At 47.7% G+C, this 1,153,433-nt stretch overlaps 2 protein-coding genes, 1 non-coding gene and 1 pseudogene across 5 annotated transcripts; 2 read left to right on the plus strand and 2 right to left on the minus strand.

Moving 5' to 3' along the window:
- Window positions 1-58,339: 58,339 nt before the first annotated feature.
- SLIT3 (slit guidance ligand 3) lies at window positions 58,340-763,372 on the minus strand. Its single transcript, XM_075541934.1, has 36 exons — window positions 762,766-763,372; window positions 703,725-703,796; window positions 694,664-694,735; window positions 625,172-625,243; window positions 279,278-279,349; window positions 236,587-236,658; window positions 213,746-213,817; window positions 200,952-201,115; window positions 192,697-192,838; window positions 178,976-179,047; window positions 173,180-173,251; window positions 168,691-168,762; window positions 154,298-154,441; window positions 152,722-152,885; window positions 139,429-139,579; window positions 138,244-138,318; window positions 132,583-132,726; window positions 131,808-131,951; window positions 126,939-127,102; window positions 125,366-125,498; window positions 118,057-118,125; window positions 115,851-115,922; window positions 115,207-115,278; window positions 101,615-101,686; window positions 99,219-99,382; window positions 95,924-96,048; window positions 91,430-91,527; window positions 87,529-87,668; window positions 85,764-85,857; window positions 81,173-81,310; window positions 78,591-78,831; window positions 75,169-75,299; window positions 67,400-67,554; window positions 65,973-66,258; window positions 64,465-64,673; window positions 58,340-58,772 (listed from the first exon to the last, which is right to left on the minus strand). The coding sequence occupies exons 1-36, from the start codon at window positions 762,960-762,962 to the stop codon at window positions 58,537-58,539; spliced, it is 4,572 nt and encodes a 1,523-aa protein (XP_075398049.1). The 5' UTR covers window positions 762,963-763,372; the 3' UTR covers window positions 58,340-58,536.
- Window positions 763,373-785,546: 22,174 nt separating this feature from the next.
- Window positions 785,547-787,346, minus strand: LOC142440212 (THAP domain-containing protein 5 pseudogene; annotated as a pseudogene).
- Window positions 787,347-1,124,498: 337,152 nt separating this feature from the next.
- On the plus strand, window positions 1,124,499-1,148,681 carry SPDL1 (spindle apparatus coiled-coil protein 1). Of its 3 annotated transcripts, XM_075541937.1 has the most exons (12): window positions 1,124,499-1,124,634; window positions 1,129,648-1,129,828; window positions 1,133,077-1,133,253; window positions 1,136,126-1,136,320; window positions 1,136,902-1,137,051; window positions 1,137,150-1,137,248; window positions 1,137,322-1,137,432; window positions 1,139,049-1,139,189; window positions 1,141,659-1,141,762; window positions 1,142,356-1,142,543; window positions 1,145,062-1,145,401; window positions 1,147,615-1,148,681. In XM_075541937.1, the coding sequence occupies exons 2-12, from the start codon at window positions 1,129,670-1,129,672 to the stop codon at window positions 1,147,760-1,147,762; spliced, it is 1,812 nt and encodes a 603-aa protein (XP_075398052.1). In that variant the 5' UTR covers window positions 1,124,499-1,124,634; window positions 1,129,648-1,129,669; the 3' UTR covers window positions 1,147,763-1,148,681. The 3 variants fall into 3 exon arrangements, with proteins under 3 accessions (XP_075398052.1, XP_075398050.1, XP_075398051.1); XM_075541935.1 differs by lacking the exon at window positions 1,147,615-1,148,681 and having other exon boundaries at window positions 1,145,062-1,147,602; XM_075541936.1 differs by lacking the exon at window positions 1,147,615-1,148,681 and having other exon boundaries at window positions 1,129,651-1,129,828; window positions 1,145,062-1,147,602.
- LOC142442170 (small nucleolar RNA SNORA42/SNORA80 family) lies at window positions 1,137,606-1,137,739 on the plus strand. Its single transcript, XR_012783401.1, has one exon. It is a non-coding gene; the product is annotated as a small nucleolar RNA SNORA42/SNORA80 family (small nucleolar RNA).
- Window positions 1,148,682-1,153,433: the final 4,752 nt, after the last annotated feature.

Here is a 1,153,433-nt window from a genome sequence, read left to right on the forward strand (position 1 = left end):
CAGCCCTGGGTGCTGGAGCACCAGTGTGGAGACCCCTGCCAGCGCTGAGATGCTTACACATTCACTGATTTGGCTTTCCTCCTGCAGTCGGCATCATTGCTTCTGTTTTTGTGAGATGGAGGAGGACTTTGTGGATTGGTGAGGGGCATAAGGATTAATGTTGGACTTGTGGGCTTGGGCAGCACTGGGTTGGGATGTTTTCTTGATGTGCACTTACCCTTTATATAAAACTCTGTCTTATACATGAGTTTCTGTGGATTTGTTTCTCTAAAGTATCCAGACTAATACAGCCGCAATCAAGTATTCTGGAATTCCCAGTCTCCTCCATAGTACTGTACCCTGCAATGGGTACAGTTATTCATAGTTTGTTATGATCCGCAGTCAAATGCCTTGGCATAGTTAATAAACACAAGTAAAAATCTTTCTGGCATTCTTTACTTTGAGCCTTGATCCATCTGACAACTGCAAAGATAGCTCTTGTTCCACATCTTCTGAATCCAGCCTGAACTCTGGCAGCTCCCTGTCAATGTATTGCTGCCACCTTTATTGGATGATCTTCACCAAAATTTTACTTGCATGTGATGTCAGTGGTACACTTCTGAAATTTGAGTATTCTGTAGCTTCACCTTTCTTTGGAATGGGTGCAAATATGGATCTTTTCCAGTCAGTTGGCCAAGTAGCTGTCTTCCAAATGTCCTGGCATAGACAAGTAAGTGTTTCCAGTGGTTCATCAGCTTGTTGAAACATTTTAATTGGTATTCCATCAATTCCTGGAGTCTTGTTTTTGGTTAATGCTTTCAGGACAGCTTGAAATCTTCCTTCAGTACCATTAATTCTTGCTCATATGCTACCTCCTGAAGTGGTGGCATGTCCACTAGTTCTTGGTACAGTGACTCCGTGTATTCTTTCCATCTTCTTTGGATGCTTTTATATCATGCAATGTTTTGCCCCACGGTGTTCAGTCATAGACGCCCAGGTCTTTCCCCCAGGAACCTCGTCATAGCCGGCAGAGCTGATAGCCCTCACAAGGGCCCTGGAGTACGATCGAGAAAGAAATCAACCTTTTATGTTGATTCATAATACACATATTTAATTGTTCACTCTCATGCCATTATCTGGAAAGAAAGGGCTACCTAAATGCAAAACCAGGGCCAATTAAATGTGGGTCATACAGTATGAGGCTTTAAAACACTATAAAATTACCCCAAGAAATATTGGTGATTCCCTGCAGTGGGCATCAGGCGTGGACAGATGAGATCACCCAGAATGAAGACATCAACAGATGAGGAAATAATCTCGCAGGCCACACAGCACACAGGCTGCTGTGAAGGGAACTACTGCCCTGGGAGCTCTCTCCCTCAGCCCAACGTAGACATGCAGGAATACTCACACCCCTTGCTACCCAGGATAAAACGGAGTGGCCTGAGCGAATGGGTGTGAGAAGGAGCCTTGGGGTTGGTATCAGGGACATGGGGTTTCCGACCTGCCTCAGAGAAAACAGTGGGAAGTATGCCAGCTGGGACTCATGGAGTCTATTGTGTGGGAAGCGGTTCATAGGCAAAGGACCATAAAACATACAGCAAGTGAGCCAACGCTGTCATTTATGTGCTAGTAATAATCCCCAAGGTTTCAGACTTGCAGCCAGCGGAGGGCCGTCAAAGAAGAGGGACCAAGCCTGGAAATGACTGGCAGCTGATCCCACCTAAATGGCTGCATCTCAAGGATACTGACACCTTTGTGTTTTCATAGATACCTGTGCTGGGTGGGTGGAAGCATTCCCAACTAGGAAGGAAAGGACTATTATTGAAGTCTCTGTAGAGTGACAACGTGCTGCCTTTGCTTTGAAAACAGCTCAAGGAGCCCGTAAGGCCCAAGGCATTACTTAGCATCTACACTCAGCCTGGAGATCCCAACCAGAAAACGTAGACAGCTAACCAAATGCTCAAAAGACAAGTCACCAAACTGCTTATAAGCACACCGGAAGGGACAGCAGATTCTTCTTAATTGCCTTGCTCAGGATTAGAAACAGTCCTAATTGACTGCTAGGGCTCAGATCCTCCGAGGTTTTATCTGAAAGAGTCTTCATAACTGACATAGTGCTAGATAAATAACTTGCCGAAGCCCCTTGGTGTGTCACCTCTTTGGCCAAATTTCAACAAATACTCCATACATTTGGGATAAAACTGTCACCCCAACCTCTTCCAATATATGATATGAGGCAAGCTCCCAAGTATTCATAAAACTTGGGAACAAGAGACTCCAGATTCCTACCTCTCCCCATGGTAGAGGGGGCCTCATTATGCTGTCATGCTTCCCATTCCCACATCCATTAAGGCCCTGGGAACAACCAGCGGGACACACCATTCTAGTGTGAAGCCTTACCACCCGGCCCCACCTGAAACTAGTGAGATAAAAAGACAGTAGCCAGACCATGAGCCACAGGAGGGCCTTCAAGTACTTTTATTTATTTCCTTCGAGCATTTTTTAAAGGCCAGCTGAGCATAATTTATACAATGGCTTTTTTCTTGCTCCTTTGCATTGCACCGATATAAGCCAAATCTCCTTTTATTGCCCTACTGCAACCAGCAGTTGATCTGCTGGCTATCACTGGAGGAGTCTCTGCGGGAATGGATAGGCTAACGTGGCTTCTGAATTAGCATAACTCAACATCAATTCCGCATTGCCAATTCATCCAGTAAGACACAGGCTCAGATCAGTTCCCTAGTCGCCCTTCTCCAGAAGCAGTGGGGCTTAGACATGGGCTCAGGTGCAGTCTGTGCATGGTCAAAGACGAATGCTGGTTCTGGGCAAACCACATGAGTCATGGCTAAGAACGTACCTGCCAGTTCCTGCAAGGAGCAAGGGAGCTAGACTCAGGTTGCACATGGACGGAGCTCCGATTCTGATGTCTGGTCACGGGGTTCCTTCCCCAGGCCCCTGGGGCTCTATTATTCCCCTACTCCATTCTGGACTTGGTGCCCTTGTCCAGTTTGTCTTTTCCAGGCTGGAAGCTGTGAGGTTACAAATACCTCTTAATCCAGACCTCTCAAACCCAAAGGAGGGTGAAGGGCAGATAAGATACATTTCTTTATCAATGGAAGATACCAGAAATCGTGAAAGGCTAGGTGGAGAGAGACAGGATGCTCACATTTCCTCCACAAGGGTTCTGTAGGCTCTCAGGTTTGGGCCCACGGACGCATGAAGTCTGGGGTTCATGTGCACACACCTGGAAAGGAGAGTACACGACTGCAAACCAACCATAGTAAAAGACCTGCCAGAATGGCGGCCTATGGTGGGAGGCCATCCTGAGCAAAAAAATAGGGGCCACTTCTACATTCCTCCTGACCCGTGGACTAGCTGAGGACCTTTTGGAGTTTATACCAAAGTACTGCCTTTCACAAACTCACTCTTTCCATTCATTTTCTCTGATTCTGGTCTGCATGTTGTCCCTTGCCTGACATTTTTCTCGTGAACAGGACTAGAACTGAGAATGGAGTGGCCCGAACCTCGAGTCTCCTCCCGGTAACGATAACAACTCCAAACCAGGCCAAGCACAACTCCAAACCAGGCCAAGCTCTTAGGCACCTTTTGGGGAGAGTATCATTCAGTGCATAACAGTTGGTTCCCAGAAAAGAACCTGAAATGAGGAGTCTTTGTTAAGAGCTTGCTTTGAGGGTGCCAAAAGGGGAAAGGGGAAGGAAGAAAGCAAGACAAGACTGGGGCGAGAGTGTGGGGAAGGCTGGGAAAATGAGAGCAAAATATGTGATCTCGATATGAGTTTAGCTTCCGTCTAATTTCACTGGAGATCTCTGAAGCACAAATTATACTGCAGACTAGTTCCCAGCTGGAAGCAAGGAAGGCTGCCTTTCATCTCTCTCGTTTGTCTATCAGAATACTTGGGTGGCACAAATGTTTTAAGCACTAGGTTACCAACAGAGTGGTTGGTAGTTCAAATCTACCCAGAGATGCCTCAGAAGAAAGTCCTGGCAAACTTCTGAAAGACCACAGCCCTGGAAACCATACAGAGTCAGCACATGGGGTTGCTGTGGGTCAGAATAGACTGCATGCAATTGCTTTGGGCTATTGGGTCAATCAATACATCACGGGTCTCCTCTCCTAGAAGGAGCATAAAATGTCCTGTCCTTTATTCATTCTCAGAAATCCATCTCCATAGCCTCAGGGAGAGAAGCTTGAAGAAGAGAGTTGGCCTTGGACCCAATTTCTCTGGAAACCAAGTATAGGCTTGAAGACACTGTCACTCATTGTGGTGCTGGGCTCCTGACAGCTGTTGTGCTGTGAGGGCTGCCAGTGTGGTGATGATGGAGAGGCCCAGCAAACTGTGGCTGAGCAGGCAACCTGGGCCTCTGAGATCCTATGGTTGCATAATTATGAACGTTGGGGGATTATGTCTCAGAGGGCTTTGTTTTGCTGGATTCCTAGGATGCCACTGAGTTAAAGAGTTAAAAACAAGGTATACACACACGTGTATATATATATATATACACACACATTTGTAATTATGACTGATATATATAACAAAACATATATCATCTCAATGATTTATACTTGTGCAATTCAATGTACATACTAACTAACTATTGACTGAGTTAGAGAGTTCAGATGAAACCCAAGCACTAGCTTGATTTTGCCTTGGCTGGGTGTGAATTGAAGCCAGGACAGGGCAGGCAGAGGGCGTGTGGATGCGGCCCTGCTCTCTGGAATCAGGTAGACCTGGTTTGGAGTCCCAGCAATGACTCTTAGGAGCATCACCTTGGGCAGATAGCTTAACTCCTTTGAGCCTTACCTGATCATTGTGGATGACATTCTTCATAGCATTCAAATGAGGGTTAAAAGAGGATGGAATTGATTGTGGTGAAGATTACACAAATCATCTTAATAGTACTGAGCAATTAAGTTGTATGGTATGTAAAGTATATGCCAATAAAACGATTAAAAAAAAGAACACTTAGCAAAGGGCCAGGCTCCTAGTGACAGCTTTATATCTATTAGCGATTATTGATAAACCAAACCAAACTAACTGCCATCGAGTCAATTCTGATTCAAAGCAACCCTGTAGGACAGGACGGAACTGCCCCTGTTAGCCTCCAATATAGTAACTTTGGACAGGAGTCGACAGCCTCATTCTTCTCCCGTGGAGCGGCTGGTGAGTTCAAACAGCTGACGTTGTGATTAGGAGCCCAGGGAATAACCACTAGGTTACGAGGGCAGAGTGGGCATTAGCTGAGCTCACTGGGGTGTCGGGTGTCCTGGAGGCAGCATGATAGCTTGGCTTTCATTTCTGACTCTGTCACTCCTGGCCGTGTGACACGGGGCACCTTACTTCCCTTCTCAGAGCCCAGGTTTCCTCCACTGTCCAGATGAATTAATATACCTACGCTGCAGCATCCAGGTGAGAAAGGGAGCTAGCTCAGGATATGTCTCCCGGTTGGCACTCCGCAAATGCCCCCTTCTCTTCCTTCTTCTCCTTTTACAACACAACAGGTAGCTCACTCCCTTATTTTCTCACATGTGGCTCAAAACTAAAATTGGCTCTTACAGAAAAATTTGGAAATTTCTCAGGATAAGAAAGGTAGGAAACAGAATGGGTGACAGCATTAAAGGCTCCCATTCGAAGGCAAAACAGTACTGTGTTCCAAGAAGAAGCTGGGTAGTCATCAAAACGCATGCACTGGGTCAAAGACGTGGACTGTGAGCTTTGAGCTGCCATTTTCACAGAACTTATTCACCTTCTGAGGGAGATGCTCTCATTTTACGGAGCAACAACGTGATTTTTAGAGAAAGGAATTGGCACCTGGTGTTTAAATGGAAGGAGTCCTGGGTGTGTAGTGGTTGCATGTTAGGCTGCTAACTGCAAGGTCAGCAGTTTGAATTCACCAGCTGCTCCACGGGAGAAAGATGAGGCCAGCTACTCTTTTAAAGAGTTACAATCTCAGAAACCCATAGGGACAGTTCTACCCTGCCCTACAAGGTCGCTATGAATTGTACTTGCCTAGATGGCAGTGAGTTTTTGAGATTAGAATGGAAGTCTGTTTGAGGGCAGGGTCCTAAGTCTTACATGAGCAGCAGAACTTCCTGGAAGTCAGTACCCAAAGGGAATGCCCTTTGAGGGGCATCTGGGGGTAATGCTGAATCTCTTACCCTAAGGAAAATTCAAACGGGGGATTTTTAATCATAGGAAAAGAAGCCACCACGGTGCTCACCTCATCTCATGGTATTTCCTCATACCTGGAATGCACCCACCTCCCCAGCCTCCTTCCTCCTTTACTAAGGAGGACTACTTCTGCCCTAGAAATCCCTTCCCCTTCCGCTTTTGTAACCTGTTCACTTCCTGGGGCAAAAGAAGTATAAAAACTATGCTTCCCTGCCATTCCGGGCCCAGATCTTTGGGAATGCTACTTCCTCTGGTTGTCGCGAGTAAATTTTTCCTTTTTCAAGTTCTCCAAGAGTGCAGCTTGGTCATTCCTGCGTCACGATTTTGCTGTTAGGTGACCGTTTTTTTAAAAAGAGGAAACGTGTCCAAGAGTTAGAATTCTTCTCTAAAGGGATGCAAATTTCTTATTGAGATGCTAATTCTTACTGTTTCCAAGAGTTATATGTGGAGACACTCATTACCATCAATCATCCATTCCAATTCAGAGTGAACCTCTGGAACAGAGCAGATTTCCCAAAGCTGCCACCTGCAGAGTGCCAGGCCTTTACTTTGCAGAGCTGCCTTCTCAGTTGGTAGCTGAGCACTCCGCCCATTGCACCTGGAGGGCTCCTCTATGGTTCATAAACCAGGCACACAGTGCTAATGGGATCTGTAGTAAGTTATTTGAGCAAAGAAAATATTAACAATGTTGACTCTAGGAATTTGGAGGATTACTTTTCTTGTCTTAGTTATTTGGTGCTGTTACTAAGGAAATGCTCCAAGCAGGGTTTCATAGAACAAACATTTATTCTTTATTTGCTCAGTTTAGGAGGCTAGGCGTTTGGGTTCATGGTAGTGGCCCCAGGGGGCAAGTCCTCTCTGGAGTGGGTTGAGGGGCATCCTTGTCTCAAATAGAATCCCTTGGAGATCTCCCTGGGGCACACATCTTCTCCCCTATGTCCTCATGTAACCTGTGCCTAACCTGTTCTTTTACCTCTGAGAGGACACACCCTACAATGGTATGAACTTGTTAACACAGCAAAGAAAACCCTACTGCCAAGTAGGGTTACTTGGAAAGCTATGTTGCTGTAGGACCCACGTCTAAAGAACAGAGCACGATCAGTCCTGCGTTAGCCTCGCAGTTGCTCTTATTGTCGAGCCATTGCCGCAGTCGCTGTGCCAATCCATCTGATCAAGGCTCTTCCACTTTCGAGGCTTTCCCTCCATTTTACGGAGCATGCTGTCCTCCTGGCCCCTCCGGAGAGCTTGTTCAGAGTACGCAAGGCAGTCTCTCCGTCTCTGCTTCTGCGGGGATTCTGGCTTGACTTCTCTTTCATGGGAGAAATAGACCCCGGTCCTCGGCTTCACTCGAGCAAGAATTCACGCCGAAGCCGGCTTTGTGATCCAAGGGAGTGTATAAAGGTTAGAAGCCGTGTCAGGTTCTCCAGTAAATGGATCACAAGCCAGACAGAGTCCAGGACACAGTTGCATGGGACAGTGGTCTGGCTGTGCTGCACTGTGAGTCAGAGCCGCTGAGAGAGAGAGAGAGAGAGAGCCAGAGAGAAGGCTCCTGGCTTTTTCAGGGGCCCCGTTGGAAGGTGTGGTTGACAATGCTGGTCGACCCCATTGGCTGAATCAAATTCACCTGGTCTAGAAGGGCCAATCCAGGTGTAACACTCACCTAGGTGTAGCACCCCTTCTTGACCAGGAGCTTGACACTAACACTTCCTCCAAGACAGAGCTGTCTGTTCTTCTGGCAGTCTGTGGTACTTTCAATATTCTGTCAGCACCACAATCCAAACAGTCGTGCATCAGTCCTTCCCTGCCACCAGGCTCATCAAACTCACTGCCACCAAGTCCATGCTGACTCCTCGTGACCTTACAGGACAGGGTCCAAGTGCTCTTTTGGGTTTTGGAAACTCTAAGTCTTTCTGGGAGTAGAAAGCCTCCTCTTTCTATCATGGTAGGAGCCCTGTAGGCGTAGTTCCCGAGTTGAGCTGTGATCCCCTAGGCCTGCAGTTGAAACCAATAGCCGCTCCTCAGGTGAAGGATGGGGCTATCGGCTCCCATAAAGAGTTACTGTCTCAGAAACCCACTTGGGCAGTTCTACTCTGTCCTAGAGGGTCACTGTGAGTCAGCATGGACTTGATGGCAGTGGTTTAAAAAAAAAAGTTTATTTTTACTGTGAAGCAACTGGTGGTTTTGAACTGTTGACCTTTCTGTTAACAGCTCAAATCATAACCACTACACCAACAGGGCTCCACTATTTGGTATAGGTGCACTCTGGTCCCTAAAGTAACATCCCCACTTTTCAATACTTTAGAGACTTTCTTCAGCAGTTTTACCCAAGGCAGTGGTAGAGGGGTTAGTGGTTAGGATTTATGACACATATTTTTTGGGGGGAACAATTTGATTCATGACATCATGGTTTTCAAACTTTCTGCGATTTTCATTTATTACACTGTTAATTAGGAAGAAAAATATGAAAAACCATCAGGAAAAATGATGCTCTATATCATTAGCCATTGGAGATCTGCAACTGTATACAAAAATTAAACATAGCAGGAAAAAAAACAGTCAATAACTTAGTTTTCTTGTGTTGTCTAAAGAAACATTGTAGCCCTGGGCCTCCACATGGAAAGACCAGGACAGTCACGATTCTGATGACTGACAACAACCTCAAAACTAGTGGATTCTTCTGATAGGTGCAGCATGGGTATAGAGTGATCCAGGTGTGAATAGCTAAGGCTTCTGTAATGAAATACATTGTGTACCCTCAACATCCGAGGGGATACCCCCCAAACCAGAAAAACCTCTGCTGGACAGAACTTTTCCTAGTGTGCATTCTTCCTGCCACTAGGTGAGCAACTCACTCACTCTGAGTGCACCCAGTGGTGTTGCCTGGGAAGCTTCTCTCTGGTACAGCAGAATGAAACACTGTGTGGTCCTGTGCCAACCTCACCATTGTTAGGTTTGAGCATATTGTTGCAACCACTGTGTCCATTCTTCTTGCACAGTCTACCTCTTTTTCACTGACTGCGGGAGGAGGGGAAAGGGCCGGGCCCCACTCTCCCCAAATAATCGCAGGTTCGATAGGCGCAATTGTACGCTTAAGATACATAAAGATTAAAAACAAAAAACAAAAAAAGATACATAAAGATTAAAATAAAGTCATAGAGCATGAGAGATAGTAGAGACATTAAAACAAAGGAGTCAGACACATTTCATGGTAGCATGCTCACCCCCTGGATGGCCATGATCTTTCCAGCCGGTTCTAGCGCAACGTGGGCCGGGGGACAGGAGAGCGATGTGAGGTGGGCCGGAGACCTGGCAGGAGGCTCAGACTGTGCTTATTGCTAACCAAGAGTTATATCTAGTTAGTGGGACGGGGTTGCAGGTAACCACATGCCACAGGAAGGGGCAGTACGATAGGCATACACATTAGAGGAAGGGGATGTACAATAGGCATAAGCGTGACAGGAAGGGGATGAGCTAGGGGTGTGCACATGATAAAAAGGGGTGGAACTGGAGGTATACATGTGACAAGATGGGTGGACCCTAGATTCATGATGGTGGCTTAACCTTGGTCACCCTTGGGTGGGCTTGACCTTTCTGGGGTCTCCTACAAGGAAACAGTCAACTACTGTGCTCATCAGAAGGGAGTGGGCCCTATTTGTTGTGGGATAAACAGTGGTGTCTGCTTGCTCTAGATAACTGATAACCTTTAGGGAGAAAACCCTGACCTACTTCTGTTGACCTCCAAGTGGATAGTCATCTGCCATGTGCAGGTTTGGGATATATTTGGGGGAGACAACTTGGGAGAAATCCTTCTGTTTCCCACAACTGACCCTCTGGTTTGCCAAGCATGATGTCCATCTCCAGGTGACAGGTGGCTAGATTTGGCATAAAGGGGGTTGTCTTCCGTAATGCCTGCACTAAATAGGCATTGGCTGTCCACACCACAATGAAGGGGTTAGAAAGACATCAGGCACACTAATTAGACACCTACGGGAAAATTCAGAACTGAGCATGCTCAGACTCAACCCCCCTAAGAAACCAGGTGGAAGCCAACCTGGGCACACCCACCTTCAGAATCAGCAATATTATATTACACAGGTGTGCTAAAACTCAACCAATAAGGTTGGCCAATACCCTCAACCACACCTCCCCAGCCAGTGGGGATAGGAGGGGATAAAAGCAGGCTACGGGCATCTCTTTATGGGGGTAAACTATGCTATCTTTTGTTTAACATTTTAGTTTCAAATACTGTCATTAAAGAAGCAAAGAAAACTATTGGGCTCTTTTATTTCAGTGGTGACTAGTCCAAGGTTTCTGCTTATGCAGCATTTTTTGTTAAGTCAACAGTTTGTATAATTATGTGCACAACTGAATATTGTTCTCTGCTCAGCGTGGAAGTGTGCTGTCTGTGCTGCCTTTTCGTTGGTTACCTTTCGCTTTTTCCAGTGAATGAGATGCCTAGGTTTTTGTCACTTGCTTATGTTTCAAGGGACTTCTTTTTACTCCCTGCCATGCCCGCCCCAGCGCTGTCACCTGTCAGGTGTCTATCAGTAAGATTTCTAACTTTGAAAGACAGCACAGAATCCATCCCCGGGTTTTCTGTTTTTCTTGTTTTGGAAACCTCTCCTCCACTTCTCTCAGGCCATCGTCTCCAGTGGGGAGGGCCGCTCCTCTGCTGCCCTTCTGAGCGGGGTCTTGTCTCCCAGTGGATCCCCGGATCTCCGGCTCCCTTGTCCTATCCTCAATGCCGGCAGAGGAGAGACTGCTGGGCTGCCCTCACACTTGGCGGACAGCTTGGCCTTGTGCAAAGATCTTGTTTGAACATCATTTCCCCAGCAGCTTTTTGAAGCCTGTTGAGAAATCTTAAGCAACTGTATTTCCTTTTGCTTTGTGGACAAGTCTCTCTCCCACCACCCCTTTAGATTTTATTAGGTTTGCCCCTTTGTCCCAGTGAAGTGCAATTTCATAACAAGGAAACTTTGGAATAGATCTTCAATTTTATTTTGCTGGGTGCTTGGTGGGGCTCTTTTGCTCTGAAATCGCACGTTCTTCCATTTGGGAATTTGTAATTTTCTGCCCCAACTGTTAACTGACCTCTAGTTAATTTCCTGGCTAGATTAAGGCAAGCGGTCCATCCTCTGAGAACAAAATATGTTGACTGAGGCTGAGAGCGTACTCAACGCTTCTGGCCAATATGGGTACCTACAGCTTTTGTTTCCATTATTTCAGTTTTATTTGGTCAGTTACACAAACCTATGTATTACAGATATTTCACTTGTTACTGTGATTATATAAAATCGTAAAAAGTTGCTTTTGCCAATAAACTTGAAAGTGAAAACAGAGTGGTTTCCATAAAAGCAAAGTTGTAAAACTTTGGGACAATATGTTGAAGACAAGTTGCTCACAACAATGTTGTTTCATTAGATAACCCAAAGCCAGTTACCATCATATGTGTCAGCGAGCTTGTGCTCCGTAGGATTTGCAATGCTGATAGTTTTGGGAAGTTGATTACCAGGATTTTCTTCTGAGGGGCCTCTGGGTAGTCTCAAACTTGTAACCTTTTAGTTAGTAACTGAGTATGTTAGCCATCTGCACCATCCGGGATGGCTGAATTAGGTAAAATGAGGAAAATAAAACCCTAGAATGATTCCAGGAGTCATGGTGGCATAATGGTTATGCATTGGGCACATTTACACACACATGGTCAGTGATACGCATACACATCGTCATCAATACGCATACACATGGTCAGCAGTTGGAAACCACCAGCAGCTCCCCAGGAGAAAAACTGGGCTCTCTACTCCAGTAAACAGTTACAGTCTGGAAACGCACAGGGGGTTGCTATGAGTCAATATTGACCCAATGGCAGAGAGAGAGAGAGAGAGAGAGAGAGAGAGAGAGAGAGAGAGAGAGAGAGAGAAAAGAGAGGAAAGAGAAGTGACAATTAGATGCCATGAGTGATCTTGGATTAAACTTGGGCTAGGGAAGTTAAATAACTCTAGAACCCTTGTGGTGGACAATTGATCATATTTGAACATGGATTATGGATGAGAGCACAACAATGCCAATGATAGGACTGCTGATGGAAGGGAATGAGTGCTGTATGGGGGGGGGGGCGTGCATAACCAATATACTCTCAAATCGTTCAGTAAAAATGATATAAAATATAGAGGGAGATTGTAAACATGAACTAAATGGGAATAAATGTAAATATCTGGTGAGTATGGGTAAAGGGCATATAGCACTTTCTGAATTGGTCGTTTAATTTTTTTCCCCTGTGAGATTGCAACTAAAAATCTGCTGTATTCTAGACAGCTCACCTGAGCACTGTTCTCTCTCTGCAGCTTTAGCTCCACTAGTCCTCATTGATTCTGGAATTTACTTGGGTTTTACTAATGGTCAGTAGCATTGTTTGCCTACTGCAACCTCCTACACTCTATCCAGAAATGGAAGGTCTTTGCCTTGCTTACATAGAACACTCTATGTTGTAGGGTGGTGCGAACAGTTGACATGCTGGGCTGCTGAGAAAAGGGTTGGAGGTTTGGATTTACCTGAAGGGAAAGGCTGTGCACATGGCTGCTGTCTGGTTTCCTGGGTTACTGTTTTTCATCCGACAATGGGACCCACCTTCTTCAGGGTCTCCAGGTATTTTTCACAGCTGATATGTACTTCATCAACCTCTCCGGCACTTCAAGGTTCTGTCAGGTTGGATCATGGGGCAGGAGCAGCAGCCCTGGTTCATTGTCTTATAGGAAAGCAGAGATGAACATGGACTTCAACACTAGTCTTAGAGTAGCCATGAGACCCACCATTTAAAGTATCTGCATGTTAATATGTCTCTCCAAACTCACTGCCCCGGAGTCCATCCAACTCCTGGTGACCCAACAGGACAGGCTAGGCTTGGCCCTGTGGATTTCCGAGATGGTAACTCTGAGGGGAGTGGAAAGCTTCCGCATTCTCTTGTGGAGCGGCTGGGGGTTTGGAACTGCTGATCTTGTGATTAGCAGCCTACCACATAACCACTGTGCCGTGAGGGCTCCTTACAGATAAAACATGGCATATTGATATCCCTCCTTTAGAGGGTGGCTGTGAGGCCGAAATGAGATGACTACATGTGGCAAAGAATTGGCACAGAATGTCTGTTAGCGACATGATTGTTGTTGTGACTTGGTGTGGGCAGCCATGAGCGGTGATTTGATGTGGATGGTTGGAATGAGCCTTTCCCTGAGTGAGGGAGTGAATCAAATGAGAAATGAAGGAGACTGAGGACATGGTCCTGGCATTTAAGCAGATAATGGAGGAAGAAATGAAAGGATGTGGCAAGGGAGGGAATATTCCGGAAAAGGTACAGATTGCTGGAGAAAGATGGGTCACCTTCAGGACTATGTGCTGGAGAAAGATGGGTCACCTTCAGGACTATGTGCTGGAGAAAGATGGGTCACCTTCAGGACTATGTGCTGGAGAAAGATGGGTCACCTTCAGGACTATGTGCTGGAGAAAGATGGGTCACCTTCAGGACTATGTGCTGGAGAAAGATGGGTCACCTTCAGGACTATGTGCTGGAGAAAGATGGGTCACCTTCAGGACTATGTGCTGGAGAAAGATGGGTCACCTTCAGGACTATGTGCTGGAGAAAGATGGGTCACCTTCAGGACTATGTGCTGGAGAAAGATGGGTCACCTTCAGGACTATGTGCTGGAGAAAGATGGGTCACCTTCAGGACTATGTGCTGGAGAAAGATGGGTCACCTTCAGGACCATGTGCCCAGAAGAAACCGTTGTTCCCCCCTCTTTTAGGTCTACTTTCAGCCTTGGAAACCCAGCAGAAGGTCACCATGGTTTGGAATCTACTGGCTGGCACTGGGCTACTGGGGCTGCATTTTGCAATTCCATGTTCTTTTGCTGATTTCAGATTCGCTTCAGTGGAGAGAAGGGGACGGCAGACCACTTGTGGTGAGTTAAGAAGCGCATGTGAGACGAAGAAGCAGAGACAAGCAGAGACCTTTACCCTGCAGGGTTTGCTGTGCAGGGAAGAGCAGTGTCACTGCGGGCAGAGATATTGAATCAGAAGAAAGCCCAACAAGTGGAGGGATGGCACGCATGTTGATTTATGGGGAAAGAGCCAGTTCCTCTCTCCCATCCGCTTCTCCCTTCCTTCCTCCCTCTGTCCTTGCCCATCGCCCCTTCCCTCTCTCCTGTATCTTTGCATTATTCTCAAACTGATCTTGAGATGACTAGGGAAGATGGGGTTGGAGGGGAGAGAGACTGTTTGAGGGGGATACCTAGCCAATGGAAGTCTCCCACCGAGTAGACACAGGATGGCTGGAGCCCCAGGCAGAGAGAACGGCCCATGCTTTCTCGCACTGTTACAGGGAGGAGGAGAGAGAAGGAGTCTCATTGTAGGTTTGCAGAGGGAGAGCGGGGAGGAATTGGATCATGGTTCTTCTGTCACATTCCGTTTTATGGATTAGAAATCTCAGTAGATTTAGAAGTGACCATTTCCAGCAGATACTCCGAGAAGCTTGGTGGGGTGGGGGTGGGGTGGGGGTGGGGGTGGGTGGAGGGGAGAGGGCAAAAAAGAGCTGGTATGGAGCTCAATAGAAAGTAAATGTCGGGGGGAGCAGGGAGGGAGGGGGAAAAAGAGGACCTGATGCAAAGGGCTTAAGTGGAGAGCAAATGCTTTGAGAATGATGAGGGCAAAGAATGTACAGATGTGCTTTACACAATTGATGCATGTATGGATTGTGATAAGAGTTGTATGAGCCCCTAATAAAATGTTTTTTTAAAAAGGTAAATGTCCAGAAGAGAATGAGGGCAACATATGTACAAACACGACTGATTCATTTGATGTATGGATTGTGATAAGGGCTGTAGGAGCCCCCAATAAAATAATTTAAAAAAATAGAGTGTGGTGAATGGTTAGGAGGGCCATGCTCCACAATGGAAAGGTCCTGACAGTGAAATTAAAGAGCCAGCTCGGCCTGTTTATTGGCTCAGGGATGCTCACATTCTGTTATTCAAGCACTGGCTCCAATGATGACCCTGCATGGCTTGGCACTCTTTTATTGGAGTTGTAATATCCGGGAACTATTGCAAAATGGGCTTGGCAGCTTAGAAATGAAGGAATCAGACTGCTCTCCCACAGGCCAAGCGAAGAATGAACTCACAGAAGTGCAAGTGGCCTCGGCATGCACCCTACCCAGACTGAGTGTGCTAATAGGTCTACCTGGGTGTGTCCAGATGATATTAGTGGGGATCACTCCACCTGTGTCCACATCTCTTTGTTGTGTTTGTGTGTTTAGGAACATGGGGTGAAATTTACTCACCATACTCAGATGTGTCAAAATAGCGGGAAGTGGGTAGCACTTCTTTATTTTCTAGTATTTTACTTATCTTGCTTAGAAGTACTTAGAACTACACCAGGGTTGAGGCAGGTAGGGCCAGGGCAGGAACTGAAACTTACCACTTAGAACTTAAGCAGTCTCTTGATTTTAAAACAGAATCGTTTGCTTTAACTTAATCTTTTTGGGGGTAATGATCAGGTTTCAGGTTTTACCCACCCTTTCCCTTTTTCTTTTCTTTCTTTTTCAAACAAGTGAAGGACCTTTTTTCCCCCATCATTTGGGGGCTCATACAGCTCTTATCACAATCCACTGTGGCAAGCACATTGGTACATTTGTTGCCATCATCATTTTCAAAACATTTTCTTTCTACTGGAGCCCTTGGCCCTTTTCCGGATTATGATGGTATCAGGGTGTCGGATGAAGGCTAAGCGCGCCCCTGGCATTGGGGTCGGGTCTTGGGAACCAACATGTTCCTGAGCGTGGCTTATGTACCTGGGCTTGTCCTGTTTGGACTCGGGTCAGGCTTCTGGGACGTTCCAGGTGGACTTTCTGGTCATTTGTCTCAGGCACAGCTGTGTTTCCCCAAGGGGGAGGTGGGTACTTCTTGACCCCTTCCCTCCTTTGCTCCTGGCCTCCCTTCCCAATGAACAGCTGCATCTCGCTGTGGGTTGGGACCTTCCTCACGTGATATCAGGCAACCGCGCTTTCACTTTGACCGAGTTTATTGTGAAACTCTATAACCACAGATCTTGAGAGGTAGGGAGAATTTCCATAACCTCTCAACAGAAGCCTGTCTTTCAGAACCACAGTCTTGTTATGTGCCAACGCCCAATTTGAAAGTCAAAACTGAACATTGACTTTATTGTTAAGCCAGTTTCTCCCCCATGGATATACTGGGTTGGGTGCCAGCCCAGGGCATTGACCTCCAGTTCAATGCGGAACTCAAACGTGACAGTGGGCATGTGTGTCCTGATCCTGACTTTAAATGAATGCTTTACATGACCAATCCTTTATAATATAGGCTGAAAAAAATCTTTTTTTTTTGTAAATAACTTTTATGTAATTAAGAAGTTTTATTTCTAATTTGAGGTCTTTTTTTATCATTAATCAATATTTTCATTGGGGGCTCTTACAGCTCTTATAACAATCCATACATAAATTATATCAAACACATTTGTCCATATGTTGCCATCATCATTTTAAAAACATACATCAATTGTATAAAGCATATTTTTACATTCGTTACCCTCATCATTCTCAAAACATTTGCTCTCCACATAAGCCCCTGGCATCAGCTCCATATTTTCCCCCTCCCTCCCCACTCCCTCACGAACCCTTGATAATTTATAAATTATTATTTTGTCATATCTTACACTGTCCAATGTCTCCTTTCACCCACTTTTCTCTTGTATGTCCCCCAGGGAGGAGGTTGTATGTAGATCCTTGTAATTGGTTTCCCCCTTTCTACCCAACCCTCCCTCTACCCTCCCAGTATCTCCACTCTCACCACTGGTCCTCAAGGGATCATCGTCCTGGATTCCCTGTGTTTCCAGTTCCTATCTGTACCAGTGTACATCCTCTGGTCTAGCCAGATTTGTAAGGTAGAATTGGGATCATGAAATTTGGGGGAGAGGAAGCATTTTGGGACTAGAGGAAAGTTGTATGTTTTATCGTTGCTATACTGCACCCTGATTGGCTCATGTCCTCCTGCCACCCTTCCATAAGGGGATGTCCAGTTGCCTACAGATTGTCTTTGGGTCCTCACTCCCCTTCATTCACAATGATATGATTTTTTTGTTCTTTGATACCTGTTAACTGTTCCCTTCAGCACCTCATGATCACACAGGCTGGTGTGCTACTTCTATGTCGGCTTTGTTGTTTCTGAGGTAGATGGCCGCTTGTTTACCATCAATTCTTTAAGACCCTAGATGCTATATCTTTTGATAGATGGGCTCCATCAGCTTTCTTCACCATATTTGCTTGTGTACCTGTTTTGTCTTCAGCGATCATGTTAGGAAGGTGAGGATCATGGAATGCCAGTTTAATAGAACAAAGTATTCTTGCATTGATGGAGTTCTTGAGTGGAGACTCAATGTCCATCTGCTACCTTAATACTAAACCTATACATCTATGCACATAGATCTATTTCCACATCCTCATATATATTTACATATATACATGCCTTTATTTAGACCTCTATAAATGCCCTTTGCCTCCTAGCTCTTTCCTCTATTTCCTTTTACTTTCCTCTTATTCCACTATCATGTTCAATCTTCATTTGGGTTACAGTAATTCTTCTTGGGTACATTACCCTTGATCACACCCTACCAGGCCATCTATACCCTCCTCACCACCGATTTGGATCACTTGTTGTTCCCTTGTCCCTGGGTTTGTTAACACCACTTCCTTTCCCCCCACGTCCCCCCTCTCCCATGACCCCCCCGGAACTGTCGGTCCCGTTGCTTTCACCTCCAGATTGTTCATTCAGCCTATTTTATTTTGACAGACCTGTGGAGATAATAACATGCACAAAAACAAGGCAGAGCAAAACCAAGCAACAAAAGAAAACAAAACAAAAACAACAACAACAACAAAAAGCCAATGACAAAACAAACAAAAAACAAACAAACCCTACAACACAACAACAACAACCAAAAAAGAAAAGCTTATAGTTAGTTCAAGGACTGTTTGTTGGCCTTTAGGAGTCTGATGGGGTGCCAAGCCCTGACCTCAAAGTCTATTTTTGGAAGTTCCCTGGGGACTTCCTTGCTCTGCTCCCCTTGCTGTTCTGTTGCACTCCCTTGGCACTTTGCCTCGGTGTGGTGGGATCAATTCTGGCACAATTCCCACACTGTGTCTCCAGTGTTTTCCCCTGTAGGGCTATGGGTCAGTGAGGGATGTCATGTCTCATAGTGGGGCCAGCCATATGGCCTTCTCTGTGGATTGGCTGCTCTGAGTGGGAATATCATCCTCAAGGCTTGGTGGGCCAGGATGTACTCCACTCTCCCTTCCTCCCCTTTCATTTGCTCCCGTGTGCTCTGATCAGACTTGTCCCTCTCCCTGAGCTTCAGCTTCAGTGCTGTTCTCCGAAGTAAATTCTTCTGGGGAGAGAGGCAGCTGTCCATGTAGTTGGGATTGGGGCCAGCCCCTCAGACCTCTCCATTGGTTCCCTACTCCATGCCAGCATGTTGCATTCACATCTTGGAGCACCGGGTTGAAGTCTGATCCCTCTTTCCTGTGTAGATATAAACAGTACCCTCCCCTTTGGTGGGTTAGTGCCCTGTTCCCCTGCTACCCATTTCTTTTTTTATGTCCCCCCCGCCCATTAGTTGGATACCCTTTGTATCTCTGCCATACTACCTGGTCCTCACTCCAGGTCCTGTCTTCTTTCATTGCCCGAGTTCGATATCCCATGGGGCCTGCTTTGCTAACTCCTGAACTACTGTTTGCTTACTTGCTACTGGTGGGTGGATTCTGCCTTCATTGCTCAAGGGAAGACTCAGCTGTCTGCGTCCTTGACCTTGGACCAAGCAGCTCTCCTGAGTTGAAGGATTTCAAGTATATTAACTGTTCCATGGACTTGAGTGGAACTGAGCCCTCTGTACTGCTGTGTGGACTAATCAGCTGTTACATTCCTTTGTTCTGTATAGATCTATATCTATCTATCTATCTATCTATCTATCTATCTATCTATCTATCTATCTATCATCTATCTACTCATAAGTGTCCTGGTTTTGTTTCTCTAGAGAACCCTACCTAACACAGAGGTGCTCATTCAAGATCCTTGGGGTTTCTTTTTTCCAGATAGCTGCTTCCGAATGGCTCATCCTTACAGACATCGGGTGGTTGTGAAAAATGGGCCAATGCCCTTCAATAGTGTTCCACACACCCTACCCATCTTTTCTACTACCTGCCTGTCAGTTAGTCACACAGTGGTAGTTGGTTGGCTTGTGTGATGCTGGAAACAATGTCATTGGTATTTTAAATATCAGCAAGGTCACCCAAAGTGAACAGGTTTCATACTTTTTTTTTGGTAATGGTTCATTTATTTATTTATATCTATCTATCTATCTATCTATCTATCTATCTATCTATCTATTTATTTACATTTTATTAGGGGCTCATACAACTCTCATCACAATCCATACATATACATACATCAATTGTATAAAGCACATCCATACATTCTTTGCCCTAATCATTTTCAAAGCATTTGCTCTCCACTTAAAGCCCTTTGCATCAGGTCCTCTTTTTCCTCCCCCTCCATCCCTGCTCCCCCCTCCCTCATGAGCCCTTGATAAGGTTTCATACTTAACTGAAATTTTCATTTATGACACTGGGCATTAGGAAGAAAAAATGAAAGATAATCAGGGAAAATGATGCTCTGAATCACTCATTCCTTACAGGCAAAAGCAGTGAGACTTAGTTTTACATCCTTTGGACATCCCGTCATGAGAGACCAGTCCCTGGAGAAGGGCATTATGCTTGGTTGGTAAACTAGTGGGGCATCAAAAAGAAGACGGCCCTTGACAAGGTGAACTGACTCAGTGGCAGCCACCATGGCTGGCACCTAAGGACAACTGTAAGGGAGGAGCAGGACCAGGAGGTGCTTCGTTCTGTTGTCCGTGGGGTGGCTGGGAGTGAAGACTCACTTGATAGCACCTAACAGGCAGAACCACAACTCACACTTGTTTTTAAAACAGTGCTATAAGCACTTCATCACATGTCATGCAATTCAATGGTTCAATCATCTCAACAGTCACCGCCACAGGCAGTCCTAGAACCTTGTCTTCTTCCTTACACTCATTGCTCCTCATGTAATTATTCTCTTTCTAATTGTGGTGAAAATATATCCAACAAACATTCTCCAGTTCCACAACTCCTACATGCAACAATCCAGAGCTATTGAATACACTCTTGGTCTTGTGCAACTGCTGTTGATAACCTTTTCTAAATTTTTCCACCACCATTAACGTAAACTCAATGCCCCCTTAGTGACAGCTCTTTCTCCTTCATCCGTGGTAACCATTGGCCAAGTTTGGTTTCTTTTACAGTAGATTTTTTGGTATAGTATTCACATATCATATGCTTCCATAGTTAAATTGCTTTTGAACAGAATTGTGTATACATCATCACAATCAGTTCTCATGCTTCCTCCTCCCATCCACATTCATTCTTTGCCTCCCAAATCCCTTCACCCTTTCCACCCCCAGCCTCCTCAACATAACTGATAAACCATTGTATCAGTTATTATCACTATGCATCCACTCCTATTGTGCTTCACAAACTGGGAAACCCAACAGAAACAATGATATCAAAACCCAAACTAAACAACAAGGAGAAGATAATAATAACCATACAGAGATTAAAACACAGATAAGGAGTCAGGAAGAAAAGACTACCATCAATATTTAAAAAGCCAGAGAAGAAATTTCTGTTGTGGATCAGCAAGAAGTATTTGAACCTAGAGCAAATTCAGGTTGGGTCAAGTGGGAGGCCAGTTGACCAAGTATCATATCATAGCATGGTTCGCTCCGCCACAATCAAGTTTATCATACTCTCTGTCTGAAAGCAAAGCTGATCCAGTCCCTCACCTGTGTCTTCATCTGACTAGTTACTCTGCAGGTGGATTTTGGGCTCCCACTGTCCTCCCTAGGCTTCTACAAATTGGGTGTTCACAATTTAAGCTCTGATATTCCCTTTCATCATATTTGGATCACACAAACTGGTATGTTTCTTCCAAGTGGATTTAGCTGACACTAAAGCATCCACTTTAATGGATGCTTGTTTGAATAAAAGCCTTTAAGATCCCAGACACTATTGTGATTGATGCTGAGCACCATCTGCTTTCTTCAGCATGCACTTCTTTCTTTATAAAAAAAATCATTTTATTAGGGGCTCATACAACTCTTATCACAATCCACACATACATCAGTTGTGTAAAGCACATTTGTACATTCATTGCCCTCATCATTCTCAAAACATTTGCTCTCCACCTAAGCCCCTGGCATCAGCTCCTCATTTTCCCCTCCCTCGCTGTACCCCCTCCCTCATGAACCCTTGATAATTTATAAATTATTATTTTGTCATATCTTTCCCTGTCTGATGTCTCCCTTCACCCACTTTTCTGTTGTCCGTCCCCCAGGGAGGAGGTCACATGTAGATCCTTGTAATTGGTTTCCTCTTTCCAACCCACCCTCCGTCTATGTTCCCAGTATCACCACTCACACCACTGGTCCTGAAGGGATCATCTGCCCTGGATTCCCTGTGTTTCTGGTTCCTATCTGTACCAGTGTCCATCCTCTGGTCTATCTAGACTTGCAAAGTAGAATTGGAATCAGCATGCTTTTCTATAAGGATCCTTATCTTCCATGATAATCTCATGAAGGCAAGTATGGAGCAGGACTATGTGATAAGGACTAACTGTTCTTGGATTGGGGCTACAGTTAAGTGGGAGCCCAGAATCCATCTGCTTGTCCATAGGTTGCAAATGACTCTGGTTTACTTTGGCTGTTGTATTATGACGAAAACCAAAACCAACAACAACCACAACAAAACAAAAATAAACAAAAAGCAGAAAAAAATCAAAGAAACAAAAAAAGAAAAACTTTGTCCATCATATCCCTGGGGTATAAGGCACTTGCATTGACAAGCTCAGTAATTTATTCAATGGCATAAAATTTAAGGTAATGTTGATATGAGGAGTTTATGCTAGTATAGTCCAACTTAGAGCTGCAATTTATGAGTTGTTGCTCTGTACAGATTGATTTCTTAATTGATTGAGCTCTGTTTACAGTGAGCCTAGAGATTGGTGCTAGGGGCCATTTTCCTCTATCGATTTTATACAAGTGCAGATCCTTGCCTAAAATATTAAAATCCATCATATTAATGTAAGGGGAGCATTGAGGAATTAGATATATGGTGGTTCTGGGCCCCCTTTCATTGGACACCCACTAAGCCAGGGGTCCCACTCCAGGTCCAGTGACTCATTTCTACAGGTTTGGGGTGGCCACCCTTTGCCTCCTCTCCCATCAGAATAGTTCAGTTCTAAGTCCAAGGGCACAGGTAGTTTTGAGGTGGGGCTCAGTTTAGTCAGTTAAGCTTCTATATTGAGTCATTTTATTGTGGCACTTGGGGGCGGGGGGTGGGGAAGGGTGCTGTGTTGCCTGTAAGGCCAGTGTCTAAGGTCATCATGTTGCTTAGTTAACTGAGGCTTGGGTTGAAACATATTTGCAGTGTCTGCCCAGGAACATAACATTGGGTTTATTGTCCCCTTTGTACTGTTTAGCATCCCTTCCCAATGTGAGGTTGCTCCTCCCCATTTACCCACCATACTCACCAATAGAGATCAGTGTCTCCTCAAAAGTGGAGAGGCTCCCCTCCCCTGGCCTTAACTTGATTTTCCTGTAAGGTTCTCCTCTCATTCCTGTGGAGGGCCTGTGGATTTGTTGCAGCCTATCTCAATCAATAGCCCAATCTTTACTGGGGTCTTATAAAGACTTGGATTGGAGAAGCAATTTTACTTTACCTCACACTCCTTCAAACATGAAAAATGAACTTCCCCACTCTTTCAGTTACATTTTCTATAATTACAATTTTTAATCATCATTAACCTGTTGACAATCATACCTTAATCATATAATCTTATTAGCATACTCTCCCACCTTCTCTTCTCCAAACCCATCAGGAAAAGAGAAAACTCTTCAATGGGGATTCTACTTTGTTTCACTTATTTTAAGACCAAACACACTGAGATAGTTAATGTTTATTGTGGCAACCTGGCCGATAAACACATGTGGGGTTAAATGAAGGTCATTGCCTTTCTAGTTCTCCGGTCTTTTGCTTTGTGATGGTCGGACCAGGGTGCAGCTGCCTTAGCCAGTTCCCTGCTTCAGCTGGCAAGGCTCACTTCCTGCAAGACATCCCCAAGGAGAAGCCACATGGACCTACCCCCGATGTAACCCTGGGTGCTGGAGCAGCCGTGTGGAGATCCCTGCCAAAGCTGAGATGCTTACATGCTCACTGATTTGGCTGTTCTCCTGCAGTCGGCATCATTGTGTGTGTGTGTTGTGAGATGGAGGAGGACTTTATGGATTGGTGTCAGACATATGGGCTAATGTTGGACTTGTGGGCTTGGGCAGCACTGGGTTGGGATGTTTTCTTGATGCGCACTTACCCTTTATATAAAACTCTCTCTTATACATATGAGTTTCTGTGGATTTGTTTCTCTAAAATATCCAGACTAACACACTCATGAAACGTGGTAAGTCAGCAACTTCATCTCCTTATCTCCCCCATTTTAGATATTTAGATTCGAAATGGACTTTTCTAAGAACCCATTACTCTGGGAGACATGCAAGCTCTCTGATCTGAACAATTTTCATTCCAGTTGGAACTTCGAGCATCTAGAGCAACAAGCAAGGTAAAGCTCCTGGAAATCCATCAAAATACAGCAATTTACACCAGTCAATCTGGTGAGGTTCTGGTCATATCAACCCTAGCCTTCACTAGGTCAAATGAATGCTAGTCAGACAATCTGGCCCTTCACATATGTTCTTCAGCCCTAGTCTCTGGTGGCTAGGTCATGCCCATAGGCTCAGTATCCCCATAACTCTTTCAACTTCAGACCAGCCAGCTTTTCTGCTTCTCCTTTCTGGTTTCTGTGGACCGGGTCAAGAGATAGCAATGGAATATGTCCAGACTCAGCCCATCTCTTCATTGTTGCCCCCACCCCCACCCCACAACTTCTACTCCACAAGTGGATCCAGGTGGTCACCACACAGCATGCATACCAGTCTACTTGGTGGCTCCCTCTAACTTCCAGTCCTATAAGAAGGTCTCCTGAGATGGGCACAGACAAACTGCTCACTCAAAATCAAAAAGTCTAATAATCACTTACGGTCTCTCAACAGGCCTAGATGTCTCCTCAAATGCAAGTGCAAATGTCCTGGCCCTCAAAGTTCTGGGTGGGGCTTTTCTAAACCCTTTTAGTTAATTTTGGTTTAAAACAAAATTAAGTCCTTTCTGGAAGTTCCTACCTTTCTGTCCTTCCTGGCAATTCCTAACTCCCCTTTTATTAAACCCAATTGTAAAGGCTAAAGTGGGGGTCTTACAGACTCCCTCTAACCATATTTTCCCATGTTTATTTCTATCACATTATGTCTATAACACCAAGGAGAAGGGGTCAATATAATCCTAGTACAGTTGGCTACATAGATCATTCTAAATGCAACCTTTTCAAAACACTCAAATTCATTCCTTTCTTATCCAGACCACCCCATTCATAGGCACATGGCCTTAAACTTCTAGCAGTGTCTAACAAGTCTTGGCCTTTTACCAACAATTTTGTCGTTACAGGTTAGATTTTGTCCCTGGGCAACAAGTTGCAGTTTAAAATCCCTTTCCACCATTTCAGGTAAGAATAGTCAAAAAAGAAATGTAAAAAAGGATGCCATAATAAGGATTTTCATTTCTCATGCCCCTTTGGTACTTTCTTTGATAAATTCACATGAGCCTGGGGCATGTCAGGATAGTCTACTTCTCACCCAGCATGGATGTCCAGTAGCTGGGAGGAAGGGTTGGTGTTAGATTAGTAAAGAAGGAAGGACCTCGGGGGGCTTCTCAGACTCCCACCTTGTGACAATAGGGCAGGCAGAGGAAGCCAGATAGGCCCACCTCCATGCCACTTCTCACACGGCACAGTTACCTTTCTTGTCTTTGTATAAGAAAAGTCAGACAATATTTGTACGTTTGTGATGGACACAATTTGCTCAGCATAATATTTTCATATTGTTGTTGTTAAGGTGCCTTTGAGTGGGTTGTGACTCAGAGGTGAACAAAAGTTTTTTAAAATGTATGAGATTCCATATATACCCAGTAAAAATGGAACAAAGCAACACAACACAGTCCCGAGCCAGGCTCAAAATTACTTTTGTTGGCGTCCATTGTGGCCAATCCATCTTGTTGAGAGCCTTCCTCTTTTTCAGTGCCCCTCTACTTTACCAAGCATGGTGCCCTTTTCCAGACACTGGTCTGTCTTGATCACACGTACAAAGGGCGTCTTGCCATCTTGATTCTAAGTAGCTCTCAGGCTGTACTTCTTCTGAGACAGATTTATTTGCTCTTTTGGCAGTCCTTGGTACTGTCAATATTTATCGCCAGCACCATAAATCAAATTTATTGACGCTTCTTAAGACTTTCTTATTCAATGTTCAACTTTCACATGCATATGAGGCAATTGAAAACACCCCGGCTTGGATCAGGCTCATCTTTGTCCTCGGCTTGCAGCAGGCAGCAAGTCTCCATATTTCCTCCTGTGTAGTATTCCACTTTCTGTATACACCACATTTTGTTCATCCATCCATTGCCACTGAGGTTGCTTCCACCTTTTGGCTGTTATGACCACTGCTGTAATGAACATGTATGTACACGTGTCTTTGTCAGTCGCTGCTTTTAAGTCTCTGTATATGCCCAGGAGTGGAAGTGTTGCATCACATGGCTGCTCTATTTGTGGATGTCTGAAGGACCACCACACCGTATTTCATAAGGGCTGTGCCGTTTTACCTCCCCATCAGTGGATCAATGTGACCATTTCCCCAAGTCCTCGCCTTACCCATTACATGATGGGGTTATGTACCTTTCTGCTATTAAATGATCGGTGTTTTATACCTAGTTTTAATTTAGATTCTTGCTGGATGTGTGGTTTCTGATGATCATTCTCTGAGTACTTAGCTTGTGCTTTCATTATTTTGGGAAATAAAAAATTATTATGAAGTACTGCTGATTTCTTTTAATTTTTATGAAGAATCATTTTTCAAAAAAATATTTTATGAAGTAACATTGCTTTATTTTGTCTTTTTTCTGTTCGTTCTTTTGTTATTATATTAAATGATCTACAGCTGAAAGCTAGGCCTTGCAGCATTGTCTCTGCTTGTTCTAAGAATGTAATGGTTTTACTTTACACATTTGAATTCTTAATCGATTTTGAATTTCTGCTGGTGTGTGACATGAGACAGGAACCCTGTTTCATTTTTATGCGTGTGGGAATTTGATTTCCCAACTGCTTAGTGAAGATCCTCTTCTTTCCCCGTGTAATGGACTTAGCACCTTTGTCAATAGTCATTTGACCATAGATGTGTGGGTTTACTTCTGGGTGTGCAATTCTAGTTCACTGGATTGTGTGGTAGTTATATAATCTGTAGTCAGTTTGAGAGGATTATGAGTGAAGGGGTGGAGTCTAGCTCGTCAATCATTGTGTAGTCAATGAGGCCTCTGTGTGGGCATGGCCTTTCCCTGAGGATTCTGGGAATTCCTGTATTTCCTCCTTGGAAGTGGGAGACAATTTCTTCTCCCGCTCACTCCCTGAGAGACGCTCTACTGACAAGACTCATGGTACTAGACCCTGTGCCCTGGGAACTGGAGGAGCCACGTGGAGACCCCTGCCAGCACTGAGATGCTTCTACCACTACTGGATCCACAAACTTTGCACCCACCGGCCTGTGATATTCCTACATTTGGAATCATTGTATGTGTTTTGTGAGTCTGAAGAGGAATTTATAGATTGGTGTGTTAGTCTGGATACTTTAGACAAACAAATCCACAGAAACTCTTATGTATAAGAGAGAGATTTAGATAAAGGTTAAGTGCACATCAAGAAAACATTCCAACCCAGTACTACCAAAGCCCGTAAATCCAACATGAACTAATTAACCCATATGTCCAACACCAATCCACAAAATCCTCCTCTATCTTACAAAACGCACATAATGATGCCGACTACAGGAGGAAAGCTGAATCAGTGAGCGTGTAAGCATCTCAGTGATGGCAGGGGTCTCCACACGACTGCTCCAGTACCCAGGGCTGCATCAGGGTAGGTCCATGCGGCTTCTACTTGGAGATGTCTTGCAGAAAGTGAGCCTTGCCAGCTGAAGCAGGGAGCTGGCTAAGGCAGCTGCACCCTGGTCTGACCATCACAAAGCATGAGACCTGAGAACTAGAAAGGCGAGCCTCACCGAGCCATTTATCCCTCCGCCCTTCAATTAACCCCACATGTGTTTATCGGCCAGGTTGGCACAATAAACTAACTGCCTCAATTTGTATCAGACATATGGGTTAATATTGGGCATATGGAGCAATATTCAACTGCTCTTGTATATAAACTTCTTTCTTATACACATATCAGTGTCCATGAACTGGTTTCTCTAGTCTACCCAGACTAACAGTAGAACTGTGTTTACTGTTCTATCAGGGCCAGGCTGATTACAACAGCTATAATAAAAAACCCAAACGGAACCTAATGCCATCAAGTTAGTTTACTTATAGTGATCCTAAGTAGGGTTTCCTATAAATCTTTATGGGAATTGACAGCTCCCTCTTCCTCCCTCAGAGTAGCTGGTGAGTTTGAACCTCCAACCAGATTAGCAGTGTAAAGCTTACCTTACAGCACCCCCCCCCCAAAAGCTATGCTTGTAAATGAGGAAGTGGGAGTTCTCCTGCTTTGTTCCTCTCTCTCACAGCGGGGCCTCTTACCTCAGACCACCATGGATCACACAGTAGCTGCAACCCTCAAGCAGAGGCCCCTGGTGAGGATGGCGCATAACCGGCAGTGTTTCCTTTTGTTTGCCTCGGGTCAGTACGGGTCAGAACTGACTCCGTGGCACCTAGCAACAACAACACAACAACAACAACCAGCTTACTATATGAGGCTCAGGATTGACCCACTACACCGGGGAGGGCCAAGAAGAAACCAGCAGATGGAGGAGAGAGAATGCCAAGAGTAGGCAGCAGGTGCTGTGCATTTCCTCCCTCGGCCGCCCGCACCCTACAAAAGGGAGAACGTTTCCCCAAGAATCCATCGGAGACCGTGACCAGTCTGTTCTTGCTAAATAAAAGGGTGGAGAAGGGGTGTTTCATCAGGTGATTGAATGGGACGAGCAGAGAGCAAATGTGGTGTCAGATGATGAAGTTGCTAAGCCCAATTTAAAGGATGTGAACTTTGGGGAGTGGCTGGAAAGTTGTTAAGCAGGGGGCTTATTTGCACTAATTTATATTCAGAATACTCTTTCTGGCAGGCGTGGGCAAGGTAGAGAGAAAGTACACCTGCAGGATTGTGGCTAGTACAGCCATTTAAAAGAGGAGTCACGGGGCCGTGCGTTGTCTGTGCAGATGGATTCCAGATCAATATGGGGAAATTGACCAGGGAATGGGTAAGAGGGAGCAGAAGTCATCCACGATCACTGTCCAGGCACCACGTCTGCTAAATTAGTAGCAGGTGCTGACTTAACTCATTAGCTTAAAAGTGAATCAATAGGAAAAAGGGGATGGGTGTGTGGGTGGGGTGGGGTAGGGTTGGGCCACTCTCAGTTAATATTGTCTGGAGGATATAGCCTGACTAGAGTTTCCCTGAGTAAACAAGGCTGAATTAATAGGAAAAAGGGGATGGTGTGTGGTTGGGGTGGGGGTGGCAGGGGTTGGGCGACTCTCAGCTAATATTGTCTGGAGGATATAGGCTGACTAGAGTAAACAAGGCTGAACCAGAGCAAGTTGGGCTTCGGCAAGCCAGCTGAAGAGAGAGTTCTGTTGGTGCTGTTCTCAGGGGTTAGCTTCGAAGCAGCCCGAGACAGTAAAGAGGGTCCGGCTGATGGGGTGTGACTGTGTCAATGGAGAAGGTCTGCAGGTGCCTCTCCAGTGAGTGCGTTGGGGGTGGGGGCTTCTGCGAGACCCTGTAACCTCAGCATCCTCCTTCAGAGTGCTCCAGCTTGGAAAGGCTTCAGAACTTCTGACTAGTTCTCTTCTCAGCCTCTGGCATTTTCTGTTTTAGGGAAGCCACACTAAACCAAATGAAAAGCAAAACAAAGAGAGAACGTGGTATTTTGCTCAGAACCATTAAAAGGAAAGCCCATTATTAAGGAAATCTTGCCCCTCTATCTTCTTCTGGGAAATGGCAGGCCTAATTGTAAGGAACTGATTGAGACTTAAAGATTCACTCCATTGAAATAACTTGGTTTCTCCTTCCTCACTCCTCCTCCTTCCCCTCTAGTCTACCATAATCCAGGTGGCCTTCTGAGCAAACTGGCCTGAAAGGCAGCCTCAGCGCCAAACACCCTCCCCCTCCCCCTGCACAGATAAACAGCCACTGCCTTGAAGTTGATTCTCTCTCCTACCAATCCGGTGAGAGCGTGAGCGTTGTCTGTCTTGTGGAGCGGCCGGTGGGTTCATACTGCTGACCTCCTTGATTAAGCGACCAATTACTGAACCATGGTGCCACCACACTCAGAACAAATGCCCTGCGATGGCTGTTTCCAGTGGACAGTGACCCTATAGGACAGAAGAGAATGGCTCCTGGGGGCTTATGGGGCTGAAAATCTTTTCGGAGTAGAAAGACTCATCTTTCTCCCTTAGCATGGTAGTGGTTTCAAACTGCTGACCTTGTGATGAAGACCCAACACCTAACCCACTATGCTACAAAGGCTGCTACGCTGTACACCAGGGGTCCTTTACAGCGCACTCTTTACAGTCTTTAAACAAGCTCCAAGTCTCACGTCTCATTGGAGCAGAATTCAGAAATAGGTCTGATAGGTAGTTAGATTACAGGTAAGGGAGGTTGACTCCCCCAAATTCCTGCCTAGTGAAAAGTCATTGGCCAAGCTACATAAAGGGTTTTCAGGAAACTCATGCCTCCATTGGACACCCTATGGGAAAATCCAAAGCTGGGCATGCGCAGATAAGTCATGTAGGTTCAGGTGAGGGAACTCTGCCCCCCCCCCCATGACTCTAGGTATATGACATCATACAGATATGCCTAAAGTCAGCCCATAAGATCAGCCAATACCATCAAGCATGCCTTCCCAGCCAGTGGGGATAGCAGGGGACAAATAACCCAGGTTGAGGGCAGGGTCAGGTGTACTCCGCAAGCAGAGGGTGGAAATCTCTCCTTCGTGTGGCATGTAAGCGCTTTCGAGCCCTCTGGAACCCACCCCTCCCCACTCCCACCCTCCCACCTCTGCAGTCCATTCTCTTGGCTTCTTGGATTTCCTGCTCTTGGTTCCACACTCTTGATTTCCAGAGCCTGTTCTGGTCTTCTTTTCCATGTGTTTTTGTCAAGCTGCCCTGAAGTGGCCAGCTTCAGATGCCAACTCTTGCTCGGTCCCCGTCCTACCTTGCATGCTTTCCTGAGAGAGCGTGAGCTTCTTGAGACTTCCTTCTCCCTCATAAAAGTCACTTGTGGGAGAGCGAACACCATTGTTCCCTGCAGTGTCGCGCAGCTGCCTGCGCAGCTATCCGAGGGGCCTCCCCGCGCCCGCTCACAGCCCGGGCAGATCAAACATTCCACCTGCAGTGGAGCCTGGGTCTCGGCTTTGCAGTCCCTGAGGAGACGTCAGTGAGCTCCAGCCAGCTCTCACCATCTGGGGCCCTGTTGGGTCCCCAGTGCCAGCCCTAAGCCTGCCGCAGCCCGCCCAGCCACCCCAGGAGACGGCACAGTGGCCTGAGCCTCCACACAATAAGGTTACTCCTGTCTCCCAGAAGCATGGGGCCTATTAAAGGATCAAGGAAAAATCAACAGACCACATCACTCCCAACAAAAAAATCAGAGAAACGAGGCACTTTAACAGACCTAATGTCACTCATAGAAGAAACAGATATAGATCAGCCACAAAAGGAAATCTTCAGAACTCTGCTTGCAGTAATACAGGAGCTAAGAGAAGCAAACCAAAATAAGGATGCAACGATAGAAGGGATGAAATGCACAATAGAGGGTTTAAGTCCACAATAGAGGGGATGAATACTATCCACCAAAAGGAACTGCAGAAACTAACAGAGGAGGTAGCAGAGGCCACACAAAAGGTCACAGAAGCTATATCTAGGCTTGAGGAGGCTGAGAACCGTATCAGTGAACTCGAGGACGCTTAAACCAAACGAAGCAAGCGAGAAAAACAATCAGATAGGAAAATTAAAGAAACAGAAGACAGCCTGAGATCAATGACAGATGCTATGAAGAGGAATAATATTCGAATAATCGGTCTACCGGAACACAACATAACACACAAATTGACCGCCAAGATAGCAAAGGAATTCCTGGAAGAAAATTTCCCCAACCTAACAAAGGAGAATCCGACTCTCATACAGGAAGCAGAGAGGACGCCGGCTAAGCTAAACACCAAGAAGAACACGCCAAGGCATATAATTGTAAAATTATCCAACTTAGAGGAAAAAGAGAAAATTCTACGAGCATCAAGAGAAAGGAAGACAGTCACATACAAAGGAGCGCAGGTAAGAATATGCTCAGACTTATCTGCAGAAACCATGAAGAGGAGGAGAGAATGGAGCAACATCTTCCAAAAACTGAAAGATAAAAATGCCTCCCCCAGAATCCTATACCCTGCCAAGTTATCCATTAAGATAGAGGGTAAGATAAGGGTCTTCCAGGACAAGGAAGAACTCAAAAAATATACTGCAAGTCACCCGACCCTGCAGAACATACTGGCTGACTCACTATGGCCAGAAGATCAAGCTCCAACTAGAACCACCAGGAGACCACCATATAGCCCATCTCCATCTAGAAGCCAACATGCCAGCAACACGTACCAGGACAACACGGTCTCAGATGGAAAAGAGGACAGGATAGAAACCCTCCACTCAAACGCAGTACACTGATATGAAGGAAGATAGGCAAAGACCCAAAGCACAAAACAGAATATGGCAACCATGAAGCCAGAGATTGTAATAATCACTCTGAATACAAATGGGCTCAATTCATATGTTAAAAGAAAGAGGCTGGAGGATTGGATTAGAAAACATAACCCATCAATCTGCTGCCTGCAAGAGACACACCTTAAGCAAGCAGACAAGCATATGCTGAGAATAAAGGGCTGGCAGAAAGTTTACCAAGCAAATGGTAACTCCAAGAAGGCAGGAGTGGCTATCTTAATCTCCGACAAAATGGATCTCAAGATCCAAAACATAAAAAGAGACAAAGAGGGACATTACATAATGCTCAAAGGCTCAGTAAACCAGGAAGCAATAAGCATACTGAATATTTACGCACCTAATAATGGTGCGGCAAATTTCGTCAAACAAACTATTAAAAAAATGACAGAAGAAATCACGGAAACAACAATAATAGTGGGGGACTTCAACACTCCACTATCAGAGAAAGACAGGTCACAGGGAAAGAAGCTCAGCAAAGAGGCCAGAGAGCTAAACAATGTAATTAGGCAACAGGGCCTGATAGACATCTATAGAGCCTTTCATCCAAAAGCAAAAGGTTTCACATTCTTCTCCAATCCACACGGATCTTTCTCAAGAATAGATCACATGCTGGGGCACAAGGCCAGCCTGAGTAAATTCAAACACATAGATATTATCCAGACGTCTTTCTCAGACCACCATGCCATAAAGCTGGAGATTAATAGGAGGGCACCCAGAAAAGCAAGGGCCACCAATTGGAGAATAAACAACGATCTCCTGCGACATGAATGGGTTAAGGTCCAGATCAGAGAGGATATCAGGAAATTTCTAGAAACTAATGAGAACGAGCATACAACATATCAAAACTTATGGGACACTGCAAAGGCAGTTATCAGAGGTAGCTTGATATCACTGAATGCATACATGAAAAAAGAAGAAAGGCGTATGACAGATATGTTAACACAAAACCTCCAACAACTAGAACAGAGTCAACAGAACTACCCCTCCAATAGCAAGAGAAAAGAAATAATAAAAATCAGGGCGGAGTTAAACCAGTGGGAAGACAAAAGAACAATGCAAAGGATTAACGCAACTAGAAGCTGGTTTTATGAACGAATTAATAAAATTGACACTCCCCTGGCAAAGCTTACCAAAGATAGAAAGGAGCAATCATCAATAGCCAGGATGAGGGATGAATCGGGGGCAATAACAACAGACCCCAATGAGATAAAAAGGATAATCACAAAGTACTATGAAGGTTTGTATTCTAATGAATTCAGAAACCTGGAAGACATGGATAAATATTTAGAAAAACAATCTATCCCTAGATTATCTGAGACAGAGATCAAGAACCTCAACAAACCCATAGCGAAGGAAGAAATAGAGAGTGTCATCAAAAACCTACCAAGGAAAAAGGCCCCAGGGCCAGATGGCTACACAGCAGAATTTTACCAAACATTCAGGGAAGAGCTGACACCGATCCTCCACAAAGTATTCCATAACATAGAAAAGAACGGCAAGCTCCCAAACTCATTTTACGAAGCCAGCATTACTTTGATACCCAAACAGGGAAAAGACCCCACAGGTGTAGAGAATTATAGACCAATATCTCTAATGAACATAGATGCAAAAATCCTTAACAAAATATTGGCCAATAGAATACAAAGGAACATCAAACATATCATTCACCACGACCAAGTAGGATTCATCCCAGCGATGCAGGGATGGTTTAACATCCGAAAATCCATCAATATCATATACCACATCGAGAAGAAAAAGGATAAAAACCATATGATAATATCCATAGATGCAGAAAAAGCATTTGACAACATCCAGCATCCATTCCTAATCAAAACACTCATGAAGATAGGATTGGAAGGTAAGTTCCTCAAGCTCATACAAGCTATCTATGAAAGACCAACAGCCAACATCATAGTCAATGGAGAAAAGACAAGAACAATACCACTGAAAAAGACAAGGATGCCCCTGTCCCCTCTTCTATTCAATATCGTTTTGGAGGTTCTGGCTAACAACATAAGACAGCAGAAGGACATCAAAGGGATCCAGCTGGGAGAGGAGGAGGTAAAACTATCGTTATTTGCAGATGACATGATCCTATACATTGAAGACCCCCAAAACTCCACAGTTGGAATACTTACAGCAATAGAGGAATACGGAAGGGTAGCAGGATACAAGATCAATAAACAGAAGTCGGTAGGGTTTCTATACACATCGGACAGGGCCATGGAAGAGGCGATTAAGAGGGAAGTACCCTTCACAGTAGCCAAGAACAAACTGAAATACCTAGGAATATACTTAACAAAAAATACTAAAGACCTTTATAAGCATAATTATAAAACCCTATTACAGGAAACCAAAAGTGACCTTCACAAATGGATGAAGCTCCCCTGCTCATGGTTAGGTAGGCTGAACATAGTAAAGATGACAGTTCTTCCTAAAGCACTCTACAAGTTCAATGCTATACCAATCCAATTACCATCAACCTTCTTCAAAGAATTGGAAAAACTGACCACCAACTTCATATGGAGAGGGAAGAAACCCAGAATTAGCAGAGAACTCCTCAAGAAGAAGGACACAATTGGAGGACTCGCCCTACCTGATTTTAATGCCTACTACACAGCTACAGTGGTCAAAACAGCATGGTACTGGCACAATGATAGACACTCAGACCAGTGGAAAAGAATAGAAAGCCCAGGAGTAAAATCATCAGCATATAGACAACTGATCTTCGACAAGGGTCCCAAAAACGTAAAGTGGGAAGCAGATGCCCTCTTTAATAAGTGGTGCTGGAAACAATGGATATCCACATGTAGAAAGTTGAAACAAGACGTCTACCTCACCCCATGCACAAGAATACACTCAAGGTGGATCACAGATCTAGAAGTCAAACCCCAAACCATCAGGACCATTAAGGAGGGAATCGGGACTAATCTCAGAGCACTGGCCCAGGGAGCACATAGGCTCACTGCAACAGGGAAGGGGACACACACAGGTAATCTGGAAATCGACAAATGGGAGCTAATAAGAATAAAACACCTGTGCACCTCGAAAGACTTTGCCAAGAGGGTGACAAGGCAACCCACAGACTGGGAGAAGATTTTTAGTAATGACACGTCAGACAAAGGGCTCATTACTAAAATCTACAACACCATCATGACCTGCAAAAAGAGGAAAACAGTTAACCCCCTAAGGAAGTGGGCAAAAGAAATGAGAAGAACTTTCACTAGAGAGGAGATCAATATGGCCAATAAATATATGAGAAAGTGCTCGAAGTCCCTTGCCATAAGAGAAATGCAAATCAAAACAACCATGAGATACCACCTAACACCCCTGAGGCTAGCCCAGATCAGTAAATCAGAGAGCAACAAGTGTTGGAGGGGCTGTGGTGAAGTAGGAACCCTCCTCCACTGCTGGTGGTCGTGCAGATTTGTACAGACACTGTGGAAAGCAATCTGGCGATACCTAAAGAAAATGGAAATTGATCTACCTTACGACCCAGCCATCCCTCTACTGGGCATATACCCGGTTGAAGCAGCAAATAAAACATGACCAGTCATATGCGCTCCAATGTTTATTGCGGCACAATTCACAATAGCAAAGACTTGGAAACAGCCTAAGTTTCCATCGATAGACGAGTGGATTAGCAAACTTTGGCACATACACACAATGGAGTATTATGCAGCACTAAAAAGCACCGATGAGCACATGAAACACGTTATTTCATGGGAGGAGCTGGAAGGAATTATGTTAAGCGAGGTAAGTCAGACCCAAAGGGACAGGTACAACATGAGTCCCCTGAGGTAAGTACAATCAGCATGACAGAAATGGGGCATTAATCCACCCAAGGGGAGGGTATGGTTTATATCTCCACAGGGAAAGTGGGACCAGACTTCAACCCAGTGTCGCAAGGTGTAAATGCAATATCCCGGCGTGGAGGAGGGAACCGGTGGAGAGGTCTGGGAGGCTGGCCCCAGCACCATAAATTAAGTGGATTCCTGCCCCTCCCCTGAAAAGAATTTGTTCCAAAGGACGACATTGACTCTGCAGCTATGGGAGATGGACATATTTGATCAGAGCACACGGGAGCAGATGAAGGGGCAGGAGGAGAGAGTGGAGCACAGCCTGGCCCACCAGGCCGTGATGATGATGTTCCTGAGTAGAGCAGCCAGTCCACAGAGAGAACAACATGGCTGGCCCTACTATGAGACATGATGCCCCTCAGTGACTAAGGGTGATACAGGGGACAGCACCGGAGACACAGTGTGGGAATTGCACCTGACCTGATCCCACCACACCGAGGCAAATCACTGGGGGAGTGCAGCGGAACAGCAAGGGAATGGAGTGGCAAGGTCCCCAGGGAATGCTGAAAGTGGACTTTGGGGCCAGGGCGTGGTGCCCCAACAGACTGGACTGGAAAACGCTCCTAAGGGCCAGCAAACGATCCCTGAACTAACTACAAGCTTTTCTCTTGTGAACTGTTTTGTTCTGTTCTTTTTCAGTGGTTTGTTTTGGTTGTTTTGTTGTCTGGTTGTATACTGTTGCTTTGTGTTCCTCTGTCTAGTTTTCGTGCATGTTAGTGACTCCACAGGTCTGTCTGAATAGGACAGGCTGGATGAACTATCTGGATGAAAAACAACGGGACCGACAGTTCCGGGGGGACTTGGGGTGGGGGGGTGGGGGGGGGTAAGGAAGTGGTGTTAACAAACCCAGGGACAAGGGAAAAACATGGGACCCCAAATGGTAGAGAAGGGGGAGTGGCAGGCCTGGTGGGAAATGATCAAGGGTAAGGTTGCTTAGAGAAGAGGTATACTCTAGCCCAGGTGGCGATGAAGCATGGTAGTAGGGCAGGAGGAAGGTCAAGGGAGATGGAGGAAGGAGCTAGGAGTCAAAGGGCATTCATGGAGGTCTAGACAAAGACATGTACATGCAAATATATATAGGAGGATGGGGAAATAGATCTATGTGTCTATATTTATAGGTCAAGTATTAAGGTGGCGGAAGGACCTTGGGCCTCTACTCAAACACTCCCTCAATGCATGAATACCTTCTTTTATTAAATTGGAACTCTATGATGCTCATTCTCCCGACACAACGGTTGGAGCCAAAGTGGGTGAACAAGTAAATGTGGTGAAGAAAGCTGATGGTGCCCGGCTATCAAAAGAGATAGTGACTGGGGTCTTAAAGGCTTGAAGATAAACAAGCGGCCATCTAGCTCAGAAGCAACAAAGTCCACATGGAAGAACATACCAGCCTGTGTGATCGAGTGGTCCCAAAGGGATCAGTTACCAGGCATCAAAGAACAAAAAATCATATCATTGACTGCACACCTCCATGATAGGATCGCTGAAGACAAATGGGTGCATAAGCAAATGTGGTGAAGAAAGCTGATGGTGCCCAGCTATCAAAAGAGATAGTGTCTGGGGTCTTAAAGGCTTGAAGGTGAACAAGCGGCCATCTCGCTCAGAAGCAAATAAGCCCACATGGAAGAAGCACACCGGCCAGTGCGATCACGAGGTGCCCAAGGGACCAGATATAAGGCATCATGCAAAAAAAAAAAAAAAGATATAAGTGTGTGTATGTATGTGTATATATGTGTATATGTATATATGTATGTGTATATATATATTATATTAAATGAAGGGGGAAGTGCAGAGTGGAGACCCAAGGCCCAAGTGTCGGCCAATGGAGATCCCCTCATAGAGGGGTTTAGGAGAGGAGATGGGTTAATTAGGGTGTGAGGTAGTATCGATGAAGAACACAGCTTTCCCCCAGATCCTGGATGCTTCCTCCCCCCAACTACCATGATCCGAATTCTACCTTGCAGGGCTGGATAGGACAGAGGCTGTACACTGGTACATATGAGGGTTGGAGGTACAGGGAATCCAGGGTGGATGATACCTTCAGGACCAAGGGTGTGAGGGACGATGCTGGGAGAGTGGAGGGTGAGTGGGTTGGAAAGGGGGAACTGATTACAAGGATCCACATGTGACCTCTTCCCTGGGAGAGGGACAGCAGTGAAGGGGGAAAGGGAGACTCCGGATAGGGTAAGATATGACAAAATAACGATGTATAAATTACCAAGGGCATATGAGGGAGGGGGGAAAGGGGAGGGAGGGGAAAAAAAAAAGAGGACCTGATGCAAGGGGCTTAAGTGGAGAGCAAATGCCTTGAGAATGATTGGGGCAGGGAATGTATGGATGTGCTTTATACAATTGATGTATGTATATGTATGGATTGTGGTAAGAGTTGTTTGAGTCCCTAATAAAATGTAAAAGAAGAAAAGAGAAAAAAATGATTAGGGCAAAGACTGTACAGATGTGCTTTATACAATTGATGTATGTATATGTATGAACTGTGAAAAGAATTGTATCAGCCCCAATAAATTGTTAAAATAAAAAAAAAGTCACTTGTATTTACAACAGTGTTTCTGCCACACGAATTCTTTCAGTGCTGCAAAACCAGAACACAGGTGTACCACCCCAGACACCTAACAGGTCTGGGGGTCCTCTCCCCACTGCAGTAGGCCCTTTCCCTTTCCTCTCATTCCGTTCTCCTCTCTTGCCACTTAAATAAAACAAAGCACCCCCCCCCCTATCATGATCCCAATTCTACCTTACAAATCTGGCTAGACCAGAGGATGTACACTGGTAAAGATAGGAACTGGAAACACAGGGAATCCAGGACAGATGAACCCTTCAGGACCAGTGCTGAGAGTGGCCATACTGGGAGGGATGAGCGAAGGTGGGGTAGAAAGGGGAGCCAATTAAAAGGATCTACATATAACCTCCTCCCTGGGGGACTGACAATGGAAGGGTGGATGCAGGGAGAAGTCGGACAGTGTAGGATATGGCAAAATAATAATAATTTATACCACATGTGACCTCCTCACTGGGAGAGGGACGGCAGAGAAGGGGTGGGGAGACTCCGGATAGGGCAAGATATGACAAAATAACGATGTATAAATTACCAAGGGCACATTGGGAGGGGGAGCGGGGAGGGAGGGAAAAAAAAAAAAAGAGGACCTGATGCAAAGGGCTTAAGTGGAGAGCGAATGCTTTGAGAATGATTGGGGCGGGGAATGTATGGATGTGCTTTATACAATTGATGTATGTATATGTATGGATTGTGATAAGAGTTGTGTGAGTCCCTAATAAAATTTAAAAAAAGAAAAAAATAATTTATAAATAATCAAGGGTTCATGAGGGAAGGGGGACCTGGGAGGGAGGGGAAAATGAGGAGCTGATACCAAGGGCTCAAGTAGAAAGCAAATGTTTTGAGAATGATGAGGGCAACAAATGTACAAATATGCTTGACACAATGGATGTATACATGGATTGTGATAAGCGTTGTACAAGCCACCAATAAAATTATTTTTAAATAAAAGCATCCTCGCCTTTTGAGAAAATATTTTCTGGTGTAATTTGTTATTTGAATGAGCCAAGGCACTTCCACTGGTTTCTCTCGTTTTCGAGAGAGTTGTATAGAAATAAATGGATTGTTTGCTGTTGGGCCAACCTGGGCTGAGTGTGCCGGGGCAGATGACTCAACTCTGAGCAAGACCCTACCCCGCCCCCCAGATCTCCTAAGGGGCAAGTGGGCTTAGTTGTACTTAATTATTCACCTGTACTCACCTGCATGAGGAGCCCTGGTGGCATAGTGGTTATGAGTTGGGCTGTGATCTGAAAAGTCAGCAGTTCAAAACCACAGCCATTTCCCAGGAGACAGGATTTTCTACTCCCCATAAAGAGTCACAGTCTCGGCAACTCACGGCAGTTGTATCCTGTTCTACAGGGCCGCTCGGAGCCGGCATCCATCTGATGGCAGGGAGTTTGGGTTTGGTTGACTTACTTATGTTACCGAGAGGAAATTTTTCACCATGGGTGCATGAGTAAGCACGAGTAAGCCCGTGTGTACCTTGCTTACTGTAAACTGGTGCTCACTGCTTAATCTGGCCGGACCTCTTCTCTGTCTGAGCCTGCACAGCTCCAGCTATCGAGCCCCAGTTCTCTGGCCTGTGACCTGTGGCCAGAGAGATGGGAAAACAGAGCCAGTGCCCAAGTTTCTCTGGGCTAGGTGCTGGAATGGTAAGGAGTTCCACCCTCAAGACTGCCCCCCCCCAAAAATCCAAATAAGTGGGGGAGTCACAGTGACCACAGTTCCCCACAGTCAGGGTGTGGGGGAGACCAGTGCCCCCGGCTCAGCGGAGGGTCCTCCACCTCCTGGAAGGTTTCACAGAGCCCATGGGCATCAGCATGAACCGTGCCCCCCTCCTTCCTCCCCCCATCCCCAGTGCATTTCAGACCAGGACGGGAAGCACTCACATTATATGAACTGAAGTTCAGTGAGAGTGTGAGGTCTGTGTCAGGCAGACCTGGATCCTAAGGCTGGTTGTCTCATTCCCCAGCTGTGGGACCTTGGTCTCTGAATCTCACTTTCCTTATCTAGGATCATACTTGTTCCAAAAGGTTGTTGTAGGAATGAAACCAGACAGTGCAAAAAAGTCCCTTTCACAGTGTCTGTGAAAGAGGAAGTACACGCAAATGCTTGCTTGCTTTCCTGATCAGAGCCTAGCATCTCAGTGCTGGCGTAGGTCTCCAGAGCAGGAACATGAAGCAGAGAGAGAGAGAGAGAGAGAGAGAGAGAGAGAGAGAGAGAGAGAGAGAGAGAAGAGGAGAGGAGAGGAGAGGAGAGGAGAGGAGAGGAGAGGAGAGGAGAGGAGAGGAGAGGAGAGGAGAGGAGAGGAGAGGAGAGGAGAGGAGAGGAGAGGAGAGGAGAGGAGAGGAGAGGAGAGGAGAGGAGAGGAGAGGAGAAGTTAGTTCCCAGACACCTCATGAGAAGGCTATGCCCATAAAGAGGCATCATCAGGCTGTGTCCTGATTGATGGGCTAGACTCCACTCCTTCACTCTTAATAGCCTCAAGCTGACCTTAGATTATGTAACCACAACAACATATAATTCACATATCATACAATTCAATAGTTTAAAAATATTACTAAAAGTGGTGCAATCAATTCTAGAACATTACCTTTTAATTCCTTTTTTCCACAAACTTTTTGGAGCCCCTCATATATTCCAGAGTCTCTGGGTTCTGTTATCCTTCTCTGAAGAGTGATAACGCTTTGTCGTTGTCGTAGAGGATGGCTAAATTGCCAACAGACAACCTTGATCACAGTGCGTGTTCAACTCCATTAATTTGGCAGGATTTGGACTCACAGGCTCTGTCCAGTCTCCCAGCAGTTATTTTCTCCTGGTGTAACTTCTCCCGGGCTCACTCTGCATGCATTCGGAGTCACTCAAAGACTTAAGGAGAAATTATTACCACATGGATTTTAGGGCCCATCTTCTGACATTCCCTCATTTACAGAATTTCCTCCCTCAATTTCCAGGTATTTCATTCCCCAAGAAAGGAGCCCTGGTGGTGTAGTGGTTATGAGTTGGGCTGTGATCCACAGGGTGGGCAGTTCGAAACCACCAGCAGCTCTGCAGGAGAAAGACTGGACATTTTCCTCCTGTTGAGAGTTACAGTCTCAGAAACTCATAGGGGGTCGCCATGAGTCAGCACTGACTCCCTGGCAGTGAGGTTTTCCTCAGTTCCTCAGGAAGGGAGCCGGGGCAGGACTGTCACAAGCATTGGCTGGCTAGCTGCAAGGCTGTCGGTTAGCCACCAGCCACCCAGAGGGCCATGGAGGAGGCGATCTGCTCCCCTCAAGATTTGCAGATTCGGAAACCCCACGCAGGGTTGCTAAGAGTTGGAATGCCTTCGGTGGTAGTGAGTTTGGTTATATCACAGCCACAGTGCCGAAAAACACGTGCCTTCGGAGGGGCAAGAACCACTTCAATGTGTTTCTTAACCAACGTGCTTTCTTTGTTTGAAAAGTGTAATCCCCTCTGTTCAGCTGGGGTGTTGTTTTTAATATTTTGTCTAGATGATGTAATTGTTCCCAGTTGGAGAATTAGTTTGAGAGGAGCTATTCTGCTATTATTAGAAACAGAACTTTTCCATCATTTTTCTCTCTAAAGTTTCAACACCAGCAAATATTAAAGAATTATGAACCAAGGAAGCAATGAAAAAGGCCTTCAGACTGTAGGTCTCATAGGAATGGGACCCACTCCTTGTTAGAGTTTCTGACTTAATGCCCCTACAGGACACAGTAGAACTTCCCCCTTTGATGGTCTCCAATTACTTTCCTTGTGATTAGCAGCCTAACGGGGAGCCCATTACACCACCAGAGCTCCTTCCCTTTAGGACACAGGAAAACTGCTACTTCGGGTTCCTGCAATTGTAGCCATTTGCGAGAGAAGCAAGCCTCATCTTTCTCTTGCACAGAGACAGTGGGTAGGACCTGCTGGCTGACCATCTGGTTAGCAGCCCAATGCACCACTAGGGGTCCTTAGGAGAGGGGCAGTAGAGTAGGGTAGTTAAGGATATTGCCCAAGGAGATGACCTTGGATTTGCATCCTGCCCTGCCTTTCCCCTCTATGTGCTCAGAAGCAAGTAAGTTACTTAAACACTGGGGTTTCTATGTTCTTTTCTATGAAAGGGAATAATTATACCAGATCTTCCATAAGATCTGTTGTGTGTGTGTGTGTGTGAAATGAAATGTTTAGCACCAGAGCTGGCACGCAGTCAGACTTTAAGCAAAGGTGGTCACGTCTCTTGGCAGAGAATGTGCCTTTTGCTCCTGGATGGCCAGGAGGAGAGTGAGTCAGGACCAGCGGACTCGCTTTCCCAGGCAGTCGTCTGAGACCATCTAGGCTGCCAGCTCTAGACGCTTTCAGTTGGTTGGAAATGAGAACAGTCCCCCACCTCCAAATCCCCCTATGTTCCAGTCGACACTTCCCAAGTGGTTGGAGGATCGGAACCAGCCACACCAAGAGTTTGGAAGGTGTGTGATCAAGCTGGTTCAAGGGCAAAGGCGAGGCGATGATAGAACCATCCCACCATAAAACTCACCTTGTATAATGCTACATCCAACACATGTGCAAGCCCCACTGCTGTCTGATTCCAGAACATTCTCCTCGCCCTCAAGGAAACTAACCCTCTTATCCTGGGAGCAGTGACTTGGTTAACCCCTCCGCCCAGCCTGTTGAAACCACGAATATGCTTTTTGTCCCTATGAATTTGCTTAGAGTGGATGCTTCACATCGACAAGAGTCATGTGCCATGTGGCTTTGTTTCTGTTTGACTTCTTCCACTTAGCATAATGTTTTCCAGATTGGTGCATTGCCTTGAAGTTTTTGGAAGTTCATTTTTATGTGAACTGGGGTATCTTGCTTGTTTTTTCCTAAATTAACTCCTTCATGGAGGTCTTCAGTGGGGAACAGAGTTCTGATTAGGGGAGGGTGGGCCATAGTGGTTGCAGTGCAGGGGGTGGGGCCAGACACACTTCTCTGTGGGATATAAGAAGACTTTTCCCCAGCTTATCTCCCCCAAATATATGTCAGACCTGGGGCACTGCTTGCCTCTAATGGTAAATGAGTGTCAAGTTCTCTCCCTGAAGGCACCAGCCAGTTTGGAGCAATCATGCCCTATTGTCTGCCCCACCTTAGGTGGGGCTCACTCCCTACTGTTAAGAACAGTGGATTGCTTCCCCTGAAGCTTAGAATAAATCATGTCTCCAGCTCAAGGGAAATCAAGATTAGGCTGCCATCATGAACCTAGGATCAATCCATCTTGTCACATGTGTACCCTTAATCCCTCCTCTTCCTATAGCGTCCACACCCCTAGATCACCCCCCTCCCATTACTGTATTACCTAGAGCACAACCCCTTCTTGTGACATATGTCTTTAGCCTGTAATCAGGGGGCTTGTATGCCCCCAAAAGATTTATAAGCCTTGGTTAGAAATAAATCACCCTCTCTCTCTCTCTCTCTTCCTGTATCCTCACGTGGACCATGAAGAAGGGCTGAGGCGAGCATACTACCATGAAATGTGTCTGACTCCTTCAGTTTACTCTCCTAATTTCTATGACTTTATTATAATCGTTATAGATCTTGATCCTACAATTGTGCCTACTAGACCTGTGATAGTGTGAATGGCTGATTTCCCCCCACACTTCTCCTTGGTAGATGCCTGTTTCCCAGCACTGTGGTCATAGAAGTACCACAAAGGATCTTTAAAGAACAGGAGTTTATTTGCTCACACTCATGGAGATTCAAAGTCCAAATCGGGGTCTCAGTCTTGTTGATTCATTCTTTGTTGTTCATTCCTCGAGTGTTTCTTGGGTCCTTAGTAATTCTCACATAGCATCTGTCTCCCCCACTGTGTGGGGCAGTTCTACTCTGTCCTATAGGGTTGCTATGAGTTGGAATTGACTTGATGGTAATGAGTTTAGTTTGGTCTGGTTCTTCTGTGACTAATCTATTCTTTCATGTTTCCAAGGTGATTGGTTAAGACACAGTCTACACTGACTTGATTTCATCATAATAACAAGGAAAACTTAGTCCCAGCCCACAGGCGGAGAGTTTACCATTTACAACACACACTGTTAGAGGACACAGCTAAATCCCTAACAGAAGGCATGGAAGTTGAGTAAAAAAGGCTACAGCCTGTGTCTGACTTGGACTTCCAGAATTCCCAAACTCAAAACTCACCGCCATCGAGCCAATTCTGACCCATGGAGACCCTATAGGACAGAGTAGAACCGCCCTTGTGGGTTTCTGAGACTGAACATTTTCACTGGCGTAGACGCTTCATCCTTCTGATACCCAAGGCAACAAGGACGAGACAAGAGAACCTGGGGAAGACTAACCTGATAGGTGGTCATCAAGACAGCTATCCAGGACATCTGGGCACCTCACATGGTCATCTGATGGCAGCAAGCAGCTGACATCTTCACGTGGCATCTGTCCTTGGGACCAAGTGGCAGACCGACCCAGACCAAAATTAAGTGTTTGCTCCACAGCAGAAGGGGAGCCCAAACGGGAAAGCATTTCAAATGGAAAAAACTGACAGTATATTTTCTGCCCTTCTGAATAGCTGGACAGAGAATTACAAATGAAAGAGAAAGAAGAAACTTACCATCCCCCTTCTGCGCTTTCCTCCATTTAATTTCATTTTCTGCTCCTGGACTACTACACAGTGCTACTCTCCTTGCAAACAGGACCCATCGAGAAGAGTTCATTGTTGACTCGGGTCTCTGAAGAGGCAGACCTGCCTTCCCTTGGGAGGCCACTTGCTTTTTGAGCCCCGAGCCCAGGGAAGCTGCTGGGGAAGGGAAGCCAGAGAGTGTGGCTTGGCAAGCGAGAGTTTGCCCTCTGCTCTGCGTAGCGCTGTCACTGTCACCGGGCTATGGCTTTCTCTTGTAAAAGTGTTACCTGAGCTGCAGAACCTCCTTCCCCGTCCCTTCATTTTAATTTCCTCTTTATAAAATGTTCTTGGGGGGAGACTCATGGAATATAAATGGAACCATGAACATGTGTACAGTCCAGCACGTAGTTAGTGCTGGCTGCAGCCATCACCTCTCTTTAGCAGAGGAGACCCCGGGCCCAGTGAGCAGCCCCTTCCCTCCAGGCCCTGACGACCTGCGTTCTGCACCTATGAATGGACCCAACCTGGCTACTTCACAGATGTGGAATCAAACCGCCTCTGACCATTTGCCTTTGGATTCTGCCCTCTTTCTCTGGAACCATGCCCAACTGGCGGCAACCCCGTACTATTAGACGACTGTGCTCCATACGGTTGTCAGGAGTCAACAGCCATGCCTTTCTTCCTAGTCCACCATCTTCTGGGAGCTTGGCCAGAACCTGTTTGGCATCCTAACAATTGACAGCCAGGTGGTGTCGAGGCACGAGGTGCATTGCCTGGAAACGAAAGCCCCGTGTGTGAGTGGAAGATGAGGCTCCTATTGCTGGCCCCCACCCCTTCAGCACCCTACAGCACCCACCTTCCTAACTGAAGCCAGGGGGCCCTCTAGGCAGTCCTGGGCTTTCCTGTCTTCCAGGAGTTAAGCCAGAGAGAGGAAGGAAAGGCAGGGTGGGAATGAAATCAGTTTAAGAAAAAGAAACCCAGTGGTGTCTGATCAAGCCCAGGCAGCTGACTTTGGTTTGGAGGCCAATTCTCTGAGGCCAGTGGCCTTCAAGCCCCGAGGCCAGGGCCTCGGTGGGAGTCAGACTCATCCTGGTCCTTGACTTGAAACAGATGCTCTGTGCCCAGGAAGAACAGTATGAGTGTTGAATAAGCGCCGCTCGAACCTGACTGTGGTGTGCCTGGATTTTGACAAAGCTGTACTTATAATCAGTCAACATGCGTGGGGGAGACAGCGCTAGGATCAAATTGCCTCTTAAATTCCTAGTGGCTACACCTGGTCACAACGGCGGGAGACGCACATCATAAACTCAGGCCAGGTTGGGTACTTCTTGGATTGTTCTCATGGCCAGGGGGATCAAACTAAGTGGAGAAAATTGCAGGGGGAGGAAATTGGAGATAGAGGCTTCTCCTGCCCTCTCCAGACACAGGCGAAAGAGCCAGCTCTTGGTTCCCTGCCGGCTGTCTGGTTTCCCTCTGGTGTCCATCATTTTTCCGAGGCACTGAGTGCCCCACTCTTCGTTTCCCAGGGGGAGAAACACGGCATGGGGGTGCACAGCTTATTTTGGGCAGGTTCTCTCTGGATTTGCTTCGTGTGGAACGTACCTATTTCTTCCTGTCTATGAAGGTCTGTCCACCCACCCACCCACCTGTAGGTGTGTCAGACTGTGTGGTTTGTGTGTTTATGTGATGCTGGAAGCTACTCCATCGGAACTTCAAATGCCTGCAGGGTCACCGATGGTGCACAAGTTTCAGCAGAGAGGCCAGAACTAAGCCAGACTAGGAAGGAAGGCCTGCTGATCCCCTTTCCAGAATAAGCCCATAAAGACCCAGCTGCTCACAATAGAACCCTGCTAGAGTGCTGCCAGCTGAGCCCCAAGGATGGTGGGTTCTCGGGGTGCAGTGACCACAACAATGGACTCAAGCACCCTGTGCTCCTGAAGGTGGCGCTAGACCAGGCACGCTTCCTGAACATCACAGAGCGCCCGCCGCTCCCTTTAACAGCACCGATACATACAAAGCCACATGCTTTGGGACAAGTGATGTTTCTTTCCAAGGCCCTAGTTTCCATGGCTAGACAGAAAGACATTAGATTAATTATGCTTCTAGGATTAATTATTATTAATTTAAACTTTTAACTGTGAATTGGGTGAAGGTTCACAGAGCAGATCAGTTTTCCGTTCCACGAGCCATACTCGGTTTCGTCTCGCCGACTGCAACCCCCCTAGTGTAACCCCCCTAGTGTAATGCTCCTCATCTCAATTCTTTCCTGTGTTTCCCATCTTTCCTGACCTTTCTAAACCCTGTCCTTGAGTCAATGATGCCCTTTTGATTTCAAATGGCTGCTGATTCAAAGGTGTGCATGCCTTCCCTGTGTAATTGTTCCCCGTAGAGAACTTGCCTATTGTTTAGCTAATCATTGAGCCTTGGCAGTGAGCTCATTTCCAGATCCGAAGCTGACTGAGGGGCATGCTTTCTGGGGTCCCACTAGTCTCTACCCAGCCAGCACGCCGGACCTTTTTTATGATTTTTCTCCCACTCTAGCCAGGACCTTCCAGTGATCCTTTGCAGAGCAGTTGGTGAGGATTAATTCTTATGTTCAGGGTGCTCTGTAGTTGTAGCTTTAGCTCAGTGTTTTCATATAAATCAATTCCTCATGGTAAGTTTTGGCCAGGTCACTTTGCTGAGTTGTAAGTAGATTTCATGAGCGCATTTCTTTTCTTTTTTTTTTTTGGAGATGTTAAGAGAGCTGACATAATTTACCCAGGTGACACGGTGACTTAGTGGCTACCCTAGGATGCCCAACCTCACTGACTTAGACTCTAAGTCCAGTGCTTTAGTTAAGCATGAGGCCGTCGTCACCGAGGCTGGTGGTTAAAACCCACCAGCGACTCTGAGGGAGTGAGAAAGATGGGCAAATGTGCTTCCGTAAAGACGGACAGCCTCAGAAACCCTATGGGCAACTCCACTCTGTCCCATAGGATCGCCTTGAGTTAGCCGTGGATTTCCATGCATTTCCTCAAAGGCAAGGGAGAACCCAGGATGTCCGTGAGACCATCAGCTGAAATGGACTGTGGGTTCTGGAGTATTTGGAGGACGGCCCTGGTGGACATGAGCTGAAGGCTGGTTGGAGAAAGGCCGGCCTTACCAGTTGTGCCGTGGTCAGTCATGGACTGAGGTCTTCCTAGGACGGACGGTCAGGTCACTGACCTCAGCTTTCGGGGCTCATAATCTCCTCCTATCCCTAGAAACACTTCTTATAGTTCACAACCCCTTTCCCGCCTTGGAAAACCTGCTGTTGTGGTTAACTGCCATTGAGTCAGCTCTGACCCATAGTGATTCTATGTACAACAGAACGACCGATGCCCGGACCAGTGGGATCCTCACGATTGTGATCCTCAAGTTCATTGTTACAGCTCCAGTGTCAGTCCATTTCATGGGGGTGGGGTAGGGTAGGGGGTGTCTTTCTTATCAAGCATGAAGTCTTTCTCCAGGGACGGTCTCCCCTGATAACATGTCCAAAGTAAGGGAGACAAAGTCTTGTCTAAGGAGAATTCTGGCCACAATTCCAAGACAGATCTGTGTGTCCCTTTTTGCAGTCCATGGTCTTTTCGATATTCTTGGGCCGCACCATAATTCAAATGCATCGATTCTACTTTGGTCACTTTTATTCAGTCTAACTTTCACTTGAACTTAGCCAGAAGGCTGAGAAGCGATCACTGTCTAACTTTCACATGCATATGAGGTGATTGAAACTACCCTGGCTTGGGTCAGTGGCATAGCTCTCATGTACAGAGCCGTGGCGGCCAGCGCAGCAGATGGCAAGAGCACAGAGCTTTAGACCCAGTGGACCCAGTTGGAATCCCAGCTCTGCAGTTGGGTAAACCGTGCGATCTTGGGCAATGACTTGACTTCTCTACATTCCAGTTCTTTGTCTGTAACATGGGGACACCAAGGCATACTTGCAGAATTTCTGTAAGAATTGCGGATAAACGTGGAAAGCCTCTGGCCCACAGCAGCCACTCCATTCAAGGGAACCGTTCCCATCATTTCCCAGCAGCTGCACTGGCTCTCCGCCAACGCTCACACAAGGTCTGGTTTCAGTCTTCCAGAGTTAATAGCTTGTCAGCTTTCCTTAATCCCACGAGGTCTAGTATCTTGCACAAGATACACTGTAGCTGGGAAAGTGTCCAACCACACTCATTTATCAAGGCCTGATTATGTGCAAACCATGCTGTTGTAGTGGAAAGACATGGCCACTGAACGCAGTCAAACCTGGTTCAAATCCCACTGCTGCCATTTCCTGCTTGTGTCCTCCGGTTTCACTTGATGTTATTGGTTCCATGGGAGAGAATAGATCCTGCTGGCAGCATTGCTTCAGGGCCGCCTGAAAGGATGTGTATCAATGTGTGATAAAGAACATGTGCTTGACCGATGGCAGTCTCTGCACCTCCTGCCGGCAGCTCACTTTCTCCCTGTCATGAGTCAACCTTCTTTCACCAGGTAGACCTCTTCCATGCAATCCACCATCGTCAAAAAGTGATGGAAGACAAGGTCTTGCTCATGGCAGGGCCCTGGAAAGGGCTCACCTTGAGATGCACTTGAAAAGTGAGAGTCTCCCTCTCCAGCGAATTCTATTTTGTTCTAAGACACAGAGCAGGGTTTAAAAGTTATTCTCTCTCTCTTTGCTTTTCCTTTAGTCTTCCTTCAGTCGCACTCAGAAATTTACATGGAAAGATGAAATTGGAGGCTGCATTGAAACTTACTATATCATTCCAATGAAGATAGCAAGTTGAGTTTCATCAAGAAAGTCTTGCAGACTTTCAAGAATGCGTGCGGATGAGAAATCCAGAGTTCTTTGTTAGCTGCTAACATGTTGGCATCTACGTATGCCATTTATATTTACTGGGTGTGCTGGAATCTGCAAAGGATCTCCCAGCCTTCTCTCCTCATCTCCATACCATATCCTGCTTCCCAAATAACTGCCTTATGGTGAGTAGTGAAAACCCGATACCATCCAGTCTATTCTAACATAGAGCGCCTGCACAGGACAGAGTAGAACTGCCCCATAAGTTTTCCAATATTGTGAATCCTTATAGGAGCAGGCTGCTACATCTGTCTCTTGAGGTGAAGGCGATAGGTTCAAACTGCTTATCTTCTGATTAACAGGCAAGTGCTTTAACCACTGATTCACCAGGATGATTGGTGCGTTACCTACTGGCGTTGTTCCAGCCCCATCATTGAATTCCACTTCTCCTTGGGGGAACACTCTTACCCTCTGATACCTATTTCTGGCATCACAGGTGCTTTTGTGATAGAGGCCTTGCCAATTAATGTGTCTTATTCCATAAGGTTTGACCTGGGTGGAGGGGTGTGTTAGTCCGGGTTGACTAGTTAAACAAGTTAATAAACACACATGTGTGTATACGAGAGAGTTTTATATAAAGGGTAATTGTACATTAAGAAAGCATCCCAACCCAATCCAGTCCAAGCCCATAAATCTGATATAAGCCCATATGTCCGATACCAATCTATAAAGTTCTCTTCAGACCCATGAGACACATGCAATGACGCCGACTGCAGGACGATCACAGGCCAGTGGGTATAAAGTCTTTGGATCCAGTGGCATTGTAATCATCTCAGGATTGGGAAGGGTCTCTACATGGCTTCTCCATTTCCTGGGGCACGGGGTTCTATCAATGTTGTGCCATGTGTCTTGTCAGTGGAGTGTCGTCTCAGGGAGTGAAGAGAGAGAGAGTGAGACAACCTGTGTGATCATGAGGTGTCGTTGATGGGATCAGGCATCAAAGACCCATGACAAAAAATCATATCAATGTGAATGAAGGGGAGAGCAGAGTGGAGACCCAAAGCCCATCTGTAGACATCCCCTTACAGAGGGTCACAAGTTAGAGATGAGCCAGTCAGGGTGCAGTAGCACTGATGAAACATAAAACTTTCCTCTAGTTCTTCATCCAGCCTGTCTTAGTTAGACAGACCTGCGAAGATAGTAACATGCACAAAAACAGGACAGAGCACAACCAAGCAATAATATACAACAAAACAACAACAAACCAATGACCAAAAACACAACAAGAAAGAAAAGCTTATAGTTACTTCGAGGACTGTTTGTTGGCCTTTAGGAGTGTTTTCCAGTCTAGTCTGTTGGGGCACCAATCCTGACCCCAAAGTCCACCTTCAGCATTCCCTGGGGACCTCACCACTCTGTTCCCTTGCTGTTCTGTTGCACCCCCTTAGTGTTTTGCCTCAGAGTGGCGGGATCAGATGGGGTGGAAATCCCACGCTGTGTCTCCGGTATTGTCCCCTGTAGGGCTATGGATCAGTGAGGACGTCGTGTCTCCTAGTTGGGCCGGCCATGTGGTCCTCTCTGTGGACTGGCTGCTCTAATCGGGAACATCGTCCTCAAGGCCTGGTGCAAAGCCAACTTCTAAAAAGAGTATTTTGTCACATCGGGAACAATAACAACAACAACAACAGCAACAACAACCATAGCACATCTGCCATGTAAGGTTTTTGTTTACACTTTACGCACAGCGTCCAATTACTTGATGCCATCGGTCATTTTTGTTGACTAGTTCTGTTTCATACAGTGATGTGTGTTATTTCCTTTTTTTATGCTTCCTGCATCTTTCAATATTTTTGCCCAGAGAGTCTTTCAATTTTTCAACTCAAGGCTTGCATTCCTTTTTGAGTTCTTTCAGTTGCAGATATGCCGAGCATCTTCCTACTGCTTGGTTTTTCTAATTTTAGTTCTTTGCACAAGTGTAGTAGAGGATGCACACACTTTTCCTAATTTTTAAACCATGCAGTGTTCCCTTGTTCTTTTCGTACAACTGCCTGTTGATCTTGTTGACTTGTTCTATCTATATGCTGAGCAAATCATCAGCGAAGCTGGATTTTATGAAGAAGAGTGTGGCATCCGGATTGGAGGGAGGCTTATTAACAACTTGTGGGATGTAGATGACATAACCTTGTTTGCTGAAAGTGGGGAGGACCTGAAGCACTTGCTGATGAAGATCAAAGATTGTAACCTTCAGTGTGGATTACAAGTCAATATAAGGAGATGTAATCCTCACAACTTGACCAATAGGTAACATCATGATAAATGGAGAAAAGGTTGAAGTTGACAAGGAGTTTTTCTTTTAAAAATCATTTTATTAGGGTTTTTTCCTTACTTAGATCCATAGTCAAGGTTCATGGTAGCAACAGTCAACAAATAAAAAGACGTATTGCATTGAGTAAATCTGCTGCATAAGACCTCTTTAGAGTATTGAAGAGCAAGAATGTTACTTTGAGGACTAAGGTGTGCCTGACTCAAGCCATGGTATTCTCCACTGCGTCATATGCATGTGAAAGTTGGACATTGAATAAGACAGAATGCAGAAGGATAGATGCATTTGAATCATGGTGCTGGAGAAGACTGTTGAAAGTACCATGGACTGCTAAAAAGACAAACTGATCTGTATTGGAGGAAGTAAGGCCAGAGTGCTCCTTAGAGGCAAGGATGTAGAGACTTCATCTTAAGTACTTTGGATAGATTAGCAGGAGTTATCAATCCCTGGAGAAGGAGATCACGTTTGATAAAGCGGAGTGGCAGCAATGGATGACGCAGGATCATTCAGTTGTACATAGGGTTGCTGTGGGTCACAGCTGACCCGATGGCACCCAACAACAACAACAACACCACATGTCTTTGCACATTTCATTAAAATATTTTACTTTGTCTTCTCGAGCTGCCCTTTGAAATTTCTGTCCAGCTCTTTGACTTACTTCTTCCTTGTATGTTAGATACTCTTTTAAGACCAAGGTGGAGAGTCTTTTCTGAGATCCACTTTGATCTTTCCTTTTTACCTTGTCTTTTTAATGATCATTGCTTTCTTCGTATATGATATTCTTGATACCACCCCACTGCTCATCAGGTCTTCTATTATCAGTGTTCAATGCATCAAATTAGTTCTTGAGATGTTCTTGACATTCAGATGGGATAGGCTCAAGGTTGTATTTTGGTTCTTGTGGACTTATTTAAATTTTCTTCAGCTTCAACCTGAACTTTCATATGAGCAGCCTAGCTTTCTGCAAGTGAGGAGGACTTGAAGCTCCTGCTGATGAAGATCAAGGATTTCAGCTTTCAGCACGGATTATAAGGAAATGTAAAGAAAACAAAAATCCTCGCAATGGGACCAATAGGTAACATCATGATAAATGGAGAAAAGGTGGAAGTTGGCAAGGAAGTTGGAGTCACAATCAATGCTCATGGAAGCAGCAGTCAAGAATCCAAACCAAACCTTGCATTGGGTAAATCTGCTGTACAAGAGCTCTTCAAGATATTGAACAAGGATATTACTTTGAGGATGAAGTTGCAACTGACCCAAGCCATGTTATTTTTAATCACCTCATATGCAGTTGAAAGTTGGACATTGAAAGAGAATGGATGCATTTGAAATATGGTGCTGGTGAAGACTAATGAAGATACATGGGCAGCCAAAAGAACAAACACGTTTATCTTAGAAGAAGCACATCCAGAATACTTCTTAATGGTGAGATTTGGTCTCATGTGCTTTGGACATGCTGTCAGGAGAGACCAGTCCCTGGAGAAGAACATCGTGCTTGGTAGAGGGGCAGCAGAAAAGAGGAAGACTGTCGACCAGATGGGTAGACACAGTGGGCTCAGGCACAGGAACAATTGTGAGGATGGTGCAGGACTGAGCATTGTTTCGTTCTGTTGGGCACAGGGTCACGATTAAATCAACTGGACGGCCTCTAACACAATCGGTTGAGACTAAGAGGGACACTTCCTTCCTTCCCCTTTCTCTGAATCCCATGTAGCAGGAAACAGAGCTCAAGCTATCTCTTCTGCATGCATGCCTCCATACACACAAACAGCAAACCACAATCGTTAGGGTACAGATCAACCTACTGGATTCTTTCTATCTCTCAGAGATTCTGTCTGTAGAACTTGGCTGCTCCAGGAAAGCTTTGCCCCTCCTAACCCCTCCAACTTTTAAGTGTAAATTAGATTTACAAAACAGATAATCAGTTTTACATTCAATAATGTATGCACACTCTAATTCAACTCATTCATTGCCATTCCCTCAGTGTCCCACACTTCCTCCCCGTGTTTCTTTCCCATTTTCCCCCTCATCCTCCGAGCTTCAGTTCCAGACTTTCAGGATAAGGGCCATAGTCCTGCGGGTTTCACCCATCTCTATCCAACCACTAAGCCTTGATTTTGAGTTCTGCTCCACATTTGTCTCCCATTCTACCCAGGAGTTTCTAATGTGATCTTTCTGAAGGAACAGTTGGTTGCCAGGCACCGTCTAGTTCTTCTGGCTCAGTTTGTGTGGCCCCTTAGTCCATTGGACTGATTGTTTCTATATGTTTCTCACTTTTCTTCACTCTTCTTTCCCCTGGATGGGGAGAGACCAGTAGTTGTATCTTAGGAGGTTGCTCATGAGTTTCTACTTACTAAGGAGAATTTTTATCCCCATTATGAGAGACCTTTCATTTGGTGCACATTGCTTTAAGAGTCTTGAATTTTGAAATTCATAGAATTTTAAGAATCAAGGCTTCTATGCGTGTGTGTGCGTGTGTGTGTGTGTGTGTGTGTGTACAGGGTAGGGGATGAGTGGAGGCTCCAAAATCATCCTCCTTTAAGCACACTGAGAAGGAACCAGTCCTGTTAGCTGACCGTGCTGCCTCTGGCTGGATTCAGCCTGGACTTAGAGAATGATGAACAGTGGTAGACCTTGGGTTCCATGGGGAGATGGCGGGAAACTGGCAACTGTATGTCCTTCTGGAAGGCACTGGGAACCCAGGGGGCAGGTGGGTGGGCTCTGTGCTGGTGGTGGGAAGGATGAGATGAGGGGGGGGAAGTTGGGCAGATGACAGGACTCTTCTTCCAGGGCAGAGCATTGGGCCTACCACAAAGATCTCTGTAAACCCACCTGGAAATCAGTGCTTTGTAGTCACAACAAATTGACCAACTAGAACTCCCAAGGCCATTGAAGGTGGCAGAGGCCACTTCTCTTTCAGACGGTCCTCAACTTGGACCCTCATTCTCTTCCTCAAATAGCACCTGCCTTGCTCTTCCCCTGCTGAGAAACCATGGCTGGGTCTCCATGGCCTAGCTGTGGTGCACATAGCCCTTTGTGGAAAGGCCTCAGCTCTCCTGTCTAATCCATCTATCCACTCCCTGGCGTGCTGCCAGCCCAGACCTCTGACTGCCCCAAACATGCCAAGACTTTCTTCTTCTTCTTTTCTTAAATAGACCATTCCCTAGCATATCTAGTGGTGTTCCTGTCCTCTGGCAAACTCCTATGGAAACTTCTAGACCTAGAGTTAGAACGTCCCTGCTCTGGACAGCCACTTCCCTTTGTTTATATTATTTTATAATAAAACAAGGACTGCTTCTGCTTTATGCTAGAGGCTGCTTAGCTGTGGGGGATGGTAATCAGGAGAGGCTTAGTGTGTAAGTGAGGGAATGCTGCAGTCAGAGCACCTGGACTCTGATCCTGGCTCTGCAGGATTACACCTGTGGTCTTGGACCAAGTTCTTTAACTTCTCTGTCTCAGTTTGCTCAACTGTAAAGTGTGTTAAGACTAATGCTTTTTTACTATAGGACTGTTTTAATAATGAAATGAGTTAATAAGTATCTAATTAAAGCAATTAGTGAGATGCCCTGGTGGCCTAGTGGTTATGCTTTGGGCTATTAACCCTGAGATCAGAAGTTTGAAACCACCAGCTGCTCCTCAGGAGAAAGATGACGTTTTCTAAAGCGTTACCACCTCAGAAAGCCATAGGAGCGGTTCTAACCTGCCCACAGGGGTAGATCACTATGAGTCAGAATTGGCTCGGTGGCAGTGAGTTTGAAAGCTATTAGGAGAGTCCTGGTGGCATAGTGGGTTATGCATTGGGCTGCTAACCAAAAGGTCAGAAGTTTGAAACTACCCGCTGCTCCAAGGGAGAAACATAAGGATTTCTATTCTGGTAAAGGGTTACCATCTCTAAAACCGACAGGGGCCATTCTACCGTGCCCTATAGGGTCACTAGGAGTCGGAATGGAGAGTTAAGAAAGCAATCGGATCATGCTGTTCTGAGTCGTAGCAGCTCTACACACAGCAGAAGGAAACACTGCCTGGTCCCGCAGCTCCTTCCGCTTGTTCTTATGTTAGTACCGCATGGCAGCTACCAACTCAGTGCTAGCTATTAATATTGAAAACCATCCGATCACAAAGTACAGTATGACGTAGATCGTAAGATGTATCAACATGAATATTTAAAAATGAATTCCTCCATTACATCTGTCATGGACTGTGTGATATCTCCCCTCTGTCCCCCCAAATATGTGTCCACTTGTTGGCTTGGCCATGCTTCTCTGTCGCCAGGCAATTTGGCTGTTAGGTGATGCTGTGATCGTCCCTCACGCTGTGATCTGGTTCTGGTTCCATCAGCCAGTCTTGTCACAGCTGAGATCTGATGCCAAGGGAAAGTTTTCCCGGGGCCTGGTGTCACCTTTCATAAGAAATTAAGAGGGAGAAGGGAGCAGAGGGGCAGGCACCTCCTAAACCCGGGGCAGGCTGATGTCAAGAGACACGGAGACCAGGGAGCAGCTGGTGCACAGATGTTGAAAGGTGGAAGGAAGCCTTCCTCTAGAGTTAACACCTGGACTTTAGACTTCTCGCTCCTACACTGTCCGAGAATCCATTTCTGTCTGGGCAGGTCATCCATTTGAGGTATTGCTGCCCGGGGCAGTCAGTACTGGAGGGATCTAAGACAACAACTTTCCCTCCCTCCCCTGTCCTTCTTCTCACATCCCTCTGCCCCTCCCTCCCTTCCCTCAGGCACTTGGTTTGTGTTGCTCTACCTTCTCCTCTTGGCTTTATCCCTTGTGCCTTTGGCACACTGTGGTCCTCACAGAAGAACTAGCCTTCCCTGGGGGCCCCCAGGAGATGAAAGGTGATTGGGTCCCCAGGATCCTCCCGGAAGTCTCTGCCATAGAGATTCCCTGGGGCAGGTGAGTCAGCAAGTGAGGGACAGGGAGTTGGTCAGAACAGCGGAGTCCTGGGCAGTGTGTGCTAGCATGATCAAGGGCAGGGGAAAGAGGTGGAGAGAGAGGTGGAGAGAGACGGGACAGGATGGTCCTTTGAAGAAAGAATGGTCAGTTCTTGGGGTCGAGTCAGAGGGCTGGAATCGCTGGCTCTGTCCGCATTACTTGGTACATATGTCCTACTTTCTGGAATCTTCCTGAATATTTAGGAGACAGAATAAGGGCAGGAACAGCAGCAGGATGAAAACATTGGTGGTGGTGGGGTATCAGGTCAAGAGCGGCTGTTTTAAAATTTGGCAAAATAGGACCAGCTCACACATGTGGCAGAGTTCTGCCCAGGAACAAGAAGAAATATCTCCCAGAGAGAGCTCTTAGATTCAGCCAGCCGCAGGGGCACAAGCCAGGACTTAAGGTGCACTGGGTAGTGGCTTTTGCTGGGCAGTTGGGCACCGATAGCCAGCGTTTCTATAAGAGATGGGTGGTGGGGTGGGGAGAAAACTAAAGAGGGGACTACATAAGCAAACCAAGCTCCCTGCCAGGAGTGAGCCTACAGGGCAGGGCAGCAGAAGGGCTCCTGCAGGTTCCTAAGGCTGTCAATCATCCTCATCTTGGTTCAGAGGATCGGCCGACGGGTGTTCCACCTGCCAGCCTTGCGGCAGCAGCTCCATCCATGGGTAGGTACCTCACTACCAGGGCTCCTGAAAGGGGGGACTCACAGGGGCTAAAGCAGGAAGCAAGAAACCATCTTCCTTTGACTCTTCCTCCTATCATGCCTTTTCCTGAGCTCCGAAGGAGGCCCGAGTCTCTGCTGTCAGGGGCTGGCCAAAGGGTGTTTCAAGGATAGAAAAATCTCCGGCTTCCTTAGACGGTCGATGGCTTCTTTATTCCGATCCTTTTGTTTTAAAACAGTTTTTATTAGTCTTTTTATTTCCCTTAAAACTTTTAAACAGCTTGTTTATAAAAACGCAACCAATACAACAACACAAACCAAAAACTCGGTAAAAATAACTCACTATATGGTACATGTACTCAGACGGGTGTGATATATTTATATAATAGAAGATGAAAATAGTCACTTTCCATAATAAAAATAAGTTCTATTTTTTTGTTTATTTTACAATATACTTAATATTCTCTTCTTTCTCTGTCTTCCTCTGAATCTCCGGGGTTGGGGGTTCCACGTGGCCGCCCCGCCCTGGCGAGCTGGAGTCCCAGAGGGGCGGGGCTTAGGAGCATGGGCGGCAGCCGCACTCCAAGTGTCTCTCCACCTCCTCCACGAACGAGGAGCCGTCGGAGCACTGGAAGACGTACTTCCGCCGCTTGCTGCGGGTGGGCTGGCAGCACTGGGGCCCGCAGCCGCCGCGGCACTCCATGATGGGCACCTTGGAGGCGGTGGCGCAGGACGCGTAGCCCTTCTGGCGGTGGATCACCTCGCGGACCATCTCCCCCAGGCACGGGTTCTCTGCAGAGGGCACAAGAGGGAGGGTCAGGGCTCTGGCCACGCGGAGGGCTCTGACGGGGCACAGGGCAGTTCCACCTGCGTGACGCGCCTCATCTGAGCCGGACTCTCTGAGAGAGCTCTGACCAGGGCAGGCGTGTCCCCTCCCTGAAAGAACTTTCAGTCCCAATGCAGGGCTTGTAAACGCAGGTTTGGCTTGCCTTATGCAAGCTTACAACAATGAAATTAAGTGGAACATTCAAAACCAGGAGATTTCCTCCACAGGGAAAGTGGGACCAGACTTCAACCCAGTGTCGCAAGGTGTGAATGCATTATCCCGGCGTGGAGGACGGAACCGGTGGAGAGGTCTGGGAGGCAGGCCCCAGCACCATAAATTAAGTGGATTCCTGCCCCTCCCCCGAAAAGAACTTGTTCCAAAGGACGACATTGACCCTGCAGCTATGGGAGATGGTCATATTTGACCAGAGCACACGGGAGCAGATGAAGGGGCAGGAGGAGAGAGTGGAGCACAGCCTGGCCCACCAGGCCGTGATGATGATGTTCCTGAGTAGAGCAGCCAGTCCACAGAGAGAACAACATGGCTGGCCCTACTATGAGACATGATGCCCCTCAGTGACTAAGGGCGATACAGGGGACAGCACCGGAGACACAGTGTGGGAATTGCACCTGACCTGATCCCACCACACCGAGGCAATGCACTGGGGGAGTGCAGCGGAACAGCAAGGGAATGGAGTGGCAAGGTCCCCAGGGAATGCTGAAAGTGGACTTTGGGGCCAGGGCGTGGTGCCCCAACAGACTGGTCTGGAAAACGCTCCTAAGGGCCAGCAAAGATCCCTGAACTAACTACAAGCTTTTCTCTTGTGAACTGTTTTGTTCTGTTCTTTTTCAGTGGTTTGTTTTGGTTGTTTTGTTGTCCGGTTATATACTGTTGCTTTGTGTTCCTCTGTCTAGTTTTCGTGCATGTTAGTGACTCCACAGGTCTGTCTGAATAGGACAGGCTGGATGAACTATCGGGAGGAAAAACAACGGGACCGACAGTTCCGGGGGGACTTGGGGTGGGGGGTAGGGGGGGTAAGGAAGTGGTGTTAACAAACCCAGGGACAAGGGAAAAACATGGGACCCCAAAGGGTAGAGAAGGGGGAGTGGCAGGCCTGGTGGGAAATGATCAAGGGTAAGGTTGATTAGAGAAGAGGTATACTCTAGCCCAGGTGGCAATGAAGCATGGTAGTAGGGCAGGAGGAAGGTCAAGGGAGATGGAGGAAAGAGCTAGGAGTCAAAGGGCATTCATGGAGGTCTAGACAAAGATATGTACATGCAAATATATATAGGAGGTTGGGGAAATAGATCTTTGTGTCTATATTTATAGATCAAGTATTAAGGTGGCGGAAGGACCTTGGGCCTCTACTCAAACACTCCCTCTATGCATGAATACCTTCTTTTATTAAATTGGAACTCTATGATGCTCACTCTCCCGACACAACAGCTGGAGCCTACATGGGTGAACAAGTAAATGTGGTGAAGAAAGCTGATGGTGCCCGGCTATCAAAAGAGATAGTGACTGGGGTCTTAAAGGCTTGAAGATAAACAAGCGGCCATCTAGCTCAGAAGCAACAAAGTCCACATGGAAGAACACACCAGCCTGTGTGATCGAGTGGTCCCAAAGGGATCAGTTACCAGGCATCAAAGAACAAAAAATCATATCATTGACTGCACACCTCCATGATAGGATCGCTGAAGACAAATGGGTGCATAAGCAAATGTGGTGAAGAAAGCTGATGGTGCCCGGCTATCAAAAGAGATAGTGTCTGGGGTCTTAAAGGCTTGAAGGTGAACAAGCGGCCATCTCGCTCAGAAACAAATAAGCCCACATGGAAGAAGCACACCGGCCAGTGCGATCACGAGGTGCCCAAGGGACCAGATATAAGGCATCATGCAAAAAAAAAAATATATAAGTGTGTGTATGTATGTGTATTTATGTGTATATGTATATATGTATGTGTATATATATATTATATTAAATGAAGGGGGAAGTGCAGAGTGGAGACCCAAGGCCCAAGTGTCAGCCAATGGAGATCCCCTCATAGAGGGGCTTAGGAGAGGAGATGGGTTAATTAGGGTGTGAGGTAGTATCGATGAAGAACACAGCTTTCCCCCAGATCCTGGATGCTTCCTCCCCCCAACTACCATGATCCGAATTCTACCTTGCAGGGCTGGATAGGACAGAGGCTGTACACTGGTACATAGGAGGGTTGGAGATACAGGGAATCCAGGGTGGATGATACCTCCAGGACCAAGGGAGTGAGGGACGATGCTGGGAGAGTGGAGGGTGAGTGGGTTGGAAAGGGGAAACTGATTACAAGGAGCCACATGTGACCTCTTCCCTGGGAGAGGGACAGCAGAGAAGGGGGGAAGGGAGACCCCGAATAGGGCAAGATATGACAAAATAACGAGGTATAAATTACCAAGGGCATATGTGGGAGGGGGGAAAAGGGAGGGAGGGGGGGAAAAAAAGGAGGACCTGATGCAAGGGGCTTAGGTGAAGAGCAAATGCCTTGAGAGTGATTGGGACAGGGAGTGTATGGGTGTGCTTTGTACAATTGATGTATGTATATGTATGGATTGTGGTAAGAGTTGTTGGAGTCCCTAATAAAATGTAAAAGAAAAAAAAAAAAAGAAAATGATTAGGGCAAAATATGTACAGATGTGCTTTATACAATTGATGTATGTCTATGTATGGATTGTGATAAGTGTTGTATGAGCCCCTAATAAAATGTTTAAAAAAAAAAAAAAAAAAAAAAAAAAACCAGGAGATTTCATGTAAAGTTTTCGATTGCTGACTTCTCAGAAAACCAGAGCTCTGGCAAAGCTAGTCCACTAGCTCCACATGGCAATGACGGGCTGACGCCGGGGGCTTCATGCAGAGCGGGGTCCTCTCTCCCATTCTCCATCAGGTCCATGGTGAAGTAGAGTGACGGCCCCTGTGTGTTTCTGAGACGGTAACTCTTTACAAGGAGCAGAAAGCCCCGTCTTTTCCCCAAAGAACCTTCTAGCTTGTCCTAATCCCCACTGCTCCCAGGAGCCTCTTTGGTTGAGAGCCTGGACACTAATGATAGCGTCATTGAATGAACGTATGTAATGAGGAACTGAGGTAGATAGACGTTCCCCAGAAAGGAGCCTGTCTGTGCCAGGGCACACTGCTAAGGAACTCCGTCTAACCCAGGCCAGGGATGTGCTTAATGGCACACGTTCACACGACACCGAGTGTGGGATGAGCTTTTTTTCTCTGTCTGTGGGGTTCATTAGACTGTTCACAAAAGGTCAGTGGTTCAAAACCACCAGCCGGTCCCAGAGAGAAAGACTGTAAAGAGGTGTGGTCTTGAAACCTCACAGGGGCAGTGCTAGCCTGTGCTTTAGGGTCGCTTTACATCACCATCGACTCGACGGCAGTGTGTATTTTGGTTTGGGGAAGGATGGACAGGGGTCTCCTGTGGCTGCCTGAGTGTCCAGGTCCCTGCCTCATTGCTCCTTCCTCCCCTCTCTGCTGTCCTCACTGCCTGAGACAACACCTGGTGCACGCATGGCACTGGAGAGTCTCAGCCCCCCAGCCTCAGAGAAGTCACTCGTCATCTCCAAGCCTCCGTTTCATTGTCTGGGAAATGGCGACACATTGACCTGTCCTTCCTACAACGTCAAGGCTGTTCCAGGCAGGAGGGGGAATGGAGAATGGTTAAGGGCTTTAGGCATGGAAGAGCTTTAGGCGTGTTAATATAATGTCTGGTGAATCTTGTTAAGTTTACTATATAGTCTTCTACACTATGGATTCTTAAAATGATCTGAAAGGGACGGATCAGAATGTGTGTGTGTGTGTGTGTGTGTGTGTGTGCGTGCACGCGGGTTCTGAGGAATGAGATCGCAGCGTGTGATGGTGGTGACACACAGCAGATGTGGGCTGGGTGGGAGGCAATGAGGCCCGTGTATGCTGTCCTGGTGAAATGATCTCATTGAGAAGTTAACAACAATGATCCACTGGGGTTAAGAAAATCATTTAATCTAGAGATAAACTCAATTCTCAGGCGACAGGGTTGGCTTGCCTGGGACTCTGGAGTCAGGGAGGAAGACTCCCCAGTTTCCACACAAGACAACAAACCCCAAGGTGAGCTAGAGCACGTTGAATTTGGAGGGCGTTCCCCTCAGAATGCACACAGTCACTGAGGGGAGCCATATCCTGTTTCTAAGGATTCGTGGGGCCAGGACGATGCAGCAGTTTCCAGAACGCTCAGTGCAATGGAGCCATGGCAGCTCCTGCCAAGGACACGTTCTGATGGAAAGGACCTGTGCCCGGGAATCTGCATTTCTCACTGGGCCCCTCCAAGTGCTCGGTGTTGGTTAGGTTTGAAGGCATGGGACCCATGGACCAATAGGAACAACGAAGGCACAAACCAGCCACTCAAAGGGCCCCCGTTCCCTCCTCACAGAGGCCACGGCTAGCCATTCCCTCCACTGGCTTGCTTCATCTTTAAATTAGTTTGACCTTTGGTTTATATGTCATCTCCTGCTCCCTTCTAACTGTTAAGAATCTTCACTTGTGCTCTTTTACTCCTATATGGAATCACTTAGTCCTCACAAGAAACCCCTGCCGTCTAAACCAAAGTCACACTCACTGCCAGGGAGTTGATGCTGAGCCCAGAGACAGGGTAGAGCTGCTCTCTGGGGGTTTCCCAGACTAAGGGAGCAGAAAGTCTCATCTTTCTCCCTCCGAGGGGCTGGTTGTTTTGAACTGCTGGCCTTGGGGTTAGCAGCCCAAGGCATAACCCCCTATGCCACCAGGGGTCCTAACCTATGCAGTGGGTGATGTGAATTACCGGTATGTGCATTTCACGAGGAAGGCAACAGAGGCCCAAAGAGATGAACTACGCTGTGCCAGGTCACACAGGTGGGCTCTATGGACAGAGCCCAGTCTCCACTAACATGGAAACAATGCTGCCTCCAGCCTTCAACATCCTAATCTGACTATCTGTGTGTTTTAACACAGACCCGGGCCCCAGTGCAGTTCTGCTACTAGACTCCTGGCACTGATGCGGGCGGCAGGTGCTTCGCGGCTCATTTAATGCTCACATGAACCATAGAAGAGGAAGAGCCACCAGCTCCTATGATGGGGCATGTGATTCTGGGCTCCTGGCGCCCCTGCCCTCTTGCCCAGTGGCAACAGTGGACCGGGCACCCAGCATGAGTGTGGAAGTAGCTCCCTCTAAGAGGCTGGCTTCCCGCTTGCTCTGTGAGGGGGCTCTCGAGCTCGTGGGGAAACGGTTAACTCCGGAGAAGCCAGCTGCCCTGTGTGAGCACCCTGAGTGTCCACATAGACACTCACACAAGGATCAACCCAGACCTCCCACAGACAGCCAGCACCTTGTGGGTGGGCCAGCTTGCTCAGGTAAGCCTCCACATGACTGTGGCCGCGTGTGGACCCAAGTCTCAAGAGAGGCGCTCCCTAGAGCCACCCGGCTGAGCTGTTTCTGAATTTCCAGGCTCCGGGAACCGCCAGGGACATGCTAAGCTAGGTTCCTGATTAAGGCAGGTCTTGCTTTGACTCTCATTTTCAAAACGAGGGAGGGAAGAGGGTTAGGAAGACGGAGGGACTCAGCCCAGGGCAGGAAGCACACAGGCAGCGTGTCTCTGGAGCCCACGGCTGACTCACCTTGTTCGCAGTGCTCGCCGCTGAAGCCGGGCTGGCACAGGCAGGAGGGCTCCCCTCGCTCTGATACGTGGCACTGCCCGTGCAGACACTTGAAGGCGGAGCAGGCACCGGTGGAGCCATTCTTGGGGTCGCAGAGAGCCCCTCCATAGCCCTCAGCACAGTTGCACACATAGGAGGTGCCGGCTGCCACACATTTTCCGTGGCTGCAGCTGTGGACAGAGGAACAGGTGGGCGGGTGAGAGCGGCAATCAGAGCAAGTCAGGGCTCTGGCTACACAACCAGGGACCAGGCTTGGCCAGGCTGTGGGGCCAGTCTTCCCCTCCCCAGGGTCTGCCCTCTGCTGGCCCAGTGCTCAAGTGCCCCTGTGTTCTGAAATCTTCCACTCCAGGGTCCGATTTGCCGCTGGCTCTTCACGCTCACTACTGCTCACGGCCAGCTGTGACCCTGCCGACAGAGTGCTGACCCCAAGCACGTCAATGACTCTAGCACATGACACGATAGTAACAGGACATCTACTGTTGCTGTCACTGGAAACCAGCTGGCACAGGGGGTGAAGTGTTGGGCTGTGAACCAAAAGGTTGGCAGTTTGAGCTCTGCAGAAGGAAGGAGAGGCAGTCTGCTTCTGTAATGATTTCCAGCTTGGGATGCCTCTCTGTTCTGCAGAGTTGCTAGAACCTGGCCCCGGGGAAGTTTGGTTTCGGCTCTCCACTCCTGTGCTTGAAACTAGTAGCACCCACGGCCAGCGCAGTGATCGCAGCCACTGTCAGGAGCTGCTCCCGGCTGTGTGCCAAGAGTGAAGTCGGGCCCTTCACACCCACTGGCCGCTCTTGATCGACACAGAAACCCCTCTGCGCTGGCATTCCAAAGCCTAGATTCAGAACCACGAGGCACCATTGTCCCCACGGGGATGCCACTCCAAGCCAGGACTCCTATTAATTATAGGATCAAGACAGCATGTGTGCATGCACACTGACATACACGCACACTCAAGAGCTACACGGGAAACTCGAACCCTTTGTCACTGCTCCTTATTCCTGATTCTAAATGCCTTTCACTAATCTGGCCAGCCAGATTGCCAGTCTGGGCCCTGGTGTGATTTCTGTGCTGATTCAGAGGACTTTGCCCCGAATCAGAGAATCAGTCAACCACAATTTGTTGAGTAAATGAACGTGGTGAAATCACTGACTTGGGTCTGTCATGGCCTCTGGCCCACCTTCCCAAGCTGCGTGCCCAGAGGGCTGCAGGAGCCCACAGGAGGCGCTCAATCCATACAAAGTCCTAAAGGTATTGCGAGGTGACTAGAGAAAGGCCCTCTCACAGCGATGCCTCCGAGAAGGGCCTGCGGATGGGGTGCAGGAGACGAGCCTCTCTGCCCTCGAAGCAGCCACACACTGAACACACTCAGATCCTGGAGAGATGAATTGTCATGCCCCTGGCTCCCATTTGTGCTATTTCTCAGGGAGGGCCAGGGAGCCGAGGCGAACGCCCCGGGGCTCCGGGACACTGACCTGTGGCCGAGGCAGGGGTCCCAGGCCTCCTGGTCGCAGAGCGGGCCAGCCCATCCTGGGTGGCACTCACACACGATGCTGTCCTTCTCCACGGCGCGGCACAGGCCATGTTTGCACACGGAGCAGGACTTGCAGCCCGGCGACACCCCCAGGGACTGCGGGGGGAGAGCCTTGAAGTCCTGCAGCTCGTTGTTGATGCGCACCTCGTGGATGCAGCCATGGAAGCCGCCCAGGGGCCGGTCCCCGCCTTGGCGCAGGGCAGAGAGGCCGGTGGAGGTGGGGATACCTGTGGATGGGCGGGGGCACAGATGGTGGCCTGAAGACCCTCCCCCCGGCACCCCTGCTCATTTCCAGGAAGAGCTCTTTCTGGCACCCACAGTTCAGCCCCACGTCTACTCAGCACATGTGCTCCTTGTCCCACACCTGACCCTTGGAAACAAGGAACTGTCACTATTTCAACTATGACTGCGAGAATCCAAATCCCAGGCTTCTCCAGGTCAAGGAGGCGATCTTATCACCCACAGTCACATGGCTTCATGGGATGGCAGGCCACTCCCTAGTTCCCCTCACCTGCCCCCCCTCCACTATTCTCATTTAGGAGCCCAGGTGGCGCCGTCAGGTGTTGGCTGCTGTGAGGCCAACAGAGACTGCAGAGACTGACAGCTGGGAAACCTGTTTCGGATCGCTATGGGTTGGAATCTGCTCCGCGGCAGTGGTGAGCTCTGTTCAGTGCCTTAAGAGGCATTTCATGAAGGCCTGAGTATCCCTTCAACTGACCCTCATCTAGAGCCCCTGCCTCCCAGTGGGTGGGAGTCGAAGGGGCTGGCCTGGCATGGACCCCGTGGAGCAGTGAGGGGACGGGGGCAAGAGCTCTCTGTTCCCAGGCTGCTCTGGACCTAGGGCATCCCTGGACCCCTGCTCCCGGACTGTGTGCTAAGTATATGGATTCCAGGAATTCACCGGGGGATTCTCGGGAGTCTCTGTGTCGAATAAGCTGTGGTTTCAGGCCCAGGCCCTGCCAGACAGGTGGCTGCTTAGCCACATGTACTTTCCATGTCCTTCATCTCAAACCTGTTCTGCTATGTTCATGAGCCTACAGGGAACAGGGAAGTGACCTGGATCTGTCCCTATCTCCTGCCTTTAGGGTCCCCCTCCCCCTCCCCACCCCCAGGCCTGATGTCTCAGAAGCGGTTGCCTTCATTTCTAAGCATCTGCACATGTTGGCTCTGGCTGGAGGACACTTGTCCCCGTGCCTGGCTAATGCATAGACACCTACCGGGAATCAGCTTGGGTGCCACATCCTCTAGGAAGCCTTCTGATTGTCTTTGGCAAGGGGTACACAGAAGAGAGGAGGGGAAACCCTGCCAGTGAGCCTGTGAGTGTGTGCCCCTGCTTGGAGGGCAGGTGGGGGTGGGGTAGGACTTTACCTCCAAGGTAGAGGGGACTGCTGGTGCCCATCGCTGGCTGCTTCTGGAGCTTCCCCAGACTCTTGGGGGCGCCTTTATCCACCACGAGGTTCAGGGTTTGGTTCAGCATCACCAGCTCCACACTATGGAACTGCCCGTCATTCACGGTCTCCACGCTGGGCAGGAGAGAAGGGAGAGAGGCCGGGTGTTCACGGAGGGTCTCCCACAGCCCTGCACTCTGCTGCAAACTCAACTTGCAGTTTTAAAAACCTTGAACGTGTCCTTTGGAAACCGCTTCACACTTGTGGAAGCTGCAAAGGTAAGCTTAATCCAGAGGACATCTATTGCCCGGGGCCCTCTCTGGCTCCCCGTTGCCATTTTCTTTGCTCCTTTGCTTTATATAAACGGATGCCTGGTTGGATGTGTAACCTAAACTTCTTCCCTGCTTGCGGTAGCCTAACTCAGGTCGTTGGCCTTGTGCCTCACTCCTGCCTCTGTGGAACTTTGGTCACTTCCTGGAATGCTCCAAGGCAGACTCAAGGTCTGGATGATCCAGCCTGCAGGGCAGAGAGGACAGCCCTGCGCGGAGGCCCAGAAAGACAACAGGGAGCTTGCTTGTGCTTCATGAAAGTGTTTCATCTGATTGTTTTAGTAGACGCTTACATCTTGTGATTGTCCTGGAAAAGGCCACAAGTCTCCCAAATGGGCACTCCAGTATAAAACTGTATCATCTGTGGCTGTCCTTGGCACAGGCAGGACAGCATCCAGACAGCCCCATTGCTGTCACCTCCCTGCTGGTGCCACCTGCCAGCAAACCTCTTGTCTCTCTAACCTGGTGGTAGTGAATTGGCTGTGCTGCCCCCAGGCAGGGACTCTCAGGAGTGGTAGCAGATGGATGATGCATGACCAAAGGCACATATTCACACGTACATGTATGTATATACTATGGATTCCACTGGGCTCTGCCCCCGTAGTACATGTTGGGATACTGCCTGTGTGGATGTCATCCTGCCTAGAGATAGGGCTTTATTGCTACACGAATGAGGACTTAGCCAGCACAGACATAGCGTCAGAGTATACCTGGGATGGACATGGAACCCGGCTGGGGCTCTGGATGCTGGACGAGCATTCCTTGGGCCCATGGAGAGGGTCCCCTAGGGCTGGTGCCCCGAATTGCAATGTATAGCATCCTAAGCTGCGAGGAAATGCACTTTGGTTCTTTAGACCACCCACTCATCATATTTCTCTTACAGCAGCACCAGACAACTAAGACCGTGTGCATGTACATCTGGGAGACTTCAACAAGCCCATGGACACACACTATTATCTTTTAATTCCATTTCCCACCACCTTTTAGAAGTCCCCCACCTCCCCCTACTGAAACCCTTCCAAAGTCAAGTCTATTTCGAGTCATGGCAAAATAGAATTGTGTCAAAATATAATTGTGTTCCAAGAGGCTTGTGGTGACTTTTTCACAAGTAGGTCACCAGGCCTTTCTTCAGAGGCAATTGTAGGTGAACCCAAGCCAAGGCCTTCTGGTCAGCAGTGAGCATGTTAACTATTTCTGTTACCTAGGAATGTCACCCCCCCCCCATGCACACTCAAATACACACACAAACATCTATACAAACACAAGCACTTTTTGGAACCATTTAAAGGCAAGCTACATATCGCAGGGTCCTTCAGCCCTTACGATAGGGGCATTCTCTGAGATAAGCACAGGGCTGTTACAATACTGGCAAACTTAACATTGATTTTATGCTTTTGCCTGAAATGCCAGCCATCGTCTAACTGGTCACTGGCATGGGCTGTGAGCAAGACCGCGGGCATTCTGATCCAGTCAGCCCTACTTCAGCATGATCAGTTCTGTTCTCCATTCATTATTGTATGTTTCCGCGGTTTCCCAGGGTTCAACGAGGCTGGAATGTTAAGTACTATTTGAACCTTGCTTGGAGGCTAGTAGCCCCTCCATCTTTCTAAATCATTGCATAAGATTGACCATGCACGTCCACTGGAATGGAGGTATCAAGCTAATGAGTTATAACAAATTATTTTTATATTATATGTTAAGATAATATATCATTTATATATTTTATATTATAATTATTAAATAAAATTAATATTTATGCACTCACTGTATTTCATGGCTTTTGCTGACCTGTCATGTACCTTAAGAATGATAGCCTGTCACCAGGGGTGTGAGGGGCGATACTGGGAGGGTATAGGGAGGGTGGGTTGGAAAGAGGGAACCGATTACAAGGATCTACATGTGACCTCCTCCCTGGGGGTCAGACAAAAGAAAAGTGGGTGAAGGGAGATGCCCGATAGGGCAAGATATGACAAAATAATAATTTATAAATTATCAAGGGCTCATGAGGGAGGGGGAAGTGGGGAGGAAAGGGGAAAAAGAGGACTTGATGCAAAGGGCTTAAGTGGAGAGCAAATGCTTTGAAAATGATGAGGGAAATGAATGTACAGATGTGCTTTATACAATTGATGTATGTATGGATTGTGATAAGAGTTGTATGAGTCCCTAATAAAATGTTTAAAAAAAAAAAAAAAGAATGATAGCCTGTTGACATGCCTCACTGGGCTGAGACGGAACAGTTGTGAGGATGGCACCGGGCCAGGCAGTGTTTCATTCTGTTGCACACGAGTCACTGTGAGTTGGAGCTGAGCCCCCGGACCTAACAACCACCACCATCATCCTTGGCAGATGAGGCATTGGGAGTACGAGAGTTAAGTACTCAGATGGTACCCGGAAGGTAATGGTTCAAACCTATCCCGTGGGAGAAAGATCTGATGACTGACTTCCATGAAGATTACTTAGAAATCCCTATGGGATTGCTATGAACCAGAGTTGACTCGGTGGCACGTCACCACAGCAACCTTTGGAGAGGCAAGCAGGGGGCAGCGATGGAGGTGACAGAGGACTTTGTGGCTCGGTGAGGAGTGGCTGACTTATCTGTCCTGGTGTGGAAGGGGACTGTGGCAGCTCTTTCTGCCCTAGAACTCCCTCCAGCCACTCTCTATTGGCTTCAGCAGACAGGCGGCACCGATTACTGATGCAGGCAGGGGCAGCTTCAGTGAGCAGCACAGGCCAGGGGAATGCTTGGGAGAAGGGCTAAGCTGGGGTGTCAGGGTGTCTAGTCCAGCTCTTGTTGCTGCATGGGGCTGCGGCCAATCACAGAACCCATCAGGATGTCAGTTTTGCCATCTGTGAAAGGGGAGGAAAAGGTCCCCAGAATTCTCATGGTGACCAAATAAGGGGGTATGTGGCAGTGCTTGCACAATCCAAATTACAGGTGAAACACGAGCACCTATTATTGGCATTATCAATAAGAGCAGCAACTAGAACCTACCATTACCTACAAAGTGACCCTGTTCTTGTGCAGATCTCTGAGAGAAAGGAATCGCAGAAGGGAACACAAATGAGCTTAGGACTCTTCTAAATCCGTCAGGAACTCTTTCTTTCTTTTTTTTTGTGTCAGTTAATATTTCATTTTAATAACACTGGTTCTGTTTGAATAGTTAGCGATGCAGAGAAAAACTCTCCAGGGACTGTTTACACACAGTGTGAACACATGCTCCAGATATGCAGGGGAGGAGGGGGAGTCAGGAACTCTTTCTTCTCACAGGCATCCACCCATCCATCTGCTCATTTACCAATTATCCTCCTACCCACTCATCTACCCAGCCAATCATCTACTCACCCACCCTTCTACTTATCTACCTATTCATCCATCCATCCATCCATCCATCCATCCATCCATCCATCCATCCATCCATCCATCTCTCCACTCATTCATTTCTCCTTCTATCCACTCATCAACTCAACCAATTATCTATTTACCTACCCACCCTTCTACTTATCTACCCATGCCTCTATGTACCTACCTACCCATCTTTCTATCTATCCATCCATCCACTCACCCACCTCTCTTTCTACCTAATCATGTACTCATCTAACCATTTTCTTACTCATCCACCCACCTACTTACCTTCCAATCCATCCATCATGCATCCATCCTTCAACTCACTCATCTCTCCTTCCTACTCACTTACCAAGCCAAATAATTTACTCACCCGCCTACCCTTCTATTTACCCATCCACTCATCATCTATCTGTGCACACATCATCCATCCATCCATCCATCCATCCATCCATCCATCCATCCATCCATCCATCGAGTGTCTGCGTGGGTAACACATCCTAGAGGTCAGGGACTATCAGGACACACAAGGAACTTCACTTACAAAGTACATGGTCCACACTCTGTCCTTCCCGCTATATGAAATCAAGTGAGAAACAGGACAGTGTGGGGCAGGGTTAAATGGTGGCTAAGAAGGTCCACTGGGGGCTCTGGTTTTGTACTGGGGAACCCAGATGCTGGGCAAACCTCAAGCGTTTCTATTCAAAAGCCATCAGCTTTTCCAATCAGTGAGTGAGGGTCAGGCAGCCACAGATCGTGCAGAGGGAAGAGTGGGAGGGGTGTGGGGTCCAGGGTATGAGACCACAGGCCTCTGACTTCCAGCCCTCACACACAGTTTTATAAACACACATGCCAAAAAATGCAGCTATGCCCCCAAACCATCCTGTAAACTGATGCTGTTCTGAATGCTAATGAGCTCCCCATTGCTGGAGGTGTGTAAACAGATGCTGGGTGGCCACCTGTCAGAGAGGAATGCTGGAGAGAGAAACCAGTTCAGGGTGGTCTTGGCACTCCCTTCCAATGTGAAGACTCAGGGAATGTGGGAGGACACACACACACACACACACACACACACATGGATACACACACATACACATGGATACACACATACACGGATACACACACATACACATGGATACACACACACACACGGATACACACACATGGCAAGACCACCATGGACCTCTTTCTGGCTGCTGGCTCTAAGCCTGCCCCCACCTTTCCTCCTTGGCTCCTGGTGCATCGCCCTCCTGAGGGCACCCGGCTGGAGACAGCGGTTTGGCTGAAGCTCTAGGAGCTCAGGCCTAAGGCAGAGGATTGGGTGACTCTGGCCCCAGCCCTGACTGTTGGACTCTGAGGTGCTTCCGTTGCCTGGCTCCACTCAGGACTTCGCCTGACACCCACCTGGAAAATGCTGAGTGCGGGCCACTAGGTGGCAGTGGAGACCCATGGGAACAGTGAGGACCTCGGATTTCAGGGGCACTCAGAGCTGTGGCTAAGAGCCTTGGAGTGTCTTAGGCACCAACTGAAAGGTGGGCGGCCCCACCCCACCAGTTGTACCGTAGGAGAGATGCGGCAGTCCACTTCTGTAAAGGGTGCACCCTTTGGCCCCCTATGGAGCAGTGCTACTCTGTCTGTGGGGTCACTCTGAGTTGGGCTTGGTGTTTGGGGCTATAGTCTGAGGCTCTGGCCCCACTGCAGCTGGGCTCCCTCCCACACTGTCTCTTGGCCCAGCATGCCTGGGTGCATGCCAGCCATGTTGGGTGGGAGACTGACCCGGGCTTGAACATCAACTTGGCTACTGCCTAGCTGAGGGCTTCTGAGGGAGGGGCCCTGGATGAGCACGAAGCTCCTCTCCCCCGCCCACAGCAGTGGTGCGGACCAGGGAGACCACAGCTGCAGCCGAGCAGAAGGGGCTCCGTGGGCAGCACTACAGGCCACACGGAGATCCCCCACTGTGTCTAAAAGCACACACTTCACAAATGAACATGTCTCATCTGAACAGCCTGGCCGAATCTACGGGAGCTGAGGTCCGCTGCTCTGTGGGAGCCCAGTCCACTTCCTTCATGTCTGTCACCCCATAGGTACCTTGCTTTGTAGCCAGGGAGGGTGGCCCTTTTCTGAATCTTGGAACCAAGGAATAGTGGAATTTGTCCCTACTTGGGGGTCCTCTGTGAGCTTTCCAGTGTCTGTGTGCTGGGGCCAGGACTAAGAAGCTGGAAGCACGCTCCTCACCCCCTGAGACTTCCTCAGGGTGCTGGGTACAGTGGCTCCAGGTCTGTGACTCCCTCTCAGGGTCCCTGGTGGTCATCTCACTCTGGGGACTGGTCATTTGGGGCCTCTCAGGGGCAGCAGGCTATCAATGCTCCTGATGACTTGGGGTTCGGTCCGGGAGGCTGGTGGTGGTGGCCGCAGTGACTCAGCATGAGCTCTCCTGACTTGGTGGGGATGGCCTCCTGGCCCCCCTCTGAGAAGCCCAGCCTCTTCCAGCAGCTGTTTCCACGATCCTGCTGGGGTTTCCTCAGCCCACGGAGATGCTGCTAGGCCTGCAAGCTTCCCTCAAACATAGCCTCCTCCCTGAGGGAACTGGTCCTCCAAGCACAAGTACCTGTCCCTTCTCAGTGTCTCCACAGCATCCTGATGATGTGTCTGGGGAGCAGTTGTCTTATTCTACCTGTAGAACCCTGGCTGCTGTACACATCTGCTGGCACTCCTGGGTGGTTCTGTGAACTCCAGGTTTTTGATACCTAGTCCAAGGCCTGACCCTTTCTTGCTCCATGGAAGTTGGGGATGGGGATAGGAGAGGGAGGGTGAGAGAGAACCAGAGAGAGGGAGAAAGAAGAGCAAGCATGAGCAATATGTACTGCCTTCAGGCAAGGTGCTTGGGAGCCAAGTCAATTATCTGAGGTTTCTGGGAAACTTCAGGAGTCCTGGTGGCATTGGGACCTGCTAACTTCAATGTTGGCCATTCCAATTTGCTCCCGTAAATATTTCCAGCTTTGGGAATCCTATGAGAACGACGGCATTCGATGGCAGTGTTCCTTTTAGAACTCTGAAGCTGACGGAACTCAAGGCCTGTCCTCAGGTCACCCTTAACCTGGTTTCCCCACAGATGGAGAGAAAGAGCTGGGTGCCGGGGGCCTCCCCAGGCCCACTTGCTCCGCCTCCTCTGACACCCTGGAGGAGGCGTTCAGGTGAGGGGAACCCCTTCTTTTGTTTCTCATTTCCCAGGCCCAGATGCCTCTGTGTGAGTAGGCATGTATTCAATTGCATTCTTAGTGCCCCTGCCCCCCTGCGGGGCGGGGGGGGGGGGGCGCAAGGGATGAACAGGCTTGGCTGTTACCTGAAAGGTTGTTGGTTCTAATCTACCCTGAAAGGCTTGGCGGAATGAATCCTAGAACCCCAGCCATTGAAACCCCTACCCCTAGCCATCGTGAGGGGGAGTTGCCCCCACAGCTGCTCACTTGTGTTCCCTCTTCTGTGTGGGCCACCCGTTATGTGTGTCCGCCCCCTCATTGTTCATGTCTCTGCCCGCGGAGCGGGAGAAGTCTAACACCTTGAACTCGCGAATCTGAGATGAAGAAGGAGCCGAATTTAAAAAGTGAGCAGATTGAAAGGGCATGGCAAATAAGGTCTTCAGCCCAGGCCCACGGGCAAACCGAGAGTTGGACAGATCGCGCGCGGGGTGGGCTGGGTGCTGCAAGCCTGGAGCTGCGGAAAGCCGTCCTTGGGAGCGGCTTGAAGGAAAGAGTCTCCCCGCTCCCTTCATGTTCCGGAGTTTCTTCCGCTCGAGTTCCACGCTCATCTCCCCCTGTTTTCTTTCTTAAACTAATAAAAGATTACGATGACATTTGGAAAAGGGCATCTCATTAAGCAGCCGAGTCCCCATTGGCGCACCCCGTGCCGTGCGACGTAGCCAGCTGGCCATTTATCTTATGGTAATGAGGTGTCATCTCCCGCGCGCGCGCGCGCGGCTGTCTTCCTCTCCTGCCTCTTCTTTCTGCACGGCCCGCCCCCCAGGCCAGGAGCGCGAGTCAGCGGGTGGGGCAGGGGCAGGGCCGCCCTGGTGGTCCTGACCTGTACACGGTGGTGGGCGGGGAGTTCAGGCTGTCGTAGACCAGCCGCACGTGGCCCTGGTACAGCTCCAGCGCCAGGGGGTCATTGTCGCCCTTGTAGAGAAGGATGCCATTGTCCTTGTCAGTGGCCACCTGGAGAGAGAGACCGGTCATGCAGGTTGGGGCCCCACATGGGATTAATCTCCTCCCTCACCCTCCTCAGAGCCTTCTTCTGGGTGGCAATTCCAGAATCCATCATTTTTTAAAATTTTAAATAAATCACTTTATTGCGGGGATCTAACAGCTCTTATCACAACCCACACATCAGTTGTATCAAGCACATTTGTACATCTGTTGCCATCATTCTTTTTAAAACTTTTCCTTTCTACTTGAGCCCATGGTATCAGTTCCTCATTTCCCCCTCTCTCCTCCACCCTCCCACCCTCGTGAACCCTTGATCATTGATCAATTTTTTTTATTTTCATATTTTACACCATCCGTTGTCTCCCTTCACCCACATGTCTGTTGTTTGTCCCCCTTCCTGAACCCATCTTGATGTGAATTCCACCCCCTATTTCCGCCTCCATCTCACCTGCTTCCAGAGGACAGGGCTGATACTTTTACTCAGCACAATGCTGGTTGGGCAAGCGATACATATTGATCCAGCAGCAATCAGTGTCGCTATGTGTTCCCCCCCCCCCCCACCCCCCATCTCCTCACGGCTCACTCAGGCATCGGTGCACTGACCAGGCAGCTCTGAGGGCCGCCGTGCGTGGGACCCGGCTGTCAATGGCGCCTGTGAACTTGAATCGGGGCAGTGTGCCCATCCCACCATTCACACAGCAGAAGCTCTTATTGAGCATCTCCCGTGGGCTCTGCACTGAGCATGGACTTCAGGGCGCCTGGAGGGACGGCAGAGGCACGCAGAGAAAGAGCACAGCCTGGAGTTGGGAGATGAAGCACAATGCTTGCGTCGAGATGAGCTTGGAGAGGGACTACGTTAATTGTGCTCCGAGCAGCCGATGACTGCACCTGGGCTGCTTCCCTGCTTTGACTGTATTCCCGACTCATAGTGACCCTAGAGTCAGTGCTTCTTGGATGGCTGTCATCAGGAGGTGGGTAATCTGACTGAGTGGGAGACTAAGCACCCAGCTGCTAACCACTAGGTCTAACCACCAGCCACTCCATGGGAGAAAGATGAGGTCATCTACTCCCGTAAAGATTAAAATCTTAGTAACCCTATGGGGCAGTTCTACTCTGTCCCGTAGGGTCACCACGACTCAGAATTAATTCAATGGCAGTGGCTTTAGGCTTCAGGTATGTGTAGGATTCCTTGTAGACCAGAAGACTCACTGGTATCAAGTAGATTCTGACTCACAATGACCCTATAGGGCAGACCAGAACTGCCCCTATTGGTTTCTGAGACTGTAACTCTTTATGGGGACAGACAGCCTTACTTTTCTCCCATAGATTGGCTGGTGGGATCCCACTGCAAACTCTGGTTCACACCACGAAGGGTATTCATGATGCTACCAGGATGCCCAGTGAGAGTCCTTAGGTGGCACAAATAATGTGCTTGATTTGTTAATGTGATTGGTTGGTGGTTCAAATCTTCCCAGAGGCACATAGAAAGAAAGGCCTGGCCTCTCTCTCTTTTTAAATGAGCCAATAAAAATCCTACAGAGTTCTACTCTGACAGGCAGGGTGTCACCATGAATCAGAATCGAGAGGAATTGGTTTGGTGCATGTGTGCTGGGAGGGGAGTGAATGGAGACCTGGCTAGACCTTTCAGAAGGAACCACCTTTTCTGTCTCTGCAGGCTAAATCTTGGTGTACATGCCACTTTCTCTAGAGGCCTGCCCTGCTTTGCCCCGTGCCTCCCAGCCTCTTCATCCTTAGGGGACTTCCACCGGCCCCTGGTCATTTCCTTCTCTGCGCAGAGTTAACCAGCCGCATGCAGAGTGGTGTGTCTCCTGGCTCTCTCCACCCCTCAGCTATAGGCTCATCAAGCTCGGGGCCTTCCTATCTGTCATGATCACCATGATGCCTTTAGCTCATTCATTATCAGTTGAATGAATGAGACATATTTGGTTTCGATCCCCAGCAGACCTCACACAGCAGACATTGGCAGAGGGACGCAGCAAGGGGCTGAGGCTCTGGTGGCTCAGCTGTGTGCAGCACGAGGCTGACAAGCTGGGAGATGGCAGGGCGTGTTCCCAGCCTGGGTACAGTGGTGGGTTGAGGGCTGCCCCGAGGCCTGGCCTCAAGATAGTGCGTTTGATGGTGGAGAGAAGAAGGGGCCCAGCCTATACAGGGAAAAGTCTGCAAGCCCCTCTGTTCTTCCTGCCTTCAGGCTCCTCACAGGTGCGTGTTTCACCTTGATGTCCTGCTTGGTGGCACGGAAGGAAGGACCACTGAACTGAGTGAGGGTCAAACCCCGGAGTGCCGGTCTAGCCTCCCTCCTTGCCAAGGGCCTTCCTTCTGGGGGCCTCAGTGATGAGTCAGTGCTTATTGTGGACCAAGGACTGGGCCAGATGGTTCTACAGCACTGCCCAGGCTGAGAAGCACTGGTTTAGGAGGCTGCTGCCCAGAGAACACTCCTTTGCCTGACCCGATGCATCTCCTCGCTCCCCACACATGGCCTGCAGCTAGCCTGGAGGGGTGGGATGTAGAGCAGTTTTGCTAATTAGACAGCTGGATTTGGGGGCATCGGTCTGCTAATTGCAAGGTCAGTGGTTCAAATCCCCTCATTGCCATGGTAGAAAGAGGAGGCTGTCCGCTCCAGTAAAGATTGCTAGTTTCAGAAGCCCTGAGCAGCCATGCTACTCTGGCCTATATGGGGACTACGGAGTCATCTAAAAGACAATGGGTTTGGTTGCTGATATTTAATGATGTGATTTGACAGTTGTACAATGTTGCAGGCGTCTCCATGATGTGATGAGCTGATTGGTTGTCATGGGACTAGGGTGGGATACAGCTCTCTTCCTCACTCAGGTCACAGAGCTGATCAGATGTAAGGGGAGCTTCCCAGGGGTGTACCCTACACCACAGTTTATCTTCTATGAGACAAGGGAGAGAGCAATGAGCAGAGAAGGAGGGAGCCAACTAATACCTTCGGACCCAGGGTTTCTCTGCTGAGAACCTCCTAGACCCAGGGGAAGATCAGTGGCCAGGACCTTCCCCCAGAGCTGACACAGAGAGGAAGCCTGGACTTGGAGCTGATCCTGGAATCCACACATCTAGCCTCCTAAACTGTGAGAGAACAGACACTGTTTTGTTACAATGACCCGCTTTTGGTATTCCTGTGATTCCAGCACTAGACAGCTAAGACAACCTTGACGATGCTTTCAGGGATGGCAGAGGATGCTGTGGTCTGGGGCATGCCGCCTATTCTCCTGGCAGTCAGAGCAAGGGGCAGGGCTGGGTGGAGGGCTGGGAGCGTACCTGCAGGGAGATGTTAGCTTGGGGCCGGACCTTGGCGGAGGCCAGTTCCACGTAGGAGTCCTTGCCCACAAAGTTGACGGTGATGAGCTTCTCGCAGCGGGGCCCCGCGAAGCCCGGCGGGCAGCGGCAGGTGGGTTCCTGCTGCACCACGATGCACTGCGCCCCATTCTGGCACTCGTACTGGTCACAGGGGCTGGTCTGCAGCAGGACCATGGGTGGTGGGTGCTCACAGAAGAGTCCGCTGGGAGGAGGTAGAGGAGGCAGTGGGAGAGAGGAGGGGGAGCAGACAACTATGGTTATGCCAGCCTCAAACCCCCTGTCAAAGTGTGGATGAGGCCAGACCAAAAGACCCATTGCTAGCCCTACCTCTCACAGAAGCAAGTCCTTGTCCTTTTCTTGGCCCCCATTGCACCTGAGTGGTGTACTTGGCCGCTAACTGAAAGGTTGATGGCTTGCGGCTCGACACCCCCTTGCCCCTCCTCCCAGAGGTACTGTTAGGGAGCTAGCTGAGGGATAGGGGTGGGGGTGGGGGGTGGTCCCTACCATGCCTGCAAAAGCCCCCATAGAGGAGGATGGAAAGACACCAGGCAACCATTAGACAACTATGGGAAGACCCCAAACTGGGCATGTACAGATATACCGCCCCTGGCCACACCCACCTTAGGGACATCACCCAGGTTGGCCTAACTCAGCCAATCGGGTCAAACAATACCATCAAACACACCTCCCCAGCCAGAGGCTTGACATATCCTGGCTGTGGGAAAGCCTTGATCTCCATACCCTGCTCCTGGTCAGTGGCAGGTGGAGGGTGAGGGTCTCCCTCCCCTGTGTGGGTGCACATGCACCTGCTCAGGCCCTACTTGGGGTCCACAGCCTCTTGGCCCACATGCGCTTAGCCTCTAGGGTTCTTGGGTTTCTGACCTCCTAAGTTCCACACGTGTGGGAGCTCTTTTCCATGTGGTTGCTTTGCGCCCAGGTGTGAACCCCAGTGCAGCTTCAGGGCAGTTTGGCACATGTACCCTTTGAGACCGTAACACCTAAACTTTTCCATTCCTTCATAAAACCCACTTGGATCCCAAAACATGATTTGGTGCAAATTCTTTCATCATGTGAAGCAAAGAACAGAGGTATTACCCGCTCCAGAAACTTAACAGTACCCTGGAAGAAAGCCCTCGCCATCAGTCTCCTCCGCGGAAAACCCCATGTGGTAGTTACATAACCTGGTGTCAATCTGAGGATTAAGAGTGAAGGGGTGGAGTTTAGCCTGTCAATCAGATCACAACTTGATGATGTCATTTGGAGGCACGAAGGAGATAAGTAGCTTGTTGGAGGCGGGACACATGCCCCCTCCCTGGGAGATATTGCAGCTGACAAGACACATGGAACTGAGCTAGGGCCTGAGCTGGAGGAGCCATGCAGAGACCCCTGCAAGTGCTGAGATGCCTCTACTGCCACTGGATCCACAAGACTTGCCACCCACTGGCCCGTGATCTTCCTGCACTCGGCGTCATTGCACGTGTTGCGTGAGTCTGAAGAGGCATTGATAGACTGGTACTGGACAAAAGGGCCCATGGGCTTGGGCTGGACTGGAATGCTTTCTTAATGTACACTTGCTCTTGTATATAAAGCTCTTTCTTATACACATATGAGTGTCTATGAATTTGTTTCTCTAGTCTACCCAGACTGATACAGCCCACGGACAGAGCCCAGGTGAGGTCAGTGGTAACTGGCTTTACGCCGAAGTCCCCCCTCCCGTTTACACAAGGGCGTGGTTGGGCTTGAGGACAGCTCTCAAATGTCGGGAATTCATTAGAATCCTCGGGGGCACGGGAGGTTGTGAAAAGTGCAGACTCCTCATTCCTGCTCCCGACTTCTAGTTCAGGATCAGCAGCAATTTGAAGGACTTGGGAATTTGCATGTTTCCTAGCTCAGAGACTGAGGGTCTCCATGGAGGGGCCTGGAGAACCCCCCAGAAACCACACTCCAGGAGCCTATGAGCAGGGCTCACCCGTGGACTTGGCCATCCAGTGAGTCTACACTTGCCTCTGCGTCATCTAGAGAGAATCGCTATCTAGAGAAATGACTCCCTTCAGTATGACTCCCTTCAGTATGCCCCCTCCCCACGACAGTGCAGGCGCTCGACCTGGGACCCAGGGCTTCCCGTCTCCCCTTTCTCTTTCCAGCTTTGTGATTCTAGAGACTGAGCCCAGCCCTCCACCCCCTCCATTGAGTTGCCAGTGGGCCACCACTCTGCTGTTTGCTCTCTTGCCTAGAAAGGCAATTCCTGCTGCCGTGGCTACATGGCTATCCCACCTCCAAGGCAGTGGCATCTTCCATTGGCTGGCATCGTGTACGAGCTTGACAGATGTATGCTAGAGCCCAAGTCCACTGCTACATGCACCCACACAATGGGTCTGCTCCGTTTCCCCGTTGGGATTTGTAAGGGTTGAGGAAGGTGATTGAAGCCCTCAGTTGGGGGGGGGGGGGGGCGGGCTGCCTGTGCCTGAGCCTCAACCAGTTCCCAGACCATCTCTCTGGTCCAGGCTGCTCCCCCCACTTCCTGTGGTGGCCCCCTGCCCTACCTGAAGCCTTGGGGGCAGGCGCAGGTGTAGCCGTTGACCGCGTCCACACACTGGGCACCATGGCGACACTTGTGGGCCCCACACTCGTCATTGTCCGTCTCACAGAGCTTGCCGCTGTAGCCAGGGAGGCATTCGCATCTGTAACACAGGCAGAAAGAGGCTGTGCCACGGCCGGGCGACCTTCTGGTGGCTGCCCATCCTCTCTCCTTCCCCCTCTCCCCAAGTTTCTGACAGCTCCCCTTCTACAGCCACCTGACAATGCCTGCCGACCTCTAGTGGGAGTGAGTGTCAGGAGGCAGGCTGAGGAGGCCAGGGTGGAACCGCTCAGAGCTAGACTTGGCGCTGCTGCTTCTGTTAGAAACTCCCTTTATCTGAGTGTCTCATTGGGGCGTGGCTCTATGAACCTTTAAGGAGCTTCTGAGGTCCTACAAAGAGAGGAGACCAGGACTAAGGGAGCAATGATGTCACTTCCTGAAATTATTTTACACTTACGGTGTCCAACATTGTTCTAGCAGCCCCTCATGACCTCTCTGAGAGTGAGTTTCCTCATCTTTCAATGGGGCCAGTGATGGTTAACTGCACTTCTAATGTGGGCTTTAAAAATTAAATCATGGGTCCTGAAAAACTTAAACAGAGAACTGGCGTATGACCCAGCTATCCCTGTCCTACGGATGTGCCCCAGAGAGCTGACAGCAGGAACTGGGGCGCTGCTGGTCCCACTAGCCAAAAGGTGGAAACAACCTAAATGTCCCTCCTGCCAAGAGATGAACGGATGAACACATGTGGCAGACACCCTAGACAATGTGGTACACACTCACTAGACAGAAATGCAGTCAGTCCTGACGGGGCCACCGCACAGATGGACCTTGGAAACACCATACTGAGTGACCTCCGTGAGCCGCAAACCTAAGTGGTGTATCCCACCGATAGTGCGATAGGCGCCTGTACAGAAACCCAGGTTTGTTAGTGGTGACTGAGGGGTGGAGGGAAGGAGAAAGAGCAGTCTTTGTTGAGGGGTCACGGGGTTTCTCAAAGGTCGGGAAATAATTTGGAAACAGACGGTGGTGGTGGTGATACAATAAGATGAAGCTAACACATGTCACAAGGAGCCCTGGTGGCGCAGAGGTTATGCTTTGGGCTGCTAACTGCAAGGTCTGCAGTTCAAGACCACCAGCCACTCCTCGGGAGTAAGATGACGCTTTCTACTGCCATAAAGAGTTAGTCCTGGGAACCCCCCCCCCCCCCACTGGGGCGGTTCTACCAATGCCGTCGATGGTAGTGAGGACATGTCACAGTACCGCACATGTAAAAACATTTGACATGGCAAGTGCTTTTCCCCGTTGTTTTACCATTAACGAATCTAGTAACAGAAGAGGACTTACGCCAGGATATATGTACTGTGTGGGCAGCACTAGGTAAGCACAGAGGAGGACATGTGTGACACAGTAATCCAAAGGCAATCATGATGACCTTCCCTAATGCTAATGACTTCCACTTCCAAGAACATCCCTGGATTTTTGACTCTCCCTGACTCTCTCCGTCCACCCTTCTGCCTCCCCCCCCCCCAACACAAACGAAAAAATGAGATCAGGACTGAAATAAAATGGGTGTATACAAGAGGCCAGGCTAACTGGTCAGAAAGGGACTAGTGGGACAACGTCCCTTGGTCATCCTTCAGACCTGGAACTGAACTCACCCAGTGGCTCAACTTTCCGCCGCATAATGGACATATCCGTAGGGGGACACTAACCCTACGCACACCTCGCTCGGAGTACTCATTCGTTGGAGATTCACACAGCCACATTCACCCAAGGGCAGAGTTCAGACAGAGGAGGAGGAACAGAAGCAGAAAAATGGGCGAGGAAGTGGGATGCGCGAGGTTACACTGGGGTTACAATCAAGACATGAAACAAAATGCCGACGGAGTGTAGAGTGGAAAACCGATCTGCTGTGTCCACCTTCACCCGGCCCACTGCACAGTTACCAAACAAAGATGCTGCCCCAAATATCTCCCCCTTAATGAGTGGCATGTTCCCCAGGCGGGAGGCCGGGGCTGCGGCCTCACTCAACCCTGCTCTCCAAGGAACAGCCTGTCAGCAGCTCGGTCAGTTACCAAGTCTGTCCCGTTAGAGAAACTCTGGATGAAACGGCCTCCTTGATGTGAGTCATGTAGGTCTGGGCTCCTCCCGCTGGACTGACCCTGTGTAGAAAGAACCCTGCCTACCTGCCTTTCCCCCCAGGGCTCAAGCACACCCCTGCACACACTCCTGTCCAGGGGGTTCTGAACCACCCCTGGGCCCCTCTCCTGGGCAGAGCAAAAGTAACTGCCGGCTGCCCAAGTCCGGAAGGTGGTGGCAGCCAAAGTGGAGAGGGACTTCTTGGACAAAGGGGCCTGATGGGAAATATTGCACAGGGGCTACTGGTCTTCTCTTCTTCCTCTGCTGTCTCCTCCCCTTTGGGAGTGGAAAGAAGTGGACGGAACAGGGGTCCCGGGACGTACCCGCATAACTTTGCTAGTTTGAGGTTCCAGCTGGCCTGCCTCAGAAGGGGCGGGGACAGTCAGGTGGATCTGAGAGGGGTGTGTACATGGAATGGGCTGATGCTATGTTTGTCTTGGTCTCAGAAAAACTGGAGCCTGAACACGCCACCTGCCCTCCCTGGGCGCTGAGTGCCACCTTGGGCATGCCATTAAGGAAAAAGAAGGGTCACATTCATATGCTCCTCACCCTCACCTGCTCTACCCACGACTGCCAGCAAGCCACTTCTCATGCACAGTGTCCCTGCATAGGGCTTCTGAGACTGCAGGTCTTTAGAGGAGCAGACAGCCTCATCTTTACCCCTTGGGGCAGCTGATGGAGTTGAATCACTGACTTCAAGGCTAGCAACCCAATGCTTACCCTAACACCAGGACTCATTTCACATACGCTGACATTTATTCATGCTCTGCTCGCCGTCTGTGAGGCCATCCAAACCCCACCCCCCACATCCAAGACTCCCCTCGCATCAGCTCTACTCCAGCACGCCTTCTCTCTGCTCCCCAGAACCCAGCAGCACCCAGAGTCAGAGCCATGGGGCCCAGAAATGCCATCTATTCTAAATGTTTGCTTTGGGTCAAGTTTTTCTCTCTCGGGTTCATGGCAAGGGCTAAGGGGAGAAATAACAAACCTCTAACAGTCCCAGCACAACAAATATTTATAGACTGACTGCGGGTGGTTTGGAGGAGCAGAGGGGACCCTTTGAGTCTAAGATCTTTACCTTCTTCTGAGACTGAAAGTTCGCAAGTTCTCTTTGGAGATTTGATGATTCTAGGGGCCCACGGCTGTAACTTCCTACCGTTCTGTGATGTTAATTATTACAGAGGTCCAGGGACTCACGGTGCTAGCAAACACATCACAGAATCTGGGGGTGGCAAAAGGGCGAGCACCCCACTACCCCATGAAAGGCCACCAGTGTGAGTCTGCCTAGAAGACCCTCAGAAGCAAGCCTTGGTGGGCAACCCTCCTGAAGAGCCTGCAGGTACAGACCGAGCGGAGTACAGGCTGTTTGTGGTGACACACACACCCAGCCGGGAGTTGGAGCTGATGCGGCAACAACCAGGTTTTGTTTTTGTTTGTGTTTTTATTTTTTTTGTCAGAGAGGGTTTCTACGAAGTGCTAATAATTTGGAAATGAGTGCCATACTGTCCAAAGCCCCGGAATTTTGGGGCTCAGCCTTTTGAGGAGAACCGAACAGAGACAGTCATGGCGGCTCCTGGGCCCTGCCTAGACTGGAGCAGGAGCTTCCATCTGCCAGGGCTGGATGGGTCACTGGCCACGAGGTGTTCACGCTCATGAAAGGCTCGTCAGCGATGGCGCCACATGCCAGATCCAGCTCCTCTCTAGGGGATGGCTCTCTACATAGTACAGGTGCCATTGTGGAGGGTCAGTCCTGGGGTCCCCAATCTGCTCTGGCCTCTGCTGCTCCCTCAAACTCTGACTTCTTGGTGTGAGATCTCTCTTTTAGTGTTGGATAGAGCCTGCTGAGGGAAGATGGAGGCAAGCGTGTCAATGACAGGGTTGGGGAGCAGCAGAATCTTCTTGGCCACAGGGTTCTTCTAGAATGTTTCCTGATGCCCCAAGAATCCCGAGTTTTAGGACTTTCCCTGCAGAGGCCTTGGTCTGAGTTCTTGTGAAAGCGGGTGGAGGGAGGCTTGGAGCTGTGGGGGCAGGGTCCAGTAGGGATTGCAGGGGTGCAGGAGATTCGAGGCATGCGCACATCCACCCTTGGAACTGCACCTCTCCTGCCAGGCTCCTATTGGCTCAGCTGCTTGCCATGGAGACACCTCCACCAATGGCGGTGTCCACTGAACAGAGTCAGCGTCTGGCCCCCTCTGGTCGCCCTGCTCCCAGGGGCAGGTAACCTTGGTGCACTCACAGCAGGAGGAGCCAGGCTTGAGCTGTGCAGGTTGCCCAAGGGCAGGGGACTGAATCCCCTTTGGAGTCTAGATTGCTCTATTAGGAGTGTGAGGAGAGACAGACAGACAGATGGATGGACAGTTGCAGGCAGAGTTGGCAGGGAGCCACGTGCAGGGGTTGGAACGCGGAGGCCTTACCTGAATCCTCTGTCCAGGGAGATGCACTTGGCCTCGTGCTGACAGAGGTTCATCTCGGGCACGCAGTGGTCAATCACTTCATCGCATAGCTCGCCTGTCAGAAGGGGCAGGGTGGACAGATCATGCCTCAGAGGGTCTCAGTGAGGTGTGTGTGTGTAATCAGGTCAGAGGGTCACACTCATTCCTACCTGGGTCAGGAGATCATGGGGACCAGAAACAGTGAATTCATGCTCTCTTGGCACACCCAGACTTTGGGACCCTGGCGGGGACAATCCTGGGGAAAAAACCCCAGCGCTCCCTGGACATATGGCATCCTCCGCTGCCGGATTCTTCAGGGGCTGCTGCAGTAGAAAGCACAGGCTGCCAGCCCCCCACCCTGGTCTATGCTGGTCGCTCCTCCATTCTGCACTCACCCAGGGAACACATCCTGTCTGTGGCGGGCACAACTGTGACCCAGCCTCCCTGGGGACATCTACAGAGACACACATAAGTCCAACTAGAGTTTAAGTGTGCTCAGAGGAAGCCCAAAGTCCCCCGACCCACCCTCAGCTTCCTGAGGGGCTACAGCGTCTTAGTGACAACATAGCCACCCGTTAGAGAGAGGAGTAAACCCCTGGGGTTCTCCAGGAAGCAAATAGGAAAAGAGCATGAAGTTCCGGTCTCAGGATACATTTCCTTTAAAGTTCCCAGTGCAGTGAAAGGCTTAGTGGGTCCTAAAGACCAGGGTTAGAGTAGTGTGTGCGTGCGTGTGTGTGTGAGACACACAGCACCTTTCCAAGAGAAGAGAGACAGACAGACCAACAGCTAGTTGCAGACAGAGTTGTCTGGGACCATGTGCTGGGATTGAAACCGCCAGGCAGAACGTGAGCTTTGGGTTCCCTCGTCTTCCACACAGTCCAGCCAGGTGGAGCACGATCTAGGAGAGCAACCTGCCAACCAGGAACCCCGGCTGAGCTGAGCGCACACCTTAGATTCTGTCTGGAGCAGCTAGTTCCACGCGCTACATAGAGGGGCACCACCATAAAATTGGCCGGCTGTTAATTCAGCTCCTGATGGCTTTTCCACTCTTGGAAGACGGAGATACAAGGTCCTGGAGAGGTAGACCAGCAGTGGATTTCTGTGTGCTCTCTTGCTGCGCTGAGGCTGTGTGCGCCCTCAGGGGCCCAGTGTGAAGAGGGTAGGGAAAAGCCCCCCTCTTTTTCAGCCAGCCCACCTACGAGCTCTCCTCCCAGGGATCTTGGGTACTGGGCTCCAGAAAGACTGATGACACAGGACCCTGCCCTGGCGACAACTTGGCTTCCTTCCCTGGTCTCAGCATTGTTCCTGTTCATCTTCCCCCTCTTCCCTCCCCAGCTCCCACTTCTCTAGGGCACCAAAGCAGGGCTCCAACAGGCTTCAATGCGGGAGACCCACTGATGGCTGTCCCCACTCCATTTTCATTCTTGCCTCATGCAGGTAGGTATTTCCTACGATGTGTCCCGAGACATGCAGTATCTGGGTTGGAGTGAGATACCATGTGGAGGGTGGGGATGGGGAGATACACGGGCCTGAGTGAAATGAGCTTGGAGATGGCTGAATCAGACACAGTGAAGGGTTTGCTTTACAGCACAGCACCCTGACATGGGTGTGCCTCGAAGCTCCAGGAAGGGACCCATGGAAGAAACTCAGAATATGGCGTTCTTCCAGTGTATGGGAACCCATTGAGCTGCATGCACATGCACACACACACATGCACACACACATACATGCACCATGGGGTCCTTACCTGTGTAGTTTGGTGGGCACACGCACACATAGTTGTTGATGCCATCCACACAGGTGGCATTGTTTTCGCAGTCATTGTCCTCACAGTCATCCGGGTTGATCTCACACCGCTGGCCCTCAAAGCCCAGGGGGCAGGAGCAGCTTTGGGGAGGTGGGTTGGTGGGAATGACAGGAGTGGAGTGGGGCAGAGGGAGAGAGGCACAGTTAGTGGGTTCTTGCTGAGAAGGTGGAGGAGACACACGATTGGGCACATGAGGCCTCTGGCTCTAGGACAGGGAGCTGTGAGGAAGTCCAGGAGAAACTACACACAGCCCCTGTCTAGGGCAATACAGTACCTGTCTCCCCAGTCCCCGGGGGCTGCTTTGTCCCCAGGAGCCATTTGCCCCAGCAGTGCCTGCTTCCCTCCTTGCCCAGCTAGGGTGGTTTCCCTGATGTGACCGAGACCGCTCCAGCAGGCCCCTACATGCACTTCCTGCAGCTTACCTGTGACAGACTCTCAGGGGGTGTAATGACACCCCGACTGAGTGACTGTCTAACTCAGCGGAGCCTGGCCACCTCTGCCTGAGAGGGAGCGCGCACAGCAGGCAGGGTCACAGGCTCTGGAACCTAGTTTCTGGGACTGAATTCCAGGTTCCCCGCTTCCCAGAAGCTGGGCCTTGGGGAACTCACTGCAATGTTCCGTTTCCCAGTGTCCTTCTATGTGGCCAGGGGCACAATTAGCTCTCCCCCGGGTGCTCGTGAGGATGAAATGAGATTCTGCCAGTAAGACCCTTAGCGGCGCATCTGTAGTCTACTGCCCTTGATTGAGTTGGCTCAGCTCACGGCAAATCCATGCACAACCCAAAGAAAGGCTGTCCAGTCTCGCACCCACCCCGTGATGAGTTGTGGATCATTCTACTCTGATCCACAGGGTGTGCACTGGCTCATATTCAGAAGTGAGTCGCCAGGCCTTTCTTCCCAGCCTTTCTTTGGCAGGAAGCTCTGATGAGGCCCGTCCAAGATCATAGCAACAGGTAAGCCTCCATGGAGAGGGGTGGCAGCACCTGAGGACTGAGGACTGAGCCCCTGTCTCCACTTGGATGGGACGTGCTCTGAAAGCCACGCTCCCTTTGTTGGGGTTCAATGCTGTTGCCAACTCTCCAGTGAGCAGCCCAGCACTTGACCCTTTTTGTCACCTGGTGAGTGAGTTACCTTTAGTTCTGGACAGAATCACCCACCACCTTTGCCTTTCTTCAAGGATGCCATTTCTCCCTGACATTCATTCCCACACCTTCTGAGGCATGCCCTCCACCCCCACCCTAAGGTTCTGGACTGTGAGAGAAGTGTGTGTGTGTGTGTATGAGTGTGTGTGTGTGTGTATGAGTGTGTGTGTATGAGTGTGTGTGTGTATGAGTGTGTGTGTGTGTATGAGTGTGTGTGTATGAGTGTGTGTGTGTGTGTGTGTGTGTGTGTGTGTGTAGGGGGAGGTGTGGAAATCCTTCTAATGCCAAGACTGAGACCTTCTGGTAGGTTTGGCTTCCAGCCCCATAAGTCAGACAGTACATGGCTTTAGTTTGTCTCTGGAGTATCAGATTCTTTGGATAAAAATTCAAACCACCTGTCCTCCGCCTGACCTTGGTCACATCCCCAGGATTAGGCAGCAAGATAAGTCTGAGCAGATAAAGGCTGGCAGCTGGGAGAGCAGGGAGGGGTGGGCGGGCGGCCAACGTCTGGCTCAAGAAGCAGGACAGTGAGTCTCACTTTCCATGGCCAGTGGTGCGCCAGGGATTTACGCCATGCCCCGGAGCATGCTTGGGCTCGCCGGGGAATTTCAGAGCCCCCGTTCAAGACTGCTCTGACTGGCGAGTTTTCACTCAACTATCAGGAAATGAGTTTCTGGGTTCTCAGAATCCTAAATGGGGCGGTAGTGCTTTGGGGGCAGAAGTATTATCTTTCATTCAGGGACCCGGGTCTGATGGCCAGTCAGTGCACCTCATGCACAGACCCGTCTGTGAGTAGGAGCTTGCGTGGGACTGTACGGAGTCCTGCTGGCCTAATAGTTAACATGCATTGGGTGGCTGACTCCAAGGGCAGCAGTTTGAAACCACCAGCTGCTCCACCGGAGAAAGGCAAGGTGTTGTACTCCGCAAAGTGTCCCTGTCTTGGAACCCCCAGGGGGAGTTTTACCCCATTTTCCAGGGTGGCCCTCAGTCGGAACAGACTTGATGGTATGGGGTTACATTTCCTTGTTTGAGTGGTGTGCTGCTAGGATGCTGAACAGGTTTCCGTGGAGCTTCCAGAATGACATAGACTAGGAACAAAGGCCTGGCGGCCTCCTTTAGAAAGTCAGCCAAGGAAAGGCTGTGGATCCCCCTAGTCCAATCCCAAACTGATGGGCGGCGCTTTGGTCTGTTTTCTGAGACATCGCCATAAGCCCAGAACCAATGGAACTGTCACGACCAACAATGACAGGCTCTTACTGGCCCTTGTTTGCACTATAGCCTGAAAACCATGTCGTCTTCTCTACAAAAGGCCAGGGCTTCTTGGGTGGGAGCCCCCAAGATTAGCGGAATGCCTCAGCCCCATTTTGGTGGGGTCTCTGAGCAAACGGCCCTTCTTCAGAGCCAGGCAGGACCCTGTTTCTGAGAAGCTCCTTGGATTAAGTGGGAAGCGCTTCTGGATCCCACACCCCTTTCTTCAGTGGTGGGAGCCTGGGTTTCAGCCTGGAGGTGCTTGTGCTGGCTGGGGCCAGGCGAGATTCCTCCCACCCTACTTCCCTTCCCTCCTCCTCTCCCCACCAGTGCTGAAGGCCAGGGCTGGGACCGGGAGGAGGACAGCTCCAGGCAGGGAAACCACTCTGCCTGAGTCTCACTCTTCCAGAGTGCTCACAGGGGAGGGGCTGGCTTGTCAGGTGTGTATGCAGGTGGGCTGAGCCCCAGTGGGGGCAGGCTCGAGAGTCCAGGAGCTGATGTCTTTCACAGACCACACAGCAGCTGAGAAGAGGGACTGCCCCCTAACCCACTGTCTGCCACACAGGGGTGGGGGACCGCAGAGAGGGCCAGTTCCAACAGATGGGAGAATGCGGACATCTGAGACACGTGGGCAGGGCGGAAGGCAGTAGGGGGCCTAGCTCCATTCCTGGGACAGGGTGAGAAGCACCTGAGCAGCTTCCATCTGCTTTTCTTCTTTAGGTCTAAGCGCTGGGGAGGAGAAGGACGGGGGCCAGGAGGGAGCATCACCACTCCACGGATGTAGGTCTAGCCTAAAGCAAAGCAATCTTATGCCTCAATTTTCTCACCTGTCATCGAGTCAAGGCTGACTCAGAGTGCCCCACCCTGTGGTTTCTGAGACTGAGGCTGTTTGCGGGAATACAAAGCCCTGTTTTTCTCCCTCGGAGCTGCTGGTGTTTCCGAGCTGCCGACCATGCGGATTGAAGCCCAGTGTGAAGCCACTCCCCCACCTGAGCATGTTGAGATGGGGCTCGTGCCCGCTAATCTAGTAGACAGGGCAAGCATCCACACAAGATCGGGCACTGCTGCTAGTGTCCAGCAGAGCGAGCATGTGACCAACATCACCCACTAGTAGTGGAGAGCAGAGAATGGCCACATGGCCAGGTTCCGAGGGTCTGTGAGCCACCATCCAGCTACTACACGCGGAAGCAGCTGCCGGAGCCTCCCTCAGTGTCCTCAGGGTGCCGGGGACAGATGACTCAAGTCCCTGTGTACCTCTGGGAAAAGCATGCACCCCTCAGCGCCTCTGTTTCTGTCTGCAGAATGTGGGGCTCTGGGATGTGTGAACTCCATCACAGGAAGGGCATTCAGTAGACCCACAGGGAATGACGCTATGTCTCCTGACAGTCTGCCCAGTGGCATCTCTGGGTGCAGCCCTCAAAGGTGATAGAAGACCGGAGAGTGAGCTGTTACCTGAAGCCATCCTTGAGGCTCTCGCTCAGGTGGCAGGTGCCTCCGTGTTGGCAGGGGTTCTGAATGCAGGTGTGGATGGGCATGCTGCAGTCCTTGCCCTGCGGAGCGGAAGAGGAGAGGAGCCTGCTGAGTGTGGTGGGTGTGTGTCTCTCAGCGCAGCCATGACCAGGGGCACCCCTCTGAAGCCAGGGAGAGGGTGCCAGGAAATGACTGGGATAGACCTGCTGGGTAACAGGTAGAAAGCCAAGGGCTGGGGAGTCCCGGCCTGTGGGACTCCATAGCAGAAAGGAGGGGGGCACTGAGAACATAGGAGGCGGGGCTCCAGCTTCCCACCTCCTCAGCATCTAGCCCCTTCTCTCCCTGCACGTTCCCACTCAGTCTCTTCCCAGATGGATGACCTTGTAGAAACCTTGGAGCCATGCCAAGCCTACATCAAAGGGCTGCTGAAAATCAACTCAGACCTTTCATGCAAGGAAAGGCTCCATGGTAGCACACCCACAGTGGCATTCCAGAAATGCTGGTAGATACTAGTATTATTAGTCTCTTTGATGCTTACTATCATGTTCAATTGAGTAGGGGGACTGCAGGCTGAAGTGGGCCAATTGACCTAGCCCCACATGAAAGTGACAGCCTTAAAGATTCATCTCTGACATGCCGAGACTGGGGCCCACGTGGTGGCTGCTTACTATAAAGTATTAGGCTAGGTTGGGAACTCCTGTGATGGAGTGTCTTGGTGAGGTAAGGTTCTTTTTAGATGGAGTGTCCCAACACAAGGACCCTCTGAAAGGGGATGTCTGAGCCTGGAGGATGGGAAAGAGCATAGACAGAGATGAAAACCCACAGTCAAAGGAGAGGGAGGCAGGGAAGGTGGACTGGGAGAAGACCCAGAGTAACAGGGAGAAGCTCCTCCTGTGGGCCATTGAGCCCAGGATGTGCCCGTCTTGACTCTCAGGCCCTGTGGGACCTGGTCAGCAGGGTGAGCCTGGGGGAGATGGCTTCCATGTTTGTTCTGAGCTGTGGCGTGGCTACCATTGCCAGGCAGGGGTGATAGCAGGCACCCCCTCACCGCCTCACCACCTGCTTGCCACCGGCCTGAGAAGCCCTCCTCCCTCCTCTGCTGCTGCTGGAACAAGATGGGCATCCAGCCTGCCAGGTGGCTGCCAAGATGGAGTTGCTATTGCTTGGGACTGCTGCTCTCTTATGCTCTCACACCCTGCCGCCTCAGGCACAGGCCAGGCAGGCCCTTCTGCCTCTTCCCATCAGGGGTTTCTTGGCGAACAGAGGGGTCTGGGCTTATCCTGGACCAGAGCAATAGTGAGGGGAGCGTGTGGAACAGGAGCCTCAATCCTCATTCTCAGTAACACACTGCAGACCTCGTGCGGAGAGCTGAATGGTTATGATGATGCACAGTCCTCACCGCAGTCCGATGAGGTGGCTGCCGTTTGAGGACCAGTGGAAGAGGCAGATGCTAAAGCCAGGCGGTTGAGGCCGGCTCTGTACCAGGAAGCTCCATGCTAACCAGCTGATCCTGCCCCTCTCAGGACACAGATCTCAGCACAAACTCTAGTCCAGCCTCTGTACTCGTGTAAGCCCCCCGATTTGGCAGTCGGGTTTGGGCAGATGGAATGAGTTAAGATGAGGGCATTAGGGGGTCCCTCATCTCTTTGTCCGGGGTCCTCCTAAAGCGAGGAGAGGAGACCTACACACAGGGCAGGCCACCAGGGGAGAGTGGAAGCAGAGATTGAAGCAATGCAACCACAAGCCGAGGAATGCCTGTGGCTACCAGATGCTGAGAGGGACAGCATTTGCCCCTAGAGCCTTTGGGAAGAGCATGAATGCAGACTTCATGCTTCCAGGTCTTCGAGATAACACATTTCTGCGGTTTCAAGTTTAAGGCACACGTTTATGGTTACAGCCCCAGGAAATGCATACAGCGAGTGCTGCTGTTACCCTGCTCCTCATGACCGCCAGAGAGTCCACCAGCACGGCCACTACTGCCGTCCACCCCAGACCTGCTGAGCCCCCCGCACCTTCCTACAGGCCCCAATCTCTGTCCCCAGTGGCCAGAGGTCTTCATGATCAATAGCCACAGTCTCGTGGCCCTGGCCGAGGAAGCGCTGTGACCTCGGGCACCCTGTGGACTCACCGTTTGCTCGGACACTGATGGCATGGGTGTGGCCGGCAAGCACGGGACTGCCCACCTACCCCAACTTCTCAGAGGCTCAGGTTGGTTTTCAGGAGCCGGAAGCCAGACTCAGACTGTGCGATGACTCACTTGAGCGTTCTTTAAACCCGGGATGCCGTTATCTACCTTCTAAGGTGGTTATAAAGATTAAAAGGGAGAATAATCCCCCCTCCCCTTCCCGGGGGCCAGTGGAGTCGCTGGCACATAGGAGATGCTTAGAAAGGTGTTCACATGGAAAGCATGTGGAATCAGGAATGTTGTTTGCGTACACGCTGCAGGCCCTGCTAGGCTAACAGCTGGCTGAATCGCAGGGTTGCATGGCTCCTAGTCGGATAATGACGCCAGGTGGGACTAGTGCTGGGGAACCTGTTCCCGATGGCCCAAGCCGCACCCTGAGATCTGGGGCTGTGACTCAGGTATCAATAAGCCAGCAGGCAATGCCCTCGGGGCCCTGCATACATCACTGCACATTGGATGCTCCAAGCAACCACACGCTGCAGGTTTATTTATCTGCTTTACAAATAGGACTGTGAAGGGAGGGCCCTGGACATTGTCATGCAGCTAGGAAGTGACAAAGCGGGGACCCAAAGTTGGTGTCAATCCACAGCCTGTTCTTTGTGGGTGTCAATCCACAGCCTGTTCTTTGTGGGTGTCAATCCACAGCCTGTTCTTTCTCCACTGAATTAATACAAGGGTCTTTCAGAGCACTCGTGCCTCCTGTGTCTATCTGTTAATCTTTATGCTTGTGAGTGTGTGTGTGTGTGTGTGTGTGTGTGTGTGTGTGTATGAGAGAGAGCGAGATGGGCATGGGCCTGAAGCTCTGCTAAGTTTGAGGTCCTGAGGAATGGCTGACTGGCTCCTAAGGACACACTTCAATGTAGCAGTTCTCAACCTGTGGGTCGAGACCCCTTTGGGGCTTGAATGACCCTTTCACAGGGGTTGCTCGATTCATCACGGTGATGAAGTAGCAGCGGACATAATGTTATGGTGGGGGTCACCACAGCATGAGGACCTGTATGGAAGGGTGGTGGCATGAGGAAGGTGGAGAACCACTGCTTTAGTGGGTCTCTGACTCTGTCTGCTGGGGCCAATGGCTGGAGCTGACAAGTCCCTAGATAGCCCAGTGCATCAAAGCGAGGGGCCATCCCTGCCTTTGTACACCCATCTGAGAGGGCGGCCAGGACCCCTCCTCAGCCTATGATGGCGAAGCTCCAGGTGGCACTGGCTGTGGGCATCAGCTGGACTTAGGGACCATCTGGAAGTTCTTTGGGAGTTTGTGGAGTTGACAGGTTCAAGGAAGATGCCCAGCCCTGGCTTTGCTAATCCTCCTGGGGGTAAGCAAGGGGCCCACCTACCAGAGGGTATCCTGGGGAGAAAGCTTGGATCTTGTTTACAGAGCTGGTCCCCAACTGCACTGCACACTAGCTCTGGGACACTGAGTCCAGCCTTCCAACTGTCTGAGGGCCAGTCCTCACACCTGTAGAAGGGGAATCAGTGAGCTGTCCCTCACTGGTGTGCTGAGGAGCATCTAGAAAGATGGGCTGAGTCACATGATAAGTAAGGTGGTCCCTGTGCAGGGGCTGATAGAGGAGCAGGGGAACTGGGATCAGGTGGTGCTGTGTGAAAAGAGAGGGAAGCATCGTTCTGGAATCGGCTCAGGTTAGCGGGGAGAGCAGATGGAAGAGTCAGGGATTCTTTCCCCTTGCTGGCTGACTAATGGTTAGCATGCTCTACTGTTAACTGAGAGGTTGGAGTTTCAAGACCACCCAGAGAAAGTGCTGGTCCCCTCTTTCTGAGATGTCAGACCCTGAAAATCCTCTGGCCCACAGGTTGACGACTCTGTCATATTTAGTGTGCCTGGGAGCTAGGACTGGCTGGCTGGCACCTAGTATTTCAGGGTAGGTGGGCATGGCAGCCTGTGCTTGGCTCCTTTGTAGAGTTGATCTAGCAATACTAGATCAGGATGTGGCTGGAGGGAGGTCTGCAACCCCCCTTGGAAGTTAGGCCAGTAGGTCCCAGGGCTGCTTCTACTTTTCATCTCTCTCAGTCTCAATTCCCCCATGTTTACCAAAGAAAACACAAACATTACATTTCTTCCTTATGGCAAGCCAACAGCGTCCACCCTGATGTGATACAGCAAGGCGGTGCCGTGGGGAACACTGCTGGGGGCTCTGGCTTTGGAAGGCCTGTGAGGTCAAGCTGTTCAGGAGAGTGGAGGGTCAGCAGGGCAGAGGGCACACCTGGGGCCAGGGCTGCAGGAGTGGTGGGGGCGGGGCAGGGGTGGGGTGGGGGCTGGCTCCAGGCCTTACCTTGTAGCCGTAGGGGCAGGCGCAGCGATACAGCTCCACCGCGTCCTGGCTACACGTGCCGTTATTCTTGCACGGACTGGAGAGGCAGGCGTTGCACTTGGCCACAATGTTGATGTCCACGGGACCTGGGCAGCAAGACCACAGAGGGTTGGTGGCAGGTACCCAGGTGAGGTTACCATCACAGCGCCCTGGCCCTTTCCTAAGCCGCTGCCAGTCCCGCCCCATCTCCATGCCCGGAGAGCAGCTGGCTTCCTTCGGGCAGCACATCCGGTTCAGCCAGAGCTCCACTCAGAAGGGTCACAGCGGGCAGACACCACTCAGAAGCGCTTCTGCGCCACGTCCATTGCTGTCGTCAGCCTGCTCCGATTGTGGTGCTCACCTACCATCAGCGCACCACAATGAGGCGCACCTTGTGAACCTCTCCAACTCCCAGAAAGCTCTGGGCCAGGCTCCAGCCAGCCCCCCCCCCACACACCACCAAGCAGACCTCTCTGCAGAGCAGCCTGCGCCAGGTGTGGGCCAGAGACACGGAGGACCCTCTTTGCAGTGGCCCCAGAGCCCACGGCGTCCAGGCTGATGCCAGCACAGGGGGCAGACTGTGCCCAAGCATTCTTCCACCCATGACATTCAACTGTGTCCTCGCTCCTCAGCTGGAGCAGATGCTCCCTGCACTGTGAACGGGGTTTTGCACGGCTTCTGCAGTCGATGACCAGCCTGGACACACTGGCCCTCGTTACAGCCAGAGGCTGTTTGGGAGTTCGGTAGAAATTTTGCCTTCTTTTTGATTCCAGGCCAAGGCATCTGTGTGTAATTACGACCCATCTGCCAGCTGAGGCTTGCGTGTGGCTATGACGCTGAACAGATTTCAGTGACATGTACAGACTGCGACAGACTAGGAAGAAAAACCTGGCAGTCTAAATAAAAGAACAGCCATCAGTGGAAAACCCCATGGCCGACCGTGTCTGATGATCATGGAGCCGCTATAGAAGAGGGCAGTGTTTCAAGCTGCACATGCATGGGGTCTGCAGGAGCGGGGGGGCGGCTCGAGGGCAGCTCACAAGAGGATAGTCAATGTTCACTGGATAAGGGCCATTCACTTGGAGATGGGGTTAGAGTGAAGCCACTGAATGGCTGGCTGGCACGTCTATACCAGTGGCCTCAGACCTGGTTCCACCTTAGGACAGGGTGACTCACATTCCCGGTTGGCCTGTGATGAAGGGGGAATCCCAGGACACTGAATTTTCAGTGTTAGACCCAGAGAGGTCTCCGGCAAACTAGGAGAAATTGGTCACCGTAGGTTGGAACCATTCAAAGAGCTTAGAAAAACCCATTCCCGGGCCGTACCACCACACCAAATTTATCACCACCTCTGCAGCGGGCCCCGGGCACCAGGGCTTGTGGCAGCTCACTGAGGGGCTCTAAACCTGCAGCCGAGTTTGGGAAGCTGCTGTCGGGCTGTTACCAGGTCCCGTGGCCTCTTAGCCAAAGGAAGACCATTTAAAACGAGCTCAAGATCAATGGACTGCTTTCTGCAGAAGTGTGGGATGCAGTGAGGGGGAGCAGATGCTGCCCGAATCCCAAGACAATATATGGATGCCCAAATGTCTTGGTTCCTGCTTCAGCTTCGCGTGCAGGAGACGGTGCCGCACAGCGGAGTACATCTGAAACCCCCAGCCGACGTGACGGCGCGGAGACAGGCGCAAAGGAAACGCACAGATGCAAATGGAAAATACTTTTGGAGAACGACCCGTCTCCCTCTCATCCAAGACAGACAAAGCAAAACTTCAGATTTTCGGTTATTGAGGTAGCAATGATTAAAGCATAGACTGAAACAGAGGCAGACCATGTCCTCTTCTTGCCAGATATCAATGAGAGAGGCCCTGGTACAAATCCTGTCTGGAAATCAGTTGGGCATGATACAGTTAGATCTTAAAAATGATTATTTACGTTGGCTCAGTCATTTTCCTTTTCTGACTCTTATTTGAGAACATAGTTGGAATTAGAAGAAGTTATCAATGAAAACAAACAAATAAAAACATCCCAAACCAAGTCTGTCTCCCCAGATTCTCACTCGTGGCAACCGTCTGGGTCTCTGAGTTGAGCTGTGCTCATGGGGTTTGCAGAGGCTGATTTGGGCATTACGCAATCACCAGGCCTTTATTCAGAGGCAAATCTGGGTCGATTCAAACTGCCAACCATTTGGCCAGTAGCCAATCAGTTAACTATTTCTATAGTCACTTTGTGTCAATAGGGGAGAGAAATTATCTTAAGGTTTTCAATTCAGCCACTGGTTAAATGTTTTGATGAAGTACTACAGCTTGCGGGTCAACCGTGCATCGTCACAAAGGCCTGCATGTGTCCTAATGTCATGATCGTGAGAGGTCACTCAACCTTGTTAAGCTCAGTCTTCACATATCCTGTGCAACGAAGGTAATTTTATAACCTATTCCGGAGAGCTGGTGAAGATTTCAAGAAGCCAATGCATCGGAAAACGAGATGACAGCAAACAGTGCCTTCAGCAGTGCATGTGCCGAATGCCTGCCTCCTAATAAGGGTGGATAGTAGTGTGTTGTTATTACCGCGAAGCAGTCGATAAAAATCACATGTAGGAATGTTTGCTCCAGTACATCGAAAAACGCTCATGTTCTGACAGTAATGGTGGCCCAAAAATGCTAGTCACAGATTTGCTCCCCTCGGGAAACAACCCTGTACAGAGCCAAGCCAGCGAGCGAGGCACTGGGTAGCGGTGCCAACAGAGGGTCTCGGGGCCCAGCGAGGATGCCAGGGAGCAGGGAGATGCCGGCAGGAGCTAGTTCAGCGTCTGACTCCCCTGGTGTAACCCAAGGGGGGAGGTGTTTTTGTCCTGACTCATAGGACCCCGTGTAACAGAGGAGAACTGCCCCAGAGGGTTTATAGGTTGCGAGTTTTTTTTTTGGTTGATGATCAAGGAATGAGAGAGAGAGAGAGAGAGAGAGAGAGAGAGAGAGAGAGAGAGAGAGAGAGAGAAAGAGTAAGAGAGAGTGAGAGAGAGAGAGTGAGAATGAGAATGAGAGAGAGTGAGAGAGTGAGAGTGAGAGAGAGAGCGGTTGCGAGTTTTATGGGCGTGGACCACCGGGTTTTTCTCCCACAGGCGGGTGGGTGGGTGGGTCCAAGCCTGCCAGCCTCTCGGTTAGCAGCTGAGCTGCTTAGCAGTTGGGGAGAGCTAGGTTGACATTTGTGGAGATGGTGTTGTCTCTGAGTGGCTGTTGGTGAGGGCTTCATGGGGGCTGGGGAGGCCTCCAGGGGCAGTGCCTACCTTTGCACTGGAAGCGGTGAGTGGGGGTGGTGAGCAGGAGTCTGTCGGCCATGGACTCCGGGCTACTGCAGCGGGCGATGCCAGGCTCCTTGTAGCCCGCCTTCACCCACTCAGACAGCCAGCGCAGGCTGCAGTCACAGTGGAGCGGGTTGGTCCCCAGCGCCCTAAGAGGCAGAGCAGATGTCAGGCCAGCCTGGGGGTTGAAGGAGAACACGTCTCCACCCGTGGAACCTGTCCTCAACCTGTCCTCACTACACATCCAATCCCTGCAGATGCCTCCATCCCACCTGGGTCCAACCACACCTCGGAGGCTTGCCCTCACCTGTCAGAACCAATCTTCAACTCAAGCCTGTGGCCAGACCCCACAGGAAGCTCTCTGGACCTCTGACGCCCTGGTGAGAGTCCACTGGCGGATGGACTACAAGGGGAAGGTTCTGACACCCAGCAACCTGGGAAGCAGCTTCCCACCACTCAGCTTGAAGAGGCAAGGAAGGGATGGGGATTCTAGTGCAGACACCCTGAAACAGACTCCAGGAAAAACAGACTAGAATCTCTGCTTATTTTTTAATGACAAAGGCTTTAAAATGTCTATTTTAATGCTTTGTGATATCCACACATTCTATTAGTATGATAGTATATCAGAGCATATGCATAAATGATAAATAAAAAGACAGACAAGAAACAAAGCTCCAGAACACTGCTAGTCGGGTCCCAATTCATCCACATAGCTTATTCCCGACAACACGTGCTTCGACATGTGTCTGTGACCGGTGGATGCTGCGGTCACGTTGTCTCAGGAAGAGGCTTGTCGGAGCCTCCCATGAGGGCCGGCACGAAGGAGACCTACTCAAAACTGCCTTCGGAGAGGAGGGCAGGGCCCGCTGAATTCAAAGCAGAAAGGTCCGTTCAGAAGATTATAAAAACATCCCCAAATCCAAATTCACTGCCACGGAGTTAATTTTGACCCACAGTGACCTCGTAGGACTGGGTAGAACTGTCCCTGTGGGTTTCTGAGGCTAATTTTAAAAAACATTTTATTAGGGGCTCATACAACTCTTATCACAATCCATACATACATCAATTGTATAAAGCACATCTGTACATTCTTTGCCCTCATCATTTTCAAAGCATTTGCTCTCCACTTAAGCCCTTTGCATCAGGTCCTCTTTTTCCCCTCCCTCCCCGCTCCCCCCTCCCTCATGAGCCCTTGATAATTTATAAATTATTATTTTGTCATATCTTGCCCTATCCGGCGTCTCTGAGACTAAATTTTTATGGCAGTAGAAAGCATTTATCTTCTCTTCCCCCTGTAGAGCAGTTCATGGTTTCAAACAGTCGACCTTGTGCTTAGCAGGCCAACACATAACCCACTATGCCACCAGGGCATTTTTTTGGGGGGAGAGGTAGGTAGGGGGATTCCTAAAGGGTAACCTGTAGAACAGCAGTTCTTAACCTGTGGGTCGTGGCCTTTTTGGGGGTCCAATAACCCTTTCTGAGGGGTCACCCAATTCATAACAGTAGCAAATGACAGTTATGAAGTAGCAATGAAAATAATTTTAAGGTTGGGGGGCCAGCACCGCGTGAGGAACTGTCTGAAAGGGTTGCGGCAGCGTTTGGGAGGTTGAGAGCCCCTGGGTTAGAGAGGTGGAAATCACCTTCGGAAGAGTAGAGACCCAGACGAGGGCGTATGAAGAACAATTGCTTCAGCTTTAGGTATTTTTGTTTGACAAAATCCGAATGGTTTTAGGACATTTTTGACTTCTCTTCCTCTAGAGTCGGAGGTGAAATTCAAAATGTACACTGGTAGATGTATGTGATTAAAACAAACAAGAATAGATGTCTGGTCTACAGGGGAGAGGGACTGGCCTGAGGGTGAGGAAGCCTGGGTTCTGGCTTTCAGCTATGAACCTTCTATTTCTGGGTCTCTGTTCTCCTCCTGTGAAATGGGAAGAGCACACTGCGGGTGGACGCAGCGAGGCCAAGAACACGTGCTTTGTAGTCAGACCAACCTGGGCTTGCATTGGGGCTCTGCAGTGGAATAGCTCGGACCATTTCTTTCCCCTCTCTCAGGTTCAATGTCATCATGTACGAAAAGGGACAAAAATGCCTTTCTGCTGTCCTAAGCAATGAGCAAGGCAATCCACCTGCAGAGTCCAGGCAACCAGTGACTGCTTTATGCTAATTCTTATTGTACAGTGTTCGTGGGATTTACCTCCTTGATGGTGCATTGAAGGCCATCCAAAGAAGGTAACAGAACAAGGTGCATGCTGTGGGTAGTGTTTTTGGACAAACACACTGTACACAAACCGGCACGTTCACAGAGTCAGCACTGTCTCGGGCACGCAACGTATTCCCATTCTGAGAGCTTGTGCGCGGGGAGGCACGTGACTACTTACAGATGGGAGAGAGCTGTCAGGTCATTAAAGGAGCCCTCGGGGACACTGGAAATGTCGTTGCCATGGAGGGTTCTGAAGCAGAAGACAGAGATCAGAAGGTTAGAACCCACAGTAGTTCTGAGCACAGCCCCCGCTTGGTCCCACAGCCTGGCCGAGGAGCCCTCCTGTTATGCTTGACTCCCACTGCAGGTGACAGTGGCGGCAGCTCCTGGGTGTTTCTCTAGCTGTTTAACAGGAAGGCCGGAGGGACGGGGGCTTGGAAAGAAGAGGATGGGCTTTCAAACCTGGCAGGCTTGGGTTGGAATCGGAAGGCAGGCCGTACTAGCTGTGACCGATTGGGATGCACCTTATGTGATCCCCTGCACCTGGAGAGTGGAGAGGCACACCATGGACCCCGTGGGAGTCACTGGAGGCTCGGCGCTAAGGGGAGCATTGCAGTTAGAAGCCAGGCCACTTACAGCCATACACTGCAGGTCACGGGACCCACTCTCTCTGTGACTCGCTTTCCTACTGTAAAATGGGAAGGAAAGCAACAGCAGTTGCCACGGGAGGCTGCCGAGGACAGGTCCATCCACGTGGAGAGAGCGTGGCATTTGGCTAAGCGCTAAGTGGTTCCCATGGCTCATGCCATGGAAATGTGACTCACGTGGGGGAAGGATGATACAAATCAAAGAGTTCAATAAATCTCTTCTCTTGATATTCTCCAAAAGAAACAGGAGGGAATTCAGAGAGGCTGTCAACGACGGCACAAGTGGTGGATCAGGGAGGGGAGGCTCTCAGCTAGTGGGAGAGGGGTGGGCTGGTGCTGGTGGCTGTGGCAGTGGTAGTGGTGTTCTCTGGAGCTAGACACTTATTTTTATGAGATGGGGTTTGGTGTCAGGCCACACCCACACATATTGAAGGGTCTTCAAATCATTCATGGGCAATTTTCATTCTCTTTCAACTCCACTGCACGCCCATACATGTTTTGAAACTTCCAGGCATGTCAGAGTGGAACTGCACTCTGTGTGGTTTTCAATGGGTGAGTTTTCAGAAGTAGGTCACCAGGTCTTTCCTCTGAGGGACCTCTGAAAGGATCGACGCTGCGAGCCTCCTGATGAGCTGAGACATGAAGTGTGTGTGCTGCCTCAGGACGGGGAGCTGCTCTTGCTTGTAAAGGGGTAACATAAGTGATTGAACAATATGGCTATGCACAGACAGCATGAACAGTATTCAAGCAACCACATGAGCGGACCCACAATTTGTGGATTAAACCTTCCATGGAAGGATTAATCTTGAACTGCCTAAAAAACTTGATCCCCAAACTGATGGCTCACTTCAGGATTGGCTCATGGAAAGCCAAGTGGGTGAAGTGTATAGAAATGCGAACACCTCTTAGATGGCTGCAGGACTCAACCACCCCACTCCCCCCACCCTGGGGGTCTGGGAATGAAGGGCCCGCCCCCAGGGGTAAGGACTGACCAATGAGCAAAGAAAGGGTTAGTGTGGACACCGGCAGCATTAACAGGATAATAAGAATGAATTGCTTTGTTTTGTTTAGTGCAGTTCTCAACCTCTGGGCTGTGACCCCTTTGGGGGTCGAACACCTATCACAGGGGTCACCTAAGACTATTGGAAAACACATATTTCCAATGGTCTTAGGAACCAAGACACCACTCCTCTCTCCGTTTCCAGGTATTTCATGCACATGCAGATACGCCCACATCTGAGTACCCGGCATGAAGACTGTTACCCATGCTACACCGTGCTTCAAGACAAAATTGCATTTATTTGTCATTAGAAATAAGTATTTCACAATATATAATTGCATACTATTTTGTGATTAATCACTATGCTATAATTATGTTTCATTTGTAACAATGAAAATACATCCCGCATATCAGATATTTACATGATTCCTACCAGCAGTAAGATTACAGTTATGAAGTAGCAACGAAAATCATTTTATGGCTGGGGTCACCACCATGGGAGGAGCTGTATCGCAGGGTCGCGGCGTGAGGAAGGTTGAGCCCACTGGTGCAATGGACACTAGCCGGCTATTGAGGAGGATGGCAGTGCAGTGGTTTCAAATGGGCTGTGCTAACTGCAAGGTCAGCAGTTTGAAACCAACAGTCGCTCACCCCTCAGGAGAAGAATGGGGCTTTCTACTCCTGTAAAGAGTTATGGTCTCCGAGACCCACGGGGCAGTGCGACCCTGTCCTCTCGGGTGCCGGTGGGGTGGAATTGACTCCGTGGGACTGAGTTTGGGTTGGGTCTGGAGCCTGCCTTGGGCGTTCAGCTGAAGTACAGACATGAGCTGAATAACACTTCATTTAGAACAGTGATTCTTGGACTTTGTGAGCATTGGAGCAGGAAAACGATGCAGATTCCCGAGGCCCAGACCCAGAGGTTCTGGTCGAGTAGGTCCGGGGTATGGCCTGGGACCGGGCATTTCTAAGAAGCCCCTGGGCGATGATGGCTCTCCTGGCCTGCTCGGCAGGAGGTCCTAGTGCAGGAAGACTCCTTCTTTCCTCAGGAGGATGAAATCTTACTGTGGTCAGATGAAATCATGCCGGGTTCGGTGGTGGCGCCAGGGTCAGTTTGGGGACCCGGGGGATCCTTGGTGTTTTTATGGACAGTAGATGGCCAGGCCTTTCTCTCGACCCACCTTTGTCTGGAAGCCTGGTCTGCAACCACAACTTGAGTCAGAAGGATTTAGAAAAGATACTCATGCTATTTAAGATACCAGCTCATCTTCCTCCACCTCTTCCTCCTTGAAGCTGTACTCAGTGGCCACCCTCTTCACTGTCACCCCCTCATCTTCTAGAGTGAAAGCTGTTGTTACGGTTTTGACTGTCAGTAAGGTCAGCAAGGGGTGGGGGTGACCAGGTGTCCAGAAAGCCCCTGTGGTTCGTCCTCGCCTCCGGGGAGGAAGGGGCCAGGTCTTCCACAGCTTTGCTTGCTCTCCAGTTCCAAGGGCTGTTTATGAAGCACACCGGCCCTCGCCTGAAATAGACTCCAGAGACTTCAATGCCACATACCCAGCCCCACTGTTAATTATTTCAGCAAGAGGTCTGGGCCCCGGGGAGGCTGAACGCACAGATTTAAATACATCCCCTGACCCAAGCGGGGCATAAGCCCCGGGGCTCCTGGGTGTGAGCTCCCCTTTATCAGCAGCGGGCTGCGGAGCGGGGCGGGGCAGCAATGTGCTGGATGCTGTCCAGCAGCCTGCCCACACTGCCGGCTGTGGAGCTGGCTCTGTCCACTGTAAGTGATGACAGGGGAGTGGAGCAGAAGAGCTCTCTCAGGAAGCCGCCATGTCTCCCTTCTTCCTGGCACCTCCCAAGGGTGGGCTGGCAAAGAGCTTCCTCAACTCCGAAGGGCTCATCGTGAAGTACTTGGGCTCCTTTCCTCCCCCTCCTCCTCGTGTTATCCAGTTGCCCATATATGCCAACTCTGGCTCACAGCATACAACCCCCACCACCCAACACACACCCCCCCCACACACATACCCAACACACACCCATACCCAACACACCCCACACACATACCCAACACACACCCATACCCAACACCCCCCCCCACACATACCCAACACACACACCCACACACCCAACACACACACATACCCAACACACACCCCACACACATACCCAACACACACACACAACACACACACACACCCAACACACACATACCCAACACACACACCACACACATACCCAACACACATACATACCCAATACACACACACAACCACACACTCAACACACATACATACCCAACACACACACACAGACCCCCCACACACATACCCAACACACACACACACCCAACACACACCCCACACACATACCCAACACACACACCCAACACACACACACACACCCAACACACACACATACCCAACACACACACCACACACACCCCACACACATACCCAACACACATACACACCCAACACACACACACCCACACACCCAACACACACACATACCCAACACAAACACACACTCAACACACACACAACACACACCCCACACACATACCCAACACACCCAACACACACACACATACCCAACACACCCAACACACACACACCCAACACACACACTCACACACCCAACACACACACATACCCAACACACCCAACACACACACACCCAACACACACACTCACACACCCAACACACACACATACCCACCACACACACACACCCCACACACATACCCAACACACACACACCCAACACACACACACACACCCAACACACATACATACCCAACACACCCAACACACACACATACCCAACACACACACACCCAACACACACACATACCCAACACACACAACACACACCCAACACACACAACACACACCCAACACACACACACACCCAACACACACACATACCCAACACAAACACATACCCAACACACACACACACCACACACCCCACACACATACCCCCCCACACACCCAACACACACACATACCCAACACATACACACACACACACACACACACACTACCCCCGTGTGTTAGATGAGAACTGCTCCACTGTGTTTTCACGGCTGGGGACCTTTCAGGAGCAGGTCACCAGGCCTTCCTTCCGAGCCACTGGTAGTGGCTGCCATCTGTGTCATACAGGGACGCCTACCCTGGCTCTTAACCCATTGCTGTTAAGTCGAGTCCGACTTATTCTGGCCCTATAGGACAGAGTCAAATGGCCCCAGTAGGTTTCCAAGGCCGATGGCCTTGTCAGTCTCCCAGGGAACGCTTGGTGGGTTTGAACCACCAAATATGTGGTTTAGGACCCCAGTACTTAACCACTGTGCAAACCAGGGCTCCTTTATGACTCTTAGGGGCTGTTAAATGCAAACTGAGGAATTTGGGGGTGCAGGTGAGTGTGCCCTTGGAACAACATTGAGGCATAACTATCCGGTGTCAATTCTGAGCTGCCTGTATCTTGGGTCTCTAATCCTGCTTGTGCTACAAGTGAACTTGGGATGTGACTTTTGTTGTGAGCTGGCGAGGACACTGCAGGTGACCTGGGTGTTAAGAACTAAGCCATGGAACCAGAAGGCTCCGGCCTGAATCTCCTCTCTCAATTGCCCCTGGCTGGGTGAACTGGGGTGATTTATGTAATCTTTCTGTCTCAGTTTTCTCATCTCTAAAGGAGAGGAATTAGAAATGTCTGCTCACAGTAGGAAGGAGCGCCAGGGACTCCGTGGCTAAGTGCTTGGCTGCCAGCTGAAAGGTTGGTGGATCGAAGCCGCCAGCTGCTCTGTGGGAGGATGCCGTGGCAGCCTGCTCCCGGAGAGACCACAGCCCTGCAACTTGACGTGGCCGCCCTGCTCTGTCCTATAGGGCTGTTATGAATTGGAATCCACTCATGGGCAGCGGATTCCTGTATTCTCCCCTATTCCTGTATTTACCCACAGTAGCATCTAATCAGTGGAACCCGGATGGTGCAGTGGGTACGCTTTGGGCTGCTAACTGCAAGGTCAGTAGTTCAAAACCGATGGTCAGTCGCACCTCGGCAGAAAGCTGAGACTTTCTACTCCTGTAAAAACTTATAGCCTCGGAAACCCACACAGGAAGGTCTACCCTGTCCTATAGGGTCACTGAATTAGAATTGCTGGTAGTGAGCGAGTGATTATCTAACCCACATTAATTGTCCAAGAAAAGCTGGACACATGAATGACCTTGAGTAAGTCACCTTTCTGAATCTGTCCCTGGAAAATGATGGGGTTCGGTGGACAATTTCTTAGTCTGTATATTTTAAAGGTCTATACTTAAATCTGCTGCCCCTGCTAGTTTTCCCAAAGGTCCACATCAAGACTGAAGTGACAAAGAATGGCCTTTGGCTCACAAGGAGAATCTCCTAATGTCCATCCCCTGGTCAGCAGTGGAAAGGGGTTGCCTTGTAAAGGGGTGAGCTCTCTGTCTTCAGAGGCAATCAGGCTAAGCCCAGGAGCCCCTTTCCAGGACACAGGAAGACTTCACCGAGTTGTAGAACAGGGAGGGGGAGCCCAGTGGGTAAACAGCACAATCTTCCTTTGGAGTTGAAATCCACTGCCACAGAGGCAATTCCAAACCACAGGGACCCGATATCAAGTTTCCAAGGCTGTACATCCCATGGACCCAGACAGTTTCATCTTTCTCCGGAGGAGCATCTGGTGCGTTTGAACCTCTGCCTTTCCAGTTAGCACCCAACATCTATCCACTGTGCCACGTCAGAGAAAGAATGACAGTCTCACTCGCTCATTCGCGAGCACACATTGACGGGGCGCCCCAGAGCTAACTGATGGCAGGGTGGGCCTGAGGCTGGTGTGCACGCTGCTGCCGCCCCATCACTGAGGGGAGGCTCAAAGGGGCTCTGATGCGCGCGGCCACACAGGCAGCTCGGGACTTGGTGTGAGGCCAGGAGCAGGAACACAAGTCCCCATACAAGAATGAGGCCGTTTCCTTCCAGCTATTTTTAGATTAGGCCTGAAGTAGGCAAAGCAATTTCCACCACAGTTTTGTGTGCAGTGCTCCCTGATCGCCCTCCTGCTGTGGGTGATCATATCCACAGGTGAACATGTGTATACACACACATGCACGCACGCACACACACGCATGCACGTCAGCTTACTCTGTTTTCCAGACAGCTTTTTGGCATTTGTCTATGGCTGGACCTTGATGCTATTCTCCTCAGGGTCTCTGGTCACTCACAGCATTTCGACAAAAAGTAATGGCCAAACCCCCAAACACCAATCTCACTGCCACGCAGTCGATGCGGACTCACAGCGAGTGCCTGTGGGTTTCCCGGACTGTGACTGTCTATGAGAGTAGAAAACCTAGTCTTTCTCCCACGGAGCTGCTCCGGTTATGAACTGCCGACCATGTGAATCACAACCCACCGCGTAACCACTGCACTGCCTGGCTCCTACACCCTTTAAAACTCAACCAAGAACGCCAACCCCGCGGTCATCGAGTTGAGTCCAGCTCACGCTGTCCCATGAGCTTCAGAGAGCTGCGCGCCACAGGGGTTTCAAGGCTGCGATGCATGGAAAGCAGAATGGCAGGCCTTTCTTCCGAGGGGCCTCTGTGTGAACCCAGCCTGCCAACCTTTCAGTCATCCTAGGGCGCTCAGCCATCTGCGTGACACTCTGGAACGGAGGTAAGACTGAGGCGGTCCCACAAGCTGTTGCAGATATTAGAATTCCCGGTTTCAAAACACATGCTTTCTGTCAACTCCCTGAACTGCAAACAGGTGACTGTCCTTGATCACATTTATTTTTCCCTCATTTACTGCAACGTGATATTTCAAATTAATAGTTAGATGGTAATGATTGTTTCCGTCTTCTATGTTTCCTGTAGTCCTCCTTGGGTATGCATCAAAGCTTCCAAGTTATCACTGGGGCATACCAGTTTTTAGGCCTGTACTTCGATTTTCTCTGCGGTGCCACGTGGGAATCACGTTCCTCCGCTGTGGTCTAGCGTTTGTGCTTACCCCTTCTAATACGCGTGCTCTGCCGGCTGCCTGCAGCCTGCTTCCGTAAACGTGTGTGCACTGTGGCACCCGGAGGCTCGATTTAAAATTTAGGATAAAAACGAAAGTGCAAACAAGCCCTTAATGCACAAAAGCTGTCTCTCTTTCTGGATTATTCCTGCCCGAAATTCCTAGATGTGCAATTATTGGGAGAAAGGATCCACATATAAAAGAAAGAGAGCCCGTAAAGATGTGTGCTTTTCCTGAATCGGCCCTTGTGAAGAAAAGCATTGCTCCCCACAGAGGCAGGCGGTGGATTGAGGGGTTCTAAGGTCCCTTTTTAAGGAGTCCTTGCAGGGCTGTTGGTCAGGCATTGGCTGGCAGTTTAAATCCGCCAGCTGCCCTGCAAGAAGCAGCTGATGCTGTTTGCACCCGTAAAGATTTACCGTCCCAGAAGCCCAGGCAGGGTCAGAGTGCGTCTACGGCAGTGGCTAGCCCCTTTCGTAGCCACAAGGGCGTCTGGCTCCAGCGCGATGGTAGTCAGGTCTGCCCTTGTTGCTGCTGTCAGGTGCCATCGAGCCCGTTCTGAGCTACAGCGACTCGATGTGCAGAGCGAAACCCTGCCGGGTGCTGTGCCAGCCTCACCCTCATTGTGATGCCGCAGCCCGTCATGGCAGACCTTGTGAAACCCGCCTGACTAATTCTTCATCCAAGCAGCAAGCACAGCTCGCAGCCTGTGTGTCCACAAGTCCTCCTGAGAAATCCGTGACAACAGTACGCCTGGAGTGGCACAAACCGAGTGCTGAGGAAGGAGGAGGAGCCCCTCTGTGGTGCATGTCTGAAAGGTTGGCAGTCTGGGCCCATTCAGAGGTGATATGGAAGAAAGGCCTGGCAAACTGTAGTCAGAAACTCAGCCCTTGAAAACTCTAGGAAGCAGAGTTCTCTACAGACACGCCTGGGTCAACAGCAGTTGGAACTGACTTGTTGGCCATGGGTGATTTTTAAAATTTTAACCCCTAGGTAGCAAACCCATGCACAGCATTGGCAGTCTGGGGTGGAAGACAATGGATGGGGATTGGGGGGGGACAAGATGCGCCCCGGCCAATGGGATGTGCCTATCGCCTGCTGTATTCAAGTGGAAACAGAGAAATGGTTTTGCTGATGTTTCCATCCTCAACGTCCCCAGGGAAGGTAGATAATAAATAAGTGACAATAACAGATTGCACACTGTCAGTGCGGGCACTTTTTGGCTCCAGGAGAATTGATTTTTAATAACAGCGCGTATGACATGTGGCGGGAGCTGTCGCTGACACTGGAGTTTTGTGGGCCTCAATAAATCACATCAGCCTGAAGCCTCTGCGGTGGGCCAGCTCACTGGGTGCTGGGGCCAGATACTTCAACTTCCTGGCTGCTGGACTTCTGGCCAGCTACTTCCCTAATCTGGATTTTAATTTTCCCAACCTCAAAATGGGCAGAATCCTCTTAAACACACAGAAAAGGTTCAATGACACACACAATGACAAATCCCACAAAAACATGATGAGGATAATAGTAATGGCCGGAACGGTTCGAGGTGGAGTGGCGGGTCTGGCTTCTCTCTTCTCATTCGAATACCGCTCACAGATTTTTGTCTTGACTAACAACATGGGTTCAAGAAGGAAGAAAAATCAGCTGGCAGTTGGGCATTGGGCGAGAGTTGGGGTGCTGGAGCGCCATTCCTGCTCTTGTGAGTCCTGATATGGGAGGAGTCACAACAACTGCTGCTGCTGTTGCTGCTGAATGGCTTCCAACTCATGGGGATTCCTTGCATGTTGGAGTAGAACTGTGCTCAGTGGCGGAGTTTTCAGAAGCAGCTAACCAGGTCTTTCTTCCAAGGCACATCTGGGTAGATTCAACCCTGCCAACATTTTGGGGAGCAGCCAGTGCATTAACTGCATTACCCAGGGGCCTCTGAATTGTAATAACAGATAAATATATACATATATAGTAAGGTTTTATTGTGCTTTATGTGAAGGCTCAAGTAGCAAACTAGTTTTCTAATCAAGAATTCAAGCACAAATTGGTCTGTGATATTGGCTCAAATCCCTGCAGTGGGTCAGCAGGCCTGTTGCTTCTTCCCTGGGTTCCTGGGTTCCTTTTACCTGGCTTCTCTGTCTGTCCCTTGTCCCCCTCCCCTCCCCCAGCCTTTTTCTCTTCAGTTTTGGGCAAATGTTGTTCTTTGCGTCTCATTGTAGTTGACTGTTCTGAGGAGGACACTCTTCCCAGGGGTGCTTGTTTTATCACCTTACTTTCTATTTGGCTAAAAGGTGGCCCCAGAGAGTCTTCACTTTCAAGGTCGAAGGTTGTACTGACACTAGTTTGGGGGGTTCTGCTGGGCTCTTTTCATCTAGTAATATTTTTGTCTTTAAACTTTGTTCTAGACCATTTGGCTTATTCCAAGGGAAACTTTCCATGGCGATCCTGTTCAGCAGTTGGTACCGCTAGCCAACTAGTGGGCACCAGCTTGTTCTTCTGGTCTCGGGTTAGAGGGGACTGCAGCTCATGTGGTTCATCAGTCCTCTGCTTCCTTGAATCTTCGATTTTCTTCATTCTCCATTGTCTCACTCGTTAAGAGACAATAGTTGCTCCTTAGACGGTGACGCATAATTTTTTAAGACCCCAAATGACAAACAATTGTTATTACCACTGTTGCAGGATTGTGTATCTTACAGCATCCACCGTGCTACTGCTGTTGGGTGCTGTCTATGTACAGAGCCACCCTGTGTACAGTGGACACAACGCCGTTCAAACAATACCATGCTTGAGACCCCTGCTGCAGCCCCTGCATCCATTCGTCTGGATCAGGGCTTTCCTTTCTTCCTTTTGTCTCTGACCCTCTAGTACACCAAGCATGATGTCCTCCTCCAGGGACTGGGCTCTCCTGGTAACACATCCAAAGTGCACGACACGAAGTCTGATGAGCACTCTGGCTGCATTCTTTCCAGCCCAGACTTCTTCCTTTTTGTCTTGCAGTCCACGGTATGTTCAGTATTCTTGGCCAACACCATAATTCAAAGGCACTCTTCTTCGTAGTCTTTCTTATTCAGTGTCCAGCTTCCTCATGCATACGGGGCGATTGAGGATACCAAGGTCAGGCGCACCTTTGTCCTCAAAGTGACATCTTGGTTTTTAACACTTTAATGAGATCTTTTGCAGCAGATTGCCCCACTGCACTGTGTCATTTGATTTCTTGACAGCTACTTCCATGCGTGTGGATCGTGATTCTACACAAATGGATGCTAATTGCTCCTGAGTTGATTCTGACTCCCAGTGATGCTTTCACAGACCGTTGTCCTTCCTTCTTCCGTCCCTCTCTTTATCTTCCTTTACCTCGGTCATGTTGTGCTGACCTCTCCCAGTCTGTAAACTGCCTGTCCCTGAATCACGGAGCCCTGGGGTTGTAGTGGATTCCATGCTGGGCCGCTAACCACAGGGCAGCAGCTTGAACCACCGGCTGCCCCAGGGGAGAAAGAGAAGGCTTTCTACTGGGAAGAGTCACAGTCTCTGAAACCCACCGGGGGAGCTCCACCCTGTCCTGCAGGATTGCTATGAGTCATCATGGACCTGATGGCAGCGAGCTGGCAGAATTAACTCATCTCCTATCCAGTCAGTGATTCTCCCTCTGCGCCCCCTGGTAACCATCCAAAGAATGCTTCTTTCTGCGTGCAAACCTATTCTTGACTTTTAATAATAGAGTTCTCATACAATATTTGTCCTTTTGTGTTTGACTTATTTCACTCAGCACGATGTCCTTCAGATTCCTGCACATTGTGCGCTGTTTGCAATCTCCCCATTGTTCTTCGTCACCGTCTGCGATTCCGTTGCATAGACGCGTCGGTTTCTTTATCCGCTCATCTGCTGATGGACACCGAGGCTGTATCCCTCTTGTTGCCATTGCAACGACTACTGAGACACACATGGGTGCACGCATTTATTTACCTCCCTGCTTTTATTTCTCTCTTCATGTTACCAAAAGCGGGGATTTGGAACCACGTGGTGTTCTATTTTCCAGTCTTTTAAGGAAACATCCCAGTGTTTTCCATCGTGGGTGGATCGTTTTCAGTGCCACCTACTGTACCTAAGAATCCCAATAGCCCCCACAGCCTCCCAGTGTTTGCTGTTCTGTTTGGTTGTTTGCTGTTTAAGATGTACATCAGTGTCATTCTTGCTGGGATGACATGGTATCTCATTCTAGCTTTCATTTGCATCTTTCTGATGCCTCATTGTCATGAGCATCTTTTTGTGTGTTCGCCAGCTGCCTGCTGGTTTTCTTTAATAAAGTGTTTGTTCAGTTCCTGGGCCCATTTTTAAATCGGACGATTTGCCTTTTTGTTGTGGAGGTGTTGCCACTGTTGATAGATTTTAGAGATCAGACGCTTGCCATAGCCATCGGGGCCCTACCTCCTTCCCACCTAGGAGCTCATTTCACTCTTTCTGTGGAGTCTTCCGGAGAGCACAGGTGTTCTGTGTTTGGTGACCTAAGTTACCTTCTTTGGCCCACATATTTTTAGCTATGTTTGGCAGATTAGTTATGTTGCATGTTAACACCTTAGCATTGTCCCTTGTTTTTTTTCTTGTATAATCTTAATAGTTTTAGGATTAATATTAAGTCTTTGATCTATTTTGAGTTAGTTTTGTGCACGGTGTGAGGTATGGATCTTGTTTAATTTTTCTGGAAATACCCAGTACCGCCAACAGCATTTATTAAAGAGACTTTCCTTTCCCATTTGAAGGACCTTGACCCTTCGCTGAAGATCAGCCCTCCATACATGGATGGATTTACTTCTGGGTTCACATTTCTGCTTCCGTGGGGCATGTGTCTGTCATGGCTGTGGAGTAGGTCCTGAGACTGGGGAGCGTGAAGCTTCCCCACCTTGTACCATTTTTACAGAAAGGCTTTGCTTATTGAGTCTTTACTTTCCAGATAAAGCTGGCAACTAGCTTCTCCATCTCATTGAAGAATGTTGCTGGGGTCTGGACCAGGTGCACACACTATCTTTAGATGGTTTGGAGTATCATTGACATTTTTTTTCACAATGTTAAGTGCTCCTATTCCAGTGAATGTGTAATTGAGTGTTTACAGTGCACCAGAGCATGCTCCAAGAGCCAAATGCAGAGTACTGCAGTTAGTCTTTGCAAGACTCTGTGAGGGCAATTGCCACGATTGTCTGATCTCATGGATGGGAAGGCTCCCACAGCTGGGAAGGGGCAGAGTCTAGCCTGGAAAGCAGGTGCCCCCCACCCCGCAATCATAGCTTCTTAGCTTTTACTTGGAGCTCATCCACCTCAGTCAACCCCACTCCGAGGCCATGCAGGAAAGGCCAGGAGGAGGGCTGTGTGGGGGCTGCAGATTGTGAACCTCAACAGTCCCCCATAGCTGCCCCCACCCCCACTGCCCCACCCCCATGGCCACCCAACCCCGACTGCCTCACCCCCATGGCTGCCATGCATGAATGTGCAGGGGATCCTGGTATGGCCTTGCCTCTCCAGTTTCTAAAAGAATGTGTAAATTAGGCTTTTGAATATGAGAAACCTCCTGATGGTTAAATATTGACAAATTATTCAGACACTTTTAGGGGGGCACTGCATGAACCAACTGCAGGATGCCTGTGTGCCAGGAGCTGGGCTGGGTCCGAGGGTCTTCGGTTGGCCCTCTCCATTTCCCTGCAGTGGCTCATAGCACAACCTCACCCGGAGCCAGAGGGCCAAGCACACACATCGTGATCATCCAAAGAGGTGCTCAGGGTCATACTCGGGCTGGCTCCCAGCATGTGGACTGTGACAATGTGTCCTCAAGCTCCCAAAGGAGGCTTTATGGAACCCGTTCCCGGGATGGGGGTAAGGTGGGGGTGGTGAAGCAGTCTGGTCAAGGCTCTACAAGCGGCTATGGGTTGGATGTCAGGCCTGGTCGGTCGGCTCTCACTCTTAGTCCCTCTACCCCTTTGAAGAAAAAATGGTGTGGGCAGGGAACTGTGAGGCTGTGGGGCTGTGGAGAGGCTGGGCTTGGAAGCCAGGAGCCTGGGGAGTGCTCACTGACATTCTGATGCTACCCAGGAAAGCGTAAGCAGGTTCCCAGGGCTCTGGGTGACTCACAGCACACGGAGAGAACGCAGCCCGTTGAAGGCGTGCATGGGGATGCACCTCAGCCGGTTGTAACTCAGGATCCTGTGGGAAAGGAGACAGTGCTCTGTGCTCTGTGGGAGCCCGGACCCTCCCTCAGCTACTCACGATAGCCCAGCAAATGGGTTTCGATCATTCCAGTTTTAACATCCTGTTCGTCAAGGGTGGGAATCCTTCCCACCACCCCAGCAAGCCCCCTGGTACCCTTTCCCCAGCATTTTCCCACGTCCCTCTGTAGGCTTCTCCACCACTTCCCTTTATTGTTAAACCACCTGTGCTCATGACGTGCAAACCCACTGGAAAGACATGTGTCTGGGTGAAATATAATTATGCAGGGAAAGCCTCCACTGGGAAGGAAAACTCACAAATGACAGAGGGCACTCCATTGAGAGCCTTCTTCAGGACTAATTAGGCTCCAACCTTTCTCTGACTGCCCAGGCAGCAGAGTCCCAGCTGGCTTGATTTCCCCTGCTCATTAAGGTTCACCCTACACAGCCTGTGCTGGAGGGTCAGGAGAGCAGAGAACCTCGGCCTAAGGGGACCAAGGGGGAGGATGGTCCTGGCCATGGACTACCCAGCTCATAGCCACGCTCCCCGTGACGCCTCATTGTACTCACAGAGTGGAGAGATGTGACATGTTACTGAAGGTGTAGTTGGTCAGCACGCCTATACTGTTGTTGCTCAGGTCACTAGGAGAAGCAGAATGGAAGTTCTTGGGTTTACTGTCAGTTCCACTCAAAGGGGTCATGCTCAAGTAGCACATGTTTGTCATCCATCCATCCATCCATCCATCCATCCATCCATCCATCCATCCATCCATCTACTCATTCATCTATCCACCTACTGTCCATCCATCAATCCATGTACCCACCTACCCATTTTCCATTCAACCAACTACTCATTTACTTTTTCATTCACCCATCCATCAGTCCTCTGATCTACCCACTTATCCATCTATGCATTCTTTTATTTTCCCACCTACTCGTTCATCCAACTATCCATTTCATTTTCCATTGAGTACTTAGTCAATCAATCATTCAATGAACTATTTATTCATTTATCCTTTCATTCAGTTAGTCAATCATTCAATTATATGTTTGGACATCTATTTATTCTACCTGCAAAAGATGCCATTAAGAAAGTACTCCTTATTTTAATACCCCTTACCTCTCATCAGTCCCCATGCACTGTCCTTCCACCCTCCCTATCTTTTGGCTTCACTAACTTACTAGGTTTCCTGTGAGGGGAACTGGGTTGCCCAGGGTACAGTCTTCTGCCAAGTATGTTCTCTAGCTTCTGCTCAGGAATAACTACTCAAAGCAGCAGTATTAATGGAGAGGCACACTAGAGTTACTTGGGGAACTTGGTAATAGTCTGAGCTCCGTCCCAGAAAAGAACCAACCCATTGCCTTAGAGTCGATTCTGATATACACACTCTACAGGGTAGACTAGAACTGCCCTGGTTGGCTAGACTAGAACTGCCCTGGTTGGTTAGACTAGAACTGCCCTGGTTGGTTTTCCAGGCTGTACGTTTTTATGGGAGCAAAAAGCCTTCTCTTTCTCCCATGGCATGACTGGTGGGTTTGAACTACTGACCTTATGGTTAGTACCTTTCACCCTCCAACATTCAGCATTAATTGACCTGGGGGAGACCTGAGCATCAGTATTTTTCAAAATAGCTGTTCAGGTGATTGTTACAGCCATGGATTAGAGAAGAGGTCCTACCTTGGAGCAATGTTGTCCTCCAAGGGCCATTCTGTCATGTCTGTGGCCATTACCCGGTGGGGGTGCTCTATGGGCATCTATTCAGTGGGCAGAGGCAAAGTGCTGCCGAATATTACACAATGCACAGGATTACCTGGCCCCAAGTGTCACCTGTGCTGCTGTTAAGACATTCTGATCTAGAGGTTTGGTTCAGAGATAGCTTGCAAGCCAGGCCAATGAAGGGACAAGTGGCTGTCACCTTCCCTCAGTGGCCCCCAATTTCCCCAAGGGTGACACGGGCTCATCCTGAAAGATCGTACCTCTTGTGAGCTGGTCCCTGTCAGGAACATCTTTCCATTATCATTTGCCTAAAGATTGATTTTGCATCCTTATGGGTCCTACCTTGGTCCGGCAGTGAGGCTTCTTGGCCCCACCTGTACCCAGCAGCCCGGCTCCTCCTATGGAGGTTTACCTGGGAAGATTGAGGCCAGTAGCAGCTCTGGACAGAAGGAATCTCAGTTTTAACCATCTACTTAGCGTGCTCTCTGGGGAACTACCCAAATTCACTGCCACCGAGTCGCTGCGAACTCAGCAATGCCATCGGACAGGGGAGAATGGCTCCTGTGTGTTCCTAAGACTGTCACTCGGTATAGGAGTAGGAAGCTTCCTCTTTCTCCGGAGGAGTATCTGGTGGTTTTGAACTGCTGACCTAGCAGTTAGCAGCACAAGGTATGAGCCACCTCACCACCAGGACTCCTCCCTGGAGAACCAGAAGAGGAGTGGGGAGGGGAGGGCAGAAATACCCATTTTTGCTGTTGGCTAGCTCACACCTTGCCAGACCATGCAGCCACGGGAAGTCAGTTGGCCCAGAAGCTCAGAGGCTGGCCCACCTTCCCCAAAGCCAAGAGGGAAGGTCACACAAAGAAGGGGCCAGTGATACCAGGCTTCTGGCCAGTTTGGATTGGTGGTATTTCTAGGTGGGACCTGGATGTCAGGTGGGGCCCTTCCTCTGCCTGCTCTACCTGGGGAATCAGTGTGGCCGTGGGTGCCTGCCCCCAGCACCATTCTTGCTCTCTGTGGCAGTTTCCCGAGCCGTCCCACCCAGCCCCGGGTCCTTACATCAATGTCAGGTGTCGGAGAGCAGACAGCTCCTTGGGCACGGCCGCCAAGTGGTTTCCTTCCAGGTACCTGAAAGAGAGGTGCAGCGTGACTCTGGGGCAACAGACAGTGCCCACGTCCTCACAAACATCACCTCTGGGTTTTCTGGCTAGCTCGGCTTCCTCTCTCTTAGCCCCTTTGGATTTTTCCTCCAAAGCAACATACTGTTTTTGTCATTTAGTATTTATTTGTGTGGTTAGTGAAGGATGCTCCTTTTTCTCTAGTTGACTAAGATCCACGACACCAGGGCTCCTATTTATAATCGCCTTTGTTGGACCCCCCTGAGGCGGTGTACAAAGCTGGCATGGCGTAGGTACTCAAGACATACTTGTTGAATAAAGCAACCCTTCAGCGAGCTGATTCTGGCACACCCAGCTCCACAGGGTAGAGCAGAATGGCCCTGGTTGGTGTTTCAGGCTGTAACTGTTTATGGGAGTAGAAAGTCCCATCTTTCTCCCCTCACATGACTGGTGGATTTGAACTGCTGACCTTATGATTAGCATCCCAATATGTAAACCACTATACCACCAGGGCATAGTGCCCAGTCCTCACAGTAACTTTGGGTGGTAGGAATTCACAGTTGAGATCGCAGAAGTATAGAGATGTTCAGATACAGATCCAACGTCACACAGTGAGCAAGTAGCTGGGCTAGGGCTTCAACCCAGATCTCTGACTCCAAGGCTCTCCTCTTACCACTAGTCCATGTAGCTCCAAGAGGGCAGGGTGGGAGCTGGGCTAGGAGTGATCTTATCCTACCCAAACCTACTGCCATTCAGTTGATTCTGACTCCTGGAAACCCTACAGGACAAAGTAGAACTGCCTCCCTGCAAGTTTCTGAGACTATACATTTTTACAGAAGCAGACAGCCTGAGCTTGCTTCCTCAGTGGGTTTGTGCCTGCCCTCAGGAAGATGAGCTAAGAGAAGCACATTCCTTTGTTCCGGAACAAACCCTTATGGAAAAGGTCAGTATGCAGATGCCGTATGTACTGATGAACAGGTCAGCACCACTCCTGCTTCCGGAGGTTAACAATCGTGTGTGTGTGTGTGTGTGTGTGTGTGTGTGTGTGTGTATGAGAGAGAGAGAGAGAGAGAGAGAGAGAGAGAGAGAGAGAGAGAGAGAGAGAGAGAGAGAGAGAGAGAAGAGACAGAGCCAGTCAGTACATATAACATATAGGAGGGGGCTTCAAAATAGGTTTGTGGAAAAATTCCTTTATCTTTCCATTCCATTTCCCACCACCTCTTTGAAGCCCCCTCCTACTTCGATGGCCTACACTTTGAAGGACAGGGAGTAGGTACTAGGTGGAGTGTGCCAAGGGGCCACTGCAGTTAGACGTGGCTAAGGAGGAGACATGTCTCCGAGTGGTGCCTGTGGTGAACGTACTGGGTCATTTAATCAAAGGTTTGGGGAATCAATTCCCAACCCCCATGGTGCCTTTCAAGAAAGGCCTGGAGATCTCCTTGCGAAAGGTCAGCCAGTGAACATGAGCTCGTGGGTGAGAAAGGCGCCTGCCCTGAAGACGGTCATTGGCCCCACTTGATCGCACCTGCAGAAAGTGCTGCCTTGGTGACTGTGTGGCTACAGGGTAGAAAAGCCCCAACAGGGCCTGCCCCCCTCGTCCTGCTCTCGCAGGGCTGCCGGGGCTGAGCGGGTCAATGGCGGCTGTGTACTGAAACGTTTGTCTGAGCTGAGCCGAGCAGCATAAAGGATGATCCTGGGACACAGCAGAGGAGGAGGAGGAGGAGGAGGAGGAGGAGGAGGAGGAGGAGGAGGAGGAGGAGGAGGAGGCAGCAGCAGGACAGCCCGGGCTGTACCTTGAATTGTGATGAGACCCTGATGGCAGAGCTTCCTGGGTGTCCTTCTCTGGTGTCCACCCTGTGCCCTCCATGTGTGAGACTGAAGGAGGGTCTCTGCATTCCATGTGGCGCTGGCCCTGGGTGCACCAGGCTGGTGTGTGGTGGGCAGTGCAGGCGTGCTCTGGGCTCCTGGCTCTCTCAGTGGGCTGGGGAGGCTGGGGGGTGGCTTTGGGGGCTCTGGTGGGCAGGGGCACGGTGTCTGATGGGATGGCGTGGTCTGAGAGGAAGCATAGAGGTGCATGCTGGATGAGTGAGCGGGGTGGTGGGGAAGCGCTAGACCAGAGAGCATCTCTCCCGGCTGGAGACTAAGGAACCCAAGAAACCCGCGGGGGGCCGGATCTGACCTCAGTGGTTGCTCGGCCTCCTGGCCCCCCTCTCTCTCCCTCTCATTTGCTTGCTAGATGACTCAGCAAAGTAGAAGCCTCTGACAAGGGCACCCAGACGCCATCCCCACTGCAGGTATAGAGACAGAGACCCTGGGTCAAGTGCACCGAAGACAGCCTGTACGACAGGCTTGCTGTGTGAGGCAAACTCGCAGGCAACACAATGACGAGGTCAATGAGAGAGCAGTAAAGCCCGACTCGGGAGCATCACCTGAGCCTCTGTGGTGACGACAATCTCAGTCGATCCTTAGGGCCTGGGGAGGAGGAGGCCATGTGGGTGGTAAGTACACCGAGCCTCAGAGCGGCGAGCTGCAGGCACAGGAGCCAGATGTCCGCTCAGGGGCTCATGCAATCAACCCCATGGGACTTTACTTTCTCCCACTTCACGGGAGCCATCTCATCCTGAGAGGTGACACGCACACTCAACCGGAGAACCTATTCTCTCTCTCCTCCCAACACAACGTAAGCTCCCAGAGGGTCTGTTCAGGCTCCTTCTGCAGAGTTTACTGTCCGGTGCACAGCAGGGGGCTCAGGTCCAAGTAGAAGGCACCAATGACTGCTCAGGATGCCCATTGGAACCTGGGTTAAAGGACAGCCCCCTCTGGGGTCCTTAAGGAAGGCTCTGTGCTGGCACAGGTAAGTGTGCCATAAACAACAACAACAACAAGGCCAGTTGCGATGGAGGCACTTCTGACTCACGGCCCCTGCATGTGTGTCAGGGGAGAACTGGGCTCCATTTGGGGCTTCAGTGGTTGAGCTTTTGGCAGTTGATCACCAGTCCTTTCCTCCAGGGCTCTTCCGGGTAGACTCATGCCTCTAACGTTTCAGTTAGCAGCCACGTGCATTCACTGTTTGCTCCACCCTGACACTCCACTCCATCCCTGAAACTCATTGCCATCAAGGTCGATTCCGACTCATAGCAACCCTCCAGGGCAGAGCAGCACTGGCCCTGTGGATTTCGGAGACTGCCACTCTTTATAGGAGTTATAGAAAGCCCCATCTTTCTCCTGTGGAGAAGCTGGTGGGTTTGAACTGCTGATCTTGCAGCTAGAAGCCCAATGCTTAATGCACCAGGCTATGAGGGCTCCTTGGAGACTCCACCGATGCTTGGGTTTACTGATCAGCTGGATGAAGGCATAAGGTACCGCAGGATTCAGCATCCCATCTGAGACAGGGAGGTTCCGGGCACGGGAGGGTGAGTCACACAGCTGCTCAGGGGCCTTGGGCCCAGAGGACCAGTTCCCCTGGGTGCTTGCTTGACTCTGAGGGTGCACCCCTAATTGGAATGGCCACACTCCCTGCTTCAAACCCTCTGTGGTGCTATTTCTCAATCAAGAAAGACCATTGCTCTTGCCCTAATCCTGCCCTGCCTTCTCCTCTGGCTTTGTCCTTCATGTACTCTCCCTTGGTTCCTGGTTCCAACATCACCAGCTTCTACTTCCTAGAACAGGCCCGCTCCTTGGGGGTCCAGGGGTGTGCACAAGCAGGTCCTCTGCCTGACCCCTTCCTTCCTCACCCAGGGCCTGGGTGATGGCTACAGATGGCCCATCTCTGCTCACGCATCCCTTCTCCAGCCCTGCCGGAGCTTCTGGTGCTTTCCTTCACAGCACTGAGCCCTCACTGGCCGTGGGACCGACCACGTGTGGCTTGCTCATGGCAGCCCCTCGGCACACTGCCTGTCACCACCTGTGAGCTGCCCAGCCGCCATGCAGCCAGTTCCCACACATGGTAACCCCATGTGCGTCCAGAGAAGAACTGTGTTTCCCAGGGGTTTCCAAGGCAGTCTTCTCACCAGGCCTTCAGATCGCCAGGGTTTTCCTCTGAGGAACCCACCCCTAGGTGAACTGGAAACCTACAGCTTTTGGATGAGTAGACTCGTTTTAACGTTTGGTGCTTCCGGACTCTGGCAGAAGGTGGGGAGACGCCATCTGCAGGATGGAGTGGGGAAGGCTGCCTGGAGCTGTGCTCGGGAGGCTGGGAGTTGCTCTAAGTGCAGGTGTCCCCTGCGACCAGCCTCCCGCTCAGAAAGTGCAAATCAAAGGTTTCACATCCGAGAGGCACAGGCGCTTGTGGGAGGAAGCTCTCTTTGTAGGCGTTCTTTCATGGAGACTTCCACCCCGGGATTGCCTGCAGCTGCAACCCAGGTGCCCCGAGGGGCCCTTCAGGGTAGTGCCCTCTTCCCCAAGTTGCCCACAGTGAGGGGCAACCCTGGGTGTCGGCTTGCATTTAAACGCCCGGTTTCAGTCCCAGCTCTGGGACCAGGCACATGGCAGTGCACAGAGCTCTCTGGGTGTGGAGGCCCCGCTCCAGATGGGAGCCGGGCGCTGTAGACATGCACCCCACAGAGAACTCTTGGACCTGCAGGACATGGAAGTTGAGGCAGATCAGTCCCAGGAGACTGCTCAGCAGGCAGCAGAGGCTCACAGCCTGGCTCCCCCACCTCACCGCTGCATGACCTTAGACACGCTCTTTGACCTCTCTGAACTGTGTCTTCTCCTCTGGGAAAGGGATCTTATGACAATCACCACCCTGAATGGTGGTTATGCGAACAACAGAGTTTCTCTAGACAGCCCTGGAGTGGTGTACCAGCTGTCCCCCGACAGCCCCCGACCACCATGATGACCTGGGTCTCTGCCATCTCCACTGGGCCAGCGGTGTCCAGTAGGGTCCAGCAGGGTTATCATGGCTGATCTTTGGAAACAGATCACTGGGCCGTTTCCCCCAGTATGCCTGGTCTGGAAACCCCACTGAAACCCGCTTGGCATCCCAGCAAGGCACACGAGGTGCCTCCCCTGACAGACGAGACGGGCTACGGCTGCACAGCTCGGGGTTGACCCCGGGTCTCCCGCATGGAAGGTTCTACCACTGAACTACCCCTGCCACGTGCAACTCAGAGAGACCCCACTTAAAAAAGGAGAACTGCCCCCAAGGATTTTCTCCCACTCGGTCGCTGGGTGGTTTTGAACAGCCAACCTTGTGGCTACAAGTACTCTTCAGTGCCATCAGGACTCCTTCCGGCCAATTGAAACTCTCAGGACACTACACCGAGTCCACATGCCCTTATAAAGATCCTGCAGGACAGAGCAGAACAGCCCCTGGGGGGGTTCTTTACAGAACAGCCTTACCTTCCTCCCACTAAGCAGTGGTTTAGAACTGCTGACCTGCGGTTAGCAGCCCAACTTGTAACCCACTAAAACCACCAGAGCTCATCCACGTCCATTAAAATCTGAATATGCACAGATCACCAAACAAGTAATGCCATAATGATGGAAAGACCCTGAATGACCCTTTGCTTCCCACTGGATCCCGTCACTGTCCTGTCTAATGTTCTTCCCTGACCCTGCATTGCCAGGCCTCCCCAGGGCCTGCAAGCCCACACAAGCCCCTCTCGAGCCTTAGGTGCACACTAGCCTCTTTTTCTTCTATTGGCTTCATCTCACAGCCTTCTCTGCTTCTTTAATGCCAGCCCTTTCCACCCTAGGGCCTTCATAAAACACATTCCTTCAACTCCTTTCTCTCCCCTCATTTCCTGGGAAATGCTGCTCTCCCCCCTCCTTGAAAATGCCTAATTTCCTGGTTAGCATTTTTGTTGTTTCTCCCCCTCCCTCGTCCTACGTTTCTTGAGTCAGGGATCTGATCTGTGGAACTGCACTCCCAGCAACCAGTGCAGCGGATGGCACAGAGTGGGTGAGTGAAGGACTTTCTTGGCTGCTGGCCTGGACTCAGCCTGCCGGCCCGTCCACCAAGGCTGTGAATGCCCAGCAATGCCTCCCAGTGCCCTCTCCTGCTGCCATCTGCCGAGGGCTGCTCTGGGCAGGAGTCTGCACCCGGACTCACAAGGGCTGCAGTGGGAAGAGCCAGCTGCTCTTCAAATATGTGTGTGGCCCTCTCCAGCTGGCTGCAGGCATATCCCTGTCCCTCTGCGCAGGTGTCAGGGTGTCAGCTGCAGAGAGGTGCCCCATGAAGAGCTCTAGGGAGCACCCCCCAGCATGGTGGGGGCGGAGCACAGAAGGCAGCAGCTGACATTGCTGGAGAAGACCCAGCTGTCAGGACAGGTGCAACTGGGACCACTGACAGGTACCTGATGGCATTGCGACCGCGCCCTGGGGTGTGCTGGTTTTCAGTATTAGAGAATGCTATTGAGAAATGTGTAAGATCTATCTAACTCAGAGAGCCATTACATTCCAAGTGACCAATGTGTGTTTCTACAAGAGTACATATCAGTGAAAAGTACTGCTCCTCATGCAAGAGACCCACAGAGTTTCATGTACCTGTGAGTGTCGTCCGGTCCACGCCGACTCTTAGCAAACCCCCCAGGGAGAGCAGGTCTGCCCCAGCAGGGCTGTAAGTCTTCCTGGAAGCAGACTGGAAGATCTTTCTTCTGAGGAGTGGTGGTGGGTTTGAACTGCGGACCTTTCAGTTGGCAGCCATTTGTTAACCACTGTGTCATCAGGGCACCCCATCAAGGCTTGTAACAGAATGTTTCAAGCTCACATGGCTACCCATGACAACTAAACTTTAGGACACTTCCACTTGCCAGCTTTGGGTGTAACCTCAAAGAAGACTGTCCACACTTCAAGGCTACCAAAATATTCCAGCATTTCCCAGCCACGTATCTGTGGAAAGGCAAATCTCCTTCCTTTATTTCAACTCCAACACCTCTCAGGGAAGTGTGACTGTGGAAGCAGATGTGAAAACCCAGCTGTCTTCCACAGAGGCAGGCACTCAAGGGATTTGCCAAGAGGCACACCGTACCACGCGTCACGGCTCCTTTGTTGTTCTCTTTTCACACAAACAAGCTGCCCAAGCATGTAACGGGCATTCAGCAGTATTTTTAAACGGGTTACTAATACATAACTTAGAGATTCCTCAGTTTTTACTTTATGACATAGTGCTTATCAATAGCTAGAACCCATACCAAAGCTGCTGTCACCTTGGGGAAGGCCCTGCACCCCTTACTCTCTAGTTTGTGGTGCTGGGGTACAATATGAAGGGAGTGGCAGCAGGCCCAGCATCCAGTGAGGCTACTTACAGCTCGGTCACGTCCTTGGGGATGCCCTTGGGGAGCATTCGGAGTCCCTTGTTGCTGCATCGCACCACTGTGTCCACGCAGGTGCACTGCTCCGGGCAGCGGGGGCCCAGCTGGCAGCTGCTCTCGTCATTGCCTGTGGAGAGAGCCCCGGAGATGGTGAGCGTGGTGGGAGGCATGCTCCACTAGGGGGAGCAGGTGAGCGAGTCTGGATGCTGGCCTTGGCCAAGCAGCCTTAGTCTAGAAGAAACCTCAAGGAGTGGAGTGGAGACAGAAACTTGTTTCTTCCCTTCCTCTCTCTCCCCTCCCGCAAGTACACAGTCCCTCAAGGGGGGACAGTGTGCTCCAAGCTCCAACGGCCACCTGAACCTTGGCTAATTTGTAAAACCAGCTCATCGGTCCCTTATTTGAACATAGTTGACCATACTTGCTTGAGTTCTACTAACAAAAAAGTTCATTGAGTTTCTGAGGACCTCAGTTCTCCAGATATAGTCAAGGTCGTCAAAAAGTTCATGGAAAACCCCCATGATCTTTAAATGCCATTTTCCCATGAACTTTTTGAAGTCCCCTCACACATGCCCCCTGCCAGTCACAGGACTTTCCAGGAGCTGAAGTCCCATCCCAGTGGTGCAGGCACGAGGGCCGAGTCTCGGGTCTCCCATGTACCGTTGGGTACGTTGTGTGCCGCACAAGGGCACCACATCCAAGGGGCACCAATTCTGCAGTGGACACGGTGGATTCTTATATTGAGCACAACAGTGTTCTCAGAGACGGCAGAAACGTGTCTGTTTTGAACAAAGCCAGCTTTTACTATGATCCGTTTCCCATTGGTGGAGGTAAAACGGCTTCAGAAAGGAGATCTTTCCTTAGTCTGAATGAAGCAGCCATGTGGGCTATGGCGGATCTGCAGAGCCCATGACAGCTCCAGCTGCAGGTTCACGGGCAGCCTGGAACCACATTATCCCAGGGGCCCCTGTCTGAGGCTCCCGGCTTCACCTTTGCCCTCCCGCATTGCCCACGGCTGCCCAGGGCTTCTCCCTCCCTGTGATAGTTAAGGTTTATTGTGCCAACCTGGCTGATAAACACATGTGAAACGAAGTGAAGGACAATTTAATTGAAGGGCAGAGAGATAAATGGCTTGGTGAGCCTCACCTTGTTAGTTCTCTGGTCTCTTGCTCTCTGATGGTTTGGACCAGTATGTGGCATTCTTAGCTAGCTCTTTGCCTCAGCTGGCAAGGCTCACTTCCTGCGAGACATCCCTGAGGAGAAGCCACGTGGACCTACCAAGAAACAACCCTGGGTGCTGGAGAAGCCCTGTGGAGACCCCTGCCAGCACTGAGATGCTTTCCTCCTGCAGTCAGCATCAATGTGTGTGTTTTGAGAGATTGAGGACTTTGTAGATCGGTGTCAGACGTATGGGCTAATGTTAGACTTATGGGCTTGGAGTGGACTGGGTGGGGAGGCTTTCTTAATGTACACTTACCCTTTATATAAAACTCTCTCTTATACGACTGTGAATTTTGTTCCTCCAGTCTCCCAGACTAATCCTCCCCCACCTCGCCCGCCATCTTCTCACCGTCGCAGGTGAAGTCCTGGATGGCCACGTCCTGGATGGGAATCTCTTTGAGGAAGAAAGGCTTCTGGCATCGGGGATTCCCACTGACGACCCGCCTCTTCCTCAGCCACTTGCCAAGCCAGGCCAGGTGACAGTTGCAGTTGAAGGGGTTAGACAGGAGGTTTCTGGAAGGAGAAAGGTTAGCCTCCCTCAGCAGCTGTGTGGGCTGGCCCTGGGATCTGAGTCTGTAACCCTGTTGGGGCCCAGCTCTCCCTCCACGTGGGGTCTGGGGAGGGGGGAGAGGCCCTGGAAGGGAAATGTAGACTATGTCCTACACTCCAATGGCCTCGAGGCCACCGACGGACATGACCTCGGTCTCAGGTCACCCTGCTGTGGGTGTAGTTGCGGCCCCCAGAATGATGTTGAAACTCAACCCCCTGGTACCTGTGAGGTGACTTTAAAGGACAATCGGGCCTTTGGAGAAGTTATCAGTTAACATGAAGTCATATTGGAGGAGGATGAGTCTTAGTGATCTGCGTGTATCACTGGTGTTCTCACGGAAGAAGAGGAGATGAAGTCAGAGGGCATGCAGAGAGGCAGTTACTCTGAATCAGATGGAAGCACTGAACGAGTAATTCATGCAGGTGGGGCGTAAGCGCTCAGGTACATCTAACAGGATCCTAGAACGCAGGAAGGGCAGCTCTGTGACGACGGGGGCACACACTCTATGAGCCATGGGAAGCCAGGGGCTGCTGGGGGCAGCCACTAAGAGCGAGGCGAGAGGCATGGCACAGTCTCCCTCACGACTCTCAGAAGACTCAACCTGGCTGACACGTTGATCCTGGGCTCCCAGTCGCCAGCACTGTGAGCCGATTAACTCTCTTTTTGCAAGACACTCACTTGGTGGCATTTTGTTGGAGTCCTAGAAGACTAAGACACACACTTCTCCTTGTTCACCGAGTCCCCCCGTGAAACTGCCTCCCACCCTTCAGTGGACACTCTTTTCCACTGAGAGCTGTCACACGCGCTGTCCTTCCTGCTTGGGATGTGCTGCTACAGCTTGCCTGGCTCCCTTCATCTTCATCTCAAAGGACACCTCCCCAAAGGTGCCTTCCCTTAGCCTGCATTTGAAGCAGGAACCTCCGGGCTCAGGACCGCAGTCCTGGGAGACACCAAGGTCAACTTGCATAACATAATTCAGAAGGACAATGTCCTACCCCTACTTTGGTAGGCAGCTACCCAGGCAGCCATCTAACATGTAAGTACCGCCCTCTCCCTGTTCAGAGGAAAGAAGAGGGAAAACGTTGAAAGTGCATGCAAACAATTAGCCCAATGGATGAATGGACCCTGAGACCAGCAGTCTCCAGGACTCTGAGACCAGAAGAATTAGCTGGTGCCCAGCTACCACTGTCAACCGCTCTGAAAGGGACCACACTAGAAAGTCCTCAATAGAGTGTATGTGGGAGGTGGGGAACAGATTAAAAAACAATTAAAAACATTCCCAAGCTTACTGGTCAGATAGAAACTGGTAGCACTCCCAGACTATGGCCCTTAGTCAACCTTCAGGTTAAAAACTGAATTCACCGCTATGGCTCAATTTTCTGTCAAACTATAGAGGATTAATAACACCCACGAAGTACTTACTCTTTAGAAGAATCAACTATTAGAGGTCAAAAGAGGAATGGGAACGGGGGAGGGGATGCGTGCTGTGATGGTGCGGGATTGCCATCGAGGGCGTGAGACAACACGTGTGTGATTGTTGAGTGGTCTGCTCTGTAAGCCTTTACAGAACTCACAATAAAGAGTAAAAAAATAATCATAAGAGAATGGAGAAGAAAAATAAACAAATAAAATAGGAAGTTTCATTCCTGTCTTATTCTTTTCCCTCCACACCTTCCTCTGCTCTACAGCATGCACAAGAGTTTGTAACAATTGCGTTCTGTCTCCCACACTGGACTCTCAGTTCCCGAGGACAAGGGTCTCGCAGGTCTGCGCTGTGTGTCCAGGAAGAGGTATTCCTCCACATTTGTTGAAGGAGTGGTGGATTGAGGGAGGGGTGAATAGATGAGAGCAGCGATCCCTTCCGGCACACCTGCTCTGAGCCTGGGTTGGCGCGAAGTACTTTATAAACCCATGACACCACAGCAGCCCTGGGAGGAGGGGGCGTCATGCGCGTTTCACGGGTGGGGAAAGTAAAGCTCCTAGAGGGGACGTGGGAGGGCCGGATGGCCACGGAGAGCCTACAGTGTGATGTGGCAATCAAGAGCTCCAGAGTCAAGATGCTCTTGGGTTGGAAGCCTGGCTCTGACACGCGGTAGCTGTGCCAAGTTGGGCCAGTTCCTTCCCACGGCAGAGCTGGTGCCCCTCCAGCTCTGTGGCTCTGGCTCCTCTTGGCAGCTCAAGGGCCTTCGGAGTCCACCTATGGAGGCTCATGGGAGAGGTCCATGCGAGCCAAATTGGACTGCCCTCATGAGCGCTAGTTCCTGTCCATCATCCCTGTCCTGGGCGCCACTCATTCATCTAGCCCACGCACATATTCCTTCATTAGATGCATGCGGGGTATCGACTACATGCCAGGCAGCAATCTAGGCGTCGAGGCAATGCTGTGGTTGTGTGCTATTGAGTTGATTCCAAACTTGCGGTGACTCTGTAGGATAGAGTGGAGCTTCCGTATAGCGCCCCCTAGGCTGGGATCATGACAGGAGGAGACGGCCGGGTCTCTGCTTCTGCAGAGCCTCGGCGGGGGCAGAACTGCTGCCCTTTTGGTGAGCAGCCAAGCACTAAACAGTGTCCCACCTGACGGTGAACAAACCAGGGTCCCAAGACATTCGTGGAAAAGTGGATTGAAGAGAGAGTAGAATTATTCCATGACCTCTTCGAAGCCCCTTCACATACTCCCATGCTTCTGGAATATATATTCTAGTGGAAGGGAGACTGGCAATGCACTATTGATAATGAATTAGTCAAGTATAGCGTGTATTGGAAAACGACCCGTGCGGTGGTTCTCGGTGGAGCCCATGTCTGGCCCGTGTGTACCTTACGTGTGGTCACCACTTGTCTGTCATTGGAGGCTTGCTGGTTGCTAGGATACTATATAGAGGGGCTACACAGTAGAGCTTCCAGACTAAAGCAGACTAGGAAGAAAGGCCTGGTGATCCACGTCCCAAACACGAATCCGGACCCCCCTCCCTGGTAACTAGCCAAGAACTACAACACGGTCAATACGGAGGGAGAACAGGCAGGGTTGAAAGACCCAGGAGGGAGGCAGAAGAGGGAGGCGTCCTGAGAGGGAGACCAGCATCACAGGGGTGGGAGACCACTTGGGCAAAGACTGAAAGGAGGAGAAGGAAGTCAGAGAAGAGGTGTTCGGCAGGTAGAGATCAGAGCTGGAAACATAGGGAACCCAAGACCGACAACCCCCTCAGGACCAATATTGAGAGAAGCCAAACCAGGAGGGTAAGGGGATGGTGGGGGAGGGGGGGAGGGAAGAACTAATCACAGTGATCTCCCTATAACCCCCTCCCAGGTGGATGGACAACACAAAAGTGGGTGAAGGGAGACATCGGTCAGTGTAAGACATGAAAAAATAATAATTTATAAAATTTCAAGGGTTCATGAGGGAGGGAGGGGGAAAATATGGAACTGATACCAAGGGCTCAAGTAGAAAGAAAATGCTTTGAGAATGATGATGGCAACAAATGTACACATGTGCTTGACACAATGGATGGATGGATGGATTGTGGTAAGAGTTGGACAAGCCCCAATGAAAAGATTTTTAAAAAAGAAAAGAAAAGGTGTTCGGGTGTGGGAACAGCTCGTGCCAGGGTATAAGGTGGGCTGGGAGTGGGCGTGGGTCTGGGGGAGCAGTGAGGAGGCCAGGGCTGCATGCGGAGAGTGAGGGAGGTGGTCACGGGGACTGGATTGTGCAGATGTAACTTTGGCTGAACTCAGTGGGCAGCAATGGAAACATAGGCCCTGCCAAAGAATCTTTGGAGAAGAGCAGGCAGGGCAGGGACCCAGCAGCCAAAGAGAACGGAGTTGCATGGGCAGGATGAGAGCAATCCTGAACGACGGCCAACGAGGCTCTGTCTGTCGTCGGCCATCTGCTGTGCTGAGCGGCCAGGGGCATCTTTTGACAAATGCTGTTTGGTCTCACCCCTGGCCGGTCCCCTCTTGAGCCTTCATCCCGACACCAGGCCAGCTCTCAACCTGACGTTGCTCCTATTGCCATTGCCATTGAGTCAATTCTGACTCCTGACTCTAAACTCAACATGTGGCCACGGTTTCAATTCCAACCTGTGATGCTTGAAGAAAAGGCAGTGGTGCCCCTTTGAGTTTCTGAGGACACAACTCTTTAAAGGGTAGCGGGCTTCACTTTTCCTGTGTAGGGATTGTGTCACCCGCCCCCCACCCCGACCGCCCAAAGGGCTCCCTGCCTGATGCCCAGGGAGCCTGCATTGGGTTTGAGACTGTACAATTTTCAGGAGTGGACAGCCTTGTTTTCTGCCATGCAGCGGGTAGGTTAGAACTGCTGCTCTTGTAGCAGCCCAGCACCTCACCCAGCTCCACTCTGCTCCAACCGCACCACGGGGCCTTGGCACACGCTTTCCTCTCTGAATGACGAGCCCTTCCCAAGAGCCAACTCCCACTCCCCTTCCAGGACCAGCTCCCCAACCAAGTTGGTGTGGGGTTTCACACCACCGTGGGTCCCTCTGTGGCAGGCGCTTCTCTGTTCCCGGAGGCCCGGAGGGAGGGGCAGGTCTGCTCTGCTTGCAGGGGTATCATCTGCCCCAGAGGGAGCCTGATGGATGTTCACTCTAGCAGGGAGCGAGAGGGGGAGGCCTAGAGATGAGATGCCAGGAGCAGGGCAGTGGGCCCCGGAGGACTTACATGGTGGACAGGGAGACGAGCGTGGTGAAGGCTCCGGGGGTGATGGTGGTGATGTGGTTGTCATAGAGGGAGAGCAGCCGCACTGAGCTCAGGCCAGCAAAGGTGTCGTTGCTCACGCAGCTGAGCAGGTTGCTCCGCAGCATCCTGCAGGACAGATGGGGGCATGAGGGTCCCAGGCTCTCTCCCTTCCCACCCATGACAGGAATGCAGGGGCCGAGGTGTTCATGTGGGTAGCAGTGGCTAATTTTTCCAGTTCCAGGCCCAGGCCAGCCACATTGCTCAGGCTAGGCCTGGGAAGCAGGCTCTGGGGCCCCAGCCAGGCTACGTGGAATTGCTCATATGTCCACATTCTTGTCTGTGTGTACTTCTTTTATAGCAGCACCAATGGGTGTGTGTCAATGTGTGCAAAAGTACTGCACAGTTGTTAATGAGTGTGTCAATGTGTGCACATGTAATGAGTGCTTATCTTTTTCTAAGAGGCTGTGGAAGAAGTTCAGCATGTCTGTGTACATGTATGCTCGTATAGGTGTTTACGTGGATACGTGTCTGTATATGTGTCATTTCTGTGCACATGTGTGTGTGTGTGTGCTTTGTGGGAACATGCAGAAGCATTGGTGTGTCCCTGTCAGTGTGGAGCCAGCAGGCTCCATAAAAGAAGGGTGTCGCCAGGCCCGGCCAGCTCCTGGTTCCAGCCCATTGCGGGGCAGAGCCCAGCCCTGGTGGCCCTGCCCTCCTACCTCCCTCAGGGCCTTGGCCTAGGGCTCAGGGCACTCACAGGGTCTTGAGGCCACTGAGGCCACGGAACATGCGTCCGTGCACCATGTCCAGCTGGTTTCCTGTCAGCATCAGCTCCTGCACGCCAGCCGCCCCGTCAAAGGCACCCTCTCGCACTTCCTTGATCTTGTTGTTACTGAGGTTTCTAGACGGAGGGGCAGAACAGGAGAGAGTCAGGGGCAGGACCAGACACAGGGGGTGGGGGGTGGGAAGGGGGGTAGGGTACTCTGGTGCTGCAGCCAGCTGGGGACTCTTAGGGACCCTGGGCAGAGGGCTGGGCGGGGCAGGAGCTCACACAGCTTCACCTTCATGCACAGGGGTGACTAGCTTTGTGGAACAGACACTATGGGATCGGAAGGGCTTTTTGCTTCCCTGTGAGAAATTGGGAAAACATTGCCACTAAGGGAGGTCAGAGAGTATTGCCACCAGGATTCTACTTCACACATGCCCCGACTTAGCCCAAACGAAATGTGTGTAAGCATGTCTCTGTGGCATGGCAATTCTTTGTTTGACTTTTCAAGGCACCCCCAGCGGTTATCTGCAGGGGCTGCACCAGTTTACCCCCCTACCAGAAATGGGTAAGAGCTCTAAGGGTCCCAGCTTTTCTACATGATCGCCCAAACTTGTAATGTTCTAGTTCTTTTTACTCCTCCCAGTAATCATAGTAATCCTAGAGAGAAAGATACTATTTTTGTCTCTACTTGATGAACGAGGAACTAATTTTTGAGCAATTAAGTCATTTGTCCATAGTCAGTCAGCTGAGAGAATAGGGTCTCCAGGCCAGGCTTGTTGGCACATTAACAAATGCCACCCTCCACTTAGCAGCTGTTAAGCGGCCTCTACCCTGCAACCAGTGGTGTCTCTGTGCCTGGGGGAAAGAGGAAGAAAGGAAACTGGAGACGCAGTGGACCCATGAGCGTCCTCCAACCACCGCCTGCACCGCCTGGAGACCAGAAGAAGTCGATTTTGCCCTGACACCTCGGATCAGGGCCACACGACAGTCCCCAAAGGAAGGGGAGACAAAAGCAGAATACAGCGGAAAACCCTAGAGAAGACCAGACTTACTGGTCTGAGAATTATGGGAGCCCCAAGCCAATGGCCCTTAGGCTCCTCAAACCAGGAAGTGAATCTACCCCGGGGGTGGGGTCTGCTCACAGCTAAACCACAGGCCCACATGTGACACACAGCCATGGAGGGAAACAGTTCAGAAGAGTCACCTGTTGGGGTGACTTGTTCTGAGGACCAAGCTCAGAAGTCAGGAAGGGCGGGGAAAGAAGGATGGATGGAAAGGAGGGACTCGGGGAGGAAGCAGGAAGCACAAGGGCCCAGACACTGTGGGAACGGCAGCTCACTTGAGACTGGACAACTGATGGTGTCTGCACACTCTCACCCAACACACACACACACACACACACACGCACACACACACACTCTCTCTCGTTCTCTCTCTCACCCAACACACACACACACACACACTCTCACCCAACACACACACACACACTCTCACCCAACACGCACACACACTCTCACCCAACACGCACACACACTCTCACCCAATACGCACACATACTCTCACCCAACACACACACACACACACACACACACACACTCTCACCCAACACACACTCTCACCCCACACACACACACTCTCACCCCACACACACACACTCACCCAACACACACACTCACCCAACACACACACACACACTCACCCAACACACACACACACACACACACACACTCACCCAACAACACACACACTCTCACCTAACACACACACTTACCCAACACACAAACACACACACTCATCCAACAACACACACACACACTCACCCAACACACACACACACACACACACTCTCACCCCCCCACACACACACTCACCCAACACACACACACTCACCCAACACACACACACACACACACACACACACACACACACACACACACACACTCCCCTTATATTACCACTTGCCGACTTCAAAGCTCAAGGCTGGGGCATGGTGTTTTCTTCTCAAGCCTGAGCTCTCAGAGGAACCCCCTCTCCGATGCCCCTGGGGGCGATCAGGACAGGGAGCAGATCCCGCTGCAGCCTTTAGTGTGAGCTCTGGTTCCCCTGGCACAGGAGAGGTGGGGCAGCAGGCCCAGAGAAGGGCTCTGCTCCCGACAGACAGGTGGGCGTCTCAGGGGGGTGGGGGGAGTGGAGTGTGTGGGACGGGCAGTGGAGCTGCGTTAGCACAGCCAGGATGTGAGGGGTCCTGCTCCCTGACATCTATCTGTTCCTTTGGATGAGCAGAAGGAACATCCCGCTATCACAAGGTTGGTGAATGGGATTCCTTCAGCTCCAAAGGCATCCGTCCCAGACAGGCTGGCTGGAACCGGAAGTGACGGTGCTTTCTCCAGCAGAGGGAGATGCTAGTCTCCAGAGCGGGCAGCGCTGACGGTGTGTGTCAGAGCAGGACTGGGCTCCAGAGCTTCCCAGTGGCTGGTTTTCCAGAGCAGACCACCAGACCTTTCTTTCAGGGTGAACTCAAACCTGCCACCTTCTGGTTAGCAGCTGAGCATGTTCACTGTTGGCCCCGCCCACAGACTCAGGGTAGCCCAGCTGCCCCCTTGACTGCTGCAGGTCCCAAGCCTTCGCCTCAGGTCACGGAGAGAGGGAGGGGACATCAGGAGCGCACCAAGGCCCTGTGCTGTTCCCCTCCCCACTGAGCTCCAGGCTGACCTCAGTCACCCGTGGGTGACGCCGCCTTAGGAAATGACCCTGAGCCCCTGATAGACCCGGGGCCTGCTGGCTCAAGGCGGCCCCTTGACCTCTTCCTAAGTGGGGCCTGCTGTGGCCGACACAGCCCAGGCCTCGGTCCTCTCTCTGGAAGCTCTCCACCCTCTGTGGTCCTCATCATGACCCTGCTCTCCTGCCCTGTCCCATCCTGCCAAGAAAACCTGGGCCTATAGGCCTCTGGATTCTCCCAAGGTCCCGGGAGCCAGAAGGCTCTTCAGCAGGATTTTGTTCCCTGCCTGGATCTCCTTACGCTTAGCCGCTGTCTTGTAAATCTGCTCTCCTCGGTCCAGGAAAAGCTGTGGGCTGAAGGCAATGCACCGGGGAGAACGCAAATTACCCCACATTAGACATGTGAGCAGAGAGGAAGGCTGGCCCTGAAGCTGTAAGTCACCCCATGCCAGAGGAGAGGGGCTTTGCTCCAGGGAGGCGGGCATCTCTGGGGAGGGGAGTGTGTGGGACTGGCAGTGGATGGAGTCCCAGCAGCCAGGATGTGAGAGGCTCCCCTTTCCTGATAGCCGCTCCTTGAAAGGAACACAGGGAGCATCCCACTCCTGCAAGGTTTGTGAATTGGATTCCTTCAGGCTGGGGCAACCGAGAGCAGGAGAGTTACAAAAAAAGGGGGTGGTGGGGGCGGAGCAGAGAGAATGTTCCAGACAACCTGGCTGCTGGTGCCGCTCTCTCCATGCGTCTGTGCATCCGTGCATGTATACAAGCACTGCACAGACCCCTGGGCAGCAAGGTGGCGGTTGGGGCAGGCAGCCCCGCCTTGGACCGATGGCAGCAGGACTTAGGACAGCCCAGCAGCGTGTTTGCAGAGCAGCCGCCGCCCAGGTCCCGACTCCCTTCATGCAGACCCTGAGTCTGCAGTCTACTGCGGGGAGGTGGGGGTGGGGGTGGGCTGGCTGAGCCTGTGAAGTGTTATGGAAACAGCCAGCTTCACCTTTCTGCTGTGGAAGCAGCTTGTGGGTTTGTACTGATGACCTGGAGGTGAGTCGGTCACACTTAACCCACAGTGCCCCTAAAGGGCAGTACCAGGCCCATCCATGGGTATCTCCCACCTCCATCTCCGAAGAGCAAGCTGTAGGAGAACTGAGAGTCATCACAGCTTTTGAATTTGATGAGGATGGTGGTTCTTACGCTAGAGAGGACCAAGTCCTAGAACGCCCACCCCCGGCCGACGGTTGGCCCCCAGAGCTGGGGACCAGGCAAGCTCAGCAGCCTCTGCAAGCTGCAGGTGTGCTTTCCAGACCCTGCTCCCAGGTCTCCTGGGAAGAAAGAGGCCTCAGAGGGTGGGCTTCACTTGCAGCCTCTGGACAGCTTGACTTCAGCCCCGTGAGTAGAGCATCCTCTAGGCCCAGGACTCTCCAGGTTTGCAGGGCAGGACGGAGTCTGCCCGGCAACAGGGGAGGACTGCAATCCCGTCTAAAGCCCAGTCCCAAGTGGAAGTCCAGTGGGGAGTGCTAAGGGACATCACTTGTTCTGGCAACAGAATAGTGCATCATGATTGAGTAGGGCCCTCTCTGCCTCTGATGGGCCTCTCCCTCCCGAGAGCAGAACTGTTATTGCAATCAGGACTTGCAGACACACAGATCTGCAGCAGCGTCCAGACTGCCGACTTCCTGGCAGAGGCAGCCCTGGGGGTGTGGCATGGGCAGCAGAGCATGCGTTCCTTCAGCTCAGCTCAACCGGAACCACTTTGGAATGTGGCCCTGCCTTGGCAGATCTTTCAGATTTTCCAAAAGATACCAGACATCACAGTGTTTTGGCGTGGGCTTGTGTGAAAACTGGTTTTGGAAAGTGTGCATTCTGGGAAGTAGGTGTTCAGGAGGCAGAGCCTCTGCTGGGCTGAGTGGGAAAGGAAGGGCCGGGGCAGGTGAGTGGGGGAGTCGGCGCAGCCTCACACCAGTGTGATGGTGGGCTGGGATGCTGGTGTGTGACAGAGACCAGAGAACGTGCCAGCTTGGGTGCTTACTGTGTGGTCTTAAAGAACTTAGGGGACCCCGAGAACCTCAGGTTCCTCATCTGCACAAAGCGGGAGAGGAAGCCAAGTTAGAGGAGGGTGTGGCCTCATGAAGAGTGCACAGGAAACAGAGGCATGCCACTCTGAGGGTCCCAGTCTCCGAGCAACAGTCGGACTTGTGCCACAGTGGCGACTTGTCCTCACCTCCTAGGCAGCGGGAGGGTAAGGGACACAGGCAACCCTGGGAGGGGGAAGCCGATACAGCAGGAAGGACTGGTGTAGAGGCTCTGGCCAGGTGCAGACTCCTAGGCTGAAAACCAGCGTGAGAGGCGGCTGGCATGCTCACACTGACAGGGCCCCTGATGCACACAACACAGACCTTGAACAGCTCTGCTATACCTGGTACTTAGTCACGCGTGCGCTGCTGATACCTGCAGCCCTCAGCTGGCCCTCACCTGCTTCCCTCCACCAGCCATCAGGGTAGAAGTTAGAGGTGGGGACGGGGTTCTGCACAGGGGTGTTTCAGGCTAGGTGGGGAATACATGCGTTGTCTATTACCTGGTAGTTAAAACAACAGGGGTGTTTGTCTACACGCCCTACACTCATTGCCGTCAAGTCAGTTTTGACTCTGAGCGACCCCACGGGACAAGCAGAATGGCTCTGCAGGGTTTCTGAGACTGTAATTCTTCACAGGAGACAGCCTCATCTTTCTTCCATGGAGTGGCTGGTGGGTTTGAACCTTTGAACTTGTGGTTCATAGCCCACCACATAATCCACAGGGCCAGCAGGGCTCCTGAATGTCTCGCTTCCCAATATATCCCCATAGCAGGGGTGCGGAGGAGGTTGCTGGGCGGAGGGCCTGGGGTCGAGATGTCTGGTGTGGGTGGGGGAAGCTACCGCGACTTCCTGAGCTGACTTACATTTTCCGCAGGTTGGGCAGCTTCTTGAAGATCCCAGTGGCCTCTAGGACGGATATATCGTTGTCGTTCAGTCTCCTACATAGGAAGCAAGAAGATGAGGTAGTGGGTTAGCCATGGGTGACTTCCATGGGTCCCCCATGCCCCAACACCCCAGAACTGCTGCCTGGCCCTCAAACCCGGGATGGTCAACTAAGCCGCTGGGCAGAGGCATCAGAGTCTGCCCAGTCAGCCTGAGGGTCCAGCGGGGAGAAGGGAGGAAAGAGCAAGGGAGAACCAGGCTGTGCCTCGACCCTGGACTAGGTGTGGTGGGCTTTGTGAATATTCTGCACAGGCATGCATTTTTTTCAGTAGCCAGATAACCACCTGCCAATGATCTGCCTTCCATTTGGGGACATGGGGGTGGGGATGGAGAGGGAGAGACCAGCAACTTAAAGCACCCAAGCAGGTGTCCTCAGCTTCTCCCCATCTTCCAAAGCCCTCAGCCCTGATGACATCCATCTGCCAGGGGCAGTGTAGACCCTCCACACCTATATTCCTATCCACTCAGAGAGCATGCCAGGGCCAGGACGCTGTGCCTGGATCCATCTCCCCGGTGACTTCTGAAGCTGAAGAAGAGCAGTCACAGTAACGGAGACACCTATTGCTTGTCTGTCTGAGGTTCACCCTGGACCAGGGCTCAAGACAAACATGCCACCCACCTTCCCCTTCTTCATCTTCCTGACTACCAGGAAGGCAGGGGTGAGCTCATCTTGTAGCTAAGAGTGTACGCTTGGATGGGTGAGGCCGCTTGCCTGTCTTGCAGCCAGAGCCGGGTCCAGGTCTCCAGCCCCACAGAGATGTGCTTACCCATCATGACAACTTCTCATGCTTCCTCTTTTGCATAAACCAACGCATCCCTTTTTAAGTCTGGGCAATGGATAGCAGGCTGAACCCTAAGGACTGATTCTAGTCATTCCCTGCTTTGTGACAATTGTTTGTCAAACGCCCATCTTCCTGAGCATACTGTAAGCACAGGGGGGATGTTCAGGAAATCCTTGTGGAGTCAATGGGGAAACTTTAATGGAGAATGGGCTGTCCGTGGGGAGGGCCCAGTGGTGGGGGGTGGGGCCTGCCCCCAGCCTGGGATGGAGAAAAGGGGACAGGCTCAGGGTGAGGAGCGAATGATGCCTGCAGAGTGAGACTTACAGATCGGTGACATACTCCGGGAGGTGGCTCGGGATGCGGGCCAGCTTCTGGTTGGCGCAGTCCACGATGGTGCCCTCACAGCGGCACTTCTCCGGACACGCGAGATCCATGAAGCACTCACTGCTGAACCTGCTGCGGTAATCCTCGGAGCCTGGGGGTGGGGGTGGGGGGACGGAGATGGCAATCAGCACCGCCTGGCTGGTGGGAAAGGAAGCTGGGCATGTAGGTGTTCATGGGGTACCCACTTTTTCTCTGGTCTTTCCCATGCGCAGACAGGGCTGAGATCTGCGGGCTCTTCACCACGCATGGGTCACGTGGAAGTTTGAGAAGCTGAGGGAAGTGCTCCTAGTTACAGGTAAACAGAAGCATGTCTGCCATTTTTGGTGGGTCCCTGGAGGTGCACGTGTGAACAACTGCTAAGTGAAGGCTGGCAGTTTAGGTGTACCCAGAGGCACCACAGAAGCAAAGCCTGGCAATCTCCATCTGAGAAGTCAGCCTCGGAGGGAAAAAAAAACACATATCCTACTCTGGCACGGGGGGCTCCACCGTCAGCAAACTCAGCAGCTCTTGGCAACCATCCGTGGACCCTCTAACTGCTCACAAACAGCCAACCACAGAGATTCAGTGGGTGCTGGTTCTGCTCTGGTAAGGGTTACAGTCTCTGAATCCACAGGGAAGCTCCACCTATTCTTTAAGGTCCCCATAAAGTCACTGAGTGGGTACAGATTTGATAGAAGTGTTTGTTTTCTTTGGTGAGGCTGGGGTTGCACATGATGGATGGGAAGGGGTCATAAGCCCAGGTATCTGCAGTGCCCGGGCAGGTGGTGTCTACTTCACCTGAGATGGAGGTGATGAGTGACCATTGGTACCTGGGCTCGGTGTGGGGAGGGAACCTGGAGAACTGGAGCCCATAGCAGCTTCTAATGCTTGGACATTTCTTCCCAAGTGGCCCGATATCCTTTACCCCATTTAAGAGAAGCCAGGCATTTAAAAAATCTATTGGCAACAGTCTCAGATTTAAACCAGTGTGAGGCCAAGTGAAAGTCACACTCATGCCAAGGGTCAGATTTGACCACATTTGGTCTTAAAGAATACTTTCATTTGAACTAGACCAAAAGACCAATTTCAAAGAGCTAAAAACTGAAGCTAAGATTTATTGTTTTGAAATCGAATCTCTCTTCAGGTCGTTCAGTAATGGTAACAGGGCCCACAGTATGTTGTCTTGGCGAGAAGCCCTGGGGAATGGCTTTCATGCTCAGGAACCATGCTCTGGCTGCTGGGAAAACACCACAGGGTGGTGTGTGGACAGCCAGGCTCTCAATTAGGCCACGCGGGCTGAGGGGCGTCAGCCCGGTCGCTCATGCACCCTTGGTTCACCAGCACGAGGGCTACATTGGACCAGGGCAAGCGTGGCTGCCATTTGCACAACAGTTGCTCTGTGTGTGAATGTTTTGGAAGAGTTGCAGAGAGTATGAAAATAATTTGTCTCACTCATTCAGGCATGATCCTGGTTACCTTATTTGGGCTACAGCAATATGGGACACTAGTAGTACAGAGGGTTTAGCATTCGAGGATGTGGTTTACACAGGCTTTGTCATTTTGCTTCAGCTCCATCACATGGAATTGGAATCAAAGAATTGACCCTATCTCCAAGGTTTGGTAAAGTAAGAATCCTGGCTGTGGAGAATCTTGGGAAAGGGTCAGGAGTTACACAAATGCTTTAACTTTACTGCTGTTTCCCCCTGAAACCTGTCAGAGTACTGGGCATGTCAGAGGTCAGAATGCAAGCTGGGTTTTCTGCATCTGAGCTACCAGGGGTACTATCTGATATTTACAGAGTCCATATGATGAGCCAGGCATTAGTCCTAAACTTCACGTGCATGATTCCATTGAATCTCTGGAACATCCTACAGGACTCAAGTGCCATTTTAGGCACGAGGAAAGTGAGGCACACATGTGGTTCAGCATGTATGTGCCAGAGGGATCAGCCCAGGCAGTGAACTGCCAAGGCTCAGTGGTCACACACCTTGCTTTACAGCAGGTGCTCTGTGACTCACACAGTAATTTAGGGCAGGTGCTCTTTGAGTCACACTGCTTTATGGCAGGTGCTTTGAGTCACACCATGCTTTACAGTAGCTGCTCGAGTCACACCATGCTTTATGGCAGGTGCTTTGAGTCACACCATGCTTTATGGCAGGTGCTTTGAGTCACACCATGCTTTATGGCAGGTGCTTTGAGTCACACCATGCTTTATGGCAGGTGCTTTGAGTCACACCATGCTTTATGGCAGGTGCTTTGAGTCACACCATGCTTTACTGCAGTTGTTCTTTGAGTCATGCCAGGCTTTACGCAGGTGCTCTTCAAGTCACACTGCTTTAGGGCAGGTGCTCCTTGAGTCACACTGCTTTACGGCAGGTGCTGTTTGAGTCACACCATGCTTTACAGCAGGTGCACTTTTGACAAGGAAGACTAGTGTCCTAATCATCGAGTCTAGCTTGGAGGTGGACTGAATGGCATTTGTCTGCAGTCGGCTGGACAAGGTGCTGATGTCTTTTACACTCCTGGACTTTCTCTTCTCACTTTCTCTTCTCATTCTCCATCAGGATTGACTTTGGTGGCTTCTGGGGGGCCGGCCCCAATCCCAACTACTAAGTGAACAGCTGCCCCTCCCCCTGGAAGAGTTTATTTCAAAGGATGGCATTGATTCTGCAGCTCCGGGTGAGGGACATATCTGATTGGAGCACACGGGAGCAGATGAAGGGGGAGAAGAAGAGAGCAGAGCACATCCTGGCCCACCAGGCCGTGAGGATGATGTTCCCAATTAAAGCAGACAGTCCACAGAGAGGACCACATGGCTGGCCCGACTATGAGACTTGATACCCCTCACTGACCCATAGTCCTACAGTGGACAACACCGGAGACATGGTGTGGGAATTGCACCCGATCTGATCCTGCCACACCGAGGTGAACACTAAGGGGGTGCAATAGAACAGCAAGGGAATGGAACGGTGAGGTCCCCAGGGAATGCTGAACATGGACTTTGGGGCCAGGCTGTGGTGCCCCAACAGACTGGACTGGAAAACACTCCTAAAGACCAACAAACAGTCCTTGAACTAACTACAAGCTTTTCTTTCTTATTGTGTTTTGTTTTCTGTCATTGGCTTGTTGTTGTTTTGTTGTATATTGCTGCTTGGTTTTGCTTTGTCTTGTTTTTGTGCATGTTATATTCTCCACAAGTCTGTCTAAATAAGATATGCTGGATGAACAATCTGGAGGAGAAAACAATGGGACTGACAGTTCTGGGGGGACATTGGATAGGGGGAGGTGGGGGGAAAGGTAGTGGTGTTAACAAACCCAGGGACAAATGAATAATAAGTGATCGAAATCTGTGGTGAGGAGGGTGTGGGAGGCCTGGTAGGGCATGATCAAGGATAATGTAATGAAGAGGAATTGCTGAAACCCTGGTGGGGACAGAGCATGATAGTGGGACAAGAGGGAAGTCAAAGGAAATAGAGGAAAGAGCTCGGAGGTAAAGGGCATTTATAGAGATCAAGATAAATACATTTGCATATGCAAATATATTTATACATGAGGATGGGGAAATAGATCTATGTGCATATATTTATAGGTTTAGTATTAAGGAAGCAGAAAGACATTGGGCCTCCACTCAAATACTCCCTCAATGCAAGAATACTTTCTTCTATTAAATTGGCATTCTATGATGTTCATCTTCCCGACACAACTGCTGAAGACAAAGTGGGTGCATAAGCAAATGTGGTGAAGAAAGCTGATGGTGACTGGCTATTAAAAGATATAGCATCTGGGGTCTTAAAGGCTTGAAGGTAAATAAGCAGCCATCTAGCTCAGAAGCAACAAAGCCTACATGGAAGAAGCACACCAGCATGTGTGATCATGAGGTGCTAAGGGATCAGGTATCAGGCATGAAAGAACAAAAAATCATATCATTGTGTGCTCACCTTCATGATACAATCGCTGAAGACAAAAGGGGGCATAAGCAAATGAGGCGAAGAAAGCTGATGGTGCCCGACTGTCAAAAGATATAGCGTCTGGGGTCTTAAAGGCTTGAAGGTAAACAAGCGGCCGTCTAGCTCAGAAGCAACAAAGCCCACATGGTAGAAGCACACCAGCCTGTGATCATGAGGTGTCGAAGGGATCAGGTATCAGGCATAATTAGAACAAAAAATCTTATCATAGTGAATGAGGGGGGAGTGCTGAGTGGAGATCCAAAGCCCATTTGTAGGCTACTGGACACCCCCTTACAGAAGGGTCTCGGGGAGGAGACGAGCCAGTCAGGGTACGATATAGCAACGATGAAACATACAACTTTCCTCTAGTTCCTAAATGCTCCCCCACCCCCAACATTATCATGATCCCAATTCTAACTTGCAAGTCTGGCTAGATCAGAGGATGTACACTGGTACACATAGGAGCTGGAGGCACAGGGAATCCAGGGTGGATGATACCTTCAGGACCAGGGGTGTGAGTGGCGATACAGGGAGGGTAGAGGGAGAGTGGGTTGGAAAGAAGGAACTGATTACAAGGACCTACATGTGACCTACTACCTGCGGGACGGAAAACAGAAAAGTGGATAAAGGTACACGTTGGACAGGGCAAGATATGACAAAATAGTAATTTATAAACTATCAAAGGTTCATGGGGGGGGAGCAGGGAGGGAGGGGGAAAATGAGGGCCTGATGCCAGGGGCTTAAGTGCAGAGCAAATGTTTTGAGAATGATGAGGGCAATGAATGTACAGATGTGCTATACACAATTGATGTGTGTATGGATTGTGATCAGAGTTGTATGATCCCCTAATAAAACGATTAGAAAAAAAGAGGAGTGACTTTGGTGGTTTCTGATGCTGAAGTGACACCATCTCCCTACAAATGGGGCCAGAGATCGGTGCTGTCCTGTCCCTCTCCACTCCCCTCCTTGTTCTCTTTCTTTACCCCATCCCCTTCTCCTAGGCCTGTGCTCAAGTCTCTAGTTATTGGACATGTGCGGCTATTGGGCCAACGTCTTATACAAACCTGTTACCCTGCCCCACTGAACGAGTCTGACTGGGACCATTGGCTCCCAGACACATGAGCTTGCTGAGTTCTGGGTGAATTCCAGTCCTGGAAACCTTGTTCGATGGTGATCCTCTCTTGTTGCCTGCCCACGGCCCCACTCAGTGACAACATGCAGAGGCACCGTTTTTTACCCAGACATGGGCTTTCCTGTTAGGAGGTGCCTGTAAAGGGACTCTTGTGGAGAAGTCTGATTGCTGATCGGAGGCAGGCAGACACGAGGGAATGGTCTGCCCTGCAACATGGCGAGGCTGAAGACTACGCTGGCTGGGCCGAGGCTAGGGACAGCAGCCTATTAAATATATTTTCATTTTAATCAAGGTGTTAGCAAGCTGTAGTTCGCAGGAATCACTCTCCATAGTATAGTTAGATTACAACTGGCGGACCTTTGCGATGGAGCTGCTGACCCATTTTAATGAAATGATTTTGCAATTAGATTCAATGGGCTAATCTACTCTTTCCAGCATTTTCCACCCTGCTGTTTTTGTTATTGCCCTGGTTTGTAATAATGAAGGGGTTGGAGTGTGATATTTTATAGGCATGGGAGCCAGAAATGTTCATAACGGCGCATATATATAACCGAAAGAGTTGGTTCCCAGCCATAGGCAGCTTGAAATGCCACCTCTGTCACTCCATATTTCATCACCGAGACGACCCGGGGTTTCTCCAGCCATTTGTTATGCCTAATGCTCGTTACTACCCAAAAGTATTTTTAACTTTTCCAGAGCTTTAAAAGTCAATTTCGATCTCAGGGCATATTTGTCACTGCCAGAAATATTTAGTAGGAGAGCCCTAACTGAAAGAGGCTGCCGTTTCCCCTTGCTGGGGTGAGTTTAGGCAGGAGAGCTCTGGGAGGGGCATGTTTGAAGAAGGGCCATAAAACTAAAGCCCGGTTGGAATGGGCCCTTGGGGGGCTGCTGACATCATCTGGCACTTTGCCCGCTCCTGCTCCCGCAGCCTCCTGTCCCGATCACAGGCAGAAAGGACGACACTGGGCGTGTGCTCACAGATGGGCTTTAATGGACTAGACTGGGAGATCCAGGGGTTTCCAATGGCAGGGAGGCTTTGTGGCGGATCCCTGCCCCTCTGCTGCATCCCAGCAAGGAACATATGTGCCAGTGGGATGTCCATCAGGGTCAGGGCCGGGTTAGAAGGCACTCTTTGAATGGCCTTGGCCGGCCGTGACCAGTGGCCATCACGGGCACAGGGAGGTTGCTGTCTCTAGCAGCCTGAATCTTGCTTCAATCTTTGGGAAGCCAGATCACAAATGAGTAGCTATGGGACTGGCATGTCTCTACCAGCGCATGCGTCCACAGCTCTCCTCCACTCCCAGTGCCCTTAAGACGGGTGTCGTGAAAGAACAAGAGGTAGAGGGAGGAACTGGGGGAGGATGGTGGCTGGCGGGAGGTCAGCAGCTTTAAAGAAAGTGATCTGGTCACAAGGCCCGAGATAAAGCACAGTCCATGCCTCACCAGGCTAGGGGCTGGATCGCACTGAGTTGCCAGGAGTCTGGTGGCCAGCTGGGCGGTGGCTTTCCTACTGAGCACTCACACCAGAGGCTGACGTGAATGCAGCAGTCTGCCAGGAGGCAGGGGAGATGCGGGCGGCTTGTGATTGGGTACACACCTGCTCCTGCAGACCCAGGATGGTGGGCAAAGGGCCATCCCCGCAAGTCTGGTCCCAGAGCCAGACCTCAGGATGTGGCCTCTGTTTAGAGCAAAAGAGTGTCTTTCCAGGCACAGGGGTTTGTTCCGTAGCTAAGGGGATCTTGGTGTTAGCTGGCTGGAGTTGTGGTGGACCGGACACCATTTTAACCATACTTTTTTTCTCTCTCCCTCTTTATTTTCTAGAAACAGATGTGATCCTGAGAGGGATTGTCAGAAACATTGTAACTTTCTATCAATTTAAAAAACAAACAAACACAACTTCCAGCCAGTGGGGTCCTCCACAGCTGAGGAGGCAGTGGAGAGCAGCAGGAACGCTAGTATGGTGACCTTGTGCTGAATAGCTGACTCTGGGGCAGCGAGTGACCGCTCAGAGTCTCAGCATCCACCTCTGTACAATGGGGCTCACACAGGGTTGTTGTGAAAATTAAACAAAGAAATCATGTAAACCAGTTCAGTGCCTGGCCGACCATGAGCACTGAGTATCTGTTGAGAGAGAAAATCATATACAACAAAGGCCCGGAGAGGTACATGTAGATCCTCGCCCCTCAGCCATGCCTGGACCCTGGCTCTGAGGGCCATCTGGAAGCACAAGTCAAGGAGAGGCACACACAGTGATGGAGCCCAGGGCTAGGCTGTCAATCCACGCCTGGATTTGGTTCCCGCCATGAGACCCTCTCACGGCACAGGATCTTGCCTACCCTAGGAGCCAACGAGGAACCTCATGGTTGCACCCGGTCTCAGACTGATCAAGAAACAAGCCAAGTGGGAGGCACCAAGTTCCCTCTCTTTATTGTCAGAGACAGCAGATTTGTCTACACGGCCCCCACCCAGCATCCAAACTAGCCCCCAGGGGGGTCTCCCTGCTAACTGCAGGCAAAGATTCAGGGGGGTCAGGCCAAAGTACTCCCGGGAGTGGAGGGAGGCTCAGAAGTAGCCCAGGTTAAGACACTCGTTCCAGGTTCACCCACTCTCCTGCTCACACTCACTTGAAATGCTTCTGAGAAAGGCAGGAGGTGGGGGGTGGGTGGGGTGGGTCACAACCTTAGGGACTTCATTTGGGAAAATGACCTGGGGCTGGGATTCCTCCTGTGAGAATGTGAGCCATATGCCTTGGAGTATTTGCTCCCTGAGAAGGGAAGGACTGGTCACAGTGGTTTCCGACGGGAAGCTAGCTCAACTCCATTCCTTCTAGCGTGCTCAAGTATGCTGTCTGGCCTGAGATGTCTTCCATAGCTGCTCAGTGCTCCTGTCACCCCGGGTCTGGAGGAGGAGGAACTTGGAGAATCCCTCGAGACTCCCTCCCCCTGCCACCCCACCCTTCGTGATGCCAGACTGGGGGAGGTGGGTTGGCGGGTGGGCTGCGGTGCTCCAGAGCAGAGAAGAGGTGTCCAGCGGTGTTGGCGGCGGTGGCGGTGGCGGGCCATGCTGCAGGAGAGCACGGTGCTTTCCGCGGTGCTTGACAGAACCATGTTCTGTTTTCATCGTTCCACCACATGGTTAGATCAAGCACAAAGGAAAGCCCCGCGGCGACTGGTCAGAGTCAAGGTCAGGCAGCAGCGTCAGAGAGAGGACAGGAGCGCTCAGAGGAAGCAGCGTGGAGAAGCGGAAGCCGGAGCAGGCCCCCACGGAGCGTGATTAGTACCGGGAGTGGGGTTCCACTGGATCGCTTCTGAAGACAGGAGTCCCTCCGCCCTTGTACCCCATTCCAGGGGAGACACAAGAGGGAGCAGGGAGAACAGGAGGGGAGCAGGGACTACTGGGGACCCACACTCAGGAGCATTAGGGCACAACAGATGGATCCCTCCCCAGAGAATGAGGAGTAGGCAGTTGCCTCCGGTCACGTCACAGGCCCGAGCTGAGCCCCGAAATGCTCCTCACTCAAGCATTTGACCTGACATCAAACTCAGCAGGAGTGTCTTCCACACTGTCAGGGCAAGACAGACTCATCCTAGCAGCTAAGTGGCTGTCTGCCTCTGCCCCTTCGTTTCTGAAGCGAAGAAACACTCCACCGCGCCGCCTTGTACAAACCTAGCAGCACCGTCTGCTCAGGGTTCTTCCCCGCATCCCCTAGGAACTCCCTGGCGGACAAGACGGTCAACCCAGATGATCAGAAATAGAGTCGAGGAAAGGCCCTCTTTCATAGCCAATGAGAAAGACAGGGAAGCCACTGGGCCTTATGTGTAGGCCTGGGAAACGGAAAGTCACAATAGTCTGAGCACCCTGTCACAGAGGAGGTGACCACTGTTCATGCGACAACTGCTTTCAAAACGGAGAAAGGAAACAGGAAGCCAACTGATGGGCCTGAGCGGAAAGTGCCTGATTCCCAGGTTTCCCAGCGGGGGGGCAGGGGGGGAGGGAGCACTATGATCAGGGGACTAGGTGACGGGTACCTCTTCTTCATCGCTCTCTCCTCAATGGACCAGAGGCAGTTCACATGTATCTGCTGGCTTAAGGCTCCCCCCCCACCCCACACCCACACACATGACATTGTCCTGGAGCCAGGGGCTGGCATTAGGGACTCCACCCTGACTTCTGACAAAAGGACCAGGGCTACCTATTTCTTCCCAAGGTGTTATTAGAACTAGGTCCATCAACAAGACGGTCTCAGCATCGTAAGAGTACACCATTTGTCTGCAATTATTGGCCGGTTGGGAAGGGCTTGCCAGTAGCCCTAGGTCCAGCCTTCCTCCCTTCTGAGTGATGTTTCTAGTGGAAGCCTGCCACAGTGACCTGACCTCTGACCTCCGCTTACCAGGAAGCCCAGGCACACAGGGCTCGCTGGGCACTCTGGTGCTGGGGTCTAAGACCGGACCTGGATCAGACACTCAATACCAGAGTGGGAAACTCTGTCCTTCCCCAGCCCCTGAAGCCCTGACACCTCATTCTCCTTCCCGCTGGTCTGCTCCTACAAGAGGGCATGGATGGGAATGAGGATCTTGACAGAGTGTCAGAAATCCCAGGGTTTTCATCTGGCTCAAAGGGCAGCCTCTGAGCTGGAGTTAAGGAGCCCCGGAAGGACGGGCACTGTCCCCCTGACTGACGGGCCGGCAGGGGCAGCCCCAGGAGGCAGGTCTGGCCTCTGAAAGGCCACAGCCCTGACAAGCTGAGGGAGATGTTCTGCTTGGCAGACCCACAAGGTCGCCATGGCTTGGAACGGACTCCACAGCTACCAAGGAAAACCTTGTTTAATCTTCGCTACCAACGAAAATCTTAGCTAAGGGTCTTGTTGCTTGGCCCTGTATTTCTTCATTTCCCAAATGGACTCGAGGATCTCTAAGGTGTCTTTCACTCTGAAATCCCTTGCTGTTGGCATCTTTGGACACGTGGAGTCACCACCCTCTGCGTTTGCCCAGGCGAAAGCTTCTTTGTGCCCCGTGGGGTCTCCACACACGAGGGGAAAAGTGTGATGGCAAACAGACTCCATCTTTCCAATGTCAAGTGCTTCCCTGGGGATGGGCCTGGGAGCCCAGGCGGCTAGGTGGTGCTTTCTCAGGAGGCCTTAATCTGATGGGTGCATTTCCCCAGTGGGCGGCATCCACCTCTAACCGGATCGCGCTACCCAGGGCTCCAGATGCAGCTGCTGGGAGAGAGGCCGATGTGAGGCAGCTGGGAGGGTAGCCCTGAGCCCAGGGGGGACTTTCGGCATTGCAGAAACAGCTCTCCAATTGGCGCCTAATTAAATCAGCTGTCTTTCCAATGGGGGTGCTTTTAGGGGAAAGTAAAACGCAGAGCGATTATCTGTCAGATCCAGTATGTGTCACTTGCCCCCATCCTTTTGTCTGGATTTCCTGGAAACACAGATGGTTAGACCCAGGCCATCTGTATCCTCAAGGCCAGGGCAGGCCTGGCTTTCAGGGTCTCTCAAAGCAGCTGCACTCTCTACTGCTTGACCCCCTTCTGCAGTAGGTGACATCAAAGCATAGGGGGCACAATGCCAGGCTCACTCACCCCAGCCCTGCGTTTCTCTACTGTTACAGGAATCATCTTTAGCACTGATTAAAGATGAGAGGGCGGTGCACCAGAGGAAGGCAGTTTAAGAATCCTGCTCCTTTTCTCTGTTTGCCTCATCGTTCATTTCCAATCACTCCTGCCCGACACAGGGAGCGAACCATTCCTCCAGTGCAGAGCTGGTGACTTTGGTAGGTACGGAGGTAGGCAGGTAGATAGTGGCAGAGCTAGAACTGAGCTTCCTTGTCTCCTCAGCCTCCCTTCTGTCTCCTTCATAATAGCCCCCCTTTTCCCTGCAGCTCTCTCTGGGGTTCCTCTCCCAGCCTACAACCAGGCCTAGAAGATTGCCAAGACGGCATTGGTCCAAGATGCCTGTCTTTGTGCCCTGAGCTGACTTCATCCCCAAGCTGCCATCCAGGGCCCAGTCCTCCAAAGGGGACCCTGGTTATTGACAAGGCTATGTGAGATCACGCGATTGGAGTTGGTATGACCCATGCCCTACTCTAACTTTTCTCTCTTCCTTCTTGGGCATAACTCCTTGGCAGAACTGCTTAAACCAGCCCTGGCCTGCCGGCCGGGTAGCAGAGAAGGAAAGGCAAAGGCTGGAGTCCATCATGAGTAAACGCCCTGGAAGGATTGCTTCGCATGGGGAGAAGCTCTGGGTTGAGGAAGGTTGATTCTCCCAGAGATGCTGCCTATCTCAAGAAAGAGCGTAAGGCAGGAGCTCAGGGGGCAGGTGGGGCGGGGCACTGAGGGGAGGAGGGATGGGGAGTCATTCAAGTTGGGTCCCCTCTAACGGCTTCTTTCCTCCTAGATGCACCGTGACCTCAAGGAACAAGCCTACTTGGGGCTCAGGCCCATTTCTGCCATTTCCTGGTGTGCGACATTGGGAAACCCCACCACCCCCGAGCCCTTGTGCTCTCTGTGTGGCAGAATGGGTGCCTGTTCTCTGACCTCACAGGACAATGGGAGGAAACCCTCAACAGACTGCTCACTGGAGGTGTGACTCTGCTCTGGTAATTGCCGTCCTCATCATGGGTCAGACAAATGGGGACCAACTTCCACTTCCACCAAGTGCCACTAGGACTCTTGAAGCCCTACAATGTATCGTTCTGTACTGATGAGACCACACCCAGGGACTTAATCTACACGACAAGGACACCTTCCAAGAAGCAGAGGATGGCCAGCTAGCCTCCTGGTGACCCTCCCTACAACGGCGTTCTTTCTGGAACAAATGAGCTCCCCCAAAATGTTCTCAGGCTGGAATAGATGCAATATCTTTGCTGAAGAATGGGTTTTGAGAAATAGTTTCAAACATGACCTCTAACTGGTTCAATTGTGGTTAACCAGAGCATCGAAATCAGAACAGACCCAGAGTTGTAAAAGGATGGGGTACCAGAATGATCATCCGAATGGGGAAAACTCTGAGTCAAGACTTTGGAGGGAGACTTGGAAGATGCGTAATAAGTCCTGTCAGGAACCTGTTGTGGGAGATTGGAGGATTGCCAAAGCTGCAGGGCCGGCTGCCATCTTTGGGCTGGGCACCATTGTTTCTGACTCTACCGGTCACGATATGTACTTACTATGTAATGTGCCTGCTGTCTTTGCCTTCTAAGTGGGAGATTCAGTATCCTTCAGGGCTCTGGTCCATAATTTCTCCAATTCTGGTTATTGTTCTGTTATGCTCATATTTTACAAAGTTGGTCTAGCTTTGTCGGCCATACTGAACCAGGAAGAATTGGCTGAAAGTCCTGGTTTCCACCCCAAGCAGCACCTCATATTATTAATCTCTCTTCACTGAGAGCTCAATCCCCTCTGGTAATTTTCTTTACCAGTAGAAAAGGGCACAAACGATAGTGACTTTTAACTGCCTGGTCATGTTTCTATTGGCTCCTTTCTTGCAAACCCAGGCTGAGACTGGCCCTGTCATTTTTGGTGTACCTCCTGGGTGCAGTGGGAGTGGGGTGCACCGTTTCTAGAGAGAGTTTGAACCAGTAGCAGCTAACAGGCAAGGCTCTGCTTTCTGTCAATGTACAATTCTTTGCTGCTTTCTGCATAATTAGAATCTTCTGGTCTGGGGCAGAGGCGACAGCATCAATGCCTCTGAAATCTACTCTCTACTGTGTCCTCGCCGAAGGCTCTATGAAAATTGTCCTGAGAGGGGAGTCAGGAGAACCCCGAGATCTCCTGCAGCCCAGGCTAAGCGGTTTCATGTCCCTGTCTGCTCTGCGGGGCTCACGCTTTGGAAATGGAAAAATAAATTGTCGACTCCGAAGGGCCTATGTGCGAGGCTGCCTATGCGGCCTGGCTTCCCACCAGCCCTGGGGAGATAAGCTGCTGCCTGCATTCTGTCTCCTCTGGAACGGTCTCTCCCAGTCCCACTGTTTTTATTGTGTGTGTGTTTTATTTTAAATCCATAAGGTAATTGGTTTTCTGCAGGACTAACTGAATTTCCCCAATTTAATTTGCAAAGACGCTCCCTAGGAGCCATTACGGGGCTCGCTGGCCTCCAGATTGGATTACTGGTCTCTTTGGGGCTGCTGGGTTTTCAGTCAGAAAGTGGGGCCTGGGCCCCTGCAACCTGATTACCTGAGCAGCGGAACTTCTTGCTCTTGATCTGGCTGATGCGCTTGTTGGCGAGCCGCCGTGGGCTGCTGCAGCGGGCCCCGCTGGTCTCGATGGGGTTGTCCTGCAGGTAGTCGGCTAGCCACTTCAAGTGGCAGTCACACACAAAGGGGTTTTGGGCTAAGTGGCTGTGGGAGGGAGGGAGCCGTTATTCAGGAGTGATCCATGAGGCGCTGGGCCCTGGCAACCCAGCCCAAGGCCCCCTTCCTCAGCTCCCCACCCCTCTACCAGGAGGCTCTTTTAGATGTGGCTCAGAGACGGCCCCTGTAGTCTACAAAAGACAGGCACCAATGCAGCCAGCTGGCATCTGGTTGCAGGACTCCGTCTCTCGGTTCTCGCCACGCGGAGCAGGATCAACATGACCTGGCTTTCCCTGTGCCCTCACAGCTCTGATGGCCATAGAGGGCCAATGTCTGCACGGCAGCCACTACATTTACTTCTCCGCACTCGGCAAGACCAGCCCAGAGAGCAGCTGGCACCTGACCGGCATTTGTTGGGTGCCCAATACAGGTACCGTCATCATCACCATCATCACCACCCCTTAAGCAATGGCCCAGTCAGAACCCCACACACAGTGCAGGCACAGGGTCACTGTGTAACATAGAGATTGACAATATAGAGCGGGGGCTGGGGGAGGCGCTCACATCATCTTGGTTTCTGAACTGGCTGTGTGGTGGGGTAGGGATAGTCGGGGCCAGACAGTCTAGCTGATTTGTGGAAGTTTCCAGGGTCATGACAAGACCTGGGGCTGGAGCGTCCCCACTGTGGGCCCAGGTTTATGCTCAGATGCCATCTATTTTGCTGACATATTTATGAATACCAACAGAGCTGGGGAGAAGGGAATGCCTCAGTGCACGCCCAGCTCAGGGAGGCTGGTGTCCTGGGGGCCCGGCAATGGACTATCTGCAGAGATGGCGTCTGCTCAGAATAGTAGGACCAGTGGTTGGGAGACTCAGGGACGCGCTGCTTGGGCTGCCATCCTGGCCCTCACTAGCAGGGTGACCTTGCGCAAAGTGCTTTTACTATTCTGTGCTGTGGTTCCTCAGACACAGATTGGAGCACCTCCTCAGCGCTGAGGTCATCATAGAGTTGCTGGACGTCACGGGCGTCCTGCCTCAGGGAGAGCACCCAGACCACGCTGGGACAAAGTGTAATGGAGGCCAGCTATTGCTATTTGTGGCATCTCTGGGTGAGAAATTGGCTAATGCTCTCAGCTGCTAACCTTGAGGTCGTTCGAGGTTCAAGTCACTCAGAGGTGACTGGGAAGAAAGGCCTGGTGATCTGTGTCCCCCAAGTCAGCCACTGAACACCTCATGATGCACAGACATGAGGTCGCCAGGGTGCCACGCCGGAAGTCAACTCATAGCAGCCACCTTGGTGGTCCTCGCAGTTTGTGCTGTCCCACCTCCCCAGCAGGCTCTAGGCATCCTCTGTGCATACTCGTTTCCCCCTCCTTTTTGGGTTCTCTGTGACCAGGGGCCGGGGTCTCCCCCAGCGTTCCCAGCAGAGCAGTGACGGGCCCTGAGGGTGGCATACTCACAGCGTCTGGATGGACTGCAGGGGCGCGAAGAGCCCCTTGCTGATGGTCTGCAGCTTGTTGTCGTACAGGGAGAGCAGGTTGAGGTTCTGCAGGTCCTGAAACGTGTTCACCCGCAGGCAGTTGATCTTGTTGGCGTTGAGGAGGCTGGAGGCAGAAGGGGGGTGGTTACTAACTGAGAACTACCACCGGAGCAGGGGTCGCACATGAGTGCTCCCCTCTCGTCCACCTAGGCCCAACCCAGGGAGGGAGGCATTGACAGGCTTCTGCGTGGCCACCAGGCCTTGACAGCTATTCCCACGGACACTGTGCGGTGTCCTGCTCTCTCCAGGAGCGCCTCTTCCCACCACCCCGCCAGTGAAGCCACAGCACAGTCCCCCGCAGGCTTGCTCTCTGCTGCAGGACTGGGACCTCCCGGAAGCTCAGCGGTGTGCTCCTTTGGCACAGTTGTCCTGAGGCTTTAGTCGACTGATGGAGGGGGATTCTGAAAATTCCCCACGGTTCTTTTGGATCACTGATCCCATTGGGAATTTCATGGATGTTATTGTCCTCTCCTCGGGGTGGGGGTGGGTGGGGACAACAAACATACACACGAGGAACCCATTCTCTCTCTCTCTCTCTCACACACACACACTCTCTCTCTCTCTCTCTGACTCTCACACACATTCCTGTTTGCTCGCTCCCGCATATCTCTGCTATGTCAACATTCCAGCGCACATGCATTCGTTCACACACACACTCCCTCTTCTCACATATACTCGCACATTCATACAAACCTCTGACCCTCCCACTGACTCCCTGCCCCCTCCTCCAAGCTCAGCTCATCACCCCAGCTCTCCCTCACTGAGCTTCAGCCCCACCAGCCCCCCGTTCAATTCCTTCTTCTAATGAACCAGGCTGGTTTATGCCCAGGCCTTGGCCGCCCTCCCTCCCAGCAGGCCAGGCCAGCGCCCCCATCCTTTGCATCTCAGTGCAAAGGCCACTTCCTCAACTGACCCTCTCACCACAGTGCGCCCCCAGTCCCTGTTCTCTTCACAGCAACTGTACTTTTCCTTCCTAGATCTTAAGTGCACTTGCAATGACAGGATGTGCGCTTTCTTGTAGGGTGTCTCCCGCACAGGGCTGTCAGCTCCGTGGACACATATGACATCTATCTCATGGCCCCTTGCTTCTTAGTGTTGAGCAATCAACACCCCAGTTGCTCTCCACTTGTTTCCAGCCCACAGCGAGCCCTGGTGTGCAGAGTAGAACAAGATCGCCTGCCCTTTCTTAGGAGGCACCTCTTGGGGGGGACTCAACCCTCCCACCTTTTGATTAGTGGCTGAGTGTGGGACCCCTGTGCCTGATCTAGGGACTCCTAAGGCAACACACACAATTGGCACATGCAACCTCAGCAGGTCCCAGTCCCCCACAGTGGCCCCCACTGCCCAGGTCAGTCTTCCTTCCCAGGACGGGCTCTTCAGACGCCAGCATTGTCAGCGGCCACCTCTGGGTTGTAGGAGAGTTTTCCAGAAGTGGGGCTGGCAAATCAATCAGGCCTAAGAACTTGACTTTCTGATTCGAGACCCAGTAGTTAGTCGTGCCTCACCCACTCTTGAAGGAAAGTGGGGGGTGGGGAACTAAAGGAACCAGTGAAAATGGTGAATTTTTAACATGTCCATTTTCCAGGCTGTAACACAGCCCCTTGGGGAGGGCACCCAGGAGGTTTGTAAGGAGCTAGCCAATCTCAGGGGACTCTCTGAGTCTTAGCTGCAGCTCAGGGGTGGTCCGTGTGCTGGGTGGTCCAGCCCCTGCTCCCTTGCTGCAGGCTCCCCTCCCAGCGGGGCAGCCAGCATCCCCAGGGGCAGCAGGCAGGAAGTTGCAGCAGGGGCAAGCAGGAGAAACACTGTCAATTTAATCTGGGGAATGACAGGCAAAGTCCCCGGCTCACACAGATGTCTTCTTGCCTCCAGGGCAGTGGGTCTCAACCTTCCTAATGCTGCAACCCTTTAATACAATTCCTCATGTTGTGGTGACCCTCAACCATAAATTATTTCTGTTGCTACTTCATAACTGTAATTTTGCTACTGTTATGAATCGGGTGGCCCCTGTGAAAGGGTCATTCGGCCCCCAAAGGGGTCGAGGACCCACAGGTTGAGAACCACTGCTCTATTGGGAAAAGGCTCATGTGGTGAGAACCCTTTTTCCAGTTCTCCAAAATCATTTTTAGATGCGCACCTGACATCCTCTTTTTCTCCTAAGCACCTGTGCAGGTCTTCCCAGGAAACCTCACATGTGTCCAGTGTCCTCACCGGCAGGTGAGTTTGTGGGCTCCTTCAAGGATGTCACTATGCTAATTGAGGTCTCTCTTATGAATGCTTGATCCACCCCCACCCATCTGTCCATCCCTGTCCCAACATTCCCCCCAAGAACTTCCTGTGCTTTGTGCAGTCATTCTTCTGGTCAAGGTCACTCCGTTTTGGGGACATTTCAAGGAGGATGACAGAAAGTCAGAGAGACAGGAGCTGAAGGCCTCGTGAGGGTCCAGCAAGCAGGGATCAGCAAGGGACTTTTCACACACACACACACACACACACACACACACACACTTTTGTTTGCCTGCTTAAAAACCACCACCACCAAGCAGGCAGTGAGTGATATGTCCCAACCCACCAGCTACTCAGGGTCTTCTGAGGACGTCTGCCGAGGAGTGCCAGGAATCACGCAAGCACTCAGGACAGAGACAGCCAGAGGAGACAGTCTGACGGCCGGGCAAGACTTCACTGCTGCAACAGACCGCAACATGCGACAGGCAGCCAGGTTTCATTCAGCCCTCCCGCGCTTTTTAAATGGAGAAATTTCACACACATACACACCCTTCTATTTTCTACACACACACACACCCTTCTATTTTCTTCTGAGAAAGATTCAGACCCTCGGGCAGCATGGGGAAGACCCCCTCCCCTGAAGGTCACTGGAGTGGCTGCAAGGGTACTCTCTTTGTTTGCCTCAGTCCTCACCACGCCTGGTAGTTAGTTCCCACCATTAGCGTGCTTTTTACTAGGAGCCCTGGTTGTGTAGTAGTTACCCATTGGGTTTCAAACCACAAGGTCAGTAGTTTGAAACCACCAGCCACTCCTTGGGAGAACGAGGAGGCTTCTACTCCCGTAAAGAGTTACCATCTTAGAAGGGGCAGTTCTACCCTGTCCTGTAGGGTCACCATGGGTCAGCATGGACTGGATGGCAACACTGAAAGAATGTATTTTACCAGCCTTTCCTGCATACAAGTCAGAATCTACTCTCATTAGGCGTCCCCCTCCCACCTGCCATTCCCGTGTTGGCAGGCAGTCTGGTTTGAGAGCTCAGTGCAGATGCATGTGCCCAATTGTAGTAGCCCCATCTAAGAAGTGCTGGGCACTGGCTGAGGAGTGGATGGCCATGGGGGGAGAACACTGGGAGTTGCCTTCACAGGACATCCACACTGACCACTCCCTGGGCACTGGCCCTCACCATCAGCCTGGCCAGGCAGCTGCTGCTGCTCCCCTGTGGGCTTCCTGATGCCCTGTTGTGTCCAGCCCTCTGGACATGAGATGCCTTCTGCAAGATGGAAGGCATCCAAACGCACCCGGCTGGCAGGGTTACGGGGAAGGACAGCACAAGCGAAGAATGCACGGGGCGGAAAGGAAAGGGGCATAGTCTCCTGATCACTCGCTCACTACCAGCAAGCTTGGCTTCCTAAGGACAGACCCGAAGGTGCTGGCACAGATAACATTAAGCTGCTTATCCAGATTTAGATGCGGAAGACAGCCTCGCTGCTCCGGGCACCAGCAAGATCTAAGAGCCAGTCCCTCTGTCCTTTGGGAGGAAGGCTGGCAGCTCTGCCATCTGTCTACCATGGAAGGCTCTCGCAATGATTGGTCCGTGAGGAAGAGTAGGAGGGAAATTAAAACCACAGCACAAACAACCTCAAAAACTAGCAACCCAAGCCCCCGGTATGGAGCAAGCACAGACCGTCACAGCTGGACAGAGGCCAGGCAGTTTCAACATAAACTTTTTCCTTCTTTCAATGAGGAGATCTCAGGAGTAGGGCTCATCAGGCTCTGTCTGTCCTGACAGTCCTTCTCCGAGCAGGAGCTCTGAACTGTGGTGTGGAAGGATACCGATGACAGCCTGCTCCATCCCCCCCTCCCACACCCGCAGCTCATCTGTGGGTCCAGCCCTGCCCCGAGCCTGTTCCAAAGCACCCCCCCTTGCAGACGCCTTCACAGCGGCACCACGCCTGACCCCACTGCATACATGAAGAAACAGAGGTTCTGAGAAGGCACTTAGAGCGGTGAGTGAAGCACCTAGATTTGAACCCCCAGCCTGTCTGACTCCAAGCTCGCTTCTTACCCAGGACATAAAATCCATAGTTTCATTTCCTTGCCCATTTTCAGGGGCTCCTTGTCCATGGAGGGTGGCTATTTTTCCTGGCCTTGGTGTGTACCCGGGTCCGCAGGTCTGGCTAGGTTGGGGAGACCCCACTTGCTATTGGAGGTGTAGAGCACTGGGAGTCCCGCCGACCATTAGGAAAAATATGGCACAAAATGGGCAGAATCTCAGCTTGGGATCGTCATCAAACTCTTCTGGGCACAAGGCATCGTTATGGAGCGGCTTGCACCTGTGCAAAATAGGGGTTCAACCTCCAGGGATGGCTAGCAACACGCTGACTCGGGAGCTTGCCATGTTGGCTCTGAGCTCCCCTCACCCTGCATTCCCACTGTGCTCCAGGGAAACAGCAAGCTGCAGAGAGCAGCGTGGCTCAGGCAAGTGGAGACACTGCCGTCTGCCCCTCTCAGACTCAGAACATAGCAGCCAGCCTGATCTGCTGTTGGATCCAGGAGAACGTGGGGGCAGCAGGGGAGCCAGCCTACTCTGTATATATCTGTTTCTCCAAAAGCAGATCCATCCATCTTTTGGGCGTCACCTGCTCCCAGAGTCCTATAAATACAAGGACAGAGACGATCATGCCAGGTGACAGTAGGAGGTGCATGACTGAACTGGTCTTGAGTGCTAAGCCCTTGGTCGGCTATGCACTCTCCAAGCCTTCTACCATTATGAACCCATGTACCCTCCACCCCAAAGATCCCTGTTGTCCTAGTTGGTCGCTACCGAGCGTCTGCCATGTGTGGAGAATAGAAGGTGGCATAGAGGGTACATGCTGGGCTGCTAACTGCAAGGTCAGCAGTTCAAAACCGCCCGTCGCTCAGCATGAGGAAGATGGCGCTTTCTACTCCCGTAAATAGTTACCTTCTTGGAAACCCACAGGGGGAATTCTATCTGACCTACAGTTCTAGCTGTTCGATCTTGCTATGAGTTAAGGCTGACTCACTGGCAGTGAGCTTCGGGGTAAATTAATCCCCAATCTTTTGGTTAGCAGTCCAACTCTTAATCACCCATCTTCCTGAATCACCATCCCAAGTCTTCTTTCAGTAGCCCTGTGAGACACTCATTGTCCTCCAGAGATCTCTAAGCAACTTCGATCAAACTTCAACCAAGTTCAGAAGGAAGTGGTCGAGTCGCGGTTTGCTGTGTTAGTGCACAGCCTTGGCTCCAACCAGCAGGCTACCCTGCCGCTTCTCACCAAGAGCCACCTACTGCTTCCTGGAGGAGGTGGCGGAGGCACAGGACACCTGCTTCGTAGCCTCTCACATCAACTTTGTGAGGGTGCTGCAGGAAGACAAAAGAGGCGCTGTGCTCCCCTCAGAGGAAAGGAAGGCGAGTGGCATATTGGAGACTGGGTGTGCACTGACATCACCTTCTAAACTTATTTCCAAGGGCTTGCTCGGCAAGGCACTCTGCCACCCTCCTGTCCTTGGGGCACCCTCGCTCCACCAGCTGTCCCGTGCCAGGAGGGATCAGCACTCAGCCCCTTGACTCGCGAACATCATGATGCTGCTGAGGGAGAACCCTTTCCAGGAGCTGCCGCCTTCCGGAAAGCAAGGCAGGAGACAAGAGCCAATGAGAGCCACAAAGCTGGGGGACACGAAGTCACCCGGACTAAACAAGAACAACAACTGCAAGACTAACAGCAGCAGCAGCAGCAGCAACAAGAACAACGGCAGCATGACCGCCGGGTCAGCCCGCTCCTGGTGTCCCCATGTGGCACAGAGCGCAGCTGCTTCACAGAGTGCTCTGGACTTTGATTTCCAGGTGAGCAGTGGGCAGAGCTGCTGGGTGGTTTGGAACCACCAACCTTAGGTGAGTATGTCGTCGGCGCAAAGCATTTGTGCTACCCAGGCAACGGAGGATGGTTGTGACTGAATTGGTCTGCCTAGAAAGGTGGGAGGTCTCCTCATTGCTTGAAGGGACTTCGGCCCCAGCCCTCCAGCCCCAGATCACCGAGGAGCCAGTGAACCTGGAGGGAGGGCCCACCAGACACAGCAGCAACAGCAGGGCTCCCCTGGAGGCTCCCCAGAGAGATCTGGATCCCCATTTTTAGCTACTGCCCATGGCCACATCTTCTCAGTGAAATCTTCCCTGGGGCTCATAGGCCTTCGCTGTAGGGCTTGGAAAACACGAACATCTGGGGTCGGGTTGAATGATAAATTGCATCGAAATCACCTTGGCAACTCCAGCGACTCACAGGTTGATTCAGTGGCCCTGAGCTATCATTCTGGGTGGGATTTATATTCTCCACATCTGCCCACTAGCCTGCGGGAAGACCTGGGGTATGCTCCTCAGACCCATCCTCATGCGGGTGGTGTTTGTTTGGAAGGGCCAAAAGCATATTCCAACCTCCACAGGGCCAGGGGTCATTCGGAAAATGTGTGCCAGGAAGGCATGGAGTGGCCCCTTTCTGGGAAATGGACGAAGCCTTTAAGGGCAAAACCGTGGGACAGGAAGATGAGCCCAGGTTCCCGCCTGGGGTGAGTCTCCGGGGAACCTCCTTTTCCTCAGACCAGGCTGGGCGTTGGTTTCCGTCTCAGACACACTTGCCGAGATGCAAATTAAATCAGAGGAGACTGGATGTTGCCAACAGATGTTTGGCAAAACCTTTTCTCTGGCTCTTCAGTAGAAAGATTTCTAGAGGACAGGCTGTAAAGGTTCCTTGTTATTTACAGAACGAGAGGCTGCTGCGTCCCGGCAGCATGTACTGCCATCACACGTTGGCATGAACTCTGAGCCAGGACTTCGGTTAGGTGAGTTATTCTGGGCCCCTGATTCAGCGGTGGGATACAGAGCCAGTTGTCTCTCCCCGCGGCCTCTGGGCTTATTTTTCTTTCTCTGGAGTTAACCCTCTGTCATCCTTGATGCCCTGACCCATTAGCTGTAATAAGGATCACTCTCAGACCCTACCCTATGGCATACGGGGCATTTATTTTTACCTCTATCTACTCAGGCGAGAGGTGGGGAGGAAGCTAGGGATACCCCAACCCAGCGTCTTTTCTGGGCTTAGGAGTGGGTGCTGCCTGCCAAGAAGAGGAAGCCAGGTGTCCGTCAGGTCCCCACAGGGGGCCCAGACAGCTCCTGCCATTGCTCTGACTTGCCGTGGGTTGGAGGTTGTCATGGTGATTCTTGGCCTGAGGGAAACGGGAGGGCACCAGTGCCCCTGGGGGCCTGTCTGAAGAACAGGAGCTCCTTCCCCTCCCCGGCACAGGGCAACGGAAGCAGGAGGTGCAGGGAGGCTGGACGGGAGAGCTAACTGCTTGGCTGTCAGAACAGCTGGCCTCACACGTTTCTGACTGGCTTGTCTCTTCCCTTCCCTACAGGGACTAGGGTGGCCACTGTCTTATCTGATTGCTATGTGGTCCCTGCTGACTCCTTTAAGAGGAGGGGACCACTTCCACAGGGAGGGGGCAGGAGGTGGTTTCAGAATGTAAGTCTCCCCTGGGCTTGCTGGAGGAAGCAATAGGCTTGCAGGACCAGAGGGTACTCACCAAGCCAGTGGCTTCTGGTGCTGGAGAGCATTCTTGCCACCTCCTTGCAAACCCCAGCGGTTGCCTGGGCTGGGGCGAACATCCGCGTGGAGATGACAAGGACACACGGCAAAGAGACAGCCAGGCACTTCACTGTCACGGAAGGAGCTGCTTGACCATCAGTGCGCTAGCCCCTCACCCATGGCCGCAGCCAGTGTGGCCCTGCTCTCGGTGTCACTGCGTGCTCTCGGGCACATCTGCCCACGACTGGCTGGGAGGCACAGCACCTGGACCTGGAGCCAGACTGCCTGAGGCTCCAATCTGGGCTCTGTTACTTCCTGCTGAGTGACGCCAGGCAAGACACTGAGCCCTGCAGGGCCTCGGTTCTCCCCTCTGTGACATGGGCTTTCCAACACCTTCCTCTTAGGACAGCTGCCTGTCACCCATCTGTCACACAATGGAAGCTGTGCACCAGTCATTCTAATGGCCAGCAGCCGCCCCCCCACCCCGCCCCCGAGGCAGACGGACTTTGGCAGAACTTCTGGATGAACAGACCCAGAGAAGAAAGGCCCACCCATCCTAGAGCCCCTTCAGGGTCCCAACACAATGTGGGGTACAGCGTTGGAAGACACGCCCCGCATTCCGTGGCTGCAACAGTGGCAGAGAAGAGTGCTGGACCAGGGAGCCCCACGCGTCGGCGCTGACTCAACGGTAACCAACCCGCCCCGCCAAGCCCCGCAAAGGTGAAGTGAGATGTTGCAGATGAGATTGCTTAGCTCTGATCCTGCAGCATATGAACTATCTCATAAATGTCAGCTGCTACGATTAGCCGCAGTAACAGCAGTAGTCATACTTCTCCAACAGCGGCTGAGGGAAAGCGGCCACCGACAGGGACGTTTCACTCACGGCCCTAGAATGGGCACGCTGCTCGGCAAACGGCAAGCTCCTCACACAGGCTCGTCTCCTTTCCAAGAAAGCAGAACACAGGTGGCCTCTTTGTCTTAACTAATTCCAGCCCCGAGACAGCCTGGTTTCCTTTAAGACCTCCTGGCGCAGGTTTAAAATCGACCGTGGCCAACATTCAGATAAAAGCTTCCACCTCCCGTGATGGAAACTGCCCACTTGGGGGACTTTCCCATGCCCGCGCGCAGTCAACGAGGGCAGCGTGCATGCTCTTCATTCCCCGGGGGCGCTGGGAGAGCGCAGTTGGCAGCTGTCCATCAGAGGAGGGAATCACAGCTCTCTGACACAGTGACCACTTTCCTGTTTCACGGAGGACAGGGCTCTGAGCTGTCAGGCAAGGGATCTGGGACACTCCCAGCTGCCCGCACAGGGTGGCCATCTCCACAGCTGCCCTGTGCCTCTGAGCCTGGGGGAGGGGGGGAGGGAGATTGAGAGCACCGAGATGCTGACCCTGACCCTGACCTTGTGCTGGGGAGGAGGGTGGAAAAGGTACGGTCACTTCACCAGCAATTCAGCTGCTCCCCTCCTTGGGGTGGGGCTGCATGTCTAATGACACACCTTATTCTAAACGTAGGTTCTGAGATGCCTCCTTAGGCGGTATTTCAGCGCTTCGTGGCTAAGAAAGGTCTCCTAACGTACTTTATCTTGTCCAAATGGCACCCAATCCCCTTTGCTAGCACCCTGTTTTCCGGAAGGAAGCTGGCTGCCTACCTGGCACCTCCCCAAAGAGAAGAAGTGTTGTTAAAAACCCACCATGAGTGTGTGTCTATTCAATGAATGGCTCTAGGGACCTCAGCTTGGAACGGACTCAGCATAGTTCAGTCATGGCACCTGCAGTCACGCTGGCACTGACCTGGGTTTTAAACATGGGGGTTGAACCCTAACCCTGACCGGAATTGGGGAAAGGACTGGTCGAATCCCTCCTTGAAAGGGAGCGTTCCCTCTTAGAAAGCCAGGGCAGCACGTGGTGTTACCTCACAACCCAGTCTCTTGACCGGCGGAGTAAAACACAATGGTGCCCAGGTCAGCATGGCTTTGAATGTGCGCCACTCCCCGCACTGCGGGCAGTGATCTTTCTGAGAGGAAGCGGACCTGTTTAAGACGGTCTACTGTTTACAGACATCTGAAGGTGGTGGCCCTGGACTTTCCCGAGCTTCCCAGAGGCCATTCCCAAGGTTTCATCCCAGAAAGAGCTTTCTGACCTTCCAACTGCACAGTGACAACTTCTCGCAGCAATCATCCACAAATGGGCCACAGGCGGCTTAGTCTGAGCCCGGGGAGGCTTTTTCGTGGCACCGGCTGGATGGAAGCCTGCTGCACTTGGATCCCCGGGGCTTCACTGAGCTCTGCGATACCGGAACGCTCACTAAAGGAGATGACTCTGTGAGGCTCCAGAGAACAGGTGTCAGGTGTACAGGCACCTCCGAGGAGTGTGGAGGTTGTGTACCTATGGACCTATTTGCTTCAGCCTCTGTGAAACTCTAAACCAGGGGTCTTCAAATTATGGCCCACGGGCCACATGCCGGCCCGCTGAGGGTATTTATCCAGGCCGCTGGGCGTTTTTGTCCTGTTTTGCTTTTTACTTCAAAATAAGATTTGTGCAGTGTGCATAGGAATTTATTCATAGTTTAAAAAAATATATAGTCTGACCCTCCAACGGGTCTGAGGGACAGTGAACTGGCCCCCTGCTTACAAAGTTTGAGGACACCTGCTAAACTCTTAGTGTTGGCCATCTGCCTGAATGGCCATGCCAAGCACACCTCCGGGGGCGGGGCATGTGCATGGGCACAGAGCGCTGGGTGAGCTTGGTGGGATTAGAGAAATGGGCAGGAGGTGGTAAGACAAACTGCCTCTACCTAGCAGCTTCATGACGAGACCCAGAGAGGAAATTGGCAGGAGCACCACTCTGTGGTGTCAGGACGGGTGTGGCCCTGTGATGAAGCCACACGTAAGAGAGTTGGAGGGAGAAGAAACCTCCAGCCTGCTCACCAAGTGCCTGAGTGTCACCGAAGAGGAAATTACCCAGACTGCTGAGGTCTTCTAATCAGAGCGTCTCCAGTCTAACAAGGAGAAATCCAATCTACAGCCGAGGGAACGCTAAATTAGATCTCATCAGGACCCGCTTTCCGACTGCACAATAGGACGACAAAAACCAGTGCTGGCCACCCCAGCCCCCCTTGCTTGTTCTCTCCTGGAAGGGGGCCTGGCTGAGATGTGTCAGTCACCGGGCTCCAGAAATGGGACACGGTCTCTGTATTTACCACCCAGCTGTTCAAACTGATGATGGGGGCTGGAAAGTGTGTGTGTGTGTGGGGGGGTGTTAGTGGTACTAACTTCAGGACTGCTATCAGCTTGGAGGTGGGCTGCCTGTCCCACATTTAAAAATATGCATTTATTCAGTCTTTGCCACCTGCTAGGCACTGTTGAGCACTTGGATGGACATTACTTTATGCATCTCCCTGATGTGTGCAGAGAGTACCCTCCTTCATACATACAATCCCTGCCACCAAGCTGAGGCCGTTCACAGCGATCTTATAGAACAGGGTTACCCCTAGGGGCTTTTGAAACTGTCACTCTTTTTGGGAAAATAAGCCTTATCTTTTTCCCCAATGAGTAGTTGGTGGTTTTGAACTGCTGACCTTGTGGTTACTAGTCCAATGTGTAACATACTGCCCCAGGGCTCCTGTGCACAGGGCCTGTGAAAGGACATCCCCACCAGCCCAGTCGAGCACACCACAGCACATCCAGGGCAATGCAAGGCACTATGGCTGCCCTCCTGTCAGGGGAGCTACAGTTAACAATCCTGATGGTCATATTATGACTTAGTTTCTTTGCTGTAAGGAAAGAACACTATCTGTGAGACCTGCAACTCCCTTAGAACCCCGAGTGTCATGCTAATGAACCGCCTTCAAGGCCCAAGGAGGGCTGGGCTCTGTGTGCTCCAATCTGCACATCCAGACACCCACAGAGGGAGACAGCCATGGAGCTGAGCAATGGGGAGAGATGCGGGTGCAGAGCAAACATGCAAGCTGTGTCTCTCTAGCGTCCAGCTTCATGGACCCAAGCCTGACCACCTCTAGGATGGACACGAGGTCTGGAAACTCGAGAGGCACCCATCTGGCTTGATGCCATCCCTGTAAGCCTGCCAGGAAGCTGTTGGGGTTCAGACATCGAGGCTGTGAGAAAGGGAGGGCTGTAGGAGCTTTCCCTCCACCCCTAATCACAGATGCATAATGTAGACGGAGCAGAATGCATTTCAGGGTGCAACTCGGGGTATGGCTCAGAAGTGGGGGTTCTGTCTCTCTCTGAACCAGTCAGGGTGGTTTCAGAGAGCTTTCTCTCAGGAGAGCCCAAGGGCAGCTCTCCAGGGCTCAGGAGAGCCCAGCTCGCAGCTTCTTGAGGGTTTTTCAAGTGGACTTATCAGTTACAAGGTGAATTTCAGTGAAGGCCAGGGGCCAGGTGGAGCTCCCAGTCAAGGCAGGAAAAGGCCAGCCACTAGATCGGTCTCTCACCAGGGGTCCCTCCATCATTGCTCCTGCTCGCCCCTCCCAAGCTGTGACCACCTGCTGGGCCTGCAAACTCACCACACAACTTCTCTTAGCTGCCTTGGGATACAGGGAGGCTCCGGCCCTTTCTTTCCTGACTGTCCCAGAGGCACGCATCCTTAAAAAGACACGCACCTCTACTAACGTGCACACTGCTCTGGATTCAATTGTGTCCCCCCCAAAGTCAACATCGAATCAATGGCAGTGAGCTTGGTTTTGGGGTTTATACCCATGGGAGAGGAGCCCTGGTGGGAATGTGTTGGGCTGCTAACTGCAAGGTCAGCAGTTCAAAACCTACAGGTGCTCTGTGGGAGGATGGCAGGGCCGGCTACTCCTGTAAAGAGTTATAGTCTACCTTGTCCCACAGGGTCATTGTGAGTCATCATCGCCTGGATGGCAGTGAGGTTTTATTTTTTTATACTCATGGGAGGGAGTACTGATGGTGCAGCAGATAACCACTGGGCACCTAAGGTTGGCAGTTCAAACCCAAAAGTCACTCCTCATGGGAAAGACGAGGCTGTCTGCTCACTTAAAGGTTTCCAGTCTCCCAAACCCCAGGGAGCAGTTCTCCTTTGTCCTGTAAGGTCTCTCTATGAATTAGAATGGGCTCAAGGGCAGTGGGTGATCACTGTGGGAATTCATGTGGGAATAGGGATTCCTTTCTTATGTGAAGGGTCCTCTCTGTGTGCCTTCCAAGGAACTGCTCTTCAGCTGTACAAGGAGCAGAAAGAGCGCAGTGAAGCATGAGATCAATAAAGAATCCAAGGATGTCCAGTCCACAGAAACGGAAAGCGATTCTCGTCCCGAGACAGCAGAAAGAGCGCCTTCCCCTACAGCCGTGGCCCCAAATCCAAACACCCAGCCTCTTCGATGCTAAAAAATAACCTTCTGTTCTTTCAGAGCTCCTCCTCATGCTGCTTCTGTCACAGCAGCACTCAGACGCGCACCTTCCCAACATCCAAGACATGCAGGTCTGCTAGTGGGACCAGCTCGAAGGCGCAGGACCACTCAGTTCCAACCTCCTTCTCGCTGTGTGACAGAGGTCTGGTGTTCTCCTCCCTCCGAGGACACGACGATCCAATCAACGTGACGCCCCCAGAGCAGTGGTGCATGTGTGTGGATGCATGCACACACTCCCACACAGACACCCCCAGTGGCCCACACCAAACCATCTCAGAGTGACCCCAACGAACACTCCCTGGGATGTCTCAAACCGTCAATCTTGAGGGAAGCAACTAGCCTCATCTCTCTCCCGCAAAGCACCTGGTGGGTTTGAACAGCTTCCCTTGTGGTTACCGACCCTACACTGAAGCTGGTGCCCCACCAGGGTTCCACGCCCATGGCAGCTGCCTAATACAAACCGGAGGCAACTCTCTCCTAATCATAAAATCTTAAAATCTAGTATGAGCTCAATTCCTTTTCTTGCCTCTCCACATCCGAGTTCAATTATCCTCCTCAAACATTTCAGCTCAAATGACTAGAATGAAATAAATGCAAATAAATAATTTCAGAGCTTAAAATCTGAGGCCACATATCTTCCTGTAAATCAAATAAACCTTCTCCCCTCAGCCCAACCTTACCCAGATGGAGTCACCTTGGTGACTGATGATGCTTTTCCCTAATTACTTTCCCTCAAATCTCCCCATCTCCGCCCGCATACTCTGCCCCCACCTCCCCAACAGCCGACATCTGTGTCCACATGTCCACCAACGGCCCTGTTTCAGCTTTTGCCTTGGAATTCAGTGTGGAGATGTTCTCTCAACTCCTCCTTATGTCTAGCTTAAGCCAGCATCCTGAGCTGTGGCATCAGCAGGTCCTTATTGACCTTGACCTTGACCTGTCTTGCCAACTCCCCATATGAAAACAGGCGATGGAGGTGAGTGGAGCACGGCTCAGAGCTGCCTCCCTTTTTGGGGGTGCACCATGTCCCAGGAAGGGCCCTCCCCTGCACTGCTCTGCACAGAGCCTGCCAACAGCCCCAGAGACCAACAGAGACAAGTCTCCTACTCACAGCAGCTGCAGGGACACCAGCCCATCAAACAGCCCCTTGGCAATCTCCGTGACCTTGTTTCCATAGAGCACCCTGAAAGAGAGCCGGAGAAGACAGAGGTCAGGGTGTGGGGGTGCAGTGTTGGCTCTGGGGGTTGGGCCTTTCAGCACACCTCTTCCTTCCCAGCACTCATGCTGCACGGAGGCTCTGGCGTGGACTCTCCCAGTGGCCCTGGGTCCACACCAACTTCTCCCCTCTCACCGGGCCCTCCAGGGACTCCATGACACTGAGGCAGGACGTATTTCCAGGGTGGCGGGGCAGGCAAGGAGAAATGGGCTGCACCCTGCTTCATTGCCCAGTCCCTAATCCGCCCCAGGAAGAAGCAGCTCCTGTGCGATTCCCTGAGAGCTGCTAATCTGACTCAAACCCGGGCAATAAATAAGATGTATGGGAGGCTGGCTGGCCCTGTGTCCTCTCATCTTCAAGGGGTATTGATCAGGCCCAACCCAACCTACAGAAGGTTTTCTTTTAATACCCGATGTGCCTTAGGAATTCCTGAGCCAAGTCCTTAAATCATCTACCTAGACAGGGCTTAGAGCTTAGAGCATCTGGGATCACACCCAGATGACTCGGAGCTGCCGAGTCAAAGATAGGCTCCCAAACTCAGAGGCAAGGGACCACTGTGGGAGTGATGGCAGCTTCTCCATGCCACCCCCTTCGGTCCTGGAATTCCAGGTACCTAGGAACTCTGGCTCCTTTCACTCCTCTCTCTTTCTGGCCCACTGTCCCCCCGACTCTGCTGTTGCTCATCCATGGGCCAGGTCTGTGGTGGCCAGCTTTGGGAAGAGGCCTGGGGAAGACGTCTTTGGGGTCTGCCACTCCAGCCCCCACACCCGTAGTTTCTGTGCCTGATCTTGTCTTGACCAAAGAAGCTGCGGGCACTCGGGGGCCCTCCCTGCTCTCCCCATTGCGAGGACTCTGCTGTTTCTTGGGCTCAGACATCTCAGAAATGGTGGGCACCAGGCTAGGGAGCAGCTTGCTTTCTTCGCTGTTCTTTCCAAATTCCCCCTTGGTCCCCAAAAGTGCCCTACGTGAATGTGATATTAAATCCCCACCAAGACAGCAAATCCTGGCAAATTTGTTTCTTTGAGGAGGTGAACTTGGGATGAGGAACTGGAGGGATAAACTCAGCCGCCCGGGCTCCACCCATCTCCAGCCTCTGCAGGGAGGGGAGAGTGAGTGGCTCCCGCAGCCTGTGGGTGTTTTATTAACGTTTCAACGATTTAATGACTCAATAGAAGTCAGCACAATGGCTCAGGCTCCCATTTGTAATTCACATGAGAGTCCCACCACACATTGTGCCCAGGGCAGTAATGTCACTGCCTGTCTGCTCCTCCAGACTGATGTCACCACTGCTGCTATTGTCTGGAGCTGCTGGCCTGTGTTCCTCAACGCACCCATGACGCCTTAGTCTGGGTCACCCCGAGCCTCCTGGGCTGAGACCATTCCCTGACGGGCTGAAGCCACGCCGGCAGCTCCTGACACAGTAGCGATTATGACATCAGCGACTGGAGCAGACATGAATGCACTGGGTGCCATGCACAATGGAGTCTTCAATGGATTACAAAGGTGTCTGAGACTCGCCTAGCAGTGTGCCCACCATGAGATGTGTGAGTGGAGACCTGTCTGGCTTTGCCCAGGCCCTTCTGTGACTAACGTCTTCCTGCCTGTAGGGCCCGAGGTCAAGCATCTACTGGAGGGGCTTGCCCTGAGTATTGCAGTTGATGGTTTCCATCTTTCCCACTCATCCGTCTCCTTGTCCCCACTCCATCGTAAGACTTAACATCATGATGTGCCATGTTGTTGTCCTGGTGAGCTAGCTGTCTTACGGTGAGCCCACGCACAATGGCTAGGAAGACCGTCCTGTGACAACCCCTATGGCAGACTGGGGCTCAAGCCGCGGGGATCCCTAGAGTGCTCAGGGGGTGATGGTTGGAAATGGATCACCAGGCCTTTCTTTCTAGTCCATCTCAGTGTGGAAGCTCTGCTGACATCTGTTCAGTGCAGTATCAAAGCCACACATAGACCTCCCCTGACCGTGGCAGCTGAGCCTGAGGTGTGTTGGCAGGGAATTACACCTGGGTTTCCCCCATGGAAGGTCAGAATTCTACTGCTACACTTACACGTGTTCTACCACTGGACACACACACAGATGTTGATACATATTCTACATGTCCTCCATGTTTAATGGTAGAAGATGTCTCTATATTTCAATATTGGTGGGCATTATACAGCTTGTTTGTGGCTGTGTCTCTGGAGCCTAGCCTGGGGCAGGGACTAGAACACAAGCGATCTTGCCAAATGGTTAGGAGGAACGAGTGGACCCAGCATGGAGTTAAGGATCTCGAACTCTTAACCTAAGCCACTCCTGATCTTGACTAAGGGGCCTGCCTGTCAAGCTCACTGACACATTTTCAATGCCTATTGTTTTCTGGGGAGAAAAATGAGGCTGTCTCTTGCCATAACGATCTACAGCCTCTGAAGCCCTCTATAGGGTTGCTGCGAGTCAAAACCGAGGGCATGGCGGTGTTTTTTTAGAAAACCATATTCTTGTACACAGTAGGTTTCTCCTGAACAGATGAGGGGTACTCTAAGAAGGAGAGGCCTTCCTATACACCGTGCCCGCTCTATTTCAGAGTTGGCTAGTGGCATGACAATTTCATGCCCACTCATCGGACTTTGAATTTCTTTTCCTGCAAGACAGGAAGCATCTGCCTTGTCCTAGGGTGTCTGTGCCCAGATCCCTGCAGAGGGCCAGCCGACCAGGGCTATGGGGGTGGGGCAGGGAGAGGAGAGAGAGGCTTTTTCCGTTTCCTCTGTGATCTTCAGCACAATAAGCAGACACTAATCTCCCACAATCCTGTCTTTGATATCCCAGCCAGATGTTTGAGTCGATAACAGAAACTCATTTACTCTGCTAGCAGTAGGAGCAGCCAGCCCCGAGCCGGCCCTGGCCCTGTGTGCAGTCCTTTCTCAATGGATGGGCAGCCGGGGTGGGGGCCGGGGGGGGGGGCCGGGAGGGAGGGCAGTGTGTCTCTTGCTATCTCCCAACTCTTAAATTAAACAAACGGGTTTCATGGAGCAGCAAGGTGTGGATAGCCTGCCTCTGGCTGTCCTCGTGGTTCCGTGGGTGGTCGGGCCACCAGAGGACGGCCACCTCTGTGGTACCTTATGCTGCTGGGAGGCAGCACAGCCTGGGGATAGAGAGCGCGTTCTTCTGCCCCACTGGCTCTGTGGACTCTCACTGGCTACTGTGACCCCTGGGTAAGCTACATTCGTTCATTCAGATACCTACATATGTCACAATAACAACATGACAGGTATTATTAAAGGCTCCAGGGAAACAGCCAGGGTCCAAACAGAGAGAAATTCCTGCGCCTGTGGAACTTGCAGTTGATGCTCCATCTCAAGGTCAGTGTGAGGATGGAGCTTGCAACACTCGCTTGAGAGCAGTATTTGGGGGAATAATCGGTGCTCAGAAAGCAAACAAACAAACAACCCCCTCCCAAAACTCAGCTGCCATTGAGTCTACTCCAACGCCTGGCACCCCAAGGTGTCAGAGCCAGCTGTGCTCCCAAGGGTTCTCAATGACTGATCTCGCAGAAGGAGGTCACCAGGCCTCTATTCTGGGGCACTTGAGTGAACTAGACTTGCCAACCTTTTGCTGAACAGCCAAACACCCAACTGTTTGGGTGACCCAGGAGTGTCAAGTGCTCAGCAAGCCCTTACTGTGACATCGGCTGTCATCGCCAGGAGAATGGGAGTTAGGCAGGAAAGAAGCACCCCTCTGGACATTCCTTATACACTGATAAGACCAGAACAAACTCCACCTCTTACTGGCTTGGGGGGGGGAGGGTCTAGGAGCCCCACCCTGGCATTGGGGCTGCTCCGGTTCCCCCAGCGGGCTTCCCATAGGCTTTCAAAGTCAAGGGCAGGCAGGGTTATAAGGAGTGGATGCTTCTTCAGAACGGGGCCATGAAGTTGGCCCAATGAGCACGTCTGGAAAGCTAGAGAAGGAAGTGAGCTGCCTTCTTGTTAAAGGCTTGGAAGCGGGGAGGCAGTGGGCAGGGAACACCTCCTGCAGTTCTCTCCTCTGCCCTCTCCTCACCCCTACACCCCCCTCGAGACAGCACTTTGCAGCACATGGGGTGGGAGGGGGAACGTGGGGAGAGCAGGAGATGCATTAGAATTAGAAGCCAATAAATGGGAAAGCTGCCGGGCACTTAATCAATAAAAATAATGCATTTGAGTTGTAGAAATATTCCCCAGGATCAATTTCCCCTGCAGATATATTTGTTTCTTTTGCCAGAGTGGCCCATGCATCTATAGGAACACAGAGCCTTGAGAAACGGCTCTGGAGAGATGCAGCCGCGCTTGACCCGTGCCCACCGATGTACATCCCGACCGTCCAGCGCCCGCCCCACCGCATGACCCTCTGTTCCCCACTTACAGGGATGTGAGCGACTTCAGGCCCTGGAAGGCATCTGGAGCGATGTCCGAGACCTGATTCTTGCTGATGTCTCTGAAACATGCATGAGAGCACAGGGCACAGGTAAGACCAGGCTGTTACTACCCGTGAAGTCCAGCATTGAAGGCATTCAAAATGGATGGAATTAATGAATCCACCAATTTATATATTCACAGTGCAAGTCAAACTTCCTCATGGTAGCAAACATCTAGGCTTCAAGAGATGGTCATCTTGACCTTGACCATGAGTCCATGAGCCTTTTCCCTGGGTGGAAAACCGAGTCTGCTGACATCATATTGGTCATGCCCCACCTCATGCTCCATGGGGTTTCTTGGTGGTGACTTTTATGGATGCCGAATGCCAGGCCTTTCCTTCGCAGTGCCAGTGGGTGCATCCACACTGCTAGCCACTTCAAGCTAAGTGGTTAAGTGCAAATCACTTACTAGTACTACCCAGGGACCATCTGTTACTGTTATTAGCTGCTCTCAGGTGGGTTCCAACTCAGTGACTCAACACACAACAGAACAAAACATTGCCCCATTCTTCACCATCCCCACAATGGATTAAACCAAAGCAAGCTCACTGTTATTGAGCCCATTCTGCCTCAGCCACCCTAGGGCACAGAGTAGAACTGCCCCAATAGGTTTCCAAGCAGATAGCCCACATCGTTCTCCTGTAGAGTGCTTGGTGACATTGAACCACTGATCTTTTGATTAGCAGCTGGGCAATAAACTACTCTGCCACCAGGGATCCCTTCTAGGTCACCTTACAAAGCAATGGCGTCCATGGTACAGGGACCTGTATCTCTTGACCACAGGCCGGGGCTCCTTTAGACATCATCCACTTGCCTTCTGCCTCTGCAGAGGCTTGTCTTCTTGAAGCCCCGAGTAACCTCCGCTCCCCAGTGACTCCCTGTCCTGACAGAGGCTATGGGCAGTGACTTTAGAATGTGCCTGGCTCCGTGCACTCTCTGAGCTCTGTGAGGTGAGCCCATCAGGAAATTCTCTGGGGATGCCTTTGACATGTAGGCTTGTCACTGGCAGCATTGCTCAAAGAAGCGCAAACCAGGGCTTTGGCATCAGGAGACGGGGAGGAAGTCAGTGCTGTTCCATCCTACCGAGCCTGGGGCATGGGCTGGATGACCCCAGGCATCTCTCCCACCCTGGCTGTGCTCAGAGGCCCCGAGGGTGCCCAGCACAGCAGACCCCCTCAGAGCTGGCAGGTCAGGTCCTGCAAACAGCCTTCTACTGAGGGGAATTCTTTCTCTCAGAGTCATGAGCTGAGAGGTGGCCTTTGCTTTCCTGTCACTGGAAACCGGGGAGGGGAGCTCCAATTTACAGCCACGACAAACCTCTGGGCTCTTTTTCTTTAAGAGAATACATTAATGGGTCTTTGTTCTAAAGCACAGGGAGTGCTGGGGTCTTGGAGGGTCAGCCAGGAGGAGATGAGGGGCTCTTGAGGAGAAAGCACATCTAAGCAGATCCTTGAGCAACTGCCTCCAGCAAACCAGCTTCCTCAGCTCCCTGGCCTCTTCACTTCTTGGCCTGTTGCCATCCTTCTGCTAATAGCCTTCTAAAGGGCCCGGGACAACCTCTGCCTGGGTCTCTGGCCCCTCTCACCCAGCCCTGGCTCTCCAGCCTGTAGTTGAAAGATACTTCACAGGTTAAGGCTTCTTAGGCACAGCTGAAGCGCTGATCCCCTTAGCAGGCGAGATCTCCTCAATCCAATTGCCAGCTTACACCCGGCTTTCCTCCACTCTCCATTTTTCTTCAAGGCTCTTAGCGATCAAACGCCCCAGGATTATCCCCATCTCGCTTGCCTGCAGCATGAACTCCATGCAGCGCACAGGAGGCACTTCTGGGACCTGTGTCACAGGAAACGCACTCCTGTCCTGGGAAGTAGGTTCTTGAGCGGCAAAATACCTCTCCCTGTAGCACGAGGGGGGTGGGTGGGGTAGGGGAGGTGGCTTTGGAGGATGGTGTAGAGTGGGGAATTGGTGACCGGATACTTTAGCTGGGAATCATGGCTCAGGAACAGTTAATCTTACACTCAATCTCAATCTTTCGGGATGGAAGCAGCAGCCCTGAGAAGCAAAGTCCCTGGGGGCACAAGTGACTGCACAGCTGCTCGGGTTTAAAGCAGTAACCTCAAGCCTCCTGATTCTCAGCCCCCGGACTCTTCTGGCTGCTTCAAGGTGACAGATGCATGCAGGACACACTGGGCCTGAGGACAGACTCTGCTACCCAGGGATCCCTGTGGTCCAGCCTGTCCAGTCCACAGCAGGTGGTTCTAGAAATGACCCCTGGGAATAGGTTCTCAAGTCTTGTTGCTGCTAAGTTGTCTCTACTCATGGCAACCCCGCACACAGAGAGATCCAACTGCTGTGATCCATGGGCAGATCCACGGGCAGATTTTTGGGGAAGAGTGTTGTCAGGCCTTTCTTTCTAGTCTGTCTTTGTCTGAACAGTCCAGTGAAGCCCTTTAAGCGGCACAGCTACACACAAAGCCCCCCGGATGGATGGATGGATGGATGGATGGATGGATGGATGGTGGGTATACATGAGGAGCACTGGCTGGGAGTTGAACCTAGGTTTCCTGCACGGAAGGGGAGAGGTCTACCTCTGAACCGACACGCGCCTCTCTCTAATCTTATGGGAGTGCTTATTACAATGCATCCACAGAGAATCTGGGTTGTTAGGCAGGGTGGGTACCAGGGTCTTCATATTTTAAAAAATCTCCAAGTGATCCTCACACAGGTGGCCTCAGGTCATACTTCATGCTGTTATTTCAGAATTTGATCAGTCTCAGGGCCCACGCCAGTCCCCTGGGGCTTATAAATTGGATGACCAAGAGGGCATAGTCCTTCCAGGCTGTACGGACAGAGATGAAAACGTCACATGCTTTCTAGGGCCAGGCAGGAAATAAAATGTGAGGTTGACCAGTGTAAGTGAGACAATAGGATGTTCTGGAGCTTAGAAACAACAATAACAGCAACAACAACATGGCTCTTTCTATCTATAAACCAAAACATCCTTGCCACCAGCAGATGCTGGCTCATCGTGACCCTATGGGACAGGGTAGAACTGCCCCTGTGAGTTTCAGAGAGTGTAACTCTTTAAAGGATTAGAAACCCTGTCTTTCTCCCGAGCAGAAGCTGGTGGTTTTGAACTGCTGACCTTGCAGATCACAGCTCAGTGTGTAACCACTATGCCACCAGGGCTCCTTTACCTACCTATAGAGCAGGTGTCCTCAAACTACAGCCGGCAGGTCACATGCGGCCCACTGAGGACATTTATCTGGCCTGCCAGGTGTTTTTGCCCCATTTGTTTTATTTTAACTTCAAAATAAGATATGTGCAGTGTGCATAGGAATTTGTTCATAATTTTTAACTATAGTCCGGCCTTCCAACAGGTCTGAGGGATAGTGAACTGGCCCCCTGTTTAAAAAGTGTGAGGACCCCTGCTATGGCGTATGTAAATGACAGAACTCTTTCTTAACTTACCACTTTAGCCAAACTGTGTGTGTGGGTGCTTACTAGTGAACTAGCTCAATCAGGTTAAGCATTTTGATCCACTGTCTTCTGCTTTCCCTAGGAATGGCTCCTCTGTAGGAGGGAAAGAGCCTTCAGGTAGATCTCTCTCTCTCTCTCTCTCTCTCTCGGCAAGATTTGAATGTGGTTCTGTCGGAGTTGATGCAAACGTCTTTCTGTAAGCTATTAGAGACGACCTGGGCAGGTCTGTCTTGGAGAGACACCCACGTAGGGTGTTGGGCTCTGTTCTTACCAGGGACCTCACTTCTCCCAAGCCTTTGCACATCAGTCTGGGCTCCAGATGTTCTCTCTTCCCCGCTGCCATGACCTGGCATGGATTGGAGAGGTGGGTGGGTGGTGGGGAGCCATCATCTCTATATCAGTGGCATCAGGAATGATCAAAAATTAAACTCGCTTTCCAGGTCATGACTGAGAAGGTCTTATGAATTTTGAATGCATGCACTGGGGCGACTCCGAGAGGATGGAGAAAGGACAGTAATGTGGAGCTGAGCTTTAAATCACCTGGACTTCACAAAAAATTAGAGCAGTCGCTTAAATCATGTGAGAGATATAGGTTGGGGCAGGGACTGAACTTGTCATTTTTCACTGAAATTACTAGCTGGCTGCATAATCAAGCTGGGCTTCAAAAATGAATTGGGGGGTGAGACTTGGAGAGTGAGCCAGGGGAGCAGGGACACCAGGAGATTAATGGCCCAAGGTTTTAAATATTAAGGCCTATATTTATACAGCTCCGCCAGCAGGAATGTTGCCAAGTGGAGGGAAGATGACTATGCGTAGGGCGGCTCATTTTGCTGATTTTCCCACGTCTGGAATTACACCAGGAGAGAATCTGATTTGGTTGGGATTTCCAGGAGGACGGGAAGTTGGGCTTCCTGAGATCTGAGGGCAAAGCCTCTTGATACCACTGTTTTGCTGGGATGTTTATTTTTAACATAAAAGGAGTCAGCAGATACTTAACCTCTTTAATGTGGGCCCTTCCACTCAAGGGAAACCAATGAATCAGCCTGGAGTGGAAGCAAACACAGGATCTCGCCCGTACACATTTCTACCACCCTGTCTCTCCTCTCTGAGGGGGCCCGAGAGGGTAAGCCAGCACAGTGGAAGCAGCATCGTGGCCACTGGGCTGTGACCCATGGCGTCTGGCCCCAGAAGAGAGGAGGAATCTCGCTCCGCACTCTTGACATCTGTGAGAGTGAAATTGGCCTATTTCTGGATTCCACTTGCCTCCCTTCAGATGCCTGGCTCTGAAAGCGTCCCAGGGTGAGGCTCCAGGCCTCTGTGGGAAGGGGAAGGATGCTGATGTTGTGCCTGGGATGGGCCCTTGATGCTGTGAGGTCGGCGATGGCATTGTTGGTAAAGGGGCTACGGCAATGCTGGTCTCACCAAGAGTGATAACGCCTGGTGGTAGTGGGATTTTAGAGTGTGGTGTATTGGAAATAATCATGGCCAAGGTGTGTTGGGAGGAGAATTCCCCCTGAGGCTGCCTAGATCACTCTCCCTCACTGTCTCTGCTCACGCCGAGCTGCCCTGCTCACTGTTCAGAAAACCTCCATGTATGCTCCCTGGGGGGACTTTGACATGCTCCTTCCCACTGCCCGCGAGAGCCTCAAAACCCCTCCATTCAGCTCACTGTCTATGGCGGCCTTCTTGGGCAAATCCACATAGAGTGTCACCCCACCATCATTCTCTGCCCCCGTCTCTTCCTTTGCTTTATTTTGGGGGTACTTATCACTTTCTGGTACTCCTTGGTTTATTTCCTGTGTCCGCTCACTTGAATGCTAGTTCCACAGGAGCAGACTTAGTTTGTGTGCGTTGCTGCATCCCTGGGTATCCTGGCACACAGCAGACACTCGGCGCCCATTTGTTCAGTGCAGGTATGCTGCCTGTAGGGCTGCTGCCGTTGTCTACACAGGCCGGGCCAGTCTCTACTGAAACTCCCAAGTCAAGGGATAGTCACAATGGTTATAAAACCCAAACCAAACTCATTGCTGTCAATGCGATTCCAACTCATCTCCACCTTCCTGCCACACAGCCAATTTTGCTTGGCTCTGGTCGGAAAGCCCTTGGTCATCCAGGCCTAAGTCCACACATGAGACCCTTTGAATCTTATGACTGCTCCCAACCTTAGGAGAGCATCCCAGGTCTGTCTGAAACCAAACGACCCGCCCACATCCCATAGGACCCCGATGCAGAAAACATCCGGCTCATTTCCTCTGGGGCACACTCACATTCGCTTCAGCTTCTTGTACGGGGTGAAGGCTCCTGCAGGGATGGTCCTGATGGCATTCTGTTCCAGGCGTCTGGAAAACAGAGCAGAGAAGAGTCAGCTGACCAGCTGTTAAAGAAGGCCTACTGCTTTCTCTGGCCTTCGGACGAGATAGTCCCTCTCGTCACAGGACACAGATCTAGATTCAGGGAGCAAGGCAGACAAGGTGCATCCAGAATCCATCCAAGGGCACAATCCCACCACCCCACCCCTTTTTAGCAGCTTTATTGGCACTGGGTCATCCACGTGGCATACAATTCAATCGTTCAACCACATGAGAAGAGTTGTACCATCTCTACCACATTTTAGGACATTTTCTTTTTCTCTCTACTCACTGTTATTTATGCACATTAAAAAATATACACGCAACAGAACATTCTCCAATTCAGCAACTTCTACATGACTAATTCAGTGCCACCCTCCGTGTTGTCTAGCCATTATTGTTCTCCCTCTCCAAATTGTCCCACCGCCATGAACATGAACTCGATGCCCCTCAGCAGAAACTCTGCCTCCTTCACCCACGGTACCCATAGGCCAAGTTTGGTTTCTTTCTCTCTTTTTAAAGTTTTCTTGATATAATATTCACATACCATGCACTTCCACATTTAAACTGCTTCTGAAGACTGTGTATACATCATCACCATTAGCTCTGATGATCCCTACCCACCCCTTTTCATAACATGCATGAAAATCCTTTTGGATTTTCACTTTTGAAAATTGTCATAGTTGAATGCTGGAGAAAACAGTAAATGTGTTCTAAATAGTCCTGCTCCCATCGTCTAGATAAGTTACAGGGAGGTGTGTAGAAACCATGGGGCACCTGTCTTATTGCTGTACAATGGGCCTGGCTCTTCTCGGAGAAGGCTAAGAAAGACGCATTTAAGGACTCATGGTCCTGGCTCTCTGAACACTTCCTTTGGGGACAGCCATGATCTTCAGAAAAACCCCCAGGAAGCAGCCAGTCGGAGTTCCACAAGGAGAAGGAAGAGCCCAAAGAGATGGACCCCAGGCCCGCCATGCGCATTGATCACGGAACCATGTCCCTCTGCGAATGACCGCACTGCCTGTGGGCTTCTGCACACCTGTGTCCAGGGCGGACTACAGGGTGGGCTTTTCTGTCGACTGTTCTGATACTGTGAGGAAGCAGCCTTAAAGGCTCTAGGCTCCCTGCCTCACATCTATCAGCCTGCTCTCTGACACCCCTCAGCCCCTGGGATGCCGTTTGGACCACCCCTCCTTGGCTACTGCTGGGGTAAATGGCCTTCGCCGCTTGCAGAGCTCCTGAAATGCTTCCTCTCCTGGGACTCTGAAAGCAACAGGAGATTCTGCAGGCCCAGGGCCCAACACTGCCTTGGAAGAGACGCAGCCACGGGGAATGAGTGAGCATTTCTGTCCTCCGTTCGTTCATCCCTCAAATGCCTTCCCATCACCGCGAACAGGTGTGGTGGGCAGCAGACATGAGGGGGAGGCAGTCCTCGATTAGAGGTGATGAATGATGCACCGGCCCGGGCTGAGCATGCGGCATCTCCCTCATCCATCTCCCTTCTCTCCAAAGCACAGGTCTTTTCATCACCTCTCCTACTGGGTGAGGCGCGCCCCAGACTCTAAGCTCGGGAGACACAGAAAAGGGGCGTGCACATGTGCGTGTGTGTATGTGTGTGATGAGGTGTGTGCGGCATCTGCGGGAGGCCTGGCTCCCTCCGAGGCTTCCCCAAGTGGGTGCACATTCTGGCGGGGACCAACCATTCATCTTGAAGAGTAATCCCTCCTGCAGAGTGGGGGAGACAGTCGTATTAATTTGTACCTCTGTGATCTCATCTTCACTGGGGGAGCAGGGTATTTGTTACTGGAGTCGCTAATGGAGCAGTTTGCCAGCAATTTTCCCATTTCAAACAACATCTCAGCTGCTAATGTGGAATGCTTCGTCAGGCCTACCCATAACACAGACAAATCACTCTCCAGGCAAAGGGAAGCGGGCGGGCGGCCGGGGAGAGGAGCGTCTGGACAGATCATTCCTGGCTGCCGGGTGAACAGAGTCTACAAATGCGACAGCCACGGTCCATTAACCATGCCTTTGTGCCCTGCTGAAGGGGAACGGGCAGGGTGCTCTGCGGAGAATGTGGGCACAGGGTGGCTGGGCAGCCCTGGGGTTAAGGGGCCTGGCTGATAAGCCCAGAGTGGGCCAAGAAAGCTGGCCACACAGTCTTAGACTGTGGACTACTGGGTGCAGTCACCCACAGGGGCAGGCTGCCCTGACTGGGGCGTTCCAAGGACATTCTTGTTTTCCAGCTGGGCGGAGCAGGGATTTCTCAGCCAAGGGAGTGGCTCTGTGGTCTCTGGGGCTGCCAGTCAGACAGCACATGCTCCCTGGGAATCCCGTGGTTCACCTGCGACTTCGGCCAGGGACTTGGCATCTTTGGACAGAGCCCCAGTCTGGAAGGATGGCAACCTGCTCACTTTGAAAGGAGGCTCTGCAGCTCCAGACCCAACCTCGCCAAGCCTCGCTTTTCTCATGGTCAAGGAGCGCTAGCCCTGGGAGGGGTAAATGCTGAGTGAGACATTTAGCTTGGGGCCTGGCATGTAATAAGAGCTTAACGTATATCATGAGTTATTGTCACTACCCAGACCCTCACAGAGTCAGGCCAGCGTTGGGCATGTGCAGTCTGCTGGCATTCTGCAGGGTTCACAAGCAGCCGATGCGTGGAAGGTCTGAAGAGGCACCCAGAGCTGGCCACAAAAGTGGGCCACATGGTCTCAAGAGACAATGTTTGCCACCTGATCCCAAGGAGCCCCATCGTCCGGGGATAGGGGGAGGATCAACCCCAAATAGTCCATTGAGAGCCATCACTGATCAAAACCCATGTCAACAAGTTCCTCTTTCTGGAGTCTCAGTGATGGGGGGCTATTATCTCTTTTAATCCTTAATTTGAAAGGAAAGCTGTGCTGGCCCTCATTGGAGGGGGAGGAAAATTAAACTCGGGATCCATTCACCTCTCCAAAGCCGCAGGGCTCGGGAGAACATCAGAACAGAGTGCTGTCTATTTCCATCTGGTAGACTCACTGCCGCTGTCTCTTTTCCAAGACAGAGAAACTGAGGCCCTGGCGGAGAGTGGGTTCTCTGAAGCCATGGAAAGGGTTAAGGGGTTGAGAGGGCAGTGGAAAGGGTTAAGGGGTTGAGAGGGCAGTGATGATTCTGCCAGGCCATGCAGTCTCTGCAGAAGTGGTCAGAGACAAGGCTGGGGGCTGTTGTCAGGCAGAGAGCATTGTTCAGATTCTGGGCAGACGTAGTTAGGTTAAAATGTAACTGGCTGCACACCCCCATGATATGATCGCTGAGGACAAACGGGTGCATAAGCAAATGTGGTGAAGAAAGCTGATGGTGCCCGGCTATCAAAAGAGATAGTGTCTGGGGTCTTAAAGGCTTGGAGGTGAACAAGCGGCCATCTAGCTCAGAAGCAACAAAGCCCACATGGAAGAAGCACACCAGCCTGTGCGATCATGAGGTGTCAAAGGGATCAGGTATAAGGCATCATCAAAAAAAAATCTTACCATAGTGAATGAAGGGGGAAGTGCAGAGTGGAGACCCAAAGCCCATTTGTCGGCCACTGGAGATCCCCTCACAGAGGGGTCTAGGGGAGGAGATGAGTCAGTCAGGGTGCGACGTAGCACCGATGAAGAATACAGCTTTCCTCCAGTTCCTAAATGCTTCCTCCCCCCCCCCAGCCCCCACTACCATGATCCGAATTCTACCTTGCAAGTCTGAATAGAGCAGAGGTTGTACACTGGTGCATATAGGAGCTGGAGGCACAGAGAATCCAGGGTGGATGATACCTTCAGGACCAGGGGAATGAGGGGCAATGCTGGGAGAGTAGAGGGTGAGTGGGTTGGAAAGGGGGAACCGATTACAAGGATCTACATGTGACCTCCTCCCTGGGGGACGAACAACAGAAAAGGTGGTGAAGGGAGATTCCAGATAGGGCAAGATATGACATAATAATAATTTATAAATTATCAAGGGCTCATGAGGGAGGGGAGGCAGGGAGGGGCAGGGAAAGAGGACCTGATGCAAAGGGCTTAAGTGTAGAGCAAATGCTTCGAAAATGATTAGGGCAAAGAATGTACGGATGTGCTTTATACAATTGATGTATGTATATGTGTGGCTTGTGATAAGAGTTGTATGAGCTCCTAATAAAATGTTTTTTAAAAAGAGAGAGAGTTTGAATAATAAAAAAAGTAACATCATTTGATCTGGGTTTTGACTCCTTTTAAAGATGTTTCAGTTAAAATAAAGCGATGGAGGACTACATGTGGATTAAGTGCCTGGTGCATCCATAGGGATGTGCATGGCCTTGCTGCATGCAGGACGCATTGGAAAGTGGATTGCTGCGATGCCGTTAGGTTAACATTTGCTATCATTTGCTCTCCCTCACGATCCACTAAGATTTGTTTTAGTTTTCAACATTTTCTGCTTTCTTTTTGATTGAGGTTTTTTTAAAATCCATTTTATGCTTTTCTTGGTTATTGCTGTTTGTTTCTTAATGCTCTTTTGCATATGGAATCTGGATGCGTGATTCTTTGGGGATATGGCAGGGGCGCTTGTGGGGGATGGGTGGCTCATCACGATGAGTGCAAGAATGAAGGAAATGCTCTAAAGCTGACCCTGGTGATGATTTTAAAACCCTTCTTGATGTGATTGAACTACTGAGCTGTACGCGATGTGAATCATATGCCAGTAAGACTTTTTTTGGGGGAAAAAGTCTGGCCGAGAGGAGAGAGGGTGGACTAGAGATGTCAAGTTGTGGCTTCACAACACAGAGTCCCGATCTTAGCTCGCTAATCTGGTAGTGGTGTTACGCCGTGCCCTGCTCTCTCCAGACTCGCCCCCACTGTGGACTCTTGTTTGGCCTCAGCAGTTTCCCGCCCTCTGATGCTGAATATCTAACCACTTGTCAAAAGCCACAGTGATGGCATGGTTTGAGTTTGCCTTGCCTAGGGACACATCAGGGATCTGTTTGTGGGTAGTCATGAAGTGTGGGTGCCCTGGTGGTGTAGTGGTTCTGGCTTGGGCTGAGGGCTGTGTGGTTGACAGTTGGAAATCACCAGCCACTCCATGGGGGAAAGAGTTACAGTCTCAGGAACACACAGGGGCCATTGTACCCTGTCCTGTAGGCTCACTGTAAGTGGGCATGCCCCCAGCAGTGGTGAGTTTGTTTGGGTGTTTGAATGTAAAGTGGAGGTGAGGGTCTGGATAGCAAGAGTAAGAAGTAATAGATGGTAAGTGCTTATGACATGTCAGGCACCAGGCCAAGGGTTTTACAGAGAGGGTCTCACTCAATGTTTACCCTTCTGTGAGGCAGATCCTGCATGTATTAGTTATTACCAGATCCAGTTGGAACAAGAGAAAATCGAGGCTTGGAGAGGTTGGGACACTCATCCAATGCTACAAAGTCAGAATGAGTTAGAGCTGGTCTCCCACCTAAACCCATCTGAGCCCACGGCCAGAGCTGACACCATGGGGAGAACTGGACCTCCCTCCCGGGGCCATCGCCAGTCCATGGCCAGTGGAGGTGGCTTCCTGCCAAGGAAGTAAGGCTGGTGCGTGCCCACACATGTCTGTGTGCATGTGCTTGCCTGCTTACACATACAGTCCCTGTGCAAAAGGTCCCCCTGGGGGATTTTGCACAGAGTTCAGTAGTTCAGGCTGGAAAAGGATGTGACAAAACAAACTCCCTTACAGTCGGGGGAAAATCAGTACCAAGGGCAAAAAGGGAGCATGAGCATCAGCACAAACTGTCAGATGTAGGGATGTGTCTGCGGCCGCCAGCTGGCTCCCGTCTCCCTGCTCCGGCACACGGGTCTTTGTTTGTCTGGCAGACATCCTTCATGCTGCAGATGGATTTCATAGAACTAGCTTAAAACAAACATACAAACCAAACACCGGAGCACCTTCCTGCGCTGGCAAAGACAACGGGCACGTGTCTGACGGGGATTTCGGCCATTGGCTCTCCATATGGATTTGCCCCACTTTCTCGGGTGCTTTCACCCCCTGCCGTTTGCAAACACGTGACTGACCACAACGTAGTTCTAGCAGCGCATAAGTCAACAGTATGCCGGAGGGAATGACAGGGCCACGGTTTGCGGGGCGCCCGGCTGTCAGTCCCCCCGAGAAGGTGGCTCTGAGCTGGGATGAAGTCTGCACAGTGGTGGCAGTGACCGTGAGAGCGGTGACGCTGATGGACAGGCACATTTACGATGGGTGTGTTCTATGTCACACACGGTGCCCATCACACCTGGCTCAACTTAGTATTCTTAACAGCATGGTACAGCAGCCGCTCTTGTCAACATCCCCACTTTCCACACGAAGACCCCTGGCCCTGCAGGAAGGTAGGAAATGGCAGAATCCAGACTGGACTCTAGTCAGTAGGAGCTCAAAGTCAGAAGCGGGACACCTAGGCTATCCTGCTTCCCCCACCAGAAGCCGCCCTGCTGCTGCTCAACCACCAAGTGCTCTTTACTCTTTCCCATGATCCTCATTTTCCCTGTGACTTGAGAACGCCTGTCGAGACTTCCTGCTTCTGCCGGAGAAAGGAAAAATTCTATCTTGCCCCAAAACCATCCTGTGCCATTTGGTGGTGACCAGACAAGAGCTCAGGGCCCCGATGCTTTCCTATGCCTGGACCAGCCCCTTTCTGAACTCTCTTTTTCTCTGCCTTTGTTCCTGGAAGTTCTTCAGATGGCCAGCACATGCTAGGCACCGCTGAGCTTCTGAGCTTCCTCTAGATGCACAGATGAGGGATGGGCACCTGGCTGACACGAGCCATTCCTGACCTCCCATCTACACGCCATCTAGCACTGCCTGTGGCAAACAGAGGGCGTGGGCAGAGCCAGGCTTGTGATGGTTCTTAGTTACCTGCCCGTGCCCGGGTCCCAGAGCTCTACAACACAGGGCACCCCCCACAACCCCATCTTCTAAAAAAATGAATGAAGAGTGGAACGGGAAGTTGACATCACTCTCCAACGTCATCTATGCATTGGTGAGAAGCCTCTTTGGGGCTTGCAGATGGCATTCAGTAGTCTCTAAACACTGTGCCACCTCCCTACACAGCGTGTTATTTAATCGCCACCGGGAATCTCTCGGTGGACACGACGACTCCCATTTTGCCAATGGAGAAGACGTTAAGATATGTGCCCAAGGTCAGAACTGGGGTTGTCAATCGAGCCCATGCCTTGTTTAGTCCCTAGCCAGGCACAGCCACTCTTCGCACCACCCAGGGGCTACCGGAGGGAGAGACTTGGCTTTGTTAAGCAGGTGTCTCCTCACAGCCGATGAACATGGGGCTGAGGTGAGGCAGGGTGGGAAGTGAGTTGATTCTTCCCTAGATGTTTTCATTTGGGGAAGGAGTTTACTTCCCCATCAGCTGGACAGACCGGCTCGAGCAGAGGGCACGAGGCCAGGCAACAGAGAGCACTTGGAAGGAGGTGGGAATAGAGGTTTGTAAAAGGGGTTCTAGGTTCAGATGATCTCTTTGGACTTTCAGGTCCGAGGAGGGCAGTATGAAGACCACAGAACAGAGGTGTATGTGGGCCTTTGGCCCTTCCCAGAATCCTTCACTGCCTGAGTCTGGGCCAGTTCATGGAAACATCTGGGAGCAGCAGGCATGCCACAGGGGATGGCGCTCAGTTTCGAGGAGGTTCTAAGGAAGGAAGCTCCTTGTAGGGGTCCTGGCTCTGTTCTGGGGGGAGTTGAGAGAGAGTGCGTTTGCACATGTTTTTGCGCAGAGTTGCTTTGGCTTTGAAGCCATCTCAGGGGTCTGCCGGGCTGTTTGCAGGAGATTCTCCATCGAAAATGCTAAGGAGTGCAGAGCCCTCTCCAGAGGAGGGCCATTCAGGAGAGTGGCCAACAGCTGAGGATCGAGGGGTGGGGTATGAGGAGTGGGCAGGCTGGTATGGTGCCAAGCATCCCTGAGGGAAAAGTGCACATCTGGGTTAGACTAGGGGACGGGGGGAGGGGCATGGGTAAGAGCGGACTCTCCAAATTAAATGACAAAGTACAAGCCAGATGTCTTTGGGATAATAAGCAGTCACTCTCTCTTCCCTGGGGCTTCGTCCTGTAGCCCCAACCCCGGCACCTGTCTCCCTGCCATCCGCTGACCTTTCCCACTGGTCAGAGACATGCCTTATTGCCACCTTCCAAGACCACGGTGGCCAGAGCTAAAGCGCTCGGTTGCTAACCGAAAGGTTGGTGGGTTCCACGCACCCAGTAAGTCCACAGGAGTCAAGACCTGGCGATCTGCCCCAATAAAGATCACAGACTAGAGAACCCAACAGGGGCAGGTCTACTTTGTCGTGGAGGGTCCCTAAGCATGGGAACTGACTTGATGGCACACGGGCCATCACACAAGGTCACTAGGAGCAGGCTTTGCTGTCTGCAGGAGCAAGCCGCCAAACCCTCTGCCACCCCACCTCTTTGACCACTGTCACCGCAGAGGGCTGCCTCATCTGCTTCTGTTTCTCAGCTTCACGTAACTACAGATGAGAAGCCAGCAAGTGCAGCAAGAGCAGACCCCAGCCCGCACCATCCACCCAGCAGGCTGTGTGGGTACCAGGAGCAGGGGCAGGCTTATTCCCCTGTCTGCATCCATTTCCATGCAGACGAACTCCATTTATAAGGCGAGCAGCCAGCCTACTTGTGGAACCGATTCTCTTAACCACAGTCCTGCAAAGAACTGATCTCACTGCATGAAACCATCATTTGTGTGGGCTAGACCACCCACCCCAAAGTACCAGACACCACCTGAGGCACTCAGTTAACCTCCACGGGAACCCCTCAGAAGGTCCCAATAGCCGCCATGATTGACAGGTGTGGAAATTGAGACTCAAGACAGTTATTTGTCAGTGACTGTTGGTGCTGTTGGATTTCGAACTGCAAGGTTGGCGGTTCAAACCCACCGGCCGCTCCTTGGGAGAACTACGGGCCTATCTACCCCTGTAATGCTTTCCAGCCTCAGAAACACTATGTACAAGGGGGTACTAAAAACAAACAAAAAATCATATATTTCCCCCAAAGCTATGTATTTAAATTAAAAAAACACAAACAAACCAATCTTATCACCTTCAAAGTAATCTCCATTACACTGAATATATTTTTCAAATCTATGATTCCAGTTTTAGAAATATTTATCAAATTCATCTGTTTGGATGGCTGACAGCACCTCCCCTTTTTTGTTCACCTCTTCTACATTGTCAAATCACTGTCCTTTCATATCCCTCTTCATTTGTGGATGCAAAAAGAAATCGCACGGAGTGAGGTCAGGTGAGTAAGGTGCGTGGGGCAAGAGAGGCATGCTGCTTTTTTGCCCAAAACTGGTGCACTGAGATGGCTGCGTGAGCAGGTGCATTGTCGTGGTGGCAAAACCAGGCCCTATCTGCCACAAAGCAGGCCTTTTTGGTCACACACTGTTACACAACAAATCCCAAAGGCACTACCAGTCAACATTTTCATCTGTTTCAGAAGTTGACAGATGTCCAGAACAAGGTTTGCCATCAATCGACATTTTACCTTTTTTGAAATGAGAAAATCACTCGTACACTTGAGTCCTTGTAAGCTGTGTTCAACATTACAATAGTCTCTGTGGAATTTTTCCAGAGCAAGAAGCACAATTTCACAGCTGTATCCTATCCTCTTAAATTGGCCATCACAAAAAATTGAGACTCGAGCAAAACTGCTTTTATGAAAAAATTCACTGTGACCAGAGAGAACCTTCCCAGGCGATGCCACTGGGTGCACTAACCCAGAGCAAGTTGCTTGATGCTCGCCTAGCGGGGAAATGTGCACTATGAAAGCTCTGCTCCGTCCAGCACAATTCTGGTTTGGGGGCCTACCCCCTAGTATTTCTATAGTATATAGGGTCGCTATGAGTCAGAATCCACTTGATGGCAGTAGGTATTTATAAGGTAGAACCACAGACAGGATGTGGCCTACCTCAGGCTCTGTTCTACCCTCTGCCTGCCTGGCTGTTGCCTGCAGCGCCTTATTTTCTGACTTTTTCTAGCTAGGCCTCTCACCCCCAGACCTCTGGATTTCACTGGGAAGGGGAACTTTTATTTTGACAAATCATCTGTGTGTACATTATACATATACACACAGCTAGATAGGTATTACACATTAGAGGGAGCTTCAAAAAGTTCATGGACAAGTGGAATAAAAAGATGGTGAATTTTTCTAAGAATTTGTGGAAGATTTTATCTATCTGTCTATCTATCTATCTATCTATCTATCTATCTATCTATCTATCATCTATTCTTTCTCTTTTCCTCCCTTCCTTTTAAACAGGTGATAGATATAAATGAACGAAACAAACTATATGAATAGATAAGCAGTCTGCAGTTATGAAAACAGAAATTCACTTGTCTACCGACACAAAGGTTGGAGATTCGAGTCCAACTTGAGGCACCTCTAAAGAAAAGCCCGGAGACTCCCTGAGAAATCAGACCCTGAAAGTCCAATGGAGCATTTGCTCTGACACTGGACACTCGGTGTCACCCAGTGGCAACTGTATGTACACGCACACACACACACACCAGTCAGGATCATAAAGTTGATACTGACTCGCAAGGACCCTCCAGGACAGCATGGAGCTGCTGCCCACATGGGTTTCTCAGACTGTGAATCTCTACCAGAGCGGACGCCTCGTCTATCTCCCAAGGAGCAGCTGTGGGTTTCAAGGTGCCCACCTTACATTTAAGCAGTGCCGCCATGCTACCGGAGCTCTCTGGGCGCACACACGCACACAGATTCCATTTTCCATGGCTGTTTTGGAGGTCCCAATGCAAAGGGCATTTTGAACCATCACTAACCGAATGAGGAAGTCCATGACTTCACAACAAAGCATACAACTTTAAGTGGAATCTGTCCATACAACGGAAGCATGCATTCCAATGCTCTTGTTTTTTTCTCATGTTGCCTCCCTCAGGAAAACATCCATCCTATCTTGATGATCGTTAGTAAGCCCTATTCTTGCTGTCAGTGCCCCTTTTAAAATCCATTGTCCAACCACGAGCTCACAAGGGCAGGTCCAGTCTGGTCACCTGTGGAGGTGGTGGCTGGGATTTCTCGGCAGAGGCTAGGGCTGTGTCGGCCTGTGAGCTCCAGGCAGGGGAGCAGTGGGCTGGCCCAGAGCTCTCGGATTATGGTGGGGTTGCAGGGATTGGTAATAGCCTGACTCCCGAGACTGGACGCTTCTTCAGAATTTGGTTTACCAAGCAGGCCAGGGGAAGTCTGTGCTTCGGACGGAGAAGAGATGAAGCCCGGCAGGAGGAACAAGAAGTGAGGTGGGGCAGAAGAGAGGACTACTCTGTGGGAATCTGGCATGTGGTGAGCATGTGGTAGGAACGTGGTCTTGGACAGCGATCTGGGGAGAGCAGATCCCTCCCTGGCATGGAAGGAGAGGGAGAGGGGAGGTGTTCTGAGAAAGAGAAAGGAGTTCCTTGGGTAGAGGCAGAGATGGGGTGAGGTGTGAAATGGAAATGCCATCGGTGGGGTGAAGGAGAGGGGGAAGGACGAAGGGAGAGAGGGTGGATGGAGGAAAGGAGGTCCAGCAAGGACAGGACGCAGGAGCAATTGAAGCGGAGGGCAGGAGTGGCCAGTGGGGAAGTCTTGGTGAATTCCCTGGAAAGACGGCAACTCCAAAGCTAGAGTGACCGGCCCCAGAGGGCATGGGGGAGGGTCATAGTAAAACGCGCTATTGTTGGATGGGCTGGTGCCGGGCGGAAAGGTGGCTGAGGCCTGAGTGGGCAGTGTGTGGCATCAGGCAAAGGCCTCTTAACCAACTAGCTTTAGTGGCAAGAAGGGTGCAGAGGCATGGACTGGGCCCATGGGGCTAGAAAAGAAAGTTTACAGGAACCCAAGAGGCGGTGGCAGAGTAGTGGAGAAAGGCGAGGAGCCAAGACGCCAGGACTGGAAGACACGTGCCCTCCCACTCCAGTAGGGCAAACTAGCCCCTTGGTACCCCTACTCCCTTCGGCTCCTGTGCTCCTGCCAGCCAGGGCAGCCTCCGACACACCAGGCAGCTCCCCCTGCAGAGCCTGGTATTTGTTCTCTCACCATCCCGGCCCTCCTGTTGCTCTGCACAGACCCACTGTGCGTCCTTCCCTGGCTTTATTTGCCTCCGCTCCTTCTAACACAGTCCCCCGAGGACTTCATTACGGTCTCGCCCCCCCCCCCACCCCCAGTAGAGTGTGGGCATCACACGGGCAGAGCTGGCTGGTGTCTCTGCACAGAGCAGACTGGCGGAGCCCAGCGGGCTCCCACAGACCCTAGTTGCGTCACACTCAGAGGCATGCCCGGACTCTGACAGCTCGAGATGTGTTCCGAGGGAGGGCCCATTTAACGCAGTTTACATCAAGCCAGCCAAAGGTGGAGCTAGGACGTGCAGACAGATGTCCTTAAAGAGCCACAAGGAGGCGAAGGGGACGGTGGGGGAGAAAGATCACAGGATCTACATATAACCCCTCCCTGGGGGACAGACAACAGGAAAGTGGGTGAAGGGAGACAGTGTACAACATGAAAAAATAATAATAATTCATAAATTATCAGGGGTTCGTGAGGGAGGGGGAAAATGAGGAGCTGATACCAAGGGCTCAAGTAGAAAGAGAATGTTTTGAGAATGATGAGGGCAACAAATGTACAAATGCGCTTGACACAATGGATGGATGTATGCATTGTGTTAAGAGTTGTATGAGCCCCAATAAAATGGTTAAAAAAAACAAGAGCCACAAGCCCCCTTCAGCGTGCACGTGCAATTCAACATTGACCGACTGGGTGCCCCGTCCAGAATCAGACACTGGCCTTTTCCAACGAACAGAGGACGAGTATACAGGAGGGAGCTTGTGGACAAACCAGGTCATTGTCAGCTGGGACCTGGGTACATTCAGAGCAACACAGTCTTCTCTTTACCGACAGGATACAAATCGGATGGGAACTGATGAGCAGCTCAGACTCTTTCTCAGATGATGCCAGCTCACCTTCCTACCCTTTAATTTTCCTCCTCCTCCACCCCCCGCCCCCAGCGACCACACCATCACCACCTTAAGGAACAGAGCGCTTGTTGTGAGCCAAGGACTGTATTCAGCACTTCACAGGCAGTGTCTCACTTCATTTTCCCAAGGACCCATTGAAAGTAATACTGTAATCATCACATTATTATGGATGGGAAAACAAAGGATGCAAAGGGAGCAATTACTTTGCGCAAACCGCACAGCAAGTACCTGGTAGGGCCGGATAAAACCACAGCTGGGCTCGCAGGCTTGGATTGGCAAACGCTCCTGTTAAGGTCAGAGAGCGCACGGTGTAGGCTTTGAGGGCAAAGGCCTCTTTCAGCTACTCAGCTCTGCCCTTGTGGCATGAAAGGAGGCACAGACGGCCCACCAGCCCGTGGGCAGAGAGATGCTCCAATAAAACTTTATTGGGCAAAACAAGCAGTGGCCCATTCGTGGACTGTATCCAGAGTCTATGCTCTTGACCATTCAAGCTCCAGGCCCCTTGGACAAGCCCGGACAGACAGCAAACAGATCCCTGGCTGGTGTTGAGGGTCAGGTGTAACAGCCCAAGCCTGGTGGGGGCTTGGCTGAGACAGAGAGGGGATGAGCTCTCCAGGGACTGAAGGATGGCAGACGGGCACTTACATTTCGACGATGCCCTCTGGCAGGTTGGCAGGGATCTCCGTCAAGCCCTTTCCCCGGCAGTCCACGATGTTGTTACTGCAGGTGCAGGCTGAAGGGCAGGAGAGGGAGTGGGCGTTGCAGGATGGAGCCTCGGAATGGGGGCCTGTGGGGTCGAACACAATGGTCAGCTTAAGGCAGTGCCAGCTGCCCAAGGAGGCAACACTGCTCCATCTACTCTCTGAGAGCGAGAGGGAGAGAGGAAAAATCATTCCCAGCTGACATCTCCCCTCACCTGGGAGACAGAGCCATCACTGGCTAAATATTCAGCCAAGAGGCATGATTTTGACCTTGACCTTGCTATTTCTGGATTCTCCCATCTGTGCTGTCAGCCCATCATCCTGGGCTTTCAGCAACAGAGGAGCGCTCAGAGGCATCCTTGCATGGAGACATGCCACTGGGATCCAAAGAGCACACCGGGGCCACTCTCAGAGCACCTGGTGTCCAAATGGGACCCAGGGCCTTTTGGCTTTTTACCTGGCATTTGGATGCTGACTGTTCAGACACCCTCGGTTCTCCCCCTGGGGGCTGGGGTCACTGGAGTTCTCCACACCAGGTGGCAGGGATAAAAGCGGCGACAGGGTGTCCCCATCTGGGGCATTGGTGCTGTCAACCCATCAGTGTGTCCATCAGCAGTGACACCCAAGGTATTTCATGTCTGGGAAACATGCACCTAGGACTTACTCATTTGGAAATAAGCACAGACATTCCCTCTAGTGTGTGTGGGGGGGTGGGGGTGGGGGTTGGGGGGTGAGCTCTTAATTTGGTATGAGGTGAAATCCGGTGCGGATTTAATGTCAAGCGAGAGTCCCCAAGGCAAGGGCAGCCAGGGGGCTGGTTTAGGAAGGCACACCTAAAGAAACATGGACGACTGTGCGGATGGCACAGGACCGGGTGGCTGTGAGGCAGGGTTGGCACACAACAAGATCGGCGAGCTACCCCAAGATTTTAGGCTGCCCTGCACCTTCATCCCTTTCCTGAGTGGGCATATCAAACCCCCCCTCATAGCAGAAGTAAATCCAAACCTTTTAAAAGACAGGACTCCTTCCTCAAAGTCAATAAGACACATGTGGTTTGTTTTTCATATGTAGATGTTGTGGTCAAGGCTAAGTCTTTCCAAGCCCTCATCCCAACCCTGCTGGATATAACCCAAATTCCCTAAAGCTACTGCCTTGAGTCCACACTCCCTCCCTCTCTGCCACTGAGTCGATTCTGGCTCATGACAACCCTCTAGGACAAGGCAGAACTGTCCCTGGGGGTTCCGAGAGTGGAAACACTTCTGAGGGGAGTGGAAAGCCTCATCTTTCTCTCATGGTGGGAGTGGCTGGTGGTTCCCAACCAGTGACCTTGTGGTTGTTAGCAGCCCACTGTATAACCACTGTACCATCAGGGCTCCTTTGGATCCAACCAGGAAGGGTGATTTCAGTGCCTTAGAGGTCTTGCTCCCCAGGCAAAGGGCCGGAGGCTGAGAGCAACCTTAGCCCAACTGCAGACCCTACTCAGACGGGAGCCTCAGGCTGGAAGCGCTCAGGGCACAGACAGCAGCTACATGCACCACGGAAAATGTCTGCAAGGAAAACAGATTTGGGTTTGGCCCACGTTCCCTGGAGGGGCTGAGTGTGGGAAGCCAGAGCGAGTCCAGCTGCAGAGGTGCCATCCGAGAACCAATCAGGCCACTGGGCAAGGCAAAGCAAAGGGTCCTGTCCCCATGGTCAGTCCTCCCCGTGCTTGTAGGTATCTTGTTGTAGGGGGTCAAATGACAGTCTGGGGCTAAGCCAGAGTGCTGGAGTACCACCCTCTCCATGTGAATGCCGGTCCAACCATTTCATTCTTCTTTCCAGGGGCCACTGTGCCCCCCCACCCCCTGCACTTTAATACAGCCCCGTCTCATGACACAGCTGGGGTGTAAAGGCGGGAGGTCTGTGGACTCGCGTCATGGCAGCTGCTCTCATTGTTCTGGCTACCCCAAGGCCTGCCTCTGCCGGGACTCAGCCGTGGGAGTGGGGAAAAGCCACAGTACCTCTCTGAGTGGTTTTGGTTATTAACCAAGTCCACATGACTGAGGTTGGGGACATCACGCTTTCTAAATCCTTTCTGGGTCTCAAGAGGAATGACTCTATCGTAGAAAAATGGAAGCAGAGATGGTCTGAGACACACCAGTCAGCATGTCTTCTGCCCTCCTTCTCTCCATGCAGGGGACAAAGAAGACCCACAGTATGCAGGGTTCCTGTCCAGGGGGACCAGAGGGGTGGGGCGAGGGAGGGAGAGAAAGAGAGAGAGACAGACAGAGACAGAGAGACAGCGAGAAAAAGACAAGACAAGGGCAGGTTGGCCTCCAATGGGGAGCTTTGGAAACGCAGGTAGAACTCCCAAAGAAAGGTGCGCGCTGCCTGCCCGGCTCACTACAACAAGGGTGCTGGTGTGCCGACAAACACGAGGACAAACATGAGGGGCAGTTGCTGTATCTCCCGCTTGGGCAGTGTCAGGCGCCCCATGCTGGTCTGCAGTCCCTCCGAGCTCCTGTCTCCCCATCCTCGTGGCCCAGGATCAGCCAGAATCACTTGGATGGCAGGCAAAACGCAGGACGGGCGGGCAGGCAGGAGAAGAGTGAGTTCCCAGGCTCACTCTGGCAAGGGGGAGGCGAAAGGGAGTGTTTCCAAGGGGGCATTCCTGACTTCCGGCGGGGAAAGGGAGTCAGACCAAACTAGACCAGGTGGGGCCGTGAGTCTGTGGGCACCACAGGGGGCTCTCGCTGGATGGCTGTGGTTTTGTTGGCAGTGCACACTACACGTCAAGGGATGTTGTCATGGGAAAAAAAGGCAAGGAAAAAAAAAAGAAGAAGCAGAAGCAGCAGCAGCAGCAGCAGCGGCGGCGGCAGCAGCAGCAGCAGCGGCGGCGGCAGCAGCAGCAAAGGCTTTAGAAAAGAAGCCAGAACCAGTTCACTCACAACACCTCTGATATGACAAGCTCCTCTCCAGTTCTGAGAGAGGAGAAGAGATGGCGTGAGGGCTTGGGGTGCTGATGTCCCCCAGGTGCACCTCCTCTCTGCTCCCCACCTGGTTGGCACACGGGGATGCCGGCAATGCAGACAGTGGAAGCCCATGTTGGCCCGGAGAGGCAGGACGAAGATCACAGTACCTCAGCATTGGAAGAGAAGCCCCAGGAGAGGAGAACACTTGCCCAAGGACACCGCGCTGAGCAAGGTGAGAGGCATCGTGGTCTTGCACACGACAGCAGCTCCCACTGACTGCATGTTGCCCACGTGCCAGGCACTGCCTTACGCACTCTGCTGCCACCGCTGCATTTGGTTCCCATGGAACATGTAATGGGCTCTACATGAATGCTTCCCCTCATCAGGATGGAGAGAATGATGAACAGAAAGGTGAAGTCAGAGCTAGTGCATAATCATCTTCTACCTTCGTCTAGGGTGCTTCCCAACACCTCCGTTGCCAAAGGATGTCCCCACCCCATGCCTCTCCTTCTTGGGGTGAGAGCCACCAGAGTCTGGCGACTTGAGGAGGGAGGCAATGCAGACTGAGGGCCGAGGCCCAGCTTGGGCAGGCTGCTCAGAGGAAGACATCATGCCCTGGGGCTGCGGGGATCCTGCCTTCTACTTTCTGTCTTACAAAGCCCAACCTCAAACTCCACCCACACAGTGCACAGAGTCGACAAACTCAATGGCCTCATGAGCACGGAAATAAATTAATTCCATTATTCAAATTAAGCATCCCTGTTGGCCTCTGGCCTTTCGAAAGCCAGCAACAGACTGTGATGGCAATGGGACTCGAACAACGATGAGAATACAGATGAACGCGATTTAAATACCAGAGGCACGCTCATTTTGGGAACGACTAAATAAGCCTAATAATCTCATTCCGGCAATGTCCAATTATGGTATTTTAATTAAAACCTCCTAAGGAGATGGGCTGCTAGTCATGGCTTACCTTAATTATCTTCCTACTTAGTAACTAGTCTCAAATTAAAGCGAGAGAGAGAGAGAGAGAAGAATGAGGAAAGTTTCGGGTTTCCAGGGAGATAAACCTATTTCATTTTTAGTAATAAATGAAAAAAATGTTTACTGAGAAGCGATCGGGATCCAGCACTGCTCTAGTAATTGGGGCACCTGAAAAAGTATTTCCTGTCGCCGCTTCTTGCTGGAAGAAAAGATGACTCTTTCTGAAAAGAGATCTCTCACCTACAAGTCGTAGGGGCCCGGTTGTGAGATGGTGGAGCAGCTGCTGTGGACCAGCAGTGGGGAGAGCACTGGTGCAAGGGACTAAATGTGTAACTCCCAACACCAAGTTGTAAATCACAGCCTATAGGCACCCCTTTCTGAGGGAGAACTGATCACAATGACCTACATATAACACCCTCCCACGGGGACAGACAACAGAGAAGTGGGTGAAGGGAGAAAGCAGTCAGTGTAAGACATGACAAAATAATAGTAGTTTATAAATTATCAAGGGTTCATGAGGAGCTGATAATGACGGGTTCAAGTAGAAAGCAAATGTTGTGAGACTGATGATGGCATACAGGTGTGCTTGACACAATGGATGGATGGATTGTGATAAGAGCTGTCTGAGTCCCCAATAAAATTATTTTAAAAGAAAAAAAACCCTTTCTGATGAAGGTGCCAGGAAATTAACATATGGAAGATAAATCTTGGAATTCCCAAAACAGACCTCTGAGTTTTTGGAGATAAAAAAAAGTCTCGCAAGTCACACGGCATGAGGAGGGTTAGTGGCCAAGGGGGCGCTTGTCTTCCCATCTTTGATCCCCATAACTCACTGCCACGAGGGCATTCCAACTCCTAGCGATCCTGTGGGACACACAAGAACTGCCCCTGTGGGGCTCCAAGACTCTAAAGCTTCATGGGTGTTGAAAGCTGCATTTTCCTCTTGGGGAGAGGTGGGAGGCTTTGAACGGCTAACCTTGTGATTAGCAGCCTAACGTGTAAGCCACCAGGTCTCCTGTGTTACCACTCCAGGCTTTGATAAAGCTCACATCTAGCCCAGCCATCCAGGGCCAGAGCCAGGGACCACAGACTCTACTAGACCTAGGGCCCTTGGCTCCTTCCTCTTGAAGCAATAAAAGTCAGTAACGCAATAAGACAGATAAATTGTTCATAAGAAATAAAGACTTATTTCTTGGTCGTTGTGAAAAATCCCCAATGGTTTCTGTGGAGGGAGAAAAGTGCTTCCCATTGGAAGGGTAAAGCTGACAGAGGAGATGGATTTGACTAACGTGTTCCGCCAGCAAATTTCTGGGTTTGGGGGAGTGATAAGGAGCCCCTGGCAGGGTTTCTGGGGTGACGAGGCTGGGCTCCAGACAGCTGGCTTTAATTCAAAGGAGATATCACGGGCTGGGCAGGCAGGGCCCTCACAGGCTGAGGGAGATAAAAGACCCTGCCTTTTCCAGACCCTGTGCTGGGTGAATTTCTCTGTATCATACGGCCCTGGGAAGGCTTTCTTTGGCTGCGTTGACAGGAGCCTCTGGTGATGGAGCTACAGGAATGGCTTAATTGGGGCCCAAGCTCCACTCTCCTTTTCCTGAACACATGGCCTCTGTGCTTCAAGACCCACCCTTGGCCCTTCTTTGCCCGATGTCCCCTCCTGTGAGCTATATACGAGGGGAGGAGTGTGGACAGAGGAGGCACTTTGTGGTTTTCAGCCTCAGACAGGTGCCCAAGCAAACAACGAACGGACCAGACCAGCTGCTGTCCAGTTGATTCTGACTCATGGCGACCCCGCTGTGAACAGGGAGGGAACGTGCGCTGTGTGCTTGGTTTTTAAGACTTCCATGGAAGAGGCGGATCGCCACACCTGTCTGCCAACAGGCTTCCGTGGGGGTTCAAACTGCCCACCTTTCAGTTAGCAGTCGAGCATGTAACTGGTGCCAGCCAGGGACTCCCCAACACCTACTAGTGGATTCCTATCAAACAGCCTCCCGGGTTCATGCAGGGGCTTTGCTGGCACTGGCGTGGGCCTACCTATGTGTGTCTGTGTGGGGTGGTGGTGGGAAAAGTGGGTTGACTGTACTTAATAGAGGGGTCCCTTCTCCAGGAGGCTCAGAGCCTGCTCTTTCAGCTGCAGGGAGCCCACTCTTTCACACAGTCTCACAGTCCCCCCTAGCCATCAGCGACCAGGTAGTGCTTATGGGGGGTATGCACTTCTGCATCACAGGGTGCAGTGCTCCTGTGTCTCCCCACATCGCTACATCGGGCTTGGACTTTCCCAGAAAGCATCCTTTCTGATGCTCCCCCCCCCCAGCTCCCTCCATGACACCTTGATAAGGAATCTGGGAGCAGCACAGTCGAAGTGCTCGGCTGCTAATGAAAAGGCCGGCAGTTCAAACCCACCAGCTGCCCTGCAGGAGGAAGATGTGGCCTTCCACTCCTGACAGATGACAGCCTCAGAGCCCTGGAGGAAGTTCTACTCTGCTCTCTGGGGCCAGGATGAGGCGAAGCGGGCTGGATGGTACTGGGTTGTGGTTGTTGACAGCTTAGTAAACCTTTCCAGAACCCCGAGTGAACAGGAGCCCCGAATGTCCCTCCCGGAAATTTGGACCAAGGGTAGAGGCTGGCAGCATGAACATGCTTGCATGGTGACGCCTGCAGTCCGTGGACTAGATTCTCATGTCCTCACCAAATACCTGGCTCCGTATCAGCAGCACTGAGGACCATCTCCAGGTAAGGTTAATTGCTACAAACAGGATTTACATTTGATATCATGACACTCAAGATGCTCCAATGTAACTTCCTATTAGCCTTGCTCGTACAGAGAAGGCTCTCAAAAGAGGGAGATGCGAGCGTCCTCTCTTTAGGACGACCAACTCTGACTCCCACGGGCTTTGGATCCTGTCTGCTGGTGGGCAGACGCCACCTTGCCACTCCGAGGACGGGAAGGTGCATTTTTGACGCGGTGGCAGTATGTTTTGGCACTGCGTTAAGCTTGGCACGCACTTGTAATGGTGTGTTTTAACATTTGCTCTAATTAGTTTTTCTCACTCGCTCTTGGGTGGCTTCTGCACGCCATAATTATTTCTTTCACGGGCACTTATGCCGATACTGTGCCCTCTGCCTAATAATTACTGTAATTACAGTCGCTCTATTTGAATCTGGTGCCGGTGTGATAAACGGTTTTATTTTGTTTTACTTTTTTGCAATAAATGGTTTTATTATATGTGTTTGATGGCAAGCGATTTCTAAGTGGGCGTCTATAGGAAATTATTGAGGCACTGCTAGGAGACATGTGAAAATGTTTCTGGAGAATAAATAACTTGATGGAGTTAACCACATGGCGGGAGGCACCTGCAGGGAGCAGGAAGAAGTCCGATTCAAAGTGTTTCCTCGCCTGTCACCCAGGCGGCTGGGAGCAGAGGATGGCCGGGTGCAGTGCTGGCTGCCTCGGGCTGGTGGCACACTCAGGCTCTGCCAACCCTCTACACTCAAAGGGGCAGCAGCTTGGTGGAGGTGGGGTGGGGGGCGGTTCAAGTGGGCTTCGATCCACATGGTCAGCAGTTCGAAACCACCAGTTGCTCTTCAGGAGGAAGACCGGGTTTCTACTCCCGTCAACAGTCAACAGTCCGGGAAACACAAAGGGTGGTCGCTGTGCGTCAGCACCGACTCGACGGCAGTGAGGTGCTGGGCAAGCCAAACCAGCAAAGCGAGCGGTTTCAAGGCTCTGTCCTCGTGAAGTTTCTTGAGTAACCCAGGCTGCCTTCAGCTACACGTGTCTGTGGGGTTCTGTTTCTGTGCTACAGAGGAAGCTGGGCTTCTATTACTCTTCGGTTACCCACAGATCAAACGTACATGTCTGCTCAGCACGTTGTGTGGGCCCACTAAGCTCTAGGAATGGAGCTCCGCTTTTTGAGCACTTACCACGCGCTGTGTGCTACGCCAAGCGCCTCAGGTGCCTGATTTCATTTCACCCTCCCGCCAAGCCCTTGAGTTATGGACCGGGATGAGGTCCATTTTACAGACAAGAGGTAGCTTGCCAAAGTCGCACAGTGATAGCAAGGGGCAGAGCTAGGATTCCCAGCCATCTCGGCTGACTCCACAGCCTGCATTATCGCATCTCCCCACGACGACGGGCAACTAGACGACTGGAGCCTGTCTGGCAAACACCACAGTATGCTCACAGCTGGGGGATGGGGTAGTGCCCCCCGGGGGGGGGATCACACGGTACAGGATGGGATGCAAAGGTGGAGGGCGTTCTTACCTGGACACACGTACTCCTTCTTCTGCACGTCGGCCACGTTGAAGCCCCTCAAGTGCACAGGAGCCATGCACAGTGTGAACTGGCCGATTGTCCGCCGCTGTCGCAGCCAATCAGAGAGCCAGGCCAGGTGGCAGTCACAGTACAGGTGATTGGAGTGGAGACGCCTGGGAGAAAGGGAGGCAGAGGGAGATGTGGTCACAGAGGAGACTGGCGTTGGCTGTACAGAGCGGGTGACACGTGTCCCTTGCCCTGGCGTGGGCATCCTTGGATGCTCAGGAGAGCTCTCCCTGTGCGTGCACTGGCCACACATGGTGGTTATCTTCACAGGCTGGCACGTCCAGGGGACGTCCCCAGAGGTCTGTGTGACTCCCCACTTCCACACTTCCCTTCCCCACACAAGAAAGCCTGCTAGTGTACTGGAGGTGAGAGGCACTGTGACAGTGACATTCCTGACTCAAGGCAAACTTCCCAGGGGTGACTCACTGGGAAATGTCAGGACTTTTGGCTAGCATGAGTTACAGAGTGCTTGAAACACGCCTCTCAATGCCCCAGACTGTGGTGACCCCGTAGCTGAGATCTTCTGTCCCCTTTAAACCTTTACTTCTATGTCCTTATTCCCATCCCAAAGATCTTTGTAATGGACCACCTGTGTGTAATGCTCACACGTTTAAAAAAACCCAGTGCCACTTGGGTGCACAAGCAAGGGTAGGCAGGGGACACAGAGAAAGGCACTTTGGGAAGGATGCGCCTTCTCACCTCCCAGCCCCCCCCCCACATTGACATAGGTTTCATCCATAGCAGATCTTGTAACGTGCATCGACAATTCTTTCCTTATCAACATGGTTAGGTTACAAAAGCTAGATGATTACTACACTTGATCTTAGCCAAACAGCGAGATGTGATTAAATTAGACGGTTAAGTGAACACTGGCACTGTACAAAAATGGAGGATGATTACATTGCTACATATAACTACCAAGTCACATAATCGTCAAACCACTGAGGATCAGGGGCCGGCCAAGCCATCACATAACCTTAACCACAAAGCCTGCGTCACTCTCGACTTAAACGATGGCATTCATTACAGCTGAACAGATGTTGAGATTGCACAAAACAGTGGAAGGCTCACAGTTGTCCTCAGTGTGAGTGTCAGATAACGGAGAATGAGTGGGGACTGAAGAGCAATTGTTCCACATTGCCACAGTTGTGCTCCAGGTAAATTATCGACTGAGTGAGGGGCAAGTCTGACTTCCCTCAAGGGCATGTGCAGGGCCCCTCAAAGGGAAGCCCATTTGATTAACTGACTTTTCCACACTCAGTAGGAGGCAAACCCAGGATAGCCAGGGGCGTCTCCTTCAGTCCACAAGTTCTGTTTACCAGGAGTCTAATAAGCTTTCCATTGTCCCCATTTCCGACCACCCTTGAGTAGAGTTGAGATTTAGTCATATTAAAACAATTATAGGGACTGGGTATTAGGCATTGGAAGAGTCCAAACAATCATATCGATGTAAATGAGGAGGGTTGGAGTGGAGACCTAAAGCCCATCTGTAGACCATTGGACATCACCTCACAGAAGGGTCACAAGGAATGGACAAGCCAGTCAGGGTGCAGTATAGCACAGATGAAACACACAACATTCCTCTAGTTCTTTAATGCTTCTCCCTTCCTGCCACCCCCCACTCCCACGATCATGACCCCAGTTCTACCTTACAAATCCAGCTAGACTAGAGCATGTACACTGGTACAGATAAGTGCTCCCAACACACTGAGTCCAGGACAGAATAACCCCTTAGGAACAGTAATGGCAATAGTGATACCACGAGGGTAGCTGGAAGGTGGGGGGAGAAGGGAGAGAAATGGGGAACGGATCACAATGATTGATATACACACACCCCTCCCCTAGGGGAACAAATAGCAGAAATGTGGGTGAAGGGAGACAGTGGACGGTCTAAGATATGAAAACAGTAATAATAATAATAATATATAATTTATCAAGGGTTCATGATGGTAGGAGGGTGGGGAGGGAGGGCAAAAATAGGAGCTGATATCAAGGGCTCAAGTAGAAAGAAAATGCTTTGAAAATGATGATAGCCAGATAAATGCAAATTAAAACAACCATGAGATATCACCTAACACCCTTGAGGATAGCCAAAATCAGAAAGTCAGAGGGCAACAAATGTTGGAGGGGATGGGGTGAGACAGGAGCTCTCCTCCACTGCTGGTGGCCATGTAGATACATACAGCTCCTGTGGAAAGCTATCTGGTGATATTTAAAGCAATGGAAATTATCCCTCTACTCTCCATCCCAGTAGAGGTATGGACTAGACCACGACCAGTCATCTGCACCCCAATGTTTACTGGGGCGCAACTCACAGTCACAAAGAATTGGAAAACCCAAATTTCCACCGATAAAGGATTGGATTAGAAAACTCTGGCACATACTCTCAATGGAGTACTACACATCACTAACAACCACCGATGATCACATGAAGCACATCATCTCATGGGGAAAGTCACGTGAAGTGAAATTCAATCACAAAAGGACAAGTACAGCATGAGTCCACTGAGGTAAGTGTAATCAGCACAGTAGGCATAGAAGAAAAGCCACTTAGCTCACACGATGTGGGTGGTGGCACAGGCCAAGCCCAAGGATGTACCTGTCATTCCAACACAAAGAAGGGGAAAGGGGCAAGGGGAGGGAGAAAAGGGGGGAAAAGAGGGGAGATGATGGCACTGGGGGAGCAGGGCACGAACCCACCCAGGGGGAGAGTATTGGTTATGTCTCCACAGAATTGGGAGTGTGAGTGCAGACTCCACTATGGTGCACCAAACCTTGAGGACAACGTAACCACATGGAGCAACCTGTGAACAGAGTGGGCTACAAGCCCAGCCTCAATCAGAGCCAAACTACCCCCTCCTTAGAAGTATGTGCTACAGGGGACAACCCCAAAGCTACAGGTTGGGAAGAAGGACCAGCCTGCCAAACCCACACGGAAGCAAACCAAGAAGGAAAAAGAGAGAGTGAGGGTCTACACCTCATATCAGCACACCCATCCTTGAGTGTGCAGGCGACGTCCCTGCACGGAGCTGCTAAGGCACAGAGAGGACTACGGGTCCAACAACAGCTCAAGACATGATGCCTCCTCACTGGAGCATACTGCGACAGAGGACAATACTGGGGACACATGGTAGGGAGTGAGTCCAGTCTGACTGCCCCACACGGGGCGAGCCAAGATGGGAACATAACAGAACAGCAATGGGAGCAAAGCAAAGCCACAAAGCCCCTGAGGAGCCCCCCCCAATAGACTTCAGGCTAGGAGGGGCAGTTCCTGGGACCCCCAGGACCTCTGCGGATATAATCATAAGGTCAGCAGACAGACTTGGAATAATCTATGCTTTTTGTTTTTGGATACACACATACACACACATACATATACATATATATATAGAGAAATATATATAATAAATATCTATTTATTTTTTCCCTCTTTTCATTCAATTTTTTTTCTTTTTGTATTGTCTATGTTATTGTTGGTTTGCCTACTTACATAAGATAGATATGGGAAGCAAGCCCAAGGAGAAAGCAACGGGTTCGATGATGGTTCCAGAGGGACTTAGGCGGAGGAGAAGGTGTGGGAAAGGAGTGGTGTACAAACAAGGCCATTGAAAGGAGAACAACTAGGGAATTAAAATCAATAACAAGGAGGAAGTAGAGTTCCTGGGGGTGTTGGACCAACAGCATTCTAGCTGAGAGGAATTACTAAGAGGCAGAAGAAGAGTGAGTGTGATGGTGGTAAAAGGAAACAGGACAGACCTAGGAAGCAAAGATAAGGATGGAGGTATAAACATAGATGTGCACTTATGTAAATATATTAACTAATAAAAATAGAGGTATTGGCATATGTGCATATATTTATATGACAACACATTGAGAAAGTGGACAGACTTGGGTCTCTGCTCAAGCCCTCCCTCAATGCAAGAACGCTTTGTTCTAACAACCTGGCATTCAGTGATGCTCACCCTTCTGACCTGATTGCTGAAGACAAAGCAGGTGCACAAGCAAATGTGGCGAAGAAAGCTGATGGTGCCAGCTATCAAAAGATACAGTATCTGGGGTCTTAAAAGCTTGAAGATAAACAAACAGTCATCAAGCAGACGAGCAATAACCCACATGGAAGAAGCATACTAGCCTGTGCGATCATGAGGTGTTGACAGGATCAGTTAATAGGCATCAGAAGACCCAAAACAAACAAACAAACAACCATATTTTTTAGAACAAGGGGGGTTGGAGCAGAGACCCAAAACCGATCTGTAGACAATGGGACATCTCTTCACAGAAGGTTCACAGGAGGGGATGACTCAACCAGGGTGCAGTATAGCACTGATGAAACAAACAATATTCCTCCAGTTCCTTGAGGCTTTCTCACCCACCACTATCACGACCCCAATCCTGCCTTTCATTGTGGGCTATGCCAGAACATGTACAGAGGTACAGATAAGAGGTCCCATCAGGAACAGAAATTGGAGTAGCGATACCAGGAGGGTAGGAGGGAGGTGGAGGGGGGTGGGCTAGAAACTGTGGGGGAAGGGAGACAGCAGTTGGTGTGGATATGAAAATAATGATAATTTATAATTCATCAAGGGGTCATGATGGTGGAAGGGGGTTAAAAAGAGGAGCTGATACCAAGGGCTCAAATAGAAAGTAAATGTTTAGAAAATAATGATGACAACATATGTATAAATATGCTTGATATAATTGATGTATAGATTGTTATAAAAGCTCTGAGAGCCCCCTGTAAAATAATACAATTTTTAATTGTTAAAAATATATATACCTTATGACTACCCTAATATTATCTTTAAGAGTTTCGGCTTGGCTTCCTAGTTTAGTGAGTAGTGTCTGGGGCCTTTAAAGCTTACCAGTGGTCATCTACGATCCAACTGTATTCCCCCAGAGCCAGGAGGGAAAGCAGGCCCAGGAGGAGCGAGGCAAATGGCTGTGGGTCTAGTTGTCTACCTGAACCACCTTTGCCATCAGGCTAGATGTGGGCAATGCCTGGCGACCGTTATACTGCTTTCTTCAAGGACCCCACAGTTGGTGGCTCTTGATCCAAAGGAAGAAAAACCATGGTTTGGAATTGACTGGACATTTCTTATTGGAAATTGCCCTTCCTGGAGACACTGAAACTGGAGGGACCCCTGAATCCTTTCCTGAACATAACTTTTAGGCCTTGAACCCAAACTATACCATGAAGCCATCATTACACAACAACTTGTTCCGTTTTAGAAAGCATGTTCTCCGTGAGCATTGCTCTCTTTTAAGGAATTGCCGCTATGAGAAACGGCCAACCAAACCACACTCAAGAACCTGTCACTGCCCCTGAGGCGATCCCTACTCTGAGGAAGTCTACAGGACAGGGCAGAAGTGCCCTGTGGGCTTCCGACGCTGTAATCTCCATGGGAGCAGAAAGCCTCATCTCTCTCCTGCAGAGCAGCTAGTAGGCTCAAACCACTGACCTTGAGGTTAGCAGCCCAAAGAGTGACTCACCCTCCACTAAGGCCCCATAGAAAACATCAACTCCAAAACCCAGGCTAGAACTGCCAGGGGTAGAGAGTGGGTGGATGTGCTGAAACAGTGCGGGCAGTGACGGGAGAAGGGATATAGCATGAAGCATGGACCAGCACCTGTGTCAGAGTCGCTGAGTGGGTGCATGTGTCATTGTGCATGTTTTCATAAAAGCATTAAAAAGGAAAACACATATGCCCGGTGGATCACAGTAGCACCATCATCATCAGTGCCACCTGGTTCACTCTCATTTCTGGCAACCGTGAGAGCTTTCTGTGGAGAAGTTGGTTGTTGAGAAGTAGATTGGCAGGCTGTCTCGTCAGGTGCTCTGGGTGCCCTTTTGGCTAGCAGCTCAGCGTGTTAACCTTCTGCACCATTCAGGCTCCCTGGTCACTCAGCTCATCATATCCTTGAGTTTCTGCTACCCGTGTCAAGCACCCAATCTGGGTCATGTTAATCAGCCAGCTGTACCCAGGGACTCTCAACTACTCTGTGTCAAGCCAGTTAATACTGACTGGCAGCCAGAAGCAGGGCCTCCAGTGACCTCTCCTCTTGGAATGGAGAGAAATGAAGGGCTCTTGACCACACTCCACTTAGCAGAAGGCCAACATTGCCCAACACAGGCCAATTGCAGCTCTCCCGTGCTGCACAGCAGGGCCTGGCTGTCACTGCGCATCTGCAAACCCAGGCTGACTGAGGACACAGGCTGCCTAGGCTGCCTCCGACACCCTCACTCTGGAGGGGCCCCCTACAGCAGGAACCCTATAGGAACCTTTACCCCATGTAAAGTATTAAGGGGTGTTTAAAAAAAAAAAACATTTCTGCTGAAAAGGAATGGAAAGGTTTCATGATGGGGTTTTAAAAATTAATTTTGATTTGCTCTCTTCCTTTGATGCCTGTCAGAGCCCATCATGAATGGGCAGACACATCTTTATCAAGAAAGGTAACCAACTGCTGGGGTTTCTGAGGCTGTCGATCTCTATGGGAGGAGATACCTCATTTGACTCCCTTGGAGCGGCGGGTGGATTTGACCTGCTGACTCTGTGGTTGACAGCCCAGTGTGTAGCGCACTCTGCCACCAGGGCTCCCTGGACCCTTGAGAAGATCCTAAGATGAAGACAATGTCTCTAATGGGAGCCTTTGCTCTCCTAGCTCACAGGCCTCTGGCACTGCTGAGGCAGGCATGGCTTCCTCTCAGTTGGGCACTCCAGAAAGAGCAGTGGTGTGGGGGTGATGTTGGGGTGTATAGAGAAGCGCAAGATCCTAAGCGCATGGGAATCTCTAAGAAGGAAAGCAACGATTTACTAATAGGTTTATTCAACAAATGGGCCACTTTGTGCCAAGGACAGAGGAGGCGTGGTGGTTCACAGTTTAGCTGGTTATCAACGAGCTCACTGCTGTCTAGTTGATTCCAACTCATGGGGCCCCGTCTGTGCCACGGGAGAACTGCTCCACAGGGAACCAATGGCTGGGTGTTTGGCAGGACACTGCCAGGCCTTTCTTCTGTGGTGCCTCTGGGTAGACTCAACCTCCCAACCTTCTGGTGAGCACCAAGTGCGCTGACCATCTGTAACACCAGACGCTCCTGTTGGTCACTTCACCACGAAACAAAAATCCATGGCCATCGAATCGATTCTGATTCATCACAACCCTACTGGACAGAGTAGAACTGACCCTATGGGTTTCCAAGCCTCCTCCTCCCATGGAGCAGCTGGTGGGTTCAAGTGGCTAACCTTGCAGCTTGCAGCCCCACACAGAGCCCACTACGCCACCACGGCTCCTTCTTAGCGGCTGCTCTTTCCTAGAAAGTGTGAAGGAGAGGAGGGGCGCCTTTTCCACACTCAGCCTTCCTGGGAAACTCCAGCATGAGTGAAACGTATCTTCTCTTGGCCCATCAGGGAAGGTACCCTGGTCGGGCAGTGCTAACCCAAAGGGTGGCAGTTCGAACCCACTAGCTACTCTGTGGGAGAAAGATGTGGCAGTTGGCTCCCATTAAGATGTACAGCCGTGGTGACACTGTGGGGCTTGGTAACGCAGAGGGTCCACCCAAAAGAGGAAGACCCTCAATGGGATGGGGTGACACATTGATTACAATCATGTTCAAAGAAGAACTGGGGGGCTGGCACAGGGCTGGGCAGTGTTTCCTTCTGTTATATGTAGGGTCGCTATCCACTGAGAGGGACTCAATGTCCCTGAACGCTGTGACCCCCATGGGATATTTCCACATTGTCCTATAGCGTTGCCTGCTGTGGGCTGGAGTTGGCTCATAGCCATGCGTTTGGTTTCTGTTCTGGTTTGGACATCGGTGAGAGAGCCAATCAGTCCCACAAGGACACAGCTTCTCCAGGGAAACCACATATATCGGTGAGCCCTTGATGGCAAGTTGGGGGACAAAGGGCATGTGGGTCGTGAGGCGCAGACCCTGTGTGAGTGCAAGAAGAATCGGGCTGTTGATGAGTCTGGATTTTGTTTGGGAAGGCAGTCGTCCTCGGCAGCAGCAAGGCAATGGCAATTCGTTGGAACGCGCAGGGATGGGCCGATGACGCAGATCAATGCAAATAGATTCCTGCCAGTTCCAATCCAGGGGAAGAGATCAATGGGCAACACAGAATGGGCGTTGGGTGCATCAGAGCCTCACTGAGCCGATTCATTCTGGGATAATCACAACATCAGAGACTTCTGTTTGGGAAGATGTGTTAGGTCGGCTCTCCATCCTGCTGCCAACTTGAAGCTTTTTCTCTTCTTATCGCCGATACAGATGGCTCCCCGCCTCCCTGTCTCAGTAGGAGTTTCTCCCACTGCCAAAGGGACCCCAGGAGAAAAGTGACCCAAAGGACTCGGATGACACTTGAGGGCTCTCTCCGAAGGTCCAGGGCAATGGGTAGGCTCAGAATCCCATCTTGTCCTTCTCCCCACCAGAAATGCAGGGACAGTCAGGCTGGGAGACTTTTTCAAACCACCTTTCATTACCATGTTTAGGAGATGAAATTGGGCAGTATCACCCGAAGTGTTAATATTAAACAAAAAAGAATCCTGATGGTTATGGACTGAGCATGGGCACTGCTAGGTGGGATCTTCCCGGTTCTCTTGGGTAGGAAGGGAAATAGCCACGTGGATGGGACTTGACAGTGTTGATATGGAGGAGCAGTCGGTGCTGTGCAGAAGCTCAGGTCTTCCCTGCCCCTGCGCCCCAGCCTCTCCTTTCCTACTATCATCCCTCCCAGATGGCGGTGACTGAAGTCCAATCGCTTGGGTCAAAAGCTCCGCTGTTTACCAGAAATGCTGGCCGTTCGAGTTCACCCAGAGGCAGCTTGGAAGAAAGGCCTGACAGCCTGCTTCCCAAAGCACTAGCCACTGACAACGTTACAGAGCACAGGTTCACCCTGACACACAGGGGTTTATCATGAATCACAACAGACACGCAGGCACCTGGGTAGGTTCGGTTTAGACCCTGGAGCATCTTCCAAACTTGACTTTGGGAAGTGACTTCACTCTGGGTCTTGGGGTTACCATCTGTAAAGCAGGGGTGTTCCCAAGCCTGTTGTATATAGGGCCGTATGAAACGTCCACAGGAAGTGCTTAGCACAGTCCTGCCACCCAGTAGACCACCGAACCAACGCTTACGATCAGGAGAATATGCCCCAGACTCTGGTTTTCCCTGGCCCATGACCCAGCCCACACAAGGCGCTGGTTTCTCTTTCCCTCTAGAGTTGATCAATTTTGTTGCCATTGCTGAGAGTCTGCACAGCGAACACACAAGCAATTCAAGTCCCTGCATTCACCTTGGAGTGACGCGGATCCCTTTCTGAGATGTTCCTCTCTCCCTGACCAAAGCTCCCCGCCTCTGATCTTCCTGCCGCCGCCTCCACGCAGCCGCTGTCAGGAGGCCATGGGCGTCATTCAGACAGCGGAGCGTCAGGGCGGCTCCTGAGTGCCGCTTGGCACACTTTGGCTGATGGCAAACACCACCCGTGATGCTGATGGAACCACCTTAACAGAACAAAAGGCGAATGAATACAAATGGCAATTTATAAAAGGTGCCTTTTAGGCACAGATATGAAATTAAATTTCCAGCAAACCCTTTTAGAGAGGGTCAGTGTTCATTTTCTATAAAGTGTGACTTTCTGAATTCAATATAAAAGCTTTCCTTTAGAAATCCCATTTATGATTCCCTTCCTCTCTCTCCTTCTCCCCTTCTCCACCACCACCAGCTCCACCCCACCCCCTGTAATTACAGCGAAGGGGGATTAGTCAGCTCGGGGCTCCAGGGAGTTCTAGACAGAGCCATCTCTGAAATTAAACTAAAGGGAAGATGGCAGCAGACGGGAGCAAAGGGAACAGTAAGCGAGTGATTGATCTGGCTCTGAGATGAGTGTTCAGGACCACAGAGAAGAATGCCACAGAACAAGGGAGGGGCCTCCTCCCGCCCCTCCCCACATCTTGAGGCCCTCCAGACAAAACCCCCAAGACCCTGCCTCCCATTCCTGGAACCAGCCCCTGCGACCCTTATTCCTGCTCCGGAAGAGAAAGTAGCAGACCTGGGGAGGAGGTACTTTGGACAGGCTGTCGGGAGGGACCAGTCCCTGGAGGACACCGCACTTGGTGGAGGGCAGCCAAAAAGAGAGCAAAAAGAGGAAGGCTCTGGACAAGATGGACTGACACAGTGGCTGCAATCACGGGCTCCGACATCAGAACAACGGCGAGGAGGACGCAGGACAGGGCCGCGTTTTATATGTGGGACAGCTAAGTCAGGAATAGCTCTATGGCACTGAGCATACATTACAGGGAGCCCTGGGGTGGTGCTTCCAGTTAATACTCTTGACTATGAACTGCTAGGTGGGGGGTTCAAGTCCCCCCGGAGGCTTGGCATTCGACTGCTGAGAAATGAGCCGCTGCAAGCTACACAGAGCTCAGGGCTGCCCACACATGGGGGGAGCTAGCAGGCAGAAGGGACTTGGTAGCCACTGCGTTGTCTTTCATTTTAAAAGATTTTTTCATAAGTCATGATGGAGAGGCCCCTTGAGCACCTTCAGGTGAGAGTCCATTTTCTTGGATTCCACCGCCTGAGGTGCAGGCTGAGCCCCACGAGACCCAAGCTCAGCTCCTGGCTCAGGTGACCAAGTCTGAGCGCACCCATGGCTGTGCCACGGCCTCAGAAGCCTCAACGGTTTCCCCCTGAAGCGCCATCACTGTGCCATCCCGGGTGAAGAGGGCAGGCAGAGGTGCAGGCTTCCCTGGCTGAATTCTATGTGCATGCAGGACCAAAGGAGGCAGGGGTAAGTTGAAGGTGGGCTGGGATTGTCATTGATCTTTATGCTAAGGCTCCCACCTTGGGCAGGCACCGAACATGAACATGGCGGTACCTTTCATGGCCTACCCATGGACGCGCTTTCCACGCCACTCGCAAGTTGACAAGGCAAGTCAGGGGCAGGGCTGGCACTGAAACTCAGCTCTTCCGGAGTCCAAAGGCTGGGTCTCTGTGGCCCTGCCGCACGATATTGCTGCCACATTTGGAGATGGCCTCCTTGCTCTTGGCTTCCTTCTCACCTGGAGATCAGGTTGCTGTGCCTCTACAAAGGAGCCCCTGGGTGGGGGAAATGATGAAGCACTGAGCTACTGATGGAGAGGCTGCTGGTTTGAAGCCCCCCAGATGCACTTGATGAGAAAGGCCTGGTGGCCTTCTAAAATAGCAGCCCCTGAGAACCTCATGGAGCACACCTGGTCTCTCCTGCACCTGGGCGCCAGGAGCCCGAGGATTTAAACACCGCCAACATGGAGTGCACGCAGTGTGTGGGTGTCAGACCACCTAGGAGCAGACAGATGGGGCAGGGGGCGGGGCTTTCTGTGCCTCGTGATTCTGATTCCACAGGCCTGGGGGAAGAGGGCATGCGTGTGTGTCTAAATGGAGCTCTTCCACAAGTCCTGGGCTACCATGCTGGTCTGGGACACCAATCTGGGGACCACTGGCCTAAGGATTTTCAATTTGGATTGCTTCTTGCCCGGGGGCCATAAACTAGCTTGGTACTTTCTGTCCAGATTTCTGGATCGTAACAGTCACAGGACACTATCACTTATTGTGCGTCACGCACCATGTGATGAACCCTCGCGATGTGGGGTTCACAAATGGGGTTGCTAACTGCCGAGTCAGACGTTGGAACCCAGATGAGACAGAGGAGGTTTTCTGCTGCCAGAAAGAATTGTGGCCTCCGAAACCCCAGGGGCAGTTCTAGCCAGTCCTAGGGTCCCTATGAATGAGTCGTTGGCAGTGGCTTTGGGGCTCATCAAGGACCTTATCTATTTAATCTCACAGCAGAGGACCAGGGCCATTGGGCTCATGTTGGCTGAGGTCACAGGAGTGTTTCAGGGTACGGCAGGAATTCAGCCCTTGGCCTTGGCTGACATCCCCGGGAGCGGAGGCCTCTCTGTGCTGCAAACCCCACTAAGGGTCTCCCAACAGCAGAAAAGCATCACATGGGGGTGTGCGGAGAGTGTTGCCACGAGCACACACCAGGAAGTGCGGTCCCACCCAACACATGTAGGATGAAGAGCCAGACAGTTACATCCTCAAGTTAGCTACCAGCCCGAGAGCAGGTGCACAAGGAGGTGGAACACGGTGTGTGGGGTTCAAGCCGGAGTGGAAGGCTCCCCCTCCTCCACCATTCCTGAGGGGGTGAGGGGTGGGGAATCCACTGCACCCATTGAACTGCCAACCAGAGTACATGACATTAGTGAACCACGAAGTACCAGCTCTCTATGACCTATGACAAGGCGAGCAGAAGACACTTCTGCATCAAGACAGAGAACAAGCAAACAGGAGCTAGGAAGGATTTCCCCGGTGCCACAGTGAAGAGAGATGACTGTCTAATAAACGCACGAGTCCCTGATGGCATAGTGGTTCCCCGCTGGGCTGCTAAACCACAAGGTCAGCAGTTTGAAACCACCAGCTGCTCTGCGGGAGGAAGATGAGGCTTTCTCCTCCTGTAAAGACTTAGTCTCTGAAACGCGCAGGGGCAGTTCTACTGTGTCCTGTAGGGGTCAGAGTGGATGCAAAGGCCGTGAGTAGATGAATGCAGAAAGGCGGCTGGGAGCCATGGATGGAGCCATGATTCTCCCCCCTTGCCACCACCCTGCACATTGACACCCCTCTAGTTAACAGCCAGAGGTGGGGTTTGGACATGGGCATCATTGGTAGGTTTGGGGTATGTGGAGGTAGGAGTGGGGAGACTCACAGCGTCCGGATCTTTGGCATGTGGTTGAAGCTGGTGACCAGGATGCGGCTGATGTTGTTGTTGTTGAGGGTACTGTGGAGACAGAAGGAGGGAAAGTTAGGTTACCAGGGGGCAGCGTGGCAGGGGTGATGGAGGGGACACTAAGTCACTTATAAGATGATGGGGGAGGCTAGGTATGACTGCTAGCAGGGTAATAAAACAATAGCCAGGGCTAGTCAGTGGGACAGCTGGGGACAGGTAGACAGATGGTCTGGGGAGAGGAGAATCCACTCACTCCTTTTGTAGGGGGATGAACGCTCCCCTCTCAGAGCTAACTTATCCACTGAGAGTAAAGACCCTACATCTTGAAATCCTACAATGTGCTGGTGCCTCACTAGAAACCCACTATGACTCCGCCCGACTGCAGGGCAGTTCGGGACTCTAGTCCTATGTTTAGAGCGAAGGACACAGATGCAGATCATGCCAGAAGCAACAGGAGGGAGGCAGGTTAGGTGCGGGGCTGCGGATGGAAAGACCAGGCGGTCTGCTCTTGTGAAGACTGAGTCTCAGACACCCTACATTGGCCGGCTCTGAGTTGGAGTTCATTGTATGTCAGGGGTCTTTGGGCATAAGGTGGTAGTGGTGGCTGGCTGCTGTTGGGTGCTTAACCAGGTGTACCACTCACACCTCTCTATTATAGACGAGCAGTTTCCCGGGTGTGCAGGCAATTTGCCACTGGCTCCTCCAGGCCTAAAGGTTGGTGGTGTGAACCATTCAGTGGCCCAGGAAGGAACGAGCTGGAGCTCTGCTCCATCAAGATGAAGGCCCAGAACACCCAATGGAACAGGGCAGCCCTGCGCCAGGGAGCGGCTGCACACTGTGATGGAGCTGATGGCATGGGTGAGGTTCAGTATTACAGATAAGGGGCCAGAGTTAGAGAGAGAGAGAGAGAGAGAGAGAGAGAGAGAGAGAGAGAGAGAGAGAGAGAGAGAGAGAGAGAGAGAGAGAGAATAGCCATTCCCAGGTGGGTCCAACTCTAGAGACAGAATTTGCACCCGCACTCATTCTTTCTCTCTCCCTCTTTCCAGATTCACTGTGCATCTATCTTATGCTGGGCACTATTTTAGGCAAATTGTAGGAGGGAAGAAGAAATAGAGCAAGGTTATGTTGCCAGGTTCTGCCCATGCGGTCACTGTATGAATGGGTTTCCCATACTGTCTTCTTTGGCCCAGGGTGCCTTCAGAATATCTCCTGAGACAGGGTGAACAATCTGGCACTGCCGTTACACCAAGCTCTTCCGCCTCTGCAGGGAGCTCCCTGGGGGCCAGGACAATGCCTGCTTTCTCCATCAGCCCAGGAAGACCTCTGGGGCAGAAGAGGGGACTTCACGTTCACTTCTACTCAGTGAGATCCCAGGTACCCACGTGAGCAAACCCAATTTAACAACCTGAGCATCCTCCTCATCTCTCAAAAGCAAGGAGCAAGAAGCCATTGGGGAGGGCGGTCTTGCTCCTACGGCACCAGGCCACTCAACAGCAGGTCGAGTCCACAGCCCAGCCTTAATGTAGCTGGACACGAGGATACAGGGTAGTTACACACAGGGCTGGACAGAAACTACACCCGGCAGGGAGAAGGGAGATGACTTATTAATGCCGTACTACACTGGTATTTAAATATAAGCCATAATGAGAGGTATAAACCATTTACGATAGTAGCAATTATTCCAGGCCCAAGAGGATGAAGCTCTGTGGGATGGCTAGCCCAGGGATGTCAGAGGACTGCAGCTGATCCAAATGGCAGCTATGGTTTATGCTTCCTTGATAAACACGCATTTATTTGGACTCTAACTGGTGCCTGTTCAGAGCCTGTGTTCCGTCTGGTTCTTGTGCGTGCTGTGGCCTTGTCACTGCCCCAGGACTGCAGAGCCACGTCGCTGAGCACATGGGCCCCAAAGACTGAAATCGCGCTCCTGGGAACCAAGGGGTGTTTAGACCTTTTACATGTTCTCTGGAGAGACTGGTAGCACCAAGATTATAGAGGCTGAGTGGAGATTCATTGAGGGGCTATTTGTATTGTCAGCATCAAGTGCTCGGATGCTAACTGAACCGCAGGAGGTTTGCGTCCACCCAGAAGCACCTAGCAAGAAAGACTTGGTGGTCTACTTTCGAAATGTCACCTACTGAAAACCCTACGGGCCTCTGACACCTATGGGCCGCCACGCCTCAGAATCATCGTGATGACACCTGCTTAACTGGATACCAGGCTGGCACTGGACTCAGTTCTACCTGGACCCTCTACTCTGATTTCTGCCCCATGCTATAAGCCAAGAATTGTTGATCACCTCCATTTATTGGATGGAGAAAGTGGCGGAACTTGGATTTGAAATCAAGCAAGCCTGGCTCCAGGGATGATGGATGCCTGTATCACTTTCCTGCTGTGACTTCAACAGATTCCCACTAATCTCAGGGACTTAAACCAACACAAATATGTTGTTCTATGGCCTGGAGAAGGGGTCCTCGTGGCATGATGGTTAAGCTGCTACCTGAAAGGCGGGTGGTTTTGTGTCACCCAGGGGCTCTGCGGAAGAAAGGCCTGGCGATCCACTCCCAAAGATGACAGCCTTGGACACCCTGTGAGCAGTTCTGTTCTGTTCTTCCCCCCGGGTCTTTATGAGTCAGAATCGGCTCACACAACAGCAAGAACATGGCCTGGAGGTTGGAAGTCTGAACGGGGCCTGCAGGACTGCATTCCTTTCAAAGGCTTCGGAAGGCAGGAGGGCTTCCTGGCCTTTTGCAGTGCGTTGAGGCTGTCTACAGTCCCTGGCTTGTGGCTACTTCCTCACATCACGCGACCTCTTGTTTTGGTGGCCGTGTTTCCTACCTTGCTCTTGGAAGGATGGCGATTACCTATAGAGCCTACCTGGACAAACCGGGCTAATCTCCCCATCTCAACCTCTTTCACCGATCTTCATCTGACAAGTCCTTTTGCCATATCCAATTCAGGCCTAGGCTCTGGGGGTGAGGAGGTGAACATATCTGGGCAGTGGGGGACCTTGAATATGAATATTCTGCCTGCACTAAGCCCTTACATGAAAGAAGGCTGTCCATGCCCTTAGCACTCAGCATGCCACCTAGTAGCCAGTCAGCATCACTGCTGCTGCCGCCAGCTGGGCCTGAGTCGGTCTGGCTCTCAGCCATCCCATGCACGAGGGGTCTGGACCACTATGATCTGTGGGAGTTTCATTGGCTGAGTTTCAGAAGTAGTTGTCAAGGCCTCTCTTTCTAGTCTGCCTGAATCTGGAAGCTCTGTTGAAATCTGCTCAGCATCAGAATCGACACACAAAGCCTCGTGCCTGTGCGTGCGTTGTACGGGCTGGGAATCGAACCTGGGTCAAGCCTTCTACTGTGGAATCACTGCTGCCCCCTGTCAATAACTGCTAGTGAGAATAAAATAGTCATTATTTCTGCTCTGCTATACCTAGGGTCCTTAGGAGTCAGACTCGACAGAGGGTACCTAACAACGACATCAATGATTATCATTATAGTTTGTGCCTGGGTAGGCCTTTCCAATTTACAGAACACAGTGTCACATTTGGTTCCTCAAAGCACTCTGCGTTCGGCATGATTCCTCTTTTAGAGACAGGTGATCTGAGGGTAGGAGGAGAAGTTAAGGAATTTGGTCAAAACCAATAGAACCTTCCTGCTGGATCCAGTAACTCATGGTTCTTTCTTCACCATTTAGCTCCACCCCCCCAACACACACACACACACACACACACACACACACACACCACACCCCATTTCCCAAGTGCTCCCATTTTCAGGGCACGCTTGCTGCGGTGGCCCGGGCATTCTCGGTGAGCCCAGCCTCAGCACAGAAAGGATGACACAGGAACTCTCTTGCCTGCTGTGCTAGAGTCCCCAGAGAGTTGATCCTGATCTGTGGTGGCCCTGTGCTTGCAGCGGGGAACTATGGTCCATGGGGATTTCAGGGGCTGCTTGAGGGTGGGGATGGTGTAGACCACCAGCACCTTCTTCTGAGGTGCCATGGGTGGGCTTGAATAGCCAGCCTTTCTATTAGCAGCCAAGTGTGTTAACCCTTTACACCACCCAGCCCCCAGGCTCTCTGTGGAGCTATATGCCTTCCTTGACAACGAATCAGCAGGAAAAGAAATAGAAGTGTCGGACAGGGACTCCCCAGCCCTCTCCCTTGGAGGGCTGGTCCTGACTAGGCTAGGGGGGAACATCAGCCTCCTTGCACCTACCTGAGCAGGAACACCTGCAGCATCCCTGGGAGCTGCGTGCTACTTCTAGAGCCTAACTCCAGCCTCTCTGCTCCGCTCTTTGAGCAGGTGTTATCAGAAAGTCTTACTGTCTCCCAGTCCCCCAGGTGGGAGGACTCCCTCCGGGTAGATGCTCGGGCTCCTGCAAGCCCATGAGGAGCCACGCCTAAGTCAGATTAACTCCATAGACTTCAGGACCATTTTAGGATTTCCTTTCTTTTCTTTTTAAAAAATACCACAGTTTTTAAAAAATGAAACGAGCATTTCAATAGGAAACAGAAATAAATCCATTTAAAAGTCAGTCTACACAAGGCTAGATCTCGCTCTAACAGCCTCATTGGCAGTGCCCGGCTTATGCCTCGTCTGGCTACGGTCTCTCTCTGGCTTTGCGCGGTTGGAGAACATGCTTGTTGCCCAGTGGGTTCAGACCCATGAAGACCCCACGGGCTACACTGTGGAACTGCTCTGTAGGGTTGACTTCATGGAAATCCTCACAGAAGCAGATGGTCGAGCTTTCTCTCTCAGGGCTGGGGGGAGGCTTGAACTGCCAACCTGTAGCTTAGTAAGCCACCCGCTGCTATCAAGCAGAGTCTGACTCTGTACAATGGACTCTGGGACAGAGGAGGACTGCTCCCGAGGGCTTCCGAAGCTGAGTCTTTATGGAAGCAGACTGCGTCACCTATCAAGCAGCTGGTGCTTTTCAACCTTGTGGCTAATAGGCCAACGCTTAACCGGGTTGGCAACGTGTGACTTCAGTAATCTTAAGTGTCACCGAGGGTGTGTTACTGGAGCATACATACCTGGTACCATTTCTATATTAAAATTATTCAGGAGGCGTGGGTTAAGCATTGGACTACTAACTTCAAGGTTGACAGTTCAACCCACCAGCTGCCCTCCACTGGTGAACGATGAAGCTGTCTGATCTTGGGAAGATTTACAGCCTCAGAAACCTTAGGGGCATAGCTCTGCTCTGCCCTTCAGGGTCGCTGTGGGTCGGAATCCACTCGATGGCAGTGGGTTTGGTTTTGATTCGGTGAGCACTGGAAAGGGACATCCAACTTTTCCTAGGTCAGGAGGGGCCCCAGGACATTGCGAAGTCTCTCTGGTGGAGTGCATCAGCAGAAGTTCAGCGCCCTGGATGGGCTTGTGGTGTACCATGTCCCCAGTGGATGCTCCCACAGGCCACACCCCGCCCAGTGCCACGCCTGTGCCTGCCCGCGGACTAGAGTTCTCCTTGCTTGGTCACGCACAGCCCATGGCTGCTTTGTTCATCACACGCGTGCCAGCTTCCCTAGTTGTGACAGAGACTGCCTGGCCTACAAAGCCGAGAAAAGGTCTTTTCAGACAAGGTGACTTGGGCCCCAGTTCTTCTAGAATTGGGGAGTAAGCGGAGGGAATTAGGCCAGAGATTTTCAAAATCAAAGCCAGGCAACGAAAAGCCCCCAAGAAACACTGGCAACAAAGCCCAAGTGGTAGTGCTGGGGTTCTCAAGTGGGCGGTCCTCCAGCTCCAGTGCCCACACTGGCCATGCACTCCACCCACCTGGGAGCTGAGGCGTGCCACCTGCAGGGCCGAGGGGGAATTAGAGTCCAGGGAGAGGTCCTGCTCTACCTGCAGAGCAGTGGCTCCAGCTGGGCCTGGGTGTGGAATGAACGTGGGCAATGGTTCTAGACAGGCAGCACTGCCTGGGCACCTGCTCAGGGCCCACTCCAAGTTTAGGAGGCAGGCACTCTTGGGTGGGGCTGGCCCTCTGAGGAGTCTCGTTCAGCTCAAGATTGAAAGCCATTGAAGCACCCCAAAGGCTAAGTACAGATTCTTCACGCACGTGTAAACCAACATCAAACCAGCGGCCATCGAGCCCAAGCCAACACATGGTGACGAGTGTAGGGCAGGGCAGGGCAGGGATGCTTCTAGTGACCATTTGCAAGCGGACAGCCAGGCCTTTCTTCAGAGGCACCTCTGGGTTGATGATCAACCAACCTCTCAGCTAGTAAACCATTACCCAGGTGTAGAGTGCAGCATATCAGCTGCTCTCTTGCTGCTTTGGGGGCTGTTTTGTTTGTTTGTTTGTTTAGCTAACCTGTGGTATGCCCCTGCTCAACAGAGGACCACCCTCTGAAACAGCAGACAGCATGTGCTGGAGGGCCATGGCTCCCCTTGGGGAGCTCCAGCTCCACGTCGGGCCCGGCCACTCACACGGTCTGCCAGGTGCTAATGGGTGGCCCTTCCTGGCATGGTGCAGGCCAGCCATCCTTGCTCTGGAGAAGTGAAGTCCAGCTGTAGCCACACTACCCTGGCAACCTTAATAAGGCTGACATTTCCCTCTGTCTCCTCCGATTAGGCCATCGCTTTATCACTCTGGGCTCCCCTGGCTCAGGGTGTAATCTGCGTGTTGTGTGTCCATAACACCATGTAATTGGCTCTAATGCAACGATATTATCTGTGCGCACATATCACATAATTGCAAACCCAGGCATCTGCAGAAAGTGCCATTGCTGGTTCCCTGGGGACCAGCGTGCTCCCGGCAGGCTACTCTGGGGGTGGCACCCCCACTTCACACAGGTGGAGTTCTAGGTCTGGGCCAGATGGGCTCTCTGATCGGCCCCAGGTTAACTTCTCCCTAAATCCAGAAAAAACGAGGTGGCTGGCTGCTAACAGTCCCCAGGAAGGAAAGGGTTGGTGAGTCATCAGCCCCTATGAGCAGGGGCTGTGTTTTGCAGGTGCCTGGAGCATTGCCCATCTAGCATGTACAACTGTGTGTGTCTTTTCCACTGTTCGGGTCCTCCGGCCAGCACTCTGGCTGGAAAGGCAACTGTCTCCAGGAGTGCCCACAGCGAGGCCACAGTACACCAGGCGGCAGATGTGCCGGTGTGGCTGCAGCTTGACAGAAACCCCCACGGTTGGCCTGGGTGCTGGACGGTGTGTGGACCTCAGGGCAGAGAGCTCATTTCTGCTCCACACCCTTGCCTGGCTCAGTCAGGGCCAGAGGAGAGAGACTGCAGGCACTTGGACACCCCAGGGGCCTGCTGTCTTCCCTGACTGATAGCCACCGTGACACTAGACCTGCCGAGGGTGACCAGGTCCTGGGCGTGGGCTGTGGTGGCTGGCTGACTCAGCTAGACTGGAACGGGTGGGGGTGGCTTTTCTTGGCCCCACTGAAGTTGAGAGAGGCACCTCCAGGTTCTCCCCACAATTTGGGCTTTGGACCATCTGGGAACGTCCTCCCCATCTCTGTCATCTTTAGAGGTTTCTTGGCCATGCAGGTGGAACCTGGCTTTCTTGGCCAGCTGTGCACTCCTCTGACTTGGCAGGGGGTAGGGCTCGAGGAAACTCCTGAAATCGGGGAGAATAATGTATAATCATGCATCCTTGGGGAAAGCCTCAATGGGATGTTATAAGTTCTCCTGTGACTGCTCGGCTTTCCTCTAATGAGCCAGACTAGGGAGGGGAATTGCTTTGGGACGAACTTGCCAAGTTCGTTCACTAGAGATGCCCATGGTCATAATACCAGTGCTGGCGCCGTTTACTCACTGCTTCCTATGTGCCAGCTCCCGGGCAAGCGCTTCCCTGACCGGGTCTCCTTTCATTCTCCCTGTTCTCCTGAGGTACTCCCATCCATCCCATTCCCCAGCTGATCACCTGAGGTCCCTGCAGGGTACAAATGCTCTGCACCTGACCACTAAGGGTTGGTGGTTCAAATTCACTCAGCAGCACCACGTGAGAAAGGCCTGGCAGCCTGCTGCCATAAAGATGACAGTCGGGAGAAGCCCTGGGGAGCAGTCCCACCCTGTAACCCACAGGAGTGCCAGGAGTCGAAGTTCAATTGGCAGCAGCGGGTCTGTTTGGCCTTGGGTTGATGTGGAAGTCTAGACAGGTCAATGAACTACTCCCGACTTCCATGCCAATTCTACAGAGCCCATGTTCACATGCAGGAGGTGATGCCAGGGGGCATCATCTCAACCAGCATATGCAATTGCCCCTCCCATGCCTGTCTTCAGAGAGAGGCTGGGCGTACAGTTCCCATATCTCCTGAGGTGAAAGATAACAGTGCTGGTGGGTGCTGAACCCACCACTGTGGCGGGGACCACAGCCGCCTCACTGCTGTAGCTGGTCAGAGGAAAAACATTACTTAACACGTCTCCTGTCTCAAGAACCAAGGGAGTTCAGCACAGGGGGCAGAGGTGGGCGAGGAAGGGTACACCGAAGGAGGGAGATCAAGCCTCAAAGCCTTCCAAGGGAGCCCATCGAGGGAAGGGGTGTCTACCATGCAACCCAGCCTTTCCTGTTGGGTTGGCGGATTGGAATTGTTGAGACGTCTCCAGAGACCCAGTTCTGCTTCTTAAACAAAGCGCGTGTTGTGCCTATTAGGGACAGGCAACGTGAGCAGACATGAGCAGATGGGGCAGGAGGACGGAGAGCGAGGTGGAGGGAGAGAGGAGCAACACGTGTCTTCACCCTCCCGCACTTCCCCACGTCACCTGCCCTCCCGGATGGGCTTGGGTGCTGCATTTTGCTGGCTCCTCGATCTCCCCGCGGACCATTTAGATTAAAGCTCATCACCATTGTGTGGGCATCTAATGAAAACAACTGGTGCTGCACTGATGAGTCCATTGCTCTCAACTGTGAGAAAACCTAACGATCTCACAAGGGGCCTTATTCACTGACGTATGGCCGCAGAGCTCTCAGCTGACACCTCAAATTAGCAGCCAAAGCAAAAACAGCTGGGGTTTTTGTCTCAATATTTGTACCCGACTCTAAAGTGACTTGGCACTGGGTGAGCGTTATTTTTAAACGCCGCGCTCTCACCGCCAAGTAACACTTTAAATGGTCTCCAGGTGTCATGTAAAACCTACAGAAGTAAATAAAAACAACCGGCTGCCAATTTGGCCCTTGGATGAGACGGAGCCCTTAACAAAGGGGCCGCCTGGGCCCTTTCCGGCACATTTGTCTTCGCACTCATCTTCTCCCTAGCAGAGCTTTGGTGGGGAACCAAGGGGTGGGGGAGACGCCTCTAACTAACAAGTGAAAGGCCACAAAAGGAAGGCGGATCCTCAAGTCCTGTCTTTGCTGAATCAGATGTTTGGGAAGGTGGGTCTTCAGGGCAGGCACCCCAGATATTTTTGTAGTCGACTCTAAAACCCCCTATCCATCCATCTTTCCTTCCTCCCTCCCTCCCTTCCTTCCTTCCTTCCTTCCTTCCTTCCTTCCTTCCTTCCTTCCTTCCTTCCTTCCTTCCTTCCTTCCTGTGATCAGACATACTGAATCCCCAATCACCTGATGGCCGACTCGATTGTACACAAAAGCATCAGTGAGAGGGCCCTTCTCCCAGCTGAATGTCATCATTTGCAAACTGGGAACCAGAGGCACCAATCCTGTCCATGACATTAGTCGGGAAACCAGGCAGATGCCAATGTGCCACGATGCCTGGTACCCATGCGATGGACTGAGGCTATTGGGATGATCTCTGGCTTATAGACCTGCCCAGGTGAGTTTCCCGTTGAGTGCAGGCAGGACTGTTGATTTCCATCTTGGCTGCCTTTGCTGCCTCACCCAGGAAGAGTGGGTTTCTAGAATATCCGCTCATTGGTATGCCAAGGGCAGCGAGCAAGTGTGTCTTGCACCCTGTTGCACAGACAGGACCTGGCCCAGAGTTTGGATATAGGATACACTTAATAAATATTTACCGAATGGATGGAAGAGTGTCAAAATGGGAAGGGCGAGGCTTTCGGCATCTTTTGACAAAAATACATTTCCACTCTGAAGTCTGCAGACTAACTTCAAAGTGCAAACTCAATTGCCTATGTGTGAGGACTGTCATTAAGTAAGCGGAGACAGTGGCAGGCACACTTGTTAATGGACTGCCACCCGCTTAAAGGGTTGCTGCTGTGATGAGTGGGGTGCGGTGTGGCTAATGTGGGCATTCATATCTGTATTTTTCTTGCGGGTAATATACATATGCAATACTGATCATATAAGTATGCATCCCTACATGCATATTGGAGCCCTGGAGGCAGAGTGGGTTGTGTGATGGACAGCGAACCGTAACGTTCATGGTTCAAACCCACCAGAGGCTCCTGTAGAGATTTAGAGTCTTGGAAACCCACCGGGGCAGTTCTACGTTAGTCCAACCTATGGACTCACTAGGAGCCAGGACCGACTCCACGGCAGTGGGTTTGGTTTGGGTTCTTATATTCATTATGCGTACGGCACTTGCCACTTCAACATTTTATTTATATATACCGATGACATTTCATTTATGTATATAACCCAGTGACATTATGTTCATCATTTGGACAAACATCACCACTATCTGTTTCTGAAGGGTTTTTTGTACCTTTATGTCCATTGGCTTTTAAAAGCTTGCTAGATAGACATCTTGGGTTTTTCCTCTATAAACCCTCTGGTTGACTCGTATTGATCATTAAGTCACTTTAAGGAACCAAACTTGAGAAATATTTTACAGGCCAGACAAAACACACTTGGGACTGGATTTGGCCAGCAGGCGCCAGTTTTCAGTCTCTGAACCGAATAGATTAATGAACCAGAAAAAAACACATGAACACATGAACCAGAAAAAAATACATTCAGAAAACCAAAGTGCTTTAATGTCACTATGTCGGCTCAGCATCAGACTGCTAACCCTAAGGTTGGTGGTTCAAACCCACCAGCCGCCCCATGGGAGAACGTTGAGGCTGTCCGCTCCCCTAAAGATTTATAGCCTTGGAAACCCTAGGCAGAGTCACTGTGAGTTGGAAAGGACTTGGTGGTAGTGGTCTTTGTTTTTGTAGCTGTAATGCACTTCAAGCCTTCCTTCCACACTGGCTCTCCAGGAATGCTACTGGAACCTACGAGTCAAATTAACGCTTCAGACTATTAAACATCATTCAGTGCCCTGCACCCTTTCTCCTCTGCCAATGCTCCACACACATACACACACCATCACTGCTCAGAACAAAGAAGCCTCAGGAAGTTTGTTTCTCAGGCTGAGACCATGCGCAGCCTGGCAGGTGAGCCCCTGGCTGGGATTCCCTCACTGCCCGTTCGTTCTGTGCACACACATACACGTCATTTCTCTCAGCCCTGCAGTTCAGAAGGGAGCCCTTCCCAGCTGCACAGGGTGGGCGCTCCAGGCACCGTTGCTGGCCTGAGAGTCCGGTCCTGCCTCCACTCTCTGATATTCCTCAGGGAGGGACTGCGACTCTCAGGGAGCGAGTGCAAATGTCACTTGGAGTGATGGCTTCACAAATGGGCAGGGGCCCTCAGGGCCACCGATGGCAGCCGAATCTCTAGTGTGGCACTCCCTCCCTCCCGCTCGCCCAGACTGCCCTTTGCCTGCCCCACAGTCTGCGCCACCCTGAAGCAGCCATTCCCCAAGCAGGCTGCAGAGCAGGGCCGGAGAGGATGTTCGTGTGCACTCGAAATGGAAAGCTTCCCCTTCTGGCGGAATGCTGGGGACTAAGGGATGCGCAGGGCATCAAAGCAGCTTCATTAATTTGTTTCCTGTCTGCTAATATCGGGGAAAGGCAGCCGGCAATAAAAGTACTGGATGAAGCACCCAGAGTCCTTAGATTCCTAGCCTGGTTCTGCCATGAATTTCACCCCATATGGCAGTGACCTTCCTGGGGAAGTCCCTTTCTCAGAAAATGAAGCAATGGGTGTAGTTGACCTCCAAGATCTGGCTAGCCTACGATTCCAGGCCACGGTTCCGAGGGGTGGGGGTAGGGGCGGTGCTGGCTCAGAAATGGCATGTCTGGAAGGGGAACAGGTTACTTTACGGCTGTGGACCTGGCCAGGACTGCCCAGGTCTGTACCACGGCAGGGCCTCTGGCCAAATGTGAATGCTCCCTTGTGCCATGGGTCTTTTCCCTGCTCTCTGTCTGCAGACACCTGGCTCCGGGTCTCCAGGGCTCATGAGCTTGCTTCCTTCAGTGCTGGCTGCCAGGGGGAAGGAGCCCGGACACGGGGGCCATTTCTCCACCCAGTTGACTTTGTAGGAATCATTTGCAAAGGTTGGGAGAATGATCAGAACCAGGAAACGAATTCACAGGGAGAGGCTTTTGCTCTGGGGGATTCCGTTTCCAGAGCCCTACTCCCTGGTTTTGGTGGAAACGGGATCTCTCTGCAGGTCCAAGATGTGGATGTTTAAAGCAGGGCAGAGAGAGGGCAGGGAGGGCGAAGGGAGTGGGCAGTTTATGTTGCACTGTTGACTCTGAGAAAGCACATGGTTTGAATGATCGGCTGCTTCAGGGGGTGAGAGAGCTGGGGAATGGGCGAGAGGCAGGCCTGTGGGGCCCGGGAGCGGGGTATGATGACACGGACTCTCCCTGCCTGCACCGGGCCAATGGTTCTCGCCGTGCCACATGCACTGCCAGCAAGCGCGCCACAAGACACTTGCTGTTAAACTTACTGGCAATGAGGAGCATTAACAACTGCAGCTCCGCAGGCATGTGATCTGCATTTCTGGGGCTCCACAGCCACACATGGCTAGTAAGCACAGTGGCAAGGGCAGCGTGGGCCAACCCGTCTATCATGAAGAACTCGACAGTTTTGCACCCCACTGAAGATTCAGCTCCTAGGTCCAGCTGGCATCTGTCTCACTCCCAGCCCCATGCCATCTTCCTGCAGTATCAAAGTTGCTCTTCAAATGCAAAGTCCCCAACAAGCCCAGGAAGCAAGGTAAGCAGGGACTGACTTGTGCTTACTTACTAATCTATAGGGGAACAGAGTCCGTTGTTTTCCACCCTGTCACAGATGCAGTCAACCCCCTATGAGATGGCTGACTACAGATTAGCAAGTAAGCACAAGTCAGCCTGTGCTTACCTTACTTACGTGGTAATCTGCCCTGAGCAACTTTCTTATTAGACAGCAAAGGTAAGAAAAACTCCCTTCATCACATGAAGTTCTGGGGGACAATGTGCTTCTGCCACACGCAGAGCCCGGATTCTCACAGCTCCCGTACATTCATGAGACGTTGAAATTATACACAATCCAATACAATTACCCGAGTTTCAAATGCTGACAACTAATTCTAATGACTCTTCAACACTGGAGAAGCCACGTGGTTCAAGTTGAACCTGGATTTTATAGCGTTTTCAAAGCTGTGAACTGCAAATCTTCAGTCCTTTCTTCAGAGCTGCCTCTGGATGGGTTTGAACTACCAACCCCATGATTAGTGGTCCAGAGCTTAGCTCTTTGTGCATCCCAAAGACTTCTCCAGAAACCCCTGCAATCCCCAAACCAGACACCTTGCCCGGAGTCACTTCCATCTCACAGGTAACCATTTCAAACACCCAACCCATGGTCGTGGCCTTGATTCAACTCCTAGCGACCCTGCTTAGAGCTTCGGAGCCGGCAAAGCCTCATCTTTCTACAGCGGATTTGTAACCTCCCTCATTTCCACCTAAATTCTAGTCCCTTCAAAAGCTAAAGGGCTGCTTATTTAAGTGTGTGTGTGTGGGGGGGGGGGGGCATGATGTTTCATTTTTCCCTGAAGCTGGTGTTGTTTTAAGGGCATTTAAGTCCTGGTGAAGGTGACGGCAGGGTGTGTTGTGTAGCACGAGTAATATACTTTAGAACACCCTGTTCCTTCCCTAATAGTTCAGGGCTTCATTGGCATTACCAGTGCTTTCCACAGGTGTAAATTTAATCTCAATTGCCTGAGCAAATCACCATTTGCAGCATCGTACAGAAAAAAGAGAAATCACAAAATCACGTTCTAGAGGTAGTTTTAGATTTCCATTAAGCAACGACAGCCCTATATCCTAAGCCCTACACCCCAATTCCAAAGGCTGTTGAAACAAATGAAATGTTCTCAGCTCCCTGTGAGACCCAGGTGGAGTGCTGTGTAAATCAGTGACAATGCATCTGGTAGGGCACACTGGGTTTGGTTTTTTAAAAAAATTTTTTTTACTGGTTTTCACTACGGTTCTTATGTAAGAAAAAGAAAGAAGACCCCCCCCCCCATTCCCACACACAACTCATTTGGAGGAATAGGAAACCAAAGGTACTGTAAGAACTAGATCGTTTCCGTAAAATACTCCCTTGTTCAATATTTAAGCTACCTCTGGAACAACCAACCACAAGGTTAGTTGTCCAGGGTCAAGATATAAAAGAAAAATCTATAATTGAATGGAGTAGACCTCAAGTCAGTCCATTAATTTCCACCCTGTTTGGCTCAGACTAGATTAACTGACAACCTACTACATGCCAATCTTGTGCCAGGCACTGGAATAGGCTGTATGAGTCATGACGGGCATACTCAACAACTCTGATTTTCCTGAGTATTCTGAGCATCTGCTACGTCCCAGGCATGCGTCTGTGGTGCCTTCTTTAATTCACATCACTGACCGAAGGAGCTCCTAGGACCATTTCCCTCTTCCATCTCAGAAATAACCCCTGGGCCACCTGGCTTGGTGAAGCTGGGCTGGCAGCCAGTCCTATCTCTGTGTCTCAGGCAGTTTTGTGGGTTGGGGCCTGCTGCCGGTTAGGCTTCGATTCGAGGACCCTCTGGGTCTACTGAAAGGTCACTGTGGCACAGGGGTTCAGTGCTCAGCTGGTGACTCAAAGCTGGGTGCCTGGACCTCGCCAGTGGCTCTGTGGGGAAAAGGTGGCAGTCTGCTTCGATGCAGATTCACAGCCTTCGAAGCCCTCTGGGCTTGCTGTGGGTTGGGACCCACCAGACAGCAGTGGATCTATCTCATGGTTTACGGTCAGCTCTGCACAGGCAGAACTAGGGCTTCTGAATTACTCTGGGCACTTACTCTCGCTGGCTAGCTCATGCATGCACATCACTGTTTCTACAGGTGCACTCTCGTCTATATGGTCTTTCATTTTATTTTTTTGTAGGAGAGCGCTTAAGTTCAGAGGCTCCGCTCTCAGGAAGAATGGGGTTTGCGTGGTGAGGTGAAAGTAGGTGAGTTACCTACCTTCTCGATACTTCAGTCTCCTCATTGGTAAGGTAAGGCAAGTATCTGGCCCTGCTTTGTGAGGACTTAGGGCCAGGACAAAATCCCTGTGCTGGGACAATACATAAATCCTGATCTGCATATTAAGATCATTGTTGATTTATTCTTATACTTGGTGGGCTTCTAACTACAAGGTCAGCAGTTCAAAACCACCAACGGCTCTGCGGGAGAAAGACAAGGCTTTCTGCTCCTGTAAAGAATTACAGCTTCAGACCCCACAGGGCCAGTTCTACTGACTTCCTATAGGGCTGCTAAGAGTCAGAATCAGCACAATGGCAGAGATTTTTTTTTTTTTAGTTTTTCTTTTCATATCAGATAACTTACTTCTCTGTTCTACCCTTCTGTGTTTACATGTGAGGGTAAGGATCAGACCACATCCTACTCACCCAGAAGAGTTAGAATTAGAAATACCCTGAAAGTCAGGTTACCCCACTGCTTGAGCTCTCGAATCTCTCTCCACTACATACGTGCTGATGGGGAGCTCAGTGCCCGGGAGGGTCTGGGGCACAGAAACTGGGGTGAGAGGGATGCTCTTGCAGAAATAAGATTTGAATCTGGGCTACTGCCTTGCTGCTCCTTGTCATATGCAAAGGCCCAGTTCAGAACAGCTTTTTTTTAATTGAAATTTTATTTTATTGGGGGCTCTTATAGCTCTTCTCAAAATCCATACAGATATCCATTGTGTCACACACATCTGTACATATGTTGTCATCATCTTTTTCAAAATATTTTCTTTCTACTTGATCCCCTGGCATCAGTTCCTCATTTTCTCCTCTCCATCTCCCACCCTCCCTTCCTCCCCCATGTCCCCTTGATAATTTATAAATTATTATTAATTTTTCATGTTTTACACCGACTGCTGTCTCATTTCACCCACTTTTCTGCTGTCCACCCCCTGGGATGGGGCCCATACGTTGATCATTGTGATCAGTTCCCCCTTGCTCCCCGCTTCCCCTCCTAGAATCGCTGAGGGGTTTATCTGTTCTGGATCCCCTGTGTTTCCAGCTCTTATCTGTAGCAGTGTACATGTTCACAACGGCTTTCACATGAAAGGGAACGTGTAGGGAGCCCCGCTTTTGAGAAGACCTTTTGAGAAGATGAGGCAGGACATCTTCCCTAATGCTGCTAAGGTGGCCTTGCTCAGTGTAGGGAGCTCTGGGCGCCAGGCATCTTTGAGCTGCTCTGTGTGCATGCTCCCGTCTACCATTCTAGCAGGCTCTGCCCGGGGCTTGCCCTGCTCAGCCAGAGCTTTGCTGAGCCCAGCAGCAGGCACTCGACCAGGCACACGGCGTGTCCCTGCTTCCTGGCCGACTGTGCAGGGGAGGCTTGGGAGATCGTTAAAATACATGGATGGGAGATGGTGACAAAGTCGTGGAGTCTAATGCCCCTCCCCTACTAAAAGGAAGGTGCACCCCAGTCATTGCTACATTGTGGAAAGCTGGGGGCGGGGTGGGGGAGGAGAGGCGAGAGGAAGGTCTCCGGGGCTTCTGGTTTGTCAAGGGAAGCTGGAAATCTAGAATGTCTTACCAGTGATCGCTATTCCAAATTAAAATAAAACCACTCTGTAGGACCTCAAGTAAATCCAACTCTCACTTGTGGGGCCCACACGCATGGCGTGTAGCCTCCGGCTCAGGACATCTGGCTTCCAGGGAGCTGAAAGCAAGCTTGTCCCTGGGCTGTCATGGGTCTCAACCTCCAAAACAGTGCCAGTAATTCAATGAGGGACTTTGAGGGGACAGAATGCCCTGTTGACTCCCACAGCCTCAGCCTCGGTTATAGCTCACAGGGCGCAGCTGCCCCACGGAGTTTTCAAGGCACTGATGGGCTTGCCCCTCTTTCTCCCATGAACCGACAACCTTCTCATAAGCAGCCCAGTGCGTAAGCGCATCACCACCAGAGTGCCTCACCTGAGCTGAGGATCCCAGATTCTATACAGGGGCTCGCCCTGAATAGCCTAGTTGCACGGGTGCATCCAGTAGTGAAACGGCAGGGAAGGGGCATATGCAGGCGCAGGTTCCATCCCTGACAGGCTGGGCTTCAGGTGAGGCCAATGAAGGCCGAGGGCATGCAGGGAGGGAGGTACTGACCTCCTCTGTCTCTACCCAGCGCACAACCTCTCGGTGCCTTGTCTGAACAATGGGAGGGGAATCCAAGGAGACTGTTAGGGGCCTTCCAGGACCAGCCTAGGATAACCCTGAGCCTGCTCAGTTGGTAAGCCCTTCCAGATGCCACACACCGGGCATCTGTGCATTTGCACTGATGGCTTACGTGCCCGTTGGCTGGCACACAATGTTTATCAAGGGCAGCCCGCTCACTGGGAGACGCGAGTGTCTCCGCAAGTGTTCCTGACGCTTTTGGTCTGGCATTTTTGACAACTGATCTATGGAAATTTGGGGACATACCACTTGGAGTCAGGAGGCCAGGTCTGGAAATCTTCCCCCACCCCCCTTTCTCTCACAAACAGTAATACTGAAACAACCAAGTAACATAGTAACTAGGATTCTTCATTTTTGTCGCAGTATTTCATGCTCATCAGGCTCACTGTCTTTCACAGTGGAACCCCTTTTCTGACTCAGGAAGGCATGTTTGAACAGAGAGGAGCCTGGTGTCCTCAGTGGAGGGGCTGGCCATCCTCAGCCTGGCTGGCTGGGGCCTGCAGCCTATGGCTCGGAGCTCCACTGACCCTCAGGAATGCAGATGCAGCACCTCGGGCTGCAGCGCACAGGTGTGACCTACTAGGACATGCAAACAGCTAATCAAAAGACTGGCCATCCGGGACCACCCGGAGGCACCTTGGAAGAAAGGCCTGGAAATGCACTTCTGAGCGGTCCCAGCCACTGAACACCCCGGGGACGGACACAGTTCTTCTCCGACGCTCCTGGGGTCACCTGATGGCAACTGATTTCCTTTAGGAAACACCTAGGATGTGAATTGCCAAATGTATACAGCAGGTAGAGACTAAGGACTGGCAATTCAGGCAGAAGAAGGGAGTCTGACCCACACAGAAAATCAGGCGGCTCAATTGAAAGCCTTACATGCTATACAGAAAGCTGACATTATATATATAGTGTGTGTGTGTGGGGGGGGAGTGGAGATCTGGAGATGGAACCCCAAAACTGTCAAATGCCAATGTCCATTGGCAACGGCCAGAGTGAGACCTGAGCACTGGAGTGAAGCCCGGGGAGGGCAGACAGCTGTCCACCACTATGGCAAAAAGGCTGGGGGCTAGAACCTGCCCAGCAGCACCTCCGAGGAAAGGCCCGGTGGTCTGGTTCCCAAAGATTACAGCCTTGGAAAGCCCATGCCAACGGTTCTTCTCTGCTCCTCTGTGCACATGGGGAAACGACTCAATGGCAACCTTTATTTACTTTTCAGGACTACATATAAGTCGCCACAAAATAATAGGAGCATTTCTTTTTTCTGAGGGTCTGAATTGTAACCTTTTTTTGGGGTGGTGGTGGTGGGGAGGTGCAGTTCATTTGCTAATGGGGAGTAGAGCTGGCTGATTACATGGCTGTTGGGAGAGACCCGGCACTCCCCTTGGGTGGGCTATAGTTACTAAGAGTTGCCCCTTCCCCGCTCAGCTCTGGAGACCAGTGCATGCCATCCTGTACCACGCCCTGCTGTGCTTCAGAGGGGGCCATGCGGTAAGAGAGAGGCCTGGCCTCGGGGGTACAAAGGCAGCTTGGCCAAATGGTTCAAGGTGCCAACTCCACCTGGTGTTTGGAATGCTGGCTCTGTGCCTTGTGAAGTAGGTTTGAGCCTTCTCTGAGAGGCTGCCCTCCTCGGCGGGACGGGGTTGAGCACAGTAAAGGCTCGTGCAGGTAGTTACGAAGATGCACCATGTATGTAAAGCATGACATAATGCCGGGCACAGGGAAATAACAGCTGCCACAATGGACTGAAACCTGCCACGGAGGCCAGCACAAGACGGGCTCTGAGACAGCTTCGCCAACTAGCCACAGCCCAGAGTCCCTGTGCAACCAACACGGGCCATGGTCATGGTCAGCATGACCCCTTCCTTGTTGTTGAATGGACCAGCTACTTGGGTGGCACAAATGGTAAGGCTCTTGACTACTAACCAAAAGATTGACAGTTCTAATCCACCCAGAGGGACCTGGAACCAAGACTTGGTGATCCACTTCGGAAAGGTGACTGACTTGAAAACCCAGTAGCGCAGCCCTACGCCGCCACCAGGGGCCAGGAGTTGGACATTGGCTCAAGGGTGACCAACAAGAATAGTCAGTTGAGTGGAAGCCGAGAGAGGGGGCACTCGCTGTTGGCGGTTCTTGTTCCTTCCGTTCGGGGCACCCTGGGCAGGTGCTGGTGACTCTCTCCCTTTGTCTACCACACCCTGGGCCGGGGACTCTTCCCTCCCTTGAACGTGAGAGCCCAGCTCCACAGAGAGTACTCAGCCCTCAAATCACCTCCTTTTTCTGAACAACCTCAGACCCGCCAACCTCAGCTTGGGGAGGAGGAGGAATTTAAGGTATATCCCTTAAGGAAGGAAGGACTGGCTGGGCTACCCGCATGAAGTAGTGCCACGAATATTTAGCTTAATTTTGAGAAAATCTTCCGTGAGATCATCATGCGTGTCCTAAGAGCCTTGTTTGCTCCTTGTTAAATATCAGAGAAACCTCTCTCTCATGCACACACACACCCTGAACCATTCCATCTTGTCTTTGAACTCTGCAGACTAAGCTTTAGACACTAAAGAGCTACCTTCTTGGGGACAGGGCACTTTGTCCTGGCCCCTCTCTGCGGAGAACGGAGAACGTGTTGAATGAGTTAGCCTGCTCTCTCGCTCGGCTCGTATTTGTTATTCCATTGTCAAGATTCTTTATGGGGCCTGAGTTGCGATTACAGAGAGCCGTTATCAAATGTCAATGTGGGGCTGAGACGGGGAAGGCCGGGGTGGAGAGGGGAGGGGCTCTAAATGGAGTTGTCAGCTCCAGCCAATTTCAGAACGGCTCACCAAGAAGATTAATGGTGCCAAAGCCGTGGGCCTCTGCTGGAAATTAAAAACCCATAGAATAACTGATTATGATTAATTTTAAGTACTTAGCCCTGTGAAGCCAAATGAGTGCATTTTTAAAACAAAGCTATTGATCTGGCTTTATTTGGAATCCTGAAGATAAACTCATAAGATCTTGTCAGTTCTTTTGCAATGACAGGGAATGAGAATGGTCCCCACCCTCCCCTCCCCCCACCGCCCACCAAACACACCATCTTGGGGCTCTGCAAGCCCCTGTCAGCTCAGCAGCAGTGAGTTTGGCTTTGGGTGTGAGATTCTTAAGCCTCAAGTGTGAGAGACTTGCTGGTGTACCTGGGTACCAATATCTTTTTTTAAGAGAAAAACAATTTTTGAGGTAAGAAGAGTCATCTACTGCCGCTCCCTCAGAGAGAGGACAGAGAGAGATCTGGGCTTGACAGAGAGAAAGTTCCAGACCCTCAACCATAACAACTGATCAAACACCCACAGCTTACTGCTGTCAAGTAGATTTTAGGACACGGTGATCCCACTTGGGACAGAGCAGACTGGCGCCTTGCGGGGCTTTCCTGGCTGTGGCCGTCACACAACCTTTCCACCTGGACTTTCTTTTGCGCCACTCCTGGTTAGATGTTGAGTGCCAACCACTCGTGCCACTCCGGGAAAGTTATGGAAGCAGCGGGGACCGTGCTGAGCAAGCAGCTCCTGCGCAGTACCCAAGTCAGCGCCATGTGGGAAACAGGCTCAGAGAGGGATAGGAGCTGGCCCACAGGCCCACAGCCCCGGGTTCCACAGCCAGGTGTGTCTGACTAGAAAGGCCTGCCTCCTCCTCACAACGCCCTCTGGGCCGAGGCAAGTCCGCACCACTCTGGCACAGAGAGCCCAGAGAGCGGCCCTTGTGTCCTCACAGCTGGCCCGGGGATTCCCAGTTCCTGGCTGCTCTCACAGTTACCCTCATCCTCTCTGGCAAGGGAGTGGGAAGGCGGTATGCTCCTGGAAACCCTTTTGATAAGGGCTATCTATTTTTTTTTTTTTCAGGCCAGGAGAATCCTGCCTCCTCTTCTCAGCCCCAGCCTCCCGATAAGACAAGTCTAAATTTGGGCTGGCCTCCTGTCCCCAGTGCACAAGCATTTGTTGCAGGGCCCGGGGTCAGAGATTGGGTGAGGAGAGACCATTCGTCTTGGGAATGACAGTCTGACCTCCCCGCCCGTGGGTCCTGCCTGCCTTTTCTGTACAGTCTCATCCGACTGCAAGCAGCTTACAGCATCAGCGTCCCCTCTTGTTTCCTGTGAGTCCTCTTGGAATCACCTTCGTCTCCACCATGTGCGGATGCTACTGCCTGAGCGACCAGGTGGGAAGGAAGGTGCATGGAGGACCTTCCCCGCCTGCCCCCCTTCCTCCTGTCCAAAGGGATGCTGCACGATTTTCATTCATGCATCTACCTAACATTCATTCATTCTTCCAGGAGTCAGAGCTAGGTAACCCGTGACTGGATATATTGTTTCTCATTTCTAGGGGGATGTTGAACAAATCTGACTCTCCTGTGGCTCCCTGGATAGAATGATCCCCCACCTGCATTATTTTCAGACTTGAATAGTTACGGAACTCGGCAAGGGGCTGTCACATCCAAGCTAGCACAACTGACCCTTTTCATTTTACAAATTAAGGAAATTGAGGCTTGGAGAGCTAGAGGGACTTGCCCAAGGTCACCCAGCTAATTAGTGGTCCAGTGGATGCTGGACTACACGTCTCCAGACACAAGTCACATTGAGCTTCATAGCCCTTCCTCTGGGTGTCCCCCACACTGGGGACAACTCCAAGTCCAGCTTCAGCTGAGGACAATCAAAATGTTTGCGTGCACGGTTCGACTTTACTTTGAATGACCCCCAGGTGACTCCCAGGACATGCCTCAGCCCCGCCCAAGAGCCGGGCTCCCCTTTGCTTCCCCACAAGATGTTGGCTTGTGACCGTGGTGAGGGGGCCACCTGCCCACAACAGGGTCATTTAAAACACCTATTATTTATGGCTTTCATTCTCTGCCACTGTAAGGTTCCTGCTGAAAGTTTGAATTTAACACCCGAGGTGAGATCCCCCAACAATGGCAACGACTGGACTTCACCGGGCTATTTGGTCTTTCCTCTCCCGTCCTGCACCAAGGTCCCTGTGAGTCAGGGTGCTCACCCCTCTGCGGTCTCCCCAGACCTGTAGCCTGTCTCCCTGCATGCCCACACGCACAGACTCTCCCCGGATGCTCTGCCAGGCACCGGGGGGCTGCTCCAGCCCATCTGCTTCACCAGCAACAAACACAGTGGTGGCAGCATCATCGGGGATGAATGGACTCAATTGAGACGTAATTAGCAGGAACCCCAGTTCACGGGAGGTGAGAAATCCCACTTTGCTGCCGGCAGACACTTTGGCCAAGGTGAGCCAGAGGGATCTCCCAGTTCCCAATTTTAATAGCACTGCAGCGGAAGACACTGAGATGCATGTACACGGAGCCCCCCTGCACACACACACTCCCCCTCTCTCCTCCTCACCGGACAGGCACACACATACACACATACAAACACACACACACGCTCGCGCGCGCACACACAAGGCAGCGAGCTCAGCAGCCACTACTCACAGGATCTCCAAATCGCGCAGCGCCCGGAAGGCTCCATCTTCAATGCAGCTGATGTGGTTGTTGTCCAGTTGCCTGTGAAAAGCAAGGGGACAGCGTGAGGGCCGAGCGGGAGGCAGTGCCGGGGAGCCGGGCAGCCCGGGCTGGGCGTCCCTGGCCACCGAGCGCCTGTCCCTCCACCCCCTTGCAGACGCTGCTTGTCCCCGCCAGGAGCTCTCCGCGAGCCAGCCTGTCTGCCACACACCGCTCCCTCTCTCCTCTCTGACTGTCTGAGAGAGCTGCACAGACAAGCACACCAAAGGCTGTCAGGTCTCAGTAAATATTAATTGCGCATTTTTTTTTAGGCAGAAGGGAGTAATTTCATTACATTAGGGCATCCAATCCATTACGAGCTCTTACCGTCATGTCACTGAAACAATTTCATTAAGCTAAAGGCCTGTAAATCATCGGAGGTCACTGCTCTGCCCTCCACGACCTCCCAGAATGCTCCCCTCCTCGCTCCCTCTCCCCCATCTCCCTCTTACTGGAAGTTGCTGTCTTCAGCTCCGACACAGTGCTAAATCTCAAGGCTTGATCTGCCCAAGAGCGGCGAGGGTGCATGGGGAATATACCAATTCCAAATTAGACTCAACTAATCTAATTTTATAGTCTTTTTATTATTCTAAGCACCAAATGTCTGTGGTGGTTTGCTGCCTCCTGCTCTGTGAGGGTGCCCATCTGGTGGGTCATTCAAGACAGATTCCCTCCAACGGGAACAGCCATCATCAACATTAAAGAGACTCACGGATGGAGGCGCTCGTGACGCGGAGGGAAGAAGAAGCATCGTTACCGCCTTCAAGACGGACCACTCACATTTAAATTGGGGAGAATTAAATGTACCTATTTCAGACTTACAAAAAGAGAGAGAGAGCGAGAAAAGAAATTCCCTTTTCCATTCTGAGACTGAAAACACACACTCTTAAAAAAAAAAAGACGTCTCCATTAGTGTACATTTCAATTTTGGTTGAGGGATAAATTACATGTGAATCAAGGTGGCCATGATGGGTAAATCCATACATTTGCTGTGAAGGAGCCCCAAATCAGATATCCCAGATGACACCAGGCCCCTCCGAGTGCAAGAAGCCACTCTGCAGAAACATACACCAGCCCCTCTCTTGTCCTTTGCACGGTTCATGCCCGTGTGTGGTGGAGCTGACCCACAGCCTTCCCTTGTAGACCCCCCTGCCCATAGCGTCCTTCTCGAAGGAGAACCGAATCCTTTTCCAGGTGAGGTGATTTCCTGTCGATAGAAGTTTTATTCGCAACCCTCCCGAACCAATCCCAAGACAGTCTTCTGTCGGCGGAAGGGGCAGCAAAGTTACCTAAGTCACCCTGGTGGAGGGCTTATCGTTCAGCACCATTTGACGGGAAATGCAACTGTGGTCGAGGAGATGCAGGGAGGATTAGGCCCATGCCGGCGAATGGAATCGCATCCTCGCGGTAGCATCTCTGCTACAACAGTGTAGCGGATCAGGCCATCCCAATAGACACGCGACAAGGCTTAGACAGTGACACGGAAAACACCGAAACCCAGGAAACGGGTATCTCAAGAAGCAGAAGCTTCCCTTAGGGGGACGAGTCCTACAGCTTGGACAAAGCGTTTGGAGTTCTGGCTGACACGGAGCCGGCGTCTTCCTGGCCGGCCGGGCTTCTCCGGGAAGCCTTCTTAACCCGAGCTCTCTCTGAGCATCTTTTTTCATGGGTTTCTCGCAAGTGTCGGCCTGCCGCCGATTCCCTGCGGAGGTTCTCGATGAAGGCAGTCCAGTATTGCCGTCCGGCTTCTAGATTTATCATCCATTTAAGGGCCGATGAATCACCAACCCCTGCCCCACGCCAAGGCCACCAAACCTTACCGAGCACAAATGCAGTGAACTTAGCTTTTGGCTCCAAGAAACTTTTCAACGAACCTGCTGAATTCGGCAAAAAGAATTGGAAAATAAAATAAAAGGGCAGCATCATCCACCTAACTAGAAAAGGATTTAAGTCATCAATCTGGGAGGCTTGGGGGCCTGGCTGCTTCTGGGCAGACGCTCTGAAAGGCCTGTTCCACGACTGTGTTATTTAGCTGCTGGATATTTGCAGCTGTTTACACTCTTTGTCTTCTGGAAAGCCCCAGACACCACGCAGGGTGCTTTCGGTGCACTGAATTTGCCCTGGAAGAGATGCAATCTTTGGGGGTAGAGCAAGACGGGAAACAAGAAGTGCTAGGAGGAGGTGTAACGGGGTCCAGAAAGAGGCAAAAGATTTCTTAAAAAATCCCTGACTGACGAGCCCCCCAGGGCCTGTGCAACCCGGGAGAAAGAAGTGGCGGGGACGAAGAGGCACAGGCCTGAGCGTGTGCAGTTTCCACCGAGGGATGCAATCAGTCATGGCGTGTTTCAGTCTGTCCACTGGTGTTCCGAGCTGATGCCTAGTTGTTTAACCAGCAGCCGGGAAATAGTTCTAGTAGAAAGACAAGCATCCCTCTGGGTGCACGCTTGCAGACTCTTTTAAAAACACACTCTAGGGATCAACATTTAAAATATTTATGGTTAAGTGTGCTTTTCTAGAAGACAAGATTGCCTCCTTTCAGTCTGGTTACGGATCTGTAAACAAGCGCCGTGCCCCAGCCTCGGCCTGCCAAGAGCCATTCTCTGGCCACGTGGCCGCATGGCAATGGGAGCCTTCCAAGGCCCAGTTGGCCAAACGGACCCTCAACAGCTTCTCAGCTATCATATCTTCATAGAGGGACACACCAGAGTGTTTGGGGAAAAAAGAGGAAAGAAAGAAAGAAAAAGAGGCTAATTACTGGTCCATAATCCGTCCTGAGACATCGTGCACCTAGCTAGGTCCCTAGCCCAAGAGAAACAAACTTGTCTTAGATAAGATTTCTTTTTTTTTTCTCCAAAAATTACAGTCTGAGACACACAACTTTGTGTGTGTGTGAGAGAGAGAGAGAGAGAAATATACACAGACCTAGGGTTTCTTTGAGTATGTTTGATTGGAGCACTATTTTTAAAAAATAATTTTATTGGGGGCTCATACAACTCTTATCACAATCCATACACACATCCATGTGTCATGCACGTTTCTACATGTGTTGCCATCATCATTCTCAAAACGTTTTCTTTCTACTTGAGCCCTTGGTATCAGATCCTCATTTCCCCCCTCCCTCTCCACATCCTCTCCTTCACAGACCCTTCATAATTTATAAATTATTATTATTTTGTCATGTCTTCCACCATCCAATGTCTGAGTGGAGCACTATTGAACATATAGCAAGAGTTTGCTTCTGGGGGCTGACAGGTCAGGTGCGGAGGATGGACATGCTAAGTTTACCTGTCAACCACCCATTTGCACCTCGAAAGGGACTTGTTTAAAGACCGCCTCGAAAACAAGTCAGGAAAGCCCACTGCCCATGCTGCCCCAAGCACACCATCACGCAGGCAACAGCGTGTAACAGGAACCCGGTGGTCTGGCACGGGGATCGCTTCCTTTCTAGTTTATCTGGGCAACAAGAAGTGTGACCTCCCACTGCTGCAGAGCCCTTTCTTCAGACAAAATAGCTTGCCTGGTGCCTATCACCATGCCAGGTCTCTGTCGGTGGTTAGTACAGATTGTAGACTGTGCTCGTCTGTCAGCAGAGTGCCAGGCTGGGCCAGACTATAGAATAGAAGCTCTGAGCCAGGAGCCACAAGGGCCTGGCCAGGGGCAGAGCACTCACTAGGCGCGGGAATAAGGACTTTCTTGTGCTTACTTACAATCTGCAGTGAGCAGTTTCTGATGAGTTTAACCGAATCGTTGACAGGGTGGAAAACATTTGAAGCTGCTCACTACAGATGGGTTAGTAAACACAAGTTAGCCCTTGCTTAACTTGCTTATTGGGCGATACTGAACCTGGGCCTGGCCTTAGGGCCACACCTGTCACGATAATGCATAATGACAATGCTTCATGGTCATCCGCACGGCCTATTCAGAAGACTTGGTTTGATTTGCATTCTCTTGCCCCCTGAATAAGAAGCCTAGGTGGTACAGTGGTGAAGTGCTCAGTTACTAACCAGAGGTCTGCAGTTCAAAACCACCAGCCGGCCGCTGCGAGGGAGACAGACGCGGCAGGATGGGCGTCTGTGAAGAGGAGCAGCCGTGGAGACCCCAGGGGCAGTTCTGCTCTGTCCTGCAGGGTCCTGTGAGTTGGAACCTACTTGAGAGCAGTTGGTTTGGGGACGCCTGTGAGTGAGGCAGGAAACACCCAGAAGGTGCATAATGTTAAACTCACTGCAGCCACCGCCTTGGGAAACTCGTGCTCGCAGAGCCTATTTTGAAAGGACTCCTCAGTCATGGGCGGAAAGCAGACGCCCAGAAGAGCTTTCTAAGTGGGGATATTTTTATACTCCATGAAGCTAAACAAGTCAGAAGGAAAGCCAGCATGAGTCAGGGCTTCAAACAATCTCCACAAATAGCAGACAGAGACCGCACCTTTATAAGAATACCCATTCATAAGGCTAATGTCCTTCTAGCAGCACAATGCATCGTGCTCAGTTACGATGTCAGATTTTATCATTGAAGCAGGGCGAAACACATCCCTGGCTCAGAAATTTAAAAAGCACATCGAATTCCCCAGGAGGCAAACACACACACACACACACACACACACACACACACACGCAGTCCTTCTATCTCCCAGTAACGTAAGAGATGAGGTAGTGGTGGTAGAGGTGGTGAAAGAGGACGAGGAAGAGGAGGAGGAGGAAGAGGTGGCGGAGGAGGAAGAGGCGGCGGAGGAGGAAGAGGCGGTGGAATCCAGGGAGGACTTTGAGAAGAAAAACACCCAAAAGCAGTAAGCACAGACTCGCTGTAGGGAAAGTAGCGTGCCATGAGTCATCTAGATGCAAGGACTACACACCAGCCACACCAAGACTGTTCACTTTTTGTCCACATATTTTGGGGCCTCTGCTTCTGGTCAGATGGATGGCTGAGCTCAGAGAAAGGGCACTGATGCTCCGGGGGAGCACTTTGCTCTCGGACTTCAGCTGGAGCTGCTTCAGCCCTGCTTGTGCTGAGCGAGAGAAGGAAGCTGAGGTACCATTTGGAGTCAGTCCTGGGGTAAAACTGAACAAAAACATCCGTACCCAAATTGCAAAACCGGCAGAAGGAGTTCTGTGTGCGGCTCACCGCCGAAGCCTTGCTAGACATTCAAGGGCAGTCTGAGGTCTCAGGATCAACCATCACACAGCCTGCAAGCGCAATGGCGCGTTGTTAGCTGTCTGCTCTGAACGAGGGGCTGAGAGATGGAATACAGTGCCAGCCTGCCTTTGAAAATATTTGGAAGAAGGCTATCACCTGTGGGTTTTTACATCTCATTTATCTCAAGAGGTGCCAAAGAATTCCAAAGACTTGGCTAATTTGAATTTGTTTTTGCTGAAAGATAGCCGTTCCCATGCATGTATGGTCCAGGTGAACTTCTTTTTTCCAGAACGAGGAGAAACAGAATGTTGTGACTTTGGGGAAAAAAACCTAGGAATCTTTGCTGGAAACAGACCAGAAGCCCTAACACGAGGCAGCCTGACACACCATTTCTTTTCTCTCTGTTATCCAATTGTCCTTTAAGCCCCAAACATGAAATCCAGGAATGCTTCTGAAGGTTATTATTTTTTTATGACAGTTAAAGATTCTGAAAAATCATTATTGAAGAACAAATTATAGGAGCGCTTGTCTGCTGCTGGCTAGGATCTTCAAAAGAAAAAAAAAGGTAGGCGGCGGGGGGGAGTCAAACTCAAGGTTATTTTAACTGGAGAAAATACGTTCAAAAGAAATGAATACACTTCAAAAAATCGAGATCTGGTCACACTTTGTAGGTAAATCAAACACTTGATCTAAGCCCCAATCTGCTAATGAAATGCCACTACTTCTCATCATTAAGGAGCTACTGTAATTCCGCATTAAGACAACACCTCAAGTGAGCAAAAAGAGGTGAAGCTATTATTTTTCACAGTTTGTACGCTTGTCCAGCCGACCCAAGAATACATGCATATAGATAAGTTTACTGATCTATGAATTATTTAAGTAGCCCCAAAGATCCCTGTCTACAGAACTGACAACTTTATGCCTATTTTTTCTACCTACCTTATTACAAGTGATATCACCCTAGCGTCTGCATGTAGGTGCAGATGTGAGAAAACAGGTAAACCCGCCACCACCCACTGCTGCTGTCAAGTGGGCTCCAACTCATCTCAACTCCAGGGAAGCTGGCCCTGCCCAGGGGGTGCCGATGCATCATCGCTATGAAAGCCGCCGGCCACGTCTTCTGGCTGGCGAGTGTCAACTGCCAACCGTTCCGTTAGCGGCCAAGTGCCCAGTCACTGCACTACCCTTATAATAGGAACTGCCCAGTGATTGCTGGCCTCTGAAATTTCACGTGTGTTTATCCAGCCACAGGTGACAGAAATATGTCGATACTTAAATGACAGCATTTCAGAGACTTCAACCAAGCAAACCTCCTATTCAGGGGCAAGGTCCTAGGCTAATTAAACTCTCTGATCAGAGCACCTTGCCTCGAGCTTAAACATGGAAGCATCAGTCTGTGGTAACAAGCATTGTGATGCAGACCTCGCCACGGCTCACCCTCCTGCCTTTTATTTGTGAGCTATCATGTGGCTGTGGAACACGCAACTTCTCAGCAGGAGGGTAGCTGCATCCTCTCTCCCAGATGCTCCAGAAAGCCCGCGCCGCAATAATGCAAACAGAGATGATGGATTGGCAACAAAGAGCCACCCCAGACCTGGGAGGAAAGAGAGGGGCTTTTAGACATCAGTGGGAAATATCAATAACTCTGCTTTTGTGTTTACACAGTTTCCTGTGTGGTGAGGTTTGGTGAATGAATTTGAGATGAAACATGTCGGGGGAAGGAACATCCTCACCAGCTAATTCAACTTGAAGATTCATTACTGCGGGGAAGCCTGAGCCCCCATTGGCTTTGAATGCGTTTACATTTGAGAGGAAGTTCTGGCGTTTCTAGCTAAACAAAGCCCAGCACCAAAAAAAGCAAAGCACACGGAAACATCTCATACTTAGGACGAGAGGGCTTCCTGTGTTTTCCAAACTTTCAGGGTCGAGGAGTAAATTGGACGTGTGGTTTCTGTCGCAAAATAGGCTCTTGTGTTTTGAGGGTTTTTTGGGGGGATGGGGTGGATGCCAATCTGATATTAGGACCAAGAGGCTTTACAGCTAGGGTGACCAATTGCCTGGAACTTTCCCTGTCTCAGCACAGGAAGCTGCCATCTCACCCATCCTAGGCAATATTAGACTCCGGGCAGGACTCAGTTGGAAACAGAATTATGTTCGGTGCACTGTTCATTCACCTTGTGTATTTCATCCTTATGCCGATCGTTGGCATTCAAGTACAAGTACAACGGCTCCAGAAAACCTCTTCGTGCGTCCTCTGCAGAATGGCCTGTCCCTTTACACTCACACCGGCACCGAGGCAGATGCCAGCCCCAGATGTAGTTGGCACGCTCTCCCATCAATTCTCCACCTTCCTCATTGGGGATGAACATGTCTTTGTAAGAAGTATCAGTGTCTTACTTGCCGGCCTTGCTGATGTCATGCATACTCAAAGGCTGGACAAATAAATGGCTGTCTCCATAGCGATGGGGGCAGGTTTGTGGTTTCCCTAGTTACACTCTTCAGAGAGCCTTCGGTGGCTCCTCCCCACCAGTGGCTCCAGAGGGCAGAGGGAGTGAGAGGCCAGGGAAATGAAATGTGCTGTTGTTAACAGAGGTGAAAAGTTATCTCCCACATCTGCGGTTTTTCTTCTTCTTTTTTAAGCCATGCAACACTAGCAGGAGTGGGTCCTTCTTCCATGGGGAGTTAAAAAATTTCTCCACGGGATGCCAAAGATAAGCCAGACCAGCAGATAAGCAACAGCTAGAACAGGGAAATTGTTTCCCAGACCGGAAAGGCCGAAACAGATGCAGGCCTGGCATCCAGGTGAGATGCTGCTTTCCACTCAAACTCAGGATCACAAGCACCCCACTCTCTGCGAAGCCTTGCCTTAACCTGGCCCCGAGACTTCTCCCCAACAGAGCTCGGTGACTGCATGGAAGGCAGGCAGGGCTTGCCTCTTGGAGCTTGAAAAGCCTTTGTTTCCTTTTACCAGGACCTCACAAATCTCTCATCTAGAAACTCAACTCAGTTGTTATGGAATTCGTATTTCTAATCTCTACGAATTAACACTTGGAGTCTCTCAGTGAACGGGGAGAGACAGGGCTGTGTGAATGCAGGTGCTTGCCCTCACGGGCTGTGGGAAGGAAAGTGTTCCCACTCGTGGTCTCAGGTATCAATTTCTGCATCTCTAAAATGGAAATTGCATCTATCCCCAAAGGAAGTTTGGATATTAAAGGAATGAAATACATGCACTCTGAAAACGTGGTTGTCATTGCTTAATTTTATTTACTTTCAAACAGGTACTATTTAATAGAGGAACTTGTTGTAGGTGATCTCAAAGGTCTCATTTATTTGTGGAGTTTTATAATATCAGATAAATTTCTTATGAGATTAGGAAAAAGTTCCTGTCCATTATATTAACATCTGTCTGTGGTTTAAACCTAGCTCCTCCTCATTGCAGACCCAGGAAGCTATTTTTGAGATATTTGATACACTGCTTCTGGACTACAGCTCACTCACATACCGAAACTTCATCAGCTGATAGGAGCCTGGAATAGAAGAAGTCACAAAAAACCTACAGGAAAGGGAATTTTTGGTGTGTTTTATTTTATTTTGGTGGGGGATGATGGTGGCATTTCTCCTACTGGGAGGTTGCTGCTGAGCTGGGAACACATTCACGATTTCCCCTGATGTGAACTACTCAGGACGATAATTGCAAGATTTAACCCCATTTCTTTGATGCTATTTTCAATCAGTAACCAATGTATCGAGAACCTGAAACAGTCGAATGACACACCACAATTGACTCCATGGTATGATGTATAGTTCCTGTCTGTAAGAACTTTGAAAGAGGGGAGCTAAGTCTTACAATTCCCTAATCTATGCATAAACTTCCAGTGACTCCCTGTATCTCACACTAGATACTACACTTGAGCTTGGCCAAAAGTCTGAGAAGCGATCGCTCACACTGGAAATGATAGCAACGACCACATCAATGCATCCATTTAGCATCCATTAGGTTTCAAGTATTGAACTGAGTATCTTGTACATCTGTTGTTGATCGAAGTCTCAACTCCTGGTATCTGCGAACATGAATTTGTTTGAAAGTAGGGACTTCGACTATGTTCTCAGTTAGCATGAGGTCATATGGGGGTAAGTGTGCCCTAATCTAGTGTAAGTGGCAGTCTTAGAGATAAGATGCAGAGACAGACACAGGTGAGACGGTCAGCCCCATGAAGGCACATCTACAAGCCAGGAAACACCTGGGACGATCTTAGAAATGTTTAGAGATGAGAAAGGATCTGAGCTTCATGGGAGAACCTGGTCCTGCCAGTACCCTGGATTTGGATGTCTGGTGAGATAGTTCTGCCTGTCGAGGTACCCTGTCTAACACAGCTGGACTCCAGAATGGAGAGGCAGTGCATTCTCTTGTTAATACGCCAACAAACACACTGCCATTCAGTCGATGCTGACCCATAACGACCTTCTAGGGCAGGGTAGGACTGCCCCTGAGTGGGCAGCTGGTGGTTTCCAACTTCTCACCTTGCAGTGGAGGCTTAACACTTAATCACTATGCCACCACGGTGCCTTCTCTGCTGTCAAAGCCACCCAGTGTGCCACTCTGATATGTCAACCCCGAGACACTGTTTCACGTCTGTTGGCCCTTAGAGCAGTACAACCATGGCTTTACAGAAGCCAAGCTGGGTGCTGAGGATTCCATCTCTTGGGTTACTTTGCACCAGGTCAGTCTACCCTTTGTGATGGCGGAAGACTGCTGCTTCCTTGTCAACAGTGCAGGCCCCTTTGCTGTCTTTCAAGAACACGTGCCTCTCCTTCCACCACTCTGCACTCGTCACCAAGTGCGTGCATGTATCAAGGGCTTTCCTGTTTCTACGTCGGCCTTATCCTGTTCCTTTCTCCCTCCTCTGCATGGGAAACAACCTTTCGGTCCATCAAGGCCCCCTCCCCATACAAGCGACATTTTCTATGAAATCTACTGTACAAGCTCCAGCTACATAAACTGCGTCTCCCAACTCTCATGATCCTTTGATCATGTCTCTAGGCAAGCACTTATTCCCTAACGTTAGGACTAAGTGAACACATGAGGAAATTAAGGTTCAGCTAAGTCAGGCGGCAACATCAAGGGGGCTTTGCTGACACAAGGAAGAGTTAGATTTAAACGTAGGTCTTCCTTGCAGGCGCGTGTGTGCGTGTGCAAAAAATGTAGAGTTTAACATGAAAACAGAAAGAGAAATATAAAACATTAAAATAAAATAAATGCAAATTGCTTCATGAAAAAACAAACAAACCCAAAGCATTAAAAAAAATACTCCAGACTCTTTACCCTCGGATCTGAGTATTGGTCTGAGTGGCTGCAAAAGGAGGGAAAGTAATGCTGAAGCGGTCTTGGAGTCTTTAGTGGCATGCCAGTTCATCACAAACATTAATTTAACAAGTCACTATGAAGCACACACACACATGCGCGCCGCGCACACACACACCAACCTGAAGTCTTCCTGGTCTAGGAATGTTGGGCTTACCCACCCTAGTAATCTACCTCTCTCTGATTTTCAAAATGTGGGAATGTTCCTGACAGGGGCCTCCACGTTGGTTCTGACTCATAGTGACCCTGTGTTCAACAGAGGGGAACCTCACTGGTTCTGGGCCCTCTTCACAGTCACGTTCACGTAGAAGCCCATTGATGCAGCCACAGGGCCAGTCCATCTTGTCAGAGTCTTCCTCTGCTTCATTGTTCCTCTACTTTACCAAGAACAATGTCCTTCTCCAGGGACTGGTCTCTCCTGACAATACATATGGAGTATACAAGGTGAAGTTTTGCTATCCTTGACGCTAAGGAGCACTCTGGCTGTACTTCTTCCAAGGCAGGTTGCTTTACAAAGGCAGGGAAGCTGCAATATGGCTCTGGTGTGACCTTGGTGGCTGGGGGAAAGGTCAGTGTAAGCCTTGGCATTGTTGTTGGGACCCAGTTTTTTTCATTGGCTTTCAAGCATTCTCCCTCAGAATCTAGGGAGGCGTTTTCTTTCTTTTTTTTTAATGTATTTATTTTAAAACATTTTATTAGGGGCTCATACAACTCTTATTACAATCCATGCATATACATACATCAATTATATAAAGCACATCTGTACATTCTTTGCCCTAATCATTTTCTTTCTTTCTTTTTCTTTTCTTGTTTTACATTTTATTAGGGGCTCATACAAGTCTTATCACAATCCACACATCCGTACATTCCTTGCCCCAATCACTCTCAAAGCATTTGATCTCACTTAAGCCCTCTGCATCAGGTCCTCTTCCCCCCCCCCCTCCCTCATGAACCCTTGATAATCCACAGATTGTTATTTTGTCATATCTTGCCCTATCTGGAGTCTCCCTACCCCCCCTTCTCTGCCGTCCATCTCCTAGGGAGGAGGTCACATGTGGATCCTTTTAATCAGTTCCCCCTTTCCAACCCACTCACCCTCCACTCTCCCAACCTCGCCCCTCACACCCTTGGTCCTGAAGGTATCGTCCACCCTGGATTCTCTGTGCTTGCTAGGGAGGCATTTTGAACAGTGCCTCTGTCTTTTTTTTCTCTCTCTAAGCATCTGGGAAGCCCAGGCCACTGAAATTTTTAGGGTCAGTCACGAAAGACTTTAGCTCTAGTCACAGAGGATACCGGTCAGTCAGGTGTCTTTGCCCTGAGGAGATGCTGCAGTTACAGAGGACTTATTGTGATTCAGACAGCAGTCTCCTGACTCAGCTGTCACCATCTAGAGCATGGTTCTCAACCTTCCTAATGCTGCTACTACGTAACTGTAATTTTGTTACTGTGAAAGGGCCATTCGACCCCCAAAGAGGTCTTGACCCACAGGTTGAGAACTGCTGATCTAGAGCTTCCTGAGCAGAAACAGGGCACATTCATAGAAACATCTCTCACTGCTGCAGGCCAACTGCAAGTTACAGAAACTTTTCATCTCTCTTTCCTGTGAATGAGCTTCCCAAGTCATGAGACAGGTCTCTCTCCAAGGCAGTGTAACAGTGGGTCCCAAAAGAATGGGGCAGCCTAATCAGATCTTTTACTTGACTGATTGGGGCCAGGAGCCATTAGTCAGGCATCACCCCAGGTATTCTTGTGGCAGGTGAAGCCAATCAAAATGTGTCTTGTAACAACAATTAGAATTGCAGAAGATTAACAATAATGATCAGAAACAGATGGCTCAATGGAAGGATACAGAACTGAATAAAAGGAAGAAAGAATCAGTGAAATGAAGGACAGCTCCCTTGATACTAATTTGCTTGAGGAATAATCAGTGGAAAAAGAATAAAGCCTAAGAATTATGAGACATATTATTGAGGTGAATAATTTACATGTGATTGGAACTCCAGAACAGGAGGACAGAGAATTTATTGAAGATTAGTTGGCAGAAAAGTCTCTAATATCATGAAGGACGAGAAAGTTTCTGTTCAAGAAGCTCAGTAAATTCCGCACAGGATAGACCCCCCCAAAAAAGACACCAAGATGCCCCAATCAAACTCTCAAAAAAATAAAGTGTGAGAGTAGCTTGTGAGAAATAAATGATCTCCTACAGAGGATGACAGAAGAATACGCTTCAAACTTAAGTTGGCAGAAACTTTGTAGGCAATAAGATGACATATCTTCAACCCCGAAAGAGAAGAACTGCCAAGAAGAAGCACCTGCCCAGCAAGACGGTTTCTCAAACATGCTGATACAATGAGACATCCTTAGATAAACAGAAATTAAGGGGGCTTGCTAAAAAAACCACATCACCCTTCCAAGAAATATTGAGACTCCTTTGGACAGAGCACCAGTGAGACCAGACACCAATCTGAGATTAAGACACACAGCAGCATTCTGAGGAACCCGCCCAGCTAAGAAACTGTAAAGTCAAATAAAACTGGAAACAGAGAACCTGAGAGGCCAATCTATACCTGACAACAACTTCAAAATATAAAAGAAGAGCCCTCGTGGTGTAGTGGTTACGCAGTGGGCTGTGATTTGCAAGGTTGACAGTTTAAAACCACCAGTGTTTCCTCTGGAGAAAGATAGGATTTCTATCCTCATAAAGGGTTGGGGTCTTGAAACTCACAGAGGCAGTCAGTCCTCTAGGGTCACTACCAGTGAGCATTGACTCGATAGAAATGAGTTTTTTGAGAGTTTAAAAAATATATAGAAAAGAAATAGAGGGCATAGTAGTAAAATTTCTACACGGAGAGGTAGCCAAGGTGATGAAAAATACCTATAGCAAAATGGTATCCACTTAGTAAGATAAAAGTACTCTTCAGCGTTACCACAGAGAAATATAATGCATCTATTCACCCAAACAAGAACAAGCCCAAAACAAAACAAAGGAAAAAATTCAGTAAGCCATAAATCAACCGCAAGAGAAGAAATGCAAAAGAAACCCAACAGAAAGAAGTGGACAGAGGAAACGAGGCAGAAGAGAGAAGCCACTGGCAAAACGAAACGTGGCTGGTGAGCTCGGTGTCACGGCAATCCAGGGCTCTGGAGTTCCCAGAGGGAAAGCAGGGTACCAAGACCCAGCAACATGGCGGTGCTGAGAGCTGCATGCAGCCCAGGCCTGGGCAATATTGAAATGCCCTGGGAGAAGGCATTGACTTTGACTTTCTCGACTTTCGGTCAATGAAGATGTTCCTGGACGCCCCAGCCACAGAACAGGCCCGTGTCAGTCTTCCTCATTACTGCCCCACCATGACGCTGCCAGGCACACAGGGGGTCCTGGGTTCAAAGCCTGGGGAGGGGTCTCCCAACCACTAGGGTTGATAGGATTTCAAAGGGCAGAGAACGAGCTGATGAAGATTGGAGGAATGTGAATCATCCTCCGCTGTCGCTGAGCATGAATGTAAAACGCTGCCGCATTTCAGCGGTTCCTACAAACGTGAAGCAGAACTACCATGCGATGCCACACTTAGGGACAAAGTCGGAAGGGCTGGGACCCGTATCCCAACAACAAGTTGTACAGGCACATCCACAGCAGCATTGCTCAGTGAGTCCATCACCTGATGAGCAGTTAGACAGAATGCGGTACACCCATACAGAGGAATATCACTCAGCCATTAAAAAGGGAATAAGTACCGCTATGTGCTATACTGTGGATGAACCTCCAAAGCCTATGCTGAGTGAAGGGCAACACACACACACACACACACACACACACGACTCCATTTATCTGAGACACCCAGAACCATTAATCAATGGAAACAGAAGGTGGATTCATGGTTGTCGAAGGCTGGCAGTCGGGGTGGGTGGCTATGAAGAGTGACGGCCTAATCATAGGTGCAGAGTTCCCTCTGGGGATGATGAAAGTGCCTTTAATCCACACAGTACTACAAAGGTGCTGGATGCCACCGAATTGTACACTTTTAAAGGGTTAATTCGATGCTGTGTGAATTTTGCCTCGAAAGGTAACAGCAAGCCCCACGTCCTGGGGGTTGGCAGCCTTCTCTCTGTGGTGGGAAGGAGCGATCTCAGAGTGCCACGGCATGAGGGTCCTCCGGTGGCACAGCACCATGGAGAAAGGCAGAGAAGCAGCTCCAGACCTCCCGAGTCGGGTGAGCACTGTCTGCCTGACAGTGGGGAGAAAGTATCTGGACTGTTGACGAGACATGTTTACGAATGAGTGACATGGGGCAGGAGGGCTGGAGGATTTCATCCATCTTCTTTTGGGAATTTTTTCTTATAGCAAAATTCCAAACTCTAAATTTTTATTTGTCTATTTTCTGTCTAGCTTGCTCTGGGGACACTATCAGGCTCTAGGCTCTCAGGAAAAAGAAATGATTTATGCAAAGAGAATGCGACTGACAAACTTGATGGAGAAAAAGAAATCACCTCTTAGAACCCCCCCAAATTCCATGTAAAGTGCTGTGGGGTTAGCCACGTTTCTGCACTGTCCTCTCCACTACTCCCGCCTCCACATCACGATCCGGACAGATGACTCAGGAGATCATACTTACAGTTCAGAGCCGACTTCCTTTTGTATTTGCTTTTATCCCAAACCAACAACTGACTTGACTTTGAGACAGAGTGACCCCACAGGGTTCTAAGGTCGCATCTTTCTCCCAGGGAGCCCTTGTGGATTTGAACTTTTCGGCCAGCAGCCCAATGACTGTGCCTCAGGCTCCCTTCCCTTACCCGACAATGGCTCTTTTTTTCCCTCTCTGAGAAAGCTAGGAGAGAGCCCTGGCTGTGGCCCTCAGGTCATGGAGGGAGGACACCTCTACCTTTTTCTTTTTTTGTTCCTGCTCAGGTTTCCTGTGTGGGAGGATTATGGAGGCTCCTAGCCAAGGCCTCTGTGGAAGAGATGGGGCTGAAGTGACAGGTGAAAATGGTAAGTCCTTTCCCCTCCAGCTAGTCTCATAGGACATTTAGCAACAGACAGATCAGACCATTGAGTTGAATAGCTCCCAAAAATATGGACCAAAAGGAAGAGGCCAAAACCAACCAGCCAGCCAACCAAGCAGCCAACAATAGGGGGTGGAGAGTGCGCGTGGCCAAGGGGCCCAAGCAGAGGGCTCTCACCTGTCTAAGAGAGGGAGGCAAGTTCTACCTCCACTTGTCTGGATCTCTCACTCTCCGGAGCAGTCTGCTGTTTAATTGGCCCTACCAAGCCTGAAGGAGGTTTTGTATTCTACTTCTAATTTTTCAAAACATTTCATCATGCTGAGATGTATCTAACAAAACATTTTCCCCTTCAAACATTTATGTATGTAAATCCAGTGACATTAAGGGCCTCCACCTATAGTGCACTTGTCAGCATTATCCAGTTCCACCTTTCCCCCTTTCCCCGTCACTCTAAACAGGAACTCGGTGTCCCCAGCCAACACTTGCCCTCTCTCCCCTCCCACCTGGCCCTGGATATCATGAAGACATCCTGCACATTTGATAATTCTAGATATTTCTTATCGGTGGGGTTGTGTAGAATGGTTCAAAGGTGGAGCGGGCTTCTGGACTTGCCCTCTCTTTATGGCTGAATAGCATTCCACGGTAGGAAAGGATTTGCTTATCCATTCGTCCCCTGGTGGCCATGTGAGCTGTCCCCACCTTTTACAAACAACTGACCTTCGTCTCTTATCTTGGGGGACCTCTGCCCTTTCTCACGTGGGGCACAGGGATGACCTGCCTTTTCTTAGCCTTCTACTGTGGGTACAACTGCCATGAACATGGCTCATTCTGCCTTTGGGTCCAGATCAGAAAAATAGCGACATTGCTCACACTTTAGAGCTGAAGTACAGAGCTGATGCTCTAGAGGGGGAAATAAAAAGATCTACCCCCTCCCACCAATTGACCACAGCAGAGCTTGACCTGAGAGAGTGTGTCTGAGTGGCAAAAAGTAAAAACAGTCTCTTCTGCAATCAGATGACCGGGATCTCTGACCTAGCTAGTTGTCTTAGCTTCTCTGGATATTCCGCCCCCACCCCCTGCAAAAAAATAGTTCCCTCTCCGTAAGACAAGCACTGAAACAGATGTTTTCTAAGGGTCCTGCCGAGCGGACGTTCAGAGGGGCAGAGTTCTAATTCAGGCCCGCAGTTCTCTGGTGAAGGGGAAGGCCACTGGTGAGAGTCTTCTTTGGACACGAAGGACTTGGGAGGGGGCAGTCCATAGTCCTGCCCCCCTCAGTGATTTCATCACATGGACCTGGAAATGGCCCCATCTGATGGGAGGGAACGGATGGAGAGTCAGAGCTGTCATTTCCTGCCTGTGATGGCTGCCACTTGAAGAGCATTTCCCGTTGGATTTTTCCTTGGGTCAGCACTGTGGGGGAGCAGGAGCTGGATGGGCCTCAGGGTCTATTTCGGTCACACTGGGCCATACAGACTCCTCCGAGGGTTACGGGGCACCAGAGTCGTCTGTGTACAAAAGGTTTGCATTAACCGTAATGAAGCAAATGACAAAATCAATAAAGCGGGAATTGCGTGGCTGTCATGAGGATGATGTAAATCCAGGGTTCACGATGGTTATGAAGCTATTTGGAATTGTAATTAAAACCAGGGCCATTTTTTTCAAGATAAAAGCCCCTCTGACAACCATAAATGCAAGCTACAGGAAATTTTCAACAAATATATTCAAAATTAATGTATGGCACAAAGATGGCATAAATTAGCGGGGGATAATCCATAAGCCGGGGCTTCAGAACATAAGAGCACTGAGCAAAGAGATTTCGATTTCACGTTTGGTTTTCAAGAATGCGGCTTTCAATTTTAATCAAGTTAAAGCTTGACGGGGCACTTAGAGTCTCTGAGTGAATGGCATATTTTTGACAACTACTTTTCAACGAGACCAAAAACGCTGTCTCTGTATTTACCCAACTTGAGATGTGACGGCAGTTGCTATATTATGCATCCCGAATATTTCTGAAAAGAATATTGAAGTGTGTGTGTGTGTGTGTGTGTGTGTGTATGCCCTTGTATAGGAGGAGGATGTGGCTTTTGGGTTTCACTGGGAGTGGGAATGGGGTGAGGTGGGGGTAGAAGGGGATGAAATATCCATGTTTCCCAACCTTAAGGAGCTGTCTTCATTGGATGTGTTTGTTCAGCCTGGATTCCAAACTACAACATTGAGGTAATTTGGGGAGCACCCCACCTACCTTCTTACTACCCACCTACCCACCGGTCTGACTTCAGAGCACTGTCACCTGACTTGAAGTCATCGACAATATTCCTGCTGTCTCAGGGGAGAGGCCCTCCCTCTAGAGAGTTGGACCCGTGGGCTTGTAGAATGTCAGTGTTGGGAGTGATCAGGTACTCTCGGGTCCTTGTCTCTCTCTTTTTACAGAAGGAGAGGGTGAAATGTGCAGAGAGGAGGACATCCAGACCCATAGATAACAGTTGGCCGATCAGTATGTCGCCAGGCCACGCTACTCCAGGAGGGAAGAATGATGCATGATACAGTGGTGAGCTGAGTCCGACAGCAAATGACGATTCAATCGTATTGTCAAATCTGAAAATGCCTGGAGAACTCAGGAATGCTTGATGCTTTCAATCAATTACAGGTTTCACGTGTGGTGAGTGGGGGTGCCCAGTGGGTAGGAGAGCCCGGGATTTATGGGAGTCGGGTCGTGGTGACAACACCTGCTCCCCGTCTGCACGGCATGGGCCAGTTTAAAATTCACAGTTGTAAAGGGAGCAGAGCGGGCGATCTGGTTTAGCAAGCCCTTTCTACCTTAGGGAGCCGATGATTCTACGGAGAAGTGACTGAATTCCACGTCTCCGGTTCAACCCAAGTGGAGTGTGTCAGACCGTGCGGGCTGTGGGGGAACTGCACGGGGTGCCAATCCTCTATGAAAGCCCCTTGGTGCCTGACTCTCCATTGTCACGGGCAAGGGACGGCATTCATTTTAGGATCCCAATCACATCAAGGATCTGATTCCTGCAAAAGGCTGCATAGTGGTCGTTTTAAGGAGAAGCCCCATCTTCCACGATGAATGGCACAAACACTTGCAGGTACCCCGCCTGACAGCAGCCTCGTCGAACCGCACTGCGCCGGCCCGTCCTGATGGCTGGACAGGAGCGGAGGCTGGAGGGCAGCTTCACGATGAGTCCGAGGTGCATGTGCTCTAAGGTTGACGATGCTCTGAGACACAGAGAGAGGGCCCATGGTGGTTCAATTAAACCACCCGGCATCTCTGCCACAAGCTGGGAAAGCCCTGGAGATGCCAAACAAGGACTCCGAGCTTGGCGACCTTGGTGTTTTGGTGTGTGGGGCAAAGACAAGGCTGTTGGTACACAGCAGCTGGTTAACCGTGGCAAGCACTGTTTTGGGAGCCCTGGGAGCCAGCGATGAAGACGTTGGCTGTTCACCAAAAGGTTGCCAATTCTAAACTGCCTGAAGGCTGCTCCAGTGAAAATCACAGCCCGATCTGTCCCATGGGGCCACATGGACTCGATGGCCCCCACAATGATAGGGCCTCGCTTTCCCATGGAGGGAGTGGGTATTGGGGGGGGTCCCGAGTTCTTATGAGCGAGAGCCGCTCCTGCAGCAGAGCTCAAGTCACTCTATGTATTTTTCACGTCGATGGACAAGTGGGGCTGACACGGATCAAATGGAGCTTCCTTGGGATTTGGGTAATGAGGCGGGGGAGTGCAGGGGAAAGTAAAGGGAAAGGGATCAGCGGCAGTCGACTTCAGGGATCTTTCGGAAAACCTCATTTCTTCCAAGCCCAGTGTGAAAACGGAGCACAACCACCTCCAAGCACTTGATGCCGGTTACGGTATTTCTACAGAAAGAGCGCACCCCAGTTATGGTTTCTGCCAAACCCGGCTCCCATTGGTTGGCTTGCTATGTGCCTTGCGCACTTCCGATGGGGGTGCATCGTATGTAGGCGTCCTCCTTACCCTCCAGCTCTGGGGGCGGCGGATCGCCAGCACGTTTTCTCTCGTGCCTGTAATCCTCTAGGACATCCGAGGGAAAGTTGGTTTCATCATCTTCATGGTCTGGCTTAGGTCATAAGACTCAGGTCTGGCTTAGGGGCTGTGGGGGCACAAGGCTCAGGATGCTGCTGGTACAGGAGACCCTCACTAAGAGACCAGAGGCACTCACGGACTCAGATCAAAAGCAGGCTTGTTCCAGCCCACACAGTCTGATTTGCCTGTCCACTGACTAATGACTCGGTTGTTTGTGTTTATCCCAAAGACTCAAAATCCTGGCTTTGTGCGGGGGTGACCCTTCAGGGTCAGGAGTACACTCAGAATGTGGGCGTAGAGCCTTTCTTTCCCTCAAAGCAAGCAAACATTTGTGCATTGGTGAGCCGAATATGCTTAAGTGGACAAAGCTATACTCCACCACAGATTGAATTGACATTTAACTTGGGCAAGACAACTGAGGCTGGCCCAACAGCCAGCAGACTCATTTTCCAAAGGTCATGGGGCTGGCTGCTGGGGATTCGTTGTTGAAAGATATCTCAGGGCTGGTCACGGCCACACTCAGGGATACCCACAGAATACAAAGAGCCCCCCTCATTCAAAGACTGCCAGCTGCAGGGTGGGTCAGTGTGTTTATACTTATGCAAATGGGGATGGTCACAGTTTCCAGTTGTGGAGGGTCAACTGGGGAGGAGGTATAGGGGGCATGGGGCTCAGCCGGACCGAAGCCCTGCGAGCTCTTGCCCAGAAAGCGCATGCTGGAATGATCACCAGGGTATCCAGTGAGACAGGAATGTTCCCCAACTTCAGGTTGGGAGGTGATGAGTGTTTCTAACACAGACACATTTTTTTTATGTGTGTGATATTCCAGACTCCCAAGGAGTAGAGTGGAAATAAATACCCCTTCCTTCTACTCCACAAAGCACAAACCACGCTGTCTTGGAAGAAGCACAGCCGAATGCTCCTTAGAAGCATGAATGGTGAGCGTTCGTCCCAAGTACTGTGGCCTTCTTGTCAGCAGGGACCAGTCCCTGGAGAAGGATATCCTGTGCGGTGAGAAAAGAGAAGGCCCTCCACCAGCGGACTGACCCCGGGACCCAGCATAAGAACAGTCCAGAGGACGGCACAGGATTGCGCGGTGTCTCGCCCAGTTGTGCGCAGGGCCACTCCGAGTCAGCAGCAGCCCCATGGCACCTGACAGCAGTGCCATCTTGCTTTTCCACACCCCTTCTCCACTAGAAGCCCTGCTATTTGCCTCACCCAAAGCAACTGCTTAGGTATCTGCCAGCAGATACATCCCATCCATCAAAGCCCGTGAGAACAAATACAACAGCATGATTTAAAAAATACAAACGGTAAGTGCCAGACGCATGGTGTCACGGCTGGCCTTTCCCACCCTGGGTGCTGGGTGCTCTCCGGCATCGCGTATGAAGAGCAGCCTTGCTTGACTTTGATGACTTTATAAGACTACCATGGGGGCGCTCTCCACGGTTCATTTCACCAGTGTCCTTATGATGGTCATTTAAGAGCGTCACAAGGCATTTTCTTGACAGACAGTATTGACCTAGACCTCCTTGGGAACCTGCGTGAGTATTTTTATTCAAATAAACTCACAAGGGCCAAGTCGATGGACTGAAGCATGTGTGTGTGTGCATTTTCCATTTTGTTGCTTCTTGCCAAACTGCCTGTTCAGGAGGCTCAACCAATTGATACTTCAACTGTCCGTGTAAAAGACTGTCCACGTTCTTGCTAACTTAGTGCCTGAGGAATCCCACTAAGCACTCAGCACAGGAAATGTCTCTAGTTGATCTAGAGCAGTGTTCTCAACCTTCCTAATGCTGCGGCCCTTTAATAGAGTTCCTCATGTGGTGGTGATCCCCCAACCATAACATTATTTTCGTTGCTACTTCCTAACTGTCATTTTGCTACTGTTATGAATCAGGTGACCCCTGTGAAAGGGTTGTTTGACCCCCCACCCCAAAGGAGTCACAACCCACAGGCTGAGAACCGCTGATCTAGAGGAAAGAACAGGATGGGAGGGAGTAGGAATCCAGATGGCTCCAGCCATATAGTACATGAAGACTTTCTTTCCTGATATAGGTCCACTTCCTAAAACAGCAGGACACAGGGCAGGCTTCCCCTACTCTGGTCAACACACACACACACACACACACACACACACACACACAGAGAGACACACACACACACCACAGTGTTGTCAACTCGAGTCTGTTTATAGTAGAAATATTAAAATCTAGATAAAATAAAATAAGTTCATGCTATCGCAATCAGGAATTTGCCCTACACAAATGCCCATAGCAGGTGAATTCAGACCAGCTGAAACTTGGAAACCACCCAACGCCCTTCAGCAGGGGATGGGATCACCACACTGTGGTGCCTCCAAACAGTGGGAGACTCCAAATAGCCAGAACAAACTTTCTTCCATCGAGTCCATTCTGACTTATAAATAAGACCGGGTAGAATTGCTTCAGGGGGTTCTGAGAACGCAACCCTTAACAGGAAAAGAAAACCTCACCTTTCTCCCACAGAGCCGCTGGTGGTTTCAAACCACTGACCCTGTAGTTAGCAGCCAAACACCTAACCAGTATGCCACCAGGGCTCCTGGTCAATGGGCCACTCCTCAGCAACATAAAGGGACACATTGCTGGGACGTACACAGCAGGGCTGAATGTCAAAACCGGAAGGTGAGTGCAAGAAGCTGGATTTCTCAGACCACACACGGTGTGCTTTCATGTCCACGAAATAGTTCTGCAGGCGACACTCTAGCGACAGAAAGCAGACTGGTGCTGGCCACACCCCTTTCAATGCAAAGAGGCATGGGGGCCTTTGTGTAAGGCAGAAATATTGTGTATCACGATTGTGGTGGGGTTAACAGAACTGTACCTTTTGAACGGTACCATGAAAATAAGTGGGATCAGACCAGCAGACGGAAGGAAAGCCAGGTGCTGTGGGGTTGATGCTGACTTCTGGACAGCCCACGTGTGTCAGATGAGAACCTTGAGCCAGAGGGCTTCAGATGACTGGGATCTTTCAGAAGCAGATCACCAGGCCTTGCTTCTGAGGCACCTCTGGGTGGACATGAGTTTGCAACCCTTTGGGGCACAGGTGATGTGGGTCCACGCCCTACCTCAAGCAGTTCCAACTTCCCAATGGGAAACTCCCCGCTCCTCACCAACCTATGCAGAAACCAGCCTGTGGAGCCGGCGAGTTTGAGAGGCCACCTGAGCGCTGGCGTCTCTGCTTCTAGATCCCTTCTCCTCCTGCCCAGGGAGGCATGGTGGCTCAGTCGTTGCTCCCTGGGTTGTTATCCATCAGCTGCTCTGAGGGAAAAAGACAAGGCTCTCTATTGCTGTACAGAAACCCATGGGGGAAGGTCCCCCCTGTCCAATTGACTCGTTAGGAGTCTGCAGGGACTAGGTAGCAGGGAGTTTGGTGTGCATGGCTTCCTCCTTCTCCCTGCACACACCCTCAAGCTCACAGCCTGCAGGCTTCAGGCTTCCAGGGGGACAAGCACAATCAGCATTAACCTCCAAACTCCACGCCCTGCTACAGAGCCCACCCTGTACCCCTCCCAGGAGAAACCCAAGAAGGGGCCAAAGAAAACCAGGGCGCTCCGCCCTCCACTGTTCAGGACACAGAAGGCTCAGGGCAGCTGAAAGGGAGCTTTGTTCCCTGGCTTCGCTCCTGAGGATGCCCTCCCTCACGCAGTCTCCCATCCATTGTCAGGACATGGGAGCCCTCAGCTGACAACATTCGGAGAGAGTGACAGATTAAGAGCAACAAAGGGGTCAGGCACAAAGGAGTGTGTGTCAGCTGCCACCACGGCCCCTCCCATCCCGGGCTGGGTAGATGCCAGGCGGGCCTGGTGATGCCACCCTTCCACTGGTACTTGCAGGGTGCTCACATGGGTTCCCGGGTTCATCCTCACACCCGCACACTCGCCATATACCAGGAACTACATTTCCCTGGTGGTTTTACCAGTCGTTAACAGTTAACAGTTTGAATCCGATTTTCAAAGTAGGTTCAAATTCCAGCTCTGCTATTTAGTAGCTGTATGACCTGGGACAGATGAGGAAAGCTTGCACGGTTTCCATTCTTCATCTTTAAAAGGCGGGTGATCCCAGCCTCTCCACTGGGTTGTTACAAAAAGGGAGCATAAATAACCCTTGAGGTCTTTCTGCGATGCACTTGCACGTGAAGTGCTTCCTTATACACACCGGTGTTAATATGGCACCAACACGCTTGTTCCCAAAGAACACAATGGCGCCTGTGAGCATGCGTGAGCCCAGTGCTGCTGCTGCTGTGGGCCCTTCCAGCTCTTCTCCTAGCATTTTATCCAACGGTCGTAATCCACGGGGTTTTTCTGGGGCTAATGTTTGGAAGTTAGATTGCCAGGTCTTTCTTTCTAGTCTGTCTTAGTCTGGAAGAGCCACTGAAACCTCTCCTCCATGGGTAACCCTGCTAGTATTTGAAAGACTGGTGGCTTAGCTTCCAGCACCATAGCCTCGAACAACTGACAGAGGGGTGGTGGGCTATCTGAAGCAGGTCAGGAAGCTGCCCATTTCAGAGCAGACCAAAGGAGCAAGATGAGTGGTGAGACTGGGACTCAAATCCAGGTTTCTCTCCCTCCAGAGCACGAGCCCTTATTCAGTATGCAAGTGTTTCTCAATGGAAAACGCAGGGTCCTGGTTCTCCCACAGAACTGATGGTTTCTTTAGTCACAAGCAGGGCTCAGGACCTTGCGTTCTTATTCAGATCTCAGGAGATTCTGCAGCAGATGGTCGTCACATCACAATTTGGAAACACTGCACATCGCTATAATGAAACAATTAATGTAATTATGACTTGCAAAAGCAAATGGAGTTTCAGCGAGAGATTCGAGGGGGAGTGGGGGGACAGAGGGAGGCGATGGGCTCCAGGGCTGGTGAGCACTGCACTCTGTCCCGTCTGTCTGTCCTTACAGCCCAGCGGCTGATGACAGAGCCTGGGCGAGGCTCATGACAGCGCTGCCTCACGGAGACCTGTGTGGGCAGCGAGTCAACTCTTGCTCTAAACAAATAACCAGGAGTCAAGCCGGAGACAGGGCTGGTACATTGGGATTTGGAGGCCACTGGGATACTTCAGGGGAGGTAACTACTGGGATGTGTGGCTTTGAGAGAAGTGGGAAAAAATTCACTCACATCAGGGCTGGGGACTGATGTAGCAAACTCAAATCTTGGTAGAGAGGTTGGCCTTAAAACACTCCACGTGGGAGGAGAAAAGGATGCTTAAATGCAGTGTCTTTGCTGGGCTAAGGGTCCATGAACTGCATGATACCCATGTGTTGCCATTCCTGGAGTATGTGCCCCAGCTCTCTTGATGAGCAAACATTCAGAGAAGCCGCATTACATAAAGAAGAATGTGGTGTCAAGATTGGAGGCAGGCTAACAACCTAAGGACAGGCAGAAAATTCAACCTTGCTTGCTGAAGGTGAGGAGGACTTGAAGCAACTGTTGATGAAGATCAAGGTTTTTGGCCTTCAAGATGGATTACAATTCTAAGTATAGAAAACCAAAATCCTTACAAGTGGACTGGTCGGTAACATCATGATACATGGTGCAAAGATTGGAGTTGTCAAGGATTTTGTCTTGCTTAGATCCGCAATCAATGTTCATGGAAGCAACGGTCAAGAGATCAAAGGACACATCGCCTTGGGCAACTCTGCTGCACAAGATGTCTTCAAAGTGCTGAAAAGCAAGGATGGTACTTTGAAGATTAAGGTGTGCATTGGTGTTTTCAATTGCCTCATGTGCATTTGAAAATTGGACATTGAATAAGGAAGCCCTAAGCAGAATAGATCTATTTGAATTATGGAGCCTGTGGTAGTTATATAATCTATTGTCAATTTGAGAGGATTATGAGTGAAGGGGCAGAGTCTAGCCTGTCAGTCATTGTCTAGCTAATCAGGCCTCTGTGTGGACATGGTCTTCCCCCGGGAATTCTGAAAATTCCTGTATTTCCTCCTTGGAGGTGGGAGACTCTCTCTCTCTGCTCAGACCCTGAGAGACATCCCAGCTGACAAGACACATGGAACTATGATAGAGCTTTGGGAGCTGGAGAAGCCATGTGCAGACCCCTGCCAGCACTAAGATGCTTACAAAGTCGCTGGCTCCACAAGACTTCCCACCCACTAGCTTGTGATCTTCTTGCATTCAGAACCATTGCATGTGTTTCATGAGTCTGAAGAGGACTTTATAGATTGGTATTGGACATATGGGCTAATCTTGGATTTATGGACTTGATCTGGACTGGGCTGGGATGTTTTTCTCAAAATTCAGTTGCTCTTATATAGAAAGCTCTTCCCTATACACACATGAGTGTCTATAAATTTGTCTCTCTAGTCTACCCAGACTGATACAGTGCTAAAGAAGAGTATTGAAAGAACCACGGACTGCTAAAATGCCAAGCAAATTTGTCTCAGAAGAAGCACAGCATGAGAATGTTCCTTAGAGGGAAGGAAGGTGAGACCTAGCCTCCCACACTTTGGATATGTGGTCAGGAGAGACCAGTCCCTGCAGAAGGGCATCATGCTTGGTAACGTAGCAGGCATTGAAGAAGAGGAAGACCTTCAACAAGGTGGATGGACACCATGGCTGGATTGACGGGCTCAAGCATGAGAACAGCTGAGAGGATGGTGCAGGGCTGGGCCGTGTTTTGTTCTGTTGTGCACAGGTCGCTATGAGTTAGAACAGCCCTCCTGATCACCACCATACTCCCAACCACTGGAGGCAGGGCCCTTTGACCTGGCTCAGGGATTTTGGCACTTGAAGCACCAGCCCCTCAGCAAGGATCAGATTAGTGACATGTGAAGCTGAGGGGCACAGGGCCAGAGTCTCCATCTCTGCTGCTGCCTCCTGCAGGCCTGTCTGAGTCAGTGGGGGGTGTCGGACCAGCTGATCTGGCAAGGGCACTGTGTCAAGAGATTTGGCCTCTCATGCCAACATCACAAAATCAGATGATTTCACAGGGAAACCCAGATGTCTTGCTTTTTGAGGGGAAAAACAAGTTAACCCTGGACCTGCATGAATTTGCTAACATGGGCCTGCAGTGACCTGTAGAGAAGCACTCATTCTCCATTTAGCCATACTCCCCACCACTCCCTAATACTTGCTACTCAACATTCTGCCTGAGTCTAGCTGCGGGTTGTCAGCTCCCAGGACTTGAGGCTGCAATACCTTATCAGAATCCTTTCCTTGAACATAGCACATGGGACAAAAATCCCATGCCAGATCAAAACCACTAAATCCTCTTGCCCTGTAGCTTCACGATCCAGTAGCTTAAATGTGAAGTCATCTTCGTGTGCAGCTGAGACAGTGGGAGACTGAGTGAGGCTGCGCGGCAGAATATTAATACTGACTGAGCATCTGTTTTGTGCCGCTCTATCTAAAATGTCTTCCACTTAAATAAAATCCACACATTTCTGCTTTTACACAACATTTTACATTATTGGTGGCTTGGTTAGTGTCTTGTTTTTGTTTGTTTGTTTTTCTCTTACTGAAGAGGAACACAGGCTCAGGGGTTGGAAGCTGCTTGCTCAGGGTTACCAGCTCCCAAAGCAGCAAGCTGAGAAGCCTCCACTCTTCTCCTGTGGGCTGGTGATCTTGGTAAGAGGTGGCTGCAACTTCCCCTTAAAAAAGATGGGTTCTGCAGAGGCCTGCAGGAAGAGTGATGCTGGTGCTCCTGTGGGGCACATGCTGTGCCCATAAGAGAAGCTGCAACTCAGCTCCAGGTCAGTTGCTGCCCAAACTGGTGTTCACTGTCACCACAGCTGAGTTTCAGGAGAGTCCAGGAATCTAGGGTTGCATAGGAAAGCGACTGGTTTGTTTTCTATGGACAATCTGCCTGGAGCTGGGAATTTGGTCCCCAGTTTTTGATGTCCATTCAAGACCTTTCTAAACACAGGTGGCCTGTGTCCCAGCGATGGCTCTCTCATTGATGAGTAATGTGATGTCACTGGGTCAGTTGCTTCTCTTCTCCCTGCCGCCAGACTTTCACCTTTAAACTGGTGACCTCGAGGCTTGCAGGAGGATTTGCTAGGAACTATGTTATGCACTTGCATGTGCTAGTTGGACACTGAGTAAGGCAGACCAAAGAAGAATCAATGCATTTGAATTATGATGCTGGAGAAGAATATTGAAAGTACCATGGCTGCCAAAAGAACCAATCAATATGTCTTGGGAGAAGTGCAGCCAGAATTCTTAGAGGCAGGATGGCAAGACTTCATCTCACATACTTAGACATGTTGTCAGGAGAGACCCGCTCCTGGAGAAGGACCTCATGCTTTGTAAAGCACGCATCGTGAAAGAGAAAAGCCCTCAGCGAGATGGATTGACGCTGGCTGCCACCATGGGATCAGACATAAGAACAATTGTGAGGATGGCACACGACTGGGCAGTTTCAGTCTGCTGTGCATAGTAGGATACTATGAGTCAGAATTGACACTACAGCACCTACCACCACCACCCCACCACCGCCACCAACAACAACATCAGGTACATTGTGACCACCACGGCCATCTGTGGAGTTGATTCAGACTCACAGTGGCTCCATGGGTGGCATCTGCTCCGTAGGGTTTTCAATGGGCAGGATCTGTTGGAAGCAGATTGCTAGATTCTCTTGCCAGGTCTCAGGGGTGAGTTTGAGCACCTGATTTCCAGTCAGTAGTTGGTGCGTAACTCTTCATGCCACGTGGGGACTTGTAGGCACATAGTCTAACCAAAACTAAACTCATTGCCGCTGAGCTTATAGGTCAGGATAGTTTCTGAGTCTGTAGCTCTTTTTGGGGGGTGGGGGGCAGCATTTAGTGCCACTTTTCTTCTTTAAATCATTTTACTGGGGGCTCGTACAACTCATCACAATCCACCCACCCATCCATCCATTGTGTCACGCACATTTGTACATTTGTTACTATCATCATTCTTAAAACATCTTCTTTCTACTTGAACCCTTGGTATCAGCTCCTCAGTTTTCTCTCCCTCCCCGCCACCTCTCCCTCACAAACCCTTTATAATTTATAAATTATTTTTATTTTTTCATGTCTTACACTATTCGATGTCTCCCTTCACTCACTTTTCTGTTGTCTGTCCCCCAGGGAGGGGGCTATATGACATTGGTTCCCCCTTTCTCCCCAACCTTCCCCTTACTTTCCTGGCATCGCTAATCTCATTATTGGTCCTGAGGGGCTTATCTATCCTGAATTCCCTGTGTTTCCAGCTCTTATCTGTACCAGTGTACATCCTCTGATCTAGCCGGATTTGTAAGGTAGATTTGGGATCATGATAGTCGGAGGTGGGGGTGGGGGAGGCGGGGGGATAGAAGCATTAAAGAACTAGAGGAAATTTGTATGTTTTCTCGGTGCTATACTTCACCCTGACTGGCTCGTCTCCTCCCCGTGACCCTTCTGTAAGGGGATGTCCAATTGCCTACAGATGGGCTTTGGGTCCCCACTCTGCACTCCCCTCATTCCCAAGGATATGAATTTTTGTTCTTTAATGCCCGAAACCTGATCCCTTTGACACCTTGTGATCACACAGGCTGGTGTGCTTCTTCCATGTGGGCTTTGTTGCTTCTGAGCTAGATGGCCGCTTGTTCACCTTCAAGTCTTTAAGACCCCAGACGCTATATCTTTTGATAGCTGGGCATCATCAGCTTTCTTCACATTTGCTTATGCACCTGCTTTGTCTTCAGCGATCATGTCAGGAAGGTGAGCATCACAGAATGTCAGTTTAATAGAACAAAGTGTTCTTGCATTGAGGGAGTACTTGAGTAGAGGCTCCATGTCTATCTGCTACCTTAATACTTAACCTATCAATATATGCAAATAGATCTATTTCCCCATCATCATATATGAATATGTTTACATATGCACATGCTTGTATTTAGGCCTCTATAAATGCCCTTTGCCTCCTAGTTCTTTCATCTATTTCCATTCACTTTCCTCTTCTCCCATTATGATGCTCAGCCTTCATTCGGGTTTCAGTAATTCCTCTCCGTTACATTGCCCTTGAAGAATCCCTACCAGTTCTTCTATACCCTCTTTGCCACCAATTTTGGATCATTTGTTGTTCCCTTGTCCCTGGGTTTGTTAACACCCACTTCCTTTTCCCTACTTCCCAGTCTCCCATGTCCCCCAGGAACCGTTGGCCCGGTTGTTTTCTCCTCCAAGGTGTTTATCCCACCTATCTTATCTAGGTAGACCTTCAGATATAGCCATATGCACACACACACAAAAAAAACCCAACAAAAAAACCAAAACAAAGCAATGAAAGAAAACAAAACACAACAAAAAGAAACGACTATAAAGAGTTCCAGGTCTGTTTGTTGACCTTTACCAGTATTTTCTGGTCGACTCTGATGGGGTGCCACACCCTGGCCCCACAGTCTATTTTTTGTACTCCCTGGGGACTCCATTATTCTGCTCCCCTTGCTGTTCTGTTGCACACCCTTAGTGTTTTCCCTTGGTGCGGTGTGGTCGGATTGGGTGCAATTCCTGCACCATGTCTCTAGTGTTGTCCCTCGTAGCAGTATGGGTCATTGAGGGACGTCCTTCTTGGGGGAGAAGGGGCTGTTGAGACTATAACTCTTTACTGGAGTAGAAAGTCCCATCTTTCTCCCAGGCACATAGGCCTACTGAGAAGCATTGGCATCTCTGAGGGTATGGGCCCTTTCTTGAGTCAACCTCTATCTATTTTGCGTGAGAGAGAGAGAGAGAGAGAGAGAGAGAAGAGAAGAGAAGAGAAGAGAAGAGAAGAGAAGAGAAGAGAAGGGAAGAGCATTTCAGGGTAAGCTAAGGGCTTTCTCTGGTCGTTGGGTCCCTGGGCAGCACACATGGTTTGCACCCAACTGTTAACCTAAAGGTTGATACTTTGAAGCCACCCAGTGGCACCAGGCAATCTGCTTCTTCTAAAACGAAGATAGAAGTCGTACTCTGTGACACCTGGAGTCACCATGGATCAGGACTGTATTGACAGCAATGGGTTTGGTTTCTTGATTTGGAGTCAGAACCAATTCCCTAGACCCCAAACCCGAAACGGTGCTCTCTCTCGCAGTCGCAGCAGAAACAGCAGCTCCCCCTTCCACCACAGAAGGTGGGCTCGCTGTCCAACGGCCGGGCTGTGAGCCTCCGCACTGTGGAAACTGCACCCTGGCCACCAGGTGAGGAACGGCTTCTCTGCCGAGGTAGCTCTCGCAGCAGATGCAGCACCTGAGAACTGATGGTGGGCATTTAGAAGTAATTTACGTGGACGCAATTGTGCCTGGGGACTGGTTATGGAGGGGACTTTAAAGGTAAACGTTAACCATGGCGAATAATAGCTGTCTGTGTAAATGGACACATTGTAACACTTCCATTTACAGAGCTGAATGCTTGTGACAGAATCAGAAGCACTTCTCTCTCGGGCTTGGCTGGTGCTTTGCATATGGATTTGTCAGTTCTCATCGACCGACCCAGCCAGCACTGAAATATCAGCTTGAATAAAAAAACCCATGCGCAACCTGAGCAGGGCTGCCTGTGGCAGGGACCAGGGAGCCTGAATGCCGCCAACCTCTCTCTGCCCAGCTGTTTTTTTATCCCCCCAACAATGCATTTTCCAGGGCCGCTACCCAGATTGCCCTTACCGAAGTGGCAAAAAGTCGCTTCCCTAATCAAAGTGCGTCCTGCTCAGAAACCTTCTGGACGGTCATTATGAGTCAGAATCAACTAGATGGCCATGGATTTTATTTTTCAGGGTGGGATGGGGTGGTGGTATAGTGGTTACATGCTGGGCTCTGAACCGCATGGTCGGCAGTTCAAAATCATCAGCAGCTCCTCAGGAGAACGACTGGGTTTTCACTCCCCTAAACAGTTACAGTCTTGGAAACTCGCTGGGGTTCTCCCTGAGTCAGCATTGACTCAATGGAAGGGAGTTTGGCTTTGGAATTGGAGACCAGAAACTCCGGGGGCACAGTGAGCAAGTGCTTGTCTGCTAAGTGAGAGATCAGCAGTTCACATCCACCTACGTCTCCCAGGGAGAAAGGGGTGACAGTCTGCTTTTCTAAGAGTTACAGTCTTGGAAACCCAACTGAGCAGTTCTACTCTGTCCTACAGGGTCCCCGCGAGTCAGAATCCCCTCAGAGGCAAGGCCATTCATGCAAGGGCTCTGAAACGCAAACACATAACTGCCATCAAGTTGATTCCAGCTCACAGGGACTGCCTGTGGGTTTCTGAGACTATAACTCTATGGGAGTAGAAAGCCTCATCTTTCTCCTGTGCAAAAGCTGGTGGTTTCAAACTGCCGACCTTAGGGTTCACAGCCCAAGGCTTAACCATTAAGCCACCAAGAACTTTAGCTTATCTAAGACACTTTCTGAAGACACAAAGCACTTTATTAGTTCAAGCCGGAAGGGATGTTGGGTCATAGAGCTGCCTGGCTACATCCCTAAGGTACTGTAGAAATCCCTATCTGGTCCCTAGGAATGTCCTCCTTCCCAGACTCCAGAAAAACATCTTCTAGTCATTATCCATCTTTCTGTTGATGAGCCCAGCCAAGCCTAGCCTCTCAAACAAGGGGTCCAGCAGCTGACACCTGGATCTCCTTTCAGCTGTCCCTGCTGTCCCCATCCAGAGCAGGCTTCTTGGTTTTGTGGCTGAACTTTGTCCTAATGACAAAGCCTAACTCTTCCCTGGGAAAAGGCACCCACCAAATTCCCTGCCATCATGCTGAGTCTGACTTATTGGGATCCAGCATCGTGTTTCTAAGGCTGTGAATCTCCGTAGGAAAAGATAGTTTTACAATTCCCCATCGGAGTAGCTGGTCAGTTTGAACTGTTGACCTTTGGGTGAGCAGCCCCATACCTACCCTGTAGCTCTCCGAGGGTCTCAAAGCATCATCAAATGTCATCACTGAACAGACTAGTTTAGTGATTGTTCTAGACCTTTTTCTCTGTCATGTGAAAACATGTGTTGGACTGCACTGAATAAGAAGGACAACTTAAATTTGTATTGTTATTGAAAGCATCAGTTTAAAAAAGTGTGGACTCTTGAGGCACCCGAGTGTCTCAGTGTGTACTATGAATCCTGCTGATGATGCATCAAAGCCTGTCGTAACTGATGTGGGAAGGAAGGCTGCAAGGTTATGGAGCAGTCTAAAGGCAGGATCAGTATTAGTTTCTGGTTGCTGCTGTAATAAATTACCACAAAACGAGTGACTCAAAACCACAACAATTCCTACAGTACAGTTCTAGAGGCCAGCTGTCCTAAATTAATCTCCCTGGGCTGAATGAACCATTATAACTTAGGTAGGCGTATCACCAGACATTATCAAGCCCGCCAGAGAGCTGCTGGTGCAGTCTATGAAATGGTACCATGTGGACAGGGTTTCTTTCTTTTTAATCGTTTTATTAGGGGCTCACACAACTCTTATCACAATCCATACACACATCCATTGTGTAAAGCACTTTTGTATATCATTCATTGCCCTCATCATTCTTAAAACATTTGCTCTCCACCTAAGCCCCTGGCATCAGGTCCTCATTTTCCCCCCTCCTTTTCCCCTCCCCCAAGAACCCTTGATAATTTATAAATTATTATTTTGTCATATTTTGACCTGTCTGACGTCTCCCTTCACCCACTATTCTGTTGTCTGTCCCCCAGGAGGTCACATGTAGATCCTTGTAATCAGTTCCCCCTTTCCAACCCACTTTCCCTCACCTTCCCTATATCGCCATTCATACCGCTGGTCCTGAAGGGATCATCTGCCCTGGATTCCCTGTATTTCCAATTCCTCTCTGTACAGTGTACATCCTCTGGTCTAGCCAGACTTGCAAGGTATAATTTGGATCATGATAGTGGGGGGGGGGGGGAGGAAGCATTTAGGAACTAGAGGAAAGCTGTATATTTCATCGTTGCTACATCACACCCGGACTGGCTTGTCTCCTTGCTGAGACCGTCCTGTAAGGGGATATCCAGTGGCCTACAAATGGGCTTTGGATCTCCACTCCACACACGCCCCCCCACTCCCCCCCATTCACTATGATAAGATTTTTTTTGTTCTGATGATGCTTGATACCTGATCCCTTCAACACCTCGTGATCGCACAGGCTGGAGTGCTTCTTCCATTGGGCTTTGTTGCTTCTGAGCTAGATGGCTGCTTGTTTACCTTCAAGCCTTTAAGACCCCAGACGCTATATCTTTTGATAGCCGGGCACCATCAGCTTTCTTCACCACATTTGCTTATTCACCCGCTTTGTCTTCAGTGGTTGTGTCAGGAAGGTGAGCATCATAGAATGCCAATTTAATAGAACAAAGTGTTCTTGCACTGAGGGAGTGCTTGAGTGGAGGCCCAACGCCCTTCTGCTACTCTATACTAGCCTATAAATATATGCACATAGATCTACTTCCCCATCCTCATGCATAAATATATTTGCATATGTACAAGTCTTTATCTAGACCTCTATAAATGCCCTTTGCCTCCCAGCTCTTTCCTCTATTTCCCTTGACTTTCCTCCTGTCCCACTATCATGCTCAGTCCCCACCAGGGTTTCAGCAATTCCTCTTGGTTACATTACCCTTGATCATGCCCTACCAGGCCTCCCAAGCCCTCCTCACCACCTATTTGAATCACTTGTTGCTCCCTTGTCCCTGGGTTTGTTAACACCACTACCTTTCCCCCATCTCCCCCTCTCCCATGTCCCCCCAGAACAGTCGGTCCCACTGTTTTTTTCATCCAGCCTATCTTATTTAGACTGACCTGTGGTGATAACAACATGCACACAAACAAGACAGAGCAAAACCAAGCAACAATATACAACAAAATAGCAACCACATACCCATGACAAAAACCAAAACAAAACACAACAAGAAAGAAAAGCTTGTAGTTAGTTCAAGGATTGTCCGATGGCCTTTAGGAGTGTTTTCCAGTCCAGTCTCTTGGGGTACCACGCCCTGGCCCCAAAGTCCACTTTCAGCATTCCCTGGAGACCTTGCTGCTCCATTCCCTTGCTGTTCTGTTGCACCCCCCTAGTATTTTGCCTCGGTGGGACGGGATCAGATCGGGTGCAATTCCCACACTGTGTCTCTGGTGCTGTCCCCCATAGGGCTTTGGGCCAGTGATGGGCATCATGTCTCATAGTGGGGCCGGCCATGTGGTCCTCTCTGTGAACTGGCCGCTCTAATTGGGAATATCGTCCTCAAGGTCCGGTGAGCCAGAATATGCTCCACTATGGGCATGGCTTCTTGTACTTAATATGCCATTAGCACGGACTTGTGAAATTATGTCAATAGACTTCTGTCTTCCTTGTCACTTATGTAACATCCCATCCGGGGCACAATTTCTCTGCCTTTGGAAAATGCTGCATACAATCTTTCCAAGAGTAACAGAGTCTCATTTACCTCTTCCTTCTGCCACTTTCCCCATTGGGGTGCTTTTACTGCAACAAATCAATTGGTATGAATCGAGCGCTTACTCTGTTACCCAACAGGCAAATATAGAGTGCTTGCAGGGGGACTTATCGCATCATTGCTGCACAAGCTACTCATAGGTCTTGCTCTAACCCTCTCAGACAAAACTTCTCAGGAGCAGGGACTGCGTCTTATTCATCTTTTTATTCCCGACTTGCTGCAGGCCCAGTAGTAAGGGGATGGTGACAATCTGTGGAAGGAGGATGGAAAGATGGAAGGGGAGAAGAGAGGGTGCAAGCGAGGGCCAGGTTTATCCCCCTTCTGTACATCTTTGGGCAGCATTGACTTAGCAAACTGAGGCTCACGCCCACATCCTCCAGCAGCAATTCTTTCCCCCAGTGGCCACTGGGAGCCTGACACCCACAGCCAGGAATGCTGGGAGACCTGCTGCCTGCCCTCTGCATGGTGACACATTCACCTCTGCCTTGCCTTATAGGGGAAGTTGGCCCAAGACCCTGCGCCAAGACGGAGCCAGGCCTCTGTGACAGGAGTCAGCACTGGGCCTGTGTCAGTGACAGCAGATGACTCACCTGAAGCGCCTCTCTGTTCACTCTGATGAGCCCTAGGGAGGAGCATGCAATGCCCCAATCCTTAGCCCCAAAGGCCAACTGGTCATCTCCTGCACTTGAGTCCCCTGGCTTCCTCAGGTTCACTTTACCGGCTGGAGCCAGGACTCCCCAAGCCCTGCAAAACTGCATGGCGCCTGTGTGGGCCCCCAGATGCCAGCCTCTCCTGCTCCACAATGCACCCCTCCCCTGCTGCAGGCATGGGTTTTCTTCAATGCAGACCTGAGCCTGCTAACTCCCTGCCACAGTCCCTCCAGCGGTGCCCCACAATTGTGTAGACTGTGGTGCTCAAGGCCCTCCCACCTCCTCCAGCCTCACCCGCCCTCCCTCCCTCCATTGCCTCAGCCACAAATCATGGGCAAGCAGCTCCCTTGCACGCTGGCGTGTGGTTTTTCACGAAGCGTTCCTTCTGCTCTCTCCGGGGAAAACTCCTATTCGTCCTTCAAGAGCCATCTAAGTCCCGCCTCTTCCTGAGCGAAGCCAGAGTGAGCCCAACATCATGGGGTCTCCTGCTAGCCTATTCTTTATGCCAATAAAGCCCCTCTAGCCTGTGTCCCGCCACTGCTGGACCACATGTCTGCATCCTTGCTTGTCTGTGGATGCTTAAGGTCCAAGGGTGGCATCGTGCCCTCCCCATAGTTCTATTTTGCATTAAAATCATCATGCACAATCTATTGTGTGTAACACGCCAGCAGCACATACATGTGGAACGATGTCAATAGATTTCCAGTGACACTTAACTATCACGAGCTGTTTGGGCCCTGGGGAACCACATGATGATGGAGGCAGGCACGATCCCTGTGCACACACGGCATTGCGTGTGCCATACAGACACGTTGACGGTCAGAGGGTGATAAGACTCTGAGCCTGTGTCACTGAGTCGTGGCCCAGAGAGGTAGAGCAGTGGAGGGGGGGGGTAGGCCCTCGGAGGAGGTCACACGGGAGGGAGCTGAGGTCGAAATGATGGGAAGGCAGCAGCCGTGTGGGGGAGTGGGATTTAGTGTCCCCATCAAGGGGAGCAGTCCGTGCAAAGGCACTGAGGCAGATGAGAACTTGGGGGCTGGAGGGGCAGAAAGGGGTCCCGGAGGCATGATGTAAGAGCCAGAGGCCCTGGCCAGGAGCCATCGACTGGCTGAGAGGCTGGCAGACAGGGATGCTCCAAACGAGTGGGTGTTCTGTGGGCCCCCCCTCCCACAAGATTGCCTCCTATAAACCGGGGCAGAGACAGCCCTCATTAATCTCAGGAAGCGGCGGGGCAGGCGCGGGCAGCACTCACTAACTAGAGAACACAAAGGCCGCCTGCCCGGCTTTGTTTTGAAACCGTCAATTCCACATTCTGCTCGCTGGCAAAGACAGGAGTTATTGATTTTCCCTTCTGGAGTGCATGTCCTACAGAGCCCTCACAAACAGAAACGGAGAAACGGGGGAAACGTAACTGCCGAGAAAGACAGTGCAAGGGGACAGGCTTTTTCATTTTTTTTAAAGCAATCTATACTGGGTTTTGTCTTTTTTTCTTATTATACTCTGCTGGATCGTGGCTTGTCATTCTCTCTTTCCCCTCCTTCTCTTTTCTAATTCATTTCATTCCCCTCATTTCCATGCCTCCCTGATTATCCATTCTCCCTCACAGACTCGCTCTGTGCGTCTCTGTCATGTCTCTGTACCAAGTTCTCTATCATTCCACGTCTCTCTTTCTCTCTGTGCCTGTCTCTCTACCGCCCTCTCTTTGGCATCTCGGGGCCTTTGTCCTGGGCTTGCATATGAATGGGTCTGATATCAGTTATGTACACCCAGTGTCTCGGAGGGGAGTGTGCCTTTCTCCAGGCCCACGGGTCTGTCCGTCCAGCCGCCGCTCAGGCTTTAAGGAGAACACCTGTCCCCCTTGCAGACGGGCAGTGGAAAGAGAGACCAGCCCATAAGCCCAGCTGGATCTTTCAGTAATTGCATAGAGTGGCATCCCCAGCTAATTACTTTCTCCTCTGTCTGGAGAAGCAGGAAGCAATTAGGGGCTTCCTTCCTTCCACTTCCCGGGGGCAGGGCGTCCAGTCTCCTAGGAGTGAGCCGTACAATGGTGGCTATCCGGTCCCCCTGGGCACAAAGAGCCAGGCCCTCTCTCTTTGCTCCACATCAAGGCAGCTTGTTTGCCTGCTGGCTTGTGTCAATTAGGCTTACCCACTTTTCAGCAGCCCCCTTGGTGGATGTTCATTCTTTCCGTGGCTAGGAGAACTGGACGGGGAGGAGTCAGGTTCTAGAAAGATGCCTACAGGTAGGCGGTTCAAACCTACCCCGATATGCGCGGCAAGAAAGGTCTGGTGACCTGCCTGTGAAAAGTCCCAACTCTGAGAACACCAGGGAGCACAGTACTGCTCTGCCCAGATGGGCTCATGTGAATCAGAACAGCTGGCAAAAGATGGTGGCTAAAAAGTGATGGTTCAGTGGGAGCACCCGGCCTTCTGTGGGGGAAGCATGTGGCCCTGAGCAGGCGACTGCAGAGCTTCCGGACTAAGCAAGACTAGTCGGAAAGCCCTGGTGATCTGCTCCCAAGAAGAACCCCATAGACCTCATTATGCACGAGGAGTCCCTGAAGCCGGGCTGATGGCAATCCCTACAACAGCTGCTACTCGGGGAGGTCTATGTCCAATCTAGGTGCCCTGGTGGTGTAGCGGTTACATGCTAGGCTGCTAACCACCAGGTCAGCAGTTTGAGACCACCAGACTCTGTGAGGGAGAAAGAGGAGAATTCTACTCCCATAAAGAGTTACAGTCTCTGAAACCCACCGGGACAGTTCTACCCTGTCCTATAGGGTCACTATTAGTTGGCATTGATTCGTTGGCCTTGAGAGCTCTAATTAGCTCTGAGGACTCTAACCCAATCATGCATATGGACTGTGGCTGGTAAGCCGAGCAGAAGGGTCTGTGCCTTCATGGAAAATGTCTGGGCCAGCAGAGAAAATGCATGCCTAACCCACAAGGTGGTGAATACAAGAGTCAGTCCTTGATTTTCTTTCTTCATGGTCCATATGGTATCTTCGATGAACTGGACCAGGCAGCCTTTCACCTGCCATTTGGTCTCCCTCCTGCTCTACCAGTGCTCCACCTTCTCCTCCAGCTTTGCTCATGGTGATAGTGGAATGGGGTGAGCAGCTTTGAGTTGGGAGTGAGCGAGGGGCTGCGACTGGGTAAGGGCTCGCTAGCATACTGATGTTGGGGATCTGTGCTCCTCAGGTGTACAATCTGAGATTCATCACCCACCAGGTGGACAACCCACGTGGAGGCAGAGTGCTTTCTGAATTGCTTTCCCACAAGCTTCATTTGTGCAGTCTCCCAGGTTACATGTACTTATGCATACACACTCAAGGATCAACCCTACCCAAGTGCTCCCTGCCCTGAATTCGTGTCTTAGCTCCAGCTCTGTGGCTCTGATTACCCACCTGCCATTCCTCATATGGCTGTTAGGTTAGTGAGCCTGACTCCCACTCATTAAGGCACAGGAAACAGGCTGGGAGACAAGCAGGAGGTGTGACTTTATCAAAGCCATTCAAGCGGTAGGATAGGACAATCTCTTAATACAGAGACGATGCTCCATCTTCTCCATCCGTGGAAGCCTCGAGGCCACTTCCCATCCAACACGACCACTTCCTGATCTTGCAAACCCCACTCTTGCTCCTGACTACCTTTTCTCTACGGAGGACCAGCTCCAAGAATGCAGAGTTCAGACCCACGTGCCTGAGCCTCTGCTGTCTGTCCACAGAACTGGTATGTGGTAGGCATGTCTACAGCATGTTTGATGGTCGGGTGGATGGATGAGGATGAGCATGTGCTGTGGTCCTCTGCCTCATTTGAGCTCAGGTTTATTGTGTTTAATTCCTGTCCTTCTGGCCTCTAATGACTCTGGGTCTCCATGCTCTGATGACATGGCTTCAGAGTTTGCACTTGTCCTTTCAGTTCTGACTGCTCTCCCCAACGTGCCAGCCCGGCTCACTCCTGCAGGACCCCGGACTCAGGACCTGCCTCGGGTCTCTCCTCCCCGCACGGTCCCCTTAGGCTGTCCTAGGCTTCGCCAGCATGCATGGTGTCGTCATGACCACTGCCACTCAGAGGCCAACCACATTCCCAGTAGCTGCATCTAAAGCCCAGCCTCTCGCAGCAGAGTCTCCATAATACAGTCTCGGCTTCTCTTTCCAACCCTATCACCCACCGTTCTGCTCCACGGTCCCGCTACTCCTCGGAGCCCTCTCTGCTCCTGGCCCTTGAAGCTCCCCACCCAGCTCTGCCTCCCGGCTTACAACACGCTATGCCTGGTTTACCCTCTGCATTGCAGTCTCAGTCAGGTCCAACTACAATCCTCACCGTCACACCAACAATAGACATACGGTATCAACCACAGCTAGAATTTTCTAAATGCTTCCCATGTCAAGCAGAGTCGCAAGACTGCCTATAGGCCTTAGTTTTTTAACCTTCACAAAACCCCGTCAGTAAGTCAGTCCATCCTTACAGTGCAGGGGAAGAAACCTAGGCTTGAGGTGTCCTGGGACACACCTGATGCCAGAGACTTGGTAGGAAGCACACATCAAATTCAGATGGAATTGATCAAACTTCTGAAGCCAGAGTCTCACCTCTAGCTACAGGGCCTAAAGCCTCTTCCCTCCCCGAAACTCTGACAACACAGTACTCCTCTGCACTCCTCTGCCGAACTTCATGTTGATCCTGACACGACTGAAGGTCCTCTCTCACTCTCTCTTTTGGACTTATTTCAAGGTGCAAGTTTACTTTATTTCCCTCCATTCAGATATTTTCAGTCACCACCAGAAAACATCTTATTTTATTTACTTCTCTTTAAGCTTTAATTTTGATTTAGGAAGGTTTACAGAGAGACAATAATTTCCCACTCAACCATTGAAACACGTTTTATTTTAATCCCCCATTTCAATCCCTTTTGTGTACCACTGCGCATCCCACTTCCTCCCAGAGCTGCCTGTTTTCATGCCACCTTCTACCCTGACTGCATGTTCTGAGGTCAAGGCCACCCTTTTAATCACCCTTCAGGTTTGAAACTGAACTCAAGCCCCGATACACACCTAACATTCTCTACAATGAGCACTGATTTTCTTGTCCCCAGTCTATGGAGTGAATCTCCTCACATGAATTATACTTCTGGGCCTTCTAAGTCCTGCCCAATATCAGGCTGATAGAACGGAATAAAAGCACAAAGTACTCAATCCCTCGCTAGTTATGCTGGTTAATTCTTTTAAGCAGTGAGTGGACGCCCCTTTCTGCAATCCTGAAAATAAACAGGATGTGCATCTGTGTGGCCCAGAAAAAGAAGGTTTAATAGAAGTTCATGGGGGGAGACTAGAAAAAATCATGGCCATTAAAAATTTACAATAGAGCCATGAGATCCAACAAATGGATTCCATTCCAGGAAGATGTTCATTCTGGGCCCACCATGAAGAAGCTGGCATTGTCCTGCGCTGGGCCTCAGTTTACCCGCTGTGGAACTAACTGTGGGGTGTCTGAGGGTCTCTGGGTTCCCCTCTGGACCGGATGCTGCATGGCAATGAGTCCAGTCTGTTGCTTTTGGATCACGTGCGCATCTTTGTGTCCCTGGCCTGCAAGGGACAAGCATTATAACAGCATCCTGAAGTGGTAAACATGCCGCTGGACAGCCAGAGGTTGAGCATCCTTATTTATTTATGTGGTCTCCAAGGTCTGGTTCTCCCACATATCGTTTTCTCAAGCAGATATAGAGCGTCAGCATGCTGGGTCTTCCTTCACCTGTCCTGCGAAGGAACTCGAGTTCCTCCGTCGCCTCCTCACCCTCTCCAGGAAGCACGCGGGGAGGGAGCGGCCGCGAGGTCTCTCGTCTAAGAGCCCCTGGCAGAGTGGTTCCCCCCCCCCCCCCTTTCCCAGATGTCTCTGTCCTCGTGGGCGTCTGTCTCTTGGTGCTCAACAACAAAACTCTCCATCGAAGGCTTCAGCCCGGGGGAGGTGGATGACCGACATCTGGCCGCCATCACCAGCTTCCTTTTGGGGACCCCAGCCAGCGGAAGCCCCCGCATTCAGTACAGGGAAAGTGGAGGTGTGAAGAAAAGCCACTTCAAGACTGCTCAAGTTCACTTCGAGCCCGGGGAGGAGGCCAGTGGGCAGGCATGCTTGCTTAAACCAGGCCTTCTCTGCGGTGCCTGCCTCCCTCTGCACACACAGGGCCGCAGCCCAGGGACTTCGGGAGGAAGGGCAGAAAGTGCACTCGTCCTGAAGGTAGGGGTCCAGGGATAAGGTGCACACACTGGAGCCACACAGAAAGTAATAAGGGTTACTAGGACATTCACAAAAGCAGCATGGCTCTTGGAGGTGGTGGGCCACATCCGCATCGTGATATGGTGGTGGTTGTGTGTGTCTACACCGGGGATAAAATGTCACAGAACTACACACACACACACACACACACACACGCACGCACGCACAGAGGCACACACGCTAGTGTGTGTGAGACGGATGAAATCCGAAGACTAAGGTCTGTGAATTGTCCCAAGGTCCATCTCCTGGTTTTATATGATCCTATGCAAGATTCGATCATTTGGAGAAGCTGGGAAAGGCTACCTCTCTGTTATTTTGTAATTTCAGAAACAAAACAAACAAATCAAACCAAACACCCCAGACCGTGCAACGACTCTCTAATGGATGGATGTCTTCCCAGGAGGCCCAATTGTCTGGCAAAGGAGCCCCTTACTGATACCAGCTAGCTTGGCAGCACCGTCCCATCCCTTTTATTGAGCAGTTACTGTTCACCAAGTGATACATTAAAGAGAAAAAAGGTGCCACTGTGGGGACAGGCTCCGACTCAGGCCTGTGACCCTAACAACCAGGGAGGAAGAGTCCTCTGTCCCACAGCACACGATCCCTGAACCCCTGGAGCATGGCCCCCCTCAGCCTGCCTCCCAGGCTCCTGACAGCAGCACCCAGCAGCCGCAGAGTGTGCCACCTCCCCTCGGGCTGCACCGCCCTGGAGCCCTGATCAGCCGGGTCTGCAGAGCGGCAACGGAAACAACACTTACAGGTTCTTCACATCAGCGATGCCGCGGAAGGCCTTCCTGGGGATCCCCTGGATCTGGTTTTCGCTCAGGTCTCTAAAGGAGAAGAGAAGAGGCACAGGCGTTAAAGACCCAGGCCCAGCTGGAGATCCGCATCTCATTAAGATAGCAAAACCCCTGGGAGGAGGAGGAGTCCTCTGGGGACTGGGGGGTCTGGGGTTGGTCCATCTCTCTCAGGTCGGGCACATTGTTCCCCTGCAGGCCTTTGCTGACATGGTTACTGGGGCGGGAGCAGCGCCCCTCAGGGCAGGCTCTGTGGGTGGTTTCATACCTCCAGCTCAGGAGCCAAGACAGTGGGCAATGGGCTGTGTTTTGTCACCTCCCAGAGATGACCTTGTCCCCTCCCCCATGACCCCCAGGGTCAGCACCACTCAATCTCTCACAGTCCCTGGGGACTCTGCCTTTGTCATCTGGGATGGGAACAGAGCCCGGTCCCTTCTGGTTTTCTGAAGGGCGTGGCCACCTCCGCTGGCTCTAGTGTCCCCAGACGTCTGAGGGTCTCCTGGTCTTCCCAGTGACAGACATGATGAATTCAAATTGCAGTTCCATCCATGCGTCCAAAGTGGGGGTCCCCCTGGCCGGCCCCTCACGTTCTTGTCCCGAGGCCCTCTTTAACCACCCCCACAGCCTCAAGTTCTTTTTCTAAGCCCCTGCGCAAGAACGATTTCATAATAGTTTGCAAGACCTAACGCACACATTTCCTTTCCTCCTCAGGAGGGTGCAGTGAGGAATCTATTTGCAAAGATCCCCCAGGTCTTGGCGGGTGTAGCTCTTGGGCCAGGCTCTCCCATAGAGCCACAGGCTGCAGAAGCTTCTGGAGAGGCGGAGCATGGGTGGGCGGGGGGAGGGGAGAGGGCACAGCAGTTCTCGCCTCTAAGGGGAAGACTCTGCTCCGCTATAGGTCCCCTTCCAAACAGAAACACCATTGTGCTCTACTCTGATTGTAGCAGGTGTATTTTTGCTAAGAAAACACACACACACACACAACTTTCAGGTATTATGTTTATTTTAAGAATTACCAGAGATCACTCCTTATATCCTATTCAAACAGTTAGAGACATGGGCAGGTTTCTCAGTATAGCAAGTGAAACAACAGTGTACTACATATGCATACACATTTACATATACATTTAGCCAATAGGACTTTGTACTACACAGCCCGGTACAACTTAGTTTTCACTAACTACCTTGGGGACACCTGTCTCTTACACCGTACTTCTAGGACAACATATTAAGTCGATGTAGGTCATTCAAGGAGCCCTCGTGGCATGATGGTTAAGCACCCTTCTGGTCAGTGGTTTGAACCCACCACCCGCCACACAGAAGATGAGCCAGTCCGCATTATAAAGGTTTACAGCCTTGGCGTCCCCACGGGGCAGTTCACTCTGCCCAAGTTAAAACAGACTCCCTGCCGACTTGAGTTTTTGGCATGCCGTCCAATTATACAGGAGGATATCCGACCCCAAATAGTTTGAGTGGTTGGGTATGCATTCAATTACTTAGTTATCGATCGATTGGTTGCCATTTAAAGAGACATTCGGATGGATTTCTTCCCTGCCCATGCATTTCGGGGCAGTCATCCGGTTAGTCCCTTGATACAACGTCTGACAGCGCTGGATCACGAGGCAAAAGCACACCCTCACTTGTCCAACAGATGGCTTGTCCCCGCGGGCATCTGCACATTGGTTTTCCAAAGATGCCTAATCTAAACTTCTGGATCAGCCCAAAGACATTTGGGAAAACCATCCTGTATGAAAACGCAGGCCTCTTGAATTCACCCTCTGCAGGGGGTCAGGAGGGAAGTAGTCGCATGTAGAAGGGGAATATCCATTTTCGCTCTCCCTTGGGGGTCATGCGGGACCACTTTCAGATATTTTAGGCACCAAAAAGCATGAGAATTGGGGCAGCAGTAGACACTAGTGACTTCTGGGGAGGGATAGCAGTGCTCACACACACACCCCTCCCCATCTCAAACCCATTTCCTCTGCCGGCAGCTGTGTAAGTGCATTCAGAACCACGATGGGCCCAGGGCAGGCTCCAGGCTGGGCCTGATTCAATGAACAGGGCTCCAGCCTGGGGTCGGTCCCAGAACAAAGGCACACGATGACAGCAGAGGTCAGCCAGTGTCACCAAGGCCACACCGCTGCTCTCCATCAGCCTCCAGGAGAAGGGGGGCCTTGGGCTTGTCATCCTACTAATTCGATTTCTACCAGGCATCTGGGCTACACCCGAGGCTCCAGCAGCCACGTTCTATGGGCCCAGTCTTTCCTGACAAGTGAAGGCCATCTCCAGGCCGCCAAGCCCCCATTCACAACAATGTGCCGCCCCCCTGCCACCCTCCTTCCCCCACCCCCAGGCTTGGCTGCTGGCTTTGGCTTCACACTCCGAGAGAAGAACTCCAGCCACACTCCTGATGAATGGTGGATGGCCAAAGTCTAAAGCAAAGGGAGGCCAAAGAAGCTCACAGCGGTCTGCTCTGCCTGTGCCGGGAAGCTGGAGGCGGGGCATGATTCCCACAGTGTGCTACCTGTTTGAGGGGAAGGGTCCCCAAACGCACTGGGAGGGGGAGCCATTGTGCAGTCTCTGGTTTGCACTGCAAAAGAAGGAAGGACGGAAGAGAGGAGGGTGGTAGGCAAACACATCTGTCAGAACCATCGAGTGGAGATGCTGGTAGACTCCCAAGCACACAGACATGACCCTGCCTTCCGCTGGGCAGCTCCTTGGTTTTCTGTTTACCATTCCTTTCTATAAACACACCCGGCGTTAACTCCTAGTTTCAGAGTCCCTGTGTGGCACAGCCAGTCAAGCATTTGGCTACAAACCGGGCACCGGGGAGCCTGAATCCACCTAATGGCATAGTGGGTTATGCGTTAGGCTGCTTACCAAGCAACGTTGGCAGTCTGAGCCCACCAGTTGCTTCATGGGCGAAAGATGGGGTTTCCTGCTCCCATCAAGACATCCAGGCTTATAAACCTCACGGAACTGGTCCACCCTGCCCTATAGTGTCTGGGTCCGAAGGAACTGTAAATGTAAGGATAGTGTAAGGATGTCGGGATAAAGCATGTCCCTGCTATTGCTTCCTTCCTGTCTCAAATGAGCAAAATGGTAGATGGTAAGGAATACATCTCTTCCCAGACCAATCTGCTCCTCAATTTTGCTAATTTTCTCTTCCATTGAGCCTCTTGTCCCCAGCTAACAATAGGGCCGCCGCCATGAGCTGCAGGATTGTATATTGATTTCATAAATACCTCCAGTGGTCTGATGTAGAGACAACTTTAATGGTGTTCCTGACGGGGGGCTGGGGGTGGGGGTGTGGGGGAGGGCCCAGGCCCGGGTGCTGCATTTTCAGTAACCGTGTCTCCCAATGATGGCAGGGCCTCCGTGAGGGTCCCTAGGAGCACACTTATCTCGGCAGGATGTCGGAGCACGGAGCTACTGTCAAGCACTCTCCTTGAGAGATGAGAGCCAGGGCTTTCAGGTGACGCTTAAATAAAAATAACAAAATCTCTCTGGAATGCCATGAGCCTGTTCTGGCTGATTGCTGGCTGGGGTTTGAATGCCTCACCCTTCGGGCGGTGGGGGCAGCGCTCAGTGAGGAGTGCAGAGCCGCTTGGACGTGACCAGAGAGAGGGTGCTGCCACTGCTGCTTCTGAGATGTGCGAGGCCAGACGGACAGGGTTGGAGGCCATCGGATGGGAGACGTGCTGCGGTTTTCTAGGGAGAAGAGGAAGGGTGGTGGGCAGCTTGGCTCGGGATTGGGATGACTTTTCCATAGTTAGGGCTCAGGAGGGAAAGGAGAACTGCATTAGCTAAAGTGCATTTTCCAGCTTCCGGAAAATGATTAACCGGCTGATTATTCCATCCAAAAACACAAGACCAGAGAGGACTTATTAAGGAGACAGTAAGTCAAATAGGGGTTGGCAAGAACCAATATATCCCCCTTCCATCCAACTCCCCCGCCCTCCTTTTTAATTTACTAAAATGCTTTGGACACAGATTAACTTTCTTCGCAAATTTATTATTGCTTCATCTACCTTGAAACGGGAAGTGCAGACACTTTGATAAATGGATTGAAAGCTTGTCTAGTTCAGGGCAGCTTTTGAAATGCTTCCCGTAGCTCTCGCTGCAGCCGGGAGGGGGCTGTGCTCATGCTCCGGGTGGCCGTGGGCGGTGTCCCCACCTTCACCCCACCCCTATCGGCCGGAGTTGACCTTGGCCACGTGACAAGACAAGGGGCAGGAAATGGTCTCCTCTGCTCCGGGGTGGGGGGCACTGAACTTGTCTTGGTCCCCTCTGGGCTCCCAGGAAGTGCTCTCTGTGTTAGGGGCAGTTTGGTGGTGATGATGGGCAGGAGGTGGGGGTGGGGGCTGCTCCGTGGTGCCAATCTCAACTTATTTCTGAGCTACAAATTGGGGCCAGGAATTTCCCCAAGATGTGGACAACCTAGTAGTCGTGAAGTGAGTGGAGCCCCTTAGTAGCTGCATGCGCACACGTGCAACTAACTGGTCGGTGCCTCATTCTTGCCATCTCCACAGGGGGGCTCTGTGTAGACGTGACTTCACGGATGCCCCGGGAAAATGAACAGGTAGGTACGTGTGGCACAGTCAACACAGCACCTGGGACCACGAGTGGCTGCACTCATGTCTTGGACTCTGCCCCCCCCCTTTAGCCCTGAGAATGGGAGGGCATGGGCCTCCAATTCTGCAAGTGGCAAGATGCATGCACATTGTGCTTCCATGGAAGTCAGGGGAAAGATGAGAGGCTTTGTATCCATTGTTACCTAGACAAAAGTATCCATATTTGACACTAGATCCCTTTGAGGAAAATGGGAACTCTTGATACAGTAAAAGGGTCTGTCTGGAATGGGCTCTCTGAGAAGCCGTGAGCCAAGGTTACTGGTGAGGTGACTGTGTAAAGACGTGCTCCCAGAAGGGACCATGGAAGAGGGAGCAGGGTGGGGAAGAAGGATAGTCTCTGAGAAAGGGGGTGTGGCCTTCACAGCTCTGTATCAAGCACTTGGTTAGGGACCATCCAAACACCAAAGCAAACTCAATGCCATCGAGTCAATCCTGATGCATAGTGACCCTACAGGACAGGGTAGAACTGCCCCTGTGAATTTCCATGACTGTGAGGATTTGCAGAGCTGCTGGAGGGACCATCCAAGAGAAATGTGAACTCCCAGACTCTCCAGGTTCTCCACTAGCGCACGTGCGGGACCATTGCAACTCAAAAGTAGACTGTTGAAGAGGTTCCCAGCTTTGACCCTCTAGCAGGAAAATGCAAACAAGCATGGAATGGCCCTAACACCAGCAAAAGGGACCCAAGGGGATCCACCACAAAGCTTTCATACGATGCTTGAAGGACGGTTCCCTAGATTAGGATGTCCACAGACAGTAATAAAATCACCTTCTGGAAGACCAGACGTTTAGAGACCAGCATCCAGAGGCCACTAGCCAGTTGCCGTGCCCTTGACTCCTGGTGACTCCATGTGTGTCAGAGGGGAACGGCGCTCGACCGCACTTTCAGTGGCTGAGCTTGGGGAAGCAGATTGCCAGGGTTAGCTTCGGAGGAGCGTGTGGGTGGACTCAGCAAGCTTTTGGCTGGCGGTACAGCGTTTTAACTATCTGCACCACTCAAGGACTCCAAAGGGGCCACAGAAGAAGCTAGTCAACCAAAGAATGCTGTAACAACCCAGTCTGAATGGGACACCAGGCCATTCACACTTTGTTACCTTCCCCTGTATAGGCTCCTTTCCGTGAGAATCTTCGCAGTGCCTTCTCACTCCATAAAAAGATAATGTTAAACTAAAATAGAGATGAGCTACAATGGATATAATCTGGAATTTGGGCCCAGGGCAGTGGATTATCAGGTTGATTCTATGGTCTGAGTTTCATTGTGTTAGACTGTGGATCATAGCAAACTATGGGCAACCTTGACAAGAATGGGAATTCTAGAACACTTTGTTGTATGCATGCAGAACCTCTACATTGGATAAACAACAACAACAATATATAAGAGACAAAGGGGTCAGGGGGGTGGTAAAGTGGGCAGGGAGGGAATCCAGGGGAGCTGGTCTCAAGGAGCTCACGAAGAAAGACCATGTATTGAAAATGATGACGCCAGCCATTGTACACTTACGCTTGATCTAGTGGAAGTTTGGATTGTATTAATATCTGTAAGAGCTCCTAATCAAATGTTAAAAGTAAATCAGTCAAAGTGTGCATCAGGTTGTCTCCTCTAGCCATACTTATTTATGCAGAACAAATAGTCTGAGAAGCTGGACTGTATCAAGAAAAACCTGGCATCTGGCTTGTAGCTCGGCTTTTGTTTTTTAACAGCTTGTGATATGCAGATGACACCATCTTGCCTGGTGAAAGAGAGGCGGACTGGAAGCACTTGCTGGCAAAGATCAATCGGTTCAGGATGGATGACAACTCAATGTAAAGAAAAACCGAACCCTTACAACCAGACCCGGAGGCAACATTCGGATAAATGGGAAAAAAGAACAGGTGACAAAGACTGCATTTGACTTGGGTCTATGGTCAACGTTCACGGAGGCAGCAGGCAAGAATCTAACGAAATATCGCCTTGGGTGAATCTGCGGCACGAGACCGCTGTAAAGTGCAGAAGAGTGAGGAGGCCACTTTAAAGACGAAGGCGTGTCTGGCCGCAGCCAGGTTCTTTGGCACAGTCTCGTCTTCCTGTGGCCGTAGGACAATGGAGAGGGCAGACACACAACAATGGGAACATCGGAATGATGGTGCTGGTGACCATCGCCGAAGGAACTCACAACTCAGTCTGCAAGAAGTCCATCCAGAGTGCTCCTTAGAAGTGGGGATGACAAAATAATAATTTATAAATTATCAAGGGCTCATGAGGGAGCGGGGAGCAGGGAGGGAGGGGAAAAAAAAGAGGACCTGATGCAAAGGGCTTAAGTGGAGAGCAAATGCTTTGAAAAGATGAGGGCAAAGAATGTACAGATGTGCTTTATACAATTGATGTCTGTATATGTATGGATTGTGATAAGAGTTGTATGAGCCCGTAATTAAAAAAAAAAGAAGTGGGGATGGTGAGGCTTTGTCTCATGTACTCTGGACATGTTATAATTACGCGATCAGCCCCGAAGAGGAAGACCTCTGAGGAGATGGATCGACCCTGGGACTTAGACATACCCAGGGCAGCGCAAGACCTAGCAGTACTTCAGTGTGGTGGACACACTTGACGGCATCTAACCACCACCACATGGTCTGAGCATATATGAAACTCATGTTCACATGCACTGCCTGCTAGAAAGAATCCAGTCCACGGATATGCTAAATATCCATCAAAACTCATTTGGGAATTATAAACTTTATGAGGAGTAACCTATGAATTTTAAATGTCTTTTACTCTCAATACCACCAGCCTACACTAAGCTGATCACCACCCGGCTGTCAGTTTGTGTAACTTTTTGGCCAACATTGCTGAAAACTATGCCATTTGTATTTCAAAGACCAGCAGGGTCACCCGTGGTGGACAGGTGTCAGCAGAGCTTCCAGAGTAAGAAGAGATTCCAGGAAATCTACTTCAAATACTTAGCCAGTGTGAAGCTTATAGACGGCAACAGAACATGGTCCCACGTGTTGGACACAGCACCAGGAGGGATTGGCTGTCGGGGAAGAAGGCCACGTGCGGTGAAGCATGGGGCCAGTGTGGCTGAGGGAGACCCTGGGTGGGATGGGGAGGGAGAACAGACACAGCAATGGACACAGGCATGCCCAGTGCCCATGAGGGTGCTGCAGGACCTGAGCGAACAACCTGGCTGCGATAGCTGCTGTCTCTGACTCCCCAGATGGAGTCCTGCGCCCAGTCACGGACACTCAGTCTGTGGTCCCCCCTCTGCTCCAGGAACGAGGGAGAAAGACATCACTGTTGTGTTGACCTTCATTTCAGACAGCAGGAGGGGCAGACATGCAGGGAAGAATTGTTCCCTGGGGACCTTACAACATGGACTTCAGGGCGGATTTATCTTAATAGATAAATCTCCTCTCCAGGCAATTTATCTTAATCAGCAAGATTATATGTTTGCAGTTGAGTCACTGTCAAAAACCAAATGAGCCCCACGCCTATGTCACAGCTAAGAAGCCCTGGCGCCTCCAGCTGGGTGTCAGTCGGTGGCATCCTTTGTCCAAGAGAGATTACAGCAGAGTCACCGAGTCATTTCCTGAAAGAACTGCCATGCATCTCAAGGGGCCAGAGAATCGAAGTATCAACGGGGGACTGAAACCCCCAATGATTTCCCACTGTTCCAGTTATGCTTCTGAATATTTCATTGCTGCAGGAGTTTACATTGCTTGCTCACTTGGTGTTAGGAAGCTACTGAATAAAAGATAGCAGCAAGAGCTCCTTTCCTTCTGCCTCCTCTGATACGCTCGTTGTTAGGGTCCTAGCCGTATCCCATACTTGTGCTTGGAGTCCTGAAAGTGCAGTGGATCAAGGGGGGAGGGGCCTGCTAACCACAGGTTGGTGGTTCAAACCCACCTCCAGGATAAAGATGTTCAGTCTGCTCCCATAACGATTTACAGTCCTGAAATGGGTGCATAAGCAAGTGTGGTGAAGAAAGTTGACGGTGCCCAGCTAACAAAAGATAAAAAGACTGGGGTCTCAAAGGCTTGAAGATAAACAAGCGGCCATCTAGCTCAGAAGCAACAAAGCCCCCACGGAAGAAGCACACCAACCCGTGTGATCATGAGGTGTTGAAGGGATCCGGTATCAGGCATCAAAGACCCCAAACTAAAAATCATAACCATGTGAATGAAGGGGAGGATGGAGTGGAGACCCCAAAGCCCATCTATAGGCAATTGGACATCCCTTACAGAAGGACCACATGCAAGAGACGAGCTAGTTAGGGTACAGTATACCACCAACAAAACACACAACTTTCTTCTAGTTCTCTAATGCTTCCCTGCTAGCCCCCACTGTCATGGCCCCAGTTGTATTTTACAATCCAGCTAGATGAGAGCACACACACTGGTACAGACAGGAGCTCAAACAACAGGGAACCCAGGTCAGCTAAACCCTTCAGGACTAATAATGAGAGTAGTGATACCAGGAGGGGGAGGTTGGGGGGAGAAAGGGGGAACCAATCACAATGATCGATATATTCCACCCAACCCCTGGCGTAGGCAGACAGCTAAAGAGTGGGTAAAGGGAGACAGTGGTCAGTGTAAGACATGAAAAAACAATAATTTATAAATTACCAAAGCATCATGAGGGAGGGAGGGTGGAGGAGGGGGGGAAATGAACTGATACCAAGAGCTCAAGTAGAAAGAAAATGTTTTGAAAATGAGAATGGCAACATATGTACAATGGATGTATGTATGGATTGTGGTAAGAGCTGTAAGAGCCGCCAATAAAATGAATTTTTTAAAGAAATCACCACTATGTGAATTATCTTCTTTGAATAAAACTATGATTCGTTTAAATTAAAAAAGAAAAAAGATTTATAGTCGTTGAAAATCTATGGAGCATTTATACTCTGGCCTATAGGTTTGCGATCAGTTACCATGCAGTTGCTGGGTTTGCCTTTTAGCCCTTCCATTCAGATGCTTTGTTGGTTGGGCGGCTAAGAGCAAGATCAGGATTTCAAAACCACCTTGTCTGAGGGAGAAAGCCAGGAGTCACAGTCTCGGAGACTCACCGGAGCCACTCCACCCTGACCCGCAGGGCTTGCTGTGAGTCAGAAATGACTCAATGGCACCGAGTTTGGCTTTGGTTCATTCCGATGCTTAAACCTGGCTGTCCATGTCCGAGGGGTTTCGGTTTCCCCCAACAGCCACGTGTGGCCGGTGCTGACATCCAGAAGTGAACAGACTCAGTGTCTGTCCTCACCTCTGCCCTGTCTACGAGGTAACAGCCTGGTGTTGGGGTGGCCACCTGCCCGGGGGTCAGCACACACATGCACAGCAGAACACGTACTAGCCGGGCCTGCACGAGCCCGGGACCTGGTGCAGATCAGGTAGCCGTCATCGGATGGAGGCTGGAACTCATTTCTGGAAGGGGATTGCCAGGCCTTTCTTCCCACGGCAGCTATGAAGTCGGAAGCACCACTGAAACCTCTCGGTGTTGTAGAAACTCGCAAGTTCCACGGACACAAATGACTAGTGGTCGCATGTGCAGGGCGTGGGCCAGGAATTGAACCTGGTGTCCTGCAAGGAAGGTGAGAGTTCTTCTACGGCCATGTCACATCTCGTCACCAGCAAGAGTGAGAGCCCTGGCTTCCCATACTTCTCTAAACTCACACCGCCAGTGCCGCCCCTTCACTAAAGAGCAGATCTGGTGACTGCCTTTTCCTGCGGCACACACTGCCTCAGTTCTTAGAAAAAATCGGAAAAGATGTCAATTTAAGCCACTAGCACTTAGGGCTGCCCAGGCTTGCTTCATCAAGTACGTTGTTCTTTATTTCAAAGTGGACCCTCTGATGAAAAGCAGGAGAGGAGGAAGATGGAGCAGAGAGTTGTCGTGGTCTGCTGCAGCGTCCTCCCCGTGGGGGCCAGGGGCTCCCTGTCCCTACGGGGCCTTGAAAAAATGCATAGATCCCTTACTTTACGTGCGTGATAATGGTGTTTCAGTTCTGTTCCCTTGGAGTCTTTATCTTTTAGATATGGAAATGCTTAAGGATGGAATGATGTCTGGGTTTAGTTTTATGAAACCATAGAAGAGGAGTACAGATGAAACAAGACTGACAATGACTTGATAATTAAGGGAGGTGGCTGGTGGGTACTTTGAGTGTATGAGATGTTCCATAGTCAATCTGTTTAAACACGCAGATTCTTGGGATCCACCTGGGACCTACTGAATCAGACACTCTGCAGAGGATGCTTCCAGGAGCACATTCAGTACACCTCGGAGCATCTGGGACTAGCGATCACACTCATGCCCAGCTCTGCTGCTTCTGGGCTGTGTGTCTTTAAGAAGATGCCTTCAGTTTTCCGAGTCTCGATTTGTATGTCTAGGAGATTGGGCTAAGCATTACAGATAATGGATAAGCAAGTGCTTTCTGAACTCTAATGTAGTATATAAATGCAAATTACTGTCTTCATTTTATTAGCATCAATTTAGCCAATATAGCATCTTATTATCTTTAAGTCTCCAGTCTCATTTCAGGGAAATTCTTGGATACTAGATGCAAAGGCTTTCTGCGTCTCAGGTGTAAAGGCTTCCGGTGCTAATTGCTCTAGAAGAGATCACTTCAGAAAGTGCTTGGTAGCGTGAGAGAAAAATGTGGAGCAGAACTCGAAACCCCCAAAGAGACTGGGCTTACTGGTCAGCTAGAGACTGCTGGAATTCTGAGGCTGTGGCCCTTGGTGACCCCTAGGGTCTGGAAATGAACTCATCCCTGATGTCCACCCACCTTCGAATAACCAACCATTCGGTATCAAAAGGGCAGCATTTTCCCCGGAGACAGAGTTCAGGAGCATGAGGAAAGGAGGAGGAATGGGAATGGGAAGCACAGGGATAGAATGGGATAAATGACGCTACCCTGTGGGATTGAGAGCAGTGGCATGAAACAAATGTATATGAATTGATGAGTGTAAAGCGATTTGTTCTATAAACCTTAGCCCAGTTCACAAGAAAAAGTGAACAAGAAATACTAAAAAGGCAGCTGGAGCCCTGGTGGTGTCATGGTGGTCATGCATCGGACTGCAAGCCTAGAGGTCATCGGTTCAAAACCACCATTGTTCCATGAGAGAAAGAAGGGCCTTCCTACTCTTGACAAGAATTAGAGTCTCAGAAACTCTCCTACAGGGGAAGTCCTCTCCTCTCCTACAGGGTTACTCTGAGTTGACATGGACTCGATGGCTGTGAGTTTGAATTTTGAATGTTTGGCAAAATATCTGCCGGATCAGGAGAGGAACACTGGGACACTGAAGGTGCGTGACCAAATCTAATGTGTGTGTTGACAGAAAGTCACACGGTAGTCCAGTTTGGAGGATGATCTATAACTGCTGACCTAGAACCTAGAAGAGTCTTCTGTAAGGTTCTAGCACAGCCGATCCTGGCATCCCAGTGATATGGCAGAAGTAGGCAGACCAAGCACTCTGCTCCCTGGATGCCCTCAGATCTACAGGGAGAGATCACAGATGAGTGGGTCCCTCCTGTGTTCCAGAAAGCTGTACTTTGGAGAGAAATCACTCCGGGCAAGTGACAGAGCAGCCAGGCTGAGAGGCAGACACCTGCGGTGGTGACCCTGGCACAAGGGCTAGTTTTCAAGCAAAACAAAGCCAAGGTTCACTCCGAGGGTCCTGGAGAGCCTGGGACCGGCTAGGGCTGCCCACGGGCACTCACAGGGAACTGTCTGATCAAAGGGAGAGTGAGAGTACCTGAGACCAAAGGTGCAGGTGGAGTCTGGTGCCAGGGCTGCCGTAGGAGTCCCTGGGAGGTACAGGTACAAATGGTTTAGGAGCTCAGTGCTAACAAATCAAAAAAGTCAGGCGAAGGCTTGCATACCAAAGGGAACGGAGATTGCCAAGGGGGGGGCATGGGAGGGAGCGCAAGCAATGAGCCCCACTGCTAATGGTGTGAACTTGGGTGAAGCTCAGGTGGGGGTTCCGGAGAGGGAGCCATCAAAGGGGGACGGTAAACTATCAGGGATGGGTGGGTTGATGCAATACAAAGTTGGTGATCCTACATGTAAACAACCCCCCACCTAATTCATAATAAAACATTGTTTTGTTTTGAAGTTTAGAGTTTCCAGTTTATCCAGAGGTGCCTCAAAAGAATGTCCTCTGATCCACTTTGGGAAAATCTGCTGTGGAAACCCCCTGGGGGCATTTCTACTCTGGTTTGCCCCACGTCTCCCTCCATGGACGGACTTGACTAGACGGCAGCTGGGGCTGTGCTTGGTTACCAGTGTGGGCACCCTTTAGTGTCGCCCTCGGCGGGTGTTTTAGGAATCACAGGGGTGGATGCTTCAGGGCGATGCAAGCTGCATGTGAACATCGGGGCTGTGTGGGTGTGTGCTGAAGGCATGAGGGGCCCACGGATGTGAATTTTCAAACATCCAAGCAAAACCAGTCCTTTGGGCTGACCAATGAACACTCAGTCCCCGGCCGAGTCTGACTCCAGGCATAAGGCACAAGGAGCCCGTTGAGAGGGATTTGCTGTGTCCAGAACATCACTGCCCCACAGAAACTTGATGGGGTCATGGAGGAAAGCAGAAATATCCCATTGGTATCAATATAAGAGTAACAACGAATTTGTATGTAACCCGTATATAAATTGGATTGTATGCATACCCACCCACTATATCCAAAATACCCTCATTTCAATATGCAAGCAATAAAACAACTTTAACGAGACATTTAATGAACCTTTCATCCCAAGGTTTGAGAGGTGGTGTGCATCTGATATATGTCTTAATTTGCACCGGCCACCTTCCAAGGGCCCAGGAGCCACACATGGCCAGTGACGTCTGGAATGGACAGGGCAGTTCTAGAGCAGGAGTTCACAGTTGGACGATATAGCCGTGCGTTCTCCCACTGCCAAAGAAGGGAAGCAGTCTTCCCAAATTGGAGTCAACCTAAAGCATCCAAAGAAGAGGAGGGGTACCAAGCAGACTGGAAACATCTAGGATCCAGGGAACTACGTGGTCCTGACCTATCCCAGTCATTCCACACTGCTGCCCCAAGTGGAGAACCTCGTTTGAATCAGAAGACGTAGTCAGTCTTCCCTTCACCACCCAGGCTGCAGGGGTTCACCAGTGCTTCCGTTCCAAACCAAAGCTGTCTGCCCTTAATTACCGCACGCAGCTCCAACTTAAGCTCTGCGAGTTCATGACCAGCCTGACGACTGACTGATCATCTCCAGCAAACGGTGCGGACTCAGCTTCTCAACAGCTCACTCACCCCTGGGGTCACCACAGTTTAGTGGCCAGGCCGCTGCATCACAGGGGATTGAGGAGCGCCCTCTCTCAGCCCACCTGTGCCTTCTGAGCTGTTCCAGTTCTCTCCTCAAGGTGACCGAGTGGTCCAGGAGTCTGACTCCAGGGTCTGTGTGCTCCATCTAGCCCCATGGGCCCTTCTAGAGTGATTTGGGTGCCTTTAGACTGTGTGTAGGAGCCTGATGCTAGAAAAAAAAAATCCGATGGTAAGGATCGAAGCACATTCCTGAGCTAGCCCCTGCCCACTCTGAGACTCAACGGGATGCTTTGGTTTCATTCATCAACCTTGGTGGCGAGTTTCCCCCGGTTCAAAAGGATGGAGACTGGCCTTTTCCCCCCTTCTCTTTATTTGATTCTCTCTGTCTGCCCAGTGGGGTTTAGGAGACGGAGCACATTCTGTGCAAGCCATCCTCCTCTGCGGCTGACGTATTGCCCCCCCCCCCCCCTTCCCCTCTGTCCCTCTTCCCTGGCAGTTCTCGGAGGCTTTCATCCTTAATTTGAGTGTCGTAACTGACATTGTCAATCTAGAATCCAGTAGCACGTCTAATACTGGCTGGACAAGGGAGATGCAGGGGGAGGAGAGGGGGGCAGCAAATTCATCTTGAGAAGTAGCTTTATGTAAATCGATCCTTTGGTCCGAAAGCCGGAGCCAGGCATTTGCTGATTAATTGGAGAAGCATCCTTGGTCGCTTGTCTTCTTTGGAGAGATGGCCCAAATTGAGTCCTCTCTCCTTTCCAAAGACATCTCCATGCCAAAAAGCCTTTGCAATTAGGAGATGGAACCTTGGGAGCCAGGGGGAGGTGAGAGGATGGGGGAGCATTTATGGACTCGTTCTGAAATGCAGAGCGAGCATTCTGGCTGCTTTGTGATGAACGGCTGGCCTGGACACCCACCCACCCCGCTCACTTTCATTCTGTGGCCTGATATCGTGGGCTCAGAGACTTCATAGTCTGCAGGTGAAGAACTGTTTCTGGAATCATTGGCAACGCTAAGGGGGTAGGGAGGATAATTTCTAAGGCCCCTTTCCCTTTTTCCTTCTGGATTCCAATTTCTAAATTTTCCGTTACTACTTGAAGCCCATTTCTGCTGGTGTAGGAAGCAGAGGGGGGTCTCTCCTCTCCACACCCTCACCCATTCCCTGTTAAAGGGCACCCAGGCAAAATGGCAGGCCAGCGCCAATGTGGCCCCTGGAATGCAAGTCTTTCTCGGGCTACCGTAAACCTTGAGTTCCCCAGAAGGCTAAAGGTAACTTACGTAGTAGAGGACAAGGAAACGAGAATTTGGTTCTGGGGAAGCTGCTTCCTGCTAACATCTGTGCTGCAAGGTGACCGGTGTTTCCCATTACCCCCCGCCCCCCTCAATCATTGGCTTCACGTGGTCAGGGACTTGTGCTGAAACAAAGTCCTTCAAAATGTGTGTTGAATGGGTAAACAGATGCCCCTGTGCCGCTTTGTGCCTCCTGGTGAATGGAGAAGAAGCATCCAGATTGCCGTCGCTCTGTGGTTCTGCTGAAGAGTGACCCATCAGCATCATAGGGCCAAGTGCTGCTGCTCCTGCCCCCTCGTCACAACAGGCCTGATCCCCTGTGGCCTCCAGGGTGCCAACGGGGTCCGTCTCAAGCCACGCCAGTCCCCTGTTCACGTGCCATCTCCCCACAGCTCACCGACAGCCTTTGTTCTCGTCCTCTGTCCTCCCGTCCACGTCTCTCTGATGGAGATCCGGCTGGAGAGCTAACGCTCCTGGGACGGAAGCTACCCAGAAAGCACACTCAGCTGGGGGCTGAGAAGGTTGTCCAGACTTTAGCGGAAGTGTGGGGCCGAGCACGCATGTTGGGAGGTGTACTAACCAGGTAGAGCACTCAGATTTGTCTGAGGAAAGTCGAGACCTGCCCTGGGAAGGTTCAACAGGTTTGGAATGACGAGCTCAATTCAGAAGAGGGCCGCGTGTTTCTTCTGCCTCGATATCACCGTCCCGTTTCTGAACTTTGGCACCAGGAAGGAGGCAGAAAATGAAGCTCTGTGTAGAGAGGGACGCATGTTTTGCAGTGAGCTGAGTAAGGGGTCCCTGCGGCGGGAAATCGGTCCTGTGCTCAGACTGTCCTGTCTGTCAGCCTGAGACCCGCACACCACCAATGAGAGGGGGCGCGCAGTGGGGGAGAAGAGAGAGAGTGTGAGGTTTGGGAGAACTTGAGACCTCTCCCTAATCTCTACCCCACTGTAACCTGACAAGGCGCTGCTTGATCACGGGAACGGGTGTTGGAACACATCTCTGTGGGACCAGACCCCTTAAGACTGGATGTCTGTGGACTGAACAGCTCGGGCCCCTTGTAAGGGACACAGCCTGATAGTGACTTCTGTGTTGGTCCCCGGGTGGAGTGAATGGTTCATGATGCTTGCTGCTAACTACGGGGCTGGCGAGAGGAGTCCACCAGAGGTGCTCGGCAAGCTACTTTAGAAAGATCAGCCCTCTCGAGCCCTCTGGAGCACAGTGCTCCCCTGACGAACACAGGGTCTCCACACGTCGCAATGGACTCCAGGGCCTCTGGCTTGGTTGGGGTATGGGCTTACTCTCCTGTGGCTCCTTCCCTCTTATTGAGGGACAGTCAGCACCCACGGACAGGGGACATGGTGCCTGGGGTTCAGCCAAACCCAGTGCCTGGAATTTGGAGCACGAGGCTACATAGAGGCCAAGGGACTGTGGCCCACGTGTGCCTGCTCTTTCTTGTAACTTTTCAGAACCCCATTAAACAAGTGGTGAAGGTGAGATGCTGTCCCGGGGCCATCTGCCGGGAAAAATCAATGGCGGCTTCAGAAAGGTTCAAAATGATCTCCTGCCGAAGCCGGAGAGCCATTCAGCAAGAGCCCGGCTCCCGGTGCTGCAAGGCCAGCCCCTCAAAGCCCAGTGTCGGATGAAGTATATCTCCCGCAGCTGAAGCCGTGGCGCTGTGTTAATGCCATGGGACCGCATCACTCACCATGGGTCCCTCGCTCTTTATCGTTCTATTGGAAGCAATTACAGTTATTGCTAATAACTCACACCTGTGGATGCCCTGGTATTGACCGAAGGAGAATGGATGCTGCTCTCTTGCTTATTTATGTAAAAGTGGATGCAGTTCAATAGATTTACACTAAGTTACAAGTTAACACTAATATTTAATCCCAGACCCGCTTCTAGCCATTTAACTTGAAAAGTACCAGACAAGGGACACGGGCGCTGGGAGAGCCCAGTGAACTGCAAAAAGGAAATTAATTAGTGACGAATGTGAGGCCGCTGCCACTAGGCTTGTGCGAAACACAATCAATGCTCTAGTCCCGGGCACAGAGGAGGGGGCTTCCAGGGTAGGGGGCTGGGGACATAGGGAGGCTTCTTCTTAACAACTCCTACCCCCACCCCACACCCTTTGTGCTCATTACAGCCTGAGCTAGACTTTTCCCAGCCACTTTCCTTTCATACCGGGCCCCAGAAGTCCTGCCCACGGCCAGGCCAGGCCAGGAGGCAGAGGGCGCAGGGTGAGAAGCCTCCCTCAGGAGTATCTCCCAGCTTTGCTGCTACTGAGCTGCGTGGCTTCTACGAACAAGTGGCGGGTCTGAGGTGGGACCTCCCATTCCATGGGGGCGACTGAGGTGAGACTTCCACACCGTGGCCCTCCTGTGTGCCCACGCCCCGTCTATCAGTGGAGCCCACTGTGCGCTCCAACACAGGGCAGGTTCTAGCGGACCTTCCAGACGAAGATGGATCACAGAGCATGTCCTGGTGATCTACTCCCCCAAACTGGGCAGCGGCAACCCTACGGTCATGAGCTTGTCAGCGGTCAGGGGCTACATCCAGAGCAGCTTCCAACAATAACAAACAACAAACCATGAGACAGAGGCCTGCCTAGGAGCACATCCCATTGCCATGGGGTAGGGTTCGGTGACAGTGACCATACAGGCAGAGTAGAACCACCCCATTTGGTTTTCAAGGCTACTGATCTATATGGAAGCAGACAGCCTCAGCTTTCTCTTGAAGAGCAGCTGCTGGGTTTGAATTTCAGACCTTGGGGTAAGCAGTCCAATGCCTAATCGGCAGCACCAGCAGCCCCTTCTGGAGCACTTAATGAAAACCGAAGACAAGAACATGCCGGCCTCTTGGCCTCAGAGCAGCATTGCGCAAGCACCCTTGACTGGCCTGCAACATCTCCAGGTCAAGTTCAGTTCCAAGGAGAACAGCCAGCAGCCCTGGGTTCTTTGGGGGCCTCCACCTCATGCACGCTCCCAGGATATCCCTGGGGGGAGGGGGCGGCACACATGGGGATGTAGATCAGAGCCCCCCATCTCTCTGCCACTCCCCAGGAAAGCCCGACTTGGGAAATCATGGAGATACAGCAGCAGTGAGCAGCAGACCTCAGGGGAGCCCGAGGCAGCTGGTGGAAGGCTGAGCAGAGCGCTTTGAGGTCAAAGCCAAAGAGGCAGGGTCAGATCTGGCAGTGACCTCGACCCAGATGCAGGGTCAGAATGCTGGTCCAGCTGCCTCCACCGAGAGTGGGGGTAGTCTCCGTGTCCCTCTGATTCTCAAGGGGACTGAGGATTTGGGGGAGCTTCACAGGGCTCCAGAAACAGAGGGCTCTGGACAGGAAACAGTCCCAGCCCAGAGGCTGACATCGGTCAAGGTGGGAAGGTGAGCTGCTTTTGTTGCTCCGAAGCAATCTCCCTGCCTGTCATCCTTTCTCCAGAGCATAATCCTCACCACCCCGTTAAAACTGTCCTGGGGCTTACATTTCAATGAAGGCTTGTCATTAGCAAGGTGACTACATGACTCCGGACTTGGGGTTTCTGCACTGTGGGCCAGACTGCAGAAAAGACTGGCTGTGGGAAAGGACAAAGGGGGACATGCAGCATTACGTCACCACTTAGGAAAGCAGAAGTGGACCCAGCTGCTGGACCTCCTCTCTCCAAGCCCTGTGGTGGAGGCTGCTCTTGAAGCCAAGGACCAAAGTGAGGCAGTCAGCGCTGAACAGCTTCTGCGTGTGTGTGTGTGTGTGTGTGTGCGTGTGTGTGTGTGTGTGTTGGGGGTGTGTGTGGGTGTCTGCACACCTAGAAACTCCTTTTTAAGTGAACCCAGGCAGAGACAGAGAGAGAGAGAGAGAATGGCACATAGATGGGGAAGTTGATAGGACAGACAGAGCTAGAAGGAGAGATACAAGCAGAGCTGCAGAGGCAGAGATGAGCAGGCCGAGAGGAGAGTGGGGGAGAGAACCTGACCCAGTGAGACGGAAAGAATAACACCACAAAAAACAAAAGTGTGAGGAAAAGCCACAAGTCAGAGCTGGAAACACTCAAACCCAGTTATCTCACAGAGGCTGTGAACGGCACAGACCTGCAGAGACCCACAGCGGAAGTGAGTCCCACAGAAAGGCGAATCCGGATGAGAGACAGAGGGACAAGAGAAAGAGGAGCAGGCAGAAGCCAAGCAGGGGGTTGTGAGTCTGGCAGACTGGTTTCTGTCCCCAAGACCCCAGCGTTTGGGCTTTCCCCCGAAGTGAGGGGCCAAGAACAGCAAGGGTACCAGCATCTCCGCCACGTCTCCTGCTGGAGGCTGCTCTGGGGACAGGGGAGCCGCTCCCTCCATCCTCAGACCCTGCAGGGCCCCAGAGCCCATCCTCCCTGCCCCAGCCGGGTCCTCCAAGATGAAACAGCAAGGAAGACAGTGACCTAGGGTGCTAGGATGGCAGAGGTTGGGGTGGGGCGTCTCATCTCCACCCCTCCCACCTCCCTCCAGCTCCGGAAGCCAGTCACAAGATTCTGGCAGAGAACACTCGCAGAGGTTTCAAACTTTTTACATTACGAAGCGGGTTTTTAAAAGCTCCATAAAATTTCAAGGCACATACTTAATGTTCAAATGGCAGAATAGATCGATTCCTTGCCCATCCTCTAGTATCTTAAGTTTACCCAGAGGACCATTTTATTTAATTAACTTGGTGCTTTATTAATATAAATATTCTCCTATTGATCATGAGAGGGCCTGTCAGGCACTCAGGCGGAGGATACATTGCCCCCCCGCCCGCCCCCCCCGCCAAGTAGCGCCACTTAGAGGAGTCGCTGGCTCAGAATCAAGGAGAGTGGCAGGGGAGGGTCCCCTGGGGCTGCAGCCCACAGATGAATCTATAACACTTTTATGGAGGGAAGCTTTTTTTTAAAAAAAAGATCCAGCTCCCTGCATCTCTCAAAGCAGCGAGCGTATGGAAATGAGACATGAAATGGTCTTGGCTTACACGTATCAATTAGGCACATCAATACCTTAATGAAATCACTCAACTTAATGAGATTTATCACAATGAATATGTTTTATAGTTTTAATAGCTTTTTTGGCCACCGTTCAAAATGTCACATAAATTGTACAAAGAGGATTAAAAACGAAAAGAAGGGCATAATTGACGTTCTGAACCGAGGCCAGTTCTTCTTTCTGGTGAGGACCCCGTCTCCCTCTCATTCATGTGACTTTGGAGAATTGGGCATGAAGCAATGCACCCTAGCCTGGCATCGCTTCTTAAGGTGCCGTCTTCATTCTCAGCTTTCGTCCCTGCTTATCGAGGTTTCTGAGGTGCGGGCCACTGACCCTGTGAGCGCCTTCACTGCCCTTGGGCTGATGGAGGGGCTTTGCGCTCTCTGCAAAAGGAGCTGCTGGGCGAGCCCGCAGAAAGGGCCACCCCCCACCCCGTCCTGTGACAGACAACCACCAAACTAAATGGGGCCCAAGGGTAAGAGGCATTAAGGGAGAAGGGTATTAGCATCACATCAAAGCATGGGAGCGAAGGTCGCCTTCATCTCTTATGCCAAAGCCGGCTGAAAGCACATTGGTCTTTTCCCTAACTAAATCAGGGGGGCAAGGAAAACAAATAGCCTCACATCCCCTTTCTTCTCGTACACTCTCTTCTCCCTGAGTTTTCCCTGAATCATTCCTTAATCAATTTAAGACTGCAGAGAGCCATCCATGGTCTCGTTCCTGACAAAGAGACCACAGAGTGAAAGCCTCCTGGACACGTACACACGCCAAAGGCAACAACAAACCCAGACAGTGAGTTGATGCCAATCCTAGTGACCCGAGAGGACAGGGCAGAACTGACCCCGGGGGTTTCTGAGACCAGAACTCTTTACGGGAGTAGAAAGCCCTGTCTGTCTCCGAAGACCGGTGAGGGGTTAGAACTGCTGCTCTTGCAGTTAGCACCACGGGCGCTACGCCCCCAGAGCTCCTTTGGACAAACTCAGACACAGAGTCTAGATGGCGAGGGGCTGATGTTGGGCACTGGGGCACTGCTGTGGATTCCCCCGGTAAGCTGCCACGAGGGGAAGGGGAAGCTGGGGTCTGTGCCATCCGAACTCCCAGGTCTCATCTGAAGCTGCGATTATGACCCCCTCCCCCCCCCCCAAAAAAGGGCAAGGAGAGGAAAAGGGTGTGCCTTCTGCTAGAGCATGCATCAGAAACCCAAAAGTGCATTTCAAAATCACAGTCCTTAAATCGCAGCCAGGCCACTGGTTGAACATTGCCCCAAAGTGGCATGAGGAGACTCGAAGTCAGTGCTTCATGATCCTCCAAGGCTCCAGCTGACAGGACCACCCCCTCCTACGTCCTCAGGCTGGAAGGCTCCAGAGAGAAGTGAGAACGCCCCACCTTACACCTTACACCTTACACCTTACAATGTGGTCCTTTCTCCAAGCCCGACTCCCTTTGCTGGAATGGCCTGACCAAGATCAGGGGAAAGGACAAAATACTGCCAAATAGCCCATTCGTTCCGAATGAAGCATCTTTGTTCAGAGCATGACTCTCACTCAGCGAATCTCCGAGCTCAAGGACCCAACCTCCCTGGCTTACAGATGGGAAATCAGAGGCGCCCCCAAAGAAAAGACTTGCCAATTTAGAGAGGAATATCAATCATGGTTGTAGAACACGAAGAGTATAATCAATGGCACTGAATTATACATGCAGAAGTTGTTCAATTGGAGATTGCTTTGTTGTGTGTATTTGTGCCACGATTGAAAAAATAATTACACGAATAACAACGAGTCCAAGGAAGAAGAAAGTGTTCTAAAATTGATTGTGGTGATGATTGTACAACTCTTCTCGATATAATTGAACTATTGAATTGTATGATATGCGGATGAAGTACCAATAACATGGTTAAAAAAACCACCCCAAACCTGAAGAAGACTTGCTACTGCCATGCAGCCTGGGGCAGGAACCCAGGACCCTTCGTGGATGGCTGCTGCCCTCCCAGAGTGTGGCTCTGTCCTATGTGAAGAGGGCAAGGTGTGAATGAGCCCTGGATGTGGTAACTGTCTTATTTCTGGTTGCCAGGGAGAACCTGGCTGAGTTGGCTAGCTGGACAGGACGCTCCCTTCATCACTCCCTCTCTGTCACGTGAAAGGACAGTCTGTTCACACCCACCGATCCATCCATCCATTCATCCATCTATCCACCCATCCACCTATCCACCCTTCCTTCCTTCACCCATACAACAAGCATTTATTGAGCACGTACTATATGCCAGGCATCACATTAGGCATGGGGGCTAGGCGAAGGATATCATTCCTGTCAGCTCATGGAGCTTATAGAATCGCAGAGGAGAGCAACACAAGCAAGTGAGGCTACAGATGGACACTCCCACCTTTGCTAAGCACTATGGGAAATGGTACGATGCGATGAGTTTGGGAAATACGAGCACTCCGTCCACGCTAGGAATTCAGAGGAAGTGGGGGTCACATGGAGACATGAGGATGAGCAGGGATTGGGCAAGGGAAGAGTGTGTGTTGGTGGGAGGATGGTGCCCCAGTCCTCCAAGTTTGGCCTCTGGACCAGGTGTATCCGTTATCATCCCAGAACTTGTTCAATTTGTAAATTCTTCTAACCACCGTACACTTTGAAGCCATCCGTGTTTTAACACACCCTCTGGGTGGTGCTTATTAACGACCTGTGGTACACAGTGAACTCCATTTTGCTTGCTGAAGGGGAGGAGGACTTGGAGCATTTGCTGATAAAGGTCAAGGTCTGCAGTCTTCAGCATGGATCACAAGTCAATGTAAAGAAAAACAAAATCCTCACAATGGAAGCAGTAGACTACATTTATGATAAACAGCAAAGACTGGAGTTGTCTGGGACTGGATCTTGCTTGGGTTCACAACCAGTGCTCACAGAAGCAGGCGTCAAGAAACCCATATGGCACTGGGGAAATTTCCTGCGCAAGACTTCTTTGGAGCGTTAAAGAGGAAGCACATAACTTTGCAGACTAAGGTACATCTAACCTCGGCAATGGGCTTTACAACGGCCTCAGGTGCATGTGGAAGCTGCACGCTGAAGAGGACCGGCAGAAGATGAGCTGATTCATCTGCAGTCTGGTGCTGGCGAGTCACACTGCAAGTGTCACGGGCGGCCAGAAGGACAAATACAGCCATTTTGGAAGAATTATAACCCTTGCAATTGAAGGGGGCGAGACTTTGTCTCATGCATGCAGTTTGGACATGTGATCGGGAGAGATCTGGCCATGGAGAAGGACATCATGCTTGGTAAAGCAGAGAGTCAGCAGAATGGAGGAAAACTGTCCAGCATGCGACGGACAAAGTAGCTGCAAGAATGAGCTCAAACAAGAGCCATTTGCAGGATGGCCTGGGACAGGACAATGTTTCATTCTGTGATTCACAGGGTCACGAGGAGCTGGAATTGTCTTGACGGCATCTCACCACTGGGTAAGGCTGGAGAACCACTGGTGTAGGGCTGAATAGAGGGGACAGTGTGAGTGAGGACTCTGAGATGGTTACGCACAGAGCACGCAGTCGTTAAGAAGCCAAAGGTGGCTAGTGAGGCTAGAATGGGGGCCAGAGCTGGGGAACAAAGCCCTGAGGAGCCTCCTTCTCCACTCCTGGCTACGCATTTCTGTGTTCACAGTAGCAATCGGAGCTCCTGCAGAGAGCGAGCTGGGGAATTACAAATGCCTCGGACTCTTGCCTCCCATGTGGGACCAATCCCAAACCCTCACTTTATAAGTCGTAATGATAATAATAGTAATCATGCCTAGCACCCACTTAGCTAACATTTATCACATGCCATCCTTCTTGTAAGCATGTTTGGCACAGGCTTAACTTCCTCTTTCCTCTTACGAGAGCACTGCACTTTGTAACACTTGAAAAAGGTCCGCCTAGTGCAGAACATCGTGTGAATTCCTGGCAGCTGCTTCCAGGAGCATCAATTGTGGATCCTCTTTAAAGTATGACCACGGTGCGCCTGGCCCAAGCCAGGGGCTTGTCAAGCTCCTCAAGTGCCTGCAGTAGCTGGACACTGACTACAGAAGGCAAAAGAAGAATAAAACCCTGGTATTGGCAAGAGGATCGAACCTCTCACGGGCCACCAGCCGAAAGAACAAACCTCTCTCTTAAGAGATTATGGCCAGCATGCTTCTTAGAAACCAGGATGGCGAGGCTCCGCCCTGTGATTGGACAGGTCTACACATGCTACTAGGTGGGATCAGTCCCTGGGAAAGGACATCATGCTCGGTAAAGTAGAGGGTCAGCAAAAGAGAGGAAGACCTGGGCACGACGCGTGTCACCATGGGCACGGCACAGCAGGGGTCCTGAGGGTGCTGTAGGGCTGGGCAGTACTTCTGTTGTACACCGACAGGGTCACTGTGAGTCGGTGGCATCTAACAACAAGCTTCGAACACAGAGCAAAAACAAAAAATACTAGCTTCAGCTTTCGGGGCTAGAATCACGGGAGGAGCGTGGCTTGCTGTGGAGAGTAGGGGGTGTGGTGTGTGTGTACGCACAATCAGGGGAACGTGTGACAAGGGGATCACCCTCAGTGCTCATGCTGGGTGCTCTCCCTTGGGAAGCACAAGGGCACCTGGGGCTGCTGTGGAGATTTGGAACAATGTTGGCATTTTGTAGATGCTTTAATCCACAATGCATTTTGTGGTGGTCGTAACAGTCAGGGTGAGGCGCCATCGAGTCCGTTCCAAGCCCCAGCTCCCCTCTGTACAATGGAATAAAACACTGCCCCGTCTTGTACAGGAAATACATACAATTTAGACAAAGTATTTGCCACCTCACCATTGTTTTCATGTGCCCAGTTCCGTGACATTGATTACTTTTATCCTGTATCCATCACTACTGTCTCATAATCTGTCAAAAATATGTACATGGAGCCCTGGTGGCGTACTAGCCATGAGTTAGACTGCTATCCTCGGGGTCGACAGTTCAAAACCACTGGCAGCTCTGAGGGAAAAAGACGGGGTTTTCTACTCCCATAAGCAGTCACAGACTGGGAAACCTACAGGGGTCACTGTGAGTCAGCACTGACTCCATGCAGCGAGTTTGGATTCTGCGGTGGGGGTTTCCAAGCCCACCAGTAAGGGAGCATCCACAAAGCCCCAGGCAAGCTCACGGAGGCCTGGCTCACACCTGCGCACACCCTCAGAAGGTGGAGGAAGACGCTGCATTTGAAGAGCCTCCATCCCGTGCGCTCATTTCCATTTTGGACCATTAGGAAGCAGGTTGGGAAGTCTCCTGTTTTACCCACAGAGAGGAGGTGACCGGTCCCTGGGCACAGAGTCAGACAATTTGGGGTGGGGTTGTCTGTCTGAGGCTCGCACCCTGCTTGCTTCTTGTGGCCTCCACCTGCTGACCCTGCTCCACCACCCCCGCCATCGCCCAGGTAAAGGAGGGCAAAGCTGGGTACCCAGGAGCCGGGGAGTGATGTCTAGACTTCCTGACCTTGAAAGGAAGATGATGTCTGCCCGGTTTAATATTGCCAAGGATTCTGGAATAAAATTGTATTTAATTTCCACACACTGGGGCCATGCTAAAAGCTTTTACACTAATGAGGTTTTGGGGAGACGAAGTTGAAGAGGCAGTGCCTTTGCAGGGGATGTACACTTCTCTTATGAAGCCCAGCCAATGATGCCCCCCCGCCCCCCCGCCATGGATCATAAATGGCCAATCCACATCTGATCAGGGGGAAGGGCAGGGCCGGTCAGTGCCTGGGGTCCTGCAGTGGACAACAATGTGTGGTGCAGCACAAACCCGTGCGTGCACGTGGGCTTTCTGGGCCGCCTCTTCCTTGAGGTCGGGAGGGAAACGAAGCCATTACGAAGGAGCAAGAGCTCAAGAAATAGAAAGCTCTTGGTTCAAGGAGCCCATAGGTGAAGGCAGTTTTCTTCTGCAGATTTGCAGTCTTGGAAACCCCAGAGAGTACACCTCCTCCGTCCTAGCAGGATACATACCCTGATGTCCCATGAGTGCAACTCCTGGTGGCTATTTGTTATAATGGGCTTCAAGGCAGTGGGTTCAGTTTTGGTTTTCTGAGGATGCAGCTGGAGCCAGAACCAGCACACCGTGTACCTGGATCAGCAGCATGACCTGATTTCCACTCTCCACCACTCAAAGCCTACAGAAGTAGGCATAGCTGCAGGGACCCGCATAATGACAAGCATAACCCCTCCTGTCCCTCCCACTCTATTGTCATGTTCAAGCGAGGAGAGAAGAAGAAAGGATAACTAGGTTACACACATACAACTACAGGAAGGATTACAGCTGCCAGAGCACACGAGAACTAATGACGGGGTTGGTGAGACCCTTCGTCGCCCACTGGGTCCAGCAATGAGGAGCATCATGGGCAGTTCATGGGGAGTTATTCTCCGACGAACTGCACTTGCTGAGAGGAGCGCATTTGGCATTTGGCGATTCGTATGTTGGAAACATTATTGCTCTGGAAAACAGTTTAGAACAAGTGACTTGGAACCCAGGGGATGAGAAGCCAGGGAGCGTAAGTTTAATTAATGTGATTTTTAAAGGCATGCATTCAGCATGAGCCTGTGTCTGAGGGTGGATTTGGGGATGAGAGCACCCAAAGTTGTAACAACAGTCCCATTTAGACACTCATGGCTAGGTGTGGCTAAACACGTAGGACCAAGGAGGGTGTAATTTTAAACTCTAGGTATTTCTGTACTTTGGGGAAATATCACAAGTGTGAATAGGCGATTGTGTATCAGCTTAAATTACTATGAGAAGAAATGATTATGCCTCGAATGTTCTCTTTGACCATCCTGGGAGCAGGTAAGGGTTCCTTAATGCCTTAAAAAACAAAACAAAAAACAGAGCTCTTAGGCCTCTCTGTGACACGGGCCAAGTGCTGGGCTGCTGACTGAAAGATTGGTGGTCTGAACTTACCACCATCTAAGGGAGAAAGATGAGGCTTCCGTAAAGATCAGATTCCAACCTTGGAAATTCTAGGGACCAGTTCTACCTGGTCCTCTAGGGCTCTATGAGCAGGAATTCATTCCGAGGCAGTGGGGTTTTGTTGAGGTTGTTTTGTTTCTCTAAGCTTGTGTCCAGGCAGAACCAGAGCTGAGGATTATCTGGGGGGGGGGGGGGGTGGCCTGAGCCCCAGGCTGCACACTGAAGTCAGGTCTCTGAGCATTTTTAGCCTTCTAGCCTCCCCTCACTCTGGTTTTTGCTCTAGTTCTGATCCATTGGCATCAAGTCATGTCTTACATACAGTGACCCTGTAGAACAGGGTAGAACTATTCTTACAGGTTTCTGAGACTGTTTAACTGTTTACAGGCGTAGAAAGCCTCATCTGTGTCCCATGGAGCAGTTAGTGGTTTCAAACTGCTGACCTTGTGGTTAGCAGACCAACATGAAACCCATTAGGCCATGGTAGTCTCCCCAGTGAGGGGCCTTTTATTTTCTCTTGCTTTGCCAACATTTGCATGCTTGTGGATGGAGCATTCCACTCTTAGACGTTATTTTCCATAACAGAGGTAACAGTGATGAGGGTCTAAAGCTATCGTGTGTATACCCAGGGGGGTAGCAGACTACTGGGTTCTGAGAACATGAGGGGTTATCAATAAGTGTATCATCCTGCTTCAGGCACTCCCGAGATGGTGTCTTATACGTGTGATAAAGAAGTTTATGGTTTCCTAAAGGCAGTATATGAAGACTAAAAGTATTTGGGTAACTACAGGAAGCTAGACGTAATTAGCTATGCTCCCGTAATCAATATCATCTCAGAAACCCTTTGGTCATTTTCTTCTACACCTGAGTGTGTGTATGTGTGCTCGTGTGTGTGTCATGGGGGAGAGAGAGGAAGAGCGAGAGACACCGATTGACTTAGTTTTATACCCGTCTGTATTCACTTACTGTGCACTATTCTATCACCAGCTGGATGGCTGGAGACAGGGGTAGGAGGGAGACGTTTCATCGTACATCCCTTGTATCTGGAATTTTGAACCATTTGAATGTACTGCCCACATGGAAATATAAGATTACAATTCCATATTGTATCACTAAGCATGGCCCAGGTATTCTGGTTTTGATGTTCATCTTTTACATGGGGATATTCTACTCCACGCACATACCTTGTCAGTGGCACCTTGGTGCTGGACAAGTCACCTTGGTACTCTTGACTTTATGACGTCCTTGCCCCGTCTATTCACTGGATCTGTCCACATAGCATGCAGTGCCAGGCTGGGTCTGCTGGGACTGAGAGCAGGCTTCCAGCAGAGATGACGTCCTGCCCTGGGACAAAGGCTGCAGTGGAGGAGGATGAGCTGAGTGGGGCAGGGGGCTGGGAGGGCTGCAGGGCCTTAAAGGACAATGTCTCTGATCCCCAGATCGTCTAGAGCCCACCTGGCTACCCTGAGAAGGGGCACAGTGCTCTGGGTGGATTGTGGGTAATCTGGCTGGAGGAACCCGCCTTGCTCTCAAGGCATTTACAATCAGAGCAACACACCGTGCCGGGCCACGGCAAGCACCCGAATGAATGAAAGAAAGAAAGAAAGAGAAAAAGAAAGAAAGGAAGAAAGAAAGAAAGAAAGAAAGAAAGAAAGAAAGAAAGAAAGAAAGAAAGAAAGAAAGAAACTGAGAACTAGCAAACTCACGAAAGGTTTTCCTGGTCCTAAAATACTATCCTAAAAGCAGACTAGATACTCAAGAAAAGCTCAGGGCAAGTCTTCCAACCTTGATTAGACCCTGGCGGTGCAGTGGCTCCACATCAGGCTGTGATCTGCATGGCGGGCAGTTCGAAACCACCAGCAGCTCCACGGGAGAAAGGCTGGACATTTTACTCCTGTTGAGAGTTACAGTCTCAGAAACCCACAGGGGTTGCCATGAGTCAGCACTGACTCGATGGCAGTGAGTTTGGTGGTAGATCATAGACTGAGTCTGAACAGCAGGCATTTCTTATGAGGCTCATACCTCATAAACTCTGTGCAAGAAGTTACCTCAGATATGCTCTTAAGACCTACCTCTCTCCTTTTGGGAACCCTGGTGGCATAGTGGTTACAAGTTGAACTGCTAACTACAAGGTCAGTAGTTCAAAACCACCAGCTGCTCCATGGGAGGAAGAGGAGGCTTTTTACTCCTGTAAAAGAGTTATCATCTCAGAAACCCGCAGGGGCAGTCGTGCCCTGGCCTACAGGGTCTCACTGAGTCAGAATTGGCTCAGTGCCAGGGAGGGTTTATTGTATTCATGTGTTGTGGGGTCCTACTGTAAGCAGCCTGGGTTGAACAAATGGTTTTTGACTGACTGCTATCCTAAAGGTTGGAGTTTCAAACCCACCTCACAGCTCCAAGGAAGAAAGAGCTGGCAAACTGCTTCGGAGAAGTTAACAGACAAGGCAGCCCAGGAAACCGCTCCCCTCTGTCACATGAGGGGACTGATGGCAGCCGGCTTGCCTTGGCATCTCCTGCCTCACCTGTGGCTTCCCAACAGTTTTCAAAACCACACCAGGGTCCTAGGCTTCTGGGAATAAGGGCCTTCTGTGTGGCCACTGGCCCCACATCTGTTCTGCCGTGTGGAGAAACAGCAAGGCAGGCGGTGTGGTTCAGTCTCTGGACGGTTCCCACCCAGGGGACCAGCTTTTGAATCTGCTCTTACTTGTACTTCCTGTGAATTCTCCTACTGCTGTTTCATTGGACTTGATGCTATTTAAAACAGAACAAAACACGGAGTACATTTTACAACCTGGATTTCTGACATCTCCTAAAACCCCGGAATCTCCATCACAGGCCCTCCTCCCTGTGGCCTCTCTGAGTTCAAGTGCAGTGCCCGCTGTCCCCGTTAAGACATGCAGGCTGTGGTTATCTCACCTCCAGGGCGTCCACAGACTCCCCTACTGTCTCCTGGCGCCGAGGTCCCCGAGCCCATCGCCATTCATCATCGAGCCGGCAGCGTTGTTTTTCTTACCGTGGAAAATAATTTTATTAGGCCTGTCCACTTCACTCAATTACTTTACTCAAAGGCAATGGGGCTGCAATCCCCGGCCTAAAGTTCTAAGGATATGGTCTGAAGATTTATTTCAGCATTTTAAGAAGTAAGGGAGACAAAAAACAAAACAAAAAACATGCCTCCAGATTTTCTCTTTACTCCGTTGGCTCACCCAATTCAGCAATTAATATGCAAACCAGGTTTCAGATATCACCTGGCTGCTGACCTACAAGTTGGGGTTCAAACTTTCCTAGTAGCCCCAGCAGAGGACGTTCTATGGGATCAAAGCTCACCGTCCCCCCCATGGTGGGCCTGATGCGCTGTCCCAGGCATCTCCCCAAAGAGCCCTAGCTTCCCCTTGGCAGGGTCTGCCCATTAATACACACGCTACACACAAATGCACAGCCTTCCCCTCCTGCTTATACCAGACAGACAGGCACCAGGCTTTAAAGCCGAGAGAAAACTGATTACAAGGATCTACATGTAACCTCCTCCCTGGAGGACAGACAACAGAAAAGTGGGTGAAGGAAGACATCGGACAGTGTAAGATATGACAAAATAATAATTTATAAATTATCAAGGGTCTGTGAGGGAGGGGGAGCATGGAAGGGAGGGGAAAAATGAGGAGCTGATGCCAGGGGCTTAAGTGGAGAGCAAATGTTTTGAGAATGATGAGGGCAATGGATGCACAAATGTGCTTGACACAATTGATGTATGTATGGATTGTGATAAGAGTTGTATGAGTCCCTAATAAAATGATTTTTAAAAAAGCCGAGAGAAGCACATAAACGATGTTGTGTGGGTCCCCAGGAACTGGGCGGAAAATAAGCTTTGTATCACATCATCTTTCCATCTTGATGGTGGATGACATTCAGATATTTAGCTCTCCGGCCTCCATTAAGGTCATTCCTGCGGAGAGGTTCCCTGTCAACCTGAGGTCCACTGGACCCGAATCTACAGTGCCACAAGATCCCCAGGTGATCCTGCAGCTTCTTGGCAGGGAGTCCAGGCAGAACTGGGAGGAACAGAGCGGAACCATCCCAAGAAGCCCTCTTTGGCTGATGTTCTCTCCCTGGGTATGAAGTCGGGTCACTGAAAAGATCACGGACCTCCGGGTCTGATGGAACTTTCCCACATTGTCTCGGAGCAAACTCAAGGCAACGCAGCTCCACGTCCCGCGTTCCCACTGCGTCCACTCCTGCCAAGCCAGTGTCACTCGGTCCTCTTATCCACAAACCAGCCAAACGCACAGCCATCGGGTCAGTGCTGACTCCCTGCAGCCCCTGGTGGGTCTCCGACACTGTGACTTGACGGGAGTAGAAAGCCCCATCTTTCCCCCTTGGAGATGCTGGTGGTTCCGAACTGTCGACCGTGCAGACCGCAGCCCAACGCATAACCACTACAGCAGCAGGGACCCTTCATAAACATCCCCACATATTTATCTCATCACCCACCTACTTCTCTCCGTGTTTACGCATTTACGCACACACACACGGATTAGATACAACCACAGCATGACACTTGCTTGGGTGGATGGTCATATTGTGCATCTGTCTAGAGGGTCAAAATAGCCCCTGCAACCACCCTCCCCCAGAAGAATTCACTTCAGAGGACAGCACTGAAGCTCCAGCTCAGGGAGAGGACTTGTCTGATCAGAGCACCCAGGAGCTCATGAGGGGGGAAGAGGGGAAAAATACAAGCTGCCTAGACCTAAAAACCCAAACAAGGACAGGTTCTACTTTGTCTTCTGATGAAGGGCCCCTGGAGCTGCACATTATTTTATTTAAACATTTTATTAGGGGCTCATACAAGTCTTATCACAATCCATCCATCCATCCATCCATCCATCCATCCATCCATCCATCCATCCATCCATCCATCCATCCATTGTGTCAAGCACATCTGTACATTTGTTGCCATCATCATTGTCGAAACATTTGCTTTGTGCTTGAGCCGTGCCGCCTGGATCCCGCGGCTAGGGATAATGGAGATGCACGTTTAAGACTCAGGAACATCACAGCCCTCTCCCCAGTCTTTTCAGCAAGAAAACGTGACAGCCTAGGGAGGAGAGGTGCGGGGCAGCCTGTCCCTGTGCGCCAGGTACACAAGCAAAGACAGAAGAAGTCGGCTCTAAAGCTTCTCGGTGGGACTGCCAGGAGCTGGGCTCCTCTTGCTCTCACCCTCACGTGTCCACGGACCAAGTCCCTTACTTCCCCAGACGAAGGGAGCACCCTATTTAAATACCAAGTGCTTGTGAGACACACGCGTGAAGACATGCTTCCTCTGTGGCAGATCTATGTCGGGCAGGCTGCAGTGTGTACGGTTTGCATTATTGATGGGGTACTGCTGGGGGACGCTCCTCCACAGTGCAGTCTGCTCTGTCTGGTCCCAAAGGCTGCATGACTGGTGCTCAGGGGACAGCAGCTGCAGTGTGACCCAAACTTACTCTCTGCGCGTTGTCACTAGCTCCCTATGAGGACGCTCTTTGTGAAGGGCCTCAGATTACCCAGGGGGGCTTAGAAAATGACAATTGAATGCCCAGTTCAGGAAATGCTCTTCTTGTAGCCGTCTTACCCCATGTGTGTGCTCACAGGTCTTGTCACATAAAGCCACTGCATCGTGCTGCCTGGACGGCCACTGGGCCGCCATGAGCCACGCTCTGGTTAGCATTCTGAAGAATCCCAGTTCCCTATTTTCAGAATATAAACCCCAGCCCAACTCACTGCTGAAGTGTCCATTAGGATTCCCGGTGACCCCAGACGACAAGGGTAGCACTGTCCATGTGAGTTTCTGGGGGCTCTCATGGGAAAGGAAGCATCCTCTTCCCCTCTGAGGACGGGCTGGTGGTTTCAAACCGCTAACCTCTCCGTTAGGCCCACATGTAAACCACTACACCACTCAGAACGGTGAGACGCCTTGGATTAGATGACAGGCTGGTGGCCAGAATCAGGATGAGAGGTGCCAGCATGGCATCTTCAGGTTCAAGTCCGGTTACCCCACTTTGCCGAGAAGCGTTTCCTCCCTGGGCTCAGTGCCATGTCCTCACTTAGCAGAAAGACATGGAGAGGATGAGGTGCAGTGAAACCGGCAAGAGCCTTGGACTACCCTGCTTTTCCGCGTCCCCCAAGCTTTTGGCCTTTCACAGCGAAGCCTGAGCCTTCTCTATTGCTCAGGCCCGTGGGAAATGTTTCTGCTTTCCTTCCCTGACTGGCTGCTGCCTCACACAGCCTGAGGCTGCTGCAGCTTTACTGCACAATCACCGGTTCAGTGTCTGAAATCTCACTGCATAAATACATACTGTGTGTCCCCAAGAAGCTCCCCACTTTTGGAACTGATTTTCATGAACACAACATCTGCACCCTGTGTCAAGCAGTACACACCAGTTTTCTGCCTTGACCCCACTGAGTGGGAGAAACCCCGAAGCCCCAAGAGCTCAAGACTGGCCGAGCCCAGCCCAGACTTAGCCCGCAACCCGCTGAGAGCTGTCTGCGCCCCTTGGCTTGGGCTGCCTCACCACGGCCTGCTCCCCTCTTCCTCCCCATGCACACAGGACAGCTGCAAGTCCTTCCAGCAGAAAGACAGGGCGTTCTGTCCATCAAGAGCTACAGCCTCAGAAAAACACAGCGGCAGTTCTATCTGTCCATGGGGTCGTCATGAATTTGCTTAGACTCGATGGCAGTGAGTTTACTTTTCTGTGTTTTGGTCACGTGTGTCGTGATCACTGAATGGGCTTCGTGTCCTTCATCCTTATAGCATGTCTGTGGTGCGTTTTACACCTATGAGGGGGCTCCCCAAAGTGCGTGGGACATGAAAAGACCATGGAACTCTCCGATCAAATTTTGGAAGCCCATTTGTATCGCAAAGGCGGGAAGTGGGACATAGAGATTTGCCATGCTGGTGGTAAGCCGACCTCACCCTCCCCTAGACAAAGCCCAGGCACTTGCCCTCCTTTTGCAGGGCTCCCTGACACCCAGCCCTTCGCATCTCCAGTGCTCTAGTCCTGCCCATCCTCCTCCCAAACTGCTCTGCCTCCTCTCTGCGTCTCACTCACCTCTCCCCACGTCCCTTTGGCATTCCAAAACGCCAAGAGTCTAGAGCCACGTCCAACACTCCATTCCAGGCTGCTCTGCGATGGTGCTGAGTCACTGCACATCTGGCAGTCTTAGCTCCCACTCGACCACAAGCTCCTTCCACCCGCCCAAACCCCCCAGGGTAGCCAGTGCCCAGCTCAGACACAGTACAGGCTGCTGCTGCTTTGGAAAACACACGCATAAAAAAAATAAATTAAAAGACCAGGTAAAGCCAAATCCCACCCTTAATTCTCCCCCAGCCCAGCTACATGTTTTCCACGTTCAAATTTAGGTTTTTTTAAAAAAGGATCACATGTTCACAATTAAAAAATGATAACGTTAGGCATACACATAAAAGAAAAAGTACAACGAATCTCTCTCACTTTCAGGAACCTCTAGTTACTGTCTCTAAAGACCTTCATATTTTCTTGTGCATCTTGGTTTCAAAAACTTAAGCACATACTAGCATAAGTACATAATATTATTTCAAATAGATGCAAATAAGAAAATAACATGCACAATTTTTACAGCTTCTTTTCTTTTGATTTTTAAGTAATCCCCAATGTCTTTATTGTACTTTAAAATACATAATTCTTTTTTTAATTAAAAGATCCTTTTATTGGGAGCTCTTGAAACTCTTATTACAACTCTCTTTTCTAATTTTGTTATTGTTTTGCAAGTCCTGTGGTATTAGCACTGAAACTCTCACTAGCTCTCTTTATTTATTTATTAAGTTCAACATGAGAACTGCACTTTTGAAAAGCATAATGTTAAAGACTAACAGAGATAAACTGTCTGACCATCTCAGTACATAGTGCAGAAGGATTTAATGAGTTCCACTATCCGTTCCTAATTTTTTAATAAACAGTTTTATTGCGATATAATCCAAATAGCATACATTTCTATAGTTGAATTATATCAAGAAGAGTTGTACAATCATTACCACAATCAAGTTTAGAACATGTTTTTCTCTCTTGTACTTCTCTTTAGCTAGCTTTAAAAAATGGACACAGGAGGAAAGAAGCAAAGACAAACCAACCAAAAAAGTGCCCAAACGATTTCTTGCGTAAATGTCCTACACAGCATGAGCTGGTTCTCTCTGGAGGCTACTTCTTCTTTTTTTTTCCCGCCAGGACAGTGACATTAGGGGCCTACTTACAGTGGCATATTTTGTGCATCGATCTATTAGGAAAACATTTTCATAGTGGTGGAATTGCAGGGTCAAGAAGAGCAGATGCTCTTCATGCTCTGATAAATATGGTGCACGGGGGTCTGCAGAGGGAATGTGCGGGTCATATTTACTTGGGGTAGTTGCGGATGGATTCTCAGCCAAGGCTGTGGGGAGCATCCAGTCTGCCCACGGCCTGGGGAACAATTACTCCTGGTCAGAAAGTGGGGGCCCCTGAGGCAGCCGTGAAGACGAAGCCATCATCTGATGTAGGAAATCCAGAGCCGACACTACAGGGGCGTCATCTGCCGGCTGCGGCTGCGGCTGCGGCTGCGGCGACTGCTCCCTGGGGACCAGCACGGGGGGGGGGGGGGGTGGCAGGGGGTCTGGGAGGGAGGAGAATGGACTGGATGCCTGTCCTGATCCTCGCTGTATTCGCTGGTCTACGCTTGGCTGGCTCCTTCCACTCCTTCACATTCTTTCCCTTACATAAAGCATTCTGCGATAGGATGGAGAGTCAGGAACTCAAATGCAGATGCTCCCCATGTCATGACTTATGGACAACTCATACTTGCCCTGTAATGCCATGTGAATTTGCCCTTTTTGAAATAATTGTACCTCCCACCACTGCATCAATTTCTCGATCACAATCACCTTCATGTGCCGCACACATAGCTTCTGAATCACTGAAAAGGCCTGGGTCCTCTCTTGCGCGGAACCAAACCAACCCACTGGCGGTCGAGTGGATCCTGACCCAAAGCTAACTCACTGGGGATTGCTGAGACTGTGAACTCTTTGGGGACCAGATACTGCCACCTCTCCTGGGGTGGCAGGCGGGTTTGGTCCCCAACGCTCTTGCAGTTAGGATCCCAGCATCTAACCTGAAGTGCCTGGGGGCACCTTTCCCCACTCACAGACACACTTAGGACAGGGTCTTGCTGGAAGCCCTCCGGCTGCCCGCACTCTCAGGGATGAGGCAGACAAGTTGACCCCGAGGCTGGGGAGGGTGGGGCCGGAACTCTGTTGTGGAAAACCACGTTGGCTATAAACATGGTCCCACTGAGGCCACAGCCTCCAGTCTCCCACCCACATCCAGAAACAGGATTAACATGTGCAATTTCTAGATTCCTCTTTCTGGATTTCAGAGGCTGGAAGCAGATTAAAATTTTAAAAATTCTTTTGTGTATTTAACATATAAAAAAATCCATAAAATTCATAAAGTGCTCCCAGAAGAGAACACAAGAAAAAACAAAAATTGATCCATGATTCTAAAGGGCTGGGGAAAAGGGAAGGAGCTCTTTGGCAGGGCTGTTGGGGTAGCACTGGACTGCTAACTGCAAAGTCGGGGGTTCAAACGCACCAGCTGCTCAGAGGGAGACCCCCGAGGCTGTCTGCTTCTGTAAAGAGTTATGGTCAGAGAAACCCTGTACAGCATTGCTCTGCGTCAGAAGCAACCCAGTGGCCATATATCTGTTCATTTTTTGTTTGTTTGGAGAAAGGGGCAGGGAAGTTACTTAAGGGGTGAAGAGTTTGGGGCAAAGGCAGTCTTTCAGAAACGGGGAGCAATGTTGGTTTGACCATGTGGCAAAATTATTGCCACTGAATTGCACACTCAGAAATGACAAATTTTTATCGCTCACCAAATGAAACTCAATAAACTCATTAGTCACCATGAGAGATGGCTTTCACACTGTGACTCTTTGTTGGAAATGAAACTGTGGGAAAAGAAGCACTGATACAGGTCTTTCCTATGAAAACTGTACTCACAGTAGCTCGCTGGGCGAGGTTTCCGAGGGACCCCAGCCAGTAAACACAAAGAGAATGGGGAGGAACGGCATCAGTGTGCAGCCCCCAATGAAGTGAGTCATTCAGGCAAGGGCTATCAGATCCGTAATTGCTATAACCATTAGACTCCGGTTGATCCTCAGGATGCCAAGCAGTCAGTCACAGACTATCGCTGGCACCGAGGGCAGAAAAGGCACAGAGACAGAACCCATCAGGGCCATTGAAACAGGGAGCGCTATGGTCGGGCTGTTGAGATTGCCTTTCTACTTCACAGCATCACTATGGCCCTAGCACACCTCCATCTCCTGACCAATTGATAGAAATGATGTGTGTGTATGGGGGTGGGGTATAAAAGGACAATTTAAAGTGTATCAAGGGGGATCCATCAGAAACACTCAGGTTGGGACAACTCTACTGGTTTCTTCAACCCCGGGGGAAGAGAGGAAAGAAGGGAAGTATTAACCGAGGGGAGTGCTTTAGATCAGTGAAGTTCAAAGGAAGTACAGGGCAAACCGGAAGAGAGAGCCACCTATGTGTACAAACTTTCAAGTAGCCATCTTAAAGAAACACGTGAAATTTAATACCTAGCAGGCATATCCAAAATATCATTGTGACATATGATCAGTTTAAAATGAGGTGTTTTACACACCCTTTTTGTATGATGCCTTTGAAATCTGGTGCATGTTGTTAGGGACTCACAAGATGCACTGTCGCTGAGTCTATTCCGACTCCTGGTGAGCCTGCAGACAGAGCAGAACTGATTCTACGGGTCTCCGCCGCGCGGCATCTTCAGGGGAGCCCCCTCCTTCTCCTGTGGGGTGGGTTCAAACTGCTGACCTTGTCTTCGGCAACCCACTACACTACCAGGGTTCCTTTGTCTATGCCCAGCACATGTTGGTTGGGACCTGCCACACTTCACTTGTTCACAGATACCTGTCCCACACGGCACTGCGCTGAACCGCACTTGCAGACGGAAAGAGACATGGCAACTAAACACAATATGGGAACCACATTTGAATTGTCGCTTGAACAAGCCCAATTGCTAAACAAAACAAAATAAAACAAAAAAAAAACTTAGGGTGAAAGGGAGGCTTACATTATGGGCTAAAGATTGGGCAGCATAAAGGAAGTTTGGCTACTAGAGGAACTACTGTCCATTTCCTGGGCAGTGCAAACGGTGATCACGTGCAATTGCTAACGTCAAGGTTAGCAGGCAATGCATCTACTCTGAAGTGCCTCTGGCTTCCAGAGACCCAGCCACAGACGTCCTGGTGGGGCACAGTTCCACACCGGCACACGAGGGCCACTGGAGGCACCATCCACTTGATGGCCTTTCTTAAAATCCTTCCATTCGTTACATGTAATCGCAGCACTGTCATTCTGTTGGATCAGATGTTTACTCTTCAGGGAGGCATTTGAAGCCTGCTGAAAGATTCAGGGGTAAAGTGTCATCTGAAACATGTTAGCCCCCCAAGCCCGTTAAATAGCTCCTATAGGGACACATGAATAATTGCCAAATGAAGGGGATAGGGATTTCAATCTGGGTGATCTTGAAGGTAGCTTCCCAAATGAAAGTTCTAGGATGCCGCCTGTGTACTGTGCCTGAGTCTCACTGGTGAGAGAAGAGACGCGGAGTACCTGTGTGGTAAAAAATGCCAGTGGTACCTGCCCATCCTGCTGCCTCCCTCGGGTGCCTCTGCACAAAGGCTTGGAGATGTGGTTCTGAAAGGCCACCGCCATGCCAGTCCTCTGGGCACAGAGTCACTCTCACACGTGCAGCTACCCCGAAATTGGTGGTGGGCAGGGACAAGCACATGCAGTCCCTGTCTTCTTGAACCTGGGAAAGGAGAGGGCTGCTGCCAAGTGCAACAGAACCCTGGCCAAGGAAGCCTGTCCTGGTGAAGCAGATCCCTGCAGAGCGCCCTGCAGCGGGGAGGGACCACTGGAAGCACCGCACGCATCACTTACCGGACTCCAAGCAGGACGCATGTCCTTCATTAGCACTAATGGAATTTCAAGGTCAATGACCAGTCGTCAACATCAGTCCTAAATTAAGTGTATCCGAGGCTCCGTGCCCAGAGGAATTCCACCCCCAGCCCCTCTCTTTTCTTAAAAGCCAGGGACTAGGGAGGCAGGACAGTGTCAAAAATACAGTTAACCTTTCAAGATGGAAAAACGTCAAACCCATATGATCAATCCTATTGATTTAGATCATCACTCGCTTGCACTTAACTCACAAAAAAGGCTAATTTTTTAAAATCACTTAAAAAATTCCAGTCTTACGGAGTTTCTCCTCCTCGGCTCCCCTGCCTTCCTCCACTTCCTCCTTCCCTTCCTCCATGCTGCTCGCTCTCAGCACTTCTGGGGAAGCCTCATCTAAGGAGACTGACTTGGGTCTGGCTAGATTGCTGAGGACTCCCAAACGTTGCCCACCTCACTCACGGTGGACAGCGGTTTCTCCGCCTGTCACTTCTCCCTTCTCTGTCAGAACAGCTGGGGGGATCCTGGCAATCGCTGTCATACAACATGACTAATATGTTCAGCTTCAGCGGTACAAAGGAGACAGAAATAAATGAAGGGAGTGCTGAAGAGGAGCTCTCTCTCTCTCTCTCTGCTGGGAGAACGAGTGAGGAGGAGCAGGCGGTCCTCACCATCACTGCACAATAATCTCCATTCAGACTTGGAGTCCCATGGACTCTGAAACAATAGGAAACCAACAATAACCCAGCTAGAGAGTCCTGCGGGGCCCTTCGACTTGGGCACGTGGGGGGGTGGGGTCCTTACGGGTTGAAATGAACACGATTTCACCGAGTCACCACAACCACCTTGGGCGCCAGGGGCCATAGCCGACAGCAGTTCTGGGGTCGGTCCTGGTCCTAGCATACCTGGAAACCGAACAGCCAGGTTTTGATGGCTTCTAAGTCCCTTTGTGGACTGGGTGCTTTGACTGCATGCGGGCGATTTCCCTGCTTCCTTCCCACTTAGGGGCTGAAGCACTAGCCTACTGACTTGAGACACAGGCAAGACTCCCTGCTGGTTTCAATGATGCTCCATGCTGAAGAATTCCACAAGCAGATATCCATAGCAGGTAGCCCTTCTTGACGAAGACAATAATCATAAACTTTGCTTAACAGGGCTCTCTCCAGATTGAGGAAAGAGGGCTACCAACCTTTCCCCCAGCCCCTGGGGTCCCCCTCAGTCTTTTCCCTCAAGTGGAGGGGGGTTCTGTTGGACTGCCTCCTGAGTCCAGTTCATAAAGAAAAGAAAGCACATTGCTTTTATGTCCCTATGTTCTCTATCAGCAAACCCTTCCCTCTGGAAGGTTCAGGCATGTTAAAATCCAATTCCTCTTTACAGAGGCCAAGCAATCATCTGCAGTTCTATTGTGAAACCCCTTTTTGTCTCCCCCAGGCTGGAAGGGTGAGCTTTATCAAGCTAATGCAATCTTCTCTCCCAGGACGGCCTAACGCTGACTTTAAACAATCTCTGAATAAATAGCTTAGTCTTCCCCCAAGTCTCTTTGCCTCCATCTCGGCTGAAGAACCACGGACTATGGATCATCATTTTGATTACAAATATATTTCTATCTGGAGAATGATTTACAAAGGACTGAAGTCACCTCTATAAATGTAAAGAGATTCCAGTTACCCCGAAGCGTTAAGTCCTTCCCACTGGCCCAGCCCCGCCCCAAACATCAAAGATGTTATATTAGACAGATAGCAAAATGATATAAGAAACAGCAATGCCAAATCTAATGAATTAGGGGAAAAGAGAGTCACATGCTGAGATTTTCAGATGAAATCAGGTAATGACAGGGAAGAAAAATGAAGCCACATTTAAAAAACAGCCCAAGAGTCCAAAATGCAAGGTATAGAGAGACGGCTAGCAGGAAGAACACAGCATTCATCATATACACACATTTCTCCGTGATGAAGTGACTTGGGCAAAAGAGAACGAAAATGAAATGGAAAGGGTCCCCGGGGCGAGAAGTACTTCGGTAAGAGAAGTGTGTGTGTCACTTGTCAGTGAGGCTCCGGCCCCGTTGTCAGCGACCATGCTAAAGCGAGGGCTTTTGGAAGCTGCTTTATCAGAGGCTTGAGAACCCAATTCATGTTTCCAGCAACTTCTCTGCACTTGCTATTCATTACGCTCAGGCAGGGGATTGCGGGCGGCTCTCGGGGGTCTGGACCGACAGCAGCATGCCTCCAGCCTTCCTCGGCATCTGCTGCGGACGTGCAGCATCCAGAGGCGGCACAGAGGACCGCTCCTCTTAAAGCCCCGCAGAAGAAATCGCTCAGAAAGGGACTCAAGGTAATCTCTCTCTTTCTCATCACACACACACACACACACACACACACACACACACACACACACACACACCCTTCACTGCCATCGAGTTGATTCTGACCCATCGTGACCCTATAAGTAAAATTCTCCTGGAGCAGGTAGCCTCAATTTTCTCCTACTGAGTGGCTGGTGGGTTTGAACTACTGACCTTGCAGTTAGCAGTCCAATGTTTACCCGCAAATGTCAATTTAAGGTTGTTACATGGATGATAAAGTTCTGCTTTTTGTCTGGCTCAAAGAACAGGCAGGCATTCGTTCATGTCTGTTTCACTTTGAAAGAAATGCCCGCAGACATATCAACATACCCTCTGAGAACTAAACAAAACAAAACCTTCACAAGGGCGATAAACCCAACCAAACTCACTCTATGCTCACTCCTAGTGACCCTACAGGCAGGGCAGAACTTCCCCTGTGAGTTTCTGGAACTGGAACTTTTTACCCAAGTAATAAACCCCATCTTTCTCCCGCAGAACCTGCGGGTTGTTTCGAACTAACGACCTTGCAGATTACAGCCCAATATGTAACCATTATGCCACCAGGGTTCCTTAACTTGGAAATAGTTACCCAAATATAAGGTATTCCACTTCAAGGAGTTTATCTTGTAGATAAGAGGGGGTACCCCCAAAACCCTGGAATTGTGCTGGGCAGAGCAGAGCTTTTGGGGTTTGCATTTGTTCCTGGTAGGTAAGCATCCCCGCTCCGGGTTAGTGCAACCAGTGCATCCCCTTGGAAGGCTCTCTGTGGGCACAGTGAATAGTTTTGTAAAAGCAGTTTCTCTTGGATCTCGTTTTGTGTGATGGCCGAATTAAGAGAACCACTTGTGTCGTGAAATTTTGCTTCCTGCTCTGGAAAATTGCCTCAGAAACTGCTGGGATGTTGAACACAGCTTACAAGGACAGCGCTATGGGAAAAACTCAAGTGTACGAGTGGTTTTCTTGTTTCAAAAAAGGTGATGAAAAACCTCATTCTGGATGTCAACTTCCCAAACAGATGAAAATAGCAACTTATAGAACATTTGGAGTTAGGTCTACCAGGTCAGACTGTTAATCAAGCATTCTATTTAGAGGTTCTGAAAAGATGGCATAACAGCATGCGACAAAAAAAGCCTGATTTGTGGCAGACGGGAGGCTGGTTTTGCCACCACAACAATGCACCAGCTCACGCAGCCATCTCAGTGTGCCAGTTTTGGGCAAAAAACAGCACACCCCTCTGGCCCTTTGCATGCGCTTCATTCATTGACTCCGCTCTGTGCGATTTCTTTTTGTTTCTGTGAGTGAAGAGGGACATGAAATGACAGCGATTTGATGACATAAAAGAGGTGAAGAAAAAAACGAGGGAGGTGCTGTCAGCCACCCAAACAGATGAGTTTGAAAAATGTTTCCAAGAATGGAACCGCAGATTTGACAAATGTATTCAGTGTAATGGAGAGTACTTTGAATGTGGTAAGGTTGTTAGGTAAAAAAAAAAAAAATTTTTAATGCATAGCTTTTGGAAAAAATCCATTTTGGGGTACCCCTTGAGTACTCACAGCCATGTGCAAGGATATTAGCATAAAGATGTTTATTGAAGTATTGCATTAGCAACACTGGTAACAATTTAAATGGCAATCAATGATTTCCTGGCTAATGGCAAGTTAAATCTGAGTTCTAGACAACAAAAATACCAGGCAGTTTATTAAGAAAAAATCACATTCTGCATGGAAACATGATATATTGTTAAGTTGAAGTGGCAAATTTCAAGATAGTCCGCAGCAGGATTCTATTTGATTATGCATAGAAACTTCATGGAAAGCTACACAAGCTTTTAGTAAAGGCCACCGCTGCAGGGAAGAAGGGGGGAGGGCAGAGGGAGCTCCAGGTTGTAAAATTAGATGATATTCAATTTTATTTTTAAAAAGAGGTGATTTTTATAATTAAAACTAAGACCAAACCGCCTTGTCTAATGAAGCTAGAATGCCAACTGTCCTTTATTTAGTCTTTTTGCCTGTTTGCACCAAACGCCAAGAGCTTTGCTTTTTCAACCCAGCCAGCAAAATCAAAACAAAACAAAAAAATCAAAAAGAAGGAAAAGAAAAAAAGATTCTGTCTTAGATTCTATACATTTATCACAGAGTCACTGTTTCATTGGTAAAGTGGAACATATAAGAAACCAGTATTCAACATGTTTACTTCTATTCAAGAACTTTGCTTCGAGAGTTTCGGTTTTCAGTGAACTATTTCTCAAAACTCATTGCCATTGAATATATTCTGGCTCATTGTGACCGCTTAAGACCGAGTTGAGCTGGCCCTGTGGGTTACTGAGACTGCATATATATATATTTCCACGGGAGAAGAAAGCCTTTTCCCTGAGGTGGTGTCGACTAGCTATCCAACAACCATTACCTTCCTGAATCAAGGCCATGGTTACTGGCGGGTTGGTGCTGGAGATCCTATTAGAAGGAGGAGGAGGGCGGGGCTTGCTACCCCTGTAAGAGTTACAGCCTCAGTAGCCCACAGGTACACACTGCCCTGTCCTACGGGGTTGCAACCTGTGGCACCGGCTCCTTGGCAGTGAGTTTGCTCTGGGCTGCTTGGTGGCACTGTGGGTGAGGCTTGGGCTGCTAACCTCAAAGTCAAGAGTTCAACCCACAACAGCTCTTCAGGAGAAAACGTAGGCTCTGCCGAGAAACCCCCCTCTGCTCCACAGTGAGAATCGACTCAGTGGCAGTGGGGTTCTAGTCCCCATTTGGGCAGAATTCTAGAAGAGGCCAACAGAAGGCTCAAGAATAGGGAAGACAGCCTCCCTTAGCTGACAAATTTGGTCTGCTTTCAGGAAGACAGAGATTTCAGCAGCTGCCCGCCTCTGACCCCTTCCCTGCTGGCCCTTCCTACCCCCCACCCCCAGCCCCTGGAGCCCTGGTGCCCACGACTCTCCAGGGTGCTAGCTGCCCCTCTGCAGGGGGCCTCCTGGTTAGGGAGTCGCTGAGGCTTTACACACAAGGTCCAGCTCTGTGGAGAGCAAGAACCACCGCTTAGCAAGAGGCAGGAGGATAATCTCAGGATGAATTATTCACAAGCGGAGCCATCCCGCGCACAGAGGGAATGCAGATGTCTGCTTGGGGTGTGCTCTCACGGACATCCTCATTCAGTTTTAATGCATCTTCCTGCCCCAGGGAGATGAGAGCATACACCTTTGGGGGGCTTCCATCCCAAACCGGCTCCTGGTCTCCCCCTCTCCTCCTCAAACTTCCTGCTTGGGATGAGGGCGAAGTCTCTTCTCTTCTGGAGTGCAGTCCTCTTTTGTTTAAACCGCTCTCTCGCTACATATACATGCATTCATTATGATACACGTGCACGCATGTATGCACATGTAACCATTAGATATGACTGCCCTTCCAGGCCCCGACCAAGGATTTGCCTAGAGGTGCGAGGGGGCTTCAAAAAGTTCGTGCAAAAACGGAACACAAAGATAATGAAAATGTTCCATGAACTTTGCAAAGCCCCCCTGGCACAGATAGAGCCGGAACCCGAATCCACCCGTTGCTCTGAGGGAGAGAAGGCCAGGTGGTCTGTGCTGCTCCTGTCAAGACTGCGGCCGCACCAACCTTCAGGGTGGCCCCCGTCAGACTCGATTCAATGGCTCACAACCATGACAGCGACAGCCCAGACGGATTCACGGCGATGCACAAACATGTCTGCACAGAAGACGTCAATTAGAACCTGGGAGGCTCTCCACTGCTACAGCAGTTACGAGATGTCGCGCACACACCAGCTTCCGCCCGCTCCTGTTTCACTCACTGTCCTGATACACTGCTGTCCCCGCAGCTAAGACCAGTGCTGAGGTTCCAGAGTCAGAGTACGGCAATTGAGCTTGAACTCAATTCAGGTCCCCTTCCTCACTCCCTCCTTAAATCTTTGGCCCCTGCAATCATTTATTGGTTTACTCTCTCTCTGTGTATGTGTGTGTGGTGTATCAGGACACCTGTGTCCATCTGGTGACGGGCACCTCTGTCTCAGAAGTGATTTCCCTAGATAGGATCAAACAGAAAACTAGCTTTTCCCAGCTCCTCTGGCCCAACTCTCTTGAAACGCTCTCTCAACCTCACATTCTTCAGGTTCCAGAATCTGGCTTCCCGAACAACACCCCTCCCCCGCGCCCCCCCCCCCCCCCCCGCCACACACACACCCAGCGGAGCACACCGGCTCAGCCATTCCCCTCACGCACAAGACGAACGGGGCAATTTTATGTAGTAAAGATATATGGGACAAGTCAACCTCAAGTTCACACCCGTTAAAGCATTTCTCTGTTGGCAACATTTTTACAAGCCTCTCGCAGCTCTATGCTTAATTAAAATAAAAGGGTGATATACATCATTGCACCCAGTCCTTGCCGATGCAGAGGGAGGAAGGCGGGAAGAATGAGTGCACTCGCTCTCCTTTATTAAAAGAGTTATTTCAGGATGACACCTCCCATAAAGACTAGCCATTAGCAGGATTAAAAATCAGGGGAAGTTGATTTTGGGAAATGCACATGTTTATGTTCTTCTCTGGCCTCTGGCCACATCGCATCCCGTCCCCCGGCCAACGTGCCCACTCGCCCCAGCCCAGCACCATTCCTGAGCTTCAAAACCCGCACCCTGACGGACGGTCACACTGACAGAAGGACAAGCAGAGGTAGAAGCATTTTCTCCTAAATTCTCTCTAATCCACCCTCTAATGAAATTAGAAGAAAACAGTGGCACTCTCGTTAAGCCTCTACTGTCCTGAGCACTTGATACATCAAAGCTGGTTTAATTATTGAAACCTCTCTTGGCAGCGTGTGTGCCTGTGCGTGGGAGGCGGCGGGGTTGGGGTTAGGAAGCAACGCTGAGCACTGGCCCTTCCTGACCATGGCAGGTGTGTTTTCTCTGGTAATGCACACACTTGTGAGTTCAAGGCCATGGGCCCCACAACAGGAGAGTAAGCCGAGGGTCTGGCCCCATGCTGCAGTTCCACTGGGCCAGGGAGCAAGCTGCCCCTCTGAGGCATTCCTCTGTAAGTAGATCAACTCTGTCTAGAACACCGCAGCTGAAGGGTGTGCCTGTTGGGATTCGAGTCTCCGGAGGTGGGAATGTGCACAGCTCACTGAAGAAGAGGACCCACGACCTCTCGGAGGAAGACAGAAACGACTTCACCTGCCATCCAGTGCAGAAACGGAATAGATTCGGATCAATATTTGGAGATTCCCTCACTCCCTGAGCATGCTATCGTGAGTCTTTCTCAACTCAGGAACTGAGTAGACGTGGTCAGCAAGGTCAGCAGTTGGAGACCAGCTGCTGCTCTGCAGGAGAAAGATGAGGCTCTCTAGTCTCATAAAGAGTTACAGGCTCAGAAACCCACAGGGGCATTTTATAGACCCTGCTCTACAGGGTCGATATGAGTCAGGTCAGCCTCGAGGGCAGTGAATTCGGAGTCCTGAGTAGCTGAGTTGATGGGCCATGGACAAGCGAGTCGGGGGTTGGCAGGGAGGAGGGCGTCAAGGAGGGCTCCAGCCCAGAGCCTTCAAGATGAAGACAATGATAGTAACCCATCAACTGAGGAGGAAGAGCAGGACTGAGAGTATTTGGAGGAGAGAGGTTCCTTTAAGAAATCACTAGGTAGAAGGACCAAGAGTAAGATGATATCTGGGGCATTTTGCAAGCCACAGACCTGAGGGGCATCCTTGATAGACTCCTCTCATACGATGTTTTATCTCTCCAGTCACCACATTCTATCCCCAAAGGCCTGTCCAACCCAGTTCTGCGCATGTCACCTGAGAGCATCCTCACCAAGGATGATCACCGCTCCCTGCACTGCTCACTCCCCTCTTCATCTCCAACCAACTCTCAGCGCAGCAACGAGGGGTCTTCAAAAGCACGAGCATGCTGAGGTCACCCTCTTCCTAAATGCCTTTTAAAGGCCTGTCCTTAGACTAGACCTGAGGTCGTCAACCTTCTGCCCATGGCCCAAGTCTGGCTTGGCTCCTACAGTTCAGTTTTATTGGTACACAGACCGCTTATTCATTTATGGAAGATCTGCGGCCACTGCCTCACTGCAAACAGCAGAACCACAGTGGAGACTGTCTGGCTTACAAAGGCTAAAATTGTTACTGTATGGCCCTTTTTAGGAAAAGTTTGCTGACGCCCAAAGTGGACAGAAGTCCTTAACGTCATCCTGTCTGACCCAACCCCTGCCTATTCCTCCAGTCTCTTGTCACACACTGACTGGCTCTGGGCCCTTCACTCACACTGTCCAGCTTCCAAGCTCTCACAGTGGTGATGGACCTGCGCCAGGCTGGGCAGCCACGCCCCGGCATTACCTGGGGCATCCTGATTCCGTGTGTTGTGGGAGTCAGGCTTTGTGGGACCAGGGCACTTCTAGTCCTCCTGCCTGCGTCCCGATGCTCTTGCTCTGGGGTGACCAGCAGTGTCCATCGCTCACTTTCACCACCCCCCTGGTTTAGAAAAGGAGCTCAAATCAATCCAGAGTCTTGGAAGCCTTATTTAAAACTGAGGACGCCGCCGTCCCTTTTACAAAAGCGCCCAGCGGTCAATGAACAGATGGGGACGACAACGTGGAGAAAGCACTAGAGCCTGGAACTATGCTAGTAACATTTATTTTGTCTTATCCTCTTAAACCTCAGAAACCAGTTTAGCTCCAGTTGCAGGTCGCAGATGCCACTCTTGAGGCTGTCAGCAAGGAGTCGCCCAGCTTTGTAAGCATCTGCCGACTTTGCAGCAATGGCGATGCGAGGCTTCCCTAATTACTGGATGAGCTGGAGGAGTAGGCTGCAGGGGGCACCTCAGGGGGCATCTCCCAGGGATGAGACTGCAGAACTGGCTGAGCAAGGGAATTGCCACTGGGCATGCGCCAGGGCATCAGACAGCAGCTGCCTCAATCGCTGGTTCCACTATCGGACCGTCTTACCTGCCATGTGGGGCTCTGGAAGTGACAGCCCGAGCCCTTGGCTCCAGGGCCACGCCTGTATATCTCACACCAGCGGGATGGATCACTGGCAGGTCTCCTCAGTATCTGTCTCACTCTGTGCTGGATTTGAGCCTTGTGCAAACATGTGAGATGGCCCATAATAAATCCTATCTGGATGCTGGCGGCAGGGAACTCTGGGCCATCAGCTGGGGTCTTCTCACCTCTGTTGTCCAGGAAGGCTCAGGAGGAAGATGCCATAGATGTGGAATGAGGAGAGCCGCAGCCTTTGCCTTACAGAGCAGGGGCTCTGTAGGGCGCAGGGAAGGAACCCGAGGTTAGGAGAACGATGTATTCAGTGCCCAAGCTGAGCCCACATCTGCTACTCAGATGGACACCCCGTTGCTTTTTCAAATCACAGGAGATAGAATGTTGTTTGCTTCTATTCAGAGTCAGCTAACCAAGTGGGGTCTCTGCTTCACATCAGAGCTCAGCGAACTTCCAGAAAGCGGAGGGAAAATCCACCAGCACAAGCGCCAACCTGTGATGGGCTGGGGAGAGAACTCACCAGCGAGTGTCGGCGGGGGACGGGCTGGGGTAGAATCCTGGAACCTGAACCAAAGCTTTCACTTTATTTATTTATTTAAATCATTTTATCGGAGTCTTTTAGAGCTCTTGTAGGAATCCATACACCCATGGTATCAAGCACATTTGAACATAGGCGGCCGTCATCACTTTCTGAACATTTTCTTTCTGTTTGAGCCCATGGTATCAGCTCCTCTTTTTTCCCCCCTTCCCCGCACCCTCCCTCCCTGGTGAACCCTTGCTACATGATAAATTATTATTGTTTTCTTTTTGACACCGACTGCTGTCTCCCTTCACTCACGGGTCTGTTGCTCTTCTCCTTGGTGGTGGTGGAGGGTCATGCGTCGATCATGGTCATCCGTTTTCACCATTCTCCTCTTCTCCCCCCACCTTCCCTCCAACCCCTGGCATCGCTCTTCCCTCTCTGTTCCAGTGGCACCAGCTCTTTCAGCAGCTTGCCTTTCAGAGAGTGAGCCCGAGGGCATGTTCCCAGCCAGCCTGGGGCTCAGGGGCAAAGGGCTCTTCGTGTTTAACCTCTTCATGGTGGCATGGGCGGAGGGGTACAGAGAGGACCATCCATTTCACATGGAAGAGTAGCCCCCCCTATGCTTTCCTTTGGAGATCGCCAGCCCCTCCTGCCTCACCTAGCCCCCTCCTCGCTGGGTGGCCTGCTGCCCTTCCCTCCCTCTTTCCGGACCCTCTCAACTTGGATGCCCAGTAAATGTGGCCACTTTGATCATCAATGGTTGATTTATTTTTATTTTTCAACCCCAGGGGTGGGCTCTGTTCTATACCTGAACAGTCCTGCCTGTCTTTCCAATTGGTAAGCCTGGGGTCCTCTGCGATTTTGAGTTTAACCACAAAGTGGCAAGCCCCACTGGGGAGGGTGGGGGGCAGTCTGGGAGCTTTAGAAATTGGCGGGGAAAGTGCATTATCTTTAAACCTCACATCGACACACACATTTTTGCAGCCTCTTCATTTTTCCTTGTCCCTTCTCACTTTCGGGATCTTAAGCCCCAGGGAATGGCTCTCTATGGCCCCAAGAGCCCATTATTTACTGGAAGGATGGTACACGTTCAACACCCAGTCCCAACACACTTTCCTTGGGGAAGCCCGTTCCCAGCTGTCCAAGCAGATTGGACTCCTCTCTCATCTGGTTCCGTCACACTTACTTGAACCGATAGCATATCATCTACTGCTCTGAATGGATGGGGATATTTCACACATCAAAAGACAAGCTTCAAGCCAGCAACTGCACTGGCCAAACCACACCAAGAGCATGCTGGGAAAATAATAGGTGCTCGGCAAAGGCTGGTTGAATATGCCGTTTCTCAAAGCTGCCACTTTCTTTTGTACCTTCCCGGGTTTAGTGTTTGCCTGTGTGTGTGTGTGTGTGTGTGTGTGTGTGTGTCTTAGTTACTTAAAATGCTTTCCTTTAAATAGGCCCATATTCTTAAAATTATTTTGGAAGAGAAACAATGATAGTACAAGCAAGAGCTAATGTACTAGTTGCCTTTGCTTCTCTACAATACGTTCAATTAAATGCAGAATAATTAAATTTTTCAAAGTTCTTGCAAGTGCTCATTACATTAGGACTATCATTCTTTGGAAAACACAGGCTTAAACAATAGCTACTGTGACCCCAAGCACCTCTGGTGTGGCTTTAGCACCTGCAGCAGTGGACCGGAAGTGGCCCCACCCAGGAAGAAGGCAACAGAGGCTGTGTGTGTTTTCCCTGCCTCCTGCCCTCCGCCTACTTGGAAACCTGGCCGGGTGGGGTCTGGCATCTGCAAGTCTTTTTAAGAAAGAGGGGATGCCTAACACATTTAAAACACATCTCAGTGTTTGACATTCTACTTTCTCCCTTAGAGGCATTTTAATTTGTCATTTAAACATCCAGGAGTGAATCTAATTAATATTTTAGGAACTACTACTTTACTGAAAATGGCATGTTTGGAGACAAAGCACTTTCACACCGTCTCCCTGTTGAGCTCTCTGGAAGAAGCTGAGAAACAGGTAACAGTCTGTGCCCGGAGGAAGTAAAGCGAGCTGAGGTAGACCAGGGACCTCGGCCCACAGGCTCCCCTTCCTCCAGGGCCACGTTCCTTGGAGCACAGCACGAAGCTCCAGGCACCAGTTCGGACTCACAACAACCCTTTAGCGCCCTCTAAATCTTTGTGGAAGCAGATTGCCACATCCTTCCGTCACACAGAGGTTGGTGAGTTCAAACTACTGGTGTCTTGGTTAGCAACCACCCACGTTACCTACTGTACCATGAGGGCTATTAAAGATATACAATCAACCAATGAACTCACTGCCATTGAGTCGATTCCTAGTCAGAGCGACCCTGTAGGACAGCATAGCACTGCCCCTGTGGAATTCCTGAGACTAACACTTTGCCGGAATAGATGGCCTCCCTCGTCTTTGTCCCATGGAGTACTCAGTTGTTTTGAACTGCTGACCTTGTGGTTAGCAGCCCATGCAAAACCACTACTCTACCAGGGGTCCTACATGGAGTAATCCTGATAATAGGATAGCTGACACTTGGTGACTCTTTATTGTCAATGGTCACTATCCTGAGAACTAAGAACTAGCCTAAAACTCCTTAGAACAATCCTATGAGTTAAAGCTGAGGGAAGGGGGTGGATCTAAGATGGTTAGCGGTCACAGTCTCCAGATTGCCCACATACATGCTTCCCCAAGTCCACCCAGCCCCCTACGGTGAAAATAGTAGGTGTTGTTATTATAAGAGTTATCATAAGAGTTATTATGGTAGTTGCTATAATATTTATTCAGGGCGTACTCTGGACCAGACACTGTGCTAAGCCTTTGATTTAATTTATGTCAATTCCTCACCACAGCCACCCTGTGAGCAGGTTCTGGGATGACTTTCACATGACAGTGAAGAAGCCAAGGAGGCCTAGAGTAAGTCAGCAGCAGGTCTACCGCCGCGCCAGCTTCGGAACAGGGGCAGAGGCAATATTCAAGCCCCCACGTGCTCCTGAGCCAGAGTTGAGCCGGGCCGCCAAGCGGCAGAAAGGGAGCAGGTTCTGTGCACTTGGAAGTACAGTGTCCAGGGATTCAAATATTCCCCACATCCTCTGCAAGGATAGCTGTCTCTATTGAATGACAGGCTGCTTATCTAGTCTACTTGACAGGTCTAGCTCACATGGACAGACAAGGCCCAATATCTGTGGCTCAGGGAAATGTGTGGGGAGATGATGCACACCGCTCCTGCTGGCTCCCGAGTGCTGGCTGGGAGAAGTTGCTATGCCAGAGGGAGATGGGGTGGCTGGACTGCGGGCACATGGCAGATGCTGCCGACATGCTGGGGAGTCGGTGAGTTTATGGTTTGAGATTCCCAGCTACACAGGTTTGTTTAGGTTTGCGCTGTCCCTTCCTGGCCTTAAGCAAACCAGTAAGCAAGCCTTAGTCCAGCCCTCTCCTACTCTTGGTTTTCTCATCTCTGCGGCGGGGAGCACACCTGGCCGCCTCCATTAGAGCTGCCGGGAGGAGGTAATGAGATCAACCCTGGCAAGGGCTGAGCGCAGCACCGGGCACATAGCAAGTGCCCAGCAAGGGTAAACTCTAGGCACTGTGGATGCCATTGTTCTGAATACTAAGGCCACCTGGAGCCTTATTCTCCTCCCCTTCCCACGCAGACACAGGACCCGGGTGAGGGGTCAGTGCTGACATCAGCAGCCCTGTCTCCACCTCAGGGCTTGGAAAGCTTACACCAGGAGCTTGCCTCTGACCTGGTCCACCCTGCCCTGCTCCACAGGGCCACCCCCATGAGCTATGTGCCCCGCAGGATAAACAGTTCTTCAGAGGGTAAACACAGCAAACCCACCGAGAGCCTGCAAAGCCACCTGGATTCCCACGGACCGAGTGCCACCCTGAGTCGGCAGGAAGGACACACAGCACAGATTGACATCTCTAGGACCAGTTCGAGCAGCTGCCACGCAGGAGCCCGAGGAGAGGAAGGCTGTGCACAATTCCAAATCTCCCTTCCTCTTAGGTTGTGTATGGAGCAGCGGAGAGCCTTTTAGCTGGCAACCACCTGGTCTTTATTAGGGGAAAAACCCTATCAGATGAGGGACTGGAACTAACTAGCGGGTGATTGGTTGACTGACTCTTTCATTTCATCCATATATTCATTCACATAGCAAATCTTTTGGTGCCTCTACTGTGAGTACGGCCAGAGTGCTACGTAGAAGCATGGGAGAGAGAGTTGGCAAGCAGAGGGCCAGGAGAAAAGAGGAAGCGCTTCAGCAAGATGGATTGACACAGTGGCCTAGCAACCTTCGTGAGGGTGGCCCAGGACCATGCAGTGTTTGACTCTGTTGTGCAGGAGTCGGAACTCCACACATGCACCTGACCACAGGAGCGGTAGCGCTTTGTTTCCCCAAGTCATTGATGATTCAGGGGCAGAATTCTCGCTCCCCATTTTCAACCAATGTACCGCCTCATGTGCAGCCACTGCCCCATCAGCAGAGGCTTGGGTGTTGCTAACATGCTGAGAAGATGTCAGCAGACTTTCCAAACTATGACAGAGCAGGAAGAAAGGCCTGGCTATCCATTCTGAAATGCGGTTGATAAAGACTCCATAGATCACAAAAGTCTGGTCTACAATCTTTGGGTCCCAGAGATGGTGCCAGGCCGGGCAGCGTTCTGCTCTGCGCTCCCTGGGGTCACAGTGAGTCGGGGCTGACTTGGTGATGGCTCACAACCACCTCACTCTGCGCCAGGTCTTGTGGTCGAACCTGGGGATACAGTGATGGGCAGAAGCAAGACGTGGCCCTTGACACCACTGAGTGTAAAATGGCAGCAAGAGCCAAAGCTTGATCCCTCTGGCCCTGCCCTAATAACCCCGCGTCCCAGTTCAGAGATGTGATAAAAGTTCTCCTGGGAAGGGAAGGGCAGCCTGTTTTCAGATCATGTGATCAAGGCTATGACCCTGGCTGGCTGGGGAGGTGTACTGCTGGATGGTCAGGGGATTGTAAAGCAGGAGGCCCTGCACCTTGGCTGCAGGAAAGGAAGGCTGATTGGTGGCAGGTGGGATTATGGCAGGTGTATCTCTGAGCACACATTGCTGAGAACACAGGAAGGACTTGCCAGGACCCTGGACATACTCCTTTTCCATCAGCTTCTCCCAGAGTTTCCACTGTGAGTCCAGAGGCTGCAGCCTGACTTACAGACGCTCCTCGCTACATCCATTCTGAGCAGCAGACCCTCAGGAGGAGAACCATGCCCACTCACCCCACCTCACTCAATCTGCATGGCTGGGTTTCCAAGTCTGCAGCCACCACAACGTTGCGGGCTGGGTGGTGGTGCCAGAAACACAGCAAACTAAAACTGGGGCCTGTCTAGTGGATTCCAACTCATGGATACCCTGTAGGAGGGAGCAAGACTGTTTTGTCCACACCCCCTCCAGGAAGCCTGTCTGGACTTGCTCTGTCTACAGGGATGACCTGCTCCCAGGCTGGTCAGCTCTCCAGGACATCACGGCTCCACCAGCAGGAAGCCAGGAGCGCAGCCTCCACTCCAGTGTTGAGCTGCGCTTCTTCACGGCCTGGCTTGACTGCCCCACAGCCCCTCACATGAACCTGCACCCCCGTGTCCCAGTTGGTGCTCAAGGGGTGCAGGGATCCTGTAGAGTAGACAAGCTCGCTGGGCCCACCCATGCTTCTCCTTTTCCGCCAGGGCCTCCCTTCTGTGGCGGATCCCTAGGTAGGGCCTTACTGGGTCCCCGAGGTAGGAAGGGACGAGCCTTTGCTTCAGCATGCGATTAGAGCATCCTGCTTCCAGGCCTGGGGCCCGGAGACTCAGCCCAACCCGCGCCGAGCACAAGGCCCGGCGGTGCGGTTTCTTTGAGCATATCGTCTGTCTTTGTGTCTGATTTTTGTTTTAAGATTACTCTTTCCAAGATGGCAAACATGAAAGCGGCAAATACGTTCTCTATTTGTTAAGCAGCTTAAGGGAGAGAGAGAGAGAGAGAGAGAGAGAGAGAGAGAGAGAGAGAGAGAGAGAGAGAGAGAGAGAGAGAGAGAGAGAGAGACTGTCAGAGTGGAAGCCCATTTCCAACAATGAGCCGAACCAGCCTCAGAAACAAAGGCTTGGGACTCCCAGTGATAATTAGTTTCCCCACACAATTAGGATGCTTCGCCTCGGGAGGACCACGTGGGTAGGAAATGAGCGGAGCGGAGAGGAGAGATGTGCAGGCAGAGCTGCCCCATGGCAGGACGCACTGGGATCCCATTACTTGCCAACAGGCATTCAGCCGAGGCCAAAGGCAGGGCCAGCTGATGCCCATGCCCCTCCCGGACCACAGGTTTCACTCATGGCAAATGGTCACTACAAAGACCTCCCAACCTATTGTGTCTGCCCTGAGAGAAGGCATGGCCCCAGAAAGATGAAAATGAACATGAACACCAGCCAATGAACGTGGCAATCGTGGGCACCCCACCTTCACTCCCTGCCTTGCACCGCCCCCGGGTGGGGGGCATGCAGACTCGGATCCTCGGGCACAGGTGTCCAGAGAAGGGAAGGGAAGGGCTTCGGGATCATTCTGTCATTGGGTCAGTCCCGAGTACCTCCTGCCGCTGCCCTGTCATCTGCGTGGTTGGTGGCCGTCAACTTGATTCTGTCTCATGGGAACCTCTTGTGTGCGGTCATCTGCTTCTGGGTTTTCAAAGCCATGGCCTTTGGAAGCAGACCGTGAGGCTAGCCTTCTGAGGCACCTCCGGGGGGTTGGACAGCTGGCTCCCTGAACCACATGGCTGCAGCGATGGGCCGAACCAACGTAAGACAATTGTGAGGACGGGCCAGGATGCCTTCTGTGGTGCACAGGTGGCCGTGAGGCGGAAACGACTGGTCAGCACCCAGCGACACTGAAGGACAGTCACCGGGAATCTGCGCTCTCCCCGAGTTCCCAGTGTGGGGGAGGCGCTTAGAAATGAAGCAACGACTCAAACAGCAATTCAGTCTACATGTAGCTGAGAGCACAGTCATGGGCTAACCTTCACTCTGTGTGGAGTGAGCTGTGGCCCCGCGGCCATGGAGCGGACCCTGATTCGGGGTGACCCTACAGGGCAGGGAAGAACTGCTCCACGGGGTTCCTGAGATGGAGCTGTACGGGCGCAGACAGCTTTAGCTTTCTCCCGGGGGTGACTGGTGGGTTTGAACTGCCGGCTTTTTGGTTAGAAGGCAGGTATTTCCTCCCCCAGCCCTCCAGGGACGCTTGAAAGGTGTGTGAGGAAAGAGTGTTTAGGATGCAGTTTTTCAAGCCCAAAGGAGGGGTGTCCTGGCCTGGAGTGTTGGCAAGGGGGAAAGACGACACATGCAGCACTTGCCATTCTTGCCGATGGCCCTGTCCACGATGAGAAGACGCGAGTGAATCCGCTAAATAATCAGCAAATCATCATCCACCAGCTCCTGCCAGCATAAGTATGGCTGGATTTCAGCCTCGGACTTTTAGAAGGAGTGCTAGGTCCTGATAGCAGGCATCAGCGTGTGGGAGGAAGGGGCGTTGACGCAGGCAGTAGGTAAGGCAGTGCACAGAGGACTGAGCACAATGACTGGTGTCTAGAGGGGCAAACCTCGGCTGCTGGCGTGGCTGTGTCCTACGATAACCTGTCACCTCTGTGTGCCACCGAGTCCATGCCCAGAGGGTCCTCAAGGCTCCCCACCTTGGGAGCAGGCTGTCCTTCTTCCTCCTACCAAGCAGCTGGCAAGTTCAAACTCAGGACCTTTCCGTCCAGAGCCAAGCACTTAACCACTGCACCCCCAGGGCTCCTTGGCACTAAAATCATATGCAGACCCTTTCAGGGTGTCCAGACATCCTGGTTTGATTTCGCCTTCTCTCCTCTGGGTTGCTCAAGTTCCTATAGCAATAACTGTAGCAGAAACGGTCCTGACTCAATCTGAAGACAGCTCCCCGTTCAGCATGGAAGCTGCCAAGATATACCGACAGTCCCGAGGCGGGACAGGCAGAGGGACAAATGTCATCATCAGGTACTTCTACTTCACGTGCCGGGCAGTGCGAAGTGAAGGGACAGTGGGGGTGGGGGGAGGCACGTGGGGAGGAACCAGAACAATCAAGTAGAGAGACCCTGGGTGGGGTCTCAAGCAACAGCAGCCAGAGCTGGGCCATGGGGCAATGATGTAGCCTCAGGCAGGAGTGGACACCTGACGCAGGTGAAGGCTGCCACCAGCCAGGAGGGTCCCTCATAGTAGGGACCTGTTTCACCAAAGGTGCCAGCATTACCTGGGATCCAATGGACTCTCTCGGAGTGTAAAGAACAAAACCAACCCCACAGCGGTGGGGTCTGTGCACTGTCGGAGCTTGTCTGTGGATCGACCGGAGGTACGAACTGCCAGCCTTGCAGGTAGTCACCCAACGCTTAACCCATGGGCCCCGCGTACCTCTCTATCAGAACCAGTGACAGGAAGTCCGCTCAACTGTGGTTTGGGAAGCATAACACATCACAGGGATACAGTAACACTTAGGAATTCCTCCACACTTCCGAATTTTAGAATGTTCGATACTTCTGAAAGCCTTTTAAGATATCTAAGGACCATAATTTTATGCCATGAATTCTCACATTCTGTGTGTTTGCCAACCACGCCCTCCCCTCCATGTATTTTCTTAAACTTGCTATGCTAATTTGTTCACAGCAATATGTGAAAAAAAAAAGATCACATAGTTTGTAGAAATAAGGGGCAAGGTGTGAGTGTATTGGGCAATAAAATGTAGAGCACACATTGTGTGAAAAACCATGAAGAAAGACCTGGATAGACTATTTAATAATACAAACAAGATAAAGACTTGAAAAACCAAACTCACAGCTACTGAGGCAATGCTGACTCCTAGGGGCCCTGTAGGACAGGCTCGAACTGCCCCTGTGGGTTTCTGAGACTGTCACTCGTTATGGGAGTAGACAGCCTCATTGTTCTCCTGTGGAGAGTGACTGGTGGCTTTGAATTGTTGACCTTGCGACCACCAGCTTGACTCATAACCACTGTGCCATGAGGACTGGGGTTTATAGTGATTTGGATGGAGAAACCTCCATTGAGAGCAAGTTCCAGAACTTTCGGGAGCTGTGGTTCTGTAAAGTACGATTCCTTATGTATCCTTGTTGCTTGCCATTACCCTTACCACTACCTCCCCCCAAAAAGTGAGTATAATTTTCAAATGCAATGAAATGGCTCTTTGTTTTTCCCAAATGCTCTATAATCAAGATTTTCCACAGATGCACATTACCTATTTCAGCCAGGCACTTCGGTATACAGAGCGGAAATGAGCACTTAAGACCATATTTTATGCGAGTACAGTCGTTACCATTATCCCTGCCTTCATCACAAGGCAGTCCCCGGGGGGTACGCATGGTGAAGTGCTAACTGCCCGCCCAACGACTGTCGATGTGCCCGCACAGGAGACGCACCTTGCAAGGCAGGCCTGCCCGAGCACCGCCTCCGCCAGCTCACAGTTCCTCCAGTCCGCACACGTGGACTGCCCTCGAACAGAGTGGACCCGGGGCAACCCGCCATGGCAGTTACCACGGCAGCCAACACACCCCCTGCCATCAAGTCGATTCCGACTCACAGAGACCCAATGGGACAGAGGACAACTGCTCCGTGGGATTTCCTAGGCGGGCCTCTTAAGGACGAAGACTGCCTCATCTTTCTCCTGTGGAGCTACTGGGGGTTTTAAACCACCAACCTTGAAGGTAGCAGTCCAAGGTTCACCTGCCAGGATCACCAATGCTCTTTGCTTTTAGATCAGCGACTATTTTCCCTTTGCCGGTGTTAAAGACTGTCTCCTGTTATCTCATTGAAAACAATTTTAAAAAAAACCTCGTGTTAAAGATGAGCAAATGGATAAGGGGTGAAGTAACATGCCGTGGTTACGTGGGTAGTCCCTGGCAGAGATGGGACTTGAACTGGGAGGGCCTGGCTGTCAGCTGGTGGCACCACCGTGGGGCAGGATAAGAGAAAAGAGGAATAAAGCTGCCCGGCCATAAATGATAAATGTCAACTGTGAGGCGGGTCCGAAATGCCGCCGGCGGATAACAGCCCTTGGTAAGTGCCACAGGCTGGTTTGGAAATGACAGGTTTTCCCTGTTCGGCTCTTCCTCTGGAAAAAGGGTGGTGGCAGCCCAGGGCTCACGGACAAGAGAACCGTAGTGATGGAATGTTTCTGGATGGCGCTCCTGTCCCTTTGTCACTCTGAATGCCAGATGCCGCCCAGCCCCTCATGCAAGCAGCGATGCCACAGGAAGTAGGTGACTTCTCAGTGTGCCAATTACAGTTAGGAAGAACCAAGTCTTAAATATGCCTATCCACTCTAGATCCAAGCAGCATCACAGATAGCGAAGAAGAAACCCTGCCACTAGGCCCATTAAAAAACAAAAAAGATAAGCGTCTCCTAGACACAAAAAGTTAGGAACTGTTTTTTTATCATCTCTGTTTAGAAAAAGAACATGCACGCAGGTGAAGCCTTCAGGTTCTTTTACAGCCTGGCCTGTTCGGAACACACCAACCATCCTATTAAGGACATCAAGGAGACGGCGGTGATTTAGTTCCAACCTGGCGATGTGAAATGAACGACGAGGCAGGTTGTATTAAATCAATCCTGAAATGAATCTTCCCCATATCAAATCTGGGCTTTTCAGGACAGTTTTATTTGCTAATAAGCCTAATAAATTGAAGGCTGCCAGGGGTGTCAGCAGACGCGCCTCTTGAAAAGCATAAACGATGGGAAGATGCGGGCTTGTGGCGCGGAGGCGGCAGACGAGCTGAGGGCGGGGCTGCCCGGGCCTCCAGATGGACTCACTCAGGAGGCCCTCGGGACTGTTGTCGTCCCTGAAAGAGTTATAGGCGCACACGAAATGAGACAGCAAACTAGCCCACAGGGCCTAGTCAGTGTTCCCTGGTGGGAATGTGGGAAGACGAGACTTTGTTTCAGCCTGTAGTTTGCCTGCTCATTTGTTTCATTGTTTTTGTTTGAGGACACTCGTAGTGCCAGGAATGTGTCCGCAACCTGACTTTCTTCTGCCCTGGCTGGGATTCTCACAAAATTGGGATTCCTGTCTTCCTCGTTCCCGTTCTCTGCCCAGTTGTCCTCGGAATTCTAACCGTCAGTGACTGACATTGTGTGTGGTAGGCCCATGCCTCCGGGAAGGAGGAGCCTCGGGTTCCTGAGCTGGGTTCACACTCTGGTCCAAGCATCCCCTGGGTTAGTCAGTTATCTTCTTAGGCTTACTTTACTCAGGCAATAGGAATGAGAGTCTGAGTTTTATTTTAGCATTAAATAAAATATTATTTGTACATAGTGTCTGGCACCTAGTAAATAGTCATTGAAAGTCAGCACTCAACCTGGCTGCCATCGAGCAGTTCCAGTTCAGCGTGCTGCTATAGGGCGGTAGAACCGCCCCCGTGGGTCTCCGAGACGGCAACCCTTTACCGGAATGGAAAGCCTCATCTTCGTCCCGTGGAACAGCTGTGGGGTTTGAACCTCTGAACTATACTCACCATGCCACCCGGGCTCCTACGTGAGTGCGAGCCGCCTGTCCATGCACTCTGCTGCTCATGACGACCCATGCACGTCGGTCGGTGGAGAACTGCTCCACGGCCACGGCCGGGCCAGGGAGCGTTTTCTCAAAGCAGGTCATTCCTCTTGGGTGCCTCTGGGTGGACGCCAGCCCCCAACCATTTAGCTAGCAGCTGAGCTCACCCCTGTAGGCATACTGGTGCATTCGCCATTATACCATTCAGGGACTCCATGTCCTTTCTGTGAGGTCCCTGGGTATGGGGTCTTTGGTTAACTCGCTCGGTTTTCACCTGAAAGATTGGCAGTTCGATAGAAAGGCCTGGCAGCCGACTTCCGAGAAACCAGCCACTGAAGACCCCACGGAGCACAGTTCCCCTCCGACGCACAGGGGGTGCTATGCGTCGGGGTTGACTGCATGGCCTTTGGTTTGATATCTGAGGGCGGAAGAACAGTTAAATGAGGATGAAGTTCTCACTGTTGTGTCCATTTGGGGTTGCAGGCTTATCCCTAAAGTGCAGAATTGGAATCCAGTTTCACATCGCCTCTTTTGGGAAAGTGATGGGGGAGATTTCAATGGGTTCTGCTAATATTATGGGCTATTCTGAGGCAGGGCATTGGGAATCAAACAGATGAAGGTTGAGGGTCATGTGTGCTTGAGCAGGGCAGATGTAACTGTCCTCATTCTGACGATGGTGGTGACTTCTCAAGGCGTGGGCGTCAGATCCAATGCGATTCTCCACTTGAAAGGACTGTACACTGCTAAGCTTGGGACTTATTTGTAACATCATTTTCTAGCACGGGAGGAGTGTACAGCAAGCGGTCGGTAGAAAGGCTGTCCACTCTTTCTCCAACACATCTTCTCGGCATCATTTTTAGGGCAGGTTGTTTCAGGGGTGAAAGCTGAGCACCAGGGAGAACACATCACACATAACCTTGGTCTGGCCAATCAGAACCTTGCATCCCTGGGTAGCCAAAGTCACTGGCTCAGGATTGGGCACACGACCAAGCCAGGCCCAGGGAGAATAAGTTCCAAAACTTTGACAGGGAAGTATTGGGGGTGGGTGGGGGTGGGAGGGAGCTCCTCTTTTATTTTTGTTAAACTGCGTGCTCAGAAATAACTGGAGCGCTGGGGTCGCCATGTAGAAAAAGTCTGAGTGATATTACTGAGCCAATGAATGCAGTTTTAACTGAAGTTCTTGGGTGGTTAGTTCTGTGAGTCAATGAGTTCCCAGTTGTGTGGCTTTGCTCTCATTCACTTGAATAAGCCAGTCTGAACTGGGGTTCTATTATTTACAAATGAGAATCCTGACTCATTATACTTCATCAACAATCCATATTGTTTTGTTTATTTTTAACCTTGGGACACACACTGGATGTGTTCCAGAGAATCTATAAATCACTGAAACTTGAGACACAGTAAAAAGTTGTGTTTCTGCTTTTTAGGGGTGGGGGTGGGGAGGATGGGTGAATAGAGTCATTGGTCTGCAGCATCCTAGATTTCTGCTCACCACCCAGTCCTTTCTTTCCTGGTACATTGAATTGTGCTCCCACTGTACTCTCAAGATATTCATGGATTTGTTCCTACAGCTAAAGCCTTTTTGATCAGTCCACATCCTTTCGGTATTCTTGGAGCCACGGAGATGGTATTGCATGGAGAGGATCCCACGGGCCTTCTAGTTCCCCCTCTCAAATCTTATGGAGCTTTGAGGGATCACTAGAGTCTAGGGTCAGGATGGTTCCATCTTGCCTGTTAATTCCAGGTTCTTAATGGTGACTAATTGGAAGTCTATCTTGGGAAGGGTTGGGTATTCTAGACCAGGCTAAATAGAAAAATGTGCAGTGATCCATTAGCAATGTCTGCCAGGGGCATGGGATGGGGATAGTGGAAGCACTGATGAGTCTGTCTAACTAACTAACTAACTAACTAACTAACTAACTAACTAACTAACATGTTGTTAGTAGTGGTCAAGTCCGCAGGACTCATGGTGGCCTCTGGTGTGACAAAGTCAAACTGTCCACATGGTTTTCAAGTTTGCAATCTTTTATGAAAGAAGTTCACCAGGGCTTTTCTTCCACGGAGCCTCTTCTGGTGCTCGAACCACTACCAGGTAAGTTAGTAACTAATCAAAAATTGCTGTCACCAATCAGGTTCCATCCAATTAACATTAGAAGCTCAGATTTTAACCCCACTAGTCCACCAGGAGAGTAAAGGGATCGCACTGTACTAAATGAATTGGTAAGGGATTAGGAACCTGCATCTTCCATTCACCCTGATTTTCAGAAGGATGGTGAGGTGCTGATTAATTTCCTTAAAGAGGGCCATACACCAAAGGAAGGATTTAGGATCACCTCCAAAGAACAGTTCATTTCAGGACGTTTCCTGCATGCAAAACTTTCCTGCACCCCTAAGAATTAGAACGTCAGAACTAGAATTACAAGAAAGTCGTTTGAGACCACTAGCTGCTCCTGGGTGTGTGTGTGTGTGTGTGTGTGTGTGTGTGTGTGTGTGTGTGTGTGTGTGTGTGTGTGTGTCAGGGGGTGGGCAGGAGATGGAGCTTTCTACTCTCACCGAGTTTCAGTCTCAGAAACTCACAAGGGCAGTTCTACTCTTTCCTATAGCGGCACTATGAGTGGGTATTGACTCGATGGCGGTGAGGTTGAGCTTAGGCCGTAAAGAAAGTTCTAGCACTAACGAGCTGGAGGGGAGGGGTCCTTAACTCCGTCATCTGTGAAATCATTACCATAATGCCTCCTGGCCATAAAGCATCGCTTTGCTGGTCAAATATGAAAAATGAAGGTGGCTTGTAAAGCTATGAAGCATTATGCAAATGTGAGGTAGTGTGCGGGCCCACACGGTCTCTGTTTGTGAGCATGTATCCAGAGTTGATGAATAATATATGCGCTCCATGCGGCTCAGATTCATTCTGATCAATCACACCGAGCCATCGGGCCAAGCGCGCAGGATCAGTGCCCTGACTGCCGTTGAAGAAGGGTGTTGGGGAAAGCACGCCAAGCCAGAACGTGCGGGTGGTGGCTTGAAGCCACAAACTCGATCTGAGCAAAACTCCAGGGCGAATCCCTGAGCGGTGATTCAATAAACAGAGCCATTCACTTGCTTTTACCCCCAAGGCCCTCAGTGGCCCAGCAGCGCACATTCTGAAGGTTCACTTCGTTATGCACGGTCCCCATCCTAGGACTAATCTTTTTATAATGAACGTAATCCGGTTAGAACTCCCTAGAATGGCCACATGTCAAAGTAATTGGATAACAGCCTGAGATTGTGTAATTATTCCTACTCTTGGAGCAGGGCTGGTTTGAGTCTGCACACCCCCTCCTCCTATCACTGACAAGCCTGCCCAAGGAGAAGGCGGATCCCGGGGCTGGGGGTGGGGGATGGGGGTGGTGGAGTTCATCTCGCACTGTCTTGGGGGCCAGGGCTGGTCGCAGCAGAAGATGGCTGAGAAGGAGGGAAGGGGAAGGGAGCTGGGGAGCCGGCCGCTCCTGGTAGACAATCTGTCTCTCTTAATCGACAGCTTCTCACGTAAAGCAAGGCAGACTTGAGAGGCATCTTGTCTCTGCACCATGGGGAAGAACAATTAACCCAGTTGAGAGAATGGCTTTCCACAATCTTGCAGCTGCTTGGGCGCTACTTCCCTCCTCATTTTCCAATTGACCTTTCCCCGCCCCAAGGCCGGCCGTGCATGCCCGCTCTTCTCCCATTCCCCTTGGGCAGGCTGGGCCTCTCCGGGCACAGACTCAAACCATCCAAAGGGGCAGTGACGGCAGAACAACGGAGAGGCCAGACGAGTCCCTGAGAGACAGCAAGCTAAAACAGAACGGGTTCCATCCACCTCCCGGCTGGTTCTTTGATTGGCTAAGGGTGGCAGTCACTAGCAAGTCCAGGCTTGGCATCTCTTCCTCCAGCTGCGTTGTAGGGGCCAGTCGCCCAGAGTAAGACGCACACTTGAATCCCTGACTCGGTCTGAGCTGGAGCTTGGGCACCCCCCTTCATGAACGTATGGCAGCCCTCAGAAATGGTCTCTGGTCCTAGCCCCTGTAAAGGTAGGGGACCGTGAAGCCACCCAGGGGTGCCACAGAAGGAATGCCTAGTAACCCGCTCCCATCAAGATCACATTCAGAATCAACTCAGTGACAATCGGGATTTGTTGGTTTGCTCTTGTCCGGTCATTTAAAGGTCGCTGATGAACTAGAGGTCAGTGAGAGACTGCCTCTGGGACAGGATGGGGGTGCTATAGGAAAGAATGGAGAATGAAGGAGAAGGGAAGGAGGGACCCTGGTTGTGACCACTCTCCTGTAGCGCAGCACTGCTGTGTGGACGCTAAACTTTCAGACAAAGCATTGGACTCGCTGACCCCGTGGCTGCCACCCTGACTCGAATAGCGCCGCGACAGAGCGGCTGGCACCGACCAGAAAGGCTTTGCTCCGTTGCACACAGGGTGCTCTGAGTCCAGCTCGGGCGGGCGGCCCCTAACAGCTGCAGCAAAAGCAAGAACAAACTTGGCTCACCCCACTCCAAGATGCACCCCGCTGACTTGATTCAGAGAACGGCGCTAGCAATTTGAGAGGAGACATCTCGTTCCATCCGGGGAAGAACCGCAAAGCGGACTCAAAAGCATCTCGATGGGATGGACACAGGAGAGGCCGGTCAAAAGCTCTGTCTTTGCTGTGCTCTGAGTCGGCTTCCAGTTATTCCAATAGTGCCAATGCTGAGCTAGGGAAGAAAAGCCACCCCTGCCTGCTCTAGGGCTGGACTCGGGGCTTCCTCGCAGCACACGGGTGAAGAAAAAGGCATGTGTGCCGCCGGAAGGGCAGCCAGCCCTCATGGACACCCAAACCAGGGACAGGCCAGCGAGGGCCTTGGCTCCATTTGGCCTGGGCCAACTGGTCTCTGACTTGTTCTCATCTTGGGGCTATTGCCTCTTCATTTTCCAAAGCATGTATGGCTCCTTTATCCCCATCAATAATTTCATTCATGTAAACGTCTCTTCGTTTTCAAAGCCTCAGTCATTCATGCACATCCGGGGATCTACAGCGTTGGAGAAACTTAAATATAGTGTAATCCCATCGACCCGAGCAAACCGCATACAAAAAGGGAAGGAAATTAGAGGAGCTAGAATTTAAAAGGCATGGAAGTAGATTCCATTGCTGATGGGAAGAGGAGCCACTGGGCAAGACAGATGTCAAATGTCCCCAGAGGAGACTCTTTCTCCAACATGCTCCCTTCTGCTCTGCCCCACAATCTTCAGGGGGCCTTGCACGTTCAGCGGCCATGGCAGGACTAAGGGACTGGGGTGGAAGCAGTGTTCATTTTCATGATTGGATTAGAAGTCAGGCTTTCTTCCAAAGTTAAGGACTTGAACTATGCAGGCATACGGTTTCCACAACCTTTGTGACACCAGAGCCCTGCTGTCTGTGGCAGAGGTGTCACGTGCTTTAGACCAGTCTCTGCAGAGCCTGTGTGTCAGAGAAGAGCTGGGCTCTATGGGGTTTTTCTGGAAGTTGACCACCAGGCCTTCCTTGTACGGCACTCTGGGTGGACGCCAATCACCAAGCTTTCAGTTAGCAGCTCATCAACCAGTCAACCCATGGGCTCCTTCCCCGAACTCTTGTCATCCCAGTCCCCTAAGGAGTCCCATTTCATATAGATCATGAAGCCGAGGCTCTAAAATGGGACACAGTATTCCTGAGCCCACTAGTTCTGTCGATAGTAAAAGTGGGTTTGGATTCAGGTCTGTGTCCTTAACCACTGCACACACCATCCTTCACCCGGCTGGGCACTTCCAAGGCTGCTGGGCTCCGGACTCTAGTTCTCTCTCCCTCTCTGGCCCCTTTGTGCTAGACAATCAGTCCCCTGCACCAGGGGACCAGAGAGCCTGGGGCCAGCACCAGCCAAAATCAGGGGGCAGCTGTGTTATGCTGGGGTATTTGTAGGCCCCACTTTCCAAAGTCCTTCCAGGCTCTGCCTTTCTCACTGAGTCTCCCCTTGTCCGGAGGGGTGGCGTCTTCCAGGGAGGGTTCTCCTGAGCCCCAGGAAAGCACCCCAGCCTTGTTCACGCAGCACAACAGTGACATCAAGGGGAGAGGCCTGGTGATGGCAGGGACCGCGGAGCTCCCGCCTCTTGCCTGCCTCCTGAGCCTGGCAGACACACAGACTCCCAGCCCTGCCGGCTTGTCGGTCAGCACCCATCCTGCAGCTCGACCGGGGCCTGTCCACTCCGGCTCATACACGACCAGCCTGCAGTGCAGCCCTCCCCCTTTGACCTTGGCTCAGTGCTTCCGGGTCTAGGGAAGATGCCTAGACTTGACCTAGATGAATTCATAGCAACTCTGCCCTCCCAATCCCCCTACCCCCACCCCCCCAATCTTCCTTTCTGCAGTCTCCTGTCAGTGGCACCTGATGATAGAGAACAAGTTTCTGGAACGCAGCATTAGCTTAGTGCTTTCCTCTCAAGCAAATGACCCATGTGCTGCAGTGCCTGGAGATCACGCCAGTCCGTCTCTCACTGCGGTGTTTACATCCACCGTGCTCTTCCCTGCGGTTTGCTCTCCACTGAAACGAGGTGGGGTTGCCAACAGAAGCAGGAAGCCACCACACACCACACAGACGATGACACCACACACACACACCACCACCACCACCACCACCACCACCACCACCACCACCACCACCACCACCACCACCCCACCACCACCACCACCACCAGCAACTAAGCAGAAGTCATATGAATTGAAAGCGCTTTGAAAAGAAATGTAACGAGAGAGAAACAGCCCCTTGCCTTCCAGGGACCCTTTGGGCTGGTGTCTGCCATGCCCTGTCCATGTCCTGGGAGTCTCAGCAGACTGTCCTCGGGATACTCCTGGGATCCTGCAGCCTGGTGTGTGTACTTCACACCCATGGCCCCTGCCCAGTACTCTCTTTGGCCAGGAGGTGGCAGGGTAGAGATGCTGTGAAAAGCTGGTTAGGTTGTGGCCCAAAGAGGTGACATCAAAGGAAACCCAGACCACGGGGCTGGGACCTGGTCCTTTCTGCCACACATCTCTTCCCAGGTAAGGGGTAGCCACTTCCTGGCCTGGCGGGGGACTTCCTGGGCTGCCAGGGTTATTGGAAGGACTGGCTTGGGGCCCGTGCACCACATGTGGGGCTGGAGGCTGGTGGAGATGCAGCGCTAGGGCTGGGGCCTGAGCCTGACGGGTAGTGTGTATCATTTTTTGGGAAAAGTAATAGGGAAAGTGCAGTGAAAACTGGCACCCATGGGGAGGGTGGTGCAGGAACACATCCCTCTCTTTCCCGCCCCCAGACTAGGAGCTCCGTGCCCTGAGCATCATGCTTGGCACCCAGTAGGTGCTCTACTACTTATCACTGTGTGCATGGTCTGGCCTGACTGGCTCCCCAGTTCTTCAGGGGAATCAGAGAGGCACTGGACTCAGTTTACAGTGGGCAGTAGACCAGTTAGAGGTCCCTCACCCAGCTGCCACTGAACAGACCCCAACTCTTGCTGCTTCACGTGCGACTACGGCACACCCATATTCCGCAGGATGCCAATGGCGACACTTTGGAAGTAGAACCGCAAGGTCCCTCTTCCGAGTCTTCTTTCTGGGGAAGCTCAAACTGCTAACTTCACTGTTGGCAGTGAGCTCGTTACCGGTACATGCAAACAGCAGTCGGAGCTGGGACTGGCTGCAGGTATGCAGCAGCGTTCCAAGTCTTCTGCGGGAAATGGTGGTGAGGTGCAGCCTCTTTACCGGGACTTTCAGAGGAGGTTTGGGCGGCAGAGCTTTCCCAGCCGGAGGTTTTGAGCGACGGAGACTGGCAGCGCAGGCTTCGTGAGCTAACGGGCCGAGGGGTGCAAGGCCAGGTTGGCAATGCCTTTCCCCATGAGCAGGTCTTTCTCCCATGCATCTGTGCTCCGAGCACCGTCCAAGCCTTGACCTGAAGCGTACACATGGACTGACTCGGGCATACAGCCTCGTGCCGGGGCTTGGCTAGGGCAGCACCTCCACCATGGCAGTCACGGGCATCTTTCTAGAACCCAGGACTCTACCCCTCCATTTGAAAAGCACTCAGGGGAGGAAAGCTCAATGTCCAGGCTCCCGGGACCCGGCCCTCACTGTGGCTGTTCATCAGCCCAGCCTCCCCGACTCACGTTCTTGCGGGTCAAGCAGTGGTGGGCCGGGGCTCGCGTTCTCACCTTCGGTGAGACCTGGCTCTCATTCCCGGCCAGTGCTCCTCACCCGCAGCCGCTCACTGTCGGCTGTGGAGGCTTGCTCAATCTTAGGATGCCGGCCAGCTTTCAGTGGAAGGTCCCAACTAAAATACACTAGGGAGACAGGTCTGGTGGTCTCCTTCTGAAAGTCAGCCATGGAACACGGAATATCCGATGGGTCCCAATGGTCCAATCTGAAGCCGACCGCGATGGTTCCGGCCTGGACAGCATGGTGTTCCTCTGTGCACAGGGTCACCACGCACCAGCAGGTGAGGCGTGGGGACTAGATCAGCAGTCCCCACATCTGGCTACCCCACGGCACGCCTCCAGGATCTGAACGTCCTGACCTGCCAGGAGCTGCACGCAAACATCTGCATTTTCAAGAAGGCTTTGGGGAACTCGGAGGGTCAGGCTCAGGAACCTCTGGACGGGCTGTCCCATCATCTCTCTGGACCAGGGAGTGTGCAATGGCATTTCTGTCCTGCTCTTATGAAGCATGGGCAAACCTCCCTGCGCATGGTGATTTGAGGCTGTCCTCCCGGGGCACAGGTCCCCGGCCTGGGGACAGTGGGTGGCACACATTCCCAGAGGAAGGATAGCAAGAGAAATTCAAAGCAAGTGGGCTTCGACGAAGTTCCCTCTCTGTAGCGTGGCTCTCATGCACGGTCCTGTAAATCCCCGGTCCTTGGAAAGCATTACAGAGATGTCATGCCTGTGACAGACAGCCCTCCTACCCAAGACGGAGTCCTTTCAGGGTCCCTCAGATGTGTGTGCCAAACACACAAGGCCAAAAGGGATGGCCATATCGATTAAACATAATTGCACACGCACAGGAGGGGGCTTCAAAGTCTCCCCTCTCTCTCCACACATCCACACACACACAAATTGTACATACACATACTTATATGCATACATAGTTTATGCTTACACACATATGCATACATATACACACACACACCTAACACAAAGCCCATTGCCATCAACACATTTCTGATATTTCTATAGGTCTATAGGTTGGACGACTAACTACAAGGTTAGCCATCTGAAACCACCAGCTCCTCCACAAACAATGAGGCTTTCTGTTCTTGTAAAGAGTTAGCGTGTCAGCGGCAATGCACAGGGAAGTTCTCCTCTGCCCTCTATCCTGTCACTGTGAGTCAGTGATTGTCTATGCTTGTATGTTATCTCACCTCTGCTACAGTGCAGGGGAACCTCCGCTGGGCTTTGGTTCAGAGTGCAGGGTGTCAGCCAGCAATTCAGCTAGCTAAGGTTACCTGAGGAAATCCCCAATCCCACTCCTAAAGCATTGAATCTGATGGCTTTGAGTACACAGTCCTGTAGAAAAATATTTACATGTTGATATATAAAATTATGGTTAGAAAACGCTTCCTTAAAAGGCTGGATGGTCAACATTTTAGGCTTTCTTTGCCACTTGGTTTCTGTAATAATGGCGCAGCTCTCCTGCTATAGCAAGAAATGAGCCACAGAACGAATGGGTATGGCTGTGTTCCAATAAAACTTTATTTCTAGAAACAGAAGCATAAATGAATGAGCATGGCTCCATTCCAATAAAACTTTATTTATAAAACCATGCATTGATCCAGAGTCTGCACATGGGCCATAGTTTCCCAAGCCATCTAAGTTTTCTATCTTTGGTATAAAACACAGTAAAGCAAGAAAGACCCATTTCATTTTCCAAGGAAAGAAGACATGTCTCTACAAACTATAACAGCAGTTGGTGTGTTTGCACCCTGAGGGCCATTGAGCAGTGGTGGTAGGAGGAGGAGTTGAGGCCTAGGGCCAGCTCAGGCTCACCAGGGTGAGGAGGTAATAAACCACCCAGTACTTCTGTTATTCTTGTGCCTCTTATTGCTAGCATACAGTGTTGAGTTCCTTAAGTTAACTGTAAATATGTTATTGTGGTAGTTATATAATCTGTTGTCAATTTGAGACTTAAGAGCGAAGGAGTGGAGTTGAGCCTGTCAATCAGATCGCAGCTTGATGACCTCACTTGGAGGCACTAAGGAGATAAATAGCTCACTGGAGGCAGGACACAGACACATATTCCCTCAAGACATTCCTGTGGTGAAGACACATGGAGCTACGCTAGAGCCCCGGAGCTGAAAGAGCCACATGGAGATCCCTGCCAGTGCTGAGATGCTTCCACTGCCACTGGATCTACAAGACTTCCCACCCACTTGCCTGTGATCTTCATGCATTCTGGTGTCATTGCACGTGTTGTGGGCATCTGAAAAGGACTTTATAGATTGGTATCAGACATATGGGGTAATATCAGACTTATGGGCTTGATCTGAAATGGGCTGGGATGTTTTCTAAATATTCAACTGCTCCTGTGTACTAAGCTCTTCCTTATACACATATGCATGTTCATGAATTTGCTTCTCTAGTCTCCCCAGACTAACACAGTTACCTTTCAAGATCTCCAAATAGGCAAAACCACACATGATTGGTTATGCGGTTTTTCTGATGTTATTGAGTCGTGCTGCTGCCTGCAGACTCAAATTATGCCAATCTAACTCACAGGTGACAGGCAAGAGGAGTGTAAAAATCAGGTATCCCTCCATGTCAGGAAAGGACAGCAATAGAGCAAATCCTCCCACCGAGCGCAGTCAGAGGGGCCAGTCCACGTTTTCCTCCTTTCCTTCATTTAGTAAGAGATTAGCATAACTTTCACACACACACATGCACACACACACATGCAAAGTGAAAGGTTCTTGGGAAAGACACAGAGAGCTTGATTAGGAGGTTGGGCGTAGGACTTCATGTGAGCACACATTAAGGAGGAACTGAGTCTCACGTAGGTATTAACAAGAGGCTTGCTTCAAGCCATAGGAAACCAGAACCCCAAACTCACTGCCATCGAGTCAAGCCTGACTGAGAGCAACCCTCTGGGTTGTCTGCGGGCATAGGAAGCCCCATGTCGAACAGCGGACCACACGGGTTGCAGCTAACTCATCCCTCAGGCACTACCATGGCTGGCCTCACGCCATAGGAGGGCCTACAGAGGGGCTGGCAAAGCCCAGGGAAGGAGCTGACTCCTTGCAGAAGGAGGTGTCTGTACTAACCTTATTCCCGCTGACAGGTGGGCTGTCCTGCAAACTGCCTGGTGCCAAGAGCTGGGCCCAAGAGAGATGAGAGAGACGCAGAGGACAGGAGCGAGCAGCCCCAAGGCTCTTCCGGCCTCCCTGGGAGACTCAGCATGGAGCCCGAGGAGCTGAGCCATGACCATGCTCTCCCTCATCCTCCCCGCATGGGCGGTCCTGCTCACTCCACTGCTCAGACTGGGGTGCAGTTTCCTGGATTTTTTCGGGGGGGGGTGTTTAGTAGGATGTAGCTCCGAAAAGTTAAGAAACAGATTTAATGAGGACTGTTCCCCCAAAGTTCCCCAGTGCTGTGAGTTATAAATAAAGCCATGAGTCACGGGCCCACCTGAGGTAGTTTATAAGTGGCGTTGGGAAAGTGCCTCTAATATACGTGGGGGGAGATGGATCACCTTTCCGAAAAAGCCAGGATGTTGGAGACATAAATCCCAGACTCCGCTCCATCTCTGGCTGTGCAGGAGGCCCTGCTTCCTCCCCTGTGGGGTCCCCCTGAACCCTGGCTGTAGAGTGCGGTGACCCATCCACATAGCAGGCCCATCCTTGGTTCCTACATCACATCTCATCACTTTTCCCAAGTCACTCCTTGCCCCACCCAGCCCCACACCCAACATTCCTCTGTGGTCTCAGGGGCCAGGGGCAGAGCTTTTGGGCAGGGTGGGGTAGAGGAGGAGGTAAATGGGGAGGAGGAGGAAGAGAAGGGGGAGGGACAGAGGAGGGAAGAGAAAGGGGAGGGAGGGAGAAGGGGGTCAGAAGCCCTTGGCAGGAGGAGGGAGAGGAGGGTGAGGGAGACAGGAAAGGCTCATCAAGGGGGGGGGGGAGGATAAATGAAAAGGGAAGGGCTGTGAGGGGGAGAAAAGGGAGTGGGGAGGAGAGTCTAGTGTGGCCCAACCCAATGGTGTTGCAAGGAAATGGCACACCAAGTGGGTAGCCATGGGCTGGCCCCGAGGAAGGAGGCTCAGCCGCATCCCAGCCACTCCTCAGGGAGCCTAAGGTTTTCTGGGAAATGGGAGCAAAGAGGTGGGACCCTGCTCTTGGGCTTCTTGGTTTGCGTGCACACACTACAGGGCCTTGGAGACAGTCTGTGTGGGCTTTCAGGTGTACACTGAAGCGCACGAGGACGGCTTTGCAAGACTGCGGCAGTGGAGGGCAATGATTAGGGGGACCAGTAAACAGGTGCACATAGAGCGCCTCGGGCCCTGCAGCATCCATGCGGGACCCGGGGCCTGGCTCCTTGCAGATGCTCTCTGCATCCTTGCCGAATGGATACAGGCAAGGAGTGCACAGGCACGCCCACAGGCTCTCTGGGCTCCATCATTTCCTCCCAGCCCAGGGAATTGGGGCAACGGAATCAAACATTTACTGTGCACAGAAGAGCCCTCATACATAAATATTTATTTGCCCTTCACAATGTTTTCCTTGCTGCCATGTGGCTGAGAACCGAAGAAATGCTATATTTAAGCATCTGAGTTGACGGCTTCTCGAATACAGCCATAATGGGCCTCCAAATAAGCTTTGCCTGCCGAGCTGGCACTGCGAAAACGTTACTTCAAAGGTGTCATTTCTGCTCTGGGGAAACAGGTGTCATTCCAGGGCCCGGCAATTCACGGAAAATTGCCTCATTCTAGACGAGTGAGCGCGGAGAAGGAAGGGGGCAGCGAGGGCGGCGAAGAGCTCGGCACTGGTTTCTCCCAGGGCTCTGGGCCAGCCACTTGCCTTAACCACGCATCACTGAGCTGGGAGTCACCTCGCCCCATGCCGGACTGTGAGTAACACGCATGATGGGTGGACCTGCGTGGCTGTATGGCACATAAAATGCTCCCAGGAACTGCTCTGAGTATTCTGTGCCTGGGTGGTACGCATGCTTAAGTGCTTGGCTACAGACTGTGGAGGTTAGAGGTTCAAATCCACCCAAAGAAAGGCTCTGCTCCCTGAAGGTCAACCCCCTGGAGCACAGTTCTACTCTGCCACGAGTCAGAGCCCACTTGATGACAATTGGCAACTGTTTATTTTTGCTGTCATCATCGTCATTTTTAATTAGGGATACTGACTGGGGTAGCAAAAGCAGGAGGAATCTCTTGGAGAGTAAAATTTCTTGTTTTCAAAATTCTTGTTCCACAACATTAAGGAGGTCAACTTTGGGCAGAGAATGCTCCCAAAGGTAGTTATGACATCACTTTATCTACATACTGCCTGATGGGGTGGACATGATCGCCCCCATTTTAGAGGAGAAAACCAACGCTTGTAGGCTGCATGTGACCTTCCAAAGGTCATGGGAAGCCAAGGTATGCCTCCAAATGCTGAGGCCTCAGCAGTAAGGATGTTCCAGGGCACATACTTAGGACCAGGCAGGGATGATGCTTGGAGGTAAAGCCATAGTGTGGTCATCGGCCGAGGACACAGGCTTGGTTAAGGAGAACAGCTGTCTGTTGCATACCAGAAGGTGGGCCAGGCTATTCAGACCATGATTTCTCAGGAAAAAAACAAAACTCTGGACTTTTAATGGTGACCCCATTTTTCAAAAGCATCGATGTGGCTGTTTGTCCTGAGGTCAAAGTCCGTCCAGGCTCTAGACTCTTCCCACCCACCCCCTTTCTGTCCAATATTTACTGTCAGCTAGAATACACCACACACTGGCTGTGGGCTTTGGGGAGGAAGGCTTTGGGGAGGAAGGCTTTGTTCCTGGCCACACTTCTTGGGCCACCTAGTGGCACGTGTGGTCTACCCAGTGACCGAGGCCCGCTAACCAGGTGTTCCCTATTTAAAGTTGATGTGCAGGTTTTAACAAGAGCAATTTACAAGTTTGACATTGTCAGCGATGGTCTGAACGGCTTCTCTGACTAATACAAAGGCTGCCAGAACCCATTAGCAAATCAATTGGGTAGCGTGGAGGCTTTTGAAAAGAAAATTATTTTTCTATTTTTGCAGGTTAGACAGCAATGCTCCCTGGAGACGCCCCAAGGGCGATTCCGTGTGGCTGCTCTCTGGAAGTTTCCAGTACTAATAATGGTAAGGAGTATACTGCTTCTCACCCCTCTTCCACACACCATCCCTCCTGCCGTCTAGCAGGCACCAGCCGGTTCATCTTCTCCATCCAGGTCCTGAGAGCACAGGCTCACCTTCCATGGCCTGGGCCAGGCTGTCCTTTCTAGATGCTGGGTAGACAGAGCTAGGGAAGGCACGGGAATTTGCCACACAGATGCTCAAATGCCACGTCCCCTGCTGACAGTTTGGCAGACACACTCACATAGCCACTCACTCCATGGGCCTGTGGACCGGAACCTCCAAGAGTTAGGGTTGGGAAACTTGTCATTGTTAGACCAACGCCCGGTCTTCCTTGAGCCCCCAAAGGGAAATGGCTAAGGGGTGAAAGGCTTCAGGGTAATCACCGGGGTTTTGCAGAGCATGTGTAAGGGGCCCTGCCCTGGGGGCATAGTGGATTATACTGTGGGGTTACCAAGCACAAGATCCACAGTTTGAACCCACCGGCCTATGCTGTTCTATGGGGTCACGATGAGCAGTGAGTGCAGGCTTTGTTTGGCTTTGTTGTGAATTTTTGGTGCTGAGGGGAGGGACAGGTATAAAAACACAAGCCCAGCCTGCTGCTGTGGAGCTGGTGCTGACTCCTAGCGATGGATAGGACAGAGCAGAGCTGCCTCCTAGGCTGTCTGCGGCTGTCCTTTCCAAGGAGTGGTTGGGGGGTGGGGAGCACCGACGTCTCAGCCAGCAGCCAAGCATGTAGCTCTCAGGCACTCTCAGACTAGAGATCACTAATGATCCTAATGATCAGCGTTCGGACTCTGTCTCATGGCGTGTGATGGAACCTCCTTCTTGGCCTCCCGTGTCTGCATTGGGACCCCTCCATTAGCTCACATGGTTTCCTGCTTGGGGAAGCCAAACAGAGGGGGCACTGATCTGCTCCTCTGCTCCCCTTGTCCGCACACTCCACCTGGTGGGCACTGGAAATGCCCCTCGGTTCTCCAGAGGAGAAAAGAGACAAGTGGGACTTGTAAAACAGAAAAGGGCATTCCTGGAGAGAAAGAAATCAGATTCCTTCCCACCTCCCTCTCCAATGGGAAGGTTCCTGATCACTCAGTGCACACTGCCCGCAGTCAGACGTACTGCTAGACCCAAACCTTCTCTGAAAGCAATCCATTTTCCAAAGGGCATGAAAAGCCACTAGAGCCCCCGAGAGACCAGAGCCCAGGAAAGTGATGGGCGCGATGTTCTTGGTATAGAAGATAAGGACAATTTGGGGAAACCACTCTACTTTTATGCATGCACTACTGAGACCTCTGATAATAAACCAAGCTATTATGATAATGTAATAGGCTTATAATAGCAAGACCAACATGCAGTGGAAGAAATCAAATTACCTATGACCTGCATTAAGAAGCCTCTGACAGTCAACCACTGCATGAAAAATCATAGAGGGGATCTGTTTTTGAGGAACTAGGTGTTGTTGGGAAGAGTGCTAAAGAACCTTAAGACCCAAGGCCCCTTTCTGCTTCATTGTAGGGCCGTTTCTGCTCCCTCTCTCTAAGTGGCCGTGGATGGCCTCATGCTCCGGGGGCTGTGAACCAGGCTGTGTCAGACTTTAATGCACATTCGCACCACTCTGGGGACCCTTATGCACATGCAGATTCTGGTTCAGTAGGTCTAGGTGGACCCCACGATGTTGCCCAGTCACACACCTGCCGGTGTTGCAGGTTCCCAAGGGAGCACAGTCCTACCCTGCACAGGGGTTGCCAGGAGTCAGACTGGACTTGACAGCCTTGCTGGTGGAAAGGGCTGATGTGCTTCGCTCATAACCAAGAGATTGGAAGTTTGAATCCACCCATAGGCAACTGAGAAGAAAGGCCTGGTTGGACGCCCAGTGAAAAATCAGCCACTGACAAACCCAGAGAGCACCATTCTGCTCTGACACCCACAGGGGCTCCAGGAGTTGGAATCAACTCAATGGTGAGCCGCTGATCCCACTGGAGGTGGGAGGGGAGGGAAGGGAACTGGACAGGAGGTAGGTGTCATGACTTCCTGTCTGGGATTGGTGCTGCTCACCATGTGAGGTGACAGCAGTCACACAAGCACTCTGCACCCCAAGTTCTTCAACTCCAACACTGGGGACGAGATGAAGGGTGAGGGAGAAGGAGCCTAGGAGGCTAACTCAACACAATTGGGGTCTTCCTGCTTTCAGTAAAGATAGCTAAAACAACAGACTAATCACTGAACCATTTAATTTTCTCTTCCTGCCATTGCCTTTGCAAACAGACAAACCAAAAAAAGCAGAGGAGACGCTGTTTGGGATTGTCTTTAGACCTGCCACATACTGCTTTCGTGGATGGGGTATTCTGAGACATAGAAATTCTAATGAGCCACGTGTGGCCGCTGCTAGGAAACACTCTCACTGTTGATTCAGGAGGCCTCAGGGTTATGAGTAGGACATGAATATCACTTGTCCAACTGGAAGACTATCTGATTCATGGTCCACAGCTTGGTGGAGTTCTACATGGTGCTATGCATTTTTAAGAGAGCCTCAGAACCAACTGCTCTTTTGGATAGTCTATGACACTGTCTTTAGGGTTTGAGGTGCGTTCTCTCTCTTACTCCTCACAAAATCTCCCATGAGGCAGGTAGTATCATGCCCACCTTACAGAGAAAGAAGACTGCGGGCTAACGTCTAATCACTTGCTCAGTATAAGCCAAGTAGCAAGTAGATCTAAACTTCCAGTCTGTGCTCTTTACCACCATCCACATTTTCCCCTTTCTCATTAGTAACCCATGGCAAGTCTTTGACACAGATTGAGAAAGCTTCCACTGGTAGAGAGAGAATGGGGGTGAGGAGGAGGAAGCTTAAATGTTTGACTGAGGGGCAATTTGATTGTGTGTTCAGGGGACCGGGTGAAGTGATATGTCCGGATAGTATCCTCTCCACACTCCTTATCACACCACGCTCCCCTGCTGCAATCTCACCTAACACCTTAGAACAGTGGTTCTCAACCTTCCTCATGCCGCGACCCTTTCATACAGTTCCTCATGCTGTGATGACCCCCAACCACAAAATTATATTTGCTACTACTTCATAACTGTAATTTTGCTACTGTTGTGAATCGTAATGTAAATATCTGATATGCAGAATGCATTTTCATTGTTACCAATTGAACATAATTAAAGCATAGTGATTTATCACAAAATCATATGTTATATATTGTGAAATATTTATGTTTTCTGATGGTCATAGGTGACCCCTGTGAAAGGGTCGTTCAAACCCCTTTGGGGTTCACGGTGATTCACGGGTTGAGAACCACTGCCTTAGAACATCTTACTACCCAGAGTTTATGAATGGAATCCCACCAGGAATGGTACCTCTTTCAGTTGACATTAAGCCAAGAATGATGACTGTATGCAATACATGGCAGACATTGCTAATCGATCACAGATCTCTTATTAATGAGGCTAAACAGGACCTCATCATCCTTCCTTCTAGAGGACTGCAGCAAGGGATACCCAAACAATCTGGGTTGAGATTTGAGAATGAAGTGGTTACCTTTCATCAGTAAACCAGGAGCCCTGGTGGCTTAGTGGTTATGTGTAGAACTACTAGCCACAAGGTTGGAGATTCAAACACACGAGCTGCTCCTGGGGGAAAAGATGAAGATTTTCTGCTCCTTAATCTCTACAGTCTTGGAACCCACAGGGTCAGCTCCATTCTTTCCTACAGGGTTGCTCTGATTCAAAATTGACTGGATGGCAGTGAGAATTTGAGCACTGGTTAAGTATTTGGCTGCTAACTGAAAAGTTAGCAGTTGGACTCACCCAGTGGCTCTATGGGAGAAAAGAGCTGGAAATCTGCTCCCAGGAAGAGCCAGCATAGGAGACCCTAAGGGAAGTTCCACTCCATCCTATGTAGAGAGCCACTATGGGTCTGAACTAGAGAAGCCCTGGTGGCCTAGTGGGCTATGCGTTGGGATCCTAAAGGTAAGGTCAGCAGTTCAAAGCCACCAGCTGCTCTGTGGGAGGAAAAGTCATAGACCCGGAAACTAACTGGGGGGGTTCCTAGGCTGCCCTCCAGGGTGGCTATGAAGGCAGCGGGTTGGGGTTTTTAATGGGTCTCAGTTGACAACCACAACACTCAGCACCCACACTATGGCAAAGTAGAGGCCATGTACAAGTCACGCTTGTCTGGAGGTTTGCAAACCTGGGTTCTAATCCTGGCTCTGAGACTAACTTGTCTGTGACCTTGTGCACGTTACTTCCCGCTCTGGGACTGAGTTTAGCCGTGATTAAACAAAGGGGTGGGCTGATATTCCAGGGGTCCTAAAGCCTCTCCCACAGGGAAGAGCCCAGCTTCTGACTGTACATAAAGCCAGGTGGGGCTCATCAGGGAAAGGCTCATGTGAGCAGGCAGCCACACCTGTGTAAGAGAATTCCCCAGTGCACACACAGGTTGGAAACACGCCGAAGAGCCACGGTTCCACACTGCCTGTGCCTTCACAGAGGAACGGCTCTGTGGGTGGAAGAAAAGGCAGACACAACAGCGTTTGCTCAAATTAGGGGAGAGAACCTGGGAGGCCCTACACCCCTGCTGTCTGAAGCAGGTGGTCCTTCTAGAATGGACTCTCAGGTGTGGGGCTGAGATTCTGTCCTCAGAGACATGGGAAGGAGCATGCAGGCCATGGCTGTCAAGTTTTTCTGCAGCCCCCAGCCCAACCTTGGGGAACAGGTATGCTGACTGGGCTGTGGTGTCCCAGCGGACACCCTGAAGTCCAGCTCCCCGGGTGAAAGCAGCCGCTTGATTAAGCGGCACAGCAGTTAAGCACTCAGCAGCTAAAAGAAAGGTTGACAGTTCAAACTCACTAGTTGCCCTGCAGAAGAAAGGTTTGGCAGACTGCTCCTATCAAGAGGGCACTCTAGCAAGCCCTATAGGTAGCTCTGTGCTGCTCTATAGGGTGCCCGTGAATCGGAATTGATCTGACAGCATACAGCAACAAAATATGCCAGGTATTGTGCTAAACAGTTTATGCAACTCTTTATAGCAACCAAGTGGCGTGTGATTTCAAATTTTCTTTGCGCGTTGCTACTCAGGGAGCTTAAGTAAACTGTCCATCACCACAGAGATTCAAATGGAAGATCTAGGATTTCGACTCACGAATTCCAACTGAATAACGCCAGGATTATTTCCTTAATAGTAGGTCACGTCCTTACTTTCATGAGTTCGAACGCAGACTCCATCAGAAGTTGAGTTAGGTAGTCACAGATGGGACCCCTCCCTCCCTAGAACCTTTCCCTACCATCTGTCAAATGAGGAAGCTCAGACAAATCATCACTAAAGTCCTTCCCAATTCTTTTTTTCTAATCGGCTCATTCAGATATAACCTATCACACAGTCCAGTCATTCCAGCATCTTAAGAAAATTGTGCCATCATCACCACAACCAACTTTGCAACATCTTCTTCCTTCTTGTACCCATCACGGTCCACTCCCTATTTCCCACCACTCTCCAGGCAGTTACTGATCCCGTGGCTGTCCACCCAGCTTGACCTCCCTATCCAGAAACACATTTTGTAGTAGTTGGATGGCTTCATGTCAAGTAGACACTCATGGTTAGGGGATGAGTCAGCCTTGTCAATCAAGTGGTAGTTTGGTGACACCTTTTGAGTATGTCCTTTTGCATAAGAGTGAGGGAATCTGGGAGCTGCTCCCCCCTATGCCACTTCGCCTTCTTCCTCCCGGGGCCTTCACTGGGTCTCTGTGTCTGCCACCAAGGATGGCCCCATGTGGGCCACCTGATGCTTACAGCTGTCGATGCCCCTGCCATTCTTTCACCAACCTGGGATTCACATGACTAATCTGTGAGCCTGTGATCTTTCTGCTTCACCTTTCTACATCCCAAGCCTAAAGCTACATGGGTCTGAAGAAGGACTTGTGGACTAACATCAGACTGTGCGTTGGACTGGGATGACTTGTCTTTTGATATACAATTATTTCTTGATATAAAGCACTTTTATACATAGATGAGTGTCTATGGATTTATTTTTCTAAATAAATCAGCCTAACACTCTTATGAAGCAAGGCAGAACACATAAAAGGACCCAGCAGCAACAACCAGATTCAATATAGATAAACCTCTATTGATAAGGAAGCAGAAAACGTATTTTTCAAAAAATCAAAATGATAAAAACACAAACAAAACCCAGAATAAATTAAAAATGGGTCAAAAGGGTCATGTTCCACGGCCCACAGGTGGTCCAGGAGATGCAGACAGGAGAGGAGCTCTCCATTTGTCTGCCTTAAGTGGCTGGCATGTCATCATTAGGTACTCTCCCCTGGTTTTCCCTGCTCTGCCTCCAAGTCCTTGACCATTCAGTCTCTAGCCGAGCACTGGGGCTGCTTCCTCAGGCTAAGCTTCTGTGGTGACGTGTAGACAGCTTATGCCTACTGGGAGAAAAGCCATGAATGAATGAGCATCCTAGAACCTAAGAAGAGTAACGTCCTGTCTCTGAAGCATCAGGGAACACACCCCAGGTACTTATAGAGATGTTCTGTTTGGTCCACATGGTACTTTAATACCAAATTTTAAGCTAAATATCCAAAATTTCATCTCTCTCTCTTGTTTTTTTTGGGGGGCGGATAGCAAGACCTGGCCACAGTGGGAAATACTGGCCTGAGTTGAGTTAGGTTAAGAATCTTGTTGCAAGGAAAATCCAACACAAATAGCGGAACTCCCCTGAGGCTGATTAGAGGAAAGGCAGGTTAGATCCCCAAAAGCTCACTGCCCGTGAAATCGAATCAGATGCACAGTGACCCTAGGACACGGCAAAAGTGCCTGTGGGTCTCTGAGACAGACTTTTTATAGAGTAGAAGCCTTTCTCCCACTGAGCGGCTGGTGGTTTGGAACTGCTGACCTTGAGGTTAGTAGTCCAAGGTGTAACCCACTATGCCACAGTTAGCAATAGAGCCCAATAATGCCACAACCCTCCCAATTTTGGCTTCTCCATTCCTTCTTCTGAGATGTTGATTCCACCACAAAGCTGGCTTCCCTCTTGGGGGCAGAATGGTGGTTGTGGTTCTTGACTTCACAGCTAAGTTCCACACCATTGGGAAGAAAGCAGTCTTTAGGTAACCCAGAATTTCCACAGAGCTCCTGAGCTTGTTCTAATAGGGCCACCTGGAACCAATCCCGGTAATGCCATGCAGTGGGCCGGCTTCACCTGGATTACTAAAGCAGTGGTTCTCAACCTTCCGAATACTGCAACCCTTTCATACAGTTCCTCATGTGGTGGTGACCCCCAACCATAACATTATTTCCGTTGCTACTTCATCACTGTAATGTTGCTGCTGTTATGAATCGGATGACCCCTTTGAAAGGGTCGTTTGATCCTCAAAGGGTTCGCGACCCACAGGTTGAGAACCACTGACCTAAAGCAGGACATAGAGCATGCTCCTGATTAGTTTCTATCAGTCATGGATAGACCATGTCTCATCATGGTGGGTTGGTTAGAGTTAGTTCCAGCTAGCATGGCTGAGCCGGTGGTGGAACCCACAGAAGCATCCACAGGTGGGCAAACCTGGTAAGGGCCGGAAGGCCTTCTGAGCCATTTGGATGGGAGACATTCAACTCAAGATTTATTGTCTAGTCACCGTTTACCTGAAAGGTGACAAGTGACCAGCAGGGGCAGCCCAGCATGTAAGCACTAGTCCATCGGGGCTCCTTGATCACTCTGGCACTGTCTGCCAAATGGGAAACGGGAGGACAGAGTGACTCGCTCTCCATTGACTTCAAGGTGTCAGTGTTTCCGTACCCCAAGCTTGAGAATCCATGGCTGTCCATCTCCTTGGCTTCTGCCCTCATCAGTACTCTCTGACCAGTTCTGGCCTTGAGTATCCTATGGGGCTCAAGGCCTCTGTCAACTGGCAGGCCACATTGGAGAAGAGGCTTCCAGACACGGGAAGTGCAGCCACCTTGTCCAGCCAGAACCAGAGAAGGCATTTCCCCACACACTGTCTCTCCCTCATACACATATGCACACTCGCACGCTCACACGTACAACGGTACCCGGAGCCCCGCCTGTCTGTCAGAGACCAAGAGGTCTCTGGACAGACGATGATTTATGGGAGGCTACTCTGCTTCCCGCCTTTCCCTTGTTCTAGTTTAGGAGACTACAGCCAGACCATGTGTTTTTGCTTAGCCTGACACATTCCGAGCGAGCTTTCGGTATGCCATCTGTTGGTCAAAGTCTCCCTTACGAACTGGAAGGGAGAAAGAACAGTGCACTGGACTTCCATCTTCCCCAGGGGGCTAGAAGGAAGGTCAGTGGCCATGTTCTGAAAGAGTCCATTCATGGCCCCCCAGGGAAGCCTGAAGAGCCACTGACAATCACAGGAACACCCCACTGCATGTACCAAGACCGCTGGGAGGAAACGGAGCTGGCTTGCCCGGTGGCCCTTTATCTCTTCAAACTGACCAGGCCCTTTTGTGGCTTGGAGCATTTGAACATGCAGTTCTCACTCCTGAAACCCCTCCTTATCCCTGTTCACATTGCAGGTTCTTCTGCCTCCTGTAAGACTCAGCCTACGCGGCACGTGTATGGAGCAGCCATCCCTCTCCACAGCAAGTCTCCCCGTGCTGCCTACCTAGGCACTCTGTGCTCCGTCACTGCAGCGATCACACACAGCAATGATTGCATCGAGCTCCCTGCTTTTGCTCCTCTCTTTCATTAGGGCAGGGGCCAGCGAACTGTGGCCAAGGCCAAGGGCCAAATCCAATTCAGTTGTTTGTAACTAAAGCTTTACTGATATGTCGGTGCATTTGTTCGCAGATGTTGGTGGCTGCATTTGCTCTAGATGACCGGCAGAGCTGAGTCTTGGTGACAGAGACTGTGTGGCACACAGAGCCCAGCACTTACCATCTGGTGAGTCCCTGCGGAGGACACATGGTTAATGCTCTCCGATGCTAACTGGAAGATTGCAGGTGTAAGTCTGCTTAAAAGCCCTGGTGGCACAGTGGTTACACACTGGATTGCTAACTGCAAGGCCAGCAGTTTGGAAGTACCAGCCACTCCATGGGAGAAAGAGGACACTTTCAACTCCTGTAAACTGTTATGGGCTTGGAAACCCAGGGCAGTTTTACCCTGTTCTATCATGCTGCTATGAGTCCGAATCGCCGCAATGTCAGTGATTATGGGGCACCTCAGAAGAAAGGTCTGGCAATCTCCTACCCAAAAGCATGAGTGGAACCCCATGACCCTACTCTGACACACAGGGGTCTCTGTGGCTGGAAGTCAACCCAATGGTGACAGCAACTACTTTGTTTTCTCTTTACTGAAAAAGCTGACAGACCTATGACTGCAAATTCTGTGAGGGCCGCGAGTAAGTCTCTTTCGTTTAGCAGTGTGTTCTTTGTGCCAGGCCCAGAGCCCAGCCCAGAACGAGTAGGGTGGCAGCTATAACGGTAGTGTGTAAAATGCTTATCTGCTCACTGAAGGTTGGCCACTTGCATTTAGCATCAGCTCTGTAGAGGGCAGCTCCACAGATCCACGCCTAGGAAACCCGTGGGGCAGGTCTGCTCTGCCCTCCAGGATTACCATGGGTGAAATCCACACTCATGGGTTTTAACCAGTGAGGCGCTCACTATGTATTTGTCACAGGCTGAGCCCTGCAACTAAATGCTGACTCAGAATCGCTGAGTCAAGGACCAGGAGAAGGCCTTCACTGAAACTTCAGACTCTGTTATTCCTCTGCTCTCTTTCTCCCAGCTTTTCTCCCTCTGTCTGTCTGTCTGTCTGTCCCTCTGTTTCTCTTTCTCTCTCTCTTTTTGAGCTTGGGCTCATCTTGTACTTTCGTTTGAAGTTAAAATCCAGGAGAAGAAAAAAAAAGATTTGCTAATCACAGGTCAGAAAAAAGGCAGTTTTAAGAGGAAGAGACCCTTCAAACTGGACTTTTAAAGCCCAGCAATGTCATGAGTATGGCCATCCTGATGTATGAGTCCACAGAGAGTGGTCATGGGATGGGAGCAAAGCAGCTCCAAGAAGCAAGGCCCAAAGGAGAGCGATGCAGTGGTTGGAGAAGAGCCACAAACAGACAAACAAGCAAATTAGCCCCGTCTCTCTTCAAGTGCGCAAAGACGTCTGCCGACAAATCGCGAGCACTGTGCAATTACAAGCTCAACAAATCATTCGGTGAAAACACTTTGTAGCACAATCAATATTAGGAACATTTTGAAAATTAAAATTTGATTAGAAACACCCGATGTGGATTTATGGAAGAGTTTAATTTTCAAGCTCTTGGACATATGTTTTGGGGATAAATTAATATCCTGGGTGACAAGGGTCCCCGGTGGCTCTATCAGTAAGCAGGGTTCAAAGCCACCAGCTGCTCATTGAGAACAAGCAGAGGCTGTCTGCTCCTGTAAGGATACACAGCCTCAGAACCCCTATATGGTTTACAGTGAGTTGGCAACAACTCAAGGGCAGTGGGCCGCGAGGGGCAGATAAAGCCATGTTTGTCTACTTCTGGAAAGCCCTTGGTACCCATTCACCCATTTTTGTCCAGCAAGAAGTAGTAGGGGGAGATTACGAGCCTGCAAGATATATACGGACATCGCACCAACAATAAACCCGCTTCATTTTCAAGCTGGACAAAAGGTAAGAAGCCGGGTGGACCGAGTGAAGTTTACTGCTTGTAAAGAAAGCGCAGGGTAAGAAGATGCCACACAGCCCAGTTCAACACAGGAGTCACCTGGACGCCGAGCGGTCCTTGTTTCTTTATCGTCTTTGGCTCCACTGCTGCAATGGCGGCAGCGATGGAACATCAGCAGGTCAGCACCAAAGAACGAGCAGACAGGCTGGTTAGCGCCTGAGCCCTCTGGCAATCAGCAAGGAGACTCCCCTTTACCAAAAGGCATGTCTGCGGGCCATCACCTGCATGCAGCACACAGTCGCTTTCCTGAGGCTTAGTGGGGCCCTGAGGAACACTGGTGGCACAGTGGTTAAAGCACCCAGCTGCCAACCCAGAGGCAGTTCAAATCCAGTAGCAGCCAGCCACGTGGGAGAAAGACCTGTGTGCTCCTCTAGGGGAGGCTGCCTCCGAAGTCCTATGGGCTGCCCCACTGGGTGCCTGTGAGTCAGAACTGATGCCACACTCACTGCCCTTGAGTCGAATCTGGCTCATGGTGACCCTGCAGGCCAGCTTAGAACTTCCCCTGTGGGTTTCTGTGATGTTCATGGGAGTAGTAAGCCACTGTGCGGCTGGTAGATTTGCGTGTGGATATCGGCCCAGTGTGGGGCCCTCGTGGCACACAACCACAAGAGCAGAGCCCTGAATGCCCTTCTAGTGAAGAGGGTGCGGTCAGGACCAGGCCTCGATGACGGGCCTGTGCCAGGCTAGGCTGAGACGGGGTGAAGCTATATGGCAGTGCCCACTATCCATTAGTAAATCAGTACAAGTGAGCCCCACTCACTGGGTGATCGGCCCCTGGAGTGAGAACACCATGAAGGCACATGTGTCTTCTCACATGTATCTTGGTGATACAGAAGTAAGCAAGCAGACTCCTCTGATGTGAGAATGTGATCACAGTATCAAGGAAGATACAGTGTAACACACTTTATACAGAGCTACAACCCAAGCAAGGCTACATCTAGGGCCATGGAACCGGTTCCAGCTCACAGAGACCCTGCAGGACAGAGCAGAATGGCCCCACAGAGTTTCCAAGGCTAGATGTAGGCCCAGAGGCAGACTGCTCCAGCTCTCTTCTGCAGAGCTGCTGGTGGGTTTGAACCACCGACCTTTCAGTTAGCAGTAGTGCACTTTCCCCTGGCAGCTCCCCGGGACTGGTCTATAGCTAAAATGGGGATGAATTTCAAGGCCATAATAGAAGCCAACTCACAGGCTTTGATGGGGTTTTTCCTCTCCTTACTCCCTAAGATGAGTTGGAAATAGCTTTAAAATACTAAATTGCGTCGTCTGTAAAATAGCCCCCAAATATGTAATTGTGACTTGCAATTACATTTGAGCCAATATCAAGTCGGTTCAGGAAAAGGCAATGAGCTCTGCCTATTTCGCTGCTTAAGTCCCATGCTGCGCCTCTCTCGATGGTCATGCAAATGAAATTGATGCCAAGTGCACTTTGACACAACAGCGTTGCAAATCGGTCTGATATGCCTAATTCCAAGCATGGGCAACTTCTTCTCTGCCAGTTATCAACAATGGCACTGAGAAGTCCCCTGCCTTTCTGAGGGCAAACCTCCCTGTGTTCTGGGCTGGTGCTCTGGCTTCTATGGAAATTGATCCCCAATTGGAGTGAGTGAACTGTGATATCTCTACTGCCCTAGACGTGAATTCTTCCCCAGCTCGCTCACTCCGACCTGGTTAGTTCGGGAAACAGATCTGCCTTCTCAGTTGCCCAAGAGTAAGACTTCAGGACTGAGCTTCTTAACAAGAAACTGTAAGTAATAGCATATGGCTTCCTGGTCTGAGGCGGGCTGAAGCTGGGGTGCTCGTAATGTGTAGGAGTGCCTGAAGAGATGCTATATTGATTATGAGATGCAATTGTGAATTTTATTACCTTCTGGGGAAAAAAAGTAGGAAACATAAAAGCAAGAGTTTTGTGCCAGATGTAAGAGCTAAACACTGGGCTATCTGATTAGCATTAGAGACATGTGCTTTGAATGTGAAACACTTGTGAAGTCTCCCCAGGTGAGCTCTCGATCTTATCTGCGCCATTTATGTCAGACTTTTATATGCCGGCGCTTCTCAAGTGGGACCCAGATGAAGCTCAATCTTTTGCCTGGAAGCGTCTGCAGAGTTCTCTGGATTTCTTGATTTTTAAACCAGAGTGGATTTCAGAAGAGAAAGACAAAACTTCAGAACCTTACTTGGGGTCGCTTGGGTTAAGGATGAGGGTGGGATGAGACAAAGTCAAAGTCAAACTCACTGCCATCGGGTGGACGCTACTCACAGTGACTCTAAGGTGCAGGGTGGAGCTTCCCCTGTGGGCTTCTGAGACTGTGATCGTACAAGGGAGTAGAAAGGTCATCTTTCTCCTAGGGAGTGGCTGATGGTTTTGAACTGCTGACCTTGTAATAGGCAGCGCAACGTGGTAACCATTACACCCCAGGGCTCCTTAGGTTTGAGACAGAAGACGACTAAACGAAATCAGAATGGCGCTCCATTCACACATCGCCGTGGGACTACTCTCCTTGCCTTCGCCACTCTGAAGCATGAGCTCTCTCTAGGTCAGTGGTTCTCAACCTTCCCAATGCCGAGACCCTTTCACACAGTTCCTCGTGTTGTGGTGCCCCCCGCCAAACATAAAATTATTTTCATTGCTACTTCATTGCTGTCATTTTGCTACTGTTATGAATCGGGAGACTCCTGTGAAAGGGTCGTTCGACCCCCAAAAGGGTCACGACCCACAGGTTGAGAACTACTGCTCTAAATGGTCATCTCTGGCAGCAGGAGCTCTGTCTATATAATCTGTCTATAGGCTGCACCCGGGGGAGCCGTGGTGGTGTAGTGGTTACACGCTGGGCTGTGATCATAACGGTCAGCAGCTCCAAACCCTTAGTCACTCCTTGGGAGAAAGAAACAGTTACTGACTCAGAAACCCACAGGGGGCTACTGTTGGCAGTGAGTTTTTGTATTGCTTTTTGTTTATACACTGTACTGACAAAGAGAGAAGGTCTCCATCATAGCCAGTAGCTCAGACCCTGAATGCACTCTGCTATGCATTGTTTGATTCTCCCAAATCCACCTCCAGGACTCTAAATACCCGCAATGCCCAGGCTTTCTCTGCCTGGATAGAGACGGGGGACCAAGTGGCCTTTGTTCTATTGTGCATAGGGTCCTGTGAGCCGGGCCAACACGACACATATTAATGTGCGTGTGCATGCACTCAAAAGGCCAGGATCAGGGGCGGGGGAGTCACCTAAAATATGAACAGTGATCCTTTCTAGGTGAGGGTTGTTGCTTTGCTGCTGTCAGCTGACGTCTACCGGCTCGCTGGCTCGCTGGCTCACGAGGACCCTCCGCACGATGGAAGGAAATGCTGCCCGATCCCCCAGCTGTCTGCATGGTGGGTTTCAGATCGGGTCATTAGATCCATGGCGTTTTCCTTGGCTGGGTTTCAGAAATAGCCTTTCTTCCTAGTCTGTCTGAGTCTGGAAGCGCCACTGAAACCTATTCAGCATCATAACATCATAGAGGCCATCACTGACAGCCTGAGATTGGGGACGGGTTCTGGGAACGGGCTCCATCTCTGCTGGATTTGACCCTCTGCCGGTGAGGGTGAGGGTTCGTGGCATCAGTGATCCTGTGTTGGCTTCTCTGTGTCCTGTGAACGTTCTACCCTGAGTAGTAGCTAACCATTTGTTTCATCTGTCTTTTAAAGGTCCTCAAATTCCTCTGGGCCTCCATCTCTGTTTTCAGAAGCGGGTCCAAACTCGGTAGTTAATGTGGTCAGCCTCCGTCTGCAGAAGAATTACACCGCTTTCCCCACTTCACTGTTTATGAGGGCCGAGCAGGCCGGAGAGACGGGGGCTGCACTCTCAGACGGAGGTGGCAGCAGAGCTGCCACCTCCCACTGGCACCTTGGCTCCGGAGCCAGGTTGCCTTTCTGAGCCAAGCTCACCTGCTCTGGCTGGCGTTCCAAACCTCCTCTCCGCAGGCCCTAGGTCTGGGAAGAGAGTGGGTTAAAAAAACTCCTCACCACCCTACCCTCTGAACATAAAGAGAGAGAATTATTTCTCCCTCCCTTGCCCGTACATATGTCATTCCTCCACTCACGGAATCACAGCCTCCCCCCCCCCCCCCCGCTGCATTCCCAACCTGTACACCCCTCCCTCCCCCCCACACCTGCTCAGCCAATGCCCTTCCTATGTCTTCCAACACAACATGTAAATCTGCTCGTTGACCTCTCCCTGCTATCCTGGAATTTCAAGCTTGTTCTCTTTCCAAATATGGCCGGGATGAGAGGTCTGCTCTCTGCTCTTGGGCAGCAGCTGAGCGAGGCAACCATTGCCATGGTCACAAGGCAGATCCTACCCTGGCACCGGCATCACTGCCCACTATGTAGTCCTCTCTGCGGGGTCTATGTGAGTTGGAATCTATCAGCAGTATAGAGAAAATCCTTCCACGGGCCTCACTGTATGTCCCTTTGAAGCATGGTCTTCAGGAGACAAAAAATCCCACCGTGGGGCTCACTGACACCGACTTTAACTTGATCGGCCTTAGCAATTGGGCTCCCGCCTCACCTGTTAACTGACAGTACCCCTCCAACACGAAGGGGACCTCTCGTGGTGACCAAATCCATCTGCCACTTCACAGGGACTCACCGATTCCCCTCGGTGGCCTGTGCTCTGCTTGGCCACGCTCATCTCCTACATGAAACTCCGGGAAATCTGGGGGCTGTGACTCAGACATAGCTCTCCATCAGCTCCGACTCTTTCTAGCTGTGTGACCTTGGGCAAGCCTTTCTACCTCCCTGATCTTTGTCTATAAAATGGTAACGCTGATGCCCACGGTGTGCTGATGTTTTCAGAAGCCAAAGACATGAACCAACCCCAGTCAGAACCCGTGCTCTGGGGTTTTGCTGTCCTGGTCTTCAGGATTTTTGTTCAAACCGAAGCCGGCACACGCTTAGTTTTCCAAGACACAGCAGACTTAATCATAACAGAGCCATTCTCGCCACAGCCGGCAGAGAGGAACGAAGTTGTCGGAGGAACACAGGGAAAGAACTGTTGTTGAGATTTTTGTGTTTTGGTTTATCTTACCCCCTGAGCCGATTTCCTCTGTTTTCTCTTTCAGCAGACACAGTGGAGGCAGTCAAATGAGCCTCAGCCTGCATGGAGGCACGCGGGGCGTCAATTTTAGGCTGTGATGAATAAATTATACAGAGGTTTCTGCGGCATCCGGGGCCCACTCTCGCCAGAGCTGACATTTCACTGGAGGAAGATGAGACGAAGCGACTGGGCCCCTCTCTGACCAGGGGAGCTTGGACTGTTGGTCTCGACAGAACCGGCAGTTGTGGGGGTTTTGTTTGTTCGCTCTTGGTTTTGCTGTGGTTCCGGGCAACAGCAGCAGGTATAGAGAATCTTTTCTCTCCCGGGTCATCCTGAAATCAGCCATAAAGCAATCAGCAAGCCAAGCAACCGGATGGGGGCTGCTCCGCTCAATCTGGCCGATAAACTCCAATACCTCTCCAAGGCTCTCTGACGGGCTGGGAGCTGACAGCTTGATAAATGGGAGCGATCCGCCCTGGATCTGTCTGTGACAGGTGCAGTTTCCACCAACTTGCTCCCCCTCCCCAGCCCCCCGCAGCGGCCCCAGCTCCTGGAGGGGGGAAGCATTGCTTATCTCAGGTTCACTTCAGGGGCCAGCAGACAGCATTTCTCATAGTGATGGAGGATTAGTTAATAGTCTAATTCTTCCCTGCCATCTTTCCCTTCTTGCTTTTTTTTTTTTTTAAACTCTTCTTCTGTAGAAGGAGAAACGGAAGCAGGATCTTTGTGGCGGTCCATCGCAGAGTGTCCACAGAGCGTACCTTTTAAACCCATCAGCATCTTCTGGTCATCACACCCTGGTCACCATGTCACCACTGCCTGCCTGGGTGACCTTGGGAAGGTCCCGTGATCTCTGCACACCTCGGCTTCCTCATTGGAGAAACAGAGTACTTTATTCAGCAAATGTTTATTGGGGGCTTATTCTGTGCCAGGGATATTCTCGTGGAAGCCCTGCATGGTGCAAACGGAACGCTTGGCAGCTAACTGTTCTACTGGAGGCATGAGTCTGCCCACCGGTGCCTCCGAAGATAAGCCTGGAGTCCAAACTCTAAAGAGACAGCCCTTGAAGACTCTCTGGAGCATAGTTCTACTTGGGCACACACGGGATCGCCGTGAGTGACTCCAAACTCCAAAAACTGCCATCGAGTCGATGCTGACTCTTAGCGACCCTAAAGGACAGGGCAGAACTGTGCCAGTGGGCTTTTGAGACTGCAACTGTTTAGGAGTAGCAAGCCTTGTCTTTCTCGCTCGGAGAAACTTGGAGGTTAGCAACCCAATGCATTGCCATTACGCCAACGGAACTCCATGGCAACTGGCTGGGCCCTCGGTGGTGGAAATACTTGGCACACCTGTCTGCTACCCAAGTGGTTGGAGGTTGGCGCGAACCCAGAAGTTCTTCAGAAGAGGCGCTTGGGTCTCTCCTTGCTGAATATCACCTGCTTGCCCAAGTCAGCCACTGTGAACTCCACGGAGGGCCGTTCTCCCCTGACACGCTTGGAGTTGCCATGGCTCAGAACGGACTCCACAGTAACACTGGCATTTCCTAAACACCAAAGGCTAAACCAAGCAAGCAAGGCCCCTGCTGCCAGAGTTTTCCTAACCCTCCTGCCATTGGGGAGAGTCCCGCTGGGAGCGCTCAGAGGACGGGTGGGACCGCCCTATATGGTTCCAAAGGCTGCGGTCCTGATGGAAGCGGACTGCCACCCCTTCCTCCCAGAACGTGCCAAATGGGTCCAAATCACCCGCCTTCCATTAGCCACTGAGTGCCTGCTCGCGGAGCCATCAGGCTCCTTAGAGTCCTTGCCTTGTGTGTTTCCCCGGCCCCTTGTCATCCTGCGGCTTGGGCAGGGGCTCGCAGGCTCTGTGTCGGCATTAGGCAAAGGTCTGGGGTGGTCTGAATCTAGTCTGCGTGGTTGGAAATTCCACTGGACTCTGTTCCATGAACAACAGGGGCCATGGCCTCCACCCCACAGTCACACTGCATCACTGGATGGAATGTGAGCTCACACGGGTCCGAGTTTCTCTCTCCCCTGACAATCCTGCTCCCTCCAATCTAGGAACAGAGCATTCATAACCACACCTCATGGCCGACTTTAAACATTAGGGCCCATACAAGGGGGGTGGTCAGGAATTTCCTGGAGAAATGGAATGGAAAGATGATGGAATTTTTCCATGTACTGTCTGAAGCCCTTTGCATTTCCTCAGCCCTAGGATATCTATTTTCAATCATTGAGAATGGATTATAATTTTAATCCATACATTTTAATTCAATAAACACACATGTATGTGGAAATGAATAATTGGGCAAAGTATCCTTATGCCCAAAGCAAGTAAGGCATCCCGGAGCCCTCTGCTCCACATGTCTTCTCTGGAGCTCTTTGCTGGGGAGGGAGTGTCTTCCCCTCCCTCCTTCCCACCTCCTCTTGGGTGCATCTTGGAGGTAAAAGGCTCCAGGTCCTAGGGTTAGGCTGAGGGAAGGAGACAGTTAAATTCCTTGGCCCCTGGGCTTCTGATACAGTCAGGGGGGTGGGGGATGCAGAAGGCTACATGTAAATACACACATAATTGAAGGGTAAGGTAAGTGTTACAGAGAAGACAGGGTGGTGGTGATGGGTGATGGGCCGATCAGATGGGGCTGTCAGGGAATGCTCTTCCAAGAAGTGGTGACTTGAGCTGAGGCTGAATGACTGAGGATGATCCAGAGGTGAGGAGTGTTGGCAAGGCCTTCCAGGCAGCAGGCACAGCACGCACAGATGCCAGCAGAGAGAGAAAGGAGCTGGCGAGAGGCAGCAGGGATACAGGATGGGGTTAGACAATGGAACCGTGAGACTAGGCATTGCCCAGAGAAGGGGTTGGTCCAGGCTGGTTTGCTGGCTGGAGGCTGGTTGGAGATGGAGTGGGAGGAGGCCAGAGGTGTGCAGAGTGACTTCTTGGCTTGGGGCCGGAGCAGCTGGTAGATGATGGAGGCCTCTTTCACAGACCTGCTTTGGAGCAGCATCAATGAGGAAGGGCCTTAGACTTTCGCCACTGCCTCTCTTAGATGTGACCCTCCGTCTGTCTGCTTGTCAAGCGAATGCCTCTCAGAGGTTACAACACCTCTCTGAGCTCAGCTGCCCCACCTGTGACGACAGTACAATGACATCGACCTTCCAGGATGCTGGAGGAGTCCTCGGACAAAGGGTTCATCGTTTGGCTACCACCCGAAAGCTCGATGCACTGAGTCCACCAGAGGTGCCGCGGAAGAAAGCCCTGGAGCTCAACCCCGAAAACTCCATGGTGCACGGGTCTCCTCCGAAGCACACAGGACCACCATGAGTCAGAACAGCAACTTCACCGAAATGGGCGTCTTCGTTGGCCTGTTTTATTTCAGACAGGCTGCAGGGATGAAGCGAGGTACGGGACTCATGATGAGGGTTCATGAGGCCGCTTCCTGGCTTCCCCTTCCTCGTGCCTGCCTCCATCTGTGCGAACTCAGGGCCGGCTGTGTCGGAGCTGCATGCAACATCTCACCCACACGTGGGGGCAGCTGTGGTCATTCGGCTCTCTCCTCCCCTCCACGGGGTCAAATGCATTCTTTCCCAGTCCATTCTTGCCCCCCAGCCGCGCCACAAATATCCCCCACATGGATCTTCGGGCCCCCTTGTTCTCTCCAGGTGTCATTTCCTGGTGCAAGCAGAGATAAATGGTGTTGGGCGGAGCTGAAATGCCTAGCGGGCATGCTTTCCTTAGACGACCTTGGCAGCTCTCTGCAGAGGCAGGACGCTAAGCTCCTCTGGCTTAACACGAACTCTGGGTTTTACCTTTGCAGAGTCCAAAGGTAATGGAGGGACGCAGACAGGGCCCTGCTTGTCAGGTTCCCACATCTAACTGGAAGATCACTACCGATCCCTGACTGTCGGCTTCTGACCCTCTCACAAGCAAATTCACCTAGAAGCAATGCTTTGAAATAGATAGAGGATGGCCTCATTGTGATCCTAATGACCAGTCCCTACAGGTTCCCCCTCCGTGTCAGACCCCAGGCTGTGCTGTTGTCATGCCCCGGGCATGGGCCTGCGATGGGCACCATTCTTATCCCTAGAAGAACCAGGCCGGAAAGGCACAGAATTATGCTGATGCACAGAAGTTCATTCAAGCGTTCACATCCCTTGAGAAGCCAACGGCCCCTCCAAATCGCATATCTGTTTTATCCAAAGCCACCTTCCTGTTTTCGAATGGCCTCCTGTCCACACAGAACAAGATGCTTGTAAATAAAGCCTACTTACTTTAACAGCGCCCTCGGCAAACAGATGAACACGGAGGTATGTCCCATCACGCCCATCAAACCCAGGGCCCTGCTGGCTCCGTGATGGGCAGAGTGATGGGAGAGCGACGTGAAGCGGCCCCGGAGCATTACAAACCACACCGGCTCAGAGCTGACTGTGACTTGTGACCACCCCACTGTGCGTCAGAGAAGGCTGAGACACTGTGGAAGCAGACTGCCTGGACTTTCTTCCATGGGGGGGGGATGCAAACTGCCAACCCTCTGGTCAGTAAACCATTGCCATGAGTCCGTTCTGACTCACGAAGGCGCCGTGGGGCAGGGTAGCGCTTCCCCAGAGACTGTTCCTCTTGATGGGAGTACAACGCCTCACCTGTCTCTGGCTGAGTGGCTTGTGGTTTTGAACTGCTGAGCCCAACTCTGCCATCGGGACTACTCTTTCAGAGTAAATCCTTTATGGAACTAGACGTGGTTAAAGAAAACCCTTTCAATTCCATTACTCACCCCCTTCCATTCGCTATGTCAAAGGGGACTTTTCTGAAGCCCCTTCCCAGATTTCCATGCACCCCAGACCTCACAGAAGATCTGACCCCTCATTCTCGCCAACCTGAATCCTACCTTTTTTTTTTTTTAACCACCTCTCAGGACCTGCCATGTTATCAACTCACCTGGGGTTACTTGTGCAAGACACCCAGGACCAGGTTGGTAAAGAGAAATGTCCTTCATCTCACCTTACTTTGAACACGTTGTCAGGAGAGGACTGCCCCTGGGGAAGGACACTATGCGTGGTGAAGCAGAGGGGCAGGGAAAGGGAGGAAGGCCCTCCGTGACATGGACTGACACTGCAGATGCAGCAATGGGCTCAAGCCCAGGAACCACTGTGAGGCCGGCGTAGGGTCATGAGCATTTCGTTCTGCTGTGCATTGTGCAGGGTTGCTAGGGGTCAGAGCTGACTCCAGAACATCTCACACAACACAGAAGCAAGACAAGTCCACGGAGAATAGTGGTGCAGAGAGGAGGGCGTATTATAAAATGCTCTTATAATACATTCTTTTTTTTTCACTCTACTATTCATTAAGTGTGCAATGGCTCTGCATTGGTCAAGGCGTCCCACCCAGATCTTTCGACCAAAGAAAGGAGAGTAGTAGCTCATGTGAAGTAGATAATGGAGGAGGAAGGTGTGCTGATTGACCTAGCAATGGTTAGTGCTGATTGACCTAGCAATGGTTAGTGCTGATTGACCTAGCTGTGCTTAGTGCTGATTGACCTAGCAATGGTTAGTGCTGATTGACCTAGCTGTGGTTAGTGCTGATTGACCTAGCTGTGGTTAGTGCTGATTGACCTAGCAATGGTTAGTGCTGATTGACCCGGCTGTGGTTAGTGCTGATTGACCCAGCTGTGCTTACTCGTGGTATATGTCCTACGTGCATATGGAATCTCTGAGGATCCCTGAAAACGAGTAGCGCAATGGGCGTTCTTTCCAGGGCCGGACTGGAGAAACTGTGTGCGTGTTTACACACTATGAAGAAAGTGGAAACTAGAGACTTAGATTTTTTAAATCGCTGTCTCTTCCTGACTATGACTCTTTCTTTAAATGGTATCTGGCATGCAAGCCTTAACATATAAATCAGATGAAAGTAGAGCAGTTCCTTTTAAGAATCTTGATGGCTAGGGTGTTCTTTATGTCCTCCCTCGCCATCCCACGCCGAAAGGCCCTAGGAGAATGTCCAAAGCACACAAGAAATCAAGGGGAAATAATCTGAAGACCATTGATCTAGCCCAGTGGCCTCCCCGTTTGTTTGCATTAAATTCAGACTCCAAGGCAAATTCCCTCAAGTGTAAGTTTTAACTTTAGTCCAAAATAGCAGAATCCTCCCAATTCTGTAAGAGACTATGATTCTTCTAATATTATCTACTCACAACACAAAAGCTTCTAATTTATCTTCTTGACCCTCAGTATACATACAGAGTCAACTAGTATTTCTCTTCATTGATACTAAGGTAAAACATAGTTATTAACCGACTTCAGTCCTATGATGACAGATATTTAATACTTTGTAATTATATTGTAGAGTTCAAATCAATAATATCAAAGGTGAGGGTGGGGGAGTGACAAGGCTTTCATGAAAAATTTCAAATAACTCCCCAAAGCAAAACGACAACAACCACTACTGCCATTGAGTCATTTCCAACTACCAGAGAACCGATGGACAGGGTAGAACTAACTATCTCTGTGGCTTTCTAAAACTGCATTTTTTCTTTTAATTAAATACTTTTATTGGGGGCTCTTACATTTCTTATCACAATCCATACAGTCATCCCTTGTGTCAAGCACGTTTGCACATACACTGTCATCATAATTTTCAAAACATTTTCTTTCTACTTTAACCCTTGATATCCTTCTTCTTTTTTTAAAAAAATAATTTTACTTTTTGTGGGGTTAGAAAACCGTGCTTTCTCCCAAAGAGCAGCTGGTAGTTTTGAACTGCTGGCCTTGTGGTTAGCAACCCAACATGCAACCAGTAAGTCACCAAGGGTCCTCCACAAATAACGACACAACTCTATTTATGAAAACATTCTATTTTACCTTTGCCTGGAGCACTTTACATTATATGTTTGAGGCAGGGGTCAGTCTGTCTGTCTGCTATCTGTCTATCTATCACCTATCCACTATCCACTTACCCACCCACTCATCCACTCATCCGCCTACTTACCTACCTAACTTTCTAAATCTTTTCACTAAATCCGTTCTAAAATTTGGTACATTAAAATCTGAAAGGTGAAATGCCTTCTTCAAGGTCACACAAATTGTTTGCAGAGGAGCTAGGCTTCTGCCTCTTGATTGATTCTCCCTCATTTTCATCACTAGTCACTGTAGTCCTTGGAGAAGCTTTCCTATAAAATAGAACTATATTTATTAGAAAACAAAACACACTGAAAACCCCTTTATTGACCCTACTACGTTTACAGCTCAGACTCCATCCAACCCTCTACCACCCCAGGGGAAACTGCAGCCCAAAGGGAGCTGCTCTAAGTTTGGGCTTTTGAATTTCAGAGGGACCGTTTCCAGAGATGAAAGGGATTTTCCAGGACACAGCGGTTGGGACCGATTTCCACAACACTGCCGACTTCAGAACCAAACACTTGCATTTCACAGCCTATGTTGCTTCTCTCTCCAAACATAGCTGCAGGGCTCTGGGCTCTCCAGGAGAGAAGAGATGCTCAGCTCACTCACTCGCTGCCACAGAGTCCTGCCAGGTAGGTGGTCAGAATGCCCAACTGCCCCTTCGGAGTTGATTGCAGCTGTTGGGAGGCACTCAGGGGCTCGTCCAGAAAGGGGACTCTGATCTGGAAGATTGGAGCAGACTCCCCTCTGAGGATGAGGGTGGGACCACAGGGGTCCTCTCTGGAGATTGTGCTCCTTGGCTGGGTCTTCGCCCTCTGCCCCGGGGCTGATCTCTCACCACCCTTGTCTTTTCCAGGGTCGGTGGCACTTCCATTTCCAATGTCCCTGTCACACAGGACAGAGTAGAACCGCCCCTGTGGGCTTCCCGGGCTGTAATGCTCTGGGGGTTAGACAACCTTATATTGCTCTTGCAGAGTAGCTAGTGGGTTTGAGCTCTGGACCTGTGGTTAGCAGCCTAACATGTAACTACTGCCCCCCACTCCCCGGGGGCCCCCATGGTCAGACTTCGATGAGGTTGACATGGCTCTACAAAGGACAAGCGGTCCCTGAGGCAGCGGGAATGCAGCTGACCACAGAAAGTGACTTCCTGGGCAGGCCACTTCCGGTTGCCGTCAGTTGTCATCCGTCAGACCCCTCTCAGCCTAGCCCCAGGTGTCAATGGAGGAGCAACGGGAATGGACGCAACCGTAGCTACGAGGGTGGAGGGCGTCCGAGTCCCACGCCGCTACAAGGAGTCCCGGAGGTGCAGCAGTGAAGTGCTGCACTGGGAACCCCAAAGCTGGTGGTTTGAATCCACTCTGAGGCTCCCGGGAGAAAGATCTGGCAGCGTGGCCTGCTCCCATACAGCTGGAAACCACACATGACGGCTCCGCGCCACCCCACGTGCTCGGTATGCAGCCACGTGGACGCCACAGCAGCGAAGGCCACGTCTCCCTAGGAGTGCCGGCCCATTCCCAGCCAGCTGTGCATGTGACGTGCTCTCTCCGCTCCCCTGAGGAGCTGACGGGCACCCGGAGGCTCTCACACTTGCGGCCCCAGTCCTGCAGCACATCACCCCGGCCAAACCTGGCCCCTGCCTCTCCATGATCACACACACACACACACACACACACACACACACACGAATCGCCCCGGCCAAACCTGACCCCTGCCTCTCCATGATCACACACACACACACACACACACACACACACGCGAATCACCCTGGCCAAACCTGGCCCCGCCTCCCCATGATCACACACACACGCACGCACGCACACAACACACACGTGAGCAGTTTTTGTTATTAAACATCTCACAGTGATTCCGCAGGGCAGGGCAGAACTGGCCCTGGGGCTTTCCGAGGCTGCCCATCTCCGGAAGCAGACCGCCTCATCTTTGTCCTGCGAGCGGCTCAGGGTTTCGCTAGCAGTCTGGCAGTCCAATGCATAGCCTCTAGGCCCTGAACTGACTTGATGGTCATGAGCCTGATTTTGGGTGGGGGGGGGGGGGGACTAGAGTTGTAAACAAATTAACCCCGTTTCTCTGCAAGGCTCCACCTGGATGCTTCCCAGGATTCTCTCCAGGGCTTCCCCGCTGCTGGCCTCCAAGAATCTGTTCCTCATTCCACTCCCCTCTCTTATCAACCCGATTGCTGTCTCCTAGCCTCCCACTCACATCTGTCAGAGGAGAGCTGTGCCCTGGAAGCTTTTCATGGATGATTTTTTTGAATCAGTTCTTCAGATCTTTCATCCGAGGTGCCTCTGGGTGGACTTGAATCGCTAACCTCTCGGTTAGCAGCTGACTGCTTTAAACATCTGCACCACCTAGAGCCCCATTTTGTCAGGCAGGGCAATTTACTTGTCTCCAACGCCACTCACCTCCAACTGTGAGTTCCGGCGCTTGCAGCCCGTCCTGATTACCAGTGGGCCCGTTCTCCCACTCCCACCGGACCCTCAGCTGGCAGAAACGAACCTCCACAATAGACCCTACCCCGTAAAGCAGCGCTTCTCCACCTTCCTAACGCCACAACCTTTAAATTATTTCCGTTGCTACTTCATCCCTGTAATTTTGCTACTGTTATGAAGTGGGCGACCCCTGTGAAAGGGTCGTTTGACCCCCAAAGGGGTCACAACCCACCGCTTCCTTAAAGGGACAAAGGGGGCCCAAAGCAGCCACCATCAAGTTTTCATGTAAAACACCAAAGAGTCTCTCTCCATAGGCCATGGCCACCGCTGAGATCAGCATCCAGCGTTCCTGGGCACCAGGTGTCCTTCCTGCTTCTTAGGCTCTGCTTTCATTAGGAACTCGCCCCATCTTCAGGCGTGCACACGTCCCCTTTCGCAGGGAGGAGAACCGAGGCTCTGAGAGAAGGTGGGTCTTCAAAGCACAACCTCGGTCTCCCTCCGAATTTGTCTTCTTGATCCTCCCATTTTGCTTCTTGGCAAACTACAGGTCACTGACCTAGTGTCCTCACCATGGCTACCAACCAAACACACACAGTGGGAACCCGAATTTTCAGGTGGGCGTAGAGGAGGGCGGGGTGGGGGCACACGTGACCCGTGCATACCGCTGCCCGGTCTCCAGTGGAGTCTTTTCAGCCTCAGGGAATGTGGTATTTCATGCTAACCAATCACTCGAAATTCCTGCTATAAATGAAAAAATAAACAGAGCACCAAGGATATAATTCAGCTAACCCCACTCCCAAATGTGGCTGATGTCAGATAGAAAGCAGATTTTCCCATTTACTGTATGTGACAGCTGTAGGAATCAAATGAATCATCTGTCTCTCTCTATAGCCCTGCTCCTTGTGGGTTGTATGTATCTATCCCTGGGGTTGTCTGTCCTTCCATTCCAGGAAGACAGATCGGTGTGCTTTCAATTATTAATACCATGCTTGGATCACAGTCACACCAGTTCCAGTTCCGTGACCTGCAGTTCCTATTGATTTACGCGATGAATTATCTACACTACGATGTATCATTAACTTGATTTTCTCTCGTGTTCCTTCCGCATACAGGTGCCACAATAATAAAGCACCGTTCACAGGCGACGGGGACCCCGCTCCCTTCTCACATTCTCCATCGGGGCACAGCCAAAACACCCAGGGAGGCAAGTGCACAAGGCGGGGGGATGGATATTTCTTTTGCCAATGAATTCTTTATCTCAGCTGTGGGTTTGGGGGAGACGGGGCAGAGTGGAGGATTCAATGAAGAGGAGATTAGAACCGGAGAGATTCAGATGCTATAAAAGGAAATGCAAGTTCTGGGAGTCCACCTCGCCCCTTCTGAGAGTGACCCGGAGTGGGCGTGGGTGTCGGGTGGGCGCAGCATGGAGGGAAGGAAGGTGGATGGGAGAGCATCAGGGTCTCCGCTTTTCCGTGTCTTGGCCCTGCCGCATCATGGGAGCTCTCTCAGAAGATCGGGCTCCGGGTGAGGCTCAGCGTCATGGTGTTGGGTGGAACATGGCTGCGTTCGGCTGCCCAGCAGCCACTTCACCTTCCTGGAGCACAGCGGCATCGTCCCCCATGAATCCCTTGGATGACTCCTCTCTCCCTGGATGCCGTGCTGTAAGACTTGAGCAGGGTCTCCCCCCAGCCAGCTGAGAGAGCCACGGTGGGCAAGAGGCTCCTCCCTAAGAGGCATGTGAATGTCAGGTGCAGGGACCAGCAGGCCAATTGCGGTCATGGACTCAGCAGCCGCAGGGCCTGGGCTCGACCATTGAGTGAATGCTGTTCTCTAGACCCCCGGGAGGTGGTAATGGTGCCTCTCTTCCCCAGTCTTGTTTTCCCACCGACTCTTTGAGTTTAGATTCTCCCTCCATACATTAGCTTTAAACACATGCCCCCTTCTCTACTCTACAATTTTCCAGTTAGCTTGATTTTGTTGTGTTTCATTGCTTCCAGCCAGAGACCTCTAGCTAAGCGGCCTGAAGACGGGCCTTCTCTGAGATGTCGCTGTAGGCCTGTACTAGCTAGCCCTTGCCCAGGCCTCCCAGGGCAGTCAGGCGGCGAGGCAATGCCTTGGGGAAACCAGCAGGGAGAAAGTGGCAGTGTTCCTCTGTCTATGTCCTCAGGTTCCCAGTTCGGACTGAAGCCAAGCTGGCAGCCACTGGGATTCCTGGTGAGGCAGCTCCCAGAGAGCCTGCAGCATCACCTCATGCTGGCAGCCCTACCCTCAGAGTGAGCTGCCTGGGGTCAAGGACCTGCTTTGCCTGGCAGCCAAGTCCAAAGGGGATGACAAGGCACCCAGTACCTCCCAGCTTGCAGACAAGGGGGCGGGTGCAGAATGCAAAAGTTCCCTGAGCAGGCAACTAACTGACACGTTACCTCGTTCTCATCCCGGCGTTCCTTCGGCTCGCTCGTCAACTCCACTGTTTGAGATGGCACCTCACAGCTCCGCGGCTGCCTTCATCTGAACAGTGCCATCCACCATGGCAGACACCACAGCCCCCTGTTCCTTCCTCTCCTCCCCAGCAGTTCACCCACCAAAACCGGACTCCACCTGGAGTACTGCAGAAGACAGGCCTGGCATCTGCTTCAGTGAAGAGTCCACTCAGCAGACCCTGAGAACAGATCTGTGGTCAATCACCGGGGAGCCCTGTGCCCGAATGGGCTTTATTTCCAGTGGTGCTTGTGGGTGTTTGGGGTTGAAAGCTGAATACAAAGCAGAACAGCAGGCAGAGGGTCTGTCAACCAAGCCCCACCCCCACCCCCACCCCCACCCCTTCTACAGAAAAAGGCAGAGGATGGCCCAGCTGTGCCGGAGACAGCAAAGTTCTGTTCCTTTCCAGAACTTCACTATGAAGATGGAGGAAAGGATCAGAAAGCCACTGTGATTAGATTCTATGGGAGTGGGTCAAAGATTAAAAACCCGCTGCCTCTCCTTATTAGAGGAGGGAAGACAGATTCAGACCAGAGCACAAAAGAAAATACATTATTTCAAAACAGGATATGAAACCCAGTCCCAGGCGATTAGTCTCTGTTAAGTAAATTTACTATCTAATCTCTTAACTGTCTCCCGAAACTGGCCGTCCAAGATTCTCTCCCTCCTCAGAGGGAAGCTTAACCTTGGGCAGGGGCTGTCCTCTGCTGTGAGCTCCTTCAGCATTAAGGGATCCAGGGCTCATGGGAGTGGGAGTGGGGGTGGGAGAGGCAGGGGTCAGGGGTGGCTGGGATAGAAGGGTCTGGGAGTGAATCGCATTGAGTAATAAAAACAGGATGTGCACGCTGCAGAGCCGCCCCTGCAAGAAGGACAGGGATGGAGGGCAGAGGGAGACTCTCTCTGTCCTGGCTTTGGTTTCCCAGGCTGGCCCCTCAAGGAGGAGAGTCTCCTTCATAGTCCTGTGGGTACTTCCTGGGCCACAGCACGCTCCTCTGCCCCCTCAGCCCCAAGGCGCCCACATGCCACAGCGACCCATTTGGGCAAGTTCTCAATCCAGATCAGTCTTCAAAGCTCTGGCTTTGCAGGCCGAAGAAGAAGAGGGGTCTGGGCCAGACCAGGAGGGAGCAGAGTCACCCAGGATCGCCCCTGGGGTTGGCACTCTTTGCCACAAGGAACATTAAGAATCAAGCGGCAGGAGACCTCAACCCCAAAGCATCCTTCTCCCTTCTCTGTGTGCTGGCAGGAGCTCTCTTTCTATCCTGGCCCACTCTCTCCTCCTCTGTGTAGTCTGAAGGCTGGCCTCTGGCACAAAGAGACTTCTCTCTCAGAGGTGTTGTCCAGAGAGAGCTCTTGAGCCCCAGGTGAAGAGGGTGGAGCCAGCTGTGTTCTGGACAGCCAGAGAATGGGGCTTGTGTTTAAAGGCAGGCAGAGGGTTGGCCAGAGCTGGACGCCCTGCAGGAGCCCCAGGACGCTCTGTTTGTGTGATTTAACCCTTCTGGAAAAGCCCAGCATGCAAACGTGTCTGCCGCAAAAGCACAGGCAGACGCCGCCGGCTCTCAAACAAAGCTAACCACTGATCACGCATATTCCCCTGAGGGAGGCCTTTCTCCATGAGAACCTCTGTAGGCTTCAACCCAAACACATCAAACGGAGGTGGCGTAGCTTTGCTGGGGGCCAGCAAGCACCTTTCTCTTTTCTCTCTCTGTCACCCCATAGCCCCAAAGACCCTTGGGAGGGAGAGGTGAGGGATTTCACAACCTGACCTCGGGGTCTTCCTCACTGGGGAAGGGGAAGCACACACCTCTGGGGCCCAGCACTTCTAAGGAGGGAACACGGTGCTCAGCAGACTCAAAGCCCAGCCTTTTCCATCTAGTAATCACTCGTTCACAGGAGATTTTGCTCACTGCATTCAGCCCTGATGCTCCTGTCTGGTAAGCACTGGGCTGCTAGTCACAAGGCTGGTGGATCAAACCCACCAGCTGCTCCAAGGGAGAAAGATGAGGCTGTCTGCTCCTGTGAAGATTTACAACCTTGGAAACTGAGAGAGCAGTTCTTTTCTGTCCTATAAGGTCGCTTAAGTCAAGATTGACTCCGAGGCAGGGGGCGGGGCTTATTGAAGACAAAGTGTGTGATGACTCTGGGTGGGATCCACATCCTTGGCTGCCGACGGACCGATTGGCAGTTTGAATCCAACCAGGCCTGGTGATCTCCTGCAGAGAGAGCAGCCCCTGGGCCCACCTTGAGTACGCATAACAGCCACATTTCTGAATGGACTGCGTGTGTGCATGTGTGTGCGTGTGTGTGTAGTACATGTTTGAGATCCCAGCCCCTAGGCCTCCTCACCTAACTGGAAAGGATGACCCAGCAGCACTAGGGCTCAGAGACGTGTGTCAGTCGGTAGAGATGGCACACAGAGTGAAAAGCCCATCCTTGCTCACATGCCATTTAAAAATGCCCAAGGGGATGCCCTCTCCTTAGATCAGGGGTTTTGTTGAGGGTGAGAAATGCCAAATTTTCCTTGAGCCTCAAAACAATCCCGCAAAGTAAATGCCTTTACTTCACCCCTACATTATGCCGAGGAAATGGAGGATTGGAGAAGGCTGGTTTGTCGTCAAGTCAGTGTGGCAGTTACGTTTCATGTCAATTTGCACTTGGGTAGGTGGGGAACTCAACTTGTCACTCAGGCCACAGCCTGATGATGCCTCCCTAGGGGTGTGGCCCCCTCTCTGCCCCTTGCTTGGACTCTGCAACTGCCTCTAGGCACGGTCCTGTGTGGGCTGCCCACCCTTGGAGCCAACCAGGGAGCTGTCTGTGCCTGCCATGTCATCAGGGACCCTGGATCCACGTGGCCCTGCACCCGCTGGCCTGGGATCTCCCTGCCTCCTCACTTGGCGTCCGAGACCTGCAGCAATGTGAGTCTGAAGAAGGCCCCAGCTATGGTCTTGAGTTGGACTCGGCTGGGCTGCCTTCTTGAAATGAAAGTGCGTCTGTCTACACCTCTTTCTTTTATGTATATGGATGTCTCTGGACTGGCTTCTCGAGACAACCCGAGCTAGAGAAACTGCAGTTGGCAGATCAGGATGTCAACAGTTCCACCACGGTGCAGCCCTACTGCCGGGTAGTTGACTCTGACTCATGGGGATCCTGGAGGGGGGAGCAGAACTGCCCCGTAGGTTTCCAAGGCTGTACATTTTACAGAATCAGACTACTGCATCTCTCTTGTGCATGGTGTGTGTGTGTGTGTGTGTGTGTGTGTGTGTGTGCATCTCCCCCCTTTGGGTTGGCAGTTGAGCACTTCACTCTGCACCTCCAAAGCTCCCATGCCAATGCACACACCACCCTCCAAGTTGGCCTGCATGGTGTGGTTTAAGGAAGACCCTGGATCTTTCACGTCGTTTGATCCAGAGCTTATAAGGCTGTGGATTGAACCTAAGGAAGTAACCCTGAAGGTTGATAAGAATATATTGGTGAGGACGTTCAGTCATGTTATTGATAACAGCAGAAATTTGGGAAACATATTTAATTAGATCCAAACTCCTAAACTCACTGTCATTGAGTCAATTCCAACTCACAGCGACCCAACAGCAACAGGGTAGAACTGCCCCTGGGGGGTTTCTGAGGTTGTATCTCTTTACAGGAGTAGAAAGTCTCATTTGTCTCCTGAGAAGTGGATGATGATTTTGAACTGCTGACATTGTGGTTGGCAGGCAATGCATAACCTGCTATGTGACCAGGGAGCACCATTTAATTAGATAGTAAGGGATAAGTAAATTATTACCTTCCTGTAATAGAATACTATCCAGCCATTGAAAACGTGAGGGTAGGAAACTCCGTGGGGACATGGCATGGAGACATGTGGACATCATAAGGCCAGGTGAACAGAATGAAGGTGTCCGTCAATAAATTAATGTTCACATTGGTTTGATACATCAGCACAACAGAAGTACCTAAAGTGATTTGTTTAAAAGAGATCATTTACATGAGCCCAATTCTACCTTACAAATCCAGATAGACCAGAGCATGTACACTGGTACAGAGAAGAGCTAAAAACACAGGGAATCCAGGACAGAGAAACCCCTCAGGACCAATAATGAAGGTAGTGATACCAGGAGGGGAAGAGGAAGGTGGGGGAAGGAAGGAGAGATCGATCACAATGATTGACATATAACCCCTCCCTGGAGGACGGACAACAGAAAAGTGAGTGAAGGGAGATAGCGGTGGAAGACATGGGAAAAAAAGATAATTTATCAAGGGTTTATGAGGGAGGGAGGGAGGGGGGAAATGAGCTCATACTAAGGGCTCAAGCAGGAAGAAAATATTTTGAAAATGATGATGGCAACATAAGTACAAATGTGCTTGACATATGGATGGATTGTGATAAGAGCTGTAAGAGCCCCCAATAAAATTATTTTTAATGAAAAAAAAGATGATTTAGTCCTATGTCCATACTGACAGGATTTTCATTTTATTTTAATGACTTGCTTTTTTGCTCAAAAGCCAAGTTATTTTTTTCAAAGCAAAAAGAAAAGCCCTGGGCACCTTGGTCCCAGGCCACCTGAGGAGGGTGCTGCTGAGACACAGTCTCCATATGGGGTTCGGTCAGTGTTTGCCTGTGACATACTGTGTGGGCACAGTGGCTGGTGCCCATCAAGGTGGAGGCAGTTTGTAAATGAGACTGGGTTACTCAACAATGGGCACTTCACCTTTGTAGTGGGGTCACTCACAGGGATGTGGGCAGACAATGGGTTGAATTTTGGTAACTGGCAGGCGGGGATTGGCTCTGAGTGGAGGCAGAGTGGAGAAGACAAAGAATTTCACAGTGGTTGAGTCCTTGGCCAGCTGAACCCTATGGGGCACTTCTGCCGTGTCCGACAGGGTTGTGCAGAGTGGCACACCTGTGTTTACAAGACAGGAAGGCCTGGGAGGGGTTGACAGAACCGGAAAGCCTCCTTCCCTTAAACAGTAATGGCAAAGCACACTGTGGCGGCATCCGTATACAAGCCCCTCCTGCTGTCCATTCAAATACAATAAACACACATGCATCCTCAGGTGGCAGGCCTGACAGCTGACTGATCCGGGCCAACACTCAAAGGCAATCCCATTGAGCAGGTTACCTACCATGGGTTCTCCCAGGCACGGCTGCCCCAGCCCTCCCTCCCCGTACTATAATAATCATGCATCTTAATTTCTTCCCTGATCGATAACTCCATGCCTGGATTCTAAGACACAGCATTCGCGCTCACAGTCCTCTGATAAATGTCTGAATCAATGTCAGGAACATTAGTCCTGGAGCCTGGCTTATTGTATCAAAGGCCTCTGGTTTCCCAAGAAGTTTCCAGAATCCTGGCTATTGACGGAGCCTGAGAGCCCCGAGGGCTGGTGCTAAGGGTGAAGTCTGGTTAACACTTCGGTGCTCACAGCCAGCCAAAGAACCAGTGGTTACTGGCCTCTAAAGTCATAAACACAGCCGCTGGAAGCTCTTAGAAACTTTCACAATCATCTGATGTGGCCCCGTGGAGTACGTGATGCTAGTCACCTAGACGCACCCTTCCCAGGACCCACAAGCCTCGTTTCCTAATTCCCTTCCTGCTTTCTCGGTATCGGGATGTTGATCGGATTTATTGAAATGCAATTTTATGCCGTCTTAATCTAGTAGTTAAATATTTGCCCTTGTATTTTGTGTCCTTTAAACTTTTTCTCCCCGGTGAGTCCTTTTTATTGTATATTCTGTTGGTTGGAGATTAAAATAAACTAACAGCCAGTGGTTGGGAAGTTCTAAGTGGGCGGGTCTGTGGCTCAGTCACTTCCACCTCTGACTGAGCAAGCAAGCGAGCGAGCGAGGCCTGGCAGCGGAATGGGGAAGTGCTCAGCAGGCTCCTGTGAACAGTACAGCCTCGGACAGCCTGTGGGGCGGTTCTACTCTGTCCTAGACAGTGGTTAGGAATTGGGATCAATTCGACGTGCCCATATCAACAATGACAGCAATCAAGAGCTGAGTAGAGCTGGTGTTTGGGCTTTAGCTTCGTCTTTGACCTAGAACCCAGCTGGAAGGTACATCAAGGGCCTCCGGGCCTCCAAGACCGGCGGGCAATGCCGGAAGCATCATGTCGCGATTCTGTGCAGTTGAGTTCAGTGCCCCTTGCTGGGCGCAGGTTCCTTGTCCCTACGGCCCCCGCCTCCTTGCCACGTCTCTTGAACGTCGCGGTCTGCCCATTGATGCACAGTGACATCAGTGTTCTTTAAAGCCACTCTGCTCTAAGAGCACTCACGGATAAAAGATACTGCTGCTGGTGGCGAGTTACGCGATGCACATGCTTAATTTCCTACACACACAGACACACACGCTCTTCTTCTGCACACTGTGGCAACAGACGAGGATGTACAACGTGCCACTGGCCGCTTTCACCATTTTCATGTGTACAGTCCAGTGGCATTGATCAAAACCGAGTGGCACAGTCACTACCCCCCTGTTTCCAAAGCTTTTCCATCACCCAGACCGAAACGGTGTTCCCCTTGAGCAGCCGTGTCCCACCCAGCCCACCCTCGGTCTCCGCGAGCCAGTCTTTCGGCCTGGGTGCGTTTGTCCACTCAGGTACTGCATCCGAGGGGGACGTGTGGTCGCTGCCAGTCTGTGTCCAGCTCATCTAACCCAGCGTGCCGTCGTCAGGGTTCATCCCTAGGGGACATGCACCCAGACTTCTTCACCCTTCCTGGCTGAGTGAGGATCTGCTGCACGCTGGTACCACATTTAGTTTATCACTCACCATGATGGGTGCTTGGGCTGTCGGCACCTTTGGGCTTACTGTGAAAAATGCAACAGCCAAGGGGTCTTGGCATATGAACCCCTGTTCCAATTCTGTGGGTATCCACCAGAGGGTGGGTTGTGGGGTCAGATGGTCACTCTGTGTCTCCCTTTTGGCGGGGCGCCCCACCGTTTCACACAGCATACAGGGGCCTGGGAAAGGGTCGCTATGCATTTGAAGGCAAGTGCTCTAAGCCTTAGCGATGGGGTAATCACGGTGTAGGATGGGGTGCGGTGCCCCACGGCGGTCCTGGAGACCACGCAGACGAACCGATGCCTTCTTGTGCAACATCTCCATTCACCTTCCAGATGGATTTGAACATCAAAAGGCTACGGCTGAGTTCCACGCATCTATCAGACCCAGAAAACTCAGTGATCAGAACATCACGCACGGTATCAACAAGTGCAGACATCTCACAAACTTTATCCTCCAGGTAGGTAAACACCCCGAGCTTACCTAAGCCAGGGATTTCTAGTCTGGAGCCAATTCATCTGTTCACACAAATCAATAGTAGGTGAGTGCTAAGCTTCGCTCCAGGCAAGCACCGCAGTCTAGTCCCCCAGGGGAGAGCAGCTCTCCTCTGCATCAGAAATGTCCCGAATCCTAAGTGGGACTTTGATGTCTCCACGTTTCTCTGAGGCGAAGATGATTTATGGGAGGTGGCACAGCTTGTGAGAAGTCGCCTCACCCCTCCGTGCCTCTGTTTCCACATCTGCAAAATGGGGAAGCCCAACTTGTCCAGCGACGGCAACACTGGATTCCACTTAGAGACCTCCGTGCCACTTCAACCATTAGATGCAGCCCCTGCCAACCTCTTTAAAAGGGTTCAAGCTATTTCCAATGATTTTTTTGAGGTACATGATTGTTGGGGCTGAGTTGGCCCCCCACGTGTGGCGACCCCACATGCAACAAGTGAATATATTCCCTTTCCCAAGAGAAGCAACACCTCTATGCTAGAGTCTTGGATGGAAATGACAGGAGGAGATGGTTCCTGAGACACAGGGGCAGAGAAGTGAGGAGCTCCACAGGAGAGAGGTCACACGTGGTGTGCGATGGCTTGTCCCAGTGTCACCTGCCTTTGGAGCAGAGTGTTAGAAAAGTAAAGTCATACCATTAGCATTTCTTTATTTCCACTCCCAGGGGAGGAGGGACGCCCAGTGGAAGTGATTTAACGTCCCTGGGCATAGGAGTGGGGGCGGTCACGGAGCTGGGACTGGCTCGTTAGTGGTGGCTGATGCAGAAACCCTCAGATTGCAGGCCCCCCACGACAAAGGAGCTGGTTATCCAACCACATTTCCTAAATGAGAACCCACGACCCCATCTGAATTGCCCAGATTCAGTGAAGTCACCTGGCGGGCTCCCTGCCGATAGGCTCTCTCCATCTGGCTCTGTGTCCTCCCCGCTGTCGCCTCTGATCACTGTGAACTTGGCGGAGGGCTAAGCTGTCCAGTCATGCAGAAAGGTCTGGTGGTCTTCACCAGAAAGCCAGCCAATGCAGACCTGCCAGACCCCCATGCGCAAGAGAAAGCCGCCTGGCCAGCTGGGGCCGACTCCAGGGCAGCCAACATCAATAATCACACGCCGCCCATAGGAAGGTCAGCCAGACGGGGAAGCTTTCCCAGGCCCTGCGAGAAGTCAAGGTCGACTGAGGCAGCCTGGCTTCTGATGGCTTTCTGGGGAAATGTCGGGCTGCTAGTGAGAACTGCATCTCTGAGCCCCTACCACCTCTGCCATCTGAGCTGAACCGGGCTATGACTCCTCTCCTGGTCTCTTGGGCCCATTTTCCTGGGCTTTGGAGACGTGGGGGATAGAGACTAGCCTCAGGGCTCAGCACCAGCTGGGTGCAAGGCGAAGAGTTTGCAGGAGGATCCTGTACCCTGGTGTTCACAAGGCCAGGGTAGAGGGCACTTACTGCGTGTCTACCCCCTTCACATTCTCTCCCTCATTTCTGTTAGCAGACCCACAATTCTCATGGTTCACTTCCCGTGCAGAGGTGGGTGGGCACGTGTCCTCAGGCTCAGCCAATCACCACTTCTCCATTCCCTGATCTCATGACGCAGCGGGAACCAAAGGGAGGAGGTCTTGTGGAGGGCTGCTGAAACAGCACGCCCTCGATGTCCCAGAGCCCCGTGGGCTGGAAATCTTTACTGGAGCCGAGAGCCTCATCATTTTCTCTTGGAGTGGCTGGTGGGTTTGAACCACTGTTCTTGTGGTTAGCAGCCCAATGTGTAACCATTATGCCATGAGGGTTGAAACAGCAGAAGAGGCTATTTTGGACTCGACTTGGAGGATGTGAGGTCTGGAGCTCTGGAGGCCCTTTGGCCACAATGAGGCAAATGGAATTCTAGAAAGAACTAGGAGGAAGGTGGGAGGGAAGGAGAGAGAGAGGGAGGGAGGGAGGGAGAGAGAGAGAAGTAGACCAACAGACAGACACACAGAAACTGGGTGTGTGATTGCAAAGAAAAACAATAGCAGTGGCCATGGAGCTGACCCTGACTCCTGGTGCCTCCCTGTGTGAGAGGAGAACTGGGCTCCACAGGGTTTGCATAGCTCCATCACCAGACCTTTCTTCCTAGACACCCCGAGGTGAGCTCAAACTCCTCCCTCCAACCTTTCCGTGGGATGCTAACCCTTTCCACCACCCGAGGCTTCTAAGGAGTGCCCCGCTCCTGGGCTTTTCAGAACCACAGGCGAGCATCTCTTGGAAGCAGACTCTGGTGCAAGCAAAGCTTTCTTCACGTTTTGCAAAGGAAAGACACCAGGGCTTTTAAAGTCCGCCGTTCACATTCCCCAGGAAAACGCGGACACGAACCTTCCTGGAGAGGCGCGCACATTCAGCTCCATCCACAAGAACAGTGCCTCCTACTCGGCCACTGCTCTCTCACATCTGTTCTGCATTCCCGTGATCTCCCCTCCCACGGTGCTGGTGCTGGGACATAGGTACATTCCATCAGGCAGGGCAGCCAGGATGATCCCCAGATGAGCGGGGAGGAAACTGAGACCAAGAGAAGTAAGCGAACCTGCCTGAGGTCAGTCCCGCTGTGCACACCCAGCCTGGCACAGCAGCGTGCCTAGAGGAACGCGGGAGCCTTCTCTCCCTTGGCGGGTGCAGAGGCCATTCACACTGGGGGGCTTTCAGCACATCCATCAGCTAGCTATGGGCATCCAGACTCCCATCTCAATTCCCGTGCCCATCTCTCCTCCGAACCCCCAAACCAAGCATTGCCATGACGTGGCTTCAACTCGTAGTGGCCCTCTATGAGGTTTCTGTGACCTTCTGTCTTTGTGAGATCAGACAGCCTCTTCTTTCTCCTGAGGATGGGCTGCTGGGGTTGAACTGCAGGTCTTGAGGGAGGCCGACTCCTACTCTGTCAGACACCTTCTGGGCATTGCTTCTCTCTTGTGCGCATCTTCTCTTTCTCCACCTTACTGAGGACAGGGGTGGAGTTCTTCCAGGCTCCAGACCCAGTCACTGCACCTCGGCCACGGTTGCTACCGTCTGTCTGTCAGTCAGTGGAGACCGCCCGGTTCCAGTGGCGCTTCCACCAGACAAAGCCAATGGAAGCCAGGTGGATGCTGGCGGCGCAGGGCCACAGTGCGCGGGGTGCCCACGAGTCAGCCGACTGGATGGCAGCTGTCAGTGGCCCTGAGCATATAGCGGTCTGAGCACAGGCTTTCAGTCAGTAGCAGCTGGGCCCTCCTTTGCTGCTCGTGTGACTGTGGCCGAGGACAGTCTCTCTGAGGCTTGGTTTCTTCATGTAAAAACGGGATCATAATAGCACAGAGCTTACAGGGCTTCTGGGAAGCCCCCTCCGTATGGGCCAAACATGAAACATGGTCAATAAGCCAAACCCACTGCGGTTGGGCTGATTCTGCATTCCCGGAAGGAACCTATCCAGGGTTCTTGAGGCCATATATTTTTAAGGGGGGACGGCCTCAATTCCCTCCCTCAGAGCAGCGGGTGGGTTTGAGCCACTGGTCTGGCGGTTAGTAGTGCGACACTCAACCCGCCGCGCCACCAGCATCCTCACACATGGGGATAGGAACCAAGTGTTTCTGGACTCTGACTGTCAGCACCTCATCGGTGTGCATGCGGTGGTTCTGCTGAGGCGATTCGGACTTTTCCTCCAGTCGCTGACGCCCGCCTGTCTGGCCTCCCCGGTCACCACAGGCTCCCTGTTTTCTCACCCGGCCTCCACTCCTGTCTGTTCCCGTTCCTGCCTCCACTCCGGACCCCACTGCATTGGGAGTCAGAGCCCCTCTCGGGCTTGTCTTCATCTCCCACGCTGAGCCAGGCTGCGGCTGCTCCTGGCAAGGAGGCTGGAGCACTGGCCCCGTCTCCTCTCCTGTGCACACCAATCGCCAATCTCTCCTCCAGGAGAGTCTGGTGCCCAGGACACGAGCCGGGGCCAGGAAGCCCAGGTTTCAAACTCTAGCTCTGCGCTGTTGCTTCTGAGACAGTCTCCCTGCCTCTTCACTTGTGCAATAGCAAGCAACACAGCAACCTCGCAGGGGCTGTGCCAGGATTATGTGTTGGGCCGCTAAGCGCAAGAACAGCAGTTCAAAGCCACCAGTCACTCCTCAGGGGAAAGATGAGGCTTTCTACCTCATAACGAGTTGCAGTCTCCGATACCCACAAAGGAAGTTCCACCCCGTCCTAGCGGGTCCTGCTCCGACTCAGAATTGACTCTGTGGCATGGACTACAGAAAATACTTCCAGAGGAACATGCTTAGTACATCCTCTGATCACACGTGCATAGAAAGTCGGACCAGTGCTAATATAATTAGTCTCAGTTACACACTGGCTTAGCACACTGCCCTATATTGGTAGGCGCTCAATAATGAGTGATTGATTTTAGCTCAGAGGTATTTATGGTCTTCTCTGCGGTAACCTGGACTTTCCCACATTCCCCCTCATGGCCACAAGGTGGCAGCCTATCCATTATAGAGGAAGAGGCACTGATCAGAATCTTGAAGGAGGATGCACTACATTTCCTAAGAAACAGGGAGTCCCCTTACTTGATCTTTTTTGATGTTGGGTGGCGGGGGCTGCTGACTGGTTCCATTTTATGTGAATTTAGTCTTTGAACCTGCCAAATCTCAGGGGCATTGCAGGGCAGGCCCTTGAAGTCAATTCTCCTTTATGGGGTTACCATCTGAGGAATGCGATTGACACTAAGCTGAGTTCCGCACCCTCCTCCCCCTCATTCTGTGTACCCAGACTCCATGAGAAAGCCCACTGGCTTAGAAATACCCTCTAGACTGAGCTTCCCCTGCCTGGCTCCTCAGTTAAGTAGTCGGCCCATTACTGTGGGGCTTACTGTACGTGTTAGCTGCCGCTGGCTTGGTTCTGACCCATAGCGACTCTGCACAGCAGATCCAAACCCAGCCTGCTCCTGTGCCATGCTCACCACTGTGGGTCTACGGGAGCTCATGCTGTGGTGCCCGTGTCAGGCCATCTCCGCAAGGGTTGTCCTCTTTTCCAGGGACCGATCATGATTTCCTTTTCGGGAGCTGGTCTCTCTAAGAACAGGCCCAAGGTGCATGAGACAGGGTCTCACCATCTCTACTTCCAAGCAGCCTTCTGGTGTACTTTCTTACAGCTAGGTTTGCTTGCTTTCCTGGTCGTCTACTTAAACATTCTTCTCTAGCACCATAATTCAAACGCATCGATTCTTTTGTGCAATCTTTCGGATTCATTGTCCAGCTTTTACACGACTATGAGGCAACTAGAAATACTACGAGTCGGATCAGGTGCAGCTTAGTCTTCAAAAGGACATCTTTGCCCTCTAACACTTTCAGGAGCCCTGGTGGCGCAGTGGTTACATGCTGGGCTGCGATGCTCAAGGTCAGCCATCTGAAACCACCAGCTGCTCCGAGGGAGAAAGACGGGATTTCTACTTCTGTACAGAGTTCCAGCCTCACGAAGCAGGAGGCCAGTAGAGAGGTCTGAGGGGCCGGCCCCAATCCCAACTGTGCGGAAAGTCCCCCTCCCCCCAAGAAGAATACACTACAGAGGACAGCACTGAAGCTACAGCTCAGGGAGAAGGGTGCCTCTGATCAGAGCACACAGGAGCAAACAACGAGTGAAGGAGAGAGTGTGGAGCACATCCTGGCCCATCAAACCCTGAGGAGCCAATGCACAGGGAGGATCATAGGACCGGCCCCACCACGAGACACAATGTTCCTCACTGACCCATAGCCCTTTTAGGGACAACACTGGAGACACAGGGTGGGAATGGTGTCAATTTGACCCCACCATACCAGGGGAAAACACTGAGGGAAGGCAACAGAGCAGCAAAACAACAAAGTCCCCAGGGAATACCAAAAATAGACTTTGGGGCTAGGGCATGGCACCCCATCAGACTCAACCAGAAAATACTTATAAAAGTCAATAAACAGACCTTAAACTATTTAGATGTTTCCTTCCTTTCTTTTTGTTGTTGTTGGTTTTTGTTGCTTTGTTTTCTTTTGTTCTGTCTTGTTTTTGTGCTTATGATTATCTTTGCAGGTCTATCTAGATAAGATAGGCGAGATAAACAATCCAGAGGAGAAAACAACAGGACTGATGGTTTTGGTGGGGGTGGGGGGCACAGGAGAAGGGGAGACGGGGTGGGGCATGAAGTGGGTGTTAACAAATCGAGGGACAAGGGCACAACAAGTGATCTAAAATCAATGGTTAAGGGGGTGTGTGCTTGTGTTTAGGGGTCCTGGGTCAGACCATCCTCTCTTCCTTGGTTGCACCCGCTGGGGGCTGTGCCTTCCCAGAGCCTCTCCTGAAGGAGTCAGAGTCAGACACCCTTTCTTCCACACCCTGTGGCTCCAGTGGGGGGAGAGAGCCTTTGGAAAGAGCTGAGGAATGTCCTCAAGCCAAGTAGTAGCGTTGCTGCAGAGGGTGTCAGAGGCTTATGGTCTTACCACAGCGGCCCGCCTCCTGTTTCTCCTACGCAGTGGCTGGTAGGCCCTGTGTGTATCCCACTGTCTCAGAGATCCTGAGACTATCTTTACCCAGGAGACCTGGTGGCATAGAAGGTTATGTGTTGGGCTGCTAGTCACAATGTCGGCAGTTCAAAACCACCAGCTGCTCTGTGAGAGAAAGGCAAAGCTTTCTACTCCCATAAAGACTTACAGCCTCGGGAACCAACAGGGGTGGTTCCTACATATAAAGCTGCCACGAGTCAGAGTCCACTCGGTGGCCGTTGGCTTGACGTTTGGAGTGGGGCATCTCCACAGGAGTAGGAAGCCTCCATTTCCTCCCATGGAGGAGCTGGTGGTTTCAAACAGCTGATCTCTCAGACAGCAGCCTGGGGCGTAACCCACGATGCCACCAGGCCTGGGGTTTACCTTTGCCTGGGACGGAGAGAACGTCCACCTGAATGGGAGACGTGGAGAGGAGCAGCTGGGAGAGGGCCCAGGGGCCAGCTGAGCCAGGAGGAGCCCAGATAGGCTTCCAGGGACTGTGTATCCTTCCTGCCCAGGCTCTCTCTCCATCTCTACCGGCCACCAACTGTTCGCCCAGCAGGCAAACCTGTGCTGGCTCTCTTGTCCTGAAGAAGGCGGCCACAGCAGACCCGCGCTGTCCATGCTACGGGCATCTACATCTCTAGAGCTTCAGCGCTGTCCTCAGAGACACATCACTGCAGTCACGCTGTTTATTAGAAAGCTACACGGAATGCCGGGAAGCTTGGCAAAACAGACGAGGCAAAACAGACAGTTCTTTGACAAAGCCCCGGAAGGCGCATCTCCTCTAAGGATGCGAGGCCCAGATACATGGCGCCTCCCTCAGAAAGCATCTTCCTCGCTGTTGCTGGTAAACGTACCCCCAAAGCAGAAAGTCTGGAGAGCCACACAGAGTGTTGAGGGGGAAAACAAATCCGTTTTCAAAAACAAAGTTTGCAGAGAGTAGACATACCTACAAGAGGAAGGAAGACACCCAAGCGACTCTTCTGGAAAATAGAAAATGAACTGCATAGGTGCCTTGGTGGCATAGTAGACTGCAGGGGTCCTCAAACTTTTTAAACAGGGGGCCAGTTCACTGTCCCTCAGACCCGGTGGAGAGCCGGGCTATAGTTTAAAAAAATACTATGAACAATTCCTATGCACAGTGCACATATCTTATTTTGAAGTTAAAAAACAAACAGGACAAAATGTGGCCCGTGGGCTGTTGTTTGAGGACGCTTGCTTTAGACAGCAAGGTCAGCAGTTTGAAACCACCAGCTGCTCCTCAGGAGACAGATGAGGCTCTTTATTCCCGTCAACAGCTACTGTCTCAGAAATCCACGAGGCAGGGACCCATTAGGGCAGTGACAAGTTGGCATCAATTGCTGGCAGTGAGCTGGGTGCCTGGGACCAGTCTGCTGTGAATGGGCTCGACTCCCCCTCTCTCTCCAACCTCCGTGGCTGGTGTGAGGGACTGAGCCCTGTGCACAGCAGTGGGGACAAGCTGCAGCAATCTACACTGCTGTCCAACGGCGTGTCCTTTCCAAAGTTCTAGCTGGACCCTAAAGGAGCCAAGCGACGGGGAGGGGGAGCCAATACCCGCAAGAGCCGAAAGGCAGATGCACATGAAATGCAAGCAAACTCACAACTAAGACTTGCAGCCCATTGTGATGTGTGGGGACCCTCGAGGGCCTGCTCCCATGTGCTCTCAAGGCTGCACACCTGTATGGGGGCACGAAGCCTGTCTCTCCTTTCTCCCTGGGCATGGCTGGGGACGGGGGTTCAAGCCACCCAATGTGTAACCCACAATGCTGACCATGAGGGGCTCGCCGTATGACCCCTCAAGATGGAAACAGCCAGTTGTCATGGGGGTGACTGTGTGGGTCAGAGTAGAACTGAGACTTTTCCATGGCTGACTTGTTGGGAGAGTAGTTTTCCAGTCCTTTCTTCCAAAGTGCCCCTGGGTAGACTAGAAGCCCAGCCTTCCCATATTCAATCCAGCACAATGACCGTGTGCATCACTCCAAACTCTGTGCTGACTCATAGTGACCCTTTTAGGACAGGGTCAAACCGCACCTGTGACTTTCCAAGACAGTCAGTCTTTACTGGAAAGGCTCATCTCTCCCTTGGAGCCGTGACTGGTTTCAGACTGCTGCTCTTGGGGATTGAAGCTTGGCTTGAAGCCACATGGCCACCAACACTCCCCACACAGGAACTCCAAGGTGAAGGAAAACTGCAGAACCAAAGAGAATGACTGAGGAGTGTGGAATTCAGCTAAGCGACCCCAAATTATTCGAAGGTGGGGGGGGAGACCGTGAACATACCATTCACCTGCCCCAGGCTCAATGTCCTTTATCAGTATGGTGGTGGAGCCAGGTTGAATGATCTCTGAGGCCCCTTTACCTCTCCAAGTTCTCTGGGAATTAACCACAGAGCTGGCACAGTATCGTTGAGAGGACACACTAAATAGACAACACAGTTCAATCCATGCCAAGAAAATCCCAGGGCCACCTCGCCTGCTATTGGTCTGCATTCCGAACACTGACTGGGCCCCTATTCTCACCCCAGAGGTGGGAGGGGTCAGGACAGACAGCCCAAGCCACAGAGGAGCTCACATGCATGTCCACACAGATGCCATATCAGGACCTGGGGTGCAGTGACCTTGGGGGTCTCTCAGGGAAGGCCCACCTTCTCTCTCCCCAATCTCTTCTCTCTCTTCAGCCCCACCAGCCAATGGCGGCGTGGAAAGTCAAAAGGGAGTGGCGAGGGTAGACCAGGGTTGCGAGCCCCAAGCCCAGCCTGACTCCGCCTGTTTATCTGCATCGTTTGTTTTAATGCCGGCCATGTGTGTTGTGATCTTATTTGGTTTAAGTTTTTCATGTCAAATCCTGCTGATTGGATTTCACTTTCAGATCTAGGTCTCCAGCTCCTGCCCTCCCCTCGACGCCACCACCTTGGAGCCTCCATGCCACGACCTTGATGAAATTCCATGCACATCACAAGGCTCAGAACCAACTGTGTCCCTACCCAAGCCAAGAGCCCAAATGCCGGTCGGTTCTGTAGCCAAGTCCAGGGGGCCGCCGGGGAACCTGGGCCTGGAGTGGATCTGTTCCATGACCACCGTCAGCTGACTATGCAGGCTCCAGGTTCTGAGGAAGCTCAAGGGGAAAAACAAAATGTAGTTTTTCTCCTCTCTGAGAGCTAATAGTAGTCATGGTACCTATCATTTAGTAGTTGCTAAGAACCAGACCCTGTGCAACGGACTGCTTCACACGATCTCACTGCCTAGTGAGTGGACATTATCATCTTTCTACAAACAGGGAGAGGGCTCAAGTGCTGTATTCAAAATCACACAGCTAGCAAGGATCAGAACGGAAACGAGAACCCAGATTAATTTTTTAATATTTAAACCACAAGCTCGTAGAAAACACTATCTGTGAGTGTTCCCAACAAACATATCTAATTAAACTGTCATTCGCTAAGACAATACCGAAGACAAGTCCCTGCATCTGAATGACGGTGCTGGCGAGAAGTAGTGAAAGGACCACAGGCCGCCCAGGGAACAGATGCTCTGTCTTAGAAGAAGTACAGCCACAATGCTCCCTAGAAGCCAGGATGGCATGCTTTCTTGTCACATGTACTCTGGACACGCTCTCCGCAGGACCGGTGCCCGGGACAAGGACATCAAGCTGGGTGAAATAGAAGGGCAACGTTCCCAGCAAGATGACTGACACAGTGACTACAGTTGCTCACACTTACGAGGATGGGGCAGGACCGAGCCAAGTTCTGTTCTGTTGTCCACAGGGTCACTGTGAATTGGCACCGACTGGATGTGTGTACTTACTGTGTGCCACTGTGGCTTCCGACAAATGTTCTCCTGGACTTCAGTTCTTCCAAAGGCCACATAGGCAGGTTTTCTTGGTGGCACTCTTGGCAAGTGTTGGAGTCCTAGTCACAAGGTTGGCAGTTCAAACCCACTGGTTGCTCCTTGGAAGAAGGTTGAGGCTATGTGCCCCCAAACCCACTGGCTTTCTCATAAACTCTCTCTAGAGTGTCGCAAACTCATAATCATTGCCGTTGAGTTCATGCCAACTCACAACAACCCTGTAGGACAGGGCAGAACTGCTCTTGTGAGTTTCCCGGGACTGCACCTCTTTACAGGAGCAGAAATCCCCGCCACTGCCATCAAACCCGTTCCCACTTACAGGGTCACTAGGGCGGGAAGGGAGTCAATGGCAGTGGGTTTGGAGTTTGGGGTTATCCCCAGGAGCCCTCGGGTGGAACAGAATGGCTAGCAGTTCAAGTCCACGCAGAGGCACCTTGAAAGAAAGGTTTGGTGATTGTGTTAGTCTGGGTTGACTAGAGAAACAAATCCTGAGACATTCATATACGTCTGGGAGAGAACTTTATATCACAGAGTAATTGTGTTGTAAGAAAACATCTCAGCGTAGTCCAGATAAAGTCCACAAGTCCGATATTAGCCCACATGTCCAATACTAGTCCATAAATTCCTCTTTAGACTCATGCAGCCACTCACAATGATACCGAATGCAGGAAGATCACAGGCCGGTGGGTGAAGTCTTGTGGACCCAATGGCGGTGGAAGCATCTGGAGGGCTCTGGCTGCCATCAGCGTGGCTCCCTGTGGCTTGTCAACAGGAATGTGTACCAGAGAGAGGGTGTGGCCACCTCCAGGGAGGAAGAGAGGAGTTCCCAGAATCCTCATGAGAAGGACACGCCCACAAGGAGACATCATCAGGCTATGGCCTGATTGACAGGTAGGCTCCACCCCTTCACTCTTAATATCCTCCAGTTGACACACATTATGTAACTAACACACTGATGTGCTTTAAAAAACAATGGAACAGCCATTGAAAGCCCTATGGGGCAGTGTTCTGTCACACATGGGATTGCCACGAGCCAGAGTCAGTTTATCGGGTTCTCATTTTAGAGATGAGAAAACTGAGGCTCAGAGACTGAAAAAGGAGGATGTGATTGACCTGCACTTAGAATCCCTCGGAGGGCCCTGCTTTCACAGGCACCTGCCCTGCTTCATCTTGTCACCTGCCTGCACACAGGCCTGGGCTTGAGGGGGCACGCTGGTGCAACCCTGTGCCAGCTGAGGCCTCTGGGAGCCAGGCTGGCTCATGGCATCACGGACAGTGGCTATGGTCCGTGGCCATTCTCCCACCAGCAAACCTGTCTCCAGAACTGGGGATGGTGGCCAAGGAAGAGAAAGCCCGCCTGCCGACCTATCTGGCGAGCAGGAGAGGCTCCGAGGGATTCTGCCTGAGACCCCAAGCAAGGAACGTTTGTCCTTTCAGCATCTTCAAACTTGAAGGAGAAAGTGCTCGCTCTGCTTCCTCACTACTGATACCAGCAGCCCAACCCACACCCGCATCTAACCCACTCACCCGTCACACACTGCACCTCCCACTGGACTCGGACCCAGTGGCCTGCAAGTGGGGGTGGGGGCAACGCTGTGCCGATCCTTTCCGGCCAGGAACGGTACTGCAGCTGGAAGACTCTCCCTTTTTAATTTAAAAGCAAAGCCAACAGGGTCCATATAAGAACTCAGTGTGCAAACAGGACCCGCCTCGGGCAATTTCCCCCTAATTCTCCTGAAGACGACGTGCATTTTCTTCGTTGGCCCAGAGCCAGCGCATTTGCCATTGGACTTGTTCCCTGTCCCCTGTGGCCTCCTGGGCCACCATTCATTGGCTGAGAAGTTGCCCTTTACATACAGGAAAGATCATTAGGCCAGCAATCTTTCATTCGGACACTTTTCAGGGGCTGGCGAAGGCGTTTTGCATTTGCTGACTCTCCAGTGAGGGGTCTGTGGGCGTTGTTCACCTTGTGCAAGACCATGAGCGTTTGGGAGCGGGAGGAACTTGATGCTGGATGCAAGTGGTCAGAGAGATTTCTGAGGACTGCGGATCTTAGAGAGGCTTGCTGAGGATTGTGCAAAGGCTGGTCCATCTGGGTTTGTCCGTGGGGCTTTCGTTTGCTTTGTCCTGTGGTTGTCATTCAGAGCTTCAATCCTGTGGATAGGACCTCATGGTCAGCCAGGCCTGTGAGCTCTTTCTAAAAGCAGTGGACTGACCATCTGTCCAATGGAAGATCCACAGGGGACAGAACAGATGGACATAGACTTCTCTGGCTGTGATGGAGAGGCTGGCCAGCCAAGAGCCCTGACCACAGGGCCCGCCATCTTCCTCCTGACTCTTGCCCTGGCCCTGAAACTTTCCATGGAATCTGGGAATTGCTCTCAGCAAATTACAACTTCTTGCTTCTTTCCAGGATGCTGGGCACAGAAGAGGGGCTGCAGCTTCACATCCCAGGAGCTTTAACATTTCCATTTTTGTGGGGGTAGATACAGCCCCTTACCGTCCCCCCCCCCCGCCCCATCCTAGAACATGCCAGGGAGTATTAGCAAAGACTCTTTACACGGTGAACAATTCCCCCAGAGCTAGGTGTCAGCTTCAAAGTGCGCTCTTCCTGGGAAGGATGACCCCATGCAGTGTTTACCCCTGAACCTTTGCAGCAGGGTCAGGCTCTTGGGCCTGAGTAGGTGGCAGGCAGGGGCCCACACTTTGGGTCGGCCCTTTCAGGCACCACATCAGAACAGGCTTTATGCGCTCACTCAGAGCGCTGACTTGTAGAGGGTTGTCTTCCTCCTCAAACCGAAAATACACATTTCCTCTCAGTCTCCCAAGACCCAGGCAAGCTGAGATGTCTGCCAAGTGCAGAACAGCCAATTTCTGGGGACCTGCTGGCTGGCTGACATGCCAGAGCAGGGGTGGCGGTCCGTGCTCTTGTCTGGGCTCTGGGCTCTGGGGATCAGGGGCTAGGATGTGTCTGTAGGTCAGCTCCCACCAAGCAGACTCCAATGGGCAGGGCTGGATGACCCCCCACTCTGAAAGGGGCTTGCCCCTGGCTTTCTCAGTCTCTTACCATAACCTTTCTCAAGCAAGAATAGAAGCAACCCATTGTACAGATGTGGAGACGGAGGCCGCATGCAAGGATACAAGACAACCCCCACCCCCAACACACACCAATCTATCCCTATTGGCTCCTTGACCTCCCTTGTCCTATTTTTTAAAATGTTGTTTATAACATACACACACACACCCCTTAAACTCATTGCTGTCAAGTTGATTTCTACTTAGAATGGCCTTAGAGGACAAGGTAGACCTGGCCCAGTGGGTTTCTCAGACGAACTCTTTATGGGAGCAGGAAGTCTCCCCTTTCTCCTGCACCCTATACACAGACACACCGACACACCAAGGGTAAAGTAACAGGCATCGCTGTGAGGTTACAGAAACCGAAACCGGACTAAAACATCATGACGAGAAGCTCTGTGTCCCGACACATTTTCCCTCTAGGTCTCTAGACTTCGGAAGACAATGGTTTCATCTTTTTAACCCTTCCCCGGGACTCCTCAATTCGCACTGCGGTTACACGGAGGTTGGCTTGGGCATCCTCCAGGGTTGTGCCTTTGGCATGTTCTTAGGTGTGGGGAACAAAAGGCAGTGTGGGAAGGGGCAAGACCAGGGCAGTAGGGTGGGTGGGGCAAGAATTCCCAGCAAAACTCTTGCAGGACAATCGGCTTCTTGAAAAACATTTCCTTGGGGCAACCTGTCTGCCCTTTCCCTCCCGGATGACACTAGCTGCGACCCTGAAATGCGATGTATCAACACACACCCTGCCCCCACTGGGCACTGTGGCTCCATCTGCCCAGTGTCTCTTTCCCTCCCTGCCTCCCCTCTGGTTTGGGGAAACAGTGTCCTAGGGTCTCCGATCATGGGCTGGTCTTCCCACTGTTTGTTCTGTAGGTCCTGCTATTGCTTGGCTGAAAGGTGGTCTTGTTTAAGACACCACCGGCAGTACGTGGTATAGCTAAGATTCCAATCAGGTAGCCTTTCTTCAGGGCCCAGCCTTCCTCTCAGTCAGTCCACCGCCACCTAGACTCTACATAGTCAGTGCTTTGGGGTGCAGCACAGCAACCTGACATGGTGTGAGAACGGCCCACCTCTTTACACACCTGGCAGAAACATGCTTGCTAAGGAGGCGCCGGGGCCGGGCTACTAGCGGGTGCTGGCTAGTTCAGGATAAGTGAGTCCCTTGGTCAGCCGACAGGGTGGACATTCCTAGAATCACATGATTGTGCACTGCAGGAATTATATGACTCATACACGCGTTTCACTCCTAACCAGGGCCCCTGAGTCATGGTTTGCATACGTTCATGCTAGAGCTGGCTTGTCCCCGGCATCAAGGGTTCAGGGGTGAAAGACAGTGGTGATTTGAATTCTGCTAGGTAGGAAGGGAAGGGAGTGAGCAAACCAACCAAAGGCCTGGTAGATCTGTTGGAGAATCACGAATCCTCACTAATGAGAAGGCTCTCCCCCGAGAGGATCCACTGGATACACTTGCCAAACACAAGGTCCTCTTGAGTACAATGAAAGTGGTCCTGGTGCGATCTGACCCCACCACACCGAGGCAAAACACCAAGGGCATGCAACAGAACAGCAAGGGAATGGAGCAACGAAGTCCCCAGGGAATACCAAAAATAGACTGTGGGGCCAGGGCATGGCACCCCATCAGACTTAACCAGAAAACACTCCTAAACGCCAACAAACAGTCCTTGAACTAACTACAAGCTTTCCTTTGTTGTTGTTGTGGGGCTTTTCGTCATTGGCTTTTTGTTGTTGTTTTGATTTCTTTTGTTGCTTGGTTTTTCTCTGTCTTGTTTTTGTGCATGTTATTATCTCTGCAGGTCTGTCTAAATAAGATGATCAAGGGTAATGGAACTGAGAGGAATTAATGAAACCCAAATGAAGGCTAAGCATGATAGTGGGACAAGAGGAAATTAAAGGGAAATAGAGGAAATCCTGGTGGATTGGGAAGACGCAGTCTCCCATTCCAGCTTCCTTGGCCACCCCCTCTCTGTCTGGAAGCCCCGTGTACCAGGCAGCCCGGTATCCACTTGGCACCTGCCAACTAAGAAGACAGCAACACCCAGACCCACGGGGCATCTGGGTCCTGTTTTCTCTCAGAAAGAGCTCCAGGAATATGTTTCATTTTGCAGAAGGGAAATGATGCCGGAGTCAATTCCCAAAGCACGGGGGATTCTTTTGGGATCCTCTGGATTGAGAGCAAACCCTGCCCACAATGTGTGAACGGGATTGTCAAGGCAGAAGGCCTCCAAGCCGGAGATGGTGAATGCTCATGAGGGCCCTCAGCAGGCTCTGGCACAGTGCTGCAGCTGGTGCACCAGCGTTCGGACGCTGGGGCCGACTCGGGGTTACTCTATGTGCAGCAGGATTGGATTACATTGGGTTTTCACCAGCTGATTTTTATGAGATCACCAGGCCTTTTCCTCCTATCTCTTTTCATCTGGAAGCTCCACCGAAACCAGTTTGACATCACAACCACACACAAGCCTCTGCTGCCAGAGGGGTGGTGGCGGGGCAGGTGATGCATTGGCTGGGAATTGAACCCAGGCCTCCTGAACCAAAGGTAAACTTTCTACCACCAAGCCATCACCCGCTCACCCCACTATAAATACAGGGCTTTATAAAGCACGGAGGATTCCCAGTGCAGTTGCTGGGAAGGGGAGCCTTGAAAAGCCGGCTGGCGTTGGGACAAACGTTCCCTCCAGGGAAGACCTTTGCCCTTTGAGAGGGTGGGAGAGCAAACACAGAGCAGGCTTGGTCTGTAAGCACAGCCTCCCCGAGCCCAGCCCGCTGGCCTCGCCGAGGGACACATGATTTACCTAGGCTGGAGGCACCCGGGGGACATCAGAGCCACAAATATCCTTTCTCGTTTCACACCAGGGTGACATAAAATGATTCCATTTTGAGCCAACGTGGGATGGAGGAGGGGAGGGAGCCAATGTTTCATTTTTAATGAAAACCAATAAAATATTCTTCCCATGGCACTCACACGCTCCAAGCCCAAGCAAGAGAAATAATCTACACTTCCACGCAGCCTGCCTGACGGAGCTATTTACTCCTTGGGCCACAACTTCTAACCCCGTCATGGCGCCAGTGTCTGGCTTCTTGGCCACAAAGTGGTTGATTGAGAAACCCACAAGAAGCTCTGTCCACTCTGACAGCCCCGGCTCGTAGGAGCTCACCTGACGATGCTCCACCACAGGTGTTGCCACGGCCCTTGAACAAGGGTGACGTCGTGTTGTGAGCTCATCAGTGGTTGGGGATCAGCCCACTCCATGGGAGTCTCAGACTGGAGTGACAGGAAGAAGTGCTCCCAACAGTGAGGGACCCCGCCCTCAATGTTTTCCATGGCCAAGCCTTAAAAAGAGGTGCCTTGGTGGCCTAGTGATTACATGCTGCCTGATTACCTCAAGATCTCCACTCTGGGGGAGACAGACAGGCTTTTACTCCCATGAAGAGTTACAGTGTGGGAAACTCACAGGGGCAGTTCTACCCTGTCCTGTAGGGTTGCCGTTGACTAGCTGGCAGTGTTTTTGTTCTGTTTTGTTTGGTATTTGAGAAGGTTTCTAATGCAGATCAGAGGTGGGCCTAGTTGCTTTCAGGGCAGCTGGGATGGGGAGAAACTGATATTATAGAAGAGCCGGGCTCACGGTCTGGCCAAGTTCAGGACCCTTCCAGTGTTTGCAGGCCTACTAGGAGGAGGTGCCTACTCCCCACCTGTGCTGTGTGAGGTTACCCAACTCCGATTCCTGGCAAGCAGGTGTGACCCAGTGGGACTGTTCTCTAAAGGGCTGGTCATGGACGGTTTTCAGAAGTAGATCATCTGTGCTTTCTTCCAAGGGCATGGCTGTTGGACTTGAACCACCAGCCTTCCGGTCAGCACACAAGTATGTGTGTCCCTCCCTCCCCCTTCTGCCTCAGCACCCTGCATGAATCAGCAGGGTCATACCCTTGCCAATGAGTATTGTCTGCACTCCTGGGTCCCTGAGGGTATGACTTGGGGTGAGCTGTGCTGGCTGTCCCCTGAGTGTATGGTGGTGCTAACTCTGCTGTGGGGTATGCAGAAAAGGAAAAGGGAGAAGACCCCCATCCCATCAGGGACCGGCAAAGAGTCTCCAAGCAGCGGGCAAGGCAGTACTTGAGAGGGTGGGCAGGACCATGGAGGAGGTCATTTTTTGCCCACCTGAGTTTGTCTTCTGCACGTTAAGCCCATCAAGCTTCTCACTACCCTGTGCTGCAGTTTGGTGGCTCTGGCCTCCTGTCAGTAACATGTCCCAAAGTGCGGGGCCAATGGCGCTCTCCTCTATGTCTCTCTCATCTCTCTGTTCGTCTTGTTGCCCATTCACGTCCCACCTGTGTCTGGGGCCTGCACAGTTCAAGCTGGTCTCTGGGCTCCACGGGGTACAAAGCAGAAAGACATCCAGGTTGGTACTTGACTAACATATTAGATTATGCATCTGAAAGGCCTGGCCAGAGACAGAAGTGGGGCACCAGCCATCCTTACCCAGCTTCCTTTAAGCTTCAGAGAGGACCCTAAAGTAACATGTTCTCAAGCAGTCCCTGCTTACTAATCAACAGTCACCCCTCTCCGCCCCAGACGAAGTCACTGAAAATACACCTTTCACTTGCGATGAAGGAAGTGGCCTTTATCTTCCCACTTTGGCCTTAATCATAACAAGACTTCGAGAAAAAGCACAATAACGACTCGAGGAACATGCATAGAAGCTGTCCACTGTCCTCGCTCCTCCCCAAACTTTATGAGAGCATGTGACTTGTTATGAGAGTGAAATAGACTAGACACAGACCAGTTTCATTCTCTGTCAGCATCTCATGACAGCCCACAGCTAAACCTCATAAACGGTGAAAAATGAACAATCCTTGGTTTTGATAACCTAAGCCGGGATGAGGACCAAGGAGTTAATATCTCTGGAACCCAGTAGTTTATCTCACATGTTTTTCAATGATTAATTCCGAACTGATCCTATTTCATCAACAATTTCAACAAGCCAAAAGGGAAATTTCAGACTCCTGGCTACAGCCCCTCTTAGCCTAGGCTTACTGGTGCCAAATGAAGTGGTAATTAACTGAAATCCGCCTTTTGCCCCTGACATGCAGAATCGCCAGGCAGGGATACTGCATGGGAGGGGCAAGTCAGTGGGAATGGGAAGCTGATGGTATGAGGGAGGGAAGGCTCAAGAGAGGAGGAGGAGACCCAGGCGGAGGGAGGAACTGTATGGGCAAAGCACCTAGGCAGAGGTGAGCACAAACTTCTCGCACTCACGTGTGTGTGTGTGTGTGTGTGTGTGGAGGGGGGGGTCGTCAGGGAGGATAGTGACCAGAATGGACAACCAGGAGACGCATTCCCGGATTAGGAAATGGTGGCTATCAAGTCTTGGTAGAAGGATGTATCTCGTTAGAGGAGTTTGGACAGAATCTTGGACCACCGTGGGCCATCGTGTGTGTGTTAGAGGGAGGGGTCACATGCCCTGAGTGGGCATGAGAGTAGCAATGGTGTTCAGGCAATCCGTGGAAGAGGCTAGAATCCGACGGTCTAATTTGCACACATCTCAATAATTGCGACAGGGGGCGGGGAAGGCTGGATTTTTCCATGTTTCTCTTTCTTGATGGTAAGTATTTCCCTCCGGCGGTCTTGTCTCAGGAATAGTGACTTTTGTCAATGATGCACAGAGCTGGAACTGCCAGGCATCTGTTTCGTTCACTCACCACTCTACCACTGCACCGAGGGACCATTTCCATTGGCCAACGCTGCACAGGGACTCGTGTTCAACATTCAACATCCACTGATAACTTAACTGAAACTTCTGTGCTCTTTGACACGAAGACATCGTGGACTTGGTGTCACGGGTCCTACTGCTTTCAGACACACACAGGGCTAGGATTCCGTGTGTCGGACCTTCCCCTAAAACCGGCCCCGTCCACAGTGGGAGCTTCTGACATTGTGGGGAGAGGCTGCCTTTATTCACAGGGCCAGAGGCTTGGGGGGCAGACCCTTTGTTTACCTATGAACATCTGCAGCCGCCTTTCCAGAAATGGAGCCTTATCTTGCACACCCGGTTTTGTGTATCATCTCAGAGGATCTCTGCACCTTGGGCTAAACCCTGCTGGCCTCCCTGTGCTCCTGAGGCTCTAGCTGCAAGAAATCAAAATGTGACAATAGCCATGGGAAAGACTGGGGCCGGGGGGCTAGTTGAGAGTGAGTGTATGTCAACAGGGGCAGGCAGCAACTCAAAAACAGACTGGGAGTGGTTGCGTTACTCCAAGAGCGAAGAGTGTGGTCAGTGTCAATCCCGTGTACACGCAGCAACTGCTGAGTCGGTACATGCTCCACTGTGTGTATTCTCCACATCAGCAATGCAGGATGCAGCCAAGACCGCCCCCACCGTGTCCTAGGCTAGCCCAGGGGAAGCGAAGCTTTACAGCTGAGTGGGCCAGGTCGCTTGGCCGACCTTCCAAAGCTCCCTGCTGGCTTCCTCCAAGTCCTCCCAAGCCTGCAATGCCCCCAGGGAGAGGCTGACCCCATTGCTTCAAGAATGTTCTGTGGTGAAAGCTACTCCTCCTGGTTCCCCAGACCCCTGGCTTTCCCCGAGGCCCTCGCCGGACACTGGCCTCCAGGAGCTGCTTCGCAAGGTCCTGTTTTGCCTGGGGCAGCATGGGCGAGGGCGCACAGTGCCCCGTTCTCCCCCAGTCCCATCCGGGGGCTGTGCCTGGGCAAGTCTGCACGGCCACCCTGCTCCTGGCCAGTCGCTGAGAGGAGCCTGGTCTCACCTGTGGCCCGGGATTGCTTGTCACATCACTTCAAGAGACTATAAAGATATAAGAGGCGAACAGCACCGACAGGGGACTTTTCTTGTTCGGAAAGGCTCCTTGCCAGATACAACAAGAATAAATATGAATGGCTTCATATTCCAAGCATGAACTAATGTTGGGGTTGCGGCTGATAAGTCCAGAACAGGGAAACAGGCTTTGACAGGGTGACTGTGGAGAGGGCGAGATTCCCCCTGGAAGTGGGGGTGTGGGGATTTATCGGGGCCATTGCAGAGTGAGCTGTCTGGAAGGGGCTCCTCCCTCCTAAAGAACCCGGGCCCCCGCTGACTGATTCTCACGTTAGGAAAACATTGGTCAATCATCAACACAAGGCAAGAGTTATTGCCCTTCTCTGCTCGGAGCACAAGGGCCCTTCCCTTCTTATCTGTTTCTAATTTTCTTCATGGGTGCTGCTTCTAGTCCATTAATTAAAAGGATTTTTGGCCAGGTGCCCATGAGATGCCTTGGGAACACAGACACACACACGGACACACACACACACCCCAACAATAAAAAGCCAGATTCCAAGGAGCGGCGGACAGTGCGTGCCTGCAGGAGAAATAAAGGATGCTGGGAAGGGCTCCTTCTGCAGGCCTGTGGGTCCCTCGGGCTGAGCTCTGAGGCACAGCTCGGGGGACTCACTGCCAAGCCAGAGCACCCCAGGGACACACTGCCTTTCCGAATGTGCTCGGAGCAAACGAGGCCATGGTAAAGCCTTTAAGATCCCCCCGAAAGACTCCTGGCAATCTGTGTTTTCATGCCGCTGCTTTTCGCGAGCCTCTTAGGGCTTTCTCCAGCACAAAGTCCGATCTTCCTCTTCGTGACGCAGAGTTAGAGACGGGTCTCGGGGCTCAGACAAACTTGAGCTAAAGTATTGTTTCTAGGCCTCCCTGACTCTGTGACATTAGACATGTGGGTTGACCCCTCGTAGCTTCGGTTTCTGTACTGTGCAGGACCTACTAGAAGGTTGGCAGTTCAAACCCACTTAGAGGTGCCTTGGAAGCAGGCATTCTTGTTCCGGAGCGTCCCAGGCTAGACCACCCCGTGGAGCAGCTCCACCCTGAACACACGGAACTGCTATCAATCAGAATCCATTGAGGGCAGCTCACATCCCCTCCCCCCATTCTGCATGACACTTGGTTATGAGGCCACAAGGAGATGACACATGCAAACGTGCAGTGGGCAGGCACATGGGAATGCTCTCCAGGAAGGGTCGCCAGGACATCACGTGGCCCGCTAGCTTCATCCTTGTCTTCACCATGACCACCATCACCTTCCCTGGTGACCAGGGCCAGCTCTGAATGGAGACTTTCTATCTCATGACAGGGAAGGAATCCACACTTGGTTCAACTCGACACAACCTGGACAATTGATTTGAAAATGAATTCATGCCATTAGCTGCTTGCCTTGCCACCAAGTCAAATATGACTCACAGTGACCCCATCGGGTTTCTGGCAGCTGGTGTTTTAGAAGTAGATCACCAGACTTCGTCCAATGTGTCGTGAGTAGATTTGAACTTGCAACCTTTCTTTCAGAAGCCTAGCGTATTAACTATTTGTACCACCCACAGATTCTTTCATGACGCCACCATTCTGCAGAGCCCCATTGTTACTCCCCAGCTCAGCATTCTTCAGCAAGACACTCAGGATATCAGGAAAAAGACCCAGCTGTAGCATTCATTCATGTCACAAACCTTTAGAGAACCGACCTCGTTCAAGTGACACATTATATTAGATAAATATGCCGCCAGAGATCTCACTAAAATGTTCAAACACCAAGGTATCACTCTGAGGACTAAGGTGAGCCTGACTCCAGACATGATCACCCTTTGCATTTACAGAATCTGGACCATGAATACAGAAGGTTGAGGAGGAATCGATGCCTTGACTATGGCCTTGAATATGGTGTTGATGAAGGACATTGACTACCCTGTGGACTGCCAGAAGACTGAAAAGAAAAAAAAATCCACCTTGAAAGAAGGAGACCCAGAATGCTGCTTAGGAGAGAGGATGGTCTTACATGCTTGGGAGGGGACCTCCGGAGTGGCTGGTCCTTGAAAAAGTCCATCATGCTTGGCAAAGCAGCAGGCCAGTGAAGAGGAGGAAGCCCCTCTGAGCGATGGATAGACACAGTGACTGCAAGAATGGGCTCAGGTGTGTCAGTGGGTGCGAGGACGGTGCATGACCAGCACACAGGGCGGCTGTGTTGGCACCAACTTGACCGCCCCTAATAATACAATAGCTATGTTCTAGACTTTTCCTGAGTTGTGTATACACTAGGTAGGCACCGTCCTTGTCCTTCTGAGAGGACACCGTCCCTCTGCCCCCGGGCTGTGGCATGAGCTGGACTTCAGGAACCATAGAGCGGGCGGAGGTGTTGATCAGGTGACTGTGGCCACCAGATGGGGGACCACAAGTGCGACCAGGACCACAGACTGAGAGGACAGCCTGTCCTCAGATTCCCACAGGAGGGACCGCGGAAAACTGCTGTCGTGACTGGTCAGTGCCACACACAGGACTGGGCCCGCGAGAGCAGAGGTAGACAAGGCAGGCCCAACACCAGCCTGGCAGGGCTTATACAGAGAAGAGGGGCCATTTCCCTGCTCTGGGGTGGCACCTGATACCCAGGCGTCTGCTGCAGTCACATTCCTCCCAGCCTCACAGCATAGCCAACCACTTCCCATGCTGGCCCTCTGCCACACCTCAGGACCACCCTCCCGTCTCTCCGTCTTCTCAATGCCAGGGAACTAAGACGGCCTTCCCCAAAGAAGAAATGGAACCACCGTGTCCTGAGCAGCAACCTTCCTGCGGGGCCCCATGTTGAGCGGGACTGGATCTGGATCTATCCTACCTTTCCCAGGGCTGGCTCCCCCTCCCTGCCCACAGGACCTCTCCAGAGACCCATTAGGCATCTCCCCTCCCCACCCCCTCTTTTCACTGTCCCCCAGCCTCCCACAACACCACATAAATTGTGGTCTGGGACTCAGACTGCTTTGGTTTTCAAACAGTTAAATCTTTCACTGCAGACCAATTAAAATTTAAAGTCTCTCTCACACATGTACACATGCACACACGCACACACACACTCGCTCTCTCACACGCTCTCTTGCACACCCGTTCTTCCTGTCACACACATACGGTTTCTTTCACAATAACGCTCTCTTTCATACAGATTCACAGACTCACATTTCTTCTCCACAAATACACAGGTTCTCTTCTCTCTCTCTCTCTCTCTCTCTCGCACGCGCGCACACACACACACACACACACACACACACTTCTCTGAACACAAACAGCAGAGCACTCTTCCACTAGAAACAGGGTTTGAAAATTCAAAGAGAGAAAACAAAACCCTTCATTTCTATAAGCGTTTTACTCCCAAGTTCCCAGAGAGGAGACTGCTGTGCTGAGTGTCTTTCCCCCAGACATTTCTGTGACTCAGTTTAAGAGTCAACACCTTGGCCTTCTCACGCTGTCTCCCAGAGAGGACAAGGATCCAAGTGGTGCCAGCCCCTGGGAGTCATCCCAATCCCACACCTGGGCCCCCACCCACAGCCACCTTGGAAACCTGCCAGGACTCAGAGTTTGGGGTTTTCTCTTATTTCACATCATCTTGATTCATTGACAATTCCAAGGCATCTAGCCAGGTCATCCCGGATGAAGCCGTAAGACATCAGCCTTTGCCCCCCGACCCCAATTTCATTCTTCATGTTCTTTGATTGCATGGAGACTGTATAGAGCGTGCCCCGTATATACATGACAGCGAGAGTTTGGGGGTGCCCAGTTTGTGTATGTTTGTCTACATATACCGCAGTCTCTGTTTAATGGGGTACTTATTGACCTAAACTGCTATGGTTTTCAGTATCTCTACTTTCTCCAAGCAGAAAGCTCCTTTCCAAGCCCTTGCTTTCCAAGAGCTAGCGGAGCAACCTCTTCCCGTGTCGATACAATGTGCGCACAAGCATGTGTGGACACATGCAGGTGCACACATGTACACTCAGACACACACGCACACACTTTGCCATCCCAAACCTTGGAGTCCTTCCAATTTCTCTCACTTGGGGTGAATGTTTGGAGTGAGGAAAGTGATACCCCAATGTGGATTTGTACGTCATTGCCCTGGTTACCGCCTTTCCTGCCACTATGGTGGACACTGCGCTGACTGCTTTGTAAAGTGGACAGACGACTGGGAGTCAGGAGGCATGGAGCCGAGAGCTGGCCCCTGACTTTGGGGGGAAGAGGTAATCTCATCCCTGAAGTTGTCCCTCTCCTCTCAACACTCTGTGGTTCTTGGAGAAACGGTGTCAACGTCACCCTTGTCCTTGTCTGTACAAGGAAAGACAGATGAGAAAGCAAACACAAAGGCCGGGGCCCGACTTTGCTGGCCGCGCAGAGGAGCACAGGGGCTTGAAGAAGGGGCTATTGTGCTGGCCCTAACCATTCTGAAAGGGTCAGTGCTTGTGGGCTTGAGGTCCTGGGCCAGTCCACTTCTTCATGGAGACAGAAGGGCTCCCAGCTCAGGGCCTGATTTCTCTTGCAAGTCAGGTGATGTGGTCTCTCTGGCCCTCAGTCTCCCCATTTTCAAATGGGAAGAAAACAGCCTATCTGTTCTTACTTTTCCTAGCAGATAAAATGCCTCAAAGGCAATCATGGAGAACATTCGAGAAGCCCTTTCTGTGTGGCAAGAGCTCTAGCACAGCATCTGTCTCATGCAGCTCCACCCCCACCCCCATCCTAGCTACCTCGTGGGGAACGCAAAGTAGTAGGTGCTGTTGTTAGTGACAGTCACTGATGAGGAGACCGGAGTTCACAGAGTCATGTGTTAATCCTGCTGCGAAGTGGTCGATCTGTCTGCACCTAAGGAAATGTTTCAATAGGAGCAGACACTGACTGCACTTTCAGGCAAAGCAAAAACGAAAACAGACGAAAGGTACACGAGAAGAGACAGATTCCTTGGAATGCAAACTAACAATGAAAGGTCCCCAAAAGGCATGAAACCAGAAGAAGATCACATTTGTCCTCTCAGAACTCCCATTCTCTGTCCCCTGGCCCCCACGCACCCTTGGGGACCAGCCAGATGCTAATTCACTTCCCAGATCTCATGGAGCTGGGTCTCCAGGTGCCCATAACTTGGTGTGAGACAGCAGACGAGGGCTGGAAGACACACAGAAATATATCATTATTTGGAAATGATGCCAAATGTCACACGGGGGAGTGTGTTTATAGACACACGTGCCCCTCCTTGACGCACAACAAGCTGCCTCTGCGGTCTCCAGGCATGGTCCAGGCTGCCCTTCTCCGCCAGGCTGACGGAGAACAGACCAGGAGCACACCAGAGAGCCACTGCTGGATGTGTGGTTGTGATTGTGAGGCTGGTGGCCCTGTGGCTGGAGAATGCTGTATCCCAATCTCACACTGCCGCTGTGTGCCAGCACCGAGCCAGTGCCAGCCCTCTACGGCAGAGTCAACGGCCTCATTGGCTGTAATCTTTACGGAGCAGGTCATGCAGTCTTTTCTCTCACAAAGCAGCCAGTAGGGTTGAATCGCTGAGCCCTCGGTCAGCAACCAAATGCTGAAGCAGCACATCACCAGGACCCCTTACCATCCCACCCAAACAAGTTTGGCCCACATGCACCACGCACTTTATGCAAGACAGCAGAGAAGAGAATGCATGGCTCCCGTCCCTCCCCACGTTCACCTGTGGAGTCAGAGACGACCAGACACAAAGCCCGCAATGTCAGATACACAAAATGCATGCAAAGTGAGTATATTTCCATTTGGGCTGCTGCTCATTTGTATTTGTTTTTCAAATCAACCTATTCTGTCCTTTCCTGCCGTCCTGCTCCTGTCTCTCTTGCCCCGCAGATGGTTCACGGCAGAGAAGAAAGGGAAGCAGCAGGCAAGAAAGATTTCGGGGATTTATGTCCCAAACACTGATGATGGCCAGAGTGGAATCAAGGGGGTTTCTGGGAAAGACAGCAGGCAAACAGAGGTTATGCAGGATGAAGCAACGTGAACTGGGGAAATTCAAGGTAGTGAGAGGATGCCGCTCAGAATAGAAAGAAATCTTCTTGGGCTCAGCAGGGAGGGGTGTGGGAGATGAGGGAGGAAAGGAGACGAGAGGGGGAAGGAGAGAAAGAGCAAGGTACAGTGGAACCTTGGGCCTTGACACTAATCCGCTCTAGAAGGAGTGTTGAGACGCTATGGGGTCGAGTTCTGAATCAATTTTTCCCATAAGAAAAAACTGAAAATGGATTAATCCGTTCTCAACCACCAAGTTTTTACCCAACTTTGCCTTTTATACAAAACATTACACAGACATTTCAAAGTAAATAAGTTGAGTTAAATAACATAACTTAAAGAAGAAACACAATATTAAAAAAGTTTTTAACTACTCCAGTAGGGCCCATATCTTGAGACTGATGAGGATCTGGATCTGTGGACACGGGTGTGGACAGGAGGTGTGGACAGAGAGTCAGTGTTTGGGAGGGGAATCCCCTTCCATCAAATCAACTAGGAGCTGCTTTGGGGGAGTTTTTCCCTTCTTGGCCTTTTTTCACTAGGACCTGGCTGGCTTTCTCTAAAAAAATCTGTCTAATGTGGCATTTCCTTAACTGTTTTCTAAAAGGGTTTACTAAATCATCATCCACAATATCAGTAACACGTTAACCAGTTCCTTATCATGGTGATTCTGTTTTTAAAAACCCTTTTTTAGGACCCATGTTTTTTTAAATCTAAAAACCACAAAAAACTAAGAAAATTATAGCAAAATGCTTGGAACAAAAGGTTAAACAACTCATACTAACAACACCAGCGAACACCACGTGACCAAAACATGACCTGTTCACAAAAATCACGTGCATAGGGTCAGATTCTGATGTTTTGCTTGAGCTCCAATGCAAAATTTTCTCAGCATTTCGGGTCAAAATCGGATCGGAGAATGTCGAGTGCCGATGCAGTCATTGTGTGTGTGTGTGTGTGTGTGTGTGTGACAGAGAGAGAGAAACAGAGAGAGAGAGAGGGAGAGAGAGCCTGATGGAGACTGGGGCTGAGACTGCTGGGCATTCATGGAACGGAGACCTATCCTCAGGACTCATGCCTGGGAAAGACCCCCAAGGAATGGCTGTGTGGTCCATCAAGTATCAAGAAGCTCCGGGGCACAACTAGAGGCTGGTGGTGTGGCCACACCAGGGCCTCTGCAGGAGAAAGGCCGGCCACCTGCTTCTGGAACGATGGCAGCAGAGAAGAGCCAATGGGGCAGCTCTAGGCTGTTACATACGGGAGTGGCATTAGTCGGGATCAATGATCCCTGACAACAATATGTGGTCTCAGCACGCAGCATCAGAGGCGATTTTGGGAGGGAAAAAAAATCCTCAGGTGCCCAGGGTGACTTAGAGAGAGCTTCCAGCCCTAGCATGTCCATATATATGAACAGGGTCATGGGGCACAGGTCTGGAGCGCGTGTTTGGATTCGCCTTCACTTTGACCCTAGCACAGGTCTCCAGAACAGTGACCCAGACCAACGAGCAACGCTTATCCTAGTGTCCCAGTGCCCTTGGGCACAGAGAGGGTCGTTCGGGTAGAACACAGAATGCCCCGAACCAGGCGGGGTGTCTGTGTGTTCATCTGACGTATCTGGCAGCCTGAGCTAGGGCGTATGACGGAAGTCGAGTGGGCACCACGGTGTGGACTCAAGGTCATACCTGAGTGTGCCTGAGACCCACGGCCATGAGAAAACAGCATCCTTGTCTTGGACAAAGTGTCACCCTTTAGGAAGCCAGCCCCTTTGCATGTCCTATGTCATTGCAGTCTCGCCATAAGCTGGCTTGATGAGAAACGTGGGCCTAATTATTTCCAGAAAAAGAAACAAGGCACAAGGAAGCTAAGCCCCCTTAAGATTCTAAATCCATCTGGGCCAGAGCTGCAACCCAAACCTTCCCCAGCTCCCAGTCCGCCGCCTCCTCTGTGACCCCGCACTGCCTCTGAGTCCTGGGCCCCCCAGCACCAGCTCCAGCAGCCGGGCCCCCGAGGCCAGAATGTCCCTACAAGCTGGGGTGCGCCCTGGTTTCAGGTGACCACTGGAGATGACTGTCCTTGGTGAGGTCACCCGTGAGGTCTCCAGGGCTGGTGATTCCAGGTCTAGGTCATCACCGTGCAGACCAGGAGACGGCATGTGCACACGCTGGGCCGGCTGCAGGCAGCTCTGAGGCTGCCGTGGGCCCTGGTTTGTGAAGAGAGCTAAGCCCGCACGAGGTGGTATGTAGTGGAGTCACTGATGAGGACAGGGGCCTAGCCTGTCAGGAGGCAGACATTTGCATGTTCTAAAAGCTTTACTGATGGGTCCCAGCTCAAAGGGAAGGGGAAAACTCAACCAGATGTGAAAGCTACCGGGTGCTGTTGTCCAAAAAGATCTGAGGCCATTTTCATCATCATCACACGGCTGGGTGGCGCGCGCGTGCGTGTGTGTGTGTGTGCGCACACGAGCGGGAGTGCATTGCAGGACATAAAGCACAAGGGCCTGGGAAAGCGTATCACTGTCCCACTTGGATAAAAGGTTTATTCCCATTCTTCAGCGGGCCCTCCACGGACACCGGGTGGCAGGGGTGTGGTTGCGAGGTCCCTTTAAGCTGATCTCTGATTCGCAGCGACCCCACATGGCAGGGGAGAGCTACCCCCACTGGGTTATTCTTGGCATGTTCTTTGTGGCAAAAGTCAGCCAGGTCTGGTTTAAAACCTGGGAGTGAAAAAGCAGGACTCAGTTTTCTTGCCACCCGTTGCTCTGTGTGTCTCTTATGTGTTATCAACATCATCAATGATGTGGCCGGTCCTGCAGTCAGGGGAGGACACAGGGCAAACCGCCCCAGCAGGCTGCCAAGGGGGTGGCCTTTCGGCAAGCAGATCACCAGGCCTTTCTGTTGCGGTCCATCGGGGTGGGTCTGAACTGCTAGCCCGTTGGTTAGTCGCCCAGCACTTAGCTCTTTGTGCCACTCAACTTGAACCCCACTCAGTCATGCCGCCGCATAGTGACCCTACAGGACAGGGACAGTGGGCCCTCGGACCTCTGAGACTGTGACTCTTCACAGATGTAGACAGCCTCACCTTTTCCCCTCGGAGGGGCTGCTGGTTTTGAACTGCTGACCTCCAGGTTAGCAGCCCAGGTCCTACCCTCCATGTCGACAGGGCTCCCCTCGGGGCTCCCCAGGGGTGCCCAAACAGTTAATGCCAACAGCAACAACTCATTTTGATAGAGGCTCTTTTCTGGTGGTGGGGTGCGGGGTGGGAGGGTTTGTTGTGCCCTCTTCTAGATTGGGAACTCTCTACGGCCAAACTGCCAGGCATTTGAAACACAGAACACTGTTCTAACGTGACTCCTGTGGGTCTCCACAGGCTGGAGTCAGAAGGGCAGCAAATGAAAAAGAAGAAAAAGAAAAGACAGTGACATGAGAAATATCCCAGTGATCACAGGAGAACCCCATTGTGTCACCTTTCTGAAGCAGATGTCACGGGGCTCTGCAGACCTGTATCTCCATGCCACTACTGTTCCTCCAGGGTGGCAATGGTTGGCAGCCACAGCCTCCGACACGGGCCAGCAAGGTGGCCCATTGAAGGGACGGGGCCAGCCGTGTCAGCAGAGGACCTTGCGGCTTCCCCCGTGGTTGGGCTGTCCTCTCTCACCTGGTCTGGCTCACCAGAGCTGATGAAAGCCAGCTAGACTGAGCTCGACAGCCGGCTGAATCTTGGAAGTGTGAAGCTCTGCTAAGCCCTGGGATTTCACTAGGGGCCTTGTTAAACTGTACTGAAGTCAAATAGAGAAAGCACCCGGGCTCGGGAACCATTCTCCACCTATGTCTCTGCCTCTCAGGCCTTCCCATGCACAGTCCCCAATACACGCATTCACCCATGGAACACTGAACAACGGAGCAGATTCTGGAAAGAACAGCACTTCAGAACACAGATGCTTGAGTCCAACTTGAGATTGGGTCCTGGCCATTGTCTATGGGCCTGCTGACCTGGGACAAGTTGCTTAACCTCTCTGAGCCTCCATGTCTGAGTCTATTCCATTGGAAGAGCATCACTACCCATCCATGCAATGAGAGGAGTACTAGGCGAAATGATACACTGCGGTGCATGTTGTGACGTTAGCTGCCACTGAGTCGGTCGCTGACTTGTGAAGACCCCATACCTAGTGAGACTGCCATGATCCATAGGGGTTTCCTTTCATTGCAGGAGTAGACGGCCAGGCCTTCCTTCCTAGTCTCTTTTGAATCAGAAGTGTCACTGAAACCTGTGCAGCATCACAGTAACAACACGAAAGCCTCCACTGACAGGTGGGTGGTGACTGCAAATGATATGCATGGGTTGGGAAGCAAACTGGATGTCCTGCCTATAGAAACAAGAATTCTCCCACGGAGACCCCCTCCCCGCCATGCCTCATCTAACATGCAACAAGCACTACCAGTTATGAGCTATGAAAAGCAAGTCCTTTGCTGGCACTGCCTATATTTCCATTTTGCTCAACAGAGCTTTTGGCGGCTGCATGGAAATGCAAGAGAGATGATCCTGGATCCTGGACTTGAGAGGGTCCCATCCCTCTGTGACGTCACAGTGTGAGGGGCAGCCTGCTTGTGTGAACTGTAACAGTCCCTTACGCCAGCCCCACCTCCCCCACACGTCTCACCCCGCTCTGGGGCTGCATCTGGGCCTCTGCTTCCATCTGCTGTCCATGAGCCCGCCCACAGCAAGCTCCAGGCTCAGCCTTACTCCGAGGAGCAGGCGGCTATTCCCATCAGGTAAGCACACAGGCATCTCCTGGATCCCAAACAGGAAACCTTTTTCCAGTGAGTCTGAGTTTAGCAATATGGGACGGAGGCAGGGACGTCACTTTGGTTTTGTAATTAATTCTGAAACCTGACCCCTCGGCTCCAGGAGACTTGATCACAGGGCTCATTTTTCAAAGAGTTACCTGGACGCTTATTAAAAGCCGACTTGTCCCCCAGATTGGGTTACGTTACAGCTGCGTGACCTGTCCCCCTCCAGCCAGGTCGTAGATGAGGACTGGGATGCAATTAGACCCTGGCTAAGTAGGTGGCCGGGGGCAGCTCTGCCCGAGGCAGTTTCTTGGGGAACACATGTTTTTGAGCCAGGCTGGCTTCGTCTTCTGTCCAGGTCCAATGTGGACTCTTCAGAGAGTCTCTCCTGGCCTCCTGATAGGAAGGTGTGACCCCTTTCCTCTCTTTCTGATTATTGCCCTTCGCTATTTCCTCGGCCACTTCTCTAGAAGCTTGCATCTTTTGCATCTGTGCTCCTGGCTTTTGCTTGCTGGGCCCCAGCAGCCTCTCCTGGTGAGCACAGATCCTCTGTCCGCCTCGTTAGCGCCCCAGTTCATGATCTCTTGGGTATCGAGTGGATGTGGCCAGTGAGTGGATGGTTCATAACATCCACACAGAAACAGGGAGGCTGGCCTGCCTGTGGGTTGGGAGTCTACAGCACAGCCAGTATCTGTACTGAGAAAAGGAGGAAGGGCGGGGAAAGGGAAGAAGGAAGGAGAGACGGAAGTTTCAGAGAGAAGGAATGAAGGGAGGAAGATGGACAGTGGATGCGTTCACTCTTGGTGTCCTTGACCTTCCTGGACTGACTCTGCCCCTTTACAGCACAACAGGCAAAGACTCAGCAACTCAAAACCAGTTTATCTGGGAGGACCCCTAATGGCATAGAGGTTACACCCTGGGTTGCAACTCACAAGGCCAGCAGTTCAAAACCACCAGCCGCTCTGCAAGAATTACTATACTTGTAAAGAGTCCATCTCAGAAACTCACAGTGGGCAGTTCTACTGTGCCCTACGGGGTCACTATGAATTGGCATCGACTAGAGGGCAGTGAGTTTTTCTTTTTCTTTTATCTGGGACCATCATTGTTCATATACATTCATTCTGTCTCAGACTTTCTCTAGCTACATCTAGTGAATTTTTGGAACCAAAGCTGTCCAGGGTTTAGGTATATGGAGTGAAATGTCAGTGTGAATTTAATGTGCACCGAGGAATCTGCAGAATTATAAGAAGTATGAAAGATGAGGAGAACCAATAGGAATGGCCTGGATTCGGGATTCTCCTTTGACGGAAGTCTGAAACACAGAAACGCTTAGAAAAGACCAAGCCTAGCCTTGGGAGAGCTTCTCTCCGAGGAAGACACTTGCTCCCCTTCACCCTCTGATCGGAGACACTAGCGGACCAGAGAAGATGGTGGTTTAGCTACCCTGAGCTTCTCTAACAGAGACAGGCATGTCGACTCACAATCTAGGAGGCTAGAAGTCTGAATTCGGGGCTACTCTGTAGGAAGGCACTTACCTCGTCCACTTTTGTTCCCTGGTTCCTCGGAGAGCTCCCAGTGTCTTGGGACCAGTCTTCCCCCATCTCTACTTATCCAATCTCTTTCATATCTGAGAAGAGATCCCCTCAAGACATAGCCTGCACTAATCTGACATAACAGAGATAAACCATCCCCAAATGGGCTATAACCAAAGGTATGTGGTCTTCGTTAGGTTCCTTCAGGGTGATTCTGACTTGTAGCGACCATATCCACGACAGGATGAAATGCCTGCCAGTGCTGCCACACAGGCATACAGGTTAGGATTTAGGACACAAATCTTGGAGGGGACATAATTCATTCCATAACAAGCGGGTCGCTGTGCTTGCAGGAGGATTACAAAACAATCTCTGATGTAAGTGAGGACTTTGTAGACTACAGGAAAAACAAAAACAAAACCTTCAGGAAGGCAGGAAAACACAATGGAACAAAAGACCGTGGTCCCTGACAAGTGCTCCAAATCCACACAGAAACAGATTTCAAACCAGCTGAGCAACGCCCTCTACGCCTTGATGTACTGGACCCGGGTTTTCTGAGTGTTCCAAAAGACTGAGACCCAAGTAGCTCAGGCCCACCTCTCGACATGGAAACCATCACCACATCAAGATGGCTGTGCTTAACTTCAGGTCATAATGGTTCCCGCTAAGACAGGTCCAGGGCATATTTTCTGATGAGTATGAATCCAACGGGAGAGACCATTCGCATGCACATTACTGGCAGTGGGATTCTACGTTCCAGGAGCCAGTCGCTGATAGAGTTCTAAAGTCACAGTTTGGCAATAGGCATGTGTGACATGTTCATTTAATGACAGAGACAAGGGATCTGCCAAGATTGTTTCGATGTGATCCCGAATCCCAATTGTGAAACCTTCTGCAATTAACCTCTCTGGAACCTCCTCCCCTTGTTGACAAAAGGCGGACACCGGAGTCCATAATCTTCTAAATGTCTTCCCTCGTGTGATACCTGACACAGTGCTGGGAGATGAGCCCCTTGACTGGAAAGCACCCAGTGCTGGAAAGCAGGGATGAAGGGATCCCAAGACTTAGGAAGGGGGGCAGGACTGGGCAAGGTGACACTGCCTGACACAGCCATCATGTGTTGGAGGCAACTGCAGCCCAGCTGACAGCAACCAGGATCTTCCACTTTCAAAATTCAAGAGTTCTCTGGAAAACACTGCTCTCGTCGCCTTTTTCTCCCTCACTTACTCGCTCTGCTTTTCTTTCTTTCTGCCAAGTCTCCCCCGCTGGCCTCACCCAGGTCCGTGACCCCCAGCAGTAGACAGAGAAGCTATCAAATCAGAAATTGTTTTTACAAGGGCTGGAGTGGCTGGTATCTGATGATTATGATCCAACAATGCAGTGTTCTCAGACAAATCCCCAAGCCTCCCGCCGAGCGATGGATAAGACAATCCGGCCAGTTCACATGCAAGAGCCTCCTGCTCCGAGTCCCGGGGATTTAGAACAACGAAGACAGCGCAGTGCCAGCGCGGGGGAGGCTAGCGCAGGAACACACGCGTGCACAGAAACCAAGACACCAGCAGTGGGCAAAAGGGCCCAGCAATGAGTGGATCGTGCTGGTCACTGAGAAAGTGGACTTGTGCGGCTCCAGAAGGCCTTCCTTCTTGGGAGAGGTTTACTGAAACCGAGAGGGAACACCGTCCTCCCTCCTTAGGCATGCGGGCCAATCCTAGAAATTGAGAAATGACTTCACTTGGGACAAAATCATCCATTCAACACCCGTCGTGGCTGCAATGATCACTTATCGAGCGCTGTGTGCCCTGAACTGTTCTAAGGACCCTGTGCCATCCTCCCAGTCCGATGAGCCCATTACGAGGACAGCGGTGCCCACACAAGAACCAGCACGCATAGGCTGCCCATCTCTGGGCCTCAGTTTTCAGGCAGGCGTCAAACGGGACAAATCGCACCCCGTGATTTCAGCAGTTAGAGAGAGTATCAAGTTGATGCCTCGCAGGCGGGATGTGATTTCTCAATTGCACAATTATGGAAAGCACTTCACTCAATGTTTGGAATGTAGTAATGGTCCGCAAACGCAATGATGGCTAGTATCCTCTTTCCGGTTGTGATCGTGAATGCCGAGAGGGCACGCTTTCCACGGCCACACAGTCCGCATGGGGTGGGGTCCACAGTTGAATGTGCCGCCTGTCTCTCTCTCTCGCTCAGCTCCATATTAAGCCCCTTGTGCTAAAGCTACACTATCTCTGATGCACCCAACTTTTCTTTCTTTTTAGAATAATACTTGGGGTCTATGGTGACAGTGCACCGCACAGTGTCCCCACTCCGCAGTGTCTACGCACGCTGTCGGTGAGGCGGATCCCATGCTCCCCACCCTGTCAGCGTCGTCCCACTGCCCCGCGACCTGCACATCTGTGTTTCAGAGTCACCGCTGACCATTTGGTCTTATCTAGAATTTTGTTCACACACCTTTAATTTACATCCTTTACTTTACAAGCTGGCCTGCTCGTTAGCTGAGAGGTGATTCTAGGGCAGAGCTTTGGCTCCAGGTTTAAAGAGTGGCTCACGGTAAGAGTCCCAGAGTACTTCTGCTCACAGTCGATTTGGATTTCTTGAGAAATTAAAGTGGTTCCACGCTTTGTCCCTTCCCCTCTCTTGTGGCCCTCCCTGGTCCAAAGGTTCAGTGGCAGCGTCTGAGCCTCCTCTAGTTCTGATCTCAGAGGAGAGGATGCTGGGCTTCGTGCAGAGTTAGTTTGCTTCCTTCTCTGGATTTTGAGTTTCCTTCTTCCTCGTTTGCTCCAGATGAGGACGGACCCACAGTTTCTTGTTGCTCACCAACTCGTAAGACCCCAGTTGCTACTCACCACACTACGGTGCTCTCATAACTCGGTGAACTATGCTATGTTAATGGGCTAAGTTGTCCCATGTGACCATCGCCCTACATCTTCCTATGCTAATTTCATGGAGTGACTGGTTATGGCTGAGAATGACTGGTCTCTGTGGCCTCTGTCTCCTATGTTTACACTCAAACTTTCTCGATGGCCACTTCTCCAACTGTTCAAGTCGACTCAGCTCCTGCTTGGATACCTAACCTGCAACCCTCCTCCAATAGCCACGACGAAGCTTCCACTCTAGCAGCTGTGCCCCGGGCAGGTCACCAGGCTCGGGGCACGCTACAGTCAGGCCTCGATTGGTCTTTTCTTGAGGTAGGTCACTCGGCTACTTCACGAATCACCGGTGATTCCAGAAAGGATGCACCTACTCCAACTCCCATTCCAGAGCTCTCTGGGAACTTCTCTTCCCAAGGGTTGTGCTTGCGTCTTTTCTGACTCGCAGGGAGTCCACCGTATACTCAGCACAGTGCCGTGCTCCATTGGGCCACCAACGGCTGAGGATTGGGAAGTAGCTCTCTGGGCCTTTCTTCTCAGACATGTCTGGGTGGACTTGGGCCTCTGACCTTTTGGTTAGTAGCCAAACACGGTCACTATCTGTACCACCCAGCGACTCCCTTTCCTTTCTACGCTCCTCTTATTACCAGGGTCCCAGCAGACCCTGGATAGCTCGCACAGAAGTGCCCGCAGGAGCCAGGAAGAGGGAAGCGTAATGGCATGGAATGGGGCAGAAATGCTCAAACCTCGACATGCTGGAAGCTCTCACCAAATTCGGCTGTCAAGGAACGGAAAACAGCAGGCTTGGCAGCTGGGAGACCTTTCCTGGCATGTCTGCTACCGCCCCTTGTACAGCAGGGCTGGAAAGGGCAGGCCGGGTTGCCTACCATCTGTAGGAGGCTCCTCAAGGTCAAAAGCACGCTCCCCAGGTTCCTCACCACAACGGGGCCAAGTCCCCCACAGAAACGGATGACCTCATAGGTGTGTACTGCAGCAGCACCTCCAAGAACAGTGACGGCCATGACATGGATAACCCATCCTACTGGGAGGCGACCCTTTGTCTGTAACACACACACACACACACACACACACACACACACACACACGAATGGCTTAGTAGGTTTAAAGACCTGAGAAGCTTTATTTGGTGTGTTTGCTTGTATGAGCAGTCACAGAAGTGAGTTGGAACCACTGAGAAAGGGCAAGGTGGCTTTAAACTGGCAACCTTTCAGTTAGCAGCCAGGTGCTAACCCTGTGAAACCAGGGGTCCAGTGGAACAGCAGGAAGGCCTTTACAAACAGACTGGTAAGTTTGCTTGGTTCTACTGCCAAGTGAGGTTTTGATTCTTCCTATAAATCTTCAAGACAAAACAAAACAAAACCTTTCAGAAGAAACTCCAAGCAAAACAAGCATGCCCCTTCTCCCAGAATCTTTTATGCTCTTCCCTATATGCTAGATCCCTTAAAGCATCTGTAGTAGAGGCAACCCAGGCAGGTTCTCAGACTCCATCCATCCCAGACTACGTGAGTGTGGGGAATGGCCCCACCCTCATTTCTAGCTGACCACCCACTAAAGTTTCTGGCTAGTCTCATGTCTGCATCCCTGGAAGAAACAAATTGTTGTTCAAACCACGTTGGGCTTGAATTTTACCCGCCAGGGAACTCTTAGACCAGCCACTAAAATGCAAACAAAATAAAAATACAAGCTGCCTTTTCCAGGGAGATTGATCTGCTCTGCTGTCAGCACCCCATCCTGAGCTCAGGGTCTTGCCAAGTCGCCAGGCAGCACAGGGCTGGGCTTTGGCACACCCTTTCTTGTGAGGAGACAGCAGAGGGGGCTGCCAGGAGCAGAGGAGCCCGTGAGAACACACAGGCCTGCGAGAGGCCCAGACCTCAGCCTGGAGCATTTGCTTCCCATCCTCTATCTGGGGTGAGGGCATCTTCAAGTGATTCTTTCCCTCCTCTTATCTCTGAGGGTGGATGGTGAACTGCTGAAACATCCATATTGATTTGCTCTTCAATATTTAATGCTTTTGAAGTCTTCTGCATTTAAAACATCCCTGCCAGTTCCCAGGGTAAGGGCTGCCTATTTCTAGTAGAAGGTGGGATTCTTCTTCCTTCTGCTTCTACCACCCTTCGGGAGCATGGGCAGCACAGCTGGAATGCCCTGTCCTCAGTCATCCTCTGAGGCGACCTCTGAGGCCCTACAACTTGTCCCTTCCCAGGCTTCTTTGCCTATTCCCACTCTGGGTTGCCAGGCAACAGAAGGAGGAAGCTGCTGTTCCTAGCTACCTGGAGTCACCTCCCAACTTGAGGACACCCCCTGCACAAGGGAATGGAACCCTGCCTGGTCCTGTGCCACCCCTGGTGGGCTGGGGTTGGGACCACTGTGATGCCCAATGCTCCTCTGACACCAATTCAGCATCACAACAACTCACCAGGCTGCCCAGACAGAGGGACAGGTGGGGGTGGGTTGGGGTGGGCTGTGTGTGTGGCTACACAGGAGGTGCTCTGGCCAGGAATCTAACCTGCATCTCCCAACTGGAAAGCAGGAACACTACTACCCAACCACTGCCTTGCCCACCGGGAAGGAAGCAGCTGAGCGCTTCAGTCTGCAGAGGGAGAGCGCTTTCTCTTTTTCTCACTTTAGCTGAAGCATGTGTGGCGAAGGGAGGCACTGGGCTGGCATGAGGGATCTGAATCTCCCAGCTGCATCGACTCATTCCATACTGGAAATCGCTCCCTCCAGCAGGAGCTCTCTCCCTTCTCAGGCCTGGGCTCAGCATGCATGCTGCCAGCGATGAGCCAGGGCGAGATGTCTAAGAGAACCGCAACTAGCAACCGTCTGCAGCCAAGCACTAGCTCTCTACCTCCCGGCTTTATATAGTCAAGGTGGGTTTCGGGAGGCACATTAGTTACCGATAAGGTAGAATTCCAAGTTAATACACATTTTAGTTAAAAATAAATCGATGAGCAAAACCTAAAATTCACTCTTACTCCCTGCTGCCTCATAGTGTTTCATGGTCCTCTTTTGAGGAGGAGAAAAAAAAAAATCAAAGTTAGGCTTATCACTGGATTCCTGGAATTATTATTTTGTTAAATTATTTTGTAATTAGCTCAGTGGCTCATGCTGGGTCCCATCCACAATACAAAGGGAAATGACTTCCTATTTGTCATGTTTATGAAATTGTGACCACCCATCACCTCCACAAAAACTACCTGGGGGAGCACTTAGAAATGCAGATTCCTGGGCTCTACCCCATGCTGATGGTTGTTGTGATGTGTTGTTGGGTCAGTTTCCAGTCACAGCACAGCAGAACAAACACTGTAGGGGCCTGGACCATCTCACAACTGTTGTTACTTTCTAGCCCATTGCAGCAGCCACAGTCTCAGTCCATCTTTTTGAGGGTTTTCCTCTTTTCCACTTTACCAAACCTGATGTCCTTCTCCAGGGACTGGTCTCTTCTTTTGTGATAATTAGGTTTATTGTGCCAACTAGGCTTCCATAGGAAACAAGTGGGCAGAATTTAGTCAGGTCACAGCTCGATTGGAAGATGACCAAGATATATTATTTCCAAGGCTGGCCTTCCCTCTTTCTCTCCCTGGTGATAGACCAGTGTACTGCTGCTAGAGCTAGTCCTGTGCCTCAATCAGGTGCTGCACTACCTGTGGGCAAAGCCAACCCATGGACCATGTCACCTTGCCTGCACTGCTACAGCTTGAGGCTCCTTCAAGACCTGCTTCGCCTTGCTGCTGGTGGATTATGTTGCTGTGTGTACCTCACTAGAGCTCGAGACTCCATCGGGGCCTGCTTCTGACCGTGGCCCCCTCGCTGCAGACAGTTGCTACCCCACTCTTCTGTTGGCTGCCAGTGGGCAGAATCGGCATATCTTGTCTGAGGGCATATCTGCTGTCTGCTTCCTTGATCTTGGACCAGCAGCCTGTGTGAGTTGAACATGAACATGAGTTGAAGTGAGCCCTCAGTACTGCTGTGTGGACTAATTAGCTGTTATACTCCTTCCCGCTGTATAAACCTATCCTTATACATGTAATCATAAGTGTCCTCTTAAAAGTTTTCTCTAGAGAACCCTGCATAGCACACCTTTATAGGAATAGAAAACCTAATCTTTTCTCTGGAGGAGCAGACAGTGGTTTCAAACTGCTGACCTAGAAGTCTGTGGACCAATGTATAACCACCACACCACCAGGATTTTGGGGACTGGTCTCTCCTGATAACATGTCCAAAGTATTCCTGAGATAAATTCTCACCATCTTTGCCTCAAAGGAGCATAACATTGACAAACAAGCCTTGAAGTTGAGCTTTTAATAAGCTTCCTCTTTTAAAAAAATCATTTTATTGGGGGCTCGTACAATTCTTATCACAATCCATACATCCATCCACTGTGTCAAGAACATATGTACATCATCATCAACATATGCTGCCATCATCATTCTCAAAACATTTGCCTTCTACTTGAGCCCTTAATATCTGCTGCTCATTTCCCCCCTCCCTTCCCACTCCCCCCTAACTCATGAACTCTTCTTCATTCATACATTATTATTATTTTGTCATATATTACACAGTCTGACGTCTCCTCCGGCCCTCTTCTCTGCTGTCCCTCCTCCAGGGAGGAAGCTATATGTAGATTCCTGTCATCAGTTCCCCCTTTCTACCCCACGTCCTCTCCACCTTCCAGGCATCTCCACTCTCACCACTGGTCTTGAAGGGATCATCTGTCCTGGATTCCCTGTGTTTCCAGTTCCTATCTGTACCAGTGTACATCCTCTGGTCTAGCCAGATTTGTAAGGTAGAATTGGGATCATGATAGCGGGGGCGGGGAGGAAGTAATTAAGAACTCGAGGACAGTTACGTGCTTCATCGTGGCTACCCTGCACCCTGCCTGGCTGGTCTCCTCCTCAGCTTCCTCTTTATAGCTATTGTTCCTTTCACTGGAAGCACATATGAAAATATTTCTCTTTCGTAAAAGATTAAACAAGCCCCCCTCCTCCTGTAATATACATATACAGACATGTGTGTGTGTGTGTGTGTGTGTGTGTGTGTATAGTTTGCAAGCAGTCTTGAACATTATTTTGTCCCTTGCTTTGGAATAGGTGCTTTCCTGCGCTAGAAAGGTGGTGGGAAAATGTGGCCCGCCGTCTGTTCCGTCAATGTTTTCCCCGTCTCGTTTACACATGGTCTATGGCCAGCCGTTCAAAACCACCAGCTGCTCTTCAGGAGAAAGCTGAGACTTTTCACTTCTGTGAAAAGTTAGTCTTGGAAATTCACCCGGGCTTCTCTGCCTGACAGGGGCGCTATGCGTCGGCTTCCAGGGGACGGCAGTGAGTCTGGTCTGGTTTGGTTCTGGTCGTGGCTGGGGCGAAAGCAGTCAGGCAAATGGTCAGTAATCAGACATTTCAAATGCCTCAGCAGCTCCAGGGGAGACAAAGGGCAGTCTGCTTCTGAACACGTTGGCGTGTTCGAAACCCTGTGGGCTGGCTGCCTCTGCTCTGCAGGACTGCTAGCAGTCGGCATGGTTTTGAGGGCAGAGGGCTTGGTTTGGGCGATGGCTGATCTCACACGGCAATGGCAGACACAGGAGTGCTTGCCGCAGAGTCCGTGGAACCCCCCAAGCCTAAGGTTTTCCCCTCTGGCCTTTTACATAACAACGCCACTGAATCTTGCTCTACAAGGCTGGCAGAGACTGGCTAGCTGTCCAAGCCCATTTCTGTGTCTTCTTGGGCATACAGGAAGGGGCTTCGAAGAGTTCCTGGAAAATGGAGTGAAAAGACAGTGTGCCCAGACTACATGTCCCAGCCTCCCTTGTGGTTGGACATGGCCCTGGCCAATGAGATGTGAGACTAAATGATGTCCGCCATTTCCAGTCCCGGCCCTTAAAACTTCCTGCGCTCAAACTCTAGGCTCTGGGCGTGCTGTGAAGCCCAGGAAGCCCCCTGTTGAAGGTGCTAGGGCCTCATGAAAGGAATCGCTTAATCACCCCTTGGAGTCTAGCCAGCCACCCATCAGGAAAAGGCATCTGGGGCTTTATATGAGAGAAAAATAAACCTTAATCAGTTTGAGTCATTATGCACTATTTTGAATTCATTTGTTACAGCAGCTCGAATTAATTTAACTTAAACATGGAATCCCTTCCCTGAGGCGAGGCTTTGGAGAGGGTGGAAGAGTGAAGGTTTCCCTTATTCGGAAGGCCCTTAGCTTCGCAAAATTCTGGGTGGTGGTGGTGGTGGTGGTGTGTGTTGGGGCTGCCGCTGGAGTTAGGGGAAGGAGGCTGGAGGAGAACCAGGATGGAAACTATTTTCGCCGGAGGTCTTCATTCACATGCTACAACCCCAGCGTAATGAGTTTCTCTCCTCTCCTTGGCTTGTCAGTGGCCTACCACACACAGTGTCTTGAGAGGGGACCACACTCTTTCTCCAGGATAATTGCTTCCAGGGGCGATAGAACCGTCTAGGATCTGGGCGACAGTCACTGAAGATGACCCAGTACAAGGGAGAGTGTTCTGAATAAGGTAGAGGCAGATCTGGCTTTCAAACTTGTCATCCCAAAACTAGCTGGGTGGCAGAAAGCAAGTCGCCACCCCTGTGGAGTCACGGATTCCTCATATTAAAACGATTCAATCCTGGAAAGGCAGAGCAGGCTGGAGTTTAGATCTAACGAGCCGGGTAGGTTTTAAACCAACTTAAGAATCCCTGAAATCCTCCAAGTCTTCTGCCATGTTGAAAGATGGGCAGTGGACAAGCTCTTTTTGTACTGATAGTAGGTAGTATGGTGATACCAGGAGCCCAGGTGGTGCATTGGTTACTTACACATCGGACTGTAAACTGCAAAGTTAGTAGTTCGAAACCATTAGCCTTCCGTGGGAGAAAGATGAGGCTTTCTTCTCCCATAAAGAGTCACAGCCTTGGAAACCCCCAGGGGCAGTCCCAGCTGGTCCCACAGGGTTGCTATGAGTCAGCGTCGACTGCGTGGCAGAGAGTAATTTGAAGAAGTTAATGGATGTGTTCCCTGCTGCCCAATCTGTGCCTGCGTTATAGTTGATGCTGGCTGTCGTCAGCTCTGGACTTGTGAGCCATAAATTCTTGGCTTTTAGGGTTCAAAAATCTAGAGCTACCCTATCCAACTCAGAAGAGCTCTATTCACATGTGGCGATTTGAATCTTTACTAGAGTAGAAAGTCATATCTTTCACCCATGGAGAGGGTGGGTAAGTTAGAACCGCCGACCTTGTGGTTAGCATCCCAAAGTGTGCTCTGTTATGCTGCCACGGCTCCTCGGGCATGGCAGCTCACGGACTGCCATGGAGTCCCGTGATCGTACAGGCCAGGGGAAACTGCCCTCGTGGTTCCTGGGACTCTAGCTCTCTACAGGAGTAGAAAGCTACTTCTTTCTCCCTCAGAGCGGCTGGTGGTTTTGAATGGCTGGCCTTGTGGTTCGCCGCCCAATGCTTCACCACTGCACCACCAGGGTGCCCAAGTCTCAGCTTGGTATGAGAACAGCTGCCATGCTGGGAGAAGTTGCTGTGGGCCTGTCTAGGGAGCAGCAGGGCTGGGATCCCAGAGTCCCCACCAGCACAAGCAGTGCCTCCAGCAGGCACTGAGGGCAGATGCAGATCCTTGCATTTCGGGAGGCCCGCCTTTTCAGGAGCAGGACCGTGATCAGTCCATCCTCTCTCTGGGCGACGGACCCGACACACACTACCTCCTGCCGGCTGTGGGGTTTGATGTGCGCCTGGCTGTGCAAGTGGGCAGTGTGCTTGGCTTCTAATAGAAAGGTTGGCGGCATCGGGGACGAACGGACATTCTACTACCGTAAAGTCTGCCCCCGAACACACTACTGTGGGGCAGAGCTCTCTGGTGACCCGTATGGAGTCACAGAGTGAGGTGGAGTTGCCTGTCTGGTTGGGTGGGCGGTGACCTCACTCCAGACTGCCCTGCGCCACCAGTTTCCAGCCCAGCAGCACAGAACTGATATCAGGCTGGGACAGGGATGTGCGTGGCAGCAGTGTTTTTCGGAAAGAACAGCGTGACACAAACGGGCTGGCTCTGTGCCTCACCCCAGCTGTCACTTGCAAGAATCCTCCAGAAGCAAACGATAACAGCCCAGATCAAACCAAGCCCCTGCTGGCTTCAAAGACAAGCAGCAATGGGACAAGGCGGAAAGGGATGGACTCAAAGATGAGCAGAAGGAAGAGGTGCAAGCCCAAGACGCGGGCTCAGCTCAAGCAGCTCCTTCCTGCCCAGGCAGCTGAAGCCCCCAAAGGGCCAGGGCGGCAGAGGACCACCAAGCAGCTCCAGAGGCCGCAGACTCATAGTGCAGTGTGTGAACTTCTGTGCTTCCGTTGAGCACAGTGGTCGCCATGACAGGGGCTGGTCTGAATGGAAGCGAGCCCTGGAAAAATGCTGCAACTTTCAGGAAGCAATTCCTTCTTCTTTCTTTTCCCTTTTTTTCCGGCTAAGGCAGACTAAGGGGGTTCTCTGGCTATGAAGAGGTTTTTTTTTTTTTGGAGTCTAACTGAAATATTAATTAAAATAATAACCAGTGAAGGGTGAAAATAAAACAAAAACAAAAAATGATGGATTAAAAAACTGCTCTAGCCATGTACATGGACATAGTCACCTTGATCCCTCAGTTCTCACTCATTCGAGAAGGTCGTACTTACTGAATGTCGCCTTCCAACATCTCTGGCCCAAGGGAAGTTTTACACATGGGGAAGCGCAAGAGACTAAAATCCGTTGGGTCCAGAGAACTAGAAAGGCCCTGCACCCTTTCCCTGGAACAGATGGTAGCTTTCTCACTCCCATTTCTCATGTCCTTGATCTTGGTTCCCCTATGAATTCCTTTTCCAGGATGGGTTGTGGGAAATCCTGAAACCTGGCTCCATACCAGGCAGGCCCTAGGCAGGTCGGAAATAGGCATCTCATGGTTGTAAAGAAGCCAAGAGCTGGCTGAGGTCAGCTTTCCTCTCAGTAGCCAGGGAAGCATGGAGCTCAAGCGGCCCCCTCAACTCATGGCAGACAAATAATTAAGCAAATGGTTTAGCAGCAGTGTTGTCAGAGAACGATTTCCCATCACCATGGTGACAGATCGTCCCCAAACTAAGAAAAAAACAAGACACACCCCAAACCCCAACACATCTAAATCTAAACATTTCCTGCATTTGGTTGATGGGAAATAAATAGGCTTTGTGAGGTCCAGGCTTTGTACTAAACATCAGTACTGCCCACAACTCTAGTCCAGCCCCAGCGGGGTCCAGCAAAGCTGCAGACACCCGGGATTGCCTGGGATCTGGAGTTGAAAAGGAGACTGGATTATACCCCATGCTCCCAAGTCACCAGCCTGCCTTCTCTCCCCAGGCTCTTCCTGGTAGTTATTAACCTTTGACCCTGGGTTTATGGGCTGTCCACAGCAATTTCATAGGCCAACCATTTGTGGAAAGGACTCCAAGCTCTCTGATGTGTGGCCTCCCTGGGAGAGGGCAGTGCCAGAAATGGGCACCTGCGGCATCCTCCCGGTCAAATGTTTGCATTCTAGTTGCTATGGAGGAAACGAGGAGGCCCCTGCAAAGGCGTGAATGAAGTACAGGGCTAAGCCAAACAGCATTGCTACCACACAACAGAAATCTTTCTGAAACACAGTTCTAAGCTGGCTACTAGCTGCAAGGTGAGCAGTTTGAAACCACCAGCTGCTCTACAGGAGAAAGATGAGGCCACCCCCTCCTCTAAAGAGAGTTTTGGAAACCCAGAGGGGCAGCTCTATCCGTCGTATAAAATATCAACATGTGAAAGTATTATTTCGTGATATGTCTGCCATCTAGGTCTACGTAGTATCTCTCGTTCTCTCTCCCTTTCCCAAAGGATTCTACACCCTTTGATTTACATGTTGCCAAAATGGCTGTTTGAGTTCCCTTCAGGGACCCCACATGTGCTGCTGTTCAACGTTCAAGTTTGGGGAACAGACAGAAGTCCAAAGGGGCAGCATTAGGGATGTAAGGTGCACCGGGGATGTTTCCCCATGAGATTCTTGGAGAATGGCTCTTGCTTTCCTCAGGAACGAGCAGGTGCGTTTTCCTAATGGAAAACTCTTCCCTAACTCACTCACGGCTTTGTTTCCCCAGTGCAGGTGTTCCTTTCTTGAAAGCGTCTTCCTCAGAAGCCCCATGTGATTGTACCGTGTCCTTTGAGAGAATTTACAAATACGACCCTCTTGAAATTGGGCACTTCCCCCACAAAAAAAGAGTCACTGTAACCTTCTGGGCTGGCTTGTCTGCTTTGAATTTAACTGGACCCACAGTTCTGAATTGGACTCCATTCTCTGGATAGTATTGGTAAGTCCAAGACTCGTGCCCCGTTACAATGCCTTGATTAATGTCAGTCTTGTTTGTGAGACTGATGAGAGATCAGCTCTTTGAGCTTGTTTATCTTCACGTGACACCTTTGGCTGAATGTTTGCTGAGGTCAAGGTGTTCACTTAAAATGGACAATGCTTAACCAGGTGAAACCCCAACTTCAATAGCGCCTGCAGCCGTTATAATTCTAGTGTCCCTCCACCTGGTTCTGGATTTTAGCCACAGTTCCATTCTTCAAAGTCGACAGGCTTCCCTTTCTTGGCTCATTTTCCAGGTCTTTGCAACCTCCCAGAAGACACCTGATCCATCTGAAAATAGTCGACATCTGTGGGGCTCCCATCCCATCCACTTGCTGCAAAGCTTCCATGATTTGGGACGATGAACACCTGAGCTTTGTCACAAATGTCCCATTTCCTCCCCCGCCCCCATCCGCATGACCACCATCCTTTTGTGTGGTGAAGGGATGTACTCTAAGGAGACCAAGATAAGCATATTGTGGAGGGAGTGGCTGCCGCCTGCTGATTGCAGAGATGCGTGTAAAGTACACCTTGTGTGGGATAAACCTGCACATGTCTGGACGGGAACACCCGTAGCAGAGCTTTTGGACTTCACCTTGTCTGTGTTTTGCCATTTCTAGGAGAGCTGCAGGTCCCAGCTGCTGTGGTGAGTGGGCCGTTTTCACGAAGGTGGGTCAGGAACGAAGGTTGCAAGAAGGCATGTGAACCAAGTCTGAAGTGCAGGGAGTGTCTGGTGCACCTTCATGTAGGCGAGCCGCTCTGAGGGATCCCTCAAAGGCCTTAGTCTGGGAATGGAGTCAGTCCATTTTGGCACAGCCACACGATGGAGTACTGTGCAAGATCACGCCAGACAATTGGCTGAAGGTGCTTGACATGGAAAGATGGTCATGATGTACTGCTACTTACATGCATAGTAGAGTCCTAAACTAAAGTATAGAGGCCCTGGGTGGTGCAAAGGGTTAACACACTGGGTTCTAACCCAGACACAGGTGTTTCAAGGTCACCCAGACGTACCTTGGAAGAAAGACCTGGATCTTTATTCCTGAAAAAAGCAACCATTGGAAATCCTAGGGAGCACAATTCCACTTTTGGCCCCCAGGACGGGGTCACTATGAGTGGGAATCAACACAATGACAATGGGATATTAAAGCACGCACAGTGTTGGCTCACTGAGCAAGCAAAGCAAGCACAGGCTGACATGTGCGTGGTTCCCCTCTCTCTCAATGCCCCAGCCACTTCCCACAGACTCAAAGCCTCCTTTCAAACTTACAGTCTCAGATCCCGATGGAGAACCCAATCCACTCTCCTTCCCCTGAGTAGACAGCATCTTTATCTGTGTATGCACCCAGGAGCACAAGGAGAGGGCCAAGATGCACCGAAATGTTCATGCCTGCCACCGCCAATGCACCATTCTTTTTATCTATATAATTCTGGTCCATGAAGACTATATCACACTCTTTGCTCGTCTCAATATTATCACCAGTCCACCAGAGAAACAAACAAACCAAAGCACCTTTGAGACTGACGTTCCAAGAAGAAAGAAAGAAAGGAATGGTCCTCGCTCTTCCAGGAGTTGCCCGTTGACGTGAGCAGATGCTGTACATGCCCCCCTGTGAAACAGTCCCAGTCTCAGATCTTCCAGAGGAAAGGAGCGAGACACCGGCTCAAGGTGGACCATGCTCACACCTGTAGGTTAGCAGTAACAGGATGCTTGCTAAGGGTAAGAGGAGATTGAGTACCCCATTACCGAGTGGTGTGTCCTTGGTGGGGTTACTTATCTGCCCTGAAGTTCAGTGTTTTCCACCTGGCTGTGGGTGCAGTCGAAGCTAGAGGACCCCCCTCACAGGGATGTAGTGAGAGTGATTTGAGATCAGGCGTGTAGCCCAGCGCCCATTCAGCAAAGGCCACCTGTTGCTGTTGGTTCAATTTCACCCCAACACAGGTAGGTCTCTGTCCCAGCAAACGTGGCAGGAAAAGAACCCTCAGCCAAGGGGTCTGATATCGCTTGGATCTGCTGTTATCGACTTTCTGCAAAGGCCCTTCCAGTTAGCTAAAATGTTTAAACAGGTATTTAAATTAAATGGCACTCATTTTTCCGGACACATGTTGTAGTCTGGCCCCTAAATGCTCTGGGCTCACTGCCGACTTTACTGTAGTGCTTCATCTGTTGATGAAGCCAATCAATGGCTCCCCCTCTCTAACTTCATAAGCAATGGCTTGCTCCACTCCAATCACAAGGTACCTTTAATTGGATTCCTTTTCACTCAGCTCTCCCCCATGGCCCCACTGTCATTCCATCTCTCCTGAATGCAATCAGCCTGGACCAATTTGCTTGTATAAACAGGAGGCTAAGGCAGGGGGACACCACTTGGCCATGGCCATTCTGCCTTTTATACTCATACATTACCCTGCCTGTTTCCCAAGACCTTTCAATAGAGCCAGACTCAGAGGAGAGTTATATTAAACAGCTTGACTTCAAACCTAAACAGCCCCTGAAGCATTAGTGGTTCAAAGATCTCCTGGTGCATTTATGAAAAGTCATTGATGTGAGAAGAGGTGTTACGGGACTTGAAATGCACTAAGAAAACGCCTTTCCTGGCACAGGCAGACTGGTTTTCATTAAGGAGCTGCCCTTTATCTCCTCACATTACTGACCTGGCCCTGCGGAGATGGGCTGTTTCTCCTCGCCTTTCAAGGAGATTGCCTCTGCTCAGAAACTCCGATAAGAAAGCCTTCGTTTTTTAAGACAGACACAAAGGGCAGAGGTGTGACTCTCTCATGGCAGCTTTACTCTCCTGAAGCTGATTCCTAAGTCGTCTAGAAATTCTAAATGTTGTCATGACCGCTGATGCATCAAAGGCTCAAGAACACCAGAGATCAGTTCCACAGTGTTCCGTTCTTTGGACTTAAAGACAAAAAAATCTGTGAATGATGGAGTTCAGAGATCAGGGCAACTTGAAATATTGCCTAAAACAGGATCCATTCATAACTCAGGTTCACACACGCTGAGGGGACAGTCCGCTTCAGGATGGTGTCTGCTGACACTGAGGTGGACTGCGGTGCAGGGCGACCCCATGCTCAATGGAACAAAGCATTTACAGGTCTTGGACCATCCCCAGGGTTTGCAACAAAGTGGATTGCTGGCTGATATTCAGAAGTAGATCGCCAGGCCTTTCTTCCTTGTTGCGGTTAGTCTGGAAGTTCTGGTGAGACCTGTTCTGTATCATAGCAGCACATAAAGCTTCTACTGATAGATGGTGGTGTCTGTGCATGATGTGGTAGGGTGAGAATTCAACTCAGGTACTCCTACGTGTAAGGCGAGAATTCTACCAGTGCACACACATCTCTCTCATGAGCCATTCTCAGGCCCCAACCATGCTCCCCTTCAGGAGGGTGTGCATGGCTCAAACCTTGTCCTGTGATTGCTGGCAGAGGCACCTGAGCTGGAGCCCTTCCTGACCTCCTGCTGTTGCTGCTGCCAAGGTCCAATGTGGTGACTTATGTAAAGGGCTTTCTCTGCACTGTCTCTGGCACATAATGCAAGAAAACAAACAAACAAACACAAACTACCTCACTGCTAAGGAGTCGATTACAACCCAGAATGACCCCATGCAGGGGTTTCCAAGTCTGTAGACCTTCATGGGAGCAGAGAGCCTCAGCTTTCTCCTACACACACACACACACACACACACACACACTGGTTCTAATTCGTCGATCATTTAAGCCCTCTGAAAAACGACTTAAAGTGTTTTTCATGGATGTGTACAGATCTATTTTCCTGGGACCCACACATCTCTTAAATGACCACAAACATCCTGCACCTGCACAGGCACACCAAGTGGGAAAGATCATTCCTCTAACTGGACCAACCTTGTCTTCTTTTAAGGAGTCAACCCCTGCCCTGAGGCTAAGTATCGTCCCACAGTCACCTACCCTTTCATTTCTCTCAGAAGCCAGCCATCCTTCCACGTAGAAAATCCACGAGCATACATGCATAATTACGAGATAATAATTTGTGCTCCGTGAAGATGGCACAGGACCGGGCAGTGTTTCCTTCTGCTATTGCCCTGACGGAGAACTGACTGGGACACCAACAGTGACTGACCGCGGCGATGATGGTGCCTCATCCTTCAGGGAGACGCAGCCCCAGAACTCGGAGCTGTGCGTTCCAGTTATTCACTCTGACCAGTTCTTCAAAAAACTTCACTGTTTCTCTCCAACCAACCAGCTCACGGCCATCGAGTCGATGCAGACTCTTACATAGAGACCCTATAGGGTAGGAGAGACCTGCCCCTGCAGGTTTCCCATTCTCGAACTGTAAAGGAGCATAGACAGCCCCGTCTTCCTCCAGGCGGGCGGGGGGGGGGCGGGGGTAGGGGTTGGTGGTTTAGAACTGCTGACCTTGAGGACTGCAGCCCAAACTGTAACCACCATGCCACCAGGGTGACATCATTTCCCTGGTTCAGTGGTTCTCTTGGTAGAAACGCCATTGGTCAAGCTCGTCCTCAGAGTGACTGGTGCAGAAGCCCTAGGGGTAAGCCCAGCAAGCTCGTGCACGCAGCAGTGCGGGGACCACTGCTCAAAATCAATGGTGCCATCCTGAGGGAAGGAGAAGGTAGAAACAACTCCCAGAAACGTGGAGAATGTTATGATGGGTTTGTTTTGCATGAGACAACCTGGAACTAGAATAATTACCGGGAGCCTCGGTGGCATACTGGGGACAAGTGAGGCTGCTAGCCAGAGGTCAGCAGTCTGAAACCAGATGCTCCATGGGAAAAAGATAAGACATTCTATGCCCATAAAGAATCATATTCTCAGGAACCCATAGGGGCAGCTCTACCCCGTCCTATAAGGCCGCTATGAGTTGGCATTGACTTGATGACAGTGCGTTTGGTTGGGTTTGCTTAGAGAAATACCCTGGAGTCCCCAGGTGGAGCAGTATGTTAGCCCTGAACTACAACCCTGAAGGTTGTAGGTTTGAGCCCACCCAGGAGTACCTCAGAAGATAGGCCTGTTGATCTGGTCCCAAAGGTCACAGCCCTGAAACCCTGTGAAGAAGTTGTGCTCTGCACACATGAGGCGCAGTGAGTCAAGTCCAACTCACTCAGCCACAGATTAGTCGCCTAGTGCCGCCTGTATTTTGCAAACAAGAAGAAATCTTGGCGGGAAGTGGGGAATACATTTCAAGGTCTTTTATCTAGTTACAATGACATACTCATTTAGTGTTGTGTGGGGAGGGAGGGAGAGGAGGGCGGTGGTTAGTAGGAGAATACACAATCCCAATGGAATCCATTGTAATTTCAGGGTAATTAGTGTCTGCACACTCCATCAACGAGGCTCCATTAATCCAGCTAATCCTTATCTTGGAATCAAAACCAAGCATCCTTGAGTGTACTTGGGCTCCTTTTAACACGTTCTGCCAACCTGGATTTCCTCCTCTGTCCTGTAATGCAAAGCTTTTAGAAACTCCACTTCAACTCCTGGAAAGAGGGAAATAGTCCACGAAGTTGGCTGGGTCCTGCCAGTCCCTTGGGAGAGAAAATAAAAAAAGACTCTCTCCTGGGCCCCACCTTTGCCCGAGGCAGCCCTTCTCTGGCCAGACTTGCCCACTCTCCAGCATTATTTAAGTCATTTTTGGTATGTCTTTGCTATTTGGGGCAGCCTTCCCTGCCAACATCTTCACTGCACTTTGACTAAGTACACCAGGGCTGGGGTGATATGAATTTCTTGCCTTGCTAAGGCACGCATACTGTTTCCAAAAGACTTCCATCATCTTTGTTTGGTTTGATTCTCCAAACACCCATGTTGTCAAGACCATTTCCCCATTTCTCCAACCCCGACCCCCTGTAACCGGCAGAGAGGGTGCCCCCACGCAGGCTTCCGGTGGTGGTTATGTGACATACCGAGGTCATATAGCTCAGAAGTGGAGGACAAGCCCAGGTCTCTCGAACTGCACAGGTAGAGATCTTCCTATTTCAGCAGACAGACTTTCCGACCACCTGCCTGCCTATATCTACAGTGCGAGTGAATACTGTATTTGTCCTTGCATGGTGTTTATGTCTTTGAGATGCCTCTGTGGCTTCATTTCGCTTAATTCAAAAACCCTTAAGGAAGGAGAAGAACACCTATCTGTGTAACTCGTGCTTGCTTAACAATGTAAAGTGCTGCTGCTACCTACCGTATATACTCGAATATACGCCAACCTGAGTATAAGCCGAAGTGCCTAATTATTACCTGGAAAGCCAGAAAAATGGATGGACTCGAGTATAAGCCGAGGGTGGAAAATGCAGAAGCTATCGGTGAGTTTCAATAATCAAAACATATGAAAATAAAATTACTAAAATTTGAGACATCAGTGGGGTAATGTATTTAAATATTTATTTTAAATAAAAACATAAATAAAAGGACAAGTCATTTAACATTAGTAAACCAGCACAGTAAGTGGAAAATAGGTTCAACAAAAACAATAAGGTATCAACAATGACACCTTAAGAGTACTATTCCCTGAGCTCAATCAGCAACCAAGCTAAAATGTGAAGAGTTAAAATCCTTCAAAACTGGATTCCTCATCATCATCCGTATCCCAATGCAGAGCTTCAGCTGGTGCAAGGTCATCATAGACGCTGTCCTCACTGAGATCGCCGTCATCACCATCACTGCTGTCATTTTCACACAAAGCGCAGTCTTCACTGCCATCCATAGCATTACTAATACTACATTTCTGGAAGGCACGTCGCACCATGTCTTCTGGAATGTCTTCCCATGCATCTTGAACCCACTTTGCTATTAACTCTATGTCAGGCGTCATGAGATTTCCTCCTTTTGTTAGTCAGACTTGACCAGATGACATCCATTCATGCCACATCCTTCACACACAGTCCTTAAAAGGCTTATTCAAAGATACACGTCATAGGATGGCTCTGATTGGTTAGATGTGAGTAAACATTCAAAGCCCTGCAGTGTCAGCGGGGCTTTGAACAGCGGAGAAATGGTAAACACCCGCAAGATAATGGGTGCTCTTCTGGTTACCCTGGGGTGGGGGTGGGGGGGCCCAGCGAGATGTTACACCTCACTGGGGTACCACTGACCCGTGTATAAGCCAAACCCAGTTTTCCAGCACATTTTGTGCTGAAAAACTCAGTTTATACACGAGTATATACGGTATTCAAAGGATTTTCACTTTGATCTTAGTTTACCTACAAAACAATCCAACGCATTAACTTGGGTAGGTACCATGATACCTATTTTATTGTATAAACACTGAAGTTCGGTCTATAAAATAATGTATTGTCCAGAGCTGAAAATGCATGGCCTTCAAATTTCTGGAGCTGTTTTTAGGTGTCTCTGGGTAGCGGAAATGGTTTAAGGACAGATTAAGCATTCGGCTACAGACTGCAACCGTGGCCCTTTGAACCTCCCCAGAGGGGTCACAGAATGTGGCCAGGTAGGTTGCTTCAGAAAGGGCACAGCAAAATGGACAAGAATTAAGGGCAATTGTGGTAAGAAGAAGAACAACAAAAGACACTCCCTTGGCTTAAGATTGGAGTCCTGGGGTCTGGGGTGGTGCTGTCAACATGCTTGGCTGCTAACCAAAAGGTTGGTGGTTTGAGTCTGCCTAGGAGTATCTCGGCAGACCTGGCCAAGACGTCCCCAAAACCCACATCGAAGCTCTACAGAGCGCATCTCTCCTCTGAGAGACACGGGGTCACGTGAGTCTGAATTGGCTCCACGGAAACCTTTTAGGTTTGGGGAGTTTCGGTGATCATTACACTTCATAGCTATGTCATATTGGATGCCATTTAGCTAACCCCTCTGGGCCTCAGTCTCCCCATTTTTGACAAAGGGATGCTGATCTGACCACAGTGGGTTATTAGGAATCCCAATTAAATAACAAGCAAAAGTGCTTTGCAAACAGTAAAGCGTTATTAAAATGCAGGATGCCATTACCATTAACCATATCTATAAATACAAAGTAATTAGAATTACAGTTCTAAGTAAACATGAAATAAGCTTTTTTTCCCTCTGATCGCAGCCTGAAAATAGGTTACTGTCAAACCTCCCAAATCTTGTATTCTGAGATGGATAGGCAGCTCGCCATGTTTCATATGCTTGCTTTTATTTTTTCAGATGCTGGAAATTGTGACTATTAAAGAAGGCATATCGTGCTCATTTGTACAATGCTTTTCCACACTTGCTCAGGACTGCAATTTCAGTTGGTTGTCCACGCTGCTTTCCAGCCCTCTGGGGTGTTCTCACCTGGGTTCACGTCATGTTTCTCAGTCATGCACATGCAGCCGTTTGATTTGTTAAAACCATAAAAATGTATAGATGTTGACTTGTAATTTGTGATAGTTAGGGTTTATTGTGCCAACCTGGCTGATGAACACATGTGGGATGAATCGAAGGGCAGTTTCATTGAAGGGTGGAAAGATAAATGGCTCAGTGAGCCTTGCCTATCTTGTCTCTTGCTCTCTGATGGTCAGACTAGTTGCGGCTGCCTTAGCCTGTTCTCTGCCTTAGCTGGCAAGGTTCACTTCTTGCAAGACATCCCTGAGGAGAAGCCACATGAACCTACCCTGATGCAGCCCTGGGTGCTGGAGAAGCCGTGTGGAGATCCCTGCCAGCACTGAGATGCTTACACTGATTCAGCTTTCTTCCTGCAGTCAGTGAATACTAACTTTGAAGCCACATGTGGAAATGGCAGCTACATTGTTCCTAATTCACATGACAGTAGTTGCAGGACCCTTGTCACTGCTACTGTTAGGAGGGGGCGGGTCAGGTCTGATGGCTAGCCACCCTGTGTAGAAAGGATCAGGACACCGCCTGGTCCTGTGCCATCCTCATGCTTGTGATATTTGAGCCCATTGTTGTAGCCACTGTGCCACCCCATCTCCTTGAGGGTCTTCTTCGGCTGCTGCCACTGCCTTCTACTTTACCAAGTAGGATGTCCTCCAGGGACGGATCGGTCCCATGCAAAGTATATGAGATGAAGTCTCTCCATTTTCACCTCTAAGAACGATCTGGTGGCTGTTCTTCCAGGGAATATTTGGTGTTTGTCTGGCAGCCCATGGTCCTTTCCATGTTCTCTACAAACCCTGTCATTCAAAGCCAGCAATTCCTCTTCCATCTTTGTCACTGTCAAGATTGCACAGGCAGATGAGGTGATGGAACCTCCCATGGCTTCCGTCGGGCAACTTCAGTTCTCAAAGTCGCAGCTTTGCTTTTAAGCCCCCCCAAGAGCTCTTTCGTAGCAGATTTGTCTAAGGTAGCATGTAATTGAATATCCTGACTGCTGTTTCCAGGGGCACTGGTGGTGAATCCCAGTAAAATGAGATCCTTGACAACTTTCATCTCTTCTCCATTTATTACGATGGGGCTGACTGGTGCAGTGGTGAGGATGTTTGCTTTATGTTGAGGTACAATTCATTCTGAATGTATGTAGGGCCGTTACCACAAAATAAACTACGTCACAGGACCTCACATAACACCATGATATACACTATACTTGGTGGGTGATAGTTTATCCCATTAAAATTCCAGTCTTTCTTGAACCACTAGACCATGGATTCTTCATATTAGAATCACCTGAACAACCTTTGTAAACTCTTGTTGGACAGCTGGACTCTAGATTAATTCAATAGAAGTCTCTGGGTATGGGACCCATGCATCTATACTAAAAGTTTCCTATAACGATCCTTATAGGAACCTAGGTTGGGAATCACCAGTCTATATCCTTGAATCTTTTCTCAAAAGCAAAACTAAGCCCATTGTCATCAAGTCGATTGGGACTCACAGAGATACCATATAGACAGAGTAAAATTGCTCACAGGGTTTCCATGACTGCAAATATTAAAGAACAAATTTATTGGGATATAATTCACATATCATACAATTTAATCATTCAATAAAATGAAGACAAGTTGCGAAATCTTCACCACAATCAATTTCAGAACATTTCTTTTTCCTTGTTTTCATTGTTAGCTCCCAATTTGCCTCAACCTCCCCTGTCACACCTCTGCATAGTTACCAATCCACTTACTGTCTCTGTAGATTTACCTATCCTACATTTCATACAAAGAAACATACAAAACAGACAGGAAGCAAGCAAACTAACTAAAACACTCCAACAACAATGACAAAACAGGAAAACTTCAATGGAAAAGAAAGCAGAAAATATTAAAAGTGGAAAAAACTTTTAAAATGGGTCAAACGGGAGATCAAATGATAAGGTGCTATATTTTAAGCTAACTACATCTGCCATATGAACTTTACAGTGAGTGCTCTCTGTCTGATAGCAAGGTCATTCACATCCCTGGACAGTGGTCAGAGAACTCACTGGAGGCTTCATCCCTGTGGGGACCCTGTCACTGGGTTCTGGGATTCCACTGTTAACCTTAGCTTTCTGCAAACCAAGTTCATAATTTAATCTCTGATACCATTCCCGCCTTTAGATTTGGATTATATTATTGACAACGTTTGGCTCACACAAGCTGCTGTGCTTCTTCCATGTGGGCTTAGTTGATGCCTTACTTAGATGTGTCTGCTTGTTTGAAGGAAAGACTTTCAAATCTCAGGTGCTTTCTTTTTTCCTGGTAGCTGGGCACCATCTGTTTTCTTCATCACACTTTATGACAGCACGCTTGTCTTCAATGATCTCTTCATGAGCGTGAGCATCAAGCAGGACCATGCCATAAGAACTAACTTCTTAGATTGGGACTAGCATCCAATCAGATATCTTGGGTTGTGTATGTCTCTGGTTCACTGTAGAAACATAATGATCATCATGATCATTAAAAAGCATCCCCCTGGGGCATAAGGTGAGCCTATCATTAGTGTCGTTACTTCGTGGTTGTATATCTTTTTTTAAACGGTTTTATTGGCACTTCATCCACATATCATACAATTCAACCATTCAATCATCTTAAGAAGAGGTGTGCAATCGCTACCATCTGGTTGTCAATCTTCAGGGAAGCAGACTGCCTGGTCGCTCTCCTGTGGTGCGGCTGGAAGATGCTCACACTCAGTCACCGCGCCACCAGGGCATTCTGAATGCCTTCTAGGACTGTCCAGTCTTGAAGACACTTTCTTTCAATTTCTTGAAAGTAATTGAGCACAGACTCGAAGGGAGAAACCTAGGAGTTGTGAAGTCAATCACTGTTACTGTCTGCTTTAAGTGGACCGCCATTCGGGTAGCTAGTTACCTATAAGCAGCAGGAGCAGCAGCGGCACCAACACCACTAACTACTAATTGCTGACTAACAGAAATCCTGTGTGATAGAGTAGGACTGCCCGTGTGGACATACTCTTTGAAGGAATCAGCCCCTGGAGAAGGACTTCTTGATTGGAAAAGGAGACATGGATTGATGCAGTCTCTGAAACGCAGAATCCAATCGCTGCACCACCACCACCACCACCATCACCATCACCACCACGGCGACTACCAGGCGACCTATATTGTGTGATGACGAGGCTGGTTACTTATTTCCTCTCATCTTCATAGCAACAGTGCCAACTGGACGGCACCTTGGTCTGTTTCCCAGATGAGGAGCTTTATGTGGGAGAGGCAGAGAATTGGCCCAAGGTCACAGGAGCAGCCCATGAGAGATCTGTGATTCGAGACGTCTCAAAAGCTGCCCCCCAACTCTCTCGCCTTTCTGGACGACTTCCTATACAAAACACAGCATTTAGGGCCCAGAACACCCTTCTGCAAACACCGTGCCTTTCGCCTGGACCTCTCGTCCTATCCCTCATTGTCTGGGTGAGCACATTTTACAGACGGGAAAATGAAGACCTGGGCGGCTGCTTTTGTCCTTGGGTCAGACCCCCAGCAAGTCCCCTCGTCCCACCTGACAGGGGGCTGCTCCCTGGAGGTTCACATAAACCCTGCTGCCTTGTAGCTGGTCATGCTACTAAGGCTGTTCTGCCTCCCGTTCTTGCTCTGCAGAGAGCCCTCATGGGAGGGAGGTAGCCAGGAGTTCCTGAAGTCAAGTTTCTTCTTTGTCAGGCCAGTTATACCCTTTCCCCCCATGACTTCCACATGAATAAACAAAGCCAGTTTAGCACGTCCAGGGGGCCTGGGAGTCCGGCCCTGCAGTTTCAAACTGCAGCCAGAGGGAGATGGGAAGAACTATCGTACAGAAGAGGGGTGAAGGGACCCCTCTCTAGTTGTGGAGCAGACTCCGCTACACCTCTGAGGAAGCGCACAAAACCGGATGTTTTCCAAGGTCCGGACAAAGCAGTGGAAACCAATCTGCCTTCTCTCTCCATAAAGAGCATCCAAACGCTCCGTGCTTGGCTTCCGTGTAGCGCAAGGCTCTTTTGAAGGGAAATGCCAAGCGGGGATTAGAGACATGATGGGCTGTAACTCTAGCCTCAGCCCTTTCATTGTTCTAGGGTTCCCTTTGGCGACATCTGGGTGGAGATGTGGGGAAAACCCCAGTCTTATGTAAATGAGACACAGCACACACCGATTAAGATTAACCCACGCACCAGGCTGAGGTCTTCACTACACAGAAGTCTGGACGTCAAAATGAACATGCCTTACTGACGTTCAGAGATTACTCTCAGCATTGAATTGGCCAAACATCTTGGGGCGTGGGGAGCAAAACCCAGGTTTCTCATTACTGTGGGGTCCGTTCACAAATGGCAAAGGGGCTTTGGTCAGGACGTCTGGACATCTTTCTTGGGGGAGATGTACCCCTGAACTCCAAGCCCTGTGCCCGCTTTTAGTAGCAGAAGTAAAGCAAGGTGTTTTCCGCTAGAGGGTAAACTGCTGCTAATGGATACAACCCCAACTGAACTCACTGCTATCCAGTCCATCTCATGTCCACTGAACCCCTATTCGGCTCCTGAGACCGCAGATCTTTACAGGAGCAGACAGCCTCACCTTTCTGCTGCGGAGCGGCTGGTGGGTCCAAACCAATGACCTTACAGTTAGTAGCCCAATGCCTAGCCCGCAGGGCAATCGGGGCTCCCTCTGCTCATGGATGGAGGGCTCTGAGAAGCACCAGCCTCCATCTTCCCCATCCCTTTAGCAGCGCTCTGGGTGTCTAAAGCACTGTCTTTGGCACCGCTGCACTTCAGTGAGCACAGTGTTGTTGCCGAGGGTGCTGTCCACTCGGCCCTGGCTGACACAGACCCCGGGGCACTGGAGAAACACTGCCTGCTCCTTCCCATCCCCATGCTGGACACGGACTGGGCCGCTGTGATGCCTAGAGTCCTCAAGGGCTGACTGTTAAAAGTAAATTGCCACCACCACCCCCTCATCTAATTCATCTTACCACGTGCCAAGTCCCCACTGACAGCCAGGCAGTGGTCGTGCATAAGGTGTACTGGTCGGCACTGGAAGGGAAGGTGAGCGATCTGCCCCCACTGAAGCATTGCTGTCGTCGGCTGCCATCACATGGAGTCTGACTCTCCAATGCCCTGCATGCCAGAGCAGTGCTGCTCCCAAGGGGACTCAGGCTGTGACCTTGGAAGTGAATTCCCAGGCCTGTCACCTGTGGTGCTTCTTGCTCAAAACACCAAACTTGCTGCCATCAGGTTGGTGCCACTTCACAGCAGCCCCACCCGATAGGGTCCAACCACCCCTGTGGGTTTCTGAGACGGTAACTCTTCACGGAAGTACAAAGCCTCATCTTTCTCCTATGGAGCGGCTGGTGGTTTTAAACTGCTGACCTTAAGGTTAGCATCCCAACTTGTAACACACTAGGCACCAGACCTTCTCGGTAGAGCTAAACTACCATCTTCTTGGTGATTGGTTGAGTGCCTAGCTGTGTGCCATACAGGGTCATGAAAAACATGTGCAGCCACTTGCTACTTCTGAAGACACTGAGAAGTCAGCCACCAACAAGCATTCATGCTGCTGAAGATAAGGGCAGGGGGCTAGCACTCCACACCTGCAGCCCCTGGTAGGCCAGCATCCAGCAGAGAAGCTCCAAGCCCCTTGGCCCGCAGCTCTTTCATTGGCTGGTGCTCCAGGCATGCAGGCTGTGTTTTGAAGGGGTGAGAAGTCTATACATAGGCTTGGGCATAACCAAACAGCGCTCAGTGGGTGTTAGGGTCTCTGCCCTGCAAGAGAATAGTACTATGCTCTCTCTCTCCTCCCCACTAATTAAAGTGTCAGGCTGGAGCCCCAACATGGATGTGACAGCTGACACGACGCCCCATGTAACCTGAAGTGCTTTATGCTAACATCAAAGCCCTGTCAGGGATAATGGAACAGGATATTTAGGATGTGCCTGCTGCAGTCGGTGACACATAACTCCATCCAGCTTCATTCACAGGCCCTTGTGCACCAGAAGATTAAGCCATCAGGCTGCCTGCGGAGAAGGAGCAGAGAAGGCCCCAATGGGGCCAGGATGCAGTGGAAATCAAAACAGATCCACCTGCTCTGGGAAGACTTTTCAGAAGACTGTCGCACCGTGACCTGCTCTGGGGGCTACCTGTGGCAGCTCTTATCGTGGCCACTCACACGGCACTGGGCCTGAGGACATTCTATTTCACTGTTGTCTTTGCATTGGTGTTCAACCATTTTCTGTGACTCTCTCCTCTGGCCCTGCAATAAACCTTGACACCTGGAGGGCCAGAGGGGGTTGCTACTGGAGGCTGCACCCCACTAAGTCCTCTGCAGGGAAGACATCGTCGGGTGTGTTTCTCCCTCCACCACATGAATACGTTTAGAGAGTGTCATGAATATGAAGTCTCAGGAAAAAGAATGCGGGCCGGCGTGTGATCATGGCATCTAGTGCCAATAAATGTGTCCAGAGGCTGACTCTTCATTTCTGCACATACCTCGTTGCACATACGGTGAGCCCTGTGGGACAGAGGTCGTGCTCAATTGGAGAAATAGGTGGCGGTCTGCTTCCATGAAGATTTTAACCTTGGGAGCCGGGGGTGGAGGTGGGGGCAGCATCTTCAGTACATTATCATCTCGATCAACTTCACTGAGAAGCCCCAAGCAGAGGGAACCATGTCTTTGTATAACCCGTTCAAAACAAAGCCCTTACGTACGGACAGAACGTCTCCCTTACTAGGCCTGGGATCTCAAGGCACAGGAACTTTATCAGACCCTGGGCCTGGGGATCCTTAGGACAACGACTTAAAGAGTGTAGCCTCAGACAGAAGCGTGAACCACTCCGGAGGGGCCCAGGGGCACCTGCTTTATTTTTAGTGTGGTCTGGTTCCCCTCAGCAGACCATACCACACATGCATGGCTAGTCGGTACACAGGGGTCATTCAGGCTTGAGGCTGACCTGGCTCAACAAAACAAGATCATGTATTTACTTAGATAAAAATAGTGTTCTCTGCCTGACATATGAAATGAACCCTAAGTTATATCACTCGGAAAACCGAGGTCTGATAAATGAGGCTCACTACTTGATTCGGGAGCCAACGTGGCCATACATGAATTCTGTCAAGGATCTTCCATCCTCAATACACACAGAATGAGACTGGTTTCCTGCAAGGATCCTGGAATGTAGAACTGAATCCGAGCAGAAACGTATGAAGCAGCACGAGTCAAAGTCAACAGAGGGTAAATACTGTCACATGTGTCAGCCTGCACAGCTGTGTCTACAGATGAACCCTTGCACAGACATGCAGGCGGAAGAGGTGTGGGTGGAGAGTGGGAGAACGCCCATGGATACAGTTTCATTCATGGGCTTTGGTGGAGCATGTAGGACACAAAGTTACGAAAACCTCTTAGACATAACCAAAGATCTTGAGGGAACAAGCTGCGGGACCTGGTGGGTCAGGGCCATTGTCCCAGGCACATCAAGGTTAACTGGCATAACCTAGTTCACAAAGACAATATTCTACATTCTCCTCTGGTGAAAAGCAACCGGTGGGCGTCTTGAACGCTTATGAATGGTCATCTGAGAGGCAAGGCTTGGTCTCTCCGTCTGGAGGAAAGAAGAGTGATAAAATAAAGAAGACACGAGAGTAATCGGTCCACTGGACTGCTTGCATATTAGTCTTCACAACCCTCATCTCGATGGTCCCTGGTTACCGCCATCGACTACTCCAGCAGGGACCGCATCGGGAGGTCCTGGGTAGAGAGAGAGAAATGGGGCATAGAACTGAAATCATACAAGAGACCGGCCTTACTGGCCGGAGAGCCGTGGGTGGGAGCTCCAAGACTATGGTCCTTAGTCCTGCCCCAAGTCCACTACGGAACTGCCCCATGTTAGAATGATCAGCTGTGTAAGAGCAATGGGGTAGACTTTACTCAAGGCCAGAGGGTTAGGACGGAAGGGGGAATGGAGACAGGAAATGCAAGGAAGCAGTGGGGCGAGTGGTGGTAGAACGAGGGGATTGCAATAGAGGAGTTGAATCAAAGGGGTATGGATTGTTGCATGTAAAACTGCTGATCTGCTCTGTAAGCCTTCCCCAACTCTTAATAAAAAGGGGGGAAGTGTATGAAACTGTTATTTGGTAATGTAGATTAATTTTTTAAAGAAGGAAAGTAAAAGTAAGTGAGGAATAAAATAATATTATATTCTCACTGCCACTGAATTGATTCTGACTTAGAATGACCCTGAACACAGCCCAGCACTTGTCTGTTAGCTTGTCATACCGTGCTGTTGTGTGTTGCTGGACGCTAAGTCATTGGTATTTCAACTACCAACAGGGTCATCCAAACAGAAGCGATTTTAGCAGAGCTTCCAGACTCAGAACAGGCTGCAAAGAAAGACTAGGCTGTGGACAGCATGTAAACATTGCCAGCCACTGAAGGCCTAATGAATGGAAGCAGAGCCTTGTCAGCGATGGTGTCAGAGATGAGCCCTTCAGGACAGAAATATGACTGGGGAGGAGCCGCCTCTCTAAGTGGAGTCCATCACACGATGCAGATGGAATAAAGCCTGTGGGTGTGAAGCCCTCGGGACCTTCATTCCCTGCTGGGGCTCAACCCAAATGAGAAGAAACAGCTGCAAACATCTACGCATAACGAACTTGGAATGTGCAAAGTATGAATCTAGGAAAATTGGAAGTCACCAAAATTGAAATGGATTGCATAAAGCTCAATATCCTAGGTGTCTGAGAGCTATTATGGACTAGTATTGGCCATTTTGAATCAGAAAATCATATGGTTTAATGTAATAGGAATGATACAATCAATTAAGAGGAATGGCATGTCATTCACCATCAAAAAGGCGATGATTTTGAGATCCATCTTGAAGCACATTGTTGTCTGTGATAGGACTCTATCTACCCACATTCAACAAAATACAGTCAATACGGCAGTCATTCAAAGTTATGCACCATCTACTCAGCAAGTGGTGTAGAAGTAGACAATTCTACCAATGTCTTCGGTCTTAAAATGATCAAATATGCAACCAAGATGCATCGATAATTATGGTAATTGGAGCGCAAAAGTAGATGGAAACTGTGGCCTGGGCAGCATAAATGTAGCTAGGAATTGTATGACAGAACTTTGCAAGACCCACATTTTGTTTGTGGGTCCTCCTCCTGGTGGTCATGAAGTGACTGGCAGCTGTAATGTCCTCCAGCCATCTTCATCCAGTTGGAACAAGGCGGGAATTCTAGCAATCATCTTGGGAATTTCATAAAATGAGAGGGAGGAACAATGCAAATAAGATGCCTGTGGTCTACCAAAGAGATTGGACAGCTTGCTCATAATGCATGGAACTCTAAGGAAGGGGCTGGTCAGTTCTGCTATCCTGTCAGGCGTAAAGGGAGTCAACTCCAAAAGTGAAAAGAGAGGGGTCCTCGCTACCATAAAGAAGCATTAGGATTAGAACGTGTCCTTTGGGACCAGGGACTCTGCTTTGAGAACCTTCTAGACACAGGGGTCACAGAGAGGGATAGCCATGAAGCGAGATGGCAAGAAGCCATAGCAGCAAACTCGGGAGAGTTTGATAGCAGCAAACTCAGGAGATCAGGTCAAGATGGTCAATAGCTTTCCTAGCCCACAAAGTAAGGTGCCAACCCATGAAACTGAAGAACCAAGTACTTTGGGCTGAGGTTTTCTGATGGAGTAGGTACTCTTAGGGGTGCATTGGTGGAGCTACAGAGCTTTGTAACACTGCCCTAATGGGGAAGAAGCCAGGCCAAGATTGGAGGGCTGAAGCCTGAAGGCCAAAGGAGAAGCCTGTCAGGGGTCACAGCCTAGAAGAAGCTGTCCTGACCAAAGAACTGATTCCTGCAGTGTTCCTGTAGCTTCCAAGTGGCTCTCAATCCTAAACTGTGACCTGCTACTTTTCTAGGAAAGCTGATGCGTGAGTACGGACTGTGCGATCGTCATAACGGATTGTCTAATGCAGGAAAGAAGAGCAGCCGGGAGAGGAAGGCAGGGCTGGAAATCAGCCTCTGGTTGACGTTCACAGGGACCTCGTCTCTTCCCCCCGAAGCTAGAGGAGGTCAGATGCTACCACGTCGTTTTTAAAGATTTCAACATGCGCCGAGAGGAAGAATACCAAGAGGACCACAGAAAGGCAGTGCAGGAATCCTGCGATCCTGGTTCCTAGCCTTCCCTGAGTGCACTGTATCCCGCATTCTAACTAATTCAAGGGGCGGTCTTTCTGTCAATCAGACACATCCTCCCTAAGGCAACTTCCGGTACAATAACAAGCCGATATTGACTTCACTGTGCCTTTTCCCCACAGCCAATGTTTGGTTCCCACTTCTGGGCCAGAATTGGAAAGGCAACTATCATCCAACCCAGGCAGCAGTCTAAGTTTTCAAATCACCCTTTGAAATGGAATTTGGACGTCCTGTTGAACCATAAAAAGCAGAACTTGGGGACCAAGGAAAGAAAAGGAAACACCACAGCATGTAGTCTGACTCCCACTGATTAGCTCCAGGGTTTGATTGACTTTGCAGGTTCCTGGAGTCCATCGGGGCCTGCCCAATCACTGCCCCTCAGCTCCTAGGCCATGCATACACAACCTTCATACGTCAATGCACCAGCTCCGGGGAGCATTTCCCCCCTGTCGGGTGAGACAGCATTGCCCGTCTGTATTTACCCCACAGTGAGAAAGCTGAATGGTTCTAACGGTTCATTCTGGTAACTTAGGTTGATAAATTGGGTCTAAACCACACAACATTTCTCTGTTGCTCCAATCGTGGAGGAGGACAGACCTGCCTGCTTAGAGATTAAGGCTGAGGTGTGGGTTTCTTCTTTCCGTTAAACCCTCATGCCCCCGCCCCCTGCCCTTGACAACTTAATGTCCTGTCCTCTTTGGGAGACAGACGGATGAATCTTTAGTGTAGAACATGATTGTGATTAAGCTTCCAAATGTAGCTTCATCTGGATCCCAGCTGGCATGGCATCTCAATTACGCCCTATTCCTCCATGGCCCCGGTTTATTGATGCTGTGGCCTTTGCGGGATGGCGCTGGATTAAACCTCTCCCAGGGTCCTCCAAAAGCTCTGACCTCGGTCAAGTATCTTTCACGAAGGAAAAGAAAAGGTCTTGTGCATGTCCTTTGTGACCTGAAAGATCTCACTGAGTGAGTTCCCGCCAGAGTGGAAACCTTTCTGACAGCCAGCTCCTTGCCCACAGTCCCACCTCTTGCGATGACTGACGATCGCTGCCTTCCCAGGCAGCAGACAAGCTCTGATGCACTTGGTGCCGGGTACGCGGATGGTCAATCCAGTACGAGGAAGGGTGAAGAAGCACTCAGCTGCCCACACTTTTGGCTGTGGACCGAGATTCCACATTCGCCATTCTTCCCATGGTCATGTATTCATTGTATTGGACCTTTAGTAAGTTACACACATAGAGCGTCCTGTACGCATCGATTCTGAAGAACCTGGGCATTATTGTTCATTATCATTTCTTTTGCAAAGCGACCCACTCATTTCCAAAGTTCTGCCCATTCATGGCTCACTCACTCCTTCCACAGTTGTGTGTGTGTGATACCTGTGAACATGTGTGCTTGTTATTGAAGCACTCAGTCTAGTGAGGGGGTCCGGGTGTGCATGCGTGCCAGCACACATTGTAGCGAAAGAATGTGTTGGACGGAGCCAAGGGCAAGATACTCTGGGACACACAGGAGTGGCACCGACCTCAGACTCAGGGGGACAAGCAGGGAAGCTTTCAGCTTTTCTTCTCATTCAAGGTATGTGCAGAGACGTGGCACTTCAGCTAGCTCTCTAAGCCACGGGACAACCACGTAAACTTGTGGTGCGTGACACATTTTTTTTTCTTTCCCTCCCTTCTCTCATTTTCTTCCTTTCTCTCTCTCCCCCCTTCTCCCCTTCTTTCTGTGGATTCCAGTATATTAAAAAATAATGTGAGACGCTCTTCAGTTCTCACCCCTACAGTCGAGCCCAATACCAACCCTGTCCATGAAAGGCTTAGAGAGAAGAATGGTGTCAAGATAGGTTTATATTTTTCAAATGTTCTATATTCCTGGCTGGCTGACTCTGGACCATTCCGGGCCCTCCGGGATGTTGCAGTCATAAGTAAAATGCTTCAGGAGAATGGGAGGAGACCATGTGGATGAGAGCAACTTGGAGAGGCTTCAGAAAATCAGGGGCCTGAGCCACCAGGATCCTTGGTGGTGCAGTGTGTTAAGCATCGACCTGCTAACAGGAAAGGCTACTGGTTGGAGTCGTTCCATGGGGGAAAGATGAGGCGATTTGCTTACATAAATTCTTAACGGCCTTGGGCATCCGAAGGGAGCCATTCTACTCTGCCCTATGGTTGCTGGGAGTCAGGGTTGCCTCCACAGCAATGACTCATGGGTCGGCTCAGCGAGCGTGCTTTCTATAAATGGCTATGATTGAAGTCTGCGCTTTGCACTTCTATTAGAAAAGGCCCTCATTCCCAGCAATAGGACAAAGGGCAGATCCACTTAGGAACTCAAGTGTGTCTGCAGAAAGCCCTGAGACGCTCCTGGGACGAATGGGAACCAATAAGCTGTCGATCTCCTTCCACAGCCTGTGCTCCATCTCTGAAGAAGGCATTCTCTCCAGGAGTGAGTGCAGCCGGCTCCTCCTCCGTGCCTTCTTGGTTAGATGCTTGTGTGAACAGTGCTGGTCCCTGGCAGGTGCAAGGGGAAGTGAGGATGAGGGAGGAAAGCAGGGTCACATTGCCTCAGGTGGTGATAGGAGCATTTTGGCAAAGGATGATGGTGATGGTTGAACTATGTGATGCACATAGTGTCAGTGAACTGTGCATGTGCAGAAGGTGGAAAAAGCAAATGTTTTGTTAACACACACACACACACATACACACACACACACACTCATGATAGCCAGGAAGAAGAGTCCAGTTCATAAGGTGCCACCAAATTCACTCTAGAATCATCCAGGAGAAAACAGGGCCCCTCAAATACCGTGCTTCATACGGAGACACTTCAGACAAATCATCCCACACATTTAAAACAAAAATAAAAACCCTTCTAGAACTTGAAGAAGATGGAAGGGTAGTCTGGAGCACTAAAAACTCATGAAAAATTAACTCCATCCTCACAGTCAGCCCCAGTTAAGACTGTTCTACATAAAGAGAAGCTCCCAGATGCATGATTGAAAGCACAGCTGGGGAACGCCCACTTCCAAAGGCTCCGTGGGCTCTATTAGATTTCATCAAAGACACAGTGCTAACAGGGTCTTCTCCAGCTCTCCCGGGACCCCTCTGCTCTCCCGGGACCCCTCTGCTCACCCGGTACCCCTCTGCTCTCCCGGTACCCCTCTGCTCACCCGGTACCCCTCTGCTCTCCCGAGACCCCTCTGCTCTCCCGGGACCCCTCTGCTCTCCCGGGACCCCTCTGCTCTCCCGGGACCCCTCTGCTCTCCCGAGACCCCTCTGCTCTCCCGGGACCCCTCTGCTCTCCCGGGACCCCTCTGCTCACCCGGTACCCCTCTGCTCTCCCGGTACCCCTCTGCTCACCCGGTACCCCTCTGCTCTCCCGAGACCCCTCTGCTCTCCCGGGACCCCTCTGCTCTCCCGGGACCCCTCTGCTCTCCCGGGACCCCTCTGCTCTCCCGAGACCCCTCTGCTCTCCCGGGACCCCTCTGCTCTCCCGGGACCCCTCTGCTCTCCCGGGACCCCTCTGCTCTCCCGGGACCCCTCTGCTCTCCCGGGACCCCTCTGCTCTCCCGGGACCCCTCTGCTCTCCCGGGACCCCTCTGCTCTCCCGGGACCCCTCTGCTCTCCCGGGACCCCTCTGCTCTCCCGGGACCCCTCTGCTCTCCCGGGACCCCTCTGCTCTCCCGGGACCCCTCTGCTCTCCCGGGACCCCTCTGCTCTCCCGGGACCCCTCTGCTCTCCCGGGACCCCTCTGCTCTCCCGGGACCCCTCTGCTCTCCCGGGACCCCTCTGCTCTCCCGGGACCCCTCTGCTCTCCCGGGACCCCTCTGCTCTCCCGGGACCCCTCTGCTCTCCCGGGACCCCTCTGCTCTCCCGGGACCCCTCTGCTCTCCCGGGACCCCTCTGCTCTCCCGGGACCCCTCTGCTCTCCCGGGACCCCTCTGCTCTCCCGGGACCCCTCTGCTCTCCCGGGACCCCTCTGCTCTCCCGGGACCCCTCTGCTCTCCCGGGACCCCTCTGCTCTCCCGGGACCCCTCTGCTCTCCCGGGACCCCTCTGCTCTCCCGGGACCCCTCTGCTCTCCCGGGACCCCTCTGCTCTCCCGGGCTCTAGGTGCCATCCGTATTAGGGCTCCAGCACGCATGCGGTCATTTTAACTGACGTGCTTTATTGGGTGCTTTTCCTGAAAAGCCCACGGAAGGCAAGATCGTTAAACTCAGAGCCCCAGGAGTCAGCTCCACCCAGAAATGCCCGACTCCTACACACGATCCAGTCACACCGGGGTCTGTGCTTTTTATTGATTGATTGATTGATTGACTGTTACAGCATTCGCCAACAGGAGAATCCAAGTGGGGCCCATTTCAGGTTCAGAGTCTCAGATGGGGGCATATTTCGTTGTAAGGAAAACTGCCATTCAGAAGTAAGACAATATTGGCTGGATGAAACTAGAATTGGTTGACAAGAGAATTCACCTAGTGTTCATTAAAAAATTAACCCCTAATCTAGTGAATGTTTTATTGTCCATAGAACAAAAATTAAAAAGGTGCTTACTGGCAACATTTAGCAATGAATCGATTATTACTATTGCCTCAGCCACGACTACTAGATTCCACCGCTAGGGAATAACTGTACTCAATTCCACCACTAGGGAATAACTGTACTCGATTCCACTGCTAGGGAATAACTGGTATTGATGTGACTGTCCCACACTGGGGTGTTACATACATAATCTCCTAGACTACTCCAAACAGCTCAGTTACCTACCTATCAGAATCTCATTTGATACTGGAGGAAAATAATTTGCCTAAGGTCAGAGAGCTAGAGCAGAGCTGGGATTCAATGTCAGAGCCCGTCTATTTTCCACTCCACTGTTCTGACACAGTCGCTACCACAGAGGCGAGGGTGGTGCAGGACCGGGTGACGTGCTATCCTGATGCACTTAGATTGCTGCAAGCTCAGCCAAATGAACGGCAGCCAACAACAACTTCCTATCTTGGTTGGAACCGGATCCATTGATAATGGTCTCACCACCTTTCATAATATGGGTTGGCTGAGACACGTATCAGTTTAAATTTGCTAGAAGAGTTTGAATCTCAGGATCTATCTAGGTAACCCACACGTGTACACAGCGATTCGGCAACTTCACTGTTTGCTAGAAAGCTCTTGAACTAACTTTAATGATAAGAACAACGTATACGTCCTAAGTCCCCATGCTGGGAGAGAGCGAAAACACACAGCTAAAGAATATGAAAATCCTTTTTTTCTCTTCAGTTGGATACGGGTGACTTGATAGCTTGCAAATCACACAAACTCTCTTTTTTGAGACACTTTATATCAGTCTATACAAATTCTTGACTTCACTTGGCATGAGTGTGCTCTGTTTTCAATTTCTTCTGAACCAGAGTCTTGGGATATTTCATTAACCCCTTGGTTTGAAAATAAAGAGAAGAGGCTCATCTGAAAGCAATGCATTCCTTCTTTTGGCTGGCTCTCCAATTCCCCAGGCAAGGTGGGTGGCTGGCTTAGGGGAGAGTTTCACTTTCTGTTTCACCAAATCAGGGCTAGGTAATTAGCATGAGAATGAGATGTGTTTTGATCTGGGGAGGGCGTCTGAGTGGAAACCTCAACATCAGGGTGACTCAGATCCCAACCAGGTCAATGCAAAGAATCGTGTCACTCTAACGGGACAAAATAGGCTTACAAGGCACACAGCCATCTTCCTTTCTATTTTACCAAAGCATGTGGCATCATCCCCTGCTCGCAAAACGGTGGGTGGAGAGAACTGGAGCAAGTCACCATGGGAGAAAGGCCACCATCTTAAACTGCTACAATGGCAACAATAACAATCACAACGATGAAGTGATTAAACCAACACCAAACCACATTCACTGTCATCGAGTTAATTCCACCTCTTAGAAACCCTGTAGGACAGGGTAGAACTGGCCCTGTGGGTTCCCAAGACTGTACCTCTTTACAGGAGTAGAAAGCTCCATCTTTCTCCCCCAGAGGGGTTGGTGGTTTCGAACTGCTGACCGGACAGTTAGCCAGTCCAACAGGTAAGAAGATGCCACAGCCTAAGAAATCCAGCAGGGCATCTCTACCCGGTCCCAGCGGGTTGCCTCTGCGGATCAGTATTGACTAGACAGACCCCAAGGACAACCCCCACCCCACGGAGGAGGAAGACGGTCTCCCAGTACACAACAGGCATGGTGTCACTTAATGCGCACCTTCAGGTGGTGGGCTTGAAATGAGTGATATCTCAAGGAGGAAGCAGAGGACACAGAGTGTCTGCCACTTCCTGGGCCAGAAGCCGCCAGCTCTGTGTACCGGACTTGGAGACGGTGCCTATTTACTGCCCCGTTTCTGGCTCTTCACCCCTACAGCCTCAGCTCCCGCACCATTCAAGCTCCTCTGCTGTGGAGAAGCAGCATTCTGTCCATCCTGGGATGGATGGTGGGCTCTGCTGCAGTCCATGCATGCCCATTGTTTCTGTAAGTAGCGCCAGAGACACGAGGTCACACGAAGGTTTCAGCTGGGTCAGTGGTCATAGTCTCCTGGCTCTGTGTGTGTGTGGGGGGGGGGGGGGATGGGGGGGAAAGATTGGGTCCAAAGCCCGGACCTTCCTCTGAGCAAATGCTCAAGGGAGCCGTGCACTGTCTTTGTGGGAGCCCCACATAGTCAGCAGCTGTACATGAGTGCCACACGTCAGGCCATGTTCTGACAGCAAATAAGGGCACCTGTGCACTCCTGAGTGCCTTGTCCTGCTCCTTGGGGTGGGGGTGGTTGGCTGCCATAGCGTCAGGCCCACTCAGGGCGAGCCCGGGCACCATGTAACGGAATGCTGTCCATCCCGCACCAACCCCGTGGGCAAGCGAGAAGGCATCCACTGGGAGCCACTGAGTGGCCAGAGGGTGATGTTCAGAAGGAGATTGCCAGGCTTTTCTTGCGGGTCTTCCTTCATCCCAAATCCCTGCAGGAGCCTGCTCAGCACCACGGCTGCACGCAAGGCTCCAGTGACACAGGGTGGGGCCCACACATCCGCGTGAGGAGACTAGTTTTCACCGAGTGGGACTGCAGGTGTCCCTTCAAGTGGAAGACAGCGGTGCGGGCGGGGCAACACGAAGCTGTGTCCGAAATGAAAACCTTGGCCGTGACTGTGGACTCCCTCTCTCATCCCCCGGGAAGGCTGAGATTCCACTTCAACAGGCTGCAAAGAGACTTCCACCCCTCTGATTTCTAAGGGTTTCTCCATATCACTGCACAGAGAAGAAAGAGGGCTGAGGTGATGTCATTTATGTAATGATGGTTCAACACCCGGCACAGCTGCACATGCTAACGGCAAACCAACTACCAACGATGGCAGTTGTATCACCAACACCTTCAAGAACATTGCCAGGCCTGTTGGTAGGTTTTCAATGACTATTTACTGAAGGAAGGAGTGGGGAAGCGAACGAATGAATCAGTACCTGCTAATTGAGACTTTACTATGTGATAGGTATTTTACTAAGTTTCCAATTCATGATCACATTTTAAAGGCACGAAGGTGTTACGTGACTTCACCAGTGTAATACAGCTTATAAATCCAAGACCCAGGACCCAAGCCCTGGTCATGCACATCTTGCCTCCTTCCTGTTCCGTTCTTCTCTCTTCAGGGTGTGTGAGGAGCACACTGTGTTCTCGAAGCCCAGTCCTCACCCCTCTCTCAGTGGCCAGCAGGCACAGCTGCACGTTCATGTTTCTGTCATCGCACCCGCTCGGCAGTGAGCTCCCGGATGTGCATGAACTGTGTTTTGTTCCCCGTGGCACGTCTGCGACACTGCCAGCACGGACCTTCAAGGGAGGGAGAAGCCTAGTGGAAGATGAATGAAGGCGCGGGCTTCACTGAGTGGGAGTTAAGTGGGCTGAGCAGAGCAGGTGGCGTCTGAGGAGGGTCTGCTGGGTGAAGATCAAGAGGTGGGAGCAGTGTGTGGAGGGAGAGCCCTTGGCCCCACGGCATCTGATTTGTGTGCTCAGATGCAGGTAAGGGGAAGGTCTTGCCTGGAGGCGCTGAGTAACTAGCCAGGGATCACAAAGCAAATGAGGGGGTACCGGGTCTGGCAGCGGAACATCTGTCCAGCACATTGTGAGCGCCAGATGAAAGGCAGGCAGAGGAAAGCAAAGATCACAGCGCTATGTGTGCAGAAAGGAGACATCCCTAAATTAATGCAAGGAGGAAGGTGATGCTCCCAGGAGTGCTTCTGCCCAGGGTACCGGTTCCCCTGGCCCGGCCAGACAAGGACACAGAGTAGCTAAAGTAAAGTAAGGCAGGAAGGAGAGCAGCAGACTGGGCACTTGTCCAACTCCGTAATCACAGTTTCACGCCCTGGGCAGCTCCAAACTGAGGGGGGCATGGCAGGGTCCTTCGAGAGCTGGGAGGCCCCGGCCATTGCTTCCTCTGGGCCCCTCACCAGAAGCAAAGGTCTTAAAGCGAGAGAATTCCTGTAGCAGAAAGCGACTGTGTCCCACATCCCTGGAGCTAAGCTCACTCGTATCTCTCCATCTCTCTCCATTGTCTAGCCCCGCTCTTGCAAATATTATAAGCCCCATGTGTGTAAAATTAAAAACAAAAGTGATCTCTGATTAGAAATCATTCTCTTGTGCCCCTCTCCCGTTTTCCTACCCTCTTACACCCCTAATGCTCCGAGCCCCCTTCACACTGCCTACCCCCTACCTGAGCAGTGGGATGGATACCTGTAGAAGACTGTCCAAAAGCCCCATTTGCTTTCCATCTTCTGGGTTCTTGCTCACAGTGGGGGCTCCCTGGCCACAGTCAAGATACACTGATTCTGACATTATTACCGGTAGCTCTACTTAATGTAGTAGGATTCAAGATCTATTTGGAGATTGAAAACAATAGCAGAAACAATAGCCCAAGCCCCCGCCCCCCCCCCCCACACACACACAATGTATAACCCAGAAGCAGTATAACTTCCCCACCTGGATGTCTGGCGGTCACCTCAAACTCAGTGTGACAAGGCTCAAATCTCCCTTTCCACTTAGTTGTACCGCCATCACCTCCCATTACTACTCAAGCCACATTAAAAATCAAACTAAGAAAACACTTGCCACCCAATGGACTCAGATGCAGGGTGACCCAGATGCGCTGGAACAGACCCGCGCTAGCTACACTGGGTGGTAGTGATTGCATCCCAAGCACTAATTTTTGGGTGAATAGCAGAGCAGGGTGGCGAGGGCCTGCGCTCTCTAGAGTCTCAGTTCACAGAGCCTGTCTGAATCGCCCTGAGCACACTGCCGTCCTGAGCCTGGTGAGTGGCTTCCTGCTTTTGGGCTTCTGCACACAAGGTTGCCCCCTTTTGTGGGGCAGACTTGGCTGCCGACACCCCTGCTCAGAGCCCCGTTGGGACAAATGGCCTGTCCATGATGTGGCAAGGATGCACTGCTGTCCCCGCCCCAAGGTGGGGGACTAGTTGAGGGCAGGGACCTGGTTATAGTCAACTGTTCCAGCAATTTGGCAAGGTGTGCAGCCAATGATTGTGGAGGCAGGAAAGCAAGCAAGCAGCACATTGTGAGAGAAATGGCAAACCCTGCTTCATCCTGACAGTGAAGATGCATGTATCAGCCCCCAACTCCATGTCTTCTCATGTCCCTGGAATGAATGTCAAATTAGAAAGAAGAAGCACATACTAAAAGCCCCCATGATCAGGTTTGAACACTCACCCTCTCATCATGGGGCGTCTCAGACACCTCACCGCACCTCTCTCAGCCTCACTTTTCTCTTCTTTAAACGGGGAATTTAAACTTGTTTACGGGAAGCGTCCTTACGGTTTGACTGGTGGGATAAGGGGTATAGCTTTTTTCCATGCAACAGAAAAAGCCAAGGCCACTGCCATCAAGCTGATTCTGACACGTAGCCACGCTGCAGGGAGCTTATGAGACTCCACATTTTTATGGGAGCAGACAGCCTCATCTTTCTCCAGCGGTGTGGCTGGTGGGTTTGAACCACCGATTTTCAGTTGGAAGCCTAACGTCTAGCCAACAGCACCACCAAGACTCCAATTGGGCATATAGAAAATATTCCACGATTAACACTTTTCATCCCTCTTCTTGCCTTAATAATGCCTCAAATAGGGATCTTTTACTGAATACATCGCCTTCAGCTGTGAAATAACCTGTGTGATGTCGAAGCTGGTCACCTAGTTAGTTAGGGTGACAATACAATAAAGTCACTGGGAGACTGGTTTTCCTAAAGCAGACATACCGGAGTTGATGTATCCAAATGGCTACAGTCATTCACAGCTAGGGTTATCAAGTTCGCCTAAACTTTGCTTCCAAAGTGACTAAGTGCTCAAAAAGGTTTTTATGTTTTTAGCTTGAGAGGCTAACACATCAGACCCAGATTCCAGTAGAGTAATACACATGAAAAGCCACAAGCATTTGTTGCCTCCGATAATAACAACCATATTAAGTTGTCAGAGGCACGGCTCCATCTCATCTCAGGAGGTGCTATGGGGCTCTTCTGGAAGAAATCACCGCCTGGGAACAGGAACCAGCTGCTTCGCCCCACGGGTTTAGCTCCGTGGACAAACCGTAACCCCCCCCCCCCGCACCCCAGTGGAGACCCTGTTCTTGAAATGTGGAGTGCCACCATGGATGCAGCCAGGGGCCTCTGGGAGCGGAGCGCCATCAGCAGCAGAGCTGGGCTGGCCTGGCAGGATGCTCGGCAATGCCGGCAGACAGGACAGAAAGAACACACAGACGCCTTTCTCATCAAGGCCGAGTGCATGAGGGGCCGCTGAAGTTCCACGGCACGCAGGCCCGTTTCCCACCTTGGGTTACAGTTACGGACCGTGTGCTTGCTGAGAGCACATGGACATGCCTGGGGGTGGGGGGGAGGGTGGAAAACATACTGATCCCGATACAAAAGAAGTATACAATCGAAACGATACGAAGGAGGACTGGTAAACACATTTAAATGGTTTCCAGTTGGGTTTTTTTTTTCTATTAAAAAAAACAGTGGTATCGCTGTGATAATGGGAATGGAACCTTCCAGAAACAATGGCTCGGAGGGTTTACCAAAAGGAGCCTGGCAGCACAGGGGCTAAGGGCTCGACTGCTTCTGGAAGGTTCACGGTTACAAGACTGCTCTCTGGGCCATCTGCTTCTGTAGAAATGACAGCCCACACACTCCCACGGGAAGTTCGCCTCTGGCACATGTGGTCTCTATGAGCGGGAATAGGCTCTCCCAGGTCCTCAGGCAGCCAGAATACTTGCAAGCAGGAATCAAGCCCACACTCCTGGAATGAGGCACTGTTGCCGTTCACAGCAACCCCATGCTCAGCAGAATGAAACACCTCCCAGGTCGGGCGCCGCCCGCACCATCGCGCTTGTGCTTTGAGCTAGTTGGTGCAGCCGCCGCGCGTCAATCCATCTTCACAAGGGCCTTCCTCTCCTTCCCTGCCCATCTGCTTTACCAGGCACGATGTCCTTCTGCAGGGCCGATCTCTCCCAACGTCTTGTCCAAAGCACTCTGTCTAATTCTTGGCACCGGCACCTTAGGTTATGCTATTCATTTCCCTTCTTTGAGCCCCCCTGAAAACACCAACCGAACCATAGAAGGAAGGGGAGGTGGAGGAACGGAGCAGGTAAGCAGGGATGTAGGCAGCGCTGCCAGGTTTCAGGTCGTCAGGCAGGGAAGCAGCAGCAGCACTGGAGGTGCCCTCCAGGAAGTCCAGTCTCGGGCCACGGATGCTGGGAAGTTTGTAATTGCCTGCAGATTTATTGTCGTTGTAAGCAGAAGCGACACGAAGGCATGGAAACTGGAGCATGGACTTGACAAATGATCGGCAACACGGTTCAATCTTGTAGACATAAACTTGAAGTCAGAACGTGGTGAAGGAAAAACAGCATTGCTCCGTGGCTCCCAGGGTGGCCTGTCGTACTGTCTGCATTTGTTGCTCTTGGCTCAGTTTGGCCAAGAAACGCGGCCACGAGTGTTGGATCTTTGACCGGGAGGGGCTGGCTTTGCCCTGGTGCCCTTGGGATTGCAGTTTCCAGCACAGTTGGGCCATGGATTCCTCCGTGGCTGCACTTGTCCTTCTCATGTTTTCTCTGAATAAATGGAGATGTGTGCAGAACAAAGAAAGACTGTGTGTGTGTGTGTGTGTGTGTGTATGAGCATTTTCTACAGTCATGGGTGGAGTGGAATGGACACATAGTCAACTCTAAACTTGCCAAGTCATACTGCTTGATGCCGAGAGCTGCCTCACCTTCTTGCACTCAGTAAGCCACCCTCACTAAAGAGGGTTGAACCGATCCACAGTGAGGGGTGCAGCGCTAGATCTCCCCGTGAACTCAGCCTAGGAGCTCTTTCATGAGAGAGAATGTTATGCCCCATCTGCCCATCATCAGTTCTTTCATGTTGTTTGTCCAAAGCAAACTCTCATCCCTCTTCCCCTTACCTCCTGTCAGGTCATGTCATTTCATCCCATGCATTCCATTCATGCATGCAATGATTATTTTCTTTAACTGGCTGCCCTGGTAGCAAGCACACAGCCAACCTAGGTTTCTCGCCACATTTGGGCCTGTATCCAAGGAAAGATGAAGCTTTCTAGTGCCCCAAAGAGTTGTAGTCTTGGAAACTCACAGGGGCAGTTCTTCCCTGTCCTATCGGGGCATTATGAGTCAGAGTTCACTCAATGGCAGTGAATAATCCCGAGAACTCATCCATTCCACAGATATCCATTTACTGTCACAATGAGAAGGTGGTGATCAGCCAGACCAACACTGTATCAAGCCTTGCGAAATCTATCATCAAATCAAATGCCTATTGAGGTTGGGGTTTGCGGCACCACTGTCCCTTTGAAGATACTAGCTATTCTGCTCACAACACGTTTTTTGTTTTCTCTGTTGGCAAGCACATGCCACTGTTCATGCTGAGCCGACTGCCAATTGTAACACTATAGTGTTCCTTTCTGACTAAGAGGGATAGACACGGGGTGGGCGGGGGTGGGGATGGCACTTCTGACAGCATCCAGGTGTATGGTATGCACCTGGTAGAAATGTGAGTTGAAGTAATTCGGTGACTTCATTCCCTTTAATTTCCGCCATTACATCAAGGCTTCATACTGGTTCACCTGGGTAAGATCATGTGATAACAAATAAAGTTCCGAGTCTACATTTTCACAGGATCCCCAGGTGATTCTTGGCTGAGTCTCTTGTAACAATGTAGATTCAGACTCTATCTGGTGTGGAAATGCACGTTCTCACAAGGCGCTGAACGGGAATGGACCAGCTTGGCACCATTACACCTGCCTGGTATCTTTACAAAGCCTGGTTTATTATTTGGCGTAACCTCTTTCTTGCCTTGCTTTTGTTTTAGCCAAAACCATCCCTAGAAATCTGTCAACATCTGCATCCAAATGATAGGGGCTGGGAAGCGGTGGGGGGGATGGACAGAAGAAAAATTGGAAAGTTCTTGTGCCAGGAACCTCAGGTTAGCTTCTGAACTTACTGCCAGAAGTCATAAAAATTGGTTTTTTTGGGGCCTTCAGAAGGAGGCAAGAAATGAAACATAAAACATTTAAGGATCAATATTCGCCCAAAAAGGATGGAAAATGAAAGGCAACACTGTTAACTCTAGTTTGATTAAAAAATAAATTGCCCCCTCCCCCTTTTCCCTCTTTAAATATCTAGCCTTTCGCCTACTGCAACAAGACACGGTGGGACTGTATAGACAAGTGTACATCCCAGCTGTGGGTGCTGAATCTCAAGTCTCTAAGTTTCCTTCCGCCCAGGAGTAACTCCGCCAAGGAAATGAATTCTCAGTGGGGGATCCCGCAGTTGATTAGCTTCTACCTTCCCGAGGAGCTGTCAATCATGTTAATTGGAATAAATAGACAGCTGTTCACGGGCCTGGGATAATTGAGCAACTCATAAAGGGTAGAATTAGCGTTCCCTTTAAAAATTAAAAGGGATCCCACTGTTTGCCAACATTTGAAGCCACGCTGGCGACCTTAGACCTATTCTGCGTTGACTGCTTCCATCAAAGAGCAGCCGCCTTTTGTGCGAGGGAAGGAGAGCTGGGCTCACCCAGTGGGAGCGCAGGGCCCATCCTTCCACAGCGAGCTCCCATTGCCCCCTAAGAGGAGCCTGTGCATCGTAGCTTTGGCGCGTGTGAGCCGGTCTGTGCTCCAGGATGACAGGCTTTATACGGAATGGAGAGAGAAGCAGAGAGGCTGGGCGTGCTCCCGGAGCTTGGGTTCCATTCAAACTCACCCACCCCGCTGTCTCCGAATGGACCTGCCAAGACAAACAGTGGATGCTAAGTGGATACCAACCCACTGTGGCCCCATGTAGGTTGGAGCAGAACTCCACCGGACTTTCAGCGGATGTTCTTTCAGACTTGGATCACCAGGCCTTTCTTCAGAGGTGCCTCTGAGTGAACTCTAACCTTCAACCTTTCAGTTAGCCGCTGAGTGTGTTGATAGCTTATACCGTCCAGCCCAGGGATTCCTCCGTAATCCATGACCAGTGAGAAGATAAGCTCCCAGGAGCCGGAGGAAAGGAGGAGCTTTAACAGTCACCGGGCACCCCCAGTCCACTTGGGAAAGGTGCCCCCACCAGAGAATGTCGTTAGAGAGACGCATGTGCACTTTTATGTCCCCTTTTAAACCTGAAAGTGAGCACACGTAACCCCCCACCCCGCACCGCCCGCCCTTCTCCATTCGCTCAAAGCCAGAGAGGATCCCTCCGTCCACATGGCAACATGAAAGGAAAATGAAATTCTGTCCCAGGGCTTGTGATTTTTTTTCCCCCTTCCTTTTCCTGAGTCGATGGATGCCAGATGTTCTCGCCAAACGTCTTCATGTCCCAGGGACAGCTTGTGAGAATGCGATTTATTATTACTCAGAGGTCAGGAGGACACCCCGATTTACAAGGGGCCGTGGTCACTCGGTGTGTCTTGCACGTGGAGATATATGTGGCGCGGGTCAAAGACGGCCCTTCTCTGGACATCACTTACTTCCTCGGGGTCAGATGAAGAGCAGGGATTCTTTCCCTCCCTCGGGCGACAGAAAGACCCAAAGCCAGCGACGCCACACACAGCCAGAGCTAGCGGAAGGGAAGAATGTCAGAAAGAACATGCATGAGGAGCTGTGTCCACCTACCCGTCAGCTAACAATCCCTAAAATGTGATAGGTCGCGTCCTCCATGGCCTTGACCGTGTCCCTGGCCGAGGCTCAACCCCAGGAAGCCATCCTGCGGCTGGAGACTTCCAAGGTTGGACTGGGCTCTCAGTGGAAGGAAAAGGTAGATTGCACGCGCGCCGTCCAAGCTGCCTCTCAGACCCCTGCTGAAACGCCACGTCAACGCCTCTCTCTCTGCAGCGCCCGCAACTCAATCGGCCTTTTCATGGGGAGCAGCACCCTCCACCCACTACTCTGTTTCAAAGCAGAGGTAGATGTTGCACGAAAGCGCGGCCTCCAGGTACACATGCCGAAAGGCCCCGGGGCCCACGGGAATGTGGCCCTGCTGGATTTGGACATCAAAAAGGCCCTGCGATAGGCACCGGATGAACCACGTCGGAACCAGACCCTGGATTCCGGCGGCCAAAGCGGAGGGCGTTGTGCCGTCAGAACCTACCACTTGCTGTGCTTGTTAATGTTCTTCTGAAATCAGAACGGCAGCAGGATTGGCCTCCTTTCTGCACGGCTTTCCATCCTAACAAGGCGCTATTTATTTGCTTCACTCTGGCTGCCCAGTGAATGAAGGGTCAATGGACTAGCTGGGAAAGTCGGCTTCCTGCCTTTTCCTCCTCACGGAAAACTCAGTCGTGTCTGGGCCTCTCACTTCTAAGAACTCATTTGGATTCTTAGGTTTAATTTTCATGTCAGCTTCTGGTCTAACTATGGAGGGAGTTTAGGTTTTCCTCTTGCTTGACTCAGACGGCCGCCTGCCTTGCCTTTTCTTCTTCCCTGGGGTGTAGGGGGGTGGGGTTCTCTAGGCTACTTTTAAGTAGTTCTTTAGGCAAAGACTGCTTTGGATAATTTGCTAAGTATTTGTACAAGAGAAACAGGACTCGTTTGAGCATATGGCATGTTCCATGTCATCTACATTTTAATGAATGGCTCCACCCTTCATCCAATTGTACAAACTGAAAAACTGGGATTTTATTCAGTTTCCCCCTTTCTTTGAAACTTTTATATGCATTTAGCTCCCATCTCTACTCAACTCTGCAACTTCTCTCCTTTTTCCTCTATGCACTTCCAGAATCTAGCACAACAGGATGATTTTTCTAAAAAATGAGTACATTCTCATCCATCCATCCATCCATCCATCCATCCATCCATCCATCCATCCATCCATCCTCTGACTTAGCTGCATAGTCACCTATTGAACAGTATCATTGATATCATAAGCAAGTGAAATTTTGCTGAAGATAATTTTAATATGGTCACAGAGGCATGTCAAAGAGCTGCCAAAAAACGTAAGCAGGATTCAGAAAAAGAGATGGTGTGGACAGCAGAGAATACAAGCATGATATTTACCTGTGTTTCATTGACTATGCAAAGATGTTCAAGTGTGTGGCTCATAAGATAACATTGTGAAGAGTGGCAATCCCAGAACAATCATTGTGCTCATGTGGAACCTGTACAAAGACCAAGAAGCAGTCATGCGCACAGAACCAGGGGATCCCTCCGTGGGTTGAAATCAGGGAAGGTGTGCACTGGGGTTGTATAATTTCATCATACTTATTCAATCTGTAGGCCGAGCAACTAATCCCAGAGACTGAACAAATGAAGAAGTTGGCATGCATATTGGAGGAAGATTATTAATAACCTCTGATGTGCAGATGACATGACCTTTCTTGCTGAAAGTGAAGAGGGCGTAAAGCACTTAACGATGAGAGTGAAAGACATACAGAATTTAGGACAGATTACGCCTCAGCATGAAGGATTATGTGTTCTATTGGACATAATGCTGCTTTGAATTGAAACTGACTCAATGGTACCAACAACAGCACTATAACCCTCTCCTCACTTGTCAATGATCTCATGATCATACAGTCCACATGTATGATAATAGTAAAATCCCTGTTCCACTATTATTCACATTGATGATGTGCAACTGGAAAATATCAAAGTCTTTCTTGAAAGACCCTGAGCATGAGACACGTGATCTGTGAGAGTTTTTGCCATGGGGGACAAGTATCATGACGTTTTCTAAATCCTATAATTCTTTGAGGGCAGAGTCTTCTGTGTAACCTCAAAGCCTAGCATACAGGCTGACAAACAGCAGAAAAGGAGTTAATATCTGTTGAACAAGTTAATTTCTAAAAAGTGGTTGGATCTCTGAAAAACATCAACTTGACTATTTCTCCATTGGTCAAGGACGCCCTTATTGAGGGAGGTAAGTCCAACCAATCAAGTAGTTTCATGGACATTCCAACCATGAATCAAATAGCACTCATGTTGTTGGGGCTACAACTGTGAGCAGGGCAGTCAGGTAGGGTCTCTACTTTGTGGTAGCTTTCATTGTTGAGGGCAGGAGGTTGGTAACAATCAAGTGAATGAAGAGATAATGTCTGAGAGAGAAGATGTGCCCATGACAGTAAGACATCAGAGTAAGACATCTGACGTTTCGATGGCTATGAAAGGCTTCTCTGAAATTTGAGAATTACAGCAAAATGATATGCAAAGTCAAGGGGACAGTCTGAGCAAAGCCCAGAGGCAAAGGCTCTTGACTTATTCACATCAGAGCAAGAAGGCCCAAGTGGCTACGGCTTAGGGGAAGAGGTGGGCAAAAGTCTGAGGCTCAGCCAGAGACAAGGCCCAATACCCAGCAAGGAAAGTGCCCATGGGTCCCATTGTGCCTTCTCACCCATCTGCAGGGCACAAGTCACCCTGCTTCCCATCACGGCAATGATATGGTAAAGCCCACCTGAAATTGCTCACCATAGTTGAGTAATAAACACAATTAAGCCCATATGTACCTCACAACCCACAATCTGGTAAACACCATCCTTCCAGGTTACTCCACCCAGGTCAGAGAGGTAAGTGGTGGCCCAAACCTGGAAGAATTTACTGGCCGTGATGCAAAACAGGGAGCTTACCTAGATTCCCTGGGGAGCCAGCAGAGGCTGACGTAGGCAGGGGCATGGCATGAGCTGATCTTGGCTCTCAAAGATGACTGTGGCTTCTCTGTGCATATGGACTGCCCAAGGGGCAGAAGAGACTCGGGCAGGCTAGCTAGGCAGCTTTCACAGCAGTGCAGGTGGGCGCTGACGGGGCCTTCGAGGAGGCAAGGGAGTGAGCTACACAATCCTCTCTTCAGGCAAAGACTACTGGGCATAATGGGACCTGGGCAGGTTCCAGAGCCTCACGCTCTCCTAAGCCCAGCAGGGACCCAGCAAGGAGAGACCAGAGCCCAAATGATGCTCAGTGATAATGCCGGTCTTTGCTCCTTCTGCACTGCGTTAGAGACACACGCTTAGCTAGACTTACCGATCGAGTTGCTGTGTTCCCCAAATCACCTTTGGAGAGGTCCAGAGAAAACTGATCTGCCTTTTCTCCATGTGTTGTGAGTGATCTCTTATCACACTGCCATCAATAGAGAGGTTTGACTCACAAATTCTTTAGTGCTTACAATGGTCACCCCCCAGACATTCTGGACTGACAGTCTCTTCTAAAAAAAGAAGAAACAGTAAACAAAGCTCACAGTGACTTCAGCATTCACTGCTGGTTTCCAGGATCCATGCCTACTTGGAGGGGAAGTCCCGCCATTAAGAGATAGGGGAGCAGATTGGTGGAGGTGATGGTGCCCCATGGCTGACTTCACAAGCCCGCAGAGGAGGCAGACACCTGGCAGGGGAGGAGCTTAGAGCTGCACATCGAGCCCACGACCGGAGTCAGAACACTCATGGGTGCTTCTTGGCACAGCCACCACCCACCAGTCGTGTGACCTTGGCAGCTCTATTAACCTCTCTGAGCCTCAATTTTTGAAACTGTAAAATATGGCAAGGCCCTCTGCCTTGCCAATCTCCACAATAATAATAATGTCCAAGTAGCGGCAGGTGAAATAGTTAATCTGTTGAAAAAGCTCTGTGGTGTATCCCCCTTCTCCTGGTAAGCAAAATCAACAGCTGTTGGCCGACAGCTTGGCAGTTTGAATTTACCCAGAAGCAGCCTGGTGATCTAAAAACTCAGCCATTGAAAGCCTGACGGGGTGAAGTTCAACTCTGTCCCACACGGGGTTGCCATGAGTCAAAGTAGGCTCCCTGTTGGTCTACAGGGGGGTACCTCCCACCAAACAGAAATTTTTCCCCAAAGTTATATATTTAATTTTTTTTACAAGACAACCTTATAATCTTCAAAGCCCTCTCCATTACACATTATACATTAGCCAAATTTGCGATTCCATTCTTGGAAACATTTTTCAATCTTGTCTGTGTGGATGGCTGATAGCATCACTCTCGTTTTTTTCTTCACCTCTTCTACGTCATCCAATTGCTGTTCTTTCATGTCCTTCTTCATTCAGGGAAACAAAAAGAAGTCGCATGGAATGAGGTCAGGTGAGTAAGGTGTGTGGGGCAAGAGGGCATGCTTGTGTTTGCCAAAAACGGGTGCACTGAGAAGGCTACATGAGCAGGTGCATGGTCGTGGTGACAAAACCAGTCCCCTGTCTGCCACAAATCAGGCCTTTTTTGTTGCTCACTGTCACACAAGCTTTTCAGAACCTCTACATAGAAAGTGTGAGTCTGACCTGGTAAAATGAGCTCTAAATGCACTATCCCCTCACATGAAACAAAGACAAACGAGCATCAGTTGTTTGGGGTACCCCCTTGTATTCCGTCTGCTACTCAGACCACAGAGGTTTGCTATTTCAGAAAGGAGAAGGCAGCTCCTGGCTGCACCCAGAGGAGTAAGAAGGAGGCTCTGGCAGCGGTGGGCTCCCCTCCAACGGGAAAGGAAGAGCAGGCTCCCTGGCCAACAGCAGAGATATGTGGAGGACAGAAAGTAGGGAGGAAGGGCTGATGGCCAATTCCCTTCCAATCCTGAACTGAGATCGGGAAAAACGGGCCAAGGAGAGTAACTCCCGAAACCTAGGAAGAAGCTGTCTGCAGAGGGCCCTCCTTTATCCTTCTCTCTTCTGGGGGAGAGGCAGTTGCTGGTGGAGCTGTGGAAGGTGCCCTAAGATCCTGACCACTGGCGACAATGCACCACGGACATGAGCACCGAGTAGCAGATGCAAAGAGAGGAACACGTGGGAGGCCTGGCCGCAGTGCATGCAGCACCTGGAAAGGGCGGGCGGGGGGGTGGAGGGGATAGGGGCTGGTGTACCGGGCATGGGCTCTATCACAGATGTGATCATAGTCTCCTCAGCCCTGAAGGGCAGCAATGGAGGCTGCATGACCAGGTGGGATGGACTGGCTCCTTGGAGGCCCACAGGCGTCAAGCAGCCAGCAAAGAGACTCATGCACGGGCTCCTCACCAGGGAGGCAACGCACATCTCTCCCTAGCCTTTCGGGGCTGGGAAAACAGGGGTAACCCGGGAATACTACCAGGTCACCCCAAAGGGACTCAGTGTTCCAAGCAAGAAAGCGACTACTTTCCTTTCCATTGGGGAGGTTTGGGATTTTTCCCTTCTGCCCGGACTGCAGGCAGGGGGTTGAGATGATGATGAAGAAATGATGCTCTAACTGGGTTGCTTTGACCTGAGTGCAGCGAACCTCAACCGTGAGGCAGAAAGCAGGGCCAGGTGAGGTGAGCACCTACCACAGGGTCAGGACGAAGGTGGTCCCTTCTCGCAGGCTTCTATCACAGAGCTCCACTGCAGCGCCTCCTCCCGAGCCCTGTGGCATTCACTGCATTTGTGTGTGAGGCATCTATCCACAGACACTGGGTTCCCCACCAGCATTCCAACGCAGATGCTTCCCATTCCTGTCAGCTTTTACAGCACCGCTTGGAGTTACAGGGAGAGACACTGAACAGGAGGTGCTGAAGATGAGCAGGGATGACTTGGGAAAGTCGTTGGCTTGGGTCTCAAAGGTAAAGTAGGTTAAGGGGGCAAAAGCAGCTCAGGCGACCCTTGAGAGGATATGAGGGGGCTTCCAATAGTTTCTGGGGAAATAGAGAGGAAAGATTATGGAATTCTCCCCATGACCTTTTTCAAGCCCTCTTGTCTTCGGAGGACAGTAGGGAGTAGGGAGGAGCAGTGGTGGCACAGTGGGCTATGAATTGGTCTATTAACAGCAAGGTGAGCAGTTCAAAACCACCAGCAGCTCCGTGGGAGAAAGGCTTTCTCCTCCCCTAAAGAGCTAGTCTCAGAAACCCACAGGGGCAGTTCTGCCCTGTCCTGTAGGCTCACCATGTGTTGGAATCAACTTGATGTCAGTGAGTGTGGTTCTGAATTTGGGAGGAACAGAGATCAGCTGCCTGATATATTAGGCGTGAAGAGAATTCAGAAATCTGGTGCTGTATTTTTTTATAATGATCATGAAAATGTGTTATAAAAAATAAACTGTAACATAGACCCTGGGGGCTGTAAGTGGTTAACATGACTGGATGTTAGCTTAGAGGTTAGGGGTTTGAGTCCACCCCAGAGGTGCCTTTGAGGGAAGGTTTGGTGATCTCTTTTTGAAAAATTAATCACTGACAACCCCTAGGAACACAGCTCTATTCTGACACACATGGGACTGCCGGGAGATGGAATTGATCCCATAGCAGCTGGTGTATACAGGACACACTCTCTCTCTCCCCACCCCACCCCCTCTCTGGGTGTAGGACAGATGGAGGTTGTGAGTGCTAGTCTGTGGTGTTGGTTAAATCACTTTGCTGCACTGGGATGGATTGGGGGAGGGGGGGGCAAATGGACTCTGTGTGGATAGCCTCCATTTTCAATTCTATTTCCCAGACAGCATGCTGCAGGCAAGCCTCCTGCTCTTTCTCCCACAACCGAGAGAGGGAGGAGGAAGGGGTCCCAGGTCCAGAAAGTGCTCTTCCTCAGGGAAGAGCTCCCCCGCCCCCCGGCCTAATATGGCAGGCCATGAGGCCGCCAGCTCAAATGCCTTCCTACAGCCTCCAGACCCAGTGAGGATGCTTCAGTGCCCACAGGAAGGATTGCACGTGTTAGGGATGCTACTAGGAGACCTGGAAGAAAACCTGCCCAAGAGGCTTCTTTGAAAACAGCTCCCAGGACAATGGCTGATGGAGGTGATGACAAGACAGCAGCGTCCTTGAGACTTTGTGGTACAAAAGTCAGTCTCAGAGTCTTCTGGACACACAGACTCTGGCAATTAGATTCTCCAGGACAACAGGGACACTGTGCATGTGGGGTGCACAGAGACACAGCTCACCCTCCACACATAGCTGACAATTGGGGAAAACAGCGTGTGGAGCATATGCTACTTGCCAGGTCTGTCCTTCGCTGGCTTCACGCACTCAATCCTGCAGCAAACCTGCATGGCAGTGTTACCCACGACAGGGCAGGCAGCATGAACGCTTGGTGACCCCATGCATGCCAGAGAAGAATGGGGCTCCGATGGGCTTCCAGCCCTTTCTTCCAAGCTACCTCTGGCTGAACTCGAACTTCAAACCTTTCAGCCAGTGGCAAGTCCTTGCTCTGACCCACTCTCTCGAAACTGCAGAAGCCTCAAACGGTGACCCACACCTGTCACCTGTCTCCTTAGCACACCATCACAACCAGTTTTTTCAGTTGGTCACCAACCTGTTAAAGCTGAGAGTTTCACCTTTAAAAGTGGAGCTCTCCCTGCATTGTGAGTGTCCCCCGCTGGGGTGCTGTCTCAGGGCTCTGCATGTGTCTTCTTTCCAATGGCACCAAGTGCCACAGGCTGCCCCCTACCCTGGGCACAATCTTAGCCTGAGATCTGCCCATAAGCACAGCTGCAGGCACAGAAGGATGGGGCCAGGGCAGGGCTCCCGGGGCTGCAGGCACAGAAGGACGGGGCCAGGGCAGGGCTCCCGGAGCTGCAGGCACAGGGGCCATGACCTGGTTCCTGGGTGTCCACTTGGAACCCCTGAGCTGTGCGAGCATTGCTGGGAAAGTCCCGCCCCTCCAGCTGCCTGCTGGTCATGACCACTGTGGCTGTCTCCAAGGGGGTCTGCATTCAGAAGTTGGGGCCCACTGGCTGCTCAGTCGCATGCTGAACTGTGCGTCTGGAGAAATGCGGTAACTTTTCCTCATGTGGAAAGTGGGGACAGTGATAGGAGCCACTTCACCGGGATGCAGCAGGCATTGAATGAGATCATCTACCACCACGCTGTTGGAATTAAACACTCATTTCATGGAAGGGGCTGGCCACTGCCCCACCGTGTTTCCTTGGCGGCAGTCTTGGGAGCGCAGTGCCCATTGGCCACAAGGCAGGTGCTCCCTGTGGGATTGGCGGAGTCACCAGAGGACCTTCCAGAAGTTTGGAGCAGGAGGCCAGAGGGGAGCAAGCCTGGACTGAATTCTTCCTTCCACCCGCTGTGCAGGAAGACACTGGGAAGTCACCAGATGTTGACTGAGGGCAGGCTGGGGACTAGACGCTGGGCCTGCTCTCACTCAGCCTGCACTCTTTCTGTATGTTTTCCCCAGAAGCAATAGTGGGTTACATGTACTACGAATGGCAAGGTTAGCGGTTTGAAACCACCAGCAACTCTTGTGGAGAGAGGTGAGGCGTTCCGAGACCATAGAGATGTACAGTCTCAGAAAATTACAGGGTGGTTCTCTTCTGTCCTCCAGGGTTGCTATGAGTCGGCATGGACTCGCTGGCCGTGATTGGGGTTTGGGCTTGGGGTGAACGCCGTTGGTCCTACACAGAGGCCCGCCTACAGGCTTCTTGCCTCCCAGCGCTCACCTGGCAGTGGTGGTGGTGACTGAGAGGAGCATCCTGTGAGGCAGACAAGGAGAGGGTTCAGGCAGGGGCACCACTACACGGCTCTGTGCCATCTCCACTGGGCTCCTGATGGAATGCCAGCAGCTTCCGTCTGCTGACCTTGGGTGGCTTGCACACTGCTATGATGCTGAAAGGAACACCACCCGTCTTTCAGATCCCAGCAGGGCGCCCACTAGGACAGGTGTCGGTGAAATGCTAGGTAAGGGTTCAGAAGAGGGATCAGAGAAATTCCGATGGGTCTCCATACCATACTGTCTGAAAGGGCGCTGGACGAGGAGCCCGGACATCCTGGGGACCGTGGAAATGGGTCAGAACTAAGGGAAGCGCTTGCCAGGTGCCACCCCCAGGGTAACGAATGACAACCAAGTCTCAGCCAGGGGGAGTCCACGGCCCTTTCCTTCTGCCCTCTCACCCACGTACAATGCAACTTGGGGACCCAGGCTTGCATGGACCAGGAGGACGGTGACACAGCCTTTAGCAGGATGCTTCCAGACTTTTCCTGGGAAAATTGGACAGTTCATCATCTAAGATCATGATCGAATTGCTGGAAAGCCACCTCCCCTACCCCTCCAGCCAGTAACAGTGTCATCATGATAGAATCACTTCCTATACTCCAGGGCCAGAGGCGAGATCTCAGGTGATACGGAGGATCACTCTTCTCTGGGGGTAGAGGCAAGGGCACCCAGACCGCTGGGTGGCTGATTGGACAGGTGTCTGCCAGACGGCCTCACAGCAGATCCTTTGCTGCTGTAAGATATAGCCACCCAGTGTGCTCAGCGTCCCCTGGGGCAAGCAGAATCACGGTCATGCTTATTGGGTCGATGGATGGAGACTTCGGTAATTGCTTAATCCTGATTACCTTCATGGTGGAGACTCGCCACCTTCGAATCTCAATCTGGCCTCTGCCCACCTCTCTGGCTTCCTCTGGCCCTCACCCACGTACTGCACTTGCTAAATCCATCCCCTTCTTGTTGCCCCTGCCCCCAGTCTCATTTTGCCACCTTCCTTTGATTTCCTCACACTAACTTAGACGTTAGAGCATTATTTCATTACACATGCTTGTTTGCTTTGATGGTCCCCATGTCCCAAGGGTACAAGCACAGGAACAATCGTGAGGAGGGCACAGGACCGATAGTGTTTCATTCTGTTGCGCATAGGGTCGCTATGGGTCGGAACCCACTCCGTGGCACCTAACGACAGTGAAACAACATGTCCCAAAGACCACATAGGTTTCACGAGAGCAGAGACACTGTCCACCACTTCATCACTGGAGAAGTGCCGCAGGCACACTGCCAAGCTACAGAAGCTGTTATTGTTACGGCCGTCTCACCACGGACGGTTTCTGCCGGTCCCTCACACGGAGAGAGGATCAACATAGCCATGGCGGAGAAAGAATTCTAAACAGGATGAAAGAGAATGGGCATGAAGATGGATACACCTTCGCCGTGTGTGTGTGTGTGTGTGTGTGTCTGTGTGTGTGTGTGTGTAAGCCTGCTCAAAATCAAGATGTTTCTTTCCTAAGACACTTCTTACATTTCAGAAGAGAAGCTGTACTTGGGTGAGTTGTGCTAAAAACGTACTTGCTGGCTCGTCTGCCAAGCTTAAAGACAGCTTGGACAAATTAGCACATCTGGTGGCTGGAAATGCCCGGTGGAGTGAGGTCTGTCGTCCTGGATGCCAACTGAGCCCCAGAGCCAGCTGTGTACAGAGGGCCAGGCACCACCACCCAGCCAGATGCAGGGCCTCCAGGGCCAGTCCCAACTCTCCAAGGTCACTTGGTTCAATCTCTTCTTAGCTTCTCTGAGGCCCCAGGGACCCTTCTCTGGAAGGAGGGACTGCAGTTTGCTGTCTTATCGGCAGTAGGGGATGGTGCACCTCAGCTGTTTTTGTCTTCAACTGGGACTTCACAAAGGAAGTACAGGATCACGGGGTTTCCCCATAAACTTTTTTAAAGCCCACTGCTAGCCGCAAGCCCATTCTCATGTGAAACAGGGCACAACGCTGCCCAGGCCTGCACCATCCTCAAGGCTACTTCGTGGAAGGAGCTCACTAGACCACTCTGCACTGAAGTCTGTTCAACATCACAGCAATGCGCAGGCTGCCCTGATAAATAGGAGGGGGGGGTGGCAACTGGAGTGGGCGCTGGGCTGGAATTGACACCAGGCCTCTCACGCGGATGGTCAGAATTCTATCACTGAGCTACCAAGGTCCCCAATGAAGCAAATCAGGGCAGATGTCTCAGTATGAAGCTCCCTGAACACAGCTGTATCTCTAGTGGCCCTCTGGGTGCCCCCTCTTGTCTTGACACGTGTTGGGGTCCACTTGCTTCACAATGAATTCCACCTGCAGCCACAGCCCATGCTCCCCAGTGCATATAAGCAAGGGGGCGATCATTTCGACAGTTTTACGGGTCTGTTGCAGACACCGTTTATCAGGGCCCTGTCAGTATTTCACTCTGGGAAATGCAAAGGGAATTTCAATGGCAAGTCAGCCACGCAGGCAGGTGGCCCCTGACGCTTTCGAATGTTCATCGCACGCTAACAGCTTGCACATTTACATTATGGCCTTAGAAGCAGGGAGCAGAAAGAGTGGAAGGTGTTAACAACCAGTGCAAAATATTTCTTTAAGGATACATTTCCTCCATTTCCTCTCAACATAAATTCTGACGACACAAACAGAGCATTTATCCATGAAATCATGTATCTGGGAGGGCTGCTTTTAATTTATGGAAGGATTTTTAAAAGCGGTCCTTTAATCTATACCGGGAGTAGTTGGTTAATGTGAGGTAATTAGCAGGGTAAATTATTTTCACAAGGCAAGGATTTAAGGCACAAAACCAACCCACTACAAACGAACACCTTTCCATTCTGTCTGGTGCCAGAACACCGGATCCCTCTGCCCTCCTTTAAACAGATGCACAGTCTTAGCTGATGGAAGCCAGATCCAATCTTGGTGACTGACCTCCATTGGAATAACATCATATGGGTGAGAAGGAACTAGATTTTGACCTGCACGGGTATCTCTTGGTTCTGGACACTGCCCTTTGCTTTCTTGGGTGAGTGAGGTGGAAATCTGCCTTCTCCCAATACTAGTAAAGGAGGGGCCAACCTTAGTGCATGCTCACTCTATGTGAGGTCCTTGATTAGAGTTTGGGGGTGTGTTGTCTTATTTGACACGCACCACACCCAGTAGGAGTATCATATATAAATCCTGTTGGAATTATATTTTTAAACTGAGATGGGAACTGAGGCCAGTGAGGTAAAATGACTCATTCCAATTACAGAGCTAGAAAATGGCAAAATCAAAATTTGAAGTCTGGACTTCTACTGCCAAGTGCAACACACGTTTTATGCAAAGGCTGCCCGTAAGCTCTGTATTCCCACTTCCTGTGTCTTCTTACAGTTCAAGACAAGGCAGTCCACCCCTCGCCATGTCTGCTGCCAGAGAAGTGGAGTTAATTCCCTTCAGTGTGGAACCTGTTCTAGGAGTTCTGTCTGTGTGCCGGGGCTTTGGGGCTGCAAGTCTTTCTGGGGATTTCACATAGAGTCACCGAATGTGGGAGCCATAAGGGACCTGAGGGATCTTCCAGTCGAACCCATCATTTTAAAGACTGGGAAAGAAGAACTCGATAGGGCTTTGTCCTGGCGGTTTGGGCAGAAGAGGCACCTCCGGGTTCACTGTGAGGTTTGACCTCCACTCCAGGTAGTCCTTTCTGAGGACTCTAGGGTAGGTCAGTTCTGGCCAATGTCTTAGACCCTTTGTGTTTGTTTTCATCATAGTTGCTTCTTTCCTATCAGTATCTTTTAAAATGCAATCTTTACTTGTCTTTGGGGTTGGAAACATTACAAGAACAGCTGGACAGCGCCACGAACTGACATACCCAACACTGTCTTACTGAGGAGACGGTGTGCAAGCATTACAGGGGCTGGTTGTAAGCATGGCTCATTTTAATGCAATTTGTCATAAATCAAGGGTATTACTTACTGTGAAGGTGTGTAAGGCAGTACTATCCTCTTTGAAGAAACTGAAAAGCAAGACCACTCACATGGCGGCATGGTTGAACATTCTACTGGTCAATGGTCAAAGTCAGACATGCAGCTACTAGGCTAGGATTCTACCAACGGTCTCCAAAGAATATCCTTAGATTCCTCAAGAGGATTCCACATTCCTAAGAGTAAGCACATGCCCCTCTCTACCCAGCTTCAAGTATACGTATAGCTGGCTTAAAAGTGTATGGGGAAAACTCATTCTCTTTCAACTGCGCAAACTCATTGAGGGCCCTTCATTATTGCATTTCCTTTTCATCCATGAGGCAAAGATTTGGCCACAGCTTTCCAGCAGCTATTGCTTAAACTGTATCTTAGAAGGTACTAGGGAAAAAAAGACAGAAGAAATATGCCCTATTGGCGTCCAAAGGGATCATGTGGAAACTATCACACAGATCAGAGCCCAAGGTTCATGTCAGAGCCCTCATAAATCCATTTCCCTCCACTTGGGTGGCCACTCTGAAGTGTTTGGAGAGATAAGTCAGTGTCACGGCATCCCCAGAAGTTCTGGGAATGAATGGGAGAAGAGTGACCACCAGAGAGATCCTCTTTGACTTAACCTTTGTCTTGATCTTTAACTTGATGACACAAGGCACCCCACTCCTTCCTGTGGAATGTGGAGGCCAAGTTGGCCTTCCCAAGATGCTCTTGGTTCCTGGGAGCTCGTCAATTCCCGTGGCACTGTGGGCCCTTATGAAAGCGAGTGTCCAACTTCTCTCCCAAGAGGGCCCACTCCATAGAAACTGGAAGGCTTTTCTCTAACTGAGCATGCACCTCTCTCCCCCCATCCCATCTGCAAAGGGAGAGGGCCAGAGGGTGAGTGAGACACCTGAGGCTGATCACAAGTCACGTGTCTGCATAGGAAAGTGGAGATAGCCTGCGTGGTCTCTGCCGTGATTAACGCCAGTCTCGTGGGCTGCTATCTTCCTACTAGACTATGCTTTAGGACCATTCACCATTGTTCCCAGAGGAAACTCTGGGAGACAGGCTTCACTCTCCCACTTGGCAAATGAAGAAACAGAAGCCCAGTGTGTGAGACACATGGCCCAAGTTCAAAATGCTGGCGAAAGAGACAAGGCTCAACTTGCCTCCATGCACTATCAAAAATCAAAATCAAACTAGCAATATATTTTTAAAACTTATTTGCAGCTGCCTGGAATTTGCTGTATAATTTGCTAGACTTGGTTGCAATAGACTGATTCTCTTTTCCCAAACCCAAAGCCAGAGGTGATCTTAACCTCATCTGCAGCATGAATTAATATTGCCAATCAGTCTGTGAGGCAAGAGAGGGGAATTGTTTATTAAATAAGGTATCTAAATGTATTAAAAGATAAGTAAACCAAAGTAAATATCACAACACAAAATGTGCCGAGCCTGAGAGGAGGCCATTCACAAAATAAGAAACTCAAGTGACTGGTATTTTCATGAAAATATGTTAGATCTGTTTATATGATTTAAAAAAGTACACATTAATTTGACTATCATTTCTCTTATTTTCAATGGGACAAAGAATATTAATCCTAAAAATGGTCATTCCCAGTGTTTGAGACTCAGTAGTCAGCATTGGTGTAACTTGCGCTGGAAGGCAATGTTGTAGTGCCCAGGAAAAGGATGGGAACGCACCGGTCTCTTTGGCCAGAATGCACACGTCGACATTTCCACCCCTGGAAACAATCGGGGCTCAGCTCACATGTTTTTGTAAAAGGATATGAATTACAGTGATGCTTAGAACAGTAATTCTTAAAATCATCTAATTGTGTATCGGCAGAATAAGAATCAATAAGTTGGGATGCATCTTTGTAATGGCATACTTTAGAGGTCTTTAGAAAATGATTCCACAAAAGACGATTTCGTGTGGCCATTTCGGGGAGGCAGGGAAGGAAGGATGCATCCGTGCCTAGAAACACACAAGAAGGAACATGCAGTATTAATAGCAAAACCGTGTGGCCTGGGATGCTCTTCCTTTGAGCAGTTTTCAAAAATTCCCATGATGACCATGGCTTTGTTTATAAAATGTATTTTCTGAAAAAGATAAATCATGAAGAGATAGCATCCCACAGAGATAAAGACGTGCCTATATTATGCTCACCTTTTCTGTGGGAGAGCTGGGAGGCGAAGAAGAGAGGCCACCAGAGGCCACTTGCAGCCTGGTGGCTGACACTGAGGCCACTGGCCACGGCCACCAGTCATCGCAGGTTCACCAGCTTGAGCGAGCTGGGCATCACACTGTACACGCTGCTTGTGCTGGTTGTTTGTTAGCTGCTGTTGAGCTGGCCCCGACTCAATGGTGACCCCACACACAACGGACCCAAACACTGTCTGTGCACCCCCCTAGGGTCCCTAGGGTTTTCACTGGTCAATTTTGAAAATAGACTGCCAGAGCTTTCTTCCTATTTTGTCTGAGTCTGGAACCTGGAGCCCGGTTGGCCTTACAGCTCTGCTCAAAGCACCAGGGACAGCAGTGTAGTGGCTGCATAAGACATACACTGTCTGGGAATCAAAGCTGGTCTTGTACATGTAAGGCTGGGATTCCACCACGGAGCCTCCATGAACCTCTTCACCAGAGACCCAAGGCTCCTTGGTGGCGCAGTGCTTAAACACTTGGCCATTAACTGCAAGGCTGGCAGTTCAAACCCTGCCCTTCTATGAGAGAAATATCTAGGATTTGCTGCTTTCAAGATTAAACCAACCAACCCACCCACATTTATATTATTAAGTTGATTTGGATTGATAGTAACCCTATAGGGTAAAGTAGAAATGGCCCTGTGGGTTTCCAAGGTTGCAAAAATTTCTGGGAGCAGAAAGCCTCATCTTTCCCCCAAGGCAGCCCAGGAAATCCTGCGGTGCATTTCTCCTCGGCCCTCTAGGGCCATTGTGAGATGGTGTCAATTCCATGGCACACAATGACCCTAAAGACCTAAATATACCTGAAGTAGTGCTCCAACTGGGTGAGGCCTGATTGACAAACCAAACAAAGTGCAAGGCAGCTAGATTTAGGGACTGGGTTGTCCCTCCCATACCTGTGAAGGCCCCCATACAGGAGATTGGAGAAATCAGGCAACCATTGACACCTATGAAGTCCCCAGACTGAGCATGTTTATATTCAAGTCCCCGAGCCAGGTGGGAGGTACACCTGGGCAGTGCAATCAAGGCCCAGGCTCATGACATCACCCAGCTAATGGGGTCAACCAATACCTTCAACCATGCCTTTCCCTGGTGGACTGGAATAAAGGCAGGGAGCACACTTTGGCATGCTCTCTTGCCCCTTCACTCTCCGGCCCCCTCACTCTCTGACCTCCGCAACCTCCTGCCTTTTGCTCCCTCGACCCCCTGGGTCACTGGGATTCCCCCACCTCAGTTCTGCACGTGTGAGTGCTCTTTTCCATGAGGTTGCTAGTAACCAGCTATGAGCCCCTTGAGATTTTAAAGCCCGAAACTTGTCCTGTCCTTCATAAAAGTCTACTTGGATTACAAAATGGGCTTTGGCGTGAATTCTTTCATCGTGGGAAGCCAAGAACCGAAGTCTTACCCACTCCAGAAACGTTACAAAAGTCCCACTGTTGGCAAATCAACTCCAATTCGGAGCGACCCTCCAGGACAGAGTAAAATGGCTCCTTGGGGTGCCTGAGACCACAAACATTCCTGGGAGCAGACAGCCCCATCTTCCTCGTCAGGAGCGGCTGGGGGGTTGTGCCCCCTTCCAGAGAGCAGCATAATGCTTAGCACACCGTGCCACCAGGCCTGCCGGAGGCCTCTACTATGAGAGGCTGGAGGAGTGGGGGTGTTGGGCCTCGTCTCACACAGAGCGTAGCTACAGACCCTGAGCCTGTGCTCTTTGTCTCCTGTGCTTCGCTGTGGCTGCAGGTTCCCAGCCTCCGGCCGCACACAAGGGCTCTGTTGTGCACAGCAGAGCAGCCCAGAGTGAGGAGAGCAGCTATGGAGGAAACACCCGGGGCATCCAACTGGGCTGGGACTCCTGAGGAAACTGATTTCCTTACCATCATTATTAGCCACTTTTAATCACAATAATGAACTAATACAGCAGCACTTATGCTTGGGAAAGTCAAAGAGTCTCCATGAAAAATCTCATTAAAAGCCAGTCCTTAAGAAGAATCATGGCTTATTTATCTTTCTATTAGGTAATATAAAGCAGTGATCTGTGCAGCTTGGAAGTTTTCCACCGGCCAAGCCGGAGCACCATTCCCTCCTGGGCTGTAAAAAGACAGTACACTCTGCTCATAGGGACTTTCTGTTTTCTGAAGGGAGAGACCACAGGGCGGAGAGAAGGAGAGACCGAAATGCTAAGCATAACATCTCTTCGCCTCTATCCTGCCATTTTCCAACGAAGTTCCAAGTAGATAGATTGATTTCTGTAGGGGGGAAGAAAAAGGTGGGGAGGGCAAAGTTTGAGGAGTAGCCTGTTCGTCCCAGAGCCTGGGAAGCAGACTGTGATTAATAAAGGCACAGAAGCCCAGAGGGGCAAGGGTTAAACAAGCAGTGGCTGAGCAAATGGTCTGGGGTGTAAAGCTACCCAGCACATCTGTGGGAGGAGAAAGGGTCCTGCCCAGGAGACTGCCCTGTCATCTGAGTTGGTCTGAGTCCTCACCACCACCGCAATTGCTGACCTTGAGACAGGCCCTGGGCTGGGTGCTGAGATACAGAGGCTAGAGTAGAAGGAAACCGAGGCAGACCTCTGCAGTGCAGCCTGGGGTCGAGGTAGAAGAGGATGAAGGTCACCAGAAGGCAGGGTTTTAAGTGGGCTTCAGGCCGCATGCTGGGCTTCCTAGTGGCCAGCGCAGAGACAGATTGGAACATTCACAACACTCCAATCATTCAATAGGAAGATCATCTTCTCTGGCCCCCAAAAGCAGACAAGCACTTCTCTAGGAAGCCCTCCAAATGGGTCTCCAACAACACCTCTAGGAAGTCCAGATCATAGCGTGTTTTAAATAAACGCTTCTTACGGTGCTCTTCAGCCCGAGCAGAATGAATCGCACCAGGACACAGCCAAGCAATAGCCTTGATTCACAGGGTCCAGAGCAATGCGCTGTGGGTGCTGGGTGGACGAGGAGAGGGGTGAGGAGACTTGAATGGCAGAGCGTGCCCAGACTAGTGCGCGTGCGCACACCCAGCCACAGAAGCTCTGCCTTAGCAGTTGTACCATAATTAGAAGGGGGGACTCCTAGTAAGCATCCAAATATTAAAAGTCTTGGGAAATAAAGGGCCGTTCATTTCTTAAAATCTCAAGCGAAAAGGTCACCTACTGAAGATGTGGCAGCCAAGGGATAATTTAATTTTAATTCTCACATATGTATTGTTTTGTTTTTAGCTAGCGCAGTGCACCGTAGAAAGAACTGGATAGAGGGTGGAACCTGCTAGCAATGAGTGGAAGGAATGTAGGAACACAGTGGTTCTTGTTATTCGCGGCCTTTATGCGCTATCAAGTCACATCAAACACCGAATTAGCAGAAACAGAAATCATCCATTCCAGAGAAAATTCAGGATTAGGTTCCTGCAAGCCTCTGGTCACAACATTTTCTACCACGGATCCATATAAAACCTCGTTTCTGCTCAAAGACCGCCCACATAGATAGTTAATTCATTAACACTGAGCTCATGCCAATCGCCCTGTAACTCGCGTCTGTACAGAGCTGATCTCATACACATATTGTCTCCATAAGGCACAGCCTTCTGGTGCTTAGAAGCACTAAACAGCACTTCAGCACTTGGCTTGGGGGCTATTTTAAACAGTGAAATCACCAACCAAAAGCACAACTATGTGAGAAAAGTCACAGTAAACAGACCACATTAAAGGACACTCACAGTCTAAGTCTGAGACAAAAGACAGGATGCTGTAATCTCAGCTGGGAGCAGGAAGGGGCGAGGCTCATTTATTGGCATTGTATCCATGTCTGTGTATGACTGTGAAATGCGGTTCATGGGGTTACCAATACATTTTAGAGAGTAGGCAAATTTACAAATATGAAACCCATGGACAATGAAGACTGACCGTACTACCCCCACCAGCAGGAGCAGTTACCCTGCACTGGACACGAGACGTGGGCTTTATACAAGTGATTTGCACACATTCTCTCAGCGAATCCTGCCAACCACCATTAGAGGTAGGCACAGGAAGGACTCACCATTTACAGGTGAGGAAACTGTGTGGGGAGGTCAGATGCTTACAGACATCCTCCCTGAAGGCAATCCCTGCCAGACTGCTGTCTCGCCCCACCACAGGGCTGGGCCTGCTCCCTGCTGCTGGGGACAATGGACGATTTCCCCCTGAAGCCTGCAACCATTTGCTTGGTGGGGTTTACGCCCTACTGCTAATGGTGCCTATGGCAATCCAGAGAACAGGTCAAAGTTAAGTTGACATCCTAAATCCAGGATCCGCCCATCTTGTCACATGCTTACCCCCAATCCCTCTTCTTCCTTTTGCCTATATGTCCCTAGACCACCCCCTCTCATTGCTGTATTACCTATAGTGCAACCCCTTCCTGTGTATGTCTTTACCTGTAATCAGTGGGCTTGCACGACCCCAAAAGGTATATAGACCTGGGTTAGCGATAGAGATCTCTGGCTTGCTTGGCTCCTCTCTCCTCAGTTCCCTCACCCCGTTCCCTTTCCCCTTGTCCTCCTTCCCTTCCCCCTCTCTCCACGTGGACCACCAAGCAGGGCTGAGGTGAGCATGCTACTATGAAATGTGTCTGACTCCATTATTGCATTACCTCTTCGATCTCATGCTCTCGGTGACTCTAATATAATATATCTCAACCGTACAATTGTGCTTACTGAACCCACGACTAGTGGTGGGGGGCTGGCCCTCTAACCTCATACTGCAGGAAACCAATACCTGGGAGTTAGAGACATATCGAAGGCCGACCCATCCCAAGAGCAGTGACAGGGCTTGAAGCCAAGGCCAACTCCAGAGACCATTGAGACACTGCCCACTGCTAATTCCCATATGCTCACTCACAGTGAGGGTCCGGGAATTCTGTTAGTGTGAACAGAACAAGGGGAAACTACACGGTTAAGATCAGGAACGATGAGCATCAGGGTGATAGTCTTCCGCTATACGTGTTCAATCTGCATGCTGAGCAAATAATCTGAGAACGTACATGTGAAGAAGAACGCAGCATCCACACTGCAGGACAAGCGATGGCGCAACCTTACTTGCCGAAAGCAAAGAGGACTTGAAGCACTTACTGATGAAGATGAAGGGCTATATATCTGCTGTTATATATCAACAGAAAGAAAACACAAATGCTCACAACGAGACCAACAAGCAGCGTTGTGGTCAATGCAGAGAAGACTGAATCGTTGAGGATTTCTTCTCACCGCCGTCCAGCAATCAGTCAACATGTTGCATTGATAAAATCTGTTGCGTGAGATTACCCCAAGCAAAGGCGTGCGTCAGTTTGAGGATTAGGGTGCACCGAACCCAAGTCATGGCATTTTCTATCTCCTTACATGGGTCTGAAAGCTGGACCGCCAATCAAGAAGACTGAAGAAGAATAGATGGCTTTGAATGATGTTGTTTGGAAAGACTGTCGACTAGCCCATGGACCACAAGAAAAAAGAGGCAAACCTGCGTGGGATGAAGTATACCCCGGATGCTCCTTAGACGGGCAACTTTGTCTCATGGGACTGTGAGAGCGTTCTGAGGAAGGACCAGTGTGGGAGAAAGACATCACGCTTCATAAAGCAGATGGTCAGTGAAAGGAGAGGAGGGCCCTCGAAGAGATGGAGTGACACATGAGGGCTGTGGCAATGACCTCAAACCTACCAACCACTGTGAGGCCAGCGCAGGGGCAGGCAGTGCTTGGTTCGTATGTACGTAGGGTCACGGTGAGTTGGAACCTGCTCAGCAGCGCCTCCCAACACCAACAGAGCAGCAGAAGACGTGGCATGCCTCACAAGAAGAGTAGCAGCACATGGCTGACCGTGACCTAAGTGTAAAAGTAACTGCGGTGGAGGGCCACAGAGGCACGAGCTAGGACATTTCCAACTACAGCCCACCCTCAGACTAGAGTCAGCAAGAGGAGCAGCAGCATCTAAGATACGCTCACTCTCGACCCCTTTCACAGGCAGGTCCTGAGCACTTACAAAGCGCCTGGTCCTATGCAATTCTCTAGAGAGAGAGGACCCCAGGCCCTGAGGAACTTGGACTTGTAGGAACGGTCTTTGCAAGGTTCTAGGAGGCTGGAAGAAACATGTCTGCCTATGCTCAGTGAGGCAAGGTTACTGCATGTCGAGGCAATAAAAAACAAACAAATATGCAATCCAAAACCTACTGTCAATGAGTAATTCCAACCCATTGAGACTGCAAGGTTTCTGAAGTGGTAAATCTTTTTTTTTTAAATTTTAACAATTTATTAGGGGCTCATACAATTCTTATCACAGTTCATACATATACATACATCAATTGTATAAAGCACATCTGTACAGTCTTTGCCCTAATCATTTTTTTCTCCTCTTTTCTTTTTTTACATTTTATTAGGGACTCATACAACTCTTATCACCATCCATCCATATACATACATCAATTGTATAAAGCACATCCATCCATTCCCTGCCCCAATCATTCTCAAGGCATTTGCTCTCCACTTAAGCCCCTTGCATCAGGTCCTCTTTTTTTTCCCCCTCCCTCCCCTTTCCCCCCTCCCTCATGTGCCCTTGGTAATTTATACCTCGTTATTTTGTCATATCTTGCCCTATCCGGAGTCTCCCTTCCCCACTTCTCTGCTGCCCCTCTCCCAAGGAAGAGGTCACATGTGGATCCTTGCGGTAAATCTTTACGGGAGCAGTTAGCTTTACTTTCTGCCGAGGAGCAGCTGGCGGGTTGGAACCTGGCAGGGCCACCATGACTGCTGATGTATAAGACAGCATGGCTTTTTCAGGGGGTTCTCGGGGTACTAGAAGAGGGATGAGCATGAGGAGTTGGCATGAGGAGAGAAGTGGGGCAGGGAAGAGAGGGAGAGGCAGGAGAAAAAGCATAGGGTGTGGACAGACAGACTGATGGACAGAGTGGGTATGAAAAACAGACAGCACATGTAAAGAATGAGGTTGGTGGAGCCCGCTAGGACCAGGGCAGACCTGGGAGGGTGACTGCCACCTCGAGGAGTCCGAGCTTTGTCTGAGGGCGATGAGGAACTCCTGAAGGGCTGCAAGCAGAGCCAGGTCCAGGTCAGCTGGGGATCTTAGAAAAGGATACTCCACCAGCAGTGTGGAGGATGAGCAGGAAGGTGAACCCCAAGAGAGGGTCCTCGTAACAGGCCAAGTCAAAGGTCACAGGATGGTGGCTGAGGGGTTAGAGAAAGGCTGGAAGAGTAAAAGAGATATCGAGGTGGAATCCGTCTCACTAGATGCTGGGGACGAGGGAAGCTGAATGGAGTCTCTGGAGTGCTGACCGGAGTCCAGACTGGTCACATGTCTGTCAACAGATACACTGATATGCAAATGGTGGTTTATCCATACATTGGGATATTAAAAACAAAACCAAAACTATGACCATCCTGTTAATTCCAACACATTGAGACCTTCTAGGACAGGATAGAACTGCCCTCTGAGGATTGATTTCTGAGACGTTTCATCTTTATGGGAGCAGAATCTAGGCTCATCCTTCTCCTGCAAAGCAGCTGATTCAAATGTGTGATGTCGCAGTCAGCAGTCCAGCGTGGAGCCTGCCACACTACCCCATGAAAAAGCAAAATCAGACAAAAGAACACTGCCATCAAGTCAATGCTGACTCAGCGTGACCTGATAGGGCAGGGTAAAGAACTGCCCCTGTAAGTTTCCAAGGCTAAAACTCTTTACGGGAATAGAAAGTCTCATTTTTCTCTCATGGCGCAGCTCATGGTTTTGAACTCCTGACCTTGCAGTTAGCAGTCTCATGTGACCCCCCTTCATGCTACATTAGGCTCCTTCTGGTGATAGCATCAACCTGCCCCAGAGGGTTTCCAGGCTGCATTTGCATATATCTTTCTCCTGCAGAGAGGTTGGTGGGTTTGAACTGCTGACTTTTGGGTTAGTGCTGCATCACCAGGGCTCCTAAGGGGACTACTACTCAGCAAGTTCTATACACACTCGGATGTATATGAACCTTGAAAATATACCAAGTCAGACGTAAACAGACAAATATCACATGAGGCCACTTATGTGGAGTATCCGGAACAGATAAGTATGTACACACTAAAGTTGACTGCTGGCTCTCAGGGGTGGGTAGGAAGGTAAACTGAGGAGCTATTTATTGCTTATGGAGTACTGAGTATCTGCAAAAAGTGATGAATCACTTGGAGACAGTTACACATAATGGAGATGTCCAGTAATGTGGCTGAACTGTCCACAGAAAAATGACTGAAATGACAAATGCTTTGTCACACACACACACACACACACACACACACACACGCTTCGAAAAGCTCATGGACGAGCTCCCTTATCTTTTAATTCCATTTTTTCCAGAAACTTTGCAAAGCTCCCAAGTGAATTTCACTCTATTACTAAAAGGGAGAGAGGGGGGAAGCTTCAGGGGGCTTTGCTAGAACAAGACTGTGGGGTTTGTGGGACATTCATTCCAGAAAGCAGCTGGAGGCTTCTGGGGCCCCAGAAACAGTAGGGGGAGTAATCTGTGTAAGGGGTGGAGTGAAGCCCTCCCTGGGCGAGGTCGGTGCCCATGTCTCTGCCCCAGTATGGGGCGCCCCAGCCGGGATGAGGACGAACTTTGATCACTGCACCCCGCACCTGGGGCCGCCTCCTGTCACTGCCATATGCTTCAAGGGTAACTCAAATTCAAGGTTTCGGCAAAAACCCTCACGGGGAAAGGCAAAAGGCAAACTTGAACTAATTGCTCTGCCAGGTGAGATGACCTTTAGAAACAAGTTTGAACTTTTGTCAGCATGTTATCGGTATTTTCATCAGGAAGTACTTCAACCAGCTAATGTTTGCCAACTGGGAAGACCAAGCGTTCAGGTGCACTTCAGGGTTTCTGCGCTGATCTGACCTTCCGAGGTATTTAAAGATGCAAAGGCCAGACTCGCTGCTTGAGTTCCCGAAGCCACTGCTTGAAGGCAAGATGTCCTCTAGCATCGGCCTCGGCCTTCTTTCTGCCTGATCGCCAAAAAATAAAAAACCATGCCTACTGCCCAAAGCCCTAACTTTTGAGCTGATATTTGAAATGTTTTGTGGACTGACTCTCATCTTCAAAGGAAGCAGGCGCATGGATGACAGTGAATGCCACCACCCATTCTCAGCCTCCCCATGCGGATCAAGCCTCCATGGAATGCCTCAGACCACGGATCAGGCATGTGAACACTCCTGCCCTGAGTGCGGCTACAGTTAGGTTAAAATCGAACATATAATCATTTGCTTGCCCTTTTGACCCATTCCTAATTGGTTCCAGTTTCTGTTATTTTCTGCTTTTTATCCGGATTGAGATTTGTCTGTGTTTTATTTTGTTGTGGTGGTTGGGGTTGGTTCATTGATTTTTTTTTTTCTATGAAGTCCAGGAGACAGTAACAAATTCATAGTTTCTTAGGGTGATAGCAGAGAAGGATGGGGGTTAGTACCCACTGACTCATAGCGACCCCATAGGACAGAAAAGAACTGTCCCTGTGAGTTTATCAAACTATAGCGGTTTACAGGAGGAGAGAGCCCCGTCTTTCTTCAGAGCAGCCTGGTGGTTTCCAACTGGAGACCTTGAGGTTCGCATCCCAACGCCTAACTGCTGCCCCAGCAGGGTTCCTTGTAGAGTAATGGGGAGCTACTAAGAATGGGTACCAGGATGAAGAAAATGTTTGCAGATGGATGGTGGTGGTGACTGCACAACTCTTCTGAATATATTGAAATCATTGATTGTATGGCGCATGAATCATGCCAACAAAAGTGTTAAAATATAATTAAGTAGAGCCTACAGGATATTTATGCAAAAAGGAAAGAAAGAAAAGAGGAAGCATGGGTGGTGATGAGGCCCTTGGGTGTTGTAATCAGAAGGGTGGGTTTGAATGCTGGCTCCCCCCACTTCCTGGCCAGAGTGAGTCACTTACCGAAGCCACCGTTTCCCCACATGGAAAACAAGGCCCATAACAGAAACTTGCGGATCATTGATAAGTGTCATTCATAATTAATGACCCTCCTCATAAATAATCAGGCTAATTAAATGAGTTGAGTCTTGAGACAATTTCTCGGGCTGGGTACGGACATTATTCAAGAACATGACCCCAGCTGACACAAGGTTACTGTGATCCCCTAGTCCCTGAATAGGGCCCAGTAGCTTACACAAAGCTTGGAGACTAGTCTTGTTTTTCTTCTTCATCATAAAGCGAAGCAACAGATAATATCATCGCTACACAATCCTGCACCTCCAACAAGAGGAACACGAAGAAGTAGCAGCAGGTGGAAGTAGATTTTGATTAATCTCTTATTTGGGGCAGAGTAGGCAAGCAGAGACAGCCTTTGCACGAGTGGTAGTCATCAAGCCTGATTGCTGTGATGGAGGACGCGCGGGGTGGTGGGGGACGAGCGGGGCGGAGATAGGTTGAAGAGGGTCTTTCTCTTCCTTCCAAAGGCTTGTCCTTGGTCTTAGCCCATCCAATAATGCTTTCCACCTTTAGAACACCCTGTGCTCTATAATTTCAGCTACCAGCTCCAGCCTCCCCTTCAGGGGCTTTGTGGTAGCGCTTTGACCTGGAGGCAGGGCTGCCCTTGAGCCTAGCACACAGGAGTGAATAGAGTGCAAACCCTGTCTGCTTCGCCCCTTCCCGTTGCACAGACAGGCTCCCGAGCTCCTGGCTTCCCAACACGGCTGCCTGGGCCTCTTGTCAGGAAGCAGCCGCTCCTACCCTTGCCATCCATCTCCTTGAGCGATCGGCTGGGAGTGTGGAGCAGGGAGGACAGGGAAGGAGGACTGGTTCACCGCGTCGGAAGGAGAAAAAGGGCAGTGACAGGTGCACGACTCGGAATGCTATAGGGAAACAGCAGAAGGGAGCAATCCCTCGGATGCTCCTGGGATCTCGGTTGCTTGAGTTGGGACCGGAGCAAGAGCTCAGCGTGGAGCCCAGATAGCCGGAGACGTCCTACACGCAGACTCCAGCAGTCAGGGAGCAGGAGCAGGAGACCCACGGGGATAGAGGAACTTCTCCCGGGGGCCACGGGGCGGTGGGGGTGCGGGTGGGGTGGGGTCTGGCACACTTGGGGTAATAGTAAACATAAAACACAATACTGTATTGAATGTTTGTGATGTGCCTGGCTCTACGCTGAATATTTCACCAAGATCATCACCTTTAATCCTCAGAGTGACCCAGGCATCCAAGTCCTGCCCCCGGGCTATCACTCTCCTGACTCCTCTTTGCTGTGTCTAGCATCGCGAGGCCAGTCACTAAGGAGACTGGCATTTACACTGGCATAGACAGGGTGGCAAGAGACCTGAGAAGCTACTACTTCCTGCTGTGTGAGCTGATAGAAGTCATAGAAGCTTCCGGAACCCACGTACCTGACCTATCAAATGCAGTTTGTTATTATCTGCTGACCCTGCCCTACGGGCCGGAGCAGAGTGAATGCTGTGTGTCTGTCCGAAGTCTCAGCACCAGGCTTCATCATTCACGCCAGGGCCCCCAACCCCAAGGGGCTGCGATGAAAGCTGGGTGCAAATGGAGATGTGGCTTCTTCGTCAAAGCTAAAGAGTCTCAGGTGGATTGAACAGAGTCGCTGTGCAGGGCTGGGCACAGCCTGTCTGGACAGACTCATCCTCCTGACACAGCCACCCAGAGAGAGAGGGTTAGCGAGGTTTCCTGGACTCCAACTGGGAAGGGGTCAGCACGGAGCAGTGGGAGCTTAACTGCTATGGATTGAATTGTGTGTGTCCCCCCCCCAAAAAATAAATTTTGTGCTAAAACCTTAAGCCCTGTGTCTGTTAATATGAAAAAGGCTGCAAAAAGTTCACGGAGAAATGGAATCAAGAGCTAATGGAATTTGTCCACAGGTCCTAAACCTTATCATGTCTGAATGACACAAAGATCTAAGCAGACCTGGGGCACACCCAGGGTCCAGAAGGAAAAGACAGCAGGGGCCAGAGAAGATGCATCTACAACCTGCTCAGGAGCACCAAGGATTGTGGGCCTCCCCTAGGAGCTGAACTATATGCGGAAGACCTCCTGATGGAGTCACACTCAGAAATTACATTTCTGGTTTTTTTTTTCTTCTTCTTTTTAAACATTTTATTAGGGACTCATACAACTCTTATCACAATCCATACATACATCAATTGTGTAAAGCACATCTGTACATTCATTACCCTCATCATTCTCAAAACATTTGCTCTCCACTTAAGCCCTTGGCATCAGGTCCTCTTTTTTCCCCTCCCTCCCTGCTCCCCTCTCCCTCATGAGCCCTTGATAATTTATAAATTATTATTTTGTCATATCTTGCCCTGTCCGACGTCTCCCTTCACGCCCGTTTCTGTTGTCCGTCCCCCAGGGAGGAGGTCACATGTAGATCCTTCTAATTGGTTCCCTATTTCCAACCAATTCTCCCTCTACCTTCCCAGTATCACCACTCACAGAAGATATCATCTGCCCTGAATTCCCTGTGCCTCTATCTCCTATCTGCACCAGTGTACATCCTCTGGTCTATCCAGACTTGCAAGGTCTTAAGAGGCATCTGCTTGAGGAGCCACTAGAGCATCCACCCGGCGGGACTGTGGGCCAGTGCCGTTCCCCCAGGCAACCTTATTTCCAACCCTCGTCCCAGGGAGGGTCTGAGATGCACTTCCTCCTGCCTTCCACTCCCAGTCTCCAACGTCTATCTCACACAGAAGCAGTTGACTCTGCAGCAACCCAGTCTGCTCTAGCAGAGGGCACCTTCCACCTGCTAGAAGGCGGCCAGCCTCCACGGCACAGCCCAAAGCATCTCAGATGCCCAGGCGGCTGCCAGGGGACAGGGGGCTCCTTCAAGTAATCACAGCACATCCATCTCCTGCTCTGGTGGTAACCACTCATGGAGCCCAGGGGCCCTACGAAGCAGGGGCTGGACCCTTCAGACTGCCCTCCACTCCCTGTCCGTAACCTGCCGTTTGACCGCTGCCTTCCTTAGACGAGGGGATTCTGGCGGGGCAGGGGGTTAAACATTGGATGGATAATGAAAAGACTCACGGTTCAAATCCACCAATCGCTCCACGGGGGGAAAGACGTGGCACGGCTTCCTTTCTGATTTAACCTTGGGAACCCTGGGAGGGGGGAGCAGTCCTGCAGGGTCACTATGTGTCAGAGTCAACTTGACTGCTGTGGGAATTTTGTTGCTGTTTTTTCTTTTCTGCCCACTGCTCCCTCCCAACCCCGTGACAGTCTCATCCTATTTGGTTTCTCCTTCTGGTGGGGAGCCTCATCTCCTTAGCCTCAGAAGGCAGCACATTCAAGAGGAGGAAGGCAAGCGTGAGCCCAGCAGAGCGCTGGTGTGGTCCTAAGTTGTGTCGCAGACATTGAAGGGACAAGATGAGGAATGGCTTTGGCGCAGCCCAGTCCCTTGGAAAGCATGTTGGCCAGTACAAAGTATCAGCCCTACCTTGTACCCAACCACAGTATCCTCATCAGCCATCTACCCTTCTGCCATTTTTCTCTCCCTTTGGTATCACTCCTCCTACACTGGGGTCATCCCCCCTAGTCCAAGGCCAGAGGGAAGGCAAAACCCCCTTTCCCAGTAGAACCCAGCGCTGTGAGGACAGTACACACCACCGAGGTTTGACCAACTAGACTGCTCCAGAGGTGGATGAGGAGCGAGGACCCTGTGGAGCAGGGATTCAGGAGAATCCTGCCTCTGGGAGGTTACAACCAGATGCGCGGGACTGAGCTCTGGGTTGCTGGTGGCTGGAAAGGACCACAGTGTTGGGAGGCCAGCCTGGCTATGGCTGACAGGTGACAGGCAACTTCCGGAGTGGAGTAGGAGCCGTGCAGCTGCCTCACAGGGGAAGTCTCTGGGGGTGGTTCTGGGTATTGTCACCGGCTGGGTGGTCCCGGGTCACATTTTCTCACTCTCTGAGCCACCCATTATCCTGTTCGATGCCTCCTTTTTCTGCTTCAGTCAGCTCACTCTGAGGCTGTGGTTTGAAACTCGGACTCCTGGGCGATACCCCAAGTGGCATTAATACTAATAACAATAATAACAGCTAGCATCTACTGAGTGTTTCCACATGCCGGGCACTGTCCCAAGGGTTTTCAACTGGTAGCTCAGTTATCCCTCAAACACATTCTAAGAAGGAAATATTATCAGTAACCCAATTTTGCAGTTCATGAAGCAGAGGCCCAGCACAGTAAGTGGCTTTCTGAAGGTCTCAAGTTCCATCCTTTGCTTCTAAGTCCAAGAAGCAGGCTTAAGCATGGAATTCAGGGGAAAGCTGTTGTATTTGGGCTGGTCACTCAGACTGCTTTATGTTTCGATCTGCGGCAATCATTCTTTAAAGAAGAGGATTACTGCCCGAGCGGTGTACTGGTTATGTGTTGGGCTGCAATCTGCAAGGCCAGCAGTTCAAAACCACCAGCCGCTCCATGGGAGAAAGATGGGCCTTTCTATTTCTGTAAAGAGATGCACTCTGGGAAACTCACAGGGTCGCTATGAGTCAGCATCAGCTGGTTGGCAGAAGAGGCTTCCCTCCGCAGCCCCAAACCATGCTCCTTCCCTCTGCCGGCCGTGCCACCAACAGCTGCAGGGAGGGTCCGCAGCTGGGCAGGGCTCCTCTAGCTCCACTGAACCCAGAGTCCCCTGTGGGGCCTGGAGCTTGAGGGCAAGTGGGATGCTGGGAAGACAGAGGGGGCTCTCTGGAAAAGTTACTGTTGACCTCTTAATCACCATCTAGTGATTGAACTAATTAGGCGGAGAGCTCTGCATATTGAGCTGTTCTCACATCTGGAGTAGTTTTATAATGCAGGAAACTCATCGCAGAAGGCCAACTGTCAAGAAGGAGAGTCCGGTATAAACATCATCCATCACCCGGCAGCTCTGCTTATGGCTTGGTCCTGATTCTTAACCTGGAGTGATGGATGGGCTCCTCATTGTGCTAATTTTGGACCAGACACTTAGGGACGATGGTTGGTCTTGACGTCTGAGCCGTCTTTTCTCATTCCACCAGGAAGTCTAAAGCTGTGACGATGGCGGGGAGCGGTGGGAAGGAGGAGGTCTGCTCTTGCCAGGGTTTCCGCGTTTATTTTTCTTGGACCAATTATAAGACAGTGTGTAGTTGGAAAACATTTTTTTTCTCGGCAGTGAGGCTGGCTGGAGACCTGGAGCTTTTGGGTTCTGATGTTTGTGTGTGTGTGTGTGTGTGTGTGTGTGTGTGTCTGTGTGTGTCTGTGTGTGTCTGTGTGCACTTCCTGGGACAGAACAAAGACTCAGGCCCTCACCTGTTGTGATGATGCAATGGCACCTGCAGAAGACCCGGATTTGATGGCCTGTCGATGCACTTCCTGCACAGCCAGTGCTCCTCTGTCCGTGGAGGTTTGCGTGTCCCCCTGCTGCTGAGCACAGTGTGGTAGAGCTCCCAGACTAAGATGGACTAGAAACAAAGGCCGACCAAGCTACTTCTGAAAATCAGCTGGTGGAATCCCTGGGCATCACAAATCTCGGAGCCACTGTTTCTAGGGCTCACCGGCATCCAGGGGCGGAGTCAATGGTGAAGAATAACAGCAACAGCAAGCTTTTGTGAAAATGGGAAGCATTTTGTTGAAAATTTCCCTTTCTCAACCTGCAGAATGAGCAGAGTGCTTGCTTCCATTTTAGCTCACTAGGTCAGGATGAGCTAACTGTGGGCTCTTGCTCGAAACCCCCCTGCTCTGCCATGAGCTGAAGCAGCCGGACCAGCAGTGTTCTAGGCAGAAGCACACCAAGACTTGCTTTCTTACCCAAACAAGGCAACAGAGGAGGCAGCATGGACCAGCGGCGCTCTCGGTGGCTTCTACACACAGCTCCCCCTGCCCCTCTCTGGAGTCCTACTTAGACCTACTTCCTGGAGGGGTGACCTTGGTGTCTAACACGCCACGCTCGTTCTCACTGGCCTTTCCACTGGCTAGTCTCTGACTTGGACACTCTGGCCCAAGAAGGCTTCTTCGTTGGCCTAGAAGAGCCATGAGACTCCGTGTCTCTCTGGGAGGTCCAGCGATCACCAACAGCAGCAGCGTCACCTGGAAGCTAGGCCACCACAGACCTTCTGAAGGGGAATCTGCATCGTAGCCAGCTGCCCAGGTGAGGTCTTCCAACTTTGAAAGGCAAGATTTAGAATTCTCTGGCACACCTCCGCCTCAGGAGCCTACTCTGACCATCTGAAGCTCTACTCTCATTCTCCCCATTCCTAACAATTATTGCTATACCACTTTCAATTTATTCATTCTCGGAGTGGTGCGTGTTAGCACTTGAGCTTCCTCTTTACTTTTGGTTTGTCTGTATGCTTGTACGGACGATGAGTTGGGCTTCTCCAACAGTTTGTGAACCTTGCTATTCAAAATCTAGGCTATCTGTGGTTTCAGAATGCCAAAGCTGGTCAAGAGACTCCTTATTAGGGCCAGGGCTTGTTCCAGAGGCTTTGATGATTGCCCACAGCCCCATATTCATTTAGCTTGACCCATCGCTTTTGTGTCCTGTGTGCACAGTACTCCTTCCTGACCTCGGCTACCCTCAACGTAATCCCACCGGGTTCCACAGTCCAGGGCCCACTGATACGCTGCTCGCCCGGTCTCCTGTCCTGCTCAAACTAGCTGGAAGCCGCAAGAAGTGGCTGTATCCTGAAGCAGAAGATTCAACCCCTCCTTTGTTGTCTCTGCATCACCCTCCACTTCTTCCGATTCTCAGCCCTTCTCTTTTCCTCTCTGCCTTCATATTTCAACTCGGTTTGTACCAAATACACGCCATCTTCTTGTATGCATACCGCCAGTGGGATGAATTCTTTATTTCTATTGTCCACAGTAAGAGCCAGGACCTCGGCATGGTCACAGGACCGTGCAGCAACCACAGGCTTGGGATCACAGGGGCAGGGGCAGAATGCTCATGTTCCCTTGCGGAGTTTGCTTCCTGGCCCATCCATCCCTTGCTTCCCACCAACCGCCGGCCAGTGGAAGCTTGCTTGTTGCGATGGTGAGCAGGTGTCGGAGGAGCTACTGATGAGAACGTGCAGGCTACACGTGGGCTAAGCAGAATGGTCTCTTGATCGGCTGCCCCAAACACAGTCAATGCAACCCTGTGGATCACAACAGTGCGCTCCACCACTCACAGGGCTGCCGTGGGTTGGGGCTGACTTGAGATCAACTAACCCTGAGGACATGGTGATCCAGGGCTAGCCTCCTCTAAATCTAGAACCTTCCCAAACCTCTCCAACGTCACCTTCCCTTTGCCAACTCTCCAGCTTCCCTTCCATGACCTTCCTCTTGATCCCTCCTCTCCAGCCTCCGAAGGAGCTAACACAAACACGCAATGAAAATAACCGAGCGAAGAGCTTTCTACCCCATAGCCCTCTAACACAGTGGTTCTCAACCTGCGGGTCACGACCCCTTTGGGGGCGTCAAATGATCCTTTCATAGGACTCGCCCTATTCATAACAGTAGCAAAGTGACAGTTATGAAGTAGCAACAAAAATAATGTTATGGTCGGGGGGTCACCACCACACGAGGACCTGTATGAAAGGGTCGAGGCGTGAGGAAGGTGGAGAGCCACTGCTCACAGGAATTCGCCTGGTAGGCAGCATTCATCCATTAGAATGTGGACTGAACACAGCTGGGTGACAGACACTACGTGAGAAATCGTTTTTAGAGGAAATTCTAATCCCTGCACCCAGGGAGTTACGGGTGTGGATCCTCTCAGCACCATTTGCTTCACACAGGAAGGAGCTTGCGCTCCAAGGAAATACTGTGGCCTCTGCAAAGTCATGGCTCAAACCCAGCATCCTTCTGACCCCACATTCTGCAGAGCAGCAGACTTCTGGGGCCATGGGGAGAGTTGGTTCCTTTAGCGCCGTCAGTAAGAAAGAAGACTGGCAATGTGCCGCGTGTATAGTTGTGTGTGTGTGTGTGTGTGTGTGTGAGAGAGAGAGAGTTTGTGAAATAATATGTTTGTGAGCCTAGCTAAGTGTGCAACACCATTAGTTTAACATGCATTGAACATGTGTGTGCCAAACCCTGTGTTCAGTGCTTTTACATGTAGCATCTCACTGGACTCAAAATAACACTGTATGGTAGCTATCACCATCAACCCCAGTGCAAAGGTAAGGTGCCTGGAACCCCGAAACATGATACAACTTGCTAAAGATCCCAATAGGAAGGAACAGAGGTAGAATTTGAGCCCGGTGAGGACTCTTTGAGGGGTACAAATGGATAATACTCTCTTTGAAAGGTCAACGGTTCGAGTCTACTCAGACACACCTCAGAAAACAAGGCCTGATCACCTACACACTTTATCCTAAACAGTTCTACTAGGACACAAACAGGGTCACAGTGAGGTAACACAGGCTGGATGGTAGCTGGTGTCCTTTACACTGGTCCAGCGCCAAAGCCCGTATATTCTACGGGCTCCCTGGTGCAGGCCCCCAAGGACATGTCCTGACTCAGGGACATCAAATGATTTCTGAGTCACAGTGAACCCACAGGCACCCAATAAATGTTAGTTTCTTCTTCTCTTCTACAAACTCCTCTAAGGAAGTGGACTTTCCTTTTTAAAATTTTAACAAATCCTTTTATTGGGGCCTCTTACAGCTCTTATACAATCCATACATCAATTGTATAAAGCACACTTGCACATGTGGCCATCATTACTTCCAAAGGAAGTGTTTTTTCAATAATCTCAATTTGCCCAGCGGCCACGCTCCCATTTGTATTGCCATAAATTACGTAGTTTGCCTCTCTAGTCGTCACAATGTTGTGCCTCCCACAAGGACTGGGTGGGCCACGCAAATAAACAGAATAGCAGGGAATACCCAAAACATCTTTACTTGTGTTTTATTGACTACATGAAAGTATTCGATTATGTGGATCATAACAAACTCTGGATAGCCTAGAGGAGATTGGGAATTGCAGAACACTTCATTGAACTCATGTCGAATCTGTAACTGGATCATGAAGCAGCTGTACACACTGAACAAGGACATCCTGCATAGTTTAAAATCCAGAAGTTGTGTGTTAGGGTTGTAACCCCTCACCCTCCTTGTTCGGTCTGTATGTTGAACAAATCATAAGAGAACCTACATTATATGAAGAAGAATTTGAGATCAGGATTGGAGGAAGGCTTGTTAACAACCTGTGATATGCAGATGACGCAACCTTATTGCTGCAAGTGAGGAGGACTTGAAGCGCTTGCTGATGAAGATCAAGGACTGCAGCCTTCAGCACGGATTATGACTCAATGGAAAGATGACCACAATTCTCACAACTACATCAATAGACAACATTATGATAAATTGAGAGAAAAATTAAAGTCCTCAAGGATTTTGTATTGCTTCCATCCACAATTAGTGCTCAGAAGCAGCAGTCAGGAGCTCAAACGACATGACATATTGCATTGGATAAATTGCACAAGATCTCTTTTAATGTGTGGAGGTGTGAGGACCTCACTTGGAGGTCTAAGGTGCCCCTGAACTAAGACAAGGTATTTTCAGCCACCTTATATGCACGTGAAAGCTGGACATTGAATAAGAAAGATGGAAGAAGAATGGGTGCATTTGAATTGTGAGGCTAGCGAAGCATATTCAGAGCACCATGGACTGCCAAAGGAACAAACACACCTGTCTTGGAAGAAGTACAGCCAGAATGCTCCTTAGAGCAAGAATGACAAGACTTCACCTCATGTACTTTAAACATGTTAACAGCAAAGAACAGTCCCTGGAAAAAGACACCTTGCTTGGTAAAGTAGACGGTCAACGAATAAGAGGAAGCCCCATTGACAAGATGGATCGACACTGGCTACAACCGTGAGCTCAAATATCAGAACAAATGTGAGGGGGTCAGACAGGTGGTATTTGTTCTGTGGTACCCAGGGCCACTATCAGTCATCAGCAACACCTCAACAGCATGCAACCACCAAGCAAACAAAGTGCTCGTGACCCAACAAAGGGACTGGACCAGCCTGCCAATAATGCAAAGAAGGTGTATGAAACCTTAACAAGGGGGTTGATGGGTTTTGCTCTCTTGCTATACTTAACAGGAGCTAACTCCAGACACTGGTAAGCGGGGTCTCACTACCACCAAGAAGAGGAGTTGGTAGCAGAATGCATCCTATGGACGTGAGGTCTCTGTACAGTGACCCTCTTAGACTCAAGAGCCAGAGCCTAACCCTGGGGATAGCATGTAGCAGCAGTGGCAGCGGCGGCAGTGGCAGTGGAATTGAAGGACTTGATGCCAGCCAAGGAAGTGAGCTTCCCTAACCAAAGAGCAAAGCAGTCACCTGCACATGCAGCCCCATCCTGCCTCAGGCGGGAAGCTTGCTCTGCTGGTGGAGCGGGTGCCTCTGGGTACTTCTCTGCAGAGCCAAAGGGCTTTGTTAACAGGTACACTTGATCCAGGCGTAAAAGGCCCAGGCCAAGTTTAAGCAGCCAGGTCCAAGGAGAACCTGGTGGCAGAGGGTTGCTTGTAAGCATGGCGGGAAAAGCAGCTCTCCCAGAGAAGAACTGTATCCGGGCTATTCCTGATCCCGTCACTCACCTATACACCCTGTGATCTTGAGACGAGTCTGGGTGACCACTACAACGTCTCCACCGGGCAGAGGGGGTAGTGAGTGCAGTGGGAGGGGCAGTAGAGCATCAGAATGATTTCAAATGTTGGGGAGAGCTGACATGCCTGACAGCAGTCTCATAGGATCTAGGCTTGGGCCACTGGCCTCAATTTTCTCTCATGCTCCAGATTCCCCATTCTCACATGCAACCAACTGTCCTGCCAAGTTGGCCTTCCTGCTGGCTAACTTCGCGGCTTCTGCTGCAGGTCCAGTCCTGAGAGTCCTCAGCTGGCTGCTCCTCAATTTCGCCTTGATGCTGCAGGACTGCCCATGTGCCTTCTCGGGCCTCAAGTGATACATAGGCACAGTAACGTTAAGACCCACAGTGAGGGGCTATTACTACTTCCCCGACTGCTCGCTCATTACTCTGAATCATATTTCCTGCTTTAAAAGAAGAAGAAATGGGGGGTGGGGGTGGGATGGGGGGAACAAATAAAAAGCCAAAGACTCTGGAGGATCTGAGGGGACAACGCTGACTTGTTGCTTAAGATGTGGATCAACTGGGACCAAGCTCTGTGGCTGGGACTAGCTCATTCTCTTTCCTGCCCGCCCCCCTACTCCTGGCCCAGTGGACTTGTTAATGGCCTGGGAGGGGGTGGGGCTGGGGGAGGACAGTGAGAGCTCCACACAGTCATAAAAGACCCTGGGCAGGCCTGGTCAGCCAGGTGCCTGCCACTTACAAGGAAACAATTTTTTCAGGTTGAACTCTGCTCTTGCTCCCAGGTCCCCTGGAGGGGTGAGATAGCTCTCTCTTTCATTAAACATGTGTAGGGGTGCACAGCAGGGTGGTAGGAGGCTGAGACAGGAGGGGCGGAAGAAGGTTGCAGGCAGTGCAGGCAGGGGGCCGGCTGATCCAAATTGAGCCAGAGAGAACCTGAGGTTCATAATTCATCTTAATGAAGGGCCTCTGTAAACCTGCCATGCCCTGGGTTTTGGCAGGAAGCTCCAGGCCATTCTGCTGACACGGCCCCAAAGGTGCAGGTGCTAATGGGCTCTTTCCTCCTGGGGAGTTTATGGGATGTTTTGGAGCAACTGGATCAGGGGCTGGGTAAGCACTGGCTAGCTTGTGCTTACTGACAAATCTATAGTGAACACTATCAACTAGGGACAGCATTGGGAGAAATCAAGAAGACTGTTCACTACAGATTAATAAGTAAACACAAGTCAGCCCGTGCTTAACCTGCTTACTGGGGGCTCCAGACCTGTCAGGGCTTGCAAATTTGAAAAGAGGTTTTGATTCTGTATGGAGGTGCTGTGGATTAGGGGGGAGACATGCCAGCCACATCTAGAAACCAAATCTTTAATGGGGTGAACAAAAACGTGAAATTGTTCACAGAGATTAGTGTGAATAAGCTCAAGTAAGCCCATGTTTACCTTGCTTCTTGGGCAATCGAACCCTGAACTAACCGGATGCTTCCAAGCCTTCCTCCACTTCCCGTGGAGTGAATGACTGCGGTAGACACCTGTGAACCTGGGTGCTGGAGAAAGCAACTGACAACAAACAAAGGGTGGGGTGTGTAAAGAGAAAAACAAAACAAAAACACCGCTGCGGTGACAGTTTGTCATCAAGGAATGTGAACCTTTATTCCAAGCCGGCCACGAAACTCAGGAGCCACAGCGGCTGGAGACCTGCCCTCCAAAGAACGGAAGCCTCTACAGGAAAAGGAAATATCTGCCATAAGGAAAATCAAAAGGCAAGAAAAGAAACCAAACAAAAACACTTCTTCCATCAGTGGCCCTATGAAGAGGGGCTGCTGAGCTGCGGGCCGCTCTCAGAAGGTTCAGGAGGCCTTCTCGTGGGCAGCAATGCCCTTCGTCAGCGGACAGCGGAAGGCATGCGTTGGGTGGTGGGACCGAATTACAGTAGACGGAGTTAAACTCAACGCAGCCCATTACACCCAGTCCTTGCCAAGAAGCTATTCCGGGCCAGACCCTGTGTTGCTCTCTATCACATTCACTATCTCCAGGCTCACCAACAATCTGAGCAGGCATCGCTGCTGGGGCGGCCTGCCAAGGGAGGCCTGCCGGGGAGTGTTGTGAACGATCCTCTGAGAGCCTCTAAGGCGGAGCAGGCACGCTCCGTGGGGTTCCTGAGGCCATCTGACTCGGGGGAGGGGGGGGGGAGCAGATGCTGGCTGGTAAGCTCCCACCCTCGACTTTCTGTTAGCAGCAAGGTCTTCACCTACGCATCCCCAAGGCTCTTTTGAAATGGCCCAACCAGCCTGTTTCTCAGGTGAGGCAGGGGTGCTCAAGGCCGCTCCCCTGGCAGGTAGCATGGCTGGACTTTGAAACCAAGTCACCGTGACTCTGCGTCCCCCGGCACCATACCATTGATTGCTGGTTTTCTGTACAAGGAAAGGAGTCATGGTGTCACAGCGATTGAAGTGCTCATCCACGAACCAAAGGTTGGAGGTTGAACCCAGCAGGCGCTTTGCAGGAGAGCAACGCTGCGCTCTGATAAAGACAGACAGACTTGGGAACCCACGAGGCCGCTCCGTTCTGTCCTATGAGCTGGAATCAAGCCAAACTCAGTGGCTTTGATTTGGGTCTAAGGACATATATATTCATGATCCCTTTTAACGTAAATAACTCCGTGAGGGCTTTATTGTGAACATGTTTTCCCGTAAGGGAACGAGCCCCGAGGGGTACAGGAGCTTGCAGGAAGGGACAGTGAGCATCCTGAGCTGGGCCTCCTGTGACCCTGCCAGGTGTCCAGCGCCTGAGTGGAACACAAGCAAACCCGCTTCCTTTCGGTTAGAGCACCTTCAATCTTTCCAGCCTTTTCTAGTTCCCTTTTGATCTCAGGAATCTCATTCACGTTGAAGACACAGGATACACATTTCATCCTCTGGATTTTTTTTTTAACCTACAGACCTTTTAGTTTGAGTTTTGGCGCAAAGTCCTAGTTAATGTTGGGATTACTAGTGTCTTATATTTTATGCCTTGCTTATATGCATAAGAGCAATGTGACAGCTTATATGAAAAAAGGTAACATGAGTCTTCACTATTGAACTGTAAATTTAAAAGGCTGTGTGTTTGTCCATTTAACCTCTTTATCCTATGCTTCCAACTTCCAGTGCCCACAGAGCTTAACAAGGTCTGGAAAGTACCTACTGAGGGAAAGAGCAGATGAATGGATGAATGGACGGATGGATGGATAGTCACACAGACAGAGGCAAGTTTAAAACAAGATGACATGGAGATTAGAAAAATCCAAGTTCGTGCAGGAGGATAAGATTAATCACCATGCCAGGACCCAAAACTAAGAATTACAGTAATGTTTCCATTTAATTGGCTCACAGCATCATGGAAGTCATGGGGGAAACATTGGGCAAACATAATAGATGAAGATTTCACATTGTTTGATATTTCTTGTTGTAAGAGCCACTATTGCTCTCCCAGCAATGACTGTCACTTTTCATCAGCTCCTTCACGCAATCTTACTCTTTGTCAGGGCTACGTCGATCAACGCTTGCTCTCTGTTCCAACCGCATTCACATCCTCTTTGACATTGGTGTTCCCAGGCCTTCGGAATAGGACAAAGCCACCACGTGAACACGTTCGTTATGCTCACAGCTCCAGAGCAAATAAAGCCATCACATAATGAGATACGCTGATCTTTATTCAATGCTGACTATAGGCAATATACCTTATGAAAAGTAAGAATTGGGCTCCCTTGGTTCCTGGTGACCAGAAAGCATTATCTCTCAGTATTATGGGGGAGCTAACTGGTCACCTGGCCCCAAGGGGAACTGAGATCCATGAAAGCATCACATCTAACTAACCTCACTGGTCACTCTACTTCCAAACATGATATGTGTTTGCCTTTACCTGCCTAAAGCCAATGATAAACAGCATATGTGCATGAACATAAGCCTGCCCTCATAATTCTCCCCAAAGGACCTTGGGCTAACTGGGTCCTTTAAAGCTGAGCTGGTGTAACTCACACCCCACCCCAATCCCTCCAAAGTACACACACCTGAAAATGAAAGAGTTTAAAAAAAACAAAACCAACCAGAGATGGCCACTAACCCAGGATGAGAACCTCCAGCAAGAGGCAATTGATGTTGAGTGCCATAAACAAGCCTTGGTTAAACTTAACACAATCCCAAACTGCTGAGAGCTGGGGCTGAAAACTGACAAACAGGAAATTGTCTGGGTGATCCACGGCTCTTCAAAGGGGAGCCTCTTCAGTGTGTTTGTCAGTTCAGAGCTTAATTGGCCATCTCTATGCACTCAATCTGGGCGCAGCAGGGAAGACCAAACAGGGGCAGGCTGGAGGCAGCCAGCAGAGGCCTCTTGGAAGCTCCCAGCTCTGCTGAGAGCTGTCCACCCCAGAGGTGAAATGCCAGCCACCCCCCAGGGATTCTTCCTCCCACTTCCCAATCCTTAACACCCCCAGAGGGAGGCTGGAATTCTTCTGGTCTGACTGACAATTACAGAGAAAATGGTAATTTTCTACCATTGACTGCTTACAACTCCCACCTGGAGGAGTAGCGGCCCTCTCTATCAAGCCTGTGCGCCCCATTTATTCACACGCTTTCCTCCGGGTCTCACTCCCTCTTCCTCAGGACTGGACCCTCTTCCCGCAGGGAGCCTTCTCTACCTGCCCAGGCCACTCGATCGTGCTTGGCATTTGTTCTTCTCCCAAAGTGCACACGTTTGGGTTTACAGATAATAGAACAGAATCTTAGAATCTGCAACTCCTTGGCTTCAATTATGCACACACACACGTTGGGGCCAACATTTTACAATCAGGACATTTCAAAGGAACCCAGCCCCCTCTAGATTTCCAGTGTCTTTTGAAAAAGTTGGGGCCACACGGGGCTCACACTTCCTGCACACAGATGCTTGCTGGAGCTGAGTGAGGCTGTCCCTGGTAGGAAGGCCGGGCAGGCCACTGAAGTTAGTGGGGTCAACTGTGCTCAGGAGAGGGGTTTACTAAAAGAGCTGGCCTCAAAGTGGGCCTGAGTCTGCTTCCATTCTGAGGAAATAGCTCTGCTCTGAGTTCAAGCACCACTCTCTGTGAGCTAGCAGGGCCCAGGCCCCTTCCCATGCCACTTTCCTCTTGCCTATCTTTCCCAGCAGGTACTTCTGATCCCTGCTCTCAGTGTCAGGTAAGCTTTGGATTGCTAACCACAAGGTTGATGGTTCAAACTCACCAGCTGCAAAGTGGGAGTAAGCTGTAGCCATCGGCTTTCCTAGAGAGTCAGAGCTCTGTCCTACCGGGTCTCTGCGAGTCAGAATCAGTTCAAGTGAGATGGGGTTTTGGTGGGTACAGACAATAAAAACCCACAGCTCTGAGCTCTTCCCCAGTTCAAGTGCACTGCCACAGATTAGATTACTAGTCAAGCTTCACAGCCGTTCCTGAGGGAGCTACCATCCACATCCAATCTGACTTTGGCCCCAGGTTCCTTGCTTTCTTTAATTCACTGCTATTTCCCTCCAAGTTTCTTCCCTTCCCTGGGTCCTGAGAAAACACACGAACTGCAACTGTTGGAGTGCAAGCTGGTCGGGTGGAAACAGGCAAGGCTTCGTGATCAACAAATGGAGCTGCCAGGCCAATTTCCTTGTGCAACAGCCTGCAGGCTCTAAGGCCATCGGCAGGCAGCCGGGGCTTTGACTTTTATAGCATCTTCTGACCCAGTGAGCAGACCAGGGCAATAAAATGCAAATTATCCCTGCACTCAATTAATCCCACTGAAATCGCTTCCACTAATACAGCCATAAAAACGGGAGGGGGGAAAGCAAAGACTTCTTTTTTGCTGGTCTTTCTCCATAATCTGCAAAATTTAAAGCACTTTAAATTGTCCAGATCCACCCCAGTTCTTCTGATGCCGGCCACATACATGGCTGTTTAAGCCTTCATGAAAATTAATGGATTGGAAATAAGAAGGAGGTTACTGCTGTGGGGCTGAACTGCCAGGTGTCAACAGTCAAATCAAACACAACTTCCACAGCCTTCTCCAGTTCAGCAAGATGACATGCATCTTCCAGGTACCAGGACACAAGATGCAATGCCACCCAGGCCCGGCATCCTCTCTTGAAAGGTTTGAGAGTGCATGAAGACTCCTCTGTCCTTATCAAAGATCTGTGCCAGCCACAGCAGAGAGGATAGGTTGCCAGACTGGCAGCAGCATCTTGCCCTCTGCCAAAGTTGTCAAATAGTGGCGTACTCAATCCCCAGACAGCTCAGCCACAGAGCTGCAGCCTGAATCCCAGGGCATTGGCCCCAGAGTGTCTTCCACCCTTCCACCCAGTTCTCAGGTTCTGAGGCTAGAATTTCCCTGCAGGCACCATCTGGGGTAGAAATGTCAACCCTTCTCCAAATTCCAGAGCATTTAAACTCATGTCACCAACGAAGTTTCTTTCAGAAGATCAGAGAGAGAGAGAGAGAGAGAGAGAGAGAGAGAGAGAGAGAGACAGTTGAGGGGGGTAGAGGGCTAGGGAAGGAGGGAGGGAGAGAGAAAGAGACAGAGGGGAGAGAGAGAGAGTAATTTTGTGAAAATAGTCAAGGCCAGGGAACACGAGGCCAGTGTTTCAGATCTTCGGGGTTCATCAAGCTAACCCCCATTTTATACAACAAGAGAAGAAGCAGAGGCTACCTGACTCCTGGAGGGCGAACAGCCAGGATGAGAAGTCAGAAATGAGTTCTTAAAGTGCCTTGGTGTGTTGTTGGCATCACTTCTTACAGGAAAGTGGTGGACATGGACAGACCCTGGGCTCAGAGATGCCCTCCTCGGAAGTGAGATGGTTCCGCAATCGAGCGCTGGTGAGATTCTTCCATCTCTAGCTAACAGATGGAGACATCATTCTGTCCAACCACCCATTTGTAAAATAACTGCATGGCGACACAGAGCCCGATGAGAGGGCAGAGAAGAGGGCGGTTTGGGGAAATGTTAGGACACACACAGACGGGCAACAACTAAATAATAGTTGAGACCCATATCTGTGTCTCTGTATGTATGCCCACAGGTGTGAGGTATGTACACGTATGTATCTAAATCCCCCCCACCCAAAAAAAACCCCCAAAGAAACAAACAACAACAAGCCAACCTGAACTCACTGCCCTGGAGCCCATTCTGACTCAGACCGCCTCTCCAGGGCAGGCGAGAACTGCCCCTGGGCATTTCTGAGACTGTAACTGCTTACTGAGTCGAAAGGCTCATCTTTCTCCTGCAGAGCAGCTGGTGGTTCTGAACTGCTGACCTTGGAGTGAGTAGTCACTATGCCACCAGGGCTCTTGTGTGTCTAGCTAGGTGGACATATATAGAAATATCCATATGCAGGTGTATATGTGAGGAGGTTTCAAAAAACTCAAGGAAAAATTCCATTATCTTTTAAGGAAAAAATCCATTATCTTTTCATTCAATTTTTACATAAACTTTTTAAATCCTCCCACCTATGCGCATATATGTGCATGTAGATGTGTGTGTGTGTGTTTGTATGCATCCACATATGATCACAAAGATAATAATGCACACAGAGAGCACAAACACAGGCATTTATTAATCACCTAGTGAGCTTGGTTTATGGGGTCTGAAGGCTTAGGACCAGAGTCCCATGGGGCAGCTCAGGCAATTGGCCTAACACCGTACATAAAGTTTACGTTTTCCGTCATAGTTTGGTGACTAGCGTCTGGGTCTTAAAAGCTCGCAAGTGGCCATCTAAGATACAGTGATTAGTTTGTACATGTCTGGAATAAAACGCAACGAAAGAAACCAAAGGCTCAGAGAAAAAAAGCAGCCTACAGGACTGAGTCTACATAAGCCATGTCCATATCTACCCTAAGACCAGAAGAACTAGATGGTACCCAGCAACCACGGATGAACTGCTCTGATCAGGAATGCAGTAGATGGATCCTGATTGAAGGGGAGCAAAGTGTGGACCAAAACGCAAATTCTAAAGCCCCAGAGTGCTAGATGAGACTTAGAGGGGTACCAGAGACTATCCCCTTACAATACCCTTAACCTTGAACCCCAACTATTCTCTGATGTCATCTTGAGCCAAACAACAAAGTGGCATTCACCATCTGGTCTGCACTCCTTCAAAGTCTCATCAGAGGAGACCAACCTTTCTCTAAAGCACAGACGAGCAGGCAGTGGGCAGGAAGCAAGCAGAACAGGGGCGAGAGAGCTGACAACCTGTCGCTGAGACAACAGTATAGACATTGCTAAGTGGGAACCTAATTCATTCTATAAACTTACATGGAAAACATAATACATGCTTTTTAATTGTGTTAAGACTGTACATGCTCTTTACAATACTCACCTAATGACATGTCCTCTTTTCTGCTTCCTATCAGCAGAGGGCCTCAGGGAGAGGTGTTTGTGGGACAGGGTGAGGGTGTAAGGGTGTAGATTCCAAGAAGGAGAGGCTCACGGCTCAGAACAGAATAGAAACACTGTCAGTGCTCACTGCCCTTGGTGCCGCTGACTCGAGGGGACCTGCAGGACAGGGGAGAACTGCCCCTGTGGGAGTCCGAGGCTGTAGCTCTATGGGAGTAGAAAGCTCCGTGCGAGTCAAAACGTGGTCCATAGGCACCCACTCGGACACTATCGACCGCCAGGGGGTACCAGGGACAAGTGGGGACCAGGCTCCTGTTCTAGGTTGTTACCCATCAGCAATGAAAAACGAAAACCAAATTCTTTACAAATCTGACATTATTTCATATTAAAAAAATACCAAAGGAAAATTTGGCCTTTCCCCCCAGATCATCTTTGAAGACTCCATAGCCATGGAGACGTGCCGCAGGGTTGGAGGGAAGGGGGAGTCTAGAAAGAGACCAGAGAGGGGTCAGAGGGCTGGTGGTCAAAAGACCATGGAGAGGAAGGGCAGGGATGTCCATCGGAGAGCTTGCGCACATTTTGCTCCTCAGCCAGAAATGTAGCCTTCTCCTTGGTGGGCCCAAGCATTATAGGCAACTCCCTACTCCCACCCACTGATCTGTGGACCGAGGTCTGCCTGGGAGCAATGTGAGGCCGGTTCTGTCAATAACACAAAGCACTCAGAATGCAACAGCATTGCCTTAGAGCTTATCCTCTGTCTGATCCACCTCCAGGGCAGAACAGACGGTGTCCTAGGGCTCTCTTGGCTGTAATCTCTACTGGGGCACAGTCTCCGCTCTTCCTTCCTCTGAGCGACCTAACCACACATGCAGCAAGCAGCTGAGGGCTTAGCCCCTGTGCGACCAGGACTCCCTCAGATAGCATCTGGGGGACAATCGTTCCAGTGAAGGAACCACCTTCATGAGGGGAGTGGGCAGGTCAATCACGGTGCACCCACCTGGGGAATCTTACGTAGATTCACACGAGCTTTTGAGAACGTGTTTCAGTGTTCCTATTATTAAATAAAAACTCAAAAGTCAAGCAAATTATTTTGTTGTACAATTAAACACCAATAAAAGAACACACACACACACAACAACGGAAAGAAAATAGATCGAAATGCAAATAGAGACAGACACCATCTTGAATAATTCTTTCTCCTCTTTGTTTCTATTTTTTGTAATTCCTTAGATGCTTGCACTGAGGACTGTGCAGGGCTGGCGATCAAATGAAAATATCTACGGAAGGGCACAAGTTGCCTGCACACAACAATGCACCGAGTTCTAAGCTGGTATTATCCAGGCGGTCCTACCCCTGCTCTCTGTGTCCTAAGATCTCACCCTTCTCTGACTGCCTCTGGGCGGGCTTCCCTGGCCTCCAAGAACGTGGGGGCAGGGGAGCCAGGAGGGTAAGGAATGACTCTCTGCCTTAGTACAAGTTCCCTAGCGCAATTCCCTAGACCAGCCCCTCCCCAGACCCTACAAAGTAGGACACAAAAGATGCTTGTTTGGACAAGGTGGGAACTAAGCAACTCGAGGGCCCAGAATGTAGGCCCCGCTGAGTGTCAGGTAGAAGCTCTTCCTCCTAAGTCGTCACGTTAGCCAAGCACCTGGGGCCTGGCCCTTCCATGGTTCAGAAGGCACCAGGTGTTGAAGAAGACCCAGCACAGTTTTCAAAACATTGACATCTGCTCTCTTTCTTCCAAATTCCTCTGTGAAAGTTATTTCTTTGAAGGATCCAGTCAGGCAAAAGTAACAGTAAACACAACAGCAAACACAATGGGCAAAGGAATGTGAATTGCAGCACAGGACTCTTTCCTTGGCAACCGTACTTCTGATCCACCAACGCACAAGCAGGACAGAGCAAGATCCCTCAGCACAGTACAGGCTGGAGGGATGTGCCATTTCCCCAAGACAAGACCTGGAGCAAGGGCCGTTCAAAGAGTCCGATTGTGTAGACGGGTTCCTAAGACCTAAGCCCAACTGCTCCACACCATCGCCAGGGACTGTCAAGAACATAGCCTCCAGGTTCTGAGCGACAAATGTTAGTTGTTGTTCGGTACTGTGAAGTCGAGTCCTGATTCACAGGGACTGCCCATCTTTATGGAAGCAGCTTCTGAGAGTATCTGGCTAGGTTTGAACCACCAAGCTTTAGGCTGGCAGCCAAGGACTTCACTGGCCCCGAGTCTGCAGAAGATCTGTGTCTGAGAGCTCGCTGAGCCACGTGAAGGAACCTGGGGGCTCCTTCCCAGCTGTAGTTGGGATCTTCTCGCCCTTCCCTCAGGCCACCCAGCTCTGGGCTCAAGGGCCTCCTTGAGGCTGGCAGGCTCCTCTATGGCTTTACAACTCTAGAAATCTTCCTGGAGTCTGAACCCCGAGGTTCTCTCACATGGTCTCTGTGTCCTTTCCCTGTCTCTCTTGTCCAGATGAGATCCAGTCAAGCAAACCTCTCTGTAAGGTTTGGGTAGGGGCTGATGGAGACATCGGTCCCTGCTATCCTTTGGCCCTGCTAAGGCTTGTCTTAGGTAACTGCTAACATGCACTCTTTTCTGCTCCAAGACACCAACAATACGAAGCCCAAAGTCCATCCACCCTGCCACTCTAGACCCTTCCGCTCTGCCCTTCCTGATGAAGTCCTGCTCTCTGGATTGCCTTAGCCAGGGCCACAACTACTGACCTCTCAGGCCTCCACGGAAACATCATGTCCTCACCCTGAACTGGATGCCCATCATTGTGCTTCGGTAGACATTTTTTTGGGTGCTGAATTGATTAATGTCTTTCCTTTCCATGTCACCAATGCTCCGCAGAGGCAGGGCCTGGAGAGATAGTTGACCATCCTGGCTCTTGGCCTGATCATCTTTCTTCACCTTCTGCTGGCCAACCTCTACTCCTCCTTCAAAGCCCAGCGTGCACTCTGTGGTCAAGTGCACTGTAGTCACAAGAAACTCACCTTGTGCCCCTGTGTCCTGCTCCCCCAAGCAGCCCCTCCTGCTGTTTGTTGTTCTGTGTGGAAGGGAAGACTCTACTCCATTGTCTCTCTCTGCAAGCACGCTGACCTCCAAGAGGATGAGACACTGTCTTCGGTATCGTTCTTTTTCCGGTTCTCAGCACAATGACTGACACATAATGGATGATGACAAATACACACCAGCCTGTTGAGTTTGGACACATCAGGTCATGAGGGCAGTATTGATAACTGTAAGACCAATGGCTGGTAGTTCAAAACCATGCAGCGGCTCCTTGGGAGAAAGATGTGGTGATTTGCTCCCACAAAGATTCACCTAAAGTCAACTCACTGCCATGGGGTCCATTCTGATCCACAGCAACTCTTTACAGCTGCGGTTCTCGATCTGTGGGTCGTGACCCCTTTGGAGATCGAACGAGCCTTTCACAGGGGTCGCCTAAGACCATTGGAAAACACATATTTCTGAATGTCTTAGGAACTGAGACACCGCTCCTCTACCCATCTGCAGGCGGTCCGCCCACATGCAGAGACGCCCACATACGAGTACCCAGCGTGAAGACTGTTACCCACCCTACACCATGCTTCAAGACAACATTTCATTCATTTGTCATTAGAAATAAATAGTTCACATATAGAATTACATATTCTTTTTGTAATTCATCACAATGCTTTAATTGTGTTCAATTTATAACAAGGAAAATTCACCCTGCATATATTACGATTCATAACAGTAGCAAAATGACAGTTATGAAGTAGCGAAGAAAATAATTTTGCGGTTGGGGGTCCCCACCACATGAGGAAGGTTGAGAACCACAGAGTAGAACTGCAAACACTTCTGTGAGTTTCCAGGACTGTAAATCTTCGTGGGAATAGAGAGCCTCGTCTTCCAAAGATTACAGCCTACATAACCATACAGGGCAGTTTTACTCCCTCATAGGGAGTTGTTCAGAGCCAGAAGCAACCTGACGGCACCCAACATTATGAATACACTTATATGTCATTTATGGGCTGTATCGTTATTCGACATTTGGCATTTAGAGCAATAGTAAAAAGCTACTTACATCACCTAAAGATAGGTAAGGACCTATGTGTTTGAATAAGACCGTGCCTCCCTCCTGAGCCTTAAGTAGGCGATCCTTCCCATCCTGCCCCTCTCCCCAGTCTTGGGTGTAAATTAGTGAAAATAGGAAATGGAGCAGAAAACAAAAGAACCACTTGAAATCTGGCCTTAGTCATTAACCTTTTACACCCTGCAGGGCACTCCTAGCCCTCCCGATTTTCCCAGCTGGGCCCAGGTCTAGAGAATGGGAGAAGGTGGCAAAGAGGCTCAGGCAGGACCCAAGGCAGTCACTTCACCGCAGACCCAGAGAGCCACTGTTGTGTGTTTGTGGGAAGAGGCCAGTAGACAGCAGCCCAGGACTGACAGGCATTTCTGCCGAGAGTAAAATCCTAGTCTGTGGTTCAGGGTAGGGCAGGTCCCCTCCTGGCTGCAAAAACTGACCCACCCTGCCCTGCCTGTAGTTTGAAATGGCACAGCCTGATCCACCCACCCAGAGTGTGGAGATCTCAGCGCAGAGGTGAGTGAGGGGGGATGGTGGCGGCTGGGGAGGAGCTGTCTTCTGAATGGCTCCTGGAGCTCTGAGGATACACAGCACACCAAGTTTCACACAACGACCTGGGCTTTGGAACCTAATCAAGCCCATAAGTGACGAGTGGGTATGCATTCTAATATGCCTGCCAAGCGAGCCGACAGCTTCTCCACGGCACTTCTCTCTGATCTGTAATGCAGTCCCTGCCAGGGACACTCTGCTTCAGGGAGCAGGACACAGCTTGGAATGACAGTGCTGGCTCTCTTCTTCCTGCCCATGCCTGATAGAGACAGCGAGCCAGGGGGAGGGAGAATGGCACCTCCTTTATCTTGAGCCTCACTGCTCGGGGCCACGGGCCAGGTCAAAGTTTCTCTGCAGTCCCCTGTGTTAACAAGCTGAAAACGCCACAGCCCACTGTCCTATCTCACGTTCCTGAGCAGTTAAATAACAGGGGGATAAGCTACCTTGACAATCACTGAAGCAAGCAGCCTCTGCTGTGCAGTCCTCAAGAGGGACAGGATTAGTTTCCAGGGAGACAATGGGGAAATGACAAGGAGGGCAGGCTTGATGGGACCTGTGACTCTCTTGGTCGCCGTCACATGGTGCTCCCCACCATGCAGACAGGGCACACATGGGGGGGGCGGGGGGGGAGGCCTCACTGGGAGAGGCTGCCTGGGCCTGATCATGCCTCCTTTCCCAGCACTTGGACGATTTACAATCTGCTCACAGATGGCAGGAGCCAGGCTCCGGGCTTGCTGGAAACCATGCTGCCCAAGGCTGACAGCCCAAGGAGGGAACTCGTTCCAGCGAAATCACTGAGTGTCCAGAAAAGCGACCCAGAAGTGGACAGCAGGGTCAGGGCAGCGGTCTGGTTGATCCACAGGGAGGCGAGTCTCATGAGTGGCTAAGAGACAAGGTGGTGATTGGATGCCACTCAGGACGTAGTCTGCAGCCCTGGTGGCATCCTGACTCATGTGTTGGGCTGCAGATAACAAGGCCAGCAGTTCAAAACCACCAGCCACTCCGGAGGGATGGGGGTGGTGGTGCGGTTTTCTACCCCCATAAATGGTCTCAGTCTCAGAAACTCACATAGGGATTCTACCCTGTCCTTTAGGGTCACTATGAGTCAGACTCGACTCGGTGGCAGTGAGGAGCGGGCAGCACCTCTGGGAAAGGGGAGGGAAGGGACTCGGGCATCTGAGAGAGCGGGCCACAGGGATACTGTCCCTTTATGGTTTACTACTATGTTTTGCTGCCCAAAGTCTCAGCAGCATTGCAGTCTGCCCTCTGCTGCAGAGGCCCCAAAGCCAGAGCCTCACGCTCCTGGGTGGCTCTGGGGCTGGGTCAGAGGCATGTGACTGAGACTCAGCCAATCAGATATCCCTCCCTCGGCCTGCTGAACCTGAAACGTTGGGTGCAGGAAGCAAGGGCAGTCACACAAGTCATACTTGAGCAGAAATGACCCAGCCGGCTGTACAGATCCAGGACCAGCGCCCAGGGTGGGCAGGGGACTTTTGTAGTCCTTGTACCCCAGCACCCCTTTCTTGTAGCCGATTCTTCACATCCCTGGCAATGCTGAGCCCTGCCTGAAGTATTTCCTATAACCTGCTTTGCAAATCCCATTCAGCCAGCATGAGTGCGTGCTCCTTGAAACTGCCTACCGGGCCCGATCCCGAGTATATAGGGCTTCTTTTAAAGTGGGGGTGGGCGTTACGGAGAATTTTCATCCCCGCAGAGTTCTAGCAAAATCATTTTCCTTTTTTTTGCCCCCTGTGACAACACATCCACGAGATACATTTGTCAGGTCTCTTGAAGATGGGAGAGAGAGCTTGGCTTGAGAACGAGGGGAATGCATGTGTAACTGTTGAGTACAGGCTTTACCGGGATCCCGGCGCACCTCGATCTGGTGCCTTAAGTCATACAAGGCAAGACGTTGTTCCTACTGCTTTCCTCTCGACTGGCTTTATTCTCAGCCGAGGTCTGTGCACCCTGATGTCATAAGGGCTGGTGTGCCACCCAGAGCAGTAACTCATGGTGTCAGCTCCCCACGGACCTCCTCCGGTACCAGCCAACAGTGTCCTTAATAATGTTGATCACCCATTTAATCAGAGGAAGGACATATGATCAATACAGCTGTAAACCACTCAAATGCCGTGCGGTCTCAGATGACCTGAATGCTAGCAACCCAATTGTGTGGTAACGTCGTTCTACCACGATTAAGAACATGATTGGCTACCACATTAAGAGTGACTGAGCAGGAGGCTGTTTTGAGTTTTTCCATGGCCTCGGGCTCAGAAAAGTTATTGACACAGGATCATGACTATATATTGCCACAATATCACAGAAGACACTAGTCAACATGACACGTCCCGTGATGCTAGGAACACGTGCAGCCCATGCAAACAACTGGGTGACAGTGGCAGCTCTTACCGGAGCACATGGAGACCCCCGGCCACCCAGTCCTTCCCTCTCCTCACAGAGAGTGTTAGCTTTGACAGTATCCTGACTCACGGAAGCGGAAGCGGGGCTTAAGACAAGTGCCCTTGTGGTTGTAACTGATTGCAGGGACATGTTGATTTTCACAAAGCAGTACACGACTGCTGAAACACTGCCCTGCACCTCTCCAGGCAGTGCCTTCTTATCACTCCACCTGACAGAGTCATTGGGCAGCACACACGCCCTGCACTTCCTTCAGGCACTAGCCTGCTCAGCTCATGGCTTCTGGCTCCTTCAGGTCCAGACCCTACCATCTCTGGGCGCCTCTTCCAGCCTCAGCCAAATCCAGTCCACCATCTGCCTTTATCAATAACATTTTATCACAACAACACACGGCCACCCATTTGCTTAATATCTTCGCTTGCTTTCACCCACTGCGGCGGCACAGTGGGGCTGCTAACCAAAACAGCATCAGTGCGAATCCACCCATCGATTGCAGGAGCCATAGGAGTCTCTCTGCTTCTGTCTGGATCGACAGCCCCCCAAACCCCAAGGGGCAGTTACATGCTGTTCTCTATAGCTGCTACGACTCGACAGCAGGGGGCTTGGTGTGGTTTGGGTTGTGCTTGCTCGGCAGGCTACAAAGAGTTAAGGTGCTTGGCTGCTAAGTGCAAGGTTGGAGGTTTGAGTCTGCCCAGAGGCATCTGGCACTCTGTTTCCCAGACACCAGCCACTGAAAACTCAATGGAGTGCAGGTCTGCTCTGCTCTTGTTGTCCTGAGTTAGTCACCACGGCCCCAAAAGGCTTTGTGATTGCTTTTGCGTCACACCGGCGGAATGGAGTAATGGTGCCAGAGACCACATGCACCACAAAGCACAAAATATCTACTGTCTCAGCCTTTACAGGAAACATCTCCTGACCAACCCTTGCCCGGATGACTCCTGACTCACTGGCTGCTGATAGCAGCCCTGGGACCACACCGAGGAGTAGGGTAGACATAAATAACAGCGTCCTGAGGCACAGAATGCAGGGTCCCAAGGCACAGAAATGAAGTCTCAAAATAAGCTCTTCCACTTTGAAACCAAATTCCCCTGCTTTACTTCCAATGCCCCCAAGTCTCAGCAGTGAGGGCAGACCCCTGCTGTAGACCAGAGCCCCAACTCTGGCCATCTGTCCGGAGCCATGAGGCCCGGCCATTACTTGGAATGTATTAGCCTGAGCTCTGGGCATTCTTCTACCCCAGCCTACGTGACAGAGCACTGCAGCTGTAAAGCTTGAGCAAACAAGGGGTGATGCTCTTTAGATAAGCACCTGTGTCGTGCTTCCCCTTGATTGGGTAAAAGATTGTCCTCGCCCACGCCTGCTTTGCATAAACATGCCACTCTGTGGCATACCTGGTTGAAGACTGTAAGCCGTTACTGACTCATTGGCAGGGCGTGCTCCCCTGAACTCCCTAATTGGCCTGTTGCCAAAGTAGGCTAATTTGCATGTGCGACGGATGCTTCCCCCCCTTGCTGGCCGATATAAGCTGTAACTGTTCACTAAACGAGACTTGATCAGGGTGCTGTCTTGTCTCCATTTTCCGTGCCTCTTGTCCCCTCCTAATTCCCACTCTCCTCCAGGATCCACGTTGAAGTTCCCGCAGGACGGGACAGCTATCTACCATTCCTCTGCTCCTCTTCTCGAGCCTGTTATCTCGGTCCTCTTCTGAGTGGGTTGATTTCCTTATGTTAAAGTGCAGATGCAGGCTAATCTCACCCCAAACCATGTCTGACTGGCAGTTACACATCTTTTAGCAACTGTTTTAGAAACAGACTTTTTAAAACCCTCATCTAATGCTAGAAACCAAATCAAATTACCCAGTCATTTTTTTTGAAGCTTTGAGTGGCAGAGCAAGTTCTCTGTTTCCTGCTGCTAGAACATTCTCTGAGGAAATTAAAGAAAAATAAATGGGAGGGGATGCTGAGAAGAGTCACTCCCTCTCTTCTGGCAGGCTGAGGGCCTGCAGGGGGTATAGGAGTCGCTGAGCAGCTCATCCAATGACACTTCTCACAAGAGTGGCCCAGTGTGGCACCAGGTGAGACACTTATTCCCCCGGCAACCTGTGACAAATGCCTTTTCTCTGTGCTTAGGGTCTCCTCCCCTGCCCACTCCTCAACTGCTCTTGCCATGCTTTATGGTGTCAGGAAAATCAGGGACACGTCCTCTCTGTCCAGGGTCATCACTGCCTTTCCAGCGTCCAGTCTTTTGGTCCGGAGGGTCCCTGCTTGGCTGGCTCCTCTCCCACCATTGTACCTGTCAGGATGATATGCATCCTGCAGCATTCTGCCCAAGTGTTCTACAATGATGCTCAGCAAAACCTGACGGAGGCCAGAACTTGTGCAAGGTGAAAACCTGTTGGAAGGAAACAATGATTGTTTCCCGCTAATGGAGCGACAGAAAAAAAGAGCGAATGCACCCTGCCTGGCAAAGGTGGAAAACTGGTGAGGCTCGGGAAACAAGGCAGACCCATCAGGCCACAGCTCCCAGAGCTCCCGCTGTATAACAACACAAGGCAGCTTCAAGACAGCCAGGAGAAAGGTTCCATTATCTTTCAACTACGATTTCCACAAAGATTTTGAGATCCCCTTGGATTTTAAAATCAATATGCATAGGGGGTAATGGAGGGACATGAATGTATGGCAAACCATGACTGACTCACGGTGACTCTGAGCGTCTCAGAGTAGAACTATGGTCCACAGTGGTTCCAATGGCTGATCTCTCAGGGGCAGATCACCACCCCTTTCTTTCTAGGCTTCTCGTGATGGACAAGAGCCTCCAACTGTTCAGTTAGGTACTGCCCAGGGACGCCTTAAAGTTATTACAGATAACGCAGACAGCTCTATTGAGAAAACATCCAAGCCCCTTTCACTATTGTCATCTGTTGCAGATCGTTCCAGAATCCTTTCTATCTATTTGCATGCTTATATGTAAGCTGTTAGAGAGTAGACAATATGTTTTGCATGTTTTACCCAAATGGTAACATTTAAGTTTTGCTTTTTCCCCCACTCAGCAATTCATACTGTAATTTTTTCTATAGGCGTCAATAATAAGAAAATACACTCTTTTTAACTGCCATAGTATAATGAGTTAGGTGTTGAACTTTAAAGCTGGAGGTTAAAAACCCCCAGCTGTTTTGCTGGTACTAGGTGAGGTTTTTTGCCTCCACAAATGTACAGCTTTGAAAAGCCTCATGGGGCAGTGTGGCAGTTACATAATCTCCTGTCAACTTGTGAAGGGGTGGAGTTTAGCCTGTCAATCAGGCCGAGGCTTGATGACCTCATTTGGAGTTGGGAAGGAGATATATGCTCTCTCTGCTTCAGCTCCCTGGGAGACAATCCTATTGACAGTCCACATGGAGCTACACTGATAGAGCCAGAGCCCTGGAGCTGGAGGAGCCACATGCCAGTGCTGAGATGGCTTCTACCACCACTGGATCCACAAGACTTTCCATCCACTGGCCTGTGATCCTCCTACATCCGGCATCATTGCATGGCTGCATGAGTCTGAAGAGGAATTTAAGGACTCATGTCGACATATGGGGTAACATTGGACTTATGGACTCGATCTGGACTGGGCTGGGATGTTTTCTTAATGTACAGTTGCTGTTTGATAGAAAGTTCTCTCTTACACACATAGGCGTGAATGTGTTTGTCCAGGCAACCCAGACTAACACAGTCAGTCCGACTTCTGCCCTATAGGGTCAATATGAGAGAGTGGAACCCATGGCAGAGGAGGGTGGGCAGTAAGCAGAGGAGCCCTGCCGGTGCAGTGGGTTAGACACAGGTTACGAATCCCAAGATCAGCAGTTCAAGCTCACCAATGGGTCCACGGTTGAACGAAGGGCCTGTCTGTGCCTGGAAAGGTTTACAGCTCGGTGGAGCAGTTCTACTCGGGCCCATATCTGTGTACTTGCCTCTCCTTTCTTTTCTAGTTGTTTGGAGCAGGGCCAGTCTATACTGTGCCTAATGGGTCGGTGAGCAGGAGGGTTAGCTTCTGCAGACCATGCAGTCTTCCTTGCAATCACTCATCAGTGAGCTTATGGTAGGAAAGCAACCAATCGATTTCTAGCAAGTTAACTCAACTCTTGGAGACCCGTGTGTGTGTGTGTGTGTGTGTGTGTGTGCCGAACTACTTTCTACAGGGGTTTAAACAGCCTGTGTGCTTTTTTTTTAGAGGTGGATCACCAGCATTTCTTCTGAAGTGCCTCTGAGTGGATTGGGACTTGCTTAGCACCCCTGGGTGTGGACACATCCATAGATGATATGTAAATGAATGGGCGTGACTATGCTGCCACAGAATCTGATTATAAAACAGTGCATTTTGGCACACAGGTTGTTATGCGCTCAGCCATGGTGAGAAACAATCTTCCCAGCTGGAAGACTGATGCTTGGCTGGCTTCTCTGAGAGAGGAAGATGCAGCTGTCTACTCCTGCAAAGAGCTGCAGCGTCAGAAACCCACAGGGGCAGTTCTGTCCTCTCCTCTAGTGTTGTGTTAGGAGTTTGCATGGACTCCGGGGTAGTGAATTTGGTTTGGCTGGGGGTTTTTGCTTTTTATGGGCATTTTGGGGACCTGTTTGTTAAGAAGTCTACCTGGGGTTGTTTCTTACTTAAGAAAAGCAGCGATGAGATAATGAGAGGTTCCCAGCCATGCACAGTTCGCGAGAGAGGGTGGCAGCTCAGAGTTAGAAGTGGTGGAAGGAGCAGGGGAGCTGTCAGGGTTACCCCAGTGTTTTCAGTTTGCATAGGGACCTCCCAAGGTCCCCAAATGCCTCTCCTCCTCTGCCCTCTGAGTCCAACCCCAAACTGGATGTCCAGGCACAACCTGGAGGACCAAGTGTGTCCTCCCTTCTGCCAAGTGCCAACTGGACTGCCGGGACCTGCCAAAGTCTGGGCTCTTAGAAACCTAAGTGGGGAAACCCCAGAGAGCCACTACCTGAAGCCAATCAAAACGTTCCCTTCCTTTTTGAACTTTTAAATACACTTGACAAGTGTTTACTCCCAGCGTGGGGAGAACCTGTCAGGAGGAGTCCGGAGAGCAAAGGAAAGCACAGCCCAGGCAGGACGCCCAGGCCTCCCCTTGGCCACCGCTGGCCCTGGCCTGCGTTTATTTCTTTTGGAGACCTGGCTTCTTCTCACACGTGGTGTTTCTGGACTTGGGGTTTATTATTGAGTCACAAATTACTCCAGGAAGAAGTTTCTTTTCCAAGGAGACAAATGATCTGATGCCTTTCCTTCTAAAGAGCCACAGTTTAGGAGAGCTCCCGGACCCCCAGACCTCCCACCCCGCCACCAGACCACACCCACGCGCACACACGCGCATGCGCTGGCCCGCACAAAGCGCACCGGCCACCTGTATCAGAGCTCACGCTTAGGCGTCTGTTGGGCTGATGGGGGCTCCGTTCCTAGTAAACACGCAAGGCGTTCTTTCCAAGGTGCAGACATCCAGGGCAGACTTTATAAAGGACGTGAAACCACAGTTTGGACAAATGCTGGCAGAAATGGAGGATTCCGTTTTATCAAAGGGTTCATTGCCACCTTGTCCACCCCTCCCACAGTTAGAGTTCCGGCCATTCCCGGAAAAACTGTGCCCGGAACTCAGTTAAACAATGAACACACAACAGCCAAGGTGGGCGAGGCTGATGTGCCCAGGACACAGTGGTCAAACGATGCACGGGCTGGACTTGGACGGCTTCGGACGCGCCTGTCATTTGATCGCCGTCTGCGTTCCTCGACCTCATCATCACAATGGGGCAATTGTTCCCGTACAAGAAGCAGGCGTCACATTTTCCCAAACTGTTTGGACTTTTCCATCCCAAAGGGGCATTTCTCGTGAAGCCCGAGGAATTCTGCTGATTACATCTCCAGCACAGCCACATTCCAGGGAGAAAGGGTCACACACCTGGGCAGGCACAAGAGGGCCAGAGTCCTGGGCTCTGAGGTCACATCTCAGGTGCCTGCCCACTCCTAGCGCACAAAAGGCTGCCGCCTGCTACCGGGAGCCCAGCCCAGGGCTTCCTGACTCCACTGCCTTCTGCTTGACCTCCCAAGATTGCCTGAGGGCTTAAATAAGCACCTTCCCGGTTCACCCCTTCACCCCAGGTTTCTGCCACCGCCTCCTCTTCTAACCCATCCTTCCCTATTTCTGGAAGGGCAAAACAGCTTCAGGAAATTCTCCACTCAGCGTGGAATATGCCTCTCATGTTACAGTCTGTGTTTGCACAAAGTAAGTGATTTCTAGAAACAACAAGCTCCCCCAAACAGCAGTCACAGCAGGATCAGAAAGGCCCTGACGCATTATGCTTTGAGTCGGGAAGGTAGAAAGGATTCTGGGCATGACTGGAGGTGGGGGTGGTCATTCTTATCCCCAAGCTTGTCTGACCTATGCATCATCCATCTCATTACTCATTCCTTTCCCCATGTTTACTGTGCACTGAGTGGGTCCCGGGAATACAAATATAGCAACAATAATACAGTAGGCCAAGCACTTCACACGGCGGAATAGGTTCTAGCCATGCTGTTCGTTCTAGCGTCAAACCAACTTCAGGATTGGGGAGGTGTTTTGTTGTGGCTGTTAGCTGCTTGTGACTCACTTCCTGAAACAGGGCTTGTCATTTGTAACCCAGGACTGTACCCCCTACAGTAAGGTGACCGGATTTTAACATTGGTAAAGTGGGGCACCATTGATAAAACTCATACCCTGGTTAAAATAGCCACATGGCAGCCGAAAACCATATACCCTAGCTTGTCGTGCATTCTTTTCGTGACTTTTTAAAATGCCACGGGGTGCGGGAAAAATTGTTAAAAATCGGGACCGTCCCGCCAAAAGCAGGACGTCTGGTCACACTACCCTAGGGGTTTCTTAGCTACAGTGTTAACAAGGGAAGCAGATCGCTAGGCCTTCCTTTCATGCAGCCCCTGGGTGGATTCAACCTGTCAACCCTTCAGGTGCACACTATTTAGGGAGCTGTTCCGTAGGGTGACTTCAGTGCCAGTGAGTCCATCCCAACACACCCCAACACTGTGTGCAACAGAAGGGACTGCTGCCCAGTCCTGTGCCATCCTCATGGCCACTGCGAAGTGAGAGACCAATGTTGCCATCACCGTGCCAATCGCTTGTTGAGACTCTTGGCTGACCCTCTAGCTGGCATGGTGGCCTTCTCCAGGGACAGCTTCCTCCTGACAACATGTCCAAGGGTCACGCGATGAGTGTGGCCTCATTTATTGTGCAGGCGCAATGACCCAAGCTCTAAGTGAGCGCATCCATATCAAACACTGGAGTTGGGCGAGCAACACCCCCTCCTGGTCTCACTCCTGGCGCTGGCCTTACACAGACGGCTGCTGTCAACCTCAGGGTGCTCACAATGCAGTGGGCAAGGAGAACAGGTGATTCCAGGTTTGCAATGCAGCATGCCAAGTTCTGTGTGTGCCCTGGCGAGCCATCTAACCCTACCTGAGCGAAAGAGAAAAAGAAGTTTGGAAAGAGGAGGAGGCATCTTAACATGTATGCTGAAAGGCACATCGGCTAGGTCAATGTAAATGAAGTCAGAAAGTGGCGTCTTCTCTGGGGAGCCAATATCAGCAAGACAACTGGCCTTTGCCTTGGAGTGCTGTAGTTGTGTTGCACCTCTGCTTATCCAATCGCCCTGCCCACTCTGGCTCTAGCACCACTAATACTGACACAGCGCAGAGGGCATGGCCCAGATAACCAGAACCAGGCGGAGTGCTAGATCCAGTCCAAAGCCAGAGAGGATGCAGGGCACAGGCAGGGAATGAGCAGGGAACACCACGAGCTGCAGGAGGAGAAGGCAGCACGCAGGCTGGGCTCCACGGATGGGTTTAGTCATAGTGGCATCACATGGAAGCCGTGTGACCTTGGGCCAAATGCTTCCAGCCAGATGCGCCTCCCTTTACCAATCTGTCCACGGGAGAAAAGGATGCCCATTTCACGAGGTTGGTGCAGGCACAAAAGGCATGACAAGGAGAAGCTTGGAGCACGCAAGCTGGGGATTCAGGAATGTTGGTCCCTGTTCTCACATAGGCAGAGCACAACAGTGCGGGATTCAACAATAATATGTATGTTTCCATCTGATTGTAGGTAATTACTTCAGACATTGTGTAAGATCTCTCTCTCTGTTACATGCAATCACACACAAAGAGATCATCAACCGCCTTATCCCAGAGTTCCCAACCCTAGGTCTGCACACTGACGCATCCACCCCCAGGGCTCTCTATTGTCACGAGAGGGCGGGCACCTCCAGGTTTAAGAGGACGCTGCCACATCAGGGTTCTCCTTGGCCCTTGAAGGGTGACACTAGGACACAGGGAAATCCCACTGACCAGCAATCCTGCTGGCAGGAAGTGCTAGCTGCTGCCTCTCCAAATGTCCTCCTTTTAAAAAAAAAAGCACACTAAAAACAAACAGCCCAGCGTGGGAGTCAAAGTGAAAGTTGACAATCAGTGGTGTCCTGGCACCCCTCCCAGCTAAGTGCTTTTGAGTTCTGTTTGTTTTGTCAAGGGCATGGCGACTTTGGGAATTTCATCCCACTGGAGTCTGAGGGTGCTTTCACCTAGAGGGGCCTCAGTAGTAAAGGGCACCAGCCTGTCACCTTCCCAAAGACAGCCAGGAGCTGGCATATTGGAGGGTCACAGAGTGTCTCTGGCTTGCTGCACAGGGTTCATTCCGGAAGCACACCCCACAAGGCCCTAGCCAAGGTCATTACTGATTCTATGAATGGTCCCTTCTTACAGAACAGGGCCTGCACAAAACCAGGAGGCAGATGAACTTGGATATTGATGCTCTAGCACGCCGCCACTCTTCGCCACCCAAGCATCTCCAGTTGAGAAGCCTGTTTGTGTGCCTGTGCCTTACTGGCTCTCTCAATTCACTGTCCACAGTGCAGTCAGAGAGACCTTCCTACGTGGGAATGCATTATTCTAGTCACGGCTCTGCTGCCACCTAAACCCCTCAGTGGTCCTACCTCTCTAACCTCCAAGCCGCAGGCGCACCATGGGCTCCGGCTACAGAGTCCTGCTCTTGGAACCCAGACTGCTTCTTTGGCCACAGGGCCTTTGTACATGCCATTCCCTCTGCTGTTCTCCATCTTCACCATCAGTCTTATCCCTGTTTGAGCTTCATGACTCAGCTCGAGTGCCCTCCTTCTCCTCCTCCTTCCTCAATACTGAATACCCCCTCTGGTCCAGACTGGAGGGGGTGCCCTGGAGAAGCTGGCCTCACCTCTGCCTACCACGTACCATTCCGTACTACAGACTTCTTTTCTCCAAAAGACTGTGCATTCCTGAGCCACCGGGCCTACTTCCCTGCCATCTACCAGGGAAAACGGACAAGATCAATGAATCCCATCTTCCAGAGGCAGCCCCCTTTCCCGAGATCCCTCGGAGGTCCTCCACTATGCCAAATGGAGCTGACAGAGAGGGTAAATAAAAAACAAAAGAAAGTGTGGGGATCAGGGACCAGGACTGAAGACCACATGCCCTGCAGGCAATTGGAGGCCAGCAGGGTCAGATTTGATTTTTTCCAAGAACCTGGAATTCTACACAATTGGTCATGTGTAGGCAAGTATGCGCACATACAAACACATACCCACCCCTCAGGACCAAGTCTGGCCTTGAGGACACCTCCCTCCTACGTCAATGGATTTCGACTTTGTTTTCTCCTTCAGAAACCCCTCCCTTTCCACCCTCCCCAACATGACCCTCCCTCTTCCCCACAACCGCCGCACAATGACAGCAATGGCAACACTTGGTGGTAGTGGGGAAACTCCGGAGTGATCAGCATGTGCAGGCCTTAGTATTCGATAAGATCGTCCCCGTGGAAAGCCTAGGAGATGGGGACCATTCTTCTTCCCATCTTACGAAGGTGGGCACTGTGCGGGGTGAGGTGGCATATTCAAAGCTGCACGGCTCAGAAGTAGTGAAGGCGGATTTGAACCGAAGGACTAGAACTTCCAAGCCCCATGTTTTCTACTTTTGTTGTTGTTGCTTAGGTGCGACTGAGTCAGCTCCGGCCCATAGCCACCCTCTGCACAAGAGAACACAACCCTGCCCAGTCCTGCCCCATCCTCACAAGGGTTCCTGTGCAGGAGCCCAGGGTTCCAGGCACGGGGTCAATCTATCTTGTCCAGGGCCTTCCTCTTTATCCCACCCTCCTTCACCAGGCATGGCGTCCTTCTCCAGGGACTGGTCTCCCTTGACAACATGGCCAACGCACGTGAGATAAAGTCCACTACAGGACAGAAAACAGACTTTGTTGAGAGTGAGCGTGCAGGCCCCTTTCCCTGGAACCAGACACTCTGAGATGGAGTTTGAAAAGTCCTGGCCCTGCGGATCCTCAGTCTGCAGGGGAATGGTCAAAGATGCAGGCAAGGGGGAGGGGGTGGGAGTGGGGGCTGGAGAGACACAGCCAGGGGCAGGCCACCCTGGGATCCTTAAGTGTGGCAGAAGGTCACTCTGCCCGGTAGGCTCAGAAGGTAAGTGGCTCAGACCAGGGGACAGCCACGCCACCCAGAAGCCCAGCCTGGCTCACAGTCTTGGTCTCCCACCAGCTGAAGGGCAACCGAACCCAGGACAAAGCAAGTCACTGTGAGCCCTGTGTCTGTCTGCGTGGGGTGAGCCCCTGCGGGTCTGGGCTGGAGTTCTCTAAAGGCAGATCTGCGAACTCTGGAGACACACGTTACCAGGGCTGGCTACAACTTGTCAGGGATCCTGTTACACCCGAATCCAGTTCCAAAAACAATACCAGGCCTGATATATTAGCCCTGATTAAATTGGCCCACAACATGCTTTTCACTTAATTCACCTATTTTTCTTCTTGAGTCCCTCAATCTGGGCTCCACCTTCAGCGATCTGTCCCCTGCTGAGAGGGGCACCCATGAAGCAGGCCTGTGAAGAGCAGTCATCCCTGGGGTATCCCCTGCCTTTCTACAGCTTTACACCAAAGCCTCAATCAGGAGATATGCCCCAACGGCAGCCCCGGGAGGTACAAAGGCTGGGGCAGAGGAGCTGCCGGCTCCCTCAATCACGTTTTCCAATGTTCTTGTGTGTATTTTTCCTGACGTTCTGCATAGGGTAATTCCAATGAGGTTTTCACCTGTCAGCTGCACCGGCCTTTCAATCCTGCAGCCAATTTCCTACAGGGGCCCGATTTACCGGTAATCTGAAGTCAAAGACCCATTGAATGTGTGGATAGGCTTCACATCCACCGAATGGACTCCCAGGTGAGCCTTCTCACAACTTCCACCTCGAGCCCGGCCTCCACCTTCGTCACCTTCACCTGGCCAATGGCTTCAGGGATTTCTTAGATTTACACGGTGGCAGGGAGTACTTCACTGAACTCCCAGCTCTGCCTTGGAGCTGACGAGGGCCCCTATCAACTGAGGAGGCATCTGGGAGCCAGACAAGGATGTCATATCTCAGTCCCTCCCTACCACCAAAAAAAAAAAATCATCCGTGCCAACATACCAACGTACAGTCAGGGGCGTAGGACATGGGGAAGAAAGGCGCAAAGCCACAGGGATTTCCTAGTCTGCGTGGCGCTGGGCTAAGCTCTCCTGCACTCTGCGTCTGCCCTGCCCACCCTGTGCCCTCCTTTACTGGGTGTGACGGTTTGAAAGGAACACACGCTGCATTTTAATGTCAAGAGGAGAATTCGTGTCTCAGAAAAGCCTCCAGTATGATTCCATGTAATTGTTTTATAGATACTGGCACAGGTTCAGGGGAGAATGGGTTTTTAATACCAAATCTTTCCATTTCTCTTTGTCTCCCCGTGATTTGTGGGCTCCATGAATGGCAGGTTCCTGGCAGATCCACAATCCCGATTTCCCCTTTGTTTTCTCACCATCTTGGAGGTCAGGTTTCTTCCTGCTTCGTTCTCCCCCCTTTCCCTCCCCCCACCCCATGCATCACAAGGACTGTTAAGTGGGGTTGGGGGCGCTTTCCCCCTGTGGAGACACGTCGTTTGGTGAAACCCCACATAAATTGTATCCCTCTCCCCAGACACACGCACAGTTCGAATGCACAGATATGTACAAGCGCTCGGGCTCCTCGTTTCCCTTTCAGATCAACAGGCAGCTGCTGGCTCTGTGGCCATCCTCCTGGGTAAAGCAGTTCTCAGGCCAAGAAAGGCAGGAGAGCCACATGCAACCACACTGAGAATGCACCTCTCTAGCGCAGGCCAAGGAGCCCTGGCCCTGCAGTGGGCTATACGTTGGGTTGCTAACCACAAGGGCAGCAGTTCGAACCCACTAGCCATTCCAAGGGAGAAAGACGGGGCTTTTTGCTCTCCTAAAGATTTACAGCCCCAGACACCCAGAGGGGAGGTTCTAATAAGTTCCACAGGGTTGTTAAGAGTCAAAACAGACTGGATGGCAGGGAGTTTGGTTTTTGAAGGCAGACCCCATGTTCACAAGGCCTGGCAAGTCCTCTGGGTCCATAGCACCCTTGGAAGATATCATGTGAAGATGGGAAGATAGGACTCCTTTGCTAGGCAACTTTGTTCATCCTTGGTTAGCCAAACACGCTCTCCAGCAAAGGGAAATAAGGAAAACCAGGACTCAGGGTCAGGGGGAGTGGACCTGGGTTTCTTTCAGAAAGTGGAGGTCAAGAATCCTCTTCTAAATGGTAGGTAGTTCAGTGGTACCAATCTTGCCTGTGGGAGTCCTGGGTTCACTTCCCAGCCAACACACCTGCCACGCCGTTTGCCATGGGACGCTTGTGTATTCGCAGGCTATCGAGTATGTTCCACCAGGTCTTCCCATCTAAGACAGGAGAGAAGCTTACCAATTCAATTCCAAAGACCAGCTAGGGACCACCGTGGTGTGGGCTGCACCTGAGCCGTGGTTTGTTCCACCGCGAATGGAACCATCAGGTGTCAGGATCAATGCCACAGCCGCTATCAACAACTCGTGAGAAATCTGTCTGGTTCCATTACGGAGAAGAGCCCACAGGGAGATCAGTGCAGGGACCTTCGCAATAGGATGCACGCGTGTGAATGAACCCTAAGCCAGTGTTTCCCACAATGGTTGTGGTAGGTCATATAATCGGTAGTCAATTTGAAAGGATCAAGAGGGAAGGGGTGAGGGTTAGCCTGTCAATCAGGTCGCAGCTTGATGACGTCATTGGGAGGCACTAAGGAGACAGCTCACTGGAGGCAGGATACAGGCTCACTCCTTGCAAGACATGGAGAGAGGCTGAAGGAGCCAGAGGAGCCACGTGGAGACCCACACCAGTGCTGAGGTGCTTCCACTGCCACTGGGTCCACAAGACCTTCCACCCACTGGCCTGTGATCTTCCTGCATTTGGTGTCATTGCATGTGTTTTGTGAGTCTGAAGAGGACGTTATAGATGGATATGAAACATATGGGCTAATATCAGGCGTAAGGACTTGATCTGGACTGGACTGGAATGTTTTCTTAATATTCAATTGCTCTTGTATATAAAGCTCTTTCTTATACACATATGAGTGTCTATGAATTTGATTCTCTAGTCTACCCGACGAACACAATGGGCTATAACTCCCCCTGGGGGGGCATGCTACAATGATCAAGGGGAGCTACACAAGAAGATGCCTACTCTTTATCCTGGGCTATGGGCTATAGTAGGTTTACGCATTGGGCTGTGATCCGCCTGATTGGCAGTTGGAAACCACCAGCAGCTCCAAAAGAGAAAGATGGCTTTCTACTCCCATCAACGGTTACAGTCTCAGAAACCCACAGGAGTTTCAGCATTGATCCGATGGCAGTGAGTTTGGTTTTGGTTTGGGCTATCGTACAAAAGTCTTTAATTGCCAGGGGATGCTGAACGATAAGTTTATTTCTTTCTTTCTGAAAAGAATGCAGGAGGCCAAACAAGTTTGGGAACCTTGGTCTCAAAAATGGGGTGAAAGGAGTGAGAGATACGAAAACCCTACAGAGCTCTCTGCCCAGTGAACTCTTCCTCGGTGTGTTCAACACCAAGGTTGTCACGTGGACGGGGTCAACCTGACGAGTGTCAACACTGCTGGATCCACATGTCCAACCCTCTGAAAGTGACCGTCCCATCCCTGACCTCCTCATCCTCTGTTTCAGCCCTGAGCTGCACCCCACTTGTAAGCCTTAATCCTCCCTGTGGATACTGAGCATATCCTGTCACTCCCAGACTCCCTTCAGCACGCACAGGGGCCACATCTTGCTAGGTAGTAACCCCTCTATCCCCACTGCCGTCGAGTCAGTCCTGACTCATAGAAACCCTGCAGGTCAGAGCAGAACTGCTCCGTGGGGGTTTCAGACTGCAACTCTTGAGGAGAGCAGTCTCATTTTGCTCCCTTGGAAGAGCTGGTGGGTTTGGACAGCTGACCTAGCGGTTGGCAGTCCAACACTCAAGCTACACCACCACTACTTTAGGTCATCACACATGCTGACAGTTTACTGGTTTGTCTTCTCGGTCAGCTAGCAGAGGCAAACATCACCCAGCCCTGGACTGAACTTGGAACGAAGCGAGAGGCCTGCAGCTTCTGCAGAGAACCCTAAAGAGACTCCGCTAGAGCGAGCACTTCCTAAAGAAAGTCACCTCTGGGACCTTTGGCCAAATCCAGTGTCCCCAGCAGCCCATGGCCACTCAGCACGGGAGGAACCACAGAACAGCTTGGCTGCTGTCCATAAGAGTCAGCACCTGTCCCCCAAACTAGGGCCGCCCCCAGACAGGAAATGATCCCCACTGGGTGTCCCTGCAGCCACTTCAACCGGGCCTTACTTTGCTTCTCATTAGCGCTGAGCAGGCTAAGCCACACTGCCTCCTCAGAGCAGCCAGATGGCTGGACCTGCACTTTGTGGCTGGTCAGCAAGATAAGCCAGGCTGCCTGCGCCCCTGCTCGTGGCCCAGATAAGCCCTGCAGCCCACACTCCACCCGGCTCAAGTGTCCAATTCCAAACCAAAAGGCACTTTGGGCTTGGACAGGGGAGGGAAGAGTAGAAAATCAGGTTTCACACTCCCTTCTGGCAGAGCCAGGCATGTTTACCGGCTATATTTCGTGTCTTAAGGGCTGGGGTCTGCAGGCTCCCCTGGTGCTGGGAGTTGTAACATTGGCCTTTCAGGTCACATGCCTTGGACAGTTTAGAAAGCATGGGGGATGGGGTGGCCATGATTCCGAGCTGTGTGCCTTGAGATGGGGAAGGCACTGGCTGGATGTTTGCCTGGTGGTAAACCTGTGTGCGCGCGTGCGTGTGTGCGTGTGTGTGTGTGTGCATGTGTGACTGCCCTATGGGGAAGGCATGTGTGGTAGGACTCTTCAGAAGGACAAGCAGAGCCCCTGGTGGTCAGACCATAGGGAGCCTGGGGTGGCCAGGCTTGGGCCTCCCATCCGTCGTGGCTCTAATTTCAGATTCCACAAGAGTCACCGCCTGGCCTTTTCTCTACCGGCCCAGAGTGCCTTCCTTCCGTCCTCTGGACACACGCCCCCTCCAATGTGTCTGGGGGCACTCTGCCCTTGTCTCCTCTCCTGCCCTCAAACAAACTCACTGCCATCCAGAGGATGGCGACTCACCGCAAGCCTACAGGACAAGGCAGAACTGCCCCTGTGGGTTTCCGAGGCTCCAACTCTTTACAGGAGTAGAAAGCCTCGCCTTTCTTTCACAGAATGGCTAGTGGTTTTGAACACCTAACTATTCTACCGCTTTCCCCATCCCACCCTCTTCAGGGACAGCTCTCCTGACCTCGGGGAGTGGCTCAGAGGCCCTCTCACCACCGCATGCCTCCCTGGGCCGCGGCTGCATGCAGTTGTAACGCTCATGCTCATGAGTGAAGGGTTCTTCATGGCGACCCCCCACAAGGCTGCCAGCTCCTAAGACTGTCGGGGTGCAATACAGGCTCTGGAACCCAAAGAGACCCCCTGAGTGCTTGTAGAGGAAAGGAAGGGTCAAGAATCCTCCTGACTGGAGCGCGGACCAGGCGCGCTCAGTCCCAGTCTGACACATGGATGCCAGAGGGGCTGGTTTTGAGAAGAGATATTTGCCGGTCCAGGGACTATTGCTTGAGGCTGAGAAAGAAGTCCAGGCTGGAGTGGCGGCGTAGGCCGGGGGTTTCACTCAATGTAAACAGTTCCAGCAGGAGCTGAAACCACCAGAGATGATCAGCCACTGCCAGGGGTGGATGGTGAAGCTCGGCCAAGGACCCTGCCTGAAGCTTTTGGGGAGGCTTTGGAGAAGGGCGGCCCTCTGCAGGCCAGAAGCCCACCCCAATGAAAGCCCTTTCCCATAGCTCACTGCGCACACCCACTAGCTACTCTTGAAATTGGACGGAGGCTTAGTGTGTCTGTAACACTTCCTTCCACGCTCGATTGCTGTTACCCGGTTCCACACTGATGGCACTCACAAGATCCTGTGCTCCTCCAAGGCAGGGAGCCTGACTCCCTTCCTGTTTCCCCGCCACCCCCATTCCTCCTTGCTTTTAGCAGATGGGTTTAGAGCAGCGGTTCTCAACCTGTGGGTCCTGACCCCTTTGGGGAATCGAACGACCCTTTTACAAGGGTTGCCCAATTCATACAGTAGCAAAATTAAAGTTATTAAGTAGCAATGAAAATAATTGTATGGTTGGGGGGGTCACCACAACGTGAGGAACTGTATTAAAGGGTCGTGGCATTAGGAAGGCTGAGAACCACTGGTTTAGAGGGTTTACTCCAGAGTGTGTCAGGCACTGTCCTAGAATTAAAACTCAGCTCACTGCTGTCCACTCTATTTGAACTCATAACGACCCTATGGGACCAAGAACCGATCCGTTGGGTTTTCAAGGCTGTGGGTCTTCAAGGGATAGAAAGCCTCACGTGGTAGTTACATAATCCAGTGTCAATTTGGGACTTGAGAGGATTAAGAGTGAACTGCTGGAGTCTAGTCTGCCAATCGGGTCATAACCAATGAGGCCTCTGTATGGGCATGGCCTTCTCTTGAGGGTTCTGGGAACTCTGGTATTTCCTCCTTGGAGGTGGGAGACACTTCTCTCTCTCGGCTCTCTCCCTTGGAGACTCTCTACTGAGAAAGCTGATTCCCTGTGAGACATCCCTGAGGAGAAGCCATATGAACCTACCCTGATGCAGCCGTAGGTGCTGGAGAAGCTACATGGAGACCCCTGCCAGCACTGAGATGTTTACAATGCCACTGGATCCACAAGATTCTCCACCTACTGGCCTGTGATCTTCTTGTATGCAGCATCATTGCATGTCTTTTGTGAGTCTGAAGAGGACTTTATAGATCAGTGTCAGACATATGGGCTAATATTGGACTGATGGACTTGATCTGGACTGGGCTGAAATATTTTCTCAATATTTGATTGCTCTTGTATATAAAGCTCTTTCCTATACACATTTGAGTGTCTATGAATTTGTTTCTCTAGTCTACCTGGACTAACACACCTCATCTTTCTCCGACAGAGGGGTTGGTGGTGTTGAACCACTGACCTTCGAGGGCTCGCAGGCACTGTCAGAGTTGCTGCGGTACACAAGGGGACAGTCACAGATCATAACATCCACCTCTTATATCCATGGGCACAGGTCAGTCAGACTTGTATGCACTCGGAAGTGCTCCAAGGCTGATGGGTGAAACAGCCTTGGGACCAGGGACAGACAAGGCTCCCAAGAAAGGAATGTCTAGAATGCCATGAAGACCTTTGGTGGTAGACAGTTAACATACTAGGTTAGAGGTAGCAATCCATCCAGAGGGAAGTCAGGGGAGAGGCCTCGCCATCTACTTCCAACACTACTTCCAGTCATAGGAAACCAGATGGATCAGAGAGGTACTCTTACACACAAGGGGTTGGACTTGCCTCTGTGGCTGCTGGCTCTTCTTAGGCTGCTGACACTTGTGTGTGTGTGTGTGTGTGTGTGTGTGTGTCGCAGGGCCAGTAGGGGTGGAGTAGGCAAAGCAAGTAAAGAGCATCCTAGACAAATGGACTTTCAGCAAAGGTCCTCCAGCAAGTTTGGATGACTGGAGCAAAGACCAGTGAGGTGACAGTGGAGAACAAAAGAAGGTGACAGGGCTGGGAGGCGCAGTGCACATGGGCTGTGGTGAGACCGAGCGGGGTCCTGCAGGCCATGTGATGTGGGAGTTCCACCCCCATCCTCTGGGAATACGCATGGACCTGGAAGGACTGCAAACTGGAGAATGCCCCCAGGCGCTGTGAATGGTGAAGCCATCCTTCTGAGACAGGGATGCTGGCTGGTAGAGAAAGGTTTGAAGTTGGAAGTGGGGGCAGGGGAAGGGGGGAGGTGGAGTAAGTCTGGCTACGAGGAGGCCAGTGAGGAAGGGTGACAAGAGTCTAAATGAACAGTCACGCAGCTTGGTTTAGATCGGAGGCCAGCACACATGTGTTTTTGTTTTTTTCCTGTTTGTTTTATTTTCGGTAAAGTATCAGATAGTAAATCTTTTCAGCATTTGGGGCCCTGCTGTTTCTTTAGCAACTAAGCTCTGCTATGATCGTGTGCAAAGAGTTGTGACCGGTTGGCCTGGAGTCGATTCTGACTCGGGGCACCCCCGTGTGTGTTCCAGTGGCACTACCCTCCACAGGGTTTTCCCTGGCACCCTTGGGCGGACTAGAATCTTCAGGGGCATTAGCCATTTTCAGCACCCACCCAGGGACTCTTATGAAAGCCGTCATAAACCACGACTTAAACAAGAGCATGGCTGTTGCCACAAGGCTTTATTTCTTAAGACAGGCAGCAGGCACGAACTGGCCCCGGGCTAGAGCTGTTAGAGCCCTCGTCCAGGGGCTGGTGTGGAGGGAAAGATAAGGAGGGTGTGCAATATTCCGGGGGAGCCTCTTCCATGACTAGTTCAGGCTTGGGACCTGTCTGGTGCAGAGGATATGTTAGCTCTTGGATTGACCTCACAGTGGGCTAACAGGTCCTTTTAGTCCAGGCAAATGCAGGGGCTTGATGCATGGTTTCAAATGTCTCTCTCATTACGGTGTCTGTTGACGGGGATGGATGGCAGTTCCGTGTCTGAGTTAGCATGGCCTCTTACAGAATAGGGGTCTTGGCCTGCACACTGATGGGATGGGAGAGGTCCTTAGTCTGGGCACAGAAATTCCTTTGTGCAAACACATAGCTACACAGCACCAAGCAGCCCCTGCTCAGGGCCTGTCTCCTGACGTTGCAGTGACGGGGGTGACAGTGAGCCGCTGTCTGCCTGAAGGTCATGGCAGTTGGTGGGAAGAGCTCCCATCTGGAGTCTGAAACCCTGGGCCTGCAGCTTACTAGTTGCCTGAGCTCAGGCTAGTTCCTTGCTTCCACTCACGGAGCCTACCGATTCTCATTCATCGTTATTCCTGCGGTCAGCTATGGACAGGTCAGTCCCTGCTTGATATGGGAGATGGGTGGTGTCTGAGCCAGTGGTGCACAAGCCAAGAATGCAAACCAGTCTCTGAATGGAGGCTGAGAATTCTGCCATGGGGCCACCCCCGTCCCTTCGTGCACTGGAGGGAGAGAAGACCCCAGTGCGTGGTGCACCATGGGTTTGGCTATCTCCCTTTTCCTGCGAGACTCTGGAGCAGCTATCTGGGATTCCAAGCCTGGTTTGTACTCACTCACTCTGGGACCTGAGGCAGGTTGTTTACCTCATTTTCCCTTCAGTTTCTAGATAGATCAGTTAGAATTATGGTAGCTGCCCCCTCCCTGGTACCTGCTCCCCCCCCCCCCCCGCTCTTCCTCAAACTCTGGGAAGGTGTATGTGGATGGCTACACCATTTATTTTCCTTGTCCTCTGACTTCCTGTTGGGAATAGCCACTGAGAGCCACAGGTCAGAGAGGTCAGAAGACAGGAGTAAAGAGGTCAGGGTAGTAAAATGACTGAGGTCTTCTCTGCTGCCCAGAAGGGACCACATTGCTATACCTAAGGCCATGGCTCCTATTAGGGGTCCCTTCTCTTGTGGCTATCACTCTGACCTTGTTCTGTCAATGGCCACCTCCACTCATGCCTCAGATCGATCAATAAACTCAATCTCCCTTAGTTATGACATCCTCTGCGCCTCACCACTGGGCATCTGTGAACCACCCACCTCTTTCTAAATACCCCCTTCCTCCTCCCAGGGCTCTTTGAGGCTGTCATGGCTTACTGCGAGGGCCTTGCCGAAGAACAGCATTTATCCAACATCATCCTGTTTTGAGGATTCATTGTGCCACTATATGAAAAAGAACCAGGGCTGCATACAGTAGGTAAATGGCAGAGGCTGGTATTATTAGGACAGTTTGTATGGCGGAGACTTGCTGAGGTGCCTCATCATTTTGAGCACCAGCTAAACTAACCACCCCAGCCTCTCTATGATAAGCCTGGGACCATGTCACTCTGTGCTAGCCAGCAGAATGTGGTCAGGAGTTGGGAATGTTCCTTCCAAGCCCAGCCCATAAAAACCTCCTCCATTAAATCCTCCCTGCCTTCTTCCTGTTCATGAGCTAGCTACCACCTCCCAGGAAGGCTCTGGATGCCAGGTATTCAAATGGGCGGACTCTCATTAGTCTGAGTCCCATAGTATGTAGAGCAGAGGGCACTTGCTCACTGGTAGCAGATCCAGGCAATCCGGGTCAGGGTCTACACTCCCAAACATTACTCTGCCTGGCTCTGCTCTCAAACCAGGAACAGGGCTTAGAAAGCAGGCTTCCCCATGGTCTTTATTCTGCTCCCTCCTGACTAATCTCAGGAGCACTGCTTGGGGCCCCATGGAGGTAAATACCAGACCAGAGGACCAAGGAGGGCTAAGGAGTTCTGGGTCACCTCGCCAGTTAAGGACATTTCATTCCCAGCAGCACAGGCCAGTGGAAGGGAAGGTTTGCTGCCCCCTTCTTGGCCACCTCAGCCCTGTTATTTGGTGTTCTCTTCTCTCAGGGCTGGTGTCCTGCTCGAACCACCTAGGAAAGAGGCTGAGGAAATGGGGTGCTGTGCTCCCTAGCTCCACAGACAGGGAGGCAAAGCAGGGGTTACCCAGTGACATTACAGTGGGCATCCCCAGCTGCTGACACCCTGTAAAAGAAAGCACAGAAGAAATTTTCCAGCTGGATCATCCCAACGAGGCAGTTTGAGAAACCCTACCCATCCCAGGATGGGGCTCATGCAATGAAGAAAGGAGCTGGGAGAAGAGGGGTGCCAGCCTGTCTGCTGTGAATCCCACCTCCAGAATGGGGAGTGCCGGGTCATCTGTGCCCCATCAGAAGTCCTGGCTGGGCTCTGCAGGTGAGGAATGCCTAGGGGCAAACCCATGATGGGCCCCACCTCCTCCAGACTCCCAAAGCTCTCCTGAGTGTGGTCTGGACATAGTGGACCATTGGAGTATGGAGGTAGGATTACATAATCAGACCTGGAATGAAGGAGCATCACTGTTCCACTCAAATGGCCCAGCACACACACGAAACCCACACCAAACCTTTCCCAGCTCCCGGGGACCCACGTTTTCCAGGGAAGAGCCATGCTCCGGAGGGTTTCCCATGGCTGGTCTTCTGGGAGCAGATCACCAGGCCTTGCTTCAGGGGTGGCTCTGGGTACACTTCAGCATGAAGCCTTTCTGTTCGAAACCAAGCACATGGACTCTTTCCACCATCCAGCTGTCCTCCAAGGAGCCTGGCGGTGCTACCTGCAAGTTCAGTCATTTAAATCTACCAGCTGTCCTGTGGGAGAAAGAGTGCAGCCTGGGATCTTTACACAGCATGTCTATGGCAGTAACACAGTCCTTGTGGTTTAGTGGTTTATAGTTGCTAACTGAAAGGTGGGCAGTTCCAAACCACCTGACCCACCAAGGGAGACAGGTGAGACTTTCTACTCCTATGCAGAGTTACAGTCTCAGAAACCCACAGGGGGAAGCTCTACGCTGTCCTAGAGGGTGGCAATGAGTAGGAATTGACTCACTGAGAATAATTTCTACTTCTCAATCGCTAAAGAAGCTCCAAGTTAAAGAAAATGAGAAATCCACGGGGTTAGGTCTGTCGGGACTGCTCTGTGAGGAGTGGGGATTTGAACAGACCTCACCTCACTGGGCAGTCTGACTGAGAAAGGACATCGTCAGCACAGAGATGTTGATGTGGCAGGATTTTGAGCTGCCAACAGGGCATTGCTGGTTGGGACCGTGCTGTGTAGGGCCTTGGGTATAAAAGTTCCACCCCAGGTACCAAATGGTTTTTGAGGGTGAATCACTTGGTGATGGTGTGTGGGCTGTATGCGAGGGTAGGAGGCAGAGAAAGAATGACACTCTCCGATTGTGCACTAAAGAAGATGGTGTGAAGAAAGTGCCGGCAGAGTGTGGGGACTGGCTGCAAAAATGAATGCAACTAGACAGACTATCATTATTGATAAGAGAGCGGTTTGTTCGTGAAAACAATCTTTCTGATCACGAGGCTTCCTTGTGCCACCAGGCTTCTTTCTCTGGACAAGAGGTTGCGGGCGGTGCGAGAGCCAGGCCAATCAAGGCTGTGTGATGAGGAGAGGCTACGGTGTCTTGGCCCTGGCGCTGGAGAAAAGATTTCAAGCATGAAACAGCCTCCTGTCCCCTGATTCCCACTGCAATCACAGCCTCGTTGTTTACAGGGAATCTAATAAAACGCAAGGGGGAGCTGATTTGCGGAGGTTTGCCAGGGCCAGCCCAGAATTCCACAGAGCCTTCCAGATTTGCATAACCTTTAATGGGGTGGCTTTGTCCTCACCCCTCATTCATCCCCACAACATCCAGGAGGGGACTGAGGGGTTGCTGAGTCATTGGCTTAGCCAGGGTCTCAAGGCGAATCACTTCCAGGTTCTAGAAGGAGCGGGTGGGGTGCCCTTCCTGATCAGTCAAGGCGTCCCCACAGGAGTGTGAGCCCGCACCGTCCTGGGGCACTAATAAAAAGAGAGAAAATCCTACTCTACAAACTGCCAGGTCACATAACTTCACAATGGACTGACAGTCTATGAAGAGCAGGGCTCAGTGCCCAGCCCGGGGGAGCCAGCTGGGAGAGACTGGGTCGAAGTGAGTGAGCAGAGACGCCAAGAAATTACTTTCTTGGTCCAGATCCACATCACTGGGCCATTCACCACCACCACTATGGACCATTCTCCTGGCCCCTCCCGCTCCCCCGTCCCTGCGCACAAGCACGCACCCACCCACACGCGCGGGTCTCTCACCAGGCCAATTTTGCCCATAATTTTGCAAGCCTTGGATATGTTTCACTGGGACTTGGTTCAAAACTGTCAGGAAGAGCAGATTCAGGACACGAATGGTGGAATTTGGACAGCCTGGCAGAGCCAAGCTGCTGCCAACCCGAACGTCACCTTAAGTTTGAGGTGGGTGAGGGAATGGGGGGTTTCCAGAGACTTAGAAAAGTGTTAGCCAGAATTATATTTACTTTCAAAGTCTTAGTGACTTGCAGCCAAAGGTTCCCATTCCATGTTGGTGTTCCGCAATGCTAGTCTGTGCCACAGTACGGGGGTGTTTTCAGGGGCTTGTTCTCAGGGGAGAAGCAAGTTCCAAGTAGGAACAGGGAGCTTCCCTCCCTTGGCCCAATACCCTGTACTTGATGGCCCTCTGAGTGCCCTATGCCTGGAGGCCCTGCAGCCAGAGGGAAGAGATTCTGACCAGAGCCCAGGACACCAGGAAGCCCTTAGAAACACATGTCTTTGTTTCTGTAAGGCACATATGTCCATGTTAGCACTTCTGGATGTTTCCTATCAGTACTTACAATCATCTTTATTTCCTCGGTCATTTGTATGGAGAGGAGATGGGTGGTAGGAATGAGGGGACTGTGTGCTGGGGAGGTGAGGGGGACTGTGTGCTGGGGAGGTGAGGGGACTGTGTGCTGGGGAGGTGAGGGGGACTGTTGGTTGGGGAGGTGAGGGGGACTGTGTGCTGGGGAGGTGAGGGGGACTGTGTGCTGGGGAGGTGAGGGGGACTGTTGGTTGGGGAGGTGAGGGGGACTGTGTGCTGGGGAGGTGAGGGGGACTGTTGGTTGGGGAGGTGAGGGGGACTGTGTGCTGGGGAGGTGAGGGGGACTGTGTGCTGGGGAGGTGAGGGGGACTGTGTGCTGGGGAGGTGAGGGAACTGTGTGCTGGGGAGGTGAGGGGGACTGTGTGCTGGGGAGGTGAGGGGGACTGTTGGTTGGGGAGGTGAGGGGGACTGTGTGCTGGGGAGGTGAGGGGACTGTGTCCTGGGGAGGTGAGGGGTGTGTGTCCTGGGGAGGTGAAGGGACAGTGTGCTGGGGAGGTGAGGGGGACTGTGTGCTGAGGAGGTGGAGAGGGACTGTTGGTTGGGGAGGTGGAGGGGGACTGTGTGCTGGGGAGGTGAGGGGACTGTGTGCTGGGGAGGTGAGGGGACTGTGTGCTGGGGAGGTGAGGGGACTGTGTGCTGGGGAGGTGAGGGGGACTGTGTGCTGGGGAGGTGAGGGGTGTGTGTGCTGTGCAAAGACCATGCATAGGTCTTCTGGATCTGTCTCCCTTGTGACAGTGTCGGAAGGTGCCTCTGGCCTGAATGTACCACTCAGCCCTTGAAGGCTCCCTGCTCTCTGAGAGGAGAGTGAGGCCAAGAAAGAGATGGGAATGCAAAGCCTGTCTTTTAATCCAGCTCTTCTCAAGGTTCTGCAGGCCCAGCCCCCAATCAGGTGGAGAACCTGCGGGGAGTGGCTAGGGAGTAGTGAAAGCTGCAAGAAATGGTCTCCCAAGTTCTGGTTCTCCAGAGAAGAGACAGCTTGTGCTCCTCGAATTAGATGGTGTGTGTCCCTGGGGCTTTGAGACATAGGCATCTCTAGGAGAGGAAGCCAACACTTGCTGAAATGGGTCATTGTGTCATTCTGCATGTGCAGTAACCTGTTTAGGCGTAAACCTGCCACGCTGCGAGTGACTCATGTGGAAAGCAGAAAGCACTCTGGCGGCCACCTTGTCACCTGGGATGGCATTGATGACATGCTTTGCTTGCTTTCTGGGCTCATGACACTCTGCCAATGCCCCATAGAACAGGCTTTTCATATAATTAAAAAAAATTACAGTATTGTTCTTCTGAATTTTCAACTTGAACTTATGAGTTCTTACTAGGTATCAGGCACCAGGCTACATCATGCTGCATACATGATATTTATAACCAGGAGTTGGTTTGTTTTCCCCCCAAACCCCCTCCCCCTACTCATGGAAGTAGACACTCATACGGGAGCCCAAATCTTCTGGGACCCAAAGTCCGTCTATGGAGCCGTGCTCCTTGTCCTCCCTTGGCGCATATTAAAAGCACGAAATCTGAACAACACAGACGTCAAAGGCACTGGCGGGCCCAGAGCTCAGGCCAGTCTGCCACCAGAACACACGACTTGCCTTGCCAATGACCCATGGAATGTACGTCAAACAAACTCCTCCCAGATTGTTCCCCGTGGCCTGGGCACAAGCGGCTCTCTCACAGCCAGTGAATCTTCACTCTGGTTGCTTTGCTGCCGGGACCACCGGTAGACACACCATCTGATGACGCTGTTAAGACCACTTTGGAGAAAATTATTATCATCCTGCTTCACGCTGCCGTCTGCTCAGAACGATGATTGATTCCGAAGGAAGGGTCAGCAAAAATGACATGAGGACTGATCAGTTTCAAAGGCGTTTGGGTGATGTGTTGTGTGCCATGCAAAGAGCCCCGGTGGCGTAGTGGCTATGCGTCGGGCCGCTGACCGCCAGGCCACCAGGCGGACACCAGAGGCGCCCCTTGGGAGAGAGAGGAGGCTTTCTACTCCTATAAAGAGTCATAGTCTCGGGAACCACCAGGGCAGCTCCACCCTGTTCTACACGGCGGAATGGACTCGGGGGCAATGAGCTTCGGATTTTGGAGTGTCCCATGCAGACTGGGGAACGTTGATGTTCTGTTTAACAGGTGGGCGGCAGCAGCAACGTAACCAGAGTCCATCTGTGATTTACTGTGGTGTCTACTTGGGAAAAACGACGATTGTGAGGAAGGTGTGGGCACTGTTTGGTCCTCCTGCATAGAGGGTCACTATGAGTCGGAACCAGCTCCAAGGAAGGCATCTAACAACCATCACCACCACCCAGGGAAGAGTCACAGAGTAAGGGACCAGAAGAAAGGAGGTGGGGAACTTGTCCTTGGCTGCACACCCCACCATGGCTCTGCCCCCATGGGTCTACTGTCTTTCCCCCACCTGATGGACATATCCCCTTGCTCAAGGGCATGGGCTCACCTGAGTTGCTGATTAAATAGCAACTTTGCTCGTCTGACTCGGATGGCTTTCTGGCAGCACAGCCAAGTGGAAATCACTTTTAATTATATCAACTAAAGAAATCACACCAAAGAACACTTGTTTGTCATATTATTTAAAGGAAAAGAAAAAGAGCAGCGAACTGGGTGGAGGCCAAGAAAAGCCTTCCATCCTAGAGGGCTTCGTAGCTGCACTCATCAGCTTCGCAGTCCAGTGTGGGAGGCGGCTTTTCCAAACGCTATTTCCTGGGCAGAAGCGGAACAGAACCAGCAAGGGTGTCTTCTGAAGGAGGAAAGTCAAGACAGTTTGATCTTTCTTCCCATTTAAAATGAGAATGACTTTGACCTTTCAAAAGGTACACTCTACCATCAGTAAAAAGCCACCGTGAAAGAACACACACAGATCGAATTCCCTAAGCTTTCCCTGTGTTCCGTGTGTTGTTGCTCTTGGAGCACCTGCTTTGGTGAAGCCCTGTGAGCCCAAGCAAAGAGAAAGATGAAGATGTTATGTCTCTTCTGTCTTTGAGGATGAAGGGAGAGGCCATGAGCCAAGGAATGCAAGAGGCCTTCTTGAGCCTCCCAGAGCCTCCCAAAAGACTAAGGTCCTGCAGAGACCTTGATTACGGTCCAAGGAAACCCATGCCAGATATCTGCTCCGCAGAACTGTAAGATGATAAATCTGTGTTGTTTTGAAACCACCACATGCGGGGATATGTTACAGCAGCAGGGGAACTCATACAGACTGTGGTCCAGGATTTCTTCTATCATGTACACAGACCTGCTCTGGACCCACCTCACATGGGAGTCCAGCTGGCTACTCACTCCACCAGAGTCCTGGCTTCCCTGTTTCTGTGACCACCAGTTCACCCCCCAGATCTCTGCAGCCCGCTAGATTCCCTACTTCCTGCGCTGGTGGTGATAGCTCTGATCCTGTGGCTTGGTCCCAGAATTGATATAAGACCCTCTCCCTTGGGAATCTCCCATGAGAGCTCTCCCACTTCTCACACTAGCTCTCTCCGTGGCACACACCTTATTTCGTGTGGGGGCAATGATGGTTCTTGCAGCAAGGTCAAGTGTAAAGTAAAATTCTGCCGAAGACCATTCCATAACGGTTGCAGCTGTACACTGGCAGGGAGCTGCCACAGGTTCCAGCCAGACTCGGAAGAGGATGGAGAACAGGGGCTATCATTGCTGAGGTCAGATGGATCTCGGCTGAGAGCAGAGGATACCAGAAAGATGTTTACTTGTGTTTTATTGACTATGCCAAGGCATTCGACTGTGTGGACCATAACAAACTATAGCTAGCCTTGAAAAAAACGGGAATTCCAGAACACTTCATCGTGCTCGTGAGGAAGTTTTGCATGGATCCAGAGGCAGTTGTGTGAACAAAACAAAGGAAGATTGCGTAGTTTACAATCAGGAAAGGAGTAAGAGGGGACTGTATCCTCTCAGTCTGTATGCTGAGCAGATCACCAGAGAATCTGGAGCATATGAAGAAGAACGTGGCATCAGGATCAGAAGAAGTTTTTAAAAAAAATAATCTGTAATATGCAGATGACACAACCTAGCTTGCTCAAAGTGCGGAGGACTTGAAATAGTTGCGGATGAAGATCAAGGATCACAGCCTTCAGTGTGGATGACAATTTGATGGGAAGAAGATAAAAATCCTCACAAATGGATTAATACATGGAGATAAGTGGATGATAAGTCGAGAAAAAAGTCGAGGTTGTCCAGGATTTTGCCTTGCTTACATCCACAATCAGTGCTCATGGAGGCAGGAGTCAAGAGAGCAAAATATGAGTTGCCCTGCAGCATAAACCTCTTGAGAGAGTTGAAAAGCAAGGATGTTACTTTGAGAACTAAGATGTGCCTGACTCAAACCAGACTATTGTCAGCTGCTTCATATACATGTGAAAGTTGGACATTGAATAAAGAAGACCGGAGACGAATCACTACATTTGAATTGTGGTGCTGGAGAAGAATAGAGTGTACATTGGACTTAAAGGGATGGACAAATCTGTCTGGAAATAACTATGGCCGAGTGCTCCTTAGAGGCAAGGAGGATGAGACTTGGTCTTAGATACTTTGTACATGTCGTCAGGAGAGACGAGTCCCCAGAGAAGGACATCATGTTTACTCAAGTAGAGGCCCTCAAGGAGCCGGACGGACACTGCAGCAATGTAGCTCAAGCACAGGGACAACTGTGAGGATGGTGCAGGGCGGGGCTGTGTTTCCTTCTCTTGTGCTTAAGAAACCCACCGTGGGCCAGAACAGACTTCTCGGCTCCCAACAAGGACAGTGGCAGTTCTGGGATAGACTTCGCAGCTCCCTGGAGGACGCAGGTTTTATTCTTGACCAATGCACTTCATATGATGCACCCACGGCCCATCTGCCACTGGAGGCCAGTGTAGCTGATTCAGCAGAGTTCTCAGATTAGAGGAACTAGGAAGAAAAGCCTGATGATCTAATGGAAACCAGTAGTGGTCCCTCTGGATCCCAACACTTGAGTTGTCGAGCGCTCAGAGGGATGTTTAGGACCAGGCAGCATTTGATTCCAAGGCGGATGAAGTCACTATGAGTTAGGGACATGACGTAAATGCTGATTCCTAGAGAGCCTACAGGACAGGGTGGAACTTCCCCCATGAGTTTCTGAGATGGGAAATCTTTTTTAAAAATTATTATTTATTCAATACTTTAATTGGGGGCTCTTCATCTGTTATCGCAATCCATACATTCATCATTGTGTCGAGCACATTTGCACATATGCTGCCATCATCATTTTCAAGTATTTCCTTTCTACTTGAGCTCTTAATATCAGCTCCTCGCTTTTCCCACTTCCTCCCCCACCTGCCCTCCCTCCTGAGCCCTTGATAAGTTATAGATATTATCTTACATTGTCCACTGTCACCCTTCACTAATTTTCATGATTCCAGAAATCAAATTTCATGATTTTCAGCAAAACAAACTAGGGAACCCATAACATTAGGGAGGTACACACACCTTGCCCTAGAACAACCCACCGTTTGAGACCAAAAGGGCCACATTGGCCCAAGGACAGAATTCAGACGGTTTAGGCACAAAGGCAGACTGGACACAGGAAACAGGGAGGAAGTGGAAGAGGTGATGTCACATTAGGGGATCACAATAAATGAAGTGAAACAAGTGTGCATGTGGTGCCAAATGTAAAACTGATGATCGGCTCTGTAAACCATCACCCACCTCACAATAAGAAAAGGTAAATAAATAGCGGAGGGAATCTGTGCTGTCTGTACTACTGTGCAACAGTACCAAAGATGCGCAACAGAACCAAAGAGTGCCCAGTCCCGTGCCAACTCTCCCGTACAACCTGCTCCTGGCTTCCCCACTCCCGGAGCCCACTGGAATGCCCTTGTTGGAACCTGTTGACAGGTGGCAGCTGGCTCAGGTTGAGACGGCTTGCTCTGTACCCCTCTCCCCAGAACCCCCCCCCCTCCTGTTCCTTTCTTTTCCCCAAGACACGGAGAAGGGGAGATAAGAACATGCCTTCCATTTGTGTCTGGGCATCATCTGATGCCTGCCAACAACTGCATTCCTTCCATACCTGTCCATCAGCCAGAGAAGAATGAGATCTGGGAAGATGGGCTCAGATTTCCCGCGCAAAGTTCTTTATCTTTCCTCAGGTAGAGATGAAACGAGCTCCCGAGAAGATGAAATCCACTCCTGGGCTGGCTGTCGGCAGAGCCAAGCATCTGAGGGCCGCGGCTGATCCTCTCCCTGGGTTTCATCTGGGGAGGCTAGCTTTCCAGCTCCTCTCGTGATTAGGTGTGAGCACTGGAGCCCAGAGAGAGGGGAAGCCATGGCTTCTCAGCAGGAGGCAGGACAATCCCCCAGATATGCTGACCGCCAGCTGGCCGCTGGCACCCTGCTCAACCACTGAGGACCTGGCGTGGGACTAGCCTCCCATGGGCCCACCAACGATGGATTTTTAACCTTAAGATTTCCTTATTAGGGGCATCTCCTCTGTACTGAGTTTGAGGTCCTGGGTGGCACCAATGGTGAAGCACTTGGCAACTCACCAAAAGGTTGGCTGTTCGAATCCACCCAGAGGTACCGCAGAAGAAAGACCTGGAAATCTAGCACTGAAAGATCCCCGCCACTGAACTCCAAGGGAGCCCGGTTCTACTGTGACCCACAAGGAGTTGCCAAGATCAGAATCCACTAGAGGACAAGGGGTTTTGGTTCTGTTTTGTTTTCAAACATATGTTTGGGGTGACAGATGCTGTGAAGAGTTGACAAAGTAAATGCACATGGGAAAAGAAGACAGCCAAAGAGAGAGAAAGAAGAAAGGGGGCAAAGTGCTCTTCTAAGGAACATCGGAATTTTCTTCTTTTCCACTGCCAAGGCCAGCATATATACATGAAGTGCTCAAATGAGAGAACCCACTTTGCTTCAGGGTCCACGGACTTAGTGGTGACATAAAATGCTGAGCCTGGGCCTACGTGACCCTCAAATGACATCATGTATGACAACACTCCCAATGCCGACACTCATGAGCTGGGCTCCCAGACCAGGCTCTGTGCTCTCGTCCCGACTGTACCACTCAGGACCCCGGGCTGCAGTTGGTCACACTAAGAATGCACGGAGCTGTCACGCTGTCTGAGCTCCCCTCTCCGGAGGGCTGGGAGACAGCCCGGAGAGTCAGAGCCCGCAGCACTCCCCAGAGGTGAAGCCACAGATGGAAACCACCTCAAGCCTGCCCTTGGTTCCTGAGCTTTTTCTCCCAAAGGACCCATGATCCATTAGTCACTCTTTACAGCAATCCACGGGAGTGACTGGGACTTTATGATTCACGTAATTAGAATAAAACATCGGCAATGACTTCAGCGCCTCAAGTGATTTAGACCAAAAGCTCCCAGACAACTGACCGTGGCTGTAGCATCCAAGAGCTGGGCTGAGTGGGACCCCTGTTGACCTCAGTAGCAGGCTGTGAAGAGGCAGAAATCTGTTTTGCCAATCCCAGTCCCATGGGGCCATCCCTTTAAGACGGCACCTCTCCCACCGGACATTATCGCAGAGAGGAGAAAGGAAAACGAAGACCCGTGGTCTGAGAAGATCGACTCGGAGGCTGGGAAGGGTAGAGTCAGGAGATCCAGGACGGTACTGCCCAATGCAGCGGGGCAGACACTGTCCTCACAACTAGAGAAGCGCTCCTCACAGTGCTGATCACGCAGCAGCAGGGGCCGGGAGCATCAGCCTCCGACCCAAATGGCTGGTCCCTCCCTGCACACAGAAGTGGCTTAGCTTTGTCTTCTGGGCCCCAGATTGAGCGCATCTCAAATCCATGCCCCATCGATTATGGGTGGGCCACCTTTTTGTAAGACATGAATCATTTGTTAGAAAGCAACGCCAGTGGGTGAGAGTCAGCATTGACCAATTAAGGCTGGCAAAGAGAGACCCTTTTGAAAAGATGGGGCTCAGTCTTCGTGAGTCAGATCCTGTTCTGCTCCGCTTTGCCCTCGGCTTCTATCCTTAGATCTGACGCTCTGCATTATGCGAATGAATGGCTGGGTGAATGGATGGGATGGCTGGAAGGATGGAAAGGTGAGCGGGTTGATGGATGGAAAGATGGGTAGAAAAGAATTTAGTTGTTATGGAAACGCAAAGTCTATTTGTTTAAGCACAGAGTTAGGAGAGGTAGCGTTTGGCTTCCCATACTATATCAAAAGCCATAAAATATGTATCATCTTTGACTCATATCCCATTTCTAGGCTCTATTCCATTTGCAGTATCTAATTCATAAGGAGCTTGTCTTATAAAAGTAGGAAGGGTCTTCAAAAGTACATGGGAAAATGGGATTTTCTGGAGCACAATTTTCTTATGTGTCAAAATATCAGAAATTAACCAAATGTACTATAAAAAGAGGATGTGAACCAATGAAAATGATCTCAATGAGAAACTATTATGTATTGGCATAATGTTACCTTGAAGAAATGAGTAAAATGCTTATAAAGTAATGAGGGTAAGATATTAAGAGGCAACTTTTATAAAGCACAAGCACAGTCAGACTTTCATCTTAGCAGGTTTCACATATGCAGATTCAACCAAACGTGGATAGAAAATATTTGGGGCTGGGGGAGGGAGACAAAAAAACAAGTAAGTGGCCAAAAGCGTCCCTCAAAGACCAGGAGGAAGCATTCCATGCTATTTGCTGCCGTGGAGTCAATTCTTACTCACCGTGAGATGGTACCTGTTAATGGAGTAGAAAGCTTTGTCTTTCTCTCTCTATTGTATTAGGTAATCTAAATAAACATTTAGGAGGGAGGAGGAGCATAGGTCATATGCAAATACCGAACCACTGCATATGTAAGAGACTTGAGCATGCATGGACTTTGGCCTTGGGGGTGAAGGGATGGATCCTGGAGCACATCCTCCATGCATACCAAGGGATGACTGCACCCCCAGAAGGAAACAAGAAAATATGAATAATAATCATCTTTTGGATGCAAATCATTGATAATTATTTTTATTACACTATTTTCTGGAACCATATTAAAATCTCAGCAGTATTGTCTTACTTTATAGGAGGGCAGAAGTAAATGTAATTAATTACCTGTGTTTTTAATTAAAAAGACAACGTATTCCAAACAAAGCAGCTAATCAGTAGGCTAATCTGTAGCTAATTTAGTAGGCTCTAAGAATTCACCCTTTCTGGGCTATTCCACCTGGTAGCCTATTTTCTTTTTTTAACCAGCATCTTGGATGTCATTACAAAGTGTTTGCTGGTTCCGCAAACAAGGATAGTGGATCTGGAAAATGTCCTTATGAAATCCAAACTGGTCGTGGCCACAAAGAACCCAGGCCCCGGGAGCTCACATTCAACCCCTTGTGACGGAGAAAGGGGCTTTCATTTGGAGTCACCAGAAGAGGTGACTTCTGAGAAACATTCAAACCAACAGGTCGATCTGGGGGGTGATGAAGCAGTGTCAGGCGGCAGCTTGGGGTTGGGTACACACAGAGGGGGGGTTCTTCGGTCGTCTAAACATACAATGTGCCACATTCAACAGCAGGTAACTCCAGGGCTTCCCTGAGCTCTTGCACCTGAAGACGACTCAGACAAGAGCGTGGAAAAGAGCACTCCTTCCGATGGGTTGGGATGCCAATTTCCCTTCACCATGAAGGTCCACCAAAGTCTGAAGCTAACTCTATGATGAGCTGGCTGTCTGTGGCCCTCTAAGTTCTTTGACATTTGAGGTAAACTGAGGAAGAAACAAGGCAATAGCGGCTGCGGTTGTTAATAAGGGCTGTCGATTCGGTTCCTACTCAGAGTGACCCTGTGTACAACAGAGCCAAACACGGCCTGGTCCAACACCATCCTCACAAGGCTCCTTAAGGTTGGGCCCATTGGTGCAATCTCTGCGTCTAGCCTGACACTCTACCTTACCAAGCATGCTGTCTTTTTCCAAGGAATGGTCTCTCAGGCTGGACCGTGACCCACAGGGTCGAAAGCTTGAAACCACCAGCAGCTCTGAGGGAGCAACACTGGGCTTGCTACTCCCATGGGCAGTGGTAGGCTTGGAAACCCACCAGGGCTCGCGATGAGTCAGCACTGGCTCAATGGCAGTGAGTTGGTGTCTCCTGACAACATGTCCAAAGTACATGAACTGAGGCCTTGTCATACTTGCTTCTAAGGAACTTTCTGGCTATACTCCTCCCAAGACTTTGACTATTCTTTGCCAGCACCTAAGTTCAATTGCATCAATTCTCTCTTCGGTTTTAGTACACCTCATGATTTTCAGAGTCATGAAAAACAAGCCAACTCTACCAACCTGAAGAGACAGAAGCACTAAACGTGATGTGGGCACCTCTTAATGCAACACTGGTGAAATCCAAATACGGTCTTAAGTTTCTTTAATAGGAATGTACCAATTTCAGTTTCTAAGTTTTGAGAACGGTACTAGGAGATGTGCTGAAAGATGTTAATAAGGACAGAAATTGGGCAAGGGTGTCTGGGTATTTCCATATTAACATTCTGTGTAACTTTCCCCCAAACCTAAAATTTCTCCAAAATTTCTCCTAAAGCTTATTCCAAAAGGCCAGGTCTCCAGAGAGAATGATTAAAATGGGCATCGGAATTGTGGTGAGGCTCTCAGGTTCACCAGCTTTCGTGTAGAATGGTAGAAAGAGGGCTGGATTTCAGATTGAGACCCTCTCATCTGCAGCTTCTTGCTCTCTTCACGGGGAACGCTAGTTCCTTCTCTGTGAGATGGGAATCCCTGTTGGGTGGATTCCATGTAAGTGGCGTATGAAGAAAGCATGAGGAAGGCAGGGAGCTGGCCTGCTTGTTGCCACTGGTCTCCTACTTCAAGCAGTGCCTGGTGGAAAGCAGGGACCCGACGAACCTTTGTTGTGTGAGTGAATATGTAGAAAGCATTCAGTCCGTGATTCCACAGCCCATAGATTGTCACTATGAATAATAACATCCAAACTGTGCAGAGTCTATAAAAATACTATGTGAAAAGAGCTCCATATGTCATCCCACATCCCACAGCCTGCCAATAGGAACATCAAAACTGTAGCCATCCGTTAATACAGGGAAAGGATAGATCTAGTAAGCCATAGGACAGGGAAGGCTCTAAAGCAGGTAAGCAAACCAGACTGATTTGTGTCAGTGTGACCAGAGATCAAGTTCCTGTTGCAATGAACAATGCATACATAGCCTAGGAGCATTCACTTAACATGCCGGAGAACATATGAGACATGGCCATACAGAGCTCAAAAATGCTGAACTAGGTGGGAAGAAAATAAGAACACATAGGTGAGACAAGTAGACCACATTTGTGATAGGAGGTGTCTCTTGGAGAGAGCAGAGTGACTAAAGGCGACTGCTGTATTGCTTCCAGAAGACAAACCCTCCCCTGTGGTCCCAGCCACCACACGACAGCAAGGAGCCTTCCTTCCAAGCAGTGGCAGTAGATGGTTCTAGCCTGGCTTTGCTGGCCCTTTGGTTGCACTGATTATCTGTTACCATGATATTGAATGGCTTAAGAACACACAAAGGAGCATACATACAAATAGGGGGGAAATGTTGAAAATCTGTTATGGGACAGAGATTCTCAAAACTGGATCCTTGAACCTGAAGCATCCATGTATCAACCTGGGAACTCTACAGAGATGCAAACAAATGCTCAGGCCCTACCTGCTGGACCTGGTACTCTGGGCATGGCACACAATGCTTGAACAAGCCCAGGAGTCCTTGGGCATAGCCAGGCTCAAAGCTGGACTGCTCGTTGCAAGAGTCTGCAGTTCGAACCCACTGCTGTCTGCTTAGTGTGGGCAAAGCCTGGGCATCCATCCCTAAGGAGGGTTTCTGCAGGTCAGAAGGGACCCCATGGCAGTGGGCTGGCTTGGGGGTTGGAATATGATGCTGTTGCTGCTCTTACCCCATTGACCATTACATACCGTGCTGCGAGCAGTCCAATGCTGAACCACTAAGCCCCAGCCCCAGATAACCTCGAATCCACGTTTGTCTCCGGGGCTTGGCCTCGCCTAGATATTTCACCTAAATGGAATCGTGCAACCTTTGCCCTTGCATGCCTAGTGCATTTCACTTAAGTTTTTGAGGTCCATCCATTTTGGATCCTGTATCTCAACTTCTTTTGCTTTTGGGCTATATGATATTCCATGGCATGTTGACCTCGTCATCTTTGGTGGACACTTGAGTGGTTTCCACCTTTTGGCTAGGGTGAGTAAGATCAGTAACTCTCTCACTTGGAATGCTGTCTGGAAGTCACTGTCTATACTCTGCCTTCCTTCGTAGACGCTGTGGCTGAGTTACCAGGAAAGCATCCAGAACCCTTTTCTTCTTGCCTTTCTCTAGTATTTAAGAAGCTTAGCTCAGAAGAAATACAGACCGAATGCCCCTTGGAGGCCAAGATGGCATGACTTCGTCTTACGTACTCACGACATACTGTCAGAAGAGACCAGTCCCTGGAGAAGGACATCATGGCTGGTACAGTAGAGGGACATTGTAAGGAGAAAGGCCTTCTACCAGATGGAGAGACACAGGGACAACAACTATGGCCTCGGGCATAAGAACAATTGTGAGAATGCTGCAGGACCTGGCGTGCTTCTTTCTGCTGTGCGTGAGGTCGCTATGTGCCCACTGGATACCATCTAACCATCAAAACAATGTTGGGGCTATCAAGCTAAGGAATGGGATCTCCCCACTTCCCTTGTAACTTGGTAGCATGTGGAAAGAGCTCTGATCACAGAGATATGAATGAGAAGATTTTGTTTCCTAGACACAGATGGCAGTTGAGGGAAAAGGCTCTGCACAGCTCTCACTTGCGTGGCAGGCTTCTTGCAGGCAGAGGAGTGAGAGGCAAGGGATATGGTGAGGTGCCCCGTGGTCGGGAGCCTGGGACCTTGCTGCACTGGCTCTATCTTGCCGCCTTCTGGAATCCAGAGCCTGCTTGCTCTAAGTGATTACAAACAGCTTTTTGTTGACTGCGGACCAACACACTCTGGACTGGCATCCTCCCAGACACCCAGCACCCATGAGGCCTGTGTGTGGTAACAGGAAGAAAAAGGAGGAGAAAGAATTGAAGAAGTGGAACAAGGACTAAAGAGAAAAACCCAGAGCAAAGCAGGGTCCGTGAGTCTCCTCTGACTCGTGGCCATCCCACGTGGACAGAGTTGCGCTAAGTCATGGGGTTTGGCAGGTAGATCACCTGCTCTTTCTTTCCAGGTGCCGCGTGATGGGTTCGCCCTGTTATTCAAACTGCCATCCTTTGGTTTCCTGGTCCAGTGCTCAATCCCTTGCACCACCCAGGCCAGAGCGAATTCTACCAGTGGGAAGTGAGCTCTGAGCATGTGTGTGAAGAAGCAGATCCCTGGTGGGAAGGGAAACCGAAGGAAGGCTTGGCAAGTATTGACACAAGACAGCTTATCATACCATTCAATCAATCATGGGCTGTTGTGCTGCCTGGACATAATGTAATGCATGCTAAAATAAACTCATCACTATTAAAATAGAAAGAGCCCAGTCAATGTGCCACCGGAAAAATCACCTGTGAACGCACAGGGGTCTGCCTGGCCCACATGGGAAATGCCAACTAATGCAAATCCCTGGGCCAGAGGAGGAGCAGCTGCCTTAGTCGTGAAAGAGCAAAGCACACCCTGGAAGCATCCAAGCTAAGACTGCTTAACTGAGCAGGAACCAGAACCTCTCAGAAAGAACCTTCCATTCCAAGCTGGCCGTCTGGATGGCCACGGTCTTTGCTTCTTTCCCTAACGTGGACCACCTTGCTCTGCTAAACTCAGATACCCACGGGAGAACACAAAGAGGTCCGAGTGGCTCCAGGCCCAGCCCTGGGCGAGCACCTGTCACCTTGACTCCCTTGGCCATTCATTTTACATCCACCGCAGACCTTCACATGTGCACACTTTAATGTTTCGACAGAAGGCCTTTGGGTGCACGCCTCGGTTTTACTGTCAAATCCTTCTTTCTTGTTCTAGTCTCACGACTACCTCCTTCCAATTAAGGGACAGAGAACGCCTTCCTGCTGGTGGAGAGGTTGCAGAGACACCTGCAAGAAGAGGGCAGCTAGCGGTCCTATGACCAGCACTGCCTCCTCTCCCCCCGCCCATCTCATCCCGCTTCCTGGCACTGCTCGCTGCATTTTGGTCAGCCGAAACCCCACGCACAACCTCGGCACAATGGCAAGAAACCCGTCCCAGTCCCGTGCCAGCCTCAGGAGTGGCTGTGGCTCCAACCCGTGTAAGTCCATAGACTTTCCAGTGGCTGATTTTCAGAGGTAGACCAGTAGGCCTTTCTTCCTCGTCTGTCGTAGTGAGAAAACTCCGTTGTAACTTGTTCAGGATTTTAACATATAGGCCTTCACTGGCTGAAGGGTGCACTGGCTGGAAAGGGAATCCAGGTTTCCCAGGTTAGGTATCTGCTTGATAACCACAAGGTTTGGTGGCTCTAACCCACCAGAAGCTCTTTAGGACAAAGATGAGGCTGTCTACTCTGAGAAAGATTTACAGTCTCAGAAACTGTGCAGGCTCACGACGACTCAGAATCCACCCGATGGCAGTGGGTTGAGTCTGGCTTTTCCCACCAGGAGGGTGAGCATGCTCCCCCGGAGCCACCGCTTTCCCCTCCCATGCGTTTTCTTTGACTCAGGGCTGACTCCCGGCAGCCCGTGTTTATCAGTGTCCAGCTCACTCCACTGAGTTCTCCCGGTCTAGTTTTCAGGAGCAGGCCTCCAGATCATCCTTCGGAGGCACCTCTGGGTGAGCTCGCACCGCTAGCCTTTTCGTTAGCAGCTGAGCGCATTCACCGCATCAACCATTGGTTCTGAGGGTTTGTATTTCTGCCCACAGATAGGAACTTCCTAGTTCCTCTGATCCTTTCCCTGACCCTTCAAGCCCAGCTCTGCAGCCAGGCCTCAGGCACCAGGATGACCTGGCTTTAGGATGCTTGTCAATAGCACTCTGCAAGGAAGCCTCGCCTTTGTTTCCCTTCCTAGACCCTGGAATGGTGACCTCATCCGTGTGACCTTCTCCTGAAGCCTGGAGCCTGCTGGTCTACCACCCACTGCTGCTGAGCTGCATCTTCATCCATCAGGCCACGTGGGTTGGCTGGCCAGCAGTCTCCAGGGAGAAGGGCAGAGGTCACTCTAAAAGCCACCAGGAGACATGCCAACGTATCAAAGGATGCTCAAGGTTGACAGGGATCCTTTTCCGTTTTCAAGGGAGAGGGGTGGGGGAGGGGGGGGAATGCCAGCTTTATAGTAGGGGCTGGATGGGGCGGGGGGGGGGGAGGAGAGGCAGCGTGGAGAGGGTGAGAATGACATCCGTGTCAGCTGTTTATTTTGGTGATTGTCTGCAACTTGCAGGCAGCATGGCTGAGCAAAGCTGTCATGGAAACACGGTTTCGCTGCAGATGACAAGGTGGCATCAAGACATGCAGGTGAAAAGAGGTACGGGAAACAAAACTACCTGTCAGGCAGGTGGAGGGAGGAGGAACACCTACCCTCCTAGACTTTCCTGTAATTAAATGTCAGATGTACACAATACAGTCAAATAATTAGCATGGCATAATTACTGTTCAGATGGAGTCCCATGTATATGCCAAACAAATTGCTCTACTAGAGCACAAGCTGTTAAAACAAATTGAATTACTTAATTTTTACATGTAGCCGCCTGTTTTATCATTTCCTAAGATGCAAATGGTTCATTAATAATGCAGGCCTTCTAAACGTGCAAAGCTCGGGGCCCCGGCAAAGGCAGATCCCTTGGCCGCCCTCGAGAGGCTCTGCAGGCAGAAATCACCTGGTCTTCCTGTTTCCACACTTGCCCGATCCAATCTTTTCTCTGTACAGTAGTCGAGGGAATAATTGAAAGTCATAAATCAGACCATGTCACGCCCCTGCTTAAAGACCTTTCAGTGGCTCCCCACTGGTCTTGGACGAAAGACGGAAAAGACCCAATGAGGGCATCCTACTATGAAGGGCCTCAAATATCTGTGGGGCAATTTCATTACCTCTGCGTTCCATTTTCCCACGGACTTGTAAAAGCCCATTTGCCTGCCCCTTTGTAACCATCTTGGGTCTCTCCTACCCTCCCACTGCACTCCAGCCATGCTGGTTCATACTTTCTTTTAAACACACTGCTGCTAACCCAGAGTATGGTGGTTTGAATCCATGCAGGGGCACCTCGGAGGCACGGCTTAGTGATCTACTCCCGGAAAGTCGGACACATTGAAAGCCCCGTGGAGTTTCAGACCCTGGAACAAGTGAGCTCTTCTGAAGTCCAAAGTGAATCCATGGCAGTGAGCTTCACGTCGCCTTCCAGCAAAGACCTTCATACTCGCTCAGAACAATCCTTCCCACCCCTCCCGGTCCTGATCTGCCTTCTCCCACCCCTCTGTAACTACCTGGCTTCTTCGCTTCCACTGGTTTGGAAGGAATGTTTGCATCTTTGGGAACACCGTTCTAGACAGACCATGCTGACTCAAAATAGGCCCCACCCATTTCTGCCCCCTTCAGAGAGCAATCAACACATCATATACTATATATATGAAAGTTGACCTTTCTATTTGTTTAAGATCTCTCTCCTCCCACTGGACTCAGCCTTTTGACAGCATAAGCCGTGCCTGTTTTGCTCACCACTATCTAGCTAGTGCCTAAGGATCTAGGAGTCGCTCAGTAAATATAGGTCGACCCTTCCTTGGTCATTTCCCTTCACTGGGCCTCTGTTTTCTCCTCTATGAATTGAGAGTGACGTGTGCTGTTTTTCAGTCTGTGGGTTATTCCCTATTAAGGGTCTTATGACATCCATTTATTATTGTCAAGAATAGTACCTCCCAAGGAAAACTCTGGAGTGCATCCCAAGTAGTAAGCCATGCATGGCCAGCAGTAAGCCATGCATGGCCAGCAGCGAGGGTATTGGTTCATGACACTTTCAACTACTAGGCTGGTCACAACATAAAGCATGTGAATCTCTCTGTTGGACCTAGAAAAGAAAAAGTCAGAGCCTTTAAAATAGCTGAAAGTTGGAAAGTGACTAGACAAGACAACCTCTAACATCTCGAAGATCACTTCCAGCTCTGGTCTTCTAGGATCATCCCCGCTCCTTCATCTCAGCAGATGTGGGGAGATCTTTGGAAACGGGTAGAAGCACTCACTGCCCTCTGGAGACAGAGGAGAGGCTGAGAGGGCACAGCCGTGATGCTCACACTGAACGGGCACGAGCGTCCCGTTCGACTTTTTCCACCCTTCACCTGATGGAGCAGTTGTGTGAAGCCCAAGCAGGCAAAGATAACAGCCCTTCGCTGTAGCCATTTCTGATATCTGGGGCCATCCCCCGACCAACTTTGTCACTCACAGCAACGGCAGGAAACAAAGCAGTCCAGTTGGGGTCACGGTGGATCACGTGTCAATGCTGTTGAAGGGTTTCCCAATGTGACCATACATGAGGTTAAAGTTGGTGACCCCTGACCTCTCCTATCAACTCCTAAAAAGAAGCCGAATCCCCTAGTCTGGGCCTGGTCTCCACCTTCTCTTGTGTAGTGTGAGCCAGGGCGCTCTTCTGCCAAGAGAAGGAGATGCTTGTCCTAAGGCTGGCCTGTTTCAATCCCGGGCTCAAGCCTCGGACCCAGGGGCCTCTGGCGCTCAGATCCTAAAAGTCCTGTCTGCCTCTTTCACAGGAAGCCTCCCCAAAAGGCATGCGTATGCACGAGTTGCCTGGCTCCTGTCTCCATTTTCCAGGCCTGCAGATCTCTGGGTTTCAGGTGGCCAGGCCTGTCAAAAGGACAGGAGCCTATTTTCACCGTGGCCAGCCCTGTGGATGCGGCAGGGCCTTGGCAGGACGGCATTTACTCACTACTCGGATTCCAATGTGCATCCTCCCTCCCCCGTCCCCCGTCGTCCCCCACTCTCTCACACACTCTGAGCAGAACAGCCTGTTTCGAAGTGGGAGGCAGGAGAAGGGTATCTATTTCTGGCAAGCTCCCCGAGGAGGCCTCGGGGGGCTGGTAACTGACTCCCCTCGCCTTCTCTGATCAATCCAAGTCTCTCCTCTCATTAGCCCACCCTGAAAAGCAGACCACCCTCTCTGCTCAGCACCAGGCCCCGGCCCTCTACCACGGGCTTCTCCTGGCCTGCACCCCTACCGGTGTCCCTCAAACAGCCAGTGGGTGAGAAGAAGCTGATGTCAGGGGCCCTGGGCAATGACAGCTATGATGATCTCTAAACAGCCTCTGCCAGCATCAGCCAAGACGACAGAAACAGAGCTCCTATGCTTGTCCGCACACTCCCAATATGCTCAGGAAGGAGCCCTGGGGCATAGTGGCTATGCACTGGGCTGCTAACCACAGGCTCAGTAGTTCGAAACCACCCGCTGCTCCTCAGAAGGAAGATGTGGTTTTCTACCCCACCAAGAGTTACAGTCTCAGAAACCCACAAGGGCAATTCTACCCTGTCCTACAGGATCACTATGAGTCGGCACTGATTTGATGACAGCGCGTTTGGCTCGGTTCTTTGGATGCTGAAACAGAGGTCTCTGGGTGACACAGATGGTTTATGACTGACTACAAACCTAAAGGTCGGTGGTTCAAACCCACCAATGGGACTGCAGGAGAAAGGCCTGGTGACCTGCTTCCATAAAGATGTCAGTCCACAGCCCAGTAAGCCCCTGGAAGTAGCTCCATTCCATAACACTTTGGCTCTCCATGAGTGAGACTCATGGAGCACAGGGAGGATTTTTGCTTGTTTGCTTTAAATCCTAAAACTGCCTTCGGGTTGATTCCAAATCATAGCCCCTCCACGAGGGGTTCTGGAGACTTCCTCCATCTCTACAGGAGCAGACAGCCTCCTCGCTCTCCCCTGGAGCAGTTGGTGGGGTTGAATCACCAGTCTTGTGGATAACGATCCAAACTGGCCAAATCCGGGGAGAGGTGGAATGTGTTGGTCACACTCTCAAAGCCTGAAGTCAAGTCTTGGTCCTCTGGGTCCTCTCTTGACTCCCCCTGCTCTCCAGGACCCCTCAGCCTTGTCTCACCTCTCTCTGGCTGACTGGTTCCTACTGGGACGGGTGACACAGGTGAGAGACAGCACTCATGGAAGACCAAAGGCTCTAGAGATAGATGTTTGATTCTTGCTTTATACACGTCTGTTGGCTGACTGCATATAAAGTTAAGGCCTCGGTTTCCTCTTCTGGAAAATGGCCTATTAATTATAAGTATAGTCAGAGATGGGATATCAGCATCCTATCTGATCCCCTTTACCAGGAGGTATATTCGTCTGCAAGCTGCAGTGAGATCTGGCTCAAAGTTGCCCTTGGAATACAGAGCCCTGGTGGAGTATTGACTATGCCTTGAGCTGCTCACCTCAAGGTCAACGGTTCAAACCCACCCACTGCTCCACAGGAGAAAGACATGTCTGTCTGTTGCCATAAAGAATTAAAAAGGGCAAACCCAAAAGGGTTTGGAAATGCAACGGGCAGCTGTACTCTAACCTGCAGGGTTGCGGTGAGTCGGGAACAACTGGGTGGCAGTGAATACCCCCGAAATACCTTAGAGATTGTGTCCCACTCTCTCCTGTGAGCTTCGACCTACGAGCATTGACTGATGCAGGATGACGAAGCCAGGCCCCTTGCTTGCCGTGAGAACATAATGCCCTCCACACCCCAGCATGCCCCATGGGATTAGGCTCAGGCTAGACACTGCTTACAAGTAAGTCTTTCTTAGCCATTTCTTTGGTCCTGTCCTACTTCCCCCCAACCCCCATAAAGTGTTCTCTATTGAGTGCACTCCCGCAACCAACCCCTTGCACAAGAATCCCTGGCGCAGAATATGTGTCTAGGAAACCTGACCCTGGACACCTGCCACATAAAACTGCTGAAAAGATTAAATAAAATAATGTACATAAGATGCTTATGCCAGAACCTGGCACACAGAGAGTGACCCACTTGCCACCGCTCTGCCGTGCCTCCTTTGACTTAGTCTTGGCCTTGTCCTGGAGAAGTGCCAGTCTTGCCTTCTTCTCCTACAGCGACACTCCCGTCACCCACCTAATGCCCCCTGGAAAGGGGGTGCCTAGGGAAATGCATGCTGTGTGGTGCCATCCTGGGAGCATACCACAAAGGGCCACACCTGGCGTTAGTATAGGGGAGCGGGGTCTCTTTCTCCACTTGGAAGCTTTAGTGCTATTGAAAGCACAGCAACAGGTTACGCACAGGCCATTGCAATTGCGACCTGCTGCCTGTGACTAGCCCCAGCCGCCAGAGCCCCTTCTGGAGGCAGTCTCAGACTCTTTCTTCCCCAGCTTCGCAACGCAATCACAGACACAATGCCTCGCTTCTCGGTTTTCACTGGCACATATGTCCCGAGACAAGGGCCGGTCCTCTGCCACTCTGGGTATCTTCTTGCATGGTGACTGCTAACAATGCTAGGACGAAAAGGTAAGAAAGGACGCATCCATGTTGCTGAGGAACACTGAGTGTGCTGTAAACTTCTAGAGGAGCAAACAGACCTGTGTTAGAAGAAATGCAACCACATATCCCTGAGAAGCAAGGATGGTGAGACTTCACCGGCTTTCTTTGGCCTCGTGGCCAGGAGAGACCGACTGTTACGCATGATGGCTGGTGAAGCAGAAGTTCAGCCAAACTCAGAGAGACCCCCAGTGAGATGGATGGACACAAGCAACAGACTCTAATCGACCTACCATCCCTCGCTCGGGACGATGGTGTGGGAGCAGGCAGCATGCTGTCCTAGTAAACTCCGGGTTCTCTGAGGCCACTTACCAGCAGCCAACAGCAGAACCTCTTGCCTGGTGTCTTGAAGAAAGCAGCCCTTTGATGAGAATAAAACCAAATACCAAGGCCCCTGGCTCTGAGACTGGTGTGACTCATAGGAAACCTACCCGACGGAGAACGGGACTGTTCCTGTAGGGTCCACGAGGAGACCTTTGTGGGGGCACACAGCCTCGTCTTGGTCCCACAGAAGGGCTGGGACCGGCAGGAGCAGGGCTAGAACCAGCAACTTTATGGTGAGCAGCTCGACTCCTTTAGAAATGCAAATTTGCATCTTCATCTTCTAGAAGCTTACGCTTTACCTGGGGGGGGGCGCCGTGGGGGGTGAAAGGATCTAAGAATCCTCAGCTTGATGGAGAAAGTCAATGACCAAGAGGAGCCGACCTCTGCCCAGTATTACTAAGCACGAGAGGTTTGACCCACTCGTGTCACACCCGATCTTATTTGGTCCTTACAGCGTTTCTGCCATCACCATGCTCACTTCGCAGAGCGGTCAGGGTGCCCACCCACTGGACATCACTAGCTGATGAGTGCACATTCCGATGGAGGCCCGCACTCGAGGCTACTAAGCTGGGCTTCTCTGCGCACTGGCCCAACCCCAGGGCACCCCAGTAGGGTGGTCAAAATGAACACCCATACAAGAAACACAGTTCTGCAGGGCTGGAGTGAGTGAGCCACACTGTGAAATGTACAGCGATGGGACAACCTAGACACTGACAACATCCTCCGCCGCCAGATTGTGAAACCGAGGCACTCATGGGAAAAGTAGGGGCTCCTTTTCCAGGCTCTTGTCAGCACCTAGTCACCCCGCCCCCCACCCCCGCCAACCCTGCCAAGAAAATGAAGAACATTACAAGAGAAAGTAAGCTATCTGCCAGTGTCCCAGGGATCGAGGCCTTGCCAAATGCCCTCCCAAGCAAATATTGATGCATGAACCGCAGCGCAAACACGGTGAGTGCAGCAACCAGGCCCCTGCAGGGAGGGGCGGGCTGGCCCGCGGCCACCTCCCCACCAGCGGTGCCAGTGTCAGGAATGGCTCCCTCGTGGTGTGGGGCTCTCTCCAGGACCCTGGAGTCAGGGTTGGCCAGGGGCTAGCATGTGTACAAGGCCGGTCCGAAACTGCAGACAGTGGGCAGGTAGCGCAGGTGGGGGTGGGGCTGAGCCATTCTGTTCAGAAATAGCCCCGGAGACTGCCGGCACCTTCAGGGAAGTGCAAATGAAGCCAGGAGCAGGGACCCAGGGCACAAGGAGCTCCTAGAAGTGATCTTGGTGCTGACAGTTTAAATGAAGAGCTGAGTTCTGCTCAGGAGACAACGACTGTGTTCCTATGCGCATGGGAACAAACTGTGAGACACAATCTCCCTCTCTCCCTCCCTCGTCTTCCCTCCATCACCAAAGGAAAGGCTGGACCGTAGTTTATGAGATTTAAATGGGTAATGTTTAATTAATTAGGTCATAGAGTGCCAGGGCTGGAAGGAACCCAACAATCCATCCCATCCAAATTCTCCTTTTAATGATGAGGAGACCGAGATCCAGAGAGATGAACTCATGCTCCCCTGGCCCTTGTGAAGGAACGAACGAGAAGCCCAGATCAGGACTCAGGTTTCCTGTCTCCTTGCCAGGTTTCTTTTGGCGGCTGCTTAAACGCTGGCTTCTGCCATGCCCCCCACCACCTCCACCCTCCAGCCCATCACAGCCTGTGTCCAGCATGGCCACGCCAGCTTCTCCGCTTTGGTGGGGAAGGGTGGGGAGGGTCCAGTGATGACGGGAGGGGTTCGAAGGTGAAATGAGGCAGGCTTCAGGGTGTACTGGGCAGTCTCATGTGGAAGAAGTCAAAGATGCCGTGGGGCTTGTGGTCAGAGCGTCAGGCATGTAGGAATGCGCATGGAGCCAACGGTGGAGAACTGGCAGGTGCTGCGTGGAGCTCTGGACCAAGAATAGTTCTGATGCACCTTCTGGGATTTATAGCATTCTCCGATCCATTCATGTGTCAGTAAATTGCCATCCTTCTCCAAATGCTTATGAATAGTGATGGTCCTTGAGGCTGGGACCTCCCGTGCCCAAGGAAGCCTTGATCTCTCCCAGGAGAAAACGGGACATAACGTTAAGCACATAAGCATATTTGTTGAGAGGAAGGAGGCAAGGAGAGGGGAAGGAACAATGTAGGTGCTATGTCTGGAACCCCCTGCCTTTTAAAACTTCACTTTTACTCTCCAATGTCTCCTCCTCCTGCCAAGGCTGATATGAGAAGACCTCAAAGAGCCAGTTCATGGTTTTGGGGAAAGTGAACTCAAAAACTCTAAACATAACTTGCGGTTATGTCACCACACAGATACCCATCCAGCCGGTGCCCCCCTTTCCTCCCTGAAGATCCGACCCTCACACTGAGCCCAGCCTCTCCATGCAGCTGTAGCAAACACGAAGACCACGAGGAAAGCAGGGAGGGGGTGGGGAAAGAAGATAGGGACGTGCAGGATGGGGGTGTTCTCCCAGGTTCCGGGAAGATACCAGTGAGAGGATCAGAAGAGTTTCTCAGTGGAATCAGGCTGATGGGCATTAAAATATCACGCATGTCAAAGATAAGTGCCATCATGTACCTCCCCAGTTGTGGTCTGAATCGTGGCTCCCCACATATATGTCAACTTGGCAAGGCTCTGATTCTTAGAAGTACACCATTCTCCATTTTATGGTCCGATGTAATTATCCTCTGTGCTGTCAATGCTAAACTCTATGATGTTAAGGAAACAGGATTAGTGGTAGTTATGTTACTAATGCAGGGTGCAGTCTAGAGATTTAGGCCGCACCTTGAGTCAATCTCTTTTGAGAGATACAAGAGATGAACAAATTAGCAGCGATTGGAGGGGTCTACTATCACCAAGAAAGAAGAGCTGGGAACAGTGAGCATTCCTTGGACCCAGAGTCACTGTGCTCTGAGCGTCCCAGGCCCAGGGAAAGCCTGAGGCCAAGACACACAGAGCTCTCCAAGGGCCAGCAGCTCTACATATGTTGAAAAGAGACAGAGAGCTTCCCCCAGATCCATCAAAGACAGAAAGCCTTCCCTTAGAGCTGGTTCCCTGAATCAACACTTCTAGTCCCATAAACTGTAAGAGGATACATCTGTGTGTTAAAGCCACCTACTAGTGATATTTCTGTTACAGCATCACTAGATCACTAAGGTGGTTCCTAAATTAAACAAACAAACAAAAAATCAGTGGTTCTCCACTGCGTTCTCATTCAAAGAGAAAACCTCCCGTGCCTTGCCACCAGCCACTGATGCCACACGGGGATTAGTTGTCTTGCAGCCCCGAGAAACCGGCATTTCCCAAGCACCATGAACTGGACTCACGCTATTCCCTTTCCTTTGTTTTTGTCAAAATCCTATCCGCCTTCCAATATTCAGCCCGACGCCACCAACTTCACAAAGCCTTCTCCATTCCCTTGAGTTGAGAGTTTCTCCATCTCTCTCGTTCTCGCTCTAGCTCTCACTCTCTCAGTGAAAGAGAAATAGACCTCGCTCTGACCCCGCTCCATCCACGATAAACATGGATCTGTACACAAAGATATGCTGCTGGCTTCATCATCCCACAAACAAATGAAAATCAACTCAGACTAAAACAACAAAAGTCAGCAACAAAGCTGATCTCAGGATCTTATTTCTGTCCCGCTGTAAAGGCTCTGTCCAGCCCCAGAAGACTTTTAAGATGTTTTTATTAAATGAAATCAGGTCATGAGTGTGCATAATTCCGTGGTGAGTCTTCCATCCATCCATCCATCCCATACGCACTGTGAATATAAACTAAAACTTAACCAGTTAACTTTATTTATGCTCTGGATGGAGCCTCCTCTTTTAATAAAACAGAATCCGTTAAGGATTATAAACAAACAGTGTTTTATGAACTAAAACTGCAGTGCGCTAGTCACTCAAGGGCAAAAATTGGGCTCTGGGAGGCTCAGCCAGCTATAAATAAAGATAAGGCCCTGCCAGGCCTGGGCCTGGGCAGAGTAATTGCTGACTCCATAATCAGTCGCTCCCTCCTCCTTCAGGCTCACAAATCACTTGGGCATTGGGTCACTGCCCACTGGATTCAGCCCAGAGACAGAGAGAAAATAGCAAGGCAGTTCATTAGCTCCAAGACTGAGTATAACATGGGGCTCCAGAAACAGCAAGGTCCCAAGACAAACTACAGGGCCTCAATCCTTGTGAACGTGGGCAAAATCACCAGGAGGTTCGGTTGGTGTCATGCTTTCAACACAGACCAAATCAGAGGGCTTTCCCAATGGTCATATCCATGCCAGCCTGCCCACTCTCTCCAGGAGAACCTGCTCCTACTGCCCACTCAACTCCCACCATGGAGTGGGGCTGCCAGTGGCACCGGCCCGGATTCTGAGGCCACAGTGATTGGTGAGAGAGACATGTGTGCCAAACATAGCCAATGATCGTCTATATTGGTGATCATTCAAACTGGAACTGGAAGAGAGCGTCCCTCTCCAGGTGGGTCACTTGATGGAAAAGCTTGACCTAGGAGCCGCGAGAGGCCACTTTCCTTGCCATGTAAAGGAAGCCCGCGTTCTCTGTGGGAAAGCGCACTGAGATGCAGAAAGGAGGTGCAAGGATCGGCAGACACCTTTGCAGTCAATCAGCACCTTGCTGTGTAAACTATGTTTCCGACTCTTTACTCTAAATAGTCCTCATGAGTACAGTCTAGTTTAACAAGATCACACAGCACTGAGTAGCTACAAGATCATTTATGGTGTGCTTACTAAGTGTCAGAGATTGTTCTAAGCCATTCAGTAGCAATAATACTGTAATTATTCATTACAAATCTACCATTTTTAGCTAAAAGCATTGCATGGATTGCATTGTTGATATAAACAACACCAATGAAGTAGAGTATATCATCGATTTTCAGGTAAAGACCTTATTTTTCAAGCTTCTATGGCTAGTGGTTAGAATAACCCACCCACTACTGTTGGGTTGATTATGACTCACGATGATCCGATAGGACAGAGTAGGCTTGCCCTCATTGGCTTTCCAATGCTAGGAATCTCTAGAGAAACAGATTGCCACAGCTTTTGTCCACAGAGAGGCTGGCGGGTTCAATCAGCTGCCCTTCTGGTCTGAGGGCGGGTGGGGCGGGGGGGGGGCAATCTCTTTGACCACTACTCCACCAGACTGCCAGTGACCAAGATGTAATGTCTGTCTGACATGGAAGTCTATGCCTTAACCGCACTGTGCTTGCTAATGACGTAGTGGAGTTTGGTCAGTTTAAAGATGGGGTTGGGGGTGGGGCGGGGGTTAGAGAAAGAAAGAGAGCAAACATCCTTAGAAGCTCAGATGGCCACACAGTCAAAAGGAGGGTGATCCAGAAATCTCAAACCAGAGGTCTTACGAGCCCTTCGTGTGAGTGGTCAATAGCATCGCTAACTTGAGGACAGGGATGGCAGGCTTGATGCTGCACTATGGAGGGAAAGCCTGGGCACGGCCGGGTCTCGGTGTCACTGTCAGGCCACCAGGACAGTCACCTGCAACACGATTTCATTTTTGGAGTCTCATTATGCTAGGGGAATAGAGCAGAGAGGGGAGTGGCCTGGCGATGATATTTGACGGATGGTAAAACCGAGGCCCACAGAGCCGGCTCCCCACGTACTTGCTTGATTCTGGGGTGTGCACCCTCTCTAGCTCAATGCCTCTGTCTGCTGACCTCTATTTTAAGTTCTGGGAAGGTGTCCGGTGCACCCTGTCTCAGGGAGTTTGCTCTTTTCTGGCACCAGCGTCTCCATCCCTGCCCGCCCTGCACTTACCCTGTTCACAGCTTTGCCCTCCTTTTCCTAACCTCATCCCCGATCACTTTGACAACACCTGGGCTCCAGCTTCCATTCTCACGCCCTGAGGAGCCGGAGCCAAACCCGCTGCAACCAAGCACATCTGACTAGCGCGGAGCATGCTTCTAACTACGGATCTGGGTTATTTCCAACGTCTTAACTTACTCCTCAGACCAGAACCTCCCAGAAAGCAGGGGCCATGTTTGTTCTGTCCACTGTTTCAGCTCCTCAAATCTAGCACAGTGCCTAGAATGCTCTCAACAAACGTTTAACGAATAATGAGTGACTTACTGGCATAAACGTTGGGCTGCTAATCACAAGGTGAACAGCTCACAACCACCAGCTGCTCTGCGGGAGAAAGGGCTTTCTAGTCCCATAAAGCGTGACCATCGCAGAAACCTACAGGGGCAGGTCTTCCCATCCGAGAGGGTGGCCGTGAGTTAGAGTGGACACCAAGGCGGGGAGCTTGGTTTCAGTTCTCATGTGAAATCCTAAACAAGGAGAGTTATAGTCTGCATTGTCCACCCCTCCCCTTCACCCCCAAAGAAGATATACTGAAGCTCTCGCCCCACAGGCATAAAGAGACACAAAGGGGAAGACAGCACGTGAGGATCCTTCAACAAGCCAAGGACACCACTAGAAGGCCGGGTTAGAACGTGGCACGAGGCCCAGAATGACCTTCCCCGAGAGCCAGGGAGACCGCACAGCCTGGACTTGGGTAACCAGCCTCCCACACTGTGAGACATCTCACTGTCCTCTTGAAAGACATCCCCTGTGATGTTTCTGTGTGGGCAGCATTAGGAAATGAAAGCCGAGGGGCTTGTGTCTTGGGGAGGCCACGAGCACCACCCAAGCCACTGACCACTGACCGCTGAACCTGTGGGTCCACTTCTGTGGAAGAAGAAGGATCGCGGCTAAGGCCTCACTTCCAAAGACCTGTAAGATGCCCAGTCCAGCACCCTGACTGTGCTGGTAGCCTGGGCAGCGACTGCTTGCTGTGTCCCACCCCCGACCCGGCCGCAGCAGAGGCAGCTGTGAACCGTGACAAGGAAAACCAAGAAGGAACATGTCGTCTGCCTGGGCCACGAGCTCCTGGCCTCCCTCCTCCCTCTCCCCTTAATCTGCCAGAGAGCACCTTTTACCATCCAGTCTGATTACGGTGAACCATGGACCTTTGTCTTCACCTTATAATTACTGCCTTTTTAAACGCAGTCACAAAATTAATTGCCCCTTAATGAAGCCGGGTAGCAATTAAGGGCAGCGAACCTTGTGAGGCAGGAGAGGCGCACATTTGTTTGCAGGGTAGTGGCAGGATCCTGACTTCTGAGGCTGCGTGGCTGAAGTGGTAATTATTTCCCAAGACTGCGTGACACCTCCTGAGACCCGATCAGGAGGCCGGGCTGGGAAGAAGCCCATTGTTCCTTTAGTGTTAATTGGAGTCCAATTTGGAACTTCCTGTCACCTGGGCTGAAGAGGAAACACAACTGATGACTGCTTAGTGCCCACCAGGACTGTGGCGGACAGGGGTCTTCCCAGCAGCGACATCCTGCCCCATGCTGGTCACCATCCCAGTCCCATTGCCCCTAAGGTGCACACGTGCAGAGGCCAGAGCAGGCCTGGGCCCCAGGCCCGGCCCCCCGAGACCCTCTTAATGAGGCTCTCTGCTCGAAAGGAAGCACCCCTTGGTGATTACCTCGTAGGAAAGCAGTGCATTGAGTTCTTCCCTGCCAAGCGGCTGGGCCCCCTGACACCCCGAAGCAGCGCTAATGGCCTTAGATGGCTGAGAAGCAGAGTGAGTCGCACCTTGTAAGGGTGGCCGCACACTCCTGGGCAACTGACCTTAGAGTAGGCTGCTCCCTGGGCCAGGAACAGTGCTCTTGGGCTAGAGCAGAAGATGGTGAGGGTGATGGGGTTCTTGGATAAAAGGGATAGCAGGCTACCCCACAGCCTTCCAGGACCACCGCATCAGAGGCCCTGGGTCTGACACCTTCCCTGCCCGTCTCAGGGAAGCTTGGCTGGCTCTACTGATGCGTGGGTGACACCCGGCCATTCTCCCTGTTGTTGTGTGGTCAGCAGGGAGGGAGGAGGGTCCCTGTCTTTTCAGTACTACAAAGGGGACATGTAAGCGGTGCAGTAGGATCTGGAAACACAGGGAATCTAGGGCGGATGAATCCCTCAGGACCAGCGGTGAGAGTGGCGACACCGGGAGGGTAGGGGGTGTAGAAAGGGAGAACCGATCTCGGGGATCTACGTGTAGCCTCCTCTCTGGGGGATGGGCAGCAGGAAAGTGGGTGAGGGGAGACGCCGGGCAGTGTAAGATAGGATAGAGTGATAATTTATAAGTTATTAAGGGTTCATGAGGGAGGGGGGAGCAGGAGGGAGAGGGAGGGAAAAAAGGAAAATGAGCTGATTCCAGGAACCCAAGTGGAAGGTGAATTTTGAGAAGGATGAGGGAAGTATAGGGTGCTTTACTTAATTGATGTACGTATGGATTGTGATAAGAGTTGTATGAGCCCCTAATAAAATGATTTATTAAAAAAACAAAAAAATAAAAGGGACGTGTGCAGACCATCACTCTATGTCAGCTGACCAGGGGGGACCGGCGCCCATACTTGAGGCTGACGTCACACTACTGCTTCTCTGTGTGAGTTAAGCAATGTCCCGTCCAACGCCTGTGTGCAAACTGTGGTTTTCTTGCCAACCGTAGGCTTTGGTTCCACATCAAAGCTGACGATGGTCATGACGATGCCGGCCTCTAACACATGTTGAGAAAGTACTGCATGTTCTCATATCTAAAGGTCCTAGAGGACGGAGTAGAATGGCCCAATGCTGCAAAACTTTCCAAATTCAGCCGACCACACTTCTCCCCATAGAGTCTCTAATAGTCTCGAACCACCAGCCTTCTGGATCAGTAGCCAAGCCAGATAACCAGAGTGCCATAGGCTCTGTACTCCGTGCAAAATCAAAGCACCCCGACTCTCATGGAGACCATTCCAACGCCCGGCAACTCTACACAGGATTTTCAAGACTAAATCTTTACGGGAGCAGAGAGTCTCGTCTTTCTTCCAGGGAACAGCCAGTGGATTTAAACTGCCACCACGGCTCCTTGTCCTGCATGCCAGGCATTCTTCATCCTTCTGACAGTCCAGAAAGGAAGGAACTATTATTCCATTTTCCAGTTCCGACAACACGCGGGCACTGAGAAGTTACTCACACCCGAGTAGCAGGAGCTGCACCCACAGCCGGGCAGCCTGCCTGCGTGGCACTGCTCCCACAGGGAGGGCGTTCCCTCGGGGGGCAGGTGGTGTAGGGTAGCAAAGGCAGCCGAGTGCCTGGCTCAGCATCCTGCTGAACAAAGACGCTTCCATCTTTGCAGCAGGGGGCTCTGCCCCCAAAGAGCCCCGATGACCCCAGGATTTTGTCCGCCCGACAAGCCTTTAACTGCTTCATTCCCCATTGTTCTGGTCTGATGACCGTGGCTTGGAATGCAAGTCCTTCCACCAGGCCGTGGGCCCAAGCCATCCCCCCCACCCCGGCCTCCACAGCCTCCTCTAGTGCATATCTGCGCAGAGCACAGTGCGCCTCTTGCCTGGGAGCCTCCATGTGCGTGACATTTGCTCTCCCTGTTTCTCTGCTTGTAGGCAAATCCTTGCAAACCCAAAGGCATACCCTGTGTCCTCTGACGCCTTGGCCGAATAGCCAGCGCATGGAGACCTTACTTCCTGGAGAGCTCCACGGACCTGAGCGCCTCCGGGCTGTCCTAGGCACAGAACCGTGCCAATCTGGTACCTTCTCAAAAGGTGTGAGGTGAGGCGCCTGAAAGAATGAGGTGAAAGCAATGCCTGAGCTTTTCTGGCTGAAGAAGGGAGGAGAATTCCAAGTCCACGGCTGCCTGTGGGTGATTCCTATGAGGTGGAGGCCAGACTGCTCCACCCTCCACCCTCCACCCTTCCTTACCTTAGACTACCTCCAACTGACAGCAAACCTGGCCCTCCCTGTCTCTGCTGGGCTCCATATGCACTGCACAGACTCACAGCTTCGTGGTTTGTCATGGAAGTTACAGCTTACTACATGCTAAGAATTCTGTCTGCAGGACTTCTTCTCAGCCACGTAGGCAGCCATGCCTCTCTCTGGCCCTAGGCCTCTCAGCCATCCTTTGGCCTGTGCCTTCCTAGGGCAAGGGTTACAAAGTTCCCTTGTTGTTGTTAGGAGCCGCCCAGCTGGCTCCAGCTCATAGCAACCCGATGCACACTGGAACGAAACGCTGCCCATTCCTGCGGCGTCTTCATAGCTGCTCCTATGCCTGAGCTCAGTGTTGGAGCTCCTGCGTCCATCTGTCTTGCCAAGGGTCTCTTTGTGGTCGTTACATAATCTGTTGTTGATCTGAGACGTATGAGTGAAAGGGTGGAATTTATTTAGCCTGTTAATCAGATCACAGCTTGATGATCTCATTTGGAGGTGCTAAGGGGATAAGTAGCTCATTGGAGGCAGGACACATGCTCACTCCCTGTGAGATATTTCCACTGACAAGACACATGGAGCTACGCTAGAGCTCTGGAGCCGGAGGAGCCGTGTGGCGACCCTGCCAGCACTGCGATGTCACACAGCCACTGGATCCACCAGACCTTCCACTCACTGGCTTGTGACCTTCCAGCATTTGGCGTCATTGCATGTGTTTCATGAGTCTGAAGAGGACTTTACAGATTGGTGTCAGACATATGGGCTAATATCAGACTTATGGACTTGGTCTGGACTGGGCTGGGATGTTTTCTCAATTGCTCTCATGTATAAATCTCTTTCTTATACACATGAGTATGTTTGAGTTGAATTTGGTTCTCTAGTCTACCCAGACTAACACACTCCATTTTGCTGACCCTCTACTTTAGCTAGCATGATGTCGTTCTCCAATGACTGGTCTCATTGTCAGCACATTCAAAGCACGTGAGACAAAGTCTCGCCATCTTTGCCGCCGAGGAGCACCTGGGCTGTACTTCTTCTGAGACCGATCCGTTTGTTCTTCTGAGAGTTCACGGTACTTTCAGTATTCTTAGCCAGCACCACACTTCAAATGGATTGATTCTTCTTTGATCTTCCTTGCTCAAGGTCCAACTTTCACATGCAGACGAGACCATGACTTGAGTTAGGTACAGCTTATTCTGACTCTGCCCCATAGGGGTTTCCAAGTCTGCAGTCTTCCCAGAAACAGACCGTCACCACTTTCTCCCACAGAGCAGGGTGTAAATGACGGACCTACCTTTCAGTTAAGCAGCAAGCACGTCACCCTGAACCACAGGACGTTTTAAGGTGACACAAGCCTGTCCGTGTTGCAGTTTGGGAAGATCCAGGAAACGGGATGGGGGTAACAGCTTGGGAAGCCAACTGGTATCAAAATGCTACACTACCCTTTCTTTCCAAGCTCCAAGGACCCTCCAGAGTCACCTAAGATTCCGTTGCTACTTCCACTTGTGTCATGGTTCAGCCTGGTTTCAGTGCAGCTGGGACCCCTTCCGCCCCCACCCCGCAGGGTTTGAACAATGGAGCCGGTCCCAGCAACCAGCCTCTCCCCGATTTAACTTTGTAGCAGGCGCCAGCTGCACACAGGCCTGGGCTGCTGTTCAGTGCCTCTTTTTTAAAGGGCCGGAGAGGAAATAAAAATGAATGATGACAAAATGTCCACATGAATAGAAAAACAGAATAGCTTGCAAGCTCTAGGGCAGGAACTGACACAATTTAATTAACTATTTGGAATAAACATGTTTGCTGCCAGGAGGGGAGCCAGTTGTTTGCCTTCGCAAAATAATGCTCTTAATAAGTCTGAGATTAAACCTTCCGGAGATTAATTAGATGCAACACCTTGACTTGAAATGCCAGGGATGGCCAAGCAGGCTCACGCCTTTCTTTGCACACTGTTCCACGGCTGTTGTTGGCTTTGCATAAATAGTTTCTGACCTCTGCTACACACCGTACAAATACTGTCACAGCCTGGAGTTCGGCATTGCTGTTCTATAGACAATGCTTATTTATCCAACAGTCTCATAAACATTTAACGACCTAGCAGCACGGATAAAGTTTAAGTAGCAACAGCAGTGACCCCGACACACTTAATTCGAGCCTGAAAGTTGTAAGTCGCTCCCCCAGGCAGATCAGTGATGTTGTGATTAACAGTGTCATTTAAAGAAAATCAAAATGCTCCTAAGAGCTTTCCCTCCTCACTGCACGTCGACTACGCACAGACATCTGTGGAAATAGTAGCCCTCGCCCCATTTGAGAGAAGAGGAGACTGAGGTTCGGAAAGGCTCTGTGTTGTGCACAAAGCTAAGCAGCTCATCAGAGGCAGGAGGCTGGCCTGGAAAGCTAGCTCCTGCTAACTCTGGAGTCCACAGGAGGTCCACTGCCAGCCAGCCTCCTGGAACAGGGGAAAGAAACAGTCTGGGAAATCTTAATCAAACTAATTGCATGACAAATTAGGGGGAAATGATACTAAGGGGCTTTATTTGAATGCTTATAGAAGGTCATTTTGTAGTTAAGGACTATTTGGGAGTAAGCTAATTGTAAGCAGTCTGGCAAGAAGTCACAGGGAACACGACGTGGATTTTTTTTTTAATCACAGGTTAAGTTTTCTTTTTGAATCCACCTCCACTTTCTGCTCCTGTGATCTGCTCTGCCCCGTCCAACCAACTGTTCACTTTCAAAGATTCTTCGATCATTGAATATATACATATGTATTCCTCCATTGATTCTGTGTAATCTTGAATCTGGGGCTTAATTTCTCTTCTGTGGCTTTTTCTATTGCTATAGCATATAGATGTGTCTACACACACACACACACACACACACACACACACACACACACATACTTGACAATTCAACGTTATGTGTGGACTATTCAGTGGCACCAGTTACACCCATCCATCACCAATAAAATCCATCAGTGGGAGACCCAGACCCCTGGTGCTCCCTCTAGTGGCTGGCTGCACATTATCCATAGACTGAAGGGAGCTGGAGGGGACCCCCGCATTTAACTACTTCTGTCCTGGTGGTGTTGTTGGGTAAACATTGGGCTCCTAACCTCAAGTTCAGTGGTTCAAACCTGCCGGCTGCTCATGGGAGAAAGATGAGGCTACGTGTTCATGTGAAGGTTTACAACCTCACTGACCATCTGTAGGGGGTTAGCTGCTAGCCTCCAGGTCACGATTCAAACTCCTCAGGTGCTCCGTGAGACAGAGACGAGGCTGTCTGTTCTGGTAGGTGCACAGACTCACAGACCCTCTGTGGGGGGTCACGATGAGTCAGAGTGGACCTGATGACAGAGGGCTCCGGGTGCTCTTGCCTGGGAAGGAAGCACACCCTCTGAAGTTGCACACGCTGAAAGATAAAGGCCACGAAGGTGCAGGCGCCATCTTGAACATCTGGTGGTCCCCCGGTGTTTCCACGGAGAAGGGATGGGGCTGGGGCCCTCCCTTTACAATCACCTCCCAACAGGGATGATCCACTGAGAGGGGCGTCCTTAGCAGGAGCCGGAGCTGGAGGACCGGAATGCCATTGGGCAGTGGGGACCGGTGGGTGGGTGGAGAGAACCAGACTTCCCCTGGGCTCCCCCTCTGCAGGGACTGTGCTAAGCGCCTCCTTGATCCCCATGTTCACATTCCTGCTTTACAGATGAGCAAACTGGGGCTCCAGGAGTTCAGGAATCCTGCTGCAGACGTGAGTGGGATTCCCACCCTGGCCAGCAACCAGTCTTCACCATTACATTTTGCTCACTGTAAATATTAGCATTTGACTTGTAAATAGTCCATATACAAAAAATAAAAATAAACACATACTTGGCTTTCTATTTTCTAAAGGAGTCTGCAAATTAGCAAGGGCTTTTTGATATTTTTCCATATCCTGTTGTAGTCAAGACCTCAAAGTTAATGACTCCACCAGATGGTTTCTAGCAGAGATGAACATCAGAGTCCCCTGTCTTGTGTACCTGCCATCACGATCTGGCCCAGGCAAGGCCCACAAATGGCTAAAGAGGTTAAATAGGAAGTGAGATAAGAGCAAGGCTGTGAAGCTGTGCAGGTTCCCCAGGACAAGCAGATGGCGCTTGGCTCTAAACAAAGGTCTAAATAAGGAAAGGAAAATCGTCTCTCCCCTGACTGGGATCAAGGAATAATCTCCCACCTTACTTCACAGCTCTCCCAACAGCCTACCTCTGCATCACAAACCTCCCACTCACCGCCATGCCATTGGGACCGGTATAGCTCACAGGCCCCTGCAGGACAGTACACAAATACTGGTTTGGGTTTCTACGTCTGTAATTCTTTGCAGGAGTACAAAACCTCCTCTTTCTCTTGTTTTATCGCAAATGCACACACACACACACACACATCTTTTCTCTCACACAGAGACTATCACAAACACTCTCTTACACATTCACATACTCATTCACACACATGCACACATGTCCTCTATTCTCCCACACTCACAAACTCTCTCATACAAACAAACCTTCTATCGCTCCCAGACATACACATAACCCCTCCTCTTTTACACATACCTTCTCTCTCTCTCACATTTCTCCTTTTCATTTCTTTCTCATTCTCTCTTTTCTTTCTCTCTCTCCCCTACACATGCACAATATTCTGCCACATGCCTGTCCCTATTTCACATACAAGTGTAAGGGCTTGGGTTGGGGGGCGACTCTGAAGACTCCTTGCTTTACAAAGGTAACATGATGCAGGTGGTGAGATGATGGCTGAAGAAGTAGGTACCCACCAGGCTTCTGGCTTTTTGTTTTTTGTTCCTAAAGTGTCATGGCCTTGAGCAATGACTCTCACACTCGGGGGCTCAGAGGAATCCTAGCTGCCTGTCTGCAGATGACCCTAGGATGGAGCATTTCAAAAGGACCTTGCCTCTGGCTTCAACTCCACAGATGACCTTTCATGGATACAGGACCACCCTTATGTGTGGAGTAGAAACTGGTCACTTGAACTGATGCCAGAGATACTGGAAACATCTGCTAAGATTAATTCCCCAGCAGTTTGTAGAAAGTTTCACTTTCTACCAGAGAAGGGCCCCCCATGCACTCTTCAGTCGGGTTTCCTCGTGTGAGGAGTCCAGCTCGGAAAACCCAGCAACACAGCTTGACACGTAGAAGCCAGGTGGTAGGTTAGCTGTCAGTGATGGGCAGGAGGGAGAGAAGCTGAGTGCAGGAGGCACTGGGGTCCGGATGTAAGTGGAAGAGGCAACCAGGCTTGCTTCCCACTGAGCAGGAGGCTCCTGCCTTGCTTTGGCCATCAGCTCTTTGAGAACAGCAGGTGGTCATTCCCCTAACTGCTATGTTTGAAGCCCCTCTCTACTGGGCATGACCCTGCTCCCCTTTTTATTGAGTTCACACTTCCTGCCCTCTCTTTTGAGGTTGCCCTGAGCCGTGGCCACCGTATGATAGGGAGGAGTTTTAATGGCCCCTTACCTGCAAGGTGCCATACTCCAAAGAACTCATTCCCTTTAAAAGATGGCTTGGAATAGCCTTTTCTGGCAGGAGAAAAGGCATTGCTGAGATAACCGTCCCGTGGGGGCCCAAATGAGCTTGCTCCAAGGTATCGCGCACACACAGGATGTGAGCACGCTGCCAGCACCGTCAACAGGTAGGCCAGCGGGGTCCCCAGGGGCATTAACGTTGTCTTTCTGGGGGACTTTGTTCGGTCTGATGGCAGAATCACTGCTGCACATTCCCCACGCTCCTGATCAAGAGGAAGCCAGGGAGTGCAGGATAAAGAGCTAGCTCACTTAACGCATCAGCAGGCTGATAGCCCAGGGGTCAGCAGCAGGTTGAGAAGCAGGCAGATGAACAACATGGTTCAGAGCATGGGCTTTGGGAATCCAAGGCCCAGGTTCAAATCCTGACCCTGGCTCTAACAAGCTGAGTGTCTGTGCTCAGTCTTTCTGTGACCTCCTGATTCCTCATCTACAAAACAAAACTAATCAGAACAACTGTATCAGGCACAAAGTAGACAATCCACGGCCATTGAGTTGATTCCAATGATAATATCCCTATCTGGGTTCCTGAGGCGGTAAATATGGGAACAGGCAGCTACCTCTTTTTCCCCCAAATTAGGTATACTACTTGGCAAAACGCCAATCTTAATCAATGTTGCCATTATTATACTAAAACAAAACAAAAAAAACCCAACAAACTCACTTTCACTGAGTCCAAGCCAACTTACAGTGACCCTATAGGATTGGGTAGCACTGGCCTGTGAGTTTCCAAGATTATAACCCCATCTTTCTCCTGCAGAGCGGCATTGAACCGCTGACCTTGAGTTTAGCAACCCTGTGCCATCAGGGATCCAACGATCACACGACTGTGCCCTTGGCCAGGGAAAACTGCACCAAGGGACTCATGTGACTGTGGTCTAAAGAGTCCCAGGCTTGAAATCAGGGTACCTTACGCTAGTGGCAACTCCATAACTTGGAATGCAACTCTTGCAAACTCGCATTTAAAGTCAACTATTGTGAAGGAAGAGAAGAACCTAACAAGTGGAATAGTTACTTGCTTCAGCACTCGGAAAACAAATGGCCGCAGAGAGCGTGGAAAGGGAGGCTTGGACTTGCCGACCCCTGGGGCACTTGCAGCTCACATATTTTCTCAGGCAGCTGAGTATTAAGAAACATTTTTCATTAAGCACAATGTCTAAATGCAAGCCAAAAACCTATGTGGTGATCCACTTAAGAGACCCTGCTTTGCAAACTCTGGAGGGCAGGCTGGCCGAGGACAGCTCCTAGAGGGTTATTTCCAGCATTTTAAGGGTGATATTGATTGTATATAATATTTGGTCTTAGGTGCTGATGGGCAAACTATCTGGACACAAGGACTGATCATCTACTGTAAAGCTGTGTAGACAGGTAACATGAATAGCAAGATGTTTGTCTGAAAATGAGGAACTCTGAGGCTTGACCAGGGTATCCGGTGCTGCTAATCTGTCCCTGTGTCTGGTAAATCACACTCACCCAGAGAGAAGCAGCCTTTTCCTTCCATGGCACTGTGAGTCAGTGTCCTAATCTCAGGCTACACAGAGGAGTGGGGAAGGAAAACAAGCTGCCCCACCCAACTCCAGGGAGCAGCCAAAGGTGCTATTGAGGCTGAATGATGTCTCCTCCAAAAGCTACCCAGAAGTCCTAGCTCAGGCACCTTTTTTGGAAAGAGCCTTTTTGCAGGTGCCGTGGCACTGCTGTGAGTGCCTACTGACTTGGGGGAGTCTTGCTCTAGAGACACAGAAAAGCACACAGGGAGAAAGCCCCAAGAAGCCAAACACAGAAGCTGAAGGGATGCACCAGCAAGGAGCACGGAACAGTGCCAGCCAGCCGGCTCTGAGAAAGAGCCTTTGGCAGGTATCAGCCTTGCCCACACCTTGATGTCACACACCCAGCCTCCAGAACTTTGAGAGAATACGTTTCTCTTGGGAGCCATTCAGTTTGTGGTCCTCTTAGGGCGGGCTTAAGAAACTAAGAGAGGGCATGCCCAAGATTAGGCACTGCCTGGTTTAGCTGTGTGCCATTTTCAGTGTCCTGGTCCTAGAAGGTTGGGTTTTGCAATACCCAACCTTTTTTCAGGTTAAAAGCGTTCTAAAAATACCTTCGGAAAGCTCCATTTTCCCCACTGAGTTCCCTGATCTGATTTCAGTCCAGTTCACATTTCCTGTGGGGCGGGCCTGGAGGGAAACCACGTACTTATGCTGATGCCGGCTGGGTCGGACCTCAGGGCTGAATGTTGACAAACTGCCTCAAGTCAAGCTTGTTGCCCACCCTGGGCTTTATGTGTAACAGGGCGGCGGGGAATGGGAGCACCCACCCCTCCCATCTCACTTAGAGCAAGGTTTCAACTTTTGGTAAAAAGCCAAACTTCACCGTGTCTAGAGGAAATGGTCACGGCTCAACCCTAACCACCCAATGCTGCTACGTCCCTTCCGGCTGACGCTGGCCCTGTCACACAGAGTGTAACTGCAGCAGGCAGACTCGCTTTCCTCCTCCAGACCAGCTAGCGGGTTTGAACCGCCGACCTTTCCTTTCACAGCCCAAAGCTTAACTCAAGGCACCATGAGGAATCCTTGCATACATCTGGACAACCCCCGAACTCCAAAGCCTTCATATTCAACATCCAGACTTTACAAAGCCAAGGGGATTCTAGGAGGTGCTTTACGGGCCCCGATGAAACTCTCCCATTCTCGTGACAACCATTACGCCGCGTAAACGGCGGCGGGAGACAGTGTTTTATTAAGTGAGTGGCTAGGTGGTGTTGCAAAACCCACGTCTGCCGTTTTCCTGCGGGCTTTCACAGACTGTCAGACAATATTTGGATGCTTGGCATATTTTTTTCTGGGAACGCCCAGGTCTGGATTTTATCTTTGGCTCTGGGACAGACTGGGCCTCATTTCCCACCACGAGAAGGCTGCTTGCTTTCTGCGTGGGGGGTCTTGTCCTGGATCAATATGAGAAGTTAATCATTCTTTGGAACAGAAAGGCTCTTGGGGTGTTGCCTTAGCTGTTGGGGCTGCCCCTTATCAGGGGTGCTTTGAATGAGGGGTTCACCTTGTTGTTACAGCTCAGCTGTAGCCTTCAGTGCCCGATCTCCACCGTGGACTGGGTTGTGGCTGTGGTTCATGGCGCCACTTAGCATCCCTTGGGGACCACTGGGTTCAGCTGTCTCTTCATCTGTGGAGTCCAGGACCTCCCCAGGCCACTGAAACCCTGGGCAGGCTTCCTGATGTCGGCAGTCCCCCTAGAGCAGTGGTCCTCAGCCTTCCGAATGCCGAGACCCTTTCAGACAGTTCCTCATGGGGTGGTGACCCCCCAACCATAACATTATTTTTGTTGCTACTTCATCACTGTCATTTTGCTACTTTTATGCATCGGGCAACCCCTGTGAACCCCCAAAGAGGTCGAGACCCACAGGTTGAGAACCGCTGCTGTAGACCTCCAAACAGCCCAACTCCTCCATTCCATTGTCCGACCTCCATTACTCCTCAGTGTACCTCTCAGGATGACAGTTCCTTGGACCCACCTCAAGTCATACCTTCCACTTCCTGGGCTCCTCTGTTGCCATCAAAGACAGCTAGGAGTCAGCTGGGTCTCTTCTGTCTATTCATAGGGCTCATGGCAATGAGGGATTAACGCAATGCCAAAGGAAGAGGTCCCAGAGGTAGGAACCCAAGCCCCAGGGTCAGGCTGCTTGCTTTCAAATCCCTGTCCCAAAGCGTCATTGACTGTGCTCCTCCACCACTGTGTGCCTCGCTCCTCAGCATGAAGTCAAGATCGCCTCAGGCAGCTGAGGAGGGAAGTAAACATGACAATGAATCTAAAGGTGTGTCTGTGGGTTAGTTGTCCAAAGTCACTAAGAGTGAGAACCCGCTCTCGGTGACACCTCACACCACTAAGGGCTCGCACAATCCCTGGGATCTTTGACATGCACAACACATGTTAGTAATTTCTGAATGGCGGTGCTTGGGGATTTTTAGAAGACATTGGCGACTCAGGGGCAAACTGCAAACGAGGATCAGATAATGTGAGCTCGATGTGATTGAGGCCGGACCTCAACAAAGCTGAAGCGATGCTTTCATTGGGACCCTGAGCCGAAGAAACCATTTAAAAACCGGCTCTAAGGATCAAGTAGAATCGGCAAGCTAAAGACGAACATTTGCCATACCAGTGTCACCCGAGAGCTGGATCTAGCGTTGACAACGTGCCTGGGGTGGCGGTCTGGGGAGTCCGCTGTTGGCAGCTGGTTTCTGGGCTGATCAGTACTGTGTCTGAAAGTCAGATAAGGGCCAATTTGCAAAACACACCCATCTAATCTGCCCGGACAAAAGGGGATGCAACCTGGTCTCCCCTATCGCTAGGGTCAGCTTGTGGAGGCTGCATTCCTCCCAGACAGAGCGAGACTGTCCCAACCACTGTCAGCACCTTGGTGTCCGCACCTGATTGGGATCAGTGCCTTTTTCTGGCCCAAGTCACGTTACATAATGGGGCATCACCAGCCATTGGAAGCTGAAGTTAAGTTTTTCGAAGCACCAGTGCCGCTCAAGCTGATAAAGGTGGAAACCTTTTATCCTAAGTCAAATCAAATCACCCAACAGAGACAGTCCCTCAATCAGCAGACATCTCTGTTCTAATGTGGACACCTGAGGGTGGGGACTGTGGGCAGGGAGGAAGATGTGAACCTGTACTTCTGTGGCACTTGGAGAATGTGGCTCCTTGGAGGAAACCCAAGGCAGCGTCTCTGGGTAAGGGTCTGGGGTAAGACTTGGATCTCATTAACCCTTCACATGCAGCTTTGCGCAGTGACCCCTGTGAATGACCTCTGCTTTAAAACAACAAGAACAACAACAAAAAGACAACATAACACAGAGAGCGGGCACAGATGGGAACAGAGTTTGCTTCTGTATCTTTGTTAGATGAACAATCACTAATCCTTTTTCTTCAAAGCTGAGTAATGCTCAGTTTTGTCTACGGTCCTCTTGCCTGCAGGATGCCTCCCTGGGATGGCAGTCACAGATAATGCTGCAGAACACAGTGGATTTATAATGCATACCAATCTCTTAAAGGTTCTGTGAAGTCCCACAACATTCCTACGCAGTTACTTCTTTTAACGTAGGATTTCTCAAGTTATTTTGACCACCAAACCCCAAACCAAACTCACTGCGTTGGTTCTGACCCTGGGTTTCCCAGACTGCAGATGCTTCAGGGAGCGGGAAGCCTGGGCTCTCTCCTGTAGGTCACCTGGTTATTTGGAACTGCCACCTTAGGGAAGCAACCCCGCACGTACAACCAGAAGACACGCTGTGGCGGCCGGGTGTGCTGTTGAGTGTAAGCCCAACACCGGCCAGAAACACAGCTCTGCGAGCCTGCATGCGCCTCACAGATGTTGCTTGGGCCCATGCGTGTAGCCACGGGAAACAAACTGGGAAATGAAAACGGCTCATTATTCTAATTCCCAGTGAGTCCCCTGACTGCTAAAGGAAAAGCAAACCTCTCTCTGTCCACCTCATTCCATTCTGTATCCAGAAGTTAAGAGGAAGCTTCTGGACACATGGTTTCTTCCAGGGCAGATACCTTGCTGAGGACCATGGTGTGTGTGTGTGTGTGTGTGTGTGTGTGTGTGTGTGTGTGTGTGTTCACAGGTACATGTAGACCCCCCTCTCACTCCAGCTGGGAAGGTCCTGAGTGTCTCCCCCACCTTCACTGGTTAAGCCGACAAGTGACACGCTCATGTCAGTCAACAGTCTCCTTGCTCAGCAGGAATGAGGTTGGCAGGAAGGGGAGCATTGTCTGCGGCTGGAGGTGGCGGGATGCTTTGATGTCCAACTCTGCCCATCCCTGGACTATCCTCTCCTGGGAGCAGTAGCTATCCTTCAGGATCCGGGAGACAGCTATCTCCCAGTCTGTTCCTTAGAGGCACCAGGCAGAACTGATTAAATGCTACCAGGGTATTGAATGTCAGATTCATAGATCCACGTCATATGGCACAAGCCATTGATGGCTCAAGCCTGCTGTGCCGGGCTATTGCGTTGTCTGATGAACTGTTTACAAAGCCATCTCACAGGACTTCCACTCCTGGGAAGAGAGCAGATGTCCTTTCCTCTCCAGTCCTCCCAAGAAACACAACTAGGAACTCCGCACATGGTCTAAAATAAGTACCAGTAAACTCTCAAAGGTGGAGAGAAGAAATCAGTTGAGCGAGGGACCGTGGGCCCTATGGAGTTGTTTCTGTGTTGTGCTGAAGCCTCACAGAGTCCAGGCCTGGTGTCATGGAAGCCAGAAACCACCCATGTCAATGTGCACGGGCGACAAACCTTCCGAAGGAAAGTCTGCACTCTCCAGGCAGAGGAGCAGGGAGGGGCGGCCTAACTCAAGAGAGAAAGTCTTTCGAAGAGAAGCTCTCCTCAGACTGGGAGTCAACCTCTGCAGGAAGCAAGCATGCAGCATCTCTACTGAGACCTTCAGCGGCATAGGATGGAGCCTAGACTTGTCTGTACTATCAGCCGGCACCAAAGGATCTCAGCCTCCCACCCACTGGGGTAGTGTCAGGAAAGGCCAAGTAGGGAGAAGACACCAACCCAGACACAGATTTGAAAGCAGCCATCCAAAAAATGTTCAATGAACAATAAAGAAAAATGCTTGACAAAATGTTCAAAAGGTTCAGCAGAGAAAAAGAATAAGCAATGGAAGAACCCAATGGCAATTTAATTTCTAAACAAACCACACTGAATAAAACCATGAGTGGGCTCAACAGAAGAATGGAGAGAGCAGAGGAAAGAATCACTAAGCTTGAAGAGAGAGCAATAAAAAAGGACCCGATCTGAAAAATTAGAGCGAAAATAGACAGCGTATAATGACTAAACTCACTGCTGTTGAGTTGACCCAACAGGACAGTGAGCCTATAGGACACGGTCAAATAACTCCATAGGATTTCCAAGAGTGTACATCTTGATGGGAGCAGACAGACAGCCTCATCTTTCTCCCACAGTCAACCCATTACTGAGACCATGGCACCACAGAGAGGTGGAGTGCAAATATTAGTGTCATAGGAGATCTGAAAGGAGATAAACCCACTGTTATTCAGTCAGTTCCCTATAGGTCAGATGGAACCGCCTAGAGGATCGCTGAGGCTGAAGATCTTTACAAGGAGGCAACTGCCACACTTTGTTCTGCAAAGTGGCTGGTAGGTGTGAAGCACCAGCTTCACAGCAGCCAGCCCTTCACGCACTCCACCACCACGGATCCCGAGTGTGATACAAACAACACATGAAAACACAATGTCTAAAAATATCCCAAACACAAAAGACACAAACCCTCAGGATCAAGACTAGGAACAGACCGAGACAAGATTAATCTAAAGAAATACTCACCAAAATACATCGTCATCAAACTTCTGGAGACAAACTAGCAACGAGAAGTAAAATCTTCAAAGATGAGGTAAGGACACCGCACTTGGCAGGCAGGGAGAGAGCAACTCCAATGACAAGCCATTGCCCATCAGACATCTGAAGACAAATACTTATTCCAAGGGCCAACAGTGAAGACTTGTCAACCTAGAATTCTATATCCAGAGACGGTATCCTTCAGAATGAAGGAAATATCAAGGCATTGTCCATTTAAAAGCAAACAAACAAAGGAGAGATTTTATTGCCAGCAGACCCACCCTAAAAGAGTGGGTAAACAAAATCTTCAAACCAGAAGAGAAATTATAAAGGAAGGAGTCTTCAAATATTAGAAACATAAGGGGGTTGCGGGTGGGAATAAGCAGAGAAAGAGTGAAAATATGGGTAACTAGCTCCATCTCTTCCCAAGTTTTCTAGATTATGTTTTATGACAAAAGCGGAGATTATCATTTAATTCTTAAGACAATTAAATGAGGAGGGTGTAAGGGATAAAAGGAGGTAATAGGTTTCTACACTTCCCTTGAGGTGGTAATTGTTGACTTAAATAGACAATGATAAATTATGCATCTGTAATGTAATACCCAGAGCCACCACTGAAATGCTATAAGGAAGCGCACTGAAGAGCCCGGTGGGTAAATCAGAAGCAAGGTTAGCAGCTGCTCAAAGGAAGAGGGCAGATCAAGAAACAAACAAAGCAAAAACTAAAATGATAGACTTAAGCAGAGAGAGATGACGTCAACTTTGAACAATTACCCAGCGTACGCGAGTGAGGAATAAGCAACACCGACATGGGGTTACTTCCTTTTAAAAGCCACTAACACATTTTATTTAATTACTCTTTTTAAGAGCATATGCATGCCCTCTCCTGGATTTTTCCTTCATTCTCGCACATCAGAACATCTAAGGGACGGGACTCCACCCAAATCGGGTCATTAGGACGAGGCCACGGTCGCAGGGTGACGGAGCAGAGTCTGGAGAAACACTCCAGCCCAGTGGCTCTCTCCTTCCTCACGCCGTGACCCTTTCATACAGCTCCCCATGTTGGGCTGACCCCCAACCATGACACTGTGTTCTTTGCTACTTGGTCACTGTCATGTTGCTACTCTTATGAATCAGGATACTCCTGTGAAAGGGTCCTCAGACCCCCAAGGGGGTTGTGACCCACAGGTTGAGAACCACTAGTCTAGAGTGTCTGCACGAGTGGCAAGGTGGGGTTATTACAGCAGCTCTTGGCTCACTCACTATCTATAGCTCCTCACTTAAGACAAATAAACCTCTGCTTTGCTTCCACCCTGTGATTACCAGGCTTTCTATTCTTTGCAGTTAAGCCGAATTCTCACAGAGACCAAAGAGTTTACTAAGAAATGCTATGAGTCTGTCATTGTACTCACTGGAGCCCCAGTGGTGTAGTGATTACTCGTGGGGCTGGGACCTGCAAGGTTAGCAGTTCAAAACTACCACCTGCTCTGAGGGAGAAAGATAGGACTTTCAACTCCTGTAAACAGTTATAGCCTCAGACACTCACAGAGACAGTTTTACCCTGCCCTACAGAGTGAAGCTGAGTCCGCATCGACTTGATGGCTGTGAGTTTTCTGTCTGTCACTGTGCACAGGGAGTGCTGGTGGTGTACAGGTGTTAGATAGGCATTGCGTTGCTAACCAGAAGGTCAGCGGTTTGAATTCCCCAGCTGCTCTAAAGGAGAAAAACGAGCTATCTACTGGTGTAAAGGTTTCAAGTCTTCAAGTGAATATCTGAGAATGCTATCATCAAAAAATTACATGAGATATTATACTTTTTGGCACCAGGAGCCTCCCAATGTTCATGGAAAAATTCCATTATCTTTCCATTCATATATAGTACTAACATAGAGACACACAAAACAAAACCATAAAAAGTAGAGTTATTAGAGTGTTTCTTAAAAAGTCACATACAGTAAGTCAGGGACTACCTCACCGCCTTTTCTGCAGGAAAGCAAACCAAAGAGCAGGACCTTTGGCGTTCCTTCTATCCAGCCTGAAAGACCTACCTGCTCCCTGGCCACGCCAGTCCAGGGTGAGCTCCAAGAAAGCCTTGTCATAAGGCAATTCTGAAGTGTCAACTGACATTCTTTTGGGAATCTATTATTCTCTTCAGTATAATACATATTAATTTATCAATTTTTCCTCGTCTTAGGCTAGGTTCTCTAGAGAAGCAAGTCAGCAAAGTTCTTTATATGAGGAGACTTCAAAAATTTCACGGAGAAATGGAATTCCAAGATAATGGAATTTTTCCTTGAAATTTAAAAAGTAAGTCTATCTATCTATCTATCTATCTATCTATCTATCTATCTATCTATCTATCTATCTATCTACTGCATATATTGAGCGAGCCGGCTCACGAGCTCTGGAGGCTGACAAACCTAAGATCAGCAGATAAGATGCCAGTGAATCCCAAGACCAGGAGGTAATATGACCGATTACTGGCTCCAGTTCTAAGAATCAGAAGTCCGATGACGAGAGCTGAATGCAAAATCCAATGTAAGCAAAAACCAAAAGCAGAGAGTTCTTCCCGAGGACCCATGTATGTTAGAAGCAGGCCATGCCTTTGAGAAAAATCCCTTCCGCGACTGACCACTCATAGTGCTTACCCTGTATTGGATCTCATCCCAGGGGATGACTATGTTGTAACTGTCAACCACTGAGAATCATGGCCCATCAGAGTCAAGTTGACACACAATCTTAACTATTCCAAACCCTTCTTTCATTCAGCAAACATCCACACAGGCCACGTCATTCCAGGACTTCAGACAAACTAAGGAAACGAATCAAATGACAGTATGCCACCCTTCCAGGGACACGCAGAACGGGCCACAACACTGAGCTCACTTACTCTGAAGGTGGATTTGTCCGTGTTTCATGGCTTTGCTCCAGGCCCAAGATGCCAAACAAGCAGACCATTGGAGCTCCCGCGGAAAACCCTTTGTCCAAAAGGCCTCATTGTGCCATTCTACCTACACTTTGAAGGATCAAGGTCAACGCTACCCTTTTAGGTCTCTAGACCGGTAAGGGGAGACTTTGATGTCTCACCTTACAGAGAGAAGAAAGGGCAGAATGCTTCTGAGGTGGCAGCCAACAAAGCTTTGAGAGGCTGCCAAACAAGGGCAGCATAGCTTGGTCTTTCCTCTGCATTCCCTGGAATGAAAAGCGGATTTTTTCCTAGCTTGCCTCTCACTCCCATGTCCCACCCAGCCCTCGGCTCCTGGCACTGCCAGCCCCTCACATCCAAGGATAACAGTACCTCCTTCTCTGACAATAAAATACGGTAACCGTTAGGCTGCCCGGTGGTGCCCCAGTCTCTTGACCCTTGGCTGGGTCCCAGGGGATTTGTGGTGGCTGCTAATCAGAGCCCTGGCCCTAGCCATTTCCCATGACATAGCTGGAATTCTCCCACTGCCCGCCCTCTGGGCTTCAGTTACCCAGCCAGGCTGAAACTATTTGCTCCACTCCCGCCCTGTCCATCACTGCCCCTTCCTCAGGCGGTGCCTCTGCCCCCTCCTGCTGGCCAGACTCCGGAGCCCCTCAGCGGGGGAGCTGGAAACCTTTCTCCACTTTTATTACTGAACCACAACCTGCCTCCTCCATGCCTCCAGCCCACCGTCCTCTTTCAAGCACCCTCCTCTTGAGCAAATGATAAACCTCAGTGCCGGGGAAGTTTAAAGAGAAATAGTCCCCCGCCCCCCCCAACCCCCCCGGACTATCCTGGTCTCAGAAGGGGAGGCAAGCATGTGACTTTCAAGCTTCAGTCATCAATCAGTCATCCCTCGTCATTTTGGGTTAATCGGCCTATGAACTAGAAAACCAATCTTTGCCTGTTTAGGTGGTTCGTGCTTAGCCTTGTTGGAGGTGGGAGAGAAGGTGTGCTAAGGGCCAAGGAAGGACCAGGGGCGGTGCACTGGGTGGTGGTGAGAAGCTTGGGCAGCAGGGCCAGGCTGCCGGGCTGATAGCGCAGCTCTGCACGGCGACTAGCGGGGTGACCTTGGGGAGTGATGGACACTCTGTGCTTCGGGTTCCCTCTTTTACCATGGAAAAACAAACATATCCATAAGAGCTCCACTTTGGAAACATGGGATGGGAATTAAGTCAGGGTGCTTGTGAAAGGGTGCCATCATCCAATGGCAGAAGCCCAGTCGTCCGGGAGTGAGGACCGACTGGGACGGGGACATGGGGCTCATGCCCGCTGCAGGGGGACTATTTGTCCAGGCGGTGCCTCCTTCACACTAAGTGTTGTAGCCAAGCTTGCTGGCAATGTGCTGCACACAGATGCGAGGTCACTGTCACAACAGGGGGACGCTCTTCTGCACTCTCACAGATGATGCTCTTGGGTCTTCAGGAGTTACACGTGCCCAAACGATAGGTGAGCAGCAGAGCTGAGAAGTGTATTTGGATTGTGCCTTGACAAATGGGAACTGGGACAGATGTGAATTGTTCAGGTCCACCCAGATCTGAGTCAGAAACTGGGGATGCAGCCCAGTAACATTTTATACATATAGATAATACACATGTAAATGAGACTCCATGTCAATCGTTTTTACACATACAGCTCGTTGGCAATGGCTCCCTTCTTCAAGTTGAGTGCCATTTCCATCAGCCTTTTCCAGATCACTGCACCGCCATCACTGTGAACTCACTGCCCCAAGCTGCTCATGCGGCTGTTTGAGTTGCCATCGTCGATGGGAGCGCACACTGGCAATTCTTGAAGGCATAGCATGCTCAGAGCACAGGTACTTCATTAGTTAAAAATAAGCTATTTGTTAGTCCAAAGAAGACTTCAGGGGTCAGTTTGGGTTTAAGATTTATTCGTTCAGGGCAAAAGTTTTAAGGGCTCATTTGGCCTCAATAGCTCCCCAAAATGTATTCCATTGAGAATTTTCTAATCTGTTCCTCATCTCCACCCTTTTGACCAGGAATTCACTATCGAACACTTGATCAAAGCACCCTCTAATAGTGACCGGGTCCCATCATGGTCTTGTAGTCTCTTGGCAGAGCAAGCAACCAGATAGGACTTTGGTTTCCTCCTCCAATTCCTGACTCATTTTCCTTCTGTTGCTTGGGATGGAAAGGATTAAAAAAAAAAGGTGTTCAGAAAGAATCGGCAGCCCCAAGGTGGAGATCCCCTGCATCTGCTCCCCTCCCCTCACATCAGAAGAAACGTCTTCCTCCTTCTCTGTAAGTCCCGGCGCAAAGGGAATACTGCTACACACATGGGTCCAACAACGCAGTCACCACCAGTGTCCTGGGAAGAAAACGCCAGGCTGGTCCCATAAAGGACATCGCTAGGAAGAGCTTCCTGCCTCCAGAGCACAGTCTCTGAGGGTGACGGCCAGGGGACCACGTGCTTAAAGCATACAGCAACACAGGCCATTCTACCAGTCAAGCATGTTCGTGCTCATGGGTTGAAGTCAGAGCGCACCCATTCTTCAGAGCTGGGGCCTTGATGACGACACCTAACCTCACGGGTGGCTCCTGGCTTTCCTCGCCTGTAAAGTGGAGCTTGCCTCCTCTTGGGGTGCTCTAAGGATGAAATGAAAGTGGCCCTCCTGTGTATGGTGGCTGTCACAAGGCAGGGACTCTGTGACTTGGTGGTCACGGCCATCGTTAAGCTGTGTTACCAGGTGGCACATGATTGATTGCTAGATTATGATAGAAAGGGAGAGCGGGGTGAGGAGCTCGTGCCGCACTGGGGAGACATCAAAAGACAGGGACCTTGAGTTGGGACGTCGATGCTAATAAACACCTGAAAAGCACGGAGAGAGCAGGGAGCAGTGCCGCTGATCGATAACAGAGAAAATTAAAAGGCACGCCAGGCTACAGTGGTAGGCCAAATCAATCTCTTTACGGGACTTTCACCTTGAGCTTGCAGACTCGCGGGCAAGAGAGCTAGTCTGGAACGGGAAATCCCAGACTGCACTGAAGATCCCAGACACAGGGGTGCCGCCGAGCCCAGTCAGTGTGAGTCACGGGGCGTTGGAATGAGGATGTGGACCTCACTGGGGTGTCCTTTCTCTGGAGGGACGTGCAAAATAAAACACATGGCAGGAACAAAGACTGGAAGAGCAAGGTCTGATTCCCCTATCCTCCCCACCCACCCCCACCCCCACCCCCAGCAGGTTCTGGAGACTTAAGGGGTCGTCATGGTGATGATTCAGAAAGCAGGAGCCCAAGGTAATGGTCCGTGGACCCCTCATCTCACCGGTGCCCAGAGAACGTAGACAAAGACGAGGCTGCCCAGAAATCCGCTGTGCTTCCCGCCTGGACAGCAGAAGGACCGCCGCCCTGCTCGCTCAAGTCTGACTCGGCCTTCCTTCTGGGCCTGAGGTGAGGTGGGGCTGCGGTCCCTCAGGGACAGGAAGACCAGGGTAGTGGGCCCGCCTCACAGTGCTGACAGTGCCAACCGCACCTTCACCCAGGGACTTAGGTTCTGGAAGGATTTTAGCAAGTCTAGATGTCTGCACTGCTCCTTTGCAAAGCCGTGGGAAAGCAGTCCGAGACATCTAAGCAGGGCCACATATTTGCAAGTCTAGCCTATTGTTAGACAATTTCCCTCACAGACCTTGGAAGCACCGCCCTCAGACTCCCCACCAAGTCCAAAGCATGCCCGCCAGTGGCAGGGGAAATGTGACCTTAAATCTTTGTGGGGACTTCAGTTCCCTTAGAGGGACTCTGGAATGAGGGGGCGCGATGCCCAGCACCCCAGCATCCTTTCCTAAAGAAGGAGCAAAGTTTGTGGTTCCGCTCTATTCCCTTGTTTCCATGAAAAAGAAACACAAAAATCCCTTCTGTTCCAGGGTGCGCTTCCCCCTCTGTGGGATGGTGAAAGGAGTTACCTGTCTGCCACATGACTCAGCCCCGACTATACAGCCTATACACCGCTGGGGGCAAACTCAGCTTCTGCTTGTCGCCATTTTCTCTCGGCTGTTCTGCCATCCCCATGAGTCAGCCTTTTTGTGGACCTGCCCCTGCCCCACCCTCTAGCCTTGCCAGATTCAGAGCAGTGTGTGTGGGGTGGGACCAAGAGCAGCTCCCTTCCTGCAGGGGTGTGGCGCTCTTGTGTAGTGGAGCCATTGCTGCTGGGCCGGCAGGGCAGCAGGCCTTCAGTCAGGAAGAATGGATCTGTGCCAGGCTCCCTCCCTTGCTAGCCACGTCACTTCAACTCCTCCGCAAGCCAACCACATTCAGGGCTGGTCCTTTCAGGTGGTATCCCAAGGTTTCACTCAGGGGTAAGATGAAGGAAGGCTCTCTGTGTGAGCCACAGAAGAAGAAGGCTTTAGCCCAGGTGGGCCACTTATCCCCTTGCCACTCTGGACTAGCCACAGTCCTGAGGCTCCATCTCAGTCTCTTCATTCCGAAATGGGAGCACCTGCGCCCCTCCTACTGTGTTCTGCCAAGTGTCATGCGGCAGGGGCCAGCATGTTTCTGGGATGCAAGATGTGAGACTCTGGTCTGTGAAATACTAGCAGGGCCACAGCTGGAGAACAGGCTTCAAGGAAGCTTCCAGATTAGAACAAACTAGGAAGAAAGGCATGGTAAATCCACTTCCAAAAATTGGCCAATGAGAACTTTATGAATCCCAACAGAACACTGCCTGACTCCCTTGCTTTGGAGATACGTCATCATGAATGGGGCAGGTCCTAAAGCTTGCTGAAGCAGAGGGCCACCAACGAGTGTGATAGACTGCCACCATAGTGTGTCAATGGGCTCAAACATACTGGCCTGAGAACAAGACAGGACCCAGGAATGATTTGTGATGGTGTGCATGAGACAAAGTGGACTCAGTGGCACCTACCCATCTGCCTGCCTCTGTACCTGCCTGCATACCTACCCACCTGCCTGCCTACCCACCTGCCTGCATACCTACCCACCTGCCTGCCTACCTACCTGCCTACCTACCCACCTGCCTGCCTGCCCACCTGCCTGCCTGCCTACCTACCTGCCTGCCTGCTTATGTACCTACCCACCTGCCTGCCTGCCTACCTACCTACCCACCCACCCACCTACCTACCTACCTACCTACCTACCTACCTGCCTGCCTGCCTGACTACCTACCTACCCACCTGCCTGACTACCTACCTGGATGCACACATTTCAGGGGAGGTTTCAAGCTCATTCATCACAGTGTCATCCACTGGAGGCCCACCCAGAGGCACCATAGAGGCGGAATAGGATGTAAGGAAATAGCCTAGTGCCTGACACAAAATACCTGCTCCGGATATGTCAGATCCCTTTGCCATTGAGGTAAAGGCCACAATGCCATGATGGTACCTGACCTTGGGACGTCACTGTTGGGGTGGTCAGAAGAACGGAGTATCTAAAACGCCAGGAAGTATGGAGAAGCTCTGAGGTCCAGAATTATGGCTCTGAGCCATGAATGGGTAATGAGTCTTCCCTGGCCGCCGGGCCAGCCTGAGAGAGGTCCCGTTGAACGCTGTCAGACAACAAAACGGAAGGAGCTTTCTCAGGTCTTCCTGTCTTTGTAGCTTGAAAAATGACTCTTCAGAGCCAGGAGTAGGGCGACTTTATTGTGCCAGACATGATTCTAAGCCTAAATGTTTTACAAACATGATGATCACTTCACATGTACACAACAGCACTCATTCATTCAGTCATTCATTCAAGTAGCTCTTTCTTCAGTTGCCAAATGGCTTCTTCCTTCCCCCTTTTCAAGTCCTGATTCAAACGCCGCCACGCAGCCAAGGCCTTCCCTGGCTGTCTCATCAGAACCTGCACTCCCCTGGGTCCTCTCTCTCCTTAGCACTGCTGACGTCTTACACGCCCCCTGCCCTGCTTGTTCCTCTCCTTATCAGCTGGCTCTCTGCAAAAGCATCCTGACCAAAGAACATGCAAATCTGCCTTGGGAGAGATTCCGTCAGAATGCTCCTGAGGAAGCAAGGATGGCAAAACTTGGTCTCACATCCTGTGGACATGGTAAGAGAAGGGACCAGTCCTTGGAGAAGGAAGGTAAATCTGGGTGAAGCTGAGGGTCAGTGAAAAATTAGAAAAAAAGGAAGATGCCCAGTAAGAGAGATTGGCCAACGACTGACAATGCACCCAGCATTACAGGTGGTGAGGCCGGCACAGGCCAGCAGTGCACTCGGGGCACCATGTGCTGGAACTGGCTTGACATCATCTAAAACCAAAGCGTTGGGGCCGAGCCTGGGTCCTGCAAGGGCAGGTATTTCTCTGCACTTCACTCCCACCTGCATCTCAACCCTTAAGGCAATCTAAGGTTAGATTCGCTAGGTGCAAAGGCAAGGCTGCAAAATCGTAGAACCCCTTATGAAACAAATCATCAACCCCTGAAACGATTGTTTCTCACCCGCTCCATTTTCCATCCCAGCCGCTGCCCCTCCTAAGGCAGTGTTTCCATCTCTAGTTGACGCTTCGCTTTTCACTCCGGCAGCTTCGGCATCATCCAGGGGCCCCAGGCACGTGCCTTCGGGATGTGCTTTAACATTGAGGAACAAACACAGGTCTGAAAGTGCAAGTCCGAGGCTGCAGGATGGAAAGCACGGGGCTTCCCAGGAAGCCCCTCCTAGGACAGCCTCTGGCACCCAGAGAAGGGCAGGGGACTGTTCAACAGGAAAACTCGCCCGTCCTTTGCCTCACCAACTTGGTCACGCTCGATTTTCTTAAAGCTTCTTCCTAATAAGTGCATGCGATTACTCTGTATCCTGTGCGAAGAATCTGTCCAGGCTGTGAAGTTCCGAAAGGCGGGTGCCATACAACCTGGTGCGTTGACTTCTCTCCTTGAATTGAACTGTGCAGCCACTCACTCAGAAGCCTCTGCCTGGCCTGGATCTGGGGTTGTCCTGAAGGAGCCCTCACAGGACGAAGGCGGCTGAGAGAGCCTGTCTGCAGCCGTCCACGGACCCCAGACGTGCTCACCTATACCGCTTCACGTAGGAACCGGCTCAGTTGCAATGTTTTTTTAACTCAACCTTGTACATATTCAACAACCGAATGAAACCTATGAAGTAAAATATTATCTGTAGCACCTTGCCTGTCTTGCCTGGGGAACCCTGGCGGCGTGCTGGTTACACACTGGGCTGCCCAGGACAAGGTCAGCAGTTTAAAATCACCAGCGGCTCCACGGGAGAAAAGACCAGGCGCTTGGCTTCTGCAGAGAGTCACCCACCGTCTTGGAAACCCACAGGGGCAGTTCTACCCTGTCGTATGGAGTCACGAAGAACCAGACTCAACTCGAAGGCAGTGAGTTTGCTTTCTGATTTGCAGATGAAGCATCTGCAACACACAGAAAGGGACCTGACTTTCCCGACAGCACACAATAAAGATCGCCGCCAGAATTTGGCTCTAAAGTCTGAGCACTCAGATCATCAACTGCCTTTCCATCTGAGATCTGCGTCCATACTTCAGGTCACGTTTTTCCTCTTCCTCTTCTTCTCTGCTCACGGCCTACTTTCTTTCCTTCCTTCCTTCCTTCCTTCCTTCCTTCCTTCCTTCCTTCCTTCCTCCCTTCCTCCCTCCCTCCCTCCCTCCCTCCCTCTTCCTTCATTCCTTCCTTTCTTTCTTTCTTTCTTTCTTTCTTTCTTTCTTTCTTTCTTTCTTTCTTTCTTTCTTTCTTTCTTTCTTTCTTTCTTTCTTTCTTTCTTTCTTTCTTTCCTTCCTCTCGTTCCCTTCTATGGAAAGCCAACAACGGAGAATGTTCTTCATGGGGAAACTGCTGCCTGTGGTTCATTCACTCAGGGTCCATGCGTGGATGCTTCATTCTGCAGTGGGCACACCGAGTGACACGGTGGCAGCCGTGTTGTTGGCAAAGCCGTGGGGATCTTCATGAATAGGGAGGGGCACTGATGGCAGGAATTCCATGCACCCCAAGCCTCACACATGCTGGGTCTGAATCCTAGCAGATCCCTTATGGCGCTGCGACCTTGGTCACAAAACCTCAGCCTCGACCGCCATGTCTTCACTGACAGAAACCTTGCAAACCACCACATTCTGCTGGGCTGTGGTTAGGGGGATCCAGAGGGAACTAAACAGAGAGGTGGGGATATGCTGGGAGCGCCATTCCTGTGTGTTACCCCCGTGGCTTCCTCTGCCCTGCCCTTCCAGACCCCCCTCTCTAAGGCTCTAGACTTCCATCCACACCACTGTGAGTCTACTTCAGTCATGGCCAGGTAGGGCAGAAACCCCGAGGCAGGGCAGGAATAAGAGCAGGGCTGACCGTGGTCCACAAGGGTCTGTGCATGTTTCCATGTCACTTGCAGAATTTGGAATGCTGTCCCACTTCTTATCAACCCCCCACCCCACCCCACTTGCAATAGTTATTGTGCCAGTCTGGCCGATAAGCACAAGTGGGATTAACTGAAGGGCAGAGAGATAAATGGCTCCCTGAGCCTCGCCTCTCTTGTCTCTTGCTCTTTAATCATCGGACCAGTGTGTGGCTGCCTCTCTCTCTAACACACCACCCCTTGTATGAAGAGCAATAACACTGACCAACATGAACTGAAGAATGCCTATTTGGCTCCAGCCATGTTCCATGCACTTACGTACATTAACGCCTATCCTCATAAAGATCATAGGAACTAAGCACTATTACCATGAACAGATGGCAAAATGGACATGGCAGAGCCAGAAATCAAACCCAGGCAGGAACGTTCTGACATGGGCCTTCTGCTCAACCGTCTGCCTCCTCGAACCCTCTGCTGCCCCCACCAGCCGCCTAGCCCCATCTCATAATGAATTAGAGACCAGTGGTGAGAAGATGGAAGGGTGGGAGGGAGATGGGCCTAAAATGGGTGACCATTGGAAAGAGCTCTGCTCTGGGCCCCCCGGGTTGGGGCTCCAGCCTGGGAGAGGAAAGGCCTGAGAATTTCCTCACCTCTCCACGCTGCGGTGCTGAGCTTGAATGTTCCCTTGGGGTTTCTGGAAGCCTCCTCTTCATCTCTTCAAGCATGTCTCCCAAGCCACAGGTCAACAGGACCCCAATCCCTCCCATCCCTCCAGGGCCTTTCTCTCTGAGTCTGGGGTCAGCCCCTCACTACAACACGGCAGTAATTAAAACTGGTTCCAGAAACTGGATTATGCATTTCGCAGAACTGTAATTTAGTACTTACGTCCAAAGCGTTTCACTCAAACCATGTTTAATAAGGTGAAAAGTGACTTAAAATAAATCTTCCACAATCTTATTATCTATTGTTCCCAGAATGCAGTGTGCCAGGGCTCACGGGGCCTCTTCGACAATCTGGCTTTGAGTTCTTCTCTGCCTTGGCACGGCCTGTGACAAGGGAACACGCTCTCTACTGGAGTCAGGAGATGACAAAAATAGCGAGCGTTTACTGAGAACGTGCTAATTCCGTGCTGTGCTCTGTGCGAGGAGCCTGCCACACAGCATCTCATTTAATTTTTACAACCGCTCTCTGAGGTGTCGCTTCAAAATAAAAGAAACAGGAGTCGCAGGAAAACCAAGCTGCTTGGCCAAGGGCTCCAAGAGGCAGCACCAGGAGCTCAGCCCTGGTCTATCTGGACTTCATACCCACACTATCCTTCTACCCAGAAGCCTCTGCAGCCCTGCAGGGCTGAAGTGAGCGCCTAATAGTGGCTCTCCTCCCAGCCCGTGCTCTTCATGAGGAACAGGAAATGGGCACTGGAAGCAACCTGGGGTGCTGCCCCAGGGCTGGACACAGGGTGAGGGGGACATCAAGGCATTGAGGAATTGGCTTGAGAGTCATTCAGTTAAGATGCATCTGGAGTCCGGTATCCTCGGGAAAGTGTCCGTCCAGAGGGACTCTTCTTGTAACTCTCACAAGAGCTAGCATTCGCCCCACTGCTGCTGCGTTGTCCACGTTCCTCCAGACAGTCCCAACACCCCCCACACAATGAATGGGTGCTATGCCCTCCCCAGGGTCGACCAGTGGACCAGACCACAGTGGCCAATTTTCACAAGTAGATGGCCAGGCCGTTATGCCTAGTCGTAGTCGCCAGGGAGTCCTGCTGTGCCCATGCCACATCACAGTACCATGCAAGCCTCCATCGAGAGATGGGTGGGGACGGCGATGCTATGCACCAACCTGGCACTGAACCCATGTGCTTTGTATGAAAGACAGATGAGAGATCCCCCGGAAACCATCACTATCTCCCAGCCGCCCTCTAGTTTTCCCCGCCCCCCATCTCTGAGCAAGGGTGCCCTCATCGGAGCTTCTCTGGGGGGTGGCACTGCCTCGTGACTGTGCCCCACGGCCAGTCCCGGTTCCCAGCAGACAGGCATAATGGAGCCTGGACAGCCTTCCCCGCTGGGTTGGGCCTTGGCATCCTCTGGAACACATGACTCTGGGTACCACTGATCTAATCAGAGTTGGCGCACAAACATAATCTATTTGCCATGTCTCTGCTCAAGGCTCTCAAAGGACCCTTCCAAATTAATATATCATTTCATGGGATGTCTACCCATGAAGTGTATGAAAACACACTATTTTTTTCTGAAATAAATAATGAAATCGGCTTTCAATGACATAACTCGGGAAAATAAATGAGCTGGCTTCGCCTGGCCTTTCCATGTGGGAAGGTCCTGAGCTCTGAGGCCCCAGAGACATCAAATTAGAGAGAATGGTAGACGTTTTCACGGTTCACAAAATTAGAGAGGGGATCTTTGGCCAGGGAAGTCTCCTTACCACAAATTGGCCCCTAATAGAGAATTGCTGCTCAGTCAGACCATCATTAGCACACCCCAAAGCACTTGCCGGCAACAATATAACTAAGACCTGGAGACAAGAGAGGCCTGGGCTTGAGAGAGAAGCTGTCTGACCACAAAAACGGGGCCCTGACCCAGGCTCTTGAGATGAAATGAAGTCAATGTTTCAATTAAAACCAGACCTACCCGTTTCTCCAAACCCTCTATTTGCAAAGCTCCACCAGGCACAGGGGCTTAGAGGCCTGATCTTGACCGGATGATGTAAGCGGCACGGAGCAGCCACGGAGACCACGTTCAGCCTCCTCCTGTGGCAGGACGCCTGTGACGTGGGGCAGGGGGATGAGGAATGCCGCTCCTCTGAGAAGAGATGGTCCACAAAGGTCAAAGGGCATCCTGGACGGGCATCCAGTGGACACCATCCGGTCCATGCTCCCCAATGCACCATGATTTGGTCTTGCCAGGTCAAGGGTGGCAAACATGTCCTGAAGCTCCACAGACCACACAGACGTCCACACTCGGAAAAGTGATGCTGCCCCACCTACTGGTCCTCAGAAGCCCGAGAAGAATCTCTAGGACCTTGGATGCTTCACGTGAGGGACAGAGACCATGATGTGTTTCGGGCGGGGAATCAAAGGATGGTGGAAGCGCTGAAAGACAGGGAAAACTGAGTCTCAAATGATTTCCAAACTCGATAGAGGAAGAGAAAGCTCTGCTGAGGACTGCTGGCCATGCCGGGTGCTGAAGAAGAGGTCTGACAGGCAGGCCACCTGAGTGGCATGCTGCTTAACGGTCTCCTTTGTTCAATACAATGTTGATGATCAGCTTCGGACTTCAAACTCTCATTCTTACTAGCACACACTATGACCTCTAGACTTCCATAGCCTGGGAAGGGAGGGGGCTGGAGAATCCATGAGAGGGGCGGTCATGAGCAAAGGCATGGAGGGAGGAATGGATATAATACATATATTTTACTTCATATCATGGGGGCAGGAGAAAATGAGTGTGTCCCCAAGCTTTCTTTTGTCGCTTTCTGTTTAGTAAAATTGTTCAAAGACAAGGGACCAGAGGCTTCAGCATCCTGAGGGTCAGGAGGAAGAGTTCAGTTGATCATGGGAAGGTCAAGATCAGACTGCAAACCAGAGGAGCTGGGTGGCAATGCTTGAAAGTTTCCTGCCCCAGCTGGAATGGTGCCCACCAAGAAGATGCATGAATATTCATTTACTGGGGAAGCGCCTGAGTGTTTGCAGACCTGTACTTCCTGTGGACTCAGCTGGAAAGAATCCATTCCACCCATAGAGGGACATCGCAGGGGTGGGTCTAGGGGCTGGATTCAGGTGAGGAACTGGGTCCCAGCAAGCCCACTAGAATGCCTAGTAGGGGGCCTACAGCTACTGTCTGCCCCTGGGCCCAGGAGAATCCCCAGAGATGAGTCCAAGGTCAAGTGTTGAGGGCAGTGGGTGAGTAGACACAACCAGATGGCAAAGGAGTTTCGAGAGGAAGGATGAGTTGAATGAGGCAGGGGAAGCCCTGGTTGTTCTGAGGTGGACTTTCCACTTCCCCCCGAGGCAGATCTGGCATGTTTGTTGCTACGGGCAATCCGCATGTTATTATCAGCCAGTGCAAACCTTGAGGAACACAGGGTCAGGCCCAACACCCATCAAGTGGGTGGTACAAGCAGGCAGCCTTTAGTTCTATTGTGCAGGGGTAACCCTGACATGGGGGCCAGTTCACATGCTAATCACAAAATGGATGCATTTGAATTATGGGTTTGACCAAGAATAGTAAAAATACTACGAACTGGCTGAAGAGCAAATCTGTCTCAGAAGAAATAGAAATGAGAAGGTTCCTTACAAGTTAGGACAGATGTTAAAAAAGAAGAAGCAGTGAGGACGGTGAGGCTTTGTCTCACGTACTTTGGACACGTTATCAGGAGAGACCAGTCTAGGGAAAAGGGCGTCCTGCTTGGGTAAAGCAGAGGGTCAGCACAAAGGAGCAAGGCCCTCAAGGAGATGGACTGACCCCGTGGCTGCCACAACCGGGTCGAACACAGCAACGACTGCGGAAGAGCACGGGCCTGCTCGGTGCTTTCTTCTGTTGGACACGGGGTCTCCACGAGTGGAGACTCCCTGACAGGCACCCGGCTACAGCAAGATCAAAAACATGTGGAGAGGGAAAATGCCGAGTTTCTTCTAGCTTGAAGGGAAACTTTGAGAAGAGGAGCGCTGCTAAAAAATAGGTCTAAAACGCTGCCTCTGCTCAGTGGAAGGAAGGAACCAGAGAGGGACCTGGGTACAGAATCAAGACCAGGAATAAGAAAGTTCTTAAGGCCTAAGTTGAGACTGCAATTCCATGGGGCCTCAGAATCACCAACCTCAATTCACCAGCCTTTGGCCCCTTTTGATCGCCACGGGGTTGGTGGGTGATGAATTGGTCTCAGCTCTTTCTGTAAGGACCCTTTTGTGGTCCTTCTATGCATGGGTTGACCTAGGTCAAAAAAGTTTTGCTAATTCACATTGCTTTCCAAGTGTACTCCATGAAAATTCAGCGCTAAAAGTCTCACCAAATGAGTGATCAACACAGATTTAACAGTCAAAAACATGTTGGCAAAGTAGCCCTGGTCGCCTAACGGACTGCTCACTGACCTGCCAACTGCAAGGTTAGAAGCCACCATGGCTCCGTAAGAAAGATTAGACTGTCTACTCTCACAAAGACACAAAGTCTCAGAAACTCCAGGGGGCAGCTGTACTCTGTCCTACAAGTTGCTATGAGCTGGAATTGACTTGATGGCAGTGGGTAGGACCGTTTGGCGTACTTCAGAGCCAGAGCCGCTCCTGGCTAACGTCTGATGGCTCTAATCCCTGCATGCCCAGCACCTGTGCCCCTTCCCACTGGAAAAAGAGGTGAAAGGGTGGCGAAGCCTGGACTAATTATGGATTCTAGGCTCTGGCCCCTGTGACTGGTCTAGAGCGGAGCTCATGGCTGAAGTTCCTGCCCTGGGAATTTTCTGAGGTTATCAGCAGGAAGACGGTTTTCTCCCTGGTCACAAAGCTGTGTGAATATGATGGATGCCAGGCTGCTGGCACTCCACCAGAAGAGGAATCTGAGGGATGTATATATGCAGAAAAAATGCAAAGGTGAGATATGGGAGGAGGAAGAGGCCATGTGGAGCCCGAGTCTGGGTCTGGTGCTCTTTATGCCTGGCTTGCCTGATAGCTTTGCGCTGTCCTTGTTGCCTGTCTGTTTCTCCTTATTCCATGTGCTTTCAGTCAATGGGAACCTGGAGAAAATCACAAACGTTCAATGACTACAGCAAGGAACTGGCTAGACTCTGCGAAGCCAAACACACGGCCCCTGGGTTACAGGGCAGCTGCGGGGTCATGGGAATGATGGAGAAAGCAGAACATCCTCTTTTATTCCGAAGGAAGACTACTCTCTGGTGTGCAGTGTATGTGAGCTTGAACGGGAATGAGCAAGGGGTGAGCTCTTCTTAATTCTGAGACCATCCCTTTCCTTGAGTCCATTTTTCCTCAGTGTTAAATGGGAGGAAGACACACCCACCTCCCAGCTTTGGGAGGAGAAAAATGGAATGTCAGAGAGAGCGCATGTGGTTAGTTCCTGTTGAGTCCCTTCCTCCTCGTGGTGGCCCATGTGTGCAGAGCCCAAGAGGTGCTCAAAGCTCCGACTTTCTGGAAGCAGCAGCCCAGCATGTCTTACCAAGGCTCCTTGTACAGCCCAGTACACAACTATGTCAATTTTCTCTCTGGGAAAATTCTCCTACTGAAGGCCAACTCACATATCCATAGCAATCCATGCAACCCCCTGGAGAGATGATCCTTGAACCAAGAGCCTGCCCAGCTTGATCAAAAGAGGAGTAATGGCCTACCTAAACTTCTATCTGCACATTTCCAAACTACTCTGCTCTCTACCTCAAGGAGCAGGAGCTCTGCCAAAATGCCTTCATCTGACGTGAAATTTCCCTTGACTTGCATGTCATGCAAATATCGTTTCCCTCAATCATGCTTGGTCGAGGGTTCTCTCCACCAGCTGTGTGGTCCATAAGTGTGCATCCATCGTAGATGGAAAATATTTAAAGGGCAGAGGTTGGGCCAGTGTGTCCATTTCCTGGAGAGCTCAACCAAGACCATGCACCATGAACCATGCTGCAGGTTCAAATCCACCCACAAGCATCTCAGGAGAAAGGCCTGGTGACCAGCAAATGAAAGCCCTAGGAGAAGTTCCACTCTGGGGTTGTCATGGGTCAGAATCTTCTCAACAGTAACTGAGCTCTCAGTAAGGGTAAGATGAAGGGCTGATGCTTAAAACGCATCATCATCTTTGAAGTTTGCCCAGGACCATTTGGCATTGAGTTTCAGAAAAGGATTTCTGGGACATGGCAGCCGGGTTCCACGCATCTGGTCCTCTCACCCTCTTCTGTCTCACACCTCTAGTGTGTGGAAGAGCTCAAGAGTGAGTCACATTGGATTCTCAGCTCCGCCATCGACATTCCTGAGTGCGCTCAACTCGGAGCCTCCTGTTCTACTCAAGAAAATGGGGTTAGTAATGGCCGTCACACTACATGGTTTTGAAATGATGAGAAACATATACATGCGGTTTTGAGCAATGCTTGGCTCTATGTAAACACTCTATGCTTTGTGCCGTTTAGTCAATTGCAGCATACGGGACCCTGTGCACACCAGAACCCAACGCTGCCCAGCCCCGGGCCGTCGGCACAGTCATTGTGCACGAACTCATTGTCGTAGCCACTGGGTCAGCCCAGCCACTGGGTCGGCCCAGCTCCTTCCTGGTTCATGGTCGTCCTTTTTTCTTTGACTGCCCTTCTACTTAGCTAATGTGATGTCTTTTTCCAGGAACTGGTTTCCCCTGATAACATGTCCAAAGTAGTCTCCCGATTCTGGCTGTACTTCTTTCAAAACCAATTTATTTGTTCTTCCTGCCATCCATGGTACTTTCAATATTCTTTACTAAAACCAGAATTCAAATACATCAATTCTTTTGTTTGTTTTTTTAAAAATCATTTTGTTGGGGGCTACTACAACTCTCATCACAATGCATGCATGCATCCATTGTGTCAAGCACATTTGTACATTTGTTGCCCTCATCATTCTCAAAACATTTGCTTTTTACTTGAGCCCTTCGTATCAGCTCCTCATTTTTCCGCTCCTCCCCGCCCCCGCCATGAACCCTTGATAATTCATAAATTATTATTTTGTCATTTCTTACACTGTCTGACGTCTCCCTCCACCCACTTTTCTGTTATCCATTCCCCAGGGAGAAGGTTATATGTAGATCCTTGTAATCGGTTCCCCCTTTCTACCCCACCTTCCCTCTACCCTCTCAGTATTGCCAGTATAGCCACTATCACCACTGGTCCTGAGGGGTTCATCCGTCCTGGATTCCCTGGGTTTCCAGTTCCTATCTGTACCAGTGTTGGATTTGTAAGGTAGAATTGGGATGATAGTGAGGGGAAGCAAGCCTTTTAGAACTAGAGGAAAGTTGTATGTTTCATTATTGCTACACTGCACCCTGACTGGCTCTTCTCTTCCCAGGGACCCTTCTGTAAGCAGAAGTCCAATTGCCTACAGCTGGGCTTTGGGTCCCCAGTCTGCACTCTCCCTCATTCACAATGATATGATTTTTTTTGTTCTTTGATGTCTGATATCTGATCCCTTCAGTGTGCTTATTCCAAGTGGGCTTTGCTGCTTCTGAGCTAGATGGCCACTTGTTTATCTTTAAACCTTTAAGACCCCAGACATTATATCTTTTGATAGCTGGGCACCATCAGCTTTCTTCACCACATTTGCTTTTGCACCCACTTTGTCATCAGCAATCGTGTTGGGAAGATGAGCATCATGGAATGTCAGTTTACGAGAACAAAGTGTTCTTGCATTGAAGGAGTATTTGAGTAGAGACCCAATGTCCATCTGCTACCTTAATACTAAACCTATAAATATATGCACACAGATCTATTTCCCCATCATCATATAAAAATATATTTACACATGTATATACCTATATTTAGACCTCTATAACTGCCCTTTGCCTCCTAGTTCTTCCCTCTATTTTCTTTTACTTTCCACTTGTCCCACTATCACACTTGGCCTTCAATTGGGTTTAAGTAATTCCTCTTGGTTACATTGCCTTTGATCAAGCCCTAACAGGCCTCTTACACCCTCCTCGCCACTGAATTTTGGATCACTTGTTGTTCCCTTGTCTCAGGGCTTGTAACCCCACTTCCTTTCCCGACCTTCCCCTGTCCCATGTTCCCAGGGACCGTCCGTCCCGTTGTTTTCTCCTCCAGATTGTTTATCCAGCCTACCTTATCTAATAGACCTGAAGAGAAAATAACATGTACAAAACCAAAACAGAGCAAAACAAAACAGCAACAACAAACACAATGACAGTAAAAGAGAAAAGCCTGTAAATAGTTCAAGGTCTGTTTGTTGACTTTTAGGAGCGTTTTCTGGTTGAGTCTGATGGGGTGCCACAGTCTATTCTTGGCCCAAAGTCTATTCTTGGTATTCCCTTGAGACTTCCTTGCTCTGCTCCCCTTGCTATTCTGTTGCACGCCCTTAGTGTTTTGCCTCGATGTAGTGGGGTCAGATCGGGCACAATTCCCGTACTATGTCTCCAGTGTTGTCCCCTGCAGGGCTAATGGGTCAGTGAAGCATGTCGTGTTTCCTAGTTGGACCAGCCATATAGTCCTCTCTGTGCATTGGCTGCTCTGAGCAGGGATATCGTTCTCCAGACTTGGTGGGTCATATATGCTCCACTCTCTCACCCTCCCCCTCCATTTGCTCCCGTGTGCTCTGATCAGACATGTCCCTCGCCCTGTGCTATCATCTGAAGTAAATGCATCCATTCTTATGAATTTTTCTTTACTCATTATCCAACTTTCACATCAACATGAAGCACTTGAAAGTATCATGGCTTGAATCAGGTGCACCGTAGTCTTCCAAATGACGTTCTAGCTTTTCAACACTTTAAAGAAGTCTTGTGCAGCAGATTTGCCCAATGCACAGTGTTATTTGATTCCTTGATGGCTGCTTCCATGATCATTGACTGCAGACCCAAGCAAAATGAAATTATAACCCCCCATCACAAGTCCAGGGAAACTAAGCCTGCTGGAGAGCTGCTCCTAGGAGCTGTATGGAGCGAGATAAGGCTGTCTCTCCACAGAAACGGGGCTGGTGGCCTCCGCTCCCCCATAAGGAGGCCATATGGCCTATGCTCTCTCTCCAGCAGTCAGCACCACACAAGCAGCAAAGGGTACAAACTAAGGATAAGCCTTTTATCACCCAGGCTGCCTTCTCCTTGGCTCTCCATTGCTGTGTGAGACATATTTGCTACGTTTCTTTAAATGAGAAAGCACTCTTGGGTCTGGTGCACCCTCTACCCCACAGCCAGTGGGAATTGAAGAAAATAAGACCCCCCCCCCTCTCCCTCTTGCTTTAGTGCTTCCTGTGAGTTGGCTGCTCACAGGTCTCCTTTCAGCAGCCTTCCCCCAGAGAGGTTCAGATGCATCCAGTCCCCGCTGATAGCCTACTTCCTCCTTTTTCTTGGGAAGCAGAGAGATTTAACTGCAAGAAGAGAGAGTTTGCCACCCAACAGCCAAGTTCAACACTTTTCTCACAGAATGATAATGACCTTGGGCTAGTAATTCACACTCCAGAGTCTCAGCTTTCCCTTCTTTTGAATGGGGTGATCGTACCTATTAAGTCACAGGACTGTGGAAAGAAGCCACAATGCATGGATGCAGAGGTGCTACAGAGAGAGGGTTAAGAACTGCAGTTCCCTTCCAATGCCCTGGTGCTGAGACAGAATCGTTTGAAAGAAGAGAGTAGAAAGAAGTGATGCCAACGACCCCCCATTTCCCTATAAAATGTTAAAGGTTCTTCTTCAGGCAGAGCACATTTGATAAACATTTTCTATAAAGAGTCAAAGAGTAAATATGTTTGGCTCTGGCAGCCAAATGTCTCTGTCCTAACACTCAGCTGTCCCACTGTGGCACAGCTTCCAACAGAGATAGTATGCAAATGATGGGTGTGTCCGTGCTGCCGGAAACTTTATAGGCAATCCTCAGTTTCAGAGCCTCGGATTTAGATACAACTCAGAGTTAAGAACCAATCCCCATAAAGCCTCGGATCTGGAAAACCCAAGTTATGTGCAATGTACATGCAATGATGTGCAATTACCAAGGTACATCTGCAAAGTACATCCAACCGTTATTACGCTATGACTGTAGTGTTATGTTCAAGATGTTTGAAGATAACTGTTCCTTGAGCTTTTTATACATAGAAAAATATATTACATACAAAGATAAGCATTTGGCTGACATTAGATAAAGATCCTTAATAGCACAGTCGTTAAACCACTCAGCTGCTAACCCCAAAGTCTTCTGTTTGAATCCACCAATTGCACCCAGGGAGAAAGAAAGGACTGTCGTCTATTGCTGTAAGTAAGCAAATAAAAGGTGCAGCCTTAGTCACCCTCTGGGCAGCTCTACTCTGTTCTATAGGGTCACAATGAGTTGAAATAAGACTCAAAAATAGTGGGCTTGGGAATGTAAGGAACTTCCCAGACTTACATGCAAACTCACCTTTCAGAAGGACTTAGGCATGGAACGGGTTTGTAACTCAGGCATGCTTGTACTTACGAAAACAAGTGTCAGTGGGCTGAACTTGGCCCTCAAACCACAATTTGCTCATCTGCTTTGGTAAGGTGACCAGACGTCCTGCTTTTGGCGGGACAGTCCCACTATTTAACAATTTTTCCCGCGTCCCACGCGTTTTTAAAAAGTCCCACTTTTTGGAAAGAATGCACAACAAGCTAGGGTATACGGTTTTCGGCTGCCACGTGGACATTTCGCCAGGATATGAATTTTATCGATGGTGTCCCGCTTTACCAATGTTAAAATCTTGGACAAGTTAGGAGGCTCCCGGCCATGGATAGAGCATCCCCTTGCCAAGCAAACCAAAGGACCAACCTTGCCCTTTCTTACCCACACCCCCTTAGAAACCCACTCAGAGAGACCCAGAGACCACAGAAACAGCCTGCCTCCCCTCTCTGCCTGTTAGAAACGGGAGGTTTAGATTTATAGGCATGACAATTTGTTTCACATAATTCTGTCAGTAATTACACCAACTTCCACCAGCCACCATTAGGTAAATGATTTGGCCCTTTCCCCTGAGTAATATTTCCCCCCGCAGAAATAAATGGAGGTGCCCTTCTCTACCATAAGTTAAGCTTATTATTTGCCTCATCACACAAGGCAAGGGAGGCAGCTCTGCACTATTAGTCTATCACTGCAGAGATCAGACGGCCAGGAGCCAGAAGTAATTTACAACTGGGAAGTAAACAGGGCCCCAGATAAATAAATAAGAGGCCCTGGCTGGTCTGGGGCCTGCAAAGATTAAGTAATGAGAGTATCTAGCCAGAGATTTAGTGCTAAGTGAGGCAGGACCAGAGCAGCCTCCCAGGGAGGAATCAAATTATATCATTGGGAAGAGATATTATTGAAGTCCCTCATGCTGAGCAGGGAAATCAGCACTTCTTAGGAGGGGAGCCCTGTCATCATTAGCATAGCAATTTAGGCCTGCACACTGAAGTCTGGCTAATGAGCTGCTGGTAAATGGGGAATCTATAGCAGGGAAGCAAGGTGAGGTCAGCATCCAAGTGGCTATTGGATTGAAAGCGGCTGGGGTCTTTTCCCAAGAGGGTCAAGCCTACAGGGTCCTTATAAGCTAAGGGTGGGGTGGGAAAGAGAAGAATGATACTGGTGGTCATCATGAAAAATTGGCTGAAATTCCTGTTGTGAGCTGCTTTGGAGAGGCCCTCCTCTCCTGCAGACCCCTCTTCAAGGAGCAAAACACTGCCCAGTGCGACCCCGGGGGCAGATCAGATTGTTGCGACCCGTGGGACCGTGATGGCTGGTTTTCAGAAGGAGACCGCCTCTCGTTTCTGCCTAGTCTGTCTTCATCTGGAAGTTCAGCTGTCACCTAGTCACCCTCATAGCAAAACTTCCGGTTCTGCTGGCAGACGGGTGGTGGCTGTCCACAAGGTACCGTGGCTGCAAATCCCTTAGTCTCACATATGAAGGGAAGAGTCTCTCACTGAACCTCCACGGCCCCTTCTGAAATTCCTAAAAGGGGGAAACCCAAAGTTAAGAGCCCTAAGGAGTGCCCATCACCTCTACTCTAAGCCTCCCCTCCCTTCTATTGACGGCATCGCCAACACTCGATGGAAGCGTTTCTGAGTCTACCTTGCCTCCTTCCTCTGAAGGTCCAATTTTGCTGATCTTCCAGAAGAAGAGCCCTTTCTGTTCCTTCTTTTAAAAATTTAATATAAATGTTTTTTAATTACTATATCATTTATTGGGGGCTCTTACGGCTCTTATAACAATTCACAATCAATTGTATCAAGCATATTTGTACATAGGTTGCCATCATTTTTTTCTAAACATTTACATTCTATTGAGCCCTTGGCATTCTGTTCCCTTTCTCAAGCAAGCCAGGATGCTAACCACATGAGGAGACTCACACGGCATCAGACCAACAGCACCTTTTCTTTAAAAAAAAAAAAAAAAGATAGCAAATCTTTCCTTCTTCCCCAAGTCTTTGACTGACCAGTATCAGCTCTTTCCAAGATCAAGATGCGTTTTCTTAAAAGATAACTGCTACCCAAGCCAGCCGGGCCCCTGGCTGCACCCTTCCTTGTGTCCATGCAAATCAATGCTCCTTCGGACATGGTGGCATGTCGCGGACAATTCATAACAAGCACAGCCAAGGGGAGAAAATTCCTTGACATATTTGTTGCACCAACCCCCAAATCCATGTACCAGGGTCTCTAAGACCTAGAGGTTTCCGTGCCTCAGGTTCCCCAACTGTCACATGGGAGGGTTTGGTCTGGAAGTTCTAGAAGGTGCTATTCAGTTCTGCATTCTCTGGTTCCATCTAGAGAATGGCTTTGTGGAGACAGGAGTTCACAAAGAACTTGGCAGAGAAAGACAGAAGTGTGGTTGGAAATTCTTCCATCTGCTGTGGGAGGAGCCAGAAAGAGACCAAGAGACCTGAGATACATGTTCCTCCCCAAGCAAGCCTGTTTTCATAACATTGCTTCAGAGACCTAGTTGCCTGTAGGATAGAATGGCTTTTTAAGCTGTCAGGCTTTCGAACAGTCTGTAAGGAGCAGAACTGTCACGTCCTTCTTCCATGGAGAGGCTGGTGGATTTGAACCACAGCCTTTCAGTCAGCAGTGGTGAGCTCCACCACTGTCCCACTGGCTCCTCTCATTCCCCTCCCAGGGATCTCTGTGTTCTGTGTCCCTTCTCCTCGCTCAGTGTATGTGCCCGTTTGACTACTTGTTATGGAATGAACTGTGTCCTCAACCTTCCCCCCACACAAAAAAAATCCATGTTGGAAATGTAACCGTTACCTATTCTAATTCCACCTGGGACTGAGTTTTCTTTATTATGGGAGGGAACGAGGCCATGTCACTGTAAGGATGTGCTAATGACCTGAGACCTAAGAAGGTCAGGGCAGACCCAGAGAGACACCAGCACACATGGGGGAAGGGTAGGTGCCTGGTGAGATGACCAAGGAGCCCAGGGACACCAGGTTACAGGGGCTGAGACAAGGATTTCCCCAGAGCAGATAGGCAGAGCCTCCCCCTAGCGCTCATGCCCTGGATTCAGACGTCTAATTGAATCCTACAACTGGGAGAACATGTGTCTGTTCTTCCAAACCACTGACTTGTGATAGTACTGCTGCAGCAGCAATAAGGAACTAAGACTGGAAAGAAGTTATTTAAAGTTTTCTTCCTTGTTTTCCATTGGATCATCCCGTCTTCCGGGCCATCTACTAAGTATACCTTCACTGAAAAAGACGCATTGGCTTCCCAAATAAATGTGATTGGGTCACATCTCTCCTTATCAAAGGCCCAGCAAAGAGAGGGTGGGCAGCCTCAGCTCCACAGCCCAGTGCCGGGGAGGGAAAGGGCTCCCTACAGATGGAATGGCAGCAAGTTTGCAGAAAGAAGCGTGGCGGGGACAAAAGAGCAAGGAAAAGTTGATGTTGTGGCTTTATGCTACACCTGACTACAGTTACAGACAGTATGTTTGGAAAACAATAGTCTTCCGATGTCCCAGTGTGGTTCTGCTTCTATTGTGTTAAAGGGTAGCGTTCATTTCAGGTTGGGATTCATTCATTAGACCTCTTTCAGACACCCTTCGTCTGAGATCTCATCAAGACAATCATTGGAGGCTCAAGTCAAAGTTAAGAAAATTCAGGGACCTTATTCTTTGCCTCTTTTTTCCTTGTTTTTCACACACAGTTTTGGTTTTTGTCTGCATCTCCCCAGAGTTGGGTTTTGTTGTTGTTTTAACCTTCACTGGGTAGAGGCTTCCAATAACTAGAGCATCTTGTTTGTATGCTCACAAGAAGTTGGATACCCACCAGGCCTCGAGCTGAGGTGAGTCTAGTGTGTCTCTTCGTTTTAATTGTATCACAGAATACGAGTCCAGGTGCTTCCTATGAGCATCACAGACAGCACCCTCCACACGGGGTGTTTCTTTCTCTTCAGTGGGAGTCCCACTGGTGAAGTCTGGGGGAAATCTGGGTCACCTGGTGTGTGAGTCTGGGTCGACTAGAGAAACAAATCCATGGACACACACATGTGTATAAGAAGGAGATTTATATACAAGAGCAACTGAACACTGAGAAAACATCCCAGCCCAGTCCAGATCAAGTCCATAAGTTCGATATTAGCTCTTATGTCTGATACCAATTTATAAAGTCCTTCTCAGACTCATGAAACACATGCAATGATGCTGAATGTAGAAGATCACAAGCCAGTGGGTAGAAAGTCTTTGGATCCAGTGTCATTGGAAACATCTCAGTGCTGGCAGGGGTCTCTGCATAAGGGTGGGTCCATGTGTCTTGTCAGCTGCTCTGTCTCCCAGGGTGTGAGCAGAGAGTCTCCCACCTCCATGGAGGAATTCCTGGATTTCCCAGAATTCTCAGGAGAAGGCTAGGCCCACACAGAAGCCTCATTGGCTATGATCCAATGGACAGACTGGACTCTCGCCCTTCACTCGTAATCCTCTCAAATTGACAATTCTATAACTACCACACCTGGATCTTGAAGTCAGTGGCCTCCATGCTGCCCATCCTCAGGGCCGGCCCAGTGAGGGAGGAGGGTCGGCCCAAGAAGGCCCTCTCAGAAATACAGGGAAGGGCCTTTTGGTGTGGGAACGAACCTCCTGTCTGTTAGTTTGATTCTCACTCGTGTGTGTGTGCGCATGCATGTGTATGTGTGTGCACGCATGCTACTACATAAGCATTTGTGGCTTTTGTGATGAAGAGGGCGCTTAGGTATGGAACCAAAAGGTGCCTCTGGCCACAAACGGAAAGGAAAGAGCAGATTTAGGAGAGACTGTGTTCCTTTCCTTTCTCACTCATTGGCAGGGTGGTGTCCAGTGCCCACTCACTCCATGCCCCGTGCAGTGGTAGGCCATCACAGAGTCGACCAGACAGGCAGAATCCCTGCCCTCAAGGAGCTTATCCTCTACTAGGGCCAGAGGAGCAAAATAAGTTTAGGTAGTGATAATGCCCAGAAGAAAATAAATCTCTGGTTTGCATTAAAGACAGTGCCCAGTAAGGCAGGGGACTGAGTTTAGACAACAGGGTGGGCAGCAAAGCTCGGGGTTCTCTGAGAGAGCAATACTGAGCTGAGACCTCAAGTTCAAAGAAGAGCTGGCCATGCCAACATCCATAGCAGTGAGCTCCAGCCAGAGAAAAGAGCAGCACCACAGTGCCGGGTGAGTAAGAGATTGGAGAGATGGGGGTGGACAGGAAGAAGGCTTGTAGGCCTCCAGTGTGGAGCTATGGGGAAAGCCACCGGAGGTGGCCCCAGCAAGAGCGAGGACGAGCAAAGAGGTTGGGATAGCCTTTGAGGACAGCAGGATGTCACTGGAAGGTTGAGTTAGAGGGGTGACCAGATCTGATTTCTTTTTTTTAAAATCATTTTATCTGGGGCTCGTACAACACTTCTCACAATCCATACATCCATCCATTGTGTCAAGCACATTTGCACATTTGTCGCCATCATCATTCTCAAAACATCTGCTTTCCACTCGACCCTCTGGCATCAACTCCTCAATTTTCCCCTCCCTCCCGAGCATTTCCCCTCCCTCATGAACCCTTGGTATTTTACAAGGTCAATATTATTTTGTCATATCTTACACTGTCCAACACCTCCCTTCCCAGCACAGCAGCTATGGGGCAGAGGGTAAATGACAAGGAACCAGAGCAATTCAAGCAAAGTAGAGGAAGGTCTTGCCATCCACTCAAGAAGGGCTGCCAGCTTGGAGTAGGAAGGTGGCAGTAGAGACGGAAGGGAAGTGAGGGTTGGTGACACATTGTGAAGACAGACTGACAATCCTACCAGATCACCACAACATCATGCAGGTGACTCCCTGATCTGGAGTAGAGTATTCCCTGGCCAAACCCCTCACTCCTTGCTGCTGTTTCCTGGTCTCATTAGACCTAATGATCACCCATCCTTCACTCTCATTTAAATAAAGGGAGGGCCTCGCTCAAGGGAAAAGTCTCTGCAGAGAAGGCCATTAGCAATGGAAGCCAAGACAATTATTTCTTAAGATAATTTTGTGCAGTGGCTGTGCCCAAGGGACCCGGTGATTGCCGATGCTCTGTTCTGCTTTGTAGAATGGAATGAAAGACCCTGGAGGACTCTGGTAGAGATCGACGACCCAGGCATACCTCTTCCTGGGAAACAAAAAGCTCTCTCTAGAGACTAGAAAGCATTTACAATAATAAATTACTGTGGCTGACCCAAATTTGCCACTATTAACTATGCACCAAAAACACCAATTATGAGCCCTGCAGACAAAGAGCCTCCCCATGCACACGGCATTGCCACTCGGTGCCAATGCCAGAAATTTGTCACAGTAGCAGCACTCAGTAATGTGAGCTGGTGTGACAGTCAGTATTGTGTACTACGTCGAAATTATATCTGCATTTTGACTTAGCATCGTGGAAAACATCTCCATGTAAGTGTATGGGATTCTCCTGTTGGAAGAGGGGTTCATGTTTATGTGCATGGTATGTTACGTGCATGTGTAGGTGATTTGGGGGAGAGGGGGAGTCGAGATAGATAGTAGTCGGTGGTGGTTCTGTGGGAGGAGCCTTTCTTTCTCTGTGAGAGACGCAGGCTCTGTCCCTGAGCAGTGCTCGCATTCAAAGCCATCACCGTCTGTCCACGGAGGCTTACAAGTTTCTATGATGCCGAATAGGTTTCAGGGTGAGTTTCCTGATGAGGAGGAACTTGGAAGAAAGGTCTGGCAATCTGTTTCAGAGAAACGGCCCACGAAGACCCTTTGAGTGACACTGATCCGATCCACAGTGTTCCTGGGGACCAGGCAATCTTTCATTCCACTGCGCATGGGCTCCCCAGGAGTCAGGGGGTGAACCCCTTAGCAACCACCACCACCAAAGATCAATTGGGAGAAGGAGACCCACAGACGCCTAAAGGGGATGTTTTGGTGTGACGAGGTTAATAACGCTAATGGGTCAGTGTTTCTTTCTTTGTAGATCACTTTCTGTCACTGTTTTTCTTTAGAAAAAATGTATTCACGTTGGGTTTTTCAGATCACCTTCATTCCCAGCTCAGTGTTTTGCCAATCCCAGATTAAACGCGACGGGGATGGAGAAGATGGGCCTCGGGGTGTGCTCTCAGCCACGTGAACTCTCCAAACATGAAGACGCTGCCTTCACTGGGAGACACGTTGGCGGGAGGCCATACGCAGAGTTCGGTCAAAAACGAACCCATTCTCTAGAAATCCCAGCCCAGAATCCTCCATCAGGGTCACGGGAATGCAAAACACCAAGCTGACAGCTGGAGCCTCCACTTCGCCAACGTAACGGAGGGATTTGGGCCATGCAGCAGGCATCGCCAATGCTGGGCGAGCCGCGCTTCCAAGGATGCTTCGTCCCCCAAGTAGGGGGAGGAGAATTAGAGACGGAATGGAGGGAAGAGAGAAACAACACGAATAAAACATTAAAATATTATTCTAAACCATGAATCAAAAATGCAGGTCCAGAACACCAAATTCGGTCAAGGAGCGTGAAATTTACTTAAACGTCTCCATTTCTATTTGCTTTGGACGGTCACATTGCTATCCTAGTTTTGCTGTTGTGAACTTTGTGTCAACACTTTCATTACAAGCTTCAGTCTCCAGGAGTCTGTAAATGAACTCTGAATCCTACAGATGGAATTTAACATCCACAGTCCAGGATGGGGCCCCCTAGGGAAGCCAGGAGAAAGACCTAGTCGGAGTTTCTTTTGTGCATGTAAGATTTGGAATGATGCTTGAATTGGGGGCATCCAATTAAAACTCTGTTTGGTCCCTGGAGAGACTCCCACATGTTGGTTGAGAACGAGAGATGATTAGACGCTGCAGAAATGTTTCTGCTTATGCAAAATGCGGTTCAGGAAAAAAAATTTCAAGATTATTAGATGTGGGTACATTTGCATCGTGCAGATAATTGAAGAATGTGTGTTTGGGGTCTGCCCACCTCAAAAGGCTAATATTTCTCCACACGCAATGCGGTATTCCCTTGCCATTTTCTGTTCCCCTGACAGTTTCTAACTGCAGAGACGGAGGATGAGGCCGCCACCTTGGGGCAACCAGCTGGCCTCCCACCGGGTTTCCTTTGCTTCAAAGGGGCTGTGCTGCCACTGGACCACAGAGTCTTTATCTGAGCCCCCTGGTGATGGCCACAAAGCCCAGCCCAGCCCAGCTGCCTCCACCAAAGCCACAGGGTGCTGAGAGCAGCACATGGTACTGGGCAGGAAGGGACGGAGCTGTCAGTGTGCCAACTCCGCAGGTGGTTCCAGCCAAGCCAGCCTGAGAAGGAGCCAGGTGGCCAGCCGCCCATACTCACACCCTCTGGGCCCAGATTAGAGGGTTTTTGGCATTTTGTACTCAGCATCCCAACCCCTAGCACATTGAAATAGTGCTCGCGCACACACGCGCGCACACACACACACACACACACACACACACACACACACACACACACTTGTCCTCAGTTCCTGGGAACCAGTCAGGTAAGTCACCAACAGGGAACCGACTAAGTTTCAGGCATCAGCGGGGTGTTTGTTTTATTTGGCCATTTCCCCACATCACTATTTTTATTGACAACAAAGAGAATGCACCCGCGCATGCATCCTTTCAGCTACAGAGCGAGGGGCTGAGCTCTTCCACTCCCTGCGGAGGGTTGGATGCCACAGCCAAGGCCCAAGACTCGGGGTTCCCTCTGCAGTCCTTGCCCATCCATCCCCTTCCCTCCATGTTCTCCCACGTTCTGGGCCACTCACGTGCCCCAGCGCGTTCCCCAGTGTCACCAGCGATGCTATGCTTTCGGCCAAACACTGGATCACCTTCTTCACGGTCCACGGGGAGGCTCTCAAGTGATTAACCCTGTGCCTGTGTGCACATCTTCCAAAATCCACCCGGAACCCCCACTAGGAAAACCAGCAAAAGAAACGCTTACCTTCGAACCAAAGAAAATACTAAATCCATGAAATCACTTAAGCCACCCTTCCAAAGAGAGGGGAGACTTAAAATGTTTTAAGCAGCAACCTATAAGAAACTCCTTTGTGGGATGTTTCACATTCCAGCCCATGGTTTATTCCCCCATATACCCCTGCCGCTAATGTCAACCAGATGTGCCAAAGAAGCCTGTGCAGAATTGTAAAAATTACAAGCATATTCTGTAATTCCAAAGCATTGTAAAGTCACAACGTGCTTTTCTTTCTTTCTTAAAAAAAATCATTAAAATCCATTTTTTTAAAACAAGTTCTAAGCTGGCAGAATGTTTCCAAGTAGTGCCCGATTGTGTGAGAAAAAGTGCCCAGTGGCCTGAAAGATTACAGAATTTCAAAATGTCACACCCAACTCTACTTTTGATGAATTGTTGGGACATCCTAAAGGTCCACTTGCAAACATCTATTTAAATCCATAAATTTGTCTCTTTTCATATTTCAACTTCTAATCCCCTAGGTCTCAGCTATGGGCATGTGCTGGAATCTAAGCACAAAATACCAAACCTTGGATTTATGTTACACCTCACTCCCTCCGCCAAGGTGTTTCAGCAGAGAAGGTGTGTGATACTGGAGTATTACAAGAGGGAGTTGGTAACTGACAAAGTAATTGATGTTACTGAATTGCCCGCGTGAAATTCGTTGAATCTGTGGAGGGTTGGGGGTGTCTATTCTCATCTAAACTAAACAAACTAATCAGTTAGGGGTCAGAAAGACCTAGATCTGATCCCGGGAAATGTGGCCTCCCAGGCTTCAGTCTCCTCATCTGTAGGATGCTTGGGAGGCCTGAGGAAATGGTTCATAGAGCCAGTACTTAGCACACAGTAGGTGTCAAACAAACATGTAGTTCTTGTTCAGTTCCCACATCCATATAATAAGAGGGTCTCATAATAATCAGACCCATTATGTCAAGGTACACCCCATGGGTAACATACATCAAAATAAAAACCTGCTGCCATCGAGCCGATTCCGACTCATATTCACCCATTAGGGCAGGTAGATAGAACTGCCTCTGGGTTTCCAAGACTTTGTGGTAGCAGGTAGCCTCATCTTTCTGCTGCCATGGGTTCGAACCAGTAACCTTTCAGTTAGGAGCTCAATGTGTGGCCCGCTACAAAACCAGGTTTTCCATCAGAATCAACCAGGATGCCAATTTAAAATACCAACTCTAACCTAGATCCTTGCTGTTCCAAGTGTGATCCTTGGGCTGGAAATGTTGCCTTAGAACTTTCAGGAAATGTAGAATCCTGGTCCTCGACCCAGACGGATGGAAACAGAATCTGAATTTTAATAAGAGCTCCAGGTGGGCGGTACACAGTGAAGTCTGAGAATGATGGGCTGGAACCATTCTGGTTCCTCACTCCAAAAGTCAATGGTAGAAGATTCGATAATTAAAAGTATCTGCCTTGTACGCAGCTCAGATGGCAAAGACTGAACACTGCTTTTGTGCCTAACTGGGCGAATTTGCAGCGGAGGAGAGAAGAGATGCTCTCTGAGCCTTCTGTCCTGTGATCCGGCTTGCCTAGCCTGCTGCTGTGAGGTACCACGGCGGGAGAGCACCTCACACAGAATGGAAGTGCTACCACAGACATCGCACCCTCTGTAATCCACTATCTGTCCACGCGCAGACTAAAGTTCAACCTCTCTCCAAGCACAGAGGGAACCAGTGGCTGAGGAAGCCTCTGATGGAGCCAACAGGAGGCTGGCCTCACTGTGGTGTGCGGGAGCTAGGGGAGCAGAGAAGGATGAGGACAGCGAGAGCCACGTTGCAGGGACATTTCCCATGAGTTCTGGGCAGCCACGCCCCAGGAAAGAGTGACCCATGTCTGTGGTGGTGAGTTCAACCTTGATATGCCCCAGCCTCAGCTGGAGGAGACTGGGTCTCCAGGATCAAAAGTCCAGGACAGTCTTGAGAAACCCTGGCCAGCCAATCCCATCGCCTTACTATCATTTCATGACCATAGATAATAACTCTGCTGGACAATTGGGTGGTTGGTCTTGGTTTCCCCCACCAGGTTGTCATGTTCGTAGTGCGGCTTACACACCAATGCAGCGCTACATTTTAAAATTCCCTGCAGAACCAGAAGGCAAAGATAGCTGAAGAGGCCTTGGTGAGTAGCTGGAGATACTTCTCCGAGGTGTGGAGCTTCAGGGATTGGTCTTCTTTAGGACTTGGAAGAGAGGAGGGAAACAGTATTAATTGAGCTTCTGTTAGGTGCCTGACTCTATAGTCAGGAACTTCTCATACGGTGGTGTAGATGTTGTGGTTTGAAATGAAAGACCTTCTGGGGCCAAGCAAGTCTGGGTTTGTATTTTGACTCTCTGACTTTGGGCAAAATGGCTAACGTCTCAAAAAACAGAAACAATAAACGCACTACCATTGAGTTGATATCGATTCGTAGCAACCTTATAGGGCAGGGTAGAACTGCCCCTGTGGGTTTGTGAGGCTGTAAATCTTTACAGGAGCAGACAGCCTCATCTTTCTCCCTTGGAGCAGTTGAGTTTGAATCACTGACCTTGCAGTTAGCAGCCCAACACATAACCCAGTCCACCACCAGGGATCCTTCCCAGCCTCTCTAGGGCTATGTCTCAAAAATGAGGATAATACAGCATCTTCCCTGGTGTGGCAGAGGTTACATTTTTGGCTGTGATCCTCATGGTCGGCAGTTCAAAACCACCAGCAGCTCCGTGGGAGAAAGACTGGGCTTTCTACTCTCGTAAAAATGGTACTTAGAAACTCATGGGGGTGAGGGGTTCACTTTGAGTCAGCATTGAGGAAGGCAGTGTGTTGGGTTTGTTTATACCTCCAACTCTTGAGCTTGAGTGAGATAACATGCAAAGCGCTTCATTAGAGCACCCGATGCACAGGAAGTGGGCAATATCCACTCGGGAACGTGATTGCTCTTCCTGTCTTCCCACTAGCCAACATAAGGAGGCCACTTGATGAGGAAAAGCGGCAAGCAAGATTCCAACCCAGGTATTTAGGCCTCCAAAGTCCCCATTCCTTCCCTCCCTAGGGGCTACTTCCAAGCGACGTTAGCGCATCTTTCTGGAAGGAGTTCTGGTGTATTGGAAGGTAGAGAGAATGTGCGAGCCTGACTGTGATAAAGCAGAGTATAAGAAAGGGTGTGGGAGAGCTATCAGTGAGCAGTAACTAGACACTGGAGAGGGCAACTTGATCCAAAGTCCAGGCCTTCCTTGAAAACGGGTCTTTTCACAGCCTGTACTGCCTTGGTAGAAACACTGGTGCTCCACACTACAGGCCCTGCAGTGCCGGCCCTCAGCGGGCTGCCCACACCTCTCAGTGTTCAGCTGCCAGGGAGTCACTGCTGTGCTGGGCCTCTGACCCAAGTGGACACTAGGAAGGTGTAATTCCGGAGGCGTTTTTCAAAGCTGTCAAATACCATGTAGAACTGACTGAAGACTAACTGGAAGCCCCATCCTGTCTCCAGTCTCTCATTGCTGCTTTCTTAGTGACAGTTGTAAACCATTACCAAATATTGCACTAAGTCTTCAAAGGACCCAATTGGCCTGCTCATCTTCCCCCCGTGAAACTCATCCCAAACTGGTAAGAACCATGGCCTCCCTCCCTCAACGCCACCCTGCCCCCAGGGCTCACTGAGGGAGGAGGACCTACAACTACTGGTTTACCATCACTTTTGTACTTTCAAAGGAACCTTCAAATAACCAGCCATCTTTCACTACCTCTCCCAGTGTAGAGGCACCCGGAAGTTGGAAGGGGACATGAACAGGAGAAATCTAGTCTTTGGACCAAGAAACAGAATGCACTGCACCTCCTCCTGTCTAAACGGGACGGTGGAGATCCAGAGAGATGAGGCAGCATGCGCATGGTCACGCAGCCTGTAAGTGGAGGAGCTAGGAAGGGGATCGGGGATCTTCTCACTCCAGTCCTTTCCTACCGGGCCAATGATGAACTCACTCCCCCATGGAGGTGACTCAGTTATGTGTTGTGTGCCTTCTGTTTTGCTTGCCACCATGTCCCCTGTTCCTGGGGATGGAAGGAGCTATATGGAGTTCTAATGACCTTGGAACCAGTTCTGCCTGAAGCCATAACTATTATTGGGCTTTTCCATTCCATGAACCAATCTCTCTCCTGTTTGGGCTAAACTAATTATCCCCCACTGGCTAGTTAGTAAGATTACAACATCATGCCGCTCCGGTGACTGGCTGCCATCAACTAGGTCTCTGCTTCATGGAGACCCCGTGCACAACAGAAGCAGACGGCCGCCATCTCTACGGTTTCCCTTGGCTGGTTCCACAGAGGAAGATCACAGTAAAACTTTTGGCACACAGTGCTGCATTCAGCACGCCCAGGGACACGGCTGCTGTGTGTGTGGAGATGCAGGTCTCGGGAAACACAGCCGGTGGCATGTGTATACACACTCATGAAGGCACAGCTATTGATTTCTAATTTGTACCCCGCTTACTTCCAGAAAGGCCCTGGAGTGGCTGGCGAAATAAGACAAAGACACAATAGGGCCATTAAGGAAAATCAAAGATCAAGCCCAGGGCGGAAAAAGGGATTGCTGATTATAGCTCAAACCTGAGTTAATATTGTTGCTTCATTTAAGAATATATATATATATATATATATATATATATATATATATATATATATATATATATATATATTTCTCCGTCTTTTGGCAGCTCTTCAGAATGTGCCAGGATAGGGTATCCTTCAAGTCTACGCCCAGAACAGAGGACAGGGAAATAAAGACAGAGGACAAGAACTCAGCAAAAGTGAACTGAAAGGGTGGCTGGAGGGATGGATGGATGGTGGGTAAAACACCAGAGCTGTCTGAACGGACTGTCCTACCCATACTCCTATCGCACTCATTTATCACCTCTCCGGTCAAAGACTGGTTTCCTAGATTGTGCCCAAGTGGGGGCACGGAAAGGGATGGATATATATCACCATGAACCCATGCCATCAAGGGAGAGCTGAAGCACACTCCCAGGACCTTTCCCTCGGCGCCCTTAGCAATCCCTAAGCGCTCCCTGCTTCCTAGAGAAAGGAGATGACCACCTCAAGTTGTGAGCACTGCCACCACGGGAACAACAATCATCATCTTGACGGTGACACGAGGAGACACGCGTGTAGACCAAGTCAAGTGTGAGCTATCATCGAGTATACAGCGCTTCTGATCTCGTAAGACGTGCACACCATAGGGTATGAGATACTTTATTTAGCTCTTTAGCAGGTGGAATGGGGAGGGACGGGGCCACTTGTTCACGGAGGAGAATGCTTAGGCACAGGCAGAGTAAGCAACTTTCCCAAGCAATCCTAGCTGCAAAGTGAAAGTTAGAACACCACCAAGTGTCTCCCAGGCCCCTGTGCTGACGTGTCTAGGCCTGGCTTCCAGTGTCTCTGAGACCTCTTATCCTAGTCTAAAATTCCATCTCCGTGGACCAGTCTCACCCACAACAGCATCACCAGAAGGCCATGGGAGAGCCGGGGGACCACATCTTCCCTGAGCAAGCACTAACCCAGAAGGCGTCCTGTCACCACCAGACCACTCAGATTCCACCCACTCAATGTCGTTCATCAGTCCAAGGCCCACAGACCCCTGCACTCTGCCTAGAAACTGATTCTGAAATCCCAGATGATGAGTATAGAATCTACATTATTTAATTAAGAGCAGACTGGGAGAGTGGAATGCAGTGCTGAACTGAGAGACAATTATGAGCTGAACATGGAAGGAAAGAGGTACACAGGGCAGGGAAGCTAAACACCAAGAAGCACCCCCCCACCCCCCGCCATACGTTTATTTGGTGGTATGTATTCAGCGCAGCTAGGGATGCAAAGCTGCGGTTCATCCACTCTCATACCCACCACGTCGAATCCAGATCAGAAGAATGGAAAAGGGGACGCATGGCCTTTTGCCCTCTAGCAAAGTCAGCTAGGCTGATCACACCAGATGCACGTTGTACTCGGCAAGAGGAGATCCTGGCAAAGTACAGGTGTGTCACAGAGAAGGCAAGCAAGGTTGCCACCCCAGTCAACCACGCAGCTAACCCTTTCCCATTGTTGTTCCAGGAAAAGGCCCCTTCCAAACACTGCTCTCTCTCTCTCTCTCTCTCTCTCTCTCTCTCTCTCTCTCTCTCTCTCTCTCTCTCTCTCTCTGTATTCCTAATTCAGAACTCATTCTTAAGCAAACATGCTGACATGTGTTTTCCATTTCCCAATTTATCCCAGGGTCTAAATGCATTGTGTGTCTGCATAAATAGGTATTAAACACAACCATTGGAAATGAGCATGGTGGTCACAACCTCGGAGCCTTCCCAGTAATCATTAAGATTCTGATGAACCAGGCTGTACATCTTGCTGCCTCCATTCTCGGCACTGGGGCCAAATCACACCACTCAGCAAGTCAACCCTTGGGCACTCCAGTTCACCCATGAGCCACAGGAGGTACTGCCAGCAGGACTCAGGCTCACATTCATGGATCCGTTCACTCTCAATAATTAGCACTTTCCTAACACCTACAAAATACGAATCACAATTTCCCAGCCGACACACATCTCCAGCTCCTGAGCTTCCACACTCTCACACTGAATAAATGCACAGAAGTATCTCCAACTCTTCCCTTTTCGTTACATTCTGGACCATTCCAGGAGAGAAGGCCAAGGCCAAGGCCAAGGCCAAGGCGTGTTATCCCTGTCCTACACCACCGTAGAGCTCTGAGCCTGCGTCCCATGACTGACGGGCAAAGAGCAGGAGTGGCACCAGCCAGCAAGGTGATGAGGTGGCATGTTCCCTCCAAGCCAATCCTCTCTGGGGCCATTGGTGAAAACCTTACCTCAAAACCCCACACTCAGAGCATTTCAGATACAAGCAAGTGGAAGTTTCCTCCCTTCCTACAAGGGTGACCCACGACCAGAAGCCACTGTTCTCCCTGCCCATTTACATGGCCAGTCTCTGGGGGCAGGGAGCGCAAAGGCGGCCTGCAGCTGTGTACAGGACACTTCCTTCTAGTCCTCCAGTTTTATTCCGCTCTAGTGGCACATGGCATCAAAGACCGGCACCCCATCTCCATGCCAGACGCCACTGGCACACGGGCTCTATGCACAGGCGACCATATTCCCCACATCACCGAAGCACAGCAGGACACAAGGCAAAGAACGAACGTGAGTCAGCTCTACTCACAGTCTGGTGAGCTTCGGGGTGCTCTGGAAAAGCAATTCCGGAAGGACTTGGAGCTTATTCTTGTTCAGCCGCCTAAAGATGGAGGAGGGAAAAAAAGGAAACAATGTCAAGGGGACATTAAACGGGATCAAGTGTAATCACAGACACCACTTCAATCCATCCATCCATCATCAGGTATTAAAAGACTCTATCTTCCAACATGGACTGTTCAACATATGTTAAGACATACATATGCCGTCTTCACAGAGCTTGTACCCAAGTTGGTGAAATAGGGCAGAGGGCAGTCATAAGGCAGAAACAGAACACATGCTGATACTCTCCACTTCTGAGCCCAGGGCAGACATCACTAATTGACCACAGCATTCTCTCACACAGCTCTGACTAAGATTTTAGCCTTCTCTTTAAGGTGTTCCAGGCTGCTATGACAACTAGATGGTGCTGGCGTATCAAATGGACCTCTAAAGATATAAATAAAGTGCCAGAAGGGATATTTCAGATCCTAAATGGAGGAGTGGTAGGTAGTGGCACAGAGCAGTTGCCAAAGGAAGAGAGAAGGAGGGGAGGCAGATCGCCCTGGGCTGAGGAGCCGAGTGGAATCCCTGCCACAGGCAGGGCTGCATGTTTACTTCCATAGGCCACTGGCACATGTGTCCGTTCTTTCATAAGGAAATATTTAACAGTACATTTATAACCACGTCGTTATAAAAATGAATATATTAATGTTAGGACACTTACTGCCGTCCATACAGGAGACCCAGGCTGATTCCAAGTCAATGAATCTCATGTGGATTTCTTACCCGGCTGTGTGGGGAGACTCTGGTGTTGCTATGAGACTGAAGAGTTTTCAGTGGTCTTTCCAGATGACTAAGAAGAAAGACCAGAGCGCCTGCTTCTGAAAATGGCCAACGAATACCCCATGTCTCCTAATGATTTGGCCCATGACCAGTCGTGAGAAGGGGCTCTCATGCCGGGGAGCATTTCATCAGTTGCACATGAGGTTACTACAGGGCGGCAGGGGTGGGGGGTGGGGGACTGACTTGACAGCATTTGTACACTGGTACAGATAGGAACTGGAAACAGGGAATCCAGGACAGATGACTGCCTCAGGACCAGTGTGACAGTGGCGATACTGGGAGGGTGGAGGGCAGGTTGGGTAGAAAGTGGGAACCGATTACAAGGATCTACATGTAACCTTCTCCCTGGGGGATGGACAACAAAAAAGTGGGTGAAGGGAGACGTCGGACAGTGTAAGATATGACAAAATAATAATAATTTATTAATTAGGAAGGGTTCATGAGGGAGGGAGTACTGGGGAGAGACAGGAAAAATGAGGAGCTGATATTAAGGACTCAAGTAGAAAGTAAATGGTTTGAGAATGATGATGGCAACAAATGTACAAATGTGCTTGACACAATGGATGGAAGTGTGGATTGTGATAAGAATTGTATGACCCCCAAAAAGATGATTAAAAAACCCAATAGCAACAAAGATAATATCACCCCCCCCTCAGAGTTCAGTTTAACCACAGTCCCACCAAGGTGTCTTTGTCAATCTAAAAAGTTATTTTTTCTTCTAATTTTAAAAGAAATTTTAAAAATCAGGGGGACTCCTAAGGTCATGACTAGCCCAGGGCACTGTGCCCATTTTGGAGAGACCTCTGAGGAGGCTGGAGCAAAAGTTCTGCCCCACAGGAATATCCTGCATTCAGTGGGGCCCGTGGCTTAATCTGAGTCTCTGTGGGCAATATTCAGCGCCAATGATCCACCACGAAATAGACAGAGTTCCCAATGACTGTGAGCATCTCCTGTCATCCCCAGACAGGCTGTTCCCCTGAGAGCCATTGCTAGTGCAAGGCAGCACCTGCTCCACGCTTGCTCTCCCATGTATGTCCTACAGCTCCATTGGGGACTAGAATGAGTCTCTTTCAGACATACTTAAAATGCTTGCTCAATGAAAGGGGGAAGTGATGGTTCCATGGTAGAATTCTCACCTGTCACACTGGACACCTGAGCTCAGCTCCCAGCCAATGTACCTCATGCATGATCATCATCCATCTACCAGTGGTCTGCATGTTGCTATGGTACTGAATCAGCCCTGGTGGTGTAGTGGGTTATAAACTACCATAGGAGAAAGATGAGTTCGTCTACTCCTGTAAAGATTTGTAGCCTCAGAAACCCACAAGGGCAATTCTACTCTGCCCCACAGGGTTGCTTTTAATCAGAAACAAAGGCAGTGAGTAAGATGGTACTGAACAGGTTTCAGGGAAGTGTCCAGGCTAAGATGAACACACAACAACAACAACAACAAGTAAACTTACTGCCATTAAGTTGACAACTCATAGTGACCCCATAGGACAAGGTAGAACTGCCTGTGAGTTTCTGTGTTAGTCTTGGGAGACTAGAGAAACAAGTTCGTAAACACGCATACGTATATAAGAAAGAACTTTATATATAAGAGCAGTTGAATATTGAGAAAACATCCCAGCTCAGTCCAGATCAAGTCCATAAGTCTGACACTAACCCATATGTCCTATACCAATCTATCAAGCCCTCTTCAGACTCACGAAACACATGCAATGATGCCGAATGCAGGAAGATCACAGGCCAGTGGGTGCAAACTCTTGTGGATCCAGTAGTGGTGAAAGCAGCTCAGCACTGGCATGGGTCTCGACGTGGCTCCTCCAGCTCCCAGGGCACAGGGTCTATCAGTGTAATGTCATGTGTCGCATCAGTAGAGTGTCTCTCAGGGACTGAGTCTTGTCAGGAAAGAGTCTCCAAGGAAATGCGTGGAGAGAGAGAGTCTCTCCCGCCTCCAAGGAGGAAATCCAGAAATTCCCAGACTCCTCAGGGGTAGGCCATGCCCAGACAGAGGCCTCATTGACTGTACAATGATTGACAGGCTAGACTCCACCCCCCTTCAGTAATAATCCTCCCAAATTGACAACAGATTATAATCTACCACAGTTTCTGAGATCGCAACTGTTTATGGGACTAGAAGGTCCTGTTTGTCTCCCTCGGAGTGGCTGGTAGTTTTGAACGACTGGCTTTCCGCAATGCATAACCACTACGCCACCAGGCTCCTTCAGACGAAGACAGATGAGGAAGAGAGCCCGACAATTGACTTCAGAAAATCAGCGAATGGAAATCCGGTTTTTACAATGCTGGAATCTCATGGTACATGGAGTGCCAAGAATCCGGGAAGGGCCAACCGGGCAGCAGCAACCAGCAATAGATGTCCTCCCTTTTCATATCAATGCCCACGTTGGCGAGTGTGATAGAGTACATCTTCTTCCCCACAGGCCTCCGGCTCGAATCAGCAGTCTGTTCTGCTGAGTGCAATAAGCAGCTGCAGTTCCACAGGCTCATGGTACCGCCGCCGTCTGAGGGCAACCTAAGGTGCAGAAGCACAGTCAGCACTGCCCCGGCTTCCGGCCCCAGCACCCATGCTCGCTACACTGTTCCAGAGACATGAGTCCCCCACTGGGATTCTGCCCCGCGGGGTCCCTCTTTCATGCTAGACTTATGGCCAAAGATTTCCAAAGGAAGAAGTGGCTGGAAGGTGTTTTTTTTTAAGGAGCACTGAAGCCTGGGAGCATTCCCCCAATGTGGACATATATGGACCCAGGCTGGGAGCCTACTGGTGAGACTTCTGGCCTGGGGGAGGCAGACCTAGAAGAGGGGCAAGATAGCCTCCTCTGGGGCAGCTGACTCCCTCACAAGTGCTCTTTGGACACACCACAGGCCCTTTGTTGTCATGAAAGACAGGGATCCGGAGGAGGAATCTACTTTCTTGTTCAAACATTTCAACTACGTTGTTAGTTGCCACTGAGTCTGTCCCCAACACACAAGGACACCACACACAACGGAAGGACTCACTGTCTGGCCTGGAGTCATCCCCATGATGGGCTGCAGGTCAGACTATCATAAGACCTAAGATTTCCATAGTGAGAAATAAATCACCAGGCCTCTCTTCCTATTGTAGTTAGTCTGGAATCTCTACTAAGCCTGATTGGCACTGTAGCAATACAGAGGCTTCCACTCACAGGCAGCAGGTGGCTGCACAGGCGCTGTCCTGACTGGGGATCAAACTCAGGTCTCCTGACCTGATGGTGAGAACTTTACCACTTGCGTTAGCAACACCCCACTCATCACAATCAGCTAGTCCTTCCAGCATTTACTGCGAATCAAGTCCTACCCTAGGACTATGCACACACTCATTTAATCACTCGATCTGAATATGAGCTCAGCCCTCTTATCATGAGACATCTGAGATCTACAAAGATAGGGAGGCTGCCAAGTCACACAGCAGCAGACAGCAGAGCCAGGATCCAAACTCAGGTTTTGTTTTGGGTCTGAGCTTTGATCGATCACACTGTAAACGCGTCTTCCAAAATGCCAACCACAACTGCAGTGCTCAACAAAGGATTCTTCACACACAGCTGCCATCCACCCTTTCACAGCAGCTGGAAGTCACTGGTCCGAGACAAGGCGTGATATATGGACTTTGGGGTTGGCCAGGGCTGGCCTCACTATATGACCGCAAGCCTGTTCTCTATCCCTTTGGGCCTCAGTTTCCACCTGCGAATTAATCCTGCTTGGCAGACTGCAGTGGGTTTTAAGTGGCACGGTGCTATCACCGAGTGGTGAGAGGTCGTTCTTGCTGGTTGCCTGGGAGCCAATAGCCGCTCATGACAGCCCATATGTGCAGAGTGGAGGCTCTCTCCATTGGTCTAACAAATCTGTAAGGTTTTAGAAGCAGATCCAAGGCACCTCTGGGTGGATTCGACTGGCCAACCTCCCAACAATATGAGGAGGACCATAACAATATGCTTATTGTGTGTATCTGCATACCACGCCCTGGGCTACAGCCTGGATGTGCATGATCCCAGCCCCACCATGCTGCCTGCTTAGCAGCAGTCATTTCATGACCCACATCTTGGAGAAAAAACTCAATTCCTGGACAGGCCAAGCAAATTCCCCAACGTGACATTGTGAGCAAGTGCTAGACGCAGCCTTTGAACCCAGGTGGTTTGAGTCCAGAGCTCTGGTCTGAACCACCTGCTGCTGCAAGTCTTTCAATTCCAACAGCTCTTTCCACTCCTTGCCCTTTCTCTCTGGGCTGCCACCTCTTCTAGCCCAGCCCTGACAAGGAGCCCTTCTGAGTGCATGGGCCCTCCCTGCCATGGGCTCTCCAGGATGTCTCCGGGGCAAGAACTGGGTTTCTGTGTGGGGTGGGGTGGCACACCCGCTATTGTTACTGCAAAGCAAAGATGGCAGCAGTTCCATTTAGACAACTCACACCCCACTCCACACAAGCCCTACAAGCCGGCCCATCTCTGCCACCAGCCAGCAGAGGGTTGGGTGCTTTGTGAGCTACAGCCCGAAACCAGAGTTGAAGCTAAAAATAAAACCAGCTTGGCTCTGAGACACCACAAAGGGAAGGCATCTTTCCAGTTTTTTTGCCAGTATTTGTGGCTGGACAAAAATAAAAACACAACCAAATTTAGCCAATTGTGCTGTGCCTGCCGCTTGCTTCTTAGACCCCCCCAAGGGAAGAAGCCAGGGCAGCTTGGCTGCGCGCTGCTCCCGGCAGTGCCTGGGTCGTTCTTGCCTCTGCATGGGCAGCCACACACTTGTTCTTGTACCAAAAGGACCTCTCATTCCCAGTTCACACCAGGGTGTATTCATGTTTACTTGAAACGCACCTCTCCCAAAGGTCTCCCTCCAAAAGGGAAAGAAGGCACCAAGCACGGAGCGCGTGCTTCCCGTGTGGCTGCTGGGAGTGTAGCACCTGGACAGAAAATGCACCGCAGGAAGGTCACTGCTCTCCTGCTGGAGGGACTGGCAAGCAGGGGTGTAGACCCCACCCCTCCTGTCACCTGCCGCTTTGGGGCGCCTGGGTACGCCAGAGGTGGAGACACCCTGCTGTATTTCAAGGTGCATGAAGAGCAGGAGTGAATGGGACTTCTGGAAGGGCAGGCTGTGAAGAAGTCAGGAATTGGGCCGTGGGCCTGGCCAGCAATTAGATGAAGCCCACAGAGATTCCCTCTTTGCCTCTACGATCGAAATCCTGGTCTTTCCTCTTGGTGCAACAGAGAACCTGAGGGGGGAAAGTGCACTAACTTCTGAACCATGAGGCAACCTGCTTTCCAGTCTGAACTGCTATGATCCAAGGAAGAGGGGCTCCCCTTTATGAAACTGTTGATAGTGTTCTTGGACTAAGATCTAATTAGAAGTCTTTGTGACTTTGTTTCCTCAATCCATCCATTTAGTCATGCATACTACTTAGCCATCCACCTATCTATTTATCTATCCATCTACCCACCCATCCATCTATCCACCCACTCAGCTATCCATCCACACATTCATCCATCCATCCATCCATCCATCCTCCATTCTTCTGTCTGTCCAGTTATTTTTCAACTTGATTGCATATAAATGAGTAAGAGACAACCCCTTTAAGGATGATATGCTGGTGGAAGAGACAGATCTATACAAGGAAGGCTTCCCAAAGGAAATGATTTGAGCTTTGTTTTGACGCATGAGTGTGACTTTTCAGGAGGCTAGAAGAGAGTGTTCCAGACTCAGAGAGAAAATCAAACATGAAAGCCTAGGAGATGAGAGAGCTTTGGGGGAACAGGCTTCCATTGCTGCAACAGGGAAGTGACTGAGAAACACAAATGATAGAGTTGTGGAGGCAGGCAGGAGTTATAACCTAAGAGTCTTTGTAGGTCATAATAAAGCACCGGACTTAAATTTTTTTCTGATGGTAACAGACATAGAAAGGCTTTGAGTAATGGACTGATGATCTGGTTTAAATTTCAGCAAATCCTCTCCAGTTCAGTAAACCTGGTCTGGTAGAAGGTGTAACTCGGTGTGGTATTTACACAATTTCATGTCAACTTGATAAAAAATGAAGAGGTGGAGTCTAGCCTGTCAATCAGATCCCTCCTTGTGGGCGTGGCTTTCTCATGAGGATCTGGGAACTTCCTTCTTTCCTCCCTGGAGGCAGGACACACTCTCTCACTGCTTCACATTCCTGTTGACAAGCCACATGGAGCCACGCTGATGGCAGCCAGAGCCCTGGAGATGTGTCCACTGCCACTGGAACCACAGCACTTTCCACTAACCGACCTGTGATCATCCTGCATTCAGCATCATTGCATGTGCAGCGTGAGTCTGAAGAGTCATGAGCTAATATAGGACTTATGGGCTAATATAGAAATTATGGACTTGATCTGGGATATTTTACTTCTTAATTACTTCTTGTTACTTCTTGATATAAAGTATATATATATATATATAATGTATATATAATAATATATATACTATATTATATATATATACTAGATTATATATACTATATATATACTATATTATATATATATAATTATATATATAATAATATATATAATAATATATATAATATATAATGTATATATATAATGTTTCTCTAGTCAACCTGGTCTAACACACTGGGAAAAAGAGGAGACGTATCAAAAAGGATCTTGAGGTAATGAACAAGGTTGTGGCGAAGATCTGATTAAGAGAGAGAGAAAGTAGAGTGAGGAGTTGTGGCATAATACGTAGGATTTTGTGACTGAATGACTATGAAACTTGAAGTATGTAGTGGAGTAGACGTAGTAAAAGTTCAACTTGGGTAAGTAATCATACAAATTTACCAATCGCTGATGAAAGAAATAAAGAAGAGAAAAACAATCAGAAGGCAGTGTGTTTGGATTCAGGAAGTCTATACCCCTGGCAGATACCTCAAGTAGGAGCTTTGGTAGTAGAGTGGTTATGCGTAACCACAAGGTCAGCAGTTAGAAACCACCAGCCAACTTTGAGGGTAGAGGACAGGGCTCTCTATTCCTGTGAAGAGTTACAGTCTCAGAGACACACAGGGGCAGTTCTACCCTGCCCAATTAGACCACTATGAGCCAGAATTGACACGATGGCTGTGAGATCTCTCAAATAATTATGATAAATAGCAATAACTAGCAATGCACAAAAACCAAGAGTTTGTCCTCTTTACATGAGTGTGACACTTGGGTTTTGGGCTAACTTGGTTGGGCCAGAACACTCTTTGTTTGTCATTTAAGATTCAGTATTTTCCCAGGAGCTAAATTACAGATAAGTATATTTAAATTTTGAGGACATCCCAAGGAAGCTACTTGGCAAACTGAATGGAAGAGAACCATATTTGTACCAATTCCAAAGAATGGCGACCCTTACAGTAGAGCAGTCATCACTGATATCATAGGAAAGTGAAATGTTGCTGAAGTTGATCCAACGAACGCTGCAGTGGGCCACTGGCAGGGAGCAGCCAGAGGTTCTGGCCAGATTCAGAAGAGGACCTGAAACAGGGGATGTCAGAGCTGGGGTCAGATGATCTGAGTTCAAATCAGAGACCACCCGAAAGTGTTTCCTTGTGTTTCATTGACTATGCCAAGGCACTCTACTGTGTGGATCATAACCGACCCTTAAAGGAATGGGAATTCCAAAGCATTTCATGGTGCTCATGCAGAATTTGTACATGGATCAAGAGATCTGTGTGAACAGAACAAGGGAATACTGCCGGGTTTAAATCAGGAAAGGTGTGTGTCAGAGTTGTAGCTTCTCACTATATCTTTTCAAACGATATCCTAAACAAATCATCTGAGAAGCTGAATTATATGAAGAAAAATGTGGAGGAAGGCTGGCATTCTGGGATGCTCACCTTCTCAACATGATCACTGAAGACAAAATGGGTGGATAAGCAAATGTGCTAAAGAAAGCTGATGATGCCAGGCTATCAAAAGATACAGCATTTTGGGTCTTAAAGGTGTGAAGATAAACAAGCAGCCATCTAGCTCAGAAGCAACAAAGTCCACATGGAAGCAGCACACCAGCCTGTGTGATCATGTGGTATCGAAGGGATCAGGTATCAGGCATCTAAGACACAGAATAAAACCATACCCAATGTGAAGGAGGGAGCGGCATGGAATGGAGACACAATGCCCATCTATAGACAATTGGACATCCCCTCACAGAGGGGCCGTACAACTTTTCTCTAGTTCTTTGGTGTTTCCTTCACCCCACTATCATGACCTCAATTCTACCTTACAAAACAGATTAGATTAGACCAGAGCATGCACACTGCTACAGATAAAAGCCTGCAACACAGGGAATCCAGGATAGATAAACCTCTCAGGGCCAATGAGAAGAATAGAAATACAAAGAGGATGGGGGGGGGGGGAGAAAGGGGGAACCGATCACAAGGATCAATCTAGAACTCCTTCCCAGGGGGATGAATAATGGAAAAGTGGGTGAGGGGTGATGGAGGACGGTGTAAGATATGGAAAAAGTAATCTATAACTTATTAAGGGTTTTTGAGGGAGGGTGGGCAGGGAGGGAGGGGAAAGAAATCAAGAGCTGATATCAGGGGCTCAAATGGGCGAATGCTTTGAAAATGGTGATGGCGGCATATGTTTAAATGTGCTCGACACATTGGAGGAATGTATGGATTGTGATGAGAGATGTAAGAGCCCCCAATAAAAATATTTTTTAATAAAAGAAAATAATAAATTAAACTTTCTCAAAAAAAAAAAAAGGTGCTAACTGTAGCAGCCTGAGGTGACCTGCCAAAATGGTTTGCTACTCACTTGACCCAGAAAACCCTACAAAATCCTGCAAATCAAGAGGGTCGAACCTTCGGATCCACTTCAAGAACACCCGTGAAACTGCCCAGGTCATCAAAGGCATGCACATCCAGAAAGCCACCAAATACTTGAAAGACGTCACTCTGCAGAAGCAGTGTGTGCCCTTCCAACGGCACAATGGTGGTGTTGGTAGGTATGCCCAGGATAAACTGTGGGGTTGGACCTAGGTCGGTGGCCCAAAAAGAGTGCTGAATTTTTGCTTCACATGTGCTTAAAAATGCAGAAAGTAATGCTGAACTGAAGGGTTTAGATGTGGTCATTGAGCACATCCATTTGAACAAAGCCCCCAAGATGTACAGCTGGACTTACAGAGTTCATGGTCAGATCAACCCATCCATGAGTTCCCCCTGCCACACAGACATGATCCTGACTGAGAAGTAACAGATTGTTCCCAAATCAGAAGAGGAGGGTGCAAAAAGAAAAAGATTTCCCAGAAGAAACTGAAGAAGCAAAAACTCATGGCTCAGGAATAAATTAAGCTTACGATAATAAAAGTTAATCAAAGTTAAAGCAAAAAAAAAAAAAGGTTGGAAGGAGGCTGATTAACAAGCTTCAATATGCAGATGACACAATTTTGCTTGCTGAAAGGGAGGAAGCCTTGGGTTACAGCCTTGTATGAAGGTAACTCAACATAACCAAAATAAAATCTGCACAATTGGACCAATAGGAAACATTGTGATAATGGAGAAAAGGTCTTGCTTGAATCCATAGTCAATGTTCATGGAAGCAGCAGTCAAGAGATCAATTAACACATTGTCTCGAGTCCACCTGCGGCACAGGACCTCTTGTGAGTATTGAAAAGCAAGGATGTTACTTTGAGGACTAAAGGTGCACCTGACCCAGGTGATAGTGTTCTCCATCACCACATGTGCGTGTGAAAGTTGGAAGCCAAATAAGGATGACTAAAGAATTGATGCATTTGCATTATGGTGTTGGCAGAGAATATTGAAAATATCATGGGCAGCCAAAAGAACAAATAAATCTGCCTTGAATAAAGAAGAACCAGAATGCTCATTAGAGGCAAGGATGGCAAGACTTAGTCTCAAGTACGTTGGACATGTTGTCAGGAGAGACCAGTCCCTGGAGCAGGACATCATGCCTGGTCAAGTGGAGGTCAGTGAAAAAGAGGAAGGCTCTCAACAGGATGGATGGACACCATGGCTACAGCAATGGGCTCAGGCATAGAACAGTGGTGAAGACCGGGCAATGTTTCATTCTCTTTCACAAAAGGCAGGTCAAAGGCACTAACAACAAAAACAATTTCTCCATAGTGTAAACTAACACAATGTAATCACCCCCATATGGGATCTGCTTTGAGCACCTCATTAGTTATACAAAAAATAGGGTGGCTGTGACAATCTTACCCAGATCCCAGCCCTGATCCCATGCAGCTAAATCTAGCTTCCTTAGGGGGTATACTGCTTCCAATATAAGAGGACATTGTGGCTTGCTTGCTTTTTGCTGAGCCTGGGCCTTGCATCAGGCGCATCAATCAGTCCCTCTTTAAACTTGAGACAACAGTCTGTCTTTTATCCATCAACCAGCTAATCACTCATCAACCTACTTAAGGATCCAACTCCCTGGGGAGTCATCTGCAACCTGCCTCCTGACCTGCTAACCTTGGATTCTCTGCAGCCACCAGCCTGTGGTCTTCCTGCTGATCTTGGGTTTACCAGCCCCCTCCAGTATATAAGTCAGGAGAAGCCGCCAGTAGAGGCTTCTAACTCACAAACTTGGAACATTCCCCGACTGGACTTGCCAGCTTCTACAACTGTGTGATCTATTTTCTTAGTATAAATTTACACACACACACACGTGCGTGCGCCCGAATACACATCAAGACAATGTAGGATCTCATTTAAGTTTCAAAGGAACGCTGGGAAGTCAGTACTAATGACTACCTTTAAAAAAGGCCTAAAGAAGGTCAACGCACTTCTTAACCAAATTCAGGCTTGACCAACATGCCTGTGATGGGTTGTGAACTCAGATGCCTGATGCTACACCTGTGCTCTTAACTCCCATCATGTTTAATTTCGCCTTCAGCTAATGCTTCCTTAATTTAGGCCCTAATGTGGCATTTTGTCTTTCTATAACAGTCCTTGAGGGGAGGAAATACATCATATGTGTCCTGTGTGGCCCAACAGCAGCAGGCACAGCAACGGGCCCATAAGGGACTTTCAGGAAGGTCCTATTAGAATTTCATGACTAAAACACACGGCAAAAACGGCCAACTTGGGGATCCTGACATATAAACAGCCAGGCTTCCTGGGCTAGGCCAGGGGAACTAGCCTTTTTGGAGGTGAAATTGACTCCCAAAAAGCAGGCCAAGCATTCCTGCTTCTGTTTGCATCCGTAGGAAACTTCCTAGCAACTCAGTCTCCAGAGGCATCAGCCTCACTGTCCAGAGCCTAAAGGCCTCGCCAAGTTAGGGATGGGTGCGCTCCCAGTTTCACCTAGAGTAGCTGAAGTACAGGCAAGAGAGGCTTCCTGGCCAGAAGGAATTGGGTATGTCATGTCAGGCAGGAGCACAGTCCACAGCACAATTACCCTCTTCCTTTTCTTTGGAGGTGCAGAATGTCGCCCCAGAGAGGAAGAAAGCCAATGTGCGGTAACTCCCAAAGGTCACCAGCACTGCTTGCTTTTGTAGTGAAATCCGTTGGTTCCCCTTCCCTGGGCACTTTCTATGATGCCTGGATGTTTCCAGCTTTGTTGGTACTTTCCAGAGCACCAATACGTCTAAGCAACAAGGGCCAAAGCAGCCTTGCTTTTCAGAGACACAGGTACCAAACCACCCCCTCAACTGAGAGACACAGGGCTTACTGTGCCTGGCTGGGCACCAGGAAGCCCGAGTGAGGCAGCAGCCTCAATGGCAAGGCCGGCTTCTGAGGAAGGTCAGAACTAGTGCGGATCCCAGTGGGCGGCATGGGACCAGTGCGAGTTGAGATTCCAAGGGGCCTGGCCGATGAGGAGATACACCCACACAGATGTCTCCTTTCCTCTAGGATCAGAATTCCCCTCTGCTCTCCTCCTGGGCAAACACAGAGCATGCAAGCTTCTGCAGGATAAGGTCGCATAGCTTTCCAGGAGGGGCCATCAGGACATGCAGATGGCCTTGCAAGTCACAGGTACTTGAAGAACATCAGAGGGGAAATGTGAACTTTGGGCAGTCCAAAGAGCAGAGAGCCCTGATTTGGGGTTTGCTCCACGAGAGCCCCACGAGTGCCAGGTTTCCTCCCCTATCAGACAGAGCAAGCGTGCAAATGTCGACAGTGCAAACGGATTTTCCCTGGTTTACTCACTGAGGAAAGGAGCCCTCGTGGCCCAGTGGCTCCGCAGTGGGCTGCCGGGTGCAACGTCAGCAGGTCGAAATCACCAGCCAACACGAAGCATTCTGCTTCTTGAAAGAGTTACAGTCTCAGGAGCTCAGAGCGGCGGCTCTACGATGCCCTTCCGAGTTCCTGGGAGTTGGCATGGACTCCACAGCAGTGCGTATTCACGCGGGACCCTGATTTGGGACACCTCTGGATGACTCCACAGTCATGCGATGGAAGGAAGGAAGGCAATCAGCTTCAGTTACATCACCCACAGCCACTTTCGCTGGGTGATTGACTCTGCTTTGGTTTGGGGGATTCCTTCTGGTTCCCTGTCTTGCTTTGTGAATGTTTTCTAACAGTTTTCTGTAGACTGCCCAAAGAGCTAGCAAGTCTTTGAAGAAATAAACCCATGCCGTTTCTTAGAAGCAAGGATGGCAATTCACCAACTTGACGTACTTTGGGCACCTCATTAACCAAACAGCACTGTAGGGCAGAACCTCATGTTTGGGAGAGCAGAGGGTCCACAGAAGGACAGAGACCCTCCATGGCTTGGATGAACACAATCACCACAACTGTGGATTCAAACATGCCAAAGGTCTCATCTCGGACACAGGGCTGGGCCACGTTCCATCTGCTAGGCTTGGAGTCATCGACGTGAGCCAGAGTGGACGCGATGGCAATGGACAACAAATAGCCGTGAGGCGCGCTACAGTTTCCTTTTAGAGTTTAGGAGCAACTTGTCTTCCACTGTGCTCAGGATTTGCTCAATGACATTTAGGATGGCTTATGTCAGGTTGGGAAATTTGTTATTTTTCGTGTGTAACTTCAAAATGTCATAATGGCAACTAAAAGCCTTTACTTGTGACATTTCTGCTGCAAAACTGACTGTTGTCATTGCCTGAAATTCTTGCCCCCGGGCAGTGTTTCTTCCCTATTCAAATTGTTTATGAGACGCCTTTTAAAAATAACTTAAAGAATGTTTTAGGAATATAATTATTACACAACAGCAAAAAAAGATATAGATAGATAGGTGATAGATAGATAGATAGATAGATAGATAGATAGATAGATAGATATGGGCTACCTGAGAGGGCTGGCTGGTTTTCATCTGTAAAGAGTTTTGCAGTGTTTTGCATGTGTCCAATAAGCGGGCATTATTAGAACGCTGATATCATTGTCATGACCACCAAGTGGTCAGAAATACAGGGAGATTTATTTCTTCTTTACACATAATTGTATTGTCTGTAAAGCTGTTGACAGTAGCAAAGGAACTCCAAGTTTCCACTGGCTGAATGCACCCAGAGGGCCCGCTCCACTTCCTATGATGCTGTAGATAGCATGCGACTTCTGACATTGCTGAGCCAGGGAAGAGTAGAGGGGTGGTAGACACGCCAGTTCTTACCACCCTTCACCTAGCAACAACTCACATCCCATGTGCTCTCAGCCCATTGGTCTGGACCACTCACAGGACCCAAACCTAACTGCAAAGGCAGCTGGGAAATCGACCGGGAGGAGCACCTTGGCTTTTTGGTGAGCACCCTCATCAGAAGGGGTCCTTGGGGAGTGCAAGTGCTTAAGTCCTCAGCCACTAAGCAAAGTACTGGAGAGTCAATCCCCCCAAGAGGCCTCTCACAAGAAAAGGTGTCAGAGTAGAACTGGGAGCCACAGAGTGGGTAATGGCTGGTTTCTCAGGAGCACATGACCAAGCTGCTTTTCTGAGGTGCCTCTGAGTGGAGTTGATGGGTTCCTTGTCCTCCCAGAAATCCTAGGAGAAACTGAGCCACCAGAGACCAGAAACGGAGTCAGAACTGACACCCGGACCCTGCGTCTCGTAGTGGCACGCTCCGTGGTGAGTCTGCCACACTGGTTTCAGACAGAAGAATCCGCGGGTCCCAGGAAACCCCTAGTCCAGGACAGGAAGGAAGCCTTGGACGTTGACGGAGGGCATGTATTCTTGTACCTCTCTCAGGACGAGTGAAGCCGTCCATTCAAAACTCCTCCAAGGTTGTTCTCAGCCCCTGGCAGTCAATAGAGGGGGCTGTACACTGAGAGCAGTGAGGGTCAGAGGCTCTGAGGCCTGCGTAGCCCAGGATCTCGTCTTGCTAGACCTCGGCGCAGAACACCCGTCTGGAAAGAAAATCCGCAGAGAACCCCTTCTGAATGTCCTGCGCCTCACATTGGACCAATTTTCCTCCAATTACATGGCTGTCAGGGGCTGCCTTGCCTCTGACCCTGCCCCGACTGCTGCCTTATGCCTTCAAACATCTGCAGCCAGAAGTTCCTAAGCGAAAGGAGAGAAGGCGGGTGGGAGAGGAGGAGGGCGGCTGCAATGGAAAGCCACTGACATTGCACCAAGCATGAGCTGAAGGGCATAGGGCGTCTTCTTATCTCAGGCGGCAGCACCGCATGGGCTGCTGTCATTTTGCCCAGGGCCATGTGCTGGGAAGCCCAAGGCTGTGACCAATAGGCAGCTTTCTCTAGGGCTAAAGTCATGGACAGGAGCCACTGGAGACGCCCACCCTTAGCAAATGGTCCATGGAACTACCTAATCATGGTAAGGATTCAGACGTCATGAAAGCACGAATGGCATGAGAGAAATCATACACATTCACACACCTCCACGCACACACACATTCCACATACTATACATGCAACTTAACAGAATCAGGGATAGCCCGTGGTCAGACCCACTCCAAGTCAGTCCACTAGGAAGTGGCCAAAGTTCAAATCTTTAGTGACCTCTTCACACCACATCATAGTAGGGCCAGTAGACAGGGATGCTCCTAGACTGGAGATATCTGGGTCCCTTCTGAAATGACCTAGTATATTGGGTTTCCTGACTTCTGGGGTTTTGCATGCCCTTCTCAGGGAATGATTCCGACCCTCCTACCAGGGTGTCGACCGTGGGGGTGTGGGGAAGAGGTCAAGTTCTAAAAGCACTCTGAATATATTGATGCTGTGTTAGTCTGGGTAGACTAGGGAAACAAATTCATAAACAAACATATGTATATAAGGGAGAGGTTTATATACAAGAGGAATTAAACATTGAGAAAACATTCCAACCCAGTATAGTCCAAGGCCATAAGTCTGACATTAGCCTATATGTCCGATACCAAGCTTTAAAGTCCTCGTCAGACTCATGAAACACATGCAATGATGCAGAATGCAGATGATCACAGGCCAGTGGGTAGAAAGTCTTTGGATCCTGTGTCATTGGAAACATCTCAGCACTGGAAGGGGTCTCTACATGGCTTCTCTCACTTCCGAGGTCTGGTTGTGTCCATGTGGTTTGGCTTCTGCAATGTCTCCCAGGGAGTGGCAGAGAGAGAGAGGTGTCTTCTTCTGCAATGTCTCCTAAGGAGTAGCAGAGAGTGAGGGAGAGAGAGAGAGAAAGAGAGAGAGAGAGAGAGATCTTCCGCCTCCAAGAAGGACGTACCAGATTTCCCAGAATTCTGAGGAGAAGGCCATACCCACAGAAGTCTCATTGGCTATCTCCAGATTGACAGCCTCGACTCCACCCCTACACTCTTAATCCTTAAACTGACACCAGATTAGGTGACTACCACAGATGGGTTGCCCCTGAGGTTTTGAGAGATGAGTCAAGATTGGCCCTTGCAGCTGCAGTTTTGTCACTGCTGCCCCTTGAGGCAGGGAGGAGGCGGAGCAGATTTGGGAAAGAGATGTAAGGTTCAGATATGAATAAATTAGATTTGCTAGGCCAATAAATATTCAGAGGAGCCCTGGTGGTGCTGAAGATTAATCATGGGCCTGCTAGTCAAATCTGAGCTGTCCCAACCGGCCAGTTGCTCTAGGAGTGTAAGGTGAAGCCGTCTGCTTCTCTGGAGATACTCGGCCTCACAACCCGAATGGCACAGCTCTACTCTGTCCTAGTCAGAATCAACTCAACAACGGTGGGTTTGGGTTGTGGTATCGAGTAGAAACCCCTGATGCAGATGCCCAGTAGACAACTGCTTTTACAAACCTGGGGATCAAGAGAAAGGCTAGGCTAGAGATGTAGATGGCATTTAAAGCCATGAACTTCGATATAGTCACCACAGGAAATGAACATAGAGAGGAACTTCTCAACCCCCACTTAGCAAAAGGCTGTGGATGACAGTGAAAGGCCCAAATCCATCTGTAAAGTCTCCACAAGGTCAAGGCTCTGGTGAACACCTGCTATGTACCAGCTTAGCTATCTGTCAGAGTGCAGTATAAAATGGATTTGGGTAAATACGGTTAGGTTAAAATGTAACATCTTATCATTTGAGCTCCCTTTTGACCCATTTTAAATCTGTTCATTTTTCATATTTTCTGCTTTCTTTTCGATAGAGGTTTTGCTCTATTTCACTTTGTTATTGTTTTTTGTCTTGACTTTTCTGTTTATGAAATGGAAGACATGTAAATCTATAGAGGTTAATATTTAATAGGGGTTATTAGAGATCAATAGATTAATAGAGATTAATCTATTGAGATTACTAGCTTCCTAGGGGCACAGCAGGGCAGGTTAGGGGGAGTTGGGAGCTAACAATGAGCACACATAAATGCATGCAGTGTTCTAAAAGGTTTTGTGGTCATGATTGCACAATTCTTTTGAATATGAATTAGCTGTCGATTGTAGGTTATGTGAATTTTATGTCAATAACACTTTAAAAAAATACTGGTTGGCTGTTGGGTCAGTTGGTTGATTTATTCAATGAGTGAACACCTTCATTAGCAATCTCAGAGAGCTGATGAGAGATGGCAAAATTCATTTAAAAAAATGTAACGTACTACAAGGAGCTAAACGGTGCTGCCAAACGCCCCTATGTTGACTGTCACTGCTACCACCGAAGCCAGGGTGTCTCCTTGGGCACTTCCCAGAGCACTGTGTTGGGGGTACTGGAGCATCACAGCTCCAGCACAGGGACCAAACCCGGCGTCACAGGTTCAAAAGAGCCTCCCAGAGCACGAGGGCAGGAGGCACGTGACCGGCATGTAGGAGGAGAGGGAAGCTTCTGAACACAGAATGAACCTGGACATGAACCAAGGGCCTGGGCATCAGCCAGGACACCAGAGTCAGGTATGTGTGTCAGCGAAATGGGTGAGTGATGCCCAAAGGGAATGGCGGAAGCCCTTCGGGGATCGTGTCCCCTTCCGTCTCTGAATAAATATAAGCACTTGAGAGAGACTGGAGGCAGGAGAGGAAGGGTAGAAATTCTTTGGAAGTGTGAAAGCTTGTTCCACCAGGGCAGTGAACATGCCTAGAGTGGCCTATGGTTGAGGCAGAGTTATTTCTATGAGGAATTCAGAGAAAATACGTTAGGCAGGCAGGAGGATGCTCCTACCACCCCTACCCGGGCTTAAAATCCTCAAAACAATGTAGCAAAGCTTGTTGGGAAGAGGATGGTGAGAGCACCCCCTGCCACAGGGTCTCACTCAGCCTTCCCTCTGGGTTCTTCTAGGCTCCTCCCCTGGGTCTCCCGCTCCTTTGACCCACAGGGAGGAAACTGACAGATGCAAACTGCAGGAGAAATACTGTAGCTGGCGGATGTCACAAAGGGCAGCTATGACTCAGCACAAACCTTCCCAAAGTGTCCGGCTTAAAATGATCGCGTTTGAACCCACTGGCCTTTCCTTTTGTTCTGAGCAAGTTCAAAGTTATTTTTTTAAAAGGCTGACAGAAAAAGTTTCGAAAATTCCTAGCTTGTGAATGACGAATTTCCCTTTCGTTTTCACTTGGATTCTGCACGATGCTATGTTAACGATGGTGTATTTCTCTGTGTGTTTATCTAGCCATCTTAGATGTGTGTCTACGTCTCTAGCAACAACAAAAAAAGATCTGTTAAGCCTTCACAGGAGCGAGCCAAAGAATGTAGCGTAATTATCTGTGACCAGCTCTCATCTATAACTAATTAGAATTTTACTTTCGTGCGGCATTTCCTTCCTGGCCCACATCCCATTTTTTTTTCTTTTCCTAGAAAAGGAAGCTCTGTGGCTATTATTAGAACTGCAGGGTACGAGGGGGAAAGGGGCACTGTTCCGATTACATTATAGCTTTGATCTGACGGACTCTTCCTTGGGTAACTCCTCTTCTGAATGTTTCTCCAGAACGCGGAGGACTTCTCATCCCCCTGGCTATGGCATTGGACCCGAGGTCTGCAGAAGAGTTTAAAAACCTCGGCTCACCTCACTCACTCCAACCTCAGTTCCCTATCCCAACCACAGCTTCGAGATCCTAGCCAACGTGGCTGGCGTCTCAAACTGAATCCCAGATGTTCACTTAGTGAGAAATGAGTGAGTGGCCAAAGCTGTGGAGTGAACCAGTGATCTCCCCAAATAGATTCCAGGTGTGCTGGCATCTGGACTGCTATCTCTCCCTTTCTCTGTTTTACCCTCGTGAGCATAAACACGGGCAATGTCGTATATTCTGAAAAGGATTTGATGCCATCCCCAGATGTAGAAAGGACAGGGCTTGTTACCTGACATGAATTACATCCTTTCAATCGTAGAATAAAGCAGAGTTCCAAAAGAACTTCCTGTTCCCCTTCGCTGATCAAAATCATAACGCATTATCCAGTATCAAAAAATCAGCTTAGGCTGGAAATTCAGATAAATGATCTGAATTGACACCATTTTTCCGTGTTAACCTTAGCCTGCCCCTAACACGGCGTATGCACTTTGTCTTATCCCACCCTTAGCAAGCATCTACTTAGCATGCCCATCGAGGCAAGCAATGCTGGAAAAGTGAAAGAAAGAGAAGACATGAGGTCTGCCCTCTAAGACTAATCACTTCTTGGGAAAAAATCATTTACTACTTTGTATAATCAATTCAATATTTACTAAATGCCTATTATATGTCATGCTCTGGATACCATCTTCAATGAGACATCTCTTGTCTCTCAGGTACTTTCAGTCAGTCTTATGAATAAGGTAGGTAAAAACACAGGTGGTGGCCACAGGGTCACATTAGCTCAGAGGTATACTGGAAGCTGTATGAGGACCTTAGAGAAGTCTATATATCACTTCATGGGAGAGGTGATACTTTATTTGCACCTAGCAGTGGGTGGGGAAATGGAAGAATAAAGCACGGGTGGAAATAGGAGAAGGAGCAAAGAAAATGCCTGGTCAAAGGCACCTAGGTGGGACACCACGGAGCCAACCATGTTTTGATCTGCAGGGCTAAAATTATAAATGCTTATGGAAGGAAAATAACAAGCTTCACAGACACAGGTCAGGTGAGGCTTTGGGTAAATGGTGAGCTAAACTCCTAGCTCCGTAAGTGGAAAATCATGGGAGGACCGTGAGATGGGATACAGGAGGTAGGGTGTGGACTACAAGACAGGCTGGCAGGGAGCGATGCCCAGGGGCTAGAGCACTTGTGGAGGAGCCAAGTCTTTGCTTAAAATTACCCCCCACTCATCTGTTAGTGTGTCATACATACTATTGTAGCTTGTCTGTCACTGTGATGCTGGAAGATATGACACCAATAGTTCAAACACCAGCAGGGTTACCTATGGTGAGCAGGTTTTAACATAGTTTCAACTAAAAATAGATTAGGATGAGCCTGTCCATTTCTGGGGGAAAAAATAACCATAAGCAGTGGAACATTGTCAGCTCTATGCCGGAAGCTGAGCCCTTCCAGTCCAAAGGCTTTCCACACTAGGGCAGAGCTTGCTATTCAAGGCAGAGTCGACCCTATTGATGTGGTTGGGGCAAAGCTTGCAGGCCTTCATGTAACGATAGAGCACAGTTCAATATGAGAAGAAACAACTGCAAACACCCATTAATAATCATAATGTGGAAAGTACAATATATGAATCTAGAAATATTTGAAATCTTCAAAAATGAAATGGAATGCATAAAGATAAATATAATAGGAAGTGGTGAGCTTAAAGGGCGTGGTTTTGGTCTGAGTCAATAATATGGTTCACTCCGCTGGGAATGTCACACTGACGAGAGATGACAGCATGCAATCATTGAAAAGAAAACCCCAAGATTGATCTTGAGCAGCAGCTCTCAACCTGGGGGTCGTGACCCCTTTGGGAGGCAAACGACCCTTTCACAGGGGTCACCTAAGACCATATTTCCAATGGTCTTGGGAATGGAGACACTGCTCCTTTGTGGGACTCCAGGCGGGTCCGCCCACATGCAGATATGCCACACATGAGGAACTGTATTCAAGGGTCGTAGCATTAGGAAGGTTGAGAGCCGCTGATCTTCAAGTCTGAAGTTCAAGTCTGAGTGTGAAAGGATAACATCTACGTGTGTAAGGAAGGCATGGCTATCTACCTTCAAGGCAATCCAATCAATACAAGCACTTTTCAAATGTATTTACCGATCATCAAAACTAGTGTTGCAGCAATTGAAGAATTCTACCAATATTTTCAGCCTGAAATTGATCACCCGTGCAATCAAGATGCGCTGGTAATTATTGGTTATTAGAATACAAAAGCTGGAACCAAAGAGGAAGGACCAGTAATTGGAAAATGTGTATTGGTGATGGAAACAAAGCTGGAGCTCACAGGATAGAACTTTGCAAGACTTGTTCATAGCAAATACCATTTTCCAACAAACAAACGGTGACTATATATATGGACTTCTCCAGATGGAATATACAGATATCAAATCTGAATTTACACATGTGGGGAGAATCTCAGTACCAGCAGCTAACACCAGGCCAGGGCTGCCTACAGAACACACAATCAATTGCTCATATGAAGTTCAGACTGAAGCTAAAGAAAATTAAAACAAGGCCACAAAAGCCAAAATCTGACCTTGAGTCTATCCCCCCTCCCCCCACCGAATGTTTAAGAACATCTCAAGGGCAGATTTGATGCAATGAACAGTAGTGACAGAAGATCTGATGAGCTGGGGGATGACATCAAGAACATCATACATGAAGAAAGCAAAAGATCATAAAAAGAGATCAAAGTAGACATTGGAAGAGACTCTGACACGTGCTTTTATTCATGGCACAGTGAAGGCAAATGAGAGAAATAATGAAGTCAAAGTGCTGAATCGAAAGCTTGAAAGGGCAGCTCAAGAAGACAAAGGAAGCCATTCTAAAGACGTGGGCAAAGACCTGGAGTTAGAAAAGCAAAAAGGATGAATATACTCGGCTTATCTTAAACTGGAGGAACTGAAGAAAAAACTCAAGCCTCAAGTGGAAATGTTGAAAGATTCTCTGTGCAAAATACTGAATGGTGCAGGATACACCAGAAGAAGATAAAAAGGGTCTACAGAGTCACTCAACCAAAAGCAAACGAGTCAACATACAAACATTTCAGGAGGCAGCACATGAACAAGAAGCAGGGTCACTGTGTCAGGAAGTCCAAGCTGTGCTAAAATCATTAGCCAAAACAAAGACACCGGGAATCGATGGAATAGCAATGGAAAGGTTTCAACAAGCTGATGAAGCACCAGAAGCACTTCTTCATCAATATGCTAGAAAATTGGAAGATAGCTACTACCTGGCCAACTGACTGGAAGAGATGCACATTTGTACCCATTACAAAGAAAGGCGACCCAATAGAATGCTCAAAATATAGAACAGCATCAGCTATGACAGGCAAGTAAAATTTTGATTAACATCATCCGACAATGGTTGCAGCAATACAGTGACGGGGAGCTGCCAGAGATTCATGCTGGATTCGGAAGAGGGCATGGAACAAGGAATATCATTGCTGATGTCAGAAGGATCTTGGCTTAAAGTAGAGAATATCAGAAAGATGTTTACTTGTGTTTTATTGACAACGCCATGGCATTTGCCTGCATGGATCATAGACTATGGACTGCCTTGAGAATATGGGGAATTCCAGAATACGTCATTGTGCTCCTGTGGAACTTGTACATGGATCAAGAGGTAGTTGTGAAAACAAGCCAAGGAATTACTGCAGAGTTAAAAATCAGGAAAGGTGCGTGTCAGGATTGTATCCTTTCACCAGATTTTGGTCAATATGTATGCTGAGAAAATATCAAAGAAGCTGGGTTATATGAAGAAGAATGTGGCACCAGGATTGGAGAAAGATTTATTAACAACCTGCCATATGCCAATGACACAACCCTGCTTGCTGAAAAGTGAGGAGAGCTTAAGCACTTGCTGATGAAGATCAAGGATTGCAGCCTTCAAAATGGATTCGACCCAATGTAAAGAGGACCAAAATCCTCACAACTGGACCAATAGGTGACATCATGATAAATAGAGCAAAGACTGACATTGTCAAGGATTGTGTCCTGCTTGGATCCACATTGAATCGTCATGGAAGCAGCAGTCAAGAGGTCAAGCGACCCATTTCCTGGGGTCAATCTGCTGCGCGAGGCCTCTTAGAGTATTAGGTAGCAAGGATGCCATTTTGAGGACGAAAACGCATCTGACACGGCCATGGTAAGGTCAATTGAAAATTGGACATCGAATAAGCAAGACTGAAAAAAATACAAACATTTGCATTACGGTGCTGGAGAAGAACACTGAAAGTACTATAGACTGTCAAAAGTGCAAAGAAATCTGTCTTGGAGGATGCAGGGCCAGAGTGCTCCTGAGAGGAAAGGAGGGCGAGACTTCACCTTCCATACCTTGGACGTGTTGTCAGGGGAGACCAGTCCCGGGAGAAAGAGATTGCTTGGGAGAGGAGAGATCCGGGGAAAGGAGGAAGAGCCTCGCTGAGATAGACTGACACATTGGCTGCACCAATGGGCTCGTGCATGGGAACAATTAGGGGGCGGGGCTGGGGCAGGACCAAGGGGCGTTTCCTTCTGCTGTGCACAGGGTCTCTATGAGTCAAAATGAAGTCAGTGGCACCTAACAACAACAACACCAACAGTTATTTATGCCACAACCACAAAAGCCATGATGAATAGAAGAAAGAAACTTGCCAACGTTTTCAGCGTGAAATAATCAAAGTGCTTCGATGGTTATTGGTGCTTAAGAAGTGAACGTTGGAAGCCAAGAGGACAAGGCCATTAATGGGGAAAATAGAGATGCACTGATGGAAAGAATCTCATATGGTACAATTTTTCATGAGCAACTATGTCTTCATTGCAAATATCTTATTTCAACAGTATAAATGGTCACCATACACATGGACCTCACCAGATGGTCTGCATAAAAATCCAACGGACTGCATCTGTGAGAAGAGATGACGGAGAAGTTCATTATCAGCAGCTAAAACCAGGCCAGGGGCTGACTGTGAAGTAGAGCCATCGGTGTCTCATATGCAAGTTACGTTGAAAATGAACATAATTAAACAAGTCCACAAGCACCACATTATGACCATTAGCATATCCTGCCCAAATATGGAGGTCATATTAAGATTAGATTTGACACATTGAACACCAATGACTGAAGTCCAGAAGAATTGTGAGTTAACATCAAGAACATCCCATTCTGAAGAAATCATAATGTCATTAAATAGTCAGAAAGGAAAAAAATGAACTAAGTGGAAATCAGAAGAGAGTCTGGCACTTACTCATTAACAATCTGAACATAACTAAATCAAATGGGGGGAGAATGAAGTAAAAGAAATGAACAGAAAATTTCTAGAATCAGCTCAAGAAGACAAAATAAAGCATTGTAATGAAACGTGCCAAGACCTGGTGTTACAAAATCAAAAACCGAGTATATGTAAAGTTTAAAGAATTGAGGGGAAAAGTCAAGGCTTGAGTTACAATACTGAAGGATTCTATGGGCAAACTAATGAATGATGAAGGTAACATCGAAATAAGATGGAACGGACACGCGGAGCCACTGTTTCAAAAGGAATTGATTGATATACAAACAGTTCAAGAAGTAACATGTGATTAAGAGCCAATGATAGTTTAGGAAGAAGTTGAACAGAAATTATTAGCATAAAACAAGGCTCCAGGAGTTGAGGGAATTGAATATAATGGAAACGTTTCAATAAACTGATGCGGCACTGGGCACATTCACCATTTATGCCAACACATCCAGAAGACAGAGATCTGGTGTACTAATTCCATTCCAATGGAAGGTGATCCAACAAAATGCATGAATTATCTCACAATATTTAAATATCATATGCAAGTAAAATTTTGCTGAATAGACTTCGAAAGGATTTGCCGCAGTATACCCATAAGAAGCTGCCAGCAATTCAAGCTGGAGTCAGGAGATGTGCAATGACATGCGTGCCGATAACAAAGAGACCTGGCTGAGAGCAAAGGATTCTAGACAGAGGTGGACTTCTATTTTTCCTGCTACGTAAAAGCATTTCACTGTGTGGGCATAACAAGCTCTGAGTAACGGTGCAAAGACTAGGAATCCCAGTACCTTCATTGTGTTTGTGCTGAGCCTGTACACAGACCAAGAGGCAGTCATGCTGAAAGAACAGGGGGTACTGGAAGTTAGAAAGCAGGAAAGATGCCTCCCGGGTTACACACAGTCACCGAACTTATTCAGTCTGAGAAAATGCTTTGAGAAGCTGGTCTACACGAAGAGGAAGGTAATATTAGGATTAGAGGAAGGCTCATTAATGACCTGAAAGATGCAGATGACATAACCTTGCTTGCTGAAAATGAAAAGTACTTGAAGCATCATTTAGAAAATGATGAGCAAAGGCCTTCAGTAGCACTTGCAACTTACTGTACATAAAACCAAAATCCTCCCAACCGGACAAATCGGCAACATCATGAAAAATGCAGACGAGATGGCAGTTCTAAAGGATTTCATTTCCTTATCCCCACCATCACTGCTCATGGAAGAAGCATTCAAGAAATCAAATGACGTATTGCATTAGCCAACAATGCTGCACAAGACCTCTTTAAAGGGTTAAAGAGCAAAGCTGTCACTTCCTGAACCACGCCCTGGTATTTCCAGTCACCTCAGATGCCTGTGAGAGACAAACAAAGAATACGGAAGACTGAAGAGGAATGAATGCATCTGAATTAAGGCATCGGTGAAAAACATTGATCCCACCTTGGAATGGCGGAATGAATCGGTCTTGGTACAGCTGGAATGCTCCTTTGCAGGAAGGATGGAAAAGCTTCCTCTCCAATGCTTTAGACATTTCTTCAGCAGAGACTGGTCCCGAGAAAAGGACATCATGCTTGCTAAAGAAGAGGGCCCGTGAAAACGACGATGACCCTCAAGGGGTAGATCGACACGATGGCCACAACCACGGGCCAAACGTAACAAACGGGAAGCCAGGGCAGGAGAGGGCAGTGTTTCTTTCTGCTGTTTACAGGAGAGCCATAACTCGGACTTGACTCGGGGTACCCAACAGCGAGCCACAACAGCATTTTCCCTACTGTTTGTCACAGTTTTCACGGGGGTAAACGCGGACGCAGCATATCTTTTGCCTTTCCAATATTCCTCATGTGTACCGTCAACATTCTTCACAGAGCTATTCATTCTGTTCGTGGTGCTTCACCCATCACGCGTATCCATTTCTGAATTTTCCATGACTCTATACTGAAGCTCAGGTTTTCCTAAACAGGAAGTCGCCCTTCCCCACTCCCTCTCTCCCACACCACTAACAAACTTTGGTCTCTGTATACTTGGAGGGCAGGGAGCAAGAAAGGGGCCTGGGGCCTTCCAGGCTTAAACAAAGTGATAGGCAAAGGGTTTTCTGACAGGTGTCTAGGTAGTGCGGTCCCAACCATGGAAATAGTGCTACATAGAGATGCATATACACCGTTATTGAAGAGAAGGCTGGGCCTGTGGGGCGGGGGAGCGAGGATGGCAGCTGCAGGTACTTGTGGGGAGGCAGGGGGTCCCCCAATGCAGCTATCACCTGAGTGATTTCAGATGCTAAAGGAGCATTTTCATTTCAATCTATATATATATATATGTATATACCAATGTTTTTAGAAAAATATATAACCCTTTCAGAGTCCTGACTACGAAAGAGGAAGCTAAGAAAAAAGTATGTTGTCGTAAAGTCAAATTAAAGGGGATATTAAATAATAACATATAGGTGTCACACAGATTGACAACAACTGTGAAAGGGCACGGGAATTACTGACATGTGAGAAACACTGTGCTGCTTGGTGGCTGAAACTGCAGTCTCTTGAGCAGCACTGGTGGGAAGAAAGCCACATTGTGGGAAGGAAACTCGGGCAGTGGCATGCAGGATGTGTTGTAGGGGTGGGGAGGAGAAATGGGAGTTGGGGGGTGGGGAGAACATGAAGGACACCATTGTATGAATCAGTACGTGAGTCAAAGGGAACCTGAGCCAGGCATGAATGGAAGGAGCAGGGAGGTGACAAGGCGAGGCTTAGTGGCACATTGGATAAGGACGACAGGACTAGAAACATAGTGTCGTGGATCAGGTTCGGGTTTCCATTCCTCCTGCCTCTGCTTGCTTGCAATAGGATGGTCCACTCAAGACATATGTGTTTCTGCAGTATCGCCCATTAAAGCAGACAGTGGACATTTCCTTGCACCCATGATGTTGGGCTTGATCACGTAGCTCGATTTGACCAATAGAATGTTGATGATGATGTGCTGCTCATGAAATGTGGCTGGGTCTCTCTCTTCTTCCATCCACCACGAGAAAAATATGCTTCAGGTAGCCACTCGTCCAAGGAGAATGGGAAGTGACCTGTAATATCTTGAACCAAATCCATAGACTGAATCCAAGCCCATCTGGGCTTGGCTGGGATGACCAGAAATCAGTCCGTCTTAGCCAACCCACGACCCCTGGGAGCAAGAGATACAGATTTTTTAATGGCGCCATGTAAGTGATGAATGTAAGAACCGCTGCGCTACCGAGGTGGTCTGGAGAGAAGGGAACGCTGACTAGTAGCAAGGAGGAGGCAGTTTGGTGGTTGTCTCCAAACTGGTTTCCTGGATTCTTTGCCCTCCTACATCCTACATTCCAATTAGCAGCCAGAACAATCTTTTCTAAATCCACTTAAATCAAGTCACTTCCTTCATCCAAACTCTCCAAAGTCTCTCGTCCACAGAGTCAAAGTCAGAGGTTTGCTGATGGGCCAGAGGGCCCTGTAAGATCCCCCTCCCTTTCTCCTGGCCCTTGCATAGGGCATCTCCCACTACTTTCTCACTTCCTCCCTGCGCTCCTGTTGTATGGCCTCCCTCCACTCACGGAACACACCAGAACGTGCTCCCCTCCGATATAACCAAAGAAAGGTTGACGCACATCTTCTTCAAATCTTTGTTCAAATATCCCTTTCTCCAACCTTCCTTGACCAGCCTCTTAAAAATGTAACTCTGTCCTTGCCTGTTTTGACCCACTTCCATATTCAATATTTTTTCAAACAATGATCCCCATGTGATCAATTATATATTTTGCTCATCTGCTTACTGTCTCCCACTAGAAGAGAATGTCCATATGGGTAACGGATAGTCCACCTTGTTCTGCCTGTGTGGCCAGTGCAAAGAAGAGTACCTAACACATGAAAGAACTCGGTAACGATTTGTTGAATGAGTGAATCAAGAATTCGTCCTGAGTTTCTATTCTGGGACAATGGGCAGTACAGCGATAGCCCTGACACACCAGAAAGTTTGTTCAGGGAAATGATGTGGATGGGGGAAAAAAGCAAACAAATGAGCCTACCAAGCTGATCAAGAGTCAAGACACAAAAGACATGATATGCTGGGACTTGGGAGAATCTCGCACTTACGACTATGGGCAATCGGCCAAGCTGACCGAGTCGCAGTCTTCTCAATAGCTAGATGGAACCAACGTTCCTAACTCCCTCCAGGGGAGTTAGAAGGCTTCACTGGGATCATGGAATGGGCCCAGTGTACTGCCTGCTATAAAGAAATAGAACCAAATTAGGTAGCACACCTCATACCATAGAATATGCTTCAACAGGGAAAGAGAGTGAGTGATGACAAGTCACTGTCAGGCAGTAAGTTGTCGGTGGCAGAGGACTGCTCTCTGAGGGCAGCACTGTGCGAAGCAGTGATTTGAAGAGTCTCAGCAGGGCCGTGAAGAGGTGCCGGGTATGGAAGCAGAAAGGAAATCAGGAAGCAAAGCGAAGAAATAGGCATAATCCCGGCTAGTAGGTGGGACTATGGGAAGCCAGTGATGCGGGACACATTATCTGAAGTTCCAGGAAATCCCAAAAAAGGAATCGGGGGCAATTTACTTGTTGAAAGAGGGTAATGAAAGCGGTGCTGGAAACGGGTGGTGGCCTTATTTAATTTTACGTCATTTTTGATGTATACACCCACATACAAATAGATACATAATCAAATTTGCCATTTTAAGCATTTCAAAGTGTACAATTCAGTGACAACCAACCAGGTCTCCTTCCAAGAGTCAGTCTTCCTTTTAGCTTGTTACTCCCACCTGCAGCCAAACTCTTGGCCAAATGAACGTTACCTTGTAAACAGGTGTCCAAACGGTGCTCTTGTCCTCACTCTGGGACCATTCCCCTAAAGCACGTTGTGATGCTCTCCTCCCCACGTGGCTAAAATGGAGTTTCCACGGCATCCTCGCTGCTAGTCTTACCCTTCACCCTTCCACTCAACTCTCAAGCCTTCCATGTCTCTCTGTCATAGAAATCGAAATCTTTGGGCATGTTTTTAAAGGCACCCTAACTAGACGAAGACAGGTGTGTTACTGAGAGAATTCGTCTGCAGTCATCCACTAATGGCCCAGTCACGTTGGAACATATTTTCACGGAACACAATTCACACTATTGTTACTAGTTAATACTATTTTTAAGGTGCTGTGTCATCAATCCTACACCCCTCCAACCCAGATAAAATTAAGTCAGCTCTTGAAATGCTCTGCTGTATCTCACTTCTGAGATCTGCAATGTTGTCCCCTCTGCCTGGAATTCTTTCCTCTTATGCATTGATTCCTATTCCGTTTTCCGGGCTCAGTTAACAGAACAGCTCTTCTAGGAAGACTTATCTACCACTCTCCTCTACTCACACAGCGCATCTAATCCTCACTTATCAACCATCGTGGTACCTGACATTTTGTATCTCTGACAATAGTAAAAATTACTCTCTGGTTATTTTGCACATTAATGAAATGTACTTAGCAGTAATGAATGTTAATGTATGAGGCAAGAGTCACACTGGCTGTGATGGTTAAAGATATGTGTCAACTTGGCTGCCACACAGTTCTCAGTGGTTTGGCAGTATGATAGCAAGGTTGTGTGTCAGCTTGGCTGTGCCTGTAAGAAGAGATGGGTCGAGTGCAATCTCACACCCAGGTCACAGTCCAATGTCTCCTTGTAGCCTATTAGATAGATAGATGATAGATAGATAGATAGATAAATAGATAGATAGATTAGATAGCCAGATAGATATGCTGTAAAGAATTCTCTCACTCTTCTTCCTCCTGCTGGTCTGGAACCTGCACCAGGTTCCTTGGGGCCTGGGTTGTAGGTCCTAGAAACTGTTGACAACCTGTTACATTGCCTGCTGAATTTGCCTCCACTAGCCTGTGATCTCCCTGCTTCCTCCTCATTTATCTGCTTGCTGCCTGCATTGCTGGCTGGCAGCTGTGTGTGCTGGAAACTTTGCACCTGACCCATCCACTGGAGTGGGACTGGGCTTTCCCACACTGAGGCTGTGTGGGTGATATATAGGTGTGTGTATGCATTTATATATACATATTCATATATACATATGCATATTCATATATATGCATATTCATATATATATATGAATGTCACTGGTTTTCTCTAGAAAACCCAACCTAACACAGGTAGTTATGTAGTAATCCAGTCACTTCCATGCTGTGATCTGATGTGATCATCTTTCATTTTTGCATAAAGGCCAAATTTCACATAAAATTATTTGGCCTTTGAAATGTAGCCATATTGATATAAGGAGAAGCATATGTACTTTGAAATTATCACTATATTGCAATATTCTATTTACTTATCTCACTAGAGGCTTTGAAGAGGTTCGTTCCAGTCTTACTTCTTATTAAGAATTTGCATTTTCACCTAATATATATACACTGAATCAGAATGTACATTTTAACAAGATCCCCAGTTAAATCTGAAAAGAATCCACTTTTGGCCAGGGTCCCATCCAAGTGGCCTGGTCTGAAGCCCAGTCTCCATGACGGAGCGAACCCCATAGTGAAAGGTTTCTCTAGAACAGGCAGCAGCAAGCTTCTCCTAAAAAATGAACAAAATAACAACAATGAAAAAACAGGACATATTTACTGAAGAAGAGTTCTTGAGTGGTGCAGGAGCCTTGGTGTCATCGTGAGTTACGTGTTGATCTTGTGGTTAGCAGTTCAAACTCACCAGCAGCTCCTCAGGAAAAAGGGGAGGCTGTCTGCTCCTGGAAAGGTGTGCAGCCTCAGAAACCTAGACGGGAAGTTGCACTCTGTCCTCTAAGGTCACTCACTATGAGTCAGAATGGACTTGGTGGACGTAAATGCTGTTGTTTCTTTTTGTTTGGGCTTGTTTTTGAGTCTGTGTGGTGCAAACAGCTAATGCACTTGGCTGCTCAGCAAAATGTTTGGGGTACAATTTGACTCAGGGGTGCTTTGGAATTAAGGCCTGGAATCTATTACACTGAAAATCCAAGGAAACGGTTCTAGTTCTACTCGGGCACACAGAGGGTCAGCGCGAGTCAGAGTCTAGTCAAGAACCACCACTTTCACTGGTTAATTACCTTTGGTTTTATAGGACATGTGCTGTCTGTCACAAGCAAGCAAAAGCAGCAGTAGGCAATCCACAAGTAAATGAGCCTAGCTATGTTTCAATAAAACTTTATTTACAAAAAGAGGCTGCGGGCTGGATTTGGACCATGGGCCACAGTTCGTGACCCCTCCTTGAAACAATCATGGCATCACTGCACCTCACAGAGAAACCTGCACATCACAGGGACTCAGTAAAGACCCCTTGAATAAAAGAGCGGTTGAAGGTTCTCTGAATACAAATGATGTGTTTCAAAGACCAAGATGATTTTATTTGAGAAACTACTTTCCTAGAATAAACTCAGGCTTTAAGGACTGTGTCTGTTCTCAGTCTTATTTCCTCGTCTCTAAGGTCTTCCTGTCCAGGAATAATTATAATAGCACTGATTAGGTGCCGTATTTTTAATACTTTTTATATTGATAGTCCTATGAGATTTTAAAATGTGTTATGGTTTGAACTGTAACACCTCTCCTGCCCCCTACCCCACCCCATATATTGAAAATCTCTATAGCTTTACATATGACCCTATTTGGAAATAGAAGTTTTCCTCTGTTGATGAGATCATACGTGAGAGGTCCTAAGCCTATTGCCTTCTGGGTTGTGTCTTATAAGAGGGGAAACCAAGACCCAGAGAGACCGGCAGGGAGAAGAGTCCATATGTGAAGGATCTTCAAGTGCAAGCATGCCAGTCTGCCAGCAGTTTTGAGAAGCAGGAGACAAAGAAGGACTACCCTCCAAAATGGATGCTCTCGTCTGGACTTTCAGCCTCTAAAATTGTGAGAAAATAAATGTCTGGGGTTTGCGGCCTATTTTACCATGGCAGTGCTTGGTAACTGAGCAAGGGCTACCAACCCCAGTATCTATGGCAGGAGACTGCAGGGCAGTTCCCCAGTAACAAATGTCTGCCTTGTTCTTGGCAAACCCTCCCTCCAAGACACCTTGGTGAGGTGGCTGTAAGCTAGCGTTTGGGTTGGGCATCTCCCACAACCCTCCACCCCGGGATTTCATGGTCTGCTTGAATCCCGTCTCCCACTGCTCTGCTCTGCGCACACACACCTGGCACCAGCTTTGGGTTAGACATCCAGAATGCAGACCGTCTTCCCCCTGGGACCCTCTGGCCCCGTTCCTTGGGCTCCAGGTTGAACACGGCTAGCCAATCTCCGAAGGGTTTATCTCAGCTTTGAGCTCCCTTCTATCACACTTCACCTCTCTCACCTTTCTTCCGGCCTCCAAGGGAGGTCTAGCACCAGCAGGACACATTTCAAAGGCCAACGCACAGCGATTGTGTCTAGAACTTGAAAAGCGTGGGAGGAATCCAAGAGACGAGGACCGCTATGATTGAAGCAGTAGCGAGCCCAGAGGTCTTCCTACTGAGATTGGGCCAATTACGGACCACACTTCCTTTGGCTGAAAGCTCACCAGCGACTCAGACTTGGGGGAGAAAGCGCTGTAACATTAAACCCCAAAGGGCCGCTCTTTGCTCCGAGGGGCTGATTCCATCTGCAGTTCCTCGATGCTATTTGAAGTATGCTACCATGAGAATGTAAGGCTCCCAACAAAAGCAGATGCCTTGTTGAGAAGCTGGAGCCTGCACTTGCAGCTGAATTGGTCTTTTCTCTCCTTTCCGGACACGGGTCCCTGCTGCTCACAGCACTGGTTCGCATCTGACATGTGAGCCGCGATCCTATCCCTACAGCGGAGGGCTGCGGGTCTTGCGTGTTAATTGCTCAGGAGCCGTCTGTGTGCACTGCGCCTCCGTTAGACACGAGAGTGAGGCTGTAGGAATGTGAGGCCCGATACCTGGGAGTCCGGCTACCGACACACGTGGAAGCCATCCAAGAGAGACCTCGGGTTCAGTCCGCAGCCTGGCCACATATTTATTTCTCACTAAAATAACATCTGGCTCTCATTTTTTTTTTTTTTTGGTGACAACACATTTGGACAAGACCTTGAGTAGGCTGGGGGAAAAAACAGACTTTCCAATCTCCCCCCAGGCCCCACGCCTGCTCTGTAAGGGGCGTTTGGGGAACTAAACTTTGCTTAAGTTCTTTTGTGAGCCCAGGGTGTGAATACGGAATTGGGGTGGTGACTGCAAGGTGGGGTGTAAATAAGGAGTTATTTGTTCTCCGTATTACAAGTTGGTGGCTCTCTGAAGAATTCACACACTCCCCACCTACCAGCAGTGCAGTTCCCGGAGAGAATATAGAGCAAATGATATGTCTGCCCCAGGAGCCCGCAGCTAAAGTACTTGGCAATCCTCGGGCTTGACTTTGTGGCCAACGGCTTTGGGAGCCCAGTGTAGGATGACTGGGTCTGGAGGGCATGTGTGAACAGTGCAGGGACCCAGTTGAAGGTGAAACCATTGCCACAAGCACCCTGTAGGTCCCATGAAGAGTTAGCAGTGCTGGCCACCTACCACCTAGGGTGCCTGGGACTCCCATTCAACACAAGCTCCACGAACTCAGGGAGCTGCTCTCCATCTTCTGCTCTCCCCTACATCCTCGACACCTTAAAGAGCCTGCTGAATGACTCAACAAAGGGGCACGAGAAACAACCCGACAGAGGCTGTTGAGCAGACTCCAATGCAAAATTTAGGCCGTAGCCCATGTGTGTCAGCGCTTAACTGTGCGACACAGGGTCTTCAATGGCTGCCTTCTGGAAGCAGACTTCCAGGCCTTTCTTCTGAGGCACCTCTGGGTGAACTCCAACCTTCAACCTTTTTCAGTTAGCAGCCACGCTAGGACTCCAAACATAAAATACAGGTTGTATAGTGACACCTAGCCCTAGCTTTGGCTGACTTTTCCAGTGCATACCCGGGACATTTCCCACAGTTCTGTGAGGTGGGTGGGACCAGTTAGACTCTGAAGAAGGTGCTGAAGACAAAGAAACAAAATTCCTCACTGACTAGAACACAGAGAGCAGAGATGGAATAGGCGATCCTATCTCCCGCCTCTCCAGGTAATGCTTGCAGATGCCAAAGGGAAGGAGATGATGTTGGGTCTTGGCATTCTTTTCTTTTTTAGTAGTAGTTTCATTGGCATATAGGTCACATGTTATACAATTTACTAATCATCGATTGCCACAATCCGTTCAGAACACTTTCCTCCTTCTTACCCTCACTGTTGTCAGCCCCAGATTTCCCATCAGCCTCCCCTGCCATGCCCCTAGGTAATTATTAATCCAGTTACTGTTGCTATAGATTTAACTATCCTAGATTTCATGTATCCAAAATTATACAAAACAGTAAATCTGTGGTAGTTACATAATCTGGTGTCAATTTAGGATTTGGGAGAATTAAGAGTGAAGGAGTAGAGTCTAGGCTGTTAATCAGATTATAGCCAATGAGGTCTCTGTGTGGGCATGGCCTTCTCCTGAGGATTCTGGGAATTCCTTTATTCCTCCATGGAGGTGGGAGATTTTCTCTCTCTCTCTCTCTCTCTCTCTCTCTCTCTCTGCTCAATTCCTGGGAGACACTGCAGTTGACAAGGCACATGAAACTACTCTAGTGCCTTCAACTGGAGAAGCCACATGGAGACCCCTGCCAGTGCAGAGAAGCTTACAACATCATTGGGTCCACAGGCTTCCCACCCACTGGCCTGTGGGTTTTCCTGCATTCAGCGTCATTGCATATGTTTCGTGAGTCTGAAGAGAACTTTATAGACTGGTATTGGGCATATGGCTAATATCGGCCCTATGGACTTGATCTGGCCTAGGCTGGGATGTTTTCTCAATATTCAACTGCTCTTGTATATAAAGCTCTTTCTTATACACATATGACTCTCCCTGGATTTGCTTCTCTAGTTTCCCCAGACTAAGAGCGATAACAAAATAAAACCAAGAAAGGCCTCAAATGAAAGAAAGCAGAACATATCAAAAACTGAAACTTTAAAACGGTCAAAAGGGAGCTCAAATTCTAAATGGTTTCATTTTCATTTCTTTCTGCCAGAATGGACTTTGCACTGCTCTGCCTGATAATATCTCTGGATTAAGGTCAGAGGGAATTCAGCAGAGGCTTAATCCATATGGGAATCCAACAGATGGATTTTGGGCTTTTACTGACATCCATAACTTTCTACAAACCGGGTGTTCAGAATTTAAGCTCTCCTATCATTCCCTCCTCCGGATTGGGATTTTATTATGTAAAATCTTTGGATCACACAGGCAGGTGCATGTTTTCTGTGTGGACCTAGTTGATACCTCATTTAGATGGTTGCTTGATTTAAAAGAAGAAGCCTTTAGGGTCTTGGACATTCTTAAAAATCCTCTTGTAGATCATATTTCCTTCCACCACAGGCCATTTGCAAGTGCTCTTTCCTTACCCTTCATACTTCCCAACATTCTTGTGACTATTTTGGAATCTTTGTTCAATTATCGCTATCTCAGGAGGGTCGTTCTCAACCGCCTCCACCAGACTTGGCCAAATCCCCCAGATGTTTTGTGTCACCATGTCTTTCTCTTTTCTGCAAGGCACTTACTACAACTGTGTAGTCCTTTGACTTTTTATGATTATTTGATTAGTCTCTCAGTACTTGCACTGTCCAATATAACAGCTAGACTATTTTAATTTACGTTAATTAAAGTTAGTCCCTCTGCTGCATTATTCGTATTGATTCTGAATCATGGCTATCTTAGCGACATTTCCAAGTGCTCAATCCTCATAAGACTACCTCATTGGACAGTACAAATATAGAACATTTCCACAACTATAGAAAGGTCAATCGGGCAGTGCTGTGTGGACAAGACTGAATGCTCTGTGAGGGGGTTACCAAGACCCATAATGAGTAGCAATGATGTGATCACTGAGTGGAAGCTTCATAAAGGAAGGGAGTGGATGTTTCATTTCCCATTCTGTCATGAACACCGAGAATAGTGTTGGGGGATATTAGCTGCTAAATAAATGGCTGTTCAATAGTAAGCGATCTCTTTTACGGAGATGCCTCCAGCTGTCGTGGAAGACAGCACTGAGAGAGGCGATGCTGTGGAGGTGTAAGAAATGAGCATGTTGGGCTAGAGCAGGGGTTCTCCACCTTTCTCACACCGTGGCCCTTCCATACTATTCCTTATGTGGTGGGGACCCCTAATCATAACATTATTTTTGTTGCTACTTCATCACTGCAATTTTGCTACTGTTATGAATCATCATGTAAATATCTGATGTGCAGGATGTATTTTCATTGTTAGTCTGCATAGACTAGAGAAACAAATCCATGGACACACATATGTGTATAAGAAAGAGTTTTGTATCCAAGAGCAATTGAACATTGAGAAAATATCCCAACCCAGTCCAGTCCAAGGCCATGTCTGATATTAGCCCATATGTCCAATACCAGTCTATAAAGTTCTCTTCAGACTCACGAAACACATTCAATGAAGCCAAATGGAGGACGATCACAAGCCAGTGGGTAGAAAGTCTTTGGGTCCAGTGGCGTTGTAAGCATCTCAGTTCTGGCAGGGGTTTGTCTCTCTGTGGCTCCTCCAGCTTCCAAGATCTGGTTGTATCCATGTGGCTTGTCTTCTGCAATGTCTCCCAAGAAGTACCAGATTTCCCAGAATTCTGAGGAGAAGGCCATGCCCACAGAAGTCTCATTGGCTAGCTCCAGATTGACACTTTTAGACTCCACTCCTACACACTTAATTATTAAATTGACACCAGATTAGGTGACTTCCACAATTAGAAATTGAACCTAATTAAAGTATAGTGATGAATCACAAAAACAATATGTAATTATATATTGCAAAATACTTATTTCTAATGACAAATAAATGAAATTTTGTCTTGAAGCATGGGTAACAGTCTTAATATAACAATAGTAAACTACATTGCTATTTTACGACAGTGTCCATAAAAAGCCAATGTCAGTGTGAAGGTTGAGATAGCTTCTTTCTCACCAGACCAGCATATCTGCATGTGGGCAGATCTGCCTGGAGACAGATAGAGGAGTGATGTCTCAGTTCCTAAGACCATAGGAAATTGTTTTCTTATGGGCTTAGGCAACCCTTATGAAAGGGTCATTCGACTCCTAAAGGGGTCGAGACCCGCAGGTTGAGAACCCCTGTGTTAGAGTCTCTGGGTTTTGTCCTGGTGCCCAAACTCATGCATTTGGTGACCTTGAACAAATCTTTGAACCCCTGTGCACCATTTGATGAGTAGCAATAACAAGGGCCGTGTTTTCTGGATTGTGCAAAGAGTTTAGTGAAATAGATACCAGTGATCCCATAAATATCCCTGTCATTAAAACATGATTGGGGCCTTGACCCTGATGCCATGTTTTAGAGATGTCAGAGAGATTGCCCAAGTTGAATCATTTTGAGACTAGAGAACAAAGGGAAAGTAGGAGAGAAGGAAGGAGGCAAACACCACTCCTTGAGCGATCTGAGCCTGAGAGCACGCAAGTCTAAACTATACGATGATCAGAGGTTAGGAGCACAAGAGGAGGAGAAGGTTTGGGTATAAAATAAAGATCATGGGTACCCCCAAACTCAGAAGCCCAGATGAGATCAGAAAAATAGACACACCCAGGCATGGATGTACCAGCAGCTCCTGGAGAGAGAGACTGGGTTTTCTACTCCTGTAAACAGTTACAGTCTCTAAAGCCCACAGGGGATCACTATGAGTCGGGTGAGAGGCATGGATAATAGTCCGATAAGAATAACTAAAGGCAGAAAAGAAGGGACGACTCTCTCTGCAGTTCTCAGAGCACAGCCACCACCCCAAAGCCCCGCGGTGTTTAGATTTCACCAGCTGAGAGCCCCACGAGGCCTCATCTTCACCACGAGGTGTGCAGATGCTCCCCAGCTGCTGTACAGGAGGTTGCACCTTAGACTCTGCCATACAGATTATAATCCGAGCCAGGGCCATGGGACCTGCTGGTCTGGGGTGTTGACAGAAGTCCAGCACAGCAGGCTCCCCCCGGATCCACAGACTCCAACTCTGCAGGTCTGCACATTTCCAGGTGAGTCGTGTGCACAATGAATTTGAGAGGCATTGGCTGCTTGAATTCTAATCCTGGATTAGCACGTTCTAGCTTTATGACCTTCCGCAAAGGACTTCGGGTTCCCACACACTGATCTCCCCATCTAGGCAAAGGGGGGAGCCCATCCATCTGACTCTGCGTGTAGTCTGGAGGCTCCCCCGAGATCAGGCATGCACACATGGTTAACATGGAGCTCATCGTTGGTAGATCAAACCAGAAGCCAAACCCACTGCCATCGAGTCCATGCCGACTCAAATTCACCCGGCACAAGTACTCCAAGATGGCAAATCTGTAATGAAGCAGCCAGCCTCTTCCAAAGTAGTTCAGAGGTTTGGACTGTCTATCATAGTCTCATCCACCGGGACTCTTGTAGTTTGTAAATGCTCAGTTTATACTAGTTTTAAGTTTTATTGACATATAATTTACATATCACACAATTCAATAGTTTAATCACATCAAGCAGAGCTGTACAGTCATCACCACAATCAGTTTTAGAACATGTTCTTCATTCTTGGACTCATCATTATTAGTTCTCCATTTCCCCCCAACCTACCCAGCCATTCCCTCAACGAACCGTTAATCTAGTTACTGTCCCTAGAGACTTACCTGTCCTGGACTTCATTTACAGGAAAACATAGCAACAACAACAAAAAATTAACAACAACAGTAAAACAGGTTAAAAACATCAATTGAAAATAAAGCAGAACAAAATTTAAATGGATTAAAAGGGAGATCAAGTGATAAGGTGCTAAATTTTAACCTAACTGCATCTGCAATGAGCCACTTTGCAGTTCATTCCGTATGCTAGCTGTAGTCTGTGCATCCCTGCTCTGTGGTCCATGGGGAGTCACTGAAGTTTAATTCATGTGCATGCTCCCTACACTTAAAGAAAAAAGAAAACTGAAACAACTTAAAAATGGGTCCAAAGCAAAATCAAATAATAGTATATTTTAACGCAACTAAAAAACGCACTGTCTCCAAGTCGATTCCGACTCCAACAACCCTGTAGGGCAGGCTCAAACTTCCCCCGCAGGCTCCCCAAACTGTAACTCTAGGGGAGAGCAAAAAGCTTGGTCTTTCTCCCACATTAACCTAACTACATCCGCCATAGTCGATTGTACAAAGCTCTCTGTCTGATAACCAGGGTACTCACACCCCTCAGCTATGTTCAGAAGGGGGTCAGCAGAGGCTTCATCCATGTGAGGACCCTGCAAATGCATGTTGGGTTTCCACGGTCATCCAGCGCCTTCTGCAAAGCAGGTGATCACAACTTGTCCTGAGACCATCCCCTCTGGATTTGGATTGTAGGTAGCATTGAGTATTAAAACTTCTTGTCCCGTGGCCAAATGTCATGAATACCACCAACCTCCATGTTTAAAAAAAATGGTACACTTACAACTGTTCTGTCATTTATATTTTATTATATTAAATTGTTCCAGTATTCATATGGATGGCAGGAGGAAATGAGAGACTTTGGGAACCCGTAAATGAGTGAAACAATAAAGAACACTAGAAGCAAACAGACAACAGGCATGTGCTTAAGGCAGAGGGCAGAATGCGAGGCTCGTTGACCACTCTTCCGAGAACAAGCTGTGCGCTGAGGGAGTGGACAAAGACGAGGCTACTCAATGCGACCACTCTCTCCAGATGTGTTTATGTGCTGCTCTGACAGCTTGGGCGGCTCTGGCCTCACAGAGCACTTGAACCAGATCTGGCCCACCCCCTTGGACTTACAGTTCAAGACAGAAAAAGCTAGGCCCAGATCCAATGTAAACAGTGGACGCACTCTCCTGATTAGATCAACAAACACCCCAGGGCCAGCAGAGGACGCATTCCCTTCAGACAGGGGCAGATATGAAGCAGGTCAAGCCCAGGCCTGGCCTAGCAGTGGGTTTTGAGCAGAAGAAATAGAGACCACATGAAAGAACTCTAGCACAGATCTTAGCACTGGGCTGACAAGAGGGAGATAAGGTCAGAGACCTTGTCACAGGGGATGGCTTCGATGGCTTTGGGGGTTGCTGGGATGCTGGAGGCTACGCCACTGTGGTTCCCCAGGCTGAACGGGTTTCAAGAGTGCGTCCACACTAAGCCATTGTGAAGAAACGCCCGGCACTCAACTCCCCAGAATTAGCCACTGGAAACCCTACGGATGAATCCCCACAAAACACAATGGATCCGTGCTGGAAGGGCGCGCCCAGCAGGTGAGCCATTCAAAATGCACCAAGACTGCAACCATGTACTCAGGCACACCAAGGGTGGCGAAGACGGAGCCCGGCTCAGAGACAAACTGAAAGAACATCGCCAGGTCCCAGCATCACCACAACTAGCTTTGCTTCACGGTGGTGCTTCACGAGTTTGACTAATCAGATGCATCTACTAATCCAGCCATTAATTATCCCACTCGACAGGTGATAAAACCGAGGCTCCAGGAACTTCCGTTATTTGCCATACATCCACTTGCCACCCCAACGGGAGGAGGAAGAACGAGGATGTCACCCCCTCCGCCAGGCTGACCAAGAACGCAGCCCGAGACGTTACATGCGAACACATGGAAGTAGTTCAGCACTCCCCTCGGGTACTATCAGAAAGAAATGTATGTTTTGTTTCCAAATTGCCCAAGAAGGCCACTGGTGGGTGGAGACCACCTAGGAGAGGAAAGCAAACATGCCGAGAGAGACTAGAGGTGGGCTGTACTCCTGCCCTGTGGCGTGGGCACGGCTTGACCTTACTGGGCCTCCATGTCTCACCTACATGGGAAGGAGCCGGAAACTCTCTACAGTCCACACTGAGATGTGTAGCAGGGCGGGGGGGATGCGGTCAGCTTGAGCAGGAGCTCAGAAGAGGAACCAGGGCACTGTCATAGAGGAATTCATTTCCTAGGAAATATTGCACAGATTCAGGCCAGGGACTGTGTGGGCGACAAAGACTTGGAGGCTGGGCTGGAGAGATAATGTCAGTTCCCAAGGGATGGAATGAGTCCGGGGACAGCTTCGGGCAACCAATGGAAAAGGAGCGAACTGGAGCTCAGCTTGATAGGGACCCAGGAGTCTGGGGCTCTCAGTAAATAGTGAAGTGGAAGAGAGGCAATAGCGAGACAGCCAGGGACGCGCTACCTGTATCAGCACTTGTCCCGAGTTGAACTCTGCACCCGACACCCACGAGACAAAGGCCGTGCCTCAGTTTCCCTCTGATAACCACAGTGAGCCATGGCTCATCCTCTGAGCTCTGAAATGCCTGCCCTGTGGTGTCGAAAACTAGGTGACTAATGACAATCTTTTCGGAGCACCTTTTTAACCAGATACACTTTACAAAGTGTCTTTGGTATTTGTAAGAATTCTCCTCACCCTTAGCATGTGGGCTTTACATTTAAGTCACCTCCCCAGAGAGGCCTTCCCAGACTACCTGATCAAAAGTAAATCCTACCTACTCCAGTTTTCTCTTACACTTCCTGCTTATTTAATTCAGACCATTCGAAAAATCTCTGAACCTACTATTTACTTTTTAATTTTAATAAATCATTTTATTGGGGGCTCGTGTAGGTCTTATAACAGTCCACACATCAATTGTATCAAGCACATTTGGGCATACGTTACCATCATTATATCCAAAACATCTTTCTACTTGAACCCTGGGTATAAGCTCCCCTCTGCCCCCTCAACATCTGCTGTCTCCTTTCACCCACGTTTGTTTCTGTTGTTCATCTCCCTGGAGGGTGAGGGGCTGTATGTCGATCATTGCGATGGGTTTATCCTTTCTCCCCCTTTTCCCCCCACCTTCCCCCTACTCTCATGGTATCACTACTCCCATTATGGAGGGGTCTATCTGTACTAGATTCTGTGTTCTGTGTGTCCAAAGCTCTTATCTGTATCAGTGTACACGCTCTGGTCTAGCCAGATTTGTAAGATAGAACTGGGTACACGATGGTAGGGGTGGGGGGTGGGGGTGGCACTAAAGACCTAGAGGAATGTTCTGTGCTTCGTTGGTGCAACACTGCACCCTGGCTGGCTAGTTGGTTCTATACTGCACCCCTTTATGAGGGGATGTCCAATTGTCTACAGATGGGCTTTCTGTGTCCATTCTGACACCCCCCCCCCCCGACCAGTTTACATTGAAATGGTTGTTTTAGGTTTTCCGATGCCTATACCTGAACCCATCCACACCTCGTAATCACACAGGTTGGTGTGATTCTTCCATATGGGCTTTATTGCTTCCCTACTAGATGGCCTTTAAGAGACCCCAGATGCTCTATCTTGTAATATCCAGGCATCATCAACTTTCTTCACCACATTAGCTTATGCACCCATTTTGTCTTCAGCAATCATGTCAGACAGGTGAGCAACACAGAATGTCAGGTTACCAGAACAAAGTGTCCTTGTTTTGAGAGAGGAGTTGAGTAGAGGCCCAATGTCTCTCTGCTACCTTAATACTTAACCTATAACTATATTTCATAGACCTACATACCTATCACTATATATTAATATTTAAATAGGTACATGTCTAAAGGTTAAATCAAAGCAGTGGGATCAGAAGAAAAACTATTTAATACAAAGCAGTAGGGTCAGAAGAAAAACTATTTAATACATAATTTATAGGTTGAGGGGCAGTCACATAGGCCGGGGACAGACCAAACCCAATGATGCATACAGCATACCAACATAAGAAAGAGGAAATGAGGGGCCTGGGATTGGGGACAAGGATAAAAGGGAAGGAAAGACAAAGGCATTGGCAAGAAACAGGGCACTAATCCACCATGGGGAAGGTACTGTTTATGTCTCCAATGGAAAGGGAGAGAGGAACCAGACCTCAACCTGTGTGCCAAGCTTTGAGGGCAACATACTTCCATGAAGCTTTGAACTAACAGAGGGGTGTGCCATCCGGGCTGACCCCTATCCCAGCTATGTCGGCCCCCTCCACAGAAGAATGCTCTACAGAGGACAGCACTGAAGAGACAGCCTGGGGAGAGTGGCAGGTCTGCTCAGACCACATGGGAGCAAACTAAGTGGGAGGGAAAAAAGGAGGGAGAGAGAGAGAGAGAGAGAGAGAGAGAGAACAGCATCCTGGCCCAATGACCTTCCAGGATGACATTCCTGCTCACAGCAGCCAACACACAGAGAGGACCATAGGGTTGGCCCCACCACAAGACAGACGTCCCCTTACTGACCCACAGCACTATGGGGAGCATCGCGGGGGGCAGTGCGGAACTGTGCCCGGTCTGACTCCCCACACCACGGTGTTACACAAAGGGAGCGCAACGGAGCAGCAAGGGGAGCAAAGCAACAAAGGTCCTGACGGATTCTGAAAATAGACTTCGGACTGGGGGTAGGGGGTTGGCACTGCACCAGACCTGATTGGAAAAGATTCATAAGGGTCAGCAGACAGACCTGAGCTATTCATGGGCTAGTTTTTCCTTTTCGTTTTTTCCTTGTCTATCTGTATAAGGTAGGCAGGATAAACAATCCTGAGGAGGAAACAATGGGACCGACAGTTCCAGGGGACAGGGGAGAGGAGGAGGTGGAGGAAAAGGAGAGGGGTGCCAACAAACTTAGAGACAAGGGAACAACAAGAGATCTAAAATCAATGGTGAGGAGGGCATAGAATGCCTGGTGGAGTTTGTTCAAATGCCTTGTAGCTAAGAGGAAGTACAGAGAGCCCAATGAAGGTTGTACATGGTAGTGAGACAGGGGGAAAGCAAAAGGAAATAGAGGAAAGAAATAGGAGACGGAAGACATTTATAGAGATACAGACTTACATTTTAAATCCTCTCTTCATTAATTAGGAGCTTTGGTGGAAGCGTAGGTCAGGCATGGTGCTGCTCACCACAAGGTGGGTGGTACCAACCCACCAGCTACACATCCGGAGACAGATGAGGCTGCCTGCTCCCATAAATATTTACAGTCTTGGAAATCCTATAAAGAGTCATTATTGGTTGGAATAATGATTATTTTTAGCATTCCATTTATTTATAACCGTAGTAAAGAATATACTACCTGAAGATTGTCTGCATATATTAGCAACATACCTCTGGCAGTAACAAGTGCAAGGTGAGGGTTCAGGTTATGTGTTAGCTTAGCGAGGTCATGACCCTCAGTGATTGGCAGTTAGGCAATGATGTCATTTGTCAGTCAGGCAATGATGTCATTTGGTTGTTATGTAAATGACATAGTCCACCTCCACTTTATGATCCGAGGTGCTTATCCTCCATTTTTGCACAACATCAATTTCCCAGTAATGACCTGATGTTGAGAACCTAAGCAGATCAGTAAAGGAGGCATGGGTGCATTTCATTTACTTACTTCTTGTCTACCCTTTCCTGGCGCTGAACCTCAAGGACTGGGAGCTCCTTCGTGTGCCTAACACAGGCGGTGGCTGTTGTGACTCGTTTCCACCGAGTCCCTGATGACTCACGGCAGCCCCATGTGTACACAGGGAAACGGCCTCATCGAATTTTCAGGGTGGTGATTTGGGAGGAAGCAGATAGCCAGGCCTTACTTCCAAAGAACCTCTGGGTGGGTTTGAACTGCCCACCTTTCAGTTCACCGTCTATTGCTTAACTAACTGTCTATACTGCTCGGGGACTCCTGCTTGACACATAACTCATTGAGAAACAGCACAAACACACACACAGAAAAGAAACCTGTTGCCAAACGTGACACGTCACCAAAGCCAAACTCGCTGTCCTTGAGTCCGTTCCCATTCATGACCACTCCATGACACACGGAGATACTTCATGCATGGTCAGGAGCTGCGAGCTGAAGCAGTGGCTTGAGCCCTCCCAGTGCAGCCACTTCTGGAAAGATGACAAGTTAGAAAGCCCTGCGGGGCCGTTCTGTATTCTCATGTCAGGTCTCTAAGGGCCGGACTCTCCTCCGTGGCCACAACCATAAGAAATGAACACTCCCGTGAGAAGTATTCTCTGTCTTCCACAGGGGCACCGACACGACAAGCTGCTTAGCCAGGACGCCACCTCAGTTCCCAGAAGTCCAAGGTTTCTGGGTAAAATGCACCTCTGGCCTCACCCTTGCCTTAATTGCCCCCCCACCCTACCTGAATCTTCTGGGTGGGGACTTCGAGGCTGCAAAGTAGAGGGGTTGAGGGTGGGCTCTGCTGGGCCCTGCAGCAAAGGCTTTGTCCTGCCTCGGGCGGTCAGCAACTGTACTTCCACTCTGAGACCTCTGGCCCTGCCCATGGGAGAGCGTCTCCTGTTAGCCAGCTTCATCTAGGAGCGCGTGGCGACACTTTCTGGGATACCTGCCCCTCAGCTGGGTGGGGGCTTTGAGGTCGCAGAGGCAGTTCATCACCCCCAGTTTAAAGACAGGCATCTGTCTGCAAAGGCCCAGCTCACCGAGGAGCTCCCCCTTCTGTGTTCAGAGCCTTCTGAGACCTCAGCACCTCTTCAGTGGCAGAGAGCCCAGAGCTCAGAGAGATGGAGCGCTAAACACAGGTGCCAGTGTTCCCGGCTCCCTGCCGGCATCACCCTCCCCAGCTACTCACTCATATACCAGGCTGACAACCCACATGGGCCAGGGATGCCTTTCCCTGCCCCAATTTTCCAGAGACACCCCTCTCCCCACTGCTGGAATACAGCTTCACTCTTACCATTGCACCTTACTCGACTCAAGGTCTTAGTGGATCCTTGTGCTGAGCTTGGGACCCCACACTTCTCTAGACACTGCGGTGCCTTCTGGGAAGTGTCCCACAGGCAGACATAATCGTCCAGTCGCCCACTGGCCACTCTGCGCCAGCCGAATGCACAGCCCGGTAGAGAGGAGCAAGTCAAAGGCAAGAAAAGTTTGCATTTGGGGGTTAAAAAACAACCCACTTGAAGAATAATTCTCAAAAGATTAAAATGAATAAAAGCCCAGGTCCTATGGCAAGCTTGGGAGAAATGGGTTTTAGAGCTATAAGACTTTCTGACTTCCCCCAACCACACCAAATAAAGGGCGGTCTTCTCCCATGATGGCTGAATTTGGCTCCGATGAGCAGCTGAGATCTACCTGGGTTTTCCCTGCCTTTCTCTCTCTTCACCGATAGGTTTATACAAGAATACTTTCTGGAAGAGTACAGAAGAAACTGTACTCTTGGTCATGAACCTTACCATGTCCAGTGTAGTCAGTGGTAATAATCAGAGGTGCATATACTTGGTGGAGAAGACAAATGGTCATGTTATTGCCCATCCCACACTAGCTCTGCAAACCAATGCCACACCCCGGGCAGGTGTCCACCAACTAGGGACCTGGCCCTTGGGGACAAACAGCACATTCACCGCAATCCCACCACCTCCAACTGCTCCCTCTGAGCCAGCCTCTCTGGGGCCTGAGTTTTTCACTTGGCCCCTATTTCTTCCTGCCTTGCTTTGTATGAACCATGTGTACGTGAGCATGCATACGCATGCATGTGTTTGCATCCCTGAGTGGTACAGTTAATGCTCTCAACAGCTAAGCAAGAGATCAGAGGTCCAAGCCCACCCCGGGGGGCATCACAGAAAAAACACCACCACTGACAAATCTACAGAGCACAGTTTCCTCTGCCCAACTCACGCTTGCCACAAGTTGGAATTAATTCACTAGCAACCGGCGGTGTATTGACACACACTGCTGTTATCATTAAGTGCATCAAGTCGGCTCCAACTTGTAGCATCCCTGGGTGCGACACAATGAAACAAAATACTCAAGACATCATCCTTAAGGATCGTGATGCATCAATCATTTATGGATCCATCTTTGTCACCCGCAATCCGGCTGCTGGGGACTCAGCACTTCTGTCCCATGATGTGCCCACAGACTGTGTCTTAGAAGGGGACCTCTCAGGGGGACTCCCAGACTCGAATCCAGATGCTCTGCCCCCCTTCTGGTCACTGCAATGAGGTGGGCCCCTCACCTCTCTATCTCTGCCAGGCAAACCCAATGTCCCCAATTCCTCCAACTGCAGCTCCTGTTGGAGATCACCATGCAAAACCGAACCCCCATCTCGGGGCTCAAAGCCCAGGCGCGCCGCCTGGAGAAGACCCCACAGCTGAAGCAGCACCAATACAGATTGGACAGTCCGCGCGCGGCCCCCTTCCCGCTCCGCTCAGGCGGCTTTGTTTACGCACTGCTTCTTCCCATTCAACAGGCTGTCATTGAGCGAGCGCCAAGAAACCGGCGAAACCGTGGACACAATCGATCACTGTGCTGCACTGCCAGAATTGGAACACAAAGACCACTTAACTGGGAACACAATCAGGGAGCCCACAAATTAGCCACTGAAGAGATGCCAGGACGAAGTTAGTCTATTCACGGTGCTCGACAGTATTACCCTCTAAACAGCTCTCACTGGCTCCTCCAGGTGCGGGCGGGGGCGGGGGTGAGGGTGGGGGGGGGCATTGAGTCACCGCTCAGCAGCAGGCACTGGGCCGCTGTGAGCCTGGCTCCACGGAGGCTGTGGCCTATCAGTTCAGCAGCCTGCGCGCTCTAGACATCTTTATCCCCCTGTCCCTCCTGTGACAGCTCTCGGTGCCCCAGCCTGCCTTCCACCGCAGCTTCGACGTCCTGTCCAGCCGAATGCATATGAGTGGAACGTGCAGAGTTTAATGGGACGCTCATTCCTTCCCACCACGTCCCTTGCTCATCCAGCTCTTCAAGGTCATGGGGGAGGGGGAGGGCGGGGGTCTTTCCATCTTAACATGAATGTTGTGTGGACAATGGGAAGGACACAGGGACATGTGTGTGAGCAATTTCATTAAAAGTCCATTATGGCTTGGCTGTGTGGTGAGCCATGCAAGTTAATGACCAGGTATTGTCAAGTACAAAAAGGCCCTTGGCTTCCCTCCCTGAATAATAAGCACACTTGCTTCCTTGGGGCGGTGTGCACAAGCACGCCTAGATCCAGGGACCCCCTTATTAGCATTTCTAGGTGTCATTCTTATTACAGTGAATTTTTGTTTCCCTATAAATTACCTCTCTTTTTGGAGTGAAACTATAGAGAGCCGGTCATTTGCCAACTCAACATATTTTCTACAGGGGCAACGCGGTGGCCTTGAGTATGTTCCTCGTGGTGTGCATCTGTCACCGCTGGCCCTTTGAAAATTATTCCACCCCCGTTACGAGAAACACGGTGCCCCTGAAGGTCAGTCTGCCCTCCCTCTATACTCACCTGCTCCCATTAACCAGTGGGGAAACTCTGGTCTCTACATGAGCCTATTTCACATACATGGGATCATACGGTATCCATCCTTTGGTCACTGACTTATTCCACTCGGCATAATAATGTGTTCAGGGTTTGTGCACATGGTAGCCTGTGTTAGGACTGCCATTCTCTGTCTGCAAGGGTAATATCCCATATGGGAATGCACTACATCTTATTTATCCGCGTAACTGTTGAGGGGCTTGTAGGCTGTTTCCACCTCTGGCTATCATGAATAAAGCCACAGTGAACACTGGCTTATAAGCTGCTGTTTGCATTCCCATGTGAAATTCTTCTCTGTATCCGATGGCATGTAAAAACAAAAAAGTATTGCCCCTACGGTTTCAGCTCATAAATGTAGTTTTATCTAACAGAGCCTGCTTGTGTGTGCGTCTTCCAGCAGCTGACTGCAGCAGACAGGTCTCTCAGTCTCATGAGAGTGACTTCAGACTGCTACATCCAATCCCAATAGACACTTCGGAGGGGATCTGCTGGGTCCGTTCCATTCAAGGCAGAGAGGTCCTCTCAGAATTTATGGTGGCTATTAGGGGGATGGCCAGGAGCCCTGCTGGCGTGGTGTGTGAAGCATTGGGATGCTAACTGGAAGGTAGGTGGTTTGAATCCACCAGCTGCTCCGTGGAAGAAAGATGAGGAAGAGGAGCCAGCCAACTACTTCCAATGATTGACCACAGGGAAACCCTAATACTGTGTCCTTTGGGGCCAATGCGGGCAAAAATGTATTCAAGAGCTGTTGATTAAGAGGTCATCTTGACAGATTTTCTCAACAGAGGTAGGTGACCGTGGGGCTTATTAGGAAGAAGTTTTAAGAAAAACTTAAAATAAATTGGTCAGAAAATGACACCATGGAATTCTTTTCCATCATGAAAATGCATCTATGCACCAAGAGTAGCAAGGGCCGTCCCATGAGCATTTCACGTAAATAGATACCTGGTACCATCAACCCTAAAATCCTGTGCTTGCCCCTTCTCAAAACTCCAAGAACAGTCCAAAAGACCACAATGTGAGCCCCTCCAGGAGGCCAAAGCTGCCACTTGGGAGCGATGTCAATGAGCGAGCAAGGGATTCTTGAGGGAAGGGCTAGAGGGACGGAAACGCTGCCTCCAGAGGCCATAGCCCTGCAGAAAAGGTGAGAAGACGCAGTTTCACATTTTGATATTTGTTTGCTAAAGGTTTGCACCCTTGTAGACCTAGGATTGGCATTTCAGGGTCACAGAGTAGCTCTGTGTTAACCTTTATGAGGGACCCCCAAATCGTTCCCCACAGTTGTCGAGTTCTCTCATTCCCACCAACAATGAACGAGAGCTCCAATTTCTCATCAGCTCACCAACATCCATTGCTCTCCAAGTGGCGACAGTGGTGATCTCATGGTGGTGCTGACTGGGGTCTCGCCAATGAGTCACACTATCAAACGTCTTTTCATGTGTGTGCTGGAACTCAGTGGATCCTCTTGGGAGTACACTATTCAGTTCCTTTGCCCATTTTTTCAGTTAGTTTGTCTTTTCATTGTGATTAACTCACTTTTAAACATTTCCCTGATTGCCTGCTGGACCCTCATCTTAAGAACAAATGCCTGGGAGGGCATGAGCGGCTGTTCATCTGTTGCTTCCTAACACACATCACAAAAAATCAACAACACTGAAAACATGACCCCCGCCATACCTGGCACACTGAGGAAAAGACGTGCACAGAACCCTGTAAACTCCACCGTGTTTCCCATCCTCGCCTGTCCTACCATTGCTACCGTGGGCTCACGGACGCAGTAGAAGACTCTCTAGAAATTTGTTCATCGGCTATTTAATCCGATTCTACTCGAGTGTCAGGATTGCAAGGGGAGGGAAAAAAGACAAATTACTTTCATGATTTCTAGACCTGGAGATAGAGAAGCGAATGACAACTGTCTTGGCCTAGGATTTTTCCCCCCTCCATTAAAAGGGTCTCGGGAAACTGTGAAAGGACCGCTACAGCACTGTGGCCAAGCGGGGAGCACTCGGCCAAGCAGCGCACGAGGGACGAGGTCCCAGAACCTGACGGATAAGCGTCGCTCGGAGGAGACACGTCTGCCGAGGTAGGTCTTTCTCTTGTGTGCGTGCCCGGATGGCAAGCCGCCTGAGGGCGTTCATTCTTTAGTCTTCGTCGTCCAGATCAGAGCCCGCAAAGTCATCATGAAAGGCCTCCATCCTACCGGTGACCAAAGCGAGTTCTTCCCCAGAGTGACCAAGACAAGGGAGTTCACTCGAGACGAAGGCTGACCAAACCGAGGGCCACGCTCTGCTTCTCACCGGAGAAGCCAGCCTAGACATGGAAAATTCCATGCCCCAGATCAAAGGGGCGTTGCAACCAAATAAATTTAGCTGCATGGGTTATAAAAAGCAACTGTCAATTCAGCCTGGAGTTTTCCTGTCCCTGAACTTTTCCCACAGCTGAAACACATGTTGAGGCAGAGCACGTTCCCAGGGAAGCACAGGACCTGACTGATGGCATCAGACATGCCTGGGGCCAGCGTGAGTGATGCCTCTGTAAATGACTTGTGGCCTCAGCCAGGAGCCGGGCACCACGGGCCTGGAGCTGGGAGTATCGGCAGAAGGCCTGTGGCGTGCGGCTTCTTCGACCTGCAGGTAAAGAAGACCAACAGTAATCATAGCTGCGAACAGCCAGGCCCAGGGACCTTTCCTTTCGCTTGCGGGTCGTAACACCGAATCTCACCCAAGACGCCCAGTGAGACTGTAAATAAGTCATGTGCTCTTGCTCCATGGGGTTCAGCGCGTGGGTGCCCTGCCAAGTCAAACAGACGTGATAGAGATGTGTCTTTCGGGACCAGCACGGAGCAGACTCCCACCTGACAGAACGTGGCTTTCTCTGGCCCTGACCCTACAACCTGTGTGATGCCCGGGCTGAAAGGGCAATGGAAAGGCCGAGTTTAAGGTTCAAAATGCATCACGTCAGGAGTCACAAGCATGGCTTCTCTTTGATATCTGCTTGGGTCTTTTAAGAGGGACCTTTGGAGATAAAAAAGATTTTGAAATTCCAAAATGATGTTACAAAATGGGCCCTTGTCAAGTAAATCAACCAAGAAAAACAAACCCAGCAAAGAGCTTTCTTTTCTTTTCTTTTTTCCCATGTGCTGTCTCAGAACCATTTCTATGGAAATGCCTGAGTGTCTGTCAGTAAAGTCTTCCAGGCCATCTGCAGGACTCTCTGGGAGGGAAGAGATTGCCCCAGAGAACAGGAGTGCCAAGAAGAGAAGTACCAGCCGCCATACCCCCTCCGAAGCGCCTCATAATGCTCACAAGCAAGCAGGGCGTTGACTTCATCTTCACACAACTGCCTTTGTCCTCTAGGTCTTCCAGGTGAGCTACAGGGCTCCGGACTAGCAAGATCCTTAGGTCTGGGGGTGGGGAGAGTTGGCTTCAACCCCTGTCCCCACTTCTCACAGCAGTGTGATTTTACTCACTTGTTGGACCCTCTCTGGACATCAGTGAACAAAACGTTTGTGGGTGGGACATCGCCACTATCTTCTCGTTATATTTTTCCCACCAACCATCGGGTGACCCAAACCAAACTCATCCTGACTCCTAGACTGATCCTGACCCCCGACAACCCTGGAGGACCGTGCAGAATAGTCTCACAGGGTTTCCAAGGATGGACCCTTTACGGGACACGCTGAGCTGCTAACCGCGAGGTCAGTAGTTAGAAATGACCAGCCGCTGTATTGGAGAAAGACAGGGCCTTCTACTCCCCTAAAGAGTTGTAGTCTTGGAAACGCATAAGGGCAGTTCTGCCCTGTCCTAGAGGGTCGCCATGCGTGGTCATCGACTCGGCAGCAGTGAGTTGGTTTGAATAGCCCTTCTGGAAACAGACTGCCGTGTCTCACTTTCAGGGAGGCAGGTAGGTTCAAACTGCTGACCTGTTGGTTACTAACAGAACTCTAAACCAATCAGGTTCCTCGGAGCTACAGTAAGGGTTAAATAAGGAAATACACGTGTCCCAGACATGTAGTAGGACAGCAACTGAATGGCCTATGATAGATGGCTCTCTTTCTCGGCATGCTACATTCACCTGACCTAGCTCCCAGATAAAGGTCCCTGGGTAATGTAAGCAGTCTGTGATCAGATGCTAACCTGATGGTGGGCAGGGCCGCCCACCCAGCAGCATCACAGAAGACAGGCTGGGTGATCTGTTTCCATAGAGACTGGAACCAAGGAGACTCTGTGGAGCAGTTCTAATCCCAACACCAGGGGTCATCAGGAGTTCACACAGAGGCCATGGAAACATGCGTGATTTGTGCTTTTTGGTTGTGTGTGTGTGTGTGTGTCCTGCAAATGGTTTACCCATTTTCAAAATTAAAACTCCACTCCACAAAGTAACGCAACACTTAAAATCTATATATTTTATTTTATGTGGATCATACCTCAGTGAAATTGAGGCACAAGCTACTCATCAGACCGCTGAAAATAATAGGCGGCAGGTGGTGTGGTGCTTTTATGTATTGGGCTGTAATCCACTTTGTCAGCAGTTCAAAACCAACAGTCTCTCCTGAGGAGAAAGATTGGGTACTCAGCTCCCGTGAAGAGTTACAGTGTCAGAAACACACAGGGGCAGTTCTGCCTGTCCTCCAGGGTGGTCATGAGTCAGCATCAACTCCATGGCAGTGAGGTGTTTGGTTTGACCCCACAACAAATGTCTCTAGAGCGCCTACTATTTGTCTGCACTTGTACCACAGCCTGGTGGGACATAAAGGCAGTTCAGGAAGCACTTCCTCATGAGGATAAGTCATGGCCTCTCACCGTATCCACTGGAAATAGACAGATGCTACAAAGAAAGTTCTAGAAGCTGCCATTCCCATTGGATGGGTCCTTAAAATAAGCCAGCAGAGCCTATCCAAGTAGAGATGTAAGAGAAATGGAACAGAGAGAGCTGACCGTTGGTGGAGTCGGTTATGTGGCAGTGGAGAAGCAGAGAATGGGGAGAATTGGAAGAGAAAATAGTCCTTACCCATTCCTCTCATTGCTCTATATAAGGGAAATGGACTAGAGTTACGATAGAATTTCTACTAACACTTCAGGGTCCCAACTTAGATTCCAAAGGCATTCGGCATGGCTCACTCAGGCAACAAGTATCAACTAAGTGCCAGCTCTGGCTAGGCATGGTGCTAGGTGGTAGTGGTTCCTTGGTGAGAATCAACCAGAGATGGCTCTGCTTCAAGGGCATACTGTCTAAGGGGGGATGCAAATACAAATCGCAAGTCACACGGACACGTACAGCCATACAGCCTGAGATCAAGAACGTTTGCGGTCCAGTGAGACTGAGAGGAATTCGCCTGGGCCTGGAGGGTCAGGAAGGCTTCCCTGAGATGGTGACAGTGTGGCCGAGAGTGGTGGTGACCCAGGGAAGAGCTGCTTCATTGTCTTCATTAGTTGCCATGTTTGGTCCTATAGTTCCATCAGAGGCTTTGGCAAGGAACTGCAGCTTGAATGTAACGAAACAAAGAGAAGCCACTAAAGATGGTGAAAAAGAGCAATCCAGTCTCATTCTATCAAAAGGATGCTGGACTGCTCAAAGCACAAACAAATCTGCCTTGGAAGAAGTACAGCCAGAAGGCTACTTAGAGGCAAGGGTGTGCGACTGGGCCTCACATACTTTGGACAAGTTATCAGGAGAGACCAGTCCCTGAGACGGTCAGCATGCTCGGTAATGTGGAGGGGTAGCCCGAAAAGTGGAAGGTCCTTGATGAGATGGACTGACACAGTGGTGACAACGGGCTCCAACATGAGAATGGGTGTGAGGATGACGCAGGACTGATATTGTACATCGGGTCGCTGTCTGTCAATATGGGCTCATTCTGGGTACTTCAGTGTGGAGGATATTTTCCCTGGGGCCAGGGGGAAGCAGAGATGTCAAAGAAGGTCCCGAGGTCTTTCAGACAGGAGACGAGGTGAGTGGCCATGGAGAAAGAGATGCTGGGGAGAACTGAAAGAGGATATTGAAAATGCAGCCCATCCTCCCCCCATCATTGTGCTATGCCCCCCAACCCCCAGACCCATCCTAGCCTCTGCAACCCACAGTGTGTGGAATCCCCAATTCATGGCCGATACCCCCTCCTAGCGGGGAGTGGAAGCTCATGCTTGCACATATGCCAGGGAGCACAAGAGTTCCCAGGGAGGGCAGGCCTGGAGAGCAAAGCTGATTGACAGGGCTTCTAGGGGGGCGGAACTCTCCAGCCTGGAGCACATTTGGTCAGGAGAGGACTGGACTCCTCCTCAGGCCCCTTCCTTTTTCCTGCCCTTTCCCCAGACTGAGGATGTAACAAGGAGAGCCCGTACAGCCGGGAGTGCTGCCTCTCCCCCTCCAAAACTCCGCCCTGACACAAAGCCAGACTCAAAGAAGCCCAGGTGCCAGTCTCAGTGGGGCTGGAGAAGTTCCGACTCAGACTCACAGCCCTGTAGCTTTCCTTCCTCGTCTGCGCTACCTCATCACACCGGCCTGGAAAGCTAAGACAGCGCGTGTCCAACACAGCAAGCATCGTATCTGACACGAAGTCCGTGCTGAATAGAAAGAATTATTGTAGTCACCCATCCTCAGGGGAAGGGGAAGGCCAAAGGACAAAAGCGCCTCCCAGCGCTTGCTCTGTGACAAACTACAGAGGTGGTGACAGTGGGTTTCCGCTTAGACAGACTCATATTCCTTTTGTGCTGATGTCCAGTCTAGATTCCCTGAGATATCTTACAACATGGAATCTAGAAGGGAGAGCTTGGGCATTAGGAGCTGAGCTGAGGGATGGCCCCCTGTGAGCTGAGAACTAGGGCTGGGCGAGAGGCGCCCACTCCCCTGGGTTCTGCTTCCTCCTCTCCTGCGGTCCAGCGCCCTCCAGAAGGAAGTGGGGGCCACTTTGAAAAGCATGGGTCCCTGGTGGCACAGGGCTGCAAGCACACGGATGAACAGGAGGCTTGGGGGCCGCTGGGGGGACAGGAGCGTGCCTGTGCCCAGGCGGCGATGATGGGAGACCTTGTCATATAAAGAATGCCAATTCCTGAGCATTCCTGCGCCTGGGCTCACTGAACAATTTGTCCTCAAATCTCCACTTGCTTACCTTCCTCCCAGAGATTTAATATAGTAAATCATGCCGCTTAAAATCGGACCAGCAAATAAGGAGGCAATGAACACCTAATGTTTATTAAGCATTTCCTTTGCATCGGGCGCTGGGTGAACATGTTCCATGCACCATCTCATTTAATCCTCTCAACAGCTCTGCGGCAGGTAATACTATTACCACCACGAAGAGATGAGGAGTTGAAAGCCCTGGTCCAAGGCTGCACAGCTGGCATGGAGGAACTGTGATTCAGACCAGGAAAGCCAGAGGATGCAGCCTGGTCCCTGACCTCCGACAAAAAGGAGCATCCCTGCGATACCACTTGGGTGATGCTCCATAGCTTTCTACCAAGGGCGTCCTTCCTGACTTTGTCTTACTCTGCCCCAGTGACCGTACCGCAGGAAGGGCCCAGGATCCTCAGGAAGGGCCCGGTGACGTTCTTTTTCAAGACATGACCACAATTGCCCTACTTAATCAATTAGAAATGGTCTATTTGTACACTGCACAGTATAAAGTTCTCTGGGGTGTATATATATATCAAATAAACAGAGCAGCACAAGAATCAATCGAATAAACCAAATGCTATGTTATTTATTTAGGAGCTCCAGGGAGGAAAGCCTCGTCGTGCTGGGGAGAGGTTGTGGGGCTTTCAGGAAGAGCCTTAGGGAGAGGGTCTGAGGCCAAGAGCCAGCCAGACCGCCCAAGAGAGAGGTGTGGTCATTTAAGAGCCATCTCCTAAAGTACCTGAAGCAGGGGGGCATGCTCTGGAGACCCGAAAGCTGTCAGCGGGTGAAATTACTGGGTGGCAGGAGGGAGGATGGCCAAGCTGAAATTCCCCAGGTAATAACAAGAGCGCAGTTGCTAGGTGCCGGCAACTTTCAGAATCTCTGTAACGCATGCGGCACCCTGGACCCATTTAATATTGTATTTGTTTGGCAGATCAGTCTCCCTACAGCAGTCCCATCTCAGAGATAAATTGTTGAACATCATCATCTACTTCATGGGAGCTTATTTAGTGCCGGTTGCTCTCCGGGCCCCTGGAAACAACACAGCAGACTTAGAGCATAAATTAGAATGGGCGAGAGAGGAAGGCATTGGCGGGACCCTGCCAGGCCTCCTGCATTTGACTGCTCGCAAGGCCCCAGGGGCCTTCCTAGTAAGAGCCTTCATTAAGGGAATCCCCATTTGTATTATGTGCCTCATTTAAAGCCCTGTCTTTCCAAGAGAATAAAATGCAGGTTTTGAAGCACCTCTCAAAACAATTTATTCTTCTCCACTGACTAACTGCTTTGGCCAGCAATCATGAATGCATCGTACATAAAGCCAAAGCAAAATACTCTAATAACTTAATCAAACATTTAAAATCCAGCTCACAGCCATATAATATACAGAAGCAGTTCTCTCAGCTCTCTCATTAAAGGTCAATTACCATTTTTATTCCAAACCTCTACATCTTGTAGGAAACACACACACACACACACACACACACACACACACACACACACACACTGATAGAAAGAGGCTAAGAGGGAGATAAACATAGAAGTATTTTGAGATTCAAACTTGGCTGACATATTCCCAGATTCTGAGAAATTCTCCTACGTTTTGAAATGAGAAGATCCTTCAGTACTTAAAAAAAATCTAGCCAAGGGGGAAGAATGGAGGTGGAGGGGACAGAAAGGAAGGAAATAGAACAAATGAAGGCTTTAAAAAAAGGTTCTTTTTGCCTTCCAGGCTTTCAAGGAAAAGGGCTGGGTGTAACTCTAAGCTGGTCATGCGTCCCGTAGTAAATATTAGTGACAAGCTGCACGGTTAAGTTGGCTTGCCTTTCCAGAGCACTTTAACAGATGGCTCCTTTCTGGCCCTGGCCATATTCCTATTAGGAAGAAAATACAATATATTCCTATTCAACCCATTTTTCAGATGAGAAAACCTGCTTCCAGAACTGCTGGCAGAACCTGTGCAGGGAGCCCATCTCGACAAATTTAGCGTGTGGTGTTTGGTCTACGAGATGGGCAAAAATGCTGTCCTATAGTCCCCCTGGTCCAATAGTTGCCTGCCTTTCCTTGTCCACTACTCTTGTGAGAGTGATGATGATGGTGGTGATGAAGAGGAGAGGGTGGAGAGAAGAATTAATTGAGTGATGAATCGGTGCCAAGAGTCACCTATAATTTAATGTCACTAAGAGCCAAAAAGAAGAGAGGAGTTGAAGAAACAAGGGAACGGGCAAAATCGGAGGCCCCACCCAGCACGTTCGATGAGCACAATGGGGAAAACATTTGCCCTTCCTTACATGGGCCCCTAAGGGATAGACACCCGACATCATATTCCTTAATGGGCCCTTTTACCCTAGCTTCTCTCCAGCCCTTCCTGCCCCAGGCAGCATACTAGAGAGAATTGAGACTTTAGACTCTAGTCTTTAGGGGTGCACAGCACCCTTTAGAGAGCACATCAGGACCTCAATTGGAAACCCCACTAAGCAAACTAGACTTTACCTTAAACTCACTTGTATTAGATCGAATGAAATGAAATATTCCCTTGGATAAAAAGCTGAAATGCCAGTCCCAGAGTTGAGGGTCGCGATGAAGCCGGCGGTGGACGAGATGTTCCCCGAGGGCGCCGGGCCCTATGTGGACCTGGACGAGACTTTGAGGATCTCTTTGATGATGATGATGTCCAGTGAGCTGTCCAGCAGTGCCTGGGCCCCACGGCAGTGTGGAGGAGACAGAGGACGACTGCAGGTGCCCAAGGACGAGGGATGCCGTGACTTGACCAGGAGGGAGAAGATTGGTGTGTGCTCACTGTCTACTGGGCGGGGCCTGCCCCTCTCTCACTGTGAGCAGCTGGCTCTCTCCGCATGTCAATGAAAATCAAAGCAAACTGGCAGACTTAAAAAAAAAAAGAAAGCTGAAATGCCATAGAGGGAGAAGTAGATGGCCACCATGCTAAGGTTAGGGAACTGGTGATCACTAGACTTTGGTTTAGATCAGATCTACCCCTTGCCAGGTGTCCCATGACTGGTGATGTAGGAACAACAAGTATTTGCTATCTTCATGCTCTCTATTTTTTCATGAACTGTGATAGTCTATCAGGCATGATTCCTTTTCTAAAGGAGTGCTATTAAAAGTTTCCCCCTATGTGCAAACCCCCTAGTTTGTGTAATTAGTGTCCAGTCTGTACAAGCAGGAATTCATGTACTATAGCTTAAAAAGATGCCTTTGTGATAGGCAGGTTTATTGTGCCAATAGGAATGTGTGGGATTGATCAGGTCACAGTTTGATTGGAGAGCAAACAGATAAATTCCTCCACAAGGCCCGGACCTTGCTCAATTGCTTTCTGGTGATCAGAGCAGCATGCAGCTGATTAAGCTAGTTCTCTACCTCAGCTTGTGAGCTACACTACCTGTGGGACAAACCAACCCATGGATCCAGTCGCTAGAGCTGGAGGTTCCTTTGAGACCTGCTTCCCCACTCTGCTGGTGTGTATATCACTTGAGCTTGAGGCTGTCAGAACCTGTCAGCTCGCATTGCTTGAGTTCTATATGCCATGCAGGCCCGCTTCGCTAAGCTCCAGAGCTGCTGACTGTTGGTGACATGCCCTGCTGTTTGATGTCTGTGGGCGGACTGTGCCTGCGTTGCCCAAGGGAAAACTCAGCTGTCTGCTTCCTTGACCTTGGACCTGGAGGCCCTCATGAGTTGAAGGACTTCAAGTATATTAACTGTTCTACAGAAGTGAGTTGAGCTGAGCCTTCTACTGTGTGGACAAATTGCTGTTAAGATTCCTTCCCACTATATAAATATTATATACACACACACACTCATAAGTGTCCTGGTTTTATTTCTCAAGAGAACCCTGCCTACCACCCCCTACACATGGCTCATAGATTCTTTTCTCCAGTGTTTCAAACTCTATACCATTGACTAGAATAATTAGACTATCAATCAAACTGCACCTGGGTGAGCCTGAAAGGAAGGCCAGGAGCCTGCTCTGTCCTCAGTGCTGCTCAAGACAGCAAATGTTTAAGTTGAGGGATTGTTGTTTCAGGTAAAACAGCATTGGTTCTCAACCTGTGGGTCGTGTCCCCTTTGGGGTGGAACAACTCTTTCACAGGGGTTGCCTGATTCGAAACAGTAGCAAAATGACAGTTATAAAGTAGTTATGAAAATAATGTTATGGTGGGGGGGTCACCACAACATGAGGAACTGTATTAAAGGGTCATGGCATTAGGAAGGTTGAGAACCACTGAGTTAAAATGACCCCTATGTGTATGTTTATGACAAACAACGCGTCTCGCCCTCCAATAGTTTTGACTGATTTTACTTTTTATCTTGCAAGCTGACTTCGAGGCAGAGCTGTACGGACCAGGTAACGGCACACAACAGGAAGTCCAAGGCGATGGAAGCAGCTACCGCACTTCGTTGCTGACCAAAAGGCTGGAAGTTTGAGTCCATCCACAGTAGTCGCTGAAGGAAGGTCTATCGATCAACTTCCAAAAAATCAGCGTAGAAACACTGCGGAGCGCCGTTCTACTCTGACAGCCATGGAGTCAGAACAGACTCAGTAACCACTAGGAATGCTCGCACTCCCCAGTGGTTAACCCTTAAATAGATGGCACTCCGTGCCACCAGGATCGGGTCGGTCAGTGCCATGAGAATATGTATGCAGTTTCAAGTGCAGGTCTGTTCTAACTCAAAGGGTCCATGTGCTTAATCTCTAAACAATTAGGCTAACTGTTCACCATACAAGCCCTCTAACTAAATTAACATATCAAAGCGCCTGTGGAAACTTCCAGGGAACTGGCCCCTCTGCTCTTGGCCTCTTGTTAAACAACTCCAGATGCACCCTTCTATTCCAAACAGTGGTCCCAGGACACACACCTATTTGATTCTCACTACCACTTGCCTGTCAGTTTGTCCTACCGGGTTGACTTTTGAGGATGCTATGTCACCAGTATTTCAAACACCAGCAGCGTCAGCATACTGAACCGGTTCCACGGGAGCTAACAGACTACAAGGAAGGACTAAGCTGGACACTTCGGCGAACGGAGCACTGAAAACCTTATGAAGCGCAGGGGAACATTGTCGGCTCTAGTGCTGAAAGATGAATCCCTCGGAGCGAAAGGCACTCAAAATGCAGCTGGGAAAGAGCCACCTCCTCAAACGACAGTCCACCATACGGCCCAGGGTGGATTAAAGGTTTCTGCACAGCCTTAGCTGATGGTGCATAACTCAAAATGAGAAGAGCTGGAACTATCCATTAATGACAGCAAAGTGAAATGCACAGGGTATGCATGTAGGTGAATAAGAAGTTATCAAAATAAAATGTGTTTCAAATGCTATAGCATTGACTAAAATAATGATACTATCAACTGAATTACCTTATGCCCCACAGGGATGATGTATGATGTACTCCAATAAAATGACACACACGTCTCTAAAGTAAATCAGGACATATGCAAACCACAGACATGTGAGTGAATTTTGAGCTCTCACTTGACTGTAGCTCTAATATAAGACCGATCCATTCTCGTGGTTTCGTCTTGCACAGTACTTGCCCTTTGGAGGAGCTCACTGAAGATTGGGTTGCTATTGCAAAATGTGGTGAAGGAATAAGACAGCACTGTATCGGAGAGAAGAGCATCTGGGGTCTTAGAAGCGTGCCTCAAAACAAGCAGCCAACTAAGGGTGGAGTCAGCTAAGCCCATACTGAGGAAGCGCACCAGCCTGCGTGAGCTAAGGCTTGTAAATAATAAAATCCAAATCTGGAGGAGGGAACAGTATCAGAGCTTAAATTCTAAGCACTCACTTTGCAGAATGCCACGAATGATAGCAGAAGCCCAAATCCATCTGCAGGGTCCTTACGTGGATTGAATCTCGGGTGAATCTACTCTGGTCACAGGCTAGGGTTGGGAATAGCCTTAATACCAGACAGAGAACAAAATAAAGTACACTTACGCAGCTGTACTTAGGTTGGAATGTAACATTTTGTCATTTGACTTCCTTTTTGAATTTTCTTTTCAATTGAAACTTTTCTCTGTTGTTACCGGGTCCTTTTGTTTGTTGTTGATTTTGGTCTTTATCTTATTTGTTCTTCTGTTGAGGTAATTCAAGATGAGTGGATCTATGGGTTGATAATGAAGTGGGTCCATAGAAGGGGAAGCTGGAGTAAAGAGGAATCCAGCAGCAGTGGGGATGAGAAGGAAAAAATGTTCTAAAGTTGGTGGTGATGGTGCTTGCACAACTCCTCCTAAGACGACTGAACTATTCGATTGTGCAGCATGTTAATGACATGTATATAAAACGATGGAAAAACAGTAAAGAAAAAACACTAAAATGGATGTCAGAAGAGACTCTGAAATTTTTATTGAAGCTAAATTGATTAGAAGAAATGATGACGTAAAAGAGCTGAGCAGAATATTTCAAAAGGCTCAAAAAGATAAAATTAATACAATGCACAAAAGATCTAGAGTTAGAAAACTGAAAGCGAATAACATGCCCACCAGATCTGATCCAAAAGAACTGGAAAATTCAAGCCACCAATTACAATATTGAAGGGTTTCATGCAAGAAGTATCGAACGATGGAAAGAACACACAGAGCCAGTGGAGCAAAGATAATTGGTGACTACTGAAGCATTTCCAGAGTAGCAAATGATATCAAGAACCAATGGTACTAAAGGAAGACATTCCAGTTGACCTGAAAACAGTGAAAAACAAGCCTCCAAGAAATGGCAACATATTAATTGAAATGTTTCCACACACTGACCCAATGCTGGAAGCACTCATGACTCTATGCCAAGAACTTTGGACGTCAGCTACCCATAAGGACGGAGAAGAGATGTACTTGTGTTGCTTTTCAAAGAAAGTTGACCCAACAGAATGAAAACTGTCAAAACAATACCATTAATCGCATCCGCAAGAAAATTCTGGTTGATGATAATTCAAAAATAGTTGCAATGGTACATCAACAGGGAGTTATCCAAAATTAACAGCAGATTCAGAAGAGGATGTTGAACAAGGGATAGCATTGCTGATTTCAGATGGATCTCAAATGATTGCAGAGAAGACCAGAAAGATGTTTACTTGTCTTTTAGTGACTATGCAAAAGCATTTGACTGTGTGGATCATAAAATAATGCCGGGTACATTTGTGAAGAATGGGGATTCCGGAACACTTCCCTGCGCTCTTGTGGAACCTGAATGCAGATCAGGAGGCAGTCATTAGAACAGGACGGGGCATACTATGTGCTTTAAAAATCTGGAATGGTGTGTGCTAGGGTTCTATCCTTTTGCCACACTCATACAATCTCTATACTGAGAAAAAAGCACAAGAAACTAGACTCGATGAAGAAGAGATCATTAGGATCTGGGGGAGGCTTATACACAGCCTGCAAATTGCAGATAACACAACCTTCCTGGCTGCAAACGAGGACTATTTGAGGCACTGGTTGATGGTTTATTACAGGTTATTGCAACTTATCATAAAGAAAACAAAAATCTTCACAACTGGACCAACAGACTGGATCACAGTAAACATAGAGGAGATCGAATTTGTCAAGTATTTAATTTTACTTGGATTCACGTTGAACACTCACAGAATCAGTAGTCAAGAAATGAAGCACCGTATGACATTGAGCATCAGGGCTGTACAAGGCCTCAATAAACGAGCAAATACATCACTCCGAGGGCTCAGGTGCACCTCACCCAAGAGTTGGTCTCTCAATCGCCTCAGAAGCTTGTTAAAGCTAAACATGAGTGAGCAAGACTGGAGGAGAACTGATGCACTTGATGAGGTGTTGGTGGGGAATACTGAATGCATCATGAACTGCCAGAAGAACACGTAGCTCTGCCTTGAATGCCATCTAGCTAGAAAACTCCTTGGAAGTCAGTATGGAGAGACGTCATCTTGTACACTTATCAGAGGTTATCAGGAGAGTGCAAATTACGAGGAGAGAGAGACCAGTCCCTGGAGAAGGAGAGCGTGATAAAGTGGAGAGTCAGCAGAAAAGAGCACAGTCCTCAAGGTGCTGGCTCCGTTCTCTATCAGGCGATGACCACTTGAAGGTTTTAGTTGTAGGACATCCCCAACCCCATCTTCACCTGCCTTCTACCTCTGAATGTATCGGGAAGACAGAGCTCAGGAGGAGGAAACCAAGCATTGATGGGCGGCCTTCCCCAGGAGGGCCGCCATGATTCCTGAAGCTTCAAATTTTCTGGTCCTTCTATTTTCGCCCCAATATGTCCCTAGTTTTAGAACTTCCCTTCAGAATGTCTTGAAAATCTCCGGGAACCAATGGAAAATATATTTCACGATGCAGGTATGTGGTTTGTTTTGGTTTTGTAAGGAATAATAAAATAATCCAATCGGAAATCTGTCACCCGTGGTGTTTCTGGTGTTGGCAGCGTATACCCACACAGACACTGCAGTGTTTTTCAAGGACTTAGAGAAATGTAAGGGTAGACACCACAGGCGATATATTTCACAAAGAAAACCCTGTCCATAATTCTGAGGTAATAACAATGGCAAGGCTTTGATGTTGATACAAACGAGGCTGAATGAAGAAAAAGCCACATTCACGGGCTATTTGGGTGTCTGGCATCTAAACGATCCGCTCAAGGAATATAACAGGTCAGTGCTTGTGAGACAAGCAGCATCCTATGCACTGCTAACAAAATAACGCCTGCAGTCATTTAAAAATAGATATTTTCCACACATACGCATTTTAATACATAATCTAGTGACTTGTTTCACATCTAATTGACGAGGAAACATGAACTCTGGGGGAGAGCTAAGGTCAACATCATTGTTTTCCTGCTCTCTGGGAACGCCAAGGCAGAGCCACCTCTCAAACATGGCGTGCTGCAGGACAATTTCAGGGAAGTCACACTGCATGCCAGCCTGCTTCCCTGTCTGTAAAATGAGGAAACTGGATAATACAGTATCTCACTCTCCTCCAAGCTCCTAGATGGTGGTTTCCATACACAACACCCACACTGACAACCACCTGGTTCCAACCTCAGCACAGCAAGTCACTTGAAATTTCAATCTCTCTCTGCCAAGAGACACGATCATTGGAAAAGAGGTGTTCCTCTCCACTAATGTTTCCATCATGAAAATGTTCTCAGCTATAGAAAAGGAGAAACATGCCTTAAACATCCAGATAACCACCACTTAGATTTTACAACTATATCCATTTGGTAGTATTTAGTTGTTGTTTTTAATCATTTTCTGTATCATAATATGAAAATAAATTAGATATCAATATACTTGATTAGCAAATATGTCCTGCATCTGATTTTTTTTTTTTAAAGAACCAAAACTAAAGAATTCCTCCTATGTTACAAAAGAACCACCATCAGCATGAATGATTGCCTCTCATCATCTGATAGCCAGTCCAGGTTCAGATTTCTCTATTTGTCCCAAACTTTTATACATTTGTCTCTTTAAATCAGACACTAAAAAGGAACGATGCATTGCATTTGGTTGTTACATCGGTCTCTTAAATCTCCCTTTAAAATAAATCATACAAACAATAATACCTATATAGAATAATGCAAAAATTCAGGATTGTAGAATTTCAAGGATTTCTACCCAGTGAACATGCCATGAAAACCCCACCGAGACCAGTGAACAGATGATCAAGCACCCTCAAGTCCTCTGTGTCTTTCTCCATTTATAACCCCCACCCCACCTCGCCCCAATGAACACTACTCAGAAGTCTCACACCACTGATTAGTGTTGCTTGTTTCTGAAATGTACATCAACAGAATCACCAGGCAACAGATTCTTCCATGCCCACCTTTCGAGTGTGTGTGTGTGTGTGTGTGTGTGTGTGTGTGTTTCTCTTGTCGCTATTCCACTGCATGGATAAACCACAATGTGTTTATGCGGTCCAACGCTGATGAACATTCGACTTGGTTCCAGTTTGGAGCTACGACAAAGTGTTACTATGAGCATTCTATCTTGGTGGGATGGCCACAGAGGGACCACCACCCTCTGTCAGTTTTTTGGACTGTGGTGGTGCGCATGCTGCTATGGGCTGGAGATTATGGCATTTCAAATGCCAGCAGGGTCATCCACATTGGACAGGTTCAAGTGCTTCAGAGCTTCCCTACCAAGAGACTAGACAGAAAAGCCTGCGGTTCTACTTCTGAAAATTATACAATGAAAACCTTACAAACCTTGTCTGATAGAATGCTGGGAGATGTATCCCCTAGATGGGCTGTCAAAACACAACAATGAACTCGAGCACAGCAATGATGGTGAGGATGGTGCCAGATCGGGCAGTGTCACCTTCTGTTGCCCATGGGGTTGTCATGAGTCAAAGCCAACTCAACAGCTACCAAGGGCAACACCAAATCCAGCCAGGACTACCCATTCAGCTGACCGTAGAATTCCACACTTCTCCCGACTCAAGTACTTCTTCAGCTCATGTGACTATTTGTCCACTATTAATTTTTCTGGGAACATAACTCAACTACCTTTCCCAGGCTCCCTTGAAGGTTTCTATGACCAAGTGATTAAGTTCTAGCCCAAGATACGTAAGCCGGCGTGCCACGTTCTTTTCTAGGTTTTGCCCGTGGAAACCTCCCGGATGGAGCCCTTCCTGCGGCGCCTCCTCCCACTGGTTTGCTGCAGACAGCCATTGCTCCCATGGAGGCCGAGATTCATGGATGGCAGACCCACGGAATGGGGGCCTCTACAGGAGAGAGGTCCAGCAACCAGGAATGTTCGTATTGAATTTTATATTAATAAGAAATAAATTTCCAGGGATAGTGGGGAGGAGATGAGTCACTCAGGGTTCAGGGTAGCAACAATGAAACTCAAAACTTTCTTCTAGTTCTTGAACACTTCCTCCCCTCCCAATTATCATGACCCCAATTCTACCTTGCAGACCTGGTTAGACCAGAGGATGTACAGCGGTGCGGTAGGGATCTGGAAATATAGGGAATCTAGGACTGACGAACCCCTCAGGACCAGCGGTGGGAGTGGCAACACCAGGAGGGAAGGGCGTGTAGAAATGGAGAACCGATCTCGGAGATCTATGTGTAACCTCCTCTCTGGGAGATGGGCGATGGGAAGGTGGGTGAGGGGAGACGCCTGGCAGTGTAAGATAAGATAAAATAATTATTTATAAACTATTAAGGGAGCAGGGGGAAGGGGGGAGCGGGGAAGGAGGGGAAGGGAGGAAAAAAAGGAAACCAAGCTGATTCCAGGAACCCAAGTGGAAAACGAATTTTGAGAATGACGAGTGTAATGAATGTATAAGGGTGTTTTGCTCAATTGATGTATGTATGGATTGTGATAAGAGTTGTATGAGCCCCAATAAAAAGATTTATTAAAATTAAAAAAATTCTAGAGAAGAATCTTGATGGAAAGGGAGAAAATGCAGAACAAAATGTCAAATTCTCCGTTGATAATGAATGAAAATCTCTTAAAAATGCATTAAATAACTATTAAAACTTACATCAGTAATTAAAAAAAAAAAAGAAATAAACTTCCATGGAGTTGAGTCAATGAACTTGGAGGGTTCATGTAATACAGCCATCTGTATTACCCAACTAATATTCCAAAGGAGTGAAACTGCCAGGATTACTCTGGAATTGCGATCCCTTCCATTCCCTAGATATGCACGGTATGTTCAGCCTCGTTCGACAAGCCAGAGAAAAGGGCTTTTTGCCAAAGTATTTCGCTGATATTCCCTGGAGGCAAAGGGGTATGCGAGAGACTATTTGCAGGGCCACAGCTAAAGATCATACTTCATCTAATGTCAAGAGCACAGGAGTATGCAAAGACGTGGCCTTTGATGTCAGGCAGATGTGGCTCTGAATCTTGGCTCCAGCACTGACAATTCTTTGGCTTAACCTCCCCGGGCCTCTGTTTCTTCATCTGCAAAATGAGGGTAAGAACACCTCATATGAAGTGATTGGGGATAACTTCACAGAGAGCAGAGAGAATACTGGCAGAGTCCCTGGCATGTCCAAGGCACTCGAATAGTTCCCGCCAAACAGTCATGAAACTCGGAAAGTGGGCTTTTACCTTCCCCTCGAATCAGAAGGCTGTGCAAACAGTGGCCTTCTCACAGAGGGCTTGGGCAGTGTCCGCGTGGACTGTGAGCAGCTGGACACAAAGGAATCAGGTTCAACGAGTGGATTTCCCTTCTGCCTTGATTTGAGGGAGAAGGATTTCACTTTAAGAAACTTAAATATCAGAGTTTAAACAGATACAAGCTCGCGGTTTCCATTTCTCTTTTCCCTAACCATCAATGCATCCATATTTTCCAATGGACAACGGGCTGATCCGACGCTGGCATTTGACCCAGAGCGAGAGCAGTCAGGAGACGTTTCATTCCACAGAGGGATGAAAGGATTTCGCTGAGTAGGACTGTTGTTGTTATTGTTGCTGTGACCTGCCAGCAAAGCAGCCCTGGACTCATAGGTTCTGCTTGTACCCCAGCCAGTGTGGAGCCATGGCCGCATCTGAGTGCAAGCAGGGCCACCAGGCTGGAGACCATGCCCACTGGCTGCACTTTCACAAGTAGATCCCCAGGCCTTTCTGCCTAGTCCGTCACAGTCTGGGAGCTCGGCTGACAGCTGTCTCACGTCACGGCAGCATGCGCTTCCAGTGACACGTGTGCGGGCGCCTGCCCTCCAGCGCCCCCTCACATGGAACGGGTCCATGAGAAAGGGTGGCAGATGAGAAAACTATGCCATTACGCCTGCTTTTGTATATTAAATTTGGCGACAAGCAGCTGAACAGAGCACGGAGCTTCTCAGCAAGCTGGCGGGCAGTCCACGTCCTCCTAAAAGGCAGGAGGAGGCTGACGCGTCAGGTCATCCAGGATTCGGAGGGAAGCATTCAAGAGAGCCGCCCACCAGTATGATGAAGCGCTCCTGGGGACAATCGCTGCTTCCCGGGCAGAAAGCACATATCCAGATGTTATCCGCTGCCAGATGTGATTAACCGAGGAGAGGCGACGCTGCCCACTGACCCCTCTGAGGGGCCCTCATCGGCAGAGTGACCCAAGCGCCTTCTGCTAAAGCACTCACCAGGAAAGCAAATGGCGGCTGCTTCCATTTCCCAGACCCGCCCTTTCCCTTTCGGCCTCCATGGAGTCAGAGCAGCCGCCTATTTTTAAGCCGCTGCCAACGTGGAAACGTGTGGGCTGGCTGACACGGAGGAGGCTCCCTCCGAGGAGAGGCTGGCACGCCAAAGACTGCGCCCACTCGCCATCCTTCCTCTCCCACGAGAAGGGGCCGAAGGGCGGCTGGGAGGAGAGGCTGCTGGGCAAGGAGGAGGAGGAGGGGATAGCTGGGGCTGGTTTCCAGGACAGGGGCAACTGCAGGCTCCCCCACCCCCGCCCCCACTGCTGAAAGGAAGGCAGGGGTTTGGGCACCAACCAGCCCCACACACAGATACCAGGAGAAGACTCAAAGCCGGAGAAGGAAAACAACCCTGGATGCCAATGGCAGGACCTTCTAAAGGAAAAGGATTAAGGTGGATCTCAGGGACACTAACACGCATCTAATGCAGTTTGAATATAATAGCCAGATCTTCATAAAACATTGGAGACTTATTTATGGTTTTTTAGCAAGGTCACAGTGACGCCTGTAGAAGAAAATGACAAGGACTTTCAGAGAAAGGAGGTTCCTGTGTACTTACAATCGCTCCAGCTGCTTCAGATCCTGGAAGGCGCCTCTCTCGATGACACTGACCTGGTTGTCTTCCAGATGCCTAGAACCACAAAGGCAGCCACGGTCAAGGGCACAGCGGGCTCGCTCCCCATGTGAGGCTTCAGACAATGCACGCAGGGTCACGCCAGCCCTCCCCCAGACCTTCAGGGTGCCTACCGCCAGGACCGGGCTGGTGGGACAAGATAACTTGCAGCCCAGCTTGGTGTCACGACAACCAGGGATTCGCCGCCCGCACACTTCTGCCTGACAGATTGGTTTCCCTGCCTCTATTTTAAGAATGTTCTCAGTGAATGTCCCCCAAGCACTACAGGATGCTGCTCAGAAAAGGAAGAGGTAAAAGCTGCTTCTTATAAAAATCATGCACACACACATGTACACAGCCTAGATCATCAGCCTCTCTCTTCCCTTGGAGTGCCCAACTCCAAGGAGTTAAACACACTCAAATGCAAAGGGTCTCCCTGCTCACCCAACGCTGGGGCACCCTCTTAGTCCAAAAGATAAAGCCATTGTCACACAACTGCCGCTGCCGAAGAAAGCCTGCCTGAGCCCTGGGACCCCATCTTCCAGGGTGGGGCTGGTCCCGGCATATGTGCAATGGCTACAAATCTAGGACTCTGCATGACCCGCCCCCCCCTCACCCCCCACCCCGGCAGCCATGGACTTCGATGCCCCTGAAGTCCTCCAAGCAGGTGATTAGAAAACCCAAACACTCTGGGGAAGGGAGTTTGATTCATGCATGTGGCATAGACCAAGAATTGAACAATGAGGCATCTGTTTCCCTGATATAAAATAAATATATCCACCCCGTCCACCACACACACACACACACACACACACACAAAGGAGGCTTAAAATGGATGAGTTGAACAGTAGGAAGGGGAGGCAGTGAAACAGCATAGTTTCCATTTGACCCCGGGCTGGGGAAAGCTGCGGATCCCAGTTGGTGGCTGAGTGGGGTTTAGCAGGGAGGCAGCTGTGAATGAAGAAGGTTTCTCTGGAAGGTGCAGGTCAGGAAGGGTTTCTTTGGAACCAATAGAAGGAAAGGTTCCCTGAAGCACTTGGAGGCAAAGCAGGAAGTCTTAGGAAGGTGGGATTTCATTTCCAAAGAAACCCCGGCCCCCAATTTGTCCCTGTGCCTCAATGCCTCCTGCCCTTCTTAGACACAGTACTCAGACACTGGGGATTAGCTTCAAGGCCCACTCCCACTGTGTCTCCTGGCCCAGAGAGTAGAAACTCAATCATCACCATATTGCCAGGTCTAGCATAACAGCCACCTAACGGAGGCTTGCTGGGAAAATGAAGAAATAGCTGAGTGCTGGTCAAAGAACAGAAAAAACCTAGTCTAGGACTGGTAAAGCTTCCAAAACTTGCTCAAGCAGAGCTAGAAGGACATTCTGTTTGGTTCCCATGGTACTTTAATTTTTTGTGAATTTAAGAACAAAAACAAAGAGTTGCTGTCGATCATTTCCCATTAATGGGGTCCCTGGTATGTGGACACAGAGTAGAACTGTGTTCTGCGTAGTGCTTGCAATGGCTGATTTGGGGGAAGTAGATCATCAGACCTCTCTTCAGCTTTCCTTTAGGTAGACTTGAACCTCCAAACTTTTAGTGATCAGTTGAGCACCATTAACTATTTACATAATCCTGGGATGCCCTGAATTCATAAACAACATTTAAAAATCAGAATAGTACAGACAGAGAGAAACACACACCACCAAAGGTGCTCCTATTGAAAAATAGCAACCTTTGAGTGTGCAAATACCAACTGGTCACAGCTGAATATTGCTGGTTCTGAATATTGCTGGTTCTGTTAGCGAAGGCATACAGGGCCCCTGATTGCCAGGAAGCTCATCCTCTCTAATTCATCACATATTGGTATTTCTACTGGTCTCTCACAGATGCCTCAATGAACAGATCGAGAAATAACTGAACAGAGAAGTAAAGAGACTTGTCCAAGGGGAAATGATTTGTGTTAGGTCACCCAGCTAGTAGGGGTGGACCTCTTACTCCTGGACAGGTATTCTTCCAGGTTTGGTTTGGAATCACTCATCGGCTTTCTTGTTAACTGGTATAGTATGACAGTTCAACTAACTGGTCATCCCCCCAGTCGCTGTTTCTTTATCTATAAAATGAAGACAGCAGAAGTAAGTTCTAGTGAGAATAACAAAGGAACGAAGGATGTAGCCCAGGAACCGCAGTACAATCAGAGGATTGATAAATACCCATCCCCTTCTCTTCCATTTCAGTTGGCTATATGGTACGGGGATCTTGAAATGCTAACAGACTCAAGCAAGCACATCTTGCTAAATAGTGAAGCTGGTGGAAATTAGTGACTGGGGGTTTGCTCGGTTGGGTTTCTATTATCAGTCAATCAAGCGCAGAGTTGGTTGTTATTTCCTGCATTTCACAAGGGCCCACTCTCAGGCGGTGGCACCTCCCTCTCTCCTAGGTGGAACCTCCTGTCTGGAAACCCTGTTTCTCATGGATTGGTCGAATCTTGCCAGCTTCTTCCAGACCACAGAGATGAGTAGGAGAAATGTGGCACCTGCCCCATCTCCATCATTCTCAGACCCTGGAAGGCTGATCTTTAAGAGTGGCTCATGCTGCTGGCGTCTCTGGGTGGTGAAAATGGTGGATGCATGCTCTGTGAACTAAAAGGTTTAGAGATGTGACTTCACTCAGACTCGGTTTGGAATGCGACCCTGGTGATCAACCTCCATAAATATCCGCTAGAGCACAGATCTCTCCGACCCCCAAGGGTGGCCATGAGCCAGAGCCTCTTGCACTCTCCTTGCCACCAATTTTTGGATCACTTGTTGTTCCCTTGTTCCAGGGTTTGTTAACACCTACTTCCTTTCCCCTGCCTCCGCATCTCCCATGTCCCGCCCAGAACCATCATCCCATTGTTTTCTCCTCCAGGTTATTTATCCCGCCTATCTTATCTAGATAGACCTGCAGAGATAATAATATGCACAAAAACCAAGACAGAGCAAAACAAAGCAACAAAAGAAAACAAAACAACAATAACATACCAATGATAAAAAAAGATAAGCTTGTAAATAGTTCAAGGTCTGTTTGTTGACCTTTAGGAGTGTTTTCCAGTTGAATCTGATGGGGTGCCATGCCTTGGTCCCAAAGTCTATTTTTGGTATTCCCTGGAGACTTCCTTGCTCTGCTCCCCTTGCTGTTCTGTTGCACGCCCTTAGTGTTTTGCCTCGGTGTGGTGGGGTCAGATGGAGCACAATTCATACATTGTGTCTCCAATGTTGTCCCTCATAGGACTATAGGTATTTGAGGGATGTCGTGTCTCCTAGTGGGACTGGCCCTATGGTCCTCTCTGTGCATTGGCTGCTCTGAGCAGGGATATCATCCTCAAGGCTTGATGGGCCAGGATGTGCTCCACGCTCTCTTCCTCCCCACAATGCCATACATCGTTAGATCTCTTGGCCACCGTTTCCATGAGCACTGATTTCATAGCCAAGTAAAACGAATCCTTGACAACTTCAAACCTTTCTGCATTTATCGTGATGTTGTTCTGAGGACATTTGTTTTCTGTAGGTGGAGGTATAATCTACCCCAAAGAATGCAGTCTTAGATCTAAATCAACTAGTCCTTCCAGTCCTCTTCGCTTTTAGCAAGCAAGATTGTGTCATCCGCATATCACAAGTTGCTAGTGAGTCTCCTCCAATTCTGATGCCCATTCATTTCTATGTAGTCCAGCTTTTTAATTATTTAGTCAGCATACAAATTGAATAAGTATGGTGAAAGGATACAATGCTGACACCCACTTTTGCTGATTAGGTCCCTTAGTTCTATTTGAACAATCGCGACTTGGGCTAAGCACAATTTCTGCATGAGCCCCAGTAAGTGTTCTGAAATTTTCATTATTCACAATGTTATCCATAACTCGTTATTATACACATAGTCTAATATCTTTGCATAATCAATAGAATACAGGCAAACATCTGCCTAGTATTACAGCTATCTGACATCAACAATGAGATTCCACTCTCCATGACCTCGGGGATCCTGGGAACTTCGGGCAGTTGCCTGTCAATGCACTGGTGAAACTGTGTTTGACTTATCTTCAGCACAATCTAACTTGTATGTAACAATAATCCCACTGCTTCATAGCTTCTGTAATCTGTGGGATCGTCTTTCGTTGTAATGGCACAGATATGAATCTCTCATCCAGTAGGTTGGCCAGGTTGCTGTCTTCCAAATTTCTAGGTGTAGAAAAGTGACTGCCTTTAGTGTGTCATCTCTTTGCTGATACATCTCAAGAGGCCTATACCATCACTTCTTGGGTTCTTTCTTCTTTAAAGAGATAGCCATTTTTTTTACTGCGTGTTAAGTGAAAACTAGGTTCCCCTTTAAAAATTCTTAGAAATTATATGTAGACCGAAGAAGAATCAGTGCATTTGAATGGTGGTGCTGGAGAAACATGTTGGACATACCATGCATGCTCAAAGGACAAACCAATCTCTCTTGGAAGAAATACAGCCAGAGAGCAACTTAGAGGCAAATGGCGAGACTTCTCCTCACACACTTTGGACATGTCATCAGGAGAGACCAGTCCCTGGAGAAGGAAGTCCTGCTTGGTAAAGTGGAGGGGCAGCCTGAAAGAGGAAGGCCCTCAATGAGCTGGATCAACAGAGGCTGCAGCAATGGGCTCAAGCATGGGAACAGACGTGAGGATGGCGCAGGACTGAGCATTGTTTCGTTCTATTGTGCATGGGGTCAATAGGGGTCACAACTGAGTCGATGCTCTTACCAAAAATGATAATTATTCTGTCTCACTCATTACAATTTTTACACCACGACAGCATTTTCATGATCTCTGGTCTGATTCATCTCTCTCCATTGCTCTAACTTCCCTCCCCCTCCTGCCTCCTCCTCTTCGCTTTCAGGCAAATGCTGACCATTTTTTCCCATGGGGGCATGCCTTTAGTGACCTGCAGAAGTAGCTTCAAATTCAAGTTCAAGAGGTATCTTAGGGTGATAGTCTTGGGAGGGGGGTCCTCTAGTCTGTGCATATTCATTGCTCTAATCAGAATAGTGATTTAAAAATTCTTCTCCCCTTCTAGGACTTTCTATTGTGCAGCTGGGTACCAACCAGTTTTCTGACTCAGGTTAAAAGAGGTTGTAATTTGTGTGTTATTAAGTTCTGTGGGCTCATTTCTTCTTTGAGTTTGGTTTTCTCCGTTCTTTTTTTTTTTTTTGTTCTAAAGATGACCACTAGTTGTATCTCAGTTTCCAGTTGACAAGCGTTTAAGTCTCTCAGATGTTACTCAGATGCTACCAAAGTAGGATGAAGAACATCATCTTTGTGAACTGTGTCGGGCCAATTGACTAAGGTGTCCCCTGGGGGCTTCGTGATGTCTTCACCCCGTCTGTCTCTCAGTAAATAATTCTGTTACGAAGTTTTCCTCATGTTTCCCGTGTGAGTTCCATCTTTTCCTGCTGTGACCCTGACTAATAGGTACAGAGGGCTCATCCAGATCTCCCTGTTAGGTCTATCAGAGGCCAACCTAGTACCTGGCACTGAAAGGCTGGATATAGAGCCAATATTTTATGAAACAAATGAGTCAATAAATGAAGTTCATCATCTCCCTTGAAGGACGTCTTCTGGGATGTAAATTAGGAGCATGCCCTAAAGGCACCGGAGCCACCCTGCCTTGACTGACCCGGGGAGGGCTGGAGACCCAGCCGGCTGCTCGGGCTTTGGGTCTGTTCTGAATTAGGGGGCAACACACGGTGTTCATTGTCAACTCTGGGCATCGTGCTTTCCTTTTCTTTCATTTCATTTAAGCGCTGGATCAGAATCGGAAATTGCACCATGTGATGATGACTGGGGCGGAGTTTAATCCTTTTATTGACCCCATTTGGGATAAAGCTGGCTCCCACATTGGGGGCAGAGCAGAGTTCCGCAACAGATGACTAAGAAAGGAAATATAATTGATCATACCAGAAAAGACCTTTTCCAACGCCCACCCAGTGGGAGGAAGACTTATTCTGAGCAATTCTTCTTTTTCTTGAATGCACTTCATTAGGGGAAAATTGCCCTGAGATGAGACTCAAGCTCCCCAATCCATTTTATCGGCTTTCACCCATTCCCCTCCACCCCAGTAACAGTCCTGCATGGAAATGGGTGGCAAGCTCAAGTGATTCAAGATGATTGAGGCTTTCCTGGCTTTGCTGTAAAGTGTAAATAAGAAACAGGTACAGGGGATGTGCCAAGGTGTGCTGAAAGCTTTTTTTTTTTTAAGATCGTTGTCTAGGTTACTCAATTGAAACGAATGAATGGTGATGCAGGTGAAATGTCAGGGATAGTTTATTGGTGTTAGAAAGCATTTCAGCTATTCCACTTGGTAGAAGTAGCTTTGTTTGGGTAATAAAGTGCCACTTGAATGGGATTGTCTTTGAGTTGATTAGGAAGATAAAAGCAACACAGGATATTTGCAGAGACTATAAAGTAGGGGCTCAGGAAGCTTTTTGGAATTTCTTGTCCAAAAAAAAAAAAAGAAAGAAAGAAAGAGAGAGCAAAGAATGTACTAATTAACCAAAAAGATAAAACTGCAGCTATAAGACGGTTGTCAACCATGCAAAGGATATGAACACAATCGTTAGTGATTATTTTGAACATTCTATTTGCTGAGAGCAGATACGGAAATTGGAATTTTTATTAGCCTTTATGATGTAACAGTAAGAAAATAAAAGGGATATTTTTGACGCTGTTCAAATGTGAAGCATCGGGTGAAATTTCTGACTTGTGAGAGAGGAAATCTCTTACAGATGCAGGGGGAGGAAAAACTAAGGGGAGAGAGAGAGAGAGAGAAAGAGAGAGAGAGAGAGAGAGAGAGAGAGAGAGAGAGAGAGAGAGAGAGAGAGATTATTTTACACTGGCAAATAACAAAGAATCAGAAACTTAATGTTTACGCCTCTTCAATAAGAGTTGTCCTAAAACTGAATCACAGATTTCCCCAGCCCTGAACCCAACTTCGAGTTGGACCCACACGTCCTCTGGTCAGGGCTGCCAGTCATTTGGCAGAAGAATGGCTTCGTAGGGTACCAGGCAGCCTTGGTGCAGGGCAGATCTCCCTACTGAGCTGTGTAGAGGAAAAATGCAAACCCATCAGTAGAGAGGATCTGCTACCCGAGGGCGAGGCGTGGGATCCGAGGAGCCTGCACATTGGTACTCAAGAAGCTTGGTTCGAGACTGCACATCCGTGCTGCAGGTACAGGATGGGTATGCCACCACCTACTTGGTTTTCTAAACATCCCCTACTACCAGGATGTTGGAAAGCGCATATTCTGGGTTCTGAGTACAGCTCTTGTGTTACCTTCTCTGTGAAGTGGGAACTGCTTAGCTGCCTCAGTTACCTAGTGCTGCTGCCACTTATCCCATCACAGTGGGGAGTTTTAAGAACAGACATCATTTCTCCACAGTTCTGAAGATTGAAAGCCATATTGAGGTCTTGGCCAGGTGGATGTCTTCCTTGTTCATAGCCCAGGGCATTCGTTGGTCCCTTGGGTCTTACAGCCAACCCTCACATGGCACCTTTTCTTCCTCTGTGTGGGTGTCCCTGTGTCTGACTTACTGTTTGTATAACTCAGAAGTGATTAGGTTTAGGATGCATTCACACACTAGAATGACCTCACTGACACACCAAAATAACAACCCTGTTTCCAAACAGGATTACATTCACAAGTACAAGAGCCAATGGTTACTAGCCCAATTGCAATCACTGTGCCATCGGTGCTCCTCTGTGGGCAAAGACATTAATAATTGCACCTATCTCAGAGACAGCCAAAAGCGCTGTAGCCTAGATCTCGGTCCCTGGCCAGTACCATGCATATGTTGGCTATCACTCTCACCATTGCTAGTTAACCACAGTTTCTCATTCAGAAAATAATGTTATTAAAGCAATTACTTCGCAGTCATAACAAGGATAAACAAAGCCCATTCATGAAATTATTAGACCATAAGTCACGGTATGAGAAGACTTCAAAAAGTTCATGGGACGTTTCCATTACAATGTGTTGCATTTTCAACGAACTTTTCGGAACCCCCTTATAAAAGTTCTAAGAGATATTTAACTATTCATTCTCTGTTTTTCAGAATTCCTAAGAGAGAGTGATTTGTCCAAATTATACAGTTAATTCTGAATCAAGACTGAAATGCAGTACATCTCATCCCTAGTCTAAAATTCCTCCCATTCTCCAACCAAAAGGCATTAATAAAAAGAAAGTGGTGGCGTCAGATACCAAGAACTCAGTAGCTGAAAGTGTGTCAACTTGGATTCCACAGACACAGCAAAGAACCAAGACAGTCATGAACTTTGCCAGGTTCCCTTCCAGGTCCAAAGCCAAGGTGACGAGCCAAGGAGGAAAGCAGATTTGACTGTCCTTTTGTCTATCAGGGTATCTCAGCCTGTCCAGGGTGAGGACGTGGGCAGCTTCTAATCACTCACAAGCTTGAGGCTGAGTGCCTGCTCCTTGCAACCTGATATTCCTGGCTTCCCCTTCCAGCAACGCCCAAACCAACTGCTGCTACCTGCCTGCACAGATGTGGATGTTCAGCAAAGGCTCTGACCCCGTCTGCCTCCCTCTCTCCCTCCTCCATTCTGCCCATTCAGTAACAAGAGAAACACTTCGTGTGTTCATGGCTCCTGGAATACACAGGCTGGAGAAGAAGTGATACCTCTAGAGAAGGGAAGCATGGTTAGTCACCCTGACATTGCTGTCAACCTGGACACCGGCCATGTTGATTTATTTGCTTATAGCCTTCTGCTTTTTCTCTTACTGGAACTGACTTCTGTCATCAGTCTAGCTCTCCAGCTGGCAGCAGCAACACACAGGGGGGCGACACCTGTGACACATGGGCATACTAATGAAGGGGCTTCTGCTGCCGAGCGGTGGATCTCTATCACCCAGGGCGTGGTGGTGTGATGTCAGAACAGGGAAACGTTTTCACGGGGCCAAAGAGCTGAAAATGAACGTGCACCAGAAAACCATCTGCTACTTACAAGACTCGCAGATTCTTCAGTCCGGCGAAGTCTGCCTTGGTGATCCTGGTGATATTGTTTCTGTCCAGGTCCCTGCAATGGAGAACAAATCAGGGTCAGACGGTTGCAGGTTAGACTTCTAGTCTACTCCACCCAGACTGGCTTGGACTGGAGGGATGTTGCCTGTCAAGTATTTAGCAGGTTAGACTTATGGTCTATTCAACCGAGGCTGGCGTGAGCTGGAGGAAAGGCAATTCCAATGATTAATGGTATTTCCCGGCATGCCCAACAAACCTTACGGACACTGTATGGAATAGGCTTTCCATTCTCTGTGTAGTAAAGCTCTATTATACTTAACTGCCTGGCTTCTGTTCCCCTTTTTCAGGTAACAAATTTTCCTTTGGGACTCCCCCTCCCCCGCACTAAAAAAAGAACCCTCTCAGATCAGCAACAATGATATCTCTTTTCAGCTCCACAGAGCTGATACAGGCAAATAAGCATCTTCCATCCCTCTGATTGGTTCGGGAATGCACACATGAGAGAAATTTCCAACAGCTCTCCCTCCATGGAGGTTACTAAGCTCCTGAGGGTTGCTCAGAACCATCTGGTCATCATGACTGGAGAGTGTGCATGCGAAGAAAGCCAACCCACTAGCAGCCTGAGCCAAAAGATGAGGGAAAAAATGAGAACGGTTGCTGACAATATTGCATGAGATCTAGATCCGTCCACGCTTGGTGCCTTCTGCTCTCGAACATCGAGGTCACTTCACGTGAGTCAATCTACTCCGCTCCCTTCTATTTTGGCTTAAATGAGAGTTGGATCATCTCCTCGCCTCCCTTCCTCAGCCAGTTTTCCCTACTACCTAGAACAGCAATTGCTATTGGCATTGATGGGTTAGTGGTGGCATTCTTGCCATCCATGTCGAAAAGATGGGCTTGATTCTCCACCAATCCACCTCATGAGCCACCCCCACCTGTCTGTGCATGGAGGCCCGAATATTGCTATGGTACTGACCAGGTTCCTGCAAACTAAGACATGCTAGGAAGACAGGCCTGGCCCATCGACTTCTGCGAGTCAGTCAAGGAAAACCCAATGACTCTCCAAGGTCCAATCTGCAACCGGTCACAGGGATGGCACAGGGTGAGGAAGGGAGGGGTTCTGTTGTCCCTGGGGTTGCCACAAACTGGGGACTGACTGACCTCACAGCAGCTGACAGCTGCAACCAAAGAGCCACACGGATGCTTCTGCACTAAGCCTGTGATGGAGAGAGGGAGTATTTCAACTGCTCAGACCAAGCAGAGTGCTGGAAACAGCAGATAAAAGGAAAGGGCACGCTTATCCAAGGGTTGTGACACCGGCATTCAGGCAGGGACCTGTGAGTGCTCCTAATGGCCACAACATTCTTCTCGTCGCCCATCAGCACTGGGATGGAGGTTTGGGGGCCTTTACAAGTGCGAATATGACAATGCAACCACGAGTGTAATTACTGAGACACAGCATGGCATCGCAGCAGTATGTGCCAGTGGCTGCGGCACCAATATTTTCGATTAACATTTATGATGTACAGGGACACAGGCTATGCTGCTGAAATCCTAAGGATCGAGGCAGTGGGGATGGGGGTGGGGGCTGCATGGTGACTTCAAGCAGAGACTCAGCATTTGGAAGACTGAGCTGTCTGAACACTGGCAGAAACCAACCAGCTGTCCACCAGTTCCCTTTGTCTGTGCACAGAGAGATTATATTTGTCAGGCTCCCTTGCAAGGCGGTGCTGTCACATGAATGAGTTCCTTATACATTTTATATGGGCAGAAGTAATATATGTCCGATCCATACATGTTCCTGTATCACCCTCCACATTCATTCTCTTTCTTCATCTTGGACTAGATTCAACGAACACAGCGGAGACTCCCCAGTATGGCAGCAGCGCTGGCAGATGGAAGGTACCTGAGTCTCTGAATGACTGCATGGGACAGAGTCCCATCTAAGTGACCCATGTAAGACCCAGGCACGATCCAGAAATAAGGTATCAATATCTGGGGAGTACCTTTCCCTGCAGTGCATCTATGACAAATGCAATACATATGAATCATGGGCTTTCCATTAAGTAATTACTTTCACAACAGTTATGACCATAGAGGTGATTACCTCTGTAAGTGTATAAAAATATCACATATAAGCCTGAATACGAGCTGATATGGACTAGTCCTCTATTGACACTGGGCATTGAGAGGGTACGTGCTCCCTCGCTGAAATCAAGAGAGCAACTATGTGGTAGGTGCTTTCACTATCCGAGTTGTCAGATAAGGAAGCTGGAGCTTCGTTGCTCTCGCCCATCACCCCAACTTAGAAGAGAAGATGCTTTGTTTTGTTTTTCATAAAGAATCTTGCTATGAGTTTACACAACCAGTAAGCGTGACAAGGCTGGGGTTAAACCTGGCCGGGGGCGTGGGAGGCCATGTTTGAACCATGACATCTTGCTGCTCACCCATCTCTGGGATCCTCCTCTGAGTGGGCAAAACCAGCAAATGAATAAATAAGGGGACAGAATTTGCCCCCCCCCCCCATGTCTTAAACACAGCAGAGGTATTTCTAGGGATTCCTTTGCTAGAGGACACACCTCCTATCCTGTGTCCAAATCAAGCCAGGGGCAAGCAGAGCCCCTCTGCATACTCCAGGGGACGTGTTGTGTTGACAATGTGTTTGCTCCTGCCAGGGTTTCCATGGTGCTGCTTGATCACCGCCATCTAGCCAGCATCAGGAAGCAGGAGGTGCCCTAGCCATCACAAGCACTCTCCCACCCTCCCCCAGCCCCAATCATGAATCATAAGCCCACACTGGGACTTGGAGCTTTGTGGCATTTCCACATCTGTTTGACACCTTGGGTGGGGTGCGGAGGGCAGAGAACTCGGAGCAACTCTGGAACAACTGAAACAAAAATGAGGTTTTCCCAGGGCAGGCCACATGTCGCTATCTTGGCACATGTATACTCGTACCCTTCTTTTTATTAATTATGGCATTCTTGCAAAATTTCCTTTCTGCCAGGGAACATCTGGGGGTGGAGATTAGGAAATAGGCTCCAGAGAGGCAGCCTCTTGTGGAGGAAAGGTTTCAGTTATAAACTCAGAAGACGTGGACTTAAGTCCCAGCTTCCTCCTTCTTGGCTGAGTGACTTTGGGAAATGCACTGAAAGGCATCCCGCTAGTGTCGATGGTCGTGCTGCGACTGCTGAAAAGTAGGGCCAGCAATTCCATCTCTATAAGCTTCCCTTGAGAATCCAGTGGGAGAGTGTCCCAGGCAGTACATTCTCAACAGCATTTGGAATGATCCTTTGTCGCTCAGTCAGAAAGGCAAGAACTCAAAAACCCACTCGCTGCTCTTCAGTTGATTAGACTCATAGCGACCCTGTAAGTCAGAGTGGAACTGCTCCCATGGGTTTCTGAGACTTTAAGTCCTTGTGGAATAGACAGAATGGAGTAAGCAAGCAGAGACTCAATGCTCACTTGGTTGGGCATGGTGCCTAGGGAGGTAGAACTATGAGCCCATAAAACAAGTTACCATCGAGCTGTTTCCAACTCATGGGGAACCCTTTGGAGTCACAGTAGAATGTGCGCTGCAGGATTTCCAAGGGCTGATTTTTTACAAGTAGTTCTCTAGACTCTTCCAAGGTGTCTGTCTCTGGACCAACTCGAACTGCCACTTTTCAGTTAACAGCTGAGTGCTTGCCTAGCTGCACCAGGGACATCATGTGGTCTGGTAAGGCCTATCGATGTTAGAATCTCTAATTCTCATATTTCTAGGGCCCGAGCAAATAGGGGAGATGGGGAAAGACTTCAGATTGTTCTTTGTCCACCAGGAGCTTGAGATCTACTTGAGGGAATGGATTTAGAGAATTTCATAAAAACTGTGCAAAGCTGAATGTCAGAGGTGTGGTCTAGAGGCCCACGGCGTAGGTACGGGGATTTCTGAGACCATGGAGAGCTAGCGGGTAGAGAGAAGACCTCCTGGAGCAGATGGAGAGGAAGCCATTGTGGATTGATGCTAACAGAGGTGACATTGAGGCTCACAGGGTCATGAAAGGTCTGAGGACAAGTCACAGAAACTCCTGAATCTCCATGAAGGGAGGGTGTCCACAGCCGATAGGCCGCCTTAGGGAATCATGCCTAGGGAGAAGATAAGACAGGACAGAATGAAAGAGGGTCCTACTCCCACCTGACCTCATTCCAGCAGAAGTTCCACACGAAACCAGAAGGAACATGAGACTTTGGCTAGTTCCAGGAGCCTGTTCCCCAACCAGTCCACCCTGCTCTGCTGATCAGAGTGGACCACCCCACAGGGCCAGTTCCTGTGCCCTTTGCTTCCTTGAGTTCTGAAGAAGACTGAAGGAAGGGAGCAGTCTGGGGCAATCGGAGTTATTCTCCTGGTTCCCCCTAAGGGTCACAACGCATGCTATTCAGGACCAGCCCTCACCTGGTTCCAGAAGCTCTCTTCATAAGCCAGCCCTCCTTGAAAGAAGAATCCTAACTTCAATTTTCCACTTGTTTTATGTTATGACTCGTACAGCATTCAATCTTGCATTTATTCATTCATTGAACAGATATGCCTTGGCCATTAAGCATCAGGCACTGTGATAAATGCTGGGGATTAAAGCTATAAACAACATTGCCATCTCATCCCTGCCTTTAAGAAACTCCAAGTCTCACAGCGAAGAAATAAATAAACGGGCAATTACCACGAAATGTGACAAGCACTGCACACCTCAGACTGGCACGCGTTTCTCCAGAGAACTAGCGAAGCCACATTTTAGGCTTTACGGGTTAGATTGTTTCTGTCACACCTGTGCCAAGCTGTTGCCGTGTGAGAACAACCGTGGACATAACGCAAACAGACAAGTGACTGTTCCACTAAAACCGTATTGACCAAAAACAGGCTACGGATCTGATCCGGCCCCTGGGCTCCTGCTCTTTACTGTGCCAGAGGCAGGAATCAGAGCTAATGGGAGAATACGGAGCAAGAGAAAGAGTATCAATGTAATCAGGTTCCAGGGGAGCAGGGAAGGCTTCCTTGAAGAGGTGACATTTTGTGTTAAGAACTCAAAAATGAATTTTTCACAGCTCGGTATGCATGAGAATATGGGGGCGGGGTGGGGAGAAGGTTCCAGGTAAAGGAAACAATATGCAAAAGGCCAGAGGGTCTGACTTAGATTAACTGGCAAGTAGATGTATTGAGCTGGTAGAGCATCTAGCACCAGTTCCCTTTGCTTTTCCTTCCTCTATGAAACACCGTTCTGACATGTCTCCTCTAGTACTCTAGGCCTGGCATTCTGCATGTGAATAAACATCAACTCAAACTAAACCAACCTATTGTCATACAGTTTACTCCAATGGAGAGTGGCCTCCCGGAGTAAAAGTGCCCCCTACGCTGTCCAGGGCTGGGCTACGTAGAGGGGCAGATGATAACGTCCTTCTTCCATGTGGGTTCAAGCTGCTGACGTTTTGGTTAGCATCCAAGTGCTTAACCTACTCTACCCCCAAGGCTCTTGAGGATGAGGACAGAGTTCTGAAAAAAACGAGATCTGCTTTCCAGAAATGGTGATGCTATTTGAAGGTACGGCTCAAGACCTGATGTGATCCCCACAAGCCCCGCCTCTTGGTAGTCACCTCTGTGCAATTTCCTTTCTTCGAATGTGGACAGGGCTTAGGGACTTGCTTCCAACCAGTACAATCAGCACAGGTGAAGAGATGTCGCTCAGTGATTATGTTTCTCAGACCAGAAACCCTATCTTGCTTGAAGACTCCTTTTAATGGCTGGGATAAAGCCAGGAGTCATATTGGGGGGTGGGAGGATATGGTAGCTGAGCGTTGCCTCACCTATAACTGACACGTTAGAAACGGGGGCTTCCATTTAAGTTAGCCTGCAAGGAACCAGTTCTCTCAGAATTATGCTTGAGAGAGCACGGGAGGGACCTTTCCCCAGGCGAGCACTCAGATGCCACCCCAGCCCCAACCAACACTCTGGTTGCAGCCTCCGGAGACCTTGAGCAGAGGACCCAGGCAACTGCGAAATGATCAATGGATGTTGTGTTAAAACACTAAATCTCTGGTATCCATGTGACACAGCGACAGGAAATCAATACAGTGGGAGGCAGGCAACCCCAGGTCAATGTCAGAAGTACTGGTGGCAATAAGTAAATGAGCACAAACCCATCTCAGCGTGAGGTGAGCAGAGTGAAGGTGGAAGGACCGGTGCAGTGAGAGTGTTAGTTATTTCATCGGAAACCAAAAGGACACAAGAAGCCAGTGAGGGAAGAAGCTTAAAGATGCTTCCAGGCAGAGAAACAGAACAGCAAAGGTCCTGGGCAAAGACAGCATATGAAGGGGGCAAGTGACAGAAAGGTGCTCCGGAGGACGGGGAAGAACGCGGGCAGGGAAGCTGGGTCCCCAAGGAGACCCAAGAGGCAGGTGACGTCACACTGAACAAGATCCATGGGGGTGCATGCCATGCCCTCAGCGACTGGGAACCGTGAAAGGGGTCAAGTAGGGAAGTAATTCATTTAACAGCCGTCCGCTTCTTTCCCCTGACATCCATGCTTCCTGTTCAATGAATTAGCAGGCAACCTGGTAAACGTCCATCAAAGGCCCATTTCACGCCAGGGTTCATCAGCCCTCCAGCCAGGTGGGTCTTGTCGCTGTCCTCAGCCTGCCTCACTTGATGCTTCCTTCTTTCTGTACACAGATAATTACTAAGCACTGTCGCCACCCTGCACCACCTGCTAATGCCCCAAGTCCAGTCATAGGCTCAGCAGTCCATTGGCACTTGTTGCTGTGAACTGCCAGCTGGTCAGCCCCTGCCCATGGTGCAGGAAGCAGTACCCGGTCCTGCAGCACCCATGATAGGATGGCATTTCCAGTGGCTGACCTGTAGATTGCCAAACTTTCCTTTCTCGTTAATCTTGTTCTGGAAGCACCAATAGCACGTGCTCGCCATCATGGCCGCACAGAGCATATGGCCTCGAAACGGAACCGGGTTGTCCTGCATGCAAGACAGGATTCTGCCACTAGACATCACTGCCTTCCCAGCCACACAGGCCACTCTTACTTGTTGGCCTGGAAAGTCTTCCAGGGTCCATCCAAATCGCAAGTCCTACCCCTAAATTCAGGCTCTGTCCCCCTCCTCTCTTGAGATGTTCCCCAGACACTCCCTCCCACGCTGACTTCTCCCTCCTCTAAACTTCTGGACTCGACAATCATGGAGCCCTGCACAACCCATCTCAGTCTTCCCTCACATTTCCTCCCACCTGGTGCGTCACTGCCCGTCTCCTGTGCCTGGGTGCTCAACGCATCTCCCAGAGGATGCTGACGCTCGGAGGGAGCACACACCACCAGTTCTCTGCCTGCACTTTCTCTCTCACAGCTCGTGTACGGTGAGGCCCTGGAAGACACTCTGGAGCCTACACGAGCTTGCTTGATGGTGTTGTTATTTATTTATTTATCTATTTATTTATTTATCTATCACATTTTGTGTCTCAGTTTATCAGTATTTTCAATGATTCTTGCAGCAAATCTGAGGGTACATGAAAACGTATTGCTATCGGGGTCCCAATTCATACAGGCATGGGTTTATTCCAAACAAAATGCATCTCAACCTGTCTCTGCACGGAGTAGATCGCTGCAGACAAGTTCCCTCTGGGACACATTTGTCAGCGTCTCACCAGGCTGCCTTCGGCTTCAAGACCCAATCAAAGCAGTGGTTTCAAAGAGGGATCTGCTGGGCCGGTTTGCTTCAGAGCAGAGAGATCAGTTCAGCAGACTATTGCAGCCACTCTTTGGGACTCCCAAGGGGCGGCAGTAATCGATTTTCTTGAAGGACACAGGGAGATCACCAGAGATTATTATCAAGGTTTTAAGAAAATTGAAAATTACATTGTGAGGAAATTGCCAGGCAAGTTGGATGAAGGAATCCCGCCCCCCCCTCACAACCATGCCCCTGCTCACTCTTGTAGGGCATCCAGCGCTGTCTGAGACTTGACCTGGGTAACCTTACCCCATCCACCCTACACTCCTGCTCTTGCCACTTCAGGCTTTGCTTGTTCCCCCAACTCAATGAGCATTTCAAAGGCACATGATTTGAGGCCCGCAAAGAAGACAAAGCTGCCATTTGGACCTGCCTTAATAGAAGAAAGCAGAATGCTTTGGGAAAGGGTTCGAGACATGGAAAGACTACCTTCAGAAGGGCACAGACCTAGACGGAGGATATGCTCAGAAGCAGTAGCTTCACAACTCCACGTTTTTGTTTAAAGAAGGTTCCTATGGTTTTGTAATACCTTTCACCTAGACGGAGGATATGCTCAGAAGCAGTAGCTTCACAACTCCACATTTTTGTTTAAAGAAGGTTCCTATGGTTTTGTAATACCTTTCACCTAGACGGAGGATATGCTCAGAAGCAGTAGCTTCACAACTCCACGTTTTTGTTTAAAGAAGGTTCCTATGGTTTTGTAATACTTTTCACCTTGCCCTCATCTATTTTGCTCACGTAACAGCCTTTCCCCAAAATGTCAAGGCTTAAAAAAAGAAAGAAAGAAAAAGTCTAGTTGAAATGAAACTCTCCCCATAGCAAAAGTTGCGAGGCAGTAGAGCAATATCCATGCTAGGTTCCAGCAATCTGGCCAGAGCAGGAGGGCCCTTGAGCATCCCAAGGGAAATTATTTTGTTTTGTTTTAAAATCCTGTTATTCATTTTTAATAGACTTTATAGTTGTAGGGCAGTTCCAAGTGCTTAGATAGAAAAGTTGCATGGAAAGCGGAATTCCTATTTACCCATGAACACATTTGCTCCTGTTTATAGCTTCCATTCCTATAGCACCTGTTTCAATGAACCAATATTGATTATTGTATTGAATATTATTGCCTCTCGTTTGCCTGCTGTGATTGCTTGCATCTTCCTGTGATGCATGAAGCTATGTCACTGGTATTCTAAACACCAGCAGCTCCCCATAGTGGACATTTTTCCAGTGGAGTTTCCTGAATAAGACTAGGAAGAAAGCCCTGGTGATCTACTTCCAAAAATTAGCCAGTGAACCTTGTCCTTATCAGGAGGAATCAATTGCTAGAAGGCTTCTATGTTCAGTGCAGTAGAGAGCCACTATAGGTCAGGAAGATGCTCTTTGAGATGGACTGGTCCAACAGCACACGGTGACAATAGTGAGGATGACACAGAACCAGGCAATGTTTCGTTCTACCCTGCCCAAGCCTGCCACGAGTTTAAATGCACTCCCAGACAGCCACAAACACATGTTTAACAGAAGTTCACAGGAGGCATCCTGGTGGTGCAGTAGGATATATGTTGGGCTGCTAGGCAAACATTCAGCAGTTCGAAACCACGAGCTGCTCCTAGGGAGACCAACTTGGCTTCTTATTCCCGTTAAGAGCTACAGTCTTGGAAACCCACAAAGGCAGTTCTATGCTGTCCTGTAGGGTTGCCGAGGGTCAGAATTGAATCAATGGCCATGAGTTTTATTTATTTATTGTAATAGTTCACACTAGGGTTCATTCTTTGCATTGTCCGGTTTTATGGGTTCCCAAGATAGCTTAGGGGGTTTCTCAGCTGCTCCTGCCTGAATGGATGCCTATCTTTCTTTGTCCCTTGTCCCCAGCAGGCCTCACATGGTCCACCCCCTTTCCTGAGTAAGAAGAGAAAATAGCAAACGTTCCAAAATAAAATTCTCACTTCCAATCGAGTTAATTCCCGGGTAGAACCACTCCAGAGCGCTTCTGAGGCGATGCCTCTTTGTGGAAGCAGACCACCTCATTATTCACCCAAAGAGTGGCTGATGGGTTTGAACTGCTGACCTGTAGGTTGACAGCCAAGAGTTTGCCCACTGGGCCAGCAGGGCTCCTTAGCATGCACACATGAACCTTCAAATTACCATCCCACCAAGGTCCCAGCTGGCCACGCTTCGCCGTGACTCACCCCAGCAGAGCTCCCAGCCCCGGCCTTACCTTCCCCGCTCACACAGCGGGGGGCGTTATTCAATTATGTCCTGAGTTTTGCACTTCATTCTCATCCGTTACATAACCACATACAAGTTTAAAACATGCACGCATTCGGGAAAGAAACGACTGAATTTGATTAAGAAAACTGGCTTCACACTACCTCAGTTGTTTGGGAACTAAGCCTCTCTGGGCTAGAGTTTTGGCTTGGCACTACACTTGCATATATAATTTTACACCTGCAGACGCTTCCAGCCAGCCTTTTGCAGACAGCTACCTGCAGGGAGATGAGCCGGCCCGCAGCAGGGCAGGCTGGGTGGCTGTGATACATCGTGGTGGTGAGGGCCTGCAAGGAGGAGTTGAAGTGTGGGGTCTCCACAGGCTCTCCTCCAGGAAGGAGCAGGGGGACTCTGTGCCCTTCTCTTGCTCTGCACAGCTTCATTCCCCAGCAGAAAGGACAAACATGGGCAGAGCTCTCTCTTTGCTGGAGGCGAAAGAGACACCAGGAGCCCACAGGGCAACTCTGGCCAGCAAGAACCTCATTCAGTCTCACCCTCACGGTGAGTGTTAAGGTTTGTAATGACATTGCCAATGTTGGGGCATTTTACATACTGATCTGGTCCTCTGGCTTGCTGGAAATAATAATAATATTCATGAGATGATCTGATAACCGTTGGCTTTCAGGATGACCACAGCTAGAATTAAGGGCTATTGATTGCTCATATATATATTTACAAGGTAAGTGCTCCATGATTCACTTGTCGACCTTATCTGCTTCATTCCCTGGTGTCACTTCTTGCCTGGCCACTTCTTTATTTGAGTCAGAGATCTCTGTAACCCAGCATGATGCTTACAACGGCAATCCTGGAGTCGGGCAGGCTGAGCTCACGAGGGGTGATGTTAGGTGAGTTCCTGCCGCCCATTGTAAGCTACCATCTCGAGACTGTTCTGTGAAATGGAGTGAATAACTACCCCCCTCACTAGTGGGGTGCCAGGATGGAAGGCGATGCAACGCATCATGTGATACTAACACAGGGCTCTTCCTGTCCGTCGGTCCATCATCAACACGTGGATGACTAGGCACGCGTTAAGAGAGCCCAGGGAAGATGTGGGACATGGTGTAACCCACCCTTCTTCCCTCAGTCCCCTCCTCCCCTTGAGGGGCACCTTTAAAGGAGGCCTCAGCATCGTCCTTGCCCTTTGTGACACACCCACACCAAGGGCACCTCACTGAAAACATCCTTCCCCAAAGTCTCTCCGCTCCAAACTCAGGCAAATGACCCTTTCCTGAGCAGTAACGGCCCGGGGATGACAATGAAGGCGAAGGGTCCACCCTTGAGGACCATCTCCATCACATTGAGAAACCTCAGACATTCCTCACGCCGTGACCCTTCAATACAGTTCCTCATGTGGTGGGGACCCCCAACCATAACATTTGTTTCATTGCTACTTCATCACTGTTATGAATCATCATGTAAATATCTGATATGTTGGCTATATTTTCATTTGTTACAAACTGAACATCATTAAAACATGGTGGTTCATCACAAAACAATATGTAATTATGTATTGTAAAATATTAATTGCTAACGAAAAATCAATGAAATGTCTTGAAGCATGGTGTAGCATGGCTAACAGTCTCCACAGCAGGTACTCGTAGGTGGGCGGACCCGCCTAGAGACAGATAGAAGAGTGGGGTCTCAGTTCCTAAGACCATCAGAAATATGTGTTTTCCAATGGTCTTAGGCAACCCCGGTGAAAGGGTCAACCCAAAAGGGGTCATGACCCACAGGTTGAGAACTGCTGCCTCAGACCCTTCCAGACTCTCCTAAAAAGACCTTCACACAACCAGTCCCCACACGGGTGACCGTGAGGGCGGAGGGAACAGAGGCGTCCTCAATTCCCAGCCGCAGGAAACTGAGATCCCTGAAGAGATTGGTGGTGGCCTTAGTGGACGTGCCAGGCAAAGTGGGAAACACTTTAGGAGCAATGCTGTGTGCCCACCAAACTACGTCCTTTTCCTTTTAGGGCCGCTTGTGGCGGGACAGTCCCGATTTTTAACAATTTTTCCCGGGCGTCCTGCAGCGTTTTTAAAAAGTCCCGATTTTGGGAAAGAATGCAAGACAGGCTAGGGCCTACGGTTTTCAACTGCCATATGGTTATTTCGCCAGGGTATGCGTTTTATCAACAGTGTCCCACTTTGCCGATGTTAAAATCTGGTCACCTTATAAATTTAGGCAAAACACCAGATTACAACCCCCAGTACCTTTTGAGTTGAGTTGGCACTACGTGGCTGACTTCTGATTAAAGGGATGTGGATAGACATAATGGATGCTCATTGCACATGCCGTATTCCATCCCGATCAGCGGCGCAGTGCCTTCTCTTTCTTATGACCATCCTGGGCCTTTTAGTGACCAATAATTTTCCACCTCAAATTTTGTGTTGATATCATGTGTTTTCACTAATGAAAAGAATGTGACATCAAGGAGCATTGCCGAAATCTTACTGTGTATCTGGATGGTAATGTGTATTTCTGTGGGACACATGAGTCCCTTGGATCTTTAAAGGTCAGATCACATAGGGCACATATGTCCCACTTGACTCTAGGGAAGAATTACGTGGGACACCCTTGTTACTCAGGACCCAGAGTAAAAGTACATGGGGCACATATATCCCTCTAGGCCAGTGGTTCTCAACCTGTGGGTTGCCACCCCTTTGGGGGTCGAATGACCCTTTCATGGGAGTTTCCCAATTCATAACAGTAGCAAAATTACAGTTCTGAAATCGCAAAGAAAATAACTTTATGGTTGAGGAACTATATTAAAGGATCACGGCATCAGGAAGGTTGAGAACCACTGCTCTAGACCCTTTCCCAGATCCCTTGAAAGGCACATACAATTTAGGGCACTTGAAGATGTGGTATTCTCGTGCACATGAAATTGTCATGAAAAAAGGCAATTTTCAAATACTGCACAGGAACCTGCAAATATACTTCTATCGCTTTTCTCCCAATAAAAAAGCCAAATGGGCAAAGGTTTTGCAAAATCACACCTCCGGACTGCATCATCTTAGACATACTCTTTAAATAGCAACTTGTGAGGCACACATTTCTTTTATTTCGGGTATACGGGCTCCTCCGGATGTCTGCATGTGCGATCAGTGGGAAACCAGTCACCCCTAAAGCCCAGGGGAAGGAAATGCGGATGGGTCTGCATGACCCATAGGTAATGAAAGGGTTTAAAGTGGTGATGTCCAAGACAGAAGGAGCCTGGCTTCCTGGGTTAGTGTGTAGAACACAGAGACTGCTGCCATCACCCCACCATCTCTCCCAGACCACAATATGAGGCAACAACCAAAGGCTATTATTTTGCAACAGGTAGTGTGGGGTTGCTTGTGCCACAGCACAGCCCCGCTTGTGTTGACTGTTACACAGGGCGATACAGCGGTGAGGGAAACGAGAGCCTTAGAGTTAGGCTGTGTTGGTCTTTTTAAGACATGATCTTGGGAAAGTTACCTCTCCAAAATAAGGGAAATTAACTGGTTGATTCCCCAGAGACAGAGGCTAAAATTGTCATTGGCTTTGAATTATGCTCATACACATCTTCCTCAATATGCTTCCTATAAGAAGTCTACCTCTTAGCCAACAAGAGGCATTATGCTGCAGCCAGCCCACAGTAGGGTTTCAGGAACTACCCACTGAATGAATAATTACCAGGAAAGACTTAGCGTGGATTGTGTGCTGTTTCAAATGGCAAGCACTATACTACGTACTTCACATTCAGAGCTTCTGGTTCTCCTCCAGCCAGAGGAGCGGATAGATGTTATTGTGATTTCCACTCTGAATGAGTACCTGGAGGCGTACAACGACTAACACACTTGTCTGTGGTCACACAAGGAGTCCTGGGGGGCAGTGGTTAAAGGCTCAGCTGATCAGCGCACAGCAAGCCGTTCAAAGCCCCCTCTCACTCCATGGCAAAAAGACGGGACAGTCTGTTTCTCTAAAGATTCATGCAGTCTTGAGAGTGCCTTGGGCAAGGCTACTTAGTCCCGTAGGATTGCCGTGAGTCAGAATTCAACTGAACGCCTATGGATTTGATTTTCAGTTTGACAGCTGCTTGCTACTAAGTACCAAATGGGCATCTTTATTCAGGCACTTAGTTGTTGATATCAGAGAATATAGTTAATTCATTTGCAAAAAAGAAACACAGAATTCTGAAAGGTCAAAGTCATCTTGTATATTAGCTAAACGGATACATTCCAGCTGCTTGAATCTCCAGAGTTCAGCACAATGCCTGGCCGACACAGGGACCACCATCGAGTCGATTCCAACTCGTAGCGGCCCTAAAGGGCAGAGTAAAACTACCTGGCCCATAAATAATCATCATAATAATAAGACCCCTCTCCACCATCAAGTCAATTCTGACTCATAGAGCGCCTCCAGGACAGGACTGAACCGTCCCCGTGGGTTTCCAAGCCTGCAACTAACTTAACGGGAGTAGAAAGCCTTATCTTTCTTCTGAGGAGAGGCTGGCGGTTTCCAGCTTCCAACTCACAATTATCTGACTGGCCAGAGAAAGCCCAAATACGGCCTGTTGAATGATCTCAACTTGCACACGCCGCCGCCAGATGTGCACGGGTTCCATCTGAGCTACCAGGACAAGCGTCAGTCTTTCACTTTGACCTGGCATCTGGGGATCGGTGAGAACTACACTAACAATATGCTTCGTTGTCCAGACTTGAAGAATCTTCATAGCCAATGGGCACGCAGTTAGTCAACACACCAGGGAAACCAGCAGCGATGAGCGCATCCTGGGGTAAAGCAACACAACTAGCCATCCGAGCGGTGTCACAAATGTCAGAGGCAAGTGACAGGGAAAATAGTTGGGGAGGTCTGGCTCCCCACCAAGCCTCTGTTCTTAGGGATCCTCCCTCCTTGTCCCCTGGGCTGGCAGACAGCTTGTCAGTTCTAGCTGTCTGCCAGCCACATGTGGCTGTCCTTCTCTCAATGGTGCACATCTCCAAGCCTGCACGGCCACAGAGCCCGCCCACTATTAAAGTTTAATATGGGCGCAGTAATCGCTGTAAGAAAACAGGAAGGCCCAGCCCGTGGAATGCAGTGACTGCTGCAGGAATATAAACACGATTGCACGGGAAGAGATACGTACTCCGGATAAACACTAATAAAGTGAGTTCAGGCTGAGCTGTGTCTTTAAAGGAAATTCTTCCCCACAAGCATGTCCTGCCCTGCCCTAATAACTCTTTAATTTGCTGCACATTTGGGAAGGACGATGCGAAGTAATCACAGAATGCTGCTGCGAAGGGCGGTTGCGGAGCAGGGGGAGGGGCGGGGAGGTGAGGCAATTCGGCACCACCATCCTCCTCCAGCGAGCTGGCGCCACTGCTCATTTCGCGCATGGAGGGGATCTGCCGAGTGACACGCAGGAAACCAGGGGCAGGTCTCTGCAGGTCCAGCACACGAACGTTCTGGGTGTCACCTTGTTGGCGCCATGCGAGAAGAGCTGCCCGGCTCCCGGCCTGCCTTCTCTGGCTGCAGGCAGTACACATGGTTCCTACTTGAGAAGAACTCCACTTCTAGACCCAGGCTCTTCAGTCCCCAACGCTACCATGCGCTCTGGTCTCCGCTGTGTTTATCTCGTAGTTCTGCAGTTGCCCCATGTGGAGTGTAGAGCCTCGGAGGACATCGTCTGAGGTGCAGCCACTCCTTCCCTCCGCTCCTCCTCCCATGTTGCCATAAACCCGTTGCTCCCAGGGCTCCCATCTCATCACGCATGTTGCTCTTGTCGACTTGATCCCACGCAGACAGTTCTTAAAAGAGGACAAGGATTTATGGCGGATCGCTTTTTGTTAGTTGAGTTAAAGCTTGCTCCATTTCAAGAAGACATCGGGGGACGTTTTTTGGCTTCAGGTTTTAGGATTATCTCAATACAATTGTTTCTGGGGTTCATCTCTCCTTGATTCCAGAAAGGAGTGTCCAGGAGAATTTGAAATCCATTTTCACGTCTCAAGACGCTTCTACCAAATCTTTGATGGGTATGTTCCGTGATGGTAGGAGCAGCACCCAGCTCTACTGGTCTCCAGGCAACAGTTGTTCCTGAAGGCAATTAGCCACATATTTCATATCCTCCGTCAATTCCTGAGCATCTTTCTGTGTTGTCCCAGGGGACCAGAGCCCTTTGGAGATCCAAGGACGTTCAATCTGCTGCACAAGACATCTTTCCAGTGTTGACAACAAAGGCGGTGACTTGGAGCTTCTAAGGAGCTTCTGACCCCAGCCATGGTGTTTTCAATCACCTCCTGTCCACGGGAAATCTTGGTTTTAAATAAGGATGACTGTAGAAGAATGGATGCATTTGAATTGCGTTGTCGGCTAAGGACATGGAAAGTACCATGGGCTGCCAAAAGAACACCCAAATATGTCTTGGGAGAAGAAAGCGCCTGAGAGGCAAGGATGGCAGGACTTAGTCTTACATCCTTTGGACATGTGATCCGGAGAGGCCAGTCCCTGGACATCATGCTTGGTAAAGTAGAGGGGCAGTGAAAGAAGGGGGACCATGACAAAATGGACGGACAATGTGGCCGCAATGAGACAGATTTCACTCTGCATTTCTTTCACTCAAGGGACTGAAGGGTCAGAGTGCTCACAAGGACGGCACAGAGCTGGGCGGTGTTTCATTCTGTGGCACACAGAACCACTGTGAGTGCCGACCAACGGAACGGCACCTCACAGCAAGCCCGGAGTCCACGGCACCATGCTCGGTGGTAGAATGGGAGCACTGAATGGACCAGCAGGCCAGTTATGAGCCATCCCATTAATCCATGACCCTAAACTTCCAAACCAAGCAACCCACCCCAAGAGAAGTATGGGTGTGCAAACACAGCCTCACCAGCTACCAGGTTTCTTCCATTCTTTTTATTTGCCACGATTATAAATGTATCTAGCAGACAATTTCTGCCAATTCAACCTTTTATAAGTGTACAACTTATGACAGCAATTACAATTCCATAAATCAACACGTTTCTAGCATTGTTAGACGCTCTGTCTCCTTCCCGCCTGCCACTGGAAGGAGCTTGGGCGGTGTTATTGGGCAAGCATCAGACTGTTAACCACAAGGTCAGAGGTTCAAACCCACTAAGAGTTCCTCAGGAGAAAGATTGGGCTCACCACTCCCTGATGTTTTATGGGCTTGGGAATTCTGAACACTTCTTCTGCGGAATTCTTAACATGGTTGCTATGCGTCAGAAATAACTCAATGGCAGTGGAGTTGGGTTGTCCTGTCCCTGGTAGCCACCAATAATGTGCTCTGCACACTTGCCTTTTCTGTGCCATCTTTTATCATTGGCTTGTTTCACTCAGTATAATATCTTCCACAGTATGCAGCAGGATTTCATTTCTCCTACTGGCTGATGTTGTCTGTATGCATCGTAATTTTTGAAATCCATTCTTCTGTCAGCGGGCATGTAGGTTGTTGCTACCTTTGGGCCACACCGTGTTTATTGTGAATGGTGTGACAATGGAGAGTGGAGGACAAGTCTCTGTTTGCGCCTCAGCTTTCATGGTTTTCAGCTAAAGACCTAGGGTGGAATTGCTGGGTCATCGGGAAACTCCACTTGTAGTTTGTTTGGGACATCGCCACCCTGTCTTCGATAATGGCGGTACCATTGTACCTCCCCACCAGCAATGGACAGCGGTTCCAAGTTCCCCACAACATGCCCAGCACTTAGCGTGTTCTGTGCTTTAGTCATCCTGGGATGCGTGTCAAGGACCCCTGGTGGCACTGTTGGGCGAGCCGGGGGCTGTTCGCCGCAGGGTAGGTGGTAAGGCTTCAAACCCACCAGCTGCCCCACGGAAAGAAGCTGAGGCTGTCTGCTCCCATCATGCTTCACAGGCGGAGACACCGTCACAGGGTCAGTGAGAGTCTGCATTGACTCCATGGCAGTGAGTTTGTCACTTTTTATTGGAGTGTATAGGTCATTGTCATTTTGATTCCCATTCCCTCTCCGATGGCTAATGATGTTGAGCACCTTTCCATGTGCCTGGAGGCCATCTGAGTGCTGCCTTTGGTGAAATGTCTATTCAAGTCCTTCGCCCAGTTTATGATTCCATTGTTAATCTTTTAGTTGTTAAGCTGCCTATGTTTTATACACATATTGATTACTAGATTCTTGTCAGATACATGGTTTCTAAAGATATTCTTCTAGTCAATAACGTCTTTTCACTTATTTGGTGAAGAGTTTAGATGAACAAAATTTTCTATTTTTTTATGAAGTCCCATTTATTTATTTTATTGTGTTTTGTGCTTTTTATAAATTATATGAAGCAATCCATTGCTGAAAGCTAGACTGGACAGCATTGCCCCTGCTTCATTTTGTGGTTTAGTTTGTACATTTAAACCTTAGTCCATTATTTTTATTTATTTGTGTGTGTGTGTGTGTGTTACACAAGGCATGGCTCTCGTTCTAATTTTATGCAGTGTGAAAATCCAATTTTCCTAGTACCATTTATTGAAGAAACTCTTCTTTCCTATCAAATGGACATAGCTTCCTTGTCAAAAATCAGTTGACCACAGAGATGTGTTAATTTCTGAACTCTCGGCTTTCCTCCTTTGGGTTTGCCTCTGTTGCTGCCCCGCGGCCAGGCTGTTTTCATTATTGTAGCTGCTCAGCCGTGTGCTTGAAATCAGGAAGTGAGTCCTCCAACTTTGCTCTTCGCCTTCAACATTGTTTTAGTTATTCCAGGCATCTTGCTCTTCTATACAGCTTTGTTTTCGTTTTTGTCTTTTTTTTAATTCTATTTCTGTGAAGAAGGCTGTCGGAGTTTTAATCATCATGGTGTCAAATCTACAGCTTGGCTTTAGTCGCACTGGCATCTAACGACACTACGGCTGTCAGCTTCTTGAGAGCAGACGATGTGTTTCGCACAGCCGCGCATCACGCACAGAAGTGACAGGGCTCCACACCCCTGCCTGCAGGCAGGACGGCACGGAGAAGCTGACAACTAGGCCAGGAGCTGGGACGCCAGGGCAGGAGCCGCAGGTCCTCACCTGACTGACTAGATGGCAGGAGACACGCCTTGCTGATCGTCTGCAAAATGAGTTCACAGCACGTGCTGGACCTCAAAGGGTTTGGGAGATGGTGATAGAGTTTTATTGGTTTTTCAAAAACGTTGCACAAGTGTAGAAAATTGTTACCGTACATACTCAAGTATAAGCCTAGCTTTTTCAGCACATTTTTAATGCAGTTTTTGTGGTAAAATTGGGTTCCTTGGCAGCTATTCTGGTCGACTTATACTCAAGTATATAAGGTATTGCTGGGAAATAACAATTAGCATTTTGATATATACTAAGTTCACATAATGTATTAGGCTGGTTCATTCTGGTTTGACCCTGCTGAGAATTCCCATAAAATCCCCCTAGGACTCTTGTTAAAATGTAGGGTCCGGTTCAATGTATCTGAAGTGGAAATGCCCATTTCTGCAGGGGGTCGAACCGGACTGGCCCAGTTTAATACCCTGGTACTAGGTACAGTTACTCTGTAATGAGTCCTCATAGCAGTCCTATGAAATGGATACTATTTTTAAACCAATTTGCCAGGACACTCAGAGTTAGTCCCTGAGTGGCTCAAACAGTTAAGCGACTAACCAAAAGGTTGGGTGAATCCGCCCAGAGGTGCCTTGGGAGAGAGGCCTGGCAATCTACTTCCACAGCCACTGAAAAGCAAACTGCTGATGACAGCCACTGAATGCGGTGTACAGCCCTACTGGGAAACTTATGGGATCGCGATGAGTCAGCTGGTTTGGTCCCATTGGTTGAAGTCTCCAGAGGTGAAGTAACCGGGCCCAGTTCACACATGCACACATTATGATAATGATTAGCATAATGAGGCGAGGGGGCAGATCTGAATGGTCTGGGCTCCCTGCCCATTTCTCCCATGGGAAGTGGATGACAGCAAGGAAGCACCTTCTACCTCCCCAACTAGCCCACATGCTCCAGGGCCCAGCCTGTGAAGTGTGTCCTCGGTGTCTCCAGGGCCCAGTCAAAAACTGGGAATGAAAGCTACTGGTTAAACACTGCAGTTCCTCACTCACCCTGATCACTCTACCTGTACATCTGATCTTCTCACCTGTGCACAACATCGCCGAGCCAAACCCACAGACTTTGGCCCAGGTGACTGGGACTCCTCTCTACAACCTACCTGAGCTCCCTGCCTTCATCTAGTGCCCTGGCCACCTGGAAACTCAGCCCACACAGCTCGTGCATGTAGCCAGTCTCCGCGCCCCGGCCCGCTAGGCTCATTCCTGGCACCGTCTTCCTCCACAGTCCAATCTCTGAGTGATCCACATGAACTGCAGTTGTCCGGGAGCCTGGCTGTGGAATGAGGACTGCCTTCAGTGGTGTGTTTCAGGAGAGGTGGAAAGGCAAAGGGTATCCAGAGAACAGTGCTTCAAGGGAGGGCTTTGAGCCCATTCATCCTGGAGATGATCCCCGGGTGATCTTGATGCAAACATAAAACCTAAAACCACACCCACAGAATTGGGTCAATTCTGGCTCATAGCAACCTGATCGAACAGGCTAGAACTGAGCCTGTGGGTTTCAGAGATTGTATCTCTTGGCAGGAGTAAGAAAAAAACCATTTTTCTTCCTCAGAGAAGCTGGTGGTTTTGAACCACCAACCTTGCAGTTTGTTGCCTAATTTGATACCACTACGCCACCGGGGATATTTATGTATCCGTAAGCTCTTGTTAAAACGTAAATTCTGATCCAGTATACCTGGGACAGAGATACAAATTGTAAGCAGGGAGTCTAACTAGAATCCACCTATTGGAAGGCCTGCTTTATAGTAAGATGCGGCCCCATCTCACTGCTCAGGCACGAGCCGAGCCACTGTCCATCTGGCCCTGGAAAACTGCCCAGGGACCGAAATTAGGCAGGAGGAGACGGGCCCTCCAACCAGCGCTGTATGTCCAGGCCCAGGGAAGGCACATCCATCCCACTTTCATCATCCGCGAAACCATATCTCGCTTATTATGACAATTTTGAAAACATCTCTGATGATTCCTTTGAGAGTCCAATCTGTTTCCTTTGTGAAGAGGAAACCACTTCCTCCTCGGCTTGGGAGGTGGGGACATTCCATTTATCTGGAGGGGAAAATCTGTTTTCCATTACGGAGCACGTTCCCGAGGTCTATTTGTGAGGGAGAGATCTCTACCCCTCAGCAGGGCTGCAGGGAGTCAGCACCTCTCTTCAACAGACTTCCACAAGACGCACAGGGAGAAGTGCCGGCCCTCCCTCTCCCCAGACACTGGGATGAGAGTGTGTTTCCCTCTCACTTGCTCAGACTCAGAAAATCAGCGGTTTCCCTGAGTCCGGCATCACGCGTGAACAAGCCCACCACGGGTGGCTTCCATGGATGGGTTCATTGAGTGTGTACCGAGGCCACAGCCCAGGAAGGGCCACATGAAAATTCACACCTGCGGCAGTCCCCGAGTTTGTAATTCATGCCAAGCCATGGGTGCTGAGTTGAACTGTGTGGCCGGGTCCCCAGTGGTCGAGTTTTCAGCAGTAGATCACCAGGGCTTTCTTCCTGGGCACTCACTTATGGCCAGATCCAAATGGGGAGCCTTTCATTTATCCTCCAATCATATTAACCCTTTGCACACCATGCCAACAAACAAACCCTCACTGCCACCGCGTCGATTCCAACGCACAGTCCGCAACAGCACAAGGCAGAACTGCCCCTGTGTGTTTCCGCGGCGGTAGGAGCAGAAAGTCTCGCCTTAGTCCCAAGGAGTGACTGGGGGGTATGTGGGGTTTGAACTACTGGCCTTTCTGTTGACAGCCCCATGTGGAGCCCACAATGTCACCAGGCCTCCCTAAGGATTCCAAAATAACACATGGCTTTCTAATCCCTGCACTCTAGGACAGAGGTCAGCAAGCAATTTCCCCCTAAAACCAGTCCCCAGCCCATAGGTGCTCAACCTCTCTGTGCTTGTACGGTTACCAGGGGCACCAGGGGTGGTATTCAGCACTCACGCTGTCAATGGCGCCCATAGGAAAGGTGATGGGGATAGTGAGCCCCGCGGGTTCAGCGGCACGGTGACGTGATGACAGCGCTGGGCTTGGAGGAAAGGCAGGAAGGGATCCCTGATGGAGGGGCAGATCCTAGGCTTTGTATTGTTAGGCCATTCATGCTTCCAGTATGAAAGGGATCCAGGGGATATCTGCAAATGAGCTGTCAGGGTGCCAGCTCAGACCGTGACCCTGAGGCCTGCCTTCAGCCTGGGCATGGTGGGAGAGGGTCCCCAACACCCACTTTCCTGATTACACTCCACTCCCGGTCCCTCCAACTCGCAGACTGCAGGCTATTTTAAGTCCAAATTAAAGACTCCTCTCTCCCGAATGGCTGCATTTGCAGCCTGTGGTTTGTTGACCTGACGTGGCGTGGGGCCCTGGAGCTGGCACGTGGGCCACTGTTGACCTGACGTGGCGTGGGGCCCTGGAGCTGGCACGTGGGTCACTGCAAGGAGGGATTGTTTCAGGAGGAAGAAGAAAGGGGGCCATTCAAGAACCACTTCACTGCCCCCCGTTCTTCGTGGAAAACAAGCACGTGGATGGAAGACTGCAAGGAAGGCAACAATGGCAGGGCCCCACCGATCAGGAGACGTGTGCTACAAGAGTCCCCCATCAGCAGCAAGCGAGCGCTGGCAGCAGGGCGTGCTTCACACACAAACAAAGAGCCTTATCGCCGTCACCCCCAGAGTCCAAGTCTGGCTTTCCACCTCCGACTCTGAGGAGGAGGACCCTTGAGGGTCCTGGATCCAGGCACACACATGCACATGCACGAACACATGGACACGCATATGCAGACATGTCAATGAGAATGCCAGTTGCTATGCAGTTGACTGTGACTCCTGGCAGTCCCATGTGCTCCGTAGGGTTTTCACGGACGGACTTTTGAGAAGTCAGTTGCCAGGCTTTTCTTGGGTAGGCCTTGAACATGTAACTCTTCCATTGGCAGCCCAGAGCTTTAACCCTTCCTACCACCCAAGACCTCTGTATCTACAAAATCCCACTACAGCCCATTTCACTAAGTGTAACCCAGAGGCCATGGGGCCATGGGCATAGCAGCCAGCAACACCCCTGAAGACACTGGGGCCCACAGTTTAGTGACAGGAGAATGAGCACGGTTCCAGGGAACGCAACAGGGGCCCCCAAAAGGAAACATGGGATTCAGGGCAGACTCAAGCAAGCGCTTAATGAAACGGTGCTTAAGCTGAGGAAGGATGGACAGGGGGAATGAGTGCACAGCCTTCCCTCCCTCCGCCCCTCGGGTCTCTTGCTCCTGCAGGGAACTGAAGGAAAAAAACAGCGACATTCCCTTCCTGCAGGGAAGCCCATGCCAGTCCTGGCACACCCTGCCACCTGCCCACCAGCGCCTTCTGTTTGTTTGCCACCACCCGTCTGCCGCCGTGTCCTACTTGGTGGTTTGTGTGTTGCTCAGATGCTGGACGCTGTCCAGCAAGTATTTCAAATACCACCGTTGTCACCCATGGTGGACACGTTTCAGTGGAATCGCCAGGCTAAGATAGATGAGGACGAAAGACCTGGTGCTCTACTTCCCAACATGCACCAATGGGAAGCTGATGGTCACGAAAGAGCATTGTCCAACTCACTCGCTTCAGACACATGATCACAAAGAACTGACTGCTGACAGAGAGCATTGTGTGTGATGGAGACAGGTGAGCCCTTCAGGGAGATGGTCTCGAATAACAGCTGCAATGACAGACTCGAACAAGACAGTCGTCTTGGGGGTGGAGGGCATGCTCGGCCAAGCATCGCTGCAGGCTGTGGTACACCAGGCTGCCAGGTTGAAGTCAACTCACTAGCACTCAGCTGTTTATCTGAATGCTGCCTCCTGCAGCAGACGCTTCAGGCGCAAACATCCCAGGAATGGTGCGTCCATTGCAGGCTTCCTGTCTCCAGATCCATTAGCTGGGTGCTCACCACCCAACGTGGCCAAAAGCGGGCATCACTACTGGCTGCCCATGAACTGAGTCTCACTGTACAGATGCTGTTTTGCTTGGCTGGCAAAGAGGATCCCCCTTCCCCCCCAAGTGCCTTTTGGTGGGCATGTGGGTCCTAGTTCACCACGGCCCCTCGCCCTCTGACTTATAGACAGTCCCATTCATCCAGTTATATGGCCTGCCTGGCCCACAGAGGTCATTGGTTTTGACTCCAGACTTTATAATGACTGAGTGTTTTCTCAGTTATTGTGTAAAAACTTGGTTAGAAAAGAAACCAAGTCGTGCCCGGATCAGTCCTTGCACTGGTACTCAACACAGAATCTGACACACACCCAAACATTAGCGGGTGATCTGCATGAGCTAATGTCATCTTGCCCTCACTCGTGGCTTCCAATGGCACACGAGGAAGGCAGCAAAGGAAGAGCCAGCCACCCAACCATCTCTCTGAGAGACAGAAGCCTGCACGTCTACCGGAAAGCAGTTCAATTTGCCAGGAACAAAGAGATGGAGATGGCTATAGGTGAGCCATATCTTGGCTCCCCAAAAATCCAGAGCAGCTGGCACCTCTGAATATCCTGTGCGCTTGGGCATCTGGGCTGAGTGCACCCTGGTAAGCACCAGCCCTTTCCCCCCTTTTCTTCTTGTCATGCTTAATTACACCAGGATTGTGCTGAGTCAAGCGGCCTGCTGGGGTGGGGGCCCAGTCATGATCTCTCCCAAAGCCCTCAGCCAGCAAGTGGGTCTCAAGTAGCTGGGCGCATTTCCACCGAGAAGCCCAAGAACAAATTCTGCACGGGATGCACGGAATGCCAAATGCTCAGTCCCACGCCCCAGCCCCTGGAAGTTCTGGTCCTTCTGGACCCAGACAGAATAAGGGGCTTTGTAAAATCCACACCACCTGCATCCAACCCACTGCCCCTGCTTCATCATTGAAACAGGGCCCTGGAATGTGGCAAAGGCAAGCGGGAGGCAAGCATCCTGGATGCTCTCAAACACACACAGGCGCGCTGCCAACTCTTATCTGAGCCTGAACTGCCAGGCACGGCATCCTCGCCTCAGGGTCCCAAGAGATGCCCACTGTGTGGTACTCACGAAGGAGCACACTGCGTGCGGCACAAGCGTCTCTTCACCCAGGCCGACAGACGCGCACACCCACTCCAGAACCAGCACCAGTTGCTGTTGAGTTGCTTCCAACCCTGGCAATACCATGCGTGCCAGGGCAGAACTGCAGTCCTTGTGGTTGTCAATGGTGGGTGTTCTGGAAGTCGATTGCCAGGGATTTCTTCCCAGGAGCCTCTAGGCAGATTTGAACCTTCAACCTTTCCGTTAAGAGCCAAGTGACTCCCACACAGGTGCCCCAAACAAAACAAAGTAAAACAAAAACAAAAAACCTGCACTGCAGTTGAGTCCATTCCAATTACAGTGATCCTAAAAAGGGCAGAGGAGAACTGCCCACAGGGCTTCTAAGGCTGTAAAACTTAAGAGAAGCAGAGTAACACATCTTTCTCCTGCAGTAGCTTTGAACCAGTGGCCTTTAGTTTAGCAGGTAAGTACTTTAACCACTGTGTCACTAGGGCTCCTGCATATAGGCATCATCACGACGACCACCAAATACCATTAAGACAGCTTTGATCCATGGTAACCCCAGAGGGCTGAGTAGCCCCTTCAGATTTCTAAGGCTCTCAATCTGTGGGAGCAGAAAGCAGCTGGGGTGTTGGAACTACTGGTCACTTAGTTAAGCAGCCACACATTAACCCATTATGCGACTGGGGCTCCTTGCATAACCGCTGTCAATGCAGATGAGAGAATGAAGTAGCCCAGCACTCGGGACCAGAGGTTCTCGGTACAAATCACCCAGAGACCATTCAAAAGGCAATGTCCAAACCACACTCCAGACTCACTAAGCCGGATTCCCTGAGGGGAGATCTCAGGCATCTGCATTGTTTTAAAGTCCCTGGTGATTCAAAGGTGCAGCCAGGGGTGTGGGTCAGCTCTGTCAGGAAACTCCAAGCCCTGGGAAATCCCACACACCTGGGCTTTGAGGCCATGCTTCCAGCCTGGAGCTGAACTCAAGAGATCAGAGGAGCCACGAGACTGTCCCCCACCCACTCCATGAACACTAACGAGTGTCAAGCACCAGGCCATTGGCTGGGTAAGTCGAGATTGACTTAAGAGTTATCCTTTCAGTGCTTATCTGCTTTGACAATTTAGGTAGTAAATGGTTTAGTATCTGAACCAACCACCCAATAAGCTAACATTCCTGAAGCAACCCACATATGCAAGGCCCTGCACAAGGTAATATGAAGTCGATGGTGAAATTCCTGACTTCCAGACACTCAAAATCTAAGTGGCAGAGCCTAAGTCCTTGCCGGGAACAGTGGCGGTGCCGAGGTGGAATTCTGTTCATAGTGGGGTACACGTTGAGCTGTTAACCACAGGCCGACAGTTTGAAACCACTAGCCACTCCATGGGATGAAGATGAGGCTTTTTACTCTCATAAGGATGTAGAGTCCCAGATACCCACAAAGGCAGTTTTATTCCATCCCGTGGGGTCACTATGAGGCAGAATCAACCCAGTGGCAGTGAGTGTGGTTCAGGCTTTCCGAGGGAGACCACGTAGCATGTCCAGCCCTGGATCTTCATCCATAGCCACCACCCATCATTCCGTGGGGGCTCAGGAGTAGCTAAACAATGAACAGGTGTCAGCAGAGCTTCCCAACTAAGACCAACTAAGAAGAACATTCTGGTGATCTCTTTCCAAAAACCGACCCATGAAAACCCTGTGGAGCACAACGGTCCAGTCCGCAGCCGATCACGGGACAGGGGTGGCGCAGGACCCGGCAACGGTGCCTTCATGTGTGCACGGGACTGGGCGTGACGCATGGACAACGAACCACAGCAGAGCCTCTGCACACTGAGATGTGGCGACACAGACGGTATGCTCGCATAAGGAAGCACGGAATGCGTCGCCGAACACTTCTGACAAGTAAATACATATAAAACCACTAGCTTGTGTCAGCTATTGTATAGTGATAGCCAAACTCCTGAAATGGTTCAGACCCAAATAATCCATTGCTGTCAGATTGATTCCAACTCAGAGAGGGGCCCTATGGGACAGAGTATAACAGCTCCCCCACCCCACCCCCACCCCCATTGCGTTTCTGAGTCCTTACCAAAGCACAATGTCACATGCCTCTCCTGGAGAGTGGCTAGTGACTTCAAACTACTTACACAGAGCAGCTGTGCCCACCCCACTGCGTGTCCCGCCCTGGTGCACCCTAAGCCTGCATCGAAACCATCTCCTTTCAATGTGACTATTTCTTTCTTTGGTTGTTCTTTGATTTCATGTTTCCAGAGTCTTTACACTTTTCCTGTTTCTATTTTGATGAATAGGCTTGTTCCGTTTCTTTGCGGTGATTCTGAAATGTACCTTTATCTTCCTAAATTTAAGCCATCTCTTATTCCTGACGTTGCCTTGACTTCCTCTCCATAATGGGAGTCTTCTACCTAAACCATGTAGCCTTGATTTTCATTGTGAAGTTGTTGTCATTTACAGATCAATGTCTCTGCTTCCCTGTTCCCATCAGGTAGTTGTGCTTTATTGTTTAGAATTCCTAATCTGAGTTCGTATCTGATGTTGTCCTATGTCTTAATCTCCATTTGTTGTTGTATGCTATTTGGTTCTCTTTCCAAAGGGGTCCCTTTAATATTTCTAGCAAGGTTATCCTGGTTTTTGCAAGTTCCCTCAACTTTGGCTTATCTGGAAATGGCTTAGTCTCACTATATTTGGGGAACAATTTTGCTGTCTATATAATTCTCGTTGGCAATTTCAAGGTTTTACGTATGTCATCCCTTGCCCTTCCTGCCTGCATGGTTTCTGCTGAGAAATCAGCGTTTAGTCTTATTAGTTCCCCCTCAGGATTCTTTCCTTATCTTTGATTTTGGAAAATGTGATATGCTATATCTTGGTGGTTATCTATTGAGATCTAGCCTGTGTGGGGTTCACTGAGCTTCATGAATGAACACTTCCTTTTTGTTTTGGTTTTTTTTCTCCTCCTGTTCTGAAATTCCAATCACAAATAGACAGGGCTCCAAAATGGTGGTTCCTGGACCAGCTGCCTTAGCATCAGCACCACCAGCACCAGGGAGTCTGCTAGAAATGCACATTCTTGGGTCTCTCCCCAATGTCCTGAATGAGAACATCCAGGGAAGGAGCCGGCAGTCTGTATGGCATCAAGCTCACCAGGCCATTCTGGCACCTGCTCAAGTTTGGGACCCACCAGCCTAGAAGAATGATTAATGCTACAGGAGAAAGACATCCCCTTAGGCGAGGGCTGGCGAACACTTGAACACTGGCACTAACACTATTTGGGGAACCTTAGGCAAACACCTGTACCTCCACATGCCTCTGTTTTGTCAACTGTAACTTAGTAATAAGTAAGAAAAGGTAGTGAATGCAGCCTGCTGTGCAGAGCTTTAGAAATTATTTAGAATTTGAAGTGCAAATTCACCAGACAGTCCCTGGGCTCAGCAAGGACTCAGTAAATAACCTCTGACACCAGCAGTCATGGTCTACAAAGATGCTGTGCAGGGAGTGAATGACTCAGAATGAATGGAGATTGGATGCATGAACGCACAGCTGATGTGGACTGAATCTGGCAAGCCTAGAAACGTAGTAAGACTGGAGCTTCATCCTAGGGGCAAATGAGGAGATGTTTGTGATAGGGCAGAAGTGCTAAAGACTGAATGGTCAGAACATGTCTCACATCTTGAGAGTGGAGTCTTCCTGGCTCTGCCTCCAAAGAGACCTCACGGAAGGCTTGCTTGCACACAGCAGCCAGTGTGTTCCTTATGCACTTGGGTCTAGAGTTGGACTGATGGGTTCAAACACTTACTAGACTGACTGGGCTGTCTTGAACGAGTCAGCCTCTTTAAGCTTCAATTTCCTCTTCTGAAAAATGGGCGTAATGGCACTGCCACTCTCCTAGGCTTATTGTGAGAATTTGACTTGACAATGGGAGTAAGGGGCTTTCTTTTCTTTCGTTTTCTTTAAAGCTTATTTGGTTAATTGTATAAATCTCTAACAGAATTTTTCAAGAAGAAATGTTGTATAGCACTTAAATATTGGCTAAAAATTAATTATGTTTTCTTAAGGAATTTAAACTGCAATTACAAATTTATTGATGGATTCTTTTGAATACATTTTAAAACAGAACACAAAATTAAACACAAATATGGGGATTACAAGACCTCACTATAATTTTACTTAAAATCCACTTTAAAACATCAACACCGTGGGTTTGACCCATTACTTCAATGGCTTTTACTTGTGCTTAGATTTGTTTTCCTGGAAATAGGTTATTTTCTTTAAAAAACAAAATAAACTTAATAGTTGTCCTCACGTTGGTTCCAACAGCTGGAGTGCCTGTTGGTTGGGGGAATGGTTCCCCAGAGCGTCCCCAAGGCCGTGGCCTGTGGGCAGCAGGTCACCAGGCTTTCTTCTGGGGGTGCTCTTGGGTTGGTTTAAATTTTCAATCTTCCAGTCAGTAGCCAGACACTTCCTTACTTTGTTAAGGTTGCTGAGATGCAAGGGACTTCAAAAGCTCATGGGGTGTGGAACAGAAAGAACATGGAAAATTTGCCCTCAATTTGTGAAGAACTCTCACACTTCTTCTTGGGGTTGCTAAAATTGTGTCAGACCCTCCTTCTCGCCAGACGCCCAGCCCGCCTGACCTGGACTTTAGTGATGTAGCTGCTTATACGCATGCACCTTCTGTACCACGGCATGCACATGGGTGCTATCTGGACTTGTACGAAACCACGGCTAGCTGAGATTTTTAAAGTGGACCTACATGTTACTGCCAGATCCAATTAACTCAAAAAGTGGATATTGGGTTTGTGTATAAAAACAGTCACTTCCTGTCCTGAACTGTCTTGCAGGTTTTTTCGCACGAGCTTCACAGGTACAAGCAGTGTGGGTAAGCCTAGTGATGGCAGTACCATTGCCCCGTTTCCCAGATGACAAAACTGAGGGTCACACAGATTTAGTGACTGGCTAAAGTTATACGACCTTCAACTTTCTACCCAGAATGCCGAGTCTTTCTACTCTGTCATGAAGAAAGTACCTTGCCTTCCCCCAGAGGCTTTCCTCCAATCAAGGGTCATGTGGTCCCAGCAACAAAAGGGTTGCCTCATCCGTCTCGGGACCAGTTCACACAGCACTAGAGAGGAATGTGCTCAGGACCCTGGGTCTGGAAGAGGGGTGATGTGGGTGGGTTGCAGTCAGGGTCACCGGCCTCTAGGAGAACAGGCTCTTGGGTTCCGAAACTGCCTGCCCTCCCAGTAATGATTAATTATGCATGCGTGTGTGTCCATGTGTGTGAGTATGTGTGCATGTGTGTGTGTGTTTCTGTGTTGGCCCCACATAAGAATGACGGGGTGAGGGATAGACCAAGGTCATTCCGTCCCAATCCCAAGCCACAGAAAGCACAAAAAACTGTGTGTCCACGTTTGAAAATCATTTGCGTCTTTGCAAAGAGGCAGTCAGGCCTGTGAAATGGCACAGCTGGCTGAGCCCCTTTCCTCTCTGCCCAGATCTGTTTCCTTCATGCTTAGCAGTGGTCAGTTGTGGTCTCCTCTCTTCCCCCTTCCAGGTACCAGCTGCGTCTCTGCGAACAGCCAGGGACATCAGTGGGCCCTTGATAACCAGTCCTGGAGATTGAAGCCTTGGTGCAAATAAACAGAGCCGAGTATGGCCGGCCTGAGCACCTTCCCTTAGAGCACCTGAGCAAGGTTCCTGCATCCCAGCGCCTGCGTAGACCTCAGCGCCCCAACTTCTTTCGGTTCACTTGGTCCAAAGAGCTGCTTGACCTCTCAGTACAACAGAGAGGGCACGCATGCGTTTGGGACCCAGAGCTTTTCTTGCAGTCACCAACAATTCGCTCTCCCTCGCATCTTATATTTACCTGCAATGGGGTATGTTACCTCCATGTGACCCCGCCTGCCAAAAATATGACTGCCTTTTTTTATATTTATCCTCTCTGTTCCACAGTTGCCATGGTAGTGAAATTTACACTCAGCAGCCTCACTGCCATTTTCAACCACAAACGGGATCATTGTGCTCCCAGATTGGCTCAGCAAAAAAGAAATGTGCATCTGCTCCGGGCCAGGCCCTGCGCTAGGAGCGAGGCCTGGGTGCCTAGATGAAGATGCCGGTTTCCAGGCACGCTCACCCCTTCACAAAGCAGAGCTCTTGTTTCTCTTGTGAAGAGGTTGATTCCATTTTGTTAAGAATGAGTTGTTGAGGCAAGAAAGGGCTTGTCGCCCCGCCCCCTCCAGACCCCCCAATCATCAGTGGATGAGGCTGAGTGAGGGGATGAGTGAATGAACGAGTGAAGAATGAACGGGAGCTCCTTCGTACAGCTTGGCGTCACTCCCTTGGACCTGATGTCCTGCACAAGCGTCCCCCAACTCTCCTGTTGGGTATGGTTTGGAATGCACACAGGAAGCCTACTTCCTCAAAAGGGACTTGGGCAGCATCTGAGATTCTAGAAATCAGAGAGACGTATTTCAGGGGGAGTCAATGGATGGGACAATCTCTTCCTGTGCTTGGGTGCTTCTCATAAAGCTGAAAGTTTGAATCCATTCAGAGGTGCCTCAGATAGGCGTGGCAAGCTACTTCCCCCAAAGCCCAGCCATGGGAAACCCAATGGAGGACACTTCTGCCTGGAGACACCTGGAGACGTCGTGCATGTAAATCTACTGCAGGTGGGGGATAGGAATGAGAGCCATCAGCACCAGGCTCTCCAGAAAGCCCACCACGCCCATGCCAAGGGATCAGAGAGAACCACAGCTGGGTCTGGGTTGGGTAGAGGTCCCGAAGAGAAGGACAAAAAGCCAAGAATTCAGTAGGAGCAGTGGGTGGGGCTTGGGGAAGCTGTACCCCGAGGGCACAGAGAAAACCCCACGGTGTGAGCTAAGAGGTGGGCAGAATGGTATTCCAGGCTGGCAGCCCGTCACTCTTCAGGCTCCGGAGGCAACAGCCTGCAGCCTGGCCCGACTGAGAGCTCTGTATCAGACCGAACCATGTTGAAAATATCAAAGTCCCACCGAATAAGGAAAAAATGAGTCCTGGGCCCAATACTTCATCTAGAACATCAAAGTTTTATTGCACAAGGAGGCCCTCGAACCAAAAGGCAAGGTGGTGGGGGGACGGGAAGGAGTATTATGTAACAGGGCCCTGCAGGTGTGAGGGAGTAATCACAATGGATCCTATTTACCGAACTCCCTGCGAGGTGCTTTCCCACTGCCGTGTGACCCACCGCACGGAGCAGCGACTGCTTCAGGGAGTGTCAGCCCTTGTTCACAGAGGCGGAAACGGAGGTGCTGCATTTGGGGCTCACCACGTACGTATGCCAATACATGCCAAAACAGTGAGGCCGACAAAGGGAAAATCCCAGGATGCCTGCGTTATCAGGATGAACCCTGCCACCGCTACCATGCCACCAGGTTCTGTCTGCAGAAATGGCAATTCCACAGGGCTCAACCTTGTGTATTACATATGTATAAACGTATATGGTTTTGCATACAAAGATATAGATGTGTTGTATCACACACAAATGCATTCTAGTGATTGATTATAAAGTGCTATCCACACGTAATAAATAAAAGCTGCAGAAGGCTGAGCAAGCTACTGAACTAAACGAGATGGGAATCTTGACTCTGCTCCTTCTGAGACCTCGCGTCAATGATGTATCATCTCTGTGTCTTAGTGCCCTCCTCTAGAGAATGAGCTAATAGAACCGACCTTACAGGGTTGGTGTACGAATTGAACACACGCCAGCAAAGTGATAGCCGAGTGCCAACTGCAGATGGCTTTGGTGATGGTGGCGATGGTGGCAAAGAGCTCCAATGCATGGCAACCCCTGGCTCCATGCCATCTTCATCCTTAGCTCAGTTAGGTCCATACGTACCATTAGCTGCCATTATGCAAGTGTTTTGCTCATTAATTCCTTGTGACAACCACTACCATCTTGCCACAGTGAGAAGCCTAGGACTCTGAAGAAGAGACTTGCTCAGTTTATACATCTAAGAAAGTCTCAGCAGAAATTCAAACTCAGGTCTCTCTGAATCCTAAATCCTGATATTTATTTTCCTGATACTTTGCCTACACCTTGGCTTGCCATTTGATGAAAGGAGAGAAGTTGGACCAACCAGCTGGCCACATGGTTCCCTCCAGCGCCCCCACCAGGAGGCCTGTGTGCAGGATCGACGTCAGAAACTATAAGTTAAAATGCTTTTTGCTCACACTCAAGGCCTTAACCTTTGACACGTGGCCAAAAACACACTCTGAATTAAAGTTCCAATTTTATTGTTGTTGTTACTGTTTTTGTTTCTGCTATTTCTTTCCAGAGTCCTCAGTACATTTCCTAATCAATCACTCCCACTTAATTTCCTAAAGCAATCACATCCTCCCCGCAGGCAGGCAGCCTCATCTCAGGCAGAAGCACACACACACACCAGCTGGCCCTCAGCTACGTGGGAGGGTGTAAGCAGACCTTGGACACAGCCCAAAAAGTGGCACAGACACGGGAGAGGTGCCGCCCAGTGAGCTACCCACAGAGGACTCTCTTCCCATCCTGATGACATGTGTCCTTGCTGGTAAACAAAGGGACACTGGGATTCGATTTTTCAAGGAAACCCAGGATGCTGAAGAGCCAGTTGGTATTCCAAAATGCATGATGACTCTGTCAGCAGGTACTCTGTGGAGCTGGGCAGGATTCTACTCCTACGTTGGCTGCTAATTCGGGAGTGACCTTGGAAAAGAGCTTTTCAGTTTTTGTTGTGTCTTTAACATGAAAATCAGGTCGGTCTAAGGTCTACCCACAACCATTGAGTAAATTCCAACTCATAGGGGCCCCATCCACATAGGGTTTCCACAATGTTGTATAGCTTTACAAGAGAAGACAGCCTCCTGTATCTCCAGAGGAGTAGCTAGTAGGTTTGAACCACTGAACTTGCTGTTAGTAGGTCAACATCTAAACCACAGTGCCACCGGGGCTGCAGTCATGGGGCAGGAACCACAGTACAAACACCTATGGGATCCACGCAGATAACGTAAATGAATGAACTATGCTCAAGCCCAGAAGACCCTCAGGATGCTACATGGCAGCTGATGCACAATCCCAGTATTGGAATCATAGTAGGGAGTGGTAGGGACTGCAGACTAGAGACATGCCCCACCTAAAAACCAGCCAATGACTGCCACAGAGCCAATTAGACCCCCAATACCCATCTGTAGACAACTGGACTTCCCCTCACAGAGGGGTCACAGGGAGGAGATGAGCCAGTCAGGGTGCAGTATAGCACCCTCTAGTTCTTTGGTGCTTCCTTCCCCCCACTATCATGACCTCAATTCTACCTTACAAATCACATTAGACCAGAGCACGCACACTGCCACAGATGAGAGCCCGAAACACAGGGAATCCAGGATAGATAAACCCCTCAGGGCCAACAAGGAGAGTAAAGATACCAGGAGGATTAGGGTAGGGTGGGGATGGAAGGAAAAATCGATCGCAAGGATCAATCTATAAACCCTTCCCAGGGGGACGAATAATGGAAAAATGGGTGAAGGGCGATGGAGGACGATATAAGATATGGAAAAAATAACCTATAACTTATCAAGGGTTTGTGAGGGAGGGCAGTGGGGGAAGGGAAGGGGAAGAAATGGGGAGCTGATATCAGGGGCTCACGTGGGAAAAGAATGCTTTGAAAATGATGGTGGCAGCATATATGCAAATGTGCTTGACACATTGGAGGAATGTATGGATTGTGATAAGAGATGTGAGAGCCCCCAATAAAAGTTTTTTTTAAATATTGAAACAACAAGCAACTCTAGGTGATAAAGATACATAAAGGACTATAAAGTGTGATTATGATCAGATTAAAACAATCTCTGATATTATACATTTTAAGCTGACAAAAAATAAAAGCAAGCACTTGGCAGAAACACAAAGCATGCAGAAGGAGTGCCGATACAGTGTAAACCAAGCACAGCCTACTGTGGTGCTGGATTTGGCCAACGAGCCATTGCTTTGCTAAACTCCGCCAGTGTAAGGATTGAGGTAGTGCAACATTGAGAGCGCACACAGCACGGTGCTGGCCACGCACGAAACACTCGCTGCGTGGCAGTGGTGGTCATCAACGTCTCTGTAGTGCAGAACCCTAGCCTGTCACCATGGAGGTAGGGACTCTTGTTAGCTGCCTGGTTGACGAACCTCTCAGGAGGCCCACGAGGGAACAAGGGCGATGAAACACTGGATGGACAAAGCATCCACGCGGCCTCATTCATTTAAACACACTGCCCTAGACTGGGCGAGAGGGGCCTCCACACCCGGAGGTTTTGTTCCCTGGGGAATATTCGGAAGTGCCTGGAGACACTCCTCAAGGTCACATCTAAGGAGAAGTCTGCTGCTTGTATCCAGTGGGTACAGGGCAAGGATGCCACTAAGCACCCACAATGCACAGGACAGAAGTGCCTCTGCATGCTCTAGAGAGAGCACACTTTCCGGAGACAGAGGCTTGGCCCGGCGCCTATACCGCAGGGTATGGGAGAGGCCATGCGGTGGGGGGAGATGACGGGGATGGCAGGTGGGAGAACCGGCATCTATAATTATCTCCTCGGTGAGGCTCAAGGCCCGGCTTTCGCTCTGCTTCCTACAGCATCTTCTCATCATTGTCTTCACAACCGTCACGTCAACAGTTTTCCCTTCAAAGAAATGCCGTTGAAGAGACATGAACAAGCCGCGTGAGCTGTGGAGAAACTGAGGTCTGGAGATGACCCGCTGGAGCCAAGGTCCCTTGGCAGCTGCAGGCCAGGCACTGGAGAGCATCTTCCCGGGTCCTGACAGCCCCTCCACTTTTCTGTTGCCATGGTAATTATAAATCCGTGCTGTCTATCCAATAGAACAGTGACTCCACAGAACGTGCCCACACAGCACAGTGAACTCACCCTCCTTGTTCCATGGACGCCAAGCCAATCACATGTTTGTATATTCTGAAATTCTGACTGCCTGTGTGATCAGCCTTCACCCTCGCAGGGTACAAATACGCGAGGTTGGCTTGCTCTGTGGTTGTCACGCATTGCTATGACTACTCCAAACAAAGAAAATTCTGCTGGAAGCAAGAGGAGGCAATTCTGGTTCGCCCCCAGAAAGGAAAGGCGACAGACTTTCATCAATCCCTGTGTTTGTGAGCATCTCACACATCTTATCTCATTTCATCTTCACTGTAACTTGAAGAATTTCTTTAGGTTGGTTTTCTCCAACACTCCCGCACCATAGGAAGCTCTGGGGGCCTTACAAAGCCCAGCATCCAGGCTGCATCCCCAAAGTGTCTAATCAGAATTTCTGGGGGTGAGGTCCGGATGTCAGTAATTGTCAAATCCCCCTCGGTAATTCCCATAGACGGCTCAGGTTAAGAACCAGAGCTTCCGGGCTCACGGACCTCGTTTTGAGAAGGCACTGACATCCCAAGAAGAAAATGAACTTGCTCAGCTGGCACAAGGAGTCATAGTGCTGATCTGAGTTAGGTATTGGGGTGAAAGGTCAGCACTTCACACCCCCAGCCGCAACGCCAGAGACTGTCTGCTCCCCAAAAGATTTTACAGCCTCAAAAACTCTATTTAGCGTCACTGGGAGTCAGAATGGACCCAATAGCAGTGGGCTTGGATTTTGGACTCAGTTGAACAATGAAGGAAACGTGATTCAAGTCCAGGTCTGAGTGTCTCCAAAGGCCATTATCTTTCTCTGTGTGCCAAGCCTCCCCGGAAATTGGTCGCCCATGGATTTCTCCATTTGGATTATTTGATTGCAAGTTTGTGAAATGAAGCAAAAGGGAATTCACTGGAAGGCTTTCAAGACCTCTGGATTCAATTGTGATCTTGAGAACAGGGCTGAACAAAAAGAAAGCAGCCAAAGTCTGGTCGTTGCACAAGTGCCTAGAAGAAATGGGAAGCCACCCCTTCCAATATCTTTGTCCCTCCCTTCCTCAGGGAGCAAGCACCCCACTGCTTTCACTTGGTGCGTTAATCTGTGTAAACTAGGGAAACAAATCAACAGAAACTCATATGTATTAGAGAGAGTTTTATATAAAGGGTAAGTGTACATTAAGAAAGCATCCCAACCCAGTGCTGTCCAAGCCCCACAAGTCCAACATTAGCCCATATGTCCAACCCCAATCCACAAAGTCCTCCTCCTTCTCACAAAACAGACACAATGATGCCGACTGCATTAGGAAAGTCAAATCAGTGAGCATATAAGCATCTCAGTGCTGGCAGGGGTCTCCACGCATCTCTTCCAGTACCCAGGGCTGCATCGGGGTAGGTCCATGTGGCTTTTCCTCAGGGATATCTTGCAGGAAGTGAGCCTTGCCAGCTGAAGCACGGAACTAGCTAAGGCAGCTGCACCCTGGTTCGACCATCAGAGAGAAAGAGACCCAAGAACCAGAAGGCGAGGCTCACCGAGCCATTTATCTCTCCGTCCTTCAGTTACTCCCACATGTGTTTACCTGCCAGGTCGGCACAATAAACCTTAACAATCTCACTTGAGCTTAACCCTGGATGAGGAGATGGCCAGGCTACTGATGATAAATCCACCATAACATGTGGCCCAGGAGCACAGAAGATGAGACCTCAATAAGGGACCATTTCCTGGGCAAAACAGACAACATGCGGACTAAAACGGAAGGTCTGGAAGGGCACAGCCTAAATGGTTTGGAGAGGCCAACCTTTAGATTAGGAGGTGTGAGCCAACTGTTACCACGATTTACGTCTCCCATCCTGAGACCTTAGTCTAACTCAGGCTAATGAAAATCATGGTGACAGACAGGAGCAATTTGCAGAAGAACTATCTTATAAACGGGGAGAAAGCCAGGGGCCTCCTAAAAGTAAAAAGTGCTGATTGTGTATTTTTTCTCTAAAAATGAGGTCAATGTTCCTAACCAGATTATCTAGACTTCTTAAAAAAACGACATTTTATAGTGATTAGCAAAGGTTTAGAGAGCAGACCCTCAGTGTTACATGCGATCATTTATAACGCAGTTTCTTTCAACTCATCCATCATAACCCCCTCCACGGTCATCGTCTCCCACTTCCGCCCTACCTTTCATTTCCTCCTGTGCTAACCCTCTGAACTTTGTCCTTGGGCAAATGCTTCCCATTTAGTTGAAAACATCTGAGTATTCACTTCCAGAGCTGAAGGGTGACTAAGGGGCACAGTCTTGGGGTGCCAGCAATGTCTAACTGACCAGCATACTTGGCCTCTTTCATGATTTTGAAATCTCTTCCACATTTCTCTCATATTCCACCCAGGGTCTTCTAATGGGATCCTGTTCAGAGCAGTTGGTGGTGGTAGCTGGACACCATCTAGTTCTTCTGGTCTCAAGAGTGTGGAGACTGATGCTCCCATGGTTTCTTGGTCCATTGGACTGATTGTTTCCATATGTCTTTCTATTTTCATTACTCTTCCTCTAGATGCGGAGAGAACCATCGTTGCACCTTAGAGATCTGCTCAGGAGCTTCTATAACCTTAGTCACATCTAGACTCTTCTTTCATAAGTTCATGTTGAGCTATGGGGAGATCTTAGGAGAGAAAGCCACTGTTCCTAACAGAGTTTCCAGTCTTAGGAACTACCCGGGAAAGTGAAACGTGGTGTCCTGGCTTGGCACCACACAAGCAAGGCTGGGCAGTTTGCCAAAGGCAACCCAGGGAAGGAATATTTATAAAATGGCAAGCCAAGGCACACACAAGCAAGAGTCAACACGCTTGCACCGCGTGCTTGCATCACGGTGAAGGGTCGTATCTGTGCAAAGAGGACAGAGGCGTGTGGGCCTCTGAAGAAGGCGAACTGACTGACTGGGGCCAGCCAGGGGCATTGTGCGATCAAGTTCAACCAGGGCAACAAACACTCAGATGTAGGTGTTGTCCAAATCGAGTACTGCCCTGTAGCTTGCCCAGATCCTGACCCCTTTCCAAGGGCCAGCCCTCTACCTCACAATGGTATCTTCCTAGTTCGGGGCATTAACAGACCATAGCATGCAGGGGCTTGGGAAAGGAGGCTACTGTGCATAATTAGTGTCAAATGGGTAACATCTCGTTACATAAAATCATGAATGAATCAATATCTAAACAAAAAACAAAAAAGAATGTCATCTGCCTCCTCAATTTGTAGGATTCACAGGTGACAACTTGCTTCCATAAAGACTCTTAGCCTTCGAAATCCAATGGGGCTGTTCTACTGTGTCCTACAGGGTGACTGCGGGGCAGAATCCATCCAAAGGTAGTCATCTCAACTATGTATCATGGCCTAGCTAGTCGTTCAGCACAACGTCTTTCTTATCCTCACAATAACCCCCCAAAGGCAGTAACTATTATAACCATCTTACAGGTAAAGATTTGATTAGAGAAAAGGACCCACATCTGTCTGACTTAGGCATCTGCATGCTTACCACATGACATCAAAATTCCCCAAAGTGTGTTGATATCAACTCTATGCTGGGCATCAATACTGCATGTATTGGCTTATATATTGCTGGGCACATAAGGATCTTTAAGCTTTACATCCTTATAAGAATCATTGGGATAAGCGTTACTGTCTCCATTTTGGTAGGAGTTGGGGAGCATGGAGAGGATGAGAAACTGATTCTAGAAAAACAAGTAATTCGTCTAATGCCACAATATTAATCCATTTTTAAAATCTAGATGTCAGGTGCTAATGCTCAAGATCTTTCCACAACAGCAGCTGCCTATCCAATTAAATTGAATACTTAAAGATGTCTTATTGTCAGTGAAGGAGCCCTAGTGGTGTGGTGGGTTATCCACTGGGCTGCTCACCACAAGGTCAGCAGTTTGAGACCACCAGCCACTCCATTAGAAAGACAAGGCTTTCTACTCTCATAAAGAGCTACAGTCTCAGAAGAACAATGGAAACGTGGTCGAAGGGAGACAGCGGATGGTATAAAATATGAACCCAAGGGTTCATGAGAGTGGGAAGATGGGGGAGGGAGGAAGAAAAAGAAGAATTGATACCAAGGGCTCAAGTAGAAAGAAAATGTTTTGGAAATGATGATGGCAACGTATGTACAAATGTGCTTGATACCACTGATGTTATAAGATCTGTAAGAGACCCCAGTAAAATGATTTATTAAAGTTTTTTTTTAAAAAAAGAGTTACAGTCTCAGAAACCCACAGGGGCAGACCTACCCTGTCCTATAGGGTTGACGAGTGGGAATCAACTCGATGGCAGTGGGTTGGATTTTTATCTTCATGTAAGTCTGAAAATACTTGTAATTTCCAACCCTCGTAAAGATTTTGATCTATACAGATATAAGAGAAATATGGAGAATAATGATGATAATATGACTATGAGGGTATTAAAATATGGTCACACCTTCTTTGCCCCTTGTTCCTTTCATAGGTGGCCACTACACTGAAAACCTGTGTTGGCTCGTACTGTTGGATCAGTAGCACACAGCACAAGGGACCTCGTAGTGCCTCATCAATGCTAATTCCTTAAACTCCTCCAGCTCCCAGGTTCTCACAGTCATGCCCACTCGTGGAACCCTGAGCCCCATGTAAGTAAGTAGACTGCTCTTAAGACATTCGAGCCGTAGAGAGAAGCTACTGTGGTGGTGGAAAGTCTCAGCTAAGCCCAACCTTCCGGTCATCCCAGGCTGGGTGCTAGATGCCACTGAGCCTTCAGCGGCAGCCAGCATTGCCAGTCTACTCAGCGAAGGTCAAAGATGGCTATAGATTTGAAATATCCATGCCCACTAAACCAAGTCCAAATTCCTGGTCCCACGTACCAGTGAATTGTTTTATGCCACTGAGCTTTGAAGCGGTATGTTATGCATTAATAAATAGTCAACATTGGCTTTTCAAGAAGTTACTTAGTACCAGCCGTTTGATCCTCCCAGTCGCCTTAAAAAGGGCCCAGCTCGCATGACTCCATCATCTGTACACGGCGAGCACACCACCGGTGACCCACTGACATCAAGTCATCTCAGACTCAGGCAACCCTGTAGCACAGCACAGCACTGTCCCCCAGGGCTGCCCAGGCTGTAGCCCTCACAGAAGCAGACCCCACATCTTCCTCTCCCCCGGCGCCTGGTGGGTTTGAACTGTCAAACGCATCCTTAACACACCACCACCACCAGGGTTCCTTCACTCCCCAATAACACCCCCCCCTGCACACACACACACACACACAACTGTACTGCTCTCAAGTCCCGTTTGCCTCACAGCGACCCTGTAGGACAGGGCAGAGTGCCTCTTTGGGTTTCCAAGAGCTTTACTCTCAGGCGGAGCAGACAGTGCCCTCTCCCTCCCTTGGAGCAGCTGGCCGGTCAAACCTGTGCTTAGCCGCGCGATGCATTGCCCACGCTCCCACGAGGTCTCCTTTCCCTACTCTATGGAGGACGGGGCATTAGCAAACCCAGCCACGTCAGGATGGCGCCGGCCCAGACCGGGCAGCGTTTCACTCTGTTGTACACAGAGTCGCTGTGAGTCAGAGCCAACTTGACACACCTAACAACTACAACAGCAACAACAAGAAAACCTACAAAGCCCAAAGCCAATCCATTTTAAGGAACATCAACTGCTATTTTTGACACTAAACATATTTGTCTTTCTTCATTTCAGGAGGCTTATTGTGGAGCTGAGCTAATTATTTGAGCCTTCATCAAGGGCTAGCCCCTCCCTGAAGCAGCTGTCCTGGCCTCTCCACTGCTTCGAGAAAGAGCCTTGGGTTGATTGGATGTTGGCTCTGGTCTAACCCCCAAATCCCAGCCCCCAGTAGTCAGGATGCACTGGGCTGAAAGGATCCTTGGCGATTGTCCAGTCTACTCCCCTCTTTCAAAGATGAGGAAACTGAGGCCCAGAGAGGTCACAAGGCTTGTCCAAGGTCAGAGCGTGGTGTGTCAGAGGCTCAGACAGGTCTCCAGATTCCCACGCAAGCTTTCTTTCCACTACACCAGGCTGTGGTTGCTAACAGTTCCCTGGAGCCGCCTCCCGCAGCCCTCTTCTTGACAAGGCTGTTCCCCCCACACACAACTTACACACAGTCGCATTTGCCAAGAGGGGCTATCAGGCCCGCTCTGCTTGTGAAAGGCTGTTTAGCAAGGGCCCTCTTTCTTCGTTAGTAACGCAGACAAAGGAAACTGGAGTGCGGTCTCCTTGGAAGGCCATGTTCCTGGTTTTAAAGCCTGGGAGGGAGCTTCCTGGCAGAGTATGGCTTGAATCAGCATGCAGCTCCCGCCCGGGAGAGGACGCAGAGCAGAGCGAGGGCCTTGGAACAGTTCTAGAATGAACGTGGCAGGGGCAAGGATATGCGAAATGCTTCGGAGAGTACTAAATCCTACGCCTAAGCAGAGTAAACAGAGCAGATTGGTTACCATCTTGTGGTACGAAGTAATTAGAAGAGGGGGGGGGGGCAGGGGGCAGAGGAGGCTAGCCTTCATAAAAACTCCCAGGAAGCAACTGGACTTCCCATTTTGGATTCCTACTCCAGTCTTAGTTCCAAGTTTCTCTCCCAGTCTTCCCAGACAGGGACTGTCTCCCTCTAGACCCGAAAGAAGCTAGGGTATTCCTGCTTAGAATCCTCAGGACGCTGCAATTCCATTACCTTCCCCCAGTCTGGAGCTTATTCATTCATTCTCTCTCTTGCTCTCTCGCTCTCTTTCTGACCTGGTCCCTCTTCTGTCTCTCGAGCTTGCTGGCTGGCTGACCCTTCCTTTGGCTCTATGGAATCTTGTCTCCTGAGGACCGCAGCTGTGAGTGGGGTTGAGCTGGAAGCAGGGTGAACCTCTCAGACCACTGCCCTGGAAGCTGAGGGCCCGCCTATGACATCTCTTTGTCTCACGGTGGGTTGACATCAGTGGGAGAGGAGTAGACCAGAGAGATCTCAAAAGCTTAAAGACCATTTGTGGCTAGGGAACTGAGAGGTGGGGGAGGGGCAGGGAACTGAGCCCCATGGCTGACATTCAGGGCTTGTAAGTTGGCAGCAGATGGCAAGGAAAGCACCAGCCCTCCTGGCAAGAGGAGACGCCACGCACGTGTTTCTCAAGGTCAGGGTGAGCCAGGAGTCTTCCATGACAAAGAGGCAGACGAACGCTGCCCTGCCACGCACCCTCCTCTGACAGACACCTCCAGTCCGCCAAAACCCTACCAGCCAAAGGAGCTCTGGGACCATTCCATTCTCCCCAGGGCCTCATCTCCCCTGGGCCGACCCTCCTCCAAGCCCAACCTGCCCAGGGCCACTTATCATCCCAAAGCCTCAGCTCTCCTTTCCCTTGGGAAACATGCCTGCCTGCCTGCCTGCCTCCTTAAATCGAAGGGAGAAGGACGTGGGGATGGCCAGCACAGGGCAACCACGTCCAGTAGTCCAGTGACGGCGGAACTCGCCCTGGCGGGAAGGGGGAGCTGGCTTCCCAATGGGGACGCAGGGTCTCGGCATGGCCTCAACTGCTGCTGCCGCCACCATGCATGGTGTTCATGCTTGTGAAATGCTTCTCAAATAAGGGCAGTGTTCTGCGCAGCTAGGACGCTAATACAATGCAGAGCTTGTGCTGTTTGCTAACTTGCTGCCGAAGCACACTTGAATGCTTTCTCGGATACAATTGTTCTCAGATTAATATTTTCCCCATGAGCTTTTCTTTTCTTCTTTTTTTAAAAAAAATTCTACTTGTACTATTTTTTTTATGATGTGTGAGTTTTGCCACATATTTGTACCCATTAAAGGGATGAGTGGGACTTGCTGAATTTGAGGGCTTAGGGCTGCGCCCCTCATTGTCCTCGTCTTTCCCAGCCATCTCCTCTCTGGACCTAGCACCCCAGCCTCATCAGACGCCATGGCATTCATTCAGTGGGAAAGGAGGAAGCCCGGGCAGATTTCCCCTTTCCTCCGGGTTGGTCCGGTTCAGAGACCTTTGCGCACCTGCCTTATTCGTCTTTCTTCCTGGCGTCGCTGTGGCCGAATGGCACCCTGTTGATTTGTGGCCCATCGAAGCCCCGTGTGACAGAGTACAACTACCCCATCAAGTTTTCTAGGGGGGATTCTGCATGGGAGCAGGTCACCAGCTCCCAGTCTGCAGCCCAGTGCTTAGCCACGGCAGCGCCAGGGGTGCTGACTGGTCCCACAGTCTGGGGCACTCTCACATATACATTACTCAGTGCGTGTGGTGGAAAGCACCCGTGTGGTGCAGGGGGTTCCATGTCAGGCTGCTAAGCTCAGGGTCAAACCCACTAGATGAGGCTGTCTGCTCCTATAAAGATTAGTCTCAGAAACCCTGAGGGGTGGGCCAAGCTGAGTCGGAACAGATGCCGTGGCAGTGGGTTTGATTCGGCTGTGAGGGTGTTGTTTGGGGAGTCTCAGTGACTAGTGTGAAGCTGCATTTGTGAAAAGGAGACCGTGGTGGATAAAAAGGAAAGCTGGGGTACAGTGAGAAGGCAGGGATGGTTCTGTGGGGGCTTTCTGATCCTTTGTTTCCTCATCTGTAAATGAGATGTTCTAAATCATGGCCTGCTTGTCCCCCAGATAGAGGACTCCCTGGTTAAAATCGGATAGCGTGGGTGGACTCACTGAAAGTATTTGCATAGCACTTTACAGGGCCTCTGCAGACATCTGATCTCACTGAAACCTTGCCTCAGCCCCAGGAGACACTGTGAATCCTACTATGCCAACATTTACAGATGAGGCAACTGAAGTTCACAAAGGTGCTCACGCAAGGTCTCCGCATTAGAAAATGACGGAAACCAGTGTCCCACCTGGGTCTGCCCGCTCCCTTAGGGTGATAACCAGATTGTAGAACACGTGCACTCAGGTGACTAGTCTGCCTACATGTGAGAGGTGGACAGAGTGGCGGAGGAGTAAAAAGTACACCAGGGAAGCGCTAGACAATCCCAAACCTTCAGCAACCCGTTTCTGAGCAGGACGGCTCTCAGATAACATCGCCATCCTGCTCTTTTGCCTGAAAGAGAGTGCTCTGTTCTCTGCTGGGGGTACCACGAGCTCAGCCCAGAATTCCTGTACAGCACCCTGAACATCACGAAGGGCTTTGCATGGCCATGGCAAATGATGTCTGAGGGTTCTCCTAGTGCAGATCCATGAGTTGGCATCTCCAGAGAGAGCCAAGCCATGAAGCATCTCCTAAGGTCCTAAGAACCTGGGGTATGGGGTGGCAACAATCTGAATTCCTGACCAAGGCTGTGGGAAGAACGGGGAGGTTCACATCGCGACCCTGCAGGGCAGGGTAGCAAAGCTCCCGGTGGTTTTCTGGGACTGTAGCTATTTAGGGAGTAGAAAGCCCTGTCTTTCTCCCACAGAGCTGCCGATGATTTCAAACTGCCGACCTTGTGGATCTGGATTGTAGCCCAATCCGTAACCACCAAGGGGCCAAAAGTCAAGGGGTTAAGATCAAAATAGTGACTAGCAGCCGTCCAGGCTCAGCTGGAGAGAAATACACAGATGCCCAGGTCCATGGTCAAGATTAAAAATTCAGACCGGCAGAAGGGCACAGACTACACATCTTACAACAGAGCAGCCCGAGTCAGGGTACACATTCATTGTAGAGGGCCACAGGTGGGTACGTCAGTGGTACACAAGAACGTGGGGGGTCGGCGTGGGTGAAAACACCAAGGCAGGCAGTGAAATGCGTTGGCTTGCTTTCAGAAACCACAAGACACTCAGTTGCCAAAGTGCAGGATGAATCAGGAGTCAGGAACCCAGAACCGCCATTCCAGACAAGAGCAGAGGGGTCTACGCCCACGCAAGCAGCGATAAGGCTACGATATGTGACATCACATTCCGCTCCAGCCAGGATGCATTCTAAATAACTCCTGTTCCAGCAGGACTGCATACCAGAGAGGGAGAAGCCCTGAGCCAGGGCGAAGAGAGAGTGGTACCTTGCAAAAGGAGGGACGTCCATCTCTTTCTGTCAACATTTACAGCAGATATCTGAAGAGGAATGCTGGTCAACAAGGCGCCTAAGAATTGGTGTCGAAGGGCTTATCCCTTCAGATCCAAAGTAGGAATGATCATTATGTCCACTATCCACATGGCTGTCCTAGTCTTTTTCCCATGATCGACCTACCGAATTCTACCCTTACTGTCTCGGTTAGGTGAACTTTCCCGAAGCACAGTTCCTATCATCTTAAAGGGGCCCAGGCCCTCTCTGCTTCCAGGGAACATCTGTGAATCTGTGTCATTCTCCCATTTAGCCAATGGGGATTTCATTCATCCTTCAAGCTCCCATTCAAAAGCCAGCTAATTCCACGTGAACATGACCACACCTCTGCCGGCTGCCCAGAACCTTCCATCAACCTCCCCTGATGGTGCCTTGCATCAAGCTGGACACATGCTTTCTTCTTCCGCTGTCCTCTGAGAATTGCATTTGGGAGACAGAGAACTTGGTTGACCTGAAAGGTTCGGGGAGGTGTGACATGGGCCCCAGTTAAAACGCAGCCTTGGGGACCAACCTCCCTGCTTTGAGTTCCTCCTCCAATTGTTCACCAGCTGGGAAAGTGACTTCATCTCTTCAATTCCAGGGTGCTTATCTATAAAGGGGGCAGGATCAGCACTGGCAGAGCCCTGGGGCATCATGGTTGGGCACTGAGCTGTTAGTTGCGAGGTCAGCAGTTTGAAACCACCAGCCATCCTGTGGGACAAAGATGAGGCTTTCTCCTCCTAGAAACACTCCTGGAAACCCACAGAGGCCATTCGACCCTGCCTCACAGGGTCGCCAGGAATCAGAATTGACTTGAACACGAGGGTGGGTTTTTTCGATCAGCACTGAATTCACAAGGATGAGAGGACTGGATTGGATGAATCTGCCCATGTAAAGAGTAAGAACCGTGCCAGACTCCAGGTAGAGCTTGGTGTTGTTAGCAGTTGCTATGGCGTCTATCCACAGAATTGAGCGCTTCCCTCATTTTTGGCGACCCTCTACTCCACCAACCACGATGTCCTTTTTCTAGGCAATGGTCTTTCCTGACGACAATGTTCCACACTGAAGGAGCACCATCCTCACTTGTCGGGCCACTGTGATTTGTTCAGTCTGTTGGCAGTGACCTATATTCGATGTCCTTCGCCAACCCCAGTGATAATGAAGGGAGGAGACAATGAGATGGATTGACACAATGTTACAAAAACAGACTCAAACATCCCCGCTGCCTCCCCATCATCAACATAGCTCAGGAGGAGGCAGCGTTTGGTCCCGTTACAGGCACGTCTGCCCTGAGGTGGAGCCAGCGCAGGGCTAATGATAACAGAGTTGGGGTGATGCTTGTTACTCTTCTTACACTGATCACCCTCATCATTAGGATCAGTATTACGGGGACTTACAAAGCTCTGGAAACAGACGCTGGACTTCCATGCTCCACCCTCCATCACACTGATTCCCAACATTCCGAGAGTAAATCTGGCCCAGGTCAATTGTGCAGGGACAAAGGGACATTTTGTTTTAAAAGCTAGAGCTACTTGGGCTTTGCTAGTGGCAGAAAGGCCTGATGTTTGAGGCTCGCATATTTGCTAGGGAAGAATAATTCACACATGTATGTGTGTCAGTGGGGTTTCTAATAACAGCTGCAGAAGCCTAGGATGAAGCAAAAGCCATGTGGGAAGTGATTAGCAAAACTAAGAGTTTAGAGAAAACTTGACAAACAAAGGAATTAAGCATTAATAAAAAATCATTCCAGAGAAAATTTGAACAGCAGAACCCCAGGGAACGAAGATGCTCAGAGCCAATAAGATCTTAGCCTTCATAAACCCCCATGCCAAAAGAACAGGACGATATATTTGTGAAATCCACCTCCAGGGCCTTCTACGGCAAACACAGCAGAAGACTCCGCTGATTAGCTGGACAGCTTGGATCAAGATCTGCAAGGCAAAGCTCGTCGAAGGAAATAAATGGAGGGGGTGGAGAGAGGAGTGGTTAATCTGCTAGATGAGAAGATGGAAATGGAAACTCTTCCTGACAAGGTGATGAAGTGAAGCTATTTGTCAAAGTTAAATTGAGGAAAGTGTTGCACGTAGACTTCAAAAAGTCAAATGTACCCATCTAAACCCAAACCCGGCAGCAACCATATAAGGCAGAGTAGAAGTCTCCCATAGGGTGTCCAAGGCTATAAATCGTTACAAAAGCAGGCTATCACATCTCTCTCCTGTGGATCTGAACCACCGATCTTCTGGTCAGTGGTCAAGCATGTTACCAGTGCAGCAGTAGAGCTCCCGGATCACGCAGGTTGCCACTGCTCCACCAGGGCTCCGGCCCCAGCATGGTGAGGTGCTGTCTAATCTGCCCTGACTGGTGGCGAACCTCTGCACAGCAGAAGGGAAAGCTCCGCCCAGTCCTATGCCACCTTCTCATCGTTCCTTATGCCTGAGCCACTGTGTGCAGTCCTCGTGTCAATCTATCTTGGGAGGGACTTTCCTCTTCGCTTTCCCTACCTAACTAAACATGATAAATGCTGAAAAGACCTTACTAAACATGATAAATGCAGATCAAGAGATCAAGTCTCGCCATCCTTGCCTCAAGGGAGCACGCTGGTTGTACTTTTTCCAAGATAGATCAGCATGTCCTTTTAGCAGTTCATAGTACTTTCAATATTTCTCTCCAGCACCATAATTCAAATGCATCCATTCTTCTTTGGTCTGCCTTATTCAATGTTCAGCTCTCACACATATGAAGCGACTGAAACGACCATGGCTTGGGTCAGGTACACCTTCATCCTCAAAACAACGTCCTTGCTGCTGCATACATTAAAGAGGTCTTGCGCCGCAAATTTACCCAATGCAACACAACTTCTGACCTCCTGACTGCAGTGTTCATGAGCATTGACTGTGGAACCGAGCAAGAGGAAACCTTGCCAACTTCTGCCCTTCCTCCACTTATCATGATGCCACCCACTGCTCCAGTTGTAAGGATTTCTATTTTCTTTACTCTGAGGTGTAATCCACACTGAATGCGGCAATCCTGGATCTCCATCAGCAGGTGCACCGGTGTAGGACGGGGGAAGTATCAGCCACAGTGTAGAATGAGCCTCTCTGGGATTCAGCAATCAACCAAGGTCATAGTCAGCCAGGGCACATATGGTGCTTTAGGATGCACTCATTTAAAGCTGGGAAGAAAAAGCAAGGGAATAGGAAGTCCCATTCTAGCTAAAAATCATCCGTGGCCTTGGGTTAACGAGGATTGGAACCTATTTAGAAGGTATTCAAAATTAGGGGAAGGGCTTGGTTCAAAAGCCAAGCACAACAGAGCAGTTAAAGTAATTGTGAAATTCATGGAGGAAATGAGAAGCAGCAGATAAGCTGGAAGGGAGGACAATAACAATAATAAACAACAACCCAACCCACAATTCTGACTCCCAGTGAGCCATAGGTCAGAGGAGAGTTGCTCAACTGGGTTTCCAAGGCTGTGAATCTTTACAGACAGAAGCCAACTGCCACGTCTTTCACCTGCAGAGTGGCAAAAAGGTTTAAACATTTAGTTTGCAGCCCAATACATAACCCACGGTGGCAGCAGGCCTATTCTACAACAGCAGTAAGGTTTGTTTGTATCTTATCATTTGGAAAAAGCATAACACTTGTTCTACATCACAGCCATCAAGGGAGCATTGCTTCAGTCCTCCTTCCAGGAGGGGGCATGGGGAAAACTCTCCTTAGAAGTGTTTTTTAAAAATAGGCAACTTTAGGAAGTACTGAGCCTCCCACCAGCACAGGTAATCAAGCAGAAGAGGCTGACCCTGTCCCCCAAGTCAGGGCAGTGCAACCTCAATCTACATGTGGTTGGAACTTGAACAGATGAACCCTGACAACCTATGTTGTTTTACAACGGGACTTCGCCTTCTCCATACTCTGGAAGAGGGGCTAGAGCCCGGTACAGTCATGATAAAAAACAATGCTGGAAAAACATCTATGGAGCATTCACTCTGTCCTAGGAAGTAAGTCTACATGAGACGGTTCAACATCACAGCACCGAATGGAGGAGGTGGTATTACTATACCATTTACAAATGGGAAAAGAAAAGCAGCGCCAGAACTTGAACCCTACCTGGATATGGAGTCACCTCCTGTCTGACTGGTCAGTAGGAAGGACCATTACTGCCCACCCCACAAACAGTGTTTCCCAGGACCACTCTGTACCAAGCAACGCTCAGTCAACAGAACGATGAAGGCCGCAGTGAGTGGGGAAGGAAGTACAGTCTGCTGTCCGACTTACAGAAACAGTGCTTAGGAAACAGATTCCAGGTCTGGCATTGTGAGATTCAAGCTCTTCCCACATGGGCAAGGCAGGTTTCAATTTAAGGATGCGGAATAAGAAACCTACAGAGTGCAGAGACACCTTCCCCTACTCTGCATCCGTCCCAACTCAGGGTTAGGCTAGAAAAGTCTCCACACACTTAGAAGTAGTACTACTACTACTTTCTCTGTAGCAATGCTCAAAAGGGTTAAGAGCATCTTACATAATGAGGGTGGAGCCTGCTAGTAAATACAGCTGTTTCAAGTAAAATCAGTAACAGAGACAGGGAAAGTCAGGAAGGGAGGTATTTAAGAAAAGATGGGAGGAATGAACACAAGGAAAAACATAGGGGTTAAAATCCCCCAAATAAATAAATAAAATGCATTCCTTATTTAAAGACACCAGAAAGCAGCACTCCCAGAGAGAAGATATTAACCACTTCAACTGTAATCCTCTTTTTATGGAATGGAGGCCAACCTGGGCTTAGCTGCAGGGGCAGAAGCGGGGAGGGAGGGACCCAGCAGGAGCATGCCAGGCAAGGTCTCTGATGAGCAGGGGAGAACCCTGCCTCCACGGGCTCTGGGCTGGAGCAAATGGAGAGGGGGCACTCACAAGCCTTCCAGCTGGGGAGCCCCCAAGACAAAAAGACAGGAAGAATAACCAGTCTCTATCATTCCTAGTTTGGGAAGCGCTGCTACGAGGCAGGCACTGTGTTAAGCACTTCCTGTGCCTCATTTCATCCCGTGCTGGAAGAGGGGCTTTTACCATGGATGTGCTTCAGCGAAGGAAAGGAGTCCAGAATAAGCATGAGGGAGGAGAGAGGCCCTGTGTTGTGCACACTCAAAAGCTGGTGTCTGGTCCCACTCACAGCACCCAAGGGATCACGCCATCCCCATCCCAGTTTGGTTGCCGTAGGAGTCCCTGAGTAACACATATGGCTAAACACTCAACTGTGAGCCCAATGGTGGGTGGTTCGAGCACACCCAGAGGCACCTGGGGATCGGCATCTGAAAGGTCAAGCATTGACAGTCCTATGGAACAGTTCGACTTTAACGCACGGGGGCTTGCCATGAGTCAGAGTGAGTTTGATGACAACTAGCGACAGCTTGCTGTTGGTGGTGATTACCTTCCGCCTGCCCCCCTCCCCCTCCTTCTCCTAGCGACTCAGCGTCTGATAGAACTACACACTGACTCTGTGTGCGCCCCACATCACTTGTGGTTCACACTACTGTGATCCATCAGGCTTTCAGAAGTAGATCACCACAGTTCCTCTTAGTCTAAAAGCACCACAAACCCCATCTTTAAAAAAAATAGCAGCACCCCACCACCATCTGGTTAATTCCAACTCTTCCCCACAGACCGTTTTTAGGGTATTGAAAATCCAGAATGTTACTTTGAGGATGGAAGTGTGCCTGACCCACCCAAGGCATGGTATTCATGGTATTTTTTCATGTCCTCATATGCTTGTGAAAGCTGGACATTGAATAAGGAAGACCGAGGAAGAATCTAGGCATTTGAGTTGTGGTGTTAGGGAAGAAGATTGAAAGTACCAGGGACTGCTTAGTGGACACACCAATCCGTCTTGGGAGAAGTGCAACCAGAGTGCTCCCTAGAGGCAAGGATGGCAAGACTTTGTCCCACATACTGTGGACACAGTGTCGGAAGGGTCCGGTCCCGGGAGAAGGACAGCATGCTTGGTAAAGTAGAGGGGCAGCAAAAACCCAGGCCCTCAGAGAGATGGATTGACACAGCAGCGGCTGCAACAATGGGCTCAGGCATAGGAGCAATTGTGAGGATGGCACAGGACAGGGCAGTGATTCATTCTGTTGTGCACAGAATCACTATGGGCCAGAACCAACTCGCTGGCACCTAACAACAACACAGGGTTTGTGAGGTGGTAAATCTTTACAGGAGCGGACAGCCTCGTCTTTCTCTCGAAGTAGCTTCTGGTAGGTTTGAACTGTCAAACTCATGGTGAGCAGACCGACGATTAAACAACAGCACCAACAGGACTGCCATGAGCCCTGGTTGGCTTGGGAAGCACTGCTTGGGAACTAAAAGCGATCTCCTGCAGAGAAGATGACAGTACTGCTGCCGAGCCACCAGTGCACCGATGTGGGAAACGGGAGCAATTTTACTGTGCAGTAAAATGGGAATAATACTGATCTCCCAAAAATAAATAAATAAGGCCCACTGTCATCAAGTAGATCCTAAGTGATCCTATGTTGGATTTCTGAGGAGCTACGTCTTTATGAGAGCAGCTGGCTTCATCTTTTTCAGTGGGTTTGAGCCACTGGCCTTACAGTTAGCAATGTAACACTCACTGGACATCATTAAGAGGAATAAGTGATATGTATCTGCTATTATTTCCAACGTAAAAGTGAGGCGATTCAATGCCACAGTTGGGAACCCCCTTGCCCAAGGTCACAGGGGTAGAAAGGGCAAAACTGAGACATAATCTTAAGGCCAACAAGGCTCCCAACCGCTGTTTTCAATGGCCCCCTGGTGGGATCCACTGAACCAGCAAGCCTCCGAAAATAAGAAACAAAGGGATTACACAGACTGCAGCCAAGAGGGGTAAAGTCAACTGCCAAAGGTACAATAGCAAGGAAATAACAGGGCAGGAATGCAAGGCCTGCACGTCTGTCTCCGGAACCCAAGGTGCTGTAGTCATATAATCGCTTGTCAATCTGAGAGAATGAAGAGTGAATGGGGTGGAGTCTAGCCTGTCAATCAGGTGATAGCCAAGGAGGCCTCTGTGTGGGCATGGCCTTCTCCTGAGGATTCTAGGAACTCCTGTATTTTTCCTCCCTGGAGGCGCGAGACAATCACTCTGCTCAGTCCCTGGGCGACATCCTAGCTGACAAGACACATGGAACTATGCTGGAGCCATGGGGGCTAGAGAAGCCACGTGGAGACCCCTGCCAGTGCGGAGATGCTTACACCACCACTGGATCCAAAAGACTTTCTACCCACTGGCCTGTGATCTTCCTGCATTCAGCATCATTGCATGTATTTCGTGAGACTGAAGAGGACATTATAGATTTGTATTGGACATATGAGCCAATATCAGACTTATGGACTTGATCTGGACTATGCTGGGATATTTTCTCAATATTCAATAGCTCTTGTACATATAGCTCTTTCTTGTACACATATGAGTATCCATGAATTTGTTTCTCCAGTCTAGCCAGACAAACACACAAGGTCAGGGCTCTGAAAGCTTCTTTCCACAGCCCATTGAGATAAGGCAAAAGATCTCACAGTTCAGGGTCCTCACCATCCTTACTTTCTGGGGAAGGAAGGGTTCAATGTCAACACACTGAAAGGCAGAGAAACAAAATAATCAAAATAGCAAAGATGAGGTAGCATAAAGCCCAGAGAATCAACCAAAGCAAATACACTCCTTCATAAAAGCAGGAGCATGCTGACCCCCTGGCCCTGTAAAGCCCTACAGCTTACATATTCAAGATCTCTAGCCCTCCTCCGGGGCATGCGCAGAGTGGAAGTCTGCAAGGTTGCTAAGCAATGCCTGGCACCCAGATCCGACTTGGGAGTGGTGGATCACTCGGTAGGAAGCCTTGGTAACTGTAGTAAGGCATTACTTTCAGTTCCTAGCACCAGAATTTTAGAAACGTTTAATCACTTGCTTAATAGGGGTTACTGGTAAGTAGTCCTAGTCAGACGTTAAAGAGCAAATCTATCATTTTCCATCTTTCTCTTGTAAGAACTCAAGACGGACTTAAAGTCTGAGGCTTGTCAGTCATTTATTCAACATTTATTTGTCGGAAACCTAGTATGTGCCGGGCACTTGGGGGAAGAGGACCCTGACAGGTCTACAGCAGACCATGCCTGGGAGAATATGAGACTAACCTAGAATCCCGCTTTCAGAGAAATGAGGCCCAGAGAGGTAAAACCATCTGTCCAGAGTTGCACAGCATCCTGGTGTTGGGCATGGCAGCAGATTGGGCACACACTACTTCCCTGAAAGGCCAAATCACCACGGCTGGCCCCGCGTGGCCCCATGACTCACCGGCTGGCCCCAACCTGCCCCTCATTCTCTGAGCTGGCCCCGAGGGCTGGGAGGACCAGGACATTGGGCTTGGCTGAGGAGCATCTTGGAAAGTCTCCCACTTGACCTTGGGACCTCTGTGGTCAAGTGCGGGAAAGCCTATGACACGGTGTCGGTTTTTATTGGACCCAACCACCGGGGAAGTTTGCCGTCATCTGGAGTGATGGAGAAAATTAAGTTACCACATTCTCACGTTTCAGCCTTTCGCCCGTTCTCCTTCGCAAACAGGAAATGTTTATTTAAATACAGCAGTCTCCAGCATGTGCCGGAGCCAAGTGAAAGCCCAAAGATGTCCACTGTTGCCCGCTCGACTGTGCAGGCCACCACCTCTCCCTGGGCGAGAAGGGGGCCTCCCGGCAGGACGGGGGAAAGAGGCCCCAAGCCAGAGTTCAGTTCATTTTCCTCTGTCTCTTGCTCATGGAGACGGTGGCTGGAGAAGGATTACATCTGTGGGCTACTTAGGTGCTCAGGAGGGTAAGCGTGACGTGTGTCTACCCCGTGCTCCGCGGTAGATGGTTTGTTTCAGGCACCGCCATGTGCATCCTCCGCCCTGGTCCTCCCTCTGGGCTGTGGGGATCATCAATGACACTGCCTGCTCCTGGCCACCGTTTAGTTAGCTTTCTTGTAAGGATCACCTCCGCAAAGCTGAGGGGGCCGCGGGGGCCGGGGGTGGAGCAGTCGGGGACTGCCAGTAGTTTATAAAAGACAGAGCGTGTCTCTTTCTGTGTGATGTGCGGACATCACAGGGAAGAAGCTGGAACACAGAGCCCGATTCTGACACTGGCTTAATGATGAACAATTCCGCCAGCCCGCATTCCAGTCCTCAAGCAGAGTCCAAACTGTGACCACGTTATCCTGATCACTCGGATTCTCCTGACAGCTGTGGCATGAGTGGACAGGTCTCTGGAGTCACAAATGTCCCAAGACACAACAGTCCTCACCCTCCATCTCCTCCTTACCCCCGACACCCCCGCCTCCCCCCAAAAAAGAAAATCCATTCATAGAAGTGCCTTTTCTTCTTTGTTATGAAATACATTGTAAACAGTGGAGATCCAGAGAGCAGATTGCTGGAAGTTCCCGCCGAGCCTCTGACCGGGATGCTGGCAAACTGTGTGCCCGTGGAATCCTGAGTCAAGGGTCTCACGCATGGAGGTCTCCTTCTTCCATCCTCTGCAGACATTCTTTCCATGGCTGGGGTTCTCCTGGGTGTGCAGTGATTCTACTTAGAGTTACTGGGACACAGCAGACACGCAAGCAGTGCTCGCCGGGTGAATGAAGAGAGGGATGACTGAGGAATGCCTCCCTCGAGAAATCCTTGGCATAGTTTAGAAATGTCAAGTATCCCCACGAGCTTGCAGAATTGAAGCGTTTCAGCGGCGTTGGCGGAGAGAAGGGGTGGGTGTTATAAACCCTGCCTTGATCCTGACCCGGTCTGCCTCTGAAAGGCAACTCCACCCCCACTCCCAGCCACTGCCCCACCAGGGAAGAGAGAGAGTAGAAGGAGCAGCTAGTCATGTCATCCGCATCGCCCCCATGCACCCCAGCCAGAGTGCACACCACAGAGCCCAGAACCAAGGTAGATGAGACCCAGATCTTTTCAGGCAGCTCCGACTCTGCTGATGTCTGTCAGAGACCATGGCTGCAGCAGAGGGCCCATGGGCAGGCCTACGATGCCAGTCTCCACCCAGCTTCTCTAGTTTTAGAGCAGATGGGCAGTCCAGAGCCACTGCTGGGGGAAGTGGCTGGGTGGCACATGGCTGCAATTATGCGCCTCCAGCTTTTGAAAATGTTCCACGGGCCAGCAAGCAAGGTGCTTTCCCAAACATTCAACCTCATTCTGAAGATAGTGCAGAAGCAGCCTCGGGTTGGGTCCAAGCCAGAGTGGTCATACAAAAGCAAGGAAGATTCCTGGCAGCAACTAACTCTAAGGCCCAGCCCACCTGAGGACAGGGTCTGATGACAGAGCCTGTGGAATAGAGCCTTTGTGAAAAGATGTATAACTGAATCCTCAGGGACATGGGCCCCGGGAGCCAGGTAGGCTTGGATTAAAAACCACTTACTGCCTAAGGACCCCAAACAAAAGACAAGATGGCTTCACTGTAAAACGGGGCAATAAACACTAGCTATGTCACACATAAGAAGATCTGGTGGCAAAGCAGTTAAGCCCTCAAATGCTAACCAACTAGAGGTGGTTCAAACTCACCTACCCGTCCTCAAAGGATGTAGCAGTCTGCTCCCCTGTCCCTGACCACCATGGAAACCCTGTCCCGGGGCAGCTGTACTTCGTCCTACAGAGCCACGATGAGTCAGTCAACTTGACAACAATGGGTCAACTTTTTGTTTGGGTTTGGGTTGGTCTTGGTTTATATAATAAATAAATCTGTCTTGAAAGTTCAGCCAGAACGCTTCGTAGTAGCAAAGTCAGCCATTCTCTGGACACGTCCTCGGGAGAGGTCAGTCGCTGGAGAAGGACCTCATGCTTGGTAAAGAAGGCGGCCCTCGACAAGCTGGGGTGGCACCGTAGCTGCAAGCGCAGGCTGCCACGCACCCGTGACTGTGGCACCGGGCTGGGCAGTCTTTCCTGCTGCAGTACACCGGGTGGCTGGGAGTCGGAACCCACTGAACGGCACGTACGAGCAGCAACAGCAACGACCCGCCACACGCTTGCATGTTGCCGGGATGCACAAGCCATCTGGGCTGCCCGGGGCAGAGAGGCTGCAGAGGCGCCTGAGCGTGAGCTAGGTGAGGTAGACAAGCTTGGAGATCTGCTTCTGGCCGTTAAACAAGGAACACTCCCGGTTTGCAGCTGAATACTGCTCCACATAGGGGCTGGACAAGCCTGCCCTACAGTTGGAAGACACTCAGAAATCACAGTGGCCGCCCTCATGGACTGGCACATACCAATGAGGCTGACAACAGCGTACAGCCAGGCAACAGTTCATTATCTTGTCTATGGGGTCACCATGATGTCAGAGACAGCTCGATGGCAGCGTCGCTACCTCCGAGTCGGAGCTAATTCAATGGCAGTGAGTTTGATTTGCTTTGGGGGTTGGGGGTGGCGAGGGAGAACTACAACAACATAGAGCAGGGCTGTTGTGGACATTTGGTGAGAAAACATTACCAGCTGGAGGCATGGGATGACTTCATTAAACATAGGGTGCAGACACCATGGCCCTGACGCTGTGCCTGGCACTAGTGCGAGGAGGAGGCAGAGGCAGAGGAGGACTTAATTTACAGGTTATCCGTCTCCAAACAGCAGGAAAACAGGTCTGCCTAGAGAAAGCCATGGTAGAATTCCATGCCTGAAGTCCGGACGCTAACCCCTTTGTTGCCGTACTCTGGCTGCCTGACCCTGTGCAAAACAGTCACATTTCTGAGCTTCAGTCTCTACAAGTGTTCAAGGAAGTCCAATTTCGACCCTCTCGGATTGTATCAGAGCTTGAGGGGAAATCGTGGAGGGTTTGGGGGCCCAAAGCAAGCTCTGGCCATAAGGAAGGCAGAATCACAGAGAGCCGAATCACAGAGAGCAAGCATGGGAACGGCAGTCCTGGGATGAGAAGGGCCAGGAATGAAACAGGAACAGCACACCAGGACATTCCATCTCCCGTGCGGACCCCTAAGACGACACGAGAAGGAAGTAAGGCCGACAGAGAGGAAGACATGGAGAGTGAGCCTACAATCACATTCCAGCAAATGTTTGCCCACTTCTCTGGCAGCTCTGTTCTCAGGGCATCTCCTACTCCCTCTACCCTTTCACCTACGCCCCCCCCCCCAAGTATGGGCTAAGAGGAGCCCACCCCTGGAGTCCAAGTTTTGAATTTGGTCTGAGGATCAAAATGATAAATGTTTTCAAAACGTTGACATATGAAAAGTAAATATTTGGTTGCACAATTGGGGTTAAAACGAGGGTCAATCCATCCGGCTCTCCAAGCGCCTCTCCACAAGCTGCCAAGCCCAGGTTCCCCGGGCTGAGTGCGGTTAGTCAGATTATAGTGCAGGGTCTCATTTAAAAGGCTGTCAGCGTTTCCATTCTCCAGCCCGTTTCGGGAGGCATTTATAACTGAGCCATAAAAAAAATTCACCGGGGCTGCAACTTGGCATTTCGGAGACTCCGCTCCAGGCAGGGCGGGCTTTGTGAGCACGCACTCTGCATTCGTCCAGTGCCTGTGAAGTTAGACCTTCACACACACTTTCAACTTTCCTCACAAGGGCAGCCAAACAGCGAGTGGATTCTGTTGGTCTCCCAATGGGTCCCCAGCTCGCTCGCTCTCTCTGGCCCTCTTGCCCACCTCTTGACATAACCAGATGCCTCCTCGCCCTTCTGCGTTTTTCCTTGAGGACCCTATACCCCAAAACCTCGCTGATCACAGCGCCTGCTCCTGCTCTCGCCTCCAGCCAGAGATCTCCTAGGAAGCTGTCAGCGGGCCCTGGGTCTGGAGCCCTTGTCGCTGGAGGGGCGCTGCTCCGTGCCCACTGCAGAGGTCCTCATACCCACCCCAAGCCTCAAAGCCCAAACTCAGAGTGAGCGGTCTGATCACAGGAAGGCACGAGAGCCCAGAGGGCTTCTCAGGAGGCCAAGGAGAAAAGAAGGAGCTGGCGCCTGGGGGCCCCTCCCTGGAACCCAGGTGGGTGGCCAGATGGGGCGGGGCGCACCGGGGTGGGGGTACTCACAGGCGCTCGGCGTTGCGGGGGATGCCCCGGGGAACCGCCCGGAGGCCCAGCCCGTGGCAGTCCACACTGGCTGCAGAGCAGGTACACTTGGTGGGGCAGGCGGCAGCAGGGGGCCCGCTCAGGACGCTCACCAGCGCCAAGGCCAGCCCTAGGCGGGCGCGCACCACGGCGCCTGCCCCTGTCCGCGCGGGGGCCATCGTGTGCAGGGGCCCGTGCTCTGAGGAGGCTGTCTCCGCGGGGCAAGACGCGTGGAGCCCGGGGAGGCGCGCGGGGAGCGCGGGCGGCAGAGTTGGCGCGGAGGAGGGGCGAGCTCCGCGCTCAGGCGCACGGGGCGCAGGCGGAGAGGGACGCGCCGGGCGGCGGCGGCAGCAGCTCCATCGGCGGGGCCGGCGCTGCCCCGTTGCGCATATCGCCTGGAGTGCCCAGGTGCCGGGCACCCTCTGGTCCCGCTAGCCCGCGACCCAGAGCGTGGGGGCGAGTGCAGTGGTGCGCGGCGCCTAGGGAGATCCGGCTCCGGGTGGTGCGGGGGAGCGAGAGCGAGGCGAAGGCGGCTCGGGCTCGGGGCGGCGGGGTGAGCTGGCCGGCGCTCGCTCTCTCCATTCACTGAGCAGGGCAGACACCGGAGACGCGGGGCCCACCCCTCCCGCCCCCCCCAAAAACGCCAGCTTCGCCTCCGATTGGCTGCGCCGCGCGTCATGTCGACTAAGTTGGGAACTTTGCTGGAGCGACCCAGAGCTAGGAGGGAGGAGGCAGACGCGGAGGGAGAGGGACCCAGCGGAGGGGGGAATGGGCACAGAGAGCAGTGTCCCAGGAAAGAAACGCTGTGATTCATTGGCTTTTAGGACCAGGGACACTTGTTTTTACTCTTGCCCTGGAGTGGAGCTAGGCACTCCTTTAACCCCAGAGGGGTCCCATGAGAGGGCGCCCAGACGTCCCTCTTTTATGTAAAATCAACCCAATCTGTGAAGCTCAGAGCGGTGGAGCGACCTGCCTGAGGCCACACCGCTAGGCACTGCCACCAATGACCTTCAGGCTCATAGGGACCCTGCTGGGCTCAGTAGCAGTGCCCCTCTGGGTTTCCAGAGGAATTCTTTTGTTGGCCTCTCCTTCCTCCCCTGGAGCAACTGGTGGGTTCGGATCGCTGACCCTGTGGTTAGCAGCCCAATCCGTAACCCACTACACCATCAAAAACGCAACCACCCCTACTGCCACTGGAGTTGATTCTGACGCATAGGGGCCACCAGGGCACTTTCTTAATCGCCTGCACTGTCCATCAGAGCCCATGGAAGTGGTGGCTCCCACCTCACCCCATCCTTGTCAAAGAGCACTGCTTCCGCCAAGGAGCACGCATTGGAAATATACATGGTTGTCCAAGTCCTCCACATCGATGTCAACCAACTCCTTCAAGATCCCAAAGCTGGCCTCCCAGACTGGCGTCCACTTCCACCCTAAGCTTTGGTTTCCTCAAGTAAACCACGGAGTCCCAGGCCCCAACTGAACCCACCTCCGTGGGCTGGTTGACGCCTCAAAGAAATGAAAGTGTTTGTGCACACCCGGCCCGGGCCGAGGAGGCACCCTTTCTGCCCCGAGCGCCTTGCCTTCCTTATTGCAGTGCCAGGTCTGAGCTTTTCCAGATGCCGAGGGGAGGGTGTGTGTACGTTAGAGGCTCCATAAATAGTTGTAGGAATTATTGTGTTTGTTTGTGTGAAGGGGGCAGGAATGGAGGAAGCAGTGCCCAGACTTCCTTGAGGGCTGCTCACACCGGGAAAGTCTGAATGAGCCCTGCACACACACACACACACACACACACACATTTGTGTGTGCACGCACCCACAGACATGTGCATTTATGCCTACAGATAATACACTCGTGTACATGCATGAGCGTACACAATCATGCCTACACAGTCACACACTGTGTGCGCATGCATTCGCTCATGCTCACACATACATTTGCACACAGAGCCACGACACAATCCTCACAAGAACATGTACAGTGTTCTTTGCAGACGTTGTAGTCTGATTCCTCCTACCTCATTATTCTTCAAGAAAAATTTCAATTTGACCGCACAACCTGTGAATATTTAGTAAAGGGACAGATTTTATATTATCAAAAGGATCAGACTTCCAGATGCATAGCTTCCGTCACCTAATTGCGGACACACACGCACACGCGCGCACACACATACACCCCTCTACAGTCCCTCCATCATTCATAAGCACATTTGATTCAATTGCTCCGCTGTTATTCTTGGAAACAGCTTTCTGTGCATGTGCTGTTGCCGTCGCCCTCTGGTGGCCAGATCCGGTCTCTGCGCTGGTCCTCAGGGTGACTTCAGCATTTAAGAACTCTAAACATCCTTTCCCTCTTTCTTCTGAAGCTTTCCCCCAAACCTTGAATCAATTTAGTACCAGCACTGAGGCAGATGAGAGAATTGGGCAAGGGCCCAAGGGCACAAAAGCGTCTCAGTCTGTCTGGAATAGAAGAGAGTAGGGTTTTCTTTGTTTTCTCCAAAGCACGCCAGAGCATGTTTTGCAATGCCTTCAGCCTGGGCCTGGGTCTGTGCTGAGCGCAGTGGGGGGCTGTGCTTTCCATTGAAGCTGCTGGGGGATTGCATTAGCCTGACTGGATCTTTAAGGGACTTCACAGGCAGTGGTGGCTGCGTTTCCCTTGGAGAATCACCTTGGAACAGAGCCTGGGGAATCCATCAGAGGGAATCATCCCCGAGGAAGGGCAAGTGGAGGAGACAAGAGGAAGAATACAGAGACCAGACTGCGGAGAACCATGGGGTGCTTGGCCCGGAACAACGTAGGCGCCACCTACTCCAGCCTTTCTACAACTCGTTTCTGAGAACAACTAGCTCCACGTGTTTCTTCACAAGGGGAAAAAAAATGTCCTGGTAAAAATGGAGTGAGAAATGCTGCCTCTCAGGTAACCTTGAGAAGTCTGATCATCTGAGAGCCTACTTAACATCCATTTAGCCCAGTTTATTGGTATATTTGTCCCCTTTTCATGGAAATGTAAGATGCGCTTGCAGCGTACTTGGAAAATCTCCACTATAATTCCATATTAGTATTTTACAACCAAAAAAAACAACGTCTCAGAGACAGGTACTTACCCCCAAGTCACCAAGCTAATGAGAGGGAGTGATGATTAATTTTATGTACCAACTTGGTTATGTGATGGTTCCCAATGGTTTGGCCAAAAACTGATATAGTTACTGTTCCATATGTAATATAATACAATGCAATACCATGTAATTAAATTCCCCCCTCATAATCTAATCCACTGTAATGTAATTAACCAATCTGTTAAAAGGGGTATGGATTTAAGGTGTGTTCTGCCTCCAAACTATAAATAGATATTATGGAAGCTCAGAATTCCCTCTCTCTCTCCGCTCCCCACTCTTTCTAATACTTGGCCTGCAGATCTTGGAACATAGCCTATAGAAGTCACCAGCCTGCCACCTGACCTACAGATTGTGAGGGTTTCAGCCCTACAATCTTTAGAAGTAAATCGCTCTCATTCTCTCTCCTCCTCCTTCTCTCTTTTAGTAAAACTAAAGCTCATATATAAAAGTTGATATAAAACTCTCTCTTCCTCCTTCTCTCTGTCTCTCTCTCTCTCTCTCTCTATATATATATATATAGATAGATAGATATGTAAAACTAACCCTCCAACCTCACTACCATCAAGTGGCTTGCAACACACTGAGCTGCTAACCAAAAGGTCATTTATTCTAACTCACCAGTTCCTCTTCAGGAGAAAGACGAGGCTGTCTACTTGTATAAATATGTAAAGTCTCAGGAATTCAAAGGGACACTTCCACCCTAAAAAAATGTTTGTGGGGGAATCCCATTATCTTTTAATTCCATTTTCCATGAATATTTTGAAGTATATATATGTTTCTCTAGATAACGCTAACAGTGAAAGACCAGGACCCAAAGCTCCTAGTGCCTATAATGGGGATCCATCCACTCCCCCGACCAGATTCTGAAACATCTGCAAAGCGTGTCAGCAGATGCTAGAAGGATGGCATTCCAGGGGAAGTGGAGACATCCTTAGGAGATCAGCCCATTGGGTAGGACATTTTATGCCTAAGTGCCAGAGCTGTCCTTAAACTCTATGATGTGATCTTTATCATTTACAAAAACCTCCTTGGCCAACATTTGGATAGCTCTCTTTTCCACTGGCTTCTCAAAATAATCTGCTCACTCCTGCACCCTACTTCCTAAACTACCGTATATACTCGAGGATAAGCCGACCCGAGTGTAAGTCGGGGTACCTAATTATTACCTGGAAACCAGAAAAACTGATTGACTCGAGTATAAGCCGAGGGTGGAAAATGCAGAAGCTATTGGTGAATTTCAATAATCAAAACAAATGAAGATAAAATTACTAAAAATTGAGAAATCAGTGGGGTAATGTATTTAAATATTTACTTTAAATGAAAAACATAAATAAATGGACAACAAGTCATTTAACATTAGTAAACCAGCACAGTAAGTGGAAAATAAATTCAACAAAAACAATAAGGTATCAACAATGATACCTTAAGAGTACTACTCCCTGAGCTCAATCAGCAACCACGCTAAAATGTAAAGAGTTAAAATCCTTCAAAACTGGATTCCTCATCATCATCATCATCCGTATCCCAATGCAGAGCTCCAGCTGGTATGAGGTCATCATAGACGCTGTCCTCACTGAGATTGCCGTCATCACCATCACTGCTGTCATTTTCACACAAAGCGCTGTCTTCACTGCCATCCATAGCATTACTAATACTACATTTCTGGAAGGCACGTCGCACCATGTCTTCTGGAATGTCTTCCCATGCATCTTGAACCCACTTTGCTATTAACTCTATGTCAGGCTTCATGAGATTTCCTCCTTTTGTTAGTCGGGTTTGACCAGATGACATCCATTCATGCCACATCCTTTGCACACGGTTTTTAAAAGGCTTATTCAAACATATATCCAGAGGCTGCAGTACAGATGTAAGCCCACCTGGAATAACGGCTAAAGTAACTTTACTAGAGTTTGCCAAATTTTTTTTTTTATGTCATCCGATAGGTGGTATCTGAACATATCCCAAACAAGTAATGATGGCTTTTTCTTTAAGGCTGCTCCTGGTCATCAGTTCCAAATTTCTTCCAGCCATTTTTTTGTTCCATCTTCATCCATCCAGCCTTTTACATGTGCACACACAGTAATTCTTGGTGGGAAATTGATCTTTTTAAGCAAGGTCTTTCTTTTAACAAATAATGACAGGACACAGCTTAGTTCCATTAGCCAAACATGATAGAAAAACTGTAAAGTGTTTTTTTTTTTCATTTCCTGTGGTTTTGAGAAAAATGTGTTGTTTTTTTTCTCTTCTAAACTTGCCACAGTTCTGTTGCTTGGAAGATCAAAAGTCATGGCAGTTTCATCCATATTCCCAATATCTGCCAGGTCATAATTATAAATCCTTCTTTGTTTTATAATAAATGACTGGAATGACATAATATTTTCTTCAAGGTCTTGTGGCAATTTCTGGGAAATCTTTGTTCTCTGTCTCAAATGTAGTAGGCCAAACCTATTCATGAAGCAGGTTCACCATCCTGCTGACACAGCAAAATTTTCAATGCCTGGTGCTTTATATTTGTCATCCTTAGACATTGTAGAGCACGCATGCGGATTCCCATGCATGTTACACAGTAACATTTTGATGACACTCCATAACCCATTTCATAACCCATTTATGCAAGTCACTCTCTAGAGCCCCATAAAAAGACGTTAAATCACAATGAGTTTTTTTAGCTCTTGGAATCTGTTCCAAGTCAGTCTTCATTTTCTGCCACTCCCTCACTTACTTTTCGTCAACACAGAATTCCCTACTTGCAATACTGTTATTGCTCTCTTCTGCTCTTGACTCAACCTTCATTTTGAAACCAGCCTCATATGACCGGTGTTTTTGTTTTGGTTCAAGAGTATCCTTTTCTAATAGGATAAAAAAACAAGACTTTGAAAAAGAATTTTCATGGTAATCCCTCCACCACCACCCTACCACCCTACCCCCCCACCCCCCATCCCCCACTCCCGTGACGTGTTTGCGGGAGGTGGGGGGAGTCCGTGCGGGCGGGGATACAGGATGTGAATTAATACAGAGACCAGAGGGGAGAGACAGAGCGCAGCCACAGACACATCCTTACCAGTTCAGCTGCCGCATAAGTCAGTAAGTGAATCACTACGGGGGCTTCTGCGAATTGGAGCTGTCCATGTTATAGGACAACTCTGATTGGTTAGTTGTGAATAAACATTCAAAGCCCTGCAGTGTCAGCGGCACTTTGAATGAACAGCAGAGAAACGGCAACCATCCGTGAGATGACGCTACCACTGACCCGTGTATAAGCCAAACCCGTTTTTCAGTACATTTTTTGTGCTGGAAAACTTGGCTTATTCTCAAGTATATGTGGTAGGTCTTAACCTTCCTCCACTGCCTGGTTTCTTTCTTACAGTGTAATGCTCCACCATTCATATGGCTCACCTTAATTAGTTGAGGTATTTGGTTACAAGTTGCAGAATATAACTATGCTGACTGAGCCCTGGTGGCATCCTGAGTTCGAAAGATGAGGCAGTCTACTCCTGTACAGAGTTACAGCCTCAGAAACTCAACTCTGTCCTACAACCTTGCGATGGGTTTGGATGGATTCAATGGCAGTGAGTTTTTGAGAATCAAGGTCAAAATAATGACTTTTTTAGGAGACCGTGAAGGGCTTATGGAATTTAAGAAGCTACTGAAGAAAGAGGCTTCAGAGAAGATAACAGTCAAGGTTGGATTTATGTAGTGGACCCTCAATTTCCAAATCCCGCCTCCCCCTCAGGAGAGATGGGACTGGACTGGCTTTCCCTCCTTGACTATGCTTGGCCATGGCTGACTAATGCACAGAAACCACACTCTGTTGGGCAGGTTGGGGTGTTCTCACTGTGTTAGTTGGATAGACTACAGAAACCAATTCATAGACACTCTTATGTGTATAAGAAAGAGGTTTATATACAAGAGCAGTTGAATTTTGAAAAACGTCCCAGCCCAGTCCAGATCGAGTCCATAAGTCTGATATTAGCCCATATGTCCAATACCAGTCTATAAAATTCTCTTCAGACTCATGAAACACATTAAATGACAGTGAATGCAAGATGATCACAGGCCAGGGGGTGCAAATTCTTGTGGATCTAGTGGCATTGTACACATCTCAGCACTGGCAGGGGTCTTTACGTGGCTCCTCCTGCTCAGGGCACTAGTGTTTTTCCATTTGTCTTGTCAGCTGCAATGTCTCCCAGGGAGTGAGCTCCTAGAGTGAGTCTCCCACCTCCAAGGGGGAAATATTGGAATTCCCAGAATCCTCAGGGGAAGGCCATGCCCACACAAAGGCCTCATTGGCTATCACCCTATTGACAGACTAGACTCCACCCTTTCCCCCCTAATCCCCTCAAGTCCCAAATTGATACCAGATTATGTAATCACCACACTCACAGAGATCCAGTGTTATCTGAAAGGTGGATGGGGAAGATAAGGTTAACAGCACTCACAGGGAATGCAGAGCACATGAGCATCTTCTGTCTGTCGCACCCGGACCACTAAGTGCCTGAGTCCTGTCAGCAGTGCTTTCCACCCATATAGTTTGACTCTGTCCAGCGTCATCATCATCATCCATCCTTCCTCACAATGGCTCCCAAATAAGGTCTTGTCCTGAAACTTATTTGGGCCCCACCAGCCAGCCCTGGGGTGATCATCAAGTCAATGGTCATCAAGTCAGTATCAACCGAGAGACATGCTGTGTCTCTGAACTGGGAACTATAGAATTATCAGGGGCTCATTTTCAAGACTAGGTGTCCAAGCCTGCTGTTTTCAGCTGAACTTGTGACCCATTTGCACCCTCCAGGGTTAGTCTGATGGTCGGAAGCGCTTTCTAAAATGCAGACCTGATGATGGTCTAATTTTGAACTTTGGGGTAGATTTCTGCCTCCACTACATTGTCTGCCATCCCACTACATTGTCTGCCATCCCACTACATTGTCTGCCATCCCACTCCTGCGTCCGCCCAGGACCCTTCCCAGACCTCCTTCCTGGTGCTTTCCTCGCCAGCTAACCCATCAATAGCCAGCCCTCAGCTCCTCCAAGAAACCATATTGGTCTAGACAGACCAGTGCTTCTCAACCTTCGTAATACTGTGACCCTTTAATACAATTCCAGTTGTTGTGACCCCCAGCCATAAAATTTTCATTCGTATTTCATATCTGTAATTTTGCTACTGTTATGCATTGTAATGTAAGTATCTGATATGCAGGATGTGTTTTCATTGTATAAATTGAACACAATTAAAGCATAGTTATTAATCACAAAACAATATGTAATTATACATTGTGAAATATTTATTTCTAATGACAAATAAATGAAACTTTGTCTTGAAGCATGGTGCAGCATGGGTAACAGTCTTCACACCGGACATATCTGCATGTGGGCGACCCTCTTGGAGGCAGATAGAGGAGTGGTGTCTCGGTTCCTAAGACCATTGGAAATATGTGTTAGGCCAGTCCTGTGACAGAGTCATTCGACCCCCAAAGGGGTCGTGACACACAGGTTGAGAACCACTGGTCTCGACCAAGGTTGGTAAACTGTGGTTCCCAAACCACGTGTGATTCTTTCTATATAGACATGTAGCTCTGAAGTAAAATTGAAAAAAATCTAAAGGATATTATTCAGATAATGGTGACTTAATTTGTTTGCAAAAATATACTCATGGTTCTCAAATAATCTTTAAATTATTGTGAGGGACAGAATTGACTCTTCCGTGTCAAAAGTGTGGCGACCACTGCTCTTGGCATTTCAATTCTTAAAGACAGTAACTCTGTATCATCCACTTCTTCAAGTATAATTTATTAGGGACATTTTAAAAACACAAATACAAAATACAAATGGAAAAATACCTCTTTTTTCTAACCCATGTGTGCATGCCCCATACCTGGAAGTAATATTGGCCTTCAGTTTTTGCTGAATGTTGAGTGAGTGGTATCCCTAGTTCATGAACTTAGTTGGCATCCTCCTTTTGTACGTCTGGAAGCCTCAGGTGGAGCAAAGGGTTGAGCACTCGTCCATTGACCAGGAGATTGGCAGTTTGAGCCCAGCCAGAGATGGCTTGAAAGCAAGTCCTGGTAATATGCTTCTGAAAGATCAAAGCCTTGAAAATCCCATCGAGTACAGTTCTTCTGTGCACATGTGAATCCCAATGAGCTTTAATGACTCAACAACAACTTTGTTGTTTTGAATTGTATTGGTGGTGGTGGTGGTGGTGGTGATGGTGATGGTGGTGGTGTTGGTATTGATGGTTGTGGTAGTGATGGTGGTGGTAGTGGTGATGTTGGGGGTGGTGGTGACAGTGTCAGTGTCAGTGTCAGTGGTAGTGATGGTGGTGGTGCTAGTGTTGATGGTCATGGTAGTGATGGTGGTGGTATGAGTGGTGAGGGTGGTAGTGATGGTGGTAGTGGTGGTACTGGTGATGGTGGCGGTGATAGTGATGATGGTGGTCGTGCTAGTGCTGTTGGTGTTGATGGTGGTTGTGGTGGTGGTGGTGATAGTGTTCTTTTCTTCCAGTTCTATTTATTTTGATCAGTGTACCTTAACTTTCAGGGGAGAGGAAGCTACATTTTGGGGAGAAGAGAGACTTTGAAAATTATGGACATCCCACCCTTGCAGTTGGGGGTGCATTTGCTCCCAGAACACTGAGACCCGTGCTCATGCTTCTCTGGTGCCCTGTCTGGATGCACTCTCTGCCCACCCCGGAGGCTGACCTCTGCAGACGGTGTCACCTGCTCTCGCTTGTGCTTGGAGAGTCAGCAGCGCATCGGCGGGCTGGAGGAGAATGGTAAGGACTGAAGACGATTGCAGTGTGGCCGTGACCACCAACCTCCACTGAAGAGGTTGATCGCAGGCAACCCTCTCTTCCAAGTGCTGCTCTTCTGGAGAGTCACTCCTATGGAGTAGGAGAAGCTTCCCATACTTGGGATTCCTTGGGCAGCTGCCATCTCCGGTGGATTCCTTCACCCTGCTTCAGCTCTCCAAACGGTCCTGTTACGTTCTTCAGTTACCTCCTGGAATTGTGCAACCACTTCCCATCTGAAATGAACCATTGAGGTGTAGGTGAACAGTTTGGGGTGGGTAAAGAGGAAAGATAAAACACGCCATGTGATGCTGAGTATCTTTCTTACAAAGGGGCTGATCCTGCTGTAAGAGATATCAGCTCCTGTGGGTGGATTCAGTTCAGGGACATTTCTGGAGAGCACGTTAAAGGAAAATATCATCATTTGGAACCGGAAGGTCCATTTATTTTTTCAGTGCAAATGTTTCCCTCTGAGAATGACAGACTAATTAAGGTTTCCTTCCAGTTGGAGAAACCCTGGTGGCATAGTAGGTTACAGGTTGGACTGTGAACCACAAGGTCAGTGGTTCAAAACTGCCAGCCTCCCAAGGAAGAAAGATGAGGCGTCTTACTCCTGTTAAGAGTCACAGTGTTGGAAACCCACAGAGGTGGTTCTACTCTGTCCTATAGGTTGGCAATCAGTTGGGACTGACTTCATGACAGTGTGATTTTCTGGATGATTTATTTAGCTTTCTCAAGGAGCAGAATGTCTACCCTAACGATAAATGCTTAATGGATGAATATGTGATTTTAAAAGGACCTCCTTCAACCAAAGAACAATCCTTGAGCTACACCCATGGGCTCAGGGCTTCGTGTTCTTATATTATACTGACCTTGGATTCAGGGATTTTTTTGGGGGGGGCCAAGTAGACTCTTCCCTGGGACTTTCCACCTGGAACTGGAGAAAGATCCAGTCCCTTCAGGATTCCCAAGCTGGGTCATGGGAAGAACAAAAAGAGGGAACTGTGTCCTCATCTGGGAACACCAAGCTGATAACAGAGAGTGACCCGTTTTCCAGAAATATCAATGGCACCTAGCTTAAATTTGATTAAAAAATAAGCAGGTATTGAGAACTTCATCTACGCCCAGGAGAAGATACAGTATCCAAGCTGCCAACAACATGATTAGGTAGACGAGGCTCAGATACACGGAAGAGGAGAGAAGAGGCGGTATATGATCAAGGGCTAAATCATCTGCACCAGATAGAAAGATCCACATCCATCCTAAAGAAGGAGCGATCCGTGGGCTGGATTTAAATGGCTGAAGCATGCGGCCTGGTGTTTTGAGGGGTGCCTGGATTTGATCAGCTCCAGGGTGGCGCAGAAGCGTCTTATCCCTGGAGGAGGCAAAGGCAGAGAGGACGAGGCCGCTGCACGGGGTCCTGGTGAGTGTCCATGGAAACGGCCGTCAAGAAATCAAATGGCATTGCCTTGGGGAGATGGGCTGCCAGTGACTTCTCCAATGTGTTGCAGAGCAAAGATGTCTCTCTGAGAACGAAGGTGAACTAATGTGCATCGGGTGCTTTCAGTCACCACTTTCGATGCATGAGAGGAAGGAAGGCTGGAGATGAAGGAATGCATCTGAATTACGGTGTTGGTGAGGAACACGAAATCTACCATGGACCGCCAGGAGAATGAGTGCATCTATCTGGGAAGAGGCGCAACCCGAATTCTCCTAAGAAGCAAGGATGACTATGCTATGTCTCATGGACTTTGCGCATGCTGCCAGGAGGCACCCGTCCCTGAGGAAGGATATCCTGTTTGGTAAAATAGAAGATGGAACGGCAGCAGAAGCAGGCCCTCAATGAGAGGCATTGACACAGTGACTGCAAGAAAGGGTTTAACCCTAGGTCGGATGGTGACGATGGTGCAGGGCGGTGCTGTGTTTCATTCTGTGAGTGGGTCATTATCAGTGGGACCAGATTCAATGGCACCTAACAACAACAACAACATGGATGGGGAGGGTAGGAGCGTGGTCTGTGAGTCTCTTTGGCTGTGGCTTGGCCATCTTGCTTTAGAAGCTAGATGGTTCTTAGTAAAGGTAATGGCTCTGACCTTCAGAGATGAAGCAGATGGGAATGTCCAGAAGGAAAGCGGAAATGTGCCCGTAGATTTAACCCACCCTGTTCCTGTTCCTGGAGGAGGGCGGATGATCTGGGAGCCCTTGTTTCCCTCCACTGGTGCATTGAGCTGGCGAGTCAGCCAGGTGTGGGGGCAGACTCCTGGTTCTCAGAGCCAGAGGACTGATCTGAGGGGCCTGGCAGACAGGTGAGTGCTCCCCAAATTAGACAGTATAGATTCGTCTCATATTTGAGCAAAGCAAGAACGGTCACAGGGGAAATGGCTCTCCAATTTTAAGAGTATTAATCACCTAATTAACCAGAACACCTGCTCATAAAACTCATCCCACCCAGGGAAGCAAATTCAACAAAGCGTGAGGACGTGATGCACAGACGTGGCAGCGGCATCTGCAGCCAGGGCTGGCCTCCTTGGGCACTGGGCCCCCAACACTCTCCAGCCAGCTGTTGGACTTGACGGGACTTTCCAGAACACCAGATTTGTTTAGCAAGCAGTGATTTGTGTGAACTCAGAGAAACCCCTTTCACACCTTGCCTCGGATCATGGATGCCCTTGATGTGCTAGGCATTGTGATGAAGGCTTTACACACATGGTCTTTCTAATTCTCACAACAACCAGGGAGAATCTCCTATGGTAGCAGACGTTTGTGAGGTACTCACAAATCCAGTTGTGGTTTCTTGGACACATAGGAAGACTACATTTCCCAGCTTCCCTTGCATTTAAATTGGAATCGTGTGCCTCATTGTGACCAATGAAGCAATCACCAAATTTGACCTTTGAAGCTTCCTGTATCACCAGTCAAGTTCTCTCTCTTTACCTGTTGACTCAACAAATGGAGGGAAGCTAGTGAAAGACTCCAGTGTGTATGAGAGACTGGCTGAGCCTTATATACGGGTGCCAAAAACTTTAAATTCCCATCAAGACTAGTGGCCAAATCGTCTATAGGAGGAGAAAAAATTATCTTCTCAGTAATAGGTTGGGGCTGGTTATTACAGCCAAACTCAATCCACTGCCGTGGAGTTTACTCTAGCCCATAGTCACCTTACATAGCGTTTCTTTACGGGCACAATCATCCCTATCTCTCCCCTAAGAGGAAACGGCTTTCACAATTGGAGGTGGGGGGGGGGGCGGAGACGGGGAGCGGGCAAATCTGTGGATCAAACCGAAGACCTCTGCCAGCTTACATGTTTGTAGGGTCTAATAACCCCCGAATCTACAGGTCCAGCAGCAGACCAGGCCAGATACTTCCATAGGCTGATTTTGCAAGGGCCAGGTGGTGAGACAAAACAGGGTTCAAAGACTGAGCTTTCCAAACTCCTATGTACATATTGGAGATAGGACACACACACACACACACACACACACACACACACCACCAGGGAACTTCTTTTCCACTGATTGGCTCCTGATCTCAGTCACATCACAAAATGGATAGTTGTTGGTTACATAGTGCCTGTATAACCACTGCAAACCACAGCCTAGCCAAGTTGATACTATAATATTTATCATCATTATATCGATCCAATCTTGACATAGTTCCTCAAATCAGTTATGTAGAGTGATTTCCCAAATAGCAGGGAATTTTCTCTATCCCCAAACAATGTCTCTTCTTATTAATCCCTGAAATGCCTTTTAACAGTCATCCATAGTCTCTGCCCATTACTGCCCCACTGGTCATTAATTTAGCATGCATTTATGTTATAGGTGTAGGTAATGCTGTGAGTATTATGATGAGGAAGTGGCCAATATACCGCTTGCTCTAGCTAGTCCGAGTCTTGTATGAGCGACATGCGTAAAACAATTAAATAATGCAATTAACATATACCTTAAGATGCAGGGTTGAAAATTACCCGATGCACCCTATTTCTTGTGTAATAGGGTACACGAGAAAGGAAAATAGAGGCTTGCTAAGCTTTAAAAAATAAATTTGTCATGGAAGGAGACTGAAGGGGCAAAATAAGCCTAGCTATGATATAATAAGATATGAAGTGTGGCGGTGGCTCTCATGAGAGCAAGTGGAAGGGACAGTGGCTTCCAACAGAGGCTTCTGCTACTAGCCACCGAGGGGTCGCATGGCCTGCACTCGTCCTCCCACCTTAAACATTTAGAAAAACCAAATCTATCTGCACATAAAGGGAGATTGTTCACATTTTTAGAAAATAGGAAGAAATGAAAACAAGTGAATGTGTGCTAAGATGCATGATTATGTGGCTTCCTGGCCAGGGATGATGCTCAGGCCACCTCATCGGAGTCTCTCTAAGTGGGGGCAATACAGAGTGAGGAGGAGGAGAAAATGCCTGGGATTGAAAATCTTCCTATCTTAAAGGAGGAAACTGAACAGAGAGAGAGAGAGAGTTACAGAGATCAGCAGAGGGAGTCATTCGGGGCTGAGTATTTGTGAACAAAAAGAGAGAGAGAGAGAGACACCTGAGGCTACAGACAGAACCATGAGAGAGTAATAGCTAAATAATCTCCGGGGTTCACACACAAGCCTTGGAATGGTTATTGTTGTCCCTAGCCAGAGTGGAAAGACCCAGAATGCATAGGGCTTTGAGTAGAGATCTCAGAGAAGCATTGCCTTTGTTGTGCCTTTGTAGCTACAGTCACCTTAAACCCACCATTAAAAATATTAAATAGAAAGCCTAGAAGGATGTAACTAATTCCATGTGACTTAACTGTGAGATTAAAAAAGTGAAGACAATGGGGACCCAATGCCCACCTGTAGAGAGCTGAACACCCCTTCCAGAGGGGTAGTGAGGAGGAGATGGGCCACACAGGGTTCAGTGTAACAACAATGAAACTCAAAACCTTCCTCTAGTTCCTGAACGCTTACTCCCCTCCCAATCATCATGACCCCAATCCTACCTTGCCTTGCGGACCTGGTTGTACCAGAGGATGTACAGCGGTGCAGTGGGGATCTGGAGGCACAGGGAATCTAGGACAGACGAACCCTTCAACACCAGCGGTGGGAGAGGCGACACCAGGAGGGAAGGGCACGTAGAAAGGGAGAACCGATCTCGGAGATCTATGTGTAACCTCCTCTCTGGGAGATTGTCAAGGGGGAGGCAGGTGAGGGGAGACGCCGGGGAGTGTAAGATAAGATATAATAATTATTTATAAACTATCAAGGGACCAGGGGTGGGATCGGGGAGGGAGGGGGATGGGGAAAAAAAAAGGGAAACCGAGCTGATTCCAGGAACCCAAGTGGAAGGTGAATTATGAGAGTGACAAGTCCAACGAATGTATAAGGGTGCTTTGCTCATTTGATGTATGCACAGATTGTGATAAGAGCCTTATGAGCCCCAATAAAAAGATTTAAAAAAAAAGAAAGAAAGAAAATGATTAGGGCAAAGAATGTACGGATGTGCTTTATACAATTGGTGTATGTATATGTATATGTATGGATTGTGATAAGAGTTGTATGAGCCCCTAATAAAATGTAAAAAAAAAACCAAATGTACAAATGTGCTTGACACAATGGATGTATGTATGGATTGTGATAAGAATTGTATGAGCTCCCAATAAAATGATTTAAAAAAAAACAGAAAAAAAAAAAGTGAAGACAACGAAGAAAAAGTTCCATAGTCTTGAAAGATATACAACAAGAATACCCAGCCAAGAAATTTCATAATGCTTGGCATCAATTAGGAATTACTAAGATTCCAAAGAAGGACAAAAATTGATATAAAGGAAAAAATAATAAAATCAGTAGAAACAGATCCAGCAATGGGAAAGATAGCATACTTAACAGATAAGAATGTTAAAACCGCTATTAGAAATATATTTCTCACATTTATGAGACAGGAGAAAAATGGAAGCCATATATATATTTTTTTCATGGAACTTGTAGAGATGTAAAATATGTCGTGAATACACGCATCCAAACCAAACTTACCGGCATCAAGTTCATTCTGATGCACAGCGACGCTGTTGAAGAAGGTAGCACTGTCCCCTGTGGCTTTCTGAGACTGTGACTCTTTAAGGGGGTAGAAAGCCTCCTCTTTCTGCTGAAGAGTGGCTGGTAAGTTTGAACTGCTAACCTTGCAATTAGCAACCAAATGCATAACCCACCACATCCCAGAGCTCCTAGACAGAATTAATAGCAGGTAAGACACAACAAAAGGAACTGTATACAGGGTTTATTTTTTAACCCTCTGTTACACAGCAAATTATTTGATATGGCTTTTACAGACAAAATTGTTGCATGACGAGGTAGGAATAACCATTAAGGTATAGGATCTCTAATGTAGGGAGGGGACAATTCTATCATACTGCTGGGTACAAAGTGAGGCATCTCAGCAGCCGGAATGTAGGGTTTCACTACCATAAAGAAAGAAGAGGCAGAAGTGGACCTCAAGATCCTTCTGTGCTGAGCCTCCTTTGTCCAGGAGACTGGGGCGGCGGGGCAGGGAGAGGGCTGTCACACCCAAGAAGTGCCATAAGCAGAGGAGCAGTATGGAGCAGCAGAGGGCTTCCAGCAGCAGAACAATTAGGAAACAGACCAGTGGACTTCCCAGTCCATCGAGCCAATAAAGCTAAATATCTTCACTTACTTGTGGAGGACAGCGCCTCTATGCACTTAAATGGGGGAGCTAGGTTTGCTGACCCGTGGAGCTAGAATTGAGTGTCTTTGGGCTGATGCTTAAGGTGGAGTGGCATACCCTTTTGGCATTTAGCGGTAGTACTAAAAGAGCTTAGACACACTGCATGTAGCTGAGAGGCTGAGCACCAGTGGGGAGTGTACTTGCTGCGATGGCTGAGAGAGATGCTCCCAACTAAAAGAACTGTGCCTTGTATATTTCTGGCTCTGAATGATAACTTGTTAATTTCTGCAATAAGTCCTGCAATTGTGAATATGGTCTTTGCCTTCTGTGTGACAACTGCAGTGAATTATTGAACCCTTCCTGAAAGCAGGGAGTGCCTTTGCAGAGATGGTTGGTGTCTGAAGTAGTAAGGAAGTTTGGAAGGCAGAGCCATGTCTGTCGTACGCCACTGAGGAATCAGCTCTGAGTGGAGGTTCAGTTTGAGTTTAATTTTCCTTCCCCCTTGTGAAGTTAGAGGTCAGATGTACACCCTGTCATTTTTAAACCCTTAGAGCCCAGTAACAGTTAAATAGTCAAGTTACACTTGAAGAGGAAGTTCATAAAACAAAACAAACCCATGAGTATAGAAAATGCAAATTAATATCACAACGACATACCACCACCAATCCTCTAGGATGGTCAACATCAAAAAAGATGGAAATTATTCTGTTTGGGTGAGGATGAGAGCCCTGCTAGAGAAGTAGTTATGTTACCAGGAGGTTGGCATGTCAAACCCACCACCCATTCCATGGGAGAAAGCTGTGGAAGTCTGCTCCCATAAAAATTAAGACCTTGGAGAGGGAGGGGAGGGAAAAAAGGAAAATGAGCTGATTCCAGGAACCCAAGCAGAAGGCGAATTTTGAGAATGATGAGGGCAACGAATGTATAAGGGTGCTTTACACAATTGATGTATGTATGTATTGCGATAAGAGTTGTATGAGCCCCAATAAAATGATTTTTAAAAATTAAGGCCTTGAAAACCCTCTGGGGAAGGTCTACTGTGTTCTATAGGGTCACCAAGAGGCAGCGTGAACTCAACACCAACAAGTTTAATTAGGGTTTGGTCAGAATGTGGAGAAACTAGAACCTTCACTCATTCTTAGAAGCAATGTAAACTGTTACAAACGCCTTAGAAAATATCGTGAAGGTTTCACACACCAAGGTCAGACTCAGCACTTTGAATCTGAAATGCCACCTGAAGGAAAGGAAAGATGGTTGTGTGCACAGTGAGTACTCATAGCGTCATTGTTCACAGTGCATTAAAAACTGGAAGCTATCGACGTCAAAGAGGGGCTGCATTGTTGTTAAAGGGGTATGTCCATAAAATGGAATACTGCTCACCAACTAAAGGTAAAAAATAAAATAAGATGCTAATAACAACATAACAGAGAGAATGTCAAAAACATAATGTTAATGAGAGAAACTGGGTGCAGAGACATGACCATGTACTGTATGATTCTATTTATATAAAATCTAAGGTAAAGGAGAACTACAGAGACAAAAATCAGATCAGTGGTTGTCTGGGGCTGGTGGGAAAGTGGGGAGAGGAAATTGACTGCAAACAGGCCTGAAGAAACATTTTGGAATGATAGAAGTGTTCTAAAACTAGATTGCAGTCATAGTCACACAGCTGTGTAGATTTCCTAAAACTAATATAGGTGAATTTATTTTCATTCAGAATTCAATACTGAAGTACAATGGTAATAATGTATCACTTGGTGTATAAGATACCAGGAGGAAGGCAACAGTAATATAGTTATTATGACCCTTGGTGGTTATTATCACATTATAAGCAAGGTGGTATAATATTAATTGTAAAAAGATAGTGATCCATTAACGATATATATTTTAAAGCACTTGCCATTGATTCAGAGCTGTATCATGGCGGCCCTATGTTTGTCAGAGTAGAATTGGGTGCCTTTCGATTTTTAATGGCTGGTTTTCCAGAATTAGGTCACCAATTCCATCTTTTGAGGTATCTCTGGGAAAACGTGATTCTTCAACCTTTGATTAGCCTTTGGATTAGTGTTAATCATGTTACTCCATGTAGAGAGTGACTCCATGTTTATTGTATGTAATCTTGCGGACAACCATCAACAAATTAAACAATATAGCTAAAAGTTAATCCATGACATAAAGTGAAGTCACAAAATTTCTCAAGATATTTGTGATAGTTGAGGTTTATGGTGTCAACCTGGCCAAGAAATTCATGTGGGGTTAATTGAAGGGCGGGGAGGTAAATGGCTCGGTGAGCCTCACCTTTCTAGTTCTCGGGTCTCTTGCTTTCTGATGGTTAGACCAGGGTGCAGCTGCCTTAGCAGTTCCCTGCTTCAGCTGGCAAGGCTGACTTCCTGCAAGACATCCCCAAGGAGAAGTCACATGGACCTACCCTGATGCAGCCCTGGGTGCTGGAGAAGCCACGTGGAGACCCCTGGCAGTGCTGAGATGCTTATACTGCCACTGGATTAAGACTTTCTACCCACTGGCCCGTGATTCTCCTGCATTCAGCACTCTGCGTGTGTTTTGTGAGTTTGAGGAGGACTTTGTAGATTGGTGTTGGATATATGGGCTGTCAGACTTCTGGGCTTGGACTGGACAGGGTTGGGAGGCTTTCTGAATATACACGTACCCTTTATATAAAACTCTCTCTTATACATATATGAGTTTCTGGGGATTTGTTTCCCTAGTTTACTCAAACTGACTCCATATTAAAAAACAAAGTAAGGAAATTAGAATATAAGAAGAAGGAAAAAAGCAGATGAGAGGAAAAGAAAACTAGTAAGATGATAAAGTTAAAACTAATATATCAATAATTACATTAAAGAGTCTGAATACTTCAATTTCGTGTCTGAGATTTGTCAGAATTGATTCAAAAAGGCAATATCTCTTGCATAACCCCTTTAAATATAAAAACACAAATAGGTTAAAATACTACTCAGAAAAATTTAGAATGGCTGTATTAACATTAGATAAAGTAATATTAATAGTAAATAAAGTACTGAGTGCCAGGACAAAGAAGGGTTTTCCAACAGGATAAAGAAGGATAAAATTCACCATGAGGCCATAAAAATTCTACATGTATGTACACCAACCACAAAGCTATAAAACACATAAACTAAAAACTGATAGAACTGATATAGTTAAAGTTTATTGTGCCAACCTGTCTGATAAACACATGTGGGGTTAATTGAAGGGCAGAGAGATAAATGGCTCATTGAGTCTCACCTTTCTAGTTCTCGCTTGGGTCTTTTGCTTTCTGATGGTCAGACCAGGGTGCCGCTGCCTTAACCAGTTCCCTGCTTCAGCTGGCAAGGCTCACTTCCTGCAGGACATCCCCAAAGAGAAGCCACATGGACCTACCCCAATGCAGCCCTGGGTGCTAGAGCACCCATGTGGAGACCCCTGACAGTGCTGAGATGTTTACACATTCACTGATCAGCTTTCCTCCTGCAGTCAGCATCATAGTGTGTGTTTTGTGAGATGGAGGAGGACTTTGTGGATCGGTGTCGGACATATGGGTTAATGTTGGACTTGTGGGCTTGGGCAGCATTGGGTTGGGGTGTTTTCTTGATGTACACTTACGCTTTACATAAACTCTCTCTTATACATTTGAGTTTCTGTGGATTTGTTTCTCTAAGTACCCAGACTAACATAGAACTAAAGGAAGAAATTGGGAAATATACAATTACTGTTAGAGATCTCAGCACTTACTATGTTGGTAATTGCTAGATTTAGTAAACACGGTCTCAGTAAATAAATTTGAGAAACACTATCCACCCATTAGGCTCACCAGGCATGTGGAGAGTTCTTGTCCAACAATAGCAGATTGCACGCTATTTTCAAGTCCACTTGAAGTATTCATGAAGATAAACTATATTCTGGACCATAAAGCAAAGCTAACTAAATTTTATATGACTGAAATCATATAAAAATGATGTGTCACCACAACAAAGCTAAACAAGAAATTTTTAAAAACACAAAACTATAGGAAAATCAAAAGAATTCTGAAATTAAAGAATACCCTATTAAATAACAAATACTCGTCTGTCATTTTTCCATATTATGATGGCTTGTGTACTGCTGTGAAGCTAGAAACGATGTCACAATTATTTCAATTATAAGCAAGGTCGCCCAATGGGAAGAATTTCCAGCAGAACTGCCAAGCTAAGAAGAAAGAGTGGACTGTCCACATCAGGGGCTAGTCACTGTACACCCTGGGAGCCCCTGCAGAACAATGAGAGGTACGGTCCTGCAGGTGGGCCGCTCCGGTTGTAAGGAACTCAGAATACAACCAAGGAGCAGCTACCACTTCAAAGTCCAATGAAGCACGATGACCGGGATGGAGAAGACTTTCAGGACCTTTGTTAGCTGGTGGAGCACACCACAAAATAAGAATAAACAGCTGCAAACACCCATTAATAATAGGGGTTTGTATGAAATTTAAATCTGGGGAAATGGGAGGTCGCCAACAATAAAACGAAAGTCATGAAGATCAATTACGAGGCATTAGTGAGCTGAACCAGCTTGGTCGTGACCATTTTGAACTAGACCATCATATGGCGTCCTGAAGTAGGAGGGACAGTGCTTGTCATTCATTTTTGGTTTCACTATTTGCCACTCCGCGTCCACCAAGTTTATTGAACACCTCCTATTTTTCAGGTTCAAAAATAATGTTCCCTTATAGAATTCTCAAATCTATTACAAAAAGTAGAAAATGCTATCTTTTATTTTACAGATAAAACTGATAGGAACTTGTCTAAAACCATAAACTATCCTGTAGTAGTATATTTCATTCTATTAACTGACAATTTTAAGGAAACACTTATTTTTCCCACATTGTGCTTCCTTTTATATCTTTTTTCTTAAAATCTTTTATATTTAAATAGTATTTTTAGAAGTACCAGCATCTCTTCTTTTCTCTAAGGCCATCAACACAATTTCTATAATTTTTCGTAAATCTTAGTAAAACACTCATGTGTGATAATGTGTAATTTTAAGTACAGGGACTTTAAAAAAATTCAAAGAAAAACTCCATTATCTTTTAATTCCACTTCCACACTTTTTTGAACCTCCTCATATTACTCTATGGTTCTGTAATTTAGAAATGACTTAGGCACCCACGTTAAAAAGCTACACTTATTAAGAAATAGACTATGTTTTAAATATATACTTAACCTAATTTTTATATTTGTTATAAATATAATTATAGCTTGTTTAAAAGTACAAACAATTATATATGAAATAGTCAATCACATACAATGTACTGACATACAAATTTTCCAGTGTTTATAACACTTCTAAGAACTGTATGAGTGACTGGGTCCTTATTTCAACTGGAATGGCATTACCAAAGAATTATTTTATAATATAGGTGAAAAACTATAGCCAAAAGTTAAACACAGAATTGAATAATTATTGCGGTTATTCCAATAATTAGTAACCTGAACTTCTAGCCAACTCCTATTACGATGAAGTATAAACCATGAGGTCCATACTATATCAAGTGAATTTTGAGTTATAGCAACCTTAAGGGACAGAGACCTCCCCTATGGGGTTTCTGAGGATACAAGTCTTTACAGGTGCGGAGTGCCACAGCTTCCTCCCACTGAGTGGCTGGAGGATTTAAACCACCAGCCTTTGGGTTAGCAGCCAAGCGCCCAGTGACTGTATGACCAGGGCTCCTCGTCGACTATCCTATGCAGAAAACCTATCTTGTCAAAAGTACAAAAGGGAAGAAACAGAGCACGTCAGAGATCTAGTAAATGCCCTTCTTTTATAGAGTAGGGACTGGGGCTGCAGTTTGATAAGTCACTTGTCTAAGTTACATGCCAATGGTAGACTCAGGATAGATTCCTGGGCCTAATGTCTATTCTGGGCTCTTCTGACCATCATCAGTTTATCTCATTTAATGACTTAATTACATTATTTACTATAAGTAACTTCAATTTGAAAAAAAATTACACAGTTTTCTCTATACCCAACAGTTCTCTGATTTTTTTTCTAAAAATTGAACATCACAGCAGAATGCCTTGTAGTTCATGATGTTAGAGGCTTTCAGAGCTTCCATAAGATGAGTATTTCACACGAGAAAAGTTCACTTTATAAATAATTTGGTTTGGCTGCAAAAAAAAAAACCCTTGTAAAAATTTTAGCTTTAAAATGCCTTATAACATAGTAACTTGGTATGTTGTTAAATGATTTCCTCTAATCTTGACGTGTTGTTTAGAGAGCCAGTTTTCCTGTGGCAGCTGCCTTCTTAGAGCTTACTTTAACCATGCCAGAGGTGGTTGCTCTTGTAGTTCAAGAAGCATTATCTCTGAGTGTAGCTTAGACTTTCCGCCAAAGATGTGCCTTATTTATTTCTTGTCTGCAGTAAGAATGTCGATTTGAAAGCCTCTGTTCCATAGGCAACATCCATGTCTAAGGAGTCTTGGGTGTCTGTGTCCTCCAGGCCCACCGTGTTTTGTTGGGCAGGTACAAAAGTATTCACTCGAGCCTTACACTTTTCAATGGGGACAAAAAGCTTAGTTTCAGATTCCTTATTTGCATTTAATTCTCCAACGGTTTGAGAAATTGTACTGAGTAAGATGGGATGTTCCTGTGCTGACTTAATTTCCACGGAATTATCTGTAAAATTTGGATTAGCAATGTGATCGGTAGTTATTTCCAATACTTCTTAGGTTTCCAAAGAGTGCTGAATATCTTCTGAATCTGAAGTAGTCCAAGTAATAGTGGTAGAAATTATATCCTCAAAAGATGTGTGAGAACCACCCACACCTCCACCTTGGTTAAGTGAGGTTTCTACAGTGGACTCTGGTTTTCCAACATCTTGTGCAACCAGATTGAGAGTTAATATATGATTTTGCATACTCTGTTTTTGGAGCTGGTAGCCTCACCAAACGAGATGAGTTAAATAATTCTGCATAATTAGGGGGCAGCATCTGTGTTAACTGAAGTTTTCTTTAAAAAATCATTTTATTGGGGGCTTGTACAATTTTTACCACAATCCATCCATCCATCCATTGTGTCAAGCACATTTGTACATTTGTTGCCATCAGCATTCTCAAAACATTTGCTTTCTACTCAAGTCCTTGGTATCAGCTCCTCATTTTTCCCCTCCCTCCCTTCCCCTCCCATGAACTCTTGATAATTTATAAATTATTATTTGTCATATCTTAAACTGTCCAACATCTCCCTTCACCCACTTTTCTATTGTCCATCCCCAGGGAGGAGGTTATACATAAATCCTTGTAATCAGTTCTCCCTTTCCATCCCACCCTCCCTCCACCCTCCTGGTATCGCCACTCTCAGCACTGGTCCTGAATTCCCTGTGTTTCCAGTTTATATCTGTACCAGTGTACATCCTCTGGTCCAGCTGGATTTATAAGGTAGAACTGGGATCATGAGAGTGGGTGGATGAAGCATTAAAGAACTAGAGGAAAGTTGTATGTTTCATCGTTGCTACACTGCGTCCTGACTGGCTCCTCTCCTCCCCGAGACCCTTCTGTAAGGGGATGTCCAGTGGCCTACCGAGGGCTCACTTGATACAAATGCTTCTTCTGACTTGGCTTTTGGGCCCACTTCATGTTCATCTTCTCATTTTGTGTTCTGAGACCTTTTCCGGGAAGCATCTTTTCCCTGATCGTCATCAGATGCGAAAGAGATGGTTGGAACTGCTGATATTTGTTTCCAATATCGAATACCCCATCTGATATCAAGAGAGTCTGGACTAAGATGGTCACTACAGAGGAACCTAGGGATCTCCTTTCATAGTCTTTAGCCATTTTTCAAGTCTTTCTTTGTCATGCAGAGCAAACGTAAAAACTCCATTTCTGGCTTTTATTAGTTCATCCCCAGGGGTTCTTACAGCAAACCCCTGGCTGCACAATAGTGGGACATTGCTCAGGTGACACCCCGGGGGACCCGGCCCAGGCGCGGTCACCAGTCCAGGCTGTGCTTGGCATTCTCGTCAAGGAGACCATTTCAAGCCCTGCGTTGAAGTACTATGATAGAATAAGCTCGACATGCTTTAAAGGAAGTCCATTTCACGCACACTTTACTGACATTTATGCACCAACCACTAAATCTAGTGATGAACAAATTGAAGAATTCTTCCAATAATTGTTCATGGAATGCACACATTGGAAAGAAAGGGAAGGGGTGGGGGGAGAACAGGAGTTGGAATGTAAAGAAATGAAACTGGAGATCACATAACAGAATTTTGCAAGACCCAAAACTTCTTCGTTGCAAATACCTTTTCAACAATGTAAATGGTGATGATGATGGACATAGACTTCACCAGATGTGCTACAATAGAACAAAATTAACTGTAACTGTGGGAAGAGATGCAGAGAAACTAATAGTAGCCAAATGAGGCCAGGAACTGATTGTGGAACAGAACAACCAGTCCCACAAAAGTGAAAATATGTCTTTGCCTATATCCCACCTGGATTTCAAGAACATCTTAAGAAGAGATTCAACACTGACAGAAGACACAGTGAGCTGTGGAATGACTTAAAGTAGACCATACATGAAGAAAGCAGAAAGATATTAAAAATGTAAGAATGAAAAAATCAAAGTGGATTATCAAAAGAGACTGAAATTTGTTCTTGGACATATGAGAGACTGTTCATACAGTAGTGAAGGAAAATGGGAGAAATGATGAAGTAAAAGAGGTGAACAGGGGATTTCAGAGGGCAGCTCAGGAGGACAGAGTAGAGTGTTATCAGGAAATGTGCAAAGATTTGAAGTTAAAAGGTCAAAGGAAGGACAATTCAGCATAGCTGAACAGACTAAAGAAAAAAATTCAAACCTCAAATTTTAATATTGAAGGATTCTATTAAAATCAAATGATGCAGGAAGCATCCACATTTGATGGAAGGAATAGAGTTTCACTGTACAGAAAAAATCCTGAGCAACATTCAACCATTTCAATAGACAGCATATGATCAAGAACTGATAGTACTGAAGGAGGAAGTCCAAACAGCATTGGACTTCATTCACAATGAAACACATTGCGAATGAATGCTATTGGAAGTTTTGCTCCATCACTAACTCCCATTATGTAGTCCCTTAGGGGTTTAATCTGTACAAGTCATGAATTCATGTAGCAAAGTTCCTAGCCAGCCTATAATTGTATAACGTTCTGTTCTCAACAGTGTTTTAAATTATACATCACTGGCTAAATTAATGATACTATCAAAAGAATTACCTTATGCCCCAGGAGGATGATAGATGATGTTCTCTGGCATACATAATAACGATGTCTCTAAAGTAAAACAGGGACATATATAAGTCACAGATATGTGAGTGAATTTGTGGTGCACACTTACCCAATCTGAGAACAGTTAGTGTTTATGACATGGCCCTGGCTGGTGCTCACACTCACCAAGAGATCGCTGAAGATATGGGTGCTATAGCAAAGTGTAACGAAGACACTAGATGTCACTCAGCTTTTAGAAGAATAGCATCCGGGGTCTTAAAGGCTTATCTTCATAAAAGCAGTCAACTGAATGAAACATCAACTGGGCCCACAGGGAAGAAATACTTATGCTTTATTGATTCGACCTTGTGAATCAAGCCATGGATCACATTGAGAAGAATGGACATTCCAGAACTCTTTATTATGCTCTGGAAGAATCTGCAAGTGAGCCAAAAGGCAGTCATGTGAACAAAACGAGGGAATACAGTGTGGTTTAAAACAGCAGAGGTGTGTGTCGAGGTGGCCTCCATTCACCACACCTATTCAATCTATGTGCTGAGAGAATAATCTGAAAAGCTGGTCATAAGAAAAGTAACCGGGCAGTGGGATGGTAGGAAGGCTAAGCAACAGCTCGTGATGTGCAGATGACACAATTTTGCTATTGAAAATGAAGAGGACTTGAAGCACTTGCAGATGAAAATCAAAGGCTGCAACCTTCAGCATGGATTACAACTCAATGTAAAAGAAACCCAAATCTTCACAACTGGACAAATCGATAGCACCACGATCAATGGGGCAAAGACTGAAGTTGTTAGGAGGTCATTTTGCTTGTCTCCATCGTCTATGGTCATGGAAGCAGCAGCAGCAGCAGGAAATCACATGGCCGTGCTGCACCGGGCAACTCTGCTGCAAGACCTCTCTAAGGTATTGAAGAGCAAGGATGCTACTTTGAGGACTAAGAGGCACCTGACCCAAGTCCTGGTGTTTTAAACTGCCTCATATCCCTGTGAAAACAGCAGACTAAATAAGGAAGGCCAGAGAAGAATTGACGTATTGACATCATGGTGTTGCCACGGATAATCAGTAGACCACGGATTGCCAGAAGGACAAACGGATCTTCTGGGAAGAAATATAGCCAGAATATCCTTAGATGAAAGGTTGCTAAGTCATTGTTTCACACACTTTGGGCACATTTTCAGGATAGACAAGCCCCTGGAAAAGGGCATCACAGGAGGGCAGCAAAGAGAGGAGTACCATCCAGGAGAGGGACCGACACAGCGGCTGGAACACGGGGCTCAAACAGAACATTGTGAGGACGCTGCAGGAACAGGCAGTGTCTTGTTCTGTTGCACACAGGGTTGCTAGGAGTTAGACCCGGCTCCAATGTGTTGAACAGCTACTAATTATAATAACGGTCACAGAAGAATTCACACGGAAAGTTAGAGAATATTTTGCAGCAAGTGAAACTATATGAGCATTTGTGAACTCAAGTTAGTTTAGTGCTTAGAGAGAATTTTCTAGCATCCCCTGCTTATTTTAGAAAAGAGAGAACATTTGAAACCGGTAACATATGTTTCCACTTTAATAAACTAGATAAAGAAGAAGAAATTAAGTCAGAGTGAACAGAAGGAAGGAAATAAAAAGATAAGGCAGAAATCGCTAAAATCTAACCTAGAAAACAATAGATAAAGGCGATAGCATCAAAATGGGTTCTTTGAAGACAAGAAGAACTAGATGATTCTCTGCCACCACGGCCAACTGCTCTGAACAGAAATTCCTGGACAGAGAGGGAGGGAAAATGATGCAGAACCAAATTCAAGCTACTACATGAGACCAGATATACTGTTCTGATAAAGACCAGTGGATTCTCAAGACTGTGGTCTTAGACACCATGTTAGACAGGTTTCCCTAGAGAAACTAAACCAGGACTTGATTTGACAGCCAGCCAGCCAGCCAGCCAGCCAGATAGATAGATAGATAGATAGATAGATAGATAGATAGATAGATAGATAGATAGATAGATAGATAGAAAGAACATGAAGAACTATAACAGCTAATTAGTTCACACAGCAGTGCAGAAGGTTCAGTGCAACTCACTTCTGTGGAACAGTTAATATACTGGAAGTCCTTCAACTCAAGAGGGCTGTGGGTCCAAGGTCAAGGGAGCAGACAGCTGAGTCTTCCATAGAGCAACGTAGGCAGTCCAGCCACAAGCAGCAAACAGCAGGAAAGGTCACCGACAGTCAGCCAGACGTCAGGATCCAAAAGTCCCAAGCTCAAGTGATGTACATACCAGCAGCTTGGCGAAGCAGGTCGTGAAGGAACCTCAAGCTTAAAGCAATGGCACACTGGTCCAATCACCAGAGAGCAAGCGAGAGACAGGTGGGGCTTGCCGAGTCATTTATCTCTCTGCCCTCCAATCAAACTGCCACCTGATTAATCCCGCCCGTTCCCATTGGCCAGGTTGGCACAATAAACCTACCTATCACAGACACTCTTCAAACTTAGAATTGAGTCAATATGCAATGATCAACTTTCAGCCAAACAATTCTCAAAAACTCGCTGCCATCAAGTTGATTCCCGCTAGAACTGCTCCTGAGGGTTTCCGAATCTGTATCTTTTCATGGGAGTAGAAAGCCTCATCTTTCTCCGGCAGAATGGCTGCTGATGTCACTGTTAGCATCCCAGTGCGGAATCATTATGCCACCAGGGCTCCCAGCCAAGCAACAGCCAGGCCTATCAAATGAATACTAACCCTAGGGAGAAACGCGCTGCTCGGGACGATCTCTGATGAGACCAAAAGGCAGCATTGACTCAAAAGCAAAGCTCAGATGGTAGGAAGGCGCCGGAAAAGGCTAATGGAAATGGTCATCCCGACAGGAAGCAGGAAAAGTGCTCGGATACTGAGGGCATTACACCAACGTCACGAAACAAATATGTATACATGATTGAGTGAACAACTAATTTGTTCCGTAAATGTTCATGGAAACTACAGTAAAAAATTTTAAAGAACATTTGAAAAGGTAGGTAAAATCGAAAAAACCTCTTCATTCATCATCAAGAACAAAGAGAAAGAGGACACAAATGATCAATATCAAGAACTAAATAGCAGACACCCTTAGACATTTTTTGGAAGACACAAATGACACACATTAACTACAGAAGAAATAAATAACTGACTTAATCCGACATCTATAAGAGAGACATTAAAAACATCGTTTTGAAAATTTCCCCCAGGGAAAATCTAAGCTAGATGAGTCCAGTGAGGAAAACTACAATTTTATACATCCTGTTCTAGAAATTAGAAAGGGAGAGACCGTGTTTCAACTCATTTATTGGGAACAAAATCATCTTGATGCCCAAATCAGACAAAGGCATTAAAAGATTCTTGTAATTTTTATAAGAAATAAGAATGATATACTCACATGAACATTGATTCAAAAATATTTTACAAAGTATTATCAAAGAAGACACAAGAGGAAATATTTCTGAATCTGAGCTAGACAAAGATTCATTGAATTAGATTTTTTTAAAAGCATGGACTATAACAGAACAAATGGATACATTGGACTAAATAAATATTAAAAACATCTATTCTCTGAAAGGCATTATTTTTTAAAAATAAGAAAAGATGAGTGACAGATTGGAAGAAAAGATTCATAAGCCATATTCTAGATAATTGATTAATATATTGACTATGGAAAGCACTCTCAAAATTCAGTAAGATGAATGAGCCAATTAAAAATTATGTAGCAGTTTGAAGACACACTTTACTCAAGAAAAAATAGGGATAGCATATAAAAACATGAAAAGAAACTAAATGTCATCGCTCCATATAGAAATACAAATGTAAGCCACAATGAGATGTCAGTAAACCCCTAGATAAGGATTAAATTATGAAGTCCTGGCTGGGACATAAAGCCTACTACATCACTGATCAGAAAGCCAAAGTGTAAAATCCTTGGAGCTTCTCGTAAAGTTATGCATATACTTCTCAATGACCGAGCAGTTCTGCTCCTGGTAATTTACTCAATAAACATTAAAACATGTGTTCACAAAGCCCTCATACGCAGATGCTCGCGGCATTTAATTTACAATAATCAACCCCTGGAAGCACTTTAAATGTTCATCAACTGGTAGATAGGTAGGCAATCATGGTTCATTCATACAGTGAAATACAATTTAGCAATTAAAAACAAATGTTCAAGAAGGAAAAAGACCAAACAAAACTGGATGCCTCTCAAAAGAACTGTGCCACTGAATGAAGAGATTCCCCGATGGTGCTACCAGTTACTGTGTTCAGCCTTGGACTGAAAGACTACAGGTTCAAACCCAGAAGGAACTTGGAGGACATAGCTGGAGATATACTTCCCCCAAATCAGCCATTGAAAAACCCTAAGATGCACTGCTTGACTATGATCACCTGGGACCACCACGAGTCAGAACTGAGCCCATAGCACTGTTCTGTGGGTTGAAGAAGGCCGGGGACGTAGGCTCAATGATTGCCTTTACCTGACATTCTGAAAAGGACAAGAGAGAACAGAGAGCAAACAAGAGACTGGTAGAGTTGGGGTGAAGTGGGGTGACTAGCTGCCAAGGGACACACAATGTTGTTTCTTAATTGTGGTCTTGGCTACTTGACCACCTCTGTCTTCAGATGTCTTAAAAAGGACACGTCTGTCAATTACAGCCAAGTAAACCTGAAGAGAAGAGAAATCTCACCTAGTCCCTACTAGTTTCCTTATGTATGAATTTCTGATCACTGTTACAATTATTTTTTAATGAAATTCTTAAAAAGAGCCTTTTTCTATGGAAATGTTCTGGCTGTTTCCTGTCATTGATTTAATCCTCAGTGTCCATTTTATGACGTTGCTAAAGAAAGTTAAAACATTTCAATCTGCCTCTCGCCTGATGCTCTGTGTGTACTGGCCGCTTTTCTAACACCTAAATGGGTGTGCCGTGAGGAGGAGGAGGGGGGCGGAGAGAGTCAATCAGGTATTCAGGATCCAAGCAGGCACCAACCAGACTACAGACCATGGTGAGAACAATATGCTTCCTTTAAGCCCTGCCCTACCCACTTTCCTGAACTAGCAATGGAATCCTGACAGTGTTGAAGAATCCTTAAAGATATTTTTATTTCTCTCTCTCCTCCTCAGAGCCCCTGTAGTATACTGTATTATATGTTGGGCCACTAACCACAAGATCAGCTGTTTGAAACCACCTGCCACCACGCCACAGCAAGGGAGAGTCTACTCTGCCCTCTAGGGCCTCCATGAATCAGAATGGACTCAATGGCTGTGAGTTTGGGTTTTGGGGGAGCTATCAGGATTCTGACATAAAGCAAGGTGACTTGTAAAATGACTCTTCCTAGCTGACCGAATTACACTCAGAAATATAGAATCTGTTTGGGGTTTTCTTCCTCTCCTCTTCAAGTTCAGTTAATATTCGCTGGGCCTCAGAGCTGATGAAGCCTAACCCAACTGCAGCTTATGCACATTGCCCAACCTGAATGTCTGTCCCCTTCTCACGTTCTGCCAGCCCAGATAGTCTTACATCTCATGTGTGAGCCCCAATTTGCAAACTGCATTACCATAATCCTTATCTTATTTTTCAAAAATAATAATGAAGATAATGATACCATAGAAACGATTACTATTAACTAGTAACAGAGCTTAGGAGTTTGGGCATGTTATCAGAAGAGACTGGTCTCTGGAGAAGGACATCGTGCTTGGTGAAGTAGAGGAGAGCCAAGCAGAAGAGTCCTTGGTGAGATGGATTGCCACAGTGGCTCAAACAATGGGCTCGCATAGACCCATGATTATGAGGATGTCGTGGGACCTGGCTGTGTGTCATTCTGTTGTGCATACAGTCGCTTGGACTTGGAACCATGAAGGTCAGAGGCACCTAACAACCACAAAGGCTTAGGACAATGTGAAATTCTTATAACGAACGCTCACAACTAAGTGCAGCATAGGTATGGCTCTCCTTTCACAATCCAAAATGGAAGCACAGAGTGGGTCCATGCCTTTGACTGGGCTGTCATCCAAAGTCTTGGTTATTGCGTGCTGTCATAATAGAAATACCACTGGCCAGTGGCTTCCACAAACAGAAATTTTATTTTCTCCCTTTAGAAGGCTGTAAATCTGAACTCAATATGCCTACTCTAGGGGGAAGGCTCTTTCTCAACTCTGGGGAAAGGTTTCTAGAGCTTCAGTTCCCTGCTGATTGTGTTAGGCTTTGTAGTCTTGAGAAACAACCCAGTGACACTCATTTTTATACAAGAAAGAATTGTATATTAAGAAACAACTTTATATCAAGAAGATACCTCAGCCAAGTCCAACTCAAGTTCATAGATGCAAGGCAAGCCGGGTCCTCTTCAGACTCATGAAGCGGCAGACCCGTGAGTCAGGAAGGTGAAGCAGAAAGCAGGGAGTTTCCAGGCCAGAGAGTGCACAGGTTCGTGGATCCCAGGTAGGTGGAAGCTTGTCAGGATTCCAACAACTCTTGGGGTTGGGGGACCAACTCTATAGGCAGACACAGAGTCCCATGAAGTTACAGCAATAAGGAAGATGAAGTGGCAGAGAGAGAGGCAGTTCCCGGAGTCCTTTCCTCTCATAGAAAGGCCACACCCATGAAGGAGGTGTCATCAAGCTACCAGCTGATTGACAGGTTTGTCTCCATTGCTGCTCAGCCCTGTCTCGTTAACATAAAACCATCCAACTACCTCGGTGATTTTCAACGGCTTGGCCTCTATCTTCCCCATCCTTACTAGCTTAATCTGCTCCTTTTCTATCTAAAAGACATTCCCTCAAAACCTCATACATGAACCCTGCCCCATTAATATATTAGAGACAACCCAATTCCAGTTGGAATTAAAACCACAGCTAGACCCCACGAGAGCCAAGTTGATTCTGACTCATGGAGATGCCCAATGAAAGAGTAGAGCTACTGCCCCCTAGCATTTCCAAGACTGTAAGACTTTATGGAAGCAACCCGCCTCAGCCATCTCTTACGGACCAGTTGGTGGGTTGAAGCCACCTTTGCTTGGTTGACAGTCTAGGACCTACCCCACTATGCACTTGGACAACATTCAGTCCATGTTCTTTCCTGGAGAGGGAGGCAGAGAAGGGTCAAGAGCTCACCCTATTCAGCAAGGACGTATTGGCCCCAGGAATTAATTCAAGTCTAACTTGTGTAAAGGGAGAAAGAAATGAAACTTTAATAAATACTTTGCTAAACCTTGCTCTTTAGGAAGCTACTGACACCCTTTAGATCACCTCTTTAATTAGAACACGGCCCAGTCTCTAGACAACTGCTTTTCCTTAATGACTGCTGGCGGGCAACTCCTGTTGGCAGGTTGGCAATTATGCACCCATATGGCCACTTTCCTCTAGCCAACCTATAGCAGACATCGCCAATCAATCACAGCAGCTATCAACACAGAGCCCCAGGTGGCTTCCAATCATTCCAATTACTCCGCTGAGATGAATTCCAGCAATTGATTGCCATCCCTGTCTTTAGTTGCGCTTATTTAGCTTGCGTTGGTTCTTGCCTCTTACAGGTAACAGAATTGACTAAGCTACTAGTCTACTTAGAAAGGTGTTATCTAGTGACCAAAGCTGACTTTGAAAGTCTTAAGAGACCACACCTATATCTGCCCTTGAGATCCATCAGCCCCAGAGCAGGGAGGCAGCATCTGCAGTCACCAGGATGTTAAGTTTGAAAAGGAAACATTGCGGATAGAGAATTCCACTGTACCGGAAAAGGATAAAATGTAAGGCAGTAACTCCCCACCTTGACTACATGCTAGACTCACCAGACACTTTCAAACTGCACGGATCCCTAAGTTCAAACCACACCAATTAATTTCACATCTAAACAAATGTAAGAGGATTAGTGAACAAATATTGGCCCTGGGGTCCCAGTTCACCTCTGCACAGGTTCGTTCCAAACAACGTGTGTTGAAACGTCTCTGTGAACAGTGGACATCTGCAGACAAGTGACTTCAGGAGCATAAGTGTCTATCTCAGGTAGGGCACCTTCAGAAATTAGGTCCAGTCAAAAGAATGGTTTCGGAGGGGATCTGCTTGGTCAGTTAAATGCAAGGCAGAGAGGTTAGCTCAGAACCTATGTCAACTTTTGGGAAGAGCTGTCAAAGTGATCATCTTGATTGATTACCTCCAAAGACAAATAATGATCATGGGAGTTTATTGGGAAGAAACAATAAGAAAAGGGAAACTGCCTTGCAGAGAGAAGGACAGGAACATGTTGTGTTGAGGAAATGTTTCCTGTCCTGCTCACGCACCTGCTCATTCTTCAAGGGATGTCCTGGGAGCATTTCACAGGGATCCCTGGCCCCATCCACCGTACAGCCCTGCATCTTGTCCCTACAGACTTGTGTGGGTCCCAAAATTCAAAAAACATTTCAAAGAAACATGATCCCTCAAGGGTGCCAGAACAGCCAGTTTTCTGAGATCTGAAGGGACGAGCAGAGAGTTCTCTGGAGAAGGATGTGTGGCATGGAAACCCTGCCCCTGGGGTGCATGGAACGGGAGGGAGGGAATGCCGAGAAACAACCGCTTCACGTTTTGATATTTGTTTCTGTGATTGGTTTCTATGATCCTTACAGCAATATTTTTCCACGTCCCAGGGGAGGAACCAGCAATCTCATGTCTGAATGTAAATGCTAGGGGAATCCATACACCTGTGCACAAAGAAATCTCAATATATAATTATATCTCTCCGTATCTATATACCTATATCTATACTAGTTACAGCACTGTTTGTTAATTTAAATTATTGATAAAACCCCAATATCTACTAAAATAATGCATCAATAAATTGTGATATAGGCAATTATTCAGGAGTTTAATGAGAACCTTGTACACAATTTAGATATACCCTCTCTCCCCTTTCCATCTTTTGTCTCTCTCTCTTTCATATCTGACTTTTATATTAATTTTACTTGGTAAGCACCTGTGACTTGCAACTTCATCATTTTCTAACTCAAGTACATACTCCATGCAAGAACATTTTGTTCTATTAAATTGGCATTACACGATGCACACCTTCCCGACGTGATTGCTGAAGACAAATGTGACAAATTTGAAAAGCAAATGTGGTGAAGAAAGCTGATGGTGCTTGGCTATCAAAACATATAGCGTCTGGGGTCTTAAAGGCTTGCAGGTAAACAAGCAGCCATTTAGCTCAGAAACTTCAAAGCCCACATGGAAGAAGCACACCAACCAGCATGTGTGACCACGAGGTGTCGAGGGATCAGGTATCAGGCATTAAAGAACAAAAAATCATATAATTGTAAAGGAGGGTGAGTACAGACTGGAGACCCACAGCCCATCAGTAGGCAACTGGACAACCCCTTACTGAAGGGTCACAGGGAGGAGATGAACCAGTCAGGGTGCAGGGTAGCAACGATGAAACATACAACTTCGAGTTCTTAAATGCCTCCTCTCCCCCACTATCATGATCCCAATTCTACCTTACAAATCTGACTAGACCAGAGGATGTACATTGGTGCAGATGGGAACTGGAAACACAGGGAATCCAGGACAGATGACCCTTTTAGGAACAGTGGTGAGAGTTGAGATACCGGGAGGGTGGAGGGAAGGTAAAGTAGAAAGAGGGAACTGATTGCAAGGATCTACAAATAACCTCCTCCCTGGGGGATGGACAACAGAAAAGTGGGTGAAGGGAGATGTCGAGCAGTGTAAGATATGACAAAATATTCATAATTTATAAACTATCAAGGGTTCATGAGGGAGGGGGAACAGGAAGGTAGGGGGGAAATGAGGAGCTGATATTAAGGGTTCAAGTAGAAAGCAAATGTTTTGAGAATGATGAAGGTAACAAATGTACAAATGTACTTCACACAATGGATGGATGGATGGATAGATTGTGATAAGAATTGTACAAGCCCGCAATAAAATGATTAAACCAAAAGCAAAACTAATAGACTTGATTTTGTAGAGAAGACACAGAACAAGCTGCCTTCTGCTCACCAGAAGGAAACACTGCCCAGTCCTGTGCCATGCTCACCATTGTTCCTGTGCCTGAGCCCAGGCTAGAGCCTCGGGTCCGTCCATCAGGTTGAGGGCTTCCTCTCCTGTGCTGCCCCTCTACTTGACCAAACATGACGCCCTTCTCCAGGGACTGGTCTCTCCTGACAACATGTCCAAAGCATATAGGATGAAGTCTCACCATCCTTGCCTCTCAGGAGCACTCTGACCAGACTTCTTCCAAGATAGTTAAGTTTGTCCTTTCAGGGGTCCATGGTACTTTCAATATCCCTCCCCAGCACCACATTCAAATGCATCGATGTTTATTCAGTCTTCGTTGTTCAATGTCCACTGTCACATGTGTATTGTGGTGATAGAAATTACCCTGCCGTGGGTCAGGCACACCTTAGTCCTTAAAGTAACACCCTGGATTTTCAACACTTTCAAGGGGTCTTGTGCAGCAGATTTACCTAAGGGAAGCCATCTTTTCATCCTTGATTGCTGCCTCCAGGAGCATTGATTGTGGATCCAAGTAAGACAAAATCCTAAACAACTTTAATCTTTTCTCCATTTATCATGTTCCCTATTGGTCCAGCTGTGAGGACTTTAGTCGTAATCCATACCAAAGGCTACAATCCCTACTTTTCATCAGCAAGTGCTTCAAGACCACCTCAGCTTCCGCACGCAAGGCTGTGTCCTCTGCATGTTGTAGGTGGTTCATAAGCCTCCCTCCACTCCTGATGCTGCACTCTTCATACAGTCCAGCCTTTGGATAGTCTGTTTATCACACGGATGGACTACGTAGGCGGAGAGGATGCAATCGTACACCTCTCCTGCTTTTAAAACATGCTGCAATCACTTGTTCTGTTCACAAAATGCCTCTTGATCCACGTAGAAGTTTCACATGAGTGCAATCAAGTGATCTGTCCTTCCCCTTCTTCTCAAGGTTATCCATGCTTCATTATGACCTACAGTGTCGAATGGTTTGGCATCACCAATAAACCACAAGTAAACATCTTTCTGATATTCTCTGCTTCCAGTCGAGATCCATCTTGACAGTGATGATGTCCCTTGTTCCTTCCCCTCTTCTAAATCTGAACCTCTAGCAGTTCTCTGCCAATGTACTTCTTTTCTTAAAAATTTTTATTTTAAATCATTTTATTGGGGGCTAATACAACTCTTACCACACTCCATACATCCACCCATTGTGTCAAGCACATTTGTACATTTATTGCCATCATCATTCTCAAAACATTTGCTTTCTACTTGAGCCCTTGGTATCAGCTCCTCATTTTTCCCTGTTCCTCCCTGCCAACCCCTCCCTCACAAGCCCTTAATCATTTAAAAATTATTATTTTGTCATATCTTACACTGTCTGATGTCTCCATTCACCCACTTTTATGTTATCCATTCCCCAGGGAGGGGGTTATATGTAGATCCTTGTGATCGGTTCCCCCTTTCTACTCCAGTTTCCACTTACCCTCTTGGTATCACTACTCTCATAATTGGTCCTGAGGGGTTCATCTGTCCTGGATTCCCTCTGCTTCCAGTTTTTATCTGTACCAGTGTACATCCTCTGGTCTAGCCAGATTTGTAAGGTAGAATTGGGATCATGATAGTGAGGGGAGAAAGCATTAAAGAACTAGAGGAAAATTGTATGTTTCAACATTGATATACTGCACACTGACTGGCTCATCTCCTCCCCGCAACCCTTCTGTAAAGGAATGTCCAGTTGCCTACAAATGGGCTTTGGGCCTCCACTCCACACTCGCCCTTATTCACAGCAATATAATATTTTGTTCTTTGATACTTGATCCCATCAACACTTTGTAATCACATAGGCTGGTGTGCTTCTTCCATGTGGGCTTTGTTGCTTCTGAGTTAGATGACCGCTTGTTTATCTTCAAGCCTTTAAGGTCCCAGATGCTATATCTTATGATACCCAGGCACCATCTGCTTTCTTCACCACACTTGCTTATTCACCTGCTTTGTCTTCAATGGTCATGTTAGGGAAGGTGAGCATCATGGAATGCCAGGCTAATAGAACAAAGTGTTCTTGAATTGAGGGAGTACTTGAGTAGAGTCCCCAATATCTGTCTGCTATATTAATACTAAACCTACAAATGTATGCACACAGATCTATTTACCCATTGTCATATATAAATATATTTACATATGTACATGCCTGTGTTTAGACCTCTCTAAATGCCCTTTGCCTCTTAGTTCTTTCCTCTATTTCCTTTTACTTTTCTCTTGTCCCACTGTCATGCTCAGCCTTCATGTGGGTTTCAGTAATTCCTCTCAGTTACATTGCCCTTGATCAAGCCCTACCAGGCCTCCCACACCCATCTCACCATGGATTTTAGATCACTTGTTCCCTTGTCCCTGTGTTTGTTAACACCCACTTCCTTTCCCATGCCTCCTCTGCTATTTTGCCCTTGAACTGTAAGTCCCATTGTTTTCTCCTCCAGATTGTTTATCCAGCCTATCTTATCTAGATAGATCTGCAGAGATAATAATATGCACAAAAACAAGACAGCGCAAAACAAAACAACAAAAGAAAATAAAACAATGACAAAAAAAGAAAAGAAAAGCCTATAAATAGTTCGTGGTCTGTTTGTTGACCTTTAGAAGTGTTTTCTGGTCGAATTTGATGGGGTGCCATTCCCTGGCCCCAAAGTCTCCTTTTGGTATTCCCTGGGACTTTGCTGATCCACTCCCTTTGCTGTTCTGTTGCACGCCCTTAGTATTTTGCCTCTGTGTGGTGGGGTCAGATCTGGTGCAATTCCCACACTGTGTCTCCAGTGTTGTCCATCGTAGGGCTATCGAACAGTGAGGGATGTTGTGTCTCATAGTGGGGCTGGCCCTATGGTCCTCTCTGTGCGTTGGCTGCTCTGAGCAGGGATATCATCCTCAAGGCTTGGTGGGCCAGGATGTGCTCCACTTTCTCTTCCTTCTCCTTCATTTGCTCCCATATGCTCTGATCAGATATGTCCCTCTCCCTGAGCTGTAGCTTCAGTGCTGTCCTCTGAAGTAAATTCTTCTGGTGGGGAGGGGGGCTGTCCACGTGGTTTGGATTGGAGCCAGCCCCTGAGACCTCTCTACTGGTTCCCTGCTTCATGCTGGCGTGTTGCATTCACATCTTGAAGGCCTGGGTTGATGGCTTCTGAAACTGTTGTTGGAGAATCTTCAGCAACATTTTACTTGCCAGTGAGATCAGTACTATTGTTCTATAACTCAAGCATTCTGTTTGGTTACTTCTCTTTGCAATGAGTACAAATATGGATTTTTTCCAGTCAGTTTGTCAAGGAGCTGTCTTCCAAATTTCCTGGCATAGATGAGTGGGTGCTTCTAGTGCTTCGTCAGCTTGTTTAAATATTTCCATTGGCATTCCACCTATTCCTAGAGCCTTCTTTTGGACAATACTTTCAATGCGGCTTGAAGGTCTTCCTTCAGCACTATTGGTTCGTGCCCACATGCGACCCCTGAAATAACTGAATGTCAACTAGTTCTTTTAGGTCGAGGGACACTGTATTTCCCCCAGCTTCTTTTGAGGCTTACTGTGTCATTCAAAATTTTTCCCGTAGAATCGTGAACGATTGCAACTCAAAGATTGATTTTTTTCTTGAGTTCTTTCAGTTCAACATGTGGAGTGTGTCCTTCCCTTGATTTGTAGGTCTTTGCGCATCGCACCGTAACATTTAGCTTTGTCTTCTCGAGCTGTGCTTTGAAATTTTCTATTCAGTACTTTGGCTTAACCATTTCTTCCTTTTGCTTTCTCTCTCTACATTTAAGAGTTAGGTTTCAGAGTCTCTTCTGACCTCCACTTTAATCTTTTCTTTCTTTCCTGTCTGTTTAATAGTCCTTTGCTTTCCTCATGAAGTATGGTCTTTATATCCTCTCTCAGCTCATCAGGTCTTCTGTCATGAGTGTTCAATGCATCATGGCTGTTCTCAAGATGCTCTTGAAATTAGGTGGCATAGTCTCAAGGGGGTATTTAGACTCTTGTGGACTTGTTTTGATTTTCTTCTGCTTTATCCTGAACTTAAATATGAGCAACTGATGGTCTGTTTCATGGTCAGCCTCTGGCCTGGTTCTCCCTGCTGCTCTGGAGCTGCTCCATCATCTCTTCCCACAAGTGTAATCAATTGGATTTCTCTGTATTCCATCTGGGGAAGTCTAGGTGTATAGTTTTCCCTTGTGTTGTTGAAAAAAAAAAGGTATTTGCTATGAGAAAGTCATTGGTGTTACAAAAGTCTCCAGGTTCATTTCTATCATGACTAGGCTACACCTAGTAATCTTTGTCCCTCCTCTTTCACTGCTGGAAACTAGCGACTGCCTTACCATCTCTATTGCTCTGCCTTTTCCAGAATGTCATATGGTTGAAATGATACAGGATGTGGCCTCTTATAGCTAGCTTCTGTCATGCAATAATATGTATTTAAGATGTTTCCATGCATTTTTGTGGATCATTAGTTCATTTCTTATTATCACTGAGTAATATTCCATTCTAGGAATGTACCACTACTTGGTTGCTTATCCATTCTCTTATTGAAGGATATCTAGATCCTTTAAAGTTTTGCAATTATCAGTAAAACTTTTATGATCATTTGTGTCCATCTTTTTCACCACATATCTCCATTGGAATAAATAACAAGGCGCACCATAGCTGGAGCGTAGTACAAGACTCCATTTACTTTTGGAAGGCACTTCCAGAGGGCCTTATCAAAGGGGCTGTTCTGTTTTGTATTTTTTTCCAGCAATGAGAATTTCTGTTGATAACCTTTTCAACATTTTATGTGGTCAGCATTTGGGATTTTAGCCATTATATAAGTTATATATGGCTATATAATGTATATACACATGTATATGTATACATACATGCAAATATACACACCTATATGGCATGTATGCATATATACATACATACATACATGCCAGACAACAGCACACTGGGAATCCCAGACCTGGAATTATGTCTGTCATTAATTTTCAGAAAAATTTCAGTCATTTTTCTCTTCAAATATTCCTTATGTTCCTTTCCCCCTTTCTTTCCAAAATTACCAATACATATATAATTACATATCTATTGCACCTTTTGAAATTGTGCCATGGTCCTTGGGTATTCTGTTCTGGTGTTTGCCATTTGAGAAATATCCATATCTTGCAGCTGATTGCCCCCCCCCCCCGGCTCTGTGTTCATCAAAGGCATTCTTCATTTCTCTTAAAATGTTTTTTGTTTCTAGCATTTCCTTTTGATTCTCCACCCCCCCCCTTAGATTTCCCATCTCTTTGCTTTTCTTGTCCATCTTTTCTTACATGTTGTCCACTCTGCCCAGCAGGGTCCTTCACTGACTCATCGTAATTACTATAAATTCTAGTTGACATCCTCAAACCGCGCCATGTTGGGATGCTTATTCCGTCTGTGCAGACGGTGCGTTTCACCTTTCGTATACTGGAGCCTGCGCCGTTGAAAGGTGGGAGTGACACGTTGGGGAGAAGGAATGAACTGCACAGACCTGTGTTTTGAGATTGTATGTTTATTTCACGCAGAGTTCGGCTGCATCGACTGGCTTCCATTACCGTGCATGGCAGAAGGTTAGTTTTTGTTTTGTTGTTGTTGTTTTTCCGACTGCCCTTACTTTAGTTTCCCTGCCGGTTGTCTTTGAGGCTCTGAAGGAAACTCAAGGGCCTGAGCCTTGCTGTCCTTTTGGTTATACCGCACTTACTTTGTACAGGGTCCTGGTTAAGGTGCAGGGGAAGACGAAGCTGTCCATGATGGTTCAACGGGGCCTCCCCTCATGCTGCTGGGTTGTGATACTCACAAGTGAACCTTGCCCCCATTCCATGACAAGTGAGGAAGCAACTGTAGTGGGGTCTGTGCCTACCCCAAGTTCACTTCCCCCAAACCCCCAAACCACTGCCATCAAGTCTATTCGGACTCATGGTCCCCCTCCAGAGGATTCCTAAGCTGTACATCTTTATGGGAGCAGGCAGTGTCATCTCTCTCCCACAAAGAAGGCCATGGGTTTGAACCCGCGATCTGGAAGTTCGCAGCTCAATGCTTCCCCGGCAAAGCCACCAGAGCTTCTTCCCCAGGTCAGTTTGGCTTTGGTAAAACTCAAGTTAGTTAGGCATTGGGACAATTGTTTCTCTTGGGTTCAGGTCATTGTGGGGAATAGCAAGTATTTAAAAAGGGTTCTATTCCCCCCACTCCTACCAGAAGCACAAGGACATTTTCCATCTGGTGTTCACTCTGAGAACTTGGCGCGGTTCTGTGAGATAAACCTGATGAATATGTGGGCGCCTTGCTCAGATTTGGATCCTAGAGTTTTTCACTTTCCAAGCAGCCCCCATGAAGCCGCGGGCTATCCTCCAATTCCAGGGTAAGTGTCTCTGTAAATACTCACTCTAGAGTCGGGCTTTTTTGGTTTCCTGTAAGCTCTGATTGGTGGTATCTATCCCTGCCTCCAGTCTACAGGAAGTGGTTTACCTCGGGCTTGCAGTTCTGTAATAAGAGTGGTTCACTTAAATGTGTTCCTCTATCTTGTTGTGAGGCTGATACTGAGGTCTTTCACGTTCTTCACATGTCATATCAGAAAGCGGAAGAGAGATATACTTTTAAAATGTAATTGTGACATGAGAAATAAAACTGGAAAATGATATGGCTGTATTTTCCCATTGGTGTGAGGTTTAAAACAATCATATGTTTCATATATGACATTCATATAAGCAAAAATGTTTTTAAAAACATATAAGAATAGAAAAACTAAATCCTCGCTAGCAATGACCTGTGAAATTATATGCTGAGTGAATAATCCAAGAAGTTAGATTATATGAAGATGAACATGGCATCAGGTTTGGAAGAAGGCTTATTTAAAACCTACAAGACGGGGCCCACCCACCCTTGCTGTGAGGAGGAATTGAAGCACCGGATGATGAAGAAGATCAAGGATTGTAGTCATCAGTATTGATTGCAACTCAAATGTAAAGGAAACGCAAATTCTCACAACTGGACAAATAGATAATATTGTGATAAACAGAGAGAGATGAAGTTGTCAAGGATGTCATGGTGCTTGGATCCACCGTCAATCCTCTTGGAAGGGCAGCTTGAAATCAAACGACATGGCACAGTGGGCAGATCAGCTGCACCAGACCTCTTAAAAATGTTGAAGATCAAGGATATCACTTTGAGGACAAGGTGTCCTTGACCGAAGTCATGGTAGTCTTAGTCACCTCATATGCACGTACAATTTGCATGTTGACTAACGAAGACAAAAAAAGATATTGATGTTGATGATGAAGAATATTGAAAGTTCCATGGGCTGCCAGAGGAACAAATAAATCTGTATAGCTAGAATGAGCCTTAGAAGTCAGGATGATGTCTCACCTACTTTGTACATGTGATCAGGAGAGGACCGTCCCTGGAAAAGGACATCATGCTTAGTAAATTGGATCGTTAGCAAAAAAAGAGGGCAACCTTCAAGGAGAGTGGTTGTCAAGGTGACTGCAGCACCGGGCTCCCGCTGAACAGCACTGGTGAGGAGGGCCCAGGGTTCCTCTGAGGCAGAGCTGACTGCAGGACACCCAGCAACCAAAACAACACGGAAGGAAGATAGGGAACTGGATGTGAAGCTTCAACACTGTCTTTAATATTTCATTTTTTAGCAAATTCTAAAACAAATGTGACTAAACATTAAGATTTACTGAAGATGATTGGTAGAATCAAGAGTGTGTCTTATATTATTGCTCAACTTTTATGTAGCATTAAAATATTCAAACATAAAAATCACTGTTTCTCCTCTTAAGGTAATCAAATGAAGTATTGGAGAAATAGCACCCTCCCACTTATTGTCATTGATTAGGTCTAACTCCTGGAGATCCTCTAGGACAGAGTAGAACAGCTCCTTTGACTTTCTGAGATGGAAACCTTCCCCGGAGCAGGTAGACTCATTCTCCCCCTAGGAGCCACTGGTGGAGTTGAACTGCTTACCTCACAGTTAGCAGTTCAACCTGCTACTCACTATGACACCTCTCAAAGTCTCCTTGAAAAAAAGCACAGTAGTTACTAAAGGGTAGTCAGTTATTGGTGATTACATAACTAGTTAGATAGATACATAGATGATAGATAGTTACATGGATGGATAGATAGATACATGGATGGATAGATAGATAAATAGATACATAGATGGATAGATATATAGATGGATGGATGAATGGATAGATAGATACATAGATGGATGGATAGATAGATAAATAGACACATAGATGGATAGATATATAGATATATAGATGGAAGATAGATAGATAGATAGATAGATAGATAGATAGATAGATGGATGACTGGAACCTCTTAAAAATAGGAACCTGTGTCCATCAAAAGATTTCACCAGAAGAGTACAAAGCAAACCCAGAATCTGGGGGAAAATTGTTGGCAATGACATATCAGACAAGAGATTGATCTCTAAAATTTATAGAAAATACCTCAATTAAAAAAACAAAACAAAACCAGAAACCAAGTACAGCAGAAAACATGAACAGGCTCATCATCAAAAAATCCAAAACATTTGGGTGACCAACAAACATAAGAAATGTATATGACAATTAGCCATACAAGGAATGCAAATAAAACAATGAGATATCACCTGATCTGAGGATATTAATAGCACAGTTAAGAAAAACATCAAATGAAAACAACACATTCTGCGGAGGGGATGGGGAGCTTGGACCCATCGCCCATTGCTGAGGAGACCCCCACAGTGATTAAGATACCTTAGAAAGGAGTCTGGGGCATCCTCACACAATTCGGGAACACAATGCCACCTGAGCCAGCAATCCCTCTACTTGGCGTAGATCGAGGAGAAATAAGCTAGACGAGGCCTGTCCATGCTCATCACAGCACCATTCACACTAGCAGAGAGATGGAAGTCACTCGCATGGCTATCATTGGAAGGATGGGAAAATAAACATTGGTACCTACTCACAATGGATGGAATTTTACACAACCTGGAAGAATAACGATGAATGTGAGAAACACGTCATAATGTGTACGCACCTGGAGGACATAATGCTGAGTGAAATGAAAAGCCCGCAGCCATCAAATCAATTTTGACTCATCCCGAGCCTCTGTAGGCTCTCCCAGGGTGTGCATCTTTATGGGAGCAGTCTCGTGGCTAGCCGTCCAAGCTAACTTGACCACACCATCAGGGTTCCTTAGTCAATCACAAGAGAACAAATACTGAATAAAACGACTATTATAAAAAGTCAAGAAAAAGTGATCACGTGAGAGGAAGCATGTTTTGATGTCTCCTGGACATGAATGAGAGGGAAAGTCACTGGCTAAAGGGTGGACTGGTGTTAACTTGAGAGCAGAAGACAGCATGTAACAAATGGAGTGAAAAATGATGGAGTCTGGGTAAGATAATGGGAGATTTGCAAATGTTAAAGGACACAGAGGCAGGTGCTGTTACAATGCAATCCTGCAATACTGGGGATCTGTGAGTCAATGTTTACATACAGATGCAAGCTGAACAGGTGTGATAGGCAGGTGAGAGTGTAGCTATGAATAAATATATAGATTTGACAGAAGATAGATATATGAATGTGTATTTGTTGTTTAGGAAAATATTTTATTTTATTTAAAGATCATTTTAGGGGGCTCTTTCGGCTTTTATAACAATCTTTACTTCAATTGTATCAAGCATATTTGTACGTATGTTGCCATCATCATTTTCTAAACATTTACTTCCTATTTAAGCCCTTGGTATCAGCTCCTCGTTTTTCTTCCCTCCTCCCACCCTCATGACCCCTGAATAAATTATATATTATTATTTTCATATCTTACACCAACAGCTATCTCTCTTCATCTGTTGTTCATCCCCCAAGGGGGGTGGCATAATGTGTCGATCTTTATGATTGGTTCCCCCTTCCCCCTCTCCTCCCCCTACCTTTCCCCTACCCTCCTGGTATTACTACTCCCATTTCTGTTGCTGAGGGGTTTAGCTGACCTGGATACCATGTGTTGTGTGAGCTCTTATCTGTACCAGTGTACATGATCCTGTCTAGCCAGAACTGAAAGGCAGGACTGGGGGGGGGGTGGAAGGAAGCCTCGAGCACCAGAGGACTATTATGTGTTTCATAGGTGCTATACTGCACCCTGGTTAACTCATCCCTTCACTGGGACCCTTCTTTGAGGGGCTGTCCTATTATCTACAGAGGGTTTTGGGGTCTCTGTTCTGATTCACCTTGTTCTCAATAATATGGTTTTGGGTCTTCTGATGCCTGTAACCTGATTCTGTCAATGCCTCATGATCACACAGGTCGGTGTGCTTCCTCCATGCGAGCTTGTTGCTTCTCTGCTAGATGGCCGCTTGTTAACTTCAAGCCTTTAATACAGTGGTTGTCAGTCTCCCTAATGCTGTGACCCTTTTAATACACTTCCTCATGTTGTGGTGAGCCCCCAACCATAAAATTATTTTCTCTGCTACTTCATAACTGTAATTTTGCTACTGCTATGAATCAGGCAACCCCTGTGAAATGGTTGTTTGACCCCCAAAAGGGTCACCACCCATAGGTTGAGAACCGCTGCTTTAAGACCCCAGATGCTAAATCTTCTGATAGCCAGCACCATCAGCTTTCTTTACCACATTTGACAGAAGACATTTATTTTTTTTTTCATTCAAGAAATATTTATTGATCGGTGCTATGGGAGATACATTGACTCAGACACAGATCCTGCCCACGAGGAGTTTACAGTCTAGTGGGGGAGAGAGAACACATACATGAGGTACATGATCAGAGTGGTGTTTCAGTAAGGTGGATGGAATATTGTGTGTAGTCAGGGGGTGGGAAAATGAGAGGCTGAGAGGCTGTAGAAACTACTGAGGTGTGAAGGAAAGAGATGTGAAAGACGTTGAGGTAGACTTGACAGGCAGAAGACATTTCTATAGGTTTATTTCCCTTTACTGCAAATATATTCTTGAACGTAGTGGAGCAAACAGGAAGCAAAGTTCTGAACACTGTAGACATCACCAAACTCCTTGAGGAGATGAGTTGCTGGCCCTGGAGGAGCAGGACAACAGTTCCGAGAGGAACCAGTGTCTATGGGCATAACCTAGTTTGCAAAGTTCTACATCCTACTTGGACGAACAGTGACTGGGGTCCTAAGACCTCATGGCCAGCCATCTAAGGTGTGATCTTTGGTCTCTCCCCATCCAGAGAAAAGAACAGTGATGAAAATCAGAAGGCATACAGCAACAATTAGTCCATTGTTCGTGGGTCTTTTCAGTCTCCACACCCCTGAGACCAAACGAATCAGACGGTTACCGGTTACCACCACCGAGTGCTATGGAAAGGGTTGCAGTAGAGCACTGGAAATAGAGTGGAAGAAAATGTGGAACAGAAGTCAAAATGGTAAGAGACCCAGGTTGCAGGTCAAGGTGGGCAGGACCCCAAGACTGTGGTATTTGGTTGCACTTCAGGTCTGGAACTGACCTCAGCTCTGTGGTAGAATAATGAAGCCATTTCAGATTAAAGGGCAGTATTTATCCAAGGATCATGTTCACGGGGCCAGCAGAGAAGGCAGAATGGAAGCAGGAAACACGGAGAGAAAGCAAGATTAGTGATGGTACAGGGATAAGCTGAAATAAAATATATATGGGGTTTTGTATGTAAAATTTATGATCTGCTCTGCAAACTTTCCCCTGCATCACAGTAGAAGTTTTAAAATAAGAAAAAATAGCACCGTGCTCACGAAATACTAGTCAACAATTGGCCATTAGATAGCTTTACTGTAAAAGCGTTAATCATGGAATGATGCATATACTCAGACATTCATCATAATATATTTAATAACATGTTCAAACACTTAAATTTTTAGCGATGAGTTGTTATGTAGAATGTATCATGATGAAAAATTAAATTGTGAAACCATTAGTATGATGGTTTTGAAGATTAACATTATGGAAAGTGCTTTGTCTGTAGCATTAGTTGAAAGAAGAAACATGAAAAATTGTGGGAATATGTTCTATTTAGTTATGGAGAGATTAGTATACAATTTATTGTAAGGAAACAGCACAATACCAGAAGATGTGGCAGAAATATGGGGGTTACTTTCCTCTCTTTGCCATTTTTTGTTTTAATTTATTATTTAAAAATTTAGGAAATCAAATGGAATCTATAGTTTTCTATGTTATGTTCAAATAAAATAGTACCGCATGATCCATACTCTCAGAGAGTTAAACATGAGAGAAAAAAATATACACACTAAATTGGATGATGATAATTATAAGGTTATTTTTTTTAATCTTGGCATTTGGTGTATAATTGCCAAATTCTATGAAGTCTTAACACCTTACACTTTCTTCGTCTTGCTATAATTCATAACTGAAGCTCGAGATATATCTGACTTTTTCCTTTTCTTTATCCTTAAACAAAGAAGGGAATCTCTCTCTTGCTTTTCTTACCCCAACCCCAAAAAGGAGGAAGCACAAGCCACGGTCAAGGCACAAACTGAAAACAAGGCTCTAGGAGTTGATGGAATACCAAGTGCGATGTTTCAGCAACTAGATAATGGAAGCATTCATTCACCTATGCCAAGGAATTTGGAAGACGGCTGGCTACCCAACTGAAAGAAACCCACATTGGCACCCATTCCAAAGAAAGGAGACCTAATAGAATGTGTACAATATCGCTACTATAATATGCAAGTAAAACACATTTTGCTGAAGATAATTCCACCATGGTTGCAGCATTAGATCGACAAGAAGCTGTCGGAAACTCAAGCCAAATTCAGAAGAGGATGTGACCCAAGGGATATCATTGTTGATGTCCAGTGGATTTTGGCTGAAAGTAAAGAGATGTTTTGTTTTGTTTTTAATTTAAATTTTATTTTATTGGGGGCTTTTACAGCTTTTATCCCAATTCATACATGTATCCATTTTGTCAAACACATCTGTACATATGTGGTCAACATCTTTTTCAAAACATTTTCTTTCTACTTGAGCCCTTGGCATCAGCTTCTTATTTTTACACCTCCATATTCCATCCTCCATCCCCCATGCCCCCTTGATAATTTATAAATTATTCATTAACATTTTTTCATGTCTTGCACCGACTGCTGTCTTATTTCACCCACGTTATGTTTACCTGTGTTTTATTGATTAGGTATTCAACTCTGAGGATTATAAGAAACCATGGATAGCATTATGAAGAATGGAAATTCCAGAACACTTCCCTGTACTCAGGTGGAACCTGTACATAAACAAAGAGACAACCATTCAAACAGAACAAGGAAATATTGCTTGATTTAAAATCAGGAAAGGTGTGCATTGTTGTTGCCTCCTTCTACCATATTTATGCAAGTAAGGATGTTTGTTATTTTTGAGGGCTAAGATGCTCCTGGCCCAAGCCATGGTATTTTCAATCGATTTATATGCATGAGAGCATTAGACACTGAATAAGGAAGACCTAAGAATTGATACCTTTGAAATCAAGTGGTACTGAAGAATATTGAAAGTCCCAAGGATTCCCAAAGGAACAAACAAATCTACCTCAGAAGAAATATGGCCAGAATGCTCCTTAGAGGCAAAGGTGGCAAGAATTGGTCTCATGAACTTTGAACATGTTATCAGGACAAACCAGTCCCTGGAAAAGGACCTCACAGTTGGTCCAGTAGAAGCGCAGTGGGAAAGAGGAAGATCTTCAAGGAGATGAACTGGCAGCATGGCTGTAACCAACCAGATGAACCAGGAACAACTGTGAGGATGGCACAGGACCAGTGGCATTTCATTCCTTTGTCCATGGGTGCTATGCCCTGGGACTGACTCAACAGGACCTAACTATATTTATTCAGTATGGATGCTGAGAAAATAATGCAAGAAGCCGGTTAATATGAAGAAATTTTCAGCCTTTCATATGTCCTATGACACAACCTTAATGGATGAAAGCTTGGAGGACTCGATGCACTTACTGATGAAAATCAAGGACTGAAACTTTCAGGGTGGATGGCAAGTCAATGTGAAGAAGACAAAAATCCTCACAACTGGACCAATAGACAGCATCGTGGTTGACCAAGGAAAGCTTGAAGTTATCAAGTACTTCAACTTGCTTGGCGCCGAAATCAATGTTCATGAAAGCAGCCATCAAGGAATTCAAGATGACATTGCATTGAGCAGGTCTGCTACACAATATTTATTTAAAGTTTGGAAGAGTAAAGGATGTCACTATAGGGACTCAAGTGTGCCTGACTTGTCATGTTATTTTAATTGTCTCATGTGCATGTGAAAGTTGGACATTGAATAAAGAATCCTGAACTGGGGCTTTTAAATTATGGTGTTGGCAAAGAATATTGAAAGAACCGTGGGCTAGCAGAAGAATCAACAAATCTGTCCTGGAAGAAGTGCGACTGGAAAATGCACAGTGTGGTGCCGCTGTGGACCAACCAGAACTCTTCCATATTACCAGTAGAGATGCAAAGTCGCGCAGATACTTTAGAAAACAGTTGCCTCATAAGATCTAGTATACACTGACTGTATCACCCAACAATCCAATTGTTAGGTATTTACTTAACATAAATAAAAATATATGTTCACATCCAAATATATATGCAGATAATTGTGGAAAGTTTAGTCATAAATTCTAAGCAAGCACTGGTTTAAAAAAATAAGTAAATGCCCTCCAACTGAAAGGTAAATAAAGTTCATTACATTTTTGTCAATGGAATGCCACCAAGCAACAAAACTGAACTCTAGGGTATAAACACTGTAGAGGAAGCTTAAATTCATTATGTTTATTGCAGGAAGCACCTCTGAAAATGCTACATTTTTTCCTGATTCCATTTATATGACATTATGGAAAATGAAAGTCGAATCAGTGGTCGTGAAGGAGTGGGGCAGGAGGCGGAGTGAACTGCAAGGGCGCGGGAGGAATAATTTTGTGTTGTGTGCTACTCTGCATCTTGAGCTATACGATATGGGACTATTCAGTAGGATTTGCACAGCTATATGCCATTTTCAATAGAGTATTATCCTATAGAAAGTGCACCTCAATCAACTGGAGTTAAAAACAGTCCTAGGTTGACTTACATTCCCCCCACACACACATTTTAGAATTACTATTCTACTGTCTTCTATTTTCCATCATTGTTGACAATGAGATTCTTGGCCTAGCAGCAATATGCCAAGGAACATATTTATTTTTCTTCTTATGTATCTTGCCTTCCAAATTTGAGAAACCATAATTTTGCTTCAATCTAGAAAAATTTCAACGCTATCCCTTTGATTGTTTTCATCTGCTGGTCTTGAATTTCAATTCTCACCTCAGCTATATCAGATATGCTTTTAAACCAATCTACGACATTTACTAGATAAAGGTTTTTATCGAAGTCCACCCTCGCTACACAAATACACACAATCATAAGTGTTAGCTCAAATAATGTTCGCATACAGGACATGTTGCGAAACCAACCCCTGGATCGAGAAAGTAGATGTCCCCACAACCCATCAACCCTGTTGGCACACCTTTCATTCACCAGAGCCCCTGCCAAGATAACTACAACCGTGATCCTAACACCATCGATCAGTTTTACGAGTTTCTGTTTGTTCTAAATTTTAAAGTTTGTTCGTTTTAATTTTATTTCATCATTTGCATGTAAAGTATTTACATGATTCAAGAATTAATAAGACGTATGTACATAGATTCATAGAGTCTTATTTCCACCTCAGTGCCTGGCACGTTGCTCCTTATCAATTTTGTGTTTCTTGTGATAAATCGGTAATAACAAAGCAGTGGTCATTTCGACATTTTCACTTGCATAATTCAGTGACATTGATTGTATCCGCCATGTTGTTTCCCTGTCACAGGAATTCATTTTCTGATTTTTAAAATCATTTTTAACAGCAGAGCTTCAGTGTGCCCTGAGCAACAAATCCCCTTATACCACACCCTCCAGCTACACCTTGTCACCTCTACTATTTGCTAGTTTTGAACTTAAGAGAAGTGGAATTCTCAACCTGAACTCTTTTACGACCTCCTTCTTTCACTCCACGTTGTATTTCCCAGTCATTCATAACGCTGTGCGTAGAGTTGGTCTCTTGCCGTGGTTTATTATTCCATTATATCTATGCACTACAAATTATCTACCATGCATGGATGGAAACTGAATGTTTCCTGCTTGAGCAAGGATGAACGATGCTTTATGAACATCCTTGTACATGTCTTTTGGGGGGCGCACCGCAGCACTTGTGTTGCCCAGACATCCAGGAGTGGAATTACTGAGTCACAGGGCAGATTCGGACATGGAGTGGTGGCGAGGCTGGGGCAGGAGCTGAAGCACTTCATTCTGCTGTGTACACCAACGCTGGGAGCCAAGGCTAACTCAGTGGCACCTGAAGACAGAGGAAATTAATGTTCTATTTCTGCCATGAAAAGTCGCCACAAACTGGTGGCTGAGAGTTGCACAAATGGAATATGTTATGAGTCTACAGTTCAGAAGCCCCGCTTGGCTCTCACTGACCAATGTGTCAGCAAGGTGCACTCCTTGTGAGGCTCCAAGAGATCATGTACTAGAGACCAGCCAGCCCCTTTCCCTGGAAATGGACTCCCTCCCTCTAGAGCAGTGGTTCCCACCCTTCCTAAGGCCACGACCCTTTAGTATACTTCCTCATGGTGTGGTGACCCCCAACCATAAAATTATTTTGTTGCTACTTCGTAACTGTCATTTTGCTACTGTTATGAATCAGGCGACCCCTGTGAAAGGATCATTCAACCCCCAAAGGGGTCGTGACCCACAGGTTGAGAACCGCTGCTCTAGACACTTTGGGATGGATCTTTGTCACACGGCCATCTCTCTGGTTCTGCGGTCTCATTCTCTCTTCCACCTTTAAGAAGTTACTGTGTGTGAAACATGTGGCAGTCTGCTTCCATGAAGATTATAGCCTTGGAAACTTTATGGGTCAGTTAGTTCTACTTTGTCTTGTTGAGTTGCTATGTGTTGGCATTGACTTAAAGACAATGTTTTTTGGGGGGTTTGGTTGGGGTGGTGGTGATTACATTAGACCCATACAGCTAATTTAAGGAAATCTTAACATCAAGTCATTAGCAATCTTAATGTCATATATAGCCTTCCTTCCCCTTTGCCATGTGCCCTGGCATATTCACAGGTCCCAGGGATTCGGCTGTGACCCTCTGTGAAGAGCTGCTCCTCTGTCTAACACAGAGGGCATGCAGACGTTCAGACTGATATCACCGTGTAATCATTTTCCAAGTGCCAATGTAGACTCCTCTGCCAGTTAGGAGAGTACCAGTTGCTCAATATCTTTGCCAGCATTTATTATTTTAATTTAAAATGTTATTCATTTGGGTGTAGTTGTACTGACATCACCCTGAAGTTTTCAATGGCATTTTCCTAATGATTAATGATGAGGAGACTTTTTTTGACGCCCCTACTGTCCTTTGCAAGGAGCCTCTTGCAACTGTTGTGTTAAACATTGCCCTGCAATCTGCAGGTTTAAGATCTCAAACCCATCAGTCCCCTTGTGGGACAAGAGCGAGGCTGCCTGCTCCCATAAAGGCTTGTAAGGCTTTGGAAATCTATCATAGGATGGCTATGACTAGTAATCAGCTGGGGAGCAGTAGCTTGCTTAATGGTTGGTAACTATTAGAAAGCCTCTTGATACACTCTAAGAGGAAGCAAACCCATGCTGACATGTCATGCATTCTGCTACAGCAGGCTGCCAAGCACCACGGAGGGAGCCTGACTAGTGCCCATGAACCATAAGCCATCCTCTGTATCTGCATCTCTTACAAACGACTTTCGTGGAGGAGTCCTCATTCTGCTAGGATCCAGTTTTCAAGAGTGAGAGAAAGGAAGATGATCTTTCAGTGGCTGCCAGGCAAAATGTGATGAGGTCCTCGCAAGCCAGCAGCCAGTCCTACCAGTGATAAGTGCCACTGATGGGATGATCAAGTCATGAGAGGGAAGGGCAGAAGATACTTCTTGGAAAACAAAGTGCATTTCTGTTCGTAGAAAAAAAAGGGGAGGACCAATTTTTTAAAAGGAGAAAAATGACTAATCATACCGTTAAAGACACCCAGGGACCTCGTGATCACACAGGCTGGTGTGCTTCTTCCATGTGGGCTTTGTTTCTTCTGAGCTAGATGGCCGCTTGTTCACCTTGAAGCCTTTAAGACCCAGACACTATCTCTTTCAATAGCCGGGCACCATCAGCTTTCTTCGCCACATTTGCTTATGCACCTGTTTGTCTTCGGCGATCCTATCATGGAGGTGTGCAGCCAATGATATGATTTTTTGTTCTTTGATGCCTGATAACTGATCCCTTTGGGACCACGCGATCACACAGGTTGGTGTGTTCTTCCATGTGAACTTTGTTGCTTCTGAGCTAGATGGCCGCTTGTTTATCTTCAAGCCTTTAAGACCCCAGTCACTATCTCTTTTGATAGCCGGGCACTGTCAGCTTTCTTCACCACATTTACTTGTTCACCCATTTTGGCTTCAGCAGTTGTGTCAGGAGAGTGAGCATCGTAGAGTGCCAATTTAATAAAAGAGAGTATTCATGCATTGAGGGAGTGCTTGAGTAGAGGCCCAAGGTCCTTCCACCACCTTAATATTACACCTATAAATATAGACACATAGATCTATTTCCCCATCCTCATATATATATTTGCATGTACATGTCTTTGTCTAGACCTCCATAAATGCCCCTTGACTCCAAGCTCCTTCCTCCATCTCCCTTGACTTTCCTCCTGCCCCACTACCATGCTCCGTCCCCACCTGGGAACAAATGCTTTGAGAGTGATTATGGCAAAGAATGTACAGATGTGCTTTATACAATTGATGTATGTATATGTGTGGATTGTGATAAGAGTTGTATGAGCCCCTAATAAAATGTAAAAAAAGAAAAGAAAGTGATTAAGGAAAAGAATGTACAGAAGTGTTTTATACAATTGATGTATGTATATGTATGGATTGTGATAAGAGTTGTGTGAGCCCCTAATAAAATGTTTTTTTTTTTTTTAAAAGACACCCAGGGAAGAGTATGCCTGGTACTATGCTCCTAGTGGGGCAAACTGATCCATGCTTCTGCACATCCCCAGGGAACCAGACCAGGAGTCACAGAGTCCCGGGACCTTGAGCCATAACAGAGGGTTGCGTTGTGGAACCCCATAAGGTGAACTGACTCCTGTCTCAAACACGCCTATTACCTGAGTACGTGAGGCAGAAATTATGTGGAATGTGAAGCATTCAAGGACGGCTAAACCAAGAGTATTGAACTGTTGGCAGATGGGCTAATATTTATTTAATGCTTTAATGCCCTCCTTGCTCTATTAAGATATGTATTATTCTGGCAGACCTTGAAGACATTGTCAATGGATATTATTTTAAGTTTTGCTTGACCACCAGCTCCAATGGTTTTTGTAAATAGTATCAAGTGATATAAGGACTTAACCTGTGCAGTTCAATAATCCATGTATTGTGATTTGTAGTAAGCCTACACTTGTTTCATCTCCTTGCCTTGATTGTCTTTTAAATACATTACTATGGGCTAATCAATGACCCTATGAACAGAAGGACCTTATACTCCAAAGAGATGACAGATAAGATTGTCTACCATAAAATAACAATGGTGTTTCTAAACTGAGCCAAAGGCAGATAGAAAACATAAATTTAAGAATGGATTTGGGGCTTGCAATTAATCCTGGCTCCGATGTAAACACAATTACCCTGACCATACATACACAAACAAATACACCTATCTTTATATATTTACATATATACCTATATATGCGTAATTTTTGCTTTTTTGTTCTTTCTTGTTTTCTTTTTTCTTTCCTCCTGACCCACTCTCAGGTTTACCCATCGTTCACCTCTCAGTAATTCCTCTTAGATACATTTCAATTGATTTTAGCACCCTTGCTGTTCTCCTGTCCTTGTTGTTATTGGTTCACTGCCACCCTCTCCCGCCTCCTACTTTCCCATACCCCACCCAACCTGTCAGTCCTGTTGCAGTCTCCTTGGGATTACTTATCCTGTCTATTTTATATAGTCACCAAAAAGGCGGGAAAGACAGAGAGAGAGACAACAAATAGTTCCGCATCTCACTCTCGTCCTGACCCAGAGCGGATGAGTGTCTCTCTGTTAAATAGCGAGCAGGCCCCGTTGTCATCCACCAGTCCAATGCTCTTTTCTTTCAGGGTCCCGTGTCCCAGGACCCACGTGCCTCCCAGCACTTACACCCTCTCAGTCCTCAGCTTTCGTGTCTGAAGGTGTGTCCCGACTACTTGACCTGGTTTTTAATATTTTCTGGGGTTCTTTCATTTTGTTTTTCAAATTAGGGTTCATCTCTGTTTTACTTTGTTATTGTTGGTAGCATGCTTGACTCTCAGTTTTGTATCCTTCTGTGTGTTTCGGTATGTGAAACCCAGGTTGAGTGACTGTAGAAACAATAACTAGAAGAAGGGGTTCCTGGGGCATACGGCAGGGAGGGTGGTTATGAGGAGTGGATATCAAGAGCACAAGAAGGAGAAATGCATTTTGAAAAGGATGATGGGAGAGACGCACCACACTGCTAGATCTGACCGAACTCCTGAATGACATGACCTCTGGACTGTATCCTAATGCAGCGGTTTCACGATAAAGTGCCTGTTCATGGCACTTGCCTATTTCCACTGGGTACTGTGTCTTTTCATTATTGATCTGTCAGATTTTCTTAAATATTATGGATACCAACACTTTCTGAGATGATTTTGCTGCACATCTTTTTTCCTCTTGTAAGGATGGCTTTGTCTGACTTATTTTTATCACTGTAGTATAGTATAGTATAGTATAGTATAGTATAGTATAGTATAGTATAGTGTAGTAGCTAACCCAAACTTGCCACTTCAACATCTTCACATTTAGTGTCATTCATTACTGCATTAGAGTGTACAACCATCCATTTCCATTATTTTGCACAACCCTTCACAGAAGCTCAGCATCCCCTAGTGACTGTCTCTCCCTGCTTCCTGCCACCCCTGGTTACCACTCATGGACTTGGGTCTCTTTCCATTCGTTTATGCTAAATTTCATATATGTGGAGTCATATAATATTTTTTCTTTTATGACTCACTTAATGTTTTTAAGATAGTTAAAGTTTATTGTGCCAACCTGCCCGATAAACACACGTGGGGTTAAATGAAGGGTGGAGAGATAAATGGCTCAGTGAGCCTCGCTTTTCTAGTTCTTGGGTCTCTTGCTTTCTGATGGTCGGACCAGGATGTAGAGCTGCCTAAGCAGTTCCCTGCTCCAGCTGGCAAGGCTCACTTCCTGCAAGACAACCCTGAGGAGAAGCCACATGGACCTACCCTGTTGCAGCCCTGGATGCTGGAGCAGCCGTGTGGAGACCCCTGCCAGTGCTGAGATGTTTACATATTCACTGACTCAGCTTTCTGCCTGCAGTTGGCATCACTGAGTCTGTTTTGTGAGATGGAGGAGGACTTTGTGGATTGGTGTTGGACATATGGGCTAATGTTGGTCTTGTGGACTTGGGCATCACTGGGTTGGGATGTTTTCTTGATGCGCACTTACCCTTTATATAAAACTTTCTCTTATACATGTGAGTTTCTGTGTGTTTCTCTACTGTACCCAGTAACACAGTCTTCATCCATATTATAGCAGGATTTCATTTCCCCTTGTGGCAGAATGATATCACCTTGTGTATATGCACCAACTAATTGATCCATCATCTGTCAACAGACATCTATTCTAACTTTGGGCTCTTGTGGATCGTGCTGGATGAGCACTGGCATGTCTGTTTGCGTTCCTTACATTTCCTTTCAATTATTTTGGGTATATGCCTAAGAGTGGAATTGCTAGATTGCATTGTAATTTCAAGTTTATATTTCTACTGACCTTGCTTATATTTCCACTGACCTTTAAAAGCAGTTTTCCTTGCAGTCATGCCACTTTACATCCCTACTGGCAACGGATGGGGATTTAATTTTTCCACATACTTACCAATGACTGCTGTAGCCGTTTTCTCCAGTTTAATTTTTTTTCTTTTTACCATAGCATCTTCTTGGAGGTAAGGGATAGCTCCTTATATTGGGACTGCATTTATTTATTGCTTCCTGATGCTGAGCATCTTTTCATACCTGTCTCCACCATCTTTCACTGTAATTGTCCTGAGATGTTCTCAATTTTCACCTATTCCAGATTTTCGTTAGTATTTTGTGATGTGTGCTACACTCAGAAATTCCTTGTCAAAGATGTTCTTTCATGAATAAAGGAGTAAACACTTTCTTAAGAACCTTTGTTTTCATCTTCAGGTGTACAACGCACCTGGAACCTTTTGTCTGACGTGAAGATGAGATCAACACTCCATTCTCTCACTTGAGTATCCGCTTGCTGAAACATGAGGTTCCCCGGCCCCACAGGTCCCTTACTTTCCATTGGATCACACGTTGCCTTTGTTATTAAAAAGCAAACATCCACATGCCTGTTTTCCAGTCTAACAAATGTAAAGTGCCAAGTGTTTTCCCTTGTAAAACATGCTCCAGTTACTTTTTCAAATACTGTTTTCGATTTTACAGTATTTTTTTTCTTTTCCCAATGGTCATCTGTTTCTTTAAAGGACATTTTAAAAATTCAGAGTGTGCTACATAACATGTTCTCTAAGGAGCTCGGGTAGTTCAATGGCTGAACGGTTGGCTGCACATGGAAAGGCTAGCATTCCAAGCCACCCGGAGGAGCCTAACCACATGTGGGTCTGCCCCGTGGGGTCACTGTGAGTTGACATGGACTTGATGGGGCCCAGCGACAGCACCAAACATGATTGTCTCTCCCAGATTTCTCCATGATTTTGAATCCTGGGACATTAATGATCTAGTTTGTTGTATCTGATAGACATATATCCCATAGTGGATTGCCTCCCTGTGTAGTTTTCATGTTTGCATATGAGTTTATCTTCAGTGGGTACTCTGTATGTGTGTGAGTCATATACAACATCAGTTTTGACTTACAACATAAAAGTTCATGTTTTCTCTCAAATTCTCCAGTCCCTTTCCAGCTGTTTCCATCTAGTGGCTAAACCATCTTAAGATGCAGCTGCTGCCACTGTCACTAAGAGAGAGAAGAAAAGAGGAGCCTCATGCCTGCTTTTTTATGCTTCAGCCCAGAGAGGCCTTGTCATTTCTGCTTAGAGTCCATTAGCCCAGATAGTTACCTGGTCTACCAACTGCAAATGGCCTGGAAAATGTGACGGAGCACATGGGTATTTGGTGAACAGTACATTACTTAGCTCATCTGGGCATCAAATATTCTTTTGCCTCTTTCCTCCCACATATTGAAGTTCCCCAACACCCACTCACCCAAAAAAAAAGCAGTCCAAAAAAGGCATTCAATCATTGAATGCAGCTCAAAATTTAATCATTCCCATCACATCCAGACATGGCCTCTCGCTGCTTTGAAATCTATGAATCAAGAAGGAAACATATCTGCCCCACCCGCCAATACTGTGGTGGAAGACGTACTGGATAATTCCACTGAATACCTCCATTCATAGGGCAGGAGAAGAGAAACACGCCGGTCGTTTTTCTGTAGCAATTAAGGAATGTTACTTAACTTCTGTTGCAGTGACTCCCCGACATTAAAGACAGTAGTTTTAATCTTTATAGTGTCTTCATCAGTTTTCTGTATCAGGTTCTTGGAGGGCTAATCCATGAATTAGTGGTGTTTGCTGACTCTCCCTAAGGATAGATTAGTTTCATGCATGTTATAAGATTTTTTTCTAATCATCAGTAGGGATTTATGTGTTTATAGGTGTGATGACACAGTCCAACAACAAAAATCTTTTTTTCTAACTGTCTTGGATTTTGGACCTGTACCTAGTGTTTTTTGAAGGCACAGTGCATAGGATAGACTATAGCAGCCCTAGTTTCTTAGATATAGTGTTCCTTAAATCTTCAGCTATTAATGTACACTAATTTATTAATTTATCTTCCCAGTTTTAAATTTGAGAAGAATTTACACCAAGATTACAGAATGAGACAATAGAAAAATAAGAAATATTTGAAAGAGAATAAAGTATTAAGGGACTTCCAAGGGAAAAATGATTACGGACCCTGGTTACACATTGAGCTGCCAATCATAAGGTCAATGGTTCAAACACACCAGTCATTCTGCAGCCTTTAACAATTTAAAAGTTTGGAAATTTTTTTCAAGTGTATCTTTGAATCAAAAGAAGTCATGTGAAGTAAAAATTTACCTAAATGTTTGGTACAACAATCAAAATTCTCACTGCCATCAAGTTGATTCTGACTCATAGCAACCTATAGGACAGAGTAGAACTGGCTCTTTGAGTTTCAGAGACTGGAAATCTCTATGGGAGTACAAGGCTGCAGCTTTTTACTGAAAAGCAGCTAGTGATTTTGATACTGTTGACTTTGGGTTGGCAGTCAAATGGATAACCACATGTACTTCTTCTATCTCAGACTAGCTAACAAAACATTAAAATATCCTGATTTTTTTATGTCCGAGCAGAGCAATGGGGAGTATATAGCACATGTTCTGTATCTCAAAAACTAGAGCTGATAGGGGAAATAGGTAATATTTTGAGAATCCACAGGTCAACTATACCCAGAACCAAGTTTCACACTCGAAGTCCCAGATGTGTTTTGGCCGCTGTAGTGAGTCATGTGTACCCCAAAGTCTGAAAATGTGTCCTCAAGTACTTTAGGAGATTTATGAATGCCAGATCACCTTTTCCTCCGTTGGAGATGTCTATGTCCTGCAGGGGCATACTCCATTGATAGCCACACTCACGCACCCACAGCTTAGGGATTTGATCTCTCGTGGGAAATTTCTGACTTCTCTGTACCACAGTATTGGGTTAACAGTTCCATTGTGTCCTCTCCAATCTCACTTCCAGCTATCTTTCCCAGAACTAGCAGCATTATTTCTCATTACCAATCCAACCCAAGGGCAGTGTCTTTATCTGTTCATGAAGATGGCCCTGTACCTTTTCTGTCCATGCCTCTAGCATTATAATGTATTTGTTTGTGTCTAAAGGTGATATATATATATATATTTGAATATGGTTTAAAATGGACACAAATAGCATCATATTGCAGTTATCCTCTGCACTTTTCCCTAGTAAATATGTTTTTGAGATTTAAATATGCTGATAAAGGCAGATCCAGCTCATTTGCTTTAATTGCTGTGAAAAGATTCAAATATTTTCCATTTTTCTCATGAACAGACATTCAAACTATTTTCAATTCTTCGTGATCCCAAATGCTGCTGGAAATTTTAATACACACAATGGTGTCCGTGCGCTTCAGTTTATATGTGAGGAGGCTTCACAACGCCACGGAAAAATGATATTTAAAGATGATGGATCTTCTCCACAAACTTTTTGAAGCCTGTGTGTTTAGTAACATAGCGAAAGATCCTGTGCCGTTCATTTTTCCCATATGGCAGCTCTAAAGTGTCAGCACTTGGTGATTTCAGTTTGCAGTTACCTGCTTGCTAGGAGGGGAAGTTGTTCAAATTGTCTTAGCTTATCTAGTGTTGCTGCGAAGGTCAAGCAAAGTTTGCTGCCCCAACAGTGCAGTAACACCCCCTTAGCAAACACATCCAAATGTGAAGCAATTGCTCATTACCATACCTTTCATTTAGTTCCTCTAAAGACAAGGCTGCCATCACTCTCATTCTTCCCCAAATAATTTTGCATTCTTTGATTTGCACTATGTTAAAATGTCAGTTTTAGCTCAGATCATGTTCCTTTTAAATTTTCATTGTGATTTGGGAACAAAAAGATGTCTGAAGAGGCAAAATCAGGGCTGTCGAGTGAATAGAATAAGGGTCCCCAGTGAACTTTGCCTACAAACTTTGCCACACTTGAAGAATGAGCAGGTATATTGTCATGATGAAAAATCCCTCAGCACAACTTTCAGGATCGTTTCCTTACCAATGCAGTTTTCAATTTTCTTAAAAGTCTTCATAATAAGCTCTGTGATCTTTTTCTGTGCTTCCAAAATATCTATCACAATTACTCCTTGAAAATCCGCTTCCAAAGACAGCACTGGAGACACAGTGTGGGAATAGTGCACATCACACTGGGATGAGGCACTGAGGGCGTGCAGCAGAGCAGCAGGGAGACAGAGTGATGAAACCCCCAGGGAATACCAAAAATAGACTTGGAAGACAGAATGTGGCATCCCATCCGACTTGATCAGAAAACACTTGGAAAGGCCAACAAACAGACTTTGGACTATTTATATGCTTTTCCATTTTTGTCAGTGGCTTTCTTTTTGTTATTGTTATTTTGTTCTTGCTTTCTACTGCTATTGTTATTGTTTTGTTGGTTTTGGCTTCCTTTGTTGTTTTATTTGGCTTTGCCTGTTTTTTTTTTGCACTTACTAATGTATCTGTATGTCTGTCTAGGTAAGATTCCTGGGATAAACAATTCAGAGATGAAAAGAACTGGACCAATGGTTCCAGGGGGATACCGGAGAAGGGGAGGCGGGAGAAAGGAAGGGGAGGAAGAGGATATTTATAGAAGGCTAAATACAGGCATGTTCATATGCAAATATGGACATTGGGCCTCAACTCAAGTACTCCCTTAACACAAGAACACCTTGTTCTAAAAATCCAGCATTCTATGATGCTCACCTTCCCAACACAATCACCGAAGACAAAATGGGTGCATAAGCAAATGTGGTGAAGAAAGCTGATGGTGTCCGGCTGTCAAAAGATATGGTGTCTGGGGTCTTAAAGACTTAAAGGTAAACAAGTGGCCATCTAGCTCAGAAGCAACAAAGCCCACATGGAAGGCACACCAGCCTGTGTGATCACGAGGTGTCAATGGGATCAAGTATCAGACATCTAAGACTCAGAATAAAACCATACTTGAGGTGAATTGGGAGTGGGGGGCATGAAGTGGAGACCCAATTTCCATCTTTAGACAGTTGGACATCCAGTTGGTCACCGGGAAGAGATGAGCCAGTCAGGGTGCAGTATATCACCAATGAAACACACATTTTTTCCGATAGTTCTTTGGTGTTTCCTTCACCCCACTATCATGACCTCAATTCTACCTTACAGATCGGATTAGATGAGGGCATGCACACTGTTACACACAAGAGCTGGAAACACAGGGAATCCAGGACAGAGGAACCCCTCAGGGCCAACAAGGAGAGTAGAAATGCCAGGAGGATTAGAGGAGGGTGGGGGGAGAAAAGGGAAATTGATCACAAGGATCAATAACCCCCTCCCAGGGAAACAAATAACAGACAAATGGGTGAGGGGTGACGGACGGTATGGAAAAAAATAATCTATAACTTATCAAGGGTTTGTGAAGGAGGGTGGGTGGTAGAGGGAGGGGGAAATGGGGAGCTGATATCAGGGCCTCAAGTGGGAAGCAAATGTTTTGAAAATGATGATGGCGGCATATGTGCAAATGTGCTTGACACATTGGAGGAATGTATGGATTGTAATGAGATGTAAGAGCCCCCAATAAAAGTATTAAAACAAAAAGAAACCCCTCCCGCCCCCTAAAAACTGTCACCATAACTTTCTGAGCTGATATCTCTGCCTTGAATTCAACTGGCTCAGCAGACACCCTCAGAAGCCACCTTCAGATTAGACTTTTTTCTTAAGGCTCTCTAATGAGACTAATACAAGTGTATTCCTGAGAGAAGGTGTCTACGGCCACCCACTGATGCAGAAACATTACAAGCATGTTTTGTTTGGAAGGACCCTGTTCATTTATGCACTGAAACCCTATCGTGCTATGCTTTTAACTTTCCCTCATGTAACAGAAAATGCTGCCAATGTATTCTTTCAAAGTTTAAGAAATCTTGATAGAACTGTGAGGTAGTTACTTGGCTGCTCACCATCAGGTCAGTAGTTCAAACCCACTGTTTAGGAGGCTAGAAGTCTGAATGTGGGGTGGTCGTTCTAAGGAAAGACTTTTTTTTGTTGGTTCACAACTTAAAAAGGAAGGTCCGTGTCTCTTTCAACATCCCCGAGCCTCCCACTCTTTGGAGATGTCCAGGTGGTTGGACCTCAACTTTGGCCTCTGTCTAGGAAGTTCCCAGTACAAGGACCTGGCTCTTCTTTCTTTATGGGACTAGGTTCCTCTCATCTCACATGTTTATTCACTTTTATATCTGAAAAGGGACTGACTGAAATACAACCTAATCCTGTAGCATGGATCCTGTCTCATTAGCATAACTGCTTCTAATACTGCCTCATTAACATCATAGATGTGAAGATTTATAACATTAAGTTAATTACATCAGATCACAAAATTGAGGACAATTATAGAATACCGAGAATCATATCCAGCTAAGTTAACACATATGAGGGGATGTCAAACATTTTGTGGAACTTTCCATTATCTTCTCATTCAATTTTTACATGACCTTTGGAGTCCCTTATATTTGGGGGGAACACAATAGAATCCATAATACATGGCTATTGACATTTCAGGTTTCTTCTGTGAATTATCATCTCTCCATTGTGATTTGGTCTTTCTTTTATTATTTTATGAAGAAGTTCTATGCTTTCTGGATGCTATACTATGCCAGCTATTAGCAGTTATTGACTTCAAAGCCATTCTTAGATTTCTCTATGACTTCTATAATCTGTTTCTTAATAATGGCTAATTTATTTGCAAATATCGTTATTTGCTAACGATAATTTACAGATTGCTGCAGCACAGTGTGAGAGCCACTAGAACAGAGAACAAATCCACACTCCTCTAGGACCTGGGAAGACACTGCCCTTGAGTTGGATTGGTTTCTCCACTAACTTGTATCTTTGGGAAAGCTGAGTGCCAGTGTAATCCAGGGAAAACTGTCCACTCTCTTGGAGTTGGGTCACCTGACTTCTGAGTGAGAACTAAAAACACCATAGGTTTTTAAAGTGGGTATCAGCCCATTGAGCAACAATTTATTGGCAGCCAGGGAAAAGATTTCGTACATGCCTTTCCGAGACTGGAAATGTTGTGTAGAGGCTAAGTTGATGCATAGGAAAATTCTTGGTCACATTTAAAAATTGCTGCAAAAATACATATAACACAACTTTTGTCAGATCAACATTTTTCATGAGTATAACTTAGTGATACCAGTTATATCGATCATCTTGTGATCTTGGACAATCATTACCAATATCAATAGCCGAATCTTCCATAACTATACAGAAAAACTCTGTTATTCCTAATTCCCCCTTTCCTTCCCCCTCTTGAACCTTTGAATGATGGTATCTATACAGTTGCATATTTTAGGGATTTCATATAAGTGACACAATAAACTATTTGCCCTTTTATGTTTTGACTTACATGATTCAGTGTAATATTTTCAAGGTCCATCCATGGTCCAGCATATATCAGAACTGCACTTCACTTGATGGTGGAGGGGAATTCCATGATAATGTATATGTCACATTTGATCCATCCATCCACTTTTTGATGACCCAGAAACGTACAGGCCACAAAAATCCGTTGCACTAGCTTTCTGCCACAGGTTGTAAGGTTTCATTTTGAGGAGCACGCAGAAGCAGGGACACCATTTAAATGAGAGCCACCTACACAGATCTCTACTGGATTGTCGTTTCAGGAACATAGGCACATGCTTCCTTCCCTGAAATTCTGAAATCTCACTCGGGACACCCTCGGGGAAGGGATTTTCTGTGTAACATTTTACCTTTTTGATACAAAATATGTCTCTTTTGGCCCCATGCCATTTCTCTCATCAGAGACACTTGTCTGGTTTGGCTGCGAGTCTTCAACTTTACTCCCAAGTACTCTACTGGAAGATTCCCCTGAGGGCCTGAGACACAACAGTAGGTATCCTGCTGTGATGTAAAATACATGTGCATTCTCAATCTTCATCTTAAATTTTATGGGAGTTTTACAGTCTACTCCACATTGTCACTGAATTATTTAAATAGAAAAATAATGTGCTTGAAATTTATCTTCCAAATCAGTTGATACTCCAGAAAGAAATACTGTGCTTATCCTATGACTTTGGGTAGCCCTCCTGCCTGTGTCCAAGAACCCCTCCTAGCGCAGTGGGTTAAACAATGGGCTGATAAGCACAAAGCCAGCAGTTCAAACCCACCAGCTGCTCTGTGTCTGAAAGATGAGACTTTTGCTTTTCTGTCCAAATGGATGGCCTAGGATTTAAATCCCTTCGGGTAGCTGTGAGCCAGAATCCATTCACGATGGTGGATTCAGTGTGGGGAGAGGTGAGTTCCCGGGGAAAGAATCTGGGGGACCACAGTTCCCAGAGGAAACTTTACTCTTACAACCAATAACTTGGAACACATGCAAGATACTCCCGTTACCTTGTCTAATGTTTGTCCTTTGGACTCGCCGCTGTGTATCCATCTAAAAATCTCTGTTGGTGCCATTTTCCAATCCAGACTGCTCATTTTCCTCTTCTTCATTTTTCAAAGAACTTGGAGATTTTGCTTCTCTGATGTGATTTCCAACATTTCTGAATTTATTCCTTCCTCTATATTGAAAGCATTTTTCCTCTTTTGTTGGGAACTGTGATCTGACAGTCTGATATTGTTGGGTTTTTTATTGTAACGTTTTTCATTAGCTGACAACATATTCTTCAAGGCCATGTTCATGTCTCAGATCTCTGTGTCTCTCTTATTACCTCATGTCACTAGAAAATAATTTGTATCTGAAAGCAGTTACTTTCTTATAGATGCTTATAAATATTTTTAGACCCACCTAAGAGCACATTATAGGGCTAAGAAGAAGGAAGAGGGGCAGAGAAACAAATACGTATTTAATGCTTTATGTACTAAGGCGGTGTGGTGGTTGTGTGTTGAGCTACAATGTGGAAGGTCAGCAGTTTGAAACCACTGAGCACTCTGAGGGAGTAAGATGAGACTTTCTATTCCAGGAAAGTGTAGAGTCTTGGAAACCTACAGGGGCAATTCTACCCTGTCCTAAAGGCTTGTCATGAGTCAGAACCAAATGAATGTCCGAAGTACACTGTGAACAGCAAGAGCACCGTTCACAGCACACCCAGCTGTTCATAGCAATACTTTGAAGTGGGCATTAATAAGATCCCCATCTGACAAATAAGGAGGTGGCCAGATTTTAACACTGGTAAAGCGGGACACCAGCGGGACCCCATTGATAAAACTCATATCCTGGTGAAATAGCCACATGGCAGCCGGAAACCCTTTACCCTAGCTTGTCGTGCATTCTTTCCAAAAATCGGGCCTTTTTTAAAACGCCGCGGGACGCGGGAAAAATTGTTCAAAACTAGGACTGTCTCTCCAAAAGCGGGACGTCTGGTCACCCCTGCCTGGGGTCGCCCGTATTTCCGATGGTCTTAGGAACCGAGACAGCGCACCTCTATCGGTCTCCAGGCGGGTCTGTCCACATGCAGCGACGCCCACCTAAGGCATCAGCACCACGTGAGGAACAGTGTGAAAGGGCCCGGCAGTGGGAAGGTTGAGCACCTGCTCCGAGAGGCTGGAAGCTCCCACGATGATGAGGACATTTGAAACACGAGCCCTTAATGTTCTGACTCCAGTCTTGAAAGCTTCACTGCCAGGAAGGAAGAGAGCTGGGATGTAGGGAGGACCAATGCAGACCTGGGCGCAGAGCTGGGGAAGCTGCGACACCCGCTGTGCCAGGCCTGGGGAGGTCGTGGTCCAGGCTCAACCGGGGACAGTGCGGGCAGCATACATAGGGCGAGGACAAAAGGGGGCATGACCAGCACTTGCCTTTGATTCTTTTCGGTTATTTGCATCTTTCCCGTGACCATTCCACAGAGAAGATGAACTTTTCTAGAGCGGCTTCCGGGATTCCCCTTGACCCCTGGTGGAGCGCACTCTGCCAGCCCGCCTGGCAGCCTGATTGGTGCCCGGCCACCGCAATCATGCTTCTCGGCAGCCCCACACATGGGTATCGTTTTCCAGAATGCAGTGAGGAAAATGATGTTTGTTTCTGTCTCGATAACATCCCCACAATTAGGGGGGTGGGGGTGAGGCGGGAAGCAAGGAACTGATATTTTACAAGGTCACGCTTCATTTTCTCTGCTCCATGTGGCCCAAGGCTGAGGGCTTGCTCTCTAAGGAGGGTGGGCACAGTGCAGTCTGTGCTCTTTAAGTTGGATGAACATTTTGCGGGGTCTCCATCGGTGGGGAATGTAATGTTGCACTGGGTAATGTTTTAACACTCTGCCAGTAAGTGAGCATTTGTCTGATCAATGAGGACCCATGCTCTGTGTGCCCGTGTTCCCGAATATTGTGGAGTACTCAGCTGAACTATCTGGTAAGAATATTGTCCTCCATCATTTGTGTTAGATTATGGGCTATAAACTACTTACTGTTGCCCATCCACTAGAAATATCAAGCAATCATTTTTAACGGTAGCAGCTGTTGGCCAGCCTTCCCCAAGAAGCCGAGCCAAGGAACTCACAGTGGCTGTGTTCTCCCTCATCGCGTGGGACTCTGATGGTTTTCTGCTCCGCTGCATACCACCCACGGGGGACGAGGAGCAGAAGCAAAGCATACATTTCTCTTACTGAGCTTTGTTTGGATGCAAGATTTCTAAAAATATCCCAGAAGGAACTGAAGATGACTCAAGTCCTCACCACAACCTCTATTTTTGTAAAATGACCTTGGAAGACTGGCCATCTTCTGACCTCCAGCAATTAAATGTAGAGCTCTATTTATTGTTGGAAAGGTTCTTTATTCAGAATCCATACAGGACTAGGGTACCACGGGCGATGTTGGGAATATAAGGTCGTTCTATAGATAGCTGTTGTTGAAGCCAATCCCTACCTATGGCAATACCATGTATCCGGAGCAACATGTTGCCCGGGCCTGTGTCAGCTTCATAATAACTACCATGTCCAAGTCCATCACTTTAGCCATTGTGTCAGTCCATCTCACGGAGAGCCTCCATCACCCTCGCAGTCCCTCAGCTTCTCCAAACGTGGTGTCATTGAGTAAGGAAGGTTGAAGCATCTTCCTTCTGCACAGTGGTGTTGGTGAGGGATATTGAAAGTACCATGGACTGCCAAAAGAACAAAGACATCTGTCTTGGAAGAAGTACAGCCAGAATGCTCCTGAGAGGCAAGGAAGGTGAGACGTTATCTCATGTTCTTTGGACATGTGATCAGGCTCACAGCCATAGAGTTGATACCAACTCACAGTCACCCACCCTACAGGAAGGGGTAGGGCTGCCCAGGTGGATTTCCAGACTCAAAGTCTTTATGGAAATAGAAAGCCTCCTCTTACTCCTGAGGAGAATGTGGTGGTTTTAAACTGCCAGCCTTGTGGCTAACAGGCTAACACGTAACCACTAAGCTACTAAGGGGTAGAGACCAATAGCTGGAGGGGGGCACCGTGCTAGGTCGGGTAGTCAGGCAGCAAAAAGAGGATGCCCCTCAACAAGATGGGCTGACATAGGGCTGCACCAAGACTCAAACATAGTAACAGTTGTGATGTGGTGCAGGACTGGGCAGTGTTTCCCTCTATTGTACACAGGGCTTTTATGAGTAGGAATCAACTTAACAGTACCTAAATGACAGATATGTAGAGAGTGGCTGACGGAGACAGAAGAGGCACACATGAGGCTGCAGAAGTGTGTGAGGTCTGAATGGAGAAGGGCCTGGAATTGCCTTAGTTACTCAGTGCTGCCATCGCAAAAATCCCACAAGTGGGTGGCTTTAGAAGAGACACACTTACTATATTACAGTTTCGTAGGCTAGAAGGACATGGCTGTACAGCAGGACATGGCTGTAGGGGTGGGTCCTTCCTTGTCTATTTCAGCTCACAGTTGCCACTGGCAACCCATGGTGTCCCTGGGCTTGTGGATACAGCTTCTGTATATCTGTCTTCATGTGGTAGCTGTCTTCTCTGCGTGTATGTTTATTCTGCTCTTTGTATAAGATAACAGTCAGAAGGTATTAGGTTTAGAACCCACTGTACTTTGGCATGACTTCATTAACATAACAACTGAAAACCACTCCTTCCATAAAGGGACATATTGATAAGCACAGGGGTTAGAACAGCAGTTCTCAACCTGTGGGTCACGACCCCAAAGAATGATCCTTTCACAGGGGTGGATCGATTCATAATAGTAGTAAAATTACAGTGATGATGTAGCAATGCAAATAATTTTATGGTTGGGGGTCACCACAACACGAGGAACTATATTAAAGGGTCGTGGCATTAGGAAGGTGGAGAACACAATTTAAACCCATAGAGGAGTCATGTGAAGAAGTGTCTTTTCTCTATCCTGGGACCAAAAAGAAGACATTGGAACTTCTGGTCTTTAGGGTACAGCAGGAAGGAACTGGTTTCCTTGAGCCATATTCAATAGAAATGGTGTAGGTAAAATAAAGAAGATCACACACACACAGGTGGGAGTGGTGCTGAAAAAATGAAAGAAATCCATTGAGACATCCAAGCGAAAGAATGGGAGGAAGCCATTGCTGCTTTGAGACCTGGAGAGGTGAGAAGAAGGAGGATACCGGAGCTCAATGAACCCAGAAGTGGAACCTTTCATTGACCTGAAAGTTGTTACAGACTGAATCCATCCCTTGTCCCAGATGTCTCTAGATTCACGGGAAAACCACCAGGATGCCAGTTTATGATTTTGTTGTACGGCTTTCAAGCCGATTTTAACTCAAAGGACCCCATGGAACTGAGTAGAATGGCCCCACAAGACTCTCAAGGAGCTAATCTTTGTGGAAGCATGGCAGCAGGTCTTTCTCTTTACAGAGTGGTTGAGTGGTTTGAACTGTCAATCTTTTAGTTAGTGACTGAGCACTTAACCATTAAAGTGCCATGGGAATAAGACTGGAGGAGGTAATGAGCCAAATTAAGTCTCCACACATGACTACTGATGACAATGGTGAGGCATCCAATGGCATGGCTGCAATGGAACACTATCGATTACTGACAACCCATCTCTGTTGACAGTTTTGAGGGCACTCCATGCAATTTACATGGTGTGTTCAATGCCTGAGAATCGTTTCTAACAGTCCAGCTGGCTGAAATTCTGAAATGGAAAAATTCATGATGCTGTATGTGCACTTTACTGGGCAAAATTTATTAGAATGTCTACATTTAAATGGCTTAATATACCGCTCAAGAAATAGTCTAGTTCTGAAAAAGTTTTATTAACTTTTTCCATTCCTGTTAAATGTTGAACAGACATTTATAGAATAAGAGTATAAAGATACACCTATTACTCTGTGATGTACATGTCTCAGTCTGGACTGGCTGTAAGGACTACAGGCACCATTGGTGGAAGACAGAGGGACAGAGACTCAGGGATATTGTACTATAAACTCTTCTTCTCTTTTATTGATTTCCAAATGAATTCCCATTTATTTCCAAGTAAAATCAGATCAAAGTGACTCTTTGTCATAATCTTACAGTGGAAATGAAGTTTAAACAAAGGAAAACAAACAAAGAAACAAAGCCTGGAATGTAAGATAAGAAGTAGAGAGGAACAGACCATCTACTTGGCTTGGGATTTGGGGAGCAACTGCATTCCCACCATATGTGTATGAAGCTACGATGTTTTTATAGGTGTTCTGTCGTTATTATTGTTGCAGTTGTTAAATGCTTTCCAGCCAGCCCAACTCAAAGTGGCTTTCTTTACAAAAGAAAGATTCACTGTTCCTCCTGTGCTATCCTCACGATCATTGCCCTGGGGTGGGCCCATTGTTGCAGCCTCTGTGCCTGGCCATTTCATGTGGGTCTTCTTCTTTTTCTGATAAGCCTCTACTTTACCAAGCATAAAGTCCTCCTCCTAATGATATATTATTTCATATGTAAATGCTGAGAGTAAGAAACCTGACAAAGACAAACACACTCAGCTTATCTCAAGCTGAAAGAATGGAAGAGAACCTTCAAGTTTCAGTATTGAAGGACTCTAAGGACAAAGTATCCAAAGTAGAGGAGTCATCAAAAGACAATGGAAGGAATATATAGATACATATATGATTACTGTACCTAAATAAATAAATAAATAGTCACTATTCAACCATTTCAAGAGGTAGCATATGTTCAAGCATCAATGATACTGAAGGAAGAAGTCCAAGTTACATTGAAGGCATTATCTAAAAATAAGGCCTCAGGAATTTACAGACTACCTATTGAAATATTTCAACCAGCTGATGAAGCACTGGAGCATTCACTCATATATGCCAAGAAATTTAGAAGACAGCTAATTAACCAATTATGTAGAAGAGATCCATATTTGTGCCCATCCCAAAGGAAGATTACCCAACAGAATGTGGAAATTACCAAACAACATCAATGATATCATATGTAAGTAATAGTTTGCTGAAGAAAATTCAACAATGATTTCAGCAGTTTGTCAACTGCGAACTGTCAGAACTTCAAGCTTGGTTCAGAAGAGAATGTGACACAGAGACATCATTGCCGATGTCACCTGGATTTGGGCCCAAAGCAGAAACTACCAGGGAGATGTTTACTTTTGTTGTATTGACTATGCAAAGGCATTCAATTTGTGGTTCATAACAAATGATGGATAACGTTGAGGAGAATAGGAATTTTAGAACACTTCTTTGACCCAGGCAGAACCATTACAAGGACCAAGGGGCAATTTTAGGACAGGACAAAAGAATATTATAAGATTTAAAATCAGAAAAGGTGTGTGTCAGGGCTCTATTCATTCACCATGTTTATTCAACTTTTAATGTAGAGACTAAAAGGATTCCCTTGAAAATGGGAACCAGACAAAGAGTCCCTTTATCACCATTCTTATTCAATATTATACTAGAAGTCGTAGCTAAAGCAATGAGGCAAGAAAATTCAATAAGTGGCACTGAAGTTGGTAAGAAAATAGATGCAACATGACCTCCATTTGCAGGCGATATGATCTTATACAAGGGGCTTCAAGAAGCTTGTGAAAACGGAATGAAAAGATTATGGAGTTTTCTTTTTACACAGAGACTCCCTGAGACGTCACCACAAAGCTTTAGGAACTAAGGAGTGAGCAGAATAGCAGATGATAAGCTCAACTGACAAGAAACAATTGGGTACCTCTTCCTGATTCGATAAGATATCAGTAAAACAGTAACACTCATAACAGCCTCCCCAAAGATAAAATACTTAGGGATAAATCTAACCAAGGGCAAAAAGATGTATAAAAAGAAAACTACGAAACATGATTGTACACTAAATGGAACTGCATAAATAAAAAAATAATGACAATCATTGTATGAAAACTTAACATTGTAAAAATTCCAATACTCCCCCAAAGGACTATAAAACCCAACCCACCGCCATCAAGTTGATTCTGACTGAAAGCAAGCTTACAGCACAGAGTAGAACTGCCTTTAGGAGTTTCCACAACTGTAAATCTGTAGGGAATGAAGCCTTATCTTTGTCCCATAGAGTGGCTGATGATTTCAAACTGTTGACCTTGAGCTTGGCAGCCCAAATTGTAACCCTCCCCACCACCAGGGCTCCTTAAATGATCTATGGCTATAATGCAATCTTGAATCAAATTCCAAAAACATTCTTAAATAAGATGGAAAAACCAATCAAAGACTTTATATGGAAAGGAAAATGCTCATGTAAGTAAAGTAGAATTAAAGAACCGCTGACCTTCAACAAAGGGCCAAAGTCCATTAAATGGGCAAGAGACAGTCTCGTTAACAATTGGTGTTGATAAATATGATGTCTAACTACAGAGAAAATGAAACAGGACCCATATCTCACACCACCCACAAAAGTTAATGCAAACTTAATTAACAACTTAAACGTGAAACCTAAGACTATAATGATCATAGAAGCCAGGTGCAGAATATCAAAACTAAGGGGTTTCATATATGACCTAAATAGAATATAACATATAACTGAGACTTCACAAACAGCAGAAGATGAACTAGGTAAGTGAGAGCTCCTAAAAGTGCACTACTCATGCTCACCAAAAGATTTCTCCAGAATAAAAAGCAAACTCTAGCCTGGGGGAATTTTTTGTCGGGGATATATCCAAGCAGTGTCTAATCACCAAAGCAAAAAACAAAAACAAAATATTTCAACACCTCAACAACAAAAAACAGCAGCCATGCAATTTTTAAAATGAGTCAAGGACATGAAGAGACACTTCACCAAAGAAGATATTCAGGGGCTAACAAACGCATGATGAAATACTTATGTTCATTAGCCATTCCTGAACTGCACATCAAAACTCCAATGAGATACCATCTTACCCTGATAATAAAGCTAGCAATAAAGCCAACTCCAATAAAACAAACCAACAAAAGATAACAAATGTTGATGAAGTTATGAGGAGATTGGAACTCGCATTCATTGCTGGTGGCAATGTAAAGTGTTACAACCAGTATGAAAAAATAGTATAGCATGCTCTTAGAAGGCTGGAAATAAAACATCATGTGATCTAGCAATCCCATTCCTAGGTACTTACCCCAACAGATAAGAACCATGACCTAAATAAACGTATGCACATCTATATGCACGTTCACAGTAGAAAAAAGACGAAGGCAACCTAAGTGGCCAACAGATGGATGGATAACAAAGAAATTACGGTACAGGTACAGTGGAATGGCATGCACCAGTAAAGGATCAAGAAGAATCTGAAATGTTTCACAACATGGGGGAATTTGGAGGATAGCGTGATGAGTCAAATAATTAAATCATGAAAGCGCACACTCTGTATGAAGCCAATATTGTAAAAACAAAGAAACAAGAAAAGGTTTACCAATACCTACCTGTCTGCTATGGAGTCCATTCTGACTTACAGCAACCCTGTAGGACAGAATAGAACCAAATCTTAGGGTTTCCAAGACTGAATTTTTATGGGTGCAGAAACCCTAATCCTTCTTTCTTTAAAAAAAATCATTTTATTGGGGGCTCTTACAGCTCTTATAACAATCTATGCATCAATTGTATCAAGTACATTTGCATATATGTTACCAGCAGCATCAATTCTAAAATATTTTCTTTCTATCTACTTGAGCCCTTGATATCAGCTCCTCTTTTTTCCCCTACTCCCCCACCCTTGTGTGTCGATCATTGTGATCGGTTCCCCCTTTCTCCCCATATTCTCATGGTATTGCTACTCTCAATATTGGTCATGAGGAGTTTATCCGTCCTGGATTCTGTGTGTTGAGGGCTCTTTTAAAAAAAATCATTTTATTGGGGGCTTGTACAACTCATCACAATCCACACATCCATCCATTGTGTCAAAACATTTGCATATTTGTTGCCATCATCATTTCCAAAGCATTTTCCTTCTACTTGAACCGTTGGTATCAGCTCATCATTTTTGCCCTCCCTCCCTCTATTACTATTTTTTTCATGTCTTACACTGACTGGTGTCTCCTTTCACCCACTTTCTGTTGCCTGTACCCCTGTGAAGGGGTTATATGTAGATCATTGTGATCATCCCCCCCCCCACTTTCCCCTTCCCCTCCTGTTATGCTACTTTTAATATTGGTCCCGAGAGGAGGTTTATCTGTCCTGGATTCCCTGTGTTTCCAGCTCTTATCTGTGCCTGTGTACATGCTCTGGTCTAGCTGGGCTTGTAAGGTAGAATTGGGGTAATTATAGTGGGGTGGGGGAAGCATTAAAGAACTAGGGGAAATTTGTATGTTTCATCTGTGCTATACTGCACCCTGACTGGCTCGTCTCCTCCCCGGGACTCTTCTGTAAGAGGGGGTCCAATTGTTTACAGATAGGCTTTGGGTTTCCACTGCACACTTCCCCTCTTTCACAATTATATGATTTTTTGTTCTGGGTCTTTGATGCCTGATACCTGATCCTATTGACACCTCATGATCACACAGGCTGGTATGCTTCTTCTACGTGGACATTGTTACTTCTGAGCTAGATGGCCACTTGCTTATCTTCAAGCCTTTAAGACCCCAGATGCTATATCTTTTGATAGCCGGGTACCATCAGCTTTCCTCACCACATTTGCTTATGCACTCATTTTGTCTTCAGCGATTATGTTAGGGAATGTGAGCATCATGGAATGCCAGGGAACACCTAATCTTTCTTTGGTCAAGTGGCTAGTAGATTTGAACCACCAATCTGTGGTTAGTAGCCCAACGAATAATCCACTGCACCACCAGAATTCCCTAAAAGGTTTTCAGAATTCCCAAACTCACTGCCATAGAGTCAATGATGACTCTTGGCAACCCTTCGTTGTTGTCATGCACCATTGAGTTGGTTCCAAACCATAGTGATCCTATGTTCAACAGAATAAAATACTGTACCATCCTCACAATTGTTCTCATTCTTGAGCCCATTGTTGCAGCTAATCAATCTCCTTGAGAACCATCCCCTCCTTTACTACCTCTATACTTCACCAAACATGATGTCTTTCTCCAGGGATTGGTTTTGCTTGCCAACATGTCCAAAGTATGCAAGACAAGGTCTCACCATCCTTGCCTCCAAGGAGCATTCTGGCAGTGCTACTTCTTTCAAAAATCTTCAGCACCACGATTCAAATGCATCCATTCTTTGGGCTTCCTTATTCAGTGTTCAAGTTTCACAAGCATATGATGCAATGGAGAAAAGTGTGCTTCGGTCAGGCACACCCTCATCCTCAAAATACATCCTTGCTTTTCAATACATTAAAGAGGTCTTAAGCAGCAGAATTAACAAATGTAATGTGTCCTTGGACCTCTTGATGGCTACTTCCATGAACACTGATCATGGATCCAAGTAAGATCATCTTTTCTCCATTTGTCATGATGTTACCTATTGGTCCAGTTGTGAGGATTTTGGTCTTTTACACATTGAGCTGTAACTCATACTAAAGGCCCCAATAGTTGATCTTCATCAGCAAGTGCTCCAAGTTCTCTTCACTTTCTGCAAGCAAAGTGGTACCATCTGGGCATTGCAGGCTGATCAGAAGCCTTCTTTCCATCCCGATGCCATGTTCTTCTTCATGTAAGCCAGATTCTATGATCATTTCTTCCACACACTTATTGAATAAGTTTTGGGAGAGAAGAAAACCATGTTGCACACTCTTCCTGATTTTAAATCATGCAGCATTTCCTTGTTCTGTTCAGACAACTGCCTCTTGATCTATGTATAAATTCTGCATGAGCACATTCAATTGTAATGTAAGTCCCATTGTTCTCAAGGTTACCTATGGTTTTTTTAATTTATGAATCACTCAGTCAAATGCCTTAGCATAGTTAATAAAACACAAGCAAACACCTTTCTGGTGGGTATTCTGATATCAGTATCCATCTGAAGTCAGCACTATTAACCCTTGTTCCACATCCTCTTCTGAATCTGGCCTGAACCTCTCGCAGCTCCCTGTCAATGTACTGCTGCAATCTTTGTTGGATGATCTTCAGCAACATTTTACTTGCATGTGAAATCAGTGATATTGTTCTATAATTTGCACCTTCTGTGGTGTCACCGTTCTTTGGAATGGGGACAAATATGGATCTCTTCCAGTTGGTTGGTGAAGTAGCTTTCTTCTGAATTTCCTGGCATAGACAAATAAGTGCTCTTGGTGCTTCATCAGTTTGTTGAAACATTTCAATTGGTATCCCACCAATTCCTGGAGTCTTGTTTTTGTCAGTCTTATAGGGGAGCTTTAGAGGGGAGAGACTTCAGATATTTTGGGGAGTAAAAAGCTTTATCCTTCTCCCTTGGAATGACTGGTAGCTTTGAACTGTTGACCTTCCATTTAGCATCCCAACAATTAATCCACCTTTGAAGAGCTCCTCTTAAAAGGTTTATTTTTTAAAGAAGAAGAAGAAGAAGAGCAAACTCATTGTGATTGAGTTGATGCTAACTCATAGCAGCCTGAGGAGACAGGGGAAACTGCCGCCCCTGTGAATTTCCTATCTTGTAACTCTTTACAGGTGTATAAGACTGGTGCTTTTGAACTTCTGACCTTGTAGTTAGAAGCCCAAATCATAACCAGTCTGCCAGCAGGGCTGCTAATTAGAAGATACATGTTTAGAATGTTGAAGGGAAAAGCAATACACAATATGGAGCAAGTCAGCACAACATGACTAAGGTAAAAGTAGGTATACAAGAACAAAGGGCAATATTGGTCATTACAATCAACCAGACGATCCTGCAACTATAGCATTAACCAACAAGAACTTGTCAATATACAGGCAAATAGGTATGTTAAAAAGGTATGGGTTTCCCCTCAACTTCCCCTGCCATTTAAAATTATTAATACAGTTAGATAATTGATACAATTCTATCTCTATAGAATTACCTATCATGAATTTCATATAAAGAAAAACATACACAAAATACACAAAACAAAACCCAACAACAGCAACAAAATTAAACAGAGAAAAACAATAGAAAAAATATATTTTTAATCAAACAAATTAAAAGTGGGCCAAAAAGGAGAACAAATGATAAGGTGTTAAATTTTAACCTAAGCACATCTGCATTAATTTCCTTCCAATGCACTTTATCTAAAACAAGGTATTCACACCCTGGTCCATGGTCACATTGGATTTGTATGCACAAACTATTGAATGGGAAATTAATAGGCTTTGTGAAAATACACACACAAAATGTTCCAGAGTCTCTTCTGGCATTCATTTTAGTCATTTCTTCTTATTTTTAAAATGTCCTGTTGCTTTTTTAATGTGTTGTCCATGATGTCACCCCACTGTTCAGCTGATCTCTGGTGACTAGTGTTCAATGCGTCAAATCGATTCATGAGATGGTCTTTGCATTCAGGTGGGGGTGTACTTTGGGTCTGATGGATCAGTTTTAATTTTCTTTAGTTTAAACTTGTACTTGCATATGAGCAGTTGATGGTATGTTCCACCGTCGGCTCTTGACCTTGCTTTAATCAGTGATGTTGAGCTCATCCATTGTCTCTTTCCACAGTTGTAGTTGATTTGACTCCTGTGCATTCAGTCTGGTGATGTCCATGTATATAGTCACCACTTATATTGTGAAAAAGGGTGCTTCCAATACATACGTCACTGGTCTTGCCAAATTCTATGATGTGCTCTTCAACATTGTTTCTATCAGCAAGCTCAGTTTTTCTAACTTCTCATCCTATTTTGTTTCCAACTTTCACATTCTAATCATCAGTAATCAGCAATGCATTTTGATTACACCTTTCATTACTTTCGGATTATAGAACTAGGTAATAATCTTCAGTTTTGTCATCTTTGTCATTCGTGGTTGCTATGTAAATTTGAATAATGCACTAACTGGACTTCCTTATTGGCGTACTGCTACTATCTTATGACTGACCAGGTTTTACTTTAAACAGAGTTCAAATCTTCTTTTTCACAATTCAAGCAGTACCATTCCTCTTCAGTTTGCCATTCCCGGAAGAGTAGATCAAATGATTGTCTGGTTCAAAATGACCAATAGCAGTCCACTTTAGTCCACTAATACCTTGAATATCAATCTTAAATGTTTCATTTCCTTACTTACGATTTCCCATTTCCTAGAGATTTCACTCTCCAATTATTAATGGATGTTTTGGCTCTTTATTCTCATTTTGAGTCACACTGCATCAGCAAATGAAAGTCTGGGGGCATTATTGCATCCATGTCATTAAAGTCAACTCTGCCTCAAAAAGAATGCTATTCCAAGTCACATTTTAAGTGTCTTCCAACCTTCCAAGTCGTATTTTAAGTGTCCAAGTGACTTGTGGACTTGCTCGGGACTGGGCAGGGATGTTTTCTTGATATACAATTACTCCTTGATCTAAAGCTCTTTCTTAGGGATAGATGAGTGTCTCTGGATTTGTTCCTCCAGTCCAACCTTCCAACCTCTTCATCCAGCTTGATGTCAGACACGGTTCTGCCTCTGTACGTCAGGTTGTCACTGGCCTTTGGCTTTAGAAATACATCACCAGGGCCTTCTTCATAGTCTGTCTTACACTAGAAGCTCCACTGGAACCTGTCCGCCATGCGTGGACCTGCTAGTATTTCAAACAGCAGCGGCCTAGATCCCAGCAGCACAGAGACCACTGCAGTGTGACCAATACAAACGTGAAGCAAAGACCATTAACCATTTCTTAACTACAAGAAAATATAGTTCAGGTTAAACTTTTTTTTCAAGTAGACTTTGTAGATGAAAATATTCAAGCACAATCATCACCAATAAAATATTGAACTCTTGTACAGGGGTACCCATGAGCAGAGAACACATGACTAGGATAAGATGCCAACTTTTGTACAAGTGAACTTGCTGTGTGGTTGAAAAGCTGAAATTAATTATTTTAAGAAATATTTATTACAAATCATATGTGTTCCCAAGAATTGTTCCTAATCCAAACAAACCCAAAAAACAGCACAGGTAGAATTATTAGGTATTATTCATTGTGATAGGTAGGATTTTTGTGTGCCAATATGGCCCCTGTACAAAAATATGGGTGGAGTTTAGCCTGTCAATCAGGTCACAGTTGATGACCTCCTTTGGAGGTGCAGCCAAGATAAATGGCTCTCTGGGGGCTGGCGTCCCTCCCTCTCTGCCTTCATCTTCCTGTTGACAAGCCACGCGGAGACTTGTGTGATCCCTGTGATGGGGCTGCCACCATTGGATCCACATAACTCTGCACCCACCGGTCTGTGATCTTCCTGTATTCTGCATCATTGCATGTGGCTGCATGAGTCTGCAAAGGGACTTATGGATTAGCATCAGACTATGGACTTGATCTGGACTTGGCAGGGATGTTTTCTTGATATACAATTACTCCTTGATATAAAGTTCTTTCTTAGAGATAGGTGAGTGTCTCTCGATTTGTTTCTCCAATCCACCAGACCCGACACACTCATATATGAGAAACTAAGAATATTTGGGTAGAGGTCATAGAAAAATAGAGTAGGTGAATATCTTAAAACTGTTTAACACTCCTGTTATGAGGACAAATACACCACACTTGCCATTGTGCTTGGTCAACCTTTGCTCACTTAACCTCTGATCACACTGCATTACAACTAGTTATTTATTGATTCACTCCCCTGGTGGTTTGCAAAATCTCCCTGGTCCTTGATTGTGTGTATTAATTCAGGAACTACATAAATAACTCATCATTTATGTATTCATTCAGCAAAAGATTACTGAACACTTTGTAAGTGCCTGCTGTTGATATGTAGGGATGCCAAGATAAATAAGATGCAGTGTATGTTTCCAGGTGCTCCTAGTAAATGAGGGAGGAAAATGAAGAGACATATCAATATGATCTTGAGTGATGTGTGCTCTAGTGGAGGCATTTACAGAGAAGAACAAGAGCATCAGAGAGGGAATATCTAACTCTATTTAGAGGAAGGAGATGAAAGAGAACCAGAGAGCTAATCATTCTTGAGGGTGTGTCATGAAGGATGTGTGGATGTTAAACAGGATTTTAATATGAAGTATGCTCTCAATTCATTTCTCTACATGGAATGAGTGAATGAATGAATGAATATGAGTGGGCAGAGTGCTGTTCTTAGGTACCATCAAATCGGCAGCTCCAATCCATAGTGACTCTATGCACAACAGAATGAAATGCCGCCTGCTCCTGTACCATCTCCACAATTGTTCCTGTGCTTGAACCCACTCTTCCAGCCACAGGGCCAGTCCATCTACAGGAGGGTCTTTTTCTCTTTAGCTACCATGAGTAGAGCTCAGTGTGTTATATTATTATTTTGATCATCATCTAGTGTCTCTTGTTCTGGTAACAAGACCATGGCTTCCTCTTGCAGAGGTGTTGTACGTGAGACCCAGACCTAGCCAATAGGACAACGAGTGAGTCCTGGCCATAGTGAATTGGTTTGGGAGTCCAGATGCGGTTGACGTTGGTTTGGTGAGAGACAGTTCTAGAGTTTAATTCATCATTATGGGGTTCGAATCTCTTCTGCTGGTCCTATATCTGGAAGGATGTCAGTCTGAGACTCTCTCGGGCCCATGGAACAGAGAGAATCTACTTAAGAGGGAAGCAGCATCAGGGAAGAAGGGTCCGAAGAAACAGGTCCTGGTGACATCGTGATGGGTCCTGAATCCAGCACAATAAGAAATGCGTGTATCCTTCATCCTTCCTTTAGGTAATCATTACATTTCTTGACTTTGGGAAGGGCAGTCAAGACAATTTTAGTTAGTTAGTTAGTTAGTTTTTTCTGTCACTTGCAACCCAAGAAGTCTTGACTAATAGTTAGCCACAGTTTGATTCACCAAGTATTGAGTGTTCACTTGAAGGACAATCAACATAGTCAAGGGAAGACGCTCGGAGAAGGGACTGCTGCTTTCCTTGGAATCTGTGAAGCGTTCTAGTATTGCCATTTGAAGTCAGTGATCGCTGCCTGTTTCCTGAAGCAGTGAATGCAAAAAAGAGAGAGCGAAGGAACAGTAGAAAGAGAGTCGACCACCTGTTATCCACCAGTTGTTTAGTAGGCATTTAGTAACAGTTGGATATGCTTAGTTTAAAGAATCATTTTAGAATCACTATTTACTTTCTACCTTGTTAGGGGATCCAGGTGACTCGGTGGAGCCCTGGTGGCATAGTGGTTACAAACTGGTCTGCTAACCACAAGGTCAGCAGCAGTTCGAAACTACCAGCTCTTCTTCAAGAGAATGACGAGGCTTTCTCCTCCAGTAAACAGTTACCGTCTCCAGAACCCACAGGGGCAGGCCTGTCCTCTTCTCTCGGGTCACCACGAGTTAGAGTGGACTGGAAGGCCGTGAGTTCGGGTTGGTGGTTCTGTAGGCTAAGCATTGGACCAGTCACAAGATTGGAGGTTTAATTTCACCACCTGCTCCATGGGAGGGAGATGAGATTACCAATCCCATCAAATTGTGCCACTTCACAAGCAGTAAGGAGCGACTGGGCTCTATCTTATAGGGTCACTGTAAGGTGGACTAGACTCCCTAGCAATAGGTTTGGGTTTTGGAAGGTTTCTACATTTTTGGCAAGTGACAAGATTAGCTTAAACCAGAGGAACCAACGTGCGCGTGCGCACACACAGACACATGTGAGAAGGGAATCACAGAAGGCGTCGCAGCTGGTTGAGAGAAAGGGCTGTGGCAGCTGAGATGCCGTAAGTGCAATGGCAGCAGAAAGATCTTTTTCCCCCTTTTCTTTCTTAAGTGTGCAGTCTAGGGAGGAGTTACTACTGATGTTCAAAGTCCTCCCAACGGCATGACAAGGAAGCCTTACATCACCACAGTGCCAGCCTTGTCAGGGACCATATGACAAAAGACCTACTGCCCCTCTTCAGGATGTGAGTCAAAAGACCAAAGGGCATACACAATAAGCCTGGGGCAGGGGTGTAGACACTTAATGGGGCCTAGAACTGGTGGAGATGCATTTTATGAGACGGAAGTAATAAATCGCTGACACTAGAAGACAAAGAATCCCCTGACTGTTCAGAAACTGCTGGACTCAGGTTCTATTTATAAAGACTTCATGTCCCACAGAAACAATTTTCTCTGTTACTAATTGGATCCAAAGCACATATTCCAGGCACATGTGGAAAAGGACCAAGCTGTGGGTGCTGTACTCCGACCTGTTTAATAAGTGCTTTCTGGCCCTGGTTCAGGACGTATGCAGAATGTGTTTGTATGTTCCACTTCCCATAACCAGGGAGGCAGAGCTGCATAGCCTTGCCCTTCTTACTTGTGCCCGTTCATCATGCTTCTTGCGGGCTTTCCGGCCTCCCTAACCTTCTTCTCATTCCCTCTTAGCAGCGAGAACCCTCGAATGATAATCCGGAGACGAGGATTCTGGTTCAGGTTGGACTAATAGCTGGTTGTTCAATGCTAAGGCAGTTATTTTATCTCGTCGGACCCCAGTTTTCCATCTATTAAATAATAATAAAAATAAAAGCGCACTGTCATTTAGTCAGTGATGACTCATAGCCACCCAATAGGACAGGTTTCTGAGACAGCAACTCTCGGAGCAGCTGGTGGTTTCGAGCCACTGATCCTATGGTTAACAACCCAATGCGTAACCACAGTGCCACCAGGGTTCCTCCATCTGTTCAGGGGGATTAGATTACTTTTCCCCAATCCGAATTAAGGACTGGCGTTCATTCATACAAGGAGCCTGGTGCATCGTGGATTATGCATCGGGCTGTTAAGTGCAAGGTCAGTGGTTTGAACCCACCAGCTGCCCACGGGAGAAAAATGAAGCTTTCTACCCTCTTAAAGATTTAAAGTCTCAGGAAACCACAAAGGCAGTTCTACCGTACCCTACAGACTTGGAATAGATCAGAATTTATGTGATGTTAGTGAGTGTCCGTGAGGAGGCACAGGTATTAAAGACAGAGGTGTGGCAGTAAAGAAGCATGTCTAACTGTTTTGTCAAGCATAGCTAATATTTATTTGAGAACAAAACCTCTGAAAAACAAAGGGGCTACAATGTCACTCTTCCGTGGTATACAAGTTGAGATGCGGGTGGTGTCAAATACTTAGATTGCCTCTCCCTGACCGTCTTTTTTACGCTGTTCCACACCAAGGTGTTGGGCGACAATTAGCTCTCTTTCTCAGGCTTCCTGCAGTCGGGTCTTTGCTTTTTCGGCAGCATTTCATCCCTGTGAGAAGGGAAGGCAGTTGTGTTGCTTGTGAATCTGGGATGACCTCCAAGTCCTAGTTTAACTCGATGGGACTTGGATGTGTTCCTCATGGCCATCCCCCTGATTAGGCACAGATCTAATTTAGTTATGAGTAGGTAGAGATTGCATCATCTTTTCAGAGGTGTAAAAAAACCCTATGAAATAGATATGCCACAAGTAAAGACAGGATCAATTATAGCTGGGATAATTTTGCTTCAAAGTTTCCATCATCTTTTACACTTTATTTCTGATCCAATAGGACATAGTTCACTGTCTATGGGTCTTGTAGCAATTCCTAAACGCAGGGTGACTTCCATAAGAATGGGAACTGGAACCACATCACCACATGGGCTTTTTTTGGTAGCCATCTGGAAGTTGGGCACACAGAAACTGTTCCCTCTCAGAATTTTCAGTAGATAGTTTTACAGGCATGATTGTATTCATCATCGTATTTCAGCATCATCTTAAATGCCCCTTCAACTACAGAAGCTAACTCTGCCTCCCAGATGACTCAGTAGAAACCTTAGTCAGGGTAAATAACTACTCTGTCCCAAAGATTTGCTAGGTTCTAAAATTGACAAGGGCCCCGGGGGGACCGTGGGTTAAACACTGAGCTGGTAAGTGCAAGATGCACAGTTCAAAGCCACCAGCTACTCTGCAGGAGAAAGATGAGACTGTTTGCTCCCAGGAAGAGTACCCTCCCTGTGGAGCGGTCTCTTGGGCCCTCTGGGGTTGCTACCAATGAGAATGAAGCTGACAGCGGTGGGGAAGCTCACTTCTACATGTGCCAAGTTTCAAAATTGACAAAGCACCATTTTCCTCAGCTTCCAGTACTTTAGACAAATAGAGACCCTGCAGTGAGATAGGTTTTTAAATCGGACTGTTAACATTGCTGTCAGGTATTCCAAAGGTAGATCCTTACCTAGCTTTCACTGCTGTCCAACACGTGAAGCTCGCCTCATCAAACCGTGGGACGCAGGGGACTTCTGAGGAAAGTTCTTAGCAAACTTAGGAGATGAGTACAACTTGTGTCATTCCAAAAGGAGGAAAAATAATTTCTCCAGCAGGGAAATGTTCCCTGCTCTCTCGCTTACCCTCCTTCCCACCCCTGAATTGCACAGCCTTGCAGCTCTGGCTTCTTCGTCAGGCAAAGGAACAAGAGGATGCTCATGGATCCCAGGCTGTGGTTTCAACAGACTTCTGGCTTCTCATCAGAATGGCCTGGCTCTAGCTTCAGTAGCTTCTGTCACGGCAGATGCCAGCACCCACACCTAGATACCTGACTCAGTGGGTCTTGGATGGGACCCACATATGCAAATTAGTCAAAAGTCCCAAAGGGCTTTTGGCATGCAGCTAGCTTGAAGACCACCGGTGTGTTGCTATTGAAAAACACCTCTTCAAAGAATATGTTGGAACAGGTTCCAGAGATGAACTAATCTTGCCTCACTCCTACACGAAAATGCTTCTACAACGCAGGTTATTGCCCTTAACCTGGACTTGAAAGCCGCAGGGAGGCTGAACTGGAAGCGTGGCTCTTGCTGTAATAAGCACCTCATCAAACGTAGCAACGAGGTCAACGGCACTGCAATAACATTCTGCGTGAAGCTTCTGTCTGGTTGTTGTGTCTAGTTCCCGAAAATTCAGCTGCCAATCCGTCCTCCTTTCCTGATCATGCATCCTTACCCCATACTCAGATACCCCGGAACCTGGTTTTCATCACGTGTCTCATCTCCAACACTTACTTGATAGCATGAAGTCGTGAGGACATACATGGGGTAGGTCTTATTCAAATGGGATTCCCTTGCTCTGAATCCTCTTGGAGAGTCATGCTGAGTCCTGGTCTCTCTATCTGAAAGCAGGGTGATAACCAAGGTTGGGAGAGTCATGCTGAATACTGGTCTCTCTATCTGAAAGCAGGGTGATAGCCAAGGTTGGGTGAGTCATGCTGAGTCCTGGTCTCTCTGTCTGAAAGCAGGGTGATAGCCAAGGTAGACATGTGCTAAATACCCACCAAATGATAGCTCTTCTGCTCCCCCAAACTCATACTTTCCCCTTCATTTATTTCCAATTACTGTTTGTCTGCTATGCATCAAGAATGTGACAAATAATCCAAAGATTTTATCAAGGTAGATAGAATTTGGGTTATGAGTCGGAGGATGTTTGGGGACAGTAAGACCTTTTTGTCGTGAAGGAAATGACAACCTGCTGAGCCCTAGTAGTGTAACGGATGTGTGTTGGACTGTGATCCACATGGTCGGTAGCAGCTCCTCAGGAGAAAGACGGGGCTGTCTCTTCCCATGAACAATGTCAGACCCAGAGACTCACGTGGTGTTGCTATGAGTCAGCATTGCCTCGATGGCAGAGAGTTTGGTTTTGTTTTCATCCTCATTGACTTTGCCTTGGTTCCCACCACATGGAGTCTGCCCTTGGCGTTGAGGATAGGCATAGTCTGCCCTTGGCATTGAGGCATAGGGAGAAACTAGTGGATGTGGTCGGAAGAGGGTGCTGAAGAAACCCTTAGAGTCATCGGTGAGAGGCAGAAAAATAAGCCCAAAGCAGACTTAGAAAGGACAGACCACCAGATATTCCATGAAGAAGCAAAAATCCGGACTGGATTGTGTTCCAAACCATAGAATCTGAATTTTGGGAAGAAAGCATTCAAAAACAATAAATAACCCAAAATGGAAAATTTAAGATTCTACTGCCTCAAATAGTAACAACTTCGGCACTTGTAAAAAGGAAAAATTCCAGATTACAATGTGAAAGGATGAATAAAAGGTAAGGACGTGGCTAATATCCTGTGCAAGACTTTGACGTTCCCGTGAAGGAACAGGATTGGGAAGCCTGGCGTTTCTAGGTGAAAGGAATGGGGTGTTATCTGAACAAGATCACGACCCCTACTGAGCTGTCTTGGGTGCTTCACCCAGTTCAGGCCTGATTTCAGACTGCTTTCTGTCTTCCAAGTGGTTCTGGGAAAACAAACAAACAAACAAGCTTGCCTTGCCTCAGTAGGGCACCTGAAATGACTGAAATATCCACATCTATGATTTGATGTGATCTAGCTGCCTTGTTCTGTGGTTCAGGATTCCATGGACCTAGGTATGTCTTCTAATTGTTCTTGGCGCTCTTAGATGAGGGTCATTCTAGATCTAGGATCAAGGGGATTGAGTCGAAGCAGGTGAACTGGATTTAAGGACTTTGGTTACATCCAGTCAACAGGGTCTTATTCTCGAACTGCTTGATAAGCAGTCTGCAGAGGAGCAGCCTAGGCGTGACCTCGGAGTTGGTTGTAAATACAGGATCCAGACTATGGAATCATAATCTGCATTCTTACACAATAGCAAGGTGTCACATGCTAATGTTTTAGTAGATCTTTAGGCGTATAGGCCCACAAAGATCCTGTATCCATCCAAGAGGACATCCTCCATTAAAGTTTTCTAATTGTTTCCAAAATGCTGTACCTCATGGGGTCTAGCAGGGCACTAGAACCCCTCTAATGCCAGCATTTTTCTCCCTCTCAATCCCAGCAGCAACGGGAAGGTAAGAGGTCACCCGGAGACATCTGGGAAGAGAAATTTGGTGGCGTCTGTCTGGAAACTCAGCCATCGGCAACAGTTCTACTCGGGTACGCATGGGGTCACCACGACTTGGAATCAACTTGACAGCAACTGGCTTGGGTCTCAGATTGGGTCAGGTCAATGCTCCGTCTCAGCTCTCAGTCACTCAATTGCTTTCTTCTTCTTCCTTCTCTCCTGGGGCAGCTCATTCATCTGGAGCAAAACCGTGGACTATAAAGAATTTGTATCAAACTCTTCCACTTAGAAAAAGAAATCCTAACTCCTTTTTGTGGCCTTTTAATACCCTTCATGGTCTCAAAACAAATGAGCTCACTGCCGTCAAGTTGATTTTGACTCACAGGGACCCTGGAAGACAGAGCAGAACTGGCGCTGTGGGTGTCTGAGACTGTCATACAGCACTGGCTCCTTTTCGATGATCCAGCCCGTGGTCCGCTCTTCGGTTGTGTTTCTTGACTTGTCCACTTTTCCACAGCCACCCTGGCTTTCCTCCGTTTTGAACTAACCAACCGCATCCCCAGCTCAGTGCGTTTCCAGTCAGCGCGGCCTCGACGGGAACATTCTTTCTTTCTTCGCATCTGATCATTGCTCATCCCTCCTTTGTCAAGTCTCCGAAGAACGGCTGCTTCCCTGGAAGAGAAGCCTGGCCCTGTGCTCACTCCTGGCCCAGCGGTGGAGCCGCTGCACGATGCCGCGTGGCTTCCGTTCACTGCACACCCCCCTGGTGTCCGTTTCTCTTGCGGTGTTTCCTTCATTTCTCTCTTTCCCCCACACGGGTGGCATAAGCCCAAGCCGAGCAGGAACCGGGCTCCCCCCGCGGACCGTTACAGGCCGAGCAGCGCTAGAACGCGGCCTGACCTGGCGAAACTGTTCCAGGAGCGGTCACTGAATTTGACCGAATGATAGGGCTCGCATGAGATGATTGACTTCTGCATGATCTGTGCGTTGCAGCCCTCTGCTACAGGCCACATCCCGACTGCCCCCAGCAAACGCAGACGGACTGAGAGAATGCTGCGCTACGTTTGGTTCATCGGACTGACGTGGGTCACATTGCGGCGGCTTCCCGAGCTGTGGGCTTACTTCGATTCAATAGCTGTCCATCAACCTTTATTGACCGCCCGCCCATGCATGCATTGTGGAACACAAAGGCGATGTGATACGTGTTCTGACCTCAAGGGCGTCTCTTGAATCAGATAGGGAAGCAAAGGAGAAAATAATTTTCACGTGATGTGAGGTGAGCCACAGCCTCGGTGTGTACCGGCCATCAAGGCAGAAAGGCAGCGGGAGCGCTGGACTCCTAATGAGAAGCTTTAGACAGATAATGTCCACGGAGAAGCGATTCCTATCTGGGGTGTAAAAGCATCACAGGCGTTTACTGGGGGGGGGGTGTATAGGCGAGAGGCACTCCGAGGAGACAAACAGGTGTGAACAAAGGGGAGAGAGGCTAGACGGCCTGGGGATTTCAGTAGTTCAAGGAGAATGACAAGGGCATCTTGGACAGGCAGAATGCTTGCGACAAGACTGTGGAGGGCAGGGGTAACAACTTACAATAACACATTTCCTGGAGGGGCCGGACCCACTTTATGCTCCGGGTCAGATACAAATATCTCAAATTCTTTTTAATCCCAAACAGCCAACAATGGGTTTGCCTGGGAGTATGTTGCAACCTCCAGCCCTCCTCTGTTTCCCCACGGGCACCCTGAACCCCATGCCCAGCGATTTCCAAAGTCCCACATGCTGGACCCATTAGGCTCTGCATGCTCCACTGTCTGAGTCATTTCCCCCTCTGCCAATGGTGACTTCGCCCAGAGGAACTCTCCACTAATTGAATTTGAGATGACTCACTCTAAACCCCGCACTTGCAACTTGAAAACCTCGGCAGCAGTACCTTGGCAGTAAGACCTTTGGTTCAAGTTGTCCAGCTTGTTTCCTCGGCGTCAGTGGGAAGGAGGGAGCGGAGTAGGTTTATCTGGGGGAGGGGAGTGGCTCGAGGCTACTCACAGCTAGAAATGACAACAGCATCCACTGCATACTTGGTAGCCCAAAGTGCTCAAATATGACCCTCAAACATCTTTGGGTCGGCACACGTAGCTTCGTTTACACACTGTGATCCAATATTTTAAAATTGGGGGCTTTGCCATTAAATTCTCCATTTCTGGATTCTCTCAATGATTCCAACGCCTCTTTTAAAATAACTCTCTGTGAAAGGAAGATGGGGGCTACTTCTGTGTGCTTCCCAGGTTCATATGGGCTCTGCCCCAGCTTTCACTCTCAGCTGGCCCTGCATTTGTACCCGGACTGCTTCATTGGTTTACTGGACCCATGTGGTCCCAGTGGCATTGGAATTGGCATCCCTTATTCTGAATCTATCACCAAGACAACAAGCATGACATTCTCAATCATGGCAGCGTAGATCTCAAACTACTATCTGTTCATAACATTTCACTGCTCAATGCTCAGGAAATCACGAGAAAACGATGCGCGAATGATGGCCAGAGAGTCATCAATTTTCATGCTCCTCCTCTTCTGAAGGAATGCGTCCCTGTGAGGCTGAGGTTGTATTTGTCCTTGCTGCTTTAGCTTACACAGAGATTTCTCATCACCACTGCTTGCAGTAAGTGTGTAAGGAAGAAAGGAATCGAAAGGCATTGCTCATGCCTGTCTGCAGCACCGAGCGTCTCCCCAGGATGTGCTGTATGTTGCATGGAAAGCGTTGCCCTTTCCTCCACTTATCCTGCTGGAATCCCCTCCTGTCTCCAGTCTGTACTCCTTTGCCTGCTCTTCCAAGAAGCATTCCATGACTTCCCTTGGGGTGGACATAATAGCTTTCTCTTCTGTTTTCTAGCTTAGTACTCATTTGTTTTTATTATGTAATTCCCCAGGTCTTAGTTACCATCTTTGTAAAAGGGGAAAAATAATAGCCACTTTGTAGAATCATTGTTAGCATTGGATCTAGAGCCTAGTAAAAAAGCCTACAAACACTTACTATTTGCCCAGACTCCTTCTAAGTGTTTTGCCTCTACGGGCTCATTTAACTCTCTCTGATGATTATTGTTAAGTCCCATGGAGTGGAATCTAACTCACAGAGACCCCAAGTGACAGGTTACAACTGCCCATAGGTTTCCCAGGCTACGATCTTTATGGGAGCAAATCACCAAGTTTTTTTCTTCAGAGATGCCACTGAATGAGTGTGAACAGCAAACTCTCAGTTAGCAGCTGAATGCTGACCCATTGGACCACCAGAGCACCTTCCAAAATCAAAATCCATTGCCCTCAAGTAGGAATCTGCTCATAGCAGCTCTGTAGGGCAGAGTCGCATTTCCAAGGCTGAACATCTGTAGGCACACAAATTAGCATGTCTTTCTACTGTGGAGTGGCTGGTGGATCCAAACTGCAGACCTTTTGGTTAGCAGCCAAGTGTTTTAGCTCCTACTGCCAAGACTTCACGGCACTCTAGGACTGATGATAAACTCCTCATTTTAAAGACAAATAAGTTTAAGTTACTTGCCCATAAGCTGTGGCACAGAGAGGTTAAGTTACTTGCTCCAGTTCACACAGGTAAGTGCTGGACCTGGCCTGCCACCTGGGAAGATGGAGTCGGAGTGCAGATCTCTTACTACAAAGCCATACTATCTTTCTTTTGAAGTGAGAACTATGGATTCCATGTGTTAAAGATTGCTGATTGTTCCCCAATATCCACTCTTACCTCCATCCAATTTGGAGAACCTCTGATTTTTAGTAGCCCCATGACTTCTGCAACAAAAGACTGCATTTCCCAGCCTCCCCTGAAACAACATGTAACACTATCATGAATCCCCAGTGGAAACATCACAGAAATGTTGTCTACTAAAACATCTCCTTAAACAGAGGGGGCATTTTCCCCTTTGAGCCTTCCTTTGTTTGTATGTAGGGAGGTGGGCAAAATGGCCGTGACTTAAACAATCCTATCTGTTAAACATGACATAAACATTCAGAGGGAGCCATGGGAAAAATACAGGCTGGTTCTGAATTCTTGGTCATTGTGGAGCTGCCATACTGGTCCTAAATGACTTAGATCTATATTCATTTATTGTTTTAGAGAGATGCAATTATCTGAAAAATCAGGGTTATTTTATATTTTTAGTTGTAATGCAGCCACCTAGAATACTACTTGTTTTTAGAAGCATGATTTAATTAGCTGAAAACATAAGCGGAGAGGAGGGAAGTCTTAAGTAACATAAACAAAGATGTAGAGCAGGGATCCCTAGTCTTGCTTTCTTGACAAGAACTCTTTGGAAAATTGCTTTATCAGCAAATTTCTTCTGTGAGCCCTCTGTCTCCCAGAAGTGCCACACATGCAACCAGAAGGCAAAACCTGCTTCAAGCCAAGTGGAAACTTGGAACTATCAGAATGCAAATCTCACTGGTTTCTACTTTATCATTGCCAAAGATGGGTCTATTCCCAGTTCTACCTTACCCTACCTTACCTGCACCTTGTTGGTTCACACACTCATATTTGACCTTAGTTTCTGGACATGTTACATGAAGGACTGGAAAAAAAAACACGGATGGCAAACAGGTTTGCGTTTGTAGACCGTGTCCAATTAATAAGTTGTTTTTCCTAGAACCCTGTAAGCCATCAGCAGCATTTGAAGAGAAATGTCTGCCATTGGGGAGCAATGTGTGTCAACAAATGTGCCAAGAAATATGCCCTCAATTGGAGGACCCTGTAGGCTCTTACACAAGTTTATGGTCATGTACAAAATAAAATAAAAAAAAGGACAGGATGAGAAAGTAAGGAATAAGAATACATATATTTAAAAATGATTGTGAGAAAGCAAAGTATGATAGCAGAATTGTCACTTATACTAGAGATAGTTCAACTAGAATTAATATTGGAGAAAAGCAAATCCAGTAATTTTGACTGTGGTAGTGGATACATTAATGTACACATCATAAACTTAGGGTAGTTGGGGTGTTAACTGAAAAGTCAGCAGTTCAAAACCACCATCTGGTCCAAGGGATAAAGATGAGGCTTTCTACTCCTGTAAAGACTTATAGTCTCAGAAACCCACAGGGGCAGTTTTATACTGTCCTCTAGGATTGCTATGAGTTGGGATCAACTTGATGACAGTGAGTGAAAAATTTCCCAGAATTAAGTATACACATACAAACACAAGTGAATGCAAGTAATACAGGGACCATGAATAAGATCAGTGAGTTGAATAGAGGTCAACATGCTGGTTATGATGCTATACTATAGTTTTGTTGTACTATAGCTTTTCCTATTGAGGACACCTCAATAAAAAGCTCAAGGAATTTCTGTATTATTTCTTACAATCGCGTGAAGGTCAGCAATTAGCTCAAAATAAAAAGTTAAATTGGCAAAGATAACAATAAACCCATAAAACATAGATGTGTAGATGGAGAAGTGTTAAACAACGGAATAAGGATAAAAGATCCTGAAATACAGCGCTTTGAAATGAAAGTATAAACAATCACTAGAGGCTCCTGGGCTAAAACCAACACGAGTGCTCACTGAAAATCCAGACATAATCAGAGATATTATTCCTAAGAACCCAGATAGCATTACATGGTATAAGAATCGCATCCCCAAATGACAGCTAAATGGAGCAGCCAGGCACAAAGAACTGGTAAGCAGCCTGAGGTCAGAGTCAATGACACTGGTGAAATACTCCCCCATTACTTATTATAGGTGGTCCGCTCCTTGTTCCAGGAGCCCTAGTGACACAGTGGGTCCAGCTCACTTAAGAACCAGCGGTCTCAAACCATTAGTCACTCTGTGGAAGAAAGGTAGGGCAGTCTGTTTCCATACAGATTTACATCCTCAGAACACTTTAGAATCAACTCCGCAGTGGTGCATTTAGCTTTTCTGGTTTGCCTCCTAAGAGCTACGAATTAGTAACCAAACCTTAAACTGCTGCTGAACTACATATACTGCACAAGAAACATTTGAACTGAACAAGGATTAGATAAAGTTCCCTATCAATTATAAACAATACCTTGAACTTCCCAAAGGTAATTTTACAGTGTGGATCTGGGTACAAAACAAATTCAGTCATCTTGGAATCAGTAAGAATCGTGTCTGGGGTCTTACAGTCTTATCGTAAAAAGAAGCAGCCATCTAAGTGAAGCGTCAAGTAAGTCCACAGGGAGGAAACACATCAGCCTGTGTGATCTAAGGATTGTAAATACTAACATCCAAATAGGAAGGAGGGAGCAATATCAGAGCTTAGATTCTGAACACTTGTCTGCAGAAGGTTTGGATGACAGTGGAAGACCAGCATCCATTTGCCGGGATCCGCACTCATTAAGCTGCCAGTGGGCCCCTCTGATCTCAGCCCAGGGATGGGAACAGTCTTGCAATCAGTCAGAAAACACTGTAAATCAATCGTGGCAGATCAATGTGTAACTAGGTTAAAATGCAACACCTCATCATTTGTTCTCCCCTTTTGTTCCGTCTTAAAGTTGTTTCAATCGCTAATATTTTTTACTTTCTTTTTGATTGAGATGTTTCTCTATTGTTGTGTTTTGTCATTGTTGTTTTGTTTGTTTCTTATTTTATTCATGTTTTGTATGGTTTTCTGTATATGATATCCAGGATAAATAAATCTATGGAGGCAATAGTTGGATCAATAATTTATAATAATTACTGAAGGGGGAGTGCGTAGCTTACACTAATGAGTAAAAGAAAGAAGAAAATGATCTGAAATTGACGGTGGTGGTAATTGCATAATTCTTATTAACATTATTAACTCTTAAATCGTATGCTATGTGAATCGTTGCTGTTAGGCGCCACCAAGTCAGTTCTGAGCCATAGTGACCGTGTGCACAGAGAAGGAAACGTGGCCTGGTCCTACACCACCCTCACAATTATCCCTGCACTTGACCCCACTGTTGCAGCCATGATGTTATTCCATCTTTTGAATAACATTTCTCTTTTCTGCTCCCCCTCTATTTTACCAGGCATGATGCCATTCTCCAGGGTCTAGGCTCTCCTGACAACATGTCCCAACTATACAAGATGAAATCTCACCATCCTTGCCTCTAAGGAGCACTCTGGCCATCCTTCTTCCAAGAGAGATTTCTTTGTCCTTTTAGCAGTCCATGGTCTGTTCAACATTTGTCTCAAGCACCACCATTCAAGTGCATCAATTCTGCTTCAATCTTCCTGATTCAATGTCCAACTTGTACCTATATGCCAATAAAAATATCTATGCTCTACAGTCATGTGGGAAATCTGGTAGGAATAGAGTACAAAGAATGTACATAAAAATAAATCATACTTGGTACCTATCTATAGCCATAATCTATGGAGATTGTATTAATCTGGGTAGACTAGAGAAACAAATTCATTGGTGTGCATATGTGTATAAGAGGGGGTTTTATATAAAGGTCAATCGTACATTAAGAAAACATTCCATCCAGTCCAAGCCCATAAGTCCGATATTCGCCTATATGTCCAAAACCAATCTATGAAGTCCTCTTCTAACTCACGAAACACATGCAATGGCACCGAATGCAGGAAGATCTCAGGCCAGTGGGTTAGAAGTCTTCTGAATCCAGTGGCGTTGTAAGCATCTCAGTACTTGCAGGGGTCTCCATGTGGCGCCTCTGCCTCCAGAGGTCTGTTTACATCAGGGTAGGTCGATGTGGCTTCTCCAGTTCCCAGGGTGTAGCGCCATGTGTCTTGTCAGTAGAGCGCCATCACAGGGAGTGAGCAGAGAGAGAGAGAGTACCTCCTGCCTCCAAGGAGGAAATACAGGATTTCCCAGAATTCTCAGGAGAAGACCATGCCCACACAGAGGCCTCACTGACACGAGATTATGTAACTACCAGAGATGAACACAAAATAGTAACAGCAAGAGCTGTGAGCTATGCAGATAACACACAAGTACTTTATATATGATATGCTCTTTCATCAAATTAATACAACGATGACTTTGAAGGCAGCGCTGGGATTTTGTTCTAGGTTTGTATAAATAAATGATCCAGTCTATTCTCTAAGTTCACTTCTGCTATTATTTTCAAGGTAGAGGTCAAATTATGCAGCCACAAACAAAATATGCTTTGAAAATGATTAGGGCAAAGCATGTACAGATGTGCTTTATACAATTGATGTATGCATTGTGATAAGAGTTGTATGAGTCCCTAATAAAATGTTTAAATAAATAAATAGAAAAACATATTCTGTAAGCATGTATATAGTTATTGTTTATTCCTTCAACAAATATTTATTAACATCATCTGTATTCAGGTTCTGAGATTCAGTGATAAGCAAAACCACACAGGAATCTATCCTTACGGAGCTTTATGACCAACAGGAGTAATAGAATGGTCAAATGAATAAATACTAGTCCATGGCAAGTATTCCAAAGAAAATATGCATCTATCTTTCAGCACATCCATAGAAGCGATTCCCCACTCATTTGTCAGTCTGCACTCTAGTGGCTTGCATGTTGCTATGAGGTTGGAAGCTATATGATTGGTACTTTAGTACCAGTAGGATCACCATGAATAGGTTTCAGAGAAACTTCCAGCTAATGAACAAACTAGGATCAAGGAAGAGGCTGTCCACTGCTGAGAGAATACCCACTGAAAACCTTATAAAGAGTATGAGAAAGTTGTCTGACAGACTGCCAGAAGATATGCCCCTTAGTGTGGAAGGCATTCAAAATACGCCTGCGGAAGATCTTTTTTCTCAAAGCAGAGTCCGCCTGAATGATATGGCTGGAACAAAGCTTTGGGGGCCTTCATATGCCTAGGGGGCACAATGGAAAGTTAAAAGAAACAGCTGACAACATCCATTAATGGGAACGTGAAATGTATAAAGTATAAACCAAGGAAAATATGAATGCCTCCAAGATTAATTGGAGTGTATAAAGTTCAATGTCCTAGGTATTAATAAACTGTGATCAACTGGTGTTGTCTCTTTTGAAACTGAAAAACCTATGGCTTACTGTACGGGGAATGACATATCCAAAGGAAATTGCATCACATTCATTGTCAAAAACACATTTGAAGATCTAACTTGAAGTGTGATGCTGTCTGGATAGGATAATATTTGTATGCCTACAAAGAAGATCAGTTAATGCAACTTTTATTCAAAGTTTGCGCACCAATCACTAAAGTCAATGATGAAAAAAATTGAAGAATCATATCAACTTCCCTAGTGAAATTGATCAAACATGCAACCAATATGCATACATAATTATTGGGAACTGGAATGCAAAATGGGAAACAAAGGAGAAGGATTAATAGTTAGAAAATATGGCATTCGTGATAGAAATATAGCTAAAGATCAAATGATAGAATTTTATGAAACCAAAGACTTCTTCATTGCAAATGTGTGTTTCCAACAACGTAAACAATGATGATCCATGTGGATCTCGCCATATGGAATACATAAAAATCAAATTAGCTACATCTGTGGGGAGAAATGATAAAGTTCAATATCAGAAGCCAAAGCAAGTGCAGAGGCTGACTGCAGAACAGATCATCAATTACTCCTACGTAATGATGCTCATATTCAAGTTGAGGCTAATGAAAATTAAAACAAATTCATGAGAGCCACATTTCGACCTGGAGTATCTCTTACCAGAATGTAGACACCATCTCAAAAACAGATTTGACACATTGCATAGTAATGGCTGAAGACTAGACAGGTTGTGGGATGACATCAAGATCATCACATGAAGAGAGAGATGTTGAAAAGATAGCAAAGAGAAAAAATCAGTCCAATGGACTAATGGGCCAAGCAAACAGCATCCATGACCCTGAGGTCCGAAGAAATAAACAGTGCCTGCTCAGTCTCCACTATCAACTACTCTGAAAAACGGATCCCATTAAATGGTCCTAAATAGAGTGGGGGGAAATGTGAGCAAACCCAAAAGCATGAAAGGGGCCAGGCTCTGGCCAGATAGAGACCATAGTCCTTAGTTCATGCTTAAGGTTAACTGAGCTCACTCCCATGTTAGAATAATTAACCACTTAAGATCAAAGGGGCAGCATTTTCTCTAGGACAAAGTACAGGAGGTTGGGGACTAAGGAGGCATGGAAGCAGGAAGCAAAGGGAGGAAGCAGGGTAAGTGGTGGTACATTGAGGGAATTGTCATGGATGAGCTGAAACAAACTGTGTATGAACTTTCCTGTAAAACTGATGATCCTCTCTGCAAACTTCCACTTAACCCACATGAAAAAGTTAACATTAAAAAAGACAGGACAAAAGGAAACACCAAAGTGGAGTCAGAAGAGAATCGGAAACTTGCTCTTGAAAGCAGAGTAGCTGAAGCATATGGATGACATGAGCTGACAGAGCGGAACCAAACACTTGTTTTTCTTTCTTTTAATTTCTAAGGAGCATTGTATTTCTGTGTAATAAATGGTTTTCATGGCATATAATTCACACACCATACAATTGGGTGGTTTAAATATAATTAAAAGAGCTGTGCAATCATTAGCACAATTTTAGAATATGCTTTAATTCCTATTCAATTATTCAAATAATTCAATTAGTTTTAGCTTCCCATGACCTCCAGCATCCCCTGACATAACCGTAAGGAATTATTAATCTAGATATCATATACATATTATCTCTATGGGTTTACCCATCCTGGATTTCATATAAAGGAAATCATATAAGAAAATAAATGAAATAAAAACCAACAAAGACAATAAAACAATACAGGAAAATTTCAAGCCAAGGGAAAGCAGACTAGATACTAGAACAAATTTAAAAATTGGTAAAACAGAAAAAATGATAACATGTTCAAATGTAACCTTACTATAGTTGGAGTAATCCCCTTTCTAATGTACACTGTCTTGATCAATGACTGGTTGGTGGCTCCAGGACGTTCAACAGATGCTTAACCAACATTGAACCAAATATCTCTGATAGACAAGACAGAGTGAACTTATAATGAAATGTGCAAAGGCCTGGAATTAAAGCACCAAAAGGGGCGAGCATGCTCAGCACACTGCATCCTGAAAAGAAAAAAAACCTGAAGGAAATCATTTTCAAACTTTGAGTTACAATATTGAAGAATTCCATAGGACAATATATTTAATGATGCAGAAAATATTTAAAAAACAGTGAAGCCACTGTACAAAAAAAAATTAGTCAACACTCAACTGATTTAAGAGACAGTGTATGATTAAGGACTGATGGCATCAGTACAGGTTTAACCAAGGCTTCATGAATTGACCAAATACCAACTGAAATGCAGAAAAACGGATCTAGTGCTGGAAGCATTCACTACTCTTGTCCCAAGAATTTAGAAGACTTGGAGGCCTGACTGAAAGTGATCCATGGTTGTGCCCATTTAAAACAAAGGTGACCCAACATATTGTCGAACAATATAACAGGAAAATAAAATTTTGTTGAAGATCATTCAACATCCGTTATAGGACTTGAAAGAGAAGTGCAGAAATTCAAGCTGGATTCAGAAGAGGATATAGAATGAGAGATATGCCATTGCTAATATGAGATGGAGCTTGGATGAAAGCAGAGAATGAATGCTAGAAAGATATTTACTTGTGTTTCATTGACTATTCAGAATTATTCAATTGTGTGGATTACAACCAACTATGGATAACATTGTAAAGAATTGGAATTTGAGTACTTCATTTTGTTCATGCAGAATCTGTCCTTAAATAAAGATGCAGTCATTCAAATAGAAGAGCAGGATCCCGCATCCTTACATCATACTTATTCAATCTGTATGTTGAGCAAATTATCCACAAAGCTAGAGTTTTAGAAGAAGAAAATGACATGGCCAGCCCCACTATGAGACATGACGCCCCTTACTGACCCATAGCTCCACAGAAGACAACACCGGAGACAGTGTGGGAATTGTGCCTGACCTGATCCCACCACACCGAGGCAAAGCACTGGGGGAGTGCAGCGGAACAGCAAGGGAATGGAGTGGCAAAGTCTCCAGGGGATGCTGAAGGTGGACTTTGGGGCCAGGGCATGGTGCCCCAACAGACTGGACTGGAAAACACTCCTAAAGGCCAGCAAACGATACTTGAACAACAACAACAAAAAAGAATACAACAACAAGATCGGGGGAATATTTATTAACAACATGCAACATGCAGATGACAAAGCCCTTGCTTTCTGAATGCAAAGAACATTTGAAGCATTTGCTGATGGAGATCAAAGACTGCAGTTTTCAGTATGTAAAGAAAACTAAAATCCTTACTTGAGGCCAATAAAAATATTATTATAAATGGAGAAAGCTTGAAGTTGTCAAGATTTTCATTTTACTTTGATCCCTAATCAATGTTCTCACCACTTGTCTCTCAGTTTGGTGGCTTGTGTGTTGCCATGGTGCTGGAAGCTATGTCGCTGGTATTTTAAATACCAGCGGTCACCAAAGTGAACAGGTTTCAGTGGAGCGACCAGACTAGGAACAGACAACAAAAGGACTTGACTCCACACTTTGCAGGATGAAGCTGCTGAAATTCTCTTGCATGACTTTGAAGCATTTTCAAACACTGAAAGGCTAAACAAAGGAAGCAGACCATTGTCAGAGAGATTGTCAGCCGATGGGCCACTCTGGTCTGAGGGCACTCAGATGTGGCTGCAGAGAAGATGCTTTCTTGGAGGGAAGTCCACCATAGTGACCTGAGTCCGGTAAAGGCAATGGGAAAGGAACCTTCAGGATTTTCATTTGCTCTTGGGGCACACTGAAGAAAGTTTTCGAATGACCAGAGCTGGGAATGGACAAAGTATACATTAAAAAAAATTTTGGAATTGGTCAAATTTCATGAAATTGAATGCAAGAAGATTGATATCCTAGGCATTCGTGAGCTAAAATGAACTAGTAGTGGCTGTTTTACATCAGAAAATCAGGGGGCTCTTTATGCCTGGAACAACGCAATCAAGAGGAGCGGTGTGGCATTCATTGTCAGGAAAGGTCTACCTAAATCCACTCTGAAGTACAGTGCTTTCTGTGATTGGACTGTATCTATCGATTTTCAAGGAAATCCAATCAACACAACTATTCAAAGTTATGCCCCAACCATAGAAGCCAGTGATAAAGAAATTGAAGAATCTACTAGTGACTTCAGTTGGCAATTGATCAGACACACCATCAAGATGCATTGATAGCTATTGGTGGTTGGAATGCAAAAGTTTGACACAACAAGGAAGGAAACATAGTGGGGAAAGGTGGACTTGGTGAAAGAAATGAAGCTGGAGATTGCATGACAGAATTTTGCAAAGTCAACAACTTGTTCCTAGCAAATACTTTTTTTCAGCAACACAAAAGGCAGTTCTATACGTGGACTTCCCCAGATAGAATACACAGAAATCAAATAGATTACATCTGTGGGAAGACATGACGAAGGAGCTGAGTCCCAGCAGCTAAAAGCAGGCCAGGGGCTGACTGTGGAGCAGACGGTTGGTTGCTCATGTAAGATCAGGGTAAGGCTGAGGAGAATGAAAGCAGGTCTACAAAATACAGTCTTGGGTATCCCACCTGAACTTTGAGAACATCTCAAGAAGAGATTTGACGCATTGAACACTAATGACTGAAGACCTGCTGAGCTGAGGGAGGGCATCAAGACCACCATTAACGAAGAAAGCCAAAGGTGATTCAACAGAAAGGAAAGAAAGAAGAGATCAAAGTGGATGTCGGAAGACACTCTAAAACTTGCTCTTAATCGTAGATGGCTAACACAAATGGAAGAAAGGATAAAGTCAAGGAGCTGAATAGACAAGACAGAGCCAAATAATAGAAGACAAAGTCAAGTACTATAATTAAACATACAAGGACCGAGAACTAGAAAACCAAAAGGGAATAACACATTCAGCATATCTGAAACTGCAAGAACTCAAGAGAAAAGTCGAGCCTCATGTTGAAATTATGAAGGAGTATATAGGCAAAATATGGAGGAAGCAGAAAGCATGAAGAGAAATTAGAAAGAATACAGAGAGTCACTGTACCAAAAAGAACTCACTGAGAGTCCACCATTTAATTTGCTCAGCATGTATACTGAACCAGTATGGTGAGAGGATACAACCTTGACACACACGCCTTTCCTGATCTTAAACCACACAGCATTCTCTTGTTCTGTCCGGACAACTCCTGATTGATGCATGTACAAGTTCCAAAGGAGCGCAATGACATGTTTAGGAATCCCCATTGTTCTCAAGGTTATTCACAATTTATTATGGCGCATAGAGTCAGATGCCTTTGCATGGTCCATGAAACACAAATATCTTTTTGGAATTCTCTGCTTTGAGCCAAAATCCATCTGAGATCAGCAATGATACCCCTTGTTCCATGTCCTCTTCTGAATCTGGCCTGAACTTCTGGGTTTCCTGTCAATGGACTACTGCAACCATTGTTGGGTGGTCTTAAGCAAAGAATTTTTTAACAGTTTTATTGGCACTTCATCCACACATCAAAGAATTCAATAGTTTGATCATATCAAGAAGAATGCGAAGACATTTGAGAAAGAACATGTTTTCTCACTTCCAAGCGGTCCTGAAAGGGGTATTAGCCTAACCATAAACAGCATGTCCAAAGTCCAAACAAACTTTGGATATGTTGTCAAGAGAGACTAGTCCCTGGGGAAGAACATGCTTGGTAAAGGGAGAGAGAGTGAAAGAGAGGATGGCCTTCAATGAGATGGATGGACACAGTGGCCGCCCTAATGGGCTCAAGCTTAGGAACAATTGTGAGGACGGCACAGGACAGGGCAGTGTTTCCTTCCTTTCTGCAGCAGGTTGCTGTGGGTTGGAAGTAACTCAATGGCACCTGACACCAACATCCACAACAACCACAAATGACTCATCAGTGAGAAGAACACATCCCGGCAACTAGACCACCAAAGTAAACAGTACCACACAACAATTAAAATAACACACAAAAAAGACATTGTAAAGAGAAAGATAAGAAACAAAGATGCTGAGATAACAAAAAGAAAGCATACACTCCATGAAGAAATAACTAAATAAGTTAACTGACACTTTAATGCATTGAAGACAGTAGACAATAACGCATCATAGAAAGAAGCAGGCTACGATGGTTCAAACCAGTGAGCAAATTAAAGGATAGGACACTCTCTTGAAGAATAAATGATGGTAAAACCACCTTATAAGAATTAACAAGGTTTACATTGAGATTCCTCAACAACATCAAGGAAAACATAAGGTAAAAAGATAGAGGAATTCAGGAAAACAACAGAAGAACAAAATTACACACTAAATAAGCGACCCCAAACCATTATCAAAAACAACAATGACAAATTCAGTAAAGTTCAAATAAGATATCAGAAACAGATAACTCGATGGAAAGGCACAGAAATAGAATTAAATTGATAGAAAAACAGATCCTCAACAAAGATTAATTGAAAGATAAATTTTTAAGAACAAGAATGAAACAAGGATGCCAATTATCACCACTGTTATTCAATACTGCACCAGAATTCTGGCCTCGCCTGAGCAATAAGGGAATAAACTGAAATAAATGGTATCCAAAATTGGAAGGAAGGAAAAAAAAATCCCTATCTGTAGATGGCATGGTATTATATATAGAAAATCCCAGACTCAACAGGAAAGTCATTGGAACTAATAAATAGGAAAGCAAATGATCTGGTACAAGATCAACATGCAAAAAAATCAATTGGGATCTTCTGTATTAACAAAGAGATCTCAAAAAATAACAATAAAAGTCAGGGAAAAAATTGACAATAATATCTCAAAAAGGAAAACACCTCAGAATAAATTAACCAGGTATATAAAGGACTTATACAAAACATTAATGGAAGAAACCAAAGATACTTAAACAAATGGGAAAAAAAATCTCTGTGACAGTTGCATAATCTGCTGTCAACTTGTGAAGGGGTGGAGTCTAGCCTGTCAATCAGGTCATAGCCAATGAGGCCTCTGTGTGGGCATGGCTTTCTCCCGAGGATTCTGGGAACTCATATCTCCCAGCGTGAGGAGTGGGAAGCACACTCTCTCTGCTTCTTCTCCCTGTGAAATATTCCTGTTGACAAGCCACATGGACTTCCGCTGATAGAGCCAGAGCTCTGGAACTGGAGGGAACGTGGAGACTCATGCCAGCGCAGAGATGCTTCCACCGCCACTGGATCCATTAGACTTTCCACCCACTGGCCTGTGATCTTCCTGCATTCAGCAACATTGCATGGCTGCATGAGTCTAATGAGGAAATTATGGACCAATATTGACATAAGGGGTAATATCAGATTTATGGACTTCATGTGGACTGAGCTGGGATGTTTTCTGAATATACAATTATTCTTTATATAAAGCTTTTTTTATATATACATATGAGTTTCTGTGAATTTGTTTCTCTAGTCAACCCACACTAACACATTATATTAAACCTGGATTGGGCTGGGATATTTTCTTAATGTACAATTATACTTTGATATAAAATTCTCTCTTATACACATATGAGTGTCTATGAATTTGTTTCTCTAGTCCACCCAGACTAACACAATCTCTTACTCAAATTTTAAGACTTAACATGGTTAAGATGCCAATAATACCCAAGAGATCTATAGCTATAGGTCTATATGAGATATAATTACATTTATAGATTGGATCCTGATCCAAATCCCAACGTTTTTAACAATATGGAAAATCTAATCTTTAATTTTATACTGAAAGGAAACAGGCCACAAACTGCCAAGGCAATAAGGGAAAGAATAAAGTAGGAAAACTTACACTTCCCGATCTCAACTCACTGTAAATCTGCAGTAATCAAAACAGTCAGGTACTAGCTCAATAACAGACCAATAGATCAATTGAATGTAATTGCAAACCCAGAAGTAAACATGCTTACTTATGGGCAGCAGATCTTCCGCAGTGTTCAACTCCATTCAATGGGGGGAAATGCTCCCTTTAGCAAATAGTATTGGCAAGGCTGGATATCCTTTTCCTGAAAACTGAAACAGGATCTATATTTCACACCACACACACAAACTCACTCAAAATGGATCAAAAACCTAAATGTTAGAGCTGACATTACAAAGTTCCTGGAAGAGAAGTAGGGAAGAACCCGGGGTCCTCATTTTTGACATAAATAGACTTTCAAATGCAACTAAAAGTACACAAATAATGAAAGATTAATCACTCTCTCCTAAAATGCTTATGCTCATCAAAACTCTTTGGGGGAAGAGTAAGCAGAGAGCCTACATACTGGGGAAAGATCTTTAGCAGCGACTTATCAGCCAGTCGTCTAATATCTGCAACACAGAGAAAATATCAACAAAAAGACAAACATGCCAATAAAAAATGAGCCAAGGACACACACAGACACTTCCCCAAGAACGGCATTCCGGTGGCTAACAAACACTCGAGGAGGAAGATGGGTATCGGCTCTGTAAAGATTGGAAGTCTCTGAAACCCCAAAGGGGCACTTCTCCTCTGTCCTACAGGGTTGCTGTGAGTCAGAGCTGACTGGACACAGTGAGCTCGGTGTTTGTGCACAGGCAGATATGTAACTCGACAAGTACAGGGTGGCATGTGCCATTGTACCCCTCAGCATATATTGCTTTGGGGAAGGATATATATTTTTTAACTTTTAAACCGTTTTATTGGTATGTAATTCACACATCCTACAGTTCCACAGTTCAATCATCATGATCAATTTTAGGGCATTTCCTCTTTTGTGTACTCACTGCTATTAGCTTTACTGAGTTTCTAACGAGTCTAATGAGACTGCATGTTTTGATCCACACATGCAAGATCAGTGGTTCTCAACCTTCAAAATGCCGCGACCCTTTCATACAGTTCTTCATGTTGTGATGACCCCAAACCATAACGTTCTTTTCTTTTTAACATTTTATTAGGGGCTCATACAACTCTTATCACAATCCATACATATACATACATCAATTGTATAAAGCACACCCGTACATTCTTTGCCCTAATCATTTTCAAAGCATTTGTCCTCCACTTAAGCCCTTTGCATCAGGTCCTCGTTTTTTGCCCCTCCCTCCCCGCTCCCCCCTCCGTCATGAGCCCTTGATAATTTATAGATTGTTATTTTGTCATATCTTTCCCTATCCGGAGTCTCCCTTCCCCACACCTTCTCTGCCGTCCGCCTCCCAGGGAGGAGGTCACATGTGGATCCTTGTAATCGGTTCCCCCTTTCCAAACCACTCACCCTCTACTTTCCCAACATTGCCCCTCACACCCCTGGTCCTGAAGGCATCATCCACCCTGGATTCCCCGTGCCTCCAGCTCCTATATGCACCAGTGTACAACCTCTGCCCTATCCAGTCCTGCAAGGTAGAATTCAGATCATGGCAATTGTTGGGAGGAAGCATCCAGGATCTGGAGGAAAGCTGTGTTCTTCATCGGTGCTACCTCGCACCCTGACTGACTCATCTCCTCCCCTAGACCCCTCTGTGAGGGGATCTCCAGTGGCTGACAAATGGGCTTTGGGTCTATAAATGGTGAAAGATATTTTTAAATCCATATTTTTTCTTTTCTCTTTTTTAAAGATCATTTTTCGGGGTTCTTACAGCTCTTGTAAAACTCCATACATCATTATTTTCTAAACATTTACTTTCTATAGTAAGTGGATACCAGCTCCTTTCCCCACCCCTCTCCCTCTCTTCCACCCCCATAGCCCCTTGGTGAATTATAAATTATTACTTTCATTTCTTACATTGACCACTCTCTCCCTTCACCCATGGTTCCTGTTGTTTGTTCCTCTGGGTGGTTATGTGTCAGTCATTGCGATCAGTTCCCCCTTCCCTCCTTTCCTTCCCCTACCCTCTGGTATCGCTGCTCCCATTTCTCTTCCCGACGGATTGATCAGACCTGGATTCTGTGTGTCATGAGTTCTTATCTGTACCTGTGCACATGCTCCGGTCAAATCTGCAGTGAAAGACAGGACTGGGATCAGGATAGTGGGAGGTGAGGAAGCCTCAAGGAACCAGAGGAATATTTTGAGTTTCATCGGTGCTATACTGAACCCTGGTTGACTCATCCCTTCCTTGTGACCCTTCTGTGAGGGGATGTCCCATTGTCTACAGATGGGTTTTGGGCTTCTGCTCTGACCCCACTCATTCTCAACAATATGTTTTGTTTGTTTGTTGTGATCTTCTGATGCCTATTTCCCGATCCCATGCACACCTCATGATCCCACAGGCTGGTGTGCTTCTTCCGTGTGAGTTTCTTGCTTCTCTGCTAGATGGTCTCTTGTTTAACTCAGGCCTTTAAGACCACAGTCTCTGTATCTTTTGATAGCCAGGCACTGTCAGCTTTCTTCATCATATTTGCTTGTGCACCCGTTTGTCTTCAGCAATTGTGATGGGAGGATAAGCATCAGAGAATGCCAGGTTGTTCAAATAAAGTGTTCTTGCATTGAGGTAGGGCTTGATCAGAGGCCCAAATTCTGTCCACTTCTTCAATGTATTGCCATATAAATATCTGTACATACACCAATACCTCTATTTTTATGATTAATGCATTTATATATGTACACACCTAGGTTCATACCTCCAGCCATAGCTTTGCTTCCTAGATCTTTCCTCTGTTTCCTTTTCCTTCCTCCTGTCCCAACCTCCATATTTCTATTTCTTCAAATATAACCAAGTATATAGTAGAAAACCCACGGGGCTAAGTTACACAGATCTCATAGCTATAACCAAACAGTTTGAGGAACTGAGTCATTGTGATTTTTAAGACTATAGTCTTGCGGGGCATCTAGGTTAATTAGCGTAGGCAAGAACAAACTCCACCATTCAGAGACCTGTGAAACTATGAAGCGGTCATGAGTTTCAAGTCCAAGTCTATAATGAAGACTGAGGTTTCATTGATTAAGAACCTTTTTTAAGTTCAAACAGGATGAAGTGAAACTTGGTATAAAACCCCAGTTGAATCAGGAGCACATGCTTTTAATTTCATTTCAGTACTGACTTCTCCTGTCTGGAAATAAGAGTGTGTGTTTATAGTTCAGGGGCAAAAAACCAACCTTCTCTCGGGGAACTCTAATGAGTCCTGAAAGGTAGGAGGTCATTTTGGAATGAGAGTGTTTTAAGATGAGAACACACTGAAGGATTTTCTTATCTTTCGTGTGTCCTCTGCAGAGGAGAACTCTGAGGGCCCGGTGAGCATAAAGTGGCATGGAGCTCCATGATAAGATCTGCACTCAGACCAGAGTCCCACATTGCTAAGTCATGTTCCAAGGGACGAAGAGAAAAAATGCCCTACTTCTTATGTCAGCGGTTCTCAAACTTGAGCAAGTATTACCTTCATTTTGAAGGACTTGATAAAACACAGATGACTGGATCCCATACAAGAATTTCTGATTTCGTAAGTGTCATGGGTTGAATTGTGTCACCCAAACAAGATGTTTAGACTCTAACTCCTACCCGTTTTTGCCAGTATCAAGATGAAATCACCCTAGATTCAGGTCTTTAACTCAAAGAGATGACTTTTATAAAAACAGGAGAAGACACATAGAGATGGAAAGAAGACAGTGTGATGACCGGCAGAAACCAGAATGATGAAGCTATCAGCCAAGGGCTGCCAATAAACACAGAAGAGGACTGGATGGTCCATCCATTCCAACCTCCCCCTACACCCCCCCCCCACTTTAGAACCAAACCTACCAGCACCATGATTTCAAAATTCTCATCTCCAGAACTGTTAAGAGAATATAATTGTACTGTTTTCAGCCACTACATTTGTGCCACTTTGTTCCTGGAGCCCCGAAAAACAGAGTAGGTATGGACTGAATTCTTAGAATTTCCACTTTCAAGTTCCTAGTCCATGCTTCTGGGGCCACCTTTTTTTGTAATCATTTTATTAGGGGTTCATACAATTCTTATCGTAATCCATACATACATCAATGTGTAAAGCACATTTGCACATTCATTGTCCTCATCATTCTCAAAACATTTGTTCTTCACTTAAGCCCCTGGTATCCGCTTCTCATTTTTACCCCACCCTCCCTGCTCCCCTCTCCCTCATGAACCCCTGATAATTTATAAATTATTATTTTGCCATGTCTTACACTGTCTGATGTCTCCCTTCATCCACTTTTCTGTTGTCCATCACCCAGGGAGGATGTTATATGTAGATCCTTGTAATCGGTTCCCCCTTTCCACCCCACCCTCTTCCATCATCCTGATAATGCCATTCTCACCACTGGTCCTGAAGGGATCATCTGCCCTGGATTCCTTGTGTTTCCAGTTCCTATCTGTACCAGTGTACATCCTCTGGTCTAGCCATATTTGTAAGGTGGAATTGGGGGCATGAGAGTGGTGGGGGTAGAAGCATTTAGGAGCTAGAGGAAAATTGTATGTTTCATCTTTGCTACACAGCACCCTGACTGGCTCATCTCCTTCCCACGACCCTCCATAAGGTAAGAGGATGTCCAATTGCCTACCTATGGGTTTCGGGTCTCCACTCCACACTCCCCCTCATTCACAAGGATATGATTCTTTGTTCTGATGATGCTTGATACCTGATCCCTTTGACACCTCGTGATCACACAGGCTGGTATGCTTCTTCCATGTGAGCTTTGTTGCTTGAACTAGATGGCCTCTTGTTTACCTTCAAACCTTTAAGACCCCAGACGCCATACTTTTTGATAGGTGGGCACCATCAGCTTTCTTCATCACATTTGCTTGTGCACCCATTTGTCTTCAGCAATTTTGTTGGGAAGGTGAGCATCATGGAACATCAGGTTAATAGAAAAAAGCATTCTTGCATTGAGGGAGTACTTGAGGCCCAATGTCCATTTGCTACTTTAATACTAAACCTATACATATATGCACTTAGATCTACTTCCCCATCCTCATATATAAATATATTTACATATCTACATGCCTTTATTTAGACCTCTGTAAATGCCCTTTGCCTCCTAGCTCTTTCCTCTATTTCCTTTGACTTTCCTCTTGTCTCAGTAACATATTGGGTTTCAGTAATTCCTCTCGGTTACATTACCCTTGATCATACCCTACTAGGCCTCCTTCACCCTCCTCACGACCAATTTGGATCACTTGTTGTTCCCTGTCCCTGGATTTGTTAACACCACTTCCTTTCCCTCCACGTCCCCCCTCTCCCATGTCCCCGGCATAACTGCTGGTCCCATTGTTTTCTCCTCCAGATAGTTCTTCCAGCCTATTTTATTTAGACAGACCTGTGGAAACAATAACACGCACAAAAACAAGACAGAGCAAAACCAAGCAACAAAATAAAACAGAACAATAACAACACAATGCCAATGACAAAAAAGAAAACAAATTACAACAACAAAAAAGCAAAGCCTGTAGTTAGTTCAAGGACTGTTTGTTGGACTTTAGGAGTGTTTTCTGGTCGAGTCTGATGGGGCGCCAAGCCCTGGACCCAAAGTCTATTTTTGGTATTCCCTGGGGACTTTTTTGCTCTGTTTCCCTTGCTGTTCTGTTGCACATCCTTAGTGTTTTGCCTCGGCATGATGGGATCAGATCATGCAAAATTCCTGCATTGTGTCTCCAGTGTTGTCCCCTGTAGGGATATGGGTCCGTGAGGGATGTCATGTGTCATAGTGGGGCCAGCCATATGGTCTTCTCTGTGGATTGGCTGCTCTGAGCTGAAATCTTGTCCTCAAGGCTTGGTGGGCCAGGATGTGCTCCACTCTTTCTTCCTTCCCCTTCATTTGCCCCCGTGTGCTGTGAGCAGACATGACCCTCTCCCGGAGCTGCAGATTCAGTGCTGTCCTCTGAAATAAATTCTTCTTGGGGGAGGAGCAGATGTCCACGTAGTTGGGATTGGGGCCGGCCCCCAGACCTCTCCACTGGTTCCCTACTCCATGCCAGCAAGTTGCATTCACATCTTGGAGCACCGTGTTGAAGTCTGGTCCCACTTTCCCTGTGGAGATATAAACAATACCCTCCCCTTGGGTGGGGTTGTTCCCTGTGACCCCACTACACATTTCTTTTTTATTTTCCCCTCCCTCACCCCTTTTCAGGATACCATAAGTATCCTCTAACATTTCCAGCTCTGTGACAATGGGCAAGTTCAATGAACTCTGCCATTCAGTTTTCTCATCTAAAAAGTGAAAGGGATACTTGGGTTTGTTTTAAACAGTTGGAGCAAATTTTAAATGTACTAATACATTTTAAACTTTCAGAAGATTGGTCAGCACTTAGCAAAGTAAAAGTTGTGAAAATGCTATTTATTTTCATTGTCGTTTTTTCCCTCCATTCTTGTAGTAAAGTTAATATCTTCTTCCCTTGTTTCCCTTTTCTGGCCGATCTGGATTTCATAGACTTTTTAACTTTTAGAGATGTCTTTTGTAGAACCAACAATATTAAGGTCAACCAAATGATTTAGCATTTGCCTCATTCTAGTCTCTTCCTGTACATCTCTCTTTGTTACTCAGGACAGTTACAACAGAAAGAACACAAGAAGATAGTCATAAGAATGATGAATTATTCTTTCATAGTTGAGGAGGCTGGAAATCTGAATTTTGGGTCCCAGCTCAAACGGGAAGGTTTCCTCTATCTTTGGCTCTGGGGGAAAGCTCTTGTCTCCTGTGGACCCAGCATTCCTTGGAGATTCCTATGTATCTTGCTGTCAGTCTTTCCTCGGCCAAGGACAGCGGCTCTCAACCTTCCTCATGCCGTGACCCTTTCATACAGTGCCTCATGTGGTGGTGACCCCCCAAGCATAAAATTATTTTCGTTGCTACTTCATAACTGTCATTTTGCTTACTGTTATGAATTGGAAGACTCCCGTGAAAGGGTCATTTGACCCCCAAAGGGGTTTCATCCCACAGGTTGAGAACCACTGGCCTAGGCAGTTTCCAGCACAAGGACTCTGGTTCAGAAGGTGCCCTCCACCCCTGATTCTTCTTGCTTGGTGGCATTGCGGTTCCTTTGATATCTGCTTGCTTGAAATTGTGTTTATATCTTCAAAGAAATTGACTCTAGACAAAACTCAGTCCTGTAGGTTGTGTCCTGTTCATCCCCATACCTGTATAATCATGCCTCATTTCAACGTCATAGAGGTGGATAGGATTCACAATACACAGGGCGATTTTCATCAGAGTATAAAGTGGGGGATAATTACATAACCATGAGCCCAGTTGACACGTAGTTTGGGGAACACAATTCAATCCATAGCACTACTCATCACCCCAGACAGAGGCTCCCCCATTCTTAGTTGGTGTGTTTCAATGGAAAGAGTACTGCCCTGGCAGTCGGGAGATATGGATTATTCTGCTTGGTCTAAATTCCAAAGCAATTTTCCATTTGCTTTACACTTTAAAAAGATTAATCAAATACTAAAGCAATGTTGATGATTCTCCTAAGGTGCTGGGGGAAAAGATGCCCCGAGTGCTAGAGCAATGCATTCTTGAAACCAAGCTAAAGTCTTCTACTGCAGTCTGATGGAGGCTGGAAGTCTTTAGAAGGAGAGATGCCTCTTGGCCCACACTCAGGCTTTAGTGGCATGAGAGCAGGGATCCTGTGATCTCCCTTTCTTGTCTTAACTCACGGAGGTGGGGTTGTGGTGCCCATCTCTTCATTGAGACAATATTATAAAGTTGGCCAGAGCTAGTGGAACCTTTCACTTAATTTTTTATATATCTTACTATCTCCTATTAAATTAAACTATATATATATATACATGTATATATAGACACACACACACTTAATATTACGATGCTACCAACTATTAGTTGTCTCAGCCTGACTTCATAACTTCACATGCTGTTTTTGTGAATTGCTGTTGACTTGACTGGTAATTCATGAAAACCCTATTCACAACTTAACAAAATATTTCTCCATGACACGTTTCACAGGCAGCAAGCCCTTTCTTCTTTATCAATCTTGGTGTAGAAATTCTGCTAAAACCCATTCAGCATCATAGCAACATATAAGCTTCTGCTAACATATGGGTGGTAAAGCTCATTGGCCAGGAATTAAGCCAATATTGCCCACACAGAAAGTGAGAAATCGAGCACTACGTGTCACATAATTTCACTAGGGAATTCAAGTTGCAGTATGCTAATGAGGCTTCTGGTTTTAAGTAACGCTTTTCACTCTATTAAAGGAAAGGGGTAAAAAATACCCCAAATCCACGGATGGATGAGCAGGTGGAGGTGGAATTTTTGGGAAGCTTACTGGAACATCTCCAGGAACCAAGGCTTCCTGTGGGATTCTCAGGCTTGGAAGTATAGGAAATGTGGAGCTGCTCTCTCTCCTCCATCTCCCAGCCTTAAACCCAATCGTCTTTGCTTAACACATTTAGCACTTTCATAGCCAAGGGTGGATGGCCGACAAGATCTTATCTGACCTTTTCATGATCAAAAATAACTTTCCAAAATATTATGCAAAAACATTTTAATCTCCCAATTTTTGGAATATATTATCTGGTTGACTCAGTTTGCATCAATTAGCTATAACTGTTAAGACCGTATAACAAGTCCCATAGTATAAACATGGCCCACCTGGGGAGGCAGAGTCTTAGCAAAGCCTGGGGGTTGAATAGATGCCCTAAAATATTGGCTCCCGGCATGTGCTCTTCCCAGGTCAATCCAGGCTTCAAACTGTCATTTTTATTAACTGTCAACTCGTTCCTCCTGATTCTCAAATGAGTTCAAGACTCCTACATAAAACTGCCAACTGGAAACATCGCCATACGAGTCCTACAGAGTGAAGTCTCAAAATGTCAAAGGCTAAATTTGTCTTGCCACAAATCCTTGCCTCTGCCTCTCCATGACCCTGCTCAGTGAAAGGAATTATGGTCAATACAGTCAACCAAATGGAAAATGTAAAGGCCTTCTTACTCTCCTTCCAATGGTTTAACACCCTTTTCCTCTTATCCTGTTTGTCAAAAAGATCCCGGCTTCCACCTCTCTCACATCTGCTCTTGTCTTCTCTGCTCCGTTCCCACTGATGGCCACTGCTTTGGTCAGTCTTTTTCTATCCTCACTAGGATTACTATTCTGACCTCATAGCTGGACTTTCTGACTTAGAGAAGAATGACTGTCCTCTAATGTATTCACCTCCCTCATAAGAGTCATATTTTTAAAATACAATTCTAATCATTTCACTTGGGGCCATTGGAGCTTTCAGGATATGAGTTTAAATATTCAGGCTTAGCAGCCTAAGTCCTTCACCACCAGCAATGCAGTAAAATATTTTGAATGACTCTATTATCCACAGCCCTTGCTACTGCCACCATATGACCTTCATGTTTTCCAGAGGGGTTTAGGTAAGAAAGCGAAGGAAGCTACTGACTGTAGTGTATGATCCAGCTGTGAGTGTGTGTTAACAGGGTTAATCTGATAGCCACCCTGCTGAGTATAAAATCTGCCACCTAAGAAACAGGAAGGGGTTTTCACTACCAGCAAGAAAGATGAATTAGGAATGGAGCATATGTTTTCGATCCCAAGGTTTTGTCCATTGAACCTGCTTGATCTAGGAGAGAGCTTTGCCACCAGAGGAACAGCAACAGCAGAATCAGGAGCCAGAGCAATAGACTTTCCAGCCCACAGGGCAAGTAAAGTTGAGTGCTTTGGGTCAGGAAGCTGGTTTGTGGAGTCGGGTGCCTCTTGGCACTTAATTGGGGAGTTGGGTTTGTTGGCCTATTGAACTGCAGCTGAGTGTCTTTGGGCCAAGGTTTTCGTGAAGTGGGTTTCCCTAAAAAGAGCTTTGTAATATTCCCCATGTAAGATAGCAGCCAGGCCAAGTGGCTGAGGGCAGTAGGCATGCCAGAGGAGAGACTGTCCTGACCAAGCAACGATATCCTGAGCATTTCTCACCTGAATTGTAACTTGTTATTATCCCCAATCAACCCATAGTTGTGACCATCATCTGTGAGTTTTGTGTGGCCATTGCAATGAATTCTTGAATCCAGCCACAGGAGTGTTATGGGAAGGAGAATTGCCCAACACTGAGCCCAGTGTCTGAGTGCATGCTCAATACACATCAGCAATACAAAGAATTGAAAGCCTATTGTTCAGTATAAGTGCCTAGATTTGATGCGAATCCATTCTGCAGCCATTCTAGGTGATGACTTCTTCACACACCCCAGCTCCTAGTCAGCATTTTTCTCTTGAATGGGATTCTGCAAAGGATCCTCTGATAGCTTCTGCCAGCTTCCCATGTCTCAGCTTACTGACCACGGCTTCATAGCAGCGAACCAGGGAGCCCTACAGTTAGTTGCAATGCTGTCTCCAAACATACCCAGCAGCAAGCCTGGACAGGCATTTAGAGTGAAGACAAATTCCTGGATTCCAAGAACGTGTCCATGTTTATGGAAAAACCCAAAGGATTTCAATCTCGTGGAATCCAGGGCTATAGTTCTTACCATGAGGCCTTCCCTGATACCTGTACCCTAAATTAATCACTTTTTCATGACCATTTGCATTATTCCTCTGTTTGCGTCTTTTACTTTTAATTTGACTACGTTTCATGTGACTCTGCCTATTGTCTAGTTTCACCATCTTCTATACAAAGGATGTGATGTATTGCTGGACGGGAGAGGTGGTGAGATACCTAGAAAATGATAAATGTTCTGACTTTTCTGGAAAGTCACGGATGACTCTGGAAGATCTGAACTTAGGGTGACTAAAGAGCAGGTAAAATTCTAGATGAAAAGCATGACATTTTTTAATGTACAAAAAGATACATTTTTAGTCATCTAGAGAGCATTTTGGTTCACTGAGGACAAATCACACCAAATAAGCCCAATTTTTCCTTTCATTACAATCCCTAAATTGGTACACTAAATGATAATGAGGATTCATCTCAATCTGGCGTTTTATATTGCAAAGTATGTTTCACATGGATTATCTCAGCCAAGGACCATGGTGCTATGAAAAATTCTTTCTATAACATCCTTAATATATAAAAATAAAAGACAACCTCTGTCCTAGCACAGTTACTGAAACATAAAATTACTTGAAGTTTATGAAAATATTATAATTAAAACTATTTCACTTAATTTTCTAAATAAATACCGAAGAATCTATTCTTGCGGTCATTTTTGCACATGAACAAATTGAAGGTAGTTTAAAGAATTTTCCACATGATAAACTACAAAGATGTTAATGGACAAACATTTTAATACTTATTCTTTGCTATCTTCTTTCCTCTGTGCCATGGGGGAACGGTATCAAGTTCACATTTTTTGTGTGTGCAAGCATTAAGTGTGTGCAATGACAGGACTTACAGCTTTGGCATTTCTGTAAATCTTTATAGGACACACTGCTCTGTCTTCCACAGAGTGACTGGTGGGTTCAAGTCACCCACCTCTGGTTAGCAGCTGAAGGTTTAGCCCCAGCACCACCAGCAACCGCCCATGACTGACTGGACCCGCATGATATTGATCCAAGTCTGCCTCTCTGGGAAGGGCCTCTAATTGCATCTCAAAGAGCCTTGGTTTGGCTAATCCTCTTCAATAATTTAATTAATGAACACACATAAAGGGTATTATTCTTACACCTATGAACAAAGAGATGATGATAAATAAGTTAACATGGGGGACATCAAAGTGCAGATTCGTTTTTACAGAAGACAAAAAGAAATGGATACAACAACGAAACAGCTCAATCAGGGATCAAGCCCAAGAGCAGTATTTGTAAACAACCACCACAAAATTAAACCTCTTGAGTGTGAAATTGGGACTTGAACTCAACCAATGTGAAATAACTTAAAATTTCACGTTGTTTTTTGAGTGTACCCTGACCACGTTCAATAGGGATCGACAGACTGATGGATCCATCCCTTTGTCTTTGGTTGTGTTTAAGCCACTTCAAGTCACACAGAGGAGGTTATGGTTTCAAATCGGTAGAACTTTCCCAGGACAGTGAAGGTGCCAACATTGGATAATATGAGGAAAGCCTTGAAGATATTGGGAGACCTAGAATGGAAGAAATAAATTTGATAGGACACATTATAATGAAAGATCTACCAGGCAAAAAAGGTTAGACTAATGGTAGTTGACGTAGATTCAAAATGTGGACCAAAGAGCAAGGGAACCTGCCTGCAGTAGTTATATAATTTGTTTTCAGTTTGAAATGATTATGAGCGAAGGAGTGGAATATAGGCTGTCAATCAGGTGATAGCCAATGAGGCCTCTGTATGGGCATGGCCTTCTCCTGGGAACTCTAGGAATTCTTATTTTCCTTCCTGGGGGCAGGAAGCACACTCTCTCTGGTGACTCCCTGAAAGATGCTCTTCAGACACATGCTGATAGAACCCATGCACGGGGAACTGGAGGAGCCATGTGGAGACCCTTGTTAGCGCTGAGATGCTTCTACCACCACTAGATCCACAAGATTTTGCACCCACTGGCCTGTGATCTCCCTGCACTCAGTATCCTTGAATGTGTTTCATGAGTCTGAAGAGGACTTTATAGATTGGTATAGGAGATATGGGGTAATATCAGACTTAAGGATTTGATCTGTTCTGGGCTGGCATGTTTTCCCAATATTCAATTGCTCTTGTATATAAAACTCTTTCTTATACACATATGAGTCTCCCTAAATTTGTTTCCTTACCTGGACTAACACACTGCCCATGGATAAAATTGTATGACAATGAAAACTCTACTATTTACAGAGCACACAGACATACTGGGGCAGCGAGGATGAGGCACTAAGGTCGGATGTATCTTGTTCAAAAAGCTCCAGTCTCGTGGTCACTGAGTTGACATGGACTCATAGCCAGCCTAGGAGTAGAACTTCTCCAAAGGATTTTCTAGGCAGTATTCAATTGAGAAAATCACTAGGTTTTTCTACCAAAGAAATCAAGCCAATATTACTATTATTGAGCAGATTCCAAATCATAATAACCTTATAGGACAGGGTAGAACTCCCCTTGTGGATTTCTGAGACTTTAACTCTTTATCATGGTAGAAAGTCTCATCTTTCCCCAGAGGAAAAGCTGGTGGCTTTGAACTGCTCACCTCATGGTTAGCAGCCCAATGCATAACCACTGTGTTGTCAGGGCTCCTTCACAAAGCTGATAGATAGATTCAAATCACTAGCTAAGAGCTCAACCTTTGTGCCACCAAATTTCTTTACGTGTCTTTTTATATGTTAATTAATACAAAACACATCAAGTATGAATTACTACCCTAATTTTATAGATGAAAAATAAAAATGAATCTTGGGAAATTTAAAATAACTTGCCAAAATGTATAAAAGTAGTAAGTTCCTGAGCAGCAGTGCCTGATAGAGGTATTACTTCAGTGATCAAAGAGTCTGGGATTACTGACTATCAAAAGTCAGTGGCTTAATAGACTGGCTTAATAAATACCTAATTTGTACTAGAACTTGGACAATACATTTTGTAAGAATTATTTCTTTGAATACAAGGATGTGTGATGAGTACTGTTATTTTTTACTGATGGGGAAATAGATATGAGGGATGAAGCAACTTTCTCAAGATCAGGCATAAAGTACTGTATATACTTGTGTATAAGCTGAATTTTTCAGCACAAAAAATGTGCTGAAAAACTGGGGTTCGGCTTATACACGGGTCAGTGGTATCCCAGTGAGGTGTAACATCTCTACGATGATTGCCGTTCCTCTGCTGTTCATTCAAAGCCCCGCTGACACTGCAGGGCTTTGAATGTTTGTTTACTCACATCTAACCAATCAGAGCCGTCCTATGACATGGACGGCCCCAATTCGCAGAAGCACCCGTAGTGATTCACTTACGCCAGCAGCTGAACTGGTAAGGATGTGTCTGTGGCTGTGCTCTGTCTCTCCCCTCTGGTCTCTGTGTTAATTCACATCCTGCATTTCCTACCCTAGGCTTATACTCAAGTCAATCAGTTTTTCTGGTTTCCCAGGTAATAATTAAGTACCTCAGCTTATACTCGGGTTGGCTTATATTTGAGTATATACAGTAAGTGACTGGGGTGGGATTGAACCCAGGCTTTCTGTGCCTGCAGAACCTGTGGGTTTTAACACTGTGTGATGCGGAGTCACCCAACGAAGAAGCAAGCCAGGAGTCCTTGGGTAACATAAACTGTTAACATGCTTGGCTACTAACCTACAGGGTGAAGGTTTGACCCATCCAGAGGTGCCTTAAAGGACAGGCTTAGTCATCTACCTTGGAAAAGTCAGCCAATGAGAGCCCTTTGGAGCATAGTTCCATCCTGACACACATCAGGTTTCCAGGAGTAAGCATTCACTAGACTGCAACCGATTGAAGGTCTTTTAAAAAGCCTCAGGAATCTGTCAGCTTCTCATTACTGGAGTGGTCCGAGTGGAAGCTCCAGGCTCCTGTGGGAGGGAGAAGTGTGAACTGAGATACCTGGGAAAGCCAAGCCTTTTTGCTTCCATCAGGTTTGCCTGTGAACTTCACTCCATAGGACGTGCTAAGCACCGAGTAAGCACTCAGTAAGCAGCTGCTGATTTGCATGGAATAGAAGGCTGTTTTCTAGGAGGGCGCCCCTTGGTGCATTGCTGTGGGATTTGTGGCTTTGGAAGTGAGCTTTCTAGCTATTTGTGTCAACGCTGAATTAGAGGGAGGCAAGCTTGCCAGCACAGCTAGCAATTAAAGTCCAATCCACAAATTCATGCACTGGATGGCCTGCTTGCGTGGGAAGGAGATGGAAGAAGGGATCTTCAAGGGGCAGTGGACTAAGTAGGGGCTGCCATGGGCAGCTTCCACAGGATTTGTGGCCACAAGAACAGCCTGGACAGCTGGTCTCACTCTTGATTTGGATTGAGATGTTTATTCTGTTCTGACTCTCAGGCGTCTCCCTTCCTGCACCAAGGGCTGACCACTGACTGACCAACAAGGTGATTAATTAGATACAGACCCTCAGTTATACCCAAGAATATTCTCTAAAATTCACACTGAGGATGAGAGATACACTCCATGCTGTACAATGTAGAAACCCACTTCCTTTTGCACCCCTGAAATCTAAAGGGGCTTGCTTTCCATGATCCATGTGAAAAAAAATCTGAATTAAGTACATGCCAAATTGAGTTTATGCTTGAGCACAGGTTTAAATGGTGTCGTAGGGAGAAAACCTAACCCAAGACTAGACGGGCTTCCCAGGTAGCAGATGTTCTCAGAGTAGGATTAGATTACTGTTCAGCTTCTGGTGGGAGGTTAAAATTCCTTTTACCCAGTAACTGTCTGATTGATTTGAATAAACCCCCAAACAAATAAAAGTTTCCTAAGGTTAAAGAAGTGGCTCTCAAACATTTTGTTTTCAAGTTTTCTTTGTTATTATTAGATGCTGTCGGGAATGTTCACACTCATAAAGACCCTAAACATAAGAAAAACATTGCATTGTGGGGTCTTATGCCATTCTCACAAACCTTGTAGCGTCTCAGCTCATTGTTCTAACCACTGTGTTAGGCCAGCCTGACTAGAGAAACCAATCCAAGGACACTCATCTGCGTAAGAGAAAAAATTTATATCAAGAAGTAATTATATATCAAGCAAACACCCTAGCCCAGTTTAAGATTAAGTACAAAAGTCCTATTAAGTACATAAGTCCAGATTAAGTCCATCAGTCCTATACTACTCTAGAAGTCTGATACTCATCCATGGATCCCTCTTTAAGCTCACACAGTCACAAGCAATGATGCCAAAGGCAGGACTATCACAGGCCAGTGGGTGAAAAATCTTGTGGATCCTAAGGTGGTGGAAGCATCTTAGCAGCGCTGGTGAGGCTCTCCATGTGGTTCCTCCAGCACTCCCAGTGTCTCAACACCAAGAAAGTGAAGCAGAGGATGGCCCGCCTCCAGTGAGCCATTTATCTCAGTTGCCCTCCAATCAAGATGCAACCTGATTGGCAAAACTCCACCTATGGGAGCCATGTTGGCACAAGAAGCCTAACTATCACAGTGTCCATCCATTTCATTGAAGGATTTTATCTTTTATGTTGACCCTTTATTTTACCTAGCACAATGTACTTTTCTAAGAACTGGTCTCTCCTATTCCACGCCCAAAATATGAGAGGCGATCTTGCCATCTGTTCTTCTAAGGAGCATTCTGGCTGTATTTTTACTTTTTCCAAAAATCTTTTTACTGGGAGCTAATACAGATATCATGCCATTCCACAGTTCAATCACACCACACAGCATTGTACAATTGCTACCACAATCAGTTTCAAAACATTTTCTTCCTACTTGAACTCCTGATATCAGTTTCCCTTTACCCCAACCTGCACCCCCGACTCCTCTACCCTCCGGGAACTCTTATTCTACTTGCTGTCCCTATAGGCTCATAAATCCTGGGTTTCATAGTCTGAAACACACAAAAGCACATAACAAAGATTCAAGAAGGCTACCCACTATGACAAAATACATCAGAGATAAACTTCAATATGAAAATAATAATAATAACCCTGAAAATATTGAAAACCAGTTCAGGCCAAAGTGTATCAACAGGGGAATCAAGTGATGAGGTTTAACCATTCAAGTCAGGTTTGTAATTTTGATCTCCTATAGCCATCTTTACAATACTCTCTGTTTGGTAATCGGTTTATTCCCAAGTTCAATTATGGTTAGAGGGAAACCACCAGAGGCTCACTTCCTGTGTAGATCTTGCAAATGCATCTTGGGCTTCCATTGTCAACTATATCCTTCTGCAAACCAGAATCTCACAATTTAAGATCTGGTACTATTCTCTCCTTTGGTTTTGAATTATATAATTCTGACTGTACTTTCTTTGCAGACAGCTTTGTTCATTTTTCTGTAAGTCCACAATACATGTAATGTTCTTTGCCGGCACCATCGTTAAAATATGTCACCTCTTCTGTGGCCTTCCTTAGGCCCTTTTACACTCTGAAAAATGTTTGAGAATTTCAAAGCGCTTTTATTTATGTGGGTTATACTTATCAATTGCACGATTTATGAAATTTGAGATGAGAAATGCTTGAGATATTATTGTATTAATTCATTTGAAAATAATATCATTATATGTTAACCTAACTTTATTGGGGGGAAAAAGCACATTTTCCCAAATAAAAATTATTTGGTGGGGAGAGTGGCATTGTGCATTTGTGCAAATCCCAGTGGAGCAGTTGGTCCTGTGCTGGCATGCTAACCAAACAGTCAGCAGTTTAAAACCACCAGCAGTGAAGATGAAGCTTTCTACTCCCGTGTAGAGTTGTCATCTCAGAAAGCCACAAGCGCAGCTCTCTTCTGTCCCACAGGGTTGCTAAGAGTCAGAATTGACTCCCTGGAAGTGGGCTTGGAGCTTCCGAGCTTAATGGAAAACCTTTGGGCTTTCATATATGTTTCTGTATTCTCTCTGTTGAGATGTGTTGTTTTGGTTGACGTTAATGAAGGAAAACTGACCTCAGAAAGCATGTAAGTTTAAAAAGAAAGTGAAGTATTTCAATGACTCTTTTATGTAACCATGGAAATTCTTTATTATGATTATTATTTTAAATACAAGAACTGGCTAGTTGCAGTGGGGAAATTAAAAGTATTTCAGTGAATTTTTCATACTCTGTTACATTAAAATTCATGGGTCTGGAGTTTAATGGCAGAGTTGACCAAATATTCTGAAAAGAGGAGATGCTAATTATACTCCAAATATTCCAAAACATAGAAAAGTATAGACTACTCCCTAGTAAAGTCTATGAAGCAAACATAATCCTGATACCGAAACCAGGCAAAGATATCACTGAAAAATAAAATTACAGCCCTATAAATTTCTTGAACATTGACATCGAAATTCTTGGGGTGGAAAAGCCAGTAGAATCCAACAACATATCAACAAATTAAAACATTAGAAAAACAATGAACACAATCCACCAAATAATGGAAACAAAAGAAAAGAACTGCATGACCATATCAATTGATGTAGAAAACATGTTTGTCAAAATCAGTCATTCTTGAAAAATTTGCTCAGTTGAATAGCAGTGTGAGGCAAATTGCTCCCAGATTTCAGTTATAGACACAAAATCAGTGACCAACACTGTTTTCAAAGGGAGATTGAAAGCATTCTCTTCATGAATGGGGAAAAGACAGGAATGTCCTTTAGCATCAGTCCTATCCAATGTGAAGGAGCCCCGGGGGCATAACTGGTCATGTGCTGAGCTGCTAGTTGCAAGGTTGGTGGTTAAAACCCATCTGCCGTCTGAGGAGGAAGATGATGCTGTCTGCTCTGGTAAATATTTATAGTCTCGTAAATCCTAAGGAGCAGTTGCAGTCTCGCTGGCAGGATTACTTTGAGTCTGAATTGACTTGCTGGCATTGGGTTTAGTTTTTAATTCAATACCGCATTGGAAATCCTAGCGAGCGCAATAGGGCAAGAAAGGGAGGTCGGAGACATTCAAATTGGCGTAGAAGTAAAACCATCTCTAGCTACAGATGGTAATGGTTCTACACATAGTCTTAGAGACGACACAAGAAAGTGATGAGAATGAATAAAAGGATTCAGCAAAGTGATAGGGTGTAAGATCAATCTACAAAATCAGTCAGATTATTGTAGACTGATAAAGAGAATTCTGCAAGGGAAATCTGGAACACAGTACCATTTCCTATAAACACACGCACACATACACAAAGACTACTTATGAATAAATCTAAGCAGAGACAAAAGGCATATCCAAAGAAAAGCACAAACCCTTACTACAAGCTATAGAAAGAGACCTGCATAAATGATCATGGATAGGAAGATATACATTGTGGAATGTCAATACTACCTAAAGTCAGAAACAGATGTAATGCAAACCTAATTCAGAATCCATCATCATTCTTTAAAGACATGGGAAAAACGAAGCAGCCAAGTTTATATAAAAAGGCAGGAAACCCAGATAAATAAAGTATTACTAAAGGAAAAGAGCAAACTATGAGACCACTCTCAAAAGCTAATTTACAGCCACAGTAATTAAAACAGTCTGGTATTTCCCCATGATACATAGACCAATGGAATCGAATTAAGAACCCAGAAGTCAATCTATCAACTTATGGGCAGTTGATCTTGGACAAAGGGTTGAAACACATTAAATGGGGGAAGATATTGTCTCTTTAACAATTGGTGATGTACTGGCAAAACTAGATACATACTTTCAGAAAAATGAACCACTCTATATAAACTCTAACCCAAGATGGATTACAGTCCTAAGTGTTATACCTAAAGTTATAAATATCATCAAAGAAAAATAGGGGCAAATTTATATGCCCTATTACACAGCAGAGACACACTACCAAACATATTCAAATGGGCACAGACAGCAGAAGACAAAGTGGGGCTGCCTAGATTTAAACATTTATGTACATACAAAGACTTCACCAAAAGAATGAAAAGGGAAACCCACAGACTGCGGGAAAAGCTTGGGAATAACATATCAGAAAGTGGGTTCATATCTAAAATTGATTGAAAACTTCAACACCTCAAGAACAAAAGCACAAACAACCTAGTCGAAAAAAATGATTACAGGACGTGAACAGACACTTTGCCAAATAAGACATCCAGGTGGCTGATAAATACATGAAGAAATGTTGGCAACCAACAAAGCAGCAAATTATGACAACCTTGATAAATCACCTCGTCCAAGCAATAACATAATTAAAACCAATCAACAAACCCAAGCCAAAGTCAAAACACAGAAAACAAATGCGGGTAAGCCAGGAAGAGACTGGAATCTGCAACGCACTGTTGGTGAAATTGTGAAAGGGTGCAATCCCTGTGGGAATAGGATGGTGTTTCCTTGCAAAGTTGGAAATAGGAACACTCAGCAACTCCATTCATAGGTATATAGCGCTGAGAGACACAGGTTGTGAGAACAGCTACAGCTATATCTGTGCTCAGCACAGCGTCATTCACAACAGCAAAAAGATAGGAGCCACCTAGATGCACGACTGTTATTTTGGGTTGGTCTGTATTGTACTTTGAATGAATATTTCATCCATGCATAATCTTGTAACAACACACACTAATCATTTGGGAAATATTGGTTCACAAAATCAAGCAGATCTTACAAATGTTAGTAAGCTCCCCTCGTTACACAATCTTTGAAAACCACACTGATTGCATCAGGAAAATCCTTTGATTCTTGGGAAAGTGTCAAGATCATGGAGACAGAAACAACTTTTTCAAAATTCTACTTTTTTCTTGAAAGCTCACATGTTATCCGTGGCACCAATATTGGAGGTTTTGTTTTTCTTGAAGTCACAAGTCACTTGGTTCAATTTTGCGGATATTCCTGGTAAATACTCATGTCTGAATAGCAGTTTGTTTGTTTGTTTTTCAAGAAAAAACAGTTCCATGAAAATTGGTGGCTAGTTTAGCTCACAGCTCAAGCAAGTGCACACATGTGGTTCCTTGAGAATTCAGTTTTCAGCAGAAGTTTTTTAGGTACACTGCACATTTCGTCAGAGAAAATATAAAAATATCTAATGGCTGAAATTTAGTATTAGTAATTTTCCTGATTCACCACAAATATTCTCAGGAGAACAACCCCTCATGTGACACTGAAAAATACGGTGACATTGCCACTCGCTTGATTTGTTCGAGAGTGTCACCAGTCATCTCCAACATTGGTTTGCACCCTCAGTGCACATTTTAAACCCTGGCAAGGGAAGACAACCCTTTAGTACTATTATGAAAATACCCTGACTTGTCAGGACAGCAATTTGAAGAGGACCCTATTAAATGCAAATCCCATCTGTGAGAGATGAGTTTAAAAAACAAAGCAAACAACCTGGCAGTCACAGAATCAACATTTCTAGAGCAGAGAGTTCAAGCATTTTGGGAGACTGAAAAATTGAGATAGTAGACCAAATCCAACATTCCCTAACATTTGGACTCATAATTTCTGAAGTCTCAAAATTTTTCATGTATTAATGGAAATAATAACCACAAAGCCTGACGATTGTAAATTGCTAATACATGGTGAAGGAGCCTTGAGAGCAGAGTGGTTCAGAACTTGGCTGCTCTTGTGAGGTCTGCAGTTTGAACCTAACAGCCACTCACTGAGAGAAAGCAGTGTCAGACCGCTGCCACCAATGTTGTCATGCCGGAAATTCTGCGACGAAGTTTTATTCCCTCCTATCGTGCTGCACTGTATAAGGAAGGCCGAAGAAGAATCGAGGTATTCAAATTGTGGTGCCGGTGAAGAATATTGGAAATAACATGGACTGCTAAAAGAACTGCCAAAACCCAATCTATCTAGGAAAAAGTACAGCCAAAATGCTACTTAGAGGCAAAGATGCTGATGTACTTTGGATATGTCAAGAGAGATCCGTTAATGGATAAGTAAATAGAATCAAATATCATGCTTGGAAAAGTAGCAGGGCAGCAAAAAGCAGGAAGGTTCTTGTGAAGATGGATTGACATGAGGCTGACAGCAACGGGCTCAACCCTGAGAGCCATTGAGAGGATGGTGCAGGACGGGCAGGGGGTTCTTCTGTCGTACAGAGGGCTGCTATGAGTTGGGACCAACTGAATGACTCCTAACTACAGCCATCATGTCGCTATGAGTTGAAATCAACTCAGGGACAACAGGGGCCAGGACCTCTGTTGGCATAGTGGTTACACATTGGGCGACCACCCAAAAGGTCAGCAGTCGCAAACCAGCCACAGCTCCATGGAAGAAAGATGGGCTTTCCACTCTCAGAAATGGTCACCACCTTGGGAACTCCCAGGGCCAGTTCTATCCTGACCTGTCGGGTCACTGTGAGTTGGCAGTACCTCGATGGCCGTGAGAAAGAGATGAACTATGATAATTGATTTCAAAACTGGGTGGTACTGTTGGGTAAGCATTGGACTATTAACAGCAAGGCTAAGGGTTCAAACCCACCAACTGCTTTGTGGGAGAAAGATGAGCCTATTTGTTCCTGTAAAGATCTATATCCTTCGGAACCCTATATGAGTTGGCTTTAAGTCAGGCTGGACTCAATGTCAGTGAGTTTCTATTTGATTTTATTCTTATTACCTAAAAATAGTGGGATAAAATATGGCTACATTGTTATTGATCCGAAGAATCGGAAGATACCCGGAAGCAGCAGAATAGAACATTCCTGACTATCAGCCAAGACTAGTTATGTAGACTACATAAAAGACATGGATACAGGAAGACAGTCAGCCTTCTCTTTTTCATTTATTGGAGATGGTATTCAAAGCAACCTTCAATTTTTCATTTATACTCTCAACAACTGTTTGATGATTGTCTATTGCAGGCCAGCTTCCAACTTGATATTTTAAACAGACAGAAGCCACAAATGATAACTGTAATTGGCGCAGTGCACACGGTACAGGATTTTATCAGGAGACCTGATTCGTGGTCCCTATTTGTACTGTCTGTGTCACCTGGGGTATGCTCTTTTACTTCTCTGAGATTCCATGCCTTCATTTGCTCAATGGAAAAGATATATAAGCTTCACAAAAAAGATGTAAAATGTGGATTACAGCAGTCTAATTATCTTGCTGCCTACAAATCTTGAATTGACCCACTTTAATGTTTTGAAAAATAGTATCACTTGAAGGAAGAAATCCCTTATGACCTTTGAGTCCTTTGCCGCTAAACTGAAGCGCTAACACTCTTGAGAGGTCTGAAAAGTTATAGCATCAGTAGAGTGTGTGGCTCATAGTAGAATAAATGGTCGCTGTTATTTATGATTTCATGCTAGGGCAGAGACAACTCCCAGGGAAGCTGGCACATGCTCAATCAGGAAAATAAATGGCAGATAAAGACTCTCAGCACAATGCCAGATATAAATATTCCAGCAAGGATTTAATATCTCTAGAAGAGAAGCCCTGGCGATCAGGAAGAAACTCTTCCTGTGGCCAAATTATAGGATATTTTGATCCCTTTCGACTTCCATTTTCAAGATCCTCCCTCCCACCTCTGCAGCCTGGCAGACAGAGAACTGGGCGATGGATAAACTGGGCAAATGAGTAGGCAGAACCTTGGTGGGCATTAGGGGATGGGGAGGGGAGTAGGAGCGAAACAAAGGAATTGAGCAGATTAATAAGTGTGGGAACAGAGCAACATCTGCGACATACCTGAAAATCACAGGCATGTGGTGTGTGCGAAACCCCAGTCGGAACCTGGAGTCAGAGCCCCCTTTTAAAGTTTTAGGCTGGTTCTAAAATCCAGGTTGGAAAAAGAAAACTATGTTGAATTTTCAAACCTGCTTTCTAATTGCAGTTCCTCCAATCATGACCCTGACACAACCCTGGACCCTAAAAAGACCTCTCTTTTCTTTTCTGTGACATTTGGCGGGTTCAGGAAATCACATTTATTTCCCATTTCCAAAGGATCTGGTCAGTAGGGGTCAAACAGATGCAAGACATGAACCTTGTCGCTGAAGGGTCTGGATGCACTGCCTTATCAGGACATCTTTGTAACGGACCCCCGGAAACAGATGTGATTTCTGAAGCTTGTCAGGAAAATCTGTCCTGCCACTGGCCAGTTACCATCCAATAATTCTGAAGGACCCCTAGCTTTAACCAGCCACATAAGCCCGATCCATGACAAATACCTACCGCTAGGTATCCGCCCTTTATTTCCTAGAGTGCCTTTTAACCAGTTATGATTGTAACTTTCTGTTTCTGACTCTACAAAAATGCATTTGTCTTCATTGCCCAAGGGGTGAGCCATCTCCCCTCTGTGACTCTGGGTCTCTCCCTGGCCCTGACCCTTCGTACTCCTTCATAAGCGCTTTTATTTTTGCTTCAAGCAGTTGCTGTGATGCTGCTGTCTGGCAGGTGCAAGAAGGCAGGAGGCTTCCTGATGGTCGGAGAGGGCTACTCCATGAACTGTATCCAGGCCAGGAGCAGAGCCGAGGCGAGCGCTGGTGAGGGTGTTGCTGAGAAGTCCTCTCCGGTTCTCCACCTCATCGGAGATTGTGCACGACACGAGAAATGCCACCAAACTCCATGGCTGAATTTCTCTCCCTTTCTCCTCATGCGATTGGACCACCTGACAGTTAATCCATCTAATAACAAGCTCTATTTTTGACAATCGAAAACAAACATTCATACAGTATTGCACTTAGCAGTCTCTTTGCTCGTCATAAAGAACTGTATGAGATAGGGAATACTTGAGTCCCTATTATTATGGCTGGAGAAACTGAGGCAAAAATAACTTGTATAAAATCATTCCATGAGTCAGGGATTGATTTTCAGGACCCAGAGAATCAAGCTCGGGTGTTCAGGCTACTAACAACGCAGGTCAGTCATCATGAAAAGAGTACACTGGGTTACGGTTGTTTCCAAGGGGGGTGGATGACAAGGACCCCTAATGCAGGGATAATAGTGAGGACGTAGGTGCCCATTGCCATGGTTATCTTTAATTTGTAAGATATGCCAATTAAAAGTCAGTAATATAACAATCTTCATTCTTTTAATTTTCTGTCTCACTTGCTAAAGGATGTTCTGAAATCTGCCCAAAGGACCCCAAACCAAACCCACCATCATCCAGTTGATTCCAACCCATAGGGGCTTTATACAGGGCTTCTGAGACTCTATTTGTGGAAGCAGAGGTTGTGGTTCCAGTTAGGTGCCATCGAATTGAGTCTGACTTACAGCGACTGTCTGTACAACTTAACCCTGCCTGATGGTTCTGTGCCATCCTTACGATTGTGAAGTATGAGCCCATGTTGTCACCCCTGTGTCACCCTGCTCACCAAGGGTCTTTCTCTCTTGTGCTAACCCTCAGCTTTACCAAGCATGATGCCCTTTTCCAGCGCCTGGTCTCTCTTGATTACATGTTCAAAGTCCTTGAGATGACATCTTGCCATCCTGCCTCTAAGGAGCATTTTGGATGGCCTTCTTTCAAAACGCCTTACCTTTCTCACGCAGAGCCACTGTAAGCTCCCAACAACCCACTCGCAGCACCCCACTGTCTAAGCCACTAGAACAATTTTATTAATTTTTTTTCTTGCCCTTTCCAACCCTCAGCCTTGCCTCAGCCTTTTCCCGAATTCACTGCAAGGCCAGCATTGCCAGGCGACAGTTGCTGAAGCTTAGACCAGTGAGGGGGCTGCACCATCAGAAACCAGGCCCTGCTTGAACAGAACTTCCCAGAAGAGAGTGGGGAAAGAGCTGTGGAGGCATTGCCATACACGAAGGAACTTGTCAAATCGATCTGCAACTCTCCTTCACATGATTCTGAGTAACCAAATAGCCTCAGAACCCCATCATCTGTATCCTGATTGTCTCTTGAAGTACTCTCCTTTCCAAGAACCCAGTTCAGGGAGTACTGGGTGGGCTCCCTATGTGACATCAAGCATCCGGGCAAAGCTACCTACTCACTCCTCAGTGGGTTTGGGGGAGGAGAAAGAACCCAAGAGGACCATTACATCCTGATACAGGCGGGCTTTTTCCAACCAAACTGGGACAGAACTTTTCATCTGTGGCTTCCCTTTAGAGTTCCTTGAAACATATTTTAAAAATATCTGGAGCTTAGGTTTAACTGCAGTCAGATTAAATCAGATTCCTGGAGGGTAGGGCTTAGGCCTTCATTCTTTTATAAAAGTTTTCCATGTAATTATTTTTTATGTCATAATTAATATAGGAATTAAAAACATCCTTCTGCACACCACCAGGAATGGTCCTTCGGAAGGCTTCTAGAAGGGAAGAAAGACTCATCACAAACCATGAAACACATCATGACATGGATGGACCCGAACAACATTATGCTAAATGAGGTTAATCCACCTCAAAAAGACAAGTATTGTATGAGGTCATTACTGTAAAGATAAAGACCAAGACAAAGACTTGCATATCAAAGAGAGTCAACTGGTCATTCCTCAAGGAGAGATGGTGGGAAGGTGAAGCAATGAACCAGAAGAAGGCTGACAGGTATTGGCTTGGTTGAAAGTAAGGATGGAGGTTCGAAGAGAAATCAATGGAGAAGGATGGGGTAGTGGGGATTGAGGGATGGTTTGACTTATTTAAATAATTATTTAATTATTTAATTAGTTGATGGTCTGAAATATAAGCTTCCCACCTCCAACTAATCATTCACAATTAAAAATTCACCAAACATAACAAGTTAGGGGAGTGGAAAGACAACAATGAAAAGAAAACCAACAGCTGAACGCTACACCAGGAATGAATCAACAACAAGAAGCAGTGCCGGAAAGAAGCCTACACGGCAGTGTGCACACTGAAGGTACAAGTTTGCAGTTCTGCCACAGGTAAAAGTAAACTACTGAGGAATATAATCCAAAGCAAAGGCTGTCTCTGGGAGACACAGGTGAGGGTTGATGGAGAAGAGACGACCATTCTACATTTTGAGCAGTTTGGACTCCGCAGGTACGTGCACTTTCCAGGAGCCCTTGTGGCGGCAATGAGAAAGTGCTCAGCTGCTAAGCAATAGAGCACCAGAGCGAAAGACCAACTCATCACAGTCGCAGGAAGCGAACTCAGGCCCGGGAGTCCTTGCCTCAATACTTACTGAGACTCTTCTGCCTGAAGCAGTATATCTGCTGAGTGCTAATCAGAAAGAGAGGCATAATTCAGAGAGAGATAGGTCACATTAGAGTTACTTGAAGCATATTTTTAAAACATCTGGAGCCTAGTTTCCTCTATAGTCTAATTATATCAGACTGCCTGGGACAGGGACACTGGGTCCACCTTGAAGTGAAACAGGCTTGGGATTGAGTCTAGGGTTTCTCTTTACCCATAAAATGAATATATGGAAGTTTTCCTTGCAGGAGAGTCTGGTTGGATGTTTTAGATTCTACAAGTAAACCAGTTAGTACAGGGCTGAGCACATGGTAGTTTTATCAGGACGTTAGGATCTCTTATTCTCCTCAGCACAGCCTAATATTGAGCCAATCAAGCTGGTGACATGTGATGTAAGAGGAGCTTAGCTGTGGGCAGGGAAGACACATGAGAGGCCTGGGAGATGGATAAAATGACTGAGGTGCTTTCTAATTTACGTAGGCTAGTGAGAGAAGGCTCAGTCTGTACATGCTGGAAGCCGTGTGAAAGGCAGAATGGGAATGGATTAAGAATGCAGACTTGTAAGGATGTTTTTATAAGAGTTCAGGTGAATGATGATGAATATTTAGAGTCAGAGAGTAGGTGGAGAGGATAAAGAATATAAATCTAATTCCAGAATGAATTTTAGAAGGGATGAAAAAGAAAAGTGAGTTTATACTCATATTCAAATTTGGACTTCTGGGTAGAATGTGGTTCGTTTACCAAGATGAAAGATACCTGGAGAAGGTTTTGGAGGAAGATTGAAAGTTGAGTCTTGAATATGTGAACATAGAGAGTCATGAAAGTTATGGAAGTTGAGAAAACATACAGGTGGATATATATATATATATATATATATATATATCTCCCTCCAAAAAGTCATGAAAGTTATGGAAGTTGAGAAAACATACAGGTGGAGATATATATATATATATGTATATCCCTCCAAAACAGATTTTTGGTTTTTTAAAGCTATGTATTGTCATGGTGACAAAATCAGTTCCCTGTCTGCCATAAATCAGGCCTTTTTTGGTCACACACTGTTACAAAACCTTCCATTGCTATTTCACTTTTTAAGAAAGAAGAAAACCACTCATACACTTCAGTTTTCCCACAGTGCTGTCCTCGTAAGCTGTGTTCAACATCACAACAGTTTCTGCAGCATTTTTCCTGAGCAGGAAACAAAATTTCCCAACTGCATGTTTTTTGTTTGAATTGTCACACAAAAAAAGTGGGAGTTAACAAACCCAGGGACAAGGGAACAAGTGACTGAAAATCGATGGCAAGGAGGGTGAAGTAAGTCTGATAGGGTTTGGTCAAAGCACTGTAATTGAAAGGAATTACTGAAACCCAAATGAAGGCTGAACATGATAGTGGGACAAGAAGAAAGTAAAAGGAAATAGAGGAAAGAACTAGGAGGCAAAGGGAATTTATAGAAATCTAAATACAGGCATGTACACATATAAATATCTTTATATATGATGATGGGGAAATAGATCTATGCACATATATTTATAGGTTTAGTATTAATGAAGCAGATTGGACACTGGGCCTCTACTCAAGTACTCCTCAACACAAGAACACTTTGTTCTAATAATCCGGCACTCTGAGATGCTCACCTTCCCTACACAATCACTGAAGACAAATGTGCACGTACGCAAATGTGTTGAAGAAAGCTGATGGTACCCGGCTATCAAAAGATATAGCATCTGGGGTCTTAAAGGCTTGAAGATAAACAAGCAACCATCTAGCTCAGAAGCAACAAAGCCCACATGGAAGAAGCACACCAACATGTGAGATCATGAGGTGTCAATGGGATCAAGTATCAGGTATCAAAGACCCAGAGCAAAAAATCATAATGTGAATGAGGGCAGTAGTGTGGAGCGGAGGCCCAAAGCCAATCTCTAAGCAATTGGACATCTCCTTACAGAAGGGTCATGAGGAGTAAATGAGCCACTCAAGGTGCAGTCTAGCACCAATTAAACACACAGCTTCCCTCTGGTTCTTTAATGCTTCCCCTCCCCTCCCCATCCCCACCCCCACTATCATGACCCTAATTCTACCTTACCAATCTGGTTAGACCAGAGCATGTACATCAGTACAGTTGGAAACACGGGGAATCCAGGACAATAAACCCCTTGAGACCAATATTGAGAGTAGCCATACTAGGAGGGGAAGGGGAAGGTGGGAGGAGAAAGAGAGTACTGATCACAATGACCCACCTATAACCCCTTTCCAGGGGGATGAACAACAGACAGGGGGGTAAATGGAGACATCGGACAGTGTAGGACATGACAAAATAATAATAATCTATACGTTATCAAGGGTTCATGAGGGAGGGAAAGGGATGAGAAAAATGAGGTGCTGTTAACAAGGGCTAAGTAGAAAGAAATGCTTTGAAAACAATGATGACAACATATGTACAAATATGCTTGAGATGATGGATATATGTATGGATTGTGATGAGTTGTATGAGCCCCCAATAAAACTATTTAACAACAACAACAAAAAGGTTCAAGGAAAACTGCTCTTACAAAAAAATTCACTGTGACCAGAGCGAAACTTCTCAGGCAATGCCACTGGGTGTACTAACTCAGAGCCAGTTGCTTGATGCTCACCTAGTGGGAAAAAATGCATATGAAAGCTCCACTCCTCCCAGTGAAATTTCTGTTTTGGGGTGAGGGGGCGGGTACCCCCTCATATGTGTATATATAAGTATTACCATATAAGCATACATATATATGTTCATAGAAGTGGTATGGAATAGGTCAGCTTGACCAGGTAAGCATATGGTGTGCTAAGGGAAGGCAATGATGGGTATAAAGGAATCCACCCTTTTCTTACCAGGATGTAAATTCCCTGAGAGTAAGGACTTCTCCTGGGTGCCTACTGCTGGGCACAAAATAGATAAATGTTGAATGAATGGATGAGTGAATGACTGAAACTATGATGTGGGTGAAATTCCAAGACAAATGTCTGATGCTGCTATTCCAGATTGTGTGTGTTTGTGTGTGTGTAAGAGAGAGTTTTCTGGGAGGTAAGTTTGGAGGACAGCATTTTTGAAGGAAGACTGCCAGACTCGTGTGTGTGTGTGTGTGTGTGTGTGTGTGTGTGTGAGTTTTCTGGGAGGTAAGTTTGGAGGACAGCATATTTGAAGGAAGACTGCCAGACTCTGTGTGTGTGTGTGTGTGTGTGTGTGCGTGCGTGCGTGCGTGTGTGTGTGTGTGTGTGTGTGTGTGAGTTCTCTGGGAGGTAAGTTTGGAGGACAGCATTTTGGAAGGAAGACCGCCCCTGGGGTGGTATGAGGACTCCATCATTTCGAGAGTCCTCACTCCCACAGTGGCTGTGTGGTGGCTTTTTCCTGAGGAAGCTAGTTCATGTTCAGGCTTCCACACAAACAGGTATTTAAGGCATTACGGAGAACAAAAATGGTTGAGTTTAATTACACGCCTTTGATCCATTGATTCTATTTAATGAGGTTCATCTCCTGAGCCACTTTAATCAAGATGCAAAATAATGCTCTCTGAAGAGGATTGGCATTTCCACAGAGACCAAGAGGGGAGCCAATTCATCTCTTATATCTCTGACCCCACTCGTCTCCCAGGCAACCTCTTCATGTGCCCCCGGAGCTGTTGCCCGTCTCCTCTTTTAAATTCACCCAAGTCTCTCATTACTCCTCCCAGCTCATGCTCCCAGAAAGGACAGGCCAAAGTAGCAATTCATCTCCCAAGATGCTTTTATGGAAATTGACCAGCCACTTGGTTTAGATAGTTAAAAAATGGTAGGTGAAGGACTCAAAAAAGGTGTGGTGAGTTGTCCTGAAAAAACTATATATATTTTTTAAATGTGGGTTTTAATTAAATAATAATAGGTTGGTTCCAAAAATTCACAATATTGAGAAAAGAGGAGTGTTCCAGCCAGTCTCCTTCTTCCATCTCCCAGAATGTGAGTACTACAAGAACAGGGTAGGTGCTCAACACCGGCTTACCCGTCAGCCAGGGCTTGCATGTCTTAGCTGTATCCTCTTGAACACACCTTATTCCCCTCACGTTTGAAGTGGTAGAATAATGCTATCTTTAGCACAGGTTTTAAAGAATAGTAAAGGAGACAAGGAGTATTATAATATCTATCAACGAACTTGGCACAGGCCTAAGTACCTAAAAATATAAGACAAAGTCCCATTTTCCTCTAGTGAATTCCACTCACAGCGGCCCTATGGGACAGAGAAGCTGTGCCCCATACAGTTTCCACAGCCATCAAAAGGAAATTGTCACCTCATTCTCCTGTAGAGTGACCGGTGCTTCAAACTACTGACCTTTTGTTTAGCAGGTGAAGGCTCAATCACTCTTCCACCAGGATTCCGAGTGGGCGCCCAGGAAAGAGAGACTATGTTAGCTCCATGGATTTCAGATCTGCGTTAAGATTCCTAGTGAGATTCAATCTCAAGTTAACATTCTGAGAACAGTCTACAGAAATTATGGGTAGACTAAAATTGAGGCTTTGGATCTCTGTCCTTTCTCACATTTTAAAAGTCCATGTCATTTCTTGACATCTAGAAGCAATCAAATACAGATTTAAAATATGTATGAAACAGTAATAGAGTTTTTCCCAGGTACACAGAGATTAAGAAAACATATTCATCACTTAGAATGGGAATCAGGTACCCAAAGCATCTGCCTCGCAGTCCTTGTGCAGAATGACTAGCCAGGGAGGATCCCGCTGGTGCAGAAATGTGCGGCTCAAACCTCCAGCCGGCTGACGGCCCCTTGAGGGAGAAAGAACAGACCCCCGGCTCTCCACGCCCAGCGTTCACATGCAGGGCCCCGTCTAGGCAGCGTTCTGGAACTCCATCAGGTGCTGTTTTTACATGTGCTTCGAATGTCTTCTCACACTTCACCATGTTCCTTCTGGGAACCCTTCTCAGGGCAGAGATGGACAATAACGTGTTTCTCCGGAAGACGTCCCGGAGAGAGGAGAAGGGCTAAAATGCTCTCATGACTAGCTAGTGGGTCAGGTGATGGTTGTCTGGGGAAACATCTTGATACGTAGTTTTTGATGTGGAAGATGTCTGTGGCGAGAGCTTAGAAAGAGCGAGGTCTGTGCAGGATCTGAGCAGGCATCTGCATGCCGATAAAGAAAGGGGTAGCAACCGGGCCGAGTGATGACAGAAAAGAGCTGGGCAACAGGCTGCAAGGGATGGCTCAGGAAGATCTTTCTGGCGGCAGAGTGGATCGCAGATTTAAAGAACTATAATGTTCAAAATTTCCTTGTAAATTATTTGTGCTTGTCCCTAGGAATGGCTGTTACCACTGTCTGTGAAGTCGGTCGGCCCTGCACCCAAGTGCTCTGTGTGAGTGGATGATCCACTCACGATCCAGCAGAGAGTTCAGAAGATTTCAGGCCAAGACGTGTAAGTGAGACAGCGTTCCATCGGATTAGGACTCCAAAGGCCGAGGTCACCTAAGAACACAAATGCCCTGGAATTCACAGAAACCTTGGGGCTGGGCTTTGGATTTCCCACAGGATGTGGTACAGGAGACTTCGGCCAAATTTTATTTAAATCTCAAAGGACAGACTGTCGTCAGCTGACATCTGGTTTGCATGAGGGATGATGGAGGTTGCTGGGCCTATCTTGCCTAGAATGTAAGAAAGCAACTGGATCTGTGCTCTCTATAACATTTGTTGAAAGAAGATTTGAGAAGAAAATGAGGCTTATTCTGTGCACCTTCGGAGGGCAGAAGCAAAGCTGATGGGCTGAATTGTGGACTGCTTGTAGTAACTTAAAGGAATACTTTTCTATGAATCAGAGGCCTTCCTCAATAGGATGGGCAACCTTGTAAAAATGGCGTGTGGATCGCCCTCTCTCTTTGGAGGCTCCCTAAAAAGGAAATTCCTTCACTGAATCGGGGTGGAGTATGTGATTTCTAAGGCCCTTGTTATAAAACAAACAGACAAAATAACACCTCAAAGATTTGAGTGCCGACTTATTTAACAAATGCTGTGGAGTATTAGTAGGATGGCCAGCACAGGCGGTCTGCACAGAACTGTAGTGAGCAAAGCAGCCCACCCAATAACAAAGTCTCTGCCCAGGCAGGAAACTAACAAGTATGGAGTTCTTATATATGCCAGGCATAGTCCACAACTAGACTTGGTGGCACAAAAGTTAAGCACTTGGCTGTTAACTTGCTTCAAATCTACCCACAGCGTCCATAAGAGGAGGGCTTAGTCGGCTGCTACCATTAAGATGCTACCCTAGAAAACCCAGTGAAACAGTCCTGCTCTGTCCCATGGAGTCACTGTGATAACATGATCAACAGTCACAGTGTGGTCACCTCGAAGGTTAATTGACAGTGACTATTTTGCAGGCGAAAACATAAAGGGTGTAAAGGTTGATAGGAACCTACTGATTGTACAACTTAGTATGATTAATTAGGCTTTCTTGGTCTCATTTCTTCATGGGTATATTAACAACATTCAACAGGAATGCTGTCGTGACAACCACAGTGAGTTGAAACACACAAACCGAACTCACTGCCATCAAGTCAATTCTAACCCAAACCCCTCCAAAAAACAAATTCACAACTGTCAAGTTGATTCTGACTCCTGTTGACCATGTCTGAAACAAAATAGAAAGCCTCATCTTTCTCCCTCATAACAGCTGGTGGTTTCAAACTGATGACCTTGTAGAACACAGCCCAATGCATAAGCATTACACCACCAGGGATCCTTACTCAAAGAAACTCTGTTTAATGTTTCTGAGTCTGTAATTTTTATGGGAGCAGTAAACTTCATCCTTCACCTACCATGTTCCTGGTGGGTTTGAACCACCAGTCTTGTGGTTAGCAATCTACTGCTTAACACAAAGCACCATTGGGGTTTCTTAAAACACAGAGCCCCCTTGGCAATTCGTGGCAATAATTACCATAACAATTCATTGCAGTTTCTATTGTACAGCTTTTAGTGGTGGCTTGGGAACCGCAGCACAGATCTGCTGTCTCCAGTATGCCCTCACCTTATGGAGTAGAACTGGATTGTTGTTTTTCCTTTATTTTTCTTGAGCAGGAACACAAAGCCACTAGAGCCTTTGGGACTAGGAGAGCAGATATCTGAGTCTATAAATTGATATCATCTCCTTTCAAGTGCAACTGTATTCAGCAGTCATTTCTGGGCTCAACACACATCCTGTGAGACTAATAAGGAGCACTCATCCCTCCGGAAAACACGGAGGAGGAAATTAAAGTAGCCTGCAGGCTTCAGAGCCTTTTGCCCATTCCCCTCTTGGAGAGAGTAATGCATCGCGTGGCTTCTTCTCCAGAGCTTGCAGCCTCGCAGAGTGTGATGTAGATCCAGTCTGGGCTTTTGTTTCCAGCCACGCAGGGATGCTGAAACTCTAACAAGGAGAGGAATACTAGCGATGTCCCTTCCATCGTCAGCAGATGATTGGTTGGAACTTTTAAGAAGTGAGCTTTTTTTTCCCATTTTTTAAAAACATTTTATTAGGGACTCACACAACTTGTATCACAATCCATACATACATCAATTGTATAAAGCACATCTGTACCTTCTTTGCCCTCATCATTCTCAAAGCATTTGCTCTCCACTTAAGCCCTTTGCATCAAGTCCTCTTTTTTCCCCTCCCTCCCCGCTCTCCCTCCCTCATGTGCCCTTGATAATTTATAAACTATTATTTTGTCATATATTGCCCTGTCCAGCATCTCCCTTCACCTTCTTTTCTGTTGTCCGTCCCCCAGTTAAGAAGTGAGCTTTTAAGAACTTTAAAGGAGGGTTCTAAACTTTCTTTCATGGCCTCTGCCCAATCTTGTCTGTTTATTACAAGCGCACTTAAGAATGGACTGGGGAAAGTTGCTCTCTTTCTGTTTCCTTAACTTGAAGTTTTCAAGGAGGTCCTAACTCCACGATCAGTTTCTCTGCCATTAAAGGGATTTGTCACTGCTGCCGAGGTGTAGCCATTAGGAAGATCATGTCCTTCTTTATAACACAATTGAAATGGAGAGTTTTTGGTTGAGAATCATTGTACAATATCTTGTGCTACATAGTTTGTCGAGATCATGTAAGGAGCCTGGTGGTCCACTTGGCTGCTAAGCAAACGGTCCGTGGCCTGAAGATGTCAGCCGCTCTGTCAGCCGCAGGAGGAAGGTGGACGTTAAGAGAGATGGCAGCTTCGGAAACTCTCGCGCAGTTCTACTCTGTGCCATCAGGTCTCTGTGAGGTGGAATGGACTCAATGGCAATGTTCTTTCTTTAAGTTGGCATTTAGGGGTCATGATGACATCTTAAGATGGATAGTGTGGATTCGATTTCATAGGTGAGGAAGCCAAGTCTTCCGTGGTGTTGGTGGTGGTGGTGGTGGTGGTGGTGGTGGTGGTGGTGGATGAGGCAACAGATCACCCTGCTAGAATAAATATCATTTGTCACTGAGTCGATTCTGACCCGAGTGGCAGGGCAGAACTACCCCTGTGGGTTTCCAAGACTGTAACTCTTTATAGGAATAGAGAGCCTCATCTTTATCTCTCGTAGCAGCTGGTAGTTTCAAACCATTCACCCCGTGGTTCGCAGCCCAATGCATAGCCAGTATACCACCGTCTTAAAAGCATCAAGGAGCAATGAAGTTAGAGAGGATAGTTAGAGGACAGAGATCAGGGGAGAAAGCAAACATCCAGGAAGGTGAGCATGGATTGGGGCTCCAGGAGCCCACAGGACACTTCCTATTGTGGCAGAAGTAACCACGTGGCTGAGAAGCATTTTTTTTTTTCAGGCTCATGCATTTAAGACGATGAGACTTTGCCAAGTCCAGAGCTTGCCACAATCAGGGGTGATAGTCCCGTAGGAAATATTGGGGAATGGAAAGAGTAGACCCTAAGAATAACCGTCAAATTTCCATTCAAAGGAAATACAGCTTAATGGTAAGTCATCTGAATGGTCCAGAAAATCACATCCTAAAATTAGATTCAGGTTATCCTACATAGTTGGTGCTCCAAGACACCTGGGTGCAGGGGGGAGGAGGGAAACAACAGAGAGAATCCTATTTGGACAAAGATAACAGAATATTGGTCATAAAAGTATTTCTCACATAGAATATCCAGAACATATTCAAAGATAACCAGGCTCAGGGGAGATAAAACCACATAAAAGAAAACCTGGAAACAAAACCTGATAGAATTGTAAATATTCCAAATAGAGGAATTTCCAGTCATAGACTGTAAAACAATTATGGTACTACTCATAATTTTTTATAAAGTAGAATATTTTCCTCAAAGAATTATAAATTATAAAAGATGATTTGCTAAAAATATTTATAAATTGAAAATATATAAATATTATAAATGATGGTTTTCATATTTGGAAGATGACTAGAACTTTGAGAGCTCATTACTAGACCATGGTATAGGGAGGATAAGAAAACTGGAAGAATAAGAAAAAAGTAGAAGGTAGCTTTGAAGAAAGTATTCAGAATACAGTATTGAGAGACAGAGAAAAGAGGACAAATTACAGAGGGTGTAGTTTCGGTAACTGGAGCCTCGGCAAAATTGGAAAGGAGGCGGAGAAAGCCGTCCCGAGTGGAGTGACTATGAAAGTGTGGTCCACTGGCCCAGTGGTAAAGGACATGGTGCCAAACGAATTCCCTACAGCGAAACCCAATCGATTCTCATTACTTTTGATAGTTATGCTCTGTGGGGAATATGGTAAATGGCTGTCTGTTCACCCAAAGGTTGGAGGTTTAGGTTGACCCCGAAGAAAGGTCTGGTGATCGACATCTAAAATTGTATGTAGTGAAGTATCCTGGGGGTAGATTTTTTTAAAACACTTGGCCACAACCAAACACCTAGAGGGATCATCTTATCAAGAAACGACAGGTCCTGGCGATGGTGGAGGGAAAATGTGGACCAAAAATCACTGAAAAGACAGGTTTATTACTCTGATGAAAGGAGTCCTGAAGGCATGGTGGATTACAAATTGGGCTGCTAATGACACGTTTAGCTTTTCAAACCCACTGGCTCCTCTGAAGGAGACACACGAGGCTTTCTTGGCTGGGGGTGCAGTGGGCGTATGTAAAAGGGAGATGATGCCAAGGAGTCCAGGAAGAAAAAGGATGTTCGGAAACTGACTGTGGTAGCAATTGTACAATCTTGCATAGTGATCAGACTATGGAATGATATGGTATAGGTAATAACATCCAAGTAATAATAATTTTTTAATTACAGCCTTGGAAAGTCAAAAGAGCCATTCTACTTTGTCCTATTAAGTTGCCGTGAGTCTGAATCAACTCAATGTAAGTGACGTTGGTTTGATGTTTAGTGTATTACGCTGATAGAGACTCCCAAGACCATGGCCATTAATAACCCTTCCAGACTGAGGCTAGACTTATCCCACCCCCTTGGTTCAACTTTCAACCAAACAGTAGACAGGTGTACAAGGTGAACAATAATGATAAGAAGGTATGTGCTCATTCGAGCAATCAATCATTGGGCATTGAAAGAGCAGCCTTTGGGCAGGGAGACAGTGCAGAAGACAGAAGACAGAAAGGTATAGGAAAGAAGTGCAAATGGAAGCAGAGAACCGAGGGAGACATGAGAAGAGCGTTGTGACATCGTGGGGAGTATACGCAACGTCACAAACCAAAATGATTGTCCGTAGTTGAATGATAACTACTTGGCTCTTTATACGTTTACCCAAATCAGGACAAAACGTTAATAGACAACAGAAAATCAGACATTGAAAAGCCTAAGGATTGTCATTGCTTTCTAAAACGCATGGGGTGGATCTGACTTGGGATTGACTCAATAGCAACTGATTCTCTAAAGTCATGACAAAAACTGAATTAGCAAATACTGAGCTATTGCCCCTAAGCAAAATATAGGATTAGCTTCCTGTACGCCTTTGGTAACCCATGTTTTTGTCAACCGATCAATATATAACCTTGTTTATGTATATTTTTGCTTAAAGACAACTTTATATAGATACACACACAAATATGTATATAGTATATATATATGTTTTTATGTATAATACATGTTTTTATATATATGTCTGTACTAGTAGGACAGCATATAACTGCCCCACAGGGTTTCTGAAACTGCAGTGTTAGGAAGGAGATTGCCACATGTTCCCCAAGAGCAGCTGGTGGCTTGGACTGATGGCCTTTCAGTTCACAGCTGAGTGCTTAGCTTCAGGCATCAGGGTTGCAAACAAACATACATACACATAGATCAATTTCTTAGAAATCATTGTATACAGGTTTCCTTATCATAAAACAACAGCTTAGAAAGTTTTAACCTACTCCTGGTCCTGGAGAGAGTGATTGCAAATTTCATTGGCCTTCAATCTCATAACAATATTTTCTTTTCAAATCAGTTGCAGATTCACGTCTCCACAAATATAGCCATTTCCCCAGCTTCCTAACACCCTATAGATGTTACAACAGCACTGCTTGGGGACACCTCACATACACATGGTCACATTTCCTTTATTTTTGCAGGATGTACTTTTACCAGGATGTTGATTCATTAGCATCAAACTCCTGGTCAAAGCACTATAACTCATGTCTGAATGAAAGTGATGTAACTCATGTATTTTCTCCATAAGCTATTTCAGAGCCTTCTTGGGTATAGATGTACTAGACAGCACTCTAGCACTGCACAAGCTCCTGCACAACGAGCAGCCCCAAAGCACTCTGAAGTAGATCCTGAAGAAGGTAATGGTTTCCAGGGGACAGCTGAGACTAAGGGGCAGGGCATCAGTGTTCCTTGTTTATCCTCATTTGAGACCAAGTAGGTGTTGGGGACATCAAAATTTTCTGCAACTTTGCAAATCTCAGCGAATGACTGTGAAAACACTGTGAGTGTCTAGTTGGGGGTTACAAGTAAAAAATTCTTCTGAGTAGATGAATTTTCAAATAAAGACTCTAGAAATAATTCTTCTACAACGAAGTAGCTGATTCACACAAACACAAGAGCGAGGGAGAGAAGCCTGGCACAAAAGAACACATACAACAGAGTTCCACTTTAAAGGAATCTTTTTGTAAATGGACAAATGATAGTGCTTTGATATGTAAAGGCTGCAAAACTGTGAAGAAATGCAAAGAACTGAATTCCACAAAAATCAGAATTTGGGAGTGAGAAGGGGACTGTAATGGAGAAAGGGCACCGGGAGACGTCGGGGCTCTGGGAAAGGTCTAGGGCATCTCTGGTGGGTGGGCACCGAGTGCCTTCGCTTTGTAAGACTTCATTCCCCTCTGGATTTTTGGTTCACGCATGTTCTCTGCCTATTTCATGCTCGCCCATTTTAAAAGCAGCTCTGAGTGAAGATGTCAAGTCAGAGGTTTTCACGGACTTTCCAATGTGCTACGCTGCTCAGTTCCAGACGGCCTGGCTTCCTCACTCCAAAGTCAGTGTCCTGCGCATTCTGTGCGATGAGCGCATGAGCTCATAGAGAATATCGGTCCTTCTTCTAAGGTAAGAAAGAAGGTGAAGTTACACCAGAGAGGTAGAAAGATGGTTAGAGCTGATGGGTGGGCCAATGGTTGCCACACAGCTGTAACTGAAAGGCCCGAGGTTGGAGTGGACCCAGAGGCATCTTGGAAGGAAGGTCTAACAATCTACTTCCCAACCCACCAGCTGCTGACAGCCCTCTGGTGCACTGTTCCGTTCACATACTCAGGGCGTAGCCGTGAGCTAGGGTTGAGTCGATTTCACAACAACTGGACGTGGTTAGAAAGAAATTCATACTAAAGAGAGAACATGTCCATCCTGACGGTTGAGACATGCTTCGTGGAAGTGATATCACCCATTCAAAGTAGGAGGAAAAGCAAAAACAAAAAGATCCACACACACACACCCCGCACACACACCCCGCACACACACCCCACACCCCTGCACGCACACCCCTGCACACACACCCCTGCACACACACCCCTGCACACACACACCCGCACATGCACACACACACACACCCCTGCACACACACACCCCGCACACACAGGTTCAGGAAGTTTCAACATTGCATCCCTACATGGATGTGACCAGCCTGACCTAGACAGACAGGCAGGATGCCGGGGCTGCATCTGGAAGGCCGGAGAGACGGCCTTGTCAGCCCCCTGAAATGGAGATAAGCCTCAATTTCAGAGCAAGAGTGCCCCAGAGCCACCACCTTAGGCCTGGGCGCCTGAGGTTTTCACAAACAGGAAATTGTGGCTGCCAGGAGTCAACTATGAATGATCTGAAGCCACAAAATTGTTCTCGTTAAATAACAGTTCAATGAGTTTAACCAACCAGCCCATACGGATTACATTTCTTCTGCGACGTTACAGATGAGCTCAAAGAGCAAGAGGGGAAAACACATGAGAAGAGCCATCTCTGGAGAACTGGGGAGACTGCGAGCACACGGAGGAGGAAGAGTGCTTGATTCTGTCTGAAGACAGATCTAGATGTCTCCAGCCGAGCCCCCCTCCCCTCAATGCTCAGCCGGAGCCTCACCTTAAACACTACATCTCTACCCAGGGAGTCAGCATCTCCACCCGGCACCCAAACAAGGGAGTCATGGTAATAAACACCACGGAAAAAGAAGGAACAGAGCCAGCATAAGGATTCACTCTTCTTCCTACAAGGTAAGTAAATCAAACAATGCCAAGAAATGAAAACACGCCCGACCTGCCCATCCGCTCGGGCGTCCACACTGCAACTGACAGCCCAACAACGTGGAGTCTCTCCCTGGTTCTTGCTCCAGGAAAGGCAGTGCATGGTTTACCTTGCTGAAATCGCCTCAATATCTCCTAAACTCAGGACAGTTGGCCCAGATCCGACGAAAGGAAATTGTCTCTCTAATTTGCAGCATTGTAAAGTTGGCTCTTAATTTTCTTTTATTAATCAAACCTCCTGAGACTTTGGGGTCAGCTTATCTTCTCAACAGCCTCCTCCATTCCTTTCCAATTAGAAAGCATTTAAACGGGCACAGCTCAGCCAGGTTCTCTGGCAGGTGTTGGGGATGCTGGGAGAGTGTGGACAAGACCTGAATCCGATGCCCACTCTCCAGAAATGCAGCCCAGCAGGAAAGAAGGCCAGGTGATTGAATGAATGCCACTTATGGGGACGAGCGTTATAATGAGGGACTCTCCAAAGGTGGTTGTGGTTGCCAGGTGCCATCAAGTTGGTTCCACCCCACAGCGATGCTATGCACAGCAGAATGAAATACTGCCTGGTCGTCCTCCATCCTCACAGCTGTTCCTATTCTTAAGCCCATGGGGGCTGCCAGGCTGTCAATCCACCACCTGGAGGGCCTTATTCTTTTTCACGGCCACTCTACTTTATCTAGCACAATGTCTTTCTCGAGACTGGTCCGTCCTAACAGCATGTCCAAAGTATGTAAGACAAAATCTTACTATCCTTGCCTCCAAGGAGCATTCTGGCTGTACTTCTTCCAAAACAGATTGGTTTGGCCTCTAAGCCATTCATGGCACTTTGGATACACTTCTCCAGCACCACAGCTCTACTGCATCGATGATTCTCCTTCAGCCTTCCTGAGTCAATGTCCAACTTTCACCTGCATAAGAGGTGATTGAAAAGACTATGGCTTGGGTCAGAAGCACTTTGGTCCTCAAAGTAACATCATTGTTTTTCAAAACTCTACAAGGTCTTGTGCAGCAGATTTACCTAATGCAGCGGTTCTCAATCTGTGGGTCATGACCCCTTTTGGAGTTGAACGACCCTTTCAACAGGAGCCACCCAATTCATAACAGTAGCAAAACTACAGTTATGAAGTAGCAACAAAAATAATTTTATGGGATCTCCAGTGGACGACACTTGGGCCTTGGGTCTCCACTCTGCACTTCCCCCTTCATTCAATATGATATATATATCATGGAGGTGTGCAGCCAATGATATGATTTTTTGTTCTTTGATGCCTGATAACTGATCCCTTCGGGACCACTCGATCATGCAGGCTGGTGTGTTCTTCCATGTGGACTTTGTTGCTTCTGAGCTAGATGGCCGCTTGTTTATCTTCAAGCCTTTAAGACCCCAGTCACTATCTCTTTTGATAGCCACGCACCATCAGCTTTCTTCACCACATTTACTTGTTCACCCACTTTGGCTTCAGCAGTTGTGTCGGGAGAGTGAGCATCATAGAGTGAAGATTTAATAAAAGAAAGTATTCATGCATTGAGGGAGTGTTTGAGTAGAAGCCCAAGGTCCTTCTGCCACCTTAATACTTAACCTATAAATTATAGACACATAGATCTATTTCCCCATCCTCATATATATATTTGCATGTACATGTCTTTGTCTAGACCTCCATAAATGCCCTTTGACTCCTAGCTCTTTCCTCCATCTCCCTTGTCTTTCCTCCTGCCCTACTACCATGCTCTGTCACCACCTGGGCTACAGCTATACCTCTTCTCTACGCAACCTTACCCTTGATCATTCCCCACCAGGCCTACCACTCCCCCCTCTCTACCATTTTGGGTCCCATGTTGTTCCCTTGTCCCTGTGTTTGTTAACACCACTTCCTTACCCCCCCACCCCACCCCCACCCCATGATCCAAATTCTACCTAGCAGGGCAGGATAGGGCAGAGGTTGTACACTGGCACATATGGGGGCTGGAGGCACAGGGAATCCAGGGTGGATGATACCTTCAGGACCAAGGGTGTGAGGGGCGATGCTGGGAGAGTGGAGGGTGAGTGGGTTGGAAAGGGGGAACTGATTACAAGGATCCACATGTGACCTCCTCCCTGGGAGATGGACGGCAGAGAAGGGGGGGAAGGGAGATAGGGCAAGAGATGACAAAATAACGATGTATAAATTACCAAGGGCACATGAGGGAGGGGGGAGCAGGGAGGGAGGGAAAAAAAAGAGGACCTGATGCAAAGGGCTTATGTGGAGAGCAAATGCTTTGAGAATGATGGGGGCAGGGAATGTGCAGATGTGCTTTATACAATTGATGTATGTATATGTATGGATTGTGATAAGAGCTGTATGAGCCCCTAATAAAATGTTTAAAAAATAATAATAATTTTATGGTTAGGGGGTCACCCCAACAGGAGGAACTGTATTAAAGGGTCGCCACGGCATTAGGAAGGTTGAGAACCACTGACCTAATGCAACTCATCTTTTGACCTCTTGACTGTTGCTTCCATGAATATTGATTGTGGATCCAAGCAAGATAAAATCCTCAACAACTTCAGCTTTTCCTTTCTTTCTTTCTTTTTCTTTTTTATTAAATCATTTTACTGGGGCCTCATACAACTCTTATCACAAGCCACACTTACATCCATTGTGTCAAGCACTCCTGTACATTTGTTTCCCTCATCACTCTCAAGACATTTGCTTTCCTCTTGAGCCAATTTCAGCTTTTTCTCCATTTATAATGATGTTGTCTGTTGGTCCTCTTCTGAGGATTTTAATCTTTTTACATGGAGTTGTAATCCATACAGAAGGCTGCGATCCTTGATCTTCATCAGTAAATACCTTTAGTCCTCACTTTAAGCAAGCAAGTTGATGTCAACTGTCTATGTCAGGTTGTTAATAAGCCTTCCTCCAAAGCTGACATGCATTCTTCTTTAAATAACCCAGCTTCTATGATTACATGCTCAGCATACAGATTGCAGAAGTCGAGTGAGAGGATACCACCCTGTCTCACACATTTCCTGATTTTAAATCATGTAGCATTCCCCTGTTCTATTCACACAACTGCCTCCTGATGCCTGTACAACTTCTGCATGTGAACGGTGAATTGTTCTCTGATTCCCTCTCTTCTACAGGAAATCTATAGTTTGTTATTATCTATGCAGTTTAAGGCCTTGGTATATTTAATAAAACATAAGAAAACATATTTCTGGTGTGTTCTGTTTTCAGCCAAGATATAGCTGGCATTAATAATAATATCCTTTGTTCCGTATCCTCCTCTGAATCGGACCTGAAACCCTGGCAGTTCCCTGTCCTGCTGCAAACATTGTCAGATGATCTTAAGCAACATTTTACTTGCATGTGAAATCCATGATATTGATCGATAATTTGAACGTCTTGTTGGATAGGAATGAATACAAATATGGATCTCTTCCAGTCAGTTGGCCAAGTAGCTGTCTTCCAAATTTCCTGAGTTAGATGAGTAAGTGTTTTCAGTGCTTCATTGGCTTGTGGAAATATCTCAATTGGTGTTCCATAAATTCCTAGAGCCTTGTTTTTGAATAATGTTTTCAGTACAGCTTGAACTTCTTCCTTCAGCACCATCCGATTTTGCTCCTCTGCTACCTCCTGAAATGGCTGGATGTTGATTAGTTCTTTTTGATACAAGGATTCTGTGTGTTCTCTCAACTTCTTTTGATGTTTCCTGCATCATTCAATATGTTTCCCCTAGAATCTCTTAATATTGCAAATCAAGGCTTGAATTATTCTTGAGTTTCTTTCAGTTTAAGATATGCTGAGTGCTTTCTTCTTTTTTGGTTTACTAACTCCAGGCTTTTACACGTGTCATTATAATATTTCACATTGGCTTCTCGTGCTGCCATTTGAAATTTTCTATTCAGCTCTTTGACTTCAACATTTCTTCCATTTGCCTTAACTACTCTGCAATTAAAACCAGGTTTCAGAGGCTCTCTGACAACCACTTTGGCTTTTTATTTCCTGTCTTTTGTCAAAAACAGGTGCTTTCAAACACATTAATAGAGGTCTAAATGCAGGCATGTACATATGTAAGAATATTTATATATAATGATAGGGAAATACTCTATGTACATAATATTTATATGTTAAGTATTAAGGTAGCAGATGGACATTGGGCCCCTACTCAAGTACTCCCTCAACTCAAGAATACTTTGTTCTAATAGCCGGACTTTCCATGATGCTGACATTCCCAACATGATCACTGCAGACAAAGCGGGTGCATAAATACATGTGGTGAAGAAAGCTGATGGTGCCTGGCTATCAAAATATTTAGCATCTGAGGTCTTAAAGGCTTGACGATAAACAAACGGGCACCTAGCTGAAAAACAACAAAGCCCACATGGAAGAAGCACACCAGCCTGTGTGATCATGAGGTGTCGATGGGATCAGGTATCAGGTATCAAAAACTCAAAACAAAACATCATATCAATGTGAATGAAGGGGAGTTTGGAGTGGCGATCCAAAGCCCATCTGTAGACAATTGGACATCCCCTTACAGAAGGGTCGCAAGGAAGAGATGAGCCAGTCAGGATGCAGTAAAGCACCAATGAAACACACAATTTACTTCTAGTTCTTTGATGCTAACCCCCACACCCCAATTATCATGACTCCAATTCTACCTTACAAATCCCGCTAGACCAAAGGATATAGAAGGGTACGGATAAGAGCTGTAACCACAGGGAATCTAGGACAGATAAATCCCTCAGGACCAATAATGAGAGTAGCGATACTAGGAGGGGAAGGGGAAAGTGGAGGGAAAAGGGGGGAACTTATCACAATGATCTACATATAACCCCCTCCCTGGGGGATGGACAACAGAAAAATGGGTAAAGTGAGACATAGGTCAGGGTAAGACATGAAAAAAATTAATAAATGATCAAGGGTTCATGAGGGAAGGAGGGTGGGGGAGGGAGTGGGGAAAATGAGAAGCTGATACCAAGGGTTCTCATAGAAAGAAAATGTTTTGAGGACAAATGTACAAATGTGTTTGACACAATGGGTAGATGTATGAATTGTGATAAAAGTTGCATGAGCCCCTAATAAAATGATTCTTTTTAAAGGTGCCTTTTTCAAAGGTACGAACTGGCAAAGGAAAAACCTATCCTAAAACAGGGCTGGAATTTGAAATGGAATTTAAAGGATAAGCTGGTATCTGCTAGTGGAAAGGCCAATCCAGATAGAGATCTAGAGTGTGAAATGACATAGAGTATTTATATTAATATTTATCTGATTTATAATTCTAATTCCACTTGGCAATGGCAGTACTGATTCTATGATTCCATTTACCGAGGATTGCACTGGTAAGTGCTATCCCAAGCTAGTTACATCAATTGCTTCATTTAAATCCTTGAAGACTTTGTGAAGTGCAAGTTGTTATTAACATTCTCTTTTGCAAATAAGGATCTACGACTGGCGAAGCCATACTTCTGATTCTTAAAGGGCCTGGAAAGCGAGACCTCAAAGCACTAGGTTTCACTGCTCTTTGCGAGGTGGGCATCATGAGAATGAATAGAGAAACCATTTCATAAAGCAAACAATCCATCTTCCAGAGCCTTCTCACTTCTGTCAGACACCAAAAGTATTACAAGGGTGAAGATGTGTGAGTGCTACTTTAAACACACATCTTTGGAGGAAAGAAACCAGAGAAATGCATAAAAGCAGTTGGGCATGGATGGAGCGAACAGAGACAGGCTAGTACACCCCACACACCTCAACAGCAGCTGACTGTCCCTTTACAAACCAGCCGAACCCGCTGAGATCCTTGGCATCTGAAAATACACGAAAGTCCACAAGTGCTTTGGGTACTTTCCTAGCTAAAAGCCATGTGTTTGGGATATTCCGCACCATTTCTCGCTGGGCTTAGGCTGCCCAGTCCTCACTCGTCTACTCCACAGTCCCACGTGGATAAGACATGGGAGGGCAGCCTCTGGCTATCCCATAACTTTAGGCTGTGTCTTAAATTTAGGAAATTTGTGCACACGCTTGTGAACAGTTGATAATGATAACAACAGGAATAAGATACACTATTCACTGCATATTGGAAACTGGTAACATTCAGAGTATAGCTTTTAACCCACATTCTTTCATAGGCACTTCTTAGTAATCACACCGGGTTATTTTACAAGATCACGCCAATCATACAAGTAGAGAAACAGGGGACAAACTTGGACTCCCTAATTTCAAGGTTGATTCTCTTCCCTTCGGTGGTGCTAGCGAAAGTGTGAGACCAGAAAGTGTGTCCTGGAGACAATGAACAGCCTTGGCCTGTGCAGAAACCATGCACAGATTCTAACCACGTCTGTCATGTTGTGGATTGAGAGCATTTCCCCTGCATTCAGTCCATGGGGGGATTTGAATGAAAGTCCTTATAGGAGTCTTGTGCCATATCCAAAGCCTCCCTGAGCACTGTCCTGCAGAACACTCCCTGTGCCGAAGCATCTTCCAAAGATTACAGAGCTGACCCAATCAGGTAAACCCCACATGTGACTGCAGCAGGGAGATGCTCACCTGTTTGTCATTAGGCGGGAAGCAGCTGGAATCGAACATGAATCTTTGTTCTTTGTGACAAAGGCTGGCACAAAAAGAGCATCAATTTCTGGATCTCTAACAGAGAGACAGTGAATTAGCCACGGGAATGTTTTGAAGGAAGAGGTACATGGGTACACCCAAACCACAGCTACAGAAGTGGTTTATCCTATCAGAGACTCCCATGTTATCCTTCTTTGTCTGTAGCATGATTATTCTATATCAACCAATAGTACAGGTCAATCGCCCTACGGTTGGGGTTCCCATCCCAACTCTGCCATTTATTAACTATGCTACCTTGGGTAAATTATTTAGTAACCGAGTACCTCGGGTTGTTGTTTTGTTGTGTCATTGAGTTGGTTCTGACTCATCGTGACGTCATGTACAACAGAATGAAGCGCTGCCCTGTCCTACGCCATCCTATATCAGTGTTCTTATGTCTGAGCCCGTTGATGAAGCCACGGTGTTGAGGGGTCTTGTCAAAGTCCGCCTTTTTTTTCACGGCCACTCTACTTTACCAAGCATGATGCCCTTCTCCAGGGACTACTCTCTGCGAACAACGTCTCCAAAGTACAGAGGTGCAGTCTCAACATCCTTGCCTGTGGGGAGCTTTATGGCTTGTTCAGGACAGTCCATGCAACTTAGAGTTTTCGTTACCAGCACCACAGTTCAAATGCATCAGGTGCCTCTCCTGGAAGATGGGAATAACAATTATATTTTCTTTTTAGGACTGTTATAAAAAAGGAATTGTATAATATATGTAAAATGCTTATAGCATATTTGCAGAGTCAGTATTCAATAAATACTTATACTTCTCGGCATTTGTTGCTGTCACCTTATGTCTATGTATTTTTCATCCCCATTGGTCTCTGGGCATCTTTATGATAAGTCCACGTGAAAGATCTTAGTAAATGACGGTCAGGAAAGTTTTTTGACGTGAAATGAACTTCCTGCCTTATTTGCTTGCGCTTAGAGAAATGCATTGACAATAGCTGTACTCAAGAGGTTCTCAAGATAGGGGAGCTCAATTTTTCCCTCTAAAGTCGGACTGCAACAGCGGTACAGGCTATGGAACACAGGCTTCCTGAACCCGGCCACACTGGGATTGGGGGTGGAGGGGGGAGACATTTCATTTTAAAATATCAGAAATGTCATACCATTGACAAACTAAAATCAACCCAGGTCAAGGTTTTGAGTCTAGAAGCTTGTTCCCATTTAGAAGAATCACTTATATTTTTATATCTTTTAATTTTCTTATAGCGCCCTGGTGGTATAATAGTTATGCACTAGGCTACCCTTTGCAGGGTTGGCAGTTCTAAACCACCAGAGGATCCTCAGGAGAAAGACAGGACTTTCTACTCCTCTACGCAGCTATCATCTTGTAAACCTACAGGGAGGTTGCCATGCGTCAGCACTGACTCAATGGAAGTTAGGTTTTTGTTTTTTTTAATTTTCTAGTGCATTACATTTCTATTTCTCAAATAGTACAATTGGTTGTACTATTTTCTTAGTTGCTCTTATGAATGTCTGTTATACATTATGATATATACTGTGGGATACAGTGAGGAATTCATTCTGTTCCTGGAAGTTACAATAGGGACAGTAAAGCAAATACAGTGTCGTTGCTGTGAAGTGCCATTGAGTGGCTCAAAGTTACAGATATCCCACGGGAAACAAGACAGAGCACGGCTTAGTCTCCAGCCATCCTCAGAATCGTTGTTATGTTTGAGCCCATTGTTGCAGCCACTGGTCGATCTATTTTATTTAAGGTTTTCTCGTTTTCACTGACCTCCTACCAAACAGTATGTCCTTGTCCAGGTGAACGCCTTATAACATGTCCGAAGCACATGAGATGAGGTCTTGCCGACCTTGCCTTGTGAGCTTTCTCGCTGTACTTAATCCAAGACAGATTGACTTGTTCTCTGGAAGTTTATGGTACTTTCTGTAGTCACCATCGCATCATAATTCAAGTGCATCAATTATTCCTTGTTCACCATCCATCTTTCACATGCAGATGAGGCAACTGAAAATGTCCCTCATGGCTTTGTTCAGGCACACCTTAGTTTTCAAAGTGCCAATACCAGTTTATTTCAGTTCACGAATGCTTAGAATTAGAAGGTTGTTATGGGTCAGAGTTGATGTCAGTGAATTGTTATTACTTAATATTATGATGATTATTTTGAGAATGCATGGACCATAGATCTGTATGCATTCCATCTCATTTCTGATGACTTCCAGTCATCCTTGGTTCATACTTGATGTAGTCCAGATTCTGATTATTAATGATTGCCTTCAGTTGTTTCTTTTCACTTTGAGTTGTGCCCCAACACTTAATAACCTAAAAGCTTCGGTCCGTCCGAATCACTAAGGTCTACTCTACTTTATGGAGGCAGCTCTTTCACAGGCGTTTCTGGAATGTCCTCTAACCCGTGAGGTTCATGTTCGGGCGCTGAATCAGACAGTGTTCTGCTGCTCTCCCTAAGGTGGTCAGGAGCTAATTTTTCACAAGGGCACCACTTCTTCCTAACCTGTTCTTACTCTGAAAGCTCTGCTGAAACCTGTCTGCCTGCACGACTACTGGTATTTTCAATACCAGAAGCATAGCAAGTCATCCGGTAGGAAAATTGACAGGTGAATGATGAGTAACTATGCAGTACATATGAGATATGCATAGGTGAAGGAAGGTGTGCCTCTGTCTAAGTGTCTGTACACGATGGACACAACAATTTAGGAGAGAATTTTGCCAGAGACTGCAATATTATCATTTTCTGCACTCACAATAACACATAAAGAGCATTGGAAGGAGAGAAAAAGAGAGAGAAACTTCTAAGTCACACATTCCAGTAGAATGTCGTTCTGTTGTCGCTAGCTGCTGCTAAGTCAGCTCCAGCTCTCGGTAGCCTCCTGAGCAACGGAGCTAACTGCTAACCACCACTCTCTGCATGCTCTTGGTATTGAGCGGGTTTCTGCTTGGATATGCTCTTTTGCTTCATTTGAGAACCCTTCTCTGCCCACCTCGGGCATGTATCACTTCTCTGGAACCTAACTGATCTCTGGGAAAAGCTTCCTTTTTCTTCCAGGTAGTCACTCGGTATTGCAAATTCATTGCACCAGGACACCAACTCTATAAAGCTGTTCTGGCATGTGGTCGCATGACCTGTACATAGATCTGTACATTTGAACACAGCGAGGAGATACTGTGTAGCTTAAAATCAGGAAAGATGGGTGTCTTCATCTTTATTCAACCTGTATGCTGAGCAAATATTCTGAGAAGGGGAACTATATGAGGCAGAATGCAGCACCAGGACTGAAGAAAGACTATTAACCCGAGACGTTCAGATGACACTCTTATTTGCTGAAAGTGAGGAGGATGCGTAGCCCTTACTGATGAATGACAAAGACTACAGCCTTCAGCGTGGGGTATGCCTCCACATCAAGAAACCAAAGATTCACAACTGGACCAATAACGGAGATCACGGAAATCCTAAAAAGGATGGAAGTTGGCTGGGATTTCATTTTACTTTGATCCAAAGTCCATGCCCAGAGAACAAAGCATCTAGAAATCAAATGATTTGCATTGGAAAAATCTTCTGTATAAGATTTCTTTTAAGTGTTAGAAAAGCCAAGCTGTCCCTTTGAAGACTAACATGTACCTGACCCAAGCCCGGGTATTTTCGATTGCCTCGTGTGCACACGAAAGATAGCCAATGAATCCGGAACATTGCAGAAGAAAGGACTGTATTGGAGTTATGGTATTGATGAAGGATATCAAATATACCATGGACTGCCAGAGATCGGACAGATCTGTCTTGGAAGAAAAATATCCGGGATGCTCTTTCGAAGGAAGAATGAGGAGACTTCGTCTCACGTACTTTTGACATGTGATCAGCAGGGGCCAGACCGTGAAGGACATCCTGCCTGAAAAGTTTAGAATTATTGTAAAAGAAGCCCCTTAGTGAGGAGGAGCAGGATGGACACATGGCTGCAAAGGCGGGTCTAAACGCAGAGACAAGGGGAGAATGGCGCAAGAACGGGGTTTCCTTGGGTTGCACCTAGGGCTGCTGTCAGTCAAAACCAACTCAAAGGTAACTAACAAGAAGAACTTGATAACCAAACTTCAGTCACTTCTTTATTAATAAATCATTTTATTGGGGGCTCTTACAGCTCTTATAGCAATCCATACATCCATCCATTGCATCAAGCACATTTGTACAAATGTTGCCATCATCATTCCAAAACATTTTCTTTCTGTTTGAGCCCTCGGTATCAGCTTCTCTTCCCGGCCCCCCCACCTCCTCCTGGATCCCTGATAAATTATAAATTATTATTATTTTCATATCTTACACCATCTTCTGACTCCATTCACCCACATTTCTGTTTTGTGTATCCCTGGGGTGGGTGGTGTTATGTGTTGATCATTATAGTCAGTTCTGCATTTCACTCCTTCTCCTTCCACCTTCCCCCTACTCTCATGGTATTGCTACTCCCATTACTGTTCCTGAGGGGTTTGTCTGTCCTGGTTTCCATGTGTCAAGAGTGCTTATCTGTACCAGTGTACATGCTCCAGTCTAGCCAGATTTATAAGGTAGAACTGGGGTCATGATAGTGGGGGTGGGGGGTGGGGAGAGCATTAAAGAACCAGAGGAAAGTTGCTTGTTCTGTCAGTGCTGTGCTGCACCCTGGTTGGCTCATCTCTTCCTTGAGACCCTTCAGTGAGGGAGTGTCCAATTATCTACAGATGGCCATGGGTCTCCACTCCAACTCCCATAATTTGCATCAATATATTTGTTTGTTTGGGGTCTTCTGATGTCTGATACCTGATCCCGTCAGCACTGCATGATTACACAGGCTGGTGTGCTTCTTCCATATGGGCTTTGTTGCTTCCTTGTTAGATGGCCACTTGTTTAACTTCAAGCCTTAAGATCCCAGATGCCGTATCTTTTGTTAGCCAGGTACCGTCAGCTTTCTTCACCATGTTTCCTTATGCACCCATTTTGACTTCAGTGATTGTGTCAGGAAGGACAGCATCACAAAATGCAGGTTCCTAGAACAGTGTTCTTGCATTGAGGGAGTACTTGAGTAGAGGCCTAATGCTCATCTGCTACCTTAATACTTCTTTTTTAATCAACTTCTCTTGAAAGCTCTGATGTGTGCTGATAATCGGAAACAACAATACCCAGAGTCTGTCTTATCTGACCATCAATGCTAATGTATGCCTACCTTCCTGCCCATTAAAACACTATATTTGCTAGGGTGCATCATAATTATGAGTCTGTTTTTGTTATTAAAAAATCTGGAAATCCACTTTTTAAATGACTGATCACCAGCTCTCCTGCCTATGACCTGCTAAGTTGTGGGTCCACTCAAGCTAAGTGCAGAACTTGGCCCCCCCAATCTCATGACTGCTAAGGAGAGATATTGCTTGGCTTAGACCACATCTGTGAAGGAAGGCTTATAGGATTTCACCATTTTCCCACTAACGCAGTACTGAATATCTACCACACATGCAGCCATTAACATCAGAATTTGAAAACAACACCGTATGCTTGACCCAGGAGATGACTTCCTGGGAAACTGGCAATATATAGAATTTTTGTACACCAGAATTTATTTGCCGTATGGATTGGCAGTCAACTTTGAGAGATCTTTACTTTCTTACAAATTGAAATGAGGGTGAGATATCACCTCATACCAACACTTATAGTTAATTCAATAAAACAGAAAATAATAAATGCTGGAGAGGATACAGAGAGACAGGGGTGTTTTGTATTGTTGGTTGAACTGCAGGACTGCATAACTACTATGGAAATCAGAATAGTCCTTAAAAAACGCAAGTGCAGGAACTTTACAACCTAGCAGTCTCTTCACTGGCTATAGACCATAACGAAATAAAGACTACAACACAAACAGACATATGCACAGCTATGTTTATGGCAGAAATTTCCATAATTAAAAAAATGGAAACAACCAAAAACTCATATTCTAGAGGAATGGTTAAACAAGCTTTGGTACCTTCATAGAATGGAGTACTATACATCAATACAAAACAATGGTAACTCTCTTAAATACTGCAAGGTATGGACAAAACTAGAGAACTTTAGGCTTAGAAAACTTAGTCAATCTCACAAAGGCAAATATTTAATAATATCATTATTATAAGGAAAAAAACAAGAAAAAGAAAGGTGGTTTATACACAAAAAGACAAGATTTTGATGATGAGGAGGAGGCCAGGTTCAGGAGCCAGAACAGGGAGAGGGGAGGGACAGGCTATTGAGGAAGGAGGAAGACTGGAGGAGGGGTGGAAAGAGAACCACATAGATGGAGGGGTAAAAGGATACCGTCGTTGATTTCATTTCATGAGATGGGCTGTGTAAATATACACCGTGTACTTCTTTAAGAATAAAAATAAGAAAATCCCTCCAGATTCCTTGTCCCTCAAACCTCAATACTGGTTTGAGTCGTTAAACAAGGAGGAGGTGGACAAGTGAAACACAAATGGGCTGGGAGACTTTAGTGACAAACAAATTCATTTCAAGCAATACCAAAAGGAAAGACCCTTCATTACTAATGGGCCAGCATCGGTCTCAAGGTTAAGCCATATTTCTACTCCATTCCGTCTCACTGGATGAAGAGTCAATATCACGATGACAGCAACAACAAAACCCAAACAGTGGGGAACTTGAGGTGGCTGCTATGTAAGAACAGCTTATTTTCATAAGGAAAAGTGTTTAGGCACAAAGGATGAAAATAAACAGCCCAACTACAATGATTCCCACAGCTTTGGACTCTAAACAAACACCTACCCAAACCCCAAACAACGAATCCACTGCTGTGCATTCCGACTGGCAGGGACCCTACAGTGCAGCGTGGACCTGCCCCACAGGCTTTCCAAGGCTGGGCTCTTTCTGGAAGCAGACTGCCACAGACGTATTACATGGAGCTAAGCTGCTGACCTTACCTTACCAAACCAAACTCTCTGCCATAGCTGCTGAGTATTCTGACCATTGTACCTCCAGGCATCTTTCTATCAAAATTTGTTTTATCCAAGTTAGAACATCATCAAAGTCAAAAGTGTATTAACTACCATTTCATTTCCAATCATTATTATTTTATGATGAAAGATATTTTAACAGCCAAAGCACTATGACTATCAACTCAAATATGAAAAAAAAAAAACTTGGCAATAGTGCACTGATTTTTGAGTAGAGATTTGAATTCCTTTAAATGTTAAAATATGGCAAGATGTATTTTCAATTGTGATGATATTTTTCATATAATCTGCTTTTTGGTACAGGTTTGGTCACTTAGGAATCTACATTCACCAGTAATGCAGAAAACAGAGTTCATTCCATTTTTATCATGTGCCTTGTTTGGATAGTAGGTTGACGTAGGCATGTGAACGTAGCCCTACTATTTCTTTCAGTAGTGTGCTCTAGCTTAAATTGTGTACACGGAAAGATATGCTGACGCAGCTTACTTGGGAATAAGGTCTTTGCAGATGTAATTGAGTGAGATGAGGTCATGCTGGACCAGTGTGGGCCCTCGTTCGGTGACTGGTACTTTTAGAGGGGGAAAAGAGAGAGATTGGAACACAGAGATACAGAGACTCACATAAGGGAGAGAAAGCCATATAAAAACTGAGGCAGAGATTGGAATGATGAGGGGCCAGTCAAAGAGTGCCAGGGTTTGCCACAACCATGTCAAGCAAAAAGGATTCTGGGTAGAAACAGAGAAGTCATTTCTAGAGTCTTTAGGGGAAATACTGACGGATACCTTGATTTTGCTCCTCTCATCTCTGGAACTTCAGGACAATGCTGTCCTGGTGTCTGAAGCCACTCAGCTTGTGGTACTTTGTCACAGTGGCCCTAGGGAATGGATGCAGAGATTATTCTGAGTGAACGGAGAGAAACCTAAGAAAAGTCATTCTGATTCTGTCAGCTACTCTCCCTTCTTGTTGGCCAGTCGAGGAAAGACAAGACCTGCCGGTGGGGCGAAGGCTGAGCAAAGAGTGTGTCCGTTCAGCAGTGGGCCCTGGTCATCCAGAGGAAACATCATGTGGTTAAGCATGTGGATGCTAATGTTGTTCCTGACCAACATCGGTCCTCAGCGTTCTCCCAAATGGATGAACACAGCAAAAACCGCACTAACAATCATCCATGGAAAAGTAGCCCAAACAACGTACATTTGTGAGTTTGAATTTTCACATCATAGGTTTTCTTGAAACAAAACACCCTTCAGATGGAGTCTATTGACAAAGAGAAGCTTCTCTGAAAACCTTTGAGAAGGGCCAACACAAAGTAGAAAATTCTAGGGCCTGTGTTCTTCCTGAGGGAAGAATTCTCTTGTAGGCTCTTCAGCTCAATGTTTTAACTCAGAGTTTGCAGTGGGGCCCTGTTGTCCTGAGCAGTCACGAGGGCCATGGTCTCTAGGGGAACAACAGTGTGGGCCACTGAAAACACTTAAACAAACCTCTCAGAGAGCCTCCCAAACCCAACAAGAGTCCCCCATCTGTGTTTGCTATCCTACTTTTGTTCTTAAGTCTGGGGTGGGGGGTGATCGCTTTCCAAGGGCTCCTGGATTGTGACTGTATTTAACTGTGCCTGCTTCAAAACCCGTGTCGACTGCTCTCGAAGTTAAGTTGACATTATGGCTGGAGTAGATGCAGATGTTCACATCATCTTTCCTTGGGAGGAGAGTTTCTTTAGAAGAACGAGGGGGAGAACTGGCTCTCTTCTTTAAAAAAAAACAACAACAAAAACCACATATTTTATCTTTATGTGTGCATCAAAGGCTGCCAAAAGATGCATCTGGTCCCCAAATCAAGCATCTCATCCTCCTCCTCCCAACTCACAGCTTTCCAAGCGTCTTTCTCTGTGATTGCTGCCCAAGCAGGCTGTCAGCAGTGCTCAACTGACAGATGACCAACACCTTGTGCAAGAAAGGGAGCTACTTCCTCTCCAGTGCCAGGAAGGAGGACGCCAGGGCATTTTTAATGTCATCTATCTATCTACACACATATATATACATATATACACATACACACATAAAATTAAATAATTTTCTGATTAATATTTTCAGCAGCTAGAGCAAATGCCAGTTTAATTAAATTTCCACACCATCCCCCTTTTATCCAATTAGTAGGTTCACTGGCTCCTCAACAACCTTCAACGTCTGCATTTTCAGTGAATGCTCAGTTGCTTCTGGCCTCGCCAAAAAAGATCTGTTACATATTAAGTTATAATAAGATATAGGCAATTATAGTAGCAGCAGGACAAATAGATTTGTATGGTTCATTACAAGGGATTTCTGGAACATACAAGCTGTAAATAGCCAGGTCTTCAGCAAAGTATCTTTTGGAGAATATATCTTCAGCAAAGTATCTTTTGAGAATATATCTTCAGCAAAGTATCTTTTGGAGAATATATCTTCAGCAAACAGAGGAAGGAGAAGAGGCATTACCAGTGACAGACAACGCTGGGTGGAAGGCAACCCCACCAGCGGGGTAGCTCTCTGCTATTCACATGAGCAAAAGTTCAACGTGTGAATTACAGAGAGAAATGAAAGGGGAAGGGATTTTCCCATAGAAAATGGACAGTGAGTTGTTTTTCTCTTCTACTAAGAAAGAGACTGCTGCCATTTCACTGAGTAGATTGGAAAGGGAGGGGAATGAACTGACACGGTACAAGCGTCACAGCGGTGACAGCCCCTGTGCTATGTACCGGTCACGTGGCATCCCTGATTTATTTGAAAGGTCATGACAGAACGTGAGGTATTAGGTTGACATAGGACAATTCACAGAGTTCAACCCAATTCCTATTGTTTTACAAAAGGGAAAATTGAGTTTCAAGGGAGTTCACAAGTGCACAAGGTCACCGAGATAATCAGTGATTGAATCAGAAATGCAAGGTGGCTCTCTCTGGTTTCAAAGTTCAGAATATTTCTAGGATTACTATTCTTTTTTTTAAATCATTTTATTTGGGGCTCATACAACTCATCACAATCCATACATCCATCCATTGTGTCAAGCACATTTGTACATGTGTTGCCTTCATCATTCTCAAAACATTTTCTTTCTACCAGAACCCTTGGTATCAGCTTCTCATTTTTCCCCTCCCTCCCCAACCCTCCCTTTCTCAGGAACCCTTGATAATTTGTTAATATTTTTTCATGTCTTACACTGATGGATGTCTCCCTTCACCCACTTTTCTGTTGTCCATCCCCCTGGGAGGGGGTTATAGATAGATTATTGTGATTGGTTTCCCCTATTTCCCCCCACCTTCCCCTCCTGGTATGGCTACTCTCAATATTGGTCCCAAGGGTTTATCTGTCCTGGATTCCCCGTGTTTCCAGCTCTTATCTGCAGCACCTGTGTACATGCTTTGGTCTAGCCAGATCTGTAAGGTAGAATTGCGGTCATAATAGTGGGGTGGAGGAAGCATTAAAGAACTAGAAGAAAGTTGTATGTTTCATTGGTGCTATACTGCACCCTCACAGACTCATCTCTTCCCCATGACCCTTCTGTGAGGGGATGTCCAGTTCCCTACAGATGTGCTTTGGGTCTCCACTCTATACTCCCCCTCATTCACAGTGATATGATTTTTTGTTCTGGGTCTTTGATACCTGATACCTGATCCTATCAACACCTCGTGATCATACAGGCTGGTATGCTCCTTCCATGTGGGCTTTGTTGCTTCTCAGCTAGATGACCACGTGTTTATCTTCAAGCTTTTAAGACCCCAGACAGTATATCTTTTGATAGCCGGGCGCCGTTAGCTTTCTTCATCACATTTGCTTATGCACTCGCTTTGTTTTCAGCAAAAATTGATTTTCTTAAAATACTCTTAAACATACCAAATGAGCCCTCCGTACTACCCAACTATCCTATTTCACTTCTCTCATCATTTGTATTTTCAACTGTTTTCAAACCTATGGAAGCTCTCATGACACCTCTAACCCTCTTACATCCCATCTTACTGTCAACAAATAACCTCACCTCCTACTTCCCAGAGAATATAGATGAGATTTCCTCCCAGCACCCTCTCAAATGACTTCCTCAAACAATTGACTTCACCTTCTCCTTTCCTTCCAATCTTTCCACCTGCCCTTTGCATTGCACCCCTTCTAATCTTTTTAAAAAATCATATTATTGGGGTTCATACAACTCATCACAGTCCACACATACATCAATTATATATTCGTTTCCCTCATCAGTATCAAAACACTTGCTTCCCCCCACCTCCACCCCACTATCATGATCCCAATTCTACCTTACAAACCTGGTTAGACCAGAGGATGTACAGAGGTGAAGATAGGAACTGGAAACACAGGGAATCCAGGACAGATGAACCCCTCAGGACCAGTGATGAGAGTGGTGATACCAGAAGGGAGGGGGAAGGGGGATAGAAAGGGGGAACCGATTACAAGGATCTACATATGACCTCCTCCCTGAGGGATGGGCAACTGAAAAGTAGGTGAAGGGAGACATCGGGCAGTGTACTATATGATACAATAATAATTTATAAATGATCTAGGATTACTAGTCTATGGGCCATGGTTGTGCTGTGGGACAAGTGCTGGCCTGCTAACTGCAAGGTTGGTGGTTCAAACCCACTAGCTGATCTGCAGGAAAAAGATAAGTCTGTCTATTTTCACACAGGAGTAGTCTGGGAACTAAGGCCACTCTGCGTTGGATTTGATTAGATGGCATTAAGATTTTCTGGTATAATTGGCCAAGAGGATCAATATAGAAATGAAGTATAGAAGAGCTCTCCTACCAACCGTGATTTTATAAATACCAGGGAAGATTCCCTCTTAATTTAATTAACATTTCAGCTGATGAGTACGATTCAATCTACCTTCAGCACTCCTTGATGTCTAGCAGATCACACAGCTGATTTCATAATAGGGAAGGGAGAGGGAAACAAAGAAAGGAACAGAATTCCATTTGAAGAGGAGGAAAAGCGTTTTCATGATGAACTTCAAAAGGTGAAGGAATGATGGGGTCGGGAAAACGAAATTTGCTGAATTAATAATTTTGCCAAATCCTGATTAACACAGGTTTGCCTGGAGGATTTCATAAAAAATTTGAAAGTTCTCAAATCAGGAAATGCAGTATCCTCCTGTCATATGTTGCTCTCTCTCTTTTTTAAAGAATATTTGGGAAAAGACATCCTTCCTGAGGGCTGTAGCAAGAACGAATCATGAGAAATCTTCTTTCTTTCTCCTGCCACCGACTTATCCCCAAACAATAAGTTTTGTTTTTAATCTTAGAAAAATTTGATGTAGGTGGTTCCCCAACACACTTCTACAATCCAAATATGGAGATTCATTTTTCAATCAATGCCAAATGGAAGAATCCATTTTATGAAGCTCAGGATTAAAGCAGGGCATTTTGCCTAAGTCCTCAGCCCAGAGTGGAACGTGAGTGTGGTCCTTATATAATGATTTTTAAATTATTGTTTATTAATAAATCTTTTTATTGGGGCTCATACAACTCTTATCACAATCCATACATACATCAATTGAGCAAAGCACCCTTATACATTCGTTGCACTCGTATTTCTCAAAATTCACCTTCCACTTGGGTTCCTGGAATCAGCTCGGTTTCCCTTTCCCCCCCTCCCCCTCCCTCCTCACTCACGCCTTCCCCCTGGTCCCTTAATAGTTTATAAATAATTATTATATCTTATCTTACACTTCCCAGCGTCTCCCCTCACCCACCATCCCATTGCCCATCTCCCAGAGAGGAGGTTACACATAGATCTCCAAGATTGGTTCTCCCTTTCTACACCCCCTTCCCTCCTGGTGTTGCCACTCCTACTGCTGGTGTTGAGGGGTTCGTCCGTCCTAGATTCCTGTGTTTCCCTACTGCATCGCTGTACATAATGTTATGTCAACTTGAAGATGCATAAAAGTGTATAGGTGGAGTCCCACCTCCCAATCCGGTCACGGCCTGATGATGCCTCCTTGGGGGTGTGGCCTTCTGACACAGATCACCCTGGGAACTGATCTCTGACTCTGCCACTTTGCCTTCCTGCCCTCTAGGACTCTGCCCCTGACCCTGAGAGCTGCCAGAGCCCTGCCATGCTTCCACCGACCCCGGGTCCACGCAGCTATGGACCCACCTGACAGCCATCTCCCTGCATTAGGCATCCTTGTACGCGGCTGCTTGGGTGTGAAGAGGGACTCAGGGACTCATATGGGACTGGCGGACTTGAGTTGGACAGGGCTGGGATGCTTTCGTAATATGTAATTATGTTTTGATATAAAACTCTTTCTTCTGAATATGTGAATGTCACCATATTTGTTTCTTTAGTCAGCCCAGCCTAGCCCAGTGAGGTTAGGGAGAAAAATCTATATAAATAAACACTCTAGGATTGTATGCAGGCTGGCATTGCTGTTCAGAATGCAGCCACACCCACTAGTGAGCTTACAATAGGATGTGAACATGCCTTTCACGAGATGTGCTAAGATGCTGATGTCTCCCCTTTTAAGAAGCAAATCATAGCATGGGTGGCCCTGAACCCAGAACCATCACCGTGCAAAGGAATTCTGGTTAAAACAAAGTCTTCATCCGAGCTCAGGGTGAGGGTCAGCTGAACCCACAGGTGTCAACAATCCACAAAGGACAAAGGTCCTGGTTGCTGATCTGTGAGAAGGGAGCAATGTTTTCTGCCTAAATGGGGCTTGGTGCCGCAGTCAAACTTGCCTGCCTGCATCCTAGATGTTGGGTGTGTCCCCTTGGCTGGCCTGCCCTTGACTAGGAAGCAGCACCGGGCAGTGGAAATGACCGAGTTTGAGTCACAGGAAGTGAGCTCTGGTTGGGCTCTGCCTGTTTTGTAGTTATGGAATTTTTAATCAGCATACTTCTAAAGGTTCCATTTCCTTATTTATAAAATGAGAGGTCTAGGGCCCGTGCACTTTTCAAGCTCTCTGACATTTGAGTGAATTCTTTGAGTCGTGGACAAAAAGGCCAAGGTGAAATGGCAGGATTTGTCGTCTCTCCTCATAGAACCATGTGGCAGAACTGAAAAGCTGCAAACTGAATGTCAGACGGAAACAGACAGGCAGAGCTGGACGTGACCTCTCCAGACTCTTGACCCCTCGCTAGTTTCACTAAACCACAAAACCCACCGTTCCTGTCACGTCACTTTTGACTCGTGGTGACCACAGTGAGAAGAGCTGACCCACAAGGTTGTCTTAGGGAAGCAGATGACCAGATTATTCTCCTGCGGGAGAGGCTGAAGGCGTTCAAACAGCTCACAGACCAGGAGCAGGTTACAACCCACTTTCACCAACCAGTTTCCTTCTAAAGTTACACGAGCTTGCCTTTCAATGAGGAGTCAGAAAACATTGGGACTTTCATGCCTCTACCCTGTTGTGGTAGTTTTAGAAACGTTTCTCAACCTGTGAAGATTAACAGTGAAGGGGTGGAGTCTAGCCTGTCAATTGGGATTTAGCCAATGAGGCCTCTGTGTGGGCATGGCCTTCTCCTGAGGTTGCCAGGACTCCTGGATTTCCTCCTTGGAGGCTGGAGACAGACTTTCTCTCTGCTCACTCCCTGAGAGTCGCTCGACTGACAAGATGCATGGCCCTACACTCAGACTGGAAGAGCCACATGGAGACCCCTGCCAGCACTGAGATGCTTACAACGCCACTGGATCCACAAGACTTTGCACCACTGGCCGGTGATTTTCCTGCATTCGGCATCATTGCATGTGTTTCATGAATCTGAAGAGGACTTTACAGATTAGTAATGGATATATGGGCTAATATCGGACTTATGGACTTGATCTAGACCGGGCTAGGATTTTTCCTCAATATTCAACTGTTCTTGTCTATCATGCGCTTTCTTATACAAATATGAGTGTCTATGAATTTGTTTCTCTAGTCTACCTGGTCTAACACACCTGTCTTCTTCACTCTTTCTCCTTTATTCTTCCCCAAAACCTCAGAATTGGAAAGGTTGGAAATAGTTTTATCTTCCCTCCTGATAAAATGTTTAGGAAAAGAATGTGTTCCGACCTTCTCACTTCCTTCACATCCTGTCATCCTTTTCCCTAGCCCAAGCCCATGGCTAAGCCACAACGATATGAGGGGCCCACAAAAGGCTCATGGAAAAATCCCATTACTTTTCCTTTTTCCAAACATAAGAAAGGCTACACGAAATGAAAACCCTGGGGAATGGTAGAGGAAGTGTTTCTCAGTAGGTTGAACAAAGTCCCCAATATATCAGACAGGTGGAAAACCTACTTTTTTCCTCAAAGAATTGGCCGAGCCCTATACTTAGCTTCTTAGCCTATGTTTGAGTGGAAATAAGTAAGTAGCAAAAATCTTTCAAACAGGACTCTCTTTCCTTCCTTGTCCTTCCAATACTTCATGTGGTTTAAATTACTCTAACTCAGGTAGCTGAACAAATGCTCCTACAACTCAGGTTACCGTGTAATCGAGCAAAAAAGGAAACCATTCCACAGGTTCAGCTTTGCCCAAGGTTACAGAGAATCTGAGAGCCAGTATTCATGGCGTTCCTAAGAGCCTTCTCCTTCAGCAGAGGGTCAAAGCCTCGGCTGGGAGCCAGGCTGACCCTGATTTGCATCTTGAAAGTCACCTGTCTGGTCCACTCCAGAGGCAAAGAGATAATAGCTGGGGAGGTGTGTTGAAGGAGGGAGGCGATAAAATATTTATTGAATGAGATGCATGCTCATCCTCTCCCACACACCTTTTCAGCAATCACAGGTAGACTAGGAAGGGACCATTCTTCCTGTATCTTCCATGAGTTCACATCATGGCTCCTGTCTGCCCTGCCAGATGGACCTCACACAGCTTGGCCCAGAGAAAGGCAAACCAGGAGGGTCCAGGAAGATGGCGCACTGCTGTACAATCCGACAGTTTCCGCAGCACCTCGGCCACCTCCGTGGGGACAGTTCCAGTTTGGAAATAATTATATGCAGAAGCTCAAAATCTAAAGCAGACTTTTTTTTTTTTAAGTATCTGCTATTCTTCAAGAGAGGAGTCGCCCTCGGAGACCCCTGGACTCCTTTCCCTGGTCACTGAGGAAGCCACAGATGACAAGTGGAAAACAACTTTTCCACCTTTGGAAATGTTTCTTGCTAAAACACCCTGAAGTTCACAGAACTTGAGTCGGCCTTCAGTGACATGGGAGGGCAGACTCGAAGAAGAAGGTTAGCTATTCCAGCCATGTAGAAGTCAGGGAATACACATTCATTTTTCCTCTGGCTGGAATGGGGGCCAGAGACAAATCTATTGCGTGGTCTCTGGGGAAGTCTCTGGCTGCAATGCCTGTGACGATGACGTCCCTGGCCCTCATCAGAGGCCTGGCTCTGGGGAGCTGTGGCTCACCACAGAAGCAGCTTTCCTTTCTGTGTAAGAAGAGCCAAGGCCCTGGCTGCAGAGTGTGGGCGGGTGAGGGAGGATTTAAGGATCAAGTGGTGAAAATGTTAAGTGAATATGAGCTCCTGATTCATTGTCTATATCTCAAAGTCTTTCAGCTTTGTTACACCAGTCCCCGGGAAGAAAAACCCATGTATTCACTTTCATGTTTCTGAAATTATCGCAAAATTCCTTTAAAATAAAAGAGAGTTCGACCTTCTTCCCATGACACCTACTCACAGCACCATTTGCAATCTGGTCTCCAGATGAATTGCCCTGCTTCACTCACTATAAAGAACTTCTTCCTGTTGCCCAGCCGTCTTCTGCTCCCGCACACCTTCATCCTGTTGACGCAAATTGCCCCTCTTCCCACACTCTCTTGCAACCTTTGTATCATAAAGCACTGTCAAAAAGAAGGGGGGCGGGGATCTTAGGCCAGCTGAGATCACACAAAAGGAGCCCTGCTAGAGCTGTGGTTAAGCACAGGGCTGTTACTGAAAAGATCAGTTGTTCACACCCAATAGCCACTTCATGGGAGAAAGATAAGCCGACTGTTTCCATTAAGATTTCAGCCTTCTTCTGCAGGGCTGAGATGAGCCAGGATCAGCTCAGCAGCAATGTTTTGGTATTTTATTTTAGGATAATACAAATGGTGAGTACGTTCATTTGCTGGCCTAAAGGTTGGCAGTTCAAAACTACCTACAGGGGTCTGGGAAGAAAGACTTTGAAGTCTACTCTGCCCACTTGGAATCACCCGACTCCGAACTCACTTGTTGGCAACCGATACGAGGAGGTTCAAATTCAAGTTCTCTTGCATATTGACTATGTGGCTTGGGGCAAACTGTTCAAACTCTCTGAGCTTCTGCTTCCTTAGCTTAAAAAGGTATAACAAATATGTAGCTTGCTCTTTGCCAGGCACTTGTCATATACTCGTGGAACGTTGCTTTATGCTTGGAAAGCTCCAAACTTCATAGGTAGCTCCGAGGAAACAAGCTCTCAGAGCAGTGGGTCTCAACCTTCCCAATGCCGCGACCCTTTCATAGGGTTCCTCGTGTTGTGGTGACCCTGTATGTGGGCGTGTCTGCACGTGGGCAGACCCGCCTGGAGACCATAGAAGAGTGGTGTCTTGGTTCCTAAGACCGTCAGAAACAGGGTCTTAGGCGACCACTGTGAAAGGGGTTGCTTCCCCCAGCTTGAGAACCACTGTCTTAGAGCCTCCAGTGGTTGGGATTCGTCTTCCCAAACAACTCTTTGTATTGTTGACAGAATTTTTAAGTTATAGCCAGAATTGCACCCGCGGACTTGCACCCGCAGATGATCTGAAATCAGCACCCACTTTAATACAACAAAAGTGTTGGTGTAGCTCACACGTCACAGACTAGATCTAAGACCCGCTGTCCCGGGAATCTGGCTCCTTCTGGCTGGAGTCATCAAAGAGCTGAGAGGGGGCAAACTCACCCTCCTCTTAGCAACACACAGACCCAAGAAGAGGAGGAGAAAGTCTTCGGGGATCTCCTCCACCCACGTCCCTCCAGCCAACACACCTCATCTTCTCCAACCCAGCGGCCCACTTATTTTTAAGTCCAGATATTTTTAACACCTTTCATCTAGGTCCAAATGTGTTTTCCTTGCCAAGAACCCACCCAAGCCTCTGAACTCTGCGTGGAAAGCAAATATATTGGGCAGTAGAATCTCAGTAAAGAGGAGGAGGGAAAGGGATAATGAGAGATTTTGAAGGTTGGCTGAAATCCAGTGACCCGAGGCCTTACTTAGGTGAGAGGACCCTCAGGGTGATGTGTAGAAGGTGCCAATGGAGCAGGGCATGCAATGAATGGGAAGCAATGCCTACCATTCAGGGCATCTGTTCAGTAAGAGGGAAGGGCCGGCGCCTCCAGGGTCTGAATCCAGACAAGCAAAGAGACTCAGTAGATGATGACCCTGCCAATCTTGGACTTGGTCTTGGTTGGGTTTGGGGAGCCACTGAGAATCCCCTACCGTATTACATGTTCACCCTGCATTTTCAACAAGCCAATGGTCTTAAAACATCTGAGCCACATAGAGATGCAATTCATTTATTCTCAAATATTTAATGTTGGTTTCCTACCCCTGGCCCATTCCATGTCCTGGAGATACAAGTAAGAGAGTAAACATCAGTCCCTGCCCTTGTGGAGCTTACATTCTAGTGGGGCGCTCCTATGTGTCTAGCATGCAGCACAACATGGAGATTCCAGGACAGAATTCACAAACAAATTTCACAATCTAGGGCTGGATATGCAATAGCCCTTGACAATGCGATCAACCTATAAGACAGTAAGGAGTGGTGGGGACTGTGGGGACTGGAGATCTTGTGCCACATCTAAAAGGGGCAGTTGCTATTTGGTTCCAGATAATTGTTTCCACACAAGAATGCAAGTTCATTGCTGCCAGATGGTAGCAATTTATGGTAGAAGCCATAAAGCTAGCTTTCTGTGAAATTCTCCACTTTTTAAAACCTGGAACAAATCACACTGAACTCATCTGAGGGCCAGGTTCTGTGTGAGGGCCACTAGTCCATGACTCTTACTTTTCATGTGCAGTGCACATTAGCAGGGTTGGAGGGGCCAAATAAATCAAGTGAAAAAGACAAACAAAAAAAAAACAACCTTGGAATTGGAAAGGCAGTCTCAAAGAGTTTCACAATTTACTGCTAGTGAAACTTTAGGCAAGTTCCATAAACTTTTGGGGGCTCAGCTTCTATGGGAGTAAAATCCTAGAAACGTTCCATTATGTAATAAATGACCGATGTATAGCATCTAGGACTGGTATACAGTAAGAGCTAACTAAGTGTTTATTGTCATCACTGTCAGGGTCCTGGAAGGAAACAGACAGGCACTCACAGGTGTTCACTATGTGGTGTTTGGTTTTCCCATTTGTAGTAGTATGGCGGGTTTGTAGGGACGAGAAACTTCAAGGAGCCATTACCTTTCCTGGCCTAAAGGAACAAAGGAAGAAAAAGTGTTTCCAGATACCAGTGAGAGATGGAGCTGGTGAAGGAGGCTCACTAGCAGGAGTTGTGGTCCCAAAGGAATACTCAGCCAGCTGGCTCTGCAAGGAGGCAGGGGGGGAGCAGGAGAGAATAACAGTACCACACTCCAGCTTCTCCTCATCCCCTACTGTGCCCCATGGGCCAAACCAATATAGAAGCCAGGGCTAGAGCTCTTGGGCGGTGCACTCTTTAAGGCTCTGTAGTGCAAGAGTACAGGTAAGGGCAGGTAAGAGCCAGTGAAGAATGGATCCCGATGATCTTTATTTCTCTTTTCCATTCTCTTCTTCATTCTTCCTGATTTATCATCAGTTTCATTTGAGTTGGCGCCAACTCGTTTTTATCCTTCAGACAGCAAAGGGAAATGGCGCCTGGTCTGATTGAATCCATAGTTGTGGCTATTGTGTCCGTCTATCTCACTGAAGGATTCCTTCCTTTTTGCTGGACCTCTATCCAACATAAGGTCCTTTTCTAGGGGTCAGGCTTTCCTGGTGTAGCATCTAAGGCTGTCTCTGTTTTCTATGGGAAAATATTCTAGTGGAGGTCTTCCTACTGTACCTTAAAAAGTACTCCCAATGTTGACCTTGTGAAGCAGCTCACAAGCTTCTGGGGAAGGCTGGACAGATACACTAGACTTCTCATTAAAGGATCAGCATGAGTTATCAGAACCAAAAATCATAGTTGGAACAAAATATTAATAATCATCAAACTACCCAACCCACCCACTGCCATTGAGCTGATTCTGGCTCAGAGTAACCCTTGTAGGGAAGGGTAGAACTGTCCCTTGGGAGTTCTGAGGCTGTAAAATCTCTGGGGGAGCCAAAAGCATCCATATTTCTCCCCAGGAGGAAATGGTTGATTCTAACTGCTAACCTTGCCGTTAAAAACCCAACACTACACCAACATGAACTCACGGGCTCCTCAGCAAGGCACTGGGTTTGCCCAAACCAAATGCTGTTGCTGTTAGGTGCCACTGAGTCAATTCTGACTCAACCTGACATACATCAGAATGGGACACTGCTCAGGGCTGTGCTATCCTCCCAATGATTGCTACATTCAAACTTACTGTTGTGGCAACGGTGTTGCGCTCTCTCATTGAAAGCATCCACTTTGGACATGTTCCTGATTACATGACCAAAGTATGGGAGATGACGTCTCACTAGTCTTGCCTCTAAGGGGCATTTGGGCAGGAATTCTTCCAAAAGAGATTTGTTCATTCTATGGAAGTCCGCCATCTATTCTTTATTCTTTGCCAATCCCATAATTCAAAGGCATCAATTCCTCTTCAGTCATCCTTATCCACTGCCCGGCTGTCACATGCCTATGAGACCATTGAAAATACCATGGCTTATGTGAGGCAAAGAATGAGCCAATGAAAAGAGCAGCCTTAGGGGCTGAGCAGTAAAAGGGGAAGTCAGGGAGAGCCACACCTCCGGTACTTCTATAAGCTATCTGTTAGCACATGTTCGCTTGCCTGGTAATTTGCCATATTATGGTGGCTCGCAGGTTGCTCTGAGCTAGAAGTTGTGCCACTGGTATTTCCAATACCAGGCAGGTCATCCATGGTAAATAGGTTTCAGTAGAGCTTTCAGGCGATGAAAGAACTGGAAGAAAGACTTGGTGATTTACTTGTAAAAAAAAAAAGTGGACAGTGAAAACTGAACAGGTGGCAGCAGAACGTTGTCTGATTAGGAGGTGTTTAGGTTGGAAGTCTCAAAATACAACTGTTTCAAAAGACCTGTCTCCTCAAAGTCAAGTCGAACTTGATGATGTAGATGGAGCAAAGCCTTCAGGATCTTTATGTGATGATGTGGCTCTACTTGAAATCAGAAGAAACAACTGAAACATCCATTAGTAATTGGAACATGGAATGGGCAACATATGAATCAAAGAAAACGGGACCTTGTCAAAAAGTAAATGGAAGACTTGAGGATTGATATATTAGGGACGAATGAACGGAAATGGGCTGGCACTGTTCATTTTGAGCTGGACGATCATATGTGCCTACTATGCTAGGGATGAGACATTGAAAATGAATAGCATTACATTCATCATCAGAAAGAACATTTGAAGACTTACCCCTCAAGTACAACAGTGCCAATGATAGGAAAATACTCATTTGCCTACAAGGAAACCAATGATGTGAAACACCGGGCAAATCTGCTGCACAGGACCGCTTAAAAGTATAGACGAGCAAGAAGGGCACTTTGGAGACTAAGGTGTGCCTGACCCAAGCCATGGTATTCTCAATTTCCTTAAATACATATGAAAGTCGGGCAATGAATAAGGGAAACTGAAGAAGAATCGATGCGTTTGAATTATGGCGTTGGTGAAGAATACTGAAAGAAGGATCATGAACTGTCAAACGAACAAACACATCTGCTTGAAAGAAGACAAGCAGAATGCTCCTTAGAAGCGAGCATGGCAAGACTGTCTCACACGTTGGATACATATCCCTAGGAGAGACCAGATCCTGGAGAAGAGCCTTATGCTTGGAAAATTCGACCTTCAATGAGGTGGATTGATACAGTGGTGCCAACAATGGCGTCAAACAAGCATGAGGACAGCACAGAGCCAGGCAGTGTTTCGTTCTGTTGTGCATAGGGTTGGTATGAGTCAGAACTAGCAAGGTGGCATCTAACAATAACAGAAACAACCAGGAAGACCATTTATTCAGGTTAATCACATTCGCATATCATCATATGCCAAAGATGCACAAATTGAAGATTCTGCCAACATGTGCAATCAGAAATTGATGAAGCATGTAATCATGATGCTGTGACAGTAACTGTTGGTTGGATTTTATATATTAAAAACAAAGAGAAGAATTCTGAGAATTTCTCTTTAGGGTAATACCCCGTCTATTGCCCTTGTGAAAAGTCCTGGTCACTCAGCTTGGAGCAGCAGTAGAGATGGGCAACACTGGACGTGCAAACACCGTTCTGCATGGTAGAGTGTAGAGATCTCAGCGTTTTTCTTGAGAGGAACCTAAGAGATGAGTGCTAGAAACAGGAGTAACACAAGGGGGGTGACATGTGACTCAAAGTGTCATCGAACCCTTTTCATGCATGTTCACCCCAGAGGGCATCTGCTCCGTGGGGTTTGCTTGGCTCTAACATTATAGGGGCAGATCCCCAGGTGTTTCTTTAGAACTGCTGGGTGGCTCTAAAGCAGCCAGCTTTAGGTTAGTAGTCCAGTCCAAGAAGAAAACTTTTTAAAGGATCAGTTGTTACAACATAGAGTCTTGATGACAGTAACAGTGCTGCAATTCATGATAAAATTTTGCATAACCAACAGTTTATTAATTAGAAATATATCTCATCGACCACATAAACGACAACTCTACAAGTAGATCTTACCAGATAGAGTTAAAATGAATCAAAGCAACTACATCTGTGTGTGTGTGTGTGTGTGTGTGTGTGTGTGTGTGTGTGTGTTGGGGGTGGGGGGATCTGGGAGAAGCTCTACCGACTGATGGCCAAAGAGTCTTGCTCAAAATACATTTTTATCTTGAAGCTGAAGAACCTTGAAACCAGTTAAGAAGGGCCAAGAATGGCTTTAGTATATCTCACGTGAATTTAGCGAACATCTCAAAAGCAGATTTGATTCACTGAAGGCTAATGACCAAATGTCAATTTGTAGGGTAACATCAGAGACATAATAAAGAGATCAAAAAGTTGTTTCGTTTTCTTTTTTTAAAGAACAAACTGGATATCAGAAAAGACTTGAAATTTGCTCTTGAATGTAGACAAGTTAAAGCAATGGAAGAATTGATCTAAAATAAAAGAACTAAACAAACGATTTGTGGCTTGAGAAGACAAGGTAAGAGAAGTTGCAAAGACGTAGAGTTAGAAACTAAAAGGGAAGGACATACTTGGCATTTCTAAAGTAGGAGTTACTGATGAAAAATTCCAGCCTTGAGTTGCAACATTGAAGAATTCCATGGGCAAAATATCGAAGAGAGCATACAGCATCAAAAGAACGTAGAAGGAACAAACAGTTATTTTACCAATAAGAAGTCGTTGACCTTCAACCATTTCAAGAGGCTGTAAATGATCACGAATTGATGCTACTGAAAGAAGGACAAGCTGCACTAATGAAGACATTAGGAAAACAAACAAATAAATAAAACATCGTTCCAGGTCAGGAACTGATGGAACACCAATTAACATTTTTTAACCAACAGTTGCAATACTGGGAGCTGGACAATTAATAAAGAAAGCCGTAAAAGAATGGATGTATTTGCATTATGATGCCCACAAAGAATATGAAATATACTTTGGACTGCCAGAAAAATGAACACATCGGTCTTGGAAGAAGTATAGCCAGAGTACCCCTTAGAAGAGGAGACGGTGGGATGTTACCAGAAACAATCTTCATAGCAAGGTGGTATTACTAGGGCAGAATGACCATTTTCTTAATCTATTCCATAGCATTTAGAGGGCTGCACTTTTTGTAGAAGTAGAGTGCCACATCTTTCTCCCACAGAGCACCTGGTGGGTTTAAGCCTGAGCATAAGTTTAGCACTTGAGTGCTAAGTCACTCTGCCATCAAGACTCCTCAGGATAGTCCATAACTAGTACCGCTGTAGATATGTGGAGGGGAACATACACATACACCGGATGCCTTACTGCACTGAGGTTTAATTTTCCTGATGAACCCTGTAATAAACAAACCCAAATGTCAGAGCCTTTTACATGTAAAGCGTCACTTCTTAGTCATGTGAAGCTTGTCTGGGACTTTGTCACCATATCTACTCCCTTGGAGACACAGACAACTAGATCTTCTTCCAGCAGCCAGAATGTCCCCAGTTGACATAGCAAGGCAACAAAAACACAGTGGTATTCACAATTCTATAGAAACCTCCACCTAGAAGGGACACATGTCAATTCCACTCACCTTTTAGCAACTAAATCCAGTCACATAGTCACTACTAACTTTAAGGTGATAGGAGAGTGCAATTTGACCTTATCCCTGGAAGGAGTAAGCCCACATATTTGTGAAGAGTCCTAGGAAGGACCACACAATGTTGGCATGAATTGGGTTAGAGGGACACTCCAGACTTTGTGAAAGCTGTGCAAATGGGTACTGGCTTTCTAGAAAGCAATTTGGCAATGGATGCGATGGGTCTCCAAGAAAATTGATACTCTCAGAATCTTGCTTCTCCTTCAACTCCTAGAAGCTGAAATTCAGACAAAGATTTATGTTCAAACAAGCAAGCTGAAGCGCTGCATGCCCAATCAAAAAACCCAGAAACCAACACCATGTGCAGCAGCAAAGTCAGGCTAAATAAATCAAAGCCCAGCCACATGATGGGTAATCCTGAGTGCCTTCAAATATTTCTTTGGAGAGTGTTTAATGACATAGGGATATGCTCATAATAAGGAAAAGTTCAGTGAGGGATACAAAATTGTATAATGTATAAAGAAAATGCCAAGAAAAAAAAGACGAAGAAACACATTAAGATATGTGTCCACGATGGCTCCTTTAGGTGCATTTTATTGTGTTTGTGTTTTTCTATTTCTGTAGCTCTATACAAAAATGTTTGTAATAATCAGGAAAGGATCATTCAAAATTAAAGGTATAAAATTATTCATTACAGTAAAATTTTAATAGCAGAAATTGGAAGCATGATCAATAAGGAGTTAATTAAATAAATTCTATGGTTGGGTGTTACCAAGATATTTTGAAATCATGGTGACCCCCTATGCACAACAGAACAAAACTACAGTGCTGTGTTATGCTTCTGAGCATTGTGTTTGAGACTATCGCTGCAACAATCATGCCAACCCATCATGCTGAAGGTCTTTCCCCTTTTCCACAAATGACCCTCTACTGCACTAAGCATGGTCTCCGTTTTGAGGGATAAGTCTATCATGATAGCATGTCCAAAGTACATGAGATGAAATCTAAAATCCTCACTTCTAAGGAAGGAGGCTCTACTTTTTACAAGACAGATATGTTTGTTCTTCTGGCAGTACATAATATTCAATGTTCTTTGCCAACACCACAATTCTAATGCATCAATTTTCTCCAGTCTTCTTTAGTCACTGTCCAAAATAAATTCTACTTAAGTCAAATAATAGATTATGGTAGAACACTTTAATTTGAAGTATATATTTGATCTGTTATGGAACAGTTGGTGAGACATACATATTAAGAAATACAAGCAAGGTGCAGAAAAGTGAGTATAGTGCACTGCCATTTATTTAAACACCCAGCAGGAACACACACGCACACACACACGCATCTCTAGAAAGAATGAGAAAATATAGCAATAGTGGTTGCCTTTTGGAAAGACTAGGAGAATAGAGAGTTTTATAATTGTATATGGAGACTTCAAAATTCAATATCTCTTACATGATTTGACAGGTCTTAAAATGCTTGAAGATAACAAACGGCCATCTAGCTCAGAAGCAACAAAGCCCACATGGAAGAAAGAACACCAGCCTGGGCGATCATGAGGTGTTGATGGGACCAGGTATCAGGCATCTAAGACCCAGAATAAGATCATACCCAATGTGAATTTTGGCTGTGTGTGGAGTCGGGAACCAAGGCCTATCTGTAGACAATTGGACATCCCCTCAAGGAAGGGTCACAAGAAAGAGATGAGCCAGTCAGGTTGCAGTATAACACTGATGAAACGTACAGCTTTCCTCTAGTTCCTTAATGCTTCCTTCCCCCAAATATTATGACCTCAAATTTCCCTTACAAATCAGATTAGATCATAACATGCACACTGCTACAGAAAAGAACCCGCAACACAGGGAATCCAGAATAGATAAACTCCTTAGGGCCAACAATGAGAGTAGAGATACCAGGAGGATAAGGGGAAGGTGGGGGGGGCGGAGGAATCGATCAGGAGGATCAACATATAACCCCCTCCTAGGGGAACAAGCAACAGAAAAGTGGGTGAAGGGCAACAGAGGATGATGTAAGACATGAAAATAAGAATCTATAACGTATCAAGGGTTCATGACGGAAGCTGGGAAGGGAGAAGAGGGGAATGGGAAGCTGATATCAAGTAGAAATAAAATTCTTTGAAAATGATGATGGCAGTCGGTGTACAAATGTGCTTGATACAATGGATGATTGCGTGGTTTGTGATAAGAGATGTAAGAGTCCTAATAAAAGTATTTAATTCAAACAAACAAAAAGAAAGAAAATGTGTCCTGGACATGACCTGAATTTGTTCTGGGGGCAAGTATCTCTTACTTGATCCAGGACAGAAATTTCTTCCCTGGCTTTTTGAATATTGTCAGGGGTCTTTTCCTTCTTCCACATTATGTGTATTTTTGTCTTTATAGTTTTATGATTGTATCTTTACCACCCTGGTGTGCTCTTGTTTTTAGTGTTTTCTGTTGGGTTTCCCAGCTGTGCTGTGAAGCACAGGAGGAGTGGATGCACAATGATAATAACTGATACCAGGGTCCTAGGGAATGCAGGGGTAGGGCAGGTGGTAGGGTGGGAAAGGGGGTTTGGGGAGTCAATTATTAAAGATAGGAATGGGGAGGGAGCACTAGAACTGATTATGATTGCACAATTAATGTTAAAGACGATTTAATCATGGGTGACTAGAATGCTTAAAATTGAAGTGGTAATGTTGTACAATTCTTGTAATGATTGAACGATGATTGAACTATGGAATTGTATGCTGTATAAATCATGTGCCAATAAATCTGTTGGGGGGAAACAAAAGAAACCATCTTCTTGAAAAAAAGAATCTATACATAAATTCCAAAAATGTTTTGCACCCAAATACATTCATGATAATTTTTTATGATATATCTAAACAGGAACGAGTCTGAGGCACCAAGAAGACTAAGACATCATTTTGAAAAGAGCCCCTATCAGAACAAAATGAATTCTCCTACAATTGAAGCAGTAACAAACATCAAACTTATTGTGAAACTTGGATAGAAGAGTGGTGAGGTCACCCTTTCTTTCTGCAAAGATTATGGGGACAATGCCTCACTGAAACTAGCAGTTGACAAATGGATACCTAGTTTTCAGAAGGACAAGATAACATTGAAGATGACATGTGGCCTGACAGACTATCCACATCAATTTACAATGAAAAATTAATCTTGTTCATGCTCTAATCGAAGAGGACCAACAACGAACAGCAAGACAGAAGCCAACATCGTAAACATCTCGAGTGGCTCACACTCGGTACACAAGTCTGAATGAAAAATTCAAGTGGAGCAATTTTCTGCTCAAGGGATGTCAAAAGTGTTGCTCCCAGATCAGCTGCAGACAGAGAGCTTTCAATGGAAATCGCAAACAAGTGGCATCAAGATCATATGCATTTCTTTGAAGACTTACGAAGTAGATAAAGCATGGCTTTACCATTACTGTCCTGAAGACCAAAACATGGCTACCAAAGGCGGGAGTCCAACCAAAGCAAAGATGTACTGGTCAAGAGCTAAGGTCATGGCTACAGTTTTTGAGACGTTCATAGCATTAGGCATGTTGACTTTCTAGAGGACCAAGAGCAACACTATCTGCTGATTAGGAAAGTGTCTTGAGAAAGTGAGCCAAAGCTCAGCAAGGGCTTCTCCACCATGATAATATTCCTGTTCATTCCCCTCATCAAACAAAGGCCGTTTTCCTGAAGCTTCCATGAGAAAGCATTAGGTATCTATTTTACAATCCTGATAGGGCTCCTTCTGACTTCTTTTTGCTTCCAAACCTTTAAAAAATATCGTTTAAAAAGGTTATTCATTTTTCTTTCATTATTGATGTAAAAAATTAGACTGCATTGACATGATTAAATTACTAGGACGCTGAGCAATTTAGGGATAGACTAGATGGCTGGTATTATAGCTTACAAAAGTGTCTTGTCCTTGATGGAGTTTATTTTGAGATGTGAAATTCATATTTTTACTTTTTACCTTTTAACCCCATTTTCCTGTAAATTTTTTGAAAATGCCTCACACTTTACAAAGAAATAATAATTAAATATACAAAGGAGCTTCAAAAAGTTCATGGGTAAGGCTCTGGGGAGACATGGGTGAGGAGGAGGTTGGAGAAAGGGAGTGGTAAGCCAACAAATTCAGGGTCAAGGGAACAATGGGAGATCTAAAATGCATGGCAAGGAGGGCATAGAATGCCTGATGGGGTTGGATCCAGTAGCTGAGAGTTCTGAGAGTCGAATGAAGGTTGAACATGATAATGGGACAGGAGGAGAGTAAAAGGAAATAGAGGAAAGAGCTAGGAGGCAAAAGACATTTATAGAGGTATAAATATAGGCATGTACATATGTAAATATATTAATATATAATGATAGGGATATAGGTCTATGTACTTATATTTAAATGTAAACTCTTAAGCTGGAAGACGGGCATTGGGTCTCTACTCGAGCACTACCTTAATGCAAGAGCACTTTGTTCTAATAACCTGGCATTCTGTGATACTCACCTTCCCGACACAATCACTGAAGTCAAAATGGGTGCATAAGCTAATGTGGTGAAGAAAGCTGATGGCGCCCAACTATCAAAAGATATAGCATCTGGGATCATAAGGCTGGAAGTTAAACAAGTGGCCAGCTAGCAGGAAAGCAACAAAGCCCACATGGAAGCAGCACACTAGCCTGTGTGATCATGAGATATTGATGGGATCAGGTATCAGGCATCAGAAGACCGCAACAAACAAATTTATTGATGCAAATGATGGGGGTTAGAGTGGAGACCCAAAGCCCTCTATAGGTAATTGGATATTCCCTGACAGAAGGGTCACAAGGAAGGAACAAGTCAGCCAGGGTGCAGCATAACACCAACGGAACACACGGTACTCCTCTAGTTCTTTAATGTTGATGGCAACATATGGACAAATGTGTCTGATACAATTGATGTATGGCTTGTTATAAGAGCTGTAAGAGCTCCCAATAAAATTATTTATTAATTTTTTAAAAAGAAAAGAAACTTTGCCAAGAAAATTCTGAAGCTTCCTCGTATAGGATCCTGACACACACCTGATAACTATTGGTTACCTTCCCTGTTCTTATGTCTTTAGTCCTTTTGCTCGATGCCTCAGCCCCAAGCTGGACTGTGGGAACAGCTTACGGAGGTTTAGGGATTGAGAATGGATTTCATTGATCTGCCTACCACTTTCAGCAAGGATATTAGAAGCCGCCAAGGCCTCCAGGCTCTGGCACAGAAAGCTCAAGTCATTCTTTTACCGGGCTGCAGGTATCTGGCCCCCTTCATAGGGGCCAGACTATTAAAAACACAAAGACCTTCACTCCCCTGACATCTTGAGCCAGGCCGTTGTGTCTGCCTCAGGCCATTCAATTCTGGAAAGTTGTCCTGGATATTGAATGGGGACAGTCACTGTGAAACATCTCAGGGTTCACCTTTCTCAGAAAAGAGAAGCTTCACTGTGGGTGTAGAACACTGGAGCTGACTCCCCAGAGCACAGTATTAAAGTATGGCTTCTTGGAGTTCTGTGTCCTAGGACAAGTGGAAGGGGGTACAAGTAGGAGTTGAGATTTTACTCCTCTAATTATGAAAATGTGTTCTCTTGATTCCTGGTAGCGGAATGTGTTAAGCATGGGATTGCCAACCTGAGGTTGGTAACTTGAACTCACCAGTCAGTTGCTCTTGGGGAAAAAGATGAGGCATTCTGCTACCTAAACATGTATAGCCTTAGAAACTGATGGGGCAGCGCTGCTTGGTCTTATAGTAGAGGAAAAACAAATGAGTCAGAATCAAGCCAGCGGGAGTGGGTTTTGCATTCTGCATGACAGCTCCACTTGGTTTTTCCAGCAGTATACTTTCCCCGCCTTCCACCTCTGCGTAGGCAGAGAGGAGATGGTAGTGAACAGAGACAAACAGAGAACGACCTCTGCTCTCATGGACATTTCACACAGGTCAACCACGAAGGTTGCTGTTGAGTCTCCTCCGACTCACAGAGACTGCCCGTGTCAGGGTAGAACCGAGCTTCACGGTGTCTCCAAGACCGGTTTGTTGGAAGGACCTTGCCAGATAATTTTTTCTGGGTACCTCTGGGTGGACTCACATCTCCTACCTTTCAGTTAGCCCTTTGCAGCACTTGGAGGCTCCCGGCACGCGAGCAGACATGTACAAACAAAATTTTAAAGTAAAATATACAACATGACACCAGAACTAGAGAGAAAAATATGCCAGGGATGCGGGTGGGGAGCTGGGGAGTCACGGAGGGTCCGTGGCACAGGTGGAGCTGCGGTGGAGATGTGGCGGCAGCAAGAGAGGGGCGCTAGGAATGGCTGGGAGAACTTGCTTTGGTCTCCCCTGAGTTCCGCAGAAGGCAGAACTAGACAGCTGTCTCAGCTGCCAAAGAAATGTTTTTCCATTTCTCTAATAAAATGTGTCAAAATTCATTACCAAGACCTAAAGAGTTATAAGAAATCATATAAATATCGAACTGTGGTTTAACCATGAAATGGATTAGAATCTAATCACTGGCAACAATGCCTTTGGAAGATTTTTCATAAGGTGGAAAATGAAATAAACACTAGAAATAAAATGGCAAATGGGGAAACAATGAAAATGTATGTTGTCGCTAGCCTTCTTCACTGCAATGAGCTCTTCAATATCTAGCACAGTACTTGGTACGTGGTGGGCATACAATAAACAGTAACTGTGAATCTATGGATGATGAAGGACATTAGCTGTACTTGGTTCTCTGATTCAATTCTTGATACATGACCATGGCTTCCAAAATTGCTACATTAAAAAATGTTAAGCTTTCCTATTTGTTTCCCAGAGGATTTGAATTCCTTGTCACTGGATGCATCAGTCTTAAAGCTCTGCTGAACCAGTGGTTCTCAACCTTCCTAATGCCATGAGCCTTCCATTCACTTCCTCGTGTTGTAGTGACACCCCCCCCCGCAAACATAAAATTATTTTTGTTGGGACTCCATAACTGTCATTTTGCTACTGTTATGAATCAGGTGACCCCTGTGAAAGGGTCGTTTGACTCCCAAAGGCTTATGACCCACAGGTTGAGAACCACTGGCTGAAACCTATTCAGCATCGTAGTCACTCACAAGCTCCCACTGTCTGCGTGTGTAGGGTCTGCATGCGAAATGCATTGGCTGGGAATTGAAGCCAGCTTTCCCAGCTAGAATTCTACCACTGAACTCCCAGTGCCTTCAATATGAGCTTAGTGCTTACAAAAAGCCACCTGACCTGTAGATTTTACCATCCGGAACCTTCTTAAGGAGTCTCATGCATATTAATCATCTTATAGGAAATTACTGCCTAAGAAGAACAGGCATTGAGGCAGTTAGTTTATTGTGCCAACCTGGCCGATAAACACATGTGGGGTTAATTGAAGGCCAGAGGGATAAATGGCTTGGTGAGCCTCACCTTTCTAATTCTTGGGTCTCTTGCTTTGTGATGGTCGCACAAGGGTGCAGCTGCCTTAGCAGTTCCCTGCTTCAGCTGGTAAGGCTCACTTCCTGCAAGACATCCCCCAAGGAGAAGCTGCATGGATATAACCCGATGTAGCCCTGGGTGCTGGAGCAGCCGTGTGGAGACCCCTGTCAGCACTGAAATGCTTTCATGCTCACTGATTCAGTTTTCCTCCTGCAGTCGGCATCATTGTATGTGTTTTGTTAGATGGAGGAGGACTTTGTGGATTGGTGTTGGACATATGGGTTAATGTTGAACTTGTGGGCTTGGGCAGCACTGGGTTGGGATACTTTTTTGATGTGCACTTACCCTTTATATAAAACTCTCTCTTACACTTGAGTTTCTGTGAATTTGTTTCTCTAAAGTACCCAGACTAACACGGGCATTATCTAAAAACTAATATATACATAAGAACACAGAAGAAACTGCTTGCAGATCTTGTTAAAATGCACATTCTGACTCAGCATTTCTGGGGTGGAACTACAAATACTCAGCTGGGCTCAAATCAGAATGAACTGGTGCAAAGACCCAGGGCTCTTTGTCTACACTAGGGGCTGTCAACTCTGGCCGACATCAGAATCACTGGGGAGCTGCACCCAGATCCATCAAATCATCTTCTGGGGGATGAAACCTGAGCATCATTTTTTAAAACTCCCCAGATGATTCCAATAAGCAGCCAGAGTTGAAAATGACTATTCCACTTATTCTCAAGGAGCTCATATGGCAGAGTGGTCTGTGTAGTGGGCTGCTAACGACAAGGTCAGTAGTTCAAAACTACAGCTGTTCCTCAGAACAGAGAGGAGGCTTTGTATTCCCATAAAGATTTACAGTCTGGGAAGTCTACAGGGCAGTTCTATGTTGCCCTATAGGGTCACTATGACTCAGAATCCACTCTATGGCAGTGAGTTTTGAGAGATTTCATTCTTTGGGGTAGGGATTTCAATCCCCACTATTAACATTCAGAAGGAACCTAGGTTCAAAGAGATGAAAGTCAGTTTGCCAAATTCATGTGCTCATGAGATGAGAGCCCATGAGTGAACCCCAGATTTGACTGAAAACACTTAGCCTGGTATTTTTTATTGTAAGCAGTGTGTACTCAGAATGGGTACTAGGAAGGACTTTCCCCAAGGACCCTGTGGATTAATGGTGGGTCATTTTCCAAGATGAGTTCCTACATCTGCTGTGGGCTCTTCTCGGCCACCCTATGCTGTTGAGGCAAGTGAGACGATGAAGAGTAACACATACATACATGCACATGTACACATACACAAACCTAGGACTCTGAGTTCTACCTATGACCTGGCTTTAATAAGAATGCCAGGTCTGGTTCTGTCTAGTCCCACCTTGATGAGATGCTGCCAGCCACTGGCCTCTTTACTCAAAGGAGGCCGGGTATCCCGGCCCATTTGGCAGGGTGGTGTGCAAGGGGTGGAATGGTTGAGGGCCAAGGCAAGCTGTGGATCCAGGTGAGTATTACGTCACACCCTGCAATTATTGGGAGCCCTCTGACTACATGTCGGACAACCTCACTGGTTGGCAGTGACAAAGAAGCAGGTGCTGCCTGCATTGTCCCTTGGCTCTGCTGAGGAGTAGCTTCTGCTGGGTTGGAAGCCCCTGGGTCATTCATCTCACTGTGGCAGGCCTCTCTCCTTTCCCGCAACCCGGCTGCCTTCATTCTCAGATAGAGGTGGAGAAATGGGTCTGCGTATTGGCATCCGTTGACATCTTCCTTTCATCTCAGCTCTCTCAAAATGGCAGCATGAGTTCATGGTCTTTGCTTCTTGGTTTTGCACGTCTGGTACCAGGAATAGGTTAGAGAAGGGAGTAGATGTTCTGGCCCATCTCCTTCTGTCCTATTGACTCAGCATAGTGGTTCCATATGGAAAGGAAAGTAGCTAAAGCCACCCCTTTCTGTGACAGCTGCAACAGGCTGAGCACCTCTCTGGGGCCTTTAAACACATGCCCTTGCTGTTGAGTATGTGCAAGTGAACTAGGTCTGACTAATATTATGGCAGCTACTCTCCCCGCCTTAGTCTCCCCTTACTAAAGCTTGAGAGAAAGCTATTAGCCAGAAGCCTACCCCTCTTATAATTAATGTACTTCTCAGGCAAGTCAGAGAATTCCCTCAGAGGCCTGCATAAACCAGCGAGTGCTCTGTGCTGGGTGGGATTCATGGGCACAAAGCAAAAGAGCTGGTGAATGACAATGAGCTGGGGGCCCCTGAAAACTCCGCTGATGCATGCCCTGCCTCTGCTGCCCACACTGACCAGGGAGGAACGGGTGAGCTCGCTTGAAGGAATGCTCCAGAAGTATTCCAACACAGGGTTCTCAACATGATAAAAGCTCTCGCCAGGTCTTTTGCAAGTTCCTTCCACCACCTCCGCCCCCCAGTCTGAACATAACCGGTTACAGATTGGGTTTTCTCCTCCTTGACATGAGGCAAAACAAGAGAGGCTCATGAAATTGCAGAATCACGGAGCACAGTTCTCTGTGCCCTTCCTCCAGACACACCCTCTCAGCTCCAGACCGGGGCCCATTTCTTCATTGTTGCCAGGGCTTTTTGCCCAGAAGTGAACTTCAAAGAATGAGGAACAGGAAGATCCCATGTCAACAGGTTCACTGAATACTCTGAGAATCTCACTGGAGTGATAGGTCCAACACACCCTAAACAATATTATCTTCCCCACGCTAGTCTCTTTGTCTTGGCTTAAGTCCGTTGAGAATTTGGTCTTTTACTAACACACACGTCTATCTCTCTGGGAAAGATTTGGCTCCTGCCCGCCTTTTGATGTTGCTAGAGACAACTGAGTCAGTCTGACTCGTTTCCACCCTAGGTACAGCCACAAGACACTGCCTGGCCCTGTACCTCCTCACAGTTGTTGTGTTGAGCCCATTATTGTAGCCACAGAGTCAATCCATCTCATTGAGAGCATTCCTGTTTTGTTTTGTTACACTACTTTACCAAGCATGGTGACCTTTTCCAGAGATTGGTCTTGCTTAATAACATGTCCAAAATATGTGAGAGGAAGTCTTGTCATCCTTGCTTCCAAGGAGCATTCTGGCAGTACTTCTTCCCAGAAGGATTTGTCTGTTCTTCTGGCAGTCCATGGTACTTATAATATGCTTTGTCAACACCATAACTTAAATGCATAAATTATTCTGACATCTTATCCATTGTCCAATTTTCACATGTTACATAGGTGATTGAAAATACCACGGTTTGGGTGGGGCACCCATTAGTCGTCAAAGTGGCATTGTGTTAGTCTGGGTTGCCTAAGGAAACAAATTCATAGGCACTTATATGTGTATAAGGAAGAGTTTAATATACAAGAACAGCTGAACATTGCAAAAACATCCCAGCCCAGTCCAGATCAAGCCATAAGTCCGATATTAACCCACGTGTCCAATACCAATCTGTAAAGTCTTCAGACTCATGAAACACATGCCATGATGGTGGAAGGTCTTGGGGATCCAGTTGTGGGGGGAGCATCTCAGAGCTTTCAGGGCTCTAGTGTAGCTCCAGGTGTCTTGTCAGGAGAAATGATTCTCAAGGAATGAGTGTGTATCCTGCCTACAGCGAGCTATTTAGCTCCTTAGCACCACCAAATGAGGTCATCGAGTTGCAACATGATTGACAGGCTAAACCACACCTTCACTCTTAAGTCTCAAATTGACAACAGATCATGCAACTACCACAGGCATCCTCACACTTTAATATTTTTAAAGTGGTTTTGTGCAGCTGATTTGCCCAGTTGACTACTATTTAGCTATCAGCATCTCTTTGGGGGGTGGGGGGGCAGCTGATTATACAGAGACCACCTTCATTCAAATCCAGAGACCACTTACATTCAGATACAGAATTTATTAACTGGGGGCATTTAGCTTCTCTGGGCTTCATTTTGCCAAGCAGTAAAATAGAAGTTATTCTTGGCTGGTCCAAACAGTTAATACCCAAAAGGTTAAAGATAAGCTCCACTCAGACGTGCCTCAAAGGAAAGGCCCGGCAATCTGTTTCAGAACAATCAGCCTGGAGAATCCCGTGGTGCACAGCTCTAGGGTGACCTGCACGGGGCTGCTCTGAGTTGGGGTGGAAGTCACCTCCGTGACCCAACATGGCTATAAAGCATTGTGAGGGCTGCTCGAGCTGAGCCCGCGAACAGTGCTTGCAAGGAAGAACATGCTTCCTTCATGACGGAAGGGCTGCCGCGACCAGGAGGGGCACGCACGCAGGGTGGGGGTCTGGCTTCTTGGTAAGTGGAATAGAGTAGAAGGTGGAAAGGAAAAACTGGGAGTAGCGAGGTCTCCGTGCTATCTTGAAATTGTGTCCTGGAATTTCCTGCAGGTTCACCCACCCAGGTAGGGACAGGGTGCTAGCGGGATGTCTGAGCTAGGAACAGACCACTCTGCCTCTTTGAGTATGCTGCGGGCCTAAACTTACCTGCACCTTACGAACACAACGAAGGTTTCTGGAGAAACTTTGGAAGCATTCACTCAACAACAACAACAATAATTGAAGTCATTTCTATTTTAGATAAAGAGCTCTGGTAGTTAGGCTGCTAACCAAAAGGTCAGCAGTTCAAAATCACCACCCCCAATAGAAAGATGGACTTTCTACTTCTGTAAAGACTTACAGCCTCAGTAACCCAGGGGGGCAGGTCTACTCTGTCCTATAAGGCAGCTGGGCGTCAGAATTGACTAAATGACAGTGAGTGTGGTTGGGTTTGGGGTGGGGGTGGGGAGGGGTTAGTGAGTTTTGATATATTTCATTCCAGTCTTTTTTCTACAAGCAACTGTATCCATAATATGCATTTGGACCCACTTTATATCCGATTTTAATAAGATTTGGATCATATTTTAAACTCCCTTTTCCACTTAATACAGTTTGAGTACTTTCCCCTCATTAAATACGGCTCTTAATGGCTACATTGTTTCCCATCATATGGATTCATTTAACAAATTTGCTACAAACCCTTAGGCTGTTTCTAATTTTTTATTGTTATAAATCAAGCAGCAATGAGCATCCTTGTACATAAGCCTCTATGTGCGAGTCTAGTATAGATTCTTAGAACTGGATCAAGTTGTATTCATTTTCGGTGCCCTTTTGCTTGGTTTGAAAGAACACACGGAGACGAATGACACAGTCATAATTCAAACACAAGGTCATGAAACTATACCACCCTTCCTTCCTTCCTCCACTCTTGCCTTAGGTAAAAAGTTCATATCCTTCCATACTGGGCCCAACCAACAAGCATCACAACCCCCAAGACGCTGCCATCCCCCCACCCCCACCCCCAAGCCTCCCACTTCCAGCCTAACTTCTTTTTTTGGGAGGAGGGGGGCACTATCCGGTCAATTCTGCCTCAGCGACCCCAAGTGGCAGAGCACAACTTCCGCATGGGGATTGTATGGCTGTAACTTTTATAAGGAACCTGAAAGGCACAGTGGTTAAGCACTTAGTTACTACTCAGCAGGTCGGCAGTTCGAACCCAGTAGTCTGCACAAGAGAAAGATGAGTCAGTCTGCCTTTATTAAGATTCACAGACTTAGAAGCACGCGGGGGCAGTTCTGCTCTGTTTTATAGTTAGAATCAACTTAAGGGGGTCATCTTGATAGAAACTGTTTTCCAGGCCTGTCTTCCATGGAGCTAGTGGGCTCAAACCACCAAGCTTTACCCAAAGCAGGGGAGTGCTTAAGTCTTGCACCACCAGACAATCCTTTCCTATCTCATAGACTCTTGCCCTTCCCTCCGACATAGCATATTGTACCTGGTGGTTTAACTAGTTGAACCAGAAATACTTCCAGGACAGAATACTCTCTACAGACCTAGCCCCTAGCACATAAGAATTGCTCAGTAGACTGATAATGTAAATTCCAAGCAAGTCCCTGGATACGCTCAGAGGACTGCTCTGCTCACTGCCCGGCCCTCCATCATACCCCTGCCAGGTGATGTGCTCTAGGAGCGTCATGCCAGGCCTTCCACTGACCCCTGGACCCCTGTCCTTGAGCCCCTAAAACTCATAACAACCCTACCCAAGATTTCAGGGACTGTAACTCTTCATGGGAGCCGGAAGCCTCACCTTTCTCCTGGGAAGCAGCTGGTGGGTCTGACCTGCCAACCCCATGGTTAACAGCTCAATAACTAACCCACAGTGCCACTTAAGCTCATTTACATGCTGGCTGGCAAGCTATGACAGTGAAACCTAATAGTGAGATTTGCAAACTGGGTGGGTTCATTTTGCTTTTTCTGGGTCTTGGAAGATTTTGCCAGCGATAGGGTACAGGTGTATTCCTTGTTTGCTCTCTATTGGTGGATAAGCCCCCAAAATCACTGCCATCAGGTCAATTCTAACTCATAGCGAGTCTACAGGAGAGGGTAGAACTGCTCCTCTGAATATTATGGGAGGAGAAAGCCTCATTTTTCTCCTGTGAAGTAGCTGGTGGTTTCAAACTGCTTGCTGGTAGCAACCCAAATTGTAACCACTACACCACCAAGGCTCCGTCCTGGTGAATAATATCTGAATTTTCCTTCTCTGGTGTGTTTCCACCCTATGCAGGTTCCAACTCTCTCAGGTTTTATTGTATTTCCCCTCTTAGAGAAGGCAGCTTTACACACAGGGGAAATCGCCTACAAGACTTATTTGATAGCAGGCAAGATGCTCGACAATCACAGAGGTGTCCAGAGAGAATGGCCCCAAACTACCCACAAGAGCCCGGAAACAAGAGCACAGATTCTTCAAGTTAAAATGAAGCAAGGGGACTATCTTAGGTCCTAGATAAACATAGCAAAGTCTAAAGAATACAGATAATAATGTATGTCTTATTGATTTATCTTATGGTTTACAAGTGCAGTAAATGTTAAGTCCTAGTCAATGTCTAGCACGTCAGATTCGTTCAGAAAACAAGACTCATGTGTTCCATCGTGTGTCCAACTGCTATTTAAGGAATGCCCTTTATGGAGGAGCGCTGGTGGCCCAGTGATCCAAGAGTTCAAGCTTCTCACCCAAAGGTCAGAGGCTGGAAACCAGCATCCTCTCTGTGGGAGAAAGAGGGCACAGAGAAACAAAATTTATAGACACTTATATTTGATAAGACAGAGTGTTACATTTAGAAAGCATCCCAACCCAGTGCTGTCCATACATCTGACATTACCCCATATGTCTGACACCGATCTACAAAGTCCTCCTCAATCTCACAAAACACACGCAATGATCCTGAATGCAGGAGGAAAGCCGAATCAGTGAGAGTGTCAGCATCTCAGCGCCGGCAGGGGTCTCCACAGGGCTGCTCCAGCACCCAGGGCTGCATCGGGGAGGTCCATGTGGCTTCTCCTCAAGGATGTCTTGCAGGAAGTGAGCCTTGCCAGCTGAGGCAGAGAACTAGCTAAGGCAGCCACAACTAGTCCCACCATCAGAGAGCAAGAGACCCAAGAACTAGAAAGGTGAGGCTCACCCAGCTATTTCTCTCTCCGCCCTTCAATTAAACTGTCCTTCAATTAATCCTATACGTGTTCATTGGCCAGGTTGGTACAATACACCTTAATTATTATAGCTTCCATAAGAAAAAAAAATGACTTGACAGTAGTGGCTTTGGTTGTTTTCTTTTTTATATTTGGATAGCTAAAAGAAAGGGGAAAATCATATTGCAGAGGTACAAAGGCTTATGGCAAGGTACAACACCAAAGGCTATAAAAATGGACATAATTTAATATTGATGAATTGAAAATAGGAGGAAATATAAAGAAATTACTTCTTGATATAATTGTTAGGTAAGAGTATGTGTCAGAGAAAATATATTTTTGCATTAGTATCCATAGCCAATTTCCCTCCTCTGGCTGCCAAGGAAAATTCTGGTTACCCTTCATCTTGTTCCCTTTCCTTCCTGAGGCTTAAAGGGGGAACCAAGTTAATCAGTAGAGACGTGCTGAGGAAGGCAGAGAATAATTCACCAGGAGATATGAGCATGCAGGGCAGAAAAAGACTGCTGATAAGGGGCAGAAGCACTCCAGCTTAGAGCTTTTGTAAGAAGTTGGGGGAAAGTTTAAAATTTGTTTCAAAAATTTTTAACTAATAATTCTTTGAATTTGAATCTATGCCCAGAGTGGATTTATTGGGTCTGGTTTTCTATAGTGTTTGCATACACGTGTGAGTCTAAACCTTCTTCTTCAGTCAGACATTTATTTATTGTCCCTTCAAAATATGAATCTCTAACCCTTTACTTATGCTGCCTGTCCTGCTTAGAATGCTCCCCCACTTCTCTAAATCCCTCCCAGCTTCAAAGGCCTAGCTTAGCCCCTATGTACTCCAGAAAAGTGTGCCCAGCCAGGAAGAATGTCACCCTGATGAATGTAATGCAGTTGTTGTCTACATCATAGATTTAGTGCTTATCTCCCATTAAATCTTCACAACAAAATCAAAGAAAAATATTGAAGAAAATACTTAATCCCCATAAGATGACTGCCATAGAAGAACAATATTTATGCGCAATCCCTTCCAGTCCTTAACTCTGGGTATAGATGATCAATAAAATTGTAAACATGGTAGGAATTTGGATTCATCTCCTGACCTTGTGCCTTACATTGTTAATGACATTTTTATCTCTCGGGTGCATGTCCTCTCTGTACTTTTAGCTTTATCGTAGCATGAGGCTTTATAAGATCGCAATCTTAAATCCAAAACAGAGGGCAGTCTCTTTAAGAGACAAGATGCTCTATAAATGTTAATTTCTCACTTGAGCAGCTTAAAGCTCCCTAGAGATGGGCTATGTCATTTTTTTTGCCCTAAATCTTCCCAACAACTTAACAAGGGTCACAAACATGAACACCTCTAGTAGTGACACAGACATTAAAAATGCATTCAATAAACCAGATGTAAGATAAGATGGAGAGATTCAGCAATGGGCTCCATCTGCAGTTACCAGTTCACAAGTACCCATCGGTAGATTGTCAAGAATCTTGTGAGTCCGTTTGTTAATAGTCCAGGAAGAAAATTATATTAAAACAAAGGTAATGGACCCTCACAAGCTCCTTCCTCTTTGAATTTAAACATTTTGCTCTTCAGCGTGTTTTCGAAGCTATGTCCACGCATTTGTCATATTGTGGTGGCTTATGTGTTGCTGTGATGTCGAAACTATGCCACTGGTATTTCAATTACCAACAGGGTCATTTATGGTGGACAGGTTTCAGCGGAGCTTCCAGCCTAGGAAGAATGGCCTGGTGATCTTCGGAATATTAGCCAATGAAAGCCCAGTGCTGCACAACAGACTGTTATCTGACAGAGTGCTAGGAGACGAGCCCCCTGGGGTGAAGGGAACACACATGGACCGCCATACACGGGCTCAGACATACCAACCAACACTTGTGACCATGGTGCAAGACTGAGCAAGTCTTCATTCTGCTGAACAGGGGGCTGCCTGGAGGTGGAGCTGATTCAATAGAAACTTTGAACAGCACAGGGGGATTGGTCAGGTGCTCCTGGATGATGAGAATGCGAAGGGGGTCCTGCTGGGCATCTCTTGTGTAGTCCGCCATCAGGGATGCCACTGTGATTGATGAGTACATGTGTTCCCCATGTCGGCAAATGCTGCCAATCAGGGATGGGCTAATTGTGTTTGCCGACTTCCTCGATATCAGGGAGTGATGGAGAAAATATTATGAAGCATGCTTGAATTTAAATTTGTGTTGCACTGATATGATGGTCATGACATTCGTAACACAGACAATATGGAGGAAATTCATCTTCCGGTGCTCAAAAATGCCAATGTGATTAAGCAGTCCCGTGTGCCCTTGAAGATGCTCAGTTATATTCAAATTTCAAACGAGGATTGACTGTTTTGAGCACAAATGTATTCCAAATATTGTGCCAAACCCAAACCAAACTCATTGCCACCGAGACAATGCTGACTCATAGCGCCCCTTTTTGGGGTTTTAAGACTGTAGCTGTTTACAGCAGTAGAAAGCCCTGTCTTAGGAGGATGGGGAAATAGATCTATGTGTCTATATTTATAGGTCAAGTATTAAGGTGGCAGAAGGACCTTGGGCCTCTACTCAAACACTCCCTCAATGCATGAATACCTTCTTTTATTAAATTGGAACTCTATGATGCTCACTCTCCCGACACAATGGCTGGAGTCAAAGTGGGTGAACAAGTAAATGTGGTGAAGAAAGCTGATGGTGCCCGGCTATCAAAAGAGATAGTGACTGGGGTCTTAAAGGCTTGAAGATAAACAAGCGGCCATCTAGCTCAGAAGCAACAAAGTCCACATGGAAGAACACACCAGCCTGTGTGATCGAGTGGTCCCAAAGGGATCATTTACCAGTCATCAAAGAACAAAAAAATCATATCATTGACTGCACACCTCCATGATAGGATCACTGAAGACAAATGGGTGCATAAGCAAATGTGGTGAAGAAAGCTGATGGTGCCCGGCTATCAAAAGAGATAGTGTCTGGGGTCTTAAAGGCTTGAAGGTGAACAAGCGGCCATCTAGCTCAGAAGCAAAAAAGCCCACATGGAAGAAGTACACCGGCCAGTGCGATCACGAGGTGCCAAGGGACCAGGTATAAGGCATCATGCAAAAAAAAAAAAAGATATAAGTGTGTATGTATGTGTATATGTATATGAATATATGTATATGTATATATACCATATTAAATGAAGGGGGAAGTGCAGAGTGAAGACCCAAGGCCCAAGTGTCGGCCAGTGGAGATCCCCTCATAGAGGGGTTTAGGAGAGGAGATGGGTTAATTAGGGTGCGAGGTAGTACCAATGAAGAACACAGCTTTCCCCCAGATCCTGGATGCTTCCTCCCCCCAACTACCATGATCCGAATTCTACCTTGCAGGGCTGGATAGGACAGAGGCTGTACACTGGTACATATGAGGGCTGGAGGTATAGGGAATCCAGGGTGGATGATACCTTCAGGACCAAGGGTGTGAGGGGCGATGCTGGGAGAGTGTAGGGTGAGTGGGTTGGAAAGGGGGAACTGATTACAAGGATCCACATGTGACCTCTTCCCTGGGAGAGGGACAGCAGAGAAGGGGGGAAGGGAGACTCCGGATAGGGCAAGATATGACAAAATAACGATGTATAAATTACCAAGGGCACATGAGGGAGGGGGGAAAGGGGAGGGAGGGGAAAAAAAAAGAGGACCTGATGCTAGGGGCTTAAGTGGAGAGCAAATGCCTTGAGAATGATTGGGGCAGGGAATATATGGATGTGCTTTATACAATTAATGTATGTATATGTATGGATGGTGATAAGAGTTGTATGAGTCCCTACTAAAATGTAAAAAAAGAAAAGAGGAGAAAAAATGATTAGGGCAAAGACTGTACAGATGTGCTTTATACAATTGATGTATGTATATGTATGAACTGTGATAAGAATTGTATGAGCCCCAATAATTTGTTAAAAAAAAAAAAAAAGAAAGCCCTGTCTTTCTCTGGTGAAGCTATTGGTGATTTCAAACTGACGACCATGCAGACCGCAGCCCAATTCGTAACCACTATACCACCAGGACCACAGAATTATTCTTGAGTTTATTGGTTTATCTGAAATTCAAGCCTAGCTAACATCCCGTGCTTGTATTTTCTAAATCTGACAACCTTAGACATATAGTTTATTGTTTTACTTTCATCTTACTTGTTAACATAAACAAAAAAAAGTCAACAAACATTCGTGATGAAACTTCACTTGTTGGTTATGAACCGAGATTGGCTAATATGAACTTGATAAAAAACACAAGGAAATCATCCCATAAGAATCAATTGGCTGATGAAATTTATAACAATATTTTGTTATTACTTACGAATTGTAGGTGTACACACTCACTTAATTTGGGGGCGGTTCTTGTAGTATACTTATCTGCAAACCACGGAAGATACTGAGATGGTTAAAATTGGCTCCTCAAAAATGTATGCAAATTTGATCCATATTTTTAAACACTACCTTCTCTGATAGTGGAGGGGTTATGCACTGGAAGGTCAGCACTTCGAATCCACCTTGGATCAAAGATGGGGCTTTCTATTCCTGTAAAGAGTTACAAATCTCAGAAACCCACAGGAGTAGTTCTGCCTTTTCCTATTCTAGGCTGGTGAGTTGGGATCAATTCTATGGTAGTGAGTTCCCTTTAAAAAAAAAAAAAAAACTTTGGCCACTGGAGATCCCCTCGCAGAGGGGTCTAGGGGAGGAGATGTGTCAGTCGGGGTGCGACATAGCACCGATGAAGAATACAGCCTTCCTCCAATTCCTAAATGCTTCCTCCCCCCAACTACCATGATCCGAATTCTACCTTGCAAGTCTGGATAGAGCAGAGGATGTACACTGGTGCAGATAGGAGGTGGAGGCACAGGGAATCCAGGGCGATGATACCTTCAGGACCAGGGGTATGAGGGGCGATACTGGGACGATAGAGGGTAAATGGGTTGGAAAGAGGGAACCAATTACAAGATCTACATGTGACTTCCTCCTTGGGGGACAGACAACAGAAAAGGGGGTGAAGGGAGATGTCGGACAGGGCAAGATATGACAAAATAATTTATAAATTATCAAGGGCTCATAAGGGAGGGGAAGCGGGGAGGGAGGGGGAAAAAGAGGACTTGATGCAAAGGGCTTAAGTGGAGACCAAATGCTTTGAAAATGATTTTAAAAAATTTTTTTAAATTAAAAACAACTTTAACCCATCCTCCTTCGGTTGCCATTTTATAGTCTCTAGCCAAGGACAAGTCAAGGTCAGAGTCTAATTGAGCAATAATGGCAGAGTTCACACTCTAAGGAAAACAACCAAAGGATCTAAACACAAGCAACTGGAAGCATTTTCTTTCCTGGATAAAGACTAAATTTAGGACAAATAAAAGGAGCAAATCACCACACCCTCTTTGTAAACCAAGCAAACCATCTGAACTATCTCACACCCCCGCCCAGCTCCACCCGATTACCCACCCAAGATGAAAGGCTTCCCAGGCTGGGATGTGGGAGACTCAGCCATAGGAAGATCAAATGCTTCGTCCTGCCAGAGTAGGGTTACATCTTGGACAGCGTGATGCGGTTGGGGAGCCTGGATAAGAAGTCTCCACTGAACGTCTCCCTCATCAGATGCTCATGGGCTGTGTTCAGAGCAGCCTTGAGAACCTCCAACCAAGAGTCTCTGAATCTTCAAGTGTGATCAACACGTGAGAAGCTAGAAGCACATCAATAAGGCAAAGCCTTTAGCCTATCCCAGCCCCCAGAGAGGCAGATTGGCAAGGGTAGGAAGGAAGACAAGCTGGACCTTCAATCCAGATGCCTGGAAAGAGCCAGGGGCTCCAGACAGACCGAGGAGTTCCGACATTCCAGGGCTTAGCTGAGCTCCGGCTGGCTTGGTTCTCCTGCCATACACTTGCTTTGTGTTAGTCACAAAGCGAATCAGCAAACTTCAGAGCAGTAAATACTTTGCTGCTTATTTTATGGGTTCTTGCCCGCTCTTTCCCGTCAAGCTGCAAGATGAGCAAAGACACAACGGAATCTTGATTTTTAAATACATGGAAGAAATTAGTAGACGTTTGGCCCCACCGTAGGATAGGAGACCTCTTGCTTGGCTCTAATTAGAGGAGATTCAAGAGTGAAGCAAGCAGCAAATAAGTGAAACAGTTTGTTACTTTATAAAAAAAAAAAAAAAAGAAACATACTGCCACGGGGTCCATTCTGATTCACAGCAACCTGGGAGCACAGAGTGGGCTTCTGAGGCTGTAGCTCTTGTCCTGCTACAAGCCTCATGTTTCTCCCTGGGAGCTGCTGGTGGGTTTGAACTGCTCAACTGCTCTGGGGTTTATCGTCGTCTTTAAAGTGTGCTTTCTTCCCTTCCAAATCGGTGTCAAATGCGTGGACTTGTCTCAACTTGCTCAGAGAACTAAAGGAAGAGTGCAAAAGTATTGCTATTTCCCTTCCAGTTCACAGCGAACCAAAAAAATCAAACTTACTGCGATTGAGTTAATGCTGACTCAGAATGACACCTTGGGGCTTGCCGAGATTGTAACTGTTTATGGGAGTAGAAAGCTGAGTCTTTCTTCTGGGGAGCTGCTGGTGGCTTCAAAATGCCAACGATGAGGATCACAGCTCAATGCATAACCACTACACCACCAGGGCTTATGTGGACTTATTCCAAATAAAATGTGTTTAAACATATCTCTGTGATCATTGGGTGGCTGCAGATGAGTTCCTGCAGCAGTATACTTGTTTCAGTCTCATTGCGGTGCCTTAAAAAATAAAAACGTCAAATTAGAATAGTGTCTTCCCAAGGGGTCTGATGGGCCAGTTAAACCCAAGGCAGCGAGGTTAGTTCAGGATATGTCAACTGTTTTTCTCTTATCCCAAAGGGATCATTTTGACAGATTAATTTTTGACACAGCCCATTCATGGGGGGTGGAGAGGGGTTTGATGAAGTTTCCAGAAATTTCAGAATGGCATTGGTTAGAAAGCTCTCGGCCATCAAGCTAATGTTGATTCATGGTGATCCCCTGTGGGTTTCTGAGACAAGCTGTTTACAGGAGTAGAAAGCCCAGTCTTTCTCTTGATGGCCCGGAGGATTGCAACTCAACGCTTCACCACTACATCACCAGGGTGAGAAAAGGTGAGGAAAATGACACTGAGAGTTTTCTTTCCTTCATTACAATGCACTTGTTCATTCTTCGAGGGGCCGAAGGAATTCCTAGGACAAATACTCTGAGAAAACTTACCCCATCAACACTACAGCCCTGATATTGTACCTATAGGTTTCTTGTTGCTCCCCAAACTCAAAGAATGTGTACAAGAAATACTATCTGAACACCCAAAAGATGCCAAGCCTGCCATTTGGATGTGGAGAACACCACTGAGGACAGAGGGGACTCGGGTCACCTTTAGAAGTGTCTAGGGTGGAGGATGTGTAGATACATAGTTTCATAAATTTTTCTATGACTTTGTACCAGGAACTACCAGCACAACAAACAAATCTTCCTTGGAAGAAGTACAGCCAGAATACCCCTTGGAAGTATGAGGTGAGACCATTGTATTTTGGACATGTCGTCAAGAGAGACCAATCCCTCAAAAAGGCTGGTAAAGTAGAGAGTCGGTGAAAAAGAGGAAGCCCCTCGGTGAGCTGGATTGACACAGTGGCCGCAAAAAAGTGGGCTTGACCATAATAGGTGTACAGATGGGCCAGGACCAGGAAGTGTCTGGTTCTGGTGTGCATTGGGGCGCTACGCGTTGGAACCAACTCAACAGCAGTTAACAATGACATGATTTTGTTGTGATATTTTATTCGTTAGTTACTGAACATCTCTGTACTTCTTACTTTCACACTAGCATTTATAACTCCTGATACAATTTCTCAAGCTTTCATGAATGATATCAACCAAACAGACTGCATTTGCCTGAGTTTGAGAGAGAGAGAGGGAGAGAGAGAGAGAGAGAGAGACTTATCACTCATACAGTAGTGAAAGCTGGACAATCCCAGATCCATGTGAGTGAGACATCAGCTTGGAGAGCTCCTGACTCACAGGGCTGCAATTCATAAATGAAGCTCAGTAGCACCCAGACATTGCTGTCGCATAGCGACACTACAGGACAGGGTAGAACTGCCACTGTGAACTTCCAAAACTGTGAGTCTATGGAAGCAAGAAAGTCCACTCTATCTCCTGTGGAGCATCTGGAGGTTTTGAACTTGTGGTTTGCATTCCTACATGTAACCACTACGCCATCAGGGTTCCTACCCAGGCGGTGCAGGAACTAGTAAATCCCGATACTTGCAAGTCTAGGGGTGCCCACTGACTCACGACCCAAGAACTGGTCAGGTGATGACAAAACACAGGTTGAAAGCAAGTGAACAAGCTTGGCCAGAGGGTGCATCTGAATTATATATACATCACCCCCCGAGGAAACCCCCCTTACAGGTGATTGGCTGGCTGAACACATTGGATCACATCATGAAGGTGATTACATTATATTGCATGATGGAAGAGCAATCAGTCTAATGTCCATGAACGTCTGAGAATCATAACTTCAACTAAGTGATGCATCATATTGACCATTGCACTGTTCCTGAAACAACTTCCCTGATGGTGTGAATTGTTTCTCCAGAAGCTGGAATTACTTAGAACTTTTATTTCTTCAGGGGAAGAACAGAAGACCAAAATCTATATTTGATTTATTAAAAATAAAATAAACACCCCAAACAAAGCTCATTATTTCCAGAAATTCCCCTCGCATGTCAAACCACCAAGAGCGCATCGACTGCAACTCAGTTTTTGAAAGAGCCCAAATCAAAGCCAGGGAAATCTTGTAGCCATTAGACCGGAATCTCTATGAATCACCAGCCTGTTTTTCATGACTTTTTCTGCATTCCTTCTATGTTCTGTAGTTTATTTTGTTCAATGTTTTCAGCAAAGGCTTTGCCAAGTGCTAGCATCTACAAGTGTGTAAATCCCACTTTCCGAGCCGCTCTTCCAAGTCACAAGACATGCATCTGAATTCTCTCCCATCCCAGCCTCTCCTTGACTGGTTACACACCTAAGCATTGCTGGAGGAAGGCTCTAAATGGCCGAGAAGGCCACTAGCAAACCCTGAGTGTAAAGTTTGTTTCCATCCCGATTACTCAGGCTAGCTTGCAGAGAACAAAGTCTCGAGGAGTAAAAGGAGCCACCACAGTTGGCAGCCACGCTGTGGCTTAGTTCGTGCAATAAATAGTTTACTCTAACTTTGGTCCAGCCTACTGAGCCTCTCCATTCTCCATTCCTATGCACAAACAATCCCTTTCTCATTTACAAATATTACACATCTGCATGTGTAACCGCACTCTCTCTTTGTAAGTTGATATTTATTTCTCTTTCTCTGCAATGTGAGGAGCTGGTTTTGTGGTATGTCATACAGATCAGCTTCTTTTGCTGAACCAAGTAGCCTAGTATTTCTGGATATATCTTAGCAGCAGGAGGATAGGTATCTAATCATCCAGTCACCTGTTCATCCATTCATCCATTTATTCATTGAGTAAATAGTATTGTCTACACTATAGTGAGGGAGCCCGGGAGGACAGTTAAGGTGTTCAGCTGCTAAGCAAAAAGTCAATGGTTCTAACCCACCAATTGCACTGTGGGAAAAGACATAAAGTCTCTTTCTTAAATATTTATAGCTTCAGAAACCCCATGAGGGAGTTACACTCTATCGCAGAGGATCGCCATGAGCCAGAATCAACTCTTTGATAGTGGGAGTTTTTGGCACTATGTGGTTCCAAACATTGGATTAGGCACTGGGTGGGGTTATGATAATAAATTAAATACATATAGTGTCTGCCCTGGTGAGCTGTACAGCTTAATGGGAGAGAGATTGATAATAAATAAGCAATCATGAAGAATTTTAACAAATTGAATTCTTGTAAAGAGTGTAATGAGACATAAAGGGAACTATGATTTATGCACTAACATCATAATAAATGTAGAAAAGATGGAAGTTGTCAAGGATTTAATCTTACTTGGATTCATAATTTTATTTCAAAAAGATCAAACGACACATTGCATTGGGTAAATCTGCTGCACACGATCTCTTTAAAGGGATATTACTCTGAGGACTAAGGTACTCTGACCCAAGACACGGTATTTCCAATTGCCTCATGTGCATGTGAAAGTTGGACATGGAATAAGGAAGACCAAAGAAAATCAATGCATTTGAATGATGGTATTGGTGAATAGCATGGACTGCCCAAAGCAAAACCCAGATTTTTCTTGGAAGAAGTACAGGCAGAATGGTCCTTGGAGGCAAGGATGGGGGACTCCATATCACATACTTTGGACATGTTACCAGGAGAGACCAGTTCCTGGAGAAGGGCGCCATGCTTGCTAGAGTGAAGGGGCAGCAAAAATGAGGCAGGCACTCAATGCAATGATTGACACAGAGGTTGCCACAGTGGACTCAGACATGGGACCATTTGCGAGTATGGCTCAGGACCAGGCTGTTGTACTGTTTGTTGTACATGGGTTGGAGCTGACTCACTGGCACCCAAAAACAGCATCAACTACATGAGGCCCCAACAATACCTTTAGATCTGAAGGGCAAAGGGAGAGAGGAGCCCCGAGATCAGAGAAGTACTGGAAACAGGGAGTGAGGAAGTGTATATCTCAGTCTCAGTCCCCCTTTCTCTGGGCTCTTGTTTTCCATTGGCTAACTCCAATGTTCTTGTGCCCATAAGCAATAAGACAAGAAAGCCCCCTGCTGTCACACACAGAGACCAGATTTTCAGACCAGAGAGCTCGGTGGGAATGACTTAAGGGAACAAAGAGACTATATATGACCTACATGAGAGATGGCTCCGCAGATGATGATGAGCAGGTTTACCATTTCCCTTGGCTTTCCTGCTCTCCATTCCTCGTGGTCTATCATTCCTCTGTATGACACCCACCAGCACTGTAAAGGACAGTAGCCAATCCTAGTATTCTCCGCTTCCCAATGTCTCATGAATAACCGATTTAACCACCACATTCAAGCTTAATAATAAGAGGGGGAGGCTAGTGTCCCTATGTCTATATTGATCAACAAATAGGTCTATGTGCCATTTTGAGTACTAGTCTTCCAGTTCTACAGAAAATATAAAACAGATCCAAATGCACCAAGTGTGTGACCTGTGGAGTTAGCAACAAACAGCACACATCAACTTGGCATCCCCTCTCAAGTCTGAACTCCAGCCTCTAGATGCTTGGCGATCAATATTACCGCGGTGACAAAAGTAAGACTTTGTGCATGTGCCCAGCCCTCTCCGCGGGGCCCTATCTTTACAATACATACGGTACCCTTCCTAGAGCAAGCTTTCTCTTAATATAGTTGGGAATGTTACTCTTTTAGGCATAAGAGAAGCAGTCAGATCATATGGGAGACACAGTGTGGGAATTGCGCCTGACCTGATCCTGCCACGCGGAGGCAAAGCGGAACAGCAGGGGAATGGAGCGGCGAGGTCCCCAGGGAATGCTGAAGGTGGACTTTGGGGCTGGGGCATGGTGCCCCAACAGACTGGACTGGAAAATACTCCTAAAGGCCAACAAGTGATCCTTGAACTGACTACAGGCTTTTCTTTCTTGTTGTGTTTTGTTTTGTTCTTTGTCAGTGGTTTCCTGTTGTTGTTTTGTTGTATATTGTTGCTTAGTTTTGCTCTGTCTTGTTTTTGTGCATGTTGTTATCTCCGCAGGTCTGTCTAAATAAGATGGGGTGGATGAACAATCTGGAGGAGAAAACAATGGGATCGACAGTTCTGGGGGGACAGGGGATAGGGGGAGGTGGTGGGGGAAAGGAAGTGGTGTTAACAAACCCAGGGACAGGGAACAAGTGATCCAAATTGGTGGTGAGGTGGGTGTGGGAGGCCTGGTAGGGCATGATCAAGGGTAATGTAACGAAGAGGTATTGCTGAAACCCTGGTGGGGAATGAGCATGATGGTGGGACAGGAGGAAAGTCGAGGGAGGTGGAGGAAAGCTGGGAGGCAGAGGGCATTTATTGAGGTCTGGATGGAGACATGTACATATGCAAGTATATTTGTATATGAGGATGGGGAAATAGGTCTATGTGCCTATATTTGTAGGTTTGGTAATGGGGTAGCAGAGGGACATTGGGCCTCTGCTCAAGTACTCCCTTGATGCAAGAATACTTTCTTCTACTGGATTGGCATTCTATGATGCTCACCTTCCCTACACACTGCTGAAGACAAAGCAAGTGAATAAGCAAATATGGTGAAGAAAGCTGATGGTGCCTGGCTGTCAAAAGATATAGCGTCTGGGGTCTCAAAAGCTTGAGGGTAAACAAGCGGCCATCTAGCTCAGAAGCAACCAAGCCCACATGGAAGAACACACCAGCCTGTGTGATCATGAGGTGCCGAAGGGATCAGTTATAAGACATCAAAGAACAAAAGTCATATCATTGGGTACACACCTCCATGATAAAATAGCTGAGGACAAATGGGCGCATAAACAAATGTGGCAAAGAAAGCTGATGGTGCCCGGCTATCAAGAGGTGTAATGTCTGGGGTCTTAAAGGCTTGAAGGTAAACAAGTGGCCATCGAGCTCAGAAGCAACAAAGCCCACATGGAAGAAGCACACCAGCCTGTGTGATCACGAGGTGTTGAAGGGATCAGGCATAAGGCATCATCAGAACAAAAATATCTTACCATAGTGAATGCGGGGGAGGGGAGTGCAGAGTGGAGACCCAAAGCCCATTTGTCGGCCACGGGAGATCGCTTGCAGAGGGGGCAAGGGGAGGAGATGAGCCAGTCAATGTGAGATGTAGCACCGATGAAAAATACAACTTTCCTCTAGTTCCTAAATGCTTCCTCCAGATTCTGCCTTGCAGGTCTGGCTAGACCAGAGGATGTGCACTGGTACAGATGGGAACTGGAAACACAGGGAATCCAGGGTGGACGATCCCTTCAGGACCTGTGGTGTAAGTGGCGATAATGGGAGGGTAGAGGAAGAGTGGGTCGGAATGAGGGAGCCGATTGCAGGGATCTGCGTGTGACCTCTTCCCTGGGGGACAGACAGCGGAGAGGTCCAGGGGGGATGTCAGATGGGGCAGGTTATGACAAAATAATAATTTTTGTGGGTTGTCGAGGATTCGTGACAGAGGGGAAAAATGAGGACCTGATGCCAAGGGCTTGGGTGGAGAGCAAATGTTTTGAGAATGATGAGGGCGGTCAATGTGCAGATGTGCTTTGTACAATTGGTGTGTGTATGAATTGTGTTAAGAGTTGTATGAGCCCCTAATAAAACGATTAAAAAAAGAAAAGACATGGTCAAAGACTAAGATAATGGACTTTACACTTTAAGCAGTCAGGCCAAAAAAAGGATGTATTTGAGGGTCTGGGTGGTCAGAGTTGAGCAATAGGAAGACCAGAAGCACAGAGGAGCCCTCAAATGATGAGTAGCCTAAGAGTTGGAGACATAGGACAGGGCTTGGAAACAAATACAAGACAGGTCTTTTAAGTCTTCCAGGCAATTTACCGTGTCATGTCCTTAGGAAATGCAGCTTCATACTTTACAAATATTCTGTCTTTATTGATTCCTGTGAGCGAGTTTTCTTGCTCCAACAGAGTGAAGACATTTATTTAACAAAACTTTCAGCAGTTACTGTGGCCAAAAGGTACTTCAAAATGATTTTTAGAACTAAAGGAAGTGTATGGCCTCACACAACTGAGAAGGGATGGCTTCAGGCTCAGCTGGATCCAACTGCTTAAACAACATTGCCATAAAGTTCTCGTTTCCATTCAATTCTACTCTCTTTTGAACCAAATTCATTCTCAGGGATTATACCCATCTGCATATATTGGTGTTTGTTCCACAAGCTGGCAACCTCGGTGGAGTATGAGAGCCTGTGCTGTCTGCCTTTAGCAAGAGTCCTACTCAGGGCTTCCTTGGTCTCACATGCGCCCGTCTCTGATTCGACAATTGGTGAGAAGAGTGTGGAGCACTATTGGCCAGACTGGGTCCCATGCCTGTCCTACGGGAGGAGGTTCCTGCTGCTGTAACCACAACTGCATACGCAGAGACTGGGAGAAGAGATGGTCCTACCATCAGACAATGATTGGCTTGCCAGGAGACGCAGCCGCTGCCCACTTCAGGCCAACCAATGGCCTTGGACAAACTTGGAATAAAGTTTCATCTGGAGGGACCATGCAAACTCGCTACGCTTCAACTGCTATCTGTACTTGCTGTTTGGTGCCATCAAGTTGGTTCCGACTCACATAAAGCCTATACACAACACAATGAAGCTCCACGTGGGCCGACACCATCCTCATGTTTGAGCTCATTGTTTCAGCCACTGTTATATTCAGCCTCTGCTATAGGCAGCCTGCACTTGATGAATCCTTCAGGACTCAAGTCTTCATTTCCCGAGCCATAGGGAGCCCTGCCAACTTTAAAACCCTTGATGGATGCTATCTCTTGGTTAGGACTCTATACCGTCATTAGCAGTGAAGAAAGAGAAAAAGCAATGAATAATTTGTGAATTGACTGATATAGACAGTTAATGCCAGTTCATAATTCTACCTTATAGTCGATTAACTTGCATTTAATTAATTCTCACTTCATCAGTAATCCACATTGTGGGCTGTTTCTGTTTGCTTGCTTTTTGGGAGGATTTTGGCTTGATTGGGTTTGGTAAGTAGTAAAAAGTAGGCAAGTGACTTACATCTTGGGATATTTCCACGAACAAATGTAGAGGAATTATAGGCAACATATTTATCTCCTAATTACTGTCATATAAAATTTGCTTTGCTGGCAGAAACACATATTCACACAGTGATGGCAAATGCATGGCAGGCATGTCCCCTTCTCCCCCACATGCAAACATCGCTAATTGATCACGACGTTCATTCCCACTGGAAGCAGATGTGAACTCAGCATCCTCCTCAGCACAACACTTCAGAGACCCACCACCAAAGGGTTGGAATTGGTCACCAGAATGAGTCCCATTTAACAGCTGTGTACGTTTGAAAGAGCTATTTAATCCTACTAAGTCTTTGCTAACTTGGTTATAAAATGGGAACCATTATGTCTACCTTCTGCTCTGTTTTAAAAGTTAAATGTCTGTAAAATTCTTGACTTCTACATGGCACATAGTAAGCAATTGATGAAAGGTGGTTACTATTAGAATTTTTGCGCCTCCCATTCGTCAGCATCCCGCTGTGGTGGCTTGCATGTTGCTGTGATGCTGGAAGCTATGTCACTGGTATTTCAAGCACCAAGAGGGTCACCCAGGCCAAACAAAGTCCAGCGTGGCTTCCTGACTAAGGCAGGCTTGGAAGAAATGCCACGTAACCTACTTCCCAAAATTGTTGTGGTTGTTTTTAGTTGCTGGTCAGTTTGGTTCCAACTCATAACAACCCTATGTACAACAGAAGGAAACACTGCTCAGTCCCATGCCAGCCTCACAATGGTTGTTATGTCTGAGTCCAATCCAGCTAAACACTCTAAATGGATCAGTTGTGGGCATGTGGATGATGGATGAAAAAAGTTGTGACAAGGAAGTACACAGTGGCCAAACAATGGACTCGGGCAGACCGGTGACTGTGAAGATGGAAAAGGACAGGGTGGTATTTTCCTCTGTTGTTTTTGGGGTGGTCACTAGTCGGCAACTATTATTCTTGCCTTCTGATTGTATCAGCCAAGGAGATTGGCCTCCAAAATTCCTTGACAAAGGTTAGTGGTTGGGAGGATGGTAGAAGAAATTCCATTGGGGGTGTTCCCTAAAGGGAAACCCTAGCTATGAGAGAGAGAATGGATGTCCTTTGCCCTGACAAATGACCGAGATGCTAACACATGGAAAACACCCTGGGGGGAGATATGGCCCATTCTGTCCCTCAGTGTCCCTTACACATGACTCATGTGATAAATTCCCAAGGCTGGTTCCAGGAAAAACTTTGTCTGTACAGAAAAAATTTGTATGTTTTCCATTGTCAGAAAACCAAAACTAAGCATCCCAACATGTTTCCACTTTGTTCAGACCGCCAGGAGGCTGGTGCCAAAAATGTATTAGGCGAGTGTGATAATTAGCCCCAATCAGGTGCCTCGAGACATAGACTCCTTTTGCAACCCTCAGATGCTCCGCTTTCTTCCATCCTGAAATGGTTTATTTTATTCTGATTGAGTCTGCAAGCTTCTTTCATCTTCCTGGAAGAGTTGGTCACCTGCCCATTGAAGGTCTCCTTCAACTCAGAAATTTTGTGAAATCTTTAAAGAAACGTAATGAGTAGAGCAGAAATGGTTAGCTTGAAATCTTAGCCAGAACCCCTGAGATCCAAATAAGTGAAAGAGAAAAGGATGAATTTAGAATCTATTCTGTCCACAATGATGGATATATAACAACCGCCGCCGCCACCACTACAGCCGAAGGGGGCAAAAAACAAGAATGTGGGTGAAGAGAGACAGTGGATGGGGTAAGATATGAAAACAACAACAATAGTATAGAATTGATCAAGGATTCACAAAGGTGGGAGGGCAGGGGAAGGAGGGGAACATAGAGGAGCTGATACTAAGGCTAAGGGCACAAGTAGAAATAAAATGTTTTATAAATTATGATGATAACTTATGTACCGGTGTGTTTGATACAATTGACTTATGGATTATTATAAGATCTGTAAGAACCCCCAATAAAATGATTAATTAAAAAAAGAGAGTGCACTGTAGCCTACATGCTTTGTGTGTATAATCCTACTATTCTTGGGTTCACCAGCCTGTGGAGACAAACAAAGGCCGATTGGCCTGACGTCATAGCCATGTTCTTTAGATCGGTGCTCCTTATGCATCAGACATCCAAAGAAATGGCCCAGCAGCTGTCCTTCTCCCAGCAAGCTTGCTGTTGAGAGGCCGACCCACCGCAGTCCAACTTACAACAGAAGGAAACAGTGCCAGGGGCTGCGCCATCCTCACTGGACATCCCGGTGGCAGCCCGTGTGTCACTCGAGCTCACTGAGCATATTCCCGTTCATCACTGACCTGTCACTTTACCAAGCATAAGGTTCTTGTCTTTCCCAGGAACTAGTCTCTCCTGACAAGATGCCCAAAGATGCTTCGAAAGAGTATTCTGAAAAAAAAAAAAAAGAAAAAGGAAAGAGTATTCTGGCTGTACTTTATCCAAGACAGATGTTTGTTCTTCTGGTACCTTCAAAATTCTTTGCTCACACCATAATTCAGATCTACAAACGCTTCTGTGATCTTCCTTATTTATTTTCCAACTTTCATATGCATATGAGGCTATTGAAAATACCATAGCAAAAAAAAAAGAAATCACCATAGCTTGGGTCAGGTGCACCTAAGTCCTTAAAGTGACATTCCTGCTCCTCAATATTCCAAAATGGTCTTGTGCAGCAGATTTCCCCAGAAATAGGGTGCCCTTATTCCCTTTCATTTCATGAGTGTTACAATAATGTTCTGCTAATTACTTCTATGTCCCTAACAGAACCTCACAGGTAGTCTATGTTCTTGGGACACTCCTGCCATGCATACAGCATGTGAACTTCGCCAGGTGAGCAAGTTCCTATTCCAGCCAACTCTCATTGCTCCCCTGAGAAGCTCTGACCTCCCAAGGGTACTGTTCCACGGGGGGGGGGGGGGGGGGAATCTCAAACCTAAGAACCATTTGAGCAGTTAGCTTCTGGCTATGTGTTTTTTCTCCTTTGGTTCTGTCCCATCAAGTAATGGGAAAGCCTCCTCCTCACTTCTTCCAGTGCAGCACAAATGTATGTGTTAGACCTGGTTAACTGGGGGAAAAAATCCTGTGGCCCTCATATCTGTATAAGAAAAAGATTTATATCAAGAAGTAATTATCTATCAAGAAAGCATCCCAGCCCAGTTTGACTCAAGTCCATAAGTCCAATATGAGACCATAAGTCCCTCTTCAGCCTCATGCAGCCATACACAGGGATGTAGAATGCAGGAAGATCACAGGCTGGTGGATGCAAGTCCTGTGGATCCAAGGTAAATGGGAACATGGTGGGGCTCTGGTAGCTCTCAGGGTGGCCAGCAAGCAGGAAGGTGAGGGGAGAGAGAGGAGAAGAACTCAGAGTCTTCCTTATAAGAAGGCCACACCTTCCAAAAGACAGCATCACGCTCTGACCTGATTGACAGGTTTGACTCCACCCTTGGTCGGGAGTGTCTAGTCGATAATAAATCATATAACTACCATAACGTATATAAATGAAATTATCGGTAAAGAGAATACCAAAGGAGAAAACAACTATTTCTAGGTCCAAACCTTGAGGAACTTCTCAAATTGGTCTAGCCAACAGTGGCAACCGAGAAGGAATAGGAGCCCAAAAGGTAGGAATGCGGTGTAGACAGTATGGCAGTCAAGACACCAAGAGAGGAGCCTTTCCACATGTGAGGGCCAAGCCCGGCTACCAGCTAACCAGGTGTGGTGTGCCGACAGGCCCCTGTGTGTCGGAGTAGACTGGTGCTCTGTAAGGTTTCCAACGGCGAACTCTTCAGAAGGGTATTTTAGCAGCTCTTTCCTTTGAGGTCCTCTGGAATGGACTTGAACCTTTCGCTACGAGAGTTTAGAGTGGAGACTGAGTCCGCCGAGGAGAGGGCTTACTGTTAGGACCACCCAGAGACTCCAGCCTCTACTAAATGAGGGCTGCATGGAGGACGATACTGTGAGACAGACTTTATCACCCCCATGGTAAAGAGGGAGAATCTAGGCGCAGACAGACTCATTTGCATTTTGTCCAAGAACACCCAGTTAGTGTCAGGGCTAAGACACAAAGCCCAGACTCCGGTGCCCTTTCCACAACACACCTTTGTGGGATGATTGCAGCGGATGCCTTTCCTGTTCCTCTGATTTTGTCAGTACCTAGTTCCCAAGCCTACTAGAGGCAAAGTCTCTATGATACTGCTTCCAAAGTCAACTTCTCTTTCTGGCAGATGCCAAGGCCTGCATCCAAATGGTTTGAAAATCAGATGACTGGCTCTTATCTGGGCCCTGGCAATAATAATGGAAGGACTCACGGGCAGATTTGAAACTGAGATAGAGGTGGGTGGGTGGGGGATTTCTTTTGCTAATTGTTAATACTGTCATTTTCTACCAATATTCTAATAGATATAAATATGCTTTATAAAAATTACCAGGCATCTGTACAAAGGGAATTATCAACTTTATTGGAGCATGGGAAGAGACAGGATCCTTGGAAATTCTGTGTTTGCTTTTTCTAGCCACAAGCCAACATCAACGCATTAAGCAAGATTGAGAAACTCTACAATACTACGTCCTTTTCACCAAGAGAAATCTCTCTCCATCTGTGTGACTGATGCTTTGGAAGCGGGTGGAGTAGATTACATCGGCTCAACGTATTCCGAGAGTTTATGAGAGAGAGCGCTTGTTCTTGTTGTTGTTGTTTGTTGTTGTAAGGGCCAAAGCATTTTGTCGGAATACAGTACTCTGTCCTGTCCTCCTGGCGCTGCAGCCTTCTTACGTCTTTGAAAAGGGGACAAGCACATCTCCTCACTTCTGGGCATGCACCTAAAGAAGCCCTCAGCGGCCTGGGGGTGCTCTTCTAGAATCCATTACTGTCAGACATGCACTGAGACATCTGACGCCACCGGGAAACCTCATTTCCAGAGACTCACAGAAGGTTTTCAGCCAAAACATCCTGAAGATCTAGCCAGTGTGTATAACATTTATTTTTTAAGATATGGAAACTTTTTTGTATGTTTATAGAAATGCAACCAGTTAGAAAAAATATTATCTTTAACATTTGACATCCTAATTCCTCTTAAGGAGGAAACTCTCATTGTTGGGAAAATACCTTGGTAAACATGCTTGGGATATGACATCAGCAAGACCCAAGTTTGCAGAGAGGGAAGAAGAAAAACTACTCGGGATGTAGATAGAGGAGGAAAGTGGCCAAAGTCCTGTTGTCGTTTCACTGCTCCGAGTGGGAAGAGAACAAGTGAGCGAGGCGGAGAAAGAATGAAGGATTGAGAGGAAGCACGGCATTATCACCCCAGTGGTCGCAATGGAAACAGCCATCATTGATAGCACTTGGCACCATCCTCATCATTTTACTCCTATTGACTCGGCTCGTCCTCACACAAATTCTGTATGCGCTATTATGATCTGCATTTTAAATATGAGAAACTGGGGCATAGAAAAGCTAAATAGCCTGTGTGTATCATACACTTATAAATCTGGAGTTGGTTGGGATTATGTGAAGCCATCAAGTTGATTCCAACTCCTCGCAATCTTATGGGGAAGAGTAGAACTACTCCTTAGGGTGTCTGAGGCTGTAAATATTTATGGAGCAGACAGCCTCATCTTTCTCAGGCACAATGACTCATGAGTTTGAACCATTGACCTGGAGGTTAACAGCCCACTGCTTAGCCCATGCTACCCCTAGGACTTCTTGAGGAACTGGGGAAAGGGCCTCTTACAAACATAAATGCCTGCTATTCCCTAAACGTTATGTTTGCATTGCTGCCAATAAATGCTTTCCTGCCTCCTCTACCACTTCCAAAATACCTTCTGGAAAGGTGACATATATTTTGTGTGATTGGGTTATTTTTTCATGCATTCAAAGACAGGGCCAAGTTTATGTCTGGGTTCAGTTTGCCTGTAAGAGGTTATGGAGGTTATGGTATACTATGAGAAATAGAGAGAGAGAGAGAGAGAGAGAGAGAGAGAGAGAGAGAGAGAGAGAGAGAGAGAATATAAACCCACCTTCCAGGAATTCTTGGAAATCTGCAAGAGTTTGACTTTCAGAAGGGGTGGATTGGGTCTCAGAGGGAAATGCAGGTCCAAGTGACATCTGGCACACACATAGAAACAGTGTCGCTCTGGTTAAAATCGGTGATTGCAAGTTCCCTGCCTCTTGCCCAGTGGCAGCCCTTAGGTCACGCGACAGGCCCTCAGACTGCACGAATTTATAGCTCTTGCTTGACAGGTGCTGTGCCACGTGGATCCGTGGTAGAATTCTGACATTCTGGGCAGTAGAACTGGGTTTGATTTTTGACCAAAGCACCTCATGCAGATCCACCACCAGTCTGTCACTAGGATGTTGAACAGGTTCCCACAGATCCTAGAGACTGAGCTGGGTTAGTAAGAAAGGCGTGGTGATCTACTTTCAAATTAAGCCAATGGCAATCCTATGTGTCACAGTGGTCCAATATGCGATTGAGCAGGATTTTACTCCACTAACGCCTGGCACTGCCACGGGTCTGGGACCAACTCTACAGCAGCTACCACCACCACCAGCAGCAAGCTTATACGTGAACAAGCGGAGAAGAATTTGGTTTGGGCTGACAACTGGCTTTGGCTTTATTTTGCCACACCCTCTACCCCGTGCCAGAATTTTGCTTTTTTGTTTTTAAATTTTAGTTAAGTCACCAACATTCTAAATTAGACATTTTTTTCATCGTATAAGTCTGTGTTTTGTATTCATTTTAGCAATCTGGAAATCAATTCTTTCAGCAGAGCAAAGCTGAGGGGTGGGGTGAGATCACATCTTTTCACCGAGCGCACCATGTCCAGAGTGCCTTAGTTCCCATGAAGCCTGCTTCACTCACTTATCACCTGATCAGGGACCGAATTGAAAGCCCATGATGCTTTGCATAAATACAGCATTGGTAGCAACATGGACATGTCTTTTTTTTTTTTAGATTCTTATTGGGATCCATTCCAGAGCCAGTTTTGCTTACCAATGTGTTTTGGTGCCTGGCACAATGCTTGGCATAGCACAAAACCTTAATCTGTATGTCTTGACTCATGGAATTTCTCAGGGCAAATGGAGGAAACTCGTACTGGCCAAAGAGCAGGAGGTAAAACGCCTTCTCCTCCCCATCATCGCATCTATTGCCAAAACACTTCACTAACAGTGTGTCTTTGTAGACTTTACACCTTTAGAGAGAGCCTACCAGGCCTGAAGTTCCCCACCTGGAGAGGAAATGTTGCACATCTCCTTCCTAAGTATCACCTGTTGCAGTCAGTTCTCAGGGTCAGGAGCCTCAGATGTTGGATCTGAAGAGGGAAAGCCAACCCAGGCCAAAAAAAGAGGGGTGCGGACAACTCAGTGGGTCTTCAAAAGATGGAGTGGGGCCCAACCCAACTCAAAAGCCGAGTCATCATGATAAAGCCCAGATCCCAAGAAACAGCCTTGTGCAGTTCTGCTGTTAGCTGGATTGCCTCCAAAGCCTTAATTATTATTCTGTATTATACTTGCAGCCTCAGAGCATTGCTATTAAAGTGCTTTCAAATGTTTGGGAAGTCAGTTGTGTTTAAGTTTATCATCTTACTGTTTGGTTGACAGGAACTATTTGTAAACGGAGCACCCTGCCAGTTACCGGCATTTATTTGCAGTTATATCACAAATGTTTCTGAAACTTGTGTTTATCTGTAATTTGACACATCAAGAGGACTTTTGCTCTTGGCCCGAGCTCCTGCCAAAGCAAATGGTTATGTGTTAAAGCTGCTTTCATCAGGCCTTCGCAGCCCTAACGGCCGACTCTGACATATCCCTCCATCAGGGTGACCCAAACTGATATTATGGAAGCAATTGAACACATCTGTGACAAGTGGGAAAGCCCAAATCAGAGAAAAGGGGGTGAGTAAAGAGATGTTTTCAGAGAAGCTGGCTCCAACATCCGCAAAGGCAATTTGGCAGAAGACCCGCTCACTCTCATCCACCTCTGCATGGATTAGGAGGATTGTTCTTTGCTCTCTTGTTAAACTCTGAAGAAGACGTGTCGGCACCCGAGGGCATTGGTTTCACTGGGCTTGCTTACCCACCATTTCAACTAAGTCCTGGGAAAGCCTATCTTTTGCGGGGGAAAGCTGTCAGCTGGAAAGATAAATGCTTTTTGTGATGGATTTGGAAAATCATACTTCATAACTGGAAGGAGACCTTCAAAGAAGATCTGGTCCAAACTCCAGCTTATCTAATGCATGTATTCATTCAACAAATGTTGCCAAGTTCCTTACACATACATGGCAAGCACGATCCAGCACAATGGGAAATCCTGTGAACAGACAAGCGTGTTCTATCATGGAGCAAACAAACAAATAGCATAACTTCAGGGACTATTCATTTCTATGAAGAAAGTAAAAGAAGATTATGTGATCAAGAGTCATGGACAAAGCAGTTCCTGAAAAAGTTAAACATGCTACCACCATATGGCCCAGAAATCCCACTCCTAGGTGCGTACTCAAGAGATTTGACATCAGTGACTCCAACCATGGTCTGTACCCCACTGTGAATTGCAGCACCTCCCACAATACCCAAAACATGGAAACAACGTAAACATCCATCTACAAATGAATATGCAAACAAAATGTGGTACTATAGGCAATGGAATATTGCTCAAGCATGCAGAAGCATGCCGTTTGAATGCATGCAATAACATGGGTGTATCTTGACAACACTGTGCTGAGTGAAATAAGGCAATCATAAAATTATACACATTGTATGAACTCACATAAATGAAACACTAGAAGAGAATAGTTTATTAAAATTCCGTAATGCAATCTTGAGTCATTTCTGAAACACAGCCATATTTTACAGCAACCAATTCTTCTTCTTTGTCTCTAACTTTCACATTCCAGTCCCCAATAATTATCAATGTACCCTAATTCATTTTTTATCAACTTCACATGGAAAAAGGTGGTAAGCATCTTCCATTTATTCATCTTTGGCATTAGTGATTGATACACAAATTTTAATAGTAGTCATCTTGATTGGCCTTCCTTGTAGATATATGGATATTACCCTATCACTGACAACATTGTACTTCAGGATATAGAATTAGATGTTCTGATAGGGGACTAACCAAGAGAATATTCTTGAGAAGGTCAGCACAGGAAACAGCAAGTGCTAAGTCCTTGGGATATGAAAAACCTAACATGCTGGAAAAGAGAAACCTGACCATAAGGCTGGAATTTAAAAGGTGTTCCTGGAGGGATTCAGGGACAGATCATGTAGGTCCTTGGGGACCATAAAGAAGGGGTGTCTTCTCAACTTAATTGAAGCAGGAAGAAAAGCAAGACTTACTGAGATTGCCATAAAGCATATGCAAGCTTAGTTGTCCCCCACACCACACTCGACCACACTCGACCACACTCGACCACACTCCATGCCCATTTAGGAATTTCTAACTGGCACGTGTCTCTGAGACAAAAGCCACCCACCGTTTCTGTCGTGTGCTTTCCCCCTGGATGTGTGCTCTCAGAGGCACAGGATATGAGAAAAGATGTCTTGGAACGACACTGCGAGATTAATTCAGGAATACGCGTATGTTCTCGGTGATTATTCAGTCTGAGTTGTCTTACGTGCTTGTTTCTCCTTGTGCTGTTCAATAGTTTCATTCTCTCTGATGGAGGTTTACGGAAGAAAATCACTGTATCCATCATTTTCTGAATTTCACTCATTTGTGGATCACTTTCAAAGCTTTTTCCGTAGCCATGTCACATGTCTGCTATCTTTGACTTTATATTTACCTAGTATTTTAAACTGGCTTATTATTTAAAAACTATTCACACCAACTTCTTACTTTAAAATTATTTCAACTTGTTCCACTTGATAATATCTATGTAATTATGAGTTCAATATACCAACTGATTGCTTTATTAACATTAAAATGATTATACTATTTAAGTTACTTTGATTTATTTAACCTTTTTGTTATTATTTTGGATATATAAATGGGGGTGAGGGTGATAGGTTTTCCTGACTCCAATAGAAGGCATTGTGCTCTCTCATTAATTTAGGGTTATAAGCATTTCATTTCCGTTTCTCCCTTTTGTCTTTCCTCTTACCAGCCCGGGTGTCATTTGAATGGGTTATGTGTTGGCCTGCTAACCGAAGCCATAGGTCCTAAGTTCAACTACATCAGCCACTCCTAGAGCAAAACACTTCCTTCCATATTTATAGCCTTGCAAACCCAGAGAGCAGATCCAATTTGTGCTGTCGGATCACTATCACACAGAATTGACTTGATGGCAGTTGGTAGCCTAACAAAAAGATTTATCTCAACTTCCAATGATGTTTCTTACTTCAAGTGTAGACTATCTAAACTCTTGAGAATCGCATACTTCTAAAATGTTTAGGATTTTGATGTGAAGATAAGTAATACAATTTTCAAGGTGTTTCAGTAGCACACAATGGTTAAGCCCTTGGCTGCTCACCCAAAGGTCAATGGTTCAAACACACCAGTGGTTCTGTGGAAACATACTGGACAGTCTGCTCCCATCAAGATTAAGCCTTTGAAACTCTATGGGGAAATTCTACTCTTTATGAGTTGGAATCAAGCCAATGACACACAAAACAACCCAGTTATCGACTCAGTTCAATGCCTTGCCAAGTGCCACCTGTGGGGAAGTAAGAGAGAATAGTCCTCTCAGAAAGCCACCGTTCATGACAGAAGCCTATCGATGCCATGTGTCCAGACAGCAAAATCTACCATAGCTGAGAACATTTTGTCGTCCATTCTTCAGTTTGAACTATTTAAACACCAAAAAGTGAATGGCAATGAATATCTGTAGACCTATCACCTAGTTTTAATAATCATGACTCCTGGTCAACCTTATTTTATCTATACAACCACTTACTTTTCCTTCCCCCGTGGATCACTACATGTCAGTCACAGGTATCACTTTATCTCATCTGTAAATATTTCAGTATGTGTCTTCTACCAGTATCATACTCAATAAAAGTACTCATTATTTCATTTCCTCAAATATCCACTTGTTAAAACCTATTTTATAGTGGTTGGTTTTTTAAAACAATAAATAAAAATAAGATTCATATAATCCTTTTGATTGATATCGTCAGTACATAAATTTAAAGTTGTGGCCCCTCCTGCCTTTTTCTTGCAATTTATTTTTAACGAAGCCAACTCATTGTTCTAAAGCATTGTCCATCTTCTGGATGTCTTTTTGCTTAATGAAATCCCTGTGGTGAGGTGTTCAACTGTTTGCTAATTTTCCTACAAATATTATTAAACTTTATAACTGCTCTGTCCAACATGGCAAAACACCGTTGGGAGGAAATGAGGGCAACATGACCAGAGCAAAGGAAGATCATGGGAGGCACGCAGGAGTAAAAGGCAGCAATGGCAAATGCAATCTTGCAAAAACTGTAATAACAAACCATACTTGCTGAGTAAGTACCCACCTACACACGTGTGTGTGTGTGTGTGTGTGTGTGTGTGTATAAGCCAAACAGATGAGTGATATGTGTTGTCTTAATTAATGTTCTCTATTTTACCTCTCTGGGTTCTAGTATTCATTGCAATAGCTACATAGAACTCACAGACAAAATCCATGATTAAAGGGTTTATTAAGGGTTATAGTTAGATCATCTGTTGTCAGTTTGAGAGGATTATGAGTAAAGGGGTGGAGTCTAGCCTGTCAATCATTGTATAGCCACTGAGGCCTCTGTGCGGGCATGCCCTTCTCCTGAGAATTCTGGGAATTCCTGTTTTTCCTCCTTGAAGGGAGCAAACACTTCTCTCTCTCTGCTCACTCCCTGTGAGACATCCCTAAGGGGAAGCCACATGGACCTACCCTGATGCAGCCCTGGGAGCTGGAGAAGCCACATGGAGACCCCTGCCAGTAGTGAGATGTTTGCAATGCCACTGGATCCACAAGACTTCCCATCCACTGGTCTGTGATCTTCCTGCATTCAGTGTCATTGCATGTGTTTTGTGAGTCTGAAGAGGACTTGGTAGATTGGTATTGGATTTGTGGACTTGATCTGGACTGGGCTGGGATGTTTTATCAATATTTAATTGCTCTTGTATATAAAGCTCCTTCTTATACCCATATGAGTGTCTATGAATTTGTTTCTCTAGTCTACTCAGACTGACACATTAAGGATGTCAACCCATAGTAATGGCAGTGAAAAATGCTCAGGGTAGAGTTGTTTATCAGGCCCTGTTACAAGTTATTTTAGGTCGGCTAATAAATGCCCACAGGGGTCCACCACTCTGCTAGAAGCCTCAACCTGAAGGTATTCAGCTCAAAGTCATCTCCAGAATTTAGTGTCCAGAGACACCCTACTCCAGTAAGCCACAGTCCAAAGGCACTCAGCTCCACTTCCATGGATCAGCAAGCCCAACTTCTTCCATTAAGTGCTCAGAGGCACCCCGCTGGGCAAGTCATCATCCTGCACAAAAGACTGAGCTTTACTTGCTCCATAGCTTGGGAAGGCCACCACGCTGTTCCATGCTTTGACTCTTGGTCCTGGTGCTACTGCTCTGACACTACAGCTGCCATCTGGATCCAGAATAGTCACTTCATGGAGATCGCAGGTGCAGAGGACATGCTGCACTCACTGCTGGTAATGAGATCCCTCCTTCCTGCTTCTCAGAGGGCTCATGATATGCACAGCACGAGGACATCCCAGAGAACACTGCTCACAATTACTCACAAGTAAATCCTATCAGTTTCTCCCCACAACACTTTTTTTCAGACTCATGTAGGAAAAGGTGGTTTAGTGGGAGTTAGAGACTTCAGCAAGGAGAAACACATTAAATAATTCACTGTCCCTGCAAGATAGGAGCATCCACAGTTTTGGCAGAGGATATTTCTAAGTACACATTTAAAAAATCATTTTATTGGGAGCTCTTACAGATATTGTAACAATTTGTAATTCAATTAGTTCATTCATGATTATATAATTGTTGCCACCACCAGTTTCAATACATTTTCATTCTTCTTGAACTCCTTGATATTAGCTTGTCTTTATCCCACCCTCCCCCCAGGAACCCTGATTGTTATATATGTTGTAAATTATTGTTATTATTATCCATGTCTCACACCATCCAACATATACATTCACCTACAATTCTGTTGTTTGTTTCCATCGAGTGGGATTATACAGTCATCATTGCTATCAGCTCCCCCTTCCTCTACTTCCTCAGGGAATTATTACTCCTGTTACTGTTTCTGAAGGGTTATCTATCTTGGCTTTCATGTACCAAACAATCTTAGCTATACACATGAGTATACACATGTCTGACTAGGTTAATGAGGAAAGACAAGAGCCATAAAAGTGAGGGGAGGAAATATCAAAAAACTAGAGGGGAGTTGTGCATTTCATCAGTGCCATACTGCATCCTGGACTTAGCAACCCTTCCATGGGGCCCTTCTGTGAGGGACTGACCAATTATCTTTCAGGTGGGTTTTGGGTGTCCATGCTCCTTCATTTCTATTTCTATTTGATTGCCTATTTTTGTTGATTTTTTAAAAACTTCTGATACCTATTCCTACCGACACCTCATGATCACACAGGCTGGTGTGCTTCTTCTATGTGGGCTTTGAAGCACCCCTGCTAGATGGCTGCTTGTTTAACTTCCAGCCTTTAAGAGCCCAGATGCTATGTCTTTTAATAGCCAGGCACCACCCATGTTCTTCATCACATTTGCTTATGCACCCATTTTGTCTTCAGTAATCCTATCTGGAAGGATAGTATCATACAGTGCCAAATTATTAGAACAAGCCATTCTTGTACTGAGGTAAGATTTATGTAGAGGCCCAAAGTCTATCTGCTTCCCACCATCATGATTACCTGTCGTCTACCTCTCCATAGATCCTCTCAGATATGTTTCAATTGCTCAAACATGACCAGAAGTGCTACAGCCTCCTCTTCATTTTAGTACCCTTGCTATTCCCCTGCCCCTGGTGTTGTTGGCCCCCACTCCTCTTTCCCCACTTCCTCCCTTCCCATACCCCTGCCCCCTCCCCAAGCATCTGTCCATTGCTGTCTCCTTGGGCTTGTTTATAATACCTGTCTTAAATAGAAAAGAATGATAAAGATAAAGAGGTTTAAAAAAGCGAGAGAGTAAAAAAAAGAACCATGTAACTAGTTCAGGGTCATTATCCTGTCCCAGGGTAGATGAGTATCTGCTGTTAAAGAGGGGAAAGGCCTGTTGACAATACATCAGTCCAGTCACCATTTCTCCCCGGTTCCCTATCTGGGGACCTCCTTACCCAACAGCACTTAGACTCTCTCTGTCCTCAGCATTCCTGGCAGAAGGCCGCACCTCCTATAAGCTGCCATTGTTCTTCCTTCCGTCAGGGATGGAGCAGTCTAGTGCCCCCACCCCATTCCAACTTTAGACTTTCAGTGTGGCCCCCTTGTGAGTAACCCCCTACTAGTTCAGATGTGGTGTCCAGGGCTGCCCTCCAGTCAGAGGTCTATAATTGGGATTCCTCGGGATTTGCTCCCACATTTGTATGTTCTCTAAATACATTCATGTTCCCACTAGTTGCTTATCTACTCCCAGTCTCCAATAGTTTGCCCTTTCTGCGTACTTGGAAGAGTGGAACCAGACAATGTGTGTCTTTTTAGAGTCTTGCTTCTTTCAGCACTCAGCAGGAATTTCTAAGATTCACCTATATTATAACACGTATCTGTAGTGCATTCTTCTTTATTACCCAGCAGTATTCACTTATTTGGATATATCACATTCCCCTGATTAACATTTAGATTTTTTTTTCACTTTTGGCTAGTATGACTAATTGCTACTATAAAAATTCATGTTGACAATTTTGTGTTGACATACATTTTCATTTCTCCTGGTTGTGTAAATTTTAGGAGTGAAAATTTAGAGTCATGTAGTAAATCTATGTTTAACTTCCTGTGGAACTCTGTCTTCAAAGAGGTATACTATTTTACAGTCCTCCTATCAGGAATACTTGATCGTTTCCAACTTTTACACATCCTTATCAGCACCTTCCATTGTCTCTTATTTTTTTTAAGGCATCTAAATTGGTGGAAAAGGAGTCCAGGTGAGAGCGCGTTTAAATGTTCAGCTGCTACCTGAAAGGTTACTGGTGTGAACCCTCCACCACCCCATGAAAGATATGTCAGCCAGGTGAAGATCCTGCAGGTGAAGATCCTGCAAGGCAGCTCTAGTATTTCTCTGGCCTGTAGGGCATATATGATTCAGAATACACTCAGTGATAACTGGTTAGTGGTCATAAAGTAATAGCTTATTGTTTTTCCTATTTACTTTCCCATATGACCGGTAATGCGGATCTCTTTTATTTGTGTGTGTGTGTATGTGTATGTGTATCTACTCTTTAATGAATGGCCATTCAAATTATGTGCCCATTTTTAATTGGGCTGTTTGTCTTTATACCACTGATTTATAATACATCAGCCCTTTATCAGGTATGTAATCTGAAAAGAAATTATCCTGTTTGGGAGTTTTCATTTTCTTGATCATGCCTATTTAAGGACAAAATTTTAAACTATTAAACAATTTTAACTATTTTTCCTTTGGTTTCTTGTACGTTTAGTGTCACATCAAAAAATGCTTTACCTAATGGAAGGTAATAAGGATTTACTGCTACATATCTTTTCATCCTATGTGCATATACAGTTTTTTTAGATCCTCATATTTGAAAGACTATTTTTTTCACTGACTGGCCTTAGTGTCCTTTCACAAAATTATTTGCCTATAATTATGAAAGCTTATTTCTAATTTATCAATTCTGTTTCATTGAACTACCTGTCTTATACCAGCACCACACAGTCCTGGTTACTAAAATTTGTTAGTAAAACATGAAATTGTGAAATATGAATCCCTGAGTTCCAAACATTCTTCTTTCTCAGGATGTTTTGCTTTCCAGTTCCTTTACATCTGCATACAAATGGTAGGACTGCCTTGTCGATTTCTGATGAGACTTTGATAGGGATTGCTTTGAAGCTGTGAATGAAGTTGAGGAGAGGTGTCCTCTGACACCTCCAACCGTGAACCTTCAACGTCCTCCTAATTATTTATGGAAGATTTAACGTCCTTCAGGGGGGATTTCATCATTTCAGAATGCATGTCGAATGCTTCCTTTGTAAAAGTTATTTCTAAGTGTTTCTTCTTTCTGGTGTTATTAACAATGGGATTGTTTTTCACTTCATTTGGGATCATTTATTGCTTAAATTCACTACTATTGAGTCAATGCCAACTCATAAGGGTCCTACAGGACAGTGGGGACTGTCCCTACACCTGTGGTGGTCAGATATTATGTCAACAACACACTCCCAGCTAGGGCGGAATTCCACCTGTCAATTAAGCAGTACCTTAACTGATAATGACTTCTTGGGGTCGTGGGCCTCTTATAAGACTGAGAGAAACTGGGGCCTCCTTCTTTCTCTCTGCTACTTTGCCTTCCTGCTTGCTGGCACACTATCTTCAGGGGTGGCCTCATGTGGGCCTCCTGGCTCTGAGAGGGTCCACTGACCTGGGATCCACTCAACTCTGCACCCACCGGCCTGTGATCTTCCTGCTTCACCTTTCTGTGTCACTGGCCTGGTGCTGCATGAGTCTGAAGAGGGATTTATGGGCTAGCATTGGACTTAAGGACTTGAGTTGGGCTGGACTGGGATGCTTTATATAATTACTTCTTGACATAAAGCCTTTTTAATACATAGATGAATGTCACTGAATTTGTTTCTCTAGACAACACAGCCTAACACACTCTGTAAACATTTCTGGGAGTAGCAGCCTTATCTGTCTCTCATGGAGTGGCTAGAGGTTTTGAACTACTGACTCTGGCCTTACTTCTTCTGATACAAATCAGTTTGTCCTTTTAGCAGTCCGTAGCTCTTTCAATACTCTTCTCCAGCACCACAATTCAACTGCATTGATCATTCTATGATCTTCCTTATTCAATGTCAAACTATCACATGCACCTGATGCAACGCAGAATACCATGGCTTGGGTGAAGTGCACCTTGGTCCTTGAGGTAACATCCTTGATCTTCAATACTCTAAAGAGGTATTTTGCAGCATATTTACTTCATACAGTATATCTTGGATCCCTTGACTACTGCTTCCATGAACGTTGATTGTGGATATGGAAATGGCCTTTACAGATTAAAAAAGGTCCCTTCTACTCCTAAGGTGTCAGTAGTTTTTGTCATGAAAGAATGTTATATTTTGTCAAATGTTATTTTTCAACCCATTGAGATGATCATGTTTTGTCATTTACTCTTAACATGGTGTATTTCATTGATTAATTTTCATGTGTTGAGCCAATCTTTCTTTCTTGGTACAAATCCCACTTGGTCATGGTGGATAATCTTTTCAATGTGTTGTCCAATGCTGTTTGCCAGCACGTTGTTGAGGAAAGTTTCATCTGGATTCATGAGCGAGATGGCTCTAGTTTTCTTGCTCGTGATGGCTGTTTTGTTTTGCCATCAGGGTAGTATTTACACATTGACTTGTTGGGAAATGTACTCTCCCTCTTATACGTTTTGAAGAGTCTTTTGAAGAATTCTATAATTGTAACAACCATTTGATAGAATTTGCCAGTGATGGCTCTGGGCCAGAGTTTTCCAACTTGGTAGATTTTCTATTATTCATTTGATCTCTGTATTCATTACAGGTCTAGTAATACCGCCCATTGCTACTGGAGCCAGCTTTAGCAATCTGAATTTTTCTAAGAAGGTGAAACCAAAATCTCGTTTTAGCTGGCCTTCTACATTATCTAGTGAGTGGTCCTTCCTGATGGGTGCTGCTAGGTGCCATGAAGTGGGTTCTAACTCATCCCCACCCTGTCTTCTACAGAATGAAACACTGCCAGTCCCATAATTGCTCTTCTGTTGGGGTTCACTGTTGCAACCACTGTGGTAGTCCATCTCGTGGAAGGTCTTCCTCTTTTTCTTTGTCCCTCTGCTTACCAAGCATGATGTTCTTTTCCAGGGACTGATTTCTCCTGGCAACGTGTCCAAAGTATGCAAGACGATGTTTCCACCTTCCAAGGGGCCTTCGGGCTGTACTTTCTCCAAGACAGATTTCTTTGTTTTTTTGAGACTCCACAGTACTTTCAATATTCGATGTCATCACAATAGTCCAAGTGGATGCATTCTCCTTTGATCGTCATCATTGAATGTCCAACTTTCACCTGCAACTGAGGTGATTGAAAATACCTTGGTCCGGCATACCTTAGCCTCAGAGTAACCTCTTTCCTTTGAAGTGTTCTTGTGCAGCAGATTGACTTAATTTAATACCTATTTGATCACTTGACGGCTGCTTCCATGAGCACTGATGGTGAATCCAAGCAAGATGAAAGTCTTGATAACTTCAATCTTTTCTCCATTTATGATGTTACCCATCAGTCCAGTTGTGAAGATTTTGGTCTTTTTTCCACTGGGTTGTAATCCACCCTGAAGGTGCAATCCTTGATGTTCATCGGCAAGTGCTTCAAGTCCTCCTCATTTTCAGCAAGCACGGTTGTGCCATCTGCATATCACAGGTTGTAATAAGCTTTCTTCCAGTACTGATGTCATATCCTTCTTCAAATGATCCAGCTCATTTGAATTTTTTATTCAGTTTGCTATGGTAAGATAATACAACTCAGATGCACAACTTTCATAATTTTAAAGCATGCAGTATTACTTTGTTCAGTTCTCACAACTCCCTCCTAATCCATGTATGGTTCCCATGTGAGCACAATGAAATATTCTGGAATTCCCATTCTTCTCAAGGCCATCCATAGTTTGTGATGATCCACACGAATGCCTTGGTATAGTCAGTGAGACATAATTTAATGTATTTGGGTCATCTGTGCTGTTTGCAATCAAGATCTATCTGACATCAGCAACGAGATCCCTAATTCCTAGTCCTCTTCTGAATTGGGCCTGGGCCTCGGGAAGCTCACTGTCAATATACTTTGTTGCAATTGTTGAACGATTGTCACAATGTTTTACTTGCATGTGATATCAAGTACATCATTCTAGAATTTGCACATTCTGTTGGGTCACCTTTCTGTGGCATGGGTACAAATATGGCTCCCTTTCAGTCAATTGACTACGTAGCTGTCTTCCAAATTTCCTGGCACAAATGGCTTCCAGTGTTTTATCAGCTTGATGAAACATCTCAATTCCTGGGGCCTTGTTTTTGGCAAATGCTTTCAATGCAGTTTGGATTTCTTCCTTCAGTTCCTTTGGTTCTTACTCACATATTACCTCCTGAAATGGCTGAATGTCGACTGTGCTAGTCTTGGTTGACTGGAGAAACAAATCCAGGGAGACTTATGGGTGTAAGAGAGAATTTGATATCAAAGAGCAATTGTACATTAAGAAAATATCCCAGCCAAGTCCAGATCAAGTCCATAAGCCTGATATTACCCCATATGTCAATACTAGTCCATAAATTCCTCTTAGACTCACACAGCCATGCAATGATGCTGGATTCAGGAAGCTCATAGGACAGTGGGTGGAAACTCTTATAGATCCAGTGGTGATGGAAGCATCTCGGTGTAGGCGTGGGTCTCCACATGGTTCCTCCAATTCAAGGGCTCTGGTTGCATTAGTTTAGCTCCATGTGGCTTGTCAGCAGAAAGACAAAGCATAGAGAGTATATCTGCCTTCAGGGAAGAGTTCCCAGAATCCTCAGGAGAAGGCCATGCCCACACAAAGGCCTCACTGACTATGACCTGATTGACAGACTAGACTCCACCCCTTCACAAATGGACACATTATGTAACTGTCACACAGACGATTTCTTTTTGGTTTAGTGACTCTGCATTCTTTCCGTATTCTCTTCATGCTTCCTGTATCACTCAATATTTTTCCCATCAAATTTTCCAAGATTGCAACTTGAGGGGTTGAATTTCTCTTCAGTGTTTTCAGTTTGAGATATGCTGAGCCAATCCCTCTACTGGGCATATCCCAGAAGAGGTAAGAAATAGACCATGACCAGTCATCTGCAGTCCAATATTTATTGTGGCACAATTCACAAACACAAAGAATTAGAAACAACCTAAATTTCCATCGATAGATGAATGGATTACAGAACTCTGGCACATATACATAATGGAGTACTATGCATCACTCAAAAGCACATCATTGCCTAATGGAAAGAGTTGGAGTAAATTTGCTAAGCAAAGTTAGCCAATCATAAAAGGTCAAGTATAACATGAGTTCACTGAAGTAAGTATAATCAGCACAGTAGGTATAGAAGAAATGCCACCTGTCTCACACTATACAGGTTGAGATACAGATAGTCTGGTGGGGGACAGACCAATCCCAAAGATGTACATGTCACTCCAACACAGAGAAGAGGAAAGGTAGGGGGGTGGAGACCATGGCCCTGGGGGAGCAGGGTACTAACCCACCCAGGGGAAAGGTATGGTCTATGTCTACCTAATTGGGAGTGTGAGTGCAGACCTTATCATGACATGTCTAACCTTGAGGGCAATGAAACTACATGGAGCAACTCTTGAACAGGGTGAGCTACAGGGCCAGCCCCAATCAGAGCCAAAGTGGCCCCCTCCGTAGAAGCTACAGAGGACAACACTAAACCTACAGATTGGGGAGAGGGGCCAGCCTGCCACACCTACATGGAAGCAAACCAAGAGAGAAAAAGAGAGTGAGGGTCTAGACCACTAGTTCTCAACCTTCCTAATGCCATGACCCTTTAATACAGTTCCTCATGTTGGGGTGACCCCCCAACTATAAAATTATTTTTGTTGCTACTTCATAAGTGTCATTTTTCTACTGTTATGAATTGGGCGACCCCTGTGAAAGGGTCGTTTGACCCCCAAAGAGGTCATGACCCACATGTTGAGAACCACTGGTCTAGACCCATATTTGCACACCAAGCCGAGTATGATATCCCTGCATGGAGCTGCTAAGGCACAGAGAGGACTGTAGCTCAAGACATGATGTCCCCTCGCTGGAGCATACCACCACAGAGGACAATACTGGGGACACACAGCAGGGAGTGAGTCTAGCTGGAACCCCTCAGAGTAGGGAGAACCAAAAAGGAAATATAGCAGATCAGTAATGGAAGCAAAGGAAAGCCACAAACAAAGCCCCGATGAGCCCCTCAAGTAGATTCAGGCTAGGGGGAACACCCTAGGACCAGTGTGGAGATAGTCATAAAGATTAGCCAACAGACCTGGAATTATGTATGCTTTTTCAGGTTTCTTGCTAGCTTGTTTTTTTTTTCTTCCTCTATGTATTCTATCTTTTGTTTTCTTTTCTTTTGTTCTCCATTATTATAAGTTTTGCCTACCTATATAAGATAGGTAAGGGAAGCAAGCCCAAGGAGAAAGAAATGGGACTGACAGTGCCAGAGGGATATGGAGGGAGGAGGAGGTAGGGGAAGAGAGCGGTGAGCCAACAGTACCATAGACAGGGGAACAACGAGGGAATTAAAATCAACAATGAGGAGGATGCAGAGATCCTTGGGGTGTTGGAGCAATAGCAATCTTGCTGAAAGGAATTACTAAGAGGCAAAAGAAGGGCAAGCATGACGATGGGACAGGAGGAAGGTAAAAGGAAAGAAGAAAGCTCTAGGAAGCAAAGCTATGGCTAGAGGTATAAACATAGGTGTGTACATACGTAAATATGTTAATTCATAAAAATAGTGATATTGGCCTATGTACATATATTTAGATAGCAATACACTGAGGTAGTGGGTGGACTTTGGGCCTCTGCTCAAGCCCTCCTTCAACGCAAGAACACTTTGTTCTAACAACCTGGCATTGTGTGATGCTCACCCTCCTGACACAATCACTGAAGACAAAATGGGTGCACAAGCAAATGGGTGAAGAAAGCTGATGGTCCTTGGCTATCAAAAGATATAATGTCTGGGGTCTTAAAGGCTTGAAGTTAAATAAGTGACCATCTAGCAGGGAAAAAAATAAGCCCACATGGAAGAAGTACACCAGCCTGTGCGATCATGAGGTGTCAGTGGGATCAGGTAACAGGCACCAGAAGACCCTAAACAAACAAGCAAACAGACCAAAAAACATATTGTTGAAAATGAGGGGGGTTGGAGCAGAGACCCAAGACCCATCTGTAAACAAAGGGATGTCCCTTACCTCCCACTCTCCTGACCTCAGTCCTGCCTTTCCCTTTGGGCTAGACTGGAGCATGTGCACTAGTACAAATAAGAGCTCACGGCACAAGGATCCAGGTCAGATAAACTCCTCAGGAACAGAAATGGGAGTAGTGATACCAAGAGGGAAGGGGGAAGATGGGGAGAGAATGTAAGGAAGGGGGAACCAATCTAAAAGATCGACACATAACCTGCAACCCACCACCCTGCCTGCTGGGGACGAACAATAGAAACTGTGGGGGAAGGGAGACAGTGATTGGTATAAGATACGAATATAATAATAATTTATAATTTATCAAGGGGTCATGACGGTGGGAGGGGGAGGGAGGGAACAAAGAGGAACTGATACCAAGGTCTCAAATAGAAAGTAAATGTTTAGAAAATGATGATGGCAACATAGGTACAAAGATGATTGATATAATTGATATATGAATTGTTAGAAGAGCTGTAAGAGCCTCCAATAAAATGATCTTAAAAACAAAACAGGAGTCCCCACCCCCAGCCAGTCCTGGGGCTTTGGGGCTTGGCTCAAGGGGAGTCCCTCTGGGACATGGGGGTATAGTGAATGGTATGACTCTTTGCTGGGCATGCCTACACAGTAGGGTATGCTGCCCGCCCCCCCCCCCCAGGGTTTCCCGTATGGGCTCCAATAAATTTCTTCCCTTTTGCTTAAAAAAAAAAAAAAAACAGGAAAAGATATGCTGAGCCTGTTCTCCCATTTTGGGTTTCTAACTCTAGGTCTTCGCACATGTCATTGTACTATTTCCCTTTGTTTTATTGAATTGCCCTTTGAAAGTTTCTGTTCAGCTCTTTGACGTCATCATCTCTTTCATTTCCTTTAGCTACTGTTAAGAGCAAGTTTCAGAGTCTCTTCTGACATCCACTTTGATCTTTCCTGCCTTTTTAATGACCTTTTGTTTTCATGAATGATATTCTTGATGTCTGTCTACAACTCATCAGGCCTTCTGTCTTAATGTTTAATGCACGAAACCTGTTCTTGAGGGATTCTTGAAATTGAGGTAGGAATGCTCAAGGTCCAATTTTGGCTCTCATTGACTTGTTTTAATTTTCTTCAGCTTCCACGTGAGCTTACATGTTAGCAATTGATGGTCTGTTCCACAGCCAGCCCCTGGTCTGCTTTTAGCTGTGAATATTGAGCTTCTCCTTTCTCTTCCCACAGATATGATCAATTTTATTTCTTTAGAGTCCTCCTGATCTAGAGAGATCCTTTCATGATGAGAAAAGGCATTTGCTATGAAAAAAGTTGTTGGTTTTGCAAAATTCTATCATGAGATCTTCAGCTTTGTTTCTAACACCTAGATCATATTTTCCAATTATTATTGCTTCTTTGTTTTCAACTTTTGCATTCTAGTTGTGAATAATTGTCAATGCATCTTGAGTGCATGTTTGGTCTATTTCTGATGGAATCCATTGGTAGAATTCTTCAATTCCTTCAACACTAGCTTTAGTGGGTGGTACATAAATTTTAATAATAATTATATTGATTTGATTTCTTTGTATGCAGATAGATATTATTCTATTATAGACAGTATTGTACTTGGAGATCTATTTTGAAATATCCTTTATGAGGGTGAATGTAACATCATTCCCTTTGATTGTATCATTCCCTGCAATATAAATCATACGATTTTCTAATTCAAAGTGACCAGGATCTGTCCATTTCAGCTCACTAACACCTAGAATGTCAATCTTTATATGTTCCATTTCATTTTTAATGACTTCCAATTTTCCTAGACTTATATTTCATAAATTTGGAGTTCGGATTATTAACTGATGGTCGCAGCTGGTTATTCTTATGTTGCGGCACATCCCAATAGCAAATGGAGGTCTGGAAAGCATTTCTCGTGCAGACGACTACATCCAGCCACGGGACCGACTCTACATGGAAAAAGCAGCCCCTTCTCAGTTACATTTTGAGTGCCTTCTGACCTATGGGGCTCATCTCGGGCACTATTTCTGACAATGTTCAACTTCTGTTCATTAGATTTTCAGTAACTGACAATGATTTGATACCATCCACGGGACTTTTCAGTGGCAATTCCTCTCAAGTGCACAGCCTTGTCCTTCTTTGCAGTCTACCCTTCATCTGGAAGCTTGGCTAAAACCTGTTCATGTCAGGTGACCCAGCTGACACTTGAAATACTAGCGACGTGGCTTCCAGCAACACACAAGCCACCACAGCAGGGCACGGTGCTGGCTCTTTCCTGATGCTCTGTCTAAAATAAGCACCATCCCTCTCCCTCAAAGGGACTTTCTGATCGGCTTGTGCATCCTTTAGGCAGTCCACAGTCTATATTGTTGCTATTGCCACAGTTGGAAGAATGACTTCTTCTCTCTTCCTTTTTCCTTGTCCAGTTCCCTGACCCATAGGAAGCAATCAAAAAGGCCATGGGTTGGGTGAGGCGCACCTCAGTCACCAAAGCATGATCTCTGCTTTTAAAAACGTTATAAAGGCCTTTTACAACAGATTTCCTCAATGTGATAGGTTATTTATTTCCTATGTGTTGCTTCAATGAATAGTTACTGTTGATTCAAGTACACCTAAAGTATTCAACCATTTTAGTCCTTCACTGTAAAGGAACTCAGACACCTTAAAAGAAAAAAAACCTCATTCTCATGGGCACTCAGTTTCCACCACCCAACAATGCACACACTCAGGAAAGTACAACCATCTTGCACCCAGTCACCATGCCCCAGCTGGCAGTGGTGTAGATGTAGACATTCCAACGTGCAGCTTCCTTCTTTCTCTCTGGTACTGACGAGCTGCGCAGAAGGAGCTCGGCTTTGCCAGTCCCCCACTTACGACAGACCGAGTGAGCTTGTCTTCTGGCTTTGATCAGAAAGAGGCTCCGGAAAGTGAAACGGGTTGCAATTGACTTGATTGCCAGGCAGAAACCAGCATGCCAAAAATAAAGCGTTAACCGAAGCCAAGAGAACAGCGTGACTTGGTATGGGGCTCTAGGTATTTCCAACAGCCGGGTTTGATGGAAGCAATTAGGTACAGCAGTAATTGCCTGTCAGGCAACATCGCCATTTGCTGAGGGCAGAGCTGATACATTTCGACACAAAGGCTGCCGGGGTGGGGGCTCCATTGGAGACTTTCACTTTTGGAGACTGTCTTCTGGTTTCCATTACAGTGATGCTCAAACTGCCGGCTCCATTAAGCTGTCAAGGTGGGAGGGAGAAGAAGGTCTTGAATTCAGTCGTTCAAGGCTATTGCCATGGTGGGCTTTATTTAGGGAGCAGGGTTCCTGTACACACTTATTTTACCTATTCTTCCATCTAAGTGATGAAAGCACTAGGTCCTTCAGCTCCATCACCCCTAAGGAGCTGAGGAGCCAAAATTTGTTCTCCCCAAGGGGGCTGCAGTCAAACCACACTCTGCCCTCTATGTTCTCATAATTGGAAATGTGACTTTTCTGCCCCGGTTGCTAAAACAGTGATTTTTGAACTTTCATCATGCTGGATTTGTTTTGCTTTGTGTTTTGGTTTCTTTGTGTGGTAAAAAAAAATACATGTAAAAATATTTGCACATTAAGCCATTTCTACCATGCTCTGCAACTATCATCACTGTCTTCTCCAGTTTTCCCACCACCACTAACAAAAACTCAGCACCTGACTTCGAGGGCTTCCTAAGGATGTTCAGAGGTTTTAAGCACTGGGCTGCTAACCACAAGGTCGGTGGTTCAAACCCATCAGCCACTCCACAGGAGAAAGACAAAAACTGTCTGCTCTGTACACACGTCAAGTCTCAAAAACGCTAAAAGAACTTTACTGCTCTACATAGTTGCTATGAATCAGAGTTTACTTGACCGCCAGAGTGGACTGCTGGATTGTATGGCAATTCTCTGTTCGTCTTTCTGTAGACCCTTCAAACTGTGTTCCACATTGGCTGTCTCGTTATGCATCCTCACTGTGCGCGGGTTCTAAGTTCCCCACCCTCTCTGCAACACCAGCTACCTCCCCATCATGCGATTGTAGCCATGCTCCTGATGCATAAGGAAGGAGCTCGTGGCTTTGATTTGCGTCTTCATAGCGGCAAAGCATCTTTTCATGTTCTCCTTGGCCATTTGTAGATGTTCTTTGCTGACATGTCCACTCACGTCTTTTGCCTAATGTTTGATTGGGTTGTTTGTCTTTTATGTTAAGCTGTGGGAGTTCTCTCTATATTTTGGGTATGAAACCCTTATCAGACACATGGCTCCCAAACATAGGGTTTTATCTTTTAAAATTTGTCTAATTTTTGTTTAACTCTTTATGTGAACTGGGTGCAGTTTACAAAGCAGAACTATTTTCCATTAAGCAATTTACATGCATTTTATGTCCACGTCATTAGTTCTAATCCCCACTACATAATATCCCTATATTTCTTCCCTCAGCTTTTTGTTTCTGTTCCTCCTTCTTTCCTACCCCCTCTGAACTTTTTCCTTGAGTAAATGTGGCCTTTTAAATCTCCAATGGCTGATTTTTTCCTAATGTGTGCCTACCTCTCGACTGGTATTGTTTCCCTTTTAAGACCAGACTAATGTTTGGTTGAAGATTGAACCAAGGGATGAGTTCATTTCCCGACATGAAGGGTGACTGAGGGCTATAATCTCAGGGGCTCCACCAGTCTCTATCTAACTGGTCAGCCTTCTCACTTTTCATGATTAAGGTTTACTCCACGTTTTTCTCCCACTCTATTCAGTACCTCCTAATGTGATTGGTCCCTTTCAAAGCAATTTGCAAGCGGAGCATTATCTAGTTCTAGTTCTTCTGGTTTTGAGGCCGTAGAGATTGATTATATGGGGTCCACTTGTTGATTGGACCAATTGTTCCTATGCGCCCTCAGGCTCCTTCACTCTGCCTGTTTCTTTCAGAAATGGGAGAGACCAGTAATTGTACTTTAGATGGCCACTGATGAGCTTTGAAGAGGCCAGTCACTGATCGCCAAAGTAGGTGGAATAGTGTTGGCTTCATGGACAAAAGACAAAAGGTTTTCAATGCTTAGGTCCACAAGTACAGATGTCATGACAATCTGAAGTTCCCCGTTCAGAAAAGCCGCAGATTATTCTTCCCCAAGTTCAGAGTCAAGGCAAACGAGAACAGATGCCCGTGCATAGAGCTAGGAAGGATGATGACAATGCCTGTCAGGAGTCTGTAGGGAAGCACAGCTCATTAGTGAAGACTTGGGAGCAGGCACATTCTCAGGCATGGGAAGTGCCGTCAATATTAGAGTCACTCCTCCTTTAGTGAGACAATAACTGGGAAAAAACCAACAACAGATACGCTCATCCACAAGCTGGGAGACCCAGGTCTCATTATAATATTACGTGACTCGAGCACTGTTCTCCATTTGTGTTCCTAGACACAAACACATTTTTAGCTTTGTCTGTTTAGAGCTGTGTACCCAGGGCCTAGAATAGGCTCTTGGTAAATGTTGCCAATGAAACTTTTATAACCTTAGCCAACTGGTCAGCAATATGGGAATCATTCTAGTTATCTCATATATCTTATCATTCGTTACCATGACCTAGGGGGATAATGCATAGAAAAATCCTTAGAGATGATCAATTACTGTTCACTTATCCAAAAAAAAAAATCCTGCTCCTAACTGTGAGGATATGGCAAGATTTTTAAAAATTTAAATTGCCAAGTTGGTTACTTAATAGGACATCACATTGTATGAATTCAATTTATAGTCACTATCTCACTTAAGACTGAGATCAGCTGGAAAAGAACAATTATCCCCAGATTAGAGATGAAACAATATTGAGGGTGAGATAGTAAATTAAACAACAAAATCAAAGACACATAGGCTGGCAGTGGAAGAATTGGTATTAAATCCCAGGGTGTCTGCCTTCAAGTTTGACAATCAATTTCACCATGATGAGAGGGGATAATTTCTCCTTGGAGCCTTCTTCATTTTCGTATCATTAGGTGGCCTGTCTCAGAAAAGCAGGGTTTGATCTCTTAATTCACTAAGACTTGACTGGGGCAAGAAAAGTCAGCCCAGTTAGATCGAACTCCCTGTCTTGAGGCACTAACGACAGAAGGTAGACAAGACAGGACGGGGTGGCAAGGCAAGAATCAGAGTAATGCATAATTACAATGAGTAGGTGAACTCATAACTCAGCCAACAAGGCGTAAATTAAGTGTGGTGTGTCGTACAGGATAATTAGCAGTCTTTACGTGCAGGAAAATTACTGCCAGCTGGTCCAAACCCGAGACTGAAGGTTGATCTGCAAGCGGTTATCTGAACAAGCAGGCAGACAGCTTCAGCATGAAGCTGTGCCCCAAGGCCTACGGGCTATGTTTTATTGTCCAGAGACAGGCTCAGCCTGGGATGAATCCACTACCCTCATGAATTATCTTATACAAATTTCTTCCCTTGACCGAAATCCCCAGAGAACACTGGGCCATGGGTCTGTGGAGAGTCAGATCAACAACGCTGTACATACATCTGTCAGAGTCCTGAAAGCTAGGGTCTGCCCTCAGGATGGACCTCCCACACTCTCCTCCGTACCCAGTTACAAATACACAATCATGGTCATCATTTCAATGCCCATTTTCTCCTCGCAACACCTGCCTGCCTCTCCATCAGTCAGCATAAACACTGTCCCAACCAGTCTGACGAGATCTCTCCTATATAGGAACCCAATCCAGCTGCTCACCTCAGTTTCTCCATGCCTCCAGAATAACAATAACAATAGTTCAAACAGATATAAAATGTACGAGAGAATCATAGGATCTCCTGTCACAGTCTAGGAGAGGCACATCAGAAAGTCCAAGGAATCAACTCAAAGAGGCCTTTACTAATGAAAACAAGCCACAGTAGTCAAAACAGCTCGGTACTGGTACAATGAAAGACCCAGAGATCAATGGAACAAGATGCAAAGCCCAGAAATAAAAGCATCTATCTACAGATGGCTGATTTATGACAAAGGACAATAAACATTACATGGGAAAGAGACAACCTTTTCAAGAAGTGATACTGTACAAATTGGACCTGCATCCGCAGAAGAATGAAGAGACCTATCTCTTGCCCCATGAACAAACAAAACCTAAAGATTAATTAGAGACCTGAGCACACAATGTCAAGACATAGGTGGTCCTAGTTCAGAAAGATTACAGCTTTTCTAATTTGGGATATGCAATTATGTTGGGATCCTTCTCCCTGAGAGAGTCCAGAGGAGGCATGCTGGTCTGTGCCATTACTTAGTAGGGCCTTAGAATCCAGTGTCAGGAAGATCAAATCCACTCTCTAAAGTAGACAGAAGATGTGTCAAGGTGAACTTTTCTACTTTGAAAGACAGCATTTAATGCGGATGGTGTGCAGCCTACAGCAAGACAAGGAACATACAGAAAGATTCTCTGCTGTAGGTCTTCACACTCTTGCCAGAGAAAACAATTGAGATTGGCTTGGGGAGACCAAGTTCACCCAGTCCCCAGCACTGGGGGCATACCTAAGGTCCAGCAAGTATGGCATGTTCCCCACCTGCACCTTAAGTGGAGTGGGGTGTCACTGAGCATTTTCTTTCCATCACTGCAGTGTCCACTGCCAATGGTGTTGAGTCATTTCACAAGTTAAAACATATACTTTCATATTTGCTTCCTGCTCTCTCTATGACCCACTCCCCACTCCCATCTATGATGACTTCTTGCCCCCACCCTTTATGACCCCTCAGCTCCACATCCCATTCTCCCACCTTGCCACAACCCATCAAACACGCTCCTTTCCCCTGAAAAGTTTCTCGACATGGGAACTATTTTCCTCCAATGCAGTGATCCTCAACCTTCCTAAAGCTGCAGCCCTTTCATACGGTTCCTCATGTCGTGGTGAGCCCCGAACCATAAAGTTATTTTTGTTGCTACTTCATAACTGTAATTTTACTACTATTATGAAATGTAATGTAAATATCTGAGGTGCATGATGTATTTTCATTGTGACAAGTTGAACATAGTGAAAACATAGTGATTAATCACAAAAACCATATGTAATTATATATTGTGAAATATTTATTTCTAATTACACATAAATAAAATTTTGTCTTGAAGCATGGTATAGCATGAGTAACAGTCTTCAGTCTGCATGTGGGTGGACCCACCTGGAGACAGATAGAGAGTGGTGTCTTGATTCCTAAGACCATGAGAAATATGTGTTTTCTGATGGTCTTAGGCTACCCCTATAAAAGGACCATTCGACCCCCAAAGAGGTCACAACCCACAGGTTGAAAACAGCTTCGCTAATGTAACCTTCTACCAAACAGGAAGAAACATTACCAAAAGCTGGAGAAGGCCAAGATGATTAGCCCTCTTCCATGTAAATGAATAATTGGGGCTCCAAGGCAGAGATTTGATTTTTGTATTAATTGTCCAAACTCACTGCCTTGAAAGACGATTCCAACTCATAGCAAACATATTGGGTAGAGTAAGACCCACGGTGTCAATCCTTCCAGGGGCAGCAGTCAGACAGGCTGCCCTGCAGAACGCTGGTGGGGTCCAACACTGACCTTCTGATCAGTGGGTGTGTCCTTTAACCACGGTGCCACCAGGATTGTAATACTGCAACAGATATATTTGTAAATAGATCATCAAACACATGTGGGAGCACTTCTATCAAATGGGTTCCCAAAATATATATTTTCTGGGTCAAGGAGTATGAGAATTTAAAATTTTATAAATGCACCCTAATTTTAAAGATATGGAAATTGATTGATACATGAAATTAAGAAATTCTCAAAGTCACACAATTGAAGAGTTGTAGAGTCAAGATTTCACCTTGAATTATCCTAATCCAACCGAGTACCATGTACTTCTCAATGTTAAACTGGTTAGGAAAAGCCAGAGCGGAACCATAGCCAATGACCATTAGAGGGACCTTGAATCTTTTTAATATGTTTCCAATCCCAATGAACCAAGAAGGATAAACAAAGCCTTAATCACTTCTGTTATGACTTTAAGTAAAGGGTCTCCTTTTCTATTGGCTTTAATACTAACTACTAACAAGCAATCTGACATCTCAGTAGCTTAACACAATAAGGTTTTATTTATTATCCACATCTTATTTCAAGTAATTAAGTGATGGAAGGCGGGGCTCTGGTTCACACAGACACACAGAGACTCAGCCCCCTGCCACACAGTTACCGACGTTGTGTGATAGCTAAGGCTCTGGGTCTACTTGGCTGGGCCCGATTCTTGGTGGTTTGGCAATTGAGACATTTACCGTGGAGCTTGCACAAGGTGCTCAGGTCCACATTGGGATTCCCTGGGAGTGACCAATCCATTGTAAGATTAGGGTGGGATGCAACGCCTCTCCTCTGTCACAGCTCTCATTTAATCAACAGAAAGAAAGGTTCCTCCACAGACAGCCTGCTTTCCATCTAAGTTGTTCTTGTTGTTCTTGCTAGGTGTTATTGGGCTGTTCTGGTTCATAGTAACACTCTATACAACGGAACAGAACACCGTCCTGTGCTAGCCTCGCAGTTGTGATTATGTTGGAGCCACTGTGTCCATCCTTCTTGTCCAGGGTCTTCTTCCTTTTCTCTGACCCCTATTTTACCAACCATGATGTCCTATTCCACCGATCGCTCTCATATGTCAAAAGTATGTGAGGTGAGATTTCGCCATCCTTGCTTCTAAGGATCATGTTGGCTGTAATTCTAAGATTTGTTTTTGGGATTCCATGGTGCTTTCAATATTCTTTTGCATCACCATATGCAAATGCATACATTCTTCTTCAGCCTTCCTTAATCAATGTCCAACTTTCATATGCATTTGAAGTTATTAAATATACCATGGTTCAGATCAGGTGCACCTTAGTTCTCAAAGTAGCATCCTTTATTTTCAACATTTTATAGAGGTCTTCTGCAACAGATATACCCCATGCAATGTGACAACACAAAATCCTTGACAACTTCAGTCTCTTCTCTATTTACTGGTCTAGTGAGGATTTTTGTTTCCTTGACTTTGAGTTGTAATCGGTACTAAAGGCTTCGAGTCCTCCTCACATTTAGCAAGCAAGGTTTTTCCATCTGCAGGTCATGGAGTGTCAGTCAGCCTCCTCCATCTCGATGCCATGTTGTCCGTATAATCCGGCTTCTCTGACGGCGCGCTCAGCATCCAGACTGAAGAAGCATGATGAGAAGGCGCAACATCAACACACCTTCGCCAGCATCCCCTTGTTCTCCTTGCACAACTACCCCTGGATCCATGGGCAGGTTCTGTGTGAACATGGTTAAGTGTTCTGGAATGCCCGTTCTTCTCGAGGAGAGCCATAGTTTGTTATCATCCACACAGTGACATATCTTTGCATAGGCAATTAAACTCAAGTAAACATTTTTGCGGTATTCTCTGCTTTCCATCAAGATCCGTATGACATCAGCAATTCTATCCCTTGAACCATGTCCTCTTCTGAATCCTTCCTGAATTTCTGGCAGCTACCTGTTGATATACTGCTGCACTGTTACCTGATTTTCACTAAATTTTATTTGTATATAGCATCAACTATATCAGTATAAAATCTGCCCACTCTACTGGATCACCTTTCTTAGGAATAGAAACAAATATGAATGCCTTTCCATCATTTGAGCATAGATGAATGAGTGTGTCCAGCACTCCATTCGTTTGATGAAACATTTCAATTGATGTTCGATCAATTTCTGGAGCCTTGTTTTGGGCTAATACTTTCAGGACAGCTTGGACTTCTCTTCCTTAAGTACCTTTGGTTCTTAATTATATGCCACCTCTTGAAACGGTTCACTAGTTCTCGTTGGTACAGTGACTGTGTGCTCTTTCCATTTTCCTTTGGTGCTTCTCGTACCAGTTAATATTTTGCCCAGAGTCTTTCAACTTGAGGTTTGAATTTTTCTTTCAGATGAGGATATGCTGAGAATGTTCCTCCTTTTTAGTTTATTAACTCTAGGTCTTTGCACGTTTTTTATAATATTTTACTTTGTCTTCTTGAGCTGTCCTTTGAAATTTTCCGTTCAGCTCGTTGGCTTCATCATTGTTTCCACTTGCTTCTATGATTGAAAGCAAGTTTCAGAGTCTCTACTAACCTTCACTTTGATCTCTCCTTTCTTTTCTGTCTTTTTAATGACCTTCTGTTTTCCTTATGAATGATGATCTTGATGTCATCCCTCAGCTCATCTTTTGTCATTAGTGTTCAATGAGTCAAATCTGTTCTTAAGATGTTCTCAAAATTCAGATTTGATATTCTCAAGTTGTATGTTGGCTCTCGTGGACTTGTTTTAGTTTTCTTCATCTTTATCCTAAACGTATAAACAATAGACGGTCCGTTCCACAGTCTCCCTCTGGGCCGGATTTAGCTGCTATTGAACTTCTCCACAGTAGACCATTTCATTTCTGCTTATTTCATCTGGAGAAGACCATGCACATAGTTGTCTTTTGTGTTACTTAAAGAAGGTATGTGTGATGATGAAGTTGTCAGTCTTGTAAAATTCTATCATGCAATCTCCAGCTTCGTGTTTATCACCAAGTCCATGTTTTCAAATTACTGTTCCTTCCTTTTCGTTTTCAATTATTATGTCCCGTTGTCAATAATTATCAATGCATCTTCATTGCATATTTGGTCATTTTCAGGCTGACGACATTGACACAGTCTTCAATTTCTGCATCACTAGCTTTAGTGGGTGGTGGGTAAACTCGAATAATAGCTAGACTGACTGGATTACATTGTATTATTACTAGCCCGTCACTGTCAACACTGTACTTCAAGGTAGACTCGATATGTCCTTTTTGACACGAATACAGTGCTATTCCTCCTGAATCGGTCATTCTAGGTGTAGTAACCCATATGACGACCTGATTCAAAGTAGCAAATACCATTCCACTTCAGCTCACTAGCACCGATGAGATCAATCATTATATGTTCCATTTCGTTTTTGACAAGTTCCAAGTTTCTTAGATTCATACTTCATGTATTCTGAGTTCTGATTACTCTATCGCTTCTTATCATTTTGAATTGAACCCCGTCAGCAGATGGAAGTTCCAAAGACTACTCTGGAAGCCTCTGTGCCGCCCATGAGTTCTGCCTGCCCTCCGTGTCATCGCGTTGAGAAGACAGCTCATTTTTAGTCATTTTTGAGTGCCTTCAGACCAGAGGGCCTCAGCTTCTGGCACTACCTCTGACAATGTTTGGTTGCTGTTCATGAGGTTTTCAGGAGCTAATTCCTCTATAGCAGACAGCCTGTTCCTTCTTTATAGCCTGTTCTTAGTCTGGAAGCTCTGCTGAAACCTATTCCCTCTGACTGACCCTCCTGGTAGTACTTGAAACACCAATGACATCCTTTCCAGCATCACAGTCACACAAAGAGTATGACAAACTGACAGAAAAGGAGTGAACAAGTTAAGAGGACAGTAGTAAAACATGTTTTTCTTAGGGTTGTGTCTCAATCATGCATCTGGCTCATGGCTCTCGGTTCTTTCAATAGCCTGCCATATTGCCTGCAGATCTGGGAGCCATCAGTGCCGGCCATTTGACCTGCCAAGTTTGGATTCGCTCTCTTCTGAAGGCATCAGCCTGCTGTCTTCCTGCCTATCAGAAGTTACACGAGTCAGGAACAGCTTCCAACCAAGCATCTGGCCCATGATCATGGGACCTGCTTGGACTTGAACGTGTCTACTTCTCCAATCGTGTGAGCCATTTTCTTCATGTGAATAGACATAAAAGATTCACTAGCTTCATTTCTCTAAAGAACCAAGTCTAATGCATTGAAAGTCCCTCACGGGAGCCCTGAAAAGCATTTAAACAAAGTGTAATCTCTTATTCAATTTTCCTCATATATCCCTGGGACTCTGTCATGTGTCTGGACAAGAGGAAAAGACAATGTGTTACCACAGGTGAGCTATTAGAATACATTGAAACAGCGAGTGTTTGCCAAGGCCTACTATGTGCTAAAATTCCTGGGCGGAGCAGAGAGTTTGCAGGGAGCTGCGTCTGTCTACCAACAGTTGATATCACCCAGCAGCACTGTGGAAGAAAGGACAGATCTACTTCTAGAAAGATGAAAGAAAGCCCTTACGGAGCAGTTCTATTCTGCAACTCATTGGGAGTTAACTAGATGACAACAGTTTGATTTTTACTTCATTGCTTGTTTATGTTCCAGGAAGAGCTCGAACTACGATGATAGATGATCTGATTTGATTCTGGTATCTACTCTAAAGTAGAACCTATTTTTTCTTCTATGTTTACAGGTTAAGCAATGGGGAAAGAAGGAAATTAAGTTACTTGCCCAAACCTACACAGCTAGTAAGTGGCAGAGCAGCGATCCATAAAAGCCTGCACCTAAGATCCAGACTTATTTAAACAATAGCGGTGAAGAGACACTGCCCTCAAGCCACCTCAACTCTAATGTCAGAGTAAGATTGTGCTTCAAAGAGTTTTCAACGGCTAATTTTCTGAAGTAGATTTCCAGGGCTTCCTTCTTAGGCACCTCTCAGTGCACTCAAACGTCTGGTCTTTGATTAGTAATGGAGCATTTTAACCATTTGCACCACCCAGGGAGTTTAGAAATTCTTCACACTGTCTTTTAGATTCTAAATCAGCTTTTCTCAGCTTGAAAAAACAAACAAACAAAAACCAAGCAGCATTCTTTTGTGTTACAAAAACAGTTTTAAATTTGACTTTTCTCATGTAAATTTATTTGTATTTTCTCCATGAATGTTCTTTATTGCACCCTGACCTTGACACAGGAACCTAATTAATCATCTCCTTGGGGCCCGCAGCAGTCTCTGTGGAAGCTACAAATCCCTCTCTGGAAAGAAAGCCCGTGTCTTGCCCTAAGAGGAAGGTTGGGGGAGAAAAGGAGAGGTCTTGTTCCTGTTTGAATCAATTGTTTACTTAACCCTATGGCTGAATTATAAACAGCTTTTTTGTTGTGTTTTGTTTTTTCTTTTTAAAAGCAAAAGAGGATTAAATTGTTTCAATATAGTGATTTAGATGGGGAGTGCCAAAGCCTGACTAGGCCCCAAATGTGCAGGAATGCATTTCTTTTCTTCCCCTTACTGCTTAACCTCTCTTTAGTTTAATACTGTGTTAAAAGAATCAAGAAAGAGAGGAAGGAGGGAACTGGGTTGGGGGTGGGTAGACTTGGAGGAGGAGGAGGAGGAGGAAGAGGAGGAGACAGCTCTGGGCACATTGCCCAACTCTTTAGAGACCCTGAAGATAAGGTTAATGTTTGTTGTACTTGGAGAAGAAGCAAGTCTGATGATACTCATCTGCTAAGGCAGTAGTGAAATACGTACAAACTCGTGGGTCAGTTAATACCTTTGATTGCCCACCACCATGCCGCGTGTTTGGCTCTCCATATAACCAAAACTGCCACACCATCCAGCTACTGGCGAAGGATTGCCAGATACTGCAGGGCTTCTGGAACTTGTGCTGGTACTAAAATGGCATTGACCAGTCCTCTTACTCTATAAAAATGTTACATATTTTGGATACTCTGGGAATGAGGCTGTGATTACCCTAAGCCTGGCCTGCTTTCTTCACCACTTACTATCCCGAGCTGAGAATATGAGGAGCTGAGAAGGTAAGAAACCATGCCAGCCTGCAGGTTAAAGTCAACTTGCCTTCTGCCACCCACTCATGACAAACATCATAAAAAGGACCTTGTGCCACCCGAGCTACAGATGGCAGGGATGGAGAGGCTAAATGAAAGATGGAAACAAGTTCTCCAAGTAAAAGAAGAACCGAGGCCTTCTTCGACCTGTAACAAAATTAATGTGATGACTGTCAGCTTGTATGACATCATAGAGTCTGTAAAACTCTTTTATGCACATGACCTCTGCTAGTTCTCAGCCAGATCTTTTGGCGAACAGGGCAGGGGCAACAATTCTAGTTACAGACGAGGAAATACAATTCCAGAGAAGTGGAATGACTTGCTAGGGCCTCGAGCTTCAGGCTTGAATTGTGATGCATAGATGCCAAGTCCGACCTGCACATTGCCTGGGAAGTAACAACTGTTTGTTACCAAATTCCAGCTGTCACCGTCCTCCATATCCTTTCTGAGTACTGATGCATTCCATCCAGGCTCGTGAGGTCCAGTTTGCTCTTATTTCATATCAGCTGGCCCCTGACCGCTCTGTGTATCTTTTAGAACGTGACTGGGGAATCATTTTGTCCTCCTCCCAAGGGCCATTTAGATATTTATATCATTTACAGGCCATAATGGCCAAACATTTAATTTACTCACTTCTAATTCAATGGCCGAAAGTGCTTCTCTTTGGTGACGTGTGTGAAGTTAGCTGGTACTAATGATTTCTCGGGCCTTGTGTTAGACAGGGTTCTCTAAAGAAACAAAATCAAGACACTTATGGTTTTAGATAGATAGATGGATGGATAGATAGATAGATAGAGCACGAAGGAATAAAACAGCTAATTGATCAACACAGCAATACAGAGGGCTCAGTTCAACTCACTTCCTTGCAACAGTTAATAGACTGGAAGTCCTTCGACTCATGAGTGCTGCCGGGTCCAAGGTCAAGGAAGCAGACAGCTGAGTTTTCCCTTGGGCAATGCAGGCAGAATTCACCCACAGGCAGCAAACAGCAGGGTGGGTCACCAACAGTCAGCAGCTCAGGAGCTTAATGAAGCAGGCCCAGAGGGGATCTCAAACTCAAGCAATCAAGCGGACAGGATCCACCAGCCTCAAGCTCTCGCGATATATACACCTGCAGCATGGTGATGCAGGTCTTAAAGGAACCTCAAGCCTGAGCTACACGTTCCATGGGTTGGCTGTCCCACAGGTTAGCTCACAAGTTGAGGCAGAGAACTAGTTAAAGCAGCCACACACAGGTCCAATCACTAGAGAGCCAGAGAGAGAGAGGTGGGGCTTGCCAAGCTATTTATCTCTTTGCCCTCCAATCAAACTTTGACCTTATTAATCCCATATGTTGCTGTTGGTCAGGATGGCACAATAAACCTACTTATCACTGCCTTCTACAGCCATCAGCTGGATGTTCCTGTAATTGTTGTAGAAGCTACAGGGCATCTCATGGTGATCGGAATCCCACAATTTAATAGCCCTCTCATTCTTCCCTTCACAGTAACCATGAGAGGGCCTCAGAGGACATGTGCTGGAATATCATGGATGACATCAGGCACACTGTACATCGATGGCAGGGCCAGGCTGAGACACCAGGGTCGCGAATCCCAATTCAGTGCTCCTCACAGTTCTGTAGCAACTACCACTGCAGCCATATCTTTCCATGCCCTCCCCTGTTGGCAAGGGTCTCTTTGGGTAAGAACACACTGAGCCATCGGCTACCGACTCCCTGTCTTCACAAAGAGAGTGCAGATGTAGACGATTTCTAATAGCAAATAAACCCGAAAGGTTTTATTTTCATCTGAGGATACATTTGTTGGTAAGAGATCTACCTCTTGGGTCAGAGTTTGTTCCGCCCTGAGTGAACACAAAAGAAGGGAGGCTGGAAAGAATGGTTGAGGCACTCAGCCGCTGGCAGTAATCTTGGCAGTTGGAACCCACCACTGTTCTGCAGGAGAAAGCCGTGGCATCCTGCTTCCATAAAGATTCACAGCCTTGGAAACTATGGAGCAGTTCTGCTCGGTGCCACAGTCCCTGTGAGTTCCAATCACCTCGACCGAAACATGGTGAGGTTTGGGCTTTTACCTCCACTGCAATTGTTCTGCAAGACTCCTGCTATCTGCATCAGATCAATGAGGAAGGTGAGATAGGTTTCAGGGGCTCCAAGAAATTCATGAGAGAAATGGACGAAAAGATTATGCGATTTCTCTGCAAACTTTTTGAAGCCCCCTCATATTTTTCTTCACACACACATACTCTGCAAACACTCTCAGCAGCTGGTGAGCTGTTCTTCATCCTCCCACACAGCTGAATGCCAGCTATCCACCCTCCTGAAATGATTTCAGCTTCCAAGAGACAGCTTGACTCAAAATGCCATCCTGTCCTGCTGCCAGAGTAGGACTAGGACGCATTCAACAGAAAGGGACAGAGAGGAAGCACACAACCAGTGCCTCTGTCCCAGGAGACCTCTACCAACAAGAGTGCCTGTGAATGGTTTCTGGTGAGTGGGGAACCAAGCCCAAAGCGAATCCACTGCCGTCAACTCGATTTGGACTTACTGTGGCTCAATGTAGGGTGACCAAGTCAGCGAATCTTTACAGAAATAAGCAGCCTCCTCTTTCGCTCTTGAAGCAGCTGGTGGGTTTGAACTGCCAACCATTCCGTTAACAAACCAAGACCCAACCCACAGCCACTCAAGAAGTATTTCTTAAGGCAATGGTGGCCCCTAGCTACCATTACAGTGCTAGTATTAGCACCAGGCCAGGCGCCAAGCTACCTTTACAGGAGTTCAATGTATGAGGCAACATGCATTTTCTGTTGCTTGCCTGCATCTTGCTTTCTCAGTTAACGTCGCATCACCCAGTTGTGAGAGAATTGACCCTGACATGTGACCGCCCTGTGCGTATCGGAGTGGAACTGTGCTCCATTAGGTTGTCCATCACTGATTTTTTCAGTAGATCAACAGACCTTTCTTTTAAGGTGCCTCTGGGCGAACTTGGAACCCTAAGCTTTTGGTTAGGAGCTGAGTATGTTAAATGTTTGTGCCACTCAGGGCTAGACTCTAAAAACCTGAAAGTTCTCAGATTTGACCTTCCTTTGATTCAGTCTTCAATTATCGGAATTGCAGGGTGACCCAGAGTGGGTTAGTTAGAGTTAGCCATTGAGTTAGTTTATTGTGCCAACCTAGGGGATAAACACATGTGGGGTTAATTGAATGGCAGAGAGATAAATGGATAGGTGAACCTCACCTTTCTAGTTCTCAGATCTCTTGCTTTGTGATGGTTGACCAGGGTGTAGCTGCCTTAGCAGTTCCCTGCTTCAGCTTGCAAGGCTGACTTCCTGTATGACATCCCCAAGGAGAAGCCACATGGACCTACCCCAATGCAGCCCTGGGTGCTGGAGCAGTCACGTGGAGACCCCTGCCAGTGTTAAGATGCTTACACATTCACTGACTCGGCTTTCCTCCTGCAGTTGGAGTCATTGTGTCTGTTTTGTGAGATGGAGGAGGATTTTGTGGATTGGTGTTGGACATATGGCTAATGTTGGACTTGTGGGCTTGGGCAGCACTGGGTTGGGATGTTTTCTTGATGTGCACTTAACCTTTATATAAAACTCTCTCTTATACATGAGTTTCTTGGATTTGTTTCTCTAAAGTACCCAGACTAACACAGCCATCACCTACCTATCCACAGAAACTAGTCCAAGTAATGAACGCATAACTTAAACTACTCAGTCACCACTCTTCCCCTGGTGAAGTGCTTCTTCTTGAGGAAAGCCGATGAGCATTGCCTGCAGCCACACTTCCAGGCTCCGGAAGAGACCTAACTGGGCAGAGGAAATGGAGAGATGAAATTGACCTATGTCCCTGTGAAATCTGGAAATGACTCTTACAAAAGTCAAAGCTTGATCCACGAGCTCTAGTAGTGTCCCCAACAGCTCAGACTCCACATCTCTCTTCTCTAACTTCCATTTTGTCGATTTCATCTGTGGGTGTCATTCAGACATTAAGAAAACCAGAGTAAGGAGGCAGACCCACCCAATTTGGTCACCAATAGCCATGATTAGTTGGGGGGGGGATCTGAAAGATTCAAATATGATGCAAACAGAAACTATGTTTCCATGAAAAATGCTTTCATAAAATCATCTCTGTGTAGTATGCCCCTCCGTGTGTGTGTGTGTGTGTGTGTGTGTGTGTTAGACTTTATGTCAGCTGGATACTCCTGAGTGTAGGAAGGCATGGAGACCAACTTATCAATCAGGCTGAAGCCGGATGACACCTCCTTAAGGGTTGGCCTTTTGTATAAGAGAGAGCTCCTAAGCAGAGCAGAGCTCTCTTTTGCCCTTTTACCTTCTGCGGGAGCTGAATCCTGCATTTCACTCATCAATCTACTATTGTGTTGCCTGCGGATCCGAGGAGCTGTCAGCAGAATGCTGACCTTGGATTCATTTGGCCAACCTAGGTAAGATTCATTTACTCCTGCATCCTCCAGGCTGTGGCCTTCCTGCTTTGTCATCCTGCTTCCCGTTCCTCAGCTGCTGCAGCTACATAAGTCAGAGAAGCCTTCATCTTGTATCTGCCCTATGGACTTAACTCAGACTGGACTTACCCACTTCTACCACTGTGTGAACCATTGCTTGATAGAAACAGCTTTCTATGTAAAAACATATACAAGTGGAACTTGCTTTGCTTCTCCAAAGAACCCAACCTAACATAGCGTATGGATAGTTAAGCAATCAAGTACTAATCACAAGGTGGGCAATTGAAACCCATGTAGAGGTGCTCCAGAAGACAGGCCTGATGATCAGCTTCTGAAAGATCTCAGCCATGAAAATCCAAGGGAACAATTCTACTCTCCACACAAGTATTGTCATGAGTCAAAATTGACTGGATGGTACCCAACAGCAGCACGTTATATGCAAATATATATATATATATATATATGATAGTATGAACATGAAAATTTATGAAAGACAAGGAGGTACAGCTTCAGGTTAACTTTGTCACCTACCAGCCCTCTCTCCCAGAAAACACTCTTCTGTGCACAATAAGATTCTGAGCCAAGGTGATAAAAAAAAAAACTCCCATATGCTCATTATCCAGCTACAGAAATTCAAAACCATGGAGAACAAGCAGTGCAGCTGATGGATATGTAGAAATCTATTTTGCAGTGGCACTGAGCAGATGATGGCAGATATGAAAATTTACATATATATCCCTGTATCCCCCTCCCTGCTACAAAACAACTACTCCCCATCACCCTCCAATTGCCCTTTTCCAAATTGTTGGTCCTGTCACACACCTCTTTCAACTTTTCTACTTCTTGGCTCCAGAGGATCAGTCTACCAGCCTTCTAAGAGCATCTACCCCTATTAACTCCTGCTCTCCAGAGAACTCTGAGTTAAAATTGACTTCAGAGCAATAGTTGATGGGTTTAGTGACCAACTTGTGACAACAATATTCTCCAAATCATGAGATACTTATTAGATGTCACACGACAAATGTGATTCTGTGATCCAATTTTGGAATGACAGAGCAAAAATAAAATTAAATCCACTTATTTTTTCTCTTTTGTCACCTCTTCAGGAGATAGATGAGGTCATCAGTGCCCATAAAAACTTAAAGTCTCAGAACCCCTGCCCTAGAGGGTTGCTATGAGTCAGACTCTTCTCAGTGGCACTGAGTTTGGGTTGGTTTGTGTGGGCACCTCTTCACATGAGAACCCCCCACTGCCATGTACTGAGCTGCTCCAGGACATGGTTATGAGTAAGCAGTAAATCCACTCACTGTGCAATCCTGCTACCAATGGGCACCTGGAGAAATTCATGGTCCATATCAGGGGACTCAGTTAAAGACCTCTGTGAGATGGCAAGTGAGGGAGAGTGAAATTTCTTAATATGGCTCTTCTACTCTGTAACTCCCACCAACTGATTGGGTGGCGCTATGCAAACAGGGTATGTGTAATACTTGTAGAGGGGGCTAGTCCGTTTTCATTACCGTCTGTCTGGCTATAAAGATGAAGTGTCTTTGAAGTAGTAGCAGAGGAAACCCAGGACCACTTTGGCAGGGCCTGTTCAAGATCTCTGTCTGAAGTGGCAGAGGCCACCAAGAACAGAGATGCCAGACGGACGCAAAGGAACTGTATTGATACTATTGGGTACTTCCTCCTTGTCTGGCCCTAGACTATGGAACTGTGAGACAGAGCAACAGGTGTGCGGGTTTACTGACAGATCGAGGCAACAAGTCAAGGGACAGTGTGACTGAGAGACTGAGACTGAGGACTAGAGAGAGATTTGGGTACCACTAAGACCTGGAAAGACTTGACTGCTGGCTGAGGAGACCAGTGGTTGTGTTGTTACTGTTTGCTGACCCTGACTTGTACGAATCTATTGGCTTTCCTACTGTGCCCCCCTTAACCATGAGTATCATCGGTGCCTTCTGTGTGGCACTTGCAGTGTCCTGTGGAACCCAGCATGGAAGCAGAGCGGTGTGGGCGGGGAACGGTTGGGGTCAGAATAGATGCAAAAGGATGCAAACGATGGAGCATGAAGGAATGGGCAGTAGGGAAGGCAGAGGAGGTAAGCTATGTCCACTCTCCATTGCCCTTTATTACAGTGGGGTAAATTAAGGACCTGACCTTGGAGATCCAAAGAGTCTATAGACTGATCTAGACCAACACCTTTATTTTGAGGCTGAGGGAAAACACTCAGAAGGCAAACAAGTTGCCTGGAGGCACATAGATAATTAAAAGCTATCTCTTTACAAAGCTTTCCCTTGGTTATTGTTCTATATAGTCCCAGAGTATTTCTCCCCCTCGACTGAAAGTCGGCATGCCCTACGTAGTTGATTTGTAGATCACAAATTATCCTTAGAAGCTCCACACCTGCTCTACGTTGAAATCACCGACTCTGCTTCCCATAGAAGCTATTTCAGACACCATGATAAAGATCACAGTGGGCTGTTTGGCTTTGTGATGGAGTTCAGGAAGTAGGAGGAAGTTTGATAGGCCTTACAGGTCTCCTCATTCAACTTTGCACCAGGGGCATGATTTCACCTATGGCAACCCAGAAAAGTGATTGGGGGATTTTTGTAGTTACTTTATGAAGCTTTAATTAATGTTCTGCATATTAGCTAATAGATACATGCACAATTTGATAAGTTCTGACACATTAATACTCCAGTGAGCCGATCGTCAAAATCAAATTATTGGTTATACCCATTACCCCCAAATGTTTTGTCTTGTCTTGTAATTGTACCTTCTCATCCTCCTGAACAAGCCTTCTCCCAGCACCACTGCTCTGCTTTCTATCACTATAGATGATGCTGCATTTTCAGGAGTTTTTGTAAATTGAAACTTAAAGCATGGTTTTTTAGGGGGAGGCAAGGGGTCTGGCTTCTTTCATGCAACATAATCTAAAAATTGTCTTTGTTTTTGCCTATATCAACAGTTTATTTTCGTTTATTTCTAAGTAGTATTCCATTGTATGCATACATGACAATTTATTTATCCATTCACCTGCTGGTAGACATTTGGGTTGTTTCCAGTTCGGGATTGTCATACAAATGTTATGTGCATTCATGTACAAGTCTTTATATGGCCAGATGCTCTTCTATTGGGTAAATATCTAGGAATGGAGTGCTGGACAGTGTGTTATGAATTTCTTTAACTTTTTAAGAACATGCCAAGTATTTTTCTGAATGGATTGCGCCTATCCAGTACATTTCATCTCAGACACTATAGCTTTCACCTCTAAAAGTTTTATTTGGGTCTCTTTAAAAAAATAATTAACATGTGTATGTTTAATCTTTTTCTAGTTTTTTGAACAAGTGTAGTAAAATGATAATATGGTTTGAAGTCCGTGTCTACCATTTCTATCTTCTGTGTCATTTCTGAGGCAGTTTCAATTCCTCAGCTGTAAGTTTTATTAGAATTGGATGCTGGGTATTTTTGTATTCCTATAAATATCTTTGAGCTCTTTTTTTTTTTACTGTTCCTTGGAGACAGTCTGATCCTTTTGCTCTCTGTTTTTCCCCCCTAGACATTTTTTTAATTTTGTAACAGAAATGGTAACTTGGCACACATTGTCCTGCATTTTGTATTTTTATTGGCTAGTTTTTTCTAATGCTAACAGTTTTCCTGACATATAGTCTCATATAATAAAATTCGATAATTTAGACATATTTAAAAGAGCTGTGCAATCAGCACAATCAATTTTAAGACACTTTCTTCTTGTACTCATTGTTAGCTCCCCATTTCTCTCCCAAATCCAAGAAACTGCTACTCCGGTTACTGTCTGTTGATCTATTCTGAACTCCGTATAAAGAAAGCCATACAAAAGAAAAGTCAAATAAAACAAAAACAGTCTAACAACAATAACAAAACAACACAGAAAAAATCAACTGAAAGGGAACAGGAAATAAAATTTTTAAAAAGGACAGATTTTAAATGGGTCAGAAGGAGGACAAATGATATGGGGTTCGATTTTAACCCAACTACATCTGCATTGGTCAACATTCCAATGTCCTCTGTCTGAGAGCAAGGCTATTCCCATCACTGGTCAATAGAGTGGATTCATGGAGGCTTAATCCAGTGGATTTTGGGCTTTCACTGTCATCCATAGCCTTCTGCAAATTGGGTGCTCAGAATTTAAGTTTTAATATCATTTCTTCTTCCAGTCTTGGATTTTATTACTTAGGGTCTTAGTTTAAGTTGGTAGGTGGAATCAAATCAGCATTTATTCTAAGGACGCACTTACCACATCACTACAGCAAGAGATGCCCTGGGAAGGATTGAGTTATGTCTTGCTCCTTCGCCTTCTGTTGGATCTGGAGGCTGCATCTGGTTCAACAGCCTCCTGTTACATTGCCTGTCAATACTTGCCTACTCTACATGGCCTACTGTAATAAAGTCATCAGTGAACTGATGGGTTCATTAAACTGACCCTGGATTCACGGGGCTTTGCATCCACCAGCCTGTCGTCTTCCTGATTCATCATCCTGCTCCCTCTTCTTCAATTCCTGCAGCAACACAAATCAAAAGAAGCCTTCAACTTGAGTCTGACTGGACTAATGTACTTCTACAACAGTGTAAGCCACTTCTTGATAACCATATCTTTCCATATACATACAAATGCAAGCAACAATGGTTTTGATTCCCTAAGGAGCCCAACCTAATACATTTTGGGAGAGAGATAAAGCTTTCTAGTCCTGTAAAGAGTCCCCCACAAGGGCAGTCCTACCGTGTCCTATAAGTTTGCTACGCATCGACTTGACTCTATGGCAGTGAGTTTGGTTTTTGCTCTTGATTAGAGAAAGAGCTTTCTGAGCACTCTCCCTGATAGACCATTTATTTTGCAACTTTCCATTCTGGCTATTGAGAACAAGCACTAATCCTGGCCGTATGTGTAAGTTTATGAGCTCCAGGGAAGCCTCTTTATTCATGGAAGGTGATCCTTCATCGTTTGGGGAAGTTTCTTCACCTGAATGTGTTGATCTGACTTATTTGAATCCTGAGGGCCACTATCTTCAGCTCTCTAGAGTTTTCTTTCTGTGTAGGACCCACCTCTTGGTCCTGTGTCCTCTGAACACTAGCTCTCTTGGTACTCTCCATCTTTTGATCTGTCTTCAACACATGGGATCCACTGGGTTCTTCCAAGGCTCTCCCTGTTTGTGCTGAAGCCTGGGGACTCTCATGAGATAGTAGAGTAAAACCTAATTTCGTTCCCATCTCAAGTAGATCATTGATGTCCAGTATCTTGAAAGTGATTGTTTCCTTTTTCTTGTTGTTGAGGCTGCTATTTCAGATGGGAAGGGTGAATTATGGTCCCCTTGCTCCACCTTGAGTGAAGATGGAAGTCACTAATCATAGGCTTCGATAAAATGGTGCCGCTCCAGTGTTTCACTGACTTTACTTCTGTTAAAGCTTTAAAACTGGCCATTTCTCATGTAATTGTTCGCATCGTCATCCCTCTCTGCCTGGAAGATCACAAGATTAACGTTAATGGATCTCAAATTTCCACCATCAATTCAGTCCATTACCTTAACCTCAGACTTGATCTAGCTAATGGCGTGTTGGCCATCTATTTCTAGACGTACCATAACCTCCTGGCGCCAAATGTGCAATTCTCGTCACCCTTTACCCAAACCTCCCTGTAGCGTTCATCACATTTTCATAGTTACATATTACTGAGTGGCACAAACAGGTGATTGCTCAACTACTAGCCCCAAAGTTGATTATTCAAATCCAGGCACTTCAGAAGAAAGGCCTTTTAATCTGCTTTCAAAAGATCTGTCACCGAAAACCCTAACACCTGCAGCGCTACTCAGACACATCTGGGGCTGCCAGGAATTTGGGGTTGACTTGAATGTGACTTGAAAAAAAACAAACACTTCTCCCCTTGGATTTTAAGCAGAGACTGTGTCTTGCCATTGTTTCTCCTCTTACCCCATGCCAAAACCTAGGCAATTTCCTGATATTAAAAAAACACTTCTCAATAAATATTCTGAATTAAACTATATTTCACAGCAGGGGACCTGTGAGAGGGAGGGGGAGGAAATAGTCTGGGCTAAAAGCTACCAAATAGGACCTGGTCTTCCTGAAGAGACAGACTCAAGAGCCGGGCCAAGCGTCAGCTCTCTCAAGAAGATTCCTGTGGATTAGCAAGTGTGGGTGACTCAGTGGAGAGAATGGAAGGGAGCCAACATACTGGGTTCCTCCATGTTGCACATCGCATCCCCGAAAACCATGTCCCCGTGAACCACCCTCTCCCCCGCTCCACGATGAATGCGATCACACCGACTTCATTATACATTACTTTTCAAGTGTTCTTGAGTAATGTTATGCAAAGATGTTTCATCTCATCATTCATGTTGTGAATTCCAACCAGACATGACAACACTTGTTTTCTGAGGTGCCTGGGAAGACGTTAGGAGAAAGACTCTTTAATTACACTTGCTGTGTCCCAAGACTAGAGCCCTCTCGTGACTCCTTTGCCCTCCCAGGGAAAGGTAGTGCATGAACAATATTAACCCTCTGCACAGAGTGGGGAAGCAGGGTGGGTCTTGTCCGCAGCCCTTGCCTGGAAAGAAGACTCCTTTCTACCACTCTTTTCCTCCCACTGAAGTCACCCACCTCCCAGCACACCAAGCAGCTATTTGGCTTTTACACATTGGCAAGCTGACTGCAGCTTTGTCTGCAGCCTATTTGCCAGGGAACCCTCGGTACCGCTCCTCTGGATGCAGACTTTCTAGCCGAGCATGCCTGCCTTTGGGGAAAGCACTCAGCATGCTCTGCGTCCCTTCAAACTGGCTGAATGAAGTTAGAGTCCACAGGGGATTCTGCGAGCAGCCCAGGCAGGTGTGAGGGCCTCTGCCAGCAACACAAATATTAGAAAGCCTTTTCAATCACCGTGTCCCAAAATGCCCAGGTCTGGTTCTTCTCAGAGAGGGGCTGAGATGCTTTAGCCCTCCAAATTCCAAGACCCTGTGTTATGGAGTGTGCGAATTAATTAGACCTGGCTCCGAACACTACTGGTTATAGAGAACAGCCCGGCTTCTCAGCAGCTACCCCACACCCACATTCTGTTCTAATAAACTTTAATAACGTTTTCCAAACTAGAGATGCAAGGCCAAAAGAGACTTTAAAAAATTAAGAGGAAAAAATGTTTAATAAATTAAAAGAATTACGGATATCATTATATCCCCAAATGTTTTCAACGGATAATATGCATGTTAACAAAAGGCATGAAGAGACATTCGCACCTGGTCTTCCTGGAAGTACCCATTGGAAGAGCCGTGCTGAGGAGCATTTCAGAAGTATATATCAAAATGTCAAGTGAGTTTTACCTTTGAACCCGACAATTTCAAGTCTAGCTATCTCTCCAGGAGAATCACAGTCACACATGGACAAGGGTACCTATTCAAGGATGTCCCCCCAGCACGGGTTTTAGTGCCAAACTACTACAAACCAATGAAATTCCCATTAGAAAGTTAAAGGGTACTTATTTTCAGGCCTTTCACATTTAGAAACACTATGCGGCAGCTCGTGGAAGAAAGGCATCCTTTGTAGGCTGTCTGGATGTCTGCTTCGGGAGAGATTCATCCTCTCTGAATGGACTCTGCAGGAGCCCTGGTGGCACAGTGGTTACTAGTCCGCTGCCACTGCAAAGTCAGCAGTTTGAAACCACCAGTTGCTCCAGGGGAGAAAGGCAGGACTTTCAGGACCATAAAGAACGACAGTCTCAGAAACTCACCTAGGCAGTTCGACCTTCGCCTGTGACATCGCGATGAGTTAGCACTGACTCGGTGGCAGTGAATTTGGTTTTGGTTTGTATAGGCAGTTGCTAGTTTTTTGAATTAAAAAGAAAATAACTGTGGGTTTGGTTCTAGTTTTTGTGTTTTTGGATAATCTGTAAGTAAAAAATTGTTAACAAAAATTGAAAACTCATTGGCAAAAAATTATTGCAAGATAATATGAGCACACTCATGCAAAAAAATAAAAAGAAGAAGAAGAACCTTGGAATTCTATTATATATTTGTAAGGAATAAATAGAAAAACTCCTGCAAGGCAACACATCAAAGTGTTTACATAGTTTCATTCCAGAGCTCTGAGAAAATGAGCAGAATTGATGGAAAGGAGGTGGGGAAAGAGTGATAAGGGGTGGGGGGTAAGTTTTATTCTAAACGTTCTATGAAAAATAAATAAAATAACGTGATATTAAGCAAAAACCTTATTTCTTTCAAACAGACAGACAAATGAAAAACTTTATTGCCATATGATGTCCTTGAAGAGTTAAGAATTCAAGTCTTGCTCAGAAGGAATGGTTCTCAATTCAGACAGACACTTTTGTGTAATTAAAGACAAGAAAGTGAGTCTAAGTTCCCTAGGAAAGACTCGTTCTTTGGCTTGTAGAAGCCCAGTAGAGTGATGGTGAGGAGAGGAGTTAGGAGAGATGACACATAAAGGCAGGCAGTGTCACCTTGCTACCAGGACTCCACGCAAGAGATTGAAGAGATGGAACATCCCTTTTAAGGAGCATCTCCAGATATTTAAGGAGCTCCCCAAACACGGGAACTCACTTCCATCGAGTAGATTCTGACTCATGGGACAGGATAGGACTGGCTATGTGGGTTTCTGAGACTCTAACTGTTTACCAGAGTAGAAAGCTTCCTCTTTCTCCCATGGAGTTACTGGTGGTTTTGAACTGCTGATCTTGCGGTTAGCAGCCTAACAGGTAACCACTAAGCCACCTTCCTAAGATAGGAAAGTAAGAGCTCCTTCCTAAGATGGGAAAGGTGGGCAAGGGGTATGTCTACCAATTTCCTTCTATCTAATTTATCATCATTGAAGGTTGCCTCATGTCAAACTGGTTCCCATGTATCATCCAGCCCATGTCTGCCATCAGACAGAAACTCAGATCCCATGCCACAAGGCATGGCGCTTTAGATCCATAAAGAGAGATGCTATTTGATACAGCTAGAACTTGATCTATGGTTCCTGAGAACCATATTGACTTGGAGGTCTCACTTTAGCTCCAGTCCATTTGGACAGAGTAAACACGAGTTTAGGATTTGGTGTTGGAGGATCCTTAGCATGGAGACAGCAAAGACTGCAGGGCAGAGGCAAAAGGAGAAATCATCAAGATGGGAGAAATCGAGGGGGAAACTAAGAAGCTTGCATAAGGAAGCAGCCATTCAAGCTAGAAGTACTGGTATCCATTCACCTGAAAGAGGAGAGGACGAAAAAGAGTCAACGATTGGAGGAAGAAATTGAACGCGCTTGGTTCTCTCGTGAGCAGTTGTTTCTTGTTCCATAGACCAGAAGACTGGATAGCATCTAATTACCATTGCTAATTTTTTGGTTCAAATTTCTGCAGAAAAACCCTGATCAAAAGGGTTAATGACTCAGAAGAGAATCTCAAATTCTCAATGGAATCTAGATTTTTCTACAGCCATTGAAGCCTCTGCTCTGAGATAATCCTTAAACTTTAAATCAAAATTGGCTCCCGAAGTCTTCTTGGAACAGCCACAAGAACAACAACAAAATTTATTTTCAGTAGTAAAGTATGACTATATTGAGTAGTCTGCTCTTTACAAACGTGTCTGTGTGAGACCAAATTGACAATGACAACTCAAAATTTTGGATAAGAAGCTTCGGGACAATAAGTTTAAGGTAGTGGACATGGGATAATGAGGAAAACCATGGAAAGTGATCATCAATGCCATGGAATTGTCGATGTAGAAATTATTGCATTATTATTTCTATGACTGTGTATGCTTTCACTAAAATATGCATTTATTTTTAAAAGAAGTTGCATAAAGTATGCCACCTGGTGCAACCAGTTGCTGCTGAGTTGGCCCTGCTCATGCCAGCACTCAGGTGTGTCAGAGTTAAAATATGCACCCACTGAAAACCCCCAATTCCACCTGACAAGTCCGGCTAGACCGGAGGATGTACACATGTACAGATAGGAATGGGAAACACAGGGAATCCAGGACAGATGATCTCTTCAGGACCAGTGCTGACAGTGGCGATACCAGGAGAGCAAAGGGAAGGTGGGGTAAAAAGGGGGAACCACTTATAAGGATCTACATATAACCTCCTACCTGGGGGATGGACAACAGAAAAGTGGGTGGTAGGAGGGAGACATCGGACAGCATAAGACATGACAAAATAATAAGAATTTATAATTTATCAAGGGTTCCTGAAGGAAGGGGGAGGGGGAGGGAGGGGAAAAATGAAGAGCTGATACCAAGGGCTTAAGTGGAGGGCAAATGTTTTGAGAATGATGAGGGCAATGAATGTACAAATGTGCTTGACACATGGATACATGTATGGATTATATAAGCCCCAATAAAATGATTAAAAAAGAAAACCCTCTGGTGGACATAATTCTGACCCCATTTTACCATAGTCAACTGAATCTGAATATATGGAAAATTCTATTATATTAAAAGCTCATTGAATGCTCCTTAATTACTTGACTGCTCAGCTAACATTGAGAACCACAGTATTAAGTCTCTATCAAAACAAACCACCAGCAAACATCATATTAGGGTGCTCCAGTTTTGTCCTTTCAACTGAAAAAAGAAATGGCCAAACCACGTGGAAGGACATCTTAGGAAGCTATTTCAGACTAAGTTCTGGAATAAGTCAGCATTTCATGACCTTGACTTCCTGTTAGACAAAAAGCCACAGAAAGTCTTTATACAAACAATGAAATGTTCCATGAAGGTACATTGAAACAGCAATTGTTAAAAGGGTAGGAAGAAACAGCAGGTTCCTCTGTCAGACGAGATGGGTTTCGTTTGAAAAAGCAACACTGGGTCGGCTGCCCGGGATGCGGAGTGTACATCCTTTTCTCAGAACTTACAATGTCACATTTCATTTTCTCCACATAAATTGTCTTCTAGCCATGTGTATCCAGTTGAAACCAGAACATAAATAAAGTCATTTCTTGAGCTTTTCCTAGAAATGCATTTCCTGACACAAACCTCCAGTTTTTACATTTGTATTCAATCTATGGCATGCTGATTTATATAGAGATAAAAAGCAAGAAACTGCTTAGGAAAAAAGTTCAACATTGTAGTCGAATGCAACTTTCTTCTTGTTGGGTGCCTTCAGTCAACCATGACTTCTGGTGACACCATGTGAAAGCCTAGCTAGAATGGCCTCATTTTTTAACTGCAGTCTTCACAGAAACAGACTGCCTGATCTTGCCCCCAAGGGAGTTGCGGGTTGGATTCAAACCACCAAACTTTTAGCTGAATACTTAACTGTTCGTGCCACCAGGCCTCTCTCGTAGGAGGAATGCCGTTGCCTTTCACACCATTTCCCCACTTCCAGGTGCTCTCTAGTCGATTGAGCACTTTGCTGTGCACCATTTATTGTGAGCGGTGATGAACTGTGGGTCGAACACAAAGCAGTGTCCTGACAGCATCATTCTTGGGTCTTTCATTGTGGCTCTCTGGTCACAGATTCCTCATGTTCAATGAAGGACGTAGGTCTCGATAATATCTTCAATGCCTGACAATGCTGAGAGTTTGCCATTCTGCGTTGTTGGACAATTTCCCATATGCATCTGTCAATACACATGTTTGGCTGTGAATTCTGCCCACAAAGACCCCCGAAGCCTTTAATGATTATGATTTATACAGTCTCCGCAAGAACTGTGCGTCCCCATTATCTAAGTTCATGACAACAGGAGAAAACACCAAAGCAAAATTTGAGCCCCAATAGTAAGCCTACCATGCTATAACGAAAATTTTCCTTTCTTCTTTCCTTTCTCTCTCTCTCTCTCTCTCTCTCTCTCTCTCTCTCTCTCTCTCTCTCTCTCTCTCTCTCTCTCTCTCCCCCCCCTCTCTCTCTCTCCCCCCCCTCTCTCCCCCCTGTCTTTCCGTTGTTGAGAATATACACAGAAAAACACACCAGTTAACTATTTCTACATATAAAATTCAGTGATACTTGATGGCACTCTTTGATTTGGGAAACCATCCTCAGCTGCCTTTTCTGAGTCACTCCTTCTTCATCAACAAAAAGTCACTGCCCTTTAAGGCTCCTGTCCAATCCTTTTAGTGTCCGATGTCACTTTGATCCCATAAAGATAGTTCTTAAAAGAGCGTAAAACTCAAGGCAGATGTTTTTTTTTCTAGTTATGCTGAACTATTGTTTGGTTTTCAGAAGACTTTCAGGGGAGGGGGTGTTGTGAATAAGGTTAAAAGATTATCTTAGGGCAATAGCTTCACAGATTCACCCAGTCTCCATAGTTTCAAAAGTATAGAGTCTCTGAGAATTTGACATTCTGTTCTTCATTCACTCTATTTTGATCAGGATTCTTCTCTGGATTCTTTGATTAAAATATTCAGAAATGGTAGCTGAGCATCATTTGGTTCTGGCATCTTTAAAAAAAAGGCAGTTGTCCACGAAGGCATCTAGCCACACACATTCCATATCCTTCTCCTCTTCCTGACTCTCCTTTTTCCTCTCTTACTCCAAATGAATAGAGACCAATCATTGTGCATTGGATCACCTCGTGCAAATTTTTAAGAACACATGAACTACACAACCAATTAGGAGGGAGATCAGATGCACTCAACACATTACCAGGGCAATTAACTGGGATTTCTCATGAAAACAGAGGCATACTTCAGGTATGGCATGTGCCCTGCGTGTCACCAGTGGTCAGTTTCTATTCAGTAGCACAGTTTCCATCGTCAGCTGTGAGAGATCAATCAAAATTAAAAACAAATTGCCATACACACCCTTTTCTGTATATATGTCTCTTTATGAAACCACAACCCTCAATCTCTAAACCAAGGTACCAACCCCCAAGAAGTGTTTGATCATACATAAAGAGTCCCAGCAGCGACTCTTTGTGTTGTTGTTGTAAGCCTGTCACTCAACGTTTGCCCATCCAACTTTTTAGAGGTAAAAAGCACACTTTACTCATAGTAATTACAAGAATTGGTTCCTGCAGCAAATATCTTCATGCTCCAGCTCTAAAAGAATGTCCTTAGGTACATTCAGGGCAATGGAAATCTTGACAACAGAAGGTGGGAGGTAGGAGATTGAAAGGACTTGCTAATATCCTTGGTTGATGTGCTAGTCTGGGTAGACCAGGGAAACAAATCCACAGAAACTCATATGTATAAGAGAGAGTTTTATATAAAGGGTAAGTGTACACTTAGGAAGTATCCCAACCCAGTGTGGTCCAAGCCATAAGTCCAACATTAACCCATATGTCCGACACCAATCTGCAAAGTCCTCCTCAAACTCACAAAACACACACAATGATGCTGAATACAGGAGGATAACAGGCCAGTGGGTAGAAAGTCTTTGAATCCAGTGGCCATGTAGGCATCTCAACGCTGGCAGGGGTCTCCACACAGCTTCTCCAGCACCCAGGGCTGCATCAGGGTTAAGTCCATGTGGCTTCTCCTCAGGGATGTCTCACAGGAAGTAAGCCTTTCCAGCTGAGGCAGAGAACGCGCCATGGCAGCCCCATGCTGGTCATCAGAGAGCAAGAGACAAGAGAACTAAAAAAGGTGAGGCTCGCCGAGCCATTTATCTCTCCACCCTTCAATTAATCCCACACGTGTTTATCGGCCAGGTTGGCACAATAAACCTTAACTCTCTCAGTAGATATGAACGAAAACATCCTGCTTGAGCAATTGCAGTAGCACCAAGGAAAGTGGAGCATTGAGTTGATTTTTTTAGAAAGTTGGCTCTTTCATGAACAAAGTCAAGGTCTGCGTTTCTCAAACACAACATTACTTAAAGTAATATCATTTGGAGTTTACAGACATGGGGAAAGACTCCCTGCTATGATCATACAGAGTGCTGCAAAGCAGGAAACATTCTTGATGGGCTACATCACGCTGTGCTAGGTAGAACTTACTGCATATCCTCACCACCGCACAGTGCCTCTGACAACAGAATGCCACCGCATGTCACTAATACACGTGTGTTTGAATAGCAACTCAACACATGTTTTTTTTCAGATGTAGAATGTGTGTTTGTATATGTATGTAGAAATTTTCCCAAGCTGTATATTTTCTTATGATATCTTCCACAAGATAAAACTGCATCTGAAATGCTTCTTATAGGAAAAGTTGGCTTTCTACAAATGACTACTTCTTCCTTAATTCTTTCTCCCTGGATGTGCTGCAATATGAAAGATAATGTCATTGATCATTAGCATAGATATCATCTTAAATGAGTACGATCAATGCCGTGGTCAACTGGGTGGGTTGTGCAAAAAATGAAGCATGTGCTTTTTATTTTGTTCTGTTATGCAGGACAGCCTGTGTATAACAGAACAAAATGGTGCCTGGGCTTGCACCAACCTCACAAATAGTGGCCGAGCCTATTACTGGGGCCACTATGTTTTGAAAAAGAGACTGGATTCTTCCACGTTCATTTCTCAAGTTCAGATGACTTTGAGGAATTTCCCCAAACTAACATGTATAGGTACAATCACACCCCACATCCAGTTAGCATGTTAAATTTGGGCATGTTGTAGCCTACATCATGTTCGATTTTCTTCCCCTTCTTCAAGAATTATGTGTGTGTCTGCCCTGTAAGAGTAATGTGTTTCAGTTCTACACTGTTGCTAGGCAGCATTCATGCATTTGAACTTAAACTAGTCACAGATCAGAACCAACTTGATAGCACCTAACAACAACAAACTAATTATAGAAGCAGGAGCAGACCTTGAGTTGAGCCCAAGAGCAAAGAATGCCCACGCAGAGAACACAAATATAGGGAACTACCTGTCTGGTGCATGTGCACCATCCCATAATAAGTGGTTACATTCTACCTAGTACAAGCCTTTGTCTTGGACTCCACTTTTGAATAACTATTATGGGAGAACCCGACTGGTACAACCCCACCCATGTAGACCCAAGTGTCAGAATTTTCCACCTGTGTTCATGAATAAATGCAGTGTCCTTCGTCCCACTTAAACTCGCTTAGAGATGTCTCCTTTTCTCTTGTTTAGTGAGACTAGAGTCTGTGTTGTCTTAGGGCCCCCACCGTGACTCTCTCTCTAGTCTTCTTCCTTGTGTAGTAAGCTTGGTTCTCTGCCTCACTATTCTAAACTGAGCCGGGAGCACTCCTACAACAGGATTTAAAGACCCTTCCAACCTAGCAGCCCATCTTTTAGGACACTGGTCTGTTGCAATCTATGGAGTCTGACTACCTAGTTTGGGGAAGTACATTTTCAGGTCTTCCTTCAGAGTCTGCCTTTTTCTAAAAACCCCACAGAAACTTCCACCATGGGAGGCATTTAAAATACTAGTAGCATAATTTCAAGCATCACAGAAACATGCAAGTCACCACCATCTGATAACATGCTAAATAGTGATATTCATTTTCAGAGCCCTAAAATGTAACCCATGCTACCGCTTTCCCCAGTGATCAAGTCCTTGACGGCAGCTGTCTTGTCTTGTTCCTTTTCTCCAAGCATAATTGAGTGTAGTTCTTTCTTCCTCTTCACTGCGTCCCTGCTCCCAAACCAAAGTTAGATGTTACAGGACAGATTGGGTGCAGTGAGTGGATGGGTGGGAGAATGTTATGAGATGGGTAGCACTTTACATGAATAATCCTGAAGAGAAAAAAAGCTTAAAACTTGCTTTTAGCCTTCTCTATTTACCCTCAGTGTTTCCCTTATGATTAGAAGCTTTGGGCATTTTCTTTCTCATCCTTCCAACAGCACTCAACCTCCAGGCTCATCTGCTCCTTATTGTCACCAGGAAAAGACAAATCCCAAATCTCCCTCATGTTTTCTGTGGGAGAATAGTCTCTCTTTCCTCGTCTCCAAATATGAGGTGTTGGATGATAATACCAAGGTCCTAGTCTCCAAAGTGGATTGATTTGAGCAGTGATCGCCAATGTTTGACTATAAGAAATCTTCATGCCTGTATTTAGACCTCTATAAATGGCCTTTTTGAAATAGAGGAAAGAACTAAGAGGCAAAGGGCATTTATAGAAGTCTAAATGTAGGCATGTACATATGTAAACATATTTATATATGACGATGGGGAAATAGATGTATGTACATAGATTTATAGGTTTAGTATTAAGGTAGCAGATGGACATTGGACCTCTACTCAAGTACTCCCTCAATGCAAGAACACTTTGTTCTATTAAACTGGCATTCCATGATGCTCACTTTCCAAAAATGATCACTGAAGACAAAGCGGTACATAAGCAAATGTGGTGAAGAAAGCTGATGGTGCCTGGTTATCAAAAGATGTAGCACCTGGGGCCTTAAAGGCTTAAAGATAAACAAATAGCCATCTAGCTGATAAGCAACAAATCCCACATGGAAGAAGCATAGCAGCCTGTGTGATCACAAGGTGTTGTAGGGTAAAGGGAGACATCGGTTAATGTAAGTCATGAAAAAAAATGATCAAGGGTTCATGAGGGAGGGAGGGGGGAAATGAGGAGCTGATACCAAGGGCTCAAGTAGAAAGAAAATGTTTTGAAAATGATGATGGCAATAAGTGTACAAATATGCTTGATACAATGGATAGATGTATTGATTGTGATAAGAGTTGTACAAGCCCCTAATAAAATGATTAATAATAATAATAAAAAGAAAGACTGGATTCTTCCATCTCCATTTCTCAAATTCAGATTATTTTGAGGAATTCCCCTGAACCAAAATATATGGGTTCAATCACACCCCACATCCAGTTAGCATGTTAAATTTGGGCATGTTGTAGCCTACATCATGTTCAATTTTCTTCCCCTTCTTCAAGAATGATGTGTGTGTCTGCCCAGTAAGAGTAATGTGTTTCAGTTCTACACTGTTGCTAGGCAGCATTCATGCATTTGAACTTAAACTAGTCACAGATCAGAACCAACTTGATAGCACCTAACAACAACAAACTAATTATAGAAGCAGGAGCAGACCTTGAGTTGAGCCCAAGAGCAAAGAATGCCCACGCAGAGAACACAAATATAGGGAACTACCTGTCTGGTGCATGTGCACCATCCCATAATAAGTGGTGACATTCTACCTAGTACAAGCCTTTGTCTTGGACTCCACTTTTGAATAACTATTATGGGAGAACCCGACTGGTACAACCCCACCCATGTAGACCCAAGTGTCAGAATTTTCCACCTGTGTTCACGAATAAATGCAGTGTCCTTCGTCCCACTTAAACTCGCTTAAAAATGTATTGTGATCAGAGTTGTATGAGCCCCCAATAAAATAATTTTAAAAAAAAGAAATTATCATACCAGTTGTTGAGAGAATTAAATTATTTTACTATATTTAAAAGGAAATGGAAAGGTGTTAAACAAAAGTCGGAGGGAAGGGTTAGGTGTAAGAATCTAAGATCATCTAATTTTCTTTACCAGGGAAGAGGGGTCTGCATGTGTTGCCCTCAGTAACTGGACAGCCTTACCAGCCTCTCAAACTTCAGGATATTAAAAGTTCTGCCTAAGGTCAGCTAATCTCATTTCCACATAGAGAAAAAAAAAAACACTCCATTTTGTTGGTGCTTTTTTTTTTTTTAATTAACATTAGCCTGCATTGAGGGAGAAACACTGTAAAAATTATATTTAGAAATGTTTTCGTTCTGGCTTCCCAGCAGGGTAAGTGCCTCAATTTCCTGCAAATCACTGTCAAGTGTCTAGACGGGAGAAGTGGAAGCCAAGATAAGAGATCCTGAATTTCAACAGAGGAGCCATCAAGCTTAAGCTCAACTTAGTTGCGTTTTTTTTTTCTCTCAGCAACAAGTGATAACCCCGATATCCACATAACTTACATTTTGCTCTCGAAGTCTGATAAGGAGGGGGGAAGTGGGAAGCAACAAAGAGCAGGGATGATAAGCACGGCGGGCTGTGCAGTTGGGTTAGTCTGTAAAGCTAACTGAGCCCCAGAAGAAGCCCAGATCTAAAGGCATATCTAGTATCTGGAGAGAGTTAGGAGCAGATCTGAAGGTGTGGATTAAGAAGAATGATGCTTTAAGGGTATGTGGCTTGTTGAGCACCTTCCTATATACCTCTGAGTCAATATACCTCTGAGTCAATCAAACGTGCTTAGTGGAAATCCATCCCCTCGCAATACCCTGTCTAAAGCACGGCTTTAAAGTCTCTCTATCTTTACAGGAGGGACCGGACCTCAGAGGTCAGCCTATACACACCATACTAAACCTACGATGGAAAATCCTAAAATCTGTGGCAACGTTTCTGCTTTTGCAAAGATCCAGAGAATCCTTTCCCTGAATATCTACTCTCTCGGGATACAAGAAGGCATGGACATGCCTTCTACTTTGCACGCTGCTCATTCACTCAGCTATCCATCACCCCCTTCTTTGCATCCCTTCTTGAATAGATGAGGAATTAAATGGGTAGCTTCTGGAGCCAAGTTTCCTGGTTTTGAATGCTGCCCTATTATATGCACTAACTATGTAACTAACGCTATATAACCAGAGCACGTTATTTAGCCAGTTTTTATGCTCCCTACCTGCAAAAACAAAGCTATTGACAAGACTATTTTCTTATGATTTTTCTGAGGGTTCTAGAGGCAAAACACTTCAAACAATGTATGAACTGTAGTTAATACTAATGCATTTTAATTACTATGATTATGTGTCAGACACGGGTCTTTGGCTAACCAGAAGCTAAAATACATCAATGAAAAGAATGTCTTAGGGATGATGGTAGAGAAAAGAAACTTACCAACTGTTCTTATCAGTCAACACAGAAGCATAGAGCTGCCTCCTAGCACTTGTCCAGCTAAAATGTTAACAAAATTGCGTCGTGTAAGACAGTGAGGAGAAATGAGGTTAAGCGTATAACAAGTAATTAAATGGCTCGGCTTGAAGGACTCTAGGAATTCGAAGAAGAGTGAGGCCAATGTGGACCCAAGCGTTCAGACCAGATTTCATGGAGGAGGCCGAGATGACTGCTCACAGGCCATAAAGAAATGGGAAGGTGGCAATGAGCAGACAGAGAAAGAAGATTGTTGAAGGAATAACATCAAGAGCAGAAATATGGGAAATACTGTGATACAAGGACCCTTGAGTATATGGACTGACTTTCAGTCGTCAGTCCGAGACCTCGCCTTGGGATCCTCCTTATTCTCTGCCTTGCAGCTGAAAGGCAAAGCTCTCCATGAGCCTCAAATTGCCTCAGATCTATCCACTCCCATCAATCCTATACACCAGCGGTTCTCAACCTGTGGGTCGTGGCCCCTTTGGGAGTCGAATGACCCTTTCACAGATGTCGCCTGGCTCAGACCAGGAGCAAAACTACAGTTCTGAAGTAGCAATGAAAACCGTGTGATGGTTGGGGGTCACCACCACACGAGGAACTGTATGAAAGGGAGGCAGCGTTAGGAAGGTGGAGAACCACAGCTGTACACCATCCACCAGATCAGGCTTCTTTCCTTATTTTTAATTTTAATTTCAGTTTATGGGTTTATTAGGGAAGTAATAAGCTACAATTAAGGATTGGGATTAACTTGGAAGTAACAGGTATAACTTAACCAGAGGAAGGTGAAGGCAGAGAGAGAGAGAGGGGAGTTCCCAGGACCCTCTTTATGAGAAGGTTACACCCACAGGAGTCATCATCAGACTTTGAGCTGAGTGATGGGGTAAATCCCACCCCTACACTTTTATATATCTTCAAGTTGACATGAAATTAATCACTACCACTGTAAGTGTAAGAACATGTTGACCTGAGCTGCTCAGCTGCCCCTGTTGGGGAGAAAGGTGAGGTGGCTGCTCCCATAAAGACTTAAAGTCTCAGTCAGAATCGACTTGATGGCAGTGAGTTTGGCTCTTTTGGTAGGTCTTATAGACAAGGTTATTCAGAAAATAACGAGACTCTGAGTGTATGATTTTTTTTTGTAGGCCAAGAAATTTGCTGCAGTTAGAAGAACACCTGTTCGGGGAAGACATTACATCAAAAGTCTCAGCCAGCCCCCTGAGAATGTCTGGAGCTGGAATGACTTTTAAGCTTGTTTCAATAGACAAAGAGGCTAGATTTTGATACATCCACAGAGGCCCTCTCCCTAGGGTGCTGGAATCACTTTATCAAGGAAGCTTCTTTTGACAATTCCTGGGAAGGCATGCAGCTCAGGGAACAAATGCCTTGGGCCTAGAGATGGAATATGGTGGCATTACTACAGCAGCTACTTCACTTGGGCAACGTGACATCATGGGTCTTTTCACCTTGACCTCTATGCTTGAGGTTCAGCTCTACGTGGCTTGATGTTCTGAGCTCTGGCTTAAGTAAAGTCTGACATAGCTTTAAAACTTGTACATTTGCAGATCAGACCTGTAGTCTGTTTTAAAGCCTCCGCGTATGACAGCTTCTTGTTCCACTGATCAATGGCAGAAGCAGCAGATTGGTGTTGGAATCCTCTGCACTTGCTTTGGAGTCAGATAAGTAACTGACCAACCAGAGGATTTCAGAGCCGAAGTGAGGGCTTGTCAGGATTTTTTTCCTTTGGAGAATCCAGTGGAGATGCGACCTGCAGGAAAAGGCTGGTGTCTCAATTGCCCAGAGCGATACGTCAAGAAACCAATATCAGCATGGAGCTACCTCAAGTTGAAGGAAGGGAAACGGACTTAGCAAAAAGTATCAAGATGCCTGTGTGACCTAATCTACCTGTTCAGGACCACCTTTCATTGTATGACCTTCCCCCAACCCCACACTTCTGCTACTTCCCATCTTGGGTTGATCTTTTACAGGGAGTATCCTTGATGATAAGGATGCTTCAAGAAATTTAACCGATACCCCAAGGGATAAAGAATAATAAAACTATTCCTCCCATATTTGCTTCTGTGTTTCCTTGAAATAGGAAGTAGTATGTTAATATGCATGAAAAGATAAAATATTGATGTTTCTGTTTGATGGGCTTTTTTTTTTGAAGTCTACATAAATGGCACCCTAGTATGCTGTAACTTGCTTTTTTTTCAGTAACTTTTTTTGGGAATTCTTCATTTTGATCTACATAAATTTAGTTCCTTACTACTTGTGCTGTTCTTTCAAATAAATTATACTATTTTATTTTACTTGTTCATTCTCCTGTTGACAGACATTTAAGAGGCATCCATGGTTCTCTTTTTGTTCGTTTTTCCCCTGGATTCCCTTGACAGTTCTATATGAATGCCATGTCTTTTATTTGGTTTAATTTCTTGCTGAGATTGACCAGGCTTCCAGAGAAGAATCCCACTCCACCTTTGTTCTTTGCCCCTGTGCCTCAGCCCTGACAAGTCCCAGGTGCTTGTTTCTAGACTTTCCATTGTTTTCTGAGCTGGCTTTGTCAGCAGATTTCATTCCTAGCTGTGCCTAAGGAACAGATTACAGAAGTCCCTAACATGGACAGTATAAATCAAACTCAATTGCCTAAAAATAAAATTGGAGCAATTCTGGGAATTTACCAGAAGAAAATAATTTATAGCAAGAAAGACAATCCACATACAAAAGGAGCTTTATTACAAAACCATTTTAATGGGGAAAATGATAAAGAGGGGTCTGTGTAAAACCATGGACATAAACTAAATAGATCATTATTCTGTCTTTTAAAATGATTGTGGAAATTGTGCATGAGGTTGAATTACATGGACTTTCTATCATTCGAGGATAAATTAGTTGTTGCTAAGTACTAATGAGTCATTTCAAACTCAGGCCCCTCTTGTGTACAACAGACTGAAACTCTCCCCTGCCTTGCACCATCCTCTCGACTGGTGTGAAGTTGGAGTCCACTGCTGCAGCCCGTGACTCTCCTTTTCATAAACATTCATGTTATCAAGCATAGTGTCTTCTTCCAGAAACTTGCCACTCCTGAAAATATACACACCGTATGTAAGATAAAGTATTTCCATCCTTATTTTTATGAAACATTCTGGCTATATTGCTTCCGACACAAATTTCTTCATTCTTCTGTCAGTCCATGGTGCCTGAAATGGCGCTTCCAGCATTGCATCAGTTTGTTGAAACATCTCAATTGATATTCCATCAATTCCTGAAGTTTTATTTTTCACCAATGCTTTAGCACAGCTTGTACTTTTTTCAATACCATCAATTCTTGATCTTATACTACCTTTTGAAGTTGCTAAATGTCAACCAATTATTTCTGGTATAATGGCTGTGAGTTCCTTCTACCTTCTTTTATGCTTCCTGCAGAGCTGCCCAATTTTCCAACAGAATATTGGAACTCGAGCACTGAATTTTTCTTCACTTCTTTCAGCTTGAGAAATGCTGAGCTACTTACAGTAATTTCTGGAGAGAGAATATCATCCGAATATCAGCCACCTTGTGTGATTGAAATTAGGTGCAACAGGATACAACAGATGCTAGCACAAAGTTAGTAGGAAAATACAGAAATGAAACTTCATTTTCAGTATATGGATATTTCTTTCAACTTGGTCGAAAGCTTTAAAGGAGCATACCTACCTCCCCCTCTCATGTACATGCACACACACACACGCACACACACACACCAGTAAGCTTTTATTACTTCCACTTATAGATAAGGGTCAACACCTTATATTGTGTCCCATTCTAGTAACTTGCAGGATTCTGTGCTGCTAGAAGTTATACCACCAGTATTTAAAATACCAGCAGGGTCATCTATTCCTGAAATTTAGCCAATGAAAAGCTAATGGACCATTATATAATACTATCTGATGTATTTCTGGAAGATGAATGCCCTAGAATGAAAGCCACTGTACAATAACCGAAATCATGGGCTCCAACAACATCTTGTTATACATGAGGTCCTGAGGCGCTCGCCTGACTTACTTGATGCTTACGAGAAAGGATCGATGTGGAAGCCAATGTTCACAGAAATGAAGTAGGTTGCTCGCTATCACATGGTGACACAATGGCAAAGCTACCTTTCTCTGATTCTACTGTCTATACTCTTTGCAGTAGGAACCCTGGTGATGTGGTTATTGCACATTCAGTTCGAAACCACCAGCAGCTCCAGGGGAGAAACACTGGGCTTTCCACTCGCGTTACCAGCTAGAGTCTGGGAAACCCACAGGCGATCACTATGAGTCAGCATTGACTTTGATGGCAGTGATTGTTTTTTAATGTTCCCCCGAAGTCTATCTCTGGGTTGAAGAAAAAATTAAAATAATCCACTTTGGATAGCTCTTATAATATTATTTGTCTAATAAATTAAAATGAAATTTTTCTCAGGGGGAAGAGAATCAAGAAGCAAGGAAACAACAAATCAAACCCATTTTGCAGATCAATCAAGGCCAGTGACAGAGTACTAGACTACGCTGCTTTCTTCCAGACTGACAGGAAACACCCCCAATGGGACCTGCTCCTGGTCCAGAATAACAGGACAGCTACTGGGGAGGTTCTGGGACTTCCCAGCCTTGCCTTAGGGTTTCTGGTGCAGAACAAAAGGTTGCTGGGACAAGGGTGACGGCCAACAGACAGAACTTACTGAATTAGGAAAGGGACATACATGCATTGCCTTAGGCCACTTGACCAAAGCTCTTGAATAAAGAGACCCAGCTGTTACATGATGCTATTGGTAGCTGTTGTCAAGTGTGGGTGTCTGGAAGTTCTTAGGAAGAAGCGTCTGCCTTCAAGCCCAAGTCAATAAAGGGAAAAGGAGTTCTGGGCCGGGATTCCGGACTTTCCGGGTCCTAGTGGTGGTTTCTAAGCAAATGTGTAACCTTGGACAAATCATTAGGTTCTCTGGGTTTTTTTCGCTTGGGTCAATTCATACAATTGGATTTGACTGATTTCCAAATACTTTTCTTATTTTCTACCAAATTTCCCCAAAATCAAAGGATGGAGGAAAGTGTGTTTGGTTGTGCGGGTTGCTGCAAGGGGACGAGGTGCTTAATGAAGAGATGCTTTTTCCAACTAAGGTACTTGCTTTTCAAGAAAGAAGCTTAGCTTTTTCTTAGAGCAAGCCTAAACCGGCAGTAAATGAAGGGTTTACAGTCTTGGAATCCTACCATTTCAGAGAAAAATCTAATTGTATTCATGGTAGTATCTGAATCTAGTTCCTGGAATCATTTAGGATCTAGATTCTAGCTAGACTACAGGCAGGTCCCCCCATCCCCTTTCATTAACTTGTGGCTGCTGACTTGTACAACCCTACACATCTTTGGTGGCCAGTCTCTAAGTGACCATCTGCTAACTGATGTAGCATCAGGAGCATCTTGGATGATTAACAGATGTTCAGTCAAGTTTAAACAGTAAGGTTGTCTGTCTAGACAGCTAGTCAAGCTTATTCACATCTCCCAGGAGCGCTGCCCTGGATTCTCCCTGTCTCCAGCTGTGGACATGACTGACACTTTGGGATCCTTAGAGGCTTATACTTTCTAAACACAGAGTCTTATAGCAAGAGAATGGGAGAACTGGACAGGGACCTTAGAGCCCCCTGACGGGGGTTCACAGTGAAAGAATTTGTTCAAGGCCCCGCGTTCTGTGTCAGGTTAAGAACTTAAGCATAGAGCTTTACACTCAAAGGCCAGTTCTAATTCCACCATATAGACAAACAAACAAAAGTCCCACCAAACTCGTCATTGAATTGATTCTGACTTTTGGAGATTGCTTGTGTTACAGAGCAAAAGTATCCCCTAGAGTGTTCTTGACTGTTATCTCATGGAAGCTGATCACTAGGTATTGGGCAAGGTTAAACCGTCAACCTTTACACTGAGAGTCAAAGACAAAACCAAGCCAATTGCCACCGAGTCAATTCTGACTCCTGGCAACCTCACAGGGGTCAGAGAAGATATATGTTCCACAGGGTCTGCAATGACCCACTTCCATATGTCTATCAGCAGTTCTTTCTTCTGAGGGACCTTCAGTGGACTTGAACCTCCAACCTTTTGATTAGCAGCCCAACACAGAAGTCATTTGGACACTCTCGGGACTCCAATTGGACTTTAATACTCAATATCATTTTCTTTCTTTTTAAAAAAAAAGAGAATAAATTATTTATTTGCAGAACTTCAATGTGGAGAGGCAATATAAATATAGAACAGATTGTTTTAAACTTGTTGTTGCTGTTAGGTGCCATCGAGTCTGTTCTGATCCATTGCGACCCTATGCACAACAGACTGAAACACTGTGTGGTCCTGGGCCATCCCCTGAAATGTTCCCATGCCAGAGCCCATCACTGCAGGCAGGGTGTGAAACCATCTCATTAGGGCCTTCCTCTTTTTCAATGCCCCTCCGCTTTACTCAGCATGATGTCCTTCTCCAGGGCCTGGTCTCTCCTGACAACATGTCCAAAGCATGTAAGACAAAATCTTGCCATCCTTGCCTCTAAGGAGCACTCTAGCTGTACTTCTTCCAAGACAGATTCTGTTTACTCTTTTAGCAGTTCGTGGTATTTTCAGTCTTATTCACCAGCATCCTAACTCAAATGCATGGATTCTTCTTTGGTCTCCCTACCAGTTTTGATTGGCTATGGATGATTAAGCTATCTCCTGGTCCTGCTATTGCCGGGCACTTCACGACTCCCATCATTTAGAAATCCACATCAGGGAGGAGGTAGCAGTCACCCATGAGGCAACTGAAAATGCACTCAGAATTTTAATTTACCTAATTTCAATCATTTGTGTTCCACCAGCACAGCTTTTCTCTATTTAGACACCAGGCAGGTGATTGCATCTTTAATATTTAAAAAGAAACTTTTTGACTGAAGTATGCTTATTTTAAAAGGGGACTATATCTCGAGCGGGAATAGTAAACCACTGTTTTTTCATATGTACACTGAAATAATCACTCAAATTTAGAAAGCCCTCCTGACCACCTAACGTCACCTCACATACCACTGTGGCACACCTGTCATCCCTTGGTATTTACCCATCCAGATGGATTGTGAGCAGGCAGGGCTGCACTCCATGAGGTGGGGTATTCTGGGCACTTATTGAAGGAGGCGAATCTCATTCCATCAAAGAGGTAGTAGTAACCCCAACTTTAAGGGTTCCAGGTCAACTCTGCCTAAATTGCCAGCTTTAGAGAAACAGATCACCCAACTTCCTGGATGACAGGATCACCAGAGGATTCTCAAGAGGAGAGGGTGGAGTCTTGGAAAGGAACACACTCTTGACCTCTCTTCGTTCTAAGAATGGGATCATTTGCTGTTGCTCTCCTAAAATCAGTGAGAGTGACATGGAAGGGAGGTGGGAAGTCTTTTTGAAGAGAAAAGTCAGGTACGCTCAACATTACGACTCTTTGTACGTTTCTGAATGAGTTACTGAGTCTTCTGCTGTGAGCAGCTCACAAAAGAATAAGGAGGTTCAGCGGTAGCAAAGGGATAGTGCCTTATCCCCATAGTCTCTCAGGCTTACTTTCTGGACACCAGGCCGCTGGACAGATCTTCTGGAACAGGAAACAGAAACAGGGCCCGGATCACCCTCCCCCTTCCTCTCCCCTGACAGGCATGACTGCTTTTTCCTGGACCTCTTGACTTCTGAGCCCTTCCTAGTAACTCTTCATCTCATGGAAGCCGGGGCCTCGATATCCTTCCAGGAAGCCATGTCCAGTTCATCATCATCATCGCCTGCCGGGAGGAAGTCCCCAACAACAGCCCTTCTCTGGGGATTTAGGCTGCTTTCACGGATGCCCCACAGACGGCAGAGCCTGTGAGGAAGAAGGTGCTCTTCACGCTCCCCTACGATACCCTCTCCCTTCTCACATCTGACTTCTCTCCCCCTCAACCCCCCACAAATTCAGCTTCCGCGAATCACTCCAAAGAGACCTGGCCTACCTAAATACCTGCCTCCCTATTCTCTAACTTAGAGTTGTGGAATGATTCCTCCATATCATTGACTATGATTTGGAATTATTTGTGTGTGTGTACTGTGTGCTATTGTTCGTTTGTTTTTACTAGTCTTGTCCACTGAACTATGAGTTCTTTGAAACTAAGATCCATGTCTGTTTATTCATCATTTGGCTCCTCTCACTACAATCCAAATATTTGTTGAGGAAAGAACTGAAAAGGGAAAGAAAACCAAAAGAAGGACAAAGGGGGGGAGAACTCAACACCCACAAATGGTCATTGTGTGAACCATCAGTCAGCAGTGTGTTTCAGAGGAAGGTCAGTCTCTCTGTTTCTGAAATGAGGAAGAATATTTTTCCCCTCTGCCCAGGTTCAAGTCCCCTAAATAATGATGCTCTTTTCTCAAAAAGTGCTGGGGTGGAAGAGCAGTGGGTCACTTCTGTCCTTATCCTGGTTTTCCCCAATGAAGATGAGTGAGGCAATCAGAACGGGGTGCCCACTGATCCACCATTCTCTAATGCAGTGGTTCTCAACTTTCCCAATGCCGTGGCCCTTTCCTATAGTTCCTCATGTGGTGGTGAGCCCCACCCCCAACCATAACATTATTTTTGTTGCTACTTCATAACTGTAATTTTGCTACTGTTATGAATCTGGCGATTCCTGTGCAAGGGTCGTTTGACCCCCAAAGGGGTCGCAACCCACATGTTGAGAACCAGTGCTCTACTGGCCTTGTTTGCATGGGGTATCTCTTCTGGGCCCCTGCACTCAGCAGAGTGGGAGGCAGGCCACGTGCATCCATATGACTGGTTGGAGGAATGCCTGCCATGTACCTGAGCCCCACAGTGTGGACATGAGAGGATGGAGCAGAATGCTCACTGTCCCCCAATCAAGGCACATTCTAGAAGGATGAGATCGATTCCCCCTGAGAAACAGCAAATACTAAAGAGAAAGGAAGATGCTGTCTCAGTTCCGTGGGCCTCTCAGTACTAAAATCTAACCAACCAAACACGCAGGTCTTGCTGGCAGGCCACAGGATACCCCAAGACCCTGCATCCTCCTTGAATGCTTTCTGAGCTTGTGAGGAGAGCCCTGCAGCCCCTCTCGGTCCAACACAGCACATGAGACACAGCAAGGGAAGGCCTGTGGAGCCACGGGAGGTTGTTTCTGCGGGAGTTGGCTTGCTGCCCAATCACTCTGTCGATGAATACCGTTAACGTGGCTGTCAGAGACCGTAGGAGCAGAGGATATATTTTTTTATAATTGTGCTTGTTGTTTTTTTCATTTGTTTTGGGTTTTTTTTACATTTTATTAGGGGCTCATAAACTCTTATCACAATCCATACATATGCATACATCAATTGTATAAAGCACATCCATACATTCTTTGCCCTAATCATTTTCAAAGCGTTTGCTCTCCACTTAAGCCCTTTGCATCAGGTCCTCTTTTTTTTTTTCCCCTCCCTCCCCGGTCCCCACTCCCTCACGAGCCCTTGATAATTTATAGATTGTTATTTTATCATATCTTACCCTATCTAGAGTCTCCCTTCCCCTCCTTCTCTGCCGTCCGTCTCCCAGGGAGGAGGTCACATGTGGATCCTTGTAATCAGTTCCCCCTTTCCAACCCACTCACCCTCTACTCTCCCAGTATCGCCCCTCACACCCCTGGTCCTGAAGGTATCACCCACCCTGGATTCCCTGTGCCTCCAGCTCCCATATGCACCAGTGTACAACCTCTGCCCTATCCAGTCCTGCAAGGTAGAATTCGGATCATGGTAGTTGCGGGGAGGAAGCATCCAGGATCTGGGGGAAAGCTGTGTTCTTCATCGATACTACATCGCACCCTGACTGACCCATCTCCTCGCCTAAACCCCTCTATGAGGGGATCTCCAGTGGTCGACAAATGGGCTTTGGGTCTCCACTCTGCACTTCCCCCTTCATTCGCTATTATATATATATATATATATATATATATATATATATATATATATATATATATATATATATATATATATTGCATGATGCCTTATACCTGGTCCCTTTGGTACCTCGTGATCGCACAGGCTTGTGTGCTTCTACCATGTGGGCTTTATTGCTTCTGAGCTAGATGGCCGCTTGTTCACCTTCAAGCCTTTAAGACCCCAGAGACTATCTCTTTCAATAGCTGGGCACCTTCAGCTTTCTTCGCCACATTTGCTTATGTACCCGTTTGTCTTCGGCGATCGTATCATGGAGGTATGCAGCCAATGATATGATTTTTTGTTCTTTGATGCCTGATAACTGATCCCTTTGGGACCACGTGATCACACAGGCTGGTGTGCTTCTTCCATGTGGGCTTTGTTGCTTCTGAGCTAGATGGCCGCTTGTTTATCTTCAAGCCTTTAAGACCCCAGACAAGACACTATCTCTTTTGATAGCCGGACACCATCAGCTTTCTTCACCACATTTACTTGTTCACCCGCTTTGGCTTCAGCAGTTGTGTCGGGAGGGTGAGCATCGTAGAGTGCCAATTTAATAAAAGAAAGTATTCATGCATTGAGGAAGTGCTTGAGTACAGGCCCAAGGTCCTTCCACCACCTTAATACTAAACCTATAAATGTAGACACGTAGATCTATTTCCCCATCCTCATATATATATTTGCATGTACATATCTTTGTCTAGACCTCCATAAATGCCCCTTGACTCCTAGCTCTTTCCTCCCTCTCCCTTGACTTTCCTCCTGCCCTACTACCATGCTCTGTCCCCACCTGAGTTACAGCTATACCTCTTCTTTACGTAATCTTACCCTTGATCATTCCCTACCAGGCCTGGAGCAGAGGATATTAACACAAACAAGGAGGAGTCCCAGAGTGACTTGCTAGATCCTCTTGTGGGATGTGTGGACACTGCTTCTGGTTGTCAGAATTCACGGGGTGCTTTTGGTATTGAGTCACTGAGGTCTCCAAGGATGTTCAGAGATTTTCCTCTAGGCAATTTCATTTTTCACTCCAGATGGGACAAACTTTGCTAGATGTGTCAATAAGAGAGGCTGGGAACATTGTTGTTGTTGTTGTTTGGTGCTGTGGCTTTAGGTCCAACTCATCCCCACCTGATGTGCAACAAAACCAAACCATGCCCAGTCCTGCACCATCCTCCCAGACACTTTTTTTGTAGCTCCAGGGTCAATCTACCTCATCAAGAACCTTGCTTTTGTTGACCGGCCCTCTACTTGACCCACATGATGTTCTTTCCCAGAGACTGGTCTCTCCTAACAACATGTCCAAAGTATGTGGGGAAAGTCTCACCATTCTCACATTACAGAAGCATTCTGGCTATAATTCCTCCAAAATATATTTGTTTGTTCTCTAACAATCCAAGTACTTTCACGATCTTCACCCACACTGTGATTAAAATGCATTGGCTCTTCTGTGGCCTTCCGCATTCAATGTCAAACTTTCACATGCACATGAGGTGAGTGAAAACACTAGGCCTTGGGTCACCTTAGTCCTCAAAGTGACATCCTTTCTTTTCAACACTTTAGAGAATTCTTGGTCAGTGAATTTTCCCAATGCAATGATGTGCTGACTACTGCTTCCTTGAGCATTGATTGTGGATCGAAACAAGATGAAATCTTTGACAGCTTCAATCTTTTCTCCATTTTTCATGATATTATCTATTATCGAATTGTGAGGATTTTGGTTTTCTTTATAAGTCGCAATCCATACTGAAAGCTGGAGTCCTTGAAGCAAATACAGTCCTCCTTCATTTCAGCAAGTAATAGTGTGTCATCTGCATGTAGAAGACTGTTAGTAAGCCTTCTTCCAATCCTGAAGCCTGAATCTTCTTAATCTACTCCAGTTTCTCTGATTGTTTGCTTAGTAATTTGAATATGTATGGTAAACCCTGACTCACACCTTTCCTGATTTGAACCACCCAGTGTTGCCTTGTGCTATTGGAATGACTGTCTCCTGGTCCATGTCCAGGTTCTCAATGAAATGATCTAGCATTCTCATTCTTCTCAATATGATTTGTTAAAATCCACAATGTCAAATGTCTCTGCATCGTCAATAAAACACAAGTAAACAAACATCTTTTTGGAATTCTCGCTTTTCAACCAAGACCTTCAGACATCAGCAGTGGCATTCCTGGTTCTTTGATCTTTTCAGAATCCCACTTGAATTCTTGTCTATGTACTGCTCCAACTGTTTTTGTATGATCCTTAGCAAAACCTTACTTGCATGAGACATTAAGATACTGTTCAATCACTTCTTCTGGTGGGTTACCTTTCCTTGGAATGAGTTCTTAGATGGATCTCTTCCAGTTTGGCCAGCCAAGTAACTATGCTCCAGATTTCTGGATACTAACAAATGAGTGCTTCCAGTGGTTTATCAGTTGTTGAAGCATTTCAATGTGATATCCCATCATTTCCTGGAGCCTTCTTTTGGGCGAGTGTTTTCAGTGCAGCTTGGATTTCTTCCTTCAGTACTACCAGTTATCTTGAAATGTTGGATGTTTACCCATTCTTTTTGATATAATGACTGTGTAGTCTTTCCATCATCTTTTGATGCTTCCTGCATCATACAATATTTAGCCTATAGAATCTTTAAACATTGATACTCAAGACTTGGATTTTTCTTCAGTTATTTAGCTTGACATATGTGAAATATGTTCTTCCCTTTGGGTTTTTGTTTAACTCCAGCTGTTTGCATATTTCATCATAATACTTTATTTCATCTTTGAAAACTTCCCTTTGAATTTTTCTGTTCAGCTCTTTTGTTTCATCATGTCTTCCATTTGCTTGGGCTACTCTGTAATCAAAAGAAAGTTTCAGATTCTTGTCCAGGATTTTGATATTTCTTTCTTTTTGTCTTTTTATGACCTTTTGCCTTCTTCGTTTTTGTTGTCTTGATGTCATACCACAGCTAGCCTCAGATCTTTGGTCATTAGCATTTAATGAGTCCATCATTCTGTTGGGATATAGAACGGAGAGAGAGGTGTAATTTAAGTACACTTAGTCCAGCCTCTCCATGAAACAGATGAATATTCTTCTTTGCACAACACCATGGGAATGACCTGTGGTGTGCTGGTGAATACTTAACAACTAGATTTCCAGGTATGGATCCTAATTAATGTTGTTTAATATTTTCCTATACATTAATGAGTAAGATGTGACTGAAATAATGAAAGCATATATCAAAACTTCACTGATCAGTCAAGGATATGGACAACTTCTTTAATGAGCTGAATCAGGTAATACTTTTGACCATTATATTTCCTCATTCTTCCTGCTATTCACAAGTAAAAACTAGATGCACAACACATTGAAGTGGGTTCTGCATTATTAACATTTTCGCCATTGCCTTCTTACATCCAGAGCAGGGCTCAGCAAACTGCAGGCCACGAAGGAGGAGGTGGAGCTGCAAGAGGTGAAGCAGAAGCAGCAACAGGGACTATATAAATGTATCAATGTCTAGAATATATATATATCTATATATATATAGTGCCTTCAAAATGTTTTGTGGAAAATCCCATTATCATTCAATTCCATCTTCCACAAACTTTTTGAAGCCATCTGGTATAATATGTACATTTGTTTAAAATGCTTGCCTAACCTTGGTCTATACAATCAACAAAATAATAAGTCAAGCCCTGGTTTGTAGCAATGTCTATCTATTTCTGTAAATACTTCCTCTGTAACTATTTGAGGCCAACACTGTAATGTCGCTGGGTCCAGGGTGTGGGAGAGATGTACAGTATATACCATTTTATGCCATCATTATCACCCCCATATTGAAAGTCATGTCTGGTGGTGCAATAGGTAAGCTCTTGGCAGCCAACCAGAGTTGGTGGTGTAAGTCCCGCCGCCGCACCCCCCCCCCCCGCCACGCCTCTGGTGACTGCATTGGAGAAAGACAAGGTGACTCCTCCCATCAACATTGTAGCCTTGGAGGTATTCTACTCTGTCACAGGGAGTTTCGTTTGAAGATAAAGTTAAATTGAGAGCCCGCAGCACTCCCATCCTCATTCAGAAACAATAGTCACAAATAATCCCATGCATACAGGTAACAATAAATCACCTAACTCACAGCCTTGGCATCAATACTGACTCACAGCAACCCGAGAGGCTGGAGGAGAACTGCCCCTGTGGGTTCTGTAGGGTAAGTGTCATCTTTCTTGTGAGGAGCGGATGGGGGTTTCAAATGGCTGGCCTTGTTATCAGCAGCCCAATGTGTAACCACCATGCCACTGGTGCTCCTTAGATAATAATAAAGTATAATAAAATAATTATGAAGTGGTGGGTTTTGAATACTTACCTTTGGTTATAATATCATTTATTTCACTTAAAATTTATATAATTTGATGTTTAATAAGAGTTGTCTTTACCAAGTGCTTCTCAAGACTCCTGAAGATTTAACAGTTGCCTCTTGCAAACCAGCACAGGCTGGCCCAGCATACCACAATGAGACTGCACAAGCAGTACCTTATCCTTAATGTTAATACTCCAACAGTCCATGTATCCCTGCAAAGTTGGTAGGTTGATTACAATTGTATTTTAAAAAGTATATTGTGGTAGTTATATAATCTGTTGTCAATATGACAGGATTAAGAGTGAATGGGGTGGAGTTTAGCCTGTCAATCAGGTAGCAGTTTGATGACATCATTTGGAAGTGCTAAATAGCTTGCTGGAGGCAGGATGCAGGCTCATTTCCTGTGAGGCATTCCTGAAGACAAGAAACATGGAGCTAGGGTAGAGCCCTGAAGGAGGCACATGGGGATGCCTGCCAGTGCTGAGATGCTTCTACCACCACTGGATCCACAAGACTTTCCACCCAATGGCCTGTGATCTTCCTGCATTCGATGTCATTGCATGTGTTTCCTGAGTCTGAAGAGGAATTTATAGATTGGCATCAGACACATAAACTAATATTGAACTTATAGACTTGATCTGGACTGGGCTATGATGTTTTATCAATAGTCAATTGCTCTTGTATATAAATCTCTTTGTTATACATATATGAGTATCTATGAATTTGTTTTTCTAGTCCACCCAGAATAACACAGGTATACTATCCTGTAGTAGAATGGATAAATAAAGCATTGCCTATTTGTAGTATGGAATTCTATGACATAGTGATGATAGTGAATTATCTAACTCTGTCTGTATCAACATGGATGGATCTCACAAACAAAATGTATGAAAAAGGAAGTTTCAGAAAAATGCTGTATTAGGCAGGGTACTGTAGAAAAATGAAACCAGAAAACTTATGAATATATGTATATTGTTATATATACATATGTATTTATGTATATATATATAAATACATATATGTAGTAGTTACATAATCTGGCATCAATTTGAGGATTCAGCATGAAGGGGGGAAATCTAGCCTGTCAATCATGTAGTAGCTTGATAACCTCATTTGGAGGTGCTAAGGTGATAAATAACTCAATGGTAGCAAGACACATGCTCACTCCCTGTGAGACATCTCTGTTGAGAAGACTCATCGAGAGAGGCAGATGGAGCCACACCTCTGGAGCTGGAGAAACCACGTGGAGAGTCCTGCTAGCTCTGAGCTGTTTACAACACCACGGGATCCACAAGAATTGCCACCCACTGGCATGTGATCTTCCTGCCTTCAGGGTCATTACATGTGTGTTGTGAGTTTGAAGAAGACTTTATAGATTGATATCAGACACAATTATTCTTTATATAAACCTCTTTCTTATACACATATGTGTGTTTATGAATTTATTTCTCTAGTCTACCCAGACTAACACAATCTATATATGTGGAAAGGTTTATATAGTGAGAAGGGTATTACAGCTAATTAGTTCACACAATGATACAGAAGGCTCAGTTCAACTCACTTTCCTGGAACAGTTAATATACTCAAGGCCCTTCAACTCACTCAAGGTCAAAGAAGCAGACTGTGGAGTCTGCCCTCCGGCAAGACAGGCAGAGTTGGCCCCTCAGGCAGCAGGCAGCAGGATGGGGCAGCAACAGTAGTACAAGAGGATGATAAAGCAGGCCCTGATGGGGTCTCAAGTTCCAGTGGTGCATGGCAAGGTGACATGATTCACAGGTTGGCTTGGCCCCTAGGTAGTGCAGACATAGTTGAGGCAAAGGACTGGCTCAAGAAGCAGCCTACTGGTCAGATCACCAGGGAGAAAGAGGTATGGGAGGCCGGCCTCAGGAAGTATTTATCTCAGTTGTCCTCCAATCAAGCTGCAACCGGAATTTTCTCTGCCCACATGTTCCTATGGAGGCCTAGTTGCCACAATAAACCTAACTGTCTCACATGTAGAGAGTGATGCAATGTATGTTAATTCCAAAAACAGAAAAGACAAACCCACATGTTGTTTTGGATACATAATTATGTTATAAAGGAAAGAAACAAACATGGAGGAGAAACATGTATACCAAAATGTCATCACAGATACCTTGTAGGGATTAGAAAATGCTACAGAGAAAAGAGACAAAAAGTAGTGAGCAAAGATTACTGAAATTTGATCTGTTCATGTTTTACTTTTTATAAGAAAGCAGGGAGGAAAAAATTGTAAAAAAACATAATACAGCGGGACTAACGATATTTGCTGTACTATTATCTGATTTTAAAACCATATAAACCTTTTTTTTAACTCTAAATGTAACTTAAACGCCTTAAGTACACTGCTTGAGACCCTGAGTTAGCCATGAGTAGAAGTAAAATATTTTCTTTACCCCAAGATTTAACCAAGAAAAGGATATTGACATGCTCCCTGGTGACAGCAGTGAGTGTAGAGACTGCTTCACCCAACAGAGACCCCGCACACTGCACAGAACAGTCCCACTTACTGTAATCACTTTGAAGCGGACCTGACTGGAGATCCTGGCTGTACAAATGGGACTGTGAAGGATGCTCATTCCCCACCCAGGTGTAGTGCACACTATAGCAAACTTGCTAGGTTGCCACTCCTTGTTTTGACTGGTGATACTGTGCTTCTCCAGTGACTTGCCCACAGATGAAGTTGAGTTGATTCCTGCACATTCCATTTAGTGAGGTTCACATAGACAGCTGCCAATCGTGTTGTTGGAAGAAGATATTTGCAATGAAGGAGTTATTGATGTTGCAAAATTCTATCAAGTCATGTCCAGATTCATTTCTATCACCAAGGCCATATTTTTCAACTACTGGACCTTCCCCTAGGAGCCCAGAGCGACCTGTTGGGCTGTTAAGAATAAGTTCAGTAGTTGAAATCCACAAGTCACTCCTTGAGAGAAAGATAAGGCTCACTGTGACCAGAAAGATTTGTAGTCTCGGGAACCCAAAGAGGCAGTTCTGCTCTGTCTGTCCTGTAGGGCCACTCTCAGTCAGAATGGATTCTGTGGCAGTGAGTGTGGGTTGGGGTTTGGCTTCTTCCTCTTGGTTTCCAACTTCAGTATTCCAGTCACTGTAAGTTTCAGTGCAGTTTGAGCACACATTTGAACTGGAGAAGTTAATAGAATTCTTCAGTTTCTACATCATTGGTCACTTTAACCGTGCTTTCTCGTATTTAAAGAAACAATTATAATAACAATAAACAAGCATTATCTCAAATGCAGCTATGTCTACCCGCCCCCCAGGACTTTGTGACAATGGAATGAAAACATAATGTGTTTTGCATAATTCCCAGAATATATTTGGTGGTCATTAAGTGTTATGTCCTGTCCTCCTTCCCAGTACCATGCCCGGTATCTGAAAGTGATTACAGAGAATCATAATAAACAAGAATGGTAGCACACCAATAAAAACTCATACTTACTGCCTATTTTTTTCTCAGAAACCTTGAAGTTCAGAGTTCTTCTTGCCAGACACGGACTACCCTATTGAAAGGTGTCATCTTTAGGTTAAGTCTTTACATGAAATATATGACTTTGTTGTTGTACGCCGTCATGTTGATTCCGAATCATCACATTGTCATGGAATTGATTCTGCCCCTAGTGACCTAGAGGATGGAACAGAACTGTCCCTGTGGGTTTCTTGAGACTATAAATCTTTGGGGAAGTAGAAAGCTTTATCTTTCTCCTGTGGAACAGCTGGTGATTTTGAACCATTGACCTTGCGGTTAGCAACCCAATTCATCACTCATTACACCAGCAGGGTTCCCTCTGACTCAGAGTGACCCGACATGACAGAGCAGAACTAGGCCATGGTGTTCTTAGGCTGCTGTAATTTTTACAGAAGCAAATGACAGTTATGCATTCGGCTGCTAACCACAAGTGGAGCAGTTTGAAACCATCAACTCTTCCCCAGGAGAGAAGGGTGAAGCTTTCTTTTCTGTTAAGAGCTTCAGTCTCAAAAACCCACATAGGGCAGTTCTACCCTGTCCTACAGACTCACTATGAATCAAAATCAACTCCATAGCAGTGTCAGTGAGAGAGTGAGCGAGTGAGTGAATGAGTGAATGAGTGAGTGAGTGAGTGAATGAGTGAGTGAGCGAGTGAGTGAATGAGTGAGCGAGTGAGTGAATGAGTGAGTGAGTGAGTGAGTGAGGGAGTGGGTGAGCGAGTGACTGAGGGAGTGGGTTTGGTTCTTCCACAGAGCTGTGGTGTCTTCCAACCACCAGTCTTCGGGCTAGCTTAACCACTGCACCACCACGGCTCTTTATGTGCGTATTAGAAAACAGAATACTAATGCAAAAATATCATCAACACTTTATACGCCTGACTAATTCTACTCTGCCTTTTCTTTCCACGTCTCAAAGTGGGCAGCTTTTAAGTTTGAGATTTATCATTTGCCTTTTTAGTATTTATCACTTAGCAATTTATTGATTCCGTTTTGCTTATTTATAAGCTTTATAAAAACAGCATACCACATGCTATCTTTTGTGACTTCATTTTTCGACTGTGTTGTTGCGTCACGCTGTAGATGGCTAGGATGCCTAGCAAACATTAACAGTGTCAGGCAGAGGTGGGAGTTAGCCGGGGAGGTGGGCAAGGAGCTGGAGCTGGTGAAAACACTTCAAGGATGCTATGAGAGGCCAGGCCCCCTCAGATCAACCTCACAGACAAGGCTGAAACTACCGAGTATCAGTAAAGATTTGGAAACAACCCGAACTATTGATGATAGATAGCATCAGTTAATACAAGCACTTTGGGAAACAATTGGACATTATCTTCTAAGACTGAGCAAATACGTTGACTATCTCCCAGTAATTCCTCTAAGCCCAGATATGTGCTTTGGAATGCAATTCCAAAGAATATTCAAGAATATTCATAGCAGCATTACTCATAATAGACAAATACTGAAGGTAAAGAATTTTTGAGAGTTTTAGTGGCATATAATCCATATGTCACATAATTCAATCATTCAATCATATAAAGTTCAGTCATGAAGTCATCACTACAATCAGTTTCAGAACATTTTCTTCTCATATCCATTGATGTCAGCTCCCTGTTTCCCCCGACCTCCCTGCCATGCCAGTAGTAAATTATCAATCCAGTTACTGTCTCTATAGATTTATCTCTCCTTGATTGAATATACAGAAAATCATAAAAAACACAAACAAAAATATAATAACAGCAATAATGACTAAACAAAGTATAAAAAAACTCAATCAAAAAGAAAGCAGGAAATATTAAGAGCTGAATCAATTTTAAGTCAAAAGAGAAATCAAAAGACAAGCTGTTACATGTTAACCTAACTGCATCTGCCATGTTCCCTTCTGATAGCAGAGGCATTCACACCCCTGCACTATGGTCCGAGGGGATCACCAGAGGTTTAATCTACCTGGAGCCCCTGCCAATGGGATTGACTTTTCAGTTTCATCCACAGCATCCTGCCTTCTGAGTGGTCAGTTTAAACTCTGATGCTATGCCCTCCGTTGAGTTTAGACTTTATTATTTATAATCCTTGAATCACACGGGCTGGTGTGTTTTTCCATGTGGATTTAGTTATCGCCTCACTCAGATTGCTGCTTGTTTTAAGATAAGCCTTGGTGACTCCAGACACTCGTCCTATTGATGGCCAGACATGATGTGGTTTCTTCACCACACTGTGATATAGCACCCATATCTTCAGTGATCTCTTCATGAGGACACATATTGAGTTCAGTCATGTCACAAGAAGTTCTTAAACTGGGTCTAGAATTAAGTGTGAGCAATAGATATATATATGGTTTTAAATGTGTTTATATAGTCTTTATATGTATAGATAGGTGTTTCAGACCACAGTACATCAATTGTTCTCTTGTACCGATTAAACTCTTAAAGGAGGGACACAATTTACAAGAACAATGGAGTTGATGAGAGGGAAAAACGTTCAATAACACTCATTCACAGAGCAGAACCATGCCTACCACACTAATGCGTGCATTAAGAAAGCAAGGAGAGCATGAAAATAGAAAGTAGATGGTAGTGTTAGCTCACCATTCATTGGGCACCTTCGAAGCAAGAGACCTGAGCCAAAGACCAATGGCCTCCAATTTCATCATGTTGGATCTGTTTGTTCTCACACTAGGGCATTTCTGCCTTAAGTCCAAGAGAGTATGTCGGCTCCTTCCATCAGATAGAGGTGATTTTGAGGTAAAGCCCAGTTTGCTTCACAGAGATTCAACATTCAATCCTTTTGGTGTGGCCTATGATGGATGTTGTGTGCCTTAAATGGACAGAGTCTATAGCATACCAGTAGTTTATGTAGCACATGACCTGGGTCACCTTTGCTAGATAGGTACTAGGTAAAAAGAGTCTAATGAGGAACATAGAACTAAGCATATTCTCCTTTGGGATTCAATATATTTTTCCCCAATTAGAAGTTATTTCACCTAGTTTACCCACCAACATAAGTGTAATCATCTTCTCCAAAACATATATGGCTCCCTCCTCCCCATCTTGACTTGAGTTTTGCATAAGTTTTGCTTATCACTCTCGTAGACATAAACCATGAAGTGTGACAGCAACTAAATAGTCCTCTCTCTCCCCACACCTTGAGAAACTGAACACAGGTGAGGTAAGGTCTCCTCCATCAAAGTAGTTTTTAAAATGTGCATATAAAAGGGGTAAAACATGGTTCATAGACACCAGGCAAGCTCTCTACCTCAATGCTTGGGAGATTGGTCTAGAATACAGGCCCTAAGAGCAGGAGTGTGCCCTTTCTTGGAGCAGTGGTGAACTCAAACAGTATCTGCCCTTTTGTGGTTGACTAACTTCACTCAGCAGAATAGTTCCCAGGTTCATCCATGCCATGAGGTGTTTTATGGTTTCATCACTGTTTTTTAGGGATGCGTAGTATTCCATTGTGTGTATGTACCAGAGTTTCTTTATCCATTATTCTACTAATAGGAATTGGAGCTATTTCCAACTTCTTGCTATTGTGAACTATGCTGCAATCAACATGGTAGAGCATACATATTTTTGTCTTCTACCCTTAGTGCTTTGAGGTATATGCCCAGCAATGGTATTGTTGGATTGTATGGTATTTCTATTCCCAGTTGGTTTAAGTAGCATCATATCACTTTTAGGTAGTGCCAAGCCTGTGTGATGGAGCTTTGGGGATCTTCATTTGCTGATAGAACATAACTCAAGGTAAGAAGAAACAGCTGCAGAAATCTACTAACACTTGGCACTTGAACACAAAAATTACAAATCTAGGGAAATTTTAGTTCATGAAAAAATGAAATGGAATGTATAAAGATTGATATCATAAGCATTAGTGGGCTTAAATGGGCTGGTCTTGGCCATTTTAAACCAGAATGCCATATGGTTTACTATGCCAGGTATAATACAATCAAGAGGAATGGCATTGCATTATTGTCTACAAAGGACATTTCAAAATCTATCTTGGAAGTACAGTGTTGTCTGTATAGGATAATGTCTATCTGCATACAAAGAAATCTAATCAACATAGCAAAAGCTAGAGCTAAAGAAATTGAAGAATTCTTCCAACGTCTTCAGTCTAAAATTATTCAGACATGCAATCAAAATGCACTGATAGTTATTGATGATCACAATGCAAAAGTTGGAAACAAAGAGAAAGGGGCAGTGATTGGAAAATAGTCTTGGTGATAGGAACAAAGTGGGTGATCACATGAGAGAATTTTGTGAGACCAATGACTTTTTCAGAGCAAATATCTTTTATCAACAACATGAAAAACTGACTACACACATGGACTACTCTAATGGAATGCACAGATATCAAATTGACTACATCAGTGGAACAGATGCTGGAAATGCTCAATATCAGCAACTAAAACCAGACTAGTGGCGGACTGTGGAAGAGACCATCAGTTGCTCATATGTAAATTCAAATTGAAGCTGAAGAATATAAAAATAAGCTTACAAGAGTCAATGTACAACCCTGAGTCTATCCCACTTGAACTTTGAAACAATCTCAAGAATAGATTTGCTTCACTGAACACTACAGAAGACTTGATGAGCTGTGGTCAGACATCAAGAACATTATTCATGAAGAAAGCAAAAAGTACTTAAAAAGATAGGAAAGAAAGAAAAGATCAAAGTGAATGTAAGAAGAGACTCTGGAACTTGCTTTTAATCATAAAGTAGCTAAAGCAAACTGGAAAAAATGAAGGAGTTAAAGAGTTGAACAGAAAATGTTAAAGGGTAGCTCAAGATGAAAAGGCAATATATTTGATCATGAGGTGCTGAAGGGATCCGTTATCAGGCATCAAAGAACAAAAAAATCATATCATTGTGTGCTCACCTTCTTGATTCAATCACTGAAGACAAATGGGTGCATAAGCAAATGTGGTGAAGAAAGCTGATGGTGCCCAGTTTTTAAAAGATACAGCATCTGGGGTCTTAAAGGCTTGAAGATAAACAAGCGGCCATCTAGCTTTGAAGCAACTAAGCCTACATGGAAGAAGCACACCAGCCTGCGTGATCACGAGGTGTCAAATGGATCAGGTATCAGACATCAAAGAACAAAAAATCAAATCATTGTGAATGAGGAGGAGTGCAGAGTGGGGACCCAAAGCCCATCTGTAGGCAACTGGACATCCCCTTACAGAAGGGTTGCAGGGAGAAGAAGAGCCAGTCAGGGTGCAGTGCAGCAACGATGAAACACAACATTCCTCTAGTTCCTAAATGCTTCCTCCCCCGTACTCCCTACTATCATGATTCCAATTCTACCTTACAAATCTGGCTAGACCATAGGATGCACACTGGTACAGATAGGAACTGGAAACACAGGGAATCCAGGCCAGATGATCCCTTCAGGACCAGTGCTGAGAGTGGCGAACCTTGGCGGGGGGATGGGGGTGGAAAGGGGGAACCAATTACAAGGATCTACATATAACCTCTTCCCTGGGGGGTGTACAACAGAAAAGTGGGTGAGGGGAGATGTTGAAAGTGTAAGACATGACAAAATAATAATAATTTCTAAATTATCAATGGTTCATGGGGGAGGGGGGAGCAAAGAGGGAGGGGAAAATGAGGAGCTGATACCAAGGGTTCAAGCAGAAAGCAAATGTTTTGAGAATGATGATGGCAACAAATGTACAAATGTGCTTGACACATGGATACATGCATGGATTGTGATAAAAGTTATATGAACCCCCAATAAAATGACTTTAAAAAGAAATATATTATAATGAAATGTGCAAAGCCCTAGCCTCAGAAAAACAAAATAAGAACACTCCCAGCATATCTTAAATTGAAGGAACTCAAGGAAATAGTCTAGTCTCAAGTTGTAATATTGAAAGATTCTATGGGGAAAATATTGAATGATACAGAAAGCATAAAAAGAATATGGAAACAATATACACAGTCGCTCTACCAAAAAGAAACTGTTTGACATTCTATTTCAGGAGGCAGCATATGAGCAAGAACCAATGATACTGAAGGAAGAAGCCTAAGGTGCCAAAAGCTAGGGTCCGTAAAACTAGCCCATAAATCCCTCGGACTCACATGGCCAATGCAATGATGCAGAGTGCAGGAAGACCACAGGCCAGTGGGTGCAGAGCCGTGTGGATCCGTTTTGAACGAGATGACAGGGTTCCGGCAGCTCTCAGGTAGGTCCGCCGAGCAAGCAGAAAGGTGAAGGGGCAGAGAGCAAAGGAGATTCATTCCCAGGGTCCACTTGATGAGAAGGCCACACCCCCAAGGAGGTTCCGTCAGACTGTGGACTCCACCCCTGCACCTTCATAAAATCATCTAACTCCCACAGATGGCGAGGTTTCATGGTACATCCTTCAGACACGTGGTCGGGAGCGAGCAGGGCCTGGAGAAGCGCAGCATCGTGGTGAAGAGCAGGGGAAAGAGGAGGGACTCAAGGAGAAGGATTGACACGGGGCTGCAACAACAGAGTCAAGCATGGGGACAATTTCGGAAGCAGGCCAGGCCAGTGTTTTGTTCTATTGTGCATAAAACTGCTATGGGTCGGAATTGATTTGATGGCACCTAACAACTACACCTCACAAAATGGTTGTATATATTTAAACCCCACCAGCAGTGTATAAGAATTCCAATCTTTCTGCACCCCCCCCCCCAGCATTTGTTATTCCCTGGTGGTGGTGTTTTTTTTGTTTGTTTGTTTGTTTTTGGTTTTTTTAAATCTTTTTATTGGGGCTCATAAGGCTCTTATCACAGTCTGTATATACATCAATTGAGCAAAGCACCCGTATACATTCGTTGCACTTGTCATTCTCATAATTCACCTTCCACTTGGGTTCCTGGAATCAGCTCGGTTTCCCTTTTTTCCCCATCCCCCTCCCTCCCCAATCCCACCCTTGGTCCCTTGATAGTTTATAAATAATTATTATATCTTATCTTACACTCTCCGGCGTCTCCCCTCACCCGCCTCCCCATTGCCCATCTCCCAGAGAGGAGGTTACACATAGATCTCCAAGATCGGTTCTAGTGGTGGTGTTTTTTAATTGAGAAATCATTGTGAGTATAATGTGATTATTTTTTGGTTTACGTTTCTTGAATAACTAACTAGTGATCATGAGCATTTCCTCATGTTTCTGAGACAGATGCATGAGAATTGACCCCTGTGAGCTCTTTATACATGTCCTTTGCCCAGCTTTTACTAGAGTTATTTGTTCTTCTTATTAGATGTTGCAGAGTTAGGTAGATTTTAGTTAGTCCTTTGTTCATTGTGCCATTGCTAAAGTTTTTTTTTTTTTACTAATCCATGGGCTTTTTTATGAAGATGCACATGTTTGTTTTCAGCAGGTCCCAGCGATCTAGTTTGCCTTCAAGTGTATGTGTTTCCTGTATTATACTTGGTAATCCTAACGTTTGTGCACATTTTCTCATTGATCACCATTATAGCTCTAGAGCTTACACTTAGGTTTCTAATTCACCTTGAGTTTGTCTTTGTGCAGACAAATTCAATTGATTTTTTGCTTGTAAATCTTGTATCTCTTTTTCATTTTTAAATAATACTTCTCTTGAGAAGTATTGTTAAATAAACTTATAGAGAAGTATTATTTTAAAAACAAGAGAGAGCAAAGGAAAAGGAGAATGGGAAGGCCAAAAAAGGAAAGAAAATTACAAAGAGAAAGGAGGGATACAAAGTGTGGCTGCGTAGAAAAGAGACAACAGACCTTTTTTTAATGGGGTGTGGTTTGGGTGTGGGAGTTGGAGTTCTGTTGCTATGGCAGCAGGAATGCGGACTGGTCTGTGTACTCAACGGAAAACAGGGGAAAAAATACATAAAAAGAGTAAGTCAAAAAGCCTTTGATTGGGTAGGTGTGCCCAAATCTAGAGGTCCTTCTTGTTTTGCCTGGGTGGGATGTGTATTCCCAGAAGGGTGGGATCATACTGGAAGAAGAAGTGGAAGAGAATTAGAGTGAAATAACAAATGTCTTATGATAGAATGAAAGCACACGACTGAGGAAAATAAAATAAAGTCAAAACAACACTGCCTGTGGGTGAGGATTCTGCTCCTTTGGACGTGTCCAAGAGCCCCGGGGCAGGGTAGCCGTGTGCTGGGCTGCAGCTCACAATCTCTAGCGCCTCCTCGGCGATGGAACCTTCCACCCTCCGAAAGGGTGACAGTCTCAGAAACCCACAGGGCCAGTGCTACGTTGGCCTCTAGGCTTGCTGGGCGTCAGCAGTGGCTCGGGGATTTGTTGATGTGCTTGTATTCACTCCTGTGCCTTGCGGAGAAGGAGGCAGAGAAGAAGAAAGAAGAGGAGGACATGGTAGACTGTATAGCTTGGGTGATGGGCATGTCTGTACCAAGCTGCCTACAGGGTCCGCTCTCCATGCAGGGCCCAGAGGCCAGTGAAGTCACGAGGTTTGCCGGCTCTGCGCTTCAGGAGTCGGGAAACCGTGTCTGTGCGGGCGGGGTGGGGTGTGCGGCTCACAGAAGTGGCGAAGGGGAGTCTGTCGCAGGCACTGTGGCTCTCCTACTTGAAGGCACTTGGGATTGCTTGGCTTTGAGGTTCCTTTCCTCGTGGCCAAGGAGTGCACAGCCCCCTCCCAGGGGACCCTTTCTGTTAGCTGTTGAGGGGACTTTCCATGTGTGTTCTCTGAGGCCATGCTCCCCCGTCTCTGGTAACGTATTTTTGATCTGGGAGATTATTCACAAACTCCACTTCTGAGGGAACTATTCTTGAACGATGATACATTCAATTTACAAGATTACTGGCAACATATTCCTTTCTTTATGAAAAGGGTCTTGGAAACGTGGTTTTATCTCTTTTCATTAATAGCAAAGCAATTTAGTTCAGTACTCGGCTGCAGTACAGCTTTTGTTATTGCCTTGTGTCTCTAGGCAAAAGATTTCCAAAATGCTAATTTCTAACTCTTGGCCATCAGTACAGTTGATGTCATCGTAACTGAGTGGTCAGTTCTCTGAATTCACTTGTCAGAGTTTGGAAGGAGGGAGGGGAGAGGTGGCAGAACGGGGAGAGTGAGGAGTTTGTAAATTCCAGAACCATGATCAAGCCTCCACTCCCCTATCCCGAGCTGCGCGAGCCCCACCCATTGACCATCAAGGTTTGTCTTATGTGCAGAGAGCCATGTCTGTTGAGTCTGAGAAATGATTAGATTTAGCTTTTGGCATTTGTTACCTATTTAGAAATCTAAAGGAAAAAAATGGACTCTTTGTTCAATGTTGAAGGTTCTCTTCCTTGGATGGAGAACTAAGCAATGTTGAGGTTGGACCTCTGTCCCCTGACCCTCCACCCCCATCCAAATGATTTTTTATGTAAAACAATGCATTTTTAGGTTCTTAACAAATGAGCCACATAAACCCAGACTTCCAAGTTCTAGTGCTTCCTCCAGATAACTGTGCAAGGAAAACACAGCACGGAGATACAGGCAGGTACACGTACATCACTTGGTAACGTAGAAGAGGTCTTGAAAGCTTGCAAAACCAAGCATGAGTCTCAGTTGTCAGTGAGCACCACTATCCCAGCTTGTCCAGGCATCTCAGCAAGATGGTCCCCGGTTTCGCCTTGTATCCTACCAGAGACCAGTCCAGCCCTGGCAGGTGATGTGGCACTGCCTGCTACCCAGGCTTGGGACCACAACACGGTGCAGAGGAACAAGGTGCTCTGCTCCACATCAGGCCGCTTCCTGCTCCTCCTGCAGTTTCTACATACACTTAGGGGGAAAGGAAATGGTTTGTTTTGTTGTTTTGTCTCTGCCTTGTGAGACCTCTTTGTTTGCCTGCTGGGCTGACATGGTTTGCATTTTCTCCAAATGAAAGAGAGGCCTGACGTTCTCCAGATAAGCCCACCGTGCCAGGGGAGAGAATGCCGATGACTTCCCACCGACCAGTTTGACCCCGACGGTCAACAACTTCCTTCCTGCCGAGGCCACCCCAGATTCTATAGACATGGCCATCCTGGCTCTGAGTTCCACACGTAGACAGACAGGAGGTTTCCTGAACACTGAAGGGGAAGAGCTTGTCACAAACTTGAGCCACTTCCACCTCCTGCCCCTTCCTGTCACAGCCCCTTCCAAGCCAGAGACTTAGCTCTAACCACAGAGCGGCATGGAGGGCTGTCCATGAAAAATTGAGGAGGATGCTTCCAGACACTGAATGTCAATCAGCTTGAGGGGTTTTGGGGTGTGTCTATTTTTGCTCCCACTGTAGAGGATGCAAAAAGAAACAAAACCAAACCATACTCCCTGCCATTGAGTCGACACCAGCTCCCAGGGGCCCTCTAAGACAAGGTAAAACTGCCCTTGGGAGCTTTGGGGAGGGTGGCTGTGTACAGGAATAGAAAGTGCCATCGTTCCACTTTGCAGGTGATGCAAAGGGAGGAGAAATTCTCGATTGCCCCAAGGCAGAAAGGGGCATTTTCCTGTGCACGCTCAACAACAAATGTGCACGCATATGTACCAACACATAGGCAGACCGAGCACCCTGCCCAGCAACAGTGTCTACAATGAAAAGGCAAAACAATGCTTCCGGAAAGGCTGTAGTCTCTGGGGAAGGGTGGGGAGAGGAAAGTGGGTCCCTAGGGAGCTCTGGAAGATTCTGAGGTATGCTTCCAAGTCGAATGGGTGATTTACATCTCATTTAACCGATCTGAATATTCGTTACCTTTTGCTATATGGAGGTGTAGAACTTCGTGCCAGCAGGGAGGGATGCATCACTAGAGGGCAAAATAAAGATGAGCCTGCCTATCCCTGATTCTTGAGAAACTCTGTCGACACGGAGAGCCTGTAGCAGAAAGTTGTCCAAATGGCCTTGGAAACAAACCAAGCAGGGTTATCATATCATAAATCCCTGCATCAACCAGGATGCAGTGCTTCAGGTTCAAGAGCCTCATTTCCCCATTAAAGCTTCCAGCGTGCAACTGAATTCAGCAGAAGAGCGTCAAAGAAGGTCCTTTGTGTGGACGAACAAGACTTGGGAGCTGGAGGTCAAAATTAAAATGCAAAGACAAAACTACAATTTTCTTAAGCTGTAGACTCTTGTATTCTCAACTGTGTGCAAAATTATTTCTCCCAGAAATCCTCAGTGTGTGTGCGTGGGGGGTGGGGGGCGGGCGAGGAATTACTGGTTGAGACGTAAATGGGAAGCTATGTTACTACAGAAAGGGTGTCTACATTGTTCCTAGCAAACTCCTTATGGACACATAGGAGAAATGGTGTGCATGACTCTGAGCTGAAAAAACCCATGCTGGTTAACGCCTCGGACACAGGGATCCCAGCCCTCCCCAGTGCTTTCGCTTCCACATTTGGAAGAGGGGATAATAGCTCTGTGATGAGAGGAAATAACGCAGGTGACAATGCCCGAATAAAAGACCAGGTGTCACAGAAATGGAACTTCTGTGAGATAAAGGAGTATATTTTTGCTTAGTGCACCTCAGTCAAGCAGTTTCCTGTTTTGGGTTGTTTTGCTGTGGAGTAGGAAGCATGTGAAGGAGCCCCGGTGGCATAGAGCTTATGCACTGGGCTGCCAACCACAAGGTCAGCAGTTTGAAAACACCATCTGGTGAAAAGACGGGGCTTTCTACTCCTGTAAAGAGTTACAGTTTTAGCAACTCCTGGGGCAGTTCTCTCCTGTCCTACAGGGTTGCTATGAGTCGGCATCAACTCAATGACAGTGCGTTCAGTTTAGAAGAAGTACCCTTAGACCAGCAGCTAGGAATCAGGGAGGGGCCAGGGGGCGGCTTTACCGTGGGCACTCAAGTGCCACACATTGTTCTGGGTACCTTTCGCCCTGCTTCGTTCTGTCCTTGTAAAACCGCACACAGACAGAATGATTACCGTCCCTAATGCACCCATGTGAAAACAGCCTTGAAGAAGGACTTGCCAGGTAGAGGAAGTTTTGAGTCACTTCACATCCGAGGCCACAAATGCCAGGCGCTCTCCTTCAACATGCTCCAGCAGCAGTGGTGGTGGGGGGGAACTCCTTCAACATGCTCCAGCAGCAGGGAGGGGGGGTAACAAATAAGATTGAGGGGAGATCTCCCAGGGGCTTCTCAGAACCTACAGCCCAAGTCAAAAGTGTGCAGTTGAAGTGCCTCACTTGTCGCCGCTGCCCACCTTTGCCCCCTTGTGAGATGTGGAACTCTTCAGCCATCCCTCAGCCAGGGGGACAGAAGCACTGTCTCTCCAAAGGGGAAGGTGAAGGACAGAATGACGTCATCGCTGGGGTCGGCGTCGTATTGGTCAGCATGGACAGTCCATCTCGGAATAACTCATGTGGAAAGTAAGCCTTTTTTGGGTTTGGGGGCGGGGTTTGGTTGAGCAATTCCCATTAGTGCTCCTGAAAGCCCTTTCCTAGGAAAAACGGGAGAAATGAAGTGCTTTCTACTGACGGTTTCACATCAGCTTTTTACAGGTGAAGCTATGTTTTAAAGACACCCTTACTCGTTAGTAAAACCCAAGCAGCCCGTCGGAGGCATAAATGCTCTGTTCCTCTATGAATTCGAACCCACCGAAAGGGACCTTGGATAAAACGCACTCCTATCAAGTGGATTCTGACTCACAGGGACCCTATAGCGCAGGGCAGAACTGTCCTGAAGGGACTCTGAGACTGTAAATCTTTACTGGGGGATAAAGCCTCATCTTTCTCCTGCTGAGCAGCTGGTGGGTTTGAACTGCTCACCTTGTGGTTAGTAGCTGTGGAGTTACATAATTTCATGTCAAGTGGATAAATAAAATGTAGGGGTGGAGTTTAGCCTGATGGTCACAGCTTGAGGGTCCTCCTTGTGGGCATGGCTTTCTTATAAGAAGGGAACCGGGACTGGCCCCAATCAGTCAACCTGACGGAAACCCCTCCCCCCACCCCAAATATTTGCTACAGAGGACAACAGTAAACCTACAGGTTGGGGAGAGGGGCCAGCCTGCCACACCCATACAGAAGCAAACTAAGAAGGAAAATGAGTGATAGAGGGACTAGACCCCATACTGGTCCACCAAGCCCTGAGGACAAGGTCCCTGTGCAGAGCTGCTAAGAAACAGAGAGGACTGTAGAGCTGAGAGGAGCTCTAGACGTGATGTCCCCTTGCGGGAGCACTCAAAGACAGAATACTGGGAACACAGGGCAGGGAGGGCGTCTGGTCTGACCACCCTCACAATGGGGTGAACCAAGAAGGGAACATAACAGATCAGCAATGGGAGCAAAGCAAAGCCGCAAAACCCTGAGGAACAACCCAAAATAGTCTTCAGACTAGGAGGGGCAATTCCCAGAACCCCCCAGGACTGGTGGAGGGGGGTAGTCATAAAGGTCAGCAGACAGACCTGGAATTATGTGTTTTTCATTTTTGTTTTTGCTGGTTTTTTTCTTTTCTTTTCTCTTTTATTCAATCTTTTGTTTGGTCTCTGTATTGTTGTTTTGCCTGCCTATATAAGACAGGCGTGGGATACAAGCCTGAGGACAAAGCAATGGTTCCACAGGGACCTGTGAGGAGGAGGGAGTGGGGGACATGAGCAGTGAGCTAACAACACTATAGACAGGGGAACAACTAGGGAATCAAAAGCAACAACGAGGAGGACGTAGAGATCCTGGGAGTATTGGAGAAACAGCAATCTAGTTGAGAGGAATTACTAAGAGGCAAAAGATGGGTGAGTGTGATGGTGGGACAGGAGGAAGGTAAAAGGAAACAGAGGAAAGATCTAGGAAGCAAAGCTATGGAGAGAGGTGTAAACATAGGTGTCACTTATATAAATATATTAATTCATAAAAATAGAGGTTTATTTATATTTATTTGACAATACATTGAGGAAGTGAATGGACTTTGGGCCTCTTCTCAAGCCCTCCCTAAATAAAAGAGCACTTTGTTCTAACAACCTGGCAGTCTGTGGTGCTCATCTTCCCTGCATGATCACTGAAGACAAAATGGGTGCATGAGCAAATGTGGTGAAGAACGCTGATGGTGGCCAGCTATCAAAAGTTATAGCATCTGGGTCTTAAAGGCTTGAACTTAAGCAAGTGGCCATCTAGCAGAGAAGCAATAAACCCACATGGAAGAAGCACACCAGCCAGTGTGGTCATGAGGTGTCAACAGGATCAGGTAGCAGGCATCAGAAGACCCAAAATAAACCAACCAATCAACCAACAAAAAACCATGTTGTTGAGAATGAGGGGGGTCGGAACAGAGACCAAAACCCCCTCTGTAGACAATAGGGCATCCCCTAACAGAAGGGTCACAGGAAGGGATGAGTCAAACAGTACAATATAGCACTGATGAAATACACAATACACTATCAAGACCCCAGTCCTGCCTTCCAGTTCTGGCTAGACCGGAGCATATACACTGGTACAGATAATCACTCATGACACATGGATTCCAGGTCAGATAAACCCCGCGGGAACAGAAATGGGAGTAGTGATACCTTGATGGAAGGGGAAGGTGAGGGGAGAAGGGGAGGCAGGGGAACCTATTGCAACGATTGACACATCATCTCAGCACCTACCCACCCCCTCCACCCCCGGGGGATGAACAATAGAAACATTGGTGAAGGGAAACAGTGGTCAGTGTAAGATATGAAAACAATAATAATTTATAATTTATCAAGGGGTCATGAGGGTGGGAAGGGGGGGGAAGAGGAGCTGATAGTAAGGGTTCAAAGAGAAAGTAAATGTTTAGAAAATGATGATGGCAATATATGTACAAATGTGCTTCATACAACTGATGTATGGAATGTTATAAGAGCTGTAAAACCCCCAGTGAAATTATTTATTAATTAATAAATAAAAACACTACCACCAACAACAAAAGGGTCCTGGGAATGTTTCCCCGGCCCCATCTCTCTGCATTTACCTTCCTGCTGGCGAGCCACACTGAGACCTGCCAGAGCCCTGTGATGTTTCCACCGCCATTGGATCCATAAGACTTTCCACCAGCTGGCCAGAGATCTTCCTGCATTCTGCATCGTTGCATGTGGCTGCATGAGTCTGAAGAGAGACTTATGGACTAGTATTGTACTTAAGGACTTGAGTTGGACTGGGCTGGGATGTCTTATTGATGCACGATTACTTCTTGATATGAAGCTCTTTCTTATATATATAGGAATGCCACTGAATTTTTTTCTCTAGTGAACCAGGCCTAAAACATTAGCCCAATGTGCAGCCAGTACGCCACCTGGGCTCCTCCCTGGGATAAAGGCCTGGAACACTGTATCCAAAACCCAGCCCTTGACCACATTGTAGAGAACAGTCCTACGCTGACACACAGGGGACACCTTGTGTCACAGTTAAACCAATTTGTTTGTTAAGAAGGAACGAAATAAAGAAAGCAAAAGACACACCCACAAACCCTTCCAAGATAGGGTATAAATTGCCAGGGTAGCTACCACTCTTAGGAGGAAAGAAATAAAAGCAAGAGGCTGAGAATATTAAAAATTGAGAAGTATAAGGAGAACTCTTAATATCTGAGGCCTTAAGAGCTGAAGAAAGGGCATTAGGCACTCGGTACTAGTTTCTAGCGTGCATGGAAGTGGGACAATGAGATCAATTCTGACAAAAGGGGGAACAAATGAAATGCAGGATGAAAGGCTGGAGGTGTCGTGGTTATGAGTTGGGCTGTGATCTGCATGGTTGGCAGTTCAAAACTACCAGCAGCTCCGTAGGACAAAGACTGGGTTTTCTACTCCCATAAACAGTTACCGCTTCAGAAACCTACAGTGGGGGTCGCTGTGAGTCACCATTGACTCAATGGCAATAGGTATATTTTTATTATTATTGTGGCCAACACCCCACTTGTCCATCAGTCCATCGTGCTGTGGTGGCTTGTGTGTGGCTGTGATGCTGGAAGCTGTGCCACTGGTATTTCAAATGCCAGCAGGGTCCCCCATGCCCAAAGGATTTCAGTGTATCAGTGTATCACTATAGCGGGACCTAAGAAGTTTCCTTCTAGTGCCTCGATGGCCTGGGTTTAGCCTGGAGCTGTGAGCAAAGCAGAAATGTGGTTTGCAAAATCCCTACACAGAATTTCAGAGTAGAGCAAAGATAGGATCTGAACCATCAAGACAAAAACCAGTAAAAACAAAACAAAATAAAACTTAATCATTCTTTTTTTGTTGTTTTTAAAATCATTTTCCTGGGGCTCTTATAGCTCTTATCACAATCTTATCACAATCCACACATACATCCATTATGTCAAATACCTTTGTACACACACAGAGCTTAATCTTTCATGGAAGCGTTGGAGCCTGGTAGGATCCCAGGACATGAGTGAGATCTGGGTTATCTTTCTGACTAAGTCATCGAAGATACAAAGAGACAATGGTCCCAAGAAGGAAGATATTTGTATTGCTGTGGAAACATAAAGCCATTCTCAACCCTGCTCAAGGAATGGTGGCTCTTTAAAATGGAGTACCAACTCCTCTTTTTCCAAGATTAAAGTTGCAACACAGAAAATATCTGGCCCATTGTAGACTGTCAATATATATTTCTTCTGATTGCTTGCACTCAAATTTTATTTTAGCATTACCCATGATGCACCTGCGTTGTCTCTGAGGCCTGGCTAGCTCCATGCAATGTGAACTCCATTGGACGGGCCAGATGAGAGGAGTCAGAAAGCAGTGGACTAGAAACGTGCCTGTTGGCAATGCAACCAAGCACGTGCCCAGAAGACAGTACTGCAACAGCATTAATAGCTCAAGAGCTCATAAGCAGGAGATCATGCGTTCAAGACACGGATGTGATTGCCAAAGGAATCTTTTCCAGACTGCCTAGACTAAAACCCCAGCTCTGGTTTCCACTAGCTGCTCCTACTCATACTACTGTGTCCAAAGGCCTTGGATATTCTGTTTCCAAATTCATAAAATGGGACTAATGATAATAACTAATTCATAGAGTTGCTATAAGGGTGATATTCGAACACTGCCTGGCACCAATTTTTGTTAGATAAACCCACTGCTATCAATTCCAAGTCACAGTGATCCCATATGGAGTTTCTAAGGCTGTAAATATATATATATATATATATATATATATATATAATTTACAGTATATAAATTATACATTTCTATATTATACATAGCTTCATCTTTCTCCCATGGAGTGGCTAGTGAGTATGAATTTACAACTTTGGGGTTAGCAGCTCAACACTTCCCCGACAACAAAAAAAGTGTTGTGAAATAGCATTGAAACAGGTAAGTGGCACTAGGAAATTGTGTATAATGATATTAGGGGAACTTCAACAATTAAAATTTGTTAGTTTTACTTTTATCCCATGAGATGTCTCATCAGACTTTTTAGCCCAACCTGTTAATGTTGTAGGGCTGTGTTAAATGGGACGGAGGAAGCTCAGGAAAGCCAGATACTCAGCTGACAGAAAGGGAACAGGGCAGCAGACTCGTGCATTCCTGCCCCTCTGACTCCTTTGGGAAAGGGAGCCACATATAGACATATAGTCCCTATGGCTCGTTGGGGCTTGTCAGTCACAGTGTCGGAGTACTATCTGAGGGCAGTACAGATATGCCAGGAGTAGGACGGTCACCCTCTTCCTGGGAATCCTAGGTTAGTAAGTTGAGAACAGGGCACTGCCAGCAGCCCTCGTCCTTACTGTGTGCAGAAACCGTGGTTGAGAGCAGATAGGGGAAACCAAGGCAAGGGAGGAGAGGGAGAAAGCGCTCTCCGACATCGTTAATCTGCTGGATCGAGTGCTCTATGACCCTCTTCGGGTTCCCCGGCAGCAGCGCCTCTAATTCTTTCATATCAAAGCCAAACTGACCTGGGTTTCTATCTTATGCTTTCAAGCTAACACCATCTAGCAAACCTAGTCAAGGAGCTGTTTTAAGTTTCCCACTTGGGGTGATGACACTTTTATTCTGTGGGCCACCTCTCACATCATTTGCTGGCCATCCCGGTCAAATATTTAATTGGCTTTAATGTGACGGCTGCCACTGCTTCTCTTTGGAGAGGCATGTGATGCTAGCTGGGATTGACGACTTCGTGGATCTTATGCAACCTGGAGTAAAGCCCTAGGGGTGTGGTGATCACGAGGTCAGCAGTTCAAAACCAACAGTCACTCTTCGGGAAAAAGAGGAAGCTCTCTGTGCTCATGCGCTGTTACAAAAGAGGCAGCTTTACCCAGCCTTAAAGTCAGAATTGACTTGATGGCAGTGATTTAAAAAATTTTTTTTAGTTTATGTGGCCCGAGGGCTGGACATTCCCTATCGAACTGAAGTGTGGCTTTCTTAAGGGATAACCAACCTGGTGGTCGATTTCGCTTCTTCCCTTTAGCTTCCTTGCTGATCATCTGTTTTGTTCAGTGTTTGTATTCCCCCCTGGACCACTGTGAAGTAATCACATGGCCCAATCAACTCCTCCTTCTATACGTACCCACACCTCTCACTCACTGGCATGGAGTCAGTGCTGATTTTGATGACCCCTGCGGATTTCCAAGACTGTAACTCTTTACAGGAGTAGAAAGCTTCGTTTTTCTTCTTCAGAGCGCTGCTGGTTTTGCTTGCCAACCAGCGAGATCACAGCCCAGTGCTAACCACTACATCCCCAGGCCTTCAGAGCCACGTCAATAGCTTTGAAAGCTAAGAAGGGACAATAGAGCAATCAGACTCCTGATTGGCTGCATTGAGGAAACCTCTGTACCCCATCAAACTTCACAGTGTTCTGAGTTGATTTATGAGAAAAGGTTATTAAAACACGTGTAAGAGATTCTTCTGGAAAGAAAATGATCCGTGTAAGCAAAGTGTTATTATGGGAATTAGGAAAGCCACATGTGGGAAAGGCCATTAAGTTTTTTTAAACGTGGCCTATCAGTTTCTCCTAAATCACTGACATCACATGCAGGAAGCGACATATCGTGATGCTTTACAGGTTCCTTTGATCATTAGTCCTTACCACTCAGAAGGGGACCTCCTCAGTTGAGGACTCTAAGTTAGCGGGACTTTCTTAAGACATGTGATGCTGGAGTTTTGAGGAAGGGCTCAATCAGAGACTAAGAGTACAGAACATGCATTCAAGTCCCTGAAGTGTATTTTCTCTCCTATGTATAAGACACCCCCCCCTTTGTTTCATTTGACAATCTTTAATCTTTCCACTTTCCTAAGGAGACAATTGCCCTACTACTCGCCTTGGATACAGGCGTAAAACTGCCAGCAACGATATTCATGTTGTGGATTAAGAAAACAAATTCCCTGACTAGATTATTTTGTTAAAGCATTCTTTTTTGTCTTGAGCTACAGCCAGATTGTTCCAATGGAAATCGCAGTAGTACACAGCAGTCCCATGAAGACGTTTTACTCCAGTTTGGTTCTCTGAGCCAGATTCCTTTGTTCTTAATAAGGGGTTTGACAGTCCAGCTGAGCCTGTTGATCTATATTCTTCAAATCCATGAGCAATGTAAAGTCCCTTTGATTTCCCTTTTATTCGCTCTTTGGACCTTTAATTCGGGAGCTTAAAGAAAATCCAGTTACATCCAAATGCCCTCAAAAGTTGTGTTTGGGATGTATCATCAGGGGCAATGAAGCGGTAGGATAGAAGTGCCATGAAGGTATCTCAGCCAGGACCACTAGTACTACCATAACAAAGAAGGCAGAGCACACGGGCCTTTGCCATAAAAGCTGCGACAGAATCCAAGAAAGCCGTCTAAAATCCATAGAGTGAATCTCCGGCCAGCAAGGCAACCTTGAATGGACTAGAGGCCAATGGAAATGCTATGCTGTTTCCAACAAAGTCCAACTAATTTCAGTGCTTACCCCTGCAAAGTTTCCTGTGCCTAAAGCCGAACCAGGAATTCTTGGGTTGTAGGGGGGCGGGGGAAGCAAACAAAAAGAGATAGGTGGACCTTCTCCCAAGATAACAGAACAGGTCCGTATGTCACTGGGCTAGAGAAGAGAAAGGTTTGTTACCTCGGTGTAGTGATGCTACCCAGCGTGACCAGCCATATCCATGATGCCTCCTCCTTTTATAAGCAGAGGAAACGCAGTAGAATACATTAGAAAAGTCAAAGAGCTCTTCGTCATACATTGCAACCAAACGTGAAATTTTCTTATCTGTGTATGTTAACATGCATCTACTTTCTCACTCAAGAGACGCACACCATCTCAAGCGCTATGTGTGTAATTACTAATAGTGTGACTGTCATCCAGTGTGTGGCTTTAGACCTGCACAGCAGGCGGAACTATAATATGTGCTCCAGTGGTCTCTACCTGTATACTTTTAAAATCTATGCTGTCAATAGCTACTGTTTCCGCTTTCCTCTTTGAACTACTCCCTAAATTCTCCCACTTTTAACTCATGGGCTTACAGTAGAGTTGACTCCATGTCAGTCAGAAAAGACAAGCCTGGTCAATCAGAGTTCGACATCCTAATCATATTGGTGAAAGAAGCAAGGGTCAACATTAGTCCCATCAGAATGAACCCTAGGACATTCTAGGTAAAGATGTGCACTCTTTTTCAGTAGATCTGGATTTACCAGTGTACAGCTCCAAGAGCTGGTGATAGTCATCATGCAGCTATAAGAAGGGAAGTGATCAAGAATGGAGACAACATCAAAGCAATATAGTTAAAATATACATATATGGAAAAACTAGCCTGGTGACATGTGGCCCCTGCTTCAAAGCATAAATGAAGCTGTGATGGCCTTGAATTGCTTGATTTATAAAATCTAATAAGGACTTTTTCATATTAAAGTTAGTATGAGTCAAATTTTTGCCTATTGTAGCCAAAAAAGAGGTTATAAATGATACTCATATGTACATGTCATATTCAGGATATGTAAATATTCAGGATAATCCAGGATAAAATAAAGATGACTCTCACATTGTTAGCAAAAACTACAGCTAGACTGTATAAACACTGAGCGAGGCACTCGACTAACTCCATTATATGTGTTAATAACTGCTAGCCACACAGCCATCGTGTTGATGTGGTCATTTCTTCCCTTTCCTGAGTGAGGAGTGTGCCTCCGCGAGGTTAAGAAATCTGCCACAGTCACTCAGTGCTGAGGCAGGGCTCCCTCACTGCCCCGGAAAACCGGACGCAAGAATCTCTCGGCCCAAGGGCTGCGTCGCACTGCTCAAGTCAGGAAAGCAAAGAGAGGAAGCTAGGCAGATTGCCAGGTCATGGATCCTAGCCAAAGGAGGAATTGGAATGCTGCACAGAAAGCCTAACTAAAAGCAAAATTGTAGAGACAGCTGAGGCACAGGATTTGACAGCATCGAAGTTCGACAGCCAGAGCAAAATCCTACCTCTGCTGATTCTATCGGTGTGACCTTGTGCTTGTCTTTAGCCACTCTGAGCCTGAGTTTTATCATCTAAGGCTCTCCACTTGGGCGTTTTTATTGGTTTGTGGTAGGTTGGGTTCTCTAGAGAAGCAAGTTCAGTGATAGATTTATTATCTATCTATCTGTCAAGAAGGGGAGAGAAAGAAACAAATCTATGTTAAAAAAGTGGCTCACATAGTTGTAAAAGTAGTTAAGTCCAGTTCAAGACCATGGGTCATCTATTAAACTAAGGATTTTCCTGACTCGAACAGCTGATGGGCCTGATGATCTCCGAAGAAGGAAGATGAGGTAGGAAGATCACAGTTGATGGATGCAGAGATGGATAAACTCAAAGTCAGCTGTTCAAATCACTGGCTCTGATGACTCCCGGGGTTGGCAGACAATGTGGTGAGCTATTGATTTCAGTCCAAAAAAACTAGAGATTAATGAGCCAGATTTGGGATCAAGAACAGCAAGCAAAGAAGCTCTCCACAGTGTCTACTTATTAGAATTCGGCCGCACCTCTGAGGACATTTCTCTTCCATTACATTCCACCTTAATCTTGTACAACTGCTTGAATGCTCGGTGCAGACACCATCACGGAGTGAACCACCGTGTGAGGTCACATCGTGGAGGCTTACGAGGCCCTAACAGCCAAGCCAGAATCCCTGGTGACATAGTGGGCTTCTCACCACAAGGTCAGCAATTCAAAACCACCAGCTACTCTTCAGGAGAAAGATGAGGCTTTTTATTCCTATGAAAATTTACAGTCTCAGAAACCCACAAGAGCAGTTCTACTCTGTCCATTGACTGGATGACAATAAGTTTTGGGGACCTGCTAGGCCACTGAGAATCCTGGCGGGGCCAAATGCTAGCTATTACACCATTCAGCAGACCCTAGCTATTACACCATTGTTCTCACTCATGGTGAGTCCCCGTACAACGGAATCAAGCATGATCATTGATATGCTTGTAATTTGTGGTGTCTTTCATGTTTCCACATGGTATCAGACATTATTCTGTTGGGCTTTCAAAGCTAATTTTCTGGAAGAAGATTCCCTAGGCCTTTCTTCCTGGTCTCCGTCGGGAAGCTCTGCTGAAACCTGTCTACCATGACATGACTCTGCTGGTATTTGGAATATTGGCAGCATAACTCCAGTATCGTAGGAACATGCAAGACATCACATTACAGTAAACTAACAAATGGGTAGTGGTCATGGTGTTATGAAGATTAAGTTCAAAGAGATTATATATGAAAAGCATTTAACTAGTTCCAATAGCATGTCGTGTGCATGATAAATACAAGCCATCTGTCACGTTAGGGTGGTGTAGACGGTTAAGAATAAGCTGCTAACCAAAAGGTTTAAAGCTCGTGACTCCACAGAGGTGCCTTAAAAGAAGGCCCTGGACATTAGCTGCCCAAATGTCATCACCGTTAAAATCCCCCCAGAATCCAGTTCTCAGGGCTACTCTGAAACACATGAAGCAGCGCTCTGAGTTGGAATCCACCGGATGGCAATAGGTTTGATTTTTAATTTGGTAGCTGAGCTTTAGTGGGTGAAACACATCTATTGTTACAACTTCCACCTGACTCACTGCCTGGCTTCTGGCTGGTGGGTCTGAACCGGCTGGTTTTCTGCCTCCCTTGGTGACCCTTTAACCCCCACCGTGCCTGGGACAGCAGCTCACAGCCCTGAGGAAGCCTGGACTGAGATCTCCCCTCCCCCACCTCCCCAAAGTAGATAGTAAATCATTCCAGTAAGGTCACCTTTGAACAAAAAGAAATAATACTGGGCCCGGATCCCAGCATCCTGTTCAGCACCCTTTCGAAGGGCACTGGCCCTCTAGACCGCCCTTGAAGGCTGGTGGGAGAAAGTTCTGAAAGAGGAAATTCCAAGCATAGTGTGCATGGAAAGGGTCACTGTTTCTATATGTGGGTGTCTGTCACAAGCCCTTCAAGGGCAGCTCGTGGGTAATAAGAAGCAAGAGTGCAGAGCAGCGAGTGGGGGCTGCACATCAAACACGCTCCCCACAAACAGCTAGAATTCTGTTTAAACGATCCTTTCTTGGTCAATTATGGTCCCAAGAGAGGAGCTTTCTCAAATGTGGAAGCCAGATTTTTGAAAACCCCCTTACGACTCGGCCACATTGGGGAAAAATCATAAGGTGCTACGGATGCCACAGTTTCCACTCTCTGCAGAATCCGAAGTCCGTTTACTATGCGAAACCAGCAGAGCAGACCCTGTCTTGTTATGACAAATTATCATTCCCTCAGCCAATGGTCCACTCCTTGCAAACTGTATTTAATAATAAAACATTTCCAAAACCACCAAGAATGGAAAAACGGTGGATGTCGTTTCCAGCTCCAGGGTCTGGAGCAAACGCAGTAGGAGGAGCACTCAGGGTGGGCGTCTCTGCTGGTGAACCTGGCAGAGCGTTCATTCAAAGTGGGAGCAAGAGCGCAGGTGGGCAGGACAGTAGGAACCTGCATCATGGGATCGTCCCAGCTGCCACCACAAAAACAACTTCACATGTTTCCATGGAAGGTGCAGAAGGGAAAGAAATTGAAGCTAGGTGAGCATGTTGGAAGGTAGGGAGATAAAGCCTATGTGGGGGAAGAGTTGTGAACTCAGAAACCCTGGCTTTCCTGACGGGGTGGGATCAGACATGTACGGGGCTGGATGTCAATCGGAATCTATTTTCTTATGCACATTGTTGGGAAAGCCTATTCCCTAGAGCAGTGGTTCACGTTATGGTGACCCCACAACCATAAAACTATTCTCGTTGCTACTTCATAGCTGTCATTTTGCTATTGCTATGAATCAGGCGACCCCTGTGAAAGGGTCATTCGACCTCCAAAGGGATTGTGACTGACAAGTTGAGAACTGTTGCTCTAGAGGAAGACAATCCTTGTACAAAACCAGTATGATGTCAAGGCTTCTGTGGAAGTGAAGAAATTTTTGTTTGCATTATTTATGCTCCGAACAATATTACTGAAAATGTTAAGCCTCTCAACTGACTGCCAACCTTAAAAACAGAAAGGCTATAAACCGTGGATTGGTATCTGTAATAGGAAGTTGCCCTGATTCAGACTTGATAGCAATGTGTTGTATATGTGTGTGAATTGTCTGCTGCGTCTACTTGCATTTACCCAGCATTTTTCAAATACAAACTTCCCCTCAAGGTGTTCTCTAATCTCTCTCGCTGGCTGTTGGAAGGCTGTGTCTGTCATCCCTTGGTCCTCTTCCTTAATTGGGTTCTTACTTTATTATTAGGTCGATGTAAGTACTGTGAGCCCCTTCCTCCCGCTCCCCCTCGCAAGGCACTTCAACACACCCAAGATTTCCTCTTGGGAGAATGGTAATTAGGAAGTACATTTGGCTTCAGATTTCCCTCTTCTCAAAACAGTTATATCAGTAAGAAAATTTACATCTTGATCTCCATCTGTCTTCTTCCTCTGTCTTATTTTGAAATTGGTAGTAAGCATTAAGAGTATAAGAGAGGGGATGTTATTAATTGACTTCTAGAGCTGCCAACATTTAAAAATTGGAAATTGTCAAATAAGGATCTAGATGTGTGACTTTTGTTGAAAACAGAAGGTCTAGCGACACTGAGTAAGGACTGGCACCTCCAGGTAGGACATGACTGCTCTTATTGGCCCCAATACCTATCACTTCATATTGACTCCCACCAAAGGCTTGATTTAGCCACCTGGTCCCAGTACATACGTTCACAATTCCTACTGTAATCTTCTAATGTCCATCTTTAGAAAACCAATATATTTTTTCTCAATTAGTGGCATGCTGCTTATTAGATTGAATTGATTGGTGAAGAGTTTGAGAGCTATTGAATTGTGAGGCCCCATAACTGTGTCTGACTGTGTAGCTAAGCATTGTAGCATTTTGGTTCCTGGCCTGGAGTAACTAAAGGTCTCTGTAGTACCACTCCATTGCACGACCAATGAACACGAAGCGGCCAGGACCCCAAGTTCTTGTCTACTTAGAGGGGCCACTGCGCTGCCCGCAGAGAGGGGAAAGAGCCCAGTTAAGTCCTCATCTGTAGCTCCCATTGGTGTCCTATAGAAAAGGCCTCCATTGATTGCTGAGATTTGTCTCAGACATCTTGGGCTGTGGCTCCTGGTAAAAGTAAAGTAGAGAATTGGAAAACACATGTCAAATGACCCAGGTAATTTCCAGGAAAGCCCATGTTTTCTCTGAATTAGAATACTTGGAGAATTGCCTCAACCACCTGCCTGGCTTAGGTCATGGAGGCTGAGACTGTGTTTTCACAAGGAAAATAACTATAGTTGAACTGATCCGTGGAGACCCATCTCAAAAACAGAATTTTGCCACATCACTTGGGAGCAAATTAACTTTAATACAATCAGTGATGGGGAGAGTAGGCTGCATTAATTTGATTGCCCCGAGCAATTTGATTATATTACATCAATATGACTAACATTAAATTTATTCCCAGTTTTGGATGATAGCAAAATAATTCATCAATCATTTGATCTGCATAATACAAACCACAAGTTTGACATTTTTATTTCATTGACTGCAAGTTTGCAGTTCTTTTAGATCATTTTACCACCTAGGTGTTGCCGATTAAGATGTAATCTATTAATATTTTACCCCACACCATCCCACTCCCACCTCCTTTTTATAATATCAAGCATTATTTCTCTTCACAGATCCTGGTTGGATGATATCTAAATAAGCCTAGATTCCTCTTCCTGGATTTCTCTTTATATATATTCTTGTTTGTGTCTTTTTTCTCTATTTGGAAAAAAAAAAAAAAAGTCTCTCCTGGCTTACCTTTTGAAAATCCCTGACTCTTTTCTTTTGAAAGGTGAAGGATCCTTGAACTACTATTTATTGTTTCATACCTGTAGTCCTCTGCACCGTGAGATCATTCTGTTCAGAAAGTAAATACAAAGTAAATATTACTCCAAACTTAAATCCAGGGATTCAAACAAACACTAACGGCTGGAATTTGGCTTCCTTTCTTGCTGTGAGTCAGGGCCAGGCGGTTCCCATTAAGGTGTATGTGAATTGTATCACTCCCTGGTGAAGTTTGTCTATAACGCAATGCTGTCAGGCGGCCAAGTTCTTCTAGCAATCTCCAGGACCAATATTCAAAATGTATCACTGCCTCATTAGATCCTTCATTTCTGAGAAGCTTTACATTCTACTCAACAACCTTTAGTCACATCGATATTTTATTTTAGGATGAAGTAAAACCTGTTTTGAATAAGTTTATTACTTCCATTGTATTAGTACCTCTCAGGTTGTCATATTCATCTGGAATGAGTTGCCATACAAAAGGAAATAAATGCATAGAATTATGCATGGAGTGTGCTTTGATATAGTTCAAAGTCATAGGAGGGGCATTTTCAGAGGGAAAATTTGTTCTACACCCCCATCACTGTTCAAACTTGGGGGAAAAAATCCTCAAACTCAGTCGTTTGGCAAGGCAAAACTGATAAAATAGGCTCGAATCACAAGGAGGAAAAGAAACCAATGCATATTCTCTCTTCAGCATCAAACCTCACCCTCCTCATCTCTTTCCTTTACGTGAGTCCCTGAAGAGTTTTAGGCAAACACATTTGAAAATGTGCCGACTCACAAAAGATTTAGTAGTTGAAGAAAAGAGTTTACTGCTGGTCCCACTGCCACATCTCCTCCTTATTCTTCAAAAAACACTTATTCAGATGATAACTTGTGAAGAGGTCTCTCATCCGTGGGTCATCTCTCTCTTCACCGTGTCACCAACTCCACAGAAAAATGACCTGGTAAGAGGATGGGATGTACAGAGGTTCAAAAGCTCCGTGGACTGATGATCCCGGCACTGTTTCTGGAAGGCATCTTTTCCTATCTTCCTCAACCCAGTGCTCTGTGCTGAAAAGACAATGAGTATTTCGTGGTCTCCAGAAGTGAGACCTGAAGGATGGGTGCCGATGGAAATTGGGTCGTGAAATACAGCCATGTGTTTTCTGGGAAAAGTAATAGACCACAAAAGCAAACGTAAAAGAAATCACATGAATACAAGGTGATTAGCATTGGCCTAGTATCCATTTAACGAGTATTTTATTAATGGGTCTTAAGGAACAATTCAGGTGGTCTCCATGGTCACCAAGAGAACTAAAATGATATTGAAATCTATCAGGAGAAGGTAAGATTATAAACGAAGTAGAGCTCCTTGACTGGACAAGCAACTCCTTCCAACTCAGTGTTTCAAATGGAAAGATTTCCAACTCCAGGTGGAGGAGTGAATGATATTTCTAGCAGAAGGTGTGCATCAAGTTCCCTGTTAGCTTTCTACTCTTGCAGCTTCTCTCGTGAAATCTACCGTGTCAGACTCTGCCTTGTCCTTGTGCCATGCTGCTGTGAAACGCTGTTCTTGGTGTCCCGTGGGTCCGTTCCAGCCCAGAGCGATGTGATGTAGAACAGACTATAACACTGTCCACGTCTGCACCGTCCACACAATTGTTATTATGTTTGGGCCCATTTTTGCAACCACTGTGGCCATCCGCTTTGCCGAGGGTCTGCTTCTCCTTTGACTCTCAATCGAAGATGACGTCCTTTTCTAGGAACTGATCTCTTCTCATACTATGCCCCCAATAACAAAGTATGTGACACAAAGACTCCCTACCCTCACATCAAAGTAGCATTTGATCTGATAGCTAATTCGATAGTTTTTGCCAGCACCTGAATTCAACCACATCACTTCTTCTGACTCTTTCTTATTCATCGTCCAGCTTTCACATGTATATAGGCTGGGGCCAGGTGCACCTTGCGTGTTAGGCAGGGTTCTCTAGAGAAATAAAACCAAGACATTTATGATTATACACACACACAGCATGAAGGAATATAAGAGTTAATTAGTCTACACAGCTGTACAGAGGAGGGCTCAGTTCAATTCACTTCTATGAAATAGGTAATATACTGGAAGTCCTTCAAGGGCTGCCGGGTCCGAGGTCAAGGAAGTAGATAGCTTCCCTTGAGCAATGCAGGCAGAGTCTGTCCACAGGTAGCAAACAACAGGGCAGGTCACCAACGGTCAGTTTAATGAAGCAGGCCCTGATGAGAAATAGAACTCAGGCAATGCAAGAAGACAGGATCTACCAACCTCAAGCTGTAGCAATGTACACACCAGCAATGTAGAAAAGCAGGTCTCGAAGGAACCTCAAGCTCTAGCTACATGATCTATGGGTTGGCTGTTCCACTGGTAGTGTAGCTCACAAGTTGGAGCAGTGAACTAGCTAAAGCAGCTGCACTCTGGTCAGATCACCAGAGAGCAAGAGAGAGGAGCTGGTCTGAGAGGTGGGCCTTGCCAAGCCATTAATCTCTTTGCCCTCTGATCAAACTGTGACCTGATTAATCCCACATATCCCTATTGGCCAGGTTGGCACAACAAACCTACCTATCATACTGTGGTCCTCAAAATGATATCTTTGTTCTTAAACACCTAAAAATTAAAAAGGGCTTTGCTAGCATCTGTAGTCAATGCAATACTCTGCTTGGATTCTTGACTGCTGCTTCCATGAGCAATAAATGTGGACCCAAGTAAAATGAAATTCTTGACAACTTCTCTCTTTGCTCCATTTACCATGATATTATCTATAGGTTCAATTATGAGGATTTTAAATATATATATATATATATATATATTAAAGGAGGTAGCCTTTGATCTTCAATGCTACAAGTCTTCTTCATGTTTAGCTAGCAAGATTGTGTTATCTGAATATCACAGATTATTAAATGAGCTTTCCTTCAACCATAATGCTGCATTATTCCTCAGATAGTCCAGTTTCTTAGATTACTTTCCCAGCATATAGATTTAATCCCATATATACTTGTACATAAGCCAAGTTTTTCAGCCCACTTTTTATGCAGTTTTGTGGTAAAATTAGGTATTCCAGCTAATATTCGGGTCACCTTATACGTGAGTATATACAGTAAGTATAGTGAAAGAATGTAGCTTTCACTAGGCTGAGGCAGTACCTTTCATGATTTTAAACCACGCGGCATCCCTTTGTTCCGTTCTAATGGCTTCCTATTGGTCTGTGTACAGGCTCCACGTGAGCACAATTGCTTTAGAATTCTCACTCTTTGCAATATGATCTATAATTTGTTAGGATCCACACAGTCCGATCCCTTTTTAGAATCAATAAGAGAAATAGCCATCTTTGTGGTATTCTTTACTTACAGCCAAGATCTATCTGACCTAAGTTTCTCATTCTGCACCCTCTTCTGAATCCAGCTTGGGTTTCTGACTGCTCTCCTGTTGATGTATTGCTACATTTTTACTTGAATTGATTATAGTGTTCATTAATGATATTGTGCACTAATTTCCATATCTTGTTGGTTTATCTTTATTTAGAATGGGCACAAATATATATCTCTTCTAGCCTTTTGGCTAGGTACCTGTTTTCCAAATTTCTTGGCATAGACGTGTGAGTACTTTCAGTACTGCCTCCTTTTGTATCCGTCAATTCCTAGAGCATTGTTTTTTGTCAATGATTTCGGGGCAGCTTGTACTTTTCGGCACTGTTGGTCCTTGATCATAGGCTGCCTCTTACAATAGTGGAACATTTAACCAGTTCTTTTCTGGTGTAAAAGATCCTACCTGGATCGTTCCATATTTTGCCCATAGAATTCTTCATTATGGCAATTTGAGGCTTGGCTTTTCTTCTTCAGTTCTTTCAGCTTGAGGGACACTGAGTGTGGTCTTCCCTCTTACTTCCCTCTTACTTCCCTCTTACTTCCCTCTTACATTCCTTTTCACGGTTCACTATGATAGCTTACTTCCTCTTCTTCAGTTGTTTTCTTAATCATGCCTTCCATTTGTTTTAGCCATTGTTGAGTTCAAGAGCAAGTTCCATAGTCTTTTCTGACACCCATTATTGTCTTGCCTCTCTCTCCCAGATTTCTCATGACCTTTTCATTTCTTTATTCCATTCCACAGCTCCCTTGGTCTTCAGTCATTAGAGTTCAATGTAGCAGATCTGTTCTTTTGTCTTCTGTGAAACATCTCCGTGTATTAATTAGCTCTAAGTTTTCAGCTACGTGTCACAAGGTCAGCCATTCACATCTACCAGTTGCTGTGTGGAAGACAGATGCTGTCTCTTCTTACAAAGATGTCCAGCATTATCTCGGGGTCATTGCAACTCTGAATGGACCCAAAGGCAGTGAGTGGGTTTATGTTTGCTTACATACGTGTTATTTCTTTTATTAGATTGTAAGTTTCTGAGGACAAAAACTATTTCTCTTTGAAAGGTTATGTTACAGAGATATGTTTATGCGTAGTTCCAGATACTATGGTCAACACATAAGGCAAACATCTCATTTGGTCAAATCCTCCTTAGAGATGTATTAGAAAAGGGCACGGGCCTTAGAACAATAGCCTAGTCTATGTTCCTCCACTGTTGGTACAGGTGAGTGTGTCGTTCAAACCAGGTGCCGTCAAGTCACAGGACTCCCAATGATCCCATGGGTGTCAGGGTGAAACTGTGCATCTTCAGAGGTTACTTATTCACAAGTAGACAGGCTTTCCTTCGGAGGTGCCTTCAGGTGGGTTTGGCCAACCTTTCGGTTTGTAGCCAAGCTTTAATGATTCACACCACCCAGCGACACCTTTGTATTATTATGAGTTACATTTTCTATTTTTATTTGTTAGGGGTTTTAAGTTGACCACCAATTAGCTTGTGCTTCAGGTCTACATTGTTTGAAAAACATAAATTTAAATATAGATATGGGTTAGTTGGCCTACCGATTAGGAGCAATAGAATCTGAATCAGGGGCACAAGATGCTTTCGCCATGAGAGAAGCACACACATTGGTACGAAATGAAGGACGAGAAGACTCCTGTCCTGTGCCTCATGCTCACTCCGTGAGTCAGGGGTTCATCAGGAATAAACAGAAACCACTCCAGGTGTTTCAGACAGGGGGAATTTAATATAGGCACTCAGTGACCCTGGGACTGATGGTTTGAATGAGCACAAAGGGGATGTTGAGGGAACCTTGGTATTAACAATTAAGGAAGCAGCTACGATTTTTAGGGCTGGGAGGGCAATAGAGAAGTGGGGTTACCAGAACCTGAGAGCTTTGAGAAGGAGTCTCCATAGAACAGATGGTCAGATCCTGAGGTAGTTACTTTATTGTGCCAACTTGGCTGATAAACACATGTTTAATTTGAAGGGTTAATTGAAGGGCAGAGGGCTAAAAGGTTCCATGAGCCTCGCCTTTCTAGTTCTCAAGTCTCTTGCTTTGTGATGGTCAGACCAGGGTGCAGCTGCCTTAGCCAGTTTCCTACTTCAGCTGGCAAAGCTCACTTCCTGTGAGACATCCCCGAGGAGAAGCCACTTGGACCTACCCTGGTGCAGCCCTGGGTGCTGGAGAAGCCGTGTGGAGACCCCTGCCAGCACTGAGATGCTTACAGTTCACTGATTGGGTTTTCCTCCTGCAGACGGCATCATAGTGTGTGTTTTGTAAGATGGAGGAGGACTTTGTGAATTGGTGTCGGACATATGGGTTAATGTTGGACTTGTGGGCTTGGGCAGCACTGGGTTGGGGTGTTTTCTTGATGTGCACTTAACCTTTATATAACACTCTCTCTTATACATGCGTTTCTGTGGATCTGTTTCTCTAAAGTACCCAGACTAACACACACCGCATATGTTCTTATACAACTGGTTCCTCTGGGATCTCTGAGGGAGATGTCACATGATTGCTGCCTGGGCTATGATACTGTCACTTCGAGAGGGGTCGCAGGAGGTCTGATGTTAGAAACGTTTAAAAAGCTGGATGCTGGAGATGAGAAGTACAAATGGGAAGAGTGTCCCTTCTGTCCTCCTACAACCTCATCGTCTGCCTCATGTTGGAAGACGCTATCCAGAAGCTAGCCAGCAAAGCAGTTTGGATAAAACTGCCCCACAAGGTTTCCAGGGCTGTAAAGCTTTTGCTCTTTCTTTCTTTCTTTTTTTTAAAGCTTGGACAAAGGTTTATAGAGAAAATTCATTTTCCATCCAACAGTTTACACACATTTTGCTTTGTGACAGTCTTCCCAGTCTAACTGCATTCTTCCCACTTCTTCCTCGGGTTCTGTTTCCATGGCTCCTTCTTTTGTACCTTTCTGCCTCTGAGCTTTGTTGGCAGGCGAGTGCTGCCCTGGTGGGCACCTGCAGTTGACCACACAGAGGAGTGTTTGAATCTCTGTGACTATTATCCATGTATTAACCATATAGTGTGTTACGTTCCTGGCTTTCGAGGGCTCTAAGCGCCGCAGTCTTGTGGACAACACGTGCTTTCTACCACACCAGTTCACCTTTTATATGTGTCTGGATTTTGTTCTACACGTCCCACCATTTGTCCAAGTGCTCTACTGTGACCTGGTCAGAGCGGTAGGCAGCGTAGCTGGCACCATCCAGGTCTTCTGGCGTCCGGGTGGTGCTGGCTGGGGTTTGTGTGGTCCATTAGTCCCTTGGAGGAATGGCTCTCTTGGATCTTTGATTCCTTCTCTCTTCTCTGCTCAAGATAAGGAGAGATCAATAGTTGCATCTAGACGGCCACTCACAAGCTTTTCTGACGCCAGTTGCTATTCATCAAAGTAGGATGTAGCATGTTGTCTTACTGAAATACGTTATGCCGATTGGCCTAGATTTCGGCTGAGACTGTGGTCCAAAGTCCCAAGCCCAGTGAGTCATTCCTTCAAGGTGTTTGGTTATGGATCAGAAGGCTTCTGAAGTTAAAAGCTGCCGTCCTTATGGAAGCAGACGGCTCCCTCCCTCTTCATGCAGTAGCTGGTGGGTTTGAAGAGCTGACCTTTCTGTTGGCACGCCAGCACTTCACCCACTGCATCACCAGGCCTCTTATGTCCCTCATCTTATTTTTGTCAAAGATGAATTCCACTAAATTAAACATGTGCAGGATGCAAATTCATTTTATCTTATAGCCTCCTAGCCCATGGACCCAATATCCAGCTAATACGATGGGATTAATGTACCTACTGAGCGAGTAAATGAATGTGTGTAATTAATGTACGTATTGAGAAGTAAATTAATGTTTCTTTGTGGGTTTGTTGGGTCCCCAGGGGATTTTCTCTGAGGACTTGTCCTGCTTAACTGCTACTGAGAAATGAATCGAGAGGAAATATATAGGAGCCTTAGAGAAAACTTCTGCAGCTCATCGACGTGGTGAATGCACCCACGCACACAGAACCAATGGTCTTTATTCCTCCTTACATCCCCTAGGGCTCCACTTCCACTTTGCTATTGCAGATCTGTATTGCAGCTACACTGCATGGCCTAAGAGTGACATCCAGTGGCTTATTGTTTAATTACTTACTCGAATACATGTGGAAACAGAATCAGCTCTACGGTGGCACTATCAATAGAGAAGTACACTATAGAAAACCCTAAACGGAAGACCCACAATACTTCAGACTGCTAGATTTACCTTGGGAAATTATGGAGGCAGATTTGCGACCTAAAATTCTTTGGAGTCTTCTATTCAAAATGGCTTGCCTCTGTCTTTTCTGAACCCAAGCATGCCATCATCCTTGTGATGTCTGTCAGAGGAAGGAGTTGGTATGCAGAGAAGGAAAGTGGGAACAGAAAGGACTAAGACCGGGATAATCAACAGCTCGGGAACTGGACCCCAAGGACAAAGGGGTGTGGGAAAATCAGTAAATGCAGATTTGAACTAATAGAGAAAGGTGTGCAGTCTGTTCAGTCGAACCTGTCTAGGCCCGGAGTTAAGTGTTCTGTAGTCGTGGACAGCGAGTCAGGCTGCTCGAGGATGGCTCATGGCCAACAGCTGGGGCACGCTGGGTGGGGAAGTCTACAGAACGCCAGGACTTCAGTTAAACTATCTCAAGCTCCAGGTCATTTTCCATTCCTGGTGGCGTTTTGCAGGCGGCTGCAGGTAATTCTTATCTTATCTGCGGCTTGGATGACCAGCTAGTTTTGTTGTCAGTTGGCATTCTGTGACCACATGTACAACAGAATCAAAAATGGCTGTGTCCTTCCTCCTCGGGGTGCTGGAGCCATTGTGGTTGCTATGCATTTCCAGTACCTTCCAACCGGAGGGGTTCATCTCTCACCCTGTTGGATCCAGATCACTCTGTTGTGCCCAGAGGTTTACATTAGCTAATATTCAGATTCTTCTTCAGTCTTCTGTTGTGCAGAGGTCTCTATGGGTCAGAACCAACTAAAGGGCACCCAATAACAACAACAACAATACTCAAAAGTAGATTGCCAGGCCTTTCTAGTCTGTCTTAGTCTGGAAGGCCTTCTGAAATCTGTGCCCCATGAGAAACTCAATTGTTATTTGAAATACTGCTGAAATAGCTCTAGTGTCGTAGCAACAGGCAATTCACTACATGTTGACAAAGTGACAGATAGGTGATGGCTTATATAGACACAACCTCAGAACAACACTGTAGTAGTTAGTTTATCATGCCAATCTGACCGATAAACACATGTGGGGTTAATTGAAGGGCGGAGGGATGAATGGCTCCATAAGCCTCGCCTTTCTAGTTCTCGGGTTTCTTGCTTTCTGATGGTGGGACAAGGGTACAGCTGTCTTGGCCAGTTCTCTGCATTAGCTGGCAAGGCTCACTTCCTGTAAGACAACCCTGAGGAAAAGCCACATGGACCTACCCCGATGCAGCCCTGGGTGCTGGAGCAGCCGTGTGGAGACCCCTGCCAGTGCTGAGATGCTTACACATTCACTGACTCGGCTTTCTTCCTGCAGTCTGCATCGAGTCTGTTTTGTGAGGTGGAGGTGGACTTTGTGGATTGGTGTTGGACATATGAGTTAATGGGTTAATGTTGGACTTGTGGAGTTGGGCAGCACTGAGTTGGGATGTTTTCTTGATGCACACTTATCCTTTATATAAAACTCTCTATATACATTAGTTTTTGTGGATTTGTTTCTTTAAAGTACCCAGACTAATACAAATACCAATTAACAACAAAAAAGTAACAATAACAACAACAAAAAACACTTCCATGTATGTTTTAAGGTCTCCTCCTTCTGTCAAGAAAAGAGACAATAAATCGATCACATGCTTTCTACCTTTCAGTTATAAAGGCTCACACTTAAATGAACTAGGAATAGAAATTTCCTCATCTCTGTTTAGATGGAGCACAGCCTGGATAATGTTACCAAGGCAAAATTAATAATGATTTGAATATTCTCTGGTGCTCCAAGAAATTCAACACAGACAAGTTCATTCCATTTTTAACAATATTTTCTAGAGGCAACCAACCCAAAGGAAAAAAATGTATTTCTTCTTAAATATGCAGCCCTGACTTCAAAGGAAATCTCGGTGGCAGCTGTAGTTAGACTTACTTAGACACCTCTTTGATTCCACTTGATTTGAGAGCAGGATACTTGTAGCGAGTAATGAATATCATTAGCAAAGCTCATGATGTCAATATATGGCAAGAGATTTGTTGTGCCTCCCTCCCATGTAATTATATCCCACAGGGAAATGGGATATGATATTTTTCTGACTACAGAGTCTTTAAGGAAATCATTTCCACAAAGTTTGCTTGCCTATCACATCAAAGGGATGGGCAGAGTTAGCCTCCCCTATGGAAGTTTACATGAATTTTTAAAACATATGGAAACAGCAAGGCAGAGCTATGAAAATTCACAGGCCTTGCAGAATCAGAGTAGTCTTTCCTCTGTGAGACTGTACTGTCACGATGACATGGAGGAGGAGGGGGTGAGGAGGAGGCGGAAGAGAATGAACCTTGTCCCTTACCAGGTCTCTTTCTCCTTCTTGTGGAGCATAGGAGTCCATTGCATTTCGATGGAAATCATGTCAAAATCCAGACTCTTAACACTGTTACAATGATAAGTCAAACAAGGGGAATATCTTGAGCTTAAATACACAGGAGATGATGTATCTCTTTCACCTTTGCCCATGAATGTGATCAAACAAAATATCTGGTTAGCCAAGAGTAGGTAAGGTACACATTTCAACCTAGTGTTTTTCAGAAATGTTTTTGCTGGGACATCGGGTTTTTAATAGGAAACAGATTGCATATCTCAACTGTAATCAATAAATTCAAGAACTCACACTTTCTCTCTTTCACTTATTGTCTACAGCAAGCCTGCTTCTGTGCTTTGTTTGCTTAACCTTGGGCATCTTCTCCCAAAAAGGAGACCACAAGAGATAGAGTAAATCTGGGAAGTGCTCCAGAACTCACAGTACATTGGTGGCTACTCTGAGTGATAAAAGAACCGGTGATGACAGAACATCCCATTTCCAGGGGACCCCATAATTCCATTACTTCCATTTCCCCTGGTGAGACTGCAAATTGCTCTAATGAGGCTCCCTGTTCCAAGCCTTCCCTTCGAGAGGAAGGACAGGTCCTCAGTCAGAACCCCACGCGTCACATACAGGGGGAAAATTCTCAAGGAAGACACCGATAAGACTCTATAAAGAAGTCAATGTTATCTTTCAGAAAACTGACTTCCACCCAGTGATAAGACTTTCATCTTATTTTCTGTTTTCATGGAGATTGAGAAAGGTCAATAAGGGGTTAATTTTTAAAAAGGTATTTGACTTGACTGAGGGTGTCGCATGGGGTAAGTAAAAGGGAAGAGTCATAACTGAATTTCTTTTGGACCACTGATTTAGATTTTCTGCCATCAGTTTACCTGAGAGATACAGAACAAAATATAATACCAAATATCTATTAGAGGCCCAAGAGAACATAGATTGTATTGTGTTGTAAGCAGAAAGAATATTTGCCAGGAAAGCAAAATGGAGGTCTACTGATAAGCACAGCCCGCAAACTCAAACTCAACCTTCTCTGAAAATGATCACAGTCAATCCCTTATAAAGAAAATCCACCACTACCACCCCGTGCTCATCCAGGTGGGACCCTCTCATCAGTTCCCCAGATAGAAGGGGTTCTATTAAATATGATTTCATTCTCTTTGTAAAACTCTCTCCATTCATTCCACCCCCAGACACTGCATTCCGAATTCCTGCTTGCATTTTCAAGAAATCAAGACAAAGGCACCTGACTGCTCAGGAAGTCCAGCATGCTACACCCACCTAGGCCACTCATGGAGCTGAGATGATTTACGTAAACCCGTGTGACCTTGGGTAAGTGACATTTATGTTGCATGCTTCATAAATGCAACATTCATAGTGATTTTTGCCAAAAAACCGGTGCACTGAGATGCCTGTGTGAGCAGGTGCATTGTGTTGGTGGTAAAACCAGTCCTCCATCTGCCATAAATCAGGCCTTTTTGGTGCACACTGTTATGCAATCTTTTCAGAAGCTCTAAATAGAAAGCTTGATTAACAGTGTGACCTGGTGGAATGAACTCCAAATGCACTATCCCCCTCACAAATAAGCATCATCTTAATCTTTTATTTCCCTTGATGAGATTTTGGGGGGTGAGGTGTCGATGATGGCAGCTTCCACCGGCTTGGTCCATATTTGCTTTCAGGGTTGTTGGAATAGGACCATGTCTCCTCACCAGTCAATGACCTTGGGGGAAAAGTCTGAGTCACTTTGGAGCTGTTCTTTCAAAGCATGGCATGTTTCCAGTGGCATTCTGTTTCCTTGTCAGTCAGAACCCAAGGCACAAATTTTGCAGCAACCCTTCTTGTTCCCATATTTTCTATTAAAATTCACTGAACTGCACTCCAAGATAACCCAGCTAACTTCCCCATCTCTTCAATGGTCTGCTGTCAGTCTTCAAGCACAAGTGCATGAATCTTGTTGCTATTTTCATTCGGGATTTGACAGATATCCAGAACGAGATTTGTCATCAATTGACCTTCCATCTTTTTTTTTTAATGAGAAAACACTCGTACACTTGAGTTTCTTCCGTAGCACTGTCCTTGTAAACTGTGTTCAACATCACAACATTTCCCACAGAATTTTCCCAAGCAGGAAACATTTCACAGCCACATGAATCAGCCATCACATAAAACAATGTTCCAGAGAAACTGATTTTATGAAAACATTCACTGTGACCAGAGAGAATCTTCCCAGGTGCTGCCACTGGATGCACTGAACTCAGAACGTGTTGCTTGAAGCTTGTCTAATGGGAAAGAAAAATGGGTACTACTTTTGTACCCCCTCATATATAGTATAAAGTGGGGTTTTTTTCTCCCCACTCTATCTTTTAAAGAGAATAATAATAATTAGTTTTTAAACCACTGACTTTGAACATCAAATCTAAAGGATCATAAAATGTATTCTCCCCAATTGCAGTCTGGGCAAAAGTCCCACCTCTTTCCTAGCTATTCATTCTTCTCTCTAGGAATAGCATCCTGACAAAAATATGGGAATTATTTGTGGGAGGAGGTTTGCATGAGCCTTTTTCAATATTTGAATTCTCAAGTGATTTGACAAGTAGCACACCTACTTTCTTTGGTTAGCATGGTCTCAGTAGAATCCTGTGTAAGGTTAGCTGAGATTGAGAGCACAATATGATATTGCTCAGGGTGAAATGAAATATTCAAAACCGGGATGTTATTTGCCTGAAATGCACAGTGTGGCCCTATTAGGGATATGTGGTTTCCACCCATTCACAGGGGCCAGTGCTCATGACTACTGGCTTACAAATGACTTTGAAAACCATCTCTGGGCAAGACCCAGACCACTGCTCAATGGATAGCATTATGCTCAGGATAACCAGCTCCGTCAATCTCTCTAGATATTAAAAAATGATAGGCTAGTCCTCTTCGCTGTGTGGCAGCTTGGAAGGAGAGCTAACCACTAGAGGGCAACAGCTCCTGAACCTGGCACAGCAAATGCGGCCATCTTCCCACTCACCATGTTTTTCCGCACATACAAGTTTCCCTTGCTCAAGGAAACTGATCCCAGATATATGAAGTCCACATGCGGTAGACCAACCTAAAAGGGGACCTCAAATTCATCATAATGTAAAATGAATTTTTAAATGAAATTAGTTTGATTTAAAATACACTTTTAGTAATCATTGTAATTATCTTCTAATTGTCGACACAGAGAACGATTCAGCAAGGTTACATGTTTACAGAGACACCATTTGTCTAATAAATATTAGTGGAAACCTAATGCAATAACCTTTGTGTCAAGAAAATCTGAGCTCCTTTTTGTAAAAACAACGAGAGGACTTAATGATGTTCCCAGGGCAAGTCTTAGTCCTTTGAGAATCAAGTCCTTCTCTTTTGAAGTGCTATCATTTTTGCCTTTTTCTCTGTTTTGTTTCCGTTTGTGGAATTCCCATTTACCATTGGATTTGCGTAGGGACCAAGAAGTTCTCCAGCTGTCTCTTCCATCATTCTCATTAAGTATTGCTGTTGTAGGGAAGAATTCTAAGATGTCAGCCTACCCATATGCCAAGATTCCCAGCCGTGGTGAACATGCCGGAGAGTGTGGGTGGGACCTATGGATATGATGAGCCCATGTTACACTGTGTAAGACTCCAGCACAGCATACTGGAGTGAGAGTCCTCTGTGGGTCTTGATGAAGCAGTCGTGTTGTGATCTGGCTTCAGAGGAGGCCACATAATGAGGACCAGAGAGTAACCACTAGCGGTTGGTCTCCAGCTGACAGCCAGCAGACAAATAGGAATTCCAGTCCTACAGGCATCAGGAACCCGGTCTTGCCAAGGCCTCGAGTTTAGTTCTGTCAGTGAGTTAGAAAGAGGCCCCCGGTCCGCAGATGCCATCATATCCTTGGCTGACACCACAATCCAGCGGGGGACGCCCTCGGCAAAGAACCCAGCTCACTTGTGCCTGTGCTGTTGCCAGTAGCAACGAAGAGAGAATTCATTTGTGTTGTTGTAAGCCACTGCAACAAGTTTGTGACAGCTTGTGATGCCAGTACAGCAGACTAATGCACCTGGGCTTTTGAAAGTTTATGGTTTCAATTTGTAATGAATTTATATTATTTGTCTTCATATTTAGAGAATCTTCCGACCAAAAATATTTGACAGAAATGTTGGCAAAATCAACTGGAATGGACAGGCTACATTGTCTGATGGATTTTTGAGTAAAGATAAATGACATAAATGGTCAGTGTATTTTGAAGATTTCACTATTTACTTGCTTTCTGTGGAAGGTTGACTCGCATTCCCCAAGATTATATGTTGCAAAACCTAAACTCTCCTGGTGGGGTTGTCCTTCTATCTGGGAATGGGGGGTGTTGTTTTGTTAATGGAACCCTATCAGTGTAACATGTATCTTAAGCCAATCATTTTTGGGATATAAAATCAGCAGATCAGCTCAGAAGCAAACATCGATGAAGGAAGATAGGAGGTATACTATATGAGGATCGCCATGTAACCAAGAACAGAAGCTGAAATGAGACAAGGACTTTCCTGAAGAGCTGGGCCAGGAACAGAGCTCCCCAGAGCCAGTGCCCTGAATTCAGACTTCCAGTCTCCTAACCTATGTGAAAATAAGCATGTGCTCATTCAGGCCACCCCCTACAGAAGGAATGCATGCCCGCAAGCAGCCCTGCTGGTTTTCTCATTGTCCCTGTAAAGGTAAGCCAAGAGACAATGAGCAAACAAGTCCCACCCCACCCCAGCTTTAAAAAGCATTCCTAGTCTCATCTCCAGACTTTTGATTTACACTTTCTGCAGTAGCAAGGTAGCATGCTTGAGACCAGCCTTTATATCAGGAAGCAGGAAACTGGAAAACATGTTTAAAAATTGGGCTAAAGGCCTCAGAAAGCAACCAAAGAAGTGAAAACTGGCAGAATCAATACTGTAGAGAAAAGAGACATTAGCAGAGGTTAGGACACCATTTGACATTGGTCTGAACAGGAGTCAGAATCACTTTCACCGCAGTGTTGACAGCGGCGGCCAGCTATGAATTTGCTGCATTGAAAGTAGCCGCTAAGAGACTGAAGTGTAGAATTTTTAGCGGTCTCATAGAAAATCTGGAAAAAGAATGGATCTTAACGCTCACTAAGGAGCAGGAACCTGGTTACAAGGAAGAGAGGAAGGGTGAACTGAAGGAAAGAAGAAAGACACATATTTAAGGGCTCGGGTCCCCCGGTGGGGCTAATGATTAATGTGATTGGCTGCTAACTTGAAAGCTGGAGGTTCAAGTCCACCTCGAGGCACTTCACAAAAAGGTCTGGTGATCTACTTCTCAAAAACCTTCCCTGTTGAAGCCAGATGAAAAAAATAAAAACAAAACAAAACCACCTGCTGTGTGGAGCACTTTCCCTCTGACCCAAAGGGTCAGCATGAGTTGGGATCGACTTGAAGGCTACTGCTTAGAAGTCCACCTTCCACAAGCATGTCAAACTCGCTCATAGCAACCCCCTGAGGGTTTCTGAGATTGTAGCTGGTCACAGGATTAGAAAGACCATCTTTCTCCCTCTGAGCTGCTGGTGCTTTCGAACTGCCGACCATGCATCTCACAGGCCAACATGTGAACACTATGGAACCAGGGCTGCACCACTGCACATTACGCAGCTGAAAAAACCATGGCTCTAGTCAAGTGCAGCTTAGTCCTCAGTGCACACCTTTGCTTTTGCACACTAGTGTAAGGTAATCCTCTGTAACAGAGTTGCCCATGGCAATATATAGCTGGATGGATGGCTGATCCATGACTGTTGATTGTGGATCCAAGTAGCACGAAAACTTTGATAATTTTGTATTTTCTCTGTGTATCAAGATTTTGCTTCTTGGTACAGTTGTGAGAATGTGTGTGTGTGTGTGTGTGTGTGTGTCTTGAGATCTAATCCATACTGGAGATGGTGCTGTTTGATGTTCTTCAGTAAGAATGTCGAACTCCCTTGGCTTTCAGCAGTCAGGCTGTATAGTTTGTATATCACAGGTTTTAATGAATCCTCTTCCAGTCCTGATGCCAAAGTCTTCTTCACAGAGTCCAGCCTCTATATTAATTTTTAGTATGTTCTCTTTGAATATACTATAATTAATTGTTTCCCTATTGATGGGCATTTATATGATTTTGAATTCTGTGCTACTATATTACTAATGTTCAACTCACTTGTCCTTTGATGCACATGCATTTCTGTTACCTTGTAAAAAGCTTACAAAGTGTTATTGGGTTCTCCAGAGATGTACAATCACTGATTATTGTATGTGCGGTGTGTAGAAAGAGAGTTACACTAAAAACTGGCCTACATGGTTGTAGAAAGAGGTCAGCCCAGTCTGGTTAAAGTCAGGCTTCTCCTGACTCACAGAAACTGATGAACGGGAAGCAGGAGGATGCAGAAGAGGCAGTAGTGGGCACCAGCTGGTGAATGCAATGGTATCAAGTCGGCCATAAATCCACCATGAGTAGTCCACTGACGGCTCCTGGGAGCCAGGAGTGATGCAACAGGAGATCAACAGGAGTGATGCAACAGGAACCAGATAGAAGATTCAGCTCTGGCAGATGGAGAAGGGCCAAAGAGGATTCCACTCAGCTCAGTCTCTTTCTTATATAAAAAGGCTTATGACACAAAGGCTGAGCTCCCCGTCTTTCCTTACCCATACATGTCTAATTGACATAATCTCTAACCTTCACATAAAGTACACTGGGAAGTGGAATTACTATTCATACTATACGCATGCATTTAACTTTAATAGATAACGTCAGTTTCCCAAAGTGGCCGCACCAATATAAACTCCCTCAAGCAGTAAATAATGAGCATTCTAGTGCTCAATGCCCTACTGGTTTGCATTCTTTCTTTTGATCCTTAACCATTTCAGTGGTATTTCATACATTTAGTTCACATTTTTCCAATGACTAATGATATTGGGTGCCTACTTATTGCTTATCAGCCATGTAGAAACTTTCTTGATCATTTGCTCAGCTCTTACTAGGTTAACTTTTCCTCCTAATTGATCACTTTGAGTCTTTATTAAATAAATATTCCAGGTATTAGCTCTGCATGAGTTTTATGTGTTATCACCTCATCTGCATGTGAAAAGTGGGCAATGCCTCAAGGAGACCCAATAAGCACTGATTGCTGCATTCGAATTGAGGTGCTCAAGAAGCGCATGACACGCCCATGGACTGCTGACAGGATCAATCCACATGTTCTGGGAAAAGTCCAGCCAGAGTGCTCCTCAGAGGCAAGGGTGGTGAGACTTCACTTTACACACTTTGGACATGTTGGCAGGAGAGACCAGTCCCTGGAGAAGGACATCATGCTCGGTACAAGGGAGGGTCAGGGAAGAGAGGAGAGTCCTCGACAAGATGGAATAGCACCTTGGCTGCAACAGTGGGCTCAGGCAGAGGAACAATTGTGAGGGCTCATTTTTAAAAACACTGCTCTCTTGTTGTTAGCTGCCGCTGAGTTGGTTCTGAACTGTGGGGACCCCGTGTGTGCAGAGGAGAACTACTCGATGGGGTTTCAAGGTCGTGGTCTTTTGGAAGTGGATCGCCAGGCTTGTATGTTCTGTCAACCTATCCACTGGTAGTCAAGGGCTTAACTGTTTGCACCACCATAAATGAGGGACAATTGGCTTACCATAAACTGAGCATATGTATAAGTGATGCGTTTTGACATATTTATGCAGCTATGAAATCAGGAAATCAAGATACTAAACATAACCATCGGGCCCCAAAGTGTTTTTTTGCCCTGTGTAATCCATACTCCTCCCTCCTCACCACCACCCGGCTCTCCATCCTTTGCCTTCATCACTAGGCAACCACCCCTCTGGTTTCTGTCACGGTGGATTACTTTTCACTTCTAGAATGTTATATAAAATGAATCATACAGTTTGTACTATCTTTAGCCTGCCTTTCCTCATTCCGTATAATTACCTTGAAATGCATCCATGTTGTTGACTTACTCCTTCGTCTTACATTGAATCTATAAATGGACATAGTAAACATGTCAGATGGCTGAGAGCTGATGTTTTCAGGTCTTTAGATTTTAGCTCTCCGAGGAGTCCTGCTGGCATGGCGGCTCCATGCTGGGCTGCCAACTGGAGAAAGACACGACTTTCTGTTCCCACAGAGTTCCAGGGTTGCAAACCCATGGGTCCTACTGGTTCCCTAGGGGTTGGAGTCCATTCGATGGCAGTGAGGGTTTGAGAGGATGGAGATAGGATTTCACTGTGATTTATATTTTCCTGATGATTAACACTGTGAAGCATTGTTGTGTGCATACTAATCATTTGCACATTTTTGTAAACTATGCTTGCATTTCCCCCCATTTTAACTTGGTTTTTTTGTCCTCTTATGGTATTGTAGTTCTTTGTATGGGAAGGTATGCCCACACCCCCCAGAAACATATTTTTCCCCAAAGGTATTTACTTAAAATTTTTCACATAACAACCTTATCACCTTCAAAGCACTCTCTATTACACTTCATACATTTGTCAAATTTGCAATTCCGTGGTTGGAAACATGTTTCAAATGCATCTGTTTGGATGGCCGACAGCAACTCCCATAAAATCACTGTCCTTTCATGTCCCTCTTCATTTTCAGAAACAAAAAGATGTCACATGGAGTGTAGTCAGGTGAGCCAGGTGTGTGGGGCAAGAGAAGCATGCTTCTTCTTTTTTTTTTTTTTTGTCAAAAATTGTCAGACTGAGGTGGCTGCGTGAGCAGGTGCATAGTCTTGGTGGCAAAACCCATCCCCCATCTGCCACAAATCAGGCCTTTTTGTCACACACTGTCACACAATCTTTTCAGAACCTCGAAATAGAAAGCTTGATGAACAGTCTGACCTCATGAAATGAACTCCAAATGTACTATCCCCTCAGATTACATCAATAAAACAAATGAGTATCAGGTGTTTTGGGGTACCCCCTTGTATTCTGGATTACATCCTTTGCTATAGAAATTCCCAGAGAATTTTCCCCCAGTTTGTGACTTGTCTTTCAAAGAAAAAAAATTCTTTTTAGCTCCTGCACACCTTAGCTGTGGACACTGCCGTAAACAGCAAATGTTCTCCCAATGTTATGAGAGGTACTTGAGTAGGTCCTAGCGTCTGGGCTCAAGTATGTATCCTATTTGAACAAGAATAAATTTTGCTCTTTGTTTTCATCAAGTACTTATACATCTACTTGGTGTCAAATAAAATAGTATCTAGCGTAGCCCAAAGGGTCCTTGGTTCATTGTCATTTAGTTGTTGCCTTTATAAGTCTCTCCAGGGCAGTGAAGTTGTCATGCTGAAAACACGCAACTGGTTTATGGCTCAGAAATTATCAGCTATAATTAAAACCTGAGCTCATCTTCTTAAAAAAAAAAAAACCTCTCAAAAGTTATCAAGAACCCGGCGCTTTATCAATGAACTTTCGTGGGTTCCTGCAGCTCTCAGCTATTTTAGGCGCACGTGAAAGCAAACTATTTCATTTTCGGTGGCCTATGGTTCTAATCAGCAACACTTGTGACTTTCATACCCGATCCACGTAATGGTCTGTTTAAGTTCAGGCATGTCCAAACCGTCCCTCTAATGAGCCAGCTCCAATAGTTTCTCTCTGGTAGCAGTGGTAACAGTTTGCCAACGGAGGAAGGAAGCGTGATGAGGGACAAGCATCTTTCTCCAGGGACTGCCTTTGCAAGCAGAACGAGATGAGGCTCAGGGAGCAGACAGACATTCCCTGAGAAGGAAATGGGAGATACCAGTGCATTGCTCTGTGGTCACAAGTGGGCAGGAATGAACGTTCTAGCGTAACACTAACTGGTGTGGGCTCCTCCGCTGCAATCTCCCTTTGCTCGGCCCAAAATACACAGAGGGAAGATGCTGCACAGCAAAACCGCAGAGAAGGACCATTTTCGAACATTTAATCCCAACACCTGGGATTAAAGAACAACGTGAACTTTCCTCTCCCGATTTACACCTCCCCTCCTGCACCACACAAGAGAACTATTCTCTAGACCAGGGGTGTCAAACTGGCGGCCTGCAAGCCGCATGCAGTCCCCGAGGTAACTTTTTGTGACCCAAGATGCTCTGAGATAAAATGAACATAGAAAACAAATATTTTGAAGAAAATAGAGCTTAGGGGAGATCAAGGCAATACCGTACAAACAATTCCTTCGTTAACCCTTTAACTACTGAACACGAGTATACACGTGTCCCAGTGCCTTTCCTGGGGGCCTGTGGACATGTGTATATGCGCTGACTCAGTTCCAGCGACGTTTGGAAACCAGTATGTCTGCCACTCTCAGTGTCACCTAATGTAAACAGCTCCCAATAGTGAAAAGGTTAAAAAGAGCACTCTGGGTTCTGCTGTTATGAATCATACCCAGTGGCAGCACTAGTTAACATTTTTAGAGGGAAGCCATTACAATTGTGCATCACGTTTGTCACTGTCTAACATTTTGGTTTTTTATTAGTTACTTTGTTATATTTTCCAGTCACAACATAAGAGGCAAATGAAAACTAGTAGGAGATAAGCGCTGGCAAGTTTCAGGTAAAAAAGAATAATTTTGGTTTTATAAATACATTAAATAAATGTTTAAATAAAAGCAATTATATAGTGTTTTAATTATCCTGTCCATATTCCCAAGATCTCACTTCAAAATATAAATGTAAAAAAATCTTTAAAGGTGATGTGGCCACATGAATCTTGCCTGGTGCACCAAGTGGCCTGTGTTTTCATTGAGGTTGACAGCCTGCTCTAGACTAATATGCTCAACTGAGGGAGGCTGCAGGTCTGTGAAGACCGCCTTCCGTGTATGATGATAAATTGGATGCTGGCTTTCAAAGGGAAAAAGAAATTTTCTAAAGGATGTTTCTTGAACAATTGGGAAATTTTGTAGAAGCCCTGGTGGTCCAGTGGTTAAAGCACACAGCAACTAACCAAAAGGTCAAGGACCCACCAGTCATCCCAAGGACAAAGATGTACCTGCCTGGTTCCATAAGACTGCGCAGCCTCAGAAGCCCTGAAAAATCCCTCCTGTTCCACAGAGCAGTCCACGTTGTCTCAGCCTCACTAGGGGTCCGAATCCGCCTGGCAACGCTGTGTCCAGGCTCAGCCCCCAAACTCCCTTTGTTCTTCGTTTTGGGGTGAAATGTCATGGTGTAGGTAACTAACACAACCGTTATTCAGAGCTTCACAAGAATATATGTGTCTGTAAAGCAAGGAGTATGTGAGAGCATTGGGGGAAGCACAAAATCTGCCTAAGAAGTGCTTCGCTGAGAAAATGACAAACAATTTTAAAGTGAGATGTGTTTTTAAGGTGATGTGTATAGAGGTTTCCTGAATTCAGAATCCAATGTTAGCAATTGATTTCATAGTTGTTTCTTAAGCTCGGGCAAGCCACCTTGTTCATGTGTCGAATTTTGGAAGAATTTACAGTTACAATTATCGGCTGAAATAGTGTTTTGAATGTTGGACCGCTCCAACACACACACACACACACACACACACACACACACACACACACACACACACGAAATGCTCCATGCACAGTTATGGAAACAAATGAAACAGAAAGAAGGAAGATTCCCTGTGGTCTGTGTCATTAGGCGGGGTTTTTATTTGGCAGCCCCCAAGGTGAGGATGCCTGCAATCCTAAGATAACAATCTCTTCTCTGTAGAGTTTTATCTCCTCAGGGATTCAAAGATTAAGTTGCCTAGAGACCCCATGGAATTTGCAGAACAAGCAAACTCTAATCTTGACATCTGTAATTAGCGTTTTATCGTGGTCTGAAAATTTAGTGTGCTGGCATCTTCGCTGGTCTTTGGAGCCAAACAGCGTTCCTGCTGCACCACATCCCACGACTTTCCATTGCAAGGGTGGGATGTGAGCTGTGGGGCTCTCGGCAGAGTCTTCTCTCTTGGGGTGTCAGTATCAGGCTCTCCCTGTTCTGAGGCTCTGGGTTTAGATCCTGGGCTTCCTTTCTATAACACTCCCTGCAGGTTTGTTGTTAGGTGCTGTTAAGTCAGATGGAACCAAAGGTCGGCCAGGCTGAGGCACACTTACAATCTTTGCGGTTTGCGCCTTTGTTGCCACCACTACGCTGGTCTACCTCACGGAGCGTCCTCTTTCTTCCTTTTCACTGACTCTCTACCTCTACCAAGAAGGTCTCCTCCCCGGGGACCGGCCCCTCCTGATGTAATGTCCTAAGTGTAGAAGCCAAAAGCTCTCCGTCTTCACTTTAAAGAGCAACCAGGCTGTACTTTTCCCAAGATAGATGTGTTTATTCTTTTGGCAATCCATGCTACATTCAATATCCATCTCCAACACCATGACACAAATGCATCCATTCTTCTTTCATCTTCTGTAGCTATTATCTAGCTTTTACAAGTAGACAGGGCCATCGAATGGCGTGGCTCAGGCGTGCCTGAGTGCTCAGCATGATAGCATGCTTTTTAATACTTTAAGGAGGACTTTTGCAGCATATTTTCCTAGTGCAGTGTGAGGTTTGATTTCTTTACTGCTGCTTCTGTGGGCATTGATTGTGGATCCAAGGAAAGTGAAACCTTTAACAACTTCACTCTTTTCTCCATCTATCATGATGCTGCCTGTCGGTTCAGGTGTGGGAGTGGTTTTTTTTTCTCTGTGGTGAGCTGTAATTCATATGGAAGGTGCTCCTCTTTGACCTTCATCAGTAAGTGCTTCAAGTCCCCTTTGCTTTTAGCAATCAAAGTTTTGTCACCTGCACATTGCAGGGAGCTAGTGAGCCTTCTTCCCATCCTGATGCCACATTCTTTTCCAGATAGCCCAGCTCCTTGGATAATCTCCACACACAGATGGAGTAAGTCTGGGGAAGGATACAACCCTAACACACACTTTCCATGATGGTAAACCACACGGATTTTTCTTGCTCTGTTCCAATGACTGACCGCCTCTTGGTCTATATACAGGTTCCATGTATAATGATCCATTATTTGTTGTGATCCATGCATTCAGATACCTTTGCACGGTCGATAAACACAGGTGAACCTATCATGGGTATTCTCGGCTCTTACTCCACACCCAGCTGACATGAGTAATGATAACCTTCATTCAAGGCCTCTTCTGAATCCGGCTTGACTATTTGGCAGTTCCCAGTCAATGTGCTATTTAACCATTCAAAAATAAGTTGCCATAAAGTTTCACACGGTGTGCTATAATGATACTGTTTGATAATTTCCACATGCCATTCGATGACCTTTCTTTGGAATAGACACAAGTATGGATCTCTTTCCTGTGATTGGCCAAGTCGCCGTCTTCCAGATTTCTTGGCATGGAGAAGTGAACACCTCCGGTATTGTATCCATTTGTGGAGACTTCTCATTAGGATTCTGTCAAATTCCGGAGCCGTATTTATTGCCAATGCCTGCAGTTCAGCCTGGAAGTCCTCCTTCCATGCCATCAGTTCTTGATTCTATGCTGTTCTTGAAATGGCTGAATGCTAACCATTTCCTTTTGGTACCGTGATTATGTCGCCTTTTTTGCTATGCTAGTCAGACTACTGCTTGTCTGGTTCCTACGGCTTTATGTGTCGGGGTCTCAGATCAATGCACATGTATACATGCATTACATGAAGCACAGGACCCATCGAAGCTTGTGAAAATAGCCATATAACATAATTATGATACAATAAAATATAAAGGAGACAAAAGCTTTTCCTCAGTAACGCAGGCCACCAGCTATTCAGACAACAGCAAGTTATAGAAGCCTGACATGGACGAGTACAGGAGGGTTTGGCTGCTAACTGAGAGGCTAGTAGTTGGAGGATCCCCAGAGGCGTCTTGGAAGAAGAAATTGGTGATTTACTGCTGACAAATCAGCCATTGCAAACCCTCCAGGGCACAGGAGACAACGACTTGAAGACAGCCATTGGTTTTCTATGTGTTTTTATGTTCGCAACAACACACAAATTCAGCTTTGAATGAGCACGCGCCAGGTATAACATTTCCCCACCTCTGTACTGATGGCTCTTTGGGCTGAGGAGCACAAGTGCCTGACTAACCCTCCTAGTGACGCTAGCTCCCAAAGGGAAAAGAGAGAAAACGCATCTTCTCTCTCCTCCTTAACCGATCCTTTAATGGCGTTGTAGTGATGGCTGTTAGAGAAAACGCCATGGTCGCCCTTCCCTTCGATTAAGAAACACGTGTATGCACTGACTGGTACTCTGGAGCCTGGCATCTTCCCCGAGGAGGCAGCACTGAGAGCACCGGAGCAGCTCATGCTGCCTCTGATCTGGCGTATTCCTGAGGAGGGACAGAAAACGGACAGGCAATGGCGCTGCTAAGGGTCAGAGAGTGGAGAAAACTACAATAAAATAATGTCGCAACGTGGGTGTTGCACTGCCTCCGACTGAGAGATCAGGGGAGGACCCATTGAAGGTGACTGTGCAAATGAGGCCTGAATCCCAAGTGTTCAGCTTACAGCTCTGTCACCTTCCTCTTGAGGTCATTTCACAACTTAGCCATGGGAAGGATATCTCCTTCATACATATTTAAATTCAGTCATTAGAATAAAGAACTGGTGTATAAGATTCTATATTAAACCTTCTGCTGCAATACACTATCTTCTTAAGCTTCATTCCTTCTAAAATGATATTAGCCATTGGAATCCATTTTGGGAAAAGCAAGTGGCAAGTCCAAGCCCATTAGCTGAAAGTAATCTTAGAATCCCAACATGATGTGTCAGCAGAGGTGCCAAGATGAAAATGATGAATTTGTGATTGTGCAGGCTGCATATCTCAGGCGCCATCAGTGGCCAAAAACCATCCAACAAGATGACTCCTTCAAGTGTGTCAGATGAAGAACAGCTACCAGTACACCCAGGGCAAGCACTCTTCTCTTCATAGCATCTGTGGGTTCATCAGCCAGCAGCTCCTGTGCCACAAGTAAGAAGCAGATGCATTTCTTCTTTGGCATCGTCTCCATTGTCCAGCTGTACTGCAGTCATCTTCTGTCACCTTGCACTTCATATGCTTGATGTCTTATGATTTACAGTCAATACAAAGAGTCACCCGAAGGTGACTTCATGCCAACATTCTGCTGTTTATAAACAAAAGAACCATGAGTCGCATACCCTAAGGAGCCCTGGTAGTATAGGGGTTATGCGCCACCATGAAAAACCACCATCTGCTCTGTGTGACAAAAAGGAGGCTTTCTACTCCTGGACCGAGGCCCAGTCAGAGAAACACACAGAAGAGACTTGATGGTAATGAATTTAGAGTTTTTTGGAGCGTAACCTGGTCATAATCATTTAACTTACTTAATTAACACTCCTCAGATGGTTAGCTAAGTCTTACTAAGTTTTATTCTGGGCTTCTGTTTGTTCTAATCCAGTTCTAAATTTCTCCATGAAAATGATCCAAACTGTATTTCCTTGCAAGGTAACATATAAAACCTTTAAGAATATACAAGAAAGGATTATGTGTGAGCATGTCGAGCATGGTACCCACTGGGAATATGCTCAGCTACATCTTTTGTTTGTTTGTTTTAATCAGCAATGTCTTAAAGGCACGGCTCTATTTCTCTCACTGCAGGTAGGCTTCATTTGGCTTTGGCACAATGTTAGGTCCAGCCTATCTCTCTGTCTTCCCCTCGTTATTAGAGCTTCGAATTCACAAAATAACTGTTGAAACTACAAGCATCAGTTGCTCGTGAGTGCTGACGGATGGGTGTTTGGGAGAGAGCGAGCAGTACCAATCACTTTTGATCTTCCTTTAAGGAATACAAAATTGACCCTAGACCTTCCTGCAACAGGTTACACCATCGGATTCATGGGTCATATGACCAACTCAAGGGACAAGGGTTTCCGGGCTCAAAAATCCCAATATATACAATGGCTTTTATATCAACCAAGCAACCATATCTAATACAATCGTCTCAGTGTTATATCTTCATATCCCTGCACATCTCCTTAATTACAACTCCTAGAAAAGGTATCTAAGATTTCAAAGTCAGACATACAATCAACCTTAGATTACTGAATAATCAAAATCGAGGGAGGCTTCGGCTTGTTGGAAACCTTAGCAGGGAAACCCAATACCAGCAGAGTGTGCCGAAATGCTGCTATATTTGTCAAAAGAAATTACGTCTAAAGTTGGTTATTTGTTTTTTAAATCACATGCACATACAAACACATAAGAACCCCAAGCCCTTTTATATCTGTGAGAAAAATACAACATTATTCAATAAGACTCCTAGATTGGAATGGGTTACACAGAAGGAAGTGAAAATCGCCTCCAACACACTCTTCGTATCACGTATTTGGTACATGCTATTCCCATGTTTCCCTAAGCGTTCTCAGATTCCTTCCCTCCTCTCTTTCTCTTTATAAACACACCAGCTCCTTCTCAAATGCGGAATATATCCCTGCCCTCCCTCTAATCAGAAGTGGCTATGCCATATTTCATTATGAAGCGCAGAGGTTAAGAGTAGACACGTGAGCCAGACTGGGTTTTACTTTCAGCACTATTACAACTCTGGACACAAAACTCGACCAGTTTTTGCTTCTCTTTCCTCATCTTCCAAATAAGGCAAGAACACCATCTACCCTAGGATTGTTGGGGGTGGAGTGGGGCGAGGGTGTGTTAATGCCTGGAAAACACCGAGACCAGCAGCATGCCAAAAGTGAATGTTCAATAAATACCAGCTATTTTTATTGTAGGGAAGTTGGTCGAGTAGTACAATGGCACCTGATTGGATATATATTAAAATTATTTTTAGATATTTGGTTTCATAAATGGCTCACCCTCACATTCTAAAGAAAATATCCTTACAGACACAGGGCCAACCATTCCCTACGACTGCGTATCATCCGATGTGCTTGGTGGGCTGAAGGAGGTCTACATTTCGCATGTTGACACTTGCTTCCAAGCTGCCCTTTGGAAAACAGGTCCCAGGACAAAGAGAGCACTTGCTTGAATCTCAGAATGCCTTCTTTTTCATACCGTATCCATCACTGCATAGTAATTTCCTCCAAACTGATCCAGGTGAAATAAAAGCTCCTTATCTTAATTTGCATTTATTATGAATTGCCTGATGGTATCTTAGAGGCTTAACTAATTTGTGCTGTAGTCATTGGTTTAGATACTCCTTAAAAATTCCACAATGCATCAGACAATTTTTCAAATATTTCCAGCATTGAGAGATGCAGAGAGGAGTGGTGTAGGGGTGGTAGATGGAGGCTTAGGGAATTGTGCGGCTATAATGCATTCTACTTGATGGCAGGGATTCTGACTCCTAGTGACCCAAAAGAACAGAGTGGAACTGCCCTGTGGATTTCTGAGACTGCCACACGTTACAAAAGTTGAAAGCCCCATCTTTCTCCCACAGAGCAGCTAGTGGTTTCAAACTGCTGACCTTGCAGTTAGTAGTCCAACTGGGTAACCATTATGTCACCAAGGCTCCTCATGGAGGTGTATAGTATTTCATTAATTTAAAATATACATGTTGCTTTCTCTCTCTTATGAACTATGAAGCTACTTATATGTCCATCTTAGAGAATTGCAAGTCATCAGTTCCCCTGAGTTTGGAGCTGTCTCTCTAACCTCAGTATGCCCTTATTTCCTTCCATCCTTAGCTATTCCTGTAAAATACGGGACTCTATCCAAGCATTAGAAAAGGAGGGATTCAATGACCAAAGGACGAGCTATTCCCACTGATAAGATAATGAGCAACTAATGGTAAACAGCCTGAGAGTGGTAAAATATGATGCAAGGCAAGTTCTTACAATCTGCTCAAGCCTAATAAATCATCGACTAGAATCTTCAAGAATCACGTAGGCCAAGTCAGGAGGAAGCATCCAGCACATCGGACAGCGCCAGCAGCTTGGTAAGGTGCAGCTGCTGAACACTGGCTGGGGAGCTGCCAACTTCCTGAGCACACAATCCCACAGTACTTGGGCTAAAGGCAGGTCTGGGGGTGGGAGTGGGAGGGATGAGCTGCACGTTGCTCCTCACACAGGGTGACCTCGAGGCAGGGAGCGCCGTGAGTGAAAGCAAGGCGAAGCAGAGGGACTGCCTGAGACCACTCCAGAGAGGAGAATCCATTCTGCTTTCAGTTGAAGACCACGGGTTAAAGAGGCCACAAGACAGATTTTGCCAGACTAAGTGAGTTATAGTCAATTAATATGGTGCTTCTAGCCACAATCCTTTGTGTGATGTTTTATCATTCTGGACTTTCTACAGCTGTGGTTGTAATGGCCTCTTAGAAGAGGGCATTCTCTACTAAAGAACAGGACGGGGTTAAGACCTGACCTTAGCAGAAGGTGTGAATCAGATCACACTCTCTGTTTATTTGGCGGTATCTTTTAAGATTCCCCCTGTGAAGGGGGTATGAACCAGGCCACTCTCCTTGTTTTCCTTGGATATATAATGGTGCCACCAGTCAATGTCACTCATCACCCATCTGGAAAGACAGAAATCTATTGTCCTGAATGAGCTTCAGTAAGAAGCAAGAAGACCCACATTGGGTTTTGGACATTTTGAGTTTCTGGCTCTGGGCACTGCATTTGGCTAAATTTGGCTTTGAAACCTGCATCTGGCTCACCTCTGCTTGGCCCCTGGGTTTTGGACTGAACAGCACCCAGACCCACATGAGACATTACCACAATGTTCTGTATGTTTCTGTGGGATGTAGCAGCAAATCACAGAACCCAGGAGTGTGAGGGAATGTCCTAAAGGGAGAATAGGTGGATAACAGAGATGAATAACATCGTGGAAGAGCTGGACATTTGGGACATCATGAATCTTCAACTAAAAGAAATTATTACCACACCAAGCACTAGGTAAGAAGTTCTAAAACCCTAAATCTGAAATTCAAATACAAACTCATATTGACAGTTCACCCATTTTCAGCAGCAGGTGTAAAATCAACAGCAATAGAAACACAGAGCTGGCAAACAGTCACAAATTCATTGCTCAGCAACTAGAATTGACTAGGTCGAGAAGAGAGAGTTGATATCTCTCTCTCTCTCTCTCTCTCTCTCTCTCTCTCTCTCTCTCTCTCTCTCTCTCTCTCTCCCTCTCTCTCCCTCTCTCTCTTTGTGTGTGTGTGTGTGTGTGTGTGTGTTTAGGTAGTGGAGGGAGCACATGTCCTTTTTTTCCTAGAAAGAAGGCCTATTTATTCCATCAGATTCTCAAGGGAGATTGTGACTCAATAAATGTTAGAAACTACTCTTTTGGGTTGAGAAAGCCCCAGGGCACATTGGTTAACTGTTCAGCCTCAACTAAAAGAGTGGAAGCAGGACTTGGATCCAAAAGGCTGGCCGCAGTGTCATCACAGCCTTCTAGACCACTCCCGATACTGAAGCAAAGCTGATGTTAGCATGGTGGTGCGTTGCACTTAATCACAGCCCAAACCTCAGAACAACGACTTGTCCTTCTCGATGCCTGCCCCCACCAGAGATTATTGAACATACGGGCGCCATAGCAAAGTGTGGTGAAGAAATCCTGTGGTGCCAAGGTATCAGAAAGAATAGCATCTGGGCCTTAAAAACTTGTCTTCAAGCAAGCAGTCATCTAAGTAAGGTGACACCTAAGTCCACGTGGGAGAAGCACACCAGCCTGTGTGATCCAAAGATTGTAAATAATAAAATCTAAGACCAGAGGAGGGAACAGTATCAAAGGGTAAACTCTGAGCACCCAATTTTCAGAAGAGATGGAAGCCAGTAAAAACCCATAATCCATTTGCAGGGTCCCCATGCAGATTAAGCCTCTGGAGACTCCCCTCCATCTATTGACCAGGGATGTGAATACTCTTGCTGTCAGACAGATTGCTTGGGGAAGAAGACTAATGTAGCTGTTGTCAGGTTAATATTTCTCACCCTATCATATTTCCTCCCTTCTGACGTATTTTAATTTTGTTCTAGTTTTTTTTCTTGCTATCTTTTCAACTGTGCTTCATTTTGTTATTGTTATGGGTTTTTGGTTTGTTTGTTTTGTCTTCTTTTTGTTTTTGTATGGTTTTCTCTACATGAAATCCAAAATAGGTCAATCTACATAGACAGTAAGTGGATTAGTAGTATCTTGGGATTATGGAGGGGGGATGAGGGGAAATGGGGAGCTAATAACGAGTACAAGAAAGAAAGAAGAGCGTGTTCTAAAATGGATTTTGGTGATCATTACGCACTCTTCAATATCAATAAACTATTGAACTGTATGATACATGAATTATATGTCAACAAAACTGTTAAAAAATTTTTAAAGAGAAAAAAAATCGACATGGTTCTGGCTCCCAAGGCAGCCCTTAGCCATTCCAAATGGCCGCCCGGACCACTAGTGCCGGGCGCCTCCATGGTTGTGTTCCTCTGTCTACCCTCTGGTCCTGGTTTCCCTGCACCAATTCTTCACGTCGTCCTCACTCCTAATACTCCATTCTCAGTCACAGCCCACTTCCAACTGGGGACACTCCCCTATTTCCTTCTGCCAGATGATATAATGTCACTTTCGTGAATCTGGAAGCTTTAACATAATAGGAAAAGTGCACTCACCCTCCTTTTCAAAAATCATTTTCTTGCGGCCTCACACAGTTCTTTCCACAGTCCATACATAACATCCACTGTGTCAAGCACATCTGTACATATGTTGCCATCATCATTTACAAAACATTCTCTTTCTACTTTGAGCCCTTGGTATCAGCTTCAGCCTCCATTTTAAGTGACATTATAAACCAACAACTATTTGAAAGGTTTTCCTTAAAGGTATTTTTAAAATGCCAAGAGTTGTGGTAAATTTCACTGGGAATGTTTCTTACCCAAATCTGTGGTTGTAGATGTATTTTGTTTCATGCCTAAGTCATTGCAAGGTGAGAAGCAAAAAGATGTGTGTGTTGGACAGGGGCGGGGGTCATGTGGAAGAGCATCTGCTTTCTGCAGTGACTCCTTTTAATTTCTCTGAATTTCTGAGAGCGAAGCTGATGGAGAATTTGATTTACCTTTGTCTAGTAGAGAACTTAAAGAAAAGGAATGGTAGCAGCCAACCTTGCTCTGAGAAGCTATGGCAACAGCTGCCTGGTTACCAGGCGAAGAGGTGGGGAGCTGTGTGCCCCTTCTAAGCACATCTGAGCTCCCCCTGGCAGAAACCAGAGCTCGCCACTCCAGACTCGGAGCAAGTGACAGAGAGCAAGTTAGAAACATCTTCCTGCGGAAACAGGAGGGAGGGAACTTTGTGGCCACATCAGGTGAAGTTTCAGTAGGCCTTCCCTCACAATCCATACATAGTGATGCTGCACCCCAACTGTTCGTCCATAGATAGGGGGTGAGTGTGCGAATGTGTGGGTGTGTGTGCGTGCATGTGGGAAAACAGATATAGAAAGTAAGAGAGACCATGGTTCATCTAGAAACAGACTGAAATTAAAACCAAGGAATATTCCCTCTAAGAAATAGCTATGGATATACAAACTTGAAAAATATGGTAGTGAGATTCAGGATGGAAAGAGTTTCTCTCGGGTCATATCATGTCCTTTCGTGAGCAGGGATTGAGGACCGCCCAGGAAGAAGAGGTAATAAGTAAAATAGTGCCTTCCTATTACACAAAGTTGGATCTACTCTCTGTAGTGGTTTCTCTAAGCATCCCAGCTTGGCAGACCCCCAGCCAAACCTACTGTCATTGAGTTCAGTCCACTCGCAGTGACCTGCAGGAAACAGGAGCACGCCCCCATCTGGTTTCCCAGGCTGTAAATCTTTATGGAGATGGTCTGCCATGTCTTTGTACTTTAGAGGGACTGCGAGGCTTAAACCACTGACTTTTGGTTAACAGCCAAGCACTTTAACCAACATGCTGCCGGAGCGCCCACCAGCTTTGCAGAGGGGATCATAAAGAACGGAAGCTATGCATCGATTCATTGTCACTGAACTCTGAAATGCTTTGATGCTTCACCATTTTAGGAAATTATAATTAAGTCAAGTAAGCTATAGTCCGTAACTGAATGTTTTCAATAAGCCATGTGGGAGAGAGGGAGGGAGGGAGGGAGGGAGAGAGAAGTTCTTAATCACCCTGGTCTCAAACTCGGTCGATTAGAATAAGACATAAAGCAGTCAAATATTTAATAAAAACACAGTTAGAACTTGACCTCAAATACTCACAGGTGCATTGCATGTATCAGGTTTCCCAGAAACGAGAGTCGTAAATACCGATTATTTGTAAAGAAGTATTTTCTCTCTTCATCCAAGTAAACTCTTCTCCTAGTAACCGCCCAGCTGTCGCCGCAGCTTTTGGAGAGAGAGGTTGGGTGCTAACGTTCCTTTCTTTCAGTTCCCCTAAAGTAGACAAAGATAAATCAAAATTCCCAATCAGCCCCACTTTCGGACATTTAGGGAACACAGAAGCCCGTCGCAGAAGATTGCACTAGAGTGATTCGGCAGGAGTCACGAAGGCCTGAGATCGGGAGGGCTGGAAGTGCGGGCTTTCTCGATGACAGCCAATGCTATGCCGTCTGGAATGTGTTCAGGGTCACCGCTGTCCCGGCCACCAGACATTTCTCTCTCACCGTGGGAAAGTGTCAAATCCTTTCTCTTTGTGTTTGCAGATTGCAGTCCCAGGAGATGGGCTTTGCACCCCACTCAGAGCAAGGAATGAGGCGCGGTAAGGTGCTGCTCTCACGGAAGTGCTCCGCGTCTTCCTTTACCACACTGGTTTGGCCTTTGTTTCTTGCGTCTAGCTGGTAAGACCTGCTAACAATGATGATAGCGGCAAATTTAGACTTAGGATAAAGCAGGAAAGAAGTAGGGAGAAGTCATCTGAAGAGAAGCGCAGCTAGCAGTGCTGGCTGGAAACCCTTTCATTCGCTTTTCCCATCGTTAAAGGGCGCCCTCCTATCTTTAAGGAAAGGGCCTGGGAAATGACGTTAATTTTGGTATACAAATGGTGTCATAGATAAAAATCATGTTTGTTTTGATGAGTGATAAGCAAGGGTGGAATTTGAAAAACAGCCCGGAAGCCGTCTCTATGCCATTGGAGGTAAAGAAATTAGATGGCGCCCGGTAATCAGATAAAATGGCATCTGAGGTCTTAAAGGCTTGTCTCCAAACAAGCAGCCATCAAAGTGAGATGTCGACTAAGTCCACATGGAAGAAGCACACCATCATCAGTCACCAAAGGATTGGAATCCATAGAATCCAAAGTCAAAGGGGGGATCAGCATCAGAGCCTGAACTGTGAGAATCTGGTTTGCGGAAGGCTACGGATGACAGTGGGAACCCGAGATTTATTTGTGGGAACAACATGGGAAATAGGCCTCCAGTGACCTCCCTCTATGCCCAATTGAGGGATGGGACAGAAATGGCTGTTAAGCAGAGTGCTTTGGAGTGATGAGTATAGAAGATCAGAGGCATAAATCTGACTTGAACACCTGAAACTTGGTCAGTTGATAGTCCCTCTGAGGCATGCTGGACCTGATCTGGTTTTCCACATTTTCTGTATTTTTCTTTTGTTTTGTGTTTGTTTGTTCAGATTAGGGTGTATCTCAGAGATGTTATGTCACTGAAGTTGTGCTGTATGTTTTTCAGTATATGAAACCCATGATTGATGAACCTACAGGGACAGCGATGGAATGAGAATTTGGCGGGGGTTGGAGGGGCTTACAGTGGCAGTGGGATGGGTGAAGGGGAAATGATGTCAGAGTCCAGGAAGAAAAATAATTTTTAGAAACGGATTGTGGTAGCAATTATAAAATTCTGCTTGATGTGAATGAACCATGGAATATTATATTCGCATTAACCCCCATTTAATTATGACTGTTTTAAAAGTGAAGAGTAAAGGAAATTATCTTCACTTTGTTTGGAACAAACAGACAAGAAACATGAATATGGGACTCAGCTTTGACACCAACCTGAAGTGTGGTCAAGAGTAAGTTGCTTTGCCTGCTTGGAGTTCAATTTCACCTGGATAATGAAAGGGAACATCTTTCTTGGTAGTCCCATCTGACTTTAAAGCTGTCTGATACTAAGTGCAGCAGAGGCTGTTAATGACTTCTTTGTCAGAATGTACCTGTACAGGAACTACTCTGAACAGTCAAATGAATTATTTGCTTTTCATTTCAGATGAACTTTCCCAGAGGATCCTTTTCTTCTTCTATCAGGGAAATGAGACCCAAGAAAAAAAGTAATTTAAGAGTTAATCTGTTGGTCATAAACTCATCAATGGCACAAACAGGATAAATTGGTACATGGCAACGATGCCTTTTTTGAGCTCTCGTTGCCATCGAGTCAGGGCTGACGCACAGTGAGCCCCCTGAGGATCTCCAAGACTAACTATTTACGAAAGAAGGAAGCCCAGTCTTTCTCTCAAGGAGCTCTGGCAGTTTTGAACTACCAACCATGCGGCTCACCGCTCAATGTGTAACCACTATACCACCAAGGTTCCAATATATTCAACTTCTTTCCTCAAGCAAAATATCAGATAGCCTATTATAAGAAGAATCCTACTCTTAAAAAAATAGGGGAATCATAGAATCAGCTTGGAAGATACTAAAGTGGCTATAGAAACCAGTCATTCATACACACATGGTACATTGGAACACCTACATGAACCATGTATACAGGAAATATAAATATCTCCCTTATATTCAAAGCATAAAAATCAATGAGCGATCCCAATGTTAATTACAGGGGCTGTGGTGAGTGGGAAAACATGTACCGGGTACCAAATGCACCCAGTACAAATCCAGCAGATGGTCGGCATGAGTTGAGACACAGAAGAGCCACGCCTTCAAAGTTCTCAAGACACGGGCAATTCCAACCCTGTGAGTGAGTGTGTGTGTATAAATTTCCTAGTCTCTAATGTTGACGCAATTTTTTTTTCTGGGCTGTGTAGATAGACCAAACAGCACAATGCTAGGCCACCAATTAGTGAGCCTCTAACTCACCGTATATACTCATGTATAAGCTGAGTTTTTCAGAACAAAATATGTGCTGAAAAACTGGGGTTTAGCTTATACATGGGTCAGTGGTACCCCACTGAGGTGTAACATCTCACTGGAGTCCCCCAAGGTAACGGGAGGCGCACCCATTATCTCGCGGGTGAGTGCCATTTCTCTACTGTTCATTCAAAGTCCCGCTGACACTGCAGGGCTTTGAATGCTTGTTCACTCACATCTAATCAATCAGAGCTGTCCTGTGACATGGACGGCTTCAATACGCAGAAGCACGCCAGCAGCTGAACTGGTAAGGATGTGTCTGTGGCTGCACTCCATCTCCTGCATCCCCCACCCGCACAGACTCCCCACCTCCTCCCAGCTAACATGTCGTGGGGAGGCGAGGGTGGGGGTGGGGGGGAAATTACCATGAAAGTTATTTTTCAAAGTCTTACTATTTTATCCTATTAGAAATGCATACTCTTGAACAAAAGCAAAACGCCGGTCATATGAGGCTGGTTTCAAAATGAAGGTTGTGTCAAGAAGGTTGTGTCAAGGCTGTGTCAAGAAGAGAGCAATAACAGTATTGCAAGTAGGGAATTCTGGGTTGACGAAAAGCAAGTGAAGGAGTGGCGGAACTTGGAACAGATTCCAAAAGCTAAAAAAGCTCGTCGTGGTTTAACATCTTTTTATGGGGCTCTAGAGAGTGAATTGCATAAATGGGTTATGGAGTATTGTCAAAATGGTTACTGTGTAAAACGCATGGGTATCCGCATATGTGCTCTACAAATGGCTAAGAATGACAAATATAAAGCACCAGGCCTTGAAAAATTTGCTGCGTCAGCAGGATGATGTACTCGCTTAATGAACAGGTTTGGCCTACTATGTTTGAGACAAAGAACAAAGATTTCCCAGAAATTGCCACAAGACCTTGATGTCATTCCAGTCATTTATTATAAAACAAAGAAGGATTTATAATTATGCACCTGGCAGATATTGGGAATATGGATGAAACGACCATGACTTTTGATCTTCTAAGCCACAGAACTGTGGCAAGTTTAGGAGAGAAAAAAAACATTTTTCTCAAAACCACAGGAAATTTTTAAAAAGCACTTTACAGTTGTTCTATCATGTTTGGCTAATGGAACTAAGCTGCGTTCTGTCATTATTTTAAAAAGAAAGACCTTGCCTTAAAAGATCAATTTCCCACCAAGAATTACTGTGCGTGCACATGTTAAAGGCTGGATGGATGAAGATGGAACAAAAAAATGGCTGGAAGAAATTTGGAACCGACGACCAGGAGCAGCCTTAAAGAAAAAGCCATCGTTACTTGTTTGGGATATGTTCAGAGCCCACCTATCAGATGACATAAAAAAAATTGGCAAAATCTAGTAAAGTTACTTTAGTCGTTATTCCAGGTGGGCTTACATCTGTACTGCAACCTCTGGATGTATCTTTAAATAAGCTTTTTAAAGATAGTGTTTGAAGGATGTGGCATGAATGGATGTCATCTGGTCAAGCCCGACTAACAAAAGGAGGGAATCTCATGAAGCCTGACATAGAGCTAATAGCAAAGTGGGTTCAAGATGCATGGGAAGACATTCCAGAAGACATGGTGCGACGTGCCTTCCAGAAAAGTAGTATTAGTAATGCTATGGATGGCAGTGAAGACTGCGCTTTGTATGAAAATGACAGCAGTGATGGTGATGAAGGCGATCTCAGTGAGGACAGCGTCTATGATGACCTCACACCAGCTGAAGCTCTGCATGGGGATACAGATGATGATGAGGAATCCAGTTTTGAAGGATTTTAACTCTTTACATTTCAGCTTGGTTGCTGATTGAGCTCTGAGAATAGTACTCTCTTAAGGTATCATTGTTGATACCTTATTGTTTTTATTGAACCTATTTTCCACTTACTGTGCTGGTTTACTAATGTTAAATGACTTGTCCTTTAATTTATGTTTTTATTTAAAATAAATATTTAAATACATTACCCCACTGATGTCTCCATTTTTAGTAATTTTATTTTCATTTGTTTTGATTATTGAAACTCACCAATAGCTTCTGCATTTTCCACCCTAGGCTTATACTCGAGTCAATCTGTTTTTCTGGTTTCCAAGGTAATAATTAGGTACCTCGGCTTATGCTCAGGTCGGCTTATATTCGAGTATATACGGTATTTAGGAAAGTGACCTTGTCAATTTCCTGGGATGCATGCTGCATTGAATCTAAATTAAGGTGTTGGTGAAGAGGATTAAATATACGACGGCCTGCCAGGGAAAAAACGAACGCTCTCTCAGAAGTATAGTCAGAAAGGTCCTTAGAAGGGAGGGTGGCCAGACCTCCTCTCTTGTACTTTGGTGCAATAGGAGGGACTAGTCCCTGGAAATGCACATCAGCTCGGTAAAGCAGAAGGTCGGTGAACAAAGAGGAAGGCTCTCCAGGAGATGAACTGACACAGTGGCTGCAACAATAGGTTTAAATATGTTTAAATGCAACAATAGGTTTAAATGGTGAGGATGACACAGGATCAGACGCTGTTTCATTGTGTTTCACATCGGCTCCCTATGAGTCATCTGCATAGACCGGCTACTGAAACAGTCAGACACAAGGTCGAAAACTAAGGCTGCCATTTGGGGGAAGAGGACTTAATTTACATTTCACAAAAACAACCTCAATATTTAGATCTGAGGCCAATATTTTAAAAGTTTTTTCTCCACATAGATGAATGTTTGTTCATCTGTAAAGAAAATCTACTCTCTGATCATCAGTTGGCCACATTGTGGTGGTTTGCTTGATGCTGTGCTGTATCAGAGGAGCCCTGGTAATGTCGTGGTTACATGTTAGACCGCAAGGTCAGAAGTTCGAAACTACCAGCCACTCTGAGGGAGAAATAGGAGGCTTTCTACTCCCGTAATGAATTGCAGTCATCAGAAACCCACAGGGCCAGTTCTACTCTGTCCTATAGGGTCACTGTGAGTTGGAATATTTTTAATGGCAGTGAGTTAGGTTTGGGCTTGGTGGTGTAGAAGCTATGCCAGTGATATTTCAAACACTAATAGAGTCACCAATGGCGGACAGGATTCAGTATAGCATCCAAATTAACTCAGAGTAGAAAGAAAGGTCTGGCAACCCACTTCCAAAAATTGCCAATGAAAACCCTATGGATGAGTACAGAACATTATCCACTGAGGCTCAAACATCGAGAAGATGACACAGGGCTGGGTGGAATTTTATTTTGTTATACACGGGGTCACTGTGAGTCGGCACTGACGCCACGGAAGATAACAACAACAACAAGGATAAAACTGTTGGGGTCATTTGGATTGTTTTATCCATGAGCCAGGAAGCATACAATTCTGCTTATCCAAGTTGGCATCCTTAAAAGTAAATTAAGCCCTTGTAAATGAACTTGGGTGACCATGTTAACATCGATGCACACAATTTCTTTTCATTCAGGCAACCAAAAAAATAATCTCTAAATCCCCAACCACTCTCCCTACAAGAAAGGGGTGGCCTCACAGACAGAGATGTTCCACACCTGTGTTAGCGCATCCCATGTGAGAACACTTGCCTTCTCTCTCGTTGCTGTGAAAGCGCATGTGCAGAGAGCACCCAGCTGGCTTGCAAATATGCTCCACAGGGCAGGCCAGCGTTTGGTTCCTGCTTGTCATCCTCTGTCTTGTCTTCTTTCTGCCACGGTCCATTTCCCTTTTAAACATCTAAGTGAAGAAAACAAATAGATGTCAACAGGTTACAAGTTAACATGCTTCTGCGACTTCGCCTCCTCCCATTAGTAAACATGGACTAGCAAAGAGCGGGTTGACATATGACTTGTCTGCCTACCTCCTTCAAGGGGGACGCCATCAGAGGAGTCAGGTGCTGGCCATCAGTGCGTCCGGCTACAGCCTATCTGGGGGAAAGCATTACCACTCCTGCTTGCTGGACGTTTTCGTGAGACATGCCCCCCCCCTTTCCCTTTTCAAAGAGCCTGCTGCTGTCCAAGAAATACATCAACTCCAGAGTTGTTTTTACAACTCAAGGCCTATTGGGTGTGCTGGGGAGGAAGGATGTTTCAGGAATCAGTTAGTGGGGAGCAGTCCTTAGAAGCAAAGGCTAAAAGGCATCCAGACTGCTTGGGAAGCCTCCTGAAATTAGGGGCTCTTACAAGATTGCCTGGGACTTCCGAAGTTCCCATTGGTTCAGACTCACTATGAGGACAGTTCCATCTGGGCATCATCTTGACTCCAGCCAAAGACAGCACGGGTCTAATGTTCGCATAGACACGGACTAATCGTGTACAATGGAGCAGGTCTGAGCACTTGAAAGCTGAGCCGGGCACCCTCTACTCAAGAATTGATCTTCCACCCTTGCTGCTTTCACCTGTGTGAGTCTCTACCTTCCCTATCTTGTTCACTTGCAGAGGGCACCCCTCTTGTCCACAACCTCATCCCTGCTGGTCCCACAGTAGCACGCTACACACAGAGACAATGCGGTTCTTGTTGGATCACTGGGGAACTTTAAATTGTCTCTAATGCCCAAACTCCTTCCACTCCCTCATCTACCACCTTTGTAGCTAGAGATGACTTGAGGAACAAATGGCTAATACACTCCACCGCTGATTGAAAGGCATGCTAGGGAGTCAAAGCCACCCAGAGGCATTTCAGAAGAAAAGTCTGGTGATTTAATTCCAAAACCCAGCCACTGAACACACTGTAGTTTTTCATTCTGACACACACGGGGTCACTCTGAATGAGACTCAACCTGATGACATCTGTTTTATACTGGTTTTGCAGCCCCAAGGTATAAGAACTAAATGACACCTTACAGACCCTAAGTGGGGCTTTGAGCCAGTTTGTTCCTGTGATGAGAATTTTCAACTTCACTCGAGCCATACTGAATCAGAATCTATGTCTAATAAAATCCTTAGTGGGTGTTTCAGTATATCTGTGTTGGAAATGTAAATTCTCAGCAGTGGGGTCAAACCAGAATTAACCAGTTCAAAGCTGTGAGAATTTGGCTTTGTGTCAACTTGGTTGGGCTAAGAGCTTCCGCAGAAACAACCCCAAGCTTCCCTGTGCAGCATACCTTACTCATGTCACAGACTATGGCATTTTCTTGGGGTGTGACCTACTGTGTTAGTCTGGGTAGACGAGAGAAACAAATTCATAAGCATGCATATTATATAAGGGAGAGGTTTATATATAAGAGGAACTGAACATTGAGAGAACATCCCAACCCAGTCCAGTCCAAGGCCATAAGCCTGATATTAGCCCATATGTCCAATACCAATCTATAAAATCCTCTTCAGACTCATGAAACACATGCAGTGAAGCCAAATGCAGGACGATCACAAGCCAGTGGGTAGAAAGTCTTTGGGTCCAGTGGCGTTGTAAGCATCTCAGTGCTAGCAGGGCTCTCTCTGTAGCTTCTCCAGCTTCAGAGGTCTGGTTGCGTCCATGTGACTTGTCTCCTGCAATGTCTCCCAGAGAGTGGCAGAGAGAGATATCTTCTGCCTCCAAGGAGGAAGTACCAGATTTCCCAGAATTCTCAGGAGAAGGCCATGCCCACACAGAAGTCTCATTGGCTATCTCCAGATTGACAGCCTAGACTCCACCCCTAATCCTTAAATCTCTTAATTTACTTCTAATTAAACCTTTTCATCCTTAAATTGACACCAGATTAGGTGACTACCATGCCTACTTCATATCTATTAATAAACACTTTGGAGAATGTGATTCCCTTTCCTTCCTCTAGCCTGGATCCTACATCTACTTCTTCGGATTTGGGCTGGCAGCCTGCCATGTGGCCTGCCGACCCTGGGAGCCACCACAACCTAACATCTGACCTGCTAATCTGACTCAGCCTCCACCACTCTGCTCCCAAGTTCATCAGACAGCAACTTCATGAGTTAGGAAAGGCCTCGAGCTAGAATATGACCCATGGACTAAAATTAGACTGAACTTGCCTGCTCTGTGGTTGTGTGGATCACTGTCTTGAGACACATTTACTATGTTCTATAAATTTCTGTTGTGTTTATACGAGTGTCAATAGTTTGTTTCACTAGAAACCCCAGCTTAACACAGATGCCCTGTCCTGAAGGGTAAAGTGATAACGCTACCCCTGAATTTGGCGGCTGCTTTTCACAATTATGGGCAAACATTTACTACCAGTTGTTGTGGGTAAGTACCATGGAGTCTGTTTTGACTCATAGCAAACTATGGACAACAAAACACCCTCACAATTGTTATATCTCAGTCCATTTCAATCTATCTTGTTAAGGGTCGTCCCCTTTGTTGCTATCCATCTGCTCCTGCAATGAGTCCAATGTATGTGAGATGAAGTCTGACCATCCTTGCCTTGGAAGAACATTCTGGGCGTATCCTAGCCCACCACTCAAAAATACAAATGAAAAAGCACGCTGTCCAGTTCAGTTGAATTTCAAATAAATAGCAAATTATTTTCTATTGTACGTCCCAAATATTACATGGACATACTTATATCCATACTCCTATGCTTATACTTAAAGTATTGATTGTTCATCTGAAATAACTTTTATTTGGGTAATCTGCATTTTGTTTGGCAATTCTACCACTAATAAATTCAGAAAAACAGTGGGGCTTTTGATCATAGTGAATTGAAGAAGTTCAAGCTACGTGTGATCCAAAGATGACAATTACAAAATTCGAATATGCTGAAGAGAAAATTATCAGAGCTAACATTATGAACACTCAATATGTAGAAGGCCATGGAGGACGGTAGGATCCCAAAAGCAATCATCCAGTCAGACTGAGCCACTGGCAGATCTGCTGTAGCCAAAGGAACAGTTCCAAACAGCCTTCCTATCAGGCAGAGAGCACTGTAAACTTGATTGTGCTGAATGGAACTCCATACTCTGCCGGTCGACCCCTCTATAGACACGACCTGACTTTGTACTGGGTGCAAGTAACTCTTAGTTGTTCCATGGCACAAATTGCTTCCCTGGCTTTTTGAATGTTGATGGGGTTCTTCTCCCACTCAGGTATTATTGGTATTTTTGTCTTCATACTAATAGGATCTTATCCCTACCACCTGAGTGCCATTTGTCTGTCATTGTCTTCTGTTGGGTTTCCGGCTGTGAAGCACCTGAGGCATGGATGCATAATGCTGATAAGGACTACTAGGCCTTCCAAGGACTGCAGGGTGGGGCGGGACGATTTGATAGGGAGGGAAAGTGGATTTGGGGAATAAACAACGAAGGAGGGAGCCCAAGAACTGCTTGTGATTGCACATCTTGTTGTAAAGGGGAGAAAGCTCCACCACAGATGTGGTGGTGGTTGTACAATTCCTCTTGATGTGATTGAACCGCTGGACTATTCAATTGTACGATATGTAAACTATGTGCCAATAAAATTGTTGGAAAATAAAATAAACGACTACATCCAAAAAGAGAAGAAGCAGCAGCTCAAGCTAGTGAACAACAAGGGCCCTTAACTGTCAGAAAAGAAGCGATTCCCCTCACCCTACCACTATGTGATCCATTAGCCCCTTGATTTTCCAGCATGACTCACATGAGAGTTGCTGGGGAAGAATAAATAGTTCTGTTGTTGCAAACGCCCACCCCCCAACGATATGAATCAGAACAGTATTTTTTGAAGAAGTGTCACTCACTGATTCTAATAAGCTATCAAGTTGAGCACAATTGAGCTAATGAGGAAATCTTAACAAGCAGAAGTGTGAGAGAGAGCGTACGACTAGTTGCTTTCACCCACAATTCCCAAACGTTTCTATACTGCACATCACCTTTTCCTGGACATCTTCAAAAGTGACTGACAGCTAGCACTCCACCCCCACCCCACCCCAGACCTGCCGAGATAAAGAGCATGCGAGTCATCCTGGACATCAGGATTCCTAGCACTTCTTGGGTGTTTCCCTTGAAGAACAGTTTGGAAACCACTCTGACTTCAACATAACTCGGTTGCATAAGACAAAAGCCTTACTTTGAAAGGAGCAGGAATGAAATCAGACTTTCAAACCATATTTTTAAATGAATCGGACACTACTTCTTAAACATATCTTTCCTGTATCAGTTGGGAGGTTGAAACCCTAATAATGGGATGTTGTTTTTAAGAGCTTCATTCTGGCTCTGTTTATGGGACACTTCTTGATTAGTTTTCCATGAGTTTTAGAGATTGTGGATGACAGTCCCAACAAGATGCTTCCACAGCACCTAGCTTTCATCCATATGGGTTGACAATGACTACACTCCAAGCAGCTCAGGGACCGCCCTCCATCTGTGCACAGACTGATAAATGACTCCAAGGGAAGCGCACGGATGACACTGACCACCACATTAACTTACAAGAAGAGAAAACTAAGCTTGGCCCTGCTGCCTTCAAGCGTAGTCATAAGGGACGCTCTATTTCCTCTGACCTTCTGACAACGACCTAAAGGCACTTCTCGGACTTCAATGTTGAAAAGGTTACTCCCTCCCAGGAGATTACACGGCCCTGATTGGATAGACGTGTGAGACCATTACTTGAGTGCCAAGAGCGGCTAGCCCTCAATTTCCAAGGAAATATGCTTGTGGGAGGACGTGGACTTAACTGCCGGGGTCATCTGCGAGCCAGAGGAAGACATGAGTGTCAGCGAAGACATGTGAGGCGTTCCAGAACTTCACTTAGGGAGGCATTTCACAAGACTGGCCAATTTATCAGCAGTGGCCAAACACCGCCAGCATGTCCTTAGTGTAGGGGGTGGGGGTGGGCAAGTTGATGGAGTTCATTAGTGAGGGAGCCAGATTTCAAGTGTCCTGCCAGGTAGTGGAGAGGTAAACAGAACTGGACATCAAGGCCAGAGAGAAAGAAAGCAGTTCATTGAGTACCGGGCTGCCTGGAGCCTTCTCACCATGTGAGGCAAAAGTGGGCTTTTGCCTGCCTGAGTAAGGTATCACCAGCTCACAAAACACTTTCTTATGTTCGCAGAAAAGCGGGGGGACATGTGATTCACTTTAAAAATGAAATGTAGCTCTTCCTGGAATGTTTTTCCTCCTGTGGCTTTGGGCCTATTTGCTTGTTTAGTTGAACATTTCATAACCAGGGAACTTTAAAGATGACTAAAATTGTACATGTTTACACATTGTAATTATTTTCAGTTTGGGGAAATTAGTAAGATCACACGTGGCAGCATTGGTTTGGTAGGATACAGACCTGACAGAGACACGATAAGCTATTAGGAAACTATGAGCTTTAAAAGTTTAGGCTCATCAAAGGTAATTCTCCGTGCAACAAATTTGATACGTGAAAAGTCTGTACTCGGACAAAGGTGAGCATTGAGTCTAGCCAGTGGGATTATTTAACCTACCAATTACCCTCCGAATCAAACCCTGAACTCACTGCCATCAAGTCACTCCCATCTCACCGGACAAGGAAGAGCTGCCCCTGCGTAATTCCAAGATTGTAACTCTTTATGGGAATAGAGAGTCCCATCTTTATCCCAAGGAGTGGCTGGTGGTTTTGAACCGCTGACCTTGGCAGCTAGCAGCCCAACTTATAACCACTGTGCTACCACGACTCCTCATCAATTTCCCTAACCCCTTAAAACTTTATGTATTATATATACCAGATCAGTACATGAATTCTTAATGCAGAAATGTTAATTCAGGTAAGGGGTATTTATATTGCCATAGCTAAAGGCAGCAATTAAAATTTCAGAGGGTAGTAAACATTACAAAATATTTTACTGGGTGTAGCATGGGAACTGTTTATTTTATTTAAGATCATGAATAAACTTTCAGCATTTTCCCTCAGGATCAGGAATAGCAATTCCTGTACAGGACAGCAGCCCCTTTGGGCTTCTCAAGGAGATCAAAGTGAGTTTATAGAATTTTCACTTAAAGCAATGAACTGCCTTTAAGACTCGGGATTTGAGTATACATTCTTGACTCATCAAACTTTAGCACCTAGCATGCTGCAGACCCTATGACACATTCTGGGCGAAGCAAGAGTAAACAAAACAGACACATAGGTCTTTGCTCGCCTTCAGGAGTTTATTGAAGGGGCCAGACATAAATCACATCAATTACTACAAACAATGCCAAGTAAGCCTAGGGTAAAGGGTATCATGAGCAGTATATGGGGCCTGCTCTAGCCTGAAGCTTCAGAAAAGGGGCCTTGAAGGGAGTGGCATCTGAGCTGAGACCATGCCCTTAATAATAATATCGACCATTTCCTGACATGCTGAGTGTTCTCAGGGTTCGCTCGCTTAAGCCCCGCGATGACCTCTGGAATTAGGGACTTTGATGTCCTGCTTTGTGCTTGAGGAAACGAGGCTTGGGGAGGCTGAGTAGCTTGCGGGGAAGTTACTGGGCAGCTCACAACTGAAGGCAGACTCTCACCCTGGAAGCTTGACCACTGGCCATCGCTTCCCTAAAGAAAATGATCCGATTAAGGAGTTAACTAAGGAGGGGAAGGGAAATGTGCTCCAGATGAAGACAACTATGATTTCAAATGACTAAGGGCTTAAGTTATAACAAATACATGTGCTTGGCTGATCTTGCAAGTCAACTCTCCCAGCAAAGAGCACTTTTCCCTAACAAGACACTTGTAGTAGAGAAAACATTTGCAAAGACTGTCACCTAGTGGTAAAAGGCAGGAGAGGGCTTGTAGGCTGGCTTTCTGAACAAGTGTACTCTGCTGCTGCCTGGAAGATGCAGACTTATTCATTTCCTCTTCCACTGTGTGAACTCCCAAGCTGTGTTTCCTAGAAAGTACATCAAAGGACGTACTTCTTGTTATGATATCTAGGAATTCAGTACTCTTTCAGCTGAATTCACACACACACACACACACACACACACACACACACACACACACACACACACTGGAAGGTAGGGTGATTGTCTTAAGCCCTCAGAAAGAAAACAGAATCCTTATTTTATCAGGTCATATAAAATACAAGGCCAACAGAAAAATAGGTAGCACAAGTCATGCTTTGTTAACATGTTTTATTCAGTAGTGAATGTATGGGTCAGCCTACTAATCCCAACTATTGAATAGAACGTATCATTTTTTTAAAGCCCCAATAACTAGAAGTATTGTCAGGGAGTAAAAGGACCATGTTAAGGGTACTGGGAAGTCCTCAAATAGGGTCCAAGGTCAATGCACTTAGCTGCTGATAAAAAAAAAGTTGGAGGTTGAGTCGACCTATAGGCTTCTTAGAAGAAGGTGTGGTGATCTCCTGGTGAAGAAGCAGCCACCATGGGGGAATGAACACCTGCCGAGCAGTTGGACTTGACCATACACATGGGTGACTGTGAGGAGGAATGGACTCCGTGGCAAGGAGCTTCAGCAGATACCAGAAGGTGGCATGTCACAAGTGACATCCAGAGCCTATGAGTGGTGATAAAAATCAGGAGTCTAATCCCCTTGCAGAAGGGTCGTGGGGAGGAGAGGAGCCAGTCAGCATGCAGTGTAGCAATGAAGAAACATACAACTTTCCTCTAATTCTTAAATGCTTCCTCCCCCCACCCCACCCCCAATATCATGATCCCAATCCCCAATATCATGATCCCAATTCTACCTTACAAATCCAGCTAGACCAGAGGATGTACACTGGTACAGAAAGGAACTAGAAACACAGGGAATCCAGGACAGATGATCCTTTCAGGACCAGAATGATCCTTTCAGAATCCAGGACAGATGATCCTTTCAGGTGAGAGTGGCAATACCGGAGGGTGGAGGGTGGAAGGTAGGGTAGAAAGGCGGCACCGATTATAAGGATCTACATATAGCCCCCTCCCTGGGGGGTGAACAACAGAAAAGTGGGTGAAGGGAGGGAGATGTCGGACAGTGGAAGACATGACAAAAATAATAATTTGTAAATTATCAAGGGTTCATGAGGTAGGGGGGAGTGGGGAGAGAGGGGGGAAATGAGGAGCTGATACCAGGGGCTCAAGTGGAAAGGGAATGTTTTGAGAATGAGAATGGCAACAAATATTCAAATGTAATTGACACAATGGATGGATGTATGGATTGTGATGAGAGTTGTACAAGCCCCCAATAAAATGCTTAAAAAAACAAACCAAAGAAAGAAAAAATGAAGCCTTTATGAAGAGGTTAAGCTAAATAATTTATTAGAGCAATTATTTTCATTGCTAATGACTAATGGAAAAAAAATCAATGAATTATGTTTATATGGAGAAAATATTCCAAAATAAAAGGTTATGGTAAAAAAAATCAGGAGCCCAGTATTTTTGATACAAGTCGATATTTTGAACAGGAGCTCTGATGGCATAGCACAGGGGACGGCTAACCAAAGGCCAGTGTTTCAAGCCCACCAGCGGCTTTGCAGGGGAAAGGGGTGGCCGTCTGGTTCCGCAGAGCTATGCAACTACTCTGTCCTCAAGACTTGCGAGGAGTCAGGCCCACTCGGTGGCAGTGGTCTCATTGTTTTGGGATGAGATTGATACTGGGATTTTTAAGCAAACACCGTAACTAATATAAACCATCAGTTTTAGCTATAGTTGGCTGAAGCATAGGATACATCTTAAACAAAAATGTGCTGAGAAAGATGGGATAAAGAAATCCCCTAATGGTATTTTGGCAGAGAAAGGAGGGAGAGTTGGTGCTGGGCATTAACCCCACTAAATGATCACCACGCTGAGATAGTGCATCTTGGCCCAGGGTAAGCACGGCACCTGCCCAGAGAGAAAACAAGAGGATAACCATGAAAAAGAGGCGTGGGTGCAGGCGCGCGCGCGCAGACACACACACACACACACACACACACACTGCTGTTGAACTGATCCTAACTCATAGCAGCTTCAGGAAAGGGTCGACCAGTCTCGTAATGTTTCTAAGACTATAACTCTTTATGCATCTTTCTCCCACAGTGTCTGGTGGGTTTGAACTGCTGACTCATAGTAGGGTCCTCAGTATAGGTGTAGACCCTGCTAAGAGGTGAAGCTGGTGCTGTGCATAGGAGATCCAAAAGAGACTACAGACTGGACTGCCATTGTTCTTATGATTACTATTAAACAGTCAAGGAACCCTGGTGGGACAGTAGATTAAGCATTGGGCTGCTAACTGAATGGTTGGCAGTTCTCATCCACCGTGCTTCTATGGGAGAAAGACATGATGGTCTGCTTTCTTTTTAATTTTTAAAATACTTTTAAAATACTTACATCTCTTATCATAATCCATACATTCCTTCCATGTGTCAAGCACATTTGCATATATGCCACCATCATCATTTTCAAAGCATTCTCTTCCCACTTGAGCCCCTGATATCAACTCTCTATTTCTTCCCCCTCCCTCCCCCAGCTGCCCTCCCTCCCTCACGAACCCTTGATAAGTTATAGATTATTTTTTCCGTATCTTACATCATCCTTTGTTGCCTCTCACCCACTTTTCCATTATTTGCCCCCCTGGGAGGGGATTCTAGGTTGATCCTTATGATCAATTCCCCTTTCCCCCCTCACCCTACCCTAATCTTCCTGGGATCTCTACTCTCCTTGTTGACCCTGGGGGGTTTATCTATCCTGGATTCCCTGTGTTACAGGCTCCTGTCTGTAGCAGTGTGCATGTTCTGGTCTAATCTGATTTGTAAGGTAGAATTGAGGTCATGATGGTGGGGTGAAGGAAGCACCAATGAACTAGAGGAAAGTTGTGTGTTCCAGCGGTGCTATACTGTACCCTGACTGACTCATCTCTTCCCTATGGCCCCTCTGTAAGGAGATGTCCAATTGTCTACAGGTGTCTCCATGCCCCTCCCAATGTACTTTGGGTATAGTTTTATTCTGGGTCTTAGATGCCGGATTCCATTGATACCTCATGATCACACAGACTGGTGTGCTTCTTCCATGTGGGCTTTATTGCTTCTGAACTAGATGGCCACTTGTTTATCTTCAAGCCTTTAAGACCCCAGATGCTATAGCTTTTCATAGCTGGGCACCATCAGCTTTCTTCACCACACTTGCCCAAGCACACATTGTGTCTTCAGCAACCATGCCAGGATGATGAGCATCAAGGTCTGTGGGCCTGCCCCAACCCCACCTATACGGATATCCCCTCACCCCTCAGAAGAATGCACTTCGGAGGACAGCCCTGGGGCTACAGCTCAGGGAGAGGGGGACATCGGATTAGAGCACAAGGGAGAAATGTGAAGGGATGGAGAGAAGGTAAGGTCATCCTGGTCCACCAAGCCCCAAGGACGGTGTTCTTGCTCAGAGTGGACAATGCACAGGGAGGACCACAGGGCTGGCCTCATCACAGGACATGGCATCCCATACTGAACCATGACAGCAGGGGACAGCACTGGTGACACAGTGCGAGAATAGCACGCAGTCTGGCCCTATCACGTTGGGGCGAGGCACTGAGGGCATGCAGCAGAGGAGCAGGGGGAGCAAAGTGGTGAAACCCCTGGGGAATGCCAAAAATAGACTTTGGAGACAGAGTGTGACACCCCATCAGACTTGAAAACACTCCTAAAGGCCAACAAACAGACCTTGGACTATTTATAGGCTTTTCCATTTTTGTCAGTGGCTTTCTGTTATTGTGGATCCAAACAAGATGAAATGCTTGACAACTTCAATATTTTCTGTTTATCGGGACATTTCCTATTGGCCCAGTTGTACGGATGTTTGTCTTCTTTACATGAGTTATAATCCATCCTGAAGAATACTTGATCTTCTCCAGGAAGTGCTTCCAATTCTCCCCACTTTCAGCAGCAAAATTGTGTCATCTTCATATTTCAGGTTGCTAGAAATCCTCCAATCTTGATGCCACATTCCTCTTCTTATAACCCAGCTTCCATGATTATTGGCTCAGTACCCCTTAGCAGTGGACCATTTAAGGGCCTTCTCAAATGCCACACCTGCACTATGAAACTTTAAAAGGACTCCCAGAAAAAGTAGATCTCTCCTTTGTTTTTAGAGTGTAAAGCATTCATATGATACTTGTATACAACTAATTGTATCTCTTTATCAGCCTATCTAGCTAACTATATTTAATCCTTCCTAATATTGTAAGCTTCTGCCAGGCAGTAGGGTCCTTTCACTCTGAATTCCTTCCCCTATGCCTATGACCATTTGATTACTCAGTTCATAGCTGAAAAAATATTTTAGATACATCAATGATAATCTAAGCATGTTACATGTTTCATGTACGATGAAATTCACTAAAATGTAAATGACCTAATTTCAAACAGCCAGAACGAATCTCTTGGCTGAAACAGTGTCTTCCTAACTTCTGAGTTAAATGATAGGGAAAATGAAAGTTGTTTCATTTATTTAAGAGCATGGAAATAGTTACAAAGAATAGTTGATTCAGGCCTCGACTCCATCTGCTGAATCATATTATGAGCAACCTGAAGGCAATACCATTGCCAGTTCCAAAGCATGGATCCACACTTTATTGTCCAATCCAGCTCAGTTAGAAATGGAAGCAAAGGAAACTGAAAAGGAGAGAGTAAGGGGGTGCAGTGCTCCACGCATGAGTCAAATGAAGACTCAGCGAGGCCCTTCCACTGTGAGGAGAGCTGAGACTGAGAATTCAGTATGGTTTTGCAGCAAATTTTCCACTGCATTGGTGGGAATCAAGGCCCCTTACTGAAGTAAAGGGGGGAAACTCTAAGGCAGGGAAATGGGGATAGTGAACCAATGATTTTTCCTATGCACTCTGATGGTGTAATGGCTCCAAGTCGGGCTGTGATACGACAGGTCAACAGTTCAAAACCACCAGCTGCTCCATGGGGAAAAGGCTGGGTTTTCTACTCCTGGATAGATTTAATCTCAGAAACCTACAGGGCCCATTCTACCCAATCCTACAGGGTCGCCATGAGTCAGAACTGACTTGAAGGCAGGAGTTTTGGTGTTGGTTTGGTCATACATGGGTAATACACACTGGGTTCAAAGAGAAGGCATTATTGTTTTTTAAAGATGGAAACCCTTACAGCTTATTTGTTTGCTAATAGGGACGATGCGATAGAAATGGGGTGGTGGAGAGAGTGATGACGAAAAGCCTGCCCAGGTAGGTAGGTACAAAAGGAAGGGCTCAAAAATACAAAATGAGTCACTTAGTAGTTGCTAGGACTCGGTAGGGTTCTGGACTTTGGACATGTTATCAGGAGAGACTAGTTGCTGGCGAAGGATTTGCAGTGTTTGGTAAAGTAGAAAGACTGAGGAAAAAGAGCAAGTCCCTCAGAGGTGGATTGATACAGTGGCTGCAAGAATGAGCTCAAAGTAACAATTGTGGGGATGCTTCAGGACCAGGTAGTGTTTTGTTGTTTTTCAGAGTTGCTGTAGTAGGAATGACTTGACATCTAACAAGACTCAGCATTGCTCACTAAATGCTTAATTTAATCACTAAAAAACAAAACCAAACTCACTGTCATCTGCTAATATTTCCAGCTGCTTGATTTTTTTCAGCTATCGGCTTTATCAAACACAAATTGTTGTTCAAACACATACTGTGTTGGTTCCAATTAAGTTCTGTCACTTGGACAAGGCACTTTCCTTTGCTGGGCGTTAATTTTCCTCTGCAGAGAAAGAGGAATAATAATATCTAGTTCATCAGATTGTTTGAGGGCTTAACTGAAATAATGAGTCAGACTAGCAAAAGAAACTTCATTTTTTTTGTAGGCTGCTACATTGATCTGTCCGTTTCCCCTCCTCTTATCAAAAGTCTCTGCTGGTGATTAATTTTAGAATGTACTCCCAAATTTCCCAGGTTCTGGACACTATAATTAGTTTTGACTATTCTTCAATGTCGTTTGTTTTAATATTGTTGTTTTTGATGTAATCTGAATGGTGTAGTTAATCTTGTTATGGTAACTATGATGTTATGGTCAATTTTGCCATCGTTTCTTTTATAAGGACTGCATCTTGTAATGCACGCTTGCTCTTCATGAAGTTACCAGATGTTATAATCAATGCTATACCCTGTAATGCCCCCTAACCCTAAAGAATAGTACTATTAATTTTGCTTTTGCTTCTGTCACGCTGGCTTAAGTCTTAGACAAAGGATGAGTTTTTTGCCTTTAAGAGATGGACTGAAATGTGAACTCAGGACTGCAAAGAATCGCGTTTAGATTCCAGCAGTCCGGTTATATATAGGGGCTGTCATTTATTCGAAGCCACAACAATAATCCACATAAAACTTGGCACTACGCTGGCCCGTGGTGAAGACTCAAATATCAGCAGCACTGAAGAGGACGGGATCGCTGTGGATTCTGTTCTAAGGCACACATGCTGACTCAGATTCTTGGAGCTACAGGGAAAGAGCCCGCAGAGCACCCATTGGCCAATCAACGTCCAGAGAAGCCCATGGCGAGTCTCCACAATCCAATCCTGGCTGACATTACAACTGCGACGCTGTCCCTCCAGGATGGACGATCCTAAGTTACACGCCAACTAAAAGCGGACACTTAGAAATGACCCGAGGAATCAGCTAGGAGCCAACAGGTCGTTCCCACTGCGCCTGCGCCACCAGCCCCCTGCGCAGTCGCAGTGGAGGGGCAGGGGGCGGGGCGCTCGGGCGGACGCTCCGCCCCGCTTTCCGGATTCGCGCGAGTTCTCGAGAGAAGTGCAGTTCTCGCGGTAACTGCATTCAAACGGGCCTGGCGCTCCCCGAGAGGAGCCGAGTGAATGGGGCGGTGTGCGGGTGTCGGGCGGCCTCGGGCGTGAGTCAACGCGCGGGAACGCCGGCTGCAGCTTCGCGGGGAGGCGAGAGGAGACAGGTAGGCCAGGGGCCGAGGGGTCTCGGTGTGGAGAGGAGTTGCGGCGAGCGGCCGCCGGGAGGAGTTCCCGGCGCTCCAAAGCAAGGCCTCCGAAGACCCGGGGCGTGGCTTCAGCAGGTGCAGCCTCGCCCCCGGGACCCGCAGTTCGTACGAACCACCTCCGAGCCCTTCCTTCCCGCGTCGGGCCGCCGCGCGGTGAATACGCCCAGTCCGGTCGGCCTCCTGGTGCTCATGCTGGTGACGAACGGTAGCTTGCCCAGTACCAGTGCTAGAGCCGTTAGCCAGCTGTGGCCCTCGGCACTGAATGCCGTAAAATACAATGCACGCTGGATCTCGAGAACCCAGTACCCAAAAAGGAGCCCCGTCGGTGGTGTGGGCCAGGCGTTGCGCTGTCAGGCCAGCTTTGGCGGTTCAAACCCGGCAGCGCGCCCGCAGGAAGATGAAGCTGCTGCCTCCGGAATGAGTAGTCTCAATAACCCTCGTCACCCCGTGTAGGCTCACTGTGAGCCGGTATCAACTCAGCAGCGGTGCGTTCAGTACCAAAATAAAGGTCAAACGTCATTCACAAATTCTGTAATGATTGTGTTGGTATGATAATACTTTGAGTTAAACGCGGTAGTATTGAAATTAATTACGCCCAAGCTTTTATGTGAAAACTAAACTTAGAAAGCACATCTGTGCGTCCCATGATGTTTTGGTTGCTTTTTGTCTGTTTTCCCATATAATTGCTTTTTAGCCAGTATCTAATTTAATCCTTCCAACAGCAAATTCAGAACCAAACCCACTGCCATGGAGTGGATTCTGAGTCCTGGAGACCCCGAGGATAGAGTAGAACTGCTCCATGGGGGGGTTCTGGGATGGGAAATCTTTCCAGGTGCAAATGGATCGGACCGACCTTGAGATTAACTGTCCACTGTTTAATTCATAGTGCCACCAGGTCTCCTTTTAAACGAGAAATCAAGATAGTAAATAAACAGTCCAGATTGATCCAGCCATTGACAAGTGGAAGAGAAGGGCGTGCTAGTCCGAGTAGACTAGAGAAACAAATTCATAAACACGCATGTGTGTATAAGAGATTTATATACAACAGCTATTGAATATCCCAGCCCAGTACAGATCAAGTTCATAAATCTGATATTAGCCCATATGGCTGACACCAATCTATAAAGTCCTTTTCAGACTCATGAAACACATGCAATGATGCTGAATGCAGGAAGATCACAGGCCAGTGGGTGGGAAGTCTTTTGGGTCCCATGGTATTGTAAGCATCTCAACACTGGTCCCGGTCTCCACGCGGCACTTCCCCAGCATCCAGGACATGGGCTCTATCAGTATAGCTCTTGTGTCTTGTGAGCAGTATGTCTCTCAGGGTGTGAGGAGAGTGTCAGTCTATCTGTCTCCTGCCTCAAAGCAGGAAATATAGGAATACCCAGAATCCTCAGGAACAGTCCATGCCCACACAGAGGCCTCATTGGCTATACGTTGATTGACAAGCTAGACTCCACCCCTACACTCTTAATCCTCAAATTACACCAGATTATATAACAACCACAAAGGGTAAGAACTTGGCTGACTGGCTCCCAGAGTGCCCTCTGTTTCATCTCGGTGGCTGTAGACACACTGGTGAGACGGGCCCACCTAGAGGCTCTGGGTTCCATCTAACGGAGCCACTTACTAGCAGGTAACCTTGGACAAGCTACTTCATGTTTCTCTGCCTGGTTGTTGAAAGGATTAAATAAAGAGATTGTGTACAAAGCTTCAAGCATAATGCTTGACTTACTGTAATTAAACTAAATGTACTGCTAAACTTGAGTTAGCAGCCCAACGGGCAACCACCAGGGCTCTGTCTTTCAAATCAGTTCCTTCAAAAAGTAACACCCCTGTTTATTACTTAGCAGAACATTAAAAGAAAACACAAGCAGAATAATGAAGTGTGACACATGTTTACATACTTTTAATCAGCTTTTTAAATGGTCTCTGTCATCGATATTTTTCTGAAGGATTGCAGTTTTCAATATAGTCTTACTTAGTTTTTTTTATAACATTTCCTACAATCTTCCCCAAAGTTACACTTGAAATGTGAGGTTGTTAACATTTTGGAGCGATGTTTCTCTGGCGTTGTATTTTTTATTTCTTTAACAATTGTTTTAATTTTTTTATTGCTGAGAAAACACACACAATTCAACGTATATCACTCAGTGGCACTCGATCGTATTCTCTGAGTCATACGACCATTCGACCATTCTCACTTTGCAATCGCTCCTTCCTCTTGAACAGACTCACTGCCCCAGCATTTCCTGCCCAGTAGTTCAGGTTGTCAGATTGATCCTCTACAGGCAGTTCTAAAGGAGCGGAACTCCGTGGAATATTCAGCGGCTCACTTTTCTGAAGTAGGTAACCAGCACTTTGGGCTGGAGCCCCAACCTTCCCTTTAGCAGTTGAGCTCAGTACGCTTTTGCACCACCAACGGACCTTGGCTGAACTCCTTTATCTCTCCTGAAGTCAGTTCCTTAAGGGAATCTCACCCATGTACCTCCCACACCCTTCCCCTCTCAGGACCATGTAGCTTGGCGGGGATGGGTGGGGGTTGTCCTTGTCTCTTGCCCCATTTCTTATGCTCAGGTAGCAACTTACATCATTCCTTCTTGAACTTACTTCACACGTTGCCCCTTACTGTTCCAACTTTCCACCTAGTGTTGGGTTCGTTGCTGTGTCCTCAGCACTAGGACTGTGCCTGACACATGATAGGAATTCCTACCAGGATTTTGAATGAATGGGATTACTTTTATACGACTATCTTGCATATTCCCGACTGGGGTATTCTGAGATTAACTGCATTTTTTTCCTTTGGTAAATGGAAATGACATATTGACACTTAACTAGGGCTCATTAAGACAGATAAGAGCATGCATTTAAAACACTGCTCCTGGCAAGTGGCAATGTCCAAGATTTCATTTCACGTGGATCCACAATCAGTGCCCACAGAAGGAGCAGTCAAGAAATGAAGTGATGGATGTGATTGACGCCCCTGAATTACACGTGTAAAAAAGGTTTAGAAAATGTTGTGTTTTACAACAGTTTTTTAAAAAGCTTTTTTGTAGGCTGCTTCCCCCCAAAAAAAGAGAAACAATATCAAATAATATATAGCACTGGGCAAAGTTGCTGGGAAAAGACCTTGGAAGGTTAAAAAGCAAAGATTTCTGTTTGAGGAGTAAAGGTAAGTGCCTAATTTGAGCCATGGTATTTTCCGTTGTCTCTTGCACACAAAAGCCAGACAATGGGTAAAGGTGATTGAAGAACAGTTAGTGCATTTGAATTGTGTTGGACAAGAATATTGAACATACCATGACTGCCGAAGGAACCAGCATCCCTCTGTAAGGATTACAGAATACTCCCTTATGAATGAAAATGCATAGAGTTTGTCTCATATTCTTTGGACATGTTAGCAGGAAGGACTTGTCAGTATGTGGAGAAGAAGTCATGCTGGATCAAGAAGGGGTCAGTGACAAAGACCAGTGATAAGGATTAGCACAGGGGCTGCCATCGTGAGCCCAACAACCAAGGCTGTGAGGGTGCGGCAGGACCAGACAGACACCCCAATCCCATTGTACACGTGTGAAAGCGAATCTTTCAGAGCAGTAACTAACTACCAACCCGGGGTAACATGGAATACATTTTCTTACCTCAGTCCCTGTATCTGCCCTCTCCCTCATTCTCAGGGAAAGCAGTGCAAAACTTTGACAGGCTCCCACCACTACATCTGCCTACTTTTGGCACCTACGCCAAAAAGTACTGCTACTGGGGTTCCGGTTCATACATGCATGGGCTTGTTATAAACGAAACCTGGTCCAGCATATCTGAAATTGGTGAGTGGCTGCCGACAGGCTCTTGGGAAGACTGGCTCTGAGGAGAGCTGCAGGGGGAGTTTCCTCACCGTAGAAGATCGCAGTGGCTGACTTGGGATTCCCAAGACCACAGCCAATCGGGGACTTAGAAGGAAGTCTGAAGAAAATTGAAATCTACATTGTTGAGAAATAGGCCCACAGAGTTGTAACCATCATGACAATGCATGTATTCATTCCTTGAGGTAGCAAGGGCTGTCCTATGAGAATCGCATTGGGAAACCTTGCCAACCCTAGTTTAATTTCTGTTCTCATTCCGCATTTCTTGCTCCTGCTCCATTTTGTTTTGTTTTTCTCACTTCTCTCCAGTGTATTTAATAAATATACTTTTTATGATTGGTTTGCCCCCCTCCCACCCAGAATGTAAATTCCCTCAAGGATGTTGGCATTCAAGGAGGATTTGTGGAGTGAGTGACAGACTATAGTAACTAGAGACATGGACGAAAGTTTGAGTGATACCCTATTGCTTATTGAAGGCAAAGCTGAGTCTGAGATCTGACCTAACAGCTGGAACCAAACAGGAAAGGATAGTGAGTGAGGTTGAGTTAAAGTGGAAAGTGGTGTTTTGTTTTTAATAACCACATCTTTTAATTACTCTGAAATAGTTTCTGTTTTGTATACTCTCATAAATCACTATGAACATATACTAGTGGATCTGCTTTCAGGGAGGTAAATCCAGTATGTTCTGGAAGTTAACACTTGTGGAAAATCGTGCGCATGATATTTATTCTGCTTTATCAACCTTATTCAAGGCTGCCTTTTTACATTTTATGCTGCGCTTCTGTTGGTCTCTTTACTCTTGATTGCATGTGTGTGCGTTTAGAGTGCTTATGAAATGCACCATGCTTTCACATTTAAGAAAGCACAGACACATAACTGAATTGTTTCCTCCGGTAGAATTGCCTAGAAACAAATGCATTCATCAGTTCTTTTTTTTCTGTTTGGTTTAGCTTCAAATCAAGTGTACATTCGAGCATTTCCAAGTCAGGTAGAAAATGGTAACACTGTGTTTTTACCTGGCAGTAATATTGCACATGCTTTGTTTATTATTGAAGCCATTGTTTGAAGACTTTGGTTTAAGCTTAAGCAGTTTCATTTCCTTTGTTGACAGCAGGCTAAGCCAGGCAACGAGCATGGAGGCAGATATAATCGCAGGTCTTCGATCCAAGCTCAAGGAGGTTGAAGAGGAGCGACTAAAAGCTGCACAGTATGGCTTACAGCTAGTGGAGAACCAAAATGAGCTGCAGAATCAGTTGGATAAATGTCGCAATGAAATGATGACCATCACCGAGGTAAGATTCTGCACACCTTTATTTAAAAGTTTGTGCTTAGGCATTGAAGATTTGTCATTAATTGTTATTATTATATTATGTTTCAAAGATTTAAATCTATTTCCTTCCAAGCTCCCAGTAATAATAAAAGGGCATGAACTAAATGGATTCCTAAGATGGTTTTCAACACAGTGTCTTCTGACGTGGAAGAGTCAAGCGATAATTACCCTCTTTACCACATAATAGATTTTAGATTTTGTTGTCTGTGCTCGTCCTAAGTAGCCCCATATTACATTGTAGCTTTAAAATAACATTTAAATACTCATTACACTTAATCCTACACTTATTCAACTGCCTACTAATGGCCAACTTGAACTGAACAAGATACTCTGTCTGGCACACATATTAAATATTGATTGAAAGAATAACCAACTTAGTTTTATTTAATAAACAGTAACTGATCTTTAAGCATGAATCTAAAATTGTAAAGATAGCACATAAAAATAATGGTAACCCTTTTATTTTTCTCTATATTACCATCACTGAACGTGAACTCACGGTGTAAAGACAAAGTCAAGTTAAGTTTATAAATCTCTCGTAATAGAAAATGGTGCTATACACAATGGTTTTGGTAAATAACTCATCAAAGTTAAATTCTAGTTTAATAATTAAGATTCTACACATTTATATTCTTCTATATCTAGCTTCCCTTACTTATTGGAGGATTAGAATCACCTGGAGCTGTGGTGAAACTACCGATTCTGAGGCTCCTTCTCTTAGAGATTCTGACTCACTGGGATTCCAGTGGAGCCCAGGGATCTATAATTTTACCAGCACCCTAGGTGATTCCAGTGATCAGCTACATTTGGAAACATAGGCTGTATAAGAATAACTCAGACAAATCCAGAAGACAGTTGTCATTTTATAGGAGCTCCCAAAGGTTTCAGATGCCCAGGAGTGAATCTAACTTGGGATGTTAAACCAAAGCTCCAAATTACAGCCATCAAGTTGAGTCCAACTCATAGTGCATAGCACCTCTGTAAGGACCGGGTAGTTGGTTTTTGAGGCTCATTCTTCCCAGAAGTAGAAAAACTGATCTTGCTGCTGCAGAGTGGCTGTTAATTCCTATCTGCAAACCTTCCTTTTAGCTGCCCAGTGCTGTACCACCAGGGTTCCTTAGATAACTAAGAGGTCTTAAAAAAGTTTATACAAGAGTGGAATTAAAAGATAATGGAGTTTTCTCGTGACTTTCCTGAAGCCCCCTTTAGGTATATATGTGTGCAAGAAGGCATGTATAAGTACTCAAACTCTCAGTGCCATCGAGTCGATGCCGGTGCATAGCCATCCATTGGACAGGGTGGCCCTGCCCCTGTGAGTGTCCGAGACTGTCACTCTTCACAGCAGTAGGAAGGCCTGCCTTTCCCCAAGGAGTGACTGGTGTTGGTTTCCAGCTGCTCACCTTAAAGTTAGCAGCCTGGCACGTACCCACTGCATCACCAATCCATGCACATGCACATCCAGATTTATCTACAGCATAGGAATGTGTGTGCTGTATTTACAGTTGTATTCAGATATTAAAAAACATACATACACACACGAGGGCATCCCCCCCCAAAAAATAACTCTCCCCGGCTATAAATTTAAACATTTTTATAAAACTACATTATCACCTTCAAAATACACTCCTGTACACTTAATACATTTGTCAAATCTATGAATCCATCCTTGGAAACATTTTTCAAACTCATAAGTGTGGATGACTGATAGCACCTCCCTCTTCATCTTCTTCTTCTCATCTGCATCGGCAAATCACTATTCTTTCATATCTTTCTTCATTCGAGGAAACAAAAAGAAGTCTTGCTTGGAGTGAGGTCAGGTGAGTAAAGTGCTTGGGGCAAGAGAGGCATGCTGCTTTTTGCCGAAAACTGGCGCACTGATGTCCTTCTCCACAGACTGATTCTCTTGACAAGGTGCCCAAAGTACATGAGACATCTTTGCCTCTAAGGAACACGCTGGCCTTACCTGCTCCAAGACATTAGTTTGTCCTTGGAGAACTCCGTCGTACTTTAAATGTTTTCCAGTGCGTTGATTCTTCTGTGGTCTTTCGTATTCAGTGTCCAACTTGCACATCCATCTGAGGTGATTGAAAATACCTGGCTTGGCTAAGATGAACCTTAGTCCTCAAAGTAGCATCTTTGCTTTTCAGTACTCTAAAGAGATCTCATGCAGCAGATTTACCCAGTGCAATGCATCCCTTGATCTCTTGACTGCTGCTTCCCTAGCATTCATTGTGGATCCAAGCAAGACAAAATCCTTGACAACTTCAACCTTTCCTCCATTTATCTTGATGTTACTTATTGGTCCAGTTGTGAGGACTGGTCTCCTTTACATTGAGTTGTTGGATTATACAATAAATAGTATTACCCTTGAGTTATGTACGCCTTTAAACAAGGAATTATATGAGATCAAACAGCCAACATTTGCCCTAAAAGCATAAGGCACGGCCGGTCAGGGAAGCTTGATCACTGGAAGCCACAAACAGAATGGCACCAGGAGGACGCTGGCACAGTGTGCGAATGGCAGCCTTCTCATAGATGAGGTGGCGCAGGAATTGTATCGGAGGGACCTGATCTGTTACCTAAGTATTGACTTCAGGCGCAGTAAGATAACGTAGAAGGGCTGTTGAGGAATAATGGGCATGTTTTCGTTTTTCTCTCTAAACTGGCCTGTCAGTACAGAAGCCCTCTTAAATACTTTCATCTCAGCACTGTGTTCACGCCGAAAGTCATTTTGTAAATAATTTTCACATGGCTACATTCTGAAGGTAAAGATGAAATTAGAATTTTTACTTTTCACCAATTGCTCCGTTTCTTTATTTTGCTCAGAGTTATAAATAGAGCATCTTATTGGCAATGGCAAGTCAAATGATTCTCCCTTAAAAGGCTAAAATGCTATGAAATCTTTTCATTTTGTCCCCTCATATTGATTTCCTGCCACACTGGCCTGCCATTGGACACGTTGTACTTCCTTGATAGGGCACAGAAGCAGGGCCGCATCCTTAGCAGGGGTGTCAATGTGCCTTCAAAATATGCCTCCGCGGTTTTTATTAAGACCAGTCAGCTTTAGAGTCCGATTTCGATGGATGGCTGTTACCTGTCCATTAGCAGATATATAAAACTAGTGATAAATGAGGTAAAGGTGAGAACTGCATGGATGTCATGGTTCCAAGCTTTATTTATGTGGTAAACTTATAATCTAATCTATTTCAGAATTACGAACAGGAGAAATACACTCTTCAGAGAGACGTGGAGCTCAAGAGTCGAATGTTAGAAAGTTTGACTTCTGAGTGTGAAGCCGTTAAGCAGCAACACAAGACGCATTTGGAGAAATTAGAAGACCAGCTGAGCAGACGCCACGGGCAGGAAGTTAATGAACTGAAAGATAAGGTATGGATATTTTTATACTTCAGATCAAAACGCTGCCATATTTTGTTCAGCGATCTGTCAGCTGTACGTGGTGACGAGTCCCTTGAGGATCACCCAGCAAGACAGTTAGGATAAATGCCCCATTTCCTTAAGGCTGAGGCGGGGACACAAAATGCTGAGTGAGCGTCAAACTTACCTCGGGGACTGGTAGAAATAATACTCAGCTAACTAAGTGTAATAATGTTGGTAACAGTACCTGAAATGGCGTGTACATTTCACAGTCGTGGGGGTGGCCAGCAGGGCCTCCTTGCTGACAGTGCACAAGCAAGCAAGCCTCCGACAGAAGACAGGCTAGCCCACCCTCTGCTGTACCCAGTGCCCTACTTTACAATTCTCCGAAAGAGACCAGTCATGTCTTTTTAGTTAACGATTTTGTGTATTGCACACAAACGAATACACGATACCTATTCTTAAAACTCTGTAACGAGCGTATATCTGTAGGGATCAGCTGACAAAACCAGTGCTTAAACAGGATGAACGTTAAGTGGGCCAAAATTACAGAGTTAGGAATAGCAGCCCACGATTTGATCTGAGGCGGTGTGACCCCACAGCCTGTGCACGGAAGCATTGTACTTACCCTAAAGACACGTCCGATTGGCTCCACGTCAATCAAGCATGAACGCGGCGGGTGATCGTACAGTGCTTATCCATTTTCTCCTAACACCCCCTCGCTCCCCTGCAGCTAACTGCCCAGTTGCTTCGGGTCACTTCTGAGGAATCCAGACTTTTATGTGCACACTCCTCCAGGGAAGCTTGGCCTCTTTCTCAGAAGGCGGTTTTCCAATTTTCAATTTTATTTTTTTAGTGTAGCACCTTCCCCTGTCATAGTATTGCCCATATTATTGTTTAGTGTCTCATTAAATTGACTCACTTTAAACATGTTTCTCCTTGTAAATAATGAAATCTGTGAAATTACATATTTGAGCTAGTAGATTTATCTTGGAAAATGTGGCATGGAGTAGCACTGAGACCCCCCTGCCTGCCTCTGGGTATCAGTCAGTCCCACGCTCAGCTAACACCACACAGACCCATGGGCTTCCCCGTGGGCTTTTATAGAAATGGTTTATTGGGGTGGAGAAAATTAGTCAAAGCTTATTTTCAATCTTGTTGACATTGAGAATAATTTCATCTATTGGCTGCCTGCTTTGATTACTTGTATGGATTAATTGTATCTGTATCAGAAGGCATGCCACTCTTATCAGGTGCCTGTTGCCATTGCTATCAAGTAAATCCCCTCTCATCGCAATTTCCTGTGTGCAGAATAGAGCTGCCCATGGGATGTTTAAGGCCATGACCTTGTAGAAGCTGATTGTCAAGCACATCCTCCAAGATGGCTCTGGATGGGAGGCCCCAAGCTCTCAGTTGGTGATGTCTTGCCCAACTATTTGCGATATCTAGGAACAGAAAACCCCAGTAGTCTCATCGTGCAGCACATTTGGACCAATCGTGATGTTTGATCAGAAAGACAGCTGAATTTTTTATCTTACATCATGAGCTGCTCAGCATAAGATTAGCGCTTTGAAATTACTAGCCGCTGTGCAGTAGAACGATGAGGCTTACTACTCCCCTAATGGGTTGCAGTCTCAGACACCCAGAGAGGCAGATCCACTCTGTCCTGTAGAGTTGCCATGAGTTGGAATAGACTTGACAGCAGTGGAGGGGGCAGTGTCTGATCTCCTGGCTTCCCTAGTACCATGAGGCAGGGGTCAGCCATTTCATCTTTTCTCACACCAACCGGTCCTCTCCCAGCACGCTCATTGCTATGCAATGATTACCATATATATTCAAGTATAAACCAACCCGAATATCAACTGAGGCACCTAATTTTACCACAAAAACTGCATTAAAAATGTGCTGGGAAACTCGGCTTACATTTGAGCATATGGGAGTTGCAGTGGCCGCACAGAATCAAGTACTCATAGGTACCGGAGCTATTTACAGAAGCTGATGGGTTGCCACAAGTCAGGATCAGTAAACGCTAAGGGTACAGTCTCATTACTCTCTCAACTGCATAGTCAGTCCCTTGGCCTTTGCTTCCATGGGCAAGGAAGCCAGCCTGCATGTCACTCATCCCACTGTTCCATAGTCCCCGGCCACCTGAGGAGAAGGCAGTGCATCGTCTCTACACTGCTCCTCTGTGTCCCTGCCACATCTCTGGGCTGGGATCTTGGTGGCCTCCTCCGCTTTAGACAGAGATCTTAAACGTGCTCTTCCAAGGTCTTTGGTGTCGCCCTCCCTGCTGCTGCCTCAAACGTGGCTCATCCTTAGATCAGTCCATCCCCTCTACCGGTCGGTGTTTCACACACCCTGTTCACGTAGTCACACCTAATTGTTTGGTGTCGGGAGTTACAGAGACTTGGGTAGAAGAGCCACATTAAGAAATTTCACGCCACCACATAATTACATGTAAGAATATGTGTTTTTCATTGAGCAAAAGATCCTTTATATTTTGTTTTTTAAAGTTAATCCCGAATCCCGCTGATCTTGCCTGAGCCTCACAGTTAGCCAGAGAGGGTGGGTACCATGGTTGATGTACCTGTTGTGCATTTGAGAAATGAAGCTCAGATAGGCGAAGTAGCTCCCCCAAGGCAGGACTCAAACCTAGGTCCAGCCCTGAGGCTTCCCTCCTGCTCTGGTTTTGTTCCCAATGACCCATGTATGAGCGAGTGTGTTCTCCGTTTCCCCAGAGAGATAAATGGTGACACTTTATAAAGTGTCTTAAAATAGGTGTGTTCAGCCCGGCTCTTTTCCAGAACAGCCGTCCTGCAGACAGCAGAGTATTTTGTCCTCCAATGAGGTATTTTGATGACTCTTTCATGTTTGCGTGTTGTAGTTAGAAAAGCTGAAAGCGGAATTAGATGAGGCAAGGCTGAACGAGAAGCAGCTGAAGCACAAGGTGGACCATCAGAAGGAACTCCTGTCCTCCAAGTCGGAGGACGTCCGCACCGTCTGCGAACGCGCCCACGAGAGCTCGTCGTCGGAGGTGCTGGGTCTCCAGCTCGAGCTGACGGAAATGGAGAGTGGGAAGGTGATTGTTATGGGGCCTTCCCTATCGTTTTCCTCCTTTGGGAATTCTTTACACGCTTTCGTAATAGCTTGAGCTTCTTGTAAGCCTGAAGTACTTTTTGGCCTAAGAGCTGAGTCACTAAGAATATTTCAAGGTTTTTAGGTGGGTTGTCTTATGCACATATCGTTTCAGATTACATGTTTACATGGTTGTGTAGAGGCAGGGCTAACTTTTAACAATAAAAACATTTCTAGGAGGAATTGAGAGGCATAGATTCTGGCCCTGTGTTATGAAGACACAGTATGAAATGTTGCTGCAATAGAAATGAAATGTACGTGAGGATTGTTTTTATTGTTGCAGGCTAAAGTAAGTGAAAATGAAAACTGGTGTGGTTCACAAGAAGGAAAGGTGGTTTTCAGAGCCTTTTAACTGGTTTTCGGCTGAAAGCTTCAGTAATTTCGTAATGTTGTTACTCATCTCCCAGCCTTTGGCTGGTTCTTTAATGTTTGTTTGGGGGTGATCAGCAGAGACGGAGGAATGGAGCAGCTGCGCGAGAAATGAGAGATTATTTACGAGTGCCCCCTTTCAATTCTGTCCAGTAGCTGGCGCTCGAAGAAGAAGTGACTGAGCTGAAGTACCGGCAAGAGCAGCTGGAACTGCTCAGTACCAGCTTGCTGCGCCAGGTAGAGCGCCTGAGGGAAGAAAAGCAGGAGCGGGAGAGAGAAGCCGTGTCGTACTGCAGTGCCTTAGAGGTAGGGGCGATAATGACGCTGGCCTTTCTGGGCTCTGATCAGCTCTTCTCTTGCTAACCTCGTCACTGCTGGCTGAATCGCATTTCTTTTAAATTCAGAAAGCTCGTGTCGCAAATCAAGATCTTCAAGTGCAATTGGACCAGGCACTCCAGCAAGCCTTGGACCCCAGTAGTAAAGGCAACTCCTTGTTTGCAGAGGTACTGACAGACATTTCAGGAGTATGTTAGTCTCTCACTTTCAGGAGCAACTCAACAGGCTCTTGCTTTCTAGGTGGAAGATCGAAGAGCCGCAATGGAACGCCAGCTCATCAGTATGAAAGTCAAGTATCAATCCCTGAAGCAACAAAATGTGTTTAATCGGGAGCAGATGCAAAGAATGAAGGTAAAGAAGTTTTGCCATCAAAGGTTTATTAAACCCTATTTTGTATAAATACATCAGAGGACTGTGTTTCCTTGATTATTTTTAAGCACATAGTTACATGTGAGCATACATGTGTTTGTTTTTAATTGAGGGAAAGTTGCATTTATATTTTATTTTAAAAAGTAGATTCTGTGGCATGGGTTTGGATTTATGGCAGGTCCGATCCCATGGGCCTCTCATAGTGTCCCATGCCAAAGCAAACTGCAACCCCGAACCATTGCCTGGCTTTACCCCATGGGCTTCAGGCACTGAAGCGGGTTGCACAGTGAAAAAAAAAAAAAAGTTGATTCTGGAATAAAGATTCAGCAGTAGCGTATTTAGCAGCCACCGATACATACATATGAAAGTTTGTGGACATTTTTCTCATATCTTTTACATCCATTTTCTACAAACGTGTGCGTTATATAGTTGTTTATGTTATATTTATTATTATATGCTGTGCTATATATAATTTTCCTTTTTCTCTTTCTTCAAGTGGTAGTGCATTAGCCTTTCCCAACTCCTAATCCACTACACTACCAAGGATCCTTAGTAAAATGCTTGGGAAATAGATGCCTACTTCATAAAAACAGTAGTTGTGGATTTTAATAGTAAAGATTTACTACTAAAGATTTTCAAAAGGTGCCGCCCATTTGCCAACCCTCCATTTCTATGCATATGTTCTCACTTACACACTTGCAGTATTTTTCGGGCTACCTATAATCTCTCAATGTTCCCAGCAGGTTTCAGAGACTGGTAACATTCTGAATCTTCTTAGGCAAATGTTAAAAATCACATTTCTGTCCTCCTTTTAAATATGCTGCCAACCTCACATCCCTCCAAGAGCCATGTTGGAGCAGTGGTTAGATGCTCAGCCATGAACGTGAAAGGTTAGCATTTTGAATACTTCAGCCACTCCATGGGAGAAAAATGAGGCAGGCTGCTGCTTCCGTTAAGATTCCAGCCTTGGAAACCCTGTGGGGGAGTTCTGTTCTGAACAGGAATCAACCCAAGAGCAGTGGGTTTGGTTTGGTTTTGGTCAATATCTTTCTAATTGTTATGAAACAAGTTGATTGGTGCTCTAAAGTAGAATAGCATGTAATCCTTACCTTTTGTCTTCTCTTTCGATTCTTGTTGTGTGTCACTCGAGTAGCTTAATTGTTTCACTCAGTACTGTTGAGCTAAAGTAAATGTTTTGGAAATACATACAAGGGGTGGACTGCTTTGGACCAGGCTCACTTGGAATTAAGTGACCTGTTTCCGAACCTTAGCCATCACTTGTGTTTTAGCAAAGGTATAGGTAGCTGTAAGTGTAAGAGATCACTCGTAACTACGCGGAACAAACACTTCAGTATTAAGAATCGATGACCAAAGTTGTTGAGTAAATGTCTTTAAATTATTAGACTAAAAAAGCAAATTGGTTTCCAAAATGAACTCAAAAGATGAATTCCACCAGCTGTATGAGGGAGGCTTCAATAATACTGGAAAAAGTCCATTATCTTTTAATTCTGTTTTTCCACAAGCTTTAATTGAAGCGCCCCTTCACCATAGTCTTCTGTACTTTTTATTGCTGGGTTCTTTGCTTTTTCCTGTCGTAGTTACAAATAGCCACATTGCTGCAGATGAAAGGGTCTCCCACCGAATACGAGCAGCAGGAGCGGTTGTTTGCCATGTTGGAACAGAAGAATGGTGAAATAAAGCATCTTTTAGGTGAAATTAGAAATCTGGAGAAATTTAAGGTATGTGCAACACCTTTTGCATGTGCCAGCTAAACTTTGGTTTGGATATATTGCTACTTACTTACAATTCAAATAGGCTTCTTTGTTACATAATTAACTGAGTTTTATTTCAGAATGGTTCAATATTTTTAAAATATTGCCCCCACTTTGGTATGTTTTCTGATTTCCAATTCTTCAGTTTTGCTTTTAATATACTCAAGCCAATCTCCCCTATTTTTGCTTTTGATATTGTCTACTTTGCATGTAATTTATACCGTGGTGATAGACTCTGATTTGCAGCTCTTCAGAAGTCGGTGCAGTTTAGCATGTGCCTCTGTGCATCTGACTGCCACGCATTTCGTGATACGGACTGTCTCGAGCACTCTGGATTCTCTCATGGCCCCTTTAAGCATCTCTCTCTTGTTTTGCCCTCCTCAGCATTCTGTCCGCGAGGTGTGTGTCTGCGCGCTGCTGCTCGCCTCCCTTGCGTTCTCATGGGCACCCAGGAGGACCTAGCTGTGCCGTGTGCCCCACAGTGTGTGCCACCTGGAATCCTCTGTCAGAATTTTCAATAAACACTTAGAAACACTTTTTTGTAAACAAATTTAGGCTTTCAAAGAAGTGGAATGAGGATTGCTTTGTGTCTTTCACCGTGATCCCCCAGCTTGCATTCCCACCAAGTGGGTCGAAACGTTCTCATTCCTGCCTCACGAGAGCATGTTTGCCGACTCAGTCACTGCCGGGCGGAGTGACCTTGAGTGATGAGAAAGGGTGTCTCTGGTCTTGCCTGGCATGTCTCCATGAACATGAATGAGCCGTGGAGCCTGCTGGGGCTGGGCGAGCACAGGGCTGCTAAGCGCAGTGCGTGTGGACGGAGGCTGCAGGAGCAAGAGGAGGCTCTTGGCTCTGTCACGATTCTCAATCTTGGAAGCCCTATACAGGGCCCTTACGCGGCACAATTGACTCGGCTTTGGGCTTGGTGAAATGCAAATGAAGTCAATCTTCTTGTCAGGTGTGTAATGGTTTCATGTGTGTGCATGAGAGAGAAGATAAACGGTTCATCTGTTGCTAGCTTTTGTTGGATTCTTTTTCTCTCAAGGTTTGATAGCCCTTTATTAGAGGCAGTAGCCTTGTGTCTACGATGTATCTTGCAAATATTTCCTCTGAGTTTGTTCCTTGTCTTTCAACTTTGCTTATGGGTGTACTTTTGTTTTGTTGTTTGTTCATTTTTACCTTGTAAAAGTTTTCATATTTGTACATAGCTCCTTTTTTCAATCTTTTATGATGGATTTGGAATCATCACTGGGAATCTGCCTCTACACTATCATTTGTAGAGAAATTTACCCAGCCTGTCTGCTATTAGGTGTGAGATCTCAATTTTACATTGAGAGGCTTCGCCCCATTGGTTTTGTTTTGTTTTGTCCTTTTAAGTCGTATGCAAGTTATCCAACTAATTTTACCCGTCTTATAAAAAACTAGTTTTCCCAACATTCCTATTTGAAACGTCCAGGTTGGCTGCAGTGATTTGAGACAGTTGTTCTTCTTATACCAGATTTCAGTATGTGCTTGAGCCACTTTGGGGTTTTGTATTTTACTCTACTCGCCGGCTTCTCTGGGCACTAGGAGGTACTGCGTGGCTCTAATGATTGAGGGTTTATAGTGCTGTGTTGGTCGGGAAGGCTTCTTTCTCTCCACCGGAGCTTTTCACAGTACTTTCCTGGCTACTCCTCTGGTATGTTTTTCTTTATAAACATCGTGTTAAGCTATGAAAAATTGTATTTGTATCTTTATTTTGATTTCATTAACGTTAGCAAGTAGCTTAAAAATCTGTTATCAACTTCTCAGTAAACTTTAATGAACTGATTGAAGTGTGTAAATGAAAAAGCGGTCGACTTCCGCAGGCATTCTTATTCGGAGCCATTAGTGTGTCATAGGACTCTCCATGTCGTTGCCGTCTTCGGGAAGAACTCATCAGAGGACTGCACTTTGGCCGAGGTCCGCACAGCACTGGGCAGCGCGCCATGGCCTGCACTGCACTCGGAAAAGCATGGCTGTGCCCAGATTCTTTATCCGCACTTTCAGGCTGGCATGTGCGTTCCTTCTAGAGAAAACACAGTGTTTCCATCTGACTCTCAGGGAAGCAAACGCCTGAGCGGCTTCCCTTCCCTCCTTTCTCACTTCTTTCTGATTTATAGCTTTGCCCAAAAGTCCAGACTTGAACCCAGTGAGCGTGCGCTCCTTCCATTTCCAAGGCCAGCAGAGGGGCGCTGCAGGCGACCGCTGTGGTTAGGAGCCAGGCTTAGGCTGCACGCCTGCTTTCACATCCTCTCCTGTCCGTGTGAGCCAGCTTTCTCATCAGGGCGCGAGGAAGGCTAATAGCTAGGCCTCCTTCACTCTGAGAGTGCTGTAAGATAGATGGTAACTCGTACACAATGCACCATCCTATTTTTGCTATTCATAATAACTAACAATAATTATTACTCTCTTTAGAGTTTATATGAAAGTATGGGCTCTCAGCCTTCAGCCAACTCTGACGTTGTGGATGATGGTACCTATTATACAGATTTACTTCAGATAAAGCTTGATAACTTAAAGTAAGTGCCGGGGCCAAGTAGATGGAGAAATGGAGGTTGATTTTGCTTGCTTGTAATAGATACTATTAATAACTGCAAAATTTTGTTTTGGAATTGCTGAAACAAGATTCTAGAAGAGACATAATACAGATATCTTTGTCTGGTACATGACTTTATTTAAGACATAATTAGTGCTGGTCATCTGAGGAAAATATACGTTCATGAATAATTGACTGGCTTTAATGTCTTTGTGCTTAGGGTGTTTCTTTTGTGATTGATTGTTAAGTCAAATAAATACCACGCAATTTAAAACTTAGTGGAATTTATATATTTCTGCATAAACTTAGGAACTATATATTTCCCTTTTGTTTATTACCTATAAAGAATGCCTGACATATTTTTATTTGATGGTGATCTTGCCAAACTGTTTTAATTGTTCATTATTTCTTTGGTTCTGAAATCTGCAGACACGCTTTTTTAAACTAAGCGTTCAAATATGTAGTCAAACATTGAGGTGAACTAGTGTATGCGGTTGCGTGATATTTTAATCGTTCTCTCTCTCTCTCTCTCTAAATCGTTTTGTCGGGGCTCGTACACTCCGATAATTACTACAGCAAAGAAATTGCAAGCATCAAAGACGAGCTCTCCTTACAGCGGATGAAGGCACTATTTGAGAGCCAGCAAGCTCTGGATATTGAGCGAAAACTTTTTGCAAATGAAAGATTCTCCCAGCTTTCCCAAAGTGAAAATATGAAGCTCAGAGCCAAACTAGATGAATTAAAGCTGAAGTATGAACCTGAAGGTGTGTGTAGCTCATATAGTTTTGTCTTTTAAATCGTGAGGGCCTCTGAGAATTTGTACCAAGTTTTTTCCTCTCTCGCTGTATGCAAATTTCATTATTGACTATTTTGCGGTTAGATATTTATAGTGAAAGAATGTGCGTGTGTAAATGCCAAGAAAACTTCAGAAAGAACTGCTTATATGAGGGCCTGCAAACAGCTGTGGAAAACTCTATTTTCTCTTCACTCTACTTCCTTGCATGTACTTTTTCAGTCTCCTTCATATATGAATGTGATGTGTTTGTTTTTTTTTATTTTACTATCTAGATTGTTCCTTCTGTATAGTAGAATCTTGACATTTGAGACTTTTCCATTTAAGATCACAGCATCTTCTCTGACACCAACGAATCTGAATTTTGTTGGTACTTGGGAACCGTCCTGGTGAAGGTAGTTTGAGGCTGGTAGGAAGGGTAAAACCCGGTAAGGGGATGGCATGGGGCCCCGTCCTACCTCTGGTTACACACAGGATGAGGAGGACCCAACTCTGCACCAGCTCCAATGCCTGTTGTCATGAGGCAGAGATCGGACCTGCCTCACCCTCCATCTTTCTTTACCCTTTGTGACACCACTGTCCCTCCCACAGCACTCCACTCTAGTTCAATAATCCGTTTAATGACCACAGCGAAGCCAGACGCTACTCAGGATTGCGGGTTTATGAGGGACATGAACATGTTTCTGCAAGTCAGGATCAGAAAACATTAGGATACTGTCCCCTTGTCCCTCTTAACCATGTCTGTAGATGTGAGTCTGTCTCTAATCCTCAGTGTCTCACCACTGCCTTGTCCAGGAGTCAGGAAGCATGCCGCTCTACCTCCTGGTCTCTGCTCCTTCCCGGGGTATGGCGTAGTCTCCACGCTGGCCTCTGCCCTCTCGGCCATTTCAGGCAGGGACCTCACACATGCTCGGATGATGGCTCCTTTCATCATGATCTAGAGATCCTCCTCCTCCTGACTCTGAGGTGCTTCACCCACCCCACCCCACACACACCCAAAGACAGGGATAACAAAGCCAGAAGTAATTTAATTTCACCACATTCTGGTGCAAGTTGAGAAAATATTCATTCCAGGGTTGGTTCAGCACGGCACAGTGCCAAGAGCCAGGCTCCCTCTGTGTTATTGGCCTGCATGCATAGATCCTACTGAGCAGAATTGGGTCGTGTGGTCTCCTTTGCCTGTTAGAAAGTCGGAATTGCAGTCTTGGTTCTCAGTGTTCACGTTCTCCACTAGAGATTGGGAATTCTGTTAATAAGGAAGACAGTATGACAGATAAAAAAATAAATGAACCATGGAGCCTCTGCATCATAAACATAACAAATTTTGCTGAATGTAAATTCAAATTTAGAGTAAAGTAATTGATAAAAACAAAGAAATCTCTAGCAGTTATGTGCTTAGACCTTCTTCCCAACCCCAGTGTAGAGCAAAACAAAACAAAAGGTCTGCTCTCACATGCTTTAGGTTAAGGGTTCTCTGTTCATTTTTGACCTCAAACTGTTCACATGCCTACGCCTTCTCTTCAAAAAGGTCTCAGTGACTCGCCAGTAGTTTTCAACAGTAGTGGCGAGGCTGTCGGAGATGGTAGGCTTTTTAATAGTGTTTACAAAGCTTCCCTACCTCTGATTCCTCTTCTCCTCAATTCCCAGGCTTCCCTGTGATTAGGGATCAGCCGTTATAAATTTCAGAGGCTTACCAAACTGAGCATAGCAGAGAGGTGGGAAGAAGGGTAATGCTTCAGGTGATGTGGACTTCGAAGGAGTAGTGCAAGGGGGAGGGCAAGGGACGGTCTAAAAGAGAACTCAACCCTGGCTTTGACCACAGATCCTTAGACTTTGCAAGCATTGTGATTTTGAAAATGAAAATCTTAGCTGCACAGGGATGGAGAGGAAGTCCCAGGATGGTCAATTTCCCATGTGTGGGCCTGTGGTGGTGTAGATCATGAAGCTAGGAAGCTACTGCTGTGGTGCACGCTGACCCATGAGGTGATTGGCATAGGGCAGGTGTTCATTACCAGTGGTCAGGGAGTCTCGCTTGTCCTTTGCAGTTACTCCTTATGACGTGCACTGCTGAGTAAGGTGGGGCTTGTAATCCCCACTTGACAGGTAAAGGAAGTGGAGGTGAGAGGGCTAGCAGTTGACCCGCCACTTCATTTCATCCCTGTCCCGAGGTCTGCGCGTCTCCCTTACGGCTCTCACCGAAGCATAAGGAATCTCGCCAGGAGAAAACCCGTAGGTGTTCACCCTAATAGCCAAAAATAAATTGCATTCTGATGGAAATCTTTGTGAAATTACTTCTCAAAGATAAAGTTGATAGCGCTCACAACAAAGGCAGACGTGGTCTACTGCATGAAAGGGTGAGCAGATGTCAACAGAATGGAGGACAACGAAGGGGAAGCTGGGTGTACGAGTTTTACCCCGTTCTATTGAATTCGTCTTTGTTTTCCTTCATGGACTGGATTTATTTATTGTTTATTGATCATTATTCCCAGAGAAAATTGAAGTGCCTGTTCTCAAAAAAAGACGTGAAGTTCTGCCTTTGGATACCAGCCCCTCCAAGGACACATGTGCCGACAGTGCTGCTGGGGGAGAGCTTCATAGAGGGCCCGCTCCGGAAGAGGAGGCGCGGGCCGGGCCCGGCAGCTCGGGAGACAACTTGCAGTTAGAAATGACAGTTTCTGAGAACACACCCACGGCCAGTCTCTGTCCCACCAAAGGCCAGTCGGTGGAATTTCAGCCCACAAAGGAGAAGAAGCGTGTGCAGCTTGTGGGCATTCCAGCGGACGGCGAAGCTCTGAGTGAGAGAAGTGGAAATACGCTGAACTCTGCCAGGTCAGTCCCCTCCTTTCCTCCGGGCGCTCAGCAGACCTCTGCCTCTCTTCTCTGCCGCTGCATGGACTGTGCTTTCTATTTCTTTGTCTACTTCCTTAGCATTGCATGCAGTATCATCCCCCAATTTCATCTACCTGCTTTCAACTTTTTCAAAGCTTTGAGAAAGCCTAAAATGCTTGCAAGGGGAAAAGACTCCTGAAATATGGTAATTGGTGCTTTGAAAAAAATTAGTTATTTCTGTGTCATGCAATGGAATATCAAGGAATACATCTTTGAAGGTTTTGTTGATTTCAATTAAATGTGCTGTCATTTTTCCCCCTGGTTCCAGAGTGGCCATGGAAGACAAATTAACGTGCCTTCTCAAAGGGCTTTCCAGTACACTAACAAATTTCAGCCTTTTAGAAAACTGTTCGGTGAAATTTTTATGGCGTTTGAAATTGTGTAATCTTCACGCTTTCAGGCATGGCTTTTGATATCTATTTTGACATTTGAAAATATCAAAGCTAATTCATTTTCTTTTTATATCCAAACTTCAAAGCCTCTAGTTTCCCTTTAAAAGAACTTGTGCCTGACCAAGGAGGTGTCAGACACGTACATCTGGAGGAAGACTCTGTCCTTTAAAAGAAATAAAAATAAGCCTCAGAAGGTGAGAGAGAAGAGCAGGTGCTAGTGGATGGACTGCGTGGAACAGGTGCTAGCCGCTGGTGTGGTCCGGGGGTGAGGCACAAAGAAGTGCCTGCAGAAACTGGGAAAGGTTTTAGAAATAAAAGGTGAGCAGGGACATTGGAAATAAATGCACCTTTAGAAAAGGAACGTTATCGACGAGAAAAGAGCTAGCTCAGCCCGCCTCTTATTAAATGTGATCCTTAAGTGCTGCTAAGGCTCCATCATTATCAGCGACACAAGACAGGACATGCATGCCGTAAATGCTCACTTCAGTCGAAGTGTCACCCTTATCCCACCGTCCGCAAAGGGCTTCCTTGTGTTTTATCTTCGGTTTCCCACCGTCAGTGCTACTAGTAACCGACTGTGGACTCATTTCAGCTACTCCTGGGTTTTCATATCATATGGTTAGAACCTATGCAGGACAGAAACGGCCACAGACCTTTGGCACCTTGTCGATTCCAACTCTTGGTAGCACCATCATGCGTGTCAGAGTAGATTTGCCTTCTGTGGGGCTTTCTTTCCCGTGGGCGTAATCTTCTGTCCGATCGCCCTGGCCTTCCTTCTGCCATGTGGGGTGGCGGTGAGTGCCTGCCACACGCTTGTAGCATAAGTCACAAATGGTAGCAGTTCACTGTCTTCAAGAACAGCGTCACTTTACATGAACGGAACGTGACCCACAGTTCTGAGTGGTTCTGAGATGAATCGGGAGGTTATGTTTGTTCATACGTGATGCGTTGTGTAAATGTGCTTGATCATTGTATATTTCTGGAGGTGATTTCCTAAACTGATCAGCGCAAACCTTGCCATCTGTGTTGTCTTCGTTTCTTTTCTGCCCTTTTGCTTGATTAAAAATTACTAAGCAAATGTAAGTAGCTACTTGATTGACTTAAATAGCACACTGAGATCTGTCTTGGTATAAAACAAAAACAAATAAAATGCCACGGAACATTTGTTTGTGTGTGTGTGTGAGTCCATCTGCTAACTGAAGAAGTTTCCAACTTTGTTTCTGTGCATGCTTAACTTAGATACACTATCTAAGATACTTTCATATCAGTAAATGAGGGTTTCTTGGGAACTCCGTTATTGCATGCCTTATATTGATTTGATTTTCTTACAGGACTTTTTAATATCTCTCCTGTCTCTTTTTCTTAAACTATTTTTTCTCCAGAATTTTCCATTTGGGGTTTTGATTTTGTTTTGTTTTGATAAGTACTTAGACATCTATCCATGCAGCGAAGATTCATTGCTAATTTTATCCTTTTGTATGTTTTAGCTGGCATTTTTATTTTCATGTTAGGCATGCTTATCATGATAGGCACCTGGTGTGACTTTAAGTATTTCATGTAGGCCTTGCCATGGCCACTTATGAAGACATTTCTGTAGACATTTAAAGAAGAAGGTCAGTTTATGGGAAGAGGCTCTTTGGCATGTGCGTTGAATGCCTGTTTAGAAACCAGTGCCTCACGGGGGGCTCTTATCCTAGGGGGTGTTCTTCAGGTTTCTCGTAACCACATTTGAATACAGAGTGGATGCTTTCATGCCTTTAGGTTAATTGCTGAATCAAAGCTTCAAACAGAAGTTAAAGAAGGCAAAGAAACTACAAGCAAATTGGAAAAGGAAACCTGTAAGAAAACACACCCTATCTTGTACGTGTCGTCCAAAGCGACTCCAGAGACCCAGTGCCCTCAGCAGTAAAGGCTTTCCTGTAATGAGAGTAAAGTACCATTGGCACCAGAGGTTTGGGTGCAGTTTGGTGAAGATCGCCTGGTCTGAAGTGTGCAGACCGGGGTGGGGGGACATGCTTATATCTATGTGTCATTGTGCCAGGACCTGCGTTTCCATGAGACTTTGGCCAAGTGCTCAACAGTTGGTCAAGACCAACATGGAGAGTTCCTTGAATTGTGCCCTGTCAGGGCGCTTCTGGAAATCACAATAAATAAACTGCCTGAAGGAGACATTATAATTAATAAAAATCTTTTTGCTGCACTGTGTATGGATATCTCTGAGTGATCCGAGCAGCTAATAACCTAGTGGTTTATCTTGAGAGCCATATATTTGAAAAGAGAGCATGAAGGAAAACAAAGGCATATTCAATATTCTCCTGTCTATTTTTTTATTAGCTTTTCCAGTGTGCTCTAAAAATAGGATATTTGATTTTAAAATATATATTATATTGTTACAGGATTTCATGAGTGTTTAAAGAAACTATGTTAATCTTTGTATTCACACACAATTTAAATTTTCTTATGAAACAAGCAATTTTGAAATCTAAAACGAAACTGCAATTTCTTCCCTTTCCTTATTCTTTCGGTATAGAAAGCAGCATGTTACTAAAAGGGAATAAAGTAGAGGAAAAAAAGAAAATTCAGGGAATCTTAATTCCATGATACCTGTATACTTAACTAATTCTGAAATTTTCAAATAAAGAATTTTTCTCCCTTTGAATGTTTAGAGTCTTATCTAGAATACACTTTCATGTATGTATGTGTATATATATTTATATATGTATAAGTGGGGTATACTGTAATTAAATAAATCTATTGTAACATGAGGTGAAAGAAACTTACCTCTCACTTCTAAGTAAATCAAGTATTAAACTTTTCATTTTCTTTTACTAGCTACAAAAAGTATACTCTATGGTAATTAGACTTCAGATTACATAATATTTCTTCAGAAAGATTAAATAAGAGACACCAAGGAACAAGTAATACATTTAATCTGAGATCTCATTAATTGAATAATCATGCTCATATTGTATATTACAGAACCTAGCAGGCGGGAGGTGGGCCTTCTGTGCTGGTGTACAGCCTCAGAAACCCTAAGGAGCAGGTTCAGTCTGTCCTTTGGGGCACTAGGAGTCTGAATTAACTCAGTGGTGGTGGATTTGTTTTCCTGTTTGTAAACTTATTTATGCCTTTTAATACTATATAATTTAATGTAGTGATTAAGCTTGTGATTTCACAGCATAGTTTCTGCTCATAAATGTTCAACAAGGCAGGTTTGTGACTAAGAATAGTTTGCCACTCACTCCTGTGAGTCGATACCAACTCAAAGGCTTGCCTTCTACGATAGCAGCCCTGTAGGCTGGGTCGCAGTACTCTGTTGGGTTTGTGAGCTGTGAGATCTTTATAGAGTAGAGCTTCTGGTGGGTTCCAGCAGACCCTGTGATTCGCAGCTAAGTGCAGAACCCACTGCACCACCAGAGCTCCCTGATTTGTTTGGGCATTGCTTTTTTTTTTTTACTAAATACAGAAACTGAATTAAAATTCACATATATAAAACAAGATATCGTAACAGAAATCCAGAGTCTATCCATCATCTCGTTCCCACAGTAAACCATTACATTTAAATTTATGTGTTATTTCCACTCTCTGCTCATATGGTAGTTGACAGATAAGGTAACACTGTATCTGCTCCTGTACCATCCTCACAATTGTTATGTTGGACCTTATTGTTGTAAACACTGTTAACCCATCTCGTAGAGGGTTCCCCTCTTAGCACATGGAGTGTAATAATGGTATAAAGAAACCAGGGAAAGTCTCACAAATAAAGATGTACTCTTAAATGATAATAAGCCGAGAATAAATCACAAGTGAAATTACAAAATAGTGAACAATCAACTTTAAAAACGAATGGGATACAAAGAAAACTGATCAGATGGAAGTTTTTGTAACTAAGCCCTACATGAAAAATTATCTTAAGATCAATAACCTAGCCTTCACCTAAAGACTGAAAAACTAAGAGCTAATTAAGCCTAAGCAAGCAAAATAAATTTTAGAGCAGAAAGTGAAATAGAGCAGAGATAATAGAGAAGATCACCAAAGTCAAAAGTTGGTCCGTCGTTTGAAAGAAATCAACCAATTTTCCAGACTTCCCTAGAGTAAGCAAGGGGAAAAAGAGAAGAGACTCAAAATACTAAAATTAGGAAGGAAAGTATGAGCAATACAATTGTTCATGCAGGTTCAACCTCCAGAAAACTAAGTCCTTGAGAGCCTAAATCAGGAAAAGGGTGCTTCAGGATTGTATTTTGCCATACTAGTTCAACCTGAATGCTGAGCAAATCAGAGAAGCTGGATTAATATGAAGAAGTATATGGCATTAGAACTGGTGGAAGGCTTATTAACAACTTATGAAAATGATGCAACCTTGCTTGCTGAACGCGAGGAAGACTTGAAGCACTTGCTGATGAAGATCAGGGATTGCAGTCTTCAGTGTGGATTACAACTCTGGTAAACCAGTGACCAAAATGGACCATAACTGAACCAATAGATAACAAGGAAAATGGAGACAAGGAGTTGTCAAGAATTTTGTCTGGCTTGAATCTACATCAATGCTCATGGAAGCAACAGTCAAGAGATCAGAAGATGAAGTGGATTAGGTAAATCTTCTCCACGAGACTTCATTAGAGTGTTGAAAAGCATTGATGTGGATTCAAGCTAGACAAAAACAAGGCTTCCAGGGGTTGACGGACTAGCAACTGAAATGTTTCAACAAGCGGAAGAGATACTAGCGGTACTCACTGGTCTGTGCCACGAAATTTGGAAGTTACTTGGACAACTGACTGGAAGAGATCCATATTTTTACCCATTCCAAAGAAAGGTGACCCAATGTGCAAATTATAGAACAGTATAATTAATATCGCATGTAAGTAAAATTGTGCTGAAGATCATACAATAACAGTTAAAGCAATACATTGACAGGGAGCTGCCAGAGGTTCAGGCTGGATTCAGAAGACGTGGAGCAAGGGATATTGCTGATGTCAATGGACCTTGGCCCAAAGCAGAAAATACCAGGAAGATATTTACTTGTGTTTTATTGACTCTGCCAAGGTAGCCTGTGCAGAGCATGACAAGCTATGAATAGCCCGGAGAAGAATGCGGATCTGAGAACACTCCGTTGTGCTAATGTGGAACCTGTACGTAGATGAAGAGGCAGTTGTGTAAACAGAACCAGGGAATACTGCGTAGTTTAAAATCAAGAAAGGTGTGTATCCTCTCAGCTTGCCTACTCATTTTGTATGCTGAGCAAATTAGAGGAGCTGGATTCTATTAAGAAGAAGGTGCCATTAGGATTGGAGAAAGACTCATTATGCAGATGACACAACCTTGCTGGCTGAATGTGAGGAGGACTTGAAGCACTTGCCGATGAAGATCAGGGATTGCACATTCAGGATGTATTACAACTCAAAAAGACCCCACATCTTCACAGTTGAACCGGTGGATAATTAATAGAGAAAGGATTGAAGTCATTCAGTGACTATGAATCACTTAGACCCACAGTCAATACTCAGTAGTCAAGACATCAAAAGACACATGGCATTGGGTAATTCTGCTGCACAAAACCTCTTTGTGTTGAAAAGCAAAACTGTTCAACTTGGAGGCCTAGGGTGCACCTGACCTTCAAGCCATGATATTTTCAACCGCCTCACATTCACGTGAAAGTTAAACATTGAACAAGGAAGACTAAAGAATGATGCATTTGAATTGTGCTGCTGAAAAAAGTATATTGAAATTACCGTGGACTACTAAAGGACAAACATGATTTGGAAGAAATACAGCCAGAATGCTCCTTAGAAACAAGGATGGGGAAACTGGTTTGTCTCGTGTACTTTGGAAGACCAATCCATGGAGAAGGACATAATCCTTAGTAAAATAAGGGGGTGGTGTAAAAGAAGACGTTTGATTAGATGGATTGGCACAGTTACTACAACCATGGGTCTACTCATAGAAGCACTTGTGAGGATGGCACAGGACAGGGCATTCTATTATGCCCAGAACTGACAAGATGACACCTAACTATTCTGTGTTTAACAAGTGGTTACCAAGGGCTGGGGCAGTGGGTGTGATGGGGTAAGAATTATTGCTTAATGGTGTTTTAGGGCACAAAAGAGACCTCCAAATCTCAAATATAATTTAGGCGAACATTAAATCTTAAAGGTGGCACAAAGACATCATCTGGGTGAGGGAGGCCATTAGCATGAGGTTGTCAAGGGGGCCCACGGGTTTGCAAAGTATCAGAGGCTTACATAGGACATGGAAGGGCAACGCAAACTGCCACAGAAGCATGATTGGCGGCAGATCAATACATCATAGCTGGCGACTACACTGTAAAATGGTAATGGGGCCATGACTGGGACACATGCTTTGTGTTAACCAGAAGAGCTTACAAGATCGGTCCCAAGCCGCCTGACATCACAGCAGGCAAGGGAAACCTCCAATGTGGGCAGTCTCTTCCCAGGGCACACCCAGGCAAGCCTCTAGGGGAGATTGTCCCTGGGCTGGTCAGGGTTCGTGGAAGTGGTCCACTTTCTAATGTACTCTACCTGAGGGCAAGACTGATTACATTCCTTACATGCGATGAAGGCTTGATCCAAGCGGGGGCAGTGCAAATGAATTTTCAGTTTTCCCTTATCCATAGCTTTCAGCAAACCTAGTGTTCAGAATTTAAGCTGAAATACAATGGGTGCAGATTTTCCCTTTGGTGTGATAAAAGTGTTTTGGAAACAATTCGTGGTAATGGATGCGTTATTTTGTGTGATCACTGCTATTGGCTGAGATGGAAAATGCCTTTTTTTTACCACAATTAGAAAATTATGTTAAGTTCCAAAAGGCCAAGAATATTAAAGGAAATCTTGAAGAAAACAAAGGTGAAAGACTTATACTACTAGACACAAACACCTGTTATGAAAGAATAACAATCCAGTGTGCTGTAAGAACAAACAGAAATAGACCAAAGGAATCGAGAATCTATAAATACTAACCATATACAAACACATGACCTAAATGCAGATGTTCACCTCATTTGTGTGAGGAAAATCACACTGTAATGGGTGACTGGTAAAGAGAGTCATCAATGTGGATAACGATATGGGGAGAAAGGGTTGCTTCCTGTCTCCAGCTGACACCCATAGCAACTCTAAGTGCTTTGCAGATCTACATGTAACAGGGAATTCGGCTTTTATTAGAGCATCGTTATAACTTGAGTATGGTATATGAAGATTTCTTAAATAGAAGACAAAAAGCATTAAGCCACCAAGAAAAATATCAGTTCTCCAGACTAAGAGTACGAGTTTCTGCTGCTCCAAACATACTGGTATGAGTAGGGAAATGGGGTCTGGAAGGAATGTGCTTCCCATCTCCTCTGCCCTATAGGCTTGCTCGCTGAGTTGCAACCAATTTGCAACTTGTTTCTTTTCCTTTTTAAATAACTGACAGCGGATTCATGTCCAGAGCATAAAGAAATTTGTTCAAAACAGAACAAAAACTCAAAAGAGAGCAATGAACAGGCAGCACACAAAAAGAATATACAAATCGTAAACATGGAAGAGATGTCAGCTCCATCAGTCAACAGGAAAATGCAAATGAAA

The sequence above is a fragment of the Tenrec ecaudatus genome, chromosome 2 (assembly GCF_050624435.1).
Source record: "Tenrec ecaudatus isolate mTenEca1 chromosome 2, mTenEca1.hap1, whole genome shotgun sequence".
In the NCBI taxonomy this organism is placed as follows: domain Eukaryota; kingdom Metazoa; phylum Chordata; class Mammalia; order Afrosoricida; family Tenrecidae; genus Tenrec; species Tenrec ecaudatus.

What these genes read in the sequence shown, in the direction of transcription:
- SPDL1 (XM_075541935.1), top strand. Translation starts at nt 1,129,670, where the DNA reads ATGGAGGCAGATATAATCGCAGGTCTTCGATCCAAGCTCAAGGAGGTT. An exon ending in AAATGATGACCATCACCGAG is followed by an intron (nt 1,129,829 to 1,133,076) that starts GTAAGATTCTGC and finishes AATCTATTTCAG; the next exon opens with AATTACGAACAGGAGAAATA. An exon ending in TTAATGAACTGAAAGATAAG is followed by an intron (nt 1,133,254 to 1,136,125) that starts GTATGGATATTT and finishes TGCGTGTTGTAG; the next exon opens with TTAGAAAAGCTGAAAGCGGA.
- SLIT3 (XM_075541934.1), bottom strand. Translation starts at nt 762,962, where the DNA reads ATGGCCCCCGCGCGGACAGGGGCAGGCGCCGTGGTGCGCGCCCGCCTA. An exon ending in ATGCCAAAGATCCGGACGCT is followed by an intron (nt 201,116 to 213,745) that starts GTGAGTCTCCCC and finishes CCTTTCTCCCAG; the next exon opens with GCGTCTCCACTCCAATCACC. An exon ending in CCGCCCACCACCGTGTACAG is followed by an intron (nt 67,555 to 75,168) that starts GTCAGGACCACC and finishes TCTCCTGCCCAG; the next exon opens with CGTGGAGACCGTGAATGACG.